This window comes from Camponotus vicinus, unplaced genomic scaffold (genome assembly GCF_025532165.1).
Source record: "Camponotus vicinus isolate PSW18456_S1 unplaced genomic scaffold, iyCamVici1.0 SCAF_8, whole genome shotgun sequence".
NCBI classification, from domain to species: domain Eukaryota; kingdom Metazoa; phylum Arthropoda; class Insecta; order Hymenoptera; family Formicidae; genus Camponotus; species Camponotus vicinus.
The window spans coordinates 15,732,912-16,737,500 of NW_028141980.1; the positions used below are offsets into that span (position 1 = coordinate 15,732,912).

At 33.1% G+C, this 1,004,589-nt stretch overlaps 67 protein-coding genes, 4 long non-coding RNA genes and 1 other non-coding gene across 153 annotated transcripts in view; 51 read left to right on the top strand and 21 right to left on the bottom strand.

The window, feature by feature from the left end:
• Positions 1-24,146: 24,146 nt before the first annotated feature.
• On the bottom strand, positions 24,147-28,341 carry LOC145975437 (putative fatty acyl-CoA reductase CG5065). 2 transcript variants are annotated; one of them, XM_083105927.1, is made up of 8 exons: positions 28,248-28,341; positions 27,908-28,175; positions 27,122-27,438; positions 26,561-26,808; positions 25,799-25,985; positions 25,502-25,687; positions 25,147-25,407; positions 24,147-24,929 (listed from the first exon to the last, which is right to left on the bottom strand). In XM_083105927.1, exons 2-8 carry the CDS (start codon positions 28,142-28,144, stop codon positions 24,866-24,868), a joined length of 1,500 nt encoding a protein of 499 aa, XP_082962053.1. In that variant the 5' UTR covers positions 28,145-28,175; positions 28,248-28,341; the 3' UTR covers positions 24,147-24,865. The 2 variants fall into 2 exon arrangements, with proteins under 2 accessions (XP_082962053.1, XP_082962052.1); XM_083105926.1 differs by having other exon boundaries at positions 24,147-25,039.
• Positions 28,342-29,472: 1,131 nt separating this feature from the next.
• On the top strand, positions 29,473-33,508 carry Nopp140 (nucleolar and coiled-body phosphoprotein 1). Of its 3 annotated transcripts, XM_083106075.1 has the most exons (5): positions 29,473-29,678; positions 30,232-31,872; positions 32,150-32,236; positions 32,464-33,091; positions 33,198-33,371. In XM_083106075.1, the coding sequence occupies exons 1-4, from the start codon at positions 29,577-29,579 to the stop codon at positions 33,055-33,057; spliced, it is 2,424 nt and encodes an 807-aa protein (XP_082962201.1). In that variant the 5' UTR covers positions 29,473-29,576; the 3' UTR covers positions 33,058-33,091; positions 33,198-33,371. The 3 variants fall into 3 exon arrangements, with proteins under 3 accessions (XP_082962201.1, XP_082962203.1, XP_082962202.1); XM_083106077.1 differs by lacking the exon at positions 32,464-33,091 and having other exon boundaries at positions 29,474-29,678; positions 33,198-33,508; XM_083106076.1 differs by lacking the exon at positions 32,150-32,236 and having other exon boundaries at positions 29,475-29,678.
• Positions 33,509-35,027: 1,519 nt separating this feature from the next.
• LOC145975474 (uncharacterized) lies at positions 35,028-50,050 on the top strand. Its single transcript, XM_083105971.1, has 5 exons — positions 35,028-35,580; positions 40,945-41,108; positions 41,481-41,644; positions 45,869-46,037; positions 46,943-50,050. Exons 1-5 carry the CDS (start codon positions 35,569-35,571, stop codon positions 47,133-47,135), a joined length of 702 nt encoding a protein of 233 aa, XP_082962097.1. The 5' UTR covers positions 35,028-35,568; the 3' UTR covers positions 47,136-50,050.
• Positions 50,051-51,547: 1,497 nt separating this feature from the next.
• Positions 51,548-52,597, top strand: Membrin (Golgi SNAP receptor complex member 2). Its single transcript, XM_083105973.1, has 2 exons — positions 51,548-51,816; positions 51,921-52,597. The coding sequence occupies exons 1-2, from the start codon at positions 51,677-51,679 to the stop codon at positions 52,417-52,419; spliced, it is 639 nt and encodes a 212-aa protein (XP_082962099.1). The 5' UTR covers positions 51,548-51,676; the 3' UTR covers positions 52,420-52,597.
• Positions 52,598-52,897: 300 nt separating this feature from the next.
• On the top strand, positions 52,898-56,168 carry LOC145975475 (ESF1 homolog). Its single transcript, XM_083105972.1, has 8 exons — positions 52,898-53,138; positions 53,211-53,926; positions 54,014-54,192; positions 54,416-54,526; positions 54,606-54,806; positions 54,904-55,123; positions 55,198-55,973; positions 56,044-56,168. Exons 2-8 carry the CDS (start codon positions 53,233-53,235, stop codon positions 56,155-56,157), a joined length of 2,295 nt encoding a protein of 764 aa, XP_082962098.1. The 5' UTR covers positions 52,898-53,138; positions 53,211-53,232; the 3' UTR covers positions 56,158-56,168.
• Positions 56,169-56,765: 597 nt separating this feature from the next.
• Positions 56,766-72,617, top strand: E(y)3 (PHD finger protein enhancer of yellow 3). 5 transcript variants are annotated; one of them, XM_083106637.1, is made up of 12 exons: positions 56,766-57,050; positions 57,115-59,736; positions 59,824-62,778; positions 62,851-64,194; positions 65,267-65,971; positions 67,149-67,478; positions 67,832-68,342; positions 68,569-68,750; positions 68,833-68,980; positions 69,201-69,407; positions 69,985-70,100; positions 70,911-72,617. In XM_083106637.1, the coding sequence occupies exons 2-12, from the start codon at positions 57,249-57,251 to the stop codon at positions 71,027-71,029; spliced, it is 9,105 nt and encodes a 3,034-aa protein (XP_082962763.1). In that variant the 5' UTR covers positions 56,766-57,050; positions 57,115-57,248; the 3' UTR covers positions 71,030-72,617. The 5 variants fall into 5 exon arrangements, with proteins under 5 accessions (XP_082962763.1, XP_082962761.1, XP_082962762.1 ...); XM_083106635.1 differs by having other exon boundaries at positions 59,824-64,194; XM_083106636.1 differs by having other exon boundaries at positions 59,827-64,194.
• LOC145975887 (uncharacterized) lies at positions 71,938-78,615 on the bottom strand. Of its 3 annotated transcripts, none has more exons than XM_083106646.1 (13): positions 78,460-78,615; positions 77,280-77,423; positions 76,813-76,997; positions 76,633-76,706; positions 76,373-76,553; positions 76,163-76,254; positions 75,994-76,084; positions 75,729-75,906; positions 75,497-75,664; positions 75,044-75,345; positions 74,560-74,881; positions 74,294-74,395; positions 71,938-74,041 (listed from the first exon to the last, which is right to left on the bottom strand). In XM_083106646.1, the coding sequence occupies exons 2-13, from the start codon at positions 77,392-77,394 to the stop codon at positions 73,737-73,739; spliced, it is 2,115 nt and encodes a 704-aa protein (XP_082962772.1). In that variant the 5' UTR covers positions 77,395-77,423; positions 78,460-78,615; the 3' UTR covers positions 71,938-73,736. The 3 variants fall into 3 exon arrangements, with proteins under 3 accessions (XP_082962772.1, XP_082962771.1, XP_082962773.1); XM_083106645.1 differs by having other exon boundaries at positions 77,280-77,483; positions 78,460-78,614; XM_083106647.1 differs by lacking the exon at positions 78,460-78,615 and having other exon boundaries at positions 76,813-77,030; positions 77,280-77,419.
• Positions 78,310-87,971, top strand: Corest (REST corepressor). Of its 3 annotated transcripts, none has more exons than XM_083106650.1 (11): positions 78,310-78,565; positions 79,176-79,631; positions 80,084-80,152; positions 80,241-80,315; positions 80,403-80,617; positions 81,406-81,588; positions 82,294-82,404; positions 82,856-82,944; positions 83,351-83,525; positions 83,872-84,186; positions 84,394-87,971. In XM_083106650.1, exons 2-11 carry the CDS (start codon positions 79,529-79,531, stop codon positions 84,475-84,477), a joined length of 1,419 nt encoding a protein of 472 aa, XP_082962776.1. In that variant the 5' UTR covers positions 78,310-78,565; positions 79,176-79,528; the 3' UTR covers positions 84,478-87,971. The 3 variants fall into 3 exon arrangements, with proteins under 3 accessions (XP_082962776.1, XP_082962777.1, XP_082962775.1); XM_083106649.1 differs by lacking the exon at positions 78,310-78,565 and adding an exon at positions 78,995-79,049; XM_083106651.1 differs by lacking the exons at positions 78,310-78,565; positions 82,294-82,404 and adding an exon at positions 78,994-79,049.
• On the bottom strand, positions 87,175-98,881 carry LOC145975884 (uncharacterized). 5 transcript variants are annotated; one of them, XM_083106642.1, is made up of 9 exons: positions 98,332-98,881; positions 94,719-95,027; positions 93,734-94,635; positions 92,754-93,513; positions 91,905-92,319; positions 91,452-91,597; positions 91,172-91,323; positions 90,590-90,970; positions 87,175-90,502 (listed from the first exon to the last, which is right to left on the bottom strand). In XM_083106642.1, exons 2-9 carry the CDS (start codon positions 94,773-94,775, stop codon positions 88,552-88,554), a joined length of 4,764 nt encoding a protein of 1,587 aa, XP_082962768.1. In that variant the 5' UTR covers positions 94,776-95,027; positions 98,332-98,881; the 3' UTR covers positions 87,175-88,551. The 5 variants fall into 5 exon arrangements, with proteins under 5 accessions (XP_082962768.1, XP_082962767.1, XP_082962766.1 ...); XM_083106641.1 differs by lacking the exon at positions 98,332-98,881 and adding an exon at positions 98,161-98,288; XM_083106640.1 differs by lacking the exon at positions 98,332-98,881 and adding an exon at positions 97,666-98,008.
• Cul4 (cullin 4) lies at positions 98,593-104,000 on the top strand. Its single transcript, XM_083106644.1, has 11 exons — positions 98,593-99,185; positions 100,111-100,474; positions 100,551-100,739; positions 100,951-101,097; positions 101,236-101,422; positions 101,508-101,700; positions 101,849-102,150; positions 102,294-102,524; positions 102,617-102,895; positions 103,013-103,165; positions 103,325-104,000. The coding sequence occupies exons 1-11, from the start codon at positions 98,789-98,791 to the stop codon at positions 103,418-103,420; spliced, it is 2,538 nt and encodes an 845-aa protein (XP_082962770.1). The 5' UTR covers positions 98,593-98,788; the 3' UTR covers positions 103,421-104,000.
• Positions 104,001-104,925: 925 nt separating this feature from the next.
• LOC145975888 (mitochondrial intermediate peptidase) lies at positions 104,926-109,488 on the bottom strand. The gene is made up of 10 exons (XM_083106648.1): positions 109,156-109,488; positions 108,717-108,979; positions 108,125-108,311; positions 107,983-108,062; positions 107,666-107,854; positions 107,451-107,592; positions 106,940-107,278; positions 106,399-106,620; positions 106,061-106,291; positions 104,926-105,767 (listed from the first exon to the last, which is right to left on the bottom strand). Exons 1-10 carry the CDS (start codon positions 109,294-109,296, stop codon positions 105,471-105,473), a joined length of 2,091 nt encoding a protein of 696 aa, XP_082962774.1. The 5' UTR covers positions 109,297-109,488; the 3' UTR covers positions 104,926-105,470.
• A 454-nt stretch (positions 109,489-109,942) lies between these two features.
• Positions 109,943-112,997, top strand: LOC145975299 (tRNA (guanine(10)-N(2))-methyltransferase TRMT11). Its single transcript, XM_083105658.1, has 9 exons — positions 109,943-110,115; positions 110,554-110,619; positions 111,049-111,285; positions 111,455-111,589; positions 111,656-111,919; positions 112,030-112,168; positions 112,257-112,455; positions 112,589-112,715; positions 112,783-112,997. Exons 1-9 carry the CDS (start codon positions 110,041-110,043, stop codon positions 112,942-112,944), a joined length of 1,404 nt encoding a protein of 467 aa, XP_082961784.1. The 5' UTR covers positions 109,943-110,040; the 3' UTR covers positions 112,945-112,997.
• LOC145975300 (ER membrane protein complex subunit 2) lies at positions 112,940-116,217 on the bottom strand. The gene is made up of 7 exons (XM_083105659.1): positions 115,788-116,217; positions 115,189-115,302; positions 114,918-115,068; positions 114,698-114,841; positions 114,378-114,534; positions 114,076-114,171; positions 112,940-114,002 (listed from the first exon to the last, which is right to left on the bottom strand). Exons 1-7 carry the CDS (start codon positions 115,819-115,821, stop codon positions 113,829-113,831), a joined length of 870 nt encoding a protein of 289 aa, XP_082961785.1. The 5' UTR covers positions 115,822-116,217; the 3' UTR covers positions 112,940-113,828.
• A 752-nt stretch (positions 116,218-116,969) lies between these two features.
• Positions 116,970-128,789, top strand: LOC145975298 (uncharacterized). Its single transcript, XM_083105657.1, has 2 exons — positions 116,970-120,617; positions 121,379-128,789. The coding sequence occupies exons 1-2, from the start codon at positions 117,885-117,887 to the stop codon at positions 123,056-123,058; spliced, it is 4,413 nt and encodes a 1,470-aa protein (XP_082961783.1). The 5' UTR covers positions 116,970-117,884; the 3' UTR covers positions 123,059-128,789.
• Positions 128,790-130,185: 1,396 nt separating this feature from the next.
• Positions 130,186-133,016, top strand: LOC145975338 (cleavage and polyadenylation specificity factor 73-like). 4 transcript variants are annotated; one of them, XM_083105738.1, is made up of 2 exons: positions 130,186-130,636; positions 130,697-133,016. In XM_083105738.1, the coding sequence occupies exons 1-2, from the start codon at positions 130,381-130,383 to the stop codon at positions 132,529-132,531; spliced, it is 2,091 nt and encodes a 696-aa protein (XP_082961864.1). In that variant the 5' UTR covers positions 130,186-130,380; the 3' UTR covers positions 132,532-133,016. The 4 variants fall into 4 exon arrangements, with proteins under 4 accessions (XP_082961864.1, XP_082961866.1, XP_082961865.1 ...); XM_083105740.1 differs by having other exon boundaries at positions 130,187-130,395; positions 130,467-133,016; XM_083105739.1 differs by having other exon boundaries at positions 130,187-130,382; positions 130,467-133,016.
• Positions 133,017-133,514: 498 nt separating this feature from the next.
• LOC145975339 (cleavage and polyadenylation specificity factor 73-like) lies at positions 133,515-135,820 on the top strand. Its single transcript, XM_083105742.1, has one exon. The coding sequence runs from the start codon at positions 133,700-133,702 to the stop codon at positions 135,758-135,760; it is 2,061 nt and encodes a 686-aa protein (XP_082961868.1). The 5' UTR covers positions 133,515-133,699; the 3' UTR covers positions 135,761-135,820.
• Positions 135,821-136,236: 416 nt separating this feature from the next.
• Dnapol-theta (DNA polymerase theta) lies at positions 136,237-146,771 on the bottom strand. Its single transcript, XM_083105737.1, has 21 exons — positions 146,047-146,771; positions 145,362-145,592; positions 145,026-145,279; positions 144,812-144,944; positions 144,443-144,644; positions 144,043-144,238; positions 143,787-143,956; positions 143,320-143,587; positions 142,858-143,188; positions 142,603-142,744; positions 142,259-142,502; positions 141,870-142,011; positions 139,897-141,799; positions 139,520-139,725; positions 139,021-139,222; positions 138,766-138,947; positions 138,558-138,677; positions 137,842-138,177; positions 137,416-137,680; positions 137,104-137,330; positions 136,237-136,963 (listed from the first exon to the last, which is right to left on the bottom strand). The coding sequence occupies exons 1-21, from the start codon at positions 146,695-146,697 to the stop codon at positions 136,826-136,828; spliced, it is 6,543 nt and encodes a 2,180-aa protein (XP_082961863.1). The 5' UTR covers positions 146,698-146,771; the 3' UTR covers positions 136,237-136,825.
• A 280-nt stretch (positions 146,772-147,051) lies between these two features.
• On the top strand, positions 147,052-151,854 carry Ints8 (integrator complex subunit 8). Its single transcript, XM_083106392.1, has 12 exons — positions 147,052-147,291; positions 147,490-147,907; positions 148,006-148,243; positions 148,321-148,557; positions 148,655-148,900; positions 149,196-149,445; positions 149,571-149,981; positions 150,069-150,323; positions 150,391-150,634; positions 150,861-150,979; positions 151,054-151,403; positions 151,591-151,854. The coding sequence occupies exons 1-12, from the start codon at positions 147,174-147,176 to the stop codon at positions 151,708-151,710; spliced, it is 3,006 nt and encodes a 1,001-aa protein (XP_082962518.1). The 5' UTR covers positions 147,052-147,173; the 3' UTR covers positions 151,711-151,854.
• Positions 151,855-152,184: 330 nt separating this feature from the next.
• On the top strand, positions 152,185-153,993 carry Spase25 (Signal peptidase complex subunit Spase25). The gene is made up of 3 exons (XM_083106590.1): positions 152,185-152,478; positions 152,942-153,246; positions 153,482-153,993. Exons 1-3 carry the CDS (start codon positions 152,458-152,460, stop codon positions 153,723-153,725), a joined length of 570 nt encoding a protein of 189 aa, XP_082962716.1. The 5' UTR covers positions 152,185-152,457; the 3' UTR covers positions 153,726-153,993.
• A 496-nt stretch (positions 153,994-154,489) lies between these two features.
• Positions 154,490-156,023, top strand: Naa20a (N-alpha-acetyltransferase 20 A). Its single transcript, XM_083106774.1, has 6 exons — positions 154,490-154,677; positions 154,789-154,813; positions 155,121-155,211; positions 155,303-155,432; positions 155,539-155,675; positions 155,768-156,023. The coding sequence occupies exons 1-6, from the start codon at positions 154,625-154,627 to the stop codon at positions 155,851-155,853; spliced, it is 522 nt and encodes a 173-aa protein (XP_082962900.1). The 5' UTR covers positions 154,490-154,624; the 3' UTR covers positions 155,854-156,023.
• Positions 156,024-156,176: 153 nt separating this feature from the next.
• Positions 156,177-222,072, bottom strand: LOC145975976 (uncharacterized protein CG43867). 7 transcript variants are annotated; one of them, XM_083106751.1, is made up of 21 exons: positions 221,715-222,072; positions 215,613-216,901; positions 176,122-176,184; positions 168,987-169,154; positions 168,437-168,622; positions 167,993-168,207; positions 167,291-167,525; positions 166,890-167,061; positions 166,484-166,717; positions 165,845-166,136; positions 165,346-165,619; positions 164,570-164,959; positions 163,856-164,074; positions 161,233-161,525; positions 160,315-160,648; positions 159,843-160,082; positions 159,545-159,681; positions 159,305-159,434; positions 159,007-159,216; positions 158,764-158,899; positions 156,177-158,433 (listed from the first exon to the last, which is right to left on the bottom strand). In XM_083106751.1, the coding sequence occupies exons 2-21, from the start codon at positions 216,630-216,632 to the stop codon at positions 158,369-158,371; spliced, it is 5,013 nt and encodes a 1,670-aa protein (XP_082962877.1). In that variant the 5' UTR covers positions 216,633-216,901; positions 221,715-222,072; the 3' UTR covers positions 156,177-158,368. The 7 variants fall into 7 exon arrangements, with proteins under 7 accessions (XP_082962877.1, XP_082962881.1, XP_082962878.1 ...); XM_083106755.1 differs by having other exon boundaries at positions 161,233-161,396; positions 163,901-164,074; positions 166,481-166,717; XM_083106752.1 differs by having other exon boundaries at positions 163,901-164,074; positions 166,481-166,717.
• On the top strand, positions 160,237-163,050 carry LOC145975982 (uncharacterized). Of its 3 annotated transcripts, XR_014440142.1 has the most exons (4): positions 160,237-160,620; positions 161,256-161,533; positions 162,538-162,919; positions 162,989-163,050. It is a non-coding gene; the product is annotated as an uncharacterized LOC145975982 (long non-coding RNA). The 3 variants fall into 3 exon arrangements; XR_014440141.1 differs by having other exon boundaries at positions 162,538-163,050; XR_014440143.1 differs by having other exon boundaries at positions 162,832-163,050.
• LOC145975977 (uncharacterized) lies at positions 202,999-300,428 on the top strand. 12 transcript variants are annotated; one of them, XM_083106760.1, is made up of 14 exons: positions 223,307-223,440; positions 223,559-223,656; positions 232,729-232,836; positions 233,544-233,740; positions 242,992-243,047; positions 279,124-279,264; positions 281,305-281,431; positions 291,347-291,585; positions 292,549-293,074; positions 293,539-295,084; positions 296,646-297,431; positions 297,634-297,800; positions 297,890-298,089; positions 298,550-300,426. In XM_083106760.1, the coding sequence occupies exons 4-14, from the start codon at positions 233,722-233,724 to the stop codon at positions 298,586-298,588; spliced, it is 3,846 nt and encodes a 1,281-aa protein (XP_082962886.1). In that variant the 5' UTR covers positions 223,307-223,440; positions 223,559-223,656; positions 232,729-232,836; positions 233,544-233,721; the 3' UTR covers positions 298,589-300,426. The 12 variants fall into 12 exon arrangements, with proteins under 12 accessions (XP_082962889.1, XP_082962886.1, XP_082962888.1 ...); XM_083106762.1 differs by lacking the exon at positions 232,729-232,836; XM_083106761.1 differs by lacking the exons at positions 223,307-223,440; positions 223,559-223,656 and adding an exon at positions 229,955-230,170.
• On the bottom strand, positions 223,941-229,256 carry Thada (Thyroid adenoma-associated protein homolog). 3 transcript variants are annotated; one of them, XM_083106772.1, is made up of 14 exons: positions 228,963-229,256; positions 228,694-228,834; positions 227,977-228,618; positions 227,770-227,876; positions 227,378-227,684; positions 227,053-227,298; positions 226,615-226,971; positions 226,242-226,520; positions 225,972-226,169; positions 225,701-225,885; positions 225,053-225,608; positions 224,775-224,928; positions 224,445-224,704; positions 223,941-224,361 (listed from the first exon to the last, which is right to left on the bottom strand). In XM_083106772.1, exons 1-14 carry the CDS (start codon positions 229,140-229,142, stop codon positions 224,056-224,058), a joined length of 3,918 nt encoding a protein of 1,305 aa, XP_082962898.1. In that variant the 5' UTR covers positions 229,143-229,256; the 3' UTR covers positions 223,941-224,055. The 3 variants fall into 3 exon arrangements, with proteins under 3 accessions (XP_082962898.1, XP_082962897.1, XP_082962899.1); XM_083106771.1 differs by having other exon boundaries at positions 227,378-227,687; XM_083106773.1 differs by having other exon boundaries at positions 227,378-227,687; positions 228,694-228,829; positions 228,963-229,249.
• On the bottom strand, positions 298,216-303,188 carry LOC145975981 (uncharacterized). Its single transcript, XM_083106775.1, has 5 exons — positions 303,083-303,188; positions 302,570-302,741; positions 302,022-302,484; positions 301,613-301,836; positions 298,216-301,462 (listed from the first exon to the last, which is right to left on the bottom strand). Exons 1-5 carry the CDS (start codon positions 303,171-303,173, stop codon positions 301,387-301,389), a joined length of 1,026 nt encoding a protein of 341 aa, XP_082962901.1. The 5' UTR covers positions 303,174-303,188; the 3' UTR covers positions 298,216-301,386.
• Positions 303,189-303,421: 233 nt separating this feature from the next.
• Positions 303,422-306,078, top strand: LOC145975993 (germinal-center associated nuclear protein). Of its 3 annotated transcripts, XM_083106795.1 has the most exons (7): positions 303,425-303,590; positions 303,921-304,112; positions 304,269-304,430; positions 304,498-304,749; positions 304,874-305,014; positions 305,137-305,326; positions 305,399-306,067. In XM_083106795.1, exons 1-7 carry the CDS (start codon positions 303,523-303,525, stop codon positions 305,480-305,482), a joined length of 1,089 nt encoding a protein of 362 aa, XP_082962921.1. In that variant the 5' UTR covers positions 303,425-303,522; the 3' UTR covers positions 305,483-306,067. The 3 variants fall into 3 exon arrangements, with proteins under 3 accessions (XP_082962920.1, XP_082962919.1, XP_082962921.1); XM_083106794.1 differs by having other exon boundaries at positions 303,422-303,590; positions 305,140-306,078; XM_083106793.1 differs by having other exon boundaries at positions 303,424-303,590; positions 305,137-306,073.
• On the bottom strand, positions 303,873-306,838 carry Med4 (mediator complex subunit 4). Its single transcript, XM_083106797.1, has 4 exons — positions 306,487-306,838; positions 306,001-306,407; positions 305,775-305,894; positions 303,873-305,690 (listed from the first exon to the last, which is right to left on the bottom strand). Exons 1-4 carry the CDS (start codon positions 306,552-306,554, stop codon positions 305,521-305,523), a joined length of 765 nt encoding a protein of 254 aa, XP_082962923.1. The 5' UTR covers positions 306,555-306,838; the 3' UTR covers positions 303,873-305,520.
• A 584-nt stretch (positions 306,839-307,422) lies between these two features.
• Positions 307,423-315,085, top strand: Smc3 (structural maintenance of chromosomes 3). The gene is made up of 19 exons (XM_083106786.1): positions 307,423-307,608; positions 308,084-308,159; positions 308,247-308,425; positions 308,527-308,685; positions 308,760-308,919; positions 308,981-309,266; positions 309,359-309,533; positions 309,599-309,712; positions 309,814-310,064; positions 310,173-310,316; positions 310,440-310,751; positions 310,873-311,184; positions 311,401-311,602; positions 311,765-312,055; positions 312,170-312,432; positions 312,603-312,768; positions 313,050-313,188; positions 313,545-313,782; positions 313,912-315,085. The coding sequence occupies exons 1-19, from the start codon at positions 307,594-307,596 to the stop codon at positions 314,036-314,038; spliced, it is 3,609 nt and encodes a 1,202-aa protein (XP_082962912.1). The 5' UTR covers positions 307,423-307,593; the 3' UTR covers positions 314,039-315,085.
• Stip1 (Stress-induced phosphoprotein 1) lies at positions 314,645-325,742 on the bottom strand. 3 transcript variants are annotated; one of them, XM_083106788.1, is made up of 4 exons: positions 317,752-317,945; positions 315,668-317,211; positions 315,332-315,408; positions 314,645-315,216 (listed from the first exon to the last, which is right to left on the bottom strand). In XM_083106788.1, the coding sequence occupies exons 1-3, from the start codon at positions 317,764-317,766 to the stop codon at positions 315,336-315,338; spliced, it is 1,632 nt and encodes a 543-aa protein (XP_082962914.1). In that variant the 5' UTR covers positions 317,767-317,945; the 3' UTR covers positions 314,645-315,216; positions 315,332-315,335. The 3 variants fall into 3 exon arrangements, with proteins under 3 accessions (XP_082962914.1, XP_082962915.1, XP_082962913.1); XM_083106789.1 differs by lacking the exon at positions 317,752-317,945 and adding an exon at positions 325,609-325,742 and having other exon boundaries at positions 314,645-315,408; XM_083106787.1 differs by having other exon boundaries at positions 314,645-315,408; positions 317,752-317,944.
• A 1,805-nt stretch (positions 325,743-327,547) lies between these two features.
• Positions 327,548-340,894, bottom strand: Cact (NF-kappa-B inhibitor cactus). Of its 3 annotated transcripts, XM_083106792.1 has the most exons (5): positions 340,801-340,894; positions 340,419-340,716; positions 337,108-337,675; positions 335,179-335,531; positions 329,538-331,588 (listed from the first exon to the last, which is right to left on the bottom strand). In XM_083106792.1, the coding sequence occupies exons 2-5, from the start codon at positions 340,444-340,446 to the stop codon at positions 331,167-331,169; spliced, it is 1,371 nt and encodes a 456-aa protein (XP_082962918.1). In that variant the 5' UTR covers positions 340,447-340,716; positions 340,801-340,894; the 3' UTR covers positions 329,538-331,166. The 3 variants fall into 3 exon arrangements, with proteins under 3 accessions (XP_082962917.1, XP_082962918.1, XP_082962916.1); XM_083106791.1 differs by lacking the exons at positions 340,419-340,716; positions 340,801-340,894 and adding an exon at positions 327,548-329,218 and having other exon boundaries at positions 331,156-331,588; positions 337,108-338,778; XM_083106790.1 differs by lacking the exons at positions 340,419-340,716; positions 340,801-340,894 and having other exon boundaries at positions 337,108-338,776.
• Positions 340,895-344,181: 3,287 nt separating this feature from the next.
• On the bottom strand, positions 344,182-354,787 carry LOC145975995 (DNA replication complex GINS protein PSF1). Of its 7 annotated transcripts, none has more exons than XR_014440148.1 (11): positions 354,551-354,787; positions 354,157-354,246; positions 353,021-353,204; positions 352,193-352,405; positions 348,900-349,123; positions 346,894-347,014; positions 346,740-346,804; positions 346,189-346,495; positions 345,483-345,600; positions 344,685-344,796; positions 344,182-344,330 (listed from the first exon to the last, which is right to left on the bottom strand). XR_014440148.1 is itself a non-coding variant. In XM_083106801.1 (10 exons), exons 6-10 carry the CDS (start codon positions 346,960-346,962, stop codon positions 344,786-344,788), a joined length of 570 nt encoding a protein of 189 aa, XP_082962927.1. In that variant the 5' UTR covers positions 346,963-347,014; positions 348,900-349,123; positions 352,193-352,405; positions 353,021-353,204; positions 354,157-354,246; positions 354,551-354,787; the 3' UTR covers positions 344,609-344,785. The 7 variants fall into 7 exon arrangements, 4 of the variants coding, with proteins under 4 accessions (XP_082962927.1, XP_082962924.1, XP_082962925.1 ...); XR_014440147.1 differs by having other exon boundaries at positions 344,626-344,796; XR_014440146.1 differs by having other exon boundaries at positions 344,182-344,365; positions 344,626-344,796.
• On the top strand, positions 349,084-352,542 carry LOC145976404 (uncharacterized). The gene is made up of 11 exons (XM_083107461.1): positions 349,084-349,101; positions 349,357-349,471; positions 349,553-349,656; positions 349,860-349,931; positions 349,995-350,095; positions 350,311-350,414; positions 350,528-350,769; positions 350,854-351,029; positions 351,216-351,360; positions 351,652-351,851; positions 352,227-352,542. Exons 1-11 carry the CDS (start codon positions 349,084-349,086, stop codon positions 352,447-352,449), a joined length of 1,500 nt encoding a protein of 499 aa, XP_082963587.1. The 3' UTR covers positions 352,450-352,542.
• A 165-nt stretch (positions 354,788-354,952) lies between the features above and the next one.
• Positions 354,953-358,867, top strand: LOC145975704 (GTP-binding protein 2). Its single transcript, XM_083106365.1, has 7 exons — positions 354,953-355,129; positions 356,074-356,352; positions 356,422-356,727; positions 356,906-357,166; positions 357,351-357,744; positions 357,951-358,236; positions 358,459-358,867. The coding sequence occupies exons 2-7, from the start codon at positions 356,076-356,078 to the stop codon at positions 358,741-358,743; spliced, it is 1,809 nt and encodes a 602-aa protein (XP_082962491.1). The 5' UTR covers positions 354,953-355,129; positions 356,074-356,075; the 3' UTR covers positions 358,744-358,867.
• Positions 358,868-360,385: 1,518 nt separating this feature from the next.
• On the top strand, positions 360,386-380,831 carry LOC145976210 (uncharacterized). Of its 2 annotated transcripts, none has more exons than XR_014440217.1 (5): positions 360,386-360,605; positions 360,763-360,847; positions 361,096-361,148; positions 379,567-379,863; positions 380,398-380,831. It is a non-coding gene; the product is annotated as an uncharacterized LOC145976210 (long non-coding RNA). The 2 variants fall into 2 exon arrangements; XR_014440215.1 differs by having other exon boundaries at positions 379,567-379,848; positions 380,398-380,830.
• Gukh (NHS actin remodeling regulator GUK-holder) lies at positions 361,699-621,675 on the bottom strand. Of its 2 annotated transcripts, none has more exons than XM_083107240.1 (13): positions 621,172-621,675; positions 620,330-620,380; positions 446,205-447,219; positions 381,915-382,165; positions 379,632-379,798; positions 378,816-379,016; positions 377,352-377,912; positions 376,712-377,159; positions 375,631-376,528; positions 375,317-375,463; positions 365,718-366,372; positions 364,931-365,456; positions 361,699-364,636 (listed from the first exon to the last, which is right to left on the bottom strand). In XM_083107240.1, the coding sequence occupies exons 3-13, from the start codon at positions 446,491-446,493 to the stop codon at positions 363,788-363,790; spliced, it is 4,992 nt and encodes a 1,663-aa protein (XP_082963366.1). In that variant the 5' UTR covers positions 446,494-447,219; positions 620,330-620,380; positions 621,172-621,675; the 3' UTR covers positions 361,699-363,787. The 2 variants fall into 2 exon arrangements, with proteins under 2 accessions (XP_082963366.1, XP_082963365.1); XM_083107239.1 differs by having other exon boundaries at positions 375,167-375,463.
• Positions 431,968-433,185, top strand: LOC145976209 (uncharacterized). 2 transcript variants are annotated; one of them, XM_083107246.1, is made up of 3 exons: positions 431,968-432,206; positions 432,477-432,667; positions 432,816-433,185. In XM_083107246.1, exons 1-3 carry the CDS (start codon positions 432,080-432,082, stop codon positions 432,822-432,824), a joined length of 327 nt encoding a protein of 108 aa, XP_082963372.1. In that variant the 5' UTR covers positions 431,968-432,079; the 3' UTR covers positions 432,825-433,185. The 2 variants fall into 2 exon arrangements, with proteins under 2 accessions (XP_082963372.1, XP_082963371.1); XM_083107245.1 differs by having other exon boundaries at positions 432,477-433,185.
• Positions 452,126-615,820, top strand: Foxo (forkhead box, sub-group O). 4 transcript variants are annotated; one of them, XM_083107242.1, is made up of 8 exons: positions 452,126-453,822; positions 562,130-562,254; positions 562,348-562,545; positions 562,909-563,105; positions 563,411-563,658; positions 564,562-564,954; positions 565,382-565,715; positions 608,802-615,820. In XM_083107242.1, the coding sequence occupies exons 1-7, from the start codon at positions 453,355-453,357 to the stop codon at positions 565,607-565,609; spliced, it is 1,857 nt and encodes a 618-aa protein (XP_082963368.1). In that variant the 5' UTR covers positions 452,126-453,354; the 3' UTR covers positions 565,610-565,715; positions 608,802-615,820. The 4 variants fall into 4 exon arrangements, with proteins under 4 accessions (XP_082963368.1, XP_082963367.1, XP_082963369.1 ...); XM_083107241.1 differs by having other exon boundaries at positions 452,128-453,822; positions 563,408-563,658; XM_083107243.1 differs by having other exon boundaries at positions 452,130-453,822; positions 562,987-563,105; positions 563,408-563,658.
• Positions 621,676-622,832: 1,157 nt separating the features above from the next.
• LOC145976216 (uncharacterized) lies at positions 622,833-717,279 on the top strand. Of its 2 annotated transcripts, XM_083107258.1 has the most exons (10): positions 622,837-623,217; positions 623,730-623,857; positions 624,161-624,281; positions 626,783-627,304; positions 635,560-635,660; positions 708,930-709,007; positions 711,308-711,489; positions 713,508-713,706; positions 716,018-716,124; positions 717,140-717,279. In XM_083107258.1, exons 5-10 carry the CDS (start codon positions 635,615-635,617, stop codon positions 717,263-717,265), a joined length of 738 nt encoding a protein of 245 aa, XP_082963384.1. In that variant the 5' UTR covers positions 622,837-623,217; positions 623,730-623,857; positions 624,161-624,281; positions 626,783-627,304; positions 635,560-635,614; the 3' UTR covers positions 717,266-717,279. The 2 variants fall into 2 exon arrangements, with proteins under 2 accessions (XP_082963383.1, XP_082963384.1); XM_083107257.1 differs by lacking the exon at positions 626,783-627,304 and having other exon boundaries at positions 622,833-623,217; positions 713,478-713,706.
• Positions 641,120-685,787, bottom strand: LOC145976212 (uncharacterized). Of its 3 annotated transcripts, none has more exons than XM_083107249.1 (5): positions 684,849-685,786; positions 649,258-649,490; positions 644,308-647,221; positions 643,293-643,464; positions 641,120-642,769 (listed from the first exon to the last, which is right to left on the bottom strand). In XM_083107249.1, the coding sequence occupies exons 2-5, from the start codon at positions 649,484-649,486 to the stop codon at positions 642,512-642,514; spliced, it is 3,573 nt and encodes a 1,190-aa protein (XP_082963375.1). In that variant the 5' UTR covers positions 649,487-649,490; positions 684,849-685,786; the 3' UTR covers positions 641,120-642,511. The 3 variants fall into 3 exon arrangements, with proteins under 3 accessions (XP_082963375.1, XP_082963376.1, XP_082963377.1); XM_083107250.1 differs by lacking the exon at positions 684,849-685,786 and adding an exon at positions 651,300-651,517; XM_083107251.1 differs by lacking the exon at positions 643,293-643,464 and having other exon boundaries at positions 684,849-685,787.
• Positions 717,280-717,615: 336 nt separating the features above from the next.
• On the top strand, positions 717,616-730,226 carry LOC145976215 (dnaJ homolog subfamily C member 8). 2 transcript variants are annotated; one of them, XM_083107256.1, is made up of 6 exons: positions 717,616-717,695; positions 728,014-728,172; positions 728,242-728,308; positions 728,397-728,491; positions 728,594-728,739; positions 728,941-730,226. In XM_083107256.1, exons 1-6 carry the CDS (start codon positions 717,633-717,635, stop codon positions 729,173-729,175), a joined length of 765 nt encoding a protein of 254 aa, XP_082963382.1. In that variant the 5' UTR covers positions 717,616-717,632; the 3' UTR covers positions 729,176-730,226. The 2 variants fall into 2 exon arrangements, with proteins under 2 accessions (XP_082963382.1, XP_082963380.1); XM_083107254.1 differs by lacking the exon at positions 717,616-717,695 and adding an exon at positions 726,910-727,041.
• Positions 730,227-730,974: 748 nt separating this feature from the next.
• On the top strand, positions 730,975-788,115 carry LOC145976211 (uncharacterized). 2 transcript variants are annotated; one of them, XM_083107247.1, is made up of 19 exons: positions 730,975-731,062; positions 731,776-732,085; positions 749,559-749,813; positions 750,211-750,338; positions 750,535-751,093; positions 751,337-752,147; positions 752,841-752,918; positions 753,095-753,303; positions 753,578-753,810; positions 761,440-761,903; positions 763,715-769,304; positions 770,950-771,393; positions 780,800-780,942; positions 781,724-781,911; positions 782,200-782,302; positions 782,378-782,539; positions 783,288-783,523; positions 783,934-784,145; positions 784,477-788,115. In XM_083107247.1, the coding sequence occupies exons 2-19, from the start codon at positions 731,982-731,984 to the stop codon at positions 784,629-784,631; spliced, it is 10,074 nt and encodes a 3,357-aa protein (XP_082963373.1). In that variant the 5' UTR covers positions 730,975-731,062; positions 731,776-731,981; the 3' UTR covers positions 784,632-788,115. The 2 variants fall into 2 exon arrangements, with proteins under 2 accessions (XP_082963373.1, XP_082963374.1); XM_083107248.1 differs by lacking the exons at positions 730,975-731,062; positions 731,776-732,085 and adding an exon at positions 736,499-737,013.
• Positions 788,116-788,577: 462 nt separating this feature from the next.
• On the bottom strand, positions 788,578-790,827 carry LOC145976214 (leucine-rich melanocyte differentiation-associated protein). Of its 2 annotated transcripts, none has more exons than XM_083107253.1 (4): positions 790,736-790,827; positions 789,947-790,174; positions 789,021-789,408; positions 788,578-788,820 (listed from the first exon to the last, which is right to left on the bottom strand). In XM_083107253.1, exons 1-4 carry the CDS (start codon positions 790,793-790,795, stop codon positions 788,741-788,743), a joined length of 756 nt encoding a protein of 251 aa, XP_082963379.1. In that variant the 5' UTR covers positions 790,796-790,827; the 3' UTR covers positions 788,578-788,740. The 2 variants fall into 2 exon arrangements, with proteins under 2 accessions (XP_082963379.1, XP_082963378.1); XM_083107252.1 differs by having other exon boundaries at positions 788,992-789,408.
• Positions 790,828-790,953: 126 nt separating this feature from the next.
• On the top strand, positions 790,954-791,025 carry Trnap-agg (transfer RNA proline (anticodon AGG)). Its single transcript has one exon. It is a non-coding gene; the product is annotated as a tRNA-Pro (tRNA).
• A 168-nt stretch (positions 791,026-791,193) lies between these two features.
• Positions 791,194-793,010, bottom strand: LOC145975776 (non-homologous end-joining factor 1). 3 transcript variants are annotated; one of them, XM_083106474.1, is made up of 5 exons: positions 792,898-793,010; positions 792,529-792,723; positions 791,997-792,327; positions 791,716-791,887; positions 791,195-791,640 (listed from the first exon to the last, which is right to left on the bottom strand). In XM_083106474.1, the coding sequence occupies exons 1-5, from the start codon at positions 792,898-792,900 to the stop codon at positions 791,415-791,417; spliced, it is 927 nt and encodes a 308-aa protein (XP_082962600.1). In that variant the 5' UTR covers positions 792,901-793,010; the 3' UTR covers positions 791,195-791,414. The 3 variants fall into 3 exon arrangements, with proteins under 3 accessions (XP_082962601.1, XP_082962600.1, XP_082962602.1); XM_083106476.1 differs by lacking the exon at positions 792,898-793,010 and adding an exon at positions 792,808-792,873; XM_083106475.1 differs by lacking the exon at positions 792,898-793,010 and having other exon boundaries at positions 791,194-791,640; positions 792,529-792,798.
• A 157-nt stretch (positions 793,011-793,167) lies between these two features.
• On the bottom strand, positions 793,168-795,538 carry LOC145975775 (uncharacterized). Of its 2 annotated transcripts, none has more exons than XM_083106472.1 (5): positions 795,334-795,538; positions 794,775-795,019; positions 794,265-794,514; positions 793,940-794,114; positions 793,168-793,737 (listed from the first exon to the last, which is right to left on the bottom strand). In XM_083106472.1, the coding sequence occupies exons 1-5, from the start codon at positions 795,418-795,420 to the stop codon at positions 793,415-793,417; spliced, it is 1,080 nt and encodes a 359-aa protein (XP_082962598.1). In that variant the 5' UTR covers positions 795,421-795,538; the 3' UTR covers positions 793,168-793,414. The 2 variants fall into 2 exon arrangements, with proteins under 2 accessions (XP_082962598.1, XP_082962599.1); XM_083106473.1 differs by having other exon boundaries at positions 793,170-793,737; positions 795,219-795,426.
• Positions 795,539-796,946: 1,408 nt separating this feature from the next.
• On the top strand, positions 796,947-817,501 carry Cad96ca (tyrosine kinase receptor Cad96Ca). Of its 2 annotated transcripts, XM_083107070.1 has the most exons (9): positions 796,947-797,205; positions 797,853-798,097; positions 812,656-812,906; positions 813,255-813,367; positions 814,605-815,016; positions 815,168-815,344; positions 815,574-815,924; positions 815,993-816,298; positions 816,617-817,501. In XM_083107070.1, the coding sequence occupies exons 2-9, from the start codon at positions 798,043-798,045 to the stop codon at positions 816,851-816,853; spliced, it is 1,902 nt and encodes a 633-aa protein (XP_082963196.1). In that variant the 5' UTR covers positions 796,947-797,205; positions 797,853-798,042; the 3' UTR covers positions 816,854-817,501. The 2 variants fall into 2 exon arrangements, with proteins under 2 accessions (XP_082963196.1, XP_082963195.1); XM_083107069.1 differs by having other exon boundaries at positions 796,947-798,097.
• Positions 817,502-829,955: 12,454 nt separating this feature from the next.
• On the bottom strand, positions 829,956-831,292 carry LOC145976156 (uncharacterized). Its single transcript, XR_014440192.1, has 3 exons — positions 830,785-831,292; positions 830,382-830,451; positions 829,956-830,108 (listed from the first exon to the last, which is right to left on the bottom strand). It is a non-coding gene; the product is annotated as an uncharacterized LOC145976156 (long non-coding RNA).
• A 4,070-nt stretch (positions 831,293-835,362) lies between these two features.
• LOC145976141 (E3 ubiquitin-protein ligase sina-like) lies at positions 835,363-838,169 on the top strand. Its single transcript, XM_083107115.1, has 5 exons — positions 835,363-835,676; positions 835,979-836,182; positions 836,358-836,654; positions 836,814-837,050; positions 837,269-838,169. Exons 1-5 carry the CDS (start codon positions 835,653-835,655, stop codon positions 837,461-837,463), a joined length of 957 nt encoding a protein of 318 aa, XP_082963241.1. The 5' UTR covers positions 835,363-835,652; the 3' UTR covers positions 837,464-838,169.
• A 110-nt stretch (positions 838,170-838,279) lies between these two features.
• On the bottom strand, positions 838,280-844,527 carry LOC145976106 (uncharacterized). Of its 3 annotated transcripts, none has more exons than XM_083107067.1 (7): positions 844,449-844,527; positions 843,693-843,764; positions 843,272-843,610; positions 842,408-843,147; positions 842,179-842,322; positions 839,724-841,789; positions 838,280-839,072 (listed from the first exon to the last, which is right to left on the bottom strand). In XM_083107067.1, exons 2-7 carry the CDS (start codon positions 843,722-843,724, stop codon positions 838,851-838,853), a joined length of 3,543 nt encoding a protein of 1,180 aa, XP_082963193.1. In that variant the 5' UTR covers positions 843,725-843,764; positions 844,449-844,527; the 3' UTR covers positions 838,280-838,850. The 3 variants fall into 3 exon arrangements, with proteins under 3 accessions (XP_082963193.1, XP_082963191.1, XP_082963194.1); XM_083107065.1 differs by lacking the exon at positions 844,449-844,527 and adding an exon at positions 843,984-844,159; XM_083107068.1 differs by lacking the exon at positions 844,449-844,527 and adding an exon at positions 843,897-843,984.
• LOC145976142 (iron-sulfur cluster transfer protein NUBPL-like) lies at positions 844,232-846,225 on the top strand. Its single transcript, XM_083107116.1, has 4 exons — positions 844,232-844,820; positions 845,063-845,394; positions 845,469-845,842; positions 846,049-846,225. Exons 1-4 carry the CDS (start codon positions 844,743-844,745, stop codon positions 846,216-846,218), a joined length of 954 nt encoding a protein of 317 aa, XP_082963242.1. The 5' UTR covers positions 844,232-844,742; the 3' UTR covers positions 846,219-846,225.
• On the top strand, positions 846,142-851,527 carry Caf1-55 (chromatin assembly factor 1 p55 subunit). 3 transcript variants are annotated; one of them, XM_083107086.1, is made up of 5 exons: positions 846,142-846,230; positions 848,261-848,759; positions 848,870-849,127; positions 849,369-849,696; positions 850,014-851,527. In XM_083107086.1, exons 1-5 carry the CDS (start codon positions 846,215-846,217, stop codon positions 850,191-850,193), a joined length of 1,281 nt encoding a protein of 426 aa, XP_082963212.1. In that variant the 5' UTR covers positions 846,142-846,214; the 3' UTR covers positions 850,194-851,527. The 3 variants fall into 3 exon arrangements, with proteins under 3 accessions (XP_082963212.1, XP_082963210.1, XP_082963211.1); XM_083107084.1 differs by having other exon boundaries at positions 846,189-846,230; positions 848,243-848,759; XM_083107085.1 differs by lacking the exon at positions 846,142-846,230 and adding an exon at positions 847,109-847,277.
• Positions 850,926-1,004,589, bottom strand: part of Slob (Slowpoke binding protein) — a 357,719-nt gene continuing 204,055 nt past the window's right edge. For 5 of the 10 annotated variants that reach the window (XM_083107077.1, XM_083107075.1, XM_083107071.1 and 2 more), the window contains 11 exons: positions 912,307-912,415; positions 868,025-868,102; positions 859,454-859,586; positions 856,668-857,087; positions 853,908-854,074; positions 853,358-853,623; positions 852,738-853,032; positions 851,948-852,039; positions 851,729-851,854; positions 851,586-851,659; positions 850,926-851,284 (listed from right to left, as the gene is read on the bottom strand). In XM_083107077.1, coding sequence (XP_082963203.1) covers positions 851,179-851,284; positions 851,586-851,659; positions 851,729-851,854; positions 851,948-852,039; positions 852,738-853,032; positions 853,358-853,623; positions 853,908-854,074; positions 856,668-857,032 — 1,491 coding nt within the window. In that variant the 5' untranslated portion in view covers positions 857,033-857,087; positions 859,454-859,586; positions 868,025-868,102; positions 912,307-912,415 and the 3' untranslated portion in view covers positions 850,926-851,178. Of the gene's footprint in view, positions 851,285-851,372; positions 851,424-851,585; positions 851,660-851,728; positions 851,855-851,947; positions 852,040-852,737; positions 853,033-853,357; positions 853,624-853,907; positions 854,075-856,667; positions 857,119-859,453; positions 859,587-860,678; positions 861,703-868,024; positions 868,103-912,306; positions 912,416-1,004,589 lie in introns of those variants that run through there. The other 5 variants (XM_083107080.1, XM_083107072.1, XM_083107073.1 and 2 more) reach the window with 5 other exon arrangements.
• Positions 866,669-870,519, top strand: LOC145976110 (adenylate kinase 8). Of its 2 annotated transcripts, XM_083107082.1 has the most exons (11): positions 866,669-866,875; positions 867,091-867,217; positions 867,410-867,498; positions 867,616-867,712; positions 867,913-868,014; positions 868,368-868,438; positions 869,005-869,182; positions 869,374-869,498; positions 869,567-869,676; positions 869,761-869,944; positions 870,183-870,519. In XM_083107082.1, exons 1-11 carry the CDS (start codon positions 866,780-866,782, stop codon positions 870,447-870,449), a joined length of 1,446 nt encoding a protein of 481 aa, XP_082963208.1. In that variant the 5' UTR covers positions 866,669-866,779; the 3' UTR covers positions 870,450-870,519. The 2 variants fall into 2 exon arrangements, with proteins under 2 accessions (XP_082963208.1, XP_082963209.1); XM_083107083.1 differs by lacking the exon at positions 867,913-868,014.
• On the top strand, positions 881,905-885,664 carry LOC145976149 (odorant receptor 9a-like). Its single transcript, XM_083107124.1, has 9 exons — positions 881,905-882,078; positions 882,391-882,510; positions 882,699-882,816; positions 883,384-883,645; positions 883,775-883,891; positions 883,958-884,048; positions 884,356-884,501; positions 885,374-885,506; positions 885,614-885,664. The coding sequence occupies exons 1-9, from the start codon at positions 881,935-881,937 to the stop codon at positions 885,662-885,664; spliced, it is 1,182 nt and encodes a 393-aa protein (XP_082963250.1). The 5' UTR covers positions 881,905-881,934.
• Positions 889,359-893,068, top strand: LOC145976139 (uncharacterized). The gene is made up of 9 exons (XM_083107113.1): positions 889,359-889,502; positions 889,820-889,939; positions 890,129-890,246; positions 890,814-891,075; positions 891,205-891,321; positions 891,388-891,478; positions 891,796-891,941; positions 892,778-892,910; positions 893,018-893,068. The coding sequence occupies exons 1-9, from the start codon at positions 889,359-889,361 to the stop codon at positions 893,066-893,068; spliced, it is 1,182 nt and encodes a 393-aa protein (XP_082963239.1).
• Positions 903,481-904,834, top strand: LOC145976405 (uncharacterized). The gene is made up of 5 exons (XM_083107462.1): positions 903,481-903,698; positions 903,840-903,956; positions 904,023-904,113; positions 904,410-904,555; positions 904,690-904,834. The coding sequence occupies exons 1-5, from the start codon at positions 903,481-903,483 to the stop codon at positions 904,832-904,834; spliced, it is 717 nt and encodes a 238-aa protein (XP_082963588.1).
• Positions 906,664-910,629, top strand: LOC145976150 (uncharacterized). The gene is made up of 8 exons (XM_083107125.1): positions 906,664-906,807; positions 907,406-907,523; positions 908,114-908,372; positions 908,557-908,673; positions 908,740-908,830; positions 909,936-910,081; positions 910,210-910,342; positions 910,410-910,629. The coding sequence occupies exons 1-8, from the start codon at positions 906,664-906,666 to the stop codon at positions 910,458-910,460; spliced, it is 1,059 nt and encodes a 352-aa protein (XP_082963251.1). The 3' UTR covers positions 910,461-910,629.
• Positions 919,664-920,157, top strand: LOC145976157 (uncharacterized). Its single transcript, XR_014440193.1, has 3 exons — positions 919,664-919,751; positions 919,872-920,004; positions 920,073-920,157. It is a non-coding gene; the product is annotated as an uncharacterized LOC145976157 (long non-coding RNA).
• Positions 921,823-926,694, top strand: LOC145976132 (uncharacterized). Its single transcript, XM_083107106.1, has 9 exons — positions 921,823-921,966; positions 922,243-922,362; positions 922,890-923,007; positions 923,472-923,733; positions 923,853-923,969; positions 924,045-924,135; positions 926,177-926,322; positions 926,443-926,575; positions 926,644-926,694. The coding sequence occupies exons 1-9, from the start codon at positions 921,823-921,825 to the stop codon at positions 926,692-926,694; spliced, it is 1,182 nt and encodes a 393-aa protein (XP_082963232.1).
• Positions 928,394-932,295, top strand: LOC145976126 (uncharacterized). The gene is made up of 9 exons (XM_083107100.1): positions 928,394-928,537; positions 928,848-928,967; positions 929,156-929,273; positions 929,829-930,087; positions 930,215-930,331; positions 930,462-930,552; positions 931,712-931,857; positions 931,983-932,115; positions 932,196-932,295. The coding sequence occupies exons 1-9, from the start codon at positions 928,394-928,396 to the stop codon at positions 932,244-932,246; spliced, it is 1,179 nt and encodes a 392-aa protein (XP_082963226.1). The 3' UTR covers positions 932,247-932,295.
• On the top strand, positions 933,585-937,675 carry LOC145976124 (uncharacterized). The gene is made up of 9 exons (XM_083107098.1): positions 933,585-933,767; positions 934,051-934,170; positions 934,387-934,504; positions 934,885-935,146; positions 936,083-936,199; positions 936,282-936,372; positions 937,154-937,299; positions 937,429-937,561; positions 937,625-937,675. The coding sequence occupies exons 1-9, from the start codon at positions 933,585-933,587 to the stop codon at positions 937,673-937,675; spliced, it is 1,221 nt and encodes a 406-aa protein (XP_082963224.1).
• LOC145976123 (uncharacterized) lies at positions 939,052-945,450 on the top strand. The gene is made up of 9 exons (XM_083107097.1): positions 939,052-939,234; positions 939,516-939,635; positions 939,846-939,963; positions 941,117-941,378; positions 942,366-942,482; positions 942,593-942,683; positions 944,880-945,025; positions 945,204-945,336; positions 945,400-945,450. Exons 1-9 carry the CDS (start codon positions 939,052-939,054, stop codon positions 945,448-945,450), a joined length of 1,221 nt encoding a protein of 406 aa, XP_082963223.1.
• LOC145976140 (uncharacterized) lies at positions 946,505-951,144 on the top strand. The gene is made up of 9 exons (XM_083107114.1): positions 946,505-946,642; positions 947,000-947,119; positions 947,355-947,472; positions 947,886-948,144; positions 948,275-948,391; positions 949,096-949,186; positions 950,623-950,768; positions 950,891-951,023; positions 951,094-951,144. The coding sequence occupies exons 1-9, from the start codon at positions 946,505-946,507 to the stop codon at positions 951,142-951,144; spliced, it is 1,173 nt and encodes a 390-aa protein (XP_082963240.1).
• LOC145976143 (uncharacterized) lies at positions 952,529-958,987 on the top strand. The gene is made up of 9 exons (XM_083107117.1): positions 952,529-952,672; positions 952,955-953,074; positions 953,286-953,403; positions 954,251-954,398; positions 955,378-955,494; positions 955,846-955,936; positions 958,416-958,561; positions 958,724-958,856; positions 958,920-958,987. The coding sequence occupies exons 1-9, from the start codon at positions 952,529-952,531 to the stop codon at positions 958,968-958,970; spliced, it is 1,068 nt and encodes a 355-aa protein (XP_082963243.1). The 3' UTR covers positions 958,971-958,987.
• Positions 960,014-965,146, top strand: LOC145976117 (uncharacterized). The gene is made up of 10 exons (XM_083107092.1): positions 960,014-960,151; positions 961,378-961,497; positions 961,733-961,850; positions 962,262-962,523; positions 962,647-962,763; positions 964,071-964,161; positions 964,470-964,615; positions 964,742-964,874; positions 964,945-964,999; positions 965,088-965,146. The coding sequence occupies exons 1-9, from the start codon at positions 960,014-960,016 to the stop codon at positions 964,993-964,995; spliced, it is 1,176 nt and encodes a 391-aa protein (XP_082963218.1). The 3' UTR covers positions 964,996-964,999; positions 965,088-965,146.
• Positions 966,390-970,927, top strand: LOC145976136 (uncharacterized). The gene is made up of 9 exons (XM_083107109.1): positions 966,390-966,527; positions 966,863-966,982; positions 967,207-967,324; positions 967,735-967,993; positions 968,121-968,237; positions 968,876-968,966; positions 970,406-970,551; positions 970,674-970,806; positions 970,877-970,927. The coding sequence occupies exons 1-9, from the start codon at positions 966,390-966,392 to the stop codon at positions 970,925-970,927; spliced, it is 1,173 nt and encodes a 390-aa protein (XP_082963235.1).
• LOC145976137 (uncharacterized) lies at positions 972,322-976,855 on the top strand. The gene is made up of 9 exons (XM_083107111.1): positions 972,322-972,459; positions 972,795-972,914; positions 973,139-973,256; positions 973,667-973,925; positions 974,053-974,169; positions 974,814-974,904; positions 976,334-976,479; positions 976,602-976,734; positions 976,805-976,855. The coding sequence occupies exons 1-9, from the start codon at positions 972,322-972,324 to the stop codon at positions 976,853-976,855; spliced, it is 1,173 nt and encodes a 390-aa protein (XP_082963237.1).
• LOC145976138 (uncharacterized) lies at positions 978,232-982,829 on the top strand. The gene is made up of 9 exons (XM_083107112.1): positions 978,232-978,387; positions 978,723-978,842; positions 979,067-979,184; positions 979,595-979,853; positions 979,981-980,097; positions 980,752-980,842; positions 982,271-982,416; positions 982,539-982,671; positions 982,742-982,829. The coding sequence occupies exons 1-9, from the start codon at positions 978,250-978,252 to the stop codon at positions 982,790-982,792; spliced, it is 1,173 nt and encodes a 390-aa protein (XP_082963238.1). The 5' UTR covers positions 978,232-978,249; the 3' UTR covers positions 982,793-982,829.
• On the top strand, positions 985,435-989,994 carry LOC145976116 (uncharacterized). Its single transcript, XM_083107091.1, has 9 exons — positions 985,435-985,578; positions 985,901-986,020; positions 986,579-986,696; positions 987,112-987,373; positions 987,517-987,633; positions 987,783-987,873; positions 989,424-989,569; positions 989,696-989,828; positions 989,911-989,994. Exons 1-9 carry the CDS (start codon positions 985,435-985,437, stop codon positions 989,962-989,964), a joined length of 1,185 nt encoding a protein of 394 aa, XP_082963217.1. The 3' UTR covers positions 989,965-989,994.
• Positions 991,083-996,921, top strand: LOC145976113 (odorant receptor 94b-like). Its single transcript, XM_083107087.1, has 9 exons — positions 991,083-991,226; positions 991,771-991,890; positions 992,106-992,223; positions 992,649-992,910; positions 993,058-993,174; positions 993,471-993,561; positions 996,164-996,309; positions 996,436-996,568; positions 996,670-996,921. The coding sequence occupies exons 1-9, from the start codon at positions 991,083-991,085 to the stop codon at positions 996,721-996,723; spliced, it is 1,185 nt and encodes a 394-aa protein (XP_082963213.1). The 3' UTR covers positions 996,724-996,921.
• On the top strand, positions 998,765-1,001,518 carry LOC145976144 (uncharacterized). The gene is made up of 7 exons (XM_083107119.1): positions 998,765-998,875; positions 999,431-999,566; positions 999,703-999,819; positions 999,886-999,976; positions 1,000,948-1,001,093; positions 1,001,206-1,001,338; positions 1,001,405-1,001,518. The coding sequence occupies exons 1-7, from the start codon at positions 998,773-998,775 to the stop codon at positions 1,001,453-1,001,455; spliced, it is 777 nt and encodes a 258-aa protein (XP_082963245.1). The 5' UTR covers positions 998,765-998,772; the 3' UTR covers positions 1,001,456-1,001,518.
• The window catches only part of LOC145976118 (odorant receptor 9a-like), a 3,411-nt gene continuing 1,967 nt past the window's right edge, over positions 1,003,146-1,004,589 (top strand). The window contains exons 1-4 of the mRNA XM_083107093.1: positions 1,003,146-1,003,289; positions 1,003,636-1,003,755; positions 1,003,932-1,004,049; positions 1,004,515-1,004,589. The exon at positions 1,004,515-1,004,589 is cut by the window's right edge and continues 187 nt beyond it. Coding sequence (XP_082963219.1) covers positions 1,003,146-1,003,289; positions 1,003,636-1,003,755; positions 1,003,932-1,004,049; positions 1,004,515-1,004,589 — 457 coding nt within the window. The remainder of the gene's footprint in view (positions 1,003,290-1,003,635; positions 1,003,756-1,003,931; positions 1,004,050-1,004,514) is intronic.

The window sequence follows — 1,004,589 nt, forward strand, 5'->3', positions numbered from 1 at the left end:
TGATTATTTATTAAACAATTTGCCCGAACTCACCACTCCTTCCCCACTCTCCGTCGCGCGCCTAGTATAAGGTTACAATCGAACGACTCTCGTTGCCTCACCCAAATTGGCCGATTTTCTTTAATTAATTTTTCGTTAATTATTACTAATATTGCAAAACAGAGCACCTTCCTTCTTAATTTGAGCCAATCTACTTTTACACTTCGGGACTACAAAAAGTTATCAGACATCCTGTATACATCTTATAGTACGTAAAATACATATTTCGGCAATGAATTTTTAATAACATATAGATAGTGATACGAATAAAATTACTACATGTTCTATACGAATAAAATTACTTCTTTAATAATACATATAGTCAAATATATTTCGTGATAAAGTATAATTTATTATTTTAGATTCGTTGAAACCGTTCAAAACGTAACGATATATCCATCAGGTAATCATAATTTTACTAATCAGGTAATAATATTTTTAATAATATTTTACGATAGTAATTTTTTAAATTAAAAAATAATATGAATAATATATAAAAAATTTATAAATCACTTACCACGCAATTTCATTACTCCGTATGTTGCCTGTCCTATGCCTTTCCCAATATCCTTTTCCTCCCTTGTTCGTCCTTTGTTATTTTTTCGTGGCACTCACTCTCGAAAATACGACTAATTATAATTATGGAACGATTGTGAAATACACGGCATGCCTCATCGCGGAATAATTATACAAGAAATGCACTTTATTATATTGTAAGAGATAGAGAACACACGAGGGACGTATTTGCTCGATATTTATATCGGGCCAAATTCAATACTTGTTAAATGCTATTTTCATTGTTAATATATGTATAATATATGTATATTAACACGAATTATAAGATCGAAAGATTAATGTAATTGAAGTCATGATATGTAATAATCATTTAATTATTAATTCGATAATATACAAAGTATTTTGTATCACTATCTTTGCTCGAGTGTCACTGTGCGAATAATACCAAAGTCATGGCATGTAAATATTAGCGCGCTGTTGTTTACGCCACCAAGGCCAAGATGTTATTGTCTGTTCATCATCGAAATATTTTACATTCTTTAACAAATATATGCGCGAAATATTAAAGTATAGAAAAATATTTTAGAGATTATACAGATTAATTATATAATTATTTATTAAAAGATTAATGTATCTTTTATTTAGAGCTTTTCGTTATATGTTAATTATTTAGATGATTCTACCATTCGACGTTTTAAAGTGCGCGTTTTTAATCCGAATTATATTTAAATGATTGAAAAATAGATGAAACGAATTATATTTGACTCTATATAAATATCAATAAAAAATAATTTTCGCTCGTAAAAATTGAGTTCATATTAATTAAATCAAAATTGCACATAAATGCCACAGCGCGGTAGTTGGAGCGCAGGAAAAAAACAATACTTCCTTTTTATTAATTGTTGTTTATTTCGAACTAAAAAACTACAAAAATAACGAATATTTCGGATCGTCTTTGATCCTTCCTCAGCACAATTAACAATATAAAATATTATATATATATATATATATATATAATATTATAATATTGTAATCACATAATATTTTATTATAATCTTCATTGCTGCAATATTTTTTATATTTAAAATGCTCTATATTATATAATACAATGTACTTAATAATAAAGTATAACATAATTATAAAATATATTATTATTATATTATTAGTAAATTTTATAATTCTTTGCAAGCTGTCTTTTTATATGTCTAATCATTATGCGTCTCTGTCCAATGCATCTTTTTCTTAGAGTCTTCGGATTGTTATGAACTGTCGCACTGCCTCATTCTAAAAAACTGTAGAAACGCTTCTTCTTCTTGTGATGTCCATCGAAATACTTTCTGTGGCCATTTGTTGTCTTCAGGCATTTTTAACAAATATTCAAATTGCTGAAGTCTATTTTTTTTTATTCTTCCGATTATTGTCTCTTTTGCTTCATTTTACTCAAAAATATTAATATAATAATATAATAAATATTATTATATATTAATTAATATATTAATATAATAAATAATTAATATGAATAAATAATATAATAATTTTGGTATCTCTCTTAGTCTGACTCTTCCCCTTCGACCTGTCCGGCATGGGTGTCCCTGCCGGTAACGACGGCCAGTATTCATAATTCACTCTTATATTTAAGATCGTCTTAAGTAAGTTGGAAAATATTATATACTATTATATTATATACTATTTATTATATAACTTATTATATAACTTATTTTACTAACTAAACGGAATCTTAAGAAGCAATCTAAGATACTTAAGATTATTTTAAATATAAGAGTAGTCTATATGAATATCGGCGTGTGTTACCGCCGGCATAACTCTTAGGTTCATTAGAGTACTCAAACCTCCTCACCAGGCAAATGCCTTCGTTAAGGTAGAGATATATCGAGGAGGAAAAATTTTTTTTATTTTTTATTTTTTTCAATACAGGGTTTAATAAAAACGTTAATGTAAAATATTATTTGAAATTTAATACAAAATAATTTATTACATGGAATAATTTATTACACGAAATAAAATTTAATACAAAATAATTTATTACATGGAATAATTTATTACACGAAAATGTCCAAAATATACGTATAATATAAAATTTACTAAAAATGTTTACATAGTCCAGAACGAGAATGATTAGCCGAGAATGATTAGCGATGATTAATTACGCGACATTTATTATTAATAATAGATATGCAATAATAGAATTTAATGTAACGTAATTATATATAACGTAAATAATCGTGATCAAAAGAGTCATTAATAAAATTATTGATCACTTCTACGATTGTAGAAGAAAGTATTTGCATTACTGGCGCATTTTGCGCGGACTTATTAAAGACAATATTCAAAGACATGGAAAGAGAGACAAAGCTTCGATGTATAAGTCAACGATTAAATTATAAGATCACGATTTAAAATTCCCGAGAAAACTCGACAATTAAATAAATCGATAATATTCGGAATATCCGACTGCGATATGTATAATTTTTATAATATAATAATCGCAGCTTCAATAGACATTATAATCGCGCGCGATATAATTATTATCACATAAATGTAAAGATATTTCGACAGACAATTTGATGTCTGTAATATTTACGAATATAGTACTCACTGTCATTTACGAATCTTTACAAGATAAATGGCGATTCGAATTCACGAGAAAACGCGACGAATAAATAAATCGATAATATGCGGAATATTTGATCGCAATACGTATAATTCTTATAATATAATAATCAAAGATCTCAATAGACACGAGCGCGATATAATTATTATCACGTAAATATAGAAAATCGAAAATATTTCGACAAACATTTAAGGTCTGTAATGTTTGTGAATATGCAATTCTGACCGATTTACTTGCGAATTTTTATAAGATAAATCGCGATTAAAAATTTGCGATAAAACACGACGAATAAATAAATCGATAATATTCAAAATATTCAAATGCAAATACGCGAGTGACATACCGGTAATATCCGATAAAAAGAGGAGCGATCTTAAAAATGGAGAACGATTAACATCTTGTTTCTACATCAGATTTCGCAAGATCAATCTGCGAAGAAAAGTTAAGTGATCCATTGAACGTCGGGAACTTCACTGTAGGAGGGAACGAATCCCGGATCTTCCGGACTATTCCCAATAGCAATGATTTCAGTAATAAATCAACGACAATTATCCCTCGTCATTATGTTCAATTCACGAAATTGATGTGCACGTCAGAAAACATGTTCTTCCATTACTAAGAAATATATTTCTTCATTGAAAATTAAATGGATATAACGATTTTTTTTATAGAAATGTGATTACGAACGATTATATTTATAAATAATAAAATACATGCATCATTGGAGTTTGTGTTAAATGTGCGAACACATAATTTGGGGTACCGTTTGCGCGCGCGAGACGAATCGAACCCGATAACAGCAAGATTTAAAAAATTTCAATTCGAATAATGTGCAAAATAAAATAATATTAATAATATTAATAAAATAATATTAAATATATAATTAATTCTAGATTAATTCTCTAGATTCTTATTCTTATAACGTTTAAATTAATCATTTTTTTTCTTTTAATCAATATCTTACTGATATAGGGGTACCCATTCGATTCGTCTCTAAATTTTTAAGTATTCGCACATTTTATGTAACATTCATATATAATTTCGCTTATATATAATATATCATATTAATAAAAATTATAAAAATATTTTGGATACGTTAATTTGTGCATGTATTTTATTATACATATATACATATATAAAATGGTATATATCTAAAAACTAATATTCTAAAATGGCGATGGATGTCCAATACCTGCAAATAGTTTCTTAAAAGAAACTAAAAACTAATATTAATATCCTCAGTACCTAGAAATAATTTTTCAAATGAGATAATTAATTAATAATTAATAAAATATATTCGTTCGTAATCATTTTTATCAAAAAGTTAATAAAAACTAATTACAATATGAAATTACTTGAAAAATAGAAATTTATACATAACATTATATCTTTCTGGCATTAGACAATAATAATACCAATCCTAATAATGACAGAACATTTTTAACGAAGAAAATAAATAGATGCATTTCTCTCACATCTAAATATACATTATTTAAATTAATTCGATTTTAAAGAAGCGTATGGCGTTCGTCGTTGTGTTACTACCGAAATCATTGCTTTCGGAAATTGCCAGGAAAAACCAGGATTAATTCCATTCTTACAATAAAAATTCCCAATTTTTAACAGGGCACCGAACTAGACGTCGCGAATGGATCTTACAAGAACCGATGAGAAATAATTCTCCATAATGAAAATCGTTTCGACTCCTCGGCGGTACGAGCCACGCAACTTTCATTATCGTTTATCTAACGAAAGGAACAACGATAACTCTTTTATTAAAACGACAATCTCGTCTAAGAACGTGAAAAGAAAGCGGGAAAAACACGGTGTTTTCGCAACTGTAATTTATAACTTATTTATGAATATTTTTCGATACGAAATTCGTAAATATACAAATATAACTGAAGAAACAAATTATTAAATTCATCATAATTAACTCGCGATTCTATAATATCGAAGGTGATCGTTACATTTTGTGAAGCTAATATTTCGTAATAATCGTTGATTTATCACATCGAATCTTCACTCTCTTATTCGACATTTCTTTATATTTAATTAGCAATATTTAGGAATATTATCTGACGAGAGAGACAGCGATAAAATTCTTTTGTTAAAATGATAATCTTGTATAAGGACGCGAAAAGAACGCGGAAAGAACACGGTATTTTCGCAATCATAATTTAATAATTTATTTTAAAAATATTCAGTTCCGCGCGATATGGAATTCATCAAATAAATAAAGCTAATCAAAGCATATCATTAAATTTATAATAATTGACTCGCGATTCTGTAACGAAGGCGTCCGTCCAATTTTATAATGCTTATATTTAATCATTAATTTAGCATCGAATTTTTACATTTTATATAAAAATTTTCCGAATTTATTAATGACTCTTTGACATGAAAATACAAACAGTTACTCTTTTATGAATATTCCAAAAAAATATACTTCAGAAACAAATACTTTAATTTAATGAATTACTATTATGTTAATTACTATTATGTAATCATTATACGTATACTTTCGATAATTTTTCGTGTAATTTACATAAGAATTTACAATCGTAAATACAATTTCATATAATATAATTATAGTCATAATTGTATTGTATTTTACAATTAAAATATCAATGTTAGATTATAATTAAAATACAATTATAACTATTTATAATTTACAATATACAATTTACAAATTTATGATGCTATCAATATCAAATAATAATATTCGATTTATTCAAATATTTAATAACATCGATATAATAATTTGATATTGATAGCATTAAACATTTGGATTTAATATTATATTTGATTTAATACACATATATTTTTAACTTTTAAAATAAAATATAACATGTTAAGATTTCTTAAACGTTAATAATTATGCAATTTCTTTAATATTTCTGAAGATAATTTTGATAATTTAAATTTCACTTTTAAAACATTGTTATTTTTAAAACATGTTATATTTATTTTTACAACGTTTTTAAAAATAAATTCAATTTAATGAAAATAATTTTAATTTACCCCTAGGATTATTGGAATATTAAAAGAAAGAATGAATCTTACTTAATAGCCCTAACAACCCTATCATTAAAGGATTCTAATAATTTTAATAGCTCTAACAATCCTACTATTACAGAATTCTAATGATCCTAAGAGCCCTAACAACCCTAATATTAATAGAAGAATTTTAATGATTTTACTTAATAGCCTTAACAACCCTACTTCCTGATTAATTAAAATTATTCGAGATTTGAGGAACCTATCTCTAATCATCACCTCACCTAATCATGTATATATTTTAGTCACGTGCCCTAACCGCGTGCCCTAACCGCGTGCCCTAACCGCGTACCCTAATCGTAATCTTCAGGCCAGTTGAACCTACCTTTCGTTGATCCTGGCCACTTTCTTTTTTGATCTCTAATCAGAGATCGAAGAAGGAGATAATTACTCCTTCTTTTGCCGGATAATTACCGGCAAAAGAGCGTGAAATATTTACGCTCATTTAGTAACGATCGTTCGATTTCATGATCGTTCGTTAAATATTGAATATAACTTTATTTTAACTGAAATAAAGCCAAATTACTACAAATTTCTATAAATTATATTTTATAATAAAATATAAAATTAATGTGTGTATTTATCATGTTACAAATTATTTAATTAATTAATCATTTATAGGCTTTATATTAAGTTAAAGTAAAGTTTAAAAACAATATCTACAAACAAATTCTACGATGGATGAGCTATGAGCAATTAGAAGATAAGTGCGTATTATAAGAATAAATTAGCATTAAAAATTGATAAAATTGATAATTGTTAATGCGTGTTCTTTATTTAATAAATTAGATAAAATCTTTACAAAAAAATCTTTTATTGATCTCTTCTTTTTTTAATTAATATTTCAATATATTTTCGCAATGGATGCAAAGCATAAGTTCGAAAGAACTTATTAAAATTATTTAATTTAATTTAATTAATTAAATTTAATTATTTAATTTAATCCATCCTAGCTCATCCATTTTAAGGCAACGGATTTATCTACAATCTACAATCTACATCTACATCTACATCTGCAATCTCTACGAATCCATTACCTTAAAGTTAAATAAAAGTTTTTTTCACTCACCGGCACTGATGCGCAACAGCGGAGTTGTTGTTATCGAAGCTAGTTGTCTGTAACATACAAATATAAAATTCATTTATAATAATGCTCACAAAATGCAATTAATATTTAAAAAAATTTTTATCGCGCGGAATTTTATATCCGATGTGTAAAATAATAAGCAGATAAATACGTATGGAAAAATTTTATAAATTTTTGAAACTGCTTTAAATAGAAAATTTTATATGACTTTTATAGAAATCTTTCTCTTTAATACATTTAAATAATAAGATCGAATTATTGTTCGTTTATAACAAGTTAACGATTTATAACAATTAATATATAAATAATAATATTCACCATCAGGTTGTTCCGCCGGTGCAGGATGCCTCTCCTAGGTCTGCTCCTCCTCTCAGATCATCAGGGTTGTTGCATCGATCTATAACATACAAAAGAAGATTCCAATGTAGCAATGTTCAAAATAATTAATATTTCAAAAATTATTGTATACATTGAATTTTATATTCGATGCATATAATAATAGCAGATTAATAAAATAATTCTATAAATTTTAAAAAACATTACTAATAATTCTCTTATAACTTTATAAAAGCTTACACCTTTACAAGATTATAGCTTTAATTTAAAAATCTGTTTCTTTAATTCTCTCTTATTTAAATATAAATAAAAAAATATAAATAAAAACATCAAATTAATTGTTGCGATTAATTGTTTAATTTAAATTATAATAAATATATTTAATATTTAATATATAATTACAAATAAATAAATTGCTTACCAGAAGGTTGCTCTGCCGGAGCCTGATGCCTCTCCTAGGCCTCCTCCTCCTCTCAGTCTTAGACGCGCGATACTTAACGGCACTCCCGCACTCACGAGCGATATTTTTATATCGCTATTTCCGCTATTTTACGCGCGATACTTAACGGTTTTCGCACTTTCGATGCGATTAAAAATTTTTTATTTGATCGCGCGATGTATATACTTAATATGTACATACTTTGAACGGCACTCCCGGTTTCGGTACGAGCGAAAATCCCATTTCACTTACGAGAATCAGCTTCGAGCCAACAGGTCAGGAATGCAACGATACAACGAGCAAGGATTAGGTCCAAACCGGAAAGAAGACGAAACGATTGACGGAAATAAAGGAAAATGAAGTTCACCAACTCTTTTTCGCGCAATTATCCTATCTCGTATCGAACCTGGACCCGCTAAGCACGATTTCAGGTGCTCCGCCCGGACATATTATGCCTCTCGCGGTTGCTATATGCTACACCAGGCTAGTAGACGGCAAAAGAAGAGGATACCCACATTTTTTAAATGCTAACATTCAGCAATTTAGAAAATGGGGAGGCAACCCCTTTTACCGAGCGAAAATCGTGCCTAGGGGAATCCACTCGACTCCTCGACAGGGTTAACACACGCAATGCGTGTGGCTGTAGACGAGCAAAGAGAAGGGACCCATTGACGACCATTCCGAGCAATCGATCGAGTTCTAACTAATTCGGGCCGAATCACTTGACGAAGCACGAAGCACGAAGCGCGAGTGCACGTTGCATAGCAACGTGTGCAAACTCGAAACATCCCAGTTAGTTGGCATCGGAAGTAGAGATTCGTGACAATAAATGAAATTGGGATTTTATATGAAAAAGTCCAAAAGTTCCGCGAAAACGCGACGACGCGAGAATACTACAACGCGAAAACGCGGTAACGAAGCGCTTGCCGTCCGCGGCACGTTGACGGCACCGACGACGCGAAAGGGTACTTAGCTTCCCATTCAGGCATCTTAAGATTTATCATAAATAGAAAAATTTAAGATAAACCTCAAGGCACCATCCAAGTACTAAGCCCTCCCACCGCGACAAGGTGTACCCTATGGGAGGGTTATATTATATATAATTTTATATATAATATAATATATAATTTATTTTGTAATATACTATATAAATTTTAATTCGCAAATATAAACAATAAATAAAAATATAAAAGATAAGAGATAATCTATTATATAAAGCAATATTCAAAATAATTGATTTTAAAACTAATTATTGCACGAAATTAATTTTTACATTTTTACTTTTAAATAGATATATTTTAATGTTATAAATTGCGTAATTACAAAATAATTTATATTTCTTAAATATAAATTTTTAAAAATATGATAAATAAAAAATGTCCATTTTTTTATATATGAAGTATTTAAATAAATATATTAATATGAAATATTTTGTAAAATATAAGAAGTATCTGAAAATATTAATTAATAAACATTTTATAAATGTTTTAATTATTTCAAAATAAATTGGAATATTTTTTATAAGTATATGTATTATATATGTTACACAATTTAAAATCACTATTGTATCACAATCAAAGAAATAAAACGAAACGAAAAATATGTATATTTTGAATATTGTTACGTCTGCGGCGGCGACTTCGAGATATCGAAGCGCGTTCAACACAATGGAGCACTCGCGGACCGCGTAAGATAAGACACTCTTAACGGAAATTAAGAACTTTAATTAGAAACACAGAATACACAAACAACAAATAATAACAGGGGAAATCTCGCGATAACGATCCGTAATGTAAAACGCGTCCGGATAGCTTGACAGCTATTCTTCGACTCAGCTGACCATCGTTGTTATACAACAATATATACTATTGATAAATAATTTATATATTGTTGCGTTCGCGGAACGATATATATTGAACGCGACAATCGAATGTATCGCGCGCGACACAATCGATTGGCACACGCTGACGTTCGCGCAGTAAATAATAACGCGGTTTAAGGTATAAGAACTTTAATAAACCACGAGTAACATACAAGAATTCAGAATAATCGTAAAACGGATCACAGATAGACGCGCGTTCGCACAGCTTGACAACTGGGCTCAGACTCTCTGACAGTTGTTGTTTATAACAACATCTTGACAACGCGCGGAAATGATCTTCTTCCGTCGACGTACTTCCCGCCGAAAGAATTCAACAGGTGGCGAATACATTCAGGGGAATGGGACCAATTTGTGACCGTTAATTTATTAACAGGGGGCCAATTTGTGACCGTTAATTTATTAAGGGCTAATGACATTAAATGACCGGTGATAATGGCCCACGGCACACCTTCGGCGCGATCTTCTAATATAAAAGAAAAGTGTTTCTTCTCCAAAGTAAAATATATGGGCGCCAGGTGCGGGAATCCGCACCACTCTAATAAAATTTAACGTATCGGCAGTACACACGAAAAAAATGCAATGCTCTCAGAAAAACCGCGACGGACGCTCGGCTAGCCCCGTCTCGAAATTGGTAGAGGGGCGGTCCGTTTTAATAATTCACAAGGAAGGATCGAGAATACAAGGTGGCTGCAAATAAAACATAATATTTTAGTAACAAGAATTAATATATTTAACATATGAATAAATTTCAACGGCGGACAGACTCGCGTAGATGTAGAACGATTTTATAATATTGATTATCAGATTATTAGCCGGCAGCGACGGGCCGGCATTCGAGCGCGATCACCGCAGTATCACGTGTCACGCGGCAGGAAGAAACGCGAGGACGTAACAATATAATAAATAATGTATGTGATAAATAATTTATATTAATGACTTACATCATATCTTATTGATCCATCCACTTCCAAAACCTCCTTTTTTTCTTTTGCTTCCTTCGCTCTTTTCTCGTGGCACTTTAATCCTCGTTGCACTCACACTTATTCACGAAAAGTTCCTCGTTGCACTTGCAATTGTGTTTAGAGAAAGAATTTGATAATATATGAAACGTCTCACATCACTACTTCACTGCTCAAGAGCCACTGAGCGAATGATCGTAAGTCAAGAACATTACCGCGGTACTGTTTATATCGCCAGGGTCGACTATGGAAAGAAAGAATTTGATAATATATGAAACGTCACTACTTTATTGCTCAAGGTACTGTGCGAATGATAATAAAGCCGTGTAACGTATTAACAATAGCGCGATACTGTTTATCAAGGTCGAACACGGTGTTATTGATAATTCTCTCGTTGCCGAAATATTTTCTGTAATATAAAATATTCGCGCGCGGAATATTAAATTATAGAAGTATTTTAATTTATTGATTTAAATTGATTATTTTTTAACAATTTATCACGGAGCCTTTCGTTATGCTATTTATTTGCATCATAATTCGATTGTTTTACTTTGTGTTCTCTCATAATCCAAATTATTTTTAGATTTTCAAGTAGAACGTAATCGTAATCGTGTTTAGTAAAAAAATTACAATACAATACGAAACGTTTCTCACCACTACCTTATTACTCGAGAGTCAAAGATAAAGCCGAAACATAGCGCGCTACTGTTTATATTTTATATTGCCAAAGTCGAACACCGTGTTATCAATAATTCGTTGCCAAAATATTTTATATATTATAAAATGTACATTAACGCGGAATATTAAATTAATGAAGTATTTTAATTTATTGATTAAAATTGATTATTTATTAAACAATTTATCACGGAGCCTTTCCTTATGCTAATTATTTGCATCTATAATTCGATTGTTTTACTTCGTGTTTTCTCATAATCCAAATTATATTTAGATTGTCAAGTAGAACGATAAAGTAATACGGATGAAATATATTTGATTCTAAGTATTAAAATAATAATTATTGTCCATAAAAATTGCAACGATAGAAATGATTATTTAATTTGAATTCCTGTCGTTTAATCGATTCTCGATTAAATTGTATATTGTTTAATTAACAAGGATTGAGAATATTTAAAGCATTGGTCGAAATATATTTAATTCTAATATTGTTAAGGAAATATCATATAATAAGCATCAATATGATTGAAAGGTCATAACATAATTAATTCTCTTATGCCCTTTTATGTATCCCCTGTTTCAATTTTTATTCGCAATAATGAATGAATGCGATTCGATAAAGATTTATCGTTGCGATACAGTTTTATGTCGTTAATTAATTTTTAATTAATTAATACTTATTAATATTTATAGCAAATTATGTTTCGATACTAATCGTAATCGTGTTTAGTACAAAAATTACAATATACGAAGCGTTTCTCATCACTACTTTATTACTCGAGAGTCACCGTGCGAATGATGACAAAGCCGTGACATGTATAGCGCGCTTGCTATACGTCGCTAAGACCAAACATGATATTATTGATAATTCTCTGCCGAAATATTTTACGTACTACATATACACGCGGAATTTTAAATTATAGAGGTATATTTTTTTTTAAATTAATTATTAAACGATTGATGTATCACCTTTTGTTATGCTAATGATTTGAATTTATTCGATTGTTTTACCGCGCTTTTCCGAAGTCAAATTTTATAATATTTAGTTTTGCATTTTAAAAGACTCACTTAGAGTGAACTAAATAAATAAATAAATAAATGATGTTGAGAAAAAGAAAAAGAAGACACATAAATAAATTAATAAATAATAGCATGAAAAGAGAGAACATACTAATATTTTTATATAATAAATTATTATTAATTAAATTATTTTTATTTTTATTTATATTATTTATATTATCAGAGGGACATATATGTTACCCTCTGAGAACATTTGTGGACATTGGTTTTGTAGTTCATGTCCATGTTTTTAATGTCCACAGAGGGAGTATCGCTTCCAGGGATCACCTAAAACCGGGCCATGACATCTCTCAGTCTTCTCTCTGATGTTACCCTCTTTTTAATATCTCAAAAGAGTGTATCATTTTTAGAGATCACCTAAAAGCGAGCCATGATACCTCTCAGTCTTCTCTCTGATAATATAAATAATATAAATAATATAAATAAAAATATAAATACGCGGGATCGCTTATTGACAATTTAATTAGTTTCATTTGTTTACGCTTTATGTTATCTCGGATCTATCTATAGTTATTTATTTTATTCATTCAATAATTTATTTCATTTACTTATTTATTTTTCTTACGTGATGGACACTTTTTTTAATAATTATTAGCGGTTAACAAAATTTTATTTTTGCATTTGAAGGTTTAATATTATGAATACATACCCATAGTTAAAGGGTTAAGAAATGACTCACACATATGGCATATAATACATTATATAAATAATTTATGTAAATTAACACAATTATATAAATAATTTATGTAAATTATTTACCATATATCTCATTGATCCGTCCGTTATTTAAATTTTCTTTTTTTCTGCTGCTTTCTGTTGTTTCTCGTGGCATTTGCACTCACTCGCGCAAATACTCGCAATTGCATTTAAAAAAGAAATTCGACAATATACGAAGCGTATCACTACTTCACTTCAATTTACATAAATTATTATATACATATATATATATATATATATATATATATATATATATATATATATATAATATAATGCGCTTTGTCGCTTTATTTCTTTAAGATTTAAATATAATTTAAATTAAAGACGCGCAATAAAACAATCGAATTGTAGATCCAAATAATTAACATTACGAAAGGCTCCTAATTTAAACATTAATCGTTTAATAAGTAAAATCGTTAATTAATCTTATAAATTAAAATAATTTAATATTTCGCAAATACATACATATCATAATATATAAAATATTTTTTGGCAACGAATTATCGTTAACACGGTGTTCGACTCTGGCAGTATAAACAGTAACGAGCTATTGTTTATGTAGTACAACCCTTGTTATCATTCGTACGGCGACACTCGAACAGCGAAATAGTAATGCGAAACATTTCGTATAATTGTTAGATTCTTTTTCTAAACGCGATCGCAACTAATATCTAAACATAATTAGCTATGACTATTAATTAATAATTAATTAATTTTTGATAAGCGACACGAAATTGTATCACGACGATAAATCTTTATGGAAGAGCAATCATTCATTATTACAAGTAAAGATTAAAACAAAAGGAATAGAAACAACTTTTATTATAGTTTTTCGATTATCGATTCTTATGAATAATAATTATTTATTTAATACTTACAATCAAACAACTAAACTTTAAATTTATTTAATACTTACAATCAAACAACTAAACTTTAAATTTTTCTAAAATGTGAACATAAATTAATTATTAATTACTAAACGACTGCTATCTCACAACTTTATTCATTACTTTAATCTTTTGATTCTTATGATTCGTATATTATACAGTGTATAATAGGCGTATCAGTAGCATACAATAATACGCATTGCTGTAGCAAGTAGCGAACGATTTTGGTCTCGTGTAAAGGTCATGTTGCTCTCTTATGATATAATAAAGTATATAAGTTTCGTATGATTATTTCGCGATCGAGAGTCTCGTGCAAAGTGCGCTACGTATTCGATTAACCATAATTAAATCGTGTTTTCGTGAGTGAGTGAATGCTACAAGAGAAAATAACGAAAGATACGTAAGAGAGGAAAAGCATCAGATGTAACGTACGGAGTAAAACGAAGTAACACGAAGTAAAACAATCGAATTATATATGCAAATAATTAGCATAACGAAAGGCTCCGTAATAAATTGTTTAATAAATAATCAATTTTAATCAATAAATTAAAATACACCCATAATTTAATACTCTGCGTTAATGTATATTTTATAATGTATAAAATATTTCGGCAGCAAATTTTCGATAACACGGCGTTCGACTTTAGCAATATAAAATATAAACAGTAGCGCGCTATACGTTACGGCTTTGTTATCATTCGCACGGTGACTCTCGAGTAATAAGTAGTGGTGAGAAACGCTTCGTATATGGTAATTATTTTACTAAACACGATTACGATTAGTATTGAAACATAATTTACTATAAATATTAATAAAAATTAATTAAAAATTAATTAGCGACATGAAACAGTATCGCAACGATAAATCTTTATCGAATCGCAATCATTCATTACTGCGAATAAAAATTGAAACATGGGATACGTAAAAGGAGATAAGAGAATTAATTATGTTATGATATCGATCATTAATGTTTATTATAATATTTCCTTAACAATATTAGAATTAACTATATTTCGACCAATGCTTTAAATTTTCCCAATCCTTGTTAATTAAACAATATACAATTTAATCCAGAATTGAATGAATGATGGAAATCCAAAATATTAAGTCATCACTTCGATCGTTGCGATCTTTACGGACAAAATAATTATTATTTTAATACTTAGAATCACAGATATATTTTATCCGTGTTACTCTTTATCGTTCTACTTGACAATCTAAATATAATTTGGGAGGGGGGGGGGATTATGAGAGAACATGAAGTAAAGGAATGGAATTATAGATGCAAATAATTAGCATAACGAAAGGCTCCGTGAATTGTTCAATAAATAATCAATTTTAATCAATAAATTAAGATATTTTCATAATTTAATATTCCGCGTTAATGTATATTTTATTATATATAAAATATTCCCGCAACGAATTATTGATAACACGGCGTTCGACTTTGACAATATAAAATATAAACAGTAGCGTCCTATACGTTACCGCTTTGTTATCATTCGCACGGTGACTCTGGAGCAATAATGTAGTGGTGAGAAACGCTTCGTATATTGTAATTTTTTTACTAAACACGATTACGATTAGTATCGAAACATAATTTACTATAAATATTAATAAAAATTAATTAATTAAAAATTAATTAGCGACATGAAACTGTATTGCAACGATAAATCTTTATCGAATCGCAATCATTCATTACTGCGAATAAAAATTGAAACATGGGATACATAAAAGGAGATAAGAGAATTAATTATGTTATGATATCGATTATTAATGTTTATTATAATATTTCCTTAACAATATTAGAATTAACTATATTTCGACCAATGCTTTAAATTTTCCCAATCCTTGTTAATTAAACAATATACAATTTAATCCAGAATTGAATGAATGATGGAAATCCAAAATATTAAGTCATCACTTCGATCGTTGCGATCTTTATGGACAAAATAATTATTATTTTAATACTTAGAATCACAGATATTTTATCCGTGTTACTCTTTATCGTTCTACTTGACAATCTAAATATAATTTGGGGGGGGGATTATGAAAGAACATGAAGTAAAGGAATGGAATTATAGATGCAAATATTTAGCATAACGAAAGGCTCCGTGAATTGTTCAATAAATAATCAATTTTAATCAATAAATTAAGATATTTTCATAATTTAATATTCAGCGTTAATGTATATTTTATTATATATAAAATATTTCCGCAACGAATTATCGATAACACGGCGTTCGACTTTGACAATATAAAATATAAACAGTAGCGTCCTATACGTTACCGCTTTGTTATCATTCGCACGGTGACTCTGGAGCAATAATGTAGTGGTGAGAAACGCTTCGTATATTGTAATTTTTTTACTAAACACGATTACGATTAGTATCGAAACATAATTTACTATAAATATTAATAAAAATTAATTAATTAAAAATTAATTAGCGACATGAAACTGTATTGCAACGATAAATCTTTATCGAATCGCAATCATTCATTACTGCGAATAAAAATTGAAACATGGGATACGTAAAAGGAGATAAGAGAATTAATTATGTTATGATATCGATCATTAATGTTTATTATAATATTTCCTTAACAATATTAGAATTAACTATATTTCGACCAATGCTTTAAATTTTCCCAATCCTTGTTAATTAAACAATATACAATTTAATCCAGAATTGAATGAATGATGGAAATCCAAAATATTAAGTCATCACTTCGATCGTTGCGATCTTTACGGACAAAATAATTATTATTTTAATACTTAGAATCACAGATATATTTTATCCGTGTTACTCTTTATCGTTCTACTTGACAATCTAAATATAATTTGGGAGGGGGGGGGGATTATGAGAAAACATGAAGTAAAGGAATGGAATTATAGATGCAAATAATTAGCATAACGAAAGGCTCCGTGAATTGTTCAATAAATAATCAATTTTAATCAATAAATTAAGATATTTTCATAATTTAATATTCCGCGTTAATGTATATTTTATTATATATAAAATATTTCCGCAACGAATTATCGATAACACGGCGTTCGACTTTGACAATATAAAATATAAACAGTAGCGTCCTATACGTTACCGCTTTGTTATCATTCGCACGGTGACTCTGGAGCAATAATGTAGTGGTGAGAAACGCTTCGTATATTGTAATTTTTTTACTAAACACGATTACGATTAGTATCGAAACATAATTTACTATAAATATTAATAAAAATTAATTAATTAAAAATTAATTAGCGATATGAAACTGTATTGCAACGATAAATCTTTATCGAATCGCAATCATTCATTACTGCGAATAAAAATTGAAACATGGGATACGTAAAAAGGGATAAGAGAATTAATTATGTTATGATATCGATCATTGATGCTTATTATAATATTTCTTTAACAATATTAGAATTAATTATATTTCGACCAATGCTTTAAATATTCTCCTTGTTAATTAAATCCTTGTTAATTAAACAATAGTTATGTATCACAACATGTAATTATTTTAATTATGCTTGACTCCAAATTTTTAATATTATTTCATTACTTAGTTAGTTTAAATTTGCGCTGAAGATGACCCAAAAATAGGATCGAAACGTTCGTAACCCACTCAAATGTATATTTATTATATGTATGTTTTTATATAATTGTCTTTTGTACAATAAATAACGGTGTAATAATTTCGACACTAGACTCGCATATTGCCACTTATACCAATTTATACTTTTAATTTTATATTCACGTCTGACATTTTTAATAATTTTAATTATTTTAATCTTTTAATCTTACGATACATTAATACGTTAGATATATGAGATACATTAACATGTTAAAATATTTCAACATTGAATTAACAACAACACAGTATTCGACATAAACAGTACCGCCTTAATGATTTTGTTTTACAGTCTTGTTATGTAAATTTAAATTTAATATACTATATTACAAAATAAATTTCAAATTATATATATTATATTATATATAAAAAAAATTATATATAATATAACCCTCCCATGGGGTACACCTTGTCGCGGTGGGAGGGCTTAGTACTTGGATGGTGCCTTGAGATTTATCTTAAATTTTTCTATTTATGATAAATCTTATGGTGCTTGAAAGGGAAGCTAAGTACCCTTTCGCGTCGTCGGTGCCGTTAACGTGCCGCGGACGGCTGCGCTTCGTAACCGCGTTTTCGCGTTGTAGCATTCTCGCGTTATCGCGTTTTCGCGTTTTCAAAATCCCAATTTCGTTTTTGTCAACGAGTCTCTCCTTCCGACGCCAACTAACTGGGATGTTTCATCGAGTCGTTGCTTTGCGACGTACTCGCGCCTTGTGCATCGCGGCACTTGGTGATGCCGGCCGCGCAGAACGTATGTCCAGTACAAAATGTGCATGGGCGCGCGGGTTCGAGCTTCGCGCTCGATCGGCTTAGTGATGGACACGCTCTGCTTCGTCAATTGATTTGGCCCGAATCGGTTAGAACTCGATCGATTGTTCGGAATGGTCGTTAATGGGTCCCTTCTCTTTGCTCGTCTACAGCCATACGCCCAGCGTGTGTTAACCCTGTCGAGACTCTGTCGAGTGGATTCCCCTAGGCACGATTTTCGCTCGGTAAAAGGGGTTGCCTCCCCATTTTCTAAATTGCTGAATGTTAGCATTTAAAAAATGTGGGTATCCTCTTCTTTTACCGTCTACCAGCCTTGTGTACTGCGCTAGTGATATAGCATCCGTGCGGGTCACCTGAAATCGTGCTTAGCGGGTCCAGGTTCGATACGAGATAGGATAATTATGCGCGAAAAAGAGCTGGTGAACTTCATTTTCCTCTATTTCGTCAATCGTTTTGTCTTCTTTCCGGTTCGGGCCTAATCTTTGCTCGTTGTATCGTTGCATTCCCGACCTGTTGGCTCGAAGTTGATTCTTGTGAAATGAAATGGGATTTTCGCTCGTACCGAAACCGGGAGTGTCGTACAAAGTATATATATATTAAATATATACTTCGCGCGACCAAATTTTTAATCGTACCGAAATAGTGCGGGAGTGCCGTTCAGTATCGCGCGTAAAATAACGAAAATAGCGATATAAAAATATCGCTCGTGAGTGCGGGAGTGCCGTTGAAAGTATCGCGCGTCAACAACATGAGAGGAAGAGGAGACCTGGGAGAGGCATCAGGCATCTGTGAAGCAACTCTATGGTAAATAAATTATCGCTTATATATAATTATTTATTAATTGCGTACGCGCGACTTAAATTAAATAATTAATCGCGTAATTTGATTTTTTATTTACATGACTTAAACAAGAGAAAAAGAGAGAAATTTTTACATAAAAACTGTAATTTAAAAGTTTCTATGTTCGAATAGCTTTTAATAGAATTATTAAATTATTACTTATTAGTAGAATTTTTTTCAAAATTTATAAAATTGTTTATCATTTATCTGCTTATTATTTATGTGCGTCGGATATAAAATTAAATGCATATAATAATAATTTTTTGACCGTGACTACAATTTGAATCTTCTTTGTATGTTACAGACCAACAAACTATTGTGAGAGGAGGAGGAGGCCTGAGAGAGGCATCTTGCATCAGCGGAGCAACCTGATGGTGAATATCTATTATTTGTATATCAATTGTTATAAATCGTTATAAACGAACAATAATTCGATTTTATTATTTAAATGAATTAAAAAGAAAATTAAAGAGAAAGATTTTTATAAAAATCATATAAAACTTTCTATTTAAAAAACAGTTTCAAACATTTATAAAATTTTTGCACACGTGTTTATCTCTGCTTATTATTTTACACATCGGATATAAAATTTAGCACAATAAAAATTTTTTGAAATATTGATTTTATTTTGAGCATTGTTGTAAATGAATTTTATATTTGTATGTTACAGACAACGTAGCTTCGATAACTCCGCTGTTGCGCATCAGTGCCGGTGAGTGAAAAAAACTTTTATTTAATTTTAAGGTAACGGTTTCATAGAGATTGTAGATGTAGATGTAGATGTAGATGTAGATGTAGATTGTAGATTGTAGATTGTAGATAAATCCGTTGCCTTAAAATGGATGAGCTAGGATAAATTAAGTTAAATAAATTTTAATAAGTTCTTTTTCGAAATGCTTTGCATCTATTGCGAAAATATATTGAAGTATTAATTAAAAAGAAGAAGATCAAGAAAAGATTTTTTTTTAAAGATTTTGTCTAATTTATTAAATAAAGAACACGCATTAATAATTTTATCAATTTTATCAATTTCTGATGCTACTTTATTTTTATAACGAGCGTTTAACTTATTCTAATTTCTTAGCTCATCCATTGTAGAATTTATTTGTAGATATTGTTTTTAAACTTTACTTTAACTTAATATATAAAGCCAAATGATTAATTAATTAAATAATTTGTAATATGATAAAAGTTATACACACACATTAATGATATATTTTATTAGAAAATATAAAATATAAAGAAATTTATAGTAATTTGGCTTTATTTGAGTTAAAATAAAGTTATATTCAAATATTTAACGAACAATCGTAAAATCGAGCGATCGTTACGATGAGCGAAATATTTACGCTCATTTAGTGCCGGTAATTAGCCGGCAAAAGAGGAGTGTTTATCTCCTTTTTCGATCTCTGATTAGAGATCGAGTGAGAAAGTGGCCAGGATCAACGAAAAGTAAGTTCAACTGGCCTGAAGAAAAGCTTTACGTGCAATAGTACGTAATGTCGGACATTTATTCATGCGGTTAGGGCACACTGTTAGGGAATGTAATTAGGGCACGTAATTGAAATATACGTGATTAGAGATAGGCTCTCCTCGAATAATTTCATTTAATCCAGAAGTTGAATTGTTAGAGTTGTGAGGTGATTATTAAGATTTTTTTAATATTCCTTTCAAGAGATGTAGAGGATTGTTAGGGATATTAGGGGATTAATTTAGGTGATTAATATATTATGTATTTTTTAGAGAGTCAGGAAATGTGGGGTTAAATAATATTAGGGAAAACAGATTAATAAATATTTCAATAATTATATTATTAATATTAAGAATTTTTAGGGCGTCAATATTTTTTGTGTTTTTGTTTTATAGGTATTTTATTTATTTGAAGATGAAAATTAAATTGTTAACAATAAGTTTTATAGTAATACAAATCTTTTGCAAATTTATGCATATGAAAAATTTAAAATACAAATTCATATATTCAGATATTTCAGATATTTTTTTAGTTCAATATGGATAATAAATTTAATTTATGAATTTATAAGCCATTTTTAAATATAGGAATAAAAAGATTTAAAATAGATAAAGAATGAATAGAATTTATAGAAAAGGATTTATTATTAAAATTTATAAAAGGTTTTAATTTAAATTATAATTTTAAATAATAATTTTTATAAAATTTATATATTTATATATTTATTTATTTATATATGTAAGGTTTTAATTTAAATAATAATTTTTATAAAATTTATATATTTATATATTTATGTATTTATTTATTTATATAGTTAAGGTTTTAATTTAAATAATAATTTTTATAAAATTTATATATTTATATATTTATTTATTTATTTATTTATATATGTAAGGTTTTAATTTAAATAATAATTTTTATAAAATTTATATATTTATATATTTATGTATTTATTTATTTATATAGTTAAGGTTTTAATTTAAATAATAATTTTTATAAAATTTATATATTTATATCTATTATAATAGTAATTTCATTAATTGTATTTTATTAATTATATTTATATAAATTTATCTAATTAGCTTATATTATTAAAGTTTAATATTGAAAATATTAAGAAAATTATTTTTTTTAGATATTTATGAATGTATATTATATATATGAATAGAAATTTAATTATATTATATATTATTTTTATAATGAAAATATAATGTTTTATTATTAAATTATATAAATTAAAGAAGTAAAATGAAATAAATCATTAAAATTTTTTTAATATTCCTTTCAAGGAGTGTAGGATTGTTAGAGCTATTAGGTGATCATTAAAATTTCTTTAATATTCCTTTCAAGAAGTAGGATAGTAGTTTGTTAGGGCTATTCCGGATGTAATACTTATACGGTTCCGAGGGCCCGAGCGTTGGAAGACTAAGGGCGCGTGGGGTTTTTAGTTGGTAGGCCCCGCCGTTAGAATGGCGGCGGGGAGAGCCCAACACTACCCCGGCAGGACCGCTAAATAGGTCCTGCCGGGGTGTGCATAAGGAGCATTTTCCCCATGTAAAAAAAAAAAAAAAAGGATTGTTAGGGCTATTAGGCGATCATTAAAATTTTTTTAATATTCCTTTAATGCTAAGGAAAATATATTAAAATTCCAATAATTTTAGGGATTAATCATCGCTAATCAGTCTTGTCTGGACTATGTAAAAATTTTTAGTAAATTTTATATTATAAAATATTATACATATATTTTGGACATTTTCGTGTAATAAATTATTCCATGTTATAAATTATTTTGTATTACGTTTCAAATTATATTATATTTTACATTAACTTTTGTATTAAACTCTGTTTTGAAAGAAAATAAAAATAAAATAAAAAAATGTTTTTCCTCCTCGATGGTATCTCCACCTTAACGAAGGCATTTGCCGGGTGAGGAGGTTTGAGTACTCTAATGAACCTGAGAGCTATGTCGGCGGTAACATACGCCGATATTCATATAGACTTTTCTTATATTTAAGATAATTTTAAGTATGATCTTAAATATAAGAATGAATTATGAATATCGGCCGTAGTTACTGGTAGGGTCACCCATAGGCCGGATAGGTCGAAGAGGAAGAGTCAGACTAAGAGAGATACTAAAATTTTATATATATATATACATATATATATATATATATATATATATATACATATATATATATGTTATATTAATTATATTAATATTTTGAATAAAATGATAGAAAAAGAGACAGGAATCGCGAAAATAGAAAAAAAGGCAACTACAGTGATTTGAATATCTTAAACCTGAATGATTTGAATATCTATACCCGAGAACAAATGTCCATAGAAAGTATTCCAATGGACTCCATAGGAAGGAATAAGCATGACAAATGATGGTAATCTTTATGATGTTAACACAAAGGAATACAATAAACCAAAATAATCCAAAAACGAAGAAGAGAATATATTGGATAGAAATACATAGTGATTGGAATTGATTAAAAACTAAAAGACAGTATGCATACAATCTATTTATTAATAGTAATACTATTTTGTAATTATATTAAATTTTATAATTTAGTACATTGTATTATATAAAGTATTAAGCATAAAAATATTATGCTGGTATGAAAATTATAATGAAAATATATAAATAATGTTGACTATATTAGAATGGAACATATGAATTCTTTATATTTTATATAAAGGAAGAGACATTTAAAATATTTTGCAACATCTACTTGATATGCATTAAGTGCTCGTATTTATATTGAGAATAACAAAATTCATAACATTATATACTTCTAAGCTGCCATATTTTATAAATAATCACACAGATAATTTTTTTTTAATTTCAATAATGATTTATTTAATAAATAAATTTACCTAATATATTAATTGAAAATTCAGTAATTCAACATTAAGGAAAAAATTAGATGAAAATTTTAATAATGTAATCATATTATTTCTATTATATATGCCAAATTAAAGTTTAAATATAGCAAGTTCATAGAAAAAGAATTACGAAAATTCAAGATTGAGGAATATTATATTTTAAAATATAAATCTGTATATGTCTCTTGATATTTAAATAAAATTGCAAATATATACACATAAATACATGTTTACTATTTCATTCGCCATATTACAGGTATATATACAATGTTTCAAATTTTTAAAGAGATTTTACCCTTGTATGGATCATTTCCAATATAATTTATACACGTACGCATAAACTGTAACAGGCGCGTGATTATGTCACAGCCGCCTAATTCAATCCCTTTAATTCAGTTAGTTTCGCAAAAAGAGACAACGCAAGTGTTGAAAAACATTTTGTTTTAAAAATGGTTTTTAATAAATTTATTTGTTCCTACAAATGTGATGTACGAGATAGAATTTATTGGTTTAATTATCATTATTTAATTTAATATAATTTTTTACGATGTAACAATATGATAATTATTGAAAAGAAATCGATTTATATAATATAAGGAAACGTTTGCAAACCTCCATCTTTGATCTTTGGTGAATCTCTCATTCTCTGTATATATCTTGATAAAATAAGAGCACAAAATAACACATAACATTTTTTTGTATGTGTCCATCATGAAGATTGATACTTTCAGAAGTTAACTTAGTAATTATCGTGGAGATATGTGAGAAATATGTGAGAAAATGCTTTAAATAAAGGTTCTGTAATATTTACAGTAATTCTGCAGTTACATTTTCCGAAATTATATTTTTTAAACTACTTTTCTCTTCCTTTCTCTCTCTCTCTCTCTCTCTCTCTCTCTCTCTTTTTCATTAATATCTATATAATATTTAATTAGTATATTAGTGACTTGACAACAGTTTAATATTTCGAAGTTATATGTTCTTTTCCTAAAATATTCTTTTCCACAATGTTTGTACAGTTCCTAAAATTGTGAACAAAAGTTTTTCGTATAATTTAGTATAACACCAAGAGACACATCGGATCATTACTAATAACACGAATATTTTGGTTAATTTATGTATCCAGTACAATCTGTAATACATTAATAATCGACTTATTTTTCCTGCGCAACGTATATCTTGCAAAAGTGAAAATGTGATTAAGAATATTTTGAATATTTTGAAAATTGGAAGACTTACCTCGATAAACGATTTCGGGCGTTATTTAACGTATCTGGATTGTCTTTCAAAATATATTTTCTAATTCCTAACATATATTGATGGAAATACGCATCCCAATCTAAACTTCTAATATCTACATTGAAATCGTTACAATCCCCCGACGCTCTCACAAATTTTATTAGTTTCATCATGTTATCAACATAGAATTTCCATTCGTTCATCGTAAAGTACTCTCCGCTTTTAGCGGTGCAGTTGAAACGTTTAGTCATTTTCATCATTCTGAAAAAAAGTAAGAAAGAAGAAAAAATCCTTTATTCGAAATTTATTATTATAAATATAATTTTTTTTCGCGCGTTAAAACAAAAGCACTTACATAGGTTTGCAACCTTGGACCCTTAATATAAGATCTAAGATAAATGCAGGTAAGAAGTGCAACATAACTACTATGATAGTGTGAATGAATTTATTTGTCCTAAACGTACAGTTTGGATACCACATCACATATTTCGATGGGGATTTTATAGTGTACTTTTTGATAAGATATTCGAATTCACGCCATCTGCAAGAAATCACATATTTTTTTTTATAGTTTCTCATTATGTTCACAAAATCATATTTTTCCTTATTGCTTCAATTCATTGTCGCTATATTCCAGTTTCTCAATACTCACGTGATCGGATGCAGTGAGCTACTAGTGCAATTGTAAATCTTTATCGTGTCGGAACGTTGCACAGCGTTATGCCAAGACGCGCATATTAACGTATTGACAACAAAGTCGAGAGGTATAATGTCTGCTACTAAATTTGGATTACACATGAGGCTCCTAATAGTACCTCTACTTATCTCCGTCATCATAACTATCAAATAGAATGATAGGACATAACATGTGTATATAATTGATATTAATATAGAAGAAAATTAATTCATTGGAAATGCGGTTTATTTTATATAATTTAAACTTTTAATATTTTTATTATTAATATATATTTAAACTTTTAATATGTTTATTTTTTATTATATAAAAACTCATTATATTTAATAAAATTCTTCGAGTTAATGTCACGGACATGTTATAAGAGAGATTAATTATATATATCATGCTTCTCTCTCCTCTTTCATATCTCTAATAATTTTCTATATAAAGAAATTTGGTTTTAAAAATTTATTTATAATCAAATATATAAATATAATAAAATATATCCATATATTATTTAAAGAAATGGGAAAAAATTGCTTGTATATATACAATCATGTATAAATTTATATTAAAATTATTCTTTCCTAATTAATTCTCAATTATTCTTATTATTCCTTTTTATATGCATATTTTATATATATTTATATTTGATTATACGTATATGAACTTTCTTCGAATAGTTTTGCCACCAAAATTTCAATCAATTTTCAATCAAATTTTCAATATAGAATATACCTGTAACACCGCTAACATTATCTACCCATCCTGGAAATGGTTCTTGATACGCGGCGCAAATCATACTCGGTCGTACGATCGCGATTGGTAAACCGCTCCCCTTGGACAGTACAATCTGCTCTGCCAAACTTTTGGTCAACGTATAAGTATTTGGATGATTACCGATCAGTCTCTTCTCTATTATTTTTATCGTCTCGTCATCCAAATTTTCGCACATATCAATTACTGTGTACGGCTTTATCTCTGTGCTGTAACATTAACAATATGTATCATTATAAAGATATTTTTCTAAAATGTGCTTAATTAAATATATATTTATTATCGCGCGTCGAAAAACGAATTTAATTTTGTAGAATCTTGTTCATATCGTGTAAAAAATAAACAAAATATAATAACAAAAATAATATACAAAAATATACAAAATATATGTATAAAAACAAATAGCTCAGTAAATATTGTGTGTTCTAATAATATAAATTTGTTGGAAGTAAATAATTTTATTAAAATTTTTATTTGTAAAATGTTTGTACATTTTTGTTAGTATAATTACGTAAAGCTTACGTATATATCGATTCCTTAATTTCTTGTTGATCGGCGTTACTGTAAGCCGTGCTAACGTAAATAACACTAATAAGTTTCGTCATGTGTCTGCACAAATCTAGCATACGATCTATGCCCCTTGTGTTTAGATTAACAGCTATTTTCAATGGCTCATTAAAACGTACGGTGGCCGCAATATGAAAAACAATGTTAACTCGCTGTATTAACATTTCCTTGTCTTCAGTCTGAAGTCCCAACTCCGGCATGCCCAAATCGCCTTTCACGGGAAATATCTTATTTAAGACGTCAGGACATTCCGATCGTATTCTATCGAAAATCTGCAACAGAAAAAAGAACCGTTGTTTCATAAAAAATGTGCATCTTCCAACTTATAAATATAAAGTTTGTAACAATAAAAAATCTACTAATAGACGCACTGTCTGAGAGTTAATTTTTTTAGAATTTTAAAATTTTTTATATGTGTTTTTTCCTATGACATACATTTAAATGGTAGTCTAATTCTATTAACTTGCACTTTCAATGTATTCTTTATTACTATATTTATTATAGTCTCGATGCAATTATTCAATTCTTAGAATTATGGAAATTAAATCAGCGACATAGCGCAAAATCATTGGATTCGATAAAAAAAAAGAAAACATTTTATTTAGCTTAATGAAACTGAGACACTTCTATGTAGCATTTTACATAAATCACCAATAAAATTACTAGAATTAAGTTTATTTAAAATAGAGATATATCTTCTCGAATAATCTTGCAATGTGATAAGTATATATTTATACAAACAGGATTTTCCAGTAATTTCCTGAAGCGTTCTTCGATAGACTGATTTCTTTTTGGACGGATTAGAACAAAAATTGTGGTCACACGAGGACACGAGCGCAGCAACTTCTCTAGGAGGGCTTTCCCTAAGAAACCAGTAGCACCGGTTATAAAAATCTTCGTTTGAGCGAAGAATGTGTCGATCGAGTGAGTCTCATTGTGTGCGTGCCCCGAATTGGTTTGTGCATCCGTTATTTCCATTTTGACATGTGTTTCAAATTTTACGCAGTATCTATAAAAAAAATATATTAACATTAAAAAATAAATCATATAATCGATAGCGCACAAGCATATAAAGTCTTACATGTACAAAGATTTAAAAAAACCGTTTTCTTAATAGAAGATACGTTGAAAAAAAATAAATTTGGTTTTTTCCGTTATTTTTTTAAATATAACATTATTTTTCTTCATATTTTTTATTAATAAAGAAAAACTAACATGCTTTTGTTTTTAATTTATTTTTCTCCGAAAGTAATTTTAATGATTTAATGAGCTTTTGTGGCAAATATCAAACATGACACCATTTAAATACATGCAAGAAAAAACGAGGCTTTTATAAATAATAATTATTTATAAATAATAATTATTTATAAAAAAAAGAAAGATTATTGGCGCCTGGATGTAGTACATGGTGCGTAATAATTAAAATTTTTTAAACGTACATACAATTACTATTTTAATGGTATTTAGAATCAAATGTATTTCATTCGTATTGCTTTATCATTCTAGTTGACAATCTAAATATAATTCGGTAGTTAGATTGTCAACTAGAATAAAAAGCAATACGAATGAAATACATTTGATTCTAAATACCATTAAAATAGTAATTATTGTATTATTTATAATAGTTATTATATTATACAGGATATATGAATAATATATAATTAATTTTTAATTATTACTATTTGAGCCAATTTTTTATTTTAATTTTAATATTTATTTAATATTTAGAAATAAACTAGAATATTTTTTGTGTTATACTTTATTTTAAAATCATGAATTTTGTAATAATCGGTGAATCGTTGTGCTAAAAACCATCACGTGATGGCGATGGCAATGGTGGACGATATGTATAATTAATATATAATGTTAGGTAATATTAATAATAGAAAAAGAGAAAAAGATAGAGAGAGATCACACAAAACTTATTTAAATTAGAAATTTATTTAATATACATAAGCATTTTGCGTTACAACAAATGTGCACATAGTATGGAACGCAACCAAAAATTGTGCAATTATGTGTTATTCACTGAAAACATTTGTGAATTTAACTTCGTAGTTCGTGTTTCTGTCCACAGAGAGCGCATCGCTTTCAGAGATTATCCCTAAAAGCGGGCCATGGAGTCTCTCATTGGCCGCATTCAGCGGACTCAACATTACTAGATTTTGCGATGTAACTCGGCGCTGATTGGCCGGATCTGAAAGTAGAAACCAATCAGGGTCGATTGCTACTTGGCAGTTGAGTCTACTGAATGCGGTCATTCTTCTCTCTGCTATTACGTGAGTCGTGGTTAAACGACGGCAGCGCCGCGAATACAAAAAGCCGGCATAAGTTGGGGACCGGACTGAGAAAGCAACGAGCGTTCGAGAATCCGATATCCGATTGCAATTGAGGACTTTTCTCCGGCATCATGGGCGACATAGATGAATCATTCATATCCGGACTCGTATACGATTACTTGAAGAAAAAGGACGCTTCGTTGGCAAAAGTTTTTCAGAAGAAGACAAATGCGGTAAGAACTGAGAATCCTCGACGACGATGTGCGTCATCGTCGCCGATTACCACGCGGCACTCCATTGCCGCCATTCGTTGCACCACGTGGGCACAGCACGCCAAACGTGCTTTTTCCTTCTTTCGATTATTTCATTGTTCACTGTATCCTACGCTGTTATCGATTTAACTGTTATAATCTCGAAAATATTCCGCGCGATTAATGACCGCAATTTTGATATCGGTAATCTTGCGGACGCGTCGAGTCACGTTGAAATTGTCAAGTTTTCCTAAAATCTTTTCTTTTTCTATTCCAAACTTTAATTACTTTTATTGTAATATCTTATATAAATGAAATCTATAGATTGAAAATTTTATTACTTGCATCATAAACTTGGAATAAAACAGCGAAAGATCTTTTGTTCGCTTTTTTAATCTAACATGATTGCATATAAGAATAAATGTAATATGAGAGCAATCTAATAAGAAGATAAATTAATATGATATCAGCTTATTAAGAATCGAGATATTTGGTTGTAACAATATAAAAAATAAATTGTTTTATTGATTTTTAGCCCGGTCTATCGAGAGGATGTCCAACAATACTTGAAATATTTAAGTATTTCCAAAAGAATTCCTCTAAGAAAGTCTCTGTAATTGGACCAAATAAGAAGAGTAGTACAGATTCGAGCTCGGAAAGCGAGGAAGAAACACCGAAAAATGTTGCACATGTCAATGGCAAAGAATCAATAATTAAAACAGTATCACTTAAAAAAGCAACAGCATCTTCTTCAGAAGACACTTCTAGTAAAGATGAAACACCAGCTCAAAAAATATTAGACAAAGCAAAAGCAAAGACATCTCTTGTACAAGAAGAAGAAAGCTCGGATGAAAGTTCCGATGAGGAAGAAACATCGATAATGCAAGCAAAAACAAACAAAAATCAATCTACCTCTTTTGTAAAAGCAGATTCAAAAGAGATTCAACATGATAAAAATAGGCAATCTAAAGGTAAACCAGTACAGCCATCAACACCCGCCCTTAAAAAACAAAATGTAAAGAAACAAGAATCCTCTGATTCATCTAGTGATTCATCGGAAGATGAAAAATTAACTGTTAAACAGCCAGCCAAGGCGCCAACAGCGCAACTACAAAAACAGAAACCGACACCAGTGTCGGTTACAAAACCAGAATCGTCATCGTCGAGTGAGGACAGCGAAGAGAAATCTGCGCCGAAAAAGACAGCTCTCAGTAAACTAGCGAAGCCAGCACCTGCTAAACAAGAATCTTCAAGCGATGATAGTAGCAGCGAAGAAGAACAGCCTGTTAAGAAACCAACACCAATTGCTGCTAAAAAGAAAGAATCTTCATCGAGCGAAGAGAGCAGCGAGGACGAAACTCAATCCACACCAAAAGCAGCTATTCCTCCAAAAGCGCAGCTGCAAAAGTCGGTTCTCACTCCTAATAAAACATCCACACCAAAAGCAGGTGTAACTCCAAAAACGCAGCCACAGAATAAACCGATAGTGGCAAAGGTACAAAAAAAATCAGAATCATCGAGTGAAGATAGTAGCGATGAAGAAGAGCCTGCGCCAAAAAAACCGGCTGTCAGTAAACAAGCAGCGCCAACAAAGCGAGCAGTTACCAAAGACGAATCTTCAAGCGAAGATAGTAGCGATGAAGAGCCACCTGTTAAGAAATCAACTTCAGCAGCTGTTACAAAGAAGGAATCTTCCTCAAGTGAAGAGAGCAGCGAAGATAAGATTCCCATCAAGAAACCAGCTCCCGTTAAGCAGAATACCACTAACAAGGGTTCTATAAAGAAAAAAGAATCGTCGAGTGAAGATTCAGATGACGATTCCGATGATGATTCGGAAAAAAAGAAACCAGCAACAAAAATAATCCCGAAACAATCGGCCATTAACACCAAAGCACCGAAGAAGCAGGAATCTTCCAGCGAAGATTCAGATGACTCAGAAGACGAAACGCCAACTGCAAAGCCTACAGCAAAAGCTGCCACCAAAAAGAAGTCGTCAAGCGATTCTGATTCAGATTCCAGCGAGGAGAAAGAAGAGGAAACAAAAGTTCAGCTGGCAGCCAAAACACAGAAAAGAAAACATTCAAATGAGGATGAGGAAGAAACGCCTGTAAAATTCGCAAAAAATAATTATAACAACTTCGTGAAAGCTAACAGTAGTTTGAACGAAAGTAACAAGGTATGTTGTTATGTCTACGCAAAATACGATTTAAAGCATTCATTGGTTAAGCAAACTAAATTGAACAAAAAATGATCGTAATCTGTACATTCTGAATTCTTGGCAAGAATCGTTTGCTTATTGAATATATCGAAATATGCAAATTTATCATAGCATGTTCGATGAAATTGTACATTCTGAGTATTATAATATATAGAGTACATATTGCTTTCTATACAACAATTAAGCATTTTTAAGTAACAAATCGCTCTCTTACCACTTATAATTTTGTACTTAGAAAAAGAGAAACGCCACATTTCAACGTGTAAGAAGCGACGAGGTCAAGTTGGATCCCAAATTGGCTAATAATTCCTTCGAAGCAAAGGTAAATGCTCGGAAACCGTCCGAGAGGCACAGGTCACTCGCCCCTTTTATGAAAGCTTGAGACCATGCTCGCGAGACTATGTTTCCGTGCATTCACCAAACAAAGATTATTGAAATATTACGATTTGTGGCTAATAAGAGCAAAAAAGAAAAGAGAATTGTATTTTATAATGATATATTTTTGCATAACATGGGCGAGATTGACCTGTTCCTCTCTTTTTGTTTTAGGACGAGAAAGAAGACGATAATAGTTTTAGGAGATCTGACTCGGAACGAGGTGGATTCAGAGGTGGATTTAGGGGAGGTAGAGGTGGTAGAGGTGGTTTCCGGGGAGGGCGCGATGAGGGAGGTCGCGGTGGTTTCAGAGGCGGACGCGGCGGTTTTAGAGGAGATCGTGGCGGTTTTAGAGGAGAACGTGGCGGTTTTAGAGGCGATCGCGACGGTTTTAGAGGCGATCGCGATGGTTTTAGAGGCGATCGCGACGGGGGTGATAAGGGTCGTTGGAGCAACAGTAGCGATAAGGATGGCGCTGGCGACAGGGGGGGCGGACGTTGGAGCAACGGTAACGATAAGGATGGTGGTCGCGGCGGTTTTAGAGGAGGTCGTGGCGGTTTTAGAGGCGGCCGCGGCAGCGGTGGTTTTAGAGGCGGTTTCGAAGGTAGGAAGTCTTGGGGTGGAGACGATAAACCGAGGAGATCGTGGGGTGATAGCGGGGATGGCGATAGGGGAGGTTTTAAAGGCGATAAAGGCGGTTTCGATAAGAAGAAATCCTTTGATATCAATACGCCTCCTCAAAATAAAAAAATCACTTTTGATGATTAACAATAAATAATACTATATACGATTGTATATAAAGGTAAGAGGCAAATCGCAATTGCATTACTAGATATTAGAAGATATACTTTAATCTGCGAAGAAATTTGGAGTAAATGTATAATACTTTTGTTTTCTTTGTTCAACAGAGAGGTGCACGCGGATCATGGGGAGAACGAGCTAACGAAGTATTGAAGTATACGAAGGGCAAGGTATTCCGACATGAAAAGCAAAAGAAGAAACGCGGTAGTTACCGCGGCGGGCGTATAGATACACATGTTAATTCCATTAAATTCGAGGATTAAACAATTAATAGATCCACATTTCGTAATTCTTTTATTATCTCATATTTATTATCATATTTAGATCCGTAAGACGAAATAAAAATACTCTGACTTATATCGTATACATTTGTACCGAGGTATCGTTTAATACAGCTGTTTTGCAAATTTGAGGAGAATTCTGAAATAATGATAAATTTGATTAGACACCTATTTTATGTATATGTTAAAGTATAGATATAAGATATATTCTATACAGATTGCCCTAAAACCTAATATACACAATATATAAATAATTAAATTTAGATTGAACTGATCAATTTAAATTGGCAATATTTACTAAAATATGTATTTCATCAGTCCAAGAAAAAGTTTATGTCTAGTTATATGTCTTTCTAGCAATTTTTAGTTTTTATTAATACTTCTTTAATGAATTTTTTATTGAAGAAACTTTAAGTAGTTAAAGTTTCATTTTACTGTTTTATTACTGTGTCTGCAGTATATACAAAATAAAAAATTTAATATTTTCACGATCGCTGATATTCGTAAAAGATTTTTGTTCATCTGTGTAAATCATTTAAAAATTGATTTTAATGACAAAAATTGATTTGCATGAAACTAATAAAATACCGCGAGAATATATTTTTAAATGTATGATAAAATAAATATTGAACTATATAAGCATTTATAAAATGAAGTTTCTTTATAAATATTTGGTGGCAATAGATTTTTACACAGATTTTAATGTTTATTTTCTACACAGTAATGAATCAGAACATAAATAATACTTAATCAGTATTATTTATCCGTCTTTTCATTCATACAAAAAATAAGATAATTATTAACTATTAAAACGCGAACTATAGATTTACTTGATGTCTTTCTATCCTTTGAAATTTTAGCTTAAAATTTATGAACATAAAATGTAGTTTGCGATTTTATCAGAGATAGGAATCAATAAGTTTCAATATTGTTATTCAATGTTTTAATTGTTAGTGAGATTTAAAAAATTCTTTAAGCAATAGGATACTATACTATGATTTTTGTGCTAATTATATATAATTATATATAAAATATATAAAATATAATATTATATATAAAATATTATTATATAAAAAAATAATTTTAGCTTTAAGAAAAGAGGAATATCTTGCGTATCTTCTCTATATAAGAGCGACATATATAAAAAATGAAGTTAATTTTATTTTTTTCGAGTATAAATATACTGAAGTTTTCATGTTGTATTTGTACTATATAGCATATTATTAGATATCAATATAGTAATGATAAAAATATCAAAGAAATATATTGGATTTTCTCATTATGTCTTGTGTTCTATATGGGATATAAAAAAAAATTGCGTTAAATTACTTTATCGCAATTTTTAAAATGGATTTTAGAAATGGTAAATGCATAATATCTAATCAGTTTTTATAAAAAGATCTTCCTCTTTCTCTCTCTTTTACGATTTTTTCCAATATAAAAGATTCTATACAGGATATTATTTAAGAAAACTTGAGTTTCTTTCATTTTTTTATATCGTAAGATTTTATCAAATGAGGACTTCTCTCATCATGCTAAGCGTTAGATATTTGTCTCTCAAAGTTTACATTTTTTTTTAAATATTAATAAATCATAGCGAAATACTTAAATAATATCAATCAGTAAATTTCTCATTAATTGACAATTGATTGTTTAAATTTGAAACAACTCATAGTTTTTGCCCTCAGTGTTCCTATAATTATGAAAGCAACTTCAATTATTCTATGTTGCCCGATCTGCATGACCTCCCTGAGAAAAGGAGTCGCAGCGGAGGCTACCCTCTTTTACACCGGATCATCCTTCCTCATCAGCAGGCGGAAAAAAGTTTAGAGACAGAATAGGGGCCAGTATCCCTAGCCAGAGAGAAAGAGAGATCCCCTCTTTCGCCCCGGCTCGCTGCCCAAGCACAGAGAGCGGTTACTTACGATTCTACAGTCAACCTCTGGACATCCACCTGTGAGGACGGAGGTGTTCGACCTCACTCGACATCCGGTGCAGTGACATGAACGGTGCTTGAGAGAAAGACAGAGAAAGAGATAGAACGAGAAACTCGTGTGCTCCAATTTTCATATTTCCTTTTTTCGATATATTTTTTTACATTTACCCGATATCTCTCGAGGACATTCCGGTCGATTTTAATGTAACGTGGAGGTCGCCGGACGGGCCGAGAAAGGACTTGTAATACAAGCTGAAACAAATGTTCCTCACGGTGAGTAAGATATTAAAATTTTTTAAAAAATTGCCATTCGAATCCATCGGCGCCAATCGATTCTCGCGAGGTTTATTAAATTTCACTCGCCTCGAGTTTATAATAGAGAAAAGTGGATCGGGATCTAGGTTTCCGTATAGATCGGCGGTCACAAACATCCCTCGCGATTGAAGTTTACGCGAAGTCAGACGTGTTGAAACGCTTTAAGAAGGTTAAAGCGCGGTGCAAGGTTTGAGGCCGGGTGCTTTTAAAATTTATTATCCAAGACATAAAAATGCGTGACGTTTAGCTATGCAGCTGCAGGTTGCGAATTGTTCTCGAGGTATTCGAAATTACAATTCAATCGTACTTTCCCGAAGAATACTGATCGAAAATTCTTCTTGTCATCGACATAATCAGCGACAAGAAAAATTGTAAAACGAAACTGAATTATATATTTTGTTCTATATTTTACTAATACTGGGTAAAATATTGATTTGCTAGATTAAATCAAGTCTACATTTTTTAATTCTTTTTTTTAGACAAGAATTTGCTAATGTTAATTGTTAAAAGTGTATGGTTTAATGTCAAAAATACATTGCATCTGATCAATTAATTTTTTTACTCGCTTTTTATAAAAAAAAAACTCCTGTAAAATGAACAAGTAAACGCGACTGCTCATTTGACATAACATCGGCAGCAAGATTGAGAACTAATTTCAATCTCACGCGCGATACGACAGTTATAATAATTTATTCACGAAATGAATCACCGAAACACGTATACCGTTATCGAGTAAAAGGATAAGTAAACCTAAGTATCCTCGATAAAATCCGACTTACATACAAGAAGAAACGACGTTTTGGACGATTCAACGTTACCGTTAGATTTCTTGACGCGTATGGACCATCTATTTCTCAAAGCAGATGAAAGCGTAAATTCATTCCTTAATTAAACTTCTCATTAATCGTAGAAAAAAATGGTTGTAAAATAAATATAAATCGAATTTATTGGAAATTGATAAAAAAATAGGTTCAAAGATAGGTATAAATTGAATATATCTTTAGCGAATTAAAACAACTAATTGTAATAAATTTTGCGGAGATGTCGAAAATATATTTTATTAATTATAATTATATATAAATATATTTTAATAATTATAATTATCATGTATTGCTGTAGAAAAGAGAAACTATGCGAAAAATTGTCACAGAGAACTACATACATCGAGTTCTTTCTGACAAAATTACACAAAGAATAAAGGAAAAAAAATTCAAGCTTCAGATATTCTATTTTTTTTCACAATGATTGTTAAAATTGTTTTATACTTGCAATGAAGAGGATATTTTATAAGTTATTGATTTGCATCAAGATGACAGAAAAAAAAGATATATAATCTATTTATAAAATACATTTCCGAAAAAAATAAATTCTATAATGTTAAGCCATAAGTAGTGACATAAGGAAGGAAAGCAGAAGGCAGCTTTAATTTAATCAGTAATAATATCAGTAATAAATATTCTTATGTCCAGCCGAGGATTACAGAAGGACGTGAGAAATCTTTGCTTGAAATAATCTCAGCGTCCCCATCCGAAATCGCCGCCAGCGTGAAGCCGGCGGAGATGTTCCGATCGCGGGTTCTCAAGTTCAGATGATTCCCACGTGCACGTCACTCCACTTCCTTTTGATCATTTTACTCAGGCATATTTCGATCAAGTTTTTGTCTTATAAATTGGACATTATTTAATTCAAAAAATCCACAAATATAATTCTTGCAGTTGATATTGCCTTAACTGCTTTGAAATGTAAGGATTGTACGGAATTTCCGCGAGTTTATCTGAATTAACGCGAATGTATTTGCGCAAGAAAATAGATTATTAATTAATATCGTGAAAGAGAGAATAAACGTGTATAAAAGAGCTTCAATTATTGGATGTTCCAAGAATTATATTAAAGAATGCGATCTTGCAATAGCAAGTATCAATTCATTGACATCCCGATTAATGATCATAACTGAAATTTCTTTCCCATTAACCATGAATTCCCATTCTTTTGGAATCTCCAACCAGTGTATCGTTAATTCGAACTAGATACGCGGATCGCGTATGCCCGACTCGTCTCACCCGTGATTCTCGTGCGAAAATCCACGGCGAAGCAGGAGACCGTAAAAAGACGCATCGCGGATCCGAGAATCGCGTCGGCCGGCGTGAGAACGCTTTTAATTAACCACAAGGTCGCAACGGTGGAGTAAGTAACGTTATACAGCGGGACGTATCGGAACGGAAGACGAGAGATCGCGAGATCGAATTAGCTCTCTCTTTCTCTCTCTCTTTGTACGATCGACCCTTTCCCGACCCGCAAAATGAACCCGCGCTCCGGGAAGCGCCGGACTTTGATTAATCGTAACATTAATCGAGCGCTGATCGAGCGCCTTTTTTCGCGTCCGCAAAAAGAAACACGGATCGGAGTTTGTTATTTCGCTCCCAGGACGAGGATAATGTCAAAAGCGATGGAACGGAAAGAGTAATCGGGATCCGGGAGAGGTTCCAGAGTCGTTCCGTATAACGAGAGAGTAATCATCCTCCGATTGTTGCGCGGATTCATTCACGTAGCCGTATCGGCAATTATTATCCTTCTTTCGGCTTGACTTTAAGCGCGTCAACACATACATCTTAAGCATCTTTTTTGAGCGCGCGGTTGTAACGGTCCATCGATCTGCGCGTACCAATTTTCTCTCGATATCGTTAATGGAACTCAATCCGAGGAGTTTGTAAGCTATACGATTACGCGGATATATACATGATTGAGGAGAGAGATTGAGGAGAATCAAGGATTTGCCGAGGTAACAGACGAATGCGTGAACGCTCTCGATGGTCACGGCCATTGACCAACCTTGGACGGTATCCGCTAATGATTTCCTTGCTTTCTCTCTGTGGCTTGTTATTGAAGTGCGCCCGTCAAATGTCAGTCAAATCGGTCTCTCTATGAGAGGCAGAAAATTATTTTCGCGAGATTTTTATCGATTTAGGCATGTTTAATTATAACAACATCGATAGTATGGAAGAAATCTGATAATTCTACATAATTTTTTGTGTAAAATATTATATTCTTATATATACATAATAAAAATATAATATTATAAATAATATGAAAATATAACATATAATATGAATAATATAAATATATAATATATATTATATAAAAATATAATAAATATAATATAATAAAAGTATACAGTTCTTTCGTTAAGGTTTATTAAGTAATCTAGAAAAAAAATCAAGTTTTAGAACCATAAAAAATTTTATCGTTTTTTGAGCTAATAAAAATATGGAAAAGTTTTTAAATTTCTTTGATTTAAATTTTTTTTTCACTCAAAAGTCATTATAAAATATTACTTAGAGAGAGATTTTGATTAGAAATTAGAATATTTTCAAGTCAAAGACTGGTCTGAAATTCATAAAAGTATTAGTAGACTTTTAAAAAATAGGCCTACTTTCATCATGATATTTTAAAATGTGGTTCAATCGTCATTATGATTTTTTTAAGATTTCTAAAAATTCTTTTCTCTAAAGAAGAGCAGATCTGTGAGATTGACGGTTAATGCATCTTAATCATGCCAGAATTAATTGCGTCTCGTCAGACTCGTATCAAAAGTTAAAAAGTAATCCTCGCTTATCATTCCGTGTCAGTAACACGGCCACCGGTATACACATAAAAATCGCAATCAAAATGCGCGATCGACAAGCTTCTTTCCGATCGCTTTCACTCGTCGTAATAGCAAGCACATAAGCGCGTCTAACGGATTTCCATGTGGTTCCAGCAACCTAGAAACCTCGAACTACATATGGGAAGTCCATTATGCAATCGCAATTAATTATATTCTTAATCCGCATTCTCTCGTCTCGTCGTTTATTCTCCTTCTTTATCGTTTCTTTATTCTCTCTCTATCTCTATCTCTCTCCCTCGCAAACATTGCGATTTTCACGTGCGAAGCGTCGCGAAAGGAAAAAGAATACTGGTCGACGCGATTTTTTTTCACGGTGAACTTCACCTGCGAAACGGAAATCCTTTCGATGCGGATTCCGAGAGGGAAATGATGGCGAGCCCCTCAACCGGTGATTTCCCGATGCGAACCGACGATCATCCGTTACATCAAATTACTTATCGCTAAGCGTACGTGTGGTGTTCGTACCGTAAACAGGATTAATTAGAACGATATATGTATCGCAATAACTGAAAAAATATGATTGACTGCAAACGGGAATCAACTATATCCGCTCCTTCGTAAAGTCTTAGTTTTTTACGGGAAGTATACGCGAAGATATATTAAAATCTTATACAATTCCCTCTCTGAAGAAATCAAAACTAATCGCTTCGTAATTACTTTCAAATGGCGTCTTAGAAAAATGAACAAATAAATAATAGGTTGACTGAAAAAAAAATTTTTAATTTTTATCACCTTTCTTTCAATCTTTTAAAGAATTTAAAGAAAACCTAAACTAACTTTATACTCTTCTTCCGACAGCTCAACTTTATTAGTTATGCTTATTATATATATAATATATCAAGCTATCATCATGAGAAATGTAAATAATTTTTCGTATAAGAATATTTATATATTGATCATATATAAATTTTCTAAGAGTTTCCGAAGAATACCTGTCAAAAGTAATGACTCATTGTTTCACGAAATTGCTTCGATTCGGGAAGCCATTGCGGGAAGAAGTTGTAGAATTTTCTCCCAGGTTGTAAAGTATGCTCACACCTGCGTGTGTCATTTACTTTTGCTCTTGACCTCTTGCGAACTCGGGTTCTAAGATCCCTCGTGCGTTCTTCGTGCGTCACTCTACCTACGCTTGCTGACGCAGCATTAGTTCGCATCATCAAAGATATCAATCTTTATTAACAAAAAGGTAATGCCTTGCCGGTAAGATCTCGCTCGCGGCGCTTCTCCTGGTGCGATCACTTTATTTAATGCAGCCGTTATGTTACGTTTGCGATCTACTGTTCTGCAAGTGAGATATTGGAATATCTATACATGAGATCTAGCATAGAATATCCACGCTATTACTTTAAGCGTAATCTAATTGGACAGTACAAGATAATAAATTAATCATCTGTCGGCTTTTGAAATATTATGTTTCAAGCTAAAATTTAGATACACGTATAATAAGTTTTATTTTGCACTTAAATTATGGGAGTTGATGATGATTTTTCTCTCAAATTTTCAAAGTAGGGATAGATACAAAAATTCTTTAAAATATTATGTCAAAGAACACGTCGTGAAACATACTCAATTATTTGTATGGTTGTTATTTCATTTTTAAAACATTTAAAAAAAATTTTAAACGTGTTTTCTAAAATGTATTTTCTGTTTGATTTCAGATGTCCAGGAGGTATCTCGGTCTGATACTTATTATTACGGCGTTTACGCATGCATACGATGCCAAGAAATGCGAGGGCAATGGCCTGGATCTAAAATATGTTTGGGGCGATGCACTCACCGATCCGAATGACTGTATAGGACCAAATAATATGCAATATCCTTCGTAAGTAGCAAGTTTTATCCCTTTAACTAGAGCGAATTTGTAGCAAGTCTAACAAAGAATGTTAAATTTTTGATATCTGATAATTTACACTTATATATTTAATTAATCTGTCACCAATTGCTATTATCAGCTGTTATTAATATAATTTCAAATAAAATTCAAACTGAAAACTATTACTACTGAAAATATATATTTAACGTTATAAATATTGATCACTTTGTGATTTTTACCTTGCGAGATCTCGGACTTTATTTTAAGAATCAGGTTATCATATTCTCGAATAGCAATCGATTGGGAGCGTAAAACGAAAGAAAAAGATGTAATGGCTCTCTAGAGAGTGTGCAACGGATGGTATATGTACCGTTCTTGCAGAACCGTGATATCGAGGAGCTTCAAGAATCTCTGGACGGGCAGTAGTCGAACCGCGCGATCGCATCAGCCACGGACGATTGATCCCGAACGGACAAGGCAGACGCTTTTGTATAACTACAAAGTGGCCCGCGGAGACTACTCCATCGCCGGAAACTCCCGGAACGGTGAGCTCGTGTTTGAACGTAACGTGTGTTCCGCGTATCTGAACACGCAGAGTTTCCTGCCGTTTCCAAATTACGCGAGACATTAATCTTGCTTCGTCTTGACCCCCTATATCATGGCACAATCGCGCCCGAGAATTGCGATATGTTTATTTAAATAAACGCCGCGATAAAGAATTATAATCCATTAAAAGTTGCTCGTAAACTCGTTAATCTGTCTCATCTGTTAATCGGTTTACGTTTTAATATTTGAGTTGAACGGAAGTATAATTGTATATAAAATCGATTATGCTTCTCTTATTTGTATGTAAAGAAATAAATTATTCAGTTAAAGTATCAGTTAATTAAAATATCAGTTAAATATAAATTATTAGTTTCCACTTTTAATGATTGATATTAAATATCAATCGAGCATGAAAATTGTCATTCACGAAGGCAAAAAGTGGAAATTATTGATCATCACAATGACTTTGATGAATGACTAATAAAAACATAAAGAATAGCACAAATTAATAAAAATAATAATTCTATTTCTTTTTTTAATTTTGAAAAGAGCAATATATGCTATTAATATTTTTAAAACTTTCAAAATTGAAAGTTTAATAAACGCAATTTATAGATTACATTCAAGAATACAAAATTAAGACAATAACAGCACCTGAATTATTATACATGTGTAAACAGAATTTAAATAAGTAAATATTATATCTTTTACAATTTTATCGAAAACATTGTGTTCAAATCAAAACAGATAAATTTTCAATTGAGATAGGATCTTGAGATTCTATCGCGAAACCTTACTCAATCAGATGCAGAATCGCCGCGAATGCAAATTATTCGGGAGACGCGCGCGTATACCTGCTTGCAATATTTGCGTAAAACAACACAATTCTCACGGCAGGCCTCGAAAAAGTTCACGATGTTTGGCGTTTGAGGCCTTCACGAAAATTAGAACGGCCAGTCGCGTGGTAGAAGTAGGTACCACCGGCATGTACGACCGTTTACGATCGTGGTGCCCTGCAGCCTTGAGTTATGCAGCTGTCCTTATGACACGAAAACCCGCTTCCAATCGCTTCGTATTCTCCGACCGATCGTCGTCGGGGTTTCTGCGAAATTCGCACAGCCGAAGAGACGATCCGCGATTAATTTTCCGATCAAGACGGCATCCAGGATGGTCTATCCTCTCGATAATCGAGTCGGAGTTGGTGGTGCACCGACTCCGGGACCGGGTAATAAGGCACCGTGTTATCCGGCCAATACAGTTATCGTTGTGTTCATAACGGGACCTGCCGACGACTCACTCGTCGTTTCGAGCATACATTCCTCGGGATATATCCCCGACCAAGACCGCTGATTCCGAGAGCGAATCTCGCTCCAACGTCAATTGTTAACCGACAATAACTCGGAAATGTTAATCATTCGATTATTCATTGTCTCAAAAAAAAAATTAATATAATATTGTCACGTAATCAACCATTACAAATTTATATATTTCAATATTTAAAAATTAAAAATATATATGCGCGTCTCATTTATACAGAAAAAAGTTTTTTTGATTTCCTCTATAAAAATTTTATAAAGAAAAGTTATATTAATGAGAAGCAAATTTTTTACTCTTTGTAATTTCATCTTTGTTTTCCCGAAACAATAGCGAATTTAAACTTAAACAATAATAATTTTCGCACGTTATGGAAATTGGCAAGTAAGGCTCCTGAGTATTCGTCGCGAAACACTCTGAGTTGACGGTTGCGACATAAAAATAAAAACCACGCGGTAAGAAGTGAAGTAAATAGTAAAGCAGTCAATCAATGAAATTAAACAATGAATATTGTCAAGCATTAAGTGTGAAACACACACAGAGAAAAAGCACACATGTATGACCTCGAAATTTATTATTAGACCAGAGTTTAGACAAATAAGGACAGCCACACACAAATAGATTGTTTAATATTCTTTCTCTTTCGAGATATTTACCTGGAGCGATTGAAATACATACATACATACATAATTGATCTATTTGATACTCACTTTTAATCCTTTTTTGAGAAATTTGTGATCTAAATTTTAAGTTAACTTGCAATTGCAAATGTTACACATTAAATTTTGCTACACAATGACATACAATATTCAGTTCTGTATTTATAGAACATTCGAATAATTATATAAAATTGCGTATGTTAAAAAAAAAAATTTTAATTTTGAAACAACTAATTGCTTTTACGATAGACTATCTGCAAATAATGCATTTTTTACGTTTGTGCAATTATAATTTTAAAATATTATTTATAATTATTATTTTTAAATTATAATTGCGCAAACATAAAAAAATGCGGAACTGAATATTGTATGTCATTGTGTAGCAAAATTTAACGTGAAACATTTGCAATTGCAATTTAACTTGAAATTTGGGTTACAAATTTCTCAAAGAAGGATTAAAAATGAGTATCAAATAGATCAATTATATGTGCGTTGAATTGTATTAGGTGATTTTAACTTAAATGTGCATTTTTTTAAACAAAATATAATCATTTTTTTCAATAAAATAATTCTAATATAAATAATTCTCTTTAAAAAGAATATAGAAAATAAGAACAAAGATACTTCGAATCATAAACTATTTATGACAATACTTATCTAATCAATAAACTATCTATTAAAATATCTTATTATATATATAAAGTGAGATACACAATTGTATCAAATACGAGAACACTGCACTTAGATACATTAATGATTTAAGCAATAATTCTTACAAAATTTTGAATAAATATTTTTTGAGAAAGATGAAGGTTAAGAGAGAAATTTGTATAACGAAAAACTTAATATATATTTATATTATATCGTTATACTTTTTTTTGAATAACTTATAAAAATAGTTCCAAATATCTAAAGAATTTTTGGTTAATTACAAGCACTTTTACTGTAGACAGAGATATAATGCAATTAATAGCGACAATTATGGACATTAATATTATTATAAATAATAATAATATTGTCCAATGGTAAGAATATTGTCTAATAATAATAATAATAATGCTTAAATAACAATTATTATTCGCAACATTATCATAATAATCATAATGGCGCCCTTGAAATTATCAAATATGACTAACATATAATGGAACCATTATATGTTAGTCATATTCTCACTTATCGTATAATAAAATGGTATAGTTGAAACGCTCTAATGGCACACGTTATAAAATTTTTTCTTTCTTACTTCCATAATATATAAAAAAACTTATATTAAATGTGATGTTAAACTATAATATAAACAATACATAAATAAGTAAAATATAAATAATATTATATGTAACTATCGAATATCTAAGTTTAAACAACGTAAATTCATATAAATTAAAACTATAATATAAATATAAAAAAAACATAATCGAAATATTTTAGACACAACCTCAATATTTATCACATTTTTAATTAAATGTGCAATTAAATTTCCGTACAGTGTGCTTCACGTTACAAAACAACAAACTATAAGACGTCAAAGGTGACGTTTTGACAGCCTAAATAACACGTTAAGAATTCTTGCTTGCCATTTTATTATTATTCATTTTATACTAGTGCTGTGATGTGTAACGTATTTAAATGGGTGAAACCCATAAAATGTTCCGAAAACTAGTTTAGCAAGAAATATATTATGTAAAAAAACACTTTCCACGCTTTTCAACAGTTATCAAATCATGTATTTTCTCGCTTATTTTGATATTCATTTTAAGGCTATTTATTAACTGTTAAGGGAAAAACTTAGTTTTCGGAATATTTTACAAGTTTTCTAAAAAAACGATCTGTAGTGTTATTTTTTCAAAATATTTTTTTATTTAAAAATGACATGTAAGAATTCTCAGCGTGTTATTTCTCGCTTCTGATGTCACGATTTCAATATGGCTGCGGTGGCTACTCAGGAGAGGAGAGCCTTATTAGATTATTAGAAAGATGCTGTTTAAATCATAATTCCATAGGAATTTGCACATCCAATCCCGTACTATTACGGGACCATCTCAATATGCAATATGCCGTATTAACGTTTTAGTGCTGTCAATAAACCACAATAACGTTATACACCAATCATATTTGCTTATAAAGTATAGCATGTAAGGAATATGATAAGCAGCGTCAAGTATCATAATGTATGTTATAATATATATTATAATCGCGCATTATACGAGACAAAAAAATTATATAGCGAAGTAATCGTCACTGGGTTTTCAGGCCGTGCGGTTTCCGCGAAGGAAAGTTGCGGTTCGCCCGCCAGACTCTGCAAAACGAGGTACAACACCACGGCGCCTATGTACGGTATCAGCCTTACTAGTGGACAACCGGTAACGATCGTTCAGAAATTTCCTGATCTTCTCCAACAGGTTGTCTTTGAAGTTTGCGAGTGAGTATATATAACCGATTGTAAGATTTTTGGAGACTGGACTTTTGTAATCAATGTCTGTTTTTTTTTTATTCTGAAATTAGTCTAAAATAGATATTTCATAATTTATTTAAATTTCTAAGCAGACAGCTCACTTTACGACAAGTTTTTTAATTTTTTCAAAAGGGATATTTTCGTAGATTTGCCTGGAAATTTTGACAAGGCAAAAATTGAAAATCGCGAATTTATTTGTAAAACATCCGACCATTTTGAGACACCCTATATAGGCGCCTTGCCAGGTATACATCACGATTTCTGCAATTAATTTATGTAGATGAAATTCATTTGTGGTCGATATTTATCAACGCGATATATTGTACGAAATTTTAAACAGTGATTTATAAGAAAGCAGCGGGACATCGGACCAGATTGAAATTCACCTGGGCCGTCTGCTCGCTGAATTAATTCGAATGTGGCACAGTAGGCTAAACTGGTTTACGAATGTGTGTTCGTGATCGACATACGCCTACTTTTAAAGCCTTTTTTACACGAAATTTCTTCCGAGAGTTAATTCAAATGTAGCTATACTAGCACAAAACATCATTGTAAGATATATATTGAATCAATAATGCAATTAAAGACTCAATTCGCAATTTTTAACAGAATACAAAAAATATTTCGGACTCTTTGTCGTCCATTGAAATACACACATTCAAAGAGGAATAATGATATATATTAAATAGAGAAAAAATAATTTGAAAAGATCTCCCTTTTTCGTTCGATTATAAAATTTATTATATATCCAAAGTTATGTCAGCGATGCTTATGTATTCGAGCGGAATCACAGCTCGAGTAAACGTAACTCTAAACACAGCTCCTCCGGTCCGGTGAATGAACCCAGAATCTTTCATCGGTCGTTGTTTCAGATCGAAGGAATGCGACGTGGTTCACGGTGAGTGCACACAGACCTATGTGCCGTACCTGTTTCTGGTGATTCCTCTGGGTCCAGTGACCTTGACCGGCCAGGATTACGTGCTGGTAGAGAGTGGTTGCGTTTGCAAGCCGAGAAATACGGCGAGCTCGTCCACCGACACGCTACCGGCTGTACCAAGCTTCTAATCTTCGTCAAACGTCACAAGTGTCACAAACATCTCGGACTGTCTCTCCGCCGAAACGAGGGGATTCGTTGTAAACAACTCGCGTCTTACCAGAATGGTATAGAGCGATTTCGAGCGCCAAGATCCTCGAATAGCTCGGCAATCTCATCGATGCTCATGCGACGCTAGATTTATTTCTTGAGGGAAATCTGATAAATGTGTTCGCTGCACGAAATTAATTCCGCCCCGGATCAAATAAATCTGTCTCCTTTTTCTACGAAAGGACGCCGTTCTTCGTGGCTATAAATTGATCTATTTCGTTTGATCGATTATAATGGAATTTTATATTAATATTTCTCTTTCTAAATTTCTACAAGCTGTTTTTTCACTCTATTATATTATATTTTTTCAATCTAAAAGATTTGTAGAAATGTATGATTTCAGAATGGAAGTCAAATGTTTCATACGGTCAAAACGAAATTATGAGATAAAAAGTCTGGCTAATAATGAATTTATTATAAAACGAAATTAATACAATGAAGATTTCTTGAAAGAAGTAGTTCTAGTGAATGAACTCTTCGTCATAGTGTCTCTGTATTGTATTTGTGACATTGCATTTCACGCACAATTCATGAGACCTAGACGAACTACTTACAATGTGTGACAAGATAATCCATCGTCTGACAATGGCAAACTATGGAAAATAAGACTGCCGCAGTTGATGGATTTCATCGATGATAAATTTCTACGAATTTATATAACATTTTTTCAAGACTTTCGAGTACTTTTCTGGGCTAACTCGACGAATATGTTGAATCAGTCTATTCTTTAAATACTCGCCGCGCGAACCGTATTTATTCTTCATATATGTTACTTTTCTTAAATTATTACATGTATTTTTATATGTTTGCCTTTTTATGTAAATATTTTCTTGCTATAAAATATAAAATAGAGCGATGAATAATATCGTAAAGAAATTTTATATTAGATATTTTATATATGTTTAAAATGGATAAAATTATCATTAATATTTTTAATTATTAATGTTTTTTATATAAATTAAATAAATATATAAATTAAATCTCTTTTGGAACAATTTTAAAAAACTTTTCTGAAAAAAAAAGTATTTAAATTGAAATTAAATGTATGAATTTGTTTATATAAGGAAGAGATAAAATACCCATTGCTCATTGAAATTAAGCATTCCAAAGCAAGGATGGAATCTATAACTTGCATATCCATTTTAGGTTTCACATTTAAAATAAATCTCACAAATGATGAAAAATACCCTACTCTTGCTACTCGCTCGACTGTGATAATCTATCGATACTCCGACAGAAAACACGACAATACATACTCTATCTATACAATATCGATTCATAGTACAAAACCTTCTTGTCCGCTAGTTGAAGTGCAAATACGGTTTGAGCCACCATCCTCCCTGCTCTCGTCCTCCTCTCTTTCTCATGCCAAAAGTCTCGGGAGGACACTTATTCCGCTGGCAAATGAAAAAGCAAATCGGGACAGTGGACGACCGCGTAGAGTTTCGCGGAATCCGGTCTCGGAATTCGATCGAGTTCACTAGACTCACCACCTCCCCGAGCCGGTTTCGAGCAGGTGCAAATAGCACGTTTAAGAACTTGGGTATTCGTCTGGTGATGGGAGGTGTGTCGTCCGGCTCCCTTAAGCGCTATTAAAGTCGTCGTAAAGTTATATCACGCGTGCTATTATATCGCAATAAGATGAACGCGTTTTGTAGGATCGCTCGAGGATAGCGTATCTCACTTGTAGGATCGTCTCGTTTGACCAGATTTTTCGTGCCGTTCGAGGATGCCTGATGAAACCCGGACGCAACTTGCTATAAGTCGCACGAAAAAAAGCGGCATAACAGCGGCGAGACCTAATTCTCGTGAAGCACGTGATGCTCCCTCGGCGATAATTTAATCCGGAATCTAATAAAAGTCGTAATTTATCGTTCGTCGACGTTAAGTACCTTTCCATCAAAATTACGCATGCAAATTTGCTTAACGCAAAGGATAATCACTTGTTATTCATCTATCTTATAATTTTCGACGATAAAAAAAGTCGCTAATTAAAGCCTGCATTAAATTATCACTATAATTAAAACATGTACAAATCTAATCAAATCGAACACAAGTGTTTCCTGCGGCAGTAGCAAGCAGTAACATCGATAAGTGCTGTCCAGGAGTGTGTCATTATGACCGCCAACACGATATCGACTCCAGCCTGCTGACCTAGAGAGAGAGAGAGAGAGAGAGAGAGAGAGAAAGAGAGAGGGTCAAGATCATCACGCACGGGGACAAAAGCGGGTGCACTACTTCCTGTTTATAGCTTGTATCGACGACTCGAGCCTCCCCCTGAGACGTGATAGACAGCGCATTGCCCTTCTTGCGCTCGCTCCTGGACGAAACCGGACTTCGTAACAAAACCTACGTACGTATATCGGGAATAGAGAGAGCGTACTGTTGAATTCCGATGAGTCCGTAATGTACCGTTACCCGTTGCTTCGCGGGTCCCCTCGGCCGAGCATCTCGCTTTCTCGTCGTGAAGACGACGAGATGCGCGCAGCAGCCGGTGTCGTCCTCACGACGATGAGCGAGCATCGTGACGATTGCGATTCTACGAGACCTCCTGACCTCCCTAGACACGAATCTAAAAATGCTATTTAAAAAGTACCGATGCTTCCCTACAGCATCCAATTGCGAAGAGTAATATTTTGATTTAAGATCGCGTCGAGCGTATCAAACTCAACTATCGACAATCGATCGGCTAAGGAAAGAGAAGAAATTTTGACAATTTTGAGGTGCGCGCGATATACCTAGATGGATACTCTTTCTCATTTTTTCACCTTTGTATTTATAGTTGTAACAGGCATTCGTGTATTTATAATTTATTATTAGATTATTATACATTATAAATCTTGCGTGTATATAAACCTTTTTCCTCTCTCTCCTTTCATACTTTATTTATGATTCTTACATGTTTCCTAACTTGTACGAGGAGACCCTTGAAATGTTTCGCAGATTAAATTTATCGATCTATTAGAAATTGATCTTTCTTTGACTTTAATTGAAAAATCATTGAAGTAATTAATTCTCTCTGTGTCAGAGTAAAAAAAAAATTCAAGAGGCATCGAGTTCAAGAATATTTTAAAGCAGCGCTATGATTTCATCGCGTAATTCATTAGCGGATTATATTTTACATAAATCACGTTAGTGTTTTTTTTCCTTTCACGTTCCCAATTATTACGCATTCCTCGTAATAGATTTGCCCGTCTTGCGGAATAGCCGGCACTAGTACGACGTGCTATGTCATCGTGTATGATTTATGATAGGTGAAACAAGTACACACAAGCATGCCGCCAACGATCGAGATTCCTGGCGACGCAGGAAGACGTTTCGCGCGCTTTAGCCTGCTCTGGCATTCTCTATTTTTAGTGCATAACGGTAAACCGGAAGAGTTGCATACGTACACAAATAGGGTAACGAGCAAGTTTAGTGCTTCTGTTTAAACGAATGCAAACGAATTGCACTTGCGAATTCTAAATACAGATCCGTGAAATAAAAAAGAACCGTGCTAGTATATCCGCCGAAAATGCAAAGCTGAAAGCAATTAAAATATATATTTCTATTGTTTATTCTAATAATAATGAATATTAGCATAATTTTTTGTTAGATTTTTTATATTAATTCTAATAAAAATTAATCACGCAATTCGTAAAAAACTATTGATTTTTTTAAAAAGTGTTAATGTTCTTTTATTATAATATTTTTGAATGTATAAACTTGTGCACATCATTACGTATTATATTTTATGTTTATACGTATTTTTGATTTTAATACAAATTAATCGATATAAACAGAAGTGTAGGTAAATGTTCATTTTTGTTAATTAAGCTCAAAAGATAACTAACGATATAATCGATTGTCAATAATGAAGTGAGTATGAACGTCTAACTAACTGTCGATAATATGACGTCGAACTAACCGTCGATAATATCGTTATTTTCATATATGAAATATTTTATTCTTGAATCTTGCAGATACAAAAATGATTTTAAAAAAATATTTTACATTATAATTACATCAAAAGCGAATATAAAACATTTCGTTGATATGTAAAATCATAAAATAGTAATTTCTTTCTTTTTCTTTCACACTTTAAAAATAGATAGATAGAGATAGATAGAGAGAGAGAAAGAGAGAGAGAGAGAGAGCACAAAACTTATTTATAATAGAAATATATTTATTACACATAAACGTCTTATATATTTAATACATATAAGTTAACGAATAATAATAAAATTACATATTTTTTATATTTTTTCCAGAGTTCGACATCTTTCTAGATTTGTTTTCACTGCCTTTATATAGAGTATCAGTTCTATGTAGTTTCATGTTCCGTGGTTAGTACACGTCAATTCGTCGGTGTTGGTCGGTGTACAAATGAAACCAGATGATTGCAGATGATACAATTGTGCGAGAAGTTTTTTTACACGTTATTGACAAGTATTATAATTAAAATCTCGTCTATACAGACACTATGGAAACGTTATATCATCAAACTAATAAATTGATACAAGAAACACAGCATCTCTTTACGCAATTAGAGAGAAAATCATCTAATGTAGATCTGCAGGAAGTAAAGGAGACCATAGAAAGCAAGCTCAATCTTATCAACAGGTAGCTAAAATTCCAAACGATGTTGTATTCATTGTCGTTTTCTTATGTAATATTGTTCTCCTCTTCCTCTCGAACATTTAAATTTACATTTATTTTTCCCTTAGCAATTGCGAGCGACTCGATGTGCTATGTCTCAAAGGACCTGTGTCACAGAGGCAGAATGCCAGAATGAGAGTCGATCAATTGAAGTATGACAGCCGTCACCTCGCCGCTGCCTTAAATTCATTATGCACCCGTATGATACAGCGACAAAGAGAAGAAGCAGAGAGAGAGGCCTTGCTAGCTAAAAAATTCACCAGCAACGATCATGTGGATATTTTAATTGATCATACTGTGCAACATAATAACAGTATGAACAACGCCATTCATGGCGTAGACGATCTGTTACACCAGGGAAGCGGTGTCTTGGATAATTTAAGATCTCAGAGAGTAACATTAAAAGGAGCTCACAAACGTTTGATAGACATTGGTAATACTTTAGGTCTTTCCAATACTACTATGAGACTCATAGAACAAAGAACCAAACAAGATGGATTTATTTTAATTGCTGGTATGACTTTCACATGTATAGTCATCGTTTTAGTAGTGGTATACCTTACTTAAATACACATTCCAAAGATTATTCAATATATTTGCAACTGTTAATAGTAATATTTATATATTTGGTTTCTCCTATTATGCTTAATTATTACTGTCTTTAAGAAAAAATATAAGTTAAGAGTTATATAAAAAATTATAGTATTATGTTTTATAAATAATAGTAGACACTAAATTAACATGATTTACAAAATGTTATTTATTTTATACATTCTATGCTAAGAAATTTGTAATAACACCTATATATTTAATTGAAAACATAGATTTTTATTAATATTTCATTAAATAATAATATAATATTTCTTTCATTAATATTTTCTTAAATATTAATAAAGCTGTATGCATATTTTTAATGAAACATGTGGAAATTTTAGGATTGCTGTATGTATAATAATCATAATATAAACTCACTTGAAAAAACAAAAATCAATTGTATATAAAAGACATTTAATTTTATTATATTTAATATTATTTGTATCTATTTTTCTGATATATATCACAAATAAATATTTTTAAACATTGAATTATATGTTAGTGCTTGTATATAATCCAAAATTTCTTTTTCTTGCTAAAATCTGAAAATTTTTTTCACATATAAATACACATACATACATAAACAGATAATGAAGTGAAGCTAATCTGTTCATTCTAACCTAACCTAACCTGTCGCGAAACCCTAACCTAATCTGACACGAAAACACGTGCAGCGCAGCATTGGATGCGAAGTGCGTTGTATATATCCTTGCATTTTTATGTACAAAAACTTCAGAATCAAGATTATCATACTTTTAATTTAGGAAAGAGATTATATCAGAAATAATGGATGAAATGTTGAAAGATGCGCGTTTCGCGCACATCGCAAAAGATCCGAAATTTCGACGCATCCCCAAGGCTGAAAGGAAAGTAAAGATTGACCATCGTTTTAAAGATATGTTTAAGGATAAAAAATTCACTGTCAAATATACCATCGATAAGCGTGGTAGACCGATCAATCAGACTACTACTGAAAATCTTAGGAAATATTATGATCTACCTAGTAGCGAAGATGAAGATGCATCTGTGTCATCTACAAGTAAGAAAGATGACAAAAAGAAGGAGATAAAAGAGAATACTATAAAGAAAGCAAAGGATAAGAAGAAGATGGAGAAGAAAGCTAAATCAAGTTCAGTAAAAGATCCCTCAGATGAAAAAAGCGAAGATGATCAGAGCGATGACAATTGTACCTCAAGTAATGGAGACTTGCTTCAGATTAAACCAAAAGAGACATGTTCTGATGATGAATCTAATAATGAATCCTTAGATAATAACGAGAATGAATCTATTCAGAAGGAAATTTCCCAATTAGATTTTGATGAAAATGAAAAACAATTGCATACAAGAAGGGGAAATGAAAGTGGCAAACTTACAAGTGAAATTAAAGAGAGATTGAAAGATCTGAGTGTGAATTATGCCAGAGGTGAAGGTGTCCTGTTGACTGATAGCTCTTCGGAAGAAGAATTATCTGAAGCTAGTGGTAATATTTTATTTTATTGCATATCCATATATCATATGCTGCACATATATCATAATTAATCTTTATTCTGTGCTTAATCTATTTTAGATATCGAAGAAGATATTGAACATAATTGGGGTGAATTAGACAAGGAAGCTGAAACAACAGATGAGATTACACATAGATTAGCTATTTGTAATATGGATTGGGATAGAATACGTGCTGTAGACTTGATGATTTTGTTAAATTCATTCTTACCTAGTGGCGGGCTTATCCACTCAGTTACAGTAATAATAAATTTATAATATATAAAATTGAATATAAAATAATGATAATAATTATTAATAATATATAAAACAAATATGTATATCTGTGCATTTCTTAAAAATATATTTAAAATAATTTCGTTATAATAATCATAATATAATTAGAAATTACATATTTTATATATATACATATTTTATCAATTTTATAAATATGCTTTATAATTTATAATTTATTAAATTTTAGATTTATCCATCAGAATTTGGTCAGGAGCGAATGAAGGAGGAAGAAATCAGTGGCCCAACAGAACTAAAAAGCAAAGATAATATTAACACTGAAGATGAAGTTGAGGATGATGTATAAAAATAAGAACTTTTTTAAATATTCTTTACAGTTAGATAATGTAGTTTTTTCATTAATTGTGATTTCTCCTTAGAATGAAGAAGGTTCAACATATCACATGGAAAAGCTGAGACAGTATCAATTGAATCGGTTGAAATACTATTATGCTGTTGCTGAGTTTGATTCTGCTGAGACGGCAAATAAGGTATACATAGAATGCGACGGGATCGAATATGAATCAACTGCTACTAGATTAGATCTCAGATTTATACCAAATGATATGACATTTGATCAGGTATCTATGAAAATCAAAATATGCAAAATGTATCATACAAATTAGTCTTAAAAAGTTAAGAAGTATATAATTTTCAAATATGAAATATTTGTTAAAGGAACCTAAAGAGACGTGTACCGAGATACCAGAACCTGCAAAATATGAACCAAGACAATTTACAACAACCGCCTTACAACAAGTTAAAGTTCAATTAACATGGGATGAAACAAATTTAGATAGGCAAGAATTTACTCAAAAGCTGAATTCTGGAAAATTGCAGAATATCGATGAAAATGATCTACAGACATATTTGGCGAGTGGTAGCGAAGATGAATCAGGTATGTGAGATAACTATATCATTATTTTATTTATTTAATCTATATATTTAACATAATGATTTTATATTTTGTAGAGGAAAAGGAAGATACAGCTGAGAGAAACAATGATAATTTGGAATCAGAAGTAAATGATGATCCAATTGGAAAATATAAATCTTTACTAAAATCTATTGAAGAAGAAGAAGAGGCAAAGAAGAACAAGGATGTCGAATTGGAATTTACATGGGGGTTAGACGCCAAAGAAAAAGCTGAGAAATTGGTCAAGGAGAGAATGAAAAATAAAGAAGAACTCACACCTTTCGAGCAGTATCTGGAGAAACGCAAAGCGAAAAAGAAAGCTAAGAGAGAAGAAAAGAAGCTTAAAGAGGAAAGTCAGAAAAGCGATTCAGAAGACTCTTTGCCACCTGATGTAGATATGAATGATAAGTATTTTGCAGAAGAATTTAAAAACAAGAAATCATCCCATAGGAAAGGAAGAAAAGATAAAAAAGCTAGTGATATAGATTCGTCGAATGAGCAGGAAGAAAATCAACGTAGAGCCGAATTAGAATTACTTCTGATGGATCAAGATGATGGCAAGAAACACTTCAATATGAAGCAGATTGAGGAAAATGCTACCATGTCGAAATCCAAACGGAAACGTCTCAGCAAAAAGAAGAATATGCAAGAGGAAATAAAAGATGATGATTTCGAAGTTGATGTCAAAGATCCGAGATTCACCGCTTTATACACATCACATCATTTCAATATCGATCCCGCAGATCCACATTATAGGAAGACAAAGGGTACAGAAGCTCTAGTTAGCGAAAAGTTAAAGAGGAGAGTTGATAATGAACTGCATACAGAAGATGTAAGTAAGAAATATTTTCATTAGCAATTTATACATCATACATATATATAAATTGTTTCAAATCTTTCAGAATCAGCAGTTTAAGAAGCCAAAAACAAGCGAAAAATTATCGACGGAATTACAAGCGCTAGTTAAATCCGTTAAGAAAAAAACGCAAAATATCTCACAACCAATAAAAGGATAATTTAATCATCACACATTCTCATTGTATGAATTATTATAAATAAATATCACAAAAATAGAGTGTATATATATAAGAAATAATTTTCTTATATTTCATAATTTGTGTTGTATATGAATTCTAAACATATTTTGAATTTGCAACACAATAATGTTTAATGTAAGTTGAAATGTAAATAAACAAGATTACAAATTGATGAATAATTAATATAAATTGATAGAATAATTGCATTATTATATATTAATTACAAAATTAAAAAGGATTATATATACAAAAATTGATATAATAAAATTATATGGTAGTATGTATAACTAAAATACCTACAAAAGAGATATTTTTAGAAAATATATCACAAAAATATAATACTTTATAAATAAAATGTTTTTTTTATATGTGAAGAAGCTTAATTAGAAGACGTAATTAATTATAGTTTAAAAAATTTATTAAGTATTGCAATGATATTTTATTTTTTTTTGTATATTCAGACAAATTCATTTTGACGAATGATTCGTTGAATGAGTCCTAATACATATAAAACAAAAGATGATTAGCTATCGTTTCTTGTCGCAGTGACATGTGTACGCGCCATTAATCGTTAGGGAATTTCATCACCGTCGAGTTTCTCAGCGTCAATTGGCGTCAATATTTAGTGAACGTTTTACGAGATATTTGGCAAAATATATTTTCAAAACCGTAAAGAGGGTGTGTGTATATACACTTGTATCGATCTCGTCTGTCTGAAAGTTAAGTAGTGGACGAGACGACACAATATTCTCTCATTACTCGAGTTATGTTACGTTTCTAAGTCATCGAGATCGTGATTCGCGAACAGGCTGAGAGAAATATGGTTATGTTCGTGCAATTCGGGTGAAAACAAATAAATGAACGATGTAGCGGTAAGTAAAGCAAGATCAATCACCATCGATGATATAGCAAACTTGACGCACGATACACTTGCAGTGACTCGAGATACCCTCGATCGGGGCAGGAAGGGAGCTTGTTCGTGCATGACCAAATAGAGAGAAAAAAGTTGGCATAAATGTATAACAGCAGTGGCAGGTGTAGCAACGTCCTCTGCACGGAACGTCAAAACAATGTCCGAGGGTAAGATGGGCCTGTTCGGCTCCAAGGACAGGAATCAGGAACAGAAAGAGAAATCTTCCAAGGACAACTCCCCGACTGGCTATGCACCCTATGGCATTGACAGCGATACTGAGACATATGATACCGAGGCTCTGAGCATTATGGACATCAACGATATCATCGGCGTGCAGTCTGGTGATCAGACTGTTGGCGATTCAACTCTGGAAAGCGAAATTGCCGCGCTTTCGCAAATTATCACGGAATCGAAGATGGAATCGACCTCGCAGTTGGATCCAAAGTTAGAAACACAACAGGATGCAGCCAAGGATACGTCGAGTTCTAATAGTGTTCATGCCATAAACATTGATAATATAGATATTTCTAACGCCGACGAGTCCAATATTATGTTGGGAAAATGTGCAACTAGTGAAATCTGTGAGACGCAAAATGTAACGCTTGGTCATACCCATAAAGATGTGACATGTGAGAAATTTTCGTCGATTACTGCAGAAAAGAGTGTTTCAGAAAATACAGAAATGGATCCTGTAATTACATGTGATAAAACTTCCGACGTAAATATCAAAGAGGTAACTGGTGATACATCTGTAGTTTGTGCATCAGAATTGTCTTCCAATGATACATCAAGTATTGAAATTAATTCATCGACTGTTACATTAGATGATACTTTACAGGATACTATTCAAAATAAACAACAAGTAGATGCTGCTTCTCCCAAAGATGAAAAGGATATTGTTGAAAAAACAAAAGATCAATCATTTGATGAAACAAATGAAAGTCAAAAAACATTGATAAATACAAAGTCTGTGGTAACAGTTGGTGGCATTAGTAAAAGTTTGCAATTGATAGGAGAAGCATATAACTCTGAGGACTCAGAAGAAACAGATGTAAATGATGGTGACTTTTTGAAAGAGACTCCATCACTTTCACAAGAAACTTTATTGCTTGGTGTTTCTACAACACAACAAGAGAAGGAAGTAATTGAAGAAAATCCTGAAATTAATATGTCAGAACAAAATGCTGAAAAATCTCCACAGTTAAACGATAATGCAAATATAACTATTTCAGAAGAATCAAAAGTAGAAGTTGTCATTGATAATAGAACAGAAAGTTCAAATATAAGCATTGAAAAGTCTGAACATTCTAGTCAAAGTGAATTGTTGCAACAGACTTTGGAAGTGCAAGAGAATATAGATGATTCTGAATTAAATAAAACAGCAGAATTTAACAGTGAGAGACCAAGTGGCATGCATGAACAAAATGAAAATAAGACAGAAATAGATAAAACAAGTACAACAGAAGGAATATCATTAGAATATCAATCTTCCAACAAAACTTCTCAAGACACTATAGATACATTTGCAAATACTTCCAGTACATCGTTAATGGAAAAAGTAAATATAGATGAATGTCAAGAAGTAAAAAATATTGATTCAGAATTAAATATATCAGTACTTATTCCTGAAGTAGAAAAGCAAGACAGTTCGATGATTTCTAATGAAAAAGAATTAGATACAAAAGAAATTAATGATAATTGTTCTCTTATTGATGACAATGATATGAAGGATGATGTAAAAGATATACCTAAAGATAAGGATACTCTTGTAGAATCTGCAAGTGAAACTCAGGATTCTATAATAACTGAAGTGTCCGATAAGAAATTAAATATGACAGAAACAATAAGTAGAAGTGATGACTCCCAGGAAGAAAATGCCATCATTGAAAGTTGTCAGTCAACACAGGAAATCACTTCAATAACGAATAAAATTAATGATGAATCTCAAGAAGCAGCTGTTACAAAAATAGATCTTACATCAACTGCTACAGCTTCTGATAATCAAGATAATATGGACTTGGCCAATGCAGAGGGAATATCTGTATCAAATGATAAAAATACATTTCAAACTGCTTCAAGCATAATTAATGAAGAATTAGTTTTAAATGAAAATACATCATTAAGTCAGCCACATGTTGAAGAAAAGGATGGAATGATTAATGAACAATCTTTAAGTAGCAATTTGCTAGATGATAAAAACTCAGATTTATGCTCCACAAATTTAGTAACACAGAGTGATACAAATTCAACTAATAATAATAATTCTGTGGAAACCATTCACACAGAAGAGGACCTCCTTGCATCTGAATCATTAATTCCAGTCAAACATGATGAATCTATTGAACAGCTTCCATCTATATTAGAAATACCCAAAGTCAATGATATTAATGATACTGTGTCTAATAAACTTGAAAATTTATCTGCTTCAATATTGCATGAAGATTCAAGTAACATAATTGAAAATATAAACGAGCCATTACATGAAACTGAAAAAATAGAGGATATAGAGATGAAAATATCGGAAGTAGTATCTATGGACAAGAATCAAAGTGAAATGCCAGAAACTGAATCACAGCAAATATGTGATCAACCCGAGTCATTAGATGAAAAAAGTGATGCAAATAACTCTACTACACAAATAGAAGGTAAATTAATTTTTGAAAATTTTACATCCTCTAACATATTTGAATACAATATAAACTCACCATTAACTGATAATTTGATTGTTTCAGAAGATGACATAACAAGTTCTTTGTGTGATACAATTACAGAAAGGAAGGAAGATAAAATCGAAGAAAATGTTGCTATTGAAGTATCAAACGAGAAGGAAATTAGAGAAAACGAAACTTTTGTGCCAAATTTAAAGGAAAAAAATGTTATAGAATCAGAAAAAAGTACTAAGGCTGAAACTCATGAAATGAACTTAGTTCTAGAATCTGATATTTCCAAAACTGATTCCAAATCTGATACTCAAATAGCAAATCCAAAGGATGCTAATTTACAAGCCAATGAAGAAATAAAATCGTGCGATGAAAATATAAAAGAACCTAAAAAGGAATCAAAAGAATTAATCGATGCTAATGTAACATCTATAATGGAGGAAAAAAGTGTGGAACCGATTGAGAAATCTATTAATGCCAATGATGTACAATCAAACATTATTAATATCATCGACATGTCTTTAATACAAGAAAATTCGAATGAAGGAACGAATACCGAAAATTTAACAGAAAAACTATCTCAGGATTCAGAAAGCGTGGATGCTCCAACTATGCAAACTGCAAATAATTTAGAAGGGCTTTTGAATTTGAATCTTATATCGGATAATGAAAATTCTACATTAAAGGATATACAAACCGAAGACAAAACTTTAATAGAAGAGACATTAAATAAGGATGTCGATATGGAACTCCTATTCGATCGAACAAATGAAAGTGAAACAAGCATGACGGAAAATTCAGATAATATAACAAACGTGATTACTGATTGTTTGACGAATAGAGATAATGAAACGAGTGAGATTGATATCAATGCAGCAACTAACGATAAAACTATCGAAAACGAAGATATCTCATTAAAAACGAACAAAGATGTAAATACGGAGCCAGCAAATGAAATTATAGATGAGGAAAAAGTAAAGGAACCTCTTGAAGCGGATAGTAGTTTGCCACAGAACGATTTAGACATAGATTTCGAGGATAACCGATTAGAATCAATGGAAGATTTGGAGGAAAATGATGCCAAACTGGAATTGTCACAGGATATTTTATTAGAGAGCGTGATGCCAAGAGAGGATCTTTCCCGAAATGTCGACACGCCGATTGTCATCGAGAATTCGCAATCAAGTTCAGAGATATCCGAATTAGAGTCTGCGGTGAAGTTCTTACAAGAGTCCGAAGAGCAAACGATAGATTCGCCGTTGGTGCTCTCGCCAAAAATGATGGAAAGCGTCGTGGAGGACATAACGAAACAGGCTAATGCGGAGCTTTATGTATCCGATGAAATTGACAGTTACGCGAACGCCGAATCCGAATTAGCGAATCTGCGAAATGTCACTGCTGCGGATTCCATCTCCATCTCCGAAGCCGAGATAATATCGGAAGCTGCAAAGCTGGAGAACGAGCGGAAATTCGCAACACAGGCACGAAACATTCCTAATGTAGAAGAAAAAAGCGCCGAGAAGATAAATGAAGAGATTAAACCGAATGAAGAAACGGAAAATAACACATGTTCAAAGACTTTGTCTGAGAATGTTCCTCCCGCACAAACGGATATTTCTCTGAATGTGCAAGTAGAGGAATCAATGCACGAAGAAAAGAGCACTATATCTGACATTAGGTCGTTGTCGAGCGAAGGCATTTTGAAGACTTGCGAGATGCTCCCGAGAGTGTCGATATTAGAGGAGCGACTGAAGGAACCACCGAAGATTGAAATACCTGTTCCGGAATCAGCTAAAGTATTAGACTCTTCCATCAGCCCGAACGATAGTCTTCTTATACCGAAGGATGCGAGAGCTATCGCTTATTCGAGGATGTTGGAATCACCGAAATCGATCGACAAGGCCGAGTTAAAGGGCATCGATACACCGCGCAAGGACTTGCAAGAGAAGCACTCAGATCCTGAGAATGTTGGCTCGCCGAGGATAATCTTAAAGATTGCCAAATCCGCGATCGCGGACTGCAGCGAACCCCGATCGCCGAAAAGCCCAAAGATCCGATCGGCCACGAATTCGCCGAATCCGGAGGACAGTCCAGGTCAGAAGTTAGGAAAGATCAAATTGAAATTGTCGAAGGGAGGTCATCCCTCTATAATATCCAACGAGAATGTGGAGGAGATCAATCAGTGGCATACTACCGAAAACGCGCCATCGTTATCTCCTCTCGGCATGAAAATCAAACTGTCCAAGTCTGGTGACGCCTCCATCGTCGGTTCGGAGAAATACGATCATTCGGACGAGACAAAGTACAAAATTGAGGAACCGAAGAGAACGGATTCGCCCATCGGTATGAAAATAAAGTTGTCCAAATCTGGAGATGCCTCGATTATTTCCGATTCCAGACAACAGGATTGCACCAAGGAAAATCTTATGAAGCACAAGGAGAAATTAGAGATACCGCAGGGAAGCCCGAAGAGAACAGAGTCGCCGATCGGAATGAAAATCAAACTCTCCAAGAGCGGTGATGCATCTATCATTCAAACCGACAGGCAAGAATCTTTAGAGGAGGTGCACAGAGAAGTTATGCCGAAGCGAACCGATTCTCCAATTGGTATGAAAATTAAACTATCGAAAACTGGTGATGCTTCCATCGTATCTTCGGATGCCTGCGAAGATGTAAAGGATTCATCCACGAAGGCGAAAGAGAAGCAGGATAATTCAGAACTGTCAAAGAGAACTGAATCTCCAATCGGAATGAAGATAAAGTTAAGCAAATGTAAAGGTGGCGCATCTATTATTTCTGTAGATAACACTGAAGATGTAAAAGATAAATTGGAAGTACCCGAACCACCTAAGCGCACAGAATCGCCGCTCGGTATGAAGATAAAATTATCCAAAACCGGAGACGCATCTATTATACACTCTGAAGTTACAGACGACGTTAAAGAAACGAGACAGAAAGAAAAATCTGAAGTGACGCAAGATACGACAAAAACACCGGAGTCCTTCGGGTTTAAGCTCAAGAAGACAGGTGAGATAATATCGTCAACACCGATCATAATAGAAGAACAAGACATTCCTCGAAGTTCCGAATCATTTACAGGTGTCATCCCGAAGATTAAAGTATCCAAATCTGCAGATGCGTTGGTGCCCGATAAAACGGAGTCAACGGAAGATTCACCGTTACAGGAGAGGGATCAGCAGACGGAAGTGCCAAAGAGAACGGAATCTCCCCTCGGTATGAAGATTAAATTGTCGAAGAGCGGCGATGCTTCTATCGTACAGAGCGAAACCACCACTGAAGATCATCAAAATAAGACTACTCCTCGTGTGACCGATACGGAATATTCCAAAGGCGGTGACACGTCTCTCGGGATGAAGATCAAGCTGTCCAAGACGGGTGATGCTTCCGTAGTGGAAGCAACGCCTTCAGGTTCCTCAGAGAAAAAGGACAAGCAACAGAGACGCAGAGAAGCTGCCGATTCGCCGCTGGAGATAAAGATCAAATTGTCAAAGACAGGTCATCCCACTATCGTAGCCTGCGACAATCACGGCGAATCTTCCGTGCATAAAAGCAAGGATCCTCAAGCAGCTTTGGATCCAGCAGCGTTGAATTTTTCTCATAGGTACATGGAACACGCTACAGTGCACAAAGAATCCGCGTTGAAGATTCTCAAGACTGGTCACTCTCCGTCGATTTTACAGGGCGGTCGAGCTGAGCTGACGATCGAACCGGTGCAGATGCAAGGCAGAAAACAGCCGACGGAGAATGTTCAGCAGCAAATCGAGATATCGCCCAAGCGTAAGGATATAACGATCTCGCCGGTCGAGAGCAAAAAATCTAAATTGGAGGCGCAACTCTCGCAGATCCTGCCGGAGGTCACCATCCAACCGGTAATGTGTCGGGATCAAAAGCAGCAACAACTGTTGTTTGATACGAAATCGAGTTTAATCAGTCGACAACAGATGAACGTTATTAACCAGGAGATTAGTATCACGCAAGTGCGGCCAACAACGAAGACGGATAACGGATCAAGCGTAAATGACAAGCTCAAGGATCTTCTGTGCAAAAATACTACCAATTCGCCAAGCGGTTCGTCCGATTGCGAGATCATCGAGCATCGCCCGGAATTGATAATTGTCAACGAGAATTCCAATTCCAGTCAGGATGTCGTCATCATAGAGGAGGTGACACCTAGTAGAACAGCCGATATCAAGGTACCGAAAAAGAGAGGCAGGCCGCGAAGAAACCCGATAGCAGCTCAACAGCAACCTGTTCAACAATCGTCCGCGCAGATGTTGATATCCAGGGACCCCTTGTCCTTGGAAGCAAGCGAGATGCAACAAGTTCCTCCACAGCCATTTGAACACAGGGAAAACGAACGACCTAAAAGAACCTGCAGAAATCAAAAAAGTTATGCTCCGCCCAAGAGAGGCAGAGGACGAGGTTTGTTTCTCTCATTAATATTTTATGATATGTACAGAATGTAGATAAATTATATACATTCGCGCGTTTCATTTTTTGTAGGAATATATAGGTTTTAAGTTCTATATACTATTAAACGTATTGTACATAAAATAACTGTGACTTCGATAGAGTTTAATATGTCAACAATTATAAGTAACAATAATAAGTGACCTTGAACTTTAAATATGTATTACTAGTTCAATTTCGAGTAACATATCGCCAGTATCGGATTTCTTTTAATTAATTGTGTATCGGTTCTGTTCTCGTTAATTTTTTAATAATCAATTTATAAATCTCTTTCAAAATTTTGTGAATTCAGGTCTTACGTTTTCTTTCTCCAATCATGAAAAGTCTTTCAAACGAAGAATTTACAGATATCCATTTTATATACGGACATGCGAATGGAAATGCAAAACTAGCTGCAAAATTATATAGGGAAATTTTTCCAAACAGAAGATGTCCGCATTATCTTCTTTTCTCAGAAATTGACCGGCGTTTACGAAAAAGAGGCTCGTTTAAAAAAAAGAAAACAAAAATTCAAGGAAAAGAAGGAACAGCTATTTCAGAATCAAACAATATCGTAAAAAATAAAAAGAGAAACTCCCCTTTAATTACCAGAATTAAAAAATGTCAATTGCGTAGCAGTTCGAAAAAATGTATATAATTTTTATACTCTCTTTTTCTTTCTATTACGTTTATAAAAATTACAATTTCTTAACTTTATTATATTTTAGTCAAATTTAGTTTTAGTCAATGGATTTTGCAATAACTTGTTAAAATGACATAATTTCTTTATTAAATTTTAATAATCGAGCAGACATCAACTCGGTTTCTTAAACACATTTCTGTTTATATTGCAGGAAAAATCAGCGATAAAATTTTCTATTAATTTAACCTTCATCTTTTTTAAAGATATTCAACTCTGAAAAAATTTTTTAAAATAAAAAGTATTTACAATAACTTTCATTTGTGCTTATCGCCATAATCCTCTTATATAGATATTTTAATAATTTTAACACAGAACGCTAAAATATGTTTTTCTTTATTCTAGGTCGCGGTAAACGGAAACTAGATAACGTAGAACCCCAAGTTGGAAAGAAGTCTCGTATAGATCAAGATTTGTCTGCTATAGAAGCATCGACGATGGCTGTCATTACTATTGATGAAACAACACCGGTACAGCAAGATTCTCTTCGAAAATCATCAGAATTATACAAGGCACTAAAACAACCGCCTATGGATCGTAAGGGTTCCGCGGGTAAAGAAAAACTCGCGTTGACGAGTCGCAAAGAAACGGGGAAGAGGGACTCGACCTTTAAAGCCTCGGAACCCGAAATTGCGATACAACTGGATCCTGCCAAATTATCGTACGTTCAAGAAGATCTGGCGAGAGCGTCCACGAGTCAAACGTCCACCGTTGGATCATTGACTTCGAAAGCTGGCGAACAGCACAAGAGAGCTGTCTTAGAGATCGTTTCTGAGAAGACACAGAAGACGGCGATGAAACAGTACGCCGAGAATAAAAGTGCAGGTAAGGCGTCGGACGGGTCATCGAGAGCGTCTGAGATTAAGGAGATACCTGTACCTCCTCCCGGACACTCAAACTGGCTGACGCCGACGTCGAAGAAGCAAGCGGACTCGACGGCCATCAGAGGCGAAACAGTCTCGACGGTACAGGTGATAGATGAGGAGACGAGAATGAGCGCCGAATCAGGTTCGAGGTCTCAAACACCTGCTAGAAACATATCAGCACCGGGTATGCATTTGCATTAATGAATTTTAATTAATAAAATATTACATAACAATGACAACAATATGACATTTCCATTGTTATATCTGTCATTAATCATTTGGCGACTTAACGATAGGACAGATATCGCTCGTTGCTTCAAATACGTAGTGGTTGCTATCATATAACAAACGTGTTTTAATATTTTTTAATATATAATTTTATTGTTATATTAATATCAAATTTATTGATAATATTTTATCGATGGAATTGTATGTGTGTGTGTGTTGGTTTTGTTATTTGATTTATTATTATTATTATTATTATTATTATTGAAATTATTGTTATTTTTTACATTTAAAATTTTGAAATTTAGAAATAATTCTTGAATTTTTATTTAATTTATCTAATTGTAAATACCGTGCATTAGTATATAATTATTAAATATACCACTATATTTTCACCATATTTATTGATAAAAAAAGTACACAATATATTGTATATATTAACACATGATATATAATTTTTTTATTACATATAAATATCTAAAAAAATGTTTTTAATTTTTGAACACATACACAGCTTAGTTGGTTGAATTGAATATATTGGTACACATCCAATTTCAAGCCAGCTAAAAATAGATCTTTTCTTGTGGCATAAGATGTCCCTCAAGTAAACTAAATAGATTATAATAATGTATTCAACTGCAAGACAATATACATCATTTTGCTTATTTGCAATATGTGTTGCAATTATGTTGTGCTTAGCTGCACTAAAAGCTTTCATATTAATTCGTATATCATCTATATAAGTATATATTATTTTCATATATTTGTATATATTTGTGGTGAAAAAAAGTATGTGCATATATACACAAATATGTGTCAATATAATATAGATGTCATGTTTTAAAGTTTGAAATTGTGTTGCAAGGAATTTAATTTTTTATATTTACAAGTTCATTGAAAGAATATGTATTATATATAATATATATTATAAAATTATATATGAGAAAGATATAACAATTTGATTAACTTATTAATAGTAACATATATACAGTAATGTATAAATCTTTTATTGTTTCCATCGATTTTATATCAATAAATTTGAGAAAATATAAACAGATCTAAAATTGTTAAATGATGATAATGTATTGGTTATGTTTTCCTATGTTGAAATTAATTTTTCGAAATCAATGTTGCAGCTTCAGAGACAATAATAAATGAAGAATCGCAAGGTAGTGTCCTGAGTACCGCTACAACAGAATCAGAAAAAGTCAAAGTAAAGAATCGAAGGATGGAGATTAATTTTGATCCTGATGAAGGACCCTTTACTGTTGATAAAATAGCAGAATATGAATGGCCATTGGATCGAAAGGGTGAAACTTTTATGATACAAGAACAGATATCACAATATCTTGGTGTAAAATCTTTTAAGCGTAAATATCCTGATCTCAAACGCAGAGTAGTTGATATGGAAGAGAGAAATTATTTGAGAGAGAATGGATTAGTGAGTGAAGCAATGTGTGATATGGGTAAGTCTTTAAAGACTTTTTGTAGAAGAAAATTTTCCATACATAAATCTCTCTCTCTCATCATACACTTACAAATTTATCTTATCATGTAAGAATAGTTTGCGGAAATAAAGCTGTTTATTACCCAAAAGATTTGTGATAAAGTCACTCACATGTGCTAATTTGAATGAATTGCTATGAGATTTCTTTATTTTGATGTAACAGAAATGATTTATATCTCTCAAAAAAATAAAAAAGCAATAACAAATTTAAAAACCTTAAACAGATTAGAAAATGTGAGTTGTGCTTTTATACTTTTCTGTTTTATATTATTACATTATTCTGACTTTATATATTTCTTTTGTTATCCACAGGGTTAACTGCAGTGTGTAGTTCAGAAGTATTGGACGTAATGTGTAGTGATTTCCCTGATCAATATGAAGAGTATCGCAAGCATATGCGTGAGAAACAAGTCAAGGAGCATTCCAAGAAGCAAAAGGAATTAACGGCTGCGACGAATGCGGAAAAAAATAGGATAGATCTTGCGGAAATGGCGGTGCAATCAGCGTTTGCGTGGAATAGTAACTTAAATAAAGCTCGCAAAGAAAATCGCAAATGTTGCTTAGATCTGCAGACTTTCACGATTCATGTCCCGAAGAAGCAACAGAAAGTCGATTCGGAACATAAGGTCGGTCATTACCCTGTCGCGCTCATACCAGGACAGTATACCGATTATTATCGGGAATATACGCCGGCGGAATTGAGATATTATCCGCTAAACACGGTCTTGTACGGACCTACGCGACCCAATGAACGTAAATGCGACAGCCAATCGGAAGGTTCTCAGAGTGATAGCGATAGCGAGTCGTCTTCCGATGACTCAAGGTTAATAGTTTATTTTAAAAAATTTTAAATTTAAAATCAATCTCGTAAAATAATTGCAAATTAAAATGTCAAAATTTGCGTATTTCTTTTTTGATTGATTTAAAATTCATTTTAATTTTATAATAGTTTATAATACCTTATTTTATTCCCTTATATAGAGTATTCTGATACTTATAATAATATAAATAATTGCAAAAATATAATGGTGATATTTTTTTTAACACAGTTCATCCTCCAGCGAGGGCACACAAGATACAGAAGAATCTCAATCGACCATGGATGATGTGGATATGGAAATCTCGAACTCAAAGGACGACGTAAAGTTGAAATGCAAGATGTGTTTGAAAGTTCTAAATAAGCATAACAAGAATGAAATATTAATCCAATGCGGTACTTGCAACGGAAATGGTAAAAATTACGAGTTTGCGAATTCATTTCGCGCACAACAGAGACTTTCCACAGTGCTAATCGAGCCTATTATCGTTTTCAGTTCATCCATCCTGTATAGATTTAACATTAGATATGGTTCCACACATTCAGTCGTACGCATGGCAATGTACCGATTGTAAAACGTGTGCCCAGTGTCACGATCCTGCGGACGAAGATAAAATGCTCTTCTGTGATATGTGCGATCGTGGGTGAGTTGCTTATAATTTACAAACTTATAATTCAAAAGCTTATAATTTATATTTCAGAAAATTTGGTTTAATACTTCAATATTGCCTATTTTATTAAAGAGAATAAAAGGAAAATATGTAAAAGGGAAAAAAGAATAAATTATAATTCCTTAGTTAATTATTTCTAATGTATAAACTTGCGAAATTATCAATTGGATATAATTTAATGTCATATGGTTAGGTACCACATATACTGCGTCGGCTTGCGACGAGTACCACAGGGAAGATGGCATTGTCAGGAGTGCGCCGTCTGCGCAAACTGTGGCTCGAGGGAAGCCGGTGGTGCTAATTCGGATAGAAATAGCGTCGCGCAATGGCAGCACGAATACAAGAAAGGCGAAAAAAATACTCGAGTATACGTTTCAACGCTCTGTGTACCATGTTCGAAGTAAGTATAATCCACGACGCGCGATATTGATTCTTTTAAACTGCTGGGCTTCAGTTGCTTGATTTCCATAGCTCATATCATAACACTTTCAACATTTTCTCGTTTCGTTATATACTTAATAATAGATGCAAACAGGGAGAAACATCTTAAAAAATTTTTTTTTTAATTTGCTGGACACTTTTATTATATTTAAAGTTTTAACACCGAATATCTTGAAAAATAAATATGTCTCTCTTCATTTCTTAAATTCAGATTCTGTTAAAGTAAAATGAATTAAAGTTAAATTAAAAACATAATTCGTGTTAGTTAAAAAATATAGAGTTTTGTCATTTATTCGCGTCCTCGATAATTTGTCGAAAGAAATTTATCTTTTAATTGATTGTGAATAAAAAATTAATTGTTGAAAAGAGATTTTTGTCTAGCATTGAATTGAACGAGCATTAGTACGAGTGCATTATTACATGAGATACTTTTAATTCCCCTTCTTCCTTCCTGTGTACCGGCGCAAGCACCGCTATAATACATAATATACCCTTACCTGAATTCACTAACCACATGATCTTTATGCGATAACAAGGCTGTGGCGAAAGGGTCGCTATTGCCCGCACTGCAGTCGCTGTCATACCGCCCAAAGGCTCGACCTGGAAGCGAATCTAGTGCATTGCAGCGCATGTGACAAATATCTGCACTTAGGTATTGACACCATGTTTCATATGATTCTGTTACCATTAACATTTTGAGCACCATATATATACGCTGTCACATACAGCATGTTTGAATGATATAATTTCCAATAATTTTACACAGTAAACATCATTATGACTTTGATCAATGAGATTCATCATTGTGGAAATCAAGCACATGGATTCGTATATTTTTTTATAATTATAGATACCGTATTTAATTATAAAAACAATGTATTGTTGCCTCAGAGAAATTTTATTTTTATTATGTCTAATATATCTCTAAATATATCCGGCATAACTTAAGAATTTAATTTGAACTCTCAACTGGTGCTCAAAATGTCAAGTTCATTGCATGTTGTGATATAGGAGCATTTGAGCATTGCACGCGCCATCAATTTTGTTTGACTATCACCATTTTAAGAGCCGTATTTAAATTATTTGCTATTTATAATACATATATACATAATACATATATACATTTGCATTTCTATTTCTTATTACCTCTGTGCCAAACAGAGGAGGATCACAAATTGCAGAGGATACTATAGTGCAGAGATGTTTGAGTGAATCTGGTCCAATATGTATTTTCTCTATCTCTGCTTATTTATGGTCAAGTACAATAATTAGTATTATTTCATACTTATTGCATACTTTTCCTATAGATTGTAAAATAAGAAATAAATCTTGAAAGAAAGAAGGAAAAATCGATGAAAATAAATTAAATTAAACATCTCTGCTTTTGTCACAATTCCTGTCGGAGCTCAATATTGTGCATCATATAAGAGAGATGTATACATAATATGCATATCTTTTTCAGAATGCGTGGAGACCAAGGGAGTAGTGGTTGACAAAAAAAGTTATCTGTGTGATTTTTGTACACCATCGACCCGTCAACAAGTGACTAAGCCTTTGGTGTCAAAGATGCTTAAAACATGAACACAATTATTCCCCAAAATAAAAAACCATTGCTGTATAGTATTGATGCAGTATGTATTATATTAAAGTAGCTAATTTTTTTATTGAATGTACGTTTACGAACGACGAGTATGCGCAAAATTTTTCTCGAGTATTTCATAACAAGAGGGTCACATGTACATAATCGCGGAATGAGTTTAACTTGTGATGTTGAATTTTTGCTACGTGTATATTTAGTGCGGGATAAACGGTGAATTGTTCGAAAAGACTGAATGTTCAGTTTCGATTATGTTTTATCAGAATTAACAAGGTATAAATATACAGTGTTTATGAGAAATCGTACACTTTTTCAAAAATCTGGTGGTTTTTGAATTTGAAATTTTTGTAAACTTGGTATTGGGTCGGTATCGTTTATCTTTCTTTTTCTAATTATCTATCTATTGCACTTGTAAAATTTTGTGAAATACAAACTTATTTAACACGTGTATAACTGAATGTATATAATATATATTATATATACATAATTATATATATGCACTATATATAACATATATATATAGTATTATATATATAATATATATTTTATATACACACACAATTTTACGTTAATTAAACGATTTTGCTACAATTTTTGTGTTTATAATTCAATTGTGATATTAAGAAGACTTACAATGTAACATAAAATATATAATTTTTTATTTTAAATTTCATCGATGCAAAAATTAATATTTTTTCATCTAATTTGCTGATATTTAAATATAATTACTATAATTATCCAATCTGTACACACATTAGTAAAGATTGTACTTTTTTTTAAATTTTCTTTAAGCAATGTCAAGTTTTAGATTGGACAAATGTGTGTTTCAAATTTTTTTGAAATTACCCAACTTGGATAGATTTTATTCAGGAGAAAAGTAATCACACGTAAATCATTAACAATACTTTTATAAAGCAGTCTTTTTTTGTCGACCGCCATATATATGTAGAACAGAAGGGAAAAGAATAAAAATGTGGAATTAAAAAGAAAAGATGGCAATTTTCTTAAAAATATATATCATCCTCTTTATTTTTTTCCGACATAATCTTCGGATTAGTATTTTTTTATGAGAGTTAGATGCGAATAAACATCTTTTCTTCTTTTTTTTATGTGCTTTTACATACTTATAACACAGCATCCACATTTTAAACAATGCGCTTTCTTTCTCTCTTCGCTATCCAATGATTTACAATATATTTATATAAGATTGTGTTGATTACCTTGCATTTATGTACACATACAGAATAACGATAGTATAATTGCGACCGTTTAAAAAATGAGCAAGTTGCAAAATATAAACTTTGGCATGTCGTTGCATAAACTTTGTATAATATTATGTCAGAGTAATATGTCTTATTGTTATAGTTTGTATTGTAATCTGTACAAGATACTTTTAAAGTAACAGTGACTTACGCGCAAAGAATGCAAAGTTGCTGTGCAGCATCTTGTAAGTAAATTAATTCTTATAGATTTCGGTTTTTTGTTTCGATCTTTTTGTCTGTATAAACTGTATAGACACGAATTTTCACGACGGAAACAATTGATCGACAATACAATTATATAGCTATATCGGCAGCATTATTGAGAGCAGAGAACATCGTCGTAAAAAATGTAATACTCTCCATGTGTGTTCGAGCATTGCAATCGTATCATATCGAAGATCAATCCATGTAAATATCCTGCATTTTTTCTCGCGCGCGATACGTTTCCTTATTTATAATGTTTTTGTTCAAAATTCGAGAGTAAACGTCGAGTGCTATTGTAAAAATGGCTGTGCACGATTTAACTTGCTTTACAAAACATCACACACACGTTAATTAACATTCCGCACATGATTACAACATCGTAAAGTATTTTGAGCAAAAAAAAAACCAAACATCATAGCGTAACAGCAGTACAAGTCGTACGTATATTACGAGTATTATACCTAACGTGCAATCGCGCTTTTAAAGAGCACTTACGCGCTAAACAAGGACGGGCTCGTAGCTCGTGAATTGCACTTGACCCGTCATTGACTAGTAGTATATATATATATATATATATATATGTATATATATAAGATAATATAGTGTCTGTTCTTTTTAGTTGCACTTTGCTATTGTTTTAATACTTAAGAAAAAAAATAATCATATTTTCGAGATCTGAAGGGAGGGAGAAGTTTGCGAGGAAATATGTGAAAGTGCAGCTAAAAAAAACGACATAACTACATCGTCAGTAAATGTCGAGCGAACAGCCGTGTCTCTTGCATATGAAACGCAAGAAATATTCAAATACATCCATCATCGATGAAGCAAAGTAGCATCATATAATTATTTGCGCACGTAGGAAAACTTAATAGTGCTACTTTGGTGCTATTGTAACCGTCTTTCTTCTTCTAAGCCGCATTCAATTTATCAGTCATCAAAAAATTGAAGCTTTTAATTGTAAAATAAACGCATAAGCAAAAACACGACTTTAAAAAAGAAAAAAAAAATACATTTATAGTTTCGATCTTGATTTTGTTTACAGTAAAATTATAATCGTGCGATTATTCTAAAAGAATGGAAACTTTAAATGCATTTTTTTTATTTTAAAAAAGCTCTCGTGGAACTTTTGTTTTCCAAAAAGGATTTCAATTTTTTATCCTAAAGACGCGCTCCAATTCTAACAAATAATTGACAATATAAAAACAATATGAATCAATTTGAGTATTTACTCGTGCCTAATACCACATATAGATAACAAAGTACTGAAATTATGTAAGTGGATAGCTGGTATAATAGTGATCACTAAATTTTGCGTAGAAAACTTCGATAGAACATCGTGAAGAAAATTCGGGCCCGGAAAGCTGCCGACTTTATAAAATATTCGTAGATTGCATGTCGGATTTGTGCTCTGCGAATCTTTCCTGAGTTTACACAATAGATACTCAAAAACTTCTGACAATTCATTTGCGTTCAACTCCATAGACGGCAAGCTTGCTTCCGTTGTTAAATTACCAGTAGAATTAGATGAACCTGTGTCCACAGAAATTTCAATGTTACAAAAATACTTTTTTTTCATATCAGAAATATTAAATTTACATAGCAATTAAGTTCTAACATTAACTAATATTATGTAAAATATTATGTATGATAAAATTTTTTTTCAAGGATTTTACTATCATTAAAATATTATTAATAATTTACAAAATTTGTTATATATCTACATATAAAATGAAAAAAATATCTCGTTTTTAGAGACGGAACAGTTTGCCAAAAAAAACTTACCAGTAGACATGTAGCACACAATTGCCGAAACATTATTTTCGTAATTCCACCTACGTCTGATGGCTATCCTAAAATTAGCCACACATTTTCCTGTTTCTTCATCTGCAACAGAACATATATAACAATCATACAATTATTCTTTTCAAATAAATAAATGGAAAAATGTACTTGCTGCAAGTTGAGTAAAAGACAGTGTAAAGAAAGAGGTGGCTTTCTACTCAACATACAACAGTTATATGATTTCTTGTTAAATATTTTACACTTACATTCAAATCGATTATTATCCCTATGAGCCCAAACGCACCATTCAACTTGAGCGCCACGTGGTAAATTTGATACAACGACATAATCTACAATGGCATTTCTTGTCCTCCTTTCCCACTCCTTTCTTGCATCCGCTATGTAATTAGAATGAGTCAAAAAACAGACACCTTGTACTATGTCTCGAAGCTTAGCATCCATAGCCTTAACGATGCGATCTATGTGTCTTAATGTTAAACGGCATTGTCGTTTAATGTTCATATCTAGGAGATTCATATTACCAGGTACCAAAGGTATTTGCCCAGCGACTAAAATAATATCACCCACCTATAAAAAAAAAATTAATTTTTACCTTAATAACAGAAAGATTGAATAATTTGAAAAATTTAATTATTTTTAAAATCAGTTTCCTTTAAAAATATTCAAAAGGAAAATTAATAATTTCTTATACAATTATTATTACCTTTATGTCGTATTAATTTTACTTACACGGGCAGCTTGAGAATAAGGACCAATATTGGCAGGCGCCCAATGACTTATACTTTGAACGTGCATCGTGTGTCGTTTACAGGCCCATTTATCCCCACTATCTTGGTTTTCCTTATATGCTGTCGCATCAAGTGCAACATGTACATTCAAAGGACATTCTACGCATACACGAACCGGCGGACTTTTCTTACCCAACCAAGAAACGTATGCTTCGTTTATAGCCTTATAATTCGACATATCTTTTATGTACAGTGTTACTGCGACGATGTCGGACGTGCGCAGATTTTCGTTTTGAAGCAGAGCTGTAATTAAATATGGAAAAATATTGTATGTAAAAAAGATTTGTCTATGCATCTTTTTTTCGCATTATCAATTAAATTTAGAAATAATTGCTAATATTGAATAATTACTAAGCCAAAAGGTATGTTAAGGTGATTAAGATCTGAATTTTACTGCTTAATTTCTCCAATGCCTCTTCCACAGCAGGTGTGACATCTGGATGTTTTCCTACAATGCCACCGAACCAAAACCACCCTGTTTGATTTCTATTAACCATCGGTGTGTCTGGATAATCTTCCTCTTCATACAAAATCTCCATTGGACTTGGAGGAAGAAATTGACCTGTATGTAGATTTAATATGTATTACACATATAGATATTTCCATGTTCTATTTTCTATATGTACCTGAATTCGATGCTTTCAAACTATTATTTTCACAAGCGTGTTCGTCAGTTTCGTCTTCTGATAAATTACAGCCATCATGTAACTCTGGACCAATGATTTCAGCAATATAATCTTGTGGTGATTTTATCAAAACAGTTTTTAGTCTTTCTGACAGAGTTAATTTCTCCAATTCTCCATTCTGACAAAATAAATTTTTACCTTGATTTTATCAATGTATCCTATAAATATAGTTGTATATACAAATTTACATGATATTGAAACTTACATCTTTCTCTTGTAAATGGACCTTTGTAAATCTAAGGTATCCTACAGGCGCTATATCATCTCTCGAATTTACAATAGTCTCATATTCATCACTAAGGCATAAGACAAAATGGAATAAAAAAAACTTATTCAGATTATACATACATAAAAATGGGAACATATTAACTTACATTACGATACTTTTGGCAAACAAAGGGCAATCTAAAGTAAACGTTTCATATTCTCCTCCTTCTCCACACATATTCACTCCATACTTTTCTTTCTATAAATAAAATTTTTTTTGTTATTAAAAAATAATGCAGTTTCTATTTTGAATAAAAACATTGAAGGAGAAATGTAGATTAATATGAAAATATAGATTAACTTGATACATGACTTACTATTTTAACAAGATGAGGTTGCATTTCGGATATAGATTTGCCCAAATGTTTAGTTTCAAGACCAAGAGCTGCAATTTTGATTAGCACTGCGTTAATAGAACTCTGTATCATTTCATTTAACAACTCGTCCTGGTCCCGCCTCCATAAATATGATAAGGAAATAAGATTTAAACGATTGCATCTGAAATACAAATATTCGAAACAAACTAATATAACAGCAATTATTAATATTAAGAATTTTAAAAATAAATGATAATTACACATTTTCTACACGAATCCGTTGATAATCGCTAAGAATAGCACCACTAGACACAGCTTCTATGTTTTCACGTTCCTAAAAATATATTAATTATAATATCACATAAATATAAATACACACACACACACACACACACGCACGCACACACACACACACATATATATATATATATTTGATTTACCTTTATTGTGCTCAGGAGTTTAAAAAGATCTTCAACTTCATCACTTTCTGTAGGATAATAATATTTCTCTCGGACATTGGCCCTACCAAATGTTGGATAACGATATATAGGCAAGCCTATAGCTTGAGCAATGTACTTGATACCTTGATGTCCTACTGTTTGGAACATAAACGAATCCAGCTCATCTGGAAGCATTGTGTGTTATACCTATGTTACATCTGCATAAATTATAATAATTATATAAATACGAATTATAATATATAAGTATATAAATTATAACATAATGTTGATATAAAGAGTATAATTTCAAAATATATAATTATTATTATAAATTATATAATTATAAAATTATAAAATATATAATTAATATTATAAATTATATTCAATTCAAAGATGCTCCAGTTACATAATGCAATAATTCATAGTCAAAATATCAATATCTCGCATAATACAATATATCTTAGTACCTTTTTCAACAGGATACAAATTAGCCAGAGCCACAATCTCATGACCAGCTGCTATACATTGCATCATGTTGAAGCAAGAATCTTTGCCACCACTAATTAGTGCAACAACCCTCATTTTTTTTGTAGATTGTATTTGGGTCTGTCCTTTGAAAACAATTATGGTTAAAATTAAAGTTGATCTATTTATCTTGCTTAAATAATCATCTGTAAAAAAAAAAATAAAAAAAGGATATATTTAAAAGTTTTTATATAATATTTATATAATATAAATTTAAAAATGTAATACATATATATATATATATATATATATATATATATATATATATATATATATATACACATATACACACACATGAAATACAGTTTTAGATTTACTAAGTGTTTAATCAATTATGATAACGAGTGTTAAATATTTATACACAAACAAATCTACGTGTTTTAAATTATACATAAAAAATAAATTGTTTAAATAAATAAAGTTAGAAGTAGTTTAGAGTAATCTTAATTTGTGATAAGAATAGAATAAAATGGTAAATATGCATCTTATGCTCTCTCACAGTATATATAATTGTACATATTTACACTTTATATAATCACAAAGGACAGAGATATATGACGGAGATTTTATAGCAATAACAACAATAATAATGATAATAATCTTGGCTATCTATACAGCAAACAATACAATATTAATAACACAATTGAGGTACTTAAAAATAAAACTAAAACTATAGAGCATCAATGAAGCATATATGCAAATAGAAAGCCATAAGTAAACAGAGTGTAAAGACACAAGCGTTAAAGAAAAGGAAACAAATTACTTATTGTTATATATAATTAGAGCTGACGAACAAAAATTAGTCGCGAACGAATCTAAATTCCAAATCGTAAGAAAAATTAAGGATTCCTCGTGTCTTCGAATGTACCAGCTGTAACTCGGGAAGATAAATCGTAGCGATAAAGCATAGTTTTATCGCAAAACGGAGAAACTTCTCTCTGTGTGTACGTAGCTATTGCCTAAAGGATACATTTTTTGGTTATTACAGAAACGAAAGTGCAAGAAGAGACAAACAACCAAGTGACAACGAGCAGTGGACTGCGCTGTTAAGCGTGAGCACGATAATTATGGCGAGACATGCGGCAAAATCAACGTCAAATTCTCGATAAATGTGGTATTTACGTTAAATCGGTGGCAAAAAACCTCTCGCACAATACCATCGGCAGCCCATGGGAGATTCGGGGAGACTGTGGGAGACCGATGACCGATGGGACTACGGACGATAGAGGTATGTGACAATCGTGATAGGTCTACGACGGTAACGCCATCAACGAGACGATATTCGATCTGAGAGAGCGTCTGCGTAATCGAGGTTATTCCGAATATTGAAATTACGCCGATTAAAATCATCGCGATTGCCTCGCTGTTTCTTTAAAAGCGACGAAACGACTTCGCTTCATCCGTCGAGAGAGTTGTATTTATCCCCGGTACGAAAATATATCGATGAAATCAACCGGAGCATCGAGAAACTCACAGGTGTAAATTCGCGCGACCGTACAGCTCGTGACATCATCGAAAGAGGCGATGAATACTTCGTTTTGATTGGTCAAGCGAACGCTGCAAAGTCGTTTAACGCCAAGTGAAGTGCACTTTCTATGTTTGTTCTCATTTTATGGCTTAATTATATATACGTATCTTTCGAATTTCAATAGGAAAAATTCGCATTTTCGTCATTCGTTGATTTAGTGCACGCAACTGCATTTGGAAATTAGGTAAAAGATTGTCTCTCATAGTTTCGAGCTTTATTATCGATTATATTTTGACATTTATATACATATATATATATATATATATATATGTATATTTCGAATATAAGTAAAATAAAAAATGTCGCACAGAAGGAACAGGGAGGAGAAAAGCAGGAACCATTCTTGACAATATCCGTCCCTCAAAGTTGCTTATTATCAAGCACGGTGAGAATTGACCCATTTTTCTCAAACACCATCCGCTGACCAATGAGGTGGCGCGCGGCTGGCGGCCATTTTACTTTCGCTACGGTCGCACGAAGCGCCGCTTTGAGAAACTCTGGCTCGGACTCGAGACCGTCGTGCAGTTTCGAGGCGAACTGGGTACGAGCGAGTTGTGTGCTCCACCGCACGACCGTCGGAGATTTTCTGTTACAGCGCATCTCGCATCTCGCTGCAGCGCTAATTCGTACTCGATTCAATTAAACGAGCAGACCATCGGCACGATGGTCCTGGCGGAGAGAAATGCGGAAAATGTACGAAACGGTCGCAGATCCCGAGGCCCCAGCCCCAACGCACAGACGGAGTCCTCCAGCGAGGAGGATGGAGGTATCACCTATTTTCACCTTATCGCTATCGATATGCGATGTCCCGATTATCGGCTGCTATAACGTCTATTTCGCGCAGAGATTTGTTTGAGCCTCATCGAATCAGGATAGTTTCATCTTAATCGAGATCTTCAAACTACGCGCTCCACTTTTTTGCCGTTTAAACATCTTTTATAGATGCAGATATTGCTTGGAGAATGGCAAATTGTCTTTTTTATTCTTATATGAAAAAAAATCTAAAAAGAAGTATTTTTTTATCGTAATATTAATAATATAGTCTAAAAATAACAATTTTTCTATACGTATTTCTACATATATTATTTTTACATTGTAATTTTTATATACATATGGAGATATTGTTGAAGAAATTAAGTTAGTTAAATGAGATAGATATGAAAATTTATTTGTTATATGTAATCTGACAGAAATATTAACCATATAATATTTTGTAAGTTCCGGCAGAGAAAATAAGAGTTGGACGAGATTATCAAGTGGTTGTTCCTGAATTTGTTCCTGTTAATGGTATTTAATTTTTATATATGTATAATTTTCAAAAATGTAGAATTAAATAGTACAAAACTTGTATTCAACATGCTATCTTGTATTCTAGAACGTCGATTGGATCAATGTCCCGATAGAGCATTATTAGTTTGGTCACCGACCACAGATATACCAGATCAGAAACGTAAGCAATGAGAGGACTTAAATATAAATTAATTAATTAGCACAAATAAAAATTCTTGATTAACTAAATATTTTTTATTTTTTCTAGTTGACGAATACATTATATTAGCTAAAGAGAAATATGGTTATAATGGAGAACAGGCATTGGGAATGCTATTTTGGCACAAGCATAATTTGGAACGCGCAGTTTTGGATCTAGCAAATTTTACACCATTTCCTGATGAATGGACAGTTGAAGATAAAGTATTATTTGAGCAAGCGTTCCAATTTCATGGCAAGAGTTTTCATCGCATTCGGCAAATGGTATATATATAACATATATAATTTTATTTATTTGTTTATGTTACAATTATGTTCTTTATATTACATCTATATAAGAGCTACTTTCTATTTATTAAATTTTACAAAAAACTTTTTATATGAATTTATTTTAATATAAACTATTTAATAATATCACACCAATAATTAAATAATATCTATTTTTTTAACTAATTATGTTTTGATTTAAATATAGAATTTATAGTATAGTTTAGTTTAATAATATTTTAGAGTATTCTAAGAAAAAGTTATGATTTTGAAAATATAATATTTTATTTAAACTATATATATATATATATATATATATATATATATATATATATATATATATATATAAATTTACATTTAATTTAGTAAAAATATTTTGTGAAGCAAGAAATATTTTTATTGAAGAGATTTCTCTGCAGAATAAACTATCTAGTAATGTAAAGCTTACAAACATGATAATTATAGTTAGGTTGCAATATCTTTTTATCTATAAAATAACATGTAAACATAATTAGAGCCTAAATAAAATTAATAATTTTTTTTATACATATTACTAATAATGATATAATTAAAGATTTTAGGAAACAAACATATGTAACAAGATATAAATTAAGAATTAAATATATAGATATATATAATTAAACTTACAAATGATTTAAAACAAAATTTAAATAGTAAAAGGAAGAGAGAGAAGAATATAAAAGAACATATTCTATGTGATATATTTTAAATATTAAAATTTATATAAACGATTTATAATAATTTTGTAATATTTTATTATACAGTTACCTGACAAATCTATTGCAAGTCTTGTCAAGTATTATTATGGCTGGAAAAAAACACGAACTAGGACATCGTTGATGGATAGACAAGCACGTAAATTGACGAGCGGCTGCAAGGAAGGCGAGAATGGCAGCGAAAACGGAAGCGAGCTCGGTTCCAACACAGATAGCGAATCTGAAGAAAAAGTAAGAATTTTTTTTAAACTAATTTGAATAATAAAATTTAATGCATGTGTTCTATTGTTTTTGCATAAGGAGATATTCTTTCCTTTTTTCTTATTTTAAAAATATTTTAATACATATATAAAAATCCTATTAATATATATAAATCTTTCAGACACAAAATCTAAAAGACAAAATAATAATCTAACATTAAATGCAATAATTGCAGCAAAAGGAGATTTTCTGTTTTCCCTAATTTTTTATTATATTCAATTAATATCTCTCTTTTTCTCTCCATTTTATGATATTCCTTTGTGTATAAGCTTACTGTTCTGGCTGTTTCGCGCGATTATATTGCAAATAATTATACACTACTGTTGTGGCACAAATTGGTAATATGGAGATTAACACAATAGTTTTAAAACTTATACTTAAAAAAATGTATCCACACGATAATACATTATGATTATAATTGAAGTAGGTAAAAGAAGCTATATATAACATTAATGGTGGCAAGAAATCGTCGTATATAAATATTTTTGTGTGTATGTAGGGTATAAAAAATTTTTATAACATATAAATCTGAAAATTGTACAATATTTTTTTACGCGCGTGATATTAAAAAATAGAACGTTTAATCTATTTAAATGTTTTACACACATAAGAGATAAGCAATAGTTTAGTTGGACGGTTACGTCGGTATATGAACGTAAATGTGGAACGTTCCAGAAATGGACGATCCACCGCGGAATACGTCGTGGAAAGAATCAACCTGTGCCAGGAAGCCAAGGCACTGACGCTAAGGCCCCATCCGACTCGGAAAACGCCCCTCAGGTTCAGGTACTCAGCCTAAACCTTACCCACACTCGCATACATAGTATAGTACGCTTCACTACTGTGTTTTGCTACTTTCAATGCATTACGTGGATTATTGCTACACTGGCATAATATATAAATGTTTTCTCTTTAATCAAAATTCCTATTGATATTGAAATTGATAGGCTGAAATCTTACTGAGGAAATATAGTAAAAAAAATTTCGAAATATATGTATATGGGGGAGGATTTAGCAGTTAATTTGACTAGTACTGTCATGAATATCTGATAATTATGAAAAATATGAAAATATGCTTATTTGTAGAGAATGGGACATAAATTATTTTGATAATTTTCTTCCAATTCACTTTAGTGATTCAAACATGAAATAAATAATAATTAATTACAAAGTATGAATAGGGAGGGGTGGGGGGATATCAAAATTTTTATCTTAAAAAGGGTGTTATGTGTTGTAGGGCTCGTGTAGCAACTGTGGCGTTGCATGCCATAGTGTTCGTGCGACGCCCAAAGGACACGCGTGTCATAGCTGCTATCTACATTGGAGGTCAGTGAACGCAACGTAAATTAAATTAACTCAATTTAATTAATGCCAATGTTAGCAAGTAAATGAATCTCCTACGCAACTCATTGTCAGTAAGCAGCCAGGAGGATATTCATATGAGAAATAAGTCGGAAAATCGTTGGAACTGACAACTCCTCGTTTCTTTAATTTTAACGATAATTTTTTTTTTACAGAGATAAACATGGATATATTTATTGACGTTTAAGCAGGCTTATGAATATCCTCGGAAGAACGCTTATCCGGTATAATCGTTTTTATTTGCATCCCCATTAATGGTTTCCAGTTGATTTTAGAGACACAACACAGTTGACATTGAGACACAATAGATTAGCCCATATGCCCATAGTCTTGAAATCATTAGTTTTAAAAACATTTTCTGGTGGTTTAGGCGCACCGGTGTAGCAAGACCGTTAACTTCCATGCCGGGTCGTACGAATAAAAGAAAGCCACCTCGGGGCTTGGTCGTGAATCACGATGATTTGGCGGCTTTGGCTGGTCAACCAAACCAGGCCAACAACAGTTTGCAAGCGATCGACACTGAGATCGTTAGCCTAAAACGTCAAGTATGTTGATAAACATAGAAATAAAAAGTTCTCACAATATACGTCGTGTGGATACATTTCCTTTTTCTTCATATAATTATAATAAATAACGAGAAAGCGATTATACATGAATGTATTTCGCAAACTGTTAACAGATGAGATGTACATATATTAATTGAAATTTTTTTAATACTATTATGAAGTAAGATTTTTGAAAAATTTAAAATTGCGAGTATCAAACATTTTTATCATGTATATTGATGTTCCGATATTATTTCTAATTAAGTTATGATTACATTATATCATTTATATAATTATGCATTGTGTAACTTGTACATAATGTTATATTATTTATTTGAAATGGCAGATACAAGCTAATAAACAACAAGTGAGCGCACTGAAGCGAAAGACTACCGACGGTATCGATCATCTACGACCACCGGAAGTGTCGAGCCGTATAAATGCTCGTTGGACAAACGATGAATTGTTATTGGCCGTTCAAGGTATTAGAAAATACGGAAAGGATTTCGCCGCGATCGCTGAAGTTATTGGAACTAAAACTGAGGCACACTTACGATCATTTTTTGTTAATTATCGACGGAGATATAATTTGGACGCGGTTCTAAAGGAATTCGAGGCTGAAAACGGTCCCATAGTGATCGAGGATGAAAAAGAGGAAAAGGCACGTTTATTTTCTTTATGTAATAACATACATGAAAAAATTTTGTTGTTTATTATTATATATAACAATAAACAACAAAATTTTTTTATATATATTGTTACATAAAGAATGATATAGGAATTATGTGTGGATTAAATTAGAACTCTCCGCATTTTAATATCTCTTATACCAAAATTAAATTAATAATTTAACGGAATTTTTCCACAGATGGATGTTGATCAATCAAATGATACCGCAGAGTCATCTCAGAAGGGAAAAACTTCCACTGGGCCTGGACAAGCTACTAAATAACAAATGAATACAATCCCAAGTACAAAACGAGAAAAAAATAATTGCAGATTCAGCGATAACAATCGATAATCGGGAAGTACTTGATCAAATTTATTAATTGACTTTTTCTTTTTATTTAATTGCGTCATTTTTTCTAAAATGACCAAATATATATATATTTATTTTAAAAATCTAAATTTGAATGAGAATGCAATATGACGATAATCTATATGTATAAATTACATAAAATCACATAAAAATGACATTTATCTTACAATTAGTCAAGATAAGTCTGTATCTATATGTTATATTTTTTGTATCTACAGCTGAAAATCAATCATTTATTTGTATAAAAACATATAATCGCATAATGTCGTAAAAAAAATATTGAAGTTCACACTAAGAGTGTATTAGAAAAAAATATGTATTTAGATGTAGTCACAAAATGCTTTTCACGATATGCACGCACTTGTACATAATATCAGGTATAACAAAATTTACAAGTAAATCTTCAATATTGTTTTTGTGAATGATATATTGCATGTAGATTATTTTTTTTTTTATTTGTATGTTATTTAAGCATAATATTTCATTGGTCTTTGAACTAATGTGCAAAACGTAGGATGGTACAAGATACAAATTGATCTCATTTGAAGAAAGCGCTGTAAGATGATGAATTATCAAACACATAAAAGTGTTCTGATGAATTGCAAGGATTTTATAGATTAGAAATGTATAAAAGTGTTCTAATGAATTGCAAAGTGTTCAAGTGTTTTAGTGTTCAAATATCTTCAATGAGAGTTTCGTCCTATGCAATAAAGCTGCTACATTTTGTATCAATTTCACACTTTCTCTCTGTATACTTTGTATCATTTGTGTGTCTTCTAATTAATCTCATAATTTTCAATAGTTTGGATGTTTTCCTCTTCTTTTATGGAAGTTTTCTATAAATTCTTTTTTTTTATTCAAAGTTGATTAATAACAATATATATAATCAATGATGTTTGATAATTTTTCGATCAATGATTACAAGAGTATAAAAATGATATAATAAACATATGAAAAAAATATCAGGCGCTTTAAATATATACATCTTTTTTTACAATTATAAATTTTATATATCTCTCTTATATGTCCCTTATATTTTAAAAAAATCAGTTATATGTGATCAAAATCACGATATCCATAATCACTTGAATTATAAGAAAATAATCATCGGAAAATAAAAGAATATCTCGAATTTAATTTTATGAAAAAAACAAGTATTGTAATCTATTAAAAATTATGATGTTAAAAGATAGGTAATGCTGTCATAACTTTTCATTAAATGTATACACATACAGCTGTTAATGAGAAGTCACTGTGGTGAAGAAATACTACATGTGCCTGCAAAGAGATTTACAGAAGTTTTATAAAGCGATGATGCATGCTTTTGCATAGTTTCTGTATGAAAACTCTGAGTTTTAGTATAAATTTCTATTATAAGTCTATTTATCGATAAGAACACTCCAATTAATAATAGAGAGCGCACATTTTGCGAAACTTTATTTATAAAATCAATAGCAATTAAGTATTCATGTTTTTGTGTATTTGTATAATGTAGATAATATATACCAAACCACTCTTTCACATAATTGCATTCTGTTTAGGGACATATAGCGGCATGATAATGGGCGACGATACACATAAATACGTGAAAAAATAGAGTATAAGACTAGTATATGATTTACATGCAATACAATGCAGATGCTAAATCGGCTGATATTTTTTTTATTTTTGACACTGAGGTGCCTTGATATTATCTTTTTTGTGATGCAAGAAATTATCGCATATGCCACTTAAAGATCTCTCATTGAGTTTGAACAAGCAGTATCTATTGACATGTTATTGTACATATGAAAAATATCAACAAATCTAATGCTACTCTTATTAAACATATATTTTTCATGACAAAACATGCATATAGCTAATAATTGATATTATAAAGTACTAGATTAAATATATAAGTCTAAATTAAAGATGTAGATAGGAGATTTAATTTCTCAAACTTAGATTTTTGATAGTGGCAGTAAAAAAATCATTAAATAGATGTCTACTTAGCAGCCAAAAGATTGTTCAAATTACACATATTGCTCGCGTATTTTGTGCGTACTTTGCAAGATCTCAATCGCAATTAATTCACATTAGCAAAAATTACATTTGCTAAATGAAAGCATATCCATCTCTTTTTTTTCACTTGCGTAAAAAATAATAAAATAATGTAAATCGTTTGATTCTCTCTCTTTATGAAAAGTTATAAAAATATGATACTTTTAAATATCAACAAAATTGTCATATTGACGGAAAGTATAGTGATATAAATATGTATACGTGTATGTCTACAGAATACATATATATAAATATATTATTTATATAAATTACTTAATAAATATCTGATATATATAAATAACATATTTCTTGTATATATACACACAAAAATAGGAATGCCTTAATACCTGAATTTAAGTATATGTTGGAACGTAGATGAAGAGCAAAGATTACGTATATTGTGATATATGCATAAATCATGTTAGGGCATTCTTATCATAATGTATACATACTTATATCGCCATCGCCGGTAAAAGTGATATATCTTATATAAACGCGATAAATTTTAATGATTAAAATAAAAAATGAAGGATATTAATGTGTTTTATCAAAGTGAAAGATATCACTGCATTAAAAAAAAGTAGTTAGATAAATTGTTATGCGAAGGTACGCATTATTGTCGTACAAAAATATGCATGATTTTTTATGAAAAATCTATTTCTCTTGTAAATTTTTTCCAAGATATTAGTTTTTCATATCTCTATGAAATGTTTTACAGGACATTATCTAATACATATACTTTAATATATATTGCGTTTTATTTATTTCTACATTAGATTTTTTGGCACATTACTCTGATATATCTTTATGTAACTTTATCGCGCATAATATCCTTTTAAGAATTCATCGTAGAAAAATATTCGAGGGTATTAATGTAAACGATAAGAGACGAAGTATCGTGTTATGTGATTATAGATTTGATACACGAGTATGCAGATTACGCTAGATAATTTCTTTATCTTATGTAAAAAACAAGGATTTAATAAAAATCTTTGCTATGCGCATAACATATTTGAAATTGTTTGAAAAATATTGCGATAAAGTCCTCGTGTAAAAGTCCTCGCTATCATTTTTAGCGCAAACATTTATACAAGAAAAATATAAATTATTGAAATTAAAATTTTCTGTCATTGTGTATAAACGGCTATATTATATGCAGCAAGGGAAAAGGATCACCTTATAAAGATAGAAAAAACAACTCGTAGTATTGTATAATGTAAATGTATAAAGATCGATAAAGCCTATTTGTTTATCCACATTTCTGGAAATGTGTGTATCACACATTTGGCTATCTGTACACATGTAATTAATTAAATATGTCTTACATTGTGCATTGTGCGAGAAATTATAAAATTATTTATTTCTTATATTTTCTCTCGAAGATACAATGTAATTAGAATTAGTGTTAGTTATTAATCGATAGACTTAAGATATAACATATAAAATCTTTCAAACACTTCGTCGCAAAATTGAGTTTTTAATTATGTTGTACGAGTTTGATCTTTTATAATTGTATAATTTTATCTATAGAATCCGTAATAATCTTATATTAATTCTTGGCAAATCTTATCATTTCCTACTTTGTTTCTTATCTTCAAATTATACACGGTAGTTTTTTCATTGATGAAGTGTGTTTGCGACAATCGCAGTCGTGAAATGCAAATTATACAAGACCGCTTTCAGATAACTATCAGTTAATGTTTCATTAGTTTCACTAGATATTATTTTGACAGTTGCGATGTTTTTAACTACAAGTTACTGTTACATATCGTTCTTTATATATAAAAAATGAATACCAAGGAATCTAAATGCAAAATCAATTTTAATAGACCATAATCTTGTTATAGATTCGAAAAAATATATGCTATTAATTGATCAGTTTTCTTCACAGAAATTGTAGTATCTTAAGACTAAGACTAGATAGTCGAATTGATATAATTTTGCATTTTATGATTTGAAATCAGAAGTGTGGGTCGTTGAGAATAACTTTCGCTGTCGTATGACAATCTCTTTTTTCCGTGCTAAGTAATCCATCTCTTTCAAGTGCAAGACCTCTTGCAAATTATCGTATCTAAAACCAGCCTTTTCTCGAAGTTTTCTGAAATGTCCTGTTTGTATCGCGTACGTGACATGGAGACGATCATCGTGATTATCACTTGAAACCTCATAAAGAAAAAAACACATGTTTAAAAATTTAGACTCCTCTCTGTAAAAAGTACTATCGTCATGATTGAACGGATTCTCAATCGTCGCGTTAAAATCGACGTCTCTGTGTACAGCGCGTGTGAAATACTGTATAAAGTCCATGCCATCGTCAGCAATCAATTCGAGATGAATAACATCCGACAAGAGCTTTTGATATACGATTTCGTACTGTAATCGACATAATGTGAGATTGAAGATATGTTTTTGGAGCACGTGCCTCTGTAACGCGGTCGATACGATCTCGCGTATCTCAATGATTTCATCTTTCAGCAGAATTAAGCAACATCGCATAATTGTCAATTTGTTGCTATTCCCGAACTTCGCGTGACGATGCAGCGCAAGCTCAATGTATTCAGCCGCCATCAATCTTACAGATTGCTTCTCATTCATACTTATGTCGAAAACGTATGACAGCGCTTGACTTATCAGCGTCTCGTTTTTGGAAAAAGCTAAAATCAATGAATTTCTCACATGAATCATACTCGAATCAGTCATCTCATTAAATTCCTCTATTATCTTGTCAAGCTCAAGCTCGTTCTTTTCTAAACTAATATGTTTACTCGAATCAGGCGTCTCATTCAATTCTTCTGTTATCTTGTCAAACTCAAGCTTATTGTTCTCTAAACTAGCATGCTTTATAGTGTTTAACGTGAAAGTTACTATTGTATCGAATAGTAATTGGTGACGATTACTGCTCATCGATATCAAGTACTTGAGAATAAATTCGAGTAAAGGAACGCAATGTGATAAAGCATTTAGGAATTCGATACTTTGTTCCGTACAATTTGAATTTAGAATATCGTGTATTATTTCTTTATCAAAATCATTTAAATATTTCAAGTTTCTACGCAAATGCATTGCGTACAATCGAGCCCAATATCCAATGAATTGAAAAAATCCTGGTTGGATCTTTTGCGATGGTACTATATATTCAATGTTTTTTAAATTATAATGTATAAATATTGAACAATCCGACTGATCCAAGAACGATAATTCTTGTAGAAACAACGTCTCCAACATATAACATGGTTGTGCGGTTTCTTCTTGATTATACATATCGTTCCATATCTTTGATATTAAGGCATATCGATCTTTCCAAGATACATATTGTGTTATTGATGTAATCCAGGATAGTTTAAGATCACCTGTGCACCATAAGGAATTTTCAGCATTATTATCGATCTTTTTTCTTAAATATCCATAAGTTAATAAGTATCCATGCGACATATTAATGTCTTGGCTTGATAAAATGACCTTTGCGATCGCTTCTAAGTAAGAATAGATACTGGAGTCCGTGACAGATGTGAAAGCCGTGTACACTTTAGCCGCCAATTGCCTGATATACATCATCGGATTACTAAGAAAGGAGATAAGCAGCAAACGTTTGACTTTTGTTATGAATATCGTCGCGGGATAATCAACGAGATCGCAGTCGCTCGTCGACAATTTCGACAGCAATACGAGGATATGTGCGACGCTCGAATAGGAACGTAACGCTGCGTTTGAAGTTCCGCGTATCTTCGACACGTCTCGCAATTGCGTATACATGTGACTCGCCAACGTCGGATAATGCGTAACGAAATGATTGACGGAATAACCGTAGCCAAAATCCAACTCCTCATCCAAGCTTCTCCCGGAGCACTGACCCACCAATCTCGGCACCACCGCGCCGTACAATTGCAAGCTCGCGTTCCTGAAACGTATATATGATGGAGAGGAATATATAACAGGTCATCAAAATGTAAAAAAAATTAAAGAAACTATGCATGCGTTGTTTTACCTTACGGTCCAAACATCAGATCTCATGTACTCAAAACATATTAAACAAATCTCCTCCATGTACGGGACTAATTGCGCGTGTATCTCCTTATCGGCGACTAATGTCCGCAAAAAGTACAGACGCTTCGCCCACGGTGAGTCCTGTCCGGGCTCTACCTCTCTAACGGCCGAAAAGTCTTTCAGCGAGCGTAATAACATCTGCACCGCGAAATGAACCGTAGGTCGATTTCTTCGATTATCGCTGACGACCAATCTGTGAAACATGATTGACAATCCGGCACCCCGTCGTGTTAAGTGCAACGATTTTCCCGCGTCTTCCTCCAACAAACTGGCCAGATGTGCTCTCGGTAACTCGGAATATTCATTTTGATCATATAAACGTCTAAAACAAATCGTTAATTAATGTAGACGACTGTTATAGGGAAAATAGATTACCGTTAATTGATTATTAGTAAGTTGATTATTCTCACTTCATCCATTTATATCATATTCCATTTTATGTCTCATATGATGAATATGTGTTTACATTGCATTGAGATATATTAATTATTACATTATATTTTAAAATTCAGAACATTTTTACCTGGCTAAATTAGCAATCGCTACTCCAGCAGATTCCACTACGCCTTTGTGGCGACACTTCAATAGTACTGTAACAATGATATCCATGGAATATTTTACTTGCGCATTCGACTGCATCATCATCCCGATTTCACTGACGATCTCGCATGACACCTACGTAAGAATTGTATTATTCGTTTTTTTTCATTAAATTATCATATATATAACTATATTAAATTATTATATAACTATAATTATCTTATAAAATTAAACTAATTATATAATTATATATATGTATATACCTTTAAGGACATCCAAATACACGAGATAAGCACTTGATGCGCCGGTGATAGTTGCAGTTCGTCATAATTATTAGAAGTTTCTATTTCACTGATCTTAATCTTTTCATCGATAGCTAATCCCATTTCCGCAAACGAAGATGAATAAACTAAAAATTATAAATTTTACAAATTACAAAACAATTCTTTTTTTCTCTCACTCTCTCTCTTTTAATCATAAGTAATAATTTATTAGTAACAATAATATGAAGCAATCAATTTTAATTTTAAGCAATTTTATTAATCAAGAACATGTTTCTCAAACATAAAGAGAGAGAGAGAGATTATCATTATAAACTAATAAATTATTATTAATTTCTAATTAGAAATTAATTATTGATCTAGCTTTTAATTTGATAATAAATAGCTATAATGCATTCTGCATAGTTATTAATATTCACAGATATTTTGCGACACCTGTATTTGATGCTTTCGTAGATAATGTAGATAAAAAGAAATCAATGGCATCTTTCAAAAGATTTAGCGTTTCCTCTGTAAATTGTGATGTTAAAACCCAACTCTCTAGGCCACCATGAAAAGCGATTGACAATAAAGCGGTCAGCACACCATAAAAAGGTCCATTTTGAATAATAGCTTTCAGAATATCGCTTTTCATCTGCGTCAATTGATATCGAGCTTCATACAATAGAAATTCTGAGTAACTCGAGTAAGCGAGAATATTATTATACTCATGAGAAAATGTTGAAACTACATCTTTATTAATCTCATTCAAGGGCAACCAATGTGCCATTATCTTCATGAGAGCTGCTCCACTATCGGTTTTATAAAACTTGAAAGAATTGCAGTGCTCCCATGCACAATTATAAAGTATCTAAAACAAAAAAAAATATTTTTTGTCAAGGATTGTAGTCTTTGATAAATATAGGATTTTTTCTAAACAAAAGTATATAATATTTAGTTTTTGGATTACATACATTGAAAATTTTTATACAAAACATTTTTGCAAATTGGACTATGTTAGATAAGATAACGATCTGTTTAATTTTAGATTAAATTTGTGAATTTTACTAGAGCAGAAATTTAAATTGAAGTGCGATTATCAAAATATGTTTGGAATATTAAAAAGGTCAAAATTAGTAAAAAAAATTTAATAAAATTTTTATTATAGGAAAAATTTATCAAAAAATATATCCTTTAATTTTCGATTTTTTTCTTAATTTCTGTTAGAAATAATTCTGTTAGAAATTGCAAAATGTAAAACATTTAAATATAAGTATGTAATATATATTATGACAGATTTCTTACGCGTTTTTCCGTAGCCGATAAAACATCTTTTTCAAAATGTTCTAGAATAAGGGCAGTAGCTAGTTGTCTGATATCAACAGTGGAATCTAATACGAGTCTCAATAACATAAACAAACTCTCTTTATTAGTAAATTTCCAACTATTTGTGGTCTTCAAGTGCTTGTCAATCACTGTAACGTAACGAAGGCGATCCTTGTAATGGGCATAGTTCTCGCGCGAGTTCTCATTCGTGAAAGACAACAGAATCTTGTATAAATTTAAAGCGAGAATCTTGCGTTGGTAACATGAACCAATTTCGAAACAATCCAAAAAATACTCGTACAGCCATTCCATAAACTCAGAGATGGACCGCACATCAGCGCTTTTAATGTTAATCACTTTTAAGATATTCGAGCACAATATTCTGAAATATTTCATTATGCCTTCTCTCATGAAGATTGTTGCGGCGTTAGCGTTAAACCATAGAAATTGTTTTATTTGAACAAATGGGTTTATTCTGTTTCCAATATCGGCAGCACGATAACAAAGTACAGCGAAAGCATTTAATCGTATGATTTCCTCTTTGTCGTTTGTAATGTAATAATCGATTTCATGCATTCGCGGTTCGTATATACATAATTTAGCGGCCATTCTTTGTAGATGCGAACGAAAGAAATATCCCTCGCCACACAATTTCCATAAAAACGGTACGTTCCAGTGCATTTCAATGGTCGGTTCAAACCAATATTTGAACAACGATTGAAGAGCGTTGTGATCCTCACTGAAAAAAGAAATTGCGATTAAAATGCGTGCTTTAATACTGCAAAATATCTTGAATTGAATAGAGAATATATCTTATACACTATAAAAGAAATCGTTAGTATTATAAGAAAATTTTTGGTATAATTATTAAATCTTAGAAGCAGAAGAATGAATATAACAATCATCGATTATTATTAGAGGAAAAAAATGACTAATGTAAAATTATCCTGCAAACTTACTACTTTCCCGACTCCCAGAGATTAATAATAAATTTAAAAACTCCCTGGTTTATGAACAATTCCTTCCATTGATCCTCACTGAGTTTTCTTAAAATTGTCAGATAAAGTTTCGTACTGCTACAGCGCAAAGAATTTTTCGTTAAATTAATGCATAGCTCAGTTAAATGTTGTGGATTCTTCATAAAATTAAATTCATTATCCGACACTTGACAAATTTCCGTCAGAATAATGTACTTCACTTCGTTTTGCCACGGTATTTTTGAAATGCATTCGGTAAATATAGGATGTATATCTTTATATTTCTGTAACATTATCCGAAGATACATATTGAAAATTTGTGCATTTTGCTTGCGTATATCATTAAGGGTATTCGACCAATTAGAGAATATGATAGCCTCTAATTTTCGTTCTATTGTACAATCGCTTTCGCACCAAAAACGCGTGTCGGATGTCTGCTTCAACTTTTTCACCCATGCATATAATACTTTATACGCGAAGTAAGAGTATCTCGTGTATTTCATGCAGTTTCTGTATATTATATCAAACATAAGTAAGAGGATATCATATTCAATATGCGTATCTTTTTTATTCGCCTGCAGATACCCGTAGGCATTCAATAGCTTGAACAGCTCGAGATCGGAGATGGTATATCGGCTCTCGAGGAAGTACAAATCATGGGAATCCAGTTTTTGAAAACGCATCACGGTGTTTTCGAGATACCGCGAATTATGAGACAATGTCGGAAGCAAAGCATAGAACGCGTGAGACGCTAACAGAACACGTTCGTTCCCCAATTCGCAGTTGCCACTGATTATCTCCATGATGTACATCAGAATCATCTGGCATTCTTTCACGTTTTCTCTCCCATAGGAATTGCACAAGGATACGGTGCTTATCAATTTCTGAAAAGAGAAGATAAAAATATCGCTAAACGTGAGAAAATTAAGCTAAAACATTTCGTTTAAATAATGAGGAGAATACTAACTCGAAAGATTGTACTATCCTGACAATTTCGCAATTTGTAGAACGTATCCAGTTCCATGTTTTAACATTTAAGGAGCCTTATTTTAATAAAGTAAAAATAATGCAACAATAGTTTATAATTTGACTTATCTTGCTCACGAGATTCTTATTTCATAATATCTCCCGGAGGAAAAATATTAAAATATTTTTAGTTTAGTGTAAATTTTTATTCGTCGCTTGTAAGCCGAGAACTGCTTGGCTCTTCTTATCGAATTGTTCCGACAAATCAGATCTTTCGGAACTTTGAGTCCCACCGTCGAGGCAATGTACCCTGCAATTAACGGAAAATAATCACGGTTTTGCAAATAATACTAATCGAAGAGAGAAAAAAAACGAGAAAAGATGTTTTAAAAATAATCAAGTTGTCATCAAAACCGCAAGAAGCTGTGCGACAAAGTTACAAAATATTTTATGAGAAAGAGAAGTTTTATATTAGTTTAAGTATATAGAGTATATAAAAGCATGATCGAAATAAAACTATCAGATTAGCTTAGTGTATTTAAGATTATATACTGAGATAAAAAAAAATTTCAAAACGACTTCATAGAATTTTTGAAATGTCGGTTAAGGATAATAGAATAATCGCAATAAAACCATTGTCCTATGTTATTTTTAAGCATCTTATTTATTATATGATCCAACAGAATGAGATAACAACATCCGTATATGAATAATGTATGAAATTAATTGTTTAACAGTTATTATTAATAGTTCAATTGTAAATTGCTATGAATGGAATACACAATCGATAGATTAGTATCTCATGTTTCCTTTGGCTCTTGAGGAACATACCCCCCCTTCTCTATTTGCTCTTTGAACTTCAAGTAATCTCTCTTACGATCAAAGTGTTTCACCTGCATAACAGTGGCACAAAAAAATTGTTAAATTATTTAAAAAAAAAAGTTCTTTTTTTCATCATTAAAAAAGTTTATTTTTTTATCATCAAGGTCAAGTACAAAGTACATATTGAATATAGAAATATTGTAAAAGGACTACTATATACATCTGCGATACATACCCATTGAGATGGGCAAAATTTTTCATATTGTTCCCTAAATTTTGTACACTCTGCTTGAGATTTGCCTTCATCCAAACATCGCCAATATTCGTCCCTTCGGCTCCAGCAATTCAAACGATCTTCTTTATTTGGAAAAGACATTCTGTAACATAAATATGGAGAAAAAGTTATTTAGATATATATTTGCCCTCCTCTTTTTCTTTTTTATAATGATATACTTATCTAATAATTTCTTTTTTTTCTAGATATATGTAAAGACTATAATATCAAATAGGCAAATAACATTTTTTTTATTATGACTTCTATAGAACTTTAATATGGTAAAGTGTCAATTCAATTTGATGTAGTAACTTTAGTTCAATATTTTCTACAATAGATTATTGTGTGAGATGTTCTCTATCTATATTAATAATTATGTAGATAAATATAACAGCAACATGTACATAGGAATACACTTACCTATAATGCTTAGTTTTTATATTGGAATAATTTTATGAAAGATTCCCACTCACTCACTTTTAAACTATAGTCATTAATGCATATACAAATAAAATATTGATTACAACAAAAATTATGATAAATAAAATAAGATATATATATATATATATATATATATATATATATATATATCTTTGTAAATATTTATTTTTAGAATTTTCTAATAAGGAATATATAAAAAGCACTAATTTGAATTAAAGTATAATAAAAAATTATTGGTTATTTAAGAGATTTTAATCAAATAAAAAAATAATTTATTATTTATATAATTTTTAGAAAAAAAATTTCCAAATGTTTTATTAATTTCTTTCTTTTTTTACTCTCTTTATCTCTCTTCTCTCTCTCTAATATTTTATATCAACAGAATAATATGTAAATATATTATAATATATAAATTTGAAAGTATTTTTTTTATTTTCTCATAATCACAAATATATATATAGACATGAACAATTAAAAGTATTAAATATAAAAAACTGATAAATTCTTTGCATCAATTTTACTAATATAATAAAATATGACATACAATTTAGTCAATCTTGCACAATAATCAACTAATATTTTATGTAGATGTAAAATAACATAAATATATGGTACAAAATTTAGGATATTTATAAGATATAATATCATATTTTGTTAAAAGTGAAAAAATATATAAGAAATTATATCTGTTTAATTATGTATCATATCATAAATTGACAAATTACTCAAAAAATATATTGAATAAAAATCTAATAAAATTTTTATAAATAGAAAAATGATGTTGATAAGTATATTTAATTATATATTTTTAAATTCAATTTAAGAGCATATGTTATTAAAAACTATCATATATGTACAGATACATATTTCTCCAATTTAAATAACATAAAAGAATATAATGCATATGACAAAATTATAAAATTTAAAGGAAACAATTACACATTCTGATATACAGATCACATATTCCTGTCACCGTCACTCACTAACTCTAACTTTAGTAAAATTTACTTAAAGTTTATTTTTGACTGTATAAAAATAGATTTTCAAAAAATGTATATCATACATAATCTGCTTACATAATCAAAACTTTGGAAAATATAATAACATCGATTCAACAAAAAATAATTGCAAATGTAAATCGCCATTATATATTACATCTTGATTATAATGTTGTAAATAATATTGCAAATAAAAAAAAATAAAATAATCTTTCATTTAATAACACAGTATAACCTCTAAAATTAAAATCACAAATTTGACTACATAATGTGATAAAAATTCAGTTATAAGTTGTGCAATATATACATTGCAAAATAATTATATAAAAATAATTTATCTTTTCAGGGAAATACTCTACATTTTATAAATCCGAAATGGTTTAATTTGTGCATCGTATGAAGATCCGACTAACCTGAATCTATCAACGGCGTGAAAAAGTAACAGCTGATAACAATATTCTATTCCCAGTATATAAAATAATTATTTAATTTTCCTCGTAGATCAAAAGTAAATTTCGTTATATCGTCGATGATTATTAACAGCTAAACCTGCCGTTCATTCAACGGTTGTAAAGTTTTGTTCGTTCTATACGTAACTTGCATAATCTATTATGTACATGCATAGCACGTGCTATTCACGAATTTTTATTAATTCTTATTATTGAATAATTTTTGACAATAATATTGTAAGATAATCTTTTATAATTGTTTATTACACGTAGAATATTTAAAGTTGATTTTAAAGGATTTAATCCAAATAATAGGCATGAGAGAGAGAGAGAGAGAGAGAGAGAGAGAGAGAGAGAGAGAGAGAGAGAGAGAGAGAGAGAGAGAGAGAGAGAGAATAAGTTGGAGGGACAGTTACATTTGAATTTTCTTTTTTTCAACTATACTTTCTATATACTTACATTCTATTTATTTTTTATTTCTATTTTCAAAAATGACAACATTTTTCTTTCACATTAAATATGTAAAACATGTATAAAAAAATGCAAGAGAAAATATTCGATGATACAGCATGGAGCAAAAGAATGATTAAAGAGAATACCGCGTGCAGATTAAATAAAAAAATTACCCACAGGTGAAAGAAGAAGAAAGAAATTCCTGATTGGCTGCGCCATATTGTCTCTTCTACTATCAGGAAATCCTGATTGGTCGATCGTACAAATTCGAAACTTTAGCGCCGAACGGAACGCATCTTAAGAAGTACTCCCGATCTCCTCTCAATGATTTCTTATCTTCATGGTGTCACACGCGAGATAGGGATAGAAGAATAATCGGGCAGAGCGGGAGAGAAAGGGGGAAAAATAGACGAGAGTAGGAGTAGGGTGACCGCGCATGTATGTACGCGGCTGTCGCCGATTGTCCTCGTCGTGTGCGTCGAGTGCCGCGGATAAATAAGCCTCTCGACGAAGGCGAGCAAGAGGACGGTTGGAGGCGCGAGGCAGACATCGTCGCGAATCGCGCGGAGAACTCGGTGCACCAGAGGAGTCACGTTGCACCGAGACCGGGCCGACGGCCGGACAATGCGCGCATATGTCTAGGCCCGGTGATATCCAGGTTCTGGCCACAAGACAGGTGAAGAGAGCGACCATCGCCACCGCCGCCGCCGCCGCCGCTGCCGCCGCTGCTGCCGCTGTCATCGCCGCCGCCGCTGTTGCCGCTGCTGCCGCCAATTTCACGGTGGTGCTGGATTACGCGAGCGCTGCCAAGCGCTTCAAGCTGTCCGCGGCCGCGGGCATCGCGCAACCGAACGAAATCGGGGCCGACGGGATCGTCATCATGACGGACACGGCGACCGACACGCAGAAGCGGGCCAACTTTTCGGCGTTAACAGTCGGCAACCCGAACGGCGTCAACAACAGGATCTCGCCGAGCTTGGCGAACGCCAAGCCCGGCTCCGCCAAGAAGCTCATCATCAAGAACTTCAAAAGTAAGCGAGAGCGCGTTGAGCGCTCTTGAGACAACTCTTGACATAACCTCAAAGTTCTCCGAGCCGTTGACATCCGAGATGCACAAGCGTCGGAATATTTTTCTCTCTCTTTCTATTTTTTTATTCTTTATAGCAGAGAACTTTTTGACGTTTTGGATGCGATTCGTCGCGTGAGCTGTGAATACGAGAGATGTTTTTATTCGACTTGGCAAAATTTACATAACCTAATACGCGAATGTTGAAATATCGCCACTCGAGAGATCAGCTTCTCATATTTGTGTTGCCGAATATTATATTGTTACGATTAATCGCGACATTTAATCATGATTTACACGGAGAGCATATCGACGCAATAAATATGGTCTATTTATAGACGATACACTGTGATAATAATGCAGAAATCTATAAATGGATACTCTCACAGTTTGACTTGACATTTTGCTCCACTCGCGCTTATATATGTAGATCTTGCGTCATTAAAACAGCTGTTTCGTAATTAAATAAATAATGTTAAATAAAGTAAAAAAGTTAATATGTAAAATGAAATGAAACTGTATTAAACAAAATCTCTTAATTTTATGCAGCATGAATATTTAGTCTTGTTAAGTACACTATAACTTTTTTTAGATTTCAAGAAACCTTGAAATTATTTGTGAATATATTATTATTTGATTATCTCTATTGGAAAAAATTAGATAAAATTTTTATTATATAAAAAGATATATCAAAATATGTTACATAAACAAAACAAAGTACAAATAGTATATGACTGTGTATAGTATAAATGTATAACATATAATCAAGTAAATTTTAAGAAATTTTGTTTAAGTTTTGTAATTAATCTTTAAAAAGAAGTTCTTTTAAATGTGTCAATCTTTGCTTTGTTTATTTTATTTATTTCTCAGTTACAATGATTTTCTTTTAGATAAACCCAAATTACCAGAAAACTATCAAGAACAAACATGGGAAAAATTGCAGGAGGCTGTGATTGCGATACAAACTAGCAAAAGCATCCGCTATTCTCTAGAGGAACTTTATCAGGCGGTTGAAAATATGTGTAATCACAAGATGGCATCGACACTTTATTCAAATTTGACTGTTCTGACAGAATCTCATGTGAAGGCTAACATCGAGCAGTTTTTGGCAGAATCTATGGACAGACATATATTTCTGAAGAAGATGAATGAGTGCTGGCAATCACATTGTAGACAGATGATAATGATCAGAAGTATCTTTCTGTATCTTGATAGGACATATGTTTTACAAAATCCTAGTATTTCATCAATATGGTAATGCAATATGGTGCAAATATTGTCAAAAATTTGTAAGTAATTTGTGTTTACTTTACTTGATTTCCTTTTCCAGGGATATGGGATTGCATCTTTTCAGACTACACATTGTGTTGAATAATTTAGTGCAAACGCGCACAGTCGAGGGTCTTCTTATGCTCATAGAAAAGGAACGACAAGGTGATACTGTGGATCGAACGCTTCTCAAGTCGTTGTTAAGAATGTTGTCGGATCTACAAATCTACCAAGAGGCCTTCGAAACAAAGTATATTGTTGATAAATATAACAAATATGTTTCTTAATATATTCGCGATATCACGCTGCCGATATATTAGTATATATTAACAGTAAACTGATGCAAACTTTTACAATTACAAAGAGTGTAGATTTATTTTATCAAGTATTGCTAAAATATCTTGATTATGTTCACAATATCCATGTTGTAATAAACAATTTTATTTTTCTCCCTATTTTAGGTTCCTAGTAGCTACAGAAAGATTGTATGCTGCTGAAGGTCAACGATTGATGAACGAGCACGATGTTCCTGAATATTTGGCCCATGTAGATAAACGTCTACAAGAAGAAAACGAGCGACTGTTGCATTATCTTGATACAGCAACCAAGTAAATTTCTTTATCGATTTTATACTTTTGCATATCAAATAGAATATTATTAAGAATTAAACATATATATATATATATACACACACATATATATAGCACATTGTTGCAAATAATTTCATAAAATTAATTCTTTTTCAGATGGTCACTCATACATACTGTAGAAAAACAATTATTATCGGAACATATTACTAGCATTTTACAGAAAGGCTTAAGTGGCTTGTTGGATGAAAATAGAATTAGTGATTTATCATTACTTTATAATTTATATAGTCGGATAAAGAATGGCCTTGTAGAGCTTTGCTTGAATTTCAATTGTTATATTAAGGTATACATTTTAGTAATGCTAAATTATATATAATGTGAACAAACATATATATGTAGTATATTATCTAAATTTTATATCTTTTTAGAAAAAAGGCAAGACGATAGTTATAGATCCTGAAAAAGATAAAACGATGGTACAGGAGCTATTAGATTTTAAAGATAAAATGGATAATATAGTTAATACATGCTTTCATAAAAATGAAAAATTTGCAAATAGTTTAAAAGAAGCTTTTGAAGCTTTTATTAATCAAAGAGCAAACAAACCAGCGGAATTAATAGGTAATATATGTATTAATGATGTATCAATTGCAAATACAATGCAAATAATTATTTAGAAAATTATTTCAATTTTGTTATTAATCTTTAAATATTAATTCTTATAAATTTAAATATTTTGAAAACAGAATGAAAATATTTCTGATTTCAGCTAAATTTGTCGACTGTAAATTACGCGCGGGTAACAAAGAAGCGACGGAAGAGGAATTAGAGAGATTATTAGATAAAATTATGGTACTCTTTCGATTTATTCACGGGAAAGATGTTTTCGAAGCGTTTTACAAAAAAGATTTAGCCAAACGCTTGTTGGTGGGAAAATCGGCTTCTGTAGATGCTGAAAAATCAATGTTATCTAAATTGAAACAGGAATGCGGTGGTGGATTTACCAGTAAATTGGAAGGAATGTTCAAAGACATGGAACTTAGCAAAGATATCAATATTGCATTCAAACAGGTAAGGAAATAATTCACATTCTGTGAAAGAAATTTATGTACATATATTTAATTTAATTTATGCAATTTATATCAATTGCTCAACTCTTTTTAATGTTAAGTATCGACCATGCACATGATGCATTATTTTGATTTTTGTTCTAGTATGCCGGAAATTTGCAGAGTGAATTGGTTGCGAATAATCTGGACTTGACTGTATCTATACTTACTATGGGATATTGGCCTACATATCCTGTGATGGAGGTCACCTTACCAATGGAGATGGTGCAGTATCAAGATGTGTTTAATAAGTTTTATTTAGGGAAACATAGCGGTAGGAAATTGCAGTGGCAGCCGACCTTAGGACATTGTGTATTAAAAGCATGGTTTAATCAGGTATTTAAAAAGGAAAAAAGCGCTGATATTGTGTTTGCAAAGACAATATAAAATTATTAACTAATGCATAAGTATCTTCTACATGAAAATAGGGTAATAAAGAGCTACAGGTGTCATTATTTCAAGCACTGGTCTTAATTCTGTTCAACGATTCCGATAATCTCTCGTTAGAGGATATCAAGGCTGCTACAAATATCGAGGACGGCGAATTAAGAAGAACCCTGCAATCATTAGCGTGCGGAAAAGCTCGTGTTCTTCAAAAGAATCCGCGTGGTCGAGATGTTGCCGATAACGATAGATTCGTATTCAATGCAGAATTTACAAACAAGCTGTTTAGGATTAAAATCAATCAAATCCAAATGAAAGAAACGGTAATGTTCAACACTAAATATAATAAATTATATATATTTTTATTTTATAATATATGTTTATGTGTTTGTAAAAAGTTTGGAATTACTTTAGAATTATATCTGAATTTTTTTTTCTAGAATGAAGAACAAAAAGCAACAGAAGAGAGAGTATATCAGGACAGACAATATCAAATAGATGCTGCTATTGTCAGAATTATGAAAATGAGAAAGACACTGACACACAATCTTCTTATCAGTGAACTATATAATCAATTAAAATTTCCTGTAAAGGTATATATATTTTTTTATATAAAACAAATATTTAGCATAAAATGCGATGAATTCGATTTTCAGTCTGAAATAATATCGTGTATTCTTATAAGACAATACGATCCTCTATAAGAGAAATCAAATTTATTGCATCAATTCACTCAATATTCATTCTTATAGCCTGCAGATTTAAAAAAACGGATCGAGTCTCTCATCGACAGAGATTACATGGAACGTGATAAAGACAATGCAAATCAATATAACTACGTTGCGTAACCTAAAGCAAATGCCAAAGTTACATCGTTAAATCATTGGATTGATGCTGATTTTTCTAGCAAATTGAATCTATCGGTGTTTGTCTATTGTGAATGTGAACAGGCTGTAGTTCAAGCAAGGTACTATATAACTAATCCGACTGTCAACATAAAGTTATAACGCGTGTGATCAGTTTATATAAGAGGAAAAAAAGAAAAGAAGCTCAACGCAGTGTGAACTTTCCTGTTTTGGTTTTCATAGTGCATAAGAGACGCTGAATAATTGCAATCCTACTTTGAACAGTGTTGTGTTTTTTCTGAATTTTGTAAGAAAAGAAAGGACCAGAACGCAATAATATGCGACATATTAGAATATAACAATTTTTTATGCCAACACAAATTTTTCACAGCATACTTATGATTAAGAGAATGTAATAAAGGATGCAAGATGTAATATACAGTGACTACCATAAAAATAGAGAGTAAGAGTGCAATTGCAATATAATTAGTTAATTCAAAAAATGAACAGTGCAGTATTTATAACAAAAATAAAAAAGCGTACTACATCTATACACATGCGATTGTAGTACTTGTCTTTCAAATCTACAAATTATTTCTGCTGTATCTTCTCATCGCCTTTTCAGATATTAAAAGAAAGAAAAAGATTAAAATAAAATTTTCTCTGGATTCTTTAGAATTATGGATAAAAATGCAACTTGACATATATATATATATATATATACACACACACACACACACTGCAACTTTACCTTAAACATAGTACATATGCAAGTTCATAATTTTAATTAATAGAATAAAAAATAAAGTGTCCAGTTCATTGTGAACCGAATCTCTAACAATCACAAGCAAAGAGATGAATAATATTTCAATAAGCAAAAAACTTCTATACGTTACAAAAATCGTGATTGCTAAAATAAAAGATTGATGTATGTTCAATATACATAATTTATGTATGGCCAATTATTGAAAATGTTACTTATGCGAGAGTAAATGATTATTCAGTGGCTTATTTCATGTCCATACATTTATAAATTAAGTTAGTAAGTGATACGAATGTACGCAAAGGAAACGTTTGATTCTTCTTAATAGAAGTATTTATGAAGAGTTTAACTTAAATTTGGCAAACATCTATAAAAGCAGTACAATGTAAATACATACCGGAACAGGAGAGCTTTGAAGTTAGTTTTTTTTTAAAAGATAGTACTGCCAGCAAAATACTGTTTTGGTATGTCGTTTATAATCTCAATAAGTCGTAACTTTATGTTGCCGTGTACAGATTTAGGATAACCTCAGGGGAAGTGAAAAGGTAGAGTATACATATAAACTAATATTTACTCACAACAAATTATCTTATACTGCGTTTGAATTATATGTACAATACTACAAAACTTATTTTTTTGTAATAATCCATAGTTTTATCAACATTGTATATAGAAAGTATAAGGGATTCTGTACTTATAATAAAATATAACTAAGAGAGAGAGAGAGAGAGAGAGAAAAAGAAAATTAACGCGGCTTAATGGTATCATATTATTTTTCATATTAATTATTTTATATAATCTTACAATATGATAATTTGGTTCACAAAACGAAAAATATAGTTGGAATTTGTACAAAGTTCCATTTCTACCGTATTATTTTTTAATGACAATTTTAATATTCGAATAAATTTTTGATTGTCGATTTTTGATTCTTAAAGTAAAATATGGAAATGACAAATATATTCTTCTAACTAAATTCAAGTGAATTTTACATATTGATATTCTATTTCAATTAAACATTTGGTTACAATGTTGAATTAAAAACTTTGTGATGAAAAATTTGCCACATTAATATAAGAATCTGCCATTAAAAAACGTAGTATTTTTCTTTCATATGCAGCTATCTCTAAAAATCTGTGTTGTACATTCATTTTTTTCCTCAAAAATGTATTTTATGTATATATCTTATTATGAAGAGTTTATTATACAAAACTGTACAACCATGTGTAAAATATCATCACGTCTGCTACAAGTTCTGGTATACTTGTAAATTATGAAAGTTTTATACCATTACGCTTTTTTTATGGTTTCTATGTGTAGATTCTTCATATCTACTTCATTGATTAACGACTTTGCAAATGTAGCAGCACTAGCTTCCTTGTTTAAGAAATCCGACACTAACTGCGACGCCGGCTTACCACCTCCATGTGCTAAGCATTCCCTTCGATAACGATTACCTGCAGATCGACAGAAGGGATCGTTATAGAAGTAGGTTTGCCAAATCCAGGCAGCGATCGCACGAGATATTAGATAGGAATAATATTTCGCGCCGTATCCGACCAAATGTGAAAATCTTAATTGCCACGCCTGTAAATATAATAATAAGATTATAATTATAGTATTAAAAGATATATATTCTAATCTATTGTGCCAATTAAAAATCCAAGTTTAATTCATCATTCTATTATTTAATCGAATTTACCATAACTGTTTAATCAAATTCTTAAATAAATTAATTTATGAATTAATTTTAATATTATTTTTGTAAAAAAAACAAATATTACTTTTGTATCTCTTTATAAGAATTTTTTAATTTTTATAACTATCTACTTTTAATAAATATAATTTTACATAAATTGTTTTAATAGAAAAGTACATACTGTATTTTTCACATATGGTAGACCATAATACTCCTTTTGTACATCTGCTAAAATATCGCTAGTGTATTTTGTTAATTTACCACTATGATACACTTGATCTAACATACTATAGAATACTTGATTCTGTAATTCAGAGGCACAGAAAATGTTCTTTGAAGCGCATAGTTTGTGCAATAAATTTTCCGGCATTGGTTCTTGAGTTTGAAAATGTTTTGCGAATTTTGATACAACCTGTTAGGTGCAAATAAATTAAAACATATTATATTTAAGTACCAACAATTTATAAAGTATAATTTATATTATTTATGTAATTTATATTATTGTATATATTTTTTTACCCTGGGATCACTTGCAAAATATTCCATCAATACACTTGGCACTTCCGCGAAATCTGTGCTACATCTAGTACCAGTAACATGCTGATATTTCGTTCGTCCGAGCATAGAGTGCAATGCATGGCCCATTTCATGAAACAGATTGTCCACAGATGATGGACTTAATAAACAAGGATTTGACCAACGTGGATGCGGCAGTGATAGCATGAGTACAACTATAGGACTCTGAAATCAATGACAACACTATGATAAGATTGTTAAAATTTCTGCAATTGTTAAAAAAAAAAAAAAAAAAAATATATATATATATATACATATACATATATATATATATATATATATATATATATATATATATATATATATATATATATATATATATATATATATATATATATATATATATATATATATATATATATATATATATATGAACACCGAAAAATCGATGGTTAGTAAGTTATTAATAATATATTTAGCTATTAATTATATATATATATATATATATATATATATATATATATATATATATATTTATTTATACCTGATAAGAACCATCTGATAATTGCTTTCCACCTTGGATTGTAAAATGACAGTCTTGATTAGGCTTGCCTGCTCTTTCATAGAAATCGCAATAGATGTAACCCAAGATTCCCTCCTCTTCATCTATTACAGCTAACTTGTGAACATTATTTGCCCACACCTCTCCAGATAACACTGGGACGGATTCAAGCCTAACTCCGTACAATGATTGTGTAAGGATATTTAAACCTTCCATACAAGCACCAAGGGAAAAATATGGAGCAAACTCAGTAGAAGAAGTATTTAACCAAGCTTTCTTCGCCTTTGCCATAAAGTAGGCAGTATCCCATGGCATCAATTCCTGTTTGATATTTCAAAAGAATAAATATTCTACGATTATGAAACACACATGATGTTAACATTTTATAACTATTTGAGGTCTATATGTTTGATATAGTTAATGAATAATATACAATATCATATAAATAGAATTATAAGTATGTAAAAATAGAATTATAGATGGGAATACAAACTTGTTTCAAATGTGATTCGGCATCTTTCATCTTCTGCATTTCTTGAAAATCTTGTGCTGCTTTAGATTGCAAATTGTGATTTAGTATATCAATAAATTCTTTCACTACAACTGGCGATTCGACTGTACTTCCTTTCACGGCTCTATAAAATAATGAGTTTTTAATTTATATTTATATTCATAAAATTATATTTTGTTTTATTCAATTCATACCACCTGTGTGCATATGATGGAAATCCACAGAATTCTGCTAATAGATGTCTAGAGCTCAGGAGTTCGTGTAATAGATAATCTTGCTCTTTATCCGGGAATAGAAACAATTTATATGCCGCTTCGCGAACAGCAGTATTGGAGGAGTCTGTGTAGAATCCTTGCACTAATATTTGACCGTTGTCCGTCACAAAACTGTGAAACGTATCCGATATCAACGAGGTACCTTTCTAAAGCTTATACCTTTGAAAAGTTTTAAACAAAATAGTAAAATTCAGCATTAATAGAGCAACGCGAGTAATCGATTGCATTACCGCACTTACTATTGCCTAATAACGTCGGGTAATGCGTCAGCATTAACCATCCTTGGAGTAACAGCACCAGCCATAAATCTTTGACCCACCTGAAATAAAAGAGAAAAATATATAGGTATGATAATTAAAGATATCATTAAATAATACTTACTTGCAAAATATAATCATTTAGCTTGACTACTTTTATCCTTTGCTTTTCTGGTAAATGTATACCACATTGTTCGAAATCAAATAAAAATAATTTAGCTACATGATTGTCTATATCAGATGTCACTTGAGTATCACCATTACTTGTAACTTGTTTTAATGCATCATACAGTTCACGATGTGTGTTTAATCTGTTAAATATAGAGTTTATAAATATAATTGTCATATATCTCACAGTCTATAAGCTTATTGATAGTTAATTCTATTTACTTAAGCTTATTGATAATTAATTATATTTACTTAAAATTAAAATTTTATATAATGTGAATGTTCTTTTTTCTATATTATATCCTTATATTACTCAAAGATTTTTCTATTGGAAATAAGAAAATACAGTTCAATAGAAGAAAAACTTATTTAACAGAAAATTATCATATACAAAGTATGCATAATAACAATTATTAACATAAGTATCAAGAAAAATTTTCTAAGTCTACAGTACATATGATAAAAAAACATTCAAGATAAAGATAGCTGTTATATAATAAATGTGTAATAAATATATATTAAATGTGTAATTTTAAAAGTAAATTTACTTTTCAACTACACCACTGACAGTTATACAAGCATCTTCAGCAGCCCGAACATACTGTTGATCAGGATGTGCAACTCTAATAAACTCAGCCATATCTGCTACTTTACACAGTGTATTGGACAATTCATCAAATATCTCCACCATTTTTCTCTTCCTATCTTTGTTTATAGCTTCATCGATGAGAACATTCACATGTACTAATGCACGACTTTTCAATATGTCAAAACCATCTTCACCTTTTAACTCCGGGATACCAAACAGTCCCTTTAAGATATAGAAAATATATGTTTTAAAATTTGATATAAAAATGTAAAATTATTTATGCATTATATATTAATTCCGTTTAAATAATTATGTATATACGATATTGTTAATTGAAAAAAATCATTTTTTTGTATCAGTTTGATACCTGTTAATCACATGGTGCGATATACACTTACCGTCTCTTTCTTCAATATATTTGCCGAATGATTTTTATTACTGACAGCAGAATTAAATGCCGTGGCAAGATGTGACCACGTGTTTAATCTCCTATTACTTCGTATATTACGAAAAATTTGTCTCTCAAATACTCGTAACATTTTTCAGAAATGAGAAACAGCAAATTTTATTTACAACACAGACATATTAATGTAATGTAGTCTATGTGTAATATGACTTTTATTTCTTGTAATTTCTAATCTCTTGTAAAGAAAAAAAATAGAAAATAATTTGGAATAATTAAAATCGCATATATTTTACAAATACTTATAATATTTCTCTGTTATGAAATATGCAGAGAGCTTTGCAACAAGAAAAACACATAAACACAATTTCACATGATTGGTTACCAAATAGGAAAATTTTCAGGATTTCAAAAATTCTCTATTTGAGAACCAATTGCGTGACATTTATGTCTACTTGTGTTTCTTGTTGAAAAGCTCCTAAAATGTGTTCATATTAGATCTGTTTTTCGTTCATGTAGCTATGAATACACTTTTTCCATGCTTAAAATGATCGCACTCAACAATTGGACAACATTACTAGATTTTCCGATATAATTCGACGCTGATTGGTCGGATCTGAAAGTAGAAACCAATCACATTCGATTGCTACTTAGCGGTTGAGTCCGTTGAATGCGGCCAATGAGAGTCAAATGAAAGAATACACTTCTTTGTTCTAATAATTTACTAGGCACCCAACTAGAATGTATTTCGTAATCTTGTAAAATTTATAACCATTGATTGAACGTGCTACTAGTGAGGTTAGATGATTGTCAACAATAACTAAAGGCTGTGTGTGTATATATTAAATATAATATTACGGGTATAATACAATATTAAACAATGCTAAAAATGAGCAGCCAACTAAAAAGATATCTCTTTTGGTTTGCTCATGAACATGTTGATTTTCGATTGCCTGTAAGTGTCTTTTCATGAAATATCCTTAATGATTATAAAATATAAAACAATTCTTTGTAAAATATTATTATTATCAAATATTATTATTTTCACGTACTATTGTATTATATTCTATATTCTATATTCGTGTAAAAATTCTAATAAATTTGTATATTTTATACTTTATATGAAAAATTTTTTGTTGAGATTTTATAATTATAGTTGTAAGACTTCAATGATTTATTAAATTCTGTAGAGAGCGACAAAAATTAAATTTCTTTATACCTATTATAAAAGTTGGCATTGTTAAATGTTATTATTGTGTTTTGTTTATATGTACAAAATATTAAAAATTGTTTTTTTTAGCCTTTTTAATAATTTTATGTTTCAAAGTTTAATATTCTTATAACTTTTATATATGCTAAATTGAACTTTATTTTCTCATCTACTACATTTCAGGAAATACAGTCTATTTTTGACATGTATGATATTAATCCACAAATAATAACAAGGCCAAAGGAACATGTAAGGAAGTATGAACATTATTAATTATATATGTACGTTAATATCTATGTTCTTCTTAAATTATTATATAAATGGCTTCTGTTCATTATATATATATATATATGTACATATGTATATATGATAGTGTAAATATTGTCTCAAGTTATGCTTCAAATATGCCATTTGTGAAAATATTCACAAATATGCATTGTCTGAAAATATACTTGAAAATAGATATTGTCCAAAAATAGATATTAATCATGATTATTAAGAAAAATACCATTAAGTTATTTTAAAGCAATATTCAATTTAAATGCAAAGAATACATTTATAAAAGAAATACAATATATTATAATAAGAAATAGAATATATTATAATGAATTAAGAAATAGACTATATCAGAATACATTATTTATCATAATTATAAAAAATACATTTATTTTGTTTTAGCCATATTGGATTGTAGATTTACCTGATGAGAATATAGTACATCAAATTGTCAGTAGAGCAATCTCAATACGCTTTTGTTTGGAGCTATGGGCTCAAGGCAAACAAAATGAAGACTTACATAATTCTTTGAAAGCTTATTCAGTCAAAAATATTATTGGAGAGAAAAGATCATTTAAGATTGCAGTGGAGACTTTCTGTAAACATTTTTCACAACGGGAGAAAGTAGATAAAATAGAAGTAAGTCGATTTTTCATATACTTATTATAGATAAACACTTGAAAGTTATGATAATATTGTTCTAAAATTATATTTTATGTTAAAACAAATGCTAGAAATGCTAATTATTTAACAATACATACTTATGAACTAAAGAAATGTTATTGACTTAATGCGATATTGGGGAAAGTCTTTCAGTTACCTACCTCTTGAAGGGCCAGTTAAATTGAAAAATCCAGATATCACTCTGTGCTATATAGAATATTATGGCCTTGATCCCAATAGTATTCCTGAACAGCCATATGAATATTTCTTTGGAAGATGGGTGAGTAGTATGATTATATAGCAAAGATATGTTCTTCTTATAAATTGTAATATCATTTTATTACAGATTGCTGATGGTCAGCGAGAATTAATTAAAAAATTATCATTGAAAACTAGGAAATTTATAGGAAACACCTCAATGGATCCACAGTTGTCACTGATAATGGCAAATCAAGCACAAATTAGAAAAGGGGATCTAGTTTTTGATCCATTTGTAGGGACAGGTTCCTTATTAATTGCTGCATCTCAATTTGGAGGATATACATTTGGAACTGACATTGATTTTTTAATGCTCCATGGTCGTACAAGACCCACACGGATATCACAAAAGGTATAAGATTAACAAGTATTTAAAATTTTTATCAAACATAAACTTGATAAAAAGAAATTTAAAAAAGCTGAAACAATCAAAGTATTATTATATTATATGTATAATACTAGATAAGGGAAAAAGACGAAAGTATCGCAGCAAATATGCATCAATATGGAATGAGTTCTTATTATCTGGATGTAGTAGTAGCAGATTTTTCATATCCACTTTGGCGAACAGATTTACGAATAGATGCTATCATAACAGATCGTGAGTACAAAAAAAGTACAAGACCTCCGCGATTATAAATTATACAAATTCTTCAAAATTCGTGAATGACTTGTATTTTTTTCTACAGCACCTTATGGTATAAGAGAGGCTACAGAACGTATAGGTACTATGAAGATAAATCCTGTAATAGAGGAGCATCAAGCAACCTCTCACATTCCTTCTAAAATTGGTTATGGCCTAAATCAAATATATAAAGATTTATTGTGTTTCTCCGCGAGACATCTAAAACTTGACGGCAGATTGGTGTGTTGGTATCCATTGTTTAGGTAACATATATTAATATTTACTTGTATGCAATTAATTATGTAAAATATATGGCAATACTAGAAATAATTAATTATTAATTAACTATTAATTGGTAGGAAAGATTATATTTAATTTCAAATTTATGATTTTTAGGGACCAATATACAGAAGAACAGTTACCAGCACATCCTTGCTTAGAGTTGTTAGCTAATTCTGAACAAGTACTGAGCAACTACACTAGTAGAAGATTATTAACTTACAAAAAAATTAAAGAGCCAAAAGTACGTATATATAAATTATTCAATTTTAACAATTCTTATTTTTCCATATTGTCTTCAATATTGATAGGCAACTGATGAGAGCATCATCCTGAATTTAACCGACTTTCGTGAAAAATATTTTGCGTTACGCGAAGAAACAAGGAAGGAAAAGCGAACGAGGAAAGCCACAGAAAGAACAAGAAGACGAGAAGAATGGGAACGTAGTAATAAGGAGATTACTGAAAGATGACTGTAGAGATATTTTATATAAAAACAAACATTAAATGCCTTCTTTTAATTTTATATACATTTTCACAATTATTAGTCCTCATATATATGTATTAGATTAGAAAATTTTTTTTGTTTATATTTATTTCACATATAGGAAAAAGATTAAAAATTTTAAACAATCTAGTAATTAAAAAGATATATTCATAAATATTTGATTTCTTAAAATTTGGCCATCTGATTTTGCAATTCCCTTTTATTACATACAGAACAATTGTAACGATTGAAAACAGGCTAATTGCTCCAATTAGCTTGAAATAAATCATATTTCTCGGATATACATATGTATTTTATCCATCAACACCATTTTTATTTGTATTATATTTATATGCACAAATATAACCAATACTTTTGATATAGGACATGAAAATCAACAATATTATTAGATAACAGAGAGAGCCGAGAGAACGATCACAGTTACAAAATCAATGATGAATACACATTTACTTAATAACATATACAATAAAATACAGAAATATAGATATGTATATATTTAAAGGATAATTACGTATGTAGTGCAGCTAAAATTTGAAAACTATATAGAATCTACTAATTGATTGATTAATAATATATCAACATATGCATTTTACATTTAGATTGGACAAAATTATGGTTGGAACAATGTATATTACACAATTCAAAAATAGAATAAAAAGATAATACTGTTTGAATACATCAATCGTGATCAGATTATCTTCTTTTTTAACTGCATAGAACTCAAAAATGTATCTAAAATTTCTCGTGCTCGATAGATTCTTTGGAAATAGTTATATGCAATATGTTTAAACATATGCTATGTACTTTTGTTACAAAATTAAAATAAATATACAATTTGTCAAACAGTACCTAAGCTTCAAGTTGCAATTGTCCTAGTAAACGTTCTATATTCTTAACATCTTCGTTTGAAACTTTACTTTCATATTGTTTCTCAATTTGTTTACTAGCCCATTCACTTAGTTTCATTGCTTCCTTCTTCTTGGATGCAGGGCATTTTGGTGACGTTGCAATATTGTTTGTTGTCTGAAATAACATATTTACAGAAAGCTGTCCGTAATTGTTCCAATATTGTATATAATATCATTTTGTAACTTACTAATAACAAGCCATATAGAGCTCTAATATTATTTGGATTCAATTTTGCTGCTTGGCAGAAATATGCTTTTGCTAATTCCATGTTATCAAATCCACCCTATATAAAAAAAGATAATTTAAAAATTTTTCTTTGTAATTTCGAAAATTATTAAGAGATCTTAGTTTAAAAATACTTCAAATGTATATTATTCATTCAACAGTTATTTTTTGATATTTATTTTTTGTTAATCTATTTAGTTAAATAAATTGATATGCTATTGATAAAAGCAAACAGTCATAAAAAATTCTAGCTGCATCTATTACCTGAGAATATTTTATTTCTGCGTATCTTTGGTAAATTAAATGGCTGTGTGGATTATGCAATATAAGTTCTTCCATGCAATAGGCTGCTTTGGAATATTCTTGTTCTTGCAAATATAGATCACACAACTCGTGCCATGCTTCTTGATCACTCATAAATCTAGATAATGATTTTGTAACACACAATGTTACTAATATGTCATTTGTAAAATTATAAAATATAATTTTATATAAAAATATAATATATATTTACTTATTAGTTTTATAAAGCTTTTTAAACATGCTGATATACATATGTAAAAGTGTAATAACACATTACTAACCTTTTCAGATATTCTGTAAGTTCTTTGATTGCTTCTGGAATACGCCCTCGAGCCTTTAAAATAGCTACACGACGTTTTCTTGGTGCTGCATTAGTCTCATCTCTTTTTATAATAGACTCCAAGACTTCCATTGCTTCATCATACCTGAAAAATATATTGTTAAATTATTAGAACAAATATTGTATTTACAAATACTTGACATATATATATATATAATTACATTTCTAATGCTTCCAAATGCATGGCATGATATTTGTGAACACGCAAGCTTCCAGGAAATGCACGCATTAAATTTTTAATGCAATATTCAGCAAGTGGCAGGCGGTAACAATCCAACGCAGCTACACATACTTGTTCCAGAACTAGATATTCTGAATAAATAAAATTGAAATATTACACATACTTTTAGAAAAAAATTGATAAAATTGGCATTGCTATTTAATTATAAACATAATTTCAGAAATGAAAAAGTATGTATTAATTGACTGTACTTTCATTGCCTAAACGGTCAATCTTTCCTATTAATACATTTTCCCAAAAGTCTACTACATCTTTACTTCGTCGTTCGGAATCTTCTCTCCAAGTTCTTAATAAATCTCGTACTTCTGTATAACAAAATCATGAAAAGGCATTATTAGAAATACATGAAAAAATTTTTATAATTTGCAACATATCAATATTAATAAAATAATTTTAAAAAATATTGATTTTTTTGGTAAATTATAAGTTTAAAAATTTTTAGTGTTACATGCAAATTAATAAATAACAAAAAATATATCATTAAAATTATATAATATTGAAATATACACATATATATACAATGTATATCATTCAAGATATTAAGTTAAAAATATGACACCAATATTAAATCTTGCAATAATTTAAATTCCACTCTGTAAAAAATTATTCCTCAATATTAAAATCATATAAGCATAATATAAAGATCTTAAAAAATATTTTAAAAATTGAAAATTAATTAGCGTTTCTCAAGATTAAACATATAATTTAATTAGAGAGAGTACTTCTTAAGATTATATATACAAAAAAGGTGATGTATATTAACAAACATCAATCATCATATAAAACTCACCTGTCCAAGATAATTTGTCGTAACATCCAGCCATTGCTACCGCTTTATAAGACGAGAGAAATTTCTACAAAAGCGAACAAGATACTCGAAATTTACTCTTGTCACGCGCTATCCTAGAGGTTATACGATGTGGCATGAAGCGCTTGCAGGACGTAATGTAAACAGCATCGGATTATTTCGTGCATTTGTAGAAATTCTCTCCTTATGCCTCGTAACAGAGCGCAAAGATTCAAAATTATTGCCGTTACAAACACTTCTCGAGTTGCAACGTGGTAGTAATTCACCTGAGATAGCGTAAAAAGATAATTGTGATAAATAACATATATATATACATATATATTGCTATATATGATGGGTGAAGTGGAGAGGGGAGAGTTAGAGGGGAGGATGACAACTACATGCACACGTAGTTTACATCGTCATCGCTGTAAAATTAATATACCTATGGTCATGATAAAACGCATGATTACTAAACTTCTTATATCGTATCACATGTGAGCGATTCGATTAATCGTAACTTGTATATTTTACACGTGTGTTCTGTCATATATGTATTATAATACACATTATATATATATATATATATATTTATATATAAATCTGCTCGTTTTATGTGCATTTTTCTCGCATGTAATTTCTTGCAAAAAAATTTTATTTTATTTCAAATGCAGAAGATATGACTAAACGAACAGATCTATGTAAAGGTTCATCTCCATTTATTGCTCATCAATTTCTAGATATCATTTTTCGTTCTCTCTCTCTCTCTACAAAAGAAACTATAATAAAATACGCGATTGGCCGTAGTTTCATCGGGACACACCTAATCCTAATCCAATCTAACCTAACCTAACCTAACCTCAATCAACCTAATCCTTCAATCTAAAATCCAGTCTTTGGCTGCCTTTAATTGTATCATCCGACGTTTCTCTTAACTATTAAAAATCCCAAGTACGCATCTATTTCGTCCCGAATGCGAAAGATACGACGCAACGCAGCTCGGAAGCCTCGAAATCCAAGGAGATCCCGAGCCTAACCTAACCCCAAGCTCGCGAGGTTGGCATCCCTCGACGTCACTTGACACGCGCTCGCTGCGCGCGCATTGTTTGCACTCGCTCTCGAGGGGGAGGCGGATCCGTCGATAAACGGGAAACAGGTGTCTCGCGCGACGATACACAGAGGGCCGCGAGCGCGGTCCGGAGCACAGGGGGCGCCACGCGGCATCCTTCGGTAGCTCTGGTTGCTCCCATTCCCAGGCGGGGATCATCGTCGCCCGTCGCTGTTTTCTGTTGTGTTTTTTCGGGCCGCGACCGAGCCGTGCCGTGCCGTGCCGTGCCGTGTCGAGGTGGACATGCCGTCGCGATAACCGTCCGCGGGAAAGGGCTCAGCCGTCAACGGGGGGCGCCGAGTCGGGGCGATCGCTCTCTCCGACAGAGAGAGAGAGAGAGAAAGAGAGAGAGAGATCCCAACACGCCGTCGTGTCCGTCGTTGTCCGTCGTTGGTGTCGCGTCGGCCGCGCCGCGTGTAGGCAGGTGTAATTTAATAAGCGCGGACAGGCAGGCAAGGCAGGCAGGCAGGCAGGCTGGGGTGGCTGGCTCGGCGATTTAACAGGATATCGATTTGTCTGGCGCCGCCGTCGCCGCCGCCGCCACCACCGCCGCTGCCGCCGTCGTCGCTACTGCTGCTGCTGCTCATCGAGCACGGCATAGCACACGCAGCAAAGTCAGGCGTTATTACGGGGGACAGCCATGGACGTCGATATTTTTGGGGCACAGCGGTGCCGTGCAGCTGTGCCGTGCGTCGCGGTGGCCGCGTGCCCGATGGGCGACGAGATGTGACGCGAGACGGCCGCCCCGGCGACGATTATATTCGCTTCCGTCACCGAGACAGGAGCGACTACGGAGGCCCGGAACGATTACGGTTCGTGTACGAGAGGCGGGTGCCAGCTACGCTGCGAGGGATCCGTTCGGTGTGTCGCCTCGTCGACGTGTACGGCGCCCTTCCGCTCTAGGATCCCGTTGGTTTGGATCATACGCGACGCGTTGTAAGAGGAGAAAAAAAGAAGGAAGGAGAGAAGGAGGCAACTACTCGTAGGAAACGATGGAGCTCAGCGGTGCGGGAATGCCCGTCGGGGCCGTCGCCTGCCCCGTGTGTACCTTGTACCTGCGCGAGGGCATCAGTCTGCAGAAGCATCTGGACACCCATCCCAAGGAACAGGTTATAGATGCTCTCATCAAGGCTAGCACCTCCTCGATTCAGACGCATCAGCAGCAGCAGCAGCAACAGCATCATCAACAACAACAGCAGCAGCAGCAAGCTACCCCGACGACATCGCTACCGGTATCGCTGCAACCGCAGGCTTCACCGCAAACCCCTACCTCTATTCAGACGCCTCCAGCGTCGCCCCAAGTTTCGCAGAATTCCGCTCACATTTCCACTCATTCGCCGTATCCCATAGGACCCATCTTCGAATGTCCGCCCATAAATACCATGATGCCACCGCAGTTCACGTCATTCAGCTATCAACAGTTTGTCAACAATGGGACCATGATGATACCGCAGTACACGATGGCGCCACAGGCCAATCAGATGATGCAGATGCTGTACAATCCGTACGGTATGTACCAGCAGCAACAAATACCCACCGTCCAAATGATCTCACCGGTTGCAGCTATTCCTGGCGCCGCGAGGATTCGACCAGTGGTAACCATGGCTGGAGAGAGCAACGTCAGAACCGCTCTGGCGATTCCTGTAAATAGTCCCGAGCCGAAGCAGATCCTGCCTGAGATTTTGCCCGATACCGAGCCTGAATCCGGGCAAGTTATGCCGGATGTCAACCTGCCGGCCTCGCCTGTGCTGCAGAACGAGGATGTCTCCATCAGACAGGAGGAGAGCGGCAGCAATGCGTTGCCGATCGATCACAGAGGACAGCAGATGCAAGGCACCGCGTCGTCTGGTGAAAGTACAGTGCAGCACGGGTACAATACTATTCCTAGATCCATCACGATCGCTTGCGCCATGAATAATACCGACGACGATAAAGTGGAGAGTGTCCTACCGGATATGGAGGACGAGGAGCCATCGAATAACATCTCCACTGTGGACTTGCAGTGTAAATCTATAACGTACGAACAACCTGAAGTACAACAGTTTGCGCAACAAGTTATTATGCAAGAAGAATATGTGAGTATATCCAGTAGGAAAACTAACGCAACGAATGATGTTGATTCTATGGCGTGCGAGCACGAATCGGAGATGATGAGCGACGAGAGACCGGCGAGCCGCAACAGCAGTGTCAGTGTCAGCAATAACGTTCCATCGCCGCGTGATCCAGTAACGATAGACGCCTTGAAAGACTCTATTCAACCCGAGCTTAATTCGGTGGAGAAGTTGGAGAATTTGATAACGATAATGGAAACTGAACTTAATAGTGCTTCGCTGCAAAAGGAAAATAGTTTATCGAATGATCGGGAGAGATTAATAGATACGAGGGAGAAATCGGATAGGGAAGAGACCGTGATTCACGATACCGTAGTGACAATTCTAGGCTCTCACGAGAAGAATCACATATTGCCTGATATACAAAAGGATAACAACACATGGTGCCCGAATGATTATGTAGATAACGAACTGAGAACGCTAGAGAAAACTTGTCGTTATTTGTCATACAATATAGAGTGCCCGAAAGTAGATGAAAACGAATTGAAAACGCTAGAGAAAAATTTACATTTATATAAGTATAAGCATAGTTTTTCAGCACCCCCGTCTCCTGTCACGAGGAAGAAGTGCCACAAGACCACGCGTCATTACAGCACGCGGTCAGAGCTCGGATCATGCGAAAATCTCAGCTCGTATCACCATCGTATTGGCTTTGACGAGGACGAGGACGAGAACAAAAACGAGGACGATGACGAGAACGAGGACGAGGAGGACGACGAGGAGCTGGACGAGGACGAGAAGATTGACGAGGAGGATAATTTCGACGAGGCGGACATGGAGATCGAGGAGATTCCCAGTCCGCATACGCCTTTCGCGGAATGCGTCAGATCGCACACCCCACTGTCCACGATCAGCGGTATTTCCGTGTTAAGAGTTAGAAAGGATCTCAGCAAACCATGTTCACCCACATCCATACATTCGTTTCACCATGTGGACAGTGATAGCGTAAGTCACGACGAGGATAGTAATGGTGTAGATAGTAATATTGTAGATAATATTGCAGAGAAAGATCCGATTGACTGTTCCCAAATTGAGGAGAAGATTAAGACTGATCATCAGCATCAGGAGGCGCGCGCGACGGTGTGCGAAAATGTTGAGAAAGTTCAAGAATCAAGTAATAGTAATAGTTATGCATACCAGCAGTCAGTGATAACCGAGCACGTTAGTTCATTTCCTGTGATGCACTCGCAGCCACCTGTCTTGATGCACGAGTCGTATTCCGCGACGAGCAAGACGCAAAATCTCTTAAACTTGTCCGAATCGATTAATCCTACAACCAGCACTGAATCCAAGAGCTTTCATTCTACCAAATCTACGTTGATGCCGAAGCAATCGATGGAACTGCTCAACATAAACGAGGACGCTCACGCTGGACCGATGAACGTCTTTGAATTTGACGGACTACAAATATTAGTTCCTAGTACATTTATAAGCGATTCGTCCCAGAAAGCGGTGAGTGCGACCAGCCAGCAATCTATGGCAAGTAGCGAGGGTGCAATTGGTATCGATGAGGAAGTGAAGAGCATTAATATGCGTGCCGATGAGACGATGCCGCCTAGAGGTGAACTGTCCGAACAAGAGAGTAATGGATGCACAGAGCCGTCTGCATGGCAGGTTTGTAGTATCTCCACTTAAATAATCGAGACTCCCAAAATGTGCATATTCTCAATCTGCAATAATAATATTTGACATTTGCGACTATTTCTGATTTTTCAAGAGAGATTATATAAATTGTTTGGAGATTATTTTGCTCATAACTTATATAGTTTGCAGATTTTTTCTAACATAAATATGCATATCAGGAAATGTAATATATAAAAAGAAAATGTATTTATCATTATTTATTTCATATCTCTTTCTATATAAATATGATTATTATATATATAAATATTAAAATATGCAGAAATAAATATTAAAATATGTATTGTAAGATAATATTGAGAGTTATATTGTGTACATATATTTAAAATTTAAAATTATTTGAAATTTATTATTAAAATCATGAAAAAAGTCTTGTTGGCATAATTTAAAATCAAAGTGAGAGAAAATATTATGAAATTATTATTATTATAATTATAAAATTTTTGTCATTGTTATTATAAAATTTACACTCGAATGTTTTATTATATTTACATTGTAAATTATTGTTTAAAATAATATATGCTAATGTATAATTACATTTTAAAAAAGTATTAAAAAATGAACTTACTTAAAATAATTAAAAATAAGTTATAATGTAAATTAAACAGTAATAAATCTAATAATAGTGTGGATAAACAAAAAGTTCTTCGTGTTACAATGTACATATATTAAAAAATTATATACATACATATATAAAAACTCATATTCTTTGTATAACATATTTTTCCTTATAGTTTTACATGGGTCAAGAATCTTCGCGCATGTCCACCTCTTACGATCTGCTGGCACGAGAAAGCTGGGAGGAATCGGAAGGATCCGACAACGAGATTAGCGGCCCGTTGTTGGATAGTAGATCGTTGGCCACGCACTTCACTTCGAGTCTGTTTCTGGACCGAGACCGGAAGACACCGACTAAACGGACGTTCAAATGTTCTCACTGTAATGAGGTATTTGATTGTCCAAAAGAACGCAGAGTTCACAGTACAACGGTACATAAGGAGGCAGTGCCTAGTAGCAGCAGAGATCAACTGGATCAGTCAGAGATGAAGGACATCAAGTTACTAGACAATCGCGTAAATGTGTTTGACGATATATTTGTGCCGGGTCTACACATGCAACAGATGTATCATCATCAACAACCGCTCCTGCACCAGCTACAGCCACCACCTTCGCAGCCTGGATCGGATGGTTTGACTAAGGCTGAAGCAGATCAAAAGATTGGCGAGAATCTGGTGATACCGTCGAGCATCGAAGTGACCTGCGCGATATGCAGCCAACGATTTAGCAGCGAGAAATCTCTGCAGATACATCACCGGCGTATGCACCTAGCTGAGGTGAACAAACGCATACGCGAAAACGCCAAGTGCCAGATATGCAACGAGGAGTTCCCGTCAGTGTTGTTGTTCAACGCTCATCTCAAGATACACCCGTTGGAGTGCGGACAGTGCGGTAAGTATTTTTATCGGAAGCAGAACTTCAAGCTGCATATGAAACGACACTTGGGCATCAAGCCGTTTCCGTGCACCGTGTGCGACAAGGCGTTTCTCACCAAGCAAAAACTGGACGAACATACCAACGGCCACACTGGTAACGCGCCCGTCAAGTGTAGTTTGTGCAACGAGACTTTTCGCAGGTATTCGAATTTGACGCAGCACAAGAACCGGCATCACCTCAACATCAAGAAGAAACTCAAAGACTATATATGCCATTGCGGTGAAGTGTTCCACACGAAGAAGAAGCTCGCCTGGCACAAGGAGACGCACGACGAGAAGCCCAAGGCATGCACGTATTGTAACGAACGATTCATCCACATGGCCAGTCTGACTCGTCACATGCGTCGCGCTCACAATCGCCGATTCGTTCCTGACGCGCAGCGCGAGAGCGAGAATGTCGAGTGTCCCATTTGCAAGTGTATCTACCTACGATCGTCGTTGGCGGTGCACATGCGCGTCCACAACGGCGAACGACCATACGAATGTCAGGTCTGCTCCAAGGCGTTCAGCACCAAGTGGAATCTACAGTTGCACAAGTGGACGCACGCGGCTCGCAGCACCAAGCCGTTCAAGTGTAATCAGTGCAGCGCTGCCTTTTATCGTCACAGCGACTACACGGCGCACATGAATTCTCACCGTAACGTGCGTCCCTACACGTGCAATTATTGTGGCGCGCAGTTCATTCGCAAGTACAACTGCCTGCGACACGTCAAAGAGCACGAGGAGAACAAGGCGTACACGTGCGACGTATGCAACAAGACCTTCCATCGCTCTTACTATCTCAAGGAGCATCTGCGGGTGCACTCGGGTGCGCGACCGTACACGTGTCACATCTGCGGCAAATCCAGCGGCACCAAGTCCAATCACAACAAGCACGTGCGAATCCATCACGCGCGCGAGCCTGTAAATACCGAAAATTAAATAAGGATCATCTACTATATATATATAAACTTTTGTGTCGCAGTCGCGAGACGAAGACTTGGACAATCCGGTCTCGAGTTTGCCCCGCGCGCTGTACTTATGCGCGAAATTTAATAGCGAGTGTTCAGAGACTTGGATTATATTTTTACGCTTTAACCGGGTATCGAGATCTCGGCAAGCTCGGTTGATTTCGATGCTGCGGACACTCTTTCGTGTGTGCATATGCATTGTATGCACGAAATACTCTAAATATATATTAATTAAGCTCATCCAAGTTACAACACGATGCCAGCATTGAGTCTGGCTTTCAAACACCTTAACTTGGCTCAGCATGATTCACACGGGACGGTCTCGCTAACTGATTTGCTAGCGAGTTTTGCTGTCCTTTCTCTAAATTATAGCTACAATTACTCGGGACTAAAGAATTTAGTTAAGATTATTTAGCGCTGATCGACGCATCACGTATATCGTCGATCGTTTTATTGTACTCAATTTGAGTACTCGTTCACGTGACACAAACACATACATACACACACACAGAGGGATATGTAACCAATATGTATGCGAGATTGTATGCGCCGATGACAATGATGGGATTAAGTCACGTTGAAACTGAAGCGCTGAATCTACTATCATGATTTTTGCTCGATCTTGTATAAGTGTATACATATGTCCGTACATATTTTTAAATATTATAAAAGACGATGATTTAAAAAGAACTGATTTCTATCTAAAAAGTGTAACATAATATAAATTATATATGTAACGCTGTTTTTTGAATCGCCAAGTACGATAGTAATATTTTTATCCTTCTAAAATGATGGATAATGTTGAAAGTGATCTAAATTTAAAGAGAAATTAAAAGTTTTTTTTTTAATACAATTAGTGACAATTTTGTTTCAATTATTAATTATTCGTATTATAACTTATTATTTAATTTTTATTCAAAAAGAAACACTGAGAAACATTTTAAAATTAAAAAAGTTAAATATTTGAAATGTCAAATCTAAGAAAAGAAAATTTAAATAAGAATAAAAGTTATTTATTTAGAATCAAAGACACATGGATGTGACACAATTAATAATAATTTTTATTCTCTATACATATAGCAATGCTTAAAATATATATACACTTATAAAGCAGTTTGGAATAAAACAATAAATAGATCAATATGAATTAATAAGTCAATTGATAGCCAATTTTTATTGAAATTTTCTTATTGAAAGAATATATAGATTTAATATTATTGACATGTCTAATTTTGAGATATTCTCTTAATTTTAAATGGAAAAAAGTTATAAGAAAATAAATTATAGTATTTAGATAATTTTGGAATAAATTTTATTACTAATTATAATAACATTAAGAAAAGCTTGTTTTGAGACTTACCACTTTTAAGATGAATTTTAAGCATTTTTCATCAATATCCACATGAATGAAAACGTTATTATTGTATTTAATGATTCAAAAACAAAATTAATACAAATAAATTAAACTAATTAATTAAAAAATGTATAGACATATGTATACTTATAATATATGTATATATATGCATGAACATATGTATAATTATTATATATATAAAATCGAATATAAAAATCTTAATAGTTTAGTGCTTCAAAGTCAACAGTGATTTAATCTCATCATCGTCATCAGTGCCTATATAAAACATTCTTTCAATAAGAAAATTGAGTATCTTTAGCAATTCTTATTTGTCATGCTAATTTTGCCCATCGTCTTTTTTATATATCCGAAAGTGTCTTACAGTAACACACTTTAAGCATTGCCATACGCGTAGAATAAAAATCGGAGGCGTTATTAATTCTGTCATCTGTGTAGTTTGATTCTAGATAAGTAACTTTTATTGTATCTAAAGTTTTCTTTTTCTTTTTTATTGAAATGCTGTTATATTTACCATTAGTTTTTTGTTATTGACTGCGAAATATCTTTATTTCTAAGAAATTCATCACTACATTATTTGATACATGCATGATAATGTGTATGATGATTAAATTGCTTTAACATGTGATTTAGTTTAATTCGATGGAAAGCTCTTTAATCCTTAGATATTCGTAGATAAGTATTTGAAAACAACATATGTATCATGCATGATATTCTAGAGAAAGAAGAATTTCGTTATTTCATAAAATTTCATATAATTCTATTATTTTATAACAATATCAAAACTAGAAAATGTAGATATGTTTATACATATATTAATTCCGTTATCGGCTATATGTGTGTGTTACATATTGCATAATTGTTTTATTTATTTGTTAATTTAAATAAAAATACATACAAATATATTCAGGATTAACAAATTTTATATAGATGATGATTAAAAAAATTTTTTTTAGATCTATAGAAAAATTTTTTTTAATCACTTTTAGATTTTTTTTTTCAAATATTATATTAAAAAAAATTTGTATATTGAGATTCATATATTAAATTTCAAACAAATTTTATGTTTATTACAATTTGTTTGTTTTACTTATTCTTTTCCTTAAAACAAAACATGATTCCACAAAGATATCTAAGGATTAAATAGAGAGAAAGAGAGAGAAATTGTTGTTTATGTTATATATCGTATTATCAAGCAATCTTGATTATGCAGGGTTGGGATTTTATTATGTTACGTGCTATGTTTTGTACATTTGCATGCTGTGTAGGTCCAGTGACTTGAGACTTTCATTATCCTAAGCTAATAACAAAAATTTTTAATAAAGATAAACCATTATAATATATGTCACAACAAAATTCTTGAATAGTTCTTGCGAGGGAGAAACGCAATGAAGAAACACGTTTGCCAACTAATAGTATAATTATTATATAAAGCTAATTAATCCAATTAATACTTACAAAGATACGGAGCACTTTTACATGTCGATGGTTGTAAAAATTTTTTTTTACAATATCTATTTTGCATAAAAAGTGTGCGAGTTCTTGCACATTGTTTGCCTCTATATAAGCATGAGAACAGCTCATATGAATTGCGTTCAATTTTCTATGTAAGGGCCTATGAATTAATATTATGACTATCGATTATCACAATAGTTACGTATCTTTTAGTTGTTATTCTTCTATATTTATATATTTTGCAATATGTGTATAAGGCCGTATTTTTTATTGGTTATTATAATTCCAAGACTGATCGGTGTTGGTTCGTCATATATTGCTCTCTAGTGCAAATCAAAATAGTTGTATCTCAATTTTAATTTGTTGTGAGTGTTTTCGTTCATTGCGATAAGCAATAATATTGTTATTTGAAAAGTAGAAGAATGTAAATCCAAAAAAAATCCTAGATTTATCTTTTTAAGATATATCTCAAAAAGAAGAAGAGAAGAGAATCTTGCCACAAGTTCTGTCACATTAAAATTTGTTACATAAAAATTCGTGTACAAAATAATATAGTATAGATATTCTCTTGATTAAAAAATGCATAATATACATATAAGACTATATCAAGCTTTTTACACTGCAAAAACTACATTAATCTCTTAATATATCGTGTACTATATTATTTTTGAAACAAATTTTGAAGTTTGTTTTATTAATCACATATAAAAAAAAGTCAGAACCAAATATTTTGGATTTATTCTCTTCTGATATTCACTGCAGTTAGCATGTATCAAAAATCATATGCTATTTGTAAAATCAGAGACTAATGTTTTATAATATAGATATATGACATTGTTAAAAATTAAGCCGATACTTTAGAATATAAGAAATGGAGAATAATTTGGCGTTTGAAAATGGAAATATCTGCTAAATTATATATTTACTGATAAATCATTAGAGGGAAATTCATAATTTATTTTTTTTTTTTATGAAAGAGAGCAATATTAAAGAGAGGATATAGAGAGCTGTCTGAAATAATATATTAATATATACATATAAAATCAGTTGATTTTATATTAATCAAATTATTATATGTGTTAAAACGAGTTCTAATTATTAATTTTAAAACAGAGGATCAATGAGGAGTGACTAATAAAACAGAAATGCAGACTTATAATTTTATGTTCATATATATTTCGATAACAATATGAAAATTTTAATATAGCATGCTAAAATTGAAACATGTTATATATGTTATGATGGAATTTGTTTTAAGTTATTAGTATATTAACCCTTTGTACTCGATATGCTTGTCATCCAACATCATCAAATATTTTGTATAATAAAAATGTGCAAGTATTTTTATCTTATGTTATTTAAAATATAAGATTCATAAAAATCATTGCTCAGCTAAAATTACAACTCGTTGGCAATTAATATAGATAATTGAAGAAAATACAAAAAGTGTTATAAAGTGTATTAAATTTTGACAAAAGATATTTAACTAGCTTTAGAAAATATCAATTATGCACCGATAAAAACAATCACACGTGCTGAAAACAAGTGCGAATATGAATGTAGTAAAAGAAGAAAAGAATGTTGTGTAATGTGAATACTCGTAAATCATTAAAATAGATATATTATAAAATATCCTTACAATATGTATTCGAGTGCAGTATGGAAGTAAAAATGAAAGTAAGTGTGGTTAATAACAACCGAATTCAATTTTCGCCACGAGATTTAACGAAATTGTGCATCATATTTATCATAGGGAAATTTAATATTATGTATATATGTATAACTTTATATGAAAAAAATTTGTAACTTATAAATGTGACGTTTTGCAATTATAATTGCATATTTGATAAGGATAAATGACAGAAAATTAGAATATCTGAGATTAAATTAAATTCTTTGCAATAATATATAATACTATAGGGTGTTTCAATAGGCGTGAATATTTCAGGGAAAGATGCTTTCAAAAGAATTTTGATAATTTTTGTTTTCTTACAAAAACAAATATTTTTCAAATTATACCGACGTTTATAATTTGTTGAATAGTAGAAAAGAAAGATTTTTGAAGATTTGAATTTTTTAGATGCAATTAATTATTTGATCAACACTAAAGTAGACTTTAATACTTCAATAATAATTCTAATTTGATGCATGTTGAAATTAGAAATTCATGCTGAAGTTCTTGAAATTTTAACGGAATGAAAATCTATATCATATTCTGCAAAGAGATCTGATCTCTGAAATATCACATTTGCAGCATCCAGTGTGGCGTGTCTTTTATAATATTATAATCTTTGCACATATAATATTTCTATTGCAGGTCATATTGCTAGCACAAAGGGTTAAATTATTTTTCATAATAAATTATAAGCACAGATATTGAATGTATTGATAAAATTTCACTAATAGATTTTTTCATTTATTTGTCAAATTAGTCCAATATGATTTATTGCATATACTTGCTATTGTAAAATTAATGTATTGTTATAAGTAGCAATTGCAAGCTCACAATCTCCTCATAAATAAACTACTCGTTTAAAAGAAAAATTTTGATACATGATGGAATTTCCAGGTAGCTTGAGAAGCCCACCTGTAACCAACATCGACGTCCAAATGTGCAATTGTTTAGTTAAACGATTCATATTGTACGTATTCATAAAATGAATGTCGTTGTAAATAATGTAAATATGTACATCAGTTCTATTTTATAATAGAGCCAATGAATTGAGATTTGGCAATTGAGTATCATACGAAACTCGATCTATGCTAAGCAGATAAAAGAAAAGATAGGGTAATATTATCATTAAAAGGAAAAAACAATAAATCAACATATGTAAACCTTAATAAAATTTATGTATTGAGGTACGTTTTTAAATAAGTCCCCCTTTTTTCATTTTTGTTCATACACCATTACCCTGTATTTATAATGTTAAATATAATCAATATGATATGATTGAAAAAGAAAAAGCGTACGTAAGAAAATCCTACTTTAAGGGAATATATTTAAAAATTATTTTATATTACATATAGCAATAGAAATTTGGGGATGAAAAGAAAAACGCTATTAAAAATTCAATAAAAGCTCAAAATGTTGTTCAAATTAATCAATCAATTTTTTATGCAAAATAAGATCCAATTTGTAATTTATAAAATCTGGAGAATGATTGAACAAAAATTGAATTTATATTATAACATATTTATATTCATTAATATGTTCTCGTGTGATTTAAATATTTCTTCTAAAAAATAATAAATAATAAAAATAATTATGGAAGATAAAATATATATTTTCCATCTATTTAATTTCTTAATTTTGAAAATTAAAAATTTAATTATTAAAAATTAAAAATTTTTATAGATAAATATGTGTCAATTTTTTGTGATTCATCTCTATTCTGTTTGAATTGTATATGCATCTGAAGAAGTCCTAACATATCGTTTAAAAAAAAATATTGCTAAAAGTCAGAAAGTATAGAAAATTGTTTAGAAGATTAAATTTATATTATTAATTAAATTATATTGTATTGTATTACCTGCTTTCCTCGAAGTTTATATTATCAATTAAATTATATTGCATAACCCCTATTTCCGAATATTTTCCTTATTTTACATGTTCTTTAAATTTTTGTACATCAGATGATAAAATATATGTTCAAATTTAAATCATAAAAAAACCCCAGAATGAGGGAAACTTGAATGACAGAAATTCCTGAAATCTTTTAATCTCTAAGGCCCATATTCTGAATCCTCTTTTATCGATAAAAGTGCCTCTAAAAGTGGCATATAAGCCTTCTGATTGGCTACAGGCCGCTTTTAGGAGCACTTTTATCGATAAAAGAGAATTCAGAATATGGGCCTAATTCTCGTTTAATGAACGTACTTTGTTTTTTTTTTATCCTGATTGATCAATTAAAAAGCTTCAAGTATGATGAGGGAGGCACAGATTGAAAAAAAGATTCAAATAACATAGATACACTTGTCTCTTTCAATGTATTACCATTTACTAAAAACATTTGTCTCAACTTCAGTATTGTTAATGCTATGTAGCATAAGTAATTTAATTAATAGTAAGTAAATAATAAGTATTATTATAACAATTATATTATTAATAATTATTTACAAAAATATAATCATAGTAAACTATTGTTGAATAACTTATAATTTTCTTTTTTAATACAATATTATCTCGAAACATTTTTTGAACAATGTTTTTGAGGAGGGTTTTACCCATCGAGTTTTCTGCATTAGCCAATCAGAAAATAACAACAAGGATAGAGATCAGTGTCCTTTATGCTGATGTTTGATGTTCATTTTCGGCGTCAAAAAACATCATGATTAAAAATAACGAATTGATATCTTTATTTATAATCATGTGATTTGATCTTGAAAATGAGCATCAAACGTCAGCATAAATAAGAGTCTACATACAAGTATTGTATATAATTGTATACACAGTTGTATGACCTTAAATGTATAACCTTAAAGTAGTTGTCACGTTATTTTGGAAAATTTCTCATAGCGAGGATAATTCTGTTAGAAAAATCGATTGTTTCAGGAAAATGTCGGTGAAGGAGAAGAGCGACACTCAAGTGCCGGCCGAGGAAAGCGATTTATTGTCGATCCGTCCCCTCGGCGGGGGTCAAGAAGTTGGCAGGTCGTGCATCATGTTAGAATTTAAGGGAAAGAAAATCATGTTAGACTGCGGCATACATCCCGGTTTATCAGGTATGGATGTATTTCCGTTCGTCGATCTGATCGAGGCCAACGAGATCCATTTACTGTTAGTGTCTCATTTTCACCTGGATCATTGCGGAGCACTACCCTGGTTTTTGGAAAAGACAAAATTCAAGGGTCGTTGCTTCATGACGCACGCCACAAAAGCTATTTATCGCTGGCTATTGTCGGATTATATCAAAGTGAACAATATAAACAATGAAGAGATATTGTACACAGAAACCGATCTGGAGACTAGTATGAACAAGATAGAAACGATCAACTTCCACGAAGAGAAGGATGTATTTGGAATCAAGTTTTGGGCGTACCATGCTGGTCACGTATTGGGCGCAGCTATGTTTATGATCGAGATTGCTGGCGTCAAGATTCTGTACACCGGTGACTTCAGCCGGCAGGAAGACAGGCACTTGATGGCCGCCGAAATTCCGAACATTCATCCTCACGTTCTGATTACAGAGTCCACCTATGGCACTCACATCCATGAGAAGAGGGAGGACCGAGAGAAAAGATTCACAAATATCGTGCACAAAATTGTCAATCGGGGAGGCAGATGTTTGATACCTGTGTTTGCGTTAGGAAGGGCACAGGAACTTCTTCTCATCTTGGACGAGTATTGGAGTCAGCATTCGGAACTGCATGAAATACCGATCTACTATGCCTCTTCATTAGCGAAAAAATGTATGGCCGTTTACCAGACATATATCGATGCTATGAATGACAAAATCAGACGACAAATAGCCATCAACAATCCTTTCCTATTCAAGCATATATCAAATTTGAAGAGGATAGATCATTTCGAGGACATCGGGCCGTGCGTGATGATGGCTTCGCCCGGCATGATGCAGAATGGTATGTCAAGAGAGCTATTTGAATCTTGGTGTACAGATGCGAAAAATGGTGTCATAATAGCAGGCTATTGTGTGGAGGGTACCCTGGCTAAGACTATTTTATCGGAGCCGGAAGAAATCACGACTATGTCCGGACAAAAGCTGCCACTAGAAATGTCCGTCGATTATATATCGTTCTCTGCTCATACCGATTATCAACAAACGTCAGAGTTCATACGCGCTTTAAAGCCGCCGCACGTAGTGCTAGTGCATGGTGAACAAAACGAGATGGACCGATTGAAAGCAGCGTTACAACGGGAATACGAGGATGATCCGAGCACTAGTATGGAAATACACAATCCACGAAATACGGTAGCGGTGGAACTCTACTTTAGAGGTGAGAAGACAGCCAAGGTAATGGGCACGCTGGCAATGGAAACTCCTAAACCAGGACAAAAGTTGTCGGGCGTGCTGGTTAAGAGGGACTTCAATTATCAAATGCTGGCTCCGGGCGACCTGTCCAAATACACTGATATGAGTATGAGTCAAGTTATACAGCGACAGAGCGTGTACTTTTCCACGTCATTGTTTGTGCTAAAGGATCTGCTGACGCAAATAACCGGTAACCTGGAGGTTGTAGACGATAAGAAGCTGAGAATGTTCGAGAACGTTGATGTGACGATCGATGGCAAAATCGTCACGATGGAATGGATAGTGACGCCAGTCAACGATATGTACGCGGATTTCGTTCTAGCGGCGATACTACAGGCTGAGACAATGGATCAGTCACCGAAGGTACTACCCGCGCCCACCGAAATGGACCGGATGCACTTCAAGGAATGTCTCATAGAGATGCTGCAGGAGATGTTCGGCGAAGATTCCGTGCCCAAAATATTCAAGGGCGAGAAACTCTATGTCACGGTGGATGGTAAGAAGGCGCATATAGACTTGTTGAATTTAGAGGTGACCTGCGAAGAAGACAAGACTTTCGAGCAGATAGTGCGAACGGCGGTAACGAAACTGCATCAATCGTTAGCGTCGGCTTCTGATGTAATCTAAAGTACAAATATACATATACATACATATAAATAGACATAACAATAAAAAATAGTTTTTATTAAAATAACATTATATATATATATAGCGTCGTTTTAATAAAAACTATTTTTTATTGTTACGAATATGTTTAAGTGTTAAGTTAATGTTTATAAGTGTTCATAAACCATATCGATATTGTTTTTCTACACACATATATAATTTTATTTCATATTTTGTACATTCAAATATAAATCATATAGTTATCATATTATATAGCAATAATTATCATATTATTTTGAAATAATGTGAAAATTAATATTTCATACTTGCATACTGTATTTAGGAGATTAAGCTTATTCTGTATCGAGAGAATTTATACATTATTTTTTTAAATATTTATTTAATTTTTTTTTAGTTTAAATCATTTTGAATATATTATTATAAGTATAAAAATTATTAATGTATAAAATTTAATGAATTTCAACAAAGAACTTTAAAATATTTAATTTAAAGGAGTTTATATTTTTTATGTCTATTATATTAATTAAATTGTATTATGATATTATCTACTCTAAATGTTTTTCTTATGTTTTTGTTTTTAAATTTTCGTACATCGAATAATATAACAAGTGTTCAAATTTAAACGATAAGAAATCCGTAGAATAAGAGAAACTTAAATGAGAATAGTCCCTAAAATCTTTAATCTCTCTATTTCTTATCCAATGAACGTATTTTGCTTTTTTGATCCTGATTGGTCAATAGACGCATTCAGCGGACTCAACCGTTAAGTAGCAATCGAATATGATTGGTTTCTACTTTCAGGTCCGACCAATCAGCGTCGAATTACATCAGAAAATCTAGTAATGTTGCCCAACTGTTGAGTCTGCTGAATGCGGCCATTGGCTGCGTTCAGCAGAAAAAGCTGCTTTGCAACTGTTGTAAAATTCGTGAGCCTGATTGGTGTATGTTCTTAATTTTGACTGGATCTAAGAGCATACACCAATCAGATTCACGAATTTTACACAGTTGCAAAGCAGCTTTTCCTGCTGAACGCAGGCATTGACTGACAACACTGAGAAGATTTCCGTACAATTGTGTAGTGTATAACCTCAAAATAGTTGTCGCGTTATTCTGAGAAATTTCTTGTAGCGAGGATAATTCTGTAAGGAAAGTCGGCATTTTCGACAAAATGTCGGCGAAGAGGAAAAGTGATACCCAAGTGCCGGCCGAGGAAAGCGATTTGTTGTCGATCCGTCCCCTCGGCGCGGGCCAAGAGGTCGGCAGGTCGTGCATTATGTTAGAATTTAAGGGAAAGAAGATCATGTTGGATTGTGGCATACATCCCGGTCTATCGGGTATGGATGCTCTTCCGTTTGTTGATCTGGTCGAGGCTGACGAGATCGACTTACTGTTAATTTCTCATTTTCACCTGGACCACTGTGGAGCGTTGCCCTGGTTTCTGCAAAAGACAAGCTTCAAGGGTCGTTGTTTTATGACACACGCCACCAAGGCTATTTATCGCTGGTTATTGTCGGATTACATCAAGGTGAGCAACATAGCCACCGAGCAGATGCTGTACACAGAATCTGATCTGGAAACTAGTATGGACAAGATAGAAACGATCAACTTCCACGAAGAGAAGGATGTATTTGGAATCAAGTTTTGGGCGTACAATGCTGGGCACGTATTGGGCGCAGCTATGTTTATGATCGAGATTGCTGGCGTCAAGATTCTGTACACCGGTGACTTCAGCCGGCAGGAAGACAGGCACTTGATGGCCGCCGAAATCCCGAACATTCATCCTGATGTTCTGATTACAGAGTCCACCTATGGCACTCACATCCACGAGAAGAGGGAGGATCGAGAAGGCAGATTCACAAATCTCGTCCATGAGATTGTCAATCGAGGCGGTAGATGTTTGATACCTGTGTTTGCGTTAGGAAGGGCACAGGAACTTCTTCTTATCTTAGACGAATATTGGAGTCAGCATTCGGAACTGCATGAAATACCGATCTACTATGCCTCTTCATTAGCGAAAAAATGTATGGCTGTTTACCAGACATATGTCAATGCTATGAACGACAAAATCAGACGACAAATAGCCATCAACAATCCTTTCGTATTCAAGCATATATCAAATTTGAAGGGGATAGATCATTTCGAGGACATCGGGCCGTGCGTGGTGATGGCTTCGCCCGGCATGATGCAGAGTGGTCTGTCAAGAGAGCTATTTGAATCTTGGTGTACAGATGCGAAAAATGGTGTCATAATAGCAGGCTATTGTGTGGAGGGTACCCTGGCTAAGACTATTTTATCGGAGCCGGAAGAAATCACGACTATGTCCGGACAAAAGCTGCCACTAAAAATGTCCGTCGATTATATATCGTTCTCTGCTCATACCGATTATCAACAAACGTCAGAGTTCATACGCACTTTAAAGCCGCCGCACGTAGTGCTAGTGCATGGTGAACAAAACGAGATGGGCCGATTGAAAGCAGCGTTACAACGGGAATACGAGGATGATCCGAGCACTAGTATGGAAATACACAATCCACGAAATACGGTAGCGGTGGAACTCTACTTTAGAGGTGAGAAGACAGCCAAGGTAATGGGCACGCTGGCAATGGAAACTCCTAAACCAGGACAAAAGTTGTCGGGCGTGCTAGTTAAGAGGAACTTCAATTATCATATGCTGGCTCCGTGCGACCTGTCCAAGTACACTGATATGAGTATGAGTCAAGTTATACAGCGGCAGAGTGTGTACTTCTCCGCATCGTTGCCTGTACTAAAGCATCTGCTGACGCAGATAGCCGGTAACCTGGAGGTTGTAGACGACAAGAAGCTGAGAGTGTTTAAGAACGTTGATGTGACGATCGATGGCAAAATCGTCACGATGGAATGGATAGCGACGCCAGTCAACGATATGTACGCGGATTCCGTTCTAACGGCGATACTGCAGGCCGAGATAATGGATCAGTCACCGAAGATACTACCCGCGCCCACCAAAATGGACCGGATGCACTTCAAGGAATGTCTCATAGAGATGCTGCAGGAGATGTTCGGCGAAGATTCCGTGCCCAAAATATTCAAGGGCGAGAAACTCTATGTCACGGTGGATGGTAAGAAGGCGCATATAGACTTGTTGAACTTGGAAGTAACTTGCAAGGAGAACGAAGTTTTCCAGCAAATTGTGCAAACGGCAGTAACGAAACTGCATCAGTCACTAGCGCCTCCTTGCGATGTAATTTAATGTATAAATAGATACATATAACGTCGTTTTAATAAAAACTATTTTGTACCGTTAAAAATATATTTATTGTTTATAAATAATATCGATTTTCATTTCATACACACATATATAATTTTAACTCATATTTCGCACATCCCATATAAATCATGCAACTATCATATCATATGTTAATGATAATCATCATATTATTCTAAAGCAATGTGAAAATTAATATTTCACACTACACACATCACTAAATTAAATTTACTCTATCGAGATTATCATATACATTCTTTTAAATATTTATTTAATCTCTTTTAGTTTAAATTATTTTGAAAATATATTATAAATATAAAAAATATTTAAAGAACTTCAAAAAAACTATAAAATATTTATCTAATTTAAAAAACTATCTATTTTAAAAACTGTCTAGTTTTTATGTCTATTTCACGAAATGTGTGGATGAGAGGGAAAATATATATATTATTTCAAAAGATATATATATTAAAATTCTTTATATAAAACTATTTATAATTTTTGTTACATTCTAATCTCTATTTTCTAATACATATAATATAATGATAATGACTGATCGTGAGATATATAAAAACTGAAATAAAGTAATTGAAAAAATAATTAATTTTTTGAAAATATAAAAAAGATGTGAGGATATAAAAAGTATTTTTACTTTTAAATACTGGTACTAATGTTTTCTTTCTCAAGAATAATTTCAATATGATCAATTCAAAATGTGTAAAAATGTGTAGTAATAATATAATTGGACAATTAGAAGAAAATATATAGATTTTTCGTTTTCTAAACTACTTATGATTTCAATAGATTTTAAATTCTTCATTCCTTGTAAAAGTAATTTGTATAAATAATATAAATTATATATAAGAGAAACGATTTAGAATATTTACAATTCTCAATAAATATGAAAGATAAATATGTAAAATATATCTACTAAATATTAACATGATCCATAAATACTTCAACACGATTAACTATAAAAAATATATAAAAATAGAAATATCGTTTAAAAAAAAAGAGATAATATTACGCCCGCGTGATTAGAAATGTTTGCTAAAATTGATAATCGGTTAAATCGCCCCATGCAGGCCCAACTCTGATTTTTACTGGCAATGGTACAGTAAGTTGGCATACATTTTCCATTGATTCTCTTATTATTGCAGCGACTTCTTTCAGATCTGCTAAATTTACCTGATATAGTATTAAAAGATTAGTTCTCTTGTATTTATATAGGTATACAATATACATATATATATATAATAAAAAAAACAAAAAAATAATTTTAATCAGCCATAATCAATGGATAAAGAAGATTAAGTTATAATACTTACTTCATATAACAATTCATCGTGTAACTGTAAAATTAAATAACCACCTCTTTGTTGCATATCTCGACTATTACTTCGTAGTTTGCGAGTGTTGTACATTTCTGGAAATATAATAGCTGAATCCGGAAAGTTACATCTTATCCTCTCTTCTATGCTTATCATAGCTTTTTTAACTATATCTGCTGCGGAGCCTTGTACTTTTGTGTTCACAGCTTGCCGTTCCGCTTGTGCTAAATTTAGTCGATACATAAGTTATTAAAATATTTATTTATTATAAGATGCAACACATGGGATAATATGCGACAATCAACTTACCCCTCGTGGATGACTTTGTATTCTTTAAATCCGGAAACTGTCTGCGTCTTCCGAGTAATGTTGTTATGTATACATCGCGATGCGCTTCCTCCAGCATATTGTTCAACCATTTATATATGCCGGGATATGTGCTCATAAAGGATTCTAGAAATTCTTGAGCTTCGGGTTCGCTTATACAAAGATTTTCAGCTAATGACTTTACCCCCATGCCATAAATCATGCCATAGCATAATTGTTTGGTGCGCTGACGCATCTCCATTGTTACCTAAAGATTTAGAAAATATAAGTAATGCATAAAAATTTCACAAGTATATAAATAATGAATAATAATAAAATATAATTATGATATATTATTCACACATATGTGCTATAACGTGCACATATCATATATGTCCTATATCGCTATATCTATATTATAAAAAATACCTCTTCTTCTGATACATTATTCCATTTGGCAGCGATACTTTTAAAAATATCACCCGGTTGTCTCATGATTTCACACAGTATGGAATCTTGCGAAAAGTGAGTCAACAGGCGTAATTCTAGTTGACAATAATCAGCGGACAGGATTATGTTGCCTAGAGCCGGCACAAACGCCATTCTTACGCTTAGTACGAAATTATTATCTGCAAAACTAAAATCTTTTGGTACATTCTGCAAATTTGGTTCGTGCATCGAGACTCTTCCTGTCACTGTACAAGTGATGCTATTACCACGAATTCGAGAATCTGTTTGGGCCAATTTTAATAACGGCTGGATAAGCTGTGAAGTCAAGAAAGTGTTGTCAGATAAAATAATTTTAATCATAATTATTAGTTCTTTTCTATTATATTTTTATACAGCATAAAAATTTTTCCATTTGGAAAATTGGAAAAGTCAGAATTAAAATACAAGAGAAATATATATAACAAAAATTATTGCAGATATATATTAATACTTGATATATATATAGACATATATATATATATATATATATATATATATATATATATATATATATATATATGTATTGCTAGAATATTATATTCTACAGCCAAATATATATAATAGAAAAGAATATTATTAGCCATGTAATATGTAACAATGTATATTATATGCATATTAAAATAAATATATAAATTTTATTTATTCTATAGTTATACTTTTGTTTTTGTTGCACTCAATTTCCGCCATGAAATCACCAGATTCGATATTGGATTATCACATTTTTCCAAAACAGCCTTGCTTGTACTGACTTTCTTATCTTTATACAAACCTAATACCTATGACATACATATTGTGATAACGTTATGTATATACATACACATAGTAAACTTTATATATATAAAGTATAATTTCAGTTTCACAAACCTGTCCAACTTCCTTAGGCGATGAGAAATTAAATTTTCTACCTGCTAAATCATAAGCTTTTGTTTCTAAAGATTGCATTTCGTTTGAAGTAACCAATGATAATTCTTGTAATGATTTTATATTTATGCCAATGCCTGATAATTCCATACAAGCTAAAATTATTACGGTTTTCATTTCTATCTCTGGAAATAAATGCAAGCATTGATAAGTATATTGTGAGGCAAAGAAAGATCATATATCTCAAATTTCTATTACCTCTAAAAGTATAAAGTAGAACAGGATTAAATTCTTCTAATTTATTCATGACATTGTCCATCATGTGCCATGTTAGCACAGCTTCTGCTGCTGATCTAAATTCACCTGGTAAAGAACTCCGCACATCCATTCCGGGACCCGCACTGTAGCAAGAATTTGTACGTTTCATTATGAAATTTCCTTGAGGAAAGTATTGCATTACCTGTTCAGAATTTGGCGAAAAATAATATGTTAACATAAATTAATAATTTCAAGATATATAGCACTAATTATATATATATATCTTTTTTTATATAGATTGAAAAAAAATGAAAACAGAACTGTAATGTAAATTTATAGGCCGAAATATATATTTAATATTACAAAAATAAAAACTTTCCATACTTAAAAGAAAGAAATATATTAATATATTTATTTAAAAAGATATTTATATTATTAATCTTAATAATTTGTTTCTTTTAAGTTAACTTGCATGATAAGATATTGTTTAAAATTTCACCATTTCGTTGAAATTTCTCTCGGAATCGTTAGTGCATAACCAATATGCAATTATTGGATCCAGAAATCTACATTTGGCAGAAATTCCACAACATTGATATAAGAGTTTATATATATCCTTTACCGCAAAACATCTCATGTACAAATTTGTATCGGCAAATAATTCTTTTAATAAAGCCTTTTGTTCTTTTCCAGAGACTTTCGATTCTAAAATAATAAAATAATTATATTTAATTTATATAAAAAATATAAAATTTATTACATAATATTTAATTTATTTATATGAAGAATATAAAAAAAGTATATAAAACAATGCTGAAAAGATAATGCTTTACAATTAGGTAGTATTGATCAAATGTCTTCACATATTTCTATTACCTGATGAATTACTAAAAGAGATATAATATGCAATATTGCTTTCCCAGGATATCGCAGCACCACGTATTTCCATATTTCCGTGCGTATAACTCCCTGATTTTCTGTATTTTCGTTTTCCCTCTACATCAGAGGCACAAATTTTCGAACCTATGTTATTTGTATTATCCATAAATATATCGCAATGTAATGCTAATGCGATATTTTGCTTCTTTAATACTTCACGTTTGAATAGATTAAAAGTCGCTCTATTGTTCGCAACTTTTACAATATTCAATATGTTCCAATCTATCGTTTCGCTCGGCAAATCTTTTTTTTCATCAGGTAACGCAACTTCTATCTTAGATTTGACGTTTTTATTTGGTACATTTGATTGCGTCTCGATTATTTTTGTTTTAAAGACTGATCTTAACGTCGTTTCATCTTCGGAATTATATATAATGCTATCTGTATTGCAATTTGCACCGAGTAACAGATTTCGTTCTAAAATTTCTTTTAATTTTGGCTTCGCTTTCTGTTTCGTTTTATTACGTGCCATGTCACTCGATTCTGCTCTTATAGGAGAGTTTAAACGATTATTTACTTCTGTTAATGCATCCTCGGCAAGTTTCTGGGAACGCATTTTACGTATTTTCTCCAATTTTATTCTCGCTCGATTTTTACTGTCGTTGAAAGGAGAATCAAAATGTTGCGAACCGATGATAATATCATCCGAGTCGGATTTATTCGACTCCACGGACATTCTTCTTTCGTTTCTATAAACAATTATGTTTGTTATAGGAGATTCTATTTTTGGCAATTTAGGTTTAATTATAGGCACTTTTTCTTTAATTACAGCAGTGCGCTTTTTGATATCCGTTTTATTTATGCTTTCCTTATCTTTCGGCGTGCAAGTTTTTATATTTTTTGACGCAATAGATACATTTGTATTTACGATATTTATAATTTTTGGTTTAGATGTTTCCTGTTTGCGATTTTGATTACTATCTGCTTGGACTACTTGCTTTAGCAATCGTTCGGAATTATTCCATGAATCGTCATCCCATGACAGTACACTGTTTCTCGTTTGTATGAGCGCTGTGTTTACATTTTTCGCGTCACTTTGTCCTTGTAAGTGCGCATTATTGATATCTGGACTTTTCTGTAATGTATTTGTGACAAGATCCAAATCGCTTGCAAACATTTTGGAATCTAATTCCAAATGCGCGATATCCATGACATTTTGTTCAAGAAGATCGCAGATTTGAGTGTCGAGATTCAAACTATCATCAAACAAACTGGGACTTCTCGAATACGATAATTTAGTGTCTTTATCTAAAATTGATACTTTTACGTTTTTGTCTATTAAATTCTCAGTATTGTTTTTTATCTTATTCAAATTATTAAAAGTCTTTGATTTTTTATTAGGTATATCGTTAATATTCAAATTTAATTTTTCTAAATCTTTGCTACTTCTCTTCATCTTAATGCTATTATCAGGTGTGAGAGAATTTTTCTTTTCCTTAGTTTTTAGTTGTTCATCGTTAGCTACTATATCGGGAATGCTTATATCGAGGAACACTCTCTCATCTTCCGAGATTTTAGATGATAAAATTGCTTCATTTAAAGGCTGATTGTTCGATTCAATTGTTTTCTTTTTATCGGGCATATTACTTTCAATTTCGTCCAAAATATCAAGTTTCGAATTGTCACTTTTTTTATTTTCGTTATTTGCAGGCTTTTCGTATTTTGAATCTTTTACTATGGATGTTTCCATTTTCGTAGATTTTGAATCTTTTACATCCAATTCCATTTGAATTTGTTCTTTTATGTCAGATGTATCTTCAACATCTTCTACGTATGTAATCTGCAGAGATTGCTCATTATGCTTCTGCTCCCATGGTAATTGCTCGAGTCCCAATTCATTCTATAAATAATCATTATTTTATTGAAGTGGATGAGATTGAATGTATTTTATTTATAAAGTATGAACGTACTTGAACTAATACCCTTGCTTCTTGAACTAATAAAACTGCAGCTTGTTGTGGTGTAAGACCATCTCTTCCAGTGACAAACACTGTTCTCATTTTATTTCTTTTCTCTGCTTCAAATGCATATTCTCCTTCGTATTCTTTTTCACTAAAATGTATTAAAAAACTTTTTTTACTTAAACTTTTATTTTAAAAATAATTAAAATGTAGTAAATGTATGAGATCTATATTTTCTACTATTGTAATTTTATTAATTTATTAATTTGATATTATATCAAATTATTCATCATTTACTATGTATATATAAATATGAAATATGAATACAGACTTATACATATGCTATGTGTAAGAAAGTTAATTTATATAAAAGGCACGAGAATTTAATTAATTCATACCTTTCAAAAGGGAGAGCTTTGTAAAGCGCGCGTTCCACATTAAGTTCATTAGCAACAGCCAAATCCGCTACGCATGTTATTCCTTCTTTATACAGGCTTCTTGCTCGCAAGCCGTTTAACATTGGCAGACGCAATAAATCTAACAATTCTCTACAGACGCCGAATTGCAATCTTGTTTGAAACTGGCTCACTAATAACTCCATGCAATCCCAGCCTAACTGCTTGCAAAATTGCGTGACCATACCTAAGATAAAATTAATTTTTGCTATACAAATTTCGTAAATAATTAAAAATAAATATATATTAGATTCATTGTTATAAAATAACTAATTCTATCAATTTACCTGCATATGTAGCAGCAGACTGTTGTAAAGTTTGTAATACTCCACGACAACATCCATATTTTTTGCAAACTGCGTGAAGCGGAACTTCTTTAACTAAATCATGTAACGCCAGTGCACTGTAGAATCTTCTATGTATATTTAACTATAGTATAAAGCATTTGCATTAGAGATTCTTTAAACTAATATGAATGTTATGATTCTATAAAGAAACATATATGGTCCTGGTATATCTCATAGTAACCAAAGAGTGATTACCGATTTTCCAGGTTTAATGACTCCTCTAATAGCTGATACGACAAAACGTTCTTCCACTCCAATAAGCTTTCCAACTCTGCGCTCACTTTCCGACATCGTGTTCCACAATTCGTGAAACATCATCCAATCGACAGTTCCAATCTGACATCCTGCAGAGAGTGGAGTTACTAAATATATTACATGCAATTCCGTGTCCAAAACAAAACACCTTCTTGCTTTCTGTAATTCCTCGAATAAAAACAATCCTTCCCTGGGAGGTATAGATGCGGCCAAACACGCTTTCCCAAGCGGCGTTGCTATCCACCTGGATTCTCGTTCTGTAGTTTGTAATCTGTGCATGACAGTAAAATTATATGAATTAGTGTTAATTTTTAGAAAGTTATGAAATGAAACTCATATGAAAGTATTTTACAAAAAAAAATATAACACAATTAATTTTATATATATTTATAGTATATTTACAATAGAAATTCATTATCCAATAAGAATCTCATTGCTTCGTTGGAAAAAGTTTGTACATCAGACTGTTTATTGAAGCTCAGTAAAGTACAATTGATATACAGTTCTAGGTCTTCCACTGTATATAAAACCTCGCTAGCCACTGCTTCTAAGAGCGCTCTTATTAATAGCATGGAATCGTTGAGACAAGATTCAATCGGATCTAGAGTTGCAGAGAGTAAAGACAGAGCCGCATTGCGTTCAGTTGACTTGCATATTAGTATACTTTCCCCTGGACAATTTAAAATTTTAGTTTATTTATATTATTACTAAGTTAATGGTGTGATATAATTTTTTCTCTTATTTGCTAATCTAATTTAAAATATTAATTTATTTTTATTAGTTTTATTTTTATAAACATCTTTCAACTGTATGTAATTAAGATGATCAAATTATATATAATTTGTTTAATACATATTAATATTTTTTACCTGCACTGTCTTTTCCCATACGACCAGCACGTCCTATCATTTGTTTATAAGTTAAAGTATTCAATAGATTGTTACCAAATAGAGGTGATCTTATGATTACTCTTCGTGCGGGTAGATTCACTCCACTGCTTAATGTTGATGTTGCTATAAGAACTCTCAAAGACCCTGTTCTAAAATTATAATATCAATAAAAAATTTTAATATAGCACACAATACAATTTATGACAGTAAAATAAAAAGAAAAATAATTAATCACCTGAAGGCTCCTTCTATGATATCGCGTTCGTCCATAGTAAGGCCAGCATGATGAAACGCAATGCCGAACGAAATCGTGTTCTTTAAAATGTTATCCAAGCCGCTTGGACTGCGCTTTAGTTGCTCCAGAGTTTCCTGAATTAATTCTTTGTTGATTTCTTTCCTTAACATCTCTCCAAGCATTGTATTTTTACAACCTACCCAGAGATTGAGATAAATGTAAGAGATAAACATCTCTTTTTTTTTGTTATACATTTTCTTACACTTTCTGTATTTTAAATGAAACGGATATATTGATACATTTCGTGAAAAGATGAAACGAGATGTAATTACAGAAAAATGTAGGAAACACAAAACAAATTTATATTTATTCAAATTTAATTTAGATAATTGAAGCAGACCTAATTTGAAAAAGGCTGCAGCAATTTGTTCAGCCAATTTCTCACACCATTTCTTTGTAGGACAGAAAATTAACACACTATGACCAGCACTTATTGTTTCAATACAAAGTTGTAGCATATTATCTACATCTTTTTCTAATTCTGGCAATTGTTCTAATTTTCTGACAAAGTTCAATTTGTTGTCATATATATTTGTTTCTACCTACAAATAGAAACTTTAATATTAAATATAATGACTGATAGATATAATTGTTCTAAATAATATATTAATAAAGATTTTTGTCTAAATAATAATATGTCTAAATAAGAAAATAAAAATAATCCTTACATATATATACATGTATGTGTGTGTGCGTGTATATATTTTACCTTACAATATTCATTTAAAGGAATGGGACGAAACTCAGTCTTGTACAATTCTGCATTTAGCCATTTGGCTAACAGAACTAAGTTTGGTAATGTGGCTGACATACCTATCAGTTGTATGTTGATGTCATCGTTACTGAAATGTTACATATAATAGAATAATTCCAATTAATTTATCTAAAGTTATATAAAAATTACATTGTAGTGATAAACTCACCGAAGAGTCATGTATTTCAATTTTGTCAAAAGTAGTTCCAAAAGGTAACCACGATTAGGATCACCTAGTAAATGCAATTCATCTATTATGACAGCTCCTAGACTACTTAAATCGTTCTCCTCCATCAAACGATTCACCAGAGAATTTGCTTTCTCTATAGTGGCTATTGCAACATGGGTAGCGGCAAATCCACCTGGTGGTACAGATCCTCCCATAAATCCTTCCACTCTTATTCCAATGTCAGACAATAAATCCTGAATATATCAATTTATCAGTATTACTTCTTATAAGGAATATTATGATATTATATGTACAGCTTTATCATATATTTCTTACTTGAAAATAATACATTTTTTCTCTAACAACAGAAACAAATGGCAAAATAAAAATCACTTTCTTTCTCCTTTCCAAAATAGTCTTAATCAACAGGATTTCAGCGACAAGAGTTTTTCCTGCAGATGTAGGTGCAGAATATATAAGATTCTTTCTTTCTTGCATTACTTGGTGATTTGATAAACATTCCATTTGCCATGTAAACATGCAATCTACTCCACGAGCAATGTATTTCTGAAAAATAATAACTATTCAAATCAATGAAGTTTATAACATAGCATGTGTATGATAAATATAGAAACTATACTTATACTATACAGAATATTTTAGAAGTATTGTACATTTACTTCAATATTAAATAATCAATACTATTAAAGCAATATAACAATAATAAAGATTGAAAATTTCATAATAATTTGAGCTTCAAAAATATAAATAAATATAACAAATTTTTAATTATGTACATATAATTTTCAAGAAAAAACTATAATATATATTTGATTAATATATATTTATTAAATACCAATAATAATAATATATTATCAAGATATTTCATATTAAAATTTTAAATTATGATATAAAATCATAAGAAAATACACATATCCTTTAATATATTTTATAAATAATTATAATAATTTGACATTTGTCAAACATAATTATTATGTATTATTAGTTATCATTATAATACTTGAAGAATATTTGGTGGTAAGCCCCATGATGCCAGTTTACATCGATCCTGAGTGCAAAGAGCTCGTGACAAAATAATGTTTGAGATTTCCTTATCACATGTACTATCAATACTTGATGATACTGCAACACTGCTACTACTTATCGTATTATAAATATCATCATGAGATCCATTTTTATGGAGATTTTGTGCGCTAGATTTATCGCGTTTCTTTACATTGTTAATAATATTTGAAGAATGCTTCTCTATCGAGCTGATCGCATTAATATTCCCTTTGTTTTCACGAGGACTCCGATTTGTTTTAGATGACAGAATCCTATTTTCTTTCAAAGTACTCGAGGTCGAGGATATATTATTTCTCCCGTTAATTCTAGGAAATAGAATGCTATCTTCGAAATACTTTATAAAGTCGGATTCACTTGATTTTATTGTTCCTTTTGTATTATGTGTGGAATGTGACAGTTTTGGTTTATCCACGTCGCTGTCCTTGTTTGTAAACTTCGACACCGGTAAGTTTTGTTTAACATTTTTACTCACATCGCTACCGCTTTCCTCCTGCAAGACTTTATCTTCATTTTGTTCTTGCAGAAGTTTACATTTTTTCTCAATACTTATGTGAGCAAACAGCGTGTCATCGCCAAAAGACTGCATTATTTTTTGACGTTGCGAGTCTCAGCGTATTTTGACCGAGGCGATTTAAATCGGTCTGAGAGCAACTTCAGATATAAGTGTTGCCACTAGTTTAAACAAACTTTTCCCTTCAGTCGATCGAGAAATCCCTTTCTCCAGCGATTTGAGTAAAAAAACTTGTAAAATGCGCCGATTGGTTGATGGCTAGGGAATCCTCAATGTAATTCCTAGGATCTTTGAAAATTTCCTAGTATGCAGCCAATTAGCAGGCGCGATAAATAAATGTTTTTTTTTCGATTCGTAATGAATATAGCTACATATTATTCAATCAGAAAAAATGTGTGATGTATCCAATCTTCGCCTTTCATGATTCATGAATTTAAAAAGTTGGTGTTGCAGCAGCTGCCTGTCGGCGTCACGTTGCAGAGTAGTGTGATGAGCGTCCTTTAACGCAAAATATTTCTGACAATTGTGGATGTATTAATTATATTGTTATCATGGACGTAGATTTGCTTAGACCAGGAACGGTGCCGATTTCGCCGGATACGATATTATGGTTCGAATTTTTATTAAATCCTTCTTTACTGCAGAAGCACCTGTCAAAACCCTTTCCAGGTAAACATAATATATATGATATATTAAATTAAAACATATTGTCAATAATCAATAAATATATATTATATCAAATAAAATAGTAAATATTAGATAATAATTAATACATGATATTAAATGAACTATTTTCATTATTCATTTAGCATACATTGTGCGAATAAATATTTAAATAATATCTTTTATATACATTGTGCTTTTTAGATCCATCGGCTACAGATCTGATAATTAAATTTATGACAATAAATTCTGAGCAAAGAGAGATTGAGGCAAAAACGATTGAGACCGAATTAAATGACATAAAATCTAACGGTGCAGCCAAATGGTGTCATAAAAATTTAGCATTGAAGATACTTTCCTTGAAAGTAGCAGCATATCTCAAATGGGACTTGGATATATTGGAGAAGAAACTACCTCTGCCAATACAGTTAACATTGCTACAAGATCTATTTTATATTACTGCCGAGGTCACGGTAGAGATACCTACAATTCCAGAAATCTTTATAGAAACAGCTTCTGATCAAGTTCTGTTTACATTGGTATTATACCACAGATGGCTTTTGAGAGCAATTATTTACAGGGCTCTCAGTAATAAACAACCAAAACAACAATTACTTCATATGTAAGTTTTATTTTCTTAGTATGAATTCTTATATATTGTGTTTTACTTGTGTGTAACTTGTGTGTAACCAATTTAAAAAAATTTAATTTATATATTAGACCAAGTACTCAAGAATCGACATATGTACCTCCAAATATAGTGGATGATATTATTAGGAAATTAGAAGCACACATACCAAATAGTATAAGTGTCCTAAATGCTGTTTTACAAATGTCAGATATAAAACCAAAGATTCCTTCATTTGATACTTTTCAAATGTTGACCGAAGATAGTACAGAAGTTAAGCAAAATTGGGAAAATATGTGCCTGATAAACATAGATGAATTTAAATGTCAGGTATGAAATTTACAAATAAAGATATTATTCTGTCTCTTGTTTTGATAAGAATAATAAAATATTTATTTTCTTCTTAGATACATTACGATCTCGCGATGTTTCATTTATTAAGAGAAGAGTATCAAGATGCAAAACACCATATCAAGCAAGCTAAAGAATTGTACAATCATTTTAATCCAGCAGAAAAAATAGTGTATTGTAAAGTGCAAAAAGAATTTTTAGATGGCTGTTGTTTAGCATGCGAAGTACCACTGGAAGATATTACACTCAGTCTTACACAGCGCTTGCAATCCTCTATTAAGGATCAATATACTGTAGGTATATTTTTGTGATATAAAATATAAATTCGACATGCGTTATATATTCTTGAATAATATATACTCACAATACACACACATGCAAAATCTGCAGAATATATTGCAGATTTTGCAAGCAGATAATGTTTTCAGGGAGATACCGCAAGTTTATAGAGATAATTTGGAATTAGATGTGCAAGGTGGGTTGGTTAACAGAAAATTCGTAGTTGCCCGGGATCTTCTGCTACAAATACAGAGCTTAAATCTGGTTAGGAAGATCCTTGACAACAGCATAATACTGGGTGATTACATAACGGAAATTAAAGCAGCTGGCACAAAGGGTCTGGATATCTTATTTTGGGTAAAACTTATAATTTTCACACTTTACGAGTATTTATTAGCTTTAAGTAAATTTAAAATAATTTTATTGAATTTTATAATTAATAATTTTTAAATAATAATTTTTTGCATTCCGAACAAAATTAGTTTTCCTTAATTTTTTTAACTGTTGTATTACTTTATTTATTTTTTTTTTAACATATATCAAAATAGATTTTCATTTTCTAATTATTATCTAGAATAAAATTCTTTTTTTTTTAATTGTCAAGCACAAGTTAATTATTTATTATATTATTATATTATATTTGATGCTTTAGGCTTTAGATAATGTGCTGGAAAAAGCAACAGTTGCAGATAAAAAACGAATTTCCCGTTACCTTCTTTATCTTATAAACACTGCTGATGTTGAAGGATTTGCTTCAAAGATACTCAACAATTCTACCTTCTCGTCGTTATTCGATGAAACGGAACTCGCTGTCTTTCAACAAGCAGTTACTTCCAACGAAATTGTATTACCAAATTTATTGCTGCAAAATGATTGGGGCATACCATCTGTACCATATATACGTACGTATAAACTATATGAGAAAGAAGAAAGGAAATATTATTAAGACATTAATAGATATTTTATCTTATCAATTTACGTGTCACTTCGAAATACCGGCTTTGAAATTCCGTTTCTTTATTTACAGAAAGTGCGAGAATCGAAGTGTTCGAATTGGAACAGAAGTTGATAGAATCATACGATTGTCACACGATCCGTGAAACATTGATCCACTTGGATGGAAAGAAACGTATGAAACCATTATGGCATGTGAATAGCTGTTGGGAATTGCCCATACCATTGCAGAGTGTAGTAATGTCACTTCCCAGAGGTTTTATTCAGGATTACTCTTACGTCCTACTCGCGAAGAGTCGAGAATTAGTGACATCCAAAAATTTTGATAGCGCCATCGAACTATTAAAGATGCTAGATAAAGAGCTACAGGAAAATATGAAAAGTGGAGGTTCGCTGGTTTTCAAATTGTGCAAGCTAGTAAGCTGGGAATGCCTGCTTGTCGAGATATGGAAATGTTTTAATGCGTGGCCGGCGACAAATGTCTGTATGTACACGAAGAATTAAAAATACTTGTGCGTGAAAAAAAAATTCATAATTATTTTATGTTACAAATACACTATATATATTTCAGGTGATATGCAAAGTATGGTCGCACGAAGCAAACAGTGCCTTGGTGCGTTAGAAGCATCCGATCAGTTGATCCCGCGGCAAGAAATAATAGAATATTGTGTCGTTTATCTTTTAAACATGGCTGAATGGGATTATCTTACTAGTTTGGAAAAGCGTTGGAGTTATACTGAATTTGCAGCTGCTATCAGTGGTGTTTGTCAAGACATTGTCAAATACAAGGGAACTCGAAAATTTTCCAGGGATGCATGGGATATGAGTACGTATGTTTGTTAAAAATCGCATATATATATGTCACTTGTTATGATATATCGCGTGTTTTTTAGTTTTAGTTGCATTTGGTCCTAATAGAGATCAATCACAGAAACGCAGTAACAGTGGGAGTTCTGGCAGTGGTGCATCAAGAGACATTGCTGCTAGTATCGCCGTTACGCTTACTCGACTACGAGAACCCATGGTTCTTACTGTAGTAATATCATTGTTGGCACGTTTGCGCAACGTCTTGCGCGACGAGTCTAGTCTGGAATTATACACACAGTATCTGTCGCTTTGGCCTGCTGGAGTACCAAAGTGCGTTCACTGTATTATATATTATTTTTACATTATAATAATTTATAAGTTGAAATTTATATTCTTGAAAGATAAATTTAGTATATCTTAAATTTATTTTCAAGTTATATAAAGTCGATCGTTTTATTATATTTAAAATCTTAATATTTAATATGTCAATTAATATATTTTATGCATTAACGATACTTAAAATTTTAATAATATTTACACAATTTTATATTTATAGTGCAAATTCATACAATATTAGATATATTGGAGAACTATTATTTCAACTATTGACACAGGCTCTGAAGTATTATCCCTGCAATGTACCTTGGTTGAGATTAATGGGTGATCTTAATTTCGGTATGTTTCTATCATGCCGTAAATACATAGTATCAAATACTCGTGCATAATGTTGCTTTATTCCTTTTCTTCAGTTCTAGCGTACTATGAAAGCGCAATGAAGTATTACCTGGAAGCTATTATGGTAGCTAGTGATTTATTCAGTCAACCGACACCACGCACACAAATAGACGATCTTGTTTACAGAAGAATGATCAAATGTTGCGCTCATTTACAGTGTTACACCCAAGCGGTTGTACTGTGTCAATTTTTAGAAGAAGTGGATTACACTCTGGCATTCAAAATGGCAGGCAGCGATCAAAAGAGCTGCGCTGCCGCTGACGCTATGGACGCATATTATCATTGTATCTGGGACACAACAATACTCGAGTATCTTATATATTTACATACAAAACGCGGAGAACATCACAGAAAGCAACTCGCGGTAAATTAAGAAAGAATAATATAACAATAATGAAATAATTACGAAACTTGATTAAATAACTGCATTAAAAAATATAATATTATGTATAGATTCACCAATTTTTTACTTTCTATTCAAATTTTGAATAGCAAACATGTGAATATATCTTTGTATAATATAAAAACATATGAAAAATTTTATTTTACAGATTAAAGTCATTGGACTATTGGAATTAAACTCTAACAACAACGAAGAGATCCAGAGAGAAGCGGCTAATATTCGGAAAGCTAAATTTTTAAGGGCGTTAGCAAAGCAATATGTTTATTAAAGAAATATTACATATATTTATATGTTGGACGAAGAATTTTGTATATTGCCATACGAATATAATGTTTTACTGTATACTTATATGTGTAAATGTGTTATGCTTTTATTTAAAAAATGACAAAATAAAGATTTTTTTTTGTTTATACATTATTTAAATAATTAAAGCACTATAAAATGCGCTCTTGAATGCACTATTTAAATCTTTCTATATAATGTAATCTGGCAATATATATATCCTTTTTTTAGAGATGGATGATTACTAAAAAAGCATTTAAAATTCGCAGGTTTCATGTTTAAGATGAGTTTCTAATTATCATGGGTCTGTTTTTTTTTTAGCTGCACTAGTGCAATAAGTTGGAAAGAGACAAACATACTTTCTTTCACTCTAACTAATTACACTAGTGCAGCAGTGTAGCTAAAAAGAACAGGCCCCATATCACAAATTTATCAAATTAGTTGTAAGTTATTTGATATATAAAATGTCCCAAAGATTGCCAATTTAACAGCCGGTCGACAGCACCTGCAATAAATTTCTGTGCATTAATTAAAATTAAAATCTAACACACAAACAATACAAGTGTATTGTCAGGTTCATATTCAGAAAAAGAAGGAGACTTTTCTTCTTCGGTATAAAGATCAATTCATACGCCATGAATGGAAGGCTCCATCATTTGACGTATGAGTTGACATCTAGAACAAACAACGTGTACATACAATACGTGTTTTGTGAAAAAATTACACTCTCGTAATGAGTACCGCAGAGAATTCCGTAAGTTTGTATTGTTAATTGAATTGTTATTTTGTAATATGATATGTGCATCGTAATAAAAATAACCATTATGTCGATTTATGCGACATTTATATTATTAATAGGCTAATAGACGGTTACAATACAATATTATGATCCTTTCGTCGCGTATGGTACATCGAATATAATAATTAAGATTATTATAGATTAACGTGAAAATACCAAGCTCTATATGTAAATATATATATGTATATTTTTTTTATGCATTCATAATTATATTCCCGAAATTTTAAAATTAAAACGAGAAAATTTCGTTTCTATCGCTAAAATTTCTATTTAAAAATTTGGAGATCTTTTTGTACAATTTTTTGACAATATAATCTTTTATAATAACAATAATGTAATTTATTCTTACAAATTTGATTTTAAGCATTTTTCTTTTCTTTTATTAAAACAAAATAAATAATAAATATTTATTCTGCAGGTAATAAAAATCAATAAGTGGGATGGTTCAGCTGTGAAGAATGCTTTGGACGATGCAGTCAAAGATGTACTTACAAAGAAATATAATTACATAGAAAATTTTGCTCTTCTCGATGGAAGATTGGCACTCTGTGGGATCAGTGTTACAATAGCTATTATAGCATTGTTGTGCGATTATCTATATCCATTCCCTGCTTCCAAGCCTGTTTTAGTAGCCTGCGTTTCTCTGTATTTCATCTTGATGGGACTCTTGACATTGTATACAACATACAAAGAAAAAGGCATATTTGTGGTTACAATTCAAAGGTAAATTTATAATCTTTTCTAATTATAATTTATAAAATTATAATCCTATTAATTTTATAATTCATTAAATTGTATCCTATTTTCATCATTATTTAAGTCAATTACTTGTCTCTTTAAATCTTGTTCACATTATTCAAATTGTTTTTAATATTAATATGAGATTAAAAATCACATTTAATATTAAATACATAATAAAAACAGATTTGTGTAATATAATATATTTATGATCTTTCAGAGATCCATCAGGCTTCAATCCAGATTTTATTTGGGAGGCAAGTTCCTATTTGAAGAAATATGATGACAAATACAATTTGGTGTTGTCGGTCAGGGGCGCTTCATCGGGCAATATTAATGAGACAACAGTAACTAAATCTGTTGCAAATTTTATCGACGTTAATGGTGTGGTGATTCCAGAATTGATTGAAACCATTGTGACGAATATGCATGACAGTCTAACATCGCAACGCAAGGAAAAGTAGCAGTGTTCAGATATTTGAACAATGAAGTTTCTTTCTGTTCTAAATATGAATAAATTTGATATGTATTGCAGTTTTTCGTCCATCTTCTGAAATACGCAGTCCATACTTTCACATTTCTAATCTAATGTAATGCTGTAAATAACACATGATAAGAATCCAAACATTTATTCCTCCATATATGTGATGTGTGAATGTTACAATTATTATATATTCATTATCTGGTAGGAAGAAAATAAACATTAATTAAAAACATTTTCTAGGCAAACAAGTTTATTCATGCATTTATTATTTATTTTTATCCCCTAAAAAGCATTACTACTAAAATTATTTATATATGTATATATGAATATCTGTGGGCATCTCTCTCTCTGCTTTAAGTATACGTGGTCTTCTTCTTCTTCCTTTAGTTTAAGTGGCCACTTCTGATCTGAAGTATACGTGGTCAGTGATGGTAGGTCGGGCGGGTTTTTCGCGCATGCGCAGTAGTAATCACAGTAAAGCAACGGTGTATCAGGTAACGGATTATGGGCGCAAAAGTTTTGGCGGGCAACAGCATCTGAGTCGGTGATTTTTGTATCTTTTTCTTTTTCAGCTTAATTAAATTTTTGATAATAATATATATGATAGTGTGCTGTTGGTCGCTCGTAAAAATTTTCTAAAAATTTTCAGCAGAAATTTATTTAAGGGCGACCAGTGACACACCTTTTGCTTCTACTAGATACTTCGTTAACGCCGCGTTCGCGGCGCATGCGCGAAAAACCCACCCGGCTTACTATCACTGTACGTGGTGACTTGTATATCGGTTTATTGTCGAATGCGACTGTTTTCATATTTCGGCTCTAACTTTTATTATTTCAAAAATTAAATAAAATAAATCCGTTCTTTTACAATATTTAAAAATGACGACGCTCAGGCCTTTCACATGCAACGATTTGTTCAGATTCAACAACGTGTAAGTGGTTTCTCAAAAAAGTCTGTCCTTTTAACCTAAAATTCAATTAAACGATTGGAACACAAATCATTATATTGGCGATTATTATGATTATATTTATCGTTTTTTTAGGAATTTGGATCCGCTCACAGAAACTGTATCCTTTATTCTGATTAAAAATTAGATTAATGTATTACTGACGAGTACTTTTTTATCGTTAACTCTTTACTTGTTATTGTGTATATTATATTAATTTTAAAGAATTTGATGAATATTTAAAATACGCACATGCTTAGAAAAGATTATTTATATTAACATAATTTTATTCATGATATTTTCTATTGAAAATAGATCATTGATCACTAAAAAACTAAAAAATAATTTTGATATTCGATATTTTGTTTTATTGATATAAATTGAGAAGTTTCAACATATACTTGTTCATTTTTCACATTTCTATTCAGTATGGACTTTCGTTTTACATGCATTATCTTGCACATTGGCCAGAATATATTCAGGTAGCGGAATCTCCAAGCGGTGAAATTATGGGCTACAGTAAGTCCACTCAGTTTCATCATATTTTTATAACATTGTAATTCTCTAATGTGATTTAAAATTTGTATTATTATTTGGAAAATCATCAAAGTCATGGGAAAGGCGGAAGGTCATGGAGAAAATTGGCATGGTCACGTAACAGCTCTTACAGTCTCTCCTGATTACAGAAGATTGGGCCTTGCTGCGATGCTGATGAAGTTCCTTGAGGAAGTATCAGAAAAGTAAATGCACAATATTTCATTTTATTTAAATTGTCATTTAAATAATTTCAGTATTATCTTTACTATTAACATGCTATTTCTGTCAATATTTTTTTATGTAAATCAGGAAACAGGCATATTTCGTGGACCTTTTTGTTAGGGTGAGTAATAAAGTTGCAATTACAATGTATCAACAATTAGGATACATTGTGTACAGAACAGTATTGGAATACTATAATGGGGACCCGGATGAAGATGCATATGGTAGATATATTTTAAGAAATCTAAGATAATCTAGATCTTTATGTATGTGAAATTAATAGAGATATTAATTATTATATAATATTGTTTTCTAGATATGAGAAAAGCACTGTCGAGAGATGTAAACAAGAAATCTATGATTCCATTAACACATCCTGTGAGACCAGAAGAGGTAGACTGAAATGTTAATAAAATCTAATATAATATAATACAGGATGAATATCATATCGTTCAAATTTTTTATCTCTCATAATTGTGCGAAATAGAAGATAAAGCAAAAGGTAAATTACACAAGACATTTTTGTGTAGAAATTATTATATAAATTGAGAAATATATGCCACGAGAATTTTTATGATTTTTCTTATTTATGTAAATGTTTCTCATATACATTCTAAGATTATCAATAAAATTTCCTTGATAGAGATATCCTTTCAGATAATCTTTCATTTTATCAGCTTAATTGTTTCCAAGTGAAATGCAAAAAAATAATTCAGCACTCGATATTAACGTTCCTACGCTTGTATTAATGTGCAGTTTATTTGTTCTCCTGTACAATAGTACACAATATTTTCCATTTGTTTCGCTCGTACCTTTTTTTCACATATGAATAAATAATAAATACAAATGTAAGATGTGAGATAGGCTTGGTAGAATGCGATTCAGATAGAGCTCGATTGTGTAAATTACTAGCTGTCTATTTTGATTCTACTAATTTTTAGAAACGCAAGTCCGTCTTTATGATGATATTTACACGAATGAACGAGTCTAGTATATGTACGATTTTTTTCACTACGTCATATGATACCATAGGTGCTAATCACCCGCGAATAACATTTGATGTCGCGTACGATATATTATATAAAAAATTAAGGACAAAATGTCTCTCATTCTTGCATATCTTTGTACTGCTCTCAATAGTTTGAGGTTCGAATTATCCGTACAAACGTTGCCTCAGTATGCTAAATGAAGCTGGGTATACGTGCGCATTTTAGTCCATTCATATATTCCCAGACAATGTAAACGATCTAAAGGAGATTGCAAAGATTAATCTTTGAAATACCCTTTTGATGTTTTACGAAAGAGTCCTTCGAATTGAGATCCGCTGTTCAGATCATTTTATTCCCTCGCAGGGAAATAGAATCGTGTAATAATCTCGGAAATTACAAAATCTTGTAGAAGTCTTGTACGTATTGCACGAAAGCCCTACTTTCAGCCGCGCTCATAATTTGTAATCGCTAAAAGGAAGACGTTTGCTAGTTACGTAGGACACGTCGAACGCGAGTACAAAATTTCTCTCTCTTTCTCTATGTATATATATATATATATATATATATATATATATATATAGACACGCTATAACTGTTACGTATATTTTAATACACAATGTTGCACACGTATTATGCGCAGGAACGCGCGATGTTAATTATTAAATAGTAAATTACGTTCCCAATGTTACATCTATTTGTGTGTGTCCTTGTAAAAAAGAGAAAAACATCTTAAATAAATATCGGATGTGAGACTAGTTGTTATTGAAGTTAAAATATAATGGTATGTCAGATTTTTCTGTCTATTAGTCGTTCTCGCGAGTAGCCTTATATATGTAAGAAGCAAAAAACGGACATTCAAAGATAAGAATAAGAGAAAATATAATCAGTCTCTCTTTCTGCCAATAAACGGAATGTAAAATTGTTCCGTTTACTAGATCTATTTATCATTTTGCACTAATGTTCTAATTGTTAAAGTAAACTGCGTTTTTTTTCTTTTATTTTTTAAATTCTTCGTTGCCTAAATATATTAAAATCAAACCTAGACAAAATTAAATTATTATACAAATTTAATATTAAAAATTCAATTTATAATTATACAACTTATATACAATTTCGATTGTATCTAAATTCTCATTCAAACTTAATGTCAGTTAAGTTTAAATTTGTATGCATATCTAACAGAATAAATTTATTTGAATAAGATAAATTTAATCCATCGAAATTTTGATAGAAATAAAAACGCAATGAAAAAACTAATAGAATTGGGGAAAATTGTGTTGTAAATTACATGACATAGTGAGACGATACTCACATGCATTCTTAGGTCGCAATGATTTCATAATTCGATAAAATTGGGAAGGAACGTATATCGCTGTGTCATTCGATATATCCCTAAACATTTAATAACTTTGATTAATATATACACGTGATACGTGAGTACGCAATATTTTACGCGTCTTTTTTTTTGCTTTTAATTTTTGGTATATAAATACGGTAGTAAAAATCTCAGCGTGATACTTAGTCGCGGGATGAAACTATTCGATGTGTAATCGCGCATACTAATTATAGGCAGTGTTACAAATCGATTTTCATTTCAACCACTTTTTAAGCCACCTGTATGATCCTTTATAGTTAGCTCTCTTGCTGCTAATCGTTAAGTATTTACATTTACGATCTTAAAAATATCGATACTAATTTACATGCATATTCGACATAAACGTAAATATGAGTCAAATGTGACTGCGATTGCGCTTCGCAGAAAAAAACGATGCACCTCGCGCATTTATAATACTAATACTGCACTTTTACGCTGCCTTTATATAATACAAATGACAAAATAAAATATGCATCACAATAGATACATCCGCATATATTCAAGAAATATATTCCCAAAGTCTTTCTCAAAATTAACACGACCAGCTTTCTTATTAAGGTCTTTGGTGATCTGGCGTCGATTTCAATATATCAGGTTGAGTTGGAAGACAGCTTGAACCTGTAAAAATAAAGCTTACTAAGCATTCTTGTAAAGTAGTAATATTAAAATTAATTAGTTGCTAACAACATTTATGACACTTCTGTTTTGTTAAACAAAACAGAATTAAAAATCAATTAACTTTATCTTTTTTTATTTATTTATATCCAAAGAAATTAATTCTACAAGATTGGCCATCTATCATTTATAATTCAAAAAAATAACTACTTCATGTAAATTTAGATTAATAATTTTTTCTTTTTCATTTCTGAATATTTTTTTACAAAATATTGAAGTTTATAATTTGTTTGTAACACGTCTTGTAATTTCAAGGCTTTCTTTTTCACTAACCAGTCGCAGGTCTCAGAGTGGATTTAATAGATCGATGTGATCCGTTACGAGTTAGGGTATTCATTTGTGGAGTGCCTGGTAATGCATGGCCCAGTGCGTTCATATAATCGGCAATCAACAACGTTATCTCCAAAATCTGAAACAATTACGATGCCGCAAATATATGACAAAGATGAAATATTTTTCTAAGTTACTAAGCTAAGCTTTTTCTAAGCTCTCTGCAATGTTATATGATATAAGCACCTTGGGTTTAGAAAGCGCAAACAGGAGTTTCTGTTCGGCCGCACCTTCGTCCGGGCAAGCAACGAGCATAAAATCATCTAAACAGCCACCAAAGGTCACTATATTCGCATAATTATAACGGCACATGACCGCCATTGTTTGTAGCTCGAGTAACGTTACACTGTCTTCGCAAACCGCTATCCAAACGGTCACAGGATCGGTTTGTTTTAACTGAAAAGAGTTAGATTTAGACTAAAATTTCAAATCACACATACATATATTAGTTATATATATAACATCTATAACAGCCTCATTGTACCTTTGCTTGGTACAGGGTAGCTCCAAAGAAAGGCCACTTTCTGGTGCATGTGAGATATATACGAACACAATCCAATACACTACGTCCTTTCAATCCGATCCACTTTTCTTGCAATTTTTCCTGCAATTCTCTGACAGAGGAAAATAATCAGTTAAAAGTTAAAATAAAAAAAATGCATACACACAATATGCTATTTAAATAAACATGTCCACTAGTTTAACTGAACTATCAATTATTCACCTCAATTGATCGGCGGTAATGTTGGCCCGATAACGTATCGGATAAAATTTATCCAAGGCTTGGAGCACGAGATGATGCGGATTGCTTCCGGGACCGCTGCCACGTGCTTTGTCATTGTTATATTCTCCAAAGTCGATCTGAAATTAATTAAATAAATGAGATCGTACGAAATAATGAATTGATTACAATTATTTTACAGGCAGTGCAAAATTAATATATTTATAATTATTTGAAATTTTATATAAAATATATAAAATTTATCTCGCATATATAAATCATGTATTTAATATAATTATACCTGTGCCATTAACGATGCCAATTCAAAGGCGAGGTCGCGATTTAATGGAAACTTTCCTTGTACAACTTGTTGATTCACTTGATAACATAATAAGAGCCTCTCCTTGTCTGTTTCCATCTTAGCAGCTTGCCGCCAGTAGCAACGTGATTTGTATGTCAGTTGTATCACTCGGGTATTTTCAAATTTTCCCGAGCCTTTCTCCCGTAATGCGGTCTCCCACTTTGAGATAATATCGCACAGCTAAAATATAAGTTTAAATCTTAAAGATTCATCGAATCAATGCTGATAAAGAAGTAAAATTTTTATATTCTATTAAAAATTTTAAATTATTTCGCAAGTTCAAGTTGAAATACACAAATTTGATTTCGTAAATTCTAATACTATGTATTTTCACGAATAATGTGATAAGTATATGATGAATTTTATCTCATCGTTTCACAGTTTCATATTTCATTCATTTTTACAATTTTACCTTTGCTTGTAGGTCGATGAAATGTTCGAGGTCCTTTTCGATCGGATCATCGCTGAATAGCGTGAAGCCAGATTGATGAACGTCCCTGCAGCCGATTTCTTGATTAAGGGTGTTCAGAAATTCCTCTATCGTCGTACTACCGTCGAAGCTCACGACTTGATACGTGCCATTGAGAAAGTGAACCGGTATGGCATGCGGCAATGAATGATGATACGGATTCTTCATTAGTATCGACAGTACTTCCATTCTCGAGGGTTTTACCTCTCTACCGCCATTCTGCAACGTTCTCTCCAAAGCTCGCTCGCAGTAAGCCGCATATTTGCCGCATTCCGTTCTAGTGTAATGCGTAATGTAACGTGATACAGAATAAAACAGTGTTAAATGAGTATTATAATTGAATCGATCATTGCAGAAGAGATGAATTTCTTGAATTTTTTAGACTATTTATAACACAAAATTTGTTAAAGTGGATTCTATCTATATATGTTTATCGAGAATTAATTTTATCATTATTATACATTTCAAATTCTAAGCCAAGCAAGATTCGTGCATGATCTGAAAATCTCTAATTATATATTTGCACAGAAAAGAAATGAATGAAAAATGTATGTAAAATATGGATAGAATGATATTATTAAGATTAATGAATCTAATAAAAGTCCTATCTTATCTCAAGCATTCAGAATCATAAAGATAATAGTTTTAAAGCTTCCTCATTGGATTTATAATAATTTTGAAGTTGATGTAAAATCTTCATTTCTTCTCTCTCTCCTTCATATTTATCTTTACATTTAAAATATAATAGACTCAGAAAATGACGTAAATGAAGTTGCCAAAACTCTCGCTTTTCTGAGAGATTTTTCTTCTTATGTTTCTTCGCAATGATCGAATCGTTCCTTGGGATCAGCTCTCACTCACTTGCTGTCGGCATTTCTCTGCAGATGCAGTTTCAGGTACCACAGTAGCCGATTGTTTCTGGGTAGAAAGAGAGAGACGGCGAGCGCCAAGAGCTGCCATCCCTGGATAAGCACGTACTGCGCGGGATTAGTTTTGCAGTCCAAGATAGTGGAGGTTGAGTGGCCCTGCATGAGCGGAGGACTGTGAGAAGTCGAGGCCGTTGATTGTGCGTCCGCATTTTCACCGCTGCCATTTGCCGCGGGACTTTGCGTATCGCAGGTGAAGAGCGATTGCGTGGCGCAGAGGAGGAGCTGCTGCAATGGTATGCTGGCATACTACTACGTCCCTGAATATTATATATATTCAGCCAATCCTATAGCTTACTACTTTTCATCCTCGTCAAAAGGTAAACGCGTTAACGTTTTACTTGCGTGATTACGATTGCAAAGCTATGGCAATTGATCAAATATCTATCTCGATATTCGCATTTTATTTTATATTCGTTATTTTATCATTTTTCTTTTTATTATATATACATTAGTTTTACTGTGTCTTATTATTTTGTAAATAGATATTCATTCTCCATGTGTGTACGCATTATGCGCGTGTATATTTTGGAAAAATAGGAGGATTAAAAGAGAGAAATAGAGAGATATATGAATTCTGCCAAATTAAATTTTTGTTCTTCCAAAGAGTGAGAATTAGTTCGAAATAGTTGACATTCTCTTTTTTCTCTATTCATCGTATTAGCACTTAAATATATAATATTTAATAAGCACAAACACATCATTGAACAAACAATTTTTGGTACAACAGTGCCTTTACATCTTTAAGAACTTGAAAAAATTAATTTAAATTTAATTTTCTCAAATTCTCTCTACTAAGATAGATTTTTTCATTTTTCTTCCGTGAAATAAAGTATAATAATATTTTTTAAGTGCATGTGGAGTAGAAAAAAAATTGCTTTGTGATATTCTTGATTTTTCTTAAAGAAAATAAATTACTTATTCTCACTAATAAAGAACTAAAAATAAGCAGAAAGAAAAAAATTCGAGATTATTTTTATAATATAAAAACTAAAAGTTTATAATTTTGGAGAATGAGAATCTCTATTAATTTCCTTGAATATATAATGATTTTTACTGATACAGACTAGGAAGTAAATTTCATTTGAATTAATCATATATTTCGGTTAGTAAATAAGCACGAGAAATCGAAATTTCAACGCATAACGTGTTAATTGAATAAAACGCGTATAATAACTCGGTATAAACCCTCAAAATCGCAAGAAAAATGTGAATGAGAAAAGCTCTTATATGCTTTTAGGCCACGTGAATCAACCGCACCAGCTGTAAAGCGTTGCGTTTACGTTTATTGACGTTATATGAGACGAGTGAGGCACTTTCCCCGTAATTTTGCGTCAGCGATGCAATATTCGTGAATATATCCATGTACTATGTATCTTTTTTCAATATCTTTAGGCAAAGGAATGAAAAATATGAAAGAAAAGAGGAAAAGTTGACAGAGAGGAAAGAGAGAGAAAGGAAAAGAGAAAAATCGAAACAATACAAAAATCCAAAAGATATTTTTAAGATGTCTAAAACACGTTTTTCTTTTTAGTTTGAAGCACTTTTTAAACATCTTTGTACTTTTGCAACATCCTTTGGACATTCATATTGTTTGGAGAGGAAGGGAGAAGAGGTGAAAGGTAATGGATTACAAATTTCACTTGTTAGAATAATCTATTCCGTTGATAAGAATCTAAATCTTTAAGCAGCATTCAAACAGAGAATATCCAAATAACTATTGCAACTATTGCAAAACGGAACTCATGAAAAATTGGAAAAAAAGGAATCTATAAAAATGTTTTTCTGTGTGTGTCCTCATGTACACCAACATACCATTCTGCAAGTGTGCGTGTGGCGCGAAACGTATTTTGACAGATCTCATATTCACAGGAAACGAGTAATAATTACTGTCTGTACTTTGTAACGTACGCAAGGATTAACAGAGATGATCGATAAACATCTATGTCGACTATAATAATATCATGAATCGTCGAAATATGTTCGGCTCACATGATGGACGTTAGGGTAATTTGATCGGGTATGATGTATAAATATTAAAGTATATGATAAAAAGTAAAAGGAAAAACTTAACACCATCGTGATATGTAACAGAATTGATAAATGCATGCGATTTTATATAAAGTGAGAGCCTAAGAGACAGCACACTTAAAGCGGCAAATGAGAATTAAATGTGTTGAATGATTGTTAAAATTAAAAATTGTCGTTGAACTTGGTCAAGTATTATTACTGCGATAGAACGAATACACTTTTAAATATTATCGGGTGGCATTCTTAGTTAAAGCATTCCGCTAAACCAGTACTCGTCAACTTTCACGCCCAAAAGGATTATTTGTAATACTTGACTAAGCATATTCAATGTACCATTTTCCGCGTTGAAAGAAATATCGTTCTCGACTGAATATGATACCATCATCGGAACATGAAGTGATGAATGAGATAATATAGATGAGATCCATCCAAGTTTTGATAAACGAATGATCGATGGGTATTGCTCTAACTTTAAAAAATGGTACAGGATGGTTGAGTGTTTTTGTTAAACAATAAGCAGGACTTACAACGCGCGCAGTACCCAGTGACACAAGTCTGGCGGCCTTTTTTACCTGTACGCCCAGACGATGTTGCGTGTGACGACTTGTCTGCTTTACCAATGCACATATAAATTCAGATTGAAGTTCAGGCTGATCTAGGCATTGTTGCAATGCGTTTTGTGCTAGAACCACATGGTAGTCGATACCTGCTTGCTCTACTGCCACTGACATAAATAGTTGACAGGCCTGTGACGATTAGACATATGTAAGATTATCAATGATACATTAAGCCTGTTCCCTTTAGCTACATTTTTACATTTTTTTCTACATTAAAAGTAAAAAAATCCATAAAAAATTCATATATTTAGATTATAAAACTGAAAGGTTAAAAAAATATAGCTAAGAAAAACAGATCTCTTATTATAGAATATTGCTTATAATTAAAGGCGAGATAAGTGACGTTTATGTTACCTGAAAATTGAATTAAAAATTTATATGAATTTCATAAAATTCTTAAAATGAAAAAAATATATTCATATTTTGGGAACAAAAAGAAAAATATATATATATATATAAATTATAGCTCTAGCTATACAAGAGCATAATATACAATTTGTATATATGATAAAACATTCGAAACAATTAAAATTTTTAATTCTATTATAAAAATTTAGGCAAAAAAATTTAGCACAAGTTATAAATAAAGTAATTGCGAAAGAATTGATAAGGAATCGTATCAACCTTGAAAAGCTTTATGGCTTCGGTTTGCAGGGATTCGGAAGTCAGACTGGTCAGCGGACTAGTGATGCTCTCTTTCGTGTGCAACAGCAGAGGATGCCGCCACAGAACGCAACTGGGATCACCATCGGTTTCCATTAGTCTTTGCACCAGTTGCTCGTACTGCGTACCCGCGCTCGGTCCACCGCCAGATACCACCGTCAAATGATAAAGCCAGTTGTCCTTATCCTGTTTATGTGGCATCAGTAGATATGTCGGACCCTGATGCGTGGGAAAGATGCCGATCGTTCTCTCGTGTGGGCACTCGGCGTCTCTCTCTTCACTGTCGCTATCCGACACGTGTTCCACCTCCTCTACTCGAGCGTCCCTCATGTTAATTTGGCCGATAGGATTCTAGAATAATTCAAAAATAAATTGAATATATCAAATATAACATAAGTACATTCAGAAAAACACAACATCTATGCCATTATTGTCAAATAAGCAGCATAAGTTTATCGAATAAGAAATGATCAGTGAATAATTTCTTGATATGTGCAACATGATATAATCTTAATAATATAATATATTTATAAGTAATTAGTGTAAAAGATCATACGAAATCCATCCTATATATTTTGTAAATATATAGTATTTCCTTGTTAAACGCTTGTCAAGACGCATAATCGATTAATATTCAAGCAAATTCAGCGATCATTTGTTCAACATTGCCACTTATTACATAATCGTACATTTTCCGAATGCATTTTGAAATAATATATATTCGTAGATATACTCACCGTATCGCTGGGGCACTTAAAATAAAGGAACATCTTGCCGATAAGAACGCACCAACATTTTTTTGCATGACCATTTTTCACTTTTGTCAACCAGCCTTGTATCGTTGGCTTGTTATCTTCCTTGCTAAGCAGAAGTTTCGTTGCGTTTCGCCTTTGCACGTTTTGTAACACTCTTATCCAGTCTTCCATCGTAGCGATACAGTCCGCAGTCAAATAATATGTCTTCTTACCAGTGGCTATTTCGAAAGTGGCTGCACCTTCAGCTCTGTTAATCCTGAAAAATATACAAAGATATATGAAACTATTTCTACGCGTTTCTAGTAAGAATTAGAAATTAAACATATTCGAAAATAATATTAAATATATTTGAATTAAAAATTAAATCTATGTGTATATTTTTCCATGTGTTATGTATAAACTATTCTTTCAAATTTATTTTTCTGTTAAAATAATTTGTGTGAATTAATTTTAAATTCTATCTTATATTGCAAATAAATACCTGCACACTTCATCTAAGATTATTTGGCCTTGTGGTTTTCGATTGACATCATTTTGGCTTTTCCAATACGTCAATACTCCATTTTTCAACACGAACCATCGTTTTCGCCAAGTTTTTAATTTGCCACCCAATTTTGCCAAATGACCCGTCTTCTCTAGCGATTCCTGTCTCTTTGGACTTTCGCCGGAAACGCGCATCAGCAAACTAGGCATACTGGATTCTAAAGACGTCGAACTGAGCGCGTCGGGAGGTATCGCATAATCTTCAGATAATCCTGACTCGAGAGAAGTATCTGCAAATCAAACAAACTTAAAGTTGTTGGGTGTCAAATATTTTGTGCGTGTAACTGAACATTTTCTTTTTTTTCTAAATACTTGATTAATAATTTATCTTCTTTTAAAAAGGAAATATAATATTAATCAAAATGCAAATAAAATATTATTTTATAATTATTATTTTTAATACAAAGAATTTATTTTGAATATTTTCCTCTCTTCGAAAATAAATGAAATAATTTTAAAAATGTCGATGAATGCTTTAATTCTTTTCATCGCTACACATAAGCGATAAAAGATGTTAGGATTATTTATCTTATCGTAAAATGGATAGAAGAAAAATTACGTTAATCAAACTCACCACGTTTTACACTTTTACTAGGGGACCCGCTAGAACTTCTTTTCGCGGGGCTCAGACTACTAGTGGTTTTAATACTTTTTGAAGGACTGCTTCCGCTACCGAGGGAGGAATCCGTGTTGTCGGATGAGCTATTAGTAATTCTGGTATTGGTCTCGGTTTGATTCGGATGTTCCTCGCCGTCCGAACTATCGTCAGAGCTATCGCCGAAAGGCATGGATCTGATTTGACTGGCACGTCCTTTGAACAATCGATATAATAATGATAAATGTAAATTTATATACGTCACATTATAAAATATTAATTAATTATCAAGTGCAATTTTTGTTATTTAATTTTTGTTATGTCATTTCCTGTATATTTTTCTTTTTATGCTGATTCGAAAAATTTAAGTAGTATCTTTATAATCTACCTTTGACCGTGGCGTATACTGGAACAGAAATATCGCAGTAGCCTTGAGAATTGTGTGCCGTCAAGTTGTGTCCCGTGGCTTGGGAATGCTTTGACGAACTCGTGTTGGTCATCGTGGAAGGTGCCGACTCCTCGTTTGTCGGTGGACCGATGCCAAGGCCACCGTCCGCTACCTATAAACAGTTACCGAGATTGTTAGACAAGAAAAGAAAAGGAAAACTCGTTTCAAAATTAAATTACTCAAATAAATAAATTTATCGAATTAATAAAATCGAGATTTATACAAAAGAATGTTTTTTCTTTCAAGATTGTCGCAAAGACTGCAAATAAACAAGTACAAATTTTACGCAATTTTCGCTATAGACGATGTAACGTCTGAACGATCGAGACTATCGTCGCTACCTGATATATTTTCGCCTCCCAGCTGGGAAACCTATGCAACGGCGGGGTCGGCGGACGAGGGCCTTGCCCGCTTCCCTGCAGCCAGTTCATACCCTCTCGACTAGGCGTATATATCTCGGCATAGTCGTGCACCGCTTCCGAGCTTCCGCTGTCTCTGCTCGCCTCCGAGACGCCGGACATATTCGGCAGCATCACTAGATTCTCCACCGCTGCGGCTAATTCGTCGGACAGCAGACTAAGGAAGGATAGAAAGAAGCGGCAAGTATAAAGCATAGAATCAATTCAATTGCTCTCTGTACGGTGTATTGCGTGTGCGCGCGGCTCTTTAAAATCCACTAATGTCTATTAAATTATGGATGCAATAAATTTGATTCAAACATGAAATAAATGTGATGTATAATAAACAATATCACACACAAAAATATGAAAAATAAATGGTACATTGATGAGAGATAAATAATAGATACATGTGATAACAAAAATATAATAAGAGGAGGGTCGACGGATCCCCTCAGGAAGTCCCAGGACGTTACAGGGTACCACATTTCGAAAACTCGGGCGCCGCTATTACGTCGTGAGGCCTCCCAAGGAGAATTGAGAGCCGGATACATTTAGTGTTTGTAAGAGTAAAAAGGATTTAGCCTCGTATCGCGCCAAGCGTTTTACATTCCGCGAGAATGAATGACGGAGAGGAAGCTTTACCTCGAATCCATGTTGCTGGCGGCGATTCCTCGTTGAATGGTGCCGCAAGCGGACAAATGTCTTCGGTGCTTCGTGCTCGTGCTTTGTGGTTCTGCCACGATGTTCTGCACGCACTCTGGTACCGTCTGCGGCGTACCCTCCAGACTTTCTGATCGTCTACGATCGATACGTAAGGTGGGATCCACTTCCAGGGACAGCGACGCTCTCGTTGGTGCCTGCGTTTACCAAAGTTTTCGTTAAGAAACTATTTCGTCTCTCCATCAAAGTTCCAAAGTCAAATAAAGTAGAATATTATAAAATATATTTCTTTTTTTTTTGCAAATAAGTAACTACGAATAAAGATATTAATTTGAAAAATATATTATAAATTAAAAATTGATATTGATGTTAAAAAGAAAAAAACGCGTCAATGACCGGAACTATTCCCCAAGAAACGAAACTTACAGGTGGTTTGAGTCCGATATTGGTTATATGATTGCGCAACAATTCAAGCTGCTGGTTGCACTTATTATTTTGTTCTCTCAAGTGTTGGTTCTGCTGTTCCAGTTCTCTCAACTTATTAGTGACCCATTCCTTTATTCTTGCTGCCTTCGCTTCCACTTGCCTGGCGTCTTGCAGCCGTAACTGCCTCTGTAAACGAACAACGATAACTGCTCGATAAAATGACACAATCTGTGATATTACTCACTCGAACAATCATCAGATAACTCAAGGAATTACAGATAATCTAGAGTATCCAGGAAAGAAATCGTAATAATCTTTGAATAACGAGAGAGAGAAGTAATACCTATAGATATAAATATTATTAGATAAATGCAATCGTGGTCAGGTGATTACTTATTTGAATAGTAAAATTATCGCTTTTCAAATCATTCAAATTCCGTGATAATTGCAATTGCAGAGGATTACTTGATAGTTAATAAGATAAATTTAAAATATTTTTTTGGTATGTTTTCGAAAAATAGATTCCTGTAGTAGACTATGAAAGCTTTACCTGTTCCTCGACTTGAGTCTCTAACTTTGAGATGCAGGCGCAATGGACATCCTCGATCTTGTCATTTTGTGTCCCGGAGGTCGACGGTAGCGAATGCGGCGGAGAACCAACGCCGGATGTGCTCAGGCAGTATTCACCCTTCACCAGCCGCTCCTCCATCATCCGTACCTAAAAGCAAATAGTGCAGGATAAGCGAGAGTTCAATGCTTTATCGCCTTGTGCTTCTTGGCGACAATGAATTCAGTATATGGACGTGCATAATATTATCGATATTATATAGAATGTTTCATGAACCTAGCGAGCTACTTTTCATCTTTTCTTCGTGAAAACGTCAAAGGACATCAATTGATCATTTTTCTATACCTTTGAATAACTGATATCTTGAAATCATAAATCTAACCCAAAATAAAATCCATTTAAAATTAAATAAAGTTTATTGTTTGCAATTTTTTTTGGAAACTTAGAGTTCACGAAAAGAAGATTTTCAATTTAAGTTTTATCGCTGGACTTTATTTAATTGTTAGAGATGATAATTCTCTTATGTATCACACATACACACACAAAAATTTATAAATAAAATCTATACATAATATTTCTAAAAATATTTTTCAATGTTTATCGTTGTGTTTTCTCACCACACAATTTATATAACAGCTTATCCGCTAACAAATCATACAGTTCACATACTTTCGCTAGTTCTTCGTCCAACAATCTTCAAGAGCATCCAATCTTGCTAATAGAATAAGTATCATCGCCGCTAATAGAGTCCAACGAACCAGATAATTGTCAGGAAATTTTGCTTGCTCGCAAATAATTGCGAGTCAAAGACACCGCACAATAGTTATCGAAGAATCTTTGGTCTCCCGAGAAGAAGAATGGCAAACCAAAGATACCAAGGAATTATCACAGAAAAAACTGCTTGATAATGAATAATCGCGACTAGAGACACTAAATAATTACTGTAGCAAATAAGTAACAAATACTCGGATCAAGCGAAACTATAAGTCGAAATATGTCATATCAATCGTCATGTAAAACAATTACCGAGAGAATTCGGATGACTGCGAATAATCGCGAACTGAGGACACCAAAGAACTAGCGGTATATCAAATAATCGTACGCGAAAGTAACGGAAGCTCACCATGGAGTCCGTGATAGACGAGCGATTTTAGCGGAAAAGCGCGAAGCAAAATTCGCACGAGTGCGTAAGTAAAATGACACGTTGCGTTTGCGTGCGTTATGTTGCAGAGAGAGAGAGAGAGAGAGAGAGAGAGAGAGAGAGAGAGAGAGAGAGAGAGAGAGAGAAAGAGAGACAGAGAACAAGAGAGAGAGAGAGAACTTTGTGCACGCCGGGGGAGGAACCCTTCCTACAGCGCGTACCGTACGTACGTATGGCGTTTACACACGGTATATATACGCGAGCGACGAGCTACGAGTTTCGTAGAGCAGCTGTCAAAAATCGATATCGCGCGCCTTAACGGCACGATGGAATAAACGGCGCGAACGGGAACGAGCGTTCTGGCCACGGCGACTAGCCGAGAGAGAAAGGGGCTTGAGAGAAAATCAATACGGGGAAATCCTCTCTCTTGCCGAATGTTTTCCCGAGGCATGTGCCTCTCGTCGTCGTCGTCGTCGTCGTCGACGTGCATGTGCTACCCGACTTATATCGATCTCTCCCCGTCTCTCTTTCGCGCAACCCCCGGTTTCCTCTCGCGCGCGTCCGTCTTTTCTCGCTTTCGTCCTTGCGGTCTTTGCGATGACGCGACGCCGGGAAAAGGGAATCGACTTCTATCCTGGCGAAGTAACGGTTAATTTTCTAATAATTAATTTCGGCGCTTTTGTGTAAAGAGTGAGCGATGTACAGGATGCCTCGTCACTGTTACATTCGTTTAACGATGAATTTGGAGTAGTTGACTTCGTGTCAACGAAAACATTGAGAGCGATTATCATTTTTTATTGTAATTGTTCAAGTTTTTTAATTTTTATTTTTTTACATATTTTTTTAATTTATATATTAAAAAAAATTAATTTATTTTAATAATGTGTAAATCTCTAAAAGTAATTGTGTAAATTTTATTATATGTAATTCTTCCTTCATTTCTATCTCATGTATAGAATTTTATATTTTGTAATAAATTCACTTTTATATACTTTACGTTTCACAGGATTACATATAAAGTAAATAATATACATAAAAATAATTTAATTTTAATAATTCGATTAAATCATCAGCGCTTCTGCTGCCATCACGGTATCTTACCCCGGTTAGATGCTGCCATGGTAGATGATTTTTTAAATTTTAGCTCTAATTCCTTTTTTTATTTTTGCGATTCGGATGATATTTCACGAAATACAATCCCTTTGTCGGAAGTCGCGAACCGAAATTTCAAATAAAAAAAAGAGAAGAAACAAAAATGATACGACAAATTTCGCGGAGAAACACGTGCAGAGAGTCTTGTCGTCTATTCGCCGATGAAGATCGCGCCGAACTGAAGCGCGCGAAACGAACAAACACCGAAGGGTACGTAAACTGCGGGGGTTTTCTAGAGGCGGTGAGTCACACGTTTGGCTCATGGCCAATGGGAGAATTTGTGGATGCTACTCGTATGCATATACTTGCGACGCACAACCACCGTGGGTCAAGCCGATGACCCTGAGCTAAGCGAACTCGCTCCCTAAAAGCGTCTGTGATAACGGTAATCGGAGAAAAGGCCGCGAGTGCCCAAGATAAGAGATATCGGGAAAAATAAATTTTCCAAACAATTAAACGAGAATTGATTGAAATTTATACAAGCGTATGGACGTGCAATCTCTAACAAAATATGTAGAAAAATATTTGATTTCCACTTCACCTAACTTTTCACACATTGGCTGTTTCAAGAGAAGAACCAAGCTATAGAAAGGACGACTTGGAACAGAACTTTAACCGCGAGTGTTGCTCTCCTTTTTGTCTTGGGAAAACGTCTTGAAATTTATCGATCTGCTCCATTTGTTTCTCGTTAGCGCAGGCTTATAGGAAGAAAATGAAAAGGAGGATTCGCGAAAACGATTCGCGCTTTAATAGTAGGTGAAGTTGGAATCAACCATGTTTGAATACCCGATATATGTACAGGATGTGTGAATCACCAATTCCATGATTCATAATAATATGTACAGGTCTTGTTTTTTTTAATAAATATATATGTGTTTTAATTGTTTTACATCTGTGAAACAAAAACTGCAAATGTTATTTTGAATGTATACATATATACATATATGTGTATGTGTGTATCGAGCATAAACTTAAATTATAAATATAAATATAATTAATATAAATATAAATTAAATTATATATATAATAATTATATACATAAATTAAATATAAATTAAATTATAAATATAATTAATTCAGAAAATAATAATTTATTTTGTTGAAGGATCTATATTACAATTTAATATTTTAAAAGCTAATGTAAATGCTCATTCATTTTACTTTCAGATTATTGTTGCGAAGTTCATAAAGCAGAGATGAAAAATCTCGACACGACGTCTAGTGTCGTAATAGAACCACAAGCGTCTCGGCAAAAGATACCCATGACACACGATAAGGCTGCTGTATATTTTATAATGCTTATATAAATTCATACTACTTATATATTCCAAAATCACATTGCATACAACAGATTTACAAAATACGTTGTAATATGTACATGCATTATGTGCAGAGTATTGGTCAATATGCTCCTATTTGACAAATATTGATTCGCTCTGCCACGTAATTTCCCGTGAAATATGTATGACTATGCACCGTTAAAACCACCTGCTACAACAACCGATAAAAACATTCTATGTGAGAAAAAAATTTTTAAAACAGAAATATTTTTTTTACAAATAATTGCTCTTTTATATGCAGTTTTTTCACAATTTTATTCCCGTGTATAAATTTAATGGATCTTGCGGCTTGCGTAAATTTAATAGTTTTTTTCTGACATTAGAATATTATTTTAATATCGCATTTTTTTCAGTGTAGAAAAAAATATATCGACATGAAAGTGGCTATTTTTGTAAATAATTAAATTTTATTTCGAGAAAATGTGTAAATTCTCTTTCTCGACCTTATTTGATGAATATGACAAACCAACTCAACAGTTTCATAAGATAGAGCCCTACTCTGAAAGACACGCAGGTTGCGAAGAGACGAAGTCTGCATCCTCGTTTTATTTAATGCACGTCGGCGGGAAGTGAGGATTACTCATACACTGGCTGTAAGCCAATTCTACATGAGACGCGACTCATTAAGCCACAACCAATATATCTCGTTCAAGCGCCCCTCGTTGTAACTCACGATACGTGATAAGACTTGCCGTTCCTTTTTCACGTTAATATTATTATATATTTCTAGACACTAACGTTTTAAGATATATTTTCAAAAATATGATTGTGAAGTCGCATTCTCCTCAGAATAATTAATCTAGAAAATGTATGTATTAGATATAGTACACGCAGATTATATCGCGGAAATTATTTTCGCGTGCATCTGCATTTCTTACGAAATGAAATGAATCATTAAAAGCATATCAATCTCATTTTCTAATGTAATTTTCATTAATTTCGACCGACAGTACATTACGTCAATTTTTGCATTTTTATTGCCACAAATAAACACGGAAATTTTATTTTCGCGTAGTTACATGCTATTAGCATCAAAATTTAAATTCAACGAAATTATATTAATTTGAATCGTCATATCAATCAGTTCAATTTTCATGAAATCTAATCTCATCGTAATTATATCAAATTTTATTTCTGCTGCAATTCTAATCGATTTTATCTTTATTTTCGATGATGTAATATCCGGTACCCGGGCTCACTTCGATCGTTGCAATTCCCAATAGTGGATAAACACGCAGATCACTTTTGCACGTGTACAGAATCATGGAAATTAGACTCGTCGAAATTATGCGTTCGATTAGCGCGATCGCATCAATTACCTTTCATTGATGTCACCTGGTGTGAGCCATAGTTCCTCGCGCACGGGAACAAGAACCGAGTACAACGACCTCGACCTTCGACGGACGTGGACGGGCACACGACGGATCCGGTGCGGTCGTTCGACGGATTTCCGAGAGACCGAGGCGTCGATTGTCGCGGGGGCGAGGATATCGCGCGATTCACCGTCGCGGATGCACGTGGTGTTGGCGAGTGTCAATTTCGGGGTCATAACAAAACGACGACCTGGCCGACCGGTCGCACGGCCATCTTGCTACTCTCCCTTATCAGTCTATCTTGCTCTCCCTCCCCCTTTCTTCCCTCTCTTTCGCGCCTTCACCCTTTCTCTCTTTCCTTCTCTCTTTGAAATACCGACGAATACCGACAGACACCGACGCATCTGCAGTTAATCGATATCTCGCCCTCCCCGAGGCGAGGATATCGGTAACAAAGCTACCCCGTTTACCCATTTTTATGCGGGATTTTAATTAACAGAATAGGGGAAGAGGGTCAATTTTATCGGGTTGCCGTAACAGAATCCGTTCTGTTTGCCAATTAAAGTTAGAAACGAAATTACGCGCATAGTTTCGAGAAGTAATTTTTTTCCATCGAATTAATCACTTTTGATGCTTTAATATGATTTTTTAAAACACTTCAAACATATAATTTTATTCAAAAATACAATTTTAATTTTCCTGCGGTTACTATTTTTTATTTTCTTTACGTTCTATTTCGTACAATGTAAAATTTTTGTATAAATTTAATAGATCAGTCGTCTTGGATATTCCAAATACTAATATTGCAATCAATAATTAAGAACACGAGTTTTAATATTAGAAATATCAAAAAAGATTTGATATCGAAAAGTTTCAAGTATACTTGTATAAAAGATAGAAACTTTGGATTGGAAACAAATAAAAGATAGAAACAAATGTCATTAATGTCTAGATTGATGACAATTTGATGTGACTCGTAATTACATTATGATAAAAAAGAAAAATAAAGGTGTCAGAATAAGAAAGCAATTATTTTGAAATTTATATAATTATAATGCATATTTTTTAACATATAAATTAAAGATATTTTAAGTAAATTTCGATAAAGTATAATAATATTCCAAAATTAAAAACAATGAAACATCGATAATGAGAATGTCGGTGTTCGAGAATGTCAATTATTATTATTATTATACGGAATAATCCATGGTAGAAATAGAAAAAAGAAATCTTTTAAAAAAATCTTTTTAATCTAAAAAATGTCAAAAAAATATATATCAAAATTTCCTCTTACAATTATTATTTATACCTTACAATAATCGAAAATAAATAAAAAAGATTATAATGCTTGATTTTCAATATGTGACATCCGTATAATAGATCTTACATATCTTTTCTTCTTTATCATGTTATTCAGAGATAATTTTATTTCCTTCAATCTTTCTTATTCTTTATGTGAAATATTTTCAAATTTTTCTATAGTTTTTTAATGCAATTTATATTAATTACTGATTTTTTTATTCTGAAACTATGCAGAATATAAAGAAAAGTAATTATTATATTATTTTATGAAATTGCATTACATAATATTATTTTTTTGGAATCTATCAATACATTTTCACATCATCATTATAACAGATATATCAGCAAAGTTAAAAAAATTAGCAACTTGCCGCCGTTGCCTCCGGCTGATAAATCGGGGTTTGTAGGGTGCACGGAGGGGTATTTTGGTGGCTTTCTGTCGGTAAAACTAGATGATATGAGGGTAAGAAACGTACGGGGTCGTACAAACAGATCGACTTGTCGTCGGTAAAAGAACACTGTGCCAGTATACGGTATAGAACAGGGGTAAACAATCCTAAGTAAAGAACACCGGGGTTGGTAAGATGGAATTTATGCTGAATACAATCTATCTGTCACGTATAATTAACTTCATTTTAGTAGGGTGGAAACTAGCTTGCACAAAAAATATATATATAATAATGTGCATACTTCTATGCATTTCATTAATTTAATATAGAATTTAAATGAGAGAAATAAAAATCCAAATATTAAATTTAATAAAGTAAACTTTGAATTTATATTATCTCTCTTTGACATTAATATTATATTATATATTCTATATCTCTATCTTTTTAATCTATAAAGATATTGCTGCAATTTTTGCTTACCTTGTCTTCAGCTTCATCCGCTCTGCCCTCTGCTTCTAATACCCGCTGTTCGAGTTCAGAGAGCTGAAACAAAAAAGAGCATTGTGTTAGTGATATCACTAATAGCATCTTACACAAGATTAATAGCATTTTGAATAACTCGACTTTTAATTATAATTTTTCTCGATCTTACTCGTTACTTGAATAAATAGCATATTATAATTTTAGAATATGCTAATCGATTATTTTCTTCTTTACATTATTTTCAATATTTTGATAAGAGATAGAGTTTTTCACAAGTAATAAAATCATCATTTGGATATACAAAATGTGAAATAATTATTTGCATACATTTCACGATTCCAATAGTTATCGAGGACAACTGATAAGAGCTTTCAATATGTTGATAACGTGTTCTTGAAGTGAAATTTCAAGTCTCAGAAAGTTCGACAGATGTATAAGTAGTTCAATATTGTTTAATTTCATGAGGGAAAGTTTCATCAAACTTGGTTAGGTCTATGGACGAGGTTCTATGACAGTTTAATAGATATAATAGAGCGAACTCGAGGACCAACTGGATTCAACTGAGATTGATAACAATTAATGACAATTTTACGCGCGAAAATCTCATTAAAACACATAATTTCGTGTCCTATTATTTTTTTAATAACAGATTTTTTTATTTAAATGACCATTTAAAAAACTTATTTTTTAGTTTATTTTATTTTGTAATTCATTAAGTTATTTGTTATATCTTTATGATTGTCAATATTGATAATTGAGGAAATTTGTAGGCATTTTTAGATAAATGTTAAAGATCGAAATGGTCTTTCCATTATATTATCAGGAGAATTGACCTGTCTACACGCATCTCAAATGACTCACCAATTTTTTACAATTTTGCATATTTCTTTCTCAGATACAATCCTCCTGTTTTTACGCGGTATTTTGTCCGTCGAGCAGTGCGTAATCATCAACTCGATTCCGCTGCAATAATAAGAGCAGCCAGCGAATATAAAGAATTCGTGTTTCTCCTCGCTCGGGCGAATAAAGCGACCGTGTAGCGATCTCGTCTTTTTCGAGGAAGATGGATTGGTAGCAGGAGGAAGAAGAGGAGGAGGAGGAGGAGGAGGAAGCGCAAGTTGCAGCACGAGGCGAGGAGCGGAGGGAACCAGGATCTCATCAAGGAGGGCGCAGTTAGCAGCATCTGGCGTCGAAGAGAAAAGAAAAAGGCAAAGGGCCATGAGAGATGAAAGGGTGAACGACAAAGAGAAAGAGAAGCTGAAGAGAAACCTAGAAACGTTTCTCTCTCCTAATGCGGAGGGGAAAACGCGCGCACTTTCTCGGCACGTTACTCTCACGACATGTCGCTGCCAGAAAGGGAAATCCGCGACGTAGGGAAAGGGCGACGGGTGGACGACTGGTACATTAGGCGCAGGGGAGAAATGCGCTGCTGGGATCTCTCAAACTGTCGTCAGTGCGTAAATTTCGCTTTTTGCGATGCCGAGATGACACTCGGAAGGTGTCCGACCGATTTAATCTATGAAATTTCAGACAGCATGTGTTGTATATACATATATATATATATATATATATATATATATATATATATACACACACACATATGTATCTGTATCCTGTATATCCATTTATTATTTATTTTACCTCTCTACATAATCTATAATCTTTTTTAAACTCTTCACGAACGAATTTATTGAAATCGAAAAAGATTATTTTATATTTTTTCAAAATATATTTATATTTATTATTAAACAAAATAGAAAAGAATTGAAAAATGTTTGAAATTCCTGATAAAAATAATGTTCACATAGTCGATGTTTATGATATGTGAAGAGTTTAAATCTTAATGTGCAATTTAAATTAATTTATTATTTAAAATTCTCACATATATGTCTAATAATAAAACACCAGATTTTACATTATTAAGAAAAAAATTCATTTCTCTTGTAAAAACAAAAATAAAAACGACTATATTAACCGCACGGGGAAGGGAATGTTTGCGACATTCTGACCAAAAAAAGGGCTCTCTTTAAAAAGGGTGGAAAGGAAACGGCAGTGGTGGTAAGTACTTTTTTTCTGTGTTGCCGGCGAGGTTTCTCATAATTTGTCGAGGTCCGTGCATAAAGCACGAAGGTCGTGAAAGTCGCGGAACGATAACACACCCTTTCGCGTTTCGGCCCTTTGGAAAAACTCTGAGGGAGCGCGCGAGCGCCGGGACATCGTCGCGAGGATTGGCTCGTTAATGTTATCGGTGGCTCGCGTGACGGGAAACATAGAAGCTGGTACTTTCTTGAATTTCGTTCGCTTTGTGCGCGGAAAATTTATAGCCCGATGCCTGTCGCGTGCGGCGGAGGGAATCACGAAAAGTACGAGGAGGAGAGAAAAGGGATGGAGGGAGAGTCGGGAAAAAAAGAACGGCAATCCGGGTAGTTTCTTTTCCAGAGGGTGGAAGAAAAACACAAACGCGGAAATTACTTCCGGTCTCGTGTGATTCACGTACTCTCACGTTCCTCTCTCTTGACGCGCTTCTGCTTTTTCTATCTTGTTATTAAACACGGTCGCGATGGTAGCCCTGAAGGAAGTAGGTAAATTAGAAACGATAAGAATGCATTTTGTAAAGATTCCAACGCGCCTAATCTTCCAATCCGGAAATTACCTTTGCGATCGTTCGATAATTACTTTCTTTTTCTTTCATTCCTAGATGTAAGAAAAAAGAAGCAATACTGAGGAGAATTACAAAGGATAAACTTTTTATTGAGATATGTAAATTGCTATTTAGTAACACAATTCGAAAAATTAATTGGATATTTTTTATTAAATATCCACATATTACCTCTGTAAAAACTTTTCGATTAAAAATAATCAAAATTTCATTATATTAAACTATATATTATTAAAAAAATTATAATTAGAAAACGAAATTATAATATAGTCAAATAATTCCATCAAGTAGATTAAATAAAAAGATTTTAAGCATAAAAAAATAAAAAATAAAAAATAAAAAATAAATTATAAATAAAAATTATAATTAAAAATAAATTAAAAATAAATTAAAAATAAATTATAATTAAAAATTAAAAATAAAATATTAGATATTAATGGATAATAAAAACAATATTAATGGATTATTAAAAACATTTGCGTCTTAATCAGTGGAAATTTCGTCGTTTGCAGCAAACGAGCAGGACTTTCGATCAATAACTTTTCTGCAACAATTCATCCTTCTGTTACAGAAAGCTTCCGCTACATCGAACAAGTCGACTTGCTTTCGACATGATACAAGAGTAATGGCCGTAATGGAATTAGCTCGATAAGGATGCGGATCGTTAGCACCTCTTCCACGATACCGCACAGACCGAACGCACGACCCTTATTTATAACGAAATCCCAGGGTCGAAAAGCCGGATCTCGCTCTCCTGTGCCTTATATATTAAAGTATGTCAGCCCCTGGAAAAGGGGTATGGACGGTTTCACCGAGGGTTACGAACGAAGGAGGAAAATTACATCGATACGTGGAAACCGAGATTCGTCGCGTTGGTCTACATCTCGCGACATTAACTCTAATTTAGTCTCTTCGTTAGCATTATTAGTAGACATGACGAATGAGTTGATGTAATATCGTGCTTAATAATAATCATCTGGTCACTCTTGAATCCATAATTTTCTAGCCGCCACCAAAAAAAAGTGTAAAATGAAAAACAATTTTATTATTTTTTATCATTTAGGTAGAGAAATTAAATATTCAGTTTTTATCCCATAAAAGTAGACGTTTATCAAATTTAATTAAAGAAAAAACTTAATAAATTTAATTAATTAAATGTTAAATTTAATTCATTTAATATTTAATTTTCCATTATATTTATATTTTAAATTTAATATATTTTTTAGTATATTTAATAAATATATACGACACAATATCAAATGCATACAGAATATATATATCTTTACTTTATAAAGGCATTCTATAAAGCGCAAATTTGCAAGCAGGTCTGCTATTTTGAGCGTGACAATCTAATGTTAGCAAACGAGTTCGTGTTCTCCATTCGTAAAATACACCGAAAATGTTTAAAAGGACGAACGAGATATCACTTGACCGTTTGGTCAAACTAATTCTCGTATCTCTTTATTATCGAGGTTGTAACCGCCGCCGCCTGTCATCGTCACGTAACATTGTCGCGAACGTTAGCACGATCGCCGTTATCGTTATTGCACCCGCCGGTGCATCCAGGCTTCGAGATGCCTATGTACCCAATTCCCAGTGCAATCCGTGTAACTGCGACATTTATTCGCGGGACGACCTATGGAAGTGTCGGTTGACCGGCCGGTACACAGGGTAACATCGTCGTCGTCCTCGCCTGAATCATCGTTAGGGAGAGAAGAGCGGTGATTTCCAACCGCCTTATATGGCTTGTTTACACGACGCGATTTTTGCCACGACGCTGCCTATAAATTGCAATGATATCAATTTATCAGACTAGTGTAATTTAATTCTGACATTTACCAGCCTCGATTTCGCGTCTGTTAATGATTCAATATTACTATCTAAACTCGCAGACTTTATGCGTATCTCTTTGCTTCAAACAGCGTATTATTTCTTTTCGATGTTACATGCTTTCAAATATGTTCTAATACGTGCAAAGTTCAAACAATTGTGTTTGACGGTAACTGAATAAATTGTTTACAAGTTAGAAAGTGCGCAGTCGTAAAAAGCTCGGAAAGAAGCTCCACTGACTTAGTGGAGACGCGAAAGGTTCGGAACTTGTTTTGATGTGTACTGTAACGGGCATCTAAATCGCACCGCCCAACGACCGCTTTCTCTCGCGATTGATGAGAAAAGAGGAAAGAAAAAGGAGTTTGAAGATCGGAGGGAATAAACGAAGCGTCCTGACAAAACGGCGCGGAAAACGATCAAAAAGAACGATCAGGGTCGGATTTTTGTTATGCATCGAGTGTACGTAGTGTCCATGATCTACGAAATTTTCGGAGCTTATAAGGCAGCAAAAGTTTAGAAAATTAATATAGAAAAATAATTTTAAAATTATATATCGACTCAAAAATATATTACATATAATAATTATATATATATATAATAATATATTATATTAAATATATTATATCAAATATATATATTTCATATATTATATATATATATATATATATATATATATATATATTTAATTTATATATTATATTATATATTATATTTCATATATTATATTAAATATATATATTTTATATTATTTCTGTTAGATTTAATTTCCAAAAAGATAACAATTTTATTTTAAATAAAGAAGCAAAATTACGTCAATCGATAAAAATGATATGTCAGAATTATATCCTTTATATCTGTCACTTACATTTTGAAATATAAACATGCCTAGGTGCACCGAAAATCCGACCCTGAATGTGGTAGCGACAAGATACCGGGACACGGGGACACGGTTACAGGGAACCGGAGCGCGGGCGGAGGAGAGACGCGTTCGAGAAATCGCTTAGGGCCGAAGCGATGGCCCCGGCACGAGATAAAGAAAGAAGCTAGTGCCTTGTAAAGCTCGTAACCCAGATGCGTCCCGTGTGTTTTATTGCCCTTTTACGCTCCATGGGCCGTAGGGCGGCAAAGGGTGGCGGTCGTTTCTCGTGAACGCACACATACGATCCCGTCTTACACGGAAGCGCGCGAGATCGTCGACCGTCGACGTTTTAGCTGTACATCACCGACGAGAAGTGCGGAAAAGTTCGCGCGTTGAAAGCTACAGAAACTTCCGACAATCGCCATATCAAGACGAGGAAATCGTCGCTCCTCGCTTGCCCGACCCAGTACAGTATTTAGGTTTCATCCGCTTAATAATATATGTATCTTGACACACACCCACACAGCAGTTTATTTGGCGTATCTCTGTATCTATTTTCTATATGTTTATGTATTTTTATATAATAAAAATGCCCTCTCTTCATTTCGTATGGTGTATGTGTTGTTGTCCATATATTAATTAATAATTCATTTTTATGCACTGAAATTTATTTAATCTCATCTTTTTTTCATATTATAATATGAAGCAGTGTTTATTTCAAAATAAAAATAAAAAACAAAAAATGAAATAAAAAAATAAAAAGGAAAATGTTTATTTTAAAATAAAAATGGAAGTTTTTATTTCAAAATAATGAAAATGTAGAAAGAAAATTATTGCACTTTTTTCGGTTTTCTGAAGAATAATGTTTTATATATACAAGTAATTTTTTTGGTAAAGACAAATGATATATAAAAACTTATTTTTTCCGAAGGGCACTTGTCTCTCTAACGGGGCTATTCTTTTCTCGCAGCGTTCAATTATAATAAGCGATATGTTCAACTTTCTTTATTCCCTTAGCCTGCGGTGCGTATATCGCGAGAAATCCACCCTATCGACTCGCCTATTCCGAATGAGTGTGTTTGACGGGTGGGATTAATATTTTTCGGCCAGCTGTGGTAGGCGGTAAGAGGGTCGGTAATACGCATCTTCTTGCCGCAAGCGGAAAGCCGCTTAGACCAGGAACCGCAACCGAAAAAGCTTTCTGAGAGCTTTCCCTCCGATCGTGATCCCACGCCCTCGCGTCCAGAAACTCGCGAATCGTCTGTTTGGGGATAAAACTGAGGGGTACTTTTGTATATTTTCTCGCTTAGCCATCGATACAGTCGCAAGCTTTCTTTCTCGTTAGAAAAAATACAATTCACGCCTGGCTGCATGTTATGAATCGGAAAACCACGATCAGAGCTTGTAAGAATACGAAATCCCTGTTTCCCTGTAACTAAATTTCGAATTCAACGTTATTCAACAATGACAGGTTGGAAAAAAAAGGAATTTACCTTGTCACGAGAGTGATAAAGTTTTAAATATACCGGGCATTGAAGCCTTCTTTGAATCGATCGGAGTCATCTGTTCAAGTCAGTTAAATAAAACAAGTAACATTAATTAATTCGATCGGTGATTAATTCCGAGAATTTCTCGTTTCCGAGAGCTACGAGAAAGCTACGTAGAAAGCTTCAGTATTATTACCGCGGCAAATTCAACCCTTCCTGACTATCGTACCAATCCGCCGAGCGTATCGATTACACTCGTAAAATTAGGATGAGATTAGAATTGAGTTTGGTCCTGCGAGCGGTGTTTGTCGCGCGAGACTCTGTCGCCGAAGAGATACTAATTATAGAAGTAATTACAGTCATGTAACAGCAGAGACGCGGTATAAACGGCGTTATCCCGTGTGACAAACGTAATTGCACGGGAGGACAATTAACTACTCCATTTTTCGGCTCGCGCGCACATGTACGGCAATGAACATACGTGTGCTCCTACACGTGTACACGTCAAATGTTATTTAAGCCTCAGTTTTCGTTGTCGCGCGACGCTTACCGGGGCATCCTGCTATGCAAATGCGTCCTGGATTATGCATTCCGTCCGCGAGTTATAGATACATCCCGCGAGCGGAAAACGCGCGCCCCGAGTTATTATTCCGTAACCCTTCCGCTAGGGTTATATCGCGGATTTATTTTGCATTATAATTCGCGAAAGGTTCAGTTCGGTTAGGATGATACGCCGCGTCGGCTTAAATTCGCGTCTGCTTACATAGGGTGACCCCACATTTACGTACACAATACATGTGTACCGTATAGCTTGAAACGGGTTGAAATTAACGCCTACAATTTTTCTTCTTTTTTTTTCATTTCGTGCAGTTGTTCTCGGGGACCTTTAAAGCGTTTGACAAACGAATCGATGGTAAACGACAATTTTCTGTCGCATTCTAACCTTGATGATGAGCGAGAAAATGTCAGATAAAAATGTCGCACGTCGTAAAATGTAAATCTAGCTTTCTTTCTGGTAGCTTTTTGTTTGACATTTATTCGTGACGCTTGTGCATGACAGCGGTATGGACGATATAAACCTAGCTTTATACTCGAGCTTTACATTTGACATTTGTTTCACGACACTTGTGCCTGACAGCAGAGAGCAGTAATATAAGCGATGAAGAATCTCTCTCCCTCTCTCTCGCTTTCTCTGACATTGTATTACAATAAAAAAAAATGCTAAGAAGGGAGTTAATGGAAATGTCATAAATATCAAGTAAACTTATCTCGAGCAACATGAATGAGATTCTTCATTCGCCAAAATCGTGAAACATTTAATTCAATTAAGATTTCATCAGTAATCTCAAGATAGCTTAAATTATAACTATAATTGTTTCTAAAGAAGATGCTTTTCGTGTCTTCGTTCGAAATAGACAAATTTATGAATAATATAAAAGAAGAGAAGAGAATTGAGATTTCTACTTTAGAAAAATTATTTCGTTAACTATATGTGATTATTAAATTCCCTTCCTTAATTAAATGTATTTTAATTTAAAAAAATAATGTTGATTAGTAAATAATTTTTTCTTCTCATATAAGAGGGAAAATTTGTATGTAATATTGATTGAAACGCTAGAAAAACTAATTTACTTAACGATTTTCTGAGTGTTTTTCCGGACGATTCTAGGCGGCCATTAAAGCGTTACTAGAGAGTTCGTTTTAACCCTATCAGAGGCGTATATACGGACATCCACACGTGTGGACGCTCGCTAAGTGGTCCATTCAGCGATGCCTGACAGAATACATTACAGGAAGTTGCAGTTAAAAACTTGCTTCTCCTCCAGCCAAGTATCTTTTATCCGCGACGCTTTATGACGCTTCGCTTTATTTTTCCCTCTTGAAGAAAAATTTCGCCGCATTTAAATAGACAATAAGCATACGATGGAGCGATTTGATATTGATTTATACCCTTTTCTCCGAATTTCAAACTTATTTCAAGTCTTACTCTTTAATCAAAATTTTACAAGACCCTATTTAAGATTTTCTTAATACTTAAACAAAAAAAAATTTTGTTATATATGTAAGCTGAGCTTGCTAAATTGAAATTCACTTTTATCTGGATGTAATATGTATATTTGTACGGATTTAAAAAAATAAATGTAACTGATATAAACTTACATTTAAAAAAAAAATTATGCGACTATACAAGAATTCATATTTTACGATTTTTTATTATTTATTATCTTTATAATCGGAAGCGCATTTTGTAAAAGATACAAAAGGACAGGCTATGCTGATTTATCATAAAAACATTTATTCGTAACAAAACGAAAAAAGATTATTATTACCTTACGAAGCATCTCTTCAAGGGATTCCATGTCTAAAGCAGAGTTGTTGTTTTCGGTTTGTACGGGTTGCATCATTAACAATTTACCAATCCACTTTAGATGAAGCGTTAGTCTCGATGAAAGAACTATAGCCGCGAGCACTATTCAAAATCGTTCGTTGCGATCATTTCACTACAAATCACTGTCCGAGACGTGTCAACCACTTTGCAATCACTTTTCGTATGGCATTAAACATTATAACTGTCGAAAATATGTACACAATAATCGTTTGTAAACAAATAGAGATCGGAGAATATATTTTTTAGATTCTAGAAGTAAAAATAATCCATAAAAAAATTGTTTTGAAACTTATCATACATTGATTAGATCGGTATTTTTCAAATAAATTGTAATCTCTCTCTTTCTCTCTCTCTTTCTTTCTTATTGATATTGTGAGATTAATTCAATTTTATCAAGTTAAGATAATTTTTAACCTGAGAATTTTTCTACTTTAATATTTATATATTATAAACATTCCTTTAAAAAATTTTATATCTTATTTTCTATATACTCTCTCTCTCTCTCTCTCTCTCTCTCTCTCTCTCTCTCTCTCTTTCTCTCTATCTATCTATCTATCTATCTATCTATCTATCTTATTAAACTCTGATAAAGCATATTTATGATAAACATTTTATAAAATATTTAATATAAAATATGATAAACATTTTATAAAATTCTAATTATATGTTTCATTAATGTTTGTATTGAGTTGTGTGAAGTGTACTTCCTGCGGATCGCGGCGAGAAAGGGTTCGAGAAATAAAGGATTAGAGAGCTTCCGAAAGAGAGATACGACGAAACGACGAAAAAAAGAGAAGTTAATCTTTCGGCTGGAGAAAAAAGGGACAGGGAAAGGGGACAGGAGAGGTCGAAAGAGACCTGCCATCGTCACACGGCGTCGTCATCGAAAACTGTCGAGAGCGTCGCTCTCCGTGTACGACTATTTTTGGACGCCGAGTATTTTTAAGTCTCGCTTTGGGAGTCCCGAAAGACGCGATTTCCAGAAGAAAGAAACGCGCCGTTTCCTGCCGCCTGCCGTCTGTCGCCTTTCACGATGCAGTTAGTCGGTGCAGCACTTCACGGACAATCGAGAAAGAAAATACGAGGGGGGCGTGTGCGTGCGTACGTTCTCCAATGTACACAGAGACACGTTCGTTTTCGACTAATTGAGCCACGCGACGAATAGGAAATATCTATTTCGATCCCGACAAAACGTCTCGGTTGAGAGAATATTTTAAGCAATTCTCATGGAGCAAAATAATCAGTACATCATCTTTTTTTCACAAAAAATATATACATATAATAAATAAAGATTAAAGAATAAAGAAATAAAATTAAATTAAATTAAAGAATAAATAAAAAATAAATTTAAAGAATAAATAAAAAATAAATTTAAAGAATAAATAAAAAATTAAAGAATAATGGAAAAATATATGATAAAAATTAAATAAGGATCATACGCGAAGAGAGGTTTAAAAAAATAAACTATCTCTTTATATACATTAATTGTTGTAAACGTTTCTTTAAAGCTTTACAGAATTTTGACATAATACATTCTTTTTATAAAAAAAAATTTTAATTCGACAAGTACAATTATCGTTATCGACGATAAATTTTGCAGAATAAAAATGAAAGTCTTTTTTGTCTACAGAGACGATTTAATTATCAAGAAATTAGCTATTCTCGCGATGGTAATTATAGATACGCGTCAATATTTTCACAGCGATTTTTTTTACATACATTCCGATATACGTTGGTCGAAATTATAGATGTCACCTGGACGATTTCTAATTTTCACGATACGTCGACGGGAGGATCAATATTTATTTTTTCTCTCGATAGTACCAATCACCGTGAGCACAGTTCACTTTCGTCGCTCGCTCCTCGTTAAAAGTTCGATTCGTTCCAATATTTGGTAAGCAAATAGCGAATATCAACTTGCCTGCCGTGCTATCGCGCTATAAAGAATATCAACGAGAGAGCGTAGCTCACATGTGGAAAATTAATTCTCATCATTTTTCACATATTTTATCGTTTGAATTAAAAGCTCGCTCATTATTGATTGCCTATAAATAAATAACAGATTGCTACATCGAGCCCAAACAAATAAAATCGTCGATGCAATTTTAATTAGCGATCGCAAGAAGAAACTATTAGCAAATTAAAAGCAAAAAACATGTAATTAAACGAGAAATAGAAAATAAATCATTCATATATTTATATCACATACACATATAAATATTCTTAACATTTTTATATAATTGAGAAAGAATCGATCCTAAATTTAAAATCAAAAGCAATGTTTCGTATCATCTATCTCAGTCTAATGCGCAAGAAAGAACAAATAAACGACTAAATAAATGAAACATTGATTTAATCTTCGGCTATTTTGGGAGAAATGTTTCTCAATTAAAATACGAAAATACGAGAGAGAGAGATAAATAAATGTGCTATAAAAGAGCCTTTCAGGTGCTTCCTAGCGTGTTGACGCGAGTCAACATATGATTTCGATCCAACGAGATTTTTGTTTCATTTATCAGCGTCCGTGTGTCTCGTCTGTTTCTTTATCGAGTAACATTCGTTTGAATCTGCAACTATCGGCATCGGCGAAATGGCGCGCAACGCTCGCTCTATATATCCCGATGCCCCGTGATCAAAGCTTAATTGAAAAAGAGGACGGGCATGAATGCCGGTGACTGATACCACCTGGTATAGATACCACGCGTCGGCTTTTACCTCCCGCGTAAGCGGATATATGGGTTAGCGCTTTGATCAAAGGACAAAAGGGCCACGTAACTTTTTCGACCGAAATCAAGAAGCATATTGTTCGACATGGGACCGGCAATTAGTCGCACTTAAGCTTCAAAATGTGGGAAAATGGATTCAGAATTTTTAAGTGAATTCTCACACGAAAACGTGAATGGATTAAAAAATTTAATTTGATGTAAAAAGAAATAATTTAGCATGATTTTTACAATAAATTTATAATTGATTTTTATATTTGTGGTCTATTATTGAACATAAATATTAAAGTTTCAAATTTTATGAATTATGTTGTTGCATCGAACTGTTTAAGTGAAAATATTTCAGAATTAAGAGAAGAAACGCATTCTGTAGACTTTTTGGACGAGAATGCATATTATATGTGACATATAACTCTCTCCTCCTCTCCGTCATTTTTCATTTTAAGAAATTATAAATAAATTTTAAACAATAAAATTCGATATTCTGCGTAAAAAATATAGCTTTTCCGCTAAAATCTCTTCTAATTCTGAGATTTTTAATTTTCGTTCACCCTTATTCTCGAGATTTATTGCAAACCGGCGTTTAAAAAGGGGGAAAGATATTTATTTCGACTGGAAAATTAAATTCTTTTAAGACCGGTAAGAGAAATGCGAAAGAAATAAAAATGAGAAACAAAATATAATGATAAATTAATAATGCAAGAATATTTTTCCAGACATATGTAAAGAAAATGAATAAAAAAAGATGACATACAAAGATGGCGACAAGATTTTTGTGAATTACAAATCTCTCGCGACCTTTTAAATTAAAAAGGAGATGCGAAAGGATGATTCCTTAACCGTGTAATACGAGTTCTAAAAATAACTGTAAGCAACTAGGACAAACTTTTGATAAATTGCAGTACAATGCGGGATGGCTTTTTACAGTGAGTTTCAGGATAAACGAGTTAAATTTTAATAAGACAGATTGTCAAAAAGTCAAACAAAGTCATCATTTATCGCGAACTTTCAAGTTTCGGTACGACTTGTAATTATGCTAAAAATTATGCCCTCGAATTAAAGTTCTTCGTTAAAGTCTGTTTTAAATTGACTTAAGAAAAAAAAGATTTATTTCATGGTAATCCATTTCTTTTATAAATCACAATATTTATTTTTACTAAAGACAAATCAATTCTGCGCGTGAGTCAAATAGTCTATTATTGTAATTGTATCTATTCTTTGAAAATTCAGCCGTATCTTGATCTGAAGCTAAAAATTTATTCTTTTCAACTAAGCACACAGCGTGCTCCAGTTTCTAACGAACCATTCATCGTGCACAAATCCTTCGCGCAATCTTTAAGAGAGATTTGAATGCCAGCTCTTTTAAAAATTAAAATAATTTAATTTTTTTAAATAAAAAAGTTAAAATAAAAGTTAAAATAAAAGTTCAAATTAAAATAAAGTTAATTTAAAATAAAAGTTAAAATTAAAATAAAGCTAATTTAAAATCAAAGTTAAAATAAAATTAATATAAAAAAAACTCAAATTTTTTAAATATTTATAACATCACAAATAATTTGATTTTACGATTTAATTATTAATTACAGCGGTGCATCAATATGTAACGCGTGTAACATTTAGAAAATCAATACGAAAATAAAAAAAAAATCCAAAGCAACAAAATAAGAAAAGCTCTTATTAAGTATCACAATGTGGATATTGGAAAATTTTTTACGATCAGCAATATTCTCAGAGGATATTACGTTAGAAATGTTGTAGTGGTGGAACACTATATATTTGTATGCTGTCCTGATCGTAAATCGCTATCATATTTGCATTTCGATCTTGAAAGATACGCGCGCATCTCTTTCCTTGCGCGTGTATTAAATTCACTTACTAATAGGATTGCAGAATTAATATTACATTAATTGGCTTAACATCGCGTGAGAATAGCTCGTATGTAGTTTGTTGAAATAAACGAAGTTATTGTGATTGAGAACTCCCTTTACTTTCTCGTTTCGTTCCGTGTGTGATTTATCCGCTAATTGACATTGCCTTGGTAGAAAGAAACCACTAATTGCTTTAACACGGCTGTTCAAATGCAACCGCTAGAAACGGTGTTTGCTTAATACGAGAAGAAAAGATAATTCGTTCTAAGAAAAGATAATTATTTCTCACACTATTTGTATATAAAAATAAAAAATACAAAATTGGAAGTCTTATTACGTGTATTACAATTATAGTATTGTATTTTGCTAGTGTTTTCTGAAATTGTTTTCATTGTTGTTAAAATAAAGCTGATTGAGAAACATATACCGTGCATTATTTCTATGCTAATTTAATTGGAGCAATTTCTCAAGAGAGAAAATTTTATGACGATTTTAAATAAATAAATCCATGTATCAAAAATAGGAATTTGTAACTTCACAAAATAAATTGCTGTCAATTCTTTTTAACCTATTTTTCTCATTCATTTTTTTTTGTCAGAAAAATAACTTCTTAAAATGCAGCTGACATTTTTAAAATTAGTAAGCATGTTACTTGTAATGTACATGTTTTATTATGTAATTACGTATTGCATGATGTAATATAACTATTAGCTCGTTTAAAAAAATATTCAATATAGTAGTATATATTGTTCTTATAAATTGCGACACAAAAATACTGCAGTGCTTTACTTTAGCTTCGAGCCTTCATAAAAAGGTAAACTAAGTGAATGAAAATAGAGAAAAATAATCTGATATTTAAGAAAAATAAAACACTTAGTATATTATATTATGTGATCAATTAATTTGCAAGACTAAATAGACTTAATCACAATGGACATGATGATTAAAATATCTTGTATATATCTATTATATATATACGACAATTTTTAATATTCTTTATATTCGTTGAGATTTACGGGAAAATATTTCTTTTCATCAAAGATACAAAGATCACTGTGGAAACTGCGATACAGGATATTTACAGACGTGCTTCAGTGTTGTACTTTCTCTATCGTTCTATGTTTCATCACTTTCGGTATGAATTATTGACAGGCTATGGCTTCGCATTCGCGTCAGAGAAAAAGAAGACGGAAAAAATCGAATTCTCTCCAAATGTTTACGTACTACCTAGACTACTACGAGAGAGAAAGAGAGAGAGAGAGTTCAATCCCTACACATCCCTTCGATAATTTACATTATACACACTACGGGACGAGATCTTTCCGCGGTCGTCAAGCGCGACGCTGTCAGATCGATGTGGCGCCGGATCGCGGGATTACAGATCGCATGTCCACGAAAGGTAGAAGGAGAACACGTAGCACTCCGGTCGCGTTTCACGGACCACTGAGGGAAGTCACGTCTGTGTCGCGGTGGTGGCAGTGGCAATGCCGGGAGTTGCGTTGGGCGCATACGTCACATGCGCGCCTTGCGCGTAGCGCGCCGCGGCATCGTGTCGTAGTCGCATCCTCGTCGACACGGCTAGTAATGGCATTGATACTCTCTCGTGTCGTTTAAAAGGATGTATATGATATATATACGTAGAGTGCGGAATACGGGAGACTTGGATCATTCGATGATTACGCACATGACTCGAAAAAGCTATACAGAATGCATTTTAATCGACCCCATATTTTTTTTTAATTTTAGGGAAAATGTTTCAGACAAAATTTGCAGGGTTTCAAAAGGGACATAAATGAATTTTTTTTTAAATAAAGCAAACAAATTTTTTTAATGAGACTATTCTAATCTTCTTTTATATAAATAGTTTCCTTATAAAAGGGTAAAATAATCAAAAAAATTAAATATTTTTTTATATCAAAATATATATATATATGTATCGAATATTAAAATATAAAATATCTCGTTCAATCTTTGTTTATTTTATCCTACTAACTTTTTAGAATAGAATATTACAAAGGATCTATTTATATTAATAAATTAAAATAGTCTCGTTTAAAATATTCAGTTGCCCTCCAAATCTGTAAAATATTTTTATTAAGAAAAAAAATTGTTTGATCTATTTTAACTCTGCAACTTTTGTCTGAAATATTTTTTCTAAAACAAAAAAATTGCGATCGATTAGCATAGGACACTCCTGTATAAGACACTTGAAAAATTATCGAGTAATTCACGCGAGTTTTTTCATCCTTCTATTAAGTTCTACACTGAAAAAAAGGCTTGGTTATAATAATCCAAACTTGATAAATGTTACCCACCGCTGTGGTGAAATAGTTTCAACTAAACGTATAGGTGATTAAGACGAAATTATTTAATTATTTTTAATATTTAGTGAACTCAATTAAACGTAAAATATTTATAACTATTTTTGGAAAATGTTTATAACTATTACTAAATATTTTGTTATTATTATCATACTTGATAAAAACTAAATATTTCAAAAAATGCATTACTAAATGCATCTCATAGATTTACCCAGAATTTTTTTTTCAGTGTACTCTACATTAAAATTATTGATTCCAATTAGGAAAACCTAATGTTCCTAAAGGAACAATTAGAAAACTTGTTTTCCTGGATAGTAATTATATTTTCAATTGCTTCGAAACTGTACAATTACACGGTCCAGAAAAAAAACCTGCTCCATTAAAAGAAAAAAAATCTTTCGTACAAATGTTTCGCGATATCCATATAGTTTGCTACACTTGTGATATTACATCAGATAGATAAATGATGGATTCTATCTTGACATGATTTATGTCTACGCAGATTCGTCCCCTCTCGATAATACATACGACTCTTTCGCCGCACCCGTGTATCTTTATTACTATCGTTCCATCTCGCCGGTCCAAGACACGCATCCATGCCACCGGAAGTATCCATTAAGCAAGAAGAAACTTAACAGTCTGCGATCGTGCCAATGATGGACTTATACCGCGGCTGTTACTGTGGTTACGTGACATTGCAACGTCGCGATGCATTCAGGATACGATGAAATTAGCATCGCTTCGTAATGCTAGGTGCGAATCACATGCTGTGTATATAATAATAGCGATCGAGATGAAACAAAGTTTTATCGATCTCGAGAGACTTTCCTTTATCGCATAAATTGTTTGACAAGATCGATATAACGAAACGTGACTACCGAAAATAAGGCATCATGCGGCATGTGCTCTCAGCTTGATTAATCGATTCCATCCAAATGAATTAATCCGCGACCGGCATGGCATCATTAATAGCTGCCTTTCGTGAGCGGTAGTTATGATGGGAATTTTAGTGAAATTCCTACTGACCGTAGTAATTTCTAGGATCCTTATCACATATTATCGATGGTAGCGCACGCCGCAAATTTGAGAAAATTTTTCATATATAATGCACTTTCAAGTTATTTCTAAAACATATATATATATATATATATATATATATATATATATATATATGTGTGTGTGTTTTAAAATATTTTAATTGTAGAGAAAGTGTCTTAGAGATATTGAATTAAAAAGAATTACTTAATATTAAAAATAAATTTTTAAGAACAGAGTTTCACGAAAATATAAATAAATACCAATTTTTAATTTGATATTTGAGGCTTTCATGGATATTTCAGTTCACGAAATGTTGTACAATCAAATAAAGAATTTACATAGTTCAAACCCAAAAGTCAATTTTTAATTATTAAGATATTTAGTACAGGAAATGAGAGATAGAGATTAATTTTTATTATAATATATTAATGACATACTTTAGCTTTAGAAAAAATTAAGTTATTTCGACGAAAAACATGGGTAGGGAAGAATTTGTCGAGAATAAAATATCATTTCGGTAAATATATGAGATGTCTATGTTCTCTTTTCCGCGAATAAATGTCTAGTAGATATACTATATTCGCGATAGGGACGTACATAAATCGCTCTACAGGCAAAGAAGGATTTTCCGTCTGAAAGGGTTTTCTCTCGTCTCAACCTTTTAAAGTTGGCCTAAATAAATTTTGGTTTGGAAGCCGCGACAGACTTCCGGAAGGTCAAAGGATCTTTCTTCGATGAAACGAGAAAGCGAGGCGTCGCCGCCATTGCTCACAAACAACATCAATATTTAATTTTACGGACTTTTATCGCGGTCGAAACTTCAAGAGGAGAAAGGAAACAGGAAAGGACGGAAAGCGCGAAGAGAAGCGAGAAAATAGGAAATCTTTCAAACTCGATAAGGTTCGAGAGAATCAAGATTGTTGGACTCCTTTCCGAATCGGAAGCAGTCTATTCACACGCATATTTATACAAATATGTACGCCTCTGTACTTTCTAAACAACATTTCCCTCGTTGGCAAATGTAGTAGAATATAGAATCGAGAAATATATAGAAGATACATATAGATAAACAGAAAATATACATGTAATAAAAAAAATCTCTATTTTTAATGCCAAGTTTTAAACATAATAAAAATATCTCTGTATCTTTCACATAAATTTGGATAATACAAGTATTAAATAAAACTAAAATATTGCTGTACATAATATTAAGCAATTGATTGCAATCATAAAGATCCAATATCAAAAACTATTTGTGATACAATATGTATATAAATATAAAAAATATTTTATAAATTAAAAAATTAAAAAAATATTAAATAAAAAATTAAACAAAATATTTTAAAATAAAATATTTTAAATTATAAAATTACAAATAGTATGTTGCATTGTACATTATTATTTTTATATGCGTATATACATGAAGATTCCTAATATTTGCAAAAATCATCTACATGTAATTTATTCACTTTTTGAGCGAATCATTTTAAATTTCTATTAAAATAGGGGTTGAGAGACTCTGCGGCAAAACAGGCTGATTCATTTCCAAGATATGCTTGATTATGTTTGCCGTCGTTCCTGCGGGGATGAAACAGCGTCGGAATGACTCCATAACATTAGCTTCTTCCAAATGCAAATTTAACGAGGCAGAAAAGATTCCGCTTTCTCTTATCGGGGGGCTACTCTACCACTCGGGCCCTTATAATTACATTAGGCTTTGCTATTTAGATTTCATATTACTTTATAATCAAGATTCCGCAAAGATTATGCAATATTACGATGCATAATTAAATTTAATGAAAACGGAAGTCGCGCTGACGCTCGTATAACGGATCACCTAGTTTCGAAATAGAGCCAGAGACAGAAAGGGACGATAGAGCCGCGATTACGTCATTCGCACACGTAAAGCAGCGGTATTACAAGCATAGTAGAAATCCGCGATTAGACGTATCCGGGACTCAATTTTACGATCCCGAGAGAATTTCCCGGCGTCTGCGACGCGTGCCGAATAATGTACGAGCAAGCCCGGCCAATGACACATCATTCGTCTCTATACTAATCTGAGTAAAGGAGATTAGATGTACGACCGTAACCATTAATTCAACGCGAAGGTACGCACACTTTTCTCCGAGAATCTCCAATCTCTCTTTCATGTCATATCTTCCCACACTATCTCCCAATTATCCAAATAAGGCTTTTTCATTTCTTGGAACATAAGGGAAACCTAAAATAACCGCCATGTGTACTCAGCAAGTGTAAAAAATAAGCAGCTTTTAAAAAAAGTTACGATTTAAATTCTTACATGCTATTAAAGGAAGGAAATGATTCCTTTGATAAGGTCAGAGAGCGAGATAATCCGTATTTTGGGATTCTTATAAATCCGATATCAACGTCGAAAAGTGTGAGAGAAGCGAAAGAAGGATAGAGATAAAAGCGTGAAGGCAAAAAAAATTCCGAAGACCATCTTAGACGATGCTTAGTAGGTACCAGTCGAAGGCGCTATCTGGTACTTGTCCCAGATCAAAGATGCGGCACGCACAAGTCTGGGAAGGGGAAAGGAGAGATGATGAATCGTCGAAGGAGCCATTTGTCATTGTCATAAACGGTACGGGGAGAAACATAAGCTCTCTCTCGAATCGCGCCACTCAGTTTGCGCCTGGATAATTACCAGAGTGTACCTTCCAATAATGCTCTCTCGCTGCCACTTCCGTTCCGCCAGGATTCTCTCTCTCTCTTCCAACGATCTCTTATCGTCGACTAAATTGTGCGGGGAAAAAGGTCCTCGTCGCGCGATATTAACGATGTCCAACTTGTACGTCATTCTTTTATTGCCCGCTATTTGAGTCCTCAAGCGAGCTTTCATCAGACCTGACTCTGCGTTTCGCGAAAGCGGAACGATATCGCTCGAATGCGACGCGATCGTTGACAATATCGCCGTAAATCCCTCGCTAGATCTTCGTTATTCCAATGCTATTTTCGCCCTAAGACTCTTCCGGTAAGAAGCGACTATTCCAACCAACTCGGCGCGACCGAGTGAAAAAGTACAGCGCGTACACACGAGTCGTCCTCGCGAGCACGCATGTTGGAAGAGACGAAAGTTAGTCTTAATTTTATAAATAGCACTCTACCGAGAACAGACACTTATAGTTAATAAGACTTTGGCGCGGAAAACGCCGCCGAGCCTCTTTAAGCCTCTGCGCCGTTAATAGAGGGTGAGTAGATTAGAGCAAAGTACAGCAAAGATATAAATTTTACATCCTAAAATGTAACTTCTGACAGAATACATAATGCCAAGAAGCTGATCGAGAAGGAATAAACAATGAGAGGACAGCGCGAGAAGGAAAAAAGACGAGTGAAAAGAAAATTATTGTCGCTCAGCACACTGTATATATAATGTATTAAAATTGAAAGTGAAGCTAAATACAAGTTTCCCTTTCTAGTATTAAAATTGCAATCAATCAAAATTACACGTTACATATTCAAGAAAGAGAAAATTATAAACTTTTAAAATTTATAAACGTGCTTGCTAGAACTTTAAATAAACTTTCAAAAATTCTGTTGCTGTCCTTTTTCTTATAAACAATAGAGAAGCTCTGAGTTACTCATTCTTTCATACAAAATTATCATGTGAATAAAAAAATGCTGAAGTATTGCTGATATTTTTTCCAATAAAAACACATGGCTGTGTATAAAATTCTGTGTTGACTGTCAAAAGGCTCCTTTCTCTTGATATATGTGTACATCAAGAGTAAAAAGCATTTTGACAGTCAACATGCAAAATTTTAAACACAGCCACGTGTCTTTATCGGAAAAATATTGGCAATACTTCAACATGGTTTTATTTTATATATATGTTTTAATATGTCTTCAAAATCATAAATATCTACGGAAGTAAATATATACACATCTGGGGAAATCACTCTCGGAAGTTAGCGCAATGACGATGAAAATGAAGATGAAAATGAAGACAAAGTTGCCACGCAGCTTCTCGCAATATTAAGACACTCGCGCACGTCACGGCCCAATTCTCGCCTCCCATCTTGGCCCTGCACTCCATCTCGGTCATTTACGTACAAGATATTCCAGCGCCAGAGCTGAATACGTTCGTATCTCAATTTTCGCTCGCTCGTTAATAAAGTCGCGACGTTAGAGAGGAATCAGAGATTGAAATAATTTCCATAGATATTGTGTCTTTTCTCCAGAATCTTTATCTTTTCCTCGCGATAAAAAAAAATGTCATATTTATAGCATCGAAAAGATCGACCGCAATTATTTCCCTCTCGCCGAATACAACGAATGATACGCTGAAGTATTTACGGAGCTGGTCGAGAGGCAAAATGAAGCGAAGTGGAACGGCTGAGATATCGCGAGTCAGGGAAGACCCTAATCTCGCGCGAGTGAATTTTTCAGGGGGCGGTTTAAAAACTTACGAGCGTTTCCGGGGCTCGTCCGGGTCGCGGGAGGTAAGGTCCTCTCCCTCGTGTGCGAGGTGGCACACACCCTCACACACCCGAGCGGGAATAGCCGGGCGGAAAAGGGGGATTTTCAGTTTACGATTCTCTCACCTAATCCACATAAAGGTCGCTCGTAAGCAGGAAGGCTCGATCGTGACGAGTACGATGATAGGGCACTCGCGTTCACTTCCTATCTCTCCCTCTCTCGGCTCTCTCTTCCTCTCTTTTTTCGCCGATTTATAGTGCATCCCGTTAGCCGTTTCGGGTCGTTTTTATCGCGTCGTAATTGCAACAGCGACCAGTCTACTCGATAAACGCTCGCTCCATAAAAAAATACACTTTTTATTTTTTTTTAAATATAATTAATTATAGATGAATTTTTTTTTACAGAATAAGAACCTGCATCGATCGACGCACATTGAAAATACTGAACAGGTGAAAACACAATAATGGAATTGTGTATCTTACAATATTTTGTGTACACATCGTACAATAGCAGAGCTCATAATGTGATTTCAACTTTTATTTTGTTTCCAAATCTATATTACGAGAGAGAGATATAAGCTGTTTGTGTAGCACGCTGTGTACGGTAAAAAAATAAATCATGAAAGTAAATAAGAAGGGAGAACCGCGCTTATTTTTCGATTTGACGCGATACGGTCCACCGATTGCGATCAAATAGATGTGCAATCACACAATCGAACGTAAAAAACGTAACAAAGAAACGGTGCAACGATCGCGTACAAAGAGAGAACGAGAGAGAAAGAGAGAGAGAGAGAGAGAGAGAGAGAGAGAGAGAGGAGGGGGGGAGGAGAATGTTAGTCTCGGCTAAATATATTATGTATTTAATTCACCGCGTGCCTATACACGTCTGTTACCTGGCGAGGCAGAGGGAGTTTCCGGCATTGAATTAACCCGGAACAATATATCGTCGCCATTGCATTGTGTACCGGGTAAGCGGCACTGAACCCTCCGCGCGAGCCCGACTACTTCATTTATCAAGTTAAACAATAGAAAACTACCCCCGGAATCACTCCCGTCTTCGACCGTCCTCCCCCTCCCCCTCCACCTGCAAGATTTCGAGGGGGGAATCTCTTTCTCGCGCCTCCACTGAATTTCCCTCTCGCTCGTTTTTTTCGTCATGCAACAACACTCGACGCTGTTGGCACGTGACGTAACATCCGTCACGCGAGGAATCTTTTTTAGCGGGAACGATAAAGTACGCGTTTCTTCTTTTTCGCGTATGAAACTCGTGAAACATTTCCTTTTATCGCGCCCCGCGAATACCTCGAATCTGATAAATCTGAGATAAAAGTTACCGGGCGACGACGTTATTCAACATCGCGCGTAAAGTTCGATAACGTTCACGGTGCATAAAGTAGAATAAGCTATTGCGAAAATTCGCCATTAACGGGATCCTCTTCAGTCACGGTGAGTATCGAACAATCCGCCAAAGACCTGCGGTAGATTAGCTCGTCGTTTCTCGACCGCGGATTAAGAGCGCACCGCGCGAATGGAGTTACGGATGAATCTCTTTTCAATTAAATCACAAAGTTTCCCGGCAGACGGAGAAAGTAACAGGGCGAAATGAGATAATGATTAAGGAGGAAGGAAGTAAAGCCGACCGTGGGTTCTTTTCCATCCCCCATCGTACCGACGACTATTGACGACCCTTATCGCTCCGAAGGGAGCCGCTTGACCAAATCACTCGATAAAAAGCCCATCTACCACCTTATTTTTTTCTTCTTTCTCTCTCTTCCTCTCTCTCTCTTTATCTCGATTTAAACCGTCCTCTCATCTCGATACCCGCGGGTCCCATTTGGTCAGCCAATTTCTTCTTTATTTCCCTCTTCTTCCTTTCCTCTCGCTCTCGATTCGCGCGATTGCTAAATTTCAGCGGTTTATCTCTCTTTGCCGGTGAAAGAGAGCTTTGATTTATTAAATCTCCGACTGAGCCCGCGCCATTCACTCTGCTATTTCGTTCACTCGCCGTTTATTTCGTGAGTCGCTTTTCAGTATCGTATTTTTTTATTTAGTATGAAAAAAATGTGAAATCAAGAAACGCGGTAACGATGTCAAGTATATACATAAAGCTAATTATATGTTGGCTGTGATTAGATTCATCGTCTATGATTGAGTGTTACTATTTTTATCCATTCGAAAATTTTCCACCAGTCATACTTTCGATTGATATATCTAAAAAATTAATACGTAATGATCAAAAATATTTTTTGATATGATAATAATAGTATAATTTTTTTAGTACAACTAATTTTACTAACATGTTAGATGTAAGAGATATAAAGTCTGTTAAACCGAAATACTTTGATATATTTTGAGATCGAATCTATATAAACTATTTGTAATCGAAGGTATATTGACGTTATATTGATACAAAAATGTCATTAATTTTTAATTATCTCATCAGTTCCTTACATATTATTATCATTCAATCGAACATATGACAGAAAATTTCGAGATAAGTAGAAGGAATAGCGTTTGATAATAAACAATAACATGAATCTAATTGGCCTGTTATTTGCATCGAGAAATTATATTGCGTCTTTTAATGCATTATATTATATAATCATTACAGCTTGGTGCAAATAAATAAATATTTTTAAATATTTATTTGCACAATAAAATATAATTACATTTAATTATAAATTAAATAATTACATTTGATTATCAATTAAATAATAAATTAATTACAAATGAATAATAAATAAGTAATTGCTATGCACCCAGTAATTGATATGCCATTCCTTGATGTCTCTTCGAGTCTCTTGTATTTGCTGCTCCTTCGTGGCACAATATTCACTCGCGAAAACACAGTCAATTACAATCGCATACTAATTAAGAATATATTGATTGCACTGCACTTTGTACGGCACTCTCGGTGTTAATCACACGTGATGCATATTTAACCGTATAACAGAACCGTATAACACAAGCACAAATATGTACTCTGCAATTGCATGTAGCTATGACGCTCGATAAAAAAAAAAAACCAGACAGTCAAATTTACACGCCACTTGTTATGGAAATGTTATTTGTGTTGCTAATAAATAATATGCGCGAACAAATAAATATACATGTTAAAATTAGAGATAAATATGTACGCGGATTACAATATTTGAAATTATATAATTCAGTTTATCAATTATTCACGACTGATTTCAATCGAATAAATCTGCCACAAAATACGCATCTTGATTTAAATGCAATGTTATCTAAATGCCCAATTTATGATGCGCAATTGATAAATATTATAATTTTAACCAAAATAATTAAATCGCAATCAATCCGTCTTATATTTTCAACCATTTCGTTAATGATTGAAAAACTTGAGGATGTAGCAATAATTTGATCCTGACGCGCGATACAAATCGAGTCAGTAACTGTTGAAAATATCATAAATTAAAAACATTATAGTTGTAAAATTTATAAAATTTATTAATTTAGTATAATTTAGTAATATTTCAAACGCATAAATCTTGTATCTATCACAAACGATAATTTATTCCGATTTTATATCGCTTCGATTTTTACTTGAAGTGTATAAAGTGTACGTAACTTTGATAAATCGCCGTCGTTTCGAGTCATCAATTACGAGAATTAATTAATGACACATTGATTATCATAATCATCAGAGAAGTAGTGTTTAGCTTTCTCGACTTATCGCGATCGCGTTTTGATGAGTAATAGAAGATGATGACAGATGAAGTGTCTTACACGACGCTGTTCACTCGAGTCTCATCGTGAGAATGACAACAATAGCGCGCTACGTGAAGGTTGAACACAATAATGTCCTTGACATCACGAAATAATTGAACGCGTTACAAGACAAATGTAAATGAAGAGAATTTATTCTGTTTCTGAGTTTAAAATTATTTATTAATAAACGCGATATAACTTTTCATTATTTTTAATTACTTGATTTGACTCTTACTTGATTCATATACATATCACTCCATGATATCTCAATTTAAAAAAAAAACACGAAGAAAATCACGATTAAATCGGCAAAAATCCATAGGCAATTAATTAATTCTCGTGATTAACAACTTGTATGACGACTATATGTGCAAATATTTATTCTATGATTTAGACGTTTCAAATAGAAATCGGAGCGACTGGAAATTATAAGTTATCGTCAATGCAATTTTTATAATTTAATAATTATTCCTTTACCTTTGTTTTGATTTATGTCTTACATCGCGCTTGAAATTTAAAAGCAATTTGTTTTCTATCTTTGTTAAGAGCGCAAAATATGTGAATCGTTAAATCACAAACGAAAATAACAACAGAAAGGATCATTATTTAAGTATATTAATACATTCCGTGGAATTCACGTTCCAAATATATTACGTGTGTTTAATACCGAATTTCGATTATATGTTTCTCAACATTCTATCGCACGTCTCAATAATGATTGATTCGATTCGAGTCGTATCGAGTGAAATCAAGATCAAATTATCATTATTATTATCAAATTTTTCGATTATTAACGTCGCAAATATGAGACATATCAATTCCGGTCGAGCTGCGGCGCAACACATTTGACTAATACTATTGTATAAATAGCGAATGTCCTTGTTTACGTGTTTGATGGTATGTCAGTAGTGGGGATCGCCCCACTATGACGATAGATATTGAAGGGGGAAAGGACAAGGACCGACGCGCAGAGAAAGGTAAACATTATTATTCAGTCAACGTTCGTAAAAGTATATTATATGTTGTTATCGATAAAGTCCTCTCTTGTCAGTTCTCGATGATGATTCCACATATCCAGTTCTCGTAAAACGGTTCTTACAAGTATAATTATTATTAACCTGACATTTTTTCTATAATTTTATATAATTTTATATAATTAATATAAATTATATTAATTCGTAAATTCGACATTTGTGTACATTGTTGTAATTTAAATCAAGACACGTATTTCTTGCGAGAGATTCGACCGAAATCGATATCGTGCGAACAACCGACAAATTTAATTACGTTTTTGAATATTTTATACCCATTCACAGATATTTATCTTTCATTTTATTTGTTTACATTATAATACATATATCATTTATTAACAACAAAGGTAGCGTTTATGTGATAAATGGTAAATTTACGCGATTTTCCAATCGAGCAAATTGTAGCTACAACGTGCGTTTGTAGTTTTCGCGTCGTGCTCCTGTCGCAAAATAATAAAAGTGTGCATCGCGTGTAATTAACGTCAGAAGTGTCGTGGAAAATACCGTACGATCGGCGTATTTTGTTGATTAGTGTGAGTGCGATCGTAATTAACTGCTTTTCGCGAGTGAGTGCAGTGTGTTACAAAAGAATAAAATGGACGAGAAGGAAGAAGCCCAGAGAAACATATCGAGCCACAACCGAAGTGTGAGGTGAGCAATTTACGATTTATATTTATTATTTAATACTCGTATAAAATTAATTGCTCTGACTTATCTCCACGACAGTGCATGCTTACCATGTATAATAGATAAAATATCTTAAATGGCAAGCAATTATAGATTAGTTTTATCAAAAAAGAAACTTGACTAGAACTTTGTAAGTAAAGATATTATCATCTTTAATTTAAAATGATGCTTTCTTTGTCAAACACTTGACAAGAGCTTCAACAAATGAAATTGAGAATATCATGAGGATATGACATATAATTAAATAATATTATTTTGACAATTTTAGTATTTATGTTTCATTTTTTTTGACATTACGTATCAAATGTCGGGAAAATGCTTGCACGTTTCAAGAGCTCGTTTGCCTCGTATTTCTATTGATGTATTAATTGGAAAACTGAGCGTGGACTGTCAATGGAAAATAGTTGTCCGGAGAAAAGAAGTCTCGAGGATAAGTGGGAAACAAAGCGCGAAAGAGCACGCTCTCTCTGCCGACCGATAAAGTTCCTCGAGATAACTTCCCGAGCTAAATGGGATCTGCTCGTACGATCAACCTTTTTTTCGCAAAATAAAGGAAGAGAGAGAGAGAGACTAACGGCCGGGCTGCGCGGGACTTTGGACAAAAAACAAAGGGGATGCGTTAATCGAACTTGGAACGGAAGCTTTTAAAATCTCTCAACGCGCCGAACAAAGAGAGTTCACGATAATTGCGCGTATCCATTTTATATTACGGCGACTATGCAATTTTGCAGAGTGAAAAAGTGACATGCGTTTAAAAGTGGATATTACAAGCGAGAAAAAAAAGTAATAATTCTATTCGCATATACTTTACATCTTTTTTTTACTATTTTTTTGTGAGGTTACATATAATGAAAAAATTATGAATAATTTTCATTATTAATGATCATCAATTGAACAAAATCTCGATAACGTATTAATGCGACGAACAGATTTTTGCTACTGTTTTGATTTTCTCTGGCCTTTTACGTGTATTCAACAAAATTGTGCATATTTCAAATTATTAGGAAAAAAAATGGTGTAATTAATAAAATTAATAAGAAACAAAAAATAATGTGCATTTATATTGAAACGTGATCTATGCAGCAGAATCGTGCTAAATTGTTAAATAATTTGCAAAAAATTTTGTAACCACATATAACGCAAGAAAAATTTGCGTTTCTATTCACCTAAACCACGGTGGATCGCTATATCATTTTTTGACAGACAAATATCGAACGGTAAACAAGGGGAAGAATGTGCGGTTGAAGTGAAAGTAAAAGAAACGTAGTCCGGCGTATTCGAAAAACGTAGGAAATTGCGCATGGCCTCGTATATCTCGAAAATTGGATTCGAATCGAGAGATTCGTGGCCGTGATAAATTCTCGGTGCTGCCAAAGAGAATTCCACTGCTTCTGCTTTACTTCGAAAGTTTCTTGCGGTTTATATAACGGCTCAACTATTTTATCGTAATGACATTTTCAAAAATTATATTCTATTTTAAAAAGTAATTATATAGTCTTAATATCTTTCACATATTATGAGCAATATATAATTATTATTTAAAAAAATTTTTATTTTTCAAAATATAAAGTCACGTATATTCTTTAATAATTTTAATAAGTATCTCTTAATCATTTCTTAAATTAATTTTTGACACTTGATTTTTTCTCATAATGTGTTATATTTATTTAAAAAAAATATGATTTCTATTCAAATATGACATAGATATTTCAACATTAGTAATGCCAATTGCAATATTACTCACTTTCAACGATTATATAAAGCCAATAGATTTACTTCCCTTCTCTATATAATTTTATTCAGAAAAGAGAAGAGAAAAGTACCCTTATCGCGTGCGCGCGAGGGCAAAAGAGTACCATGTGCTGAAATTCTACTTTGTCGCACTCGACGGCGTCGACAGACGATATGTAAACGCAAAGAGAGGTAGACAAAAAAAGGGAACAGCCGTGGAAGAGAGAGGAAGATGAATAGAGAAGTCGAGACGAACTAGAGAAGATATATGCTTCACGGAAGATACAATGGAACGAGCTTCCTCTCGGACTTGCAAATCCAACAGAGGATATTCTTTTGCTAGCGTGTTCTTTCCACTTTTTTCTTAATTTAAAATATTGATCTCTTTTTTCCAGAGAAACATGTATCTTGCAGTGCAAGCTGCAGCGCTGTTGATGAGTATTTTTTAGCAAGAAATGAAAGAATGAAAGAGAGAGAAAAAGTATTTATTAAAATTAAAATTAAAAAAGAAAAAAAATTATTTTCATATGCAAAAAATATATAGTAAAAGCGCATAATAAAGTTAGAAATATATATTAAAAAAAGAATATATTATTAAAACCAATAATCAATATTTTAATTGATAAATTACTCCGAAAACTATATACATGTATTATGTTTTTCCTTTTTAATTAAAAAAAAAAGATAAAAACTGTTTTATTGATCTAACTATCCGCTTTTTAAACAACCTTGTAATGTTGTTTTTATTTGACGCGTAAAGTAGCGAGAGGAGAGCAGCAATGAAACGCACTTCGTGATCCACGAGCTGCGCACGCAAGGCTCGGCTTATACGCGTTGCAATATGTAACTGTCGCGACTTCGAGCCAATAAATACGAGCCTTTTTCCTCTGTGTTTTTCTCTGCAGGGATAAATGGATCGGCCGGACGTGAGCTTTAGGTCGATCGTGCGGTTCGACGGATATTCCAATCGAAACACAGTCGTGTCGCGCAGAAAAAGGAAGGAATTCACACGTAAATAAAGATTAAATTTGTGTATTCTAAAAATATTCTCCGAGAGTATATTATGCAAAGAATTATTATTATAACACAGAGACTTATTATTATTACAGATTATTACATGAAGAAAAAATAAAATTGGACATTAACATTTGGAAATTGAACATTGAAAATTCATTAATGTTGTCCGCAATATGCTTTAATTGAAAATGTTATTTCACACGCATGCACAGTCAAGTCGAACGAAATTATTGAAATTTAGCTAATAAACGATGCACAATAAATTTGCATAACCACCTCGTCGATATTCGTACATCCTGTAGATAAACCATGTCCATCGTCTGGATGTGGGTGTAATGGACGCGAGAGAAAAATCAATTGCTGCCCAAGGGCTTTTAATCACCGGAGCCTGTCCTTTCATTTTTGCGGCTCGTGTCAGTCCCCGCTCTCCCTTTTCCTCCCCTCCCCGCTCTTTCTCTCTTTCTGTCAAAAAGTCTCGATTTTGTTCCTTTTCTATGCAACATGTCAGCAGCAAATTTGCAAAATGGTTTGCACGTGACAAATGAAAATTCACTATGAAAATTCAACCTCACTATTGATGAGTCGTAAAAATAAGAATAACACGCGAATTATTTAATCTTTCTGTTGCCAAAGAATCTAGTTTTTTAATTTCAGTCTCTAGAAGTTTTCTCATCGAACGTAAGAATTTCATATTATCGTGAGTTAAAGCGAATGAAAGCAGAACGAGTAATAACTTCGATAACAAGCAGAAAGTAAGAGTAACGAAAAAAAACAACTATTCGTGCAATAAAACTACACAGTTGGCAAACGAGCTAGAGGATGACTTTCGAATGAATTGCTGCGAAATGATGTTATCATCCATTTAATAGTAAGATGATTAACAATAAAATTGCAATGAACGAATTAACATCTATGAGAGCGACATAAAAATAACTATTTTATATTATATATATATATATATATATATATATATATATATATATATATATATATATATATATTGAGTGTTTATTTATATACAATAATAAAAAATCGTTAATATAAAAAATAAAAAAATTTTTGCTAATTTCCTTAATAGTACGTTTTATAAATAAATATAAATTTCTCCGGAACAGAAAAAAATTGTGTTTTGTAGTAAAATTATATTCTTTTTTCATGCATTGTTTAAAAAAATATGTAAAATTTCAGATTTTGTTAACATGAATTATCCCATATTTATTTGATTTCTTGTTTTAAAAGAGACAAATATTAAAATGCAATACAAGATGAAGGTTCGAAATTTTTCCGGGGCGCAGATAAGACGCGTAACAAAATTGCAAAGTTATTAAAATTCCAAATTACTTATTATATTTGAGCACGAGATAGGCGACATCGCGGTCGAATGAGCAACGACATGACGGGCAAATGATATTAACGGGTCCGTCTAGTGTGTCCCCGGGTTAAAAAGAGTCCATCCGTAGAACACGGCCTCGGCTCGTTACACGCGAGCTTTATCGTACGTCAGGTCGAACAACCCCTCGGTGCCTCGATCCCTTCGTTGTCCCTCGCCCTTATATGCCACGACTGTGAAAACGCTTTTCCATCCCCCTCCGCCTCTCTAACGGGACACTTTCTTCGAGATTTACGCGCCGCAGCAATTCCGCGAGCTGTTTCGTGACGTGGTATCAAGGTATCAAAATGCAAGATTGGACGTAATTTTACGACATTCGTCGTCGATCTTGGGATTTTTAGATGATCCTATTTTGGATCGCGATTCTCGTTATGCAAATTCTCGAGTTAGATGTACGATACCATTCCACAATGTAAGTGTAAAAATAAACGGAACGCCCCCGCACGTGTGTATGTGTGCGTGAATAAATCTGTTCCTTGAGTAGGTTCCTACGAGTTAAGTTCAAGAAGGTCGCGCGCGGAAAGAGACGACGCTTTTCAGGCGGGTGATATAGCGCTACAAGTACGAGAACCGCCCCAATTTACGATTACGAGGCACGAGGGGGTTTCAAACGAAGGGTTAAACCAGGTTTAATCAATTCTCGCCGAAATGCGCTCGGTCTCGCATACCTCGACATTGACGAGGCGGATTTGCCCGGATTCTATGACGTGGAGCGAGCGACCAAGTAAACGGCAAATAATAAGACGAATAGCGATTACCGTCAGTCACCGTCCAAGAGAGATTACAGGAAATAATGCCATCGGCAAAAGAGGTAATAAAATGTATTAAAAAAAGGTCGGAATAAATAAAAAATTCGATGCAAGCTAGCTTTATTCTTATCTTGATTGTTCTCGAAATGACATCAAATGGAATTTAATATCTTTCGCTTTATGAAACTATAAAAAATTTACTGTAATAACTGTATATTATGTTATATTAGCTATTGCCATAAATCTTTTTCATGTTTCCCGAGATAAAAATGATTTATATATCGCAGTTTCTGCTAAATAGTGGCTCATATATCGACTTATTGCTTTCGTCATCGGGGAAAAGTTATTATTTGACAATTGAGATATATTTCCATTAAAGTTAAATAATATAAACTACGTGAAATGCGAAATAATTATAAGCATATATGAAGAGATAAATGGATTGTCTGTTTAAATAAAAATTATAAGAGAAAAAGAGAGATTGTCTATTTCTTTCGTGTAAATTTTGACATTTGTTTTCGACATTACTACGCTCCGATTTTTTTTGTTTCGTTACTGAAGAATCTTATTTAGAGAAATGTATCTGAAAAGAGATCGAAAAGTTTCCTAAAGAGTTTAGGTACGGTAGTTTTTGCTACACCTCGCTTCCCATCCGTAAACGATAATGCAACGGACCACGATCCAACGTGAAAAAGTCAAGAAGGGTATGTTTAACCGATGGTTTCTCCTATTTTTCGGACGCAATTTCTTCGTGGCATCCAAGTTTTCTCATAGCCAGACAGAATACCCGGCATCGCGGCGCCGTTTATGCAATACAGTCAAGACAGAAACGAAATAGAGACGGACATGAAAAGAAATATCGTTTTCTCTTGATGCATGTCTTAAACCGTGTTCAAAATATACCAATAAAAATTTCAAGTTATATACATATTCTTACGTAAGATACATAAAAAATAATAATAAAAGTGAAAACATTAATTCTGTTAAATCTAAATAAATAAATTAAAACGATAAATTTGTTATTAAACAATATTGGATATAAGTAACATTTTTAGAAAATGTATTACTCTAAAAAATAAAATGTGTTATAGAATAGATTATAAAAAAATTTAAGATTTATTTTAATTCTTCATAATTTACAAAAAATAATTTTAATTTATATAATAAACTTAATCATTAAATCATGTTGATGTGCATCGGAATAAATAGCAATTAACTTGATTATTGGAAATTTATTGCCAATATTAACACATATACACCTTATAATTCTCTCTTATATCCTCACATTTCCTTACGTGTGATAAATGCATAGAATATGTAATGAACAATCAAGTGAAATATAATTAAGATTTCTTGAACTATTCCACAATAAGCTTTCAGGGTGATAGAATTAATGATTTTTCATTCTTCAATAATTTGATCATCGATTAGATAAATTTGTCAAAATACTTACTTTAAATAACGAGCATTAATTTTACGATTAAAAAATCATCGTGTCGTTCCATTTAACCGGCGATCTCAATTAGCTCACTTGACCTTACATAACTAACCGTATTAGTTAAAATTCATGGCCGGCCGTACAACGGATCGAGCTCTCAAGTGTGACCGCTGTCGCGTAATTGAATCGTCCGTTTCATCCGCTAAAGCTAATGCACTAAGAGAGTTAGCGAACTTATGGCGTTCATATGCGCGAGATGATACGCGAGGCTATTTAACCAGCGCATAAATGGAAATTATTTTAACCTAACTAAAACTCGAGAGCTATAAATGATTTTAGAGCTCAAAAAGACCGCTCGCCAACGTTGTAAAGTATGGAATCCCTAATCCTCGGCGCCAATTCTCCAAGTTTCGCGTAAGCTTAACTACTAATTGGACACAATGTCCGCGGCTCTTGGCACTGCACTATCCGACACAGACGCCCGTTACTACGAGAACTTTGCAGATTGTAATTCCCTGTCTTGCTCTGTCTAACTACTTTATCAAACCAACACAGAAACACGCGTAGACACATACATTTGTACTCTTTGCTTCTCCGTCGTGTTACAATAGAGACGGAATACCAATTGATAGGAGCTGCAAAGGATACTTTAACGTGATTAGAGCTAACACACGCACGCGTATATTCAACGTGGAATATTAAATATAAAATGAAGAAGCAAAATTAATTTTCTGAGATAAAGATGAAAAATTTACTTTGCAAGATTGTAGAAAATTTTGAATCACTTTTACGGATTTTCACAGAAATATCGAAAGAGAAGCATAAAAATACAGTATAAAATATTTCCATTGAATTTCTATAAATATCATATTTTTCGTCGAATCACGTTGATTGGGGTCTACCCCGAAATCGAGGGAATCAAGGACGACAATGTACTGATTGGGACAATACGATACTGATTTTCGAGATTGTACGCCATTTCATATTTCTATTGAACTTTGTATTGAGAAAAAAAATTTAAAGATATATTATAAATATATTATTATAAAAGATATATTATAGATATATTATTATTAAAGATATATTATAAGATATATTATTATTTATATATTTTTAGATATACCTTTAAGATTCTCAATACAAAGTTCAGTAAAAACATGAAATCATATTATATATTTTGTGCTCATATGTTATCAATATATCACAAAACTAAATTAGAAATATTTATAGAATTATTAATAGAATATTTTTGATATTTATCGCAAGATAAATATCAAAATAAATTTAACACTAAAATGTAGTCTTTTTTCTTTTCGTTCTAAACGCATATGCTGTCTTGGGTTGTAGAGAAACCAATTGCTTTAGCACCATATCGATGCCATGGCAATAGTGTGGCGGCACGTGCGAAAACCATCAACAGTAATCCATTAGAATGAAAAATTAAGGACTATAGGCGCAGCGGGAGTCGATCGACGAATTAACCGATCGAAATATGGCGTACGCACTAAGGTAGGCGCACAAATCAAGATAATGGCGGATATTTCACGTACACGGTAACGTTAACCGGTGTCCCGACTCGCATAGGTCCCGGGAGATTCGAACGTATGCGTCCGTCGTATTGATAGAGAGATGAGTCGACTATCTGTCTTTATTTGTCTTGTCCCTATCGCATGTTTTTCTTTTTCACGTTAGACAGCCATTCCGTCAATTTTTGAAAGTTTCCGCGCGGAAATTGATGCAGGAAATTAGAAAAAATTGGGGAGATTGTCCCAAAAGAGACGGACATTCGTAAAAGAATCTGTCTAAAAAGAATATATATATGTATAATAAAAGAAGAAATAGAAAACTCTCTTCTTCTCAAGTCTGCAATCTCAATAGTAACGCAAAATCGATACCAGGTTCCCGGAAAAGCTACGTTGTATTGAAAATTCGTCGTCGTGAAAATCAGTAAAAACGCGTGGTATAGAAAAAACAGCGGTAATCGACGTTACGTAATGTAATTTTAATCGGTTTAATTGTAAACCGATTGTCGATATTAAGCGTTCCATTATCGGAGAGAGTAATTAAATTATCGCGGGACGATTTTATCACACCATATTTTATACCCCTTTCATTGAAGTTTTATTGTGCACTTTATACGAGGAATAATCGAACAACACATTTTCCCACAATATATTATATACAAAAAAATAAAATAAAAAGATAAAAAATAAAATAATACAAAAATACAAAAAAAAGAAATAATTCTCCCTGTGACGTCTAATAAAACTGTAGTCGGCAAACTGATATATTTTCGTTAGTTTGTTCTATATATTGCATGATTATATTAAAATGCCGCATATTTCTCCGCTACCTTAATTTAGTTTCTTCCCGACGAGACGATAATGGAAGACAAGCGAGTTTTCTACTCGGTAAAGTGGCTTATTAAGTTTTTGCACGCGAGTAAACATGCAGAAATAATTGTTTCGGATATTGCCATATTGACGTCCTTTGAAGTCCGCATCGGCGTTCGAAAGCTCTATTGACGTGACTTCCATTACTACCATCCAAGGAATCAATATTAATATGAGCTACATATGTATACACAGTGTTCTAAATTTAGCGCGGACTTTGTAGAAATTTACTGACGAAATCGAAATTAATTTTTCATGACAAAAATATTTTTCAACTTGTAAGTAACTAATAAAAAATAAAGAACTTTGAAGAAATTGCAAAAGTAAATTTCAAACAGATAATAAAGCCCCTTTAATTAAACAATTTTGTGATTTGAAAGTCAATTAAAATGATCGATTAAAATCGATGTTGAAAACGTTTCTCCGATACTTTCAGCGAGGAAACCGATTTCATATCGACGAGTTTGCGAATGAAAGATGGACCACTAGATCTGGGACACTCTGTATAACGCAAGCGCGTGATAGCTGTTAGCACACGTCACTCGGATATGGAATTCAATAGGGTAACATGCACGTTCGAACAATACCCCCGCCCCCTCTGTCGGTATACCGCATTATGTGTATTGTGTATTTGCCTAGATAATGAGACGTCACGGCCAGCTCTCTCAGAGCGCAGCCGTTATTTATAATCCACAATTGATTCTGCTCGCTCTCCTTTCTCCATTCAATTCCGCTATACAACATGGTATGTGCGTCCTCGTGCGTGTTCGCACGCGCGTTAAACCACGTGTACATCGGAAAATGTGAGAGATAAGCGATGTGCTGTGAACGATGAGCGAGATAAGCTCATGTATTAAACAAACGCAAGTTTAATTTTAATGAGTTTACTCAGATACCATCCAGAATGTTTCACTTTTATTAGCTTCATGAGAGATGATATTGAACGAATACTAGGATCGTTTTCTTTCAAAGTAAAAATGTAACATCAAGAGAAAAAAAAATATTATAAATTTTAGATATCATATCTTCAAAACTAAATGTCTTGAAATTAAAATTTTGTTAAAGTGTAAAATTAGAATTCAAGGTTTAAATTTTCACTTGTGTAATTAAATTCTCATACATTAATTTTAAAATTTCTACCCGTGAAAACATTTTATAAATTAATATATATAAATAATCGTTTTGTTTTTAAATCTTTTTTTGCATTAAAAGAATGTTTATTATTTAAAACTGAGATTATCACGCACAGGGGTAGGAAAAGCTTTTGCCTCAGCTCGTAAATCCGTTTGGGATCCTTTTCGTGCGGAAGGTAGGCCCCAAGATACATCAAGGATTTCATCTTGAATTTTGCACGCGCTCAGGGGCACGCGGCTCCCCGCTTCGATAATATAAACAGCATCCGCTTTCAACGAGATCTACCGCAAGAGGAAATATACCGAGATCAAATATACTGGCTGCGTGTGTCGGCAATGTCAGGGAAATAAATAAGACAACTTTTCTGACAGTCTTAAAAAAATATTAAAATTCTAACATTAAATAATCACTAAATTTTATATAATTTCAAGTAGATTTTTAAAATAATTTACTAAATTTCGTCTATTAAATAACACATTTTTAGACAGACATTTTACTGAACAAATATAAAATAAAAAAATCTCGAGTAAGCGAGAAATTTATAAACCTTTCTCTCTATTGATATATTACGCTCAATTAAATTTTACTAGCGTGTGTCGGCAATACTATAGAAATAAATTTCTTAGCGTTCTTAGAAAAAAATTAAAATTCTGACATGAAATAATAATTCCTAAATTTTTACTTTAAATATATTTTCAAAACAATTTACTAAATTTGGCGTATTAAATAACACGCTTACCAGATAAGTGCAGAATAAAAAATCTCAAGTCGGAAATTTATGAACCTTGTCCTTTGATAAATATATTATTTCGATAATTACATTCTGCATTTCACTACATGTGTGCGTCAGCAACATGCCATAGAAACAAACTTTAATAAATTTTCTGACATTCTAAAAAAAAAATTCTGACATTGAATAATAATCACTAAATTTTTCCTTCAAATATATTCTCAAAACAATTTACTAAATTTCGCGTATTAAATAACACACTTTCAGGCAGACTTATTATAAACGCGGAATAAAAAAATTCCAAGTAAGCCAGTAATTTATGAACCCTTCTCTCTGTCGGTACGTGTATTCCGCTTTGTTAAGTTTCAAAGATAGCAAAAAGCCTCAACAGCTTCTGTCCCGTAAAATCTGCCCTGCGCAACTGCAGTAGAAAGGGATAATATCACCGTTATCCGCTATACGGATATGTTTCCGCGATATGGTCTGCCGATTTGTTATATTTAGCTCCCGATCCTTTTTCTATGAGAAATAAAAATGACGCTGAACGACGCGGCTCAGTCAGCAACGGGTGAACCAGGGGGACGAAAGGGGTGAGCGGGGTGACATGTATTGTGGAAAAGTTGGTGCAAAAAAAAAAAACTGGCGATATTACGGCGTGTCCGACGAGGCGGACGTATAATTTCCGGCCTGACGTTGAATCCTCGTCAACGTGTGCGCCTCGTACACGTTCATTCGCGAAACGCGGCACCGCTGTCTTTTCCGCAAGGCAGTTTGTTTGCGTTAAGCCGCGTATAAACCTAACCAACGAACGAATGAACGAACCCGAACATACCATCGAGGGATCAAACCGTTGCGAGAGCTGAAAGAGGACAGCTTTTTTCCCCTATTTCAATTCGCGGAGCAAAGGAACCGCGATAACTTTTCATCTTTCACCTCTCCGTCTCCTGTAAAAAACGCATCGTACTCTTTACGTATGCGTGCATTAATATTTAAAAAATTATCTGCAAGACGCAAATCTCTTTTCGAACATATCTGTATCCATTTGTAAGCTTTTATCTAACGCGTGAAAGAATTACACAAAGATCTACCCACGCGAGGTATCCGGCAAAATATATGTCTTTCAAACTGACAAACGTATTAAGTCTCATCCGGGGAAGCTTGTTTCTGTCGAATGATCGACGTAACGGATTTCGAGGAGCCAGAAACAGACCGGCGGCTGAATAACGCGATGCTTCTATGTGCCTTATCTAGAGTGACGACGTTAAATCGGCGCGCGTGATCGCGCATACTAATTCGGACGACGAGATATATATTTCGGTTTCCCGTACTTAGACTGCTCTCCCCTTCCTCCCCGTTCCCCCCCTCTCTTCCCCTTCCCTATCCTTATGCAATTTGTTTAACGTATGCCGCGCATATCGCATGAGAGGAATACCAGACGTAGACGAGAGATTCGTTTCAACTATCGACCCTTGACTGCGGATGGATATTAACGCGATTAAACAAGATAAATGATGTATTTCTTATCTTCCCGTCTTTCTTCATTGCCCCTCATTAATTATCTCATTTTCCTTCTGACACGGTTCGGAAACAATGGAATAACAATTAACTCTTTAGCTGAAAACGCTATATTCAATAAATGTTTACATTGAGAGAATTTTGAGAAAATAATCCATCAAGCTTTTTGCGATTAATTTATAAATAACATTGATATTTCGTGTAAATTGATATGAAAATAATAGCATTTTATAATTACTCTTATCTTGTTTATCGATAATCTCAAAAAAACTTCTTTACAGCTAAAAAGTTAATTTTCGCAGAAGGCCAATCGTGAGCTTAAACTCACCTTTTCTCGGAGCATGTCTCTCACTCTGGTCGCCTGACTCCTGCTCCTGTGTAGTTCCAGTTGCAATTCCAAACACCTCTCCTGCCAATTAAGTTCCTCTACCGTCGTTGTGTATCCGTCGAAGCTCTTGGAGGTGACGTAGCTGGGCCGGACGTCCAGTTTCTCCCTCTTTATGTCGACGCTGCCACCGGCGGTTCTCGGATCGACAAACAATCTGCCCGTTTCATACATCCGCGTAACCGGCGGTTGCTCCGATGGTTGCCTACCGGAGAACGAGAACGCCCTGTCAAAGTGGCCTCTGCCACTGGAGGGTCCCGGATCGTAATTCGACCTCCCCCTACAGAGAGGACTACCGGGCTCCTTCCCGACGTCGTAAGCCAAATCGGACTGAACCGGAGTAACAAATGTTCTCTTGTCCGCATACTCCACGTGACCGCTCGGCTCGGAGGTAAAATCATACGGGCTACATTTGGGCTTTTCGCGGAGCTCGATGTAACCGGCGCCCCTGACGCTCTCGGCGAAGCTCTTATCCTTGTGGAAGAACAGATTTGGTACATTGACGTAGGGCGAGTCCCTCGCGTGTATCACCGCCGACGATGGCGCGTCACCATCGGCACCACTTCCCGCGTTGTTGTTGTTATTGTTGTTATTAATGTTGACGGAGGAGGTGCTAGTGGCAATGCTGACGGTGCTGACGCCCGCGCTGGTGGTAACGACGTGCCTGGGCCGTGGCGGTGGCGTGGGCGCTTGTCGAAACTGTCGCGGCCACAGCCGCGGACTATCGGGACCGGAATTGGAGCCACCGGTCGACGCGGTACCGCTCGGGCCAGCTCGAGACGATGACGAGACGCCGCCGGCGGCTGGGCCCGACTGGCTACCCGCGTCATGCACGCGCGCACCCAGCCGCGGACTGCAGGGCGCCGAGTTGGAGCCGAAGTCGCTGGCCAACCTTGTGATCGGATCGAGAATCTGCGAGAGACGGCGAGTCGACGACGACGAGGAGCTACGTATCTCGTCCATCTCGTTGTTGGCGATTTGCTCTCGTCGCCTCTTATTACGACGCCTCTTCCTGCCCGCCTGCTTCTACTTCCTGTCGAAGGATCCTCGGTGCATCTGGCGATCCGCGTTTGTGCTTCTTCCCTTCTCGGGTTATCGCGTTCTTCCTGCGAGAGATCGACTCGACATCGACGCTCGTGATACGAAGGCTGTTCATCCTCGCCATTTTGTTACCTCACACGCTCGTACGGTCATCGTCGATCGCGACATCGGCCTCGAACTTGCGTTGCGATCTGTGGAAAAAGAGATTTTTTTCTTTTAGAGAAATATTATGGGAGCCAGATGATATAAAATAAAAAGGGACGATGATATCATAAAAATGGTTTTGCCGATGGGAGCATCATTTTCTTTTATGTGAATTGCTACTAGGGATATCGTGTCAACTGCGTGACTTGGATTCTGTAAGGTCTTATATAGATTATAACCCTATGTAGTATTCTTTTTATATTATCCGTTATATAATTTAATAATTTTATTTTTTAACATCGTGACATTTATATAAAATTAATTTACTAATAAATTATATTATATTAATAGATTTATTATTAATAAATTAATAAAAACGCGAAAGAATTTGGGGAATCTACTCGTTTTTCATCCGGTTTTTGACGTTTCGACGATAGAAATTCAAAAGATAGATAAGAAAGTGCGACACGGAAAGATGGCACGCAGGGCTGCAAAGTTTATTTTAAGGTCGACGTTAAAAGGAGGTAAATGAAAAACCGGATGAAGGGAGTAGATGAGCGCAATGCGTCTCGTTCTGCAATTACTACACGGCCGAGTCCGCTCGTGAAAAATTCCAGTCTTTGCGAGCCGCCGCAGGAAGTAGATGATGAGCATAAATTTGGAAACTTAACGCAAAAAAGGACTGTAAGTGTTCAAAAAAAGCTGCATCTCGAAATGATCTTATATATTTCAAAGAACGAAAAAGGAGAAATACTTTTTCTTAGGCAAAATATATTAAAAAAACATTAGAAATTGAAGGAAAAACAAGATTTATAAGCTTTCATCGTAAAATGCTTCTATTGTTATGGTTTATAATTAAAAATTAAAAAGTTTAAACTCATTTTCATTATTAAAAATATTTTCATATTTTACACATATAGAGGAAATTAATATCTCTCTTGTTGTAAGAGAGAATCGATGATAAATATGTATCAAGTTTTTTTCTCGGGGATATATTACAACACGTCACGCTCGCGATGTAACACAAGTCGTGACTCGTAAGTCGTGACGCGTAACATATATGACACTGTGAATTAGCCTTAAACGGTCGCGAGATCACCCAATTTCTGCTCGCAAATTTGTCGTTAATTTGTCGAATGACCTCTTCTTTATGCGATTTTTATATTCATTCTAGTTTTTAACGGAATTATAAGACAGTTCCATTTATATTTATATGATGCAAGTATAAAAATAATCTTTGCATTAAAAAAATATTAAAAGTAACACTTTTTGTAAGCTAATTGTAATATGCAAGGAAGTAAAACTTTGCCCTGAATTTAATTTAAAATACAGGCCTCTTAGTTGAATAAAATTTAAAAAAATTAAAATGTCACAAAAATATATGATATTAGAAACGCGACAAATAATAATGTGCATCGGTATTTTTGCTGAGGAAAAGGTAGATCGATCAAAGAATTCATAGCCATAGAAGGGCGGCTTACACCAGGTTTAAGACACTCTGTATGTAGACGGTACTTGGCGGTCCCCCGTGGTGTCCATGAATAAATTTCAAATTAACTTTCGAACGATTTCCGGGTTATACGAGGCGAGACGGAAGCCCTCCGCAATCTCGGAGGTTCTTACGAGGAGGCACCCTTTATATCACCGAGAGCCGCTCGCATACTCTCCAAGTAAAGCCTCATCCGAGACGAGGAAGACTTTCATTGACGTAAGATTTTCATGCTGATCGTAAAAGTATCGTGGCATTAAAAAATCTGAAAACTTGCATGGAATATCGACTTGTATGAAACGAGAAATAAGAGAATAAAATTTTAAAAAAAGAAAAGTCTCATAGAAAATTAATGCACATTTTCAGTCAAGCATCAACGATGTCCTTGTGTTCCAAATAGCATGATAACGAAGATATATTGTTCAAATTTTCAGTGAAAAACGATATTTAACAAAAATACTTTACAAATAGTCATAAAGCTTCAATTTTGTAAATTTTTCGTTGACATTTCAATATTAAAAGAAAAATTATTCATTTCCACTGAGAAAGGACAAAAATTGTGTTACTTTTTTTACCAAGAAAGCTGCCAATATTTCGCAAAAAATTGCAAAAAGAACAAGATCCATTATTTCTACACCGAGGGAAAAAATTGTAAATTTGACTAAATATTTTCAACTAATTATTATTTTTTTAATTGAAATATTTAAGTATTTAAATTCAATACGACATCTTAAATCTAATGTGACATCTATTTAACTTAAATATTTCAATAAAAAAATAATAATCAATATAAATATTTAAATCAATATCAATATAAATAAAAAATAATATAAATATATAATAATATATATTATAATAATCAATATAAATATTTCAATTAAAAAAATAATAATTGAAAATGTTTAATCAAGTTTACAATTTTTTTCTCAGTATACGAAATATGAGATAACCGTGAAACAGAGAATACAAATGCTCATGATTACGGGTGCACGCGCATCAATCACACAGTTCCAGTCTAAATAGTATAATTTAATAGGAAATTCAATCCAATTATTACACGAAGCGATTTATATACATATAATTGGCTCGAATAATTCAGATTCTTTACATAATCCTCCTATTATAATAATTGCGTTATCATAATAACGAGACGATCATTAACGACAAAGGGACGGGATGGGGTGGGCGCGAGGGTTCGGAAAAATTTTCCGCGACTACGCTACGTGTAAGTACGTATAACGACAAGTATCGAGTCAATTGCCGTTGTTAGAACGCTGTTTTGTCATTGCGTAACTAGCGGCGGTCACGAAGGCAGCAGCGGTAGCCAGCGTTGTTCGGCCAGCGCGGCTCGCATTTTGCATAAATTACGCGTACGTTCTTCTGTCCGGCTTTTGTGGTCGCGTGATCGCGCGACGTTATTGTCGAAATGACGTTGCCGCGAGGCGCGTTACAAGCTGCACAGGCGCGGCAAAACAAATAGACGAGCGACACGTGAAACGTGTGTACGTATGCATACATTGTACGTAAGAGAGGACGTTGTTCCTCGTACACGAGCCGAGCGATTTTCCACACGAGCGACAATTTTCGCCTCGACGAGATTGAGAGATCGATGCGTGACAGGAACAGCGTTGGTAATTTTCAAAATCCATCATCTTTACGCGTCACGATGAAGGAGTGTGTTTTGTTTACGATGTAAATATCTAAGGTTCATTGATGTTGGATCGTGGCTTTTAAAAAGTTTTGTTGATAATCAAGTATATCATATTGTGTTTTTTTGGCACCTTTAAAGTGTGAGTACAGGAGGGTCACTTTTGTCCGACGCGTTTTTTAAAGGATAAAAATGTTTAAAAAATTTGGAAAAATTTGTACACCTTCTTTTATCCTTCCAAAAATATAATAAATTTATAAAATAATTTAATGTATTTTTATTGCAAATATATGAAGCGAAATAGTCAAAGGTGGACATGTGACCTCCATATACGGAGTAAGGATTAATTTATACTCGTATGATATGACATTGAAGATGATTTGACGTATCCATATAATATGATAAATTTATGGAAACGCAAAAAATTAATAAACTCGTATGATTTTCAAAGGGAACAAGATAATGTTATAGAAATCAGTTTAATTAACAATATAATCATATTAACGTAAATAAAAGTGTGCAACATTAAATGATATTCATAAATAAAAATAAATTTATATATTTAATTATAATTTCTAGTTATTTTCATGTTAATAATTATATAACTTTCGAGAGAAGATTACTACTGTATTAAAATATTTTTTAAGAAAAACATCAGCAGAGATGATTGTCATCTCATCTTTAATAACGTCTAGTCCAAGGTACCATTCCGACTAACAACAGTAATTTCTATCCACGTTCATTAAACAGCTGCGAGCTGTCACTTCAGCAGTTTTTATCGTTCTCGAAATCGGTGCATCGTAAAGGATCTCCGATTCGCTCAAGATTCGGAGGGAAGAGAAAAAAAACATCGTCGTCGCGACACCGGCGGCGTGACGTCGATACGACGCGCGACGGCGCGGCGCGACGCGCGTTCGATTCCGCGAAGCGCTCGTAAATTTCTCACGCGCGCGGACATTCGTTAAAAGAAAGCCGACAAGTTCGTTATAAGACGGAGCGGGAGAGAGAAGGCGAGAGGGAGAGATGAAAGAGAAAACGCGTCCTCTGTGCGCGGACAAAAGATGAATTCGAGACCGATGACCTTTCTCTCTCGAGGGAAAGAAGACACGAGAGGGGAAAGATGTATAGAGAGAGAGAAAGAGGAAGCGCGAGGAGAGGAGAGGGAAGAGAGCGATGAGAGACGAGAGCGACTCGACGCGTAGAAGGAGAAAGAGAGAGGAGAGGAGAGAGAAGATTGCCGTTAGTCGATCGCGCGAGGACTGTTTTAACATTCCGTTCTCGGGAAGTGACGCGTCTCGGGAATCACCTGGTGATCGACCGGCGGTGCCAGTTTTCAAACCCGTTTCCTCTCGTCGTCGTCGTCGTCGTTGTCATCATCGTGTCTCCGTTCTTACGCTTTCCGTATCTCCCTCCCCTCTCCCCCCAACTGCACAGCCTCGAGCCCAGCTGGCTCGTCTCCGCGAGGTAGACCGACCTGTATATTACGCCCCGAAGGGCCGGATCAGCCGGAATTGTGTGTATCGAGGTACCGACCATAGAATGACAGCTCGCGCGCAAGTAGGTCAGGTACCGAGCGGCGGGGAGGGGCGGAGGGCAGGAAGGTGTACGAGAGCCGTCTCTCTCTCTCTCTCTCTCTCTTTCCCTCTCGGCGGCGATTCCCGCTCGCGAATCCCCTTTCCTCGCGGGTGAAGCGCGACGACGAGAAACGCGAACGTACACTCACCTTGCTGCGAACCTTGGGGCTGAGGTAACGGCCCGTGACAATTTGAAACGGGCGCACTGAACGCACTCCATGCCTCCGTTCCTTGGTCGCGAGCCGAGCCACTCGTTTAACACCGTGTCGAGGAGCGCGGCGCGGCGCGGCGCGAGGGAGGGTGTGCGCCTCGGCTTTTTTTTCGAGACTTTGGGAGCCGGCGGGAGCGGCGCCGACGCGCCGTCACCAGTCGGACATGAGCGACGAGCGTCGACGCGCGCGAAAAGCGAACAGTCACGGCGCGAGAACGCGAGGAATACAAAAGGACACGAGCACGACGGAGTATACTCGCACGGCGGCACGTCGCGTCGCGAAATACGCGTGCGAGTCGGCATCGCTCGGCCCGACTCGGCCCGCTTCGGCGCGGCGAGCCGCCGCTGGCGACGCCGCGCGGCGATCGCGCGAAGCTCGTCTCGAATTTTCCTCTAGATTTTTATAATGGAATAATTAATATATATAAGAATTATATATATTATATATTTATATTATATATATTTATGTATTATATATTTATATGTATATATATTAGACGAAAATAAATATGTAAAATATTAGGAATTAGAAATAAATAAATAATACAGCTTTGTAATTTGCAAGGGAACGTTATTTCTAGATAAGCATGATTTTTATTTATTTATTTTTATCAAATTAAATGAAATATGATATGGAAGCAATAAATAATATACATATAATATAATTCGGGAGGAAGGATAATTCTAGGTAATTTCAGAGACAAAAAAATATTAAAAAATGATATATATACACTACTTATATTAAATCAAATATAAAATTAGTAGTAATGATACTGATAGAAACATTGAGAATGAAAATAAAAATTTATAAATCGACGATATGTGCATACCTGATTATGATTGTGCATCAATTGTATTTTCACTGTATTTTGGCGAAATGTCCTGGAATAGGATTGATTTCGATCGATGCACATGCAGGATGGATATCAAAATCACTATATTGATGCGTATTAAGATTGCACACGATTGTTTATGTTACTTATAAGATATTTTCGATGACTCTTCACTCGCGAGATTTATTTTTTCAAGAATAACAATCGCGAAAATACGGAACGCGATTCGCACCGCGTTCCGTGCACAAAACGACCGCGATTCGAAAAGGACGCTTCGAGAATCGCAATATCGAAGAATTCGCAATTTTCGAGATATCGATCGAAGCACTGGGTGCGTTCAGTAACGCGACCAATTGGTTTCTTACTTTTGAATCCACCAATCACATTCGACTGCTACTTAGTGCTCAGTCGTGCTATTGGGTGCATCCAGAAGCACAACCGCTCACTGAGCAGCTAAGTAGCAATTGAATGTGATTGGTTTCTATATTTGAATTGACCAATCACATTCGATTGCTACTTAGCCGCTCAGTGAGCGGTTGTGCTTCTGGATGCACCCATTGAATGCACTTTAATTGCATACGTCATAGCTCTGTTTGCGCATGCGTGACTTAGTTACATTTAATTCAAAATATAACTTTACATATGTGTATATTTAATTTTTCTATATCGAAAGAAAAAAGCAAAAGAAAAAAGAAATAAAAGTGCAAATAAACTAATACTACTTAATATGCAGAGAGAAATAAACTTTGAAATATTTTTATAAACATATTAACAATCAATATCGCTAAATCGAAGCAATACGTCATCATTACCTAAAGCGTATAATCAACGGTATGTAATTAATGATTAATGATAATTAATTTTTAATGATAATTGTACATTAATTGCATTTTTAATGCAATTTGCTGAAAAAAGGAGATAAAACAAGGAATATTTTGAATAATTCTAGGAACGAAAAGCAGATTGCTGACATTAAAGTCGGTGACATTGGAGTGTAACTATTCCATGACTGATTTGAAGCTTATCAAAGGATACTGCGATTTGAAGGTGAATCAAACACAATTATTATATTTAATTAATTTAGATATTAGCAGAATTCAGTATTTTCTAATAGCTATTAAAAAATGATTGAAATATTGCAGTAATATAATTTCTATTATTGAAAATAATGAAAAATATTGAAATGCACAATCAAGAAAAGAAAAGAAAGAGAAGAAGGAAGGAACTCTTTTATATATCATTATATACAGAATATTGCTTTTTCCATGTTTTAAAGAAAGAATGGTTTTAAAATTTGCATTTCTTGTTTGATATATTTTTGCCATATTTTGTTTAGTTCAGGATATGCTCTTACATTAAATTCAATTGAATTTCATAAAATTTATGTATTTATATACATAATTAGATACAAGATTATGTGACAAAGATGTGTAGGAATTTTTTACACTACAATGACACGTATTTTTCACATGCCAAAATTTGCAATAATTTGTCTTTGTATGTCGGATCTAGAATTTCATCTAGTTTGTTCTCGAGTATCGGCACATTGTTTCTATAATTGTGTGCGATGTCCTTAAAGGACGATGATGCAGAGAAATCAGTATCTAGGCGATAATTTATCCATCTCACAACATCCGGTGATAATGTTCTATTAATAGGATATCGTTGCATTATCGATTTCGTAAAACCAAAGCATAATTCTGATATCTTCACAGGTTCAAAAACATCATAGTTCCTACATTTGTTGAATACCTAATTCAAACATTCAAATTGTTATTTTAACGATAGCATTTGGATTCTTTCAATTATAATTAGTAACTAGAATATTCACTTACATCCGTTTCGTCCATTTCATAATCCGCATCCCCTAATAACGAAATGCTCCAACAGAATAGAGCGCTAATCGCTATTTCGGGACATTTATTGGCGACTGTTTCGTTAAACTTTTGAAAAAATATTGGCAGAATACTCTCGATGCACTCCAATTCGTTGCACGGTTCAATTTTGCAAATTAACTTGGATGCTTCGTGTCGAATGCCCGCATTATCGTCGACCAACAATTGTAACAACATTGTCCACCAATCCAATGTAGGATCTATAAATATTATCTTTTATATTATACTTTTACGTTAATTTAAATATAGTAATGATCAATTCAAACTTACGGCAATGTTTAGAATCAATATTGTCCTTATTAAAAAGATCATACAATATGTCGAAAACCGACGATCTGAGATCTTTACATAATGAACCAATCCAACTGCTGTCACAAACTTTTCTATAGATATCTTCTACATCTTCCATTCTAAACTCTTCATTCTTAAAATAAACATATAAATATGTGTTACAAAGATGTCAAAGAAACATAACAAAAATATAAAAATATGAAACAATCTGTGCGAAAAAAGATTAATAATAAAAATGAGCAAAATAATCAGCAAACCTTCAATTCGTGAGTTAATGTCACCATACATTTGCCTAGCAATCTTAAATAACAAATACGTTGAGAATATATATTGCTCGCATCATGTGAGTGCATTTTTCTCGTAACCAAGTTACAAATTTTACGCTTATCAGCAATACAATATTCATTTACATCCATTAGACAGTTATATAAGAAATCGAAAATTGTATCTTGCAGCTTAGGATTATATTTGTGTAAATCTTTAGTAAAATCAACAACCGCATCAATAGCATAACTACTCAATATTTTTTTTTGCCGACAAGATTCTTTTTTAAGTACTTCGAAAATAGTGCTCCAAGCGATACTTTGTATCTCTGCCTCTGGCACGATCAAAAGCTGCGAATATATATTGAAAGCTTCGCTTTGTCCATTGTACATCGTTTGTAAGAAATTCGAATGTTTTCCGACGCATAGTATAAATATAATTACAGATATTTTGTACATTTGTTCTCCCGGTCTTCTTCTTAATAGATCTTTTTCGATTAAGTGTTGTCGCAGTCTGTGCAATATATTCTCCATTTTACAGCTTTCGATCCTAAAAAATATGAAAAAGTTTATAAAAGAAGTTTATAGAGTTATAGAGATAGACTCAAGAGTTATAGAGATCTCGCGAAATGTTTATCTTACATATTTTTATCTAAATTGTATAATTTATGAAGAATATCAATGTATACAGTAGCTATTGGAAAACAACCAAATCCATTGGTTCCTTTTTCTAATCCTTCCAAAATCCAATCTGTTGTGTTTAAAAAATCTGTAACGTCAGATTTTAACAGCTGAATAGATGGCAATTTTGTTAAGATCTCTAGTATCTACAAATTTTTAATATCAGAAATTAATATTTTAATAACTCTAGTTAATATTCTAATTATTCAATTATTAAATTTCATCTGCTTGCCTGTAATAAATATCCATGTATTAGATTTGCTGAGGTCCGAGTATCTCGCACTGTACATAAAACTAGAAGTAACTTTTTGACAAAACTGTAGGCTGTATTCTCCGTTAAAAACGGCACCAATGCTCTAGCTGCCAGTTCACGTGTTTTATATACAGGGCTTTTAGCGCATTGCGATACCAAATTAACAAACTCGTTTATCTGGAAACACACCTGTCATTATATTGTTCATCTTTAACAAACAGCAAGAAGATTGGATTTTTTTATAACTACCTTCCAAGCAATATCTGTTCCATCAAAATGATAATTAATATATAATCGTGACAATAATAATAAGATTGCCTGCACATTCGATTTTATCATGGTATCATTAATTGATATAAAAGTTTGCAATTCATCTAGAATAAAAGGCAGGAGATGAGGATATCTTTCAAAAAATATTCTGCCTGTCATTTTGTTATCTGTCGTCAAATTAATATGATCCTTGGTTCTTTGAACGCCAAAAATTCGAATTATAAGCGCACTAAACAATAATGTAGCCGCGTTACGTTCCTGCATTTAAAAAAAAATTACTTTTGTGGATAAATTATTCAAATACGAATATTATTAATATTTTTCATATCAAAATAATTGAGCCATTACTTACCGCCCATGTTTTACTATCATAATTTTTAAATGCCACTATTAAACCATCAGCAATATAATTCTTGACCATATCTCCAAGTTGAGAATGTCTGAATAAAGCTCTAAGAATGTTCATAGAATGAGTTTTTATCTGGGTTATATCAAAATTAATTTCCTTATAATTGTTACTATTTTCTATTATTGATTTCGTTGAATGCTCGTATTTGGAAAATATTGTACTTTTATACATTATACACTTTATTTCTTGCCAACTAATTGTGTTTTCGAGCAACGAAAATTGTAATAAAATATTCATAACTGAATGAAACGCAGACACATTTGAATTATCATGGATTTTTGGTTCTGAGGATAGCACTGCCTATTTTAAGATAAATTTGTCTTAGCATCTTTTCCAAAGTTTTTTGTTTGATAAGATATCATTCTTCATTTTTGCTCAAACCTGTATCATGAACGGTACTCCCGCGCTTCTTCTTGTTGCACATAATTTCGAATATCCTGGCATTAATCCTGTGATACCTATTAAGATATCGTACAACCAATGTATAGGTTCTACATTTAAAGTCGTGTTTGTTAATCGCCACAATCGTGCGCATACTTGATAGAAACCAACATATGCCTGCTCAAATGCACCTCTATGTTTCGTTTCACATAATAACAAAACTAGATGTTTCATTATATGCTTGATCTGTTAACATATTATTATATTAGGCTTTAGTTATGAAAATATGTACACCTAAAATGTGCTAGATTTATATATATCTCACTTGTTCCTCTGTTAGTAACCCGTTTATAGATTCACCAGTTTGTATTGATGCCTTGCTAGCCAATAGCCCAAACAATTGACTGACTTCTTTAACAGTACGCCAAGAACACAGTAATACCATTTGCGGTGTTATAGTTTCTTTCTCAGAAAATAATGTATCGTCATTAAAATTTAATGATTTCAAGTCCATGGGTAAATGCCCTTCTGGTGAGGAATTATTTACTATCACAGAAACAGTATGATTTAATTCAAAACTCAATAATATGATATTGGCTATAGTATTTTGCCATAAATTGTCTGTTCCTGCACTTCTATAAAAAAAACCATGTCATCAATTAAATTTGTAAACAAAATTATATTTACAAAAACAGTACATTCTTTTCACTTAATTACCTTAAATCACAATCAGCAAGCAAACTTCTTATGCAGAATAAATATCCATATAAGGAACATTTAACAATTGCCATTCCTATGTTTTGTTTTGCTAAAGTTAATGCTTCCTGAAAAAGTAAGAATAATAAAGACATTATATTAAGTTAATAATAAAAATTTATTAATTATAAATTTTCTAAAACAAAAGGATTGATTTTATATACATACATGCAATTTTCTATACAATAGCAATACTAATTGTAATGTTATTGCCTCTATCATATTGTCTTCTGCACTGCAATAATCGCAAAGTATATTTCTTATAACAGGAGATAATTTAGATACTTTCAACATATATGCAGCTGTAACACTGTCTATGGGTCGTATGCTGCTACCTAATTCAAGCGCAACTTTAATTATTAGTTGAACTTGAGATTCCAAATCTAAACATAATAACATTGGATTTATAAGCTTTAATATTTGATATGCCATTTCCTTATTTGGTTCATATGTGTCCAGCAATAAACACTGGAATATTACTTCGGCTTGTTCTTTAGTCCATTTTATATCTTTAAATTCATTACAAAGTAAATGTTGCATGAGTAAAAGGATTTGCAAGCTGGACCGTCTACGACTGTACGTTGCATCTGGATACAAATTGTTGACACAAATTTCACGCAAGTTTATAAAAAATATAGTGTAATCCATTATATTTTGTTTAATTTCCTCAGAAGTTTTATAAGATAAAGCTAAAGCATTTTCATATGTTTCAATAAGATTATTTTGTTCTTTATAACGATTTCTCATGTTTTCTTCTTGAGTCAGTTGTCTCTGCAGAACAGCCAAACTATCTTTCAATCGCTTTAAAGCCTATAAAAAGAATTATAAATTTAATTTACATAAAATTTTGATAGAACAAAAAGACAATGCCAATATATCTTGTACCTTCTTGACAAAGGGTACATATTCCATCTTTTCACATAGATTATACTTTAAAAATAACAGAATTGTATCAAGCTCCATGCGTGTAAAACGTAATGTACTTTTCTTTGATTCCACTAAGAGTGCCAATGTTTCCAATCTACACTGTGTAATGAAACAATATGTAAAACTATTTGATTTTAATATCTTTTTGAATTTTAAAAATAGGTATTATTTATAAAATAAATTTTTTCTTATTAAAGAGTTACTGTTAATTGGAAATTAATTGTTACCTTTTCGCTATAATGCCTGATACACGTTTCCAAGACACAGTATTCCAAGGTATTTCGCCATTTGACAGTTTGCTGCGCGAGTTTGTCATCGGTATCCAACTCTCCCTTTTGTTTCAATATTCTTAGGCCATTTAATAATCTATAAAGTTCCTCCTCGCTCATATTTTTTAATTCCTGCATTATTTAAATCAGCAATATTGTACAGCGTGATGTACGTTTTTTTTTTTTATAAATATTTAATGTGCCTTCAACCATCAATTATGGTTATGTAGGCACGATGTACAACGTGTATCTTTCTAGGTTGGAAAACTCTGTTTACATACATTTTTGACACATCCATGTAATGCCATCTTTACTATCTTTAGTGCAATTTAATATGTATATATATATATATAAATACGCTTTTACCGATACTCGCTAATTTCTCTATTAATCAATGATCAATTATCCGATTAAGATAGATGCCTACTTGTAGAAATTTAAATTCATCAAATACATATTTTGATATCCAGATAAAATTTAAATAAATCAATCTCTTGAGAAAATTTGTACAAGATATTCTATTACAATTTTATTTGAATATTTGATATTAGTAAATAATAATAATTAAATAAAGTAGGATTTTTATCTCTAGCACATATTTCAATATTTTAACATTATTTTCAATATATTCGCAGTCAAAAATACAAATATGTATTATCTCAATTCTTTGTATCATATTTGTCGAGATATTTTAAATATTTTATCTCTCTATCAATAATTAATAATTGTTTTCATGTAAATTGCACTTTTTATTTTTATTGCCTTTTTTTCTTTAAAAACTGAATTTATATATAAATATTTCATGTTGAGAATACAGATAATGCAATTAAAACAGACATATTTATAGCGTGATATACGCAATTAGTTCGCTGCCGATCGTTTCGATATCTCGATTGTGGTTCGATAGATTTCGAATGGCGGTCACTCATGGAATGTATGTACTTGAATCGCTTCGCAATTCTATTAGTGTCTAAAAGTAAATTTTACACATACGCGGGAAGAATTATCGGAGATATCTCACAAAGTGCTCTCATCGTGTATTATACGTTAACACATCGGTATTGATGATCCAGTATCTAATGCATGCTCGAGAAATGTTCTTCGCATATTTAAGAGCATCATTTTCTTTCGAAAGTGCAACGAAGCAATTGATACATCTTGATCAGGTATATCTATAACATTATCGTTTTGTGATTAACTGATGTCAATATCATGCTTTCAATTTTCCTTATAAAAATTTTTTTTTTATTTGTCATTTTATATCTAATTTAATATAAGCAATGTGACAGAAAGAAATCTCTAATACTTTCTTATTGACTATTACATTGTTGTTTAGTATTTGTTTGTTTTTAAAAAATGGATCTCGTAAATACTAAAGGCATTTACTGCTTAGTGCACACTATGTGTATAAATCACACGCTATATATGTATATAGCTCTGATATTCTATGGTATAACCTGTACTCGCATTTATTCTGACGACAGGCTTATCTTGGCGGTATATATTACACACATATTTCCGCTTTATGTTTAGAATGGCCCTTATTTTGCTAAATTTTAAAAGATACATTACAATCTTGTTGATTTACACATGTCAGATGACGTGTTACATCTTATCGTTAATAATTTGTGAAAAACTTGACTTACAAAATATCCTTTATTTTTCAAAAAACTCAAAAAATATTTGTATTGGCAATTTATTTACTTTCTAAAACATCAATATTATATCAATAAACAAAAAATGTAATTTTTATAACAAAGTGCCGAAAAAGATATATCTCTTTTTATTTTAAATTATCAAATTTGTTCTCGCTATTAATTACATTGTTAACTATAACATATTCTTTTTCAAGACATTTTTAATATTCTAAAAAATTAATATGATAGCTATGTTCTTCCTTGTTTAAGTAATTAGGAACTATATCGCAAAATTATATGAATATATTAATAATTATATTAATATTTATCAAATAATAATATTAATATTTGATAATATTAAACAAACAAACAACTTATTGTTTGTGCATATGTTAAGTATAAGTATACAGTACACTAATGTGTACTGTATACTTATATTTTTATTATTTACAATGTATTAATGTTTTAATATTTTATTAATTTATGAAATATGAATAATTAATGAAAATAAATTTAGTATTATTTCTTTAATTATTTATTAATAATTTATTATTTAATATTATTAAATTATATTACAAATTTGGTATTATTTCTTAATATTTCTCATAAAATTATATTACTTTTTAATATTTTATTAATAGTTTTATTTTTCAGACATATATTTTCTTTTTTTGTATTTTATTATGTAGCAATTTATGAGAAATTTTTTGAATGAATCTTTTCCTCTTTTTATTAATTCTTTATAAAGTCTTTCAAATGTTGTTAAATAGTCGTATTTATATTTATGTGATACAACTTGCCTTGGAAACTTAATTCATGAAACTGATTTCCCTACGTTATTTAGAAGATTGCAATTTCGCGTGAACAATCTTTATTCACTACAAAACAATTTCGAAGAGCATCAGTTTCAATGACATTATTAGGTCAGTCCACATCAGTACAATTGCAATTATTATTTTGAAATATTTTTCCTTCGTAATAAATTTGCACGGAGAATTATTATGAATATGTGAGAATTGTTATAAATATGTACAATGTATTAAAGGTAAAAATGAAGAAAAGTACTATTTAAGTATAGTGAAACTAATTATAAAACATCTCGTAAATGCTTAAGCCGTGTTTATACAAATGGTCGTTTTATAATTTTGCAATGATGCAGTCTGTATAAAATATATTTTGTACCAAGATATCCGTCAAAATAATTAATTTTTTTATTTCTGATTATTCATGTAAAATAATTATTTAAAAAATATATAATTTTTGTAATATAATATTTTGCAATATAATATTTTGTAATATAATATTTTGAAAATTTAATATTTATAAAACAATAAAATTATAAGAAATCCATTATATATTTTATAAAATTAGATTCGCGCGCGATTACAAATAGTTTATTTTTGGGAAACATACGATAAATTCAAATATAAATTGTAACGTATAATTGTATCGTATTTTCGTATATTTTTCTGAAAAAGGTCGAAAAAATTACGCTACATAGTTTTTCATGTTTTTATAGCATTCTTAAATACGAGGTCAAGCACAGGCAGTAGTATAATGTCTTCGTTAATGTACGAACCGCGGGAAGAGATGAATCTTTGAGAATTACATGAGAGCTCTGTTGTGTTTCGTTATTTTAATTGCGCGTCATCCTGGGAAGAATCCCAGAACATTTCCGACTATTCTCTGGCCGAAGTTTCTCCCTTCCATCTGACCGAAAATGCGGCCACGCGATTACGGAGCCGCGTAATCTGCGTAATTAATCGTCATTTAAATTAGCTACAAATCTTTTTACTTACCACATTCAGATATATTTATGAATTTATCCAACCAGATCTCGAGATCGAAAAATAAAATGTTTTTCGTCAGATACGAAGATATAATTGAGTTATATAAAAAAAAATATAAACAATCGAATATTTGCTTTCTTGGAGAATAAAACTCGAGAAACTATATTTGATTATATCTATAAATGTATAACAAATATATATGATTAAATTCAAGCTTTATATAATAATGATAAATTTAATAAAGCTTTGTCTCCCTTACCCACATTTTCTGTATGCTTTCTCTGTTTCTTGTTGCAGTAAAACGTGACCATACTTATTTCATTTTAACTGCACAAAGCACCACGAAAAAGATTTATTAAATAAAGAAAAAAAGAGATGTAAGATAAAAGAAGAAAAGACATAAAAGTAAGATAATATAAAAGTAAAAATATTATTGGCATTTCATATATTTATCTTATATCGATTTATATTACGAGAAATATGAAAAATAAAAGAAGTAATACAATGAATATTCTCATTGAGCGCGCAATCATCCGTTGATTCTGTAATATCTTTAGTTTGCGAGATTACTAGTAGATATCGAAAATTTATTAATAAGACTTCAAGATCGCGCAATTCTTCAAAATTACTTACATCGCGCATATTCTTGATAAGTAATCCGCATTGCCAACAATGTATAACTATGCATACGGAATTCTTGGATCGACCGCGAATCTCTTTCGTATGAGGGTGGTTTGTGGCGAACAAGTTTGTGGAATTTTCTTCTCATTTACGTCAGTTGAGCGAAGCAACGCGTTTTGTGACTCTCAATTTCCGACGAAACTATTCGACACGCTCACACCACTAGTAGGATACTTTCGTAACTATAGAATACAAAACAACTCTAGAATTGAATTTGAAATTGGGGAATGAGGTTTTAAATTGAGGCTTCTGTTTGAAGACCTTCTCTTGAATCGAAGAGTACCTACCTGCTCATCTTTAGATACGTACGGAGTGTCTTTAAAGATTAATATATGATATTTTTACTTTGAGACATAAATTCACCATTTAGTTTTTTTCTGTCTTGCTATTGTGATTTTCTTTTTCATTCTTGTCTTTTCATTGTTTTTCAGCCACAAGAATGCTCGGGGGACGTATTTATAAGAGACAACGTGGCACGTAACATGCAATGTCTTCGCCGACCAATTCCGCGCTTCGTTTCTCGTTTCACCGTGGGACATTTGTACCGTAGCAAGAGAATTCTCTCTCTCGAATCATTTGAGCGGAACATGTCTCGCGGAGAATCGTCTGATGCTGGTAAATAACCGAGGTAACTGCTAATTCGATTTACTGGCCAACCCCCTTTGCTTTCCCTTTCCCCTGTCAGATTCAATTAGCGAGGAGTTACGGGGCTTCGCAGGGGCAATCAACTAGTCTCTACAATTAAATTCCACACGCCACTATGTCAATCATCGTTTCGAATTCAGGAAACAGGAAGATGTTTCTTTCGATCCGCTAGATAAACAATATTTGTAGATTCTCAGGTAGAATTAACGTCGGCAAAAGACAATCATGAAGAGATGTCAACAGAAGTCCTAATTTTTTGAACGTACTATTTTGATATTGACTTCCGGTCGATGTTTTTGGATACAATTTTAAAATCAGTCAGTCTTATTTTTTATTGTCAAATTTGTGAGAATATATTTAAAAATATTTAAAAAGAGGAAAAATATAAAATTTTCTACACTTTACTTTCTTAAATTATATCAATTTTATAATAATATTCTGTATATAAATTGTAAATTGTAATTTTATTTGTAATTTAATTTTTTTTTATTTTATGTTGTAAATATCATTCAGCGATGTTTGAATAAAACGCATCAAAATAGTAGATTCAATAAAACGTACTAATTAAAAATGACAGATTTGCTGATGTTTATAATAATGCGTGATACGCTTATCGTCATAAAACGTGTCATAAAATAGAGGCTTTTTGTCGCTTACTTATTGTTAGACTACGTCAGCTAGATATTCTCTCAATATTGTACATTAATCATGAAACGCGGTTAAGAAACGCTGGCTGAGATAACTTTCTTTTATGCTATAACGCGTGAAGAGTACATATCTCCTGGCGAGAGAAAATATTCATTAGTTATAATTTCATTGATAATATCAACAAGATACATATGATTTCATAATTAATTAATTCGTAAATTTTGTATCATTTTTAATTAAATTTCTTTAATCATTTTTCGATTTGAGAGAATGAGTGACTTCTGTTGCATCCTATTTACACATGCACTGTATATATGAATGAAGATTATCTTCTACTGTCGAGAGAAAATAATTTATTAGTTATAATTTCGATATCAACAAAATACGCATGGTATCATGATTAATTAATTCGTAAATTTTGTATCATTTCTAATTAAATCTCTCTAATCATTTTTCGGTTCGAAAGAATGAGCGACTTCTGTTACATCCTATATTCACATGTACTGTGTACACAAATCAAGATTATCTTCTACTGTCGAGAGAAAATAATTCATTAATTATAATTTCGATATCAATAAAATACGCATGGTTTCATAATTAATTAATTCATAAATTTTGTCATTTCTAATTAAGTCTTTAGTACTTTTTCGATTCAAGAAAATGAGCGATTTTTATTATATCTTGCATATACATTATACGAATGAAGTACATATCTCCTATTGTCGAGAGAAAATAAGTTCATAAGTTATAATTTTCATATCAACAAAATGTTTCATAATTAATTAATTCATAAATTTTCAATTGTTATTTTAAATTATATCTCTAATGCTTTCTCGGTTTAAAGGATGAGCGATTTCTATTATATCCTGTACATACGCATACACTGTGTATATGAAGATTATAATACATACCTATTTCCGAGAGAAAATAATTCATCAGTTATAATAGTTTGATATCAACAAAATGCATGGTTTCATAATTAATTAATTCATAAATTTTCAATATTGTCATTTCAAATTATATTTCTAATTCTATTTCTTTTTCGGTTCAAGAGAATGTGCGATTTCTATTATATCCTGTGAACACACACACACTGTGTATACATATCGTGCATAATATATGTGTCTCTGTATAAATTCTTTAGCGATCTTCCAGTCAGCTCTACGCAGGTAGAAGCCGTGCGACGGTTGAAATAAACATAGGAATAATATACAGGTATCGCTGTATCGCTGATGCACTCCGTTCCCGGAATTCCGGGCCCTCTAATTTAAAATAACGAGACACGAGAATCTATTGCTGCAGTCTCGGCGTGTCGTCTGCGCGCGTTTCAGTGTTCACCTAGCGTTAAAATTTTCGCACAGGAACGAGGAAGTTCTCGCTGTGCGCGCTTGCATTAGGCCACAGACATCTGGAAGCCGTATAACGGGCATCTCATTAAGAGAGCGGTACTTTCCCTTTTATAGCAATACTGCTATCGTCCGACGATGCGAAATTATGCTAAGCTCACTCTGAATCCCCCCCTTTCCCCCTCCGTGTTCGGCTCGATATTGTACCTGTATTATTAAAACGTTGTTTGATCGCAGGAAAGTTGGCACACGTGCATGTGTGTGTGTGTGTGTGTGTATGAGGGAAAACATAATTTTAGATTAACAATAAGTAATTCAAGTGGACGCGATTAATTCTCGAGATTGAGAAAGTTTTCCCGCTTTCCCAAATTTATTCCCAGCCTGATACTTATATCGCGCAGTCGCTTCAGAAACTTCAAATTTACTTGTACTTGGTTGTCGAGCTTTCTCCTCCGGACAAGCCGAGAGCATTTCCGCCGCAGTTGCATCTCATATATATATATTCCGGGAACAATTGTTTGGAGATTACAATAGGTTTAAAATTGAGAGTTGTGCGGCGAAGCCCTCCTCCCTATTTGTCACGAACCAACATTCGTGGATGACAGACGATAATTGTAGAGCTCGTTATAAATGGATACGTCATGAGGCGAATCTTGAATTAGTTACGCTGTAATTGTTACATTGAAAATGCACTCGATAAGGAGGCTGAATGCGAATTTGACACTTCTGTCATTCTTCCTCCCAGATTCTAATCAATAACGGCGTCAATGAGTGGCGGCTGGAGTTGAATGGAATTCGCGCGCGCCCGGATAACAGCTGATGATTGAACGGTCGCGGAAGAATCGGCGTGAAGAACAGATTTCAGAATCGAATTTATGAAAGTACGTAAAACTTAAGATCGATCGCGCGTTTATATAGCGGGAAATCGATCCAACGTTACCTCGTAACTTGTAACTCGTTGGAATAACGTCTTTTAACGCTCGCTCCTGACACCTCCAGTCGCTCGTACTTAAAGGATAATATTCCGGTCATTCTGAAAATGCGAGAGACACACGCGCGATCTTACACAACGGCTGTATAGTCGATGATTAATCGAGACGAGCTGCACGGTATATCTTTCAACCTGTATTTTGCATTTCGCGCGCGAGAATCTTGTCTTAAATATAAATTTCTCGCTACCTTCGCGCTAAATCGCCTCAATCTTATCTCTTTAATGGATATCACAAGATGGCGAAGGATGCAAATGAAGCCTTTTCATCTCGACTTCCTTTCTCGCGGGTAATTCACTAACGGTAGCCAGTGTGAGATTTATTATATCCGTAATTTTTTTTTTAGTAGATTTTCCTCTCTGTCATATCGTTTTTATTATGCGCGATCTTTGCGACTACTGCACTGCAGATATATATCGGGGGCTTCTTTGTTTTCATTATCGATTTAAATATTGTCAATTGCGGTGTTTCTCTTGTTCGAACGCGATGAAATTTCATTATTAGCAAAATAATAAATGTAAGTTGTATCTATCTCTCTCTTTCTCTGTCTCTTTCCCTTTATTTCTTTCTATCAAGGTTGTCAAATTAATTCGATTGCGGTGAGTGAGTGCGACGTGGACAGAATAATTGGCAAACGACCAATGACGATGAATTAATATTTACTTATTAAGTGATATTTATTCACCATTGCTTCGTCGTATAGTCTTTTTCAGTATAAATTCAATTAATAATTAACGGCATATTACTAACGATTTTACGTATCCAGATATAAAATAACTAGACTTTCGACCTACTTTACACATTTATCTCCATTTATTATTTTACGAAATAACAAATTATTTTACGAATTATTCATTTTACATTAATCAAACATTTTTTACGTCAAAAAACCATTATTAGATATAATTTATTGCATGTATGTGTGATATATTTATTTTTTTATATTGTAAAACATTATATGTTTTTAAAATTATCATGAAAACTCATATCATATCAATATCAGTAAAATTATTATATATTTTTAAAACAACCATTATATATAAATTTAAAATTATATATACATATATATATGGTATATAATTATTATTATATGCATATTAAATATTATATATTATTATATATATTAAATTTATAAAAAATATATCACATTTCATGTAATTAATATTGCCAGATAATTAAAAATTTTACATACATATACATGTACATATTATACATGTATGTATAAAATATATGATTTTTAAAATTATTTTATATTTATTTTCACGCAATCTGCTCTTATTCATCCCGTGTTTTTTAATCTGATGTATTGTCAGATTAAATACCGAGCGCGTTTAAAAGAGAAACGGTCTACATATATCTGCGTGTGTGTATGTATGTACGCGCACGTGTATACGTGTACATGCGAAGGAAGCGGAACCACCCACGACGATCCGATATCGACGTCTAGGACGATCGAAAGAAAAAAAAGAATCTACGGCGCTTCTTCGTATCGCCGGAAGCCGGATATACGTCCTCGTCGCGAAAAAATCGGCGAGGAAACGACACGTATGTACGTCGCATATATACTCTCGATACTCTCGATACTCTCCATTCGACGTACATAAAATTCGGCCGTTTCTCCAAACATTCCCCGTCTCTTTCTCTCTCTCTCCGTCTCTCGCCCCGTCGGTCGCGCGTTTACCCCGCGCACCCTCTCCCCCCGCTCGCCGCGCCCCCCGAGCAGGTAACGTGCCAACGCAATGGCGCCTTACTGACTGCACCTGGGATAACCGTTCGCCAGGTTAGAACTCGCGCCGATTGGCCGGCAGGCACAAAGCGCGGCGCTGATTGGCTGGCGCCGCGGCTCCGCCGGCACCGAGGCTTAATCTCGTTTACCGTAGGCGCGCTGGCGTTCAGTTTAAGTTACCTCGGCCGGTCGGACGGTCGGTCGGTCGGTCGATTGGTTTCGCGTCACGTTCGAACATCGCGGAACGTAAACGTCCCCGAGATCGGAAATCGCCGGTCCCCGTGATTCGCCGAGGGCTCGAGCGTCGACGATCCCCCGAGATCGAGACTCGCACCGGGAAGGAGAGTGCGCGAACGCGAGCGGGGACGCGTCGTCGCGGCGGTGACACGATCGCGCGCGCTCGCGCGTCTCCCGTCCTGCGCTTGTCTGTATGCGCGAGCGCGCCAGCGCCGCGAAATGCGCACTGGCTCGCGCGTGTACGTGTGTATCCGTGTCAGTGAGCGGCCGCCTGGGCGAGTGTACGTGCATCAACGGTGAGGAACGCGGCATAAACGAGTAGGCGCGCGCGCGCGCGTAACGGCTCTGTGTTCTTGCGCGCTCTCTCTTTCTCTCTCTCTCATATCGCGGCCGCGCCGAATCTCGCCGATTGGTCGGTGCGTGGTATTTTTGAAAAGCCGTGCGTGTGTGTACGCGTGTCGCGCGCGCTCTCTCGTCTCACCGTCCTGTTCTTTATCTCTCTCTCTCTCTCTCTCTCTTTCTCTCTTTCTCTCTTCTGTTAGCGCGAGAGGAGAATCGCCGCCGTATGGACGATTTTGAGAAAGCCGTCCGGTCGCGTCTCTCCTCGTTCCGTCGTCCCTCGTCCCGCCCCGTCCCATCCCGTCTCGGTCGCGTCGGACGGACGGACGGACGGACGGAGATTCGCCGCGAACAGTTGTCGCCGCAACATATGCAACTGGAGGGCGTCTCTCTCTTCGGCTCCGCGCGAGCTCGTGCGCGAATGCGCGAAAGTTCGAATTCGTCGGAGTGACAGGTAGACGGGGTCCTGGCGCAGCAGAAACGAGTGTGGAAGCTAGAGAGAGAGAGAGAGGAGAGTGTATCGTGCGCGTATGTGCGCTCGTCTCGTCTTTGTTGGAGCTCAAAGTCACGATCTCGGGTCGCTGTAATATTTCGGTGGAAATTTAGTTTCCTTTTTTCCCACTCTGTCTGTCTCTTTCTCTCCATCTTCAAGGGGACGGGAAAGTGATCCCGATGTTGTTTCGCGGCGAGATGTATTTTTCTCCCGTGGAAGAATTCGAAAGAGCCGAGACCTGTCAAAGTTTCGTCGCTTTCGAACCGCGTTCGCAGAGTATCGGATAAACAGTGCGCGAGTGAAGTGGATCATTAGTGTTCTTATGTCAGTGCTCGTTGTTTCAGTAGTATGATACCAGCGAGAGAGATTGATCGAGATTAATATCGAGTGCTGATCGTCGCAAGTGTCCGAGTGACCGAAGATTCGGCGGGGATTTGACAGGTCGCGACAATCGACGGATCGGAATCTTCGCTCGCGTCGGTGTCGGCCGACTTGCCCGTGTTTCACCTGTGTTTGTGCGCAGCGCGAGGTTAGGATCGCGCGTCGGTGGGAGAGAAAGAGCTTCTCTCTCTCTCTCTCTCTCTCTCTCTCTTTCTCGGGAAAAGGAGAGCGGAAAGGATCGGTGTTGCATTTGGTGCGCGCGAGCGTGGAAAACGGAATATCGAAACGACGACGAAGAGGCAGTCCTCGATCGAGATCTGGATTACGCGGGCGCGTCGAGGATCGCCAAGATTTTGCCAATTCGTAAAAAAGGTGAGTAACAGATCGCGAGTATATCGGTGTTTTCTCTCGCTCAATTCGTCCGCGTCTTTTTTCCCGAGGTACCTGAAATCTCGGGCCGAAATGTCAGATGGAGCGACGTCACCTCGAGAGAAGAAAACAAGTAAAAACAAGCAAAAACAAGCAGTTACTTGTGTCCGCGAAAGCAACGATTTATTTCACGTTCCAACTGTTTTTCACGTCCTGACATTCGAACGGTCGAGCATCGCTAATCGATCAAACGGTTTTGCCATTGATTCCCTTCGAATAATTCGATTTTTTTTTCTTTGGGGATCTGCGTTTATCTAAAGCCGCCGAATGGTTTCCGCGAATTCGCATTTCAGTGCTGTGATTAAAATCGATTTAATTTCGCTCGTATTTAAGTTTGCGTCTCGCAGAGAAACGTAAAAGATTCAAGATAAATAAATAAATAAAATATAAAAACATACAATGTATAATCCTTTTATGATACTCTAGCTTGAAACGAATATTCCAGACGTATTTTTACGTTTCTTTTAAAATGCATTCGTAAAACTTTATGCAAATATTTGTACTTTAATAAATCATTCATATAATTGCTATGATTTAAAAAAAGGGAACGATATAATAATAGAGACTTTTCCAAGCCAACGTGATAAGAAGCGCTCGATAACGGCCCAAGTTGATAGTAGCCCGTCACGAACTTGGTCCTAACTGATAGTTAGTAATTCTAGAGTGTCGATCCTATTAAACGCGCTGGTGGTAGCTAGTTTAAGGCATCGCAGGAGTCGTCGATTCTCGAGCGATTTCGCCCGAGCGTAGTTAGCGTACTTTCCCGAGAAAGCGGAGTAGTAGCGGGAACACACGCGATCTCCAAGTTGCACACCGAGTCCCCCTTTCGCGAGCGCAAAGAAAATCTCGAAGAAAAGTTGATTCGCGTGCTTCGTAGCGATCCTTTTATCCACGCGGATATCGACTCGAGAATCGATAACAATTTACAATTTCGTGTTTTGTATCATATCGCGTATCGAATGTATTTATCTGAGCGCGGCAAGATTGGCCGGAAAAATCCAGCGAGCGGAAAAAATCATGATAAATCCCGATTTTCATTGTCTCAGACTTTATCCGATGGAATAAATTGGAAACGGAACAAAAAATATAAAAGTAACTAATATGCTACTGGAATGTATTTGTATAACTTTGTAGAAGAGTATTTTTACTTTAATTGTAATAAAAATCATATATTCATAATCTCTATAATAAAAAAATGATCACAATATAATAATAGTCTTTTTTAAAACAAAAACTTTATGCAAAAAAGTATTATTTTAATTGTAATAAATTATATTCATAATCGCTATAGTTTGAAAAAAAAGTCTTTTTTAAAACGAAAACTTCGAAAATATGAATGTTACTAAATTTTATATCAACTCTTAATATATAGTAATCGTTATATATAGATCTAATTCGCTTTATCTTTCGATATCTTTCGATATTTTTTAATGAGAAATTTATTTATTTGCTACGTCGATTCCTAATCTATATTATAGATTTTATTTTAGATAAAGTTTAAATTATAAAACACTCACTTGATGAATATCGATAAAAGCTTTTTATTTATTTTAACATTTTTAATAGAAAAGACTAGTTTTTACCGATTTTTTCCGGAAAATACTGCTGGCATGAATTTTATCCAAAAAATATGAAATTTGAGACTATAAATATTAATCAACATTATTTTTTTATATCGATATAAATATCAGATATTTATCATTTAACGTTTACAAATATATTTTTCTGTGCAAACATAAATTAATATCACGTTATTTTTTACATCAATATATATAATATATATGATGCAAGATATAGAAGATATAAGTGATAAAAATTATCCACGAAATATAAAAAGCCTCCGGATTATTTTGACGCTAATTTTACAATAATTTAGAAGCGTCTTCGCGTGTGTAATTTAGTTAACAATATTGAATATACATATATTTATTTGTGTTTGTCCTTTTCGTTTTATTTGCGATTTTCTACGTATTATCGATTTTTCTATTTATTTTATCTGATTTCTTCTTCTTTTCTCTTTTTCCATTCAAGTTTAAGTTCTATCTTGTTTTAAATGCAAAAAAAAGTATAAGAACATGCAGTTTAAAAAGCACCAGACTTATTATTCCCCGTCCGACTGTACTTCGTTTGCTGAATTTATTTGTCTCTTAGCTATTTACATTCGAAAGATGTAAGAAACGCGGGAATGGAATTTTACGTTTCAATGATCGCTGCGGATGATTTACAGCAGAAATCTGATGGAAAAGTTTTTTACGGAATCAATCATTTCGTAATTTCAATCGGCATCTCCTCCCGATTGTCGCTTATTGTCTGTTCGAATAATTTGATAAATTGTAAACGATTTGTGCCGTACATGAGCAGAGTGATAGCAAATCTTTTCTTTTCTGTACTTTCCCTTTATTGCAATCTTTCGTTTCCATCTCTCAGAATTCGGAATTTTGTAATCTCTGTCTTATCAGTTCAAATTTCATCAAAGTTTCTGGAGGAAGAAAAAGAGTTATTGCAGCGTATAACTGTCTAGCGTGCTTTAAAAACGATATAAATCTCAAGTAATTAAAAGAACTGCATTCCTGTGAAATGGAATATTTAATATTTTGCCGAGTACGAAATAACTTTATAGGTAAAAAAATGTGTTATATCTTTCAGGAGGACACACGGACAGGGATGGCATGAGGGAGGGCTCCGGCAACGTTGCCGACGTGGTGAGTAAATGAAATGCATTTTTCTCTGTAGAAAGATAGAAAGATACGTATATATACATATACATGTGCATATAAATACAGGGTGTCAGGGCAATCTCTTCCCAAAAAAAAGGTCATGTAGCTTATCTCGAGAGCTTTTCAAAACACTATAATGAAGTATTTTTTCATGGAGTACTTTTCGAGTTATGAGGCTTGAAATAATCTCTTAATTTTACATAAACCATAAAATATCTAGTAATATTCATTTTTCGATTATCTTACTTTAAAAATAATGAGAGGAATCAATTGGTGTAAAGAAAACACATAATTGTTTCGAAGAAAAAAATATGTAATTTGCAATTAACAATTACATATTTTTTTTCGAAACAATTATGTGTTTTCTTTACACCAATTGATTCCTCTCATCATTTTGTACATAAAAGTATTAAGGTAAGATAATCGAAAAATAAATATTTTACTAGATATTTTATGGTTTATGTAAAAATTAAGAAATTATTTCAAGCCTCATAACTTGAAAAGTACTCCATGAAAAAATACTTCATTACGTATAGTGTTTTGAAAAGCTCTCGAGGTAAGCTACAAGAGTTTTTTTTGGGAAGAGATTGCCCTGACACCCTATATATATATATATATATATATATATATATATATATATATATATATATAGAGAGAGAGAGAGAGAGAGAGAGAGAGAGAGAAATTCTTATTTTTATTTTATTTACGTGTCCTTTTCTCCATTTGCAAATTTTTTTGTCTATGTATTTTACCTTCCTGTATAACCTTCATATATGAATTTTACGATATCCGATGGAGATAATATTCTTTTAAAACGGTTATCGTGGCTATTTTTTGGCACCTCACGTCAAAGCCACGTCGAGAACAGCCGCGCAAAGTATTTTCGAAAGCCTTCGGGCTGTCGACGTCGAAAGATGTAGGCTACCGGGTTAATATACAGAAGAGAGAGAGAGGGGGATAGGGAGACAGGGGGACGGGAGGGAATGGCATCGAAAAGAGAGAGAAACAAGGAAAAGCACGATCGGTGCGGGAAACAAATAGAAAAACGAAAAGGTAAATTTGACAGATAGATTTTCGCGTTAATTGACTCGTAATGAAATATTGCGAGGAATCGCTTCGATCAATTAGACCTGATTACGCGATTTCACGTACACATCTACATACATTCTCCTGCGTGGTAATTCGTGAGAGACGACACTCGGAACGTTAAACTGACGGCGGAATAGCGTGCAACATATACAGTATGTATAAATTCAGCGTAACGACTTTGCTAAACGCGGACGGAAGCGCGGATATAAATATACCGTATGTACTGTGTTTGTAGAGACACAGAGAGAGAGTGCGTCCAGTGAAATGCGACTGTCTGCTCGCGCAACTTCGCGAAACCGGAAATATTTTATCACCCTTCCACTCGAAATAATTTAAACCCAACCATCTGCTCTGCAAAAAAGTGCAAACCATCACAATTTTAGGCGATTTTTATCCCATTTTATTTCCAAAGAGCGACCTTTCTCTACTAATTTATTTTCCAAATCGAGCAACTTGAAACGGATCGAGTTTGCGATTAATTAAAAGATCAATGAACGTGTTATAGGGATAGAAAGAGAAAGAGACACTCGTGATAATTCAAGCAATATAATATACTCGCCAATCTATTAATTCCTTAACCTTATGCATCGAAATCTCGCAGTGATTTCTCCCTCGTTAAAAGTTAACGAGCTTTTTAATTTTAATGGATTGCGGGAAGTTTCTATTATTAAATTTTTCCGCTTCGTCGCTCTTGGTAGGTTTTCTGTTCGAATTTTACGCATATGTGCTGAATTGCGTGTTACGAAAGGGAAAATGTTTTAAATACAAAAAAGAGAAATCTCTCTCTCTCTACCCGTGGTGCAATATCTTATTATTAGATTTCTTTCTCACGACAGCTGCTACAATTTTAAAAACTAGGATTTACATTTCTAGAACACATTCATAATAACTTGGAGATGGAGTTTCCCATTAGTTTGCGCGTCATTTGCAAACAATAATAAAGAGTAAAGTTTGTCGGAAAAAGTCGGGCATATTTGACTTTCCGTCAAATATGCCAGCAATGCAGATTTACTTTCATACGTTGCGTTTATCACTGCATTTATCATGCTTACAATTGTGATTCATGAGATGTAAATGACAATACAGCTACAGGATGTAACCAATCGAAACATTTTACATACACTAATTGTGGAATTTCCAGGTATTAAATAACAATTTGCATTAGTTAAATGTAATATGACACGCTATCGATACACCTGTCACATTTGTTGTTATTTCAAGATTATCATTTTTTTTATTTTTAACACTACCAATATGCGATATATTTTATAACAATTGCATTTTGTTTTACGTAGCAATATTCAATGTTGAAAACTCGATAAAAATACTTGAATTAATAATTACTTCAATTACCGCATAAACATGTTAATTATTAAAATAATTTTAAAAATAATTTATTTTCCCTCGGCATGTGTGACATATAATCGCGTTCATTTCCATATCGGTATAGAAACATGACATCATTCTCAAAGAGCAGACAGGTGACAGCAGTCGTTGCTCGTTACTCGCTATTCATTATGCAATACACGACAGAATTAGATCTCGTTATCGCCTCATACGATTTTATGGTATCGAATCGACCACGTGTCGTAATCGACATGAATGTAATCGATATTAATCGACATGTTTCACGGCACGGGCCGTTCTATGCTTTCTCATTAGACAGACGGATTGCAATTAACAGCATGGTATTAATTAGCGGATTTATCTGCGTCGCGTATATGCGGATACAATGCATCGTCACCATAAATTGTACGTATCTCGCGTCCCATTTGTTTCGTTAGTGCGTTTAAATGAGATTTGGACACGTTTCATCTGCAAATACCAGTGTAGACCAAATTATTCCGTGTCGTACTTTATTATGAAAATTGCAAAAATATATATTTCGAAAAAACAAGGCGAGCGTTTATTACATTTATCGAACGTAGTATACGTGACCTAATTTCTTTGGAAAATTTTGTATTCATTTTGGAGAATCTCTTGTATTTTATAATATATTAATCGCTAAATTATTTTTAAAATTATTAACAATACTAGTTTTTTTTAGTAAAGATTATAATTTTTTTATCAATTAAATTAAATTCTGAAAATATGCGATCAATTTCACAGAGATCGAATTTGAAAATCGAATTTACAAAATGTTTTTTTTTTTTTTTTTTTTTTTTAATGATCTGAGACGACTTTAATCGAATAGAATATATGATTTTAGATAAGAAAAATCTTCAAAGAGAGAGATAGAGAGTTGCATGTGTGTGTGTATGTGAGATGCATCCTTTGATCATATATCTATGAAGTGCCGGCATTTTATCGATAAGATCTGTATCCATCGTATCTAATTTTCTCGATACTTTTAAATTTTACACGGTATTCACGATCAAATGCATCCAAGCAAGATAAAGGCGAATGCATTATTTCGTTCAATCTTTACATGAGGGGACGAGATATTGGCTTACAGATCTGAATATACAGCTAGTAACATCTTCATAGTTACGTAGTCAAAGGATATGCTTGGCATAACCACTGCTTTGCTTTTAGGGATTAGATGTATATAGTTGACGGGTTAACCGCTGGAGAATTTTGATGTACAAGATTGACTTTATTAGTAGGAATTTGCGGATATTCCTTTAATGAGATATTATTTAATTACCGTATGTAATTCCAACGGCAAGAATGAGAGAAAGAGAAAAGGTTATAGTTATTAATGTAATAAAAATTTTTAATTATATTCTATTATAAAAAATACATAGAAAATTATATTTAATATTTTCGATGTAATATGTAATATTTTCTCTCATTACAAATTATCAATTAAAAAATAATTTAATAGAAAATAACATATATATATTTTATTACAAAAAAAATATGCTATCATCGCTAAAATAATAAAAATTTAAGTAATAGTTAAAAAAAATATTTTAATGTTTTTTTGCAAATTTTTTAATAATAAAATATTAATAATATAAATTATACGGTTTTACATAAAAATTACATAGAATAATATTTACTAATATGACGCATGGAAATATATTATTTAAAATCATGGCGAATAATATTAATAACATTTTAATAATGTAAATGTAAATATTTTAATGTTTTGTACTAAAAATTGTTACTTAATGTATTAATTAAATTATATATTAAAGAATTAATACATTATAATTATTTTCATCTTATGTTAGATTTTTTCAACAATTCATTTATTATATTTTTATCAAGCTAAAAATATTATTACATATTAAAAGTTCCTTCCGCGAGTTGTTTAAATAGGAAAAAAACATTCTCACTACATGTTTTTGCATAGAGTACGCGATTTTTACATTAGACAAATATCAGATAGGAATGGATGATAGGAATCTAGGACTCCTATTACCATCGTAGAAGAAAAAATCGCAGAATCATGACGATCGCGTAACCAACGGCTGTTACCGCACCTACAAGATAAGCAAATACGTTTTTAATGATATTCGTCATTCATTCTCTCTCTCTTTCTCTTTTATCTCGATAACGTACGGAGGCGGGTCTAAATGGAGGGGGATTCGACCTTTCTTTCGATCCCCTTTTCCAAATGACTGAACTCGCTCGAATGCGTCGATGAAACCGAGAAATATGAGGAACCGTTTAATAATGCTGACACTGCTGATATCCGATATTGCTCCTTAATTAAGGATGGTATTCTCTCTAGAATCTGCATATAAAGAGCGTTTTTGCGTGTTGATCTTTCCCGTGAGAATAGTAAACGTTAAGAGGTAAACCGCTGACGAAACACACGTGGATTAAATTCCATAATGTGCGGGTATTAAGATGGTTATTCGCTAAGAGCAAACGAACAGTAAATGCGAAATTAAATTTATTATTGCAACATGTTTTGATTGATTGCATCACGAGCGAGTCTGATCGAACGCGAATTAAACGCGTTGCAATTAATACACCTTGTTTGTCGTTTATTTAGTACATACCCGTTTTTAGATATATAATAATCTATATATTGTGTAATCAGTAGTGAAATAATAATGCGCTATTAAATTACTATATTGAGAGAGAAACCAAATATTAGTGGTTGATTTGGTGCAAATAAATGTTATATAAAAAATTAATAAAGTGTATTATACGGGCTCCACAACTTTATATATTTTATCGATACTTATAAAACTCAATACGTTGTACTAATGTAATTTAATATCTTTTTTAACTTTATGTAGAGTATTTTTTTCTTTTTAATTTTATAGAATAAATATACTAGAAATCGCTAAAAATTAGCGTTTTTATTATTTGGTAATTTAATATGATTTTTATAATATATTGATGCATTATTATTATATATTAATATGTTATATAAAAAATTGGTTTTTTTTTAAATTGTTAACTTTTGGCCAAAGATTATCATTAATTATTTAAACAGGAATTATTATGTTAATACTTATGTTTAATAACAGCTTTACAAGCCTGATAATTCCACCTAATATCTCACAACGCACGTCAGAATTTGCTAGCGGTTTATCCCTCGAACAGTGTAGTCTCAAGTTATTTGAACGTTCTGTGGATGCAATTTTGATCCATGTTTGACCACGATGGAATGTATCCATTAGCACGTTGGAAATGGTCGTTGCAATTACAGTTGGGAGAGATATAAACTGTCTTTTCCAACAATTGCGCTATTCGAAAGATGCAAATAAACGCTTAAAACTACATTTGTTTAATTTATTAACACGAATGGTGATGTTTTCATCTTTAACATTTAAAAAAATATTTTATGATTAATCTTTTAGCTGCAAATAAGTTTTATCTCTGCCACAAAAAATTTTTTGGAGTTGTAATTTTCAAATTATTATCAAATTATTACCCTATTTGATAATCTTAATAATATCAATTTAAGATATTTATTTTATAAATAAAAACAATTATGATTTTTTTATTTACAATGGCCTTTAATGGATTGATAGCATAAAAGAGATTATGAATTATGTCAATTCAAATAGTATAAAATGACGCATTACAATATTTTCCATTAGTTTTGATTATCGAACAGTAGAAAGATACAATAATTTAATTTTCCAATTTTAATTAGCCAACTGATGAATTGATTTTTAAATAAGTAATAGATGTGGGAACCTTTCCAATTAATCCAGTGTCTCGTGAAACGATGAGTTTGAAATAATTAACGGAAAGTTTGAATGAAGAAATATGTTTATATATTAAGCGTGACAGTGAATTTTAACTTGATATCTACCTCTTTCCGTCAGTAATGTTTCTCGTTGCACGTAAGCTTATGGTATTATCGCAGCGTCGTTCTATCCATCTAGGCGTACCTATATATCTTCACTCTCCGTAGATACGGAAATCCCATAATGCATACAAATACCTACGGCTTATTGATGGGCGGATGCGAATCCGAGCGCGTTATAGTAGCGAGTATCGTTTTCGCATTCGCCTCGATATGCGCTAAACGTCAGAGCTAAACATCAAAGGCAAATACGCCCCTATTCCGCTCACAATCGGTCAACGACGATGACAGCGTGCCGCTGATTCGATCATGTATGCTAATTTCACTGCTGAACACGTCCGCGATAATCTTCGACGGCATTAACTCTTTGACGCTTTGACTGCTGCATTGTACGTGACGTCTGGCATATCTCTTTCGGTGTCATATGTACAGGATAATACGTCCAAAAAGTGATGGAATATAAGCAAAAAATATAATTTTCTTCTATGCAAGATTTTTCATTTTTAAGAAAATTAAATTAAATTAATTTTAACTTCATTTTAATTTAATTAGAATCAAAAATTAATTATTTTTTGTCATTGTTTAAGCTTAAATAATTTTCATCTACATTACAACATAATAACATTTCAATAATATTTGAATTCTAAATAAAGATTGGCTTATAAGAGAGCTTATAGCAATATAAGCTTATAAAAATTAAGCATATAAAAATTAACTGATCTTCTAGTTTGGTTTTTGGTAAAAGATGGATTTCGGGAATTTTATTTTATTTAATTAATAGTCACAATATATCAATATATATAATTAATAGTCACAATATATTACAACTATATCGAATGATATTGATATCTCTTTCTATATATTTGATGCCGCTCTTCATTCCACGTTTGCTTGTGTACTAATCCTTTGAGACCGTCTGTGTTTGGATGAGTACGCGTATCCGTTTGCCACGAGGTAGGTTTCGTGAAGGACATTTACAACACACAATGTGGCAACACAATACAAAGCTGAAGAGACGGAAGAACCGCAAGAGAGGCCTAAGTGCAAATGCCTGTTTCCGGAAGCGGATTGCTTCCTGCTTTTCTCTCGTAATTCGCGATCGGTATATCGATTGGTGCCCGGTTATCGATCTGCGACATTAGTTCACGAAATTCCCGAATCATATTATTTATTTTTTCCCTTATTTCTTTTTTTTCTTTCTAGCATGAAAAGAGAGAAGAATATTGCAATAAATTCTGACAAGATAATCAAGGTTCATCATATTAATGCAATCGAGAAAGAGATTAATGCAATTCGCTTACAATAGTTGATCTTGTAAATATACGATCCATTTTATCTATTTATTTTATTGTTGTGTGTGAGACAAATATAAAAATCGCGCTACGTAATTTAATTAAAATATTTAATAACGTTTCGATATATAATCCAAATTTTTTTTGAGGTGCGTATATTTACACTTGTTCTAAAAATAAAATTTTACCGCCACCTGCGTCTGCTCTTTTTTTTATAGCTATACTTTTCGAATTGTCCGATATCGCTTGTCACGTCGTGCTTCGTCGACATTCGGCAGATACCACATGTCCACAAATAGCGCGCGCGTTTACGGTTGTACCTATCTATCGCCTTTTTCCGCAACGAGAGATAAAAATCCGCTGGAGATGTATTCCCATGGAGGATCGAAGGATACGATGGTACAAAAGGGAGAGGGGGAGAATCGGAAACGAGAAGTACCGGGAGAAAAAGAAAAGAGAGAGAGATCGGGCAAGTCGCGAAGGGGAAAAAGATTGACGCGATTTTTCGACCAACCTGGAAACTCTTATGTCTTCTTTGCCGCAAACTCTAGTTCTTCAAGTAGAGTCTCACCTGCAAAAGGACCTATTTCATCTTGTGTCACGATTAGTTTTGAAGTTTTTTTAGCTGATAACAGCATTGCATCGATAGACGAAAAGTTACCCGTAGTCTTTTTTTTTTATTTTTTTCAGTTTTATGAAATACAGTGATCAACGTTATTGTGCTATAAATGTGTATAAATTAGATGATTGTTAAATCGCCTAAAATAATGTTGCAAATTTTAAAACACGCGCGACAATAATTAAATTAATAATTTTAATAATTGTTAAATTAAATAAATAAAACAATTATAATAACTATTAAAATACAAACAAATATATACACATATATATTGTAAAGAATGAATTATATAGAATTGTTAAAATTATATATATATATAATTTTAGTAATTCTATATAATTTATTTCTTACAATACCATATAAAATATAAATATATATTTATATAAAATATAAATAAATATATATCAAATATATAATTCTCTCTACGCGATTTTTCTGTGTTCTATTCTAGTTCTATATAATTTTATATATATAAAATTCTGTCTCTCAAGGAAATGGACATGACCCAAGTTTACTCGACTCATAATATATCGCGAACTCTATTTATCTCGTAAGGTTAGCACTCAGATCCATAACACTCAACACGATAATGACTGAGAGAGCTCAGTGAGAGCTTTTATTTCGTGAGACGTGTTGACGTCGCGTTGATGCATCGATTTATGCCCTTGTGGACACCACAGTCCAGTGTGTAAAATGGAGTGCACGCAATTCGCTTGGTGCACCGAACGAATGCGAGTCCAGTTAACGTAAGCAGGTTACGCAGTGACGTATTCAGTGCGTTTGCGAATTAATGCAGTTAGCTCGTTGTACTTGCAGCTATTTCTCGTACATAGGGTGTCTTGTAGCAACAGGAACAAATGTTCTTTCATTCATGTTGTCGAGCAAATGAAAAAATAGTGACAATTGATATTTTCAGTTACAAAGATATTTAATATTGAAAATTTAAAAGAAAAAAAATCTTGATGGGGAGATTAAATTTTACGGATAATTTATAGAAATTTTTTAAAGTTTTGAAAAAGATCGAAGGATTTGGATACGAGGAGGAGGGAGATGGAGTGGAAAAGTGGAATAAAAAAATAATCGCATTTATCTCTCGATACTTTTTTGCGTCCATTTTAATTTGACGATCAAAAAAATCTTTTGTTAATAAAATGGATTATCACATGGATTCTTAAAAAATTTTCGCCAATCCTTTTCGTAATTTCCGCAATTGGAAAAGCTTTTGTGGATTGAAGAATAGATTTATTCCCTCGTAAAACGCGTACGTATTCGGCTGTAATTAATACGGACATATGCAAATGTGTAACGTCCGACTGACAGAAAAAAATGCCACTATGGGTTTCACATTGTAACGTCCTTTTAAAAGTTCACAAAGATACTTTGATCTCTCGATTTATTTTTAATCCTTTCGCATTTTTTTTTGGCGTGATTAAAATATGAAATGAATATTCGAAATATAGATTATTCCGTAGAATTTTTGAAAATTTAATTATTTTGTATGTTTTCCACTCGAAAGAGTTCCCACGCGTTAAACGGTAGAGCTTGGTTTATTTTCTCGCATTATTTCTGAATAATATTTCGGGTCTCTCTAATTAATGCGGACATATGCAAATGTGCAACAATAATGCACAAAACAACATTCTGGTCTATATCGAATTTCACGTAATTACGGTGTTTTAATGTCGGATGCACGTAGATAATTGCACTAACGTGACGCCATTTTCACTGCAATTTTTTTTTACGTGGTTTATCTCTTTATGAGGTTGACAATTTCTTAAATATATGTATATGTATTTACTCTTATAATTTTATAAAAAATCTTTTATAAAATTAATCGATTTTCCTCTTTGAAATCCACATTAATCCAAAGACTGGTTACGATGTATTACTGTTCATTCGTTTAATTAATGCACATACATATATGCAAATGCGCGATGTAACAATGCAAATGAAAAAACGTCTACACATACGTGTGAGATTTTGCATTATTACATTTTTTTTCTTTTTTTTTTTTAATCGGATGCCAACTTCACTTCGTGAGTACGTTCACGCCGGATTCGCGTTGCGTCCTTTTGCGCGATTTCGCGCTGGGAGATAAAAAACAGTAAAAGGAAATCACTCGTACACATTTTTTTGAAATTTTCCGATTTATTCCGTTAAAGCGTGTTGTATACATTTTTATCCCGACTAAATTCTTTACGTCAGAGCGACATATTTCCTTGCGTAATTTTCGAACGCACGTGGAGAGCCAGCCCCCCCCCCCCCTCCTTCTTCCCCTCCGGTTTGATTGATGCGAAAATACGCGCAACGTACGAAAATAAAAAAAATATCGCGTGTTTCACCCTTGCCTTGGTCGCGACGTACACGCACAGATACACGTATGCGTGCCCCGACACATATGTAAGCTAAAAAAGTCGCAAGGCGGAAAATAAAATTCATGCGCCTATCGTAGCGTCATATCCCCTCACGTCCGAATAATTCGCGAGAAATTTCATCTCTCTCTCTTTCTCTCTCTCTCTCTCTCTTTCGTCTCTCGCGAATAGTCTTCGGATGCACACGCCTCATCGCTGTCGCGTCATTCGTTCGCTCGTTCGTTCGTTCGTTCGTTCATTCTTTCGTTCGTCGGCTTCCTTTTTCGCTGCGCAATTTCCGTAGCACACGGACTCGTCAATATTCATTCTCGTTTCTCTCCGGTTCGTACGCGCCAGCAGCAACGCGGAACATTCAACGGAGGATTGATTTGTCCATAATGTTCAGTAAAGGAAAGGAGAGAGAGAAAGAGGAGGGGGATAGTAGCAGTGTTTCGTGCATCCGATAACCGTTCGATCATCCTGCTTCTAAACGGATTACCACTCGATATACAGGAGGGAAAATGACAGTTGATTTCTAACTCGATACTGTATATTTCTAGAATAGACGAAACTGGTATATTTTGGAAACTTCTGTTGTATAATGTTAATTTTTTTTCTGTTATATAATGTTAAGAAATAGAAAGAGAGAGAAAGAAAGAGAAATTAATGTATTCTTCTTCTTCTTTTATTCTTTTAAAATATTTTATCAGTGTACTTTATCAGTTTTAATAAATTTTTTTGGATATGAAAACGATGTCAAAACGATGATATTTTTTTATGTAATAAATATATAACATGTTTCTCTTGTATATAAAGTATTTTACAACGTTTCTTTATATGTGCATATATGTGTGTGTTTATTACTTGGCATTATAATGTTCACGAAAAAAAAAAACATGAGATATCTTCATGTATCATATCTATTGTAAGACGGAATCAAGAAGTAATTCATCCGTGTGAATATATACGAGATTTAATTCGTATATTAGAAAAAAAATATTTATTATTTCTTCTATCTTTTCAAATCCCGAGAAAACTTGGGAAATTTGTTTTTATCGAGGAAAAAATCAGAAACTGAAGGATTCTGATAAGTTACCGGTTTTCCTCAACTTTTAATTAACGTCGCTATTAAAACTGAAATGAAAGTAATTTTTATTCTTTGATTTTTGCCGAGTTTACAATCAATTTATCGTGATTAAATCGTAGGATATTGCTGAAGAAAAAAAAATTTAAAAAAAAATGGGAAATTTATGGTTCACCAACGTCAGTTAATCTTACCTTAATTGATTCTCTATCTCTGTCTAGTGTCACTTTTAGAGAAAAGCGGTCAGTTAAGGTAAAAGCAAAGTTAACTGAAAGTGAAAGCCCACCAAAACGGTAATTAAGTTTCTTGTAAAAGGACATACGAGAAACGAGACACATAAATTCCGTAATATCCTTATAATATTTTTTTCACTTTTTATATTTTACTTTATTTATGCAGAATTATTTTCTGCAAATTCTATGAAATAATTCTTTATGTAAAAAATGAAATATTATTCAGATAATTTTATTATTCTTTCGGAAAAATTCTCTCTTAATAAAATGTATAGCGTCTCCAACGTTGAAATATAATCTCCTCGAAACATCGCTATTAAATCAAATGTGCTAAAACAGCGCATTTTCAGGGATATAAGAAAGATTTACGTAATTGCCAAATAAATTATTACCGGTGGAATATATGAGAGGCAAGAAAGAACCGTGTCTATAAATCATTTGCGATATCGTGCGGTAATCAATTCGACAGGCCAATCTGACGCGAGAAACGAGAACGTGACGAACACGACGTACGTTGTGCTCGTGATACAAAAATCGGCCATTGATTTTCATGCCCCATAATTTCATATCCATTAAGATAGCGCGTTCGAAATTCAAGCTTCCTATCATCGCGCCATTTCTATGCTAATCTATTATCTATGGCCGCGATTCTTGTGCTCGAAAAATTTAGGAGGAGTAATCGCTCGATGCATCAAGAAACGATTTGGACCAGATTGTTGTATCATTTCTATCGAAATCTCTCCGAATCGAAAAATTTTCATTCTTTTTACGGAACCTTTATTACTTTTCGCAATTTTTACATGCGCAACTGATAGTTCCCATCAGACTTTTTTTTTTGCTTAGTTATATAAGCGCTCGTTATAAAGTACCTAGATTCGTGCTTTTATATGCTCTCTACTTTAGGTCCGGTACGAGCTTTCAGAATATACGGAGATCCCGATACATTTGGGTTCGTGGAACATAAATCACAGGTCACTGCGTAACCACCGTATAGGCACCGAACTTAATTAACAATGTAAAATCTCGCGGTGACCCAACATGTGTGCGATGCTTGCGGCTCTGATTTATGTACCACCAGGAAAATCGAGTTTCGAGGAAATCGTAGTTTACAGTAATCTATAAAGTGTTCATTAACAGATCCATTTACCAAAGGATTAACAGCAAGCTATTTATAGGATTGAAAATAAAATAATACTTTCTTTATCAGCATTTAATTCATACGATATTTTTTGCAATTTTAATAAGCATATTATATCAAAATTCTGAAAAGCAAAATTTTAGCAAATAATTGTATTATATAATTATATAAAAACACACACACACAAAAGTCATGTAATATTTTAAAAAAATTATTTTAAAATATAAAACTATACAAAAGAAATTAAAATAGAAATCTTAAAGTAATTTTAAGATTAACATATAAAACATATATTCGTTCGAGTCATGCCGAATACAATCGAAGCTTTGTAAGTAGAAAGATGAGGAAACGAAATGGGGGGAAGTCGGGGAGAAAACAAAACAAAAAGCTCCTTTTATCCACTTTGCGGCGCAACGTGACTATGGCTCGGCTTAATTAATATATGTATAACGTATATATATTTTTTAATTAAAATATTTATTTGCACATTTATCACGTCTCATTAAACACGGCATTTTGTTTTAAAATAAAGTTTGTGTCTATAAACACACTCTCCAAAAATATTTATCATTTATTTATCAATCGGAAGTTTTTGAGGGAAACCCTCATATAGGTTTCAACTTCCAATTTCTCTATACCCATGTCGAAACTGTATTTGAACTTGACACGTTTCCTTTAGTCAAAGCGCCCGAGGCCCTTACGTATACAACTTTTGCTCCTGTTATTTGTTGTATCGTTACTTGTTTACTATAAATAAACAACTTCTACTTGCAAGTGACAGTCAATTCCGTTGGCTCTTTCATCGTGTACTCGCAGAAACAACAATTTGCGAAACGTTGAAGTAATAAGCTCGCTTGTAAATGCGTACAGTAGTGCATGCGTACACGGTGCATGTGCATGTGCATTTGCCGCGTGAAGCGTACGACGTGATCCGCATAGAAGCGAGGTTTCTCTGAGGACTCGGCTCGAATAGAATGGTGCCAATTTGTACAAAAGCTGACCAGCGAAATATGATATCTTCGACCGTAAGTGAAACGACCTCGCGGTTCTCGGGGATGAAGCACTAGAAGCTCCAGAAGCGAAATCGAATCTCTATGTGGCTGCGTAAAGAATACTGTGTATACTAACGAAAGTACGAGTATCAAAGTATCGAGGAATTGAAGGGGAAAATCTATTATACTAAGCGGATTTAGAACATTTTTATTATACGATATACAGAAAATTTTAAACAAATTATGAGACAGACGTACAGTTGCAAGTAAAAATTAAATTAAATATGTAAAATATAGAAGATGCTTTAACATGTATATAATAAAATTTACTTGTATGTGTCGAAAAATTTTATTTTTTTATTGGAATAATTTTATTTGATATATTCTGTAATTTAAGTAGAACTTTTTCATTATACAAATATAAAGCACTCCAAGTATTATCATAATTGTAAAGATATTTTTAATTATTTTAGCGCTGTTTAATTTGTCTCAACTACTTTTGCAACCGCGACGATTTAAAAACATACAATTGTTAAAAAATATTTCCTGTCGCATTTATTACATTTAACACTTGGTTGTTATTCAATCTCCACTCGTCAGTTGAGATTCTCGGGGAATTCTCCAATTCCATTTGAGAGTTCATTTAAGTCGAAATGAATTCAACGAGCCATTTCGGAAATAAGTGCATCGCAAAGAAGGGGACTTTCTCACGTAGAAGTTGAAATTTATTCCGGACATGTATGTCTGTGCGTTCAACCCTGACCCTGCTCAAAGCCTGGAACTTAATCGAAATCAGAACAGGGGCAATACGAGAGTAAAGCAGATATAAGACGTAGGCATGGAAAAACGTTCAATTGCCATGGAAGATATTAAAGAAGGCTACACTACTTGATTATTACACGTGAAAAAATAACCGACTGACACAAAACTAATTGCTTCATGAGACATGTTTGCAGATTAAATATCTATTATTATATTTATCGCATTAAAATATAATGTAATTCTTTAAAAGATTATCTCTATAACACAAGAATACACGTGAAAAAATAACCGACTGACACAAAACTAATTGCTTCATGAGACATGTTTGCAGATTAAATATCTATTATTATATTTATCGCATTAAAATATAATGTAATTCTTTAAAAGATTATCTCTATAACACAAGAATATACTTTAAAAATTCAGAAAAATGAAATTTTGTCAATTTTCAAAAATTATAACAAATTTGAAATTCAATTAATAAATTTTTACCATATTACATTTTACCTTGACATGCATGATGATTATAAATTTGCGAAGAGATTTTAGGCGAATTATAAATTTGCGAAGAAATTTATATTAAAATACAAAAAAGATTATGCGAAATTTAACAGGAATGATGCAGAAATGTGGACTACACTTTTCTCTTTCATTTCTAATCTCTTTTGTAAAATATCTATAAATAATGTACGACGTTATTCATTTGCATACGAGATATTTCATGGTCAACATCATTTTTTTTTTTTTACCTCAAGGCAAACATTTCCGCAAAGTAATTGCGTCCTCCGTATACTAGATTCTTTCTCGATGATCACAACGGGATGAGCCAAACTCGCCGAACTTTTACTTCTGCGAGTCTACAATCGCTCGTTCGTTCATTAGCATATCTATCGAGAATTTTCGAGACGAATCGATGCTGCTTTGCTCATGCTCTTGGAGGAATTTCGTTGGCTACGAGTGCCTCCCTTGTGACATTTCAACTTTTATTCCATCTTACTTTAATTAGATCTCATTTTCATCGCATTTATTGGCATCTGCTCGCTACTTGAACTCTCAATCCTAGCACAATTATAAGGCTCATTAAAAGCTGCATTAAAAACGAGTTATTCATAAATAAAAATCTTTATTAATATGTCGGGATTCTGCCATATTTAAATACCACTCGTGAAGTACCGCAAACGTATTACTATTTTTTTAAATAAAATATGAGAGTAAATTGAATGAAAAGAAAGTAATTAAAAGGAAAAGAAGATTAAAATGAAAAGGAGAAAGAAAAGAAGCGATAAGACAAAATGAATCTAATGTGAATATAATTTTATAGCTCTCTCGATGTCTCTTTAAAAATGAATAATAATAAATGCAAGAATTATCTTTACGAGCTGGAGCTACGAGGTCGTCGAAATAAAACACAACCGAGATACCATCTAACTTTAATCTGCGATCAAGAGCGGTTTCGCTCGACGAACGTTGGTGTTATTTGCGCGATTATTTGCACGACTAAGCGCTCCCTTGGCACGATCATTACAGCGAATATTACAAGAGAACGTTACAGGACCTCTCTCGCTGTACTTTGTCCACTGGAAGATCGCATTACACGACGAATATACGCACGCGGTGGCGATGCGTGTCTATCAGATTTCCGTTTCGCTTCGCGAAATAGTAATCTGCCGAGTTTCGCATTTATTCCGGTTTCGACACAAGCAAGCATTCCGGGTGAAATTACTTTCTTTCTTTTTTTTTTTTATTCGAAATTGATACTCGACGAATCGGATTACGATACATTTTCAGATCTCTAGTACGTCGAATAATTTCTCTTGTACGCGTTCGTGTTGAAATTAATATTCGTACGAAATTTTATTACCAGCTCTTCCTTAAAGAAACGTGCGTGTCCCTAAAAAGACATATATAACATACGCTTGATGATTTAATATAATAAAGTGATGATGAACGAAGGGTAGAGAGGGGGTTGAAGGGTTGGGGGGGCCAGGGGCAACGCACCTATATCGATTGGGCGACGTCGCGCGCGAGGAGACGCAAAATTACAAAGCGTGTAAAAGTTCGGTATTCAGTTTAATTAGATTTTCCGATAATAAAATTGTGCCGGAGGGGCAATAATTTTAGACAACAGACTTTTGTCGAGGCCGAGCTATTGCCGGCTCGTTATAAGCCGGCGCGGCCAAGAGCTAACTTTTTTTTCTAGGTCAAAGGCGTTTTGTCTAAAGTTATATGAAATGCAATCCGGATTTATCAGTACATCCTCGTTTCACGGCAGCATTTTCATATGACGACTCTTTTGTCCCATTAACTCTCTTTCTCAAATTTATTATTAACGCTTGATATGAATCCGCAAGAATTACAGATGCGTTTTATGATTGACGATTGAACTCATTTGCTCAATTAATGATTAATTATGATTATTTTATTTTAAAATAATTAAAATAATTGTAGCAAAAAAAATCAATTGTTTGGTGCAACATAAGTTATTTTTCAAGAGCATTCACATAAATTATCAGGCTTTTCTTTGTGACTTTTTTGAAGAAAATGTTCGTTAAATTATCGCGATTATTTGGCGCGATAACAATGAATATGTGCTCGCACAATGTATCATTCTTTATAATCGGCTTACCGAAACTTTAGCAATTAATGGGACTTGGTGACTGCAATATTCTCGCTTTCGCTTTGATCGGATTTCGGTACCGATTATAACCCGTCGTTATTGAACTTGGCCAGAATGTCTCTCTTCGTGCGGCATAATAACATCGAAAATTCGCAAGCAACGCTGTCGTTAAGCTAACAAGGCTTTAAAATAATCTATCGCGTTTCGAGCAAAAGAGCAAAGTTCTCTCCATATCGCGTCGAATAAGCATGGTGTTTAAAACAAACCGCCATTTGTTTCGACGATCTCTGCTCGATTTCGAATCAAACGTGTAGCAACTTTTATAGTGACTTTACCAGCTCTTATTGCATCCCTTTCATCCATTTCCTAAATTATCCCAAAAATTTACAGACAAAAGGTGGCTTGCAGGTCCGAAATACCCTATAGTACGTATACAATACATCCAAAGTGTATATATATATCTTCCTTCAATGTGCTACAATGAACAATAGCGCCTTCATCAATTGACATTCGTGCTGCTGATATCGTGTTCGTTATCACATGTGGTGAATGTCATTCGATATTCGATACCGCGCATGCCAAGCTCGCCTTCTCTCAAATTTTCTCGAAACATGGCCAGTTATACCCAGGAATCGCTGGGATCGAAACCGAAAATGCTTCAACCTCGCAGCCCTCGGTTAGGCTTCGTATTACCGTTGTTGCCGTCATGTTTCTATGACGACCACAAACCTGTTCGATAAGCGTTGAATAATAAGTCAATGGTTCATTGCGGTATACGATGGAAAATATTTCTCGTAGTGTTTCACTTCGTTGTTATTTAATAAATGAATATCAAAAACGAACATCAAAAACACCGCCGGATTATTCCGTATTGAAAATTTAAAAAGCAAAGAGTAAAATGAATGAATAACCTGAAGTTAAATTAAATTAAAAGTTTCATCGGAATATTAAACTAATTGCATTAACATGTATCCCGTTATTTTAATTTGCAATTACCTATTACTGGAAAAATAGACGTCGAATTAATCAACTGACAAGGGAAGTTCGGCAAGTCGAAAATTCAAAAAATCTGAAATTTGGCATACTTTTAGAGTAATATATCCTAATAACGAAACCATTTTTTGTTGATGCTAAAAAACGGGTTTAGGAGTATAACCAACCGCTAGAAAATCGATTTTTGCGTTCCGAAGCGAATATCATCGAAACGAATAGAAATATAAAAGATTTCTATGTTCAAACAAATGTTTTATGACTTAAATGTACTTTACAATTGCGTACTTGGATTTTTTTAAAAATGATAAAATTTTTCAAAATACCCCCACCACTCAATATTTTTTATATTTTGAAAACATTTTTAAATTATATATATTTTAAAGCTTATGTGTTACGCCAAATTCAACCATGAATATTACAGTTATGTTGCGGAAATTAGTTGTTGAGAAATAAAATAAAGACGCACGCTATTTGCCTACTACACTTATTTGTTCGCTGTTTCATAACGACCTCGGAACGCAAAAATCGATTTTCTAGCGGTTGGTTATACCCCTAAATCCGTTTTTTAGCACCAACAAAAAATGGTTTCGTTATTAGGATATATTACTCTAAAATTATGCCAAGTTTCAGATTTTTTTTGAATTTTCGACTTGCCGAACTTCCCTTGTGAGTCGATACACAACAGTCTTTCCATTAAATATTCAATACCCCGAGCTCTTGTACATTTATATTCGCGTGTATTTTTTGTCGAGCTTAAAGGAGCTTAAATCCAAGTCAAGATAAATACCCTCCACTCGCTCATCTACGCCCTTTCGAGTGGAGCGGTCGCATGGACCTACGTGCTCGAATAGGCTGTTTTGTGTCACAGATGTGGACAGGAAAACGCTCGTTGCCGAGCAACTCCCGCTGCGAGCAACGAACTGTTCCCATCTGAATGACCGTACTTGTTACTCACTGATTTCGATTAATTAAGACCGAGAACGCGCGGTAAAGGATCTTCTCGTCCCATTGGTATCGCCTCGGTTACGATACGGAATCGAAAAAAATAATGAAAATGTTTCGATGGAAAGGACGATAAAAATTCTGCCACTAATCGTTACATAACAGATGTACACGTGTTACAGATTTTACATTTTATCACTTCTTCTTTGAGATTATTCATAAAACTAGATCTCTCTCTTTCTCTCTCTAGAGAAGAACTAAAATATATTTTCACGTGCATGTATATTTTAAATTAAAAAATCGCATTAAATATATATATATCCCATTGTCTTTACATATCTCGTCCATTTTTTAATGAATTTGTAGCGTCTCTTTTTATTAAAGCATTATTTGTGCGCGAGTCACGGAATGTAATACAATATCTTTATGATATCTCTCGACTATAACTTTTTTTTCTAATAAAAAAATGTTTAACGAAATAGTAGCGCAAATGAAGCAGAATATGATAAAGTCTCTTTATCATATTCCTCTGCTTCAATCCCTAAGATAACGCTCATAAATAAAACATTGATCTGAATAAAACCGAGATAAAATTTTAATCATCGCGATAAATTAATGCTCTCTAGATATGCATAAGCAATATCAAGCAGCACATTTTCAATTCAGACGGTATATTCGGCGACGAGAGCTATTTTCCGATAGGAACCGAGCGGACCGCGTGGTTGAAATACGGGAACCGCAGGGGAACGTAATCCGGCTACGATATTTCGATTTTACCGCATCCTTGTGGTCTCACGCAGGTGCAAAAAGCGCACTTGTTACTAGGGAGAAGAGAGAGCGTCGCATGCAAATGTCGGATTATAAATTTGAGAAAACAGGATCATACATATTCCGGCGAGTGGAAGTACCTTTTTTATGCGGATTACTTTGCCGGGAAAAAGATATACTAGATCGATAAATCATCTCGACGTTAATGAGATAGATCTCGCTCTTTATACGTAATTGTGATTTATCGGCAGCATATTTTGTATATTCGACCGCTACGAAAACTTTAAATGATGGGCACACAATAATAAGAATATTTCATAGCTCATTGTTAGAGAATAATAGAATATCGATTCTTATATCATATTGATTCTATCATATCATATATCATATTGTTTCTAACTAACCGATAGTAGAATATATTTTACAGAATTTTCACGTATGAAAAAATAATTTACTGAACTTTAAAGTTATTTCATTTTTGATTTGATTGATCTTCGTCAAATATATGTGATAATCGTATTTATTATTTAATATTAACATTTTAATGCATACTTTTTTAATTTGTAAAGGTTTTTGAATAAATATTTTCATTTCATTAATTCAAATATTTATTCAAAAACCTTAATTAAACTCGAAAACTCTTATTCACTTTATTCCCTTATATTATATATAAAAATATTACAATATTATTGTTTACTCGTTACGAAGAAGAGTTTTTCCGCAATAACAAATAAACAATAATATGTTATAACATTTATATATATATAACATATTATTAAAATAACTATAAGAAATAACATATTATTGTTTAATATATTATTGTTTATTTGTTATTGTGGAAAAACTCTTCTTCGTAACGAGTAAACAATAATATTGTAATATTTTTATATATAATATAAGGGAATAAAGTGAATAGGAGTTTTCGAGTTTAATTTATATATATATATATATATATATATATTTTTTTTTTTTTTTTGGTTGAAAAGGGCAGCGGAAGTATATTATATTATTCCACGTATCACTCAAAGAGATATTTACTGCGGATCGTGATTGATTTTACGATACATTTATTTCGTAGACTTAAATCGACGGAATATCGGCAAAATGGATGAAAACGAATACATCGAAGTCAGATGCAATGGTAGATTTTGCGATGGTTGCGCATTTTAAGTACTCGAGATGAAAAAAGTTATTCTCAAAAAAAAAACGCGACGTAAAAAGGTCACTGTTAAAAATACTATCCTTATATGCATACATGTATACATATATGCATATATGTATTGTATTTATTTATATTTTTATATTTTTGTTTTATCGTCGCGTAATAATTATATATTTTGCACAAGTACAGTTCCTCCACGTTATTTATAGTAATTATATAAATAAAATGACACGTAACGATCATTTCTCGCGTAATGATCGCAATTTAAAAGGCGTTTTAACTAGCGATCTTTTACTCTCTCTCGGGCATTTGTCGAGTTCGCTGGTTACAACCAACATAATTGGAGAGGACTCGGAAGTTCTCTAGTTCTGTCTTGCGCTATACTATCCCCTGACTCTTCGTTTGAACTTTCCGTCGTCCGCGACACTCGTCGGCGGCAGCTCTCCAATTGCCGCCATGAGAAAGTAAAGAGCGCATAATTAACAAACTCCTGGCAAACGTCCGCCTGCTTTTAGTCCCCCCGTGCCTGACCTTTCTTCCGAATCAGCGTCTGAATTGCACACAGTTTGAAATTCAACCTCGAAATAGCCAGATTCTTATTCGATATTATTCTGTATGTTAGTATGTGTCGTTTTAAATAAAAAAATGTATAGAAAAATCGACAAATTTCCACCTTTTATTTAATCTCTAAAAATGCATCGTTGCTCGAAAATTTTTGATAGCGACATAGACATTAAAATTAATGTCTATGTCGCTATCAAGAATAATGTGTATGTCGATTAATTGAATATCGTTAACATATTACATAACAATTATATCATATAACAATAATTAATCATGCCAATTATTGAACCGATCCGACATAGCATTAATGATTAATATACAGTGAACTCAGAATACCGTGAAAAATTGTCATCGGCGAATATTAGCGAAATATACTGTTTCGAGAGAACAGGAAATCGCGCTCCGCGTTAGATAATAATTAATCCGCATCGCTTATTCGGACACAGCTCGTACTCTGTCTTGTTCAGCACGTGCACATTATCCATCTTTCGCATGAGAAAAAATATCCATGCTGCACGTGCGATTGGAAACTAACAAAGGTGTGCAATTAACGCGCGCGCGAAAACGGGAAATGGGTGTTCGCTTCCGGCATTTTCGTCGCGAGGAAATTCACCGATATTCGCTCAGATTATATCATTTTTAAAGGCTTAATCTTTTTGTTCGACGATGTATTTTTTTCTCGTTCGCGCGACTCGCACCTGCAAGTGCTTTTTATAATTTTTACTGCGATCCCGTCGAATTTTAAGGATTTATGAGATATTAATTTCAATTTTTATTTTATTTTTTGATTTCAATATATTTTCACGTTTGCGAAGGAGAGAAATATAAGCGAAATTTACAATACAAAAATGACGGATTATAATTCACAATGCGGAATATTACTCTTTAGGTTGCATCCATTTTAAAAGATACATTGATGATTACACGATTCTCTTGAAATGAAAAAATAAAATATGAAAATATTTACATACATATTTATGATCGTAATAATAAAAAATTATAATCATGGAAATATTTTACATTCGAAAAGAAAAATGTCTCGACGTAATCTCTCGTAATATTTCTCATAGTATAATCTAAAATTCTAAAATGTAAAACGCAGAAAAAAGATATAGAATGCGATACTGAAAGATTTAAAACTTTTTTTTTTATAAGATCAGACCTAGCAATATCAAGTATGCATCTTTTCTCACAAAAAAGAAAAAAGTTATCTCCCAAGAGATACGATATTTACTTAAGGAACTTCAGATATTTAAGGAAAGTGGAGCAAAAAGTGGAAAAGAGGGTGAAGAAGAATGTAGTAATGAATATTATAAATGACGATCAATGATAAGGACAACGATGATTACGAAATTATCATAACGATTATAAATTGAAAATTAAGATGATAATAATTTAGTTGTATATACAAGAAAAAGATTAATAGATATATATTTAATGTTTATTTAATTTATAATTAAATGAATAAATGAGACAGTATTTAGTTTAAAAGACGATTAAGTTTATTTCTAAAAAAATTTGATATATTTGATTCGTATATTTGAGATTTTATTCGAAATTTTACGAGTACTTAAAATATATTTATAGGTACATTTTTATATTTATAGGTACATATTTCGAGAGAAATCTCAAATTTTGAAAAAAATTTTTCTAGTATCGTACTTTAATAAATACCTTATCGGTAGAAGTTTGAAATTTAAAAAATGATAAATTTGATTGTTTTCAATATATACGTATATTTCTGAATTTCATGCATTTACAAGATTGAAAAGAAATGACGAAAAGAAGTCTAATTTTGTCAGAACGCTTCTCGGTCTCCCACACACACTGCGCGCGTTCTACAACGCGGTGCAAAGGGGTAGAAGCGGATTTAGGGCCAGTGGCAGGGGTGGTGCGCGCTGCGCGATGCGCGCGACGTGACGTGACGCGAGGCGATGCGGCCACCTCGGCCACGCAGTTCGTCGACGAGCGCGACGCGGTGTATTCACGACGTCTCTGCTCTTCGTCGCCGTCTTGTCACCGCGAAAGTTGACAGTTCGCGCGTTGACAGTTCGCCGATTGATCGGCGCGACTCTCTTGGCGCGCGATCGCGAGCTTCGACTCGATTTTTTCGCGATTTTTTTCGCGCGCTGTCAAAAAAAAATCAGATCTTAAATCACGGCGCTATCTCGAAATTCCGAGACAAGAAGAGATCACCCTTGGGTCTCTCGATGTCGCGAATTTTTTATTGAATCGTCGCGGCTGATCGAGCTTCCGGCAAATCCAGCGAGCGAGCGAGCGTCGTCTTCGCGACTTTCGCGAGGGCGCGCGTCGTCGTTTTTAGAAATGAATTTATCTTTAGAATTTCAAGTTCGTCGACTCCGCGCAGACCTCGTATGAGCGCATTACTGAGTGAGTAACGAAGTATAGCTCTTATCGTTTGCAATACAGAATTTCATCTAAAGTAAAGGAGGGAAAGTAGAGTAGAGCTAGTAAAAGAGGAGAAGAGAAAGCTCTTTGTAATTTGCTTTCTAATGATATTATAATGAAATGTATGAGATTTACTTTTAACGATATAATTGTAAATTCTGTATTTCTGGCATTTAAATGAATTAAAATTCTAAACTCTGATGTAGAAAGATCTAAGAAGATAGAAATTTTTAAATATTTGATGTGTTGCTTAAGTTATGCTTAAATCATTGATATCATCTTTAGATTATTTTTAAATGTCAAAATTTTAAATATAGACTATATTTTATATATAGCAGCTAGTATTTCTTTAACTACGAGATAATTCAATTTTCTTAACATTATTCGACCTCTTCACTATTCGTTTCCCCGTGAAACGAATCTGAAAAACTTTGGAACTACAGTATTTTCGCAACTAGTGAAGAAAGTAACCTTGTTATCTTTTGAAATAGCATAAAGTCGTTCCAATGAAAGAGCATCGTTGTAACCAATTGTATTTCAAAATACAATAATATATTGCAGTTTCTAAATTTTATTCATTTCTTTGGAATATAAACTTTAATTTAAAAGAAAAAAAGCAACACTTTTTTTCCTAAATGAAAGATTCAACGTCGGATTCTTTTTAAGGACTTGTGGAAATTATGCTTAAAAATTAAGCTTTTATAGAAGATATTACATTGATTTTTAATAATAATTTTAATTTTTATATATTTTACTTTATTATTTATTTCACTCTTAATTTTTAGATCAATTTATTCACACACATACACATGAATACTTCAAAAACAAATCGCTGTTACACATTGAACAGAGATGCAGATGTTGTTTACATAAATTATTCATCAGTACATTTTACGCGTATAACTAGATGTAGATGTAAATTACTATCTCATACGCGCAGAGGCTTAACTTGGATTTACACTACTTCAAATTACGTTATCATGCGGTAGACAGCTCTCTCGAGCCTGATGCAGAACTTGAAATTATATCATCGAAATAGCTTTATCAAGTTCGATAGAGTTACGATTTTGCAAAGCGCATCTCTTACCTACGCCGTATAATGATACTTATCATTATAGGTATAAGTATTAAGTGCGGATAGACTGTTATTACATCACTCGAGGCAATTAAGGAAGCGCTCCTTTGAACGATATTCTTTAAGGAATCAAATCTCTCAAAGCGAATTAAAAGAGTATCGTGTCTACATAAATCTATTTATTTAAAACCAAGTCTCTTTGAGAGAGAATCCCACGATGAGTTTTTAAAAAATATTGCCTATTTACTAAATAAATTCTAGGCATATTTTGTATATTTATACGCGAGTATTAATTTTTATTTCATTTTATATTATAAATAAAAAATCATGTATTTTTTTATTTTTTATTTTTATATTTATAATATAAAATAAAATCGTATGTTTATTTAACATAGTTGCAATGAGATAGAGATTTTAAATAATTCATTAATGGATTGTATTAAAATTTATCCGAGGAAAAGAGAGAGAAAGAAGTCAAATTTGGATAACTAGAAAAGTTGGGAAATTTTGGAAACTTTTGTATAATTCTATCATTTGATATAAGCTTACAAAATTGTATTCTTGTTGGGATTTGAAGTCAAACTAGCGTTTGCGGAAACAAAACTGAAACAACCGTTATTCAGAATTATATTTCCAGAATCTGTACGAGGAATGCATCGTGAATCGCGATACATGTAACTTTGATGAGCCAGAAAGTAGAGATGAGACATATTAGTCCTCCCCACGGAGGAGCATGCTATCTGTGTGGATAAGTCGTGCCGGATAATTTTGCGCGATACAAAATTGATCGGCTTCCATTCGCGAAAGTTTAATTTCTTCCTGTACGTTTGGCACGCTAAAAAAGAAAATTCTTCGATTCGAAAATATATGCGTGCTTGATATTTTTCAAATAATCGATTTTGAACCTTTTTATCTTTGCATATGATTTAAAAATTAAAAATATATATATACATTTTTTAAAAAAATTCCAGTAATACTAAAAATAATAATGATATGAATGGGAGAAAAAATATTCCAATATAAAATTGTGTATGAGAATAATAATAGCAATATATAATATTATAAATTATATGTAATAAAAATATAATAGTCGAGTAGGAAAGTTTTTAAATGACACAATAATAAGAGTATAGAGAGAAAAAGTCTTCGATCCTTTTACGTAATACATACTATCATTTTAATATTTCAAGATTTGAACAGGGACAAATTTTTGAAAACTACATCACGTGTAGTGTAAACGCTTTGACCCACTTTTTCAGACTTATTTTTCCAAACTTGAGGCGATTTAGAAAGAGCGTTTAGAATATTCACCGGATACACATATTATATATCATTCGAGAAAAAACCTTATCACTGTCGTACAAAATTTAATTTAATAATAAAATTTGTTCGTACGTAGATGAAAAATTTTTACATTTTGAAAGATGACGAACAACACGTATTTTCACGGGAAGAAGAATGACCGAAGCGATGGCGGACAAGTAGCGGTCGTTGAATCTGATTTTCCTGTTTAGTGTGTCTTTTGCCGTGTCGATCGCCACAGGGAATGTCCTTGGAAGTATCCCGCTGCCGCGAAATTACCGTTCGTCCTCTCTCGTGGCTTCCACGTGCAACAGACGAATCGTAAATTCCACTGTCGACAGCCGGAGCCGCTCGAAAGACCCGCTCCGTCCGCTCCGCTCCGGTCTAATTCATTCCGAGTCGACGTGGCCGACACGTAGTAGCGACGACAGGGCGCGAATACCGCGAATTGCATTTTCACTTAAAAACTCGTTTACCAACTCGCTCGTTAACTCGCTCTACTAACGCGCTCTACTAACTTACGTTACGGGTTTGTCCCGGCAGAGTGTCAAGGTATTGAGACGTTGCATATGAAACATGTTGGTCACAAGACCACGATGTAAATCGGTGATCCTCGTAAACCTGTATTCGTAATCTAGGAGAGGATAGGCTTAATTGAAAATCCAGTTATATTCTTGTTGAGAGAAACTAGTCTCGCTGTACTAGTTTTACAGTAATGTCACTTTGATCAAAGGTAGGAAGTTTAAAGGCAAGGCTCGGAAATTTGAGAAAAATGACAGAATTTCTTATAAACAAGAAGCGGTGCGCTTATATACCTGGCTCGCTTATGTACGTACTTACTATCGACTTCGCATCACTCATAACATTACGTGCTCTGCACTTTTCCCCGGGGTGTCCTTAGCTTTAATCCTATTCGCCATGCCGTTAGCGTAGCATGGAAATTGACGGATTACGACGTAGTAAGCTGCATCTGTACCGCATAATAATCGAGCTCGATAAAAACCTGTTGAATTCGATCATCCGATTCCATGAAAATGCTCGTGCAATTTTCATATACGTGCAGGAAGAATCCGCGATAGGAAGAGAAAAGAGATTGGAGTTTCGTGAAATTTTTACTAAGAAAGAATCGATTCGAAGTGGGTCAAAGAAAAATCCACGGACGGAAACTGGCTCGATGATTCGGCGAAGAGCCCTGTGCTCAAATGCAATTCACCCTCGCTCCCTTTCTTAAGACGATTCAGGCCGCTCGTCGGACCCTACACACATATCTAAATTTCGACTCTCGTCGGATCTCGTTACCTCTCCCGGGGAAACCTAACCGACTTGGCCGACTTGGTTTTCGCGAATTAGGCTAAAACCTAATTTGCGCGTGACGCTATTCCCGAGCTTTGCATGCCAAATTAGATAGCCATCAACGCGCAAAACCGTCTAGTGCGAGACGCGACCACGCGCCGTGTGCGCGAGGCGTGTTCTCTTATTTCCATAAATTGATATGCACTTCTGGCCGCCTCGTATGCCGTGCCCCGGGTTGTCATGCCGTAAACGCGGCGACTCGTTTAACCGTCCTGTGCGAAGCGTACGTTGTATGGCGTTTATATTTGAGGAATATATTTTGTCACTTTAATAAATTTTTTTTTCACACGAGGGAGACAACGTGGGGCTCCCGGCTTTGTTAATAATTTACATGAAATGCTCCGCACGTGGTTAAAATACGATCTTTATATACGTCAAACACGTTTTCTGGAGATAAAAATTCTTTAAAATTTTTTTTTTTAGTATCAAATATTTTCTATATGTATTCGGATATTTTTTAAATTGTATGTTGAACGGTTTTCTTTATTTTATAGTTGTTAATTCTAAGATTAAAATTTATATACGTGAAATTTTCATATCGGTATAATTGCACATTCAATATCGCGAAGCATGAGTTTAGAATGTAAGTAATTAAAAGTGACTCTCATCTCGTGTATTATTCTTAGCTACGGAGTGGAATAAGAATATTCGCGATTCTTAATTCGACAGAACGAGGTTATTTTTTGACCTGCTTTATTATAGCATTGTTATATAATTCTCGAATCGCGTATCGAGTTTTTTTCGATCCGATTATTGCTGAAAAATTTCTATTTTCTTACAGTATTTGAATTAAAATCATATAATGAAAAAATAGATATATATATATATTTAGTAAATAAAGTTATTCGTTTATTTGCTTATTAAATATAATTCCTTTGTTTTTATTAGATATAATTGAATTTTACACGAGCGAAATTCCCCTGAAAAATTTCTGTGAGTCTATAATATTCGTACATCCAAATTATTTCGATGTAATGTGAAGAATGTATAATTAAAAAAAAAATGAAATATAATAAAAAAATGAAAAACGAAAGAAGAGATGCACGCCTATATTTTAATCCAATTATAAATATGATTGTATTAAATCTCTTTGAGAGATCCATCAAATTTATATTTGAAAGGGATACGTTTGGAAGGTAAAATTTTAACAAGAATTTTGATGAAATTTTAACAGCATTTATCGCGAAATTTTGCCTGCGACTTTCAACGGAGAGGTATCAGCATAACTTCATTCTTCGGCTTCTAAGATAGAGCTCATTATCGCGCCTTATATTCCCACTTTATAGACAAGGATAGGGAATTACCGGATCACGGCAAGATGCGGCATAAAGAGACGTCTCTCTCCCTCTTTTAGTGTCAATCTTGGCGAGATGCAGAATCGTAATATCGAAAAAATTTCGGACTTTTTGGTACAGTGGGACGTTCCTCGTGGCTCATTTTTCATCCCGCATCTTTTGCGGAAAGTCTATAAATCCGACCTCATATCGATTCCATGCCACGTCACGTTTACTTCTTTTACCAAGAAAATGGGAAAGTTATGGATTATTTGACGTTGAATATCGAGGAGAATAAATATCGCGAAAGCGAGAGACACATCAAGCTCGGACTATAGAGGTTTAGTGTTAAAGCGACCGAAATAACTGCGAGTTTCTCATAGATATCCTCCGGTTATAAAAGGTGCCCTACTTTTCTATCAGATGACAATTGAATGACAGGTGTTCCCTGAACATCTTGAATTCAATCTTTCCTTAATGAAAATGTCGAGATGACTTTTTAGTCAATAGTTAAGCTCTTATTAAATATTATTTTTTAATTATAAATGATATTACTTTGTAAGTTGTTTTTCAAGTTGATTCTCAAGTATGTTTTGACGAAGAGATTTTAAGATAAGAATTATTAGTTACTAAAAGATACGTAATATCGAAACTTAAAAAATTGGGAAAGTTCTGTAAAAGAGAAGATACCGATGACCCGCTTCGACAGTTTCGTTAAGAGAGAATCAATATCAAATTTGTTTCAATGTTATTAAAATTTTATTCGGTAAAAAGTTCGCTTCTCATTAAAAGCGATGATTGTGCCAGCTTAAATTTAAAATTAATACAGTCATGAAAAACTGACACATTTCTTTATTTTGTCGCTATTTAATTGTTTCATTTTCGAAACAGCTGATGATTATGAGTAGTCGTAATGTCGAATATTGAAACGTCATGATACAAATGACGACGTGACCGGAAAAATATTTATACCGAGGTAGAACTAAATTGTACGTGCGAAAAAATCTAAAAAGTTCAACGTGATCACAATGGCAGCGAGATTTCCGTATCTACCTTTATCAATGTGGTTTCGCGCGTTACCTACATTACAGACGATTCGATCCGCTGTCGTCCTGAATCTTTAAAACGTTACATGTCGATTTGTGTCAAGTGGCTTATAAATGGAAAGCAACGCGCATACTATACATTCGCACCGCTCAATGGCAGATTTATCGATAGGCGGTCGCTTAGGGCCCTTAACTCTCAAGGGGCATTCACAAATCATTCTGCGAATTTACAATTGTTCCATAGAATGACATTTTGGCTGGGAGAAAATTGATTCAATATTCGATGGAATTCAACAGGACTCATTTGCTATTCGATTATTTAATTTTGAGAAAAAGGCGCAAATTAAATTATTAATCAAAATATTATTAATCTTATAAATCAAAATATTATTAATCTTCCTCAAATTTCAAAATTTACATCAAAATACATGGAATTTAATCTAACGAGGTTTCATAAAAGAATCATTGCATAAAGACATTATTATATAACACGAAATATCGTCTCTTAAATAATTTTCCTTTTTCAATTAACGCTTTAATTATATCACGATAAATTATTATGATAGTATTATGTATATCGGGTACACGGGTAAAATAGCAGGCAATATTCGCATTTGCTTTGAATGAATATTGCGTTATCTGGTATGCCACTCGCCAATCGATAACTACACAAAGAATAAACTTTTGATTATAAGATTAAATTATTGAGTTCAAATAATCGGCAAACGATTTTCCTAGAAGCGTCGGAAGATAACAAGGTCAATGACAAAATAATCTGCATCTGATTACTTTTATCTCGCAGAGAACATTCGTTTTTAATTTCACACTAATACAGATATTATTTTATTTGAAAAAGAGAGGTGCAATGATAAAAATCTATATTTTCTTAAAGAAATGACACTTCCAAGTATCTTCAAAAACAAGAGAGATTTCTTCTCCTCTTTTACTCTTGTTGAGAAGAAATTTTGAAAAATCAATACGTAATCTTTTTTTAGAGGAGTCTTCAAAATTAAGAAAAATTCTCTAGATTGTCAAAGCGACGCAATTCTGCGGTGTTTTTCGTCAACCCGACGCCGTTCTTTCTCAAAGCTGTCGTATCATTTTTACGTGAACGTGAACAGTTTTTGCGCGTTGTATAAATCGCGTGAGAGCGAAACGGACGAGCTCCTCGCGGTTCCGCTGGCTGGTTGGTTCATGTCACGAGGATGCTGGCGTGCGTCTATCCGCGGGAGAACTTCGAGGTGAAAACCGTGGCTGTAAAGCTCCATCATGGAAAATCCAGGAGAAAGCCCAAGTCCGTCGTGGTAAGGGAAAAAGTTGTCACGGCCACCACGGAGTCCACGGGATGCAGCAATGGTGAGCGGGTGGGACACGAGGTAAGGTTCTACTCGAGTAAGGTTCTACTCGATGCACTTCGCCGTCTCGCTTTTCGCTCTGCCGGCACCCAAGAGAGCGGTTTACGCAAGTTATGAATAAATATATAGGTTCGTAAACACGATGCGTCGACTACTTCGACGATGAGCGTTGTTAAAACGGGTTAGAAACTTAATTAGATGTGCCAAGAATGTTTTCAACATTGTTACAATTAAGTCAGAAATAACGCTGCGAAATTTGTTTAAAACCATATTTACATTTCAAGCGTATGTGCATCGGTTATCGTGCATTATGTATACGTGCATATCAGTTTGCATATCGTTGGAGAGGAGAAAGAAAGCGTTTGAAAATTGTATTTATTCCAGGCTTAATTAAGGTGCACATACGTGCACTTAAAATATTCCAGTTTTTATTGGAGCGATCATTTAAATCTCTCGTAATTATCTCTCAGCGAGTTTCTCTCTCTCTCTCTCTCGCTCGTATTTACACTTTCATCAGTGTACTACATATCGCATAAAACTGTGTATAATCTGTGTAATTGCACGAGCTCGTCCTTTCTATGCTCGAGTCTAATTTTCTACACTTATTTTTTCTTACTTCCCTTTGTAAAGCGTCAGCGCGCGTTTTATTTTAATTGCAGGAAGTACAAAAAGGTACGGCTAAAAAACCGGCCCTTGTTTTATATAATAATAGTTATTACATTTTCCTTTCATTTTGTCAATTCTCCATGCATTGTAAATGTTGGCGCAAAAAATGTCAATCTTTTTCGTCATCTTTTTTATTATGTATAAAATAATAAAAAAGATGTGAACAATTTCTCATTTCGAATCGAGATATATATTCGCGCACCGCGTACATAAATTATGTCATAATCAGGAAATATAGAAATGGCGAAATTATACACGCTTTCATTAATTTCGCGAGTGAACGCGCCCGAAAAAGGAGAGATTTTGTTTTAACGCACGAGCCCGTTTCGTGCCGAGGCGAACAAACTGCCGATTACGTTACGGCTTCTTCTTCTTCTTCTTCTTCCACGCTACCTGTTCTCAGACTCTTGAAATTAATTTCGCAGGGGGATCGCCCGCGCGGATCATCCCCCGGGGATTATCCGCTTCTACAAGAATCCGTTTCTATGGGAAATTTCTTTTTCGTTTACGTGTTTCCTCGGAGGAGCATCTTTTTCGCAACTTTTCCCTTTCGCCCATTCACGCAAGAAAACGTATTCGATTTTATGCCTGAGATTACGACTCTTTTTCCTCCTAATGTTATTTTCGAGCAACTGGTTAGATCGATCAAGGCATTATAAAGGATTGCACTCCGTATTCTTGTAATTACCTTTTTTAACAAAAGGTATCATTCCTGAGAGAGTAAATAATGCCGTAAGAAAGATTGTATTTATTATTATGTAATTTATTATAAAGAAAATACACATTTATAAAAAATACTCTCAAGAGAGAAGTGACATTTTTGTAACGTTTTTACTTTGAAAGTTTGTAAATCAATTTTTGTACCAATATTTCAATATTTTAACGACAAACAAAAAATATTGAACTGTAATTAAATCTGAATGTGTAAAAGCGCGATTGACGAGAAGCCCACGTGATATTTATTCAAAAGAATTGTTTATCGAGGTATACGCATATCAAAATGTATATCCGGATACGGATGACGTAACCCAGAAAATTAAATGTTTATTTTTACGATTCAAAAGGAAACCGTATAAAATATAATGGAGATCGCGTTCCGCTGTATCATAACCAGGATACGCCAGGATAATGAAACTGAATGGGATTTGCGGGGGCGCGAGTCGCGTCTCCTTCCGAGAGCTGTCGGAAAATGACTCTTTCCATTTCTCTCTTTCTCTTCTCTCTCTCTCTCTCTCTCTCTCTCTCTCTCTCTCTCTCTCTCTCTCTCTCTCTCTCTCTCTCTCTCTAGGCGATCGTAGATACGTCGAGCGCGACATTTAGCACTGTTCGCTGTTTCGTTAACATTCTCCTCCATGCGTTCGCAGCCGCTTCGAAACAATTAACTGTCACGCGAGTGGAGCGTACGCGCGCGGAATGAAAAGGGGCAGAAGCTGGAACGGCGGACGCCGTAGGCGGTTGTATTATCTTCCTCGTTTCACGGCACGATTGTTATTGTCTCGCGAGTAACGCGATACTCTTTCGTTGTAGACTGCCGCTTCGAAACCGCTTGATTCGCGCTCCGTTCACCGGGGAACGTGATTGCGCCGAGGATTGTGTCATGATGAAGATTCACTTTAACAATGACGTATATTGCTTGCACTGAGAAAAAAATTTTAAACTTGACTATATATTTTTTTATTATTTTTTTACTTGGAATATTTAAGTATTTGAGTTAAATAGATATGTTAGATTTAATATTTTTAATTTAAGTACTTAAATATTTTAATTAAAAAAATAATTGGTTGAAAATATTAGTCAAATTTACAATTTTTTTCTCAGAGAGAAAGAATTATATATATATATCTTTCTATGTTTCAATATTATAAAGATTATAAGCGAATACGTAGATGTATTCCTTGCCCAACTTCCGATTTTCGCGATTACTTTGTGGCTATTCCATGATTACTCCATTACTTGAATTATGCAAGTGATGTCTCAGAAAAATTTCGGATAGGTTTATAGGTTCAAACATATCCTTTTTCTCTATACAAGATGATTTTAGGAAAACAATTTGAAACTTGAAAGAGGCGGGTATTACATACTTGAACCAAACTAGAAAGACAAACGAAAAATCAATTAATGTTGCAAACGATTCTGGCAAAATTCGTAATCCCTTATTTATTTCTTACTTTAGATTATAGGAATGCTGTATTTTATATTTTGTGTATCTTACTATATGTATGTTACTTCCAGATAAAAGTGAAGCGGGGCAAACTAAAAATATTCTCGACACGTTGCTAATCTAATTTTTGAATGAGAGAGACGAATAATTCATCTGGAACTGCTCGCGTCAAAAGTTTTTTTCATTTTGTTCCTTGCATTTTTATTTTACGCTTTGTAAAAATACAAAAACGCGATAAAAAATATGTGTCAAAAGAGAGAAAGAGAGAGAGAAAGAGAGGAAGAAATACATACGTGCAAGTTTATTTCTCTACGAAAAAATGCATTTCACTTCAATCCACATTAATTCAATCGATATTAACAAATGGAACAAAATTAAATGAGGCGAAAGAAATCTTGACAGTTGATCGGACAGTTTGCGCGACCGCAGCTGATCGCGAAATTTTCATCGCTCGCCTTCGTTTGTGACACGCCGTTTATTTTGCGCCGTTGACCGCACTTTCATTCACGTACGAAGGTTACACGGAGTCCTTGTAACCGATGGAATTCGAAGGGCCGGCCTTGGGATTCTACCTGGTATCGCGGGCCACGCCGGCCGGTCCTATCCAGGTGGTGGTGGCATAAGATGAAACAAAAAGAGCCGCGCGCATCATTCGGTCCAGCGCTCTCCTCACGCGGAACACGTTCTTCGCGCTGCTCATATCCTGCTTTTTCTTTATTGCCAAGTGTCGGGGAAATCCGAGACTCGAAACAAGCGAATGTTATATATTCCAATTAAATTAACGCCTGGAAAATGCTTAATCAACGAAAAATCGATCTTGTCCGAGTTGGATTTTTGCTTTCGATGCAAGTGACTTAATAATCTTCGTTCATCGTGAACGAAGATTATTTTATACTATATCGATATATTATAGATTATAGATATATTAGATTGTGATTTTAAAATACTTTCATCGAAAAATTCTGAGAAAATAATACGTCATTTATAAGCAATATTTAAATTAGAATTTCAATGGAAGATGAATAAGGAGCGTATTATTCATTAGGTTCTCAGATCATCTGAAAAACTCTTTATATCACCTGAAATTCTTTATATTTTTTCTCTACAAGAGAGATATGAGAGACCTTTATTTCTACGTGGTTTGGAAATGTTTTGTATAATTTATAATCTCTCAAGTACATCGAAATTTCCTGTTGACGAGAAAATTTCGATGTATTTGACAGATTATATACGAGAGATTTTTTTCAAGCTTTCTATTTAGTTTTTAAATTTTTCAAGCTCCACATGAATTTTGCGATATGTTTTTTTAAACATTTCTATCGAAAATTTTTTTTCTGAAAAAATGATAATATAATCTTTCTAATATTTTACCTGCACACGACACGTGCAAAAGCTCAGCAATATTATGAAAGGTCAGGAAACAATGAAAGGCGTTGATCGAAAAGCCGATATTAAAGTGCGACATAATTAATCGTTGATTCGGCGCCTTCTATTGCGTCTACCTGCTTCCACCTTCCACGTCGTCGTTATCGTTTTACCTTAACATACATCGACACATTTGTATGCTTACGTGCATTTATCTTGTTGTTTCAGTTAGCAGTGGGCGGGGGTGGTGCTGTGCTGGTGCTCAGCGAGCTTGAAAGCATGGCAGCCAGGCAACAGCGGGAAATCGCTCAGCAAAGGCGCCTCCTGGAGCAGAAAGAGGCCCGCTTAGCCGTGCTTCGAGGCGCACAGGTGAGTCCCATTCTCCCCTTATCGATACGTGAAAATCACGCTGCTGCTGTGCTAAAGCAAAGCACTAAAGCCTGATTCGAGAAAAGTTAGGAACGTTAGCCACACACATATAGTTGTAATGAAAATTGAAAAAGAAAATAACAAATCGATAAAAAAATATATATTTGCCTGCAAATTTTGACAACATAAATCGCAACTGCGTCAGCCTCGAAGTGAGTGATTTAAAGAGAAATAATTCTTATTTTGTTAGATAAATTTTCAATATTACTTAATAATTGCTTGATTGATTATTTTGATTAAATAATTGTTTAAATTAGTTTTTACATTACAATAATAATTAATAATTTTAAAATAATTAATAATTTTTTTGAGATACCGGTAATTATTTTAAAATGTATCTAAAAATACTATATTAATGCAATAAAATATGATATTATTAAATCAATTATATATAAGGTTTTATTGCATAAGAATTTAGAATTATTTTTGTCTATATTTCAAATTTTTTTCGCGAAATTAATGTTGTTTATTACATCTGAAAATATAATCCAAGTTTAATATCGATAAGTCAAGACAGTCGAGCTTTTAAAATAAAAATCATAGATTATAAAAGATAATAATTATAAAATATTAAAGTGGGATAAACGTGGGGGTTCTTTTTTATTTCCATTAAAATTGATGTATTATTTAAAAAATTTGCAAAATATATATATATATATATATATATATATATATATATTTTGCAATTTTTTTTGCAAAAATTTGCAAAATATATATATATATATATATATATATATATATATATATATTTTGCAAATTTTTTAAATAATACATTAATTTTAATGGAAATAAAAAAGAACCCCCACGTTTATCCCACTTTAATATTTTATAATTATTATCTTTTATAATCTATGATTTTTATTTTAAAAGCTCGACTGTCTATATATATAGAATAAATCTGTTACTATTTTAAGAGTTATAATGTACTTTTACATGGTTTTTTTCATTATACAAATTCAATATAGATTTTTAATTGTGGTACGTAAATAAAATTATATTATTAGAAATCAAAAGATCATTTATAATAATTACATTGTATTAAAATGTCATAAAACACTTTTACAGTATTATTAATGTAATAAAATTGTATCCATAGATGTATTGATTATATAGAATAGAAATTTGTTACTTAGTAATTAACAATTAATAGTATCTTAATGAAATTAATATGTTATGCATATATTTCTTCCCAGTCCTTCGTTTGATTTCAAACATGGTGATCTCTCTCATATACCTGTGTTGCGCACCAGTTTATCACACGTATGTGCATATATTATAATGTATTAATATATAATACATATGAAAACACATTTATTATATAATACAGAAGCTTTAGTTACTTAATAATAATTACTAGTTATAAAACTATGTTATTATTAATTATAAATTATTACGTATTAATTAAATATTTATTTAACAAAATAAAAATTATTTCCCTTCAAATCGTCATTTGTCACTTGTGCAATGATTCGAATGATTGCGCGTTGTCTTTCCTTCGAAAATTATGGCGAGGGTTCTCGACGGTATGGTTACGATGACCTTTACGATTGAATAGCCTTGATATCTAAGACATGCTCTCATGTATGATCCCGGTGAACTTATTTTTTAGAACCATAATTTCGCGATTCCATCAAATCCTATCGACACAAAAATTAGATTTGCGAATAAGAAATTATAAAAAAACTCGCTATTTTAATACATTGATTTTTAAAAATATCGGCAAGCATTTACAAGAGAATCAGTTTGTAAGAAATTAATAAATATGAATATGTATCATTGAAATTTCCGGCTCCAAATTGCCTATGTTGTATTTCTGGAAATTCTCTTGTCGGTGATGGAGAGATTTTCAAACATGGAAATGTTTGTAATAATTTCACTCTCTTGTGATAGTTCCCTCTCTTAATCCATCATTCATCATATTAGGCGGATATTCATCGTCTGTCCACAATAGTCGTATTCACGCACTGTTTACCGTTTCAGGAGCCAGCACAGCAGGACAGACTCGCTAGATTGAGGCACAAACTGGACCAACAACAGAGCAAGCTGAATCGACTGCGATTACTCAGATCGCAGACGGATCAATCACGTGTCAACAATGCGACATTGAGTAAATTCACTATTTTTCTCATATCTAATCCTTCAGCATACGATTTATCTGGTATTTTATAAAAAAATATAGAAATTTATACATACATTTTTAAAGCTCTTTATTGCAACAAAGTTACATAAATTTGCATTTATTGGGATTTACTCTTTCATGTTTATTTATTTATTTTTTTAATAAACGAAAATGATCTTTGAAACGTCGATCGGCAAAAAATTACATAAAATCGATAAACACCAAAGGATTGGCACCAACACGATAACGATAAATTTGCTCGATATTTTTTAGCAGTATTTCTTGATAAATATGTAATCAATGTTACGAAAATGATGAGGAAAAATCTCTACGCTGAAAATTATAGTTATTATTTCTCTTTCATATATAAAATAGAAAATTATTATTTTTTTTTTCTAGATAATCAATTCTCACACTTCAGCGTTAAATTTAAATTTAACGGTAGAAGAAAAAATTTATTTCCTTTTACATTTATTTTTCAAATTGATCGACTTTTTCGAATTTATCGCGTATCTATCCAGCGTTTGTGGCGAATTGATACATATGCTATCGCGCGCCGCATCACGTTGTATTTCAATTCGTGAAAAAACTACGCATGAAGCTTGGCTCACATGTGCATACCTTGTTAATTGTGTATTGTTCGGATCGTTATATCTATACGGCGTACTGAAAAACGATAACTGCGGTTTGCAATGCGACACGTAGCCGCAATAATAGTTTCAAAGGCAAGGGCGAAACTCGCTCACTTTCTCTCTCTCTCTCTCTCTGTATGTGTGTGTATATACAGGGTGATTCATATAAAGTGACCGATGTGAATATTAGCTAAAGTTGAAGAGCTATGAAAAAATTTTTATACCAAAAGATGTTTGACACAGAGGGGGACATCGTACGGTACAAACGATATTTTTATAGATGAAGGCATTAAGGAGATTTCAAGATCAACTTAATTTTTTTAAATGGAACCCCCTATTTTTTATTACATATTCTTGGAGCTCATCTCGAGAGCTTTCCAAAACACTATAATTAAGTTAGTTTCCATTAAGTACTTTCCAAGTTATGAGGCTTGAAATCATTTCTTAATTTTACATAAACCGTAAAATATCTTGTAAAATATTCATTTTTCGATTATTTTACCTTAATACTTTTATGTACAAAATAATGAGAGAAATCAATTGATGTAAAGAAAACACATAGTTGTTCCAAAGAAAAAATATGTAATTTGCAATTAACAATTACTTATTTTTTCTTAAAAATAACTATGTGTTTTCTTTAGACCAATTGATTCCTCTCATTATTTTGTACATAAAAGTATTAAGGTAAAATAATCGAAAAATGAATATTTTACAAGATATTTTACGGTTTATGTAAAATTAAGAAATGATTTCAAGCCTCATAACTTGGAAAGTACTTAATGGAAACTAACTTAATTATAGTGTTTTGGAAAGCTCTCGAGATGAGCTCCAAGAATATGTAATAAAAAATAGGGGGTTCCATTTAAAAAAATTAAGTTGATCTTGAAATCTCCTTAATGCCTTCATCTATAAAAATATCGTTTGTACCGTACGATGTCCCCCTCTGTGTCAAACATCTTTTGGTATAAAAATTTTTTCATAGCTCTTCAACTTTAGCTAATATTCACATCGGTCACTTTATATGAATCACCCTGTATATATATATGTATATATATATATATATATATATATATATATATATAATGTATGTATAGATATGTCGACTTGTTAGAAAATTTCTATGACGAATCGACACGATAGTGAACACGTAGATTCTACGCTTTACAGCAATCTCCTAAACTAAAAAAAAGATTCGGGATCTATAATGATTCGGAATCTGTACGGTTCAACAATTCGCATTTCAACGTTTAATAGACGAATGCATTACGAGTATGTCTGGCGAATAATAGAGGAGATTGCCCCGTCAAAAACATTCTCCAGAAAAATATTTATTCTCAAATGTTTTGATGTTGATGTTTAAATAACTGTGAAATGATGTAATTTCTACAAGTGGAAGATTCAGTTATTTTTTTAGTTATGTGATACAACAAAATATTTGCTTCTTCTTCTTGTAATCTTTAATTATTTATTAAATAACGAGAATTCGACGAAGGTTTTACAATATTTATTATTTTTTATATTTTAAAAATATTGCGATTCGTTTGATAATAATAGAGTGCAATTTTGTTCAATATTTTACTGTCCATGCTTTATTTAAAAAGCGTGTAATGAGAAAATTTAGTCCGTAATAAAATTATCGTTTCTATATAGTCAAATTTTTAAATGAAAAAAATTGAAAATTATGTTCAAATTAATCCAAATTTTTATATGAGACTTTTTTCAACATTATTATAAATGAAAAGCGAGTATGCGAATTTTTAGCATCTGTAACATAAATTCTCCTTATTTTGTTTCTGAATTTTCGCCGAATCAGCGATGTACATCTCGCCTTTTTGGCAAGAATCCGTAAAACTTCCTTCAATAATCGCAAGATTTATCGCTCTCATATTTCGAAGCCATAAGAAACTTTTCACTTCTAACTTTCGACCCTTTTAATTTGTAATCACGATGTTTGACCAATGTTATATTGTCTTTCGAGGATTTTGAAAGTTTCAATAGCCAAACTCGTTACAATTTGCTATAAGCTTAAATAGTTTGATAAGAAATGATTTGACTAGAATAAAGAAGCTCTTTGCGTAAACTAAACGTACGATTTCCCGGAGGACTTGAACTAATTTACTTTATAATGCAAGGGTTAATCATATTCGGGGCTTTTTCGATGATTGAGTGCGCTTGCGAAACTCTCCTCGTTAATTTCCGTTAATATATTTACATGTATATAAAGTATTAAGTTTGATATACAGAGTGTCCCATTTTAATTAATCACTCTCCCAAAATTTTTTTGATTTTAGAAAAAAATATTTCACGTCAGACAAAAGTTGCAGAGTTTCAAGAGGAACATAAAATGGATCAAACGAAATTTTCCTAGATAAAGACATTTCGCAGATTTGGAAGACAATTTAATTTTTTTAAATGAAAGTGTTTATTGTAATTGTTTTATGTAAATAAATTTATTGTAACATTTTACATAAAAATATTACACTAAGATTATCGAAAACTAAATATTTTACGAAATATTTAGTTTGATAAGAAATCGTGATTTTATCTTTTATATCAAAATATGTATGTCAGATTAAAATACAAAATATCCTATTCAATTTTTATCTATTTTATTCTTTTTATGCAGACTATTAAGAAATCTATTTATAAAACAATTCGAGTTCTATTTAAAAAAATTACGCTACCTTCCAAACCTGTGAAATGTCTTTATCTAGGGAAGTTTCATTTGATTAATTTTATGTCGCTCTTGAAATTCTGCCCCTCTTGAAAACTTTTCATCTGAAACATTTTTTTTTAAATGAAAGACAAAAAATTTTGGAGAGGTGATTGATTAAAGTGGAATACCTTGTATAAACGCAAGAGAATTCAACGAATATCTAAATAAATGTGAAAAATATTAGAATTTGAGATATTAAAGCGTCCTTTAATTATGCCAAGCGATCGAATGTAGGGACGCAAAGATAAAGACGACAATTTTCGTTCGAGCTCCGTCGATCCATTTTCGTAGATCGGCGATATTTCGGCGGCAATCCATCTGATTTTCGGTGAACGCGATAAGGGAGATTTATCTTGTCTTCACATCGGAAAGTACAATTAATCTTCGGCACAGCCACCGAGCCGACGACATCGAGCATACTTTACCGGTGTATAAATGAAATCCAAATACAAACCGATGGTTTGAAAACGGTTTTCTCTCTCGCGTCCTCGCTATTCACGGCCGAGAATCATCCCTCGGAAAATAAATTGGAAGGATCCCGAGCCCGAGACGGCCCGTCGCGCGCTTCACTTTTATAGAAATGCAATCGCGCAGAACTCATTCGCGGTCGCATCACATCGGTACCGATAAATCATTCTCGGACCAGCGTCGAAATATTCGGGACGTCGAACCGAGGAAATTGGGAAAACGGAAAGTACTTCCTCCTTAATTCGTTAACGTAATTTATTTGTCGGGCTGTGCGCGAAATCGATCCGGTCTTCCGGCACGTTTTATTTGTCGTCGGAATAAAGTGATTCATATCGCGAGAGAGTGAGTTGCGTTGGCCAACTACTTATGTACACATATAGAAGAGTAAATATCAATAGAAAAAATAAATCGTTCAATTTCACCAGGGAAGGGAGGAGGAGGAGGAGGAGGAGGAAGAGGAGGCGGAGAGGAAGAGAAATTGCTTGAACAAAATCGCGCTGGTGGTCGCCCTCGCTTGAACAAATATCAATTTCGCTGAGCAAATTACGTGTTGATGCGGCGATCAATTATATGTCGCAATAATAACAATCGCGATTGAATCAACTGGTTGCGCATCGAGCGATCGAGCGATTTGTTTGATCGTCTTGGTATCTGTTCGAACGAGTTTCGTACGTGCGCCATTCTCCTCTGTTCAACTCCGGGCAACTTTTTTTTCTTCTTTTTTCTTTTTTTTTTCGTTTTCGTCAGCGCGGAATTCGCGCACTGATCGAAACGCTGTCGCGGACGCTCCCTTTTACCTTTTATATGTGTACACGTACATATATATTGCGCGATATTGGCCCTGACACGCAACACGTGTGTGACCACACCCAGCGGAACACACGCATACGTAGGCTTGTCGTAATTTTTATGACCCAATCCCCCGGAACGCTTGTCGAGGGATAGGCCGGGAGTCTCTTTTTTTATATATTGTCAAATATAAATTTACTCAATAGTAAGGGTCACAAAATAGTAGCAATAGTGCAATATTTGTCATTTCATGAGAGACTTTCAAGAAATAAAAAGTATAAATGTAATTTTACGTTTATATTATACTTCAATATAATGTAAAAAATATCTTTTTAATTAATATTTATCCAATATTCCAATATTAATAGCAGCATGAAAAGATTCTTACAGTTATTTCTCTAATTTAAAATACACTCGAGTGTTTTATATTTTTAGTGTAAAATATTAAAATATAAAAAGTAGAAAATAATGAGTAAATATATATTTTTGCATAAATATATATATTTCAAGTATCTTTTATTTATTATTAAAAATATAAAGTGAGACAAAAATATCTGACATTTTACAGTTAGTTTTTCCTGTAGAAATATTCGACAGAATTAAAGAGGCAAAAACTAATATTGAACAAACTATATAGGCGAGAATACCTACAAATATTTGAGTAAAGAAAATTTTATACATTTTGAACATTTTAAATCGTAGGTAAAATATCAGGCACACAGGTATATTGAAATCCCGGACAGTTAGTCCGGGACAGTTCCGGACGTATGACAAGTCCGCGTATATGCATTTTCATAGCGGATTTTCTCATCGTTTGACGTTGCGTTTTGCATGCATTTATCGGTGTTGGTAAATTTGATCAGTTTTGCATACTCGCGTCCCGAGGTACTGCAAGCTCTGTCAGCATTCTCTGAAAACGATTAGAATTATAAAATATATATTGCGAAAGAGATAAAACGACAGCTTGACACATTCTTCGATCAATCTTTGTTTTTAATAAAATTATCTGAATTTAAAAAAATGAGATTCTGATGATGATTAGTAATAAATAATAAAAATTATTTCGAGACAAATTTCTTGTAATTTGCAGTTTATTATATTTTACTTATAAATACGTGATATTTCGCATATTAATTTAATAATTATTAAATTAATATATGAAATGTACATATATATAACACAACTATATCGGAATAAAAAAGTTTATAACTTTTATTGAGAAACAATACAATATATTTAGAATTCCTGAATACGTAAAACTTTTTCGAAAAAGAAGAGAAAAAAATTGATTTAAAACGGAAACAAATGTAGATCTCCCTACAAATATAGATGAACAAAAAATCCTATTATTGCAAAAAATGGAATGTATCCATTTAGACCACGAGGGGTTCTGGCGTTGCGGGAGCTTGTAGATAGACAAAAAACTCTCTACAAAAAAAATCTCATATGAACTTGCAAGTTTTGATTGCAGAGAACCACATTTCCACGTCCGAAATCGTACGACTGTACAAATGAATTAACCTTGCGTTTGCATTTAGATACATACATTAAAATTTTAAATTATGCGTTCTCTTGTGTCAAAAACTATCGCTTGAAAGCTCAGCATTGCATCTTTAAAGGTGTCTATTCGCTCGATATATTTAAAAAACTTCTCTCTTGACGCGCAACGTTACATTTTAATATTCATACGGATAGGATTGACGCGGAGAAATTAAATATTATCGCGAATGCCGACGCGAATGGCGGATGAAATTCTGAAGCGACGACGCGACATGTCATTTGCCGTGCATTTATAGCAGCGACGTGGATGCATCTATTGTTTAACGTCGCTCTCTTTATCCCACACACATACGAGTATTCGCGCGTGCAAAACGACGGATGCGTGCGATCGTATGATGTCGATCGATGGAAAATGCGCGTATATTGCTGCTCTTGAGCGGAAAAAGCTCGATACTTTGGCGAGCGATTGTACAAAGTGTAAAGGTAAAAAAAATACGCACGAAATGTCTTCCGCGAATGCGCGCAAAATTCGTTCGGCTTGAAAATGGAAATCTTCTGCAGATTTTCAAATCTGCTGCTATTGTTGGGGTGATATCATTCGGGATATTAATGTCGAAACGTTGAAATCAGACAGTAATTCACTTCGCTCTCTCTTTAATATCGTTTCTTTATAATTACGTTATTAGCGGTTGCAATGATTGCAATTTTTGCACGTTAATATTTTTACTCTTCAGTTAATATTTTTACCTTTGTATTTATATCGCAGATGTATGTGGGAAACAAGCGGGTCCTTAATTGAATTATATTTTATAATAGTGAAAAATGATGATAATTTCTCGGAAACGCAAAACTAGAAGCATTTTTGTTTTGATTTACGTTGCTATTTTCATCTTTACATTTATTCGCGTATTTGCATTACAAATAAGACAAGAAAGAAAGAGGACAAAGTGTACAATTTGCACTTCATTATGTATATTCACCTAATGAAACTTTAATGAGAACGGATAAAATGTGCAGTGATATTCGAAAATAAAGAACGGATATAGCGGACGTGCGCGAAAAAAAGTACAATAGCTTTTTTATAGCTTATCTACCTCGACATTTTTCGCTTAGTAAAAGTCGATTTCAGATTGGAGAGTCTGTTATTAAAATTAAGATTGTGTATGTGAAAGGAGGCGCGCGTAAAAGTGTAGGAGAAGAAAAGGATAAAAATGACCGTGAACGAGAACAAGAGCAGTTTTCCGAATAAAGGGAATGCTCGGAAAGCATTTGGTTGGACCGCAAAATTGCCTCTGAATAGATTTACAACGGAACTTGACGTTCTTCCGCGAAACGAATTCAAGGTACATTTGCCCAAAAAGTTGAACGCTCTTCGATACTTTCACGAATATATTCGCCTGGGCGAACTTTATATGTGTATATGATCAAGTGGCATGCATAATGAGGGATATTTGAGTTTGTTGGAGAGACCGGCAACGATTGGCTTTCATACGAAAGCTCCATCGTATTTCTCCATTGCTTTTCCCTCTTTCTCACACACACACATAACATCGCATACATTATATATAAAACTAATACATAATTTAAATCACTTCTCCGTCGAGTGTTTTTGCTGGAAACTGAGCGGCTCTGATTCTCTTTATCGTTTAATTTATTCTGTTATTAATAATGAAATACATCTTTGTGGAGGTACACTTGTGTTGTTACATTTCTATGTGAAAATGCATGACAAATGATCAATATTTGAGCAAATCGAGGAAGCAGTTCTCCGCTTTTTCTTTAAAAGATAGAAGCGAATAATAAATGTCAATTAATTGACGAAGACTTTTAAAATGCCGTTAATTTAACATTAATTTTCGCCGACATTCACTAAGTTTAATTGTAGTTCTCTATTATTTTACTACTTTTCGAATTTTGTCTGTAGGGAGAAAGACTGACACGAAATAGACTGTTAAAGTTAATCGGTGTTGGTGAAATTGGTTCTAAATTTAATTCAACTACGGTCAAAGTTAAACTACGCGGAAGGAATCAACCCTTGACCCTTTTATATCCTTTTATATGCAAAATACCTACAAAATCGCCCACCAGTCACGTAGACATTCTAGCGCAACCGCATTCATATATCGACCCTGTATTTCTTCCTTTAATTAAAATTGAAAAAAACTCTGACTACATGTAATGTTATTCAAAGATCGAAGGCATTTTTCACTAAAGTTACAAAATTTAATAACTCAATTGATGGTAAACTATATTTTTTATATATAGTTTACAGATTCTATGAATGTGTTGAGAGATTTTTTTCGTTTCTTCTTTTAACGCCACGTGTTAATCAATATGGCAAATTTATTGCCATATAAATGGACACGTGCAGGTTTATTCATGCCAATTGGCAAAAGTGCCGATCTGCATACCGATGATTTTAACGTGCTGCAATCGATAAATAACACAAAAGAAGTCGAATCATTTATTCGACGCGCAAAATCAATTGATTCTTTAATATATCGCCTGAAATTTCAAATTGATTTTTATTGTAGTATCAGTAAAAAAAAGTTTACTACATTTTAAGTTTTTTTTCTAATTTTTGTAAAATTTTTCAATCACGAATAAGTATTGGTAAAAAAGTTTACTCTATTTTAATCAAGTTTTTTTTCTAATTTTTGTAAAATTTTTCAATCACGAATAACCGTTTAAATCTTCGCGGTTAGTGCAGACAATACATTTTTGAGAGGATTGGAAATTCATACCGTTAACTATTTTTTTGATAGAAATAATTTGAAGCAAACAAAATTTGAAAAAAAAAAAACGCGAATTTTTTCTCTTTAAATATCTATTCTTCTCAATTAATTACTTGTTGCAACAAAATATCTTATTCTATTAATTCATATTAATCAATGAGCCATCTATCATTAATCATTTTTATAAATATTTATATTTTCAAAGAACTAGAGTCATACGTAGTATTAAATATGCCAATCATTTGGCAGAATCCTATCAATTTGAGGAATTAAACGTATAGAGATACTCGTTTTCGTATAAATTAAATTACGTTGACAGTTTCTCGACAGCGGATTCGCGCGGTTGAAAGATAATGAAAGACCATAAAGGGTGTTGTTCTTGATAGATTAGACTCGGAGATACGATCGGGTACCAATCCAGAATTCGATAATGGAATTCTAGGTCAGAGCAGATCGCTTTGCACGGCCAATACGGAGTTCCGTGTAGCAATATGTGGTTGGTTTAGCGGTCCATCGCGCGCGTATAATAACTTTCTAATCTGATACGAACTACGAGGAGATGCTACATCCACGACGTTCAAGATCGACGGAATTCACGAAAGTATATCGCTTTCGGGGAGGTCACCCGACGATGATTAATGCTCCTGTTAATACGACGTCATCCTCCTGGCGCGTTGGTTGGTGTTCGGCGCAGGGTGTATACCCCAGGGACGTCAATTTATGATATTGAATGTCAAAGGCTAAACGCGTAAAAGGCTATCTCGTACATTTTAACATTTCCGCACAATATTCGATTTATATCTCGTAATCATTCTACGTCAATTTTATAAAAATTTTCAATGATCCAATGATATTTAAACGCGTAAAATAAATTAAATACATGAGACGATTATTTAATGCATCGGAATATATTAAGTATTAAACATAAAATATAGAATCGAGATTATATTTCTTCAAATATACACGATATATCCTTCATCCTTTCTCTCTTTTACATTGTTATTCTAATTTATTTTCACGATTCTTATTTTATCTTCATTAATTTTATCCCGTTCTTCCGCAGCTTCCGATCTGGACTGCATCAGAGCCCTGTTCAATGAGAAGGAGAAGGAGCTTTCGCTGGCGGTGGCGAAGGTCGAGGAGTTGACGCGCCAGCTGGAGGAACTCCGGGGTCGTCAAAATGCCCCCGCCGGTGGTGGAAGCGCCGGCAACGTCGGGGGTGGCCTCGCGGGTGCCACCGGCAACGGACACCTGGCCACCCCGGCTAGCGCCGAACTGGAGAAACTTAGGAGAGAGCTTATGGTAAGCTCGTGCCATCGATTCTCCGTCTCGAGAGAGCCGACCGCGCTCGCACGGGAATATCACCGTACTTGTCCCATTTTCAACCATATGCTAATCTACCATAAAATATACGTTTTATCATAGGGTGGCTTAGAATTGCCAAAGAATAAATATAGAAGTTTTTTAATTGGAAAAATGTGTTAGTGTGTCGAATATTAAAAGAGAAAATACTATTTTATTTTTCCATTATGTAGAAAATACTCGCTGAATATTTGAATGAAATATTTAATCTGTTGACGCGTTTCGATATTCCTATTATCATCTTACGAAATATAAAGATGATTTTTTTTAATACACATTCATTATATCAAAGGCATTATAAAGTGAATTAAGGGGTAATGTGGAAAGACGTATCTCTTTCTTGTCATTTATAATTGTAACTATTGATTTTTAATATCACCGTACTTGTCCCATTTTCAATTATATATGCTATTCGACCATAAAGTATCTTTTATCATGGGATGACTCAGAATTCTCGAAGAATGGATATAGAAGTTTTTTTTTAATTAGGAAAACATAAATGTTAGTGTTGAATGTTGAGAGAAAATATTATTTTATTTTTGCATTATGCATATTCACACATTGAATATTTGATTAAAATATCTAAGTTGTTGACGCATTCTGTATAAGGTATTTCCTATGATTGTTTTATGAAATATAAAGATGGTTTTCTTAATAAACATTTATTACATCAAAGATGTTATAAAATGAATCAAGGGGTAGCTATTCAATTTTAAAGAAAAATATAGAAAGACGTGTCTCTTTCTTATCACTTATAATTGTAATTATTGATTTTATATTTATGAATATATATTGATGATTGAAAATGGAGCAATGAGACATTTCCACGCGTACATCTCGAGCATATCTAGGACAAGAGAGAATTGATATCAATAAAAATAATTTTTCCAATTTTATACATAGTATCGCAATAAGATGAACGAACAGCAAAACCAAATGGTGTCCCAACAACGTCAGGCTCTGGCTCAACGACAGGCCGAGATGGCATCGATAGACGCGCGAATAGCTCAGCTCCAAAGTCGTCTTCAGCGCAAGAGAGCGTTAAATCAGCGATTGGCGCATCAACTAGGTCCTAATGGAGGTGGCGGACGTGGCGTCGTCAGCGGCGCCAATAACGCAGGATTCCCGGACACGAAGCTCGACGGCTTTAACAACGGCGGCAAGCTGAGGCCGACCGGCAATATCGCCGCGATCGAGCCGTACTCGCACATACCGAACGACAACGATTTCAATCTCAACAAAAACGATCCCAAGTACCAGACACTGCCGTACAATACCAAGTTCACGGTGAACTTCAAGACCATAGAGGACGATGTTAACAAAAACAAGATACAACACTCGGCGAGCGCCTCCCAGTTGGGACAGCGGCCGACCTTTCAGCAATACGGACACCAAATCGTTCACAGTCAGTCGCAATCGCACATTCAGGGTGAGTACTTTAATTTTTAGCACAGTGTATTGCAGCGTATAAAGGAAATTGTAATTTTTTACGAAATTTAAAGTCAATTTTTGCCTAAAGAAAATATAGTTTTTAAATAATTTTGATTAATTAAGTATAATTGTTCTCTGAAACACTATGTATATAGCGTCATATTTTCTTCATTGATAATGCATTATCCACAAAGTTATTTAAATTTTACTTAGAATATATACATAGAAAACATACATATATTAAACAATTATTTATAAAATTAAAATTGTGTTAAATATGTATATAAATATGACTTATTTATTAAAAAATTAATTCTCTTGCAAGCTTACACATTAATAGCTTTTATATATTGTAAATATTAAATAATTATTATAATGAGTATTTTTTATCCTTGATATTTAATTATTTAATCAATAAGTATATCAATTTTATATGAATCTAATAGAGCTTAAAATGTTTAGGGCAATCTCAATTATTAGGAAGCAATCAGCAGCAACAGCAGCAGCACAATCAAAATCTCGGCAATCAACCCGCGACGATTCAATCGAGTACCTATAATAATAACAATAACAATAATAACAACAACAATAGTAACAATCTCATCAGTAACAACTTCAACTCGGACAATCTGTCACAAGGTCTTCGTCTTCATCAGAGCCATCAACAACAATCGCAGACACAGCAACATCAGAATAGCAACGTTCAGCAAAAGCAACACAACGTGACTGGCATTAGCGGCGCATCGACGACATCGAATGTCGTCGGTGTGACCGTTCCGTCGATCACACAAGCCGCGCAGAACTCGCATCGGAATCTACAACAGACCGTAGGTGGACATCAGAAACCAGTATCAAGCGTGGCGCCTAGTTTTTCCGTCAAGTCGCAGATCTATCAGACCTCGTCGACCAAGATTCATCCGGTGATGCCGCAAACATTGAGTCTATTGGGTCGCGGACATAACAACAATAACAACAATACAGCGCAGAACTACATTGGCAACAATCAGCAGCAAGCAGCAGTGACCACGCAGCTACAATCCAATGTAGGAAATCAAGAAACGAATTATAGACACGGTTATTCCGGTGTTCAACAACAACAGCAGCAGCAGCAGCAACAACAGTATCCCAATCAGACGGCTGGTATTCACGCATCCTCACCGGCAGCCGTCTATCAGGCTCAGAATTCGTCGAATCTCACTGGTTTTCATGGTACCGTCGCGACTACGTTTGGCAATTCTTCCCAGAAATATCAATCGTCGCAGATATCGAGTTCTAATGATCTCGTGCAGAATCAGGACCAAAACCAAGTATTGAACAGTCAAAAGGTCAAGTTTGAGCCAGGCAAGAGCCAAGATAAGTTTGAACATGCATTACCATCCAGTAATAAGCATGAACAACAACAGCAGCAGCAGAATAGGTACGATCAGAATCTCACGAGCAAATATGAATCTCAGCAACAAAGTGGCAAGCATGATCCAGTCGGAATTCAGGCAAAACACGAGCAGCATCTGCACAACGTCAAGTACGAGTCCGGTTGCCAGAATTCGCAACAGTATGGCAAACACGAGCAACAACAACAGCATGAAGGAAGATTGCCGATCAAGTATGATCCGACGTTCAAGCACGAGCCTTCGAATACTAATCAGTATAAGGCGGAATACAAGCCAGAGCCAAACAAGTATGAAAACGGTCAGAGCAAATTCGAAGCGATGCCGACCAAATATGAACAGAATTCCACAACGAAACATGTAGTCGATCACGTAATCGCCAAGTTCGAGATTCCCGCGAAAACGCCGTACGAGTTTGACAGCAGATCGACGACCAAGAATAATGACGGTGAGAGGAAAAACTTCAATGAATCGCGAATGGATGATAAGACAAAGCCGGCACTACCACCGAAACCAAGCAAACCGAATCCACCACCAAGACTGACTCATCATGAGAAGGCCGATGTGCCGTCTGAAGGCGTCAATGAGGGCAAGATGACTAACGCGAATCTCAATTCGAGGTTTGTATACTTTCGATGTTGAATTAAATATGTATGTGTGTAGAAATAAGAATAATAAATTTTTTTATAAAATACTTATCTTTTTAAATCGTTTTAAATTTATATTTTTAAGAAGACTAATAATATTAAAATGGAAGAAATGAATAATATTATTCACATTCGTCGAGATTAATTTTGTTGATTGGCATATATAAAATTTAAGAATTATGGAATCATAATTATTTTTGCACTGAACTAATTAAAGCGTATTGATGTAACGATGTATTGTGTACGATTACTTATGTAATAATGCTTTCTTTTTAATTATTGATGAAGAAAATAATTTTTTTAGGTCTAATTAAACATATACACACATACACATTTGAAAGAGATTTTTAAGAAATAGATTTAAATATGGGAATTATGTTTAATTTATATGCGAATTAAACAAACTATTGTATAATTTTAGACACAAAAGCTTCGCATCGTGTTAAGGAAATGCTACTATTTATTTTACATTTATTTTTAATTAAAACATTTTTAATTTCTCACACACACATTTATCATAATTAAAACATTTTTAATTTTTCTTTTATTATTTGATGAAATATATGTACGCGTGCAAAGTGCTTCATTCATGTTACATTTTAGGCACGTGACAAGTTTCATAAATCCTGCTCCTTACATCTCTCGCCTCTTCGCATCTCGTCTCGCGGAGTTACGAGGTCGTCGAAGAATTCATCGAGCGATTCGCGCGAACTCAAACTGCGGAATGACAAAACGATTACCGGGTTAATTATAAATGTTAATTAGTTCGCGATCGATTTGGCGAGTGAATCAAAGCCTCTCTCTCTCTTCTCTCTCGAATAATAGACACCGAAATAGAACCGCTGTGTCCGCGTGTGCCGCGGAGACGACGCTCATGGCCCATGCTCTCAGTGTTCACGAGTTCTCCGAAGTCAGTACGCGCGATCAACGCTCAGTCAACGATTTCAATCGTGTACAATCAATCGTGGAACGATCCTCAATTACGCGGCCATTAGTAACTGTAATATCTGTCTATTGGATGTTCAATCTCTTGATAAACAGATTGAGCGACTATTAGAGATTCAGATCGTGACCTTTATTAATGCCCTTTGCGTTTTATATGCCGAACAACGATTCGACGCGGTCGTTTCGGATTCGAAAAATCTTGAATGGGATTTCAGCATTGCAAATTATTTTCGGTTTCTCTTTCGTCACAGTGGGTAGAAAATCGTAAGTCTCAACCGAGATAATGTATTTCTCGACATATAATTAATTATGCAATTTCTGATTACTTATGTTTTATTATCTTGCATTTATTCTGTTGAGCTTTTTATAACAGCGTTAAATAAAAGTATCACGAGTTATTAGTGTAATTAATTTTGTAAAGCAATTTTAATTAAATTTTTGAAATTAATAGTATTTAATGGGACAAAAATAAAATTATTTATCAATTTGATTAGTTACAACTATCACACTTTCAATCTGTCCATGTAATGATAACGTAATGCTTGCTGAGCTTTTAATTTTCATTCGATTTTCTAAATCTCGCGTACAGGTCAGATAAGGACGAGGATATACCGCCAATTCCCACGTCCGAGCCGCCGGAATCTCCCACGGAGACACAGCTGGCAAATCATCAAATCATCAAGGCTCGGCCACTGACTCTGAAGAAAGCACCGATATCGGAGCAGCCTAAGCTGAGATACAAATCCAATGTTCACGTATCGATAAATCGACGAATTGAAATGCCCCCGGCCTTCCTGTTCCCGGAAACGGAAATCCCGGCAGATCTCATGCAGACCGAGCAACAACAACAGCAACAGCAGCAGCAGCAGCAGCAGCAATCTCAACAACAAATTATCGATACTACGGACAATTGTAAGAGCTCCGTTATAGGCGACGATATTGGTGACGGCGAGAAACTAGAAGAAGCGGATATCATCGATGCTTTGAATGTCATCAACATCGAGGATAAGCCATCGAAGATGAAGACCGACTCGGAACTAACTGGCGAAGTGGAAATAGACGGAGGCAAGATTTCGGAAGTGATGAGGAGGAAAAAGGGAAATCTCAAGTCATCGAGCACAACAGGGACCGGAAGCGGCAAAGTCAATCTATCCAGGCGGGTATCGTTCGATCCGTTAGCGTTGTTGCTCGACGCTAGTCTCGAGGGAGAGCTTGAACTCGTTAAGAAGACTGCGAAGGAAGTTGCCAATCCGAGTTCCGCCAATGACGAGGGTATTACTGCTCTGCACAACGCCATATGCGCCGGTCATCTCGAGATCGTCAAGTTTCTCGTGGAATTCGGCTGCGATGTTAATGCCCAGGATAGCGATGGATGGTAAATAGATATTGTTTTAAAATGAATTCGATAGAACTTCGATAAACAAAACTCTGATGTGAAATTCATATCGATTTTACAAAATTTGTAAAATATTATAATATAAGGAAATATGAGAATTTTGCGTATTTTATCTTTAATAAATTAATCGCTAGGTGTCTGAAGTTTCGAAACTTATATAAATATCTAATTTTTCGCATAGGACACCATTACATTGTGCCGCTAGTTGTAACAATCTATCCATGGTGAGATTTTTGGTCGAACACGGAGCCTGTATCTTCGCGACCACTCTTTCGGATCACGAAACTGCCGCGGAGAAGTGCGAGGAGGACGAGGAAGGCTTTGATGGATGTTCAGAGTACTTATACAGTAAGTATCCTCGTCATCATAAATTTCAAGATCGATAATAGTTAAATGCTTTTGTATGACAAAAACTTAATCTTCTTTTTGACATCCAGGTGTTCAAGAGAAATTGGGAATCATGAACAATGGTCAGGTTTACGCTGTTTTTGATTACGAGGCACAACATGCTGACGAGCTTTCGTTGAAGAATGGGGATTCCGTAGTCGTACTTCGAAAGGGCGATGATAACGAACGAGAATGGTGGTGGAGCAAACTCGGGCATAAAGAAGGCTATGTACCTCGGAATTTATTGGGGGTAAGTGTAATTAATTAAATGAGCAATATAATTTTACTCGGTATTGAGCAAAATATCGTGTCAAATTCTCTTTTTATTACAAATTATATAAAAAATAAAATTCTGTGAAAACTATTTTGCTCGATTACTTATATTTAATGTATTAATTTTAAAGATAAAGAAATACATTTTTTTTCAAATACAGCGTTTCTTATATATGAAGAAAAAGAATATTTTCAAATAAAAAATTCCAAAGAACAAAAATGTAAAGTCTTCTTATATAGAATTTTAAAAATATTGAAAATTTTTTACATAAATCTATATTTCTAAAAATAATTTGTTAAAAATATGAGATATATAAATATATCAGAAAAAATTAAGTTTACAATATAAAATGTTACGTATGTAATTTCGTATTTTAAAATATTTCCATCAACTTTAACAAAATATACAAAGTAAACTATGTTGTATTATGTTTCAGTTATATCCCAGAGTGCAATCAGCAAAAGCGGTTGACTAAAGAGACGTGCTCGCAGAATATCCGACGATTATTACAGTATTCGATTTGCAGCTTTATCTTGTTAATTGTTATACACACGATACATAGGCACATTAGTAGCATTATTTAATAGCATCTCATTGCCATCCGGAGAGCGGGATTCTACCAAACCTTTTAACAAATGTAATAATCTCTTAATTTTACAGAGTAATTTTTTATGACTTAAAAAAACAAAGATTGCATCATCGTGGATTTCTCGATCAGCGAACGGTTAAGATTTGCCATAATGTAAATTGAACGATTGCGCAAACATACTCGCATTATTGACGATGTATATACATTTGTTTGAATATGACTCTTTTCTTTTCTTATTATTTCGATAGAATAGGGACGTTTTAATAACAGATTGTATGTACAATTTTATTGGTCGATATCTATTCGTTTTTATCGCATAATCGCATGCGCACAGTCTCATTCTTTAAATTGAAAGTTTAGTTAAAAATTAGTGAGACATTTCGCGTACACACACAATTGCAAATCACTAAATCACTTATTATGTAGCATTATATCTTTCAAACAAAAGAATTTTATCTTTTTACTACATACAGGAATCTATCCTGTAATTGTTAAAGTGAAAGTGCATGCATAGCATTAAATCTTGTGAAATTTAGAATCGATTTTTGTTAATGAAAGTCTCTTTTGCTATTTACTTAAGTTTTGGAGATATTAAAAAAAATGGCGGAATTTTTTTTATTGTTTATTTTAAACATTACTCGCGTTGTTCAATGTAAATTTTATATATACATACTACTTTTGTATTTGTACAAAATTGTAATTTAGGACATTACAAGAATTGTAAATGTTATTATTATAAGAATTGTAAATGTTGGAACTTGATAAGTATTGTAAAAAAATAATAATTTATCTCGCGACGTCTTTCGCTGAAGAACGATTGACTCAAAATTTCACAAGCGCTATATGTCCACTTTTTCTCAATTCCGGATATTTACGACTACTCTGTAATCCGCGAACACCATAGGAGTTTTATCATTTTAATTTGCTTCACCTAAATGCTCAAGTTTAGATGAGGTCAGATTATATTGTTATGTTATTCATCCACGAGGATTATCGAAATATTTCGGATTTCGTTCATTCTTTTTTTTTTGGAGCTGTTTTTAAGTGACGTATAATTTCTTGCCAATATACACGATGAACGATACGAAATAGCTTTTCGAATGACGATAATGTGCAATTATATGAGAAGACGTAAAATTATAGGATATACTAAAGAAATATATATATATAGATAATACATTTTGATTACACCCTTAATTATACTATTTTGATTCGACAATGTCTAAAATGTCATGTAATACCTAGAACATCTGTAAGATAATGATCATTTCTCGACCGAGTATAGGGCTATCAGAAATTTTTTAAGCTTTCTTACGTTGTGCTCTTGTAATAGATATGTATAGGTGTGTGATATACGCGAATACGCGAGCCGCTTAGAAAATTTCTGATTGCTCAAGTGAAATATGTGCCTTTCGAAAGTAATAAGAAATATATAAGAAAACACACATACACGCGATATATTATGACAAATAAATTGTTTTTAATTAAAAAAATACATTTTTTCACGTTAGTCCATTCCCTCTCAGGCATCATTTACAATAAATATATTATAACTATGATATAAATATGTAATAATGATAATTATGTTACATTAGTTATGAATAAAATATTCTCACAATATACAAAAATATTATGTGATATAATGATTTTGAGAAGGACGAGGATCTAAAATACATCAATTTACGATAAATAATAAAATAATTGCTATACAATAAATGTAAAACAATGTTTGGCTTTTTGATATAAAAATATGCCTTTAATTTTATATACACCAAAATATACATCTTATTTGTACCGCTAAATTTGTATATGTATCTCTCTTTTTTCTTAAGTGAGAAGAATGTATAATTACATAAAATGCATTTAAGAATGTAAAATGCGTATAAAAATAATTTAACAAAATTATGATAGTTTTATATAAACGTTATCCCGCCCCAGATAAAAACTACTTTTAAAAGTCAAAGTTACATTCTTCTTATTTATACTTTATTTATACTAACAAATACCAAAGTTTTAATTATCAATTTAAAAAGACTGATCTCAATATATTACTGTTTTTTCATTGAGTGTTAATTATTATTTGTTAATTAATATTTTAGCTACATATTTTGTACCATGTGTTAATTTTTTTCACTGAGAAATTTAAATATGAACTTATTTTAAAACTAACAGTTATCAATAACATAAAAAATATCTATTAAAGAATTATATAAAGAAGCACATACTATCTGTAGCTTACAAGGCTTAAAGAGAATATCAAGGCATATATAATTCGTTTTATATCAGCCATTATGTCTAATAACAGATGATACATATTAGTTACATTTCATATATATTATCCGCATATCTGTACGTGTCTATGCAACATAGTCATTAAGAAATTGAACAAATATATAAATATAAAACATTTATGTTTACGTCAATGTATAATTTGATGATTCAAGATATATTTAATGTTATAAGGATGACAAAAAACTTTTTTGCATCTTATTTGTTTTAAGTGAAATTGTTTTTCTAATGACTTTTTCACTGGTTAATTCTATTTTATATCGCCCTGAACATTAATGTACAGGGATGATGTATCAGTATTAATTTAATCATTAATAACTATTATCACACTCTTCCACAGCTAATAAATATTTAAATAAAATTATCAAGCAAATCATATCAAATAAAAAAAAGGCCTAAGCCTGTTTTGCTTCCTTTGCTATTTGTAGACAGATGTGAAAATCTTCGCATTCCTCGACTATGATTTTAAGACTGAAAATGATTAATGCTCAAATCAACAATTTTTAAAGTGTACATTGAGCTTGATATAAAACTTCTCTAATTATTAATTCTAACTAACTTCTCCAATTATACAATCTCATAATAGAAAGAAATAGAGGAAACTTATTTTGTTTTACATACCTTTCAATATAAATTTCCAGAGTCGAAATATCAAAATTTCCTCTTCTTATAGTTTCAGCACAAAACTGTGACAAACTTTGGAAACATTTATGTGTGATATTACAATCCTGATTCTCCCACTTGGGTAATTCTCTTGTGATTTTCCATGCTTCCAGTACATAATGCATCAATGAGATCCAGTGCTGGGATTCTTGCAGTATTCTTCCTTGATCGATAAGAGTTTTCTAAATAAATAAATTGCAAGACAAGAATTAATCAACTGTCACTAGCCTGTTACAAGTCAATTAAGTTGAATAAACAAGTAAATGTATCTGATTAAATTTTTATAACCAAAATAGAAAGTGAAAAACAGAGGCTTTTAAATATATATGCATGTTTGAAAAATAAAAATATTTAAACAAATATAGACCTGATATGCATCAAGATGTATGTAAGCGCAACTGTATGCTGATTCATCATTCAAATTGGGAGAAAATACAGGGTTGGCATAAATATTCTGTTTCAAGAGAATCAATTTCTCTATAAATGGTTGAATATCCCCATCTGATATTTTCTTTGAAAGAATATAACGAAGCTTTTCGTTCTCGCGCAGCGTACCATCTTCCTGCGCATATACCAACTCCATAATCAACTGTACAAGTTGTTCATGACTAAGATTTTGTAAACCGTTTACTAAGTTATCTTTGGATCGCTGTCTCGACATATTTGCAACATTTAATGACATTCGAGAGGATAATATTTTTTTGCTCTTCGGTGTAGAAAACTCAGACTGATTAGTATCTCCAAGAGAGAGTCTCTTCCTGGCTGCATCTCTCAATGCCATATTTGATGTGGATGGATTTTTAATCGGTGTATGATCTTTAGAACTCAAACTAAGGAAAAAAAAAGATTATCAGATTTATTCAAAGATGCTACTGATTCTTCTAATGTATGTACAAGTTAATAGATATATCTTACCTAAGCAAGCTACGTCGTTTATATGTATTGAGATCAGGAGACCAAACTATGGACTTGCGTCGACCTCTCTTTTGAATGACAAGTTCATCAGGACTCTGCGGCGAATTCCAACCATCGGGAAGTCTGTTTAACCAATTCTGCACCGTTCTTACATCCATGCTGTGAGACATATCTGAAATAAACACAAGATGTGAAAACAACTTTTTCAATGTATATCACCAATCATATAAATTTACTATTAAATAGACAAAGCGTTAAGAATGTGTGCGTGAACATATTTCTGTTTCTAATAAATCTAGTTATTTATAAATAAGAAAATTTGTTTTCAAGAGAAATAACGAATTTTTGAGTTGCATTTCATTAGAGTCCAATTGATTTGAGGTTAACTCCTAAAATATCGCATTCATGAATCGAACACACATCAAGAACGCATTATTTACGTTGGGACGCAATGATTATGTACCGAAACGAAAAAACGACGCGGCGTCATGACGCTTGAGATGAAAAATATACCTGGTACAGAATTGGCGGGAACTTCCGCGCGTCTCAAGCGCGGGGAGGGTTCTAGCACGTCACGGAGCTGTCTGACGGTTGCAGTAGTCATTGCGATCGCGCGATAATATTCTAGAGGCAATATCTCGAGCTGCTCGAATACCTTCTGCGAGGAATCTTTCAGAAGTGTCTGTCAAAATACATGCAATCAACACGTACCGACCGGTGTTGTATAACAATACAAACCACCGGAGACCGGAGATCGAAACGCATGCGTGACGTAACCGCAGCTGCGAAGACATTGACGGGGGGGGGGGGGAGAGGGGAGGATGCGCCGTTTGACAATACGAAAGTTTCGAAATGTCAAACGGAACGCATGCGCAGAGAGATTGATAACACATGTTTGTTATGGATGAAATGTTGTCAGTTGTTATTTTGTTAAGTTTCTGCGAGAGATACAAATGATAATGTCTGTCGAACCAATAATAGGAAGGTGCCTCTTGATGTGTCCGGAAAAAGAGCGACGGATGTAAGTTTCCGTATATAGTAGAAAATTAAATAAATAATAAATAAATAAAAAAATATGTAATATTTTTTCATGTACAAAAACAGCATTCTCTTGTAATTAACGATATCATCCTGTTTTTTTTATATACATTTTACTTTTTATATATAATTATATAAAAAGTTTTATATATATTTTATATATTTTTTTTTATATTGTACCTTAATTAGTTTATATACACTTAATTTTTATCGATATAATTTATATTATAATTTTTATTTTATAATTGTATACAATCATAAGATATAAGAATAATGAGCTAATATATTTCTCAATTTTACATTTTTTACTTAGGAGAGAAAGAGAGGGTTTATTGCACAAATATGAGATTGACGAGAAAACAAAATACATGAAAAAGCGTAAGGCCGATCCAGCCAAAATTATAAAGTGCTTTAGTCGTTCTGCTGCTGGTCAAGATATGACAGATCCCTATTCATTACGTTCACCACATGTATTACTATCCACTATCCGATATTTATTCACCAAGTAATTTCAGTCATTTTTTAAATATGATTCATCCATTACAATAATATTGTTACTAATTTTATTGTTACTACTATTTTTATTATCAAGAAGTGCTATTTCTCTTATGTCTGTAATAGAACATTGATTATATTATTTACATGATACATAATATTTTAGGATAATCACACGAACTGATTTAGATTGGACGTTAATATACGATTTTGTATTTGACCGATTGAGATCAGTGCGACAAGATGCTGTAATCCAAAGAATTGATATTACTTCAAATATTCTCCTTCTAGAACCAATTGTCCGATTTCATATTTATGCTGCACAGAGGTACAAATTGATCAGTATGCATTGCACTTACATGTTTAGTAAAATATTGTCAACAAATCCTTTCTAGGCTCTGCACAAAAAATATTTCGGAATTTGATGCTAAAATAAATGATAAACATTTATTAGAATGTATCAAACAGTTACTCGTATTATATGATAACCGCGATAACGAAAATAGAAATAATATAGAAATACATGAAGAGCTTAAAAAATTGGCGTTAAACGATAGTCGATCAGAAATGGAAGCTTTATATATTCTTCTCCATATCGGAGATCAGGAAGCTTTAAAAAGAGCTCTTATGCTTCCTTCAAATCTAAAGTAAGTTTTTGATATTGTTCATACAATAAAAGTTTATTAATATAAGCATTCACACACATATATATTATAAAATATTTATAGTGTGATACTATTAATTTTGAATATTTTTTATATGTTTGAACAGAAATTCATCAGCAATTCAATTAGCCACAAAAATATCACTTGCTTGGTATATAAGAAATTATGTTCGCGTTTGTTATCTGGTTCAACAATTACCTCCAATATTGGCTTGTGCATTTTTTTGTAATTTACAGAATTTCAGAAGGTATATATCTTATTTAGTTTTCATTATTAGCATGAGAAAAAGAATGATCCAATAATAATATTCAAAATTCCATTAAATAATTATTTTTAAATTAATGAATTTCATAAATATACATATTTTAGAAGTGTTCTACAAATCATGAGTTTTGGCTATAATAGCAAAGTGTTGACATTCCCAGGACTAAAACTACAAAAACTTTTATTCTACAAAGATATAAGTGGAGTACAGGCAGATTGCAACTTATTTGGCTTAACATTTACTAATGAAAATATTTTATTTCAAAAATCACAGTTTAAGGAAGAAATTTTGCAAGTTAGTACAAAATTCAGGAATTGTGTAATATTTTTTATATTTTCCATTTTATCATTCCTTTTTATATTACAGGCCAATCCTGAGATGTATTATACTTCTGCCATGTTGCATAACTTTATACCAAAAATTCTGTTGGAATGTACCTCTAATGAGTAATAAATGTTGATGTACTCTTCTAATACATAATATTACATTTATTGAGAATCACTGGACGAGCTACTCGAAGAATCTGTAGACATAACTTCAACATCTTCGGTTTCTTGTTTATGTGTATTCACAGCCACACTACCTTGTCCACTAACAGACATATGAATCTCTCCTGATGGGTGCCAAGCAAATTGATTTGATTGTGAAACAGGTGGTTCTGAAATAGCAATAGGGAGACTCTTAGAAGATTTGCTCTCTTTAATTATTTATTTAAACATGATATATATAAGATATTTTTTACCTCCAGCAGGATGACCTGCTCTATGCAAATCAGATGGTATACCTGGATGAGAACCAATCAATTGTCCATTTAAAGGTAAATCACTTAATCGTCCTAGATATCCTAATCTCATTTCAATATCTGTAATATAAATAAAATATTGAGTTTATAACTGTACAGTAATAAGATTATTATAAGCAAGAGATAGAAATGACATTTTATTTAAATATAAATATAAAATCTATACCTGTTGGATACGGTCTTCTGGGATCTCCCTGTTGCCATGTTAATGGTGCACAAATCGCATTGGTTGCGCTTATCCTATGTGCATATTTAATAAGCTCTTCTGAATGAACAGGTCTCTTATTAGCGCGTGCAATAGACTGTAATTTTTGTTTTGCTTGATAAATTGCAGTAGCTAAGATTTGTTCCGCCTCCTTTAATTGCCGCTGCAGTTGCTGAATGTCTTGATCCTGTCTCTCTACTTCAGCTTTCAAAGCCTCCATCTTTAGATTGATCTTGGCTTGCTCAGCAGCTCGTTTCAGTGTTGCCTTTAATTCATTATCTTTGGCAACCAACAATTCGGTTAGCTGAATGTGCTCTGTACTAGAGAGCTTTGAAGGTTTCTGAGCGATTGTGTTTTCTATCATTTCTCTGAAAAGAAATTGTTTGAATCCAATAAATTTCGCAAGCTAAAAGGTTGGACTTTAATTGTAGTATAAATATAACTTACTTTGCTATTAACTCAATATCATCCACTAGTGATAATAAAACTTCTCTCGTACTTCTGCTCGATGCCATTATTATAATTCGTTATTTAACAAAATGAGTACTTTTAATTGTTAATATATAATTAATACAACGTAACAGCACTCATATCAATTGCAATATGTAACATCACACTGTTATACTTTTTCAATAAAATACTCAATATATATATCTAAACACACATTTTAAAATGCATCAGCTGTGCCTTCATTAATTTTGACTTTTTAAAATTTTCACAATGTTTACATCCATATGACAAACGATGCGCTTCCTTTTTCGAAAGTTTCGGAGCATTTAGATTGGCCAAAAAAACTTTTTGCTTCTTTCATCTCGATTGGTCAATCAATTGGTCAGTCATTAGCCAATCTCTTCTCTCTTTTGTTGATATATATAAAGAGGATTTCATTGGCTGCGTTCAGCAGGAAAAGCTGCTTTGCAACTGTGTAAAATTCGTGAGCCTGATTGGTGTATGCTCTTAATTTTGGCTGAATCTAAGAGTATACACCAATCAGATTCACGAATTTTACAACAGTTGCAAAGCAGTTTTCCTGCTGAACGCAGCCATTGGCGTATGCTCTTAATTTTGACTGAATCTAAGAGCATACACCAATCAGATTCACGAATTTTACAACAGTTGCAAAGCAGCTTTTCCTGCTGAACGCAGCCATTGTTCACATTCTAATTGGTCGGTATTTAGGGATTTTTATTATCCTAGATTCAATTGACCAATCGCAAAGTTCTACATCCAATCTATTGGCGTTTTCGAATGGTCGGGTTTTATCGCTCCATAGTTTACTAGACGTCATTGACCAATCACAGCCATTCTTCCAAAGAATGTAACCATAACTTGACCATTCGAAAACGCCATATGATTACAAACCATCTCCCGCTCGATGTAGGGATACTTTGCGAGTGTCAACCCGTGTATTATACAAACGCGAATGGTCTAGACCAAGTGGATTGGAGTGTTTTTGTTGCATGCAATAATCGGAAAAACTGTTTTTCCTGCCTTTTCTTCTTCTATGAAGAACATTGACACGAATGTCTTGCCTGTCTGATCTCTCCTTGCATCATGTATATTAAACAGGTATTGCGGACAAAACCATAATTTTCCAATTTTTCGCAGTTGAAGAGAAAGAGAAAAGGAAGGGAAAGAGGAAAAAAGAAAAAGAGATATGAGTGCCTAAATAACCACAACAGGACTAAACTGGTTGAAGGCACATTAAACTTTATTATATAAAAAAAAAAAAAAAAAAAAATTTCGCAGTTCTTTCCACAAGTTGCGCTTCATTTTTCAATGCCTTCTACGTTTCTTAATTTAGATGTTGTTTTAGACTTTAGACTATGTTTCTTTATTGAAAATGATTAAATTATAGACATTATCATCGAGATTTGATATAATTATTTTGAATTTTAAATTATCACTTAAAGACTGATTCTTAAAGACTGATATTCCACTTAAAATGTCAATGCTTTGTTGTTATTGTGATTCTTACAATGAGATTAGTAAGATCATAGGTCTGGAACGATATGTGTTATACTGAGTATTTGTGTCAAAACAGGTGATTATTCAAGGATTTAAATCATACCGTGAACAGACAATTGTTGAGCCCTTCGATCCAAAACATAATGTAGTAGGTAAGTATCTGGAAATTTTATTTAATTATACAAAATTAACATACATATAAAGCTATATATTATAGCATACTTAATATTTTTTGCTAGTTGGCAGAAATGGATCTGGCAAGAGTAACTTCTTTTATGCCATTCAATTTGTCCTGAGTGATGAATTCTCCCATCTTAGACCCGAGCAGAGGCAAGCATTACTGCATGAAGGAACCGGACCTCGTGTTATATCTGCTCATGTGGAGATTATATTTGATAATTCTGATGGAAGATTACCGGTAAAAATTTATTATATATATAGTAATTTATTATTATTAATATTAATATTATTCATTTGTTATTATAAAACACATGTAACATCTTGTTTCTTTTCCCATAGATTGATAAAGATGAGGTCTATTTAAGAAGAGTGATTGGTTCCAAGAAAGACCAATATTTTCTTAATAAAAAAATAGTGACAAGAAACGATGTAATGAATTTATTAGAGTCAGCAGGATTTTCTAGATCTAATCCTTATTACATTGTAAAGCAAGGAAAGGTTTGTCATTTGAAATAGTGTTTATTTATATTTATCTATAATTACATAATTTCATACAACATAATCATTTTCAGATAAATCAAATGGCAACAGCACCAGATTCACAAAGATTAAAATTATTAAGAGAAGTAGCAGGCACTAGAGTATATGACGATAAGAGAGAAGAATCAAAGTCCATTTTGAAAGAAACAGAAGGGAAACTCGAAAAAATCGAAGATTTTCTACGAACTATAGGTAAAATAAAAATTACAAAGATATAAAGGATAAATGTAAAAAAAAAAAATTTTTATTATAGAGGAGCGTTTGAAAACACTCGAGGAAGAGAAAGAAGAATTGAAAGAATATCAATTCTGGGATAAACAACGTCGTTGTTTAGAATATACTATTCACGAACGCGAACTCAAAGAAAATAAAAAGAAATTAGAAGATCTCGAAAAATCTAGAGCAAATAGCGGAGCTGAACAATCGAGATTGGGAGCAGAAGCAAAAACTGCACAGGAGATGGTGCGTGCAGCTACAAAAAGACTAAAGGAGGCAAAAAAGGAAGTTCAGTCTTCTAAGGAAGAAAGAGATACTCTTAGGTAATAATATTTCAATAAACATTATTATATGTATATTTATTATTAGATGAAAATATAGTAGAAAAAATTATACAAATGCATTTATAATATAGTGCAGAGCAACAACAACTATTAAAAGAGAAAAATAAATTGGCTTTTACCATTCATGATTTATTGGAGGAAGTTAAAGGTGATAATGATAGTAAGAAACGTGCTCAACAAGAATTGGAAAAATTAAAAGCTAATATTGCTCTTCGGGAAAAGGAACTAAATGATCTTAAGCCAAAGGTGAGAAAATATTCAGATATTAAATATTTAACGTATATGGATATTAAAAAATATGTTTATTATAGTATGATGAAATGAAACGCATTGAGGAAAAGTGTTTACAAGAATTACAATTAAAAGAGCAGAAACGTAAAGAATTGTATGCTAAACAAGGTCGTGGTAGCCAATTCACCACTAAGGTATAGAAAAAAAAAGTATAAATATAAAAAAATAAATTAGACAAAAAAATATTGTTAAAGATATTTTAGTAAAGTATTTTAAAAACATCTATTCATTATAGGATGAAAGAGATAAGTGGATTCAAAACGAGCTTAAGCAACTCACCAAACAGATAAAAGATAAAGAGGAGCATCAAAAAAAAATTAGCGATGATTTAAAACGCGATGCCGAGAAACAGATTGCTCTGGAGAAGAAGATCGGAGATCACACACGCGAGATGGAACGACAACGAACATCGATAGACGAGCATAATAAACAATATTACGAGCTCACTAAAGCGAAGGATCAGTGTCAAGCAACTCGAAAAGAACAGTACGTCTATTTAATTAATAAACAGACTATTTTAAAAATAGATAAGTACAAAAAACAATCTTTAAGAAATAAATTTCTTATAAATTTACAATATAAATTAAATTGCAGATATCGACAAGAGAGTGTACTGCAATTAAATTTGTCAGGTTTAAAGGAAGATTTAGCAAAAGCAGATCAAAGCTTAAGATCTATGGCTGGCAAACCTATTTTGAATGGCAGAGACAGTGTACGTAAAGTACTAGACACTTTCCGGTAAGAAATGTTTATTTCTTTTATATGATATATATAAGGCCTTTAAAAAAAGAATTCTCAATGCTTCCTATATATTGTTATATTGTAATATCAGATATGAGTATAATATCTTTAATTCTACAGTACAAGAGCAGATATGGCCCAAGAAGTGAGCAGTTACTATGGACCTGTAATTGAGAACTTCAATTGCGACAAGAGCGTTTATATGGCTGTTGAAGTGACCGCTGGAAATCGATTGTTTCATCACATTGTGGAAACAGATAAATTCGGCACAAAGATCTTAAAAGAAATGAACAATCAACGACTGCCAGGAGAAGTGACTTTTATGCCTCTAAATAGACTTCACGTAAAGGATATCGACTATCCAGAGACCACTGATGCTATACCCATGATATCTAAGTTGAATTATGATCCTAAATTTGATAAGGCGTTAAGGTAAAAGTATATAAAAAATAAAAATCATTAAATCAAAAAAATAACTTTTCCTCTTGGTCTTCTTTTTTTCTTCATGACATACACGTATTTACATTATTAACATTTTTATTTTTATATATAGATATATATTTGGGAAAACTTTAATTTGTCGTCATCTGGAAGCAGCTACAACTTTGGCACGAGATTCTGGTTTAGATTGTGTTACATTAGAAGGAGATCAAGTTTCATCTAAAGGCTCCTTAACTGGTGGTTATTTCAATACGCTCAGATCACGGCTTGAAATACAGAAAACTCGATCGGAATTAATGTCTCAAATTTCTACTCTTGAGACTCAATTAACGACGCTCAAGGATGAAATCAGAAAAGCGGATCAAAATATCAGTTCTTATGTTAGCGAAATGCAAAAAACCGAAACTAGAAATAGTAAAGCCAAGTAAGTGATTAGAAAATATTCTATTATATACAGCTAGTATAAAGTTTGTTTAAATATCTTTTTATTTAAATTTAGTTTTAATTTAATTATTGGAATAAATGTTAAATTTTTAGTTATACATTTTAATTATCAGAATCAATTAATATAAACTTAATTAATATAGTTATTAATTAATATAGTTAACTCAATTAATATAGTTTATTATTCACATAACAGAGACATATATGACAAAATGAAAGCAGAAATACGTATTATGAAGGAAGAATTGAGCGCGATAGAAAGATGTCGAACACCTAAAGAAAGAAGCCTTGCACAATGCACATCAAGTTTAGAAGCGATGCGTGCGACTAAAGATGGTCTAGAGAGTGAATTACATCAAGAACTCATGGCACAATTATCCGTCGCTGATCAGCATCAGGTATGTATAAAGAAAAAAGAATTAAACATATATATATATATATATATATATATATATATATATATATATATAACTGATCTTTTCGAAAATATTACATCTCAATTTTCTTTCTTCTATTTTTGATTAAAATCTTATTAATTTGTTATGATACATGGTTTATAGGTCGATACTTTAAATGATGATATAAGGCGTTTAACAAAGGAGAACAAGGAAGCCTTTGCAAAACGAATGCAATTAGAAGCAGAAAAGAATAAATTGGAAAATTTATTAACAAATAATTTAGTAAGAAGAAATGATGAGCTAGTTCAAGCTTTACAAGAGATATCGGTTGAAGATCGACAGCGACAACTCGATTCGTCCAGAAACCAATTGACAGATATTGAAAAGAGATTAATGAAAGTAAATGAGGACATTAAAGTACAGAATGAAAAAGTCACTAGTGCTATGAAGAAAGTGAGTAAATATCGCACAATAGTCGCTTATTATATTTAAGTAAAATGTTTAAGTAAATATATGTTATATCTTTAAAGTAAAAACAATTTATAATTTGTTCTGTTATATGTTTAGCAAAAATCAGAATCTTCTGAAGTCGAAAAATGGAAATTAAAAGAAAAAGAAGCACAGGAAAAAATAGAAGCTGACGCAAAAGATTTTGAGAAATTAGCGAGCAAATTAAATATTTTACAGCAGAAAATAGTGGAATGTACACAGAAAATTACTGAGCTAGGCGCATTGCCGAGTCAAGAAATTTATAATAAGTTTAATAATATGTCTACAAAACAGCTCTTTAAAGAAATGGAAAAGGCAAACAATCACTTAAAAAAATATAGGTGCATATTCTTTTTTACAATAAATTTATTGCAACGAAAGTTATCAAAAATTGTTAACATTATATTGTTAAATTGAATTAAGAATTGTATCTCATTTGTATATATTCTTTTTCATTTTCATTTTCATTTTATTATTTTCACTTATATATACTTTTTAATTTTATTTTCAGCCATGTAAATAAAAAAGCCTTGGACCAATTCATGTCCTTTAGCGATCAGAAAGAAAGATTAGTAAAACGAAAGGAAGAATTAGATCGAGGTGACGAGAAAATAAAAGAACTTATGTCAGTACTCGAACAGCGCAAATGCGAGGCAATACAGTTTACATTTAAACAGGTGCAACATATGTATATAACAATGGGCCTGTTTTTTTTAGCTGCGCTGCTGCACTAGTGCAATTAGCTAGAGTGAAAGAAAGTATGTTTGTCTCTTTCTAACTTATTGCACTAGTGCAGCAATGCAGCTAAAAAGAACAGATCCAATGTATTGTATTTAAAATTTGAATTTTCTTAAAGTGTGAAGAATTAATAGTGATATATAATATTTAGTTTGTTATTATATATATATATTTTTTTTTTCCAAATACAATTTCACATACATCTTTTTTTTTTTTTTAGGTGAGTAAATATTTTAGTGAAGTATTTAAGAAACTTGTACCTTCGGGGCATGCACAATTAGTTATGAAAACTGCGGACGGTGATGAAGGAGATGATGGAACAGCAGAACCATCTGATTCTGATAGATTTATTGGCGTTGGTAAGAAAAAAAATCATATATATAAATTTTTATTTATGTAATTAAGTTTTCAAACAAATTTTTTTCATCATGCTATAAAGAGAAGAAATATTTGAATTTCATGTGTATATAAAATTCAAATATTATTTTAATATTATATTTATATATTTAAGATGAGAAAGAACTTTATATCAAATTCAAATATTTTTCCTCTCTTTATGACGAGAAAAATAGGAAAAGTTTGTTTCAAAAATTGATTACATGAGCAGAAATTTTTACTTTTTAAAACTATGTTACTTTAACTACTTTTAACTATGTTTCACATTTATATATTTCACTTGTGAATGCTAATAACTTTTATGATGTATTTATTTTAGGTATCAGAGTATCATTCACGGCACATAGAGGTGAAATGCGAGAGATGAATCAATTGTCTGGTGGACAAAAGTCGCTTGTAGCATTAGCACTGATATTTGCAATACAAAAATGTGATCCAGCACCATTTTATTTGTTTGACGAAATCGATCAAGCATTGGATGCACAACATAGAAAGGCGGTAGCAGATATGATCCACGAGCTTAGTTCGGATGCACAGTTCATTACCACGACTTTCAGGTAATATTCAACGCAATTAATCTTGGTCTTGTAAGAGATTTTAAAATTAAGATCTCCTGTGTGGCTTTTAAAATGATTGAATTGTTATCTTAAACATAAAGTAATATTAAAAATATATCTGTTTCATAGACCGGAATTGCTACAGCATGCGAATAAATTCTATGGCGTAAAGTTCAGAAATAAAGTTTCACATGTAGAATGCGTGACACAGGCAGAAGCCGCTGATTTCGTCGAGGATGATACAACACACGCTTAAAATACAGAAATATCTTATTTAGAAAATGTTTACAATGCAGTAATTTTTTTTTATAAAGAAGAGATTTATGATTTTTTTTATATAATTAATATATGAGACGCAACATAAGGAAAAAGAAGACAAGTTTGTTTTTACACATATTTAATATTATATATTTATTTGGATTTTTTGCATATTATAGTACGTAATATGCAAAGAAACCATATGAATTAATAAAAAAAAAAAAGATTTAATATGTCACTGTTTGTTATTATATTACAAATTACCAATTAGAGCAAACAATATGTAAAATGTAGCATTGAATTTTGATATTTGATTTTCAAAAGATTATATACGAATATGTAAAAAATATAATTCAAGTTTTTGAATAAAAAATATAATGATTTAAATTTTATAATAATATAATGATTTACATTTTTGAAATGCAAAGTTATTTTTTTTACATTTAAACTTTATAAGATAAAAAAGTTAAATGATATAAATATAATAGTTTGTGTGTGAAAAGTCTTAGAATAATTATTTCATTATTTAGGACAGTTTTTAAAATGAATATAAGAGAGATAATAATAAGAAGACAATAAATTGTTCTAAAGTAGAAGAGAGAAATTTGGCTTAAAAAGAACTTTATTTATTTGAAGCATTCTTCTCGTATTATTTGTTGCTTTAATCATACTTCGCATTCATCACATTATATATGTATAATTACATGTTATATAATTAATTTTAGTATTAAAATCTAAGTAACCTTGATAAAATAAATGTTAGCAAGTGCAGAAATATACAGAAATAATTCCATTTTACTATTTTCAAGGATTAATGTTTTTTATGAATTTTACATAACTTTTATACCTAAAATATAATACACTATTGCAGTATTGATATTCATGGCTTAGCCATTGGATTATGCAAGTTTTGTATAAGTAAATATTACATATTAAGAATTCACACAGCTCCACAATTACACTTTTTTTTGTTTGCACAAAGAGCTTCATGTATGTGTATATGTTGTTATACATATGATCACTGTAATAAGTCTCGCAATGCAAAAGTCATCGATGACACTAAAGGCCACTGTATTTGCATGAAAGAACCATTGTACAATGCAACTTTTATTATGAATGGCGTTTTGAACACAGATTTTAAGAGCAAGGTGATAAGTATCCCAACAGCTAATGTATCTGCAATACACGAATGCGAATCTTCTTAATATTAAAGGAACATGATAGTAAAGTGCTACTTTTTATTTATTTATTTTTTTTTATTATGTAACTATGTATATGTCCAGTTCCTTACATCTTCAATGAATAGCTATGAGACCAGATTCCAAAAGTTTTTGTAACTTAGCAGCTATATCAGGATTCTTCAAGTGACTATAAAGAAGAAAAAAATTTATCAATATTTGTGTTAATTTAAAAAAGACAAATTATACATTTGGAAAGAATATTATATACTGCATAATGTTCTCTTGATTTAAAAAAAAAAAACATTTGATAATATAAACATAAATATAATAAGAAAACTTTCATCTTACAGATGAATGTTAAATTAATCGATTTTTAATTTCTGAAATAAAATTCTTTCCAAAATGATAAACGATAAACAAGATAACTAAATCGATATATTACTTACTCTTGTAAAGCTCTTGGATCGCTTTGCATTTGTTCTAAAATCAACCTCATGGCCGGATCTCGCAATATACTTTGGACTTCTGGATCCGCCATCGCTCTCTTTCTGACTTCTTCTGGATTAGAACTAGCGGAAACGGCGCAGGAACGATAGCCTTCTAACGCTTCGCTGTTTTGTGGATCCAATTCCAGAGCCTTCTGATATGCCGTCAAAGCTTTCCCTTGCTGTTGCATGGCCTGCAGAATCTTTCCTTTTCTGATCCAACCCTTGATGAATTTTGGATCTAGCTCAACGACCTTCTCGCAATCCTTCAAGCCGAGATCGAACGCCGCCAATTTGGTATAACAAGCCGCTCTGTTACTATAATATTTGGGATCGTCCGGGTTCCTTAAGACCGCCTCGGAATAATGCTTTATAGCTGCGGGATAGTCGCCGTCTTTGTACTTTTGATTACCGAGTTCCTTCTCCTCTTCCGCTTTGACTGGGTCGATATAAGCCTTTCGTTCCTCCTCCTTAATTATTTTATCTATGTCTGATAATAAAGTCTTAATTTCCGGAGTTCTGTGTTCGGACATGGATTTTTCATAATATACTTTAGCCTGCTTCCAATTTTCCATTTTTTTGTAAGCGTGCCCGATTCTCGTGAACGCTTTAGCTATTAGCTTGAAATCCGCTCTGTTTTCCCTACCGACTTCGATAGCCTTCTCACATTGTGCAATACATTTCTGATACTCTTTCTGTTCAAAGTACACTGCTGCTATATTCAGCAGATAAATAATCTCTGTCGAATCTAACTCTACAGCTTTGTTATAATGTTGTAGAGCCTCCTCGAAGCTTTTCTTTTTGTAAGCCTCGTTACCTAGTTTCTTTTCCTCTAAAGCTTCTTTCTTCTCAGGTGGAAGATTATCTTCCTCCTTCTTCTCCGGCTTGGGTTCTGGTTTGGGTTTTGGTGATTCCGGTGGATTCATCGGCTCGGTTTCCATTGGTTCCTCCATATCTGTGTTCATACCTAAAAGTACACTAAGAGTGGTAAGCACTCTGCTGTCTTGGAGCTTAGTACCCAGACTCTGCGGATTGCTTTGTAATTCTTGCAATATCTTTAGATACTCTGGATCGTACAGAAACTTTTTCGTTCTAGGATCGCTCGCTAGTTTCACAAAAATATCGGGCGAGTTGAAGGGATTAGATGCGGTGGTTGTTTTCTGAGCTCTCACTTCAGCGAGGCCGCTTTTAAGCTGTTCGTTGTCAGGCTCCAACTGTAGACCTTTCTCGTAAGCTTTGATGGATTCATCGTACCTGCCGAGATACGCGAGAGCACTACCCTTGCGGGAATAACCCTTTGCCCAATTCAGCTTCAAACTGACAGTTTTCTCTGCATCTTCCAACGCCTGCTGATACTTTCCAGACTTGGCGTATGCCGCTGAACGATTGCTGTAGAGAACATGATTATTGCCATCCAGGGCGATCGCATCTGAGTAGTGTTTGATAGCTTCGTCGAACTTGCCTGCTTGTAAAGCAGCATTTCCGCTCTCTTTCAAGGAAATCACCTATAAAAAGTGGTATATTAACATTAGACAAATATATTTCTTTTAATGTAAGTATAATTTAAGATGTATATAGACTTTATTTTATTTATTTATATATTTTATTAGATTTTATTATTTATTTTTATTTGTATATATTTGTACATATTATTATTATTTATTTTTATTTGTATAAATTTGTATATATTATTTTTATTTATTTTTATTTTGTATATATTATTTTTATTTATATATTTCGTAGATATTATCGAAAAAACTTTAATATCTCTTCGATCGAATAACGATATCGGGGGTTAGTTTATAGTCGTCGATATTTATTCTTAGCCCCATATTCTCAATGATCCTTCTATTATATACGGCTTGTTTCGACGAGAGAGTAAACAAAGTAGCACGTGTTTGGAGGAGAGAATCGGGGGGACGGAATCGGGAGACGGAATAAATTATAGACCTGAAGGTTCTCGAAAAGCGTCCTCGGGGAAGCGACACGCGCGTCTCTCGCTCGCTCGATTGCGCGCGAATAAATTGACAGCTGTTCGCGTTTACCTGATCGCCCATCATGTCGGGAATGCAACGTTCCACCGTTATCTCGTCTCCTCCTATCGAAAGACAGGTTTGATATACGATGATGACTCGTGCGAATTCTCGTGTTGTACCTTTACTCGCGTGTGCCGGCGCTGGTCTCGGAAAGCTCCAGAAATGAACGGATAGCGACCTCTCGCCGTCTATCGCGCAACTACGCTTGCGCATAACCTTTGACAATGAATTCATACATGACAATGGTACACGTGTGTGTGTGCGTGTGTGCATGCGTTCTAGCGTATTCGAGAGGATGACATTGGAAATTCGGCGCATGTAATTTTTTTTTTAAACCGATACTGAATCGATATTTTCTGTTTATAATTTAAATTGAGAAAATGAGAAGAAATTAAATTTCAAGAAGTTAAACAAATGATAAGACTTTTATTTTTCACATAATCTCTTTTGTCTCATTTAGCTTTCATTTTAACGCGAAAGCCGTCGAATAATATGATGTGTCACTCAAAATAAATTAGATGCACATCACTTTATCATTAATGAGAATATCGTTTGTGAGACATAAAATCAGAGACATTAAATAGAAAAAAACAGTTTTTATTTACAAAACAAATCTAATTAGATAAAGTCTCCAAAAGTAAATAAAAAAAAAACTAATTTTACTAATATGTATTATTAATAATTAAAATATGTGAAAAATGTAATACATTGATATTTCTTTTTAAAATAAATGATAAAAATTAAATGACATATTATATTTTATTATTTTTCGTAGATTTTTATTATTAAAATGTTTATTTAATATTTCAATATGCAGTTTAATTAAAAGTATAATTTCTAAATGCATTATAAAATATTAACATTATTTATATAAGCACATATATATAATATGTGCATGCATGAAAGTAGTATACTTCTATGTATATTTTGTGTATGTCTGAGAGTATCTAAATCTGTAAATAAGTAAATATATATATATATATATATATATATATATATATATATATAACTCTTTTTAAAATATATGGCATATTTAAAAAAATATCTTGAATTAAATATATATCTTGAATAATTCAATTAAAAATATGTAACTTTTTTTGAAAAGTACTTATTAGATAAACTTCTTTTATAATACTTGTTTCTATCTGCAATTTTTTTCAATGTTTGTAATTTATTAATCTTTAATTATATAAGGTGTTTAAATCTGATGGTTTTATTTCAACACAAATATCACTCCGCGCTTAATATTAATTTAAATTTTTATATTAATGTTTATGATTAAATATATTTTTTGATATATAAAATATATTAGACAAAATAAGTTTGTAGATGCGATTTTTAATAGTTATAAAAATTTATCACACACAATATTTTTTACAATAACAGACAGTAAAATATTGTATGTACATTGCATTTTGTTTAAATGCTAAATATTTTTGAAATTTCAAAAGCAAATATTATGAATGAAGTTTATCTAAATATCACTTTTTTCAATTTACTATGAAAGAAGTTTATCTAATAATCATTTTTCGAAGACGATGACATATTTTCAGTATTATTCAAGATATATATTTAATTTAAGAGTTTTTTTTAAGTATACCATATATTAAACAAAGAGATATTAGTGTTCTTCGCGCATATATAGATACATTTACAAATTTACACACTCACTCTTAGAATGCCTAGACCATTACACGAAACTCGAAATAACACTCTGCGACCGGTCCTTGCTCTACATTTTTACATCGCTATTTCTGACTTAACCGCGTTGTTTCATTTGTGTCTAGCGCTTATAAAAAGTACATTAGTCTTTATGTTGTTTTGTACATATTTTATATCTTTCTATAAATTTAATAATATTATTGTATTAATAAACAATAATTTTTCTAACATATTTATAATTACATATATATGTACGTATATTTTTTTTAACGAGGAAAAATATTTCGAAGACGAGAAGAATTAACAAAATATATTGAATATTGTAAATAAATAAGTATAAAGTCTTGTATTCATTTCTCATATTGTATACTTTTCACATATATATTTTTTTTCTAAAATATATTCTTTACATTACACGGAAAAAGAATATTCTTTTATAACAATATCTTTCTCTCTCTTTCTCTTATATATGTTCTTTTTTTCAAATCTATATCTCCTGTTGTGATGTGGGAATTTCCAGATTTCCTCATGGAAATGTGGTTGACCCAGCGATATCCATTTCGTGTAATTTTTTGCGTCGTAAATAATGTCAGACGCGATCGAGGAAAAATAAAAGTAAACATATGAAAAGCGCTGGATTTTTTGCGATACATTTTTTTATTAAAAATAATTATATGGCTTTTACATACGAATATATAACATTGAATGATATCGTCATCTCGTTGCAGTTGTTATTGATATTTTATGATAGCGGTACGATTCTATATCAAAAAGTAGCTATTTACAGAAAAAATGATTACAATAGATTTATATATGTCAATGGAAGCAATCTTATTAACTATTAAATGAACACTGATCTGGTTAATGTTCATCGTTGATAAACATCGTACTATTCTAGATCTTTCTTCGCTAAATAATATATCATATATATAGTATTATTTGCACATTAATTGATTAAAACTAATGCATACATCGTACAGTTATAAATCACGCGTGAAAACACGAACTTATTTCTCGCTGATTGATATAAAATGTATTTTGTACATATAATGCATTTGTTTTGCATCTATCTTATTATAATCTATAATTTGTAACAAGATTCCCTTTTTCAAACGCAAATTTTTCTATGTGTAAAATATGCACATTAAGTAAATAGATATTCCATTCTCGCGTCATACATTCTATGTCCAGCGCTCTTTTCTCTGACACTTATAGATTTTTTCATCAATATTGTTAGATTAAAAAATATTAAATTAAAATATAGATTGTCCTTTGTGTTATTTGTACATTCTCTCGAAACGCTCTATATACTACAGGATATTACATATTCGGCTGCCGCAATGAATTAATAATAAAAAGAACTACTATAGAAGACAGCCCGTACATCGTTGCTTCGTTCGTAATGGAATATTCGTTAATCGTGTGTCAGTTTGTTTCTGAGATCTTTGCTTTCCACATATTGCTCGTTTGTTGTTCACCTAGCTTATATTGTATATATCGTTATCGATGATATCGATTTGAAAAAGATGTTTAAAATCAATTATAAACAACTGAATAAATAAGAATGCAATTTTGATATCTTTTTTCGTTTTCTGGCAAACTTTATTATCCATTATAATTATACGTTTTGATTTCAATTTGTCCGATGAAGATGATTTCATTTATGCAACTCGAAGATATTTTTTCTTTATGCATATTATATATATTCTTTTCATTTTTCTCTCAGTAATTCTTTGATGTCTAATCGGTATTTATGTTATATGATATTTATTTGGATTTTTCTCTCCCTCAGACCTTTAATCTCTGCACATTGTTCAGCTGGAGAATTGTAGGCACATAATTCAGCTCATCGTCGCTGCTTTCAGAATCCGAATTCGGCAACGGCTCCGGTTTCGCGCCGTGTCGCAGCAGCTCCCTAGCGAGCTGTCTATCGGTATACAAAGCCAATTGATAAACCGTCAAACCGCTATACGTTTTCGTATCCAGACAAGGTTCGCATTCTTTCATCAAGAAGGTAATTATCGGCCAACATTTACGTTCTACCGCGAGATGAAGCGCCGTTCTTCCCGCCAGACATTCCTTTGCCTCGAGATCAGCGCCGAGACGCAGCAGAAGACGTACTAGGTTCACATGTCCGTTAGCAACGGCCACGTGCAGGCACATCTCGCCTGAAATTAAAGAGAAAACATGAGGTCAAGTGATGATACAATATCGGTGATGATGGATAAAAAGAAGTAACTTTTTTCTTACATTAATAATTTTAAAGAAACGAGACATTTTGTCACAAAAAATACTCTATAAATTCTAAAATAATTATATGAAAAAATTTCTTAAGTGGAAATTATTCATAAAATGAGACACTTTTTAAATTTATAGATTTCTATACATATTCTGTATGTCATAGATATATATCACTTAGTTTTACAACTGAATAACTGCCTAGTCGCACCTGATCTTCTTCCCCTATGGAGACAGTGACACGGGGGTGCGCGGATATGTATGGGACCGAGTCACATACCTCGACAAGATATAGATAGAACGAGGAAGACGTGATGAATCATTGTCGTCGGAGATTTCGCTGGTCCAAACTAGGCCCGCGCCAATCAAAGCAACTTCTAAAATTAACTGCACCGTGTTACTAGTCGCATTGGCGGAATTTAATATATATAGTCGCGGTATTATATGTGCATACTGCGTCGATGTCATCTCTGTTGGCAGAAATATCCCCATTGAATCGACGCAGAATCATCACAAGCGCTTTAAGCGTAAGCACAATCGCGATATATCATCGCTTCTCATTGTATAAGTATCTCTTATAAGTTATTGCGACATTGAAAGAATTAATAGCTCTAATTATCTTGTTTCCAATTAAGGTTGCCAATGTCAACAAGATTGCACTTTAAATTATCAGGCGCAGCTTCGAGAGAATTTATGTGATATATTACTGTAACGTTACTCGAAAGCCTTCGCACAATTCCCAAGAAATTCGTGCTGGAAATACAAGCACGAAGCTCGTGTGATTAGGGTCAATCACGAAGGAGGGTCGATTTGCTTAAGGGTGAAAGTTTGACGAAAACCACTGACGTCGACGCCGCTGTGGGGTTTCCCGACCGAGCTAAAATGAGGCGAGAATATCGAGCAGCATGCAAATAGTCCTGCGGATATTTTTAAATATCAAAAACATCTGCTCTCTTTCCCTCGTCCTCCCCTCGTCGGCGTCGCGACGCGCCACGTGATGTAACGCAAGCGTAAGAAATGCTGCCAAAAATTCCATCGTACATGCGAAACCTTCTCCTTCGCTCAATGTTACACCCCAAGTTAGCCTTTTCGTGAACTTTCATACATCAATTATGAGTATTAAATCTATGATTGAAAAATGGATCAGTTTTGCAATTTATTTCCAACATCAGACTTGCTTGCTTAGTCTTATTGGCAAAAATAGATTTATATAAAATAAAGTTAGGTAAAATTAAATTTTTTCTGTCGATGAGACAGAAAACACGTTGCATATTTGAAGAAATTAAATCGCAATAGATTAGTTTACGCAACCGAGCTTTATCTAATTTAAATTGATGTGCCATAGATTGTTGTGATAAAAATTGTCACATATTTTGACAGCAATTATCGAAACTAAAATCTCATTTGTTGGGAAAATGATTAGAAAATTAATAAGAGAGTGAAATAAATTTGCAGGATTTTATGGATATTTTTTGCTAACAATTGCCCTCGGATTTGATTGATCAGAATGATGCGTTTCGCACGTGCGTGTTTGCATATGTGCGTTACTAGCTCGAGCTTGCAACGGAATATGTGCCGATGACGCTATACGGGATTTCCAAGACTTAAAAAGTCCATGAACATTTCGCGATCGACCGCCGACTAGAGTGATTTTCTCTTTCTCTCTCTAAATTCCATTGAAGATTCTAGTTTTGAGAAGAGAGCAACGGCACACTTGAAAGGAGATCCAACATACCTTCAGGCTTCTCCAACTTTTTCTCTCATATTTCTTCTCAAGAAAAGATTTATTTATTTTAAAGAAATATATGGAACTTTTTTGTATCAATTTCTGATAATCAATATTTTTTTAAGATTTCTGCAATTTTTTAAATCGTATTTTATTAAAGACTTTTCTTTATGTGTATTCTTAGAGAAGAAAAAGAAAAAATATAGGATAATTTCCGAAAATGAGAAAGTTTTATGACTAAACTTACTGCGATCGAAGAGGAAAGCTAAATTTCTTTGAAACATTTGTCGGTAAAACCCTCCCGTTTATTACGATTTTCCCGGAAAAAGTAAAAAATGTTGCAATTGAGAAGTTTGCCAATCAAATGACGATAATTGTAGGAGTTTTAATTGCTAGCTTATTAATCGAAAGAGCCATCAGTAAAAATTAATTTCCCCATATCTATCCTGCATATAATAGAAGAGAGATTTGTATACCTGGTGAAGTGCATCTTTAACTCAACGTTAAACTTTAAATAAAGGAGACGAATTTATTGACTCATTAATTCGTTGCATCGGTCATATTTATCGGACTTTTGATTTATAGCGATATAATAAGTCGCGATTTTCCACGCATCGAATATATGCGAGAAATATGTGCATATTCGTACTCACTCGGGAAATTCCTTTGAATTTTTTATTATGATGAAAATTCATTTTTAGATAAGGCGCAATAATAATATGGCCTCGGCTTTAAAAGTTTCACATATAAATATGATAAGGCTTTGGGGAATTTTTCAAAATCATCATCATGTTTTGCGTTAGGCATTAATAATAAAAGCATTGCGTATTATTTTCTGCAATATTTGAATTTTTAAAAGTTGAAAATTTTTTAAATTAATTTTTAAAATCTTTAAATTTTTCAAATTAATTTAACATATTTTTTAAATTACTTTTTTTCTTCAAATATTTCAGTTATATTTTTATTAAGCAAAATTGAATGAAAATGCAACAGAGATTTCTATCCCCATTTTTCTAAAGTTAATTTCTATTTTAACCGCTTCTATTTTATCGCATTTAATTCATACATAAACTATTCGTATCTCGACGTTGAAGAAAGTCTATTTCGAATTAATAATGAAGTTTAGTATTGAAATATATGTATATGTATAAATGTCCCCTGATATATAATGACCGTGCAGTTTTGTAGAATTTAAATTACCTCTTAATCAGATTAACTTTTTTTTTTAAGGAATTCTCTTACATTATTGAAATGATGGAATCTCCAAATATGAACGCAAAACATTTTCAATAAAATTATAGAAAATATATACGATTCCACCGTTTATCATCGTTTACTGCGTTTTACATTTAATAAGAAATATTTAAATATTTAAATTCCGCTATCATCTCATCAATGTCCTTCGTTTCGTGAATGTGGATTAATTTCCTTGCAAAAATGTTACCGTGATTAATCTTACCGTGTCATTATGTTGCAAACCTTCAAATAACTATTCACAAAATTATAGGCATCATTATATTAGTAATATAACACTTAAAGCACGACACAAGATAAAGAACTCTTCATTGTGTTTATTCAATCTTGTGCAAATATAGTTTTAACTTGATAAATCTTTCCCAATTTTTCTGATAACATAATGTATGTCCTCTATTCTTAATCAGAGAATGTTTACCTAAAAACACTGTCTTGTAAAAACATTTTTTGAAAAATTTTTGACTTTTCAGATACTTTTGTTCAAAATTTCAGGTAAAAAGAATATTTTTACTCATATAAAGAAAAAACACAGTCTCTTAATTTCAGGTGCTAAATTTGTAAATATAATTAAAAACTGAGTAACTTTTGTAAGTTAAGCATTATTCAATGATATAAAATTTTAATTTTTTATCATTAAAAGTATAGTAAAAAATATGTACTGCATATTCAATATTTTGTTAAAACATTGAATATATAGATTATAAAGATAGATATTTATTTATAATATATTTTAAATTATAATATAATATATTATATTTTAAATACATAATTCGCTTTGCTCGTTTACAATATGAGAGCAAATTATCAGAGAGAAAAAAATTTCCCGAATAACAAAATCCATGAAAATTCCCCGATTTTTTCAGGTACAAAAGAAATCGCTAAGAAATCCATTTCCATGTTTTTCCAAGTTCAGTAGATACCCTTGATATTTATCTTACAAACTAACGATTACTTTTCCTTTATATCAATACTTATCGAATACTCACCATTATAGTTGATTTGCTCCAAGTTCTGAGGTAAGGCGGGTACCTTTTGCCCGGGCATCAGCTTATTCCTCTCCATCGGGTATAACGGATCCGTGAGAGCCTTGGCGCAAGCGAGATCTCCATTCGCACAAGCCAGATGAAGAGCCGTATTTCCACGGAAATTCCTCAGAGATAGATCAGCTCCCGCCAAAACTAGACGTCTGACAATCAATGGTTGTTGCGTCAAGACCGCTAGATGCAAGGGTGATTGCAGGTGATCGTTCATGATGTTCAAGAGGTGCGGATGAGGCGCTAGACTTATTAAAATCAGCGCAGCCTCCACGTAGCCCTGCATGATCGCGATGTGCAATTGTCTGTGTAGATAAATTTGTTACATAAGAATAGATGGTCAAAATCAATGAGTAATTCTTAAAGCATTATTATAGTTCTCATAAGTTTTATTTATTAATCCTTAAAACACACATTATTATTGTTATTTTTTTCGCTTTTTATTTATATCTTTCGATCCATTAGTACTCTTGCATTATATTTTCTCTGTTTATGCATCAATTATTTAAAGAATAATTAAAAAGAAGGTCAATCTCGTTTTTGCATGATTATATATGATATTAAAATTTTCTTTTAAAAAATCTCTATACAATTCTTTCTATTTACATTACTGTACAATAAAAGCAAATTATAGAGTTTTGTTCATTTAATTTTCGAAAAATCTTTAATGGACGATGAAATTTGTTTCATTGGGACGGTCATTGAGCGCTTCGTCACACATTAAATATGTGTATAAATCAGTGGATTTACGTAAACATTGACGCGATGCGCATAATGTTATTTGCATCTGGATCAACAGACTCGTGAATCAATGCTCATAAAAAAAAGAGAGAAAAAAGAGAGCTCGTAATAATGATATGACATATTAGAGATAATTATTTGCTGGGCTGTGGTCGATCAGCTCATATGATTCAGAAATAAAACTTACACTCTCTTTCTTTCTCTCGTGTTTTTTCTTAATAACATAAATTAAAGAAACCACTAACACATATAGATTTGAACAAGTGTACTTTTGGACTTTTTTTTATTTAAAAAATTAAATATATTAGAAGTTTTAAATATGATGTAATATTATTATACATTGTCAGATAATCGAGACAAATCGGAGTATGTGAATTTTACTTACATTTATCGCTCGATAAAATTACATTTTTTGTTATTATGATATTAAATTTTAAAAATAGCGAAAGAAATATTGGACAAAAATTAAAAAAAAAAGCAAATTTCAATCTTCCTGAATTGATATTGACGAAACAAAAATATAATTACATACAATTATATAAAATATCCTCACACTTTTTTAACAAGCTAATTATTCAATTATTATGTATGACTAACAAAAATTAATTCCTATGCATAAAAAACCAAAGTTACTCAGCAATTTATTGAACTTATTTTACGAGGAAATGTTCTCCGAATATTGCGTTTCCGCGGGTGTCACAGATTAATTCCAATACTATGTTAAAAAGGCATCGCATCAGCTGACAAGTAAATTCCCGATAATTCCGAAATCAACGACATTAATAAATCTCGAAACGAGACATTCACTCACGTGTCACCGTCGCCATCCCTGGAATAGAAACCCTGCCAAAGATCCTTGTTGCTCATCAAGCACCGATCACCATCCTGATGTTGCAGTCCACTGGCCGCGTCCACGTGTAACAGGGTCATCGGCTCGGGCTGGATCGACCTTCCGCTCAGGGTGAGCCGGTTCAGGTCTTCGCAGAGCTCGACGTCCACGACCCCGCTATCAGCGGTCCTGACTGATTCTTTCGCTGCCGTTGTCGTCGAGGAAGCGATCGCCGCTTCCGGCACCATCAGCGCGACTCCTCGCTGTCCCTCGTCCTGCAGACTTCCCATCCCTGGTAGCTGCAACCCCGTGTCACTGCAAAGCTGCATGTTGCCGACCGACAGGAATCCGGAGTCGTCGTCGCCAGCCGCCAATCCGCTGTCATCAGCCGCTGTCATCCTTCTGTCATCCTCTCGCGAATGCTCCTCTACCGGAGCTCCGGTCTTGCTCGAAGAGTACCACATTGTTTTGGATAGTTCGAGATGAGGGGAAGAGACGTTCTCCATTAAGAAAGTATCCCAGCCTCGGTCAGCGAGACTGTCATCGAAAATTCCAAGCGGGATGAGGTCTCTGACTCTTCCGAGACGTCGAATCGAATTCCCTCTCCGGCGTTTTTCTTCTTCCGTTCGTTCGTCGAGACGTATAACTGGTGCTTATGAAGTCTCGTTTTTCTCCCCTACATCCGTCGTCCCTTTGCTCCTTCGCTCCGTATCGCTAGCATGTCTTGTGCAAATCGTTCTTCTTCTCGAAAGGCATCCCATATATCGGAGCACGATACTGCCTCCAGATCTGTCCTCTCAGACGTGAGATCTGACGTTCATTGCATCGCGGAAGAGACTCGTCTTCCAGCTGATCTCTGTCGCAGATGGGAAAAATAAGTGGAAGGCGGCCTGGTCGAGTTTGTCGTTGCGAGCGTTGAAGGACCTCATCGTCTCGCGTCTCGAAACAAACTGATCGGTACAAGCGAGCGTATATGCGTGAGATACGTCGATCACGTGACCAAGCGTCTCGACAGACCCGCACACAGAGAGTCGTCTTTTAAGGGTTGTGTATTTATGTAATGACCTCGCTATAAGAAATTACTATAGACTTGATAATCATCGTTTCTCATTTAATTGACAGAATTCTATGTGAATTATTTATCTTAACATCTTTTAAGAATCAAGAGTCTAATAAGACCTCGTAGAGGTCTTATCATCTCATAGAGCGAAATCTCTACAGGACTGACAGATCTAACAGCGTCTGCTAGTGCCTGCTCGAATGCACATGCGCGCGATTTGGTCTCTTAAAACTGCATGGATGGAGCCTCCAGCAGTTCCGAGCTACACAATCGCGCGAAGTAGGGATGGGAAAAACCCATCGTTCTCATGCAGGGCCGGAAAGTATCGCTTTGATGCTTTCCATTTCCGTCATTTTCATTAGCAAGATATATCGCATTGTTTTAGGAACGACCGAAAATCTATTAAATTCTTGTAGAAATCTTACACAATGTTTGAAACAAAATAAATGAGAAACGATACAATTATATTACAGAAATTACATTATAAGAAACTAAATATTTATTCTTATAAGATACTAACAATTTTATATTGAAAATATAAAAGATATGCACGTGTATAACACTGGAATTTCTTGAGAGAGAAGATGTGCGGTCTCTCTCACAAGATATCAAGCGTGACTTTATATAATTATTGTTTATATATCGGAGAACATATTCAAATAAAAACCTACATGTATTTCTCCAATATTTAAATACGCCGGAAAACTTTCTTTCTCTTTCTCTTCCTCTACAAATCAAGCTGCTTCGAGAAGAAATAAGCACGCCAACTTCTTGGAATGTCATTATACGAGGTTCAAAATAACACGCAGCCATCGGTTCTTGCTCTACATTCGCGTTTCCAAAAATCCCGTTTGTTTGTCTGTAACTTTTTAGGTCAATCTTGTCAAAAGAAGGAAACTTTTCTTCTTGTAAACCCAATTCACTTCCGTTTCCTAAAATCAAGATATATCATGTATATAATATTTTTACGCTATGCATATATTGTGTCAAGTGAATAATTTAAAATAATTGAAGAGGCAGGGAATTGATATTTCAATTTTTGAAATAATTTGAGACTGAGGTCTTTGTTAATTTTCGAGTCACTATTCCCTGCCTTAGAATTATTTCTCTTTTTTATCTGCCTAATTTTTCTACAAATGTAAAAAGAAGAAAGTTCTCAAAAACAGAGAAAAAGATGGTAGAGTAAAGGATAATTCTTCAAAGGAAAAAAAGACAAAGAAAGCGTTAAAGAGAGAGAGAAAGAAAGAGAGATTGTATATAACATTTTTTTATTAAAAATAATTATAGATTATATATATATACGAATATAACAATATAATGATATCGTCATCGTTGTCATTAACATACCGTGAAAATAACATATACTCATGAATCTAATGGAAGATGTTTATATACGAAGAGATGAAAGGAGGATTAACTGTATCGATGGAAACAATTGCATACCATGAAACATTGATTCGATTAACGGTGAATATCGTTTTGGATTTTTTTTCGATACTTATGATTATAAATATATTACAAGTCGCACATAAGAATGTGGATTTGATTATTCTCTCCGACTTAAAATATGTATGTTGTCAACTTTGCATCTATTCTATGAGATCTACGATCTCTGACAACAAGAGTTTTCTTCAAGAATATTCGCATTCGACACAGTTTGTAAAATGTATCCTCTATTTACAATTATAAAGTATTGGCTTAGCGCAAATATTCCATTCTCGCTTCGTCATAACTAACACACATCTCAGAATTAACACAACTATTGTTCGCAGATTCTATGCCAATATTATAAGAAAACACACATATATACACACATACATATTTTCTCTTTCTCTCTCTCTTATTCGCGTTAAAATATACATTGTTCTTTATATTATTTGTACAGCCTTTCTTGGAACACTCTGTACAACACTCGGAACACTACTGCATGCCTATTGGCTTGCAAAGGATTACTAGGGGAAAAGTGAACGACCGCTGGGATAGCTCGCGCCTACGTATTGTCGCTTCGTTCGTAATCGGATATTCGTTAAGTCGCGTATAAGTTCGTTTCTGAGATCCTCGATTTCGAACGTTACTCGTTCATTCCTCAACCTGCACATATTGCTGCCGATATCGATTTAAAAAGCGTACGCAGTCTACTGTAGTAGTAATACTTGTCGATTCAAGACATTTCTATGACCATCCATTATGTATTATGTAACACACATTGAAGCTAATCTTGTGCCACTTGCTATTTATTAATTCTGGCAACTTCTTTCACTTTTCACTATAAGTCTTAATCCATCCAGCAGATTAAGATAACATTACAGAGACGCGTTTCAAAGCTAAACATCGATTTTACTTGTGCATTATATGCATTAAAATCATATTATTATGCCAAATGCAATTCTTTTCCTTATCTATCAATTCTCATTCTAATTATTTGTCTTAATAACTTTAATATCTTAAGATGACGTCGTCCAGCGCGTCAAAACTCAAGCTACTCAAGTTGATTTGCACTAAATATAATTTTCTAATTTTTTTTCCAGATGATTTATTCATTTGTGAAAATTCGTCCCGTTAATTAAGATAATTTCGTGAATCCAAAGTTGAAGGTCAAAATACAATTTAATGCATGCGTAACATGTAACGCATACGGAAGATAGAGAGAGACGCGAGACATACTTTTACAATTTTGTTTCTTCAAATTTCGTTCGCTGTAATTATACATCCATCTTCATTCGACTATATAATAAACTAAAATAATTTCGCAGAAGCGATTCGAGAGATCTTCGTGCGTATGCACATCACGCACTCTTTCTATCTTCTTTCCATCCAACTATGTGCAGCGCCCAAAAACGTTGAATGAATTAATGAATAGATTACTGACCGATGAATAACTTAGACTGTCACTCCAACCGTGTTTTGTGTCTTGACGATCGCGGGCAAATAATCCGCTGTCCACAATGACCTCTCCATTTCCTCGTCCTCGCTGCTCTCGGAATCCGACTCTGGCAACGGTTCCGGCGCCGCGCCGTGTCGTACCAGCTTCCTGCGAGCCTCCTTGGCGAATGCACTGTGGACGTCCAGAGTCAACTGATAGGCTGTCGTGCCGCGATACGTTCGCTCGTCCAGACACGATGTTCGTTGACATTCTGGCAATAGGAGCTCGAACACTGGCCGACATTCGCGCTCCACCGCGAGATGAAGGGCTGTGTATCCTGCCAGACCTTCCTTCGCCTTGAGATCGGCGCCTAGACGCAACAGAAGTCGCACTAGATCCACGTGTCCGTTTGCGGCGGCCAAGTGCAAGCACATCTCACCTGGAATTAATGAAAAGATCATATCGATAAGCAACTTATCCAATATATCTCTACTATATATATATATACTAGTATCTCTATTATATATACTCTATCACGTATCTCTACTATATTATCTCTATTATATAATATTCAAGATTGAAAAATCCTTACTATACAAGTGATACTTAATCGAATCTCAATTCCAGAATGATAAAGGGATCTGACGTGTGATAGAAAAGTATCTATACATCTATCTGTCTAGATTTCAACAAGATGTATCACACTGTTAAATATGGAACGAGCAACCGATTAGGATCTAACTTTGCCGAATTTTCCATCATCTCCCCTCCTGATGCGAGCCAGGAGAGGTATGTCGGAATGACCGAGTCACATGTCTCGACTCGTCGTGAGATATAGATAGAACTAGGAAGACGTGGTGAATCATTATGTCGTATCGGAGGTTTGGCCGGAGTCCCGCGATCCAAACTAGGCTCGCGTCCGATCAAAGTAACTGCTAAAATTAAGCGCCCCGCGTTACTAGTCACATTGGCGGAATTTCACGATATAGTGTCTCCTAGTTACGTACATCATACTACGTCAAAGTCGCTTCACCTTCAACGAGGGCGCAAATAGCTCCTAATTGCACAAATTGTTACAAGTACATAAATAACGTCGCTGCTTAATCTGCGTAAGAATCAAACACGTGGTCGATTGCAGCGTCATCGAAAGAGTCATTTGACTTAGTCAGAATTTCAGGCAGCTTAGACGATACTGGAATGTGGCGTAAAAGAAAAATCTCTTCTTGTAATACTTAAAATAGAACCACGTGGCTCGAGGCTGCTCGAGGGTTGATTGGGGCGAGGCACGAAAGAGAATCGATTTCTTTTTAACGGTGAAAACTCGAAGTCACTGACGTCGACGCCGCTGTGGGGTTTCCCGATCAACCGAAAATATCGCCTAGCACGCGCAAATAGTCTCACAAGTATTTTTAAGTGTCAAAAACAGCTGGTCTCGCGCTCTCCTTGGCGTCGCGACGCATCACATAATGTAATGCGTGCACATGCACACACGCACATACGTATAAATATAAAATAGAATTCCATCGTATACGCTTCTACTACGACATTCTTCTTCGCTCTTATTTTAAGCATATCTTATACAATTTTTTTTTTTTGTAAAGTTAGACGAATAGAACGCTCGTCTTTCGATAAAAAGTAATTTTGCATGTCACATCCTCATCGATAAATTGAATCGCACAATGAAATCGCTTTACCGCGGAAATAACAACTTTATCTAATTTCAGTTGGTTTGTAGAGATTGTTATCGTAATAATATTCGTCATTTATTTTCCGCTCGTTTTAATAATTATCGCTTGTTTTGTGACAAGCGATTATTTAATCTCAAGAAATCTATTTTCAAAGAAAATAAGTGTGCCCTGGATTTATGATTATTCCGAATGAATCAGTCATTTCTTGATTGTGGAAACGAAGAAACTTATATTACGGAGAACTTATTTTATTACTCATCGACCGATTTAAATCGTAAATCTAGACAAATAGATGCGAATTAATCTAACGTGAAGAATTTTCGACAGACTCGCAATTTGTCTTTTAGATTCGATTAATTGCTCACGATCTACAATGATCGATTACGTTACGCTTCGCACGTGCGTGAATATGTATGTATGTGCGTCGTGCGAGCTTACGGCGAAATAAAATGACGATGACGCTATATATATGGGATTTCCGAGATTTTTATAAAGTTTATCATTATTTTGTGACGAACGATTACCGCTAATTGGAATAATTTTCTCTTTTTTCTAACTTCCTTTTTTCTCTTATGCATACATAGAAGAGATTTATATCGATTCCAGATTAATTCTTAATTAATTTTACAGCAAAATTTGTACATATATTAGAAATAATTATAAATATTAATAGTAATTATTACATTAATAATAATAAATATACACAATTTTATAAATATAATTCTTTTTTAAAAATTAAAAATTACATAAAATTATACTAAAAAATTTAATTCAAGGAACAATTTTTCATTTCAAATTTTATAGGAAATTTAATAAATTCGCGTACGAGATAAAGATTTTTATAAATAGGTAGAAAAAGTATGATGAAAAATGTAAAGTTTAGAGACAACTTGTGCCTTTATACTTTATTAATTATTTTTTTTATTGATAATTTTTACTTATGTATTGTGACATTTAATTTTGATTATGTTTTGTACAGCAATGACGTTAGCTATTCTGACGAATCCCGTAAAGCCGCGGTTTTATCGCGAAACCTTTCGCCGAGGTCGATTGTTATGCTTTATCTGGACGCAAACTTTCGTTATAAAAGCAGGAATTCCCCGGGTTGAATATGAGTACGCGTGTATATTTCTCTCGCCGTTATCGATTCGCGATCGTAAATGACTGCGTTATTATCGCCGTAAATCAGAGCTCGAGTACGTGCGTATATTAGAAATACGTCGAAAGAGCATTCGACAATTTTTATCACGTGTATAATTTGATGCTTCAGAAAAATAATGCGTTACCAAATATACGAAAGCATTAAGGATAAGGCAGCCGTACATCCAGTATTCTGTTCTGATTAAATCAATTTTTAATAACAGATACTACGGCCAATATATGATCAATTATCTCTTTTTACTCGAAATAAATCTAAGCTCAATGAATTATTTTTACAATGTTTTAATCTTTATAATTTTTTCATTTAAATGTATATTTAAACATATATTTAATGTATATTTCTTATCTATTTTTACACATTAAATTACTTTCTTTCTCTTTTTCTGTCTCTTTTTATTAAAATCCATTTAAAAATCCATTTAAAAATAATTCTTTTAATTATAATCCTAAAACTTATTTCAATAATCGTCTTAATTGATTCATATTTCAATGTATATGTATACATATTCAATACATATATTTATTGTAAGAAAAAATCAATCAAATTATTTAAATATTTTATTATTAAAATATAAGATCCACTTGAAACTTTTCAAATATAAATTATCTTCATATTAAATTAACATATTTTTTTTATTATTAAAGGAATGTTCTCGAGATGTTTGTGAGATGATGGAACTTTTAAACGTGAATGCGAGAAACTTGTGACTCTCGATGAAATCACAAGAAACTTGCATATAGTTCCACGTTCATGGCCGTAATATCATTGTTCACGAGCCTTACATATGACTTATTCCGCGCGATAAAAGCAGTTAGGATTTTCCGTTGCCACCTCGGCGTCCTTTGTCTCCACCGTCACGGACGTGGATCATCTTTTCTTGCATTATAACGGTGATTAGCGGTCATTATATTGTACGCTTCCAAATGATTATCATAATTGCAGGAAAAGGTGCAAGTATCATTAAAATATTTAAAAGACGGGAAACAAGATGAATATCCTAATTGCACTTATTTAATATGCAAGAATGCCGTCCTCTCTCTATTCTAATAATTTTTCCTCAATTTTTCGAATATTTTTCTTACTACGTTCTAATTCTTCTATCTAGTTTTTGCCGCAAAAATTAATCATTATTTTCTCAAAAAAGGAAAAAACTAAACAATAATTATCGAATATATTTACCGTTGTAGTTACGTTGCTCCAAATTTTGTGGCAAGGCAGGTACTTGTTGTCCGAGAGTCAGCTTATTCCTCTCCATCGGGTATAGTGGATCCGTGAGAGCTTTAGCGCAAGCGAGATCTCCGCTCGCACAAGCCAGGTGTAGGGCCGTGTTCCCACGGAAATTCCTTAGAGATGGATCCGCGCCTGCCAGGATTAAATGCCTTACGATGAGCGGTTGGTGCGTCAACACTGCCAGATGTAAAGGCGATTGCCAGTCGTCATTCATGGTGTCCAATAGGCACGGGTCAGGCGCCATTCTTATTAAACAGAGCGCAGCTTCCACGAAGCCTTGTACGATCGCGATATGCAATTGCCTGCAATTATAAATATGTCATATAAGAATAAACAATCAAGTCTAAGAGTCTCGTGATATCATAAGTTTTTGTAGTTATTCATATTCTTTATTTATTAATCCTTTATTTATATCCTTAACACTGGAGCGTTTTGTCAATTAATTATTTGATCCTCGTATTATATTCTTTCTCTCTATATAATAATTAATAATTAGAAAGAATGCTTGATTTTATCACTATGTAGTGTATTTAAAATATTGTCTTATTTCCTTTCATTGCATAAGTGAAACATCTCCTTTGTGGAATTTCTATGTGCGTCACTCTGCAATTTATCATTGTTGTTGTTCACCTGAATTTCCGAAAGATGATGCTCATTGGAGAAACTCGTTTCATTGAATCGGTCAACGAGCTCGAGTCAAGCACTGAACACACGTCAAAGGTATATATAGGCCGTTCTACGCGAATGCCAACGTCGATGTTATGCATAATGACGTTCGCGCTTAAATCAATGCACTCAAACTACGTTCATTAAAAAAAACAACTTGCAACAAGCCAAGATTAGAGATGACTATTTGCCAGATTAAACTTGACGTGACGAAATCAATTTATACGGCGAATTTTAATATTCGAAGGATACAGAAACAAAACTTGTGGCCTTCCTTTCTTTCATTATCTGTCAAAATTTAAAATTGTAAAAGGCTTCGTGCTAGCACGTGATTTGAATATGAATGCAAATTTCGTTTCTTTTTTTAATAAAATTATGCGAATTATTTTGTTATTCAGATTCTGTTGAATATGAAATTATTCAACATTGTCCTATATTTGATGAAAGTTACTACTTTCTTACGATAAAGTTATTGTTACAATTTAAGAAAAAAATCAAACAGAGAAATATGAAGAAGTTGATATAAACATATCGATGGAAAATGAGATAATTATCTCTAGTAGCTTTATAAAAATGTATTTGAGATTTCTAGAAACTCTTCGACAATTTATCCATGTGATTCTTGGAAACTTTTATTTTCCAGGCTTGATTGAGTAAACAGATGGAACTCATTATTATTTGAGAAATACTTGCTGCTTACTTTATTACTAGTATTTGCTTTTAATCACTTCCCGTAGTATTTGTTAGCATCCACATGATATGCATAATACATTCTTTGGACCTGTTGACCGCGTTAGAGACTCGGGTCCTGTAGATCACGTGATACGTGATCACGAATCTGACCGCAATAAGCTGTTAACACGGTTAAGAGTTAACGGTTCGATGACTTATAAGATGGATAAACACAAGACGAAGAGTCATATGAAGTGATGGATGTAAATGATAGTTGAAACGTCGAGCAATCTACTGCGATATTTCCTAAAAAATATAGCGCGCTATTATTATTAATATAAAATCAATTTCGATTTGATATAAAAGATTTGACTACTAATTTATTCAATTCTAAACATCATCACAGAGGAACCAACAAGTTAACTTTACCGCGACATAAAAGAGAGGAACAATAACATAGTTGACATATATCACCCACGTGTCTCCAGACAGTTAAAGGATTAACAAACATTGTCGATAAAATGCGAAACATTCACTAACGTGTCACCATCGTCGTCCTGCGTATAATAGAGCTGCCAGGGTTCCTCGTTGTTGGTCTCGCTCTCCCGTTGGGGTTGCTCGAACAAAAACGCCTCATCGTGCTGTAACTTGGTGTTGTCGTCCGGTTGCGTAAGGTTCGCGGTCACGGGTGACAGCTCGGGGCTCGCCGACTCGACCGCCTGAATCAACTTGCCGCTCTTGGAGGCGAGCGGGTTCAGGCTGACCTGCTTTAGGCTGAGCTGGCTCAGGGTCTCGGTGAGGTCGAGGTCCACGCCGCTGTCGAGCGCCCTCATTGGCTCCTCCGCGATCGCCGTCGTCGCCGATGATGATGCGGTCGTCGTCACGGCCGCTGGCGCGGGAGTCGGCGCCCCCGCCCCCACGTCCCCTACTCCCCCCGACTCTCCCCCCTGTTGCGGTAACCCCGAGTCGCGGATCTCGTCGCTGAACTGCAGATTGCCGCTCGACAGGAACCCGGAATCGACGTTGCCCGTCTCGTAATCGTCCTTGTCCTTGTCGTCGACGTCGTCGTCCTGGTGGTCGTCGCGACGCCACCGCTTCCTCTCGTCCGCTGTAACAGGTTCCTCCATCTGGGTGCGTCTACTCTCGCGGCTGGGATGCCACATGTTTGAAGATCCCGAGGATGATTTTTTTTTCAGGACACTCGCTCTCGCGCGAGAGAAAAGTGCCACCGACTCTCCTCCTCTCTCCTCTCCTCAAGGATATTTACCCTGGATTAGGACAGACGCGATACTCGCGACTTCCGCGGCTTTTTCTTTTTATAACCCTCGATCGATTCTCGTATCCGACGTTTTCCTCCACTTGCTCGCTCTCGCGGACTCGCGTCTATTCGGCCTCCCCCTCTTCTCGAAACAGCTGTGCCCGCACTTTGGTCTCGTCTCGTCTATCTCCGTCCACCTTCGCTCCGCATCGCTCGCGTGTTCGTCGTTCGCGATTCTCTTCGATATAAATCCGTTTCACTACGCCCTACGGAAATTCGATAAGCGCACCCGCGCGATTTCCAGTCGCCGACAGACGGAAGAGAGATTGGAGGTCTTCGTTGTTGAATCGAGCGATTTCGTCGGATGAACGTCAACGTACACCTCGTCGTTTCGCGTCTCAGAACGAACTGATCGACGACAGAGAGAGCGAGCCAGTTGTTGTCAGACTGACGTTTCTTTAACGCATGCGCGTCAAGCGACGCGCAGTAACGTACCGTATGTACAGAATCGAGCGAATGATTTTCTATTTTTTCAAAAAATGATAAATAACGAGAAATGATTGTATTGTATCCCGTTTTTACGTTCTGTTATAGTCTTGATCGATTTCTACTTTTAAAGCTCTTTAATTATTACAAGAATTAAACAATTCGTCAAGAAAAAGAGAGCAGGTCCAATGATACCCTTTTATACTCGGACTAGATACAGACCTGGATCACGCTCGACGCGCATGCGCAAGAGAGATTGCTATTTAACAATATCTCCAGCGGTATAATTCCCGAGGAAGAGAGCGGAGTAGGGGCGGGAAAACCCATCAACATCAGGCAGGGCCAACTGTATGGCGTATGTACAATCAAGACACGATGCGACTCTCATTTTACAGATAAAACGATTTCGAAAATCGCGAGGAAAAAACGCGTCATTTTTTATCGAGCGTTATATCACGAATTCGATTCGGAAATTTCAGTTGCGGGAGGAGACTCTTTTGGATAAAATGCTTCGATATCTAATCCAATTTTATTGTAACGATATCAATAATAAAACTGTATATATTAATATTGATATTTTTTAATCTTAAAAATTTTATATATTAATATTATAATTATTTATATTATTTATATTTTATATTTTAAATAAATATTTTATCTTATTTTAATTTTTTTTATGTTGTATGTATTTTATATTAATATTAATATTTTTTATCGTAATAAGTATTTGCTTTGAAGAAAAAGAGGCGATTAACTTTTATTGCTGTTTAAAAAAACCGCTTCTAATAATCGCGGATATTGCCAAACATTTAAAGGAAATATTCATTAAACATCTCTGTTGTTGTATTAATAGGTTTTCACCGCGGATAAACGAAGTGCGAAGGAAAACCCGGCATGACTGAACACACGTTTGCTTAGAAATCCGCGGGAAACTCGAGATTCTCTCTTTAAATTAAATGTAGTTTACGCTATTTTTCTGTCAGCAGAAAGCTTATTTAAGAGCACCGGATTGGAGAAGAACTAGCTTGAGAAAGTGTCTAAATAAATTCTTGAAAGTAATCTTGAAAAAGGAGTCGTTTCTTCGTCTTGCTGCGATTTTACATGTAAAGCGGTCTAAATTTTCTCTTTGAACTACCTGAAATGTTATATTTTTAATCATCGACAAGGGCAATAAATTAGGCAGACTATTAAGCGGAAAGATATCTGGAGTCTTATAAATATCCTCATCATTTTTCCAAAAGGGAGGCTCGTCTCGCGTTTCTCACAAATCAATACGCGTCTTTACGTAATAGTATGTTCCATCATCGCGTGCGTATCGCTGTTCATTTTTTTCTATCCAGCATGACATTTCTTTCTTTCGTAGTAATTCGCGTGCGTTATCGCATCTCTTGCGACAGATCTATTCTTATCAATATGTATGTAACACATATGTATGTATCTCTCAGCCATGACAGTTCTTTTAGAAACTTCACAAAAAATAGAGAGTGCTCCTCTCTCTATTCTCAAATCTCTACAAGTAGCGCAAGTCGGTTTTAATCGTTGTGACTTGTTCTTATTGAAATCGTGTAATATTGCGAGATAAGACGCGCGCGAGGATCTTTCATTTCATAAGTTAGATTATAAATTATCAGATGCAAAATGTCGCAATTGTATCGATAAAATTTCGCTTTTCGCTTTTGGAACCGACGTACAAAGATATCTTTGAATAAGATTATCTCTCATTCATTCTCTAAATCTTTCGCGAAATAAATGAATCATCGGATTTTGCGGCCCTTGTAGAGTCCGGAGAGACTTAGACTTTAATCTTAAAAAGAAAACAAAATAAAGAAAACAAAAACAATTTACTGAAAATGACGCGAAAGCTGAACGGAATTTAAAAATGCCAATTTTCTCATGCTGTTTGACGCGCGATACGCTTGGAATAAACAAAATATTGGCAAACAACACATTAATTAGAGAAATATAGTAATGAATTTTGTCATATTATAATCAGAGAAATTATTGTCGTTAAGTGTACATGCGCATGAACTTTATATCAGAATTTTTTAATTAAAATCTCGTTTAATTAACAACATTAAATCGATTTTCTACGATCTTGCACGCATACCTTTACATTCAGTAGATCTCCATCTCATCTATGAATCGACAGATCGACGCTACACGGCATGATTTATACATTGATCGATGTAACTTTCGCATTTGCCGCATGTGACAGTCGGGCTACTTTCTTCGTAGCACCTCTCGGTAAAAGCGGCACGACGAGACGAACTCACCGGAAATTCCACCGGCATTTCCTATCTGAAATGGTCTCGCGACGATGAACCGCTGTAAACGTTCCATGGTCGTTACCGGGAAATCGATTCGTCGCCGCCGAATATGCGACCTCGATGCGTACAAAGGAGACTCTTCATCGCAAAAATTCCACATGGGTTTTCCCATTATTATCAAAGCCGCACAATAAACCGTTAAGACAATAAACAATTTATTACCTGTTACTTTTCAGTCAGCACAGTCCAAATATGTGTATACAATTTTCCTTCCACGAAAGATAAAACAAATTTTTCTGTCGCACGGTTGCTAAAACTGAAAACAAAACAGTATTAAAATAAATAATTCTTATATTAGATTTATAATAAAATAATTATAGTATATATTTATCATAAAATATATTATAGTATTTAATATTAGATTTGTATTAATAATAATTATTAATATTAGATTTATAATAAAAATTTAAATAAAAAGATAATAATAGAAGATAATAAAAGATAATAATTCTTATATTAAACAAAAAATAAAATAATCTTCTTGAAAAATATACACTTCTAGAATTTGATTTCTTGACTAAAAAACTTGGAATAGATTTTGTCAAAATATATATAAAAAAATTTCCAATTATCAACACACACACACACATTAACTCTATCTTCGTAATTAATAAATTTAATAATACATTTATAAAGCTATTACTATATTATTATAAAGCTATTACTATAATATTATAAAGTTATTATCTACTTGCACTTATAAAGTTTTATTCGCAAAAAAATCCTTCGTGTTTTGAATAACTTTTAATTCCAAGATTTACTAATGCCTTGAAAGAGGAACATACTTTCGAAGAATGAGAGATCGATTCCGCACCCGGTCGAGAGATTCGGATTATATACACGTAAGCCAATAACAAGACTTTTTGATAGATACATTCTTTGATAAACCGATAATAAAGTATTTGCTTACTTACTATCGTTTAATACGGTTACAGAGGAATTAAGTCGGTCAATTGATTACGGGTAAAGGTGAAGAATTTTCGGTGTACGTGCTTGTAGACACAGGTGGACATCACCGACGTCAATGTCCGGATTATCTGGGGGAAAACCTACGATAACGATAGAAAATATAAGTAATCTCAACATTGTGTATACTCGATACATTTTTTTCGAGATGTCGTATCTTAACAATTAAAACTATGGTCTTAAAAATACAGTTTTTTTCCCTTCAATAATCTTTAAATTTTTCTATGAGTAATAATAAATGTATCTTTTTTTCTCCAAGAAAAAAAATATTATAATTTTAATATATAATTTTAAATATTCATATAATTTATTAAATATTCATTATATATTATATATAAAAAAATATTATAAATTATTAAATATTCATTATATATTATATATATATTAAACTTTTTATAAAATCTTTGTACACTTGCGTAGAGAGAAGAGCAATTAAGATAGTTTTTCTGATAAGAGCTAGAAACGCAAACATGCTTACAATTAGTGGCAATATATGTTTCAATCGAAAAAGCATATCTTTTAATTTAATTCATCAGAAACAGAAACGTAATACAAAATGATATCACGCTAGTAGCATAATTAAAGCTCAGGCAAACTTGCCGCATATATGCGCAGAATTGATCGAGCACGTGTCTAAAGGATGCCACATAGTTGCATGATATTAGACACATGATTGGCCGATTCATAAATATGCATTATGCGGAAGCTATTCAAGTTCGCTTGTATGCGTAGATTATTATATACATTTATGGAATTATGAATATACAATACGATTATGAATATTCGTAAAACATCATATGTATTTCGATACAAATTTTCGAAAAAATATTGAAGCAAAATTAATCAAGAAGAATAATGTTTCATTATATTATTAAATGCGACAGTTTATATACATGATATGACGTTATTTCGATTGCATTTTGCGTGCGGCGCTGATTCGCACGCATGCATACAATCGCGTGCACATGCATATTTACTCACAAATACCATTTCAATATTCATTGATAAGTGCTATAGGAGATATGACTTTCTTAAAGCAATGTGATACTTGCAAGTACAAGTATTTGCGATAAACTGGTCATCGAAATTCTAGAAATAATTTATTTTGCAATTTACGATGCAAAATATTTAGCTGCTAGATAGACATTGAACGTACTACTTACAGTACGAAATATTGCAGATATATTTTTCTGCATTATGAAAGGTAGATTATGATAGATTTTGCAAATATTTTTGAATTAAAATGCAAGCGGTGTCTACGATCTCTAATTAACCGATTAATTTTGCGAAATATTACAATTTCATGAATAAAAATTAATTGAATACACTTCTTTATATTAAGTCTTTCCATTTTAAATACTTATATAATATTATATATAAATTAATAATTAATATATATGCATATATATTAATTACAGCATTTGCTAATATGATTTGTATTAAAATTTATGTAGTATATTATCTACACATATTAATATTTTATATTATATCTTTACATTATAATTAATTACATTATATTGATTTATGTGTGTATAATATATTAGAAAATATACATTAATGTAGATTTATTTTATGTAAAGTTACTTGAATAGTGTTGCACGAATATGTATTATTATCTGTCGTATTAAAAACTTAAGCGTTTACACTTAAAGTTTAATACGATAAGTTTAATGCGTCTGTTATCTCAATCTTGGAAAATTACTTGATGTTTACAAAAAACCGCTTAAGTCGCGATTACATAAGACAAAAAAGAAAGGTAACACTTTTAAATTCGTGTACCGCGATACCATTATTATACAGCTATACAACAGAGTTGGGGAAGTACGCTGACTCAAGAACGGCGAAGCGCATAGATGAATGCACCGTTCCTTTGGCATTTCAACCTCATTCCATGGTGCTTTTTTCTAATGTACTTTGTTCTCTTGTGTCCTGAATATTCTTTAGAGTGATTCAATGACTCGCATGAGCTATTAACCGCTAATTAACGCGGCTGTGCAAATAAATATTTGCAAAAAAGAAAGCAATAACTACTTTAATGGTAGATAAATACTTGGAAAATAGCATTCTCGGGATATTGTTTATGATAGTGTCGCAATGTGAATCCAATGTGCATTTATTTCTATATATTTTCCCGCGAATTCGGGGATTACAATCATGTTCCTAATTATGGAAAATAAAATATAAAATGAAATAAAATGAAAATTGATTGAAACTATTACTTATAGATGAAAATTTGACAGAAAAGTGATATTAACTATTTCATTTAAGATCGATTATTTTTTATTTAAATTAATGACATTGCTCTCTTTTTTGAAGTCTTCTATGCTGCCGAGTCAATTACATGTATAATTTTAGTTGCATGATCGGAGGATAAAACTGAAGAAAGGTCTACGCAATTTAGTTAAATAATCGGTCAATTTTAAGCGAGTAATAAATCTCACAAATTACGATCTTTGTTTCTTTACGTGCTATAAACTTTTCAATCTTACGCATAATATTCTGTGTAAAAATATTATTCAAAAGCTTGCTTATAAGATGCTATATAAAGAAACACATAACTTATAAACTGACACTTACAGCTTTTTTTGTGCCACTTTTTCCAACAATGAATCTTTCTTGACTGGTCATCTAACGTTGACAAATATTGATGAAAGGTATTCCAAGTCAAGCTTACAAAATACCGTACTTTTTATATCGCCCTCAATCGATGTGCTTTCTTCCGTTCACTGCAGGAAATTCACACTGCCTTAGTCTTTCATAACTAGGAGAAGGAAAAACTCAAAAATGATTGCGCGAGATAGATGTCGACTCCTATCGGTCTCCGTCGAGAAAGAAATTACAAAATTTTCAAAATTAATAAACTATGCGTGAAGTACCATATGCATATATATTATATGCTGTTAACTTACAAAGCCCGTCTCCTATTTATACCATGTCTGCTTGTGAATTCTATCTTAAAAAAATTCTGATAGGTAAAAGAGGAGGATAAATAGATAAAAGAGGAAAAAGAAACGTCCTTACTTTATTTTATAAGTTTGAAATTCGTTGATGGGATGAAAAGGAGGCGTTACCATTCTTACCATCACTGAAACTGTACTGGGACTACGTCTTACTAATCTTGGGTAAATATTGGTTCGCTTTCATTTGCCATATTGCATACATACGTGGATTTCCCCTTACATTATCCATGTTCTGTTATTAACAGAGATTAGTAATTCTATATGACTTTAAAATTTAAATTGTTTTAATAAGGTTTAAATAACAATTGGGAGTTTAAATAACAATACATATAAGATTGTAAAGTTGCGATAAACGATCAAGGTAAATGTGTATCACAAAATCTACAGTCACAAAGTCTATCATCAAGAGTTGACACTTTAGTGATGGAATCATATTTACTTTGATGTATTACTTTATATATCACATTTGATAACGCGATAACAATAAAAATTATTGACTTTTGAGATTAAAAGGTGATGGAAAAAAACTGGAAGAAGCCTAAAAATGTAAGAAAAATCTGAGATTTGAATTTGTATAATTCATCTTTTATCATTAAGCTTATATTTAATATATGACGGTCTCATATATCAAATGGAAATTTAATCACATTTAATATTGAATACGAATACATACACAAAAGCATTTTGAAAGATACACAATGTAATTATAGGCAATTATAGGCAATTATAGGCGCTAAAATAAAAGAAATAAAATAAAAATAAAACTTTTATTAACAAAATGCGTATAAAGTATCCAGTACATAAATTTTGGAAGGTACAAAAATAATATAAAAATATAATAAAAATAGTAGGGGGGGAAATGACATTTCTTTATATTAAATCACAATGCTCATCATACGTTATAGTGTTCAAGTATACCTTGTCTGATAAGTGGCTCACATGTAGCTCTTGGTAGCAAATGATATGTGTTCTTTTTGAGAGTAATAATCTCGCCATCATCGAGTTCCAACTTACCAAAATCAGCTAAGCATTTCACCTGAAAAAGAAATTGTATTTGATTACTATCGATAGAAAGCTAATCATAATATTCTTTTTAATAATCTCTCTCTTTTTCCTTAAAATTTCAGAATTTTTAAAAATGTTAATATCTCTCTCTCTTTCAAGAGACATAATTTACTTCCTTAAAAATACTCATCAAGTCCATAATAAATGTCTTTTAATATATTTTTTCTATAAAAAAGATTTTCAAGAAAAAGAGACATATTTATATACATATATATATAAAGCAAGACTAAATTTTTATGAGAAAAAAATTAAAAAATATGCTATATTCTTTTTTCATGTATTAAATATTTATGTGTTAAATATTTAATGATCAAAATTAATTTTAAAATAATTCAGAAGAAAAATTACTTTTTTGTGATATTGTATATATATATATATATATAAAGATTGAATAAAATATACATTACTAAGAATGAAGATGCATATAAGCGACATATAATATATAAAAATACACACAGATAGAAATAATTACACATAAAAAGCAAGTTCAGGAAACGAGTAAAATGATTTTCTTGTACAGTTCTTATTGTATTCTGGTTTACATATTGTAGATACTTACTTCGACATAGAGTGTCTTTGGAGGGCTTATATTCACAGTCAGATTCAATCCATGATTATCTCCAATCGATCTCATATAAGTAGCCAGAGACTTATTGTAATTCTGAAACCATTGCACCTCTGCATTCAGCAAGTTAGTGGTTATTTCAGTTGGCAAAATGCTGCCCAATTCCCAACGCATCTGCCGTAAACGTCTAATCCGATGATACAGATATGCCAGAATGCATCTCTTGTTCCTGAGCAAGGCTGTATGGCGGAAATGCACTGATGGTAATAACTCGTTGTTTCCTTCATTCTGTATAGCGTTACTGAAACATTTATAGACAGTTTAAGACATTGTGGCAAAAAAACCTGCCAAAAGATTGATATCTAATTTTTAATCAAATTTGATTGCTAAATTAAAGAATAGACAAATATATTATTTCTTTAAATTTATTATTTTCGTATTGTTATTTTAATATTGATTATACAATAACTATTTTAAACTTTTATTTCTTATGTTAATTTCTTTAAGTTGTGAAATAGTTTCGATCAAAGTATCATCTAATGTACCTATCTATCAGATTGGCCTCGTAAAGGCTTTGCATTTCTTTAAAAACTTGCCGCATTACCTGTTCCTGAAAATTGAGAAAGATTTTATATGATTATATTTCTCTCTTATATATAGTTATATTTACAACAATAATGACATTCATATAATATTTACATTGAATGGTCGAATATCTTCATACATATCGAGCTCCGTTATGAGTTTGATTGCTTCTTTTCCGAACATGTTTATAAAATTTTGTATCGTTTGTTGAAGTTTTTACCACATATGTATATCTCTGTAACATAAAACGTTATTCATTACAAAATTTATACATTTTGCCTTATCTACCATCTTGAATCTTTATCTTCCATTTACACACAAAGTCGCACGTTTAATTAATTTAATTTTTAGCAACTTTTTTTTTTAGTTTAGAAATACATTAAAATTTAAACATTGATCTCATCATCACGTGATCAGCTGTTACGTTTACGCGCGTAAAACTTGTCAAGAGATTGAACCTAACCTCCAAGACATTGCTCTCTACGCCCTTATAATAATTACCATGACGAATAATTATCAAATATTATTTTTAATAAAAATAAAATCTAATTTTTAAATCTATACATTTCTTTATGTTATTTTCAAAAATTAATAAATCTCACATCATCTATCTTTATCAACTTCGATAATAAATTATTTTAAACGTTACCGTATCCGTGAATGATAAATTTGATTTTTTGAATATCCGATATGATTGTAAAGTATAATTTGCGTCGAATAATTCATTTAAAAATAATCGAAAACAATGGAAAATAAGTTGCAACTGCAAAGTACTTCGAATGCTACGTATTACACGCACATTTTAAATACATATATAAATGCCATCTAGCGATGAATTGACAAAACATCATCCAAGAATGCATTTCCGCGAATAATTGTTTTTATATCAATTATTTTTTTAAATCAATAATTAATTGTATAATAATTATAATCATTATTTATATGCATATATATATATATATATATATATATATATATATATATATATATATGTATACATATCAATAATATATGTGGGCATTTATATTTCACTTTATTCGAAAAAAAAAAAGAATATCATTAAGCAATGACTATGTATTCTCATTTATTTTTCTAAAATATATTTTTTAAATATATTTCAAGATATATATAGAAATTAAATTCATTATTGAATCTTATATAATAATATAGCTACATAGTAACCAAGCAGGTGCAAAATCAACAAAGATCGTGGTTACTTATTGATGCGTGAGTCTCGCTTTAATTGTTAAACGAGAATTATCCTAATTGCTGAGGAAAAATCGGTCGTGACACGCAAACAATTTCTTGCCAAGCTTTTTAAAAACGCGACGAAACAGATTTGTGTCAATTTATTTTAATCGGTAAATTAAGTCACGATTTTGTAATATAGCATTTTTTTTTTAATAAAACTGTGAAGTTTTATATGCAAATCAGTAGCAACGTCGATTTTGTCCTTGCTTAATACTGATTACAAATTGCTAAATTTAATATTATATGTTGAAGATGAACTCTTATGCATTTTAAGAGTCAGAATGATTCTGTTTGTAATAATTTTTATTACATTATTTCATATTGTATATACATATTAATAAATGTATATAAATATTAGTTATCCTAAAATATTGATTTTTTAATTCATGAAAATAAATAATCCATAATTCTTATATATAGTAGACTTTATATATAAATAAGAATAAATTATTATATAATGATTTAGCATATATATGTGTATATGTGATATTTAATATATCTGTGCCAATATTTTCATAGTTTATGTTAATATTTAAAAATAATATACAAATATACAAATACTATGAATATTAAAGTATGCAATTGTATTAAATGAAGAAAAGAAATCTGCCATCATTTTTATATAAAAGAACAGCAGAGAGATAATATTAAACCAAATGGCTTTCAATTTTAGACGTTGCTATCGCTCCTTTGTTAAGAAAGAGGTTTCTTTTTAAAGACATATCCGAGTTAATGTCTTGTGACAGGCTATTATATAGGAGAATTTGTAGAACCCTGCTAGCAGAACCCTCGATTTTCTGCACCGTAATTACCTCTGCGTGTATTTGTATCACGAGCTCGTTAATCATTATATTATATCGCGTGCCTACCATGTCGCCGATGTCCCCGTAGCCGAGCCTATGTAAACGAGCAGAAAATACACGATTAATGCAGTACTTCTCTCCACTTTGTCGTAGATCAATCGATCCGATATTGAAGCTCATATCTTCGACGAAAAAAACTAGTTATTTCATAATCGCGATCCGTGAGATTAACATCCTTCCAGCTTCGAAGATGTTGCGTTATAAAAGGGTACAGAGGAAATCGGGAGCGTCTAAAAAATTAGATAAATTACATATAATTGCAATAAAATTATAATAATTTTAAACAATACGGAAATTGGAAAAGCAAAGAAATATCTGAAAGATATCTTATGGATGTTTTTTAAATGAATTTTACTTTTGAATTCTTCCTAATGTGTTTAAGTTTTAAACATTGGAACTATTAGAAGATTAATCCTGAAATGCATAATATTTTTGGATTAACATAATAAATTTTTTATCTTAGGGTGGAGCGAAAACGACGAGAAGAATGGCGAAGAAGGTGGCACCCACGGCATTACAGACAGAAGTTATTAATGACAAAGAATGGGCGAAGGTATTGACGCGGAAGGGTTTAATAGGCGAGTCATTTTTATCTCGTATGAATATAGAGAAATATCTTTTCGATTAGTAAATATTTTTACTGTAATATCTTTATTTAGTAGTGGACGTGTACTCGGATTGGAGTGGTCCTTGCACAGGCATGGTGAGCATCCTGAAGAAGATAAAAATGGAAATTGGAGGCGACGCATTGAGTTATGCCACGGTAATTGTTAGAAAATGTGATATAAAATGGATTATTATAGATATCATCAATATAAGAGAGTGAATAAAAAATAATTAATTAACACCATAAATCAAGATATGTTCTTCAGAAATAATATATTTACTAAAATTATTTTTCACACACAATCAATCTTCAACTAATCATATAAAAGTATTTTTTTTATTCTCTTTTATCGTTTTCAGGCAAACTGTGATCGCGTCACCGATTTAAAGAGATTTCAAGGAAAGAGCGAACCTATATGGATGTTTATTCATGTAAGTATCCCGCAAATGATTCGCGCTAGAAACAATTATTATTGAAATCCTATTTTTTGGCAGGAAGGACGAATGATCAATTTAATGTTTGGAGCGCATTGTCCACAGTTCATACAAATGTTAACGACCGAGCTCGACAGGATTCAAAACGGTGGCGAGTATGAGTAAGGAAATCACCTCAAAAATTTTTGTGCATTATTATATAAATGCTGGTGATATCTAGACTAATCGAAAAAATTAATTTAATAACTATTAAAAATGAGCTTGTTCATTAAATATCAATCAACTGGGAGGATTCTATGACGTTCTAATTGCATACAATATTGAAAAATAAAAATTCATTATTACTTTTGAATTCTTTATAATGCAAAAAATACAGGTTCTCGATAGATGTTTCCGAGAAGAGTCCGGAAGAAGTAACACGATTGAAAATCCAGGAAGAGGCAAAAATAGCCAAGGAAATAGCGAGAAAATCTCGAAAAGGTAAAATGTATCATTAACAATAAGCACTAAATAAATCAACTTCCGCCCGAGACAAAATCCGATTATATCAAAAATTACTTATCGTCTAATATAGTAAAAATATCGTTGTATAGAAGCTGAAACTAAAGCGAGATATGAGGCGGAGATGCTGCATCTGACCACATCATTGTGCAACGAGACTTGTCTGCTACTGTTTCCCTGGATATTCAAAGACGAAGAAGGACGCAGAAGAGACAAGAGAATGAGTCCACAATACGTGGAGTTAATTGAGGAAATACTACCGGAAAATTACACTGTGGAACAAGAGATACGCAAACGACTGAATGAGGATTTGCTGCGACAGATGCTTGATGAAGTATTTTTGTTTTCCTATGTTGTAACAGAGTCATGATTGCCATTGTTAATACAAATATAACATGTTTTATTTTTTAACATGCAGTCTACATATAGCTTTTCGGAAACTGCCAAACAATTGCTCTTTGATGGTAAATGTATGTTTATGCGATTGAAGATTATCGAAGGGAGAAAGAATCTCGAAGTTCATAATTATCTGTGCAGTATTCTATTCAATGAACCAACATTACCAGAAACGGATGAGTGTTTTAATGAAGAATGGTATGTGATTTACTCAATGTGGAATTTGATTTGCAATACAAAATATATAATTAATCGGAAAATAATACCATAATATTTTCCAACAAAATAATACTGATGATAAAAAACTATTGAAAGTTAATAATAATACTTCTCTCTCCAATTAATATTATAATCTACATTATTAAAATTAATTACTCCATATAGCTATGCCGGAAAACATTGCCCGGCTTTTGAAGTTCCTGACAAGGAAAACAAAAAATTTCCTTTTGTTTGGACTCCTCCAAATCCTAGAAACAAGGCAATCGTTTTTCGTACAATATTTAATGTTTACACTAACACAACATATCCGGTAAGTATATGTGAAATTTAATGTCTCTGGAAATCTATAAAGAACTTGAATCAAATTATAGATACTAATTATATCTGAAATTAAAGAATATAATTATATGACAAAATTTAATCATAGATACTATTTATATCTGAAATTAAAGAATATAATTATATGACAAAATTTAAAATATAATTATAGCTTTGATTTAATATTATATTTCTTTAACAGTAATATTATATTTCCTAATTTACAATTTATTGAAACATATGCACTTTTTTAATAATATATATATTTTAATTTTTTCCACAGTATGAAGATAAAATGACAAAAGTGCCAATAACCATCTTCAAATATGATTACACACGTAAAAATGATTTAAAAATGGTGCTGGACATGTTCAATGATGAGGTCATTAATTTTGGTATATTTGAATATGATAAACCACCTGAGGCTAAGATAATCGCCAAAAGTATAGAGGCATTTGAGATGAGTACAGAAGAGAAAACGGGGTATTTTTCTTTTATCATACACATATATATCAAACTAAAAAATTCGATGATGTAATTTATTTTTTTCTCAGAATTTGGAAAAATTAATCTTATAATTTTGTGACTTTCTTTTTTGGATGATATACTAGATGATATATATACATGATATTTCAGATTTACTTAATTCATTTCTATTTTTGAAATAGCTAATAATTTCCTAGATAATATTTTTAATATTTTTTAACTTTTGCATCTTTATTAATTGTATAATTAAATTTTTTTTAAATAATTTTATCTAATTCCGAAAAAGTATGTGTATATTGAACTCTTCACATCTTTAATAACAGAAAAATTTATTTTACCTGGTTATTAAATTATTCCATGTTTCATTCATAGTTACGAGATATTCGTCTGCACAGTGAAGAAAGTAGGTTGCGAAGCATTTTTGGGCTTTGCTGGAATTGGACCTTATCACGTGAGTGAAAATCCAGAGAAAGCTATCGAAGAGTCCAAATTATATTTCCCGGATGTTACAGCCGTAGAGGAAACACAAGAAACGGACGACGAAGAAAAACCTGAGGAATTGGAAGAGCATCAAGATGATACAGCAGCAACGTAATTACCTCATGGCATGATAGATTTATATAAGAGAAATAGTAAAATAAACAATTTCTCTAATAAATTTAAATATAACTTTATAATAAACAATTTTTAATTGCAAGATTACAGATAAAATTTAATAAATAATATAATAATATATCAAAGAAAAAGAAAGATTATTCATAAATTATTAAAAATTCTAACTGTGAAATGTACAGTATGGCAAGAAAATAAAGAATAAAGATTATATTAAATTAAATTTTCCTTTCTGGCTATTTTAATTTGTATAAAAAGATTAAATGGAACTTTTTTATGCAACTACACCTGCAATCTTTTGTCTTTACACAAATTTTCGATTTTTAGAGCATATATGACTTCATGTAAGAATGAAAGAAACACATCAAAATATCTCAAAATTTTGTGTCCTTACACAACAGAATATCCGCAAAAACATTTAATGTCAAGATCATTTTATCATATTCTCTCTATCATATTTACACATAATCTTACTTTGCATCTTCTGTACAATAATAATACTACAATATTACTATACAAAATAATTTCTGCAATAATAAATATTAAATATTTACCAATATTGAACTTCCAAAGATATTAATGTCGCCAGTGATAGTATCAACAATTTCTGCAATGCAGTCCTTTTTTCTAGGTTTCTTCATCAACAAATAAAATAGATAGTCCATAAATCTTGTTCATAAAGAACCATCTCAAAGTTATATAATTAAACTTCGAATTTTTTCCTCTTTACCTGTATAGCTAAAAGATACGTATATATATATATATATATATATATATATATATATATATATAAAATAAAGTTTTTATTATTATCCTAATTTTAATTTACTGTTTTAATATTTTTTCTCTAAATCATTGAAATGAATAGAAGTCTTGAAATTATATAGAATATATATACATATAAGAACAGATTGTATATTAAGATTCTGTATACAGAATTTTGTATACAGAATTCCACAGTGAAAAAAGTTTAGTTACAATTACAAAGCAAGAATTGAAAATAATAATTATGAAATTTTTATTTTAAATTAGAATTAAATTCTTAAATTAAATTTTCATTTTAATTTAGAATTAAAAATATGTATCAATTGTAATTTTCCGATTATTTATATCGCCGAATGTTTGCAATTGATAAAATATTTCTTTAGCAAACAGTAAAACTAAATCATTCTGTACAAGATATAATTTAGAGCCTATTCTATTTAGATACATTATATTATGTGATATTATATTCTTATTTCAAAATATATAAATCAAATATAAATAAATAAAATAAATAAATCGAATATTGGAATTGTATAAGCAAATATTGGTAAAAAGAAAATTATTATAATAAAAATTATTATAAAGATTATTATAAAAATTATTATAAAAAAATTATTATAAAAATGATTATTGAGAGAAAATATAATAGATGCAGCTAAAAAAAATAGACTTACATTAGAGTACAATTTGAATTTTTAAGATTTAAAAAATAAATAAATTGCTACTATATATAATCACAATCATTCAATTCCTCTTACATGCTATAAAGATTTCACAATAATCAATTGCGAAAATTAACTTTAATAAAATATGGATAGCATAAAGACTGATTGGTTATTTTTAATAAAGTTTAATAAGTTCTCTATTTGACTTGGAATATTGATGTTTTTTTAAATATTGATATTTATCGAAACGATTTATTTACCTCGATCAGAAATATACATCTTGTTGAGACTTTGATTCCGTTTGTCGCATTTTTTCCTTTTTCATCACGTTTATGATTAATATCGTTGGTCTATAAAAAGAAATATTTATTATTAATTAAACAATATAATATTTGATAAGTAGACGTAGTCACTTCAATTAATAAGCAACATTTTTTTATCAAATCAGATTCTCTTATTCATCACTTATCGTCACTTAGGCCCATATTCTGAATCCTCTTTTATCGATAAAAGTGCCTCTAAAAGTGGCATATAAGCCTTCTGATTGGCTACAGGCCGCTTTTAGGAGCACTTTTATCGATAAAAGAGGATTCAGAATATGGGCCTTACCATTTTGAACGATGAGAACCGGAAGATACTATAGTGTATAATTACATTTGCTCATTTTGCTTGCACTTTCTACACTTTGGCTCTTTATTTCTCTTCTCTTTAACGTGAAAATATACATATCTATCTCACTTCAAACGTCAAAAACCTTTTACACAAATGAACAAAAAAATTTTGTTTCCTTCTTCTTTATTGAATTGTTATCCTTTGCATGATGTTGTATCACGATAGATTCTTTTTCTCTTTAGATCACGACCATGCCATTTCTCTGTCGATCATAAACGATGTGAAATGTAGGGCAGAAACTCGCTTTGCGAAAAACAAATTATTAGTTAAAAGGTCTGTTCCTCTTTATTCTTACATTAAACACATGTCATAAAAAGGAACAGACTTTTTAGAAAGTAATTTGTTATTTGCAAAGTGAGTTTCTTTTCTACGTTTCATATCGTTCATGGTCGATAGAAAAATGACAGACAGGTCGTGACCTAATTGCACACGGAGAAAAAGAAGAAAGTCATAGTGCGTTTACGTTTATTATGTTTTGGAATTTTGACGAAAACTTCAATATACAATTACTGCAAGACTATCTAAATTTTTGAAGAATAGACGCGTGATTGGAAAGATGCAGTAAGTATATGTTTATCTCGCGCTAAAACGCTAAAAATATTTTTGCGCGAGTCCCCTCTCTTTTTTTCTTCGCTTTGTCACTTTTACTTTCAAAACAGCTGTTCGTCAATATGGTTAATCAATTTCATCTGTCGTATCGATCTCCTCTTTCATGAAATTGATAAGAATGGGCACTTAGATCTTATCTTCTTTTGCCCCTTATCAATGTTGGCATTGGCATTTGGCATTATTTGCTATAACGCACTGTGTCATAACATAACACACGTCCACATCTGTCAGATCTTTTGAAGTAGCCAGGAATATACATATATATTGCCTTGTTTTGAAAGAAGAAGTTTCAATGTAAATAATCACATTTAACATATATTTTTTTCATTGATTTAATAAGTGTATAAAATAATAATTATGTAAATTTTGTTGTTGTGGAAAATATAACTCTGAAGGAAATGACACAATATAAATCATATAAATCTTACATTTTCAGCTATTGCATTATCTCTTTAAAAAAGAATTAGTTTTTGACGAAAATTGTAAGAATTTTGTTTCTGCTAATCTAAATTAGATTTTATTTTAACAGTAATTTCTTTGATCTTTTGTAATATTTTTATTTAAAAATTGCAAGTAAAATAAAAAATGTTACAATTAAAATTGTGAATGTGAAATATGTGAATATGATGCAATCTTTGCTCTACATGATATTACATTATAAGATTTATATTTCAAATTTTATTCACAATACTATATTATTTTCATATTAATAATATATTTCAAGAAATTTCATTTTTATAATAAAATTGTCTAAAAAATATAAAAAGAGAAATATTTTTATTTTGCCTTATATTTGTAAAAATTATAAACAAAAACATTCTTATGTTTAGTTAAATTTTATAATTAAATTTTTAAATAAATAAAAAATGTTTTATTTTTATAATTAATAATTACAGATATGGAATCGTTTTTACAACTTTTTAATCCACAAGATGATAAGGATATAAGGAAAAGGCAGTGGAATAATTTTGAAAATGATGGAAATGGATTGTCGGATTGCGAAACTTCTAGTACTGACGAAGATCAAGAAGACTGTCTGCCACCGGAGCCTGAACAAGGAAATATAGAATACAAATTAAAATTAATAAATCCATCTAGTCAACGTTTTGAACATCTTGTTACCCAGATGAAATGGAGGCTAAGAGAGGGACACGGAGAGGCAATTTATCAAATTGGTACATATAATATCTGTAGTTTTATATTATTTTTCTCTCTGCTTATCTTTCAATGTTTGATATATATAGGAGTGGAAGACAATGGGAAATTGGCAGGTTTAACAAAGGAGGAGATGAAAGCGTCCCTGAAGACTCTGAAAGACATGGCTTCCAGACTGGGTGCTACTATAAGAATATTACGCGAGCGTGTAGCCACGAATTCTACAAATAAGACTTTGGCATCTCAAAATAGAAATAATAATATTAATAAGGAGGAAAAGAAGGTCGCTGAAGTATTAGTAAAAAAATTGCGGAAGGACGACAGAGAGGATAGTATTGTAGATCTGAGACTGGCCGTTATTGGTGCACAAGATGCTGGGAAATCGACTCTCTTAGGTGAGAGAATTAGCAGAGGATATTTAAGGTAGAGGCACTGAAAGTCTATGCTACACTCTGCTATTTAATTACCTACTTATTTTATGTACAAATTCATCAAGAACAGATTATATAATTAAGATTATATAAATAACATGTATTAATAACAATAATAATATGTCTCAATGGGTGTGCTTAGGAGTATTGACGCAGGGTGAGTTGGACAATGGTAGAGGTAGAGCGAGACTCAATATGTTGCGTCACCTGCACGAGATAAAAACAGGCCGTACGTCATCGATATCGCACGAGATCATCGGATTTGATAGTACAGGTCATATCTTGAACTATGCCGAAATGGCCACAGCCGAAGAGATATGTGAGCACGCCTCAAAAGTTGTTACGTTCATCGATTTAGCTGGACATCGAAAATACTTGAGGACGACGGTACTCGGGCTCACAGGTATGTAACTTTAAAAAATTTCTAATTATATGATATATATTTTGTATATTATAACAAATAATTTATATATATTTTTGTAATAAAAAAACTTGTTATTAAAAAATATATAATATAATATAAAAAATATATAATAAAAAATATATAATATACATATACTTGAAAATAGTCATTTTCACTTCCTTAGGATATTCGCCACATCATGTTATGCTAGTTGTAGCACCACCTCTAAACGAAGCGTCGCAGGAACACATGGCTCTCTGTTTAGCTTTAAAACTTCCATTTTTCATCGTCGTGAATAAAATCGATTTAGGATTTTGCGACATGTCTGAGACTCTAGTTCAACTTGAGGATGCTATGATGACGCAGGGATATCCTAAGCAATTAGTATTGTTTAGCAATAATGATATAACGTCATGGGACTATACGTCCGATGTGATACCAGTATTTAGTGTCAGTTGTGTTACTGGTGAGGGTCTTGAGGAATTAACCGCGTTCATAAAAAATTTGACACCTTACGAGATGAATTCAATTGATTCTGATCCGGAATCGTGTCTATTTCAAATTGATGAAACGTTTAGGTAGGTAGGTGTGTGTAACGGTCTCTGCAAACTTTATATTTTACGATGAAATTAATAGAACAATTAATTTTATGAATTTTCGATATTTTGCAGTTTAATAATTATAATTTTTACAAATATTTTTAGCTTCGAAACTAACGCAATTTTTCCAGAAATCTGTCATAAATATTACACAAGTGTGACTTTTTTTATTTTACTGTATATAGGGTAGCAGGTTTGAAACAACCAGTTTTAGGAGGATTACTCGTTAAAGGGGCGATTGCACCGGGAACTCGTTTATTAGTGGGACCTTTACCGGATGGAGAATTTAGTCCAGTGAGAGTAGTTAGTTTACATCGCAATAAAGCTCCGTGCTGTTTAGTTAGAGCGTCGCAAAGCGCCAGTTTGACCTTAGCGCCACCGACAAATCGTAGCCCTCCCCTACCGCATCTTCGCCCGGGAATGGTTTTAATCTCTCCACGTGATCGACCGCATGCGACACTTTTTTTTCAGGTGTGTGCAGAACCTTCGCTATTTGCATAAACTGTACAAATTATGCTGTTAATATAACGATTTAAATTCTTGTTTTTGTTGATATTATCGAGATTATCATTTTTTTAAAAAACATGAACATGTTTATTAAAAATAGGAATATTCAAGAAGATCAACTTACATACACGATTAGACTTGTATATTTAAATACTAAATTTAAATACTGTAAATACTTTGTTTCAGGCAACAGTACTGATAGTATATCATGCCACCGCGATATTCTCCGGTTTTCAAACAACAGTACACGTAGGTAACGTGAGGCAAACTTGTGTCATTGAAGGGATAATGGATGTGAAAAATAGGGGACTGCAGACAAACGACACCGCTTCTGTATTATTTAGATTCGTTAGCCATCCAGAATATCTTCATGTTGGAATGCAACTATTGTTCAGAGAGGGACGTACTAAAGGAATTGGCACAATTACGCAGATCTTTCCTCTGATTGGATCACAGAATTCGATCAAGTAAAAGAAGTTACACAGCGCGATGTAAAATAATATCCGAGATATGCAATTTTCTAGTATTTATATATATGTAACTTATGAAAGAAAAAAGGGAAAAGTGTATAAATATTTTATAAAAGTAGAATCACATTATTGGTTTTAGATGATCTTAGACTAATTGGTTATATACTTCATTATATGTTTCTCAAAACAGTTGGAGATCATCTTTCTAAAGATTAATATCTATATAATAGATACAAAGCTTCAAATAAAATTTTATTAATATAAAATATTTTATTTTTTAGTAAATAATTTAATTTAATAGTTTAATTTTTATATAAGTTCAATTTTGCGAATTTTCTTATCTATGCTATTTGGTTTAATAGAATTATCAAAAAATGTGACAATATATTATTGTTTTGAATAGCATATTAACATGTCACATAGAAAGAATTTAGTTTTGTTTGTTATAAGTAGTCAGAAATTTTATTAGAATATATATAGAGGAAGCAAAAAGAAAATAGGTATGTTTGAAAATAGGGACATAAAAACTAGAAAGTTTTTTTGTGTGGCCTATAAATTTTTAATTATTTTGGACAATATATACATGTTAATATATCAAAAGAAGAATTTACTTTTGTGTGTTACAAATATTTAGAGATGTTTTGTTTAGAATATGTTTAAAAAAAAGTATGTGTAGTATGTTTTTGTATAGGTATATAGTCAAATTTTTTTTTATCAATCCCAACATATAAAATTTCTAAGATTATTCTTGTTATGGTTGTGTGTGTATATATTTTTGTATAAAAATATAATGCCACATATCTCTTAAAAACTCTGTAATGTGATATATATTATTTTAGTTATTCAATTCTTAAATAATGCATATTTGCGTGTAATAACGTTGTAAAAAGATCAGAATGTTGAAACTTTTGAGATTTCAAGAACATTATTTATTTCACTATATTCTTGCTATGCTTTTGATATAATGCACAGTATCAATATATAAAGTACAATTTCATTTATTAAATCTGCACAATTCTTTATGTAGCTTATAAATTAAATTTGCAAATAAATATGTATATTTACAAATATAAAAGAAAAGTAAAAACGAATGAGGAAATAATTGAACTATTCTGTATTAATTATGGTTTAAAAATAAAAAACGACTATCAAACCTCTTCAATAATATATATTTTTTCTTTCCTCTTAAAGAAAAGAGTACTAGCTATTAAGGCATTGGGTGCATCCAGAAGCACAACCGCTCACTGAGCGGCTAAGTAGCAATTGAATGTGATTGATTTCTATCTTTGAATTCACCAATCACAGTCGAGTGCTACTTAGCCGCTCAGTGAGCGGTTGTGCTTCTGGATGCACCCATTGAATGACCAGAGTAAGATATTGAAAATTTAAGAATGAATGTTAATGATATGTGTATATATATTTCTCTTTCCATAACATTTCATTATTAATTTTTTTGTTTATCTCATGAGTATTTCTTTATACAAAAAAAGAAATTTCCTAAAATTTAAATAAAAGTCTTAATAGTCTCTTATCTCAAGTAGTAATTTTTGAAATGGAGAGTTTTAAACTGACCAATCATAGGCCTGTCCGTGAGTTGTGTATAGAGGGAATTAATTCCGCGCACTTCACGCGGTTATTAGTGTTAGACGAAGGTCGCTCGCTTGTTTAGCATTAGTTCAGCGATAATTTACGATATTTTTACGGATCAAGTTTATCGTGCAGTAACGTAAGCAAGTGAATAATTTTCTGATTAAACTTATAATATTCCTTGATCGATATTGACTATAAAATACTTATATATCGATGTGATAAAATGTGTTCCGAAGAAAGCAACCTCTAAACGGCCGCCACACGCAGGGCTCAGTGAGTGAATATATTTATTATACTTATTCAAAAATAATAGTTAAATCTGTGTGAAATTCATATTCCGGAAAAATATTTCTCTTCGGAATGTAAATATCTTAGCGTAATTAAATACTTAAATTGTCGAACAATTAAATAATAAAGGTCTGCATTTCAGGTAATAGTTTGCGAAATTCAGAGTTTTAAAATTGACCAATCACAGGCTACGCTTGCGTCACAGCTGTGGGCGACTTATCCGTAAGGTATATTAATTATTGCGCATGCTCGCGCATTTTACGCGGTTACTAATGTTGGACGAAGGATCAGCCTGATCCGATCAGGATCGCTTGTTTGTTTCGTTTGTTCAGTTCGATAATTTAAGATATTTTTGCGGATCACACATCACACATATTTATCATGCAAACGTAAGCGAATTATATCTTCTGATTGATTTCGATTAAAAATTTTGTACTTGATTTTGAATATAATATCAATGTGAAATGTGTTTCAGAAAAAGCAGCTTCCTTTGAATATCGATGATGCAACATTCGGGATAGAGACAGGGTGAGTATTACTGAATATTATTTAATTATACTTAATATTCTTATATATTATCCAAATTTACGAGATTTATATGATCAGAGAGTACATATTTCTCTCTCCAAGAAGTAAAATGTATCGTAATCAAATGCTTATTTAGTAACATTGATTTTATTATGCTATAAAAATTTCTATCTATATTTTTTTATCTATATTTCTATGTTGGAATCTATTCGATGAAAACAAATTTGACTTATATGAAAACTATATATACTTATATGAAAATATGCTATCTATCCTGCATTTTTGAATATCCTATTAACATTGCTAAATATTTGTAAAATTCAAAAGTAATTTTTTTTCTCTGATACATTAATATATATATATATATATATATATATTGTTCAAAGTAATAATTAAAAATTTGCTTATAAGTAAAAAAACTTGCCAGACGCTTTCTTTTGCATCCACATTTTGGATAATATAAATAATTAATAACAATAATATATATAATCAATTAAATAATAAAATATACACGAAAAACATATAATTAGGAAAAAGAATAAATTCGAAATGTGTTCACGAAATATTTTCATTTATTCTGAGCAAAGTACAAAAACACTTTTCTAGCTTAAAACCTAGCAAGTTACATTTGCAAAGTTATTTCTGTGTTTTGCGCGTTCGCAAATCATCGATAAATGCGTCGTTGATACTCTTGCTCGACATAACTTGAAATAATTTAATTAAGGCAACTGTTGTTACATTATTAATTTTTCTCGTGTACATGTATATATATATATATATATATATATATATATATATATATTCATCACACGTTTAATTATCTTGATGCATTATAATATATGTTCGTCTCACGCGATTAACGGCACTTTTCCTCCCGAAAACGCGAGATATATATATACTAAATTCTACCCCGACTAGACTAGTAAGCGATCGAGACTTAAAACCCGATTACATTGCTCGTTATGTATAAATATCGTCGAATCATTGGGCGGGAGTTAGGCTATCATCTTTAAAGTCGGCAAATAAATTAATACTTTAAATACAATCATTTAGCATAGTGTACATAATAATTAAGTTAAAAGACTGTCGGTCCACAATTGTGAGCATGATCAAATGAATTGTAATATAAATCGCATATTTTTGCAATATTTAGTTCATTTCTATTGCTTCTAGCAAAATAAAAAAAATTGTAAAATAAAATTAGTAAAAAAATTATTCATGACTGGGACAGAGTGATTTGATTTTTTTTACTTATCTAATAGTTTAAAAATATATTGGCAGTACAATTATTTCGAGCAAATTTTGTCAAAATTTTAATACATATAATCATTCCACACTTCCATACTCATATTCTTATAGTAAACAGATTATAATGTTCACTGAGTTAAATTTCCACGGCTCCTGGCCATTAACATTTGTCTTAATTCCCGCGTAAATAAATTAATATTATATATTAATATAATTATTATATTATTAAAATTAAATATATTATATATTAATATAATAATATTAATTAGCCCAAAAACATAGTTAAAATACTGTATATAATATTTTAATTTGATAGAATAAAGGTAACGATAGGTTTTATATATATAAGTTTCTTATATAGAGTTGCAAAAAAAGTTTGTCACGTTTCTTTGTATCGCAGATAAAATTCCGCGAGACCTTGTGCATCACTAGCGCAGAGTATACAATATATTTGTTTCTTGTATTTAAGAATATATATTGAGATGAGATTATGTATATTCATTTAATTCTCTCTACACTTAAAAAGTTTCTGATCGTTGAGATCGTGCAAAGATCAAACTACTTTCTTCATTAGAAAGTCGAAGAAAGCTTACTTAGTATAAAGAATGAGAAAATATTGGAGATACCGAAGATAAATATGCCGATGTATTAAAACATCTCCGGTATCATTTCAATTCGAGAATAGATTTAGAGTATCATTTTATACAGTGTAAATATATATGTATATTTTTTATAAAACGATTATATCAAATAGGCACTAGATTATATTTGCGGTAAGAATATTGCTTATGATTTGATTGAATTATGTATATGAAATTTAGAAATGTCTTTTACAATATGCAATGTAACATTACATATATAGTAAGACATATTTTATATTTGATTCGCAGAATTATGATATTTTCCCGTTTTAAATGTTCTATTTTTATATGAGGTTTCTTGCAATATTGGGTAATACTAATTCCCGCTTTATTACCATATATATAATGATTATAAATTATTATTATTGTCTCTTAGTAAATGCGAGTTGTTATAATTAGGAAAATTCGATTTAAAATTTCGATTTAAAATTCGATTTTAAATTTACTACTTTCTTAAATAGATTTAGATACTGAAAATATTTGTCCTTAATATTAATTTTTCATTAATGTGTTGAATAAGATAATTGTCATATTATAGCAAAATTTAAATTTTTAATTAATAATATTTTAATTAATAATATTTTATGTGTATATAAGTATTTTATATACAATTATAGCAATATTCAATTTACTAAAATTTGACTTATTAAAATATTAAGAAGAGCCAATATACAGATTATATATATTAATAATGAAGAGCTATATATTCTTATGCAAAATCTCTGTCTTCATTATCAACGTATTTTCGGATCATAAAGCGGTTTCGAGAGTAGGAGCACTCGGGCTACGTGTTGCAACGTTTTGCGTCACAGCGTGTTGCGGAGATTCTGATCGCGCTCTGAATCTCTTGCTAAAATAAAGATTCTGCGACGGATTGGTGTTAATAGGTGTACTAGCTAGGAACTGTGCTTTCGCCAATTGATTACTGATCCTTCGCGACTCGAGAGCGCTCATGGGATCCTGACTTTTGGGCTCGAGCGAACTTTTCGAGTATTGTATCGCCGTATTGATATTGTTTCGAGATGAAGGATCTTGACCGGTTATTGTAGTTTTCGCGGGAGACGCGGTTCGTGCAGGTTCATCAGACATATTTGTGATTAGTTCTTGAGTTTTGTTATTTTGATTCAGCAGTTTGATTGTTGGATCAAGATTGACTTCGTTAGACGTTTTACTTGTCGTTAGCCTATCGTTGAAATTTGCGATTTTGTCCTCGTGATCGATACGGAGATGAGTCGCTAGGTCGCTGCTGAGATCTAACTGTCTTCTACGGCTCAGTCTTGAGATAGGAGATGTGTTTTCCGGTGATGGTTTCATAGCTTTCTCTTCCGCTGCGGTGTCCTCGATTATGGTGGACGAGAGGACATCGCTTCTCGGTGTTTGAAACCTCCAAACCGAGCGTGGACTCAAAACCTTGGCCAGAGGACTCTGATGAGTATTTGGGGATGGCTGTTGTTGTTGTTGTTGACATGACAATTGTTGACGCGACAATTTCAATTGCTCCGCCGCCGATAATCGCATGGGACTCGTCTTTACGCTTTGTTGAAGAAGCAAACGTTTGAAATCCATCCGTGACGTAGGCGATTGTACAGTAACCGGTACCTGGAATCGAACATCAGACGAAATTAATGAGTTATATGACGAGTGGAATCATAAGATTTTTAGAAAGTCAAAGATACTTCGTTATTCGAGAGAAAGAATCCAGCAAACATAATGACGTCTAGAGACATCTTAATAACGTTTTAATGACGTATAATACATCATTAATACATCATTAAGACGTTTGGAAACATTTATTCTTTGAAAACATTTGCTAAATTAGCCAATTTCTTCTCAAACTAGAAATTGAGGATCGTTTATCTTCGAGTTAATGTTCCTTGGTATCGGTGCAATTACCTCTGTAGTTTTCTGATGAGATTCTGGGCTCCAGCTGTGCCTGGTACCAGCTGGTGCTTGCACTAGGGAGTTCATCGATCCACAAAGCGACAGACTTTCGTTATCGTTCTCGTTGAGTCTGATGTTGAGTCGCTTTTTCGACTTGTGAATCGCGGCGAATAACTCTTCGTTGGACATAGTGCTCTTCGTAGGCGACAGGATCAAATTAGTCGGTGTTGTCCTGCCGGAAGAGGTCTGGACGGGAGTGCTCCTACCCGAGGAACCACTCATCGGTATCGGCGACGGGCAATTATTGCCAGCGGTGGCAGTTAAAGCTAGACGTTCCGCCACGGTTGGCGCCGATCGCCCGTGATGGTCGGTGGGAGTGGACGACTTGAAGCCGTTATTGTAACAGCCGTGGCCGATTGGCGAAATTGGATTATTCCGTAGAATGTCCGCGTTAGAAGACTTCGTACGAGGATCATTAGCGGGCGAAGATGCGAAGAATCGATAGCCAAATGCAGCTAAATTTAAAGGCGTTGCGAACCTGCGTATAAAATAATGAAACATTTAAAGCAAGGTCGATTACTTTTTGCGATCGATAGGTTTAATGATTAAAATGTAATCTATTTTCCCATAATCTTTTATACAATATATGTGTACTCTTCGTTAATATCAATTGACATCTATATCTTATTGTTGCAGTAGTATTATTAACTCATTTAATTAGATTCAAACTTGTGTTTGATTTAAGAATGCAACTAAATTAAAAGAAAAATTCGATTCTTCTTGTTCCTCCGGATCTCACCTATTTCTGACATCCACAATTGATTGCGATTGATTCTGCATGACTCTGTCTCTCGTTTCCGCTTGCTCCAAGTTTCTATTGCCTACGTCCACGCTGCGTTGACTCTGCTCATTCTCCGCAGTCGTGACCCTTTGTTGACCTTGTTTCGCCAGCATGTGCATGCTGCTGAGAGAACCGTGTCCCAGACCTCTGGTGATATCCGGCGTGACACTTCGAGGTGGTTCGATTTCTCGCTGAGGCCTCCTCGTCGGCAGAGTGTAAAACTGCTGTTGATCGATATCTCTGACCGGCGCGTAGAGCTGTTGGTTCCTCGCGTTATGCATATGCACTGTCTGGTAGTTGCGGACTTGTTGTTGGTACTCGTAGTTCTTCGACATTCGCTGCTGATCGAAAAAGTTCCCACGATTGTCGCGCTGATCATTTTGACGGGGTTCGTATATCTCTTGTGTATAGGATTGTTTCTGATCCGCGATCGGTTGTTTCTCATTTTCGGAACACGTTCGTAGATTCGGCAGCTGCGAGTCCTTTAAGATATCTTGATATCTCTTTTGCAATTTTTGCCGATCATCGGGTTTCGGCGGAGCGATGTAAGGCGGTGGTTGAACGATAGTTTGCGGCGGTACCGATTCCGAAGGTATCGCCAGCAAAGTGTTTTCTGCAACAATTAAGAGAAAATAATTATATTCCTCGCGAATTGTAGGATACAAGCGTTCTCTTTTATTATTTATGAATATTTATTTTTCGATAGATAATTGATATAGGAGAGATCTCGATATTATTGTTTCTTAAAATTCTTCTTAAGTAGTGCAAGAGAGAATAAAATACTTTCGGAAACTTGTTAAATTTTATAATCATGCTTATGTATGTTTTAATTAGTACATTTTATTATATACGATTTTTTTCTTTTATTGCATTACAATTCTTGTTTGTAATATTGCGATTAAGAGAGTTGCGTAAATGGATATAAAAAATTGTAATTTTTACATATTAGATGTAATGATACATAAAAATAAATTTTAATGCAATCATTAATCCTTCATTTTTATCAGCTTTATAAATATTTCAATTTAATGTTAATTATAACTTGAATGTAAGCCAAAATTACACGTTATCGAAATTGTGAGCAATTAATCTCCAAGCAAAGCAAACACATTGCAAAAGCGTCACAAACACAAGCATGCGGTAGACAAAAGTGCAAATGAGCAAATGATATAGCACACCAGTTTGATATCGACTTTTGCATAAGTAATCTAAATGACTCATACACACTTTAAGTGGACTAAACTAAATTCTAAAAATTTATAAAATTATGTTATTGTATATAAAGTTTGTAAATTATTAAATGTGTTATTATATATATAAAAAAAATTTTTTCTTGTTTACGATCGAGATCGACATCAAACTTGCGCGCAATATCTATAAAGTTAAGAAAAAAAAACGTACTCACCAGGTACATGGAGCATGGAAGTATGATATGTGAGAATTACTAGTGGGGGGGAGTGCCACACGCACGGGGTGCATTTTTTCTAAAACTATATGGCCACATATATGAAGATACATGAAAAGAAAAATAATAAACAAAAATAGACTGTGGGACTTGGTGCAATATTTACACTCTTAGAGAGGTACGAATGATGTACATTGATGATATACAGATGATAGAAAGAGAGAAAGAAAGAGAGAGAAAAAAAATGACAAAATGCAAATGCTTTCCAAAAAGAATGACGTCTATTCAACATACATTCCTCGTGATTCGTTAATGACATCGTATCGACGACGGTGATAGTTTTATGTACAGGCATAAGATGTACCGCCGCAAGATGCACCGGGTGTATAAAAGAAAAAAAATTACATATACATATATATATATATATATATATATATATATATATATATTTATAATAAATGTGCATACGAACGGCGGATAGATCTTAAAGCTACAACACATATATACATGTACAATACACGCTGATAGTGCATGCTCCCCTCGCCCATTTGTAAGTATATTTCCACGGTATTAGTTGCAAGCTGATTAATTAACAACACACGTCGCTCAGAGTAACACCGTGAGGGAAGCGACTGGAATTCCGGTTCCCCATGATTTTAATTAACGCGTACGTGGTGTATCTTAGACACTCGATGTGTTATTAGCGTGTTACTATATATAGAAGTTGCGAAATGTATACTATTACGCTAACAAAGTTTAACGGGATTGTGACACGATAACTATAGATTACAGGCGGTTTATACCTCCCTATATTACAAGAACATTATTTGCGAAGGAAGATTAGTCATCCCAAACGTAATGTTCTTTATTATATTGATATCATATTTTTTTATTAACTTTATTCTTTTTTTTTATATTAATAATTTTAGCAAAAAAATATCGAATAATATTAATTTTAAAACATTTTTATAATAATATATATTTATATAAAAAAAGGGAATGTTTTTTTTATATATAATGTTTTTTTATATATTTTATATAACGTTTTTTTTTTTAATATCACGGTGTCACTCTGATCCATGGTTGCAATTACGAAATTCTATGTGTGTATCTATAGTTAGTCCTTGTTAGTCAGTGATAGACGCGCTACTTACAATGAGAGGGCGAGCACGCATCTCGAGCAAACATGCGACACGGCAAGTTAGGACATATATTTACGAGAGCTTCACAAGCATGCCGGAACTCATCACTACCTAACCATTACTTCGTCGATTATTAGGGAAGCAATGGCTATTTAATTGCAGAACATTTGATAATCAGTCGATGAGCAAACACAAGGATCTTAACAGTTTCCCAATCGCGAGGCGCAGTCGTATAATGTTTCATCATGTCTAATCATTAAATCATCATAACTCATTATTTACACAATTCGAGTCGAAACAAAACATAATAACTATAACTTATAACAATATGGCAAATGTAATATATGTATATCTAAAGACATAATTTTTTAATAAACGAATTTTTGGATTTTACGAAAATTTCCGATTAACGTAATGGACGAAAGTAATGGACGAAAATGATCGATAAAGTGATCGACACGAAATATTAAGATGAGGTAACTTAGATACAATAATGGCATCGTATAGGTACATCAATAATTCAACTTCGTATAATGTGTTTATCGATCAATCGCGAATGAAATATCGAGGAGATCGCGATGACGCAATTACTTTTAAATGCGTGCGCATTGAAATTTTTTATGTTTTTTTTCTCTTACGATGATCGATGAGAAAGAAATCATCTTCGTTTATAAATTATTGGAACCAATATTTTCATTACCCTTGACTCATCGCTCACAGATAAAGTGTGAGATGCAACACATTACACATTTATCGTAAATAGATAATGATTTTATTTAGGCTCTGACTAATCCTCTTCTGTTTTTTTACGGATTTATGATATTTGTACTGCATCGCAAGAAGTAATTACGAAATTATTAATCACAATAAAATAACTCGCCAATTTATCGAAATCGTGATCATATCTAGCGATGCGACAAAGTATTCTCTCTTACACGTATAAAATGTATTGTAACAATAACAATAAAATACAGGTAGCAAACATAATTTGGTATAATTCTTCATGGATATATATGTATGCTATTAACAAATGTAATTATTATAAATATATGACGCAGATTGATCATGTTTTTTTTTAAATTGTCTAAAAATATGCTATGCATTTTTAAAATGACTTAGCGCTTGTTCTGTAGAAAACCCAAAAAATCAATTAACATAAATTATTTATGTCCTTTTGTCACTGGCCATACGTACGATTATACAAAAAGAATAGATTAGAGCGTAAATAACTAACATAAATTATATCCAAAATTAATACTTTGCATGTGTCTTATTATACAATACGTTTGTTCTTCGAAGAGAACCGCAATTACAGACGGTATCGCGTACAGCCGATTTCGCAACGATTTATATTTATCGGCGTGATTTCTCTATCGTACATTTATAAATTGGACGGACTTGATATTTTTCTCTTACTCGCAAACTTGCACCTTCTACTCAACATCTGAAAATAATCGCGCAAAGATAAAGATTATCTGGAATCAAATTTATTTGTGTACTCTGTCTGCAGCCTCACATCTCTTTTAATATCATTATTTTGAAAAACTCGATGAATTATTATCTGCAATTAACTACTGTTAATTTCGACCGCGATTTTACGTAACGGTATCGCTCCCTCCAAGGTCTCCCCCTGCAACTGTACAGATAATCCGGTATCATAATTATTTTGTGGTACTGTTTATTTCACTCCACATATTTTCTCGTGTTGTTAATTGTGACGTTAACTTTATTATGTATACACACTTTGCGGGAGATCGGGACGATGCACGTTACATGCGCTGGTAAAAATTTGCTTTCAAGATAAGTAGCGTTGGTATACGTTTATACGTCAATCTGGAGCTGTCACGATAGGATAAGGGAGGCGAAAATGTGGGGAGAATCGACCTTTCGCTCTCCTTCTCTCATTTATTTCTGCATGTCATTCGATCACAACGGCACTTTCCACTATTTCTTCATCTTTCTTCCTCTATCTCTCCCTCTATTTTTCATAACACATTTTTATAATCGTGCGCTTTTGTAATACCGATAACGACACGCGGTCACTCGTGCGATCCCAAACATTTAATGCTCTCGACGATGCCACTGATAAAATCACGGACTTGACAGACAAAGTAGCGCCTTAATCATCCATTTAATTTCGTGAAATGCATTTAATTTCGCGAAATGCTGGATAAAGGTCATAGATTATATATCAATAGCGCAAAGAAAGAGAAAATAAATGTTATAATTTTCGTTGCAACGAAGAATATATTCTTATTTTTTTACACATGTAAAAATGTAAAATAAGAGTAATAAGGTAATACAACAAACTCTATTTGTCAATGTATGCATGAAGAAAAACAATCTAAAAATTAATTTTTATAATATTATCAAAATAAAAAAAAAATTTTAATTTCTCGTATAAAAAATATGCTGCTAATATGGAAAATTTTTCAGTCAGATATCAGATTTAATCTATCATATGATGTAAAATCAGAGTAATATCAATAAATATACCTCTTGAAGTCAGATGATAAGATAAAACGGCCAACTTACGTAAAGGATATAAATAAACTTTTTTTCGCACACAAGTATATCGCTGATATAAACTATAATATTATTCTCTCTTTAAAGCTCGACGCAAAATAAACAAATAAAGCAAAACATATATACACACAAATACACAGTATATATGATAACGATTTTCTTCCCTTCAATCAAGAACAATTAATTGAAGTTGACGTCAAGAGAAATGACGAGCTATCAAATTGGAACTTGTCAAAAGATATGATTGAGTTGATATAAGCAACGATAAGAATGATAAGAATATAAGATGAAAATCATGCTAAGATGATTTGAATACAATGTTTTATATATATTGATAGATTCAATTTTTCTTCATGGCACAATTATGGTTTATTATTTCTATTAATAAATGAAGTTTCAAAAATGTAATAAATATAATATATTTAAAGTCTATAATTCAGAAATAAATTCCTAAATATTATTAATAATTAAGTCTATTAATAATTCAAATGTATGTATATTTTTCAACACTATTCAAATCCACTTATTAAAATGCAATCTATAAGATAGTAAATTGTACTTTTAGCCATATTCAAATTTGAAAACAGGTATTCAAAATATACAAGCCATAACTGATAAAAGAATCGTATAAATAATTTAAAGTTTACTTTGCAATTTGTAGTAGGTACAAAAATATCGTAAATTGCGGAGCAACAATAAATTTGATGATCGAATTAATTTCTTATCATGATATGCAGCATTTCCACTTGTTAACACACATACACACACGTTCTCTCATGACACTTACGAGGCCACCTGGTCGCGATGAAGAGAAGATGTCTCGCCAGCATGTTGAAGTATCGTTGCGACTGAACGAGTTGGGAATCGAGAATCGATTTACAACCGCGCTGCTCCGTCTATCAACGCTGGCGACTGTCTGTCTAGCGACAAGGTTTCCTCCCCGCTTTTTACACCGATAACGTCTTATCATCGCGCTGCGCTAAAAACTCGACTTCGTTCCGCGGCGAGTCATCCGATCGTGGCTGACACGCGGCAGAGGATGATCTTCTGATCTTTTTAGGAAGGATTTCTCCCGATTCGCGGATCTCAATTATTTTTAAGAGAGAGATATGATCGAAAAGATGTGATAAAAACATAAAGATGATATTATAAGACGTGATGGTATCGTAATTAAATGCGATGGTGACTATTTGTTAAAGTCAATTTTTTATGGCACCGCGTTTTGCCGGTTCGACAGAACTTGAAGTCAATTTCCGAATAGATCTAAGAAGAGGAGATCGCAAAGGGCGAACTGTTTCTCGACTCGATCGACTGGATCGGAGCGCACTGAAGGCGCTGGAATGCGCACGAAAGTATTTCAATCCTCGTAGTGGGGATTTTTGTTTATCGGCACCCCGGCTATTATCATGTCGGGATAAATATCACGTCTGATGCAACTCGCGTTGCTTATTGAGCCAGCAGTTATTGATGCTGATAAGGGCTAACAAAGTAAAGTCTTTATTCCGCAAGCTTCCTGGAAGTTTTCCAGCGGCTCGCTAAAGATTTCCCACTCGCCACCCCCCTTACGATAATTTTTTACTCTCCCTCCTGTGTCGTCAAAACAAAAATTTCAAATTTTTCATGATTTAATTTGAATGAAATTAATGTAAAGAAAAGTTTAATTAGTCGGATTTCTAGTGCAACATACACATTAATTTTAATCCGCGATAGCCTGATTTAAATAAATAATATATTATTGCATTACTTTAAACAAAATAATCTATTTAGCGTGATCAATCCAAAAAGAAAAATTAAATAAAATATTTTATAAATATTTCATACTAATAAAATTTCATAACTTCTTCATATTTGTATACAAAAAATAGTTACTGAAAGTAGTTTTAGTTGATGAAAAATTGAAAGTTGAGACATGAATTTTTAGTAAGCATTTGAATTTTAGCAAAACATTGCAAAAATTGATCATCAGAATATTGTTCGATCTTGTCAAGTATATTCTTTGGTAAGAGTTCGATGAAACTATTAAACTCTAAAATATTCCACGCAAAGATTGACGGCAAAGAACTCGACATTTATCTCGTCACAATATATTAAATGCACCCTGGGGATTGTCTCATTAACTCGCGGTCGGAAAGACTGGACGTCGGAGTATTAGAGATAAGGGAAAACGTGACCGGTAATGCGCATTTCCCTGTCCATATTTTGTTTACGTGCGAAAAGAAATGGCCAATCTTGCTATCGCGATCGTCGTCAAACGGTTCGGTCTTGTGGGTCCCTGCCCCTCGTCTGATATTTGACATACTGAGCCCTGATCTGCCCGATTGCGTCTTCTGCATAATGCGCCACATGTCGATATCTCCCCCGCGACTTTTCGCTCCAATTATATCTGATTAGACCTTGATAGACCTTCTTTCTCATCCTCCGATCTATTTTATGCGATGATCTAACTGTTGTGTTATTTAACCATGGAATATCAATAAGTCGACTCGTAGAAATTATTATCGCATCAACATGGACCTCTGATAATAAAAACGCTGATTTTCGAAAGAGATACTTGCTGTGTCACAAAAACTTGTGTAACATTATATAATCCCAACGAGCCATAGTCCATTTTAACGATTACATTTTTTTCCCAAAGTTATATTCTCTATTTGAAAACGTCGAGATATATTCACAAATATAAAAGAAAGTTAAATTAAGATATTTAAAATATCTAAAAAATTTTCTGGAAATAAACATATTAAATTTCCAAATATTGGGTCGTTTATTATAAGAACAATTTATATCTTACTATATTTTATGCATAGACTTTCATTTTCATCGAAGATAAATATATAAAAAAGAAATTTAAATTAATTTTTTAAGATAGTATTTAATATATATTTAATTAATTCAACTAATTAATTGCTAACTCTTATTCTGATCGAAAAATGAATTCCAGAAAGTATTCTAGTACATGTGTACTAAATGACGTCAAGTTATAATAAAGCTATATGATGTTATCATTCTCTCCAAGAGCATCTAATGATTATTTCCGATTAAACCCGCTGTTCGCTCCATTTGTTTCTCTAAACGTGACTCGACTTATGTTAGAATTCGCAGCAATCACGCTTATCATCTCATATGTCCGTTTCGTATTATTCGCATTACAAAACTGGCGCTTTACATACTATCACAATGTTCTTCATTAGATTTCTACATCATTAATAGAGCATTAAGACACTTTAACCATTTCAAAACTTATCTGAGCTTAAGTTTTGCAATATGAAATCTTTGAGTTCGTTAACTTTGATGAGAAAAAAATGGGAAAGTTAATTTCATTATTCTAACTTCATATCGGTATTGCAAAAATAGCATTGCCGAATCGATAACGCGTTATCGTGACGCTTTCTACCAGATTTCCGTATCATTACCAGAGTACTTGAGCACTCTAGCCGGTTCTAAGTCTGAAGCTCTCGGTCTAGGACTAGTCGGTATCGATTGAATAGGTTTAGAAGTAGTCGTTAGCTTTGCATCGAAGGTCATGTTGCTGTTGACCTGTGGCTCCGGACTAGAGACCGTTTCGGGATAGTTGATCCTCTCTCTCAGCAGCTCTTCCTGGAGCTCTTCGGAGGGCGTCCTGCAGATCTTGGACGACTTTTCCGCTTGACTGTTCGCAGAGAACTTTTTGATGAACATGATTGGACTATTCGCCATCCGGTAGCTTTCGCTACGCTTCACCTTACGATCCATCCTATCGCCTGATCGCGTCGAATCGGACTTCTTTTTCGCACTCGGATTATCTAATTCCGCGGAATCGGTCGTCGTGTTTTTATCGCTAGTCTCGATATCATTTATTGCATTCTCTTCAACTATATTTTGACTATCATAATCCGACCTCTTTCTACAGAAGCTCGGAGTATCAAGATTCGAGACCAATAATTTCCTACTGAACTTGGGCGTGTTGCCAGTTACTTTCTTTGAACCCGATTTCTCAAAGTCCAATCGCGAATTCGCAGAATTAAAGACAGAGTGATTGACCTTGGACGGAGCGATCGTGCAAACACTCGTTTCATGAGCATCGCCATTCTGTGCCGGCGGATAGTTCTCGCCGTGATCGGATTTGCGCTTCGTTTGCCTATCTACTTGCAAATTGTGACAGATCCTAACTTCGTCTACAGATTCATCCGCTTCCAGGAGTTTGTTGCTCGGCGCAAGAGCGAGGGTCGGACTGCCAGGCGGTCGCCTAGTGCACTCGTCGTTAGTGCGCAATGCAGGAATGATCGCAGTGCGTGGTGCTTCTAATCTATCGGTGCGGCCAGTGCAATCGCGGTGCTCGTCAGTGCTGGACGTCTTACCTTCGTCGCCTTGCACGTTGACGTAAGCCCCGCGGAACTGTCTGTGGGGACTGCTCGGGTTCGTGGGACCGACCACGGTTGCCGGTGTGCGCACGTAATCCGGACTGGCCGCGCGATCCGGACTCCGCGCTGCTCGAATGATCAGCTTACCCAGCTGAGGCGACGTCGGCGGCGTGGATGTCCGAACATTCGAACCGTCCACGGCGTCGCCGGTCTTCGTGATGGCGCGGACGTTCGGCATCGCGCGATGAAGCAACGGTGATGGGCTCGGTGATACTCCTTCTCTCACAAAAGGACCTGAAAAGTGACATTAAAGTGTAAAAACGTAAAGAAATACTATTAATATTTTGAAAAATATGTCAACTCAAGCTACAATCTTTGATCAAAGAAAGATTTTTATCGTGATAAGTCGTATTAATTGAAACAACTAATTGAAACAACGTTGAATGCTTAAAATCTAATACCTGGATTAAACGTCGTATGTGCTCCCTTTCTTCTTTTTAAACTATCGGATGAATAGACGACCTTGCCTTCGGAGTCTAAAGTAACTCGGGCGCCCTGTCTTTTCCTTTCCAATGATGAATCCGGTTTCTTCGGCAATTCGCTCAGACTCACGTACTCAGCGTCTTTTTTGAAGATATCGGAATTGGCATAGGTAACGGTAGGTCGAACGGTAGTCATGCCTGATGACGACGATGACGATAACGATGACGAAGACGAGGGCAGACCCGCGGGGCGCTTGTCGTTGTTGTTCCTCACGTCGGCTATGGTCACATAGTCGCCGGAGTCTGCGTTTGACAGCTCCTGCACGGCGCCATTCTTCGTGGCGTGCTTCTTGCCCGGAAGTACGCCGCGAAGTTTGCCCAGGACGCCGCTCAGCGGACTGATCTTCGAAGACGACGATGACGACTGGCTCGTCGTCGCCATCGGTCTGTCATTGTTGGCGATTGCTGGCAATACCTGTACGGTTGCGTACAGATTCTTGTCCTGACCATTGATCACCTCCATCTTGGAGGTGCCGACGGTGGCAGACATCAGCACCGATCCGCCGCTTTGAAGGCCACCTCTCCTCGTCGATTCGTTCGTCTTCTTCTCGCACTGGTCTGTCTCTCTCGCATGCTCGTCGTCGGACACTGGTGGTGTGATTACGCACATTGAGGGAATTCGACTGGTCGTGATCGCCGTCTTCGAGCGAATCCTTTCGATTCGCTCGCAACCCTCCAGATCGCTGGACTCTGAGTACTCGAACTCGGAGCATGATCGACCGGTGCAGGCAGGACTCGAGGCGGATTCGACGGGAGACGAAGACGTATTGTGACCGCTATCGGGCGATTCGCCGCCGTTTTGATTTTGACCGTGAACCTATTAATAAAATTAATATAATTTATATAATTTATATTATTTTGCTATTTAATATTTAGTTATTTAAATCTATCTCATTTTAATTAATTTTTCTTATCGGTTGCAAAGATGTTTGATTTGATTTCGCTCAGTTTATTTTTTTTTACCAGAGATATAAGCTAAGATATTGAAATTTAAATTTACCATAGCGACAACTGTGAGACTGGATTTACGCTCCGGAGGTGGTGGCGCCATAAGTGCGGTGCAAACCGTTCCGGCTGAACTAGTCGTTGTAGAAGTTGATCCTCTGCCAAAAAGTTCGTATTCGTTCTCAACAACTGGCGAAGTAGGGTCTGAACTGATGTCATTAGACTTGATTAAAGGACTCTGCGGCACCGGTTCCTCTTCCCTAAGCGTTTTGAGACCTGAATCCATGTGGAACGAAGTATAATATCCCTCCGTGTCGCAGGAATATACCGACGACGTCTCGCCGTCGTCGGAGAAGGGCACCACCGTGATATCCTGTATGATATCCGGGGTTAAGGTACCTTCGGAAGTTACCGAAGATGAGGCCGAAGTGTCTCTTCCCTTGAGTCGCCTCATGTGACTTAAGGAAGTGGAGGACGTGCCAATCGAAGCTGTCGTCGTGGATCTGAAATAATATATTCGAGATTAAATAGAGATGTTCATCCAATAAATTTCAAAGTAATCGATATCAAAAGGAACATAATTGAAATTTAATCGAGTCTCGTATAATTATAAGAATCTCATTCTATCTAAATTCAAACAGAGCTTAATCTCGACAATCGTCAAGACGTAACTTTCGCTTAGATCCTTCCATTACCTGGGCTGATGCGTAGTGGTTGTAGTCTCGCTACCTATGCTGGCCCTTCCGCTCTCGGACGAGGCGCTCCAGTTTCCGGAGCTCGAGTGCGGCGCGTCGTCGCGGTTGCTGCCCTTCCGTCTCTCTCGTCTCTGAGCGGCGCTCTCGCGTAATTTCACGCTCGGCTGTTTGTTGTCCGTGCTCGGTACCGACACCGGTATGCTCGCCGTGCTCTTGCCACTCGAGCTGGACGAACTGGGCTTCCTCTCGTGCGATTTATCTCTCCTGCGTCTCGTGGTTACCGTCTCGTAGATGTTGATCTCCTCCGGCGATCTTGTTTGACCTTGAGCTTGCTCGCATCTCTCCGCGCTGATCGTCGTCGTTTCTTGCTGTGGCTGATTCGACTTGGGACTGATCAGTTTCAATCTGGACATGCCCCAAGCTTTCAGCGTGTTAAAGTGCGACTTCTTTTCCGTAGGCGAATCTTTCTTCGTGGAGCCCAGGATGTCGGTACTTGCCGAGCGATGGGCTCTCGGCGTGGCGCTTGGCACCGTCTCCTCGGGCTCGTCGCCAATCGTCTCCCTGCCATCGATAAATAATCTCAACGATGCGAACATGATGTAGAGTGCTGGTAGCGAGCGCGATTCGCATGGCGTTTTGAGGAACGAGAGAGGATGTGTCATGATTAATTGGCCAAATCGCGTGATGTGCAGTTTTACGACAGATTTATCATCCGCGTGGTGTTTCCATTTGACATGCGAGCCTAGTTACTAGGACTCGTGGGAGGTCTCGGGAGATTGCGTACGCGATATCATGCGACAACGATATGGAGATGATCCGCGAGTATTATCGCGGTAATAGAAGTACAAAGGTAGAGTTACGGGAGATTCTTCGTGCTTGGACGACTGCGAAATTATGAGTGTGCTTTATCGAGCGTGACAAATCGCCGACTCTTTTCGAGGTATAGATCCTCGGGACCGCGTCCACACATCTCTACGAGTAACAAAATTGCTACGCGATAAGACGGATCCGAGCAAAATATATACTCCTCTCTCTTATACGAGTATATTATATTTATTACGTCGTAAAAGTTGAAAGGATGAAACATCCGGCGGACAGTCTATTAATCTCTTCAATAATAGCGTTTCTTTTCAATATTTTTTTTTTGACGATGGTAAAAAATTATCTTTATTAAGCGAAGATGTGTGTCGAACATTCTAAAAATAATTATGTCTGCGAAATATATATAATAATATAATATATTTTATAATTTAATTTAATTAAGAAAGTTTTTGTAGTGATGAAATATATTGGAGGTGATTGGTGATCATTTTTTTGAAGAACGTATTTATATTGCATTGAAACCTACTGGATACACAAGTAGAGGTAACTTAATGATAATTAGAGATTTTAAACGTATGTAGAAAAAAACTCAAAAAAGTTTCAGTTAAGAGTCGTGCAGGGTCAAATATAATAAATACTAACCCTCCAATAGCTTGTCGAATCTCTTTCTGATCAGTACCAGCAATCGTGTTTCGTCTCTTGCCTCTTGGTCTGCGTGGCCGCGATCTTCTTTTCACCGCCGTTTCCTGAGTCTCTGGCCCTGACAGCAAGGACTTCCTCCTCATCGACATTCTTGCGAAACCACGTCCGCTCACATCCACCGCTACGATTTCCGCCGGGAATCTACAATGAAAGAATACATTTCGAGATCACAATAAGGGAAGCTCATCACAGTCTGCCATTGGTAGAAAACCGAATGGGTCGGGGAAAGAACATATCAAGCTATATAAAAGAATAACGAGATAGACTCTTGGGAAACCTATTATATACTTGTATACATATAAACTCTCTCTTTTTCTATATAATAAGATTTTGACTCGAGTTTTGTCGATTTTTTTGTAAATAATTCGAGAAAAGAGTCATTTTTTATTCTGCAATCTTTTCTAGCAATCTTCCAACTTCTATCCATTTTTCTTTACAATTGAATCAATGTGAGGTATTTTAAAATTCGACAGTGATAATTTCTTTATTTTATACAGCATCCACATAATGTTGTATTAAATTTTAATAATTTGTAATGCATGTATAATTCTCTCCAAATTATATAATCAAAAAGTCAATAAAAATTTAATGCAAAGGTAACAACAATGTATAAAGTAAATGCTAGCACTTTTATAAGTATCCTTTTAAATTATTAATCATTGATCATATTTTTGATTTTCTCTATTTTCAGCAGGAGCAGTTTCTACATTTCTCTTCTATCGGTGATCGAACAATGTACTGAGATAAACCGCTTACTTGAGCGCGATAGCCTGAACCTGTTCCTCGGGGCTGGGTAGCTTGTGATCGACGGCATCGTCGCTGGTCGTGTCGCCTAGGATCCTGGACGAGCAATCCGGCGGTACGGTAACGTCGCCGAGCGCCTCGGCGGATGTCCATCTTCGCAGATCCTCGATAGCAGCCGGCTGCAACAGCGTAATAACACGCGCAATAAAGTCACCGCCCTCTCTCTCAGGTATGTTTCTCTCAGGTACGTCTTTTGCACGGTTTCTTACGCCATTCCCTGTCATAATTATCCGTATATACCGTATGTATCTCTTTGAGAAAAAATAATGCAGAAAAAATATATTTATAAATTCGTTAGAGACTTATGTATATAAATAAAATAATTCATAAAATATATATATTTAACGGTATATCTATAAGATATAATCTCTCATAAAAAATCAGTAACTAACAAAGAAGATACTTTGTTCAATTATTTTTTTTCTCACGAATTATTTATTTATTTATTTTCTACGAAAAACTTTTACTACAAATGCAACTTTCATTTTATTTATTACTTCAAAGCTGAGTCCATTTAAAAATAGTTATAATAATTATAAGTTTAATGATAAAAAATAATAAAAAAATAATAGTTATAACAAATGATATTTTATTTTTGTATGTTTACCATGTACAAAAAATTGTCGATTTTTACGTGCTTGCTTGATGTTGTCACATAACCCGGCGCCGTAAGTGTGCGTGACAAATGATTCTTTCCTTTCTTCCTTCCCATATAAAGAGGGGGTCGCCTCCCGCGATTCACCTCGCGGGAAACTCGACGCCGCGGCGGGGGAAGAAGAGCGAGCGACATGTTTTACGCGCGTGGGTGTTAACCATTGTCGTGATGTCACCTCGTCGGCCGGGAGAGTTTCACGCGCGGAATACGGAACGGATCGGGTTCCAACCGTCTGCTAACTTTTCCGCACGATGCGCAGAGGCCCTTGTTCGCGACCGGTCCGTGAAAACGACCGCTATTGCGAGAGACTTAATTTTGCGTATCTCCGAGAGGTACAGGGAAGAAAAGAACGACACAGAAAAGCTATTTATTTTATTTTAACTGAAAGTTGCAGAATAGAGGAAATCGAATCGAAGATGCCAAATGTATTTTTTAATTAAAATGTGAATTAATAAATTAATCAAAAAAGCTACTTAAATATACAATTTGCATTATTTAAGATAATGTTTCAATAAAGATTGAAAAGACTTATTTTATGTACAAATTTGTATTTAAATGAATTTATGCAATCAATTTACCTCTTGAAAGTTATCCTTTTTATTTTGAATCTTTAAAGAGATAATGAATCTTTAAAGAAATAAATTTTATCTTACATTCTTTTCTGCTTATTAAGTACAGCATTATTGTCACATCATAATTATATCGTAAATGACAATCTCCGTTTGACGTGAACCGGTTTAATGTCAATTCAAGTTCAGGGAAAAAAAAATTAATCGCAACACGATTTAAATGAAGAAGGGAAGGGGAAGCATTTCTCGGGGAAATTACTGAAATTGTTTCAAAGAAATGCAGTTCGACCGTAAAAACTCTTCAATTATACGGTGAAAGTTAATTACGTTAAATTAAGTAGGCAAAGGGGTCAGATTTGATCTTGCCTGGCATTTCAGAATTAATGTCTTAAGTGGGGTATTATTAAATCCAACTGATCTCTTTGCATTCAATCACTCGATACCAATCGAAATGCCTTTTAACTCGATATTCACTTCGCGGAGTCAACGGGAACAGTAATCGCGATGATGAATCGTTACATAATTCATTAAGAAAGGAAAATTACATATGAATGCGTTGCCTGTGTACGCTTTTTCCACTTATTTTCACTGCACACCAAGTGGCAAGTGATTAGATAACAACATGTGGCAAAATTGTTACAAGGTTCTAGTAACATTATACCTTATTCTCAATAAAATTTGTATATTTTATAAATCTTAAAGATACATATGTAATTTCATTCGCTGATGCATGGCTAGAGAATTATATAATTTAATTTAAAATATATCAGGATGAGAAAATAAAAGATTCCTAAGATTTGCACGTATGATTATAATTGACCAACTATTTAGAATCTTTATATTTTCCAAATAATAAAAACAATTAATTTTTATATTAAATGACACTAGAATTAAAAGGAAAAAATGATGTTAATCTATTGGCTGAAGTTAATTCGTCGCAATTAAGCAAAATGATTAACTGATGGAATGTGTCACGTTTTTATGGAAAGATAGAGATAGGAATGTACTTACGACTCTGGCTTCGATGTCGAGGCTCTGATCTCGCCGCCTCTTACCAAGGACGGGTGTGCAGAGGAACATATCCATCGAGCTGCCATCCCTCCTCAAGGAATCCAAACTTCGGACGGCGACTATGGCAGCGAGCTCGTACAGCTCCCTCAGGGCTTTCGGTCTCGTGTCCGACGTGAACAGTCCCGTCGATGGTTTATTCGTGACGTGAAAATGTTCCGTCCTCGCCGCGAAAGTGCAGATATCAGATTCCGCTGTAACACAAAGAATACGAGGAGTTTAACTACCGCCCTGTCGCCAAAGAACTAGAATATCGATTTCATAGATCGTTAGTCACGTGTTTATGTAATTTCCATCTCATCTTATCCTCAAAACATCGTATGTAATAAGAGTATCAATCTTCTTTTTTTTTAGACTATTTCGTCTCTCCATACGTTTGATAAATTATCCTTATTTCTCAGATCATTTTTTAATGCATAGCTATAATTTATGGGACAATATATGGGATATTATAAATATTAAAATTATAGTTGGGAATATGTCTCCTTAATTTTACGTTTTCAAATATTGCATGAATACATGTTTGTATGTGTCAAAATTTTGATAAGATACTTATATATAAATTAAAACAAAATTTCTTATATTGAATATAAAATATAATAAGAAAATAATTAATATAAAAAGTGTATTAATAAAATAATTTTATATTTTATATTCCTTATATTTTTTTAAAGACAACGATTTATATTCAGGTGTATTAAATATTTGCAAGCATGTACAATATTTTCTAAAAAAGAGAAGGAAGAGAGATTTATTGTGATAAATAAAAAAAAAAGATCCAGTAACGAGCAGGAAAAGAATGTCTCGCGCGCCTCATATCAAATTTAAGAGGCGTTCACGAGACGAGCGGTCTTTTTTTTCTCTCTCGCGTTCCATTCCATAATGCGGCATTTTAGCTCCGTAATATACTTTTTGCCGGTCATGTGTGGCGGGTGATATCACGCCGCTGACATATCTTAACTGTAAACATGTTCCATTCACGGTTTCTTGCACCGCATCGCATGCAGGCATGGATTCAGTAAAAAAAAGTTAACTCATGCCACCCGCGCTTCGAGGGGCACGCTTGATTCGACGTTTCCGGTTGTTTTCAGAAACGGTTTCTTCCGTGACGATGCCGGGTACTTAATTTCTGACAATGAGGCCCTTCCTAATGTTTTCAATTACACATCCAGGGACAGTGATCTCGTGATACATATAAATTATAAAAAACAAATTATTTGAGAAATAAGTAAGTTATAATCGATAATAAATCTCGAAAAATTTGTTTTGTTAGTCCCTTTGGAACGAGAGTGCTTAAAATCATTTTTAATAATTAACAACGCGAAATTTTGTCATGTTTATTTGTTATTAATTATTATAATAATATAATAATTAAATAATATAATAATATAATTATTTAATAAAATATTATTATACATATTAATTATTAGATAATAATATATATATAAATAATTATTAATTTCCTGACTCTCTTTAATTAGAATTTTTTCTATAATACTTTGTATTTCAGATAATATCGAGATTTTGAAATATATGATACTTTTATCGAAGATTTTTTTTTACTTGTGCAGGACGATGCAAGATCGTCCAAATACATGATACACACACATACACACATACATACATGCACACACCTAAAATATATGAATTGGATGATGGATGAGTCATAACGTCTGACTTGCGTTTTTATCGTCGACGTGATTGTCGATCACGTAGAACAATGAAATCCCGTAAATACCTTTATGCTTATACCGACAATTAGTTTCGTTATACAGGGGGATCCTTAATTGCTGACTTTTTTTAGCCAGTTCTTCTCACCCGGCAATACGTGCGGTGTTTTGACAATACATAATGCACATTTTTCTCGTCGTGTTATAAAGTGCTTCCATTATTGTGTGCTCCTTGTGTTTTCTCCCGTTGTTCGCGTTTTGTTTCGCACAATACCGCGAGGGGTTAATCATCATCAGTCCGACACGCGAAGGGTTCGTACACCCCTTTAGAATTCCGTCCCGATTCTCCCGCGAATTCGCTGCATCTAATAATGCTCCATTCGCATGCTCGATTTGCGCTCCAATGTTATGAATAGAAAATCTATTCCACGGAATTGCGATCTATCTCGTGAAGCTTTTAATATTACAGAGCCAACTAAAATGAATAAACTCTTACGGATTTCAAATTTAATTTTAATCTTTCTTTATTAATACATATTAATAGAGAAATAAAAAACATTAAGCACAATATTACAACACGATTCTCCAATTTATTAAAATTATTATAAATTAATTTACTGTGATAGGTAAATTTAGAAAAATTATTTAAAAATTAAAAATTAAAATTTAGAAATAATTTTAGAAATTTTTAAATTTGGATTTATATATATGAGAATGAATAAATTTGACGATGGATCTTTTTAGCTATGAAAAATTTTGATTTATATATATCTATAATTTTTAGTTTTTTATCTTTTATTTTTTATTAAATTAAATTTTTTAATTTTTTATTTTACATATATATTTTACGTTATCAATCCTTCGGCGTGCACGCTCCAAATGGCTTCTGGAATACTTCGGCATTAAGAGTTAAGCTAACGGTTCATTACGTAGCAAGGTAGTAATATCGCACGACTGCTCCGGGCGCATTTATGCCACAGTGTATAAACAGAGTGATGCGAGTACGTACGGCCCGCGAGCGGGAGAAAGACCCGCCTGTACTTGAGCCGAGCCGCACAGTCCGATTCGATACAATCGTCCGTGGAGTATTTCTTACTAACCGTCTGTAACCTCGGAAGCCGATGCACATAACTACACGGCGGGTACAACCTTCCGAGCGGACGAGCGGAGGATCGACCTTCCATCGTGATGTTCTGCAATCTCATCGCGAGCGCGAATAATCGAGGGCTGAAACCAAAGCTTTCTGTTCCAGCTCATTCGGGTTTCTCTCAAAAAATTATTATCTTGCAAAAGTTACTTTTTTTTCTGTCGAAAAAATTATTACACAGCATGCATATCCATGAGATATTTAAAAAATGTATCTTTAGGATGAAGGAAATTTTTAGAATGTCCTCTAAATGTCTTTTGAATGCTATATGGGATTTGTTTGTCGTTTTTAAATTATTGATAAATATGTCAATTTTGCATGTTAACCGATTATCAAGAATGAATCAGTGATTTAGCAATTGCATAATAGAGGGGTGAAACTAGAGATCAAATAATTGATTCTTATTTTCTAGGAAATAAATTTTACTGCGTGACGATAGCAACTTGTAATAATTTGCAAGAGATTGTAAAAACTTGTACTTTACAATTTGCCATTCTCTCATTTCAACCGTTTGCGAAATCTTACTTTCTGATCGGCTCGCGTTTCTTTCAATCGAATATTAGTATCATGAATATACGTGATATTTTCATTCAGGCGCGAAACAAGTAAAATAAAATTTTGGAGAACGCAGTTTCTGTCGAAAAAAAATTGTTATCTGATATAAACGCTATTTCACATAGCATACATATCCAATAGACGCCTAAAAGAAAATATTCCAGACATCTCTTGGGACGAAGGACATCTTTAAGGTGTCTTCTGAATGATCCTCTGAATCTTTTGATATGCATGCTGCGCGCAGAATTTTTTGTCACTTAAATAGTTTTTGATAAATATGTCAATTTTGTTTTTCAACTGATTGTCAAGAATCAATTAGCGATTTCGTCGCAATCACATAATGCAGAACGATCCTAGATCGGAGAGCGTGTTTCCGAGCGTGTTGCAGAACTCGGGATCCCGTCTCGATAAACTCGCGGCGAGCGGCATTAAGCTCGTCACGGTTGTTAGTAAAAGAGGGCCGGACTCTCGGGAGACTTTTTACAGACGCCAGAAGAGAGCGAGTTACGAGTCAAGGCCGGCTGCGCAGGTTGCTCGGTCATGAGAATAGAAATATGAGCGCGCGATAGACTACATTGGCGAAGGGGAAGGGGGGGAGAGGGAGGCACAGCCGTGGTTCGTAACAGTCGCACACCTGAGTAAGCACTGCCCCGATCTCGCAATAATAGGCTTCGAACTAGTCGTAGTAGTCCCTCACAAATCAGCACGATCCACTGTAACCGAGGCCGGCATGAGCTAATTACAATAGTAACTTGGCAACGACGTATGGCGTCCGGGATGTAATGATAGAATCGCCTCAGTGCGCTTAACTTCAAGAACGTAGAGGTAGAATTTGTCGGAATTACTCAGTATTTCCCTGGAAAGCATTCTGGAAAGCACTTCGAAGGGCACATATCACTTTAGGTTACTGGATTCAGTTATTAAATAAGGATTTGTACAGATTTATAGAACTTCATTTAGACGGTTGCGCCATTTTTATAAAGATATTTAAAAATTTAAAGAAATCGCAAACTTGCTTCTCAAGAGAAAAAATCAACTTTATATTTAGGAATAAATGAATGAGAGAAGGAAGTAGGTAGAATGCAGGGTTCAGAATACTTAGTACATCTAGGAACTGTGAAGGAAAAGAAGATACAAAGACTCTATTTACCTTTTCATTTTGCTGTTCCTCGCTCTACACATTTTCCTTCATCTTATTTCTAATATCTCCCCGAATCTTACGTATACCTTCGTCTGCAAGAGTTAAATTGCTCTGCTGCACTTTCGCAACGTCCGGTGGATCTCTCTCGGTTCACCGCCAGCGAAAGCGTGGAATCGTCGTCGTTCGAAGTAAGCACGAGAGAAGTAAGTTCGATGAATCGAGAGACAAGTCGAAAGAAAACGAAGAAGGAGAGAGAACAGGAACATACACAGAGGTAGACAAGAAGACGACGACGACGTCGACGAAGAAGAAGAAGAAGAAGAAGATGGCTAGGAGGAGAAGAACGAGGGGGAAGGAGCAGGCAGATTCCCGATGGTGAAGAGCCGGTCGGCCCGTGGGAGGTCTGCTGTAGCCGATGAGCCTCGGTTGTGCAAAGTGCCCCGAAGGGCCGCTCGCGCGGCCCTTCAGAGGGACCGACAGACGGCTCACCGGTTGCTCCGGCCTCTTCGCAGGCCACGGCTCAAACCAAGATATCAAGAAAACGCGTAATTCATGGTTGCCCCTCTTTCTCTCTCTTCCTGTTCCACACTCTGTCTCTTCTTCCTTAGAGCGAACTAAGCCACGATTATTTTTATCGAGTGCCTAGAATTAATTCTAAACTTTCTATAGATCCTCTGTGCATGCGAATCGCGCTTCTCACGAGTATTCAAATCAGCCGATGTTATGAATATGAATTGGGGTTTATCTTGAAGATAAATCAGAACGACACATATGAGTTTTTTAATAATTATCGATCGCGATAAATTGTTTTGTTTCGAGTGAATCAATTAGAATTATATAAATTTCTCATCATTAATCATCGGATCGTTTTTCCTCATGAGATCTTGCAAATCCAGTGCAATTAGATTCTTGTAATAGTTTTTGCGACAGTTAATCTTTATGATAAACTCTCTATAATTTGATTAGGGATTCTGCATGTGTACGGTTGGTTCTTTTGCAAATTTAAATCAGGGAGAATGCGAATAATGCGATGCGAGCGCGAGCGTTGATCCGCGTCGATGATAAATCGACGCAGATGGTATCTCGGATCGAAGGTGGATACAAGGTGGAATACCGTGACGTACGCAATGATGTATTACGCGATGATCTTAACGAGAATAACGTAATTGTTACATAGGTAGAAAGAGAAAGGGAGAGAAATTTGCATACAATAATAATTAGGAATGTAACCGTCGTAAACGATTACTTATAATTACGTTAACCCGAACATCTTCTTTCCTTCGTCATATTGCGCTAATTGTATTCGTCGACACGCGTGTACGATGCAATGCAAACGAGAGTCCGACAATCGACAGACGCGCGATTCTATCGGGGTCTGTAATTACGACACGTCCCAGACTGTCTTAAGACCCGCGTGAGGAATGAGGGAGAAGGGATCGATCTTCTCGACAAAAACCCGGAATCTCCGGGGAACGTACCTGTGCAAGAGGGAAAGAGGTACCAGCCGGTCGTCACGTAACGCTTGTATTCGAATACCAACCTGGGCCTGTTTATCTCTCGTCTCTTCCCTTCGCTCTCCATCGGAGCCTGCGGGGCCTCTGACGGATGGCGTAAGCACGCATCAAACATCACGCATCCACAAACCGGGGTTTCGCGGCCGGGTAAACACAGACCCGCGGCAAATTCGGGGCCCCGTGTAATCGCGAGCAAAACAAGTTCGCGCGCGGGGCCCGCCGGATACGCGTTTTAGTATTCCAGCCCCCCCTTTTGTACACCACGTTCGTCGGAACAGAAAGAAAGAGGAAGAGACAACCAAGAAGAGAAAGGAGGGAGACTTTTCTAAAAGTAATATTTATTTTCCAAATAAATACGCTTGTAGAGGTTACATTCCTCCATAATTTACCACGTATACGTGAAAAATATTCGCGTTGCATGTTCATAAAAATAAATGTTCATAAAAATACGCGTATCATTTGTACTTTGGTTTTGATATGTAGAAGTTTTGTTAACGAGAAAATATATCATTTGTGGTTTTTTAAAGTAATGTAATTTGTACTCTTCATGCGCTACAAAATTTGATTCCGTTAATGAATACAAGTTAGAAAAATTACAAAAATATAAATACGCTGATAATAAATGAATAAATTATCCTTTAATAAAATACAATAATTTATAATATCTGAAGTAATTAAATCTAGACTAGAGATCGAAACAAGAATTTTAATAATTAGCGCTAAATAAGGAATTGAAAAGACTGCTCTAAGAAAGAAAAAAAGAGAAAAAGAGAGAAGGAGAAAAGAGGAACAAAGAGGGGAAGAATAAGCGACGAAGAAGGAAAGAGTTTGCGCGGCGAAAGACTGAATAAAAGCAGCGAAGAGGTGTGCGAGGGAAGGAACGAGAGGGAAAAGGGGGAGAGGGATGAGGAAGAAGAGGCAGTCGGTGAGGCACAAGGGAGGCCGGGAGAGCCGCGCGAGGGGCAAGGTGAGGTAAGGTGGAATGCGGTTACGGTAGATCGCGGACTAGTCCTCGTACAGGTCCTGCAAGGCCCGAGAGACGAGGCTCACGAAAAAGAACGACGCGAACAACGAGAAGTGCCCCGCCGGACCCCGAAGATCGTCGCCGCCGTCGCCATTCACTACCGGGGCCCTATCCTACCGTGTGTATATACGCTTATATACGTTAGCTGGCCCAATAAATTTCCGCCGTTTTATAACCGTCAACCTGCGCTTCCCGGCCCTATCTACGGCTACCGAGATTATTCGCAGGCTCGCACCTGATTCCTCCTGCCGCAGAAAACAGAAAGCTCGATTGTTCCGAGGAGCTCCGATAGCGGAATCATTCTTGGTAAGACTCGGCAGATTATTTTCGAAAAAATCAAATATTGATATAAACATTTTGAAATTTCATATTCTTCACGTTTATGATTAATTCTTAAAAGTCATCAAGTATATCGATTATTTTGATCCTACTGATATTTTAACAATAGAATATTAATAAAACTGAAGGAATTAATAAAAAAAATATTCAAAATTTATTCTCTTAATTTTTGTTGTACATGATCATTTTCTATAGATATCAAAGAATATGTATAAATTTTTTGTAGATTTTTTCAAGCATTTTTTTGACAGCTAAAATTGCAACAAAACTTATATGCGACCGGAAACAGAATAAAAAAATATGTGACCTACAAGGATTAATTTCGCGATTAATTATAAATTAAAAAATCATAATAAGAATACAAAAAAGAAAAAAATATATAGGAAATACGGTAGTAAATGCATTAAGCTGCATGTTAGAGTTATAAATTGGAAACACACCCATCTTTTTAAAGCAAATTGTCGTAAAGTAAACTCGTCTCAAAGAATACCTCGAATATATCGAGAGAAAGGAGAAAAAATAAAATCTTATCGTGCGCATATTATGGAGGTCGATGCAACATGCGTCTTTTTATCATAGCTTTTTACGGGAGACCGTACGCGCAAATAACGGGCGGTCAGAGATAATATTTCGACGTAACCGCAACCGCGCTCGCTACGATTTACTTTTGCCAGGAAATAAATTCGGCTTTTTCGACGGAGAGAGAAAAAGAGAGAGAAAGAGAAAGAGAGAGAGAGAGAGAGAGAGAGAGAGAGAGAACATGAATAATGTTTCAAAAGTTGCGAGAGATCTTTCTCTCAGGACTCCTGCTCGTTTCTCAGGATCCAAGCTTGTCAGAGTGCGGTGGGTGTTCCCGATTGCTTGCCAGGACATCGCTCCTGCGAAAAGAGTGACGTATTCCCCTGCCCGAATTCTGGCACCATCTCCCCGATCCCATTAACTTCCCCAAATTGCTTGGCGCAGTGAGAGCGCGAACAATATTTCGCGGATTTCATTAATCTTTATTCAATATTACACTACGCTATCAAATAAAATTAGAACCAAACTGCTTCTTAATTTGGGAATATTATTTATTCTTAACAAATGAATATTATTTTTTCATTTTTTAAATTTTAAATAAGAGATTTTAAAAATTTAATTCTTTTTATTTTAGTTTATACTTTCCCTCTGTTTCTATAAAATATTATTCTTATATTTTTTATCAAACATTTATATTATCAAATATAATATTTTTATTTTTAATATCTTATTATTAATTTTAATGTCTTAATATTTTTTAATTCTTAATTTTATTATTAATTTTTATTTTCAATACTTTTATACTTAATATTTCCATTTTTATTTTTAATGTCGAGAACATTATTTGGAAATTATTCATCTGTTATTCCGTCGCGTGCATTTTCTGCAATAATCGTGCACGCAGAATGAAGCGAGTCGAGAATGCAAGACGTAGAGTGCGAGAGTTTATTGAATGCATGCATTATGACGTAAAGAAGGGATCTCGTTAATGCCAAACTGAAACGGGAGTTTATGACGGGCAGACATATTTTGTAGAATTTGATCAGCGACGGGAAGGATTTATTGACGCAACAAAAAAAGCGCGTTAATGCCAAAGTTTCAATCATTATTCATCGGTTTAAAATGATGGATCACGGATCTCGAACGTGTGACAACTGCATGCATACTGCTGCTGCGCAGTAATCGTATTATATCTGTCAATTGTATCTACTATAAACCATATTTATGTTTTAATGATTCTGTTGCGCATGTACGGGGCGATTTTAAAATAAATCGTCAGATTTCTTTAGTAAAATTTTAACCCTTCTCAAAAAGTCTGCTAATGTTTTCCCTAAAGAAAAGCTTTCAAAATGTTTCAAGAATACGAAACTTGGTTACTTTAGAATCATTCTATGTATATAATTCAACATATCCATCTTCTTGATATCACGTAAATTCCGATTGCTCTCCATGCGATCCTGCTGCAATCCAAAAGAAATCAGTGTAATCGTGCGGAACGAGGACGACAGAGACAAGGTTCTATCAGATCAGTCGGAGTCGAGAACTGACACGACTAGAAAACTAAGATCGAGAATTGATAATTTCCCAACAGAATGTTAGTTCAACGTGGACTCTTAGCCCGAAAAAAAAATGAATAATTTTCTGCTCGTATTCGTCGCAAAATCCTAATGTTTCAATTAATATTAATCGATGCAGATATGCGGGCCAAAATTTTTCAGCATCACAAATCTCGATTGAAATGAGAGATTCTCATTATAGATTAGGCGCAGCAAATGCATATAAAATTATATATGCACATAATTGATACATGCAAATTTTATTTCGCGATATATATTCGCAAACATACGTGATATGCCTTTTATATCCGCTGCTTTGTGTGAATCGTGAGGCAATTTATATTTGGGGAGAGGGCGGAGGGGGGGTGAAACAAATTTTAATATTTTTTACCATCTTAAAGAGAGATTATATATACTATAATGATATAACATGGTAATAATAGAAAATATTATCATTTTAATTCGCTTGTCACAAAATGACTGATTCGCGCGAACTGGCAAATGACATCACGACTCCGAAAAAATGAGACTGTCCACGCGAATTATCCTGCCGGGATATCCATATGCGAAGGACGCGAAAGACGGATGACCGTAATGCGATTCACGTGTGTCCTCGAATCGTCTAAGAACGAAAACGTGAGATAGAGGCATCCGGTACAAACCCGTCCGACGACTTCGAGATTCTTACTTCGGAGCGGGTGTACCTTTGTGTGTCGCATCGAAAGCGTGGATTTCTTTTTTCCTTTTTTTCTCCTGTGTTTGTCTCTCTCTCTCTTTCTCCCTCTTCCCCATTTTTTTCTTTCTCTTTCTCTCTCTTGCTTGCTCGCACGAGAATGAACGGGGAAAGCTCGCGGCTCTTTAACGAGCTTCCTCTCTCCCTGTCCGTAAATTATGAATTATTCAATGATTCATGGCTCACAAAGATGGCGGATCGCTCCATCGTGAATCGATGGAGCCGTTGATGCGACGCGTGAATGACAGATAGACTTGAGATCTGTTTGACATTAAATGTCGTGGCAAATTGTGGTCTTGATGCAGTCGTGCCATTTGTTTTTGACGTCGGAACACGGCAAGTTTCGCTTTTCATACTGGCTTTCACGTGTCATATGACAGGAAATATTGTGACACGATATTGCACGGAAATGAATATAAGCTTCAGTTAGTATAAAATGAATGGGGTTATTTTTAAATAATAATTATAATTAAATAATAATTATAATTACATATATTTACAAGAAAATTAAATGACAAAAACTTAAAATTTTGTTAAATTTCTGTTTGAGATAATTATTATTTTTCTATATTAAAGTAAACTGTCGCGTTTAATCATTCAGAGATATTAAATTTATATCCTTTTTAATCAATTTTATCACATAATATTTATCAGTATCACACATGCATCTTATAAATATTTATATATAATATAAAAGAGAAAACTTATTATAGTAATTGTGTTAGATATCACACACACATGCACATATAATTTGGAGCATTACGATGATATATTGTATCAGTGAAATCTCATGTTAATTAGTAACTGATTGGACAAGACAGCGTTGAAGAAATCGAACCGGCAAATTCCGGATTAAATTATAGTCTTGCGGTCGATGTTCATCTAATTCTGTCAATCAAGCAATCATTTTTCCGTCCTGTGCGGTGAGACCGCACAAGAGAACGTCACGTAATGATGCTCTGTTTAATTAATTTCTTTTTTCACCTCTCGCGTCTTACATGGCAAATAGAGAAAGAAGGAGGGATCGTAAAAATGACGTCCGGCCTCGACTGTCATTACGAGTCGGCTCGTATTCTAGTTGCCATAATCATCAGTACACATGAATGACTAGGCTGCCGTTGAACTTTTTTTGCGATCGACCATAAAATGCTAATAAACGTGTGTGTTTTCTTTTCTTTTTCTACTGTTTCTTCTCGCAAGCGTGCTTCTAGCACGCGGAAAACTGGAACAATCTTGGCTACTCAGCATCGTCGCCGATAAGTGAGATTGCTTTTAGTTTCGTTTAATTAACAGTGGATAATTAAATTGCTTGCCGGACTTATTACAGCTATCTCGCAAACACGAACCTGCGTTAATTGGAATATCCGACGTGCCGTTTCTCCGCATATTGCGAGGTAATGAAATTAATCAGTGGGTTCACTCACTGACGATGGTCGCCTTTTTTAACGACATGTGTACTTCCGCGCAATCTTCGCGTCAGCGATATTTTAACGCTCTGTAAACGCAGTCTCTAACGTTTGCTTTAAACTAGCAATTATTCGTTATCGACGAAATTCTACCTCACACCTAGTAATTTTTACTTTACCGCAAGGTATACTTATAATTATTTGTATATACTACATGATATAACTTTTTCATGCTCGACGCAAGATAAATACTCTCGGACTCTTCTTGCTGACACAGCAAACACGAGAGAAACGTCGTTCTTCGCGTGACGCAAGAATTATTTCGTAATTACCGGTACACGAGATGCACTCGTCGGAGCGGACGAGTGACCTAATTTTTCATTTCCTTAACAGGATGTGTTTCTGTAGACAAGATAGCAGTTTTTTTTCTCACTTTCTTCTCACGCCTCGTGTCCCTTACGTTGTGCTTCCTTCTTGATTACTGAATAAGAATCTGTCAATTTTATCAACGTATCTTGCGCAATCTGTAAATCTATTTTTATTTAATTTAATAATATATTTATATTCACATAGAAATATATCATTAAATATATATGTACAAGGTGTCAGGGCAATCTCTTCCCAAAAAAAGCTCTGTAGCTTATCTCGAGAGCTTTCCAAAACACTATAATAAAATATTTTTTTAAATGAATATTTTACTAGATATTTTATGGTTTATGTAAAATTAAGAGTTTATTTCAAGCCTCATAACTCGAAAAGTACTCAATGAAAAAATACTTTATTATAGTGTTTTGAAAAGCTCTCGAGATAAGCTATAAGAGTTTTTTTTGGGAAGAGATTACCCTGACACCCTGTATATATAATATATATAATATATATAATAATATATATAATATATATTTTTTTTAATTTTACTGAACAAAATAAGGAAATGGATGCCCTTATCTTAGATTTTGCGCGGCTGCGAAAGAAGTGACCTTCGCCGTACGTGAGACAATGTCATATTCCATCATATTTCCCCTTAATATTTGCGCTTAGAGTCGAGCATCATCATCAGTAGACATCCAATATCATATCCGTCCGCTCGAGCGGATTGTAAAACAGCGACAGACAAAGAGTCTTGCTTAAACGGCCGCTCGAAGCCGCCATTTTCCGCGAACTGCTCGTTAATCTTCGCGGTCCCGAGGTACGAAACAGAGAGGGGTCCCACTCCTCCTCGAATGCAATCTTCTCCGTACTGAATACACAACACAAGGCGATGCACTGCGGTGCGCTCGGTTGCACCGAGCGCAGCCGAGGGTCACTGCACTGTGTAGGCCGCGCGTTTAAAAGTCGCATTGCGACGTATAGGTGCGCGCTGCCATAATACGTCGGACGGCTGTATTTCACCGGAAAAGGGAGAAAGCCGCGTGTCGTGCGCTCGCCTGGAAGCGAGTCGCCGAAACGCGCGCTTTCTCTCCCTCCGATCCCTCGATTTGCATAATGGGAGGATCGTATCTCGACGTCGGCGGGGCAACAAGAGGAGAGGAAAGTTCGGTTTCTATTCTCGATAATACGCGAAATGTGAAAGAAGGAATTCGATGGCCTCGAGTATCTTCATTTCTTTCCGACTTTCGCGATTTTATCGGTCTGTCTCAGCCTGATGATGATACCGTTCGACTTCCGCGAAGTTCTCCAAGTTCACCGTTAACCGGTGGTCGCGAGGTGGTTAATTTTCGGTAGCCGCGCCGGCAATTTCGCCGGATAACGACATAAGCGTCATTCTCCCCGCGGGAAATCAGGCCGAGAATGCGCGCGCGAGATCGAAGAGGGAAGATTAACAACTCCGAGGACGATGAGCGATGGGAGGCACGTTCGATCCGGACGGTAATTAATGCCGGCGGCGATCGCGATTCCGAGGGCGGTACCAAAAGGAAGACGACGGACGCGCGGGAGGCCCTTTGAAGTCGCGGATTGCGCTGCGGATGCTGAGGCAGTATCGCCGCCAGGAAGCGCATTGTGTCATTAGCTCTATTTAAACTTCGACTAATTGATGATAAGAGCCGAGCTCTCTTTCCTCAATCTGATACAGAGGAGGAGGAATTAACAGCAGTTATTCTATACAAGAATAGTAATCGAAGAAAAACTGAGTAGAAAAATAAATAGCAATTAAATTATTTTGTGAAAAAATAAATTAAAAAATATAAAAAAAATAAATTTTTGAAGATATTTTATTCAGACTCCAACGTTTTAACTCTATTATTTTATATCTTGAAATATATTTTAAAAAGCTGTTATCTTTTAACAAGCATTAAAACTAAAATTTTTTAATTTTATATAGTGATTAAATTCATATATAATTTATACCTTGTGTTAAATATCTCTCCCTCAACATCGGCAAAGATTTTTATATTCAAGCACAATCAATAAATCACGTGCAAAACTCTAATAATAATAACTGAAATTACTAAATGTATTGCAAAACTCTAATAATAATAATAATTGAAATTACTAAACTAGTGACACAGTCAATGACTGGAAGAAAAAAAAATGAGAGCGATTGGGAGATTGGCGAACGGTGAACGAGGTTAGTACGAGTGAACGATCGCCCTACGTTGGTACATAATGTGTATACATACATGTATCACGAAACGCGCCATAAAACTTTCAAACGGCTCGCCGTCACGATTTCATCGTTTGTCGGCCAACTCTGATCAATCGGCCGATGCTTGGCACGATCCCAGAGAGATACGGCACGCCAACGTGCCGCGTGTACTTCGACTCGCATGTCGAAGTGTTTTCACATCGCCTACCTCTAGATCGACCTTCCATTTCACGCCAAATAACAATTAAAGGGCACCAGACAATGAGATCACAAGCAGTCCGTTCTGCGAGCATTTCATCGGTACGCGTGTTACACTTCGTGCCAAGACCTCATAAATCTCATGTAACTTTCATCATTGACGAGACAAAACGTTGCTTTGAATTCTGATGAAGAAATGAATGAGAGTTACACATGAATAACGACGGAATTTCAATCAGATTTAATAAAATGATAAGTTAATCATATTGAAAATTATTAAAATAGATTAAATTGCATATATTTCGTGATTTCCCTTACATTTCCTAATTTATGCGTACAATATAATTCGCATTTTCATAATTAAAATAGCATCTTAAGGAACTTCAAAAATATATATTTACAATTTGAATTTTATCTGATCAAAAATATAATATCGCGAAGTGCTTATATCTCGTCAATATAAACCCCTTGATTAATCAAGCAAAGTTGAACAGCGGGGGTCTCTGCAATCAGTTTTTAATATGGACTATTAAGAGGTCTCTCATATATTGACTCAAGGACTAGTCACGTCAAGAGAGATTCTTCATTCTGCCCACGGAGTATCGTCATGCCTACGATAGTGGTTTTGTATGCACAATGAACCGGGTCTCATTGCTCGCTCCCGTCGATCGATCATCTCGCGAATGAAACTGGCGCCGTAAATGGCACTTATCTCCGTGGCAGACAAAGGGATAAAAGCCGAGGACACTTACTAGTTAAATTCAAATAAGATTAGTACCAATTGCTCTGACAGAAGACATTCAGAACGCTTGACAAACGACAACCCGGCGACACCTTAGATAAGAGATAAAGCTTTGTCATTACGTATATTTATCGGAGACACATTTCAGCAAGAAATTGCCGGATTTTCGGTGATAGGCAAACGTGAAGTAATTATCATCTTCCCTTTTTGTCTTCGATTGGCATCTTAATTATCAAATTAATTTCTACCTCTCTCCATTTCTTCTATTTCAATTAACGGTCTCGCATCCGAGCTCGATCTATCACAACGTTTCCATTGTCAGCGCGAGCAATTACGGTAATTACATTCGTAATCTAGGCGCTCCATCAATCAATATATAGGCAGATAAACGGAGCTCGTTAGAGTCCGAAAATTGACCGTCTTGTTTATTCGTCGGCGTAATTGGCCGATGCCAGTCGAGAGAAGGAAGGTCCGAGGAAGGTCCGATCGATAGTCGTCGCGCTTTTTTTTCCCGCGTGGGTGAGCGACGCTCATCATCAGGGCGACGTGCGGGAGCATCGACGGGAGAGACGTGCATTGTGCTGTTAGACAAGTCGCTGGACAAATGGCCGCGCCATGGATGGATGGATAGACGCGGTCGTTGACAATTACAATGAATCATACACGATACGTCAGCCTCGGGACCAGCGCTCGGTCATGCTAGAACACATCTCCCTTGTCCCTTCTCTCCTTCGGCAGCCTCGGCGACTTGTGTCCGCACTGCTTACATCGCGAATCGCACCGTGTGTCGCCCGGTTGGGTCCCTACGAGACGCAGAGTGGATTCATGGGGTGATAAGCGTGTTATTCCTATCAGGAAACACCGCTCGTTTACACTAAATCAACGGTCTCCCCGCGATTCTCGATTAATGATACAACAGTGCTGCATTTTGCGATAATACTTTTCTGCGGCCTATGTCGCGTTAGATGCAAAATATTCCTCACATGATTTTAAATCCGGAAATATCGCACAAGTATTTGTTTTGGATGACGTATGTTTTATTATCATTTGAAAAGCATTATTATTTTGAAATACTATTTATTATACGATATGATGCATATTTATTATTATTTTAAAAGAATTATAATTAAAAAAATAAAATAAATAAAATAAATATTATTTATTGAATGTCAATATTTTAATTAATATTAAAAGGCAACTCTTGGTCTTTGAATAATTAAATAATACTTGTGTATACATACTTTTATAAAATAATACTGGAAATTATTTATTATTTATATTTATATATTATACACATTTAGAGTATAAATGTTATTAGAATTTAAATATGGCGGGGGGAATGATGATTATAATGGGTCCATAATTGGCTATACGTCTTTGTCGCTAATTTTTCATGTCCTCGAGTTCTTGTGCGATTCTCTTTATTCGTCTTCTCTCTTCGCGACCGCTCATCCTGTAAATCATCTCCGGCTCTTGTAAATCACGTCATAGCTGCGAATAAATGATAGACTTTAGCGCGCAAGGTCACTGGCACGTGGTGTCGAGTAAACTCGCAGTTACTGTATTATATTTGCATAAACCGGTCACGTTACGCGGATAACAATGAGAGGGAGAATCGAGAAACCTGGGTTTGCCCCCGCGTTTTTCACGCTTCACATGAGAAGGTAAGAAAATGAGTGACACGTGCGACGAATGCATTAGCCAGCATCTTTAAATTCTCATCGGGATCATAAGTAGTTAATTAATCCTTACACCGTATTCTTATTTTTGGCACTTTTTTCAAAGTGTACATGAGGATCATTTTTGCCCAACACGTTTTCCAAAGGGTAGAAATGTTTAGAAAATTTGAAAAAATTCATACGTCTTTTTCTTTCTTTCTTTCTAAATAAAAGCTAGAATAATAAATTTGCAAAATAATTTACTTTAATATATTTTTATTGCAAATATACGAAGAGGAATTGATCGTTATAAGAATATTGATAGGGTTAAAAATGATCCTCGGAGTAAGGGTTAAATATTATTTTCATTATGCGATCTAAATTTAATATTTAAATAATTATTGCTTTATATTGCGTATTTGATATTACTATCTTTTTTATTGGTACTTTTGTTTTCCTATTACTTATATGTACTTAGAGTTCGAATAAACCGTTGTCGTCACAAATGGACGTTTCCGATGGAGTGCCTTTTTATCAAAGTTTGCTTTTCAATAAACTCGTTCCATAGACTCAATGGCTATCATAGAGAAGATAGAATATCACGTTCTTGTGCGATAAGAGCGGCGGATCATTTTTCTTTCACGTGAACCGCAAGGGTCGCTGTCTTACTCGACAGCCCGCTTGGTCGATAAAGATTTCCACAACCCTCGTCTTTCACGGATTACCGCATTCACAGCCGATGGTTCGATGGGGGGAAAAAGTGGCACATATGTCGGGTCGAATAGTTTTCTTTACGGTAGAAACTCGCACGTGTAATCGTTTTCGTCTTTCCACGGCTCAATCTTTCCTAGATGGCCGAGCGAGCTCTCAAAGTCCGCCTGCGAGAGCGAATGTCATCGAGTGACTTAATGCAACGTGATATGTTGCTTCCCATGCCACGTGGTTGCCATCCTGGTCACGATAATCTCGGAACTACTAATGGCAAACTGGTTCTCGTTATCACGTAAAGTACCATGTGATAATAATGAAATATAGATGTATAAAAAATAACATTTATTCGTCTCCGAGAGTTATATAAATATTGCTATCTTTTCAATTTTATATTTTTTTCAAGACAGAATACATGATATAAAAGTATAAAAGCCTCGTTCCGAAGAGACGACGAAAGGATGAGAAAAATTTACGGGTAACATATGGTGGGGACGAGACTCGGGTCTCTCTCTCCGGTGATGTCGTCACGGTTGCCGAAGAGGATTTTCGTTATTACCCAATTCCGAAGCTTTCTAAACGCGCGGTGCGGCTTTCTTCAGCCAGATAGCTTCAGCTGGGCGACGATCTAATGCGATGGGATCTATTCGGATGCGCATGAGGCAACACATGAGAGATGTAGCATATCGCGCTTACAGGTCATTCCATTCGGGCTACACACATACACGTGGATGGCCTCTCTCGTTCGCCCATCGCACGTGCACGTACATACGTGGGCAGATGGTGGCCCCGGGCTTGTTTGCCCACACACTCGGGCGACTCTCGCGCGCGGATACGCGGTGAATTCCTCGCGGATGGAGGAGACCGTTGGATGTCGATCGTTTATAGTAGCGGACCGTCATAGTGGGATGATGAGATTGCCGTCGCTGGATTTTTACGGAAATTGTACGGGGGGAGACAATTTAGATTGTTGTTCAATTTTATGGAGAAAAGTCTCCATGTTTTTGGTGAAAGCTAGAAAAAAATGTTGCGTACAAATAAGAAGTCGTGTAACGTCGAAATAGTTTTATTATCGAAGAAGAGGACGTTAAAAAAGTACTAAAGAATTTTTTCATACGTTTGTAGAGAGATTATAGATTGTTATGTATTTGTTATTTATATGAAAATTTATTTCCGGATTAAAAAAGAAAGAGAACGTGTGCGGGGAAAGTTGATCTTTCTCAGAATTCCTTATTCTTCTCTTCGATTAGAATAATCGATAACGAAATGCAAGTGGCGAGAAGAAGGATATGAGAGGATAATCTCGCGAAAGACGATAATTCAAGGGAGAACACATGAGAAATCGACGGGTTTCCTATAAATTCAGTCTACACGCGCCATTATTTCGTAGTCGCTCGGTCTAGTTATTTTGGGCGGATGCGGTCGAAAGGTCGATTTACATAACAAGGGCCTAAACTCGCGTAATTTACATTTCCTTTCCACCCCTCTGTCCTCTCAACGGTATGTACACGTATGCGGAAGAATAGGAATCGCGATGAAAATCGATACGAGTATTCTCTTTGTGGGTCGAAATAAAATTAAGCAAACGATTAGAATTTTCAAGATGTTAAGCCGTGTATTCTTTTGTGTGTCATAAAATAGTAAAATATTGCCATAAAAATATCAAAAGTATTTATCAAAAATATTTAATATAAACATTTAATATAAATATACTTCATAATTAATATTTTGCGAGATGAAGTAATTATTTCAAAAGAGATCAGTTGTTATTTATATATTGAAAAAATGTTACGTAGACATATAAAAATTAATTGTATTCTCTTCATGATACTCAAAAATAATGCTCCTTATCTTTAAAAAATATAATAATTTCAAAAAATTATAGGATTATATTTTTGAAGTCCCAATTAAATATTTGCGCATAAAAAAAGAGCGTTAGATGCGCACGTTCGTTTTTTTTTTTATATAGAGAAAAAACGAAACGAGGAAGGAAGTTGCTGCACCGTGACGACTGATGTTTCCGTTTGGAACAGCGGCGGTATAGACGAAAACTCGTCGGCGGAATAAAAGTTCCACCGGTGTTTCCACCGGAAGTAACAAGCCGTTGCGCCATTATCTATTTCGTTTTTCATTCACATACGTTCGGTCAGAAGTGTGGGTGTAGCTTTAGCTGCGAAACGCCTACGAATAATATAGTTGAATTAACTTAATAACTCTGAAATGACGAATCCATTGTTAAGATAAATTTTTTTAAACACAAAACTATTGCATAAAGTAATAACATATTTTGCATTATGATAGAATTATAAAATCGTAGAAATAATATATATCATATGTGTAAAATACATATATGATCAAATAAAATCAAACCTTGATATAATTCAGTTGCGTGACAGTTACTGGAATATATGTAACATTGCAAGTGTCAAGCTTTTCGTACAGAAAATTGTATCACGTGAAGCGAAACCGAACCGCCTATTACAAGGGTGAACGACACACCCTTTAGGACAAGGGTTCGGTTGCGCAGGAAACCGTACGAAGTGTAGCTGGAAAGAAAATATCTAACGCTGAAGGGGATATTCCGTCGTAACCAAAGAGGCTTCTTTTGTGCGAAAATCCGTTACGGAGGAATTCATGAGTCGAGATAAACTTAACTCCACGCGATCCCCTCTGATCTCTGAATTTATTTGGAATATCTAACATAAGACCCTTATCATACAATAATATTAAATGAAATTTTTTTAAGGAATAATGAAACAATAATGAAGGTTTTTTTATTAATTTTTAATACTTTTTCGTAAAATTTTCTTTAACTTATTGTTATTAATTTTCTCTGAGAGTTAATAAATTAATTTGGGAAGAGAAAAATTTATTTAACATTATAATATAAATATTTAACATTGAGACCTTTATCAATATAGGATTTTTTCATGGAGTTTTTTTTATTAATTTAGGGCTTAAATTTATTAATTTTCTCTTAAGATTTAATAAATTAATAATGATAAATTAATAATAAAAAAACTTTATTGGTAAGAGAATAAAAATTATATTATTGTTAAATATTCCAAATTAATTCTCTTCGAGGGTTAATAAATTAATAACAATAAATTATCATCAAAGCATATTGTGTTGTTAAAATTTGTCTCATCGTCGCGAATCGCTCGACGCCATCCGACTTGATTTTAGCATCACTCACAAGGATTATTGATGTTCACGCATTTCAACGATCTGTCGAAATGATTATTTCCTCCTATCCCTGCAACTAGTCGATCCACGTCCGCCTTTCCCGTTGAAGGGCACGCTCAATCGGATGCTTTTACTCGCTCCAATTGGGGCGTACGCTCTTATTGAAGTGTCGACCGATTAATGACCGGGCGCAGCAACCGACCTTGTATATTCACGTCGACTTATTCACGCCAACTTCCTCTCCCAAGGCGTCCATCATGTCGCCTTATCCAAACAACAGCAAAGACCGGAATCTTAATTTACGGCAGTACCATCGTTTACCATCGTGATACCAAGATTAAACCAGCGAGAGCAAAGATTGACGAGAAGAGATTTATATAAATTAAATTCCAGGATAATTTTTGGAAACACGTTAGTTCGTGAATTTGAGAAAGCAAAAATTTGGTTAGTAATTTAAATTTAATTCTCTCGCGAATTTTTATCGGTGACTTCCTAAATATTATGATCTATTAGTAAAGCTATTACATTTTTAGAAGCTCTCACTGTTCTTTTTTAAAGGGAAAAGTTGGCAAAAGGTGACATTTAAGTCACAATTGTACTTGATCAATATGGGAGAAGTCCTTAAATATCACTTCATTGCACATTGCACGTAACATGCGTGTCTGCAAATCTCACGATTGCGATATGAAAAGAGAGAACGCGTGGGCGCGTTTAAGAGTTCTCGCGCAACGTGAACTCCGACCTCGGCTCGCTTGTCCTCAATTTCGAAATTTAACCTCTCGACAAGGCCCCGTGCTAAGTGCTACCTAAGTTAATCGTTTAATTAATTCTCCCGGTCCGGTCGTTCGCATCGCTTTCACCCAATTAACTACTCTCCCCTATATCTCCGCGTCGCAAATTCGAGATAAAAAATGTAAAAGGGAAGAGAGAGGGAGAAGGAGAATTAGATCCTATGGAGCACGCTATGAGAAGGCACACGTCCTCCGCGGATAATCATTTAAATGGATAATTGACCGCTAGACAAGAACGAAGAAAGAAAGCGTCTGTTGTGAAACAGACAGTTTCATTTAAATACCGTGATATTGGAGGAAGGCAATTTAAATAATTTGTATCGCGTGTGGAAATTGCAAGATATTTTTTAAGTTAACATCTCATATAATAAATATTTTTAAATAACACGATGATAACATACAAATTTATAAAGTTAATTATAATTAAAGCAATAATTTTTATCGTGTAATGTATCAATTTTTTAATAATATAATATGTGTAATACATATTATTTTTATTTTTTAATATATAAAATTTGAATTTGACACGTATATTTTCTATGATTGTTTATATCATGTTTATTTTAATTTTATTTATTTATTTATTTATTTATTTATTTATTTAAAGAGAGAATATTTTATATATTTAACTTTGCAATTAAAATATGAAGATTATTAATGGTAAATAATTATTCTTAAACAATATCATTAATTGTTATACATATTATTTCCTATTTATATCATTATTAAAACGTATTTCTTTATACTGTTCATTATACTCGAGGAAATTAATACACGTCGGCTATGTACTTTGATTTTACGTGCTTTGATATTCGAGAAGAAGAAGATCAAAGCAATTATCACGTCTTGATTTTTATTTTCCTCCGCACAATCGAAAAGCAAAATTCATAACGGCCTCTTAGAAGCACAAAGTTTCTCGTCGGTGAATCAGGAAAGATGATAGAAAGATATTCGCGAAAAAATAGAGAAACGAGGGGGAAATGAGAGAAGGGTTTTCGTGTCTCAAGCCTTCACTCATTGTCAGTCTTACCGTTCGAGAAGAGAGAGCAACGTCTCAGTTTCCATACGACGTATCGCTTTCAAACTTCCTCCGAAGCCGTTCTCTAATTCCACACGCTGTTGTCGATGATAATAACGGGTTTTCTTGTCAAGCGAAGATAATGTCAATTCGGCCTAAGTCGACTCACATTTCATACCCTCACCAATAGATCTTGGTAAACATCAATCGATAAGAAGATATCATTATAAACTAAAATCTTTCGGATAAAATTTATTAATATTATAGTAATCAAATTATCTTATGAAATATGTATTTAATTTATTTAGAGAAAAAGACATATATTTATTATATATTAAATATATAAATTAAATTATATAATAAATATATAATTTAATATATAATAAATAAATAAATATAAATTTATAATCAACGTCAAAAATGAGTATATTCCATGTCAAAATGCGTATCCTCAACATTTAATCATTCACGTGAGAAAAAATTATTGAGGTCACAAATATCGGAGAAAGCGATACACGATAGTGATAAGCGATAGATTAAACATGTAGAGAAAGAGATAGAATATACCTCGTGACATTGTTCTTTATGTTTGCGCTTCGACTCTCCTCACCGACTGTTCCTCCTAGTACATACTTATACGCGAATTTATATCTGTCGTATGTACGGTATGTTTTACCTGCGAGTTTACCTGCGCCCGCAATCGTACATCGTAAACACACCACGAAATTCAGCCTCCCGCTAGTGAGACCGTCATGAATTATAGAGTGATAGCATCGCAGGCTGCGTCGCGGGTCACGTTACGTCACATAAAAGTTTCGTGGTCGTGAGACGCGTCCGTGAACAGGACTCACAAAAATGCCTTACATCGTTCAGGTAATTCTTGCAACAGGAAATTAACTTTCCTCTAAGATCCCTTCGCGTTTAATATTCAAAGCATTCATCTTTTCTCTCCATTCCATGACTGATATTCTTTCAATTAAGAGATAAAAGATGAGCAATTAAAGCCATGCAAAATACTATTTAACGCTGCATCAAAGAATTATGTCTCATGTAATTTTTTTTACAAATATCGAATGTAGTTCAGTTTTAAAGAAATAGATATGTGTTGGAAAGTTTAATTAAATATAATTTTATTTTTGAGAAAGAGGGGAGAGACTTATACACATCGTTTCGAATCTTACATAAATCGAAGAAGATTATCGATGTCATCATAAAAAGATTAGAAGATTTCTTTTTAGAAGCGCAATATATTGGTTCGATTACCTCAATATTTTCGACAAACAGATTATAAACTTATCTCTTATTGCTATATCGATTGTATCCCTATGTATTCCTTTCACACCTTCAATGCAAGATAAGATAATCAAGAGAGAGAGAACAATTTTATAAAACAAACATCGATAAGGGAGTATTATTCATATTCGTTAAATTACTTTCAGAAAATTTTATTAGAGAAAATGGAGTTTAAATTGGAATGGTTTTCATTATTTTTTGAGATGTAAAATTTAACAAAAATAAAAAAAATAAAAAGGAAACCAAAAAAATATTTGCTTAGATGGCGATCGTAAAATTTACAACGTACATTCACGAATGAAAATACACCGAATAAATTCGCCAAACTAATGATGCTGGTCTATGCATTTTCGTCTTAACGTCAATAGTTCGTAAACGACGTTGCAGCCCGCGGAATCGAGAGAGAGAGACGCAATTTATGCTAATACGCATTATCAACGATATGCGTCGTATCGCAGAATCCGCTGATTCGCATACCCCAAGAGAGAAAGAGAGGGAGAAAGGTGCATCGAACTCTCTTCGTTTAAGCGCGCACCTATATTAAGCGGCCCTTGACACTGTCAAGCGCGAGCGCGCTACCAAGTGCAAGCAAACGCTCGCTCAGACGCTTTTAGACGAGGCCGACGAGCTTTCCGAGACAAAGCGCGAGACTAGCGTTTTACCAGCATCTCTCATCCAGTGATCTGTTCACGAGACTACGTGCAGGAAGACGTGTATTCGAGTATATACATATGTGTGTGTGTTTAGGGGAGTCTGACTTAAATATAGCTTGCAGGGGTGGCACTCTCCGCGATATACGCTCTCGCCAACCACTAAACCCTGAAATAGCTCTCGTGGACTCTTACCTTCTCTCTTTCCCTCTTTCTCTATCCCTCTTTGAGACGTGTAGACATTACCGCGTTTATAGCCCTCCGAATAACAGATTATAAAATCCTGCCGGCAAACCCCAAAGCCACGTCTACCCTTTCCCGAGGAAGCCTCCGCACACGATAATATATTCGCCATGTATGAATATTTTCTGAATAATAAATTTTGTTTTCTTTTTAATGTTTCGTACACGTGCATTTTTATATTCACAGTTAAAATATGAAATATATTAATAATATATTTCATATTTTAACTGCGACTAGGAAAAACTAAATATAGAAAATGTATTAATAATATATATAAATATATATTTAAATATAGTCCAAAATAATAGATGCTTAATAATTAGTGATAATTAAAAAATATGCAGGAAAATATATGGACTTTAATATCGATTATCGCATCAATTAGTATTCTCCTCTTAATAACAATTATTCATATCGATTTTTTATCGATGCCTTTCAAATTACGCAAGACTCTTGTAACATTGAAGTTCGTTAACGCTAATTTATTACATGACACGAATGTAAAATCATGGCTGACCGGATGCTGCCTGTGACCCAAGGATTCACAGCCAAGCGGCCATTTCATTGCGTGTCTTGGAAAAGTAAAAGGGTAAAGCGCGCCGACGAAGAGAAAGAGAGAGAAAAGACGGTCGGGACAGGCAATTAGCTTGCAGAAATAACTACTTTCCATTTCTCCACCGCCACGAAATCTGTCCGCCTCTCGTCTTCACTTCGCGTTATCACTTTGATATAATTTCTCGAATTACATCGAACGAACGTTCCATTGTAAAGGCTGATACTCGAATTTATCTCGAAAACTACTCCAAGATTATTTTCACATATATTTTATTTTTTTATACAATATAAATAAGTATTTCCCTTTCTTCCTTTTCGAAGAATTTATGTGAAAAAATTAATTAATTAATTAATTAATTAATTATTATTTATTATAATTCATTATTTATTAATTTTATTCATTACTTATTAATTTAAATTTTTCCCTTTCTTCCTTTTAATTTATTATTATTTATTGGAATTTATTAATTTAAAAAATTAATTAAAAGTAGCACTTTTTTTGTTTAAAAGGAGTCGAAATCGAGAAATCGAATAAAGATGTTAAATTTCATTTTGAATGCGATAAAATACGATGCCGTTTCTACAGATTCACAGGCTCGTTTCAAACAATAATACCGTAGTTTTCGCCGATAGAGAAGCCATTATATCGCTCGATATATCGCGTCCCTTTGTTCCGCTCGCGCCCCGCCGTTCGCGCAATAAGTCCGCCGTTACATAAATACTCGCAATCTCACAAGTGGATCTCGACACGTCGATGGTCTCGAGAGGTGAGTATGTTTAACCCGAAGCGTGCCCCGCGCGCGTTTAAAGGATTCCGATGTTCACGCCGTTCGAGGTACTTCGCTAATGAAATGCTAATGAGAGTGCTCGCCTCGTCACCTAACCGGCAGGATCGTGCGAATGTACACGAATAAAACTAACTTTGAGTAGAACTTAAAATATTTCAATCAAATCGATCTTATCAATTTCGTTTCGTTCACTCTTCATTTATGTTTTTTTAAACTCCTCTTTTATATCATTTGAAGATCTTCGGAATTTGATTGAAGTAAGTGCAATTTTTTTATAAATCTCTTCAAAAATTTATTTTGTCCTTTAAAAATATCATGTAATGATGTAATCGAAAAATGAGGGATTAATCATAGAATTAAATTAAAGATTAATATTGAATTATTTTAGCGATCAAATTAATTTCTCTTTTTTCGTTCTTAATATTTCTCGCTTTAATAAACGTGAGTTTGTAAAATTTTATTCGCTGTAAAAAAATTGTTTTATCACTTTCGATCAATTAGATTTTAGAACTTTTAAAATATTTTATGTACCCTCAGTCCTCTCGCGCGTTGTTACTTCGCCACTTCTTTACGACACCCCGACATCTTTCCTCGACGATGTTTATATATCGACTGTATTCAAATCGACTTACATCGTATTCAACGGCTGAACACCCCCGATTCTATTCAAATTTCTTCAGGATTGATCGTCACTCTGGTGCGCGAGAGAGGAGAAAAAGCATAGTTCTCGCGCGATTCGCATAATTTGCGATTCCTCTCCCACTTCGTCCCTCTTTCCATCGGGTTTCTGCATCAAGAGAACTTCGTTGGTGGGCCCTCGGTTGCATTTACGCATGCATCGCGTCGCCGGCGATGCAGAAGACGAGTGCATCGTGTTCTCTCCTCTTCGATTGCGTAAACCCGGTGGTCAGCGAGAGAGAAAATTTATGATGCCGTCATATATTTCAGAGCTATTTTAGAACACGTGGCCCGTTCCCATGGGAATTCGGAGGTATAGCAGGCTCGTCGATTAACACAATCTAGCACTTTATAACGCCATACTCTTTTAAGTATATTAAGTACATCATTCGATGATAGAGTGTCGTGTCGCAGATGTGATAGAGAGCATATAAATTTTATTTATATTAAATAAAATTTTGTAAATAATAAAATTCTTAATTTCTTAAGTAATTAGAAGTAGAGATTATGATAGTATTTTAATTTGGGGCATATTAAGAAATTTTATGCATTAAATTAATGGAAAGAGAGAAGATGATGTGGTGAATAAATTCTTTGAATATCAAGAAAAAATTAGCTCCAAAACTAGCACGATGCGAAATTTAATATTGCATCTCTTCAACATTTTATGCAAGAATTGCACGAGAATGTAAAATACTTTTGACGTTAATGAGAATTTAACGATATATGCGTTACCTTATATCGAGGAGATGGATTTAACATGGGATACGTACCTGAAACAAAAAAGAACGAATTTATTAATTAAGTTGTAAATATAGAAGTTGAATTGTGTACAAATAACAATTAGATATTTTTTGCTACGTTTTCGAACTTTTTGGCATCGATATACATCCGATGGGAAAAAATGTTACTGTCCGTTAAACGAAAGTCCGATAAAACTCGTTTCTGCAAAAAAGTCAGAATCGCTTGGAATTTATCCAGCAATAAATTCGTCGCGTACAGCAGTAGTACATATAGAGAGTTACATTCTTCCGCCCTTGCTTGCCCAAATTGGCTGCAACTTTTTAACTGTATATAGCGTTACTCATGTGTCGATTCTCTCCCCTTATACAGAGTGTTTTCACAATAATATTAGAAATACACATTCCTGTGTTTATTATTCAGTGGCAAATTTAAAGTTCTTATATAAAAAATTCTTAATTTAATTATCAATTTGTCAAAAATAAAAACTATAATTTTATTAAATTATCTATTCAAAATTATTATAACATATAATATAAATTATATATTATATTATATATTATATAATATAAATTTAATATAAATTATATATTATATAATATATAAATTATTATGTGTTTGATTAATATCTGATTGAAATTCCATCTCGAATATCTCTCCGCGACGATAACAAAATTCACTATCAGTGCGAAATTGATATCTACCGATTTCCAATAATTTATTCGCGTCTTGCTACAAACTGATTTCGTAATCCTAACCGACGTGACGCGATTAGATAACAACGTTGCTCCATCGAGAAGGAAATGTCGCGGCTGCAACAGGCAATCTATTGCTACCTCTACAGTTTATGGATGTTTAGGTAAAGTCTCAAAAGTGATTCCACCATTGTCATAAAAGAGCCCGACTAGAGAATCATTGTTGTAACGGCGAAAGAAGTTTGCGCAATACGTGTGTTGCATATTTATGCGACGTGTCCACACACCGCATCTCTCGTGCCGGTTATTAAAGGGATAATAAAGCGCATTATATCGTGGGGTGCACACGCGATCGTAAATGCCGTCGTGTATACGAATTGTTGGCGAAAGTCGTTAGGGATTTACAATTCCAACACCCGTATACTTGCTACGCGGAAGAGATAATTAACATCTTATGTGCCGAAATGACATTTCAGCTGAACGTAAAAATGAGATTTTTCGACACCTGTATATTAAATGACAAAAATTATGATCTACCTTTGACGCATATGCACAATTAAAATCGGAATCATGAGCTGAAAATATACTCGTTCTCATTGTGTGAAATTTTTGTCTTTAAAAGAGGTATTTAAAATTTATGTAAACAATAAAACTATGTATATAAATAAGTAAATATATAATTCTTAAAATATAATAAATTATATTAATATATTAATAATAAATAATTATATTAATATATTAATAATAAAAATAAATAAATATAGGATCCTTAAAATATATAAATAATAAAAATAAATAAATAAAAATATAAAAATGATATATAATCTCGAGTAAACAAAATTCTGAGTATAAATTCTAAATAATTGTTTATTTAGAAAGCAAAATACAGATGCCTTCTCTTTCTAGCACTTTATATGGTCCACCTTGAACGGCGATAAAATAGCTGTCGCGTATCTTAACGGTCATCGACGCGATAAATGACTGGAAAGCTTGAAAGCGACGGGCAAATCTCTCTCGATTGGATGCCATGAAGAAACTACCACCGTCTCCGCACGCGATTACCACGAGAGAGGTATTATCCTCTCGATCTTTTATACCGCGACAGCAGTTTGGACGCGACTTAGCGTTCGCTCGCGAGAGAAGAATATCACGGCACGATAAACTATCCCTCTTTGGCGGCGAGATCGTTAAGAAGAGCACCTACCTTATACTACCTTTCGTGCTTTCCTCGAACTTGCTATAAGCGATACCCGCGTACTTTTACGATTCTTAAATTGCCAATTCCCAGGTATCCCTCTCTGCCCGCGAGATGCTTTTATTCGCTCGACCGCGCGTTCTTGAACGATCTTCGGATAGTTCGAATATCGCGTCGAATATTGCGATCGTTCTCACGATTTGCGTTATCGAGGAAATTCTATGACTATGATAAGATGAAGAAGCGAATAGGAGACATGCGAATCGCGATAGACTCGTGATGCATTTGGCATATCAAACGTAGGCGTTTCATTAGCATCTCATACGGATGTTGAACGTGAGTTTCAAATTGAAACAGTAAGCTTTCTCGATGAGAGAGTGAAATTTAAGAAAAATTAAATGTTACAGTTGTACTCAATTTTCTTTATGTGTTTATTTATTTTTATAATTATTTATTAATATTATTTATTTTTATTTATTTTTAATTTTTAATTTTTATTATTTTATTATTTATTGATTGATTTTATTTAATTACTGATTTTATTATTTATTTGTAATTATTTTTTGTGCGACACACAAAAATTTGAATATAGGAAATAATGAAAAATTCCATACTCCGTTAATCCGTGAAATATTCCTTCCGGACCCCCCACGTGTTCCTAATAAATGTACCGGGGAGGATGAAGAAGTGATATTGGAATGTACGCGAATGATTGTGTGCGCAAAGGTCATTGGATGCACGCCAGATCTGCATTTCCTTTCTCGTGAGATGAATACGTCGGAGACTAAGATGGATCGCGCAGTTTTTCCCGTCGCGCTGACAGATGCAATTTGCATAAAAAACGATTCTCTATCTCGTCGCTTTCATATTCGAACGCCTCAAGATATCTGAGGAGTAAGAATAAATAAAAACAAATAATTACACTATAAATGTAATGAAACATTTTAACGGATTTTAATCTGATGTTGACAAATTATTATTGTTATTATCTATGTTTCAACGATCATTTTGATTGTCAGCCGAACAATTATTTCTAAATAGATTCAAATATTACAAATAAATATAAATTTATTCATATAATAAATAAATTTATTTTTATTAAGTTTATACATAAATAATCAAATAATTAATTTTATATATAAGTAATTTATTTTAATTTAATACAATTATTTATATAAATAATTTTATTAAATTTAGATATAAATCTATTTATTCTTTTCTCTAATAAAGTTCTTATCAGGATGACAATAAAGTGCAAAATAAAATAAATTTCAAAGGCACATGATGACTATATAAGATTCTCGCAAACGGAAACATGATACTGCGTTTTATATTTTTTCGTTCTCAAGAGAACTGTAATTTGTAACTTTGTTATCATCATAGTCGTGACAGCGTGTTAGAACTATTCATCATAGCGATTGCCGTCGTTCCTTTTCTGTTAAAGAAAAAAAAAAAGAAAAAAATATCGGCACGAACTGGGATAAAAAAATGCAAAGTACAGAAAGGCAAACATAATATTCTTTTATGACATTTTCATCATAATAAAACACGGTTCGTTTGACGTGTATCACCGTGGTTGTTTCGACCCAACAGAAATGCGTTCGGTTGTTTCTTCATCGTATCGTGTCGATCGTAAAGCTCGAATTTCAATCACAATTTCCATCCTGGCTTGTTCCGGAATCCATAAACCCTTTCGTATACTTTAAACATTTCTCACGCACGTAAATTTGCCGTATGATATTTTTTCAAGATCTTTTTTTAATCTCGAATTGCCCTTCTCACACAAGGGATCTTTATACTTTCCTTCATCAAACCGGAAATGAGATATTTAAAAAAAAGAAAGATCCTTTCGTAAAAATAGCGGAAATACAACCCCCAGGTCGTAAAATAGAGGAAGATTCTATTGCGCGGGATAATGTCGTAAATTTTATACATAGTTGTAATAAGAGAAGGGGAAAGATTTATTTCTCTGCGCAAAAATTTGCGCTCTGCCCGCTGGTGTCGTGTTCACGATATACATCTGCGCGATCTACGCGAATTATCGTGCATCGTGCGCGGCCTCGCGGGGACGATTTACGAATCGGAATCATCCCTTTGCACGTCGCATACAATCGATAGCACCTACCTACCTACCGTGCACGCGTGCAATTTTCACGTGCGTGATGCGCGTACACGCGCAAAGAGCAAACTGGTTCGCCCACCCAATCTAACCCGCCGAGAGCGCAAGGATCCTGCCCGCTCGGGGCTACCTTCTTTGCGAATGAATCGATTTTCGAAATTGGAAGGCGGCCGTCGGCCGCCCGTTCATTCGGAAAAATAGTTACGCGCCGCTTCGTCTAGAAATCGCCCCTCGCGAACTCGCAGAACCCGCGTAATGGTAGACCCGCGGTGGTCTCGCAGCGAAATAATCCGAGACTAGATTTCGAGGGAGAATTACGGATCGGGGAGTTATGAGCCCGCAAATTATGAGCTGTCGGCGGACGCACCGCTAGCGCATTTCCTCGTGTGGATTTTAGAATGTTCCAATTTTCTGAAATTATGATTTCATAGGATTATGACATTACACACATCGGAGCAGTCATAATTATGTTTGTGCAACGAATAATAAAATGAGCAATTAATTGTTTTGATGTCATAATTGAAATAAATTGCGAATGTGCGAATGTTGCGAATGAGCTTTAATTATCTAAATACTATTTTTTTATTTTATCAAATTATGTAAAATAAATATAAAATAAAATATAAAACAATTATGATATTAAATAAAATGGAATATAAATATATTAAATATAATATTAAATCAAATATAATATAAATTTATAACATAAATATATATTATATTAAATTATGTATTTATAAATATATAATTAAAGTGAGCAAGTAAATGTTTTGCTATCACAATTGAAATAAATTGTGAATATGTAAGATTTAGAAAGCTTTAATTATCGCGCTAAATACTTTTCGATCTTAGCAAATGATACATTATAAAATATGCATGTCTTTTAAAATTGATTAAAACGAATTAAAATCTTAATTAAAAAAATTCGCATCAATATTTTCGTAATAATCTATAATAAAAAAATATGCACTCTCGAAATGCAAACGCAAAGGAGAATTTTTAGACGCATGTTCTCGCTTAATATCGCAATCTCCTTACGTTTTATTTCTTCCCCCTTCCCCCAGTCACGTTTTACTGGAATTCATTTTAACAATGTGTGCTAGATTCTGATTAAGATCGCGCGCGCTGGCACGCGGTAATATTGCGGAATACCGTTAAATCTACTTTCGTCGCCGTAATTAAATCCCTTTCTTCACGTGGCCCTTGTTTCGTAAGCCACTTGCGTCATAAAATCAAACTTGTCCTCTCCCTTCGTTCTTTTTACAGCCACCTTTTCGGAAGAAAAAAAGCGTGATTTCATCTCGCTACACGTAATCCTTAATCTCCTTTAATCTTCACAAATTCAATCTATGTGTGTGATCTCTCTTCTGCACGAGGGAAATATTATCGCATGATCGCTTGATCGATAAGTAGTTGTCTCGTATGTCCATTTCGTTTCCATAATTCAAACGGGGGAGGATTACATTCCGCGATGTAAATCATGTAAGGACAGGAAGAGAGAGGGATATCGCGGATCTCTTGCTTTGATGGAATTACGGTGAATGGCGTGGCAATTACGCCATGTCTCGCTGCAGCAGGAAGGCCGAGAAGAAGCGTTTCATCCGCGCGGAAAACGAGCGTTTGCTCTCGCGAGGAGCAATTATTAGGAACGCGCTCCCGCGACTCTTCCACGATTTCCCTCCTCCTCCTCTGCCCTCTTCCCGCGGGCGGTCGACGAACCCGGGTTCATCGGTCATCCCCCGGGCGCTCTCCGGTTCGCGCACTTGTCCGCGAGTGGCGATTCCCTTATTCGGATTATGCCGGACCCATTGGATCTGCAGAAGAAGCAGTGAGGTGTCTCTGCACCGTTGCACGGATTCCAGATATGTATCTGCATTAAGATATATCTATACGGGCTACTTGACTTCCCCGAGGAGTCTTCGAGGACTCCGGGGTTTTACTATAAAAAATTTTAATTATTGCTTTTGAATCAATTTAAATCGAAAATTTCAGTTATGACGTACACATGAATATTTAAACTGTCTTGATATTGTCTTGATGACTAATTAAAAATTTTTATCTTGTCTTGAATTTCAAGCTGAGGCACGACAATATCGAAGCTAGTTTTATCGTTAGTATTCTTGTGCAACCCTAATTTAAACGGTACTCTCGGTAGAAAATGTATCTAATAAATATCATTTATAGCAGACACGTTTATAGGGGGGGATGTAAAATAATCCGTGAATTATCCAACAAAACTTTGATTGATGGATCAGCTGGACAATGTTTTATGCCACGATCTCGCGTCTCGATAGTCACGATAGGAAACTTGCTCTCGCTCGAGGAGAAGTCGCAACGGCAGCTTGTGAGATACACAAAGAAAGAGGGAGAAAGAGGGAAAGAGAGAGAGAGAGAGAGACGGAAGACACATGCGACGTGGACCTGCCGTTGCATTTGCACGTGCAACGGCTGCCGCGCTGCGCGGAATTTATTGCAAACTGCGCATGTGCATGCACTGTGTCTTTTCAAACGCGAATCTCGCCGATGCGTCATAATTTTCGGTGGAATTGTTTGACGCCGCTCGTAAAAGCACAGTGCGTCAGAATTTTTCGTAAATAAAAGGTTTAAAAAAAAAAAACCGATTCTTAATTATAAAATTATACAATTTTTATTACCTTTATTTTATTTATTTACGTATTATGAAAAATTATTACGCAATTTATATTCAATGCTAATAAAAAATATTCCATCAAATTTTCTATAATCAAATCCAGTGTGTAATAGTGTGTAATATTATAGTTTGTAATATTTTAAATTTATACTTATTCGTTTTTTATCTCGCGTAACAATTTTTATTGTGATCGCGTTTTTCAAAATTATTCTTATCTCTCATTTTTTTTGTAGAGTACATTTCTTCCTCATAATTAATATTTTTAAATAAGAAGATTTAGACTAATATTTTTAAATAAAAACCTCTTTTCTCTTCAAGTTGTACAAATTGATCTTTTTTTTCTAGGTTGTATTGTTGATGAATTAATTTATATAAATTTTAATTTATTTGAAGGCTCATCTAGAAACATTTTGACAACGTATCGATGAAAAATGCAGTGTATCGCTATGCGAGTTTATCGGAAAGTCTGTATAAAGAGAGAGTCGAGGATTGGAGGGTTAGGGTCGCCGGGGCAAATGTAATTAACGTGCCTGAGGGGTGGCCGAGCTGCGAAGCTCTCTCGAGCTACTTCAACCCTTTCAACCGGATGACCGTAACGTGCGCAACGATTTCGCGGATGGAGCGGATGGACCGGATAGAGGGGGAGGGGGCAGCTGACCATTATGCCTGGGGTTGGTCGGCGCTGTTTCTGGACGCCCTCGGGAAGGGATTGGATTAAAAAGAACGTAGAAAGATAAAACCGGACGGCAGATGGGATGTTTACGGCCGTGCAGGACAAGCGAGATTCATTCATTGTTATTGCGACGCGGAGCGACTATATCCGATCTTCTTCTTCGAGCTCGATGCAAACTTGCCGACTGATCTGGCACGTATAAATTTTTATATGATTAAAATAAAGTTACATATAATTAATACAGCCCTATTAATAAAATAATAATCGTTATTATCGCTTTTTTTATCGCTATTTTTTTCAAGATATTTTTTATTATTTTTGATCACAATAAATTAAAAATAATTAATTATTAAAAAGTAATAAATAAAAAAATAGAATTGCGATTATATTATTATTGATTTTTTAATAATTTATTATTTTCGATAATAATAATTATTAAAAAATATTAGGTGAAAAAATATTATAAAGAAATAAAATTGTCAAAATTACTCTGTCAACTTGCAAATAATTATTATTGATAGGGCTGCATTAGTCACATAACTTTATTTATTTATCTAATAAATTACTTTTCATAATAAATGGCGAAATTTGGAGATTATTTCATCATTTGTCATCTATCTTTCTTAAATGAAATTAAACATACAAAATGATACAAAAGATCGTCATCTGTCTTTTAAATTTATGTCCATCACAGTCGTCGCGCAATTTCATTTACACACATGAGCAATTAACAGCGGCTACTAGAGCACGTCTAACACCAGGGTACATGGAGGAACACAATCTCTCGCGTGGTATAATTTAATCTTTCAAGTCGCCGCGCGTTGCGACACGCCAAAGAATGATTATCGTCTCGAAGTTAATGGCGAGCTACTTTCCCAAGGACTTTTAATCATTACTCGCGAATTCAGGGACCTCTTGAAATTTACCGACGTGTTGCGCAAAGCTCGCATCCAGGAACGGATTCAGAGAAATCGACCTTCGTCCTGAGATTCTTTGTGTAATTTCTGTTATTTTCTGTAATAAAATATAAGATAAGATATATAAATATAAAATTCCAAAATATGATCTGAGAATTTTAATTTAATTATTAGATTTGAAAAAATGGAAGGAGCTTAAAAATACAATAAATAATTAAAAATATAATAAGTTGACATTTATATTTTCACGAAATCGAGAAATAAATTTCACAGATTGACAAGTGAAATAAAAAATACGAAATAAATAAAAAAATAAGGTTTTCAAATATATTATTAGAAGATTGCAAGAAAATAAAAAGTCTAATTAAACGTGGCTAAGATATTTTATATATATTTCTTATATTTTTTTTCAAAATAAGAACCATTTAAGTAAACTCCAATAGAGTATCTACATCACTTCACACACGAAAGTTTTAATTTGACTGATCTTTCAACTGAATTTTCAACTCAACATTTTTCTACTATTCAAATATTCTTTTTACTTATAGAACCATTTACCTCTTAAATTGTCAAATATTTTTATTATATGTATATTTCGTGGATTTTCATTTAAGATTGGTAGTGAATGGCCGTCTATCTAGCTTGAATATTTCAAAATTAAAGGTTGAGGATCCCGCCCCTGATTGGCGCGGTGAGAACTTTATGTTCGACATCGTCTAGATGGTCGCCGTGGTATCCTGTGCCGAGAATGGTGCGGACGGGTCGCCATATACGGTTGGCATTTATGCGAGTTGGCGTTGGGCTTTTTTAGACGCCGCGCCGCCGCTCTCAGGCTGTATCAACGAATTGCGTAACATTTTTGCAGCGATGTTTGCGCGAACGTGTCCGCGTCGTAGCTGTCCTATTATTACTGTTCCTGCACGACGGATCTCGCTTTAAGAGCGAAAAGCTACCACGTCCAGTTCCGAGGAGATTACTTTTTTTAGAGTTCTGTTCCCTGTGAGAACGCAACTGACAATGAATTTAAACGAAAGGTCGCGCATTCGAGAGAGACGTAAAGCCTGGCTCTTTTATTTTTGTTTTGAATGGAAGGACGCTGAGGACCAAAAGGAAAATAAATAACAAAGGGCGTGACAGTTGAACACAAGCGTCCAAGTAACCGTGAAATTAAAAAGCGCGACGCATATCTGTAATAATTCACAATTTTATTCTTACATATGATATTAATCTGAAAATTTCTATCTTTGTATTTCCAAAGAGATTATTATATCTCGATTTTTATCATTCAATTTTCCTCATTTAATTTTTAATCATTAAATCCTGCAATCATTTAATTTTTTAATCATTAAATCATAATTTTTCATAATTCATCATAATTTTTAAATCATTAAATCCTGCAATGAGTTTGAGCTATAATCACCATCGGTCCCATAATAAACAACAACAGCAGTTAAGAACCGGCGTTAAATACATGCTGCAATCAGCGATAAGCGTAAATTGCTACAAGCTCGAGTCTTGTCTAGCCTTAAATGGATTCTTGCGTTGTATTTACATACGACGCGATATATTTACGCGTGTTTCGGAAATATAGACGGTAGACGCTGTTCCTCCGATACGCTTCGGCTTCGGTGCGAGCCGTAAAACGCATCGGCCAGCGAAACCTTTGACGCGACCTCTCCGCGAGAACAAACCGCGAACATACAGCCCACGGTCGAAAGGGAAGAGCGTAAGGTATAAAATATACACACACATATACACAATGTGTGTACGCGATACACGTGACGGAATTGCTCTACGGCTGGCTCGCGACAACAAACACACGCACACATACACGCACAACACACATACACGTTCGTCCTTTCTCAAAATAAACGTCACGGCACCGTTTAACGAAGTGGCGTGTAAATTATCTATCGCTGTCTGTCTACACACGTTGCGTTTACCAATCCAGCCAGCACGTTTTATTTTAAAACCCGCCGATATAATAAGATCGAAGAAATTACAAATAGCTATAATTCGTAATAGTAGACGAGAGAGAAATCGGTGAAGATTGTAAATAAAAGGGGAACTAGATTGTCTCATGAATTTATTAGACCCTCAGAGGATAAATTCGCGTCCCATGAAACATAAAAATTATAATATATACTTTTTGCTTCTAATTTATATTATATATATTATCTATATATTATATTATAATTTATATTATATGTCTCTGAATCTTTTATTTTCCTTAAACTTTACTAAAGTTGCTTCATACATATTTTCGACTAATATTGTATTTTCTTTCTTGAAAAAATATATTGAAGATATATTGAAAATAGACTAATATACACACGTCTTCAACATATCTTCAATGTATCTTCAAATTATGTATTTTCAACATATATCTTCAAGAGAGAAAATATAACATTGGCCGAAAATGTAAGGGTAGTTTAATGTATTATAATATTTCTGCATCGTGAATCATGTAATGCTCTCTTGCAAAGTAATTAACATAATTACGCTGCATAATTATGAATGTATATAGCCTTATTTTAATACGATCGCGTCAAAATTAAATATGTCATCGACCCGAAAATCGGCGTAAGGCAACGGTTGACACATTGCCCATCCGTATAAATTATTAACGTCAAAATACATCAAGTACGACGATGGTTTTGATGGATCGTATGACTCCATGTACTTGTTATTAGCACGAGCGTATCTATTGAAACATTGACTTAACCATGTCGATATCTGTAAGCAACTTAATTGGGTATTCCGCGGAGAGGCCCGCTTGCACCCGGTCGAGTGGAATCGGGTGATATTCTGGATCCCCTCGGAGCACCAGGAGTCCGGGGACTTAGAGTGATTCTCAGAGAGCCGACAGTTATTATTTTTTCTGTGCGCGAGTGTGTGAGTCCGCGTTGTAGTTTCCGCGAAGCGATGTGTTTTCGAACGTAATTTTCATATGTTTCAACATGGCGTCTCACGTATATCCGGGAAAATAACTTTCTCCAGAGAAAGATAGGGATGTATGTAGGAGGAGGTCGGACGTGTCTTTACGCCCATTTGATCAACGAGCGACAGAATCCATCCGTGGCAATGGCATTGACGCCTATCCTGTGGAGAGAGCATTCACACATTTTTCAGCCTAACGAATAATTGCTAGGAAACAATATTCGCAGACTAGAAAAATATGTGAGGCGCAAGTGGCTGGATCGGGAATCGAACCCGAGTCTTTCGCTTTCCGGGCAACTGCTCTAGACCACTGAGCTATCCAGACCTCACATCTAATGCTGCTTTTGAACACAGAGATATGCGACTCCAGAGCGATGTTGGTATCTCACTCGATGGATGCAATGCTGATTGCCACGGAGGATTCCTGAAAGGTCGCTCGCTGACCAAATAAGTGCCGGTGGAGGTATTCGCGTACATGCTGGCTTCCGACTGGCCTTCCGTATGAAACGGCACCGACGAGCACAACGCCGTAGAGTGACCACATCCCCCAAGATCCCTCTAGTATATACTAAAATCCCCACTGTACCAAATAGCAGTGGCGGATGGACCCTAAAATAGGGCCGGGGCAAGCCTCCAGAGAAAGATAGGGATGTATGTGGGAGGAGATCGAACGTGTCTTTGCGTCCATTTGATCAACGAGCGACAGAACGTATGAACGTATGAACGAGCGTATGAACGTATATAGCCTTATTTTAATACGATAATTATAGCTGATTAATGTTAAATCCCTTCAAACTGGTATAAGCAAGTCAAAATATTTTATATAAAAGATAAATTATATATTTTATATCGTTATACTTGTCCGCGAGAACGAGTTGAAAATTATTATGTGTGTCATGTAGCAGTCAACAGAGCGGCAAACTTGCGACAAACGTGTCGCCGGGATAAACTACCATTTACACCGACATTCAATCTTCGGACTCAGATTGCACAATCTCGATTCGCAAGCGTGGGCAGTCTTATCGCGGAATTCGTGAGTAATCCGATTAAAATCAAGACCAGCGAAAACGGGTGGCGTCGGCGGTTGATTCGCTCTCTCTTTCTCTCTTGTCGTAATTTAATCCTCGTTAGAAGGATCACCGCATCGCAATCTTCTTTGCAAACCGTGCGCATTTTTCACGGCTGTCGAAGCTCATCGCGTTTCAATTTTATATCCTGCGGTAGCGAAATATAATATTATACATGCGAATATTTTGCCGCAGTGGATTCTCGAAAAAGCCGAAGGTTATCCCCAAGGAATCCTGAAGCGACTTTATATCAGTATATAAAGATCCTTTTATCAAACGTGTACAAAATATTACATTTTAAATTTGTAGAATTTCAATTTTTGACATTTTATACTTTATTTTATAAAATGTAAAAAAAATTTCCTCCGGTAAATCTGATGCTCCGACTCGACGATAATTAAATTGCACATCGTATCTTCCATCCATCTTCATCATCTGACTGCCTTTTCCGTCAAATACCGTTATCGTGCATTACGTCGTCCGTTATTCTAGATTTGCACGCAATATACGACTGTAGGTTCCGCCTGCACGGTCCTTGAACAAGGGCTACTGAACTTCTCGGTCGAGGATGCTCGCCGTGACGTGACGCGTATCCGGTTTATAAAGCATCGGCGACCGGTCGCTGAGAAATTTCACGGGAAAAACCGCTCGGTTGGTTCCCGACATTCTTCGAAAGGCTGTTTGAGATGATGAAAACACACGCGGAAAAAGGTACATTTTATCAATGATTAAGTAGCTCCCCCGAGAAACGTGCGTCCGTCGACTACTAATGCGTCTAATCTTGCAATTGGAGATCTTAGATACATTGTACCCTCGACGCTTCTCTTATATATAAAAAAAAATTAACTTACAAATTGAAAGATCTTTAGAAAATATATAATAGCGTCCTTTAATAATATTTTCAATATTGTTTATAAATATGTAGATTATATATTATATATAAAAAATGTATAATCTCGCGTACATTTTTAATTTGAGATGTAATTGTCTATCAAGACAAGTATAGATATATTTTTTTGTAGATTTTTTGATGTATATTAGTTTTGTATCCTTTTTAATATATTTTATTTTATTTTTTAGAATTAGTTTCTGGCTTTAATATTGAATATCTTAAGAAAGAATTGATCTTGATTTTTTAACAGAGTATGGAATAATTAATTTTGTTTAGATTTATTAAAATTATTTTTTCGGAAATTTTTAATCCATCCATTTAAAAAAAAAATTTTTAAATTAACATTTTAAGTAGAATAATTATCTTAATACGAGGATTATCGCTTCAAATGCAATATGATAAACTAATATATTTATGTTGGAAGATTATTTTACCATTAATTTTAATATATGTATTTTAATTGTAGGATTTAAATTTAAATTTCATGTATATTAAATGAAGGTAATTTAATTAGAATATATTTGACCAATAATGCGTCAAAGAAAGAAAAGGAAATTCTATCTCGAAATAATCGACTTTAATGGAAAATGGAATTGTATTCCCAGGGGTATTCTCGCCAGAATCGCAATCCCGTAGTACTTTTAGTACTACATCGTGAATTAGTTTCCATCCGACCGTTAATCGAACGTGAACTGATCCAATTTAGCCTGAGTCGACTTGGCGAACTGTCGCGTCTCTGGCCAAACTCGAGAGCTCGTCTAGTCTCTCGAGTTCTGCAGCAATAGGCAAAGATGAATATATGTATATGTATAGAGGTAGAGACAGAGAGAGAGAGAAAGAGAGAGAGAGAGAGAGAGAGAAAAAGCTAGACTATGGGAGCTCACGATCCTCTGTACGTGCCTTGTAACCGAGATACTCGGCGCGTTTAGCCTCTCCTGCACTGACGAGCCAGCCTCTCGAGTCGATGATGATGCATGGAGCCGAAATAACGAAAGAAGTGGATGGTTAGAAAGCGCGTTAGCTACGAATGATTTATTTTCATTTGCTGCCGTTGAGAGTGATGCAAACTCGTAGCAGCACGTACAGTTAAATGCACGATGAAGAAATTGAGAAAAGATCGCGTTGCGGTTAAACAAATTATAATATCTATTTTCATTTAATTATTGTTCAATTTTTATAATTCGTCAAATATATATCATTAAATGTAATATCAGATGTAATGTTAATATAACATTTTTCAAAAGATCTCAATATATAATTAATTATATCTCTTCTGTATTGTATAATTTTTTTAGTATATAAAACTCTTTATTTAATAATTTTATATATTTAAAATGGTAAATAATCTTTTTATTTAAAATAGGGTAAAATAAAAGTAAAATTGTAAATAAAAATAAAAATAAAATTTTAAATATATTTAATGTAATATATTTATAATGTAAAATATAAAGTAATATTTATAATATAAAATGTACCGTAAAATATATATACATTATTTCTAACTTGTCATATTGCATCAAATAATATATAAGAAATCGGAGATATTTAGTGAAAATTGAACAAATATTATGCTAACGCGACGAAGAAAATATTTCACGTGTCGAGGTCGAGATATCGCGAGATAATCATTTATTTATACACGATTTGAATTTTGTAGTTTTCGGTTGATCGAACGAACGGACAGCGATTACTACTGCATTATGGGAACAGAATGAAGAGGTGGGTACACATGCACTTCGATCCCGGAAAGGGAAGCCATCGTGGTGCTTCCTCCCAGACAGACATACGAGCCCCTTGATCATTGACGTAACAAGGCAACAGTTTCGATTACGACATATAATGCGGATAATTGGACAACGTTAAAAAATGATCGGTAAACGAACCGTTACGGAGGATATTAAATTAAAATAATTACAGTAATAGACAAGATATAACACGTGGCTCTCTGCATAATTTAGTCATCTGATAGCCATCTTAAAAATCGGAAATTTTGTAATTGTTGAAATATACATATATTTATCTCCCGATCGAAGGGGAGAGTCGGAATAAGACGCAACTTTCTCCGGATGGATACCTCCGTATCGCGAACGTTAATGATCCGCGGAATCACCGGTAGGTCCGGTACAACATAATGGATGGCCAGAGATTGCGGAACGAAGCTCGCGACGCGGCGTGACCACGCCATTAGCATGATATCTGCGAAATTAATCTAGTACGCGGTCTAGAATAATTTCCATGTTTATTGACATTTGCATGCAAGAACCTCGGCCTCGATGCGCCGTAAACGTGCGAGAGTGCGCTTATTACAACATGTATTACGAGTCACGTCGCGTCGACGAGTTAGGGAACGTTATAGAAGCGCTACCGTTCGTAAGATCGCCGGTAAACATGACGTGTGTATGTTGCATAATAATCTGTCTGATACGCTCGGGATTCGTCCGCGAGATTAAGCGATGCCGTAATAAAGTAAATGCGCGTTTACGTCGGCGATCCTTAATAGATGTATTATGCACGTGCGCGAGTCTTCTTATCGTTTTATGATTTTTTGATCGTGTTATTATTAGAGACGACTTTCTATTTTCTCTCGACAAAACTCTCGTCTGGATGTCGTCCAGGTGATATTTCGGTGAAGGCACGAAACCGAGTGGCCTACTCCGCAAAGACCATTTCCTATTATCCTATTCATAGTTCGGCCACAATCTAACATTAGCGTTGTATCGTTCGAAATATCTTAATTGATGACATGAACTTTTATACGTTCATTGAACTTTGCTTGATATTTTCTAGAATGAAGGTAAATATTTCAGTAATCAATATTCTTGTATCCCTATTATTCTATTACAATGCAAGACTTTAGAGGGAAATATTTTTAATTAAAGATTATTTAATTAAAAAAATACAAAATAAATTATCTACAAAATACATTAAATACAAAATACATTATCTACCCTTTTCAGGAAATATATTTTTTTCGTGCGGTTCTACATCAGCCTTAATTCTATTATCACTTTCACACACATACACACATTTTTCGCACATGTTAGAACGGATAAGACCCATTTGAGTCGAAGAAGGAAGAGTATTTCCCGGACGAACACGATAGTCCGATTAGGATGGTCTTTCTTAATCCTCTTAAGACTCCCTAATCTCACTCTCACGACAATCCTGATTTATAAATCTACAGTTGTGCGTGTTTGCCGTGAAACGGGGGTCGGCGAGATCAGATGGGTGCCTTTTATTATATGCTATTACGGAAGTTTCTCATCTCATTGCACACACATTGATACATTATAAAGTCAATCTTTTCATTTATACAATATATGTCAGTAATAATTATTTATATATTATTATTGCAATTATTTATGCATTAAATAATTAATGTAAGAATCAACAAATATAAATAAATATTTTTCGGGTTGTAAAAATATATATTTTTAGATTATAAATTCTAATAAATTAAGTATTTGAATAAAAATAATCTATAGAATAATTTATTAGTCTAATAATTAATGTTCAAAAATTATTTACTGCTTTTATTATTAGTATCATTTCGAAATAATTAATTTTAGAGATATTCTTTTCATATATAATAACGCAATAATTAAATAATTTAAAGAATTTTAATTTAATCCGATTAAAGACTTAATAAAAGTCGATATTATGAGCGAGTGCGATAAACGAGGTGTAAAATATTAAATTTTTTATGGCGCAGGGATAGGATATAAGAGAACTAACAATTATAAATAATTTTCGAGATTGTATAAATATTTTTAAATTATATAGATTCTAATAGATTAAGTATTTGAATAAAAATAATCTATAATTTATTAATCTAATAATGAATAATGATTAAAAATTTATTATTCTATTAATAATTATGAACCTTTGAATAATTTATTATTCTAATAATTAATGTGTTCAAAAATTATTTGTTGTTTTCATTATTAATACAATTTCGAGATAATTAATTTCAGAAATATTTCCTCTCTCTCTCTATATATATATATACATTTAATAATAAAATAATTTAAAGAATTTTAATTTGATCCCATTGAAGAAACTTAAAATAAAAGTCGACATTGTGAGCGGGTGTAATTAAATTTTCTGTGGCGTATAAGGGTAGGAACCTGCTTCAGCGACTTACTGATGGATGAAACGCGACACGCGATACACGTTGCATCAGTTTTACCGGATCAAGTTTTGCATGCTCGTTCTATTATTTTTCTGCTTCCTGCGCAATCTGATTTGCATTCTGCTGTGCGTCGCTCATGGGATGCCGGTAGAGAATTTATTTTCTCTACGCTGCGTACGCGCGCGCGTGCGTGTGTGTGTGTGCGTAACAACATCACATGTGTGCGGTTTGTGTAAAAAAGAGGATTTACTCTATGTTCGCTATTTTTCGCGGTTTTGCACCCAACTTGACTTCATCTTCGTCGGCTACTTCGGAACGTGTTCGTTTTCTTTTTTTTTAATCTCGCGGTTTTGAAACAACAGCTTCTAGATGGATAAAAAAATTCGGTAATGGTAAAAGGATATCAGCAACTTCAAGACTTCACTTATTCGTTTTTGAACGGTCGATGCTTATAATCATAAGACGCGTCGTAATCTGAGAAGTCGATTCTTGGAACGCGGTCGTATCTGAAACAAGCAATACTCTGTCTACCGTTTAGGATCGCGCAGATGATACGAGAGACACATTAATAATAATAATTTACATACAGAGTCTCGATGATAACTGCCATTATATTACTACTCTCCCCTTGATATAGTTAATTGAAATGTTATAAAATTTAAATAGCACTTATATTAGAAACAGTCGTCGCTCAATCGCCGTTAATTAAAATATGCGATTGACTTTAGACATTATTGAAATTATTTATAATTATGCAAATATAATTAATATGTGATAATAATCGCGTATATAATTATTACATTATTATTAAAAATATATGATAATAATAATAATATAATATAATAATGATAATGAGACACGCAATATCAATCTCAACGATAGGTATAGATTTATGGTTACTATTTAGATTCAATTATGTGAAAATGTCAAATGGGCACATAATTGTATTCATATCGAACAATTTGCGCGAACGGCGAATTAAATTCTTCCAGCATATATCGTGTACAATCGTAGAGTCCTCGCAGAGAGGAGACAAAAACGGCGGGCATAATTTGATGTACATTCACCGGCAATTTGGCGCCCTTTCATGCGAGCGCGCGTTTGCCCCCGAAAACCGCAACTGCGCGCTTTCGGCTTCCAGTCAGCAGACGACTGCCATCGACGTTACAAAGACGAACTATATCCAACATCTGTCCGTGTTTTGCTACCTGAATAGCCATTCAGCATAATGCTCAGCAAGCGCGATACACATGCGTATATATGTGTATATATATCGAGAACGACCCGGTATAATGTGTATCTATCACGAGGGGGTGCATGTCCGGATAACGCAGCTCCTCCTCTTCCTTTTTACGGGATGCGGTAACATCCGCCGAGGGGGTGGCCCGCCCTCCACGCTCCATTATGCGCGTGATTTTCGCAGATTTTCGCCAGTGTTACTCTGTCATTAAATTATTATTTTATGGAATTATATGTGTATTAAATATATTATTTAATCATATCGTAGAGTTACATTTTTTAAGAAGATATAAAATTGAGAGAGAATTAATATTGAAAAATTACGTTATAAATTCTGAAAAAATTTGTTATAAATTAATGGAACGATATTTGGATAAATTTACATGTAACCAAATTTTTTATAAATTAAGATTAAAGTATATTTAATCAGGAAGGCTAGAAATAATAAATCTAACTCATTTTAAAATAAAATTGATAGATAATTAATAAATATTGAAAAACTTTGTTATAAATTCTGAAAAAAATTTTGTTATAAATTATTGAAACGATATTTGGATAAATTTATATATAACTGAGCTCCCTCTGTCTCTCTTTCTCTGTAAATTAAGATTAAAGTTGATATATTTAATCAGATAGATATATTTAATCAGATAGTAGATCCTCACTTTTATGTAGAGATAAAAATAAAAAGATACTATCACGATAAATTTGACGTTATCTTTTTATATTTGACCATGTGTAATAAGACAGTTGTAATTTTAAGCATATGCGAATAAAGCTGCGTTTCACCCCTCGCTGACAGGCAGGGGTGTGTGTGCTCATAAATGCGTCTGTTTTCGGTGCATCCCACCTATATGCTATGCCTACCCCGAGGGTCGGAACAAAACGCATTTTATACGTCGAGAAGGATGCGAACGAGAGCAACCCTAACCCTGAAATTACATACGCGATACATATATGTGTATATATATAATGCAGCCGGTGGCATCCCACGTGATTGCATTGATATCAAAATACAGAGTAACCGTTCGTACGAACGGATACAGGCGATTTCAATAGAGTTGCACTTGAAATGAATCTCCGACATGTGGCATGCCGCATGGTGCATGGGGTTCTAACAAAACAACTTGTTCGCTCTTAAAAAATTTCGCAAAGTTTGCAGAAAGCTATAGAATAGAAGTTGACCTCTTGCATTGAAAAAAAATGGCTGAGCCAAAAAAGGAGCTATATCACAAATATTTTTCATATCCTATTTAAATAAGAAAAATTTTTAAAGGAGGCAAATTTTTTTTTAAATTTTATTTTTGTATTTATTGTATTGTTTAGCTCTCTCTTGTATTTTTTATTTTTTTTAAATGTAATATAATCAAAGAAATTTCTTATGAAATTTATCTTGTATGATCTTATCTAATATATTTTTATGGCTATTGAGAAATATTGAAAATGATATGAAAGTTATCCATATGACAAATATAATCGTTAACGAAACAGCTTTTAAAAATAAAAATAGGCAAAAACAATCTGTTTTTTCAGATTAAAATAGTCCTCGCTTAAATTCGTATTTACCGAACCGATAAACTTAATTGAGCGTTTTGAAATCGATGACATTGGAATCCGTTAAATCCGGATTCATTAATTGAAGGGGACCAGGTGCGACGAACTGTGTGAACGAACACACATGACAATCGTCGATAATCACGGCGCTTTTGTCGACACCGACACGACATTGTGCTCCGAAAAGCAAAGAGTTATGCTCCGATGAACTTTGCGACATGAGTAACCCTCCCTCCTCTTCCCTGTTCGAAGGAACCCCGAGGGCGCGATCGACCAGTTCGCGATATGAAATTTCGAGCACGTAGGAATGTCTTGGCGTTGAAACGATATTCGCGGAATATGGTATTCCATAGTCGTCGATCGAGATTTATGAGCCGGCTGTGCTATGCGACCGAAATTGCGTATCCGGTGCCAAAAATGATTCCGATTCGCCGCAGTTGCGCCTCATCGCGCACTTGCCATGTTGTGAAGACCACGTGTGGCGCGATGTAAATTCTTTTGATGTAAACTTAATTTTTTCTTCTCGGAGAAGCCAGCGAATTTTGAGCTATTTTCCTTCATTCCTTGCACTGACAATAGGAATTAGGCAACTATGACCACCTTTAGGAATTATGTAATTTAATCCCCTCGATATTCCTTTCATAAATATACAATTATTTTAAAGTTTTAATTTAATTATTTTTATTTTAATTTTTATAATAATTTTATTTTTCCGGAGTAATAGTAACATGAATTTATCATTCAATTTTAAATAGAAATTTTATTAATGGATACAACAATTTATTGTTAACAATTGTATTTGGTTTATTCTTCTGCAAATAATTGAATACTTTAAATCCTCTTTTTTTATTGCTGATTCAATTTATGGAGAGCAAATTGTGAATAATAAATTAAACATATGTCGATCGTATACGTTAGACATTTATTTTGGGACTCGCAGCTTTCAATATATATATATATATATATGTATTACGATTTTAATTATCATTTATTTAATTTTCTACATTTATACATGTCTTAAACGAATTTATTAACAACCTGTTCGCGAACATATTCACCTGTGCAAAATTTGTCGGACACGTGTGCTTACGCGCATAATAATTCATCGAAAGTGGAACTTCGCGAATGTGGGTCGGCACGTGCGGTAATTATGTTCGCCTAATCATTATATGCACCCTAATCTCGATCGACGGGGGTGATGGGAGCCGACTTGCTCGAGGGGCCGGAAGACTGAGAACCGTCTCGGCGAATACATTCGGAACGCCTGGCATTGTCGCGGTTAAAAACACTTCATTTACGGTGAATTAAAGTCTCGATCCCACGGGACGACGCGGAGGGGACGTGATCGACGGCGGCGTATTCGATCGCCTCCCCTCGCGCGTCGTTCGCGAACAATGCGCTGCTCCCCGGTGACACCTTGTGCTCCTTCGGACCCCGTTTGAACTCGCCGCGGCTCTCTCACGTTGAGAGCCGGCTTCCCGATTCACTTTCGCTCGTTTCAATTCGCTCCGTCGATTCCGCTTGCCCTCTTAAAATAATCTCTTATTTCCTATTCTACTCACGCGAATTTTCACTTCCTACCCTATTTCCTATTCGCCACTAATGTAATAGTTTGATAGTGTAAAGTATTCTTGAAATATTGTATAAATTATAAATCATATTATATTATATATGTTATATATATATATTTAATATTTAATTTATTATTTATTATTATTTATTTATCTAATTTAATGATAAATTGTAATTAAATTTAATTTATATAATATTTAAAATGTATATAATATATAATATAATTTATAATATATATATATTAATATATAATATTCTGAGAGCAAAATTGTATATAAAAAATTAGAAAAAAATATATAGAATATACATTATCCTTAGCGATGATTAGCAATATTTACAGCAATAATTGCTTCTTGGAATTTTTCCGGCGGCCCGCTGTTTCTGCCAAAGCCGGCTTCTTTCGGTTCGATCGCACGAGCGGTCAGGCGAGCTTCTGCCATACGTGTATAAACGAACATTGCCGTGAACCGAGGGTGGCCGAAGGGTAGTTGGATGGGCCGAAAGGGGGACTGGCGGGGACCAGGAGGGGCAGGTTTGATCACGCGACGACTACGACGACGACGACGATGTGGCTAAGGTTATTGACATCTTGCCGGGCAGTCTGCATGCGCACGGCATTACACGTCTCGATTGTCTTTGCTTCTCTCCTTTTTCCCGTCCCTCGTGTTGCCCTCCTGCATTAACTAAGAACACTTACTTCTGAATTATGAAAGTCACACAAAGCGGTATCCACGCTTTTTCTACCGTGTAATTATTGGCGAATCGCGTCACGAAACTTCACGATTTATGTATCATAGACCAAACATTACCTCATTTCCGCATTCGAAATACAAGCGAGCCCGTATATGTCGAAATATGATGCGTTATATATGTATATTGACAAAGTACTCTTTAAAGTAAAAGCTATTTGTTGTAGGGGAAAGGCGGGTAGTCCCGGACAGCGGGTAACTCCGGACATTTTAATATCTCTAATACTAAACTGCTTAAAAAAACAAATGACACGTTAAAACATGTCTGTCTCAGCACATGAACAATTGCAAATCAGTAATAATATGTACGCCAAGCGGATCAGATGTTATAATCAATTTTATTCCCGTTAAGAGTGATATTACGACACCCATCAAATTTTGTCGATGCTTATTGTTCATTAAAAGTAAGTGCTGTTACATGTTCGATTGATTTTAATATTAATAATTAAATATAATTTAAGATTCTTATACATTTAATTAATTTTTTTTACATTACACAAATTAATTAATAAATATATTAAATCAAGTCAATCGGGTATCCCCGGACATTAATATAACGGGTACCTCCCGACATATTTATTAACTTTAAATTATAAAAATAATACATTTTATTGTTGTAATTATCAGTTTATACTATTTTAATGTACTAAATAATATGAATGTATTTATTTTAGATACAATTATAAAAATGCCAAAATTTAAGGGATGGACTACCAATAGAGGCAAGTGGAATGAAGTTAATATAAAAGAAGCAATTATATGTGTTATAGAAAAGAAGTTAACAATAAGATTAGCTGCTGAAAAATATGACGTGCCACGTAGCACTTTGCAAGATCGAATAAAAGCATTAAAGAGTGGTCAAGAAGTAATTTTTAAACCAAAATTAGGCCGATTTGAATCTACTTTTAATGAAAATTTTTCATTGGAACTTTACAATCATGTCAAAGATCTGGACAATCGCCTCATGCCATTGACTAGATTAGAATTTTTAAAACTAGCTTTTAATTTGGCAGAGCATTTAAAAATCCCGAACATCAAGACACTCAATGCATTGCTTGCGGAGAAACCTTCGAAGAAGACTGGATCCAATGTAATAAATGCAAAGAATGGGCACACGAAGAATGTGTAGACATTGATCCTTCAAATATATATTTTTATTGTGACGTTTGTAAAAACAAGGAACGAATAGATAATTGTTGAAATATATGTCCGGGGCTACCCGCCATTTTTTAACTGCTCAAAAATAGCAGTAATAAGTTATTGATTTTTTTTTCTAAGATAGTTTAAGAAAAATGTTCTATTCTTTGTTAATAAGAAATCCAAAAAGTTCAAAGTTTATTTTGCAAAAGAGTAATTTAATTAAAATCTGTTGATTATATATTATTTTATGCGTTTTATTTAAGTGTCCGGGGCTACCCGCCTTTCCCCTATTAATTATGAGAGCCGTCATAATCGATATAAAGTTAAGACTAATTTCGTGAATTATTAGAAGAATATATTTCAATTAATTTAAAATCACTTTTCATAAAGAAAAAAAATATATATCTTCCTTTTTATTTATATTTATTATTTATTAAAAATAATTATAAAATAATTATAAAAAATAATTAAAAATAATTATTATAAAATAATTAAAAATAATTATTTTAATTTTTAATTTTCCTGAGGAAAAATGTGTATATATATTTATTTTATTTTCTTAGCATCTCAAATCCTCCGTCGTCACTTTTTCCTATGAAGCTGACAAACGATTCTCTAAATTAAACGGCCACGTGCGTCCTACGTTTTTAACGCTTGCCGTTTGCGGTAAACGTCATTTAGTTCCACTTTGCATAATAGCTTCGTGTAATGCCGTCGTAACGAAATCCGAGTGCAAGCGGATCGCTTGGCGACGGCGTACGTTGACTTTATCCTGCGCTTACCTGGCAGCAGGTGCATTTAGTCCGTTGCTTGTGGGAAACACCTGATAACTCGTGCATATACGCGTAGGTAGGTAGGCGCATCTGCGTGTGCGGTTTCTCTCTCTCTCTCTGTCCGGCGCTAACAAATTCACCTGCAGTTCCTCGCGTTTCCAACGTTTTTCTCGGTAAATCGATTGTTGCAACGCGCAGATATACGACAGATGATAGTTATATGTAATCGTTAATTTTGTACCAAAGAGTCCAAATTTTTTGTCAAACAAACATACACTAGTAACGGAAGCTACGAGTGACAGGAAATCTGAAAAGACACGCAATTCTCGGATGCATCTGGCGTCGCGCGGTTTTTTTTAAGGATATAAAAGACAAAAGGCACCGCAAACATGTGGAATATCATCCATTACCACAGATTCAACTCGCGAGACTTAATTTCCTTAATATTTTTTCGTCATGATTTTTCAAACTTGACATTAAATGTAAGTTAAATATAACACAATTAAATATAAAAAAGTAGACTAAATCCTTAAATAATAAATTAATAGGACGTCGAATTAATTTATAAAAATGTGTAAAGTCGGAAAGAGAGAAAGAGATAGAAAAGAATCAGTGAATGATAAACTATTAATCTTATTTATTATTTTATTTATATATTTTATTTATATATTTATTTATTTTATTTCTATATTTCTATATTTCTATATTTTATTTACTTCTTTTAATATAATATTTTTCTCTCGATAAAACGCACGTTTTCGCCAAACAGTTAAATTTACAGTTTATTATATTGAACATGAATATATCCAGATATGGAAGTCGAAATCTTTCACATGATGTCAGCACAATTCTTTGTCTGCTATTGCGTGTCGCACCTGGAGAGGAACGTTAAATTAAGATTACTCATCTTCGACGATTGCTCCACCCTAACATCGCGATCACAATCATATCTGTGGCCGCTGGATGCGTCCTATTGTTACTTCAACAAAGTAACAGCTCATTTATCATAGCGTTCGTGAAATTGCATCGGGGATCGATTTTATCTCTGCTTAGGAATAAAATCTTCTTAAACAAAGTCTACTCATATCTTGTAATAAAAATCTCTCATCACCATTCTCACCGCGCTTAATTATCCGTTTTAAGCGATGAGAAGTCGCTCTAACGTGAACAAAATCCGACGAGAATAGTGCAATAAATGTATACGAGCTATCACGCTTCAACGATACGGAAACGGAAAGTATCGCGAGAAAGAAAAACAATGGGATAAATGTTCGCGTGTAGTTGTGCAGAACGCGAGTCCCCATTCACACCGTTTGGAATGCGCGTCCGCGCGCGAAGAGACGCGTGTTACGAGATGATCGCGGAAGGATCAACGACAATTGCGTAATTGCTTAGTAATTAAGTCAACGCGACACATTTCCGCGTGGGCGAGCGTGGGATGGCACCAATACGTGCGTAATGAATCATAATAGCGTGATACAGCCATGGTCACGGTTAAAATTCCACCGAATTATACACGCACACACCCACACACGTGTATAATGTATAAAGTTTAACTTTTAAATGCGATGAAAAGAGTCTTGAATTAAACTGTTGGAAATTAATAATATTATTAACTGATGAAAATTAATAATATTATAATGATATTCTCCCTTAATGATAATAGTAAAACGAAACTTGAAGAGTATATTTTTAAACAATGCAGAAATTATATGTTACAAAGCACTAAGAAAAGATTGAATATGAATGATCTTTATATTTCTTTTTTAATGTAAAATAATACAGAAAATAAGTTTTTTATCTGCGTGAATAAAAATGATATAATAAAATATCAAAAAGAAGTTGATAATTCAATAATAGAGAAACAATTAAAAGAAGAAGAAACAAATTTTTTTATATAATAACAAATATGATAATAATATAAATAATAATAATAATATAATATATTATTATTATATATATGTATTAGTATTTAATTAATTTTTTCTCATACATAATAATAATAATATTAAATAATTTATAATAATAAACAATATTAAATAATATAATAATAAATAATATTACAAGTAATATTAAATATAATTTAATTTGTTTCTCCTTTTATATATAATAATAATAATAATATAATAATAAATTATATATGATAATAATATATATATAATAACAATATATGATAATAATAAAAATAAAAATATATTATTAGAAGTCGACACAATTAAAATTGCACGTATCAACTTTGAATAAAAAGACGGCACGAGGTTACCGGAAATAAATGCAATAAAAAAATCTCGTTCTAATTAACATGTATCTTACAGAGCGAGGCCGCGTTAAACGATCACCGTAACGAAGTTCCGCAATGCGGGTGTCGGTTATAGTTTCGGAGTTAAGTCGGTTAGCGTAGCCGCGTTAAACGGTCCCGTTCGCGAACTTTCGTCTCTCTCTCTCTTTCTTTCTGCAACAAAGCCGTCGCAGCGAGAACAAAGGCGAGGTCTTTTAACGGCACCGTGTAGTTACGTATATTCGGAGAGATACGGCGAAACACGCTCTTTAAAACATCAGTCAGCAACGGCGCCGAGACGGGTCCCAGCCAGATTCCGTATTGTTCACATTGTGGCCTCGACTCATCGACCGGCCGACCAACCGACTCTCTTGAACATTCGAGTCGAACAAGAGCCGACCTCTCAAGAAGGTAACAAACGGCGCGTTGAAGTGTTTCTTTCAAGATAGAAAAAGAGAATGTTTTCGTTACGCAAAGTGCATCCGTTTGGGAAATAGCATTCGCTGCTACAAACTGTACAATTTGAATTGATTAAGCTTATTTTTTTCTTGGAATAAAGAAAATAAAAATGAAGAGAGAAATCAAGAAAGAACATGTAATCATGAATATAATATGTGAAATAGAGTTATATATATTCAATAATTAGAATACAATAATTGTAAAATCTAATGCTAAGGAAATTAAATGATTTATGTTAATAATTTTCGTTCTTTATTTGATTTAATAAAAATACGAAACGGAATATTTTAGATAAATCATTCGATTATATATTATTTACTTTTTTAATTATATATTATTTATTATTTTTTCTTACAGAATAAAGAAAATAAAAAGAAGGAAATCAAGGAATACATGTGTTATCAAGACTATAATATGCTTGGAATATAATTATTTCAATCATGAAAGTCTTATGCTAAAAAAATTAGGCTGTTTATATTATATTAATAATTTTCACTTTTTATTTAATTTTTATTCTATTAAATAAATTATTCGATTATATACATTGCCCTAAAAAAAAAAAACAAATTGCATCGTATTTTTCTCTTTAAACAAACAAGTTTGACATCATTTAGCGTCAATCTTCCTATCTATTCCTTCGATCGGAGACGGGAATAATTTACGACATCATTTAATCGGATAATCGTATCGAGGAAACCGAGTCACTAACTACGATCATACAAGAACGAAGAGTCAGCGTTAGGTGCATTTTAGCACTGGGATGAGGTGAGAAACCGGCCAATTATCGGAGTAAGATCGCGATTCACGGCCGGTATCGCCGATGACACCATAAATCGTAAGCGAGCGAATTCGCGAGATGCAATAAATCGATCAAATCGAGCGATGTAATTGAACGACGGTGGGAAAAAAAGCCGCGCGGAGAAGAGATAAATCACAAAAGTCTAGTGTCGCGACAATGTTGGATAAATGGCGAGAAATATTACAATAGTGTTTCGTTTCACAGATAATGATGCTTTTGATGGCTAAAATCTTCCTTTCGCCAATAGATCATCAACGTCTCTTAGATCAGCAACGAACTAAACATTTCTTCCTATTCCCCCTTGTTTAATTCATATCCATCCATGTTCCTTTTAATATTTATATATTTTAAGCCTATAAATTAACATAATTTTATTTATTTATTTATTTATTGTATAAAGAAAAAGAGAGCTTTTTAGTAAAAATTACAAATTATTTACAAATTACTGCATCAGCAGAACGTGCAGAAAAAAATTCAACGAAGATAGTGAGATAATGAATGTTAAAAAAAACCTAAAAAACATCTGAAAACAAAATTCCTCATGACACATTTCTCAGAATGGTTTTTAAATAGAAATATCCAATAATAGCACAAATATCACTATGAGAGGCGATAAAGAAATATACGTGCACCATTAAAAATTGCAGCCGACATAATAATGGCTGATAGGATAACAATAAATAACAATGTGCACACCACGATGTTTGCATTCACGTCATCGAACACGATATAAGATATCGCAAGGTTATCAACCTTTTTTTAATGCAATGATGTTAGTGCAGTTATAGCGTACTTGCATAAAGCGTCGATGCCTACGTAATCTAATTTCTTCCTTGATAGAAACGTCGTGTCGCGAGGTTCACTCTCAAGTAACGGCCTGGAAGAATTGCTGATAGAGCGCGAACGGGTCGAATAGAGCGACTATATCATAACTATAGATCGAATGCGTGCGTCTACGATAATATAATCATCGACATTTCTCGCGCGGTGCCTTCGAGATTGCAGTTTCCGAAGGACGAAACTAGTGCACTCACAATCAGTATTTCCCAGTAGAATGTCTGCGTGTCCTACATCCGCGTTGCGTAAGCAATAATTGCATCGTATCACGCGACGCGTCTTAACAATCCCGCGTTTCTCGCTAACGATCACTTGGCTGCACTCGCGGAATGCCTTGATATGCTAAGCTACATCATATCTCTTATTTAGTGAGTCATACAAGCGAAGAAATAATTTTTCTCGCGAAAAAATCTATTCAAATTATATAAAAAATTTCTACGAAAAATTTTAGAAATTATTTGTCTGCAATTTTAATCCTCAAATCTTTTGATAAGTAAATATCGTATTTAAACATAATAACATGAGAGCAGTTTGCAATTTCAACATTATTACTCTGTCATTTATTTACATTCTAAAGCTCAATCACTAAGTGCTTGTATCTTAAAAATGAGCAATGCCTTGATGTTAGCTTTCATATGATGGGCAGATATTTAAATTGCATGCATCAAGATAACGGAATTAATAATACGAGAGCATACTGTACTTAAGTGTCTGCTTATATAAATGGTAGATTGAAAGGATAAAACCATTTAAGTGTAATTGACAATCTATGAAGCAGGCCACAACAAGTTCACTTGACTTTGACGTCCTTAACATCGACTTCTTCGCGCTATTCAGTCACGTATGACGTCTAAAAGTTCCTCCCTGTTCATTTAGATGGCTTATAATCACTTTGCCGCTCGGTATTTTCTCATGGTAAAATAAATAATAAAAAACGTTATCTATTAATGCATCATTTCTGCTATGATAGAAATAAACATATAAAATCAATCTCCCCTCAAAATTAGAAAAATTAATTTATCTCTCTTGAAAAAAATATTACACCCAATTTTGATATATAATTTAATTTTATTATGATATAATTTAATTTTGATTTAATTAAATTTTGATTTGAAATTAATAAATAGTGAACAATAAATATAAGAATTATGAATCTTTATTTATATAAAAAATACAATGCAAATAATTCTTATAAAAATTCTATTTTTCATTAAAAAGTGGATATATTTCTTTTTCAAAAAATTCAGGCCATTTTCTTTCCATAAAAAAATCATAATAATTTTACTATATAAAGAAAGAAACGTTTTCTTAAGAAAAATTTAGGAAATGGGGAGAAATTTTCGTAAAAGATTTAATACGATAAAAATACCGTTCCGTTGGAATCAAACGGCTATTTGTACAGAAATCATGTCTTACAGAATGTCGGTGCATTCGTCACGCGAAGCTTGACGCGAATGCACTCGTCGGCCTTTTAGAGAAACGCAACTTGCAAGTTATCATCGGTGCGCACGTGAATTGTAAACAGAAACGTTTGAGTAACGGGGTCGTTACTCTTTCGCGGGATAATCGCGCGATAACATAACGTCTACAGAGTAACGTTTCACACCAGTCGTGGAGACGATAGGTAGATATTGCTCCTTCTACCGCGCGTTTATCAGACATGCTTGAGAAAGCTGTATAACGAACCGTTATAAGGTAACTTTTGCGTACTTTTCATAAAGAATTCAAATCTATTTCAATTTTTACAGAGATATTAAATTTTAAGATTCAAATTATTCCAATTTATTCTATCTTTCCCATGTAAAATGCCGCAAATTTTTTAAATCGGCAGATTAATAAAATTTATTCCAATTTTATAGAGATATTTTTCTTGTGATTTTTACGATTATCGATTAAAAATAATTTTATATTTATAGAAAATATTTTTTATAAAATTATTATAAAATTTTTATAAAATATATATTTTAATTATTTAATTAATGACGACAACATTGATATGCAATATATGAAATCGCCTAATTTTCAAGATGGTTAAGAATCGATAGAAGTGTGAAGGTAAAAAGCGTTGAAAGGAATCTTGTGAACTGCCGACTGCACATCAGAGTTCTCTCTGCTCTTTCTATCTCCTCTCTAGGAGAGAAGTCAAAGGTCGCGAAAGGGCTTTGGCAGGTAGATATAGGCGAGTAATGGTACTTAATAATAGGTTCGTAACGCGCGAGGGCAGGTGTGTGAGTCGGGATGATTAATTAAACAATGATAGGTTTAACTCGCTTCCTCGCGGCTCTTCCACCAGCTCTCCAGCTCCTTACACGATTGATTGATGATCAGGTTCGCGGATGCGAACTGTACATACGTTTACACGTGCGTAAAATCGCGGAAATGCCGGGAAATCACGATTAATTGCGTTATCGTCGATAATCTCATTCTACGAATTCCTCGAAGACATCGGCGATTAGGTTGTTCGACGAGTATACCTGGACGCGCGAAAGGTCGTCCGAAACCGGTATTTGAGTTACGAAACTTGGGATAGAATGTGGATAAAAAAACCGGACGGGAAAAATTCCAGAAATTGTGAAATAAATTGGAATGCCGAATTTTTCGTTTTCAAGTGTGCGATATTTCAAAAATCAAACAACCAAGTGTTGTTATCAATGTTAAAGATTTATATCTTCAAATCTGTAATTTTTTAAAATTTTCATTAACATTCTTAGAATCGCGAGAAAAGATTCGCAAGCCACAAAGGTGGAGTTTTAGCTTCTCACTCTCTTTTTCTCGACAGTTTGCATTTAGTGCCGCTCGTTCCCAAGACAGAAATCGTGACCACCGAAAATACCCTGCGATCATCAAGGGGCATCTGTTCCCTTCTTACAAGCACGTGGTGTAAGATGAGGAGGGCTGTTAAAGTGGCTGCTCGAGAAAATATACTTGCTATCTCCGAAAGAGGAAAAAAAACAGGGAAAAGAATAACACGAACTCGACGGAGAAATTCCTCGTGTCCGTGAGTTGTACTCATTATTTTCTCCCGCTTGTTGCCTCTTTATGGCATCACCGTGAGAAGGATAATCGCGATTAAATGCCATCGATCGCGGCGACACATATGCATTTCGATACCAAGTGCGTCGTAAAAATATATTATCACACCGCGTATTCGCGATAGAAACATTAATTTAATCATTACAATTATTCACTCAAAGTCTTTCTCACTTAATTTTTAATCAAGTAAACTTTTCAAGTGTGATGTTTGGCAATTAACTAAATATTTAATGTTTGAAAGCAACTAACTAAATACTTAAAAGATAACGATTTAAGTAAATACACTTCGATAATATAAATAACAAATATTTAATATGGGGTCTCTTATATATATTTACAAATTGTTCTACGTGGTTTTGTCCGACTCATCAAGTTTCAGTTACTTTTCGACGAAATTTTATTACACTTTAATATATTTCGCAGACATCTATGGCGGCGAGTAAATCTTATCGTCCAGGAACAAACTTGTTTTATAGCGATATACTTTAACGCAGCAAAGAGCAGTTTTATTCGAAGCACGTGCCTCGGTGTCAAGCCAGCTAAAATTAAGCGGGAGAATGTCCCTGCCCTGCTCTCGTGCCTACCCTCCGTCGTCGCTCGATGAGCTTCCTCCTGCCCTTCGATGCCAGCTGGCAACCGGAAGTAAGCGTAAGAAGCCGGGCGAGGAAATAAAGGAGGCAACAACGAGGGGTGGTGAAAAACCGGAGACGGGACTGCAGCCGAGAACCGTTGCGGCCCACTTTTATTTCCGTCCGCGTCGTTATTATTCGTGCACGGGGGTCCTTACTTGATATCCAGCAGGGGTTTCACGGGGCGAAAGGGGAAAAGTGCGTAAAAATTCCAAACGAGTCAAACAGCTGACGCGGGAAATTCTCGAACTATCAAGTAATAGTGGTGATATAAAATTTAACGTTCCACTATAAAATTAAATTAAAGTAAAATTATATAACGATTGTGATACTTTTCGAGAGATATTGACAATAATTTTGAAAAAATTATGTTGGAAGTTCTATTTTTTTACAGAATTAAAAATTATATGTTTTTCAGAGAAACTCGAAAAATTATTATATTTCTTTTCTCGGTCATATTATATTTATAATTTAATTTGCATAAAATATTGTATCGATTTTACAAATGACACTAAACCGCATGTTTTTTTTATCACGAATATATCGCAGCTATAAATTTTCCTTTATCATGAATTTTCCATGAAAACGGAAATGTGCCGCGACATGCCTATGAATGCATTCAAACATGATGATTTCAGCAGGTAGCGAGGGCTCGATTACAAGGATCTCGTAAATATTTGTCTGAAGAGGGGGCGACAGTAAATTTGAAATATCAGTGTATTTATTCAAGAGGGAAGACGGCGAGCTTTTAGTTTCGTGTACTTGTACGATAAACTAACTATTAACACGCGAAAGTAAACCTCGTCCTTTAAATAAGTATTTCATCTATAGAAGAGTAAATCATTAATATCATAACGAAAACAAATCATTGCGTTGTACTTTTAAATACAGCGTTGAAAGGAGTGAAAGAAAAGTGTTTCCAATAAAAGTTAAAGAGTTTTTCGCGTAAAAAAAAATCTGAAAGAAGGCAAAGAGCAGCTTTACTGTCGATGCAACGAGGAATAAAAAGGAATAAAAATGCATCATTTTCGATGGGAAGCCCATCAAACTAACCGCTCTCTCTCGTTCGTAACACATCGTGAACCTGCTCGACCAGGTCGAACCACATCCTGCGCGTGGTCATTTCCGCAGAAGCCAGTTGACTGCTGTCCTCTCAACAATATTGCAGAACCACATTAATGATATTAGATTACCAAAATTAAAATTAATTCTAGATTTTTATAAACATTCGTCTGACAGATCTCATCGATTGACATATAAACATTATATTCGTTTAAATTATCAGAGTAAAAATTTATGCATCTTGTTTCTATTAATTCTCGATTAATCTCTTAAATCCTGAAATGGCAGTTTTATTTGTTTGATGAAAGATAAATAAACGTACAATTGACAATTTTGCTTTTTTCATGTTTCTTTACCAAATAATTTTATGAGCATTTATTTATAAATAATGCTATTTTTAATAATTTTGTGAATTTATGATTAAGTATTATCTATGTAAGACTCTATTTAATGTATTGTATGCAAACTAGCAACGTAAATGATATGTTTTCGTCAATATTTTGCTTTCCTCTCTTTCTCTCTCTCGACCTCGATGTCCCCCCGGGAATATAAATTCTGATTTCGCCAGGATTTGCGATATCCCTGGCGAGATACTTGAGCCTCAAGGTTCAAGGCTAACTATACTTTCAACCACGCTGCTCGCGGCTCTCGTGTAGCTTGGGGAGAAGTTATACTGGACGTCGGCGGCGCATAGGAATATTATCTAGCGGACGTAATAATTTATTAATCACGCAATGATGTCTTAATAATCCTGCAAAGCGTATATATAATCCTATATATACGAGTATAAATAATGCAATCAAAAATGTGCTACGTTGATTTTATTGATTCTTACGACTATATCAAAATCATTTCATACAAAAATTAAAATCCCCTCTGTTAGAAAAATACACATAAATCTCTAAAATTAAATTTTAATATCTTGCAATCGATGAGGGAGAGAAAGAGGGCTCTCCTTGATTGTACAAGATATTAAAATTTAAAGATTCATGTGTATATCTTTCCCTCATTTTTAAAGATTTATGCGTATATTTTTTCCTCGTCGAATCGAATATATTCGAAACGCACTGGTGTTACATTACATCTGGCAGACGTTATTTTATCTGCCTCTTCCCGGCGGCGTCGGGAGCCCGTTCCATCCCTTGGGAATTAAAGTTCTCACCGCCCTATGGAGAAGACTCCGAAGCCCGGTGCCGTTTGTGCTGGCGATTACCTGAGTCAGCTGTCTTAGCTGGCAGCGCCTTTGCAGAACTTAAGGACTCACGGCATAGGAGGCTGGAAAAAAGCGTGGGTTCTTTCCTACGGGCATCCTCGAACGGCCGATTCTCTAGGGTGGAAGAAGCTCCCTCTCGGCCAAAGAAAAAAGGAAGAAGCCTCAGCTGTTTGCCCGTGGAAGCCATGGAATGAATATTCATCCACTTCATTTCGAGCACTTTGTCATAAACAGGCAAACCGCGATAACATTCGACTGTGCGATTTTTTATTAAATGGATTGACTTTTTTAATTAATTACATTAAAATGAATCAGAGCAATTTTATATAATCATCGCGGATCGATTCATGAATTATAATATTTTTTATTTAATATAAAATGTATTGTAAACGATAGATTCTAATTTCTTGATACGATATAATGTCAAAAGTGAATATTCTCAGAATAAAAAGTGCTTCAAAGATAGTGATTCTTTTAGTTTCTGTTTGAAATCGTCTATTATTGTATCCGAGGAATAGAGAAATAAATTAAAATGTGTTGACACGCTTTCTGAGTAGTTGGCACTGATTTCGAAAAGAAAACATGCCACTGTTACACGTGGTGATAAAATCGTGGTTTCTTTGATTTTACGATTATTCCACGTAACGGATCTCGGACGGAGCGGACTCTAAACTAAACGTGACAATTCTGTTAGTTGACCTTTAAAAAAAATCCTATTCTTTTTTTATATCGAAATACTTTTAAGTATAAAGCACACTCATCCAGTGTAGGGAAAAGAATTTTAATCTTGTCGCACAAAAACTATGTTTGTAGAAGAATTTACTGCGTCGAAAAATTTAAATTCTGTACTTCTATTTAAAGTAGCTATTTAAATTCTTTTCTTTAGCAGAGAAAATAAAGCAGTCTATGTTAAATCAATTTTTTCGTTCTGTATTTCTATGTCTTTATTTTTATTTTTCCTCTTTATTTTTATGCATTGTTTATTGATTATCCCATGAACTCCTTAATTTAGTCTACTAGAAGAATTTCTGAAGATTAACTAAATTCGATAATTTAAATTGATAATCTAGTCATGTATGTTTTTTTTCTTCTTCAATTTTTAGACGCGCGATTAAAGACGTCACATTCCACAGTAAAACATTTACTCTCAGCTCGCGCGCTATCTATCCTTCATTAAACCCTCGAAAGTGGACCAAAATAGTTTCAAGGGACTCATTAACTTCGACTCTCGTAACTACGTCTTTATATGGTACCTTTCTTGCCTCCGTGGAAAACGTTTAAAATCAAAAAGGACGCCGAAGAATAAGAGATTCTTTGTACCGGTACAACAACACCCGGGGCTTAATCTTCTCTGCTCGAATGAAACTCGCTTTCGGCACCTTCTTGCGATCCGTTTCCCACGGTGCATAGGCCAGGTAACCCCCGGGAATGTTTTCCCCACAAAGTGAACCTCTTCACCGCACTTCTCTCCATCATCTCAATCTTTTCCGCTGCTTTTTCCTCGTTTCATCTCCGCTATTCTGCGTGAAATTGAGATGGAATGTTGTCCTTTCGATGGATAAAGAAAGTGCCAAAGGTAATAACGTCATGACATTAATACGTTACATTCGATATCGAGAGGGAGAGAGAAGAATTGATTTGCATAGTTTCGCAAAGACAATTATTTCATTAAATTTTTTGTTGAAAGAAATCTAAAAAAGATAGAGAATAGATGCAAAGCTCTATTAACTCTCTATTGCCCGTAGATTGCCTGTCGATCAAGCCTAACGACAGCAATGTATCAAAATGTAAATATTATAAGAAATTGCCTCGGATCTTACGTAGGACGCGGAAAAATACGTAATCATCGAGAACCGTCTTATGTAACTGGAGCAATTTGAACGTAAGAGCATTATATCCCCCAGCAATTTCCTAATTACATATATTCAACCTGAAGCAGAATTTCCATGTCGCTAATGATACACACGCACACAATGAAAACCAAAATTCTAGTTATCTTATCATTTTTGAATCTTGATGATCGCTGTCATCAAGATCCTAGGATCTAACAATGGAGCGATTTCATCATTTAAAATCGTGATTATTAGTAATCGTCATCTTACGCTTACGAAATGATCAGCCCAACGACCCTTAATCCTAAGAGATGGAAAAAAATCAAGCCTCTTGGACTGATACTCACGGACTGGTACTTTCTTGGGATCGACGCTGCCGAGTCGCTCCTCGATCTTATCGATCTTGTGACGCAGGTGACCGCTCCTCTCGGCTACCTGGCCCAACTCGGCGGTGAGGCCCGCGAAGATGTCCTCCGCGATGGTCAGCAGCGAGGCCAGCTGCTTGAGGGAGCTGGTGAGGGCACCGTTCGCCACCGCCTCGAGCTCGGCGCCCACCGGCCAGCCCGGCTGCGAACCCCCCGGCACGTGGCCGCGGCACAGGTGCCGCGGCTCCACTTTTCGCATCACAAACGGCATCACGACGACGACCTGCTGCTTGCTCCCGCAACCGGTGAGCCACACTCGCGCATAACACACTCTAGCCTCGGGTCTCCCTCATCACCGGGGCACCGCGTCGTCGTCGCACGCCGTTCCGCGAGATCGGCGGGATCCTGCCGCGGTTCCGACGTGCCGACTACGGCGCGATTCCATGTCGACCCGGTTCACAGGTATCCCCGTCACTTTTCAACCTCTTATATTCCTCTCTGTCGCGTCGACTCGTTTCTTTCCTTCTTCCTTTCTTTTTTTTACCCTCTCAGCACTTTCACTCCGCGCACTCTCGCACCGCGAGGACTCGATTCGATCAGGATTCGCGCGCGATCGTCGAGCGGACCCTCGGATCCCGGAGATCGTGCGCGCACGGCATCATCGCGGTGGATCCTTCCGAACCGCGAGAGATTCTTTCGCGCCGATTTCCCTCGCGCGTATGGGTCCAGGTAGGTATTCGAGAACGCGGGCAGGAGAAACGACGATGGAGCACGTTGGTGGAACGTACCGCGCGCCGCGACGATGGTACGCGAAGTGCCGGCCGGTCTGGCAACCAGTCGCCGACCAGCCGGCTGGTTCTCCCATTCAAGCAAGCGTGCGAAAGCCGCCTTTGCCAACCGTCCGACAGCTCGACGTGCCGTCATCGCCATCTGTCGACCAGCGTCTGGTTGGGTGACGGTATCTACTGTTGTTACGATATTGACTCGCATTTGAAATCTGTAACAGAAAAATAAAATATCAAAGGACACATGAATGTAAATTAATGAAACATGCAAATAATAGAATATTATTGTAAAAACATGAAGGGAGTTTCTATATCTTGTTGGCTTAACCATCAATGAATAACGTAGGGATCATGGAACCACAGGATCTTCAGAAGCTATACATTTTTAGGAGTGCTGGGACTGAAGCTGAATTGTCGAGAAAAGCGAATGAAGGATCTTATCATCCGGCAGGTTCCGTCGATATATTACACACTAATCGTAAGTGTGTCGTTCAAAATTTAAGCTGATCTTTAGCAATGCGCCAGAGAGTTGCGCTTCTCGTGAAAATAAAAAAGTTTTAGGAAAAACAGATGTAACAAAGGTAACACACACACATATGTATATATATTTTTTTATTTGAAAAAGAGAAATTAATTTTGTTTTATACATTTATATAAAAACGTACAAGATTAATATTAAATTCATTAAAAGAAATTAAGAAGAGGAGAGTTTTTTAAAAGTATTTTATATATTATATATGTTAAAGTTATTTAAATGTAAAATCTTCTTTCCCTTCAATCAATGCGAGGATATTCAATGTAGATGTCTTTAAAAAAAAAAATAATAAAAACCGATGTAAACAATGTAAGTGAACGAGCGAGCAATAGTTGACGAAATATATGACACATCCGTACCATAGCGGAAATTGATAATATCAAATCCTGATACGATAAAAGCTTGAATGTCCGAGTGACATTCTTCGCGAACCGTTTTAGAATGTGAACCGGATATCCCCATCAATGACTACAATACACGCCCACAGGGCTAAAAATATTCAAAAAGAGCCGAGTACGTGCGCGAGCTTCTTTATATTTCACATTAATCGCGTAGAATAACAAATACACACGGTCCAATTACATGTCCATCCCCGTGGAAGCTTCATGGAAGCGGCCCCGCGCTATCCTAACTTAGCGAGACGTGGCCTGAATACGCGCAAACTATCGATCCGTGATAGCCGCCGCCGATCGAGTTAACGAACGTCGTAATTCGCGTTTTATTTTCATAGCCGACTAAACAAAAAGTTACAGCGGCGGTAACAACTCGACGAGCGCAACGCTCGTTAGCGTAACAAATTTAGCGGGCAGGGTCGGATTCGATTCGGCGTAAAGTAAGCGCCGGAATTGGCCTGACGTAATTGATAGTCCAAACTTACGTATCCTTAGGTGGGTCGATGTGTAATGGGCGGAGGATTACCGGCGCTTTCTTTCGCTTTCGCCTTAATTTGTCCGGCATGTGCAATTTCACACGATAAAGTCCCGCTCTTAGCGCGTCCCGAGGATGACTCGCTCGGGGATCTATCTTTCTTTGGGAGAAGCGATCGCCCGTAAAACGCGCCGGCGATCGAATTTTATGGATTTTAACGGGAAATCTCAAAGGATATTACCGCGCGATCCGAGTAACAGATGGATGTCGTGCAAATTACAGGGAATGTCTTGGTGTTTTAGAATTCGAGCGAATTTTTCGCACGCACCCCCTACATTTTTAACGCCTCAGCTATTACATAGCCATTTGATTTTAATTCTGAATTTTATTTGTACATTTATACGCTTGTATCACGATATGAGGTGAGAATCAGATAGACACAATGTTGAACGTGAGGATGAATTAAAAAATGTAGGAATCTGTGACATTTATGTCACTGAAAACAAGTTGAAACATTGTACGAAACTCGAAATCAATTGGCTATGTTTGGTGTTCATTCGGACCGATGAATCTAAAAGTAAGATAGGATAAGATTATATACATATCATGTGTATCCACCACAATGTATCGATTTAAAAAGATTTAAAGGATCGAATGCTATGTCGTTTTCGAAGTAAACAGCTTGTATGTTTTTTATGTGCTTTTTTGGCGGGGTTTTATCAGGACGCTGCTTGAAAATGATTAGACTGCGGACTACTTAAGGATGCTAAAATCGTGTTTCTTAGTTCTTTATTATCCTGCGCGTATCTCAGTTCTTCGCGAAAGAGATGCATGCTTAGTGATCGGCATGAATCAAACGGCTTCCACGAAAAAGTACAGTCGAAATAAAAACTCAAGACTTTGCAGAGAGATTTTAGTCGTTTTGCTTTTTTTATCCAATTGTTACTACTTTGTGTCGATATAAATTTCCTACTCGACGTTGACATTTAGTACGAATGTACACATGTACAATTTATAAGAAAATTTATATTTCGAGTTTTACAAATTCTATCTTTTTTCTCTTTAAAATCTAGACATCATCAAAAATGTTTAAATATTACATTCGTATAATATATTGATATGTTTTTGAATTTTATTATAGTTATATGAGAGAGAAAAAAAGATTCTTATTACATCTTAAAAAATGCGAATTAAAAACGAATTAATACAGAATCAGCTGATAAGATGTTATTGTACATATTATGACATTATAATTTTCCTCGAACTTTGTTGACCGTTCTCCGAATTTGATTTTACTTCCATTAGGTTTTCCACTTATTACCTCGTTCCTCTTTCAGATTGATGAGTCAGAGATTATCGTATATAGCGATTTATCGTCAGCGTAAATCTCTCGAACGAGACCGACTGACAGAATCGTTAATAAGTACAATTTACAATCGCGCTAAACTCCACCGCGATGCTCTCGAAATTGTGCGATTTGAACACTGTTTGTACGATTATTCGATCATGTAGTCCTTAAGGATCCCATTCGTCTTCTATTTTTAGCTCCTGGCTTGTTCGCGCGTCTTATACACGAACGGGGTGAGCTACGGGGCACGCTGTTTTTAGCTCATGCGCAAACAACATTGAGCAATGGGTGCTCCAATGGGATATCCGCCGGACAATCGAAGGTTCAGAGTGCATAATTACACGCGGTGACAGCGCCCCTTAAGTTAGCCAGGATCGCGCCTGCCTCGCGACTGCCCACACAGGACGACAGGACGAATACGCGGATACGCGCGCAACTTTGTTTGGGACGTAACCAGGCGTTTCTTGTTTCAACCAGGTTGCAATAGCCGGGTTTACCTGCTTCCTTTTCTACCGACTTCTTTTTACGAAACGGATAGGGGCAGGAAGGGGGGAATATATCTTCTGTGCGCGGGGTTTACATTGTCAACAGGCCTCGGACAATGGCCGAATTGAAGGACAGAACTACTCTGAGCGAAGGGTTCCAGAGTTATTCGACTCCACAACATTGTGTATCGACGGATAATTAAGAGCGCGCAAAAAGAGTCGAGGAATCTGTTGTGACAGAAAGTGTACTTAATTGACGAGCCCAACAGCTTTTTATTGCCCCCAACCCCATGTATCCAATTCGAAGTACGACGTCGATGAAATATGTGTATTCAAAGTACGTGTGAATTTTCAAAAAGAACTTTTTCAAATTCCGTTGTACGACCTTTTGTATCTCTTGGGAACAATTATATTAATATTTTAATTTCTCTTTAAAAGAGAGAATTCTTTTCGAAAAGAATTTTTTTTCAAATTCTGCTGTACGAGCTTTTGTATCTTTTATATCTCTTGGAAACAAAGATACAAAAGTCGTACAGCTGACTTTGAAAAAAAGTTCTTTTTGAAAAGAACTCTCTCTTTTAAAAAGAAATGAAAATATTAATATAATTTAATATAATTTAAAATTATTAAAAAAACGTATACACGCCTTTTAAATTGCTCGAAATTTTTTGGTAGAAATTCTTTGAGATTTAAATTTCAAAAAAAAAAAAACATTCATTACTTGAATATAAGAATAACTCGTATCTAATATTATGGTCAACTTTGTGCAAAATTTTGTGTGTGTGCTATCTTGTGTAATATCTTTTATTTTTTTCTTTTCTCCAATGTACGTAATTTTAAGTAGAAGAGAAGATAACGCGAGAAGGATATCTTCGTAAAGACGATATTCGGGATTTTATTAGCTGCGAAAGGGAGCCGAGGATGTATCGAATCGCCTGAAATATTTCGGCGACGAAGAATTCGCCTTCGATTGCGAGATGCAACAATGTTCCCGAGCCGTATTCAGGAATGTTCCACGGGGGCTTTCGGAGGATGCTGTACCATTCGATAGGCACGCAGACCGAAAACAACAGGCCGAGTTATTTCGATCGGCCGTTCGTTTGGGAATCTTCGGATTCTACAAGTCGCAGGACAGCGATACGAAAAAGTACCGGAAGGGTTGCCGCAAAATCGAGTCGTAGAAACCATCGGAGGAGGAGGAGGACGAGGAGGAGAAAACGGGGGTTGAGAGGAAGAGTGCGCGGAGAAGTGGGATGGGGTGAAGTGGGGCGAGGGGCAGGAGATGCACCGCGTGCGAATTCCCTTCCTCGTGGGTTCTGTGCGCAGCGCCGATACCTAAACCCCCCGAAGGAGGGGTACACGGCGTATATACCCCTTTTCCCGCCCACCCGTTAGATGCGACTCTCGCGCGCTGCACTCTCCAACCCTCCCTCGCGTCGCATCTCCCCGTTCATTCTTCTTCCACTCCTCCCCGTAGGTTCCTACGAACGATTCCGTCTCGCTTCTTCTCCTTCTCATCGCTCGCCCTCTCTCTCGTTGCACAAAGTTGCAACCTGTAGCCGTCTCTCTCGCTCCTACTCATCCTTCTCTCCCTCCCCCACTATACCGTCGGCTTCCCACCCCGGCTTTCTTGTCCCTACCAAGTCGCCGAGCCACCCACCTAGTTCTACGCCACTCTCGAGTACCCTTCGCGCGTCTCTCTTTCGCGCTGCGAGAGTATTCCCTCGGCCCTCCTTGTCGCACCCACGCCCTCCGTGTCTCTCTCTCTCCATCGCCCTCGCTCTCCCTCGCTCTCGCGTGTCACGCTGTCGGCGATCGGCGCGCCAAAGTGCGGCGACAGGCGTCGCGAATTCGCTTCTCGCGACTTCGGCTCCACTCGGTCGGTCCCGAGCGCCGGCCGGAGGAATTCGCCAGTATGCGCCGCGCTGCCTTGCCGGCAAGTTGTACGTAGTGGTATAGGTTTCCTTTCCTCTCATCTCTGCCGTCTACGAAAGTGCGAGTAGTCGTCGTTCCTTCGAGTCGCAGTGCGAACGATCTAGCGGGTCCTCCTCCTCCTTTTTCGCCGAGCGAGGAAAAGACGCCGACAACTGTCATCTCACGCATCCCGGAGGATTCGCCACGTGTACGAGAAGCGCGAGATCGAGATCGAGCTCGCGAGGTATCCGCCCCCGCCGAGCGACAGGCTCGCCGGCTCGATCCGAGGATTCGAGGGTGATCGATGAGAGATACCGAGGAAAACGATCCATCGAGAGAAACGAGGCCAGCAAAGGTCACCGTCAACGCGATCACGCCATCGGCGAGCTCGAGCGAAAATCGCGTCGCCTGTCGGACACGGGGAGGATCACGCCGTGATCAGCAGCCATCATCGTCAGTGACGACGTAGAAGAGTAGATTCGCTCGCTCGTGCTGGCGGGCCAAGTTCCTATCAAAACATGGCCACGTGACCCCCGGACGGCACGGCTTGTAAACACAGATTGACCACGTGGTCTGCTCCCGCTCTCCGCCACGTCGCGCGCCTATCATCGTTTCTCTCTCTTCGCACCGCTGCTTCCACTCTACCGTCTCTCTCTGCCTCTCTCTCTTTCTCTCTCTCTCTTTCACTCGCTCGCTCGCTCGCTCGTTTCTCCTCCCGCTACCGCCGTTATCGCCGTCATCGTCGCCGTCGCCGTGGTTCTCCTTCTACGACTCTCTCGCGCGCAGAACACCGGAATCCTCAGTTGGTTCATCGCCGCCGCCAGTCGCACGTGAGGGCACGATCGAGAGCACGACCGCTCCCCGCGAACTCGTCGCTCGGCTCCGATCCGCGCCTTCCATTGTGGCCGCGTCGTTCGCCAGCCGTTCGATCCCGGTCGTCCGATCGGCTCCTTTGGTGGTGATGTGTTGAGGAATCCCAGTGAGAGAACAAGTAGCGGCAACGCGCATTAAGTTGACTCGAACGAGCGCCGAGGACGTACGAAGGCCACGTACATATATGTATATCTAGAGTGATAGTGCGACCGAAACGCAATCTGGATCGTCCCCCTCGCGCGCGAACGAGCTCCCTCGGTGTCGATCTATCTCGCTGCAGTCTCGAGCGTCCCGGATCCCGATCGGATTCTCACCGGAGCGCAATATGATGGATTCGGTTCCGGTCTCGGCTACGGGGTCGATGACCCCGTCGCAGCAACAGCAACAGCAGCAGCAGCAGCAAGCGCAGAAGAAGGGGGTCTCCTTTGAGTTCTCGACGTCGCCGGACCTGGAGACCGGCTTCGAGCCGCAGACCAGAGCGCGCTCCAACACCTGGCCGTTGCCGCGACCCGAGGGGTACGTGGAGGGCAACGCGCCCGCCGCCAAGGAGGGCGCCGAGGGCGGCACGCCACCCCATCAGACGCAGCTGGGTCAGGGCGGTCTCCTGACGGTGAAGAAGAACTCGTCGAGAAGGAACGCCTGGGGCAACCTCAGCTACGCCGACCTCATCACCCAGGCCATCACCAGCGCGCCCGATCAGCGGCTCACTCTCTCGCAGATCTACGAGTGGATGGTCCAGAACGTCTCCTACTTCAAGGACAAGGGCGATAACAACAGTAGCGCCGGCTGGAAGGTAAGCGAAGACGCTCTTTCCTACACGAATGCTTTAGCTTCTAGCTCTAGAAGAATTCGCTCTTCTCGAGGATGAGATCGCGTGACCTTCTCAAGTTCTCCGACCTCTGAAGGGAAGTTTCGAAAAGCTACGCGTGGCTCCGAGATAATTCGTGAACCGATACGCAAATGACCGCGGTAAGATGTAAAGTCCGACAAGTTAATTTCGTATTAATGATTCTTTTTTATAATAACTCACAGCCTTATCTCATCGTCTGTCGTTCGGTCGGGGCGTTCTTGTTTTTCGTCTTGGCGCAAATGCGCAATAAAATTTTCCTAAAACGATGACTCACGTGAAACGCGCGATAAAAACACTAAAAAAGTCTACGCGTTCCTTCCTCGAGTCGAGAATTTCATTTAATGCAAGAACCGCGCGATTTTTATCACGGGTAACCCGAGTTAAGTTCCCGGGCTAAGAGAGTGCGCGAGCCACGAATGCGAGCCCAAGTCTCTCACCGGGAGAGTCACGTTTACAGTGGTATAAAAACTTCCGTTCTGTATGGAAACAATTGTGACACGCGACAGTGCGAAGGTTATACCTGCGAGAATTCATCCGGCAGGAATTCATGCGCACGTAACGATTTTTTTGATGATTCACGTCGCGATTACATTACGAACGGACGTTTCAGACGGCGGAGCCTTTAGCCTTCGGAAGCGATTCTATTTTATTTAATAATTTTTTTTCTTTCAACGCACTTTATAAATCATACGCGAGCTTTTAATAATTTTCAATTATTAGGCTGACCATCTTTCGTCGATTAATCCTTCTATAATTCCCGTTGATTGTCCCCCGATCGCCAAGATATTACTCATAAATTCTTATTTTTTTAATTAATGGAAACAATGAGTATATCTCAAGTAGCTTGGAATTACGCTTTATCGTTGATAAGAAGGAGCTTCTATCTAGATGATAAAGAAAGGATAGTAATAAGTACACATGAAATGTCTCTTTCAACGGGAATCAAATCTATTTACATAAATTGCATACGCACGTCGTAAAAACTTAAAAATTTTATGATTATATCGCATTATATGATCTTTGGAGGAAAATAAAGTCATCACGCAGACATGACGAAAAGCATAACTGATTATTACACGAGTAAAACGGAATTTAAATTAAATTATAGACTTATAAATCATGAATTCATGATTAATAACGGAATAGCTCGGATGAACGACAGTTGATCTTTTAATGAAATTAAACAAATGTAACGAGAATACGAGTCGAACAAAATGTTAGAACTGTGAGGCGGGTGTTTATGTTAAACTATTGAGCGCGGCGCACATAATTAAAACGTTAATAATGTATTATAGCGTTTACAATTATAAAGCTCGAGCTTCTGGGTCGGCGAGTTCGACGTTACACGTTACGTATGACCGGCGAGATATCTCGTTTTCGTGTTTCGTTACACTGTTCACTAATTAGTCATCAACATTTCGAAGTAATTCAATCTTGAAAACTTGCAGTTGCGCGTGTGCAATCGTTAATAGTCTTCTGCGTAAATTACGTTTCTCGACGTGCGAACTTGCCTCGTTGCAACGACACTTTAAACAGCTAGGAAAAGAAAAAAAAATTGTTCAACCTGAACGAATATTCGTCATTTTTTTTGCATCTTTAATTTTACACTTACGTCATTTCTTAATCATCTTTTATAATTTTTAATATTTTAGTAGAGAAAGAAAGAGAGAGAATTTTTAGATTTACATTTTTTAAAATTAAATATAATAGTTAAATTAAGGTAAAAATTATACAAATAGTTTATTATTTTTATCTTATTTTATATTATTTATCTTATTTTATATTATTTAAGATCTTTCACAATTCATGGAGAGATGGAGACATGTATTCGCCAATTATAATATTTTTATATTAATTAATATCTTTTTGTTAAAATGAAAAAGTAAAAGATTCGAGTTAATCATTCATAGCGTTTATTTTATTATGAAAAAGTAAAAGATTCGAATTAATCATTCATAGCATTTAATTATTATAAAAAGTTTAAGAAACTGTAGCGAACTTTTTTGCTACCCGCATTCGCGGATTGATACTATTAGTACTTGAAATATACAGGGATATTATATAAAAGAAATAAATCAATATTACCGCAAGAAATTGTATATATATATGTATATTTCCAACTGTGTACGCATGATTAAAGTAAAGATATGTTTTGACGAATTGAAGTTGTTTTGACACGTGTGAAGGAAGTTATTGCAATTCTTATCGAGAGCTAATAGCGTTCCAAGTTTAAGGACCTCTCGTAATTCTTGAACGCCTAACGCACCAATTGTCATGATAAATGTGTTTTTCTTTCATATTTTCCTCTCGCTCTCGGCTCTCCGTTATTTAAATGAAATACTTGACAAAATCGCCGTCGTTAAGGACACCTTTGGTCGCTCAATTATCGCGTGTCGAGCCGAGGCGTCAAACTCGCGACAAGAATCCGCGCTAAAAATCCACGGAGGCGACGGTCGCATCCGCAAACTTGCGGATGCAAGTCGCGCAGAGCGACGGCTGCAGCTGTGGCATGCAGTCACGTGGCGCAGATATTTATATGTGTGTGTGTGTGTGTGTGTGTATATTTTTTTTTATTTAAATGATATTAAAATAGAATTAAAAAAATATTTTTTTAAATTTACGAATCTTTAAATATACATATTTTATATAATATATAAAAAATCCACATATATATATTTTTTAAAAATTCAAAAAATTACGGAAAACTTATAAATGAAAAAAAAATATATATATATACATATATTTTCTTGTCTTCTGTGTTTCCCGCGCGCATACGGGAATGCATACCGATGGGAAATGGCAGGGCGGGAAGAGTTTAAGGCTCGTTCGCACCGTCGTTCATTCGCGCGATTGTCGTCGTCGGCAACGCCGTCGCTGCCACTGCTGCGGCCATCATCATCGACGTCACGCCGGGTCGAAGTACACGCATAAATCGATGCCGCCGGACGGACAATCGTTGTCGCTCGTTTCGCTCTCTACAGACGACGTTACGGCGCGCATTATTTATGCGCGGCTTGTGTGCGGCACGCGAAAACGCCTCGACGAAAGTTCAGGGATACGCGTTCCGAGAACCGAGGAAAAGGAAGAGATTCTTCGTCTCCTGTGCCTAGTTATTTCCACGCGTTATTTCGTTCCTCCGGATGCCTCATCGGTCATCGGCGGATCATGACGTCGGAAATGAGGGAATCGTGAGGAATCTTGTATAAGGCTCGTGACCGATGACCGTGAGTCCTCCTCTCTTCAACATCATCGGGAATACGGTTGCATTTACATAACCGACATTAACGAGATGTAGATGTCATGAGTGGAACTTATTCATGAAGCGCCCGTCTTATCGCCCTTTTTATATCAAGGTCCTTCTGCACTTATATATATATGTGCACTTATCTCACGTGCGCGCTATTAATTATGTTGCTACAAATTATATATAGTTACTTATGGTAACATTGTTGTAACTCGAGTAACGAGCGCAATAATTGGTGCTCTCTCCGGCGTGCAATCGCGCCTCCGCTCGTCGAGAAATTTTATTAGCTCGCGCGCGATAACGACGGACGATGTGTGTCTTGTCTCGTCTCGTCTCGTCTCGTCTCGTCTCGTCTCGGCGTGATGTGAATTCAACTTTACGCGTGAATCGGTCAGACCTTCGTCAGACGTGATCGACGACTCGCCAGGTGCGAGACATCCCAGGACGCGAACGCAGATTTGCTCATCAGTTTTAATTGCCCAACTGCTCGCGAGAGTTAAAAGAACTGGGAAAAGCGTACGATTCAATTTACAAATTACAACCTGTAACGAACGATGCGTTGTAGCCATATGCTCTATAAGAGACACAAGAGAGAGAGAGATGGGGGACTGAGAGGATTCACAGTCTTCTGCTAGGATGTGAAAATCCTTGACCTATCGTTGGATAGAGCCTAATTCTCTTCCCCCCTCCTTTTTATATAGGAGGTATGGAATTCTAGCGCGTTAGAGAAGAGGTGTCGAGGAGCTAAAAGGTCACTCATCCGTCTGGTTTGAAGACCAACGCTGACTGGCGCCCATCATTACAAAGCTCTCTCTCTCTCTGCCCCCTGTTCTCTCCTTCCCCGTCCCTTTCCCTGATCGCCGGTCTCTCTCAGTATCATCCTTCCATGACGATTAGAGAGGGCGAGCTCTAACGATCGACAGCGAGCTCGACTGAGAATGTCCGACCTTCTCAGTTTCTTCGCGATATCTCCTCACGTTGTTACGGCACGGTAAATACTGGAACGTTATCGGTCAGTGAAATCAGAACGCCACGGAGGATCCTGGACTCTCTACGAGATCGTTATCGCCGAATTATCTCCGGTTTCTTGGGGAAAGAGAGAAAGAGAGAGGGAGACTCGACCTGGAGCGTAGGAGCTCCTCGACTTTATCTTTTCACGCGGCGCATTGTCTGATAATTAAAATTGTCATGGTCGTTAAATCCAAGGTGTGGACTTTGGGACTAGTTTGTGATATCAAAGCTATTTGTATATCGCTCGCAAAAGTCGCACGAAGGAATAATATTTTTCGGATAAACAGCGCGTATAATTTTTCCTCGACGTCAAACGACAATCGTGGTCAAATTCTAATTTTTTCGCTCGACAATTTTACATACGAAAGAATTAATATTACATGAGAGACTATTAATTTCGTCGCGTGTCATAATGAGGGATTTCCAAGGAAATGTAGTCCGATTGATATTTTAAATAGGACTAATTATGGCAATTGTTGAGCCCGGAAAAAATTATAAATGCACTTGGATAGCTTCATGGTGTTCTGATTTCCCTGAACAACGCCTTGCGTGACAGTATCTCACGCGAAGTTACCTTGTAACTCTGACGTCGTTGTTTCGCAATTAGTGCGATAAGCACTGTCGACATGAAACAGTGATATATTGTGCGAATATAAAATAGAGAGGCGATTCGCAATCTTCAAATAAAGTAGGAATCCGCTTGACGGGAAGCGATAAAAATTTTCACGTCAAGATGATAGAAGATTCTGTGCCGGTAATTGATTTAAAGTAACACAGATATTCCTGTAAGCACGCACATTTCGCAGACGTTACATTACGTACGTTTATATTTACGGTTGTTGCGTAAACGCGTCGAAATAGTTTCGTCAAGATACGATAGGCGCATCAAATATATCGAAGGTGATTAATCGTAAACGATAATGGGATACTGGCGGCGTAAAATAGATACGAGCGACGTCGAACTGCTAGTCCCCCGGTTCTACTGTTCCACGATTTGATTCGATAATTGTGACGGTCCCGATACGGATTGAGTTGCATTAAAACGAGGCATAAAGACAGTAATCGACCATATAAACTTTTAACGAGAGATCATCGACTTAATGAAAAGCAGTCGCCGCTTCCTAATATTTCCGTCGGGCCGGCTCGAAGGATTGATTGCAAATCATTCTACGGAACGAAGCACATATTAGACTTTGTGTATTATCTGATACATAATTACGAAAAATTTACAAAAAGCGAAATATAAAATATACTCCCGCATAAAATAACGCTCATAAAAATTTAAATGGTGATAATTGCCTAATTAACTAGCGGCTAAAATAATCAAATTAATTTAGCTAAAATTAGAAATAAGAATTAAGAAAATAATTATTAATTAAGAAGATAGAATGAAAGTAAAAGATGAAATAATAGAGATAAGAAAAACAGATATATATCTTTATCTTACGTTTATTATTTCACTTTTTATTTCTATTCTACTTTTGTAATAATGATCTTCTTAATTCTTATTTTCAATTTTAGTTAGATTAATTTGGTTATTTTAACCGCCTAGTTAATTATCACAATTCAATTTTTTATAAGTGCTACTTTATGTTTTATTATGTAAAACATTCATTATAATTATCGCCCATTGTAATTATTACTGAGAGAGTTTTTGTTTTAAAAGAAGAATAATTTGTTAAATGAATCTCTCGGATAATTGTGAGTAAAATTTTGCAAAATTTGTAAAAAAACTTGGTACGATTCGAGATGCGTGTATCGTCTCGTATCCCGCGCGTGAACAAATTAGTGGGAGCGTAAATCATGCAAAATCGCAAGCGCGCGGCACAAAGTGCCATAATCGACGGAGCGAAAAATTCACTCCGCAACTCCGAGTTTTTCCACGGAAAAGCGCGCGTTTTATCACGCAGTCATTAAGCGAGGGTTAACGGCGCAATTAGCGTGAATCGCCGGCAGACCGCCCAACGCGTTTCGAAAATTACTCGCGTTATAGAGTGTAATCTTACCGGATCGGAGGATCAAAATTTCCAAACGTAAATTACGTTATTGAAAATTTTTTTCGAAATATCGATCTTCGCTCAGCAAAATTGATTTTCAAATTTTTTTCTCCCTCGAATTTATCAAATATTTTAGTTTAGATTAGAACTCTTTCTAAAGACATTATTAAGAAATTTAAAAAATTAGTGAATATATTTTACCATTCTATTAAGAAATTTAAAAAATGTATTAAGAAATTAAATTTTATTATTAAGAAATTGGAAGCTGCCATTAAGTTGTTATTAAGAAATTTAAAAAATTATTTAAATGAATAAATTTGATCATTTACATTTTTCTGAAGCTGGTATACCTTGTCAACTTTGAAAACTTTCAAATAAAATGAAAATCGGAGATAAAATCTTTTAAATAAAATAAAATCAAAGTAAAATCAGTTAAATAAAAAAAAAGGAAAATAAAATCCACACACGTTTACGAGCATCATTTTCCTATTCTCGAGCACGCGTTCTCGATACACTAGCCCCAAAATTCCTTTCCTCGATACGCAGTGCGTATTTCGAGTCGTAGACGCGCTCGGTTGAGTTTAAAGGAGGCTTTCCGCGTTATTTTTGCACGACCGGCGTCGTTGCCGCGTCTCTCTTTCGCCGATCATTCTCTCTTCCAGTTACACTCTCCACGATCCTCTCTCGTCTCTCTTCCATTCTCACTCTGTCTCTTTCCTTTCCGTTTCGGCCTCCGTGTGCGATCTTGCGACGCTACCATGTTGCCAATATCGTCATCTCGAGATCATCTGTTCCCCCGCCCACTTTCTGGGCCCGGTGCGATCAGGACCAGTAAAAGTTTCCATCGGGAATCCTACATTCATCAGTTCCTCGGACTCGTTTCGACACGACGGTCCAATCCATTAATTCCCTCTTGCATCATTTCATATTTCGTTGAGGACAATTTTTTGAGAAGAGAGGTGAAACGTTTTCTAAACGTTAGTTGCAATATAAAGTTTGTTTTTATACTCTAATCTCATTGTAATTATAAAATATAAAATCACACACGATATATTACGGTTATAATTTAATTATATTAACACATGACAATAAATTATCATAAAAACAGCAGCAATATGGAACTTTTTTCATGTTTCACTTATATATTTTATATTCGTTCATCACTGTAATTATTAATTCATTATCGAATATTATGTTTATTTCCAAGTAATCGGAAAATTATATATCGGAGAAAGTATGACGAATTTTTTCTCTCTATCGAAATTGTGCCTGGAAGGTAATATAAAGAAATGTATATAATAAAGTAAAAAAAGAGAGGTTCCTTCACACAGGGTTATCAAATGCAATTTTATCGCATTTTTTATATTTATATCAAAAAGATAAGTATTCACACATTTTATATCAAAAAGATAAGTATTCACACATTTTATATCAAAAAGATAAGTATTCACACGTTTAAATGATCTTTACAAAAATATCATTTTTGATTTTGGATAAAGAATTATAAATATTTAGATTTGCATATTTTGTATGTCTAAGACTCTGGATCACTCTGGATAAATTATTTTATTAACTGTTATAATTAATTATTATAATTATTATTTAGAGTTCTTAGAGATTTTATGTATATATTTGTATATATAATTATTGTGTAATTAAATATATATTATATAAAATTTATCGACATACTTGTAGACTGAGAGAAAACGCGATCCGTGACGTATTCGGTCGAGCGGCGAGACTCGCCGTATCGAAAGTATACATCCGTCTTCTTCTTTGAAACTGTAGCTGTCAGTGTCTCGAGGTTCCATGGTCAACACTCTATTCACCTTGCCTGGAGCAAGGCTGCGATTCTCTCGCCGGTAAATTGCGACAGAATCATGTCGGCTGCGCTTTACAACCGCACTTCTCGATTCCGCTCTTCTGCTACAGCTCGCGACATCGCAGAGAATCCGCCTTTCTCCCGGTAAAATTTCTCGCCCGGAGCGATTTTCTCGATAACTCTTGGAGCGTTTCGTTCGTGCGCGAGACGACTCTTCTTTACGGTAAATCTGAATGCCACCGATCGAGCTAGGAATCGACCACGAGTTCTGAATTTTATGAAAGACCGGCCGGTCAATAAATAGCGTGACGGATTCATATTCATGAATTTGCAATTTCTTATTCGCAGACGCGCAAAAAATTTTTGTTATTTAATTTTATACGTACACACATGTACAGAATGTCATTTAACGTTTCCGGAATTTTAAACGAGGCTCTATTGATGAGAGAATGGAATTTTGACCGATTTGTCTCTTAACTTTTTCTTTCTCTTTTTGACATTTAACTTAAAACGCGCACGCAAGTCTACTTACAAATACTGTTAAGGTTGACTCGTGTCGAAACTAAATATAGAATCGTATTTCGTAATCCTTTCGCGCACTTTTAAATCTTAATTCCTAAACTTTCCTCTTGTTTCTCGAAAGCAATCGATACCTTGACATTTTCGCCGAGAGAGAAAATTAAGTTATTGGAGAAAAAAGATGCCTCCGTACTTTAATTATAAAAAAATTTTAATTCGTGTCGCTGTGATATTTAAATGTCGAATATTCAAGAAAAGGGGTCTCGCGAGAAACGGCGATGACGTACCGTCGCCTTCTGAAATGAGGAAAAATTTGAACGATCGAATCGGCGTCCTCGACATTTCGCAGACGGATTGTCGTCCCGCGAGTCGTCATCCTGCCGCGTGATCGAAACGGATGCGTATTCTCACGGCGACGGTGTATTCCGGTGGCGCGCTTCCTCTCGCACGCTCTTCTCCTCTTGAGAAAACGCGCGCGCGAGGAGGAGTCGCGTGTTGCATGCGCGCCGATCGGCGCTCGCGCGTTCCACGCGGTGACGTAACGCGCGCGGCGGACACACGCGCGGATATATAATGCACAACTGCGCTCCTCTCACGTAACGTACCCTTGACTCTCCTAATGAGTATCGCACATTCGTTACGTACGTTGCGCTTCATGGAACGGATATATCTACGCGCACGCGGACGAGCGAGTTGCGGCCGCGAATTAGCGCGAACGCGCCGAGTAATATCCACATGCGGCACGTATGATCCAATGCCACGGTGAAGATCGCCGATTGAGTGCCTCGTCGCGATCCGCGTGGATATTTCCAGGTCGTAATAATATTTTCTCGTTTCAACGTAGCGTCGATTATCGTAGTGTTACGAATTGCAAGACTGATTGTGGAAACTGTCTGATTGATATGTTTTTAAAAGTCTAACTCGTGCTTCGTCAAAGAGATAATATTATAATAGACACTTGTAAGATTTAAATGTTTATTATAATGTTAGAAACTGCAGGATTAAATTATATAAAATTTTATACCTTCATTACTATTTTTCTAGAATTTTATAATTCGCTCTTTTAGTTCATTTATCAACATACTTAAGATTGTCAAAATTGAGGCGAGATTTATCACGAATTATTTAAAGATTGAAATGTTTATTATAATATATATATATAATTATTGAAAGATTAAAATGTTTATTATAATAAGATTTAGTTTATTCAGTTTATTATTTTAAGATTTCAGTTTATTATTTTAAGATTTAAATGTTTATTATAATGTTAGAAATTGCGGGATTAAATTATATAAAACTGTGTACCTTCTATTACTACTTTTCTAGAATTTTAATTCGTTTTTATCAACATACTTAAAATTGTCAAAATTGAGGCGAGATTTATCACGAATTATGCAAAGATTGAAATGTTTATTATAATATATTATAATTATTCAAAGATTAAAATGTTTATTACAATATTATAAATATTAATAGTAAGATTGAATAAAATTATGCACTCTCCTATTATTCTTTTAAAATTTTAATTTACAGTACATTTATTAAGATACAAGATCGTCAAAATTAAAACGAGATGATATCATGAGTTATTAAAGATATTGAGATATTTATTATAATATGTTATAATTATTCAAGAATTAAAATATTTATTTTTTATAATGTTATAAATATCGTAAAACTGGATAAAACTGTGCACTCTTCTATTATTATTTTTTGAGAATTTTAATTCGCAGTCCATTTATTAAAATACTAAAGCAAGCTCGTCAAAATTGAGATTTATCATGAATTATTCAAAGATTAAAATGTTTATTATAATGTTATAAATTGTAAGATTGAATTATAAAACTATGCACTGTCTTATTACTGTTTTTCTAGAATGATAATCCGAGGTTCAATAAAAATGCTAAAACAAGATCATCAAAGTTGAGATAAGATTTATCAGAAACTGAAATAGATTGAAATGTTTATTATAAATTGTAAGATTGAATTACAAAAGTATGCACTATCCTATTATTATTTTTCCAGAATATTAATTCGAAGTCGATTATCAAAATGCTAATCATCAAAGTTGAGATAAGATTTATCGCGAATTATTCAAAAATAAATTAAAGCATTTATTATAAGCATTTATTATAAGTATATATTATAATGTTATTAATATATTATAAAATGTTATTAATATATTATAAATTTTGTAAAACTAGATTATAAAACTATGCACAGTCTTATTATATTATATATCTATTTCTTTAGAATCTATTTCTTTAGAATATATCTATATATCTATTTCTTTAGAATATAATCCGAGATTCGGTAAAAATGTTAAAAGATCATCGAAGTTGAGATAAAATTTATCGGGAATAGTTCAGAAATAGATTAAAGTATTTATCATAAATTGTAAGACTGGGTTATGAAACTATGCACTGTCCTATTACTATTTTTCTAGAATATCACTCGTAGTTCAATGATTAAAATACTAAAACAAAACATCGTCACAGCCGAGATTTATTAAGGAATTGTTCAAAAATAGATTCAGGAAGACGGCTTTTTTGACACGCTCCAGGTGTAACTATCTTAGACTTTGAATAATTGTAAAAAAATGAAAAGAAGAGAGCTTTGAAATGGAGATGTTACCGTCCGCAACATAATTAGCATGTTTCTTTATATGTGCATATAAAAAAGCACTGATCGCTTTATAACTATCTCATTATACGCAGTTTTATTTAATCTCTCCATCTTATTTCCGGTAGTGTTCTTTATGATACGTATGCTTGCCACGGTAAGACCTGATTATTATACTTAAGTGGCTGCCATCCATATTTCTGAAACGCGACGGAGCTTTACGAATGTTTCGCGTACGTTTTTAGTTACTTTGAATAATGATCGGCAGTAGCGTAATTATAATCTGTAGTGTAAAGACTCCCCGGGAGATCAGCATAGGTCACCTCGTCATGGCTGATCCCCAAAGGGTCACGGCACCAAACTTCAGATAATCGTAACGAATAAAGATTCGCTGACCAATGAAATCCTCGATGCGCGCTGCGAAGAAACACGCGACGATTTGTAAAATGTGATGTGTACAAAATGACATCGCGATATATATATTTATACGAATCGTGAATTCAAACGCGCGTGTAATTTTCAAACGAGAATAAGTGCCGATATAAATGTTATGTAACGCGTATTTCTCACAGTCGCGTCGCGCGTCCTGTCAGCTGTTACGAAAAAGACGATGCTAATCTTTTATAATGTTTCTATAATCGATAGTGCAGGATATTATGTGATGATCAAGATTATGCAATTATGCAGAATTATGATTCGTAGAAGGATACTCGATTGTGTAGGTTTTACTCTTACACGTTACTTTCAATCAAACATGATTACGATAATATAAATGTTTATATTTAATCGAAAAAAAGAGATTTACGCGTATAAAATAAATTAATATTCCCCGGCTAAGTAATTGGCGAAGCAAGGCAAGTGAACACTAAATTACGCAATAACAGTTAAAGTTTTATAATGATGATATTTCTCCCTTCAAGTTTATTATCTTATAAAGTTTATTAAAAAGCGCAGCAGACTTTCTTTCTCTCGTATTTTCTTTTAAATTTGATATTTGAGGTGGACGTGTAATTTTAAGAAACAATGTCATTTTTTTAAATATGTACATCTATATATCTACATCTGTGTGTATGTACATCTATATGTATATATTTTTCCGCTCTTACTTTTCTCAGTAAATATTTTGTAAAATAAAATGTATTTTTTAAATTGTAGTGTAAAAAAAGGAAAAGACATTTTCTCTTCGTATGATGTACGATTATCGAATTATTATATAATTAATGTTACACATATACATACATGCATATATATATTTACATTATATATATTTATATTTTTCCTATATTTGAAAAAAATGTATTTTATTTAACAAAATATTTGCGTGCACTGGAAAAAGCAGCTGTCTATTTACAATTTATAAAACATGTAAAAAAGAAGAATTTCAAAATCACTCTTTACGGATGCCACCTGATATAAACATCATTACACCAAGAGAGGATCTAATTCAAGCAAGTTCCCGCTAACACAAAAATCTATTTCTTACTCCGACTATTTTCACGTGGAAACTTCCGTCTCTCTGTCAAATATGGAAACTTCGTTTATCACTTCTGGAGACGAAATGGCGAGAGGTGAGGTGAGGTGAGGAGGAGAAGGCAGCGCGTCCTCGGCGGTGTGTTTCATACTTCTATACGATGCATCTGTACCAATTGGTGTCCGGCCCCCCTCCGATTCTCGAGGCACTGACCTCTCGTGCCATTTAACCGCCCTTCTCCACCAAACCGATCTCTCCCTCCTTTCGCGACGACCAAGTCCAAGCATCATCGTCTTCGTCATTCCTGCCGCGTCCCTAATTTTTTTTTTTTTTTCATTAAATTCGATCCGACGATCCACGGCCTCTGTGTCGTCATCTCTTATCTTTTCCTCTGACGCGATAGCGCTCGATACATACGTTATTCTCCATCCGCATATGACGGTATATGCTCGTTACACGCTCGTTGCACTCGCGTTCCGGAATCTGCGAGTGTACGCTGTGTGATGCGGCAGAGAAGATATAAATTTTCCGATACGAATTTTTTTCGTTATAAAAGGCTTTAATCATTTTCACGGGAATGCAAAAAAAAAAGTTATTTCGATTCCTGCGAAATATTTAGTTAATATTTACGGCACATTCTGCCGTTTGTAATATAATATGAGAGTTGCATGTTTGTTATCATTCGTAGGAATAATTTTTTTTTCTAAAATGGCGATACATCGAGTATAATATTGCATGTCGATCAGAATTATATTTGCATACATAGCAATTTTTTCAAATTTATTCAAATATATATATATGAAAAAAAATTGCATTATAAATGAAATGTTGAATTAATAATTTCCTCATTAGCGTATAAAAATTCAATGTCGGCAGTAACTTATCCTTTTATTAGTTTACATAAAAAGATCCAATGTTTGAAGATGCATATACTTAAGTTTCCTTTTTAGATGCATTGTATGTAAAAGAGTAACAATTGATAATTGATCGCTCAAGAACGTGATATCTCTCGAGGCAATTACAAAATTAAAACGTTAGAGCCTTTTCGATGCAACACCGTCACCCGGCAACGCGACATGTCTATTTTCAAAGTTGTAGCTCATTTCACTAAGATATGGGCGTGTCTTATTCCACTATACTAATAAAGGGTCGTCTACTCCGCGCGCGATGTCATACTGACACGTGTGGTCAGATAGGAGCTAGACAAACGTGTCGTGTGCTCGAATTACATGTCGTGGAACCGATGATACCCGATAGTCTGATCTGTCCATTTCTATGATTTATTCTTCGAGACTGAATAAAGCAAGGGCGTTGCATCCTAATTCATTTATTTCCTCTTGACGAAAATAAATAATGTTACAGATCGCGCGATACAAAAAAAAATACAAAAAAAATGCGCGTCGTTTCTCGTTCCGAGACTACCATACATATTTGGAGACAAGTTGGAAAGAGAGAGAGAGAGAGAGAGAGAGAGAGAAACGCCAGAGAAGTGAAATGGAGGAAGTCCGCGACATTTTAAATAAATGCAGTTTACATAACGATGTACACGTGCAAATCACCTTTGCTCTCGACGTGTATTTCCACGAGAAATATTACTGCCGCGAGGCTCGCGTGCACTTTCCGCGTCATTCTAATTAAGTTTTTCCTTGCGTTTCCCGTCCGACGTAAAGGGAAAACGCGTCCTTTCGCGGGATACGCTCTTCTCTCTTAAACTATGGGTAAACGAAAAAAAATATATATATTTTTTAGAAATAAATTAAATGAGAAATTAATTATGTCAAAAGTATCTCTCGGTTCATCTCAAGTACTTACAAATCATGCAGAAAAAAATAATAGTACACTGAGAAAAAAATCTGGTTGCATTAATTAGAATTCTGGTAGATTCAACCAGTATGTCTGTTGGAAAATGGACCAGAATTCTTGTAGGAATTACCAGATGATTCTGATTAATTTCTTCCTGTTAAATTTACCAAATTTTCTGGTTAATAATACTAAACTCACCAGCACCAAGGCGTCTAAAATTTTTTCCATCTAATTTCAAAAGTCTGTTTAATATTCTGAATTCCAACAAGATTATTGGATAAATTCAATCCAGATTATTGAATAAATTATTTTAAATTCAGTTTGTTAGAAATTAAACTGATAAAACAGTGATGCAAGAAGAGGATGCAGCTCAAGCACACACAATCAGAGAGCTAGCGCCCTCTTTCTGGCACTACTGCTCGTAAGAGAATAAAAATATACCTTGGATTTAATGTTAATACTAGTTCTTTATAAACATTTCATGGCAAATATTGAATACGAGTTAAGTTAAGAGTGGCTCGCCGCCTAGCGGCAAGCAAAGAAGTTAATGTAACAAGATATTTTATAGATTCAACCAGAAAATATTAACCAGATCCTTATAGTAAAATCTATTAAACGTTCTAGTTATAAAAAATCAAGTCTTATCATGATAACTAGAAATTCTTGTTTGATTTAACCAAAATGCCTTCAATCATATACGTCTTGTTGGTACAATCAAACGATTTTTCTCAGTGTACGATATTTTTGTAACATATTTTTCCTCACACGTATGTATAAATGTAGTAAAATATTTCCTAATGTAAAACGATATGCATACACGTGTAAAACAGAATGGATATAATGGGATTGCGGATAATTACGAAAAATTCTTACGGCACATAGGCCTTGATAACGAATGAACGTGATGGATGTGAAAAGAGCCGAATAGTAAAGCCGAATCCTTTCATTTCTACTTCTCTTTTTCATGCAGAAAACGATGTTACCATACTGTTGAATCTTTAGTTTCAAAAAATGTATATATCCGAGAATATATGTATATGTGATCGCTTTTTTTCCTCCTTTTCATCCCTTGTATATACACAATGCATAGGTGGTTATATTCCGTGATTTTTCGAAAGAACGACAGTAACGTTAATACGGAACAAAGCTATTAACGGTTTATATGAAGGTAGAGTGTTCAAAAGAATTCACAAAGCATTAATTAATTTAGCCCTTTAACTTTAAATATTAATTAATTAATTTCTTTGAGCTTGATGCTTCTTTTTCGATTAGCGAAACTTTGTAATTATTTTTTCGTATTTTAATTCATTATTGTACGATTTATAATTCATATTAATAATTAGCGGACAGATGATACAATTTTTGAATTTAAAGGTAATTAACTAACTAAATAACTTAAGTAGATTATTATATATAAATTGTTATTTTATTATATAGGAGAAATATAAGAATATATAATGTAGAAACCATATTATAGATATAGTGATGGATAAAAATATAAATGATGGAAATATAGAATAACATTTGAGTTTCTCATATTTTTTGCAAAATAAAGAGAAACGTAAAGCTTGTAAAACGAAATAAAATCTCTCATATTAACAGCAGGAACCTCTAAATTTTCGTGCTCTTGACATGGAAATTATACGCATGTCTTAAATTTATTTTGATTATGAAATTCGAAACTTGTTTGTCATTCTTCTGCTAATTATTAATTATGCGAATTGTAATACACAAATCATATAGTAATAAGTTAAAATAATTACAAAATTTTGCTAATCGAAAAAGAAACAGCACAAGTTCAAACAGTTAAATTAACTAGAATTTAAAAACAACTAAATTAATTAATCCTCTATATTTTTGCATCGTAATTGAATATTTGATCAAAGTGCGTAATAAAAAATTTTTCTATTTTGTATTTTTGCATCGTAAATAGTTAAGCATTTCGCTAAAATGCATGGCAATAAAATTTTTTCATTTTTGGTCGTGTGTCGATTCGTCCCCCGCTTCCGCAGGAAAAATGGACATCGGCGGTAAGATCCGCTTATCTCTCGACTATATTGGAACCCGATATTGCCGCAATTGGAAGGAAACTTTACGAAAGATTCTGATAAGGATTTTTGGGCGATTTTTGGCGAAAGGATTACTTGAAATATATTGTGTCATATCGCAAATTTATCCAGAGTATCGAGATACCATCTCGAAGGACAAAGTTGATTAACTTTAGAAACGAGATTTCGTTGAACGTCATTTTATTTCGCTATCATGACAAAATATCAAAACGCTGACATTTTTGGCACTTGTGTGTGCTACTGATACAACAATTTGATATTTATTTTTAAAATAATTTTTATTTTGACGTGTGTGTGTGTATTGTATATGTGCGTATATAACTGGCTAATATTATATTATCTTTATGTCGTTCAGCTGAATGTTAATACAAGTGTGGATAAATTCATATAATGTGAGGAGAGGGGAATAACGTACATAATCTTTAATATAATTCATATGATAGCAATAGCTGAAAATTCGTTCCTTCTATTTAAAATAAATTTATTAAAAGAAAAATATATGAAAAAATAACACGTAATGTTTAAAAAAATAATCACGTACTGATTATCTTTAATGTCTGTAATATTTGTCTGAATTATGAATTATTATTTTTAATTTTTTCATTTTTCAACAATGATATTTGATAACGAATAATATTATATATTATAGAGATTATAATTTTTGATATAATATTACACTTGTGTATGTGTGTGTATAATAATAATTCTATTGAATAATATATACGACATGTCAAATCAATGACAGGTGTTGCTAAATAAATATTAACAGTTACATCGCATATTTGTACAAGATTTTCAAAGTGTCATATACTCGCGTCAGCGTAACCACTCAGATTGCAGTTTTGCTTCTCTCATTCTTATTTTTTTTTTCAAGCCTCTGATTGCAGAGTCTGCGAAACTCCAAAAGTCTGTGAACTTTCCAGATATGTGATAACGTGATTTTAAAGTAAACAAATTATTGTCTTTTTTGCGGTGACTATCTTTTTGCGATTAACTACAAGCATGATGACCAGTTTTATTTTCTACACAGTCTCGTGTTCCGATTTAACAACTTTTGAACGGGAAAAAGAAGCTTTGGACACACACGGCGGAAAAAGGATTTCGTAGCGTAAGGAGAACAATTGTACAAATATAATTAAATGTTGATCTTAGAAAAAGTCTGCGACACACACGCTTATCACGGATTATCGCGCGATTATATTAAAGATGTCTGGAAGATGTCATTTGTACAAGTTTCTTTAGTTGAGCATTTTAAAATCGCGATTCTGATCCATTTTCTGTAAGTGTGAGCGAGCGAAAGAGAACTGTACAACATTTTAACACCAAGATAAATAATTTATGGACTGATATGTTTTTTTTAATGGAAAAATTTTATAATATTGTAGAGAGGGAAATAATTTTAATATTTCAATTTTTTATACTTTAATATTTAATATTTTAATGTTAATATTTTAATATCGCGATAATAAAAAATTATATTGCGCATATTATTTCTTCAAAAAATTGTGAAATATAACTTTGATGCATTATAATAATAATTTTCATTGCTATTTTTTTATAAATAAATATAAATCTGTGAATCGAAATAATTTGATAAGAGCTACATCACACAGTAAAATAGAAATAACAATGTAGACGTGTATTTATTGTGTGGAAGGATTTTTTTTCAAAATCCACGCTTATGAAAGCAATGCCAAATCAACGAGAAATCGCGAATACAATCGAACGAGTCGCTTTTATCTTGATTCATATTGTAGAAAGTAACTTATCAATATGAAGTGTCCGGCTTTCGTTTTCCTCATTCGCAGCTGACAGAGTTGCTTCGTATATATAAAGTCATTTTTCTTAAAAGATAAAACTAATGCAATCACATTTGTGAATCGCACTTGTTTTAAAAAAGATATATATTATTATATCTTAAAAAAAAGACATATTATTATGATATATATATTTCAGAGTCTAAATTTTTTTATTATTCAGTTTACGAAAGATCCGAGAACTGCTGCGCACTTGAAACGTTACGTTTTGTCAACAGTGCGAATTTGTCAGAGGAAAGGATTAATCACCGATTAGCAGCGGAATCGAGACGAGAGACAAAAAAAGATATATATAATGAGACAGTAAACACTTATCTAGGCTACGCAAATCGATGTTATCCTCGATACACGTCCCACGTGAATCTACTCATATGACAAGCGATACAGGCGATTTATTATTCACGTGAGTAATAAATAAATTCATAGACGCGCGGGGGAGGAGGGGGGGAAACTGCACACCACGTTTCTTTTCTCCCGTTGCAGACGTTGCAACGTGCGAGTGTTTAAATGCTGCAGATGTGTAATCCACAAACACATACATATATTTTTATTTCATTTTTTATATCTTATACTGTATCTATAAAATTGGATCTAAATTATTTTGCATTTCTTTTATTCAGCCAGCGAGATCTACGGTCATCTCTTTGAGAATCAAAAATTAAATCCACGTGTTGATATTCTGCATACCAAGCATCTTTTACATAAAATTTGCCTCTCTTATTCCTTCGGTTCAAGCATATTTTGACTTTTATTCAATACCTTACTCCGATTTTTTTTTTCAACTCAAACAGAGGTCTTTCGCGCAACCGACAGTGCTTGGAGCCTGGACTCTTCTCCGTCGTTGATACGCGAGGCGCATCAACGATCGTTCTCCTTAATTAGTAGTAGTCACGGGACCTGGCAGACACCTCGTGCCAACCGCGCAGAGTAGTCCCCGACTACTTGCCAAGACTGTACGCAACTGTGTCGGAGCTGGTGCGCAGTATGCTTAGCACCACTACTAGCAACAGCAACAACGGCAGAGTCGGGACGCACACAGAGCGATGGACCAATCGTCGCGTGCGACGCGAGGGGCACGACCGGCTTCCAGCTCTCTCGCAGTCCGCGTCGCAATTCGCGTCGGACACGATCGCAATACACGCACCTCGCCTTCTGCGGTTTCTCTCTCTCTCTCTCCCTCTTTCTCCGGCGTCGCCAATCGTGTTTTCGTGACGTCCCATGCCGGCCGTCAAAGTCCCCGGGGTCAAAGTCAACCGCAAACACACCGTCCCGCGCGAAGAATGCTTTCTTGTCGAAAGACAGACGCGAAAGGGACTCTCTCGGTCGGGTCCCGAACCGCACATCCGTTCAGGGTTGAATCGCACGTTTTATTGGCCACACAGGAGAATTTATTGTCCTTAGATTCTAATCGAAGGCGTGACATTTTGAAGAAGATGACTAAAAAATATAATTGAAAAGCTTCGAATTCCGACACCCGGTATAGGAACGAACCCGAGGAGACGTCACTCGCTAAACGGAAAGTGTCTCCGAGTCCATTCCGATGGCGATTGTGCGCGCACGATAGTCATTGCCGGCCTGGTTGGTCCCGCGTCCTCGAGGCAGCTTCGCGCGCTCGTGATTTCGTTATTCAACAAGTGTCGGGGGCGCGCGGGGGAGATGGGGGAGGCGAGAAGGAGCTCTAAACTTAGCCTCCGCTTATAAGAGCCTCGCGCCATGTCGCCGTATGGCTTGCATAATCGTTCTGTACTTTTTAACGCTCGCGCCACGTGATGCGAGGGAGATACAGATGCAGAGATAGGCGGGGTTCTCTATCGCATCTGATAACGATAGCGATAGCGCGTCCGAATTCGATCGGATTACGTAAAGACATCACGTCGTCGTCGTCGAATCGGTCGATTAATCGTAGATTAATCGAAATGACCGGAAAGAAAAGATGTAACTTCGTTCGATGTTTTTGTTTCTGACAATTGAATGGAATTGCAGCAGGTTTCCTGAAACGTTGTAAATTATTAGGGAATCATTGGGGATTCTGTCAATTGCCTTTATCATTAGATCGACGATCTATGTCTAATTAAATCTTATTAAAATAAATAATATATATAATAATATCTAATAATATATAATATTTAATAATAATAATAATATATATAGTATGATAATATATAATATATAATAATAATATTAAAATATATGATAATAAAAAATTGGATTATTTATTTCAATTATCAATCGTTCGACAAACTTGTCTTATAAAAAATTATTCATTCATTCCCTTTTTCTTTTTTACATAGACATATTTTTTAATATTTAAAAAGCTCTCTTTAGAATGAGATGAATGAATTAGATGTATTTTTAATGAGCTCCACATACATACTAGAGTTGGATAAAAAAAAATGTTGTTTTCATATCTCACAACTCTCTTCTCGGGAAATTTCAAATCATCATGTGACGTTAATCAGATGCCAATCTACTTAAATTGGAATAAGGAACTAAAATGAATATCTGAATCACTTGAATATATTGATAGATTATTAATATTGATTATTAATAGATGTTATTTTGCATTAATAATTATTTGTCCTTTGCTATTTTTATGGCATTAAGAGCGATACCGGGTGTACTTTATTTTTCTTCTCTGAGAAAATCCGCGGGGAATTACGAGGTAGCACCTAAACGGAAAAATATAACTCGCACACACACACACACACACACACACATACACACACACACACACACACAACGCGTGTTATAAATATTTCCATTAATATCGAATGCGATTTATAAATAAATGCGACACATGGAAGAGCTGTTTTGCGCGTATTGCGTGAATGCAACACTTGTAGGTGGCTAGTATCTATTCGTTATTATTTGTCACGCGTAATGAATCGCGGCAAAAAGCGACCGCAAAACAACTGACGAGCAACAACAGCGGTGGCGTAAAATTATCTATCTCGTGACACACACACGAACGTGACTTTAATGAATTGCTCGATAACTGCTCGATGACGGCGACACGTGGCTTGCATTTTCTCGTCTCGTTCTCAGACCTAAAGACTTTCCCACCTCGTCGCGCATTTTAAATCGAATGCGACCGCATCTACATTGAATGGCTATTTCAATATCAATAAAAGTCGGGTCGAGGCGTTTAGTAATAATATATCGGTCAGTTATAATAATGTCTGTCTGTCTGTCTATCGTTTACATCCGCTGTGCATAATATGTCTTGGCGATGTCTGGAATTAGACGGCTTTTTAGCGAAATTTTAGCGGTATCCAGGTTCCCATACTGATGTGAGTGTACTGAACGGAAACGTATGTTAAATTGAGAAATTTATCGTCGAACTCGATATCTTATTCTTAAAAATGTTTGGAATTTGGACGACGATGCTCGCTTATGTAACGAGATTTTTAACCCTCCACGAAATATATAAATGATATTTTATGCGACACGGTAATTTATATCGGCGCGACCGTAGATTTAAGTGACAATCTTTAGTTGGTTCTGCACCGCAGACCACAGACTCGAAAGTGTTTTTCTTTTCGACTTTCTCGAGCCCGGCATATCTAGGGTTAAATGTTTATCCAGGCCAGTCCGATCCTAAATCTTGGTTTTTTGTCGTAAAATATATTCGCTTAGACGTGGACGGTAACAATTTATGCGCAAAATGCGAAGTGAGATGCGCCAACCACACTGATTGCTTGTCACGCATTGTCAAGACGGTGAATTCTTCATCTACTCTTAGTCGGCGAAACCGGACAAACATCTTCAGCTAGTTAACGATCTTGCCAACATTGGGAACTATAAAATCTCTTTGTATAAAATTACTCGTCTATAATTTTCGCATCACGCGCGCAACTCTTTGAATAGATTGATTAATAAGCCATTATCCTTATAAAGCTTATATAGAAGCTTATATATTAAGATAAAGATTTGTAATTATTTTCTTAAATTAATAATAATAATTATTATTAATAATAAAATTATTATTAATTATTATTATGAATAATAAATAAATAAGTAAATAGAAATTTAATAATAATAATTAATATTAGTAAAATAAATAAGTAAAAATTTATTAATAATAATAATTATTAATAAAATAAATGACTGAATAAAAATATATTAATAAAAATAGTTGTTAACAAAATAAATAAGTGTTAATGAAAAAGTGTTTTATAACAGCTTCTTATCTAATATCTTTTTGAAGGAATCTAATATCTTTCAGAGGAGATGGAACGATATTAAATGCATCTGATGAATCTGTTAAATCCGTGATGGAGCGCGATTGAATGAATCCGCGATACACGAGATCGTCTTTACTGCGCCTTACAACGGAATTGTAAGGATAACCTATGATCCGTGATCGGTATAGCGATTCTCCTCCGCTTTTCTGCTGGCTGCCGATCATGCATGCGTAATTGCGAATTATCGCCTCATCGACTTGCGCAACGTTCGCATGCTCGTCCACATGGCGAATTGCGAGGGATTATCGCGGCCTCCGCGTATCGACGAGGAATCCGGCGAATCGAGCCATATTCGTTCCGCATATGTAACCATCTCGTGCCAGTTGCGTTTAAACGGCATTATCGGGACTTACAGACACGATCGATAAAATTGCGATTTAAAGAAGTGACATCTTGCTCGACGACGAATGTCCAGAGAGAGCGTTTATCGAAACTAGATTACGGGCAAACGCTTCCATTTATTTCTCGTTTATTAGTAACTCGTTATTGTTTCAGATAAATATTTGCGCGCGAAAGAGAGAAAAAAATCTCCCGACATTTGTCTCCTGATAATGGGATAAAAATTCGACGAGCGAGAAAATGGAATTGGGAGGCGATGACATTTCCAACGCTCGGATACTTCGCTCGGAGGTATCTAGGTAGGCGAAATCTCTCTCGAAAGAGACTCGAGAGTCAACTGCGTAACACGCATCTCCCGCTACGTAATGTTTCCTCGAAGAACGTTAGCTCGACCTTAGCCATCCGCCCCTCGGCCGCCCTCGCGCCGAGATAGAAGATGTCGACCGATGGGCTCGTCGTTTATTTTGGGAATCGCGTTCGACCTCTCTCGGACTGGGTACCCTTACTTTCGTACACTCATACCGTCGAAAATAGCTTGGACCGCAAGGTGGGCACCAAGTCAGAAGCCCGCGCTCGTCGATTCGCCGCCAAGTTCAGCGAAAAAAGATCGCGATATATCACATATTTCTCCATATTTCCCCTATTATAAAACACATTTCATTAAGTGGACGATATTAATTTGAAAGCTGTATTTTTTCACAGCTCGGAGGGATATATTTTATATTTTTATATATTTAGATTATAATTTTATTTTTATTTATATTTTATTTTACATTATATTTATTTTACGTTATATTTTTCGCGCGAAAACGAAGCAGATTCTTTCTGCATATTTTATTTTTTTTTTCGAACACTTCATGTGGTAAACGAAAATTTATGAACTGTATTCCCGACAATATAATTTATTATTTCGTAATTTATGAATTGTATTTCAGCAGAGCAAATTTTCAGTGCATTGTCCCGCCTTTCTAATTTCGGGCTCTTCTTGTTTTATAAATATTTCGTCGAGCGCTCGAAACAGCGAGCGATTATAAATTGTATGTCGTATTCTTGTCCCTTGTCAGGACAACGAATTTTCGGTACCGTTTTGTGCGTCCCACTTTTCTAATTTCGAGATAATAGTTTTTGGAAAACGTTGCGTCTCTCTTTCTCTGACACGTATTGTTTGTGCGTTAGAAAAGAGAAAATGAGATGAATGTGAAGCGTAGATGAAAACGACCAGCTTTCTAAGTTAAAGAAAAATAAATGAATTTTAGCTTTACAAGCAATTGTTTCAAAACGATACAACCATATTCCCGTTAACTTTAGTAGGAGTTAATTAAAGTTTAATTGCGACTCTGCGTCTCTTTCTGAGGATGAAACTAGAAAGGTTTATGTAATAAGTTAACTTCGATTAACGTTTATGAGGAGGCTCTTATAACTAGAAATAGGAAAACAATCTAATAAGCAGTCTAATAAACAGCCTTGGTCCTAAATGAACGAGGGGAGCCTTTATGCGCGATATATTGAAGTATGACATTTAATTGACAACGTTAATTTCCTATCGCTCATCAAAATCTTCTATCATCCTGGAAGCGATCGCAAACAAAATGTCTCTCTGCAAAATAATTATTTTGTATAATAGTTTCTCTCTCTCTCTCTTTCTTTAACATTCTTTCTAAATTCCTGATGTTGCGGAGAATTAAAGTTCTCTTCGAGTTTCTCTTCGACAGAAAAAAAATATAGAATCGAAATTCGCTACTGATAAGCAACTGACTACTGATCGTGACAGATCTATCTGTTCTCGGGTATCGCTGGGTCTTGCGAATTTGCAATCGACTGATTCGCCTGATCGTTCGCTGATCAGAACGAGCGCAGCAGCTTTCTCTCGTATCCGCGATACGTTTCGCTTCCTTTCCCGCGAGCAGAGGCGAATCGAGGTGAATTCACACGTGGCTCACGTCGTTCACCATTAATACACACATCCATATGCACACAGACGCGTCTCGTCGGCCGCCTGAGATTAACCGGAGGCGTGGATGACGTCGAACAGAATGCATAAGGTCGTAGCATTAACGCCAAGTTACGGAGACAATGCATCGTCATCGCTCTAATGCGGACCTGCGTTTTTTTTCTAACTTTAGCGCTCAGAAATAAAAATCGCGAAATAAAAATTTACATGCAAAAAACCGAAAAATATATTTACTAAAAATAATTAAGTAAAAAAAAAAGAGGAAAACCTCTTTTCTACTAGATAAATAATTTTTCCGCGGAAAAATTATTTTCAAAGGACGTGTGTAGCACGGATATTATTATATACTCTTTCAGTTATTTAAATCTTCGGTGGACGCGTATTTTTACGCATTTTTATTCACTGTTCATTCGTTTCGAAAAATCAATCTCTTCCTCTCTCTCTATCTACAATTCCCCATCATTGCGAATGTCGGATAGACCGACGCGGGACGCCTCCTATGCCGCCCAATTTTTACCATGTGATAACCGTTATTATTACGAGCGCGGTGGTGTAATGGTAGCTATGCAAATAAAGGCCTCGGCGCATTTTTATCGCCGCCAGATACAGGCGTATACCACACGACACACATGCGAGCACACACGTATACAACTGGCGAATGCGCGATATATTGAAATATAGCGGAACCGCATTCTTCGCGGGTGGCGTACAAAAAGCGGCACTATATTTCTATTAGGCATTCCCGCATTCGATATCGTCTCATATGTCACGGCAATGACTCTGTTTTCTTGCGCGACACGTGTAACGTATGTACGGCATGCTCGCCGTTTCGAAATCGAGGCAATACGTCCTCCTCAGGCATCTATCCTGATTTATTCCATTTCTGTCGTCGCTCAGAATTCTCGGAGAAATATGAGAAAAAAAATTTATTTATTTATTTATATTAAATGGATTTTACAATCCTTTATACAATTCTCGTTGCTTTCCTTCCCGAATGATTCCTTGCGTGGAGAAAGAGAGAGAGAAAAATTATTGATAATAATTAGTAGTCGACGCAATGATAGACCAGGACGGATGAATGGGGTTGGAGGGTGAATCGGAGCTTCAAGTAGAAATCTCGCTGACTCACTTCCACTCGCTTCACTTAGTTGCTTCTACTAACTCACTCGGTCGCCAGGAAGCAGTTACTCTTATTCTCAGTCGCTATATTTTCTCCGGGACGACAGTTCTTGACTTCAATTTGATTCACTTCTGGACCCGCTCGCGCGCCAGTGTCCGAGTGCGCGATTATTCACTCGCGAGATCGTTCTTAATTTGTCGTAATGACAATACGCTCCGCAATTTTGCAGTCAAAGTCAAATGCAAATAACGTACTTGCAATTAATAAATTATATTTTGTCGCTCTCCTTTCATACAACGAAAGCTTGAGAGACTTGCAGCGATCCAGTCGCACCATATGACGAGAGGGAATTAATTGTACTGTGATATGGATGAAGAGATATATCTCCCTCGCGTGTACTCGAGGAAAAAAGAGATTATGAATTTTATGACGCCGAGTAGAGATTAAATCGCACACGCGATATACTATACGCTGAAGTTTTCCTTTCTTGATATTCATTATGCGCGACATTGGGATACTCGCGAGATACTTCAAGGACGCAGGCTCTTAATTTATGTGTTATTACACCTGAAGATATGCCATTCACAGATGTCTCGCTTCTTCGCGATTCATTCGCCGACGCGTGTGGAACGATAACTTGCCGATTGTCAAACAAAGCTGCGCACGTTGCTCGGAAAAATGTTGTTGTTGGAGAAGGGTAGATGTGTTTCACATCGGTGACATTGAAAGAGCGTTGCTGGGAAAAGACCGAGGGATTAACGACGTTGCTAAAGAGAAGCGCCGAGAGATCGTTGCTGAAGAAAGAATCTTTCGCGAAAGGTCTTCGCGAAAGGAAGTCCGCGAAGTTTATTTACACGCATTCTCGCGCATATAAAATAGCCGGCTCTCTCTTCGACGGATCCAGATTCCTTTCGTTTTAACAAATCTTTAATTACGGGAGAACGCGAATCTAATGTCTACCCATCGCGCGAAGAATAGAACCGAAAATAAATCGTCCCAGGACGTAAACAAGCCCCGTACTTCGCGAAGTACGCAAATCGCTCGGGCTCCGAATTCTTCTTTTGAAATGCGTCTACCGTAGTCGTGAGAGTCGCTGTGTTTCTCACTTCCTAAAATATCTTCAACATTCTGCCATGGCGGCGACCGTGACAGACCGAGATTATACGCGTTGCAATCTCTTGCCAGTTGTCCTGCTGATTCTACTTCAAGCTTGCACCGGCAATTATGAAAGATATTCAGGTAAAATAATGATTAAATGTGCTTTGCTTCATATGAGGCGTTCAATTTATTTCTATTACAGCAGGAAAAACATTGATAAAATGCGACGAATATACTTTGAAACTTTGTTAAAAAAGATGTATGCAAAAGGAAAATGTCTGATTTATAAATACGATTTTTGATCGATGGCGAATTCGGTTATCGAACGATTGTACTGATGCTATAATTGGCAACGGCGCCATTATATTTTCTTCGCTGAATTTTGAATATCGGCCGATTTGCGTCACCCTTTTGATCGGTTGCATTAACATGTTGCATTAATCACGGATCGCATTCTTTTTACATATTTCGACGTGCGGGAAATGCACGGGGCAAATTGTACATTTACATTTTTATTACAAAGCCACGTACTTGTAACGCGTAACTCTATGCGACCTGCGCATTTTCGCGCGTTCGAAATAAATGCATTCTAATAGATATGCAAGAGCGGGTTTGTGTCGTGCGCCCGGTTTTTAGTGGATGATACCGATTTTGAAGCGTGTTATAAAACTCAGCGAAACGAATAAAGCAGCGGAAGCGTGACGCAAAATAATAAAAAGCTAAAACGTAAAAATATATACCCATTTGCACGTGGAACTCGTGGAAATAATAAAACGACAATCTGCAATTAAATGACTATTAGATTTTTCGGATGGATATTGGATTAGAAGGGGGGGACGATTATTTCGACGAGGCCCTTTTAATCCAGACACTCGCACGCGCAAAATCACAATTGTGGCCAGCGATACGATCTAATAATCTATATATAAAAATATATATATATATGCAAGTACGTGCCGCTCGAAACTGAAGCACGAGAGCTGCAATAAAACTTCGCGCTGCTAAAATTAACTGAAGCGCGATATATCTTCTGACTCATTTGGGTGCTTTCCCAGTGTCGTTGTATACTCGACACGCATGACGCTTTCAAACGATACGCAATAAATGTTTTGTTAAAAGTCCGATGATATCTCGTTTTCTACCGTGTCTAGGAGACATGGAGTTTATCGTCTTGATCCGGTCAAAATTTGCCCCACATACAGAGCGTTTCGTTATTATCGATGTCTCGTGTAAATTATTACACTTTAAATATAAGAATAGAATTTCGATGGCAAGAGAAATTTGATTGTATATAGGATTTTTTTATAACTTCTTATTATAAAATTATTTATTCCGGAGATCTCGCAAAGAAACTTTGTAAACTGAAAAATTTCGACTTGGATGAAATTTTATGCATATGTATCAAAATGCTATAAAATGTTTTATATAAAAGTTTCACGGTAAAAAATACTCCTATTTAATTACATTAATAAAATAATTATTTTCAAAATTTTATTGAGTGGTTATAGAGATATTCTTATGATAAAATTTTTGTACAAAATACTATATATTTCTTAACATCTCGAATAATTTTTGAGATGTATGGAGAAAAGCAAAGATCGTCCTACGCATAAGGAATGATTTTATCCCTTAGAGTCGTTTTCAGGCCGCAACTAAAAATTTCTAAATTTATTTATTTACCCTCTCTCGACATGTATATAAAATTTCATCAAAATCAGACTTTTTAGTTTGTGAAATTCCCCCGTCAAAAATTTAGAAAGAGAGAGCAAGAAAGGAAATTTCACTTAATTTCTTGTAAACAGAAAATTGCAGACTAATTTGAGGTGTGAATTTGCCAGAGCACGAAGGATGATTCTCGGGCTCTTGGCAGCTGAAGGAGATACAAACAACACGTGATACAAACAAAATCGGCGCGTGATACAAACAATATCGGCGCGTGATATCGGGACACTCGGTGTGTTACGTTACGTCGCGGACCCAGTCAATGTTCATCACGAAGAAATCGTCGTGAATGCGCGCGTGTGTCGTCGTGGCAGCGTGTGTACATACGCAATAGCGCTTATTTATCATTCGGCCGTGCACGTTCAGTGACACAGGCCACCGTCGTTTATCATTCATGATCTGACCCTTCGTCACCCTCCGTGTATGCGTGTCGCTTCGTTCTACTCCGTTTACAACTCCTGCATCTCCTCTCCCTCTCCCTCCCTCTCGCACCTTCGTTTCCTCGCGCGGGCTCCTCAGACGCTCTCTTGCTCTTTTCTCATTCAACAATATGTCGTCCTCGCCGCAGGCTGCCCCATATTACCGATCTATACTTACGCTAGACATCCATTCTGACTGCTGCGTTGAAAAGCGAGAGGCGTCGTGCAAAAATCTTCCGAGTCGACTTTGCGCAAGGTACAGGGAAATCGAGTGAGATTCCACCTCTACCAAAAATTTCACAGCATTTATATATCTCGGTGTGACAAGAATAGAAATTTTTTCAAGAAATTGCTTCGCCACTTGAAGATTTTTATTGTCACTTTGTTACGGTATTAAAGGGAACGCGCGTCGTCTTTTAATGAATACAACAACGCTAATTATTTTTTAATATTGACAATCGTCGTTGCATTAATATTATTGTGCTGATCAAGGGATCCGTTATTACGTGATTTTATAAACGAGGCGAGAGAGCGAGCCGCAACTCGCCATTATCTCCTTCGTCGGTTAATTGGAAGCCGTACTTTGTATCAATAGTAGCTTCTAACCATAGCGAAATAATTACTCCTCCGGCAGTGCTAAATTTCCACGATGTAGGCGTCTTTCTGATCGGGAGCGTACGAAGGGATTGAAATGAAAAAAAATAAAAAATAAAATAATAATAATAATAAGAGAGAGAGAGAGAGAGAGAGAGAGAGAGAGAGAGAGAGAGAGAGAGAGAAAGAGAGAGTAACTCGCCGCCGCCAGGTAACGAACCGACACATACACAGCGGTAACGCCGAATATTATTTTTCCGAAGAATTATTCTTTCACGTTCGCACGCACGTCACGAAAGCAAATGCTTGCGCGCTACGTTTAATTGGCAAATGCTTCGAAAAATACGAGCCCTTTAATTATTTCAAACCATAGCCAGGTCGGGTATAGCGCGAGCGCGCGCGAGCGTACATACGGGGGGGAGAGAGGGGGAGGAGAGAGGGGGTGCATTGGCTTCGTTATTATAAACAGAAAATATCCGCCGCATTTTTTCGCGTAATCCGATGTTTCGCGTGTATGCGAGAGAAATTGCAAACTTGTCGGCGAACTTCATATAACGGGTATCGCATACATATATGTATATAAATATATATACATTTATATGTAGGCGGATAAACATTTTAGTGTAATTATTGCGAAACATTTTGTGTGTTCCTGACATGCTATCGTCCAATCATCGCCGTCCGTTCTGACGTACGGCGCATATCGACGTTTCGTTATAAGTTATAAATGAGTTTAACAAATCAGCATTGCATTAGATTAATAACGAAAGAGAGAGAGAGAGAGGGGCAATCTGTCAGGAATTAAAATCAATCTTAATATTATGCATTTAATGAGAATTATTTTAATTATGTTAATTATTTTAATTCGATGATCATCGAAGAAAATTACACGTCAAACAGCAACTGATAAATTTTCAAATATATGATCCCTTTTCCCCGATGAAGCGGGGAAAAATCCTCTTGTTAACCACACGAATACATTATTATTTCGTACATGTTTTTTTAATTGCTCTTCAAAGTGGAAGCTGTCAAGGCGTTTTTCATGTATCTCAGGAGGAATACTTCGGGAAGGGAAGAAATTCGCGTTTAATATCGACAATTACATCGTTAAGAACGAACGCAATTTTGAATTCAAGTCTTCTCTCTCTCTCTATCTTTCGCGAACGATAACAACGACGTAATTGCACGCGACTGTGTTGTGTCAAGCGCGCGCTCTGTTTTACGTAATTCCACGACGCGTTAGGCGCATACCGACATGTTTTTCCCGCGTGTAAAAGCCGATATAGAGAACGACTACCGAACGGCTGTATAGCGAGATGCGAATGGCGCCACAAAGAACACTTTTTCGCAACAGCTGTGCGCGCGCGCGCGTATTGACAAGAGCGTTGTGCAAGAGAGCCGGCGCAGTATTCATCGCGCCAAGACCCGAAAAGCGCCTCTACAACAGGGCCAGCGACCTCGTTCGAGCGGGACCCGGGGCCCGCGATCGTGAGAAGCACGAGAAGAGACTCGGAATGCCCTCTCCGAGGGCACCACGTGGCCGAGAGCGCGCGCGGCGCGTCCTTGGATTCTCTCTCTCGACCCTTCGTGCAATTTACATTCGTCTCGTAACCGAAGCCACCGAAGGCCGAACGGACGGAATATATCCGGCAGAGATGAGAGAAACGGAGAGAAAGAGGAAAAGAGGGGAAGAGAAGAGAGAGAACCGAAGCCCCGAGGCCTCTCAGAGACGACGAACGGGCCCTGGCTGCTTTACGGCCGCAGGATCGTAAGGCACGCCGTGTGTTTGGGATTGGGACTGGTTGGGATTTTTGAATATTTTCAAATGGTGGCCGAAAAAAAAGAGAGAGAGAAAGAATAGCACACGAAGTTGTGTCCTCGCAGAAAAATGCATTATTAAAAATTTCTATTTTTACATCTCACGTGAATATTCACGCGAATCGCGGTTTTATTGATTACTAATGGAGAGTCGCGATTATACTTTGGAATATTCTGTAAGATAACATGGAAATTTTAATCTCGATTCTCTCTCATGTCAGTCGCGAGACTTGATTTTTGCTTATCTCTTACCTCGGCGAATTCTCGATTATATCAAGTTGTTCCGGATCAATTATGCATTTTTTGAATTCTCGACTTGACGCATGACAAGCATCCCTTCCGTTGCCATGGGAATAATTTTTATAATTTATATATATATTTACGTCTGGAAATTAAACGTGAAAATTAAATATATGTGAACAAATATTGAAATTTTGCGCAAATCATTACGGAATTTTAATTTGCGGAGTTATGGATATTATGCTAAATATGGCTGTTTTACGCATACATACTATTTATTCCATATAGTTGTGGAACGAACGTTTCGACGATTTATTTATCTGTATTCGTCGACAGTACGTTATCTCAAGTTAAGTATTTTATCTCTCTTCTCTCTAAATTATGTAATAACTCTGTCAATACGAAGTGTCACATACAGAACAAGACGAAAATCTCCAAATTGTTGATCCATAGCAAAACCAATCGCCATCTTGACGAGGTAAAGATTTTGCATTCGAATCTCTCGAAACATCGTGTATTAATATTTACCGTCCTTTTCTACCTATTGTGGACCGTGCGATCTCAATCTCGGCGATTTTATCGCGGGTAAAAGTGACGTATTTATTTTCCGCATATTTACATATTTGCTTATGCGTTCGAGCTGCATACTTGTGCGGGGGAGAGGGGCATAAAGAGTGTCCCCGATCCATCGCATTTTAATAAACCGACTGCAATCCGACTGCTCGCCGAGTCTTTCGTTATATCTGCGTCGCGAGAGCAGTAAGCCACGTCAAACAGAACGCGCCGATAACGGGCCGATAACGCCCTCGCCTGATAAGGAGGTTCGCGCCTCCCCCGCTCGTCGCCGCGGACGAGCCACCGAAATGCGTCGGCATCTCTTGCGCGGAGGAGGCTCGTTTCTCCCGTTCAAGTATCTCGTTTGAGTCAACAAATTTTAAGCGCTCGATAAGAGCAGAAACAACTGTCAATGTAAAAAAACTCAATTTTTAAGGAAATATAATATATATATATTTTTAAATATAATATATTTTTAATATAATAATATATTTTTTTTAATTATTCTGATCTCGAGTTTTGTGACTCCTCCTTTTTTTTCTCAGAACGAAGAGAACGATCTAATGAAACTTCGTTTTTATTTTTTTATTTTTTGTACAAATTAATGACCGATATTCCGTGTATCGGGATACGCACTTAAACTTCGACGTCCCTTCATTCGCTCGCCTTCTTGTACTTTCGACTGGACTTAATGAGTTGCGATATTTCGCCGGTGATGCGATAATATGTCGATAGCACGATAACGCGCTCGCGAATTCGACCTCCCCTCTCGTCTCGAGGAGCCGAATTTATCGTCGGATCCTCCTCGTGTGCGTACATTTTTGTCGAAACACCTGTGGCAACATCGCGATACGAATCGAAAGTTCGTGGCCATTCGAGCCCCCTTCGGTGTCGGGGACTTGTTAATAAATTCGATCAATATAATAGATTTATACGATGCACGCGCGATGTAAACCCGAGCTTCGCGGTGGTCCCGACTTCCGATTTGCATACATACGGTGTGCGACGTGCGACGCAATTTTTAATCGATTTTCGACGAGCGGACGCGAGGCAGATATTAATCCTCCCATTCGTTCCGTCATCGCTCATTTTCCCTCCAACGATTAATCATGTTGTACTGCGTTTCGAGAGAGATGTTCCCTGGCGGAGATGCGATTTCCAGTAGCAAGAATAACGTTGCAAAATAAACGTCCAAGTGTCGGCCGTGAGAGAATTTCATTCTCTCTCTTTCACTCTCTCTTTCTGTTTTAACTTTGATAACGAAAGTATCAATCGCGAAACTCTCAAGTAGACATTCTCCTTTTGAGCAAACATTTTAATCTCGCCACGCTGCACTGCATAATAACAATGGCTGTCAGAAGAGGGACGACAGAAAGAGAGAGAAAGAGAAAGAGAGTAAAGTTTTTGTTTAAAAATTGCATGTATCTATTAATAGTTAAAATCGCCCAGAATGACCATTTTTCTAGTAAAACAATGCAGCATAGTAGAGTAGAAAGCTAAACTCGAGTCGAAATGTGCATTCTGAATGATTACCTATGCTTTTAATATACATCGAGAGCAGAGGCAGACATGTGAAACACTTAAACTACATAGAATTTCTCTAATCCTAAACGATACTTAAACAATGTCAGAAGACAGAGAGATAGTGAGAAGGGTTTCTTAAAAATTGCACGCGTCTATGAATAATGAATCGTCCAGAATGACTATTTCTCTGGTAAAACAATGCAGCATAGTAGAGTAGAGAGAAGTTGAAATGTGCATCCTGAATGATTACTTATACCTTTAATATACATCGAAAGCAGAAACAAACACGTGAAGCACTTAAATTGCTAAAATTCTAATCCGCGATTTGGCATGATTCGAGTAATTTTTGAATTTTGTTAAAATTTTAGGCGTCCCTTCCTCCACATCATCTTTATTCATTCATCAACTTTTTGCTCTCTCTCTCCTTTTCCAGGAATTCTACGTACATTCTTTCTGAACGTGGTCGTTACTTTTCCTTCGCATGTTTACGAGCGACTGTGTCGCGGTGAGGCGCGTGCAAAATTGTGCGAAGGAAAACAGATTTCGCGAAACGGCGCTCTTTTGCACCATTGACGACGGCCGATTAGCATTTTTGCACGTGGAGAGTGAACCGCGCGCGCGCATGTCAAGTGCCTTTCCATTCAACGCTGGCTACCTAACAACGACTGTCTATCGTGACTGCTACAAGGTGCGAATATTGTACGCGCGCATAATTATCGCCGTTTAATCGCGAATAATAGCCATCTGCCTCGAGACAGGTTTTTGATGTCGCGATAAAACGTCGCGATGGATCAGCGTCAAGGTGTCGAGCTATCTGGCTTCGCGAGAGAAAGAGGAGAAAATGCTCGTAAATTAGTGAAAATTTCACAAACGCAAATATTCTTCGCGCATTTAATGAACATTATACACATCTCGTCGCGAGAGAACGTCGCGAGGAATTAATTAATCGGATATTTGCATGCGTGCAACTTTGAGCGCACAATGTCGAACAATGATATTGAGTGTTTCCTCCGGGGGAAGTTTAACTGCTTTCGTTGGTCAATTTATTCCAATCAATTACGTGATTAGTGTAAGAGAAGAGAGATTGGTGGCTATTGATACTAACATTTTAAGAATTTCTTTCGAAAATACCGAGACGCGAATGTTTACATTTTCACATTTAAATTTTAGCGCACGATTAAAAAATATGTTTTCGATCAAACGTGAAATAAAATCTTGTCACCCTCCTGTCGAGATTCAAGAAAGATTGCAATTTTTGCAACCCGATTTGACGAAGATAACACGGCACGATCGATTTCGAAAATATCACCCGGTATGCGACGTCCCGGACTCGAATGATCCTGCAATAATATGGCCGATAACGATTCGAAATTTTTACACCGCGACCGGAGAATGCAACCAGATTTATCGACGAGCGAAATTTATTCGAGAGCGGCCGGACTCTCGCCGGCTCTTTCGAGTTAATAAAGTGCGGAGATGTGTTCCATCGGCGAATTTGACGAGCGGTTTCCGATCGACAGGCGGATTATGGCTGAGGTATGGCGGATGTGTCACCGGGACGGAGAGAGATGAGCGAAGCAGAGAGAAAGAGAGAGAAAGTGAGAGAGAAGTGGAAGCGAGGGAAGAGGAAGGGGAAGGGGAAGGGACAGAAAGAAGACGATAACCAGCTCGCAGATAACCGGCTCTTTATCAACCGAGACTTCATAGGGGTTATCGCACTGACCGCCGTTGCCACGTCCAGCAACTTCGAGAGAACTCGCGCGCTCCCTCCCTCGGGCTCTCTCGCTTATGCATATTTTATTTCTCTCTACCAGCATCTCACTCGAATTTTTGAAACACAATCGAGATTAAGACTCGTTTCGTCGCGATTGATTTTGTATTCGTCAGATATTTACGGCGGGTACAAGAATTTATTATTATTAATTAATTAATATATTATTAATTTATGATTAAATTTTTTCTTGTCCTATCTTTCTTTATCCTTAAAAATAATAATTTGCAATTTTCACGCAAAGTCAAAGATTCGTTATAATTATGCATGAGTATTTTAAGAATTGCCCTCCATTATATCGCTATAAAATTGATATGTATATGAATATCACAACTAATGTATCCATTATTTTAATAGCATGAAATGCATAATAATTATTTCGAGCATCAAATAGAAGGTATAATATTCAACGATATATAATTAATCTATTGTGTTAAAACTATCGGAGTAATTGAATAATTGTACATGTATATGTACACAAGCGGACGTGATTTTGAATGCAGGCGCAAAGTTGTATCCGTTGCTTCAGTTTCGTAAATTTACATGCTCGTCATTATTTGTTACACAGATTTTTTTTACAAACGATTGTTGCGCGAGTAGTTGACCGTTGTGTATGCGCTTTTAATAATTCATAAGCAACGTCAGATACGAGGAACGTAGAATGAAAAATGATAAGTGCGTAGATATGCTTGGTGCCTTGTATTCGAAGAGAGTACTTTGTACGAGACGTAAATTGTGTCGGGACTACACAAGGTGTCGAATTGACATTTTTACCTATCGTTGATCGCCTCGTCCAATAATAGCAATTTGCAATCAGCGTGATTTTCCGTTTCTGAAAGCTGATAATTCTCGCTCGTTCGATTATTGAGAAATTTCGAAACAATGTTGCGATATTTATTTACACATTCTTTTGTGTTTATCGTTTCAACTTTATTAACGACATTTTAATGGACCATAAAATGCATGAAAAAATCGCAACAATAAACACACGATTATTTCCAATCGTGCATAACATGCATTCGTTCTCAGGGATTATCTCAATTATTCTTACAAAACTAGATATCCCCGCACGCGAGCTTTATATCTATAAAGTTTATAATTGTTTTCATTTTTTTTGTCGCAGTTTCAATAGTCTAGAATCTCGTGTCACTAAAAAATAATTTCTAAAATTAAATTATATTATAAAAAAATGATGTTTATGAAAAAATAAGCCTGATATCAGATTTAATTTATTTTTCTAAATCGTGAAAATTTTGTGGGAGCGAGAAAACACAAACATGCGTGGCTAAAGAAGGACACGAGGAAGACTGCTGCTTCACCTGCGCTGATAAGAGGAAAAAAAATAATTATTATCGTACCGCAAGAGAGGATCTTGGCAGATTTCCGGGCTGCGGTCTGCGGTCGTTCCGTGTGGCGTTTCAAAAACGCCAAGGCAATAGAGAAGAATGTTACGATAGATGCAACATTCTTCCATTCGAGGAGAACCAGGATAATCCAATTAATTCATAAATTCGTTCAAGCTATCAGTAATAATGTTTCGAGATTCGCGATACGTCTTGTCGTTGTTCTGTACATGTATATTTGCTGTTGATATTTTTAATGATATAAGTTATCGAATTTTAATTACGTGATATCGATACAATGTTTTCGAATCATTTGCAGTACCATCAATATTTCTCCCTGTTTCTCATAGTTAAGAGCTTCAAGTAATATCTAACAACTCCTTATTTATGTCTAATATTAATTATATATAATAATTAGAATTATTATATAATAATTATATAATGAAATAAAATAATTTTCATCCTTGCTTTGATATCTCGCGCTTCTTTAAACGTGTTATCCACTACCTGGCGCTCTGCCATATTTTCCCCTTTCTTACGTAAAATATGAAAGTAATTCGTTTACACGCGAATTTTTAATTCGACATTAAGCACACATTTGAGCCGCGTGCAATTTTTATGGTTTACCTGCCGCTAATGATTTATACGGATGCGATATAAAAAGACGGGCATAATTTAATACTCCATTCCACATCCCATCGGGCGTACATCACGTTGTAACGAATCGTCGAGTATCGACACGGTTGAAAAAGGGACTCCTGTGAATTAGCGTTAAAGTGCACTCCCCGCACGTTTTTGTCGAGGACGAGTCGATGTATGGTCGCTTACACGCCAGGTAAAACGCGTATGCTCTCTTTCTTTCTCTCTCTCTCTCCTTCTCTCGTGTGTTTGTGAGTGCATCCGTACCTTTGCAGGCCCGTCACGGGCGCCGCGGGGCGAGGGGCAGGCGGCGGGCGGCACTTGGCCCGAATGGGCAACTTGTTGCATTTCGGCTGGGAACGAACGGCTCGATAATATACTGCAAAAGGCTCCCGGTTGTGCGTGTCTTCCTTCGCGAGGAGCGATGGAGGGACGCGTTCGGGTGATTTCGCTGGACGGCGTGCGGATCGCCTTAAAAATTAATTCCGCGCCGCGTGTAAAGGGAGAATTCCATTCCGCTAACACTTTAATCCCCTCGCACGCGGCTTTTCCTCCTCTCGTTATCCGATGAGGTAAATAATATCTCGTAGTCTTCAAATTATATCGAGACAAAACGTAATGAAAATTAAATATAATAAAACAGAGGAGGTCGAGCATTAATTGAAATTTTTAAATGAAAAATTATATATGTAAAAATATGTATAAATAAATATAAATATAAATAAATATAAAAATATGTATAAGTGCAAAATATATATATAAAAAATATAAAATTATGTAAAAATTTTTCAGAAAGAAAATTTCACCCAATATTTTCATACTTTATTGTTCTCGATATAATTTTTTTTTCAACAAATTTCAAATCTTTTTGCTCTTAAATCTAACGAATCGCTTCTGTTCGCATTATCCGACGTTAATAACGTTTAGAATGAAATGTCCGTGGTATTATCTCGCGGTGCGAGAAGCGCGCGTTAAACTGAGTTTCGCGGTTAACGAGCTGCTACGTTGAATTTTCATGCAGATTGCGGAAGCTCTTGGAAAGCCAAAGCCTTGCGGTCCGTCTTGTAAATTAACTCCGTTTTTTCCCCCGACGAAGCCCTTCGATGAAACGTGATCAAGTTGAATGTGACTAAGTACATTACTATAACCACTTAAGCGGTCTGGACGAGGTTTATTCTCGCTAATTATCCCGTCCCCCACTGAAACCCGTTCATGTTTCGCGTGGATAAACTCGATGCGAGAGAACTCGTTTGATTATTAAAAAGAATTGCAAACTAGAGGAAAACGGAGAATATTTTTCTGCGCTCAATCAACAGGAAAATAAGAAGATAATTATTAACGAGGGAAACCAATTTTCGTCGTGTTAATTCGTGAGGAAAAATAAGGACGGGATAAAGGATCGTATAACGTAAAAACCAACGTACAATTGGCCCAATCGCGTGTTTTTCCGCGAATTTGGATGATTTTGCCCCCCCCCCCCCCCCCCCTCCGTATAGTGGTGAGCGCGAGCCACCATGTCGATGTAAACGAAATATCGAATTTTAATTTGCGCGGCCGAATCGTTTTAATTGTTTACGGTCGAAGGGCGGAACTTTTTGCTATTACAGTTGATTATTTATTTAATTACTTGCATTATATCCGTGTACGCGCGCGCACCGCTCCTCGTGCGGCAAATTATGCTACACACCGATGAACCTTATAGCGGTTTGTCATTTCTCCGCAACCGCGGAGGGTGTGCGCACTGATAATTAAAATAATTCAGCCGAATAAATTAAAATTCGACGATTCATTTGACCCCAAGCTTGACAACGCTTCGATTTTATTTGCAAATAAATAGCAATTGTTAATTAGACGGCATTACGGGCGCACGCATGTATACGCACGACAGCGCGAGATATAAATTATAGCGATCGTCTCGTAGCGAGATAAAAAACGCGGGTAAAAAAAAGGTAGAAAGTTTATTTTTTCATTTCTTTTTTTAAGCATTTTGTAAAATATATTTACGGGAAAATAACGAAATATTTGATGCGATCGACATGATCGGCGGACGCGAAGTCGAAATAAGAGTGGCGTTGATCGGAGAATGCAGATTCAACGGGAACGGAATGAAGTATCGCGTTCTACTTCGTCATACTTCGCTACTAATTCCCGCGCATTCCTCCGACATGCCGCTCGCCGGACGACCCGACGCGTCGCTTAACAAAACCGGACACCCGATACATACTCGATAAAACGCCGCGATAGAGCCGGACTCGAGAGCCGATTAAGCGCGATGGGTCGTAAAACTTCTCGTCGACGGGACGACGGGATTCCACGTCGTCGTCGCGAAGTTTATTCGCGTGAGAGGAGAAGGGAAGGGGTGGGGGGAGGGAAGAAAAAAAGGTTCGCTAAGTCGTCCGGATTCACTTACTCGAACAGGGGTATTTGCGGGCGCTCTCACGCACGTGTCAACCGGACAACACGCTTACGCACATGAAGCGAGCATGGTCCGAAGTTCTCGCGTTTAACGCCGGGGGAAAAGGGAGGAGGACGAGGGGTTAAAACGGCCGCAAAAGCGGCGATCGCGTGCCGGCGCACATACGTCTTAATTGTCCTTTCTTATACGATAAAGAGAAAGAGAGAGAGAGCGAGCGAGCGAGCGAGCGAGAGAGAGAGAGAGAGAGAGAGAGAGAGAGAGAAAGAGAGAGAGAGATATATCGGACCGAGGCCCTTGTAAACGGCCTGATTTATGGCTTATCCTCATTTCGGAAGTCCCCGCGTCGTAAACTCGGATTTAACGGAATTTCCGCTCTCGGTTTGCCTCTCCGTCTCCGTATTTCAAACGTTTCAGGTATTAATTTGATCCCACCGCGTCCGTAAGCTGATTATATTGCATCTCGCAAGATTGTGTGTAGCGTTATAAGGAGATTGTGTGCGGCCGGATTTATATACTTTGTAAATGCAAGCTCTCATCCCCCCTTTTTTTTTTGAAACCTTCTTTTTTTCCGCCGGCTTAATTACACATATATACTCCTCTAATTTTATCCTTATTCATTTTCCCAACATTATTTATTTTTCCATGTATTATCATTTATTTTTCTTCCGCATCGCTGAAATTTTGCTACCATGATAATAATAATAATCATCACGAGCTATCTAATGCGATCTACGCTCGCGAATTTATATCCGTGCAGTACAATAAAACTTCATAAATAGATCGGGATAATAGTGTCAGAATGCAAGAGAAAAAGAGATAGAAAGAGAGAGGGAGGGAAGGTGAAGGGAGAGAAATATTGGCATGGATTTCGTATATGTGGGCGCAAACGTGCGACACGTGTTAACCGAACGAACACAAACGACAACAATGTACAATCAAACGATCGAGTCCTCTACCGATGTTACTTACTTGCCTTACTACCGTGTGTATCGCGACGTAACGTCTTCATTTTTCTGCGCGATCAATGCATCCCGCAGCTCCTTTCTTCATCCCCTCAAGCGCTATCGATTTGCGCGACGCGAATATTACGTAAGACTTCTAAACCCAACAGTGTGAATAGTTTAAATACCCACGTAACCTTGCTACCTTGTGCAAATACACACGTAACCGTAACAGGATTAAAAAGTGTAAGGTTGCATAATGAATACCCCGTATGTTGCGTTTCGAGTCCAACGTTTGACGGGCTTCTCTCTTTCTCTTTGTTGCCCTGATTTCAGAGCCACTTTCTGAACGTTTTCGAACCGGTTGCATGCGAAACGAAGTTGCATCGTGACGAGATGACGAGGAGACCAGCGCTTGTGTATTTAAGAATAAATCCATCACTCAACACCTGGCCGGGATCCATCACGCGGTTGTAATCGAGAGAGGAAAATAGCTCGCAAAGTAGATATGAATGAATTTACACATGTTTGCGTATAATTTGGGGATTCTAATTTGTAAATACGAGTGCAACTTTATGTTTGTAATATCAAATATTACAACATAGTAGTTTAGGAGATCAATCTTGCATCTTTTACTCAAGAGAGAGAGAAAAAGAAAGAGTTTGGAATCTTTTATGGAATTTATCTAGAGAATCGATTCTTACGTCATGATGAATACAAGATAAATGTACTTCTTTCTACATAAATAGTCCGAGAAAAGATATTAGTTAGGATCGTTCCAAGTCCAACTGGTCGAAATTAGCTCGTTTCCTTCTCGTCCGGAGATGAGGACCAGAAGTCGCGATCAGCGTTATTGAGTTAGAACGATGCTCTATCGCCATCGGTCCGCTATAACCGGATCGGGATCTACTAAGTTCCTTACGCTTTTATTAGAAGAAAGTGCCGGCGCACGAACGTCGCCTCCGTCGCGCCTTATGCCATTTGTTGGCAAAAGCGAGGATCGGCGAATCCGGGCCAACTGGGCCCCGGTCCAAGTGCGTTCTGCTACTGTGTAAGGTTCGGCCAGGGACAGGATGAGGGGGAGGACGGTAAGGAAGCTCATGAGGAAATTACTACGCGATTACATTCCCCCCAACCAGCTGCAGCTGAAGGAGGCGAGAACGAGGTTTCTCTTCTAGGCTCATCGCGACGTCGTTTTCCTTCTCCCTTGCCTTCCCCTTTTCCTCCCTCGACCTTCTTTTTAAGCTCGGAAAGATCTCCGTTTCTCCCGAGCAACTGGCAAGACTCCCGAAAACTCCCGATCGAGTTTGCCTCTTGTTACTTCTCGCCTCCTGGTCGTACAATAAGCGGTAAAATGTGATTCATCGCGAAACATGGTCAGCGGGAGGGTGTCGTGTCTTCCGAGTACCCTGAGTTTCAATTGAATTTGAAAACCGGATTTCCCGCGGAAAGAGAAATGGCCGCACTCGCGAGGTACATTTTAATCCCTCTTGAACGTCGTTGCTAAATTCGACTTTCGAACCGTTAAACGAAGAATTGACCCTTGAGAAATCGACTTTTAAACCTTTGACTAGGAATTGATAATCCCTTGGGGGTGGGGGAGATGGAAGAAAAATACATAATCGCGAAATATGTATCTCATTTAAATCTCATAAAAATATTGTCCATTTAATATAAACGTAATACTGGAATATTTACGCACATTACGCCCCAAGAGTGGGTTGTTATTTACGTAAATAATACACTACATACGTGCGACGGGCATTGAATAAATAATATTGGATAAATACTTGTAATAAAGATAAATTATCGATATGTTTTTATATACGTGCACTTTTAACCGATAAATTTAATAACCGCCGCCAAATTTCGTATCTCTCTCGAGTTGGTCGCGATAAACGCTCTCTCGACTCTTCATATTTGTGAAATATTTATAATTAGTTGACGAATCGCAATTGAAATTTGTCGTTATGCAATAAGGATACCTAAGCGTTTTTCGAAAAAAAAAATTATAAATTATATACATATAATTATACATATAAAATTATACATTCTTTTTTACGACCGGCATAAAAGAGTCGTCTTTTATTAATCGCGCTATTCACTTAACAGATGTCTATAATTGTTTTTCTTTTTTCTTTTGTTTCAGGTAAGCTCGCCTTATCTCCCGATATTGATGAAACTTCTCAATATCGAAACGAGGAAAAAGATCATTATTATCGATACTTGTAATCACAGTGATAAGATGGTTATTTTACTTCGGTAGGTAGGTAAAGCTTTATCAGTAATTGTGGATCGTCTTGGAGATCAAAAATAAAATATAAAGACTGGAATATATAGAGAGAAACACATACATGGTCTATTTAAAAAGAAAAAAACGCACACAAGAGCTGTTACCTTTTTTTTATAACGTCAAGTATTCAAACGAACGGTTGAAGATAATTAGCCGAATGGACTCGATGCTAAAAATTCGAGAATTTCGATATATTTTTGTTAAATTTTCACCGAGAGGAGGGAGGGAAAAACGCGAAGGATCTTCGAGAGGAAGACGCCCGATATCCGGGGACATTTTGTAGACAGCGAGGGGTGGGAAGGCGCTTTTCTTCGTCCGTATTTCGCTTCCTTTAATTGAATTGGCGCGGCGAGTCCGCCCGGACAATGTCAAATGAAGAAAAATTGCGAGCGTGGTCGATCCGGCTATCCAACGTAACGCAAGCGCGTTGTTCAGGCTAATGTTCGACGACGACGAGGACGAGGACGACGACGATGGCAGCAGCCAATGTACAAGAAACAAATTAACATCGATATTAAGCTCGATCCCGTGATAAACGATTACGCGAACGTCATTCCGATACCCCACGAAGGTATAATATCCACGAGTCATTAATCGCGCGCGCTTTCTGGATTACGCAAGCAAGATGTGCATCTGCACATCCGCTGGCACGATATGTGGTTCCTAATTAAGAAATGCTTTGTATATTTCCGTCTCATCGGAAAGATTCGAGAGGAGATAACGATTCATACATATTTATTCGTACATTCAAATAGCAGCAATTTTCTCGAAGAGTTTCTCTAAAATTTATTTTGTATATGTTTCTCTAAATAAAATATCAAGCAAAATAAATAAGTAAAATATAAATAAATACAGTTTTATTTTTTAATACAATTAAAATTTATTTTTCAAGATTGAATGCAAATGTGCGTCGTTTGCATCGCGATAGATTGAGAAACGAGAGAAAGAGCCGGAATGCGACTAATTGTAAGTTTTTAGTGCTGAGACTTGTTGAGAAAGTTGAGAAATTTCTCAAACGAAGATTTTCATCGAGCTAAATGCATCGAATAATCTATCGCAGCGAGTCCTCGCTACTCTGTGAGATACATTCGATATCTCTTTCGTACAGCATCGCAGCAGGTAACCAGACCTGCGGTTCAAGAAAGAAAGAAAAAGGGGCAACAAGAGCGTTTTGGATTCGCGTTTGCGCTCTTATATGCAACAAAAACTCCGCCTACCGGTTTTCGCGCTTTAACGATTAACTTTGTCAAGTAGGGAGCAGGAACGAAATGTATTTAATTGATATTAATATAATTGATCATATAATTATTATTTACGTGTAAATGGGGAATGTGCTATTATATGCAAAATGACATGATATTTCATAGTTGAATTTTTGATACTGATGTAAGACACGCACCGGAAGGATCGGAAGGAAGTGGGATTAATCACTTGTTCGACGAAAAGCGTTCGATCGTTTTCCGTATTTTACTTACGACGCGTCGAACATTTTTTCGCCCGAAAATGACGACAATCGCGAGTTAATGGACGTTACTTACGACACTGTAATGCGATTTGCATTCCGGTCAGGCCGGCGCGGCCCCTTCTCGCCAATTTTCGATTAACGACACTCGCGTCGCTCGGTGAGTATTATTGATTTATATACTCGGCGGATTTTCGGTAAAAGTGACTATTTCGACGCCAGTGAAGACTTACGTGAGTGTAATGTAATTTGCATCCCGATGGAGACAGACTTTCGCAATTCATGATTAATAAAATTTCCTCTCTTCACAAGAATGTTTTATGTGTCTCGCATATATATATATATATATATATATATATATATATATATATATATATATATATAATATACAGGGTGGCGCTGAACGTTCTAGTCAGACTTTGTGATTTGACACGAAATAATTTATTAATAAAATAATTTTACACAAAAAGTCCCCCATAAACATGGATCGAAAAATGCTTCCTTATAAGGAAAAATATTCTGGAAAAATATGTCTGTTTTAACAAAGAGTATCGAAATTAAAGTATTATAGAGAATTAAATTTAACTTTATACAACTTTTGTTTGGATACTTTTTGTTAAAACAGGCATACTTTAAAAATGAATAAAAAACGTGATTTTAAAGATTTTTAGGCGCTAACTTTTTAAGGAAGCATTTCTCGATCGCTTTTAGGGGACTTTATAGGGAACATTTTGTTCAGAATTATATTATATATTTTCTATCAGATTACACAGTCTGGCTTGAACGTTCGGCGCCACCTTGTATATATATTCACGCCGATTCTACGGAATGTCCTCGATAAAGTATCAAGTCGATACATGGAAAATAGGCCGAAGAAAGGCCATAATACATTTTTTTTTTGTCACACAACATTCCGTATTTCAATATTCGAGATCTTAGTAATTGAATCTCCGAAATTAAAATTCCGTCGATATAAAATTCATTTCAAATTGAACGATTTATAATCCTCCTCTTTATTCGTGTCTCCGAAAATTAATTTGCGAAAAAGACCCTTCAATTTAAACGGCTTAATGCGCTTGAGGGCTATTTTACTCGACGAATATTTCTAATAAAAATAAATTCTAATTTCATGAGGAATAAACACGCAATATCTCGCAATTTTTTATTGAATTCACGGTGAAAATTTTCGGTCAATTTACGTCAATCCGTTAATTCGTTCTGCAAATTAATACTTCGTCAAACGGCGTACACGCGACTTTCGCGAATGTAATTACTTCTTCTTCCTCTTCGACAGAGTCTCGTAACGATATTGCCAGCAAAAGCGCGCAGGTAACTGCGTAAAATACTTAGTCCCCACCTGGCGCGCGACGACAGCCGACGGTCTCTCTTCTGCCTCGGAGAAGGTTGTATCCCGCGAGACGTCGCCGAGGAAACGTCTAAATATGTTATCTTACTATGTATTAATAGCCGGTAGCATGCATGGTGGACACGCACGCACGCATATCATCACGGTTGCCAGAATTGCGTGCGCAGATCCACGGGGTGTCCGTTTCGTCTTGGCATTTGGATTAGCATGATCGTAAATCGGTGTATAAAATTGAGATTTATCGAGGTATCTGAGTTGTTGAAGATACGTGACGCGATACATATATCGCTCGCACAAGTAATTGAAGGGAGGAGGGAGGGAGTTGCAATCAATCTTTCTGAAAGAAGTTGGGGAAAAATTTATCTTAAAAGAAATCAAGAAAATGTTAGATTAAGTTTTTTATGAGTTTTCTTGAAAAAGAAAAAGATTAAATTGTCGCTGAATCGATTGTATTTAACATATGGATGATGATAGAGTTAATTTTAACGTCGAATTTTTTTTCTCTTATCGGAAATATATGATGCACGAGTCTTCAATGACGTATTTTATTTTTTTAATGAATTTTTATGTCATATATGATTTATGACGTGTGCTTATCTTGCTTTGCAAAATTATAAGCTTCTTAAGATGTTGGAATAGGAGATGCAATTTTATTTATAAAATAGTTTAATCAAATAATTTTTAAATCATTTATCATGCGAATAAGACATATATTGTGGGAATTATTGAATAACGTACACGTTACAAATGATATCTAAATTATTGTATAAATTAAATTGAGCAATATATGAAATAATGTTATATATCAAATATTAGAAACGAGATATCGACAAAAAAGTAAAATTATAAGTGTCGCATTCATCTCGCCACTTTTGTGTGATAATTCGTAAGATTAGATTTAAATCCTAAGTATATTTTAATTGTAATTAAAATCATAATTAATTGAAACAACGTAATCAATGATGGTGTGTCAATTATTGCTAAATGTCGATTTATTGTGATGACACGATGATTATTATTTAATGCGATAAGTGAATATCATAAGATGTTATTCCATGATAAGATGCACGCGTCATCAATGATCTACGTTATTCGCGATTTTGCAATGTTTATCAAGAGACCATCTTGCACTCATAAACTTGTTTATTTGCTTACATTTTTTTATATAAAAAGAAGAAAATACTATGTCGCAGCACATAAATGATGTTCACGCAGCATAAATGGAAAACATTGCACATATTTCGCTTACATAATATCGTTACCAGGCGCTTTATCATATTCGTAAAAAAAAAAAAGAAAAGAAAATAAGACAATAGATTTTTTACGCGTAATTTAATAACGATGTAAAGAACAAACGTTATTTTCTTTTTTTACGAAATAAAGTAAGATTGTCGAAACTGTCCATAATGATGTGGTTCTTTAATTCAAATTAATATCCAATTAATGCTAAGTATCAGGAAAATATCAAGAAATATCTTACAAATGTATTTTACACATACATGTAAAATTTCCGAAATTTTTATGTCATAAAACTAATGAGAACCTTGCGAACTGGAAAATTTTGATTTTGATAAAACTTCACATGTATATATATAGAGAGAGATGAAAATAAATAAATTTAGATACTCAGTTACGGTCCAAAAGCGGTTCTAAGATGAAACTATCTCTCGTATGTAGAGAGATTTATACACGAAATATCAAAACTATGTAATGCGTAAAAAATTATTCCAAAAATCTTTGAAAATTATTACTTTATTAATGTAATTAAATAAAGATATTTTTATCAGGAAATTTTTCTACGAAATATTTTTTGATATTTTGAATAATTTTGGAGACATTTCAAAAAGGAAAAAAAATCTACATACGAGGGATGATTTAATTCTTTGAAATTGTTTTTAGGCTGCAACTGAACATTTTTAAATTCATCTATTTAACCATCCTCTCTCTACATGTGTATAAAACTTCATGAAAATGAGAATTTTCCACTTCGCGACGTTCCCTTGTAAGAAAGAAATCAAAATATTTACTCTCTAATGTAATCTTTATTTAATATCTATTTAACACTATAGTATTTTCTCCTAATCGCATCCGAGATCTTCAACTTTCAATCGCGTTTAACGCGCATATCAAGATCGGATTTCTTTTTCTACGACGATTGATGACGAGGCGCGCACCCACCCGCCCGTCTCCGCATCTCCGGAGGAGGCGAACATGCGAGCCATGCGCATCGCAAGTGCAACGATACGACGCTCTCACGCGCTATTCAACAACGCAGGAGGATTGACGTCACCACGGGTGCAATCGGAGGCTGCACAGTGGTTCTCCGTTTTGTTGATGTTCCCGCCAGCAGCGTCGCCGGCAGAAACGCGCGTATGGATTTATGCGAATCTCGTTAGACGGACGGCGCCATTACACGTGTTTTAATCGAGTAAACACGCGGTGTGTGTTGCGCGAGTCCCACATTGTTTACGTCATTGGTTCAATTTGCCGCGGTAATTGAACGTACACGGGGGCGTTCCGCGAGTTTTATTTATTATTATTTTTTTTTCGGATATTCTTGGCGCGATATTTCGAGTGAAATATCTTCCCGTGGTGAAAATGTTGAGAGAAATGATTTGTTTATCGCAGCTTTTCGCGAAATGAAATTTTTACGCGTCAAACATGTAAATATTTTGACAAATTGTTTTATTAAGTTACATATAAGAGAATATATCAATACGAGCGAATGTGTTTTCAATTAGAAGAGCGGCTCGGAAGGTGGAGTTCGCTTTGCATAGAATATCGAAAAGTAAGTTGATTCGATAAATTAATCTTAATGAACTCTATTCGCGCGAGATAAATCCGGAAAATAATCTCGAAAAAAAAAAACAAGGTCTCATTTACGACGTCAAAGCTCATGGGAATTTTCCCGCGCGGCTCATTTGCATGCACGCGAACCTTTATAACGTTGCGTCTGCAGAATTTCGAGGACGCTTTTACGCATTCGCTTATCGTAAGGCGCACGACATAGCTAGAGACACATAGCCGACTATTTAAATGTTAAACGCATATATTTCACGCATGAATCTTAAACTGAATAACGAAAGATGTTGATTTTGCGGTCTTGAAATTCTTAGATTCTGGGATTGTTAAGATTATTCGCAATTTTTCGAGAATTCTGCGATCCTTAAATTTGAATTTTCAAATCAATATTTAGATAAAATTTTCGGCCTCTCCTCCAATCTTTAAATATTTCTATAAAATCTCAGATTTTGTATTTTCAGATTTTTTTAGTTTTAAATTTCGACATTCTCAAAGATTTCGAGATTCTTGAATATTCAAATTTTTAGGTTCAAAGAGAGCCTTAAGATCTCAAAGTCTTTATATATTCGCATACTTTTATCTCGTTCGCAAAATTTCAAGAACGTTTCTGCGCGTTTGTTCAGTTCGAGACACTCGGTAGAGTTTCTAAAGCAACCTCGGTTACGACAGCATTATTGAAATGTCGACGTACACGAGAGTCACGGAGTGATAATTAATGCATCTTATGACAAGGAATTATTTGTTCTTCCGCGGACCTCGGCCACGCCGTTGCTCGCGCGTTGCGAGTCAACGCATATATTTTAATAAATCGCGAATCTTATGCGATCGCGATCGTATCGACTTGTTCTCGCGCATTATGCGAGTTAGTGCAGCTTATTAGTTATTCAATACCGCAGTTGTGGCCTCACCAATGACACACCGTTGTCTTGTCTCGAGACCGTGCTCGTACGTCGCTTGGATCCTTGAGTCCCCGTTAAATTTTCAGAGATGAATCTTTGCAAGTCGAAATTTTCTCACTTTACTGAATACTTTAAATGTTAGATTCTCTGAAATAAATCGAGATTTTTAGAACGTGCTTAAATTTTTAGACGTTTAGATCATCGAATCTTTAGTAGAGTGTCTACGCTCTAGAAAAACATGGAAAACTTGGAATTTCTCGAGAAATGTTTTTATATAAACCGAAGAGAGAAATCAGAAAATTTTTATGGAATTTGATTGAGACTCATGAAATTTGAAAAAAATTATTCCTTTGATAATTTTACTGTTCTATTGTAAGCAGTCGATAACTTGTGAATTATGTGTGTGTTTGTGTGTGTGTGTTTAAAATATATTATAAATATATATCTACTCTGTTTATATTTTTACGTTTTAATCAAATGTTGAATATACAGATACTCTTTATTTCAATTTTTAGTAATAAAAATGAAAATATAATGCAAGATAAAAAATTTTATTTTATTTTAATAAAAGAAAGTATTCATTCAGTTTTTTTCAGTACATTTGTAAATCTAGCATTCGAAACTTAAATAACTTTGTGTTTTCCTTTCGTATAAATGAAAACGCATATAATAGAAAAAATATATTTTAGGAAATTGCACTACCAAATATTTAAAATATTCTCTTTATTTATTTTTTTTTTAAATTTTGAATAAAAATACTTGGAAAATCAGGGAATTTTTAAGAAATTTTTCTTTATATAAGATTTGTGAGTAAACATCCTGTTTAAATTTTTAGATCCTCAGATTCCCGGATTCTTAGATCATCGCCTGTTAAAAAGCTAAAGGAAAAAAGATCAGCTCTAATACGCATTTATTCGCGACGGGTTCGAATTATGATCCCGCAAAATTTCGAAAATAATAAACGATATTCTCGATTTAGTAACGTTTTTTTATTCGTACAATCTGGATCGCTGGATGCGCGATTATTTTACACGAGGTCACGTTTCGATCGAAATTTGCATTCGCATTCAAGCTGCATTTCGAATTAAAATACTTAGCAAACGCTCTTTGACACAGCGAGAGTATAATTGTAATTAAAATACAAAGAGGTCGTAAAAATTGACATCTCTTGCGCGATCAGGATCGCGTTATTTTACGCTTAAACTCGTCATTGCCGTTATTTGAGGTTTAACGGGCGCGCTTTTGCCCCCAAGTTTTCCCGCTTTCGAGAAACCCGTTTGACGCCTTTGATCCCGCGACTTTTTAATGCCCACCCGTTATCCTCGAATTCTCAAAGACGGAATGTGAATGAAGAGCCGGTCAGCCAGCGAGACTGCGACTTGTTAATATTCCGTCTGGCTCGGAACGCGACTATATGTTCTTTTTCGAGATATCCGTGTCCATCCGTGCCGATGTATTGTTAAAGGATATAAATGTTGCATAAATCGTAAAGCGGAGGCGCGCGCTTTTTTCCCCTCTTTACGTTTTCCGGCGCGTCTCAAGATCGCGGTTGAAATAACTGGCGAGACTGAGAATCCGCCTTTTTTCTTTTTTTTTTCATCGCTTCGTGTCACCTGGACAGAACCGTCATTTCATATTTTCGACAGTAACTGAGAATGGCGGAAGACCAATCTAATGCAATGAGGATTGAGAGTTGGGAGTTGAGAATTGAGAGAGAGGAAAATTTTGAGAGTTGCACTTGTGACGAGTCAAAAGTTAAAAATAATGAATTGCGAGATGAAAGTGTACTAGTTCTAAATTATGTTGTCGGATATTAAAATTGTGTACGCGAAAGAGGAGAGAAAAAGGAAAAAGATAAAATATAAAGATGGGAAAGACGACCGATATTACAAGAACGGTCACTTCTTATATTATTACGTTACAGCCAGAAAAATATTATCTGCGAGTTAAATATATAAAAAATTAAATACAATTATATTAACGATGTGTTGTATTAATTATTACCATGTATTAACTACGTACAACTCTCGATTATCGTCGCACTTCTTGAAAGACATTATTGTTCTTCTTTGTGACGCGTAGTGACAAAGCTTGATGTAATGTGCTGTAACGTGTACCGTCACTTCCAAGGGTTACAGCCTGCGTGAATAAACTTGCACTTTGATTCACTTGAGCTGCGTCAACGTTATCTTCGATGATGCATTTTACACTATCGTTACACGCGGGCGATGAAGAAAACGGATACGTTAATAACGAGGAAACGCGTCGCGAATGTAGCGTTAATCTTATTGTATCTCACGTCAGTACCGAGAGAAAATTAACGAAAAATATTTTTCTTCATTTTCTCAAGTTACATAAATCTGTGATTTACGTATAATCTTCTTTATCATTTATATATATGCGATATTTTAATATATGTCTCTGAAAAAAAAATATATATATATATATATATATATATATATATATATATATATATATATCAGTAATAAGTATTTTTAATATATATTTTCGAGGTGGAAATGCTTTCTAAGATCTTTCGAGATAGCATTTTTGAAATTGTCCTAAAGAGGTGAATATTCTCTCGCACATATATTTCCATCTTAATTATCTCCGAAATTCATCGTATTTAAATACTTTATTAATTAGTAAAATGCAATTCATAGATATATGGGAATTTTCAAGTATGATGTTCTACTTTTATCTCTCTTTTATTTATTCCATTGCGAGATATTTATTTAACCGATCTTTATAAGATGTACAGCAATTTTTAGCAACATTACCTGTTATCGGTTCAGATATTTGCGCGACGCATATCATAATTTATCAATCAACTTAAGGTTTACCCATCGAGATATTCTATAGATATCGTCGCGATATAAATTTGTGAAAAATATATATATCGGAAGCGCGCCGGGGGGAGGAGGGAGGGAAGGGGAGGGGGATACGCTCAATAGCCTTAATTATAATATTTGGCAGATCCGAGCGATTAACGGCGTATTTTTCGCGATCATTGTTGCGATATTTATCGAGTCTATTTTCCGCGAGCGCGGCCGGATAAAAAAGAAAGGTCATTATATGCGCGCGCAAAATGGGTACCTTGATTTCTAGATGCGTTAATTTCCCCGGAGATCCCATCGCCCAGAACTCGCGAGCGCGTCCGCGTATCGGCGCGTGTATGCGACTCGTTTAAAAAAAACTAGGGCGGTTTTTTTGTATCTTCCTTCCTTCCTTCCTTCCTTTTTTTCTATTTTTTTCCTCTTCTTTTTTTTCTTTCTTTTTTTATCAATATTCGCGCCGGTGATTGACTTTTTCTTCGCGTGTCGGCCCGCTTTTCAAACCGACCGTAATTATCCGCGCCAATATTTTCGCACAATGTACGAATTTACGGTCTCTCTTTCTTGCATATTCATGCCGCGTAATTAAAGCCCGGTGCTGTCGGCCGAATTAGTTTTATATCAGAGCCCCCGGGAGAGAGCCCGATACCTATATTCGAATCTTTCGTCTGTAATCTATGCATCTAGGGATACGCGGGGCTATCGATCCGGCGATTATCCCATGTTTTGCGCTCAATGAAACGGTTAATTTTCGTACGAGAAACTTCGTCAGTGTTATTTAATTACAATCCCCCGGCACAATTATGATCTTTATTACTGAGTAATTTGTAATTGCGAAAGAGAATGTTTGATATTGTTTTATCCCTTCGCTCTCGTCTCTCTTTTTCTCTACAGCGAATCTCAAGTATATCATTTTTTATATAAAATTATATAAAAAATATACAATTTATAATGTAAAATTTTTTAATATTGTGTAATATAATGTATAATATATATAAGATTTGTCGTGATTTAATTTATAATATAAAATTTTATATATTTTTTTTTATATAATTATATAATATATAATTTAAAATTTATATAATATGAAATTTGTCACATGTGAAATGAAGATGATAAAAATAAGAAAATAGATTAAAACATGACAAAATTAGCAATCCTCTTAAAATTCTTATGATATTAGTGGGAGGATTCGAAATAACAAAATTTAATACCAAATAAGCAAGACAAGAGAAACTTATGTGATAACAATGTGATAATTTATACGCTCAATTCAATCTTAGATAATTCAGAATAATCAGGTTTTGATTGATTACGTAAAACAGTAGGCCAGATTTTTCTAGACGGTGCGTGCGCAGGGGTCTTATCTTGTGGACAAAACAATGCGAGTTCCGCTTCATCGAACGTAACGAGAGACGCCGGGCGTCTGCGACGTTGTCGGGGTCCGATTATTAATCGCCTAATCGTCACGATCGTACGGGGAAGCGGAGATTTATCGATTCGCCCTCTCATAGGTAGAGTCGAATCGCGTGGAAATTCAAAGCGGGAGATTTGGCGTCAGCCGAGTATCACGTGCCGCCGCCATCGCCGGCGCATAATCGCGATTATGTCTGAGCGCATGACCTACGTCAACCTTCGAATTCGCGAAGGTGAGGGGTCCGACGTGCGAAACATCGCCGCGCCAGACGGCATTCACCGCCGCGGGAGAAAGAGACGGCTCGGTAAATAGGTTCTTTTCACGAAGGCGAGACGCTTGACCTATGTGCAAGAATAGCTTTCTTTTGTCGGTATACGACGAGGCGTTTCGTGATTCTCGTATTCGGCAGTTATCCCGTAATTACCTTGTACTGTGACGATCGGCCGAATGAGAGGAATATAATTATACAGAGATGAAATGATATAATTGACTACGTCAATTTAATTTCGTATTACGAGAAACGTCTTAAACATTTTTTCCTTTTATAATTATAATTAATTTGTTTATTGTTAAATATAATTTTTTTCTTTTTTAAATTGCATTTATTATATTTTATTTATATTTTTTCAATTAATTCTAATTTAGATATTAATTATTAATGTAATTAATATTACTATGTTAATATAATATACTTCTTTATTAATTATTAAATATAATTTGTTTTTTAAATTATATTATAATTAAACATATTTTTTTAATTATATTTAAATATATAGAGTAACTACATATGATGATATTGCAATCATTGAAGCGATAATGGTCTTAATCTCATCTTATCTATTATTAATCTCATCGTAAGATAATAAGTAGGACCTCTTCATACACTTGGGAACATTCTACGAAAATTTTATTAAAATAAAAAAGAAACATAAATATATACACAAATTATTCAACACGCGGGAATTGTGGATATTTGTAATTTATTTTGCCGATATTTTTCCAAATTGGTGGAAAAATTTATATTTCCCACAAAATATACTCTATATATAATATAAATTTTATAAAATTATCGACGTCTCTCGCTTTTCAGACTTCGTACTTTTAATTTTATTCCGAGACGTAAAAATTTCATGCATTAATTATAAATAAGAAATATAAGAATAGCATCTGTCAAGATGGCATCATGACGGCGAATGAGTTCCAGTTTATTTCGGCTCATTTTCTATCATTATGGTTAAATTTGGATCACCTTCAATTATCCACAAGTACTAATGGAATTGTTAAAATTTTGATCGCTCTAACTATATTTCTGACACGTCAGACCGTCAGGGCTCCAAAATTACATTTCCAAATGCCATCGTTGCCGGCGAGAAGTAACGCAGACGTCGGGAATCGATATAACTCGTTACACGACCGACTTTATTTCTGTCCACAGTCAATTTAATGTAAATGAAACACGTATCATCGATTCATCGAACTCGAGACACATGGATCCTCTTTAGGCAAAAATTGCATTGTTCTAGGAATCTTAAGTGCCTAGTTCAAATCTTTTCCCTTAAATTCTATCAGCGGTCGATTCTCTGTGCTAATTAATTAATTGAATCAGCGATGAGAATTATATCATCTCTAATAGCACTATTTCGAGAGCCTCGCGCTATAATTGTATTTGAGGGATATAATTGGCTTATATAGAGTGAACAGCGGGTCTTTTAAAGGCGAGTACTCGATAATATCGAGCATTCCGTAATAAGATTGATCGGGCATTAATTCGAGAGGCTAACAGTTAAAGCGTAACGTTAGCGATTTGCATTACCAAAAATGCGCCGAGCTAACCGCCTTATCGATTGGATCGTCTGGAATGGGATTATATAGGATATACGTTCACAAAGAGGCCCGCGATTCTCTCGCAACCTTGGCGATTTCACCAAGTAATCGCAACAAAAACAAGTCTATACACAAAAATTTCTAGATCCAAAGTTACATAATTCAAAGCGCTGCTTTGAAGCAATTGATCAACTTTAATCCTCCAAAGCATAATAATATATAATCGCTAAAGAAGAAAAAAATATTTAATTCTCAAGATAAAAGCCGATCAATCAGCAATATTAAATCAATGGACTCAGCAGCCATAGAATCGCGACCGAAAAAAACCGCACGTTCAATCGTGAATCGTGGGTAGACGCGAACTGTGTTGCGAATCTACATATGTATGTACATTCCCTCGCCGAATTTTCAGAACGCGCGTTTCGCTCGCTCGCGCCAAGAGGAAAGCGCTTCCTCGCTCTACCGCGTGCATATAGATAAACCGGACGACTCGTTGTCCGAGGTCGGTGCTCAAGGTTGCCGGTGACGTCACTGGACCTCTTCTTCCTCGAGTACCCTCCGTCCTCCCCGCTCCCTCCCCTTCCTCTCCCTGCCCCCTCCCTCCCTCCCTCCCCCCCTTCGGCGCTACTTCATCTCGCTCGGTGAAACGCCTGGTACACGCGCGGCGGCTTCGCCGACACCTTCTAATATGACGACTTGGCGTTTACATTCGCGACACGAGGCAGACAGCCAACCTAGCCAACCTATCTACCTACCTACCTACCTACCTACCTCGTCGCGTCTGACCTGTTCCGTCTCCTTCTCCTCTTCCCTCACGCTTGTAACTCGCGCGACTGCGCAGCGCACGTGACGCGCGCGTGAAGCGAACCTCACACTGTCTCCCGTATAGGCAGTGTCGGCGATTTTTTTCGGCCGGTTGTGAGGACAAGGTGACGAATACCGGCACCTGTTTTATTTCGAGGAGGAGAATGCCTATATAATCCCTAGCCAGATTAATGAGCTCGGTGACACGCGGCCTAATTTGCATATATTTATCTTTGTTCTAACGATTTTTCATCGGCAGCTTCGCGTAAGTTTCTGTAGGTAAGTCCTGAGGTGGATCTCTGATCGAGTCGGCATTCGATGAAATTTTTGTCATTTTTAGGAATAAGCCGAATTTTGCGAATTGTTTTCGTCTCAGTCAAATCTCAATCAATTTTAATTAATTTAGAAGATTTGTTGTACTCTTCTCTGTTACTCTTAATTATCGCAAATTTAATCGTATAACGGATTAAATTATTGTTACAATTCGTTTTATTATTCTGGGAAAAGAGAAAAAACTTGAATCAGTCACTGCTCAAGTTGTTTTTTTTTTCGCGATGTGACTCGTTCTATAGTAACGTCGATGAAAGTCGTGAAATAAATTCCTGACATACCGTAGAAAAAAAAATGAAAACAGTAGCCGCTGAAAGAGAGACGCCATCAGACGCCAAGTCCGAGATTCGGTTTATTTCGAGTCATTTTCGATCGTCATCGTCGGATTTGGACGTTCGTCCAGAAGTACAAATGACCTCGTAATCGCACGTGGATATTGTAGGCGTACGAGGAAAGAGCATTCGGTTCAAAATCGAGATGAATGGATTATAAAATATTTCTGCGAAAGAATTGGACTTGAAATGCATTGTATATAAGTTTCAAAGAAATTTTCACGTATTATTTTAGCGCATCGAGAAGTAAGATTTTTTTATATCTTTTTGGAAGCAGCTTTAAAATTTGTGGATTTAATTATATGTTAATAGAAAGTAATTAATAGCACAAGAGGGAATCTGATGAAAAAACCTACTTATCTCAAGAATAAAATGCAGGTAATTTGATATAATAAAAATGGACAAATTATTTGTTCTTTTTTCTTTTTAATTTAGCTTTAAATTCCAGATACTCATAATAATACACTTTCGACTGATTAGCAATAGCTTCAAAATAATTTTCACAATACATTCATACTTTTCCTTAAGCTTTTCCGAACACGTGGAGAACATTTAAAAGTCTAGCTCGTAAATCAACGTGCTTGAACAGAAATTAATTCATTAATTCATTCATCATTCGCGTCTAAAGTGATAGATACTTATTAATTCCCATCGTTAATTCCAATCTTGCAAAAATGACGAAAATTTGCGCGATGAAGCTTCGAAAAAGCTGCGCTTTGTCTTCTCTTCTGGATGAGTCGGCTTTTCCCGTGACCTCTTACGCACGTAAACAGTGGTGATCTTGCTAGGATCAAGACCTTGCACGATTACACTGGTCGAGAGAGAAAGAGAAAAAGAGAGAGAGAGAGAGAGAGAGAGAGAGAAGGCGAAAATATCCGCGCAGCTGCCTCCCCTCTCGCTGCCACCCCCTCTCCGCGACGTGGTCTGGCCACGGCGTGTCTCTCTTCACTTCGCGCATCGGGCCTCGGCCTGATAAAATTGCAGATAGCGCACGCGGAGAGAAGAGGCGGCGACTCCCGGCATTATTCGTTCTACGTCGCGAGAATGACGCGGCCTTGAGCGATGTTGAGGGAATGCGAAAGCTCGCTCGCTCGCGGGAAGAGAGTCGGCGCCGCGGCTGGTTACCAGTTAATTAAGCCCTGGGTTAGACTAGGTGCGTTTTCGCGCGTGCATCCGAGGAGCTGGTGCGAAATCCAAGCTGTAGCTCCTCGCTGCTTAAGCTGTCGGTCTTACATTAGATAGCGAGCGAGATTTCACTCTCTCTCTCTCTCTCTCTTTCTATCTCTCTCTCGCTCTTGCGAGTAGAAAGTAATTAGGGAGAAGAGAATGTTGTTGAAGAGGGTCTTGAAGAGGTATCGTTTCTTTGCTGAAAGCGAGACGTGTGGATATAATTTTAGATACTTTTGAGGTACTAAGAAGAGAAAGACGAGTGAAGAGACATCTTTATGCATGTGTGCGATGACGTTCAGTATCGAAAATTAAATTAGTTTTTTTCCTTCAGAAATATGCCGACATAATAATTTTTCTAGTTGCAATAAATTAAGCAACAAGTTCCATATTTTAGAGATGCCTATTTCTGTTTTTTCATATTCAAAATAACATTGGCTCTTTGGAGATTTAAATCGCAGAATGACGTCAAGTCGGAAGAATATTATTTATCTCCCAAATTTTGTAAAATGCCATTGCTTGTTTTAGCCTTCCTGGCAGTATATTATTTAATCGCGTATCACAAACAATTATTGATTATTTTAATATCGGTTCTCAATATCAAAGTGATTTGTGATTTCATTTTCAAATTTAATACTCATTCTACAACGAAATCGCGGAAACACTCTAAGTAGTTCAGTTTATTAATCATAAAAATGACATTTTAATTTTATTAATTTCACCGGAATTATAATTATCAATTGAAGATTTTCATAAAGATGAGTGTAAAAAAATGGCAGAAAAGAATCTAATAGATGCGATTATTTCTTTGTAATTTTTTCTCGTTTAAGTAATAAATATTTAAAACAAATTATTAGAAAGAATAAATGTGAAATAAATAAATAAATAAATACAATTTTGTAAAATTCTATCTGTCCTTTGATGAGTTTAATATTTTCATATTCACAATTTGACTTTTCACCTTTTTGCTTCTTAAGCAAAGTTCATTCGAATTTCAACAATTTTTTATTAAATTAATCGATTATGAATAATACATAAAATTCCCCCTCCTCTCTTTCTCTCTATTAGAATTTTAATTAAAATGATTAAGATTTAAAGTTTAACGTCCGATAAAAATTGATGTTTATTCGAAAATCTGAAATACTAGGGAATATATATATATATATATATATCATATATATCTGAATGTATTGGGACAAGTTCGCTTGTGGGAATCGAAAGGTTAACGGCGGCTGATTGACGTCGATCGGCGCAACCGGTCCTGGACACGCTCTCGCTCTTTCACTCGCGCACTCGAGCTCTGTTCACGCGTAATTTTTCCGATCGCACGTACCTGCGTACGTAGGTAGGTACGTATCGTATCGTATCGTATGGGATATGTGCCTAGGTGCGTGCACGCGTGGGTTTTCACGCCAGGCTGCTCGGATTCCTTGGGAAGGTACGTATGTGAGGCCGCTTGTCGCTGTCGCGCAAAGGTCGTTATCGAGATTGCGGCTTTTGTAACGCAAGTGTAAGTTACGCAATCGCTCGCTCGCTCGCTCGCTCGCTTGTTCGTTCGATCTCACGATCGATCGATCGATCGTGCGATCCAACTTGTCTAGCGCGATAAAAAGCTGCAGGAAAAAACGATTTTTAATCTTCCGGCGGTCACGTACGTGTGCGAGATGCATTGCTGTTGCAAAAAAAAAAAACGAAGATTGGAGTATTCTTGAAGAATTGAAGAAATTATTCTCAAAACGAGAGAATAAAAAATTATTTTTATTGTTTTTAGATATCATGTAAAGTGAAATTAATCTTGATAAAAATAAAAATAATCTTTAAACAATTGCATATGAACTTGAATATCAAGTGGCATCTAAAAAAATGACTGTTTTGTATCCTTCGTACTCAAATTATAAGAATAAATATCGAGTATCATTTATAAAATGGTCCTTTTACGAATTATGAATCTTTTGCGCAGTCTTTCAAAGTCGAAATATCATCCGCGTGTGATTCATTCATATGCGTAATCTATACATTTCTGATAAAATTGATAAATATGTTTTTGCGTGTTTTTTGTATCTAGAAAAACTGACGTACACATCTTTGTTACATTCAAGTCAAGTTTCATCATTACGTGAGAAATTAAATTATGCATCTTTTAATGATACGCGTCGACGTCGCTATCCGATACGGCGACAATGCGAAGTACAAAAAAAGACATGCCAGAAGGTTAACAGTTTGCATTGAGCAATCGTCTTTTTGCGCGTGCGATCGTGCCCTTGCCTTGGATCATTATATAATCAATCGAAGATCTATTGACCCTTGTCTGCAGCGATGATTATGCGAATATTTAATTTTTTTATGAAATTTTATATCGCTTCTAATGTCCATCTATTAATTTCACAGTTTTGCAAAGATTTTCTTAAATTTTTAATCTTGTGAAATGAATGACTGTGAATGAATTATATATAATTTATATGGGTAAAATTCATCAATGGTGTAAGACTATTGATTAGTGTAAAGATAATATCTTTTAAAGTTCTCATTTTTTTTATTTTTGACTTTTGACATATCTGTTTTTGTTGCATGTATATACATGTATATGTGAGTATATATATTTTATTACATAAGATATTTTATCAAAGTTCGCAAGAGAGATGGAGAGTCTCAGCGAAAAATTTAAATAATGGAGACGACATAAAATATGTTACGTAATTCCGCGAATCTTTTTCAAAATTACGGGTCCAGAGCACTCTTGAAAATTTTCCCGCGAAAATTCGCGGAAAATCGCCGTCTCCGTCAAAATTACAGTCGTAGATTCTAGATAAGGCGCCAAGTGCATCGCGTGTCATTCGAGTAATAGTCAAGTAGACCCTCCCCTGGGAAGGAATACTCAATGACGAGCCTGCTCATCTTCGGCATGAACTACCGATTACGTCGTTGCTTAATGAATCTCGCGTGAGTTCTCCAACCAATTATTTGAGGAAGGTTCGAAACGGAAGTAGCATCAGCGGTAAAGACATGCTACTGCGTTTAAACGAAAGAGCAATAATTCATTACCGTTATTTAACGAACAAAAATAAGAGATATTTGTAAATTAACGAGCAACAAAATACAAAGATTGTATTCGTTTTCACGTCATAGAGTTATAAAAAAAAAAAAATATATATATATATATATATATATATATATATATAATAATTTAAATTTATTAATTAATTAAATAAATAAAAATATCACGAATTAATTTATATAAGAGTATTATTCACAACTCGCAAAAATTTATTATTCGACTGCATTAATAATTATTATACATGTTATTCATTTTTCCAATTTAATTTGATTTTATTTCATAAGAGACAAAGTTATTAAAAGGAATCTCGATTTTAATTTATAAAAAGGGATAAAATTATTAAGGAACTCGAATGATGACAGCATCAATCGATGAGGATCGACGAAGATGCGCGTTCGCGTGATGCATTACGCTTCGTCCAAATTGATCGTTACGCGGCACAGCCGCCATAATAAATGTACTTGCAGACGCATTTAAACGTATGGCGATCGCAATATCCATGGTAACGGCGCCATCGATCTTTATGGAATTTTTTATAAAGCCACCCTTATGCGTAGTCACATCGCTCAAGTGCGTTTACGTAATGCGTGTACATGCATATACATGACATGGAAGGTGGCGCCTATATGTATACATGTCCGTGTGCCTCATGATATGTATATATATGTACAGAGCGTTCCACGTGATCCGCCTGACGTATTTTCTCTGGATACTGAACGAGTTAAGAATAGCGTCTTGAATTAAGAGCCGTCAATGGTCTCGAAATCATGATTAAATAAAGAAAAAATTTTTAAGAATATAAATAATTAAAATTTTGTGTCCTGAGAGAGAAAATCTGAATTCTCGAGGCTCAATTTCATGTTGGAAATCAAGCAGGAATGGAAAACGGACGCCGAATCCGCAAGTATTCGCTATGTAAATGTGCGAAGTTTGAAACACCTTTTATGTAACCGTGTATGATTATAAATGCGTAACGTAATACCCAACAATTTCTGCGTTTCATGCTCGCTCGTTACTATCGATACGGCTGTTACACTTAGAACAGCGTCTCTCAAAAAAATTCTTCGCGAGATTCTCAAGAAAATTTGACGGAAGAAGATTATTAAATGACTAGTAAATAATACCAAGAGTGGCATAAAAATATTAATTTTCGAGATTTAGTGGGAAAACATGATGATTTTTTTTTAAAAACGAAACAACTTTCAAAATGTGGAAAAAATTATGCAAATTAGGAGATTTTTGTAATTTATGATGCTCGTGATAAAATTATTCATATTTTTGCGATTAAAAATAATGCGAAGTATATACATGTATATTTTCAGGAAAAGCAAACAAAATAAATATACCTGAATTTGTATGTTTTTATATGTGTTTGCTTTCCGCACAATTTTATAATATTAAAAGTACATACATAATTATATATTTAAAAGTATTTACCTAATTATAAATAAAGTTTATAATTGATAGCTGTTTCGAGATTAATTTTTATATTTTTTTCGTACGCATTAAGCGATATTTTGATCCAACGAAAAATAGATAAATTTTAAGAAGCATCAAATATAATAAGAAATAGCGTGTTTAATTAGAGACGTTAAACGCAAATCGCTCGCGAGTGTGAAACGTGCGTGCCGTCGAATTTCCACTTTCGAATATCTATCCCCAAATTGAGAAGCACTGGATCTCTCACGGCGCGTTCCTGGCTCCTTTCACTTCGAATCTCCTTTTAGTATAGGTGGAAACATCTATACCGTTACCTACCTACCTACCTACGCCTCTTACGCCAGGTATGTGCCCGCGTGCCATAAAAGCGGAGCGCGAGGGTATATATATGTAAAGATGAGCATCCCCACAACAGGTGCTCAGTTTCCATGGACGCGGAAGTGCGTCGTTTCCCCGGCGCGATGTCGGAGAAAAATTCCCGGCATCTCCGGCGTCGCTCGCGATCTTTCGGTCGGGCCTTTTTCTCGCCGGAGACGAGATCGACGAGGGAGAAGAGAGATAAAAATAGAGCCAATTAAATAGACGCGTTTATCGAAGTGATAAAAAGTTCATTATTATTGTTTATATCGAAAATCGCGCGTGTAGTTATCCTGACCGCGAATTATTCCCCCGCATTTTACGGATATTTAATTACGAATGCGTTTTATGCATGTAACTAAAAAATATATGGAAATATAATAATGTGAAAATATATCGCTATATTTGTATCTTTATTTGTTGCAATAAAAGCGCCTTGTTGATTTAATTAATTTGTATTCGTTTAAAATTATATATATATAGGCTGAATTTATAATATTGTTTCAAAGAATTTCAATTAAAAATAAATTAGATCAACAACAATAGCTTAATTTTCTGCGATTATTTGTAGAATAAAATTTTCTTTATCGATTTTTCATGTTAAAAATGTCACGCGTGTATCTTTGATACAGAACTGTTCCGACATATTGCACGTCGGACCTGTCTCGAATTTGCACGCGTTCTCACATTCCTTTCGATGTTCCATTATATATATATATATATATCTGTTAATTCCATCCTTTTTTTCCGGACGGAATTTTCGCGGTATTTTACATACTCGCCCGAATATCGACGAATCACCCGCAGTGTTTATTCCGTAATGCGAATTGAAAAAAACACCGTTCCGCGGAATAAGAATGTAGTTGCGTGCGCGTTATTAATAAATAAATAAAGTAGTATCGCCGCAATTTCAAATGTATTTAAATTTCATGTGTTTTTATTTCATTTTCTCTCTCTCTCTCTCTCTCTTTTTTTGCGGAAAATATGGAGGAAAAAAACCGGGGCCGTTTATCAGAAATCAAATATGCGATGCACTTTGTAGGCGAGGCATCAGCGATGCGTTTCGCTGAATCGATTTGCTTCGATAAATTTCTACGCTACGCGCATAATTTGACGCGCGTTTCGCTCTGTCATATCCAAAGAGTTATCGTTTTACCGTACCCGTTGCATTCTATCGTGTTAATCCTTTACAGAATTCCGTTCCTTAAAAGCACTAGGCGTCTATCGTCCAGTGGAATCCGCTCGACGAGGTGAATTATGGCAAAGTTAATTATGACAGTTTCTCTGATTTTTTTGTCTTTTTTTTACTCGTTTGTTGCTAGTTTATCCAATCATGCAGTGCAATATAACGCGTCATACACAATTTTATTAGCGCGCATTTTTTATCATGTATAATTCATGATGTTGTGACTCTTGAAAAACTCTTCTCGCGTGTCATTAATTAAACGAATATATATGTATACCTCCATAATCTGAAGGCGGAGAGTAGAGGGTAAATTGATTAAAAAGCAATCGCGCCAATCTACGCTCCAAATTTCCCACGTAAGACGTTCCTCTCCACGACATTTGCCAACAGTACAATCGCTTCCGACAACAGGAAGTCTCAAGCATCGCAGAATGTCTTACTCAGCTCCGCTTCAGCGACAGCGACTAGCATCACGCATTGCCTATCCGTGGCATCGCTGTTATTTTATAGTCGCTATCAGCTCGCCTTCTGCGTAGCGCATTCCACACGGGTGTATGTATGTGGACCGAGAGATCCGAGGCATTTAATACTACGTATTTATCTCTCGGCGAGGTATCGTACATGAGACAACGTACGTGCGGTTATGCGGAAGACATTGACGTATGGATACTCTTCCGATTGTCACGTGTGCGCAAACAGGGAACCCGGAGTAGCCTCCCTCCCTAGGTGGAGCACCCCGATGAAATCGCATCATTCGATGATCGTCGTCGTCATGACGCAGCATCCCGATGGACCGATAGGCTATCCTTATCCCGGCTCGCATTGTGCTCGAATTGCATCTGCCCGTTGCGTATCTTATTCCGCGAGATGACAGTGATGGACCGAAGGCGCAATCGCAATGTGTGTGCGTTTCGCACGCATCCGCCTCGCCCGCACGCACCTTTATTTAACGGCCAATTTTCCCCTTTTTCTCTGTCGCCTCTTCTCGTTTTACCCAGAATGGGATACAGGCAAATCCCGTGGGCAGCTGGCCACCCTTGAAAGCGGTTTTATGCGAATTTCGGGAAACGCGCCGAAAGGGTTAACGCGTGCAATATCGGGAAGAAGCGTAAAGTCGACAGATGTCGGAGTCGAGACGCATCGATTAAACGCGGAGGCTAAAGTGGCTCACATACCGGGTGATTCGCGCCGAGCGAATTTTTTTTCGTTATTATAGTATTTTAAAACGCAGAATATAAAAGAAATATATCACATTTATAGTTACTATATACATATATCCCTTCTAAGAAATCACTAATTTATATAATAAATTTAATAAGCGAAAGAGAATAATATATATTATTTTTTATATATTATATATGATTTATAGATTTTAAAATCGAGAAATATAAGAAAAAAGGAAAATTTTTAAGAATATATCACATTTTCATAAATATAAATCTTTCAATTAAAATTAATTAATTAAGAATGCATATATATCCAGTCCAAGATACCTTTTTTTAATTTTTATATGAAAACATTTCTAAGACATTTCAAATTTTTAGCAATTTTTTTATAGAAATTCTTTTTTAAGAGTCTCTGACCTGTAATAAAGAAGCGTCTCGTTCTTGGATGCATCAAAGATGTTTTCACTGTGAGTTGATCCCATACGAACCACCGTATATGTGCGTTTTTCCCGCAGACTCTCGCTTTCATGCGACGACCAACCCTTCCTTTGAATGGCCGGGATTTTTGCATAAAGGACTTTTGCGTGGCCTGGTGGTGTAGGGTGCTACGCGTACATACACTAGTTTCGGAATTAATCCAACCAGCCGTTCTCACGTTTCGTCGAGCGTGGGAGATATCGGGACGATCGATGATCATCTTTCGTCTCGACGAATGATAATCGGCGAAATCACGCTCGAAATTCGCAACTCGCAGCATGAAGTATATAAAAAGATCTGAGAATGATGGAACCTGCAGATTCCGAGCGCGATCATCTTGCAAGTCTAGGGGTTGCCTATAAAACCACTGCGAGAAAACGTCGCTTGATATAATTCAAGATACAAATTTTACATATTCATTATATCTTTTGTATCATTTTATTATATATTCTACTGAAAAGTTAATTAATATTTATATTACAGACTTGGCGGTTTTCCGACTTATATGGCTTCTTTTACAATATTACTATTATCTAGTCGAGCGGCGAAACATATGTACAATAATATTCGCGCAAATTGAACCGGTTCGGTTTTACTTTACCAAGGTTGCCGGCGTGTGTCCCTATTAAAATTTAGCGGCCGACTAACAGGCATAGCTTGCGCCTCGTATAACCTCGAAATAGTTCGTTTATATGCAAATACAATGGGCGATACAATGGCGAGCGAGTGATACGCGAGAATAGTTTGCGCAAACCCGCACATGATAATATACAAATGATAAAATTGCATCAAGCATAATAATCGCGCATGCGCGCGTATAATATTCACTGCCATAAGTGCTCGATCATCATCACTTTTTGTCCCCCTCACGTGGGGTGGTTAATATCGACGTTTATGCCCGGCATGATCGTATCACGCGATGATGGTCCCGCTAAATCTGTATTTACCAGCCGCATTTATCCGTGAAATTGTGAGAGAAAGATTCGCGCGCGAAAAGCCCCCCTCTATTTCCCATCTAAAGTTCCTCTCGGAATCTTTCAACAAACAAATTTAAATGCCGTAAAATTTATTGGTCGATTGATGCTCTTATCTTTTTTGCAAGCAGTTAAGAAAACTAAGGCTTTCATCGAAAGGTTAAATATTAATTCTGAATAATTAAATCAGAATTAAAAGGGGAAAAAGATTGAGGGAGAAACACATCTCCCTTCTACGTGAAATTATATTTTTTTTATATTGCTAAAGATACTGTTGCAATTCTGTTTCTTTCCGTGCTTTATTTTTACGCTTAATCGTGCTTTCTTTCGAGACTAAATTTAAATGCCGCGAGATTTATTGGTCGACCGACATCCTTATCGTATCGCGATTTGTATTGCAAGCAACTTCGAAATAATAAGGCATCGTAACTTTAACACGTCTCTCTCGATTTCTGAAATAAGTATCTTTCATCGAAAGATTAAATATTAATTCTGAATAATTAATTTATAATTAAAAAGGGGGAAAAAGATTGAGAGGGAAAACACTTTTTTTCTCTACGTGAAATTATATTTCTTTTTTTTTTTTATTGCTAAAGATACTGCCGCAATTCTGTTTTTTTCCATACTTTATTTTTACGCTTAATCGTGCTTTCCTTCGAGACTAAAGTTAAAAATTATTTTATCGCGGCTGGCGAAAAATAATTTCAAGAAGATGCGCTGTCGCGTCTCGTCGCGTCGCGCGTTCGAGACCTTATGACCTACTGCGAAATCGCAATCTGCAATTTGCCGTAGCAGCGTTATCGGCGAAGTGCAAAGCACGAGTTTGCATAGTTTATTCCGTTTTCAGGCGAAATCAGTTGAAGAGAGAGACAGAGAGAGACAGAGAGCGAAAGGGAAAACAGCGCGAAGCGACTCTCGCCATTTGTCATTAAACGGCCATTTCTTTCGAGAGCGGTGGTTAACGTTTTACATCGCGAAAGATCTGGCCGATCATCGGCCGTCCCGATCTCTCGCCCAGCTCTCTTAGTAATTTTTACTGCGACATGCGCGCACGTGCGGTTGCATTATTGATGAGACGATTGACTCGCCGTATTTATGACGCGCGATATTGCGCGTTAACCCTTTCAGAGTCGAAGGCTTTACACGTGGGAGAAAAAATTGAAATTTTTCTAAAAATAGCATCTAAAAAAATAATCTTACCGACGCGTTCCAGAAATGTTTACAACATTTTCATGTTAAACAAAAATAATATAATAATAATAATATAATAATGATTATATGAAGAGAATAATTGCTCGAATACGATAGAAAAATATGATGTATAAGAAGCAGCAGAATTGCAAGCAGTAATAAAGTTGTAACCGTGAAAAAAATAATTATATATATATTTTTTTAATATAACAAAAGAGAGGAGTATTATAAGCGTCAAGAGAGGAAAATGAAATAGAAATAAGAATGATAAAAATTATGAGAATTTTTTATAACAAGTATGTGTACGGCTCCTAGTATTTTAATACCAATATTAATACTTATTTAAAATACTACTATTTTAATATTAATATTAATACTTTTACTTAAAATACTACTATTTTAATACTACTATATTAATACTTTTATTTAATATTAGTATTTTAAATACTAATTATAATATACTTAATATTAGAAAAAGTAGTATTTTATACGGAGAAGTAAGCAGAGTGAATGCACCGAGTGACTGTAAAATTACAGGCGGAAAAACATGGGATATAATGGGCTGGCAAAAGGGTTAATGACATTGCAGCGTCGAACAGAGAGGAGGCTCGATCGCGTGCGCGACCGCAAAGACACCAATTAATTCGTTGTAAATGAGAGAATACAGAATCGTGTATCGCGGACACGAATTTTCGGGATATTAATATCGCGTTTTAGTACGCGCGACGCATATACAGAGTGACGCGCTGTTGTGTTGTGCAGCGACGATTCGAAGGTTAATATTGTAATATTCATATTTTATGCATATTGCGCGGCTGCGGCGGATATTTCTGTGATGTTGCAACGATACGAGCTCCATGATACATCGCGAAAATCTAGAAATAAAATATTTAACGGCGCAAAATTCATTCGCTTTATATCCAAATCATTTTCGAATGAATTATTGCTAGGATCATCCCCTCGATATTATACATTCATATAAATATATATCAAATATATATTTTTTTCTTATTCACTTAGACACTCGTAAGAATAAAGTCTTTTTTACAAGTAAATTTCAAGTCGTTTCGTTTAAATAAAGTGCGAGCATGAAGGGTTGTAGCATTGCCCTTTGAAATATTTGGGGAAAATGCGATGAAGCTGTCATAGAGAGCTATTCTTATCACACTTTTGGGATTAAGAGGGCTTATGGTAATCGCGGTCTGGCAATCGATCCTCGACGCAGCTCCCTTCTTTCGCACCCTTTCAGAGTCTCATTCTCGCCGCTTTCCGGCTTTGTGCACGCGGATAATTCCACCGATCAGTAATATCGCGGCGTGCACGCCGAGCGTGCATTATGTTATCGCGATAAGTATCGGCCGGGATTTTTCCATCTTCCATCACTGTATATTGTGCATACGGGGTAGTAAAGCGTGCGAAACCGTACACCGGTCAAAATAAAGCCATATCGAAGTAGAAATCGGACGCAGCGCAGAAGGAGGAGGGGATGGAATAATTTTCCCGCCTTTCCGCGCTATATCTCTGTTAATCCTAAAACTTGAACGTGAAATTATCGTCAGCAACGCGGGGAATGTGGTTAATTTACCTCCCGGCATGTTTCGCGGACTTGGAGGAGCTCTCGCGATTCTTTTCAATTAAGGAGAAATTAAAGTCACCGCGTTGTATATTGTCTTTCGAAACGCAATCCACGCGATCTCTCTTCCCTTCTCTCCTTATTAAGCGTAAAAAAAGGAATCGAGATACTTCCGCTCGAGAGAGGTAGCGATCTGCGATGATAATTTTCTTAATTTCCTGATATTCCATGACACAGCGAGAGACGACGAGAAAATGCAGCCGGGAGACAGAATTGGGTTAATTCGTGCGAGACGTTTCAAAACGAAATTAATTCATCCAATCTCTTGACAGTTTTATCGAGCTTAGATTTGCGAGGTGTCCGAGAAGCAAAGTAGTCTGGTTGGTGGCTCTTCCGCAAAGCGCTTCGCCGACCGCTTTATTAGTGTCTCGCCAAACGCACTCTTCCCACGCAATGCGAGTTCCCACCGTATACTTCGCTTGTCCTTTTATTCCTTCGTCTCCCTCCCACCTCCCTTGGCGCGCTTTGTCGAACAAGCATCCCCTGCCCTCTCCCGGCGGGGAGTCTTTATGCAAATGCGGTACTCAGTTTTGAGTTTCTTCTTATGCTCCTTTTCTTGCGTCATAATCAAAATTTTATGGAGTCTATCCTTCACACACGCGCGCACAAAGTTGCGCGCCACAAAGCTGCGTATTGTAAACGCGAGGACAAAGCGCGCATATTCGCGTCTTCGCTGCACTTTTCGAATGCTAATGGCTAATACGAGTCGGATGCAATTTCGGGTTGCACGGGATATCGCCACTTGGCAACGCTGCGCATTGTAGACAATATGCTAATCCGCGGCGAATCCTCCGCGAATTTCGGCGCAATGTGCTTCTACGCAATGCATGCCAAATGACTCGATGCTTGTCGCTTATCGTCTGTTGTAACTATATAATTTACGCGAATTTACGGAAAAAAAAATTCGCTATTCAATTCGGCGCCTCCCTTCGCAACTTTTAGAACTACGAGATTGAATCTATCTCGAGTTAAAATTTAGTTTGTTCAAAGTTAAGAAGAATAGACAATTTTGTTTTTCTTTCTAATTGAAATCCTGAAGCTTGAAAATTCTTAAAAATTCATAATAAATATTTCGTCATAAAAAGAATCGACACTTTTCACATGGAAATATTTTAATAACTCTATCGCGTTGATGATATTTATCGACATAATATATGTAAAATGTTACTTTAATTGTTTTGCAACAAACCCTAATGTCAGTTACTTTATGTTTTTTGCACCGATAATCGGAAGACTGTCTATTTTAGTTATGCACGGCAGACTCGTTAGACTATCACGTTGCAGCAAAAGCGTAGACGAGAACCTGCTCACAGGTATAGACGAGTTCGGCACGGCAGAGTAGAGTTAAGAAGATTAGGAGAGTGGTCAGCGAAGCTTCAGCTAACGCCATTACGATTAAGAATGCTTCATTATGTACGAGCTGACCGATTATGGCCGTTGACCGCGCTTACTACAGAGCTACCTTGTACCATATCGAGTGGTAGTTCGTTAAACATCGGGGATGAGAGTCTATTATGCAATTAACCCACGTCGAGGAGCACCCTCCCTTCTTTCACCCCCTCCCACCTTCCCTTCTTCCTTTTTCGACGACCATCTCCCGCTCTATTTTTTTTCCACGCACTCGCTGCATCGTCGATATGCACATTCGGCGTTGCAATATTAATATAATATCTCTCCTCCTTTTTTTCATATTATTACAATAATTAATATTTTGAAACTTGACATGAAACGGATACGTAATATCCATTTTTACGTCAAAATTTAATATTAATTTTAATATTAAAATTGGAGAAAATAAATATGATATCGATACATTATGAAGTTTAAAAAGTACATTTTACAGGAATTGATAGTTAAATATTAAAATTGATTCTCTAGTTGAAGTTTCCGAAATAAATGATTATGATTATACATTTAAATCTCGAGATCAATTCTCGAACCGAATAATGGAAGTGCGAATGATGGATAGGTTCCCTTTAATCGTCGTTGCCTCTGGGCCACTAATTATATTAACACTAACACAAAATCCCTGTTTTATACGCGTGTTCGCGCAAGTGGAAACATTTTAATTGGTGTACTACCTCGAGAGAGGATAGCAAAAGAGAGCGCCACGCCGTTAATTTCCGCGTTCTCGTCTAATACTATCTCCACCGCTCTTTTTTACAACCTTTTTCTCGTTTCTCATAGCCGTCTTGAGCGAGGGAAAGCTCCACGGCTATCTAGATGAGGAAACAGGTGAGATATCGCGGCGCGAAGAGGGATGCACTTAAGGGAGGAAGGGCCATACGGAGGACGACGCGAAAGGAAGATGAAGAGGCTTGTTGCGCGAGGGGTGAGCGTCTCATCACGAGGGACCGATGCTAATTTGCTACGTATTACGCGAGGTTTATACCCTCCCTCCACACCCAGCCCTCTGGCATTCCTCATTTCCCCCTTGCGGACCTTTATCGTTTTCTCTCTTTGCGAGACCAACCACCTGTCTTCATTTCTGCGCGGAAAGGCAAAGAGCTTCCGTCGTTGGTATCGACTCTCTTGAACGCTACGACGACTCTAAGATTTCTTTTCTACGCTTCTGACGTCGCGGAATGAACCACGAGGCGATGCCTTTTGCGTCAAGAAACGATGCTCAAGTCAAAAGCGAATACGTACGATTTTTAACAAATGTATATGATATTTTTTTAACAAGTACTCGTATAACGTGGTTGTTTTTTTATCGCAAATATGAACCAAGTTAATTAAAGAAAATTGTAATTAAAATTTGTGCCCTAAATATATCTAAAACGTGTAATTCGCCGCATTATTCTAATCAATAATAGAAATTAAAGAATCATAATAATAGCGTTTGAGTAAAAAAGTATTCTGTATTTAATTTCGTGAACTTGATTTGTCTTTTAGAATTTTAATTCTTTCGCTTTAAAATTTAATTATAATTAAAATTAATAATGACTTATCTAAATGTGTGAGTCTAATTGTCGCTGAAGAAAAATCGAACTTTTAAAATACTTGTTCGATTATTTCTCAAGTAACACCTTGTACATCTGATGTGAATGCTCGCATGCGATTGTACGGGTACATAAATCGTCGTGATAAAGAACGCGGCATTACGAGGTGCACCCGGTTGTAGCGAGAGCTTCGAGAACGTGAGGCGAAACGCTGATTGAGAGGCGCTGCCTAGCAACTGGTGTCCTCGCAACCTTTTTCCCTTTCTCGCCCTCTCTCTCTCTCTCTCTCTCCATCCCGTTGCAACCCCCTTCGAGCTCCCGCTTATCCCCTTGACGGCTTCGCAGTCCCTATAAAGCACCGTTTCCACCATCGTGAAAGCGAACGACGACGCATCCGCGATTCACGATACACCTTTCCTCTTCGCGCGCGAACGATACAAACTCTCGAATAGGATAAACGACACCCTTATTGACGATTTAAACGATATCTATAGTAAAGTGATTGATGGTCCATTAGAAATAATGCGTTGACATGTGACTGCGACATGTGATGCTTTTATGTTATTACGATAGCGATGATAATTCGAATGTATTTTCTTATTTCTGGTATATTATTAATATTTTCAATAACATTATGAATTATGTAAAGATGATTATACGTTAAAAATGATTAAACGTTATGAATAATATGAAAAAGTGATATAAAAGATATATTTTTTCCGAAAATCAAAATACGATACTATTAGATTTTAATACAATTATACGTATACCTAGCTATCATAAATTAAGATGATTTATTAATCAAGCTGGAAATATGTATAATCCTATTAATGTCGTTTAAGCACTGCCTTCCTTCGTCAGAATATTCGGAATAATATATTTTTCGCGTAATGTCAACAGTATTCGAGAATTTCAAAGCGCTTGAAATAAGCAGGCTCATCTATTACATTATCCAACGTGGATTTTTTTTCCATCGTTGTTTACTTTTCCAACTCGCACTTTTCTCTGTGTTTCCGATTCAGTGTTTTTCGATGCGCGCGCATGTTTTCCGCCGCGCACATATATATGTTCATTTTAATAATTAGATAAAACGCGCGAATTAAAAGTAATTAAAATGGATCCCGGCGAACATGGCCGCGCATTCGACAGAGATTAATAACGATTGATGCTACACTTGTAATCATAATTAAGTATGGATGAATCATATCCGCCGCAGGAATGCAATAACGTTTTGTGTAATGGAGATGGCAAAGTTGATTGGAACATATTTGATGGATTTTACGTGATTCGCTGATTGGAGCGGGCTATGAGCTCACGCACGAAAATTGTATGTTTCTCTCATACAATGGAAATCCGAATTCATAATTCTTCCGATTAATGTGCATTATCGTCGAAACTCGTCAAAATTCCGAGATGCGGGAATAAAATATTCAGAAGGCGCGATCAATCGCCGACAGTGATCAGCGAGAGACCAGAATTTCTCAGGTATTTATAATAACATTAATATTATCGTCGTATGAGATAGCGCCGTTAAATTATAATAGAAACGTGCAATATTGAGAAACTCTAATTAACGGACGTCATTCAAAAAGCTATTAAGAATTTTTGCATTTTATATATTTCCTATATATTCATTTTAATTCATCGTGGAACACGTTTAATTTTATCACTTCTTTATATATTTTAAAAAATGTTTATTTCGAAATATATTCCACTTAAAGCATAAAGTGTTTTATATTTCTAGAAGCGAAAACAATGTAACCGATATATAAAACAAGAGAATATTTTTTATATAATAATTATTGTAAAAATATTTCAAGGGATGGAATTCATTTATAAAAGATTGATTCAAATATAAAGTATGAGAAACGTCTTATTCACAATTGTGTACGAGTACTATATATTCATAAATACTTTTATGATATTAAATAATATTTTATATTACATCGCTACAATTTTTCATCTATATATAATCGTAAGAGAAGCTAATATGATAAGATATCTAGAAATTGGCTGCAACATGCGCGCCAAATAGAGAAACAAGTTTGCAAATTTGCGTCGAGTTTCCGCAATTTTAGCGCAATTATTCACGCGACATAAATCTTTGCGCACGCCACCCGGTACATGAAGGTTTTTGCGATTCGGGCCGAATCCCTTGCCTCACGCGCGCGCCACACGAGTATTATTTTCCCGCCTATACCGCGTGAAAGGGTGGACTTGTGTAGGTGAAGAAAGGTCGCCCCTCGAGGGTAGGTAGGTCGAACCCGAAGAGTGCCACTGTGACGGCAGGGGCGGGACGGGAGGGGGGCAGGAAGGTAAAAGGTAGAGGGTAAGGGATGTCACACTTGTTGCTCCTTCCTGAAACCCCTCGACCGCGTTGTGTTGGTACACCAGTCTTTACAGGCGAAAACACGCTCGCCCTCTTCGACTGCTGCTTGTATGTGTGTGTGTGTGTGTGCATGCATGTATGTGTGTGGTGTGTGTGCATGTTTGCGCGGTCGCGATTTATGCAACCACAATTCCCCGAAAAGAACCGCGCGTCCCCTAATGAATTCGCTAAATTCGATTGCGCTCCAAAGGCGCGGTCTCGTGAGCTTCATCAAGCTAGTTGAGGACGGAATATCGAGTTAATGATGATTCGAACCACTTGTTCCGAAAGTATGTCCAATTGTGGTACGTTGATTTGCTCCGAAATTTAAATTATGCCGTTCTTTCGCGAGGTGGATTTATATTTCGAGATTTTGACATTTTTCCCAGTCTTTAATTACCTCCGATTATAAAGATCGTGATATCGATATGGCGAGATATAATAATGACAAGATAGTGATAATATCATTATTCATACACACAAATTTCATGATTGCTCGTGATTATGAAAAATAAATCGTTTATCTGATCTTACCTTTGGTTTATATCATATCTGATGATATCATCCGATATTCTTATATTTTGCCTCTTCGCTTTACCGTGTGTATTAAAAAATAATCTTCAATAATTTAATTTAAGAAATATATTTGATAGTAATTAATTTTGCTACTGCCAAGATTTCACAAATATCTTCCCTACAATAATATGGACCGAGTTGCCGTAAATTAGAATTAATCTCTACAATATTTCCTGTTTACTTGTAGATCAAATAATTATTTTCCAGGGTTCATAATACGAATTAAAAAAATAATTAAAAAAATAATTGAAAAAATGAAATTCGGCGAAAATACGGCAAATGGATTCTCATTCACGATGCGCGTGATTAATTTAGCTTCCACCAACCTGCGCGAGTAGACTCTTTCATAGTTACTGGCAGTACGTATTGTCTGTATTTCGATCGACTGTATTCGAGCAGTAATCGAGGGAGACCTGGCACGGAACGGTTACCGGAATCCTTCGGCGGCGCGCAGCTGTAATTCACCGGTTTCCGGCGGATCCCCGCGCCGGTTTCCAGCATTTAATGCGTTATTACGCTACGCGCGCGCTCGCGAATGTGTCGTCGTAAGCGGACGCGGCGTGTTCGGTGCAGACGAGAGAGAGCTCCGGTATCGGCGGCTAATGAATTTCATTTGGCTCGTTGCGCGCGACGCGACGGGGCGCAAATTACTACGGGTGCAAGGCGCGCAGGAAATTTAATCGGGCTTAATTACTGCCTCGGCTCTTCCGCAGCGCCGTCGATAATCGACTAAAACATGTCGAATCGGTCAATTCGATGCCGAGAGAGAGACGCGGATGTATCTGCGATATATTGGCGCGTTGCACTCCTCTCTCTCTCTTTCTCTCTCTTTCGTTGATCAGCATATTAAATTAATCGCAAGCCGCCCAAAAGAGAAAGCGAGAGGGAGAGAGAAAGAGAGACAGAGAGGGATGGAGAGAGAGACTCGTGTTGCAGGTAGCTATTTATCGTATCGGTGACAGTACTTGCGCCGATGCGTCTCTCTAACTGCGGCGTGTCACGCAAAGTGCACGCGCTGCAGCTGCTATCCGTAAATTGATCAGCCCTCCATTTTCTATCGCTGCAATTGCACTTGTCAATCTAGCGCGCTAGAAACGCGGCTGCTCTGGAAAACGGTGGCGATCGTGTCGAACGATAATTGTGGATTCGCGCTCGACGTATCGGCGGATAAATCAGGTGCGATAAGCGAGAGCTGAGAAAATGCGACGAGAAGACGACTGATATGAAAATTAAATTTCAACGAGGTCAAGTCCGCGCGAGCGCATAAATTTACCGTGTATCTATTACGAAGATACGATCGTTATAAAAAGTTATGACGTACATATACGGAGTAGAGATATTATCAATAAAGTGGCAGCAAATTGTCGAGATAACGTCGGAATATACATCATTGATTTGAGACTGCATTTTATTGATGTGTTATTTCAAATTTCCTTGAAAATATATGCTGTATTAATATATAATGAGAAAAATGACACATGAGTAATATTATATATGAGATGCATCAAACGGGTGTCTATTCAAATCTTGTAAAAAATTCCCTGATGTTTCAGGGTTCTTTTATTCAAAATTCCATAAAGAGAATATCTTAAAGATCTTTTAACGCAACTTTCTAAAATAACTTTTTTTATTGTATGCTTTTTTACTCATGTAAAAAAAAATATTCATGTAATGGAAAAGTACTTGAGTTTCAAGAACTAGATTTACAAACATGCTGAAAAAACTGAATAGTTTTCATAAGATAAACATCTTTCATTTGCATAAAATTATCTTTTTAGCATTAAATATTACAATAAAAAGATTATATATTGCACATTTATTTTGTTAAGAATATAATTATTAGATAAACAAATATATATTTATAATATATTTTAAACACATAATTTATAACTTGCTTGATATTGGCGGATCACTTATTTAAAAAACCACAAAAGGGCATCACCAAAAAGAAATTTAAAAAAATTCTCTGAAACCCAATAAAATTCTATAAAAATTCCTAATTTATTTATAAGTACAAAAAGTCCCTAAAAATTCCAGATTTTCCATATTTTTTCAGGAAATAGACACCCAATACATAAAAACAATGCGAATACAATCGTGAGAATTTTAAAATATCATAAAGCTGATACGCCTCCAATTGCCTTTTTATGATTACTTCTCTCCAATTAATCGCTACCGAAAATTTCGAAATTATTGATTATCGAGTTAGAATCCAGCTAATTTGGTGAGAATGAATTTCCTTTCTCGGCAGGAAATTAATTTTCGCGCTTTCAAAGCCAGAACAGCTGTCTTAATGGCTGCAAAATTTGAATAATGACCGTGTTATGAGCACTTCACCTGCCGAAGGAACTTGTCTTGTTTCGTGAACCCCACGAGTTTGGCTTATCCCTTTATCCTTGAAAAATCCCAAGGTGCCGTTAATTTCTCGACGGCCGAAAACGGCAATTAATCAGGCTCCGCTTCATCGGATTGTTTCGCGCCGTCTTGTTCACCCTTATTCTTTTCCACCCGGCCAACTTCCGTCCGAGATAATTTTTCACGAATTTAATCTTCGCCTTTGTTCCTCCCCTCTTTCCCTGGGCACTCGTGTAATGTCATGGGATTGCTCGACATTCTTACTTCGCTTGTTTTCCACCGTGGTCGACCCTCGATTAACGATCGTTTAATCACTTCGCTGCTATTGTAGCTATGAAATTTAACGTGGCTATAAAAAAAAGCTATAAAATGTAGATCTTTTTTTTTAGAAATATTATGTTATTTATTTAAAGCGATAAACCAAGAATAATTAACAATTAAGCTATTTTATTCTTATATCAAATCTCTTGTGTATCAAATTTTTTTCTAATTTATTTTATATATTATTTCATATGAAATATAAAATATCGCGTTTCTTCCGCAAAAATGCGAAATAATCATTTACATCGTAAACCTCTTGGAGAGGTCAGTGACACGAAAACGCGATAAAAGGCGCGTTGTTTTGTCGAGATTCAGCCCGGGTGCAGCCAGCGCTCACGACGACGATATGCGAATGCATAATATTTTTTTTCCGAGCGCCTACTTTATAATGTCATTCCGGGGAATCCGATAGTCCTTGCTTCGCCGAATGAAACGGTACCCCGTAGTATTTGTCCATGGCGGAGCGTAAGCAGCTAACGACGTTGCGAACGCGCCTTAAACACACGCGCGCCCAAGCACGTCGGTTCCTTTTTCGCCGCTGTAATTGAACACGCCGAGCTGACTCCCGAACGTGATATCGCCGATAACGGGGAGGTTACGGATTGCGCAGCGCGTATATTCGCTTAATGAAAACAAATCGTCTACCATCGCTAACCATCGCCGGACCCGCGAAATTTGCACTGCGAATCGTATTATTACCGGCGGCGGTGTTTCTTCCTCCTCCTCCCTTCTTTTTTTTCCCCCTTTACCCTTTCGCTCTCGCTCGACCCACGCGAAGCTCCAATCCAGTTAACCGCGGCTCGAAACAACGTAATTTTTCTTGAAATGCCGCGTTCGACGCTTGTATCTCGAGACATTCCAAATAAATCAACGCGATATTTGACCGATGTTAAATTATTTCCTGAAGTAAAGAAAGGAAAAATTAATTTTCGTGGAACGATCATCTTATTTATTATGATGAAAATTTATATTCGATTCGCGTCATTAATCCAACGGAAGTCGTCCATCCCATCAATCGAAAAATATGTAAAAACAGACACCCCTCTGTAAAAACAAAACTTAATTAATTATTAAAAAAATTATATTTCTTTAAAATAATTATAAGATAATTATTAAAAAATATGTATATTTTATAAATTTGCATACAAATGCGAATTCAAAAGAAATGGGGGAAAAAACATGATCAATTAATTATCACATTCGTCGTATCAGTCCATAATCATGCATCTGTTGGAAAAAAACTTAGATAATCGATGTCTATACATATCGATGACGTTTCGGTGAATAATTTGACGCATGGCGGTCTCTCATGCCGTCCGGTCGCTCGCTAATCGTCGAGCTTTGTTATAAAACCATGAGATTCCGCATAATTAATGACGATGAAATCGGCAGCGAGCGACGCGTGGCGACATGTTTTATTCAGCGGTCGTCTAACCCGGACGGAGTTAACGGGGTTAACGTTAATCGGGCAATTAGCGATGACGTTAATCGTGATTTAGGTGCGGGTTGCACGCAGGTGAGCCGCCACACCAGCCGGTTACGCGGTCAACCCAAGGCTCGCTGCACATAATTCAACAGGTGGGTTGTTGCGAGGTAGGCTTACGAGGGTCCTCTAGCCGCGCGTCACTTCAGCTTCCTCAACCCCGATTGAATTACCTACCTACCCTTGTCTCGGTACCCTCTCCATCCCCGCCGCATTGCTCGCTTGCCAACCCGAGAGAATTCGATCCTCATTCACGCTCATTCGCGCACCGAGAGAGCGCACTTTCATGCATCTATCTCCGGATTCTCTCCCAACCCTTTCGCAATCTCTATTGTTTCTTTCCTATTGCTTTATATTCGCTTATTATAATTTAATTCAATAATTAATTATTACTCGAGACGGATGCGGAGCTTTGTGCACTTTGAAAAGTTTTAATTAAATCTCAAGTAATTTTATTTAAAAAGACGATGTCTGATACTTTGTTTGTTTATGTTTAAAAATATCTCATTCTCGTGTAATTTCGGATCTAAAAATTTTCATCTTCAAGAGAAAAAGAATTCATGCCTTTTTTTATTCTCGATGAATAAAAAAAAGCATAAACGATTCGTATCAATTTCATAAATTAACAAGCGCAAACGAGAGAGAGAGAAAGAATAAATCTTGGGTAATTTTATTTAAAAAGATATCTGATACTTTGTTTATATTTAAAAATATCTCATTCTTGTGTAATTTCAAATCTAAAAATTTTCATTTTCAAGAGCTCTAAAAAGGAATTCATGTCTTTTTTTATTCTTGATGAATAAAAAAAGGCATAAACGATTCGTATCAATTTCATAAATTATCAAGCGCAAACGAGAGAGAGAAAGAGTAAATGTAACGTGAAGAATAAATACACACTAGGATAGGAATTTCCAAATAACGCTTTTCGGACAAGCAGTAGAAGTGAGGGGAAATCGTTAGCGAGTCTGGTGCTATCGCTCTTACGTAACGGATATTACACTGACGACTATAAAAATTAAATCGGCAAACTTTCGGTCCCACAACCAATGGCGGAAGAGCGAAAGGATACGCGATGCGCGGGGAACGATAAACCTTTATTACTTCTCGCAGCGGTTTCCGCGTCGATGCCGCGAAATGGGGCGCTTAGGTTAACGTGCGAGATCGCGTTTCTATCGATTATCCACGATCGGTTTTTTTGTACCGCGATATCTAGAATTACTCGACATAATGATTCCTGCGTACTCGCGATAAATTACGGAAATCAATCGTGTTATGGATGGTGTGTCTCGAGGTAAAAATGATATTCGGTATCTGTTCATTTTTCTGAATTTTGGCTCCGCATTAACGGGCTTAATATTAGATATGTTTTTAGAAAAATCTGTTAAGAGATAGAAATGAGGAAGAGAGAAAAGAGGGAGAGGGAGGAAAAAATAAAATTGGGCAAGGATAATATTGGATAAGAGAAAATTGATTCATATAAGAAATTGGCCAAGCAGGATATTTTATTTTTTATAAAATCAATTGATGATTCATCAAGATAATGTGCAAAATTTAGAATAAATTAATCTTAAATTCGAGTTAATTTTTTGATTGATTACATTTTTTTTAGCTTTCGTTTTAGTTAAGAAATAATCGTAGTTCAGATTTTTCGTTAAAATAATCAAATATTAAGATAATGGAGTTGAAGGACAATTGCTTGTTGAAGTGGAATTTAAATGTAGTTATAATTAATTAGAGAATGCATAATTTGTTCACATATTACACGAACGACAGATCGTTGAAATGGGTTCATCGTAAATTGAAGAGATTATCGCGAAGAGAGAACATCATTATTTCTCCCACGCTTGGATTTTTTTTTTCAGACGCGTTAAAAGATGATCTCTTCATGCGTTCCTTGTAAATTTAACGATTTAGAGCGTGACCGACAGAATGACAAACTACAGTTTCCACGCGCGCGACAATACAGCATACGACAGTGTTCCACAATACTACATCATTATAAGCAATTTCAGCGGGGCCAACAAAATCGGGAGCTGTTACAAAACTAGTTTTATCGGAAATGTCGCTTCTTGCTCCGCTCTCTCGAACTTCTGCTGGGAAACATATTTCTCTGCGTTTATATGTCTTCTAGGCAGCATTTTATATCCAAAATTGACATTACCTTCCCGAAATTTATGGGACGGATAATGCGAAAATCTCAAAGTTGGAGAATTTTGTGCTTTTGCTTGATTTCACAAATTCGTGGAATGTAATTTATAGTGATCTGTTTCGAGAAACAAAATATAGATGTGGAAAATTGTGTACATTTCTCGATATTTAAAACAGAAATAATTTTATCAGAATTAGAGGCATTAATTTCGATATTTGACGTTAACAAATGAACTCTTATACGGGGATCATTTTGACCCCACCAATGTTCTCGGCTGTTTGAGCATCTCGCTTCATATATTGTGAAAAATATATTAAAGCCAATTATTTTGCAAATTTATTATTCTAGCTATTATTTAAAAACATCAAAGAAGGCGTATGAATTTTTCTCAATTTTTTGAAAGACGTATCGGATAAAAATACCTTCCCTGTACATTTTGAAAATGCCAAAAAGAAACAATACAATATAAGGGTTAAAAATGTAACTTAAACCGCACGAAATTAATGTAGCGGTAATAATAAATTGATTAAACTTATCAAGAGTTATAATCTTTGCCAGAAAGCACGTGTAGAATGCATTATTTACGATGTAAAAGATTTCTCGTGAGACTAAGATATTACGATACTGAGATACTTCAACATCCATTTTTTCATCGAAAAATAAAAAGGAAACACATTTTACGAAATGTATAAAATGGAATTTTACATAAATATTTTTCGTAGAACCTTAAAACGCTATGTAGTAGACCAGTTTCCCCTCGTCCTCCCATAAAAGTGGATTTGCCTAGCTTTTGCACTCGAGCTTTCGATCCTGCGATCCTCTTTGCGCACGATCGTCGTTCCAGAAGATATATCAAGATCCAGCGTCCGTCCATCGAGCGCGTCTCCAAGTTCCACCCTTTCCCCATATAATCCCCGAGCAAAGTTCGCGGAACTGGTTCGCGGAATCTCGCACACGCAGCTCGTCGGGAGACGGGATGAGCGGGGGAGGCGAGAGGGGGCGGGATGGATGCATTCAAAATCCGGGAAAGGGAATCGGCGGGAGGTGAAGGGGAGAGGGGAGGGAGGGAGGGAACGAACGTTCGAGGAGGAACGGAGGAAGCGAGAAGACGCGCGAGCGGAAGATGGAAGTTTTCGAAGGTGCAGGAAGGTGGTCGTCGTCGCAGAAGGGGTCGTATCTCGCTCCGACTCCACTGGGGTAGGTGAGCGTCGAGTCGAGGGAAGAAAAATGATCCATTAATCTGAAACCCAAAGTCTGGCGGCGCCGGGCGTCGCGGCGGCGGCGGCGGCGGCGGCGGTGGCGGCGTCGACGGCGTCGACGGCGTCGGCCGTGCTCGATGGTGGTTTCGGGGGGCGCGCATCCCCACGACTCGTGCTCTCGCACCCCTGCTTCGTCCCCCTTTCGTCCCCTCTTCCTCTCTTCTCGATGTATACGTGCGAAGCACGGGAGTGCGCGTGTTCGTGCACGCGAGCGACTCGAAGAAGTGGTGATCTCCTCTCGCGAACTCGAGCAAGTGGAAGAGGATGGGTAGACTAAGGGTAGACTAAGAAATGGATGGGATAGAGAGAGAGAGAGAGAGAGGGGAAGAGGGGGAGGGGAGACGGAAACGCGGCGATGTCGAGGTGTCGAGACGAAAGACGACCGGCGCGGTGGCCGCATCTGAATCCCAAATTTGACGCGGTTACATCGCGTCAGTGATTAAAGAGTTGGGAGTCGATGTCGATTGGATTCGTGTTTCTTCTTCCTCGAGGGTAATAGCCTCCTGGCGGAGGCTACGAGACTGGCCAGATCATTCGATAATCGCGAACCAGAAGATCGAATTCTGGAGATTCTCGGAATCAGGGTCTGAGGCTGTTTCGTCCAAAATAATATTTAATTTTGAAATTCCTGAATTTATCAGATTTTTATTGATAGCCATAATATTCATAATTTTCTACAAGCACCAGGTGACTCCTTTCGAGTTCCAATGATTCGTTTTTAAAAACATGTTTCCACCATTCATACAGTTAGTCTTAATTTTTTTTGCGGTTACCAAATGACATCTCGATAGGGATATAATTTTCCAGCGGATCGTTCGACAGAAACTACGATCGAGCCGCGAAGCATTAATATCGAAGATCGGCGAGGAAGGTAGAAGACGTTCGGGAAAGAAACGGGATAAAAACGCCGATGTTCAACTAGCCGAGCATGCAATCAGTGTCAAAGATATCAAAAGTTTCACTCTCATCGACTTTTTTCCGAGTTCACGGACGAGTTCGACGAGAGGGCGGCGAATCGTCGCTTTTTCTTCCCCCTCCCTCCCTTCCTTTCCCATCTTCTTTCCCTATCTCATTCCCTTTCGGTGACGCTGCTCTTGCCCATTTCGGTCATAAACGGCTCTAGCTCGTAATTTAAAATAAAGGAAGCATAACCGTGCATCTTAAACTCGCTACGGACTCGCCGGCGGCGCTGAAGCGAAAGGCGAAGCAAGAGAGGAAGAAAGAGAGAGAGAGAGAGAGAGAGGTGGAACGAAGCTGCGGAAAAGAGCAGCAAAAGAGCGGGGTGAAAAGAAACGAGAAAGGCGGAGAGGAGGAACGACTCGTTGAACTATTAGTGGCACGCCATTACCCCACGATGCATTCATAACAGCCACCACGCCGCAGAGGAGAGCGTTCTCTCCCTCAATTTCGCGACTACGAGACTCCGAGAGTCGAGCTAGCGAGAAAGAGAGACGGACGGCTTAGCTGTCGGCCAGCCAAAGGCAGGAAATGAAATAAAGCTCGCGCGAGAGAAGCTCGAAACTGTTGCGACGCGTCGATGGACAAGCGTTCATCCTCGACGAAAAGTGAGAGAAATCAAGAGAGAGAGAATAATAAGAACGTCGTAATCGTCTAGGTAGATCATAAATTTCTACACCAATGTGTACAAATTTGTTCTCCTACGTATTTAATCCGAATATTCCAAATATTTGCCGCAACATGCTTTCTTTAGCGACATACATGAATGTATGAGTTATATCGAGAGGGAGGAAAAAAGAGGAAATATTTTCATTATTATTATTATTATTAATTATTATTATTATTATTATTAATATTATTATTATTATTATTATTATTAATATTATTATTATTAATTTTATCATTATTAATATTATTATTATCAAGCTAACATATTTTTGAATAAATAGGAACCTAAAAATACGGACCTAAAAATCTTCTTAAAAACGGTGCTTTAATCATTTTTATCTTGTTATCGAAATATATGATAAGTAAAATCGCTGATACGATATCGATGCGCGCATACTTGATCTGTCAGAAAGAAAAAAGATGGGAAATGTGACGCAGTCTCGGAGAGAAATCTCTTTGTTTCGGCAATTAAAACATTAAAACGTTGTTAGACGGGAAATATTTCGTGCGCTGGCTGTCCGACGTCTAAGTGGCACAACTATTCGCGCGACAGCGAGAGCTAGTTATACCGCAGTAACCATTTTGGAAGCGGAGTTACGTTTAATGAGAGCGCGCAGCGCGACTCGTTAATTAAGAGACTTGGTCCCGTCCGTCCGGACGAAGTACAACGAGCGGCCTTGAAGCGTAGGGACAAAGGGATCTGGGTCAGCTGTTACTCGCCTCATGATCACGAGAAATATGGATTAACTCGGCCAGCTTAAACCTTAATTTTTCGAGTTTCCGCCGAGTGTTCTCTCCGAGAATTCGTCCCAGAAAACGTTTTCATCCCCCGATGATCGAGGGCGGATGTCATCGCCAAGTTTCTCCAAGTTTCAGCTAGTCTATTGCATCAAGATAAATTGGTCTTGAGCTGAAAAATTATTACTTTTTGCAACTCAAAAAGCAAATTTATATTCTGGAGAGGTGAAATTTTCAAGTAATTTAAATCGAGGTAAAATGTATAGTGACACACGAGAGGAAGAAATATTGTGAAATTAATATATTCCTCTCCCCCAATCGTCTCTCTCCCCTCCGTGCTTCCTTATTATTATAATTGCACTTGCTTCTGCCTATATTCTTTTATATAAAATTGCGGGAACGCGGAACATTTTGTTTGATTTTCGACGTCATATTGTTCAGACGCGATTCACCATCTCGCCGAGGAGCACGACTTTTCATTGTTCGCGTCTTCTTATTTCCTCGTGCCCGTTCTGCGATCTTAAACTTCAAGGCGCTGTTAAATCGCACGACTCTATTCATCACTCACTGCCTTCCGTTTCCTCCGTGGCGATACCGCGCCAAATCATAAATTTTGCAAATCCTTGAATGCGGTTCGCCGCAGATTGAGCGTAAAGGGTATTTCGAAAACAGTGAGAGGAAATTTTTAGTCTCTCTTTCTCTCTCTTACGTCACATTTCGCTTATTCGCGTAATTCGAGCAAGCAAAGAACAATTAGAGAATCGAGAGATGTGCTCTATCGTGTATATATAAATACAATGATAAAGACCATGAACTTTCGCTGAACAGTTTTCATAAATATTAGTTAAAGCTAATGGATTTTCCCGTCCCCTTTTAGAACAGGAAACGAACAGAAAGTCAGTTAAAGTTCAATTAACTTTATTTAACATTTATAGAAACAGCCATATATACAGTTTGCGTCAGAATGGCTGAAACACTTTTTGTTTCGTCCTAACTTCCCCCCCTCCCTCCCTCCCCTTTCTTCTCTTTCTCTCTCTTTTTTTCTCTCTATTCTCTAGAGGTTTGTTTTTAGGGACGGTTTGTTTTTAGGGAGGTTTATAAATAAAAAAATAGCAATATGTGAAATCTTACAACTTATGACTGTTTGTGAATTAATGCATTATTTTATATTTAATTTATTTATTTATTTGTTAAAGAATAAATGGGAAAGAAATTCTGTTAGTATAAAAAAGGGAAATGTTCAGAAAGATATATCAGCAGATACATATAAAATAGAAATATTAAAGTAAGCGATTAATAATAAGATTTAATTTTGAAAAATATAAAGATTTAAATCAAAGAATGTTTGTAAATAAAATTAAATATTTGAATTAATATGCAGGATATTTAGATTAAACAGACAAAATTAAAAGTTAAATTAACAAAAGGTAAAATTATTAACAATATATCATATTGATTAAGAGATAGCAATGCAATACTTGTTTCAATGAAATCAGTCTCGTGTGAAAGAAGTCTACATGATCGAATAAATCACTTGCTAGCAGACACATTTAATTTAAGAATTTAATATTTCATTAAGAAAATTTAGAAAATTTCTACGGATAATGCATTTAACGTGTTACCGCTACTTCCGACATGTACTTCGCATCTCAATTTATAGAAATAAATGTACAGGTTATTCAAGAGAATGAATACTATCGTGTACATTTATTTACAATTTCTTTTCCTCTTCTAGGAAATCCTAAAAGATGCAAAACTACTTTATCTTTCACATTTCTTTGAAACATTTCTTTGAAAATTTCTGCTCGTTAATTCTCTTTTTTTCGAAAACGCTCCAAATCCTAAAATTCGAAGCGATATTAATCAGGCAGGTGCGATCGATCACGCGATTTCCGTTGGACGAGCGATCGATCAGAGTCCACGGGCGTCAGGTTCGCGCTATCAGGTACGAATCGCCCGATGCCGCGGTCGATTCTCACGGTGCCCGGGAGGTGGCCAACGCTGCCAATTGATCCCCAATTTCTCTGCCACTTGCTATGCAACCTACGCAACGGCATTCCGAGCGAGTTCGCGCGAATATACTACGCCCGAGCGAGCAGAGTCGGCGCAGTAGTCGCGAGTACTAGAGTCTAGAGTGAGTTGACCCTGGCTCGCTTGCAATTGATCTCAATTAGAATCTTCTCTCTTCCTCTACTCCTCTATCGCTCTGTCTCTCTCTCGCTCTGATTCTCTCCCTCGTTCTCTTCATCGCGGCGTCCTCGGTCTCTGCGAGCTCCATTTTTCTCGCCTCTCCTCGTCTTGGTTGGCCGAGGTGATTTCTCTCCTTCGGACTTCTTCTCTCCTTCTCCCTCTGCATACTCGATGCAACTTGTGCATCGTTATGCAATTGAGGCATTCGCGCGCAGCGAGATCGTTTCTGTCTCTCTCTCTCTCTCTCCTTTCTCTTTCTGTCTTTCTTCCTCTCATCCCGTCTCGTGTTGATCGCCGTCTCGTATCCTGCGTGCGATCGATATTTTTGTACTCGTCGCGTCAGTCGAGCTTCGTCGTCGCCGGTACGAGCGGATCGCTCTTTGTCGAACCCGATTAGAGAGCAGAATAGTACCTGACAAGGTTCTTTGGCGGGGGTTTTCGCCGTTTGTGGCATTTTTTCTCAAGTTTACGTTGAATCTCTCTCTCTTTTCAGTAGGTTTTTTCGATCTCGTGGCATAGAAAACATCGCTAGTTATAGTACAGAGAATAAAATGAAATAGTAAAATATATAAATAATAAATTATATATATATATTAAGATTGAGATTTATATAATTTGAAATTTAGAACTTTTTACGTGAATTTAAAACAGCTAATGTATTGTTATACCAATTCTTATAGTTAATTTCAAAGTTTATGGGAGTTCAGTTTGGTTTAGTTTAGCTTATTTCTATTTTATTGTGGAGTCTTATTTTATTGATTAATTTTGTTTTATCCTACGGTGTAATCCAGTTTTTTTATTCTTATTTTCTTTATTTTTTTCTCATTTTTCGTTGTCATGTTGTTATATTATAACTCCTTGTTCAAAAGATCATATTATATTATTATTATTAATATACAGGATAGGCCATTTTAATCTACGCACTGAAATATCTCAAAATTCATAAGTTTAAGACAAAAATGTTTCAGACAAAAGTTGTATGGTTTCGAGGGGGTCATAAGAGGGTACCATTGGTTTGACCTTGAAGAGTCACCTGAAGATCACGTGAAGATCACCTCCAACTTTTTAAATGGGACACCCTATATGCTTTTGCATATTCCTGTAGTTCATCTCGAGAGCTTTCCAAAACACTATAATTAAGTTAGTTTTCATTAAGTACTTTCCGAGTTATGAGGCTTGAAATCATTTCTTAATTTTACATAAACCGTAAAATATCTTGTAAAATATTCATTTTTCGATTATCTTACCTTAATACTTTTATGTACAAAATAATGAGAGGAATCAATTGGTGTAAAGAAAACACATAATTGTTTCAAAAAAAAAAAATGTAATTGTTAATTGCAAATTAAATTATTTTTTTCGGAAAAAAAAAACACTATAATACAATAGAAAACACCTTACAAAACTACAACTGGAAGCTATCAAAAGCAGAGAGACGGATTATGGATAATAAATAAATAATATATGAAGTAGTATAAAAATCACTCTCTTGTATGTCTTAATTTTTTGAATGAAATTGAGAAAATTTTTTAAAGTGGGATCATATATAAAAAAAGTTTCCGTGATGAGAGTTTAATGAAATGCTGCTACGAATAAAGGGAGATAATTAAATCTCGAGCGATAAGTTGGATTGGCATAAAAATCTCGATAGAGATCCAACTTATTCACGTGTTGAATATTAATCGCCAGATTGAACGAGCCGTCTCGAGTTAATTATTAGGAACGTGTGATATAACACTCCGATGAAATCTTGAAAATCTTTAAATGGCACGTGCCACACATATCGAAATAGATTCCGTATACGGATACGGATGCAGTATCGTATTTAAGTTCAAGGTGTTTCGAAATTGGACTCTTTCAAAACAAACAAACTACCACTTTCAAAATAAACAGCTCATATGTCGCATGCTCGTTTTGCTCGATAAGCTTTTCCCATTAACGCCGTCTTTAAAAAGAATCATCGAATCTAGCTCGAAACGCTACCTTCGATTAGCAAGATCGGTTGGCAAGTTTTTAAAAGCAACTCAGCAAAGTTTGAGAGGAACGAGTTGATCAATATTATTAAAGCGACCAGGTCTTGCAGTTTCGATTGATTTAAGCCATCGAGATGGGTAAACAATGCATTAGATGTAAAAGTAACGTTCCGTGAGAGACAATTTTTCGGAAAATATTAAAATATAGTAATACAGAGGAGAAGAGAGAGATAGAAGGAATCGTTTTCGATGTAACAACCCCATATTCTTCCACTCCGAGTAGCTTAATTCGCGTTAGTGCGTCTTGGGAAGTGCAGTCCAAGTGGCTCTTATTGCTACATCTTGTCGCCGTCGGCGAAATTTCCCCAGTAAATCCGTGTTGGAGTTGTTTGGCCGGCTCGTAAGAAGGAACGGACCGCGGCGATGAGGAGCGAGATGAGGAGCGAGGGGCGAGGGGATGGTAGGGAGGAGCGGGAGCGGATGAGGTATCGTTTCGGATGCTCGAAAGTCCAAGTGGCTTACAAATCGCGAATTTCCGTCGCGCCGGCAGCATTTCCGCGTTTCCCGCGGATACGAATGTGTATCTGGCGATGGAGAGAGAGAGCCTCTCCTCCCTCCTCACCCCTCTTGCGCGCTCGTCATCGCCCCGTCCCCGAATACGAATGGACGGCAAAGGGAGGACGATGGAGGCCTGAAAAAAATTCGATCGACGACACGTCGATGGTCGTCGAGTTGTTGGGAAATGGGCAATTGAGGTATTTTTCGAAATTAAACTTCAGAAATGTAATTAAGCGAACTCTTTAGATACACCCAGATGATGTTTCGAGCAAACTTGTATGGTCGCGGACTAATTAATGAAATTCTCCGAACTAGAGCGAAGAGTGAAATAAAGAGGGAGGAAGCTATAGATAGATCGAGTCTATAATTCGTAAAGTTCACAATTTTAAATAGAGTTTCACATTTAAAGTAGACGTAAGCTGGACAAGGTGATACTTTAATTCTGAACGTCTTTTAATGTACCAGAAAGCTTATAATGTAGCTTCTTATGTCTCTCGAGTAAATATTAATTGAATTGCATAAATTTTAAGATCGTTAAAATTTTTTAAAGACGACATTTTGCCTCGTGTCCTCTTTTCTTTGAATCAAATATTTGAGGGGATCAAACTTTTATAATTAATACATTAAATTTCCTTTACACCATTCGTATAAATGGATTATGAAATAAAATAGTGAATTGCGCCGAAATAGCCTTATTAGACTCGTCGGTGCGACCAGACGTAAGAAACGCGCAACTTAATTTAACAAATCTGACACTTTTCCACTATTCCAGTTTCGAGAGACAAAGAAGCTTGCGCTATTTTTCCGCGACGCGCGGCCTGTGAAAAATCGCGCACATTGATGGGATTAATCTGTCGCCGCCGAATCGACCGTCGTCGGTGCTTTTAATGCGAAGAGATATTCGCGCGTGTATACAGCATTATATATAACAATGCGGGGGACATTTCCTTCGGCTATCCAGCCTCGCTTCGCGAGCGAGCGGAACGGCCGTCGCGAAGAAACTGCAGCAAGAAGAACTGCAGGCGGCTAAGAAGAGCTATGAGAGGAACTGGGGCCATCAAACAAGCGCGACGAGGAAAATGCAGAGGAGAGAGCTACGAGTGTCGGCGAATCCGAGGATCTGTGACATTTGTGAGATTCTTCCTCGCTTCTTTTTTGCCTTGGAATTAACTCGCGAAAACTGAAACTACCTTTGTTCTTGCGACACTCATAAAAGATAGATCGGAGATATCCTTTGTTGCATTTTTTTTTTAATTTATGATCTCGAGAAGGAAATGCGCTTTTCCAGAGATTGATCGAACGAGAGGTGAAATTATTCTAAGAAATTTTTCGTTCGTGTAAGCTCGAGGAGAGCGCGATTTTCAGCAGCGAAGGAAAAACGTCGATGTAGAAATAAGATGAAAATTTTACCGGCAAGCATGAGAGAAGAAAAGAGTAATATACGATAGAGAGAGGAGGGGGAAGAGTACAGATGAGTGATAAGAGCAGTCGCACTATCTTTATTGCCCGAGATCACAGCCGAGGTAATGCCTTTCGAAAGAGTTTATTTAGCTTCGTCGATGGCAAAGCGAGGAGGGAATCTCGATCGTCGTTCTCGATGCCACACCGTTTGATCCCCGGCTTGACGACTAGTTTGTTAATTGGCGAAGGATGAAATGACTGACTTGGACGAAGAGCTAATTGATCGCTCGGATGAAGGGAGAGAGATACAGAGGGAGAGATAAAACGAGGCGCGCCTGCGGAGAGATGATTTAGCGCTTTTTCGCGACGAGCTAAGATCGGCCAGCCGGTAAAAATAGATCATCGTCGACAAAGGGGAGACCTTTATCGTGGCCTGGCGTGGTAGGGACGAGTTTACGGACTAGTTGTGTGCAATAAAGGGAACAGGGTTTCGCGTGACGAGGAGGAGGAGCGCGAGAGCGCGCGTCGCGAAAAAGGATGAAAAAGTAAAATCCCGGCCGGGATTTGAGCGCGGTGCATAAAGGGTGCAATGAGAGGACGAGCCACTAGTCTCTCCTGCCTACTGATCCGGACGAGGAGCCGGAAATGCGGTCGGGAGATATAATAGAAGCCTATTTTGCGCGCTGTCTTCTGGAATCGATACCGCTCGTTTAACTTTGTTTTTGCAAATCGAGGCGTTTTACGCTTCGGAAGCTCCGGAGATAATTGCAATTTTTAATAAGCTATGTACCTTGCGACATTCTGGGTATCATTTGTAATTTATGCGGAACTTTCTGTTTAAATTTCGAGAGACGAGAATTTGCTGATCGTATATTTCTTTATAATTCTATAAAAAAAATTCTTAGTATGTTATATACATTTTTTTCGCGAAAAACGATTGTGTGTGTAAAACACGAAAGATATATATGATCGCTGTCTATTAAAATATTTCTGGCCGATGATTTTTGAACAAAATCGCGTAGAACGCTCAGTAATACATGAGCGGAAGGATATGTGTTAAATCTCCCTCGAATGATTAATGTTTCAAATATAATGGTTATTCGTTTGGATTAGCGCTAATCGTGCCACTCGACGGCACAATTTGCGGAATCGATCAGCACAATCTCCGACGTATCGAATCTGGTGTTGTCACGGAGGACATGTTCCTTGTCTGCAAAAAGTTCGGCGAGAGGAGTATCCGATTCGCGAAAAGAGGACGAAAAAGCACGGGGATGAGGATTTTGTTAATAGAAAAAAGAGAAAATTCGGATCTCGAAAGACGATGAGGGGAGTGAAGGGAAGCGAGAAGGTGACCTGCTATCAATCAAACAAAACTTACCCGAAAAAGAGAGAGAAAGAGAGACGAGGGATCGACGAGAAGTCCTTCTCCTTTCTGGAGAGGCATCGAAGAAACGTACGACCGCGTGGCAAGGACATACGACCTCCTCTCTGGCGTGATGACCCGCTTTCTCCTTTAATCCCGAAAAAAGCCTCGTTCATACGAGATGCTGAGGGCCAAGCGAGCAAGACTGGATATCATCTAACACTCGAACCGGGGACTTGAGTCTGGCATGTAATTAAAAATATTACACGATGATCGTTTATATTTTCCCTTTTTCATTTACATATTAGATATATTAGATAAAAATTAATAATCAAATTGATCTCTGTAAAAATCGAGAGAAAGAGGAATTAGTAAAATTTCTTCGCTTCAACGAATAATTCCAACTCGAAGTCAAACGCAGTTTAATGTCCATAGAAACGAATCTATGGTAAAAATCGCCTTGAGAATAATTTCGCACAAGGACACGCACGTGGCAAATCTTGCTAGACACTCGCGTTTAGCCATGAATATTGCATGGATTCGGAAAGCCATTCGTTTCCGAGGCGGAGAGAGAGGAAGAGAGAGAGATAGAAAAAAGCTTATCGCGCGACACATTTTTTTTCGGAGCAAAAACCCATCGGTGATAACCGCGATAATCTACGCGTCGCATTGTCAGATTGCGCAATCGGCGGCCGCTTTTATCGGTGCAAGAAACGGCCGTTGCGTCGATCGGGGAACGATTAAGAATCCTGGCGACCCCGGCCCGAGTTAGGGCGAGCGAAAGCCGGAGCTCGCAAATCACGGGATTCGCATCGCTCGGTTTCCCCGATAGGTCACCAACCACACACTAGCACCAACCATGCCACCACCCACAATTCAATCACATAAATATCGAACGTCCGCACGCGTTGCCAGCCTTGAGATTCCATTCAATAACGGGTGGTCGTACGACGACGACAGTCGAAAAATTCGCGAGATTCGCGTCGAAAACTTCACCATCTCCACTGAAAGTGAAATATCCATAATAGAGACTCGAAAAAAATTTTTATCCAGAAAATAAATGTCTACGAAATGTCGAAATATTTACGTCATGTCTATATCGCTCGATAAATATGAAACGATAGAGACTATCTCTATTTTTACTGTCACTCGTTATATTGCAATTTATTTAATTATTTATTAGTTGCAGATTTTATATTTGGAATCAAACATTCTCTCTCTCTCTCTCTTAGAGGCGCGAAGTGTGCTACCAAAAATTTAGAAAATTTCCGCAGTATTTACACTCAGGAAAAGTCGTTAATTTGATTAAATGCGTTTGGCTTTTTTATCACTTCTGTAGTTGATGAAACAGACGTATTTGATTTAAATACTTAAATATTTCAATTAAAGAAATGATAACGAACTAAATGCATTTAGACAAATTAAAAAAATGTTAAAAAAATGTTTATATACTAAAGAATTATTAAAAATTCTTTCAATAATTAATAAAAGCTTTTAGACAGAAAGAGAGAGATGGAGAGACGGAGATGAAATGCCGATAGAATTCATATATACGGTTTTATTTTACGATCGCGTGTGCAGAATTCGCGAACATAACGCATTGTGATCCAAGTTTCGTAAGACGAGGGACAATGGAGGGCAAAAAGTCCGAAAAAGCGGAAGTCCGCTGGACGAGAATCCGATGACCCAAAAGCTTTACTCCCGCGTATTAGCATAATAATTGCGAGATTGGGGATTCAAGTCCGCGCACACATTCGCACACATATACGATTCATGCGATCACGTGAAAAGCTCCGATTTCACGAAAAGCCGATCGTCGCGTGCCCAAAGACGGATACGTCCGTAGTTTTTCGGCTGTTTTGGAGTTACCGGGCGGAAAAGAAGGTTACGACACGGAATTTGCCGGCTAACCCACTTGCCGACTCCCAACCGGAGATGTAACCGACGTTGCAGTCGTCTTGCGGACTCTCGGCAGGACCGTATTCGGAAAAGAATTTTCAGGGGAAACGATAAACGAACGTTGTAGAAATTGATGAATTTATCAACATGTAAAAATAATTTCAAGTCCGATAAATTGAGCTTTATACAGAATAACAAGGAATGTAGTTCGAATATCGAAGATGCATTTAGATAGATAAAATATTTGCGCGAAAACTGTATAACGTGCTTCGTTGCAATTTTTAAATTCATCCTGACAAAGATGATTAAAAATAAAAAATGTTAAATATAATTAATAATAAATATTAATAATAAATATTTAAAAAAATAATAAATATAATAATAATAATAATAAAATAATGATAATAAAATAATAATAATAATAATAATAATCATAATAATAATAATATAATGATAAAAATGAAATATATAATAATAATAAAATAAATATTAAAAATTAAAAATCTAGATATAAAATTTAATAATTAATTTTTTGACTAAACTGTAGACAAATACACATTTTTTTCAATAGTTATTATATCTAATCGCGATAAATTGAACTTGAATTTGAATTTTTTGTAAATATACTGACCGCGACCATGTTCTCGTCTTGTTTTCTCAAATCGATCTCAAATGTTGATGAAGAAAAACAGTTTTTCCGTCAATCGAATCGCGCTAAGCGTCGTGATAACCTATCAGCTTGGAGATAACCGTGCGCCGTTTATCATCGGATTAATGGAATATTACTGTTTAAGAGAATTAATCGCCTTCCCGAGAGATACCGAGAGAACTCTGCAAGCGATTCCGCAAGCGAGGAATGTCACGTCCTAATTGCCTATTGCACGCAAGACGCATTTACTCAATAATAAAGAATCTCGGGAGATACCTCAAATGCCAACATAAATTCTGCAACACCTGCAACGTGCAAAATTAGCGACTAGTTTTCCGTGAGACCGGTAAAATTTTTATCTTCTTGTAATTATATCTAAATACTTAATAACAGTAGCGTGACTTGACATTGATGCTTAATTCGTGTTTTGATTATTTGAAACAAATGATAATATTTCCTGACAAATTTGTCTACTAAATAGATGTAGCAAAATAGGAATGGAATATATTTATATCATAATTTAAATAAAGCATCGCATTAAGATAATTTCGCATTTATAACTTTGTTTGTTGGCGCACAATTTATTCTACGTGAAATGAAATAAATATATTGAGAACACGACGCTATTTATGACACGAAAATAAAAGCTATTTAAAAATTTTCTCGTGCGCACTTTGAACTGCGTTTCACGCGGTTGAACGAAAATGATTTTTCGGACGGTATTGATAGTCGCAGTTCGTGTCGTTATGCGACGAAACTGCAACGCAATCAGGAAGTCATCAGACACTCCGATAAGCCTGGAACGCGTTACTTGATACAAATTCAATGGCATCGAATCTTTTGCGCGGAATTGCGGTCGTGCGACATTTCTTAGAATTAGTCTGACGTTGTCCTAGATTTCAATTCGACAAAAGTCGAAAGTAAAACCGGCACAATCGCGTTATTTTCTCCAAAATCCTCCGACGAAGCGTAAAACCGCCTTGAAAAGGGAAAAAGTGCGCATGTATGTTTTTATTAAACAAAAATATAAGAGCGGAGTAATAGAGGGAGAGCGTAAAACCGCCAATGTTTTTAGATATTAATTCCGCGAAATAATGTTTGTATGCAGACGATAGGGCGTATTCATCTACTCTACTGTAAAAAAGAAAAAAAGAAATGCAATTGCGCTCACGACGAGCAATAACGCAGCTTGGAATAAATATCGCGATAAGCGCCGCAACGCGGAGATTGCAGTTATATTTTGCAGGTCTATACATAACAATGAAATTGCATTTGCAACCGATAACAGGTGCGCGAACGGTTTACGAAAAATACGTAAGAATTATATAGAATTGGAGGATCTCTCTCTCTCTCTCTCTCTCTCTCTCTCTCTCTCTCTCTCTCTCATTCGCGCGCGCAATCGGGAATATTGTATTTTTTTGCCGCGTCATTTCTCGTGGAACGAAATTTCCCGCGTTCGACCAAGCGATATGAGAGAGAAAGTGGAGGGTAAAGAGGAGGGAGAGAGAGAGAGAGAGAGAGAGAGAGGATGAGAGCGAGATCTCGAGACGTCGTCAACGACGACGACGACGGCGACGACGACGATGTCGGGGGGAAAGATTAAGACAAGCAGCGGAATCGCTATCAATGGTGTCAGGGTCCCGTGGCTCGTTTTACCGCATAGCTATCCGGATATCCGATTGAGACGCACACAAAATCACACACACACACACACACACACACACACACACACACACACACACACATCAAGAGCCATTCGATTGTGCTTACTCGGATTAAAGTCGGCTGCGCGGTTGTGGTTGGGGTGGTTAAGGCGGTCTCCGCCACCTCCCCCTCCCCCGTAATCCATTGTTTCAGTGGCCGTTAATTGTTATCGCTGTTGCGCGGCGCAATAAAAATTACATTCGATGGCAAAACGAGGTTGATAAGCCCCCTCGTCGCTACTGCAGCCGATTACATCGGCGTCGATAAGGTGCCTCATCCCTGATACGGATGCAATTCTCGGCTTCTCGCTGAGATTCTCGACGTTTCGAAACAGTAAGAAATGATAATGTCAGCTACGTTTTAATATGTGACGATTAAATTCAAGATGCATACTCTCTCTTACATATTTCCACGTTATCTTTTAATATTCTTATTTTTTTTATCAGCTATTAATTCTCGCCTTAATACGCATATTTCAAGAATTAATCTGGAATCCAAAGAAAACATTTTAAATCTTTTTCTCCACTTGATAAGATTAAGACATTTTTTCCATTTTTACATTAATTTTTTCATTTTTTATTGATTTTTGCATTAAATATTTCATTATATTTTTGAAAGAAATAATCGTTTATAAAACACATAAAATCGAGATGCAAATAACTTATTTATTTATCGTATGAATATATAAAGAATTTTTCTTAATTAACTTATATCGTAAACATATAGATAGTACGTTACTGCAGATGTTGTTTTCATCTGACAATCTAAAAATATCCTATAAATCGTTATCTCTTTGGCACACACTTTGGCAATTTCGGCTAAAACATATTTTTTTTATATCAATTTTTAGCATATAGCATAGCACGTGTAAACGCACCTGCTTACTTTGATCGATTATCTTGACCGATGCTAAGTTTGTCTAATAAAAATACAAGTCTGAAATGCGTGTCTCTCTTACGTAACTAGTTCTTGAGTGAATACGTCGCCGGCTGGAATAGAAAATAAGTCCGATCGATTGGAAAGGGAATGAGATTAGTCAATTAGATTACATTAGTGCTACTTTCAACGAAACATTAAATCCTAGAAATTTTGATCATATATATTATATTAATTTTGATTATATATATTAATTATATATATATAATTCTACTTAAAGACTATTAATATAAAAATTAAAAAAAAGCAATCCAGCTACCAAATTAAATTCAATAAATTTAATGTTAATTGTGTCTTTTTACTTTATAAAATTTAATTTTTTTCTTTTTCTAAACAAATTAATATCTTTCTTTATATTAATTAATCTTCTTTTACAGATATTGAGACATTCCTCAAACGAACTTTTAATCATTTTAATCACCCTTATCACGAGCTTATGTAAAGAAACTTAAAACGCTGATGAGCTTTCGGAGATACGGCGTTCATCGATCGATTTTTTCAAATCTCGACCAACTTGTTCTTTCTTTTCTTAGAAAAAAGAGCAATAATCGTGTCCCAGCGTGTACTCTCGAAATCGGTACTCGTTTGTAACAGTTAGGAGAATTCGACGTCGACGAGCCGGGCGTCGCAACGTCGCATGGGCGTCGGGAGTATCCATCAAGCCCCAACACGCGTAAATTACCACTGGTGCTTTCGACCTAACTTAACCTAATCCAAAGGATTTCCAAAGAAGCAAATGGCAATCTGTGAACGGCGGGGTGAAGGGAACAAGTCCAAAGGAGCGGAGAATGCGGAGGAGGAATAAAGCTGTCCACGGTCAACCTCGCAAGAAATTGTCTTGCGAACGATAAAGGGGAGGTATCTACGTCCACCCTCTCCTTTTTTTCGCAAAAGTGTTCCATCTCTTTCCCACTTCTTCGTTTCTTCGCCGCTGTATCGAATTTAAGTAGAAAAATCGATGATTTCCGACGCCCTTTTCTCACAAATTCTTTCTTCAATTTATATATTTATTTGAATTCAAATTTTTTTTCCTTTGAAAGAAACTCGTGCGACTCTGCTCGTAAGCTATGGATAATTTCCGAAGGAGCGACTCGTAACTTCAGCTCCGTCGACAGTGACGAATAATGGATATTCTATCAACGGGAGAGAGAGAGAGAAGAAAAGAAGGAGAGCGAGAGATACGAAGCGATGGGGGACGTAGGTCTCCCGCGATAAATTCGCGCTATATTTTTCACGGTAGAACCATCTCGTGCTTCCACGTCCTCATAACCGGCACAAATTGCGCAAAAATACTGCCACGTATAAATTGCGGCGAAATCGGCGCGCGCGCCGACAAGTCCGGGAATCTCCCGTATCTAATTTGAGCGAAAGCCTTTCCCGTCCCTCTGCAACCGCGTCCTTCCTTTCCTTATATCGTACATGTATTCGTCCAACAGACGAGTCTCCGGGGTCTACATTTTTAACCCTTCCACCTCGTCGCCGAGGAAGATTACTCCGGAGCAGTCGCCTCGCTGTATATTTTCATCTTAATTATGTATAAGGATATTTATCTTGATCTATCTTATACCTGTGTCTCTTCGTGGATCTTAATTTTAAGCTTAAATAATTATTATACATCATAATTTTTATGATTTACCCGGACGCGATTGAAGAAGAATATTTAAAGTGGCGATGAGGATCATTAATTGAGATTAAAAAGAGCAATTTTTTAATGATGGGATTCTGCTGAGGATACCCCGAGTACATCCACATTTCTGATTTGAAGGGGAAAACTTTGGGGAGCGAACCGCGATCAATTATCTGCACCTATGACGCGAACTTTCGAACTTTCCGAATCGAGATATCTGCCCCGCGTTTTTCTATTTGTCGATATTCCGGCCGCGATAAAGAGACCTTGGAGCACGGTCGAGACTGGCCGAGTCGATAAAGGAATCTATTACCGCCGAAAGTGGAGGAATGGGAGGGGAAAAGGAGGGAGACGCCGCTGGCTTCTGCGGCGGGATATCTCGAAATTTTTCAGCTCTCTCGGCTATTACAATATAGCGTTTCTTTATCTTGCCCGATGATACCGCGAATGTCGAGGAAGAGGGGCGGATCCCTCCGCCGTTTCGCTTCCGCGGGGAAGATTGGTAGTTTTTCTCAGACTTTATTGGGAGCGCGTCGCCAGCGCAGTTACCGGCGACGATCCGGTTAATATTGACCGCCACTTTCCGATAGTGCGGAATCGCGAGACTGTATTTATGATATACAGTGACGGAAGAGACGAACGATCCCGCGAGCATCGCGGATTAAATCCTGCGAGAACTCGTCGCGAGAGACAACTGTCTCTTTCGCTTCTCGAGAAGTTATGTAGGTAGCAGCGAAAGGAGGGAGAAAGATATTGCGCATTTCGATTTAGGTTCTTCGGATATCGCAATTTTATTCGGTTTTTTATACGTTACTCGAGAACGTTATTTTATACTTATCTCGTAAGAGAAAAGAATTTTTTTTTCATTCCATATATACATTTTTTTTAATAACTTATATATTAAATTATATATAATAACTTATATATTAAATTATATATAATAACTTATATATTAAATTATTATAAATATTATTATTTTAATTGTTGTATAAATTATTTAAAATGTAATACACAAATTAATAAATAAATTGTTCTCATATACTCATAATTATACGATTGCGAATTTTTATCAAACATTGAAGCTTTATTTGAAAATACTGATTCGGACGAGAGAGATGGCTGGCTTCACTTAAGAGAAATTACTTCTTCCGATTTTGTCCATTCGATTTCGCGAATGCCAACCTCCTCGTAATTTTCCCGAAAAACGCTGTTAACATTCAGTTCTGGGGAAACGCACTCTGGCGAAAGCGATATACCCCGCGATCTGTTACGATCGCGTCCGCGAAACTCGCACAAATATAACTTCCCTAAAGAAGATCTCGAGTGCCGCGAATCGCTACGAGATTCGGCCGAGACGAAGATAGTCTTTCCTCCCCTCTATATCCAGCAGCAAGGAAATGGAGAGGAAACTGATCGAAGCTGTTAACGTAAATACGCGAATGGACGTACGCGATCGGAAATCGGGATTAGTGAATTGGCTCACTGTCTCTCCCCATACTTTCTCTCTGGCGAAAAGAGAAAGAGAAAAAAAGAGAGAGAGAAAGCTTTCTGTTCCTTCTCTTTTCTTCTCCCCCTCAAAAACTGTCTTTTCGCTTTCTCGATCCTCTCTCTTTCTTTCTCTCTAGCTCCCTTCCGGTTCATCACCGAGCGAATTGAGCGCTTGTACGCCATTCGATCTTGCATTTGGCCGGCAATCTAGATTTCTGATTTGAGTGCTCGCAATTTTCGAGCAGTGGAATCCGCTTTACTTCTTCGCTCGGTCACTCGTGACTTCCGGTTTCTGTGCGAATTAATCGAAGCCCCCCTTGGTCTCGTTCGCGAGTTAATTCGCGACTGCTCCTTCGCCAACCGGTGGAGGAATATCGAGTTAACGCCCTCTTTTTTTCTCCCTTGAGAAAAGAAATCAAGAATATGAATCAAAATTTCGCGATAAAAATTATCGACATTTGCATAGAAGCCAAAATCACTTCGTTCTCGATAAAAACGAGACAAATACTAGATTATGCGGAAGTAACACCCTTTTGTTTAATATAATAGGTTCTTTGAGTACGCGTAAAAAAAGAGATTGTGATTTTTTTTTAATTCAAAAATAATTATAGCTGGAAAAATGAAATCATCTTTTTGATGTAAAAGCAAAGTCTTGCTGCGCCACTTGTAACGGATCACTTTTACGTCATCACGAAACGAGTGGCCTGGCTAAAGTGCATACAGGTAGGCGGTACGTGGGTGTACATACGCGAGCGCGCGTATGTGTACATGTCTAAGGCCATAAGCAACTGCACACTCGATCCTTCTTCGATCGTTCGGCAAATGCTTTTTACGAAATTGGGCTCGTCAATGGAATTGAATTAATGTATACCGAGAGAGAAAGAGAGGGGGAGAGAGAGAAAGAGAGAGTTATATATTGGTGGGATGGTCTTGTTGGCAGTCTTTGTGGATGTGATCGGTTCTCGGTCATCATCTAATCACCTGAGAGCACAAACGTCGCCGCCGACGTAAAACGATATCGTTCCTCTTTCGCGACCGGCATGCTTTTACGTTCGCAATCGCTGCCAAACTTTCCAATGACATTGACAACTGTTATATTAATAAACATAGAAGCATGGAGGGTTATTTCGAAGAAGAAACCAAGATTTATTAAAGTAAATCCAAATAAATTGAGAGCCAAATTAAACAGGTTACTACACATCAGCGGTTTAAATTATTTGTTTAGAAAACAAAATTTGATTCTGTGTCAATGAATCATTTGAAATTAATTTTATCAATTTTTTGGATTAGACCGCTACAGCCAATTGTGAAAATAAAAAATTAAATAGGATTTATTTAGATATACAATTCGATAGCCTTGCAAAAGTTTCAAGTGAGATTGATCAAATTAAACATGGACCATATCGCGATTTTCTTAATAAGAAAGCGGTAGAGTTTTAATCCTCGCAAGGCGATACCTCTGTTAAGTTATATCGAGAAGTAAGTTCAGAGAGAACTCGAGTTTACTGTAGACTAAAAACCGAGATCAAAGAAAAATCTCTATTGCCTTACTAATGAAATGCTTTTATCTAACTTTAGGAAGTACTCATTCAACAAAGTTCACTTAGTCTATTTGCAAACGAGAACTGGTTAAAAAGCGTATAATTAAATTAATCGATATTCAACGCAATTAAATATGCGCGAAGCATTAAGAGATCGTACAATTATAATATTTTTAATGTACGATATCTCGGATTCGCATGATTTATTGCCATTTATTAAATCATTTTCTCAAATTATATTTGACGGAAGGCGCAATTCTCGTTCTGATTTTAAATTTATAATCACTTGAGAGAGAAAACAGAGTTATGTCAAAAACAACAATTACTTAATGCATATCCTCCATTAGAATGTTTTATCGTTATCTCGAGCGCGGTTATGAGGTATCTTCATGGCTTCATGGATGAAAGTCATCGCGTAAGACCTGTCCGCAAACCGCAACTTTAGCAACCGCGTTCTTCTGATAAGAAAGACTTACAGAAGCGTCGTAAGATACGCTATGACAAGATAAAAACCACGTCCGTAAAAATTGATGTAGAAGCCTGCTTCCTTTCACGATATTATACGACTATCTATAATCGTTTGCTATCTATAATCATTTCCCATCACGCATGTTTTCAAAACGCATCATAATATGACGAGATATTTATAGACACTATTACTTATTAAGACAGAAAAATACGAAAAATAAAATACGGTAAATTAAGGTTTCTCTTATGCATATCTTTATATCTCTTGGATAAACTAATGATGCTATATTTATCAATATTTGAATTTATATCCTTGCATATTTCGAAAATGTATTTAATATATGTTTGATATTACATTTTTTATTATGTGTATTATTGATACAAGCAATATAATTATATATTATCGACGTTGCTTTTTTCAGTGTTGTATCAATCTCTAATGTTTCTATCTTTAAAAAAGAGAAATTATCAAATTTGGAAATTTGGATTTAAAATAAAAAAATTTATTTTTTTTAGTGTTTTTAAATGTTTTGTAAATTTATTTTAATAAGAAATTAAAAAAAAATAAATTTATTTTTCTCAGTTCTCGAATTCACGAATTTCACGTGATTTCCCGGTTTCTTTTCGTGCTCGATGGTAGAAAACGACGTACGTATATCGCGAATGCATGTCGAATCATCGGGGCTCGAGGCGAATCGAGACAAATCGTTCGTTCAGGCCGGACCTGGTTCCTTTTCTGTCTCCGCAGACGCATTAAGAATTAAAGCTTCCGTGCTTGTAGTTACCTAACGATCGTGATTTATTATTCAAACCGTCCCTTTCCTTGGCTACCGCCGCCAATCATCATCGCAAATTCCCTGTGACGAGCGATCGCCCGCTCGTTTCCGCATTCCCCGTATCGGAAAGGCCATTTGCAATCTGTCGAAACCGAGATGTAATTGATCGCTAGCAAGAATGCTGTCCTCGTTCCACAAGCGCGTTGTGTGCACATCGCGATATCAAGCGCGTATGTCAGAGCGCGACGAGGATATCTTTATCGGTGCCAAAATTAGAGCTTTTTCCAAATTCTAAAATAAACCAATTTCTCTCCGAATAGAGTATTAATATCAAGTAAGCGCGATAAACGTAATTATCAGTGTAACATAATTATTATTTTTATTAGAACAGTGCTTTTTTGCAGGATTATTTTTCTCTGCAATAATAAGTATAATAAAATAAAATGAAAAATTCCCATGTAATTGTGCTAATATATATGTGGCATTTTTACAATTTTTATTAATTATACTTTTTAATTACATTTTTATTAATTATAATTTATCAACTTTACGTCAATTTGAATATTAAAGGAATATATATTCGCAATCATCATCTGTATAGCATATATTTCCTTTCAGAAAATAAGGACAATAATAACTATAGAATAAGGACAATAATAACTATAGAATAAATAAAAAATTACATGTGATATTATCACTTTTTTTTTATCAATTGTATTATGTTTTATCAACTTCTATACCAATTTGAATATTAAAGGAATATATACTCACAACAACTATTAAATTATATAACGTATACTTGCTTCAAAAGATAAGATACTTTAACAATAAGAACAATTTTCAAAGACACGCGGTTGTTTGCCAGACACCCCGTGCCCTATGGACCTTGAATGTCGAAGACCTGCGATTAAATCGGGCTCGCCAACGTCTCATCTTCGCGCTGATTTCGGCGTTTCTTATCACATATATCTTGACCGACGGCGCGTTAGTGAATGCCGTCATATGAATACGAGAAGCACGAGTATATACGTCCTATAAATTGCGCGTTATACAGTCCATTCGGACATGAGATAAAAACCACTCCTCTCACTCGTCCTCATCTCGATCTTGTCGCGCTCTTTGTCGCGCTTCTCCCGTTCCTCCGAACAACGAGGACTGTTTCTTCGCGGTTTATAGGGATTTTGGATGAAAGTGCCGAGCTTTATCGGTAGTCGGAGTCGCAGTCGGAATCCAAAAAGAAAAAGAGTAAAAGAGAAAGAGGGGGAAAGAGAGAGAGAGAGAGAGAAAGAGAACATGAAGTTCCTTGCGTCGCACGAGATCAACGAAAAGTGATCTCTATCTTGAGACTCAAGTTGACTAACCTCGGAGAGCAGAGCGTCTCTCTTTCTAAACGATATCTTTCTAGTTACGTTATGAATAGAGATGGAAAATTTAATTAAATATTGTTGAAGTTGATCGACATTGAAGGGACTTCTTAGCTATAGTTGTACTTTGCATAATTCTAATTAACATCGAGAGAACGGCAATAGCATGTCGGATCCAGCATCTTCTTATCTGATTCTTAGCTTTTGTAGTTTTTATCAGTTTCGAAATTTTTCTTTTGTGAATTCTATTGAAGTTGGAATTATCCAATTGTTTAACATTTTATCGTAAATACCCTAGCAAACTAAATACTTTTGTCAGGGATTTGCTTAAATTAGATAATTATTGCATTAGTTTAATTTTAAAATCAAAATATTTCTATAATTTTTAAATCCATCTCGATTATATAATAAATAGTAGATATATCCTTTTTTAACTTATTTTATATTTTTGTGAATTATGTAATTAATTGATTAAAAATTATTATTTTAGAATATTTTATAGCATTATTTTTTTAAAACATGAAAATATAGGAAGGATTGAAACGGCACTTCTTTCAAGTAGCAACTATAAGATCTACAAATCTGCAAATAATATAATTCTTCGCAAAAACTCGGCGACTCGATGAAAAAAATCAGAACGGTGGCGCCAAAAACGTCTTCATCTTTGGAACGTAGTGTCGATAAAGGCGGGTAGATGATAGGGTTATAAAGTCCCGCCATACAGCTCGCGACTGGAATGGTTCATCGGAGGGGTAGCCTGTCCCCTGAATGAGTTTGTCGTGGAAGCCTGACGCTGACGATCGTAAAAGTATCCCTGCCAGCAGCTTTTCGCGAATTTGTCGATAAATATTCTCCCCACATATTCATCCTACATCCTATGGATATTCAAAAATTGGCCAAGTTTGAGAAAATCGTCGAGGAGTAAAGGCGAGAAAATATTCTATAAACTGCAATAAAAGTAATGATTCAATTTCGTCGCAAGATTCATTTGTGACCAATTAATTCAGCGAGCTTATCAGAAGGAAGCATTCGCAAAATTCTATTCTATTTGTTATACAGTCATTCGCGGCTACGATATTCGTTACAAGCTAAATTTACTCTGGGTGGATCCAGCAAGAAGATATGTGGGTCCCTTTTTTCGTAAATTGATATTGAAAGGGACATGTTGCGCGGGGTGGAAGCAGCAAATGCGACGTGCGTCATGATGGCGAGCTATTTCTTTCTGGCAATAAAGAAATACATCGCGTACATTTCCACGTTATAAATTTTTGGATGTCAAAGTGCCCGGTGCGCGTAGATCAAATAGATTGAAACGTAGCAGTTGCATGATAAATTTTGCAATTTTATGATTTTTACCAAAATCTGCATATAATAAAAAATTGTGGAAACATAAAATACTCGTCTAGATAAATGTAGAGAGATAGATATAGATATTCATTTTCTATAAAAGAATTTCTCTAAATATGTGTATTCGAGGGATGATAAAATAATAATAAGACACCGTCGATGGAAATAGATTTTTACGACATTTTTATCATATCTTCTGTCTATTTAAAGACTAACAATTCGCGAGTCTGTTTTAGGACTTAACGAAACGATAAAACGCCGTGGCACGAGTTTGCGAAAGTTGTTCGCGGTACTTGGCGCTCAACTTCCGCCTGTCTCGTTCGTGGTATAACGGCCGTTTTGAAGAAGCCAGTTTTATTTATCGCGCCGTCTCCTACCGTGTGTGTCTTTCGCCTGAAAGTATCTTCCATCTTGCCGCACCGGGAGACGAAGACGGAAATTGTTATCGCCTCGCGACACGGGTACTTTCGTATTAAGGTAGAAGCTTTCCGAAATTTTTCGGAAAAGAGACCCGACTTGTAACCGATTCAATTTGCCTAATAAAGAAGGTAGGGGGAGGAGGGCGACGGGGAACTATAAAGCGCTTCTATGATTCACTCTTCGAATTGATTTTTTCCTATACGATATTTCCTCGCACAAATGTCACGCATGATGGTACGGATGCTCCTTTTCCCTATTATTTTAGATAAAGATTACGGGACATATTAAATATAATACAGATTCTCCGTATAATTTGCATGGAAATGGGCATTTAAAGTTTTTTTTTGAATATTCTTGTATACTATATGTTTTTAAACCTTTCACGTGAAAAAGATCTTCCAATATTAAAACTCTTCTCTATATTATTCTATAATATAGAAAATTTTTAATGATCGTATCATATTTTTACTTCCCTATAAAAAAATTGATTACTCATCAACAAAATCAAGCCGAGACTATTATTTAATTCTTATCTGATTCTACTGATTAAAGAAACTTAGTCTCCTTCTATTGCTCTATTATATAAATTATGCTACTCTTTCTGTTTGTAGAATTCTATACGTCACAACCTGTCGCTGCACAGCAGGTTTATGCGAGTGCAAAACGAGGGCACCGGCAAGAGTTCCTGGTGGATGATCAACCGCGACGCTAAACCAGGCAAATCCGCTCGTCGCAGGTAAGTCTGGATTGTTAACAACTTGCCTACCTTTTCGCTTCTCGTCTCGACTGCCAAGAGTAACGTGCGTCAAGAGTAACGTTTGCTCTGCAGGGCCACCACCATGGAGAGTACCGGAAGTCTGGAAAAGCGACGCGGTCGCTCGAAGAAGATCGCCGAAGCATTGAGGAATGGACTGTTACCTGAGCCCACGTCTAGTCCCAGCAGTAGCGTCGGCGAGGGTCTAGACTTGTTTCCGGACAGTCCCCTGCCTCCTACTAGCGGATTCCAGCTTACCAGCACCGATTTCCGGTATGTTCTCACACTAGGACTTTAATTTTCATTTAATCAAGAGAAAGTCAAATATATAAATGATAAATTTATATACTCGAAATTATATATGTACTGCTTTGATATTTTTTTTGTTTTAAACTGTGGGAGCAGCCTCAATAAACATACGAATGGAGCAAAATCGAGATTAATTAAATAAACATTTTTTTTTCATTCCGAGAGAATTTGAAGTATGCGAATATTACAGTTCAAAGGAATATTCAAAATAGTGATTTTAATTATTTGGAGATATAAATACGATGAATATAGAAGTTAAAACATCACATACATCATGTGTGTGTGTCTATATCAATTATTATGGAGAAGAATTTATATTATCTAAAGGATCGAGGACAAATATCTCTCAGTTAAAAGCCGGACACAATATACGGCTTATGAAACAAAATGTTTCTGTTATTCAAGTCCTCGCGCTTCGAGCAACGCCTCTTCCTGTGGCCGATTGAGTCCTATTCCGGCGGTTCTCGGGGAACCGGACTGGACGCCGACCTACGCGCCTTCCTACAGTCCGGAACAACAACTAGGTACAATATTTAACACACTAATCTCTCCTTTTTTCTCTCTATCACCCTGAATTTTCCGCATCGAGTTACCTTCACATGATATTATAAAATCCATAGCTTTTAGCCAAATTAAATAACATATTGCGTTTAACATATAAATGAAAATTATATCGTATATAAATAATGGCTTTAATAACTCGATCGCAACTCTAATTGAAATTATACATATATATTAATCGCAAGATAAAATAAACTTTTCACCGTTTTTAATTTGATCCGTCTCTCCGATACGCGATTGATACGTGGTATATCGTGCCCGATAGCAGACACGATCCTAGCTGGCAACCTGGCAGAGACAATGAAACTGGAGCCCTACCAAATCTACCAGACGTCACCGCCGGCCAGCCACCAGCAGCAGACCGGGCCACCGCCGCCTTATTACGAAGCGCAGTACCAGAGGAACAACGGCCTACGCACCCCGTCGTCCGCATCCTACAGCCTGCCACCTACCCCGCAGTCGGCCAATCAGCAGAGATGCCCGCTCCACGGTCTGCAGCCGTGCGCCTGTCAGATGGTGAGTCCGAAATTTTTGGCGGATTTTTCGCGCGTGAACGCCACAAAGGAGGACGTTGGCGTTTTTACGTTGCCTGCACACATTCGGCCTGGCAATGTTGCAAAATCAATAAGGATCGCGATGTACGTTTTACACGTACACACGTCTGTTTAGTGGTGTTTAGTTTCTACAATCTGCGCTTTTACGAAAGATAACGGTAACCGACGGAGCCCTCTCTTTTACAACGAGAGCGATTAATAAATATCGCGTCATTGAATAGATTTAATTTAATTAAATATGATGTAACAGGCGTCGTGCCGAAAGAACCGAGAAATCTTTTCTTTATGGACGTTTAATACGTTATTTTTCGCGACGTCACGTATTTTCGCAGGGATATTTTTGTTGTCTCGTGTGAAAAGATTTGCAACCGTCCGATGGAAGCTTATTTACATTTCATTATTGAAACTGGCTTAAAAAAGCATCATATGCTTATGAAATTGTATCGAAGCGTATTTTCAATAACGGGACAAACGCAAACATATTCGAGCCAAGCCCGGGACAATCTATCTCTTGTAATTGTTCAATTTTCACGAGATTTTTGTATTATATTGTATTATAAGAGAATATTTACCTACTTTTTACTTATACGAGTTGGTTATTTTATTGCTGTAAAATATATTCTTTTGCGTGTCTTTTTTCGAAAAATTTAAAAATTTGCATGGTAGTTAAATAACAACATATTTTTCAATATTTTGTAATAAATTATGGCAGTTATATGAGGCATGAGCAATAAACATGAATAGTATATCACGACACACGTATAATAATGCTTCAACTTCTCTATAAATTATTATTAATTATATTTATATTTACACAAATTATTTATTTGTTTTCATTGTCGCTTTTTCAAAATTTCAAAATTAGAACTTGAGCCCAGGCATGTCGCCATCCGGTATGTCGCCATCGTACCAGCAGAGCGAACCCAGTCCTACGACACTCGGCAGCAGTCAGCAACAAACATTGCAATATATGATTCAAACGCAACAGCGTCAACAGCAACAACAGCAGCAGCAGCAGCAGCAACAGCAGCAGCAACAGCAGCAGCCGCAGCATCAGCCGCAACATCAACCGCAGCATCAGCCAGCGCAGACTGGACCAGCTGGTCCCAGTCCACCCAACACCCCGACACCTTGTCCCGCCACACCCAGCACCATGATGGGTCAGCTGATGGGCGCGCTCAATCATTCCGCCCTCCTCGACGATCTTAACATCAACATCGAGGCGATGCACGGCGGCTTCGACTGCAACGTCGAGGAGGTAAGTCTGATTATGCTGCGTTTGCTACTACTGATACTCTTTCTAATATTTTAAGAATTTTTTTATTATGAGGGGTTATTCGTTCTCTCGGATATTAAATGTAAAATGTAATTGTAAAATAATTTCCTTAAGTTGTAATATATAAACATGAAAAATCAATTAGTATTTTGATTCTTATGATATCTATACTTTGATCATTATTAATCCTCTTGTTCGGAAACTCGTCTTCTAATCATAATTTTCCTAGAAATATTATGCTGTATAAAAACATGCTTTATAAAGGCAAGCATTACACGGTAAATAAGATGATTATCTTGAAAATTGTAGCTTCTGCGAAAAGAACTCGAATACAGACAGAGAAGGGAGGAAGTAAGTCTTTCATATAAAAAAATATTTATAAATACGAGATTTGACGCGCGAATTGCAGGTGATCAAGCACGAGCTGTCGATGGGCGGCACGCTGGACTTCAATTTCCAGCAGGGGGTGATGGGCACCGTGCAGGTGAGCGACGGCAACGTCGTCGGCCAGAACGGCGGCGTCGTCTCCCAGAACACGGGCGTCGTCGTCGGTACGACGACCGGCAACGCGCCCGCGGGCGTCTACGTCAGCACGAACGCGGCCACCCCCGCCGCGACCCCCTCGTGGGTTCACTAGCAGTTAACCCCCCTGCCCTCGACACCCCCGTCGTCCTTGCCGATGCCGCCGTTGTCCGACGGATCGCTGGATAACTTCCGCGGGACGACCGAAGGGCAGCTCATCGGTGAGTTTTTTTCAAGATTTTGAGTTACTGACAATCGCAATTATAGTATTGACTGCATCGATCGACTCAATCGCGCAGTCCTTGGCTTCATTCGGATTTCTTGAACATCGAGCCGGAAAAATATTTGTACTTATACATGTTGGAGAAGTCATGTGTGTACTCGACTATAGTTCAGTAGCGATGACAGATTTTAAAGCAGAATTTAATTTACAAAGATTCCACATGAATTGATTCAAGAGTTCAATTTTTCTCAAGAGTTTCAATTTCATTTATTGTTTATTTTTGCTTTAGATGGGAATAAGAAATGATCATCACTATTATTTAGTATTTAATAATCATTTCACGTCGAGGTCGCATGTTCCACGAGTGATTGATGATTGCGTATAATTTATTCTATGTCTGTTTACTTTAATAAAAATAAAAAAAAGTATAAGTAATAAGAAAAGATCATCATCATTAAATATCATTGAATATTCATTCACGTCAAATATCCCACGAGTGATCGATAATGCGTAGTTTATAACATTTCTCTCTCGTTTATTTTAGTGAAAACAAAGAGAAATAATATGATGATAAAGAGAGAATCCCGATTAACATCTACGCGATAATTTCATTTCAACTTGTCATGTAATCAGAGGAAATAAGGAAAGAAGGAACGCGTATGATCTGTATCTTGCATCTGCAAAATATACATCAAATCCGCAAATCGCTGACGTATCATTTTGATTGATCATCCGAAAGTTCGTTTAGACGAGCGAAGATACCATCGCGCGAAACTGCGGAGGAGAGAAAGATATTCGGCGGAGAGGGGGATCAGTTGAGGGGTAGGCGGAGGGGAGGCAGGTCATTGATTGCCCCCTCGTGCACGCAAAATAATATTTGCATACTCGTGTCATAACAGTGCTCAGCCGTATGGTATTTAATAAATCGCTTCGACGTTTTGTGCCTCCGTCCCCCCCTCGGTTCTCCTCTCGCCCCCCACTCGCTAACCCCCACCCCATCCCCATCCCCATCCCCCGGTCCGCTGTTTCGTACGTGCCGACACATTCATATAGCGGCAATCCGTGTATCCGACGGTGTTTTGTGCGAAATCGTTATTGACTTGGACGCGATAACAATTACATTGCCGCGGGCCGCGAATTTTATGGAAAGCCTTAACACAATATTGCTGATCGCGATCACGGGAAAACAGTTGCATTTTGTTTGACGAAGAAGCGAAGCAGCGAGCAATTACGCGCGTTTGCGAAAACACACTCGCGGGAGGTCTCCATTTTTCTCGCGAGATAAGGCGGGCTTCGACATCGATCGTTCAACGACCGGTCCATCGTACACTTGCGTATCCGATGTAACTTTCCATGAGAAGAAGTAGGGAAGAATCTAATTTGCGACGAGTCCAAGTAGACTCGTAAAAGTCGAAAGAGAGAATCCTAGCTCTTTAAAACAAAGAGAACACTTGCAAAGTGCGTACAGTAGTATAAAAGAAGATCTGAAAATTGTTTTGGAATAAAGTTGACAGATGAAAGACACTACAAGTGCGCACAGCTGTTCGATGCGCGTTTGACGTTTCGTGAAGAAGATGATTTAAAAAGCCGAGCAAAAGCGCAATTTACGGATAAGTCGACTATTTAGTCCGTAGTCGACAAGACGATAATCCCCTCTACGTCATTTCCCGCAGTATTCATTTACAGGGTGGTTAAATATTCGCGTCGCTTTGCGCCGACCTTGGACGATTTACACGAAATTACGCTGATAATCGCGTCCGGATAACGCGATCTGTCCCTTTGCATTTGGTCGGCAGCGATTTGCGCGCGTAAAGCTTACGTTAAAAATTAAAACGTTTTCACGTTCCTCTTTACGTCACTTCTTTTTTTTCACACTTTACCCTCTCTTTCTCGATAGCGGGAAGCGGTGTAAAAATGTAACGTGATTTCTCGCGAAAAATCGCTTTTTGCTGTTAGTACTTTGCTGCAACGCGACTAAAATAACTCCCACTTCGCTACCGGAGCCTTTTAATCTTTAGCACACGCACAAGTGCGACGTGTAATTACAGCTTTATCCTACCATCTCATCGTCGTTGTCGTCGTTGTCGCACTAATGGAAATAAAAATGCCATATGAATGCACGGATAAACGTTCGACGATATTAATCATCCGCTAGTAATCGCGTTCTAGCGTGTGTTTTCCGGCGCCGAGTTGCAACCGGGCTGGATGTTGGCTTCCTCTCTCAATCTACGCGATTGCGTGATCGCCGCAATAATGTTTTTCTTTCGAGCGTCGCTGCAAAAAGAAATGTCGGGAATGAAGTGTAATCGTCCACCGATTCATTCACAAGCGTGCAATGATTCGCAAACTAATTGCCGCGATATTACACTCAACCCTTTGACAGTGAAAAAAGAATGACAAATGGAAGATCGAGTAATTCAGAGTCGATATATTAATAAAAAGTAAAAAACAAATTAAATATCCCCAAATAGAAGAAACGGGTTAACTGAAAGCCAAGCGCCATAATTGAAGCGCGAGTTAATTCTTTTTCTTCCAAGGCGACTTATTAATTATTCAAAGTCGTATATATATTGAGTATTCGATATCAGATGGTCTTCAGCCACATTTCTAATCGAATGAGAAATTAGAAAAAAATAAAAAATATAAGAAACCAATATAAAAATTTAATAAAAAAATGTGCTTAAATAAAAGTTTCAGTAAAAGAATTTGTCTTAAATTAAGCATCAACGTATTTTCACTCGCTCAAGGTCGATTCTCGATGACACTAATCTCGATTCGTGCCATTTCCACGATTTTCCTTGATCTCGCCCTCGTCATCGAGGAAAAGAGCAGAGCGCAAAGAGTAGCGACAAGCGTACAGAGGGAGAAAAAAATGACGCGAGCGTTTGGCCACGCGAGCGACTCATTTTTTTTCCCTCCCGGAGAGCCTCTTTTGGCGATTGCACTCACATGACAGCCTACTTTGTTGTCCCTACGGGCGCGGATATTATTTACACGGCGGAATATCGGCCCGAGAGAGATATTAGCTTCCAGAAAAATATTTTTCAGAGTGGCGAACGCGCGCGAGCGGCGAAAAAATACCGCCCCCGGGCTTACGCCCCGGTATATTAACGCTTCCGGCGTACGTTTCAGTAGTTTGTTGTGCGTATGAAACCGGTATGCACACGTCGATCTCCGTTAGTTCGCGGGAGGGGTAGGGAAATCGATGTCTTTTTGTTTCCTGTCCCTTCTTTACCCTGTTCTCTCTCCTTCCTCTCTCTCGCTCTCTCTCTCTATTTTTTTTTTCGTCGACTGTATATCCATTTACCGTCTGGCGAAAAGGGCATAAATTCGAGCGTCTGGATAAAACCGATACCGAACCGACGCGGCGGCGAGCGAAGCGAAACGAAACGAAACGAAACGAAACGCGACGCGTAAGAAACGCGCTCCGAGGCACGAACGTTTCAACGCGGCCGGCGATGTCGTGACGGTGACGGGAAAAATTCCGCGGTAATTCTTGGCGCACTTCGGAAAAATTCCTCCTGCCATTCGAGAAAATATTTTCAATCATTTTTGCGGGGAGAAAAATCTTTCGCTATCCAAGGTGCGGTAGCGAAAATTGATTTATCGAGCTTACGGTCTAAACGCTATATACACATGTACGTGTATAACTGGCGCTTTATCTCGAATCGCTTTGCGTCTAATCAGCCTCGGTATCTTTAATCGTGATGTCAAAATAAATCGGAGTAATTTCCATTCTACTTTAGCGATGACGAAACGCCATTCTTTCTCGAGCAACGGATAACGAGACGGGACTTGATAACGTGATAATCCGAGGATTGCTCCGTTTTATCGAGCACGACGATAAAGAAACGACCGTCCAAGTCCGGCTTTATCCCGTCGTCGTCCTGTAAAACTACTCGCGAGAGTAGTCTCGGCCACGGGGCGGAAACTGCGAAACTATGAGAAGCGTCCCTCATTAAACGAGAGCACGCTCGGCGAAACTTTTGTCGTCCGAAATAACAATGGAGTCTCTCGAGCGCCGGATTATTTCGAGATCACACGGTACATGACTCTAATTGAACGACTTCCGGTCGGCGTCGCGCTAATGGAGAACAGATTTTTAGATCCACGCGGGCCGTAACTCGCGATCGAAACTCGAAACTCGCTTGTCCCCGATCGGTTCCTTTTCTCACGAAAACTTCCGAGTTGGAGTAAAAAGTATCAAGAAGGAAATAGGAGAGAGGGAGAGCGATATGTTCCATGTGAAAGAAGGAGAGGAAGAATGGAAACAAAGAGAGGGGCAAGACTAAGAGATGCAACGATAGATCGAGGTAGAGCATGTAGGAGGTTGCGGGGGAGGGTTGGTCTTCGTTCGTCTGACAAGGTTGGGTGGCGAGGAAAGAAGTCTTCTTCCCTCCCCCGCCTCTTCGTCTTCTTTCCTCCACCAACTTTATAATTCTTGCGACGCTTTTGGGGAATGAGATTGTCGGCGGCGGAGGCGACTAAGGGGGTGACCGGGCTTTAAGGTAGTCCGCTGGCGCCAGTGACGTCTGCCGAATAGCTGCTGACTCCCAGACTCCTGCAGTTTCGACTAAGTGGTTCCCTTTTGCCCCACTTGAGCGTCTGTGAGCGTGCACCTTCACCCTCGCCCTTTCCTCCCCTCTCTCCCTCCCTTGCACCTATCGATAACAAGGGTTGAGTCGATTTTCCATCGATCGGGAAAAGAGTATGGAATGATTAGAGCAGTGAGTATTTTTAATTCGATATTTTCTAAAAATATTGTGGCCTCATAGGACAAGATTTATTCCTTTGCACGTAACGAAAGATTGCTCTCGTGAATAGGAAATCAATTTCAACTATTGAAAATAGAATTTCAAAAATGAAATTTAAATTCTATGAATTGTTTAATCTACTTAACTTGCTAAGAAGAAAAATTTCATATTATATAAATATAAATACAAAAATATGAAGAAAAGTAATTTTCTTTACTGCAATATGCATTCTGTATTAAGGGGATAATAAAAGAAATTTAACGCCAGATATAACGAAAATTCGAATTTTAGAAGCAATCGACTTTCGATTCCGATTCCGTTGATATATATTTATATATATATCCAGTAATATAAAAAGTTATTAAGAAGATAGAAAAGCTGTAAATGACCCTTAATTTGTTAAATTATTTGATCGTTTATTAATGAAGATGATTCACACATTAAAATTAGTTTTATGCAGATAATTGAATTTAATGTGTTAAAATATTATATCAGGGATATGATTAGCAACGAACAAAATGCTTAATCTTCATTTAATGGCTACCGACACCGCTCCTAGTCTTGATGAATCGATTGCGACAAGAGAGACGTGCCACACGTGTCAAAATTTAATTACATTCTGCAGACGATGACTGACGTAATTGGACGCCAAACGGTTGGTTTATTAAAGTTTCGAGTACTGCTGGATCATCGCCAATCTTACATTAGTAAGCAAAAGAGCTCCAGTCATTTAATCCTCAAGTTAGCACGTCGAAATCTCATATTCAAGGTCATTTTATTATGTCTTTAATTAAAAAAAACTATTATATGATAATATGAAAAATTATAATTAAAATATTTTTTATGTTATTGGATAATTTAGTTAATTAATAATTATATTATTAAAAAATTATACATTTGACGATTTAGAAAATTTTTGATAAAAATGGACAATTATTTTTTATATATTATAATAATAAACACATTTAAAGTTCTTTGATTTTTAAGATATTATTCACATGTATATAAATATAAATATATGCAAATATGTATGTGAATCTAAGATTCAAAAGATTCTAAACATTTTTTTAAAATCCGCTCGACCTCAGTACTTTATGTTGGATAAAGTTAAATGCATCCACGTGTATTCCCTAGTGGAACGTATGAGTCGACGTCACTCTCGATGAGAAGGGCTCGAGTTTTTTTTTTCTGGGTCAAGGCTCAACCCTTTTGTGCTATCCTGCCAGTCTCGGAACACGTGTCTTAAAAAATGGTTAATTGAAGAGGCGTATCATATTGAACGCTCATATTCCATCAGGGAGCTTAGATCACCGTAAACTTATGCCGGATAAAATATTCTTGTAAAAAGTCTTGTAAAGAATTAAACAATATATATATAGGATTACGCTTTTTTTCGGTATCAACTTATATGTTATCGTCTCATGCTTGTTCATGCTCGTTTTTTTTTCAGAAAATAAACTCATATCTCGATATATGCACAAAAAAGGATTGCAACTTAACGACGGGGTGTCGTATCGTTGACCTTGGATGCAAATCCTCTTCAATAAGTACTTTTGTAACTAGATGACCGTCCTTAATTGTTATTATAAGCTCGTGGAAGGGATACATTACCTAGGTACGACTAATGCTCTTGGTTACGGCCAATTAATCTCCCCTGACCCAGAAAGGACTTGAACTATACGTTTAGAATCGCCAATGTTAGCGGGAAAACTACGGGGGTGGCACGGTTGTAGGCCGCGCGCAAAATCGCCGTTAGTGTCACCGGGATGAATGTAAAAGCAGCGACGATACGTCTGGCCGACTGTAAAATTTAAGATGAATCGGTATGTTCTTGGCCGGCGTTCCACTTTTGGAAAGTTTCGTTTATTCGTTTTCTCGAAAGGACAAATGTAGTTTTGAATGCAATTGGATAGCGCGAGCCCCGCTTCAAGTATTTAGGTTGGATTGCAATTCGTACGAGATTGAACAGCTTAAAATAACACACAGAGAGCGCGTCGGAAAGGAAATTTATAAATAAGACATCTCTCTTTGACGCCTTGGAAAAATACAATAGATGGAAGAATCCTCTTTTGAGTGGTGAACACACTACCTCGTTCCAAGATAACGTGTCTTCTTTGATTATCAACAGATTAGATTATCAATAGATGATTGATAATTTTAATAATAGCAAACAAGTATCTCATACATATCGAGAACACAGTTTTTCCAATATTCCCATAATTTTCCCCACAATTTGCATTTTCATCGCGCGTTTAATTCCCCGCATGTGCCACGAAACCCTGAAAATCAATGAGCAGCACGACGTTTCGTCGTGCGAGTGTGTGTATAGATCGATTCATGCGCGCTTCGAACCGTCGCAAAAAAAAAACGTATGCATAAAAGAGGCCTAACGCTCCTCTCGAGACTTTCTTAACCCACTTTTCTGCGGAACGTGCCGCTCGACGCGAGCATCGTTCTCGATCCATCGATCAAACGATTGATCCGGCCCGTGCATACATATATATTCTACGTATATTCTAAAACCGATCGTTCTATGCGTTACCGCGGTTACCACGAAATCGCAACAACTTTTTCGCCTAGATTGTCATTGTCTTGCCCTTCTCAATTTTAGAGAAGCTTGTTTACGATTTCAAGTATCAGGACTATACGTGTAAAGCGTTCTGTCATCAACAGCTGATTTGACAGAAAGCCAAGGAATGCGCGAATAATAATAATAATAACATGACTTTGATCGAGGATTCGACGTTGACCGACGTAGAGCCACTCCTCGTTCTGGTCTCTTGGCGGCCTCTTCCGTATCTGCTGCTCCTCGCGAGAATGATACTCGAACCAGGCGACCTCGACGTTTCCTCCGTTAATGCCGATGAGGAATGTCGCCGGGTGTGCATTCCTCGGAGCAGAAACGTCGTGGACGGGGCAAAGAGAGGACGGCAAGATTCAAAAGAATCTAGAGAGAGAGAGAGAGAGGGATGCAGGGATTGCGTAAAAAAATCGCGACTTTCTTCTCGGGCGCGTATGCGATTCCCTAACGGGATATGCGACGTCGGGTCAATAACGGAATTCCGCGAGTCGCAGAAAATTAGGAACGAGCACGCCTCTTTTTCGATCTCTCCCCTTAAGCAAGAATAATACTTTGTGTGAAGGGGCGAAAGACAATCGCGAACCAGGTTCTGGTTTCGCTTCTCAAGGAGATTCGTAAGATTTTCCCTCTCCTCTCTCTTACCTGTATTAACCTTAATCCGTGATGACTATTGAAATGCTAATGATGCGACGTAAATCTTAACTGCTCCTCTTTGAGCTGTGGCGTGACAAGCGTATCTCAAGCGAAAGAATTAAATTTATCTCGACATGATGCTCCAGATTAAAATTTTTTTCGAATGCAACAGAGAGAGAGAGAGTATTTCTTACATGCGGATAATTTTCATTTAGAGAAATTTCTGTGTGTAAAAAAATGTTATATATAATTTCAACGACTAATAAACTTGAGATAATTAATCGAAATTAATAGAATTTATTCTATCTGTAAGTGGCAAGTGCAGGAGCGTCTGCGCAAATTAAATTGTCGCACGTAGACTGCATTGAATTTAATTTTTAATTTTTGACGGCAAGATTATATATGGAAACGCGTAACGAAAAAAAATTCATAAAAATATCCACGCGGCATATTTTGGCTGTTTATATCGCAGAATGCGTTGTCAATATGCGAATTCTAATTATTGCCCGACACGCGCGCTTTGGTTACAAAATATATTGTATTATTTTGTCATATATTTTTACATAAATTTCCATCGCGACACTATCAAGCTGATTTTTTTCTTTGAGCATCGACGCGAAATTAACTGTCACATGTTTCCGGCAATCGAAGTTTTCTTTCTGCAACCAATTACTATCATTATTCACTCTGTTTTAGAAAAAAAATAAGGGAGGAAGATGCCCTAATTATAGCTGACATGCAATTTACTGTTGCATGCCTCCGGCAATTGGAATGCCATTTTCTGCGGTCATTTCTTTTATTTTACCGCATAATTTTATTTTAGAAGAGAAACTATGGACGTGCAAAAAAGATCTATTAATTGTAGAAAAATGTTTATACAGAGAACAAAATAAGTGAGAAAAGTTATGAGTAAGAATTGAGTTTTTAATTTCTGGGAAAAGAAACCAATTAAAAAGAGAATAAATTATTTTAAATTAATTACTAACGGTAGGAGAACAGTAACATTAAAACAATTAAGAGTGATTATAAATCCACAGCAACTAATTAAATATCTGGTATTTCTGGAAACAGAAATTTTCTTATTTAACCTGATTTTTCACGAAAGCGTCAAATCTCGAGCTTAATGTTTATAATCCCTTTCCATTAGATTTCATGCGTTAAGAACGGTCTGCGTTAAGACGGTCGTCTATTCGAACCTCCCGGTTTCAGCCCTTTGTAAATGTAACGATAGCGTCGCGATAACGTTGCTCGGTCTGCGGGGGTTAGAGAACGAAGGGCGCCAACCGGCTCTTTTAGGCGGGGAAGTGACTGGGCTTGCGGACTTGCCTAATCGAGCGTGCGTTTCCGATGAATTATTCAGGATCGAACGCCAGTCTCCGGACTTAGCCGTCCTTAGCCGTTAGGCGTTTATTCTCATTACGCGGCTTGCCTCAGCCCATGTTTCGTACGAGCGCGCCGATAAGACGCCCTTCGTCTCTGCACCCCTTCCGGCTCACGAGAGCTCTCAACCCTGTCGTTCAAAAGACTCTGGGAAAATATATTTAACGTCCTCTTGGGAAATTCCTCCCTCTCGAAATCTCGAACAGGATTTGTGAAATTTACAATGCTCGACACATTGATAAGTTGTAAAGTCGTGAGATGGAAAGTTTGTAAATTTGACAGAGAGTGAGGGAAAGTTATCTCGGAAAGATTAACGGAATGTTTTTCAGTCAAGGATGTTTTTTAAAAATTTTCAAAATGAAACATCAAATTTGTCCAAGAGTAGATACTGGAAAATATATTTAATATATAAGTTCTCTCTCTCTCTCTCTCTCTCTCTCTCTCTCTCTCTCTCTCTCTCTCTCTATCAGTCTAATGTAACTTTAAATAAATACTTGAGGAATGCTTTGAGCAACGATAGGAACTCTAAAATTAGTTTTCAGTGATAGAAAAAAAATTATAACATAAATATTAGCCCATTTTTTGTGTTATAATTTCATATTATAATTTTTAATAATAAATAAATAAATAAGTATATATATATATATATTTAGGTAATATATATATATATATATATATATATATATATATATATAATATAATTTTTAATATATATGTAATAATATACTATATAATATGTGCCAGAAATATTTAAATAAAAAATAAATGATAAATAAAAACGGGGACGCGCGTTTTTCTCGTGGAAAGGTTGCGGAAAAATATTCGCGACCATATTTATGTCTGACGCGATCGAACGAGGCAACCACGCGTTTCTGACGTTGCGTTGTAAGTACGTACACTATACTCATCCCATTAGAAATTCTAATCAAACCACGATGTCCATACACACCTCTTGTACGTGAGCTTCGATTGGTCGATCGGTCGTTTGCTGTAGATCTATTCGTCGCGTTTCAGTCGTAATTGCGTGCATCATCCATAAATCATGTGCAATATAGGATTTATCTCTCCTTTATTTTTTCTTCGTCTTGTCGTTAAACTTGTCAAATATAATTCCAACGATACGCGTTATAAGGTATTGGCGATTGAAGGGATACGATAGTTTTAGGAAACAACTTTTATTTTCTTTCGATAACTTATTTCCTATTCTTTTTCTATTCTTAATTATTCTTAATTACCTCCTCCCGGATTGCGTCTTTTTTTACGCATATCGAGGGAATTTATACTTCAGAATATGAAATATAAATTACGATACTCTCCGCTCCCTTCTTCTTTCCGCCTCTCTAGACGTGCGGAAAAGTTTCAAAGCCGACGGATATATTTATGGTGTGATCTAACTTGATGAAAAATTGATTCTGTAATGCGGGAGCGACTGAACGCGACTGTCCGATGGTGACGCGGCGAGACGGATGGGTAAAACGGGAGGAAATAAGGAAAAATCACGATTATGAGAGTGGTTTAATTGATTTTACAACGACCGACGTCGCTAAGTAGACCGTGATAGGTTCTCGGTGTCTCGCATCGATAACCGCCCGGCTGCTTTTTAACGCACTCAGGTCTTTTATGCCTTTCATTACATAATTTCGCGCATATGGGTCGCGAGCAGGAATTACATCGATATTGTGAAAAGTGTACCAGAATTAATCCGCACTATCAAGTTCCACTTTTGGAAATGCAAAGCATTCAGAGTTGCATGTGTAATTGTAGACTTGAAGTCTAAACCATGGCTAACAATAAGCTCTGAAAAAAAACCGAATTACATATCGATAAATCGCGTTGAATGCATTTTCCAAAAATACCGCTCATTATCACGATCTAATTTTGACTCTATTTCACGTAAGAGAAAATCATGTAAGTGAAAGATTCAATCTAAATTTTAGATCCTTATATTTATGTAATATAAATATTTATTGTAATATAAAAAATACGATAATTAAAGAATACATATCTTGTGTTTGGAAGAAACGTGAAATGAGCTGAAGATAAGTTTCTGCTTTTTTATTCTCATACGTTTTATTTTAGTCGCGAATTAATCACGTGTATCTCTTTCAACTTCTTATTCTCATCATTTCTCGCTTCAAAAATCTCGGAGAGACAACTGGGTCGTTACGTAAGTCACTCGCTTCGACGACCGAACGTCATCGAGACTCTTGCATAAGTTTGCGGCGCTTTACTACTTTACGTTTGATAGGCGTCGCGTTTCACACGTGCTTCCACGGACGATGCCTGACAAATTGCGCGGGACTTTATCCCATGACTCGTTAATGATAGGTTCGCGCCGTGAAAGTATCGAACGCGTGAGCGGAACTCGCAAATCTCTACGCGATTAGTATGATAATGCGTCTCTTCTTCGAATCAATGAAACGTCGTTTCGCCTCGATCGATCGATCTCTAGCTCGTGAGCGGACACCCGCTAGATATCATGCGTGGCGCCTTGGCCTACGCACTTTGCTTGCGTAATGCCTGCACGTTCTTCTTCGGCCGTGTATATGTGTGTATGTGTATGTATTAGAATTGCACAAGGCAATACTCGCAAAAATATTGTATTGTATTATGTTGAAAATTTTCAAAAACTTAAATCTTGTCTCGCGTGAATTTTTGGAGTAAAAATTTTGCCTCGTCTCGATTTTATCAATAATTTTTATCTTTTAATATTGAACAATTTAAAATAATATCCCACACATAATCTTTATAGTATAATTTAGGATAATTATTATTTTTTATTCATTTTCATTTATTTTCCAAAACACAATAAATAAATAAATATATATTCGTTGTCTTTATGAAAAGGCAATTGTACAATGATACTAGAATGCAAAAACGGATCTCACTTACACAATCAAAGAACCGTGTACATGAATTGTAAAATTTTATATAGCTAAATTGTGTATAATTTTATATTGTTTATTTTTATCACATTAATCATCTCTCAATTTAATATAAATATTTTTATTTATTAAATAAAATTTTTTAAGTTTGTGTATAATATAATTATTTCTTTTTCATATAATTTACAAATATAGATATTTTATCTTTGATTAAAAATCAATAATCTTGGTATGACTAATAATTTCTCTCTTGATAATTTCAGTCTTGGTCTTGTGATTAGTTAAAAATCTTGATATGTCTTGTGCAATCCTATCTAGCTTCTAATATATATTTATTTGAATTTATATATGTATGCATACATATATATACTTTTCTGTTTGTGTATGTACAGATAGACGGAAGGAATTCTATTACATAATTGATTTCACAATCGGAAAGGCTTAAATTCCACTTTCGTTATCGCGCTTTTTCGGTTCGGACCGATCGGTTCTCCGGCAGCCGGGAATAGAGAGATGTCGGCGACGATAATTTCCAGCGATAAAGCGCCGCGGCGTTTTAATAAAAATGTTCCCCGATATTTTATTTATTTTTGATATCCAGCCGGCCGCGTGCGTTCTGAATGTGTCTACACTTGACGTGCGTAAATATTTGTGACTGGTGCGCTCTCGCTATTGTCGGGCTGAACGGTTGATTAAAATTTTAGGGTAAATATATCCGCTGGCGGTATTTTTACGCGTCCGTTTCCGCGCTCGCGTTCACCGTTATAATATACCTTCATAATATTTAGCTTGCGCTTTTATATCTGTCTTGTAATCCATAATAATGTACACATAACGAATCAAAGTGTCTAACATTTTCTCCGCGTGACAACTGATCTATGAAAAGTTTAATCTTCAAAGAAGTAAGCCCCTTATTTCTTTTTAAACGTTTTCAATTTTTTAGAGATGTAGCTGTGTTTAATTAATTTTAAATTACAGTAAGTAGTATAAGAATGAAAAATGCTTATTATAAGAAAATTATTGATACGTGCAACCTTGCGATTTGCATTTAATGTAATACGTCACGATAAATTTATATATCGTACATACAAAAACTTCCCCAATATTACTTCAACGTTTAAATTCCATCCGTTTTTATATTAAATTCTGTATATTATTTTCGCAAATTTTACAAAATTCTCTGGGAGGGAAACATATAAGGATTTTATGGAACGTATATGCACAGATTTTAATATCAAAGCTGAAAAGTTTATAGCTCAAATGCCATTGACGAGGTAACTGCGACTATTACCGATTATCACTACTGACTATGCTAGTGACAAGTCAAGCTTGTAAGAGATAAGTGTCAGCATGATACGTGGTTCCCTGTCATCGTTTCAATCCTACGGACGACCGTCGGAATAAATATCGTCGTATCTGGACGCGTGTACGCGACGAAAGTCAGAGGTTGACATTTGATGGCTGTTCTCGGTGTGCTTGCACTCGCCACGTATTCAGCACGCGGACGAAATTCACAAGCCATTTCATTAGCCGCTCATGGCTGACTGTGTCATTGAGAGTGCGAGTCTCTTCCTCAGTGGCTGCGTTTCAAAACGAGCAAAAAGCTTCGTCTCTCTCGTCTCAACCTTGCCTTTGCGTCTCGTAATCTCGCACACAATTAGTGCAAATTAACTTTAAACAGTACATATTTTAATACAATGCGTTTAATTGAACATATTTTTTGTACACTGACAAATTTAATTATGTAAATTAATTAGCAATTTATTAATAAGGTTAATAGGCCATTAATTTGTATAGATACTTGGGATTTTTCTCACGAAGGAAAAAAATGTTTTCACAATTACTCTCAATTAATATTCTCATATCCATTAATCTTGTGATACAATTTTCAGTTCTACTTGTAAATTTTATTATTATTATTATTTAAATATTTCTGATAATTTTTTATTATTTATTTTCTTCACAATTTTTTTTAAATTATTAATTGATAATAATTAAACAACATCGATACTGTATTGAATACTCTTTGTAACCATGCATGTATTCCACTAATGAAATATATTATGAGCCATATAAATGAAATCTTACATACACCGTGTTGTAAATAGCTTCATGACAAGAGACTGCGAGATGCCTCTATAAATTATGTAATTTAATCGCGAGAAACTACACTCGAGAGCTATTTCGGTTTGCTATTCACACTCGAGTATTTTTAAAACATTAGCAAGATATCGAACGAGTTTTATCGCTCTATATCGAGGAATTGATATTGCGCACATATTAGACGTAGTTTTACATTTTATAGATCATAACTCTATTTATAAAATCGGCCGCATCGTGTGCTTTCGCAATGATACGCCTACTATCTTGCATAGCTCAACAGTTAGTCGCGAAATTCCGAAATCTACGAACCGGAAACCTTTTTTTTCCCTGACACGTATCACCAGCTGATATCGCGCGTCCCTTGTAACTGTGCCATATCGTGACATACGTGTTTTTGCGATTCGCCTTCGGCGCTTATCTTTGCAAAATGCAGGGAAAGTACTCGCGATTTAGTGGACCGACTTGTACAAATGTGCCGTTTTATTTTGAAGCCACATTTAGATATGCACATACACGACGTTGCTAAGAAAGACATCTTTAAAAATAATGTATTTCTATTACAATAATTGATTAGCTTGTCTAAATTTTGAATCAAGCTGCTTTAAACATGTCACATCTTATAAAAGTAAAGTATAAATAATTGAAAAATATTTTAAAGCAGGTATCGTCAAGAAGCTGTATCTATTTTACAATATTATAAATTTTGAATCAAACTGCTTTAAACATATTACATCTTGTAAAAAATAAAATATAAATACCTGAAAAAAATATTTTAAAAAGGTATATTTATTTTATAATAATTGATCGTCTAAATTTTGCATTAATATTTTCGCTTTAAACACTATATCTTATAAAAAAATAAAATATAAATAATGAAAGAAATTTTCAAGCAGATTTTGTTTCCTCGTGATTTTGAGATGAAATTCTTCAAATTCTTGAGGAAGTGGATTAAACGACATCTATCGAAATCTTCATAATTCACTTTATATGAATAATAAATATCATCATGTGCATTAATTTAACTTTGACGCGTGATTCAATAGCGTAAGAACTTTGAGAGGCTTTACAATTTATTTCCAACACACAAAGGCGTATTCTTTTGTCAATTCGATTTGACATCATCACGCGGTAATCACGTCTCGATCACGCAGCAATCACGTAACATCACGTTACCGATGAGTTTCCTCTTAAATAATTAATATTTCACGACTCTACAGCCGAAAGATGTCGCGGATTTTGAAAATTCCGGTTTTGCAGCAGCGATTATCTGGCGTTTTTTGCTATTCCTGCCGCGACAGGCGATTTTAATGCCATTCGCTGGCCAACTGACGCTTAAAGGCCGACTCGCGCGTGTTCGCGGATCGTGGACGGCGGGATCTCTCGATCCTCGAGATCTCTCGACGAAAAAGTAGGCCAATCTGCACGCGCGTGCGCACATATAACGCGCCATCGACGGTATTTTTCGCGTCACCCTTCTCGTATATATTCGGTCAATCGTTGGTCGAATATCTCTGCGAAGCGACAACTTTCCCGCCAACGAGAGGCCCTGTTATTTGCGTCATGTGGCACACTTTATGATATACCGAGACGAAAAGTTCTCGGTTGATCGGGTCCCTCTGATGGAATTTCATTGACATTTCGTTGAATTCGAGATGGTATAATAAATATAAAAAAAAATTCGTATAAAGTTGCTGATTTGTGTGCTTTACTTTTAGAAAAAATATGGCGATGAGACGAGAAACCGGAAAAGTTAATAGAGCAGTTATTACGCGAACGGAAAGAATTTTTCGAGCAAGTGTTTAATCTAAAATCTGATACAATCTATACATTTCTGAAAAGTGGACTTCATCCGTAAATTTGTAGTCGATTACTAAACCCCCCCCTCCCTCTGCCCCGAGATAAATTTCTCGCGCCAGAAATAATTTTCTTGATAACTGAATTTGTTCAGAGAGGCGAAAGATATTGCCTTCGGGGTTTCACCGAGACTTCTCGTTTTCCTTGTGGGATATCGATAGACGCGATACGCGGCGGCGACCGCAGAATGGATCATACACGCACTCTACTTATAGAACACGGTGGAGCGAGCACGCACGTACGCACGTACGCATGCACGCACGCGCGATGTTCAGCGAGTCGCAATCGGTGCACATGCATCCACACCCTCTCACGCGTATGCGTGCGTGCACGCACGCTTGGCTCCACTTGGTAGAGTTCTAAAATAAGCCGCGAATATAGGCCGTCGAGACGCTCCATCTGCCCGGTGGGAACTCTACGCACCGTTTATAATCGCCCGCTCGCCTCACCAAGGAAGGAAGGAAGGGACGCTCTTCCTCTTGTCTTTCGCGTGAGAGAACGACTTTGGCGGCGAGAAAATCATTTGTGTGAAATAGGGAATCACATAAGGAGTTAGATACCACCTTGGAATTATGAGAATGTCCATCTTTTTTTTTTTCTCGAAGCTCTTGAGCGAACGATGACAAAATCATTCTCTTTAATATTACTCTCTAATATTCCTTATCCATCTACCAATTTTTAATATGGAAAATATATTTTGCTTTTTTTACTTATATGTATATAATATATATATAATCATTTTTTATCTTCTTTTTTAATATCTTCTTTTCATTTATTTGCCTTTCTTGCGAGTAAAAGTTTATTTTTAGTCTCTAATATATAACTCTAACATGTGTTTCATTATACACGATAAAAAACTTTCAGATAATGCTTTAAAATAACATTAAATTTAAAAAATGTCATGTCATGTATCAAAATAACGAAGTTTTTAAAAATTAATAAATCTTAGATATGAGGAAAGCTAATATATCTTAGATATGATTGATTGTTACTACTTATAACACTGTTGCGTTCAATGACTCATTTATCATTTTATCTGATAAAATGATTATATATGATAAGTGTGTAACGATCGAAAGTAGATCGATCGTGTATCGCGGTATAAAAATCGTAAGACGCGTGCGACGTATCTCTCAAGGCTGTTTGAGTTTCATCATTAGAACATATGTGTGAATAGATAAGTATCGAATACGCAGTGCGTCTAATGCGTGTGTGTCTGTGAAGTAAGTCCGAATGACGTATACGAATTAAGCTAATCTCGCAGCTAATTGGTCGTGAAGATACAACCTCCTATCGAGCCCCCCTTCGCGACAGACAAGATCCCTCCATTTTTTTATCTCAGATTATCAATATTTTTGCAAGTGACATAGATATAATGCTAGCAGATAATCTCGACAATTCGACTAAACATGCGATTTATGCAGCCACCGATTCGAGAATTGCGTATTTGTATTCTCGAGTAGATACAACGTGACTCATTTTTCATTCTTTCATAGGACCTAATATCTTGCTGACTGTGTATTTACAAATCGGGGCCTTTTTTAAGGAATAATCATCATCGATATACATTTGTGAATAATTTATAATCAGTATATATTTGTAAATAATTTATAATCAGTACGTATAATTTATAATCAGTATTAACTGCTCTTAAATTTTAATTGATTCACAAGCATTTTTTAATGCAAAATAGTTGAAATTTATACTAAAAAAAATTTGCAAAAGAATTTTTCTATATAATTGCGCTAATTAATTATTTATACAAATATTAAGATATCAAAGGCTATAAGAGCCAAACGCGCATAATTATTTATATTCATATATAATTTACATTTCTAATCGAGAAGATTATACATTCGTATGGAGAGAGAAAGTAAAAAATGCAAGAGTGCTATTAATGATTAATGCTGTATTTACTCTCCGTTAGATGAGTGTGAGTAATCATTTATAATACGGAATTTAAATAACATAGAGAGAAAGAAAAAAAGAGAGAGAAGGAGGGAGAAAGAGGGAAAATCTTTCGACAATTGTCGTTGCAAAATCCAACTTGGGGGAAGGGCTCGCTCGCTCTCTCCTCGTCGGACGGAAGGGAATTAGGTGGGAAATTATTTAAATTATTCCTTTCCAATGGGTGACAGGTCGTCGGTGGTGGCGGCGTGGGATCGTGGAAGTGACGCGGGGCGAAGAGGACGAACCGCTACCGCCGCCACCGCCAAGGAGGACCACTTAATAAAGAGCCGCTGACAGCGTGACAGTAAAGTAACTTCGTTCGCCGGAATTTAAAATTAGATTCATAAAAATTATTCTAATAGATTCTCTTGCTAGCTGGCTGGCGGAGTCGCCGCGCAAAGCAAATGAGGCAAATTCGATTTGACACGCGGGCCGTCCCCGCATTCTTCTTCTGCTCCTCCGCAACCTCTCCAACCCCGCCAACCTATCCTCCCTTCACCTCATCGTCACCTTTCTTTTCTTCCCTCTCTTTCTCTCTCATCCGCATCTTTCTCCCCGACGGCCTTGTCTCTCGGTTACCTCGAGGTTCGCTTCGCGAAAGGAGCGCGGCGGTAGCGAGCAAGACGAGTTATGCAAATGCCGACAATAACCGAACGTCAATCAAGGAGAAAGTTAACTTCCTAGGATATGGCTGCTGCTGCTGCTGCTTCTTCTTCTTCTTCTTCGGAAGAAGGAAGAGGCTCGAGGAAGACGGGGTGGCGCGAATAAGTGTTCCCGTCTATATAAATTAAGGGAAACCGATGACGCGGGGCTGCCGCGCGCGAGCTCGCTCTTCGCGCCATCGCGACAGCCGGAGGACGGGTCCTTCGAATGTAATTTAAAGTTTGTCAGGCCAGAATCCTTCGCGCGAAGGGCAAAAATGACCCTTCCCTCAAAGCGGCGGCTTCGAAAAATCGCTTGGATTCTATCTTAGACAAACGCGACGATTTTACAATGGATTTATTCGATTCCGATATATCAAAGGATTTCGCATTTCACGTCGTTGAGGAGTTGGATAAAAATTTAACTAATCTTTTTAGTTACAGCACTTGATGATATATTAATAATCTATAATATAATTGAGAATAATATATCAGAAAGTTATAAGAACTTGGAGCAACAATTTAAAATTTTCTAAAGTCACAATTATAGATTTTTATCTTTTAATTAATCAGATATTTAATGTAATATCATTGTAATCATATAATAACAACTCTTACAATATTTTATCTCTATTTTTAAGTATTGAGAGATCAAATCTAACTAAGAGAGAGAGAGAAGGAGAGAGTTAATAATATATATATATATATATTAATAATTTATAATAATTAAGAGAAATATCAGAAAGTTATAAGAATTTGGAACAACAATTTAACATTTTCTAAAGTCATAATTATAGATATCTATCTTTTAATATTAATCAGATACTTAATATAATATATCACTTTAATCACATAATAACAACTCTTACAATATTTTATCTCTATTTTTAAGTATTGCGAAATCAAATCTAACTAAGAGAGAGAGAGAGAAGAAAATTCGATGTGTGTGTTAGATATATAAATGTATCAGATTTTCATATAAAATATATTTCCGATAGAATTGTTGTCAAGTATTTGTTATAAATCGCGATGCCCCTGATTGATGTTCCGATGGATCGATGTTACTGATTGATTGATCGTGGTAAAATTAAAATTGGATGGGCACCGAACCGCGATTCTACTCGAGAATATTTCGCACTTTCCCGAATACGTAATCGAGCCAGACGAGCGAGGTAAGGATCTCGGTTTTCGTGGCGTTTGAAGCTGAGAGCTGCAAATAACCGACATAATTAGTGCAGAAATTAAGCCAATTAGTGTGAAGATAGCGGCCGGTCGTGGCGAGGAACAAATGGGAGGAAGGGGGTAATTTAAGCTCCGTGACGTTTATCTCCGAAAATAAAAGTCGCGTAATTTGTGCTTTACTCGCGATCTGTACCTCTCGACTCTCCCGAAATCTGCGTTGAATTATGACAGTTCCATACGTGGGTGGTAATTTACTACAAGCGGATTAATTCACTACAAATTTCTCAAAGTAATGTATTAATTTTCTCATTCTTGCGGGCGATCGTTTGAATTCGCTTAGCACTTTCCGTTTTGATCCGATACGAGCAATTTAAATTGACACGACATTAAAAACACTGCTCGCGAACAAAATTCACGAGTTAAGCTCGGTATTTCGCAGGTTGCTCGCGAATTATAATCCAATATGAAATCTACACCGAATCATGACATCGCACTCGACATACGTGCTAATTAACATTACATTTATGCAGAAGAGCCCCGTCGTGCAAAATAATATTCAAAATGGAGTAACGTTGACGCGCGAACAGTGTATTTCATATTATTTTTCAGAGCAAAGCTTCTCGCGAATTATACTTTGATTTGATGATTTCTTCTTAGATATAATCACGATCAGAATATTAAAAGTTTTAGCGGTCAGAGTTTATTGTAATTTTATTTAACGCTAATTTTATTTAAATTTTTTTTATATTATTGCACTTTGAGATTAACTATTAACTACGTATAAATCGCTCTATCTATCATTTAATTTTTATCGATAAGAATATATTGACGATGTAATACCCATACATATATGAATTGTTATCATCCAGTCGATTTTATCTTTAGTAATACTCTCGACTTTTCTTAAAACAGTTCCTTTTACATAACTCGAGAAATTTTTCTTCACATATAAATTATTTTATTTGTGGAAGAAAGAGTGAAATAATATCTCATTTCTCCCTATAATTTTCGTTGTACTTGTATCACGGATAAATTCATAAGATTCATATTATTTTGAATCTACGATGTCACAAAATTTTGGCCGCCACTGTGTACATTTCCGCGGAATAAGAAGGAATCGCGAAGCGCATCCTTCCGATATCTCGTGCCATGAATCCCCAACTTTACAAGCTATACACGAGCGCCGATTTATAACGCTCCATGGAATGATCGCGACAGCAATAGGAAGCTCGAATCGCCGGGTGTCCATCGTCGGGACCGTCCGACGTATTTCCGGTGCAGGAAAGTAGCCTGTTGGCAGCGTCGTCGACGCACGATTGGACCACCGTCCACTCCTGTTCTCGCCCCGCGAAACCGACGACGGCTTCTTGCCAAGATCGGGGGAGAAAACAGAAGGGATTCTTCCCCCGTGATGATCTTCCACGGTTGAAAGGGCGAAGATACACTCCTTACAGCTTTTATGGCGTCCAGAATGTAACATTGAAATACACTTGCCCCTTACAAAATCAATCGGTTCACCTGGTGCATGAATTCTGATTTTTTGGGGTTGCCTCTATTTGGAAAAAAAATATTGCGCTTTAGGAAAACAATGGATTCCACGAGCATGTATCTCAAAACACAAAAGTGATATGTTTGCATGATTTATTGAACTAATTTTTAGTATTATTGAACTAATTTTTAGTATTCCCTATTTCGAATTGACATCATCAAACATGATATTGATTTAAATCGAGCAGTCGTATATTAAGAATCGCGTTAAATTTGGATGGGAATTTCAGTCATGGTGGTTTCTTATTTCGTGGCAAAATACTCGAGATATTCGGGTCGGATGCGCCTCCGACTTTCCTGGTGTGTATCCTGTGTACGGGCGAGGTGTAAAGCCAAGCTACTTTCTCGGTGGTGGTATCAGTGGGCACTTGTTGCTCCTCTGGCAAACCCCGTGAGTGTTTACACGCTAAATAAGTGTACACAACACCGTTACGACGACGACCATGGCACGACCGTCCCGGCAAACGTTTTTGGTGTACGCCCAATATACGGTGTGTCTGTATGCGTGTCCTTTGTTCGTGTGTGAATACGCTGTCCCACCAGCGATTATCGCGCTCCTTCCTCGCTTAAAGAATTTCTTATCGATTTTAGCGCCAATTTCAGCACGAGATTAACAAAAAATTTAATACCCAGCGTATAAATCATATTTTCTTTGTTTTAATTTTCAAGAATTTTCCAAAGTCATTTCATCAAGCCCTGATTTTCTTCTTTCATTTAAAAGCGAGATTTTTAGGATACGTTGTTATCAAGTCGCGTGAACTCACGTTTTGTTGTACGTCATATCGCATGTACTATCAGGAGGAAACGCATATAGTGCAAAAATTATATCGATTTTCTGCAATTAATACAAGAGGGAGGATAAAATTGACCTAATATGTAATTTACGTTTGTAATTTGATTCATGAAACTGAGACTTAAATGAATGCATTTTATTGAAGCACACGATACTGATTACCTGTGAAATACGTGATATTATGCTCTTTGTGTTTTCCGGTAATTTCACATATTGGAAATTCCACTCGTGTTGTTAAACGGATAGATAGTACTTTTATGATATTAACGAACAAATTAAAAATACGAAGCAATAACTTTATGATCAAACGCGCGAAAACAAACAAACGATAATAGTATAGCTCTACTTTTAGGCTCTTGGAGCGGTATATATCCGGTGTCCGAAAATTCATCCAGATATCGCTATCGTTCTGACACTTTCACGAGTGCAGACGCGTACAAAGACGCGTTATGGTAGAGAGAGACAGAGAGGAGGAGGGCGGGAGGGAAGGGTGTATACGACCTGATGTCGCGAGATGAGGTATCGCGGGATGAATGGGCACGCAACAAGCTACAAGCTGAATGTGCCAAATTGAGGGGAGTCATTTGTTTGACGTCCCGTCGTAACCGCGACGCGTGACAGCTCTTTTCTCTCTCTCTCTTCTATGTGATCTCCTTTTTTTTCGTCTACCCTCGTAATTGCACCACGAACAATCGGAGCGCGCCGCTCTCTGTGATTGGCAGGCTTCAATGACGCCTTCTCTTCCCTTCCCCGCGTCCCTCTATCGCTCATCCGAGAGATGATCGGTGGCACAGTGATGCTTCGAAACATGCGAATTGACAGGACTTCGCATACATCATTCTTATACGAGTGGTCAGTGCCTAATGTACAATTTCTGTGAGTTTTTAAAGAGAAAAATTCTTATATGGAAAAAATTTAGTTTCTCTTCTCATCTCTCTTCTTATTTTTATCATATAAAGTAACGAAAAAATATTTTTGTCAAGACAAGACATTATATTATCCAATTTTAATTATATAGCTATAAATTATATGTATAAAGTGTGTTATAATTTTTCTAAAATTGAATCTGTCACTATAATTGGTAATTTTACTAATTTATAATATTTTTCGCTTATTATTCTTATGTAATTTTAAAAAGCAAAGTTAATTAAAAATTTAAAAGCTACATATGCTGTAAAATAATATTTTTAATTAAAGAAAAAAATTAATGATCCCTAATTTATATTCTTCTTAACAAATTTGCCTAATGTAATTTCTAGACTATTTCTAAATCAATCTTCACATCTCATTCTGATTTATATACTACTGCTTAAAAAATTTTTATTTGCCAGTAAAGTCAAAGATAGCAAACATATTGCGATAGAAAATATAGTATGTGTGTTTAAAATGTCTGTGACTAGATATCGCGCAATATGGGATTGCTTTGCGGTAAAAATTGGACGTCACGTGCAGATAAGATTATAAATTATTCCGATCTTGAAAGGGGATGTTGACGTAAAGCAGCGTCGGAAGTAGGTCAGACGTATAATTATCTCTCGCGACGAAACACAGCCTCACAGAAATCTTACCCTTTAATTACGGTCGCCTGGAAACTTAACCGAGCGTGTGAAGACTTGTAATTTATAACTTATAACTTAAGTACGCTCGATGTCTTCGAGAAATTTATCGCGTTCGCGCGCGCGTAGTCGCGCGTTTAATAGCGAACTTCGAGAATACACCTTCGCCTTATTATACCTCGGCTCATCTAAGCTCTCGACGTCCCTAAATACGTCTATGAACTAATAGTGGGTGAACGCGAATCGAATCGCATTAATCAATTTGCCATTAATTCAATATTAACTGTCACATTAGCATTCTTACTCCGCTTTTTCAATGCGATTTTTCTTTCGTAATTAAAAACTTTACGCATTAATTACATTGTATAAGTATCCTTATAATAAATTTTAATTATGTCTATAATTTCTACTAGTTTTTACTTAGTTTAATTACAGTCATCATGGGGTAATAAAATGGTTTATAGAGTCTGATAAAGATGTTACGCATCAATAAAAGTGTGATTAAGTAATAGCATCGTTATAATAATATCGATATAATCTTCTAGCACACATTTCTCATATTGTATTATTTTTTATCTATCAAAATTACATATTCATTTTATCTGTCAAATTTCTCACATTTTGTTATTATTTTTTTACCTGTCAAATTCGCTGAAATACCGCCACGATGTGTATAATTAATATCCTTCTTTTATGGTGATAACGCATCTGACGTAATTAAAAGCATTGTTTACATCTATAAAGACTACAATAATATCGTTTGTTCACTGCAATAAAGATCCTCAATCATTTTTCAATCTTCTTAATGAGATTATCGTGCAACGACTAGAAATTCGAAATATCATCGTTCATTTTTATAAGCTTGCAAGTTTATCCAAGAAATACGATCTTATACAGCGAGTTTTGTCTCCAGCGAAGTATAAAGAATTTTAAGAATTTAGAAAAAAAATTCTAGATTCGAAAGGAGTAACTTTGAAAAATGTTAAGGATATTGAAATTTTGTGATCAATTTAAAGGAGGAATTCAAAGAGAGAGAGAGAGAGGAGAGTCTCGCAACTCTTACGTCTCTGTCACTCTCGGATCTGTATCGCACTCAACGCCTAGTTTAATCAGTTGGGCGACTCGACACGCCTCCGGAGCTTCGGGAGCAACGCGTGAAATCGTTAATCCCGATAAAGTGTACGACACACCACCTTATCGCGCTCTCGCGCGCCCGCTCCAGCGGGTATCGATTATGCGATTTATCGCGCGGTGATAAAGTCACGGCGGCGACAAATCTCCCCGGGCGTTAATTCTCCCGACTGTCGCGCCGAGTGAACTTCCGCGCTGCGGCTCCCTCGTCGCGTTGCCTAGGTAAATCGGCAACGGATAACGGCTTGCGACGATTATCGGAGGCAGCATGTCGAAGGAAGGAAGGAAGGAAGGAAGGAAGGACCTAGAAGAGAGGACGTGTGTCCTCGCGGGAAGGATTGGAGATTAGCGAAGCCTCAGGATCACTGGAGCAGCATGATCCGATGCGAGGTGCCTCGCTCGATCGCGCGTTCAGTGGCCTTGAAATAATTACATCGGCTCCCCGTCGCCGTCACCCCGACACTCCTCCTAAGCGACACTTGCTCTCGTTCCCTTAATGACGCGTTTTGCGACGTCATCTGGAATGCCTTCCCGAAGACGAAGGCAACGCGAGATCTCCCTTTGATATCGCCGGAAAGAGCGACCTGCCGCTTGCAATTTCGGCTAAGACCTTTAATTTCATATGTTAAATTTTGCTTGTAAAACTTGACGTGGAAAAGGCACGATATTCTTCAAAATTTAAAGAGTGTTGTCAAATTTTATAGAACAAAAAACTCGGAAGCGTATCTCATGTAAAAAATGAGAAAATTGCTAATATCTTTGAGGAATATTTTCATTCTCTGCTAACTTTTTTTTATTTAAAAAAAATTTCTCCATCATACTTAGTCTTTTCACATTCAAACTTTTCATATATCCTGCAATAATAAAAAAATAATAAATATTCAGAAATAGATCCGATGGACGCTTTTCCATTTTCCGATTAGTCTCTTTATCATGGCAATAAAATGTGAATTTAATTTGGATCGTCAATGAACAGCTACTTTATCTCAGACGTTTTGACATATCCCGAGTGGAGGGGGAAGGCGGGGGATTTTTTTCGTAAAGAAGTCCAGAGAGATTGCAGTGACATCGAGACATAATGAAATAGGATAGGTCAGGGCGAAGGAAAGTACGCAACGGATGCCTCCGGCTTCCGGGGCAACCTGCTCTAGTCTACATTCTCCGAAGGGTAAACAACCCCGCCGTTTGTTTACCCACTCACTCGTACGCTCGCTCACTTTTAAAGCTTTTCAAACGGTATTCAAGCTCATAGCTCCTTAAAGCGTCTACATTACTTTGCAAGAAACTGCATACATTTTCCGTGTCAGTGATTATTCGTCACTTATCTAATCACTTATGTACATTTTACACGTTATATACTTCTTTCAATTACAATAGAACAGCTAGTAAAAGGCATCGTGTAAACGCGACACTGCTCGATGCTCCGATTTTTCGTATAAATAATCCCGACTTTCATATCAATCCCGACATTTTTATAATTCCGACTTTTATTCGTATGAAATTTCCTCTCTATTCTCTACAGTGAATCGTATTATTAATTTGGTAGTATTATACTCGAAATGCATCTAGTTATTTTTGAAAAATTTTTGGACGGAGAAATGGATTTCACTTAATTTTTAAAAAATATGTACATTTATAATATATACATACTCATGTGCGCGATACATATATATGTGTAAAATTATTTAAAATAATATACATTATTTTAAATAATATATATTATTTCTTGTTAAATATATAAAATATGGATAAAAAATTGCAAGGAATACGACGGTAAAAAATAATAACAACTTCAAAAATATTTTCTTTGGTTTAATAACATTTTTTAATAATCATTGGGACACATCGAAATTCTTTTCTGTCTTTTGAAGGCGGGAGAAGATGAAATTCGCTGTTACATTATTGGCGTGGATCTTGATACGATGTTTCTTATAGTTGGCGATGAGAATATATAGGATCTTAGAAGAACCGCGGGTGGAATGATATATCCACTCACCCTCGTCCGAGAGAGAACTGTCATGGCAACAACGATCCATCCGCCTGCCTATCCGCGCCTCCTCTCACTATCCCCGGCTCTCGCACATTTCCCGTCCACTCTGTCTCGTTTCCATTCGTTTCTCCCTCTTTTTTTCGTTCTCTTTCTCTCTCTCCCCCTTTCCCTTCCCGCCTGTCCACCTACCTGCCAGGAAATTAAAGTGCTTCGTCCGATTTCTGAGAGTACTCCAGATTGGTATCGTTCGTTACGCAAAAGTGCGTGTTTCAGAAATAATACAAGTATGACGTGACGAGAGAGAGGACGCTGGATTACCTTTAATTCCGTAAACGTGAAACTCTGATATTTTTATTATAACAGGCGACTTTTAAAAATTGAATCTCTCACTCGTTTATTTTCAATATTAATTTTTTAATGTAATGTATATTTAAAATTCGCCGGGATTAAAATATTATGTCGAATCGAATCGCAAGATTTTTGTATCCTTGACGAATTTTTGAAAGATCAATAAACAATTTAATTTTTTTTAATAATTAAATTATACATATATATGTGTGTGTTTGTAATTCTTGTATCTCTATTATTATACGCATGTTATATCAGCAATTTTTCTTATGATCTTGTTTATTAATAATTATATTATTTCAATTATCCAAGATTCAACATGACAAATATACTTCCGTAAATACTACGCATCAACTTATCGCCTGACATTTAGGTTCTGCACAGCAGGACAGCCCTCTTGATTGAATTACCTAATGAAATGTCCAATTACCTCTTTTTTCGGACGGGAGTTAAAAAGACTTCCTTGCGTAATTTTCCACATCCATTAGCGGTGTACGATTTCAGATGTACTGTCATTGTTAACATCGTCGAAATGCATTTTGAGAATCCAATCGCATCCTCTCCCGAGACGTAATGTAAATTTATGAGCCCGATATTGAGTTACACCGCGATTGCGAGAAATCACGTACGTTGTATTAATATTGCCGTGAAGAGCATTCTTACAAAAGAATTCGCGAACGATGCACCGACCTTTCGCTCCGGCTGTCTGTCTGAAATTCCTTTTTACTCGCAAAACTCACGTTTCTTCGCTCGGCGATGAGTGATGGCGCAAGAATGACTAAGGATGACACGGCCGATAAATCCGTTTGAAATGTGAATAAACGACTTGTTCGATTTATGTATTAAGGCCACGCCTCAACTCGTAATCGCACGACTTTGCCATGAACAAGTGAACCCAGTCATATACTTATAACGTTATTTCAATAAAATGTTTTCAATGTGCAAAGTTATACATATATTCTAAGTTATTTAATTTATATACCACGCACGTTTATAATAATTTCACACTGTATACATCTTAATAAAATTTTTCAATGCGTTCTAGGACTGTGTTTTAAGTTACTTTTGTACAGTCACACATGAAACTTGAGTTTTAACTACAATTTAAATAATACTGATCATGATAAATGATCGTTTTCTCGTGAGGTGTAAAAAAAATATGAAAACGTTCAATAAAATTTAGTAGGAAAATTAACTAATCTTTTCCAACTCCGATTAATAGCTCGATTTTGTGCACCAAAATTCCCAGCTTTATTTAGGTGTATCTCGCGTTCTACTCTGTGTGTTTCATAAGACTCGAGTACTCTTGAGCATTTATTAAACTGAAATACACGCTAGATCTGTCGATTCATTCGTTTCTGCTGGATTTATGTCGCGCAGATAGAGCACGCCGTGTTCGGGAAAAGTTTGCAGATAAATGTCATTGCGCAGTACGCGATGTATCCGATTCTGCAGTCGGTCATCGCGGCATCGCGATAATCGAGTTGAAAACGATAATGTTCGTACACTTGGCCGGCATCGTTCATGAGAATTGTAAAACGAAACGAAAATGCAATCAGGCCGCTCGATAGTTTTGATGGTTTCGCCGTCGTAAAGCAACTTTTACGACAGTCTAATATTGATGTGTTTAAATTTTAGAACGGATTTTAATCTCCCGCAATTCTTCCCCTTCTGCCTTTCTCCTCGATACATTTTACAAACCTACCTGCAATCGATCCTCATTACATGTTTAGGCTGCCCAAAGTCGACTGATATTAAATTATTTCATTATTGTAGGGTAAAAAATTCAGTCGTTAAACTATCCCAAATGAAATTTTCGAGGAAAACACATTCTTATTTCATGCTATTGAAATGGATCTCTGCGTGAGAAGTAAAGCAAAGTTAAATTTTATAACTCCTTAACAAAGTTCAATTTTGCACTCGGAATATTCTTCAAGAGTAATTGTTTGCCATCTCGTTAAAGTAATCTGAAAAGATAGCTCTCTCTTTCCCTCTCCGTCTCGCTACTCGGTAAAAATGTATCCTACGCTCTCTCGCCTTGAACAAGTAGCTAGTATTTGTGAAATCTTAATCAGCCGTCTAATTACCCGCTCGATGACCCAGGCAATGGCTTTTCTAACGATATTTTTCGCACATCAAATTTGACTGATACAAAAACTTTCTTTAATCAGTCTAATCATACTCTATCTCTCGCGCGAAACGTAAAATTGCAGCCGATTCTATAAACGTCAAGTCGTATGAATTCATCCGTCGAGACGAAAAAGGACTATCCACTTCTGAAGACGCTTACTCTCAGCGGGTCATGAGGTTAAAGTTCAGAGGAATCCTTCCGAAGGCGCATACGCTCGCAGACGCGCTAATTATGAGTAATAGATCGGTAATCAGGATCGGGAGGGTCGGACACCGGGGATTGAATCGGATTCGGGAGAAATAAAAGATCGTCCTGACGTCGTCCCGTAACACGTAGATAGGCTCGCGACCGGATTCAGGAGGCTAAGGGGGTGGGCCGGTGGCGGCGCGACGACGGCGCGAGGACTAAAACTGTCAGCCTTGACAAATCTACGAGCGACGCCCTGATAAATTCAATTAAACAATTATACCCCCACACCCCGCCCGTGCTCGAGCGAGGTCGGAGGGAAGAGAGCCATTTCTGAAGTTTATAGCCGGTCTCAGATCAAGCGTGGCGCGCGGCCCGGGGGATGTCTTGGAGGGCGGTTCGTCTTAATATAAAGCGAGTTGGTAAGTTTGGTACTACCAGAGAGCCAGCAAGAGGCTAACTTATAATGCGATTTGTTTAATCGGCGCCAACTACTTTGTTCCGCCCGGCGTTTTCCGTTGTCGTCCTTTAAGAAGGACGCGTAGGAAGAAGCCATCTCTCCTCCCTCTGCCTCTCTCAGCGAGGCCCGACTCGCGCTGACTCTCCGTAACGACATGTAGTATCGAACCACCCCCTCTTTCTCGTGTAAGCCGGAATTTTGGAGATGGCGTGTTAACGACTTGATCATTGTAATCTTTAGTCTTAGTTCTTAGTGTTAGAGGGACCCATTGTTTTCTCTATCTATTAAGACTGTTCGCGTACAAGTGAAATTTTTCATATTAATCAAGTTGAAAATTTTTTGTGTTTACTGTCTCGATTTCCAAAAAGTTTGAATAAATTGATTTTTATATTATTAATATAAACATACCATACAAAAAATTTCATAATAAATATAGAGGTGTGTTTTATAATAATATTTTACATGACGAAACTTATTTTTGTTCTCTTTCTTTTTGTACGAAATATAAGAAATCACTACATATCTACTGTAAGAAAGTTTTAGTATACGTATAATAATAACATGAAGAAATAGATTTCTCTAATTTGTCATATTCGTTGATTTCTGGAAAACAGAATAATCAACGTCATTTTATGCCTCGGACACGAGGCAGAAGTAAGATATCATACATTCAAATATAGAAAATCTACTATTCTGCTTTCAAATTACGAAATGACATTAATTAGGCAATTTACTCGAAAAGTGATGTGCATCAAATTTTAGAGATCTTACTAAAATAATTATGTAGTATTAATTTGTACCTGCATCTCCTTAAATATATTGTGACTTGAAATAAATTAATTAAGTGACTTACTTTGAAAAAAAAAAATATATATATATATATGTATATGTTAACACATTTTATGTTTTTTACTTTATTTAAATCACATCTTTCAATTGATGTCTTTTCTTTAAAGAATTTTCCAAAATTTGTTAGAGATGTCAATATAATAGAAAAACTACTTAGGATAAATGTAATAAAAAATATATTATAACAAAAAAAAATAAAAAAATAAATTAGATAAGTTACAAGAATTATCTATATGCAATACATTCTTTTAGCATATTTAGCAAAATTATTAGAATTTACTACAATTATTAAAATTATTTAGTTAATAATTAATGGGATATTATTCTATTTATTCAACTTTTTTAGAAAATTCTAGGTGAAATCTCTAGAATAGATTTGAACATCAAGATGGAGAAGAGACTTGAATAATTTAATAATCGCGTATCAAAAAGAGTACTTGGCGTCTTATCAAAAGCGACATTTCTATAATTTTTAAGAAACGCAAATAAAAAAATCGTTAAGAACTTTTCATATATAGTAGATTCGTTAAATTGTTCACGCGTGTTCTGCAGAGTGCTCAAATATAAATTTTTTCTATCCTAATATTCTTAGCACGTCATACCCCATCCCCTCCCGTACACGTAGATATAAATGCGCGAAGAAATTCATGTGAAAAGATGGATTCGCTTAGAAATCTCGTCGATCAGCTATAATAAAACGTATGTTTTCGCCGCGTCTAGCATCTCGCATCATTCACATTTCACGCTCATTATTCACATTTCATCGCGTGTCAGTCGCGCCACTCAATTCTCTCAAATTCACGTGAAACACGTATATTCTCGGCTAAATATTCCGGGAACGCGACTTGGCTCCTCCGCGATTCTTCGCGACAACGTTTTTCCCTCCCCCGCGATTCTCTTCCTCGTCGTCTCTCGCGTCGGACCGGAAAGGAGCTCCGATAGCTCTCTCCCCCCCTTCGGGGCAGCTTCGTCCTCGTTACGCGGATTAATAGACACTTTACGTCCCTTTTGGACAATCTGGGAAATTAGCGTCGGCCGAGCGTAACTCATTCATGGGTAGTTAACGGCGGATAGCCAGGGTTTCGGCGGACTTAATACGCGAGTCATAAGTCGTGGTGTTCTTGCGCGAGGGCAGGCGCCCGGCTACCGAAAAGAAGACGTCAGAAATGGAGGAGGAGGAGGGGGTGGGGGTGAAGGGAGAGGAAAGGAGGATGGAAAGAGGTTAGACAGCGGAGGAAGAAGAGGTCGGGGACGGGAAAGAAGGAAACCGGGGAGAAAAAGAAGGTCGCGGGAGATGGTGGATGACAGGGACGGGGCAGGCGGGGAAGGGGGAGGGGTGGAAAGTGGCGGCGGCACCGGGATGGTGCTCGGGAGGTGGAGGAAGAATATGCGGCTGCAAGAAAGAGCCGTCCAATATTTCAGCGCGGGACGATCGCGCGACTGAGCGACCACTTGAAATATCTTGTCGCCGGGCGAAAACTTTCGGGCACCGGCAGCCGCTGAAACATGCTGACGCAAACGTATATATATACGTAAGATCGTAGGGGAGGCGGGGAGGAGGGGGAAGGGGGTAGCGCGTAAGGGGAGAACTCGAAGCCGTCGAGTCGCGTTGAATCGAGTCGAGTCGAGTCGAATCGAATCGAAGTGAGCGTCGCCTGACTTGCCTGACTCGCGACTGACTCGTTCTACTTCGCGAATGCAAGGATGCTATCGCGGTGCGATCGTCCTTGCGGTCGAAAGTTAGATAGCTGACCTGGGGGGAGCTCGCAGAGCGCGAAATTGACGTTAGTTAACCCTCTGTAAATGTTGCAGAGCGATCAGACGCGATGGTATACATTTACAAGTAGCACTCATAAATATAGTTATAAGAACACGTTTATATAAGTTGTACACTTTTCATATTCTCTCCGACCAAGAGACCTTTTTAATAGACGCTACTTTGATTTGGTTACGAGTTGTTAAGCTCAGCAAAGTATTTATGCACAATGCAAAGTTCCAGGTAGTGATTGTGCGTTTTTGCGGTAATCAAATGGAGTATGAAAGATCATGTCGCGTGCTAACGACGTTATAACGAACCAATTTACTACAAAACCGATTTAGACCGTCTCGAATGAAATATTCATGGGTTAATTAAGAGTAACTGTTCCCGTATATGTCGACAATAATACGCTAGCGAATCAGACGTTTAAATATATGGCGAGTGCTCCGCTTTGATGCCAAATTACATCGCGAATTATGCAGTTACCGTAATAAAGATAATTAAATATAAGCCAAGATATAATAAAATACGACGAAAAATAATTAAATTAAGAAATTGATTAAATAAACTCAAACGCACACTTTTACGTATCTCATAACATGCAGAATGTTTCGTATCTTTATAACGCAAAATATTCCATGTGTTTGTTGAATTTTTTATTAATAGATTAAGCAAGTTACACATAAATACAATCACAGATTAACAGCAAGTACAGCTCGTAGGATAAGCATCTGATATGATTATATAGAAACGAGGCGAAATTATACATCGTAGTATGCCATGTAGCGTGTGCAAAACATTCGTATCGCATAGCACGCAAATCTCAAGTTAAGAGTGCACGATTAAAACGCTAACGACGTGGAAAAATTGCATGTTAATCGGGCAGCATTTTCAATTTCTACTGACGCGAAAAAATCTGAATTTTCTACGTTCTTTCCCCGATAAAACTCTAGAATCGATCTTTTCCACGTATAAAGAAGATGTAGTTGAAAATTATTAATCTCTGTGATATTTTATAACATATTACCTATATCTCTTGTATAAATTTTGATCTAATTTTTTATTTAAGACTTATCTCTTATGAAATTGCTTGAAAAATATTCTATAAATATTCTAATATTTGTACTTTATATACACATTTGGAAATTCAATTCCATATAATTAAAATTAAAATGATAAAATTTAGATAAAGATAATTAAGTAATAATAAAATTCTCTTGTACAATAGAAAAATTTATTATAAATTTGAAAATTTCTTAATATAGCCATTTTTTGTATTTATGCCATTTCTTCAGTGTGTTTCTTCTATAATATATATCTTCTAGACACGTACTTGCAAGGAATAAGCAACCGAAATTCCTCTCTGGCCATGCTAAGATCGATAATCGGCGTGAAACAGCGCCGTTCATCGTGAACAAGCGCGTTGAGGTCACAACGATACTTTCAGAGAGTGTCTAATTTAATTTTACGATATAAAGGCGATGCTACGCCAATGGACGTATGAACCTTAACTATCTCCAAATTGTGGGCATAGGTCGAAGGTCACGAAACAGAGTTAAATGTCGCTTTTTCATCTGACAATGAGCAAGGTCGATATACAATGTGTTTTGCTAATCGCGTATTTTTCCTCCCATTCTTTTAAATAGCCGAGTATAAAATTAAAAAGAACATCATCATTTCACATTCAAGATATATATATCGAAATTATATTATGTGCCAGCGAAAATAAAAAACATTTATCGTGAGTTAGGTTTGAAGTTTCACTTAACTATATATTAGGTAACTATTTTAGTAGATATTTTGCCTTTCATTTAATTTCAAGTGAAATTTTACTCATCAATTTTATTAGTCGAGTGAATTTTTTATCTCAATAGAAGCTCGATTTGAATTCTATTGAAAGAATAATTGAAATAAATGACATCCACTCTCGACCTAAGGAGCTTTATAAATCGACTCATTCAAAAATCGAAACTAACTTTTTTATCATAATTTATCCTTCTTAAAAAACGTCAACTAGGAACTTGCTCGAGAAAGCTACCCTAAGGTCGCTGGAAATTGACTGTTTCGTCTCTCGATCCTGATCGAAGGATCGTAGTGTACTTTCGGAGCACCCGACATGTAGCCTCGACTCGAGGCTGCACTCCCCGATAACGGCACGATCGAGTAGTCCCGTTCGTCTCGCAGGAGACGAAGAGAGTCAGCCAGTCAGCCAGCCAGCCAGCCAGCCAGCCAGTCAGCCAGCCAGCCAACCAACCGGTTCGGCCGTTGAGTAGAGCCGGGGGTTGAAGTGGAACTGAGCCGCACACACGGGGTGTGCGGGACGACGGCGCCGGAACGGCGCGCCGCGGCGCCACGTGGCCAACCCCTCCCACCCGCCGCTATCTTGCCGCGTACCCTCCTTCGGCGCACCGACACGCGTCTTTCGCCCCCTTGCACCAACGAGCCCGTCGCCGCCGTTTCTCCTCCGCCGCTACTCGACAGGCTAACCCTCCTCGTTCTTCTTCTACCCTCTCCTTCGCCCCTCTTCGTCCGCTTCATCCCCTTGCCTCGGTAGCCGACCGGCACCATCTCTATCTGGATTCGAATTGCCGTATCTCTAGGAGTAAGTACGATACCCTGAGCTAGTGGGGCGGCTGAATATAACCCTTCGATAATGGCCGAATCTGCCTCGAGATAGTTGTACGTTACCGCGATATCTCGCCGAGTTTTTTGCAAAATTTACGAAAATTTGTCCTCGACGTGGAAGCTTATCGGCACAAGCTGGATAATGCTCGAGTTGTATTTATATTTCTCGAGCGGCTCGTGATTGAATAAATGAGTAAATCACGAACGCAAGGTATATTCTATTCTTGTAAAATTTGAGTTGTACTACTACCTCGTGGTAATAACATTATATCACGCTGATTGGTCATTACTCTACGAGATGATTCTTAACGATGGAGATTACGAGCGCCATTCAAATTTCCTTGATTAATTTTAAATAATAAATGGCACAATTGAAAAAAGCAGATCATGTCAGATTCGCGCGACGAGAAGCACATCGTCTTTTGTCTGATATCTCTGATATCTATAGTATTTAGCGGTGCTGTGCTTAATTCGTAATTTCAGAATGCATAACGATAAATGTCGCGCGAATATTATACGGCGTCATTTCCTCTGACCGTATATTTCTTCAGAAAAGCGGCGGCAGCGGGTTTAAAGAGAAAGAGAGAGAGAGCAAGAGAAAGCGAGAGAGAGCGAGAGAGAGAGAGAGAGAGGGGGGGGACGGAAGCAGGGAGGGAGGGAAAGAGGAAGAGAGAGAGCAAAGCGGAGAACACGTGAGACAAATAAATATGGTCGACGCGCACGTGCCAAAACGTACGCGCGTGGGTGGGCTCGTAATTTTTGGCGGTGACGATTTTTCAAAATCAAATGTAACCAAAAGGTCGTACTATAAATTCCATTCCTCCGCACCTCCTCCTACCGCCCCCCCCCCCGTATCCCTCCCTCCGCGTCGCATTCTCCTCGCCCGCTTCCTAGATACATTGCGTAACGACACGTAACTCAATGTAATTCAATCGGCCCCGCATTTTTGCTCACGTTACTGCCATATATCAGCAGGCAGATCATACATCGGCATGGTACGCCACCACTATCCTCCCCTCCCTCTCTCCCTCCCTCCCTCCCTCCATCCACGGGCTCTCTCGGTGTCAGTGACAGATAGAAATGGCGCTGTCCCGGGATGGAAATTAAAAATATAAAAAACTGTGCTCTATGCAAAGCTAACGCAACCTATTTTTTCAAATTGAATCCGCCCATCCGCTCTCTTCGTATATTGAAACGCGTTTCCGAGTCGTAGTAATGGATGGTCGAAATGGAAGGTTGATTCGATGTGTAACCGTGTAATTGATACAAGAGCTCTAAGTATTGCTAATGCTCACTCTTTTAAATACTGAGAAAGGTCGCGTCCGTGTTTTCCAAGTTTCTATTTAACAACGCATTCGAGATACGATGTAAATTTACAAAAAAAAAAAAGTTTTTTTTTTCAGTAAATGCCGGGATCAAAATTATTGCACAGCATTGTAGTTAAATTTACATGTTCCGTAAACGGTGTGTGTCATATCGGACAAATATATCGTTAAAACATGAAACGATATCTATTTCATGCTTCTTTTTAATCATTTTTGTATTTATATAGATACCACTATTTGAAGGAAAAAAATATCGTGGGTATGAAATTAAAATATACACACATATCGCTATATTATATCTGCACAAATAGCTGATTATTCCGAAAGAATTTTGAATGTAACTTTGTATCTTAAAAGTCTTTAAATGTCTTTCTTTGAACGAAATATCGGATATTTATTATCGTTTGTTTAAACAAAGAAAAATTGACACAATTGTGAATTTCTTATTTGAAAAACTGAATATATAAAAGGGAATATTCTCGCGCGGTGCTGTTTACTTTGAAATATCAGTACCATTATAATTAATGTCGCTATTAGTGTAATTATACGCGTTCTATATGTGCTTAATTCGTAATTAATGACGTTTGACCTAGAATGAAACATGCTAGCGTACACATACGCGCGTTGCATTATTCGCGTAAATATTTACTTCGCTCGCAAGTTATAGACATATAATATTTTGTAAAACGCGCGAAAAATCCCTTCTCTCTCTTTACGAACCGTTAGGAAATTTCAGGTATTAATAATAAACTATTATTTAGCCAACGTTTAATTACAGGACTAAAAATACATAAACATTATAATTAACAATCACGAAAATTCTTTACTGTCACGAAGTAATTTTCATGTCAAGATACTTTTTGCGCTGAAAAATCCTTCCGCGCGAATCAACATTGGAATATTTGTTACGAGTTACAAGTGCTGTATGAAAAACGATTCGCGTCAGTAATGGTAATTCACCAAATCGCGCGGAATAAAATCTCACGATTTGCGAGATAAAACCCAGAAATTCACCATCGGATGTTTGCAGCGCGACGGTTAATTATCGCCTGGAAGAAAAATCTACTACCGGTTTCATCGGGACGGAAATACCGCTATTTCCGCACCATCGACATAATTTCGGTTAATTGTACTCTTTAACCATCAATAACGTAATCGACAATGTCCATTGAATTACCGCGATTATGCGAACAGAGGGAAGGATAAACGCTCGATAGACTCTTGAGAATCGAAAAATAAAATCGCGAGCAGTAAGTCTTAAGCTTCTTTCGAAATTGTCTGTGAGAAAAATCTCTATTTCTTCCAAGATCCATGGTTATCTGCACTCGAATCTTTCTTCTCCCACCTTAAGTATTTAAGCGCCGTCCATTAAATACTTGGATCTACTCGAACGTAACGCTGATACTTCCGGTATCTTATCTAGTGCAATAATGAATGCGTAAAATGTTGGAAACTTTCTTTCCGTTGCACGAGAGAATCGATTCGCCCAATTATACATTATGTTCTGCGAAAAACGCGAAACGCAAGCACCTGGAGCCGAGACGAGGCAGGAAGCGGAAAGTATATGGGTTCGAGTTGAGCTGGTGAAAAAAAGAAAGATGACATCGGAGAGTGCAGAATCCATTAGCAGGCTCCGGACGAGAAGGGAGGCGCGCTTTAGCATCGACGCCCGATCTTTCATCCCGCTACGAGAGCTTTTGTACGTGCGCGAATGAATGAGCGACCGGCTCCCATTCTTCCCTTCATCCTCCACGTCGCTGTCTAAATCCACCGGAACCGGATTTCCACGCGAGACACGTGTCAAGAAAATCGCGCGTCGAATCTTCGAGGAATTCTGCTAGATTTCCAAATTCCCAGTTTTAGCTTTGGTTCTCGGTCGCCAGTTCTTAAGAAAATGTATGCATTTCGAAAGAGAGAGAGAGAGAGGAGAGAGAAGAAATTATCCAATTATATACCTATTAATTTATGCCTGTTATATCTGTCATATAAGATTTATTTATCATCTGTCATATAAGATTTATTTATCATCTTTATATGAGTTAATTACGTATCATTTCTCAAGTACCGAGTATGCAATTAGATGCAATTACCGACAATTATACGCAACACGGTTCATCTCGTAATAACGTGCGTAATATTATTATATATCACGATAGTTAAGGTGCAATTCGCTTGTAGATTTACGTCCTTTAACGTAAAATGTGCAGAGCGCTCACTCCAAGGTACATAGTTCCTTCCCTCTTCATTTTCTCTCCTTCTCTCCTTAACTCTCGCCCTTTCCTATTACTTAGGTTGAGTACTCATTGTCAGTGTACATTTCCTGTGTTCTCGCTCGAATCGAAATCTTCGACAACGTTTTGTTTAAGATCGCAATGGGAATAGCAATAATCAGCAAGAATTCATGAAAAAGATATGACAGAATAAGTTTAAATAAAAAAATATGTGTAAGGAAATATTAGTGACGGATCCAATTTTGACATTGATCAATATTATTTTCTAAATTTGAAAGTAAATTAAAAATTAATTTCTAAATTATTTCTAAATTAAAAAAATGATTTCTGAAAAAATCTATGAAAAAAATTATTTCTGGAATAATAATTTCACTCTTTGAGCTTTATAGCATATTACTCCGTACGGAGTAAGGAATAATAATCTGCTAAATAAATAAAGCACAAAGGGAGTGTATACGAGAGTCATTTTTTACATCACCAATGTTCTCATAACAATGCACTTTGAGCTTTATGTATTTGCGATAAAAATATATTAAAGCAAATTAATTTGCAAACTCATTTTTCTAGCCTTATTTAGAAGGATCAAAAAAGATGTACAAACTTTTTTAGATTTGTTGAATATTTTTACTCTTTAATAATCATATCGGACAAAAAACCTCTCCCCCCTCCTGTACACTTTGAAGATGCCAAAAATAACAATACAATATAAGGATTAAATAATGATTAGAATAACATATTAATTATTGCGTGTTATTTTAATTATTTAAATCACAGAATTTCTCAATATTTCTTTTTTTAAGAGATGAAAGAATTTAGATAAAAAATTTTTTAATATACTTCATTCTATTCCTTTTATCGTAATTCCTCACATATCTCGATCTTTCTCCTACATTCCGCTTTGAAACTACCTTTGCATTATCCTCTCTCGCGAATCTATCCTTTCTCTCTGATAGAAAGACAGGACGAAACGAAAGTGACAAAAGGGAAAAAATACACCAGCGAATGAAGTACATACATCGGCCGAACGAACAAACGGAAATCGGTTTGGTATTGGTATGCTGCCAATACGCGGGCAACGGTGAGGGTGAGGTGAGGAGAGCTGGGGGGGGGGGAAGGGGAGGCGATTGGTCGTCGCTCACAAAGTGGATCAGCCGCATGCATAAAGCTGGGGGAAAAAATCGGGATGAAACGCTACGCTCGCGCTACCATCCGTCCGGTAAATATTAGCCCGTCCGGATCTGCCCGTACGGGACACTTTTTCTTCGCTGTCTCAGCGCGTTCCCGTTCTCATAAACAAAGTAATGACGCCGCCCCGCCGACGCGAAACCCAATTCCCGGATTTCGGCGTTAGCTAGCCGCCGACAGTGGTCGCAGCCTGTATGCACACGCGCATTCACACACACACACACACGCATACATATGCAAATATTCGCACACGTATCCGCGATCAACGCGTCGTCGTACGTATTACGAACACATTCGCGCGGGCGGCGCGCGCGGTAAAAGCCACCTCGACATGTAAATCACGTCGACGACGTCGACGACGACGACGATGGCGGCGACGAGGATACTGTTCCCCCTAAATCCCCGTCGAGCAGGTTCGCGTGCATCTCTGCATCACGACGGTATCGGCTATCAACTTCTAAACAACAATGCCTAGATCGCAAATGCAAGCTCTGTCTCTCTCTCTCTCTCTCTCTCTCTCGCTCTGAACTTCGTCCCATGTAGTCTCTTCTTATTTATTTTTGTCTTCGACTTCTAACTTGATATCCGTTACTACCTGGTTCATCCTTGCGTCCCTTCGATTCTTCTTCTTTTTTCCTCGCATCCTGATTGGAGAGTATTCTGGTATCTATTACCCCAGGTTGTTGTCCTTGTCCCTAACTTCGTTCTCGAGTTCTCCTTTTTCGAATCCCTATCTTGATCCTGCTTCGTCGACCTTGTTAGCTTCGCTCGTTTATGCATTATTCTTCGACTTCGGCTTCGATCTTGATCCTGCTATCCTCGGTCCTTTGCGTCCTTCGAACTGAGAGAAGTTCCTCACTTCGTGTTTTTCTGTCTCCCGATATTTATTATCACGCTACATCGTTCTTGCTCTCTTTACCGCAGTCCTTTTTTGTACAATCCTCGCTCCTTTTACCTTCCCCATCTTTCTCGATATTTATTCGATATCTCATCACACCGTCCTTACTACTTTGTTTCTTTCTCACCCACACACACATACATACGCAAAGTGTACATCCTTCCGCGTATATCATCCTTCTTCACTCACTCTTTATCTTAATCCTACCTTGTCGTCCTTGTTCTTCTCCTTTGAAGGAAACGACTACTCGACTTCTCGCCTTTGTTTCTCTCTCCTGTCATTCCCGATATTTATTATCTATCTGCATCATCCTTACTATTTCAAGTTTCGCCTTTCACGATGCTGTCCTCAGCCTCTTCCTTTTTTCACTATCTTTTTACTTTTCTCTTTGACTTAAATTAAATAATATCTACTATAATTTTATCTAATTTTCTATTTTTCATATTCTTCTTATAAAATATCTTTTTTACAACAGTTTTGATTATTATAAATATACACCATATATTGTTTAAATGACACGCATCATGGATAGTTATCAATTACTCGTTCCTATTCCACTACACGAATTCGCGCTTCATCGCTCGTCATCTGCAATTTCTTGTCGGGATCTTTCTGAAAACTGTGTTACCAAAGTTTCTCGCGCTTTTGTGAGAAGAGTTACTCTCGCAGAAATCGACGTGATTTTTGTAACAACCTAATATAACGATGCGACGTTACGTCATCTTCACCTAACTCCTTACTTTCTTTCCAAACGATCGCTCCTTATCTCGCTCGTATCGCCCTCCTTCGTCCTTCCTATCGCCGATCCACGATCTTTTCTCTTCGCCCTTTAACCAATCTGCAAAACTGTCGCTTCCGGTCGCCCCCGTCGTCGACCATTCCAACGTCGAAAGATCGCGTCGGGAGAGAAGGATTTTGATCTCGCTGGCTGCCGCGGCCGAAGGAAAACTTTTCAATATCAGGAATGAAAAAGTTGGCTGCCACGGTCGACTTCTTCGGGGTCGAATTGTTCGTCGCGAAGCTGGACCAATTTAGGGCAATGGATCAAGCGCGTGGAAAATAGCAGAAGCGACCCTTTAGCAGTCGAATAGTCTCGGAAGTTTTCGTCTTTCGGGAGATCGCGTTGAAACAGCCTCTGCTGACTAAGTTCAGTTGTGAGTGCATCAATCGAGCGCATTATCGAATATCTTTTTGCTAAACGCGTCAATTATATCTAAGATTCTACCTAATTAAAAAAAGATCACTATACTTTAGAATGCTGCATTTAAGAACAGATTGATGAAAGAGTCAAATTGAGAAAATTAAAGTTGAAATATGTATATTTGAAGCATATTTTTAACATGAAAATAGAAAATATTTTAAACATCAACTGTGTGTTTATTTTCCTTCTCTCTATTATATTATTAATATTTAATTCACTTTATTATTTGAGGTGCTCTGTTTAATTGTGAAAAAATGCTGATCTGTAGATAGATATTAGTGCAGAATTAAATATAATTTTTTATTCTAATTTCATTTGGTTGCATAATGATACAGTGACAATTATCTATCTTTTTATTCGCTAATTACTAAACCAGTATATATGTATTTTATGATACGTCTGCACTCTGAAATATGATTATTGTCTGAAAGCTTTACTTTTTCCAAGACAATTGATTTGACAGTAATTTGAAAATTATATATTTATTCAAAAGTTGCGCTCTTTTTTGGTCGAAGATATTTATATCTAATTTTAAATCGCAGCTCATCTTTCAAAAGAAAAAAATATTCTTTGAGTATGTATGGATAAATTTGCTGGCAAAAAATCTACATTTCGACATTCGATACTTTTTTTTAGATATTTTATATGTATACTTAATAAATAAGTAATATAATCATAAATACTTTTAAATATTATTATTGTAAAGAATTTTTTATAACAAATGTTATAGTTTGAATTGAATCAAGTATTTATATTTAATTTTTACTTCCATTTAGCCACTTATAACAAAATATCAATAATATTTCAGAATGCAAACAGTCTACTATAATTTATATTTCGCGGAAAAATCCCCCGACTTTGCAAAAATGTTTCGATAACGACATGGTTCGCTTTCTCTGTTGCAGATGTTCGGCATGCCGAGGACGAAAGGGTGAATCGACGATTTGTGATAAGATATAGACATAATGATACCAGATCACGACGAAATACGTACTTCAAAAATGCCAATTTACACTAGTGCAATTGTGGTGCAAGAAACTAAAACGCTGCGTGCGCGATCAACGTCGGCGAGGGCTTCATCATCGCTTCGACTTCTTCCACAGCGAGCTGCTGCTCAAAATAAATCGGAGACGATTTATTTTGCTGGCGACAACTTGCTCTCGCGAATTATGAGCTCTCGCGAATTTGCAAATATTTTCACAATAGATTATTCGACTAGATCTGATACCAAAAACTTACTTGTGTTTACTCTGTTGCGAAAATTATCTCGCAACGATATAATTAATATAACTTTTAAATTTTCCGGAGACAGCAACATTTTTTTTAAGAAAACAAGGTTAAAGATTAAAAGGTTATGTTCATTTTTAATTGATAAGTTATGGGATGTGGATCCGAAGTTATTTTGTTTTTTCATAATTTATTTTAACATGAAATATTTGTAAATTTTTTTGCAATACACAACCCGGATTTTTGAAGGATTAATTCATATTTGAATATTATTGATCATTAATTGTTCTGTGAATGAGATTGTCATGCTTAACAACAAGACATCCAAATAACGTGTTGCTCAAAGAAATTCTGCCGATCCATTTCGATGATATTACAATTGCAATTTACCGTTAACGACAATTGTACAAATGCAAAAGCATTACGGATCATCGAAGAGGGATCTTCAGAGCCGTAACCTCGCGTGCATCTCGATTCACGAAGCGTCTCCGACCTTTAAAAAATAATCGAGGGCTCGAACCGCCAAGACATCAAACCGCCAAAAAAAACGAATAATTTAAGCGCGCGCTTGGAGCTTCGGTAGATTAAAATTTGCTGGTAAAAGAAAAAAAATGGGCGCCATCGGGTTTAAGTTCTTCTCCGCGTGATTTCTCTTTTCATGCGATTTCCTCAAGGACCTCCCCTCAAGGAGTCTTTTCGATCCCGCGATCGGGCGGCATCCAAGTCAATTTTTAAAGTGTAAGACGCGTCGGTCTCTGGGTTTAACTTAGATTTTAACGCGGCGTCTCGCGATCCCGGGGCACGCCGTGCAGTTGCTATAATCGAATAATTGCGTACGTATATATATACATAAATATATATATATTATTTGTAAGGACACGGCGGTGTGAAGTGCGGGTGGAGGGCAAGGCGGAAAAGGGACGATGAAGAGCTTAAGGCTCGCCGACGTACAAGGCCGTGCGTACAACGATCTCTGTTGTCTGTAAAAGTAAAACCTCATAACGCTCTAAGGTGCACGCTATCGTTGCACACAATGCGCCCTTTTTTCACTTCGGTATCACATGCGCATATTAATACTACATTTACTTGTCTCGTCGCTCTTAAACGCCGGTTGTTTGTTCCAAATAAAAGCGCGAATCAGCGAAACGATTTGGCGAAAGTGTGCCTTTTTTTGTTCTTTTCTTTTTCAATGCGAGATCTATCTCGGTAGATCGTTACTTGCTCCAAATTTACCTGTCTACCTCCGAGACTTTGTTTTACCTCGAATGTGCACTGATTTATTTACGATTAGAAGCAATCAGGTTTAAGCAGGATGACAAGAATTTTATATTTTTGTGTTTACGAGGGCGAGGAAAGTTTAAAGGAAGGATCGTGCGAGCTCGATGCTTTATTAGAGGGATTTGAAATTTTGAAGCTGCGCTTCGAAAAGGTAAACAAAAAGCTCTAATCGCGCGTGCACTCCTGAAAGGACGCATTGTGTGTGCAAAGAAATATAAATATATTACATATATATATATATATATAGATATATATATAAATAAATAAATATAAAAGAAAGATATACATTATATTATTGTACATGTAATTAAGGTAACACGAAGGTGAATACGAGAAAAAACAGTCGCTAGCAGCGTTATATATATAAATATATATATACATATATATATATATATATATATATATATATATATGATATTAAATATAGAAAAATATGGAATATACTCTATACAGTAAATATTGTACGTTTGCTAGTGTTACACGTTATACATATATATAGTACGTACACACACGATATATATGTATATACATATATATATATATATATATATATATTATATATTATATATAATATATTTAGCTTATATTTTTAGGTTACGTTTAAGATAAGCATTAGGTACAATTATAATATATAAGTAAACCGCTATTACCAGTAGATAATGTAAAAGTAAGTGTAAGTTTAGTCATCGATCAATGGACGAATCCGCGACACGATTCGCGGTACTTGAAATCTTGTGTATCGACTTTAGAAAAAAACGGAGAGCAGAGAAATGGAGGGAGAGAGAGAAAGAGAGAGAGAAAAGTACATTCAGCTGAGAGCTGTACGTTCACGACTCATTGGTGCTTTTCCCTAGGTAAATATATATTACTTTGTATCTCTTTCTCGTCGGCGGAATAATAATCGTTAATGTCGTCGATGTCGCTGCTAAGTAAATGGGCCGAGAGCGTCGGAATTCGTCGTCGTGATAAAAATCGCGAGTCGCCGCAAACGTTTTTCGAGATTTCCCTCTCTCGCCGAGGAGAAAATTCCCAGCTGACGCTTTCAGCGTTCAATTAAAAATAGCCATCGGAAAGATTTTTTTTTCTTTTCAATCTCTATTCGAATTATTAATAAGGTTTAATTTTAATTCGAATAATATTGATAAAATTTAATATATATAAATATATATATATATAAATATATATATATATATATATATATATATATATATATATATATATTGTGAAGAGAAAAATAGTTAAGCTCTTTCGCGTATTCGCGAATATTGATCGAGAGAAAACATTAAGCGCGACCCGCGAAGTACATCCGAAAAGTTCTAGACCTGGATGTACAAATGCTTATTTTTGCTATCTTAGAGCGACCGAGGACTCTAGAGCTCGTGTTTACAAAATGTTTGTGATGAATCGAAAAGATTAGTATATATATTGCGTGATATTCGATCGCGATGTCGTATCGTCGATTATTTAACCTAGTGATGATCGCATGAACGGAAACTTTTTGGAGTCATCCCGCGAATTTGGATGACGAGTCAAAACCGCGGAATCACTTTCTGCGACCGATAGAGCTCGATAGCGACATTCTCGGGTCTCGAACCGGTGTTATAAGAGAAACTAGAGCGAGAATACACGTCGCGGGTCAAAGTCTGTCTCGTAAGATCGAAGCGGATCGAAGAGAGATTAGACGAATTTGTTAAATATATTAATATTCGTACTGCTATTGTCCCAACCTAACGAAGCGACAGTCCACGGGGAAACGATATTCTGTATAGTATCTGGTTATCTGGATATTATCTTAGATTCTTCCCGGGTGTCCTAGCGGATTTCTCCCGAGATTGAGTAATTTGCGAGGCGTATGCTCTAGGTGCTTAAGACGAAGGAGTCGACCGAGAGTCGACTTTTAGCAACAGTAAATTCGAGCTTACAGGTGACTCTAGTTGATAGCGCGGGGAAGTTTTTACGATTTTTAGAGATAAATCGCGTTGTGCATTGACAAATTAGTTGGTGTCCTATAACTACGAAAATAGTTTCTACGATAATTCGATTGAGATTTTAACTCTTAACCGCGTTTTTCCGCCGATTCCTTTCAATTCGCAACACACTACGCAATGTAAATTATTTAGCACGATAAATTATTAAACAAAAATTATCCGGAAAAATAGATTGTTGTCATTTTCTGCAGAAGAACGCGCGCATTTAAGAGCAAAATCCATCTGTCTAGATCCACTGTGCTTCGTACTTTAGAAAATTTAAATTCATCTGCTCTAAAATTGTTGACACTTCAAAACCGATCAAGGTATTAATATAAAAATGTAATCCTCGAGAACTTATTGAAATACACTGACAGAATAGTGTCGTTAAAAGTATAATCAATGTGAAGCATAGTGGATTCGAAAAAAAACACGGATATCAAAGTAAACACTCAATAGATTGTCGATTTTTTGCATGATGCCCGATATTTGACATCGTGAGAAATTTTCGGCGCATCTATTACGTGCGAACAGGACAGAATCGAAGTATCATAAGTAACCGCAACAAGCGAAATGAGAGGTCAATTCTATCGACATAAATATGATTAAGTTTAGAGTACCTATGTGCGTACGTCGATACCTATAGCGGATCCCGTTCGACTGATACTTACCGCCTATGCGATAAGCATGCACGCCGATCACCTGAACGACTAACAGTGGCCAATGATATATGAAATATAAAAAAGAGAATTACAGGATTTCATTTACAGTTGCAATCTTGATTTAATTCTTTCACAAGTATAACGTCGTGCGAAAATGTCGCAGATTTTTCTATTTATTTCGAATAATGAAAATTCGATAACTCTTCAAGTAATAATAGAATAAAGGAACGTGATATAATTTTAGATAATCTTAATTTAAAAGAAAACTATTATTAAATCATTTATGTAATTTATATTTATTATAATTAATTAATGATACTTCAAAATATATATTATTTCGTATCAATGTTAGTCGAGTTCAGACGCTTCGGCTATCCTTAAGAGTTTACCAGCGTTTTATTAAGGCGAACAGAAACATGAAATACGAGCTTTCCGTTTTGGTGCAAGTGTACGAAGTTATATTCGTAAGTGTTCATAACGTAATTACCGTAATTAGCACTTAGGGACGGAGCTGATTTACATACTAAACACACGTGTAACACTGGGGACAGGTGGTTTTTTTTTTTCACGATGTGAAACATGAAGCAAAGTAAATGACGGATAGTTTCAGGAGGAACATTTTGAATGACGAAAATGCACAATTATTGCGAAAAATTGGCATTATTGTAGACGCATGGCTAATAAGTTTAAAAAGTTTTCTAAAGAGAATGTGTTTTGAATTTTTCTTTCTATTTCCTAATAATGTTTTCGGGGATCCTTTCGATTTTTGTATAAGAAAAATCCTATTTCTCGTTAAGTTAAGTGAAAAAGGTTCTGTGCATGCATATATATATATATATATATATATATATTTATATATATATTTATATTTATATGCTTGCAAATCAATTAATTTCTGTAAAGAGCGCGAAATCTAATGAAGTTTAAAAAAACATGTATGCGCGCTGAAATCAAATAAATGATTTTTTTCTTCCGAAATCGACTCAATTATTGAAAAGGGAAACGCGCTACATTGCGATCACTGAATCGACGTTAAAAAAAAAAAAACGTCACTCTGTCACACGAGCGTGCTTGATTTTCGACCGAAATGGATTTTAAAACGTCATTAAAATGCATTAGTTCTGTATGTACCGAGCATGATTTCGTCACCGAAGACGAAAATGCGGAGAAGTGGGACTTTTTTAGAAAAAAATTACACTCGCGTCTCGCACGTACTTCGAAAATCACGCACGAGGAATGAACTTTTTAGGCAAAATTTATTATAGCTCGTGTATCCGTCCACTGAATATAGAGTGCGTAAAAAGAAGTTTGCGACATTGTTACACATATACAACGTGGCTTTAAGCGACAATTTAGCGTGTGATAGTGTCGATGATACAATCCTGAAAAGAGTCAATCTTTTCGACGTAATCCGCAACGTTTTAATCCTAGCTAGCAAGTCTAGCTTCACAATTGTTTGCCGATATCCGTTAAATAGCTACGGTAATGTGTACAAATTTAGTAACTTTTTAACATGTATCGTTCTAATTTTCTTTTTTCAGATCTATCGAAAAGTGCACACGTACACGATAATAGTCTGATTAATTTTTTTCTAAGCACGACGTTCGAAAAAGAAAAATTGAAAAAATGTCTTTCCCTTTAAGATTTGCATTTTTTTTCTTTTGCGATAATTCTTGCCGCGAGATAATTGTGAAACTGGTGCTTGTTATTGTATATCTTCGATACCTGAGTTCCTTCATGACGTTCAAGATTGCGAAAGGAGTCGTTCGGTGATTTCTTTCGACGACGTAATCTCTCGCGACGTGTAAATTACATGCTGCTGTCAGCGACTTCCGCCTCGAACATTGGCGCGATTTTTTTCATCGGACAAACGCGCGTCTGTGAGACCAAGACGAAGATCGCGACTTAGCACGATAATTATAACGACGAGCTTCTTCTGCGAGATGATGTCGAAAGGACGAATCATCTGATTTACATCGCGTTTCTTAACGAAATACTTTAGAGACAAATCGATCAACCATATAAAAGAGCGGACAAGTGCGAAGAGATTTAATAAAATTTTCGCATTGGGTAGGTCAATTGTTCAAAAATAACTGTTTCCAAAATGAGGGAAAAACTGACTATCGAATTGGCTCCTCGATCGAAGATGAAAGTTCCAAACGAAATCTCTCTCGGACTTGTCCTCTCTTGCGTATGCAAGTATAATATTACTTAGCGATACATAAAGTAGTGTTTATGGAAACGCGAGAGCGCATCTCGGCTGATAATTATATAGTCAATATTAATAGCACAAGAAAGAGAGAAGGAGAGAGAGGACGGAAAATGGAGAAAGCGAGCATCGCTTTCGGATCGAAAAATGACGATTCGTATCGACCGGCGATCCTGAAGCAATCAATTGCAATCGCGTCGAGCGATCCAATTCCAGTCCAGAGAAATATGTATGAAGCGTGTCTTGCGGACGCCGGATATTCGTTTTCTCGCGCAAGGAATGTCTCTCGCTATGTTTTTCTTTCGTTTCCCATTATTTTCTTTTCAGTAAATTTTACACACCTTGCCGCGAAGCGGCAGAAAGCGATGATACATTGACGCGATTTAATCATTACTTCTTCTTGTAGCCCTATTATAGCATATTATTATTTTTCTTTCCAGATATACGCGCATGTAAGCACATATGTTTGATGATATGTATAAGATGTGTAAAGGTATATTTAAAACTTGAGTTATATATTTATAACATAAATATTATTTAATATATAATTCAAGCTTATAATAAAAACGGGTTGTATAGAATTCTGTCTTATTGATTCTCCGAAATTCCCTCAACTTTACGATTTTCCTATTGAAAAAAATAAAAATTCATAGATGCGTTTACATTTTTATAATATATTTAATAAATATGAAAAATTTTTTATGTATTTCGTAAAAATTTAAGCGAAAAATATAAAAATTTTAATAAATATTAAAAACCTTTATAATATATGAGAGAATTGATATGTACATTTATATTTGAAAATTATATATTTTTATTTTTATTTCATTACCTTAAACAAAAAAAATACTCGTATATATTTTATCATCTTTATAAAACGTAACAAATATCGGGGAAAGTTTGAAATTTTAATTTGTTTAGGTATTTTGTGTAATATTTTCTCTCAACTTACGAAATGCAATAAAAAATTTTAACGCGATGCGAGAAATTTCATCGTTTTCGAAGATAATCATTTTAACGTAATGATACTTGTTATAATAATGTTTCAAAGCTTCGGGTGGGCTTTTTTTCTGAGAATCGGGTTCAAGAATCGAGCGCGGAGGTATTATGCGAGGAAGGAAATAGATACCACTTTTTACGCATGGCTATATATATTTTACCAAAGAATCGTTAATCAACGTCAAGGAAAAGAATGGCGTATTGTAGTATCATCCGAGAGGAGAAAGGTAAAAGAGGCACGATAGTGACAGAGAGAAGGACAGAAAGGAGAGAACTTAAAATGGAACTCCTAAATGCCCTCAGTATATTCTCCCATCCCGTAATTTTCGTCTAGTGTTTCTAAACAAGTTTGATAAAATACGAATACTAATCTCGTTCACGTATATTAAAATACGAATATAATCCAAAAAAATGCGAGAAATTTACGCAGCGCTTTTTAAGCATTAAAAACATGAAATAAAGACATTAAATACAGCAAAGATGTTAATTAATGTAATTAATTACATAATTTGTGTTGCAATTGTTAAATTGTGTAATATAAATTTAAATTCCGGGAAAAAAGAAAAACACGAACAATATTTCATGCAAAAAAATAATTAAAATATAGAAAATGTGATATCGTGTGTTGTATCATATCGGAAATGATCGCGTATTACTCAGAGGCATGTCGCTGATTTTGTCACCGATTAACAGTAATTGTTGTTTAGTTAACCACGATTCGAAACTCCAATACCTCTCCATTAAAATTTACTTACAGCACCCAATATAGCGGATTGAGCCATTATTGAATCTCGGCGGAATTTCAAATATTGCAATAAAGGTATTACGGATTCTCTTCTGGAATCTATTATTGAGCAGAGTCAAAGAATGTCACTTTATCACGAAAGTTATTCTTGATATTGCACAATCGACGCGAACGTGAACGAAAATAATCACGCTAATCCTATTTTGCATGTATAATCATCGTAATATAATCGCATTTAACCTGGCATTACATTAAAACGTAAATATAACTTTTTGTTATGCAATAAGATTAATACAGACATCAATGACTTGCAACGCCGCTGTTAATAATAATCGATAAGTGCACTTATCTTCGAGAAATCTTCATATTTGAGCGATTGTTGAGATTCCAACGACGAAATTAATAATGTATAGAATAAAATCTCATAGTATATTAACTATGTTTTATTCTATACATCTATCAAACGTTTTCCAATCCAGTGGAACGCGAAACATATTTGAGATGTTTTTACCGAGATTTTTTTACCAGGAAGCAATTTTTTTTAAAAGTTTTTATTACATTCCTCAATTAATAAATATAATTAAATGTATAAATAAAAGCAACATAAATTTTATATATATATATTTATTTGTTTATTATTGTTCAGTTAGTTTTTTTACTAAATATTTATCACTCAAAGAAAAAAGATTGGAAAACAAAGATTGGAAAACACTATGATATATGTTATAACCATTGGCCCCGAGGATATATAATAATAAATAATTAAAAAATATCAACCTGATAACACGAATTAACGAGAAGTATAATAATATATTCTTATGATAAAAACGTAATAATTTATATCAATAATATAATGTTATAACAAGAGAAAAGTATTGTTTATAAATATTGCACATATAAATCATTTGTATCATTAATCAAAATTTTTCGAAAAATTTAGAGAATCACATAAAAATTAACATAATTAAAAAAAACGCAAGTGAAAAATTCAAAGATATAATTTTATGACTTTTCGAACATAATATACCATGTATCCGTATTAATAAGAAATGCCTCACAAAAATGATACAGTGAAATAAATCCTCGGAGCCACGAAGGTTAAAATGTAAATTCCCTTCTTCCTGCGAACCTTTCCGCAGGCGAAATCATCGAATTGGCACCGAAGCAATACCAGTATTGGAAGAGAGAGATCGAGAACCAGAACTAAAAGGAGATGAACTTGGAGAAATAGAGAGAAAAAGTACATCGAATGGGAAAAGAAGAGAATGGCAGAGAGTGTGAGATTTCTTTCGATTTAATTAGGGGTGGCTACGGAGGGAGGGAGAGGGCAAGAGAGAGAAAGTCGCGTGATTCGCGGCCGGGTGACCCGTATGAATGTATGTGTATGTGCGTGTATGTGTGTGTGTGTATGTGTGTGTGTGTGTGTCACGGCAATATGGCGCCCCGGCCGTCCGCGGAAATTCTTAATTAAATTCTCGCTGCTTCCTCGGGGCAGATCTGACCGAGGAGGCCGCGTTGAAACTCCATCGGAGTTTTTTCATCCGTGTGGGTCCGGCGAGTCAAGCGGAGACCGGCAAGCCAATTCTCCCTCCCCCTCCCAGCAGCACTTGGCAACTTCAGATTACGTTTGGTCCTCTCGAGGCGAAGTCTTCTCGCCGCAAAGTGAGCTTTATTCTAATCTGCCGCAACCGCCGCGCGAGCAACGCAAAATAATTAAGCTCGACCATAGGCGTTGGTCCTGGGGATATATATCTCGATCTCTCTATTCCTTTTTCCCTTCTTTGCTTTATTTAGAGCCGGCGCCGTCTCGTTTCCACGAAATGTAGTTCGTTCCGCCGGTTTTACGCCAGGAATTTGCTTAACCCTGTATTGCCTCGCGTTGTTTTGAGACGAACGGTCGAATAAATATAAAAAAAGTGCTTATTGGAAGATATGTAGCAAAGTATGCGTGTTCTTTTCGATAAATTTAAATTTTTTTCAAAATTTTCCTCAGCAAAAGTGTACATAAGTGTGCATAAGTTACAATTTGATATTAAAAAATAATAAGTAATTATTGTTAATTTAAATTATTGGAATAAGAAAAAATTCTAAGAAAAATTAATCTACACAAAAAATATAGATAAATAAAAAAAATATATCATATCTCTTTATGTCAATATTTGCAAACAAAATTAGAAAACCGCGCAATAAAGGGTTAAATTTACCTGTCAAAGCTCAGCAATTACGATTTGATATATAAGCGAAGATCATTTTTCCTAACGATTAAATAATTACAATAATGTAAAATTTTCAGTAAAATAAATTAAGTAAATAATATTAAAAAATTGTAAAAAATATTTATAATTATAATGTACAAAATAAACGAAAGGTATAATTAAAATAAATGAGTAGTTTAATAAAAGTAAATGAATGTATTAATAAAAAATTAATATCATTGTGTTGTACAATTACTACGTGTTATAACGTATATGGAATACAAAAGCAAATGTCTTCGTTATATTTTCGAGTGACGTATTCATGTTTCCGCGTTGCGAGAATCAAATAAAACTTCGAAATATTCCGCTCGCGATATCATCTCGTATGCATATATCTATATATCATCGTAGTTGACTGCTGAGCTTTGGCAAGGCTCAGCCATCGGAAATAGTGGCTGCCTCCTGGCAAAACCAGCAATGTAAAACGCCCGGTTTGCGCGAAAAATTGCAACGTTTCTCAAAATATTTCACTATAAGATGTCGAATATACAGAGAACTTGCGCGACTAACTTTCTATCGATTTGCAATAATTTTATATTAATTCATAAAACAAGTATTGTTTAAATCTCAACAAACATTGCACTTTATTTTTATTCAAACTTGGAATATTTCACGATGGATACCAATCATAAAATAGTATTTTTTATAGTTTTCACTAGATACTTCAAATAATTTTATAGTAAATGTAAACTTGTGTTCTTATCAAAATATTAAATTATTTTTTTTATAAATGTTATCAATTTTTTATAAATATTATTTTCTTAATTTATGATTTTTTCAAAAATTTAGAAGAATGTATATTCCGAATACTTAAATTTATTTAAATATTAACATTTTTATTTAAATTATAACATTATTTAAATATCCTTAATTTTATCTTTTCAAATCTGTATAGAATTTTGTTGATACAAAACTTCCCACATGAATACAGAACTTAATTTTTTATTGTCAGACAATTTAGCATGCGTATGTAATATATGTGTGTATCTATGTGATAATTCTTATATAAATATTTAAAAAATAACCATCGTGAAATAATTGTTATTGCAAATAAATAGTTGCGCAAATATAATATGAAATAGTTCACTCACCAATTTATATTTGTCATGCGTAGATATGCGTCATGCGTACTCTCCTCTCTCCTATAATAAAAACAAATATAATCAATATTTGCACTCAATAATTTTCATAAATACAAATCAAAATCTAATTTCTCCGTAAACGAGAAATCATTAATACAATATTATTGTAGTAATATTTTACACAATGTAATGTTTTCAAATAATATAAGTTTTAATGTTGTACATAATATCAATAAATGAATAAACTTAATCATTTACGTTTCTTGCTTATTGAGTAATATCTAGAAAATATTTTTAAATATTCGGAAATGTATAATATTACTAATTAGATAATATTTTAAAAATATTTATAAAATATTATATGAAGAAAAATATTAAAATTCCATTTTAAATTATTATATAAATTATTATATAATAAAATTAAATTATTATATAAATTTACAATATATTACAAAATAATTTTATTTAATAAATTAATTTTGCGTTTTCTACTTACTGAGTTAGCTTTCATACATAAATTAATATTAATATTAATATTAATTTTTACTTTTTACTAAGTTATCAAAATTTATTTTATTTTTTCCATATAATAATTTTGAACTCTGATATGAATTTGAAAAATATTCAAATCATTATAAATAAATAAAATAATCGAAATGCACAATTATAATTTTATTTAATTGGATTTTATTGGATATGAAATTTATTTGTATATACGTTTGTATATAATATGAAATTAAATGTAATAAGAAATAAGATCAAATCATACAAATATAGAAAAGTAATAAACGTAATAAGAAACGGAATTAAATTGTATAAATATAGAAAAATAATCGGACGAATTAACTCACCAAGCAGCTGTAATCAAATCATTGTTTGCTTCTGCGAGACATCGCGACACGCACACGCACAGTCCATTATTTATACACAATAAATAAATTTATTCCGGCACTCCCGACGCTTACACGAAAGACAGAATCATTTTACAATCGCGCGATATATAATTTGCCATTCCCGGTGTACATATATTCGCACGCAACACACAATTTTGACGAGTAAAAAAGGCGCGAAAAACACGGAGCTCTTCGTTTCGACTCGCACCCTTGATCGCCGCCGCCAAAAATCCATCATGGCGTCCACTCGTCTATCGATTCGACGGTGCGAGAATCGCAATTTCACTGGCATCGATAACGAGGTTCATGCCGTACCGTTCAGACCGAGTGAATAGTTAACCGTCACGATCGCTCGATATACATAATTCGGCGCGCCCGATATACACGCCCCATGCGCGCTATTTCCACTTTTGACAGGTGTAAAACGCGAAAGCGAGACTCTCCCACCGACACTTCCGACGATGAACGCGACACTCGGGCGACTGGACGCCTATCGTCTGACGCACTATTAAGATGCCCCCGGCGTTTGTTTACATCCGCGAGATGTTTTTGCGAGACGCGCGAAAGGCGAGACGTACCGTGCGTGTTTATTCCTCTGTCACTTTCCGAAAACAAAACACCGTGAAAGTATCGTCGCGAAGAATGAGCGACGATGAGTGACGTAAATTTGGCGGTAATCACAACTTCGAATACTCCTTAAGTCTGTATCAGATTACGCTGATTGAGATTGAAGAAATTTTAGTTCTTTTTTTGTTCCAATTGATTAAATCCTAATTTTTAATCTTCAATCCATAATCTTTGATGTGTAATTTGATACGGACTTTATAATCGCGCGATTCGTGTAATATAATCGGTACCATAGATTTGAAATGTTATAGATGGCGTACTGTCAAGATTAAAGAATTATTGGTCGCGTTCGAAAATTTACCGTCTGTACTAAAAATCTATATGTAACGTGTATATTATAGATTTTTAGTGGTGAATTTTACACAGTAAGAAGGCAAGAGAATCTATTCTCTAATCAGAGAGCTTGCCATTTTCTTCAAAATTCTGCAAAAGACAAAGAAACAACAACTGTTATTTTTTTTGTCATAAATCAAAGTAAAGAGTTTCACACGCTTTTTCGTTAGAGATTCTTTAATTGGAATCATATCATAAGACGGCGACTTGTGATTGGTCTGTCTTTTTTTTATCAATCCGCGCTGGTTTTTTTAATTGAAATTGTCTTTTTTTTTTATTGATCAATCGGCGCAAAGATTTCTTTGTTCTAATTGGTTAATCAAACACTTCAGTAAATCGCACATGAAATTACTAGCATAAGACCATATGGACCAATGAGCATCGAATATTATGTAAGTCAATATGGCGACTTAATACTCGATGCTCATTGGTCTATGCAGCTCTGCAATTTCATGTGCGATAGCCCTCTAAATCAGAAAATTTTTATCTGTTTGAAATCATCTGTGCGTTTGTGCAGTCTCAAATTTCAATCTTAAATCCAATTTTTGCACAGTCTAAATGAGCACTGCGTTACAAGTGAATCATCCTTTAGTATCAATTATTGGTTTTTACTTTCGTGTGATAAGTAAATTGCAAGTAAATCGTCTTTTATAGTATCAGTTTGGTTATGTGTATTGGTTATGTGTATGTCGTGTACCCGGACAAGCGCGCGTTTAAATGTCGCATCTGTGTCCGATATTTTGTAAATGTCACAGTTAAGTGTCGAATTACACATCGGATTATGATGATTGTCCGCTCGCCCGAGCGTATCATGTGGATCATAAGAAACGTCAAAGTATCGAAGCGTGTTCGTGTTCGCGTCCCTCGGTGATCATCGTCCGAGTTCGCGTCGCTCATCACTGAACGCGGTTACATTCATACATATCATGTACTTTTTACCGCGTCACTTTGTGTTTCTTGTGGAATAAACATTGTGCGAAAAAAAGTATCTCGCGTATGTAAACAAAGGCCGAGAATGTCGCAAGAATCGTCCGATTGTGTCGTGTAAGTATCAGTTGCGCGTTCGAATTTCACGTCGACATCTCTCTCTTATTACATGAAGTAAAATATGTTGTTTCATTATATTACTGAATTAGAATTTCAATTTCATTTTATATAAAAAGCAAAAAATGGGCTTTATTTAATTGGAATTTCTTTTATTTTGACTTATTTATTCATTAAAATTATTAACAATAATTAATCTCTAATTTTGGTTTTGGTTAATGAGATTAATTAATAAAGGGATTAATTAATAAAGGAGTGAAAGAGGGAGAGAGATTTGTAAAAGCTTATAATAAAACATGATGGAAAGGATTATTATATATTGGATCTTTTTGATTATATAAATAATAAATTTTTAAGTCAAAATTAAATGTAGTTATTTCATTTCAAAAGAAAAATTAATTTTATGGCCGCGAATTTTAGTACGTATATAGATGTCGTGAGTGTTATATTATTTATATCAATGTGATCGTAATAATTAATTGTTCATTTATTTGAGTACTTTGTGTGACTAGATCGCGAACGAATGTTAAGCTGAAGGTCAATACGAAGATATCTACGAATTTGCCCAAGTTAGCTCACTGGAATCTTTAAATAAGTCAGAGAAAAAAAACTTCGTGTTCTTGTCTTCTACTCCACAAAGGTGAGTGTGATATACAAGTGTGTATCAGAATTATTGGGGGGGGGGGGGGGGGTTTCAACAAGTGACACAGAGGACAAAGTGTATCACTTCATCCTTGTTAGTTGCCGAATGTAAACAAGGATGTAATGATTCATTGTGTTACACTGTGTCCTCTGTGTCGTTTGCTGAAAAACGCTCATTGTATATCACGTGATTGTTAATAGTAATAAACATATAATATAATAACATTATATTATGCTTTGAACGATCGTGTCTGTTATTGATTTTTAAATCTCATTTTATAATTCGTGTATTTGTCGACAGTGCAACGAGGATGATCGACAAAAAGCTAAAGTGCCCATCCGGAATAAAATCGGCTCGGCGAGTTTCGCATTTTATGGCAAGTCAGTCTCTGCTAAATCATCGTCGAGGAAAGAGGAAGAAGGTAAGATAACACAAAACAAAGTAAAATATTTATTGGTGAGGTTATCATTTCAAAGGAGGGAATTTGAAGGGATACCATCGCGAGTTGCGCAAACATTTCCCGGGGGCACGCGAATGAACATCTGGATATTTAAATACGCGTTGAGTAGAATTATGAATAGAATTATGTGCAAACATGTCTCGATAGCATTGATGTCTAAATATTTGAGAAAAAGGGGTTAGCGCTCTCTCCCTCTCTCTCTTTCTCTCTCTCTACGCCAAAGTATCAATATGTATAGTGGCCTGAAGCTGTGTCGAGTCACCCTGTAGATAGACGTAACGGATCATGAATTATGAATTGCGTTCGCTGGAGGACAGTGCGTATTCTTATTTTCCGATCCTGCCGGCGAAAGGACGAGAGTAAGCTCGATATCGACAATTAATGAATATTTTGTCGTGATTACTTTTCGCAAATATTTCTCTATGAACGATTAAAGATTTGTTTGATTCAAGTTCTTTCTCGAGTTTGAACTTTGAAGATTTAATTGCCAACTATTTTATGCATATATCTCTCTTTCACTGTGATTTTCTCAGATATGATACAATAATAAAAACAGATAGAATCACAATTTTAGTGCGTTGTAAAAAATACGCGAGTAAAAAAATTGATGAATACTTTTTTCAATTCTCCAGGTTTGAACAATTATTTAGACATCTGTGACGTTATAATGCGATGTTATATATATTCATGTAATGTAACGAAGTCATCATCAGATTTTAATATTTTAATTGTAAATTCTAGTGACGGATGCGATGTAACATTTTTATTTGATTTTATTCGATCACTATATATATAGATAAGTCCCTCCCATGAAAATTCCATTAATATATTTTCTCTTCTTAATAAATATAAAAATAAGAAATAAGAAAAATAAAAACTTGAAAATAAATATAACTGTTAAATTAAATATGAATTAAAATTATTAAATTAAATTAATATAAAATAAGATTATTAAATTAAATATAGAGATTAAGAAATAATAATTATATTAAATTAGTTTTACATTATAATTATGTGTGTTACTCTTTATAAAATTATAAAATGTTAACAATATTTTGATCATCTTTTTTCAAATTCTTTATAAATTATAATACTTTTTAAAATTATTTTTTAATAAACTGCTATATATATATATATATATATATATATATATATATATACATATATATTATAATAATATTACTAAATGTTACAAAATTATTATTTCTATTTATTATTAATAATTATTATTACTAAATTAATATTATTAATATTACTAAATGTGTTAAAATTATTTTTCTTATAAACTGCTATATATACATTATAATAATGTTACTAAATGCTACAATAATATCACAATAATCTAAATTTATTTTTAAAAGTTACGTTAATTCTATCGTTATTTGTTGTCGATAAATTAGTAATGTAACAAAATTTATTTCTGCAGATATTTGCTACAGATATTTGCTGTTGATATATGATTTTTCTCAAACATTAACTCTTATCAATATTTTTCAATCTTCCTATCATTTAATCTAATTTAATTTATCCAATTTATCAACTGATGTCATTTATTAACTTGCGAGTGCACTCCTCTCTGTTTAACATTTACTTTATCGATAAGCTTTTAAGATTGTATCAATAGCTAGTAAAGTAGAAATTTATTGAAAAAACAATTTTAGTAAATATGAAATTCTGGAATTTCTGATAAATTCAATTTATATTATTGTGATATGCAATGTATTCATATCATTGTGATAAGATGTATATGCAATTTGTTAATTTTTTAAATGATTGAATTTAAATGTAACAAAATTCTCAGTTTTATTTCAAAGGTGTGTATATATATATATATATATATATATATATATATATATATATATATATGTATATGTATATATAATTTTACTAGATAATTCAATCAACTTTAATTAATTGCAGTTAACTAAGAATTAATTAAATTAAGTTTATAATTATTAATGCTGCCTTTATTAAATTTTTCAAATATTATATGGTGTTATTAATATTATCAATAATTTCATATGTTGCTTTTTGATCTATTCTAATACATATTATTTTTTTATTTATCAATAAATAAATAAATAAATTTAAAAATATATATATATTTATTTATTTACTTGTTTATTTATTTATTTATTGCTAAATAAGAAAGTAATATATATCAGAATAGATCAAAGAGCAACATATGAAATTATAGATAACATTAAAAATAACACCATATAATATTTGGCAAAAATTTAGTAAATGCAGCATTAATAATTATAAACTTAATTTAATTAATTGTTGGTTAATTGCAATTAATTAAAATTGATTGAATTATCTATTAAAATTATACATCTCAAGCAAAATATTACAATGTAAAATGAAAGGCAATTTTATTAAATATAAGAGTTATTCGACGTTGGTAGAATTATAATGACAGAATTCTGTGTTATCTGTCGCTTCTGCTATCCATTTTAAAGTATCGATCGCGAGAGGGCACCCAATGTCGCGTCCCTCGTCCACGATAGCGGGCGCAGGAGCACGATGGTCGTCTTCCGGGTTGCCGTTTGGCAGGAGTTCAGTCGGTGCCGGTCGGTCCCGAGAACCGTTCACGTCTGGACATCCTGCGGGGCGCAAAATCTAAGATGGCAACAGATATGTACATTTGATAGGACGGTCCATTCGATCAGGAAGAAAGCCGATTCGGTCTTAACGTAACGCGCGATAATGAGCGAGTGAAAATAGAAAGAAAAGAAGAGAGAAAAAAAGAAAGAGAAAGAGAGAGAGAGAGGATCGCGATGAACGAATAAGTACAGGTGCAACATCATCAATCGCGCATTATCCGAGTGGGAGGGAGGGGGGGAGGTGCGATATTACCCTCTTCTTGGCACGCATAATCGCCGAGAAGAGACCGGATCGAGAGTGGACTGCTAGTCGTGCTGTTACGGAAGTTAGGAGCTCTAGACGACATGCCCGTGACGAATCGCAACGGAAGATAAAAGGTGAGCGATGTCAATTTCGGTTGCTGCTTATCGGAGAACAATTTTATAAGAATTTTTGGAAAATCTTAATTAATTTCGTGAAAATTATTTCAGTTTCGAGCGTTGCCAAAGAAAATTTGTCGATTACGCTTGTGATGCTAATATAAGATTATTTAGGCTACAAGAAAAGGGATACGAGAATAAGAGAACGGAGGGTCGATTTAGAGATTAGAAAATTAGCAAATTTTTTTCTGTCGACGAATAAATGAATATAAAGTGTAGAGAAAATGAATTAAGAGATAAGAAATTTATTGATATTAAATCTTAATGATATTATTCGCGGAATGATTATTTCTTGTTTGAATGACAATATTAATTTTAAAGTGTTCCTTTTAATTGTCTTGAAATCAATGTAAAGCATTTTACATTGACGTTTGAAAATATTGAGACAATTGTGAAATCTATAGAAACTTTTATAATTAATAGCTTGAATCTAGTAATCAATCGGGAAAAATTTGATTTAATAAAAAAATGTAATTATAATAATTGTAATTAATAAAATAATTTGTAAATTGAAAATTAGATTAATCAAATAATAAGAATATAATAAGGAATGAAAGAAATCATAGAAATATTAAAGACAATTGTCAGGATAGAAAAAAAGTTTGTATCGAATAAAGAAACAATGAAGGAGAGAAAAGGACAAAAGTTTCAAGAATTGCTTTTAGTTAATTTTAACTTCCGGTATGAATAGAGAAACGAAAGGAATATTTTCCTTGGTAAGCTTGAGGTAGAATAAGTTCTTGGGATTGAAAATAGTTGTTTCCCGCGATTCGTGTTAACAGAAGATAAGATTTTTATTCGAGTTGATGAAATTGATTTCTTGGAAATACAATACATGTGCGAACAGTTACATATTTGCACAATTATATATTTTAGAATTTATTATATAATCATTTATATTATTATATAATAAATTCTAAATACAATACCATTTTACTTATAAAAAACTTATTTAATATTATTATTATATAAAATTATGTTATATAATAATAAGCGAGAATGAAAATTATTATTACATATTAATGAAAAAAGAGATTATAACGATAATTAATTATATATCTTTGTTTCGTGCGATTTTAATCGATGCTTATTTATGAAAGTTAGAAATAGACGAGTATTCATAGTGGTTTTAAAATTTTCGTGAAAAGAAGGTTACATACATATATGTTAGAGAAATAATTAAAATAATATAACATATGACATTTTTCATAATTATATTTGTATATATAATATATGCAAATATGTATTTATATATAATACATACAATGTTTGTGAAATAATAAAAAAAAGTTTAGTTCAGTTTAATTATAATTTTTTGCGACGTGTTTTCGTCATAAATACGTGATGACGCATCGCAAAAATGCATGGAATTTATAGTGAAAGATATAGAAATTGCTGTAGATATAGAAATAGTTGTATACATATATATCTTATATATATATATATATATATATATATATATATATATATATATATATATTTATAACATTATATTTGACAATAAGCAATTTGTTTTGAGATGGAATGATTCTGCTACATTTTGTAATTTATGTGAAGGAGCATAACGCGATGCTGTAGCAGGACAATGGTAGGTGTTTTGCATAAGAATAACCCATATCGCGAAAGATCGTTTATTACGAGCTTGCCGAAATGGCGGCACGGAATTCTGGCGAGTTCTGTTTACAACCCCTAACGTTTAACTCAAGCCTTCCATAGTTCTACATATCAGGCCGAGAGTTTCCGCGCAGAAGAGGAAAGGGTTGAAGGGGATCAGCATAAATTTCACGATTTATTGATCCTCGCAAGGTGCCTAGTATTATCAAGTTTGGCTCAGCGACGCGCTCGGGGCTCAGTCTTGCCTGATTTATCAGCACGGTCGTTAAGTCAATCGAATCCGCGTTATCCCACGAATGCGCAAGATTCTCAATAATGCTGCGAAAATTATTTAAAAAAAAATCCAATTAATTTTCCAATGATAAAATATCGGCATTCGTCCTTCGCTCGTCGGACAATATTAATCCCTCGTTTCCACGATAACTATCTCGCTCGTAGCAATTACGCATAAATGAATTTAACTCGCGGAGCAAATATTAATAAGAAGGCAAAAAAATGTCTCGTTCTTATGAAATTCGAGTTTGGTCTATGTAGAGATTTAATTAATAATTATTTTATCTATGTGTATTGCACAACTCGTTCGTCGAACAATATTAATTCCTCGCTTCCACGATAACTATCTCGCTCGTAGCAATTACGCATAAATGAATTTAACTCGCGGAGCAAATATTAATAAGAAGGCAAAAAAATGTCTCGTTCTTATGAAATTCGAGTTTGGTCTATGTAGAGATTTAATTAATAATTATTTTATCTATGTGTATTGCACAACTCGTTCGTCGAACAATATTAATCCCTCGCTTTCACGATAACTATCTCGCTCGTAGCATTTACGTATAAATAAATTTAATTCGTGGAGCAAATATTAATAAGAAAACAAAAACTTCTCGTTTTTATAAAAATTAAATTTGATCGAGTAGAGATTTAATTAATAATTATTCTTTTTTGCAGAGATTTAATAATTGTTTTGCCTATGTATTGTAATTAATAATTATTTTATTTCTTACAATATATTTTAAAATATTATTATATATACATATCGGATGTTTTACACTGATTACACGTACTAATTAATTCATATATTTTTCCTATAGAAATTTAGAAAAAAACAATTAAGACGAAAAATAAATCGAGAAAAGTGCGATGGTTATCGACATAAATCGGTAATCTTACAATCAATAACTCCAAAGTACCATGAATATTATATTTCACCGATCCTTGGGTGCTTCTCCTTAGTTCGTTTCGTCTTCGGGATTTGGCTCTTCAATTCTAGTTCGCGAACGTAACGTAAATTAGACCAACTGTTCGGTCGATCGTGCGAAAACTTTCACGCTGCGTGCGACGAGAGGAAATTGTCGGATTCAGCCGGAAATTGCGAAATTCCCGATAGGAACGATCTCCATCTTCTCGATCGCGGTTCTCGTGCGCTGTTTCTAGCCCTACCTTTTCTAGGATATACGCATCGTAGGATCTCTGTAGCGCGGATTTCATCCCGCGATTACGTCGTCTCGTTTCTCGATCGGTCGACCAGTTTAATGAAGGCCCCCGTTGATACCTTTCACCGAGGTATCGAACCTTCACAGAGCAGTCTCCGTCTCCGATTCCTTATCGGTGCGCCACGAACACGGCAGTGAGATCGTGGCAAGTAGGATTGGAAAATCCTCTTCGCGAAGATAAGTCGAGAAGGAAGAAGAACTTGGGTCGCGTTATAGCCATATAGCCATATAGCTGCTTTTTGATAAGCTTGCTGAGGTCGGGATATTTTTACGACACATTCGAGTGTGAAGGAGGATTCAGCGACAGTTTCTTTCACGCTTTTCTCACTCTTTGTTAATATATTAAAGATTTACAGCAACTGTAAGTGAATTAATAAATGAAATATTTCTTTCCACCTCATTTTCTTGTTAATAAAATGAATAATTTGTTACGAAAATTCAGAAAATTGCGAATAGACAATTAATTAAATACATTTTTCTACGATTGTAACATGTATCTACAATTAATCGATTTGTACTAACTATTGTGTTCGGTGCAAATATATTGGTTTTGATTTCGGTTTAGTGTTTACTGATCTCATCGTGATAGCTAGTGTAGCGATCGATCTCTTCACATAAAAAAGTTTTTAAAAAAATAGCTACTGCAGCAAACGGAAAAAATATGCGCTTGTATACATCACTGAAACCACTGATCATAAAAATAAGTCGTTTGCATGCCTTCTTTTTATTATACCTATGTTCAGCGATCGTTAAATCCCTCTCATATATGACATCAGACTGAGTGTGCTTACTTGTGACTGTTGAAAAGGTCAATATTTCGAATAAGAGCTCCCGATACCGATATTCCTTTTTTCTGCGAATAATATAGGCGCACATAAAAAGAAATATATCTTACTCCCTGAAAGATATATAAGAAAATGAATTTAATAAGAAATATATTCTTTAGCTTGTAGAAATAGAATTTGATAAAAAATTAATAGCATAATATGTGTGTGAGCACAAATATGATTTAGAGATAAATGAATTTTTTCTTTATTTTCGCAAAATATGAAGAAAAACTGTATTTTAGCTTTGTGGAGGATATCGAAATATAAAAACGTATCATAATTTTCGTGAAATTCTTTCATATTTAAATTAGTCAAGGGCTTTCAAGCAGAAAAGATTATCAAGATATAAAATACAAATTTAAAAAATTTGTAGAGTCTTTCAGAGTGCATTATAAAAGCATTTTGAATTGAATTATATTGATAAGTAAGTAAAGTGTGCTTCTGCTTTTTCTTTAATAATAAAAGAAAATAATAAAAATATATAAAAAAATTATTAGAGAAGATTTTTTTCCTTCTCGCGCGCTCTCTTTTTCCTTTCAAATATTATTTCATGTATTCTGTTATCATGATTATTCATCGCATGTAATACGCAGTCAACTTTTGGTTCAATGCAGTTCGTTACGAGCGAGGGCGGAGATGGTATACCAATAAGTTTTCGACACGAAATTGAAATCCCGCGACCTGCGAGCGTAAACTCGTTACTTATTCGTTCCGAAGCCGTAATAGCGTTGCGAAACTCAATCCGAATGGCATGCTATATCCTCGATCGTTTAGCGTGCAAGCGCGCTGGGCCCTATCAGTGTTCGTTTCCCCAGTGGCCTGAAACTTAGGATCGTCGCATCGCTATATCGCAATAGAATTTCTATCCTTTAATTTGCATTCTAATTACATTATTACGGAAACCACTTAAAGAAAAATAAACAAGCCTGCAAAATTAACTGTAATTTTACGCATATTTTTCTTCAATCTCTAAAAATCTCTCTCTCTTTCTCTTTCTTGTATCTTTTACAATATTTTTATATTATGAAATATATATACTCCTGGACAAAATTAACGCATAATTTTTTTTCACTTTTTCTTTAAAAGCTGATATTTAAATTTTAACGAAAAATTTTAAAGAAAAAGTGAAAAAAAATTATGCGTTAATTTTGTCCAGGAGTATATATATATACATATATATATATATTAAATATTTTATTAGAATGAAAATTTAACACTAAATTATAATATATATTCACGCATAAAAGAATAACTATAATATGTTTATATAAATATAATTATATTAAATATAATTATATTTATATAAATATAATTTTTACAATCAAGAGATTAATAAGACTTTATGAAAACAGAAATTTGAATTTCGCAGCTATTAAGAGTCAAGTGCAAGATAGTAATGTGTCAGTTTCATAGAAAATTAATTTTTCCCTGAAACTGATTAATGTGCATAGAACACAAATTTTTCTCGGTCCACATATTAGATGTAAATAAGAGATTTTTAATAAACCTTTCTTTTTTTATATTTTTTTCACTTACGCTTTAGGAGAGTTTATTAAAGAGGAATTTATTAAAAATTTCGAATTTTTTTTTTTTTTTAGAGATTTATTTATAATTAAATTAAATTCTCTGGGATTTTATTAAATTTTATAAATCTCTTGTTTCGATTTGTAGATACAGAATTATATTCTGTCCATATATATATTTCATATACGTAACATATGAATGTAATCAATGATAAAGGAAACGCAATCACGGAATGTTTGACCATCATTTAGTAATGATTTATGATATATTATTATTTAGGCATGATTTATCGCTGAAAAACGGGAAAAATGTAGAGACCAAGTTGAATTCGCGGTTCATTGCTAATCTTCTCCATCTTGCTTTCTTTCGCATTCGCGAAGTTATGGATCGCGCTGCAAGAAAAATGAAATCACGCGTTGCTGTTTTGTTTTGTTAACAGAGTCGTTCTCTTCGCCGATAGTACGTGACCGGCATAATACGTAGATGTTGCATGTGTTAGCTAGCAATAATGCGAGCATTTCCTTCCAGATGCTCCGTGAACCCGAGATATCCCTTCTCCTCTACCTCTGTACATCAGTATTTTTAATTATTAAAAAATATCACGATAATTGTATCAATTATACCAGATTGATACACGACTCCGTACTTTGGATGATCGAAAATTACAGTATCCCCTTAATTTATCGTGTAATAATTATTATACGCGATATATTCAATAAATAGGATTGTTACAACACAGTATCGCTTCGGCGGCTTGATTCCGTCGCCGGTGCATGTCGATGCATCACTGATGCATCGCCTCACAGTGATACGTGCGTAAATTCGATCCGGCCTGGAAGAGGAGACGACGACACAAAGGCTCGCGAAATTTAAAAATGCGAACGGCGTTCTCTCTGTTCCTATCCTCTTATTCCCCTCTTCACCGACGTGTAATATCTCGCTCGCGAGTGGATATCACGTTTGCTTTAAACATCGGCTTTAAACCGTAGTTAGAGGCGGTCGAAGGAGAGTTGCTCGTATCATATTTTTACGAGCCTGAGCCTGATCCTTCAAAGGCTCCCGAGCTTTCTTCTTTCGCGGAGATGATGACTGTTGTGTTCGTGCGTAAGGGATAAATCGTGGGGAGCCAACAGTGGCGGTGAAGGATAACAATAACCGTATCCAATAATCGTGTCCAGACTTTTGAGCCGTGTTCGCGGCATAAAATCCTTCCCGGGAGAAATTTGTAAGGAAATTGGACGCATTTAATGACGCGCGATAAATTCTCATTCCGTGAAATGCGACATTATTGGCTTTTCCCTATGGCAGACAGCAAAATGGCTCCCTTCGGGCCTTCGGTGTATCACTACACGTTGCGAGATTATGCCAAGGGATAAATAAACACGTATATTTGGAATCGAAAATGAGATAATTTGGAGAAATACATTTATCCAGATGCAATTTGTGTTAATTACTTATAATGTGACGAGAATAAGACAGCAAATGCTTCTTATACAGAGAAAAATGTATACACTATTCAAGTAAATATTATTTATTATAAGTATACCATAAGTTTATATATCCGCAAATATATCAGTTCACCACAAGCATTAAATTTAATTGAATATATTCTGAATTTTAGTAAGTGCAGTATTGTAGTCAAGAATATTAAATTAAAACAAAAATTTGGTTTGCTTATTACATAGAGTTGACAAATAAAGTAAGTTTGATTTTTCTTTGATATACTACTTTACAATATTCTTGAAGGGAAAATAAATTCTTCTTTTGAGTACATGATAATGAGATTTTCTAACACTTGTGATGAGTATATTTTAAGACTATTATCAAGAATATATTCTTTGTTGAAGAAAACTATTACTTAAAAAAAGAAAAATAAACTGAGTAATTGCTTTTCTTGGCAGTAGAATGATATTTTTCTCTGTGTATAATTAATATATTTATTTATATACAATTGATTGTAAAACATCTTTCCTACAGAGATCTATACTTTAGAAAATTGGCCTTACTGTAAAAATAATACAATATTAATGTTTGATACATTAAATATATATTAAAAATATTAATAATCTCTATACTTTTATTAAAACATTTTTGTATAATAATAGTTTGAATGTTTAAATGTTATTTTGTTATATTATTTACAAATAATATTTTATACATATAAATTATGATATATGATGATGATGGATTATTCGATTATTTCATTACGTTAATATAAATCAGTACTTATCAGATAGTATCAATTTGCAAAATTATTAATCTAATAAATAAAGACCCGTAAAATCTCTGACCTAATTAAATTGAATTATAATATTATATAATATTTCATTACAAGAGATGTATATAGTGTTTAACAATTATAACTATTAAATACAAGTATAAATTTATGAATATTATGCTCTGCTCACGTTCTATAATATCAAATACATCGAATATATTATTTTATCCGTCTATAAACTGTATTAAACTCAGTGCCACGTTCGATATATACAATGAACACGTGTACTCACGGTGTTTTTTCGCAATCGCAAAACGATCGCAATTTCATATCGCGCAGTCGGTATCTCATTTGCCTTTTGCGACAGGCTCTATATATGTATATCAGTGCGGAAAACAGGGACCGTATTTACATGAGAGAATAAAAAGAACCGTCACTACCACGAGTAGCTAGATGCACTCGTACAGATATACTCATTTTACGTATACAGAGAACGAATGTAGTCAAATAACGAAATATTTTGCAATTGGGTTTCAGGTGGGACCTAAGGAACGAGCATCTCATCCTAAAGGGAGCAGCGGGAGAAGAAAATATGGGAAAAGGGGACAAGAGAGGCATCGCGCAGCGCAGTGATGGTGGTGAGTCTGTTTTATTATCGAGCAATCTTAAAACGCGTGAATGAATAATAAGAGAAGAAACAGGATGTAATACATCTGTAAGAAATTACATATTTTTCGTGATATTCGTAATGTGTAAAATTATATTAAATTATATTAAACTTATGAGAGAAATTATATTAAAATTATAAAATTCTATTAAAATTATAAAATTATAAATATTAAAATTATAAAATTATATTATGTAATAATAATTTTGAATAATTATTTATCGATTAAAAAACGATAAAGACTCAAAAGAAGTCTAGTGATCTAGAAATTAATTAAAAGATGAATGACTTTTTTAAATATTTTCTGAGATTTTTTCATTTTTTAAGAGATCGAGATGAAAACAAAGATATTTAGAAAAATGTTTATATTAGTAAGCTTTGATTAAAAAGATATAAGGATAAAATCTATGAATGTTAGAACGTTACTCATCTTTGATTGTTAATTTCTACTTCCGAGCTTTACATATTTCACATTATTCCATGAATTTTGCAAAACTTACAAACTATTTTTTATAATCGAATGATTTTGAAATAGAATTTTAAAATAAGACGTTATTTCGCATATCTTCATAAATGTTATAATTGCTCATGTATTATACAGACGAGGATTACTAGAATATATATTTACCTTCTTTTTTGCGGCTAAGGTATTTTTTCCGTGAATCAATATCTCTTTCTTCTTCTTCTCTTTCTCGCTCTCGCAAGAACGAGATTTACGCGGTGCGCTTAAAACAATCATTTTCTCTGCCCTTTCGCCTGAAAATCGTTTGCTTCGTCGCCTATTTCCGGCGGCGACTCGTGACGTACACGCTTTACGCTCAAGATTGCGATCAAAGGAGGGAACCGCGGACCGGAAACCCGCTGCCACGCACGCTAAACGACCGGGGAACGTTTGCCTGTCGATCGAGGTAGTTGGAAGGTGACGTTGAACGATCGGAATTTCGATACGCGAATATCTCGAGGCTCGCACGTTATCGACGTTATTTCTCGAGGGAAAGGAATAGCACATGTCTCTGTGCGTGTGTAAGAGAAATTGAATCGCAGGAGGAACAGGGCGAGGAGACCGCACACTGTGTATATTTGCGCTTCCACCCTTATTTTCTTCTTCCTCCTCGATACGAAGACGACGAAGACGAAGACGACGACGACGACGACTGCCGTCTCGTTGCACTGTTACCTATCGTTATTTGCTCGTTGCGTATTTGCGATTAGGGGATACCTCGATACCGCGTGAGAGTGCTTGCCCTCTCGATTGTGCACACACTCGCGACATTGATGCATCCCCCGGATTGCAGTTTAGTCGCGTTTTCACTTCAGCGCTCGATATTGCGTATAAGTTGTTTGCGTTGAAAAATGTTTGAAAACTATAGTCAAAATAAATCATTAGATAATTTGAAGGATTAATAAAAAAATAAGATTTATAAATATATACATATTTTGAAGTGAAAATTAAAGTGTCTTGTTGTACGTAAGAATATAAACCAGAGAAACAATAAAATATATATCGAAATCCTCGATTCGAATCGAGGAAATCTGCTCGAATAGTCGCAGATGTGCGTGTTCGCGAACAATAATGTAGATTCCAGCGCAGTTTTACATACGAGAGAATCTCGAACGCTTTCTGGCGATATTCAATTTTGTTCATATTCTACGAATGAAAAGGTTGAGGGTGACGTGCATCTCTCTCTCTGCATCTTATGAGTCCAATAATAATGTCAGAGTAAACTCTGACACGTGATATATTAATCGAAATCAGATTAATACCTTATTAGCAAATATATACTAAATAAATTAATAAAATAAATTAACTAATAAATAATAATTAAAATATATTGACTTTTGTATTTGATATAAAGAAGATATATTTATAAACGATGACGTACTTGTTTCTTATCTTTTAAATTATTAATATATATTTATGCAGACATGGAAGAAAATTTAATATTTTCCGCGATACAGAAGAAACGACTTAATTCGAATTAATTTTGAAGACAATGCGCACAATTCTCGAAATTCCAATCGCGAACCAAGAAAACCGTTCACAAACCTCGACGCGTTAGATGGTTCTTTTAGGGGAACAATACGAGCGCGGTTTAACAAAAGCAACCTACCGACACAAAGCTGGCACGTGTTGGTGAACCGTTTGTCACTTCAGGTGCATACCTCCCTGTTGCAGGGCATCGCACGAGTTATCTATTTGCTCGTGGATGCATCAGACCGACGATGAACGCGCGCCGCTTGTGTTTGCAAAGTTGAAACAAGAAGATGAGAAATGTGATTACGGGAGAAAAGGAAATAGAGAGCTTTTTCACGCCTTCAATGGAAAGATACTGTTGCGTCCGCTCGATTATTTCTTTTTTGCAAAATTAATAACCAAAGTAACATCTCTCAATCATAGTAATTATTTTACGTAATATAATATTATCTCATATAAGTTTTTTTTATTAATTTAATCTAACAACTTAATATTTTAAATTTAATATTATTGCTCATGAAAAATCAGAGAAAGAAGAAAATTAATTTATTTAATAAAATGATTTTCTATTTTTCCCTATCTTTTTTTTAAATTGATTTTTCGTAGACTATCATATTAAATCTAAAATATTAAGTTGTTAGATTAAATTAATAGAAGAAGCTTACTTAATAAAATTGATGAAAATTTAGTACCGTTTGTCTCATAAAGAATTCCAACGAACCTTGAAAGATTAAACGAGAATTTCATTGCTATTTTCAATAGTTTCCGAGAAGGCAGCTTGTAACTTTGGAAAAGTGTAAATTATTCTATATAAATATCTAGGAAATTAAAATTTTTCTAGAAAATTGATATATATATGACAGTATTTTACAAAAATTTCTGCGATAAGATATCTCTATTAAACCGCGTAATTATATTTCTTACAGTAATGTAACATCAAAGGGGATTATATTAATATGAAAAGAGATCTTTTGTGAATTAAAGACATCGTAAATCCTTCTGACGAAAGCCCGGTGTGTCTTTAATGGAAACGTCGCGAATCATATTATAGTCGAGTCTTATGAATTGTATTATCTTGTTGTGTTCCACAAAGCAGACTGAACATCGAGGAAGAAGGCAGGCGAATCGCGAAAAAATATAAGAATAGGGCAGCTTGAGGAAAGCGCATCTTGAATACGTATCGAGATAGAGAGATGTCGCGAGGAGACAATAGCCTTGGGGATGATCTTTGAGAGTGCTGGATGTGCACCTGTCGTCGACACGCTGTCGACAGTCTGTTATTGGGGTTTATGTGTACGTGCGAGGAAACTTCAGACATAAGATATTCTCTCTCTCTCCCCCCCCCCCCCCTCTCTCTCTCTACTTCTCTTTCTTTCTCTCTCTCTCTCTCTCTCTCTCTCTCTCTCTTTGTTTCTATTTCGCACAAGTTGATCTGTGCTATATATCATAGAACAAGTTTGTATCATTATACGTCGCGAAGAGAAATACTTTATTTTCAAATTGATGTCTGACGTATTTTTATTACATATTTATTTTATTACATAAATAATATAATAAAATACGTCTCATATTTATTTTATATTTATTATCATATTTATTTTATTATATGAATATAATATATAACTCTATATTTGTCTTTTTTATATAAATATTCATATCAGCTATTTATTATAATTCGCGATGAGATAACTCGTATCTGCTTTCTTTTGCTTTCATTTTTATCAAATATTATTTATCTAAAATTTTTAATTTGTAAATCGCTTTAAGATTGATGATGTTAAAAATATTCACATACTCCGCGTATAAAGGATATGAGAAGATAATAGTAATAATGTCGCGATAAAGATTACTTTTTGTTAAAAAATAATGATTATTTTAAACTTAAAAATTACAGTATAACATGATATACAATAAACACACAACACATATTATTATATTACAAGAAAGAGAGGCTTTATACTATTACTTACTATTGTACTTACGTTTGGGAATTATATATATGTCATACGATGTTACATAAACTGTCGTTATAATGATTGCTCGAATATTGACGAAGTATAATACTATAGAAGAAAAATGAAACGCGGGAACAATACCAGTTTACCTTGACCGCGTTGTTAAATGATTAGATGCGCCACCGTAATTAGCATAATTCGCGTACCAGTGCTAAAAGAAGTGCGCGTGTCGAGCGATGAAAGGCGAGTTTTCAAATACAAACTATTACGATATTTTTTCTTTGAACAGAAATAAAACAGTCAATTAATACATGTACGCATTTATTTAAAAAATGTAAATCTGCAAGAGAAAGCAATGCTATGACAATTAACGAAAATTATTGGGGCGTATTAATTGATACGGATTTTGATCGTTAATAGGCAATATTGATAAACAATATAGGCAATATTGGTAAAAATGATTACTAAAATTGTTTGATAAACATCCGGATGCAAAGCGACGTTTTCAATTTTCGTTGAAGTAATTCTGCGCCGAATGCATCGAACGACACGTAATGCATTATCCAAAGTGGTTGCTCGCGTCAATAGTCGACTACGTATGTACGTATTTGCTTTTGCCTTACCACGTGTCGAGATGCGATGCGAGGTGGCACCTTCAAATTCACAATGCGATTGATTGAACGCGGGAAACGTTTGCAGGCTCTTAAACGTTGAATAGCTTCGTTATCGGACGCAATGGGCAAAACGCCGAGAACAAAAGAAATCGAAAGAAATACGATATAATGGATAGATAAATATAACATGGCTGGAAGAGCTCATCGCGACTTATTATCAACGATTATCGTAAATGGGAATTATTAGCTAAAAACCTCTTTGTCTCTTTCTTTTTCTCTCTCTTTGTCTCTTCTTTCGGAGGCATCTCAAATGTGTCATTCTTCTCTTTCAAAGTTTTCAATTATTATACACACAAAATATCTTACTATTAGCAGAAATATTTTAATTACGCTTTGAAGAATTTGTGCGGAGTTTTCTCTCGGCAAAAATTTGCCGCGAGTTTTTATAATATTCTAATTTTCAATATTACAATAGATTTCATCGCAGTTATAGTTAAAATTTTATCAAAATAAAGACTAAAATATTTTTTAATTAAATGGAGACTTGAAATATTTTATTTCTTCCGAAATTAGAGTTTTTCGAAATTTGATTCAAGCTAAAAGATAAGTTACGGTTGTCATTATATAATATAACAGATAGCAAATTTAATTTTTTAATTTGTTATCATTATTACGCAATATTTTATGTAATCCTTGTCACAACATTAAATGTCGAGAGAGGACAGTAAGAATTTTTAAGGGATTAAAAATATTACTCGCACGTGTAATTTTTCTATATGTCATGTTTTTTACGAAGGGGCATGAAAACATGTCATTCGCTGCGAACTGATCAAATTTTGCATCCGTAATGAAGTTTCGTCGCGCGAAGCTAAAATATAGACAGATATTTTGGGTTATACAGGTCCAGATAACTTTATTGCTTTCTCTCTGCATACGTTACATAAATATTCATCCGATTACAGCGTACTTAGAGCCTATCTCCTATATCACATGTGGAAAAGCTGCAAAAGTATAACGCTCTTGCCTCTCGGCTACGTACAAAAAATTTACAATAATTAAGCGCACATTCGCTTTCGCACGCTATGTTCGCGCATGCAATCGCGGTGACAAACGAGATGTCATGTTTTCTTTCCTTGTTCATTATTTATGGTTATACGTAATTTTACATGCTAGGTTGGCTATCGGTCATTATTAAAGACTAATTGATTAACATTATCATTAATTTATAAGACACGTTATCGATTTCTAATGTTATATAAGATAAATACTGTGCTTGCTACATTTTAAAAGTTGAAGTTTTTCATTATCTCTTAGACTACGTAAACACATGTATAACTAGTATGTATAAATGTCTATCTATGTATAAATGTGCACTATCAATCGAATAAGCGGGTAGAAAAATACCATATTTAGTTCGCGATTATTATAACAAAATAATTGTTTTCTTTAGATAATATACATATTAAAAAATATACGTTATTGTATAAAATCTTCATTATATTAACGTTTTACATTAATGACTCATGTTAAAGATAGTGTAATGAGTTTTATTTGACTTATTAATTACAACCTCTTTATCTTTAGCTTAACTTTTTTCAAAATATGTTTTATGAATATTCATTTTTTTCATGCAGAAATGAGAATTTTTGTAGATATTCGATAATTATAAATAATTGTGTCACTGGATATATAATAGAAGATCGATATAAATAAATGTATGGATTGATATAGTTTAAAATTAAAATTTTCATGTTTATATTCATGTGAAATTCCACGCTTTAATATTTATGAATATTTTTCAGCATTTATATTTACGTTAAATATAGAAAAAGAAAATATATCTAAAAAAATTATATTTAACTTTATTATGAGTATGTTTTGACATATTTAATTCAATAGTTTCTTATTTTCATTAAAATTTATATTGTTAAGAAACACTGTATTATTTATTCCAAATTATAAGAATTTATTATTTCTATGTAATTTCTGGCTTATATATTGCTTAATCTAAAAATTATCACTGATATCGCGATGTGAGTATCAAGATTTTTTGTTCCACAAATCTAAGTCTACTTACTGAGCTCTTTCATCCAGCAACACAAATATTTGTACAGAGCAGATAGAAGTCACACAAATTGATTTGCAGTAACTCGAAACTTGCTATTCTATCTTCTGTTAATTTTGAAGGGAGAGTTTCTCCCTTTCTCTCTTTCTCTTTTTTTCCTGCTTAATTGGTATTTTTCTCTCGGAGAACAAAGGACGAGTCTTATTACGAATGTTATTGATTTGACGCGTTATAGAACTTCATGACTTCTGCTCGGGCAGCATTCGCAATGCTACTTCTGCAAGGGTTAGGATCCCAATTAACTCCAGGACAGCCCATCGATTCGAAACACTTTACGAGACGATTGTTATTGGGCGAGCAACATTGAACAATTGCCCAGATACATGGTCCGGGACTCCGTGGGGGTGGCCGCGAAGTCGGGGAGACGGGGAAGTTTGACGCTTGTATGCCCTCGCGGTTTGGATTAATCCCCTGAAAACAATTTATAAAATTTATCAAATTTAAATTTTTTATTAAATTTTCTTCTCATCTCATTTCAACGGACATAATTACGGTGATAAATAAAAGTCTCTAGACATATTTGTAAAAATTCTTTAAAGAGAGATGCATGTAAAACGGAAGAATATTATTTGTATGCGATGCAATTTTGCGACAAACTTTTTTATCTTTATTTAGCATCATATGTACATCATATGACTAATTTATTCTTTAATCATATCGTCGTTTACGGTGAAAATATTATAAGAAGGAAGAAACGACGATTGCGTTGCTCGACATTCGGTCAATTAAGCGGGACAAAGCAGCGCGTTAGGGGATTTATCGAGGGGGTACGGAATCCACCGCAACTTGCCGGTATGGTTCAATGAAGCATGCTTCGGTTCGGTAACGAGACAATCGGCGGTGACCACGAAATCGGATTCGCAGCAGCCGCGTTGGATCGGGTTCGCGCGATCCAAGTAAAGTGCTTTGGCAGGAACAAATGGGAAGGACTCACCGTGAAATCGATCTCGTTGTTGAAGCCGGTCCTCGATATCACTACCGGCGAGACGAGCGACGAGGGACCGGGACGGGTTACAATTATCCTTGCGCTCACCGGCAGGGAGTTGAGTCTGACTAGTTCCTGCCGTCTCCACTGGTTGGTCTCCTTCGGCTTGTACTCTCTCATTCTGTGGCAGATGGAAATAGGGTCGCATTCATCGCGCGAGCGTTCCGAATTAGTAAATTCTCTCGTCCCGATCATACGCTCGGGGCGTTAATCAAAGCCGCGCACAATTTGACGTATTACACGGTCATTGCCATTTTGGATTTTACGCGATTGAAGAGGTATCTCGAATTGTGCGAGCGAAATTTATTCGATTCAATCAACGGAAACGCGATTTTAATCGTTTTTCATTTCGGAGATAGATATTAATAACAAAACATAGTTATATATATATAGTAAAATGTTAATATAATAAAATAATACAATAAAATAATATGACAAAATAAAAAAAGGCAAAATGTACATATGAAAAATCTAATCGTAATTAATTTATATTTTTTCGATGTTATTTATATATACGAATTTTATCATTTATATATTTTTATACAAAAGCATATTTCACACTTATTTACACGATTTATAATCCGCGAAAAATTACATTTATATATCGTATATATATTTTAATTCTTTAGAATGAGATATCCTTTTGTCTAGATATCGTTTTGTATTTTCGATATGAAAATTTACAAATAGAGTTTTTTGTTTTAGTTTCCGTCTCGCTTTGTTCGTTTAATTTCATAAATTCAAATGGATTTAAGTACCAAAGCTTTATACTCACCAACTCCATCGCGATAATACAACTCCTCAGTAACAAGAAAACAGTGGTGAAGTAAAAACAAACGGACGAACAAACGGACGGATAATAATAGTGAGCACTAATAAGCGTGGGGCAAATAAAGTTCACTGGCGATGCGCCAGAAAACTGGGTTTTTGCAAAACATCGTGTCCCAAGAGGATTCTTACGTACCTGCTCTCATCTTGTCGTCGTCTTTCGGCCTCCAGCCTTTGCCTCTCACGTTCCGCAGCCACCCTCCTGGCCCCTTCATCTCGTACGAAATTGCTCGGAATCGGTAGACTATCCTGCCGTCTTCTGTGTTCCAGCAAAAGACGACGATCCTGGTAGTAGGTCGGCCTCGTGGCTTCCGGCTGTCTGGTTCTCCCAGCTTCGCTTCTAGACTGTTCTTTCAGCATCTCCTGTCTCCTCCTCTCGGCCTGCAACTTGGTCGCCTCCAGCCGCTTCCTATTCTCCTCGTATCTTCTGGATTGCACTTTTCTCGCCTCTTCCTCTCGTCTAACCGCCTCCTGTCGCCGCATCCGTTCCTCTCGCAGTCGCCTCTCCTCCTCTTCTCGCTGTCGCCTGGCAAGTTCCTTCCGCCGCTCTTCCGCCTCGTACCTCTGCCGTCTCGCCTCCTTCAACCTTCTCTCCGTCTCCTGCTGCCTCCGCCTGAGTTCCTCCGGCGAGGTTCGCCGATCGATATTGTACGTAGGTGCCGACGGGCCGTGCTGTCTTCTCGCTTCTGAATCGGGGTAGCTGGTGGGATCGCGACGCCTAGCTTCCTCGATCAGCCTCCGTTCTTCGAACCAGTTACGATCTGTTACGGCCGATTGATTGCTTCTTGAAGGCACGTTCACCGGCTGGTTCCTCCTGATGTAGTCCTGCAGCTTCCGCTCTTCCTCCTGCCTTCTACGTTGCTCCCTTGTACGAGATTCGTCGTCGTCTCTGCTCGCGTTCATCCGCGGATCTCTGCCCTCTTCGGGTCGATAGCGTCGATTTTGTTCCTCCGACCTGCGATCGACATGAGTGGCGTTGATAGGTTGATTTCGCGCGATATATTCCCGCAGCTTCTGCTCCCGTTGTCTCTCGTCTTGTTCTCGCGTGCGTCTTTCTTCATCTCGATCACGCTGTCTGACATCGTTCGGATGACTGATTTGATGTCCCGTGCGCATTAAATTTGATGGTGGCTGCTGCCGCCTTGTCTCGTCCTCTTCCTGCTGTCTCTTCTTCTCCGACCATTCTCTGCGACGTTCCTCTAGTCGTCTCCTATCATCTTCCGGAAGATTTCTCGCGCGGTCTTCTTGACGTCGCCTTTCCTCCTCTTCCTTTCTTTTTAGCGCTTCTTGCTGCGATCTGTACTGTTCTCGCTTCCTAGCTTCTTCTTTTTGCAACTGTCTTTGTCGCTCTTCCTCTCTCCTTGTCTCCTCATCGTGAAACCTTTGTTTCTTCTTTTCATTGCTCACAGGTGTTTCAGATTCCGATTTTCTCGCGTTTTCCTCCTTCCACTTGGTGTTATATGGTCTTTTTTTAGTCTTTTCTTCCCCTTGCAATCGTCGTCTTTGTTCTTCTGCCTCTCTAAATCTCCTCCGCTCCTCCTCTTCTCGTCTGGCCATTTCCTGCGTTCGATTGCGCTCCATTTCCTGTCTCTGTCTCTCCTGCATTTGTCGTCGCCTCATCTCCTCGTCATCCATGCGAGATGTCGAGGTATGATGCATCCTGTCACGATACTTATCATGTTGCGTCTTTCGCATTTCATCCCTTCTTCTCTCTTCCTCCTCCCATCTGTCCAGCGTCTTTCGACCACCCTGTTGCATTCGTCGTTCTTCTTCCTCCTCTCTTCGCTTCTGTTCGAGTAGGTTCTCATACTCTCGTCTGATATTATCGATGTCGGGATTTATTCCACGATGCTGGTCACGTCGTCTGGATACATCTTGATGGTATCGCATCTCGTGCTGCCTGCGACGCTCATTCACGGTCTGTAATTCGTCGCTGGATACGACACCTTCGTTCTCGCCGAAACCCCAATTGGTCGACCGTCTCGCACGTTTTCGCCCGCTCTTCTCGCCCGCAAATCCCTCGGTATTTGCCTCGGCGAGCCATAGTAACCGTCGATTCCTGACAGCGTCGTTCGATAAAATGAGCGCTCGCTTCGCTTTAGTTCCCTTTTTCATTTCAAGATCTGTCGATTTTTCTGACTTTTCTCGATCGATTTCGAGTCCGCCGGATTTTCGTGGAATAGATTTGCCCAAATCCCCTCGAATCGGTAATTTTTCCGACCGCCTAGACTCGTCCAGATGATCGGAATTTAGATGGCTAGCATCCATGTCGCCCCTGTTCGACTTATTCTTCTTTGCAGTGGTCTCTAATTTCTTTAACTTGAATAACTCGTCCATCTCTTCGTAGTTTTCTTCATCGTATGACGGATTGTAGTCGAGATCGAGAGATATTGGCATTACGTCCAGCAGCACGGACGCCGGTACCACCCCCTCCTGCTTGTCGGGCGTATCTATCGATCTTTTCGTCTTGTGGGACGATGGCGACGCTTCTAGACCTTCGCATCCAACCTGTAGCTCCGGCACACCGCCGACGCCGAAAGCGTCTCTGTTGACCGAAGGTGTCTCGGTTCGTTGCTCCTCGAAAAAGTTGGATTGCTTGTGATGAACCTTCGGGTCTATTGTCGTCGACTTGATTTCCGTCGTCTTCGTCTTTAAATTCAAGTGGCCAGTTTTCTTGGGAGCTTTGCTCTTGTTTTTTGACGGGAAATTCGTGGGGGGCGTGGTTGCGGTAAGCAGAGCCTTCTCTTTGGACAGGTCCAGCTTGTATATTTCCATCGAACCCGGGCCTTGATCCTGGAACGTGTCGTCGGCCACAAAGGGGTCGTCCAAGAGGTCTGAACGAGGTACCATCGTTTCACGCGAAAGCGTCTCCGGCATGTCGTAGCCGTAATCGACTTTGTCGGCTGCGAATTCCGTGGTGGCGATATTTGACAACCGCTTCTGCCAGCTTGAAAGGGAGTAGACTCGCTTTGAGACAATGTCCTTTAGAGGCTTCTCAAGCGAAAAATTTTGCTCAGCAAACTTGGCATTGTGACGTAGAGCTTTTAATTCTAAAAAACACAATTGTGGCAGTTTTAAATGAAATAGATCGAAAAAGATAATTGCTTACTTTGGAATAAATGAGCATAATAAATTTTCAACTTTAATGAACCGTTCGTGAATATATATTTAAATTAATGATTAATGATATTGTACTTTTAATCGTTTATTGTTAAAATATTAAACACACACACATACATAAAATTTTTCATATAAATATAATTAATTATTAACATATAATTCAATAACATTCATAAATTATTATGTGTTTCTCGATTGCGATATAAGATTACTGTATTGAAAAATGTCGTTTTTCAAACTTTGATTAAACATTTTTTTTTACATAAGAAAAAGCTTCGAAAGATATCCCCGATCCTTTAGGGAAAAGTCCAACTTTTCCGAGTCCGAACCTTTTTGATCTGCAAATAGCTATACATAGTACATGAGGAATGTAATATTTTATGGTGCAAAACTTTACCTTACGAGATATGCGCAAGGCGAATAATTGCATAGGAAGTTACGTAATTTTCGTATCTGATTTAAGAAGTTCAAAATGACATCGATACAAGTTCCTACTTGAAATTGGATGCTCTTGAGTAAAATTTATGTAACGCAAGTTATTGTATATACTCGGAAAGACGAATTATTTTTATGAACATACATTTTAATAAAGATTTAATTTCGAGATTTAATATATGGACGAGAGAGAGATTCTTCAAAAGATATTTAATAACGATTTTATGCTTGGTTAGAACTAATGTAGTTGCATACTATAGTGACGTGAGTAATGCGACGCTAATTTATTACTCTGAAATTCTTGCGTGCCGTTATAACGTTAAAATTGTGTGTGTGTGTGTGTGTGTGTGTGTTGTTCGAAAGATATCAATTTTTCATTATTCTCCTAAATAATAGTTATGTTTTTTTCCATATTTGCAACGCGTACAAAAAATTTAACTATTATTACTTATTTTTAAACGTATATTATATGTATATTTTATAATTTTAATCAAAAATATTCTATTTACTTTTCTTTCTAAATATTTTTTTTATCTCGAAAGCCATATTTCTCTCTAGTATTACCGCTATATTGATAATGTAATGCGTTAAAAAAACTGTTTTCACATGTTTCCGATTTATAAAAATATACCAGCAGAAAAATGTATACCGAGTTTTATCGTATCTAACATGAAATAAAAATGGAATAATAAAATTATGAAATAATAGAATGGAATAATAAAATTTGGAATTAAATGTAAATGTTGTATTTACTCGATATCGAAATTACACGAAGATGATGATTAAGGAGATCTTAATTAATCAGAAAAGTCTGGGAAAAGAGGTAGTCGGGATGAACGGATTTCCATCGGTTAGGTCGAGCTTTGCTCGACGCGTATATTTCGTCTCTATTAGACGGCGGTTCGACAAAATTAAATCTCTGACGTAATTGAAGCTAGATAAACTAGAGCACTATATATCTGCCTAGTAAGTAGAAAGTGCCAAGTGCAATACCAAATATAAATAATAAAATATTGGAAGCATATTTCTCTATTTGGCATTGCTTATGCGCCAGATACTTTATTGAAAAAAATATATTTAATAATTAAATTAAAATATTTAATTATATATATATATATATATATATATATATATAGAAAATATTGCTATAAAATAGATAAATATTATTCCCAGGAAAAATATTTCAGGCTAAAGAGAAGCAGAAAATATTAATAAAATAATATTATTATATGAAAATGTGTAAACCTTCGATATTTCCTTAAAATAACAAAGTACAAAGTATAAGCAAGTGGAATATTTTTATAAAATAAAATTAACTTTTAAAAATAACTTTATTATAATATATACTTTTCCTGCATATTAAATTATAGAAGAGAAAGAAAAGAAATAAGCAAGGTTTATACTAAGCCTCTCCTGAAATATCCTCAAAATGGTAATCTTGTATTCGGTATAGCTCCTTAAATTAATAGTGGGACTCGATATAGTGCTTTATTCCGCTCAATGGGACGTAATACTATAAAGTCTGACATACCCTCCGCGGAAATCGACCTTCGCGAGTCGATCCAAAGGTCGAGCGGCTGATCCTCGGCCGGTCCGTGAGCCCTCCAGTCCCTAGTCTGGTCTTGTTGAAGCTCAGCGTAGCGATGCGGGGACGCGGGGGAGTATTGATCGTTGGAGAGACGGAGGGTGACTGTTCCTCCTACCAGACCCGCCACCGTGAACCAAACCGTGGCCAGAGCCACTGTCACCCGTGGCTGCATCGTCCTGCAATCAAACGAAGGTTTTCCTTCGTTATTCCACCTCAATCGAGCAATCTGACTTACTTGGATGGCGTTAATAGAATCCCTAATTTCTTAAGCCGAATCGAGATTTAGCTCTTATTTACAATCTTTCCAATATTTATGAATTCTAAAGGATTTCGTAGTTTAATTTATGTGGAAAATTGAGTTGGCGCCCTTCAAATAGGCAATAAATAACGAATTAAAATGTAGCTCTTATTTACAATCTTTCCAATATTTATAAATTCTAAAGAATTTCGTAGTTTAATTTATGTGAGAGATTAAATTCGTCCTTTAAATAGGCATAAACGGTTTTTTACTTAGAGGTTTCTATTGAAAAGAGGCTTTTCGATAGAACCATACGAAATTCTGTATGTTCGGAGGTCCAACTAATATGTACTGTTCTTTAAATTTTAATTATGTGTATTCCGTATTATTACGTAAAATTTCACAATGATTTCTTATTTATATATAATGTTAAAATTTAAATTAATCCGTATAAGTTATCTTTGATCCACAATGAACCTCTTATTTAAAAGTTAAAATTTTTATTATTCAAGAAAAGAAGATATTAACAATCTTTATATTCATTAATCTTTTATATAATTGTTTATCTGATTTCAAAAAATTAATTTAATATTGTAAATTTTTGAGGAAAATTGTAGAAAATTTAAATTAATAAAAACAAATATACTATACTTTTAATATTAGCCATGTTTTACAGGCTTTATATTTAACTCGTAATGGAAAAACGAAATAATATAGCATTAAACGAAAGAATTAAAAAACATCAAGAACTAAAAAAACACACGTATAGAGAAAGAAAAAAGAAAGAGGAAAAAAGAAAAAAAACATATTAATATTTTTAATTACTGTTAAAATTAATAAATTAAAGTATTACAATTTTTTAAATCGAATAATTTGTTTTTTTCTATAAATTTGTTTATCAATAATACATATTTCAATACTTTAAAGTTTTCATATTAATTATTTGATGAAAAATTACAAGTAATGATCAAAAAGCAGATGTTAAGTTCTCTCTCTTTTTTATAGAGAAGGTTTGTACATACATAAATATATATGCAGGAACAAAATTCTAATTTAGTAGAATTTTTGTTTTAAATAGAAGCCGCATATTAAGTAATATTGAACAATATTTCACCCTCCAATATATTAAAAGAGATATTAAATTGAAAGTTGAGATAAAAGGAGTAAGAAGCAAATTTCTGTGATTCCGAAAACCTTCAATATATATATCGTGTTTTTTATATGGGAGAAAAAAAGGCTTTTTGATGTAACATAATATAGTGAGAGAAAAACCAAGAGAACCCCAAAGTTATATCACCGAAAAAAAAAGATGTTAATATTTTAACGTAATAAATTAATATTTTATAAACAATCTTCTCTCTCACTCTCTCTTTTAATTTATATGTTTATAAATTATCTTTTAAAAGACTTTTTTCGTAAAATAGATCGAAAAATAGATTATAAAACAACTTTCTTATATCATTCAAGGATCTTATATATCATTCAAAGTTGAGCAAACATGAACACGTGAAGCGGCATCACTCTCATAATTTATCGAAATATAACGTATATTCCTTTTTATTCACTATAACAAGCACTTACTACGCGAATCTTATTCTCAAAAAAGAAAGTCACAGAGAGTCCGGCTCTCTGACTCTTTGAAAACCTCAAAGTAGCTATCTACTCCGCGGATTCCAGCATCCTTCAAAGGATCGCACCATCGCCTTGAAAGATGAAAGCAGGTACGAGACAGCCTATATCAGCCTACCATGCAACTCTCGAATGACACTCCAAGTAACCCTCTCTCTTCACTTCGATTTCCGGATCCAGCTCCTCCTACACGTGAATCTGCCAGCACTTTGCGAACGACACTTGGAGCGCGCCTCTCTCTCTCTCCGTCTCTCTCTCTCTCTTTCATTCAGCGAAACGAGAGAATAGACGAGAGGGACAGGAAGATAGAGAGAGGTTGATACCAACAACGGATCGAGTGATCTTGACACACTGCCCGCGTCAGGCCGAAGTAGCTAAACTTAATATCGTGGTGAAGGAGAAGGCGAAGAAGGCCGCTCGCGTAGAATCAACTCTCGTGTCTGCACGATACGCCAATTGACTTCCGCCAACTGACGTCACGTTTCTCTTTCTCTCTCTCTTTTTCTCCATCTCTTTTTCTTTTCATTCGCCAGCCCAGTTGACGGAAAGATCACCAGTAATTTCGACCAATCGCGATCAAATACCGGTGGTGGGTTCCTCCGTTGTTCGCGTGTCAGGCAACAAAGTGACGTCAAAGATCGTCACAAAAGTCTGGGATGTGGCAAATTAATATTTATCATAATTTATAACTTTTGTGATGATGCCAAGGTTTCAATGAAAGATGTCACGTGCGGGAAACACAAGAATGAAGTAAGCCCCAGAACGATTTATTTAAACTTCCTACTTCCTACTTCCTACTGATAATGATATATGAATCACTGAAAATGTAATACGGACTTAAATCATATCTAAATAAATACCAAGAAAAAGAATTTTAAAGGCTTGAATTTTTATTATTACTCAATTTCGTTCATAAAAAATTGTTAATGAAAATTGACAGCTAAAGAAATTCTTTTAAATATAAAATTTTAAGAATATATACAACTACCATATTTTAAGCGAGATTTTTATTCTTGTGAAACATTGAAATGTTTTCACTTTTATTTGGTTATTAAAATCGATAATTTTTTTTTAAGAGAGTGCTTTGTCTAGAAGTATAACGAGGGTTTATATTGAACTATTTAGATTTTGTCATTGCAGCTAGCTAGTTAGTGCAAGTTATTCTTAGCTACTCATTTAATGTCTATTATCCAAAGGAAGCGCGGTTGATTAGACGCTTTATAGACTCGATACATTCGCATCGTTAGGAAGTCAATTAGAATAATCAGATTTTTTCCTTCTTCTATTCGAAGGTCAACGATCTCACGCCGCAGTTGTTATTGGAATAACATATATTTTTTTTCTCCAGTCACGCGAATATTTCAAATCGCTTGTGTATCGCAAAAATTTTTTTCGGAGATCTTTTTTCCCGATTACATATCGTATCTTGGCGATATAGCTATTAAAGCTAACTTAAGTGAGAGGAATGCGATTTCAAGCAAGAACGCGCGATACATTCTCGAGCACGCAAACGAGAAAATATCTGGAGTGGGAGGAGAGGGAGAGCGATGAATAAGGATTTATTCGTCGCCGCAGGCGAATACTTGCGCTTTAACGACAGAATGAATTATTCCTGTGGCAAGATATATAATTGTGATGTATTATCGTGTGATATATCATAATTTTTTCCGATAGTCATGTAATAGGAATAATAATCCGCTGACACAGAGTCGGCAAATATATAATTACAATGTAATGGATATTCGAAGATATCATTGTACATAGGCTTTAATGGAGCCGAGAATTATGCCTTATGTATCAAAGCGTCTCCTAATTGCTAGATATTACAACATAATGGCCGATTGCGCAATTACAGAGAAGTGATTAATTAGTAATAGATCGTGCCTGTAATTAAATGGTCGCAAACTCGCGTTTACCGAGTAAAGCCCAACGTCGTAAACTACAATTACGTTTAGCACGAAACGGGATACATGACGTAGTCTTATCCAAGTATTTCATTCGCTTACACGTATACATATTCATGCTTGCTGATGGTGATCCACTTGCCTTATAGCATTCAAGCAGGTGTTTTTTTTAAATTTGCAAGGAAAGTCATGTATGATATATTTCATTTTGTCAGAAATATTTTATTTGATATTCTTAGGAAAGTGAAAACAATATGAGAGCCAGATTTTTAGGACTATTTCCAAACATTAACTATCTTGTTATCTCGTTTCAGTAAATACTAAATAATCCTGATTTTAATATAGAAATAATACATTTAAAATACAGATCTATAGGTCACATTTGACGCTATAAAAATACGGGATGTAAGTGCGAATTTAAGCGATAAACGATTTATTTATCCGAGAAAATGGGTTTACCATGTTCTTGCCCGGATCCTCAATTATAGAAGATGCTCGCAGGCATAGCGCGAACTTAATTGCATGAATTGTTCTAGACAAGCCAGATTTAAGTTCCGCCAATAATCCGCAGACACGCAAGTTTCATTTCTTCTTTCTCGTATCTGATCTTCTATCTATCTCGCCATCTTTCTTCCATTCATCTCGCATGCCTGAGGCAATGGCAGTAATTGGGATAAAGTTTCCTTTCACATATAGTTCTCTGAGAAAATCGCTACAGTCGTTTTCCCTCTCTCTCGCAGTCAATGTCAAAAGATTTAAAAAACGAAAAACATGTATGAGTACAAAAGTTACAATTTTCCATCGATATTACGTTAATCTTTTTCACAAATATAGCTATAATTGAATTATCTTATTTTTCGATATATGTAGAAATGCAATATATGAATATCAAAGACATTTTCTATATTTCTTTGCGCTTTTTCGTAGCTTCCTGTTTTATTTCATCTTATTGCATACGGAAATGATTTACATTTTTATATTTCCTGTCAGTCCTATTATTTCTATTTTTTATTTCACTAAAAGTATTTATAATTTCAATATGTAAAATATGTACTTTAAAAAGAAAAAAAGAGACAGAAAAAGAAAATCTAACGAACTATTTTTTTATCTCTTCTTTCTTTTACTTTTTCTTAATAAATTGTGAGAAATTCTTTTTGAATTTTAAGCGTTTGAAAACAGAATCTTTCGATATTAAACGAAAAGGATTTTTTTTATTTATTCAATCGTTTATAATTTAAAAATTTCTTTCTTAAAACATCAACTTCAAACTGTCTAATAAAAAAATCTAAAATCTAAAAATACATAACATATATTAAATGATTTCTAAAAGGATCTCCATTGAATTTTCGCTGAAAAATTCTCAAATAAAAAATCTATTCTAAAAAGGATCTATATATTATATACATATATACAGATTTAGGCTATTTTGCGTACTTATTGTGAAGCATGTATCGGAAATCTCGGAGCTCCTGTCGAGCTCGAATGTCCCGATTTTCGACTGATTTTCACTGTATCGCGCGTAGTTGATGCGAGTCTGTATATATCGTCGAAAAAATGGCCGTCCGGGAATTCCCACGAGCGACGCTACGGTTTATTATGCGGCACGCGAAATCGGATTAGGATCGCGAATGCAATGCGTAGCTCGATCGCCGATAATAACGCGTCGCGACGCGATAGACGTGGAGCTCTAGAACGGTCGCTAAAAACGTTTGCGATCACCGTATATACAATATATACGCGACTCTCGAGAGCGGTCCGCGCTATCGATCGGCGTCGGTTTCGGCCTGACTTTTCGCTGATAACGTATTGAAATATTGGAGCTTTACGCAAGTCCCCGATGTTGGGCGAGCGCGACGTGTGTTCATACGAGGTGAATGAGATTTTTTTTCCCTTTATTTAACGCTATCCTTATCGCGTGCGCGATGATAAATTGTCTTAAGCCGCGAGCGATCGACCATCGAAACTTTAACGGCACTCGTTATATGCTTACTCCACGAGCAACGAGAAAATATGCATAATGTATTGAAAGCGAGCATTGCATTATGGAATGTATATATCGAAAATAGAGGAAGGGATCGAAATATTTTGCTGGCTGAATACATAAACTTGGAATACGTCTTTCTTCGGAGTAAAATTTTTATAAGATATATATAACTCGTATAAAAACTCAATTTCGGCGATTTCTATAATTCTATTCTATTCTAGCTTTTTTCTCCTCGAATAAAAAATTTTTATTACTACAATTTTGTGTTGCTTATAAATTATGAAAATATTCGGTTTATTTTTCTCCATTATTTTTGTGTAAAATTCTCTTTATCTAAGAAAAATATTTGCGAAAAATATCACTTCGCGCGTTACAAGGTTTACGTTCGCGAAACGGTAGCTGGAGATCGGCAAACTCAATCGACAGATTTTTACTCGCCGAAGTCAAGGAAAGCAACACATTAGCATGTTAAAGTGTGCCGGCAGCATTGCTGGTCAGAAGGTTAATTGCGACTTAATAGGCGGCCCCTTTTCCGCCTCTTATTCTGCTGCCGCGCGAATTCCTTGACGCAGGAATGTGAGATGCCGCGCGAGCGATGATTTATTTCTGCAGGCGACCCACGTATGCGTGCATAAATAAGGCCGATGTGCGCGTCGTAAAAGCGGCGCATCGGCAAGAAGGCTTACCGTTTTGCGTGCCGACTTTCCGCTCGTAAACTCGCGCAATGTCCTTACAATTGAGATATAAAGTTGATAAATACCGCGTGAGAAAGATGAAAGAAGAAAAAAAGGAGAGAAAATGTTACATCTTGGAAAATGACAGTGCGAAGAAGCGACGTCGTTCAGGATTACTCGAAATTTGCCGAGGACGGAGTCGTCCAGTTTCCATCTATACGGCGTGTATTTTCGCGGATACATACAATACAAATAGAGCAAGCGGTGGTGAAAGATGTACATTTGCGGCAGCGAATATTCCGAGAGCAATTTGCATTTTTCCCTCCCTTAGGAAAATTTAATCCACGGTTTATTGTGGATCGCTAAAAGCTCTCTCCTTCTTTTCTTTTTTTTATATTTTTGAGCGTTTAAATATTCCGATAGTATTCTTTTCCTCTCTCTTAGAATCATATATCTTGTAAATACTTAATTCCAACGATTTTTAGATATTTACATAACAGTCTTCTCTTCGAATAAAAAATTCATTATTATTTACTAAAAAATTTATTATTAAAGAATTTATTATTATAATTTTGCACAAACAATTTCGCGTTGCGATATAACAATTAGGAGACGATTTTCGTCATGTAAGTTTTGCCACGTAACGAGACGTTTATCCACGAAGCAGCCAATAACTGTGCGCTCTCTTAACATGCAGCTTTAATTGTTATTGCATTGCAACATAGTAATTAGACGACGTTGCCAACTCGCAAGTAACTCGATTGAAATAACGGATATACTTTCGTAATTACTACCGCCCCATCATTCCAGCGCTAATCCATTTCCTCCATATCTAAGATGCCCGGAAATGTCGATAGCACATTACTTCCTGATCTAAAGGCTTCCCCTTAATTTACGAATTGCTATTACGTCGATTTTCCATAGTAAAATTTATTTGAGATATTTTTACGAGAAAATAGGAAATAATAATAATAATAATAATAATAATATATATCCACACATGATTATTCCGTGTTTTATTTAGATTAACTTAATATTTAACTGTTTAATATTGAAATTTTTTTGATGAAAAAGATAACACGATTAAATTTTTAATGACTCTTATCGAACAATTAAACTCGTGCAAATTGCATTTTGTATCGCCACCGATCGATTAATCGCTAATTGAGGACAAGCTACAATCGAGCAAAAAGCGTTACCTAATTAACGCGAGCGCCCGCATCGTCGCTGATCAGCGGGCTCTTGGCACCGCTAAATGCGATTACTTATTAATGCCGAGTGATTTGTATCGGTTGTGATCTTCAGAGGAGTACTTCAAAGTAACAATCTGATAATGTAATTGTGAAAACCCTCATTGGAAACAAAGAATCGCGTTTTTTCTCGTCAGTCACATTTTCTTCTTGAAACATTCGCCAGATCGCCGTATCGATCTTAATTTGACTCTTGTTTTTCGTCACCGAAAAGCAGGTAATATATTTAAAAAAGTGCCACACGCACGCGAGTTATTCCATTACATTATAATAACGGTATTTTAAACAGCAAAGTTAAAATTGCATAATATTATATATTAAAAAATATCGAAATTATGCAGGTATATGAGATATAAAAAATATTTAAAAATTATAAAATATCAAGATTACAAACATTAAAAAATAATTACTTATCTTGTTAAAATTGAAACGGAAACATGTAATATTTTTTAACTTTATTTACTGCATCTGTAAAAGGCCATTCGATCTTGCTTGGAAATCGATAATTGAAAAACGAATTATGCGAAGGTCTTTTGCGCGAGAGTCTGCTTCATCACTTCTCTTGATTTCCGTCAGAGATTTTAATATCCGTTGCTTTTCTTTTTTTTGCAAAAATCGCGCGAAAAAAGAAGACATCTTCTGAAGATTGTCCTCGCGGTGGGCGATAATGCGATGACCGGTTAGAATCAGCCGGATAGCCGCATTTGCTACTTGAATGTTGATGATAAACCGGCACAAAACCTGATTCTCTCTCTGTCGGAGCTTCACAATTCTTGAACTCAAATGGCCATTTCGTCCTGCAGAGAGACGCTTTAATTCTAGATAAACTATCAGCAAATTGCATGGAAAATAGAAGAGATGCGCTGAGAAGGAGAGAAAGGAAGAGTTATATTGTACTTTAGGATACCAGAGATGGAGATAGGAACAATCTGGATACGCCTGATGAGATTCTATTCTTATCCCGCAGGAAGTTATATTAAACGTCAATGGTACTTCTGTTATTAGAGCTATTATCCTCTAAAATATTATATACTGAGACAGATTTGCACATTGTGATCCCTTTGGGCACCGGATCGATTCATAACACTAGTTAAAATTCCTCGTATTCTTTTGTAATAATAATTATTTTTCTTTCGTGCAATGAGATTATTTCTTATTATCGTTATCTTTCACTCTTCTCTCTTTCCCTCTCTCTCTCTTTTTCCCCCTCATTTCTTGAATATTAAAATATTGAATATTAAAATATTTTCTCTGTTATTAGAGAGTGGATAATAAAATTTTCATATACAAACTGGATTTTTATGTATAATTAAATAGCATGCAAATGGGTGCTCCTTCTTAGTCGAATAATTAAATCGGTACATATTTTGTAATAAATATTTTCATAGGATTAGTCGCGCGCAATTCGTGTTTCAAATCAATTTGAAAATGTAACAAAGTCGAGAAAAAAAAGAAAAATTGCAAGTTTAACTTAAGAGGTCCTGGAAAGCAATATTTTAAAAATTAAAATTATTTCACATCATTATCATTCGAGCAACAAAGGACGGCAAGGCGAGTTGGGGGCAAAAGTCACGTGTCGTTGATGGGCAGAAATTTACAGCACGATTATAAATTAACACGACACTGGCAGGCAGTTAAGAGCAGGCGTGTCACCTTCGAGCCGAGTCTAGTGTCAAACGACGTTATCGCGTTAGTCGCGAGCGAGCAAGCAAAATAATTAGAACGGCCCCAATATATAAGCGGTACGCTAGAGTCTATTTCGAACTAACCGGATAACCCCCCGCGGACATTAATCGTCGCCGCGCCCCCGGTGCATGTCAGACCCCACGGCAAAAATCAGCAGTGACTTGCAACTTGAAATATCGCGTCGGCCTTAATCGGCCTTTTCCTCGCGCCTCTTTTCGAGATCGAAATATAGTCGGTAATAAATGCCGATTTTGTACACATGTCAACATACATCTCCTTCTCCTCACATTTAACTCTAAACTTGATCACATATGATAATCATGTATGCCTTCCTCTTTCGTTGTGTCAAGAGAATTGTATTTTCTGACCGTGATTCTTAGATTCCTAAGATTCATATAAAGTGTAAAAATATGAAAAAAGAAATATTTATTTCATATTTATATGTTCATATGAATATTATGTTATATTTCTTAACTTAATTTATGATTCTATAAAATGTAAATTTTTATTATACAAAAAGATATTTAAAAAATATATAATAAGATGTATTATAGAGCAAATAAAGATTTTGGTACATTAGAGATTTCAAACTCTACTGATAACAAATTTAAAAATACAGTTTTCGTATCTATGCTACAATATATAACAAAATTTTCATTTTTTTATATTTATTTTTATATATACGGATATATTATTAATTTTGGATTTATTATTATTAATTTATTTTAAGAGAGATCGTGTATTTTACATTAATTTCTTATAAATTATGTAGAAATTATTTCTATAAATTACATATGCAAAAACTGAAGAATCTCGTGCAAGAAAGAGATCGATAATAAAAAATGTAATTGCACGATAACGGCAAACGCAAACGGCAATTACATTTTTGCATAACGTAATTCCTATCGTGCTCTTAAAAACTGCCCATTGAACAGAAAGTACACACACACCGTCTATTTGCCGAACACTTCACTTTTACGTTTCCCATGACGAAGCAAGGTGCGCCGCCCTGCCTCCGCTATTAATGGCTAATTGCATTAATCTCTAATTACTTTAATGCGCGATAAGGTTGGATGCTCCTCGCAGTAAACCGATGCATCGAATTAGAACGGTGCAGTTAAGTGCTCGATCAATCGTACGTACGCATTATATATACATCGTTGCACTCGAAATAAAACATTCGAGTTATCAAAGCCAAGGAGAAATATTATCGTCCCATTAATAGCATCGCTCTGCTTGCCAAATACATATATCAGAGTGGCAAAATAAATACTTATCATTCACACATTTGTCTGGGATTTTAATTGCTGGAAAAATAGAAAATAAATTGTTACATATTAGTTGTTTATAAATTTGTTAAGATTGTAGTAATAATTGAGATTATAATGATAAATCAATTAAAGTATGAAATTAATAATTGAAAAAAATAGGAACATGGAAAAAATAGGATATTGAAAAACATAGGAAAATAATAATTGAAAAAATAATTGAATATCTTCAAAATGAAATTTACTTTTTCGCTTGTGCGATAACTATTGAATATAAATTTTATTTATTAAATGAATCTGCCAATAGAGCATCCTGCTGTGAATATATTGATTTAAACCAGTCAGAAGAATGCAAATTTACGCACAATTACGCTGACGTTTCGATGTCGTGAAAATGAACAAACGATTGTTGTTTATACATCGCGCAAACAGCTGATCCAACGTCGATAACTAATTTTGTTAACAACCACCAAACTTGCCATTTTACTCGATTTCTCGTCGCGAGCAAGAATGTGTGATTACAGTTCCGTTTAATTACTACTCTTTTTATCGATATTTCCAATATTTTGGGAGATTGACTTTGTAACTGGTAGCAATAATAGTGGAAACGCAGTATATGCTTTGTATTAATTGATCAAACATTTCAGCCAAATTTTTCGAGGCATTATAATATCAATTGTTAATTTAAAATATATAAAAAAATTTTAATTTTAATTTTTAACGAGCTATCGTACAACATAAGATATTTAATATTAATATTTACTACATGTTAATTAATTTTTTTTAATGTATTATAAATTAATATACTTTTTTTATTGATGATATTAACTGGCATTTAAAAAACCGATTCGTGTCTTCTTTTTGTCAAGAATTTAATCGATTTCCTGCCAACATTCATAAATTAAACACAACATCAAATACATTCGCCGATGTATATCGTGTAGGAGAGATTGATGATCATTAATATATTAAAACGCGTTTCGAAATGTCAATGCATTCGTGCTTTACGACATTCAAACTTTCGTCGTTTTACTTCATTAAAATTTATCATAATGTGAATTTCTCATTTTTCCTCGGGATATGCTGCCACTTCGCGAGAAACTCAACGGTGCTTTTGCAAAAGCGATGTAAGACAGCATTGAAATCGGATTCACGAATCAGCTTGCTGGCTCACCGGAAGAATTCATTCGCCCGTATAACGCATAATGCGGCTACATTCCCATCGGGATTACGCGGATTCCACCGTTTCGGAACGCTCGAGCTACCAACACCCGTCACGATTCTCTCGATGATTTCAAATTCAGTCGGAGAGAGAAAGACGAGAACCTAAAACCACAACAGAAATATACGTGCGATCAGATACAACCGTGATACAAATAGCCATTTCTACAGCTGATCCTCTGATTTAGAATTTTCATTTTTCTAGTGTAGCCAACAATAAGAATCGTCAAAATAGAAAGAATGAATTTTAAAATACTAAGATGTAAGTATATTTAAATAATAATATTTTTAATTGCAATTTATTAGGAACAATTAAATCACAAAAAATTTAACTCGCAAAGATATTCCTATATAATTTATTTGAAATTAAAGAAATTAAAAATGACATTCATTTTATTTAATTAATAGAGATGAATAAATTAATATTTTAAAATTTAGGTTAATATTTTTAATATTTTATAAATTAATATTTTATAAATTAACATTTATAAATTAATAAAGATGAATATAAGTTAATATTTCAAATTAAATTAATTCTTTTAAAAGTTGAAGTATAAAAAGATAATAAAATTATAAAGTACAAAATTAATGATTTTATTTTAATAACTGAAAGTTATTTTAGTATTTGACATAAAAAGAAATAATTTCTTAAATTGTAAAAAAAAAATAGAATATTTTAAGATAGGTGAATAGAAACCAGAGATATTCATAAAAAAGTAAAAAGGAAGAATTCCTAATTTTAATATTAAAGTAATATAAAGATTGAGAAAAAATTTTAATTGTTTAAAAGATAATTACTAATTATTAATAAAAAAATTAAAATTAATAAAGCTGTAGCTTGAATAATGCAATGGAAAAAAAAATTGTTTTATTATTTAAATTTATATATATATATGTATAAAATTAAATAAATAAATTAAATAATAAAATAATAAATAAATTAAATAATAAAATAATAATAAATATAAGATAAAGAAGAAATTAATTTCTACAAAAAATCGTATTAAAATTAAATTATAAAAATTGAGGAAATGTTTTTATTTTATTTTCTATAAAAATTATTGAAAGATATAAACACTTAATTTTTTTCTTAATATTTTAAAATTAAAATATAGAGATGTGTCTGATAAAATCGTTCATTCATTTTGCTGTAGATGCTTGGCTGGGATTTTCCTAATCGTAAATTAATTGTTCACGAACAATAAGAAGGAATTGCGCGATCAACATAGCGATGTCTGAGGAAGTTCACGACCGTGTCGAATGTTAATATCACCGTAATCAAGATTGTTTAAATGCTTATCATCACGCGCTCTCATCGATTTTATTACGTTATGATTGTGACATATGGGCATTATAGCCTATTAAATATTCGTGTTTAAATCATTGGGATATATTGCTACCATCGCTAAATTATTCTCGGTCTGTCGATTGAATTAATGACCGCACATTATTGTTTTGGATCGTCCCAGTCGAATCGCTGGAAATGTCAAGAACCCAAATTTTACAGGCTAAGAATCGAGAATATTACGCAAGAACGTTATAATATATTCGACTTGAAAAAGTAGCAATCTTCGGTATCAAAAAATTCGTGTTTAGAAAATATAATTTTTAATCTTATACAGAGGGGTCTATAAGTAGCGACAGTAATTTACGAGTATAATCTCGAGCAAGCAATACTTGCTTTCTCTCTATACTTCGGCGATTTTCGCATTAATAACGGAGTTAGAATCTGGTTAAATGTGTTAATTAAGAACGGGGAGAACTTAGATAAGCCTGTGAGGGATGTCGCGCGGAACTTGAAATTACCTCGTTACCCGTCTAGTGAGTTTTAAACGAAAAACATCTTAATCCATGGTCACCGTGTAAAGTGCGAGTCTCCGCCAGAAAGTAACATTTGCTTTCCTCGTTCTTTGAAAAGGGAATCAAGAAAGTATCCTTTTTATTATCAATGCGTATTATTTTCATTTGGTATATTTCGACTAGTCGTTTCTGCTCGTTTCGCTTAATAAGGGCAACTCGAACGTCATGCGATCACTTCGATCTCTGAAACGTGATACCAGATAATGTCCAAGCAACATCCAAGGTATGGTAAGAGCCAATGCGTTAGAATCCTCTTGGGAAGTATACATAACCGAAACTGTACACCGGTGAGCTACATCGCCTAATATCAACCGTTCCTACTAATCGGCATCGTGAACATGGAATATCACCAGAATAACGGGTCACCGAGTATAAGCGAAAAACATTACAACAATGTCGCGGGCGATCCGCGAGTTACCGTTATAGCATGCCATTTTGCCGAGTCACGCGCATTTTACATTTAACGCCGTTTTGCACGCAAATCGCGCGCGTTTTTACGATAATGAGACTTTCTTTAATAGCGCTTAGGAGGAAAACGTCCTACTGTTTATTTCTACGGAAATCGCTTGGTCGTTCCGGTCTTGTAATTACATTTAACGGCGTGTGTTCATGCAACGTCAACGTTCACTCTAGGAGTGCATGTTAACAGATAAGACAGGAGTGTTTCAGAAGTTTCTTCGATAATAAATTCTTCTCAGCAAAATTAAAATTGATTTTTTCACAATGAGTTTTATGTGTATGATATAATCGCTTCTTAATTTTATCTGAGATTTTTTTACTTGAAGAATATTGTTATTTTTTTTAAAATAAAGTATATCTTTCTTTATAACTCTAACAGATGTCACACACACACACACACACATTCTTCCGATGAGATTGCGAAGACAGACAAAAATTGGTAACGAGCTGGAATTTCCGTCGACGCCATTCTTGGGTATTTCCAGCCGGCAGGCTATTTGATGTACGTTTTCAATAAATTATGCAAACTCGATATTCATTTTATTCACGCGACAAAATAATGGATGTATCCATCCGATGCATTATTTGTTCAACTATTGTTTATTTCTTACAATCGCAGGTCGCAAATTATATTTATTACAACGTTGTACAGCTGCTATGAGAATTTTATAGCGACATGTTATTTTATGTTTAAAGTTTACGAACAATCGTCAGTGTAAATTTATAACGAAGCCGAGTGATGCGATGTTTCTTTTTGTCCGTATTGTTGTACTCTGGTAATGAAAGGATAAAAGATAATATTGTCAATACTACTGGACTTGAGAACGAAAAGGGAAACAGGAATAGAATCGTCGTGCAGTTAAATTCAACTTATATTCTGTGAAAAAGAAAAATGTAACATTCAATGACATTGTGCAATACACGCATTTCATATAGGCTGCAACAAGAACAAATTTGAGAATAATCAAGAAAATTATTTGTTTCTAAATTTATTTTTACATTTATTTTTAGATTTTTAAATTTATTATTTTTAGATTTAAATTTATTTTAACTGTTTTCTCGAATCCAGATACAGTCCAATACAACACAGTCAATACAATACAGATACAATCCAATATTTTTGAAGTAATTTTATGTCCTTTATTATTTTATTTACCTCGCATCTGCATTTAATACCATGTTATTACTTATAAAATCACTAGTAACAAAAAACCAGATATGTGCTAGTATTATTTTTTTTAATTAGAAGTTAAATTAGAAATTATAGAGTTTTTGACTGCGCTTACTTTCATTAATTCTGCAAAACAGTTTACGAAAGAGAAAAAGAGAGAGAGAGGAGAAGAGCATATATTTAATTGTATTTTCACCATAATTAATTATGAACAAAATGCAACGCAATGGCCGTTAATCTTGCTATTGTCTGACGTTTCTGTTGCATTTACGACGTGATGCAATTACACGATTGAGAACAATGCAAAAGGATAAAGCAGTACGTTACAAGCAACATGCCACAAACACTAGGATTGTAACGAAATTTCCTTTCGCGTTACAAGATCATCTAGAATTTCCAAGGATATAACTGGTATTTTAAATGTTTATGAATGCATGTTTAATCGAAGGTGATGTTTGCTCGCTTTTTTATCGTTAATAATAAGGAAAATCTTTGGGAAGAATTTTGCAATGTTCGTTTAAAAATAATGTTTGTTTGCTTTTCTATTGTTAATAGTAAGGAAATTTTGGGAAAAATTTTGCAATGATGTGTCTAAAGATAGATGGAGCACAAAACTATTATTTAATAAAAATCTTAATCTGTTTTATTTATTTTAGTTATGATATTTTGAATTAATTTATATTCATTAGAATAAAATTGAATGTATCATCAAAATTAAACTCGAAAATATATTCTAAAACATTGCAAGTTCAAATATGCAAAAAATATTTATGATAGATCATAAGATTCGAGATCAAATAAGAAAATTAAAATTTAATATTTGATATACGTATTAAATTTTAATAATCGCAATTTTAATTAAAAATTGAAAAATAATAATATTAAAAAACGGTACTTGTATATTTATTGTATTAGTAGATCAATTCTTATAGCATTTGCAATGTAACCACGATTCGTATTTCTTAACTAAGATTTATATTATGATCTTTACTCGTGGCAATTTTTAGTTTATAACTGTGAATACTTTGCTAATAAAGTTTCCTGTTTGTATAACGTCTACTTCAAACTACTCAAGAAGTAGAGTTTACGCGTCCTGCGCTAAAACTCTGCACAATCTTCAATACCGAATATTCCTCTAATAAATATGCCAATAAAGTTCTTGTTAAAACAAAACCTATTTTTCTTCAAAAAGCATTTCCAAGAAGATTCTCTTGCAATTTTTGAATACATCGCATTAATTACATTTCAAATTAGAATTTCTAATTAGAAAATAAATATTGTAGTTACATAAATAGCCAGTAAATAAATATTGTAGATATTGCGCTTGCACTAATAGCGAATAAAAATGATGTAGTTTTCGAATTAAAACAATAATATCCATTAACACGAGAAATTATTGTTTTGGATTTATTTTTAATTAACAGACATTTTATATAATGAGGTCTAAATTACCGGATACCTCGGTAGTAACGCGTGTCCCTAGGGTCGTCGGATATATTGTCCTCGGAGTAATCGGCTTTGTGTTGTCCTTCCTGTGTCAGATGGACTGATTTATGGCGCCTACGCCATATCGAACGTGCTCTGTACCGTCCAATTTGTAGTCAAGCTGCGACAATTTTGCGTATTACATCTTTTCTACCGTAAGGCAAATGGCGGTGTACAATTGCTAATATTATTAAACAACAATAAATATAATAAGCAATAATAAATATAAATAAATAATATAATATGATAAATAATAAATATAAATAAATAAATACAAAAGGAAAAAAAACATGATTTGAATAAAATGCATTTAAAAAGTTTTTACTTTTACTACGGGGAATATATTTGAAATTACATTACATAATTTAATTTCTTTTCGTCTTTACAAATGGCATACAAAATGCATTTTTATTATATATTTTATGCATACATCTCTATAATCTAAAACAGCTATTTGAGAGCTTTATCGTGATGATAATTTGCGTTTTGAAAGCAGGTAGAAAGAGAGAGAAAGAAAGGGAGAGGGAAGAGAGAGAATCGAATAGTCAGCAATTCGAATTTGCTTTATAAAGGAAGGACGAAATTGCGTTCATTATATCTGCGTTCGCTAATGTAAGGTAGTGTTAGCATATCTTTTTAATGTATAATGATTTACGACGTCGACAAATTATATTGTCGATTTGCGAGAATGCAACCAATTATATCCACAATTCAAATGCGACGTATCGACATAATGTCGTGCGCATTCGTTACGTTTTCACGCGGATGCGCGAGAAGAAACCAAACGGAGTGAAATTGCGGAAAAAAATTGCGCGAGTTTTTGCTTAAATTTCACATTCGCCGATACATTTCGACTGCGAATATCCGTTGATTCGGATACATCGAATGAATAGATTCGTCACAAATCCGAAAATAGTTTTATTAGATATATATTAATGCCAAATTGGCGTTGAAAATCGCTCATTCGCAAAAATTATAACATAAATGTGTGTGCATGTATATGTGTGTGACAGGTAATAAAATAAAAATAATTTATAAAATATTAAATAAAATAGCGAGACAAAATATAAAATAAAATACGAAAATATATACATATATTTTAAAATGAGATAAAGGACTGAAAAATTTTTTTTCCACGTCTCTTTGTTCAAAAAAGCCATTTCTCTAAATTTCCAATTTTGGGATATTTAGAATCCTGTACAACATATACGATAAATAATTTTGAAAGCCTTGCAAATTCTTGTCGATTCGTCGTAACACGCGATATGAAATAAAAGGACATAACTTTGCGAAATAAGGAAAAAAATGCTCCATTCCTTTCATTTTATTCCATTTACACGCACGCGCGTGCGTACATTTTTTCTCGTTTATATATATAAAATAAACTTACGAGGGACGATTTTTATTCGGAGTTGGAATGTTCACTCGTCGATGTTCGCTTGTTCGTTCATTTGTCCGTACCAGACGAATGCAATTTAACGTCGTAACGCAAATGTGTCCACTATGGGCGCACGGAAGTCCAGTTAATTAATTAAAAAAGTCGTCGAATTAACCTCATAAAATATACAGCTGACGTGTCAAAAGCGCGCGTAAACAACAGTTGTTTACATTACAGTAAAATCTGTTCGTGGCAAGAGAAACTATTGCAATTGTTGTAACGGCTTTATTGGACATATGAAAGAGGATAAATAATTGCAATGTCGCTGCTATTGTCGCCGGCAGTTACAACCCCAATTTTCGCGCTTGGAAAAATTAATATTTCACGTTATGGATTTTTTTTTACGATTTACATTATCGAGAAATAATCGATGCGCGAAATAAATGAAATTGCATCGGGAACAAAGGGGCGGGCACAAAGAAGCGAGGAAACGGGACAGTCGGGTAATTACTTTTTTATCAGAACCACAAGTAAAGTCGGAAAGATCGACAAATTATAATCTCGTTTGAGTGTCTTGATCCGATGAAAAGGCAGCCACATTATCGGTGGCGGCTAAAGGAAAAATAACAAGAATCGCAAATTGTAATGAGGGTGGTGTCAAGAGGAGGCATCAGAAAAAATCAGTAGAGGGAGAGAGATAGAAAAGTTGAGAAAAATTGCGAGAGAGAAAGGGGAAAAAATGGAAGAGAGGTGACCGCAAGAAGAGATAAAGAGGACGAAAAAGAGAAAAAGGAGGCGAGAAGAATGGAACTCTATTACGGTAAAAATATGTATGAGAAAAAAATAAAAGAATTAGAATAAAGTTAGTAGAATGGTTAGGTACAAGATAACTGAATAGTGGAAGAGAAAAAGATGGTCGCAAGAAAGGGAAACAAAAGGGGTGAATTGGACGAGGACTCAAGAAAAATAGTACTATTAATGCTGAAATATGTATGTATGAGGTTGGAAAAAGTTACAATGGAAAAAAAAACAGAATGATTAGAATCGGAATACTTGAATAATGAAAAGGGACAAAGAGATATAGGGAGAGAAAGGAGACAAAGATAAATTCATTAAAGAGGAAAAGACAGAAAAAAACCGTGTAAAAGTTATCTTCTTTGATTTTATATCTCTCCATAAAATATCAATAATTAGAAAAAATTTATATCGTTTTATATATATAATTATACACATGACATTCTCACACATATGATATTATTATTATTAAATTTTATTAAATTATTATTAAACTAATTATTTTATTGTAATTGAAAATTTTTTTCATTATATGAGCTTGGGAATATATTAATTTTCAATTAATATCGAATATATTACGAAGGAAGAGATTGCAGGAGGATAACGTGGTGCGAAAGAAAATGACACGTTGGCAGAAAGGAAAAGCGATGGAAAAGTCAGTTGGATGAAGGCCATCACGCCAAGCTTTTAATTTCAAATGCCGCGAGGAACGTTCGCCAATTGATTTTATGCAAATAACGCGGTCGGTCGATCCTACGTGTCCGATTCAAATAATACTTTCATGGGTAATCGGCCGGAACTGAACCCATGAACGTTTGCCATTGAAATAAAAAAGAGGGCAGAGCTGATGTAATCGTTATTTGCGGAAGATCGTGTGTCGGTCAGTTTAGTAAGTAATCGAATCGAAGTTTGGCCAGAGATAATGTTTCCTTGGCTGTGAAAGCATTCGAAGAGAAAAAGAGAATCTTCTTGTTTAGACAATTTTTAATGAAATTTTTATTGAATATAAAATTCGAAGATAAAATATACATTGATAAAATATATGATATTAAACAGAGATTTCTAAGTCTTTTTAGGATATTTTTTATGGTAAATATCGTTATTATTAAAATTAAAAAATTGAAAATATTCGAGACAAAAAGATAAGACTTCTAGAATTATAGCGAATATCAATGTAAAAATTATAAATTAATTTTGGACGAAATAATGTTTTATTTAGATGATCAAATCATAATCCAATTATATTGAATATTATTACTGATAAATATATTGATAAATATTTCTCTGCGATATTTTTCACTCCGAATACTGAATAATCTATATTCTCAACGTCGAGAGAAGCGGCGTTAATATAATTTTAGACTTTCGACACTGTTTCTTCTCTCTCTCTCTCCTCTCTTTTCCTCTTGTATTTTGTTAACAATTTCACATACGACCTCGTTAAAGTCCGAGCTCTCCCGAGGAGAACAAGGTAAACGTTTGTCACATAGTATATCATTATAGATGTACAAAGTGACTGAACGAAATTAACGGAAAGCACAGGAATACCGTACGTGAAATAGTACATTAACGTTGTATAGTGTAATATCAGATATACCTTGCTTGTACCCTTCGCTTCCCTCTTTCTCCCTTCTGCCATTTAACCATTTCTCTTCTCGTACATTGACAATACATTTGACTTTCCCTCTCTCGCTCTCCCTCGTGTTCTACTCCGATATCACCGTGTGATTCTGTTCTCCGTCATTATTAATGGTACTATTCTGGGGGAGGATAACCACCCCGCATTTCACTCCTTTCTACACACGAATATACGTAACATTACAATGCATTGTCGACCGGTAAAAGGATATGCGAAAAAGAAGAGGAGCAAATAACATTTTTCACAGTTTAGGGAACGCATTTGTAAAACGTCGCGACGCTTTTCACACATTTTCCAGCCCAGAAGTACGCGCGATTCGTTTTCTTTCTTCTTCTACATATAACATTGTACAGAATGAAGCGAACAATCAGTATCATGTCATCCGGTAGCTTGCGAGAATAAAACAAATGCCATATTTTTAAAGAAACTAGAATTTGCGCGCGCACGCACGTATATTTTGATGGGAGTCGAAAGAATTTATACATAATTGTACGCCTTAATATGTCATAAAATTTTATGAAATTTTATACACATGTAGAGGAGGGAGAGTAAATAGATGAATTTAAAAATTTTCAGTTGCGATTCAAAAACGATTTTAAAGAGTGAAACCATCCCTTATGTAATATCTCTTCTAAATTATTTAAAATATCAAAAAATGTTTTATACAAAAGTTTCATGGTAAAAATACTTGTATTTAATTACATTAATAAAATTTTTAAAAGATAATTTTTAAAGAAAATACCTTGAAAAAGATTATTTTTTTTCAAAATTTTAAATGAAGGTATTTTTACGATAAAACTTTTGTATAAAACATTTTTAGATCTCTCGAATAATTTTGGAAATATATTGAGAAAAGCAAAAAGCCGCTTTATATATAAAAGATGATTTTCCTTAGAATCGTTGTTGAGCCTGAACATTTTAAAAAATTCATGTATTTACACGTGCGTAAAATTTCATCAAAATTAGAATTTTTTAATTTGTGAGATTCTCTTGTTAGTCGTTGAATGACATTGGTATAAAATATATTTTCGGCCTTTTCTTTCATATTTTTAAATTAGATTGCAATCTTGTTGCGGTTAGAATAAATATTCAAGCACATATATACCTGTATGTGTAGAAATATATACTTATTTCCACAAAGTTCTTGATGCTACGTGGAAATAAATACTTCTTTTTGTTACGCGCATGTTTTGCAACATGCAGCTGTAATTAAAAACATTTTGCAAACATTTCGCTCCAAATTGCATACACCTCGGGGCGGCAGATAATTATTAACGTTAATTTTGTGTAACTATGAGATAGCCGTTGAAACGTTTCGTTCGTTCGTAATACAAAAGTTCAAAACGAGATTTCAGAACGCGATTGCGTTTTATAGTTTTAGCGAGACAATACAAATAACCCGCGACGATATGACATTTGCACGCTTCGTTAATTCATAGTCGGTTCGTGCAATAAAGTTTGACGAAATTATATCAGCGTGAAGGATCTGTATCGTGCCTACATAAAATTTTTTCCGGATTGGCTGCATTTTTTAAACTTTGAAATTGATTCTTTTTGTCTCTCTCCTTCCCTTCCCTCTTCTTTTCTTGTGCACGTGCAATTAAATCTGCATTTAACACATCTTTGTAAAATTGAGCGATACAAATCTATAAATTAGTAGCGGATTCCGGAATATGATTTGCCAATCAGAGCAGTAGCGCGAATAAAACGGAATAAAAAAATCGCATTAATAATGAAAATTTATGCGCGCGATCGAGTGTGCTAAAGTTTAACGGCGACAAATTAATTCATCGCAATGGCGTATGTCTTTGTTAAAGAATTATTAAACTCTTCGAATTTTTCGATCGCGAGGAAATACGTGCGATGAATCTCGAGAAAAATCGGGTCTTAACGTGATAAGAATTTTCTATTGAGGTATCAGCCCAAAGCTTTCGTAAAATCTATCATTCTCGTCAAGAAAGCACCGTCTTCAGGGATTATATCAATTTAAATGTGTTACAACAAAAATAAATTATTAATCGATCATTTAAATTATATAATATCACAAATTAATAGTTCATTATTAAAACTTTGTTTTTCCTTTACTTCTGATTTAAAGTTTTACTTTTAATGTTAATTAAAAATTATTCAACAACATTTAACAACATTTAATATTTAATAATAATTATTAATAATAATTAATAATATTATTAATATATTATTATTATTATTAATATTATTAATAATTAATGAAGAATAAATAGCAAGACTTAAAAATCTCGTTAAATATTGAAAAAAAATTATTTTTCACACGCGCAAAAGCCGCAGCATATAAATTGTTCATCTTCCAATATTGCTGACAAGACGAGATTATTTTGATTCTGAAGAATCGACATCATGCGAAATATGTCTTATTCTGCGTAAAAATTGCCACTCGATAACATCGATTACTTTCGCAGGTCGTTGTCACATATTTTATCGTCGATGCTACATTGCGTGGCCACGAGCCACGTTTCACGCATTCCGGCTATTTCGGGAAGCCGTTTAATCCGTTCATACTAGACCGCTTGTTTACTGCAGTCATTTGTATCGTGTTGGGACTACGTCAATCTAACGACGGTATGTGAGCGCGGTTTTCAGTCAACCTCGTTGGCTTTTCTGAGAAACCGAACAGCGCTTCTCTTGTAATCCGCCACGTGCGTCATTCTGTCACGCGCAAAACAAAATGGTCTATATGTCGCTCGTGTATGCGCAAATTTGTGTCCAAATCAATTATGCCGTGTCGAGACGAATAGAATTAACAGACGTGATTTTTTCTTTTAAACACATTATAAGCAAAATAAGCGTGAAAATCACGGCTATATTCTGTTAGACATAAATGAAATATTTGTAATGTAAATTATTATTTCGAAGAGCATAAGAAAAAAAGGTAATTAATTATAATTTAATATTCATTGGCATATTATGTTAAAGATATTTTATAATTATTTATAACGTATTTTATTTATAATTATTTATATAATATTTATTTATAATTATTTATATCGTATTATTTTTAATTTATATATATATATTTTTTATGTGTGTATATATATTAATATTTATAGATTGCAATTTGTATAATTAATTACAGATTTTGTAATATTTGTCGGAAACCCGCACAAGTGTCATTTAGCACTCAAAGGATTAATATCGAAAACGATATTAATTATTCAAGCGCAATTATACAAGCGAGGCTTTAATTCGCTAATCCGTGTTCCAGACAGTAGTTGTAATAGCAATGCGCAGACAGTAGTTACAGCATTAGCACTCAGACAATAGCAATTACAGTTGTGGTATACAGGTAATGGCTACAGGTAACAACTTTCGGGCATTATTTATAGACTGATGTAGTCGGCCAAACTGTAATCGCTTCTTTTAATGTCTTTGTCCGATGAATTAAAAAAAAATGAACACATTGTGGCGAAACATTAATATTTTTCGAGCACAAGTGACCTCAATGTTATATTTTATGCCTTATTTCTTTCGCAAGAGCCCAGCTTGAAAGTCCAGTTTATTTCAACTTGAGGCAAGTGTCGATTCCGTAACACGATCCGAGTGTTATCAGAGGGATTTGTCCGATCTAATCTACATCCGCGTAATCTGTTAAGGCGCTCCGAGACAAGGAGCTACCTGCTTTTCATGACTAAATCGACGCGAAGGGATCTCGTCCAGAGCTCTCTGCTTAATCCTAAACGAGACTGCGAAATATTCCGCGACTTTGTCGTCGTTATCCCGAGGGACGCGTGTTTGATAAGTAGCGCTATTAATATTTCCGAATATCGATTTACATGCACGCTACTATGGGCGCGGACGAGCAGCAGCTCAAAGTTATCCTGTCAGGATTGGCAGTCAGATATCTGAAACAGTGATATCAATCCGCGCGAAGGCGCGAATGCGAGAGCCGATATCTCGGCTCGGTCGCTCGGATCGATAACACGGCGGAACTGCAATTAGCATACACGTGATTCCCGCGATTGTGCAGCGGCACGGCTGCTACTAAAGCTGTCATTTCCTGGGCACGTACCAAACAGTGTCTGGCGTTAACGGCCAGACGCGATATCTTCCCGGAAATAATAGCGCGCCTTATTAAACTTGCGCCCTACTTGCGCTCGACCGTGAAATAATAGTTGGCCTGAATTATTATTATTATTATGGATAAGCCTTTAAACGCTAAATCTTATTAAAACAATTAGTTTTTCAAGTAAGTGATAGTAATAATAATATTAATCTGCAATAATAATAGTAATATAATCTTAAGAAATCAATTATTTGAGTGTATATATGATAAAATATTATTAATAATAATAATATTAGTAATTTTATTTAAAATTTATTAATAATAATATTAATTTTATGAAATATTAAGAATAATATTACTAATTTTCTAAAATATTACTAATATAATACTAGTAATATATTATATAATTTAATATTAATTTTATATAATTTAATCTTAAGTAATCAATTTCATTTGATAAAGTGTTACTAATAATAATATTAATATAATATTACTAATAATATTACTAGTATATACTATTATAATATAATATTACTAATATAATATTACTAATAATATTACTAATACAATATATACTATTATAATATAATATTACTAATAATATTACTAATTTTACTAATAATAATATTACAATTTTATAAAGTATCATAAAAATTATAAATAGAAATCACTTTTTTATTTTTATTAACGCTTTTATTGAGAGAAAACACACTCAATCATCATTGTTTTATTAATAATATTTTATCAAATAATTGATTTGTTCAGATTAAATTAATAATAATATTATTAATATTTTAATATTTTATTAATATTTTATTAACATTTTAATAAAAATATTATGCTATAAAAATAATAATCGAGCATCAAATAATTGATTAATTATGAGATAAATCACAATTCTTTATCTATGCGATAAGATGGATTTAGAAGTGATCGAGCGCTTCGAGATCGCGATTATTCAACGATTCGCTGCTTCCGAAATCTATTTTCGCGTAGTGCCCGTGACAATACGCCGAAGAGACACGCTCGGGTCTTATCTACTGCGACAGCAGTTATTACGGCCCCGCCGGGGTAGGCAGGCAGCGTCGTCGGCAGGAAGCCGCTATGATATTCATTGAGCCAAATGAAAAATTACTTCTCGTATTATGCGCGAGCGAACGAGCGCGCCGAGCTTATTCGACTAATTGCGCGCGCGATTGAAACGCGCGCGTATCAATCAAAGTCAACGGCGTGTGTTGATTCCGAGTGTCGAACCGCGAATGAGAACCGCGCTAAATGAATATTACGGCCGGGGATCGCTTAATCAATTTTCTTTCCGGATGCCTGCTCCACTTTCTGACTTCTTTCATACAAATCGGAGCAGTCACTCCGAAATTAATCTCGTAATATCGACGAAACGTCCAAATTTAATGTTAACATCGAAAGAGTTTACATTGTGAAATGAATCTCTTTTTTGTATTTAATTATTATTCATTTATTAATTTCACACAGGCACGATTTAGTCAGTAATAATTGTTTGAGGAATTATTTGCTTTGCATTTTCAAGGCAGATTTTTATCTGTGTGTGTGTGTGTATATTGGATCAAGATTTGTTTCAAATTTCTTTCTTGATTTTACAAAATTTCCTATTATATATTATATTTTTATTGTGTATCAATGTTACAGTTTAAAGATTCTTATATATTTTAAGATGTGAATTTTATTATTATTATTATTACTATTATTACTATTATTATTATTACTATTATTATTATTACTACTACTATTATTATTATTATTATTATTATTACTATTATTATTATTATTGTTAAGCGAAAATGCAGACGTTGAGTTCTTCGCAGGACATTGCGGTCCTATTTTCTAACGAACTGATTATCTCTTCCGCGCAATGTAATTATTTTGCCGCGCTGTTGCAACAGAACGTCATTTCGGCAAACGACCCCCGAAATTCGTCGCGGTATCCAGGGGAATTTCCTGCGCGTTGCGTAATCGCGGATAATTAACCAACACACTACCACACGTGCCCCGCATCGAAGCGCCATGGCCCGATCTCATACGATTCATCCCGTCGAAATTTGTACACGATAGGTCATCATTCGTGGCCGATGTTCTCAGGGGGGTTGAATGCAAATTTAACCGCCCGAATTCGATAATCAACTTTCCAATGTAAAACTGCAAGTCAATCTGATAGTCTGTTTTTCTTTTTTTTTTTTAAGAATTTTGTCTCGTTTTTTTTGTATATTAGTGATATCTGAATTATTTCCTTGCAAACGGAATAAAATAAATTAAAATAATAATAAATTAAATAATAAATTAGAATAATAATAAATAAATTATAATAATAAATTAAACATTGAAAAAGCTTAAATATGTTTTCATTCGAAATCATATAATTTCAAAGAATGAAATGATTTAATGTAATTATGTTCATAATATAATTTTCCCCTTCCACGTGATATTTCTGTCGACGTGTTCATTTAATTACACAAAGCGACTATATTTTTAACAGACTGTTAAATATTGATGGCTCATCAATCGGATACTGATTGACGATAATTCGATAGAAATCGACGAAAATTTACTTGAAACGCACCAACCAAGGAAATTATACATTTTATTACAATTTAAACTTTTACATTATATACAAATTATACATATCGTGTTTATAGAGTTCGGAATAACGTATCTCCGCTACACCCGCATAGATCTATAAAGAAGAGATAACTGACGTGGTCTACATGACCCTCTCTCTATTGTCGCTTGTGCGAATAACAATATAATGCAGCACTAGCGATGTTTTTCACGTTCGTTCTGCGAAGGATACGCCAATAATAAGATACGCACTCGTAATGCACGAGCTATTCTCGGACTCGACTCTTCATTGAACACTAGACAGTACGCGTTTTACAAACAGAGCGAGACAGATTAGATTATGGCGAGTCATTATGGGCTTTGGCACCTCACTTATCAAGGCTAGCGGCCGCTCTTATCATCGCGCGCGCTAGTATTGTAAGGAAGGTCTCGCGTTGCTCTATGACATATACACACAAATACACACATACAAATACATTTTACATGATGCATCCGCCGGATAAAGCGTGAAATATGCCTTCTCCGGGGCAAGTTCCTTCGGGGAATTGTTTTTGCCTCGGCAATAAAGACTGGCGAAACTCGCAGCAATACGTTAACGTAATAAAGCCTACGATGTAATGTATCAAACACCACATTAAGGTCGTTGATTTAATTTAATTTAATTAATTGGGAGACAGAAATATGCACATTTCTAAGCAGCCGGTTGCAGCAAAAAACAGAGATCATACTTTTTTATCATAATTTGACTTTAATATTTCGCCGCATTTTGCTCGTGAAGGAAACTTTCGTGCAAAAAGAGCAAGATGCGCGTTTTAAGAAAAAGTGGGTTTCGAGTATGTAACGCGCCTCAGGAATTGTCGCCTGGTCGAACAACCGCGTCGAATGTCGTGCTTGTAGAGTAATGATTTCCGCGGATGCCGACCATTTCCGGCACTCTCGACCATGCTAACGAGCCGTTAAACTTTCGCAAGTTCCGCAATAGTCACATTCAAAAACCGTGAGTATTACACAGATATGAAAACGAAGACTTCTATGGCTTGATTTATGTCAAAAGATGCACGCTCTCTTAGCATTTCTTAGAGATTTCCTCGAATTTCGCGAAAATTTATGAGTCAAAGATACGATAAGTTCGCGCTCGTGCGCTAAAGTTGATTATGCATTATTATAATACGACGATTAAAAGATGGCTCTTACGTTCTTATAAAATATTTAATTCTATATTTATCTATTAAATATTATTTTAAGAAAAATATTTTTTAGTAAAAATTATGTATTTATATATTAAATATTATTTTAAGAAAAATATTTTTTAGTAAAAATTATGTATTTATATATTAAATATTATTTTAGCAAAAAATATAATTTTTTAGTAAAAATAAATTATATATTTTATGTATAATTTTTCTATTGAATATTATTTTAGTAAAGTATTTTTTAAAAATAAATACTAAGAAATGTTTTTACTTTAATTTTTCATAATTCCTCCCATCATCTTCGTTTCTATCTTCCTTACTATTATTTCATTACACTTGCTATAGTTTCGTAATAATTGACGCATTTGTAATTTAAATTCCTGTCTCTATACACAAAATGGAAATTGCAGCTGTAATGTAAAACATCATGAGATATAAAGCGCAAGTTATCGTAAAACGATGCGTTGTTACTAATATGCCACCTGGGGGACATGTGTAGTGTATGCACATTACCGTGACGTTGGAAGATTGACGAGCGTTGTGTGACTTGCAAATGCATTTGGTCAGATATATTTCGCACACGAGCCGGCGAATCGGTGACATGCAAAGCATACATATAAAATATCGCCTATATAAATATAGTAGCGACAAAATAATATCCCCGTCTGAATTGCGAGTCTTTTGGCGAGATGCAGCAAATTTCAATGAGTTGCGGAAAATACATTTATATTTGGAAAATTTATGCCAATTATCGTGTAAAATTTCTCGTAACTTGATTATACGGTAACAATGAGAAAGAAATTACCTGTCGATCGACATTATTATCGCTTGATATTTCGCAAAATCCAAAAACCATACATTCGCGCGAAAACTCGAATGTAAATTTACACAAGGCGCAATTTATGGTAGTTATAGAGGGTGCAGCATCGATTAAACGTGCGACGGAAAATTCAGTTACGTTTAAAACGCATTTATTTCGTAAACGATAAAATGTGTTTAGATATATGCATCCAACGCTGTGTAACAACCGCTATCGATCGCGTTTCGAATAATATGTTACACATTACAAAGGGTATATTAGTTGCGATGAAAATACGACATTTTGAAAATAATTTAATTAAATACCATGAAAAAAACGTCTTGCATCATCTTAAAATTTAATAAATTATTTATATTAATTATTTATCATATAATATTTTTTATTTATTAAATTATTAAATTTATAAATTAAAAGAATTATATATTAAATTGCAAAAATCTATGTGAAGGTTTTATACTTTTTTAAATAATCACACATATTTCAAACAAAACAAAATAATATAAGCTTGTTTATTAAAGCATAATACACTCTACATTATTCAAATTTATACTATATTCGTTTGAATCGAATTTTTCACACATATATGTCAACATAATTCAATTTCATTTAATTTAATTTAAATCGAATTTTTTACACATATATGTCAGCATAATCGGATAAGATCTACCCGTTATGTAATCGAAGAAATTGAAAATTTCGAATATCGTTGCTCAGCAATATGCACACGTGTGGATACACGAATGTTCGCGTTTTGCTTCATTCGCACTTTAGCTTCAAATTGCACTTAGCGCGCATATGAATTCTATTACGGGAATATCGTTACGTTTATCTCTCTTTTTAAACCTTTCACGTTATTGATTTATTTATATATAACATTAATAGTGTAAATGAAGAGAAGAATTTAATGTACTCCGTCTTTTCTACGCGAAAAATGTTGGAGCGAAATATTTTATTTCGGCAAAAATTTTTCTCTCTTTTCCTCGCGTACGTTTGCGCTTATCGTTGTTCTTTTGATGTAACATGTGCCGGACATTCTTTTGCAGTACTGCGTTGACGAAATGCTTTATCCTACAACATCGCAACTTTTTGTCCGACAGATGCACATTTGTATACATTAAATAGCGTAGATACAATCCGCGAGTGTATCTAAAAGAGACGAAGGAGGACACTTCATGCATTTATTCCAAACTTAATACAAACGCTGTTGTAAATGTATGTGCGTTCGAATATCCGAAATTTGAATTCTCAATTTTAAGCAAGGCAATTTGCTAGATGGAATATTTTTTCGCTCAATCTTTACATGAATATAATAATGTAAATAAAACTTTCTTACTGGTCGGCAATTTTTTCCCGCCCCTTTTTTCCGTCTGGTCGATTTTATTTATTTTTGGAAAATTCTGTTGTGTCATCTAATCTAATTAATACTACTATCTAATTTTAGATTTATTTGAATATAATTAGATCTCCTTCGCAAGTTCCTGGGAAAACTGGTGGTGAATGATGAATTTTTCAATCTTGTTTGGACATTTCATTGGAATACTTTCAACTCAATTTTTTTTTACAATTTTGAAGATTTAATTTAGATACACACATTTTTACTAAAGAGGATCCAAACGTCTAACTCTCTGAATTTTATTTAAAATCACTCGAATCTTGTAATTATTTGTAATTAATTTCAAGATTTTTCGAGCGTATAATTTTTTTATAAAACAAATATATACACGCGCATCGAGTAATTAAGCTCTTAGGCTCTTAGTTATTAATTTTTATTTTTATTAATAGACCTCTACCGCTTATTTTTCAAACTTTCTTCCTATCGTCTTTTAATCGTCTCTTGCAAGGATGAAACTAGTCGGTTGAAGAAGGCGATATTTCACGGACGGAGGTTGGGTATTTAACATTTATATACGCGATGTAAACCGCGTTACTCGCCTATACGATGCAGTTCCTGATCGATAAGCGTGCATGCTCGAGGTGGAGGAGGTAGAGGAGGACGAGCAGGATGGATCCAAGGTGCGCGCGAGAGATTTTTTGTCGCGAGCTGCGACAGCTTGATAGTGAATTGATGTAACGCGCGGGGGAGGGGAACGACAGTGTCCGTCTGCGGGGATTTATCGTCGATTTCGCAGGATGCTTCTCATGCGATTCGCTCATCCAGAAAATTTCGACCTATCGGACGTGCATGCCGGGTTGTCGATAAGCGATACGCGATGCACACCGTTAATCTGCATGCGCGCTCATGCACTCGAGATGCGCTCGAGGGCAACATTAGAGAAACGACAGAAGGTTGTGTAGTGTTTATCGTCGTGATTTTCAGAATAAGGGGGACTTGCTTTCTTTGACGCTTTTGAAACGTCAAATGTGGCCTCCAGCTGAGCGAAGCGAGAGGCACATAAAGTGCAGAAATTTATTTCTTTGCGAAAAGTCCAGAAAATAATAAAAATATTATACAAAATATGTGGTTATATAAAATATGTGACATTTTAAAAACAAGAGAAATATATATTTTATATATAGGAGATATAAATATTGTAAATGAATATAGATAAGCTTTCAAATAAGATTTACTTAAAAATGAAATAAAAATATGTGATTACACACATCTAAATAAAAATATGTGATTACATATTTTGACAAAGAGAGAAATATATATTATATAACCGATATGAGCTGTAAAATAAATAAATCAAATTGCAATAATAAATTTGCTTAAATATTATTTACTTGAGCAATATTTTTCATAAAGAATATAAATGTATCGTTACTTTTTTCATAAAAATAGCCAGTAGCAATTATTTATTAATAAATTGTTTTTTAAATAGTCATATTTGGGATTTTAATTTCCTTTATTTTCCTTTAATTTCCTTTAATTAAATGTTTATTAGTAAAATAATATGCAAAAGGAAAACTATTTCAAACACGACAAATTCAATAATTTGTTCTAATTAATATGATAATAGAACTTGATTTCGTAATTTTATTTGATTTAATTACCATCTCAATTACATCCAATTATCTGCTTCTAATTGCATTCATTCATTATTTCACAATGAAATACTGTTTTACTATTTGTAACCTTCATCTGATAAATCGTAACTTGACAACGAATCCTTTCATCGTTATAAACGCGCATATGATTGATAGCCGTGATCTGTAACATTATTTTACATGATGACGATGCTTCGACACGGCTCTATTGACTCAATCTCAACGGAATCGTTTCACAAGTCTACGATTAAATCGCGTGACCTTGTCAGCAGGACCCCACGTTGTTAACATAACGGCATATGCTCTCAATGACAGTCAGGAACATCGTTGTGACTGCTTGCTGGCATGGAACGAGCGTGTCAAGTATCTATGAGATCACTGCTGTACTCATCGTTGTATATTTTTTCATGCGAGAAACATAAATGTCCAATTCTGGATAATCAACCTTGGACCAGGTTTCAATAAAATAAAACCGCACTAATTTATAATAGGCATAAAAAGATGAGAACACATTTCTATATTTATCTTTTATCATCTTTTTCTTAGATACAAATAATATGGAATGTAAATTTTAATACAATATATTAAATAAAAGATTAAGAGTCCGCTTTGGAATAAAGCAAAAAAATAACAATGGAATAAAATTTTGTATTGCAAATTTTTATATTTTATATAAATGTTTTTAATTAAGCTTAAAATATATTAAATTTTAAGTATCATATATAATTTCTTTCGTTTCAATTTTATAAAACGAAAAATAAAACAAGTAAAAACAGGTAAAACAGGTAAAACATAGAAATAAAGGAGAAAAATATTTATGTGTTATATTTATCTCTCGCTACTTTTTATTTATAAATAGTTATTTTGAAATAAAATAATTTTTATGTATTAATTAAAATGTGTCCTATTTGAATATTTATTTGATTTTATGAATCATAAACAAATATTTCAAATCTATATTCCTGGTTAGGAATTTTAAATCATTAATTAAATTAATTATTGTTATTATTATAGTAATATAGTAAAATATTTAAATGCTATTTTCATAAAATTATGTTTGTAATAATGTATTTCATGAAACATGTTTATAGTACTTATTTATCTCTAACGCGATTTATATATTTCTTAAATTTGTTTTATATTATTTTATTTATTTAATTATTTTCTTTATTACATAATATTGAAATAATAAATTTGTTCATGTAATGTTTTATTTAAATAAAACTATTCTTTAAAATGATTATTTTCAATAGTATTTAAAATGTGCTCACTATTGAAGTTGGTATAATTCTCACTTTCATATTTTGATATTTGAAATATAATTGAACGCACTTGTTCGTTAATTAAATTTCGGTTAATTAAATTTAGTTAATTTCCGAATTTTAACAATTCTGTTATACAATTTAATTTCTCTAAAAGAAGCAGAGATACATTTTATTTTATTTTAATATATTTATATCTTAATTTTGTGAAACGATTTATCTTATAAAATAACTGATACAAAGAACAAAGAGGAAAAGATAGAACGAATTAATCTCGAGTAAGCCGAAATTGCTATGCTTCTTGACAATGTTTCTTGTCGCGGTTTTCGACGCGGACGACGTCGCAACGCGTGATTGTCGCCTTGGGCAAAGCGCCACTCTGTTGTAATTATACATTCGTAATTATAGATCTCATTAATGCGAGAACGCAAGGAGAGCGGTCGAGAATGCGATAACGCGAGCGTCATGTCAATGATATTTCAATAAACAGACTCTTTCTCTTCGCGGATCGAAACAGCGATAAGGAGCAACAGCCTCGCGCAGATTTTTTTTCTATCTTATCAGCGCTGATTAACGATAATTCACGATAATTCCACACGATAATAATATCGGCAGGATTAATCGAAGCGGAAGTCAACTTATATCCAGAGAGTTATAAGATAGCGTGAATAATTGCCGGCTATTAGACAGGTGATTATGTACAGGTGATTATATGTGTCAATTAAAAAAACTTTTCTTCTAGAAAAAAAATAAACCTCTTCAATGACACATATTTCTGTCGGATATTTGTTATTAAAATTAAAACAATCTGTGAGATTTTATTGAAAATATTAAATTAAAATTTAGTTTTTGCATGATTAACTGTACCACATATTATAATTTAATTTAATATTTCGATTCTTCTCTCTTTGTATAGTTTTTAATAATCTTTTTTAAATATTTTAACCATTTATCGCAGGAATATATATCATAAAATGGGTATAACTCTATTGTTTTTGATACAAAAAGCACATTGAAAATTAATGAAATTTATATTAATTAAAAGAATATTTGACTAACGAAAAATACATAAAAGAAATCTGTTCAGATAAATTTATACTATAGATATAAATCTATTATAAAAAATTTTACGGTATTTAGCAGGATATAATTTTATATATTAAAGAATTAACGTGTTTTGAAATATTATGATAACGGATTAGATGAGATTCCATGCTTATAAAATATTTTCGGTAATAAAATTTGCAAAACGGTCAGTTAATAATTCTTTCCAGAATGTTGTTTATCACGTATTATCGTGTGCGTCGGATAACCCTGAAGAAACTGAATATCGCTTCACTTTTAATTCACGTCGATATGTCTCTAACATTATACACGATGAAAAACGTGCTAGTATTCCGTTTAAATCCGCATCTTTTTCGATAAAAGCTAGTTATTCCAAAATGCCCATAATTACGTCAGCAAAGCTACGATACGTGGCTACATATCAAAATTTTGTAGTACCTGTTAATTAACAGTTATTAAATTTGCATAATGCTTTAATAGAATTTTCAATTGATCTCCATTTATGATAATGTAATCAAAGTACCCTCTCTAAATTTCTACGCGGCTATCGAGATGCGGCTGCGTTTAATTATATGCAATCATATGCGGGATCACATATAGAGAGGATATTAAATTTTTCCAGTAAAGCCAACCTTTGCGGTTACCTGCACATATTATTATCTAGTAGCCAAGCTTGTTACGTCTCATTAATTAAAAAAAAAATACGATGGAAGGTGTAAGTGAAAGGTGTACGTGAAATTTATTTCCCTAACTTGACAGCGAAAAGAAAATTCAAATGCTCATTTTACACGTGCGTGATTATTTTAAATCTTTTCGCATTTTTTTCTCCACTCATTGTCAGCAGGTACATAAGCTCGTTTTACGAAATTCGAGTTATTTTAGCACGCAATTATTTTGACAGCTTCGTATTAAAAAAACAAAATATCGCACTTACCTGCTTGTTAGAGTCACCGTTAATTAGTTCTTACTACTGTAGCCCACGAGTCTCATCCGTGATGCACACTCTTGTAGCACGCGTCCTTGTCAATCACGCTTTCCCGATCACGCTCATTTACGGCGCACCCCAGGTGCAAAGCGGCGCTTCTCCTCGTGACGAATTAATCGCAACGCACTTTAAAATTCACTCTCTTTCTCTCTTTGGTCGAGGCAACTTTGCGTCGATGTCGACTGCTCGGCTCCAAGGCGATCCTCGCCTCGCCAGGTTTTAACGGCAATCCAATTTGCGATGGATCGATGCGATTGCAGCCCCGGAGCGCGTCGAAGAATCTCGTAATCTTGCTCAGGGGTGGCGGGATTCCGGTCGATCTGTTTCCGGGGAAGTTAACCGATTGAGCGGACCCGACGTGAACGAACCGGCTGTTATACCGGGCAATATGGCAGGCGGGATATTGATTCGACTTGTGTATCGATAGAAGCGTTCTCGACGCCCCGGGAAATTCGGTTATTTCGATTCGCCGAAATGCGCCGAAGATGGAGATTGATAAAGAGTCCGGGTGGTAAATCAATCGCGATCGGAACAATCCCTCTTCGCCACCAAGTGTCTCTCCGAAGGATGAGAGGGACGGCAAGTTTTTCGCCACCTTTTCACGAGGAAAGTACAACGCGATCGAGTTGTCGCGTCGATCATCGACGTGGGAAACTTTTCGATGTCGCTCGCAAGGAAAGTTTTAATCGCGCCGGAGAAGTTTTAATCCGCGTTCCGCGGAGATACACGTATATATGTATCCGTGACGCTTATACGCGGTGTTAGGTGTAAAAGAGATGCGCTCGCGAACGCGCGTTTTTCACCGCCGTTGGCCGAGGTGTCACTGCTTCGACGTGCATCCTCGCGATTTATAAAGCCTCTCTACGCGTCTCTGGCGACTCTTTGCACGCCGCCGTGTGTGTCAGTCCGACTCTCGTTATTATTCCCCTGCCAAGTGGCCGTTTCTCCCGCCACGCCGGTTGCAAGCCGGTTGCCACCCACCATCACGCATACGTATCCTAAAGTCTAAAGCCCGATTTGCTCCGCATTGCTATTTTAATTCCTCCGGATTTATCCGTGATCTGAGAAGCAAAATGGTTAATCCGACAACTGACTTTTCTTAGGAAGAAATATTTTCACGATGAATTAACACGAATGAATTATAAGTCATATCGTAAAATGAGGTAAATCTCTTCAGCATGTGTGTCATTGAAGACGCATTCTTTAATTAAATTTTTATTATAATAAACACAAGGATCTATCTTAAATATTTAAGTGAAAATGTATGCAACGCGTCAATCGAGAAATGACATATTGTTGAAATACGGGGAGATATTTTCTTCGTGTAATTTAGACTTAACGCGCGAGTTCGCGCAATCAGAGTGATTGGCGTGTAACTAGATCGATGAGCATTCATTTTAAGAATCGATGCCTCTGACTCTGGTTAACCTTAATTGAAGTTAACTGAATTCATTCTCTCTCCAGATGCGATCATGACACAGATAGAACACCAAGATTAGAGTTAATCAACATCACGGGAATCGACGGTGAAAAAAATGTCATACATAATTCGAGAGATACTGATGAGGAACTTATTTAAACTATTTTTAGAAAAATGTTGCAACTTTTCTATTTACAGTAAAAAACGTACTCAACGTCACTCGAATTATATATTATTGATATATTTTCATACGACGTAAAAAAATAGCAACAAGTTCTCGCATCCACTTACTTGTATTTGGGCGAAAAAAATGCGAAATCCTCTTATAAAATGAAGTTAATATATATTGTTTGGATTATCTTTGCACGTCGGAGACTAGCAAGAGATTTTTCTCATGGACTTGAAAGCTTTTTACCTTGGTCGCGAGAAAAAGTGATGATAAAAGTTTCAAACAAGATGGTTTGTTTTAACTTCTTCTTACGATCTCGTTAATTTATAGAGTATCGCGCCTCGGTGTGACCTAATTTTGCGACAAATTTATATCAAAGTAAAACGGCAAACGTTCGAGTGACATTTGAACAATTTATTTACTTGCGCTGTTGCAAAAAACTACTCCATAAAGTTAACTTTTGCCTACTTTTGGTACAAAGGAAATAAGTCTCTTATAATTCAGACAGATATTCCTATTTCGTTTAGTTACACACACATATGCTCGCTTACTACATACAATTATTTTATTTGTATATAATTATACAAACGTGATATTTTCAGAGCTTTAATTATTGTTGAATTTAACATAAATATAACGTATCTTTATTTCACTGTTTCGCGCGACATTCCATTCTGTCTGGCTAATGAACTTGATTCAGTCCGACTATTCAACGTTTACATTAAACTTTTCGGGCAAACAGGATCTCCAGAATTGAATGGCCACACAATTTACCCTAAACGTGAGTAGGTGTAGCTTGTGGTGTTCAACTTTGCGAGAGATGACAATGTTATCTTTATCGCTCGCTACCAAAATCAAATATGCCAATGCTCGAGAATACTAATCTCTTTTTGGGAACCAAAGGAGCTCGTCGCTAGCTCCCTCTCGTGCGTCACTTTGCGTGGGAAAGCCTCGCGATAACCGATAATGGGGTCTACCAAAGTCTGTCGTAAACCGCATAATATATCGTGTTCCATTTATTTTAAGACTCTACCTGTCTAGTCCATCTAACTACGCCATTCATTGCGAAAGTGGTTCGAGTCTAGTTTTGAATTTATTGTCGCGCTGGTAGTTGGTATCTAGTTGATGCGTCAACCTTTGTTCCAGCCTCACGTTCGCTCGCGGACTTTATATCTCGCGTCCCGTGTTTGAAACGCGCGGATCTTTTGGTCTCTTTTATTCAGCGCATTTTCCACTCTCGATGCGTTGTGTCAGTAATTATATCGTCATTTGATTCTATTTTCCCTTTTGCTTTTTGCCCCTCTATTCTCTCTGCTCGCCTTCGTTATCGCTCTTCCGACTTCTCGGCCGGGATTCTCCTCCTGTTTCGCGACGACGGGACACAGTTTCCGTGCACGAAAAGATAATGTTTCGGTATACCCGGCCCATTTTAACGCGAACAATGACGCGATAATGGGTCCAGATACCGTTGTCCCAGATGCAGGGACGAGCTAGCGTAACGCGAGCACGTCGTCGCGTTAAATTTGCACGTGCGAGTACATCTGTCTCCGTGCGCACGTGTGTGTCCTCGTCCACGTTGCATTAACGATTGCGTCGAGTTCGTTAATGAAAACGAATGTATGCGCGAGTGTGGGTTTGCGCGGCGCGAAACCGCACGTTAAATTAATTTATTAAGCCGTTTGCTAATGGAATAATTAATTGGTCTGCCGGCGACATCGACAAGCGACATGATACTCGATAAAGATACAAGGTCGTTTGTTTTCTTCCAGCGGTCGAGAAGGTCTGCGAAATTCATATATTTTTTTAAGAATTGACTTTTGCGAAAATAACGATGTTGCAAAATTGCATTACCGGATATTCTGCATATTGTCAATATTTTGATGTAAGCCGATCTTAGAAAATTTCATAAAATCTTATCTTTTTGCAAAGTTTTTTGATTGCACAAGATAAGATTAGTCTTGATATTGTTTCGTCTTGTTTCGAAATTATTTAATTATTTATTAAATATTTATTAAATAAAAATTAGATATTAGATAATTTATTAGATATTAAATAAAAATTAGATATTAGATAATTTATTAGATATTTATTAAATAAATATTATTTATTAAATAAAATTTTTTATTATGTTTTGGAAGTAAACGAATGACATAAATAACGATCTTAAATTACATTATAAAGATAAATTTTATTACATTAATTACATTAAATACATTATCTTAAACGATTGTTCAAGATGTGAGATAAAAATTATTGATAAAATCGAGATCAATGCCAATACAATATCTTTATAAATATTGTCTTATCTCGTATTCAATCTTAATTATCTGACAGTCCATTAATTCGTTGTAAAAATTGTCTATTATAAATATCGACGCGATCGAAGTTCAATAATAATCTTCCGTTGCATGCGTGATTCATTATTTCTCCAATGAATTCATCACACTCATGGGAAAAAACGGCCAAACGCGTTGGCGATATTTCTCTGCCGCCCACTCTAAATAATCTCGTTAACTCGCCAGACTTGGAATTAATTCGGCAATTTGTGGGTGCGGCGAATTAATCTTCGCCAACGAAGGAAAATAACCGGGTTCGGTATTGTTGTGGTCGCCGTTACATCTGGCCTGTCGATGCGCGACAGAGAGCTGCAACGGACGAGAGCGTGTGCCATCCTATTTTAAATCGAAAACGCGGGGATATTGCAACCGCACCAGATTTTCACTGATTCTCTTCTTGCGTGTATTAATGCGACAAGCACCGATTGCAAATCAATGCCGCTTGTAAATTTGGACCATCAGTTTACGCTTCAATTTTTTTTATATAGAACATATTTCGAAGTTTAATCAACCTTAATACAAATACGTGAAATTAAAGATATTAAATTTTTCATTTCTCTCTCTCTCTTTCTCTCTCTCTTTTATACAGGCGTGATTAAAGTGCTGGTCGATTTTGCATGCGTTATAAATTAAAATTGTATCGAAAATACGCAGTTTGTATTAAATTTTCCGAAAACCCAGATTAACTGATTTTCGAATATATTTAATGTCTAATTTCTCTGAATACTTTAATATTTGCAGATGAGATGCATAACGGATGAGGATATTGCGGATATCAAAACTGAAACAGTGGATCGATAAAGTATTAAAAGATTAAAATTAAATCCAACTGTGATCAATCATTTTTTATATTCTTGATTAATTTGTAACCGCTCTTTCTTTATAATCGTTTTTATAAAATGATAAAATTTCTTACAATTTCTAATTTTAAACTTTTGTCTTTAAATTAAATTTATATGTTCAAGAAATATTTATCGATTTAAAAAAATATAGAAAAAGAAATATACATATATTTATTATTATTATTATTATTATTTTTGTTAATTTGAAAAATATTTAAATAATATTTATTTTAATTGAGAAAAGGAAGTCACACGAAATTTTTTTACCGCCTACAGATGAATGACGTTGCTTGTGAAGTACTCTGTGCATATAATTAATCTGCGTTTCGAATGAACTAAACTCAAGAGCCATTGATTATTCATAAATTTACATCGTGTAATCCCGACCTCGACTTGCAATCGTGAAGATTAGATTCAAGGGTACGCCATGTAAATATGGGCGGCAAAAGAGCTCACTCAGAGTGATAGACACGAGCTCTGATCACAAAAACCGACGCGGACGTGAAGCGATAGCGCGCATGCATCGTAAACGATATCCTCATAACAAAGTCCACAAAATGCAAGCTTATCAACGATAATTTCTGCAATCGATCGTCCAAATTCGCATCGTCGAACCAAGCGTTGATTATCATCCCTGCGTTACGACGGATTAGGGTCACATCGATACCTCCATAGGGCACTTTAGAAGGCCGCTTAATCAAGATACCGCGTCATCCGATTAAGAACTTTGTCAGAGTTTCACTCGCAATTTCGATGTGCGCGAAAAGACTCAAAGAAGGCTCAAGAAGAATTAATTTAAAGATATGTGGATAAAGGTTCCATGAGGAAAAATAATAAAAGGAATCAATAATAATGATAAAAATAATATAACAATAATAATAATAAAATAATAAAAATAATAAAAGAAAAATAATAAAGAAAAGATAGAAAAATAAGGGATATTTTAGAGAATTATACGCGCAGTTTTGCAACAATTGTAAACGGTTTTTCTTCTTTCAATGCATTTACAATCGCAACTACAATCGTATTTATCAACAAATTGGCAAGTACGATAGAATCGATTCTCTCTTTGCCGTCTACTATAGCATGCGATTCTGAAGCAGGTGCTTGTACTTGCTGCGAGGATTCTCGTTGCAGTCACAAAATGCATCGACCCGAAACGCTACGGCACGAAAGCAATCCACGGAATTTAATTAAAGCTCCTGGTGCGTTTTTTTTTCAACCACCGACGCGTTTCCGTCTGCGTGCCGACTAAAGTGGATGTATACCGCCAAGATCTCCTCGGCCTCAAAGGCGTGATGAACTCAGCTTCAGGAAATGCGAACCTTGAACGTAATAATGGACCTTACTTAATTAAAGCGTTCTTTTTAATTACGCATTCTTAATGCCGAAAAATGAAAAGTATTGCTGCGCGTTGAGAAATGGCCGCGAATAAATTCGCATTCTCGGTTCAACATTACAATAAATTCCATTTCAACGATGAGGTAATAATGTGCCAAGTTTTCATTATTTTGTGCCGATTAATTCACTAAACTTATGCATAAAAATGAAGTATAACGAAATTACTTTATATTAATTATTATAACTGTTTATTTTCTGCTGCCCTTATTTATTATGAATAAATGTCGACTATTATACTGTCAATTTATCATATAACTGTCCATTAAATAAATGATCGATGAACGTGAGCGAGATTGAAATTAATTATTTATTCAATTCGAGAACGTACACTTATTAATTTTTGTGCATTGCTTAGATTTTACGAATTTATTCTTCGAGAAAGTTGCAGTAGCATCTGTTAAAAATGTATGCATTATGAATCGCGTGCGCGCGTTGTATTCTTGTCATCTACGTAACGCTGCTGGAATAAACTTCCATGGAAACTGTCGCGATGGTAATTTACAAGGTTCCGCTATTGTATCATGGAAATAAGCAGATTGATCGGATTACTTTCATAAGGGTTTTTTCCATGATGTCATTCTTCGTGGTACGTAAAATCACCAAATCATTCTTCTGCGATTTAAAAGGAAGACGGATACGATCTTCGATATGCATAAATTTTATATTAGCTGCAGCTTATCTTTAAACAATATTAATTTAAATCGAAAAACGCTAATCGCATCAGTTCTTTCTATTCTTATCTCTGATGCAGTAATAAAAGCAATCATTAATCATAAAAAATGAAAAAATATATTTTCAAATAAAAGTGCAGTGTTAAATTATATCTTGATTACAATTATTTTGATCTTTTTATACGTATTATTATTTTAATTACATTATCTGCGTCATTTGATTTTTTCACTTTTCTGGAAAATTAAGAAATGGTTTTAACGTATCTCGAGAGCGAAGAAGAAAATCCATTCAGACTTTTGCTAGTCATGCTATTTCCTCGAAATGAGACGAAACGCAAATCATGGGAGAGTCAGTTAATCCTTATCTTTCTTCCTTCCTTTCCGGCTCTTTCGTTGAATTAAGATTAAACTGCCTAGTATGACTAACGGCGATCAATATTAGTTGTAGCTTTTACGTTACATTTATCAAGAACTATCGTTTGGTTTTACCGCTCAACGTAATAAAGCTCATTAATATTTTTCTTCTCTTTCAAATTTATTAATAATGATAAATACGTGAATAATATACATATATGTAAATAATATCGTAATATTATGAATAATGCAACGTACAAATTTTTATTACAAAATAAAATGTCAAATTAGTATATCAAAATTAATATGAAAATATATATTATTAACATAATTTATATAAGTAATATATATTATAATACATAAAAATACATAAAGTAAAAGTTATATTACAAATATATGATTGTATAATATATTACTTGTATAAAATAATATTTAATAATATTTAATTAGCTCCTCATCTATCGCATAACTTAATATGCATTTGCCTTACACAAATAGTGAATTAAATTAGACAAATTTGTGAAATATTTATACATTTTTCCGTACATATATATTTACACATACACAGACCATAATTACGCTTTCAAAATTTATGGTATGCAAGTTATATCTGTGGTGAATCGCCAATGTTAACCAGAATTGCCGTGATATACCTTCGCTGGGCGAACTTGCGCGACTCTGAATAGGTCTGGTGAAATATTTCGCGGTATAATTAGACGGTAAATTCTGTCGTATTGTGTGCGGCTCTTACAGATTCCATTGGACACGTTTACCACAATCGTTGATGTAAACTACGTCTTTTTCACAAAATACTCTATTGTTCTAACATTCTCGTTCATTTTCACTTTAAAGTATAACTTTTGTCTTAAAAGCGAAATCATAGAGCAGCTCGTATATTTGAATTTTTCTATACTTTATCGGAGCTTTTAGACTATATTTTGTTCCTTTTACGTCAAATCAAATTCTAATTAGCACAGCAATTTTCACAAAACTGTATTATAATTACCACGTCCGGTTATTAGCCAGGAAGTATTTTTTTTACTTTTTGACCAACGCAAATACTGTTATGTGCCTTAAATTATCGTAATTCTTATAGTCGTCACAAAGACATGTGTTGTTTTCGTAAAACGGTGCAAGCAATGAAAATAAATTCTAGAAAAAAAAAAATAAAACTCTAATCATGCGCGGTTACCTGATTGCAAATATAAGTAAAACGGAACAGGAGCACTACGTGGATTGATTCCTTCGTAAAGATATCTCTAAGTAGCTTATAAAACTTGGAGAGAAGACGAGAGTCGCTCAGAATGTCAGCTGTGAAACGGAAAAATGGCAAATGTACGAAACAGGTTCCCGATTAATGATTCTCGATGCAGGCAAGATTAGAAACCGCTCGCATGTATCCTTATATGCGATGCAACAATTCACGCGACGATTATAATTATATAACAAAATGATTGTGAGCGAGCTGCAGCGAGCAATAATGTGAACAATTAGTCGTAGAACCGAGATGGTGGATAAAAGCATTTAGCGGTCAAGATAATTATATGCATTTAACGGTATTTAGAGATAAAATCATACACGTTAAAGGACGCTGTGTAAGAACAAAATTGCCTTTGCATCTAACGTATAAAAAATAAAAGAAATAAAATTCCTTATATAATATTGTAGAAGGATTTATATAATATTGCAGAAGTCATATTCTTGGAAACATAAAACAGCTCTTGGCCGGTGAATAAAGTTCATATAATCGAGCGTCGCGGCTCTCTCGTTCTCCTTGTTTCCCACCCTCGAGGGAAGGATATCGCGCCGACGATAGGGTGCAATGAGAGCCGGGGAGGGAGTGGATGAGAGAGAGGAAATCCGCTCCAATTCTAATTACAATAAAGCCGACTTTAATTGCGCGACAGAATTCGCGGGACGCAATCAAGGTACGCCCCCCTCTGTTGCCTCTAATGGAGCAAAAAGGTGCTCCTCCACATCCGCTTCCCAGGGAATTATATCCCTCTTCCGTCGGGATATAACACGACGGCACGCCGTGATTCATCGTCGGTGGCGATGCAAATGTTTGACCAACCCGTTATCTCGGGGGACCACCGGTTCGCGCTCTTTTTCGCGCGCGACCTCCCGCCTTTTTATCTCTCGGCCTCTTCGTTTTTTTTCTTTTTTTCTTCTTCTACTCTCTTCCCAGCCTCCTCCTCCCGCGCTTTTATTCGCCGCGATTTCGTGACCGACGAGAACTCGCGGGAATCGTAAATCATGGATATTGGATGGTGTCGATTCTTCTGCCTCTTGCCTGGGATCGCCATTAGAGGGATACTTGATATAGCATACATACATATAGAGGATGTCAGGGCAATCTTTTCCTCCTAAAAAAAGCTCTTGTAGCTTACCTCGAGAGCTTTTCAAAACACTATAATAAAGTATTTTTTCATCGAGTACTTTTCGAATTATGAGACTTGAAATAATTTCTTAATTTCTTTTTTTGCATAAACCATAAAATATATCTAGTAAAATATTCATTTTTCGATTATCTTAAAAATATGTAATTGTTAATTGCAAATTACATATTTTTTCTTCGAAACAATTATGTGTTTTCTTTAGACCAATTGATTCCTCTCATTATTTTGTACATAAAAGTATTAAGGTAAGATAGCCGAAAAATGAATATTTTACTAGATATATTTTATGGTTTATGAAAAATTAAGAGATTATTTCAAGCCTCGAAAAGTTCAATGAAAAAATACTTTATTATAGTGTTTTGAAAAGCTCTCGAGGTAAGCTACAAGAACTTTTTTTGGGAAGAGATTGCCCTGACACCCTGTATTTATACACACACACACACACACACACAATATCCCGCGAGAAATACCGAGAAGGAGGGAGGCTAGATCGTTTTCACGCCTCATTATCGTCGACTTTGTGCATGCGCTTCGCGCTGTGATAATCGACGAGCATTGAATGACAACTTTGTAACTGTGGCTGTTTTAAGCGGATAAGGTTTTCACGACCGGCACGAGATAAAATTTCGTTGCTATTGAAATTTTTTGATAAAGAGCGAAAAACAGGATACAAAATCTTTGCGATTATATAAGACGGGACCGTAATCACAATACATTTTTTTTCAAATAAACAACTATCTTTATTCTCCTCAAGTTTAATCTGTTATTTTGTACAGATTGTTTGAAATAAATACACGATACCAGAATTGAGAGTATTTATATTATATTATATTATATTATATTATATTTATTTTCGTAATAAAAGGTAATAAAATATTTTTTGAGAACACAATTGGCAGTAAAGAAGATTTTGTACGAAATGATATTAAGAAGGAAATAAGAAACAAATGCAAATAAAATGCACGATGACAATGGAAGCAAAATTATCGCGAAGAATTTTTATTGTTCGATTCGTCGAGGTAATCACTATTAATAATTGACAAGGAGCAGATTTTCTATGCGCAAGTAGTATATTTGTATAATAGTATATATGTACGTGTGTGCATGTGTGTGTCTGAGTGTGAGCAGACCCCAATAGAATGTTGTATTGTTTACACACATAACTGCGTGATGTCGCGTAATATTTTCACAAGTCGGAGTAATCTCGCAATTGCGCATAATCCGTCCATTTGCGTCAGTCATCGATGCAGTCATCTCAAGGTGCGCAATCGCTATTCTTCTTGATGATTGGAGCGTCCTAGAATGAGCGAGATATTATCACACATGGAATTAATTTTTTGAAATTTCAAGTCAATCTTTTTGTCAATGAAAGTGTTATCCAAGATAATAGAAGATAGCACAGACTTCGTTGTAAATTGTTGAAAGTCGAGAATCTTTCGCAAATTAAGCTTCAAAGGAGAAAATAAAGCATGGAACATTATCCTTCGTTGAACTCATCAAGTGTATCTTTATTTTATCAGAATTTTAATTCGACACCTAATTGTTAAGAAAATTGTATTCAATGAAAGTTTAAAAACTTGTTTCAAAATGTTGCTCTTTAGAAATTGCACTGAATATTGATATACAGGATGTTTCAAGAGAAATGGTCAGTATTCTAGTACATAATCGTATACATCATTTTAAATAAAAAAATTTTTATAAACATGTGTCCTATTCTAGACGGTTGCATAGATACAGCATCAATCTTAGGAACATTTATTATTTTAGTACAACTAAATTCTATGAAACAACTACTTTAAATTTTAAGCTTGTAATAAATTTGAAAAATTGAAGATAGAAAACTTAACATAAAAAAATTGTTAAAAATTAAAATAAGATTTAAAAGTTTAAAATTTATTTATTTTATTAAAATTTAATATAATTGTTTCATAGAATTTGATTCTACTAAGATAATAAACAGTTTCGTTTTTAAGATTACGCTGTATCTTTATAATCATCAGAATAGGATACACGTTCATGTAAAATTTTATTTTTTATTTAAAGCAATGTGACAATTATGTCTTAGAATAATAAACTTCTTGTCCTGGAACAATCCATTTCTCCTGAAATAGCCTGCATATGTATTAATAAAATGCCTTTCGTAATGACGATTATTGCACGAGTTGGTGACATAAGAGAGACACTATCTTGTTGGAGTAATTTATATCCCGTATATTTATGTCAAGTAACAGATCCGTGCGTTCGAGGCTCATCGAGCGTTTCGCGAGAAGATGACGTCAAGTGTTTCTATGCATCGAGAGTGCATTCGATTTGATGCTTAGAGTCGGTGTATCGGGTAGTTATTCGCGCGATAGCTGCGTGCAGGAATTCTCGCACGGTTTATCGTACGTGAGCACGATCGGAGCTTCACTTAGCGTCGCGTCTCTCTTGGCAATAAATTCGACTGCTTTATCACACAAAGCCGGCGATTTAATGTTCCGAATAGGATGCCGGTACCGTAATCGCACGGATACCTGCAACCGCGTTTACGGTAGCGTGCATTCATTCAATTCCGCTAAAGATGCTTGCTTTCAGTGTTTATGTGTGCATGCATTCGCTCCGATTTTCCGCGATATTCAATCTCCGATAATTTGAATTAGTTAATTAATTTTGCTCGAGTTTAACCCGAATTTACGAATCGCTTTTCCTTCCCATGAAAGCTACGAAATAATTTCACATTTTCGAAGTAATCGATTAATACTGATTTAATAAAGCAAAGATGTAGAGTATTTTGGAGGCACCCTTCTCGATTTTATAATTGATTTAATAATATCATCTTTAGACACTACTTTAAATATTTTCTCTTTTGTTTTAGTTAGATTTAAAAATATTTTGAAACTTGGAAAATATTTTTAAAAATAATCAAACACTTGTTGCGAAAAATTAAAAAAATTTATCTCTGGAAAAAATTGAATTTAATTTTATTGCTATTTATATATATGTGTGTGTGTGTTAAACTTGATAATTTGTTACTCGTAAAAAAATATTATCGTATCATTGTTCAACATTATTTTGTCTGAAAATGGATTCTTTCACGTCGCGCTTTTCCGATATTGCTGGAAAAAAATTCCGGCAAATTGGCGGCGTCGCATGTTAGCAGGATTGAAATTCAATATCTCCAGCGAGGAGAAATTATAAATTCACTTTTGCGTTGAGAGGATAGAAATTTTTCTTCAGGGAATACACGTCGACATCGTTATAGCGTCGCGTGTCTTATGCATTAGAGAAGTAATTTTCGGTTCTATTATTACAAAATCGTGTTGACAGACATTGAATATCGATAATATCAGTCGTTTATAAATTTCTCGTTTTAATATCGTTAAGAAAATTGTTATTTCTTAATAAATTCAAAATTGTTCATAAATTTCCAATATTTTTCATAAATTTCCTTGGATGAGAAAACATGTCCAGGGAATCTTCACAAGTTTAACTTTTTCAATAAATAATTTTTTTAATAATTTTTAATAAACGTAAAAAACTATACAATATAAATATATAAATTTGTTAAAATTTTTCATTTGAAAAAAAGAAGCAAAAAGAAATACATATCTTAGGAAAATAACAAAATTATTCATCCTATGAATAATTCTATTTCTCCTCGTTTCTGCGTCTCTCTTCGTCTGTCCATGTCTGTCTGCAACTACTATCTAGATCGTGCGCTATTACGTAAAGAAAATTGAGGCGTGTTCGGATAATCTGGTTTTCCGCCGTGATATCATTCGAAGGGAAAAGAATCGGAGCAGATATTTCATCAAGTAGGCGCGGTGCATGGTATTATTCAATAGATGATCCTCGATATTCACTTCGTATAGGAACGTATAAGAAGACGCAATGCCGTCTTCTAGCACGAGCAAACGAAACTCCAGATTGATAATGTCATTCTGTCATTCGTTTCTTGTCATTTGTTACATATGCAGCGTAATTGATATCGTGATTCACAAATATCATCAGCTGATGATAGTGATAATGTTTTATTTCTCAATTTAGGGAGATTTCACAATTTATTGATATTATTTTATCTTGTCTTGAAATTTGAGAAAATTAAGGCGAGATTTTTAATTAGTTATGAAGATTAAGATTGTCAAGATTATTGATTTAGAAAAAATATGTATATTTTTAAATTAAATGAGAAAAAAATCACTATTATATATAAACTAAAAAATTTTATTTAATAAATAAAAAATTTAAAAATAATTAATATAATAAACAAAATAAATAATATAAAATTTTATAATTCTTTAGCTACAAAAAGACTGTGTATATAGTACATGTACGCGGTTCTCTGATTGTGTGAGTCACGTCTGTATTCTGATATTATTGTATGCAACTACCTCTCTCTTTTAATAAAAACAATGAATATATACATATATTTTAGGAAGTGTTTTGGGAAGTAAATACGAATGGCATAAATAGTAATAATTATCTTAATAATTATCTCATAAGGAGATTATATTAAATATTATTTTAAATAAAAATTGTTTAATATTAGATAAAAATTGAAACAAGACAATACAAAACGAGAGATTTTTTACTATTAAAATATTCACTCAAAACAAGTTTTAAGTTTTCGAAAATTTTCAATATTTTCACGAATAATTTTTTATCTTTCTCATACTTTCTCATACTTTCCCGTATATTCGTAGTTGTAAAATTCGTATTCATCCAAGTTATATTGTAAATTCCTGGAGCCTCGGGCTGTGCGAAGTGTTTTGAACATTAGGGATCTCGAATAAATTCGTCGCTCGGGGGCCCTCGAGGTCATCAAGACGCGGCTGCGTGGACCGACCGGCAAGAAATATCGGGCGAGGCGATGTATCAGACGTCTCTCGTTTATCTACTTCTGCCCCACGTCCCGACACGTAGACCACCCGGTGGAATCTGTCCGATAAATCCGTGACTCCCGCGGAACTTTCTTAACGATCAAGCCGGACTCCTCGGGCGATCGTTTTGCGTCGGAATTTCAATCGAGACGAGACGAGACGAGATCAAACGTACAGTTTCCGAGTTCTCGTTAAATGAAGCGAGACTTGGCTCAAGTTATTCTCTCTGTATCGAGCCACTCGATTTCCGCGTATCGAAATTTTTTTCAGCGAATTTTGCAGACGATGTCCTTGAACCCGTAGAAGAGAGATCATCCGGAATGAGTCACAAGTTTTATAACGAGCTAGGAAATGTTCTCTGAATTTTTATCACGCCCATCTCCAGTTTCAAGCGCGTTAATCTCTTTTTGATGCGGATTTTTAAGCGCGTTTTTTTCAATGCTTTATGGAATCCTGATGTTTCGAAATATACAAAGATTGTTGGAAGACGAAATAATTACTAGAGAATACAAAAATATTTTAAAAATATGGATCATTATAGATTTAATTATTTATTTTCCAAAAGAGTGGATGTATGGAAATATTAGAAAATTCGAGATGTGCAAAATTCCTCGATTTTAAAATTCTAAATAAAATCTTCGTCAAAGATTTCTTTATAAAAAAAATAAAATATATAAATTTTAGAAAGGTATATAAAGTGCTAATAATAAACAAGGCAAGCGCTTGATTAATTAAAATGATTGGAGTTGTAGTACAAATTACAATTTCTCGAATAATCGTCAATTGCACGACATCGACATGAAAAGGATTGACAAATGGGTGGCGTGTGCATTCGCGATTGACGCACCCTAACGTGACTTTCAATTAGCGGCGCCGAAGCAGGAATGAAATTGAATTTTCCAGCCGAGCTCTTAGCGTAAACGAAAATTTAACTCGACGCAATACGGACGCGATGTTACTTAGCCCACGGAGTCGCGTGTGTGCACGCATGCATGTATCGCGTGTGCGTGCGTGTACAGTACAGTTTTTCGCCCTGTAACGAGAAATAGCGGGATTCCCGAGCGCATCAGCGCACCTCTCCCCGACAGGAACTTTCTACGTGAAAACGCTGAAAGGTTTCCATCGACCGGATAGCGCTTTTCGCTCGTTCCCGCTACCTTTTTCCGCGTCCGTTTTCTCGCCAACCCCTCTGCGACTCTCCCCCAGGGGAACACAACGCGTCCACGAGCATTTTGCCTACTACAACTTTCCCTAAGTTTTAGAGGGTGAAATTTATTATTTATTTTACGAACGTAGCTGTTTAAAATGTATAATAAAATATATTAACTAAATATATATTTTTTATAATATAATATTTTATATTATTTTATAAGAATATATATATCCAACCAATTTTACGGTATTTGCTTTAAGCGTATATATTCAGTTATTTTTCAATAATAGAGATATAAAAATATATTTCTTTTTGAATAAAAGTTATTTTAACGAATCAAACGAAAATTTTAAATTATCCTTTTTTAAATATTGCCCATGAGACAGTTTTATTTTTAAAATGGAATAATATATCTATTTTATTATAGTTTTATAAAGTATTTTATGACAAACTCGAATATGTAATATGTAAAAAAGTGAGATTTTCAATAATTGTCCATAAGATATTGTCTTTTTTTTAGAATTTTTTTATGAATAGAGAAACTAAGTATCTCCAATAAAAACTGACATAGATGACATTAAAGAAAATAATAATAAGTAAAAATTTTTGTTTGTCATACACATTATATATATAGATTTTTTTAAACAAATAACTTTTATTAGAAATATTTTTTACAACTCTATTAAAATATTATCTAAATTATATAAATTATATAAAATATTATCTAAACATTAAAATATTATTTTAAATTTTATTTTAAAAAGATAACTAAGTGTATACGCTTGTATAAACTAAACGCATTGTCTATCTAGAAAAAATGACAGAAGAATTTAGACAAAAGGAAATAGTAATTTTGTAGCTTCGTATTTCAATGCATCATCTTCAAAAGTATCAGGGGCTTCCTTTCATTCTAAAGATGACATTTATATTATGCAATCGAACAGGAAAATAAACAACGGTTGCTTTGTGTTGTCATCATCGTATAATAACGTAATCATAATTTCATTCAATTCAGATGATAATTCCGATCTTTTGTTGTTCCCCGTGCGGACATTCAATCAAGCGATGCTTTCCATTAGCAATAGTTTGTTGTCGGCGAAAAAGCACAGTATAATCCAGCTTACACGTACATACACAGAGACACACACGTGCACATTCGCGCATCGAGAAAACCGCAGAGATGCGGTCAATACGTTTGATCTGTGTAGCGAAATCCGCCTGTGCATCCATCCATATCCTAGTCGCTCTAACAGCACCGACGCCAGTCTTATCGGCGAAAAATCCGGTTTACCGATCCTCAATAGCGCGTGGACACAATGAAAATGTATCTACGCTCGAGGGTGGTGTCTGTAAAGTCGGAAATGAATCTTCCTTAGCAATGATTTCTTCTCCATAATGGATGACATACCCTATGACGTTGTACTTTAATTGTGTATAATCGAATAGTATTTTAATTCCGCAGAAGCTTAAGATATATAGAGCTCGTCGTAGGAAATAGTCCAATAATCATTAAATACTATCGTAAATTAGTAACGACGGTTTTAGATCCTTCATAAGACTCTTAATTACATTCTGATACTTGGGGAATTTAATATAGCTATTTTTCCATTCAATTAAATACTTCGTAAATTTACTTTGCAAATAAAATTTGAAGATACTGCGAAAATTCCTTCCAATATACTAATGATATTTTTTCATTATTTTTTGTTCAAAACTTATCAATTTAACTATACGTATGGGTGTAAAAATATTTTTATGTATATAATCGTGTTGAACAATGATATTTATATTAAAATATTATACACACAATCAAACTCTTCTTTTGCTTCTTTTATACATGTATAAATTTAATATTTGAAACATAATATATCACACAATTTTTTGTATTACATATGAACAAACACACATTTATTTAATACGTAATAATATTAATGTTATGAATAACTATTTATAATATATGATTATATAATAATTGATTGACGTATGATTAATATTTCGCAAATTTATTTTCCAAATAAAACTCGAAGATACTAAGAACATTCCTTCCAATATTAATAACATTCTTTCATGATTTCTCCAAAACTTTTCAATTTAATTGTGCATATATATATAAAAAAATTTTTATTTACACTTAATTATATTAAACAATGACATTTAATTATATAATTATATAATTATAAATTAAAATATTACACATACACAATTTAATTCTTCTTTTGTTTCTTTTATATATTTTACATATAAATTTCATATGTCTGAAAAATAAAAATATATATCACAATTTTTATAGTATTATATTATATACATATGTACATTCGTTTAATACGTAATAGATAGTGCCATATATAATATCAAAGCTATAATAACTATTTACGATATGATGTGCGATTACGTGTACGTGGCTTTACCAAGATAAACTATCTAGCTAGATCCTCCGTTAATGACCTGCGCGAATTCGCGTGCAGCAGTTGCAACAAGAAATCCGACCTCGAATAGCCACGATTTTCCGCAAAAGTTGGGCAATTCCAGAGGTAGAATAGCGACGAAACGCTTGCGGTCACAAGCTTAACTATCTCTTGAGACTGATGCGAAGCTCCGGCTTTCAGGATAAAGATCCTGAAAGTCTGAAGAGTTACCCTCCTCTTACGGGCATTCTTAACGATCGCATTCTCCTTCGTCAGAAGGTTACGACTATTAGGGAGACCTCGAGAAATAACGTTCATCGCGCGGCAAGTCAAGTCGTTCCCACGCCTTTTGTCTCCTCGTGGATTATTGCGCGAAAATTCATCGCGCAGACAGGAAGAATAAATTCTCACATCGTATATCGCGGGAATATTTTGGCGATCGTTAAAATAAACGATAAACTGCGAATTGCATTATGGCGGTTATATATGGAGCGAAATTAGTTTTCAACTATGTTGACGAGCTTTACCCCTTTATTGCCTTTTCGCCTCCTCGTCATTTTATTATTAATTTATTCCTGAAATTTAATTACGATAAATTTAATTACAATAGCATTTTTTCTCTTTTTTTCTCCTTACTGTTTCATATTTATCTCTTCGTTTATTTATAACAAAATATTTATTCTCAAACGTATGTATATTCTCATACTGAATTCGACGAGAGAGCAAGAGTTGGAGAGGTCATTTTTCGAATTTACGAAAATCCTGGTGAAGCAAGATACGAAAATATCTCTCCCTATTTTTATTCGATCGCGATACAGATCGGTGGATTTGCTGGCGTAAATTTAGGGGATAACGAGAGCTCGTTCGGGAAGGCAACGACTTCGTTGGAACCATCGGGGAATGGGAGAACGACAATTCACTTAGCGAACGAGTTACCTCGTGCAATCGAACGACAATGCGCTTGTTGCATTTTGGCATCCGGCCCGACACCGAACGGAAAAAGCCTTCTCTCGGCCACTTCCACGGGATATATCGCGGCGGCGCCTCGTGATCGAAGAAGCGGCGGGCTTGCATAACGTGGAGGAGCCACGTAGGAGACACGCGCGCGCTCTGAATTCCAATGAGACTATCCAACCGCTGGAAAAGGCACGACAGGATACAAATGCCGGACGACATGGACGGAAACCCCTCGCGCCTCGGTTTGACGCGCTTCGTATGAAATACCGAATGAGTATAGGACTTGGAGCTTTTCGGGGGACTCCCTGCGGGTGACTTGACGCAAGTCCTCTCGAAAGAGAGTCGACGACGGCGTCATGACGATTTGGAAAATTGTACGTAAATGTGATGAAAGGGCTGTCGCAGTAAACCGGAATTGGGTTATGTAAGCAGCTCGGGAGATTCCTTCATCGCCGGTATCATGTGTGTTTCGCGATTTTACGATTTACGTCTATTCCTTGGAAAAACATGAAAAATCTGGAATTCTCAGGGATTTTTTTTATCTGGGAAAATCAGGAATTCTCATGGAATTTTATTGGGATTCAGGGATTTTTTTTTTAATTTTGTCTTTGATAATTTTATCCTTGTTGTAGCCAATCGCTAATTATAAATTATGTGTTTAAAATATGTTATATAATAAATATATATTTATCTCTCTATATTTATATATTCAATGTCTTAACAAAATATAGAATATGCAGTTAATATTTTTATTGCAATTTTTAATGACAAAAAATTAAAAATGTCATGAAAAATATTTATTTTACGAAAGTTATATTCAGTTTTTCTTTCCGTACACTTTCAAATCTAGCACTTGAAACTTAAGTGGCTCTTTATTTTTTCTTTCGTATGAGTGGGAAAATCATACAATAAAAAACCATACAGTCGAGAAATCATACAATAAAAGAAATTATTTTAGAAAGTTGCATCCAAAAATTTCTTAAAATGTTTTCTTTACCTGGAACGTTGAAGAAAAAATCTGAAAAATCAGGAAATTTTCAGAGTATTTTTTTTTTACAAAATTTAAATAAACATCCTGAACATACCTTTATTATTGAAATTATAATGGAAGATTTTATAGGATACTTTAATATAAATTGAATAAGATTCATTTCTCTTTTATATTTATTCGAAATTATGCAGTTCGCATAAACGTGATGGCGGATCATAAACGCATCTTTACTACTGCCGACTAATGCTCGCGAATAAGTATACAGGGGTGCACTTAGATTTAATCAACGATTAAAAGAGAGCTATTAAAACTTGAAAAATAAAAAAAATAATAGATTACAAGAATCAAGAAATCGATTTTAAATTATTTGTATAAAAAGAAAATGATTTACATCTCCAGTGTTTTTTCAAGGGAGAAAAAGAAACAATCGCTCAATATGTATCTCGAGATTTCATTTGGAAACTCCATTCGAATCTACTAAAGTCTCCTGCGAGTCGACAAAATGTAATTACCAAGTAATTCGAAGGATTATGAGGGCAAGATGGCGCGAGTCTACGGTGCGTTTTACAAGTTGGCTGCCAGCCAGCTTCTTCTCGGCGACGTGCAAATCATATTATCTTAACGAGACCAGATAACACTCTTTTGTCGGCGAATGATGATGCCGTGAATGCATTCGCAACTAAAAACCGTCGTAGTTAAATGCAAACGAAAATGAGAACGTTATTCGTTTATTCGTGTAATTGACCGCCGAGGCAAATTGCGTTCCTTGCTATTGTCGAGATTATTATTATTGAGATTACAAGTAAACTTAGAAGCTTCTAAAAAAGAATTTTTCTCTTAATATACCAAAGGCATTACGAATGAGAAATTTAAAAATTATTTATTATTTACTTATTCTGACATATTTTTAATGTTTACTCTGTATAATATTGAATTTATCCCGAAAATTATTTACTTATATATTTATAAATTTACTTAGAAATATATAAATAAATGTTTAGAATAAATCAATTTAACATTTCTTTTTAAATTATATAATTATGTAAAATAAATTTCATATAATAAATACACATTTATAAAATTATTTATAAGTATATCTATTATACGAAATTTTATTTTATAAAATTATAATTTCAAAAGAAAATTCTTACATTAATAATTTTGATAAAAATGAGGCACTTTTATATATAATAAATATAGAGTGTTTCTGGCGTAAATGAAATTATTACGGCATAATAATTATATGGCGGACGGTTAAGTGGGACGGAATATGGAGGATAATTTATTTCTCCTCTACTATAACGAGAATAATCGTTTTGTCGTAAAAAAAGCCATGTCGAAGTATCGCTATTAAAGCAGGTCTATTTATCGTTCTCCTAGACCGAACTCTCATCGTAAAGGGCGGATTATAATACAGCTGTATAAGATGTCTTACACACAAACTGGCACTCAGCCAAGCTCGAACGGGCAATTCTGTACTAACGAACACAACGGATGTTACGAAGCTCAGTATTTCGGCGAAAAATCGTGTCGCAACCTTGACACGAGAACTTCACTCTTCAGCTGCGGCAAATGTGATTGATTAGCGTGTAAATATATTTGAAAAAAATTTATTTTTTTTTTCATTTTACGTGAAAATATTCTCCATGAAAAATTTTCGCCAAGCAAATTATTTTCAGAAAAAATTCGTGCTCAGATTAATTAGAGTAACTGCATAGGCGAGATTCTTTTTTTAACCGAGATTCTCGGGGCGCAATTCACTACTTTACCGCGATGAACTTTCGCACGATACACGTTATACGCGTTGAGTGAGGGATGCAGGAAATGCGGAGCTTTGACTTTGTAACGACTTAGCAAACCGTAAAAGAGGATTGCGGGGAGCTTCGTGCGTTTTATACCGCGAGGAAATCTCTCTCGGGCGAGAGAGTCACACAGCATTATCATGTTGACGTTCGTCGGTTGGCAACTTATGAAACGGCTCTTCAGCGAATAGACAAAATATAATAAACGGAACTCTCCGCGAGGCAAATGTTGCGGAAGACAGTGAGAACTTTGTGTAGAATACACTCTCACGTTACTTGTAACAACGTTACAATGCGTATTATCTCACAGATATACAATAACCAAGTTGTCCACAAGTAATGACGGAACTAACGAAAAGCTTCTTCAATAGAACTTGAGAAGATTTTTGAGATTAATTCATACCAACCTATTATAAAGGTAATATAATACAAAAGCTAGAAATATGCTAGAAATGTGAAAGAATAATTTATTTACTATACTATTAAAAATATATATATTTACAATATTTATTAAAATATATATTATTATTTAAAAAAAAAAAATATATATATATATATATATATATAATTAAAAATGTATATTATATATATTTTTAATATAATGTATAAAAAAATTATTCTTATATATTATATATATTATTAATATATTATGAAAATATTATGAAAAATGTACAATATATAAAAAAATAATAATTTGCATTTAATTAACCCAGATAATTTTTCTTTATTTTTCCTGAATCCAATCGAGATAATAAACTACTTGTAATGCATCCGACGTAAATATGGACAGTACAAGTCTGGCGTTTAATCAGTCAAGCTTTATTTGGAAATTAGAGTATTGTAGTTGGTATGACGTCCCTTCGCTCGCGAGAGATTAAGCCGGCCGCTTGAAAGGATTAAGCTTGATAAAGCGGTCCATTACGTCAGAGATGAGAAAGACCCGCATTCTCTCGCGATTTATCGCGGAAAGACGGTGAAAACCGCCGGCTCCTCTTTTTTTTTACACACGCGCGAAGGAAGAGTTGCAGAGAGCCATTGTTACAGATAACAACGGCTTGTGCATTCGCTTGAACTCGACTCGGGCGGGGTCGATCGCTTTAAAGGCCCGCTTCGACGGCTGCTTTAAGAACAATCCCGTGTTTTACGAGTAAGGAGCTTTAGCCCGCTCTTCCGCACCGTCGCACTTTATGTCGCCCGACACGGGCGGGCGACGCGATGTTGGTATTCCTCGTCAAGTCATCTACTTTCCGGATGCAACGAGTGACGTTTGCGAGTTCTCAGCTCGCGAGGAGAGATTTCCTTCTCTTGTAACTGGAAGAAGAAACAAAATGTTTTTTTTTTCTCATACAATATGGATTTTTTCTAAAAAAAACAAGCCCCGTCTTTTTTAAATTTAATTTTTTTTGCAAAATTTTGTTTTTTTTGTTTTCGATATTTGTTTATTTTTTGATTGTTGCAAGTTGATTTTTCGTTATTTTTTATTTTTAGATGTTTTGAATTAATCTATTATTTAAATTGTTTTAAATGTAAATTTCAATTGACTTTAAAATTATATAATGACTATTTTTAATTAGATAAATCCAAAAACAAATAAAGATTTAATTCGAATAAATTGCCTTTATTATAGATATAAAAATACAGTTTAATTTTTTTCAATAATATACTTTCGTTCGAGTCGCTAATTTAACATAATAGGAAAATATTAAAGTTCTTTTATTTTTAATTAATTTTTTTTCGAAAGTAATCTTAAAGAATTAATGAGATTTTGCGATTAAAATGATACCGAACACGACGTAATTCCGATAATTTTTAATAAAAACTTTTCTTATGCATCTAATTGAAAATCGGAATCACATCGATGCTTGATGTAATTTGCCGCAAAAATCTTATTAGTTCATTAAATTACTTTCGAAAAATGATAAATTAAAAATACAAGAGAACTTTAGCTTTTTTTAATTATATTTGTAAAAAATATAAAGAAAAAGTAATATTATATTTAAAAAAATAATGAGAAAGATATGTTTTTCTCAGAAAAAACAGTTTTTTTACATCTTTACTTTTACATCTCTTGTACCCACGGTGTATGAATCTCATCCATTATTCCCGCGCGTCTTTATCCAACGCGATCGAAAGAAGGGCCTGCGAATTTGACTTTATAATGCTATTCATCATTTACCATTGAACGATTCTGTTTAATTCAAAATTGCAAGATGTTACATCTATCGTATGTATACCAGGACAGCGATTTAAATCGAGCACTGTATGTTTCAGCCAGCACCAATCTCGTCGGCAAATTTACGCAGAGCGTTCGAAGGATTGTCCAGGACGTAAAGGATGAAGGCACTTCCAGTAAGTTCGGAAATTATATTTTATCATACTCATCTCGTGTAGGAGTTTCATTAAATTTTAGCCACTAACTTGGCTGATCATTGTCGAGCGTTTCGATAATTTTATACGCTAAGAAAGATTGCAGAATAACAGTGTTCGCGTTTTTTTATTTTGAGAATCTTTTCATGCATAAAAATCTTTAATAAAATCTTTAATTAGTAAAATCTTTATATCTTTATTTGCATATCGATTATAAGATGTTTATGATCTTCCTCAATAATCTCGCCTAAAAAAAGAATTTATTAATAAAATAATTTACAAAAAAATTACAGAAAGCTAAATTTGTGGAGAAAATTTGTAAGATTCTTTCAAAAATATTTTTATGATTTTCTCTTTCTCTCTCTAAATACATATAATTAAAAGTATAGTTTATAATTATGAGAAATTTTGAGAGAAAAAGAGTCGAGATTTGCTCGAGAAGGAAACTTAAATTTCTAAGATCTTTTTCGAAAGAGTTGCTTTTTTCAATTCTTGATCCTCCAAAAATTAAGCGGTTCTTCGTCTCGAGCACAGCAACTTTGGTGAATCGACGATAAAGATATTCATATGTATATCATTTAAAAAAATTATAGAAAGCTAAACTTGTGAAAGAAGTTTGTAAGACTCTTTCAAAAATATTTTTATGATTCTCTCTCTCTTTCTCTCTCTTCCTCTCTCTAAATTGGTCATTATAATTAAAAATATAGTTTATAATATAGTTTATAATTATGAGGAATTTCGAGAGAAAGAGAGAAAAAGAGTCAAGATTTGCTCGAGGAGGAGACTTAAATTTCTAAGATCTTTTTCGAAAGAGTTGCTTTCTTCAATTCTTCATCCTCCAAGAATTGGATTAAGCGGCTCTTCGTCTCGAGCACAGCAACTTTGGTGAATCGACGATAAAGATGTTCATACGTATATCGTTTGGAAATAAACGCCTGGCATTCTGCCAGCAGCGTACGGTCGTTAGTTGTCCCGTGAATGGAATCGAAGCGGAAACTCTTGTATTCAGTTGGACCGGGAGTAACGGCGTGTCGGCTCTGCCGCTATATTAGCTAAAAGGGACGGAAGCTCCGCCGTCGACGGAGAATTCCGTCACGTTCGGATTAACGCTTTCCCATCAACGAACGCGGAACTATGATTAATTCCGACGTCAGCATGTTCGCGTCGCCGTCGCCATCGCTGGTGAAATGCGACGATCAGATAAATTCCTAACGTATACGATAATGACACGTGTATAGGAATGTTGCGCGACACGCGACCTCAATTTTCTTGACAGATTCTCGCCAGCGAATTGGAAATCAATTATCTCTTGTTAGCGAAATGATTGGGAATAGTCGCACTTTTATACGTCCCTTCAAGTCTCACAAGGGGATTGGAAAATTCTGATTTTAATGAAACTTTACACATGTAAAGGGGGTAGATAGATGAATTTATAAAGCTGCGATCTAAAAACAATTTTAAGGGATGAAGCTACCCGGCTTTTTACTCTCCTCAATACACGTCTAAAATTATTCGAAATATTAAAAAAATATTTAAAAAAAAATTTCATGAAGAATAGCTCTTTATTTAACCACATTAATAAACTAATTTTTTTCAAAGATATTTGAAAGAATTTTTTTCAAAAATTATTTTTTCAAAGTTTTATTAATGAAGTTAAATAGATGTGTTTTTAAGATAAAACTTTTATACAGAACATTTTTTGACATCTCGAATGAGTTTCGATATATCAAAAAAATCAAAAGTCGCTATATATGAGGGGTGATTTCACTTAAGAATGAATCCCTTCTTGTCAGTATGTATTAAAGTTCTATTAAAAATGAAATTTACTTTATATTAACCGAATGGAACGAAACTTTCTTACGGTTTCATGTTGCTTACAGTGTTTTGGGATTTTGCTTGCTTCTGGAGCTCGAACTTTTCGAACTAGAAATTCGGACGCGCTCGATGAGACTGCAACGGAAACTGAGTTGCTTATCGCGTCGCCCGTCGCGCTCGATTTATTTATGTTGGAACTTTCGTCCCTATCGCAGTGTCGAGTTAATTGGAAATTAATTAAAGGCGACATTCGCGCCCGGTCCTCGTCGCGCTCAATTTAACAATCCTGTTAAATCGATGATCGACACACGCGATACGAATCGAAAATCTATCGAATCAAAGTTCAATTGTTACATCATATCAAGGGGTATCAAAGTGTCCGTACATAATGGAGAGAAATTCCGCCCGCCATATTTCCAATATCTTGTCGGGGCTCCCTTTATATCCTTTTCCTCGCCGACAAACAGGTGGACAAACAAAGGAGGAGGTGATCGAGACGAACGAGAGGCTGAGAGTCGTCAGGATACGCCTGGACGGCAGCTACGACACCGCCAAGAGAGCTCTCGTGGAACTGATGTGCAAGTACACCGACAGCAAGCAAGTCCGCAACATCTTCCAGCGTTACAATCTCCTCAAAGTTATGATCAAGGTAAGACGGGGAAGTACACCGTGGTTGTATCGTTTGTAATTGGATGTACACACGCGTTGTTTTTGTCCCACCGACGCTTTGTGCTCGACACGTGTCAGTCCCAGGCTGTCGTCTTTCCGTTGATGTAATTACGTAATTACGTCGCCTCCCCGGTTTATATACATAAGCTAAAACAGAGGAAGAATGACAGAGACTTTCGCTTTGAAACTTGTTCCGACTTTCCCTATTAAGAAATTTATAAGGAATCAGTAATTAATTCGTATAATCTTAGCGCAAATTTACATAATAAACTTTCTAAGAAGTTAATAATTGCCTTTATCCTGGATACACATAAAAATTAATACATCATTCTGAGATGGTTTCATCGACAATATTATAATATTCATATCAATTTATTATACTTTTATAGATATTTATTATATTTTTTTTCTTATATTTTTTTCTATATATTTATTATATTTTTAAATTATTATTGCATTTGATTTTTGCAAATTTCGATTAATATCAACGCATAAATTGATGTGCCACGTAAACATATTTGCCAGTTTTTCGAGATAGGATATAAAATAACCAAAAAGGCAACTGATAGTCGAGTAATAATTTAAAAAAAAATTAATAAATCGCATTTTATTTATTTTATTTTCACAATTATATTTATTTTACTTAATATTTTTTAACATTTTGTTTTTTTTTCACAAATACACGTAAGTTCGTAAACTGATAGCGCGATTTATCGAAAAACGATTGTTCAAAGAGAAATGAAATGAAGAAACAGCAAACGAGAGCAAAGTGACAGATAGATGTATGCAGTGCATATTTTGTCAGTAAACAGTCAACACGGAGCGGAAAATATCCAGGCTCGATCCGTGTGTAAATCGGCACGAAGTTCAGTTACAACGCAGCATAAATCGTGCTGGAACAAGGGAAGAATTCGACAAACGGCACGGCCGTTTTATTTTTCTCCTTGTTTCTTCCCTTTTTGTCTTTATTTATTTTTCGAAATACGTATTTATACCTATCCGTATCGCGAAATCCAACGTGGCGCGTTTATTATTACGGGAGATAGATCGCGAGACGAGTACAATAAATAAAGATGCATGGGAGAGACACCCGGACATGTCAGCGCGAAAGACGAGCGCGCGCTTTTATTTTTTTTTCCTTTTTTCACTCTGTTTTTTTTTCTCAGAGATGCATAAATAGCATCGTATTTACGCGGACGTTGACGTTTGTTTCTGGTGTAAACTTTCGTTGCGAGAGACATTCATTCGTATCAAGAGCGCGGAGTATTTTCCTTTTTTCTTTTGGTGAAAAATCATCGGAAGTAATCCCCGGGCGATATGAATAAAATTTCTCTCTATAAATCGCGCCGTGTGTCTCATCGATAATCAATGTATAATTTCGAGGTGTATTTCAAGTGCTTTGTAGGAAGATATGAAGAGAATAAATATTCCGCGGGGGCGGAACGATATAATGCAGATATGATTGCCGTAAGAGCGGTAAACAGCCTGTCGGCGTTATTGAAATTAGTTTGTGTTTTTGCAATCATGGAATGAAATAGCTCGAGATTGCTCTTAGCGAGACGATTTTCGCCCCAGCATTAAGAGATTAAAATCGAGTTAAATTGAAATCAAATTAAAATCAAATCGAGATAATTTCCATCGAAGTTAAAGGAGGCGCGTCTGAATTCTTTTTTAGGAAGCAGACCGTAAAGTAACAATGGAACTTGATTCTGTTCGACAAAAATATCTGTTTACAGTTTGTAAGTAATAATAATCTCGAGCATAAACGCAGATTAATGACGCTACGTTTCGTAGAGGCGCGAGGGAAGGATCTATCGCGTCCTAAACCAGGTCTGATAAATGGAGCCGGCAATTTGTTTTCCGGAACAAACGCGGATAAAGGGATCCACTGTACAATGGCCAATCGCCTTGCACAAACTTTGCGCTGCTTCTTTCACTCTTCGATTTTTCTCGTCCTCGCGACGGTAGCCCGAGCTACCGACGGTTTTACCTTTCCAGGACGTAATTAAGCTGGAGACGCAATATTGGACGCTGGTGGATATACCGAGACAAGAGAAGCAGGAGACCGTGCCCGCCTTCGTATTGCGTGCCTGCTCCATCATGGAGAAGACCCACAAGAGCGGTGAAGGCGTGAAAACTTCGGCGCGTCTCGCCGAGGAAGCCGAGACCAAAAGGGAGCGTATCGAGAGACTCGAGAGTGAGTACACGAAGTACGAGTAATCAATTGAGAATAGTAATAGTGGTAGTCTGAGGTAGTTTTGCCAGAGGAAGAAAACAATTTTCCCTTGTCCTTCATCGATTGTTCTCCTAACTGTGACTTTGAGTATTATCTAACTTCAGCGCTCTCTCGATTGATGACACTCGATAAAAGTTAATTGATGCGCGCTGTGTACGTTTTATCATCTTTTTATGTAATTGATTAATTCTCATTTTATAATGGGAAAAAATATATATAGAAAAATGCAATATGACGTTTGTTATAAAAATTAAATAAAATTAAATAATTTAAATTATTACATATAATTTGCACGTTATTTAAAATTTTATTTAATTTTTGTATCGAATATATTTTGTATTGAATATCATATTGTTATGTTGTATTTTTTGTTGTATTTTAAATTTTATTTAATTTTTGTATCGAATATATTTTGTATTGAATATCATATTGTTATGTTGTATTTTTTTCTTGTCTCATTTTTGTATTATAATTACAAAGCTATGTAGTTACATTATTGTTTGTTTTATTCTCCAAACGACGAGTTTATTGTTCTTCTCGTCGACCAAATTGAGCAGAAAAGACGATTCAATGGCTGTTCCCTTAGAAAGTTTCCAAGCATGCATAATATATTATTTTCCATCATAAGTCGATCGGAGACACCGAAGATCTATCGTGCCATTAAGTTGAAACAAGGCCATACTTCACTCTCAATCTTTCATTATGATTTAACAAATAATGGTATGAAAAAATGACGCTGCTGTCGATTATCAATATCTTGTAAAAAATTGATAGATGAAAATATATTAAAGATTTTGAAGACTTTGAGGCGCGTTGTTTCTTTCGAGATTAAAAAAAATAGATTTTTTAGTTGTTTTATTTCTTTGATGGATAAAAAAAAATTTATCGGATATTAATTTATCGGGAAAAGATTTAAAATTCATAAAATTAAATATGTTTCAGTTATCAAAAGAGGGAAAAAGAGTGGGAGTGTAATTAATCCCTTTTTCTGGTCTCGTTTACGCTAGTTTTTACTCTCTCATAAATATTCAACAAATGCTTCGTACAACAATTCATAATTTCAGAGCGTGGAAGATTTATGGTATTTTTCATTATCGCGATACGGCGAAAATTATTTGAAAATTATTCTTTACCGTGTTCCGCGATGCATTCTAAATACAATCGCTGCTGCTTTTTACAATTCGCATGCGCGATTATCGCTCTATTTAAAACATTCCGGCGAGAAGGTCTTATGAAAGCAAATTGCCAATTCAAAGCATGAGCGCACATCTTAAATAAATATGTTATAATTAAAAATATTTCAGACAGTTCTTCGATCTCTCATTTACTTAATCAAAGAACTCTTTCACTCGTTTCGTACTCAGGTTCCACTTGAAATCATTCGATACAAATAGTTCGATTTAATTGATTAACTCGGCGCCTAATTAATCACGAACATTTTTCGAGAGTTCGCGTATTCTTCACATTTTGTTTTATTTTGATTTCTATTTTATTTTATATACTCTATATTTTTATTTGATTTTATTTTACTTCGCTTTATTCTCTCTATTATTATTTTATTTTATTTATGCTTTATTTTATTTCGTTCCTTATATTTTGATAGTAAAACCTATATTTTATTTTTAAATATCTACAAAAAAGGGCAGAAATTGTTATAAAAATATTCCAGGTGATAAAATAAATATGTAAATAAATAGAAACTTTCAGAATGACACTTTTTTTGAAAATGTTAAAATTAATAGTTTGTAAGTTTGAAAGTATTTTATTGTCTAATATTACTCCGTGTCAATGCTTTAGTTTGATAACGTGCACTGCACATATTAATGGTCAACATATTCATTGCTTGATTTTCATTTCGTTAACAGGAACAATATTTCCCCGAACGTTAATTAATGCTCCGTCGGCGGTATTGCAGAAAAACTACGTTGATGCAACCGCACGCAACATCGACGTATCTTTTTTTGTGCTTGCCCGTATTAATAGTAAAAAGTTGCTTCGAAAGTTTTATTACGTCGCGTCGGAATGTGGAAATTTCATATCGTATAATTTAAACGAAAAATATTTTGCCAAACAAAAGATTAATTATATAGGTTTTAATATATAAATAAGACATTTTTATTTAAATAATTAGGTTGATTAATTAAGTTGACTTTATATTAACATTTTATTTTGGAAACTACGCACTAATATTGTTAAGATCTAAAATATTTCATTACTATATTTTTGCGCATAATAAACACAATCAAATAAAGTAACAAGACGCTTTGTATAGGTATGACGACGGCGCAAATCGAGGCGGAGAACACCCAGATGACCAATGATCTCTACAGATTATTGAAGAAATACACGGGTCTCAGGAATCTCATCAAAGAGTTAAAAGTACGTGCAAGAGACTTAACTTTGTAAGAGACTTAACTTGCGGTTTCTCTACAAAATGATGTAAACAAAAATATTTGCCTAAAAGAAATTACAGTTCAAGAAAATACTGGTCCGCATAAGATTTCCAAACGTGTCTTAATTTTAATTCAAAATTATTCAATACTTTGTTTATATTTTTACAAGTGATGCAATTTTCAATCTAAACTATTTCGTTAAAATTAAATCTTTCTAAAATATTAATGATTGACATCGAGAAAAATTTGTAAATTATTCTGCCATTTAATAAGCACATGCAAAGTTTCATTTTGAAATTAGAGTTTATTTTAAAATTATGTGTAATATATTGCTTGAACGACGACTTTATTTTAGATTAAAATGGATTTTTTTAAAAGCCTCGGATGTATTATATCGCTTAGCGACTTCGCGATTATGATCGTAAAAGGGTGACATTACATTTCGATCGGCCATCATTCTAGTACATTGTTACGATCGTCCCATTTTTTCTCTTTACATTCTAATAACTTATATAACACTGTTGATATAAGGCTTTTCCACCGGCGCTTATCCTCCATTCGTTTTATTCTCTTCTTTCATACAGTGTCAAATAAATTGAAGATTAAAGGCTACCAAGAATATCGTAATATCAAGGCAAACTGCGTTTCGTCGCCCTCTAGAATTGTCGCGGATAATCCGAAATTTTCATGAAGTCGTAGAACGCGATTTAACAAATTTTACATCACATTTTTCAACGAAACGTTATTCCGTGAAATTTAAAACGATCTTTCTCAATTTTTTTTACAAGTTTAGAATTGAAATTTCTTTTACCGCGATAAAAATTTTATCAAATGCTGCTTGAAAAGAATACAGTCGCGATTGTAGGATAAAATATATTTTGAAGAAAGAAGAATTGGATATTTTTTGTCTTTATGCGATGTAAAAGATAGACATGTGTACACAACTGTTTATTAATTGCCAAAATAAAATGATTGAAGGGAGTCGTTTTTTATCTCCGCAGGAGGAGTACAACAGCTCGAAGGTGTATCCAATGTTCCCGCGTTATACGATACTGAAGGATATGATAAAGGACATAATGCACAACCCGGACTACATGGAGGTCTGTCACGAGGTGGACCAAGCATAGCGGCCGGACCCCCTCCACCGTTCGCCACGTATGACCCTGTAAATTCCTCGGGGTCTCCGCGTGGTCGTCGGTGAAGGGGGTGAACCACAAAGCGCTTCAACTGACGATTTCAGTTTGGAACAGTAAATCCCTGCAATTTTTTTTTCACATCCTGTCCTATATTTTCGTTTCCCTATCCATGTCTTATGCAAGTCGTCGTACGAATCTTGGAGCAACTCTGGAGCATCAAGTTGCGTTTGCGTTTATACTTTTGTGAATCGTATACAATTTCTCGCAGGTAAGTTAGACTCAATCCGAGCGAGAAATGGGAGATAATGAGGGATTGGGTTTCGCGCGATAGTGCATTATCGAATGTCGAGGAGTAGCGATGAGCCCTCTCGTCTGTAACAGCGCCGCAACATCACGAAGATGGAATAGCCGGGAAAGCAAGGTATGTCATGAGATCACTTTAATATTCGCGAAATTGCAGCCTAATTATCGCGAAAAAATTGAAAGCAAGAAATGTTATTTGATGTTTGGAAAAAGGTATGAATATATTACTTTGCGAAGAAGAAAAATTAAAACTGTTTTATACAAATAAATTTTAATATATAATTATATATTTTAATATATAATTATATATTTTAATGTATAAATATTTTTATTGGATTTGAGAAAAATATTAAAGATCAAAAAGGACATCTCCCGTTGAATTTTCGTTACGATAGCGTTACAATGTTTCAAGTTGCTCAAAGAATCCACGGGTGAAATAATGGCGGTGTGACTCTAGAACTCGCTTTATTAAGTCTAATATTTTTCGAACCTCCACTTCGTGGAAGAAAAGAACTAGAAGTCCTTTCGAGATAAATCCAAGTAGCAGGATTTGCGAGATTCCAGCCGTAGAAAGCCGAGAGATGATCTTATAGTTTCTGATTTCGCGTCGGAATAGTCGCTCGTACATCACACACAAAAGAGGATAGCCGCGTTATTATTGATAGTGGATGTCGTGTGCACGTGGTATACCATTAATCAATTAATAATAGTTCGCGCAAGATCAAGCAAATTCGTGTGAGCCTGCGAGCGTGAGTTTGTACATAAGTGTAATTCGTGTGTGCATAAGATTAGCGTGAAATTGTGAGAGTGGCATCAATGTGGAGCACACTATTACCTGCTTCCTGCTGTGTAGGATCGTGATAAGGAACATTGTCGTAATCGTCGCTCTAACGCGATTGAATTTACTCGCTTTATCTATGAATAGGACAAAGATCGGACGATTCGATAAGTTGCAGCTAAAAGGAAAGATGTATTTATAGTGAGAATCGTTAGTTGATGATTTGACGCTCTCTTGAAGAAATTCGAGATTTTATGATTAATCTTAAACGGAGATTTTATTAGAGAGATTTGGATACGTATATATCATGGACAAAATGAATCATATATTTAGTGCGTAAAGTATTGAAGTATTTAAATTCCTAGCTTCTCTTTTTTACCTACAAACAGGACAAAGACCAGGCGATTAGAGGCGTTTCAATGTTAAAGAATATTGATGAATAATTTATCGCTTGAAGCAAAAATTTACACGGTTAACTTTAAATGTGAAAATTTTATTGGAATATTTAAATCGAACAATCGGTGTACATTGGAATATTTGGAAAAAAAATGCAGATTCATAAAAGCATCATACAAAATGCGAATCCATGTTTTAAAACGAGTAAAATCAAGCTTGAAAAATATGCGAGTTAAAAACATAAATTTAAAGTGAAACTTACAGATTTGATTCATTTTAATGTTAAATTTTTTCAAGAATAAATTACAAATTATAAATTCATAAATAACATAAATCTTTATCAATTGTAAATTATTAAATAAAACGATCGAATAAAAAATACTTTTCCGTACAAAATTTCAATCAAAAATCAATCTTTATGATATAATATAAATTTCATTTGTATTTTGCCTACAAATTATTCATATTTTTTATCGATTACTCATTTACAATCAGAAATATGCGCACTGTGAGATAAATGTTAATCGACAGTTTTCTCTGTGTATGCAAACACCATAAATATTAATGATTCCTCGTTTAAAGTACACGCAATGCCTCCATTACGAATCGCGAGATAAGCTAAGATTGCACTCGTGTAGTATGAATCAATGCGTTTCTTTCGTGCGGGAAGCAGAACGGCAAGAATGTCACGTACACGTATACATTTTTATTTTTAATGTAACGCGCGTTCGCGCGTATACACGTTAGAATAGAATATTCATACCCGTATATTTAGCGCTGAATGCGGTTCTCTCGAATATTTATATCGGGCGTGATTTTCGCGCTAAATAGATTCGCAGAAAGGAAATTACTCATTAATCAAATATCATTGATTAGCGTGATTCACACATAAAACTCATTATCGAACAATGGCATTTATCTAGATATGCAGTGACAATTTGTATGCTTAACAATAATGGCCGTGAATATAACATTCCCCATAAATATTTTATTACGAAGAATGCTTTGGGTCGAGAGCGTTAATTTAATATTAATTCTACATCATGAACATATCATCAAAGTCACATTTATAAAATCATATATGTACACTTAATGCGAGAAATTTGCGCGAAGAAATATTGAGGAAGAGATCAAAATTTTTTCTCGAGATTACATTTAAAAAAAAAAAATAAAAACTTTGAAAACATTGTACAATTAAGCAAAAATAAATAATTCGTGGATTTAAAGGATTATGACGGAAAAATAAACGACAGGGGTTTTCGAAGGTATTCGTTCGAGCAAAATTAATTAATAACTTTGAATAACTGTCAAAGGGGAGCATCTGTCAGTTAATTAACGTGGAAGGACACGAAAAGGTCCATCAACAATATGGAAATAAAATTTCTCGCGCAAAAATCATCCCTCTGAGGGACTTCCACTCACGAGTGACTACATCCGCGTATACATGCGTATGCATATGCATATCGTGCTGTTCGATATTGACAAACACACAGGGGATGTTATCGGATCGGCTATCCGACGTTACATGTGCCATGTTCTCCAAGTGCTATATATCTCGTGTAAGTAACTTATGTAAAAAGAAGCCGCATAAAAAGGACGCACGTAACGCTGATTATTCGTAATAGCAGTCGTCGCATGGTGAGAATTAACGACAGTGATTAATTCGAGGCGCGTAACAGGAGGGTCTTTTAGGATTTTGTTGTTCTCTCATATTGTTAAGAGATCTATAAGTATAACAATGTATACTATACTAAACTACATATATAAAAAGAAAAATGGCTGACAGCCCGAAATCAAAATACGAAATATAATGCGCGCCAGACATTGGGACGATGAATGGAGGCCCCGCTTCTCGTGCTGCGGGCCCTTTCCAATGTTTGGCGATGATTAGTGCCCCTCCCTCTCTCCCTCTTCCCTTAACATTATCTCCCTTTTAAGCCACGTGTAGCACTGTGTAATCAAAAGGATTGTAATTTTATCAAAATGTCTAATCAAATTCAAATACTATCCTCGATCATCATTTATGAAGCTGGATACAGGCGGAAAAATATACCTTGTGATTCGAGATCAAAAAAATAATATTCTCTCATTTCTCAAATTGAACATAAAAATCAAAACTTTTATCAAAGAAAGGTATTTTTAAGAAGTGTCTCTTTTTTCTGCAAAAAAATATTGCACGACAATATATCGATACTTTGATGTTTTAGTTTTATTTTGATAAAAAGTCTTGATAATAAAGGTGTAAATAATAATACCTGTTTTGTCATCGCATTGTCGATACGATAACAATGACGTCACATTATCGAATTGGATGAAAGCGACAGTAATCAGTGCAGTATATGCAGTATATTATGCAGTACGTTGTTACAACGTTATTAGTTTCGAACGTCAATACTTGTTAGCATACGTGGGTCGCGACGTGTGGTTATCGTGGAAAAAGATCAAAGAACTCATCAAAATACTCATCAAAATGTAATTAATTTAACGAAGGATCGCCGGCAGTATAAATAGTCTGTGTCTCTCTGCATCCAGCGCGTTTATAAAATCTTTTCTTCGCATCGACCGTTTAGAGTAGAGCTTTTGACGTATGTGTACGTATTTATCTTCCACTAATATATTGTATATATAAGGAGACACACAGTTGAGGCACACAGTTTTTATCCCACAGAAAATATATCCATATATAATATATATCCCGTGTTATATCATAATTTAACGAAATTTTGAAACATTTCAAAAGATGCAGCATATTAATTATCAATCTTGCTATCATTTTTTCATACGCCGTAAATTATTTTATCGCGTATATTCTCTTGAGATAGCACGAATTTATATCCTGAAAAATTAATTTCCTTGAAAAATTTATACACATAAAAATTTGCAGGGTATTTCGATTAAACAAAGTGTAACAAAGTGTCTTTTTTTTCAACAAAAGTAAAAATTCTCCGTACATTTTGCAAGCAAAGGGAGAAGCTATAACATCATTTTAAGAAGAAAGCTTTGATATTCTGTATAATCGGAATATATTTTTCAGCACTTTAAAATTTCGAAATATCACGTCATATGGAAAAAAAACCTTTGTATCTATTTATCCGTTTTATGACGCAACTTGTGTAAAGATATTTGTAGTCTTGTATATTTGAACCGTGAATATGAATATATACGACCAAGATAATTAATCTATAAATTTGTGGATTAATGTATTGATGACACTGTAAAGATGATTATCAATTGAAGAATCAGATTTGGAATCCACGAGGGTCAAAATGCGAATAAATTATCTGCATTATTCATATCGACATAATTAATTTTACTGACAAGTACAAATTTATGCAGTAATCAATATTATGATATTTTTTTCTTGTAGGAAAAAATAATTTTTATTACACAATTATATATTATGCTGTAACGAATCTTATGTAATAATTGAATTTTATTACAAGTGAAATTTACTACAATTATGAGTTGTTTGATTGAAAATTGAATTTTACTATAGTAATAAATTTTATTACCTATACTACACGTGAAAATGACTTATGAAAGATGATTTAATCTTGGTTTCTTTGTGAGCGAGATGTGTAATTGATGCAATAGACCCTTACGTGATCTTACAATCTTCAATTTTCTCTTTGTCTATATCAATAATTGGACTGGTCGTTATACTATTTGAAGCTTGTTCTTATTGTACGATTTTCAGTACGATATCGTCGATGTTAGTTGCAAATCAAGATTATTGAATAATGAAAAATTATAGACGATCTCTCATATTTTTCGATCGTGATCTAGGAGAATTAATTTTTATTATAAAAATATCCCTTGTCTTATCTAAATTAGAAAAATTGCGTGCATGCAAAACATTAATGCATTCGATTATACATGCGAAGTCGTGCGAAAATCGCGCAGTAGAAACAGTGCTCTTATAATATCACTATAACAAGAATTATATTGTAACTCGCGATTATCACCGGGCGATTGACTCGCTTCGGTCGGCGCAGCTGATATTTTTTATGCAACCGAAAACTTTCTTAGACCAATTACCGTAATATAACGTATAAGATGTGAACTTAAGATATACATATATATATAAAATATAACGCTAAAAAATCGTATATGTAGCGACGGAGTAAGAAGCTACTACTCGATATGCAATGTCTCTGAATTGAAGAATAATAGCAAGCGTGCTCGCCTTTTCGACGAAACTAGGAGAGTGCCAAATAGATTTTGAAAGTTTATACGTGAGTGTGTACGCGCGTGCGTGTGTGCGTGTGTATGTGTTCTCTCACATTTTTATAGAGTGCTGGCTGTAAAGTACGAGAGCGGTGCTCCCGTTCGCTGAACTGATCGTTATTAAACCTGATCCACTACTTTTCTCTATCAATTTATAATGTTCAACATTATTCATTATTATTTCATCATTTGTGATGACAAATAATCTAATTTGTAATATTTTCTACAATAATCCTTTTTTTTTTTTTATCAAATTGTGTTTGTCAAATTCTTTAATATATAGAATTATATATATTGCATAAATGTTTTTGTAATAATAATAATTATTATAAAGATGCATGTAACGCCAGAGAAAATTTGATATGAGCTTGAAGGTATATATTAAGACTTTGAAAAATGTTACACGCGAATATAGCTATGAATATACGATAAAAATATACGATCTACAGTGCTACATAAAGATCACTTCAGCGAAAAATAGCCATTTATTGTCTAAGTATAGAAATAACGAATGTATACAAGTGTCAGATACGAGAGATCTACCGAATGTGTTTTAAAAGAGCGTGGTAGATTCACATAATTGTACTAGTATTATATGACGAGCTATCTCATTCTTAATGTCCTTCGATCTTTCTCGCAATATACATCTAATTGTAAGCCTATAAATGCAATACACTTAATTGTTTACTTGCATTTTGTAAAAGTTTTATTTTGCATAAAATTGTTTTACATCAATTTTTGTGTAATCTGTTTACCAACTTTAATTTGCAATATAAATGTATTTCTCGATATCGCATAATGAATGATAATTAAATACATTATAACTATTTTTTAATATAAAATTTTACTTTTTTTAAAATATCGAGTATCAAATTTAAAATTATTAAAAAGCTGTATATTTATAATACGTGAGATATTGATTTGATAAAATAATTATAGAGAGAAATCGAAGGGCCATTAACAGTTAAATATGAATAAGTGTACAATAACGTTAATCGCGAGGAATCCGATGGATTTCCAATGCGAGGAAACTCGTCTTTCTCTCGATCTCGTTGTCGCTCTTAATTAAATGTGTTTGCGACTTCACAGATGATATTCTCGACCAATATCTATTTGTCTATAATCATCGCATTACCATTATCTCTCTTTCTCTTTCTCTCTTTGTGTAATCATGTACGCTCCCTCGTGCGAAACGCATGTTCATACAAGAGAAAAGACCTAACGTTTTAATCCGCTCCTTTCTATTGCGGACATACATATTATATCCGCTTTCTATCGATGGTAAGCGCTTGAGTTGCATATCGATGAATCATATATATATATATATATATATATATATAAAAATATATAGATGTAACATTTTTACGAAGAAATATATTTTGGCAAATTCTTCGTGGTCGAGTTTACACGGAAAAGACCCTGAGGAGACCGTTCAGTTTTTTGCGACAAGACATTTATACAGGATGTCTCGCTAGGAATGGGAACCGCATGAAAAATGAAGCAGTCGACAAGAATTTATTTTATGAGAAATTTAAAATTATAGTCTTAAATTTATACATGCTGTGTATATAAAACTCTTTCTACTTAAAGAGGCACAATCAGTCTTTTTTTATTTATTTTTCTTAATTAGAGATTTTTTTTCCTAACTAGAATCTTTTCTATTTTGAAAAATTAGAATACCTCCAGTTTTTTCTATCAGATTTTCAATAAAATTTTGCGGATATTTTTCAATATATAGAATTACAAGTAAAAAAATTAGCCAACTCGGGAAATTTTTCTCATTCGCGGCGGGACATCTTGCGTAAGATTTATCAGTCATTCTATGTATGCACTCATCGTTAGTTTCAGCGAAGTGAAATGACCCCTTTTACTTAGAGACTCGATGTATAGCATCAAATGTATAGAGGTATCGTTAGTTCAGCTAGCTTTTGCGTACTTTGTAAAATATGCGCTATAATAAACATCGTCGGCATCGCGAAACGGTGGAATTCAACGAGGCATAGCCGCTAAATAACGCAAGAGCCCGAAGTTTCTTAATCTCGAGTAAAACAAGAAAAATATTTTTTTAGATACGAAAATTTTTTTTTAAATTTATTTCACAATTGCATCTATATTTTCATTGAGAAATTAATGATAATATTACATGAAGATATTTTTTTCACATATAGAGAATTTAAAAAAAATTTATTTCACGATTGCATCTATATTTTCATTGAAAAATTAATGATAATATTACATACAATGTATGAAAAATTTAATATATATTATAATAATTAATAATAATTTAATATAATTGATAAATTACCATATATAATTATATAATTATTATATAATTGATAATAATTTTTCTTCTAATTTTTAATAATTATGTAATTAATATATAATTATAGTGCATTTTTATTATTGTCACTACACAAGTAATATTCTCAAAATAATATTGAGGATGTTGAATAACTGAGGCACGATTCCGAGCGATTTATTATACGTGCGCGTTTTCGAATCGACTGGATTTTCAATGAATTAGAGAGTAATCGTTGTTACACGCACCCGCTTTCCCTATTTCAATTGTTGATATCATTAATCGCTAGTAGTATATAACCACGTGCAAGAAAATTAACACTGTTGTGAATATGTTGTATGTTTCGTTACGGGATAGAGAATCGCGAGGGCCGCGATTTGATTCATCACTTCTGTGAAAAATTACGTCTACTCGCGGATAAGAAAAGAAGAAAAAGAAAAATGTGATACGCTAAGAAATTAATTGTTCCAAGTGTATATTTGAGAAAATTTAGAAATAGCCATTCCCGTCTTCTACCGATTCTTCTACGAAGTTTTATAGTATGTTCAGTCATGAGTTTCCATCTCCTTAGCAAATCCTCCGGATAATTAATCCGGGAAGTTGAATCCTCGGAAGGATATAGCCCCGAGATCTCTATTTATTAACGTGGTTCTCGCGATTCGACGGGAGTAACGTCTTCATGTCTGAACACCCCGAAGTGGTTTGATAGTAAACGATTAGATTTAGAGGCCACGCTAGATTAGATGGCGCGAGATGTAACAAGTGCTAGATGTCATAGAACGTTACACTATGCGTAATTCCACCGATTTCCTACCCCCTCTTATTAATCGCATCTGTCAGTTTCCCCGACGAAGGGATATATAGTGAGTAGCGAGATATATTGTATGTTATATAGGCTACATAGTTATAGTACCGACTATATTAGATCCTAGTCAACCAATCAGTTTGACGAAAGTGTATGCCGCAATAATAATCTGATTTCGTTCGATGTGTCTTTGTTATCGCGAAAGAGGCATTACTCATTTATTGGCTGTTAAGCTTTGTTAATAAAATATTACGAAATTTTACATCGAACTCCGACGTGTCGTTAATTGCGCTTTCCTTGAAAAGGATTCCTTTTTTTTTTTTTATAATATAGAAGATATTTTCGAAAAACATTCTCGGCTCCTAAAGGGGGAGGGGGATTTTTATCAACTAAAATTCCTGTGGTGGTCTACCTTCAGGACATTTGGGGGAGGGCTCTGGGATTTCTTGCGAATAAAATTCCTATTTATTCTTTCTTATTTTTTATTTTTCTCTGTGTGCCACTTTTAATTGAAATTATTTAATTGAAATTGTTATTTTATCCTAGAGTTGGATATTTATCATATTTAAACAAAATGTGTAAAACATTTATTGCAATAATTTTCAGACAAAAAAATTCACATTTTATTCCTTTCATTTATACTCTGTTATTCGTCTCTTTAAATATTTTAAATATTTTAATTACTTAAATTATACTACATTAAAAATTAGTTTGAAGTCTATAAATAGAATAAGTTTATCAATCGACGATTTTGCGACGAATTTCTTGAGTGCTGATAAAACGGGTATTCGTGTAAGATATGAGTCAGCTGTGCCGCCGATAAAGTCGCGATCTGTCACTAGACGGCAGCACCGTCGATTCTCGGGCATCGAACAAGTAAGATGGCCGCCACCGAGTCGAGTTTATCTAGTGAAAATCCCGCCAAGAAGGAGGATGAATTCAACGAATTTTACACGGAGGTACGCGACTTCCCATTGATCCTGATGTCCCTTTATACGCAGCGTTACCGGCAAAATAAATCCTCGAGTTCGTGACTACAGTCGTAAATATATTCGGAGCAGTGACTCCGACAAATGTCACTTTAGAATACCGATGAAATGACAATGAGTTCTCTTGTAGTTAATTCGCGCATGTTTTAACTATCATTTAAATTAGTATACACACAATTGTATTGGATATCGCGGATATTGTTGTTGTAAACCGATAGTGTTTGATGTTCCTAACCTATACAAACAACAGTGTTTGTATTGAAATTTTTCAATTTTTTGTCACTTTTTTGAATGCACAGAGTTTTATTATCACATATCGCATTTCAAAATTTATCATTGAATATTATTTTAATTAAATATACACTTTAATAGTCTCCTTTAATATAATACCTACTTAGCTTGCAATTGCATTTTTTTTTACTATGTGTTAGAGATGAATGATTTGTTCTTCTTAGCTGAATTAAATTGGAGAAGAATAAGATAGATATATATTTAGAAGTTTGAAAGAGAAACAGGAAAAATGAGAAATGCAATAAGTTTAGCTAAAAAGAACAAACTTGAAAATGACACTGCGCTGACAATGTATTTAGTAGTATCCATTTGCAAAAATTGTTTGCAAACAGTTTTAACCATATTTTCCTTGCTTTCTTTTAGTATGAAAATTGTATGTCCCTAATATATAACATGTAATAATTTTAAATATTGTCAGAACAAATTTTTAATACTCTGATTTATTAAAAAAAAGCATTGACAAATATATAAAAGAAATTAGATCGACTGTAATGAAAACTCATTACATTGCATTTTCCTAAAATTTTTAATAATATTTGATAACAGTATTATTATTGTCATAATTTTTCTTGTTTTTTATTCATTATATAATTTAATTGAAATTCCATATTTATTATAATTATAAAAAAATTTTATTTTGTTTTTCTATAGGTTAAGGAAATTGAGAAAAGAGATTCTGTGCTGACACCTAAACAACAAATTGATAGATTATTGCGACCTGGGTCATCCTATTTTAATTTGAATCCATTTGAAGTCTTACAAATTGATCCAAGTACAGCAATAGATGAAATCAAAAAGAAATACCGTCGTGTAAGTATCTGTCTCTTTTTTTTCTCTAAAAATAGAAAATATAATTTAATGGCGTGATTTTTATTGTAGATGTCAATTTTGGTGCATCCTGACAAAAATCAGGATGACGCAGAAAGAGCACAGCAAGCATTTGAAAGTGAGTTTAATAATAAAGTATGTTGTAATGTGGTATAAATATATATATTGTGTAACAAATATATAATAAAATATCTCATTAATTGCAGTTGTTAATAAGGCATGGAAAACTTTGGAAAATGAAGAAACCAGATCAAAATGTATGGATGTCATTGAAGAAGCAAAGGCTCGGACTGATCACATGGCAAGTCTCTAATTATTCATTAAAATTTTAGCTTCTATGGGACTGATATCATAGCATATGCTTTGTTACATTTTAATTGTTATATAATACCGAATTTTAAAGATTGCAGAAAAAAAGAAAAAGCTGAAAAAAGAAGGAAAATCGGAAAATTCGACTCCGACGCTTTTGGAAGAAGAAACTGAGGAAGGTTACAGACACGCAGTCTGGGTTATGACGATGAAATTGTTTGCCGATATGGAACGAAGAAGGTTAATTTATAATCTTTTTTTTAAATATAAAAAAAATATATTAAAATATCAAGTTCGCTTGATTAAAATATTAAGCTCTGTATTTAATTGCGATCAAATTAATTGCGGTTTTTTTTAATAAACTAAAGTAGGTGCTATGCCACTGAATACTTTACACAAAAATACATTAATTTAAAATAGTCATTTTATCTTTTTTTACAGACGAGAATTGGCCACGAGAGACGCAGAACAGCGTAAAAGAAAACGCGAAGAGGAATTATCAGCAGAAGCTCAAGCGGCATTAGAACGCGAATGGCAACGAAACTTTGAAGAATCTAGACAATCACGTGTTGATAGCTGGAAGGCGTTTCAATCCGGCACCAGTGCCACAAAACAGAAAAAGGCAAAGAAGCTGAAGGCCTTTAGGCCACCGAAAACGAAGGCGGAATCGCGATAATCGCTGCCATAATCTTTCCTTCACTTTTGACGTGCGGATTCTGATTTAGTCGACGCGATATCTTATCTTAGAGATTTTCTCGCAGCGCATTAATGTAGATAGGTTGAGCGATTCAGCACAACGCGATATTAATCTAGTAATCGATCAACGCGCTGGATCATCTCAACTTGGAACTGAAAGAAAGATATTGGACTTTTTGGCTCTTCTTGACTTTAAATCATTCAGTTTAATGCAAGACAAAAGTTTCTCAATTTTGACATCCATTGTTATTATTGTTAACTTAAGTGCCGAAATTCAAACTTTGAGGTCCTAAGAGATTCTCATACTAATGATCAATTTCACTAATTCATTAAGAAGAATAACTTATATTTTTGACGAAATTACATCTTATTTAATTGATATAAAGATTATTGCTGAAACTTCTTAAATCATTTCTATTTTTTACGAATTTCAACTTATTGATATAAAATGTACGAATTAATTTTGAATAAGTTTAGTGAAATTGATTGCAAATCCACTTTCTTGCTTAGATAATCGTAATTTAATGCCAGAAAGAAGGTTTTAAATGTGGTACGTTATTAATAAAACATGCAACAATGTTAAGAGCAGATACATATTTTTGCGAGAAAGAAAAGATATATAGAGAGGGAATACAACCTATTGAATGAATAGGGAACGCGTCTCTTTATAATCGTATATATGCGAGTCGAAAACAAATTTCGTATGTACGTCGCAGTCTTATAATGCAAAATCGCTCCGTTCGTTTTGAAAACAATAAATTACACATTAAATAATTTTGTTAACAAATAAAATTTTGATAATTTATTTTTAAATTAATTTAAATATTTAAATTATATTAAATTTATATTAAATTATATTAAATTTTTTGGGTTACATTGGCTTTCAAAATGTACGGTTCGATTTATCTTGCGTCATCTCGCAAAATTAACAATTAAAGAGTTTTTATCGCGAATTCTGTGATTTCCCGGCATTGACATATGTAAAAAAAAAAAAAAAGAATGAAAAGAAAGAAAAGAAAAAGTTCTTCAGAGCATTGTACATTTACAATATCCCGATGTCATTGCGTAACAAATGTCAATTTTATAATCTACGTGTGTCTCGTGCTTTTACTATTGAACGTACGATCGTCCATCATAAAGAAAGTAAGATGTACATTATCGCGATAAAAATGAAAAATCAGAGAATTTTGATGATACTAGATACCCAATTTTGAATGTGATAAACGACAAAAATAGTGCGAATTAATATTTAAGACGAGAATTATCACGAAAGATCGCATACAGATTTCAATATTCATTGTAGCAAAAATTGATTGAATCTAAGGTTCATCGTTTCAAATTTTGGAATTTTTCAAAGCATTATAAATTCGCGCGCGCGCGTAACTCTTTATACCATTCTTTTCTTTATACTACTAGAGAAACGATTCTCTTTGCATTTTATTGCAAGGGATTCGATTCTGCACTGAATAAAATATCAAATTATCGCGATGCCATATAATAAGGTCCGTTATCAAAAAAGATACGATATTCGGATATAACTCGTTTATCACTTCGCGAATGCCTCGATATTATACGAAACCACATACGATTATGTAGCTTCATCGAGAATGAAAACAGTTTGTTCGAGCTTTGAAATCAACTGTGAAATGTGAATATATACGTATAAATTGTTTCTAAAAGACTGTTTCTTGCACTTCGACGTAATGTGTAGTATATCCTACTCATATGCATTAAAGAATCTTCCATTGAATTGTGACTTCAGCAGCGACATAAGATATCCATTTAAATTATGCATTCTGTAATAAAAAGACGCATATGATCGTGGTTTCTCGTTCTTCACATCGACATCTCTACAAGGAATATACAGGTATCCTAAAATTTCCCCCATATTATATATATCTTTCACCTATAAAATTTTTGATTTATCAATTTGAAGTTGATTTAAAAAAATAATAAAATTACTTTCTAAAAAAAAAAATAATAAAATCCAAATTGATTAAGAATTTATAGAAATAAATTTATATACATAAACCAATACATATCGTGAAATTTTTCTTTTCGAATTACATATATTAGGGCTGGTGATTTATTTCAATATTCAAATTTCAAAGCTTCGGTATTAAAAGCTTCGAAAGTTATATTATCGCGATAAATACACTTTTATAAAATTATATGATAAAATCTGAATAAAATGTTGCAATTGTTAAATTGAGAAATATGTTTAAAAATTTTGATTTTCAATAACTTTTAATAATTTTTAAGTAATTTTGTATATATATATATTAGTTAATTTACAACAATTAGAGTATATTAGTAATAATATATATTATTTAATTCTCTTTTATTTACAACATAATATTTTCAACATTTCTTATATGAATTTGCAAGAATATATTTTTCGAGGCTTCGAAGATTCAAAGTTAACTTCGAAATTCAAATCTTCAAAGTTGTCAAAACAACGGCCTTAATATATATTTATATATATATTTATTTATTTATGATGTTGAAGTACTTTTTTCTCATAATATACGCGGAAAAATATGTCTTTTACTACCAATAAGTTATTAATATTATTTGTAGTGACTGAATAGGACATAAGATTTAAATGGAATGTGTTGCGCGCGCATCCCCACTTATTCGGCTTGAAGCGCGCCGATAACAATATCAACATTCCGTTAGTAGAACGCCGTACGTGACGTTCGACGGCACGTACAATCTGTGAATATTGTTAATTTTCGTCGAAGAAGTGATTTCATCGCGTCCTAAAATCGTCCCTACAATGCAGCATGATCTCGATGGAACGACGAAAAGCAGAAGCGTACGTAGAAGGATTAGTTCGAGATCTCCAGAAAGTGAAAGACATTCGAAGATTGGACTGGTTGAGAATCACGTGAGTACTTTGCAAATATGTATTCAAATGAATGATAAAAATATCAAGAGGAGAGAAAAATGAATTTATAGACTTTCCTTCTTTTGATCCTGATTTGCGTTTGCGATATCGTATTTTTTTTTCTTCGTGATATCTCGAGAACGCTAATATTTAGTAATCAGAATATGTATAAGATTTAAATGAAAACAAACAAGAACTATATAATTTGTAATAGTCATTTTATAACATTTTATATAATTTCCTACAAATTGTGATGATATATATTTAATCACATATATCCCATACATCTCTTTATATTGACTGAAAGCAACTATGTTTATTATTATTCATTTTGCATGGGAATATTTTGAAAATAGAACTAGAGAATATATTCGAATGGATGTGATAAAAATATCAAGAGAAAAATGAATTTATACTCAAGTAGCAGAATGACGTCAAATGACGTCTTTAGATGTCATTTTGCTACCTGGGTACAGACTTTCCTTCATTTGATCGCAATTTGCATTTATGATCTCATGTTTTTTTCTCTTCGCGATATCTCGAGAATGCTAATATTTAAAAATCAGAATATGTATAAGATTTAAATGAAAACAAACAAGAATTCTCATATATAATGTCATTTTATAACAGTTTCTATAATTTTCTATAATTCTATAATTTATATAATTTCTATAATTTTTAGTTTATATAATTTTATATAAATTTATACTATATGTTATATAATATATTTATATTATATGTTATATAAATTTCCTACAAATTACGAGGATATATATTTAATTACATACATCTTTTTACATTGACTAAAAGAGAAAATCAATCACGTTTACTATTATTCATTTCGCATAGGAATATTTTGAAAATAGAACTAGAGAGAGAATATATTCGAATGGATGTGATAAAAACATCAAGAGAAGAGAAAAATGAATTTATATAGACTTTCCTTCACTTGTGATTCTGATCTGTGATCTCATATTTTTTTTGGTAATATCTCGAGAATTCTAAATATTTAGAAATCAGCATAAATTTATATCAGAATATGATTTAAATGAAATTTATATCAGAATATAATTTAAATGAAAACAAACGAGAGCTTCTGTATAATTTATAATTAATCATTTATAATATTTTATATAATTTCCGACAAATCGCAATAACATATAACATATATTCAATAACATCTATGCATCTCTTTACATTGACTGGAATAGAACAAAACCGACTGTGTTTATTATTACGAGAACCAACCTTATTCACCTTCGCGGTTGTGTGCCGACTTACAGTTTGTAAATATGTAGTATTTTCGTGAAACGAACTATGCTTTACAATGTAGTGAAAAACATAATCGTACGTTTTGTAGCCGTGACTATTTATATCTTGCCATTGAAGAAAATTGTTGATGCTCTCATTGATATTATCGTCACAATTCATAATTGTTGTCAGTCCTCTTTCTTTCCTATAATTCTGATATTTTTAAATATCTTCAGAAATTTAAGAAATAACAATTTGACATATAGTATAAGAGAATAAAATGCATACAAAAAAAATAAAATTAAAAAAAATATATCTTTAAATTTACTATTTTTCTAAATATTAGCCAATGACACATAGTGAGATACCATCGAAATGTCAATTTACTTTTCGGAATATTAGTATCGTTAAAAAAAAGTCGGGGTCTCTGCACTCGCTTACGATTGAATGCACTTCACGTGACTGCTTTACAATTCACAGACGATATGTGAATAGAATTTAGAAAGCAATCCTGCGAACTCATATTTGCGCACATATAATCAGATATATCTGAAGTTATAGAAAAAAGAAAATTAATATATTGATTGAAACTTTTTTAGACAACGCGCGAAAAGTACATTTATATCCTCTTTCTTTATCAATCTTTGCATCGACTGGTAGATTTCATCACAGAATTTTTTAGAGGGAGGGTGGATGATCGGTATGAAAAGGCAAATATATTTCATCGCGTAAAGAAAGAGATAGGGAGAAAGAGAGAGTACTTATTGGCATGCTTATGTACTTAAATTTGTATATGATTTGTATATCATAACTGCTAGCGTGCATCAGTACGCACTAATGCACCCGAGCTACTTGACCGTCTCGTGCGATGCATTTGCGATCGTTGCACGCGATTGCAGACAGAACGCAACAGGTAGCAGCGCCTTCCGCGTCCTTTCGAATTTTCGTTGCGGTTCTTCTAGGTAGATCGCAAGATGCATTTCCGCGCGGAATCGAGAGGGAGAGAGAGAGAGAGAGATCGCAGAATCAGCTGCGACTCCGTGAGATCGAAACGAGAGGAATAAGAAGAAATCGAAAGTATCTAACGATCGATGTACTTGCTATTACGCGTCTGTCAGATACAGCGTGTAATAAACGAGGATGTGAAAGTAATTAAAAAATAATTAAGAGTTAAAAAGAGAAAGAAAGAGAGAGACATTTGAATAACAAATGATAATGATAAAATAATTTTAAAAGAAAATTATTAGAAAATATAATTTATCATTTTTACTTAATGTTTTTTCCTGTGTATTTAATTGTAATTTAATTGTAATTTATTGCGAAGGAAGAGAAAATAATTTTTTTTTATATTTTACAATATGCTTTTTAATAAGCGATTATAGCAAACAAATAATACAATAGAGCCACCTGTCAGGCAGAAAATTAGATCTTTCTCTCTCTCTCTCTCTTTCTCTGACGTTTCAATGGTCTTGGACATGTGACTAATCAATAAGATATTAATTCAGATAATTAGGGGGGAAACGATATACATATATGGGGCTTTATATGCAGATGAATTACGATAAGGGAAGTTGTCCGATAATTATATTGGCCGCAAGCTCAATAGAAATGCGCAGTTAGATATCATTTCCTGCGACGTTGCTCGTGCTCTCTCTTTCCCTCCGGCATTATTCAAATAATTCCGATATCCGCCTCCAGGCACTTCGTAAGAAAAAAGGCACTGACGTCACGCGTTCGCGAGCATCGCCACTTATATGTCACCAGAATACCGGATCACGGGGTGACGACTTGTGTGTGAAAAAAAAATCGCGACATAAATATATCATATTTTATAAAATTTTGACAAATAAAAGAGACATACAATGAATTTTCCATGATGTTGATTCGATTTGATTCTTGACCTTGATGAAAAATGAATAATCATCATGAGACACTAGTCGATTTGAGGAAAGAATCTATTAATAAGAAATGCATTGAATGAATTATGCTACAAAAAATTTTTATAGCAGTTTAGCTAACAAATATGTCTTATCAGCTCTTATTGATCAGAAATGCGAAATTCTTTTTTTTAATTAAAAATTCTTTATGTAATATTTTCAGATCTACATGGAGATAATATTAGAAAACACTAAACTCGCGATGAAAACTGAAGATGTACGTTTTTCATTTTACTTTAATATCTTACAATTAATTAAAATTCCTTAGATTTCTCGGGATGTCCAATTTCGTCATACTTCACTGAATCCTCACATTATACGATACGCTCACACACACATACACACACACACACACACACACACACACACACACATGTGCGTGACCTCTTCCCGATACTAATGCATACCTATGGAACAGGTAAAACGACGCCACATACAAATGCACGTTTCTACCAACCAAGAATTCTGCGTATGTGTGTCTGTATGCGTGTGTGTATGTACGCACGCGGAGAAGGAAGAGAACATGGCGCACAAGTGCACACATAAATATACACGATCGAGCATCGCATTATCGTCTGCAAATAAAGGAAAAGAACACGCGGCAGCTACACGCACAAATATCGCATCACACGTTCGTGTTTTGCAAAGTGATGTACGACGAGATTGGACATCCCGAGACATCCGAGGGATTTTTTTTAAACGAGATAATATTAAAATAAAATAAAATTCCTTCAGTCCTTCATCTTTAATTTCATCTATATCTGTTCATTTTAAGATTGTATAAAAAATTTTCAATTAAAAAAGAATTTTACGGTAAGGTCAATAAAATTAAATTTATTTGTCAACATGTTAACAAAATGTTAGACAAACGGAGACGGCGACAAACGCACACAAATGCTCCGAAACGTGCTACGCCAGTTCTACACACATGCACGAGTTAAGAATCGATCCTCCGTGTATGTGTGCAGCCAGGTAGTAGGAAAAGAATATGGCAAGCGTTATACACGCACCCGCACAACACACCTTTCACATAAACGGGCAGGATGCAAAGAACGCGTCGCACCAGTTTACACGTGACACGCACACACACAAGTCGAGAATCGTACGTCCGTGTATGCAAGTATGAGTGTTCGCGCGCGCGCACACACACCCAGGCCAGGCAGGTGAAAAAAGATATCTGTACGTGCGTGCGCGTGCACAGGTAAGAGCGACGAGACACTCGTCCGGGGGCCTCAGTCAGTGAGGTGGTGTTCACCGCCGTGTGTGGTGCCTCCTCGTGGTTTTCGCCTCCGCCTCTTCTTTTCCATCTCCTGCACCATCATCCTGGAGTAGCGTCAGGTAGACGCACCAAGACGCGGATACTGGATATACTCGCGGACGAAGAACGGACCTTAGGAATCGCTCCTTCGCTCGCTGCCTCTATCCTTCTCTCTCTCTCGGTATCGGTGGTAGCCTTGACGGGCGCCAGCCAGACTGGACATCAGGCGCTTAACCCGGCCTGGCCTGGCGAATACACGTGCGTCGAGTGAAAGAGGTTCTCGGGACTCTCGGGGCTTCGCGAATTCGTTCGCTGAAGAAAATTCTCGCCGATCGCGTTTCCCTCGCGGTAGTTTGAGGAAACGACACTATGTGCGATCGGTGATCATCGGTGCGTGCGGTGGCAACGCGAGTGCCGAGGATGTCGACGACGGACGTGGTCCGCATCGTGCAGCAGGGAGCCGCCGCTGACGAGGATCAGAGGTAATCTCTTTCTCTCTTTCTTCCTTGATTTATTTCGGCGGGTACGTAAAGTTCGCGCGGTGAAGGGCCTTTCCCCGAGTCGAGAATCCGTGAAATGTGGTGCGCGTTTCAAGGATAGCGATGAAGGTTATCGAACGAAGACTCGGGAGAATTATATTAATTCTTCATTCTCTAATACATGTCGGTCTTTGGAGGTAGAAAAGAATTCGCGAGAAATCGAGAATATCACAGTTAATTAGTCCACTGTTTATTGCAAAATATTTATCGATGATTAAATAATCATTTTCGAGATTATCATTATCGATGATTAAATAATCATTTTCGAGATTATCATTATCGATGATTAAATAATCATTTTCGAGATTATCATTATCGATGATTAAATAATCATTTTCGAGATATTGTTTGGAAATTTTTTGATATTCTAAGTCTGAAGAGAGAGAACTGGAAGATATTTAAGGATAGTCAGAAAAATTAAATCTTGTAGAAACATATATCGCAGTTTCAGCTATCGCCTGGTTCACATAACCGGTTTGATATTTTCTTAAGGTGAAAATTACGATGAAACCATAAGATTTCTCGTTCATTTTGCAGTGAGATAGGAAAAATAGCAAACACTATATATATGTTGTAATGAAAATTTACAAAAAGTCATAAAAATTAAGATTCATATATTCTTCTATTGTAGATATCTAAAAATTAATTTTTAAATCAATTTACATGTATATGTTTTTACTTATTCGAAATCAAATTATTTTGGAAAGACAGCTGAGAGATATGTCTAAAAATTCAGTCAGGAAAATTAAGTCTTTTAATCATGTGGCTTTGCAAATGTCTTTCAGACATGTTTCTAATCAAATTTGAATTTAAGTTTAGTCAATCGAAATATTCCATGAAGGTGTTAGTTACAGTCGCGTCAGATTCGGACACCTGATCATGTACGTTTCGTATTGCGGATAAATGACAGGTCGTTAGGAGTGGCAGGAATTTCTCGCGAATAAAATGAGGAAAAGGTTCATAACGGATAAGAAATCGGGAAGAAATCTTATTACGTGCAATACATTTATTTCAATTATGATATTGTGAGTTTGAGAGGGAATTATTAAATTGATTGATAAAAAAATTATATATCTTTTTTGTTTTATTTTCCTTCTTTTTCAAAAAAGTTGTTCAATATATGTTTTAATTTATTATTTATGACTTTTCTCTGATTTATTACTATTATTGCTTAATTATTTTTGTTATTTTTATTTATAATATGTTTTCTATATATTTATTCTTATAATTGTCACATTAGATGGGAATGTTTTCTTAATCTTATCTTATGCCGATATTTTTAGTTCTTTTGACATAAACAGGGCCTTAACATTGCACTCGTACTGTGAAAGATACAGAAAATCTTCTGATCTATTAATTTAGTTATCTCTTTTGCATATATAAATCGCTTTGTATGTTTATTGTTACTACCAATCAACACGTTATGCATTGTACTTCTCGGGAATCACGTATATACACGCGATATAAGATACTTCATTCTTTAGAAAGGAAATATTTCAAGCTTGAAAAATTTATTGGAATCTTGCATCAATTATTTTTATAAAACTTCAGCAACTTAAAAAATTTAATATCACAAGAATTTTTTCTCTATCACGTTAAATTAATTTTCTCCTTTTTACAGATTGTAGAAAATGTTACAAATTCTATCTAATCTTTTCTTTTTAATTTTAAAGATTAAAAGAAATTTCAAAACGAGTTTTATTTTCAAAGAATGGATTTCATCTTCTGAAATCATTTTTCAATCAGAAGAAACGATAATAAAAAAAAATAAAATGCTGTAATCTGTAATAAAGATTGACATTTAAAAAATCTGCGACTAAATTCTCTTCTTCAGCTGAAACTGACCGATTACAAAATTTCAACTTTTACGCACCTTGCAACATACGTGCTTTATCAGCATTATTCGCGTTATATTTTCTACTTGTTATCCGTGACAGTAAAATCTGATGAACAGGTCGCTTGACACCAACTGTCGAATACCACCGTCAAATTGTCATCGGGAATGAGACATTCTCGCGAAACCTGTTTCAACGTTAGGAATTGCTCTGTCGTCTAAGCAAAGTATCTCATTCGCCAGGCAGATTACGAATAAATTTATTCCCTCCTATTACTTGGCTCGGCAAATACGAAATTGTTATCTGCCACCGAGTTACAAGATGATCTTAATTTCTCATGCTAAAAGCAAGATTAGTATGCATATTAATGTCGAAAGTAGCATTAATAGTGGCAATGTTTACATTTAGCCTGATAGAAGATTGCAAATTATTTCTCTTCACACAGAATCAGGCTTTTTTTGAGACAGATATAAATGCATATAAAAAAATTTATTTTTATTTCCTTCGAAAAAAAATAATTTTGAGACAATTTCTTAATATTTCTTGGATATTTTTGTAAAATTAAATTGCAATTGTTAATTGTAAATGTGATTTATATTGAAGTACTTGCTGTCAGGAGATATGGGAAAATTCACATATCGTACACCTGTTGCACGAATGACTGTCAGATCGAGAATGTTCGTCAAATCATCAAATCATTAACAATTTCGAAAACGCGCACCTTCAGAGGAGATTTTCGAGGATATTTATTTAATCAATTAGAAATGATTTTTCGCAATTGTTGAAATTAATTTTCACTTTAAATTTAATGATTCTCTCGACGACATAGATATTGAAGAATCCCCCGATTCCACATAAGTTGTCGATAAATTATTATGTCAATGAATTATTAAATTAGAAGTGAATGTAAAAAAAGTGTACGTACATTTGCTCTCTCAAGCATTTCACGGAGTTTCAACAGCGGATAATCTTCCGCTTAAGCGTTTCTTCGTGGCGGAACGAGCGTGTAATTAGACACATTCTTGCATCTCTTCGTTTATAATGCCACTCCGCCGTGTAATTTGCTAATGTTGCAACATAGTTTGCAATTTTAAGTCCTTTCGCTTACTACACATCTCGTTCTCTTATGGGCGTTTGATTGTTAATATCGAAAATATCGCTATTTCACGCCTCCACTTAACGTACGAGAGCGATTCGAGGGTCGCAAGTTTAACGATCAACTCTCTCATTTAAGCTACCCACGCTTCTCCGCTTCTCAGTCATAGAATAAATAATAGCGGAAGAAAAATTAAAATCAAATATTATATTCAAAATAATATATTTTATTTAGAAATACATTATTTTAAATATAATTTTTAAATTATATTATGAATTAATATATTTTATTTAGAAATATATTATTTTAAATATAATTTTTAAATTATATTATGAATTAATAATTAAAAAGTAATAATAAATTTAGAAATATGGATTATTAATTTTTAAATTATTATTATTAAATTAATTATTAATAATTATTATTAAATTATTATTATTATTATTATTAAATAATTAATTATTATTAAATTATATAATTTTTAAATATTATTTAAATAAATATTTTTAAAATAAATTTAAAATTGTTTCGCAATCATTGGCATCGATCGATTAAGGTTCAATAATCCTGCATTAGATTTCTTGGACAGAGAAGAGAAGAAAAGCCACGCGATCGGAGAGGGAAATTTCTCGGAGGAAACTCTCGACTTGACATTAGAATTAATTTTTCTCGCTTTATGAGACGAGAAGCGGGGAGCAGGGCTATTTACCTTCGCGACGACGAAGAGATCGAGAGAAGACGGCAAGGCGGCACATAAAGACACACAGATATACGCCATATTAGTCACGTTTTCTCGATGGAGATACTGTCGTCTCTCTCCCTTTCCTTTCTCCCGTCCTCCTCGCTCTACCGCCAATGTCAATGACTGCTCCCTTGGGGCTAGCTGTGACCCCCCGTGTGAACGAGTCTCGTCTTTCTGTGTCTTGCCGAGCCGGAATGGCGCTTTCACACGAAGGTGGAAAGAGCGAGCACAATGTGTGTATATATGCTTACTCGCGCATAATATTCGACGCGTCGTTATATCACGCGAGTAAACGTGAGTTTTATTAGGCTGTGAATATCCCGGGCTCTGCGAACACATCGCGCTAGGAGGCCCCTCATTAGGGGACAGAAGGCGCGCGAACGCTTTTGAAGTATGCGTTTCTCCTCTAAACAATAAAGTGTCTTTTATCCCAAATCCATTCAGAAAGCTTGACATTAATTCGAGTACTGTAATAGTGCTCGGAAGAATTGAAGAGGCGAAAGAATTCAGAAGTTCATCAGGGAACAAGTAGAAGGGAACAGGTAGTATTATATGCGAAATAGGTGACACTTGTCTCTAATTAACATACGGTCGACTACAAAGGACGCTTTTAATTCGCTCGATGACAGATCGAAGATGCGAAAATTGATGAGGAAGGCGGAAATCGGCGCGTGTCCGGTCTTCGAGAGGCTCGCGTGGACGCGGATTACTTGGAGAACGGACCTTAAACCTTAAGGTTGAGTAACGGTTCTTCCGGCGCGTTCATGCACACACATACTTTGCCTTACCTACCTACCTACCACGGTGTCTCTACCGAAGAGGGGGGAAGGGGTGGAGGGGGGGAAAGGAATCGCGATTTCCTGAAGCCGAGTCGCGAAGCGACGCAACGAAAAGTCCTGGCGAACCTGTCCCCTGGTCCCGCTTCTTCGCGTGCGTCGACGCAAGGCAGGGTCGACGCACCGAACGTGACGATATTTTGACGTGCCTGAGGCGGACTTGGCTGTCGCGAGACTCGACCTGGCACGTGACTCGCGCTCGATTCTCGCGGTTGCGCAAGTCAAGCCGAGCCGCGAAGGTGTACAGTCAATGAAGTATAGGGAGGCTGAAGAAATACGTTGAGCGTTGCTCAAGAGTTCCATTATCAGTCTTTGCTAAAGGGAAATATTTAAAAGACCCTAAAATAGGGTACAGATATTCTACAGGATGTTCAGAAAGTAATTATACATCTATCTGAAATATTAAAAAAAAACATCAAATATTACTAATAAATTAATCTTTTTTCATAAAATATATTGGAAGTGATCTCCACAAGTATGTCTTAATTCGTCTGACCTAATTGAAAATCTTCTTCAATTCTCCTGATGACGTGCCTCTGATGAAGGATTCATTTGCTAATAATATTTGTGTGCTTTATTTCATCGATATCAGATTTAAATTGCAGCAGAGATTCATCATCTTTCGTATTCTAGAATAAATTCCTCTTGATTATATGTTTTTTATTAATTCAGATAACTGCATTTGTGAGCTGCATCTGATAATTTCTATCGATTATCTTCGTTCTCCCGTCATTTTTTTTGTGTATTTCTTCTGATCGTAACTCGATTTTCTTTTATCTCAAACAGTTCTCGATAAGAAGACCCTTGTAATTGCGCAATTTGCCCTTTATATTCCACAAAGCGGGATAATTTACATGCCGACCGATCCAGTAGCTAACCGCAACATTCCAGTGACGCATTCCTGGCGATTTAATTAAGATAATGATGGGAAAATTATTGTCTCGCGGGAGACCGAATGATACACCACGAGTCCTCTTCTTGCTAATTATTTTCCTTCGTTCTCTTCCGCTCTAGATTTTGTTGGAAACGTCTTCGTCATCCTCGAGACGTGACACTCCGCACTCACAATCAGATATTGACCCACGCGACCTGATTTCCCCTTTTCCATTGAATCTCTGAAGCATCGGAGTATCATTTGAACAAAACAAATGAGAAGTTTCTCTATTATTTAAAATTGTAGTAAGAAGAAAAGGGCCAATTACGGGCTGAAAAGAATTTTTCAGGCTTTGTTATTCGGAGCTAAGCGTATGCATTAATTATGCCTCCAGCTCTTGCATGATTCTAGACCTTCTTCACCCTTTTTCCTTTCTTTTAACTTTCACTTTCTACGAAGTTAATTTTGTTGGGGAAAAAAAGCACTCGTAAAGTACTTTCTCTTAAATTTGCAATTCACTAGTATATATTAATTTCAATTTTTCTCATTTTTTCTCTCATTTGTTCGAAACATGTGTCTTAGCTTTTTTTAAATATTTCTCGTACTCTGATGTTTCGACTCTTAAAACTGCTGTTAGGTTCTTATCACGCGGAACCACCGGTGCGGAAACTGTTGATAATATTGTTTAGCAACCCAGTGCACAAGTTCCAACAACTCTAAGACATTTTTATAACGCTTCCCTATAACTCGCCATCGATATCAATGTCATATCTGCAACAGAAGTTTTATATATAGCTTTTATGTGTACTCTGATAAATATCTACAAACGGTGTAACAGATGTTTGTCAGTCAAACCAGATAACACTTGTTTTCACATAAATCCACGCTGTATTTGAAAAGTCGTTACTTACTCTTCCTACGTCCCCGAGAAACGTATCGATTAGACGCACCGTTACAGCATCCGCAACGGGATTCCGGTGATTAACGAGATGATATGAATCTGTCATCCCACGTTCGAACTTCCTCCGCAAGTGCAAAGTTACGTAATCCATCCAGGATGCTTCTTTAGATAATTATTTCTTGCTTTCCCATCATTTTGACCTCTATTGATACATCAAAATTTGGTTTAAAAAAAATTCACATTTCTCGAAGACACATCGAGAGATCGAAGATCTGAGGGAAATCGAACGGAAGAAAGACCATATTAGGCGTGCGACATGGTTAAACGTCGTCCACCACGAGCCATTATTGTCGTCTAATGTACGTCCAGTCACGCCCCCGCTTGCTGGGGCCCGGCAAGCGAGCGAGTCGTGGCGAAGCGAGGCGAAGCGTGCCGAGAGGCCCATCGGCGGCAGGGGCCCGTCGTCGATCGGCGAGATCGCGACGAGCCGAGCTCTCGCGAGGTGTTCTCGGCTGGACCACTCGCGTTTCCTCTCGCCGAATAATCCAACGATTACACGGGGGATTATGTGGCTCGACCGCGTTCTCTGCCCGGGTCCCCTTCTAGTCGATGACAGGACCTGGCGATCGGTCCCTTTCGGCTGCTCCGGAACTGGTGCTCCGAAGTAGCCTAGGTATGTCTCTGTGAATCTGACTGTCATCGCGGTGCTTTCTGGGTTGAGTGTATTGAGTGCAGTGTAGTTGTAATATTGTGGATACGTTGAGTGAATGTCAAGCTTCAACAGAAATCCGGGTGATCCGAACGATAGTGAGCGATATAATCAAGAAAAACTTTGTGGAAATAATATATTTGTTTGTTCTCTTGTTTCCGTACTACTTTCATCATCTTCTAAACGCTTGCTTTTACTGCTTTTGTTGTGTATGAACTAGAAAACATTGTTAAGCGCGTAAAAGCGTAACACTTCTCTATTATCAGTTTTTTATCAGATTATTATATTGTCTCACATTTTTCATTTTTCTTAATTATATTTATATTTGATATCATAAACAAACATACTATGATAATATTCAATGGACTTATTCAAAATTATGATTCTTTTTTGTCACATTTCATATTTATTCGAAATAATGATGGATAGTAGATAAAAATTATTTATATCTTTGATACAAAAGAATGAGATAGGAATTTAAACATTTCTCAAATTTCTTAATTATATTTATATTTGATATGATCAACAAACACACGCGCACTATAATAATATTAAGTGCACTTACATACAATATTAAAAGAACAAACACACAATATTAAATGCACTTACTCAAAATGTTATGAGATTTCCTTTTAATCACATTTCATATCTGTTCGAAAAATAGTGCGATAAAAATTATTCGTATCTTTGATGTAAAAGAATGAGAAATTTGAAACTAAAATTCCAAATTTATTTATTATCATGATGTGAAAATTTGCTATAAATTCTGAGTTTGAAAAATTTATTTAGAAACGCATAAAATATATAAAATATATTTTATATATAAAATATATAAAATAAAGTTCCATGTAATTCCAAATTTTAATTGTCAAATTCAGAAATCGATTGATTCCGATGCAACGATTAGGTAAGAAAAAACAAAAAAAATTATTGCAATGCAAAAACTTTAAATAGTTGGCGCCGGCATGATTGCTTTCAATCGATACGGTTCGTCTTTTAAGCGTATCTCGTTCTTCAGAAATGGCAGCGCGAGCAACCGGATGTGCACACCTATTCGCGTTTAAATTCCGCATTAATGCAGATCGTTCATATTTTACGCAATCGAACGCGTCTACCTATTTTCAGCGAGGTTCAAGTATGGACGGCAAAAAAAGTGTGTTATTATTCAGTCTACTTAGCTTCCTCATATCTTATTCATTTCTTCATTTACGTCCGCGATAAAAACGTCTTCATTATATGTGTACTAATTTGCTTTTAATTATACGTTTTAGTTTAACAAAAATTGATCATTTTAATTGATTTATCGCTCTTTTAAATAAGAAAAGCCTTCTTTTCATTTTCTCTTTTCCATTCGTGTTTTTTTCCTAGCAAATAAAATCTCTGTATTTTGGAGACGGTAGAAAAGTATAATTTGCGAAATGTCTGCAAGAACTTTTTTTAAAATAACTAAATAAATGGGGTGAGAGACTTTTGGGTGACAAGTGAAATGCACAAAAGAGCATCTAACGAATAATTTTCTCAATCGCGGTATCCGATCCTGCTCAAGACGCTGTCGTTACATCGCCGGATGTGAGCGTAATGATTATTTGCAATAAGTTTTCTCGACTGTCAGAGACGGAAGTGAGCGAACGGCCAGGTGCGTAGCTGCATGTGTGCACATTCACGCGATCGGCTTAACTGATCTTCCACGTCTGGCCACGTCGTCTTAATTCATTCCATCATACATACATCTTTTTTTTCTTTTTTTTTAACGAGGCCAGACTCGATCGAGCATCCTTTGTCGTCAGGTTGAATTTCTCAGCGCATTGTCGCACGTTTTGTCGGCCGTTCGCCGTCAAATTATTCATGGAAACTCGCGTATATCTTTCCCTTCCTCGGCGAAATAGCGACTCGCGAGTACAGCCGGGTATGGAAATTTTCTTCCTGGACCGGACGACGAAGCAATAGCTTATTGGTATTCCACTCGTTTGCTAGTCTATTGCTATTCCCTCGCACGATTCATTGTTCGTACCTGGTCCGATCTGGAGAATGAGATAGAGAAGGGAAGAGTACGACTCGAAGAGAGAGAGAAAGAGAAAGAGGGACAGAGAGAGTAGGTAAAGTAGGAGAGTAGACTGCATTTCATTATTCTAACACGCGAAACCGCAGAATAGGTTTTTATAAATGGTTTTTTTCCATGAATAAGAGGTAAATTTATACATACATAAGAAATAAGTACTCTTTGTAACGTACTCTTTCAGGAGAAAATTGATGGAAATAAATTCTTATGAGGATGGAAGAGGAATGAAAAATTAAGAAATGACAAAGGACAAAGTGTTTTATATTTAAATACGAAATTAAATGTTACACTTTCTCACTTGTCAACCGCGTAACTTACGGGTTACTCGAGTTAGCGCAATTTTTCTCGTATGCTCGACGAGCGGGAACCGGACATGTATACCTGGTGAAACACCCACGAGACACACGGCTACGCGACGTTGTTGGCAGTCGAGCGATGAGGTGTAGCAATCTTTCGCGCGTGGTACGTCGAATCTTTTTATAACAAAAGGAACCTAGATACGACTGTCCGTGAGTCATCGTGACAGCAATCAGTCGGCATAGTCGTGTTTCGTCGTTTCGGAAAGTTTTTCTTCCTTTTATTCCTAAATCCCACGATAATTTATTACTCAGTTAATTAAATACTGGTTGAAAACTTACTTCGAGTCACAAGGAAGACGAACTGTGTCTTGTCATGATTTTAAGTGATTACCCGGTGTATATTCATAAACATTAAAAAGGTAGGCATCAATCATATCAATGTCGAATTATCTTCGTTAAAGGGAATTAATCATTATTTTTCTGCGTTTATATTTGTCATTTATTTATTTATGAGATTTTATGATGTGAAAATATTTATGAAGAATATTGGAAAACATATAGTGTGTTTAAGAAAAATGAACAAAATATTTAAAGCGGATTTAGTATGCTCCGAAATAGATTAAAAAATCTTAATGAACATAAATCCGCAAATGAACCGTTTTTGAGGTATTTTATTTTTTTCTTTTTGATATTTTTATTTTTATTTATTAATTTAACACTAAATCCGCCTGATTATCGCATCAGGCTAGAGTTTTGCAACTGGATTTTGAGGAAACAGGCTAGAAATGTAAATTTAATGAATTTGCATAAACACGGAAGGAGGTAATTTTGAATATTTTCTCTAATAAGATAAAATAAAACACCAGCTGTATTATTTTTTTACATAAATTATAATAAAGATAAATATTTAAAGCAAGAAATAAAAATAATAAGAAAATAAAAAAATCAAAATAAAAAATAAAAATATCTCAAAAATGGCTCATTTGCGGGCCCATGTTTATTAAGATTTTTCGACTTTTGTTTTTAGACATACTATATATCCCCTTAAAATATCTTATCCTTTTTTTTAAACACCTTGTATTCGCCGAGGCTGCATAAAGTTGTCGATTAATTGCATAATTGCACTTGTCAACTGCGTGACATTTCGAGTAATAAATATATATCTTTCTATACGCGAGAGAGAAAGAGAGATTATATAATCTAATAAATATAAGCTATAAATTTACACGTAAAAGTCGATACTGCTGACAGTTTATTTTATTTTCCATTTTGCTTTTTTCCCCTTCACTTCTCCTCCTCTTTTCTTCTCGACTTCTGTCAAAATCTTAATTATGCGCGAGTACAATTTAAGAAACTGGAATAAGAGCTCGTGAAAATTGATGCTAATTGTTCTACCGGATCGATCACACGATCGCGCGAATCTAACACGTCTATTACTGTATTGTGAGAACAAAAAGTATACCGATACTATAGTTAACAGCCTGTTTGTTCGCGCTCAACGAGAAAGAAAATCTGGCGGCGTGCAATTTTTGCACCGACCGCAAAAGTGTGATGAAACGGTTGTTCGTGATTATAATGGACAACACGGAAACGTCACGTGCGTCAGTTGCGTGAATAAGTCGCGTCCATTAAGTCAAGCGCCACGATGACGGCAACGACGACGATGATGATGACGACGACGAGAAACGCCAGGGTGATCGAGATATATCTTGATCTCGCGGCACGCAAACTCGTTTGTTTTTGTCGTTCGATGAATAATCGCGTTCCGATTATACATACATGCATGTATATGTATTTAACGTACGACGCAGCCGATCGTTAATTACCCGCGTTCTCGGCCGGGAGCAAACAATAATTAAACGTAACTACGTGTACAGGCGATAAAATCGCGCGCCGCACTTGGTCGCGTAAAATCCGACGCCCGAGAGAATTGTTAACGCTTGAATAACGTTTCGCTATGTTCAATTCATCCGCTTCTATTCAGCAATCGAGGTTTTATTAAAGAATTAGTCGGGAGAACGTGATGAAGCGGATAAAAATAAGATGTATTAAGGGATGTAGTATGAAAGATTGATTTTTAGGAATCTTTTTTGAAAAATATTAGAAATTGATCTGTTTGACGTTTTGCACATATATTTTTATTAATGTTTAGTATAAGTCAGTATTTTTAAATCTTGGATATTTAGTTTTCATCCGCTTCTGTTCAGCAATCAAGGTTTTATTAAAGAATGGAGCAGATAAAAATAAGATGTAGGGATTCAGTATGAAAATTGATTTTTAGGAATTTGTTTTTTTTTGAAGAACATTAAAAATTTATTTTTTTTATTTTATATATCTTCTATTAATGCTAATTACGTTAGTAAATTTTTAAATCTTGGATATTTAGTTTTCATTCGCATCTTATTCAGTAGAAGGTTTTATTAAATAATTAGTTGGAAGAACGCGATTACGATGAAGCGGATAGAATAAGACATTATTAAGAGATGTAGTATGAAAAATTGATGATTTTTAGGATTTTTAGGATTTTTGAAGTATATTGGAAATTGATTTTTTTGAAATATGTTTTACATATGTTTTTATTAGTGTTTAGCAAGTCAGTATTTTTAAATCTTGGATATTTAGCTTCTTTCGTTCAATATGAATCTCTGTGCATAGCGTGTTCAAAAATGATATGCTGCTTCTCGATTAATTGTCTGACAATGAAATAAAAAGACTCGATCTAATGTTATTCCTTAGAATATTCTTGGGACACTGGATCTAATTAGAATTGAAAAAGTTAATATTTAATAATTCCCTGATTTTCAAAAAATGAAAATCTCAGCGAAATTGAAATATCTAATTTAAAAATCACGCTACTTTGTTATTCTTCAATTTTTTCCAATGAAAAATTAGGTTCAGCATCCCAATAATATCCTATTGAAAAAAATATATAAAAATAAATCGAATTTTCTCATTTTAAACAATTACACGCGAGGAACATTATGTCTTACCTTATGTTAAATCATACATTTTTTTATTTAACAATTAAATAATAAATTACTTAATAATACTTGAGTCGAGCTTCGAGTCAAGCTCGACGCGATAGGTCGCGTTCGAAGGTACTTCGGGATCTCCTGCATCCGGCTTTGTGTTCGCAGGAGGCTGAAGGCTGATCTGCAGTACCTGAGAAGAAGGGGGCTGCTCAAGGCGTCCGCCAGCAACGGCGGCGAGCTATCCCATCAAGGACGCAAATGCGCGCGATGCGGCGCGCCATTCGGTAGATTTTACAACACCGGTGCGAGGTGCACGCGTTGCAGACACCGCGTGTGCCGACAGTGTCGCATCGAGATCAGGGAGCACGCAGCAGGTGACAAAGAAGCCGAGTGGATCTGCAACATTTGCTACAAAATCGCGTAAGTGTCTTCCCAAGACAATCCCAAATAAAATTAGATTTCTTTATTAACGAATGACGATTGAAATGAAACGAGCTATTTCTACTAGTTTTATTATTGCTTGAAGAAAATATAATTAATGTCCTGATGGATATTCAAGTATAATGTATATATATAATAATGATTCCTATTTTATAACATTTTTTTGATTCTAGATAGATAATAAAATTTTATGCAGACTTTTGCTAAATAATTGTTAGTAAGATAAAATTACAAAAGCAAGGTAGCAAGTGAATAAGAGTGAAGTTGAGGTGAAACTTCGATGATTTCGAATTCAGGCAAAAAATGAAGGACGCCTTTCGCGATACATCCTTTGTTTCTCGTTGTTGACCTAATTTTGAACCTGTTCAATTTTCAGAGAACTACACTTGGTTACCGGCAAGTGGATGTACGAAAGTCCAGTTTCCAGTGGAGTTAACGAAAAAACATCGCAGTTTCCAGTAGACATACTAAGTCGCAGCATCCGACGAGCTTGGACAATTAATGGTGCGTTTTTATAATTAATTAAGTTTTTAGAAGAATTTGTTTTCAATAAACTCAAATTAAATATTAATATTAATTAAAATACTAATCATAGCTACTTATATTAATTTATTCTATTGATTTCTTCATTGAAATTTAATCACGATTGCGTTCATATCGTATGATTACGAATTTGTAACATAAATTATTTTCCTGAAAGGTCCTCCGACACGTTGGTCAGCTGCGAGAAAATCCCCAGAACTGCGTCTATATCGTAGCCTGCCATCTCGTCATCAAGACTATCGAGAACCGTTGGATGATTCAGGCTTCGACGACAGAACATTGTCGAAACTTGAGGATTCGCGAGAGGACTCTTTGAATGTAAAGGACTGCAAGAATGTCGAGGACACAGAAGACTGCGCGAATGTAGGTGAAACGACCGAGAAGAGCACATCGATCAATGAACGAACGAAACGAGAAAAATCAATCAGTAAATCAGTAGAGGAAGTATCATCATCGGACACAGGAAAGTTCAGCAAGAAGGGAGAGCGCTCGGGCAAGGAACAAGAGGATGCTGCACAGGAGCACAGCACACCGAGGGTCTCCCTGATAAAACCGCCAAGGATACTCGCCAAGTTTATATCTCCCGAGACGAAACCCAGCCCGATCAAGCATGGCGAGAGGAAGTCGAATATTCCTATTTTCAGAAGGAGCTCCAAGGAATTCGAGGACATTCGAAGTCCGCAGGAGTCGCCTAAGCGATCGCTCATTCCTCAGAGGTACATAATTACTTCCTTTATTGCGGATAATAAATTTGACAAAAGAATCTACCTATAAAATATAAATCCCACATATTACGATTCATTCTATACAATGTTATCCTTGAAAGTTATGTGTCTATTGAATCTATGATAGACTTATTAAATAAATGAAATATTTTTAATCAATATATATATAATTAATTATTATTTTCTATTAAATTTAATAATAATTTGCTATTGATCTTTATTATTATTTTGCAGATATAGAGGAAGCACCGATGATTTGCGTCGCAGTCGCGAGGACATAAGTGTGCCGAGTTTGATCCCGAAACTGCTGTCCTCCCGTAACAAGGAGGAGCGATTAAAGCGGCAAGACAGCAAGGACGATATCCGTCATTCATCGAAATCGGGGCGAAAGGAGGAGACTAAGTTCTCGTCGCTCGTAGTTTCACCGACGTCCACCAGCAAGGACGAAGTCGGCAAATCGGGAATAAGAATCTTTCGCCGCGACAATAGTCGCGAGGACGTGGGCAGAGAGAGTACGAATCCGATCAAGGAATCCGCCAAAGGTAAGCAGCAGGACAGGCAAGAAAGAACGGAGAACGTGGGCGGCTCGACGAGATCGAAAGTTGCTGGAATTGAACAGAACAGAACGAAGTGCGGAGACGGCAAGAACGACCCTAACGACATCGCAGAATTGTCGTCGAGAAGCGAGGTGACAGCCGAGGTCGCGATCGAACGGCACGAAATAACACCAGACTCGCGAGCTGATGCGGAGAACCGGGACGCGAGAATGCTCGACGTCATCGTCGCCAAGGACAGCACGCAGGACGAGCGGATGCGGGAGCAAGACACGTTAGGCGAGGAACTGATAAACGAGAAGCGTTTGTTGGCAACCCCAGAATCAGTCGAGCCCGTCGTGGGGAATAACAAGGAGCGAAACAACAATGACGAGGAGATGAGAGACACCGCCGATCGATTGTTAGACGTCGGCAGCGACGGTGACGTCATTGGTGAAAGAAAGGGTCCGCTGGAGATCGGCTATGGAAAGAGGCCGGACGAGTTCCAAGTGGTCAGTGAATATGCTTGTGAACTGTTTATCGTATGCGTGGGCGTGTATGTGTGTGTGTGTTGTATGTGGAGGTGTTACCGGTATCCTTTGTGAAACGTGAGAACCTTTTCTCTTAAATAAATCATGATATACTAATCTCTATTTACAATAAATAATTCAGTCGAGATAAGAGAGAATTATTTTACGAAAAATAATATTAAGATTATTTAAATTTTGAACATTTCAACTTGTCGCAAAATTTCACTTCTTATGAAAATGTATATTTTTATTAAGAATGTATTGAAGGTTTCGTGTTTTACAATGGTTTTTTTTTATTGAAAATTTCTTTCTAGATAATTTTTTCAAAATTTTTACATATATATCAGTTTTTCTATTTAATTTTATTCTTTTAAGAATAAGACAGATAGACAAGAGATATACAAGAGATTTATTAAACATATAAAATAAAAAAGAAAATTATTATTTTATGCCTACTCAAGAATAATAATTAAGAACAATTTCTTGGAAAATGACATTCACGCAAAAGCCAATTATATATTTATGAATTATCATGTCAAAAGGAAGAAAGAAGGTTCTATCATGTTTAATTTTATTTATTATAACCATTTATTTATTATTTATGACTATATCGCGTTGTTTAATATCTCATAGTGTAAACACACGGTATTATCAAGTATATTATTTGCTAAATAGGTGCGGCGAAAATTCTCCAAGGAAGAATTCTCAAATCCAGACGACACCGACGATACCCCGAATAAACGTTGTTCAAGTGTAAGTTTTTATTGTTGAATTATACAAATTTTTAACACGCTCTCTTAAAGATATATAAATTAAATTAATATTAAAAAAATTATGCATATCTTACATTTTTCTTCCACCTTATTACATGTATTTTATATTATATTTGTAAGGAATAGTTTTTAATTAAATTCTCTCGTTATTGACAGCATTTGTCGCCGGAAGCCAGTCCACTGAGTACGAGATCATCAAGATACAGTCCTCGAGAGAGCGAGAGCGAGCCCACTCCTGCATTGCCACGTAAAATCGGAGGAGACTCCTGTTCCGCCTCGCAGAGGATACGTGATACTATTACGAGAACCAGGAGAGAATCCAACAGTAGCACCAGATACGAGAGCAGCGGTAGCGAGAGTGTCAGGTGAGTTGACCAGAAAGATTCAGTAAAATTAAATTGTCTTCCAACATATTCAAGAGAGCGTATTTGTCTGCATTTTTTAAAAATCTATTTAAGAAAAGAGGCGACCTTTTTTAAACACAAAAAATTATGTTGAATTAAATTTAAGTTTAAAAATTAATTTAAGTATAAAAAGTTATACCAAATTATTCGAAAAAGAGAGAATTACTCTTCCAAGATGCAAAAATCTTTAAAAAAATTAGATTATAACAGCTTCTTCTTTTTTCTCCCTATATAGATTAAGTGAGACCGGCTTGCATGGATACGTGGAGCTGACCAGGAAGGTGAAATTTTTCGGAGGTAACAGCGGCGCGGTCTCGTCGACGATCGGCGGTGACGAAATGGTGCAACGTGACAGCGCGACGAGTGCAGGCGAGGATGAAGCCAACGAGGATGGCCATGATAGGACAGGTCCGCTTCCTTCCCAAGGGAGAACAATGTTACGACGAAGAAGGCAGTTCGACGCTCAAGGTAATTACAATTACAATATTTATGATAGCGATTGAAGAAAATAAAAAAGAGAGAAACTAAAATTTCTTCAAAACATTTTCAGACCTTTTCAATTATATAATTGAAGTTTTATTCCCTTTATTTTCTGATTACAAAGACATAATATTTATAATTGAAAGAGTCCTGGTTCTCTATGTTTGTTTTCTCGAATTTATTCTTATACTTTTAAAGCTGCAATTATGCGTAATTAATAATTACAAACGATGCAATTAATGTACGATAACATGTATCGTTTCGCTTTCGCGATTGTCTGCCCGCATATAATCGCGTGCTCGTGCGAGTGCCAATTAAATTCCTGACATATCTTTTTATTCTTATTGAGTTCTATAATCGTAATCGACCGTGAAAACACAAGTTTTCTTCGTCGATCAGAAACGAACTTTCTTTGTAATCCTTGTAACTTTGACACATTTCGGAAATTCTTGTAACTTTGACACACTTCGTACATTAATTAAAATACTGATGGCTTGTTATATACATGTATAACTTTGCAAAAATTCTACGTGTGTTTGTTTATCAAGTTTGTTAGAGTTATAATAGTCTTTTTTATTTCGTTTATACATCCATTATCCATTATCCATTATCCATTATCCATGTGCACATTTAATATGATATATGTACGTGCATATATAAAGAGCGCCATATGGCTCCCCGTAACGATAAGCTCATCGATTATCGAAGCCCCTGGCAAATTTCCTGGTTCGAAAGCAGCCAGTATTCTTCGAGAGAGCCATGCGGGACGTTGCCAAAAATTGAAAAAAACGTGAACTCATAAAACGATAAACCGGTCCGGTGTTGGGCTCGAGGGTAAAATCGTATCTAGCTAAAATTATATCAAAAAGTGCAAAATACAGTAATTCCGAAAATTATATCTCAATTAGTTTATCAAGCAAAAATTCTAAACTAAAGATAACGTTTCAACGGAGCAGAAATATAAAAAAAAATTATTTTTAATCTCATCTATTTCGTTTGACAGATTCGATGGAATATGAAAAGAATGCTCGACATTTAATACTGGTTAAATAATTCATATTCCGAATTGTTGTTGGTTTTCGTGGTTTAAATAATTTAAATTACGTAATAAAATAATTAAATAATTTAAATTACGTAATAAAAAATAATTAAATAATTTAAAATACGTTATTTCGTGATATCGAAAGACGATCGTAATTCGAATCGAGCGTAAATTGAATATCTAGCGGATCGATTATTTTATTTTATAATTTTTTTTCTTTATTAATTTGCATAGAGAAAGAGAGAGAAAGAAGTGTGTATATTTTTTGCAAACATGGAGCCGCAAAGAATAGTCCAACTGTCAATCACGTTTCTGTTATCAATGTACTTTCTTATTTTCTACGCCGGAATTGTCGTGATATTGTACTTGCTATGGACTCAAAGTAATTAACAAACTAATGAGGAGAGGTACTTTTCTAAATTTTTATCATGAAAGAATTCTCGTTACAAAAAATATTTATCCAGAATGAAGGAAGAAATGAAAAAGAAGGTAATTTGTCAAAATAAATTGTAGAGAGAAAGAGAACACACTGTAGTAAATTAGTATCTTGTCTTGAGTCTTCTATCCGTACTTAAAATAGGCTTACTTTGTAGTTATAGTTTTGAGATTTACGGCAGTTACAACCATTTATTTCAAGTATAATTCGCTCGAGGTCGAATCCCGAAGATTTCGAATGAAAGTCCTATCTGTTCCGTCTTATCTCTATTGTCCATTCTCGCCCAAGTATGATCCTTTTGGCACGGAATCATATGTACGTGGGGCGGCAGGTGAGAGAAGCGAAGCGAAGCCAGACTCAGAGGAATAATAGTGTAACAGCGTTCCCCCTGCTGACGCTCTATAGTCCACTCACCTGCGTCGCGAATATACGGGGTGACGCAGGAATAATACGTCACGTCCGTGACTCATAAATGAAATGTCCCGAAATGTCATAAACGTGCGATTACGTGTCAAATTATAAAAATATTTCGACTTGTACGATCTGATGCGAATCTCATCTCAAGAATCTTTTTTTAAAGATATTTATTTATATTTATTTAATATATATAATATATACAGGGTATTTATTTTAAACGAGTGACTATTTTTTGCGAAAAATGTCAAAAGACGTGAATTTTGTTTTCAAGGGGGACAAAATTGACGTCTTTGGCATTTTTCGCAAAAAAAGTCAATTGTGAAATAAACGGTGGAAAGTTTTAAGATGAATACCCTGTATATTAATAAAATATATTTATTTATATTATTTATTTTGATTGAAATGTGTTAAAGAGAAGAAAAAATATGATGAATTTAAGATTGATTCAAGTGATGATTTATATAGTTAAACATAAACAAAATATATACTTTTTATATAAACGTATTTACATTTATATATTGAATTTGTAACGTACGCATAACAGAAAAAGAGATGAAACAACACGATATTTTGTCGATGATATTTTATCTAATATAAACACATAACAGTTTGTAAACAGCAGTATCAAAACATGTATAGAGAGTATTTCTATCAGATAGATTTAGTTTCCCTAAATATTGAATGTTTTATTTTATCAAATATCATATTTAATTTTTGAAAATAAAATAATAAATTGTTAGAAGAGTGTTGATACATTCTAAGGTATATTTACAAAATTTCTTTTTGGCTGATGATTTTTGATGTAATGTTGTGAGAAAAACTTTTTTCTCAATTTGTTTTTAATATCATGATGGACTCAAAAAAGTGTCATTTTGATCTGTTTTTTTTTTATTTAACAATAAAGCAACACAATCAAATATTCGCAATCATATCAAATTTTTCAACACATGTCAAAAATTTCAGTCAATTTGTCGATTTTGTTCATCTGTTGTTGATTCGTTAAAAAATTTTAGAAATTAAATTTTCGTGTATAATGTAAATCAATCTTTATGAACTGTTTAACGAAATTATAGCGTATTGTATGTATTCTATTATTGTTTCCGTCCACGGACTTCTTAAACGTGTGTCTTGGGGATATACTTGAGGATGTTGTTTTAGTGAAGCGTTAAATCTATCGAATTTTTCTAGCGAAAATATTATTAAAATAGGATTAAAAAACGGCGGAAAGGGTATGTTAAAGAGACAGGTCACCCAGTATAACACAGACGCGTTGCACTATAGCGTCAAGGTACTATAGGCACCGTAGTTAAGGTAGTGACCGACGCGCGAGGGGGGACTCAGGTGTGCCCCCTCGGCGTAGACGCTCTCAGTTTAGCGGCGGTAGCCCACGCGAATCGCTCACTTTGCCTTCTTCGCCTTGGTGTGGTGACCAAAGCCGTCTTTATTTCGCGAACGGGAAACGAATCGAGAAAAACTCAAGCTTGTCGCACTTTCCCAATTTTTCAACGTCCGAAAGTGACAGCCGAGCGCGTTTCGAATCTTCTCCCATCGTCTTTAATAAACTTTGGATAATTACAGCAAAAGGATTTGGCTCGATTATATATCTATAAAAATCGAGGAGGTATATATGTCTTTATTTTAATGTGTGTGTATAAGTGAACTTCTTTTATATATTGGAAAAATTATTTTAAAAATTTATTTAAAAAAGAAAGGGAAAAAATATGGTTTTTCACATACAGTGTACATACTTTGCTCTAAATAAGGACGTCGCCAAAAAGCTGTTTGTGATTTGTACCTTGATCTCTTCAGAAATAATATCTGATGTGTTTGTAACTATAAGTTACAAAAAAAATCAGTGTTAAAAGAAATAAGCATTTTTTTTTAATTTCTCGCTTTCTTTTATACAAATCTTTTTCAATTCTTTTGTGAAAAATACGAAATGCGTGATTATGTGATTATATATATTTTTGCACGTACGATAACAATCGAACTATTGTCACGTCAAGGACAATAAAAAAGCTGAGATTGGTGAAAATTCGAGGTGAGAAACCTACAACGATGCTTGATATCGTTGTTTATTCGAGCGTTATTTCGGAAGATTGACAAATAATATTAAATTATATCAGAAACCGACAGAAAGAGATACATGTGACATTTTGCGAAGTTTCCGCGGGGATTCAAGAGCATTTTCTGTGACGAGTTTGATTCCGATCTATCTGTTCAATTGTACCTTGTCAAAATTCATTATCAAGTTTTATATTGAATTTTTGTGAGAGATTTTCTTTCTGTACAGAAAATTAAATTTGAAACTTAAAAACAGAGACTTAAATTTGATGTTCTAACAAACAGCTTTAGTCCTGATTTCATATGGACTTTATTTTAATCGAATCTTTGATTTGAATTTCCTTTATTATTAAGATATTAAATATAAAAAAGATTAACAGAGACATTTTCTAGACAATCTATTTATACAATTCCCATCTTACATTCTTATATATCTTAGGGAATTGTAAAATTTTTAAGCATTGATTTAAATTAATGAGTAAACACATTTTCTATTGCGATATTTATGAAGTGAAATTAAAGTTGAAGTAATAATTCGGGATGCTCATGAATAAAAAAATATGAATTTTGAAATAGTTTTTACACTTAAGTATGTAAAAAAATCGAACAAATTATAAATTAATATACTCTATGCAAAAAAAGTATTTGCATATATATGTGATATTAAATTTAAAAAAAATATAAAATATTAATTATTTGATTCTCCTTATTAATGTCGTATGATGTTTACAGAAATCTGTAATCTCAATAAAATATAGATCGCGACACATATAATCATAGATATAATCGCAAATATGTAAAATAATTGATTAGTATGAAATATTAGATTTATTAAAAGTATTAATTCTTAAAAATTATGAATATTTACCTCATTCTTAAATCTTTTGATTTTTATCATCTTATTATCGCTAAAGACCCAGATTCGTGATTTCCGTTACTCTCATTTCAAATGCGTTCTATTTAATCTTGGTAAATTTCTCTTTTATTAGGGATAGAAATGTAAGAAAATAATTTCTTTTTAATAGAAAACAAATGTTGAAGAAAAACAAATTGAGTTTTTTTCATTATTTTTTTAATATAACATTTTCCTTTGTATTTTTTTAATATAATAAAAAAAACTAAAATTTTCTTATCTTTAATTTATCTCTTTTCGAAACAATTTTAATGAATTAATGAGATTTTCGTGGCAAATTATATAAAACATGATTCGGAGAATTTTTAAAATTAGATGCATAATAAAAACGTTTTTTATACATTTAATTAGAAAAATGATTTGAATTTTGCCGTGTTTAGTATCTTTTCAATCACAAAAATCTCATTAATCCATTAAAATTATTCTTGAAAAAAAAATTTTAAATATAACTGATTTTTTTATTATATTAAAATAGTAACTAAAGTACATTTTTAAAAATTACAAACTATGTTTTGTATCTAATGAAGCAATTTAATCTAGTTCAATTTTGAACTGTTTAAAGAATTTATCTATTTAAAAATATTAACTGCAATTATATAGTTAATTGAAATGCAATTATTTAAAATAGTGATGATTAATTCATACTTAAAGAAATTAAAAATAATGAAAGATCAATTTGTAATATTCAAAAAGATAAAGATGTTAAATATCTGAAAAAAGCGAATAAAATTTTGAAAAAAAAAACGGCTTAATTTTTCTTATAAAAAACAATTTTATGAGAAAAAAACATTTTATTTTTCTTCTTTTTTTACAACTCTACCGGATTTTTTTACCTCTCCTTCTATTTTGTTCTTATCTCTCTCTTTTCCCCTCTCGAGCGACGTCATTTATAAGAATAGTCAAGAAGGCCCGGTTAGTGATAACGGCGCGCACGAGGGGAAAGGGAAATACACGCGGACGGAGACGATGGGCCGCCCTCGTGCCATTGACCAGGTAATTCAGCGGCGCGTAAAAAATGGGCATAAAGCGCGCCGACAGAGCGGGGCCCCAATTCTGTCCCCTCCCTCGTGCACCTTTACACATGCCATTCACGACGAACTGTCGGTTGATGACACCTGATCGCCATGTCCCGTTTCTTCTTATCAACTTATCAGCGCAAACAATACCTAGTGCATAAACGAAAACATGAGCAAAAATCTTAATTTCCTTTATTAATTAATAAAAATTAATTTTATTATTAAAATTAATTTTAAGATTAAAAAATTAATTTTATTATTAAAAATAATTTTAATAATTAATAAAAATTAATAAATATAGTTTTACCTGATCTCAGAGGAAAATCCTTCCATAGGATGTAGCGAACAAATGTTTCGTCTCTTTTTTTTTTTCTTGAAAATTCAAAGAGAGCAAGAGGGAAGTTCTTTAAAAATATTTCACAAACTAGATGAGAACCGAGAAGAAGCAGATACAAAATCAAGGTGGTGTAACATGACCAAACAGAGATTTAAACGCCGTCGACGCAATAAAAGTGCATTGTTTCGCGCGGGATGCACAATAGATATAAATTCAATCCTCCTACGTATACTAATGCATATGTGCGTGAGCGAAGTAACAAAGTACAAAGAGCCTTGCGGGATGCGTTACGTCGTTCATTAACATACCACTTTCGCATCGTCATTACTATTAGTACACCATTTATAGTCGAGTATAGTTTTCCTTTTGTGCGCTTGGAAAAACATTGCATTTTCCTCTTGTTAATTGAATCAAGCGGAAGATTGGAAAGAAAAACATTTCTCTGAGCTCTCGGTAAATAAAATAATCGGTATTTCGCGTTTAAATCTAAATAACGTCATAATTTTAAAAATAAAACTGAATTGAATTTTAGTGCAAATAAAAATTTATGTAAAATATACACGGTTATCGCAAAATAATCAATCTTTATTTACTTTATCGATTATCCGCGATTAGTCGATGAAATCGAGAGAGTCTGTGAATCAGCGCGTTATCATGTTATGGCTCTGTAATCATTAAAATTTAGAATTCATCCACGGTTCGTTAACGTCATGAGCAAACGTACACGAGCTCGTAACATTCAGGAGTTAGTTCCTCGAGTTGCGAGAAACATTAGCACAGACTTTTGTGCGCGTTCTCTTCTAATTGCGTCGTAATTTGCTCACTGCTTCCAGCAGTATAAATGAGACTCCGCAAGGGATGCTCTCTATTAAAATGCAGTCGCATTTTTAATCTGTAGACTAATGCTTTATAGTTACTTGATGAGGCTTGACGCTTCTCCTCATTAGATCGCTATAGTTGCTGTCCTGCTATATCGAAATTGCCATTTTTTTGCGAATTTTTTTTACAACTTTTTTGCGATTCAACATTACAAGCTTTTTACACAATTTTAAAACAGTTTCTTTTATTTTGATGATATATGTATGTGTATGTGTGTAAAATGTATATTTCTTTGATCAACAATTTTTAATCGCTATTTTATTGACATCTCTTGTGAACTATGTTTTGGGAGATGGACTTGTGTTATTTTCAAAAGCTATAAATTAGCTAGAGCACTAAAGAGCTAATCGATGAAAACGATAAAGCAGCTACTAACATGTTGATAAGTGGAACTTATCAGGCAATTCCGTCTCATCCCGTCTCCTCGATCTTATCGCTTCGATATCGTTGGATCAACCCGGGAGATAGACGACGAGTGAAATCATTAACGGTTATTCACGATTGTTGCAAAAGGTCCGCGACGTCGCGGGAGATCGCACGCGAGATCGTCCTGCTGCACCAGCGAGGATTTGCAGAGCCTGCAAACGTTGAACCTGATCGGACGCGGCGGCGGCGGAAGCGGAAGTCGACAACGCAGTCCTAATCCCGCGTCGGTTGCTCCGGAGTCAGCAGCATCCGCAGTCGACTACAGACGGCTCGTGTTCATCAGCTCGGATTCATCGTCGGGCCGCGAGGAAGACGACGCCGACAGCAGTTGCTCGAGCTCGTCCTACCTGAACGGGCTGCCGCGCAACAGTGGCCACCATCATCATCATCACGCGCAGTCGCTCGAAGACTGCGACTGGGACTACTTCGAGAGTGGCTCCTTGCCGCTGCCGACGACGCCGATCGTCACCATCGCCGGCGCCACAGCAGACGCCAGCATCGGTCAGGACGCTTGGAGTTGCTGTCCGGGACGCGGCTCCGCCGCCTGCCAGGTAAGCGCGATCCTCAAGTTGTTATTCACATGTGTCATAGTGTGTCATAGTCATCAGTTGTGGATTAAAGTGTTAAATTGGTACAGAAATCGCTGGCAAAAATCATGTGTAATGATTGTGTCTAAAGAGGTTAAAGTAATAAATATATGTATATTGCTCTGCTTGTGCGTTTATATAAATTATTTATAAAATATAAATTTGAAAATGAAAATTAAAATCGTAATTTCTCTTCTGTATTTTTTTCTTTCTCTTCTGTATTTTTTTTCTCTCTAAGAAAATTCATTGAAAATTTAAATAGTCATTACAGTAGATTTGCAGGTGTAACACAATGTATGTATTTATCATTTTAACTTTTTTAAACATAATATTTTATAAATGTAAATTTAAAAATTAAGATTGTAATTTTTCGATTGTATTTTTTTTTCTTTCTCGGCTAAGAAAATTCATTGAAATTTTAAATATTTATTACATATAGATTTGCAGATGCAATATAGTGTATATATTTATTATTTTAACTTTTTTAGGCATAATATTTTATAAATATAAATTTAAAAATGAAAATTAAGATCGTAATTTTTCGATTGTATTTTTTTTTCTCGACTAAGAAAGTTCAAATATTCAAATTCGCGTGCGCAACAATATGCGTATTTATTACTTTAATTTTTTTAAGACTTATTATTAGATATAATTATTGGACGATTTATAATTTTTATGAGCGTTTTCATAGTTTCTCCTATCTTTAATTAATTTTACTAATTAAACTGATTAAATTTAATGATTTCATTTTTTTCAATATTATCCTTCTTTAACGCAAAGAATACTAGAAAGCACAAAAAATAAATTGCTGTATTTATTCGCGAAATTATTTTATAAATAAATCGAGGAGAAAAGGATATTACATCGCGATGAAAAGAATTTTCATGGATATGAACACAACTCATGTGACCGCGACTGAGTGCCGCTGTTTGTGCATCCGTTTGACAAATACATTGCTACAGCTAAATTAATCATTCACGTTCTACTAGCGAAGAGAGCCGTACATGGCAGCTATGCGAAATTCACGGTCACACTTTGTCAATAAACCGTACTCGCATACTTGTCTCGTATATCAACGACGCCTCATATTGATTATGCCGATCGATAAGTGCTTCGCCAGCAAATTCATCGTCGGCTTTCAAACTGTTAACCCATTTCTATAGACTTTGTATAAGAGCACATTTAATAGAAAGCACAAAAAATTTATATATACTTTTAGATTATAATATATTAAGTTTCAAATTGCATGTATCTGAATAATATCAAAATTTCATATATTTTTTTATAAAAAATATGAAATGTGGAAAATTAAATATTAAAAAAACATAGCATATTTTTTTAACGAATGATATACATGTATTTCTTAATTATTAACGCAATTATATTGTCATATTTGCATTTTTTGAAACTTTGCTCTATACATTTAATTTAATTAAATATAGAAATAAATTTAATTAAATTAAATATTAATAATTCAATAAAATGTTATAATTTAATTAAATATAAGAATAAATTTCACTTACTTAATAAAATAAAAATAAAACGTGTGAAAAATATATGAGAAATAATATGAAAAATAAAAAATTAAGAAAGAAATCAATTTCGACTCAAATTAAATCGAGATAAATTCATTTATTATAAATAAAAGAAACATAAGTTTTCTTCATACATGCTGCAAATGTTAAGATAATAAGAATTTCGCAAACTGATAAAAAGATAGAAGGCTCTTTGAGATAAGTATGTCGCGAGCTATCATCCAATGTCGTTTTATCCAGGCTTGTGGCGGCTCCCGAAGCGCGAACGTGCTCCCGGTGCCGGTACCAATACCGGTCCCGGTTCCGTATCCGGTGCCGATACCGGCCGCCCTGTGGACCGGCGACTTCGCGGCGGCCGCATCATCCATGATAAGCCGCGGCGACGCACACGCCGAGTCGGGAACTCTGAGGTTACGAGGCGACCCGGCGGCGCCCTGGTTCGCCTGGCACCCCCGCTTCAACCAGCCTTTACATGGCGCTCGTCTGGACCCTCGACTTGCCGGCACCTTCGATCCGACCACCTGTACCTTCCATCCACCGGAACAGATGATGTCCCCGAGGCTGTACGGATCGATAACCGAAACGGCAACGGTTCCATCGGCTAACCTCGAGTCTTCTCAGGATGTGAGAGATGACGCGAAAATCGTGTCGAAAGCCGAAGAGCTCAGAAGGGAGGAGAACGTATCGGTGAAGGGCATCAGTAAATCTGGTTCTTCCGTCATGAAGAATAAATTGGAAGAGACGAAGAGCTTTGAAGAGGAATGCAAAAAGGATAATGAAGAGACGCGAGAGGAAGAAAATGAGGAGGCCGTTTGTGAGGATTCCTTATCATCATCTTTCGAGAGGAGCACGCAGGGGATGTACCAGCATTCGCGAGAGGACTCGGGCAGCTCGTCCGGAAGGTCGTCGGCGGACAGTAGCGATCTGGAAGATGATTCTAGCTCGCATAGGTTTTCTAAGGTGTTCGTGGTGAATGACGATTCGCTCACCAGTGACAATGATATCGAAGACAACGCGGAGGATGATTCGGATTCCGCGGCGGAAGGCGGCGTAACCTTGAAACGCGTTACCGCGATTCCTGAAGAGGAACCGGTAGTGTTGCAACACGTGAGGCTGCTAAACGAGGATGTTTTTGTGGAAAATAGATCGGAAATAAACGAGAATAAATTGAAAGAATCTAAAAAGCATTCCAAGGCTTATATCGTCGGCAACGCTTGCTCTGAAAATGGAAACAAATCACTGGATGAACCTGTTGTTAATTTGACCAATAAACGAAAAAATCGTAGCAGAAAGGATGGAACTGATAACGGCGATAACCAACTTCCACTTCTACTACAGTGTCGATCGATCCCTGAAGAAATATATCTAGCGGGTGATAGCGAATGTTCTGACAATCGAATCGAATTGAAATCCATCAGAATGCTCGATCCTGATAGTATTGATTTACCTATAGATATCTTGAAGATGGACGAGAGATCTATTTCAAAAGTGCATAATGAGGAGAAAACCGTCGATCCGTTGAGGGAGATTTCGCAGGACGATCTAATTGAACCAAAGTCACTTGCGAGTGATGTCTGGGATCCAACCATCGTCCCGGATTCTCTCGAAATTTCCGGAGTGTCTTCCGAAATTTCAGTCATCGAGGACGTCAGTGTAAACCATCAAGAAAAACATCGTATTTACGATGATGAGCAGGTTGCGAGATTGATCGTAACGAATGATTACGAGAGACAAGGAGATAAGAAGCCGCGTTTATCGGGAGCGAATTGTTCGAATGGCAACGTCATTATCGATGCGTCAACTGACAGTTGCACCAGCACCGAGAGCAATACTACGGGGAGCGAGATTAGCAGCGACGAACTTCACGAATACGAGGTAACCCCGGCCGAATCATTCTTTAATTACAGCAACGAGGACATCGCGATTAAAGGCAAGTTACTCTATCAAATTGACACGAAGAACACAGAAGATACTACGAGAGATATTAAAGAGAACGGTCTTCATAATCGCGATGATAAAAAAAGTCCGACGATGACGAAGAATGGCGTGAAACAAAATCAGTCCGAGAGATCGATTGGCGAGCCAGCTTTAAGTAATTCGCCGACGATCGACATAAAGGATGATGGCGATGAGGTCAATGAAGACGACGACGACGACGAGGGCTATCGGTCTGTTACGTGTCGTCGCAGTGGTCAAGATGGCGGGCTGAAAGACAACGACCTGACGGCACCGGCGGGCGAGGAACGGGTAGGAGTCGATGTGGGCGACGCAATAATCACCAGCAGGATTCAGGAGATGTCGAGGAGCGCAGAGGAGCAAGGTGGCGCGGGCGGCAAGATGAACACTGCGCATGACGGCCCGGTGAGAGGCGAGATTGTTGTTCAGGTGGGAGGAAATAGTGATGGTAACAGTGATAGTGGTGGTGGTGGTGAGAGCGCCGAGGAGGGAGACGCGACACGGTTTCGCTCAGTCGAGCGACGCCCGTGTACTCGGCAAGAGAATGGATTCCCAGCTGACTGTCAAGTATCGGCCAAGGATCTTGCGAGAGACCCAGCCCAGCACAATAACAGTACTAACGTTTATAACAGCAACAATAACAGTAGCAGTAATAAATATAGAAGCCTCGTGATGATCACCCAGGAAGCCTCGTATCAGCCGGTGAGCGTCGTTACATCGGACACTACAACGTTGCTGCAACCGGATGAAATCCATTCGGTTGGAAGCCAAGGGGGTCTGGCCGGTTACTTTCAGTTGGCGCTAGAAGCGGCGAGCGAACCGCAGTTTCATCGCAAAAACGCTCCTCGCAAGCCGTTAATGGTAAAGAAACTAGCGGCGGTCGCAATTACTGCGACAGGTCATCAATCGGTTGAGCCCGAAGCGGATAGTGGTTTGAGTGTCGGTAGTGCTAGTGAAAGCGACGATGTATCTGCGTCGAAAAACGTGCCGAAGTCACATAATTGTCGACAGGAGAGTGTCGATGACGTGTTCAAAGATCGTTCGGTATCGGATTGTCGCGAGAATACGCGAACACGCGTCTCGTCGCAGTCCAGCGACGAAAATTCGAGCGCTGGCGGGGTTATTATACTTGAAGAAGGTCTGGCCGATGATGATTCCTGGGTGGAAGAAGTGTCCCATGATGAAGACGAACCTACTGAAGGCGCAACTACTGCCACGGAAGAGAGTTCCGAGGATGAAGCTAATAATTTTGGCGATCGTGAGGAGGAGCTCAGAGGCTATCGCAGGCAAGCGATCGACTTTACCTTGCACACCATCGTCGAGGAATCCTGCGAGGAGAGTGAAACAGAACCTAGCCTGACTACAGGAAGTCCCTCGAAGAAGCCGAGGCCACCTTCTGCTTCAGAGTTGGAGAAATATTTCTTCTTTGGATTGGGAGGCGATGGAAACAACTCCAGCATGGGATCGCGCGAGGTCGACAGTCTATCGGAGACTTCGTCGATTTACTCCGAAGGATTGGAATCGCTTGGTCAAGATGAAACTAACGGTATTAGTCAGACTCAGGACAGGTCGAATACCAGCGATAATTTCCTGAATTCTTCTAGACTGGAAAAATATTATTTATCGGAATTCCTTGGCTTTGATCAGGATAGGAGAGATTCTGACGGTTCAGTAGGTAGTGATTCAGAAGGTAGACCTAGTCCGGAAGCGCAGAGAAGGAAAAAATTGGTGCGTGCGAGGGGTACAGGCAGATCTCATAGTTCTTCTTTAGATAATCTGTTGGCGCTCACGCAGAGTTCGCAGAACTTGAGCTCGCAAAATTCTCTTCAGGATCTGAGTCTTAATCAAGATGCGCAAGAGACTCAATCTGAAGGTTCCTCGACGGAGACTGATGGCACTGATGATGGTCAGACCGCCGTTTTTGGAATAGACGGTCAGTTTGACACAGTAAAACGTAAGAAGAAAAAGCCGCGAAATCTGGGAACTCAGAGTCCACGTGTTCCGGATGATCGAAACAAGACACCAGAACCCAGTAGAGAAATGACGCTGATGAATGAAATCGTGATGGAAAACGACAACGAAGCGATGAACTCCGAAGACTCGGATCGAGCAAAAACTCCACAGCCAGAGTCCATTTTATCCTCGTCTTCCTCGCCATCTACTCTCACTAATAGCAGTAACACATTGAACATGGCCTCGTCTTCGCAAATAGATTCTTCAAGGAATTCGGTTGCGCTAAATTCGAGCGATGGTCAACGATCAAAACAGCAATCGCGAGATTCGGGATTTGTCGGTAGCTGCGACGATCTTCTTCAGCATCAAAAACTGCCAGATGAAAATCAAACGAGTGGTATGGAGATTGACAAGGAAATCGGCAAGGATCGCTTGCTCAACAAGATCTCGGAACATTCTCAGAATGCGAATCAAAGCTCCGAGGAAGGCGCTGATGGTACGGAAAAAAACAACTTGACGAAACATCCAGTAAACCATGCAAGTCTGCCACATCTGGCAAACGTTTCACTCTCACGCAAAGATAGTTTCAATAATTGGTCCAGCGATGAAGAGACGAATCTCATGATGTCGAAGATGCGGCAATTCTTCAAGACGATGGTGGCCAACTCGAACGGACAAACTCCCGGACAGAGCGTCACCAACGCGAATTCCAGCGGTGTCTCGCCGGCACCGAGTCCGCGACTTCCGGGTTATGCCTCGAAGGCGCGTCTTTACGCTCAGAATCGCACCAAACCGCCGCAATTGGTATACTTCGAGAACGAACTGACGCGACTGATGAAGACAGTCCCGGGAATACGCGACGAGCAGGTGCGAGAGATTGTCGAGTATCTCAGCTCGGAAGACACGTGGTCGGATTCCTACGACAGCTCGGATTATACTAGTTCCGATCTCGAGAGCGCCGCCAGCGGACGTAGGTCGGCCTTGCAAGAGCAGATCTCACAGAGCTGCCAACAGATTATCAGCAAATTTGACACCACGTCTGGCGGCGGCGGAAGCGGCGGTAATAGCGGTGACGCGACGCTATCGGACAAGGAAAGGGAGCAGCTGAAAGGATCGGGATCCCAATCGAGTTCCACGATACAAACCGCACCCTGCTTGGGCAGAGATACCGCGTTCGTCTATCAGAAGCTGGTGCAGAGTTTCACGAAGATGGCTGGCGACGGCGTGAGCTCGGACGCCAACTCCACCCCTCACAGCAGCCCGCCGCTAATCGCCAAAGTGATGCATCATATCGGCAGCCGACTGGTAGCGCTGATGCACGAGGTTTCAGAAGGTGGTCCAGCCGCACATCATCACTCTACCACCTGGCGACGGTACTCTCAGCATCATCGGACTCCATCCTCGACGTCGACTACCGAGGACGATGATTCAACGTCCGATTCCACCAACGCGCCCTCGTCGGTGCATCTGCAACTGCCGAGGTCGAAGTCACACGACCCGCTGCTGTTGATCAACAGTCACCCGGCAGCCTCCACCGGCCAAGAAGGGGAGGAACGAGAGGCCAGCGACTACGAGAGATTTTCCTGGCGCGGTAGCTTCGAGTCCGCGCTGATGGCCGCCGACTCAAGGACGAAACTGAGCCTGCTGGCATGTTCCGGCGATGTCAGTGGTGGTGGTAGTGGTGGTAGTGCTAATGCGAGTGCAAGTGCCCTGGCCGCAAAACGGCGCAGCGCCGGCGATCTCTTATTCAATCCGAAGAGCTTCTCTAGGGAACAGCTGGACAGGGTGAGGAGTTGCGGTTCGATCGGCGGCGGAAGCGGGGGTGGAACCGGTGGAACCGTCGGCGGCTCCGTCGAGGAGAGGATCTGGAGCAATCGGAGGAGGTCTTCCGTTCCCGATGCTAACACCAGGGGAGAGTCAGGTGAGCTCGCGCGTGACTGTCTCTTCATGTGTGCGAGTGCGTGAGTGAATGAACGCCCTTCTTCACGCGGGAGTGATCTCTCGTGGATCGTATTACATCGCGGAAACGACGGTAATTGGCGTTACAGCTCGATTTTGCCTCATCGCAATCCCGCGGTCTGTCCGAACATTCCTTTTCCGCAATTACGCTACGACGGTTGGCCGCTGCGGCCAGATCACTTCCGATAATGGGGATATATTTTACGTGAAATAAATGCGAAAACACGAATGCGCACAAACTAATTTAATTTAATTGTACTTATATTGATAATTTAATTCGGAATTAGGAAGCGTGAAGGGTACACTGCACGCGATTCTGTTTTCGTTTGTTTGATAATAAATAAAAATGAATTTCGTTGAGTACGCATTATATATAAATATTAAAATTATATGAAAGAGAGAAGTGATATAGGAAAAGAAAGAAAATGATAAAAGTATTAATTATATGATTTTCAAATATTTTTCAAGTTATTTACTTTCTCTCTTTCTCTCGCTCTCTCTTACTTTCTTTCTCTGATATGTCAAATTATTAAATTGTCTCTCAGAATTGCAGATACTTTGACAATTGTAAAACGAATTGATAAGGAAAACATATCAATGTAAAATTTATTATGAGCGCGAAATTAATTGAATTCTTTAAATCTACAATTTTTTATATAAAAAAAGAAGGTGAAAATTAAATAATTTTTTTTTCTGCAAAATCGGTTTTCATAGAATCCATTCATCATAACTAGAAATAAATAAAGATTCATGTAAATACTTATGAATAAATAACGTTCACGTGCACATTAATGCATATATAACTTTCGCTTATTAATAAAAGGTATTTTCTAATGTAAACAACATTGTGTATGTTTGTATGCACAGCAAATAGCTTCAATATGCAATTAAATATATCAATATACATACAATATATATACAATTGAATATATAAAATATCATAAATTAATACTTATTATCAAAATTCTATTTAGTATAAATCGTGCAAATTTTGTAGAATTAATTTTTTTATTACATAAAATATTTTTATTATTAATATATTAATTTTTTTTATCACATATGTCTTCTCTTTATTATTGTTCTACATATATTTCTTATTTATTATTATCTTAAATTTGATCATCTTGAATTTTTATACCATCTATATTAAAATCAATTATGATAACTACATCTAATATATAGATAGATCTATTATTTAATAGATATATAATAGATATATATAAATATATCATACAGATAGTATAGATATATATGCAATAAATATATACATGAAAAAAAAATTAAATTAACTATTAATCTAATAGTTGATTAAAGTGTCGTTAATTTAATTAATTACAATTAATAAATTAAAGCTAATTATTACTTTCGCATCTACATACTTTGCTTTATTTTAATATATATAGCGTTTTATAAATATTAAAGAAAATAGAAAAAAAATATATCTTAAATATGAACATAGATTAAATCTGAAATCGCGTCTTGAGCGACGCGAAAAAACCATTTCTCTTCCAGAAGTTTCTCAAAGTGACATTGCGCTCATTATATCAAAACACTGCACTGATATTACCCATACCTTTTGCTTAAAAAAGAATTGTGAATTATCGCAGGTGCATCAGCCGGCGACGAGGACACCGAGGATGAATTGGAATACAGTGGAGAATCGCGAGCGACGACTCTTCCACGTGGCATGCAATCTGCCATCAGCGCGGCCACTAATTCCCTGCCGAGGCTACCAGCTGGATCGGGTCCGCCGACTGGTCTGACGACGACGACGACGACGATGTCGTCGACGACGGCATCGTCGTCCTCGTCGCCGATGCACAAGGCGCACAGCGTCTACCATTTCTTGCCGCAGCACAGCGGTGTCAAATCCGCCCGTTATCGGCCTCCTGGCTTCGCCAGGAACAGCAACGTCGGGCCCAGCGCGATCGGCAGCGGACCCAAACGGGCCGTCAGTGCACCAGGTCTTCAGGTCTCCGGCTCGCAATCGGCCTCCGGCAAACGGGACAACTCACGGTCGAGGAGGCAGCAGACGATGTCGCTTACGTCGGGTAAGTCGCTTCTTTTTTTAAACACCTAGTTGTGCGAGGATCTCCTTCGAGGAGTTTCAAATATGTATTTTCTATTAAATCTTTAGATCGTATTGTTCTTGTTCATTACAATGTTTTTCTTGCGAGATCTCCATTGATGGAGTTTAACAAAGATGAATGAATGAGGTGGTGCAATATTGTTGTTTATATGACACACATTTAGATTTTTATATTTTAATTTTCACTCAGAGATCTCAGAATTTTAAATCACTCCTGCATTTTTCAAAGTTCCCATAGACTTTCTCATATGAAATTTATAAGACAAAGTCGATGGAGAATCTGTAAATCACAATGACAGAGAGAAAGTGTGCGACTTTTGATATAGCCTTGATATAATCGAGTATGCTGTAGCAACCTCGTTATATGATAGAATCGTAAGATTGATACGAGTGAACATAATTGACATTTAATTTGGTCTGATAAAATCAAAATCAATTCAGAAATATATGTTTATTCTTGAGGAATTTTGCGAAACAAATTAAACACGATTAGATAACATATTTTATATTTATTTTCTTCATCACACAATATATATGCATAAATATATATTTTTATTATTATTCTTTATTTTATTATAAATATATTTCTAATTTATTGTCATTTTAAAAAATTTTTATCTATAGTTAAAAATTAATTGAGTATATTTAATTATAAGTATATCTAATTATATATAATTATATATAATGTGCATGAAAAAAATATAAATTAATTTATAAATCAATCTAATAGTCGGATAAACTGTCAAGTTAATTACCGATAACAAATTGGAGCTAATTATTACTTTCGCATCGACATTTTTCATGTTATTTTTTTCTATATAACATAAATATGGAAAGAAAGCAGAGAGACAAAAAGAATCTCTTAAATTTGACTATATCTTAAATCTGAGAGGCGCGTCTTGAGTGACGGGAGAAAGCGCATGAATGAAAGGTAATTCAGTCGGTGGTATATGTGATTCCCGTGTGATAAATTAGGCAGCTAGGCATCGTCACGCACACCATGCAAATGATTAAGTATAAATATGAAATTATGCTGTGCATCGTCGTAATGAGGGCGGGAGAAACCATTTTTTAGTAGTCTTTGTAAGTGACGGCGAGGAAAGTTTGCGGCGAAACTCAAAACGCTAACTGCTTCTACGATTTTAGTCATTATTTTAGTCATTCTTTATCTCTTCATCACTTAAAAGTCATGTTTTCTCCCTTAAACTCACATTTAATTGTAAGTTAGATAAAAACTTATGATACCCGATGTTTATCGTAGAAGATAACTCTAAGATTCGATAAGTAATTTAGTAAACTAATGTTCTCTGTAATGTGCTTTAAGTACTCTCCATTAATTATGTATCTGTAATTGCCACATCACGTCCAATTAAGTCTTTCCGATTATGGCTTAGAAGGAATTGCCTATCATTTGAAGAATCTGACTGATTCGATTGTGAGACACCCTGTATGCATTGTATACACAGTGTACGTGTGCGAGGCGTGATTTTTTTTCCTGCAAAGAAAGCAACGCAAATAGTAGGAAATTCCTTTGTCTTCTCTGAAGATCGTAAAACATTGCGAAAAGCAGGACAGTTGTTACGAAAACGTGCTACTCATCGCGTGAAATTTGGTGTAATAATAGGTCTGAGTTAACTTTAATGCCTTCGTTACATTTGCCTTTTCTCCTTTCTTTTAAGACGAATTAAAATTCAATTACGGTTACGTCAAAATTATATTCATTGTATCATCTCGCGCTGTAAGGTTTCATTTTACGAATTTATCGAGGAGTATTTTCCTAGCTAATATCTATTTTTCTAGCTAATGATTATAAAACACGGTCGTGACATGCAACCTTTCCAAGAGAATGCTTTTTACCCTTCCGTCAATAGTGGATCTAAATATATGTATAAAAAAAAATATATATATACATATAAGAATATATAGGAAGCAATTTTTATATGTTGGAAAAAAAGTTATATTGGAAATATGAGTTATAGGATCGATATATGGCTTGTGGAAAAATTTTTACAAAGAATTTTAATCTTAAAAACAGATAAAAATGAAAATATAGAGTAAATTCAAAAGTATTTTAAAATATCTCTGTCAATTTCTGTCTCTGTCTCTCTCTCTCTCTCTCTCTCTCTCGGAATTCTACAAATTGTAAAATGAAACAAGCAAGCACTTTTAAAAACAAGAATATTCGAAAGATTTATTCGAAAATAATAGAGTGTAATAAATTTATATTCTAATAAAAAAATAGCTTTTAAATTTTATGCATACACACACACACACACAAATATAAATATAAAATTTTATTAAATAAAATTTTATTAAATATAAATCACATTAATATGATAATAATAAACCAATAATAATTAAGACCATTATTACTTCTCGTACAAATTTGAACTTGATTGAATTTATCTCTCTACTTTATCCATAATTTATTAAATTCGTTTTCATAAAATGCGCATCTATAATTATCGAGATTAAAAGGGAAAACAGGGGGGCTGGAGAAAAAAATCAATAGATGAATTTCTTAGATTAACGTTTTTCCGCTTCTTTCAAATGCAGAAACATCCTCCCCGACTTCCTTTCTCATAAGAAGCGACCAAAGGAAAAAAAAGAAAATTCGTGCTCCGCACGTTTCTGCAACGTGCACATTTTTTTTATGCGTGACAAGTAGAACGCGCGCATTGATAATACCGCATGCTCGCTCGGGTGTGACAAGTGCAACTGCTTTATTACGAGGTTTCCCTTCTTTTCTCCGACATCCCTTGGCGAACTCGCCGTCGCTCCGGTGTACATATGTACATACGTACAATCGATAAATGTCACGCACCGCCGACCGCTCCTCGCGCTCTCCGTACGCACTCCACGTGCGCGTAATGTCGAACCGTTCTCGCGTCACAACGTCGTAAGTGCAACATTCGCGTTGCATGCAACAGCATTGTAAATTGATGCGTTCGCTTGCATTCCACTTTTTTCTTCAGCTTTCTTTTTTCATTTTTGCTAGAACGCTACGAAGCGCGCGTGCCATTTATTATGTACATGTAATTAATTTTAATTATTTTATAAATTATAAAAATATGTGAATATAACGATAATAATTTTATAAGATAACTTTTTATAAAATAACTCAGATAGTATGTGTATCCAAAAAACATTCAGAGGATATCTCGAAGACGTCCTATTGTCTCAAAGATGTTTCCGGGATGTATTCTGGATGTCTTTTGAATATGCATATAGCCGTATAAGAAATTGCTTATTTTATATTAAATTTTAATATAGGATAATAAATATATATATATTTTGTTTTTTTTTATTTCTTAATAATACATATTAATATTTTTAATGATAATATTAATAATAATAGTAATAAATGATAACTAATTTTAACGACAACTAATGATAGTATAATATTGTATAATTTTAATATGATAATAATGAATTAATATAATATTATACAATCTTTTATAATTTTATAACGTTTTAATATTCTAATATTACAATTAAAAAAAAATTTTAATATTTGTTTCTTTTTATGAATATATATTTTTCTTCTAAATACAAATCCTCTTGTTTGAAATATAAAAAAGTCATTTAAAATTATTTAAAAAATTTTTAAATTATTAATCTGCATATTTAAAGCTAAAACTTACGTTGATTGAAATAACTTTCATGTTTAACTTTTACATAATTTTTATTTTATGTATTAATATTTGTTTTTTTTTAATATAATTATAATATGTATATGTATAACGTTACGAACTTTTCTCACAGTTACGGTATTAGAGATGTAACATGAGAAGGAAGTAAAAGAGAGAGAGTTGAAAATATGAAAAGGAAGAGTATTTTTATGTAAATTATTTTATTAAAATATTAATTATTCCTGTATTTAATATACATATATATATACATTAAATATATTTAATATTATATATTATAACATAATATTACTATATATCAACATTTTATTTAAAATATTATATAATTCAATTTAAAGCTAGAATAATTAATATTATACGACAAAATATTTTTTCCTCTGTGATAGTAATCGCTCCAAACTCAGCGTCGATTATTTGTTTATTTTAATAGCATTAGATTAATCTTCATTTGCCGATGAAATTCAGCTTTTGCGGGTAACACATAATGAAATTAAGGTCCTTGCCACTCCCATTTTCAGTTGTGCTGCCGCAGATCGATAATGAGACGAAGCATTCTCTAATTTATGGTTCGAGAGATAAATTCTCCGAGTTGTACCAATTATAGAATGATTATTCTCTTTATATGCAAATATTTAATATCTCTATACAAAACGGAATTTACATAAAGGAAGTTCCTTCTTTTCATTTTTTATCACTTCTTTTATTATGTCTTCTTCTAATCCCCTCTTTGAATAATTCAATACTTATTCGCGTAAAGTTGAATCTAAATTCACGGTAAAAATGCACTCCAATTAAATCAGGAATATCAGAGTATTATTTTAATATTTTTTTTTTTATAAATGGAGGATACGCAAATTTAAAATATAAATATAAGATTTATTTTTTATTAAATATATATTTTAATTTTTTTAAACTCATGAAGATTATTTGAAAATTTCATTATCTGAAATTCGATATCTAATATCTAAAATAATTTGATATTAAGATATCTTTTATCATAGCTTTCCAAAGGAAAATTCTTCAAATTCACGAGACATTTTTGTATTTACGTCGATACGGTATCGCAATAATACCGTATGCGTTTTACAGTACATTGGTTGCATTACACGCACTGCACGTTTGCAACTTCCGAGTCGCGAAAAACTCCATATTCGTTCGCCACGCATTCACTCATCCTTTTTTGCTCGTTAGAGATCGGCTGACGACAGGTTTACGTTCATAGCCTCTATACGAGTTTATGTTCACCGGCGAACATCGTTACGTTATTGCTTTTACATCGATTTTTCTGGCGGATAAAGACTAATGCATTTCTCAATCATCGCTTTGCGCCGTCAGCAATGCCAGTTATATTGTTTTCTTTGAAAATTCTTTATAGCAAATAACTATACAGGATGTTTCGGTAAAGATAGGCAATCTATCGTGGGTATGTATAGAACAAGTAAAAATAACCTCATAAGTTTCTATAAAATTTTTTGTGCAACGCATCTTTATCAAGATATTTGTTTTTAAAGATAACATTTAAGAAGTATTTTTTTAAATAACTTTTATACCGCTTTGTAGATTTTAATAATTTGTAATAATTATTTTAAGGGTTTTTAAAATACGTGATAAATTTCTTGATATTACATCAAAGAATCCAAGGATCACCTTCCAATTTACAAAACTTTAAAACCGGAAGGTTTCTTTTATTTTTAAATATGCATGTTTTTAAATTCTTTACATCTTTTTTTAAAAAAATATACTCTTGTTTCATTTCGTCAAAATTAATGTTTTCGAATAAATTTGATCAATATGAAGTAAATGACGATGATAAAAGACGCATTGTAGAAAAAAAATTTACGAATTTATTATACTTACCGAAACATCCTATGAAGAGAAAAAAAGAAAGAAAGAAAGAGAATGTCTAAGAGAGAATCGAGATATATATATATATATTTTAACAATAAGAAGAAATAATTTTTTAAATACATATTTTAATAAAAGAAAAAATATCAAGCCTTTCGAAAGTTTTCCGTCCTTTCATGTTTTTGGAGAGTTTTATTTCTGCGCTATTGAAAAGTATGAAAGAAATTCTTGAAAAAATCAAGAGACATTATTTCTTTCTTTTAGAAAATGAACGAATTATGAAAAGGACGTTGGCATTAAGAATGTAAGAATGTCGTTGAACCGATCGTTGGCGCGAGTTTTGGAATGCGTGTCAAGCTTTTTGCACAATTGCTGAAACGGTTCTTTGCTGACAACCATGAAACACGATGTTACGCTCCTACTCGCTACACATCTTTCCGATTGCTACAGTTAGGATTGAGCGATTAATGAAACATCGTACATAAAAAAAATTATATTGAATAAAAATGTAATATACGATTAATTTTTGAGAAATAATAAAATAAATTTTGAGAAATAATAATTTCTCCATAAAAAGTTTACTAACAATTTTCTTCTACACGATTTTAAATGATAAAAGGATTTTTACATTTATTTAATTTTTATTTAATATTTATTTTTATTTAAAAAATTAAGAAAATAAAAAGAGAAAATATTTGAAAAAATAATTACTCTCTAAAAAATCTAAGCATTTTTATTAGGAATATGTTGTTTTAGACAATAAAATTCGCGCGAGACATGATACTATGTTATGTAGAACCATGTTGAAAATTACATGGTTCTTTTCATGCTACGTATCCACGCTTCGATAGAGTAATTCGATAATTGAGAATGTGCGAGATCTACTAGGTATGCGGTGAAATATACCGTTCTGCGTACAGTCCCTTGCACGAGGTTCTAGAGAATAATTCCGGTAGTGAGTATTTTAATTACTCACAGATACGCAATAGCGTTTTCTAAAGGAAAGGTACACGGGCGTGAGACTCGTCGTGTAAAAGGGTAACGCAAGTAAAACGGAAGTGACTGTTGTATGCCGAATGTATAAATAATATATAAAGGTGCAACATTTTTTTTCCAAGAGAGAGATTTACGTAAAAGCGTTTGTTATGATTAGTGTCTTATCGATTAGAGTAAAAAAAAATAGAAGAGAGAGAGAAAGATGGAAATTTAATTACCGCGGAAAATAATTGAAATAAGCAAAGAGATAAATTTAATCACTATATTAATTATAAATGCCTAATCCTTTCTGAGATCTCCTGTATAATTATATTTATTGATCAACGGACAATTTGTTCGTCTAGTCGGTCGAACAAAGTTCTCGTGTCAGCCGAGACACGGCACAACTTTCGCCTATACTCTCGGCGTAGTACTATGTCCCGGATACAGCATGATCACGTGCAAACACGCATATGGTTTAATTGGAGTAACATATATGCGAAATATTATTTTAAATAGTTGTTCAGTATTAATTAAAAATTGTCAATAAAATTGAGACGAGACAATTCAAGACAAAATTTTTGCTACAAAAATTCACTGAAGACCAAGACAAGATTTAAGTTAGTTTAAAAATTGTTCAATATCTCAATACAATATTTTTACGAATGTTGTTTTGTACGACTTAGTCATATTGCAATAGACTTTTTGTCTGATGACGAATGCATTGCAGTTGACAGCGCATCAGCTGCTCATGAAAGTTATTTTTCTCATGCGATGCGCGGAGATACGTCGATACATTCACCTTGACACATATTCACCTAAACTCATTTAAAAAAGTTGTGAAGCGATTCGCGTATCCGACTCTATTGTGGCGAAAATGTTATCGCGATTGGGATGCAATCACGAAGACAATGGTTATCACTGAATGGCGTTATCTAACGTTTAATTACTCATTTCTTGGACGTTATTCAGCGCGATGTACAACGATGATTGTCTCGAGTGGTATCTACATATGTATACGTCATTGTTTTCGTAACGCATTCGTGTGTTTGGACGGTATCAATATTTAGATATGTTTATAATTTTACATTTTTTTTCTCGCAAATTTGTGTGAATTGAAATACGCACATCGTCTTGTATAAACGCAAGACGAATTTGTAAGATAAACATATAAATATTGGGAAATTGCTATTGAATAATAACGATAGAATGTTAAAAAAAGATATCGATAAAAAAAGGAAAGTTTGTAATTGAACTTCAATTAAACATTTCGAACACATATTTTGCACGTTCGAAAAGAATTGGAAAAATGTATCATTACTGAAATAAAACCTTCTCGCACATGTATGTAAAAGAATTATCGTATCACCCGTTATCAAAACTCGCCAGATACTGGACCTTGAACATAGAGGCTGTTAATACACTATTTGTCCCCAGAAGGCAGGAAGCAAAAATCAGTATTATCGTTACCCTGTTCCGTTCAGCGCAAGAACAGTCAAATGAAAGAATTCAGAGTCAGTGTAACGAGTACTTCGTTCCGTGGTGCGTCTTTCTCGGATTGTGTCTCTCGTTAATCATTATAAAATATCAAATTATTAAGAATTATTATTTTCGAAGTTTTAAAGCTTCGAAGATAATATTTCCTTAACCCAGAGTAAAAAGAAAGTATTAAACATATTAAAGTGAGATGACTAAAAAGGTACATCACTAAAAGTATATAAATTCTCTTCGAAATCAGCGAAAAGCGACTAATTAATTAGCTAAAAAAATCCGAAAAATCAAGAATTAATTTTAATAAGATGACGAAGAGTGCTCGTTATTCGACTTTCAAGGAGCCTCCCATCCCAGGCTCTTGGACCACCGGAAATATCGCACAACGTTTCGTTTCGAATTGGCTGCTGACGTGCTGTTGCGGTTGCTGTTACATGGGACAAAAGACAGCTTCAACCTCAGGATCGAACGAAGAAAAGATCTCGAAGTCCACGGTCGAATCGCAGATTCCGTCGAACAATTCTGCGAAATCGGGAAACGGCGTTGAACTCGTGATGGAGGAAATTCCTTTGGCGGATGAGGATCATGAAACATCAAAAAATGAGACACGGGATGTCACCGAGGATGATGCTTTTTTGATGAACAAGAACGACTCCTCGGCTGATATCTCGGATTCCAAGAGCAGTGGAATGAGACGCGTGATCGACAGTTTGCCGATGCTTCCGAGGAAGGAGAAGAAATCATCATCATTTAACGACGACAAGAATGTATCGGAAAGCGATTCGGAAATAGGACATCCTGCGAGCTTCTTCGCCAAGTGTTCTAAACGATACAGGCAGCAAAGAGCGATAAATATTCCACAATTGATAATAAGTTAGTCGATAGACAATTTAAATAATAATTGAAAAGTTTGTAAAAAGAAGGCTAATCATGAATCATTAAAAAAAGAGTTAAAAACTTAAGATGTTAAAATGCTAAATCTTTCAAATTAAAATTCACCATTAAAATTATTTTACTCTAAAATAATCTCAAAAATTGAAATTGTGAAGCAAAAATGAGATCATTAAACGCGATTATTATTCTTATTATATATTGTGAGATGAAAATTATATTAGATGTAGAATTATATTATATAAAGGTGTTCAGTTAGGGAAAAATTTTACAAGCATGACTCACATATTTATTAAATAATAATTGAGAGAATCCCAAAATATTTTTTAATATTTAGGAATTTTGCAAGATCTTCATGAAACTTGGACTTATTTAAACAATCAATTTTCTTACAAGTTCTCATGGAAATTCTGTCTCTTGAAAATTCGTCATTTTTGTTTTTAATGTCTCTTAATATTGAACATTGAACTCTGAATCAATTTGAATAATCGAGTTTTTTACCTCGTGATGTCACAGACGATGGCAGCAGTTTGTCAGAGGCATGCAGCACGCCGATTATTGGAGCAGGATCACGAGCAGGCTCTAGTCATACAGTGATGGATATGGACGATATGGATCCGGGCCATCTCGCTACTCGCTCGTCTCTGTCGAGTCTTGGAGTAAGTGTAAAATTTATTTAAGAGACGTTGGAGATAGTTGCAGTTATATCTTGCTAAAATATACTTACAATTGCATGAGATACCAAGACTAGTCTTAATACTGTCTTGTCTTGTCTCGAAATTCGAGACAAGATCAAGACAAGATTTTTAATTAATTATCGAGACAATATCAAGATTAATATTTTATCAAGATTATTGATTTTTAAAAGCAGCTAAAATATGTAAACTAGATAAGAAAAAAATCATTACATTATATATGTACTTAAAAAAATTTATTTAATAAGTAAAAATATTTATATTAACAAATTTAGAAACAATTAATAGAATAAATAAAATAAACAATATAAAATTTAACATAATTATTTAGCTACACAAAACTTGTAGTACAGGTATAGTATAGTACAAATCGCGGTTCTCTGATTATGTGTGTATGTGATTCGCGTCTGCACATAAATAGTAATAATTATCTTAAATTATACTATAAAGATTATGTTAAATATATTATTTTAAGTTTGAAAATTTTTAATATCAATATAATATCAATATAATATAATTTTTACAAATATTGTCTTGTCTTGTCTTGAGTGTTGTGCAACGTTGAAATAAATACATTGCACTTGCCATTCCCAACTTTCCGAGAGAAATTGCGTCTATTACGGCAATTTAAGGCGGAACAAATTGCGGTGTTGAATCTCGGAATGAAAAATGAACGGTTCTCGTCTCGCGCTCGGAGAGTTGATCATTCTCAAATTTTCGCAATTTTAACTTTTGACAATTCCAGGCACGCTCGGACTCGATGGCGTCGGTATATAGTGGTGCGGGGGAGGGACGTTGCTGCCGATCCGTGGTCGTCACCGGCGAAGTGGAGTTCGCCTTGCAATACGATTATAAGAATCTGACGTTCGAAGTGCACGTGACCAAGTGCAAGAACCTCGCGCCCGTCGATGTGAAACGCAAACGATCGGATCCGTAAGTGATTTTATTTAATTTGTCGATTTTTCTTTTTGAATTCTATTTTCCTATTTCAATTTTATTTAATTTCTCTTTTTATTTAATTTAATTTCTCTTTTTATTTAATATTATTGAATTAAATGCTTTCTTATAGAACTAAAAAATAAAAATTTATAATCTTGTGTGTGTGTTTACCACACAAATTAGTTATAGTCCTCTTTATTCTTCTTCGGGAAATGCTCTTTTTTGTAAAATAAATATGACGGAAAATATACAGTATTTAACTTTTTACAATCTTTCTTCTAGATACGTTAAGGTATATCTCTTGCCGGACAAATCGAAGAGCGGCAAGAGAAAGACAAAGGTGAAGAAGCATACGTTAAATCCGGAATTCAACGAGACGTTAAAGGTAAGTTGGTTCTTTTGATGTTGATTGTATCGTTTGCATGACAATTTCGGTGGGTTCGTCATCGCGCGGTTTTAGTTCCATATGAGCCTGAGCGGCCTGGAGACAAGAACGCTATGGCTGACGGTCTGGCACTCGGATATGTTCGGTCGCAACGACTTCCTCGGCGAGGTGCGAATGCCCCTGGAGAACAAGATATTCGACGATCCGGCGCCGCATTGGTATCCCCTTCAAGAAAGGGTGAGTTTGTCTGCCGATTATTTAATCGCGCGATATATATATATAGTCAATTTTTCGTCGGCGAAAGAATCATTCTTCTTGAAATTTCGAAAGTTAGAATCGTCGATCGCCTCCGAATGAAGTAAGTCTCTTGGACGTCAGTGTGCATTCAATAGATTGCATCATTGTGCATTTAGCAGATCGTTTAAGAGATCGTTAGTCCTTCCTTTCTTTCCGTCGAGGCTGCTACTTCGGAGCTTTTTATTACAATATGCTTTCGTTATGTTCTTACACGCGCATGTGAATGCAAAATATACTCGAATACATGACTAGATATAAGTATATGTTTTAATATGTATTTATATTTTTTAATATTTTAAATATAATATCGAATCAAATTATTTTTCTAAATCAGGATTAAATATAATTAATTCTGATATTCTTCCTTCCCTTTAAAAAATTAAAGAGGTTTAGAAAATATCGCGCAATTCATAATTTCGATAATAATTTTGATGAGATGTAAATATAAAAATTAGAAGATTTTAATAATATAAGTTTTCAATGAATACATAAGAAAAAAATATATAATATAAAATATGAAAAAATTATATAAGAAAAGAAACTATATATATATTATAATTTATAATTAAAAATTTTTCCTATATTCTGTATTTTTCTGTATTTACTTAAGAAAAATCTTAACGTAAAAAACTGAAATTCTAATTTTTGAGGGCTAAAGAATTAATGATTGCGAATAATTGGCTCGCAGACGGAGCCGTTCGACGATCCGGTTGCGTATAAGGGCGAGGTAATCGTCGGCCTGAAATTCGTCCCGCCGGATCCGACGCAGCAGGAACGCGATCGGGAAAGCGGGACAGAACGTGGCGGAAGTTCCAAGACGAAAAAAAATTGGAGCCGCGGCGCCCTCCACGTGCTTGTCAAGGAAGCCAGAAATCTGCAAACGCGTGGCAAGAACTCGGGCACCTGCGATCCCTTTTGCAAAAGGTATTTTCTCCTCTTGCTCCTCCTTATTTTGAATATTATATATTGAATATCATCAATACATATATATTACATTATATTATATTATATTATATTATTTGTTACATTATATTACATTATATTATATATTATATATATATTATTAATATAATAAATATAATATTGCGAATTTATAGTATTCGAATGAAAGAATGATAAGCAAAATATAACTGTAGTAAGTTATTCTTTATGACAAGTACAATGTATAAAATTGGTCAATTTTTTAAATTTAACTATTTATAGGCAATAACTTATAGTCATTTTTCGTCCCTCACTCTTTTTTATTTAAATATCATAAATTCAATATTTTTAATAATTCGTTTTTAGTTTTTTTGGAAAAATCTCTTGCAGTCTCTATAAATAATTTTTTTCAGCTATTTGCTTCCCGACAAAGGCCGATCCGGTAAGCAGAAGACCGGCGTCGTTCGTAGATCTGTCGGTTCACCGGTTTGGGGACACACGTTTATCTACAAGGATGTCAGTTTGCAAGAATTGGCAGAACGCGGATTAGAACTGACAGTCTGGGACCACGATCGAATCGCCAGCAACGAATTCCTCGGAGGAGTTCGATTTAATCTCGGCACCGGTATGATTAATAAAAAAAGCCAAGCACATATAAATAATATAAAGAAATTACACACAGAAATGTAGATGTCATAATTAGATTTATTCTTCTTTTCAATTAAATTAAATTTATCTCGACAGATATAGCAAATAATAGATTTCTCAAAAAAAATCTCAATCACATGGTTTGATTATAAACAAATTAATATAATAATTAACAAAATAATATATTAATTAATATGATTATAAAGTGCCAATTTTTCTGTTCGATCTTCTATATTTCAAAGATCTGTTAAGGATCTCTTCTCGCGGTTTTTTTGACGATAATACAAACGCGAACGCTTTCATTTCAGGGAAGCATTATGGGAAACCAGTGGATTGGATGGATGCGACCGGTCGCGAATTATCCCTATGGCAGAACATGCTCGAGAGGCCGAATTTCTGGGTCGAGGGTGCAGTGACGTTGAGGCCAAATTTGCACAATCACGGGAAGAGTAGCGGCTCTTAAAAGCAACAACGCGATAAAGATTCGCTCTTCGATTGTCATTTCCGAGAGAGGAACCGAGGTCCGGAAGTGCTGTTTTAGTCCAAATTGATTATATGTATATAGCTCTAAAGGCGTCACACTTACGAGCGTAATAATCTAAATAAATAATCGTGAATAATAATGAAAAATCAGTGCCTTCGGAAGCAACGTAAATTCGTCTGATTTCCTTGAATGAGCCTATAGACGAAAATTTCCTGCGAACTTCCGATCCGCTGCGAGGATCATCAATTCAATGCATCATTGAGGGCTTTTATATTATGTAGTGGAATAATCGTGTGAATTTTTTTGGCTTTTCTGTCTTTTCTTATCGTTATGCTTTACTATTAATTTCTATATGAATCATATTCTCGAATTTTCTATATAGGAGTTTCATTTCATAAAAGTCTATTATATATAATTCCTAATGAGATCGCATAAGATAATTGCTTCTCGGATTTCTTTTCATTGATATCTCTTTTGTTTTTATTTTATTGCCACACTTTGACTATTTTAAAAAAAATATTATTTCTTGATGAAAAAATTGGAGAATTCAATTAATTTTATTAATCATTTTTCCTCTTGATTTATTTAACGATAAAAATGATAGAAGAATTGGCTATACATTAAACTTTTCTTCTATTCTTGCTTGTGTATCTTTCACTATATATTCTTTTACAAAGCCGGAATTCGTAACAACTACATTAACATTAATTGACGTGCCAAACATGAAAAGTTGTGGCGAACTCATGCTGCGATTAATTTCTTTAATATTTATATATTTTTCAAATTGAAGTTATGTATTATTAAGTACAACTTATATACTTGGCTTCTTATTGTATCTTTAAAAAAATATCGTTTATTTTATATTCATAACATTTTCAGTTTCCTTTCAAATTATTATAAAAATTATAGCGAGATATATTTTACTTTACTTTATTGTATTTTACTTTACTTTTACTTTTCTATTATAAAGTTGCTTCACGTTATATATTTTTCTTTATTATTTTCGATTGCAATTATTACAAAGGATCTTAAATAAATATCCAAGTAATAAAATTTCGTGCAATATAATCATCGACATTCTTGATGATATTCTTGAAAAAATATTCTTAGATTCTTATAAAACCCGAAATGGGAATTAAGAGCAAGAATGAGTCCGTATAAACAATCAGAATAATTATCAGCATCTACGGACATGTAACTTCTTCGCTATTTGCGAATAAACAAATTAAAAATGGCGAATAAAATCTCGCCGAAAACTTCCAAACTGAGTTCCAAACCGAGTTGAATTACGAAGTATTTTCAAGTTTTGCGAAATTCTATGTCATAAAAAAGAGATATTTGAAAAATAATCTGATGCACAAAAATAATTCAATAAAATGTTTAGTCCTTACAGATGCACATTATTAGTCTACGAAAATAAAAAAAATTGTAATATATTATGTTATGTAAATTTATATGAAAAATTGCAAAAAGCAAATGAACGAAGGAATCGTTCTTATATTTTAAAATCATCAATTTTAGAATTTGATTGAAATATCGTATGAAGGATTCTTGATGCGTACAGTCTAAGAAAAATTATTTTTTTCTAGATTCGTAAAAAATAATTAATAATGTATAATTGAAACTTGAGTAGTTCGTGATTATCGTTAAAATTTAGATTTTCTGAAAAGACATTCCACGCAGGTCACAGGTCAACCTGACATATCTTGAATCCTTTTAATCTTGTCGCATCGAGATTATATAATAATACGGCACAAGTAGACATTGATAATTTATCAATAATCTATCATTGATAATTATTAATTTGTTAATTTCCATGCATGCGAATATTAAAAAACTATTTTCTAAATCTCTTAGAAAAACTCCATCGCAATTGCAGTGATAATTTTATCATCGAAACTAGTATTTATCATTAAATAAGAATTTAGGCAAATGGTGGATTCTTATAAAAAATATTCGTCTTTCATTGAAAGATAATTATTTGTGCGACAAAGAGACGATAATTCATATATATAATAGAGAATTGAAGTACTTTGTAAAATACATTTCCTTCGTCCATTTGTTTCTTATCTTGTCGAGTAAATTATACTCGAAACTTACGAGTAAAGAGTTCGGCGTTTAGAACGTTTGAATTTTGTGGACACTTTCCTTTCTTGAAAAGAAAGATGCTTCCAGCAATATGTACAATAGAAGTGAGCGAGTCTCTGGAGCGAGCAAGCAAAGGAACGGTGTATTTAAGAGATTTAAATATGACCGCTTCCCTCTTTTCACAATTTGAATGCGAACACATTTTCGTATAGATATATATTTATATACGTATACACCGAAAACTCGCCATTCATATATGTATATGTACATTAAACATGAAGTTTTCTTCCCGTAATTTCAATAATGATCGTAAGCTCGTATTCGTGATGTACGATTACGTTAAATGCGTTCAGCGATCCGTTCTTTTCTTCGCATCATTTTGCATGTATTTAGCGTTAAATATTCTGTGATTCGAACAAACAACATACGGTAATTTCACTCACATTTAGCGTTAAATGCGTTGTTAGATCATGCTATAGATACGGATCGACGACTCTCGAGTGTTCCAGCATAAATCGAAGGATCGAACTGACACATATTCGTACTTAATTGATTTATTATACCTTCGATTATATTTGTGAATGTAAGTTGTTGCGTATAGTTAGCTATATAAGACTTTCTCTTCCTAAATACAGGGTTTTAACGAAAGGAAATTATAACTGCCTTTAACATTACGTAAGGATTCAAGTGATGTGTGTAAGCTTCCTGCAAAAAAATAGATGAATAAAAAGAGTTTAATTTTTGGATATATTGATTATATCTGTCAATTTCTGGCGCTCGGCGCAAATTATATTGCTAAATAAGATATATTTAAAGTAGGGAATTTAATTTAAAAATATGACTTTTTTGATAAAGAGGAGAAAACGATTTATTTAACTTATCTCTTGTGAAAGTTAATTAAAATAATTGAAAAAAAATGTGACAAAGATAGGATTTGAGGAATTATAAAAAACGAATACTCCGATAGAGGAAATATAAGGAACTTATAATGTAAGTAAATTAAATTTTTAATTTAGCTATTTTTTGCAGGACCAATATTTGCGTGGTAGATTTAAAACTAACATAAATTCTGAATAATATATAAGTATATATACGTACATATAAGATTTCGATATTCTCGAAATACTGAATTTAGTATTGTCGTGATAATTGTATGTCGAGCATGTTTACGGACCAATAGCAATAGAAACTCGAAGAATTTATTATGATAACCCGTTACGTTTTCTATCTCGATAAAATCCTCATGTTACTCTACGATATGTTAAAGTACTTAATATTACGAAATGTAATGTTAAAACTTAGAGAATCACACATTTATTTATATGTCGTTCGTCGGTGTGTATATGATAATAAAAATTTTATACGTTTACTCGTATGCTTCGCGTAATTTATTAATTGCGAGTAAGCATAAATTAGGCACATTATTATTCGAGAAAAAGGTGCATGAGTAAATAATCATAAAATTTAGTTAAAAAGGGGCGAAGATATATAAATTATTGTAATATAAAAAATTATAGATTCATTTTACGTTTGAACTTATACAAAATAGTGCGATGATTTAAGCAATTTTATTTATAGTCTTAATTTTATTCTCAGCAAATCATTTTTAAAATTAATATTATTTATATTTTATTTTTTCAATTGAAAATTTTTTAGTCTTTTATTTTTGTGAAAAGATATAAAATATATATCATTATTTACATTATTATCATTATTTTCTTAAAGTAGATTTCACAAATTAATATTAAAATTGTCATTTGTATAAAAATTTAATTGTTATCATGATATAAGTCTTGTATATACTTTTATCATTAGAATCGGTAATACTAATCGTATATATCGCATGATAAATTTTAATAACATCAAAATCTACGAGATATATTTCACATTGATATTTCACATTGATAATGTTTCATTATCAATCATACCTGACTAGAAATATCGCTTCGATATTTTAAAAAGGCCACGCTTAAAAATATATTTGGACAATTCCTTTTCAATTAGAGATCGTTATTCGAGATGAATCGATTGCCCTCTGAATTCTTGCCGGAGTATCGATACTTGCACTTGCCGTACGCACCTGTAAAGTAAAATTTATTATTAATATACAGTACATTTACTTCAATCTCTAAAGTGTATAAATTTAGAGAATTCAATAACAATCTTTAAAAAATCAAAACACTTAGAGTTGCATTTTATAAAATGTCTTTCTTTCTTTTTTTCAAAATAATATTTGAGAGTTTACAGTTACAATTGAACGACTTGATTTGACTGTTGCACCTCTGTGATCCTGAGGAGTACGTAGCGAATTCGGCAAGGGTGTGTAATGGATGTTGAAATATATGTCGTCGAACTCGTTACTAGCGTGTGTCGACCTAGGTACGGACTTGCGTACTAATTCCGGGACAAGTTTGATTGTCCTGGAGTACTTGCCACGAGCTTTAGCGTTCAATCTCTCCTGTTGAGTGACTCTTCGTGAGTCCAGGAAACGAAGACTCGGAGGTAAAATGTGAATGGCATAAAGCCTGTAACGGTCATAATCGTCCTCGTCGGTGGACACCGGATTAGTGAGCTGATCGGGACAGCCGGGGTTGCCCAGGAGGCTTACGTACTCTATATTAGGACAACATTCTCGTATCCGCTCGAGAGCTCTGTCGATGTTGGATATCTAAGAAGAAAATATATCCTGTGTAATTTCTTAAAGGATTCAGAAATTTAAAAGGACATTTAAACGAAAAAATTAAATGTCGTTTAGGAGCCTTTACTTTATCTTTTAGATATCTGTTTTATTTTGAAGAAAAATAAAATAGATAATTTACAAGCACATTAAAGAAGGTTGATATCTTTAAAAATTTTTTAAATTTTTGGTTTTATGTTATTCTTTGCTGTAATATCATAAATTTTTTTAATTTCTTATAGAAATAAGATATTTTTTTGAAAATTTATATCACATATATTACAAGTCTTCAAAATATATTTCAGAAAATATTAAAATATTTTTGAAATCTTAGAAATGTTTTGCGAAAAAAGATAAAAACAAAATCGTCTCTAATAATGAAAAATGACTAATAAAATTTTAAAGAAAAGGGATATTGTTTTAATAACTGAATTTTAATATAGAATTTTTAGATCTCACACACACACACAAAGTATTTTCACATAAGAACTTCATTATTTATTTTATTACTTTTCCGAATAGTGCATACCTTGTTGTTATTTATACTCAACGTAGTTAAAGTCGGGATGCACGGCAGCGTTTTAAGATCATCGAGCTTATTATTGTCCAGGATCAATTCTTGAAGTTGCTCGAAATCCTTTACGCCGGAAACGGTGGTCAATTCGTTATAGGAGAGATCCAGCCCGAGACAATTGTGACCGACGACTCCTACCAATCCATTGGGAATTTTTTCTGCTCTTTGTCCGGTGTACCAAGCCTAAATTATCGATAGCATAAGAATAAAATAAATAAAGAAAGAAGGAAAGATATAAATATTTTTAGAAAATAAAAAATGTAGAAAAATCTTTCAAACTTTAGAATGAATTTTAAAAATAAAAAAATTATATTATTGTAAACAAAAATTAAACTTCTGACAATCTTTATTAATATTTTTTTAATCTATTGAAAATTCGAGCCCCTAATATAATATTGTAAAAGAAAATACAAAAATACATACATACATACTTTATTGATAAATTTGATTTTTGATAAGAATTAAGATATTGCTAATATCTTTTAAATCTAAATTGAAAAAATGTATTGAAATAAGTTAGTCATATTCAACAAAAGAGAAAATTAAAGTAAGACTCACTCTTATATTTTCTCACACATTTTCCATAATTTTTTTTTTAAGTTCAATCAAGTATACTCAACAACAATAAAAAGTGCAAGAGAGTGTAGTCAAAAAGCGCAGACTCATATCAATCGACGCATATCATGTGTGCGCACTAATCAAGTGTTATTGCACGCAATTAGAATCGATTATTTCTATAATTACCCGTCCATTATCGAGTGTCAATGCGCTCCTGTTGAAGTCTTGCTGACTGAAACCCGCCATGTTGCACGTTATGTGAGCACGTTGCCCCACACAAATAGAGAGAAAGAGAGAGTGTTATCGCGCTGTTAATAATATAGATAACATTTATAATACGTGTATACATGTGTGTTATTATAGTAAAATTCGATATCTTGTATGGATGATCACATATTCAGTGTGGCTCGTTGGTCTAGGGGTATGATTCTCGCTTAGGGTGCGAGAGGTCCCGGGTTCAAATCCCGGACGAGCCCAAATTTTTTTATACTTTTATTTTCAATTTCAATCAATTAATTATTAAATAAATAAATAAATAAATAAATAAATAAATAAATATATATATTTATATTTAGGGTATAGAGGATATTATTCATTCAACACATATACCATAGATATTGTATAAAATATATGTTATTATTTCTTTTAAACTCATCCTATATATTCTATATACAAAATTTTATAATACATGTTATAATTCATTTTGGTTTCATTTCTTATTTTTTTATGAGCTTCATTCTTTAAAGACTTTTGTTACTTACATTAAAATTACATATAAATATATCTCTTTAACATTTTTGTTTCAATAGCATTATTTATAAATTCATGAATCCTAATAATTGATAACCTGCAGCTTAATATTTTATTATGATATGAAATCGTTCAAGGTTTTTTTATTCTTTTTTAGTTTATATATCCTGTGAGATGTGCTGCTTAGTTTTAAAATTTGTGTTTTGGAGGACCCTGCTTCTTGTTCACATTCCTTGATATCTGAATGAACTTGTTCATCCAACTTGTCTTGATTTAGCTTGTGTACGGATTTATCTTTAGAATCGTGAAGAATATTTTCATCAATCTTTGGAGAATTATCACTAAAATAAAATATAAATATGATAAACGTAGTGTACTTAATAAAGCATATTATACTATACCATATTGTACTATACCTTATGCTGTTCAAAGATATTTTAGATTCTATCTTTGTATGTGGTGTTGACAAGTTTATTTTATTATAAAAGTGGAACATAGATTGGAAAGCTTGTACAAAATCAGTTGCAGTTGGTGCAGTAGCATCAATGTGAAACAATTCTTCCCTGAATGGTTTTGTAGCAATATATTCTATAAGAGATATAAATAATGATGCTTAACTTTATTAAATTTAATTTTGAATTTTCAATTGTTTGAAAAAATAACAATCTTAAAAAAATTATATAAAAAAAATACATACTCCTAATCAACTCTGCACCTTCTGCTTTATATTCTGTGATTTCCTCATCTTTTCGTTTCACTAAATCCAGTAGAATCTCATACCGGCGAACCAGTTCCATCGATGACAAGCAAAGAGGCATAGTCACATTTTCCCAAAACTGTTGTGGTGCTTCTTTGAGAAGATCTAATGAGAATCTCAATTTTACAAAATCATGATCCTTCCGCAGCTCTATTCGATATGTAGAAAGTTCTAAAATATATGTATGTATATGTTGAGGAATATCGTTTAACATATCCATTACCAGTTGCTTCCAATCAACAGCCTCAAGATTTAAGAGAGGATTCAAGGTCTAAAAATCGACGCACTATATATTATATAAAATAAATTTGTTATTAAGAAAGCTACAAAATAATTCCTTAAATGTCAAGCTATATTTTTCTTCTATGCGATTCTTATAACAAATTATAGAGATTTTAATATACGTTGTGTACAAGTTATGTTTAAGTTCAGTGATATATCTATATAATTATAAAATTATTGATTCAAATACCTGGAATTTGTGAAACATAATTTCATCTGTCAGAGTCTCCATCCAAATTTCCTTCAAATTCGTTAAAAGAACTTTCCACGATTCATTCTTCTTCGTGAAGCAAATCATATGAGCCTCGTCGTTTATTTTAACATTTTTCCAAATCCTGTTTTGTTCGCAGCTGTCCGAAATCATATTTACGTCGTGATTTCCGATCTTGGTGATAAAATAATTAAATAAAATTTGAAATACAAACATATAAATTATGTAAAGCATAAACAGTATTGTTTATCATATAACCTATCAGAGTTTCTTATTAAATAATTTCACGACCACATAATGCTATTATAATTAATTAAATGCGATAATACATTTTATAATAAAATGTACCATTATATTTATAAAACAGATGTTTGTATCATCTGTTTCTGAATTTAAAATTTTGCAGAAAAATATTTGTTTACATAAATGTCCATTGACATATGAAATGTACCTAGAAGTGCCAAGTGAAACAGAGTTTTCAGGCCCTCTCATTTCGATATATCGAAGCGCGATATTACTTGCTATTGTGACGTCCCGCCATTTTCAAAATTTAATCTTAACAATAATTAAAATAAAATGCACTCCTCTATTTTTTTAAGAAAGTATATATATATTTATTTCTCTCTTTTTATCTATAAGTAATTAAATTAAATTCAAATTTCATTTCAAAAATGTTTTCAAATTTCATTGATGATTATATATATCCTAATCATATTTGCACAAAAAATTAGGAAATTATATATATAAGATTAACGGAAATATCATGGATAATAATTTAACAAAAAAATATAATCTAACAATTAATCAAATTTAATTAAATTGTTCAATTCGAATTCAACTTTCTCTGTGAGTTAAATGTAACTGATTATGCATCGCGACTAATCGGAAATTTAAACGGAGACTTTCTAGATATTTCCTGCCAATTGGTAAGCATAGCAGGATTACACTTGCTTGCATAAAAGGACTCGCGCGATTTATCAGTGCTATGGTTCTTGCACAATTTATCATATAGCGTGAAATTTTCCGTTTTACGTAAAGACGCTTTTGACGTGTTGTCGAATACTTTTTTCCCTTTCGTTATCAAATAATTACGAAATAATACGTCGTCGTATTTCGGCGAGAGTTTGAGAAATTCTTTCGCCAAAATTTTATCAAATTCCACGCGTGGTTTTCTTGTCTTTCCATTTTCTGCGAAGTAGTATATATCGAAAAATTTTTAGATTTTTATTAAGAATTAAGAATCTGATATATATATTTTTAAATAAATAGTAATTACTATTATTTATATACTATTTATTCGTACATGTATATAATAATTTTTTCATTTATTAATAAATGCAATAATTAATTTAAAATATATGTATATGTACAACTTTATTATATATATTACCGTGCATCTTCTCTTTAATGATTTCTTTTTCAGCAACAGTTTTACTGATATCAGTTTTTGATAGTCGATGTTTTCTCTCCGTATTATTACTATTGTTGAAAAATCTAAATTTTAAATAGGGACTTCCAGTTTCGTTTATATATTGTGATGTCATTACATGCTTCGATGCTTTATGCTGTAATAAAAGCTTCTTGAAGAAAATTGTAATGACGAGTTTTGTTTGTAATTATTAACTCTGTTGCTGATATAAAAACATAAAAGGATATACATTAATATAAAAAAACATTTAAAAAAGTTACTTGAAAATTAAATCACTATTTTTTACCAATTTCTGAAGAATTTGATCTTTTCTCCTATATCTCGATGCTAAGGTGTTTAAAATATCCTTGGTATATGCATTTATCTTTCTTGTGATGCTCGATAATTCGTTGTATTCGAGTTTAAGTTGTCTAACGAGATAACTCTCAACTTCCGAAATCGATATATCGGAGTCGATCGCATTATTTAAAAGATTACAGGATACTCCTACATCCTTAACTAGGATGGCATCTTGAAAACCGTTAGTTTTATTACTTCTGTAATGTGAATCTTTCTTATTCAATTCTTCTTCGATTAAAGAAATTTATCAAAAAGTTAGCGAAATAAAATAATAGAAAGAGAAAAAAATAAGGAAGAGAGAAAATTGACAAAAATTTTAAGAATTGAAAGCAATATTTCTTAAATTAAAATTTTTTACATCACTTAAATTTCCAATTTTTTGGAAACTAAAGAACATGCGCATTCTATCATCTAAGTTTCATATTCTTTATATTGCATTTAATAAATAAAATTGCACCTATAATAGGGAAATCCGCAATAATCGATCCTTGACAAAGATTCGTCCTGGATTATTACAAATTCATCGCGCATATAATCTTTTATGATATTAGTCGAATTCGATGATGTTGAAGTAATCGAATTTTTATCTTGTCGTGCAGAGAAAGCATTCTTGAAATTCTTCGTGCCGGAAATTGCTGAATATTTTTTCTTCTCTGACATAATATTAGCATCACTCGTTTCCGGCGAGCTAATTGCACATATCTGGAGAGATAGATCTGATTAATTAGTGATACGCGATAAGCGTATAAGTCTTATATTAATTATATTAATAAGGCTTGATTATTTTATTATTTATTTATTAAAGAAGTTGTTATAAATATATATAAATATTAATAATATTAAACGAATATATATTTATCACATTTATATATCGTATTATATGTATCACAGTGATAGTTACCTAAAAATGTAGCGCGGAAGCAAACGTAACGTCGCAATACACGAGAGAGGATGTGACGACAATTACTTATCAACAGATTCATCGATTAAAGGATTCATCAATTGTATGTAATTACCGAGATTCTGAGCTTTCTTCGGCCCATCACCGAGAAACACAAGCAGGTACCGTATTCGTATCTTTGTCCCACATTAGACGTATCCATCACATTATAATAAAATCGCGATATTACCGATTAATTTTGTAAAACAAAAAAGACTGAATATTTTCTTGTTTTTGACCTGAAGAGAACGGGGTTATATTACTTACCCTTCAATAAAACGATCGAGATTAATTCTTGGCTACAATCTATAGACAACTTCATTGTCGCTTGTTAAGAAATCTGTTTTCAATACGTATAGGATGTCACATACTTTAACACTTCTTTTTTAAGAAATAAAATCGTAAATAAAAAATCAAATTCTAACATAAAAAAATTATATATATATATATATAATTAAATTGATAAGTAAATTTTGAGACAATTTTTTGTTTTAGATAATTGCTTGTTGTTTTTCTTATTTAAGTATAAATAAATTAAAGTCTACATTTATAAATAAAAAGTTAATTTGTTGATATATATATATATAAATTTATATTTTATGTAAACAAAAGAATTGCATTGAAATCTAAATAGTCTTCTTTACATTTTAATCCATTATTTTATTAATTTTACGATGGATCCGCCATTGAACTGATTACAAATAGGCGATCCTACGCCATTGGTGGTTCATTTTCTCCGGCGGACAATCGACTTGCACGATAACGATGACGATGACGGCACTACCAGATCGGCATCTTCATGGCTTTGGGCGCCTGAGTAGAGTCATAAATAGAAAAAAAGAAGATAAAATGTTTCTTTTAAAATACGTTTTTTTTTTGTGAAAAAGACAAGCGTTTCTTTTTTCAAAATTTTGCTTTTTTCAGATATTTAATATCTTTATATTTTGATTATAACAAATTAATTGTTTATTATTTTTGATTTTTTAGATGATAAATTTAAACTAATCATTACTTTTTTAAATGTAGATCACATTCCAATTGGCTATACAGTTATGTAATTATTTAGGTTATTATTAGGTTATTATATAAAAAATAAATATAAAAGAAACTAATTTATTTTGTTTAAATTTAAACATGTTTTTCTTCAATGTTTATTTTCTATTTAAAAAAAAAACAGTGTCTATTATTTCCGATTTTTGTATCTCTAATTTCAAATGTTATTTGATACATTAATTAAATAATTATCATAAAATATAGATAATCAGAACAATTATACACATATTTAAAACATAAAAATATTAAAAATATAAAAATTTTATATGAGGTGTATAATTATAATTATATTATACGTATAATTATATTAGTTATAATTGTATATATTTCTACATAAAAAATTTTATTCTATAAAAATGAGAAATTTATTTTTCTAATGTATTTCTCTCGATTTAATCTTTGAGAACGATTTTTCAAGCTTCGTTTTTTCTCGACACATCGCAATAATAATAAGAAAGTGATATATATGAAACTCGATTTTTAATACGGCGAATTTTTTTTCTATTTTTGTAATTTCTTTAAAAGTTCCAAATACCTCAAATTTTTTTCTCTATCATGGGCCCAGGAAAGGCCTATATTGATATACATCACTGTACCAGTTCGTCGAGCGCGGTCGAGGAACAGGTCGCGACGTCGCGGCCTCCCAGTCTTCGGTGCTCCGTTCACCAGTCGTTGTCGGATCCGTCTCTTTGGGTCCTCTGACATTTCGAGGATGTGCAAACTTTAGTGCGCAAAAATTCGTCGTCCAAAAATCGAAAGAGTACGCGTACGCGTGTTCAGAAACCAGTGTAGGATCTCTCTCTAAGAATTATACTAGCTATTACGATCTTGAAGAGGACCCTGGGACCACGGTGTCTTTGGGCACCGCGGCGGGCTCCAGCCGGATGAGAGAGTCGTGAGAAAACTTGATATACCAATAATCAAATCAACACCAGTATCCAGAAAAATTAATTGCTGATGATAAATGTGATATTGTTAATATTGAAATATAATAATCGGTTAATTTTAATTATGAAATTGTCATTATAAGATTGTTACTATTAAAATATATTGTGTTACATTTCGATATTGAGAAATAATTAACTGTGAAATGATAAATAGCTGTTCAAGAACCTAGAGAAAGTAGCGACGATCGTTGATTTGACGAGAGAGCTGTATGTCAGTGTACGCGATATGTCGAGAACTCGAGTAACATTTTCGCTTTTATTTTTTAACTAAACTCTACGATCGAATGGATATCGGTCGATATCAAGAAATATACTTATAACTCGTTCACTAGTGAAAGCGCAGTGATATATGTCAAAAAAATTGACAGGTAGAAAAAAATGCACAGGGAGAAAACAGAACTAGAGCGAATTTGCTTGGTTGATGAGAGGAATCATGGCATAAATAGATAAATAATATACATAGCGATAAAAACGATGATGTACGTAACGCAAGGATAGCCATTGATTTTATCAGCAATAATCAACGCTGACTAATCATCTGCGCTCGATATTGCGAGCCTAGAATATTGAATTGGATTTCTTTCTCTTCTCACAGTACCATCTTTGGGAAATCTATCATCATTTCCTTTAATGCGGAGTTATATGTAGAGATTGGATGGATGGTGTGTCGATTAAACAAGTGTATCTCCTAAATATTTGAGAGTGATCTTTGTGTGTGAATATCGAGACGTGTCGAATGGGATTTCTCGCAGATCATCATCGTCGTGGATCATCGATGTAGCGCGATGTCGGTCTGGTTGCCTGTCGTGGCGGCGACGCTGTGCCTCTGGATGAGCGCTGGTAAGTTCAATGCGAGTTCTTGTCGTACGCACCGGAGCAAAGAGAAATATATTTGTATATTGTTTTAGAATTGAATGATCTTGATATTGTTTGTGTAGAATTAAATTTAAAAAAATTAAATCTATATTGTGTGATTATTTTAATTAGTAGACTCAATTAATAAATAAAAAATGTACAAAAAATACATAAAAAATATTAGTCCTGGAACATTACAGTAAATATTGCTGAGAAAAAAAATCATTAACTTGACTAAATGCATTTAGTTACTTATCATTCCTTGAATTGAAATATTTAAGTATTTAAATAAAAAATGATAATCAATGATTTTTTTTCTCAGTATATAAATATTTCTGCGAAATGTTTTAGAAATGCTGCGAAAATCTCTGAGAATCTCGAAGCAAAAGAGATCTAATTTTGAAATAAATTAAAAAAAATTAAATCTCTATTGTATGTGATAATTTTAATTAATAGACTCAATTAATAAATATAAAGAATGTATAAAAAAATACTAGTTCTAGGAACATTGTAGTAAATATCTCCGTGAAATATGCAACGCTCTATAATCTCTAAGAAATCAGAGGATAGTAAGAAATTTCTAAAGCAGCTGTTGGGAAATCAGAGATTCAAAAAGCCAAGAATCTTTCACAAGTATTCCATGAAATCGAAGATATGTCGCCAAGAATATCCACAGCTTCCAACATGAAAAATATTCGTGGAATTTATAAACTATTTTTTTTATGATGATGCAATATAAATTCTGAAGCTAGAATGTTTACAATATATTTCAAACGAGATAATTTTGAAATTATTGCTTAACTATATGTTTTTTTCTAAATATAATTGTATAACATTGCGGTTTTTTTTGAGAGAAGAAATATATCTGAGATGAATTATACATATACTTTTTATATATTTTTTTCTAATATATCGCAGAGAAAGCCATATGCATTCGCATGTATAAAGATATTAGAGCAATCATTAGTGCATTATTTAAACAAGCGATGTATCTTTATCAGAAAGAGAAAGATAAAGATATTTTTTGTTATTGTACAAAATAGCGACTATTCGAAATGCGTAATTGTAGAATTACGTTCGGTACAGATCTTACATATTCCACAATGATTCCTTTCTCTACAAATCGACTATATGTATGCTATAATAAAAGTTACTTTGCTAAAACAAAACTTTTTTTGCAACAATAGTTTCATCAAGACTTTACACAGTAACTTATTTGTTATAATTTCAGTTTTTTGTAAATATTCATAAGAAATTTCAAATATAAATATTAAAAATCGTTTCATAAAGGCCTTATATTATATATATATATATATATATATATATATATATAAAATTTTTAAATAAACTATTTATTAATAATAAAATATATATATAACAATTATATTCGTTTATAATTAAACATTTGACTTATTATTGATATCATTGATAATGTTTTTCTAAAATATAAGCATATGATAAATATTTAAATTATTATAAATTTTTATTCTAAATTTACATAAATGTATAAAAATACATTAAACAATAATAAAATATTAGTAACAATTAAATATATCCCCTTGCTTTTTTTGAAAATAATTTCTGTTATATATTGCTGGCCATTAAAAAATTGCAACATTATACGTACATAAATTTTAATGGTTAACAGTGTATTATAAGTTTTTAAAAATTAATTTTTTATTAACATGATATCAAGGTTATAAATATGAACAAATTTAATATGTGAAATATCAAATATTGTCCTGTCGGTCAATCCCTAAGATGTCATTTATACATATATGTCAATATTCATGACCGTTCTCGATAGCAAGTGGTCAGGACTCTCTTTGAGCAAGTAGAAAGTCCATAATATCTTAAGAAAGTCTTGCAAAGGCCTTTCAAAGTCGGTCTTTTGTCAAATGCCTCTTCCACAACTCAGATAATTGCCGAAGAAACCCAGAGAGCAACCGATCATTCGTGCACGCGGTAACAGTTGCGACACGATTACGAGAATGTATGTTCGAGCGAAGAATGCAACAAGAAAAGGAGGATGACGGATGTTTTGCATGTAAACGAACATACCGACAATCGCTTGAACGCTAAAGATTTTAATTAGTCGAGTGAGCAAATAGTTGCAATTGAATCTCGTAATTGCAACTTAATTCCTGGCAGTGCGTCTTATAAGATGAATCTTATTACCATTTTAAATAAATCAAAGTCTGATAAAGTAAATTGCAATATCTTATCGATTATTTATTAAAGCAGATAGTAGAAATTATTTCGTGAAACGATATTTTTGTAAGAGATACTTTATATTTTTAGAAGAAAAGAAATTGCCATTATTCTTATTTATATGTATTAAAAATATATGTGTGTAAATATATATATTTACACAATTTATTTTATATTCTACTGGGAATAAACGATATACATACCGGATAATATAGGATAAATAAGATGCATTTTTGAGTTTGAAATCACGCATAAATATGTGTTGCATCTAGTCGATCGCATGTACATGCATCACGTTTGATATGATTAATCCTTCGAAGAATAATTAACTGCAGCCAGGAAGCATGTGGTTTTGCGAATAATTACAGCTACTTCGACAGGAGCTCTTCTTTCACGTTGAGGGCAATCATTAATGATTCAGCCATCTTTCTCGATAAAATGTAGCACTTTACAAATACATATAATTTTCTAAATTAATTTTTCTTTTCTAGTTTTAATTTTACTTTTTTATATTGATTAATTTCTAATTTATTTAGAATATTTAGTTCCTTAAATTCTCTTGTACCATAAAATTATCGCGAAATATTTGTACTTTATGAAATACCCTTTTAATATTAATGTTTTAAAAATTGATCTATTTTGATTTTAGCACTGGTCGGAATTTTTGAAGCTACGCGGCTTGAATATTTCAATATCATTCGAAAGTTCGTACAGCAGAACAGTAACAGTTCTTGCCACACACGCATAGTGTGTACAGCGGTAGCCACCGGAAAAATAAAGACGGACACAATCTACGCATGCCAGAAATACTGGTATTGGCCTCGCATAAACCTTCTCTTTGCATTCTTAGTAGGTGATACTATATAATAAATCTAGTTTTTTTATCATGATTTAATTTTCTTAGACAAAGAGATAATTTATTTTAAATAAACACACACAGTATTGTTGTAAGAATATATGTATATTTCTCTTCTTGCATTGTTTTTAATTTCGAAGATAGAGCGAATTGAATTTCTTTATGATATCCCACAATAGTATTCGTGAAAGAGTAAAACGGTACTAGGAAAGTCGAGGGAAATACGTGCAAATGTGCGAGGACAAACTTTTTTCTCAGCACGATAAAGCAGTGACACGATCGCAAACTCGTGAGACACAGGTATTAATATATGTTGCACCTGGCGGTCGCATAACCGGGACGCAGACACTCGACAAAAACTGACGGTCAACTGACTTCACAATAAGAGTTCGCCTTGGTTTAATCCTTTTCAAAGGCAAAGGCGAATGTCCGTATTTGAAACGGCTCGAGAAGTAACATATAAGTACGATTGATCGAACTCTTTGATTAATCGACTAATAATATTTCTTAAATGCAAGTAAATAAATTAACATCCAAATAAAATAATTATAATTAAAATAATTAAAATTTTTTTTTTAATTTTAGAGGGGGTAATATATGTATGTATAAATATATTTTATTTATATGTAATATTCATTGATATAATTAGAAGAGATATAGAGGGAGAATATATATATTTTTCATTTTTTAAGATTTTTTTATGAAAGTTTAAAAGACTTTTCACATGCATAAATTTTGAATAAGTTGCGTGAATTATTTTAGAGATTTTTTGAGAGATTTTGATGAAAAATATTGAATATGAGTTTTGCTTATCTTGCATTTAATACGTGATCTTTCATGAAAAAATAATAATTGCCGCAATTACTACTTATAATCTTTAACAAATAGTCAAATACATCAATAGCCAATTAAAAAGAATTAAATAAATTATTAAACTGTAAATAAAAAAATAAGTCATAGTTCAAAGAAGAAGAAGAGAAATGGAAGTAAGTGATGTTTGTATGAAATTATCGGATCCGATACTTTTCGCGAGAGTATTAACAACGTCCAAGCTCAGAGACAGTCGTACAAATCGGGTCACCAGACATCGAGCAAGAACCCATACCTAACCTTCCCTGACACCAAGACTCGTCGACCATGTCGACGATGGAAGAACCAAACGCGTTTCCACTGACTCGTAGAATTTCTCGCAAATAGCGCGGTCTTCATGTTATTCTTCGCACGCGCATGAATATATTGCGATTTATTGGTCACGATATATTTTTTTACATCTAGCTTTTCTGCAATTTTGATTGCATTTTGATTTTCATGGAGAACAAGTTTTTTCGAAACAACTCGATTAGTCTTAATACAAAATAATATAAGCATGCATTCGAAGCAAACACTTGAGTCCCCAGTGAAAAAATATAAAATTATAATATATAAATATAAATCGTAGATAATAAAATCAATATACATAAGGTAGAATTTATCTGTAGATGAAAAATTCGAATTAAAAAAAATTGTTAATAAATTTATATTTATAAGATTTGTTTGTGCTTTTCAGGTCTAGCTTTTCTGCAATTCTGATTGCAGTGAAGAACAAGTTTTTTTTCGTTAAAAATTCTGATTAATCCTACAAAATAGCATAAACATGCATTCAAAAGCAAAAACTTGAATCCAATGAAAAAATATAAAATTATAATATATAAATATAAATTGTAGATAATAAAATCAATATAGATAAGGTAGAATTTATCTATAGATGAAAAATTCAAATTAAAAAAAATTAATAAATAAGTTAATAAATTTGATAAAAATTAATAAATAAGTTAATAAATTTTATTACATTTTGATTGAAATTTTTCTTGAATATTATATATTAAATAATAATAATTGAATATTATATCGATAACATTATTTTTTAATTGTTAGATTTATAACATTATTTTTTAATGTACAGACTTATTCGAGCGTAAATACGTTTTTAATAATTCTGGTTCAATGCACACACAAAAATTTCTTTATCAAAGCGGATGCAAATGCAGCATATTATTATGCGGTCATAATACTGTCTCATGCGAGCAATTCTTTTCACCAGATAAACAAGTCCTAAACAAGTTCTTCGACACTATTGCGTTCGTTCGTGCACTTATATCGACGATTGTATTAAAAATCCGCTTGTGTCATAAACGACGAGTGTTGTAAGCAACACTCATTTCATTCTCATCGCGATTATCTCGATAACAAATACAGAACATGTCGGTATAATATAATTATTTCTTTAAGTTTAAAACCTAAATAGTTTAGAATCGAATTTTTAATTTTATAATTTAATGATTATCGAGCAGTTGGCAGAAAATGAGATTTTGATTAAGAAGAAGTCGATTTTTAAATTTATAAAAGAATATGCTATAAAAAATATGTCTGACTTTTAATTGAGATATTTATTTATCGCAAATTGCAAAGACATTTTATGATCTAATTGAACAAAGAATGACTAGTCTTCTAATAATTCTTTTTACAAGAATTTTCTTAAAAACTGGTGTATCGAATAGAATTAATAAAAATTTTATGCAATGGCCATTGTAATAATTATTTGCATAAATGAATTGTTGATGTTAACACAGGAATTTGCATAACCTGTCAGCCTCTATTTTTAGCTAAGATTGCAATTAAACTGCGTGCGATTGGACAGTGTTTTCAGAATTTCAGTCATGATAAAAAGAAAAATATAAAATGTCCAAATCGAGTAGAAAAATTATAACAGATTTATCAAGCACTTTTTAGCCGACCAATTTTTACGTTATTTATTTAAACAAATTTTAAATGGAAATATTCTCTTAAAAAATTACCTTAAATTTCTTAATCATATTCGAGAAAAATAAATTGCGAGATGTGAGATTGTACAATGTTTTTAGACTTTTCAGAGTCATGATAAAAAGAAAAATATAAAATGTCCAAATCGAGTAGAAAAATTATGACAGATTGATATTTTATCAAGTACTTTTCAGTCGACCAATTTTTACGTTACTTATTTAAACAAATTTTAAATGGAAATATTCTCTTAATTACTTTAAATTTCTTAATCATGTTCGAGGAAAATAAACTGCGAGACGATCGAGGACTCTTCACTCTAGAACCAGATAGTTTCCGTCTTTAAGATTAAATCATGGATTCTGTTTCTCTTATTTCGTGATAATCCTGAGGAGGAGAAGTCTCGAATCTTCTCGAGAGTATTACGTAAAGATCGTTAAAACGCGACTCGCTCGATTTTTCGACTCTCAAAGGCGTCGGTCGCGCATGAAAGTGAAGCGTCACGCCGAAGAATATTTAAGGACCGACGATGACCTCACCATGTGAAGTGAAAGTTCCTTCGGGTTGCTTCGATTCGACTCTCGGTTCCACGCGGCCGAGATGACGGGAACAAAAAGAGATGCACGGCCTCTTTCAGCACCTACAGTATCCGGAAATATGCGTGTCCCAATGACGTCATGACCTTGGTTGCGTACTTTCCGAAATCTTTGATCTGTAACTTTCGTTTCTGTATACATACTTTTACAGAAAATTGATGGCAGAGTGGTTGGTAGTAACTAGTAATCAGATTTTTATCATTTTATTTCTTTTTACTTTTACTTTAGTAATAATTATAATAAAATATATTTCTTTGAAACAGATATATAGAAAAAAAGTTGATGGTAAAAAATTAAGTATAGTAACTGATGATTAGGTTTTTATTTAATTCCTTTCTAGTTTAAGAAATGTAAAAAAATTATTTTTTTTCTAAAATATTGTTTTTTTAAATTTCTTTTCTATTTCTTAATTGTTGTCTATTTTAATTTTTTTTCATCCAGGAAAAAATTCTTATATTTTTTGGTTTATCTCTTTTTGAAAGTAATTTTAATGAATTAATGAAATTTTTACAACAAATACGACGATGATGATAATTTGGATAATTTTCAATTAAAAATATGTCATAAAAATTTTTATTATACATCTAACTAAAAATTATCTTAATTATGTTATGTTTAAATTATTTTAATCACAAAAATCTTATCAATCCGTTAAAATTAAAAAAAAAATTGAAAATATAAAAACTTCAGTTTTTTTATTATATTAAAAAAATTACTAAAGTACATTTTTAAAAGTTACAAATTGGGTTTGTGGATAAAGATAAATAAAGATTATAATAAAGACAATTTATTCAAATGCAATTTTGATTTGTTTTGGAGAATTTATTATGGATATTAACTTGCAATAATCAAAATATAAAGACGTTATATATCTGAAAAAAACTTTGAAAAAAGCTTTAAAAAAAACGAGGCTTATTTTCTTATAAAATTATATTTATACATTATATTTTATTTAAAAAAATATTTTATTTTATTTTTTATTTATTATATTTTTTTCAATTTTTAATAATAATTATAATAAAATATATTTCTCTAAAAAAATATATATAAGAAGTAATTAATAAGAGAATATCATTAAAGAGCACTTCTGAGATTGATGATAAATCGACTTCAAGAACTGTCTGAACGATCGTTCTTGGAACGGATCTAAAGTATTTGAAAGGCAAGAAGGAAAGAGCGCGCCTGGATATAATGAGAAAACATCGCCGACTCGACTTTGCAATCCATCGCGATCAACGACGGAAATCGAGTGGTTCACTTTCAGATCCTGTTGCACGTCTCGCATTATTTTATCGCTGCACCATTCGCCGTGAGTCACTCAAAAACTGCACCTGCCCTCTCATAGTATTTTGGAAAAAATCCTTTTATCCTTGTATAAAATAAATAAAAGCGTATTTTTCAAAATTTTAAAAATAATTAATTAAATTATTTACTTCTAAACCAAATAATTAATAAATCATTAATTTCTACGATCATCGTCTATGATTTTCTATCTAAATCGTGTAACAGCATCCGCCGAAAGGATACGCCTCAGCGTATAATGATGATGGCAATTTATCGGTGATATATGGGCGTTGAATCGATACATTGGCGCTGATTGACGATGGCAAATAATTACGAGTCCGTTGAGCTAATTTGCCGATCAACGATCGGCCGATCAATTTCTGAGCTTCACCCGTCCGATACACCTGTCTGTGCCGAAGCGAGAGCTCTCGCGAGAGAAAACGAGCTCTCGGAGCATAAATCACGGGCTTGGACTTTCTAGCCATTAACGACAGCTCTAGCGATGAGTGCTACCGCCTGCCATCGGCGATGTTCCCGATGTTGTTCTATTCGTCTCGAAGAGAGACGAGCTTTAACATTTCGCGGTTTAACTAAATGTTCTACTCTCGCAGCGTCGATTATTGAACGCACGGTGATTTATTGAAGTGCCATCAGAAATCTTTAATACATCGAGTAGCTCGAACATGCTAAAATTAGCCACGCAAAATGACCTATTCTCTTAAGATTGCAGTCAATAAGAATCGATTTCTTGAATTTGACATTTAAAAAATCTTCAGAAACAGTTAATTACGTTAAATGAATAACTTGAAGACTAGTGGGTTCTGATAGAAATGAACAGTAGAAATGATGTTAACCATACGATAGAAAATAAGTAATGAAAAAATAAATTTTACAAGCTCTGTCGTTTATCAAAGTGAATTTTTTGGTTTCCCAGAATTTTCGTTCGAAAAATAGAAAAAAATAAAACATGCAAAAAAGGCATATTAAGACTTACTTTACATCGATCATTTGATGTTCGCATCACGTGGCATATTTGAGTTGATCAACCAATGACCAATTACAAGCCAATTTATTAGTTATTTCCTATTTGATACACATATTAAACGTTTGGTACTAGGCTAACGTCATGGACAAAAAGATGACGTCTTCTCTTATGTCATCTTTGATGGCGTTTTTTTCATTGTCAATGACAATTGTGTTATATGATAATCTCTTATCTGTAAATTTCATGATTCCCTTATTCTAAAATAACAATCTTTTTTTTTAATCCGAATTAACTGTAATTCTTTCCGCAAAATTAACCGTACGGTTGATATTTCAAATTAAAATCGCTCTTGCAGAAACGAGACACTTTTTATCTCGCCTTACACAAAGAATAATTATATTGACTTGTTCTCAAGGATCATTGTGAAAGGAGATTGAAATTCTATCTACTTTTCTGCCTAGAATCTCATTCGAAGTTTTTGTCACCTCGATGGTAATGAATTTTCGAATTGTAAAGAATGAGTCCTTTTCTTAGGATTTTAAGATATGTCGATCTCTATTTTAAATAAAAAATATATGCATTAAAAGGAGTCATTTTTCCATCTTACAAAAGGAAAATTCTGAAAGAAAAATTGTGAAAATTTTGAAATTGCTTCCTTCATACTTTATGCTTTTACCCTAGTGATGGGGTAAGTTTCTCTTTAATTAAAGTGGAGTTTCTCTAGAAAGTAATTAAACCAATCGGTACAATTTAATTACAAATCTTCCTTCAGAATTAAATCAATTATACAAATATAATTATATACAAATGTTCCTTCGAAATTAAACCAATTGGTATAATCTAATTAGAAATCTTCCTTCAGAATTTTAATCAGATTTTTCACAAATTTATATATGTATATTTCACCTGATTTTTATAAATTCTCCGATAACGCATGGAATTTATTTTAATTAATTTTTTTAACAATTTAATATTGATTCTTTGTTCTTTAGCATTTTAATTACGTTAAATTTTGTAGAAGCAAAGTACTTTCCATTCCATTTTTTTCAAGATAATCGCTCAAGGATCATTGTGAAAGGCCTGAGAGACTCCACCTGCCTCTTTCGAGAGAGCAAATCCCCCTCATCCCCGCGGGGAGAACACAGTGGAGTTTCCTTTAATCGGTCATTCTCGAAGTAGGACAACTCGCAGCCGGTAATTCCAGCGCACCAAGATTTCAATGTCCAAGGGACAGTGCCATGGTTTACATCAACGAGGCAGTATTGGTATTCCGTTAACGCTATCTGTCAATATCGCGTTAATGTAATACGTCAATATTGATGGAATAACAGTAACCGCAAGTTGATGGGGTACCAACGTTAACTGTCGATCATTAAAATCGCATCTATTCATCGAATGACTTTTTCGATCATTCAAGATACTCACAATTCCAACGGACGCATCGCTTATCATTCGATACGATATCGGTGAAAAGGATTCTCTGATTCTTCTCTCGACGAGCATACACATACATATATGTTCGCGCGGACACGCAAATGGACAAGACGAGCCGTGTTCGATCGCACTTTCATCGTCCCACTTTCTCCGTGTTGCTTCGTGGGACGCATCGCCGGACTGACCACACTCTTCTCCTCGCAAGGGGATCTTTCGTAACCTCTGCGGCACCCTTTCGTCCTCGTCGATCGTCAAACGTTAAAAGTAGAAAACGTCGCCGACGAAACGTTTTCCGAGAAAGTCCGGGAACCGCATCCGTCTTAGACACGTCACCGCATATATCCGAAGGATAACGACCCGTAGGGAAACCTGCTGTCGGACAATTTGGGAAAGTCCCAATCGTAATTGTGATCGCTTGTATTGGAGAGTGCCCTTTATGTAATCTCGCATACTTTTCTCCCTTTTTTATAATTATGCATAGATTTTTTTATTTATAAATTTATAGATTTTATAGGTTTTGTAAATTTTGTAGATTTTATTTATAGATTTTTTTTATTTATATTTTATTAATTACATTTCTTTATAATTATAATTATATCCTTTTCTTTTTTTCTTTCCGTTCGACATCGTAATTTTAATAATATATTTTCTAAATATTTTTTCACTCTCTCCTTCTGAAAATATTGCGCAGAAAATTATTTTTATACCGCAACTTCTTACAATGATTAAAAAATAAAAAAAATTTTACGAGATTTGTTAATAATTTATAAATTCTATCAATTAGAGTAAAGTTGATTTAAAATAAATTTAACGGTAAATCTTATATCAAAAATATGAAAATAGACTTTAAAAGAGATAATTCGTTATTATAAATTTATGATTGAAAAATAAAGAAAATTTTGTACGAGATTTGCTAATAATTTACAAATTCCATCAAAGTAAAATTTATAGAAATTTAAAAATCCTATCGGAATAACGTTGATTTAAAATAAATTTAACGAATGATCCTATATATCAATATAAAAATCGACTTGAAATTTGTCAGAATAGATAATTCGTTTTTATAAATTTCATTATTGAAAAATAAAGAAAATTTTGCGACATTTGCTAATGAATTGCAAATTCTATCAAAATAAAGTTTATTTAAAATAAATTGAACGATGAATTATTTTATATCAATATAAAAATCGACTTCAAATTTATCGGAAAAAACAATTTATCATTATAAATTCATGAAAAGCAAAGAAAATTTTTGCAAGATTTGCTAATTATAAATCTAATTGCTAATTATATCAAACTTATTAATTACGATCTTTTATTTACATCGCAGCATTTTCCACTTTTAATTGCCTTTTAGCATTGCATGAATATTCGATTAAATAAAGGAATGAACTGTATCAAGAAATTAGTCATTCTGCAACAATGTGACCGCAGTTTTACGGTACTATTCCACGTCATCTTGTTAATAAACGCTTATTCACGAGCGGTCGATGGAATTTTTATTTTCATCCGAACGTGACACGATTGACATTGATACGAATACGCCTTACAATGCGCGCCCGTCTTCATCTCAAACGCATTATAGCGGTATCGAAGTCACTGCACCGTGAGACTACAGTTACTATGTGCGCTATATTCTCATGAATAATCGCCACGATTACGACGATGGGTAAAGGGTGAGAAGAGTGCGAAATGAAGCCGGCTGTGCCATTATGAAGATCGTCACGCTTACGTCGCTCTTCGCGAAAACACTTCCCAACAGAAGCTCATTCACTTGAGAACGGTTATTACATCGAAAACAGTCATTTAATTGTAATCTCTTTCTTTCTCACATTGCGAAGTTTGGGATGCATCACAAGAAGAGTTTTAAGCAATAATCCTAGCAACGATGGATTCCGAATCTTCTTTAATTCTGTTTTATTTAAAAAAAATATTCTGTTTATTTAAAGTTTTGTCTCATAAATTTCTTCGATTTAATTTTAAAAAACGTAAAGTTTCATTTTAATCCTTATATTAATAAGATTCTTGGGACATTCTGAAAGGTCGGATCTCGCGTGATGGGACGAGCAAAATTACAGACGCCAATCATATTTCGCGAGAAGAAAGCAAGGGGCATGCGAGAAAGGAAAACACTCGGAGTGAAATTAAATTCCGTTAATTGTTGCTCCGGAGAGAATCCGTGTGTGTGTGTATTTCAGTCGCGAATCCGAAGTAGATCTGAATTTTGAACGAATCGCGAGCGCGTTCTTGTTTGCACGATGCACTTTCTATTTCTAGTACACTGTATGCGCGCCTTTCGCGCCATATCAGATCGGCCGGCTGGTATCATAATTCGCTCTTCATCCCGGGACTTTCTATTCCGAGCATAACTCGTTGGTTTGATCATTCCTAGTAAGAAAAGGATCGTTGGTATGTAATTACCGTAAAATTACATGACGATTATTCGTCGGGGACGCGCAGTCAGCTGTGAAACGTCAAAAGGTTCAGTTACTCGTTTCTCTCACGCAACTGTACTTTGTAAAATAATACTTAAAACAACGCAAAAGTTAGGTAATTGTGCGATATGGAGAATGGAGGAAACTGTATAATTTTGAAATCCTTTAAATTTAGGTTGTATAATATTCTTGACAAGAGAAATAGAATAATCTTGACAATCTCTTAATTCTGGTATTGTTTTGTTAATTAATTAAAAATCTTGTTTTTCTCAAGTTTCAAGACATTTGTAAAAATATTATATTGGTATTGGAAATTTTTGAAAATTTAAATCTTGTGTTGATTTTGAATGGATTTTTATACAAAAAGTTCTCGTCTTGTATCATCTTTTTATTAATAATTTTTATCTAATTTTTAAAATAAATTATTTAAAATAATATTTAACATAATTTTTACAATATAATTTAAGATAATTATTTATATATATCATTTGCACGTTTATTTCCCAAAACATAATATATCTTCATTATCTTTACGAAAAGGCAATTCTCATACATAAAATGATGCAGACATACATGCATACAATTAGAGAACCGCATACATGTGCTGTTCGCAAAGTCATGTGTAGTTAAATAATTGCATAAAATTTTATATGTTTATTTTGTCTATTGTTTATTTTGTCTATTATATTAATTGTTTCTAAATTTGTCAATATAAATATTTTTATTTATTAAATAAGATTTTTTATAATATAATGATTTTATTCTCATCTAATATACAAATTTAATATTTGAGGTTTTATTTTCGCGTGGTACATGAATATTAGGATTTTAATCGCTTCCGGATTTTAATCGCTTAAATTTATATTCTTTATATTCTTTAATTGACTTGTTTACAAATTAATCAAACAATTAATTTACAAATATTTTAGCTTTTTTTTAAAATCTTGACGAGACCAATAATCTTGACAATCTTAGTCTTGGTATTGTCTTGGCAATTAATTAAAATTCTTGTCTTGATCTTGTTTCGAATTTTAAAACAAGACAAGACAAAAATCAAGACTAGTCTTGATATCTGCAGACCATGCAACCATATTTAAATTCTTTTTTCTCGTATCATGTTTTAAAGCAATACGATTAATTTCGGTAAAGGAAAATATATAATATGCGAATAATCTGTCGAGGAAATAATTTATACATTTATGAGAAAAAAATACAGCCGAAAATGTGCAGAACGAAATCTCGTGGAGGGTCACAGTCTACTTGGCGATATGAACTCGAAATCCAGGAAGGAATGCATATCAAGGCCGATCTCTCGGTACACGCACATTTCCACCCGCTGCTCTCTCTCATTATCGTTCGGTAAACCCGCGGCTAATTAGAGCTCGAGCTCTCGCCGCGTTCGCGTTCGAAACGCGCTTGCGAGGAATAGAAGCCGATTTGAACGGGATTTCAGTCGCGATGTCAACCTTCCGTGACGAGGAGCCATTTGATCACCGACGAACTGAATAATCTCGGTCTATTCTGTTTAATTCTAAATTAATATCTCAGTCGGAAATCGCAATCATTGTAATCATTAAAAAAATAAAATTATTAATATAATTAAAATCAATATAATTATTAAAATTATTAATATTAATATAATTGTTAAAATTAAAATTATTAAATTAACATAATTATTAAAATTAAAATTGTTAAATATTATTATAATTATTAGACAATCTTTTAGAGAACTTAAAACAGTAACGAGAAAAAAATAAAGAAGATTAAATACATGTGTATAAAAAAATATTATATTTAAAGATGTGCAAATATCAAATTGTAAAATCTCCGGTAAATCCAGTTTCAAAATTCTCCAAAATTCTTCTACCTGTAAAATGTACAGAAATTAAAATATCAAAATTTTAAAATCGCAAACCGCAATAACCAGCTGTATTTTACGTCTTCAGGGAGTCAGTTCAGTGACAATACACCGCCCACAATGTGGCTGAATCGGAACTGGAGGCTTCCGGACAACGAACCCGTAGGAAACATCGTGACCAGGGTTCGCGCCGAGGACAACGAGCAGGACACGCTGACCTTTGGTCTGGAACCGCTTGTGCACAATTACAATGGGGACGACAGTCCACCATCGCCGTTGCCCTTTTACATCGACAACAGCACCGGCACCGTCTTTCTCAACGAGACTCTCAAAGGAAGAGTGAGTTTGATATTATAAAAATTATATTTTATATTGAAATTTTTTTAGTATACATTTTAAAAAAAAGAGGTGTATCTTGGATATTTAAAATAAATAATTTTGGTGAAGAAATATAAAAAATAATATTTTTTTAATAAATAACGTAATGTTAGAGAATATATCTGATTAATTAAATAAATATTCTAAATTGTTGAATGTGATGGATCGAATAAATCGAATTTATTGGAAAAATCGTATTACATATAATGTGTTGTTTTCGATATTGGATGAAAGCAGCTTGTCTACATATACGGTGTTCGAATGTCGAGATGCTTGAATTACGCTTTTTGCTCATTCTTCTCTTTCCAGGGAGGCCAGAACCTGTTCCTCTATGTGACCGTTTCCGACGGTCAGCTCACGGCGAAGACCGAGGTTTACGTCAACATCATGAACGCATCGGCAGCGGATCAGGGAAACCCAAGGTGCGTGCTCACGCACACATACATTTGTAGCATTTTCGATAGCGTGTGTCCATATTAAAAAAAACTAACAATAAAAAGTTTGACATATTTAAATGCCAGCTTTTGGAAGAGATGTAACAAAATTTTCAGGATTATCGATTTAGATGTCAATTTTATTTTATCAATTTTAGAAATTAAATTTGTAAAATTATCAATCTTAGAAATTAAATTTGTAAAAAAATTTTCGATTTTTAAATATATAATTAGGGAATATATATAAAAGGAAATATATATAATATTTAACATTTTCCCCAAAATGATAACTATTTTTTAAATTTATATATATCGATGATATAATTATAGATGATATAATTATAGATAAAATTGATCTTATTTAAAATGCAATTTCTGGTGGCTTTCGATCATGCTGTGTTTATGATAAAAATATACGTCATTTTCGAGTTAACTTTTCGTGACATATATTCAGAATATTTATTAAATCTCGCAACCCCCCTATATTTATTACTTTGGAATTCTTTCGAGTTTTCGATGAATATTTAAATATTAAGAGAGGAAGAAAGAGAGAAATAAAGTGCACGTTATGTCTAATTAGTTCGAAATATTCTAATTTGGTATAAACTCACACACATTTAATTATTTATACAATTGTTTTTTTTCTACAAATTTGAAATTAATTTAAATTTATGTAAAATATAGCAATCTTAATGAAACATAATGAAATATAATAAATGTATATAATGAAATATATAATATATAAAATATATTAATATATCTCGATGAGAGAAAATTCTATTAAATTGAGAGTTTTACAAAATGGCATTTTTCCTTAAAAATTTTAAATGACAAGCAACAATACATGACCTTAAGGTAACACGACCGTGTGTAACCCAACCTGATTCGTTTCATTATTCATGCTCCACTTGGTTAACGATATCAGGGACGCATCGAAAAAAATTACAAAGTTGTAGAAAAGTATTTATATTGCAGAAAAATTACGGCTTCTTATGTAAAACGTATCAGAATACTGATTTCATAAAATTGACGAAACAAGTTTTCAGAAACGAAAAATATTAAGAAAACTAAATAAAAGTTACTAAAAACACTAACAACAAGTTTCAAAAGCACATGGTAATGTTATTATTGAATTTGAAACTTTCTATTTTATTCGATATCTTTTCCAATCAAAAATTTGTTATATTTAATCTCAAAAGAATTCTTTCCGTTTTATTTTTAACAGGATACCATTCCCATTCCCACCAAACCACGGTTCCGGCGGTCGAATAGGATCGCCCTACCTCACTTTACCAAATTTACCAAACTTCGCCTCACCCTTACCTCCTTTGCCGACAAAGCAGTATCTCGAAACCACGAAACTCGAATTGGAGAAGACGAAATTCAAGGAAAACAAGGATAACAACGTCAGCGACGGTACCATCACGGAAGAGGACGTCCAGGTGAACGAAGTGGAGAGTCCTGCATTGAGCTCGAAATCACCCACCCGTGCACCTTCCACCGCGCCACCTTCGCAGGACATGGCGATGACTCTGATACCAGTGGTAGCCGGATGTGCTCTCGTCGTGGGCCTCGGCATGGGCGTCTGGTCCGTGAAGAACAGATTCTGCGGTAGCCGCAAATCCAAGGCGGACACGGTACGCGAAATAAAATATATCTGAAAAGAAAGAAAAAAAAGATAATTTTTCCGTCTTAAAAAATATGCTAATAATCTTCATACATAAAATGTTTAATTAGGATTTTTAATGATCTACTGGGGTGCTTGAAATAGTGTTCGACGATTTTCAGAAAGAACAGGCGTCAGTTAGTGTCTCTAATCTATCCGACGACCCTTCTCTCATTCTGAAAAGGTGGCGAGGTCCAAAGGCTCGTAGCAATCGTTATCAACCGTGGGAGAAAGAATCTCAAGCAGGCATTCAGAATAAACAGGAGGATAAATGGGAGTTTCCCAGGCATAGACTGAAAGTAATGATCACCATATTCGATCATCGTTAATTCCCGCGTTCGATAATTAATTCTTGAATGTGTTATTAAACTCCCAAATAGAACAATTGACTGGCTAATTAAATATACTAATTTATTAGATATAAATAAGTTCTGAATAATTCAAGCAACATATAACTTGATTAATTAAATTAAATAATTATTTCTTTACCTTTTATTCTATTTTAATTCACTAATCAATTATTCTCAGGTTTTCAACATCCTTGGCGAGGGTTGCTTCGGCCAAGTATGGAAATGCGAGGCTCTAGAAATCGACGGTAAATCCGGTGCCACAATCGTAGCGGTGAAGACTCTGAAGGAGAATGCTACCGAACGTGAGCGGCTGGACCTTGCGCAAGAATTGCGGGTCATGAAGAATCTAGATCCTCATCCTAATGTGGTGCGACTTTTGGGATGTTGCACCGAGCGCGAACCCATGTTCGTCATCTTGGAATACGTAAGTGGTGGTAAACTTCAAAGCTTCCTCAGAGCCTCCAGAGAAGAAAGGAATCACGGAGGTGCAGGATTGACCTCCAGAGATCTCACTGGATTTGTGTATCAGGTAAGCAATCGGGAGTCCTGTATTTTGAACCTATGGTCAATTAATCTTTTGCCATTTTTTGCACACAGATCGCCAAGGGTATGGAGTATCTGGCGTCGAAAGGCATCATTCACAGAGACTTAGCCGCCAGGAACATCCTGATCGACGAGAATCGCGCGTGCAAAGTGGCGGACTTTGGCTTTGCCAGGGACGTGGCAGCCAATCAGATTTACGAGAGAAAATCCGAAGGCAGACTTCCGATCAGGTGGATGGCACCCGAGAGTCTGTATGACAATATATTCTCTGTCAAATCCGACATCTGGAGCTTTGGCGTGTTGATCTGGGAAATCGTGACTTTGGGATCGACCCCATATCCCGGACTAGCTGCCGCAGAAGTAAGAATATTTATAAAGTAATCTATACAAATTTTTCTAGAGAAAATTTTCAATTGCAGTTCTATATAAATTGAATTAAATTGAGATTAACTGAAAGCTATGTATTTGTAAAATTTAAAAAATTTAATTGACTAAAATTTAATTAATACTACAAAATAAAACCAGGTAAGGAAACATTAAATAATCTGATTGAAGGTAACATATAATTAGAAAGAAAAAAATAAAATGTAATTAACTAAAATAATTTCTAAAATAATAACTAAAAAATCACGATCAACCACATTTGTTTTATATTTTAAAATACTTATATTTTTGCAGGTGATGCGAAGGATTAAAGAGGGTTACAGATTGGACAGGCCTGAGCACTGTAAAAGAGAGCTCTATAACATCATGTATTATTGCTGGGACAAGGATCCAGCGTGCAGACCATCCTTTGCCGAACTTGTTAGTTTAACTGAAGGTCTACTGCTCGATGAAACAGACTATATCGAGCTCGATAGGTTTCCAGATCACTCGTATTACAATGTACTCAATCTCAGCGGAGAAAAATTGTGAGGTTTGTGATGATTGTGATCATTGTTTGGATTTTTGCTAATACATGATGCGTTCTTGCAATTATTATTATTATTTAATTGAACGGATCTATTGCATTATAATGAATTATGTAAAAGATTTCAAATTAAATTATTAAATTAAATTGAATAATTTAAAAAGTTTTTTATTCGATTATTAAATATTATTATGTAATTGATCGAAACGTAACACTGTATTTCGTAACGATGTGTCTTTAAGTTTGCTTTCATCAAAGGATGAGTTGAGATAGAATTTTAATATTTCCGCTTGTAAGACTGTTTGATCGTTTTGTTAAATACTCACGCGTGTGTACATATGACACGATTTTATACATTAAACTTACATGACATCAACGCGATGCAAATTACTCCTGGAAAAAATTCATGTGTATAATCAAATATAAATATATATGTGTGATTTATAATAATATAAAAATATAATAATTATATATATCTTTATTTGATTATAAATGAAATTTTTCTCCCGGGACGTTTAAATCGAAGGAAAATTTTTACAAATAAATACTTTAATCACTATTCATCCATATCGATATGAATTTGTATATATGTATCGAATTAAAACATTGTAAGTTATTGTATAATTCCTCTCCTTCTTGTAAGAATAAATAGATTTATGCATAATCTGACTTTTATATATACTAAAATATTACACTGGAATATTACACGGACGCTATTTATTTCCTTATGTTATATATTATTTAATAAATTGCAATTTTTTAAAATCTCAAATTTATAAAAAAGAATATCCTTTTAGATTATATAAAAATTTTGCTCCGAATTATGTTGCAATATTAGTCACGATCGGGTTGGAAAAAGAATTCGATAATATACGAAGCGTTTCACACACCACTACTTTATTATTCGAGTTCACCTCAAACCTCCCCACCTGGCAAATACCTTCGTTAAGGTAGAGAAACATCGAGGAAGAAAAAATTTTTTTTCTTTTTTATTTTATTTTTATTTTCTTTTAATACAGAGTTTCCAAACAGAAAATATAATATACATATAAAATATATATTACATAATTATAATATATGCAACGTAAATTACAATTAATTTGCAATTACATAAAAAACACATTACAAAATAAATTACAAATTAAATTAACTAACATAAAAAATATTAATATAAACATACTAATATAAACATATTAAATTATTAATTAACATAAAAATAATTACATTACAAATATATATATTACAAAATATATGACAAAATATAATACAAATTTAATATAAAATATAATTCAAAATTTAATACAAAATAATTTATTACATGGAATAATTTATTACACGAAAATGTCCAAAATATACGTATAATATAAAATTTAATAAAAATTTTTACATAGTCCAGACGAGACTAATCAGCGAAGATTAATTACGCGACATTTATTATTAATAATAGATATGCAATAATAGAATTTAATAAGTTTTATATAACGTAAATAATCGTGAACAAAAGAGTCATGAATAAAATTATTGATCGTTTCTTCGATTGTAAAAGAAAGTATTTGCATTACTGGCGCATTTTGTGTAGATTATCAAAGGAAATATTCAAAATGAAAAGATAGAATAAACTTCGAAATCAACAATTAAATTATTAAATAAATTGCGATTTAAAATTCGCGAAAAAACGCGAGATTAAATAAATCGATAATATTCGGAATATCCGATTGCGATATGTATAATTTTTATAATATAATAATCGAAGCTTCAATAGACATTATAATCGCGCGCGATATAATTATTATCACATAAATGTAAAGATATTTCGACAGACAATTTGATGTCTGTAATATTTACGAATATAGTACTCACTGTCATTTACGAATCTCTACAAGATAAATAGCGATTCGAATTCACGAGAAAACTCGACGAATAAATAAATCGATAATATGCGGAATATTTGATCGCAATACCTATAATTTTCATAATATAATAATCGAAGCTCTCTATAGACACGAGCGCGATATAATTATTGTCACGTAAATATAGAAAATCGAAGATGTTTCGAAAAACATTTGAGGTCTGTAATGTTTGCGAATATACAATTCACCGACCGATATATTTGCGAATTTTTATAAAATAAATCGCGATTCAAAATTCGCGATAAAACACGACGAATAAATAAATCGATAATATTCAAAATATTCAAATGCAGATACGCGAGTGACATACCGGTAATATCCGATAAAAAGAGGAGCGATCTTAAAAATGGAGAACGATTAACTTCTTGTTTCTACATCAGATTTCGCAAGATCAATCTGCGAAGAAAAGTTAAGTAATCCATTGAACGTCGGGAACTTCACTGTAGGAGGGAACGAATCCCGGATCTTCCGGACTCTTCCCAATAGCAATGATTTCAGTAATAAATCAACGACAATTATCCCTCGTCATTATGTTCAATTCACGAAATTGATATGCACGTCAGAAAACATGTTCTTCCATTACTAAGAAATATATTTCTTCATTGAAAATTAAATGGATATAACGATTTTTTTTATAGAAATGTGATTACGAACGATTATATTTATAAATAATAAAATACATGCATCATTGGAGTTTGTGTTAAATGTGCGAACACAATAATTTGGGGTACCGTTTGCGCGCGCGAGACGAATCGAACCCAATAACAGCAAGATTTAAAAAATTTCAATTCGAATAGTGTGCAAAATAAAATAAATGAAATAATTTTAAATATATAATTAATTCCAGATTAATTCTCTAGATTCTTATTCTTATAACGTTTAAATTAATAATTTTTTTTCTTTTAATCAATATCTTACTGATATAGGGGTACCCATTCGATTCGTCTCTAAATTTTTAAGTATTCACACATTTTATGTAACATTCATATATAATTTCGCGTATATATAATATATCATATTAATAAAAATTATAAAAATATTTTGGATACGTTAATTTGTGCATGTATTTTATTATACATATATATAAAATGGTATATATCTAAAAACTAATATTCTAAAATGGCGATGTCCAATACCTGCAAATAGTTTCTTAAAAGAAACTAAAAACTAATATTAATATCCCCAGTACCTAGAAATAATTTTTCAAATGAGATAATTAATTAATAATTAATGAAATATATTCGTTCGTAATCATTTTTATCCAAAAAGTTAATAAAATTACAATATGAAATTACTTAAAAAATAAAAATTTATACACAACGCTATATCCATATTTTATCTATTATTAAATCTCTCTGGCATTAAATAATTATAATACCAATCCTAATAATGACAGAACATTTTTAACGAAGAAAAGAATAGATGCATTTCTCTCACATCTAAATATATATTATTTAAATTAATTCGACTTTAAAGAAGCGCATGGCGTTCGTCGTTGAATGACTACCGAAATCATTGCTTTCGGAAATTGCCAGGAAAAACCGGGATTAATTCCATTCTTACAATAAAAATTCCCAATTTTCAACAGGGCACCGAACTAGACGTCGCGAATGGATCTTACAAAAACCGATGAGAAATAATTCTCCATAATGAAAATCGTTTCGACTCCTCGGCGGTACGAACCACGCAAGTTTCATTAACGTTTATCTAACGAAAGGAACAACGATAACTCTTTTATTAAAACGACAATCTCGTCTAAGAACGTGAAAAGAACACGGGAAAAACACGGTGTTTTCGCAACTGTAATTTATAATTTATTTATGAATATTTTTCGATACGAAATTCGTAAATACATAAATATAACCGAAGAAACAAATTATTAAATTCATAATAATTAACTCGCGATTCTATAATATCGAAGGTGATCGTTAAATTTTGTGAAGCTAATATTTCGTAATAATCGTTGACTTATAACATCGAATCTTCACTTATTCGATATTTCTTTATATTTAATTAGCAATATTTAGGAATATTATCTAACGAGAGGGATAAAATTCTTTTGTTAAAACAATAATTTTGTATAAGAACACGAAAACAACGCGAAAAGAACGCGGAAAAAGCACGATATTTTCGTAATCATAATTTATTCATTTATTTTACGAATACAAGTATTCAGTTCCGCGCGATATGGAATTCATAAATAGATAAATCTAACAAAAGTATATCATTAAATTCATAATAATTGACTCGCGATTCTATAACGAAGACGTTCGTCATATTTTGTAAAGCTTATATCTCATCATTAATTTAGCACCGAATTTTTACATTTTATATAAAAATTTTCCGAATTTATTAATGACTCTTTGATATGAAAATACAAACAGTTACTCTTTTATGAATATTTCAAAAATATATACTATAGAATCAAATATGTTAATTTAATGAAATTACTATTATACCATCATTATACGTATACTTTCGATAATTTTCGTGTAATTTACATAAAAATGTATTTACGTAATTTACAATCGTAAATACTATTTCATTTAATATAATTATAGTTATAATTGTATTTTATACACATTTATGTCAATAATTAAGAAAATCAATATTAGATTATAATAAATATACAATTATAACTATTTACAATTTACAAAATACAATTTATGATGTTATCAATATCAAATAAATGTACTCGATTTATTCAAATGTTTAATAATTTGACATAAATAATAACTTTAATAATAATAACTAAATAATAATTTTAACATTTTAAATAATTTGATATTGACAGCATTAACATTTGGCCTTAATATTATAGCTATATATTAATTTACACATATATACGATATATTTTTAATTTTTAAAATAAAATATAACATGTTAAAATATATCTTGAACATTTATAATTATGCAATTTGTTTAATATTCTTGAAAATAATTTTGATAATTTAAATTTCATTTTTAAAACATTTTTAAAGTAAAAGTAAATTCAATTTGCGCATGATTAGTTAAATGAAATAAAATGAATCTTAAGACTTTACAATTTTAAATATAATTAAAAAATCACGTTGTTCGCCACGGTTTAATAAAGAATAACGAAATGAATGATTTTACCAAAGTCCCTCTCTAATAATTTAACTATCTAACTATATCTTTAACTATCGATGTATTAGTAGAGTTTAATAAGATTTATATAATGATTTAAACAATCGCGATTAATCATCAATAAAATTATCCATCATCTTTTTAAATAGTAAAAAAAATTATTTGCACTACTAGCGCAGACTATAAAAGATAATATTCAAAGACGTGGAAAGACAGACAAAGTTTCGACGTATAAATCAACGATTAAATTATAAGATAATATTAAGATAAATCGCGATTTAAAATTCCCGAGAAAACGCGACGACTAAATAAATTGATAATATTCGGAATATCTGATTGCGATATGTATATCTTTTATAACATAATAATCGAAGCTCTTAACAGACACGAGCGCGATATAATTATTATCACGTAAATATAGAAAATCGAAAATATCTCGACAATCATTTGAGGTCTGTAATGTTTGCGAATATACAATTTACCGACCGAATTACTTCCGAATTTTTATAAGATAAATCGCGCTTTTAAATTCGTGATAAAACGCGACGAATAAATAAATCCATAATATTCCAAATATTCAATTGCAGAAGGACAGCGATAAAATTCTTTTGTTAAAACGGTAATCTTGTATAAGAGCGATAAAAATTTTATATTTGATCACGCGATGTGTATATACATGTATATATTTTAGACGGCACTCCCGGTTTCGGTACGAGCGAAAATCCCATTTCACTTACGAGAATCAGCTTCGAGCCAATAAGTCGGGAACGCAATGATACAACGAGCAAGGATTAAGTCCAAACCGGAAAGAAGACGAAACGATTGACGGAAATAGAGGAAAATGAAGTTCACCAACTCTTTTTCGCGCATAATTATCCTATCTCGTATCGAACCTGGACCCGCTAAGCACGATTTCAGGTGCTTCGCCCGGAACACGAAGTTTCCCGCAATGCAGGATATGGCTACACCAGGCTGGTAGACGGCAAAAGAAGAGGATACCCACATTTTTTAAATGCTAACATTCAGCAATTTAGAAAATGGGGAGGCAACCCCTTTTACCGAGCGAAAATCGTGCCTAGGGGAATCCACTCGACTCCTCGACAGGGTTAACACACGCAGTGCGTGTGGCTGTAGACGAGCAAAGAGAAGGGACCCATTGACGACCATTCCGAGCAATCGATCGAGTTCTAATCAATTCGGGTCGAATCACTTGACGAAGCACGAAGCGCGAGTGTACGTTGCAGAGCAACGTGTGCAAACTCGAACATCCCAGTTAATTGGCATCGGAAGTAGAGACTCGTGACAATAATGAAATTGGGATTTTTATACAAAAAGTCCAACGCGGAAGCGCGAAAACGCGACGACGCGAGAATACTACAACGCGGAAACACAGTAACGAAATGCCGCCGTCCGCGACACGTTGACGGCACCGACGATGGAAAATCGACGACGCAATGTGCGTTCAACGCATTAAATGCGCGTGCCACATAAGCCATTGTGGGATCTTACAATAAAAATCCCCAATTTTTAACAGGGCACCGAACTAGACGTCGCGAATAGATCTTATAAGAACCGATGAGAAATAATTCTCCATAATGAAAATCGTTTCGACTCCTCGGCGGTACGAGCCACGCAATTTTCATTAACGTTTATATAACGAAAGAAACAACGATAACTCTTTTATTAAAACGACAATCTCGTCTAAGAGGGCGAAAAGAACGCGGGAGAAACACCGTAATTTTTTCGCAACCGTAATTTATTAATTTATTTATGAATATTTTCCGATACGAAATACACAATCGTAAATACACAAATATAACTGAAGAAACAAATTATTAAATTTCTAATAATTAATTCGCGATTCTATAATAGCGAAGGTGACCGCGATAAATTTTGTAAAGCTAATATTTAATCGTCGACTTACCACATCGAATCTTCACATTCTTATTCCATATTTTTTTATATTTAATTAGCGCAATGTTCAGGAATATTATCTGACGAGAGGGACAGATAAAATTCTTTTGTTAAAACGGTAATCTTGTATAAGAACGCGAAAAGAACGCGGAAAAAGCACGGTATTTTCGCAATCATAATTTATTAATTTATTTTACGAATACGAGTATTCAGTTCCGCGCGATATGGAATTCATAAATAGATAAATTTAACGGAAAGCATATCATTAGATTATAGTTATAATTGTATTTTATACACATTTATGTCAATAATTAAAAATATCAATATTAGATTATAATTAATATACAATTATAACTATTTACAATTTACAAAATACAATTTATAATGTCATCAATATCAAATAAATGGATTCGATTTATTCAAATGTTTAATAATATAAATAATTTGATATTGACGGCATTAACATTTGGACTTAATGTTATATATCATATATATGTGTAAATTATATATTTATATATTTTTAATTTCTAAATAAAGTATAACATGTTAAAAAGTATCTTGAACATCTATAATTATGCAATTTGTTTAATCTTCTTGAAAATAATTTTGATAATTTAAATTTCACTTTTAAAACATTTTTAAAAATAAATTCAATTTAATTTCTTAAAAATAATTTTAATTTATTACAAAGAATTACACGAAAGTATCCAAAATATACGTATAATATAAAATTTATTAAAAATTTCTATATAGTCAAAACAAGACTGATTAGTTGGTGAATTATGCGATATTCATTATTAATAATTGATATGCAATAATAGAATTTAATAAGTTTTATGTAACGTAAATATATATAATCGTGATCAAAAGAGTCATTAATAAAATTATCGATCGTTTTTTCGATTGTAGAAGAAAGTATTTACATTATTGGCGCATAATACAACATAAATAACGATTTAAAATTCGCGAGAAAACGGTAACGAATAAATAAATCGATAATATTAATAATATTCGATTACCATATGCATAATTTTTGTAATACGATAATCGAAACCGTCAATGGACAGCGCGACATAATTATTATCAAACAAATACGAAGATATTTCGAGACATTTGAGATCTATAATATTTGCGAATATAGAATTTATTGTCTGATTTATTTGCGAATTTTTAGAAGATAAATCACGATTTATAATTCGCGAGAAGACGCGACAAATAAATAAATCGACAATATTCGAAATATTTGATTGCGATATGTATAATTTTTATAATATAATCGGAGCCCCTAATAGACACGCGCGATATAATTACTATCACACACAAGTGCGAAGATATTTCGATAGACATTTAAGGTCTGTAATATTTGCGAATTTATTTGCGATTTATTTGCGATTAATACGCTATTTTATATAAATGTCGCGATTGAGAAAACGCATATTGAAAATACATATTACATCTTGCGTATGATTAATTCAATGAAGTAAAATAAATCTTAAAACTTTACAATTTTAATATATAATTAATATATAATTAAAAAATCGCGTTATCACCACGTTTAATAGAGAATAACGGAACGAATGATTTTATCAACATCCCTCTAATACTCTAACTACAAATTTAACTATATCTGTAACTATCAATGTAATAATAGAGTTTAATAAGATTTAAATAATGTAAACAATCGCGATTAAAACAGTCATTAATAAAATTATCAATCGTCTTTTAAATAGCAGAAAAAAATATTTGCCCTACTAGCGCAGACTATTAACGACAATATTCAAAGACGTGGAAAGATAAACAAAGCTTCGATGTAAGTCAGCGATTAAGTTAGGTAAATCGCGATTTAAAATTCGCGGGAAAACGCGACGAATAAATAAATTGATAATACACGGAATATTCTATATGTATAATTTTTATTATAATATAATAATCGCGAAGTTCTCAATAAATACGCGCGCAATGTAATTATGCTGTCACATAAATGCGAAGATATATTTCGATAGACATTCGAGGTCTGTAATATTTGCGAATATAAAATTCACTATCCGATTTATTTGCGATTAATATGCAATTTTATATGAACGTCGCGATTTAAAATAAGACACATATCTCGCGCATGACTAACTAAATAAGATAAAATGAAAAATTTTTATAATATGATAATCGAAATCATCAATAGACGCGTGTGCGACATAATTATTATCACTCAAATTATCACGCAATTTGTAAATAATCGCGATTAAAACAGTCATTAAAAAAATTATCGATCGTTTTTTAAATAGTAGAAAAAAATATTTGCACTACTAGCGCATTTTGCGCGGACTATTAGAAACAATATTCAAAAACGTGAAAAGATAGACAAAGCTTCGATGTATAAGTCAACGATTAAATTATAAGATAATATTAAAATATAAGACACATCGCGATTTAAAATTCTCGAGGAAACGCGACAAATAAATAAATTGATAATATTCGGAATAACCGATTCCGCGATATCTATAATTTTTATAATATAATAATCGAAGCTCCCTCAATAGACACGCGCGCGATATAATTATTATCACACAAAGGCGAAGATATTTCGATAGACAATTTGAGGTCTGTAATGTTTGCGAATATATAATTCATCGACTGATTTACGTGCGAATTTTTATAAGATAAATTGTGATAAAATTCGCGATAAAACGCAACGAATAAATAAATCTATAATATTCAAAATAATCGATTGCGCATAAATTTTATAATATAATTCGACGCCATTTGATACGCGGATGATATACCGGTAATATCCGATAAAAAGAGGAGCGACCTTAAAAATGGAGAACGATATTAACATCTTGTTTCTACATCAGATTTCGCAAGATCAATTTGCGAAGAAAAGTTAAGTGATCCATTGAACGTCGGGAACTTCACTGTAGGAGGGAACGAATCCCGGATCTTCCGGACTATTCCCAATAGCAATGATTTCAGTAATAAATCAACGATAATTATCCCTCGTCATTATGTTCAATTCACGAAATTGATATGCACATCAGAAAACATGTTCTTCCATTACTAAGAAATATATTTCTTCATTGAAAATTAAATGGATATAACGATTTTTTTTATAGAAATGTGATTACGAACGATTATATTTATAAATAATAAAATACATGCATCATTGGAGTTTGTGTTAAATGTGCGAACACAATAATTTGGGGTACCGTTTGCGCGCGCGAGACGAATCGAACCCGATAACAGCAAGATTTAAAAAATTTCAATTCGAATAGTGTGCAAAATAAAATAAATGAAATAATTTTAAATATATAATTAATTCCAGATTAATTCTCTAGATTCTTATTCTTATAACGTTTAAATTAATAATTTTTTTTCTTTTAATCAATATCTTACTGATATAGGGGTACCCATTCGATTCGTCTCTAAATTTTTAAGTATTCGCACATTTTATGTAACATTCATATATAATTTCGCGTATATATAATATATCATATTAATAAAAATTATAAAAATATTTTGGATACGTTAATTTGTGCATGTATTTTATTATACATATATATAAAATGGTATATATCTAAAAACTAATATTCTAAAATGGCGATGTCCAATACCTGCAAATAGTTTCTTAAAAGAAACTAAAAACTAATATTAATATCCCCAGTACCTAGAAATAATTTTTCAAATGAGATAATTAATTAATAATTAATGAAATATATTCGTTCGTAATCATTTTTATCCAAAAAGTTAATAAAATTACAATATGAAATTACTTAAAAAATAAAAATTTATACACAACGCTATATCCATATTTTATCTATTATTAAATCTCTCTGGCATTAAATAATTATAATACCAATCCTAATAATGACAGAACATTTTTAACGAAGAAAAGAATAGATGCATTTCTCTCACATCTAAATATATATTATTTAAATTAATTCGACTTTAAAGAAGCGCATGGCGTTCGTCGTTGAATGACTACCGAAATCATTGCTTTCGGAAATTGCCAGGAAAAACCGGGATTAATTCCATTCTTACAATAAAAATTCCCAATTTTCAACAGGGCACCGAACTAGACGTCGCGAATGGATCTTACAAAAACCGATGAGAAATAATTCTCCATAATGAAAATCGTTTCGACTCCTCGGCGGTACGAACCACGCAAGTTTCATTAACGTTTATCTAACGAAAGGAACAACGATAACTCTTTTATTAAAACGACAATCTCGTCTAAGAACGTGAAAAGAACACGGGAAAAACACGGTGTTTTCGCAACTGTAATTTATAATTTATTTATGAATATTTTTCGATACGAAATTCGTAAATACATAAATATAACCGAAGAAACAAATTATTAAATTCATAATAATTAACTCGCGATTCTATAATATCGAAGGTGATCGTTTAATTTTATAAAGCTAATATTTAATCGTTGACTTAACACATCGAATTTTCAAACTTCTATTTCATATTTTTTTATATTTAATTAGCGCAATATTCAGGAATATTATTTCACGAGAGGGACAGCGGTAAGATCCTTTATTAAAATGGCAATTTCGTTTAAGAATAGGGAAAGAATGCGGAAATAAATATATGTTTCCGTAATTTATTAATTTTACGAATATTTATTTCGGATACGAAATTCGTAAATACATAAATCGAATTGAAAGTAAATCATTAAATCCGTATAATAATTGACTCGCAATTTCATAACATCGAAGGCGATCGTTAAATTTTGTGAAGATAATACTTAATCGCTAACTTAACATCGACTCTTTATACTCTTATTCGATATTTTTTTACTTTTAATTAGCAATATTTGAGAATATTATTTGAGAGGGACGGCAATAAGATCCTTTATTAAAATGGCAATATCGTCTAAAAACGCGAAAAGAACGCGGAAAAAGCATGGTATTTTCGTAATCATAATTTATTTCATGAATATTCAGTTCCGCGCGATATGGAATTTATAAATAGATTTCGAATTTATTAATGACTCTTTGATATGAAAATACAAACAGTTACTCTTTTAATGAATATTTCAAAAATATATACTATAGAATCAAGTATGTTAATTTAATGAATAACTATTATATCATTATACGTATACTTTGAATAATTTTTCGTGTATTATTATTATGTAATTTTTGGTGTAATTTGCATAAAAATGTATTCATGATATTTCTTAAACACTAATAATTATGTACAATTTTCTTAATATTCCTGAAAAAAATAATTTTAATAATTTAGATTTTATTTTTAAAGCATTTTTACAAATAAATTCAATTTCATTTTTTAAACTGAAATAAAGCCAAATTACAAATTTCTATATATTGTATTAGAGTGCTAACACGGCCATATTTCATATGGTAAAATATAAAACAAAAGCAACCATTTATAATTAGACAGAATTTATGCCGGGTATCACAGAATTTAACGTAACACTGTCACTCTCGAAAGATGCAATTGTAATTTATATAATTATTGCTTGTATATTTATTTTAATACTATATTTTAATATTTTATAACTGCTTATATTATTTATTTTTATCTCGTTGCAGTTTATATTTATTTTAATAAATGCCGGCAAAATGAAATGACACAATATATATATATTAATCTAATCTGTATATGTATCTGCTGTATGTATATGTACCTACTCAATTGTAAATGGTTATCCTGACTTTAGTTGTTAGCAGCCTAGTATAATATATAAAATTTTTATAATATAAAAATTTTCTGTACAGATTATCAATAAAAAATTGATTGATATTATAATAATATATATAATTAATAAATTTTTATAGTAATGCATAATTTATAATAAAATATAAAATTAATATGTGTATAACACTTATCATATTACAAGTTATTTCATTAATTAATCATTTGGCTTTACATTAAGTTTAAAAACAATATCTACAACAAATTCTATAATGGATGAGCTATAAGAATAAGATATTAGAATAAGATAAGTGAATAAGATAAATACGCGTTATAAGAATAAATTAGCATCAGATGTAATTGATAAAATTTTTAATGTTCTTTTCAATAAATTAGATAAAATTTATACAAAAATGATCTTTTCTCGATCTTCTTTCTTTATAATTAAAATACTGCAATATATTTTCGCGATGGATGCGATACATTTCGAACGAATTTATTAAAAGTTATTTAATCTATCCTAGCTCATCCATTTTAAGGCAACGGATTTATCTACAATCTCTACCGTTACCTTAAAATTAAATAAAAGTTTTTGTCACTCACCGTGGCATTGATGTGCAGCAGCGGAGTTGTCGTTATCGAAACTACGTTGTCGTTAAAACTACGTCTGTAACATACAAATATAAAATTCATTTATAACAAAGCTCAAAATACAATCAATATTTCAAAAAATTATTATTATGCGGAATTTCATATCCGTTGTGTAAAATAATAAGCAGATATAAACACGTATGGGAAGATTTTATATATTTTGAAATTATTTTTTAAATAGAAATTTTTATATTTATAAAATTTTTTCTCTCTAATTCCTTTAAATTAAAAGAACGAATTATTATGCGTACGATTTATAACAATTAATATACAAATAATAAATATTCACCATCAGGTTGCTTCGCCGATGCAAGATGCCTTCCCCAGGCCTCTTCCTTCTCTGACAATAGTTTGTTGGTCTGTAACATACAAAGAAGATTCAAATTGTAGTCACGGTCAAAAAATTATTATTATATGCATTTAATTTTATATCCTACGCACATAAATAATAAGCAGATAAACAATTTTATAAATTTTGAAAAAAATTCTACTAATAAGTAATAATTTAATAATTCTATTAAAAGCTATTCGAACGTAGAAACTTTTAAATTACAGTTTTTATGTAAAAATTTCTTTCTTTTTCTCTTGTTTAAGTCACGTAAATAAAAAATCAAATTACGCGATTAATTACTTAATTTAAATCGCGCGTACGCAATTAATAAATAATTATATATAAGCGATAATTTATTTACCATAGAGTTGCTTCACAGGTGCCTGATGCCTCTCCCAGGCCTCCTCCTCCTCTCATGTTGTTGACGCGCGATACTTTCAACGGTACTCCCGCACTCACGAGCGATATTTTTATATCGCTATTTTCGCTATTTTACGCGCGATACTTAACGATTTCCGCCCTATTTCGATGCGATTAAAAATTTGATATTTGATCGCGCGATGTATATACTTAATATGTATACCTATACATTAGATGGCACTCCCGGTTTCGGTACGAGCGAAAATCCCATTTCACTTACGAGAATCAACTTCGAGTCAACCGGTCGGGATTGCAACGATACAACGAGCAAGGACTAAGCCCAAACCGGAAAGAAGACGAAACGATTGACGAAAATAGAGGAAAATGAAGTTCACCAACTCTTTTTCGCGCATAATTATCCTATCTCGTATCGAACCTGGACCCGCTAAGCACGATTTCAGGTGCTCCGCCCGGACATATTATGCCTCTCGCGGCTGCTATATGCTACACCAGGCTAGTAGACGGCAAAAGAAGAGGATACCCACATTTTTTAAATGCTTACATTCAGCAATTTAGAAAATGGGGAGGCAATCCCTTTTACCGAGCGAAAATCGTGCCTAGGGGAACCCACTCGACTCCTCGACAGGGTTAACACACGCAGTGCGTGTGGCTGTAGACGAGCAAAGAGAAGGGACCCATTGACGACCATTCCGAGCAATCGATCGAGTTCTAACTAATTCGGGCCGAATCACTTGACGAAGCACGAAGCAAGAGTGTACGTTGCATAGCAACGTGTGCAAACTCGAAACATCCCAGTTAATTGGCATCGGAAGTAGAGACTCGTGACAATAAATGAAATTGGGATTTTATATGAAAAGTCCAAAAGTTCCGCGAAAACGCGACGACGCGAGAATACTATAACGCGAAAACGCGGTAACGAAGCGCTTGCCATCCGCGGCACGTTGACGGCACCGACGACGCGAAAGGGTACTTAGCTTCCCATTCAGGCACCTTAAGATTTATCATAAATAGAAAAATTTAAGATAAACCTCAAGGCACCATCCAAGTACTAAGCCCTCCCACCGCGACAAGGTGTACCCCATGGGAGGGTTATATTATATATAATTTTATATATAATATAATACATAATTTGAAATTTATTTTGTAATATAGTACATAAATTTAAATTCGCAAATATAAACGATAAATAAAAATATAAAGGATAAGAGAACATCTATTATACAAAGCAATATTCAAAATAATTGATTTTAAATTTAATTATTGCGCGCAATTAATTTTTACATTTTTACTTTTAAATAGATATATTTTAATATTATAAACTGCGTAATTACAAAATAATTTATATTTCTTAGATATAAACTTTTAAAAATATGATAAATAAAAAAATTTCTATTTTTTTATATGTGAAATATTTAAATAAATATATTAATTTGAAATGTTTTATAAAACACAAAAGTATCTGAAAATATTAATTAATAAAAAATTTTATAAATGTTTTAATTATTTTAAAATAAAATGGAATATTTTTTATAAGTATATGTATTATATATGTTACAATTTAAAATCACTATTAAATCACAATCAAAGAAATAAAACGAAACGAGAAATATGTATATTTTGAATATATATATTATTGATAAATAATTCATATATTGTTGCGTCCGCGGAACGCGGTATATATCGAACGCGATATATATCGAACGCGCGCGACACAATCGGCAAAATACATAGCATACGCCGACGCTCGTGCACTCGTAAATAATAACGCGATTTAAGGTGCACAAGAATTTTAATAAATCGCGAGTAACATACAAGAATTCAGAATAATCGTAAAACGGATCACAAATAGACGCGCGTCCGCACAACTTGACAGCTGGGCTTAGACTCTCTGACAGTCGTTGTTTATAACAATATTTTGACAACGCGCGCGAAAACGATCTTCTTCGAAAGAATTCAACGGGTGACGAATACATTCAGTGGGACGGGACGCGGGGACGCAACAATATAATAAATAATGAATGTGATAAATAATTTATATTAATGACTTACATCATATCTCTTATTGATCCATCCACTTCCAAAACCTCCTTTTTTCTTTTGCTTCCTTCGCTGTTTTATCGTGGCACTTTAATCCTCGTTGCACTTACACTTATTCACAAAAAGTTCCTCGTTGCACTTGCAATTGTGTTTAGAGAAAGAATTTGATAATATATGAAACGTCTCACATCACTACTTCACTGCTCAAGAGCCACTGAGCGAATGATCGTAAGTCAAGAACATTACCGCGGTACTGTTTATATCGCCAGGATCGACTATGGAAAGAAAGAATTTGATAATATATGAAACGTCACTACTTTATTGCTCAAGGTATTGTGCGAATGATAATAAAGCTGTGTAACGTATTAACAATAGCGCGATACTGTTTATCAAGGTCGAACACGGTGTTATTGATAATTCTCTCGTTGCCGAAATATTTTCTGTAATATAAAATATTCGCGCGCGGAATATTAAATTATAGAAGTATTTTAATTTATTGATTTAAATTGATTATTTTTTAACAATTTATCACGGAGCCTTTCGTTATGCTATTTATTTGTATCATAACTCGATTGTTTTACTTTGTATTCTCTCATAATCCAAATTATTTTTAGATTTTCAAGTAGAACGTAATCGTAATCGTGTTTAGTAAAAAAATTACAATACAATACGAAACGTTTCTCACCACTACCTTATTACTCGAGAGTCACCGTACGAATGATGACAAAGCCGAAACATAGCGCGCTACTGTTTATATTTTATATTGCCAAAGTCGAACACCGTGTTATCAATAATTCGTTGCCAAAATATTTTATATATTATAAAATGTACATTAACACGGAATATTAAATTAATGAAGTATTTTAATTTATTGATTAAAATTGATTATTTATTAAACAATTTATCCTTTCATTATGCTAATTATTTGCATCTATAATTCGATTGATTTACTTCGTGTTCTCTCACAATCCAAATTACATTTAGATTGTCAAGTAGAACGATAAAGTAACACGGATGAAATATATTTGTGACTCTAAATATTATAATAATAATTATTGTCCGTAAAAATCGCAACGATCGAAGTAATTATTTAATATTTTGGATTTCTATCACTTAATCGATTTTCGATTAAATTGTATATTGTTTAATAACAAGGATTGAGAAAATTAAAACATTGGTCGAAATATAGTTAATTCTAATATTAAAGCTTTAACATAGCGCGCTACTGTTTATTTGTTGTATTACCAAAGTCGAACACCGTGTTATCGATAATTCGTTGCCGAAATATTTTATATATTATAAAATATACGCTAACGCGGAATATTAAATTATAGAAGTATTTTCATTAATTAATTAAAATTGATTATTTATTAAATAACTATCACGGAACCTTTCGTTATGCTAATTATTTGAATTTATTCGATTATTTTATTTTCAAAGTCAAATTCTATAATATTTAGTTTTGCATTTTAGAAGACTGACTTAGAGCGAGCTAAATAAATAAATAAATTAATTAATTAATAATAAATAAATGATGTTGAGAAGAAAAAGAACACACATAAATAAATAAATAATAGCGTAGAAAGAGAGAACTATACTAATATTTTTATATAATAAATTATTATTAATTAAATTATTTATATTTTTATTTATATTATTTATATTATCAGAGAGACATATGTTACCCTCTGAGAACATTCGTGGACATTGGCTTTGTAGTTCATGTTCACGTTTTTAATGTCCACAGAGGGAGTATCGCTTCCAGGGATCACCTAAAGGCGGGCCGTGACATCTCTCAGTCTTCTCTCTGATTTAGCTCGTTAAAGGAGGATTTACGTTACGTCCCAAACCCATTGTATCCAATCGGACGTCATACATCGGACATTGAACGCAATGTAAATTCTCCTTTAACGAGTTAAACTTCGGTTAAAGTAAGTTGTGGAACTGGGCCTTAGTCTTCTCTCTATTTTTACTAATTGACATATATCAAATATGGCAGAATCTCGCCATATATTTAAAAACAAAAGATAAATTAAAAATTTCAAACTTTTCTCTTTGTCAATAATTATAGATTTTAATTAGTAATAGTAAAATTTTGTATAATTTTATAATTTACATAATATAAAAATATAAAGATCGATCAAATTTAGTTTAAAGCAAAATAAAAAATTAGTTTCTTATTAATATAACTTTTTTGTTAATTTTATAAAAAATGATGTTTATACATGACTGTTATTATATTAATTCTTACATATTGCTAATTGCTGATCAAAATTGGCTTCGAGGAGGAATTTTTAGAGTTCTGATAGAAATTTACAGAGGTTTTTCAATTAATAATCAATCGTAAAATATATATAATCGATCATAATATCGATTACATATAAGTATATCAAACTTTTTGTCATAATGTATGTGTTTCGGTTTCAAACGCGAAGAAAATTCGCCGACAATTGAAATGTGGTTTTGAGAGGGGAGCCTTATCATATGTCATTTGTCATGTGTACATGTATTAGAATAATTAGTAATAGTAATTGTGCACTGGACTCGAGGAATTCAACGAATCAAATTCAAGTCTTGTGAAATGATATGCTTAAAATTAGCCTTAATTTTCGCTCGTATTTAAAAACCTGCCCAGTTTTATTCAATTGTGGCAGGACATAACTGAAAGCGGCGAAAGAGAAACGGAAAAACGGGGAATTCCACAAAAGAATAGAGAATAATTTTACGCAGCGAGTATTGCCGGTCGTATTACGTGTCCGAAGCAACGTTTTATTCTTGTATCTGTCACTCGAAACTGAAAATTGAATCACGATGGTAGAAGAAATTCGTGTTATGGTACAGTATTGTATACGTTGATTGTATTCTCTTAGTGGAAGTGCTGGCTAAGATTTTTTTTATATGTTTTGTTGTCACGATTTATACATCAAGATTTTTTTTTAATGCAGTCTTAACAACAAATTGGCTGACTACGTACAAATAATTAAGTTATTTAATTTAATACTCAAAATAAATATTTTTTTGAATAATTTAGTACATATATATATCGATGAGAAAGTAAATATATTGTTTCATGAATAATTGTACATACTATTGTGTGTATAAAAATCAAGATTTTTTTCAATTTCTGATCACTTCAGTGGTGCGATGCTTTGGAGGAATTGCTGCAATGTCCTGTATGCTTAGATATATCGCAGGGTATACAAATTCAGTGTACAAACGGACATCACATATGTAATCAGTGCAGGTTACAGCTGCAAGTATGTCCTATTTGTAAATCTTCCTTTATCGCTACAAGAAATTTAGTAGTGGAACAGCTATCAGCTAAATTGCATGATATCAAGGTACAATCCTCATTATCCTTATAATTAATATAAAAATATTAATAACAAAGTGCGAGAATAATATGATATAATAATAAAATTGCTCTTATATATTTGTCGATAAAATGAAAAATGATTGATTAATGAATGAATGAATGATTGAATGGTGTGATTTTAAATAAAGTACCATTTGCAGTTGTCATTATTGCATCCGTATCATGCACTGAATAGAAGAATCTTGCATAATAAAGTATGTGTGGCTACTCAAACCGAGGTTGTTTGCATGCCTTCTACATCGTCTGCTTGTCAAACTGAGCCTGTAAATCAAGCTAGACACGTTAGTCCAAGAAATGAACAAAAGCCATTGATAAATTTAGCACCTAGAGTAGGAAAAGGAGTATTTCCATGTCGGATCGGTTCATGCACAGTTGAATTACCACATGGAAGAATAATTGGTCATTTAAGATATCATCATAAAGATGTGTTTTATGAGGTATATTGTTCAGCAGATTTTATAGATTGTTATCAGTCAATGAGGTTGGAGCATAGCAATATTATAACTTAATTTTTTCTCAAATTTAATCAATCTTTAAATTGACTTGAGATGATTATGTTTTCTTTTTTCGATTTATATGATTAAATATAATTACAGTTTAGCACAAGGGATACTGTATTTAAGAAAAAATGGAGTTTAGAATATATTTTGAATCGGGATTATGATTTTGCTTTCCATATCAAAGAAATGGGTCTCTTTTTTCTAAATGTCACTATAGATCACAAGGGTGATCTAATAGCTTTCGTACAAATTGTTAATTGTATGGCTGTGAGCAAACAGTTTGTTTATACATTTGAGGCAGTTGGAACATTTATTGCCTCTTACACTGGTCAGGTAAGACTATAATCATGCTGAATTATACGATATAATTTTTATATAAGGAAAAAATGCTCGTTTTTTATATTTTCAGATGAAATCATATGTAATTATATCGTAAACAATTACAAACTTTTTGCAAAAGAATTGTTTTTAGTATTATTTATGTGTTTCTCTCTTTCTCTAAAAAATAAATGACATATTAAACTATTAAAAACTCATATTCTTTTCAATAGGTAAAGTCATGTAGAACAAGGCCGGACTGTATCTCCGATTGTCTGCGTATACGGGAGAATAATATGCGCCATAGTATGATAGATGGTAAAAACTTTTTTCATTGCAATCTTATGATAAAGCGTAGAGTCGATTATTCTCGCGATAGACCAATTGCCGTCCAAAATAACGAAATGCAATTATTTGAAGACATTTAATTAAAGAAACAATAATGTGATATTATATTTAAAAAAAAATGCCAAATACTACGAGTCTTCACGATATATAAAGAGGTAAAAACTAAATGTAATGTTCATTTATTGTTTTTACTAAACATAATTTCTATATAAATAATGATGATTTTCACTTGTAATATAACAACTTTTTATCGTTTATAGTATATTAACAAATTGTAACATTTTATTTTATGACTCAATGTAATTTTCATTGAAATAAGTATGTAGCTTTAGATTATATTTTAGTTTTACACATTGGTACTATTTAATTAATAGATTAGAGAAGCATTTGAGAAAAAACTTGAGACTATTAGGAATTGCAGAAATAGATGCAATTATATGCAAATATTGTGACAGTTTTTTATCAAATGTTTTCAACTTAATTTCATTACAAAACGACAATTAAGCAGTTCTGTCTTGAAAAAAGGAAAAGAAAAAAAATATTTCTCTTGTTTTTCTTTTGCTTGCTACATTTTCTTATATTCTCTCAATAAAATAGAACAATATCAAAAGTATTGATCAAAAATGAGAATTTTAAGAACTTGTGACAAAACAAAGTAACACTTTGCAATGTGTATGTATTATGTGTGTAATTATGATATATATGTGATGTAACTTACATATAGTATTATAGAAAGAAAACTTGTTAATATACTTTTATATAATATGAAATAAAGTTATTGCATTTTGAAAACGAAGTGTTTAATTAACGTTATGTTTGTCCATCTAATTTTTAAATGTAGGATTTCAGCATTCGAGCTGCTACAACAAAACTATGCGTTATTGATATAACATAGGTAATTTTGAAATCATTCATGTTTATTGCGAATTTTCTAAATACATGAGCAAAACACAAAATTCACGCGCCTCTCGCCTGTAATTAACATCTACATTTTCATTTATTTCCTGCGTACTAATTTAATGTATATTAAGAACTACTGCATCTTGCACCTCTAATAATTTTTTTCCCTTTGTTGTTTGCCTATTTATTCCCATACAAATTAATGAATTGCGGTTGAATCGCCGTCTCTCATTGCTGATCTCTCGTTTTGCTTTTCTTAATTTGCAAGAAATCCGAAGATCACGTAAAGTGTCTGTTGCAGATATCTTGCATGCAATTACAAAATAAATGAAGATTATATTACCTCTGCGCATATCATAATGCCACGAGGACAACAGGCTGCGTCTTATAGTCGAGCAGTATCCGCTCTTTCTACATATCTTTTGAGAATTTTGCGCATTTCTCTCATCGAATAATTAAGTGATTTTTCCGCTGCCGCGCATACGCTTGTATCATTATTTAAATCGGTATACGCTGAATGCGAAATTACTCTGCTTGGCCTTCTTTAACGGATTTCGGCGCGTCCCTTCAAGTGGTCCCGCCCTCGCGTAGCGATTTTTGTTGCTCGAGAAGTCGCTCTAACGGGGAAGGACCTGGTCCAGACCATAGAGACTGCTGATGCAATCGTGCCTTCATTTGGTCTTGACCAGTCGAATTCGTATTGATCGGCGTAACGGTGCTCCATGTGTTGCTGCTGAACAAGGAATAAGTATTGCCGGTACTCACAGATTGGGACGGCTTCTGCTCGAGCTAGAAAAGATATATCAAGAATAAATTATTACTTAATTATTTCATATACAATGTATATGATTTACAAATTTTAGTATAAAATGCGATATAATGTAAAATAAATCACTCTCCTCTCTCTTTGTGAATCTTATTAAATAAATCTAATTTTTTTTTTAATGAACGCTACATGACTTCAAAAAATCTTGATGAATTTTTATTAATAATAATGACAGTATGTTATTTGAATATATAAAATTAAAAACAGTTTTATAAAATTTAAAACAATTTTATTTGCATTATATATAATAAGAATGGAATAAAGAAAGAGAACATGTTTATTAAAAAATGCTTTCTTAAAATATCAGAAAAGGATATAAAAAATTTAGAATTGAATAATTCGCGTTTGTACATTATAATAAATATTTTAGAAAATTTTACTCTTAGACTTTAGTTTGTTGAATTGTAATAACATTGTTTCTTCAAATTCTCTTAATGTGTCACAAATTGTTGTAAATAAAAATTTTATAATTTTGAAATAAATTAATAACTAAATTTCAGATATGCATTTATAAGAACATTTCTCTTACTTTATTTTCCAGATATGTCATGCAAGTCTCATCATGTATTTTATGTATATTATATATGTGTTTTCAGACAAAAAACAGTACTTACTTCAAACAATCTAGAATCCTCGAAATTATTTCCTGTCATCAGATGTCTGTTGTGCTGTCCGTTTTGTTGTTGTTGCTGATAATTTTTACCAGGCGTCAGTGGCACTCTATTTGCTATACTTCCGAGGGCAGACGAGTCGCTCCAGTTCGAGAATGCATTATCGTTAACAGTGGTATCCTTCATATGCATCTGAGCCGTGGTATTACCAGCTGCACCCCACCAGGTGATCGGCGGTTGGGGCGGTCGATTGTCCCTCCACAAGTTAAAATGCTCCGTCGGCTCGTAATTGCAAAACATGTTATAATTATTCGTCACTGGTTGCTGCTGCGACTGTTGATTCTTGTTAACTATCTTAGTCTGATTGGGAAATTGAAAATCCATCGCGTCGGGATTATTTTTATAAAACGACGGCGATGGCTGATTTTGCGACAATGAACTCTGACCGACGAAAGTTTGATTTTGATTAAAGTGGTTCTGATTGAAATTAAGCTGAAAGTTAGATCCGCTCGTTGGACTTTGCGAATTGACCAGCGTTGTTAAACCCGGTTGCTGAGGATCCTTTTCGTATACGGACAAGGTCGACATCATCGTCGATACATTTGCCATGCCTGAACTGCCGTTCATATTCAATTGATTATGCATACTATTCGATCTGGAATTGCTTGGTATCATGTTTTGCTGCTGCTGTTGCAATCCGATAGCGTGATTCTGTTCCACCTTTATGTTCGCTTGTAGCCCCATATTATTTGCTGGCAAATTCATATTTTGTGGTAACATGCTCGGCTGAGCGGGCGAACCCAATCGCAAGTTTTGCTGCAACAATTGCGCAGGGCTATGGGACACGTTCTGTGGCATCCTCTGATGTAACGGTCTGCTCTGATTGATCGAATGATGTATCCCGTTGATGCTCTGCGGTATCGTTGAAACTGGTTGTCCGTTAGTACTAAGTTGTCCCTGTATCTGATAATGCGGCGCATTAGGCGTCAGCGGCGGTCGATTCGTCATAAAGTTATTGGCAAACTGGGGATTCTGCGCGTTAAACGGTTGATTCGAATAGCAAACCGGTCCCAATGTCGAAGTCTGTTGACCCGTCGTCATACCACTGGTGTGCATTTGTGGAAGCATTTGCTGAGCAACTTGCTGAGCAATTTGCTGAGTTGGTTGTTCCTCGACTACCATCAATTGAGCGGGCATAGGGATGTTCGGCGGCAACTTGACAGGTCTCTGCTGACCCTGAACCAATACGGACTGGTTCTGCGAACTGGCGGACGAAGCGAGCGGCATTGTTGACAGCCGATTCGAAGCGCTAACAAGAGTGTTGTTTATATTGGAAACTTCATTAGCTTTAGGCATTTCTAGAATCGGTGTCGGTTTACTCGCCATACTCGAAGTACTGATAGTCGGTGGAACAATCGTTGCTTTCGCTTTCTTATCATTTTCTTCTTCGACAATCACGGGTGACACATTCTTGAATGTCACCTGCTTTTGCTCAGTCTCCGCGCGACGCATAATCGCTTGCATTGCTATATTTTGTCGCGGCTTTCTTGCGCACGAAAGAGAAGAACACGCCTCGGCGCCACTCGTTTCTATGACGTTCGATATGGAGTCTCGATTTCGTTCTAAAGAACCCTGGGGCTTAAGGATGCCCTGAAAAATCTTCTTATCTGCAGAAATCTCGATATCAGTTTCCACAGAACTTTTGCTGCTACTAGCTGCTTCAGATAGTACCGGGCTCATCGAAGTGTTCAATTGTTTCAATTCTTTGTTCAGGCTAAGTTCTTCGAGTTCTTTCATCAATTCGTTGCTGGGTCCAACGCCATTACTTGTGGACGTGAATCTGCTATCGCCCGTTTTCTCCTCCGTCGTAATCGAAATTGGCGCAGACCCATTGATTCGATTCTGAGCGAGACAACGGCCCAGATGCAGGATGCGTACGGCCCGCAATTTGTTTAATGTTATGATGTCGCCTTCTAGCGCAGTATTCGTAAATCTGAGATTCTCGAAACTCTTTTCCAATGGTAAGAAACCCTGAAGGTCGCGATCTTCTGGCAATGGCACTACAGCATCTGTTTTATGATTAAATTTATTAAATTTTATTAAATTTGTCTTATTCTTAGAAGAAAGAGAGAAAGAAGAGAAAAAGAAAAGAATTTTTTGCAATATTAATATATATTTTTTTGTGTATATTCAAAAACAAGGCATATTCTTGTTAAAAAATGTGAATTTATATAAATATATAAAAAAATGCTTATTATAAATATTATTTCTGACAGTAAATTTCATTTTTGAAAACTCATCAATTATATTAATTTTAACTAATATTCTTCTAATATTTAAATAATTTTAACTAAATTTCATTTTTGAAAACTCATCAATTATATCAATTATATTATATTAATTTTATTATAATTTTAGCAAAAACTGTCTGAATCTTAAATGCAATGCAAGTACTTACATTCGTCGTGCTTAAAATCCACTACACAATTCTGCAGAGCATTTAAAAGCACACAGAGACTGGGCCATATCTGTAATCTCGACGTAAAAGCAACTTCCTCCAAAACCATGGGTTTTATGTTGATCCAATCAAGGCACAGTTTTACTATAAGGAAAAAAATAGTTGTTTTATTTCGTTCCAGTTTATAATCATAAACGAAAATTGCAAGTCACACTAGAGATATACTTACTAGAAGGCAATGCAAAGTACTCGATGATAGAGTTCTTTATCGTATAAACGGGTAACAGTAAAGCAGACAGAGTGCCTGCGATTAGGTCCAATATACAGTCACGGGCCAGTTTTTCATCATTGGTCAATTGCTCGTTCTTGAGCAATTCTGTGCTATCAGTGCCACCTCCGGTCGCGTGTTGCAAAGCATATAGATTGATTACCAACATCTGTATCAGCATCCATGGACTGAAACTCTCGGTGGCGACTAACGCCGTTAACGTTTCTGTCAACTGTTTACTGTATAAACATGCAAGCTTCAAATCGCCAAAATTGTGAATTATTCCATGCAGTTTTAGAAAGACAGTAATATACTCCTGAGAGTTCAATTTGGTCTTGCCGTCGATATTGAAAGATTTGTCGTTCAAGGCAGAGGACAGAGTCGTGGCAAGATTAGCCATGGCGACGGGAAAGGGATGCTTGACAGCTACCGAACGTGTATAATGAAACACTGTTCCCAATTTGTCACCACGGGATGCCTCTAGCAATGCCAATTGATTGTAAGGTTGTCCGCTGGATGGTGACAATGAAACGGCATGTCTATAAAACATTTCAGCTTGCTTGCTTTCATTTCTATATCGTGCAATGTCACCCAGATGTACAAGGCAATATTGGCAAGCATAAAAACAAGATGATTTGTGAGGTGGAGATAATTTTTCAACAGCCTTCCACGGGGATGTACACCCATATACATATCCCTTCCTGTAAGAATTGGTTTAAATATACTCTCAATAATAATAAATTTATATAAAGTTTTGTGTACAAAATATATAATTATATAATAATAATTAAAATATATAATTATACTTCTGTGTCAAAGACATACCTTCTAAATGGTAGATCCAAATCAAACACAGTGCAAATTTCCTGCAACAGGGTCAAATAAAACCCGCTAGCCGCTTCTAAGCACCAGCTGAGCAATGCTTGTGATTCGCCGCGCTTGGGATTCTTCCTGTCCTTGGCTTGCGACTGCAGAGTCGCTATATAGTTCTTAAATCCAAGATTCCACAGCTCTTGCTCGACTTTCCTGTCCAGGGCATATTCCAAATCCAGTATGAGGACCTGTTGGTATATTTTCTGCAACTGCTGCTGACATACCCAGGCGTCATTGTCGTTCAACAAATCCTTGCAGCGTTGGACTTTATCTTTCAGTGGTTCCGCTTTCCTGTCAAATCACACATGTTTCGCGTGTTGATGGAACGTAAACTGGAAGACGTCTCGTATATTGGCTGTAATCGAATACTTACTTCAGAGCCTGAACGGCTGCCTTTAGGCCCATATTCTGTCTTCCCAGAGCAGTCAAATGCGACGTCCCTCACCTGCACACAGGTTTATTCATAATTGTTAATATCCTTCCGCTCGAAGAGAAAGCAGAATTCAACTTCGTCAGGAGAAATCAATTCTTTAAATAATCGAAAACTCTGAGATAACTTGAATTCTTCCCTTATAACCTCTAATCGGAGATCACTTCGACTACGATCGTCATCGCGGAGCAATGTTTAAGGAAGAGATAAGAAGCAACAGCGCAATAAACGTACGTTTCATCATCGTCGATCTGTCAAGCGACAACTGCAACCGCACAACTCGATCAAAACAGATCACGACTCACGTTCCAGCAGAAAGTTGATTAAATGGACGCTATTTTTTTTTTTTTTCGCAGCGTACCAAAAGTACAAATAAGTGCGACTCGTGCAAAGTACGAGAGCCTACCCTCACCCAACCTCAACCTAACCTAACCCGGAGATTCAAATTCCCTAATTGCGTGTGCGTCTTCTGCTGGATCTCGCAATCGAATGTGCAATCATTCACGAAAGAACTTGACGACTCATCGTAACTAGCATAATTTGTCACAAAAATTTAAGTTATGCGCGATGTGTACGTATTTTTTTTTTTTATGCTATAGACACGTGTAAATGTATGTTTTGCCAAAAAACGCAGTTTTGGCGGCAAAACCCGAGATTTAATAAATATCGCGGTCTAATGAAGGATACCGAATAACTTACGCGCATTTCTGCACAGCCATTGACAGCGCACAGCTGACAGCCTGTCAACGCCTCCGACGTTGACAGATGGAAGCACTCGATACGTTTGGAGAAAAAAACTCGCGTCGCGATCGTCGCGGACTATTTTTTTTTATTATATATAATGAAAGAAAGAAAAACGGAGAGATAAAAACTTTTTTTTTACGAACGAGACTATTTTAAATTACAGAGTTTTGTTTTTAACTAATTTTATATAATGCATTTTTTATTTCGAATATCGCGCCCACACACGAGATTGTAAATTAATTTTCGAAAATGTTGAATATTTCTGTGAGACCGCGTTTAGGCGAGTTTTTGAAGCATCTTCAGTATCTGTGGCAGCGGCACGAAAAGGTAGTGATTCTGATAAGATTCTATGCACAAAGTATCTAAAAATCTTACGCAGTCGTGAAACTTTATGCTTAACCTTCTTTTGGAAAAAAACATTTTTATTTAAGAATGGAAATTAAAATTCTTTGATAAAATAAAAATGATTTTGAAATTACGTTTTATTTAAAAAAAAAAAGAATAAAAATTTATAATTATTTTTTTTATTATCAAGGATTCTGCAAACTAATCCTATTTCATGTTTCCAGTACAACACAACGATTGATGCAGCCAAGACTAAACAAGAGAACATAGAAGCCAGACAGAAAGAAATCATGGCACGTGGACTTCCTAAGCGAAAGCGGATAAAGGGCGTTAAACAAATTTTGTTGGTCGCCTCTGGTAAAGGTGGTGTTGGAAAATCGACAACTGCAGTAAATTTAGCGACAGCCTTAAAACTTATTGAACCCAAAAAGTCGATTGGATTACTAGATGCCGACGTTTTCGGACCGTCCATACCACTGATGATGAATATATACGAATCGCCGATAATAAATCAAAAGAATCTCATGGAACCTCTTGTAAATTATGGCGTGAAATGGTGATTAATTGTCAAACATATGAAATGATCAGATAAACGGGTATGTGCTTTATAATTTTATATTTTACACACAGTATGTCAATGGGATTTTTAATCGATGAGAAATCACCAGTAGTTTGGAGAGGTCTCATGGTAATGAGCGCATTGGACAAGCTGGTGAATCAAGTGGCATGGGGATCGCTTGACTATCTTGTGATTGATACTCCTCCTGGAACGGGAGACACACATCTCTCCCTGATTCAAAACTTCTTTATTACTGGCGCTTTGCTAGTAACGACACCACAGAAGGTCGCACTAGAAGTGACTAGGAGAGGTGCAAATATGTTCAAGAAGTTGGATATACCTATAGCTGGTATCGTGGAGAACATGAGCACCGTTATGTGTCCAAAATGCATGACTGAGATTCCTCTCTTTGGCAATGCCACATTATCATTAGCCAAAGAACTTGGTAATAAATAATTAAACTATTGTTATAATTTTTATTTTTATTTTATATAGTTATATAGTAATATATACTTTATTAAATTACAATTTATATTAAAAATATATTTTTTCTCTCTTTATATTATTTTTCTTTCTTTTTATATTATAATATTATAATATATATGCGTGCATATCTGTGGATGATATAATATGAATCATGTATGCCAACAGGTGTAGATATCTTACAAAGGATACCAATGCACGAGAGTATCGCGGAAAGTTCGGATAATGGTAAACCAATTGTTTTAGCAGCTCCAAAGACTAGACAAGCAGAGGCTTATAGAGAATTGGCAGAACATGTTGTTGCATTTTTGAATACGCAAGAAATACATGAAGAATGAATTTGTACTCAAGTAATATATATTCATTTTTTATTCTCCTTTACAAATCTAGATATAATAAAAGACTATAAAGGTTTAATAAAAAGCTATAAAGATTTTCCAGAATATGATAATTTAACAAAGTGTTGAAATTATTTCTTTTTACATTCTCTAAGGCCAAATATGATATAATATTTATTTAAAATGAGATGAATTTTGTTAAATATTTTGCAATTGTTCATCTTTTTAATAACAATTTAAGCATTTCAGTTCGAATTTAGATTTAAAAGGGATCAATTGAAAGCTAAAGATATCAAATAGATTTGTATTAAATATAGAAGAAAATCAATGAAGTGTATATATATATATATATAATATTGGTTAATAAGTATATATGTATGTGTGTGTGTCTAGTTAATCTAAAAATATCTAAGGATAATCTAAGAAACATATATAATTGTATCTGACAATAATATAAAAAATTATAGTTAGTACTTTCCATAACTACAAATTATTTTTTTATAACAATTTATATCTAAAAATCGTTTTTATGATATTTAATAATATTAATAACTAATAATTTTCTTCATACATATAAACTTGATTTTTTCTTTTATATATATGCAGTTTTGAAAGAAATTAAGAATAAATCTAGAAAACACACATCTGTATCTGACAGATAAAAATAATAATACAAGATATAGCTAATAAATATTCCTCATAATAATAACAGCAGATAATTTTTTAACGCAAGTATATAATTTTGTAACAACAATTCACATTTCTAAACATAATAATGTTGATAACGATTTTTCTTCAAACTTTCCGTCCCCGTTGCAAGGGGGAAAGCACTTTGGGCTGGCCAATAGAAATCGACTGTCGCCATGTTGCGAACGGGACTTGTGCTCTGCCTCTAGACTAGACCGAGCGTCTCTCTCGTTGGTGTCGGTGTACTTACATACTCCGTTGTGTTTTGTCGATTTTGGCGGGCCGAATCTTTCTAACGGCACCTCGTGCCTCGATTGTATCTCCTGTCTCTACGAATTTCGGAGGGATAAATGATGACGGACAAGGACGGCGGTAAGGAACCACGTGTTTCTCGCAACCGTTTATCTGCGCGATAAATAACAAATTATAAAATGCGATCGGCAATTTTCGCAAAAGGACGCCCCGATATAAACTGCCACGCTGCTCGAGAATAGAGTGCAAATCTTACCGCTCATCATGTTTGTAAATATGCAGGCAATTCGAGATACAACGGTTATTAATAAGATTATGCCAGTGATTTCGGAAAGAGTTCTCGTCTCGCGATGGTATTTCTAAATAATTTGATTTTTCCAACCGTAACATGCCGGTTAAACGCGCCATGTCCTTATAAGTATTTAAGCGGAATTATTGCATTGTTGCTTGAAATTAAAAACGGATTTCGCTCACAGGATGCGAAATATCCCTTTAACTTTGTGTGGGATGTTTGTAATTAAAATATATTGGAGCATTATTTTATAAATTGTATTATATGTTAGTATTAGATATTGCTTTTAATTTTTTTCAAAGCGTGCACAGAATGCATATTTATATATTATTAATTATGTGTAAAATTATAATAATATAAAATTTTTATTATATATATGCATAAATTGGTAACTTGAATGATTTAAGCAAAATTGTTATATTGCGGCATTGTTATTTGAAACTAAATACAAATTTTATTCACGATTGAAAATATTCCTTTAACTTTGTATACTGGAATATTTATAATTATATTGGGATACTTGTAATTGAAATATATTGGAGCATTAATTTATTAATCATGTATAAATATTAGATATTGTTTTTAAATTTAAAAATTGATTATACATTTAAGTTATTAATTATATATACAATTATAATAATGTAAAATTTATATATATATATGTACAAATACTGGTATTGGACAATTTATTTTGCGTAATAATTACGTTAGAATTGCGTTAAAAAAAATATCTTTTATATTATATCATTTATATTTTACAGTGTAAGATTTTTATGAGAATTATAATGTTTAGTTCATATTATCTGTTCAGAGGGTTTTGACGATGCAGTAGAAGAACGTATTATTAATGAGGAATACAAAATATGGAAGAAAAACACACCGTTCCTATACGATCTTGTGATGACACATGCTCTGGAATGGCCTTCTTTGACGGCCCAATGGTTACCAGATGTCACTCGACCTGAAGGAAAGGATTATTCGGTTCATAGATTAATTCTTGGCACTCATACTTCGGATGAACAGAATCACTTGCTCATTGCTAGTGTCCAACTACCGAATGAAGATGCGCAATTCGATGCTTCTCATTATGACAATGAGAAAGGCGAGTTTGGTGGATTTGGTTCTGTGAGCGGGAAAATCGAAATTGAAATAAAGATTAATCATGAGGGTGAGGTCAACAGAGCGCGATACATGCCGCAAAATCCATGTGTAATTGCGACAAAGACTCCCTCAAGCGATGTGCTTGTATTCGATTACACCAAACATCCAAGTAAACCAGACCCCAATGGAGAATGCCATCCAGATTTAAGGTATTTGCACAATTTGTCAAACATATGTATATAAATGTGGACAAAGTATATCAATATATTTTTATTATTATATTATTTATGTGTCTATTACCATAACTGTAACTATATAGATTGCGAGGGCATCAAAAGGAAGGCTATGGTCTCTCATGGAATCCAAATCTCAATGGATATTTACTCAGTGCATCTGACGATCATACTATTTGTTTATGGGACATCAATGCCACACCGAAGGAGAATCGCGTTATCGATGCGAAAACTATCTTCACAGGACACACAGCAGTGGTCGAGGATGTAGCTTGGCATTTATTACATGAATCATTATTTGGCTCAGTTGCTGATGATCAGAAGCTCATGATTTGGGATACTAGGTAATTATTATCTGTACATTATAATATATAATTGTAATCGTTATTTTATAAGAAAGTTTAAGTTTGAAAGAAGAATATTTAAAACATTTTAATTAAAAAAAATTAAGGAAATTTTATATATATATATATATATATATATATATATATATATATATATATATATATATATATAACATTAATGTCACTAACATTACAATCATTTAATAGCATATATTATATAGTTAAATTTTAATATGTACAGATGCAACAACACTAGTAAACCAAGCCACACTGTTGATGCTCATACCGCTGAGGTGAATTGTCTTAGTTTCAATCCATATTCTGAATTTATATTAGCCACTGGTAGTGCAGACAAAACTGTAGCATTGTGGGACTTGCGGAATTTAAAACTGAAATTACATTCGTTTGAATCACACAAAGATGAGATCTTTCAAGTTCAATGGTCGCCACATAACGAGACAATATTGGCAAGTAGTGGCACAGACAGACGATTGCATGTTTGGGATCTTAGTAAAATCGGCGAAGAGCAATCCAGCGAGGACGCCGAAGACGGACCGCCTGAACTTCTGGTAATAATAGGGATTTAATTAACGAATAAAAAAATTAATAATTAAAAAAGAGAATCTTTTAATTAAAAAATTTATAAATATTTATAAATATACAAATATATATATATATATATATATATATATATATATATACAAATATATATATATATATATATATATATATATATATATATATATATATATATATATATAGATTTGTATATATATTTGTATAATTATAAAATATATAAATATTATACTTTATTTTTCTAATTTATTCGATTCTCTTTTTGGAATTTTCAATTAAGAATTTAAAAAGGATTTAAATTTTTTTACAGTTCATACATGGAGGTCATACCGCAAAGATTAGTGATTTTTCATGGAATCCAAATGAACCATGGGTTATATGCTCGGTATCAGAGGATAACATAATGCAAGTATGGCAAATGGCAGAAAATATTTACAACGACGAAGAACCTGAAACACCGGGCAGCGAAATCGAGACTGGTGGTTCATAACGTGGAATGTAATTTACCGTTGTTTCGAACCATTCTTGTCGATTGAGGATTATAAGCGCAGCTACAATTGCGCGTCATGTTGTTAAATCTTTTGGTCTAACAACTGATCTTAATGACAACACAGATTTCTTTCCATTGAGAAATAATAATCCTCGCTTATAATTGATATGTAAACTACTTGAAAAATGTTGTAATTAAGAAAGAAAAATATTACCGTATTTTCGAAAGATTCATGAATGCATTTTGAATAGGTAGCATAATAAATTATTGACATTTTATCGCATTTGATTAAACGAATTTATATTTCCTCGAATGACAATTACGAATAGCGAGTATTATTGTTTCGCAGTGACGACTTGGCTATGTTATAAATAATAAAATAAACTAGCTAAAACAACTGCTAGTTACATCCATTGCGAATCATCTTTTTGTATGAAGGCACTATTTCTTTGTCACAGAGGAAGAAGCTCAAATAAGATTAAGACATGCCAAGTACTTTTTCTACTTCGTTTTAAGCGTGAATAATAAAGAAATAACCCAAACCACCTTGAATGATCAACTTAGTTCAACTTGCGCTTTTCCTAATTTCCTTTATTATCATTTCCTTACGATTTTTTTCCACTATAATCCTGTTACAATAATTTAAAATTATAAATGTAACAGAAAAAAAGGAAACGGCAACATATTGCAATAGATAGGGAATTGTTAACTCCTAGAATTATTGCAACAACCGAAAAAATAATTATTTTTAATAACTTACAATTTTTTTATTTGAACCGAATAAACACGAAGAAAGCACGTAAATCAAATTTACACCATCAAACTCTGTATAAATCTCTTTAAACAAGCACTTTAATAAAATTAGCGATTATATATAATATATAATCAGTTCCTTGACACTTTGCAAGTATATATAATAGGAAGTGCATTCTTATTCGAGATAAAATATACATATACATATATGTGTGTAGACTTTGTTCCCATATTATAAAGCTGTTTGTGAAAGCTCGTTGTATATCTGCGTGAGTAAGGAGTCATCGTATTCAAAGCTGTTCAGTGATATAGCGTCCTCATTGTCGATATTTATAATTCTGAAAAAAAGAGAATAGAACGCTCACATTAAATGTTTCTTCAATCTTTTATTTATTAATCAGCGCAATTAATTGATTCGTTTATTACCAAAATCTGCGCGTTAAATGGACATCGCTTATAGAGCGTGTCTTATGCCAGCTGCGCACGCAAAATGAATTATTTGCAACATCAATGATTATTTATAAATTGTATAATTCATATAAATATACACTTACATAAGTAGAGTTTTATATATTTAATAATTATTTTAGTATTATTAATTTAATATGTTTTATATACATATCAAAATTGTAAACTTACCCTTTTCCAGCGTCTTGCCTTTTAATATCATCGAGCAGGCTCATTATGGAGGGCGTCAGGGTCGGACGAAATACCTAGAAGTTAATTAGTTAATTATTGATTTCGGCGAATTTAAAATCAAAGAAAAAAAATTCGGTACCCACAGTTACGGCCGCGCATCGCATTTCACGGAGATCAATGTTCCTGAAAAGATCGTGGATCAACAATTCCTCTATGCTAGTAAAATGATGCTCCGATTCCGTGAATATCAACTCGAGAAATCTCAGAACCTGAAATTGAAATATACAATTGAATATGTATCGGAAGATGTTTGTTGTGCGAATCAATTATTATCTAGTTATTATTGTTATCAATTCATATACCTGCGGATACATTTGGATGTCTGATAACTGGACGGCAGATGGTCTAAAGGTACATAATTCATAACCGGCACACATCTCGAATAGCATATGCCCTGATAATATAAAAAAGATAAGTTATATCGTTAAATTATCTAACAATATATTAATTGCTCTCCGAAGATAATAAAATCTTTCATATAATTTATTTTATTAATGATGACGGATATTTTCTTCTTTTCGCAAAAAAAGAAATATTAAAAATTCATTTTATTAAATGTATTAAATTAGATACTATAATAAAATTAAATGCTACATTTTATTAAAGAGATATCATATTAAGCTTTATTAAAAATCGTATATTAAAATATTTGGTGCCTATTGAAATGCAATATTAAAAAGAATAAGTAATGTAACATTATATCTTATAATATTTTTACATTATAAATACAAAAACGAAAGCAAATTTAAAAAAAGAATATATATAAAGATAATTATAATCTATTTTATCAAAAAATATATTTAGGAAATGATTGAAACTTATATTAAATTTTTTTTGCAAAATAAGGTAGAGAAATCTTTTTAATAAAAAATAATAACGTAAAACATTATATCTCAAAATTTCATTCTATATTAAGAAATATAATAACGAAGCAAATTTAAAGAAAATTAAATTATTATATAATATATTACATATAAAATCTATTCTTTTATAAAAAATATAATATTTAAGAAATGATTAAAAATTTTTTGTAAAATAATATTCTTTAAATCTTTTTAATTAAAAATTTTTAATGTATTGCTATATATGTACCGAAACATATAATGTCGATCGAGGTGGAATGCGTTAATCGGGACGTTACGATGGGATGTATTCGACTGGTAAAACCTAGGAGATTATTCTCCAGACCGGCCAGTCTTGCAACGCCGTTTTGAATCACCACGTTGCCCGAATGGAGATGAGTCACCGTGGGAAATCCTCGTTCCTTCAGGAACACGAACGCTTCCAAAATCTGTCGTCCCATCCGTTGCACCTGCGGTAATGTGAGTCCTTTGCCCCGCGCGGCATATTTATGAATCCACTCCTCATTCCAACAATTTCGTTCGATCTGTCAAATAATATATATTTTCCCTCAGGATGTAGTTCCTTGGAGATCGAAATTCCTCTGTGTTCTCAATAATTGAAAATAAAAAACGCATCTCTCGTGAATCAATCTCTATAAACGTGTAAATAAAATAATGGTAGATTTCAGTCTTTAATTATTTTAAGTGGACTTTAAATACTTTTAATTAACATATCTCTTTAAGAAAGAAAATGAATTTAAAATTGGATCAAAACATCTAAAAATAAAGTTTGTACGCGTAGTTTTGCATTATTCTATAAAATATGTATCCTAGTAAATATGTTTTTTGTCCCAAGAACGAGATACTCACGCCGTATATTAGATCCTTGAGACTACCCTGGTTGATAGGTTGCACCAAAACAATGTATGTTTGGTCCTCGTACTCGAGAAAATCGACGTGAAAAACAGGACAGATGTAAGGATGTTGTAAAGCCAAAAATAGGTTGTTCAAAATATCCTTAGTGGAGGGACAGACGGATAATGGGCAGTTCCGGTTCAATGGCACCAAAGTCAACAATCTGTCTGTCTTCAGCGACGTGTCCCTCACCATGAACCAATATTTGTCCACTCTTGATCCTGAAGAATATCTTAACAATTCTATCGACATTTCTTTACAAAAACTTTTTAAAAACATTTTACTCGGTCATTCAAATAGTAATAAAAATATTTTTATACTCGGAAACCTGACATTTCTATTGCTACTAATATTTATGCTATTAATAATTGCTAATAATTGAATTACATTTTTAATTTTTAATTTTCTAAACTTCCTTACATCACTTATTCCTATTTTATTATTTCTTTTTCTTTCTATTCGGCTGCCATGGATTTAAAAAAAAAAGTGATCGGTAAAGGCTCACCGATATTATTGAGTTGCTTAACAAGAACAAAACGCGGTGTTTTATCGATGTAGTCCTGGCAGATTAATAAAGCGCGATCGCGCGATTTCTTCTCCATTTCGATATACTCGATTCCGTTCTCGTTGATGGATTTCGATCCATTGTTCAGCGCCGTGTAACGTCCATTCCTGTTGAGTATATGTAAAATTTTATTTAACCATTCTTTTCTGTTTACCGTTATTTTATATTTATATTTTATTTTATTTTTTTTTATTTTTATATTTTTTATTTTCTCAAGAAGATAAAATGCGAAGCATCGCGACATTATTTTAATTGTATCAGGCAATCGGATAAATTATCCTATATATTCTAATTTATTTAAATAATTTAAATAATTAAATAATTTATTAGTTAAATAATTTATTTATTATTTAAAATAATCTCAGACATAGAATCTCTTAAGTTTCAAGTGTTAAATTGGTAAATATATTGAACAAAACTCTCTCTCTCTCTCTGAATAACTTTCGTTAGATAAGCATTTCTTACTTGCATAAAATTTTCATTTTTGCATCACTAAAAATTACAATAAAAAATATGTACTCTATATCTATCAATATTTTGTTAAGACATTGAATATAAACACAGAAACACATGTATTTATAATATATTTTAAACACATAATTTATTTAGTCGATAGTAAAATTATCAAAAGAGAGAATTTAAAAAAAAATTCTAAAAGATCGATAAAAGTTCCATGAAAGTTTCTTGATTTTTTTCTAGATACAAAAAAATCCCTGAAAATTTCAGGTTTTTCAGAAAGTGATACACACTATCGTAAAAGAGTATCTTAAAAAGATAGTAAAAGTAACAAACATATTTGTACATTTCTATGACTTGTTTTCTTTTTTTCCAAATTTTCCAAGATTTCAATATTATTTTTTATACCTTGTATGCATAATCATATAAAAAAACTAAACTTTCTACCTGTCGTCGAAAGGTGTTTCGCAGTTTCGCGCTTGCCTGACAAACAATTCTTGTGCATTATCATGCGACCTCTGGCCGCAACAAAAGCGGATTAGATTCGCGAGCCAGGGATTACGATGCGTTCCACTATCGCGCCATGTTGCTCTATGACTGCAAGGGGTTTCATCCAATAAAAAAAAAAAAAAGAATTGTCAATGACCGTATAAGTCAATCTTTATACAACGCACAAAAGCACGATAATTTAATTAAAAAGACTACAGAGCCTCCCGAACTGTTGCTGCTCCCGAGCTATTGCTACTGTTCTAAATTATTAGAAAATAAAAAAAAGAGGAAAAGAGACGTATGCGAATTTGTGTGGAAATTATGAAGGACCAAAAGGGATTCCTGGTGAAAAGATTCCGAAACGCTCTGTGTGCACATTTACCTTTCAGATTTATTTTACCTGCGCACAGCAACTCGGAAATTTCCGTCTATCCGATGATGATTGTCGGTCGTAAGTTGTCGATGATCATCTTGATGAGCACAGCTCATCATTGTATCATTAACAGACATTTGCACGAGAAACGCTGTATAATTATGCGCGACAAAGGTTCACGATAAAGATTCACGAGAGAGGAAAATTCACGCTTGTATGTCGAGAACAACTAAATGTTAGAAGTGATTTCAATGGACCTGTCTACAGTTTACAAACAGAACGAATGTTCGAAGATGCGTGTAAATGTAGCTGATTTATCGTGACGTCATAGCAGGCAGTATCAAAGATAGTATCAAAGAATATTATTAGAGCAAGTGGGAGAAGGGATCATCAATTTAAAGCGACGTGATATTGTCAATCAACCAAATGCTTGTTGATTACTCGTTGAAGCAACAAGTAATAATTGATTCGAAATGAGAGAGAGAGAGAGAGAGAGAGAGAGAGAGAGAGGGGAGGTAAGGGAAAGAGGCAGGGAAAGAGGGAGGAATAGTACATATTATTGCTGTATATGAATAACACATATAAAAGGGATAATCTTCTAATTGAGGGATTATTGCATATCTTGTTTTCATAGAGACAGATGGCTAAATTGAATATTATATTGCAATTTATATTTCACGTTTGACATATTACATATTCCTCTGCTATAGAATCTAATCAATATGGAAGGAAATAATTTTAATCGACTTTAACAATAAACATATTATATAAATAAATAAATGTATTATTTTTATATACATAAATAATTATATTATTTAAAAAATTAATTTTTAAAATGTTCATTATTCTAAATTAATATATTAATTTCTAATATATATATCTCTCATATGTATATATATATTTTCTAGTAACTCTCTAATTTTCTATTATAACTTTATACTTTCCAATTACCTTCTCAATTATCTTTATTTCTCTAATTTACTTACTGTAGTTTTTTAAATTTTATAATCTTTGAACTTTTGTATTTTTCATATAATTTTATAATTTTCTTACATACTAAATAAAAATTGAAATTGGCTCGAATAGTGATAATAAAATTAAATCAATAATATACTAAAATAAATTAAATAAAAATTGATAAATTAGAGTCACAGCGCGATAGTTGAAACATAAGAAAGAAACAATATTTTCTTTTTCCTAATTATTCGTTTAATTTGTCAATTTTGATTTAATTTTAATTTTCTTACATAATTTTATAGTTCTGTACTTCTGTTATATATATCATATGAAACTTTATGGATCTTCATCTAACTCATAAATATTGTATGAATTATTTTATAATATATTTTGTCTGTTTTTTCCTCTCTGATTTAACTACTTACTTGATGTCACCTTGATCCTTGTATCCTCGCGCCGCCGACACGCGGCTGAAGAGCAGCCGCGCCAGATTGTCCAGCTTGTTCGCCAGCTGATGATGACCCTTGTCATCCTCGCTCTCGTTTTCATCCTCCGTGCTCACGCTGCGACCTCGTCGCAGCGAACCTCGAGCCGAACTCATCGCCCTGGCGTTTAATTCAGTGGCGCTTTGCGTTCTGCGATTGACAGCGCGACGACGGCGACGAGTGCTCGAGTGACCGGTACGATGCTGACAGAATCGGTCGTGGCCTGTTACCTCCGACTCGCGATTTCGCTGCCCATCGCCGTCGTCCCTCCTGTTTAGGCTCTGATAGAGACTGAGACTGAACATCTCTCTCGAATGGCTTCGCGCGAAAAGCTGTTGCTTGGTCCCAGCTTGGTGTCTGCTGTGTGTATAGGATCGCGCTACTAAGTAGTCTTGATATTGTCGAGATTCGAGACAAGATTTTTAATTAATTGTCAAGACAATACCAAGATTAACAATAAGATTGATTTGTAAATTAGATGAAAAAATAATTATACTATATTGTACGAACTTAAACAGTTTTATTTAATAAATAAAAATATTTAGCTACTCAAAATTTTGCATGCAGTATCATTTACTTTGATTGTGTATATGTGCTATCTATCTATATGCATTGTAGCATTACTGTATGCAATCTTTAAAAAAAAATAATAAAAAAAATATATATTGTGTTTTGAAATTGTGCATTGAATCTTTTCATAAAAATAAAAAAAATATATATTGTATTTTGAAAAACAAATAACAATAATTATAAATAATAATAATTATCATAAATTATATCATAAAGATTATGTTAACACACGCGCACACACAATATATAGATTTCGTTTTATTTCGTTTTATTTTTTCACAATTTTCTTGCGCGCGCAAGATGTAATATAATGTAATATTAATGAGAGGTATATTGAATTTTGCAATTTTGTAAAGTTATTCAAAGTTTTCGAAGATTGACATTTTTCTCAAGGGAAATTTAAAGATATGATTTATTTATGAGTAGGAAATGTGTGCTTCAAGATTTGATTCTTGTCATTTTCATCTATCTATATGCAATTATTTAATTTAACTTTCAATTCTCTAATGGAAAATTTTTGATTACCACAATGATAAAAAATCACTTTAATAAAATTAGAAATTGTATCCTTCAATATTTTATTAAACGCTAAATACTTATTAAAAAGATATTGTATAGATATTAATTACAATTTTTTTAATAAATTGTTTTCCACATTTTTAATTTTTTTTAATAAAATTTTTTTCTTAAAGTTTATATTAACGCGTGCATGTGTATGTTTATTTAATTTATTAAAAATGTAACGAAATATTTTCGAAAAAAACCGTTCGATCCAGAAGAGAGTATGATATGTAATATGAATACACAATTTTTATAAAATTAATTTCAAATTTTAAATTCTAAGGGGAGTATCTTTTTTCTCCAAACGAAATAATTTATTCTTTCGATTAGTTTATTAAAGAAACATTTTTATATGTATCACTGTAATGATTTAGAGAGAAGATATTTTGACTTTACAATTAATTTGTAAAGGAAAAGAACGATGAACAAAAAATTTTTAATTGACTCTTCATTTACTCAAGAGAAAGGCATTTATTTTAATCGCCTTTTACAAATTATTGGATTTTTCCACTGACCTTTCTTAATCTAATTTCACAATCGAAGCAAATTATTGCGAGTCAACGTCGCGAAACATACACTACATGAATACATTATTAAGCGTGGAATCGTCTCGCTATTAATATCACTCTCGAAATTCCAGATCGATATAAAGCGAATAAATGCGACCGTTCAAAAAATACCTATTATTTGTCTGAGAATATTCTATCTCAAGTTTTGTGAGGTCGTGTTAAAAGTCTATTTGCATAAAGAGAATAATGGTACAAAGAAAGATCGATGCTCTCAAGAATATTACGTGATCAGATTAGCATTTCTCTTCATGCAAATCTTTATTATACTTCACGTATCCTATGCCATATCTTATAACATATTCTCTTTTATACATTGTGTATATGAAATGTTGAGAACAACATAGATTTCAAATGTGTTTCTAACAAATTTGCATCAATATAATAGCACTATCAAAGATTGCCTTTTATCAAATTAATAATCTCATTAAGTCTAAGTAATCAAGGAATATTGATCGCTCAAGATAATTCATATTACACATAATTTACGAGTAAATGTAGTACAAGATATTTTTGTAAACTATAATATAGTCTATAATATAGTTATATTTTTGTAAACTATAATATATACTATAATATAGTCCTTTGTAAACTATAATATCTGTCGAATTTTCTCTTCGGAATTCTTTTTTCCGAAATTTAATTAATAGCTTTTAAATAAGAATATAATGAGTAAGATTAAGAAATAAAAAATTATAAATATAATAATAAATATAATTATAAATATAAATAAAAAATTATATGAGAAAATATTAATATTTTATTGTATTCAATATAAAATTATTAATTTTATTATTTTTCTGTACATTTTATTTATTAATTCTATCACATGCATATTTAATATCACAATTAAATTATTGTAGTGTCAAATCAATTTTCTCTTTATTATTTTTTGTGCTTAATATCAACTTAATCGATTTAATTAATTGTCAACGCGATTTAATTCGCCACTTATCGTTAGAAATGTGATCACGATTCAATTCGCTACTTATCGTTAGAAACATGATCACGATTTAATTCGCCACTTACCGTTAGAAACGTGAATCGCGCCCTTTGATGTTGAATTTTCTCGTGAAATTATTCGTCAAAATATCACAGAGGATCGATTGGTCCTTAAAATCGTTGGTCGATGAAAATTCCGCGCGCAGCACTATCGAAAATGCTTTAAAAAAAATTACAAAAATACAATTTCTACAATATTACAATATTAAATTATTTTTTTTATATATTAAAATATTAAATATATTAATATATTAAATAAATTCAATATATTAAATTGATAAATATTAAATCGATTTCTGTATATAATTTTATATCAATCAACCTGATTTACGAAATATTATATGATATTAATATATGAAAGCAATGAAATACATATATGTTACTGAAAATTTATTTATAACATTTTCTATAATAATTATTTCCGAGAAAATAAGATGTATTCCTATCGAAATATTATGAACATCTCGTAATGCGATACATATACAGGTCGATAAGTCATTAATCATATAAATCATAAATATATTTAAAAAAAAAGCCCTAAGGAAGGAGAGATGTCAACTTTTTAAATAAATTTTACAAATAAAATAGAAAAAGAAGTATTTCTCATATAAAGGCTCTAAAAGAATTTAATATTTCATTAAATATTTCAAACAGTAATTTAAAAAAGGTCTTCATTTCTAATAAAAATTCTTTTTCTACACGTTTTGCACAATCCATCTAAGAATCTCATAAAAAAAAAGAAATTAAATTTTTTCATCGACAATTAATCAGGTCATCGTACCGAAGGGGTCGAAAACGCAACGATCTTCTGATTTTTCCCGGGGCATTTAATATTAACATAGTAGCGAAAAATATGTTAGAGATTTTTAATAATGACATTTTAAATAATAATTTTATTCACAAGAAAATAAAATATATTCTATAGCATTGAAATATTATGAATAGCGTTACTCGGCAACGAAAGCGTGATATATATGTATGCGAGGGTCGACAAGTCGTATGCATATTATATTTTTAAGAAAAAAATCCTATGAGATATGTCAATTTTTTTGAATAAATTTTTACAAATAAAATAGAAAAATAACGAGAAATCTCTCGTGTAAAGGAATCTAAAAAGATTCAAGTATCTCGAACGATAATCTAAGGCGTTTATCATTTTTAATGCAATCTGCATTTTAATGTACAATCTACGTTTATATGTAAAAAAAATAAATTAAATTTTCTCATCGACAACTAAATCAGGTCGTCGTACCGAGGAGATCGCAGGCGCGAAGGATCCTCTGATTTTTCCCGGGGTAGGTGCAACGTACCCGAAGTTTGAGTTTTCCGTGCTATCGACCCGTGCGCGGGTCGTGGGCAGTGTGTACGGTTTGGCGCGCGTGGACCTCCTCCGCAACGCGTGTTCCGTCGCGGCGGAAGCGCGACTTGAGACGAACGACGCGTGGGCGGACGGCGACGCCGCCGAGCAGCAGCGAGGCTGGGTGGACACTGACGCGATCCCGGTGACTCGGTGTGGCGGACCCGGGGCGACACAGATTCCGTTCCGCACCACCCCACTTCTCCGCGCTGCGTACCACCCTTGAGCATCGAGGGTGAGGCGAGGTAAACGGCACGAACATGGGGAAGGAGAAACTTGAAATTTTCTTGCCCCCTTTTCTTCCAATTGAGCGCGGAAGATGTACGATCCACAAATCTATGAAAACTAATCTGCAACTACAAAGCGATTTTTAAATGTACGAAAAAAAAAACAAATTTTTGGAGATGACGCAAATTTAGAAGCGTTCTATTTAAATTTCTACAATTTCTACGAATTATTGTATACGATTTTTTGTAATCTGTCAAATAATATAATTTAATCGATTAAATATTAGATTAATAATTAGATATTTAATTATATTTTATTCAAATATAATTTCAAGGAGACAAACGAATATTCCGGACACGTGCAGTTTTGCATGTAATTCAGATTAGTCTTTGCTTTCGCTCGAACTTGAAGATCCCAAACAAATTCTAATCCTCGCAGTTTTAGGGTTGCTTCTCAGGGACGTGAAATCGTAAATAGATTAATCGAGAAATATAGAATGTCACTATTTAATCAAACACGTGTATTTTATATTTTTTTATCTTTTTCTCTCTGCATGTCCCACAATTTTCTTTCAGGAATAAAAAATTTTTTCATGAATAAAAATGGAAAAGAATAGATAATAATCATGCATATAAATAACATTTGATAAATATTTTGTTCTTTTTTTCTTTCTTAGCAAATGTTTTTATAAATTTTATTTTATGCTTCCTGTTTCATCACAGTTTTATATTGTAATTTCCATTTTTTTGGAGAAACGCCATATATCTGTAATTCACATATATTCATATGTAGTATTACATGTATTCATATATGACATTATATGTGTTCCATATAATAAGATAATAAGAAAAAAGATATATATATATATATATATATATATATATATATATATATATATATACATACATATACACACACATAAATATTTACATATTTATTTAGACCTTAATTATACTAGAAAAAAAATATTAAATTTAAAAAATATAATTTCTTTCTGGTATCTAATATACTAGAATCAAGATTTTCACATAATATATATACATACATATATTATGTGGGTGCGTGTATATGTATAAAGAAATCATTGTAAATATATTATATAATAATTTAAATATATTATATAATTTGAAGCTTACATTTGCCACAAATTGTAAGACAGAGCGATAAGTCAGTTCATTTTCTGCTCGAGATCCCCACTTATACTCCAATTGTGATGGATCATTCTTATCTACTATTTTTTCAAGATATCTCTCATTTATAAAATCCTGTATGTAAATAAATAGAATTTAAATATGCGTTATTCTGCATATGCAATAAAATTAATAATCATGTTATTTCTTACTACTGTCACCAATTGTTTCACATCACCAAAATATTCATTTTGGAAACTGTTGTTAGTTATGATATTTAGATTACGGAGAAAATTCCATAATATATCTGTAAAAATATTTCCTAGGTAATATTCACATTTATCAGATTTCATATTATTATTATTTGTAATAAATGAACAATAAAACTATTAAATAATTATAATCACCTTCTTGGCATGCTTCACCATGCATAAAAATGTGACCAAGGACAAGATATAATAGCAATTGCTTACTACTATTATGGAAAATAAGATGTGGAAGATCGTTTTCTATATTATTCACCAATATATATCTATTGCTTTCGATTTCTACCAGTTCAAATCCGAATACCTTTCAAATCAATATAAAAAATACTTTTTAAATCAATCTTTTACTTTTTTAAAGTTTATAATTCCAAGAATAAAATTTTAAAAAATACAATGAAACTCCTATTTTAAAATAGTTTGCTCTTTACAAAATAATTATATAACTATATAAAAAAAAGATATACATATAATAATTGTAAAATGTATTGACAAATATACCTCAGACAATTCTCTGTTCACTTTCTCTATAATTGTACGAAATAATCTGCCATTTCCATTCAGTATATTCTTAACAATTTGAGTCTTTTGTATAGGCTGTTTGCTTGTATTTGCCGCAAATATATATCTTATTACATTGCTAATTAGTTGCATTTTCTCTTGTGCTTCCATGTCTTGCGAACTCATTAACTGTGATTCTAAAACAGACGAATTTCTAGTACTTCGTTGTGATGATCTTATTTGACTGCTTGTGTCAAATTGATCTTGCGATAAGAATATATCACTGCTACTCCCTCTCATGCTTCGAGTATTTTGCGATCTCTTTGTTTTACCTAAAAACAATTATCATTTATTATATGCAACAACAATGATGGTAGCAATTGATTGCCATTCATATAACTTGGAGAAAAAAAAGATTTTATCATACTTATAAGAATTATATAAAAATTCTTTTAAATTTAAAAAAGTTTTCTCTCTTTTTGTTTAAATCTATTTATACAAAAAAAGTCCAAAAGCGGGTCTTATGTACAATAAAAATATAATCTTACTCATTTTAGCAAGTGTTAATATTAACAAATGTCACTTTGAAGCCCAGATCCTCATATAACGTATTTTGCGAAATCTGGAGAAATCTTCGGTCTTTTAAGATATCCGACAGCAAAATTCGTTTCGATAAACTCAAACTCCGAGTTTAATCTCCGAGACACAACTCCTGCCCACCTGCTGTGTTTTGAACCACTGCTTCTATCTGTAAACAACACGTAGCGTAGACACGCGTAGATAAACTTAGGTAACTTGAAACAAGAGAGAAGACTGAGAGATGTCATGGCCCGCTTTGAGGTGATCCCTGGAAGCGATACTCCCTCTGGGGACATTAAAAACGTGGACATGAACTACAAAGCCAATGTCCATGAATGTTCTCAGAGGGTAACATATATGTCTCTCTGATAATATAAATAATATAAATAAAAATATAAATAATTTAATTAATAATAATTTATTATATAAAAATATTAGTATGTTCTCTTTTTTCACGTTATTATTTATTTATTTATTTATGTGTCTTCTTTTTCGTTTTCTCAATATCATTTATTTATTTATTTATTTAGCTCGCTCTAAGTCAGTCTTTTAAAATGTAAAACTAAATATTATAAAATTTGACTTCGGAAAAGCGCGGTAAAACAATCGAATAAATTCAAATCATTAGCATAACAAAAAGTTCCGTGATACATCAATCGTTTAATAATTAATTTAAAATAAAATATACCTCTATAATTTAAAATTCCGCGTATATATGTAGTACGTAAAATATTTCGGCAGAGAATTATCAATAATAACATGTTTGGCCTTGGGGATGTATAGCAAGCGCGCTATACATGTCGCGGCTTTGTCATCATTCGCACGGCGACACTCGAGTAATAAAGTAGTGATGAGAAACGCTTCGTATATTGTAATTTTTGTACTAAACACGATTACAATTAGTATCGAAACATAATTTGCTATAAATATTAATAATTAAAAATTAATTAACTTTTGATAAACGACATGAAACTGTATAGCAACGATAAATATTTATCGAATCGTAATCATTCATTACTGCGAATAAAAATTGAAACAGGGGATACATGAAGGGGGACAAGAGAATTAAATATATTATGATCTTTTGATCATCGATGCTTATTATAATATTTCTTTAACAATATTAGAATTAAATATATTTCGACCAATGCTTTAAATATTCTCAATCCTGGTTAATTAAACAATATACAATTTAATCGAGAATCGATTTAATGTGATAGGAATCCAACATATTAAATAATCACATCGATGTTTGCAATCTTTACGGACAATAATAATTATTTTAATATATATATTTAGAGTTACAAATATATTCCATCCGTGTTACTTTATCATTCTACTTGATAATCTAAATATAATTTGGATTGTGAGAGAACACGAAGTAAAACAATTGAATTATAGATGCAAATAATTAGCATAACGAAAGACTTCATGATGAATAGTTTAATAAATAATCAATTAATCTTAATTGCAGATCAATAACACCGTGTTCGACCTTGATAAACAGTATAGCGCTATTGTTAATGTGTTAAAATGGCTTTATTACCATTTGCATAGTAACCTTGAGTAGTGACGTGAGAGACGTTTCACATATTATCAAATTCTTTCTTTACATAGTCAACCTTGGCGATACTAAATTTAGTTATATAATAGGTTTGGGGTCGATCTGAGATCAGATTCGTCAACGACCCCAAAAACCCATATATACAGTTTTCAGTCCAGGTTTTCGGGTTTATAGTTCAAAGTTTACAGGTTTAATGTGAATGCTCATGAGGTTGTTGGGCTATAACGGCGCAGGGTTTGGAATTCATCATGTCATCTTAAAATGGCCGTAACTTTGCAAGGAAAAATCGTAGATGACCATTCGACAGCTCATTTTGAAGGGAAAGAGTAGTACTAAATGATGCAATTAGAAGAAAAGAGCTAAAAAATTTTGTGCGTCCTGTACATAACTTCAAAAGTAGCCCAAAAAGCCATTTTTCGAGTGTATAACTTCAAATATCTCAAAATCCTGACGTGATGGACCAATTCTGACCTCGGATTCTACGCAGAGAATTACTTCGGAAATGACCCCTAGCTGCCCAACAACAAAACCTTGCAGACCTGTGTAATTATATTGGGTGTGCGCATGTTGTGTCGCGATTATTATAAAAATTATATTGATTGTAATTAAATATTACTATTACTGTCAATTTATTTATTTGTCATGTATATTCGTGAAATTTAAATCGCGATTTTTTTTCTCATTTAATTGTTGGGTAACATTAGAGCTTAGTTTATCTTTTCGCGATATTTCTGTTAAATAATATTTCTTTTAGAAAACCTTACAAAATGTATTAAAATTCCGGGTACTCTAGAGTCAGACTAAGAGAGATACCCCGTAATTATAATTATTATATTAATAGTTATTAATTATTAATATTATTAATTATTAATATTACACAGACTTTTTTCATATAAACATGTAAACTATGTAAAATATTATAAATTAAATGTCAGAATGCAAAAAAAAAAACAATAATGATATTATTAATTATATCAATATATTAATTATATTAATATTTACATAATATGATAATATATGTAATATTTATTTTCTGTTTTATTACTATAAAATTTAGTTTGATAAGTCCTTTGTTAATTTTTCATAAAATATTAATCGTATCATTATGTTAAACATCTCTGATAAGTTATATTTTATGAAAATTATTCATTGTCGATATAGATTATATGTTAAACATAGTTTACATTGTTTACGTGTAGATAATTATGTTTATGGATAAATGCCATAAATCCTGATCTACATATATGTAAATATACATATAATAATAGAGACTAATTAATGAAAATTTCGCGAAATTCGAGAATAGAAAATATTTGAAAATATTTGAAAATTTCGCGAATTTCGAGAATAGAAAATATTTGTTATACAAAAATAAATTACTGTTATGCATCGAGAAATTACATTATTCAGAATAAATATAATTTTTATTTTTGGCGAATTTGTACTGCTGAAAATAATGATTTTAAATCCCAGTTAGATAAATCTCTTTATTGAAAATTATAAAATTTGTTTATTTTAATATACAAAAATATTATAATATTCTCTTCTAAATCAATTTACAAAACGCTCTATGTATAATATAAAAAGAGCAAATAGCATTTGAAAATATAAAATTGAAAATCGCATACTGCAATGCTTTCATCAAATTTACAAAATATGTCAAAGGATATGCATGTCAATTTTGTGACGTGTGTTAATTTCAATACTACATTACTACGAAAATTTTAAGTTATGTGCGATTTTAAAGAAACGACGAGAAGACTGTTGACTATTCCGCCAGATTTCGTGCCTTATATGGAGAAGCACAAATTATACGAATTCTTTTATGTAATTAAACTAGAACATCTCTTGCTCACTTTATCCGCTAAAATCTTTTCGTTAATATTTATTGCATTTTATTATAATATTAAATATATTAATTTATTAAATATATATATTTATTATTGTCTTTTATATTACATTAAGATATATTCTTTCCACTTTTTCTCTCCGTTACATTACTTTATATATTATTATTGTATTATATAAAGAAATATTTATAGGAATTAGTGACGCAATTATTGATCCAACAACCCGAGGATCCAATAGTGTTTATGAAACAATGTATTCAACATGCCATACGAAAACGAGATATTGCCAGAATTATTCTTATAGCTCCTCCGAGTTTCGGTATAATTTGCATAATCAAATGTTAATACGCTTAATTATAAAAATATTTTTATAATAAGAGATTTGCTATTTGTAATATTATTTATAAAATGCGATAAAAAACAAAGAAGAAATTTTTTTTAAATTTATCAGTATAATATAAATATTTTTATTTTTAAGACTAGTAAAACAAAATTTTTTTTCTCGATACAGACAAATTGACATTCGCGAAAATTCTTCAAAAGGAAATTGGTAATCGCCCCGTAACTCTAAATGATCTTCGTCCTTTATCCTCTACTGAAGTATGCTGTTACCAAAATTATTTATTGCTTATGAAATGCCTCAGAGAAAAGAAGAAAAACGATAATAAATTTTTTATTTTACATATTCTTTATTTTATACATACATATATATTTCAGAATATGTGCTGTTGCTATAATGCTAATGAGATTGCGATGAGAATGAAAGAAATGTTAATGTCGGGAATACTTCACGAATCTGGATGGACGTTAGTTGGTATATATATAATATAAATTTGTTTAATTTAGTCATTATTCTGAAATTATTCTGTCGAATAAAATAATCGTTAAATTATTAACTGGGGAAAATTGCAATATATTATAATATAAATATCATATTATTTATATTATTAAAACAAAACATAATTGAATCTCTCTTTTATTTTTCTTTTGTCTAAATGAAGGATTCATTCATAGATATACCAAAAAACAAAGAGGAAGCACGTGCGATGCAGCGTGTCGGTATAATACCAACACACGTAATACAAGTCATATCGTCAAATGAGAACGAAACTCAAAGTATACTTACTGTATGATCAGTATTATTATTTCTGCTATTCTGTCCATATCCATTTAGATTCATTTTTATTTTTTAAGCACAGTCAATCTGTAAAAATATAAGTCAAAATTTTTGGATTAAATGACATTAGAAATTTTACATTATTCATATATATATTAATATATTTTTATAAAATGTATAAAAATATGTAAAAATATATTAAATTAGATAAAAAATTAAAATTAAAACACAGATATTAATTTAAAAAATACTCTTTCTCTCAGCAGAATTAAATATAAAATCCTTAATATTTCTGAACATATAAAATTGACTATATTTAACTCATTTTCTCGTGAATTATGTTCATTTTCAGAAGATGTAAGACAATCCAATTATAAGAGAACTCTTCAAGGTCTACGTGAAATTTATGCTAATCTTTTAATTGTTAGTCATTTGATTGATTTTTGATATTATAATGTTTAGTAATAATAATTTATTATTTTTCTATATATTATTATTATTTTTCTATATATTATTATTATTTTATTATTATTTTTCTATATATTACTATTATTTTTCTATATATTATTATTATTTTATTATTATTTTTCTATATATTACTATTATTTTTCTATATACTATTATTATTTATATATATATATATATATATATATATATATATATATATATATATATATAAAATGCCCGATAATAATAGATAATAAAATATCATTATTAATAAATAATAGAGAAAAAAAAAATAAATTATTATTTTATATATATATATATATATATATATATATATATATATATATATATATATGTATATTTAATGGAAAAAGTAAATTTTTATATTACGTTTATATTTTTATGTCTTAAGTTATAAATCATGCGAATAATAATAATATATTTATGTATTTTTTAATATTATAGTAATTTATATAATTTATATTAAATCAGATAGCATTAATATTGTTATGAGATTGGATCGTTAAAAAATTTCTTTTTAGGAAGTCGAAGCTGGTGGTAAGACAATTCGTGAGCTGGGTAAAGATTGCGCAAAATTAACGAAGATTGGAAAACATTATGGGGCACCATCGCTTTTTCGCATAGCTCTCATAGGTCCTCGGGGATCAGGTCGTCACTTTTTAGCAAAGCATATATCTGAGAGATTTAATCTCGTTCATGGTAAATTATAATTAATATTAATATTTACTCTATTATATAATTATTTATAATATTTACTCTCTCTCTCCTTCTCATATTAAATACTTTATTAACGTGAGAGATATGTGTGTATCTTGCATAAATCTTTATTAGTACAACGAATGAGGGAGAATCATAATATTTCGAATGTACAATGCATAATATTTTTGTAGTTGACTTTAATCATATTCTGGAGCAAGCATGTTTGCAAGAAACGGCTTTAGGTGAAATGTTGCGATTGTGCGAGCACAGATGTGGACACAAATTAAAATCAGAAGCGAGACTACAAATCGTCGAGGTACAATATATAGTTTGATAAGAATCAATTGAATTAATTTCACTGTTGTTTGTTGTCATTGTTGCTAGCAATATGTACTCGGATCCGAATGTCTTAGGAAAGGATGGATTTTAACCGATTATCCTAAAACTACGGAGGAGTTCAAGCTTCTGGATATGATACCTACGCCACCCAATAGGTACGCGCGTGCGCGTTCTTCCTTTTAAAATAATCATAATTCTAAAAATGCTATAATAATTATGATTTTCAAAAATATGTTTAGAGTAATAATCCTTAAAGTGGACGTGCAAATATGCAGAGAAAGACTCTTAAATTATCGACATAAAGTCGTCACTGAAAATGAACATAATCATCATTATCTTGCATCGTGCGAGTCTTTAGGAATAGATCCAGACTGTAAATTAGATGTTTATTCCAAAAATTACAAGGATATCGTTGAGCAAGATGTAATTGATATATTGATTCTTGTAAACATTCTCAGTTGAAGTTTATTTAAATATTTCGTTATATTTAAATTTATACAAATATTTTGTGTGTGTGTTTTAATACTAAAGTTTAAAATACAAAAAATGTATCTTTAAAGAATTTGTATTAAAAGGATGAAATTTTATATACTAATTTTTAAGCTAAATTCAAATTTGAAATATTTAAAATTTTCTTCATTGTTACTTGTATTGGATATAGCTTTGGGAGTACCAAAAGAATATAGAGGATATAATGCGATATGCGGGGGAAACTGCAACCATAATAGATGCGACGGATGAGAGAAAATTCGTGAGGGAAAATCTGGAAGCCTGTCTGATGCGGCCAACACCGTCCGCGAAACCTAGAATCCCACAATTGCCACCTACGATCGATCCACTGGACGTGGAATTCGATCCCGATGACGAACCCGATCCGAAAATCTTCGACGACATACGCGCACCGAAGCCTGAATATTCTTTTATCTAATAATTCTATATATTTAAAACATCTTTATAGAAAAGAGGCAAATATAAAAAATAAATCGCATTTTTCACAACCTCCTTTTATATATTTCTTGTATATATTTCTAATTACTTCATTATCTTTTTCTTTTTTTCTCTCCCATGAGAAATCCCCTCACTTCTCGTCCCCATAGAAAATATAAATATATATATATATATATGTGTATGTGTGTGTTTGTGTGTGTAATATATCTAATTATTAGATTAATTTATTCTTATTGTTACATCTATGAATTATTAAGTTTAAGTATTTCGTTGATCAAAATGATAGAGAGTAATAAAAATTTTTATAAAAAATACACAGCACGACAATTGTGATTATTATAACATGTTGATACTTATTTTTTTAAAAAGATTTAATTTTTATCATACCAATTTGTAATTAAAAGTTTAACATATATATAGATCTGATCGATTTTTTTAAATAGTGTAAACTTCACTAAAAAGGATCGATGCTTTTGATAATAAACGATACTTGTCTTAAAGAAAGTATACAAACGTATCATGAGAGCGGACAATAGAATGAAACGTGTAGTGGTACAAAAAGTCAGCGAATACGCATGTGCAATTTTCGCACAAATAATTCGCTCGATAAATTAATAATTTACTCTTATTTTCTTCTAGTAAACGACCACTGAAACATCTCCACTATTATATCGATCACATAATTAGGGATATATTGCGGGAAACACTGTTATAAATTGTAAATATTCTACTTCTACCGCGTCTATAGTCGCACGAAATTACAGAAAATTATATGAAATTTTGTTCTAAAATTTACATCGGGAGAAAAAAGTAAAAAAATATGGTCAATTAATGGAAAAAGGAAACGATAAATGAGAAGACTCCCTCTAACTTTTTCGCAATTATTTGTGTTTCGAACTTCATAAAGAAATGATCAAGCTCGAGGCACAGGATTTTAAACTAAACAGAATTCTATTACTCATTGTTGGTTTGTGGCCTCTAGAACAATCAAATTTAACACGACTTCAGTTTATTTTCATGTCGGGTATTTTGATAGCGGCCCTTATATTTCAGGTAAAACATTATTTCATAATTATAATTTGACAAATCATTGAAAATTAATTTTTTACAATTTATATAAAAATATATTATATTTAAGACAATAATGAAATTATTATATAAGTTATATTATATAAGTTATATATTATAATATATAGAGTATATAATTATAATTACGTATCAATCGTACGTATTCAATCATTTAATATGAAAATGTACAAAATGATATATACGTAGTGTGACAGAATTCATAATTTGTCAATCACTTTAAAAGAATAATTTGTTAATGCAAACTTATAATAAGACTATTTCTTACAGTTTATGGCATTTATTACATTAAGATGTACTCCGGATCGCATCATTGAAATTTTATCTTACATATCTTCCTGCAGTACTATCGTGATACAGTACAACTTATTTCGTTTTAACATGGAAGCTGTAAATTGATAGTTTATTACTTAGAATTGATAACTTATAAGAACTAATACAAGTTAACACAACTACACAAGTTAATAGTACACAAAATTATAGCTTAATTGTGTGACAAGAAAGAAATTCTTAATGAATAAAATTTACAAAAAAATATAATTTTTAATATATAATATATATATATCATTCAAAAAAAAAATAGGGAACATCTTTTGTACCTTAAAAATTGGGCTATTTTCAAACCGCTGAAACTCGTCGAAAAATCATCGTAGACAAAAAATTGAAAAAGCATTCTAAAGTTTGAAGTTTTAACTTTAACATGCAGTGGGTCAGTAATTTTTTAAAATTTCTTTATCTTCCTTATTCTGCGCTTTAAAAAAGAACACACTGTTTAGTTCCTTAAAATTATGTATTTTTAATACGCTGCAACTTGATAAAAAAATTTTTCTCGAGAAATTCAACTAAAATCCCATAAACTACAATATTTTGTCTATAAAACGCTTTTTTTAAATTTTTTCTACGGCTTTTTTTTGACCGAGTAATACGATTTTGAAAATAAACCAGTATTTTTTATCGAACTGCAGAGTGTTAAAAATACGTAATTTTAAGGAACAAAACAATGTTTTTTTTTAAAGCATAGAACACGGAAGATAAAAAATTTAAAAAAAACTAACGATAGCGCGTTAAAGTTGAAATTTCAAGCTTTAAAATACTTTTTTAATTTTTTGTCTACAATGATTTTTCGATAAGTTTCAGCGGCTTGAAAATAGCCCAATTTTTAAGGTTCCCTATTTTTTTTTTCGAGTAGTATATGTTAGGTTCAAAAATCGAAAACGTTCATCGTGGGTTTCGCCCCTCTTCCCCCTTACGGGGGTTTTACTTCCAGGAGATATAACCCAAATCTAATTTCGATTTTAAATTAAAAATTATGTCCGAAAATCATATTTGTAAAACTTTTTTTGTTTATAACTTTTATAATAAGCAATCAGCGATGGTTAAAACTTTTTGCGGGTTACTCAGGATAGTGATCTTGACAACATATGTCCATGTCAAAGTTATTGGTGAAGGGAAAGGAAAAGTTAAATATTTATTTAAATATTTATGGTTAATTATTTATGCACAGATATTTCTCTCACATTGCGTCATGAGTGCATCAATATGCTTTCGCATTGTGGTATTTTTACATTGTCAGAACGCGTTTTGATCGATCATCAAAAGAACCTCAACAAATTTCGCTTTGTATTCTTTTTAAATATACCAAAACGCGTTGTGAGTGTTTTTGAAAGTGCCATGAATTTCGTGTTGTGGCTAAATCTGAGACAAATCGCGTTGTGGGATTTTTTCACTTAGTGAGTGCTTTCGATTTTTCAACCTAACATATACAGGGTGTTTCCGCAACATGCACATCATTAAGTTGGGATGCCCACCGTCAGGGGCATCTACTTTATTGGGCTCGCTGAATAAGATTAGAATACGAGTTCAGTGGAGAGTAAGAAAAGGAAAATCTTATCATTTTATTATAGTAAATAATTGTGAAATTTAATAATATAGATAATATATATTTAAGAATATATGCTATATATTTATATATATCTATTTAATAATATAGATAATAATAATATATAGGAAATATTCAATTCTAACAAATTGACAAATTCATTTAATAACATTATAACATTTAACTATAATATTTAATAATAAATATTAACATATATTAATAACATAAATTTAATAAACAAATTTGAACAAATATAATAAAAAATATTTATAATGACAAATATATTTTTGAGATCTTTAAATGTAATAAATTATAATAAATGTTTAATGTAATTACCATTTTTTTTCTAAACATAAAGCAATTTTGCGCATAAAATTTTCTTTTACTCGTCTTATCATAAGAGGAATGATCTTTGCACAGGCGTTACAAATTCTATTTCTAAGAATTTCTGCATTTTCCGACAGGGTTTGATATACTTTTTTCAGAAGCTCCACATGAAAAAGTCCATAAGGCATAAGATCTATGGACAGAGATCACTCTTCTCACTGATAAAATAAGTGAAAGGCATTTTCATGTGCAGGATTACCCTATGTTTAGAAAAAAATAATGATTACATCGAATTTCTATAATTTATTATATTTAAAAATCAAACATATTTTTCATTATATTTGTTCAAATTTGTTTATTAAATTTTACTTATGTTATTTTATCTATATTATTAGATAAATATTTTATTTATATTATTAAATTTCACAACTGTTCACTATAATAGAGTGATAAAAATTCCCTTTTCCGATTCCCTTTTCCTTATTCCCATTTTGATCTTTTCTGCGAGCCCAGTAAAGCATGCCCCTGAGTGGGCAGATAGGCAATCCGACTTAATGATGTGTATGTTACAGAAACACCCTGTACATAGGATGTAATTAAACAAACATACATATGTATGGAGCACACTATTAGATATAAGACAACAATCCAAATAGAAAGAAGTCCTTGGCAATTATTGATCTGAACTTTCTTCTCGATTTTATACGGTGTTAAAATTAGTTAATTAATTATCTATTAATATATTATGTAATTATCGCCTATCTATAACGGAAGGCAAGGACGATAGAGCAGGGATTAAAGAGTAACGAGACAGTCCGTCTATAGATAGGCGTTCATTAACTAATTTTGATATCGTATAAGAACGAAAAGAAAAATTAAAAATTAAAAATAGCTTAGCTTTCCGATTAAATTTGGATTGTTGTTTTGATTTGATAGTGTGTTCCATATTGTGTTTAATCCTGTATACATATACGCACAATATATATACGAAATAATATACACAAAATTGATAATAAATAACAGATAAAGGATTTTCTGATGCAACTACAGGATGTATGTAATGGATTAAAAGACAAAAACGAAATCGCTATTATGAAAGAATATAGTTGCATTGCAAATCGTTGGACAATCGTATTTATAAGTAAGTAATATTTTTAAGTAATATTTTTAGATTTTTAAATTTTTACATTTTTACATTTTTACATTTGCATATATTTTTATTGGACATAAAAGTTTCAATGGAAAAGGAATTGATGTCGATAGATAATGTTTTCATTACATATTATTGTAGCTTATATCGAGAGATTTCCAAAATACAATAATTAAATTATTTTTTATTAAGTACTTTTCGAGTTATAAAGCTTGAAATAATTTCTTAATTTTACAATTTCTTAATTTTTTATTTCTTAAGCTTTTATTTTAAGCTACAAAATATCTTATAAAATATTCATTTTTCGATGATCTTACCTTATACAGATAAGCCATAAGAATATGTAATAAAATAATAAGGGTACCGTTTAAAAAATTCAAGGGGACCTTCATGTGACTTTCAAATTATTATTCAAGTATAAATATATAAATGCAAATATATAAATACATGCATATATATAAAAATTAATATAAAATATAATATATCCAAAAAACAGAGTAGTAAAAACGATACTATAAAGTAACAATAAGTGTAACTTATGCGAATGACATCGATTAATTTTCATTAGAAATTTTCACATTAAATCCAATTATATAAATGTTGTTTATAATATATAAATAATAAAGTATATATAAATGTACATATCAATGTAAATTCATTATATATATGTGTATATATATATATATATATATATATATATATATATATATATATATACAGGGTCCGGCCGAATAATAATAATATGTACAAGCGGACACAGGGTGATTCCTTAAGAAAAAAATAAGAAAAAAAGTAGAATTTAAACGGGACTGATATTTAAACTCAAATTTCTCGAAAACGAAGCCTAAGATGAAAAAATTTTATTCTACTTTTTTTTTCTTATTTTTTCATAAGGAATCACTCTGCGCTCGCTTGTACATGTTATTCGGCCGGACCCTATATATATGTATATATGTGATATAACATCTAAATCAATTTAAATAGATTTTGTGAAAAAAATTAATTTGACGATTTCATATATAAATCCTTTTAGTATTCGCCGTTTGCAGCATGTTTGTTTTTACGATCATCATATCTTGGTCGAATATTCTACACATTATATTTCCGATAAATGTAGTTCCATCACGTCGCGTGCCAATTCCAATGGAATACTTTGTCGATCAAGAAGAGTATTTTTATTGGATTATATTATATCTTGGTGTAGCGGTATGCATCGGAGCAACTGCACTGATAGGAATAGGATCTCTTCTTATAGCGTATGCTCAACATACCTGTGGTATGTTTAGAATTTCCAGGTATGAAACAAATATATGTAGAACTAAATACGAAATTTCGAATTTTAAACAAAATTTTATTTTATCTTGAATAAATTTAATCTCCAGTAAAGATAGGGATGTGTGGGAGGAGGTCAGGCGTGTCTATACTCTCATTCGGTCAACGAGCGGCAGAATCCATCTGTGGCAACGGTATCAACACATATCCTGTAAAAAAAAAGTTTTACACACTCTTTAGCCCAATGAATAATTCCTAGAAAACAATATTCGTGGACTAGAAAAATATGTGAGGTGAAAGTGATTGGATCGGGAATCGAACCGGAGACTTTCCAGGCAACTGTTTTAAACCACTGAGCCATCCAGACACTTAATACCGCTTTTTAACACACTGATATGCGATTCCACAGCAATGTTGAAATCTTGCTCGATGGAAGCAATGCTGACAAATGCAATTGCCACAGAGGATCCTTGAAAGGTCGCTCGTTGACCAAATAAGTGCCATTGGAGGTATTCGCATGCATTGCATGCTGGCTTCCGACTGGCCTTCCGTAAGAAACGGCATTAACTAGCACAACGTTATAGAGTGACCACATCCCTCAAGATCCCTCTAGTAAATAATAATATTCCCACTGTGCCGATGGAAAACAATGGCGGATGAACCCAGGATGGGCCATTGAACCCTGAATGGGCCGTTGGACCCTGAATGGGCCATGCTTATGTTTACAAAGGCAAAAATTCAATTAATATATTAATTACAGTTATCGTATTAGATGCGCAATGCATATCAATATACCAAAAGACATTAAATCGAAGAAAGAGAATTTAATACTGAAAGGAATGATTAGTGCCATAAATATTCATCAGCATGCCATGAAGTTAGTATTTCTTTTCCATGATATACATATAATATAACTAATAATAATCCTTTGGTTTTGAAAGATTATCCAAATTTTTGGCGTCCATCCTTGAGACAACTTTGTTGTATATAACATCCGTCGAAGTGCTTTCTTTAAGTCTTAATCTCTTTCGAGTAAGTTTTATATTATATCTTTTTATGTCTACTATATTTTCAAATAACATTAAATCTATATATTTCATAATGTATTACTACGGATTGCATCTATTTTATATCAAGTATTTTTTCTCTTCTTTTCTTTTCTTCCTTCTTTTACTTTCTTGCTAGTATTTTTGATTTTGCAAAATATACGATTTTTAAATAAATAAATAAATATATATATATATATATATATATATATATATATATATATATATATATGTATAAATCAATCATATCCTTTCACAAATAAATTTTAGAATTTTATTTTAAGTAATATTTTTTTAGAGAACACATGAGAATGATGTAAATTTGTTAATCACGAATCTTGTAGGTTTTTCAGATTGTTTCATCCGAATATAATTTCAAAAAGTTATTAATTCCTTTCGGATTTATCTTGGCAGCTGTCGGATCTTTGTTTATATCTAATTATATTGCACAGAATATAACGAATCACAATAATGACATCTTTGTTACCGTGTAAGAAACATTATTTTTGACACATTATATAAAGTCCCGCATCTTAAAGATTATTTCATTAAATGTAGATGTGTTAGTGTGTTGTCGCATAGAAATATATGTATATGCCTTCTGTATATCATCGCATAGGTATGATGTTCAATGGCATGTAGCACCGTTACGTATACAGAAAGTAATATTATTTTTACTGCAAAAAGGCAACAAAGATTTTATTTTAAGAATTGGTGGATTACTTTACGGATCGTTGGAATGTTTCGCCATGGTAAAAATGATAAATATATTATTAAAATATATATTCTCAAAGTTACATATATATGTGTGTGTGTGTGTGTGTGTGTGTGTGTGTGTGTGTGTGTGTGTGTGTGTGTGTGTGTGTATATACAGGGTGACCCATTTTAACTTAGGCAGCCAAATAACTCGAAAAATAAGCAAGATAGAGAAAAATGTTTTAGACAAAAGTTGTATGGTTTCGAGGGGGCCATAAGATGGTATCATTGGTTTGACCTTGAAGAGTCATTTGAAGGTCACGTGAAGGTCACTTCAATTTTTTTAAATGGAATACCCTATATATTTTTGTACATTCTTGTAGCTTATTTCGAGAGCTTTCCAAAACACTATAATTAAGTACCTTTCCGTTAAGTACTTTTTGAGTTATGATGCTTGAAATAATTTCTTAATTTTACATAAACCGTAAAATATCTTGTAAAATATTCATTTTTCGATTATCTTACCTTAATACTTTTATGTACAAAATAATGAGAGGAATCAATTGGTGTAAAGAAAACACATAGTTGTTTTTAAGAAAAAATATGGAATTGTTAATTGCAAATTACATATTTTTTCTTCGAAACAACTATGTGTTTTCTTTACACCAATTGATTCCTCTCATTATTTTGTACATAAAACTATTAAGGTAAGGTAATCGAAAAATGAATATTTTACAAGATATTTTACGGTTTATGTAAAATTAAGAAATTATTTCAAGCCTCATAACTCAAAAAGTACTTAACGAAAATGTACTTAATTATAGTGTTTTGGAAAGCTCTCGAGATGAGCTACAAGAATGTACAAAAATATATAGGATGTTCCATTTAAAAAAATTGAAGTGACCTTCACGTGACCTTCAAATGACTCTTCAAGGTCAAACCAATGATACCATCTTATGGCCCCCTCGAAACCATACAACTTTTGTCTAAAACATTTTTCTCTATCTTGCTTATTTTTCGAGTTATTTGGCTGCCTAAGTTAAAATGGGTCACCCTGTATATATATTACAAAATACACATTACAGCTGGTGAAAACTTCATTCTCTTATTTTACTGTTATGTATTCAACGCAATAATAAGGTATGTAGAGAAATAATAATGAATTGTAATCTGGAAATGATTTTAACTAAATCTGAATTTTACTTTATAATCTTTTTTATATTACTTTATAATTTTTTTACGTTCAAAACAATTAAATTTAATTTCATAGTTTGCACTTGTAGAAACATAAGAGCTCTCTGAAAATATAAATGTATTCACATGTAATTGAGAAGACAGATAGACAGAGAGACAGATATGATACGTAAGTTATGTAGAATACGTAAGTTACACATATTACATAAATTATATAAATATTCAGTACATCAAAAATCTGATCATTTTTTTCAAATATAAAACACTGATACAAATTCAGTTCGATTTGTATTATTTTTAAATTATATTTTCACTATTTGTGATATATTATTACCACATTAATGTTAAATATATAATCCATATGCCGTTAATTTTAGTATCGCCTATTTTCTTTATAGTTTAATTTTTTATAAAAAGGATAAATGTCATTTATTTCTTTCCTTTGGGGATTGAAACACGTTTTTGAAAGAGATCTCGAACCTTTTACGACACCTCATACATTATCACTTATATTCTAACACACACTTTACTTTTTAACATACTAAACCTAAGTTTTATTTCCCATTCTTTCCTTTTCCTCCTTTCTCCCTAAAATCCGGCCTTCAGCTGCTTTTTCTCTACTCTTCTTATTTCCCTTCTCTTCTTCATCTTCATCTGTCTCTCTCTCTTTCTCTGAGTCTCCTTTCCTCCTGTTCTTCTTCCTTCAACTCCCTCCTGACTTTCCTCTCCATTTCATCCTTCTTTTTTTCCTCCGTCTTTGATTCTCCTTTTTTTCTTTACGTCCTCTGTTTTCTTTCTCTCCTTTTGCCACCTTCATTTTTCTTTTTCTATGTTTTTTATGTTATTATTTATGTTTTCCTTCCTTCTGACTCCATCTTCTATCTCTTTTTTCAACTACTGACTTCTACCCTTTTCTTCTAGCTTTCCTCCTTTTTCTCCTACTTCTTTCTTCCTTTTTTCCGGGAGGGGTGGGTGGATTCATTCGCACCACTCCTTACCTACCGATTCTGTCTTCTCTTGCCCTCTCCTCTCAGCTTTATACCTTTTCCCCATTCCTCTTCCTTTCTCTTCTTCTTTCAACTCGATGATTTCTTGGCACCATACTCTTATGTCTATTGTATACGAGAGGAGACGATCGTGAAAAAGCCCATGCACTTGGTTTAATTTGTATCCGGGTCTTCGTGCCTCCAAATTCAACACTCAACCTTTTTCATCACAATCACCCTTAGTTTAATACTTTTATAATAAAAATAAAAAAAATGGTACAAGAAATATATGAAGATTTGAAAATAATACTATTTTTAATATAAATGTGATTATCTTTGAATATAACGACAACTTAAATATCTTGTGTATGTAAAGCTATAAAGGAATTTTAAAAATAACGTATATAAAAATATTATCTTATATGCTATATATCAATTAACTAATTTGATTAATGTTACATTGTCTTTAAGAATTTCGATTTTTCTCATAAACAATATATATAATAAAACATGTCAAATATTATTTTTAACTAATTTATTTTATTGTAATTCTTACAATTTGTGAATTTTTAAATTTAAGTATTTTTTATCAAATTAAAGTTAGTAATAAACAAACATAAATCGACAGTTGATAATTGTAAAATGTCTATTGCTACTGTATCGCCGATTGGTAATTAAAAGTTTTACATATACCTTGGTCAGATCCGATCGATCCTTTTAAACAGTATGCGCTTTTTATCTTTATCAGAGAAGTTCAATGTTTTCAATAGTGAATGATGCTTGTCTTGAAGATGTTTACGCCATGTATGTGTATATATATATATATATATATATATATATATATATATATATATATATATGAAGAAAAACTCAATTTATCACAGCTTTATTATTTAAAAGAATTTTTAGACGAAATGTGTCACAATATTCTTTCTTTTAAAAATAAATTTTCAAACAAATAAATTGTCATGATATTTTTTTCTTAATAATCAAAAAAGTCTAGAAGTCTAAAAACAACATTGAAATATTCTACGTATCCCTGCTATAAGTAGGTAATAATCACGCAGACGATATATGTCAGCTTTTTCCAAGTTTATGTCAATCAAAGTAGAATATATCAAAAATAGATTATTGACAGACTTTTCTATTTTATTTAAATTACTGATTCAACGATAGCGCAAAATTTTATATGTACAATTATCAATAATAGATCTCAGACATATGCGTATACCAATAAGATTTCTATTGTAAAAAAGGTTTTATTTGTGAGTATTGATAAATTACCTGTTGCACTTATTTGCAGCAAAAGAGTGCATCGTAAATAAATAACATACGTTAAAATATGAAATAAAGATTTAATATATTATAGACTCGTTGCAAGAGATTTTATATGTTTGTTATAATGTTTAAAGAGCTGGAAGATATTTCTCTCAAAGACGAAGAGTGTCTTGCGGAAGCACGCGACAGAATGAAGTCACGAAACTGAAAATGAAGAAATGCGCCTGCGTGGCTCTAGTAGCCCTTTCCCTAGTAGTAATGTTTTCTTATTTACATAAAAAATAGACAATTCAATTTTTCTCGACATTAAATCGATCGGTTAATAACAGACCTCATTTCTACAAATGTTGCGAAAATATGTTTCTGATCTCATAATAGTACCTAATATCGCTTTACATTACACATAAATTAGAATTATTTATACTAAAATTATTAATTTATACTAAAATTTACGCTACGAAAGAAAATATATAGATGATCAATAAAAAAGGAGGGGATAGTCCGACTTCCGCCGACTTTCTCGCAGTTAATGTTCTGAACCTCGTAAAAAGATGATCAATCTTGAGACACAAAATTTTAAACTAAACAGAATTCTATTACTCATTATTGGCGTGTGGCCTTTACAACAATCGAATCTAATTCGACTTCAGTTTATTTTCATGTCCATTATTTTGACAGCGAGCGTTATATTTCAGGTAAAGATTTATAATTATATCTCGATATGATAAACCATAGCAAATTAATCTTTTGCAACCAGCAACTTAAGAATATCTTAATTTAGATTGCAATTATATATGTTATTATACATTATAATATATATATATATATATATATATATATATATTTTGTATATAATTACAATTACGTATCCCATTTTAATACACACATACAATCATTTTACATACAAATGTAAAAAATCTAGTGCGATACAGAATTCATAATTTGTCAATAGCTTTAAAAGAATAATTTGTTCATGCAAACTTGTAATATAAGATTATTTCTTATAGCTTACGGCATTCATTACATTAAGATGTACTCCGGACCTCATCGCTAGAGTTTTATCTTGCGTATTTTTCTCTATGTTTTTCGTGATAAAATACAATTTATTTCACTTTAACATAAAAGCTGTAAGTTTTGATAACTTATAGATTTTAAGAATATATAAGAACTGATAGCTTAGAACTTTATAGTTGACCGCGTGAAAAAAAATATATTCTTGTTGAATAAAGTTTATAAAATATACAGTTTTTAATACATAAAATGTATATATACACATACACGAAATAATATACACAAAGTCGATGATAAATGATAGGTGAAGGATTTATTGATGAAACTTCAGGATATATGTAACGGATTAAAAGATGAAAACGAAATTGTTATTATGAAACAATATAGTCGCTATGGAAAACGTTACACAACTGCATTTATAAGTAAGATAATATTTTAATATTTTAAGATTTGTCTACATGTTTTTATTGGATACTTAAGTTAGGTATAATACTAATGTACTTTTACATATTTATGAACAAAAATTTTATAGTAATGATTGATCATATGAAATAAAATAATTAATAAAATTAAAATGAACATATTTTTATAAAGTAATATTTAGATATCTTTAAAAAAAAAGCATACTAAAATGATATATACTGATATAAAAAACGTATAACTAAAACTAAAATAAAAATATAATTAGTACAGATATACGTTCTTTAAGATTATTAAAACTGAAAAAATTAGTTTATAAAGAAAAAATATTTTCAAATAAAAATAATTGATAAAAGAGTAAGTAACAAAAAATGATATTTTGGAAATGGCAAAGATTTAAATTAAATGATTTACTTATTACACACAAATATTGTGTATAATAAGTTACCATTGTTTCCATTTTTTATATATTAAACTAAAAAAATGTTATATGTATATATATGTGCTTTTACTTAAAATGATTTTGTAGGAGAAATTCATATGACAATTTCATATTTGAATTTTTTTAGTACTTGCTGTTTGCTGCACATTTTCTGTCACGATAGCTGTGCTTTGGTCGAGTATTCTGCAAATTACATTACGGATAAATGTAACTCAATCACGTCGCTTGCCGATTACTGTGGAGTACTTTATTGATCAAGAAAAGTATTTTTATTGGATTCTGTTACATATCGGTGTGGCATTATTCATCGGAACGATTGTAATGATAGGAATAGGATCAATGCTTGATGTGTATATTCAACATATCTGTGGTATGTTTAGAATTTCTAGGTAAGAAATAAGCAGAGGGAAATAAATACGACATTTTTAATTTGAAGCAAAATTCTATTGTTATAAACAAATACAGTGCTTACTTTATGAAAGCTAAAGTTTACAATTTGATAAATATATTAATTATAGTTATCGTATTAAACGCGCAATGAACATCAATATACTAGAAAATATTAAACCGAGGAAAGAAAATTTAATGTTGGAAGGAATAATTAGTGCTGTAGATATTCATCGACAAGCTATGAAGTTAGTATCTCTATTCCACGATATATATATATCGTATGACTAATAATAATTCTTTGATCCTGCAAGATTATCTAACCTTTTGATATCCAAAGTGGAGACAATGATGTTAGGTTTAATAATGTGCGGAGTACTCACTTTGAGTCTCAGTCTCCTTCGAGTAAGTCTCATATTGTGATTTTGTTTTCTATTTTCAATCAATACTTAATGTTTTATATATTTCATAATATATTGTACTTTATATTATATATTTTTTCTCCTTTTATTTTCGCCTCTTTCTCTTATTTTCTTGCTAATATTTTTGATCTTGCAAAATATATAGTTTTTATGTATACTATGTAAATCAATCATAACCATACATCAATAAATAAGAAGTTTTAAGTTTAAAGTTTGTAAGTAATGTTTTTTTTTAGAAAACATAAGAAATGCTGATATAAATTCGTTGCAATCACGATCTTGTATTATAGATTTTTCAGATTGCTTCATCTGGAGATGATGTCAAGGAATTTTTAATTCCTTTTATATTTATTATTATCGATATCCTATACATGTTTCTAGGTAATGATTTGGGACAGAATATAACAGATCACAATAATGACGTCTTTGCTACCGTGTAAGAAATATTATTTTCGACAGATTGTATAAAGTCTCATATCTTAAAGATTATTTTATTAATCCTAGACAGGGCCTCTATATGGACCCCAAGTTCTTTTTAAAGTATGCTTCTAAGTTAAGGAAACGACATATTTTCGTGCTCTTTCCATAATTTCAATATCTTGGAGGAGATCATAACTGATATTAGTAGCTTTAGTCGATAATTGTGACACAGACTTCAGTTAAAAATCACAAGGGCCTTTTAATGTTGAATTTTTTAAGTCGATTTCAATTTTTTTATTTAAACTAATAAATTACAGTTATAATAAGATAATTATAAAGTATAACTCATGAAAAATATTATTAAGGCAAATATTTTATAGTTCTAATCAAATTATTAATTAGAACTGCAGTTTTCGCAGAAAATATTTCGATCATTCAAATTATGAAAAGATTGTATGATATGAGAAACTTTACGCGCGTTAGATAATTATATAGATATATAAGTTGATGAAAAATACAAAAAATTTTTTATACAATTTTTTATTTTCTTTCACTTTTCTCATTTTTCAATTCTTAAATTTTCACATTTATATGTCTAAATATTTATTAATTATACATTTTTTAAAAAATGCAACATATTACCACATAACTATATTTTTCTAATAGTTTAATGTATGTTTTTTAAAACGCTGTTTGAATTGCTAAAATCAATTAATCAGGAAAAAAAATCAAATTGATGAAATAATGATTTAAATGAAAGAAAGTGATGAAAAAAATGTCTTTTTTTGAACAAAAATTTTTAATAACATCTGCATTTAACCTGTCTAGGGTTAGTATGTTTTTGCGTAGAAATATATGTATATGCTACCTATACGTTGCTACTTATAGGTATGACGTTCAATGGCATGTAGCACCTTTACATATACAGAAAGTAATACTGTTTCTGTTGCAAAGAGGTACCAAAGATTTCACTATAAGCATCGGTCGATTATTCGTCGCATCATTGGAGTGTTTTACTACGGTAAGGATATATGCAGTGCTTTACTACGGTAAGGATAAGGTAATAAATATATTATTAAAATATAGATTCTTTCTCTCAAAGCTACATATTACAAATAAATATTACAGTTGGTGAAAACTTCAGTCTCTTATTTTACTGTTATGTATTCAACGCAATAATAAGGTAAGAAGAAAAATAATAACGAATAAATTATAATCTTGCAAAAATTTAGTTAATTAAACTTGAATTTTATTTGATAATTTTTTTATATTACATTTAAAAAAGTTAAATTTTAATTCCATAGATTGTATTTGTAGAAAATGTAAGAATTCTCTAAAGATATAAATACATTCACATACACAAGCAATTAAAGAAAGAAAGAAAGAGAGAGAGAGAGAGAGAGAGAGAGGGAGAGAGAGAGAGAATATATAGATTATCAAGCGACGCGGTAGCGTCGCGACGCCAAGTATATAAAAAACTGATAAAAAATTGGATTCGAGCATTGAGAGTCACTGTTCTCGACGCGGCGCTACCAAGTAGCTTATCCGGAATTTTACGTTAAATGACGTCACATAAACTTTCGATTGAAATATTTTAGAAACTAAAGCCGTAATTAAAAATCTAACGGCATTTTTCTTATATAATGTGAATACAAGCTTTCGATTGTGACCAGTTTGAATAAAATCGGTGCAGTCAATCCCGAGAAATGATAATCGCATGTCAGAATTGTGACATTTTTCATCTTTATTTATAAGGTTCAGACTCATGAACGTATCTTCGCACGTACACATTCAAAGCGATTTTGTCCCTCAAGCTGCGTTCATACCGCGCATATATGATTATTCGCTTTAGTGTGCAAAAATGCTTTAAGAAACAAAACCATTTATGTACATGTGTGTGCAATACGTGTGATGTGTGTATATGTGTGTGTATACGTGTGAGAGATTAATTTATCGCATAACAATTTTCAAAAACCTCTTGGGGGTAAAATCTAATCTATCTCGAAAACGGTATCACAAAAATATAAAAACTGTGCCGTTAGATAAGACTTCTAAGGAGACTAATTTATCGTATTATAACAATATTCAAAAACGCCTTGGGAGTGAACTCTAATATCTAGAAAATGAAACCTTGTAAAAATACGCGACTTACTCTTAGTAAAGATTTTTAAAAATGCGTATATATTTTTTGCAGAAATAATATAAATTTTTACAAAAAGGTGGTGATATCCCTCTAGAAACAACCTTATAACGGTAAAATACGTCAAGTATATAAAAAAATATCTTTAAAAAATCTAACATATATTTTCTGTAGAAATAATATTTTTTACAAAAAGCAGTGAGATCCCCTAAAAAAAACCTTATAAAGGTAAAAAAATACGCCAAGTACATAAAAAAAATCAGAAAATCTAAAAGAGTGATAAAAATAAAATATTTAAAAACCGATATGAGATCAATACTATTAGCCAAGTACAATAAATTATGTGATATTAATTCGTAATCGATACTAAATGAGTTAAGATTACTTTAATTCCTAAAGCATTTTTTATATGATGTATATAATTTAAAAAAGTTACACAAATTCTAAATCGCATAAATGATCTTCAGGTCGAAGTAAGATATGAAAACTTGGCGTGCCCCCCCTCCCGCTCCGTCGTTTACATATCTTGAATAAAATAAAAAATTTGATTATACAATATACATATATACAATATATGTTTGTTAATCCTTTCATTTAGTAAGTACAATTTACATTTTTATAAAATAAGCTTTAGATTACGAATGTGCAACAAGCAGCCTGTGGGTCAGAAACGACCTGCGAAGCTTTTCAATCCGACTTACAACAATTAAACTTTACTTGCAGAGAAAATAAAAAAACTCATAAAAAAAGAGATTTCACTTTGCCTAATCTCTATGTGATGATTTCCGGGTAATACAGAGGAGACAAGATATATAAGTTCGAAATTTAGCTACACGCGTGCGCGGTTCGTAGTGTAATTTTAAATTTTACATTGGGCCCATCAAAAATCTAGCTTTTTGCTGTTTTAAACTATATGATTTAAATACGGGGCACGCCAAGTTTTCATATCTTACTTCGACCTGAAGGTTATTTATGCGATTTAGAATTTGTGTAACACTTTTTTAAATTATATACATCATATAAAAAATGCTTTAGAAATTAAAGTAATCTTAACTCATTTAGTATCGATTACGAATTAATATCACATAATTTATTGTACTTGGCTAATAGTATTGATCTCATATCGGTTTTTAAATATTTTATTTTTATCACTTTCTTAGATTTTTTGATTTTTTTTATGTACTTGGCGTATTTTTTTACCTTTATAAGGTTTTTTTAGGGGATACAAATTATATAAATTTTCAATACATCAAGAAATTTCGATTATTTTCCGATTTCATCATAAAACACGATTATTTTCCGATTTCATATATAAAACACTGATACAAATTCAGTTCGATTTACATTATCTTCAAATTATATATTTATTATTTAATTATAATTAACAGATTAGATTAATGTTACATTGTGTTTAAGAATTTCGATTTTTCTTATAAACAATATATATAATAAAACATGTCAAATATTATTTTTAACTGTCTAATTTATTTTACTGTAATTCTTACTATTTGTGAATTTTTAAATTTAAGTATTTTTCGTCAAATTGAAGTTAGTAATAAACATACATAAATCGACAATTTATAATTGTAAAATGTCTATTGCTACTGTATCGCCGATTGGTAATTAAAAGTTTTACATATACCTTGGTCAGATCTGATGGATCCTTTTAAACAGTATGCGCTTTTTATCTTTATCAGAGAAGTTCAATGTTTTCAATAGTGAATGATGCTTGTCTTGAAGATGTTTACGCTATGTATGTGTATATATATATATATATATATGAAGAAAAACTCAATTTATCACAGCTTTATTATTTAAAAGAATTTTTAAACGAAATGTGTCACAATATTTTTTCTTTTAAAAATAAATTTTCAAACAAATAAATTGTCATGATATTTTTTTCTTAATAATCAAAAAAGTCTAGAAGTCTAAAAACAACATTGAAATATTCTACGTATCCCTGCGATAAGTAGGTAATAATCACATAGACGATATGTCAGCTTTTTTCAAGTTTATGTCAATCAAAATAGAATATATCAAAGATAGATTATTGACAGACTTTTCTATTTTATTTAAATTACTGTTTCAACGGTAGCGCCAAATTTTATATATACAATTATCAATAATAGATCTCAGACATATGCGTATACTAATAAGATTTCTATTGTAAAAAAGGTTTTATTTATTTATGAGTATTGATAAATTACCTGTTGCACTTATTTGCAGCAAAAGAGTGCATCGTAGATAAATAACATACGTTAAAATATGAAATAAAGATTTAATATATTATAGACTCGTTGCAAGAGATTTTATATATTTGTTATAATGTTTAAAGAGCTGGAAGATATTTCTCTCAAAGACGAAGAGTGTCTTGCGGAAGCACGCGACAGAATGAAATCACGAAACTAAAAATGAAGAAATGCGCCTGCGTGGCTCTAGTACCCCTTTCCCTAGTAGTAATGTTTCCTTATTTACATAAAAAATAGACAATTCAATTTTTCTCGACATTAAATCGATCGGTTAATAACAGACTTCATTTTTACAAATGTTGCGAAAATATGTTTCTGATCTCATAATAGTACCTAATGTCGCTTTACATTACACATAAATTAGAATAATTTATGCTAAAATTTACGCTATGAAAGAAAATATCTAGATGATGAATAAAAAAGGAGGGGATAGTCCGACTTCCGCCGATTTTCTCGCAGTTAGTATTCTGAACCTCGTAAAAAGATGATCAATCTTGAGACACAAAATTTTAAACTAAACAGAATTCTATTACTCATTATTGGCGTGTGGCCTTTACAACAATCGAATCTAATTCGACTTCAGTTTATTTTCATGTCCATTATTTTGACAACGGGCGTTATATTTCAGGTAAAGACTTATATTTATATCTCGATATGAGAAGCCATAGCAAATTTATCTTTTGTAACCAGCAACTTAAGAATACCATAATTTAGATTGCAGTTATACATGTATGTTATTATACATTATTATATATATATATATATATATATATATATATATATATATATTGTATATAATTACAATTACGTATCCTATTTTAATACACACACAATCACATACAAATGTAAAGATGATCTAGTGCGATACAGAATTCATAATTTGTCAATAGCTTTAAAAGAATAATTTGTTCATGCAAACTTGTAATATAAGATTATTTCTTATAGCTTACGGCATTTATTACATTAAGATGTACTCCGGACCTCATCGCTAGAGTTTTATCTTTCGTATTTTTCTCTATGTTTTTCGTGATAAAATACAATTTATTTCACTTTAACATAAAAGCTGTAAGTTTTGATAGCTAGATTTTAAGAATATATAAGAACTGATAGCTCAGAAATTTATAGTTGATCACGTAAAAAGAAAAATATATTCTTGTTGAATAAAGTTTATAAAATATACAGTTTTTAATACATAAAATACATATATATACACATACACGAAACAATATACACAAAGTCGGTGATAAATGATAGGTGAAGGATTTATTGATGAAACTTCAAGATATATGTAACGGATTGAAAGATGAAAACGAAATTGTTATTATGAAACAATATAGTCGCTATGGAAAACGTTACACAACTGCATTTATAAGTAAGATAATATTTTAATATTTTAAGATTTGTCTACATGTTTTTATTGAATACTTAAGTTAGGTATAATACTAATGTACTTTTACATATTTATGAACAAAAATTTTATAGTAATGATTGATCATATGAAATAAAATAATTAATAAAATTAAAATGAACATATTTTTATAAAGTAATATTTAGATATCTTTAAAAAAAAAGCATACTAAAATGATATATACTGATATAAAAAACGTATAACTAAAACTAAAATAAAAATATAATTAGTACAGATATACGTTCTTTAAGATTATTAAAACTGAAAAAATTAGTTTATAAAGAAAAAATATTTTCAAATAAAAATAATTGATAAAAGAGTAAGTAACAAAAAATGATATTTTGGAAATGGCAAAGATTTAAATTAAATGATTTATTTATTACACACAAATATTGTGTATAATAAGTTACCATTGTTTCCATTTTTTATATATTAAACTAAAAAAATGTTATATGTATATATATGTGCTTTTACTTAAAATAATTTTGTAGGAGAAATTCATATGACAATTTCATATTTGAATTTTTTTAGTACTTGCTGTTTGCTGCACATTTTCTGTCACGATAGCTGTGCTTTGGTCGAGTATTCTGCAAATTACATTACGGATAAATGTAACTCAATCACGTCGCTTGCCGATTACTGTGGAGTACTTTATTGATCAAGAAAAGTATTTTTATTGGATTCTGTTACATATCGGTGTGACATCATTCATCGGAACGATTGTAATGATAGGAATAGGATCAATGCTTAATGTGTATATCCAACATATCTGTGGTATGTTTAGAATTTCCAGGTAAGAAATAAGCAGAGGGAAATAAATATGACATTTTTAATTTTAAGCAAAATTCTATTGTTATAAACAAATGTAGTGCTTACTTTATGAAAGCTAAAGTTTACAATTTGATAAATGTATTAATTATAGTTATCGTATTAAACGCGCAATGCACATCAATATGCTAGAAAATATTAAACCGAGGAAAGAAAATTTAATGTTGAAAGGAATAATTAGTGCCGTGGATATTCATCGACAAGCTATAAAGTTAGTATCTCTATTCCACGATATACATATATCGTATGACTAATAATAACTCTTTGATCCTGCAAGATTATCTAACCTTTTGGTATCCAAAGTGGAGACCATGCTGTTAGGTTTAATAATGTGCGGAGTACTCTCTCTGAGTCTTAATCTCTTTCGAGTAAGTCTTATATTATGTTTTTATGTGCTCTATTTTCAACCAATATTAATGTTTTACATATTTTATAATATATTGTATCTATATATACTTTATATTATATATTTTTTCTCCTTTTATTTTCGCCTCTTTCTCTCATTTTCCTGCTAGTATTTTTGATTTTGCAAAATATATGGTTTTTATGTATATCTTGTAAATCAATCATAACCATACATCAATAAATAAGAAGTTTTAAGTTTAAAGTTTGTAAGTAATGTTTCTTTTAGAAAACATGAGAAATGCTGATATAAATTCGTTGCAATCACGATCTTGTATTATAGATTTTTCAGATTGCTTCATCTGGAGATGATGTCAAGGAATTTTTAATTCCTTTTATACTTGTTATTATCGATATCCTATACATGTTTCTAACTAATTATATGGGACAGAATATAACAGATCACAATAATGACGTCTTTGCTACCGTGTAAGAAATATTATTTTCGACAGATTGTATAAAGTCTCATATCTTAAAGATTATTTTATTAATCCTAGACAGAGGGCCTCTATATGGACCCCAAGTTCTTTTCAAAGTATGCTTCTAAGTTAAGGAAACGACATATTTTCGTGCTTTTTCCATAATTTCACTATCTGGGAGGAGATCGTAACTGATATTAGTAGGTTTAGTCAATAATTGTGACACAGAGTTCAGTTAAAAACCACACTCTCTAAAAGTGAATCAGTGTATTATCACTGTAATCAGTGCTGTACTTATAACTGCTTGTAATCAGTGAGTATTTGATTACAGTGATAATACACTGATTCATTTTTAGAGAGCAGTTTTCGCAGAAAATATTTCGATCATTCAAATTATGAAATGATTGTATGATATGAGAAACTTTACGCTCGTTAGATAATTATATAGATATATAAGGAGTTGATGAAAAATACAAAAAATTTTTTATAACATTTTTTATTTTCTTTTACTTTTCTCATTTTTCAATTCTTAAATTTTCCACATTTATGTGTCTAAATATTTATTAATTATACATTTAAAAAATAATGCAAGATATTACCACAAAACTATATTTTTCTAATAGTTTAATGTATGTTTTTTAAAGCGCTGTTTGAATTGCTAAAATCGATTAATCAGGAAAAAATAATCAAATTGATGAAAAAATGATTTAAATGAAAGAAAGTGATGAAAAAAATGTCTTTTTTTGAACAAAAATTTTTAATAACATCTGCATTTAACCCGTCTAGGGTTAGTATGTTTTCGCGTAGAAATATATGTATATGCTACCTATACGTTGCTACCTATAGGTATGACGTTCAATGGCATTTAGCACCTTTACATATACAGAAAGTAATACTGTTTCTGTTGCAAAGAGGTACCAAAGATTTCACTATAAGCATCGGTCGATTATTCGTCGGATCATTGGAGTGTTTTACTACGGTAAGGATATATGCAGTGCTTTACTACGGTAAGGATAAGGTAATAAATATATTATTAAAATATAGATTCCTTCTCTCAAAGCTACATATTACAAATAAATATTACAGTTGGTGAAAGCTTCAGTCTCTTATTTTACTGTCATGTATTCAACGCAATAATAAGGTAAGAGGAAAAATAATAACGAATAAATTATAATCTAGCAAAAATTTAGTTAATTAAACTTGAATTTTATTTGATAATTTTTTTATATTACATTTGAAAAAGTTAAATTTTAATTCTATAGATTGTATTTGTAGAAAATGTAAGAATTCTCTAAAGATATAAATACATTCACATACACAAGCAATTAAAGAAAGAAAGAAAGAGAGAGAGAGAGAGAGAGAGAGAGAGAGAGAGAGAGAGAGAGAGAGAGAGAGAGAGAGAGAGAGAGAGATTTATAGAATATATAGATTATACAAATTATATAAATTTTTCAATACATCAAGAAATTTCGATTATTTTCCGATTTCAAATATAAAACACTGATACAAATTCAGTTCGATTTATATTATCTTCAAATTATATATTTATTATTTAATTATAATTAACAGATTAGATTAATGTTACATTGTCTTTAAAAATTTCGATTTTTTTTATAAACGATATATAATAAGACATGTCAAATATTATTTTTAACTGTCTAATTTATTTTTACTGTTATTCTTACTATTTGTGAATTTTTAAATTTAAGTATTTTTGTCAAATTGAAGTTAGTAATAAACATACATAAATCGACAGTTGATAATTGTAAAATGTCTATTGCTACTGTGCTGATTGGTAATTAGAAGTTTTACATATACCTTGCTCTGATCCGATCGACCCTTTTAAACAGTATGCGCTTTTTATCTTTACCAGAAAAGTTTAATGTTTTCAATATTGAATGATGCTTGTCTCGAAGATGTGTACGTCATGAGTGCGAACAACAGAATGAAATGTGTAAATTTGTGGTACAAAAAATGTAGCGAATACGCATGTGCGACTTTCGCTCAAATATTCGCTCGATAAATATATTTTCCTATAGTAAACACCCATTAGAACATCCCCGCTATTATATCGATCGTATAATTAGGCATATTGCTGCGAGAAACGCTGTTATATTATAAATATTCTACTTTTACCACTTTATATAGTTGCACAAAATTACACAAAATTGTGTGAAATTTAGTTGCCTTACACAAAATTATGTGAAATTATTTGTTAAGTTTTATATCGCAAGACAAAAGTAATAAAATGTCCGATCGATCAATAAAAAAAAGGAAGGGATAAGTAAAGATTCTCTCTGACTTTCTCGCAGCTATTTGTGCTCCGAACGTCGTACAAAGATGATTGGTTTCGCGGCACAGAATTTTAAACTAAACAGAATTCTATTACGCATTATTGGTTTGTGGCCTCTAGAACAATCAAATTTAACACTACTTCAGTTTATTTTCATGTCCGTTATTATGACGGCGGGCATGATATTTCAGGTAAAACATTATTTCATATAATTTAATAAATATAATAAATCTAATAAATATTATAATTTAATAAATCATTGCAAATTAATTTTTTACAATTTAATTAAAAATATATTATATTTATATTATTATTATATTTATATTTATATTATAATTAAAAAAATTATTATATAAGCTGTATTACAATATAGAATATATAATTATAATTACGTATCAATCTTACGTATTGAATCATTTAATATAAAAATGTACAAAATGATATATAGTGTGACAGAATTCATAATTTGTCAATCACTTTAAAAGAATAATTTGCTAATGCAAACTTATAATAAGACTATTTCTTACAGTTTATGGTATTTATTACATTAAGATGTACTCCGGATCTTATCATTGAAACTTTATCTTATGCATCTTTCTGCAGTACTGTCGTGATAAAGTACAACTTATTTCGTCTTAACATGGAAGCTGTAAATTGATAGTTTATTACTTAGAATTGATAACTTATAAGAACTAATAGTACACAAAATTATAGCTTAATCGTGTGACAAGAAAGAAATTCTTAATGAATAAAATTTACAAAAAAATATAATTTTTAATATATAATATATATACCATTCCAAAAAAAATAGGGAACACTTTTTGTATCTTAAAAATTGGGCTATTTTCAAACCGCTGAAACTCGTCGATAAGTCATCGTAGACAAAAAATTGAAAAAGCATTTTAAAGTTTGAAGTTTCAACTTTAACAGACAGTCGGTGGTTTTTTAAAATTTCTTTATTTTCCTTATTCTGCGCTTGAAAAAAGAACACTGTTTAGTTCCTTAAAATTATGTATTTTTAATACGCCGCAACGTGATAAAAAAATTTTTCTCGAGAAATTCAATTGAAATTCCATAAGTTACAATATTTTGTCTACAAAACGCTTTTTTTAAATTTTTTCTACGATTTTTTTTGACCGAATAATACGATTTTGAAAATAAACTAGTACTTTTTAAATATGATGTCGATACTCGGCGAAAAATCATCGTAAACAAAAAATAAAAAAAGTATTTTGAAGCTTGAAACTTTAACGCGCTATCGTTAGTTTTTTTAAATTTTTTATCTTCCTTGTTCTGTGCTTTAAAAAAGAACATTGTTTTGTTCCTTAAAATTACGTATTTTTGACACTCTGCAGTTCGATAAAAATTACTGGTTTTTGAATGCGCAGAATAAGGAAGATAAAAAAATTTAAAAAAAAACACCAACTGCGCGTCCAAGTTGAAACTTTAAGCATCAAAATGCTTTTTTAATTTTTTGTCTATGATGATTTTTTAACGAGTTTCAGCGGTTTGAAAATTGTTCAATTTTTAGGGTATAAAAAGTGTTCCCTATTTTTTTTAGTGTATGTTAGGTTCAAAAATCGAAAATATTCACCGTGGGTATCACCCCTCCTCTCCCCCTACGGGGGCTTCACTTCCAGGTTCCAGGTGATGTAACCCAAATCTAATTTCGATTTTAAATTAAAAATTATGTCCGAAAATCATATTTGTAAAACTTTTTTGTTTATAACTTTTTTAATAAACAATCAGCGATATAAAACTTTTTGCGCGTTACTCAGGATAATGACTTTGACAACATATGTCCATGTCAAAGTTATTGGTGAGGGGAAAGGAAAAGTTAAATATTTATTTAAATATTTATAGTTAATTATTTATGCACAGATATTTCTCTCACATTGCGTCATGAGTGCATCAATATGCTTCCGTATTGTGGTATTTTTACATTATCAGAACGCGTTTTGGTCGATCATCAAAAGAACTTCAACAAATTTGGCTTTGTATTCTTTTTAAATATATCAAAACGCGTTGTGAGTGTTTTTGAAAGTGCCATGAATTTCGCGTTGTGGCTAACTCTGAGATGTCAAATCGCGTTGTGGGATTTTTTCACTTAGTGAGTGCTTTCGATTTTTGAGCCTAACATATACGAGTACATAGGATGTAATTAAACAAACATACATATACATAGAGAGAGAGAGAGAGCACACTATTACATATAAGACAACAATCCAAATAGAAAAGTCCTGATCAATTGTTGTTCTGAGCTTTCTTCTCGATTTTTATACGGTGTTAAAATTAGTTAATTAATTAGCGCCTATCTATAACGGAAAGCAAGGACAATAGGGCAGGAGTTAAAGAGTAACCAGACAGTCCGTCTATAGATAGGCGCTCATTAGCTAATTTTAATATCGTATAAGAACGAAAAGAAAAATTAAAAATAGCTTAGCTTTTCGATTGGATTTGGATTGTTGTTTTGATCTGATAGTGTGTTCCATATTGTGTTTAGTTAATTCCTGTATACGTACACGCACAATATATACGAAATAATATACACAAAATTGATAATAAATATTAGATGAAGGATTTATTGATGCAACTTCAGGATGTATGTAACGGATTAAAAGATAAAAATGAAATCGCTATTATGAAAGAATATAGTTGCATTTCAAATCGTTACACAACCGTATTTACAAGTAAGTAATATTTTTAGATTTTTAGATTTTTAGATTTTTACATTTGCATATATTTTTATTGGACATAAAACTTTTAATGGAAAAGGAATTGATGTCGATATAGATAATAATAATTTTTCTGCATATTTATATGTATGTAATGCGTTACAAGAGTTGATTAAAATAATTGTCATATGTAAATATACATATAAATGCGTAAACAATGGCAAAAATAGTAATTATGCATAAAAGGGGCCTCTCCGATTTGCTTTATTTTTAAATATGTTATAGGGGAGATCTTCCCGAGTAATTTCGTATATATATATATATATATATATATATATATATATATATATATATATATATAAGGGTCGGACTCGAATAGTTTTGGAGATATAGGCTGAAAATAAGCTCTCTTGAGAGATAAATAAATTTGCGTTGCGGGTGTTTGGTCAATTTCACACATTTTCGAATTTTAGCTCTGAGGGGGGTTCATTTGCGGACCCATGTTCATAAGAAAAAAAAGTCTTATTTTGACCTCTAGAATACGCTCCTAAAGATTAGTGCATCATTTCAGATACACTCTGTATATGTATATATGTGATATAACATCTAAATCAATTTAAATAGATTTTGTGAACAAAATTAATTTGACGATTTCATATAAATCCTTTCAGTAAGTGCTGTTGTCGGCATATTTTTTTTTGCGATTATCGTATCTTGGTCGAATATTCTTCACATTATATTTCCGACAAATGTAATTCAATCACGTCGCCTGCCACTTCCAATGGAATTCCTTGTGGATCAAGAAAAATATTTCTATTGGATTATATTATATCTTGGTGTAGCGGTATGCATCGGGGCAACTGCACTGATAGGAATAGGATCTCTTCTTATAGCGTATGCTCAACATACCTGTGGTATGTTTAGAATTTCCAGGTATGAAACAAATATAGAACTAAATACGAAATTTCGAATTTTAAACAAAATTTTATTTTATCTTGAATAAATCTAATCTCCAGTAAAGATAGGGATGTGTGGGAGGAGGTCAGGCGTGTCTATACGTTCATTCGGTCAACGAGCGGCAGAATCCATCTGTGGCAACGGTATCAACACATATCCTGTAAAAAGAAAGTTTTACACACTCTTTAGCCCAATGAATAATTCCTAGAAAACAATATTCATGGACTAGAAAAATATGTGAAGTGAAAGTGATTGGATCGGGAATCGAATCCGAGTCTTTCCAGGCAACTGTTCTAAACCACTGAGACATCCAGATACTTAATACCGCTTTTTAACACACTCATATTTGCGATTCCACAACAATGTTGAAATCTCGCTCGATGGATGCAATGCTGACGGATGCACTTGCCACAGAGGATCCCTGAAAGGTCGCTCGTTGACCAAATAAGTGCCATTGGAGGTATTCGCATGCATTGCATGCTGGCTTCCGACTGACCTTCTGTAAGAAACGATATTAACTAGCACAACGCCATAGAGTGACCACATCCCTCGAGATCCCTCTAGTAAATAACAATATCCCCACTATGCCGATGGAAAACAGTGGCGAATGAACCCAGGATGGGCCATTGGACCTTGAATAGGCCGTTGGACCCTGAATGGGCCGTGCTTATGTTTACAAAGGCAAAAATTCGATTAATATATTAATTACAGTTATCGTATTAGATGCGCAATGCACATTAATACACTAACAGACATTAAATCGAAGAAAGAGAATTTAATATTGAAAGGAATAATTAGTGCCATAAATATTCATCAGCATGCTTTGAAGTTAGTATTTCTTTTCCATGAGATACACATATAATATAACTAATAATAATCCTTTGGTTTTGAAAGATTATCCAAATATTTGGAGTCCAACATTGAGACAACTTTGTTGTGTTTAATATTCGCCGGAGTGCTCTCTCTAACTCTTAATCTCTTTCGAGTAAGTTTTATATTATATCTTTTCATATCTACTATTTTCAAATAATATTAAATGTATATATTTCACAATATATTACTACGCAATGCATCTATTTTATATCAAGTATTTTTTCTCTTCTTTTCTCTTCTTCCTTCTTTTACTTTCTTGTAAGTATTTTTGATTTTGTAAAATATATGATTTTAATGTAAATATAAATCAATCATATTCTTTCACAAATAAATAAGAAGTTTTAGTTTAAGTAATATTTTTTTAGAGAACATGAGAAATAATGAAGTAGATTTGTTAATCATGAATTTTGTAGGTTTTTCAGATTGTTTCATCCGAATTTAATTTCAAAAAATTATTAATTCCTATAGGATTTATAATTTCGGGTATCTTATATATGTTTATAACTAATTATGTTGCGCAGGATATAACGAATCACAATAATGAAGTCTTTGTTACCGTGTAAGAAACATTATTTTTGACACATTATATAAAGTCCCGCATCTTAAAGATTATTTTATTAAACGTAGATGTGTTCTCGCGTAGAAATATATGTATATGCTATCTGTATATCATCGTATAGGTACGATGTTCAATGGCATGTAGCACCGTTACATATACAGAAAGTAATATTATTTTTACTGCAAAAAGGCAACAAAGATTTTATTTTAAATGCTGGTGGACTATTTTATGGATCGTTGGAATGTTTCGCTACGGTAAAAATGATAAATATATTATTAAAATATATATTCTCAAAGTTACACATATATATATATTACAAAATACACATTACAGCTGGTGAAAACTTCATTCTCTTATTTTACTGTTATGTATTCAACGCAATAATAAGGTATGCAGAGATATAGTAACGAATTGTAATCTGGAAATGATTTTAACTAAATCTGAATATTACTTTATAATCTTTTTTATATTACTTTATATTTCTTTTACGTTCAAAAAAGTTAAATTTTAATTTCATAATTTGCACTTGTAGAAACATAAGAACTCTTTGAAAGTATAAATGTATTCACATGCAATTAAGAAAAGAGACAGATATGTAGAATACGTAGGTTACATATATTAAAAAAATTATGTAGATTTTCAATACATCAAAAAACTGATCATTTTTTTCAAATTTAAAACACTGATACAAGTTCAGTTCGATTTACATTATCTTCAAATTATATTTTCACTATTTGTGATATATTATTACCACATTAATGTTAAATATATAATCTATATGTTGTTAATTTTAGTATCGCTTATCTTCTTTATAGTTTAATTTTTTTATAAAAAGGATTAATGTCATTTATTTCTTTCCCTTGGGGATTGAAAGGCGTTTTTGAAAGAGTGGCCGAACCTTCAACAACACCTCATACATTCTCACTTATGTCCTAACACTTTACATTTTAACATACTAAATCTAAGTTCTATTTCCCATTCTTTCCTTTTCCTTCTTTCTCCCGAAAATCCGGCCTCCAACTGCTTTTTCTCTACTCTTCTTGTTTCTCTTCTCTTTTTCATCTTCACTCATTTCTATCTCTTTCTCTGAGTCTTCTTTTTATTCTCCAGTTCTTCTTCCTTCAATTGCCTCCTGACTTTCCTCTCCATTTCATCCTTCTTTTTTTCTTCGTCTTTGATTCTCCTTTCTTTCCTTACATCCTCTGTTTCCTCTCTCTCCTTTTGCGACTTTTATTTTTCTTTTTCTCTGTTTTCCTTCCCTCTGATTCCATCTTCTATTTCTTTTCACAACTACTGACTTCTTCCCTTTTCTTCCAGCTTTCCTCCTTTTTTTTCCTACTTCTTTCTTCCTTTCCTCTTTTTCCGGGAGGGGCGAGGGGATTCATTTGCACCGCTCCTTATCGATTCTGACTTTTCTTCCATTGCCCTCTCCTCTTAGCTTCATACATCTTTTACACCTATCCCACTTCCTTTCTCTTCTTCTTCCAACTCGATGTTTCCTTGACATCTCCCTTGCACTTGACCGAATTTGAATCCGGATCTTCATGCCTCAGAATCCAACACTCAACCTTCTTCATCATGATCGCCCTTAGTTTAATATTTTTATAATAAAAACCAAAAAGATGGTGCAAGAAATATATGAAGATTTGGAAATAATACTATTTTCAATAAGAATGTGATTATCTTTGAATATAACGACAACAAATATCTTGTGTATGTAAAGCTATAAAGGAATTTTAAAAATAAGTATATAAAAGTATTATCTTATACATGCTATATATCAATTAACAGATTAGATTAATGTTACATTGTCTTTAAAAATTTCGATTTTTCTTATAAACAATATATATAATAAAACATGTCAAATATTATTTTTAACTGTCTAATTTATTTTACTGTAATTCTTACTATTTGTGAATTTTTAAATTTAAGTATTTTTCGTCAAATTGAAGTTAGTAATAAACATACATAAATCGACAGTTGATAATTGTAAAATGTCTATTGCTACTGTGCCGATTGGTAATTAGAAGTTTTACATATACCTTGCTCTGATCCGATCGACCCTTTTAAACAGTATGCGCTTTTTATCTTTACCAGAAAAGTTTAATGTTTTCAATATTGAATGATGCTTGTCTCGAAGATGTGTACGTCATGAGAACAACAGAATAAAATGTGTAAATTTGTGGTACAAAAAATGTAGCGAATACGCATGTGCGACTTTCGCTCAAATATTCGCTCGATAAATATATTTTCCTATAGTAAACACCCATTAGAACATCCCCGCTATTATATCAATCGTATAATTAGGCATATTGCTGCGAAAAACGTTGTTATATTATAAATATTCTCTACTTTTACCACTTTATATAGTTGCACAAAATTACACAAAATTGTGTGAAATTTAGTTGCCTTACACAAAATTATATGTTAAAATTTATATCGCAAAAGAGAAGTAATAAAATATTCGGTCGATCAATAAAAGAAGGAAGGGATGAGTAAAGATTCTCTTTGACTTTCTCGCAGTTATTTATGCTCCGAACGTCGTAAAAAGATGATCAGTTTCACGGCACATAGTTTTAAACTAAACAGAATTCTATTACTCAGTGTTGGTTTGTGGCCTTTACAACAATCGAATTTAACACGACTTCAGTTTATTTTCATGTCTGTTATTATAACAGCGGGTACTCTATTTCTGGTAAGACAATATTCCATATTTTTATTTGAAATGATGAATCATCGCAAATTAATCTTTTACAATTAACACAGTACTTAAGAATATCCTAATTTAGGCTATAATAAAATTATTATATAAGCTGTTACATAAGCATTACAATACATAGATTATGTAATTACAATTATGTATCACATCTTAATCCAATGATATACAAATGTACAAAATGATACCTAGTGCGATACAGAATTCATAATTTATAAATCGTTTTAAAAGAATAATTTGTTAATGCAACCTTTTAAGATTATTTCTTACAGCTTACGGCATTTATTACATTAAGATGTACTCCGGATCTCGTCACTGAAATTTTATCTTACGTATGTTTCTATAGTAATTTTGTGATACAGTATAACTTATTTCGTTTTAACATAAAAGATGTAAGTTGATAGTTTATAAAATTGATAACTTATAAGAACTGATAATTCACTAGTTCATAGCTTGATCGTGTGATAAAAAAAATTCTTGTTAAATAAAATATATGAAAAAATATAGTTTCTAATACATAATATACGTATATACAAACACGCACACGAAATAATATACATAAAGTTGGTGATAAATGACAGATGAAGAATTTCATGATGCAACTACAGGATGTATATAACGGATTAAAAGATAAAAACGAAGTCGCTATTATGAAAGAATATAGTTCTAATGCAAACCGTTACACAACTGCATTCACAAGTAAGATAATATTTTTAGATTTTTACATTTTTACATTTTTTTTTTAGATTTTACATTTTTTCTATATTTCTCTCTCTCTCTATTGGACATAAAAATTTTAATTGGAAAGATATTAATGTCGATAAACATCATAATAATTTCTCATATTTATAAGTGTTATATGTATTTCGCATATTTATATGTATGTAATACGTCACAAGAATTCATTAAATATTTGTTACACATGTAAATCGAATAAATAAGTATATGAAATAAAATAAAATATAAAAAATAATATAAAATATAATATGTCCAAAAGACCAAATAGAAAAAAACCACTGTAAAGTTACAGTGTTGTAACTTATGTGAACGATCGATTATAAAAGTTTCGTCAGAAATTTATATATTAAATTAAAATATACAGAGTGTCCGATAACTTTTGACACTCGAAGTGTGCAGAAAAGCGGGTTAAACAAAGTAGAAAAGTTCTTGCATTTTGTGTTCTTCATTAATTATTGCGAAGATCACAAAACGGTAGGACTTTTAGAACTGAGTAGAATGTAAGGACTTTTCTACTCACAATCAGTTTAATACCCTCTACCTGCACACGAAAGTTTCGGTGATTATTACGGGTTACCCTGTATATATGTGTGTATATGTGATATAACACCTAAATTAATTTTAAAAAATTATAAAGAAGAAAGAAATTAATACGAAGAAAATGATAAAGAAGAAACAAATTAATACGATTCTATTTGAATCCATTTAGTAGCGAGCGTTTGTGGCATATTTGGTTATATGGTTATCATATTTTGGCCGGATATTATGCATATTATAATACCGACAAATGTAACTCAATCACATCGCTTGCCAGTTCCGATAGACTATTTTATGGATCAAGAAAAATATTTCTATTGGATTGTGTTATATCTCAGTATAGCGATATTCATCGGGACGATTTCAACGGTAGCAGTAGGATCTATTCTAATCGCATATATTCAATGTACCTGTGGTATGTTTAAAATTTCCAGGTAAGAAATGTACATAGAAATAAATACGAATTTTAGAATTTTAAATAAATTCTATTTCTAACTTGAAGAAATTTAATACTTATTTTTATAAAGGCAAAAGATATAAAATTAATATATTAATTACAGTTACCGTATTAGATGCGCAATGCATATCAATATGCTAGAAAACATTAAATCGAAGAAAGAGAATTTAATATTGGAAGGAATAATTAGTGCCGTAAATATACATCGGCAAGCTATAAAGTTAGTATTTCTATTCCGCGATATACATATATAATATGACTAATAATAATCCTTTGGTCTTGAAAGATTATCCAAATTTTTGGAGTCCAAAATAGAGACTATGATGTTTTGCTTAATAATGTTCGGAGTACTCTCTCTGAGTCTTAATCTCTTTCGAGTAAGTCTCATATTATGTTTTTATGTCCTCTATTTTTAATCAATATTAATGTTTTACATATTTCATAATATTGTATCTATATATACTTTATATTATATATTTTTTCTCCTTTTATTTTTCCTCCTTTCTTTCATTTTCCTGCTAATATCTTTGATTTTGCAAAATATACTTCTATGTACATATAAAGCAATCGCACCTATTTACCAATAAATAAGAAGTTTTATTGTAAGTAATATTTTTTTAGAGAACATGAGAAATGATGACGTAAATTTGTTAATCACGATCTTGTATTGTAGGTTTTTCAGATTGTTTCATCCGGATATGATATCCAAGAGTTATTAATGCCTTTTGCATCTGTATCTATCGGTATATTATACATGTTTATAGGTAATTATGCTGCGCAGAATGTAACGGATCACAACAATGACGTCTTTGCTACTGTGTAAGAAACATTATTTTTGATACATTGTACGAAATCTCGTATCTTTAAGATTATTCTATTAAATTAAATGTAGATGTGTTAGTGTGTTTTTGTGTAGAAATATATGCATATGTTATTTGTACATGATCGCATAGGTATGATGTCCAGTGGCATGGAACACCGTTACATATACAGAAAGTAATACTTTTTCTACTGCAAAAAGGAGCCAAAGAGTTTACTTTAGGTGCCGGTGGATTATTTGTCGGATCGTTGGAATGTTTCACCACGGTAAAAAGATAATAAGTATATCATCAAAATATATATTCAAAGCTACATATTACAAAATAAACATTACAGTTGGTGAAAACTTCATTCTCTTATTTTACTGTGATATATTCAACGCAATAATAAGGTAAGAGCAGAAATAGTAAGAAATAAATTATAATCAGGCAAAAATTTAGTTAACTAAACTTGGATATTATTCTTCACAAGTCTTATATTACGTTCAAAAAAGTTAAATTTTAATTTCATAGTTTATATTTGTAGAAACATAAGAGCTCTCTGAAGATAAAATGTATTCACACACAAGTAAAAAAAGAGAGAGATACATAGAATACACAGATTACATAGATTACATAGACTACATAGATACATTCACATAAATTACATAGATTTTTGATGCATCAAAAACTGATTTTTCTCATTTTTCGATTTTAAATATAAGACACTGATATAAATTTACATTATTCTCAATTATATTTTCATTATTTGCGATATATGTATTACCATATTACTTTTAAAAAAATAATGTATACATTTACATGTATACGTCTGTTAATTTTATCATCTATCTTTTTTATATTTTAATGGTTTTATAATTGAAACCCAAAAAATGATGTAAAAAATTTTGGAAATAATATTGTCTTCAATAAGAATGTTATTATCTTTAGATATAACGATAATTTGAGTATTTTATGTAAAGATGTTGCAAAAATGTATACTATAAGAGAATCTTGAGAATGATACGTATAAAAATCTGATCTATTATGCATGTTACACAGAGTATTCATTTTAAAACTTTCCGTTTATTTTATGATTGACTATTTTTTGCGAAAAATGTCAAAAGACGTCAATTTTGTTTTCGGTATGGAATTTAAATAGGTACATTAAATGCAACGAAATTTTTTCATCTTCTTCGTCGGGATAGCTATCCGTTCAAAAATCTTAAATGTCCCGACGAAGGAGATGAAAAAATTTCGTTGCATTTAAATTCCACCTCGAAAACAAAATTGACGTCTTTCGGCATTTTTCACAAAAAATAATCGTAAAATAAGCGAGTGGAAAGTTTTAAAATGAACACCCCGTTATATTAAATAACAGATTCGATTAACGTTGTTTTTAAGAATTTCGATTTTTCGTATATGAGATATATGTATAATGAAAACATATCAGAGATATTATTTTTAAACATCTAATTTATTCTTACCGTTAGCGTTCGAATTTTTAAGTTGAAGCATTTTATAAAAAAAAAAGTAAGTAATAAACATACAAAGCAACAACAATTGTAACATGTCGCTATTATTTTTTAAAATAATTTTACCGCGCTAATTGATAATTATAAGTTTAACAAATACTATGTATGTACACACGTCTGATCGATCCTTTTAAACAATATACACTTTTGATCTTTGCCAGATAAATTCAATGTTTCTATTAGTTAATGACATTTGTCTCGAAGATGTACGTCAGGAGTGCAGACAATAGAATGAAACGTATAAATTTGTGATACAAGAAATGTAGCGAATACGCATGTGCAACTTTCGCGCAAGTAATTTCCTCGATAGATATTTTCTCCTATTTTCTTATGGTAAACACCCGCTCGAACATCTCTATTACATTGATCGTATAATTAGGGACATTATTGCGAAAAACACCGTTACATTATAAATTCTACTTTTACGTTATATAGTTGCACAAAATTACACAAAATTATGTGAAATTTTATGCTAAAATTTATATCGGAAAAGAAAAGTAATAAAATATTTGATCAATCAATGAAAAATGAAAGGGATAGTGAAGATTCCCTCTGACTTTCTCATAACTATTTGTGCTCCGAACGTCGTAAAAAGATGATCGGTTTAGTGGCACAGAATTTTGAATTAAACAGAATTCTATTACTCATTGTGGGTTTGTGGCCTTTACAACAATCGAATTTAACACGACTGCAGTTCATTTTTATGTCCGCTATTGTGACAGTGGGTATTATACTTTTGGTAAGACATTATTTTATACTTTATTTGATATGATAAATCATCGCAAGTTAATCTTTTATATACAATTAGCACAGTACTCAAAATATCTTAATTTGGACTATTATGAAATTATGATATAAGCTGTATTAAAATATATAGAGTATATAATTACAATTACGTATCACATCTTAGGCGAATCATATACAAATTTACAAAATGATACCTAGTGCGATATAGAATTTATAATTTGTTAATCGTTTTAAAAGAATAATTTGTTAGAGCATAATTGTAATAAAAATATTTCTTACAGCTTATGACATTTATTACATTTAAATGTACTCCAGATCTTATTATTGAAATTTTATCTTATGTATGTTTATGTAGCATTGTTGCGATACAGTATAACTTATTTCATTTTAACATAAAAGCTGTAAGTTGATAGTTTATAAAATTGATAGCTTATAAGAATTAATAATTCACAAGTTCATAGCTTGATCGCGTGACAAAAAAATTCTTGTTGAATAAAATATATGAAAAAATATAGTTTCTAATATATAATATATACATATATATACCAACACTCACAAACAATATACATAAAGTTGGTGATAAATGACAGATGAAGGATTTATTGATACAACTTCAGGATATATGTAACGGATTAAAAGATAAAAACGAAATCGCTATTATGAAAGAATATAGTTATATTGCAAACCGTTACACAACTGCATTCACAAGTAAGATAATATTTTTAGATTTTTTTACATTTATCTATATTTCCCTCTCTCTTTCTCTCTCTTTCTCTCTGTCTCTATTGCACATACAAATTTTAATGGGAAAGAAATTGATATCGATAGACATTATAATAATAATTTCTCAAATTTGTGTATGTGTTATATGTATTTCGCATATTTACATGTGTGTAATACATCACAAGAGTTCATTAAAATATTTGTCACACATGCAAATATATAAAAAATAATATAAAATATAATATATCCAAGAAATCAAATAGAAAAAAGGTACTGTAAAGTTACAATAGTTATAACTTATGTGAATATCTACTTATAAAATTTTGTTAGAAATTTATACATTACATTAAATTATATAAATGTTATATGTATATATATATATATATATATATATATATATATATATATATATATATACATATAACATTTATATTTTATTATTACATTAACATTTATATTTTTATTTACACACACACACACACACACATATATATATATATATATATATATATGTGATATAACATCTAAATTAATTTAAAAAAAATTTTCAACAGAAATTAATACAATTCTTTTAGTAGCGACCGTTTGTGGCATGTTTGCTTTTATAGTTAGCATACTTTGGCAGAATATTATGCATATTATATTACCGAATGTAACTCAATCACATCAACTGCCGTTTACAATGGAATATTTTATCGATCAAGAAAAATATTTTTATTGGATTGTGTTATATGTCGGTGTGGCAGTATGTATCGGGATAACTTCAATGATAGGAATAGGATCTATCCTTATCATGTATATTCAATGTACCTGTGGCATGTTTAGAATTTCTAGGTAAGAAACAAACGTAGAAAAAATACAAAATTTTGAATTTTAAACAAAATTCTATTCCTATCTTGAATATAATACTTATTTTTACAAAGGCAAAAGATATAAAAATAGTATTAAATATTAAAATAGATATTAAAGATATTAAAGATATTAAAAGATATTATTATAGTATATATATTAATTACAGTTATCGTATTAGATGCGCAGTGCATATTAATACGCTAGAAAACATTAAATCGAGGAAAGAGAATTTAATATTAGAAGGAATAATTAGTGCCATAAATATACATCGGCAAGCTATGAAGTTAGTATTTCTATTCCGCGATATACATATATAATATGACTAATAATAATACTTTGGTCTTGAAAGATTATCCAAACTTTTGACGTCTAAAATTGAGATAATGATGTGCTGCTTAATAGTACTCGGAGTGATCTCTTTGAGTCTTAATCTCTTTCGAGTAAGTTTTATATTATGTCTTTATATTTACTATTTTCAAATAATACTTAATATATACGGGATAGTTTAAAAGTCTGGAAACGACAAATTATTTCTGAAAGTAGTAGTCCTATGGGAAAACATTTTAGACAAAAGTTGTAGAACGATTAGTTTAAAATCTATTTACTGATCTTATAAGTTTAACCTTGGATTGCGTCGCCAAGATCAAGGCAAGGTTACCTTATTAAATTTTTTATACGGAACCTACTTTTTATTGCATATTCTTGCTCATAGTTTATCTTGAGAAATTTTCAAAACACTGTAATTAAGTTATCTTTATTAAGTACTTTTCGAGTTATAAGAGTTGAAATGATTTCTTAATTTTACATAAATTATAAAATATCTCGCAAAATGTTTATTTTTCGATAATCTTACCTTAATACTTTTATGCACAAAATAATGAGAGAAATCAATCGGTGTAAAGAAAACACATATTTGTTTTTAAGAAAAAATATTTAATTTGCAATTAATAATTACATACAACATACAGGGTAAGTTTTATTGCTTGCGTCAATCTTTTTATCATGCGGGAGATTACCGACTGCATAATAAATTGATCGGTACATAAATGTCAATTATTTGGATCGACCGTATCGTAGGCCCGAATATAATATGTATAATAGTAATAATAATAATAATAATAATAATAAATATGTAGCTTTAATAATAATAATAATAATAATAATAATAAATCCATACTACATAATTTCAGCTTTTAATTTGCTTTAATTGTACACATTATATTCGGGCCGTCGATACGGTCGATCCAAATATAATTGACATTTATGTACCGATCAATTTATTAAGCAGTCGGTAATCTCCCGCATGATAAAAAGATTGACGCAAGCAATAAAACTCACCCTGTATACTTTATATTAAGATTTTTTTTCTTTTTTTTTTCTCCCACTTTCTGGTTAATATTTTTGATTTTGCAAAATATACGATGTTTATGTATATATAAATCAATCATATCATTCACCGATAAATAAGAAGTTTTATTGTAATATTTTTTTAGAGAACATAAGAAATGATAACGTAAATTTATTGTTATCGATCTTGTATTGTAGGTTTCTCGGATTATTTCATACGGATATGATGTCAAAGAGTTATTAATTCCTTTTGCATTTGTAGCTATCGGTATCTTATACATGTTTATCGGCAATTATGTTGCACAGAATGTAACGGATCACAACAATGACGTTTTTACTACTGTGTAAGAAACATTATTTTTAACACATTGATGACATCTCGTATCTTTAAGATTATTTTACAAAATGCAGATGTGTTAGTGTGTTTTTCTATAGAAATATATACATATATTATCGGTACATGATCGCATAGGTATGATGTCCAGTGGCATGTAACACCGTTACATATACAGAAAGTAATACTGTTTCTACTGCAAAGAGGAGCCAAAGATTTTACTTTAGGTGCCGGTGGATTATTTGTCGGATCGTTAGAATGTTTCACCATGGTAAAGATAATAAATATATTATCAAAATATATTCTCAAAGCTACATATTACAAAATAAACATTACAGCTGGTGAAAACTTCATTCTCTTATTTTACTGTGATATATTCAACGCAATAATAAGGTAAGAGCAGAAATAGTTAGAAATAAATTATAATCTGGCAAAAATCTAGTTAACTAAACTTGGATATTATTCTTCACAAACCTTATATTACGTTCAAAAAAATTAAATTTTAATTCCATTGTTTGTACTTGTTGAAACATAAGAGCTCTTTGAAGATAAAATGTATTCACACACAATTAAAAAAAGAGAGAGGTACGTAGAATACACAGATTACATCGACTATATAGATACATTCACATAAATTACACAGATTTTCAATGCATCAAAAACTGATTTTTTCTCATTTTTCGATTTGAAATATAAAACACTGATACAAATTCATTTCAATTTATATTTTCAATTATTCTCAATTATATTTTTATTATTTGCGATATATTTGTGTTATTTTTAAATAAGTAATGTATACCTTGATAATTTTTGAGTCTTCCTTTTTTATATTTTAATGGTTTTATAATCGAATCACAAAAATAATGCAAAAAAAATTTTGGAAATAATACTGTCTTGAGTAAGAATATTAATATCTTTAGATTTAAGGATAATTTAAGTATTTTATATAAAGATGAGATGTTGCAGAAACGTATGTAAAAATTTATTATAACAGAATCTTAAATAATACACGTACAAAAATTTTATCTATTATACATGCTATATATTAAATAACAGATTCGATTAACGTTGTCCTTAAGAATTTCGATTTTTTGTATACGTATAATGAAGACAGTTTTCGCGTGAATTTTTAAGTATTTCTTTTTATCAAATTGAAGTAAATAATAAACATACAAAGCAACAATTGATAATTGTAAGATGTTATTATTTAGTTTTTAAAATAACTTTTCCACTAATTGCTAATTAGAAATTTAACAAATACCATACGAACAAATCCGACCGACTCTTTTAAACAGTATAAGCATTTGATTTTTGCCAGAAAAGTCCGATGTTTTCAATTTGATTCTCGTCTCGAAAATCATACGTACATCATGAGTACGGACAATAGAAATGTGTAATTTTGCGGTACAAAAAAGTAGTGAATACGGATGTGCGACTATTGCGCAGGAAATTTTCGTTCAATCAATATTTTTTTTATTTTCTTATAATAAACACCCTCGCTGAAATATCTCCGCTATTTTATCAATCGCATAATTAAAGACTTTATCGCGAGAAACACTTAAAAATTGTAAATATTTTACTCTTACCGCGTCGTATATTTGCGTCGGCTTGTCTTATATGAAATAATAAATTTACATTGAAAGAGAAAAGTAATAGATGGACAGATAGATTATCTGATTTTTTCAAAAATGCCGGATATTGTTCGAATTTGCTGGTTTACACAGCACCCATTAACAATATCGAGATACTTCGTCAACGTGTTGAATAAGGTTGTCAGCAAATTCGAGCAATACCCGGAATTTTTGAAAAAGTCAGGCAATCTATGATGAGACGTGTTAAAGCATGTATTCAAGTAAGAGATGGCCACTTCTGGTAAGCTTAACCATGTTAATTCTATTAGTAAAATAAAACTATTGGTAAAGGTTGTAATTCTCGGAAATAAGGTCATATCGGACTTGTGTTATATGAACTTTTTTTCTTATTTTTGTCCTGAATTTACCATTGCAATACTTCCCACTTATTAGGAAACACTCTGTATAAATATTATGTGTATATAAATGATATAACACGCCTAAATAAATTTAAAAAATTTAGCGACAAAAATTAATACGACGATTTAATATTTGAATCCTTTTAATAACGGGCATTTGCAGCGTATTTGCTTTTACGATCATTGTACTTTGATCGAATATTCTCCATATTATATTACCGATAAATGTAACTCAATTACATTACCTGCCGTTTACGATGGAATCCTTTACCGATCAAAAAAAAAATTTCCATTGGATTTTGTTATACGTCAGTGTGGCAGTATGTATTAGTGTGGCAGTATGCATCAGGATGACTGAAACAATAATAATAGGATCTATTGTTATCATGTACATATGCTCAATGTATCTTTGATATGTTTAGAATTTCCAGATCAAAAACATACACAGAAATAAATACGTATAGAAATAAAATTAATTTGACAAAAATTTAGTTAACTCTAATCTGGAATATTTCTTTATTAAAATCTGTTTTTATTATATTTAAAAGAGTTAAATGTTTTAATCTCATAGTTTATATTTGAAGAGAGAGATATAAGAGAGTGATTTCTGAAAATATAAATATATTCAATTAAAAAAAGAAAGGGTGAAAAACGCAAAATAGATTAAAGAAGAAATATATAAATTTATAAATTATATAAAGAAGAATGATATAAATCACATATATTACATAGATTATAAAAATTATATAGATTTTCAATGCTACAAAAAATTAATATAAAACATTGATACAAATTCATTTCAATTTATTTTCAACTTATATTTTCACTATATTTTCATTAGTCATATATTGTCACATTACTTTTTAATAAATAATGTATTCCTCGATAATGTTAATATAGCTTGATTTTTTATATTTAATATTTTATAATGAATGGGTTTCATATATACGAAAGAAATATCCAGATTTTGAAAATAATGCAGTCTTCAATAAGAATCTCATTACTTTTACATATAATTTAATAATTTTTATGTCTTATGTATATATGCAATGCTATAACAGAATCTCTTAAAAATGACATATAAATTATTATCTATTATATACATACATGTACACACACACACACACACCCATACACATATACATATATATCAATAAGGTAATCAATAGATTTGATTAATATTAAATTGCCTCAATAATTTCGATTTTTTGTATTAGCTTGTAGCTTTCGTTTATGCGATGTTTAATGAGACATGTCACACATAATTTTTATACTAATTTATTCTTATTATTACGGTCTATGAATTATTTAGTTTAAATATTTCGTTGATCAAAATGATATAAGAAAGTAATAAAGATTTTTATAAAATATATAAAGTAACAGTTGTGATTATTACATGATGATATTTATTTTTTTAAAAAGATAATTTTTATCATACCAATTTATAATTAAGAGTTTAACATATATTATATATAGATCTGATCGATTCTTTTAAATAATATTAACTTTACCAAAAAGGCTCGATGCTTTCGATAGTAAACGACATTTACTTAAAGAAAATGTACAAGCGTACATCACGAGAGCGGACAACTGAATGAAAGGTGTAAATTTATGATACAAAAAAAGTAGCGAATACGCATGTGCAACTTTCGCGCAAGTAATTTGCTCGATAAATATTCACTCTCTTATTTTCTTATACTTCTATTATAAGTATTACACTCTTATTTCTTATTTTCTTAAACATTCGCTCAAACATCTCCACTATTACATCGATCGCATAATTAGGACATTATTGCGAGAAATACTGTTAAATTGCATATATTTTACTTTTACCGTGTCGTATATTCGCTTTGACTTACGTTACACGAAATTATATGGAATTTGTGCTAAAATTTACATCGGAAGAAAAAAGTAATAAAATATCTGATCGATCAATGAAAAAAGAGAAAATAAAGGAATACTCCCGCGGCGATTTTCATGAGGTTATTTGAGCTCCGAACGTCATAAAGAAATGATCGGTCTTGAGACTTATAATTTTAAATTAAATAGAATTCTATTACTTATTATTGGCTTGTGGCCTCTACAACAATCGAACCTAACTCGACTTCAGTTTGTTTTTATGTCTACTATTCTGATGGCAGGTATTATGTTTCAGGTAAGTCAATATTTCATATTTTGATATGATAAGACATCACAAATTAATCTTTTAGAACCAGCGCATAACTTAAGAATATGTTAATTTAAATTAATAAAGTGATAAATTATAATATGTATAGTATACATAATTACGTATTTCATTTTAATTGAATCATTTTATATATTAATATGTGAAATGACATCTTCTAGTATGACACAGATTTCATATTTATTTATCGCTTTAAAAAAAAGTAAATTCTTAATGCAAATTTATAATAGATTATGTTACTTGCAGCTTACAACTTTTTTAACATCAAAATGTACGCCGGATTTTGTCGCTAAGATTCTGTCTTCCACATCTTTTTTTAGTTTAATCGCGATAAATTATAACTTATTTTATCTCAACATGAAACCTGTAAGTTGATAGCTTATGAACAAGAGCCCGGATATCGGTGCCGTTTTCCCCACGTAAAAAAAAATATAATAATTTATTATATTATTTTATATTTTATATATTATGTACATATTATTTTTTTATTATATTATTTTATATATTATGTATAATATCAAATAAACATATATTCTATATTAATATATATATATATATATTTTTTTTTCTACGCGACGGTGCCCTCTTTGCTACCATCACTAGACTGGCATAGACGCCACTGCTTTTCGCGGCGCTCGGCCGCTAGCATGCACTTGGAGTGAGAAAAACGGCATCGAGATCCGGGCTCCCAGATTTGTAATTTATAAGAAATGATAATTCACAAATTAAGTAGTTTAAGATCGCGTGACAGGATGATTTGTCGAGTAAAATTAAATAAAATAATTTTTAAATTTATATATATATATATAAAATATAATAATATATATATACATAAATACATACATATGAAAATGATGTACATAACTTTGCTGAAATGATAGGTGAAAAATTTATTGGTACAACTTCAGAATATATGTAACGGATTAAAAGATGAGAACGAAATCGCTATCATGAAAGAATATAGTTGCAATGCGAAACGTTTCACGATTGTACTGACAAGTAAGAGAATCTTTTTTTTATTTTTAAGAATATCTATATTTCTATTTAACATGTTATGAAAGTCATAAAAGTTTCAATAAAAGTGAATTTGATTTCGATAGATTATATTATAACAATTTCTCTGCATATTTATGTACAAGTTTAATATTAGATGATTTTATTAAAACATTTGTCACATATACAAACATATAAAAACTAATATCAAATATGATGAAGAAAGTCAAATAAAAAAAATGAAATTATAAAGTTATAAGAGTTAATATTATTATACGAATAAAATTGATTATAATTTATTTAATTTATTTAGAAATACATACATTAAATTTAATTATATAAATGTTATATATATATATATATATATATATATATATATATATATATATATATATATATATATACATACAGGGTGGGCCATTTTAATTTATGCACCCAAATTTCTTTGTACCTAAGACAGATACGGAAAAATGATTCAGACAAAAGTTTTATGGTTTCGAGGGGGCCATAAGATGGTATCATTAGTTTGACCTTGAAGAGTTATTTGAAGGTCACATGAAGGTCACCTTTAATTTCTTAAATGGAACCTACTATTTGTCATTGCATATTCTTGTAGCTTATCTCGAGAGCTTTCCAAAATACTATAATTAAGTACTTTTTTGTTAAGTACTTTTTGAGTTATGAGGCTTGAAATAATTTCTTAATTTTACATAAACCGTAAAATATCTTGTAAAATATTCATTTTTCGATTATCTTACCTTAATACTTTTATGTACAAAATAATGAGAGGAATCAATTGGTGTAAAGAAAACACATAGTTGTTTTTAAGAAAAAATATGGAATTGTTAATTGCAAATTACATATTTTTTCTTAAAAACAACTATGTGTTTTCTTTACACCAATTGATTCCTCTCATTATTTTGTACATAAAAGTATTAAGGTAAGATAATCGAAAAATGAATATTTTACAAGATATTTTACGGTTTATGTAAAATTAAGAAATTATTTCAAGCCTCATAACTCAAAAAGTACTTAACAAAAAAGTACTTAATTATAGTGTTTTGGAAAGCTCTCGAGATAAGCTACAAGAATGTGCAATGACAAATAGTAGGTTCCATTTAAGAAATTAAAGGTGACCTTCATGTGACCTTCAAATAACTCTTCAAGGTCAAACCAATGATACCATCTTATGGCCCCCTCGAAACCATAAAACTTTTGTCTGAATCATTTTTCCGTATCTGTCTTAGGTACAAAGAAATTTGGGTGCATAGATTAAAATGACCCACCCTGTATATATATATATATATATATATATATATATATATATATATATATATATATATATATATATGATATAATGATACTTCAATCAATTTAAAAGACTCTGCGAGAGAAATTAATACAATAATAATATATTTTAATCTTTTTAGTACTTGGCGGCTTTAACATATTTGTAATTATCGTCGCTGCAAATTGGTCAAGTATATTTTATATTATATATCCGAGAAACATAACACAATCACGTCGCTTGCCGATTACAGTGGAATATTTTGTCGATCAAGAAAAGTATTTCTATTTGATTCTGTTACATATCATCGTATCATTGTGCATCGGGACAACTGTAATGATAGCAATAGGAACAATGCTTCTTGTATATTTTCAATATACCTGTGGTCTGTTTAGAATTTGCAGGTAAAAGACAAACATAGAAATAAATAAAATTTCGGATTTAAACAACAGTCTATTATTATCTTAAACAAATCAGTGCTTATTTGACAAAAAAGAAATACGGATGAATATTTTAATTACAGTTATCGTATTAAACACGCAGTGCACGTCAATTCATTAGAAAATATTAAACTGAAAAAAGGAAATTCAATGTTGAAAGGAATAATTAGTGCCGTAGATATACATCAGCAAGCTATAAAGTTAGTATTTCTATCTTATGATATACATATATGTATAAAATATATATGTCTAATAAAATAATTTGATCTTGATAGTTTATCCAGACTTTTGGAATCCAACATTGAGATAATGTTGTTTTGTTTAATATTGATCCTAGTAATCTCTATGAGTCTTAATCTCTTTCGAGTAAGTTTTAAATTGTTTTTATATTTATTATTTTCAAGCAATACTTAATATCAAGAGACATGGTAGCGTCTCGGAAAAGCAAGGCATCCCATATATTTATATATACGTGTTGGATAGTCTATATTTGTCTATATTTTCGCTGTAATCTGTTCTTTATCTAACCTGCTTTATAAATATTATATGATGCAAAATTTCGATATAAATTTTTTTTTTAAATATCACTTCCCCCGGTGATCGGTCATTGCGTTAGAAGATTTAAAATTTGACAGATCTGAGATTTAATAATTTTGAGATTATATATATATATAGACAAATAAAGTAAGATAAAAGTTTGAAAGTGTGAAAAAGGTAATGTATAATTCTCGAGGAATATTTGCAATATAATTAATTTTAACGACCTGTTTAGTGGATGAGTAGTAATGTTTGAAATTAAATGTTTAAATGGAAAGGAATGTATCGGCATTTTGATTCTTGCGAACCTTCATATTACGCAATATTTAATTATTTTAATATAAAGTGTCAACATTTTCGAGAACGTTAACTCGAGTATTGATAAATCCCGACATATATGATAAAAAGTTAGAATTACATTTTTTAATATTAATCTAAACATACGTAATAAATATTTTTAAATCAAAAATAATTTATGTCATAGATAAAAAAAATAAAATTTCATTAAAAAAAAATTTAAAATATATTTTACATTATACGTTTCCTTCGAGATAGCATTTTTTAAAAATAGATTTAATTAAGTAATTACACTTCACATTACTTTTTATACATCACATCTAAATAATATTTATTTATCATATATAAATCATCAAAATGCTCTATATAATTGAATCCATAAAGAAATAACAAGAATTATATGTATGTAGGATACATCTATGAAATATTGTTTGAGATTAGCAGTAGTAGGAATTATATTGTGTAGAATTTCTTTATGGAATAATATGAAATAGATTTACAATTAATATTTTAGCAGAGCAACGATTATAGATGGAATAAAAAGTGTAGAACAAAAACAAACTAGCTTTTAAATAAATAATATATTGCATAAATATTAACATATATATAACAGTATAAATATTAACAATAAATATTAACAATAAATATTAACATATAACAGTTTTTGCTGTTTTTCAATAAGTTAAGTTATTTCATGTAAAATTGCACGAATATATTACACGAATTATCTTGTTATGTGTCTTACATGTAAGAGCATTCATGAGTTATCTTGCACATATAAGTATCTATATTTATCAATGAGATTCTGTTAATAATAAATAAATAATATTTTAAGATAATAAGTAATGTTAAATGATTATTTGATACAACTATCCAAAAGTACTACACAGAAGAAAAATATATAGCTTCATATTGTATAAGTAAAATAAATATAATTATTATTATAAATTAAATATAAATATAAATATAAATGTGCGTGTGTGTGTTTAAAAAAAAATAAAATAAAAAAGCATAAGTTTTTACTCTTATATTTGGCGCAATTTTTTTATATCATTCCTTTGAAAGAAATTAAGACAATTATTACCACACGATTAGTTCTCAATAATAAATATTTTTTAAATTAATATAACTCTATTTTGTACAGTTACAAATTAAAATAACGCTATTTCGTCAAAGTATTTCATAAATGTAGATTATTTTATAATAGGTTTATTGTAATAGTTTTTTTAGTAATATTCGTTTTCCAATTAGAACATACAGTTGGTGTTTTTTTTTTGAAAAGTAAACTTTTAGTTATTTTATATATGTATATTTCACAGTATGTGTATATATTATTTTGAAGAAAGACTGCATATATTTTTTCCTTTTTCTCTTTTCCTTCCTTTGTCCGTCTTTTCCTTATTGATATCTTTGATTTTGCAAAATATATTAATTTTATTCCTACATAAATCAATTGTAATCGTATGCGAATTAATAAGAACATTCTTATTGTGAGTAATTGTTAAAAAAAGTGTGTTCAATGACGTTATACTTATGGTTATTAACGACATCTGCATTTTGTCTGACTGTCTTGTCTCTCTCTTTGTATAGTAGTAGCAGTCTTGTCTGTACTTTACGTGTGTTTTTTACGTTACTTAGCATGCTCAGATTTGTAACCTTTTTGTTCTTTAGCTTTATACTTATTATAAACCTTTGCTGAATACATATACCTCTGCGTTTCTACCATTCTATTTTCAACAGTAATGTTTAGATAATGTAAGAAATGCAGATGTATATTCATTACAACAATAATCTTCTATTTTAGATTTTCCAGATTGTATCATCTAGAGATGATATTATGGAGATTATATTTCCCTTCCTATTTGTAACTATCAGTATTGTATACACGTTTATAGCTAATTATATTGGGCAGGATATAACGGATCACAATAATGATATCTTTGCTACTGTGTAAGCAACATTGTGTTTTAGAGAGATTGTATAAAGTTTGCATCTTACACAGAATGTTTTTATTAAAATGCAAATGTCAATGTTGTTCCATAGAAATATATGCTATACATGATTGCGTAGGTATGACGTTCAATGGCATGTAGCTCCGTTACATATACAAAAAGTGATACTATTTCTACTACAAAAAGGAGCCAAAGATTATATCATAAATGTCGGTGGAATGTTTGCCGGATCGCTGCAGAATTTTGCTACGGTAAAAATTATAAATAAATTATTATATAAATACATTCTAGGCAACACATATTATAAATAATATTACAGTTGGTGAAAACATCGGTCTCTTATTTTACTGTTATACATTCAACGCAATAATAAAATAAGAAGAGAGAAATAATAATGTATAAATTGTAATCTAGCAAAAATTTAGTTAACTCTTTAATTGAGATATAATATTACAATTATATTATATTTAAAAATTAAAAATAATTTATTATTAATCCTATAGTTGGCCTGAATAGACATAAGAGATTTCCAAAGATATAAATATATTTGATAAAAGATATTACATAGATTTTTAATGCCTCAAAAAACAGAGTATTCTATTTCAAATGTAAAATACTGTATATAAATTCATTTATATTTATAATTCTTAAATTTTATTTTCACTGTTTATATTACTATTATTATTTTTGTTATTAATATATTAATTATCACATTACTTCTGAATAAATAATTGATTCATTGTTAATATTATTATTGCAAAACATTTTTTATAGCTTAATATTTATTATAACTTGTGGCCAAAGTGCAAAAAATACTCATTCAAGATTTGAAAAATAAAGCTATCTTCAATAAGAATCAAACGCTCGTATTACTTTTACATATAAGTTGATGATTTAAATATCTTATGTATGTAAAGTTAAAAGAGATGATTCTTAAGATGACTATTCTTAAGAGATGATTATTCTTAAATATGATATATAAAATTAGTTATTAAATATGCTTTATATAAAATATTTGATTAATGTTTGATTGTCTTTAAGTATTTCAATTTTTTACATATGCGATTTGTATGAGATATGTTAAGCATTATTTTTAAATGTTTAATTTATTCTTACTGTTAGCGTCTGTAAATTTTTAAGTTTATGCACTTTTTAACAAAATGAAGTAAATAATAAATAAAGCGACAGTTGATAATTGTAACATGTTGCTATTTAGATTCTAAAATCATAACTTTTATTGTTAAATAGAAGTTCAATATATATGCATAGTATTATGCACAGATCCAGTCGATTCTCTTAAACACTATGTGCTTTTGATATTTACCAAAAGTGTTCGATGTTTTCAATAATGAATGACATTCGTTTTTTTTTCTACATATTTAAAATGATATAAAAGAGTAATAAAGATTTTTATAAAATATACAAAGTAATAGTTGTGATTATTATAATATGTTGATACTTATTTTTTTAAAAAGATAATTTTTATCATATCAATTTGTAATTGAGTTAAAGAGTTTAATATATATCATATACAGATTTAATTGATTCTTTTAAATAATATGAATTTCACGAAAAAGGCTCGATGCTTTCCATAGTAAACGACATTTACTTAAAAAAAATATACAAGTGTACATCACGAGAGCGGACAATAAAATGAAACGTGTAAATTTATGATACAAAAAAATAGCGAATACGCATGTGCGACTTTCGCGGAAGTAATTTGCTCGATAAATATTCACTCTCTTATTTTCTTATACTTCTATTATAAGTATTACACTCTTATTTCTTATTTTCTTAAATATTCGCTTAAACATCTCCACTATTACGTCGATCGCATAATTGAAACATTATTGCGAGAAATACTGTTAAATTGCAAATATTTTACTTTTACCGCGTCATATATTCGCTTTGGCTTACGTTACACGAAATTATATGGAATTTGTGCTAAAATTTACATCGGAAGAAAAAAGTAATAAAATATCTGATCGATTAATGAAAAAAGAAGAAATAAGGGAATACTCCCGCGGCGATTTTCATGCGGTTATTTGAGCTCCGAACATCATAAAGAAATGATCGGTCTCGAGACTTATAACTTTAAACTAAATAGAATTCTATTACTCATTATTGGCTTGTGGCCTCTACAACAATCGAACCTAACTCGACTTCAGTTTGTTTTTATGTCTACTATTCTGATGGCAGGTATTATGTTTCAGGTAAGTCATTATTTCATATTTTGATATGATAAGACATCACAAATTAATCTTTTAGAACCAGCGCATAACTTAAGAATATCTTAATTTAGATTAATAAAGTGATAAATTATAATACGTACAGTATATATAATTACATATTTCATTTTAATTGAATCATTTTATATATTAATATGTGAAATGACATCTTTTAGTGTGACACAGATTTCATATTTGTTTATCGCTTTAAAAAAAAGTAACTTCTTAATGCAAATTTATAATAGATTATGTTACTTGCAGCTTACAACTTTTTTAACATCGAAATGTACGCCGGATTTTGTCGCTAAGATTCTGTCTTCCACATCTTTTTTTAGTTTTATCGCGATAAATTATAACTTATTTTATCTCAACATGAAACCTGTAAGTTGATAGCTTATGAACAAGAGCCCGGATATCGGTGCCGTTTTCCCCACGTAAAAAAAAATATAATAATTTATTATATTATTTTATATTTTATATATTATGTACATATTATTTTTTTATTATATTATTTTATATATTATGTATAATATCAAATAAACATATATTCTATATTAATATATATATATATATATATTTTTTTTCGCGACGGTGCCCTCTTTGCTACCATCACTAGACCGGCATAGACGCCACTGCTTTTCGTGGCGCTCGGCCGCTAGCATGCACTTGGAATGAGAAAAACGGCATCGAAATCCGGGCTCCGAGATTTGTAATTTATAAGAAATGATAATTCACAAATTAAGTAGTTCACAAATTAAGTAGTTTGATCGCGTGATAGGATGATTTGTCGAGTAAAATTAAATAAAATAATTTTTAAATTTATATATATATATATAAAATATAATAATATATATATACATAAATACATACATATGAAAATTATGTACATAACTTTGCTGAAATGATAGGTAAAAAATTTATTGGTACAACTTCAGAATATATGTAACGGATTAAAAGATGAGAACGAAATCGCTATCATGAAAGAATATAGTTGCAATGCGAAACGTTTCACGATTGCACTGACAAGTAAGAGAATATTTTTTTAATTTTTAAGAATATCTATATTTCTATTTGATATGTAAGTTATAAAAGTTTCAGTAAAAGTGAATTTGACTTCGATAAATTATATTGTAACAATTTCTTTGCATATTTATGTATAAGTGTAATACATTAGACGATTTTATTAAAACATTTGTCACACATACAACCATAAAAACTAATATCAAATATGATGAAAAAAGTTAAATAAAATAATGAAATTATAAAGTTATAAGAGTTAATATTATTATATGAATAAAATTGATTATAATTTACTTAATTTATTTAGAAATATACACATTAAATTTAATTATATAAATATTTTATATATATATATATATATATATATATATATATATATATATATATTTATGACATAATGATACTTCAATCAACTTAAAAGATTCTGCGACAAAAATTAATACAATAATACCATATTTTAATCTCTTTAGTACTTGGCGGTTTTAGCATGTTTGTAATTATCGTCGCTGCAAATTGGTCGAGTATTTTGTATATTATATTATCCATAAATATAACTCAAGCACGTCGCTTGCCGATTACAGTGGAATATTTTGTCGATCAAGAAAAATATTTCTATTTGATTCTGTTACATATCATCGTATCATTGTGCATCGGGACAACTGTAATGATAGCAATAGGAACAATGCTTCTTGTATATTTTCAATATACCTGTGGTCTGTTTAGAATTTGCAGGTAAAAGACAAACAAAGAAATAAATAAAATTTCGGATTTAAAGAACAGTCTATTATTATCTTAAACAAATCAGTGCTTATTTGACAAAAAAGAAATACGGATGAATATTTTAATTACAGTTATCGTATTAAACACGCAGTGCACGTCAATTCATTAGAAAATATTAAACTGAAAAAAGGAAATTCAATGTTGAAAGGAATAATTAGTGCCGTAGATATACATCAGCAAGCTATAAAGTTAGTATTTCTATCTTATGATATACATATATGTATAAAATATATATGTCTAATAAAATACTTTGATCTTGATAGTTTATCCAGGGTTTTGGAATCCAACATTGAGATAATGTTGTTTTGTTTAATATTGAACGTAGTAATCTCTTTGAGTCTTAACCTCTTTCGAGTAAGTTTCAAATTATGGTTTTTTATATTTATTATTTTCAAACAATATTTAATATCAAGAGACATGATAGCGTCTCGGAATAGCAAGGCATCCCATATATTTATGTATACGTATTGGATAGTTGAAAGTACTTTAATAACAATTGAATTGACCGAATTCCTAATACGTATATTCTTAGTTAATAATTTAGGTCTCAGTTATATAAAAAAAGTGTCTTTATTTTCGCTCTAATCTGTTCTTTATCTAACCTGCTTTATAAATATTATATGATGCAAAATTTCGATATAAATTTTTTTTTTAAATATCACTCCCCCCCCCCCCTCCCGGTGATCGGTCATTGCGTTAGAAGATTTAAAATTTGACAGATCTGAGATTTAATAATTTTGAGATTATATATATATATATATATATAAATAAAGTGTAAGATAAAAGTTTGAAAGTATAATATTTGCAATATAATTAATTTTAACGACCTGTTTAGTGGATGAGTAGTAATGTTTGAAATTGAATGTTTAAATGGAAAGGAATGTATCGGCATTTTGATTCTTGCGAACCTTCATATTACGCAATATTTAATTATTTTAATATAAAGTGTCAACATTTTCGAGAACGTTAACTCGAGTATTGATAAATCCCGACATATATGATAAAAAGTTAGAATTACATTTTTTAATATTAATCTAAACATACGTAATAAATATTTTTAAATCAAAAATAATTTATGTCATAGATAAAAAAAATAAAATTTCATTAAAAAAAAATTTAAAATATATTTTACATTATACGTTTCCTTCGAGATAGCATTTTTTAGATAGATTTAATTAAGTAATTACACTTCACATTACTTTTTATACATCACATCTAAATAATATTTATTTATTATATATAAATCTTCAAAATGTTTTATATAATAATTGGATCCATTAAGAAATAACAAGAATTATATGTAAGATACATCTGTAAAATTGTTTGAAATTAACAGTAGCAAGAACTATATTGTGTGGAATTTCTTTAAATATAAAATAATATAAAATAGATTTATAATTAGTATTTTAGCAGAGCAACGATTACGGATAGAATAAGAAGTGTAGAACACAAACAAATTAGCTTTTAAAGAAATAATATATTTCATAAATATCAACATATAGTTTTTGTTATTTATCAATGGATTAAGTTATTTCGTGTAAAATTGCATATATTATATTACACAAATTATCTTGTTACGTGTCTTACATGTAAGAGCATGAGTTATCTTGCACATATAAGTATCTATATGCATCAATGAGATTTTTTAATAATAAATAAATAATATTTTAGGATAATAAGTAATGTTAAGTGATTATTTAATACAACTATCCAAAAATACTATACAAAAGAAAAGTGTATAGTTTCATATTATTATAAGTAAAATAAATATAATTATAAATTAAATATAAATATAAATATAAATGTGTGTCTAAAAAAAAAGTAAAATAAAAAAAGCATAAATTTTTGCACTTATTTGGCTCAATTTTTATATCGTTCCTTTGAAGGAAAAAAAATTAAGACAATTATTATTACAAGAATTAGTTTTCATTCATAAATATTTTTTAAACTAATATAACTCTATTTTGTACAGTTACAAATTAAAATAACACTATTTCGTAAAAGTATTTTATAAATGTAGATTATTTTGTAATAGTTTCATTATAATAGTTTTTTTAGTAATATTCGTTTTTCAATTAGAACATATAGTTGGTGTTTTTTTCTTAAAAGTAAATTTTTAGTTACTTTATATATGTATATTTCACAGTATGTGTATATATTATTTACTTTATTAAGAAAGATTGTATATATTTTTTCCTTTTTTTCTTTTCCTTCCTTTGTTCGTCTTTTCCTTATTGATATCTTTGATTTTGTAAAATATATTAATTTTCTCTACATAAATCAATTGTAATCGTATGCGAATTAATAAAAACATTCTTATTGTGAGTAATGTTTAGAGAATGTAAGAAATTCATTACAAATTTAAATTCATTACAATAATAACCTTCTATTTTAGATTTTTCAGATTGTATTATCTAGAGATGATATTATGGAGATTATATTTCCCTTTCTATTTGTAACTATCAGTATTGTATACATGTTTCTAGCTAATTATGTTGGGCAGGATATAACGGATCACAATAATGACATCTTTGCTACTGTGTAAGCAACATTGTGTTTTAGAGAGATTGTATAAAGTTTGCATCTTACACAGAATGTTTTTATTAAAATGCAAATGTCAATGTTGTTCCATAGAAATATATGCTATACATGATTGCGTAGGTATGACGTTCAATGGCATGTAGCTCCGTTACATATACAAAAAGTGATACTATTTCTACTACAAAAAGGAGCCAAAGATTATATCATAAATGTCGGTGGAATGTTTGCCGGATCGCTGCAGAATTTTGCTACGGTAAAAATTATAAATAAATTATTATATAAATACATTCTAGGCAACACATATTATAAATAATATTACAGTTGGTGAAAACATCGGTCTCTTATTTTACTGTTATACATTCAACGCAATAATAAAATAAGAAGTGAGAAATAATAATGAATAAATTGTAATCTAGCAAAAATTTAGTTAACCCTTTAGTTAAGCCTTAATATTACAATTATATACCTTTAAAAATTAAAAATAATTTATTATTAATCCTATAGTTGGTACTTGAATAGACATAAGAGATTTCCAAAGATATAAATATATTTGATTATTACATAGATTTTCAATGCCTCAAAAAACAGAGTATTCTGTTTAAAATATAAAATACTGATATATAAATTCATTTATATTGTTACGCGCGCGCCCGAGTCGTTACGGCCCTGCCGTTGTCCGGATCCCATTGACAAGAAGAATGTTGATAAACAACGATAATCAGTTGAGTCGGAGAATAGTCGTCAAGCTGTCCGGACGCGTTCTCGTTTACGAGCGATAATTGTGTTAATAATCGTTGTGTTGATCTGTTATTAGTGTGTTCTGTGTTCATATTAAAGTCGTGTTCAAAGAACCGTGTTCTTATTCCCGAGAGCGCGGGTGCGCGAGTGAGATCGTGTGCCGATAGTTGTGCCGCGCGCGCTTCGAGATATATCGCTCCGCGGGCGCAACAATATTTATAACTCTCAAATTTTATTTTGACTGTTTATATTATTATTATTTTTGTTATTAATATATGAATTGTCATATTACTTCTGAATAAATAATTTATTCATTGTTAATGATATTATTGCCAAACATTTTTTATAGCTTAATATTTATTATAACTTATGGCCAAAGTGCAAAAAAAACTCATTCAAGATTTGAAAAATAAAGCTATCTTCAATAAGAATCAAACGCTCGTATTACTTTTACATATAAGTTGATGATTTAAAAATCTTATGTGTGTAAAGTTAAAAGAGATGATTCTTAAGATGATTATTCTTAAGAGATGATTATTCTTAAATATGATACATAAAATTAGTTATTATATATGCTTTATATAAAATATTTGATTAATGTTTGATTGTCTTTAAGTATTTCAATTTTTTACATATGCGATTTGTATGAGATATGTTAAGAGCATTATTTTTAAATGTTTAATTTATTCTTACTGTCAGCGTCTGTAAATTTTTAAATTTATGCACTTTTTAACAAAATGAAGTAAATAATAATAAAACGACAGTAGATAATTCTAACATGTTGCTATTTAGTTTCTAAAATCATAACTTTTATTGCTAATTAGAAGTTCAATACATACTATGCACAGATCCAATCGGATCTCTTAAACACTATGTGCTTTTGATTTTTATCAAAAAAGTTCGATGTTTCCAATAGTGAATGACATTCGTCTCGAAGGCAAATGTACGTCACGAGTGCAGACAATAGAATGAGACGCGTAAATTTCTCGTATAAAAGAAATAACAAACACGCATGCGTTATTTTCGTAAGCAATTCGCATAATAAATATAATTTCTCTTCTTTTCTTATGGTAAACACCTGCTGAAATTACTTCGCTATCAAATCGATCGCATAATTAAGGACTTTATTTTACGACAAATATTAAACTAAATATTCTATCGCGTACAGTTGCGTCGACTTGCGCTGCACGAAATTATATGAAATTGATGCTAAAATTACACCGAAAAAGAAAAAAAAATAAAATGTTTGGTCGATCAATGGAAAAAAGAGAAGATAAGCGAATCGACTCGCTGATTTTCTCGCTTTTATTCGTGCTCCGAATCCCGTAAAGAGATGATCGATCTTGAGACTCAGCATTTTAAACTCAATAGAATTCTATTACTCACTATTGGCTTGTGGCCTTTACAACAATCAAATCTAACTCGATTTCAGTTTATTATCTTTTTTAGTGTTCTGATGACAATTATTATATTTCAGGTAAGATAATACTTTTTATGTTTATACTATATTTTATTATTTCTACTATATTTTAATAGTCATAACATAATAACTTGTTACTATATTGTGTACGCGATTTCAAAATATCTTAATAAAATTATAAAAAATATTTATATTAGCTATATTATAATAGTATACAATCGTAATTATGCATCACATTTTAATTCAATCATTTCATGTACAAATGTTTAAATAAGCATCTAGTTATATAAGATTTATAATCCGTACGTCGCTTTAAAAGAGCAATTTCTTATATAATGTAAATTTATAATAAAATTATTTCTTTCAGCTTATGTCATTTATTACATTAAGATGTACTCCGAATCTCATCACTAATGTTTTATCTTCAACATGTGTGTTTAGTATTGCCGCGGTAAAATGTATTACATTTTGTTTCAACCTGGAAAATGTAAGTTGATAGCTTATAATGGATAAATTAAAAAGTCATAATTGAAATAGTGATAGTTAAAAGTTGATAGCTTGAACGCGTAACAGAAAAAAAATTTTGTCGAGTAAAAAAATCACAAATAATAATTGTCAATATATATTATGGATGTACACGCCAATACAATACATACAAAATTACTAAAATGACAGGTGAAGGATTTATTGGTACAACTTCAGAATTTATATGACGGATTGAAAGATAAAAACGAAATCGCTATTATAAAAAAATATAGTTGCAATGGAAAACGTTACACAACTGCATTTACAAGTAAGATAATATTTTTAAATTTTTACACTTGCCTACATTATTAGACACATGAGTTATAAGATTGTCAATGGAAAAATATTGATTCCGAAATTATATTATTTACTTGTTATTTACTTTTTGTATATATATATATGTGTGTGTGTGTGTGTGTGTGTGTGTGTGTGTGTGTGTGTGTGTGTGTGTGTGTGTGTGTGTGTGTGGTGTGTATGTAATTCATATGAGCATATTAAATTATTTCTCACTATACAAATATATAAAGTACCACATGCGACTAAAAATATCAAATCGGAAAAGAAATTGTAAAATTACAATTAATTGTAAAATTATAATATTTATTATGAGATTCAAAACGATTATAAATGTATTAGAAATTTATGTTAAAAATACAATAAAATTATATTTAATTAAGACAATTTTATCTAAAAATTTAATTATGTAAATATTATATATATATATATATATATATATATATATATATATATATATGATGTACATTTAAAGCAAATTAGAAGCTTTTATAAGCATATTGATATGACGATATTTGAATTCTTTTAGTATTTGCCATTTGCTTCATATTTACTTTTGTTGCTGTATTTTGGTTGCGTATATTCTATATTATATATCCGATAAACATAACTCAATCACATCGCCTACCAATTACGGTGGAATACTTCATCGATCAGGAAAAGTATTTCTATTTGATTTTGTTACATATCAGCGTGGCGTTATGCATCGCGGCAACGGCAATGGTAGCAATAGGATCAATGATTATTGTATATTTTCAACATACTTGTGGTATGTTTAGAATTTGCAGGTAAAAGACAAATATAGAAAATAAAAATAAAATGTTTCGAATTTTAAACAGCATTCTATTATTATATTGAACATATCAGTGTTTATTTGAAGGCAAAAGAAAATAATGATTAATATTTTAATTACAGTTATCGTATTAAACGCGCAGTGCACATCAATTTACTAGAAAATATTAAACAGAAGAAGGGGAACTTAATATTGAAAGGAATAATTAGTGCTGTAGATATTCATCGGCAAACTTTGACGTTAGTATTTCTATTCCATGATATACATATACATATATATATATATATGTGTGTGTGTGTGTGTGTGTGTGTGTGTGTGTGTGTGTGTATGTGTGTGTGTGTGTCTAATAATATTCTTTGGTCTCAATAGTTTATGCAGACTTTTGGAATCGAACTTTGAAGTAATGTTGATTTGTTTAATACTGATCGCAGTGGTCTCTTTGAGTCTTAATCTCTTTCGAGTAAGTCTCGTATTATCTTTACACTCACTATTTGCAAACAATACTTAATATCACACAGTAACATCACACGGAATAGCGAGACGCTATTATGTACCTTGTGTATCTATGTATGTACAACACGAATAAGGTAATTAAGAGTACATGAGATCGGATCTTAATAACGACTGAATTGCATCGAATTCCAAATAGATTCTTAATTAATAATAACTGAAGTCGCAGTTATAAATGGAATGTGTTTCTGTTTTCGCTCTATTTTATAAATAGATATCTTATAATACAAAATCTTAAAGTGAAATTTTTTTTTTAAAAGACGTCATCGCTCTCTCCCTCGTCATCGTGCAACACATATTAACACATATATATATATATATGCATTGCGTTAACGGTTTTGAAATTCAACAGATCTGAGATTTGACAGCTTTGATATTAGACAAGTAAATGAAGATAAAAATTTGAAAGTTTGAAAAAGTTGATGTATGTATAATTCCTAAGGATATATTCGTAATGATATTTGTGTGATTAATTTTAATGACCTACTTAATGGGTGAATAATAATTTCGATTTTAAATCCTAAATAGATTTATGTTAGATTTATTCTGAAAGTGGAGTCCTTTCGTAGGAGGAGGAATGCGGAACCTACTGTGTTCACGCATGTATTTTGCAAGACGAAGCGAAGGCCAGGTTAAATGTAGAGGAAACTTCGCAAAATACATGCGTGAACGCAGTGGATTCCACCCCCCTTACAGAGGAGCTCCACTTCCGGAAGATATAATGCAACCTAAACCTATTTTTGACTTACAATTGAGTTTTTGAGTTACATTATACAGCGTGTCTGATAACTTTTTACTTTTGACACACCCAAAGTGTGCAGGTAGAGCTGGTTAAATTGAGTAGAAAATCCATTATCGATCTTCACATAATTAATGAGAAATTAATTAAAAAAGATCGACCAATTCATTCCCATTCTTTTTTGTCTTTTCCTTTCTTTTTCTCTCTTCTCCTTATTGATATCTTTGATTTTGCAAAATATATATTATTTTTATCTCTATACAAATCCATTTTAACTATGCCAATTAATAAGAACAGACTCGTGAGTAATATTTAGAGAACGTAAGAAATACAGATGTGAATTCGTTACAATGGTAACCTTGTATTTTAGATTTTTCAGATTGCATCATCCAAAGATGATATCAAGGAGATTATATTTCCCTTTGCAGTTGTAACTACTAATATCCTATACATGTTTATAGCTAATTATCTTGCGCAGGATTTAACGGATCATAATAATGATATCTTTACTACCGTGTAAGAAACATTATTTTAGAGAAGTTATTTGAATTCTCGCATATAAGGAATTGTTTTATTAAATTCAAAAATTAATGTTGCCGTGTAAAAATATACGTATATATTATCTATACATTATTGCGTAGATATAATGTTCAGTGGAATGCCGCTCCGTTACATATACAGAAAGTGATACTATTTCTGTTGCAAAGAGGCTCCAAAGATTTTACTATAAATGTCGGTGGACTATTTGTCGGATCATTGGAGTGTTTCGCCACGGTAATGATTATAAATAGATTATCATACATAAATTATCATATAAATAAATTCTAGGTAACATATTAAAAATAATATTACAGATGGTGAGAGCATCGGTCTCTTATTTTACTGTTATGTATTCAACGCAATAAGAAAATATGAAGAACGAAATAATAATGAATAAATTATAATCTAGCAAAAGTTTAGTTAACCAAGTCTCAATATTATGATGCTATTACATTTAAAAATTAAAAATAATTTATTAATCCCATTTAGTTGATATCTAAATAGACATAAGTTTTCCAACAATATAAGTATATATTTAGAGAAAATTTCTAAAGATATAAATATATTTAATTAAAAATATTACATAGATTTTCAATGCATTAAAAAATAGTATTCGGTTTCAAATATAAAATATTAATATAAATTTATTGATATTTATATAATTTTCAACTATTATTTTCAGTATTTATATTACTATTATTATTTCCATTATTAATATACGAATTATTACATTACTTTTGAATATGCTCAATGTGCAAAAGAAAAATTAAAATTTGAAAAATAATGTTATCTTTAATAAGAATCATACTTTCGATATAGGTTGATAATTGGAATGTAAAATATATGTAGAGTTATGTATGTAAAGTTAAAAAGGTGATTATTCTTAAAAGGTATAAAATTAGTTATATACGCTATTATATAAAATAACAGACTAACATTTGACTAATATTACATTGTTTTCTTTTCTTACTTTAGTATATACGATTTATATAACGAGAAATGTCAAACATTATTTAGAAGTGTCTAATTCATTCTTATTGTTAGCGCCTGTGTATCTTTAAGTTTAAGAATTTATTTGGTCAAAGTGAAGTAACACAGATGTATATAAACGTATATACATATATATATATATATATATATATATATATATATATACATATATGTATAAATCACAGTTAGAAATTGTAACCTGTCAATATTTAGCTTTTCAAATGGTATCTTTCATTATGTTAATTGCTAAGAATTAGAAGTTTTAACATGTAACATGCACAGATCGATTTTTTTTAATGGTATAAGCTTCTTACTGGAAAGATCTCATGCTCTCAATAACGAACGATATTCGTCTGGAAGACCAAGTGTACATCACGAGTGCGGGCAATGGAATGAGACGTGTAAATTTGCTGTACAAAAGAAATGTCTAATACGCATGTGCGACTTGTGCGCAAGTAATTCGCTAGATAAATATTTTCACATCTTCTTTTATGGCAAATACCCGCTACAATTTTTCTGCTATCAAATCGATCACATAATGATGGACTTTATTACGATAAACTATGAATATTCTACTTTTTCCGGGTCGTATAATTGTGTTGGCTTGTATTACACAAAATTATATAAACTATATACCAAAATTTACATAAAAAAAAAATAATAAGATTACTGGTCAATCAATGAAAAAAGGAGGGGAGCAAGCAAATCAGCCGATGTCTCGCAGCTATTTGTATTCCGAATATCGTAAAGAAATGATCAATCTCGAGACTCAACATTTTAAACTGAATAGAGTTCTGTTACTCATTATTGGCTTGTGGCCTTTACAACAATCGAAATTAACTAAACTTCAATTTATTTTCTTGTCTACTATTTTGACATCGAATATTACGTTTCAGGTAAAGCATTATTTCCCAAATATATTTTGATATGATAAACCATCATAAAATAATCTTTTATAAGCAGCACACGATTTAAAACTGTCTTTAGTTTAAACTATAATGAAATTATTACACGAACTGTATTACACAATGGTGTATAATATAATTATGACATCTTAATTTAATCATTTTATATTCAAGCATACAAAAAAGCATCTAGAGACATAGTATTTATAATTTATTCACAACTTTAAAGGAGTAATTTTTTAATATATATTTGTAATATGATTATTTTTTACAGCTTATGGCATTTGTTACATTCAGATGTACTCCGGACCTCATCGCTAATGTTTTGTCTTCCACATGTTTTTCTAGCATGTATGCAATAAAATACAATTTATTTCATTTTAACATAAGAACTGTAAGTTGATAGTTTATAGACTTGATAATTTAGAACTAATATATATATAGTTCACAAGTTTATAGTTTAATCGCGTGACAAGAAAAACATTCTTGTCGAATAAAGTTTACGAAAAATATTTTTATATTAGTCTTTTACATTATGAATATATACATGTGCGTGCGCACATATACATACACACATACAACAATATACACAACTTTGCTGAAATGACAGATGAAGGATTTATTGATACAACTTCAGAATATGTGTAACGGATTAAAGGATGAAAACGAAATCACTATTATGAAAAAATATAGTTGCAATGCAGAATGTTACACGATTGTACTGACAAGTAAGATAATATTTTTTAATTTGTAATTTTCAATTGCACATAAATTTTTATATGATATATAAGTTATAGAAGTCTCAACATAAGCAAATGATTAGAACAATTTCTCAATATATTTATGCATAATAAAAATGAATTTATTAAAACATTTGTAAAGATTAATATAAAAAATTTAATATAATCATAAAATACAATAGGAAGAAAGAAATTTTAAGGTTACGATAGTAATTATTATATATATATATATGATTGCATTTTAGAAACATATACATTAAATTGGAGTATATAAATGTCATGCATATATGTGAAATAATACCTAAATCAATTTGAAAATATTTTGCGAGGAAAGTCAATATGACGATTCCATATTTGAATTGTTTTAGTACTTACGGTTTGTAGCGTGTTTACTGTTATCATCGGTTTTATTGGATCGAGTATTTTCTATATGACATTACCCACGAATGTAACTCGATCACGTCACTTGCCGGTTACGATAGAATACTTCATCAATCAAGAAAAATATTTCTATTTAATTCTGTTACATATCATCATGGCGATATTAATCGGGGCAACTGCTATGATAGCAATAGGAACAATGCTTATTGCATATTTCCAACATACCTGTGGTATGTTTAGAATTTCTAGGTAAGAAACAAACATAGAAATAAATATGAAAGAAGTTCATTCATTATTATATTAAGGTTTTAGGCCCATCAGGCCCATCAGTGATGAAATCTACAAATTATAATATATCATGAAAGAATTGAAAATTTATAGGTGTCAATGGCTTAAGCCTCCGACAAGCAATATTAAGACGTTATTAATGTTGTTGCAACGTTTTCATTTTATTTACGTTTATTATTTATACTTGTTAATGTTTTTATACTTTCAATTAACTAGTAATTTTTTATTTTATAATTGAATATAATTTCCTAAATTCTTATGTGTATTTGTTTTTATCTCTCCTAAGATATTTCAAACAAATGTGAATAACATGTGAAACAAATTGAATATATTTTCGATATATTTGTTGATGAATTTGCTTGTCTAAGTTCTTGGTTTAATAAGTCATTATGTTATCATGGCAAAAAGAATCGGAATTAGTGATGACAATGATGTCTCTGGAGTCCGTTCTGGGGTGGGGGGGACATCCAAGCGACGGATATACAGTTGGGGAGTTCCACATTCCACTAGCACGGAGCAACTAAATATATTAAAAAATTTCTGATGATGTGCAGATACTTTCTGAACATAGCGGTGACATACTTGTTATTTTGGACAGCTCTGATGATGAGTCATCGAATGAATAAACTGATATCTTTAGGAAGTCAGAAATTCTTCCGACGGCGGTTTGAAGAGCTAAAACTATTTTTCCTTAATACTATCTATAATTAATTAATACATTATTATCTAAATTATATTAAAATTAAATATAAATGATGACTCAGGCGGAGGGGAAAAAATGCAAAATGGGCGAACTTCCTTCAAATTTTAAACAAAATCCTATTATTATCTTGGATAAATCGAATGCTTATTTCATGAAAGAAAAGATATATATCTTGTCAAATATATTAATTACAGTTATCGTATTAAACGTGCAATGCATATCAATACGCTAGGAAATATTAAATGGAAGAAGGAGAATTTAATATTAAAAGGAATAATTAGTGCCGTAGATATACATCGGCAAGCTATGAAGTTAGTAATTTATTCCTTATGATATTCATACATATATGTACATCTACATGTACATATACACATTATTTTTTGGTTTTCATAGATTATCCAGACTTTTGGCATCGAAAATTGAGACAATGTTATTTTGTTTAATAATGTTGGGAGTGGTCTCTTTGAGTCTTAACCTTTTTCGAGTAAGTCTCGTTATGTTCTTATATCAATTAATTTTTAAACAATATAAAATACCAAGAGACACAATATCTCGCGCTGGAATAACGAGATCCCTCGGGTATTTATATACGCGAGTCGACTAACTGAGAGTACTTAAGTTTATCGGACTTCAATAACAGCGGAATTAAATTCTTAATTGATATCGCGGGTCTCAATTATAATAAAATCTTTATTTTCTATGTTTTATAAGCAAATATATTATGTAAAATCTCAATATGTGAAAATTTGCCTTTAAGAGACGCACTGTCATGTCATGCGGCGCGTATATGAATGTACAGAAAACATATAATAGAAATATCTTATTCGATTAACGTTCTCGGTAGGCAAGTAAGTAAATAAAGGTTAAAATTTTCTTGAAAAAGTGGAAGTATATATAATTTCTGAGGATATTTTTGCAATAATACTTGTGTTCAAATTGAACGACCTGTTTAGTAGGTGAATAGCAATGCCTAAAATTGAATCTTATATATATATATATATATATATATATATATATATATATATATACATATCATGTACTGTCTATTAAGAAAGAATGTATTTTTTCGTTTTCCCTCTTTTCCTTTCTTTCTTATCTTTTTTCTTACAGATTTTTTATAATTCAAAATATAATTTTTTTATCTGTATATAAATTAATCATAACCATTCGCCAATTAATAAGAATAAATTAATTGTAAATAATATTTAGAGAATGTGAGAGAAGTGCAGATGTAATTTCGTTACAATTGCGATCTTGTGTTTTAGATTTTGCAGATTATGTCATCCGAAAATGATGTCAAGGAGTATATGTTTCCCTTTCTATCTACAATTACCGTTATCCTATATATGTTTGTAGCTAATTTTGTTGCGCAGGATCTAACGGATCACAATAATGACATCTTTGCTACTGTGTAAGACACATTGTTTTATACAGTATGAATTCTCATGTTAAAGACTGTTTTTATTGACGGAAGATAATGTGTCTCATAGAAATACACATATATATTATTTATATATATTATCTGTATACGATTGTGTAGGTATAACGTTCAGTGGAATGTAGCACCGTTACACATACAGAAAGTGATACTATTTTTGCTGCAAAAAGGCACCAAAGATTTTAGTATAAGCGTTGGAGGATTATTTGTCGGATCGTTGGAGTGTTTCGCCACGGTATATATAATGAATATATCAAAATCTACATTCGAGACAACATAATATAAATAAACATTACAGTTGGTGAAAGCTTCAGTCTCTTATTTTACTGTTATATATTCAGCGCAATAATGTAAGGTAAGCAGAGAAATAATAATAAATAAATTATAATCTAGTAAAAATTTAGTTAAGTAAATAAACTCCAATATTGCAATATTATAATACATTTCAAAGTTGAAAACAATTCATTATTAAATTAAATCCAGATTATACCTTAGAGATACCTATTAGACATGACACATATGTACACACATCTCCGAAGGGAATCAAATATATATAAAATTTAATAAATTACATAGATTTTAAAACCAACAAAAAATAGGATATATTCGAAATATCAAATATAAAATACTGGTACAAACTCATATAATTTTACATAATTCTCAACTTTTATTTTTACTGTTTATAATATACATTGTCACATTACTTTCAAATAAGTAATATTAATTTTAAATAAATAATGTTAATTTTACATTGTTAATTTTAGTATCGTCTACATTTTTTCTAGTTTAGTTTTGGTAATAAAAGTGCAAAAAATATCACGATTTCGGAAATAATATTGTCTTTAATAAGAAAATGTTATCTTTTAATATAACGATAATTTAAATATTTTATGTAAAGTTATTTTTAAATATAATGATAATTTAAATATCCTATGTAAAGTTATAAAAAAATTTTAAATGACACATAAAAATATTATCAATTATACATGCTATATATCCAATAACAGGTTTATTAACATTATGTTGTCTATATAACCATTTAGATTTTTCTTATACATGACATGTATAATGAAACATGTCAAATATTTTTACATATCCTATTTCAAACTTACCTTTATTCTTACTGTTAGCGTCCGTACTTTATGCATTCATTTGATGAAAGTTATGTAAGTCATAAAAATTTATATAAACATATAAAACAACTGTTGATAACAGCAAATGTCAATATTTAGCTTTTCAAATGGTAACTGTCATGTCATCAATTGCTAATCAGAAGTTTAATACATAGTATGCATAGATCCGACTCTTTTAAATGATATAAGCTTCTTACATGAAAAGCTCATGCCTTGGATAGTGAATAATATTCTGGAAGACCAAGTGTACGTCACGAGTGCGGAAAATAGAATGAGACGTGTAAATTTGCTGTACAAAAGAAGTGTCTAATACGCATGTGCGACTTGTGCGCAAGTAATTCGCTAGATAAATATTTTCTCTTATTTTCTTATAGTAAATGTTTGGAGAAATTGCTCCTCTATCAAATCGATCACATAATTAAGGACTTTATTGCGATAAACTATAAATATTCTGCCTTTTCCGGGTCGTATAATTGTGTTGCCTTGTATTATACAAAATTATATGAAATATATACTAAAATTTACATAAAAAAATAATAAGATTACTGGTCAATTAATGGAAAAAAGAGGGAATAAGCGAATCAGCCTGTCGATGTCTCGCAGTTATTTGTATTCCGAATATCGTAAAGAGATGATCAATCTCGAGACTCAACATTTTAAACTGAATAGAGTTCTGTTACTCATTATTGGCTTGTGGCCTTTACAACAATCGAATTTAACTAGACTTCAATTTATTTTCTTGTCTACTATTTTAACTTCGAATATTATGTTTAAGGTAAAGCATTATTTCACAAATATCTGTTGATACGATAAATCATCGTAAAATAATCTTTTATAAACAGCATACGATTTGAAACTGTCTTTAATTTAGTCTGTAATGAAATTATTGCACGAACTGTATTATAATAGTGTATAATATAATTATGACATCTTAATTTAATCATTTTATATTCAAATATAGAAAAAGGCATCTAGAGATATAGTATTTATAATTTATTCATAACTTTAAAGGAGTAATTTTTTAATATAAATTTGTAATATGATTATTTTTTACAGCTTATGGCATTTGTTACATTAAGATGTACTCCGGACCTCATCACTAAAGTTTTGTCTTCCACATGTTTCACTAGCACATACGCAATAAAATACAACTTATTTCATTTTAACATAGGAGCTGTAAGTTGATAAATTATAAAATTGATAATTTATAAAAACTAATATATAGTTCACAAGTTCATAGTTTAATCGCGTGACAAGAAAACCATTCTTGTCGAATAAAGGTTACAAAAAATATTTTTCTATTAATTTTTTATATTACGAATATATACATACGCGTGCGCACATATACATACGAAAACAATATACACACCTATGCTGAAATAACAGATGAAGGATTTATTCATGCAACTTCAGAATATATGTAACGGATTAAAAGATGAAAACGAAATCACTATTATGAAAAAATATAGTTGCAATGCTGAACGTTACACGATTGTACTGACAAGTAAGAGAATATTTTTTAATTTGTAATTTTCAACTGCACATAAATTTTTATTTGACATATAAGTTATAGAAGTTCATTATAGAAGTCTCAATTTAAGCGATGGATTATAACAATTTCTTAACATATTTATGCGTTAGATGAGTTTATGGAAAGATTTGTTACATATGTATATATAAAGATTAATATCAAATTTATTATGATCAAAAATAGGAAAAGAGTACAATAGGAAAAGAAAAATTTTAAAGTTACGATAGTTATTATTATATATATGATTACACACACACACACACACACACACACACACACACACACACACACACACACACACACACACAGAGTGTTTCAATTTAAGTGATTCAGCTGAATATCTCTTAAAGTAAAAAAGATTGCCAAAAATGTTTCAGACATAAGTTGTTTGACTCGAAGGGGGACATAAGATGATGCCATTGGTTTGACTTTGGATTATTGTTTGAAGGTCACTTAAAGATCACCTATTAATTTTTTTAACGGAACCCCCTATTTTGTATTACTTATTATTATAGCTTATCTCGAGAGCTTTCCAAAACTTTATTATAAAGTATTTTATCATTGAGTTATGAGGCTTGAAATAATTTCTTAATTTTACATATAAAATTTTACATATAAATTTTACTATAAAATATCTAGTAAAATATTCATTTTTTGATTATTTTACTTTAATACTTTTATGTACAAAATAATGAGAGGAATCAATTGGTGTAAAAGAAATATAGTTGTTTTTACGAAAGAATATGTAATTGTTAATTACATATTTTTTCTTAGAAACAATTATGTGACCTTCAAACAATTATCCAAGGTCAAATCAATGGTATCATCTTATGTCCCCTTCGAATCAAATAGCTTTTGTTTGAAACATTTTTTCCAATCTCTTTTACTTTAAGAGACATTCAGCTGCATTACTTAAAATAAAACACTCTGTATATATATATATATATATATATATATATATATATATATAATTTATTAATATATAATTTGTTAATTGCATCTGAAACATACACATTAAATTGGATTATATAAATGTCATGCGTATATGTAAAATAACACCTAAATCAATTTGAAAATATTTTGCGAGGAAACATAATATGACGAATCCATATTTGAATTGTTTTAGTATTTATTATTTCTAGCATATTTGCTGTTATCGTCGGTTTTATTCGACCGAGTAATTTCTATATGATATTACCCATAAACGTAACTCGATCACATCGCTTACCGATTACGATAGAATATTTTATCGATCAAGAAAAATATTTCTATTTAATTCTGTTACATATCATCATGGCGATATTGATCGGAGCAACTGCTATGATGGCAATAGGAACAATGCTTATTGGATATTTTCAACATACTTGTGGTATGTTTAGAATTTCTAGGTAAGAAACAAACATAGAAAAAATATGAAAGAAGTTCATTCATTATTATATTTAGGTTTTAGGCCCATCGGGACGATTAGTGATGAAATTTCTGTCAAACTATAAGATATCATGAAAGAATTGAAAATTTATAGGTGTCAATGACTTAAACCTCCGCTGGTCAATATTAGGACTTTATCAATATTGTTACATAAGATGTTTTCATTTTGTTATTTACGTTTAATATTTATACTTGTTGATGTGCATTTTGTAATTAAACTTCTTGACTTCTATGCTTTCAATTAACTAGTAACTTTTTATTTTATAATTGAATATAATTTTCTAAATTCTTATGTGTATTTGTTTTTATCTCTCTTAAGATATTTCAAACAAATGTTGAATATTTTTTCGATATATTTGTTGATTCATTTGCTTGATTAAGTTCTTGGTTTAATAATTCATTATGTCATCATGGCAAAAAGAATTGGAATTAGTGACAACGATGTCTCTGAGTTCATCCTGGGGGGGAGGGGGGAAGAACAAGCGACGGATGTACCAGTTGGAGTTTCAGCCACTATGGGGCAACTAAATATATTAAAAACTTTCCTGATGATGCGCAGATACTTTCTGAACATAGCAGTGGCATATTTGTCATTTTGGACAGTTCTGATGAGTCATCGAACGAATAAACTGATATTTTTAGGAAGTCAAAACTTGTTCCGGCAGCATTTTGAAGATCTAAAACTATTTATTCCTTAATACTATCTACAATTATTTTTTCCTTAATACTATCTAAAACTATTTTTTCTTTAATGCTATTTGTAATTAATTAATACATTATTATCTGTAAAGTTATTAATATAAATATTGACTGAGGCGGAGGGGGAAAATACAAAATGGGCGAACTTTCTTCAAGTTTTATACAAAATCCTATTGTTATCTTGGATAAATCTAATGCTTATTTTATGAAGGAAAAAATACACATCTTGTTAAATGTATTAATTACAGTTATCGTGTTAAACGCGCAATGCATATCAATACTCTAAGAAATATTAAATGGAAGAAGGACAATTTAACATTAAAAGGGTTAATTAGTGCCATAGATATGCATCGGCAAGCTATGAAGTTAGTAATTTATTCTTTATGATATTTATACCTATATATATATATATATATATATATATATATATATATATATATATGTACATACACACATTATTCTTTGATTTTCATAGATTATCCTGGCTTTTGGCATCGGAAATTGAGACAATGTTATTTTGTTTAATAATGCTAGGAGTGGTCTCTTTGAGTCTTAATCTTTTTCGAGTAAGTCTCGTATTATTTTCTTATATCGATTAATTTTTAAACAATATATAATATCAAGAGACACGATGTCTCGCACTGGAATAATGAGATATCTCGTGTATTTATGTACGCGAGTCGGCTAGAGAGTACTTAAACTTATCGGACTTCAATAAGCTGAATTGAATTCTTAATTGATACCTCGGGTCTCAATTATAATAAAACCTTTATATTCTATGTTTTATAAGCAAATATATTATGATGTAAAATCTCAATATGTGAAAGTTTCCCTTTAAGAGACGCACTGTCATCTCATAACACGCGTATATGAACGTACAGAAAACATATAATAGAAATGGTAATCTTATTCTTTTTTATTAAATAAGCATAGCTAATAAATATTCTTAAATCATAAGTTCATGTTATAAATAAAATCAAGCAAAAAATCTCATTTATAAAAAAAAGGAAAATATTCAAAGAATGTACACTACATTTTACTTCTGTGAATATTATATCTCTATAATTCAATTAGCTAATTATTTTACATTATGTTTTACACACCACATCTAAGTCGTATATATGATGATTTATTTATTATAAATAAATCATCATATATATGCTTTATACTATATTTGGCCCATTAAAAAACAGCACGAAATGTAGGTAAAACACATTTATGGAATATGGTTTGAGACTAGCCCAACAAGAATGCAGAAATAAAATTTATTTATGGGATAACATCGAATAAATTTGATTAAATATTTGAAAGGTGTAGCAGCGAAGACTATAGACAGAATAGAGAAGTGTGGACTAAATAAACTAGCCTTTAAATAAATAATATGTTCCTTAATATTCTTATAATATATTCCATAAATTTTACAATTCTCTTGATGTTTCTCAGCGGATCAAATTACTTCGTAAAACATGTATTACGCAAATTATTTTGCCTGAAAATCGCATGAGTTATCTTGTTCATGTAAGATTATGTGCATAGAGGAGATTTATTGGTAATAAATATATTGAGATAAAAAATAATAACTGTTTATCTGATCTAACTGTTTAAAAATACTATACTAAGAAAAGTGTATACGTTCAATTTTTCATTTTTCCAACACGCAAACTTTCTGTAATATTTATATCAAATCTTAATAATCTTAAACTCTACACACATATAATAACAAAATTCAAAATTTTGTTATTATAGCACAGATTATGTGTGCGTAATTTTAAAGCGTAAATTTAAAATTACGCACACATCTGCTTATTGTGTGTGTAAAATGTATTCATATTACATATTTCTTTATGTATTTGATATTATAAATATATAATCTATTAAATGCATATTTAATGCAATTTATAATTATAATGATTGAAGTAAGATGTGTGCTATTTATTTTATATTTAATAAGAAAGATATATATATGTTTATTTAAAGAAAACTTAGCGTTAATTTCATACTAGTCAACTAAATCAGCGTCAAGTGCTTCTTGAAATTTTTATTTTCTTATATTGTTTAATTTTCAATATTTAATTTTTTGATAAATATTTAAGTTTTAATATTGCTATTTTTCTACAAATTGAAAGAATTATTTTCATAAATTTTTGATTAAAATGTTTTTCTTAAAAAAAAAAATAAATCAACATAAGTTTTTATTTTTAATTAATGCAATTTTCTTATATCATTTTTTTCATAAGAAATTGAAATAAACTATTTTACACAATAATTTGTTTATAATATGACAATTTTTTAAAATTGAAATAATACTTTCATAGGAGTATTTTGTGGATTATTTTGTAACAGTATTTTTTATTTGTATAATGATATACAGACATTTCTTACGACGAACGCATATATTTGCAACCATTTTTATCTTTTTCTATTTGTAATTTAAAAATTTAATTTTTAAATAGTAAAAAATCTAAAAAAAATTTAAGTAAATTGAATAAATTATTAGATATATTAATTAAATTATATATATATATATAATGTATTGTATATATTAAGAAAGAATGTATTTTTCGTTTTCCCTCTTTCCCTTTCTTTTTTATCTTTTTCTTTACAGATATTTTTTATAATTTAAAATATAATATTTTTATCTGTATATAAATTAATCATAACCATTCGCCAATTAATAAGAATAAATTAATTGTAAATAATATTTAGAGAATGTGAGAGAAGTGCAGATGTAATTTCGTTACAATTGCGATCTTGTGTTTTAGATTTTTCAGATTATGTCATCCGAAAATGATGTTAAGGAGTATATGATTCCCTTTCTATCTACAACTACCATTATCCTATATATGTTTATAGCTAATTATATTGCGCAGAATTTAACGGATCATAATAGTGATATCTTTGCTACTGTGTAAGACACATTGTTTTATACAAATATTTTATACAATATGAATTTTCACATGATAAAAACTATTTTTATTGACGGAGGACAATGTGTCCCATAAAAATACATACATACATACATATATATATATATATATATATATATATATATAATTTATATATATTATCTATATATGATTGTGTAGGTATAATGTTCAATGGAATGTAGCTCCGTTATACATACAGAAAGTGATACTATTTTTGCTGCAAAGAAGCGCCAAAGATTTTACTATAAACGTTGGAGGATTATTTGTCGGATCGTTGGAGTGTTTCGCCACGGTATACATAATGAATATATCAAAATCTGCATTCGAGACAACATAATATAAATAAACATTACAGTTGGTGAAAGCTTCAGTCTCTTATTTTACTGTTATATATTCAACGCAATAATGTAAGGTAAGCAGAGAAATAATAACAAATAAATTATAATCTAGTAAAAATTTAGTTAAGTAAATAAACTCCAATCTTGCAATATTATAATACATTTCAAAGTTGAAAACAATTCATTATTAAATTAAATCCAGATTATACCTTAGAGATACCTATTAGACATGACACATATGTACACACATCTCCGAAGGGAATCAAATATATATAAAATTTAATAAATTACATAGATTTTAAAACCAACAAAAAATAGGATATATTCGAAATATCAAATATAAAATACTAATACAAACTCATATAATTTTACATAATTCTCAACTTTTATTTTTACTGTTTATAATATACATTGTCACATTACTTTCAAATAAGTAATATTAATTTTAAATAAATAATGTTAATTTTACATTGTCAATTTTAGTATCGTCTACATTTTTTATAGTTTAAGTTTTGTAATAAAAGTTCAAAAAATATCAATATTTCGGAAATAATATTGTCCTCAATAAGAAAATGTTACTTTTAGCTTCTTAAATGGTAACTATCATCACATCACTTGTTAATTAGAGGTTTAATACATAGCATGCATAGGTCAACTCTTTTAAATGATATAAACTTCTTACTGAATAACTCATGCTTTCGATAATGAATAACATTCTGGAAGCCCAAGTGTACGTCACGAGTGCGGACAATAGAATGAGATGTGTAAATTTGCTGTACAAAAGAAACGTCTAATACGCATGTGCGACTTGCGCCCAGTAAAAAATTTGCTATATAAATATTTTTTCTCTTCATTTTTTCTTATTATAAGTACCCGCTGCAATTTTCCCGCTATCAATTCGATCGCATAATTTGTGGCATTATTGCGAGAAACTATGAATATTTTATGTTTACCGCGTTGTATAGTTGTATTGGCTTGTACTGGCTTACACGAAATTGTATGAAATTGCTACGAAAAATTATACTGAAGAAAAAGGTAACAAAATATTTGGTTGATCAATGGAAAAAGGGGAAAATAAGCGAATCAGCCCGCTGTTATTTGTATTCCAAACCTTGTAAAGAGATGATCGACAGTCAGCATTTGAAACTTAACAGAATTCTGTTACTCCTTATTGGCTTGTGGCCTTTACAACAATCGAACCTAACTCGATTTCAGTTTATTTTCTTGTCTATTGTTCATATAACATCTATTATATGTCAGGTAATCTATTATATGTCAGGTAATTATATGTGGTAATACTTTTTATGTTTAGATTAAATTTTATTTTATTTTTCCAATATATTTTAATTATTATACTATCATGTAATAATATTTTACTATATCATGCACATTACTTGAAAATATTTTAATTAAATAATTTTAATTACAAAATATTTACATCAGCTATGCTATATTATAATAGTATATAATATAATTGTGTATCACATCTTGATTCAATCAATTTATATGCAAATGTATAAAAACAAGCAGCTATGTATGCAGTATTTATAATCCATTCACCGCTTTAAAAGAGGAAATTTTTATAATGTAGATTTGTAATAAGATTATATTTTACAGCTTATGACATTTGTTACAACAAAATGTACTCTGGACGGCGTCGTTACTGTTTTGTCTTCCGTATTTATGTTTAGTATTTGCGCGATAAAATACAATTTATTTTTCCTCAATATGGAAACTGTAAGTTGATCGCTTATAGAATTGATAATTTATAAAAAATGATAGTTCACAAGTTGATAGCTTGTGTGATTGTGCGATAATTCTTTTTTTTTTTTAAATTAAAAATTATACTCTTATACTTTAATAAAATTATAATTATACTTTAATATTATGTACATACATTCATTTCACATACGCGCGCGCATATGAAACATACGCATATCAAAACAATATCCACAATTTTGGTACATGATAGATGAAGGATTTATTGATTCAACTTCAGAATATATATAACGGATTAAAGGATAAAAATGAAATCGCTATTATGAAAAAATATAGTTGCAATGCAAAACGTTATACGTTTATATTGACAAGTAAGCAATATTTTTTAATTTTCTGCGCATACACTTTCTATTTGAAACATGAGTTATATAAGTCTCAATGAAAACAATTTTATTTTCGATGCATTATAATAATTTCGTCGCATATTTATGTGTGAATAATTCATCAGACGTTATCAGAATTTAAAACACTTGTCAGACATGCAAATATATAAAGATTAATACCAAATGTAATATGTCTAAAAAAAGTAAAACAGAAATAAATTTTCAAAATTGCAACTTTTGTTACTTGTGTGACTTAAATGGAAAAATAATATCATAAATGCATTAGAAATTTATACGTTAAATTTAATTATATTAATGTTACATATGTATGTTGATATAAAAAACTAAATCAATTTAAAAAATTTATACGAGAAAAATTAATTTTATATAAATCTTTTTAGTACTTGGCGTTTGTGTTGCATTTACTAGTGTCATTATTCTATCTCCGAGAATTTTTCATATTATTTTACCTATGAATGTATCTCTATCAAATCGCCTGCCGATTAAAATGGAATATTTCATCGATCAGGAAAAGTACTCTTATTTGATTTCATTACATATAAGTATGGCAATGTGCATTGGAACAATTGCGTTGATAGCGATAGGAACAATATATGTTGCGTGTCTACAATATATTTGTGGTATGTTTAGAATTTCCAGGTAAGAAACAAACATAGAATATAAAATTTTGAATTTTAACAAAATTCTATTGTTATTTTGAATAAATTAAATGCTAATTTGATAGAAACAAAAAAAACAGGTATATAGCTGATGACTGTATTGATTATAGTTTTCGCATTAAACACGCAGTGCACGTCAATATGCTACAAAATATTAAAGCGAAGAAAGTGAATTTAATATTGGAAGAAATAATTAGTGCTGTAGATATGCATCGTCAAGCTATGAAGTTAGTATATTCGATACTCATATATATATATGTATATATATATATATATATATATATATATATATATATATATATATGTAGTATATACATATGTCCGAGAAAAGAGCCAGAAAGAATCATGTTTTATCTCCTTTTATTACCCCCTCCATGCTACTGCATGCTACCGAAAGGCCGAAATCTGACATCATTGCATGGAATGTGTGCTCTAAACATGGCAGTGTCACATGACAATGGAAAGATAAGAGTCAGAATACAGTGCGCATTTTGCGCTAAAGCTAAATCATGAGATGCGTGCTTTAGGTGTGCTTGCACTGAATGGCAATAGAAAGTTTAGCTGTACGCATTCCGATTCTCATCTTTTCGTTGCCGTGGGACATTCGCCATTCGCATACATCCTATGATCTAGCCGTGAAAAATGCGTACTCATTATAGCTAATTCTTTTTAATTAATATATCAATAATTAATGCAAAAACTGCAAAATAGTAAAGGACTTCTTTGTTCAGTTTGTTATGATGTACTCTCTCACGAGCGTTGATTCGATCTTTATCATATATTTTATATACATGTGTGTGTGTGTGTGTGTGTGTGTGTGTGTGTGTGTGTGTGTGTGTGTGTGTGTGTGTGTGTGTGTGTGTGTGTGTGTGTGTGTGCTTATGTGTATGCGTATATGTCTGTCTAATAAAATATTCCTTGATCTTGATAGATTATGCAGTCTTTTGTTGTCCACAGTGGAGACAATAATGTTTTGTTTCATAATGCTTGGAGTGGTCACTTTAAGTCTTAATCTCTTTCGAGTAAGTTGTGTGTTAGTCGTAGTAAGTTTTTACTGTTCTCAAACAATATAAAATATCAAGAAATTCGGTATTTCGTGCCGGAATAGCGAAGCATCTCGTGTATTTATATATGCGCGCGCGCGAGTCGGCTAGTTGAGAATATTTCAAATTATCGGACCTAAATTAACAACTGAATCGATCGAATTATTAATTGATAATTTAGATCTCGATTATAAGGAAAGTGTCTTTATTTTCGCTCTACGTGTTCTAGCAGACATATATTGCGATGCAGTTTCAATGAATTGATAGAAGACTGCATCAATAGTTCTTTGACAGTTCTGAGATTTGGCAACTTTCCGAGATTATAAATTAATAAAAATAAAAATTTGAAAGTATGAAAAAGTTGATGTTATTACGCGAATTATCTTGCACACGTAAAAGTATACGGAAAATATCTTGCATCTTACGTAAGACTATATGCACAGATGATTTATTGATCATAAATATATTAAATATTAAAATAAGAAATAATAATTAAATGATTATTTGATCTAATTATTTAAAAATAATATATTAAGAAAAATGTATAGATTCATTTTTTTGTAAGCACGCAAATTTCCTGCAATATCTATATTTACTCAATAATTTATAAACTATACATCTGTTTATTAAAATAATTTTAAATTTACATATACTGTTTATTGTAAAATGTATTTATATTGAATATTATTTCTTTATATATTTGATATTTTAAGTGTATGTTAATTGTATATTTAACGCAGTTTATAATGATTGAAGTAAGATGTGTTTATCTTACATTTAATTAAAAAATATATATATATATATATATATATATATATATATTTTTTTTTTAATTAAAAGTAAGATAAACACATCTTACTTCAATCATGTCTGAAACATTTTTCTATAGGACCACTATTTTCGGAAATAATTGGCCGTTTCCAGAGTTTTAAATCATCCTGTATATATATATATATATATATATATATATATATATATATATATATATATATGTATATATATGATTAGGATGATTTAAAACTATGGAAACGGCCAATTATTTCCGAAAATAGTGGTCCTATAGAAAAATGTTTCAGACAAAAATTATAGGACTTAAAACGATCTATTTACTGATTTTATTTAGTTTGAACTTGGATAGCGTCCCTCAGGGCAAAATCATTTGAAATTTTTTTAACAGAATCCCCTATTTTTTTTATTGCATTATTCTTGTGGCTTATTTCGAGAGATTTTCAAAATACTATAATTCTCTTATTCTTCATGATATCTTTGATTTTATAAAATATACAATTTTTATCACTATATAAATCAATCGCTATCGTTCGCAAATTAATAAAAATAGAATTGTAATGAATAATTTTCAGAAAGCATAGGAAATACAGATGTAATTTCGTTACAACTATGATCATATGTTTTAGATTTTTCAGATTATGTTAATCGGAGATGACTTCGAGGAATTTATATTACCCTCTGTATATGTAACTGGGCTTATTATATACATGTTTGTAGCCAATTATTTCGCACAAGATGTCACGGATCACAATAATGACATCTTTGCTACTGTGTAAATATGTTTTATACAAATTGATATCTTACATATTAAAACTTGTTTTATTAAATGCAGAAGTCATTGTCGCGTATAAATACACCGTATATATCGTATATACATGATTGATGATGATTTAGATGTGACGTTCAATGGTATGCAGCTCCGTTACATATACAGAAACTGATACTATTTCTGCTGCAAAGAGGTTCCAAAGATTTTACTTTATGTATCGGTGGATTATTTGTCGCATCTTTGGAATGTTTTGCCACGGTAAAAATAATAAATATATTTTTAAAATATACACACATTCAAGACAATATATTTCAAATAAACATTGCAGATGTTGAAAACTTCATTTTCTTATTTTACTGTTATGTATTCAACGCAATAATAAGGTAAGAAGAGAAATCATAATGAACAAATTATAATTTAGCAAAAATTTAGTTAACTAAACTTCAATATTATAATTATAATACATTTCAGAGTTAAAAATAATCCATTATTAAGTTAGTATCACAGTTTACACCTAAATAGACATCCAAGCATATAAGTATGTAACAATTAAATATGTTACATAAAATTTCAAGGCATCAGAAAACAAAAAATTCAAATATAAAATACTGATACAAAAAATTCAATTTTATAAAATTCTCAAATTTTAATTTTATTATTTACAATATATGAATTGCCATATTTTTTTTTAAATAAATAACATGTACATTGTTAATTTATCACTTGCCTTTTTTTATAGCTTAATATATTTTTATAACAAAAGCTTAAAAAATGATAGTACAAAATGAAAGAAATAAATGAATGAATGAATGAATGAAAGCAAAAAAGAATATTAAAATTTCAGAAATATTGCCTTCAATGAGAATGTTATTATCTTTAAATATAATGGTAATTTTTTTAAGTGTCCTATGTATGTAAAGCTATAAAAGAATCTTAAAAAAATGACATATATATATATATATATATATACATATTATCTATTATACATGCTATATATCAAATAATAGATTTGATTAACATTGTCTATAAGCATTTAGATTTTCATATACACGATTTGTATAATGAAACATGTCAAACATTTTCAAATATCCTATTTATTCTTACTGTTAGCGTCCGTAAAGTTTAAGCATTCATTTGGTGAAAATGATGTAAGTCATAAAGATTTATATAAACATATATAACAACTGTTGATAATAGCAACTGTTGAGAATAGCAATGTCAATATTTAGCTTTTTAAATGGTAACTGTCATCACATCAATTGCTAATCAGAAGTTTAATACATAGTATGCATAGATCGACTCTTTTAAATGATATAAGCTTCTTACTGAAAAGCTCATGCTTTGGATAATGAATAACTGGAAGACCAAGTGTACATACGTCACGAGTGTGGACAATAGAATGAGACGTGTAAAATTGCTGTACAAAAGAAATGTCTAATACGCATGTGCGACTTGTGCGCAAGTAATTCGCTAGATGAATAATTCACATCTTCTATCATGGCAAGCACCCGCTGCAATTTTTCTGCTATCAAATCGATCACATAATGATGGATTTTATTACGATAAACTATGAATATTCTTTTTTTTCCGGGTCGTATAATTGTGGTGTTGGCTTGTATCACACAAAATTATATGAAATATATACTAAAATTTACATCAATAGAAAAAATAATAAGATTACTGGTAAATCAATGAAAAAAGGTGGGGAGCAAGCAAATCAACCGATGTCTCGCAGTTATTTGTATTTCGAATATCGTAAAGCGATGATCAATCTCGAGACTCAACATTTTAAACTGAATAGAATTCTGTTACTCATTGTTGGCTTGTGGCCTTTACAACAATCGAATTTAACTAGACTTCAATTTATTTTCTTGTCTACTATTTTGACAACGAATATTACGTTTCAGGTAAAGCATTATTTCACAAATATATTTTGATATGATAAACCATCATAAAATAATCTTTTATAAGCAGCACACGATTTAAAACTGTCTTTAGTTTAAACTGTAATGAAATTATTGCACGAACTGTATTACAATGGTGTATAGTATAATTAATGACATCTTAATTTAATCATTTTATATTCAAGCATACAAAAAAGCATCTAGAGACATAGTATTTATAATTTATTTATAACTTTAAAGGAGTAATTTTTTAATATAAATTTGTAATATGATTATTTTTTACAGCTTATGGCATTTCTTACATTAAGATGTACTCCAGACCTCATCGCTAAAGTTTTGTCTTCCACATGTTTCTCTAGCACATACGCAATAAAATACAACTTGTTTCATTTTAACATAGGAGCTGTAAGTTGATAGTTTATAAAATTGATAATTTATAAGAACTAATATATAGTTCACAAGTTCCTAGTTTAATCGCGTGATAAGATAAGCATTCTTGTTGAATAAAGTTTACAAAAAATATTTTTTAATTAATTTTTTTACATTATGAATATGTACATGCGCGCGCGCACATACACATACAAAAGCAATATACACACCTTTGTTGAAATGACAGATGAAGGATTTATTCATGCAACTTCAGAATATATGTAACGAATTAAAAGATGAAAACGAAATTACTATTATGAAAAAATATAGTTGCAATGCGGAACGTTACACGATTGTACTGACAAGTAAGATAATATTTTTTAATTTGTAATTTTCAACTGCACGTAAATTTTTATTTGACATATAAGTTATAGAAATTCATTATAGAAGTCTCAATATAAGCGATTGATTAGAATAATTTCTCAACATATTTATGCATAGATGAGTTTATTAAAACATTTGTGACACATGTAAACGTATAAAGATTAATGTCAAAAATTTAATATGAGCAAAAATGGAATAGGGAAAAAGAACATTTTTAAAGTTACGATTGTTATTATTATATATATAACTATATATACAGGGTGTTCGCGGTATCTCGGAACAAAGTCAAGCTATAAGTGGATCTCGTTAAACTGAACTAAATAGTCTTTTATTATTTTGCAAAAACCACGTAAAATTTCGAGATATTAATTAATGCCGCTATCAAGATACAGTGAGACCGCCTTCGCTGTCGCGCACTTCTAGCCACCCGCATTGGCCGATCTTTTTTAATTAATATCTCGAAATTTTACGAAGTTTTTGTAAAATAATAAAAGACTTTTTAGTTCATTTTAACGAGATCTACTTATGGCTTTACTTTGTTTCAAGATACCAGGAACACCCTGAATGTATAATTTAATATAATTGCATTAGAAATACATACATTAAGTTGGATTATATAAATGTCTTGCGTATAAGTGAAATAATACCTAAATCAATTTGAAAATATTTTGCGAGGAAAGTCAATACGACGATTCCATATTTGAATTGTTTTAGTACTTACAGTTTGTAGCGTATTTATTATTATCATCGGTTTTATTGGATCGAGTATTTTCTATATGATATTACCCATGAATGTAACTCGATCACGTCGCCTGCCGATTACGATAGAATACTTTATCGATCAAGAAAAATATTTCTATTTAATTCTGTTACATATCATCATGGCGATATTGATCGGAGCAACTGCTATGATAGCAATAGGAACAATGCTTATTGCATATTTTCAACATACTTGTGGTATGTTTAGAATTTCTAGGTAAGAAACAAACATAGAAAAAAATATGAAAGAAGTTCATTCATTATTATATTTAGGTTTTAGGCCTATCCGGCCCATTAGTGACGAAATCTATGTCAAATTATAAGATATCATGAAAGAATTGAAAATTTATAGGTGTCAATGACTTAAACCTCCGCTGGTCAATATTAGGACTTTATCAATGTTGTTGCATAAGTTGTTTTCATTTTGTTATTTACGTTTATTATTTACAGTTGTTGATGTGCATTTTGTTATTTACACTTCATGATGTTTTTATACTTTCAATTAACTAGTAATTTTTTATTTTATAGTTGAATATAATTTCCTAAATTCTTATGTGTTTTTGATTTTATCTGTCCTAAGATATTTCAAATAAATGTTGAATATTTTTTCGATATATTTGTTGATTCATTTGCTTGACTAAGTTCTTGGTGTAATAATTTATTATGTCATCATGGCAAAAAGAATCGGAATTAATGATGACAACGATGTCTCTGAAGTTCGTCCTGAGGAGGGGGAATATCCAAACGACGGATGTACAGTTAGGGAGTTCCAGCTACTAAAACGGGGCAATATATAAATATATATTAAAAATTTTCTTGATGCAGATACTTCCTGAACATAGCAGTGACATATGTGTTATTTTGGACAACTCTGATGATGAGTCATCTAACGAATAAACTGATATCTTTAGGAAGTCAGAACTTCTTCCGGCGGCGGTTTGAAGATCTAAAATTATTTTTTTCTTAATATTATCTAAAACTATTTTTCCTTAATATATACTATCTATAATTAATTAATAAATTATTATCTATAAAATTATATATAAATAATGACTGAGGCGGAGGGGGAACAAAAAAACAAAATGGGCGAACTTCCTTCAAGTTTTAAAAACAAAATCCTATTGTTATCTTAGACAAATTTAATGCTTATTTTATATAGGAAAAAATATACATCTTGTTAAATATATTAATTATAGTTATCGTATTAAACGCGCAATGCATATCAATACGCTAAGAAATATTAAATGGAAGAAGGAGAATTTAATTTTAAAAGGAATAATTAGTGCCATAGATATACATCGGCAAGCTATGAAGTTAGTAATTTATTCTCTATAATATTCATACATATATGTACATATCAGACTTCTATATAATATACTAGACTGCGTATTGTGGCTTATCAGATGTATCCTTTGTTTATATATCTATCTTGTACATAAGTTAGAGCGCATGCGCGAAATAAAGGATTATCTACTATTGTCGTCTGCAACTTGAACGATTATAGGTTCATTCCATGGTCCTCTATTTCGCGCATGCATTGTATCTTAATTTTGATATGTATTTTTGGGATACGCGTACATAAAGCTAATATATAAGAGCCACGCAGTCTAGTTATTATATAGAAGTCTATGATACATACACACATTATTCCTTGATTTTCATAGATTATCCAGGCTTTTGGCATCGAAAATTGAGACAATGTTATATTGTTTAATAATGCTGGGAGTGGTCTCTTTGAGTCTTAATCTTTTTCGAGTAAGTTTCGTATTATGTTCTTATATCCATTAATTTTTAAACAATATATAATATCATGAGACACAATATCTCGCGCTGGAATAACGGGATATCTCGGATATTTATATACGTGAGTCGACTAATTGAGAGTATTTAAGCTTATCGTACTTCAATAACAGCTGAATTGAATTTTTAATTGATATCGCGGGTCTCAATTATAATAAAATCTTTATTTTCTATGTTTTATAAGCAAATATATTATGTAAAATCTCAATATGTGAAAATTTTCCTTTAAGAGGCACACTGTCATCTCATAACATGCGGCGCGTATATGAACGTACAGAAAACATATAATAGAAATGGTAATTTTATTCGGTTAATGCTCTCGACAAGTAAGTAAATAAAAGTTCAAATTTTTGAAAATGTGAAAAAGTTGAAGTATATATAATTTCTGAGGACATTATTTGCAATAATACTTGTGTTCAATTTGAACGACCTGTTTAGTGGATGAATAGCAATGTTTAAAATTGAATGTTTAAGAGGGAAGGAATTAGATTTCTCTCGATTTTAATTATTGCGAAATTTCAGTACGCAGTATTTGATTATTTTAGAATTGAATGTTTGAAAGGGAAGGAATTAGATTTCTCTCGATTTTAATTATTGCGAAATTTCATTACGCAGTATTTGATTATTTTAGAACAAAATCGACATTTTTCGGGATCTACATTCGTGTATAAATAAACGATGTATATGGTGACAAAGGAAGAATTTTTTTATTAAATAAGGATAACTCTAAGGATAACTAATAAATATTTTTAAATCATAAGTTTATGTTATAAAAAATCTCATTTATAAAAAAAATAAAATATTCAAAAAATGTACACTACATTTTACTTCCGTGAATATTATTTCTCTATAATTCAATCAGCTAATTATTTTACATTATGTTTCACACATCATATCTAAGCCGTATTTATTTAATATAAATAGAACACATTTATGGAATATTGTTTGACACTAGTAGACTAGCAAGAATTCAGAATTTATTTATGGGATAACATTTAATAAATTTAATGATTTAGCAGCGAAGACGATGGACAGAATAGAAAAGCGTAGACTAAATAAACTAGCTTTTAAATAAATAATATATTCCATAAATGTCCTACAATATATTCCATAAATCCTACATATAGTTCTTGATGTTTCTCAAATTACTTCGTAAAACATATATTACGCAAATTATTTTGACTGAAAATCACATGAGTCTACATCTTGTACATGTAAGACTATGTGCATAGATAAGATTTATTGATACTAAATATATTGAGATAAAAAATAATAACTGTTTATCTGATCTAACTATTTAAAAATACTATACTAAGAAAAGTGTATACCTTCAATTTTTCATTTTTTCAAACACACAAACTTTCTGTAATATTTATATTAAAACTTAATAATTTTAAACTCTACATACATATAATAACATAATTTAAAATTACGCACACATATCTGCTTATTGTGTGTGTAAAATGTATTTATATTAAATATTTCTTTATATTTGATATTATAAATATATAATCTATTAATTACATATTTAATGCAATTTATAATGATTGAAGAAAGATGTGTGCTATTCATCTTATATTTAATAACAAAGCTATATATATATATATATATATATATATATATGTTCATTTAAAAAAAATTTGCGTTAATTTCAGTTGAATCAGCGTCAAGTTTTTCCTAAAATTTTTATTTTGTTTAATTTCCAATTTTTAATTTTTTGATAAATATTTAAGTTTTAATATTGCTATTTTTCTACAAATTGAAAGAAATATTTTGTATTATTTTTTGGTTAAAATGTATTTCTCTAAAAAAAATAAATTAACATAAATTTTTATTTTTAATTAATGCAATTTTCATATATTAATCCTTTATAAGAAATTAAAAAAAAATTGTTTGCACAATAAATTGTTTTCAATATGACAATTTTTTATAATTGAAATAACACTTTCATAAGAGTATTTTGTAGATTATTTTGTAACAGTATTTTATAATAATATACATTCTTTACATGTATATTTGGCACTCGTTTTTATCTTTTTCTACTTTTAATTTAAATATTTAATTTTTAAATAAAATGTAAAAAATCTGAAAAAAATTTAAGTAAATTAAATAAATTATTAGATATATTAATTAAATTATATATATATATATATATATATATATATATATATATATATATATATTGTATATCATGTACAGTATATTAAGAAAGAATGTATTCTTTCGTTTTCCTTCTTTTCCTTTCTTTCTTATCTTTTTCGTTACAGATATTTTTCATATTACATATAATTTTTTATCTGTATATAAATACATAAATATATTAATCATAACCATTCGCTAATTAATATGAACAAATTTATCGTAAATAATATTTAGGGAATATGAGAGAGGTGCAGATGTGTAATTTCATTACAATTGCGATCTTGTGTTTTAGATTTTTCAGATTACGTCATCCGAAAATGATATTAAGGATTATATGTTTCCCTTTCTTACTACAATTACCAGTATTCTATATATGTTTGTAGCTAATTATATTGCGCAGGATTTAACGGATCACAATAGTGACATCTTTGCTACTGTGTAAGACACATTGTTTTATACAAATATTTTATACAATATGAATTTTCACATGATAAAAACTATTTTTATTGACGGAGGACAATGTGTCCCATAGAAATATATATATATATATATATATATATATATATAATTTATATATATTATCTATATACGATTGTGTAGGTATAACGTTCAGTGGAATGTTGCCCCGTTACACATACAGAAAGTGATATTATTTTTGTTGCAAAGAGGCGCCAAAGATTTTACTATAAGCGTTGGAGGACTATTTGTCGGATCGTTGGAATGTTTCGCCACGGTATGCATAATGACTATATCAAAATCTATATTCAAAACAACATAATATAAATAAACATTACAGTTGGTGAAAACTTCAGTCTCTTATTTTACTGTTATATATTCAACGCAATAATGTAAGGTAAGCAGAGAAATAATAACAAATAAATTATAATCTAGTAAAAATTTAGTTAAGAAAGTAAACTCCAATATTGCAATATTATAATACATTTTAAAGTTAAATACAATTCATTATTAAATTAAATTATAGATTATATCTTAGAGATACCTATTAGTCATGACACACATACACACACATCTCCAAAGGAAAACAAATATATTTAAAATTAAATATATTACATAGATTTTGAAAGCAACAAAAAATAGGATATTCAAAATATCAAATATAAAATACTGATACAAATTCATATAATTTTATATAATTCTCAAGTTTTATTTTTACTGTTTACGATATACATTGTCACATTACTTTTAAATAAGTAATGTTAATTTTAAATAAATATTATTAATTTTACATTGTTAATTTTAGTGTCGCCTACATTTTTTATAGTTTAATTTTTATAATAAAAGTTCAAAAAATATCAAGATTTCGGAAATAATATTGTCCTCAATAAAAAAATATTTCCTTTAGCTTTTTAAATGGTAACTGTCACATCACTTGTTAATTAGAAGTTTAATACATAGCGTGCATAGATCGACTCTTTTAAATGATATAAGCTTCTTACTGAAAAGCTCCTGCTTTGGATAGTGAATAACATTCTGGAAGACCAAGTGTACGTCACGAGTGCGGACAATAGAATGAGACGTGTAAATTTGCTGCACAAAAGAAATGTCTAATACGCATGAGCGACTTGTGCCCAGTAATTTGCTATAAAAATTTTTTATTTTTATTTTCCCTCATTATAAGCACCCGCCGCAATTTTCCCGCTATCAATTCGATCGCATAATTAGGGACATTATTGCGAGAAATTGTGAATATTTTATATTTACTGCGTTGTATAGTTGTATTGGCTTGTATTAACTTACACGAAATTATATGAAATTGCTACGAAAAATTACACTGGAAGAAAAAGGTAACAAAATACTTGATTGATCAATGGTAAAAGGGGAAGAAGCGAATCAGCCCGCTGTTATTTGCGTTCCAAACCTCGTAAAGAGATGATCGACAGTCAGCATTTGAAACTTAATAGAATTCTGTTACTCCTTATTGGCTTGTGGCCTTTACAACAATCGAACCTAACTCGATTTCAGTTTATTGTCTTGTCTATTATTCATCTAACATCTATTATATGTCAGGTAAGGTAATACTTTTTATGTTTAGATTAAATTTTATTTTATTTTTTTCCAATATATTTTAATATACTTTAATATATTACGTAATAATATTTTACTATATCATGCATGTTACTTGAAGATATTTTAATTAAATAATTTTAGTTACAAAGTATTTACACATCTATGCTATATTATAATAGTATACAGGGTGAGTTTTTTATCTTGAGACATCGAAATATCTCGTAAAATCTAAAGATACGATAAAATGTTTCAGACAAAAGTTGTATGGTTTCAAGAGGGACATAAGATGGTGCCATTAGTTTGACCTTGAAGAGTCAGCTGAAGGTCACGTGAAGGTCACCTTCAACTTTGTAAATGGGACACTCTATATGCTTTTGCATATTCTTGTAGCTCATCTCGAGAGCTTTCCAAAACACTATAATTAAGTTAGTTTTCATTAAGTACTTTCCGAGTTATGAGGCTTGAAATCATTTCTTAATTTTACATAAACCATAAAATATCTTGTAAAATATTCATTTTTCGATTATCTTACCTTGATACTTTTATGTACAAAATAATGAGAGGAATCAATTGGTGTAAAGAAAACACACAGTTGTTTTTAAGAAAAAATATGTAATTGTTAATTGCAAATTACATATTTTTTCTTAAAAACAACTATGTGTTTTCTTTACACCAATTGATTCCTCTCATTATTTTGTACATAAAAGTATTAAGGTAAGATAATCGAAAAATGAATATTTTATAAAATATTTTACGGTTTATGTAAAATTAAGAAATGATTTCAAGCCTCATAACTCGGAAAGTACTTAATGAAAACTAACTTAATTATAGTGTTTTGGAAAGCTCTCGAGATGAGCTACAAGAATATGCAAAAGCATATAGAGTGTCCCATTTACAAAGTTGAAGGTGACCTTCACGTGACCTTCAGCTGACTCTTCAAGGTCAAACGGCCTCGTCTAATGGCATCGTCTTATGTCTCCCTCGAAACCATACAACTTTTGTCTGAAACATTTTATCGTATCTTTTAGACTTTACGAGATATTTCAATGTCTCAAGATAAATAACTCACCCTGTATAATATAATTATGTATCACATCTTGATTCAATCAATTTATTATTATCAAATGTATAAAAACAAGCACCTAAGTATGCAGATTTTATCCGTTCATCGCTTTAAAAGAGTGATTTCTGATAATGTAAATTTGTAATAAGATTATATCTTACAGCTTATGACATTTGTTACAACAAAATGTACTCCGGCCCGTGTCGTTACTGTTTTGTCTTCCGTATTAATGTTTAGTATTTGCGGGATAAAATACAATTTATTTCCCCTCAATATGGAAGCTGTAAGTTGACTGCTTATAAAATTGATAAATTAATTTATAAAAAATAGTTCACAAGTTGATAATTTGTGTGATCGCGGGATAGTTTTTTTTTTTAATTAAAAATTATACTCTTATACTTTAATAAAATTATAATTATACCTTAATATTACGTACATACATTCATTTCATATATGAAACGCGCGCATATGAAACATACGCATATCAAAACAATATCCACAATTTTGATACATGATAGATAAAGGATTTATTGGTTCAACTTCAGAATATACATAACGGATTAAAGGATAAAAACGAAATCGCTATTATGAAAAAATATATTTGCAATGCAAAACGTTATACGCTCATATTCACAAGTAAGACAATATTTTTTAATTTTCTACGCATACATTTCTATTTGATACATATGTTATATAAGTCTCAATAAAAACATTATTAATTTTCGATGCATTACAATAATTTCGTTGCATATTTATGTGTGAGTGTAATGCATCAGAGTTATCAGAGTTTAAAACACTTATCAGACATGCAAACATATAAATATTAATATCAAATGTAAGTCTAAAAAAAGTCAAACAGAAATAAATTTTCAAAATTGCAACTTTTGTTACTTGTGTGACACAAATGGAAAAATAATGTCATAAATGCATTAAGAATTTATACGTCAAATTTAATTATATTAATGTTACATATGCATGTTGATATAACAACAAAATCAATTTAAAAAATTTCTGCGAGAAAAATTAATTTTATATAAATCTTTTTAGCACTTGCCGTTTGTTGTGTATTTACTACTAGTATCATTATTCTATCTCCAGGAATTCTCTGTATTATTTTACCTATAAATGTATCTCTATCAAATCGCCTGCCGATTAAAATGGAATATTTTATCGATCAGGAAAAGTACTCTTATTTGATTTCATTACATATAAGTATAGCAATAGGCATTGGAACAATGACATCGACAGCGATAGGAACAATGTATGTTACGTATTTGCAATATGTCTGTGGTATGTTTAGAATTTCCAGGTAAGAAACAAACATAAAATATAAAATTTTGAATTTTAACAAAATGTTATTTTGAATAAATTAAATGCTAATTTAATGGAAACAAGAAAACAGATATATAGATGATGAATATATTGATTATAGTTTTCGCATTAAACGCGCAGTGCACATCAATGTGCTACAAAATATTAAAGCAAAGAAAGAGAATTTAATATTGGAAGGAATAATCAGTGCTGTAGATATGCATCGTCAAGCTATGAAGTTAGTATATTCGATACTCATATGTGTGTGTGTGTGTGTGTGTGTGTGTGTGCGCGCGCGTGTGTGTGCGTGTGTGTGCGTGCGTGTGTGCGTGCGTGTGTGCGTGTGTGTGTGCGTGCGTGCGTGTGTGCGTGTGTGCGTGTGTGTGTGCGTGCGTGTGTGCGTGCGTGTGTGTGTGCGTGCGTGTGTGTGTGTGTGTGCGTGCGTGCGTGTGTGTGTGTGTGTGTGTGTGTGTGTGTGTGTGTGTGTGTGTGTGTGTGTGTGTGTGTGTGTGTGTGTGTGTGTGTGTGGAATACGGAAAAAAGGTCAGAACCCCTGAATAACTCTGAAAATATGTAAGATGTAACAAAATGCTAAAAACAAAAATTGTAAGGTTTTAATTACAAATTATATATTTTTTTCTTAAAAATATTTATTTGTTTTTCTTTATACCAATTGATTCCTCTCATTATTTTGTGTATAAATGTATTGAGGAAAAATAAATATTTTACGGAATATTTTATATAGTTTATATAAAATTAAGAAATTATTTCTCAAGTCTCAGAATTCAAAAAATACTTTATTATAAAAAGTTTTAGAAAGCTCTCAAGGTAAGCTATAAGAGTATATAATAAAAAATGGAGGATTCTATTTAAAAAATTCCGGGTGATCATGTAATCTTAACGCTGTTCAAGATCATACTGGTATTACTGTGCAATGCGTTGCTCAAAATCTTAAAATTTTTGTATCTAACATTTTTTATCTGGCGTATTTTCGGAGTTATTCAGAGGAGTTTATTCGGAGTCATTCTTTTTTCCGCGCACGCGGACACGCGCGCACACATGCACGCACACATGCACGCACACACACACACGCGTTTCGTATAGCTAAACTATAGGATCATGGAATTTGTGCTCTAAACATGGCAGTGGCAAGTGTCACACGACAATGGAAAGATAAGAATCAGAATATAGTGCGCATTTTGCGTTAAATCATGAGATGTGTGCTCTAAGTGTGTTTGCACTGAATGGCAATAGAAACATGCTGTACGCATTCCGAATCTTTTCGTTACCGTGGGACACTCGCCATGCCTAAAGCATACAATCTATGATCTAGCCGTGAAAATCGCATACTCGTTAGCTAATTCTTTTTAATTAATATATCAATAATTAATGCAAAAATTGCAAAATGGTAAAGGATTTCATTGTTCAGTTTGCTATGATGTACCCTTTCACGAGCGTTAATTCGATCTTTATCATATATTTTATATGTGTGTAAGTGTGTGTGCGCATATGTCTGTTTAATAAAATATTCTTTGGTCTTGATAGATTATCCAGACTTTTGCTATCCACAATGCAGACAATGATGTTTTGTTTAATAATGCTTGGAGTGATCACATTAAGCCTTAATCTCTTTCGAGTAAGTTGTATGTTAGTCATAAGCAGAGTCCGGATTTTGGTGCCGTTTTCCCCACTCCAAGTGCATGCTAGCGGCTGAGCGTCGCGAAAAGCAGTATCGTCTATGCTAATCTAGTGATAGTAGCAAAGAGGGCATGCAATTCTCTTTTTCTTTATATCTTTGATTTTATAAAATTTACAATTTTTATCACTATATAAATCAATCGCTATCGTTCACAAATTAATAAAAATAGATTTGTAATGAATAATTTTCAGAAAACATAAGAAATACAGATGTAATTTCGTTACAATTATGATCATATATTTTAGATTTTTCAGGTTATGTCAACCGGAGATGAATTCAAGGAATTTGTACTTCCCTCTGTATATGTAATTGCGATTACTCTATACATGTTTCTAGCCAATTATTTTGCGCAGGATATCACGGATCATAATAATGACATCTTTGCTACTGTGTAAGAAATATTGTTTTTATACAGACTGTATATCTTGCATATTAAAACTTATTATTTTATTAAATGCAGGAGTCATTGTTGCGTAGAAAAATACAGTATACATATATTATATACATGATTGTTTAGGTGTGACGTTCAATGGCATGCAGCTCCGTTATATATACAGAAACTGATACTATTTCTGCTGCAAAGAAGTTCCAAAGATTTTACTTTATGTATCGGTGGATTATTTGTCGCATCTTTGGAATCTTTTGCTACGGTAAAAATAATAAATATATTTTTAAAATATACACACATTCAAGACAATATATTGCAAATAAACATTGCAGCTGTTGAAAACTTCATTTTCTTATTTTACTGTTATGTATTCAATGCAATAATAAGGTAAGAAGAGAAATCATAATGAACAAATTATAATTTAGCAAAAATTTAGTTAACTAAACTTCAATATTATAATTATAATATATTTCAGAACTAAAAATAATTCATTATTAAGATAGTATCACAGTTTACACCTAAACAGACATCAAAACATATAAATTTGTAACAATTAAATATGTTACATAAAATTTCAAGGCATCAGGAAACAAAAAATTCAAAATCAAATATAAAATACTGATACAAAAAATTCAATTTTATTAAATACACAAATTTTAACTTTATTATTTACTATATATGAATTGTCACACTTTTTAAAATAAATAATATGTACATTGTTAATTTATTACTGACCTTTTTTTATAATTTAATATATTTTTATAACTAAAGTTCCAAAAATGGTAGTACAAAATGAAAGAAATGAATGAATGAATGAATGAAAGCAAAAAAAATATTAAGATTTCAGAAATATTGCCTTCAATGAGAATGTTATTATGTTTAAATATAATGGTAATTTTTTTACGTGTCCTATGTATGTAAAACTATAAAAGAATCTTAAAAAAATGGCATATATATATATAAAACTATTATCTATTATACATGCTATATATCAAATAATAGATTTGATTAAGGTTACGTTGTCTATAAGCATTTAGATTTTTCATATACATGAATTGTATAATGAGACATGCCAAACATTTTCAAATATCCTATTTATTCTTACTGTTAGCGTCCGTAAAGTTTAGGCATTCATTTGGTAAAAGTGATGTAGGTCATAAAAATTTATATAAACATATATAACAATAAACATATATAACATTGTCGATAATAGCAACTGTTGAGAATAGCAATGTCAATGTTTAGCTTTTTAAATGGTAACTGTCATCACATCACTTGCTAATTAGAAGTTTAATATATAGCATGCATAGATCGACTCTTTTAAATGATATAAGCTTCTTACTGAAAAGCTCCTGCTTTGGATAGTGAATAACATTCTGGAAGACCAAGTGTACGTCACGAATGCGGACAATAGAATGAGACGTGTAAATTTGCTGCACAAAAGAAATGTCTAATACGCATGAGCGACTTGCACCCATTTATTTTTCCTATAAAAATTGTTTTTCTTTATTTTCTCTTATTATAAGCACCCGCCGCAATTTTCCCGCTATCAATTCGATCGCATAATTAGGGACATTATTGCGAGAAACTGAATATTTTATTTTTATCACGTTGTATAGTTGTATTGGCTTGTATTAACTTACACGAAATTATATGAAATTGCTACAAAAAATTACACCGTAAGAAAAAGGTAACAAAATATCTAATTGATCAATGGAAAAAGGGGAAGATAAACGAATCAGCCTGCTGTTATTTGTGTTCCAAACCTCGTAAAGAGATGATCGACAGTCAGCATTGGAAACTTAACAGAATTCTGTTACTCCTTATTGGCTTGTGGCCTTTACAACAATCGAACCTAACTCGATTTCAGTTTATTTTCTTGTCTATTGTTTATATAACATCTATTATATGTCAGGTATGTGGTAATATAAACTTTTTATGTTTAGATTAAATTTTATATTATTTTTCCAATATATTTTAGTATACTACACGTAATAATATTTTACTATATCATGCACATTACTCGAAAATATTTTAATTAAATAATTTTAATTACAAAATATTTACATCAGCTATATATGCTATATTATAATAGTATATAATATAATTATGTATCACATCATGATTCAATCAATTTACATACAAATGTGTAAAAACAAGCAACTATGTATGCAGTATTTATAATCCGTTCACCGCTTTAAAAGAGTAAATTTTTATAATGTAGATTTGTAATAAGATTATATCTTACAGGTTATGACACTTTTTACAACAAAATGTACTCCAGACGGCGTCGTTTCTGTTTTGTCTTACGTATTTATGTTTAGTATTTGCGGGATAAAATACAATCTATTTTTCCTTAATATAGAAACTGTAAGTTGATCGCTTATAAAATTGATAATTTATAAAAAATGATAGTTCACAAGCTGATAGCTTGTGTGATCGCGCGATAATACATTTTTTCGAAATTAAAAATTATACTCTTATACTTTAATAAAATTATAATTATACTTTGATATTATGTACATATATTCATTTCATGTGCATATGAAACATATACATATCAAAACAATATCCACAATTTTGGTACATGATAGATGAAGGATTTATTGGTTCAACTTCAGAATATATATAACGGATTAAAGGATAAAAACGAAATCGCTATTATGAAAAAATATAGTTGCAATGCAAAACGTTATACATTTATATTGACAAGTAAGCAATATTTTTTAATTTCCTGCGCATACATTTTCTATTTGAAACATGAGTTATATAAGTCTCAATAAAAACAATATTAATTTCGATGCATTATAATAATTTCGTCACATGTTTATGTGAGTAATGCATCACATGTTATCAGAGTTTAAAACACTTGTCAGACATGCAAATATATAAAGATTAATATCAAATGTAATATGTCTAAAAAAAAGTCAAACAGAAATAAAATTCCAAAATTACAACTTTTGTTACTTGCGTAACTCAAATGGAAAAATAATATCTTAAATGCGATTAGAAATTTATATGTCAAATTTAATTATATTAATGGTACATATGTATGTTAATATAACAACAAAATCAATTTAAAAAATTTTTGCGAAAAAAAATAATTTTATAAATTTTTTTAGTTCTTGCCGTTTGTGTTTCATTTTCTAGTGTCATTGTTCTATCTCCGAAAATTCTCTATATTATTTTACCTATGAATGTATCTCTATCAAATCGCCGGCCGATTAGAATGGAATATTTTATCGATCAGGAAAAGTACTCTTATTTGATTTCATTACATATAAGTATGGCAGCATGCATTGGAGTAATTGCATTGATAGCGATAGGAACAATATATATTGCGTGTCTTCAATATATCTGTGGTATGTTTAGAATTTCCAGGTAAGAAACAAACATTATATAAAATTTTAAATTTTGACAAAATTTTATTGTTATTGTGAATAAATTAAATGCTAATTTGATGGAAACAAAGAAACAGCTATATAGCTGATGAATATATTGATTATAGTTTTCGCATTAAACGCGCAGTGCACATCAATATGCTACAAAATATTAAAGCGAAGAAAGGGAATTTAATATTGGAAGGAATAATTAGTGCTGTAGATATGCATCGTCAAGCTATGAAGTTAGTATATTCGATACTCATATATATATATATATATATATATATATATATATATGTAGTATATACATATGTCCGAGAAAAGAGCCAGAAAGAATCATGTTTTATCTCCTTTTATTACCCCCTCCATGCTACTGCATGCTACCGAAAGGCCGAAATCTGACATCATTGCATGGAATGTGTGCTCTAAACATGGCAGTGTCACATGACAATGGAAAGATAAGAGTCAGAATACAGTGCGCATTTTGCGCTAAAGCTAAATCATGAGATGCGTGCTTTAGGTGTGCTTGCACTGAATGGCAATAGAAAGTTTAGCTGTACGCATTCCGATTCTCATCTTTTCGTTGCCGTGGGACATTCGCCATTTGCATACATCCTATGATCTAGCCGTGAAAAATGCGTACTCATTATAGCTAATCCTTTTTAATTAATATATCAATAATTAATGCAAAAACTGCAAAATAGTAAAGGACTTCTTTGTTCAGTTTGTTATGATGTACTCTCTCACGAGCGTTGATTCGATCTTTATCATATATTTTATATACATGTGTGTGTGTGTGTGTGTGTGTGTGTGTGTGTGTGTGTGTGTGTGTGTGTGTGTGTGTGTGTCTGTCTAATAAAACATTCCTTGATCTTGATAGATTATGCAGTCTTTTGTTGTCCACAGTGGAGACAATAATGTTTTGTTTCATAATGCTTGGAGTGGTCACTTTAAGTCTTAATCTCTTTCGAGTAAGTTGTGTGTTAGTCGTAGTAAGTTTTTACTGTTCTCAAACAATATAAAATATCAAGAAATTCGGTATTTCGTGCCGGAATAGCGAAGCATCTCGTGTATTTATATATGCGCGCGCGCGAGTCGGCTAGTTGAGAATATTTCAAATTATCGGACCTAAATTAACAACTGAATCGATCGAATTATTAATTGATAATTTAGATCTCGATTATAAGGAAAGTGTCTTTATTTTCGCTCTACGTGTTCTAGCAGACATATATTGCGATGCAGTTTCAATGAATTGATAGAAGACTGCATCAATAGTTCTTTGACAGTTCTGAGATTTGGCAACTTTCCGAGATTATAAATTAATAAAAATAAAAATTTGAAAGTATGAAAAAGTTGATGTTATTACGCGAATTATCTTGCACACGTAAAAGTATACGGAAAATATCTTGCATCTTACGTAAGACTATATGCACAGATGATTTATTGATCATAAATATATTAAATATTAAAATAAGAAATAATAATTAAATGATTATTTGATCTAATTATTTAAAAATAATATATTAAGAAAAATGTATAGATTCATTTTTTTGTAAGCACGCAAATTTCCTGCAATATCTATATTTACTCAATAATTTATAAACTATACATCTGTTTATTAAAATAATTTTAAATTTACATATACTGTTTATTGTAAAATGTATTTATATTGAATATTATTTCTTTATATATTTGATATTTTAAGTGTATGTTAATTGTATATTTAACGCAGTTTATAATGATTGAAGTAAGATGTGTTTATCTTACATTTAATTAAAAAAAAAATATATATATATATATATTTTTTTTTTTAATTAAAAGTAAGATAAACACATCTTACTTCAATCATGTCTGAAACATTTTTCTATAGGACCACTATTTTCGGAAATAATTGGCCGTTTCCAGAGTTTTAAATCATCCTGTGTATATATATATATATATATATATATATATATATATATATATATATATATATATATATATATATATATATATATGATTAGGATGATTTAAAACTCTGGAAACGGCCAATTATTTCCGAAAATAGTGGTCCTATAGAAAAATGTTTCAGACAAAAATTGTAGGACTTAAAACGATCTATTTACTGATTTTATTTAGTTTGAACTTGGATAGCGTCCCTCAGGGCAAAATCATTTGAAATTTTTTTAACAGAATCCCCTATTTTTTTTATTGCATTATTCTTGTGGCTTATTTCGAGAGATTTTCAAAATACTATAATTCTCTTATTCTTCATGATATCTTTGATTTTATAAAATATACAATTTTTATCACTATATAAATCAATCGCTATCGTTCGCAAATTAATAAAAATAGAATTGTAATGAATAATTTTCAGAAAGCATAGAAAATACAGATGTAATTTCGTTACAACTATGATCATATGTTTTAGATTTTTCAGATTATGTCAATCGGAGATGACTTCGAGGAATTTATATTACCCTCTGTATATGTAACTGGGCTTATTATATACATGTTTGTAGCCAATTATTTCGCACAAGATGTCACGGATCACAATAATGACATCTTTGCTACTGTGTAAATATGTTTTATACAAATTGATATCTTACATATTAAAACTTGTTTTATTAAATGCAGAAGTCATTGTCGCGTATAAATACACCGTATATATCGTATATACATGATTGATGATGATTTAGATGTGACGTTCAATGGTATGCAGCTCCGTTACATATACAGAAACTGATACTATTTCTGCTGCAAAGAGGTTCCAAAGATTTTACTTTATGTATCGGTGGATTATTTGTCGCATCTTTGGAATGTTTTGCCACGGTAAAAATAATAAATATATTTTTAAAATATACACACATTCAAGACAATATATTTAAAATAAACATTGCAGATGTTGAAAACTTCATTTTCTTATTTTACTGTTATGTATTCAACGCAATAATAAGGTAAGAAGAGAAATCATAATGAACAAATTATAATTTAGCAAAAATTTAGTTAACTAAACTTCAATATTATAATTATAATACATTTCAGAGTTAAAAATAATCCATTATTAAGTTAGTATCACAGTTTACACCTAAATAGACATCCAAGCATATAAATATGTAACAATTAAATATGTTACATAAAATTTCAAGGCATCAGGAAACAAAAAATTCAAAATCAAATATAAAATACTGATACAAAAAATTCAATTTTATTAAATACACAAATTTTAACTTTATTATTTACTATATATGAATTGTCACACTTTTTAAAATAAATAATATGTACATTGTTAATTTATTACTGACCTTTTTTTATAATTTAATATATTTTTATAACTAAAGTTCCAAAAATGGTAGTACAAAATGAAAGAAATGAATGAATGAATGAATGAAAGCAAAAAAAATATTAAGATTTCAGAAATATTGCCTTCAATGAGAATGTTATTATGTTTAAATATAATGGTAATTTTTTTACGTGTCCTATGTATGTAAAACTATAAAAGAATCTTAAAAAAATGGCATATATATATATAAAACTATTATCTATTATACATGCTATATATCAAATAATAGATTTGATTAAGGTTACGTTGTCTATAAGCATTTAGATTTTTCATATACATGAATTGTATAATGAGACATGCCAAACATTTTCAAATATCCTATTTATTCTTACTGTTAGCGTCCGTAAAGTTTAGGCATTCATTTGGTAAAAGTGATGTAGGTCATAAAAATTTATATAAACATATATAACAATAAACATATATAACATTGTCGATAATAGCAACTGTTGAGAATAGCAATGTCAATGTTTAGCTTTTTAAATGGTAACTGTCATCACATCACTTGCTAATTAGAAGTTTAATATATAGCATGCATAGATCGACTCTTTTAAATGATATAAGCTTCTTACTGAAAAGCTCCTGCTTTGGATAGTGAATAACATTCTGGAAGACCAAGTGTACGTCACGAATGCGGACAATAGAATGAGACGTGTAAATTTGCTGCACAAAAGAAATGTCTAATACGCATGAGCGACTTGCACCCATTTATTTTTCCTATAAAAATTGTTTTTCTTTATTTTCTCTTATTATAAGCACCCGCCGCAATTTTCCCGCTATCAATTCGATCGCATAATTAGGGACATTATTGCGAGAAACTGAATATTTTATTTTTATCACGTTGTATAGTTGTATTGGCTTGTATTAACTTACACGAAATTATATGAAATTGCTACAAAAAATTACACCGTAAGAAAAAGGTAACAAAATATCTAATTGATCAATGGAAAAAGGGGAAGATAAACGAATCAGCCTGCTGTTATTTGTGTTCCAAACCTCGTAAAGAGATGATCGACAGTCAGCATTGGAAACTTAACAGAATTCTGTTACTCCTTATTGGCTTGTGGCCTTTACAACAATCGAACCTAACTCGATTTCAGTTTATTTTCTTGTCTATTGTTTATATAACATCTATTATATGTCAGGTATGTGGTAATATAAACTTTTTATGTTTAGATTAAATTTTATATTATTTTTCCAATATATTTTAGTATACTACACGTAATAATATTTTACTATATCATGCACATTACTCGAAAATATTTTAATTAAATAATTTTAATTACAAAATATTTACATCAGCTATATATGCTATATTATAATAGTATATAATATAATTATGTATCACATCATGATTCAATCAATTTACATACAAATGTGTAAAAACAAGCAACTATGTATGCAGTATTTATAATCCGTTCACCGCTTTAAAAGAGTAAATTTTTATAATGTAGATTTGTAATAAGATTATATCTTACAGGTTATGACACTTTTTACAACAAAATGTACTCCAGACGGCGTCGTTTCTGTTTTGTCTTACGTATTTATGTTTAGTATTTGCGGGATAAAATACAATCTATTTTTCCTTAATATAGAAACTGTAAGTTGATCGCTTATAAAATTGATAATTTATAAAAAATGATAGTTCACAAGCTGATAGCTTGTGTGATCGCGCGATAATACATTTTTTCGAAATTAAAAATTATACTCTTATACTTTAATAAAATTATAATTATACTTTGATATTATGTACATATATTCATTTCATGTGCATATGAAACATATACATATCAAAACAATATCCACAATTTTGGTACATGATAGATGAAGGATTTATTGGTTCAACTTCAGAATATATATAACGGATTAAAGGATAAAAACGAAATCGCTATTATGAAAAAATATAGTTGCAATGCAAAACGTTATACATTTATATTGACAAGTAAGCAATATTTTTTAATTTCCTGCGCATACATTTTCTATTTGAAACATGAGTTATATAAGTCTCAATAAAAACAATATTAATTTCGATGCATTATAATAATTTCGTCACATGTTTATGTGAGTAATGCATCACATGTTATCAGAGTTTAAAACACTTGTCAGACATGCAAATATATAAAGATTAATATCAAATGTAATATGTCTAAAAAAAAGTCAAACAGAAATAAAATTCCAAAATTACAACTTTTGTTACTTGCGTAACTCAAATGGAAAAATAATATCTTAAATGCGATTAGAAATTTATATGTCAAATTTAATTATATTAATGGTACATATGTATGTTAATATAACAACAAAATCAATTTAAAAAATTTTTGCGAAAAAAAATAATTTTATAAATTTTTTTAGTTCTTGCCGTTTGTGTTTCATTTTCTAGTGTCATTGTTCTATCTCCGAAAATTCTCTATATTATTTTACCTATGAATGTATCTCTATCAAATCGCCGGCCGATTAGAATGGAATATTTTATCGATCAGGAAAAGTACTCTTATTTGATTTCATTACATATAAGTATGGCAGCATGCATTGGAGTAATTGCATTGATAGCGATAGGAACAATATATATTGCGTGTCTTCAATATATCTGTGGTATGTTTAGAATTTCCAGGTAAGAAACAAACATTATATAAAATTTTAAATTTTGACAAAATTTTATTGTTATTGTGAATAAATTAAATGCTAATTTGATGGAAACAAAGAAACAGCTATATAGCTGATGAATATATTGATTATAGTTTTCGCATTAAACGCGCAGTGCACATCAATATGCTACAAAATATTAAAGCGAAGAAAGGGAATTTAATATTGGAAGGAATAATTAGTGCTGTAGATATGCATCGTCAAGCTATGAAGTTAGTATATTCGATACTCATATATATATATATATATATATATATATATATATATGTAGTATATACATATGTCCGAGAAAAGAGCCAGAAAGAATCATGTTTTATCTCCTTTTATTACCCCCTCCATGCTACTGCATGCTACCGAAAGGCCGAAATCTGACATCATTGCATGGAATGTGTGCTCTAAACATGGCAGTGTCACATGACAATGGAAAGATAAGAGTCAGAATACAGTGCGCATTTTGCGCTAAAGCTAAATCATGAGATGCGTGCTTTAGGTGTGCTTGCACTGAATGGCAATAGAAAGTTTAGCTGTACGCATTCCGATTCTCATCTTTTCGTTGCCGTGGGACATTCGCCATTTGCATACATCCTATGATCTAGCCGTGAAAAATGCGTACTCATTATAGCTAATCCTTTTTAATTAATATATCAATAATTAATGCAAAAACTGCAAAATAGTAAAGGACTTCTTTGTTCAGTTTGTTATGATGTACTCTCTCACGAGCGTTGATTCGATCTTTATCATATATTTTATATACATGTGTGTGTGTGTGTGTGTGTGTGTGTGTGTGTGTGTGTGTGTGTGTGTGTGTGTGTGTGTGTGTGTGTCTGTCTAATAAAATATTCCTTGATCTTGATAGATTATGCAGTCTTTTGTTGTCCACAGTGGAGACAATAATGTTTTGTTTCATAATGCTTGGAGTGGTCACTTTAAGTCTTAATCTCTTTCGAGTAAGTTGTGTGTTAGTCGTAGTAAGTTTTTACTGTTCTCAAACAATATAAAATATCAAGAAATTCGGTATTTCGTGCCGGAATAGCGAAGCATCTCGTGTATTTATATATGCGCGCGCGCGAGTCGGCTAGTTGAGAATATTTCAAATTATCGGACCTAAATTAACAACTGAATCGATCGAATTATTAATTGATAATTTAGATCTCGATTATAAGGAAAGTGTCTTTATTTTCGCTCTACGTGTTCTAGCAGACATATATTGCGATGCAGTTTCAATGAATTGATAGAAGACTGCATCAATAGTTCTTTGACAGTTCTGAGATCTGGCAACTTTCCGAGATTATAAATTAATAAAAATAAAAATTTGAAAGTATGAAAAAGTTGATGTTATTACGCGAATTATCTTGCACACGTAAAAGTATACGGAAAATATCTTGCATCTTACGTAAGACTATATGCACAGATGATTTATTGATCATAAATATATTAAATATTAAAATAAGAAATAATAATTAAATGATTATTTGATCTAATTATTTAAAAATAATATATTAAGAAAAATGTATAGATTCATTTTTTTGTAAGCACGCAAATTTCCTGCAATATCTATATTTACTCAATAATTTATAAACTATACATCTGTTTATTAAAATAATTTTAAATTTACATATACTGTTTATTGTAAAATGTATTTATATTGAATATTATTTCTTTATATATTTGATATTTTAAGTGTATGTTAATTGTATATTTAACGCAGTTTATAATGATTGAAGTAAGATGTGTTTATCTTACATTTAATTAAAAAAAAAATATATATATATATATATTTTTTTTTTTAATTAAAAGTAAGATAAACACATCTTACTTCAATCATGTCTGAAACATTTTTCTATAGGACCACTATTTTCGGAAATAATTGGCCGTTTCCAGAGTTTTAAATCATCCTGTGTATATATATATATATATATATATATATATATATATATATATATATATATATATATATATATATGATTAGGATGATTTAAAACTCTGGAAACGGCCAATTATTTCCGAAAATAGTGGTCCTATAGAAAAATGTTTCAGACAAAAATTGTAGGACTTAAAACGATCTATTTACTGATTTTATTTAGTTTGAACTTGGATAGCGTCCCTCAGGGCAAAATCATTTGAAATTTTTTTAACAGAATCCCCTATTTTTTTTATTGCATTATTCTTGTGGCTTATTTCGAGAGATTTTCAAAATACTATAATTCTCTTATTCTTCATGATATCTTTGATTTTATAAAATATACAATTTTTATCACTATATAAATCAATCGCTATCGTTCGCAAATTAATAAAAATAGAATTGTAATGAATAATTTTCAGAAAGCATAGAAAATACAGATGTAATTTCGTTACAACTATGATCATATGTTTTAGATTTTTCAGATTATGTCAATCGGAGATGACTTCGAGGAATTTATATTACCCTCTGTATATGTAACTGGGCTTATTATATACATGTTTGTAGCCAATTATTTCGCACAAGATGTCACGGATCACAATAATGACATCTTTGCTACTGTGTAAATATGTTTTATACAAATTGATATCTTACATATTAAAACTTGTTTTATTAAATGCAGAAGTCATTGTCGCGTATAAATACACCGTATATATCGTATATACATGATTGATGATGATTTAGATGTGACGTTCAATGGTATGCAGCTCCGTTACATATACAGAAACTGATACTATTTCTGCTGCAAAGAGGTTCTAAAGATTTTACTTTATGTATCGGTGGATTATTTGTCGCATCTTTGGAATGTTTTGCCACGGTAAAAATAATAAATATATTTTTAAAATATACACACATTCAAGACAATATATTTAAAATAAACATTGCAGATGTTGAAAACTTCATTTTCTTATTTTACTGTTATGTATTCAACGCAATAATAAGGTAAGAAGAGAAATCATAATGAACAAATTATAATTTAGCAAAAATTTAGTTAACTAAACTTCAATATTATAATTATAATACATTTCAGAGTTAAAAATAATCCATTATTAAGTTAGTATCACAGTTTACACCTAAATAGACATCCAAGCATATAAATATGTAACAATTAAATATGTTACATAAAATTTCAAGGCATCAGGAAACAAAAAATTCAAAATCAAATATAAAATACTGATACAAAAAATTCAATTTTATTAAATACACAAATTTTAACTTTATTATTTACTATATATGAATTGTCACACTTTTTAAAATAAATAATATGTACATTGTTAATTTATTACTGACCTTTTTTTATAATTTAATATATTTTTATAACTAAAGTTCCAAAAATGGTAGTACAAAATGAAAGAAATGAATGAATGAATGAATGAAAGCAAAAAAAATATTAAGATTTCAGAAATATTGCCTTCAATGAGAATGTTATTATGTTTAAATATAATGGTAATTTTTTTACGTGTCCTATGTATGTAAAACTATAAAAGAATCTTAAAAAAATGGCATATATATATATAAAACTATTATCTATTATACATGCTATATATCAAATAATAGATTTGATTAAGGTTACGTTGTCTATAAGCATTTAGATTTTTCATATACATGAATTGTATAATGAGACATGCCAAACATTTTCAAATATCCTATTTATTCTTACTGTTAGCGTCCGTAAAGTTTAGGCATTCATTTGGTAAAAGTGATGTAGGTCATAAAAATTTATATAAACATATATAACAATAAACATATATAACATTGTCGATAATAGCAACTGTTGAGAATAGCAATGTCAATGTTTAGCTTTTTAAATGGTAACTGTCATCACATCACTTGCTAATTAGAAGTTTAATATATAGCATGCATAGATCGACTCTTTTAAATGATATAAGCTTCTTACTGAAAAGCTCCTGCTTTGGATAGTGAATAACATTCTGGAAGACCAAGTGTACGTCACGAATGCGGACAATAGAATGAGACGTGTAAATTTGCTGCACAAAAGAAATGTCTAATACGCATGAGCGACTTGCACCCATTTATTTTTCCTATAAAAATTGTTTTTCTTTATTTTCTCTTATTATAAGCACCCGCCGCAATTTTCCCGCTATCAATTCGATCGCATAATTAGGGACATTATTGCGAGAAACTGAATATTTTATTTTTATCACGTTGTATAGTTGTATTGGCTTGTATTAACTTACACGAAATTATATGAAATTGCTACAAAAAATTACACCGTAAGAAAAAGGTAACAAAATATCTAATTGATCAATGGAAAAAGGGGAAGATAAACGAATCAGCCTGCTGTTATTTGTGTTCCAAACCTCGTAAAGAGATGATCGACAGTCAGCATTGGAAACTTATTAGAATTCTGTTACTCCTTATTGGCTTGTGGCCTTTACAACAATCGAACCTAACTCGATTTCAGTTTATTTTCTTGTCTATTGTTTATATAACATCTATTATATGTCAGGTATGTGGTAATATAAACTTTTTATGTTTAGATTAAATTTTATATTATTTTTCCAATATATTTTAGTATACTACACGTAATAATATTTTACTATATCATGCACATTACTCGAAAATATTTTAATTAAATAATTTTAATTACAAAATATTTACATCAGCTATATATGCTATATTATAATAGTATATAATATAATTATGTATCACATCATGATTCAATCAATTTACATACAAATGTGTAAAAACAAGCAACTATGTATGCAGTATTTATAATCCGTTCACCGCTTTAAAAGAGTAAATTTTTATAATGTAGATTTGTAATAAGATTATATCTTACAGGTTATGACACTTTTTACAACAAAATGTACTCCAGACGGCGTCGTTTCTGTTTTGTCTTACGTATTTATGTTTAGTATTTGCGGGATAAAATACAATCTATTTTTCCTTAATATAGAAACTGTAAGTTGATCGCTTATAAAATTGATAATTTATAAAAAATGATAGTTCACAAGCTGATAGCTTGTGTGATCGCGCGATAATACATTTTTTCGAAATTAAAAATTATACTCTTATACTTTAATAAAATTATAATTATACTTTGATATTATGTACATATATTCATTTCATGTGCATATGAAACATATACATATCAAAACAATATCCACAATTTTGGTACATGATAGATGAAGGATTTATTGGTTCAACTTCAGAATATATATAACGGATTAAAGGATAAAAACGAAATCGCTATTATGAAAAAATATAGTTGCAATGCAAAACGTTATACATTTATATTGACAAGTAAGCAATATTTTTTAATTTCCTGCGCATACATTTTCTATTTGAAACATGAGTTATATAAGTCTCAATAAAAACAATATTAATTTCGATGCATTATAATAATTTCGTCACATGTTTATGTGAGTAATGCATCACATGTTATCAGAGTTTAAAACACTTGTCAGACATGCAAATATATAAAGATTAATATCAAATGTAATATGTCTAAAAAAAAGTCAAACAGAAATAAAATTCCAAAATTACAACTTTTGTTACTTGCGTAACTCAAATGGAAAAATAATATCTTAAATGCGATTAGAAATTTATATGTCAAATTTAATTATATTAATGGTACATATGTATGTTAATATAACAACAAAATCAATTTAAAAAATTTTTGCGAAAAAAAATAATTTTATAAATTTTTTTAGTTCTTGCCGTTTGTGTTTCATTTTCTAGTGTCATTGTTCTATCTCCGAAAATTCTCTATATTATTTTACCTATGAATGTATCTCTATCAAATCGCCGGCCGATTAGAATGGAATATTTTATCGATCAGGAAAAGTACTCTTATTTGATTTCATTACATATAAGTATGGCAGCATGCATTGGAGTAATTGCATTGATAGCGATAGGAACAATATATATTGCGTGTCTTCAATATATCTGTGGTATGTTTAGAATTTCCAGGTAAGAAACAAACATTATATAAAATTTTAAATTTTGACAAAATTTTATTGTTATTGTGAATAAATTAAATGCTAATTTGATGGAAACAAAGAAACAGCTATATAGCTGATGAATATATTGATTATAGTTTTCGCATTAAACGCGCAGTGCACATCAATATGCTACAAAATATTAAAGCGAAGAAAGGGAATTTAATATTGGAAGGAATAATTAGTGCTGTAGATATGCATCGTCAAGCTATGAAGTTAGTATATTCGATACTCATATATATATATATATATATATATATATATATATATGTAGTATATACATATGTCCGAGAAAAGAGCCAGAAAGAATCATGTTTTATCTCCTTTTATTACCCCCTCCATGCTACTGCATGCTACCGAAAGGCCGAAATCTGACATCATTGCATGGAATGTGTGCTCTAAACATGGCAGTGTCACATGACAATGGAAAGATAAGAGTCAGAATACAGTGCGCATTTTGCGCTAAAGCTAAATCATGAGATGCGTGCTTTAGGTGTGCTTGCACTGAATGGCAATAGAAAGTTTAGCTGTACGCATTCCGATTCTCATCTTTTCGTTGCCGTGGGACATTCGCCATTTGCATACATCCTATGATCTAGCCGTGAAAAATGCGTACTCATTATAGCTAATCCTTTTTAATTAATATATCAATAATTAATGCAAAAACTGCAAAATAGTAAAGGACTTCTTTGTTCAGTTTGTTATGATGTACTCTCTCACGAGCGTTGATTCGATCTTTATCATATATTTTATATACATGTGTGTGTGTGTGTGTGTGTGTGTGTGTGTGTGTGTGTGTGTGTGTGTGTGTGTGTGTGTGTGTGTGTGTGTGTGTGTCTGTCTAATAAAATATTCCTTGATCTTGATAGATTATGCAGTCTTTTGTTGTCCACAGTGGAGACAATAATGTTTTGTTTCATAATGCTTGGAGTGGTCACTTTAAGTCTTAATCTCTTTCGAGTAAGTTGTGTGTTAGTCGTAGTAAGTTTTTACTGTTCTCAAACAATATAAAATATCAAGAAATTCGGTATTTCGTGCCGGAATAGCGAAGCATCTCGTGTATTTATATATGCGCGCGCGCGAGTCGGCTAGTTGAGAATATTTCAAATTATCGGACCTAAATTAACAACTGAATCGATCGAATTATTAATTGATAATTTAGATCTCGATTATAAGGAAAGTGTCTTTATTTTCGCTCTACGTGTTCTAGCAGACATATATTGCGATGCAGTTTCAATGAATTGATAGAAGACTGCATCAATAGTTCTTTGACAGTTCTGAGATTTGGCAACTTTCCGAGATTATAAATTAATAAAAATAAAAATTTGAAAGTATGAAAAAGTTGATGTTATTACGCGAATTATCTTGCACACGTAAAAGTATACGGAAAATATCTTGCATCTTACGTAAGACTATATGCACAGATGATTTATTGATCATAAATATATTAAATATTAAAATAAGAAATAATAATTAAATGATTATTTGTTCTAATTATTTAAAAATAATATATTAAGAAAAATGTATAGATTCATTTTTTTGTAAGCACGCAAATTTCCTGCAATATCTATATTTACTCAATAATTTATAAACTATACATCTGTTTATTAAAATAATTTTAAATTTACATATACTGTTTATTGTAAAATGTATTTATATTGAATATTATTTCTTTATATATTTGATATTTTAAGTGTATGTTAATTGTATATTTAACGCAGTTTGTAATGATTGAAGTAAGATGTGTTTATCTTACATTTAATAAAAAAAAAATATATATATATATATATATTTTTTTTTTTTTAATTAAAAGTAAGATAAACACATCTTACTTCAATCATGTCTGAAACATTTTTCTATAGGACCACTATTTTCGGAAATAATTGGCCGTTTCCAGAGTTATATGTATATATATATATATATATATATATATATATATATATATATATATATATATATATATATATATATATATACAGGATGATTTAAAACTCTGGAAACGGCCAATTATTTCCGAAAATAGTGGTCCTATAGAAAAATGTTTCAGACAAAAATTGTAGGGCTTAAAACGATCTATTTACTGATTTTATTTAGTTTGAACTTGGATAGCGTCCCTCAGGGCAAAATCATTTGAAATTTTTTTAACAGAATTCCCTATTTTTTTTTTATTGCATTATTCTTGTGGCTTATTTCGAGAGATTTTCAAAATACTATAATTCTCTTTTTCTTCATGATATCTTTGATTTTATAAAATATACAATTTTTATCACTATATAAATCAATCGCTATCGTTCGCAAATTAATAAAAATAGAATTGTAATGAATAATTTTCAGAAAGCATAGGAAATACAGATGTAATTTCGTTACAACTATGATCATATGTTTTAGATTTTTCAGATTATGTCAGTCGGAGATGACTTCGAGGAATTTATATTTCCCTCTGTATATGTAACTGGGCTTATTATATACATGTTTGTAGCCAATTATTTCGCACAAGATGTCACGGATCACAATAATGACATCTTTGCTACTGTGTAAATATGTTTTATACAAATTGATATCTTACATATTAAAACTTGTTTTATTAAATGCAGAAGTCATTGTCGCGTATAAATACACCGTATATATCGTATATACATGATTGATGATGATTTAGATGTGACGTTCAATGGTATGCAGCTCCGTTACATATACAGAAACTGATACTATTTCTGCTGCAAAGAGGTTCCAAAGATTTTACTTTATGTATCGGTGGATTATTTGTCGCATCTTTGGAATGTTTTGCCACGGTAAAAATAATAAATATATTTTTAAAATATACACACATTCAAGACAATATATTTCAAATAAACATTGCAGCTGTTGAAAACTTCATTTTCTTATTTTACTGTTATGTATTCAACGCAATAATAAGGTAAGAAGAGAAATCATAAGGAACAAATTATAATTTGGCAAAAATTTAGTTAACTAAACTTCAATATTATAATTGTAATACATTTCAGAGTTAAAAATAATCCATTATTAAGTTAGTATCACAGTTTACACCTAAATAGACATCCAAGCATATAAATATGTAACAATCAAATATGTTACATAAAATTTCAAGGCACCAGGAAACAAAAAATTCAAAATCAAATATAAAATACTGATACAAAAAATTCAATTTTAGTAAATACACAAATTTTAACTTTATTATTTACTATACATATATGAATTGTCACATTTTTTAAAATAAATTATATGTACATTGTTAATTTATTACTGACCTTTTTTTATAATTTAATATATTTTTATAACATTCTCGCGCGAGTTTGCTAATCGGTCGAGCAATAAAAAACGGCGGAAATAAAACCAGGTTGGAAAAGAACCGAGGATGGTGGAAAAACGCGCGGCGGGAAGGATCGCTGAAGGATTCTTGCAATTACGAGAGTTTTAGCGGCGCGAGAAGTGCGCGCGTGTTAGTAATAATACTCGAAGTACATATTTGAATACGAGAGTGAAATGAGGGACTGTATCCGATCGGGAGAATGTTTCTCTCCCTCTCCAAATTCCACGTTTTTGCGCGTTCTTGCCATCGTCGACGTAAATTAAAAACTTCGGTTACTCGCTCTTCTTTGATTTTTCTGCGGAATTCTTTCTCTTTCGTTTTACATCCTGTCTGTGACGAGAACGCGATGCAAGGTGTAAAATTGGAAACAAATCGACAGGCGTAAGATTCCTTCAAAGAATTTCTCGAATAAACGTAGCTTTACATGCGCGAGTTTTTAAGTCGCGAATATATACATATGAACATATATACATATGTACATACATATATACATATATATATATATATATATATATATATATATATATATATACATATACAGGGTGTTTCCGGGTTAAATGGCGAAACTTAAAATATGAATTCAGAATCTCAAAACAAATAAAAATTTTATCTGGAAGTTGGCTCGCAAACGCTTCGTTGAAAAGATATTGACTTTTGAAGTTATAGAACTATAGGAATAAATAATGTCGAAATAATTTTCATATTTGTATTTTCTTTATGCCTATTAATTTCAAAAGTATTGAGGCGAGATAATTAAAAAATTAATATTTTATGAAATATCTCGTAGTTTATGTAAAATTGTCAAATGAAAATATAAAAAAAAATATCTCGTAAATTATATATATATTTTTGCCTTATCCCTTTTATACTACATTTAAGTACATTGGAGACTCTCATTAACGCTAGTGAGAAAAGATGAAGAGCCATTAGTTGGCTGTCCTGTTTCGTTGCTTTTCCGTTTCCATTCGCCCAATATTTTTCAACGCGTCGCTGCGGCAAACAAAATATCCGCGTGGAAAGAGTATAAAGTATTTATAAGAGTATTTATAAGAGTATAAAGTATTTACCCCGATTTATGGCACGGCCGACTGGATTAATCGTCGCGCGTGTTTGAACGTAGCAACATGGATGCAATGGCAGGAAAGATGACGTCACAGTAAACCATGGATGATTTACAGGTTTTGCATCGGAGCACGACGCGGATTGTTTTAATTCGCTACGCGAGTGGGAAGATACAATCTTAAAAACCGCATCGTGTTGTACAACAGGAATGATCATCGCCATGACATATCGCTGGCTTATTCATTTTCATATTACAACTAGCCTCCCACGATTGTAATCGCGGTAAACATAATGGTGCGCCTGCAAAACGTAACAAAGTACACAGGGTTATAAATTATTTAGTTAAACTTGATGTAGTACGCGATAAAAGAGATAGAATATGTAAGCACGAGTGGATATACATATATACTATATATCAAATAACAGATTTGACGTTACGTTGTCTATAAATATTTAGATTTTTCATATATACGATTTATATAATGAAAAATATGTCAAACATTATTTTCAAATGTTCAATTTACTCTTACTGTTAGCGTCTACAAAGTTAAGCGTTCATTTGATGACGTAAATAATAAAAATTTATACAAATATAAAAACTGTTGGTAATTGCAACATGTTGATAATTAATTTTTCAAATGTTAATATAATAACTTTCATTGTTAATTAAAAGTTTAATATATACATGCATGGATATCATCAACTTTTCTAAATAAATATAAGCTTCGTACCAGCTTCTTACGGCTCAGTGACTGACAGTTGTCTGGAAGACCAAGTGTACGTCACGAGTGCGGACAATAGAATGAAACGTGTCAATTTGTTGTGCAAAAAAAGTAGCGAATACGCATGCGCGACTTTAGGTATTGTCGCTCGATAAATAATTTCTCCTATTTTCTTATAGTAAATAAGCACCGAAATTACTCCACTATCAAATCGATCGTATAATTAGGAACTTTATTCTTAAAAATTTTAAATATTTTATTTTATCCGCGTCACATAATAGTGTCGACTTATATTACACGAAATTATATAAGATTATACAAAAATTTATACGCAAAAGAGAAAAAATAATAAAATATTTAGTCTTTCAATAGAAAAAAGAAAGAATAGGCAAATCTACCAACTTTATCACAGTTATTTGTGCTCCAAACCTCATAAAGAAATGATCGATCTTGAGATTCAGCATTTTAAACTCAACAGATATCTGTTACTCATTGTTGGCTTATGGCCTTTACAACAATCGAATCTAACACGATTACAGTTTGCTGTTTTATCTAGTGCAATAACGACGACTATTATACTTCAAGTAAGGCAATATTCTTCATATGTTATATTTTAGTTTTTCATTACATTTTAACACATTATGGTTTAATAATTTTTTTCTATATCATGCACACTCTCTCTCTTTACTTGAAAATGTTTTAATTAAATAATTTTAATTCAAAGATATTAATGTCAGTTATATTATAGTACTATATAATATAATTATGTATCACAATTTGATTCACTTTCAAATTATATATAAATATATAAAAAAAAATATCTAATTACGTAGAATTTATAATTTGTATATCGATTTAAAGGAATAATTCTATAATGTAAATTAGTAATAAGATTATTTTTTATAGCTTATGACATTTATTACATTAAGATGTAAAACGGATATAATTAATGTTTTGTGTTCCATATGTTTTATTGCTGGTGTATGGGCTGCAAAATACAACTCATTTTATTTAAATATGGAAGCTGTAAGTTAATAGTTTATAGATTTGATAATATAATATAATATATAATTATAAGAACTGATAGAGTTCACAGTAGATTACAAGTTAAGTTCAAGTTGACAGTTTCATTACAAGATAGAAAAAATACTCCTGTCGTATAAAATTGATAAAAAATATAGTTTTTAATATTATATACAGTAGGCGCCAATAATGCTTTAACAAATGTAATTCGTCGTATTCGGGACAAATAATAATTAGACACATTACGTCAAGCTATTCATGCATCATGATTATTAGTTCCAAAAAGAACCGGCAACATTATTTTGGAATTGTATCCACACACATCTGTTTAACAGTTTCAAATGCAATTTATAAAAAATTGTAGACATAATTTTAAGACGAACTCGATTCCTTTCCTAATTCGTGATGCATAACTTGATGTGATGCATCCAGTTATTATTAGCCTCGAATGTGATCAATTTGATTTGTCAAGGCATTATTGGCGCCTACTGTACAACATATGCCCGCACATACATATATGAAAACAGCGTATACATATATACAACTTTGCTGAAATGACAGATGAAGGATTTATTGGTGCAACTTCGGAATATGTGTAATGGATTAGAAGATAAAAATGAAATCGCTATTATGAAAAGGTATAGTTGTAATGCAAATCGTTACACGACAGTACTGACAAGTAAGATAATATTTCTTAATTTTCATATGCACATACATTATTTAGATTGGACATATGAGTGTAAGAGTTTCAATAAGAGTAAGAGGGTTTCAGACAAATAATTAATTTCAGTAGATTATAACGACATTCTGTATCCTTATGAATGTATATTATACCGAGATAGTTTATTAATACATTTGTCACATATGCAAACATGTAAAGACTAATATATTAAACCAGAAAATCTAATACAAAAGAGGAAGTTTTAAAATTATTAAAAGTTATTATCTGTATGATTGAAATGAATTATAATATTGCGTTAGAAATATATATTTATATAATATATTATATATGTATATGATATAAATTCTATATCAATTTAAAAAATTTCTGCGAGAAAAATTAATTCGACGCTTCTATATATAAATCCTTTTAGTACTTGGCATTTGCAGCATATTCATTGCTACAATAAGCATGTATTGGTCGAGAATTCTGTATATTATTTTAAACGTGAACATATCTCCATCACGTCGCCTACCGATTAAAATAGAATACTTTATCGATCAAGATAAGTATTTTTATTTGATTCAGTTACATATCATCATGTTATTGTCTATCGGAATAACTGTAACAGTAGCAATAGGAGCGATGCTTATTACGTTTACTCAATATTTCTGTGGTATGTTTAGAATTTCCAGGTAAAAAACAATCATACATATAAATGCGAAATTTCGAGTTTCAAACTGGAGTTTCAAATTATATTATTATCTTGAGCAAATCTAGCGATTATTTGACGAAGGCAAAAATGAGATATAAAGCTCGATAAATATATTAATTACAGTTATCGCATTAAACGCGCAGTGCACATCGATATGCTTGAAAATATTAAAGCGAAGAAAGAGAATTTAACATTGAAAGGAATAATTTGTGCTGTTAATATTCATCGGCAAGCTATAAAGTAATTACGCTTTAGTAATCCATTATCTACGATATCCATATATGTATGTATGTATGTATGTATATATATATATATATATATATATATATATGTATATATGTATATGTCTATATAACATAATATCTATTAATATTTTTTTATCTTGACAGATTATGCAGACTTTTAGAAACTACAGTTAACCCAATGTTCTTTTCCTTAATAACGACCGGAGTAGTTTCCTTGAGTCTTACTATCTTTCAAGTAAGTCCTTATATCCACTATTTTCAATACTTAAAATCAAGATACACAGATAGTATCTCGCGCCGGAACAGAATAGTATTCTATATATCTACACACGCGAGTCGATTAAATTAAGAGCACTTTATACTTTAGATTAAATCGCACTTTAATAACAGCTAAATCTATTGAATTCTTAATTGATAGGTAGGATCTCAATTACAAGAAAGTGTCTTTATTTTTTATTTACGTATTCTATAAGCAAATTTATTATGACGCAAAGACTAGACGTAAAAATTTTTCTTTAAGAAACCATACATATAGCACAGAAAGATTGCAGATTAATTTTATTTAAACATTGCAATATTGCAAATCGATTGCGAAACTTTGTTGCATTATTTCTGTAAAATTGTGGCAACGTTAAATCCGTTTTTTATAATATTGCAATGAAATATCATAACAACATGTAGCATTGTGATATATTTGAAAGAATGCAACCATCTTATAATATTGTTATAATTTTATATAATATATAAAATATCCTTCTCTCTCTCTCTCTCCCTCTCTCTCTCTTCTTAATATTTTGGAAACTTATAAAAATAAGATGTGATCGATTAGACGTTTTGTATCTTTCAAATTAAATTTCTCTATAAGACGTTTATTTAAAGTCTATTAACCGTTTATAAAACGTTTAAAAAAACATATATTAATGTTTCTTAAATCTTTATCTCAATTTGTATACTATCTGTATCTTATATGGTTCCACGTGGATTTCCGACTTTTCACGTGAAACGAGATCCACTTCACGTCCTCTGATTTTCAGTGCGAGACGAGGTCCATTGTATGGTTCCACGGTTTTTATCTTTTCACGCAAAACAAAATTCTCTTACTTTGATAGTATGAAAAAGTATTTTTTCGTGATTAATATATATATATTACCTACTTATAGATGTCAAGGAAATCTATATTCTATTTATGCGACTTTCTTTATTGATAACTTTTTAATAAATAGTAAGTGACGCGGCTAAAAGCTACTAAATGTTAATCGGAAGAGTGACCTGCATAATATACGTTAAAGTTATTAATATTTGCAGAAGTTGAGTCTTATTTGAATATTTGAATATTTTGAAGTTTGATCTTACATTTGAGAGAATATTTATCTATATACATTCCTTAATAACATTTTAATAACATATCTTTTAAGAACATTTTAATAGATAATCAGCGACGGCACAACCTTTTTGTTATTCGAGGACATGCTTTTTACAATATATATCAAGATTAAAATCACTAATCGAGAGTGAATTAATTCCTTTTGTACTTCCGCGACTCGTGTGCCCTCGAAAGAATTCTACCTTTTAAGCAAATAATCCTATTGATTTTCTCTTTTTCCCTCTTTTTCTTACTCTTGTTCTTGATAGATTTAGTTTTACAAAATAAACGATTTGTTATCTTTATATAAATCAATAATAATCACTAATTAAAAAGAAGAAATTTATTATAAATAATGTTCAGAGCACGTACGTGAAAAATGCAGATGTATGCAAATTCGTTACAACTGTCTTGTATTTTAGATCTTTCAGATTATGTTAACCGGAGGTGATGTCAAGGAGTTTATACTGCCTATTCTATTTTTAACTATCAGTATCATATACATGTTTCTAGCTAATTATATTGCACAAGATATAACGGATCACAATAGTGACATTTTTGCATCTGTGTAAGAAACGTTATTTTAAACATATTGTTGTGAGAAGTTTCGCATGTTAAAAGTTATTAAACTCGGAAATTAATGCTCTTGCGTTAAAATATTCGTATCTACATTAATCTGTATACCATTACGTAGGTATAACGTTCAATGGAATGTAGCTCCGCTACATATACAGAAAGTGATACTATTTCTGCTGCAAAGAGGCACCAAAGATTTTACTGTATGTGCCGGCGGACTATTCGTCGGATCGTTGGAGTGTTTTGCCACAGTAAAGATTATAAATATATTATCATAAGTAAATTATGATATACAAATACATTTTAGATAATATATTACAAATAACATTACAGTTAGTGAAAGCATCGGTCTCTTATTTTACTGTTATATCTTCAACGCAATTATAAAATAAGAAGAGACAAATAGTAAGTAGTAAAGTAACGATTAAATTGTAAAAGCAAAAATTTAGTTAAATAAATTTCAATATTACAATTATAATAGAATTAAAAGTTGAAATGAATTTATAATTTATCCCATGATTTGTACCTGAATAAGATATTAGATATTTTTGAACATATAAATATGTTTAATTAAATATATTACATAGAATTTCAATGCATCGAAAAATAAACCATTCAAGAAATCAATTATAAAATATTGATATAAACTCATTTATTTTTATATAATTCCTAAGTTTTATTTTTCCACTATTTACAATATATAGGAATTGTCACATCACATTTGAATAAATAAATTACAAATTATTAATACTAGTATATTGCTAAACATTTTTCATTACTTAATTTTTATTAAATGACCAATGAAGCCAAGAAATATTAATATTTAAAATAATGTTCGATAAGAATCATATTATTTTTCGATATAAGTATTGATAATTTAAGTGTGTTATGTATGTAGCAAAATACCGTAAGTAATAATGATTTATGTAAACATATAAAATAACAGTCGGTAAATGAAACAAATCGATATTTAGTTTTGTAAAATTTAACTTCTATTGCGTTATTGATAATTAAAAGTTTGACATATAGGTGCACAAATGTCATCGACTCTTTTAAAGTATAAGCTTCTTATCGGAAAGACCATGCTCTGAATTGTGAATAACATTTGTCGGGACCAAGTGTACGTCACGAGTGCGGACAATAGAATGAAACGTGTAAATTTGTTGTACAAAAAAAGTAGCGAATACGCATGCACGACTTTAAGTATTGTCGCTCGATAAATAATTTCTCCTATTTTCTTATAGTAAATAAGCACCGAAATTACTCCACTATCAAATCGATCGTATAATTAGGAACTTTATTCTTAAAAATTTTTAATATTTTATTTTATCCGCGTCACATAATAGTGTCGACTTATATTACACGAAATTATATAAAATTATACAAAAAATTATACGTGAAAGAGAAAAAATAATAAAATATCTAGTCTTTCAATGGAAAAAAGAAAGGATAGGCGAATTTACCAACTTTATCACAGTTATTTGAGCTCCAAACTTCATAAAGAAATGATCGATCTTGAGATTCAGCATTTTAAACTCAATAGATATCTATTACTCATTGTTGGCTTATGGCCTTTACAACAATCGAATCTAACACGATTACAGTTTGTTATTTTATCTAGTGCAATAATGACGATTGTCATACTTCAGGTAAGGCAATACTCTTCATATACGTATTTTAATTTATTATTTCATTAGATGTTAATACATTATGATTTAATAATTTAATTTTTTCTATATCATGCATACTTTACTTGAAGATGTTTTAATTAAATAATTTTAAATAATTTTAATTTTATCAAAAGATGATCAGAAACGTTCACTTTCTGTTGTTGTAATATGAGTTTTTTAATAAACTAATATTGAAAAAAGAAAAAAGAAAGAAGTGTTATTGCTTCTCTGCGCTCCAACTATCGCGTTGGTTCTTATGCCATTTTCTTTTTTAATGTTTTGATTATTTGAGCCAAATCTCTAATTATTAAATAATTTTAATTCAAAAATATTTTTGTCAGTTATATTACTATTATAGTATTAGTTTTAGTACTATATAATACAATTATGTATCACAATTTGATTCACTCAATTTATATATAAATATATAAAACACATTTAATTACATAGAATTTGTAATTTGTATATCGATTTAAAGGAATAATTTCCTGATGTAAATTAGTAATGAGATTATTTTTTATAGCTTATGACACTTATTACATTAAAATGTACTACGGATCTAATTAATGTTTTGTGTTCCATATGTTTTATTGCTGGTATATGGGCTGCAAAATACAACTCATTTTATCTAAATATAGAAGCTGTAAGTTAATAGTTTATAAATTTGATAATATAATATAATATATAATTATAAGAACTAATTCACAAGTTGATAGTTTGATCGCAAGACAGAAAAAATACTCCTGTCATATAAAATTTGTAAAAAATATAGTTTTTAATATTATATGTACAATATATGCGCGCACGTACATATATGAAAACAGCGTGTACATATATACAACTTTGTTGAAATAATAGATGAAGGATTTATTGGTGCAACTTCGGAATATATGTAATGGATTAGAAGATAAAAATGAAATCGCTATTATGAAAAGGTATAGTTGTAATGCAAATCGTTACACGACAGTACTGACAAGTAAGATAATATTTCTTAATTTTCAAATGCACATACATTATTTAGATTGGACATATGAGTGTAAGAGTTTCAATAAGAGTAAGAGAGTTTCAGACAAATAATTAATTCCAATAGATTATAACGATATTCTTTATTTTTATGAATGTATATTATACATCGAGATAGAGTTTATTAATACATTTGTCACATATACAAATATGTAAAGAATAATATATTAAACCAAAAAATCTAATACAAAAGAGGAAGAATTTTAAAATTATTAAAAGTTATTATCTGTATGATTAAAATGAATTATAATATTGCGTTAGAAATATATATTTATATAATATATTATATATGTATATGATATAAATTCTAAATCAATTTAAAAAATTTCTGCGAGAAAAATTAATTCGACGCTTCTATATGTATATAAATCTTTTTAGTACTTGGCATTTGCTGCATATGCATTGCTGCAATAAGCATGCATTGGTCGAGAATTCTCTATATTATTTTAAACGTGAACATATCTCCATCACGTCATTTACCAATTAAAATAGAATACTTTATCGATCAAGATAAGTATTTTTATTTGATTCAGTTACATATCATCATGTTATTGTGCATCGGAATAACTGTCACAGTAGCAATAGGAGCAATGCTTATTACGTTTACTCAATATTTCTGTGGTATGTTTAGAATTTCCAGGTAAAAAACGAACATAGATATAAGTGCGAAATTTAGAATTTCAATCTAGAGATTCAAATTATATTATTATCTTGAGCAAATCTAGCGATTATTTGACGAAGGTAAAAATGAGATATAAAGCTTGATAAATTTATTTATTAATTACAGTTATCGCATTAAACGCGCAGTGCACATCGATGTGCTAGAAAATATCAAAGCGAAGAAAGAGAATGTAACATTGAAAGGAATAATTTGTGCTGTCAATATTCATCGGCAAGCTATGAAGTAATTATGCTTTAATTCATTCTCTACGATATACATTTACATATATATATATGTGTGTGTGTGTGTGTGTGTGTGTGTGTGTGTGTGTGTGTGTGTGTGTGTGTGTGTGTGTGTGTGTGTGTGTGTGTGTGTGTGTGTGTGTGTGTGTGTGTGTGTGTGTGTGTGTGTGTGTGTGTGTGTGTGTGTGTGTGTGTGTGTGTGTGTGTGTGTGTGTGTGTGTGTGTGTGTGTGTGTGTGTGTGTGTGTGTGTGTGTAATGTCTATATAATATCTATTAATATTTTTTGGCCTTGACAGATTATGCAGACTTTTAGAAACTACAGTTAACCCAATGTTCTTTTCCTTAATAACGGCCGGAGTAGTCTCTTTGAGTCTTAGTTTTTTTCAAGTAAGTCTTGAATATATCCTTATATCCATTATTTTCAAACAATACTTAAAATCAAGTGACACAGATAGCATCTCGCGCCGGAACAGCATAGTATTCTATGTATCTACACACGCGAGTCGATTAAATTAAAAGCACTTTAGACTTTAGATCATCGCACTTTAATAACAATTAAATCTATCAGATTTTTAATTGATAGCCTGGATCTCAATTATAAAAAAAGTGTCTTTATTTTTTATTTACGTATTCTATAAACAGATATATTATGACGCAAAGACTATATGTAAAAATTTTCCTTTAAGAAACCACCCATATAGCACAGAAAGATTGCAGAATAATTTTATTGAAACATTAGAATATTGCAAATCGATTGTAAAACTTTGTTGCATCATTTCTGTAAAATTATAGCAATATTAAGTCCGCTTTTTGTAATATTGCAACGAAACATCATAACAACATAGTATTGTAATATATTTGAAAGAATGCAACCATCTTATAATATTGTTATAATTTCATATAACATATAAAATATCTTGTTCCTAATAGATAAATATTTTGAAAGCTTATAAAAGTATATAAAATGTGGTCGATTAGACATTTTTGTATCTTTCAAATTAGATCTCTTTATAAGGCGTTTATTTAAAGTCTATTATAAAACATTTATAAAACGTTTGAAAAACATGTATTAATGTTTCTTATTAAATGTTTATCTCAATCTATATACAACTATCTTATATGGTTCCACGTGGATTTTCGACTTTTCACGTGAAACAAGAGCCACTTCACATCGTCCTTTGATTTTCAGTGCGAAACGTGGTCTATTGTATGGTTCCACATAGGTTTTAAACTTTCCACGCGAAACGAAATTCTCTTACTTTGATAGTATGAAAAAGTATTTTTTTGTGATCAATATATACAGGGTGTTTCCGCAACATACACATCATTAAGTCGGGATGCCCATCGTCAGGGGCATACTTTATTAGACTCGCTGAATAAGATTAGAATGCGAGTTCAACGGGGAGTAAGGAAAGGGAAATCTTATCATTTTATTGTAGTAAATAATTACGAAATTGAATAATATAAATAAAATATATATTTAATAATATATATTATATATTTATATATAATATATTTTTAATAATATAGATAATAATAATATACATATATAAAATATTCAATTCTAATAAATTGACAAATTTGTTTAATAACACATTATAACATTTAATTATAATATTAATAATAAATATTAATATATATTAACATATATTAATAACGTAAATTTAATAAATAAATTTGAACAAATATAGTAAAAAATATAATGAACGAATATAATAAAATATACTTATAATGACAAATATTTTTTATCTTTAAATGTAATAAATTACAATAAATGTTCAATATAATCACCAACTTCTTCTAAACATAAAACAATTCTACGCATGAAATTTTCTTTCACGCGACTTATCATGAGAGAAGTAATCTCCGCACATGCGTTACAAATTCTATTTTTAAGAATTTCTACATTTTCCGGCAGGGTGTGATATATTTTATTTTTTAAGATGCTCTACATAAAAAAGTCATAGGCATAAGATCCATGGGCAGAGATCATTCTTCTGATAAAACAAGTGAGAGACATTTTCAGCAGGATTGCTCTATGTTTAGAAGAAAATAGTGATTATATCGAGTTTTTATAATTTATTATATTTAAAAATCTAATATATTTTTCATTATATTTGTCCAAATTTGTTTATTAAATTTTATTTGTTATTTTATCTATTATTATTTTATTTATTATTAGATATATATTTTATTTATATTATTAAATTTCACAACTATTCATTATAATAGAATGATAAAAACAGATTCCTTTTTCCTTATTCCCATTTTGATCTTATTCTGCCCAGTCAAGCATGCCCCTGAGTGAGTAGATAGGCAACCCGACTTAATGATGTGTATGTGGAAACACCCTGTACATATTACCTACCTATGTCAAGGAAATCTATATTCTATTTATGCGACTTTCTTTATTAATAACTTTTTAATAAATAGTAAGTGACGCGGCTAAAAGCTACTAAATGTTAATCGGAAGAGTGACATGTCAAAATCATTAATATTTGCAGAAGTTGAGTCTTATCTGAATATTTGAATATTTTGAAATTTGATCTTGTTGAAAGAATATTTATCTATTTATATTTCTTTATAACATTTTAACAACATATTTTCTTAATAACATTTTAATAAACAATGAGCGACGGCTCAACCTTTTTGTTATTCGAGGACATGATTTTTACAATATATATCAAGATTAAAATCACTAATCGGGAATAAATTTATCCCTTTCATATCTCCGGGACATATGTGCCACCGAAAAAAATCCTAACTTTTAAACAAATAATCCTATCGATTTTCTCTTTTTTTCTCTTTTTCTTACTCTTGTTCTTGATGATATATTTAATTTTACAACATATGATTTTGAAATAAAATATATGATCTTTATATAAATCAATCATAATCACTAATTAAAAAGAACAAATTTATTGTAAATAATGTTCAGAGAACGTGAGAAATGCAGATGTAAATTCGTTACAACTGTCTTGTGTTTTAGATTTTTCAGATTATATCAATCGGAGGTGATATTAAGGAGTTTATATTTCCCATTATAATTATGGGTGTCATGATCATATACATGTTTCTAGCTAATTATCTTGCGCAAGATATAACGGATCACAATAATGACATCTTTGCATCTGTGTAAGAAACATTGTTTTAAAGAAATTGTTCTGAGAAGTTTCGCATATTAAAAGTTATTAAACTCGGAAATTAATGTTGTCACGTTCAAATATTCATATCTATATTAATCTGTATACCATTGCGTAGGTATAACGTTCAGTGGAATGTAGCTCCGTTACATATACAGAAAGTGATACTATTTTTGCTGCAAAGAGGCACCAAAGATTTTACTGTATGTGCCGGCGGACTATTCGTCGGGTCGTTGGAGTGTTTTGCCACGGTAAAGATTATAAATATATTATCATAAGTGAATTATATGATATATACATAATACATTTGTATAAATACATTTTTTATATTATATTACAAATAACATTACAGCTAGTGAAAACATCGGTCTCCTATTTTACTGTTATATCTTCAGCGCAATTATAAAATAAGAAGAGACAAATACTAATGATTAAATTATAATAGCAAAAATTTAGTTAAATAAATCTCAATATTACAATTATAATATATTTAAAAGTTGAAATAAATTTATAATTAATCCCATGGTTTGTATCTGAATAAGATATTAGATATTTTTGAACATATAAATATGTTTAATTAAATATATTACATAGAATTTCAATCCATTGAAAAACAAATCATTCAAGAAATCATTTATAAAATACTGATACAAACTCATTTATTTTTTACATAATTTTCAAGTTTTATTTTCACTATTTACAATATACGAATTGTCACATCACATTTAAATAAATAAATTATAAATTATTAATAGTATATTAGTATCACCAAACATTTTTCATTATTTAATTTTTATTAAATGACCAATGTGCAAAGAAGTATCAATATTTGAGAAATAAAGTTCAATAAGAATCATATTATTTTTCGGTATAAATATTGATAATTTAAGTGTCTTAAGTATGTATCAAAATGACGTAAGTAATAACGATTTATGTAATAAAATAACAGTCGGTAAATGAAACATCTCGATATTTAGATTTGTAAAATTTAACTTTTATTGCGTTATTGATAATTAAAAATTTGACATGTAGGTGCATAAATGTCATCGACTCTTTTAAAGTATAAGCTTCTTACCGGAAAGACTTCATGCTCTGATTTGTGAATAACATTCTGCGGGATCAAGTGTACGTCACGAGTGCGGACAATAGAATGAAACGTGTAAATTTGTTGTGCAAAAGAAGTAGCGAATACGCATGCGTGACTTTAGGTATGTTCTCTCGATAAATAATTTTTCCTCTTTTTTATGATAAGCATTCGCATGAAATTACTTCTCCATCAAATCGATTGCATAATTGAGGAATTTATTGCGAAAAACATTGAGTTGTGAATATTTTATCGCACGATACATACACATAATTGTGTCGGCTTCCGTTTACACGAAATTATATGTAATTTGTACGAAAATTTACGTAAAAAAGAAGTAATAAAATATATCCGAAGGATAATTGAATACTTTCGCCGATTTTATAGCAGTTATTTGTGTTTCAAACCTCATAAAGAAATGATCGATCTCGAGACTCAGCATTTTAAGCTCAATAGATTTTTACTACTCATTATTGGCTTATGGCCTTTACAGCAATCGAACTTGACACGATTTCAGTTTATTGTTTTGTTTAATATTCTGATGACGAGTATTATATTTCAGGTATGGCAATACTTTTTATGTTTAGATTTTACTTTTACATTGTATTTTAACATTATATTATTAATCATATAATAATTTTTTTTTGTATTTTAACATTATATTATTAATCATATAATAATTTTTTATTATTTTTTATCATGCACCTGATTTAAAGATATTTTAATTAAGTAATAAAAAATGTTAATATCAACTATATCATAATGATATATAATATTAGAGCATCAGTTATATTATAATATTATATAATAATAATATTTATAATTATGTATCACATCTTTATTCAATCATTTTGTATACAAATGTATAAAGAAGTACTATAGAATTTATATGTTTATTGCTTCGAAAGAGTAATTTCTTAATGTAAATTTGTAATAAGATTGCTTCTTACAGCTTATGTCATTTGTTACATTAAAATGTACTCCGGATCTCGTCATTAATGTCTTGTCTTCTATATGTTTATTCAGTATGCCGATGGTAAAATATAGTTTATTTTGTTTCAACATGGAAGCTGTAAGTTGAGCTATAAAATTATCAATTTTATAGCTTCTAAAATTAATAATTTAATTTAAGAAAAAACTGATAGTTTACAAGTTTTCACTTAATCGCGTGACTGAAAAAAACATTTTTATCGAGTAAAAAAAAATGAAGATTATAAAAGAATATAATTTTATATTAACATAAATTAATTAAATTATATAAGAATATAATTTTATATTATAATTTTCAATATTTAATTATTTCATATTATGAGTATACACATTTAAATAATACACATAAAATGGTTGAAATGACAGATAGAGGACTTATTGATGCAACTTCAAGATATATATGACAGATTAAAAGATAAAAATGAAATTGCTATTGTAAAAGAATATAGTTACAATGCGAAACGTTGTACGCTTGTACTCACAAGTAAGACAATACTTTTTTAATTTTTACATCTAATTACGTGTACTATTTGATATATGAGTCATAAGAGTTTCAATCGACAGAAAATTGATTCCGATACATTATAACAATTTTTGTACACGTATGTATACGTGTAATTCATTATACATTATTAAGACATTCTTCATATACAAGCATATAAAGATTAATATCACATGTGTTCGAAGAAGTAATTGTAAAATAATTTTACAATTACTTTTTTTTACAATAATTTTTTATGAGGTTAAAATTGATTATAATTGCGTTAGAAATTTATATAAAAAATACATTAAAAGTAAAATTAATTATATGATTTATTATATAAATATATATTTGTGATGTAATATTTCAAACAATTTAAAAAGTTATTGTGAAGAAAATTAATATGACGATTTCAAATTTAAATTCTTTTAGTATTAAGTATTTGCAGCCTTTCTTTTATCATCATTATATCTTGGTCGAGTATATTCTATCCAATTACGTATCCAATAAACGTAACTCAATCACGTCACTTACCGATGAAAATAAAATACTTTATAGATCAAGAAAAGTATTTCCACTTGATTCTCTTACACCTCAATGCGGCGATGTGCATCGGGTGGATTGTAATACTAGCAATAGGAGCAATGCTTATTGCGTATCTTCAACATACCTGTGGTATGTTTAGAATTTCCAGGTAAGAAACAAACATAGAAATAAGTATGAAATTTCGAATTCTAAACAAAAATCTCTTGTTATCTTGAACAAATCTACTGCTTATTTTAAAAGGCAAAAGGCAAAAAATATGATTCGATAAATAATATTAATTACAGTTATCGTATTAAACGCGCAATGCACATCAATACGCTAGAAAATATCAAAATGAAGAAAGAGAATTTAATATTGAAAGGAATAATTAGTGCTGTGGATATGCATCGGCAAGCTATGAAGTTAGTATCTGTATTTCACGGTATACATATATGATATGACTAATAATAATTGTTTTGTCTTGAAAGATTATCCGGACTTTTGGTATCAAAAATTCAGACAATGATATTCTGTTTAATAATAATCGGAGTGATCATTTTGAGTCTCAGTCTCTTTCAAGTAAGTTCGCATCATGTTATTTTATATTCATTATTTTCAAACAATATTCAACATACATATATATTTCAGATATATTGTATGTACTATACAGGGTTTACCAAAAGTGTGGAAACCCCTTAATATTTCGAAAAATACGCATTTTAAAAAAAATGTTTCATATAAGTTATAGGGTTTTATGGTGGCGCATTACACAGCAACATTATTATGACCTCGAATAGCGTTGTCAAGGTTATGTGAAGGTCACCTCCAACTTTTTAAATGGGACACCCTATATGCTTTTGCATATTCTTGTATTCTAAATATGTAATTTGCAATTAACAATTACATATTTTTTCTTAAAAATAACTGTGTGTTTTCTTTACATCAATTGATTCCTCTCATTATTTTGTACATAAAAGTATTAAGGTAAGATAATCGAAAAATGAATATTTTACAAGATATTTTATGGTTTATGTAAAATTAAGAAATGATTTCAAGCCTCATAACTCGGAAAGTACTTAATGAAAACTAACTTAATTATAGTGTTTTGGAAAGCTCTCGAGATAAGCTACAAGAATATGCAAAAGCATATAGGGTGTCCCATTTAAAAAGTTGGAGGTGACCTTCATATAACCTTGACAACGCTATTCGAGGTCATAATAATGTTGCTGTGTAATGCGCCACATAAAACCCTATAACTTTTGTATGAAACATTTTTTTTAAAAATGCGTATTTTTCGAAATATTAAGGGGTTTCCACACTTTTGGTAAACCCTGTATATGAAGAAAGAGAATATTTTTTTCCCTATCTCTCTCTCACTTTTTCTCTCCTTCTTTTGTTAATATTTTTAATTTTACAAAATATATGATTTTTTATCTTTATATAGATCAATCATTCGCCAATTAATAAGAATAACTTTATTGTGTATAATGTTAAAGAATGTGAGAAACGTGCAGATATAATTTCGTTATAATTGCGATCTTGTACTTTAGATTTCTCAGATTATATCATCCGGAGATGATGTTATGGAACTTGTTTTCCCATTTATATTTATAACTGCCGGTATCATATATATGTTTTTATCCAATTATATTGCACAGGATCTAACGGATCACAATAATGACATCTATAATACTGTGTAAGACACATTATGATATAAAATCTCATATGTTTAAAAACTGTTTTATTAAATGCAGAGGTTATTTCGTAGAAATACATAATATATCCTATCTGTATATTTGATTGCTTAGGTATAATATTCAGTGGAATGTAACTCCGTTACATATACAAAAAATAATATTATTTCTGTTGCAAAGAGGCGCCGTAGATTTTACTGTAAGTGTCGGTGGAATCTTTGTCGGATCGTTGGAGTGTTTCGCCACGGTAAATACAACAAATATATTATTAAAACATACATTTAAGGATATACAATGCAAATATACATTACAGTTGGTAAAAGCTTCGGTCTCCTATTTTACTTTCTTATATTCAACGCAATAATAAGATAAAAAAACAAATAATAATGAATAAATTATAAAAGATTTATTTAATAAGACCTCAATATATTACAATCAGAATTATATTACATTAAAAGTTATAAATAGTTTATTATTAATCTCATAGTATGTACCTAAAAAGATAGAAGAGATATGTCCAAAAATATAAATATATTTTATTAAAGACATTACACAGATTTTCAATACATTAAAAAATTTGGCACTTAATTTTAAATACAAAATTGATACTTAAAATCACTTAATTTGATATTATTTTGAAGTTTTATTTTATTGAAAATATTGTATGTATTATTATATTATTTCTAAATAAATAATTCATAATTTTTCAATAATTTATAATATTTTTCATAATTTAATTTTTTTTATAATAAATAATTTATGATGTGTGTGTGTGTGTGTTTGCAAAAGAAATATAAGAAATAAATCAATCTCCAATAAAAATTATATTATCTTTAGACACAATTTGATTATTTAAATGTCTTATATAAAGTTAAGGAGATGATTATTCTTAAAGATGAAATATAAAATTAGTTATAACATATGTTATATATCAAATAACAGATTTTATTGAAGTTACATCTTTAAACATTCGTGTTTTGCATAATGACACATGTCAAACATTATTTTCAAATACCTAGTTTTATTAGCGACTATAAATTTTTAATTATTTAAGCACATTTTTAATGAAATAAATAATATGTAAGATATATACCATATACCATGTACCATATACCATGTACAGATTTAGACTTATTTAAAGTATTTAGTATGAGCTTTACCAGAAGAGATTGATGTATTCTCAACAGTGAATGATATTCGTTTCGAAGGTTAAATGTATGTCACAAGTATACGAACAATAGAATAAAATGTGAAAAATTTATTGTATAAAGTAAATACGCATACGCAATATTCGTGCCAATAATTGTTAGATAAATAATTTTTTTTTATCTTTTCTTATGATAGCAGCAAATTAATATTTGCTGCAATTTTTCCGCTATTAAATCGATCGCAAAATTAGAAACTTTATTGCGAGAAACTGTGAATATTAGTAAGTACTAATGATTTATGTAAAAATATAAAACAATATATAATTGGTAAATCATACATCAAACATATCGATATTTAGCTTTTAAAATTTAATTTTTATTGCGTGATTAATAATTGAAATATTAATATTATCTTTGTCATCGATTCTTTTAAATAGTAAGCTTCTATTACCGGAAAGATCCCGTTGTTCTAAATAATGTATGACATTCGTCTGGAAGACCAAGTGTACGTCACGAATGAGGATAATAGAATGAAACATATGTTGTACGAAAGAAATAGCAAATACGCATGCGTGACTTTCGTTACTTTCGCAAGCAATTTGCTCGATGAATAATTTCTCCTCTTTTTTATGATAAACACCTGCTGAAATTACTCCCCCATCAAATCGATCGTATAATTGAGGAATTTATTGCGAAAAACACTGAATTGTGAATATTTTACTTTTATCGCACAGTATACAGTTGGTGTGTGTCGGTTTTCGTTACATGAAATTATACGAAATTGGTGCTAAAATTTATATTAGAGATAAAAGTAATAAAATACCTTTTCAATGGAAAAAGGAGGGAATAATCATATATCCTCGCCGACTTTTTCGCAGTTATTTGTGCTCCGGACTTTGTAAAAAGATGATGTGTCTTGAAACACAGCATTTTAAACTCAACAGATTTCTGTTACTCACTATTGGCTTGTGGCCTTTACAACAATCGAACCTAACTCGATTTCAGTTCATTGTCTTGTCTAGTGTTTTGACGACGAGTATTATATTTCAGGTAAGGCACTACTATTATATTTATATTTTATTTTTTTATTTTAAGATATATAATCAAGTCGCGTTTATAATATAGTAAAAATTATTATATGATAATATATATTATTATATTTTTACTATATCATGAATATGACTTGATTATATTTTAATAAAATAATAAATTATTTACACCAGATATTAGTATATATTATAATAGTATATAATCATAATTATGTATCTTAATTCAGTCATTTTATGTATAAATATATAAACAAGCATTTAGTTATATAAAATTGATAGTTCGTTCATTGCTTTAAAAGAGTAGTTTCGTATAATTTAAATTTTTATAATAAAATTATTTCTTATAGCTTACGACATTTGTTACATTAAGATGTACTCCTAACCTCGTGGTTAAAGTTTTATCTTCCACATGTTTATTTAGTATTTCTGCGATAAAATATAACTTATTCAGTCTCAAAATGGAAGCTGTAAGTTGGTAACTTGTAGAATTGGTAATTTATGATAACTCATAAGTTGATAGTTTGATCGCGTAACAGAAAAAGAAAACATTTTTGTCGAATAAAGATTATAAAAAATATAAATTTTAATATATATTATGAATATACACGAAAACAATATATTCAAAATTGTTGAAATAATACAGGTTAAGAATTTGTTGATAAAACTTCAAGAGATACATGATGGATTAAAAGATAAAAACGAAATCGCTATTATGAAAGAATATAGTTGCCTTGCAAAACGTTATACGGCTGTACTCACAAGTAAGATAATATTTTTTAATTTTTTTATATGAAACTAGATTTCTATTTGACACATGAATTATAAAAGTTTCAATGGAATGAAAATTGATTTCGATACATTATAACACCTTTTGCACACGTATGTATATATAATTTATCACGTTAGTTTATTAAAATATTTTTTATATATCCAAATATATAAATACAAAGATTAATATCAAATTTTTTGTTCAAGAATATCAAGTAAAAAAAAGAAATTGTAAATTTATAATGGTTATTATTTATAACATTAAGATCAATTGTAATCGCGTTAGAAATTTATATAAAAAGTACATTAAAATTAATATAATTAATTATATGAATTAAATTTAAATATTTAATTATACAAATGATATGCATGTAACGTAATATTTAAAGCAATTTAAAAATTTCTATGTGAAAAATTAATTTGATATTCTATATTTATATCTATTTAAATCCTTTTAGTACTTGGTCTTTACAGTTCATTTTCTATCATCATCGCTCTATTTTGGTCAAGTATATTCTATCTTATATTACCGC

Excerpts from the sequence above, each read along its gene's own strand:
- LOC145975775 (XM_083106472.1), bottom strand. The coding sequence starts at position 795,420 with ATGGATACGTCTAATGTGGGACAAAGATACGAATACGGTACCTGCTTG. Across the intron at positions 795,020-795,333 it reads GAAGAAAGCTCAGAATCTCG|ATATGTGCAATTAGCTCGCC; the intron begins GTAATTACATAC and ends CTATCTCTCCAG. Across the intron at positions 794,115-794,264 it reads ATCAAATTCTTCAGAAATTG|CATAAAGCATCGAAGCATGT; the intron begins GTAAAAAATAGT and ends CTTTTATTACAG.
- Med4 (XM_083106797.1), bottom strand. The coding sequence starts at position 306,554 with ATGGCATCGAGCAGAAGTACGAGAGAAGTTTTATTATCACTAGTGGAT. Across the intron at positions 305,895-306,000 it reads CAGAAGACCGTATCCAACAG|ATATTGAAATGAGATTAGGA; the intron begins GTATAGATTTTA and ends TTTATATTACAG. Across the intron at positions 305,691-305,774 it reads AGCAGGTCATCCTGCTGGAG|AACCACCTGTTTCACAATCA; the intron begins GTAAAAAATATC and ends TTGCTATTTCAG.
- LOC145975300 (XM_083105659.1), bottom strand. The coding sequence starts at position 115,821 with ATGGCTGGATGTTACGACAAATTATCTTGGACAG. Across the intron at positions 115,069-115,188 it reads TGACCGTTTAGGCAATGAAA|AATATCTAGTTCTGGAACAA; the intron begins GTACAGTCAATT and ends TTATTTATTCAG. Across the intron at positions 114,003-114,075 it reads CTCTATATGGCTTGTTATTA|ACAACAAACAATATTGCAAC; the intron begins GTAAGTTACAAA and ends ATGTTATTTCAG.
- LOC145975339 (XM_083105742.1), top strand. The coding sequence starts at position 133,700 with ATGTCGGCGAAGAGGAAAAGTGATACCCAAGTGCCGGCCGAGGAAAGC.
- LOC145975884 (XM_083106642.1), bottom strand. The coding sequence starts at position 94,775 with ATGGAACTGGATACGTTCTACAAATTGCGAAATTGTCAGGATAGTACA. Across the intron at positions 91,598-91,904 it reads TACGAAAGCATCAAATACAG|TTTATTCATCTTCGTTTGCG; the intron begins GTGTCGCAAAAT and ends TATAATTTTTAG. Across the intron at positions 90,503-90,589 it reads TCTGATGTTTGGACCGTAAG|GAACGCGAGCTTGCAATTGT; the intron begins GTAAAACAACGC and ends TATACGTTTCAG.
- LOC145975976 (XM_083106750.1), bottom strand. The coding sequence starts at position 216,632 with ATGGACGAGATACGTAGCTCCTCGTCGTCGTCGACTCGCCGTCTCTCG. Across the intron at positions 167,062-167,290 it reads GGGAGGCGAAAATATATCAG|GTAGCGGACGGTGGCCTTGG; the intron begins GTAGCGACGATA and ends AACTGTTTATAG. Across the intron at positions 166,137-166,480 it reads TAGTAAAAGTGTAAAACGTG|ATACTTCTCTCGAGTCAGGA; the intron begins GTGAGTTTGATT and ends TTTGATTTGCAG.
- LOC145976142 (XM_083107116.1), top strand. The coding sequence starts at position 844,743 with ATGTTGAATATTTCTGTGAGACCGCGTTTAGGCGAGTTTTTGAAGCAT. Across the intron at positions 844,821-845,062 it reads TGTGGCAGCGGCACGAAAAG|TACAACACAACGATTGATGC; the intron begins GTAGTGATTCTG and ends TCATGTTTCCAG. Across the intron at positions 845,843-846,048 it reads ATCATTAGCCAAAGAACTTG|GTGTAGATATCTTACAAAGG; the intron begins GTAATAAATAAT and ends GTATGCCAACAG.
- LOC145975299 (XM_083105658.1), top strand. The coding sequence starts at position 110,041 with ATGCTAAAAATGAGCAGCCAACTAAAAAGATATCTCTTTTGGTTTGCT. Across the intron at positions 110,620-111,048 it reads TAACAAGGCCAAAGGAACAT|CCATATTGGATTGTAGATTT; the intron begins GTAAGGAAGTAT and ends ATTTTGTTTTAG. Across the intron at positions 111,286-111,454 it reads AGAAAGTAGATAAAATAGAA|TCTTTCAGTTACCTACCTCT; the intron begins GTAAGTCGATTT and ends TATTGGGGAAAG.
- LOC145976117 (XM_083107092.1), top strand. The coding sequence starts at position 960,014 with ATGATCGACAGTCAGCATTTGAAACTTAATAGAATTCTGTTACTCCTT. Across the intron at positions 961,498-961,732 it reads TTCCCCTCAATATGGAAGCT|ATAAAGGATTTATTGGTTCA; the intron begins GTAAGTTGACTG and ends GATACATGATAG. Across the intron at positions 964,875-964,944 it reads CTTTGGAATCTTTTGCTACG|CTGTTGAAAACTTCATTTTC; the intron begins GTAAAAATAATA and ends TAAACATTGCAG.
- LOC145976149 (XM_083107124.1), top strand. The coding sequence starts at position 881,935 with ATGATCAATCTTGAGACACAAAATTTTAAACTAAACAGAATTCTATTA. Across the intron at positions 882,817-883,383 it reads TTACACAACTGCATTTATAA|TACTTGCTGTTTGCTGCACA; the intron begins GTAAGATAATAT and ends GAATTTTTTTAG. Across the intron at positions 884,502-885,373 it reads AATGACGTCTTTGCTACCGT|GTATGACGTTCAATGGCATG; the intron begins GTAAGAAATATT and ends TGCTACTTATAG.
- Thada (XM_083106771.1), bottom strand. The coding sequence starts at position 229,142 with ATGCAGGAATTAAAAAATATGAGCGAGGAGGAACTTTATAGATTATTA. Across the intron at positions 224,705-224,774 it reads TATTGATTCTAAACATTGCC|ATCCTACATTGGATTGGTGG; the intron begins GTAAGTTTGAAT and ends TAATATTTATAG. Across the intron at positions 224,362-224,444 it reads ATGAAATGGACGAAACGGAT|GTATTCAACAAATGTAGGAA; the intron begins GTAAGTGAATAT and ends TGTTTGAATTAG.
- LOC145976209 (XM_083107245.1), top strand. The coding sequence starts at position 432,080 with ATGAACAATTGCAAATCAGTAATAATATGTACGCCAAGCGGATCAGAT. Across the intron at positions 432,207-432,476 it reads ATGCTTATTGTTCATTAAAA|ATACAATTATAAAAATGCCA; the intron begins GTAAGTGCTGTT and ends TATTTATTTTAG.
- LOC145976139 (XM_083107113.1), top strand. The coding sequence starts at position 889,359 with ATGATCAATCTTGAGACACAAAATTTTAAACTAAACAGAATTCTATTA. Across the intron at positions 891,322-891,387 it reads ATTCATCGACAAGCTATAAA|ATTATCTAACCTTTTGGTAT; the intron begins GTTAGTATCTCT and ends TGATCCTGCAAG. Across the intron at positions 891,479-891,795 it reads TGAGTCTTAATCTCTTTCGA|ATTTTTCAGATTGCTTCATC; the intron begins GTAAGTCTTATA and ends CTTGTATTATAG.
- LOC145975887 (XM_083106646.1), bottom strand. The coding sequence starts at position 77,394 with ATGAGGGTTGTTGCACTAATTAGTGGTGGCAAAGATTCTTGCTTCAAC. Across the intron at positions 75,907-75,993 it reads TCCATTTACAAGAGAAAGAT|AATGGAGAATTGGAGAAATT; the intron begins GTAAGTTTCAAT and ends TTATTTTGTCAG. Across the intron at positions 74,042-74,293 it reads TGTGTGCTACATGTCTACTG|GTTCATCTAATTCTACTGGT; the intron begins GTAAGTTTTTTT and ends CTGTGGACACAG.
- Dnapol-theta (XM_083105737.1), bottom strand. The coding sequence starts at position 146,697 with ATGCAGTCTTTTGGCGATGACACGCTGTTTGCTCACATAAGTATTGAG. Across the intron at positions 145,280-145,361 it reads AAAAAATGTATTATTTTCAA|GATTTATTGTCTGACATTGG; the intron begins GTAAGAAATATA and ends TGATATATTCAG. Across the intron at positions 143,957-144,042 it reads ATCATAGAAGGAGCCTTCAG|AACAGGGTCTTTGAGAGTTC; the intron begins GTGATTAATTAT and ends TTATAATTTTAG.
- LOC145975437 (XM_083105926.1), bottom strand. The coding sequence starts at position 28,144 with ATGGAAATAACGGATGCACAAACCAATTCGGGGCACGCACACAATGAG. Across the intron at positions 26,809-27,121 it reads ATTAAGGAATCGATATATAC|CACAGAGATAAAGCCGTACA; the intron begins GTAAGCTTTACG and ends TTAATGTTACAG. Across the intron at positions 25,408-25,501 it reads GTCCAAGGTTGCAAACCTAT|AATGATGAAAATGACTAAAC; the intron begins GTAAGTGCTTTT and ends ACTTTTTTTCAG.
- LOC145975475 (XM_083105972.1), top strand. The coding sequence starts at position 53,233 with ATGGATGAAATGTTGAAAGATGCGCGTTTCGCGCACATCGCAAAAGAT. Across the intron at positions 54,193-54,415 it reads GGCTTATCCACTCAGTTACA|ATTTATCCATCAGAATTTGG; the intron begins GTAATAATAAAT and ends ATTAAATTTTAG. Across the intron at positions 54,807-54,903 it reads ATGATATGACATTTGATCAG|GAACCTAAAGAGACGTGTAC; the intron begins GTATCTATGAAA and ends TATTTGTTAAAG.
- LOC145976113 (XM_083107087.1), top strand. The coding sequence starts at position 991,083 with ATGATCGATCTTGAGATTCAGCATTTTAAACTCAATAGATATCTATTA. Across the intron at positions 992,911-993,057 it reads GGTATGTTTAGAATTTCCAG|TTATCGCATTAAACGCGCAG; the intron begins GTAAAAAACGAA and ends TATTAATTACAG. Across the intron at positions 996,569-996,669 it reads CGTTGGAGTGTTTTGCCACG|CTAGTGAAAACATCGGTCTC; the intron begins GTAAAGATTATA and ends ATAACATTACAG.
- Nopp140 (XM_083106075.1), top strand. The coding sequence starts at position 29,577 with ATGGGCGACATAGATGAATCATTCATATCCGGACTCGTATACGATTAC. Across the intron at positions 29,679-30,231 it reads TTCAGAAGAAGACAAATGCG|CCCGGTCTATCGAGAGGATG; the intron begins GTAAGAACTGAG and ends ATTGATTTTTAG. Across the intron at positions 32,237-32,463 it reads ATAATTCCTTCGAAGCAAAG|GACGAGAAAGAAGACGATAA; the intron begins GTAAATGCTCGG and ends TTTTTGTTTTAG.
- Cul4 (XM_083106644.1), top strand. The coding sequence starts at position 98,789 with ATGTCTAGGCCCGGTGATATCCAGGTTCTGGCCACAAGACAGGTGAAG. Across the intron at positions 99,186-100,110 it reads CATCATCAAGAACTTCAAAA|ATAAACCCAAATTACCAGAA; the intron begins GTAAGCGAGAGC and ends ATTTTCTTTTAG. Across the intron at positions 102,151-102,293 it reads TCAATATTGCATTCAAACAG|TATGCCGGAAATTTGCAGAG; the intron begins GTAAGGAAATAA and ends TTTTTGTTCTAG.
- LOC145975776 (XM_083106475.1), bottom strand. The coding sequence starts at position 792,783 with ATGCTTTACATAATTTATATGTTTGTATTTCAAATTTTATTTAATTAT. Across the intron at positions 791,888-791,996 it reads AGGTGCAGAGTTGATTAGGA|AATATATTGCTACAAAACCA; the intron begins GTATGTATTTTT and ends TATCTCTTATAG. Across the intron at positions 791,641-791,715 it reads ATATCTTTGAACAGCATAAG|TGATAATTCTCCAAAGATTG; the intron begins GTATAGTACAAT and ends ATTTTATTTTAG.
- LOC145976136 (XM_083107109.1), top strand. The coding sequence starts at position 966,390 with ATGATCGACAGTCAGCATTGGAAACTTAACAGAATTCTGTTACTCCTT. Across the intron at positions 966,983-967,206 it reads TTTTCCTTAATATAGAAACT|ATGAAGGATTTATTGGTTCA; the intron begins GTAAGTTGATCG and ends GGTACATGATAG. Across the intron at positions 967,994-968,120 it reads GGTATGTTTAGAATTTCCAG|TTTTCGCATTAAACGCGCAG; the intron begins GTAAGAAACAAA and ends TATTGATTATAG.
- LOC145976137 (XM_083107111.1), top strand. The coding sequence starts at position 972,322 with ATGATCGACAGTCAGCATTGGAAACTTAACAGAATTCTGTTACTCCTT. Across the intron at positions 974,170-974,813 it reads ATGCATCGTCAAGCTATGAA|ATTATGCAGTCTTTTGTTGT; the intron begins GTTAGTATATTC and ends TGATCTTGATAG. Across the intron at positions 974,905-976,333 it reads TAAGTCTTAATCTCTTTCGA|ATTTTTCAGATTATGTCAAT; the intron begins GTAAGTTGTGTG and ends CATATGTTTTAG.
- LOC145975977 (XM_083106758.1), top strand. The coding sequence starts at position 274,554 with ATGCTGGCGTGCGTCTATCCGCGGGAGAACTTCGAGGTGAAAACCGTG. Across the intron at positions 279,265-281,304 it reads CCGTGCTTCGAGGCGCACAG|GAGCCAGCACAGCAGGACAG; the intron begins GTGAGTCCCATT and ends TTACCGTTTCAG. Across the intron at positions 297,432-297,633 it reads GCCCAGGATAGCGATGGATG|GACACCATTACATTGTGCCG; the intron begins GTAAATAGATAT and ends TTTTTCGCATAG.
- LOC145975474 (XM_083105971.1), top strand. Across the intron at positions 41,109-41,480 it reads AATAATATGCAATATCCTTC|AACCGTGATATCGAGGAGCT; the intron begins GTAAGTAGCAAG and ends CCGTTCTTGCAG. Across the intron at positions 46,038-46,942 it reads GTTGTCTTTGAAGTTTGCGA|ATCGAAGGAATGCGACGTGG; the intron begins GTGAGTATATAT and ends TCGTTGTTTCAG.
- Foxo (XM_083107241.1), top strand. The coding sequence starts at position 453,355 with ATGATGGATTCGGTTCCGGTCTCGGCTACGGGGTCGATGACCCCGTCG. Across the intron at positions 563,106-563,407 it reads CAGTCCGGAACAACAACTAG|CAGACACGATCCTAGCTGGC; the intron begins GTACAATATTTA and ends CGTGCCCGATAG. Across the intron at positions 564,955-565,381 it reads TCGACTGCAACGTCGAGGAG|GTGATCAAGCACGAGCTGTC; the intron begins GTAAGTCTGATT and ends CGCGAATTGCAG.
- LOC145976116 (XM_083107091.1), top strand. The coding sequence starts at position 985,435 with ATGATCGATCTTGAGATTCAGCATTTTAAACTCAACAGATATCTGTTA. Across the intron at positions 989,570-989,695 it reads AGTGACATTTTTGCATCTGT|GTATAACGTTCAATGGAATG; the intron begins GTAAGAAACGTT and ends ACCATTACGTAG. Across the intron at positions 989,829-989,910 it reads CGTTGGAGTGTTTTGCCACA|TTAGTGAAAGCATCGGTCTC; the intron begins GTAAAGATTATA and ends ATAACATTACAG.
- LOC145975704 (XM_083106365.1), top strand. The coding sequence starts at position 356,076 with ATGGAATCGTTTTTACAACTTTTTAATCCACAAGATGATAAGGATATA. Across the intron at positions 356,353-356,421 it reads AGAGGCAATTTATCAAATTG|GAGTGGAAGACAATGGGAAA; the intron begins GTACATATAATA and ends TGATATATATAG. Across the intron at positions 357,745-357,950 it reads CAAATTGATGAAACGTTTAG|GGTAGCAGGTTTGAAACAAC; the intron begins GTAGGTAGGTGT and ends TACTGTATATAG.
- Corest (XM_083106650.1), top strand. The coding sequence starts at position 79,529 with ATGGTCCTGGCGGAGAGAAATGCGGAAAATGTACGAAACGGTCGCAGA. Across the intron at positions 81,589-82,293 it reads ATAGCGAATCTGAAGAAAAA|AAATGGACGATCCACCGCGG; the intron begins GTAAGAATTTTT and ends GGAACGTTCCAG. Across the intron at positions 82,945-83,350 it reads AGCTGCTATCTACATTGGAG|GCGCACCGGTGTAGCAAGAC; the intron begins GTCAGTGAACGC and ends CTGGTGGTTTAG.
- LOC145976140 (XM_083107114.1), top strand. The coding sequence starts at position 946,505 with ATGATCGACAGTCAGCATTTGAAACTTAACAGAATTCTGTTACTCCTT. Across the intron at positions 948,145-948,274 it reads GGTATGTTTAGAATTTCCAG|TTTTCGCATTAAACACGCAG; the intron begins GTAAGAAACAAA and ends TATTGATTATAG. Across the intron at positions 949,187-950,622 it reads TAAGTCTTAATCTCTTTCGA|ATTTTTCAGATTATGTTAAT; the intron begins GTAAGTTGTGTG and ends CATATGTTTTAG.
- Spase25 (XM_083106590.1), top strand. The coding sequence starts at position 152,458 with ATGAGTACCGCAGAGAATTCC. Across the intron at positions 152,479-152,941 it reads TGAGTACCGCAGAGAATTCC|GTAATAAAAATCAATAAGTG; the intron begins GTAAGTTTGTAT and ends TTTATTCTGCAG. Across the intron at positions 153,247-153,481 it reads TTTGTGGTTACAATTCAAAG|AGATCCATCAGGCTTCAATC; the intron begins GTAAATTTATAA and ends ATGATCTTTCAG.
- Membrin (XM_083105973.1), top strand. The coding sequence starts at position 51,677 with ATGGAAACGTTATATCATCAAACTAATAAATTGATACAAGAAACACAG. Across the intron at positions 51,817-51,920 it reads AAGCTCAATCTTATCAACAG|CAATTGCGAGCGACTCGATG; the intron begins GTAGCTAAAATT and ends TTTTTCCCTTAG.
- LOC145976215 (XM_083107254.1), top strand. The coding sequence starts at position 726,964 with ATGGCCGCCACCGAGTCGAGTTTATCTAGTGAAAATCCCGCCAAGAAG. Across the intron at positions 728,173-728,241 it reads TCAAAAAGAAATACCGTCGT|ATGTCAATTTTGGTGCATCC; the intron begins GTAAGTATCTGT and ends TTTTTATTGTAG. Across the intron at positions 728,492-728,593 it reads AGGCTCGGACTGATCACATG|ATTGCAGAAAAAAAGAAAAA; the intron begins GCAAGTCTCTAA and ends CGAATTTTAAAG.
- LOC145975995 (XM_083106798.1), bottom strand. The coding sequence starts at position 346,962 with ATGTTCGGAAAAGAAGCAATCAAACTCATAACGGAGCTCGATATGTAT. Across the intron at positions 346,496-346,739 it reads GAGGCCAATCTGATAGATAG|TAACGCTATACAGAATGAAG; the intron begins GTACATTAGATG and ends TAAATGTTTCAG. Across the intron at positions 345,103-345,482 it reads TGAGCCACTTATCAGACAAG|GCTTCTTCCAGTTTTTTTCC; the intron begins GTATACTTGAAC and ends TTACATTTTTAG.
- LOC145976216 (XM_083107257.1), top strand. The coding sequence starts at position 635,615 with ATGGGAAAAGGGGACAAGAGAGGCATCGCGCAGCGCAGTGATGGTG. Across the intron at positions 709,008-711,307 it reads AAAGGATGAAGGCACTTCCA|GTGGACAAACAAAGGAGGAG; the intron begins GTAAGTTCGGAA and ends GCCGACAAACAG. Across the intron at positions 711,490-713,477 it reads TCCTCAAAGTTATGATCAAG|CCCGAGCTACCGACGGTTTT; the intron begins GTAAGACGGGGA and ends TCGCGACGGTAG.
- Stip1 (XM_083106788.1), bottom strand. Across the intron at positions 315,409-315,667 it reads GATCCAAGAGCTTTACAAGA|TCACTTGAAGAATCCTGATA; the intron begins GTAAGTAATATA and ends TCTTCTTTATAG.
- LOC145976124 (XM_083107098.1), top strand. The coding sequence starts at position 933,585 with ATGTCTCGCAGCTATTTGTATTCCGAATATCGTAAAGAAATGATCAAT. Across the intron at positions 934,171-934,386 it reads TTCATTTTAACATAAGAACT|ATGAAGGATTTATTGATACA; the intron begins GTAAGTTGATAG and ends CTGAAATGACAG. Across the intron at positions 934,505-934,884 it reads TTACACGATTGTACTGACAA|TACTTACGGTTTGTAGCGTG; the intron begins GTAAGATAATAT and ends GAATTGTTTTAG.
- Smc3 (XM_083106786.1), top strand. Across the intron at positions 309,267-309,358 it reads GAAGAAAGAGATACTCTTAG|TGCAGAGCAACAACAACTAT; the intron begins GTAATAATATTT and ends TTTATAATATAG. Across the intron at positions 310,752-310,872 it reads AAATTTGATAAGGCGTTAAG|ATATATATTTGGGAAAACTT; the intron begins GTAAAAGTATAT and ends TTTTATATATAG.
- LOC145976106 (XM_083107067.1), bottom strand. The coding sequence starts at position 843,724 with ATGGGCCTAAAGGCAGCCGTTCAGGCTCTGAA. Across the intron at positions 843,148-843,271 it reads TTGGATCTACCATTTAGAAG|GAAGGGATATGTATATGGGT; the intron begins GTATGTCTTTGA and ends CAATTCTTACAG. Across the intron at positions 841,790-842,178 it reads GGATTTTAAGCACGACGAAT|ATGCTGTAGTGCCATTGCCA; the intron begins GTAAGTACTTGC and ends ATCATAAAACAG.
- LOC145976404 (XM_083107461.1), top strand. Across the intron at positions 350,415-350,527 it reads AGCGAGAAAATCTCGAAAAG|AAGCTGAAACTAAAGCGAGA; the intron begins GTAAAATGTATC and ends ATCGTTGTATAG. Across the intron at positions 351,361-351,651 it reads ACACTAACACAACATATCCG|TATGAAGATAAAATGACAAA; the intron begins GTAAGTATATGT and ends TTTTTTCCACAG.
- LOC145976150 (XM_083107125.1), top strand. The coding sequence starts at position 906,664 with ATGATCGGTTTAGTGGCACAGAATTTTGAATTAAACAGAATTCTATTA. Across the intron at positions 906,808-907,405 it reads CAGTGGGTATTATACTTTTG|ATGAAGGATTTATTGATACA; the intron begins GTAAGACATTAT and ends GATAAATGACAG. Across the intron at positions 908,831-909,935 it reads TGAGTCTTAATCTCTTTCGA|GTTTCTCGGATTATTTCATA; the intron begins GTAAGTTTTATA and ends CTTGTATTGTAG.
- LOC145975981 (XM_083106775.1), bottom strand. The coding sequence starts at position 303,173 with ATGACTACTGCAACCGTCAGACAGCTCCGTGACGTGCTAGAACCCTCC. Across the intron at positions 302,485-302,569 it reads AAACGACGTAGCTTGCTTAG|TTTGAGTTCTAAAGATCATA; the intron begins GTAAGATATATC and ends TTTTTTCCTTAG. Across the intron at positions 301,837-302,021 it reads TACATCTTGATGCATATCAG|AAAACTCTTATCGATCAAGG; the intron begins GTCTATATTTGT and ends TTATTTATTTAG.
- LOC145975298 (XM_083105657.1), top strand. The coding sequence starts at position 117,885 with ATGGAGCTCAGCGGTGCGGGAATGCCCGTCGGGGCCGTCGCCTGCCCC. Across the intron at positions 120,618-121,378 it reads CAGAGCCGTCTGCATGGCAG|TTTTACATGGGTCAAGAATC; the intron begins GTTTGTAGTATC and ends TTTTCCTTATAG.
- LOC145976405 (XM_083107462.1), top strand. The coding sequence starts at position 903,481 with ATGGTTATCATATTTTGGCCGGATATTATGCATATTATAATACCGACA. Across the intron at positions 903,699-903,839 it reads ATTCAATGTACCTGTGGTAT|TTACCGTATTAGATGCGCAA; the intron begins GTTTAAAATTTC and ends TATTAATTACAG. Across the intron at positions 903,957-904,022 it reads ATACATCGGCAAGCTATAAA|ATTATCCAAATTTTTGGAGT; the intron begins GTTAGTATTTCT and ends TGGTCTTGAAAG.
- LOC145976141 (XM_083107115.1), top strand. The coding sequence starts at position 835,653 with ATGGTAGAAGAAATTCGTGTTATG. Across the intron at positions 836,183-836,357 it reads CTAAATTGCATGATATCAAG|TTGTCATTATTGCATCCGTA; the intron begins GTACAATCCTCA and ends TACCATTTGCAG. Across the intron at positions 837,051-837,268 it reads TTGCCTCTTACACTGGTCAG|GTAAAGTCATGTAGAACAAG; the intron begins GTAAGACTATAA and ends TCTTTTCAATAG.
- LOC145976211 (XM_083107247.1), top strand. The coding sequence starts at position 731,982 with ATGATCTCGATGGAACGACGAAAAGCAGAAGCGTACGTAGAAGGATTA. Across the intron at positions 751,094-751,336 it reads CGATCGCTCATTCCTCAGAG|ATATAGAGGAAGCACCGATG; the intron begins GTACATAATTAC and ends ATTATTTTGCAG. Across the intron at positions 753,811-761,439 it reads AAGGCAGTTCGACGCTCAAG|GTCCGCGACGTCGCGGGAGA; the intron begins GTAATTACAATT and ends TTGTTGCAAAAG.
- Naa20a (XM_083106774.1), top strand. The coding sequence starts at position 154,625 with ATGACGACGCTCAGGCCTTTCACATGCAACGATTTGTTCAGATTCAAC. Across the intron at positions 155,433-155,538 it reads CTTGAGGAAGTATCAGAAAA|GAAACAGGCATATTTCGTGG; the intron begins GTAAATGCACAA and ends TATGTAAATCAG. Across the intron at positions 155,676-155,767 it reads CCCGGATGAAGATGCATATG|ATATGAGAAAAGCACTGTCG; the intron begins GTAGATATATTT and ends ATTGTTTTCTAG.
- LOC145976123 (XM_083107097.1), top strand. The coding sequence starts at position 939,052 with ATGTCTCGCAGTTATTTGTATTCCGAATATCGTAAAGAGATGATCAAT. Across the intron at positions 939,636-939,845 it reads TTCATTTTAACATAGGAGCT|ATGAAGGATTTATTCATGCA; the intron begins GTAAGTTGATAA and ends CTGAAATAACAG. Across the intron at positions 939,964-941,116 it reads TTACACGATTGTACTGACAA|TATTTATTATTTCTAGCATA; the intron begins GTAAGAGAATAT and ends GAATTGTTTTAG.
- LOC145976138 (XM_083107112.1), top strand. The coding sequence starts at position 978,250 with ATGATCGACAGTCAGCATTGGAAACTTATTAGAATTCTGTTACTCCTT. Across the intron at positions 979,185-979,594 it reads TTATACATTTATATTGACAA|TTCTTGCCGTTTGTGTTTCA; the intron begins GTAAGCAATATT and ends AAATTTTTTTAG. Across the intron at positions 982,417-982,538 it reads AATGACATCTTTGCTACTGT|ATGTGACGTTCAATGGTATG; the intron begins GTAAATATGTTT and ends ATGATGATTTAG.
- LOC145975338 (XM_083105738.1), top strand. The coding sequence starts at position 130,381 with ATGTATAACCTTAAAGTAGTTGTCACGTTATTTTGGAAAATTTCTCAT. Across the intron at positions 130,637-130,696 it reads CATACATCCCGGTTTATCAG|TGTCTCATTTTCACCTGGAT; the intron begins GTATGGATGTAT and ends ATTTACTGTTAG.
- LOC145976143 (XM_083107117.1), top strand. The coding sequence starts at position 952,529 with ATGATCAATCTCGAGACTCAACATTTTAAACTGAATAGAATTCTGTTA. Across the intron at positions 953,404-954,250 it reads TTACACGATTGTACTGACAA|AATACTTTATCGATCAAGAA; the intron begins GTAAGATAATAT and ends CGATTACGATAG. Across the intron at positions 955,495-955,845 it reads ATACATCGGCAAGCTATGAA|ATTATCCAGGCTTTTGGCAT; the intron begins GTTAGTAATTTA and ends TGATTTTCATAG.
- LOC145975993 (XM_083106793.1), top strand. The coding sequence starts at position 303,523 with ATGATAATGTCTGTCGAACCAATAATAGGAAGGTGCCTCTTGATGTGT. Across the intron at positions 303,591-303,920 it reads CCGGAAAAAGAGCGACGGAT|GAGAGAAAGAGAGGGTTTAT; the intron begins GTAAGTTTCCGT and ends TTTTTTACTTAG. Across the intron at positions 305,015-305,136 it reads AATTTACAGAATTTCAGAAG|AAGTGTTCTACAAATCATGA; the intron begins GTATATATCTTA and ends TACATATTTTAG.
- Cad96ca (XM_083107069.1), top strand. The coding sequence starts at position 798,043 with ATGTCGGTCTGGTTGCCTGTCGTGGCGGCGACGCTGTGCCTCTGGATG. Across the intron at positions 813,368-814,604 it reads GCGGATCAGGGAAACCCAAG|GATACCATTCCCATTCCCAC; the intron begins GTGCGTGCTCAC and ends TATTTTTAACAG. Across the intron at positions 815,345-815,573 it reads TTCCCAGGCATAGACTGAAA|GTTTTCAACATCCTTGGCGA; the intron begins GTAATGATCACC and ends AATTATTCTCAG.
- Cact (XM_083106791.1), bottom strand. The coding sequence starts at position 337,730 with ATGTGGCATCCCAGCCGCGAGAGTAGACGCACCCAGATGGAGGAACCT. Across the intron at positions 335,532-337,107 it reads CAGGACGACGATGGTGACAC|GCAATTGCATATCGCGATCG; the intron begins GTTAGTGAATGT and ends TTATAATTGCAG. Across the intron at positions 331,589-335,178 it reads GGAGCAACGTAACTACAACG|GTGAGATGTGCTTGCACTTG; the intron begins GTAAATATATTC and ends CATTAATTCCAG.
- Ints8 (XM_083106392.1), top strand. The coding sequence starts at position 147,174 with ATGGACGTAGATTTGCTTAGACCAGGAACGGTGCCGATTTCGCCGGAT. Across the intron at positions 150,324-150,390 it reads CAGGGATGCATGGGATATGA|TTTTAGTTGCATTTGGTCCT; the intron begins GTACGTATGTTT and ends CGTGTTTTTTAG. Across the intron at positions 150,635-150,860 it reads TGGCCTGCTGGAGTACCAAA|TGCAAATTCATACAATATTA; the intron begins GTGCGTTCACTG and ends TTATATTTATAG.
- LOC145976214 (XM_083107252.1), bottom strand. The coding sequence starts at position 790,795 with ATGGCGGGTTTCAGTCAGCAAGACTTCAACAGGAGCGCATTGACACTC. Across the intron at positions 790,175-790,735 it reads TGACACTCGATAATGGACGG|GCTTGGTACACCGGACAAAG; the intron begins GTAATTATAGAA and ends TCGATAATTTAG. Across the intron at positions 788,821-788,991 it reads TCAAATCAAGTCGTTCAATT|GTGCGTACGGCAAGTGCAAG; the intron begins GTAACTGTAAAC and ends TTTACTTTACAG.
- LOC145976110 (XM_083107082.1), top strand. The coding sequence starts at position 866,780 with ATGTGCGATTTTAAAGAAACGACGAGAAGACTGTTGACTATTCCGCCA. Across the intron at positions 866,876-867,090 it reads AATTATACGAATTCTTTTAT|GAATTAGTGACGCAATTATT; the intron begins GTAATTAAACTA and ends AAATATTTATAG. Across the intron at positions 868,439-869,004 it reads TTTATGCTAATCTTTTAATT|GAAGTCGAAGCTGGTGGTAA; the intron begins GTTAGTCATTTG and ends ATTTCTTTTTAG.
- LOC145976132 (XM_083107106.1), top strand. The coding sequence starts at position 921,823 with ATGATCGGTCTCGAGACTTATAACTTTAAACTAAATAGAATTCTATTA. Across the intron at positions 922,363-922,889 it reads TTTATCTCAACATGAAACCT|GTAAAAAATTTATTGGTACA; the intron begins GTAAGTTGATAG and ends CTGAAATGATAG. Across the intron at positions 923,008-923,471 it reads TTTCACGATTGCACTGACAA|TACTTGGCGGTTTTAGCATG; the intron begins GTAAGAGAATAT and ends TAATCTCTTTAG.
- LOC145975888 (XM_083106648.1), bottom strand. The coding sequence starts at position 109,296 with ATGTTACGAGTATTTGAGAGACAAATTTTTCGTAATATACGAAGTAAT. Across the intron at positions 108,312-108,716 it reads GTCAGTGGTGTAGTTGAAAA|ATTAAACACACATCGTGAAC; the intron begins GTAAATTTACTT and ends TATATTTAACAG. Across the intron at positions 105,768-106,060 it reads TACCATATGTGAAAAATACA|GCGTGGCAATTAAGATTTTC; the intron begins GTATGTACTTTT and ends TTATATTTACAG.
- Gukh (XM_083107239.1), bottom strand. The coding sequence starts at position 446,493 with ATGCCGTTTGTGATGCGAAAAGTGGAGCCGCGGCACCTGTGCCGCGGC. Across the intron at positions 377,160-377,351 it reads ACCACTACGCATCAGCCCAG|ATCCACGACGACAGCTTCGA; the intron begins GTAATGGAAGGA and ends ATATTATTTCAG. Across the intron at positions 365,457-365,717 it reads ATTGTGGATGTCAGAAATAG|GTTCGCAACGCCTTTAAATT; the intron begins GTGAGATCCGGA and ends TTTTATACGCAG.
- Caf1-55 (XM_083107084.1), top strand. Across the intron at positions 848,760-848,869 it reads GAATGCCATCCAGATTTAAG|ATTGCGAGGGCATCAAAAGG; the intron begins GTATTTGCACAA and ends GTAACTATATAG. Across the intron at positions 849,697-850,013 it reads ACGGACCGCCTGAACTTCTG|TTCATACATGGAGGTCATAC; the intron begins GTAATAATAGGG and ends ATTTTTTTACAG.
- LOC145976126 (XM_083107100.1), top strand. The coding sequence starts at position 928,394 with ATGATCGATCTTGAGACTCAGCATTTTAAACTCAATAGAATTCTATTA. Across the intron at positions 928,538-928,847 it reads TGACAATTATTATATTTCAG|CTTATGTCATTTATTACATT; the intron begins GTAAGATAATAC and ends TATTTCTTTCAG. Across the intron at positions 930,088-930,214 it reads GGTATGTTTAGAATTTGCAG|TTATCGTATTAAACGCGCAG; the intron begins GTAAAAGACAAA and ends TTTTAATTACAG.
- LOC145976144 (XM_083107119.1), top strand. The coding sequence starts at position 998,773 with ATGCAACTTCAAGATATATATGACAGATTAAAAGATAAAAATGAAATT. Across the intron at positions 999,567-999,702 it reads GGTATGTTTAGAATTTCCAG|TTATCGTATTAAACGCGCAA; the intron begins GTAAGAAACAAA and ends TATTAATTACAG. Across the intron at positions 999,977-1,000,947 it reads TGAGTCTCAGTCTCTTTCAA|ATTTCTCAGATTATATCATC; the intron begins GTAAGTTCGCAT and ends CTTGTACTTTAG.
- LOC145976212 (XM_083107249.1), bottom strand. The coding sequence starts at position 649,486 with ATGCAGCCACGGGTGACAGTGGCTCTGGCCACGGTTTGGTTCACGGTG. Across the intron at positions 643,465-644,307 it reads CGACGACAAGATGAGAGCAG|AATGAGAGAGTACAAGCCGA; the intron begins GTACGTAAGAAT and ends CATCTGCCACAG. Across the intron at positions 642,770-643,292 it reads ACAACGAGATCGATTTCACG|GGGATTAATCCAAACCGCGA; the intron begins GTGAGTCCTTCC and ends AATTGTTTTCAG.